The following is a 1153433-nucleotide window of genomic DNA, read 5'->3' as shown; positions in this document are numbered from 1 at the left end:
GAAGGTTTTTGGCAGTGCTGTGTGGAGCAAGTCTGCCAGTGCCATCTTTCTGGCGGCCATTACTCACTCTGTTCCACATTTTAGTAATTCTTGCAATATTCGTCACCTTTTCATTATTATATTTGTCATTGTCCTCTGTGATCAGTGAGATCTTTGATGTTACCACTGCAAGAGGAGGACTCACTGAAAGCTCAGGTATTGATTAGCTTTTTTTCAGCAATAAAGTTTTTAAATTAAGGAACACACATTGTTTTTTAGACATAGTGCTGTTGCATACTTAGTAGCCTACAGTGTAGTGTAAACCTAACTTTTATATGCCCTGGGAAACCAGAAATTTGTGTGACTTGCCTTATTGGGTTATTTGGTTTGTGACTGTGGCTGGCACCAAGCCTACAGTATCTCTGAGCTATGCCTGGACTGTGTTGCTTTACTGAAAGAGTTTGCTGATCTTTGATCTTGATGAAGAGTATGTGGGTGTTCATTGTACTGTTCTTGGGAACTTCCTAAGGCTTGAGAATTTTGAAAATAGAAAGTTAAGTGGAAAACCTTCTTCACAATCACCTGATGTACTTAATGAACATGCAGAGTCCCAAGCCCCTTTGCTATTGTTACTTCTCTTGCCTGGTATTAATTTATTCTTTTGTTACCTTAAGATCGTTATTACTGAGACTTTGTTCCAGGGCAAACATCGTTGACAGGCTTAGGTAACACGGCTTAGGCCAAAAATGGCTTCTTTTATGTCCAAAAGCCAAGCCTGGGTGTTCCTGTTGTGGCTCAGCGTGTAACGAACCCATTATAGTATCTATGAGGATATGGGTTCTATCCCTGGCCTTGCTCAGTGGGTTATAGATCCTGCATTGACGCAAACTGTGATGTAGGTTGAAGATGCGGCTCAGATCTGGCATTGCTGTGGCTGTGGTGTAGGCTGGCAGCTACAGCTCTGATTCGACCCCTTGCCTGGAAACTTCAATGTGCTGTGGGTGTGGCCCTAAAAAGCAAAACCAAAACCAAAAAGAATCCATGCCTGGTTCTCTCTCTCCAAGGACCCCCTACCTTATCTGTTTACACCATGTATTCTAATTTAGTTGTTTTTTTGAGGGTTAAGGATTAGAAAATCTGTACTTTTTAAACAAACTTCAGAGCCACTGAAAACACCCCATGAAAGCGCTTGCCCTAGTTTTAACACAATTCCTTGTACTCATTTGTTTGTATCTAGAAAACAGGCCTTCAGGCCAGACAGTGCTTGTATAATGAACTGATTTGAGTATCTGAATGAGGTTTGCATTTAAGCCCTTGCACAAGCACTGTAACTCAGCAAACCATCTGTGCATGGACCAGAGCTATGAAATGAGGAAAGACAACTATGAAGTGAAAACATGTGGCTGCACCCTGTTCTGCAGCTTGTGTGTGTGCAGTTTCCTGCTCTCCATTCTTGTGAGGGCAAACTGCAGTTAATGGTTGGCCTCTTCTAATCCCTTTTATTGTAAACTAGCATGGAATGCAAACAGTTCAGTTCTGATTGCCTCAGTACTTTAACCACTTACGTTTTCACTCTTCCTTCTTACCAAGTGGGAAAAATGCTAACAGGCAGTGATACAGGTCAGAGTAAAGGTTTACGTGACAAGCTGAAGCTGAGTTAGAGGACGTGGTACAAAACTTTCTACGTTCCCACACCCTGTTTCTTTATAGTCATACCTCCACCTCCTCCTCACTACCCAGGGTCCATTGCTGTGGCCTTGTCACCCTAGGTAAGACCATGGTCCCAGCTGTCTCTGCACATTTCACTCCCCATCATTGCTCACATGTTTCAAGTCCAACACTCAGCTCTTGGTAAACTTAGTCAAAGTCAGGTTGGTCCTCATGTCTAAAACAAATTTCCTCTCAGGACACAAGACCATTTTAATACCTGCCCATTAGTGCCTATAATGCTAAAAGTAATATGTTACTGGAAGTTTTGCTTATCTGATCTGCTTGGTTTTTAAGGCAATTTTGCCCTCCTGCTTACCTCACCTACATTTGGGCTGATGCCATGGAAGACTAGCGGAAGTTACAAATCCGGAAAATTCACAAACTGGATAATTAGTCATTGGGTAGTGGGGTGAAGACCATCTGCAGGATATGAATACTTGTATTTGAATGGAGTCCCTTCTGACTGTCTTCAGGAAAGTTATGGATAATACAGTGATTTCCCTCCTGCTTAAGCAATGTTCTCAGAACATGGAACCCAGATGAGTAACCCTACCTGGCTCTGAAACATATAATCCATTTGGATTCCAGGCCCAGGCTCTTGGCCACAAGAAAGTGTATTTATTCCAACATCTTCCTGGAAGCTGTGCTCTGTGAGCACTGGAAAATCCCCTTTGTTTATGATATCTTGCATTTCTGTAAATCACCTTATTTCAATAGCTGAAAGGAAGAGATTTGGTAATTACAGCTTTCCTTTGTTGTAGCTTTATATTGAAAACATATGCCAGCAAGGTTAAGTAAGAATCCAAGTGGATAGATGACATGTAAACAAGATCAGAACTCATGAGGATTAGGGGCTTCCTGTGCAATTTTATCCAGAGGAAAAAGGTCAATTACAAATTCTAATAATTAATTTTTTTGTTGGTGGGAGTATGATTTTATTATATCAATGATCTAAACTTTGTCTTGTTCCCAGTTCCTTGAAATGTTAATTTTTTTTATTTCAGCTGTAAATTTTTATTGTAATATCTAAAATATTATATTTAAAATCTGTTGACTAGTATGATTGGTATTTTGGGCAGTCTACTTCTAAATTATAAACTTAATACCTATGTTGTCGCTACTTATTTGACTGAAATAACATGAGTTTAAATTTTATTTGATCCTTTATTTGATTTGTTTACAGAAGGTAAATGATTAATATGAAGCATAAAAGAAACCACTAAAAGACTGAAAGATTGGTAACATTGGAAGTAAAGGATGAAGAGAAAGAATGATTCTACCCTGATTTTCCTTAACTTTTCCCATTAACTATTTCTACACTTAAATTGGTTTAAGTCAGAGCCAGTACAGTCTATCTAGACATTGAATTTCTGAGTTTGTTTAATGAGATAATGCTATTTTAAACAAATCCTGTTCTCCTTGTGTGTATGTGTGTTTTGCTCTCATGTACCTGAGAGCTTATTCATTGTACCAATATCATGATTTTGGTGAGGACTACAAAGAGAGCATTGCACCGCTGAGTGTGGTGTTAAAGAAAAAAATATTCAGGGTGCTTGCTAAAGATGATAAGGCAGACTTTAAGAGGGCTATTAAAGTGAAGTTTTGTAGTAGTAGAGGCACAGTTTTGATCCCTGGCCTAGCACAGTGAGTAGGTTAAAAGGATCTGGCTTTGACACAGCTGAGGCTTGGATACAATCCCTGGCCTAGGACCTTCCATATGGCATGGGTGTGGCCATTAAAAAAAAAAAGTCTTTTTAGATGAACTTTTAATTTTAGACTACTTTTAGATTTATGGAAAAATTGTGAAGGGAGTTCCCATATACCCCACATCTAGTTTCTCATTATTATTAGTATGGTATATCTGTTATAATTAATGAACTAACATGTTAAATAAAGTACATTTTTTATTCAGGTTATTTTAGTTTTTGACTAGTTCCTTTATCTGTTCTAGAATCCCATCTAGGATACTACGTTAGATTTATTAGGTGTGTCTCCTTAGGTTCTTTCAAGTTGTAGCAGTTTTTCTCAGACTTTTTTTTTTTTTTTTTCCCCTGGATGACTCTGAAAGTTTGGAGTTGTACTGGTCAGGTATTTTGTAGAATGTCACTCATTGAAGTCTGCTATTTTTCTCATGATTAGATTGGGTTTTGGAGAAGACTGTAGAGGTACCATTCTTATCACATTGTATCAAAAGTGCCTATTGATGTTAAACTTTGATGTTAACCTCCATCACCAGGTAGAAGTAGTGATTGTCAGGTTTCTCAACTGTAAAGTTGTAAAATTGTTCTTTCCCCCTCTCCCTTTTCCCCTGCTGTACTCTTTGAAAGAAAGTCACTATGTGCTGCCCACACCAATCTCCTTTTTAAAAAGAGAAACTGTAGCTCAGAAAGATAAAGTCATTTGCCGTAGATACATAGAGTTAATCTTACCTAGTCCAAGGTATGACTTGGGTCACAAGAAGAGGATTATATAAAATAGAGTAACTTAATTTTATTTTAATGATTCAAATAATTTTATTTCACTTAATTTTACATTTCATTTACATATAAAATTAAAGTTAAGGGAGTGCATTTAGCCCGTGCAAAATCCAATGTCCCCTTGTTCCCAGCAATCCTTCTACTCGAAACATATAGATTTGTTAAATACCATAATTTTCATATTTACATACACAAACAGATGAACTCAAAATGAATACAGGAAAATTTATACATGTTGGAAACTAGAAAGGAGCTAGTATCAAAGAGCAGGAACTAAAGTAGCAACCAGAAACCTATACCGGAATTCTGCCCCTAATATGTGAAATCCAAGCAGGAAATTGTAGGATTCTGAATCTTTGGAACATGGTCCAGAGGAAGACAAGAGGTGCATTTGTCTTCTTGGGCTCCTGGATTCTTTAGCTCTTAAAGATGGGCACTGTTGGGACTCTCTAAAGTGCTAGGTCACACATCAGGGATCAATACCCAGGTCTGAGGATGGTACTCTAGTTGTGGGGACTATACTTCAGGAAAAAGAAAAGCGATTGTGGAGTGAAGCTATGGAGTACAAGAAGGGATGAGGAACAAAGGAAACAGTAAAACACAGAGTATAATTCTAAAAAGTACTTTCCATAAGGTAACAAGCATAACAGGATTTGTGTTTGTGTTTTAAAACAGACTAGAAATAAAATATTACATAATAGCTTGGAAGTTATGAGGCAGAGGAAGTTACTATGTGCTAAGGTCCTTGTCTTTTTCAGTAGAAAACAGTCCTGATTAATTTGCCCTTGTCATCATAAAATGCTAAAAAACAAGCACAAAATGCATAACTTGGAAAGTGAAAAGAAAGTTTAAAAGATCTATCTAAAGAAAGTGTAAAGGAGTTCCCATCGTGGTGCAGTGGTTAACGAACCCGACTAGGAACCATGAGGTTGCGGGTTCGATCCCTTGCCTTGCTCAGTGGGTTAAGGATCTGGTGTTGCCGTGGGCTGTGGTGTAGGTCGAAGACTGGGCTCGGATCCTGCGTTGCTGTGGCTGTGGTGTGGGCCGGCGGCTACAGCTCTGATTCGACCCCTAGCCTGGGAACCTCCATATGCCGTGGGTGCGGGCCTAAAAAGCAAAAAACAAACAAACAAAAAAACAAAGGGGAGAAAATTATATATTAACCAAAAAAAGTTGATGTAACAATATTAATATTGAACTATTAATAGAATACTAATAAAATATTAAGCAAGAAAATGCCTACGGAAAAAAGAAGGAAACAAGTAATGATAGGAGATAGAATCAAGGGACAAAGAGAAATATCCCACTTAGAAAAATTGACAGATCAAGGAAGTCAAAGAATTAGTTCCCCTGCTGAATCATGAAATTAGGAAATAGGCACTCTCTTGTTCTCCAATTCAGGAACTATGGTTCAGTTTTCAATTTGCTTTACAGTGTATGCCACATATTTCCCCTGTATTTCTTAAGTACATATTTTCAGTTCTCCAAACTCACCACGTGTTCTGCCTTCTTGAGCCTCATACATGCTTTTCTCTATACCCGGATCTTTCTCCACTCTTTTGCTTGGCTAACCACCCCGATCTCATTTTAACCATTTTATCCTCTGGGAAACTGTCACTGTGCCAGGGGCTCCCATAGCACCTCATACTTTTTCTGTAGTAGCATGTGTAATTCTGTATTGTAATTATCTTTTACTTTTTTTCTCCCCTGTTACACAAGTGTGTGAGCTTTTATTGTAGCACAGTACCTGGCATAAGTTTACTTCTTGAGTAAATAAATCAATGAAGGAATGAAATAAATAAAAATAAAATGTGGGAGTTCCCGTTGTGGCTCAGCAGTTAACAAACCCAACTAGTACCCGTGAGGATGTGGGTTCGATCCCTGGCCTCACTCAGTGGATTAAGTATCCGGTGTTGCCATGAGCTGGGGTGTAGGTTGCAGACGCTGATCAGATACAGCATTGCTTTGGCTCTGGTGTAGGCCTTTGACCACAGCTCCAATTGAACCCCTAGCCTGGGAACCTCCACATGCCGTGGGTGTGGCCTTAAAAAAAAGTAAATAAATAAATAAAATGTAATTACAGATGTAGGGATTAATTCTACCTAAGGAAAGAGCTTCAAAGAAAAAGTAAACTTCAGGAAAAAACTTGGAGAAAGGATAAACGCAAAAGTTGTTCCAGGTAAAGGGAAGCATGAACAAAGGCTTGGAGGCTAGAGAACGTACAGCATGACAGGGACCTTTGAGTAAATTTAGTGTAGCTAGAGAATGAAGGAGGGAGAAATGAAGCTGAAAGGTGAGATCAGAATCATTCCATAGAGCCTGGAATGCCATGTTAAGGATTGTAAATGTCAGTCTGCAGGTGAGATGTAGCCATTGAAAAACACCTATGCAGTAAAATGATTGGGGTAGTTATTCGATATAGTCACCAAATATTTTTAGTTCTTCCTCTTCTACGCCTATATTAGGATTGTACTTCTCTGCCTAAATTTGAAGATAGGCGTGACCACACAACTTACTTTGACCAATGCTAATGTGTGCCCCTTCTGTGTAGGAAATTTTAAGAGACACTATCTGATTTGCCATTGAGCCTTTTCTTGCCTTAGGCATTATGGAAGCATGAGCCTCTTTGAGTAAGGATGACTTTTAGCTCTATGAAAAATACACAAAACTTTGTTGTTATGAGACACTGAGGTACAATAGTTATTGCCGTATCACCTTGCCTGTTTTGGTTAGTATAGGGTTTTGCTGTGTTTTGTTGTATTTCAGATCAGTTAGACTGGAGGCTGGGAGAAAAAGTAGGAGACCATTCAAATAGGGCCTTGGCAGTGTAGAAGGTGAAGAATGGACTCTAGGCACGAGGACAGGGACTGCACTGATACTCCTCATTTATGGATTTTTGGTGCCTGGCACAGTTCCTGGAATAAAGGAGAAGTAGGAGGAAAATCCTTGTTCTCAAGCTTTCATAAAGATTGTTTAGTATTTCCCCAAAGATCTGTTCAAGTCTTAACCTTTGGTACCTATGAAAGTGACATTATTTGGAAATAGGATCTTTGCACATGTAATTAGAATAAGGATTTTGGGATGAGATAATCCCAGATTTAGGATAGTGTATAAACCCAATGACTGGTATCCAAAGAGAAAGCGAAGGGAGATTTGATACAAAGATACAGGGGGAAGCTAGGAGAAGATGGAGGCAGAGGCAAGAGTTATGCAAGTATAAGTCAAAGAATGCTAAGGACTGCATTAGAAAAGAGGTAAGGGATTCATAGAGCTTCCATAAGATATCGATGCTGACAACACCTTTTAAAATGTTATTTTACTTTTTAATTTATTTTTTCTTTTTGGCCCGCCCCTGCACGTGGAAGTTCCCCCCAACCCCAGCGACCCAGCTTCTGGATCCTTAACTGGCTGCGTCACAAGGGAACTCGCACCTTGATTTTAGACTTCTGGCCTCCAGAACTGTTGTTTCTGTTTTTTGTTTGTTTTGTTCTGTTTGTGGTTTTTCCTTTGGTAAAATTTGTAAGTTTATTCAGAGTCGGTACTCCTGGTTGCGGAGTCATCCTCGTCCTCCCGGAAACAGCCTTGGGCCAGGCCTTGCCATCCTCCGGGTTGCAGTGCTGCAGGTCCAGGGGGTCCTAACCTCCTGCGCCGGCGCCTCGGTTTTCACGCAGCGCTCGCCTACCACGTGATGGGCACCTTGGCGCAGCGACGCTTGTCGTCCATCTTGGTCCCAGGACCTGCTTTCGGAATGATGCTTGTGTACTCGGGGGACCTTGGCTTTGCCCTCTTTCCACTGCCTCCACCTCAGGACGGCTGATGAGAAGGTGTGGGGCTGATGCACAGGAGGGTGGTCGCAAGGCTGCGGGGGGCGGGGCCGGGTTCCAGCGCTCGAAGGGCAGCCGCCAGCCCGGGATTGGCGCGGGGCGCGGGGCGCAGGGTGTGGAGCGTGCAAACGCGTACGTCCCTGTCTCGTCCTAAATCTTGGTCAAGAGCCGAAAGGCTGAGGGAAGTAAGACAGACGGGGGGCTTGAGGCATGCTCTCAAGTAGCCGCCTTCGTACTAGGTGTTTGGCTGGAAGATAGCCACTTGCTAGTTGTACTAGTCGCTTGTCCCAGGGTCACCCTGGAAGCCCTCCTCCGGCTCCTTCTGCATCCCTTTGAGCTCGAGCAGCGCCTTCTGCCAGCAGGGCACCAGTGGCCAGGCCTTGGTGTGGCGGAGGGACCGGGCCTGGGCTTCCTTGTCCTCGCTGCTCTCCCGCCTTTAGAGCTCGGCTTGCTCTGGAGCTGAAGCTTCATGCTCAGCTTTGCCCGACCCACGGTGGGTGCCAGATTCTGTTGTGTTAAGCCACTAAGTTAATGGTAATTTTTAATAGTAGCTCTAGAAAATTAACGCCAGACATGTGCTCCACTTCTCAAGAGGGAACCACGTTAAAGTAACATTTCCAGTTCCATCCTCTTTCTCCATCCGATACTCCACCTTCTGCCCAGGAATAAGAGTGATTTATTGATTTGTGAGATTGGAGCATTCACTCGTAGCACCTAATGCTCTTCCAGGCTGTGTTTTAGGCTAGCCTGTGGGCTGGATATGTTCTGCTCATCTCCTCCATTAAGTGAGCAAACCCGATTGATGACCTGGACCTGTTTTCTAGAAGCTTTCTAGGCTTGAAGGTAGGAAAGGTGACACACAATCCCCCATGTAGCTGGCTAAGCATACATATGCCTTGCAGAATGTCACTTCAGATGGTTTCCAAGATTGGACGTGTGTTTTATGGCTTTGAGGGTTTGAGGGCCTGCGGGTCTTGAAGAAGATGAAGTTTATGTGTGTGAGTCCTAAGTGCAATACATATTACTCCAAACTCTTATCAAGGTTTACTTAATACTTAACCCTGATGAAAAAGATATATTTAGGATTCTATTAATGGCAAGTTCACCATTACTTTATGTACCACTAAGAAAGAAGTAACAACTCCTTATGAATTGGCCCAGAAGCCAGTTATTGCTTTGTAATGTCTCTCAGCTTTTCTGAGAGTCAGGCAATTTCTCTTGCCTCCACTGACATTCACTGGTTTGTGATAGGTAGTCCTGTGCACATTTCTCAGTAATGAAATGTTACATTACCTATTTGCAGACTTTTTTTCTTAGTTCCTGTAAAGCACTTGGTTATGCCTTTGTAAGAAAATACAGTCAGTTCCTGTTGTGGCTCAGCAGGTTAAGGGCCTGACACGGTGTCTGTGAGGATGTGGGTTCCACCTCTAACCTAGTTCAGTGAGTTAAGGATCTGGCATTGAGGAAAGCTGCTGTGTAGGTTGCTGATGCTGCTTGGATCCAGTGTTCCTGTGGCTGTGACATAGACTCCAGCTGCAGCTCCAGTTTGACCACTAGCCTGGGAACCTCCATATGCCACGGGTGCGGCCCTAAAGAGACAAAAAAGACAACACCACCACCACCAAAAAAAAAAAAGGAATATATGGAAGCATGATCATTTTTTCCTACAAGGATTATCTTCTGCTCGGTTTTCATGTCTTTCTACATACACAGTAGACTATTTCACTTGTATCAAATTTATATCCCTCTGCTGTGTTTTTGTGCCTCTCTGTATCTCTAAACATTTTGTTTAAATGGCAAACCATAGAGAAAGATTTTTGAAAATACTTAAACAACAGTTAAATAAAGCGCTGTAGTACCAGATTGCACATAACTCAGTAGAGGTGATGACATTCATATGAACAGTTACGACCAGTGGGGCATGTATAAGCAATGACAGTTCAGTCACGACACTGCTTCACTGATAGGGATTGTGAATGCAACTCCTTGGATTGTAAGAAAATCCAAAATTAAATTTGGAAAAAAAAGTGTTCCTTGGAATTATGTAGTGAAACATATAAATTAAATTTTTACAGAAATAGGTAAATGAAATTTACAAACCTCAAACTTGATTATAATCGCTTTTTTCTGTAATAGCGAGCCAGAAAAAGATTAACATATATTGATTAATGTTTCAGTATTTTATCTTATTTGAAAATGACTTAATTTCCATCACATAACTTGGTGAAACTAAGGTTCCAAGTTACTCAAAGACTTTAAAAACTGTTTTTAAGTAGTCATTTTATAAAATCTCATCACTGTTGAAAAGTTTATTTATAAATTTTTACTCCACTTAACATGTTTGATTCACTTGGTCATAACAATCATGTTTAGATTAGCTGTGAAAATTCAACCGATGTAAAAGAGCTAGTCATCATCTTCTAAAAGTTATTTTCTTGCTGGCAAGTTTTGTAAGGGCCAATTTATTTAACTTGTAAAGCTAGATAGGATAAAAGTTGCATGTCTGCGTTAAATTAAATGCTGTTAATTCTGAAGACATGCTTGTTTTAATTAAACCAGCAAACTTAAACTAGCTTTTGTTTACTGAATATTATCCTAGATAACATGTAGTTGGAAAATGTTTGGGTTAATGTTTACATTTCTGAGAGTATACTTAATCTGTATAGTATTTTTGACCTTAAACCATTTAAATAGAGCTCTTTAAAAATTAATTTTGAGGAATTCCTTGCTGTGGCGCAGTAGGCTAAAGATCTGGCTATGTCTCTGTAGCAGCTCAGGTTGATGCTGAGGTGAGGGTTAGATTTCTGGCCCAGTAACTTCCATGTGCCACAAATGTGCTCCCCAGCCACCCCCTCCAAATTAATTTTGGCGATACCATCCAGAGGTAGAAAAATATTACACATCCATAACTTATGTACAAAGACATGCATAAACATACAGTCAGATGAACACAGAGAGCTTTTAGCTTTCGTTAAGATTTTTTATTTGTCTAGTTTTCAAATAGTCTTTTCCCTTTTTTTTTCTTTCTTTCTGATAAGAATTACCTCTTTAAGTTTGCATTTCAAGGAGACGGTCCACAGTTCCTGGAGAAGACTGCATAGAACATTTACATCTCAGAGGCACAGGGAAAGAATGCAGTTTCCTCCAAGAAGGATTTGTGATTCTTAAATGCAGAATTTTACAATGCCTTGCAAGCATTTTGAGGTGAACAGGGGAAGTTTGAGAATTAGTTAAAGGGATAAGAGGGCTTGGAATTGTTTCTAGAGCTACATTTATGTTGTTGTAAAGATTTGCTTTGTAAGGCAGGTACAGATGTTTTTAATCCCTCAAAGAATTGAATTACAGCTTGAATGATAGCAAGACTGACCCATTCATTCAACTACATTATTTTTTTATTTTTTTCAACCACGCCTGTGGCATGTGGAAGTTCCTAGGCTAGCAGTTGAACCTGGGCTGTAGCAGTGACCGTAGCAGCTGCAGTGACAACACCAGATCCTTAACCTGCTGTGCTACAAGGGAACTCCTCAACTATTATTTTTAATTTGCCTTTTTATATCAGGGAGATCTTTAAGATGGAAATCAAAAGATTCCTATGTTCTTGGTTTAGAGCTGTTTGTCCTTTTTTCTTTCTTTCTGGGTATACAGTTTCGTTTAGTTTAGGGGAGAAGGCCTAGGAAAGCTTCCTTTCATCTTTGAATCTGACTAACTTCTGACCCTAGAGCCAATTAAAAAAAATTCTTTTGAATATTTTGTCAGATTTCAGCTAGAACAAACAATAAATATACCTGGCATTACTGAACTTTCTCATGAATGAAAGACACATTCCCTAAAGAAGTGCTAAAGGTGTGACCCTCCCAAGATCCAGAGCCATTTTTGTTACCAAACTGAATTTGGATCTGCTCTGTGGATGTGCAGCAAAGCAACCTAGTGATACAGGGTTGTGGTGAAGGAAAGTACAGCATTGAGTGCAGGGTGCCAAGCAAGGAGAACGGGCATCTCATGCTGAAAAGACCAAAACTCTGATGACTTTCAGGCAGGGTTTTTTTTTTTTTTGTCTTTTTTTTGTTGTTGTTGCTATTTCTTGGGCCGCTCCCGCGGCATATGGAGGTTCCCAGGCTAGGGGTTGAATCGGAGCTATAGCCACCGGCCTACGCCAGAGGCACAGCAACGCGGGATCCGAGCCGCGTCTGCAACCTACACCATAGCTCACGGCAACGCCGGATCGTTAACCCACTGAGCAAGGCCAGGGACGGAACCCGCAACCTCATGGTTCCTAGTCGGATTCGTTAACCACTGCGCCACGACGGGAACTCCTAGGCAGGGGTTTTTAAAGGCAGCATTAGGGGGTCAGGGTCACAAGATGTGTGATCAAGTCATGGACTTTCTTCTTATTGGTTGTTGGTGAGGTAACAGGTGATGTTTCAAGAGTCTTAGTCATCACCATTCTGGTTCTAATCAGTCTAGGGTCTCTGTGCTTGTGGTCAGCATGTAGTCAACATCCTCCACCTGGGTGGTGGCAGGGTGGGGGCAGGGTCTTGCTTTTTGCAGAACAACTCAAAGATATGGGTCAGATTGTTATGTACATCCCTTGAGGAAGAACTGTGAGTCCTGTGACTCTGTTTTATTGCTGAGCTGTTGTTTAAGCTGTTATTATTTTTCTTGCTTGATTGCTTTTCCTTTGTTTCTGCATTCCCTCTCTTTTCTTTATTTTTTCCTTTTTTGTCTTTTTTGCCATTTCTTGGACTGCTCCCACGGCATATGGGAGGTTCCCAGGCTAGGGGTCTAATCGGAGCTGTAGCCGCCAGCCTATGCCAGAGCCACAGCAACGTGGGATCCGAGCCGCGTCTGCAACCTACACCACAGCTCACGGCAACGCCGGATCGTTAACCCACTGAGCAAGGGCAGGGATCGAACCCACAACCTCATGGTTCCTAGTTGGATTCGTTAACCACTGCGCCACGACGGGAACTCCCTCCTCTCTTTTCTAATCTTTGTTTGAGTCTGCTTTTTCGAACTCAGGGATGGCCAAATAAGAAGCTGAGGACATGGAGGGGCTTGTCCTTAAAAGGGCCCACTCAGTTTCATTGTGACCCCAGATCCAGTCTGATTTCTAAGTCACACCCACTCTGGAAAAAGAAATGGTCAAATAAAATCTGAAAGCTCATAACGAAAAGTGTGGAGCTAGGATCTGAGAGGGGTTTATCTACTACCTCCAGAGGCAGTGAGAAAAGCAAGTGAGCTCAAGGGACTCAACAGGTATCTCTTCCTCATTGCCCATTACTCCTAGACACTGGGGAGTAGAGTGGGGGTGAGGTTGCTCCTTCAGTCCCCTCTTCTGACATAAGAACTGTTAAAGATCAACTGAGGCATATTGAAAATTTTAAGAAATTATTTGAGCAAAAATTTATTTAAATTGAGCAATGCCAACCAGAAGTGGTTAGAAATGCTCCATTGACAGGAGCTAGGGAGAGGCTTTTTAGAGAAAAGGTGGAAGCAAAGTAAGGAAATTGTTGATTGACTGTAGCCTAAAGCCTGATTGGTGATTTGGTTGTTATTAGTGTTTTGATTTTGTAACCTTGAGGTGCATTGTATATAGGCTTAAAGTTTGGTTTGCTTATGAGGGCCACCCCAGCGTTAGAACCCCCTTGGACTTCTTGTTTAACGAATTTAACAGAAGGTATGATTCTAAATACTCGTTAGGTGTTCTTTACTGTCTATTACACCTTCCCAGGAACAAACCCTCTCCCCGTCTCTGTATTCTGCCTTCTAGTAGTCACACCTGTCTCTTGTCAGTTCTTTGGTTTTGTTGTGTTTTTGTCCCTTGTTGGGTCAAGGTTGGTTTGGTCTGTGGAAATAACTAATAACTTATTTCCCACTCTGTAGAGCTCTGGGGTGAGTTAAATCTGCTAAAGTTTATGAGTGGCAGCAGTCCCCATTGGTGGATGTAGTAGCAGTTCATTTATTTGGGAACTGGTTATACTGAATGATGCCAGCTGAACAGGAATCCCAGAGATTTGCTTTCGTATAGATTTGACATTTGAACTCAGTGAAGAATGACCCCACTTTTTCTAGCTGTTATAAGCCCCTTTGAGGTCCAAATTTCACTTGTGCAATCTGAGAACATTTTTTGCTTTCATTTGGTATGGCTGGGGGTGGGAGAGTGGAAGTCAGTTGTTTAAAAGGAGGCTCTGTGTTCATGCTGACTCTCTAATCTGTTTCATAGGAGAATTTCCATAGGGATTCTAGGAAGAGAAACAAATGGCTTCTGCAACATTTGCTCTATTAAACATTCCAGTGGCTGGGTCTGTGGCCAGCAGGGCAGCCAAAACCTAAAGAATTTCAAGGAGCATGTATCTGGACACAATATTAATTGTTTCACATCAGCAACTTTGTGTATAGTGCTATGGGGACATCAGTGTTTTCTTTTGTTAGATCCCGGCTAACTCCAAGCATTTATTCTAAAAGGTTTCAATTAGAAAAGAGAATAGAGAGAGCTTGAGAAAGTTAATGAGAGGCACTGATTTTTCACTGTAAATTTCTTCCTCTTTCCTTCTTCTGTAGTCAGATGCTAAATGCTTGAATTTTCTTGGGTTCTCTTTTCCTAGGGAAGGGCAGAGTGTAACTGGGAGAAGCAGATTTCTGAATGCTGTAGTCTAAACAGCTGGCATTGGAAACAGGCGTGGAAGTAGAGACTTCTGGTGATTTGAACAAAGCCCAAACATGCCTGAGGTTAACTTGATTTACAGGAATCAGCAGAACCTGGAAAAGAACCAAGCTCTGAAGCCTTTGTTTGGAAAGTTTTGCAGGCTAGCCAGATATAAATAAAGCTTTTCCATCAGGATTTCAAAACAAAACACTAAAAAAACAGAGGGTGCCTTTATCTTTCCTTGCTACTGGCCAGGTTTTGAGTTCAATTAAAGGACTAGTGAGTTGGATGTGGAAAAACATACAATCAGTTTCTTTGAGCAATTCAAGAATCTTTCCCATTCTGGAACATATAACACTGCAGGAGTGGATTTATTTCCATTGCCAAAGGCAAAAGTTAATTAGTTAATATTTCATGATGTTTTTATTGTGATTCACTAGTGGGAAGACTTACACTATAAGCTGGGGCAATGTCAAGTTGACACTGGAAGTAAAAGTGACTTAGAAATGCCATACAGAGGGTATGCCAATGCACCTACCACTCCTAGATGTCATCTCTGGCTCAGCCACCTAAAGAAGACCTCAGCATCCTCCTTTGTGCAATGGTGGTACTAAAAATACTGATTTTAAAAATAGTCTAGTGAAAAACCATATATAAGTATAAACTGTGAAGGTTCCAGTATTCTGTAGTGTCTGTACACTGTGGTCTCACCCTCACACATAGATTTATCTACTCAGGCATTCAAAAATATTTTTGGACTCAGAACAGTCCTTGTAGACACTGAGTATTTGCTGAATGAAAGAATGTTTTGTGGCAAAGCATCATCATTTTCCTCTATATCAGGGGGTTAGTAAGCTATAACCACAGACCTCTTTTCCTTTATTTATTTATTTTTTTGGTCTTTCATCTTTTTAGGGCCTCACTTGTGGCATATGGAGGTTCCCAGGCCAGGGGTCTATTCGGAGCTACAGCTGCTGGCCAACACCACAACCACAGCAACGCCAGATCCGAGCTGTATCTGCAACCTACATGGCAACACTGGATCCCCAACCCACTGAGCGAGGCCAGAGATCGAACCTGTGTCCTCATGGATACTAGTCGGGTTCATTAACCACTGAGCCACGACAGTAACTCCAAGACCTCTTTTCTAAATAAAGCTTTATTGGAATACAGCGATACTCAGTGTTGACTAGGACTGGTTTTTTCCTACTACAGCAGAGGTGAGTAGTTGTGACAGAAGCCATTTGGCCTGAAATGTCCAAACTATTTACCATCTGGCCTTTTATGGAGAAACTTTGCCAGTCTTTGCTCTACCTCTAAACTTTTCTACCTTCCCCTAAAAATGTCTGCATGAATGTTCCTGGAGCTGTATTTCTCAAAGTATGTTTCAGGGAGCACTAATTCTATCAGTGTTCCTGTCTTAGGAAGTTCGGAATAGAAATATATGATATATATTGTTAAGTCTGACCAAAAAAAAAAAAAAAAAAAAAAAAAACCCAAAAAGCAAAAAAAACCCATAAAAAACCCTGTATAATTTTGATTCAGTATTTTAAAGTTAATCTGACCTTATTATTATTTTCTTTTCTCACCAATTAATGCTTTATAGAAGGAAATTGCCACAGAAACACCTTAGAAAATGTTGGTGAATTCTGTTCATTTTGCATGCTGACTCCAGAAACCTGGAAGTGACTGCTCAGTACATTGTGTTGAGAAGGGACATGAGGTACAGCAGTTCATTACCTCCATCAACCATGGTGTGTGTCCTGAGCATTTGCTGACACTTGTCTACAGCTTACTCAGACTACTTTATAGTTATGGTCTCTGCATTGATCCCTGTTGCATGTGAGATGTGACTCCAAAGTTGTTTTTCTTATGTGGCATATAACTTAGAAATTTCACAGAGAATTACAGCAAGAGTACTTATCTTTAAAAGAAATGCTTAGAAGATGAAATTTCATTGGTCAAATACATGCAAACTTCATTATTACCCATTATTCTTCTTTTGATATTCCCATTGTACTTGTGTTATATATTTTATAGTTGTTCCATAGCCCTTGGATATTATGTTCTTTGTTTTTCTTTGATATTTGCTTTCTTAGCTTTCAGATTTTGAAGTTCCTATTGACATAGGCTCAAGCTTAGAGATGTTTTCCTCAACCCTGTCCAATCAACTAACAAGTTTATTGAAGGCTTTCTCCATTTCTTTTACAGTGTTTCTGATTGCTAGCTTTTCTTTTTAATTCTTAGAAGTTCCATCTCTCTGCTTACATTACTCATCTATTCTTAGATGTTGTCAGGTTATTTTTTTTTCCATTAGAGCCCTTAGCATATTAATTATAGTTGTTTTAAATTCCTGGTCTCATAATAATGGGTCTAATAATAGGTCTATTCCTGCCATATCTGAGTCTGGTTCTGATGCTTGTTCTATCTCTTTAAACTGATTTTGCCTTTTAGTATGCCTTGTGCTTTTTTGTTGTTGAAAGCCAGTTGTGATGTATTGGGTAAGAGGAACTACAGTAAATAAGACTTTAGTGATATTGTGGTAAAGTGTTGGGGAAAGGGGAAGTATTTTATAGTCTGATGATTAAGTCTTAGTCTCTTAGTGAGCCTATGCCTCTGGACTGTGAACTTCACAGGTGCTTCTCAACCCCCCAACTCTCCTACATAGGTAGGACAGGATGGCCAGAGTGGACTGTAGTTGGATAGTTCCCTTCTCTTGATTTGTTAAGTTCTCATTAAATGTCATCAAGTTAGGCTCCGGTAAAACAGTTTCTCTCAAGGGCAGGCCTTATTAAGAAAAGCACTTTTGGGAATTCCCTGGTGGTCTAGTGGTTAGCAGTCGGCACCTTCACCACTGCAGCCTAGGTTCAATCCCTGGTCTGGGAACTTATGTCCCACAAGCTGGAAAAAAAAAGAATTCTCTAGAGTATTTCAAAATAGTAGTTCCTTTTCTTCTCTCTGGAAGCATGAGAGATTTTTTTTCTCCAGTATTCACCATTGGAACCTGCTGGGTAGAACTTAGAACAGTGCCAGGCCCTTCTGATGGCTGGGTACCCCTGGAATTTTTTTTTTTTTTTTGTCTTTTTGCCTTTTCTAGGTCCGCTCTCGCGGCATATGGAGGTTCCCAGGCTAGGGGTCCAATCGGAGCTGTAGCTGCCAGCCTACGCCAGAGACACAGCAATGCGGGATCCGAGCCGTGTCTGTAACCTACACCACAGCTCATGGCAACTCCGGATCCTTAACCCACTGAGCAAGGCCAGGGATCGAACCTGCACCCTCATGGTTCCTAGTCGGATTCGTTAACCTCTGAGCCATGATGGGAACTCCTGGGTGCCCCTGGAATTTTAACTCTCAGACTTGACAATACTTTTTCAATTATGGTTAGGTTTTCCCATCCTGGTGTTGGTTTCTGTGGAGGTTTTTGCTCTGGTAAGTTATGATTCTTTGTATCCACTTGTCACACTTTCCAACTTGGGGGTAGCACTTTGCCTTGTGACTTCATTTCTCTGATGAATACAAGAAGAATTACTGATTTTCAGTTTTTTCAGCATTTTACTTGTTGTTAGGATGGTATGGTGACTTTCAACTGCTTTACATGCTGGACCAGAAAATGGAAGTCCACATCATTCTGTATACTTTCCTGGGTCCTAAAATATAATAAAGCGGGTTCCTTGTCAGACCTTGCATATCAAGGAGGCATTATAAATTTATCTTTTGAAGCTCTACCTTTGATCAAAACATATAGCAGTTTAAAAAGAGAAAATGAAAGTAATAGATGTATTAATTTAACAAGAGAATAATATTTCCCCGTACCAGAAGCACAACAGAGCAACAAAGCTGTTATTCGGGGTTAGTGCTGGACCATGCTGAGGTGTATGTCTGAAAGCAAGGGCCTTGAGTAGGGCTCTCCTGGTTAAGATAGGATTTTGGAGAGCTCCTTAGGGCTGTTACTTCTGTGAATTTTGTGCCCAGGAACGAAAGATACTGTACACATTCACAACCTTAAAATGAGGTAAGCCCCATCACAGTGGCATATCTTTAATATCTGCAGTACTATCAGGAGCTTGAAGGAAGAGAGACAGTTGCACATCACTGCTAGACCTGGGAGACTGACTGGAAAGGAAGGGGAAAAAAAAGATGTTTTACCAAAATGAGTTTGAACTGCAAACTCTAAAACATATGAAGAAATCTAGTCTAAGAAGGACAGCCAACAATTTGAGATAAATCACTTTAGGTACAATTAAAATAATACATTAATTTGGAAAAGTCCTTAAATATGTGTGTTTAGGATCCTCAGAGCCAGAAGTGAAAGAAGAACTTTTGTTAATAAAGAATAAGAAGGAACTAAACAATAACAAGCAGAAATGAAACAAAAAATACATATGAAATAAAAATCTTGTGGTGCAGCTAGTAAAGGATCTGGGGTTGTCACCGCAGTGGCTCAGTTCTCTGGCCCAGGAACTTCCACATGGCACAAAGGTTGCCAAAAAAAAAAAGAAAATCTTGTACATGAAAAATGTCATCAGTGGAATAACAAACACAAAATATTGGATCAGTTCTAGGCTGACACAGTTGAAGAAAAAATAGTGCTCTGGACAGTTGTATTAGAAATTCCCCAAAAACATAACATAAAGAGAATATGAGAAAAATATTGAAAAGCAGCAAAGAGTCTTAGAAAATACAGATTGTGAGGCTTCAGCATACACCCAACAGAAGGTTCAGAAGAAAAATGGAATGGTGAAAAAAATATTCAAAAATAGCAACTGAAGATATTTCAGAGTTAAAGAAATTCACACATCTTTACATTTTAAAGAGCACAAAGAATAATGAAAAAGAAGAACAGAAATAAATGCACACGTATACCAAAGACGGTAATACTGCAGAACTCCAGGCATAAAGAGAAAAGTCTTAAACGCTGCAAGAGAGAAAAACAGAATTCCTGTTAACGAATAACCAGAGATGAACAACAGACTTCTCTCATCTACAACAGATGCTAGAGTACAAGAGAGTAATGTTTTCAAGGTGCTGATAGCAAATAACTGAAGACATTGAATTTGAAATCCAAATAAACTATAGCTCAAAAAAATCAGGATCTATAAGGGTGGTTTCAAACATCATTAGAAAAATTTACCACTTAAGAGCCTTTCCAAGGATCAAAATGCAAAAAACAAGAGAAGCTGATGTTCTTCAAATGCTGTTATGGTTTAATTAACAATAGGCAGTGTACACATACACACACACTCAAAATTCTAGATAAGAATATCAAGGAAGAGGAAGAAATGGGAGTCAAGTTCTTTTTTTCTTTTTTCTTTTTGCCTTTTTAGGGCTGAATCTGAGGCATATGGAGGTTCCCAGGCTAGGGGTCCACTCGGAGCTACAGCTGCTGGCCTACGCCACAGCCACAGCAATGCAGGATCCGAGCCGTGTCTGCAGCCTACACACAGCTCATGGCAACGCCAGATCCTTAACCAGGGATCGAACCTGCAACCTCATGGTTCCTAGTTAGATTAGTTTCCGCTGCGCCAGGATGAGAACTCCCAGGAGTCAAGTTCTTTTCATAGGATAGGAAAAGAAGACTTTAGTTGTTTAGGAGGTGGATAGAGATGTTAAATAATTTTAGGCCAGTGTTTCTCACACTTTGACGTCTATCAGAATCACTTGGATCACACAGGTTGTGGGTCCCATACCCAGAGTTTTTGATTAAGTCTGTTTTGGGACCTGAGACTATGCAGTTCTAACAATTACCAGGTGATGCTGAGGCTGCTGGCCTGGGGGCCACACTTGGAGAACCAGTCCTCCGGCCTTTTTTAGAAAGATATCATAGCTAACTCAGTAGATCGCAAAATTAAGGGTGACTAATAAAAGAACAAAAACTGTTTCTGTGGTTAAAAACATAGGGAAAAATTAACATATATGAAGATGTTATAGATAAACAGAAGGCAAGATAGGAGAAAACATACGAGAATTAGGAGGAAAAAGAGAATAGTAAACACAAGTTAAAGTGGTAGAACTAAATCCTCAGGTTGAAAGACAGTCTTTGCAACACAGAAAGCTGCAAAAGAATTTACATCCAGACTATATTAAGAATTTTTACAAACCTTTGAAAAAAGACAAAACCTGAGAAAAATTGCAAAGGATATGAAGGCAGTTCACAAAAAAGGAAACCAGTATGGCCAGTAAGCATATGAAAAGTGTTGTCTCGTCACTAACCAGGGAAATGAAGACATGGATTGATACTCAGCAGATTGGTGGAAGCTTAAAAGTCTGATAATTCTAAATGTGAGTGGGAATGTGAAGAAACAAGACAGAAGGCTCACACACATGTGGTGAGGGAATGAGCTGATACAGTTTGATGATATCTAGTAAGGATTTAATCCTCATGTCCTATCAAAGTAAAGACACACATTCTCTGTGACCCCACAGTTCTGCCTATGAGGAACCTAGAAAAACTCTTGCATGTGTGCACAGAGGTGTGGGCATGAATGTTGTGTTGCTTGTGATAATGAAAAAACTGGAAATAACCTAATTCTTTCACCAGGGAGTAGATAAAACTGTGGGATCTCATAAAATGGAATGCTGTGAAGAATTGAAATGGGAGGTCCTGTTGTGGCTCAGTGGATTAAGAATCTGACTAGTATCCACGAGGATGTGGGTTTGATCCCTGACCTTGCTCAGTGGGTTAAGGATCCAGCTATGCCACAAGCCCTGGTGTAGGTCACAAATGTGGTTCAGATCTGGAACTGCGGCTGTGGTGTAGGCAGGCAGTTGTGGCTCCAATTTGACCCCTAGCCCGGGAACTTCCATATGCCATAGGTGGCCATAAACAAGAAAAAATTAAAATGAATTGGTGCTATGTGGAGATGAATTTCACATATAGATTCTTTAATGCTATATATTATATGAAATAATTAGCCCCAAATACTTTGAATCAACCTCAGTTAATATAGTTGAAACTATAGACTACACGTTGCAGTGACAAATAAACTTCACTGAAGTATATTGATATAAGTACTTTTGAGAATCCAAAACACTGGTTTAGCCACTATTCTCTGTTAAGATTAGAAAGATAACACAGAAGCTTGAATAATATTTACATTCTCGTAATCGTATTTTAAAATTAATTTATACTTCTTTTGTTATCATAGAATTGTGTCTACAAAAGTTTACTTAAAAGAGCCAAGAACTTTCCTTAATATGCAGACATTTGTTTAATAGTTATTGTCCAAAAACTATTGACTTGTAAACTTGAGACAATGTCTGTTTGTTTTAAGAAACTACGTACGTTCAAGTTTTTTTTTTTTTTTTTTTGTCTTTTGTCTTTTGTCTTTTTAGGGCCGCACCCGCTGCATATGGAGGTTCCCAGGATAGGGATCGAATCATAGCTGTAGCTGCTGGCCTACGCAACAGCCACAGCAATGCCAGATCCAAGTTGTGTCTGCAGCCTAACCACAGCTCATGGCAATGCTGGATCCTTAACCCACTGAGGGAGGCCAGGGATTGAACCCCCAACCTCATTGTTCCTAATTGGATTCGTTCCCGCTGTGCCTCCGTGGGAACTCCTGTTCAAATATATGTAATAGAGAATTAGGTTTGTACTGAAAGAAATAAACTATGTTAGTCATCCTACTCTTGTTTTAATTAATAAACCAGTATGTAAAAACTGCTCATTTAAATTAAGAAAGTTTAATTAAAACTTTCCTCCCTGACCTCTCTCAGTGGGTTAAGGATCCAGCACTGCCACAGCTGCAGCGTAGGTCACAAATATGGCTTGGATCTGATGTTGCTGTGACTGTGGCATAGCCTGGCAACTGTGGCTTCAATTTGAACCCTAGCCTGGGAACTTCTATATGTCACAGGTGCAGCCATTTAAAAAAAAAAAAAACTATAATATTAAATGTAATTTTACAGTTACATGTGCTAACATGTTACATCTCAGAAATAAAGTGGAAACAGCAAATTGTTGAATATGTCCAGTAAGAGGCCATTTATTTAAACAAAACATTCCAAACACTGCTATACATACTCCTTGTAATCTTCTTTTACCAGAAACTATAGTATCAAGTACATATCATTATTGTTTACCATACCATGGTGATAAATTATGAAAACATGGAGGGTAGTCAAAGAATCTGGCACATTCTGGGGAAGAAGTGAGAGTGGCTTCGGTGATAATGTATTTCTTTTTCTTTTCTTTTTGGCTTTATTGTGATACATAGTTGTCATACAGCATTGTGTAAGTTTAAGGTATACATGTGTTTGTTGATTTGACTTATATTTTGCAAAATGACTACTACCTTAGCATTAGCTAACACCTGCATCCTGTCACATAATTACCATTTTGTGTTTTTGGGGGGTGGGGTGGGAGGTGGGGTTGGGGGTGGAAACATTTAAGATCTACTCTTTTGGCAACTTCCAAGTATATAATACGTTATTATTAGCCATAACCACCATGCTGTACGTTAGATCCCAGAACTTGTTAATCTTATATCTGGAAGTTTTTACCTTTTGACCAGGATCTCTCCATTTCCCCCACTCCCAAGCAAGCCCCTGGTAACCACCACATCATATTTATTTGTTAAACCAAAGGGTGAAAATATGACAAAAAGAACTTATAGGTGGTAAGTACTTGGATCTTTGGATACTTGGATTTTAAAAGGATAATCCATCATGTATTTCTATATAGATTCTAGAATGTGGGTAAAAAAATGTGGAAAAGTGTTCTTTCCCTTATATGTATAATTTTTATAAACCAGTTACATACAGAAGATTCCTGCCCATTGCCCCTCTCCACCCCCCCCCCCCAAGTCAACTCTTTTATTCATATAGGTGTTATGCAGACATGTAGAACTCCAGCAACAGGAGCCCAGAGAGGGAGTAGTCAACTGTTGACAGCTTCCGGCCAGCAGGATCTTTTGTGTTGCTCCAGTTAGTAACCTCTGGCTTGTCCCTAGTAACTACCCAGTCTCCTAATGCTTCCTTAGCGGCACCCCGAACTCTCAGCAGATGACACCACGAAGGATTTAACCAGGGCTGTAGATGTCAGTAGGCATTCCTTCCTGAGCTTCTCCCCCTCTTTCTCCTGACTCACAGACTTGAATCTGAAGCCTTTATTCTCCTCATTCCCCCTTTTTTTCTGTGAGAACAGTGGGTTTCCTTCTACCTTCATTCATCCATCCTGTGTTCGAGACCTTTCCTTTTACTTTCTCAGAATATCAGTTGATCAGATCACCAGTGCCTCTGGCTCCTGTGTCTTTATTCTCTTCTGTGTGTTTCTGTTTTCCGTTGGTATGTAATCACAACTATCTTCTAACTTAAAAAAAAAAAACCTTCCCCTTGACCTTTCCGTTTCTACTACACCTATTCCTCCCTTAACAACTTTAACTCATTTTTGAAAACTTTATTGCTAAATGAAGAGCAACTCTGGTGAAAAATCCTTTCCTGACCATATGTTACATGAGATAACATGATGCTTCACTGTAAAACTTCTTGAAAAAGAAATCTGCTTTTCCTTTCTCCACTGTCTCAACCCACTTCCTGGTGGTTTGTTTGGTGACCTCTCACTTAGTCCACTGAGTTCTCTTGCCACGAATTTGCCAGCTGACTGTCTTGTTTGTAAATACTGTGTTTTGAGTTGGCTTCTTGGAAGTAGATCATGGAATTATCTCCTCTTATTTGAATGTTTTTCTGCCTTTGATTTCAATTTTGTTGAACAAGGACCTATTAATGGACCAGATACAGTACCAGAAGTCACCCTGGGTACAGAGATGTGGAGATGAGTAAGAGCTCCTGGAGATCTGCCCTGGAGAGCTTCAAAGGCTGGAGCGTGGGTAGTGGGAGGCAGGTAAATGCTGTTTCAGTAGAATGTCATGGATGCTGGCGTATGACTCTGCTTAAGAGCAGAAAGGAAAAGAAGTTAGTGTGGTTAGGTGGGGAGAGACAGAGAAGGTTTTCTGGAGAAGGTGGTACCTAAACGGAGTTTTAAAACTTGAGTATTAATGCGATTTCCAACCTTTTTTTTTTTTTTTTTTTGCCATGCCCATGACATGTGGAAGTTCCCAGGCCAGGGGTCGAACCTGTGCCTATGGCAGCAACCCAAGCCACTGCAGTGACAATGCTGGATCCTTAACCCTTGGTGTCACAAGAGAAGTCTCAGCTCTTCTTATTTCCTTTCTCTTTGTTGTTTTTTTTTTTCTTTTCACTTCTTTCTTTTTTAGTGTTTATGTTTCCCTTTCTTGACCCTTTGTTTTCTTCTCATTCTACTCACTCTTTACTTATGTGTGTGACCTTGACTATCAGCTGTATCCTGCTAGGTTGGTCTCTTCAAGCTAGATATAGTGCACCACTCTTTTAAAAAAAAATGTTACTGGATTATAGTTGACCTACAAAGTTGTATTAATTTCAGGCATCCAGCAAGGTAAATCAGTTATGCATATACACATATATCAGTTCCTTTTCAGATTTTTCCCATATAGGTTACCATACAGTACTAAGTAAATTTCCCTGTGCTATACAATAGGTCCCCCATTACCCATCTATGTATATATAATAGTGTGTATATATCCCAACCCCAGTAATTTATCCCGTGCCCCACCATGTTGCCCTTTTGGTAAACTTAAGTTTGGTTTTGCAATCTTTGAGTCTCTTTCTGCTTTGTAAGTTCTATTGTATCATTTCTATTAGATTCCACATATTAGTGATCTCATATGATATTCAACTTTCTCTCTCTGACTTAATTCATTTAGTATGATACTTTCTAAGTCCTTTCATGTTGCTGCAAATGGCATTATTTCCTTCTTTTTAATGGCTGTAATATTTCATTGTATATATGTACCACATCTTATTTATCCAGTTCTCTGATGATGGACATTTAGGTTGTTTCCATGTCTTGGCTATTGAAAATACTTCTGCAGTGAATATCGGGGTGCATGTGTCTTTTCAAATTATGGTTTTCTCTAGGTAGATGCCTAGGAATGGGGTTGCCAGATCATATGGTAGTTCTACTTTTAGTTTTTTAAGGGCCCTCCATACTTTTCTCATAGTGGCTGCATCAGCTTACATTCCCACCAGCAGTGTAGGAGGCTTCCCTTTTCTCCATATCTTTTCCAGCATTTGTTGTTATCTGTAGACTTGTTAAGGATGGCTGGTGTGAGGTGACAGCTCATTGTAGTTTTCATTTGCGTTTCCTTAATAATTAGTGATGTTGAGTATCTTTTTATATGCTTTTTGGCCATCTGTCTTCTTTGGAGAAATGTCTATTTAGATCTACTGACCTGTTTTTAATTGGATTGCTTGGTTTATAATATAAAGCTGCCTGAGATGTTTGTATATTTTGGAGATTAATCCTTTGTTGGTCACTTTGTTTGCAAAGATTTTTTTATTTTATGGCTGCATAATTTTATTTTGTGGCGTATGGAAATTCCTGGGCCAGGGACTGAATCTGAGCCACCTGCAGCCTATGTCACAGCTGCGGCAATGCTGGATCCTTTAACCCACTGAACTGGGCCAGGGATTGATCCATGCCTCTGCAATGATCCAAGCTGCTGCAGTCAGATTCTTAACCCGCTGTGCCAGTGAGAACTCTGTACGGTACTCTTAAGCAATTCCGTCTGGTCTGGACATTTTACAGACATTTCAACCTAAGACTTTTTTTTTTAGTGCCTCACCCATGGCATATGAAAGTTCCCAGGCTAGGGCTCGAATTGGAGCTGTAGCCACTGGCTTATACCACACCACAGCCACAACAACGGGATTTGAGCTGCATGTGCGACCTATACCACCGCTCATAACTCATAGCAGCGCTGGATCCTTAGCCCACTTAGTGAGGCCAGGTGTCTAACCTGTGTCCTCATGGATGCTAGTCAGGTTCGTTACTGCTGAGGCATGATGGGAACTCCCAGGCTTCCTTCTCTTTTAAGTCTTTTCCATATCACTACCACAGTGGCCTCTTAAAGCACAAATCTGGTCTGTTCACTCCCCCGATTAAGGTCCTTTGATCACTCCCTGTGGACATCAGGATGCAATATCTGGATGACCTGGCTCATGAGACATCTTCTCTGGAATTTCCTCTCCTTGTTCCTTATTTCCAATAAATCAAACTGCATATGGTTCTCTGAGCCGGTCAGTCTCTCTCATGTTTTGACACCTGTGCAGCTGTCGTTCTCTCTGCCTGGGACTTCTCTGTCTCCTCTCCTAACTGCTATAACTCAGTCACTCAGTTACTGCTTTCAAGCAACAAAAATCTCCTCTATCTTCTCCTTACCCACTTTAGCCTACCCTGACCCACAGGCTTTGTAGCATCATAGAATTCTTATATCTAGCATTTTTGCATCATATGTTTATTACCAGTTGGACTGTCTGTATCTCTGCTTAGTCTCTGGGGTCCTTGAGGCAAGAGACTGTTTCTTTTCTCTGTGGCTTCAGATCCTAGGGTAGTCTTGGCACATAATTATAAGACATGTACTAAACAGATGTGAATGGAATGAATAAATGGATCCAGCCTTCCCAGAGAACTCTCCCCATGGTCATCATAGTGCTAGTTTATTCTCAGTCTTCATTGTAGAAATAGAGAGAGAAATAATAGAAATGAGATTCAAAGATTTCTCAAAAAAGCTGGAAATAAGTGTTGCACAAATCAATCTTGAATAAAGCCTTTTTAAAATAGTCAAAACTGACATGTAAATCAAAGCCATACAGAAAAATTCCTATTGGGCGAAATGCTGTAAAGGATCACAGGTTTTTTTTTTTTTTTTTTTTTTTTTTTTTTTTTTTTTGGATAAATTAAAAAGCAACGTATTTAAATAAGTCCTGAAATATTGAGTTTGCAATTTACTTAGGGCAAATGTTTTAAGAAGTCATAGGTTAAGCATCTCAAAGACTGGAAAGATAGCTTTGGTGATAAAAATCTATATTTTATAATTTTAGCTGACCTTTATGAACATTGTGGGTACCTGGTATCATACTATTTTTACATACATGCTCTCAATTAATGTTTTATATAATACTGTGAAGTGTGTATAATTGTTATATCCAGGTTACCAATGAGAAAATCAGGGCCTTTTTATATGCCAGGTCTGTGGGGTCCTAGTGCTTTCTTCCTTCTAAGAAGGAGATTTATTGCCTCGAGGCACAGATTGAGCTTGTCCTCCATGAGGCCACACCTGTCAAGACACATTTCTCTGCCGTCCTCTTGGTTGCCTTTTGCAAGTTTCCCTATTTGGGAGACTTTGCAGAAAGGTCACATATAATAATAGACCAGTGGCTATGGAGGGAGGTAAACTTTTGTCTTTAATCCCACCTATGTTGAAAAGTTTCCCTGTGTGGTCTGTGGGTGTGAATGCTGAGAATGAGCTTCCCCTTCCAAATGGGGAAGTGGTGGGGCCAAGAGCCAGAATAATTTGTCTGAAGTCCCCAAGGAAGTCAGGACTAAAGCAGGAGGCTGAGTTTCCGCCACTGGAAATTGAGGTGGCTTAACATGGACCTGTATGTGTGTGACAAAGAGGGCACAAGAGAAAGAAATGCAAAATCACCACTGAGTTATATAGAGACTGAGTGAAGAAGCCTGTCTTCAGTTGTTGTGCAGCTTCTCAAAAATCTCTCATTTAGCACTCAGCTCACGATAGACCCCCAATATATATCCTTGACGAATTGGGATGATTTTACAATGATATCAGTTAGGTATCATAGATCCTTTTATAAAGATGAAGATATGCAGACTCAGAACAAATCTAAATAACTTGTTCAAAGGCACTATGGAAGTAAGAACTGGAGCTTGGGTTCTGAAGCAGCAACCTTCATGGTCATAGTCTGAAAGCTGTTTTGTATTGGCTTACAAGAGCTCCTTGATAAATAATCAGGACTTCTGAGCTGATTATTAAGTTGTTAGTAGTTGGAGTTCCCTTTTGGCCTATAATAGAAGGTTAAGGATTCAGTGTCACCGCTGCTGTGGCTTCCGTTGCTGTTGTGGCACAAGTTCAATCCCTGGCCCAGGAACTTTCACATGCTTTGGGCGTAGTCTAAAAATGTTAGTTGTTTGAGTTCATGGTGTACATATGTATACCACAGAAATTTTCAAACACTGTAAGTGAGGGCTCGCCTCCCTCCACCTGTGGAGGGCCAGTTTGCAGATCTGGTGTAGAGTTTCAGCCCTGTCATTGCTCCCATGATTATCCCAAATAACAGTTTCCATTAAATATTACATCACTTACGAGCAGCCTCACTTAAAACTTCAGTGCATCCAACCAAAGGAACTGCTTTAAATGTGCCCTTTGTGTATTATTCCTTATGAACAGTAGATCCAGGGAGTAACAGAAGATGCTGTTTTCTCTTCATTTTATTTCTGTTGAAATACTTGGAAACTTTTCTCTTCACTTCTTTATTTAATGTATGTCTTCCTTCGCTAGAATGTGAGCTCCATGAGGACAGATGCTTTATTTTCGGTGCTCCCTGGCTAGACAGTAGTGTGAAAGAGGATCACAAAAATCTCTTTCCCTTGAACAGCAGATACAGTTGAAATGAGCAGTAGGTTCACCAGCAGCAATCAAATAAGAAAATAGTTACACTCTCACTCTCTAACTGTGAAAACCTGGTAGCCAAAGAAAGAATCAGACGATTCCAGCATGGCTAGGCTTAGCAACACTTTTAGCCCACTTCCATCTTCCAGAGGAAGCACAAGGAGAGATGGTAGGTCTACAAAATCCTGAAAATTCTTACAAATATTCCCAAGTTGATGTAGAAACAAACCGAGGAAGTGGATAGGCATTTTAGGAAAAAAGTCAAGAGAAACCCCTATAATTACAGGGTCTCAGTAGAGAAAAGACAGGCTACCAGAGTTTTACATTTTCCAGAGCTTCAATAAATCGATCAATAATTTGAAGACTCTGAGCACCCTAGACCCATGGGAATATTTTTAGGGGACTAGCGCCCACAACTATGTGATGTGAATTCTCAGACAGGATATTAAGAAAATCTCTGAAGAAAGAGAAGAACTCATGTCTTTAAGTTGCCCAGAGCCCCAGCAGAGTTTTCCCCTCTTCTCCTTGCACCACTGCCTATAGAAAAATGAATCTAATACAGTAATGACTCTAACCTGTAGCTTAGAGGAGAAAACCATTCAGGCTCAAATGAGCTACAAATGATGTCAATGAGAACTGACTTATATTCTGTCAGAGCAAAGAGGTTTGGTTAGAGCTACCTTAAACTAGTGTAAAACAAGCCAAAAAAGCCATGGTGCTAGATAGACTGAGAATAGGGAGGGAAGGCAGGAAAGGGGAGGGAAGGAAGAGGAAGGAGGAAGGGAAGAAGGAGCAAGGGAGGAAGAGTAGAAGAAAAGGAAGGGAAGGAGAGGGTGAAGGAGGGAAGGAAGTGGGAACCTACTGGGCAAAGTACAGCTGAGTAGTTCAGGTCATATTTCTGTGAGTGGTTGGGTCATAAAAGAATTAGGAACTGGAATTATTATTAAGAAAAGGAATATAAAAAATAAGAATTTAAGGATAGAATAGTACAAAACAACAGCCTGAGGTGCAGAAGGAAATTTCGGAGCTAAGGGAACAAATTAGGAACACAACCAATGTCATTACAAAGCTTATACATAAATTAGGGGCAACAAAGAACAGAGTACACCCAGCTGAAAATAAAATTATTTACACGGAGAAAAAGCTGGAGATAATCATAGTGAGAACAGAGGAAAAAATGCAAGAGTTGAAAGGAATTAGAACAGTCTTACCACTGCTAGTCTTCTACTCACTCTCATGTCCACACCCTACCAGCTGTACTTTGCTGGGATCCTGAGTCCATTGATCCTATCGCTTTTCATTATTCATCAAGCTGTCTCGCCTCATTTCCTCTTTATCCAACTTACATTTTCTTTTTCTTTCCTTACTCCCTTCCCTCCCTCCCTCCTTTCTTTCTTTCTTTCCTTCCTTCTTTCTTTTCTTTCTTTCTTTCTTTCTTTCTTTCTTTCTTTCTTTCTTTCTTTCTTTCTCTCTCTCTCTCTCTCTTTCTCTCTCTCTCTTTCTTTCTTTCTCTCTTTCCCTCTCTCTCTCTCTCTCCTCTCCTTCTCTCTCTCTCTCTTTCTTCATTTTAGAGCTGCACCCGTGGCATATGGAGATTCCCAGGCTAGGGGTCGAATCAGAGCTGTAGCTGCCAGCCTACGCCACAGCAATGCAGGATCCGAGCCATGTCTGCGACCTACACCACAGCTCATAGCAACGCTGGATCCTTAACCCACTGAGTGAGGCCAGGGATGGAACCCACATCCTCATGGATGCCAGTCAGATTTGTTAACTGCTGAGCCATAACGGGAACTCCTATCCAGCTTACATTTACTTTAAAACACATTCCTTAAACATTTGAATTTTGATTTTGTTTTATTGTCAAATTACCCCTGGAATATTAGTCTTTCTGTTATGGTTGGAGCTTGAAAAGATTTACTGTACTGAAAGCTTTAATTCTATAGTCTGTCAGTCTATTTCTCTAGTCAATCCCTGGGAAACCAGGAATTTAAATTAACTCCCTTTCTTTCCTCTCTCCCTTCATTACATTCATTTGGCAAAACAAACAAAAATTGAAACTAAAACCAAAACCCTACCACAATTAAACCCAACTATCTTCTACTTTGAACACTTGAATGAGGTTGCAGTTACTAATACAAATGGATTGACTAGTTCCACTATAAATTTGTGGCCATAATTTTAAAAAGAGCACTTGACACTTTCTGGCTTTCCTTCTGTGTTCTTTTTACTCTGATTCTTTTTTTTTTTTTTCTTTTTAGGACCTTCCATGCAGCATATGGAAGTTCCGAGGCTAGGGGTCAAATTAGAGCTGTAGCTGCCCATCTATGCCACAGCCACGGCAACATGGGATCCAAGCCACATCTTTGACCTAAACCATAGCTCATGGCAGTGCCGGATTCTTAACCTGCTGAGCATTGCCAGGGATGGAACCTCCATCTTCGTGGATACTAGTCGGGTTCATAACCCACTGAGCTGTAATGGGAACTCCCTTTTACTCTGATTCTTCAAAATGACCTTTACGCACTTCCTCCCCTCCAACCTTTAGTATCCCTCTGTTAATACACTCTCTAGCTGACGTTTTTTCTTTATATGACTGCTGAACAAAAGCAAACAGATGGTGGCTTGACTCCCTCCTTCATACTTACTCACGTCTCTTCTTTCTCAGTTTCTGAGCAGCACAATGACCTCTCCTTTCCTCATTAAACACTTTCTGCTCTGGGCTTCTGGGACTTTGCTAGTTCTCCTTATTCCTACCTGTGTACTCACTCCCAGTCTTCTGTGCTGGATTCTCTTCCTTCCAGCCTCCAGATGTGAGTGTGGTCCTGGGTCCACTTCTCTGTCTACTTTGATGCCCCATCCCATCCTCATATATGCTGATTTATTTTGGTGTAGGAAACTGGGCTCAGGTATTAAAGTATCTCAGGAGGTTTTGTTGTGGAGTGAGGACTCAGGTGATTTCCCCCTTGGTATTAATTCCATCCATTTATGGACTGTTCCTAAATTTCTCTCACCACTGAACTCTAGATGAAACATAGAAAGCTGTGTCTATTAGATTTCTCATAGGTATCCCAACTGGGATGTTCTTGGACTCCTGTTCCCAATCCAACCTATTATTTCTCCAGCCTTTCCCCCTCTTTCGATGAGTGGCACTTATTTATTTATTTATTTGAAGTATAGTTGATTTACAAACTTGTGTTAGTTTCTGGTGTACAGCAAAGTGATTCAGTTATATACATTCTCTTTTATATTCCTTTCTGTTACAGGTTATTACAGGATATTGACTATAGTTCCCTGTGTTTTACAGTAGGAGCTTGTTATTTATTTATTCTATATATAATAGTTTTTATTTGCTAATTCCAAACTCCCAGACTAACTGTCCCCTGCTCCCCCTCCCCCTTGGCAACCACAAGTCAGTTCTCTATGTCTGTGAGTCTATTTCTGTTATGTAGATAGGTTCATTTGTGCCACATTTTAGATTCCACATATTACTGATATCATATGGTATTTGTCTTTCTCTTTCTGACTTTCTTTGCTTTATATGATAATCTCTGGGTCTGTCCATGTAGCTTCAAATGGCATTATTTCATTTTTTTATAGCTGAGTAATATCCCATTGTGTGTGTGTGTGTGTGTTTATGAAAGGCACTAATTTAAATCCAGCTGCTCGAGTAAAACAAAACCAACCAAAGAATCAAACACTAGAATTTGTTCTTGGTTCCGTTTTTCTCATTCTTTCACTTCAAATTCCATCTGCTCTAGGACTTCCCATCTGTTTTACTTGAAACACATATCCCAAATATGCTGCTCTTCTATTTCTTTGCTCTTGCTGCTCTAGTCCAAGCCACCATCATGCCTTGCCTGGATTACTATAATAATCTCCTAACTGGACTTCCTACTTCTAACTTTTCACCCCACTGTCCCTTTCAAGTCATTCTCTACACGGGAATCAGATTGGTCTTCTAAAAATGTAAATCAATTCATGTTCCTCTCTCCTTCCCTTGCTTACATCTTCTAAAGTGTTCATGATTCGTTTTGAATGAAGTCCCAACCTCATGCTGGCTTAAAATTCCCTGTGTGAAACGACTTCTGCCTGTTTCTCCAACCATGTATTTCCCTCTGCTAATCTCCACTAAACTCTAGCCACATTGGCTTTCTTTCTATTACTCAAACACACTACACTTATTTTTGCCTTAGGCATTTTCTGTTCCTTCTATGCAGAATGTTTCTCCTTTAAGAACTTCTCTTGACTGACTCTTCAATCATTCAAGGACTCACTCAGCTCACATGTCACATTATAAAGAGAGGTTTTTCTTGGCTAAATTAGCTTTTTGTCCACTTATTTATCATGTGTCCTTATGTTCATAACACGCATCATACACAATCTGAAAAGTATCTTGGGCTTTTTTCTTATGTGTCTTGTTTATTTTCTCCTTTGGAAGGTAAGTTCTGTGAGTGCAAGTGTCTTAGCTATTTTTCTGTCTCATCTCCGCAGTGTCTAGATGTCCAAAGTATATTTGTTGAATATACTCAAGAAGGAAAACCTAATATAAGAATGATGATTGTTGAGGATCAAATACATTTAAATAGAAAACTAGGGGAAAACACCTGTAGGATTATAATTACACAACAGATTTTAAGTACAAAAAAATCTTAGTACTTTTGACAAAGTTAAAGTCATAATACAACTCATAAAACTAAGAATGTGAAGGGAATATAAAAGGCTAATCTCCTTATTGTTCAAAGTAAAGAGTCTTTTTATTTCATTGTCTAAATATTTCTTCTGCTCAATGCAAGAACAGAATTAAAATTTACTTAAAAAACAAGCATATAAAATACAATTCTATCCCCCCCCCAACTGTCCATCCTCTTGTTGGTATATAGTAATAGAAAAAAATGTTAAAAAGAGAAAAGAGATGGTTATATTTGTTTTTTTTTTTTTTTTTTGTCTTTTTGTCTTTTTTGTCTTTTGTTGTTGTTGTTGCTGTTTCTTGGGCCGCTCCCACGGCATATGGAGATTCCCAGGCTAGGGGTTGAATCGGAGCTGTAGCCACAGGCCTATGCCAGAGCCACAGCAACGCGGGATCCGAGCCGCGTCTGCAACCTACACCACAGCTCACGGCAACGCCGGATCATCAACCCACCGAGCAAGGGCAGGGACCGAACCCACAACCTCATGGTTCCTAGTCGGATTTGTTAACCACTGCGCCACGACGGGAACTCCGAGATGGTTACATTTGTGAGAGCTCTGAGTTTTTTCTCTTTCATTTTTTCCTCCTATTGCTTACATTTAAAGAAAATCATGCAGCAATGAAGTCACTGTGAAAAATAGTGAGTGGGAGATGAAAAAGTACAAACTACATATGTAGAGAACACTCTCTCCCAAGGAGCCAGCTGTGAAGGAGAGAATAGAAACAGGGATCAAACCAGGGAGCTTTTCTCTAAAACTTTGCTAGAGTGCTTCTTGGTTTAACAAGAGAGGTGCTAGAATATATCTGAATGCAGATGAAATAGATTTAGAAGCAAGGATGTGTGCATGTGGCCTATTTAGGGAAGAGAGATGATCTGTGGAGCAAGTCTCTTCCAGAGAAAAGGAGTGTGAATAAGTTTCACAGGCCATTCTGAACTAGCCTTTATTAGGAGGTGGGCTGTTTATCTGATATAAAAGGGAAGAAGAGTTCCCTTGGGGCTCAGTGGGTTAAGGATCTAGCTTTGTCACTGCGGCAGATTGGATTGCTGCTGTGACAGGGGTTCCATCCCTGGCCTGGAAATGTCTTCATTCTGTGGGTGTGGCCAAAAAAAGGAGGATGAGAGGGAGAAGGTGAGCGCAGGTGGATGCAGGATGCTGTATATATTTAGAATCAGTGATGGGAAGTTGAGGGATTTGATAGCTAACTCCTTTTATTATCTCTGTGAAGTTGTAGACAAGTCATTGCCTGAGAATGGGTGTGGGAAGTTTAAGGAAATTAGGAAAGCATAAAATGGAAAAGCTAGTAGTAGAGAAAAATTTTAAGGTTAATAGGCACTGTTTGAGGGCTCAGTTGATGTTGCTAATTATGAATGTAAAGTGATAAGCAATCTATTCAGTTGAGTGATCTTTCTCCAGGTTTGCTGTGCTGTCTGGGTGCAGGAGTGGAGAAAGTGGGTGACTGAATTCACTCAAGGTGTGTACTTTGCAAAAAGGGTCCTAGAGAAGCTTAGGAATTTATGGAAGAAGGATTATAGTGGAATCTGAGATGAATGAAGAGAGAAGTGAGGAGCTCTGATGGGTAAGGAGAAATTGCTTTGGCCTGTGGATTGAGAGATGATGATGTTAAAGGAGTATTGTCCCTGAGACATTTGAGATGTGTATGTCTTCCTTTCATGCACCATAAAAGTAGACTAGATGGACCATTTGTATTAAGGTTCTAGTCCTAGTCTGTCTGATGTATAGCTGTGTGGTTTGGCACAAGCTACACTTGATATTCAGTTTCTTTATCTGTAAATAAAAGGGTTGAACTTGAGGAGTTCCCATCGTGGCTCAGCGGTTAACGAACCCGACTAGGAACCATGAGATTGCAGATTCGATCCCTGGGTTCGATCTGGCATTGCCGTGAGCTGTGGTGTGGGTTGCAGACGCAGCTCGGAACCATGTTGCTGTGGCTGTGGCATAGGCCAGCGGCTACAGCTCCAATTCGATCCCTAGCCTGGGAACCTCCATATGCCGTGGGAGCGGCCCTAGAAAAGACAAAAAAACAAAACAAACAAAACAAAAAAAAAGTGTTGAACTTGAGCAACGTGTCTCAAACTTTAGCATGCAGGTGATTACTTGAGTGTCTTGTTAAAAGGACTCTGGTTTAGTAGGTCTTAGGTGGGGTCTGATGTTTTGCATTTGTAATAAACAACCCTGTGATTCTGGTGTTGCTGGTTCACAGATCACATTTCAAGTAGCAAGGAATAGATGAATTCTATAGGCTTCAAAATTCTAATTATAAAATCTCAGACCTTGAAATAAATTTCCTCCTCCTTCTTGCCTTTTTCTGAGCTTTGCTGATTCATCTTGAAACCAAGTTTTGGACACTTCTGTAGTTTTCCCTAAACTGAGCAGGAAGTAAATAGAAAAAGATGCAAACCCTGCAGAATAACCCACACCCAGTAACGGAAACAGAGAGGGTTGATGACGTCTTATAGCTTGTGCCTGCCTGGGTGGGGGTAAGTGATACTGCCTTTTCCCAGGCATAGCGTGTCAAACAGGAACGTACTATCATGCAGGAAATGGCTCCAATACAAACAGGGACACCAGAGATCAGTGTTGGATGAGAGACTGATCACAGCAAATAGCTCGTTAGAGACAAGGCACTCAGATCAGTTTCCTTCCTTTGTTGTGTCAAAAGTTTTCAATGTGTCAAGGTTCTTTTCTTTAAAAAACATATGTTCCCAATCTAATATGTATACAGAGCCAATCACCACAAGTTCTCCTTCACCCAGCCAACTTTAGGTTTCATTTTGTCGTAAAGCTAAAGACAAGGAAGCTCATCTGGGACCAACATAGAGAAACTCGCATAAGCTGTTCCCATATTGTATATTTCCCATATGTGACTTTGCATTTCAAAAAGTTCCAATTATAGGGATATGTTTTTCTTGACTGAACAAGTTTTTCACAGGCAATTAATTCATGTTTCAATTATTAGAAAAACAATAGAAGCTTTAGCAGATTGAATCTGGTATTTTAGCTCCAAAGAGAAAATTTGTTATAAGGAAAATAGGTGAAAGAAAGGAAGATAAAATTTTTGTAACAGTCATAACTGTTTAAGGACAGTTTCCATTTAATGAGATGAGTGTTAGTGATGGTAGGAAATGCTGACAGTGAGTAACTGAGGGAAGAGTAGAGTCAACGTTTCCTTTCAGGATCTGTTTCAATGGAGGAGGAAATCATTCCGAGAAGTACTTTTTTGGCTTATGTTGCAAATGAAACTGCCCATAGGCCAAGTTTAGAAAGGATTGGGAAAGACACACTTAGGATCTAAAATCAGCTTCTAGCCTTCCATGCTGTGGGGCAGCTTGCCACTCTTGAAACTGAAGAAGGAGCTGATGTTATCTAGGGCTTCTTCTTGATTTCTGGAGGTGGATTGGCCCTATATTTGAAGATGGCAAAAAATAAAAGAGCAAGAGCTATCTTATCTATGATAAGATAGGTTTGTCTGTTAGGTTTTCTTTAAATATCCTGACTCCATTCAAGAAATGTCTTGGGGGAGTTTCCTTCATGGCTCAGCGGCTAATGAACCTGATAGGATCCATGAAAATGTGAGTTTGATCCCTGGCCTTGATCAGTGGGTTAAGGATCCAGCATTGCCGTGAGCTGTGGTGTAAGTCACAGATGCGGCTCAGATCTGGTGTTGCTGCGGCTGTGGTGTTCGCTGGCAGCTACAGCTCCGATTTGACCCCTAACCTGGGAACTTCCATGTGCTGCAGGTGTGGCTCTAAAAAGCAAAAAAAAAATTAAAAAAAAAAAAAGTCTTGGAATATGTTTTCCATTGTGCTGAAATCTTAGCCGTCTTTATCTTTGGAAATGGTCCTTGGGTCTCGTAAATGAAAGTAAAAGTGTTTATTGGTAGCAGTCATTTGCAGTGGAGCAAATAATCTACTGAACTATGAAAAGAGCAGTTTCCACAGGAAAAGAACATTGTATACAGTAAACACAAATATACTCCCTGCTGCCTTTCTTCCTCCACCTCTTAACTTGTCTTCATACATAGTTTGAATTCCATACATAGTTACAGAATTGATGACAGCATTGACTAAGCTGAAGTGTCATAAAGGGTCACTCTAATAATAAAGCCAGAGCTCATTGATGGATTGAAATGAGGGAGAAGAAACTGGAATAACATTGCAAGAATTGCATTAAGTTGCCGTTTTGTAAAGCCAAGAAATTTCAGGGGTTTTTCAATAGCAGGCATTGTGGAGATTCTTTTTTCTAAGGGACTGCCTGGGGGGTATGAGTGGATTTTAAGAGATTGTAAATTACTTTGAATAAAGAAGAGTTTTTTTTTTTTTTTTTCATGATAGATTTTTTTTTTTTTTCCCACGATGGAAGGAGTTCCTCCTACATGTAGCAAATGAAATTCCAGATGTTCATCATTACAAAATCTCTACCAGATGTTCAGACTGGCTGGGGATGTTTAGCAAGTAAGGCGTTCAGCACCTGTCCAAAGAGACCTTCCCCTTACCTTCTCATGTGTGCTAGCTTGTTCATCATGTAGGAGTGATGAAATCGTGAGTCTCACTCCATAATTAAAGAGGCTAGGAAAATTTCTAAAACTGTTAATTACTTTAAATGCGAGTTAAGTAAATGACTACAGTGTTGTTCCTGGGATATTTTTGAAGATTTATTAATCACACTGTTTCAAAATATGAGCTCCCACTTTGGCAAGTTAATTCAGAGTGGAAAAAGGACTTTAGATCAAATAATATAACCCAGAGGAAAAATACTGACACTTAGCAGCCCCAGTTAGTGCTGTAAGGAAACTCATTTGCTGAAGAGTCACTCATTGTAGAACTTCCACTTTTACAAGGCACAGAATCGCCCCTTCTTTTCTGTTACAAGGAAGTTAGAGCCTCAGCACAAGCCAAATCACTGGGTTCAGGTACTCCCAGGCTATTGCAGGTGGGTCTCTTAAACAAGTCACCTTTTTTTGGTGTCCCATTTAAATCTGAATGTCAGTTTCAGTTTTGATGTATGGTAAAAATAAAATCTAAGGTTATAATCATTGTTACTTTGGAGTGAATGCTTCCATTTCTATCAAATCAGTTGGAATTTATACCACATGGAATGACAGTCACTGCCTCTGGGGCTTGTTGCTTTTGGGGAGAATGGGCAAGAGAAAAGGTGGCTTTCTTTGAAGTTTCCACCACCCGACAGACTGTCACATACACATCCTCTCTTCCTATCTACAGCACTCCCCCCCCTTTTTTTTTGCTTTTTAGGGCTGCACCCAGTGCAATATGGAGGTTCCCAGGCTAGGGGTTGAAAAGGAGCTGTAGCTGCTGGCCTACACCACAACCACAGCAACAAGGGATCCGAGCCGCATCTGTGACCTACACCACAGCTCACGGCAATGCTAGATCCTTAACCCACTGAGCGAGGCCAGGGATCGAACCCGCAACCTCATGGTTCCTAGTTGGATTTATTACCACTAGGCCACAGCAGGACCTCCTACAGCCCCTTTAAATGGAAAGACAGATTATTTCTTTTACCTTCTAAGACATGCCCTTATGATGAATTTAGCTAGAATTCATTTTTTTTAATGGCTTTTTTTTAGAACAATATTCAGAACAAAATTTAGCAGAAAGCACAGAGTTCCCACATATATCCCTAGGGCCCCTGCCACATAGTCTCCTCCCTGACTGTCAGCATCCTGCCCTGGAGAGCTGCATTTGTTACAATGAGTGTCCTACTTTGACATGTCATCATCACCCAAAGTCTGTAGTTTATGTTAGGGTTCCCTCTTGGTGCCGTACATTCTATGAGTTTGATCAAATGTCTAATGACATATATCCATCATTATAATGTCACACAGAGTGGTTTTGCTGCCTCGAAAATCTTCTGTGTTCCAGAGCCCAGCAACTACTGGTCTTTTCACTTTCTCCATGGTATTACCTTTTCCAGAAGGTCATACAGTCTGGGGCCTTTTCAGATTGGCTTCTTTCATTTAGTAATTTGCAGTTAAGTTTCCTCTATGCCTTCTCTGGCTGAGTTTCTTTTTATTCATGTAAACACTTCTTTTTGTTTGTGTTGGAATAGAGAGAATGAGAATACATGGTAGCTTGCCAGGAGTTGGGCCTCCAGGGTTGTGGTCATTCTATGAAAAGACCCTAGGCTAATAGCCCGCCAATCAACCTGCAAGGTTTCTATACTCCTGTTGGCCTGTCTGTCGTGCCACTGGGACATTCACAACCGTTTGATGTTCTTTGGTCCTTTTTTATTGCCTTCCCACTCAATATACAGTAGAATCCAGCAAGGCTCAAGATGGCTTGTTGTTAGGCGTGAAGGATGTTTATTCATTTGTACAAATAAAAGGATTTAGAGAGTGTTTTTTAATAGACAAACTCAGAGTAGTTTGTCTTCTAATTCCAGCTTCCTGTTTCAGCAGAGGGCACTCCGACCTTTCCTAGAGCTCAGTGTTTTTTCATTTGACCAGTTTTGGAAAGTAGCTAGTTTTTTGTATCCATTCTTTAATAGTCACCAGTGAGTGTGTTGTCAAAGTAGAAACTAGATGCATCAAACTAAGGCTCAGTCCTCTCCTGTGTGACCCTGAAGTCCCTTGTTCATCTCTCTCTCCCCTAAAAGCCCCACTGTTTTCTAGTGAAATTCATGCATTTGTTCTTAGCCTTTCTGACCAGCCTGTAAACTTCTGGGGGTTGGGACCCATTTATTTCATCCTTGGGGTATAGCACAATCCCTGGCACAGACTCCACATGCAGTAAATAGCTACTTCATAAATGGAAAAAAAATATGTAGAGTCGGACCAGACTGAAACAAAGGGAGATTGTGCATGTGTTTGATGTTTCTCTGGAAGACACCATTTTACTTTGTAGTTTAAATAGTGTTCCTTGTTGAGGTCATACTTGTGCTCCATATTGCTGTGTCAAGAGGCAAAAAATAGCATCCACCTTAGATCCAGATTGAGGAGCCCACTCTGTCACCCCACTCAGGAGGCATTATTTGCTGCCCATAATGGCCTGGTCATGGCAAGTCATGTAGGTAAATAAATGCTAGTTCTCTCAACACACTTTGGGCTGGCAAAAGCCCTAGATAAATCCAACTTGCTAATTTGCATATATACTTGCTTGGTCCTAAAATGTCCCATCTTCATCTCTGAATCTCAAAAAATCCTACTAAACTTCAAATCAGCAGTTCAGATTCTACCTTTCTCATAAAGTTCTGTTCCAGGCCATCAGGAAACTTTCCATCTGGCCTCATATAGATGTTGACCCTTTGAACAACCCTCATGGCTCTTATCAGGTTTTCTCCTGTCTTATAATTTTCCATGTGTGTGTGTGTTTGTGTGTGTGTGTGTGTGTTTGTGTGTGTGTGTGTCTATCTTACCTTTTCTTCTAGAGTTTTAGCTCCTAGAGTAAGGAACTTTACATTTTCTGAGTGCCGGTTGCATATACTGTTTCATTTCATCATTAAAACATTTCAGTGGCAGATATTGTCATCTTGCTGATAAAGAGACTGGAGCTCAAATAAGTATAATATCTTAACTGTTATCTCCCAGCTAGCAAATGATGGAACCAGATTTTAAAACTCTTGTGGTCTGTTGCTAAAGTCTGTGTTCTTTTTATTGCATCATGCTGTTTAAGAGCAGGAACAGGAACTATTCATTATGCCACCGAGAGGGCTGAGCTCTAACAAGCTGGGGGAGGTAGTGCCCTTTTAACTTCACCCTGTTTGGAGGCCTCCCAAGTCACTGTGGTTTCCTTGTTTAAGGCTGCTCATGACAACCTGCTCACAGAAGAAAATTTTGTGGACCTGTTTTTCGTATTATCTATATTTTTAAATTAAAAAATTAATTGATATATAATCTACATGCATTGAAACACCAAAATCTTAAATATACAGTTTGGTGAAGTTTTTTCTTACATATCATGTGGAAAAGAGTTAACATAGCAGGCCTGAATGCCATCCTTAGTAAGTCCTGCTTGCAAATTTGGTCCTCAGCAGGCATTTAGACACTTGAACTTCGGAAGGGGTCGTGTTATTTCCTTTATAAGAATGGCTCATTGTGTGTTTATGTGAACAATATGATTTATGCTGAGCACTTGGCTTTTTCCTGGGAGTCTGAAGTTTTGGCACATGCTAGGCAGAAGCTGCCTATGTGACTAGCTCTCAGTAAAAACCCTGGTGCTGAATCTCTAGTGGGTTTCCCCAGGAGATAACATTTCACATGTATCACAGTTTGTTGCTGTAGAAATTACGAACCTGTGTGACTTCTCTGGGAGAGGACTCTTGGAAGCTTGCTCCTGGTGTACTCTCAGCTTTTCTCCGTGTACTTTTTCTCTGCTTTTACTTTGCATCTCTTTTTCTATAATCATTTATAGACCTGAGTTTAACTTTTTATGCTGAGTCCTCTGAGTCCCCCTGGCAAGTCATTGAACTGAGAGTGGTCCGTTGTCCCCTGACTGACACATGTTTACACCTGTGTTAACTATCGAGCAGATCAAGATACAGAACATTTCTGTCATTCCAAAAAGTTTCTTTATGCTTCTTTCCAAAAAGAACTCTTATTTCCCCAAAGAGCTATTATTCTGACTTAGATTGCCACAGACTGGTTTTGCCTGTACTCAAATTTCAAATCAGTGGAACCACAATAGTATGCACTCTCATGTTTGACTTTTCACTCAAGGTTTTTTGAAACTCATAAAAAAAATCCAGTATGTCCAAAATAGCCAATAGAATATCCAATAGAATATCCACTGTAGTGTATATAAGCTGTTCATATATATATGCACCATAATGTATTCTTTCTTCTGTTGATAGACATTTGTGTAGTTTCCAGATTTTGGCTATTATAAATTATAGATGTTATAAACATTTTTTGTATAAATCTTTGAAGAAAGGAATGAATGAAATGCATTCATTTCTCTTCGAAAATATCTTAGGGGCCAAATTCCAAAAAACACATGCAGAGATGCTCAACATCACTAATTATTAGAGAAATGCAAATCAAAACTACTATGAGTACCACCTTACACCAGCCAGAATGGCCATGATAAAAAAAAATCTACAAATAAATGCTGGAGAGGGTGTGGAGAAAAGGGGACTCTCTTACACTGTTGGTGGAAATGTACACTGGTACAACCACAATGGAAAATAGTATGGAGGTTACTCAAAAAACTAAAAATAGAACTACCATAGAATCCAGCAATCCCAGTCCTGGGCATCTATCCAGAGAAAACCATAATTCAAAAAGATAATGCACCCCTATGTTCAGGGCAGCACTATTTACTATAGCCAAGACATGGAAGCAACCTAAATGTCTATCAACAGAGGAATGGATAAAGAAGATGTAGTACATATACACAATGGAATATTAGCCATAAAAAGAATGAAATAATGCCATTTGCAGCAACTTGGATGGACCTAGAAACTCATACTAAGTAGACAGTAACATCCTATATCACCTATATGTGGAATCTGAAAAAAAAAAAAAAAGGATACAGATGAACTTATTTGCAGAACAGAAGCAGACTCACAGACTTGGAAAAATTTATGGTTACCCAAGGGGACAGGTTAGGGGGTGGAATGGATGGACTGGGGGTTTGGGATTGGCGTATGCACACTGAGGTACATGGAATGATGGACCAACAGGGACCTGCTATATAGCACAGAGAACTCTACCCAGTATTCTTTGATAATCTATGTGGGAAAAGAATCTGAGGGAAAATGGATATAATATATATATATATAAATATATATGTCTGACTGCGTCACTTTGTTGTACAGCAGAGATTATCACAACCTTATAAATTAACTATACTTCAATGAAACAAACAAAAAAAATATCTAGGGGCTAAGTTGTTGGATTTTAGGGCAGTTGCATTTTCACCTGTTAGAAAGTGCCAAACACCTTTCTAAAGCAGCTGTAACATTTTACATTCCCACTATCAGTGTATAAGACTTCCAGGTGTTCTACTTCCTTGCTAGAACTGGGTATTATCAGTCTTTTTAGTTGTAGCCATTTTAATGGTTATGTAGTGATATTTTGTGGTTTAAATTTGCCTTTCTGATGATGAGTGACGTGAACTTTTTTCATATTATTGGCCATTTAGATATCTTCTTTCGTGATGTGATTCATGCTATATTTAAAAAATTTCCTATTTTGGAGTTTCCATCGTGGCGCAGCGGAAACGAGTCTGACTAGTAACCATGAGGTTGCAGGTTTGATCCCTGGCCTTGCTCAGTGGGCTGAGGATCCGGCTTTGCCATGAACTGTGGTGTGGGTCTCAGACGTGGCTCAGATCTGGTGTTGCTGTGGCTGTGGTATAGGCCAGCAGCTGTAGTTCCAATTAGACCCCTAGCCTGGGAATCTCCATATGCCACGGGTGTGGCCATTAAAAAAAAAAAAAAATTCCTATTTTGTTTTTAGATCTATCACTTCATTTCTGAGTTTTTCTGATTCTGATTTGTGCTGTTATTTTGTGTGATTACTGTTAAAAATTTCCATTAGTTAATTTGAAAAATATTAAGTTTCAGTTATCGTCTGTTCCTTGGGCATTTTTCTGGAGTGCATTCATTATTTATAGGGGTGTTTTCCTCCACCTAATTTTTCTGTTTTCTTATAAAAATATTTATAGAATTCTTTTAATAAAAGAATTTATTAAAAATATTAAAAGAACTATGATTCTTTTCGGTCCCTTACTTTTATGTGAGATTAGTTTTCCTCAACTTTTAGGCAAAAGGGATGGGTCATGACAGATGGCTTTTCTAGCTCTATTGCTGTGTTCTGTATTTCTGTTAATTCTTGTTTTTGTTCAAAAACATAGCCTCATACTTTTGGATATCTCCTGGTTTTCTTCCTCATCTCCACTTTATTTGCACCTTCTTCTTTTTCTTTTTTTTTTTTTTAAACCTCTTGGTCACTTTATTTTATTTTATTTTTTTGTCTTTTGTTGTTGTTGTTGTTGTTGTTGTTGTTGTTGTTGTTGCTATTTCTTGGGCAGATCCTGCGGCATATGGAGGTTCCCAGGCCAGGGGTTGAATCGGAGCTGTAGCCACCGGCCTATGCCAGAGGCACAGCAACGCGGGATGCGAGCCGCGTCTGCAACCTACACCGCAGCTCACGGCAACGCCGGATCGTTAACCCGCTGAGCAAGGGCAGGGACCGAACCCGCAACCTCATGGTTCCTAGTCGGATTCGTTAACCACTGCGCCACGACGGGAATTCCCTCTTGGTCACTTTAGGTTCTATTCCCAGCAGTTTCTTTCTCATGTAGAGCTTTGTTCTGGAAGAGTGCTTTGGCAAATTCATTTCTACGGTTTGTAAGTCCCATATTAATCCAACCTCTTAAACTCTCACCCCATTCCATTGCATTAACCTGCAAATACCCCTTCCAGTTCAGCTGCAGTCCTCAAATTGAGTACTCATGCTTTCCAGTCAATCTATGTTGGCACTTTTGGAGCTATTTTGTTCTTAAGATCTATTAGGGGCCTCCTTACTTCCCTTGGCTTCTTCCTGTATAGATGCTGATACTACATGGGTCTTGGTGATTTGTCCCCACTTGTTCCTATATTGGGGTTCATGAGAATAACTGCCTACTTCATATTTTAGATATTGTCTGTGTCTTTGGTTTGGCTCTGTTTTTATGGAGTGATTCAGGGAGATTAAAAAACTATCTACTCTCACCCCTGTCTTCCTATATTATCTTTTGAATTTAAGCCAGTGTATTTTTTTCACAGTCCTTATGTTTTAGGAATTAACTAAAATTATAGAACAAAAGGACTCATCTCCAGTTAAAGAGCTCTCAGGGAACAGGCATCAAGTTTTCAATCTCTTGAAATCATACCATGGTAAATAGATGCCTCTTGGGCCTTTGCATCACACTCTTTTGAGAAAAGGGGCTTGGAGAAAATATATAACTCCGTCTTTAGCTTTTTCTTTTCTTTTTTCTTTTAAACATTTCCCTATTCCCGGCGCTTGTTTTCCTTTCCTTGATTTGAATTCCTGGGAGTACAGTTCACTGGTTTCTTATGTAAGAGGTGTCTTAGCAAAAGAAACTTCTTAAACTCTTTTCCCACTTCCCAAAGCAACTATTGACAAAGGTATGGATTTCACTCCAAACATACAGTGGAACTCATGGGACTGTTTGGAATCTTCGCATAATGAAATTTCTCCGTGGGATTCTTGCTTTCTTCCCTATCCCATTAGGACTCCTTCTATGCTGAATTTACATAATGAGCCTCTGGTTAGTTTTTTTTGTTTTTTTTTTATTCTATGGTTAGTGACCAATTTTAGAGGGTTGCAGTTTGGGGTAGCTGCACAATCCAGTGCTTCTCTAACATTGTCTACATAAGAATCACCTGGGATTTTTAGTTCCCACAAACTGGAGACTCTGATATAATATCATAGTTTGGGTGTAGTGATCTGCTCAGATGTACATCCCAGATGATGCTGATACAGCTGGTTAGTCCACGGACCTCAGTTTGAAAAACACTGGTGAAAGCCAAAACTATTTGTAGACACCAAACCAAAACTAAGTTTGGTGACTGTATTATCAAAAATAAGCAGTAAAGTTTCAGAAAGAAATGCTCCATGTGGACATTCATTCATTTATTGTTTCAGTTAACATCTTAAATGTTATGTATGTGTCAGGGCCTATGCTCATTCCATTCTGAAATGAATGAGAGATGGATCGAGACTTTGTGGCTGATATAATACAAACATTCAAAGAATCATTCCAATATAATGTAATGGATTCCTTTTCACTAAATGACCTCCATAGGATTTTGTTCTAGTTTTGTAAAATGATAACTCCATGTCATAAACTTTCTGGTCTACCAAGAATATTAAATCCACAATTGCCAAAGGTTATCTGAGATTAAACTACTGTAGAATAGTGCTTCTTAAACTTAAGTAAGCCTGTTAAAACCCGGATTTCCAGGCCCCACTTCTAGATAAAATGATTCAGTAGGTCTGAAGTGGGGCCCATGAAGGCTTATAGTTTTAACAATCTCTCAAGTGATGCTACTACTCCCGTTGGTCCAAGGACTACATTTAGAACAGCTCTGCTTTAGAAGAGTTGTTGGTAGCACTCAGGAGTTAGTAAGTAATATCCTAGGTTGGGGAGTGGCAGAACGTGGGTATGAGGAGGCTCTTTATATGGGATTTGGGTTTTGCAAGTTCCGAAGGAGCTCTTACTCTTTCAGAACTTGCAAGGAGAGGGTGAACCGTTAAGTAAAGAGAGGATTTCCAGGCATATGGCACAGTGCGTGCAAAGACCCAGAGGCACAAAACAGCACAAAGCACACAGGGAACCGTCTATAGACAACTCCCTCTATAGTCTCAAAGCTCACAATGACTCTGGAGACAAAGAAAACTAAGCTTCTACTAGAGCAGCAGAGGAAATGAAAGCAATGGAAAAGCTAAGCTCCTCCTTGAATAGCACAGGAAATGAAGACAATGGTATTTAAGCCTCAAGGAAGCAAATTGGGCCAAGAGATAGCAGGATGCACCGGAGTATGATGTTCCTTTGAGATAGTCCTGAGGAAAGGATGGGTGGTTTGCTTCCAGGGATGAGGTGTGTTTTGCCTGTGTGGGGCAGATAATGTTTAGAGCTGCCATCCAGATCTCTGATTCTGTGGTATTAAAAATGCATTTAAAAGTTGGGGGCACGAAAAAGAAAAAAAATGCTTTATATGAGTTTTTTTTTTTTTAATTTAAATTGAAACATACAAAAAATTAGGAAGCCAACTTCTTTCAGAGAGGGAAAACTCTCTAAATGTCTCCTCACAATACCTCTGAATGTATACATTTTGGCTGCAAATTCAACTTGGACTTTGACTTCCAATTGTATTTTGGGTGTAAACAGTAACCAAGAAACAGTAACCAAGTTTCTTATTAGAATGAGCTGCCAGAGAATGTTGTATTATTGGGCAGCAGAGAGCACTGCCCCTGGTCAGTGGATTAATAATTGAGTGTTCTGATTAGTGGCATCTGGAGTATACAGAAAAGAAAACACTGCGTGAGAAGGAACATTTCTAATTGTGGGCCCAGGGACTTTCACATTGCTGGGTCTTCATGTCTTTCCCCAGGAGGACTGGTAAGCCTTTTGCAAGAGGAAATAATAAGTAAGACCAACCAAGCCAAACAGTTTCTGCTTGTGTTTTTAAGAGAAAAATAATATCCACTTTTACCTCAAATTTTTCTGATGAAAGACAAATTTTCTCTTTGCTCCCCCACTCCCAATAACTGCTTTGTAATTCTGGAGCCTGAAGTACTTCTGTTCTAATAAAAATTGCACCTTCTCTCTCAGCAGCAACTAATAGCAGACCCTAGGCATATGTGAACAGCCTGACACATTCTTTCTTTCTTCAATTTAAACTGTCCAGATCCACAGGCAAAGAGCACTGCAGGCTCAGCTGCAGAACAAAAGCCAGCAGCTCTTTATTTGCTAGTGATTGGTTTGGTAAATGGATTTGTCACAGAAATCCTCCCAGAAAGGAAGTGACCCAAGTCTATTGGCTTTTATTTATTTATTTTATGCTGCTAAGAATTGGGTTTGACTCTATAGTTTTTTTTTTTTTTTTAAAGAAAGAGGCCTTACAGCTCATTCATTCAGTCATTTATTCATTTATGAACATATACTGAACATCTGTGATGTGCCAGGCACAGGAATACTAAGAACAGTAAGATTTGGCTATAGAACTTTCTAGTAGAGGTATTATATAAGTATCTGGAGATACAAGAAGCTTTTAAGGCTAACTGGGGAAGCTTCACAGACAGGACAAAATAGTCTGGCTCCTTTTTTGAAGGAGGAGGAGTTTGCCTGGAAGATAAAGTGTTGATCGGGGTTAGGTGATGCCCCCTGGGAAGCTGAGGAAGGCTTATGGGAACAGCAGAAATAGCAAATGCAGATGCAGAGTTCTCAGGAGCTCAGTCTTTGGAAAACTGTAGGGAATTTGGATTGGATTTGGTTTGAGATGGGTGGTGCCAGGGGTTGAAGATAGAGATCTAGGATGAGACACCCAGTGACAGACAGTACAGGAATGAGGAAAGTCCCTGGACCTCCATAGGGTCTGGGTCTGTGTGTGTCTCTTATCTCTGTACCACAATCTTCATCTGTGTAATGGGGTAACAGTTGTGTTTACTTAGGATTGTGAAGATAAAGTGAGATAAATGTGTCAAGGTCTTAACCTGATGATTGGCTTTTTTTTTTTTTTTCCCCATAAGTTATGGTGATTGCAGTGACAGCAGTGAGGGTGTCTGTTTTTGTTGGTTATGCTGATTATCATATTTCTATAGAGTCTTTTCCTCTGGGCCTGTGAACAACTGAAGGGACTCTGAAAAAGAACTGTGGTGAATTTGTTACATCCCACTGAGGCTGGAATGGTAATAAACTGCTTGGAGATAGCCAAAGAGGGCTGGGTTCCCTCCCTGAGCTGAGGATGAGTAAAACCTTGATCAGGACAGTGAGGATGAAGAAGCAAATTTAATAACAAATATGTCCCCAGATCTTCACCCCAGACTGGACTCTGCTGAACTTGACACTGCTTCACTGGTGTCCTCTAGTGGCCAAAAGGAAAAGAACATTTCTTACCAAAAGGAGCATGATTTATATTATATAAATATAATATAAATATGTTATGGAATACAATACAGTTATTTTCTTTTTTGGCTGCACCCATGGCGTGTCGAAGTTCCCAGGTCAGGTATGGAACCCGCACCAGAACAGCAGCCCGAGGCACTGTACGGACAGTGCCAGATCCTTAACCCATTGTGCCACAAGGGAACTCCATATAGCCATTTAATTTAATTTATTATTATTTTTTTCTTTTTAAGGCCACACTTGTGGCATATGGAAGTTCCTGGGGCTGGGGTTGAATAGGAGCTGCATTTGTGACCTGCGCTGCAGCTGTGGCAATGCTGGATCCTTAACGCACCAAACAAGGCCAGAAACTGAACCTGTATCCTCACAGACACTATGTCTGGTTCTTAACCTGCTAAGCCATAGCAAGAACTCCCATTTTAGAAGAATAGATTACAGCAATCCTAGTCGACTTGGAAGGGTTTCCATGAAGAGTTGAGGGAGAAAAGCAGCATGCAAAAAAGCATAAATAATGTGAACTACTCTTATAAAACAATGCCCTCCAGACTTGTCACTGTACTGCATAGATGTGTACATATAAATGTATATGTAGGATTAAATAGGATTATGTGAACATAAATAATTTGTGAAAAGATACAGACCTAAGTGTTAAATGCAGATTCCCTTGGGGTGGGAATAAGGGCTGATGTATGTAGAGGGAAGGTAAAAGTTTGAAAAAGTCAAACAACAACAGAGAAGCCCCCCACATTTATGCATTTATGTAAAACTATATCTGAATATATACATATCTAAAAATAAAAGTTCGTTTACAAGTAAAACAATCCAGATGATAAAGTCTATGAAAAAAATTTTCTGAGAAAAGCAAAATAGTGTAGAAGACAGTTTACTCATCTATTTATAGTTTTTACCTAGTGACTTTTTTTTTGCAAAAGCCTAAAATGACTACTTTTTAAAATTATAATGTTATAGAAATTCAGTGTATATATTAGGATTTATTGAGGGGTTTCTATAGCTCCTTATAGTGCAAAGTTTGTTTTCTGAAATTCCCAAGTTTTGCCTCCTATCATACAAGTGTGCAATCAGAAGTCTGACTCTCATACTGTGTTTTCATCCATTTGTAGCAGCCTTCACATGTGATAAAATAATATTTGTGATTGTTCCCTTGTTTTGAAGTGCCTTATTCTTCACTATGTGAAGGAAAATAAAAATCTATCAGAAGATGCTAATTGAAATATATAATAGCAATATGGTGTCATGGAAAGCTACCAGACTTGGATCCTAGCTCTTGTCACTCACTATGTATGTAAACCTTGGCAAGTTATTATACTTCTGCTCTTCAGCTTCCTTATTTCAAAATGAGGATTAAAAGTAGGACATAACTCATAGCTTTGTTGTGAGGATTACATGAAATAGTTAAGGTGATTTGCTTAGCAATATTTTTGGCACATAGTGTTCATTCATCTATCCATACATTCATTTTATTTTTTGTCTTTTTAGGGCCACACCCACAGCATATGGAGGTTCCCAGGCTAGGGGCTGAATCAGAGCTACAGCTGCCAGCCTACACCACAGCCATAGCAATGCCAGATCTGAGCTGTGTCTGTGACCTACAACACAGCTCACAGCAACACTGGATCCTTAACCCACTGAACAAGGCCAGGGATTGAACCTGCATCCTCATGGATGCTAGTCAGATTAGTTTTCACTGAGCCATGACAGGAACTCCTATACATTCATTTTCATTCAGTAACTATTTACTGAGAGACTACTGTGTATCAGGCTCTGTGCTGTTGTATGGATATCCACTGCTACCTCTGGAGACCTGTTTTTATTTGTAAAAGGTGAAGGTTTAATCTCATAAAATCTATGCTTTCTGTTTTTGAGCCTTATTTCAAAAGTTTTTGTGGTGTTGGTTTTTTTTGCCGAAGCCCCAGACATTGGTATGGGGAGAAGAAAGTTGGTATGCCATTACAGCATTCTCCTTACATGCTTCAGGCAATAATCCCTTCTATTTAGGATAATAATGAAGCACTAATTTCAATTCACTACAACGTTTTTTTTTTTTTTGTCTTTTTGCCACTTCTTGGGCCGCTCCTGCGGCACATGGAGGTTCCCAGGCTAGGGGTCCAATCGGAGCTGTAGCCACTGGCCTATACCAGAGCCATAGCAACGTGGGATCTGAGCCGCATCTGTGACCTACACCACAGCTCATGGCAACGCTGGATCCTTAACCCACTGAGCAAGGCCAGGGATCGAACCCGCAACCTCATGGTTCTTAGTTGGATTCGTTAACCACTGAGCCACAATGGGAACTCCAATTCACTACAACTTAATGTATGCCAACTATGTGTTAGTCATTATACAGATTTCCAGGAAATAAAAAATTATTAAAACAGCATTTTCATTTAGAAGAGGAGAGATTCATATAATAAATCTGGTATTTTTTAGTATTCTCCTTTCTTGGAAGGCAGTAAACCAATGTTGGATGCTAACAGTTGGAAAGAATGCAGTCTGAAGAAACCCCCAATCTTGCCAAAAACTATCCTAGTACAGTTTCCCTCCAATGCTGCTTTCTACTCAGCTCCAGTGATTTTAGGGACTGTGCAGTAAAGCCTTTACCACCGTAGCCCTAAGAATGAAACAGTCCTGCTACTGTGCTTGTCTGAATATCTAATCCCCGTGAGTAGTGCTGTACTTCCCCTTCTTCATTTCTACTTTTAGGTCTTGAATGAATATGTCTTGGTAGGATTTAGGTTATAAGTAAAGCCCAACCTAAAATGACTTCGTAGAAATGAAGTATTAACTTTCTACCCTCTACTGGATAGGAAAGCATGGTAAATGCTTTAGGATTAGGAATTGAGTGAGGAAGTTTGTAATACCATACATAGTCTACCTCTTTAGCTGGGGCAAAGACCTATGACTAGCTTCAGAACAGCAATGGCAACAAGAACACTTTGCTGAACAACATAATGCAGCTATTTTGTACCCTCCTCCCAAAGGGGAGAATCAAAAGTCTCAGTAGTTACTGCACAATCTCAGTGTGCATTTATCCTTTAGTTCAGGATTTGGCAAACTGCAGCTTCCAGGTTAAATTCAATCACTGCTTATTTTTTTGTAAGTAAAGTTTTACTGGGACACAGCCAAACTCTTTTGTTTACATATGGTCCATGGCTGCTTTTGTGCCCCAAGAGCCAAGGTGAGTAATTGTTCATACAGTATGACTTGCAAGGCCTAAGATATTCACTGTTGGACCCTTTATAGAGTTTGCTAACCCTTATTCTAGCTAATTATAATCCTGTCTTGATATTCACTAAATTAATCACTCTGAATGTGTTACATGAAATAATAGGGGAAAGGGGGATTTTTTTTTTTTTAAAGGAAAGCTTGGTTAACCTATTATTGAGCAAGGAAGAAATTATGAGTGTATGATGTGGTCATCATTTCTATAATACAGTAGCAGTTTCCTTTTCTCACTTTCCATTCTTTTACTCTCAGTGAAGGTGTAATATCCCTGGGAGAGTAACTTATGCTTTCATTTCTAAGGGTCTGAGCCTCAGTGATCCTGTCTTTATGTGGTTGCTGTTGTTGACTGACTGTTACCGCTGAGCATGGAAGTTCTAGGAGAATCCGGAGGAATCATTGGCTTCTAGATGTGTTTTCTCTGCTTACATTGTGGAGCAGCAAACTTCTTTCCATTTGATTACTAGGATCTATTACTTCCTCCAACAATGGATTCCCCCAGCCCTTTCTTCCACATTGCAGGGACTGTGGAGCTTAAAATGATCAGGTAGCATTCTTCCCTTCTAGATCAATGGAACTATTATTTTGCCAGCAAAAGTCGTCCTTCTTCCCTTAGATGCTAAGATCTCTAAACAAGCTGAGCCCAAAGACACAAGAATGCAAAACAAAAATTTTTTCAGGCATTTAATAGAGGCAATATTGAGAAATAACTTTTCAATTCTTATCCCTTTGATCCTTGTTATGGGCTGAATTGTGTCCCCTTAAATATTTATATGTTGAAGTCCTAAACCCTAGTACCTCAGAATGTGTGTTTGGAAAGCGGATCTTTACAGAGGAAATCAAGTTAATGTGAAGTCATTAAGGTGAACGTTAATCCTAAATATGATGAGTATCCTTGTGAGAAGAAGTGTGGACACAGACACAAATAGAAGGAAGATGATGTGGAGACACAGGAAGAAGGCAGCCATCTACAAACCAGTGATAGAGATCTGGAACAGATCCTTTCCTCACGGCCCTCAGAAGGAATCAATCCTGCTAACACCATGATCTCAGACTTCTAGCCTCCAGAACTTCTAGAAAATAAATTTCTGTTGTTTAACCCACCCAGTCTGTGGATCTTTATGATGGCGGCCCAAGTAAACAAATATAATCCTGGACTCATATATTTTGGCAATGGGAAAAACAGCACCATATATTATTTAGTTTTTTAGGACAAAGTGTAGAAGAGCAACCCAAACTTCCAGCTAATGTTACAACTCTTCAATTGGCAATTCCACTGTCCATAAAGTCAGCTTCTTTTGAGTGATGAAGAACAACGTAAGATGAGTAACTCCTGTGAGTGGTACCCATTGCTTTAGTTCTTTTGCTATGAAACTGAATTCATTAGTCAGAAGCAATATTTTGTGGTCTGCTTTAATGAGAATCCAAGGGTGGTGATGTTGGCATGAGCATAGCTGGCAGGAAAGGCAAATTCATATCCAGGATAAATGTCTGGTCCAAAAAAGACAAATTACTTCCTCTACTCCACCAGATGACTGGCTGATCTCCCAGAGGTCTGGTGCTAGCAGTTGGCTTCTGCAGTTGGAATTTTAGACAATCACTGATGGTATTAGCCAGATAAACCTTGGTGTAGTTCTGCCACTATTTATACTTGATAGGTGAGCCTGTTGAGAAGTATCTAGTTAAAAATGCCAAATGACATCCACGGAGCAAGTCATCTTATCCACATAATTATAGTTAAATGTAACATTTATTGTTAAACATTATAAACATCTGAAAAGATCATATATGTACACACACACACACATACACACACACACCTTATTTCCTGATACCTAGTTATCAATCTAAGACCATTACTATCCAAACAAACCATTAACCACAACCTTCTGTGAATTGCTATAGATCTGAGTCCCCAGTCATTTGTCCTCCAGACATTTTCCTCCTGGTAACCTCAGGGCCAGGCCTGATGAAGGCTATAATTATGCTGTTGTCCATTTATGGCTGATGCCAGTATATTGAACAAGACCATTTGTAAGTCAAGCTAATATTTTCCACCTCTTTAATCAGTTTCTGAAAGGCAACTTCTTATCAGGTAATATATGAGGCAGTATAGCAGAAGTAGGCAAATTAGGTGTATATATATATAAAAATATATGCTCATGTAACTTATTTGTACTTTCATGATCTGCTTGAGCTTGATATTAAATATTAAACTTGATTATCAGGTGCTGCTGATCACACTCAAGTTTACGGCTTGGTGGATCAATAGCCCAAATTTATCACATGTATTTCAGATTTCATCGTTACTTTGTGTCTTATTGTCCATGTTCTCAGGGACCAGGAGCAAGTCAGAAACATTTTTTTTTTTTAGAAGCAAGATAGTGTTTTGCTAAAAAAGTTCATAGTTATTTTCTTAATTCCGAGGGACTTACCCAGTGAGCCTTCTTTTTAGGCTTGCCTCAGTTACCAAATAATATCCTGATTTGTGATAGATATTTTAAACACTTTTGAATTTATTGGTTCACAGAGGCCAATTGGCAGAATTCTTTGCTCTGCAACCCTTGAACAACATGGGTCCACTTATGCTCAGATTTTTTTTTAGTAGTGAATACTATAGTACTGTGTATACTGTATATGTATTATGTGTATGCATGCGTGTGGTTGGTTGAATTTGCCGATGGAGACTCTCAGGTGTGGAAGGCCAACTGTAAGATATATTCAGATTTTAGACTGCAGGGAGGGTCAGTGCCCTTAACCCCTGCATTGCTCAAGGGCTAACAGTAGTTGGCTTAAAGACCTCTCTTTCTGTGTCTTCTCTTAAAAGCTGGTAATTTTATTTTATTTTAAAATTTCTTTATTTTTTATTTTTTTTTTGCTTTCTAGGGTTGTACCCATGGCTTATGGAGGTTCCCAGGCTAGGGGTCTAATTGGAGCTGCAGCCACCAGCCAACACCACAGCCACAGCAATGCCAGATCCAAGCTGTTTCTGCAACCTACACCACAGCTCAAGCTACTCCAGATCCATAACCCACTGAGCAAGGCCAGGGATTGAACCTACAACCGCATAGTTCCTAGTCGGATTTGTTTCTGCTGTGCCACGACAGGAACTCCCAAAGCTGGTAATTTTATGTTACTTAAAGAATGTGTGAAACAAATACGAAATGTGGTATATATTACTACCAGTAGTTCCAAAGCATTAGTCCTCTAGAAACTTTACCGAGGTGGCAGATATTTGAATATTCATGGAATTTATCTCCAGTACTCTGGCTTGCACATGTCTTGTGATGGGATCCAGCATACCCACTACTCTCTGTTTACAAGGTTCTGTTATTATCATATTGAGTTGTGGACCAGCATAATGTCCTATGGAATGGTGAGACAAAGTTCCTATAGTATAAAGTATGGCACTGAAACAGGGATAAGATAAAGCCATGTCACAAAAGAATATACGCAATCTGTTGACCCAACTAGGTGAAGACTTCTAAGATTTTATAATGGAGCGGGAAGACAAAACAAAACGTGTTCCAGATAAGTAGCTGCAGATCACATGCCAAGTGCTGTGTTGACTTGCTTCTATAAATTGTCTCAGATGGAAACAGCAACAGCTGGAGTTAACATCCGATTGAGTTTATGATAAGACATTGTTATTCATTAAGAAGTAGTTGTGTTCTACAAAAGTCAAACAGGCAAGTTGAGTGGAGACATAGTGGTATTACTCTCTTACTCATTACTTTTCTTATATTGTGTTTTTAAAGTTTCTATTTTGGAAGTTGACTTAGTCAACTCAAGCTGCTATAACAAAATACCATAGACTGGGTGGCTTAGACAACAGATATTTCTCACAGCTCTGGAGGCTGGGAAGTCTAAGATCAAAACGTTGGCAGACTTGGTTATTGGAAAGGGCCGTCTTCCTGGCCTGCAGATGGTGGACGTCTTACTTTGTCCTCATGTGACCTCTTTGTTCACGTGCATGGGAGGGGAGATATCAAGCTCTCTTGTGTCTCTTCCTCTCCTTTTAAGGGCACTAAGTCCTTCATGAGAGTACCACTCTCGTGACCTTTTCTAAACCTAATTATCTCCTAAAGGCCCCACCTCCAAATACCATCACATTGGAGGTTTGGGCTTCAACTTGTAAAGTTTGAGGGGGGTAGGGACAGATACAAGCATTCAGTCCTTAACAGAAGTCTTTACTCAGTGGGGTCATGAAGGCAATGGGGGGATGGTTTCTGTTAATTTCCAGTTGTATTCGTTTCATTTGTAACCTCAGGTAGCATGGAAATGACCACAGAGTGGATTTAAAATCCTCTGAGTCCACTGTGATATATAAATATATATATATTTTGTCTTTTTGCCTTTTTCTGGGGCTGTTCCCACGGCATATGGAGGTTCCCAGGCTAGGGGTCTCATTGGCGCTGTAGCTGCCGGTCTGCTCCAGAGCCACAGCAATGTGGGATCTGAGCGGTGTCTGTGATCTCCACCACAGCTCACGGCCATGCTGGATCCTTAACCCACTGAGCAAGGTCAGGGATCGAACCCGCAACCTCATGGTTCCTAGTCAGATTTGTTAACCACTGAGCCACAATAGGAACTCCTCCACTGTGATATGACTCATTATAAAACAGGTTTATCATCTGATCCACATAGCATAGGCTCCCACTATGGGAGGTAGGTGACAGTGGGGTCCAAAGTCCCTAGAGATTAGTATTAGCTTCATTGAATCTGCAGGGCACATTCAGATTCAATTTCCCTTTTTCCCTGTTTCCCTTTCCCAGGACACAATTACCCTGATAAATGGCCACAGTCAAGGTAACTTTGAGGGTCCTTAGTACCCGATTTCCCTTGAAAATGAACTGGCTCAGGTCTGAAATTTGTTGATAGATCATAATTATCCATTGCCTGATCTAGAATTTTCTTTTATACATATCAAACAAAATTAGTGTGCTGCCAATTACATCTTATCTAAGGGGCCCCAAGATGTATGTATTTATTTATTTATTTAATTTTTATTTATTTTTTTTGTCTTTTTTGCTATTTCTTGGGCCACTCCCACAGCATATGGAGGTTCCCAGGCTAGGGGTCCAATCGGAGCTGCAGCCACCAGCCTATGCCAGAGCCACAGCAACGCTGGATCCGAGCCGTGTCTGTGACCTACACCACAGCTCACGGCAACGCCGGATCGTTAACCCACTGAGCAAGGGCAGGGACCGAACCCGCAACCCCATGGTTCCTAGTCGGATTCGTTAACCACTGCACCACGACGGGAACTCCATGGGCCCCAAGATTTATAAGCAACTGCAAAGATCCTTGCAGGTCAGATCATTCTCATTAGCACTCTCTTATACCATTATTAGAGTAACCACCTTACTTTGCTTCTTATGGTTAAGTGATGTTACTTGACCTCTGCTGCTCCAGGATTTCATCATTTCTGGTGAACTTAGGAAATATATTTTAGCAACAACTTCTCCTATCTTCATGTCTGGCCTGTAGAAGACAGATATTAGGCTACTTTGAAAAATTCTGGTACTTGCTACATGGATGTGAGTATGTGGGTTACAACCAAGATATCCATTTGAATTTCCCTGAATCTCCAATTTCTTCATCTATAGTTTACTAGGGAATTTCTGGGATCTCACCTTAAGTTGGTATAGGCCCCGTTAGGCTGAGTTTCATCAATTAGTTGAGCAGTCAGAATTATTGCCAGTTACTCAAACTATCACAGTGTTTTCAGAATCTAAGTGCACTTATAGTTAAAAAAAAAAATCAGCCTGCTCTTAAGTTAGGTTTTCCCCCTCAACTCTGTTTAATATCCTCAGAACCCATTTTCACACATACACACTTCAGGATTATTTTGGTGTAAATTTATACAACCTTAAAGTTTCATTGCTGTATAAGGTTGTTTATGATGGGCCTCTTGAAACATGCTGGGGTCTGACTTTCATATAGGTTTGGAGGTAAAAAGGAGACGTCAGGTAAGGAATAAGGAGAATTGACAGCCCATTTTAAAATAACAGAATAAGGTCTTCAAATGAGGCAGCAATAGTCTTGTCAGATACGGCAGTAAAAGGCTACTGCTAATAAGAGAGTCTCAGTGGGGTTTGAGAGAATGGGTAACTTGAAGTCATCCAAATTCCACTCATTTCCTTATTTGTTTTTTGAGGACCCATTCTTTCTAAATTAGTATGCTAACTCTCATATAAGACTTTTGTGTGAGGCTGGAATTGACCTTATATTGTAATTTAGCAACCCATAGGATCAGATCTTGCAGATTCTGGGCTATATTTACCTAGCAGCTGCAAGAGATGATGTCTACATTTGGGAAGTCTTGGTTCTCTGACTGTGCCTTTGGCCAAGAATTTAAAAGCCCAAGCATGTCATTTTCTTTACTAAAGCCTCTCTAGCACAGTTAGAAATAGCTCGCCTCCCTCCCTCCCACATGACCATTGTATGCTCCATGTTCTTCAAAATAGCTTCTTATAGTAGTAACATGGTTCACCAAAGCCTTCAGTAGCTTCTTCATTCAAGGAGACCATAGTGACAAGTTGACCCTGAATTCCAGGGGGATCCATTAGATAATTAGTGCCCCAGCCTTTAATGCTAACCAGCACTGACTAAATTCACACCTAATCAGAACAGATCTGTTATAGAATGATTGTGTCCCCCACCCATTCCTCCCCCGACCCCAACTCATGTGTTGAAGCCCTAATCCTAATGTGGCTGGTATTTGGAGGTGGGATCTTTGGAACATAATTAGGATTCAGTGAGGTCGTGAGGGTGGAGTTCCCATGAGGGGATTAGTATTCTTATAAGAAGAAGAGAGACAGAGTGGGTGCTCTCTATCTCTCTATCTCTCTATCTCTCTTTCTCTGCCATTTGAGAAAAACTGTGAGAAGGAAGCTTTCTTTAAGCCAGGAAGAGGGCCTTCATCAAGGGACTGAGTTGGATGGTGCATTCATCTTGAATTTTCCAACCTCTAGAGCTCTGAGAAAATAAATCCAGTGTTTAAACACCCAGTCTTTGGTATTTTGTAATGGCAGCTCAAGCAGGCTCGCACAGTCACCAACACTAAATTCCCATTTCCTTAAATGATCCATTTTTGGCAAGCATTTCTGATACCAATTCCTATACAGACTGGTGTTATTAGTTAGAGACCAAAGAATCTCTTGAGTAGTTTATACAAAAAGTGATTAATTTTAGAGTATTAAGTAGCCTGCCAAATTTTCAAGAGGGCCAGGGAGCTAAGTGTGGACACTATACAATCACAAACAACATAGCGTAGAGAAACTCTAAACCATCTTGGAATTATTTTAATGCAAAATTTCCTGTTACTGTTGCCTGTTACTTGACATTTATGTGTTTAGTGGTATGAGAATAGAACCTCTGTCACAGTTACCCCAGGGGATCCAAATGCTTCCTCTCCTTGTAGAAGATCTGGTCTCCTTATGTGTCTGCCACCTACTATTGTTTGGTTATACATTACAGGTCTCTAAAAGGTATTTCTGCAAGAAGCAAGACAAATTGTCTCTGAAGAATTCACTTGAATCTTATGTATTTAACATGAAAGCAGCCATTGAAGATAAAAACTTTAAGGCGAGATCAACAATACGGACAAATAGAAGATTCTTGACAAGTGTAGTGAAATCATCTACTGGCTCGATAGGAACCAGACTGCAGAGAAGGAAGAATACGAACATTTGCAGAAAGATCTGGAAAAAGTCTGTACACCCATAATTACTAAGCCAGACTGGAGTGCAGGAGGCATGCCAGGAAGAATGCCTGGGGACTTCCCTGGTGGTGGTGCTTCTCCATTTGGTGAGGTCTTCTCTAGGCCCACCATTGCAGAGGTCGAATAAACCAACTTGAGCATAGATTTAGCATGGTTCCACACAAAACATTGAAGGACCCACATTTGTAGCAAATCCCATGGCTGTTTTAAAGTTGAGCTGCTGGAGTTCCTGTTATGGCTCCGCGGAAACAAATCCGACTAGGAACCGTGAGGTTTTGGGTTCAATCCCTGGCCTTGCTTAGTACATTAAGGATCCGGTGTTGCCATGAGCTGTGGTGTGGGTCACAGACGTGGTGTGAATCTAGCTTTGCTGTGGCTCTGGCATAGCCCAGTGGCTACAGCTCCGATTAGACCCCTAGCCTGGGAAACTCTGTGTGCCACAGGTGCAGCCAAAAAAAAAAAAAAAAAAAAAAAAAGTTGAGCTGCCATAGTAAATAACTGGGCATTCTTGATACTTGAATATGGAAAATGTGCACAGAGAAAGGAAAGAAATTGTACATTGTGCTTTATGAGCACTGTATTTGTAAGTGGAAAATGCAATGTCTTCAATAAAACTATATTTAAAATTGGTACCAAAAAGTTGATTATGCATTATAAGGCTCTACAATATTGCTACAAGAGAATCTTGTAGATTTCTGTAAGAGAACCTGAATGATGTAGATGTTAGCTTTTTAGCACATGAGGGCGTACACTAGAAAGAGCCTGAAGTGGCTGTAGAGTGTACCAATCTGTAGTATCTTTTGCTACTTCCACAGAATCTAAGAAGTAATTTTGAAGACATAAACACGTAAGATTGTTGGTCTGGTCTTTTTTTTTTTTTAATTTATTATGATTTTTTACTCTAGAATTCTCTAAGAATTAAATGACAATTTTTTATTTTATATTCCCACATTTAAAAAATTATGTGTTCTTTATATTAAAAAAATTGTCAACATATTTCTGGGAAGAACTTTCTGAGAAAATAAAGGTTTCTTTTTCTTTTTTTTTCTTTTTTCTTTTTTTTATTTTCCCACTATATAGCAAGGGGATCAAGTTATCCTTACATGTATACATTACAATTACATTTTTTTTTCCCCACCCTTTGTTCTGTTGCAACATGAGTATCTAGACAAAGTTCTCAATGCTACTCAGCAGGATCTCCTTGTAAATCTATTCTAAATTGTGTCTGATAATCCCAAGCTCCTGATCCCTCCCACTCCCTCCCCCTCCCATCAGGCAGCCACAAGTCTCTTCTCCAAGTCCATGATTTTCTTTTCTGAGGAGATGTTCATTTGTGCTGGATATTAGATTCCAGTTATAAGTGATATCATATGGTATTTGTCTTTGTCTTTCTGGCTTATTTCGCTCAGTATGAGATTCTCTAGTTCCATCCATGTTGCTGCAAATGGCATTATGTCATTCTTTTTTTATGGCTGAGTAGTATTCCATTGTGTATATATACCACCTCTTCCGAATCCAATCATCTGTCGATGCACATTTGGGTTGTTTCCATGTCCTGGCTGTTGTGAATAGTGCTGCAATGAACATGCAGGTGCATGTGTCTCTTTTAAGTAGAGTTTTGTCCGGATAGATGCCCAAGAGTGGGATTGTGGGGTCATATAGAAGTTCTATGTATAGATTTCCAAGGTATCTCCAAACTGGTCTGGTCTTTTGTTATCTAGTTTGAATACTCAAAAAGACCCTCAATCATGGGAATGTAATCTAGTGTTATTAACTGAGTGTCTGTGGGGGAAACAATCCACTATTATTCTAACTTCATTTTATGAGAGACACACAAAAGTATTATCATCCTTCTCTTTTAATGGGCTGCCTGTTAGAACTATATTATTGGACCTGGATGTCTCATTTACTGATGCTAAAGATAAGCCATGCTTTATAAGGATGCTTTAGGGAAAACTGGCTATGAAGAAGGAAACTAGGTTGAACTCTAGTTCCTTTTCCTTTTTCAAGCCTGTATACATTTCTCAGTTCTCTAAGATCTAGTTGAATAGCTCAGGACTTTGTTATTGCGTTCACAGCAAGGAGAAGGTCATAGCACCAGTTGACAGGCTGTAGCCACTTTCTCCCTCTGTGGTCCTCCTGGAATTTGTTCTTCCCATGGCATGCTGATTCCTTTTTAACCATCCTAACAACAGAGCATGTTTAACAATGAATGCTATTTTCTGGTCATCTTTCATTTTCTGTGAAAAAGGAGTTTATCTTCTCAAATAATAAACTGCAGGGGCTTTTCTCCTACATGCCATTTTCTCACATTCTTCTTAGGTCTGAGTGTTGGAAAAAACCTACAGTATTTCTGCAAAAATACTATTAAAATGTATTTCTGAGAGCTTTGGTGTTTTTTTAACAGGAGTGACATGGCCTTTGGCTAAGGGCAAGAGTTAAGGGATGACTGTATGTTTCAGTGCCTGAAAAAAGAAATATGAAAAAAACCACGCCTACTCAGGAACATTGTTCAGGCAGTGAGGAGAAACTATGGACCGTATTTTAATGAGAAATGTATTCTGCCTAGGAGAGAACTGTTTGGGCAAAATCTGTTCAGGGTATAAGAACGGCGTAGCTTACTTTGTTAAGAAATAATAAATGTATTCTTTTTGGAAGGAAAAGAAATGATCTTTAGAAAGAAGAATTTGAGAGCAGAGTTTTTTTTTAAGTGAGTCAGGCTTGAGTCCAAATTCTAATTATTCCGTATACTACCTATGTAAGTTTGGGCAACTTATTATCTCTTTGAAATATAAATTACACATCAGTAGATGGGTATGAATATGAGTAGCTGTCTGTAACAATACTGTGAAGATTAAATGCAATAATGAATAAAAATATTTTAGTGCGTGGAGATAGCCAGTAGTTATTATTAATTTGTGAGCATCATGAACAATTTAAGATTGCATAGGAACATTCAACTGGAGAGCTTTTTCATATATACATGTATATATATATTTATATATGTATAATGTTGATATCTTTTATGTTTGTAAATAAAAATAATTAACGTATGTCAAAACTTTATATTACAGATAAGGCTGGTTGTCTACATAATATCTTTAATGCCATTTTGCTGACGAAGTCCTAAAGTGCCCTGGTAAAAAACTGCATTCTTGCAGCTAGAAGTGGTTATGTGACACAGCTCTGACCAAGGAAAAGAAAGTAGATGTCTTGGATGATTTCTCAAAAAGTTTTCCTTTCCTAATAGTGCTGCCTCCTCTTTCTTCTTGTCCCTTCCTGTTCTGCTTTTTGATTGGAAGATTGAGATGAGGATGGAGGTAGAGTTCCCATCTTGAGGCCACAGGCAGAGGATGAGGTTGAGGGCCCCACTCACTGAGGCTGGCAGAGCAGAGAGAAAGAATTAACTTGGGACAACTGATGACACTGTGGAGATGTTGCCTTGGATTACCTTGAAGTTTTTTAGGAACAATAAATTCTTACTTGGTAATTCCTGAAGTACTATTTCTGTTATATGCGGCTGAAATGAATCCCTAACTGGTGATCCTTTCTGTTTGTTGGCAGCATGCTATTTGCTTTTCATGAGTGATCTGATGTAACCCTAACAACAGCCCCATACTATGAAGAATAAATATTACTCCCATTTAAGAGGTTCTGAAGGCTCAGAATCATTAAGTGACTCATCTGTGGTAGCATGGCCAATACATGGAAGAGCCAAGATTTAAACCAAGGGAATCAGACCTCAGAACCAGATTATATATTTCTAACTTTATTTCATTTTACAATAGAGTTCAGATTGCTTTCGAGAAATATATACAATAAAATAAACAAATATCAGTATAAAAAAACCCAGAATGTTGGATGCCTAGGAAACAGTAAGTTTCAATAGGCGGTAAAAACCACAGGGGCGGTGACAAGGAGAAATTAATCAGAGGTATAGGGACCATAACTTAGGAAAGATCCACAAACTTAGTGTCTGAGCTTTCTGATAGCTAAAGGAAGGTAGGGTACTTTTTGTGTGAGAAGAAACAACATATCCATTCTTAACGGGAAACATAACTTTTCCGAATAGTAAATTCTAAAAGCAATTGCTGACATAGAGTTTCATGTAGAACATAAATATGAGTTACAGACCATGTGAAGACAGAATCCTGGAACCTATTCTCAGAGATTCTGATTCAGTAGGTCTGTAGGAGGACTTGAGCTTGTTTATGGACTGAATTTTGAGTAGCTCAGATATAAGACATAGGTCACAAACTTACTTGCCTAGAGATACCAGCCAATTAATGGAAGTGATTGAAGTGGGCCACATGTAAGACAATGGGGGTGGCATGGGTTGCAGCTCTGGCAAATCAGCAAGTGAAGGCTTCCTTTGAAAGGAGTAGTGCATTCTCAACACCAGCCAATTGTTGCCTTGTGAAAATGCAGGCAAATATTTTTGCTACATTTTCAAGTGTTTCAAGAGAAACCTAATGTTATCATAAGAAAATTGTATGAAATTTCTATTTCTAAAAATACTATTCAGGCCAAATACATCTATCTCTTAATTAAGAGGATGTAAAGAGTGAACATATTTTATTGCTTTTGTTCTAATGTCTCTATATTTTTGTGAGTCTCATAAAATATTTTTCTGCATGTACTAACATAGTCATTTTTGATTAAGGAATTCCTCCTGAGATAATGTGTTTATGGTTTTATTGTGTCAGTGATTTAAGAGTTCTTTCTGTTCCTAATGGAGAGTCTTGTTAAAAAGGGTAGGTAAGTGGGTATGGCTGCAAAAAGTCACTCCATTATCTTAAAAGAGAGGTGCTTGTTTCCATTTCCTTGGAGAGCATGGAGTAATGTGAGATGGATAAATCTAGGGCCCCAAGATTTTGCAAATGAAATTCTTCTAGTTTTTGGTCCAGATTCTCTGTAAATATGAGTTAGAAGATTTCACATAGTCTTTTCTTCAAGGCAATTTTTTCTTCTAATAAATGGGCAGAAAAGAAATCTGTGTTTGAAATTTCTAGAGCATTTCTCTTTGTTGACTGGTTTTATTAATATACTGTGATAGAACCTTTATTGTTTCTTTAATAATTATTCCTTTTTATTTCCTGTTCCCTTATGTCCTCATATTGACCTCTTAGACAAATCCTCTAAATACTTGCTCTGTAGCTTTTATGCAGATACTTGCCATGAGATTAAGGAAGTTCTCTTGTGTTCCAATTTGATAACAGCTTTATTTTTCATAAATGCATTTTTAATTTTATCATGTGCAGTATTTTTGCATCTGTTGAGATTTCCATGGTTTTCATCTTGTTAACGTGAAGAATTTCTTAAACTGATTTTATTTTTTTTAATTTTTAAAAAATGATTTTTATTTTTTCCTTTATAGCTGGTTTACAGTGTCTGTCAATTTTCTACTGTACAGCAAAGTGACCCAGTCACACATACATATATACATTCTTTTTATCACATTATCCTCCATCATGCTTAAATTGATTTTAGAATTTAAATCATCTTCACATTCCTGAAATAAACTCTACTTGATTAGGATGTATCATAGTTTTTACATATTGCTGATTGGATTTTCTAAAAATTTAAAAGGATATTGGATCTCATTATAAGAAATTTGGCCTATAATTTTCTTTCTTATAATGTACTTATAATGTCATATTTTGAGATCAGGTTATACTAACTTTATCAAATAAATTATAGGTATTCTTTCACTTTTATTTTCTAGAAATAATATTAAATAATCATTTCTCTTTAGATATTTGAAGGATCATTAATGGAGCCAACTGAAACTACAGATTTCTTAATGGAAGGTTTTAGGTTAAAGATTCAGTTTCTTGCAGTTCCCATTGTGACGCAGTGGAAATGAATCAGACTAGTAACCATGAGGTTGTGGGTTTGATCCCTGGCCTCACTCAGTGGGTTAAGGATCTGACATTGCCGTGAGCTGTGATGTAGGTTGCAGATGTGGCTTGGATCCTGTGTTCATGTGGCTGTGGCCTAGGTTGGCACAGCTCCAGTTTGACCCCTAGCCTGAGAACCTCCATATGCTGCAGGTGCGGCCCTGAAAAGACAAAAAAAACCAAAACCAAAAACAAAATGCAGTTTCTTTAATAATTATAAGACTATTCATATTTTCTTTTTTTTTCTTGTGTTTTGGTTAAGTGGTGTTTTTCTAGGTTTTTGTCCTTTTCACCTACATTTTCAAGTTAATTAGCATAAGATAGTTTATAATATCACCCTTTAAAAAATGTCTATTAGGAGTCCTGCTGTGGCACAGTGGGTTAAGAATCTGATTGTGGTGGCTCAGGTCATTGTGGAGGCATGGGTTCAAACCCTGGTTGTCACCGTGGGTTAAAGGATCTGGCATTGCTGCAGCTGTGGCCTATGTCGCAGATTCAATCATTGGCCTGGGGAACTTTGATATGCTGTGGGTGTGGCCATAAAAAAATGTCTATTAAATCTCATGTCCCCTTTTTATTTCTGGGAAGGGTAATTTGTACCTTTCTCTTTTTTCTTGATAAGAGTTACTAGAAATTAATTATTTGTCTTTTAAAATCAAAACTTTTGGCTTTTTTTTTTCTATTTAGTAATGCTTTCTGCTTCATTAATTATTCTTTTTTTTTTACATCATTTTGTTTCTTCTCTCTTTGGGTATATTTTGCTCTTCTTCTGACCGCTACAGATATATGTCATTGATTTTTCAGCCTTCTTTTCTAATTTAAGGTGCTACATTTCTCTGTACAGACTGCTTTAGCAGCAAATCACAAGTTTTGGTGTCTTGTATTTTTACTGTCACAGAGTTAAAATATTTGTCATTTTCATTGTGATTTCCTCTTTAACTCATAAGTTATTTAGAAGTATATTGCTTAATTTTTAAATATTTAGAGTATTCTTACTATCTATTTATTTCAAATGTGGTCAGAGATTGTTCTGTATATCACTTCAGTCATTTAAAATTTTGTTGAAACTGGTCTTATGGCCCAGCATATAATAATTTCTTTGCGTATGTTCCACATACACTTGAAGAGAATAAATATTCTGCAGTTATTTGCTGAGAGCTGTGTAAATTTAACTAAGTTGGTAAATAGTGTTGTTAAAATTGTCTGTGATCTTTTTGACTTTCTATCTTCTTGTTATGTCAATTACTGAGAAATGAGTGTTGAAATCTTCCATTATAATTGTGCATTTGTCTATTCCTATTAATTTCATCATTTTTTAAAATTGTTAAATATGAATTAAAAGTTTTATATTTTCCTGGTTGATGATTAATCCATTATTATTATGAAATATCCCTCTTTAGTATCTTTCTTGCCTTAAAATTTAATTTGTGTAATATTAGTATAGGCAAATGAGCTTTTATTAGATGGTATTTATATGATATATATTTTTTATCATTTTACTTTTCTTCATTCTAAATTCTTACATTTAAAGTGTGTTTATTGTTAAAGAGCATAGAATTAGGTTTTGGATTATTTCCATCCTTAAATCTTTGCTATTTAATTGGAATATATAGTCCATTTATAATTAATACAATTACTGATATATTTTGATTTAGGTGCTCAATCTTATTATTATTTTTTATTTGTCTTGCCTATATTTTACATTTATCTTTCTTTCCTTTCTTGCATCATCTTTGACTAATTAAATATTTCTTATTCTGTTTTCCTACTACTTGTTATGAATAATTCTCTTCTTTTTTAATGATTACCTAGATATGACAATATGTATCATTATTTATTAGAAACTGATATAAATTATTACTTTTTTGTCTTTTTAAAAAAAAATTTTTTTTTTTTTTAGGGCTGCACCTGTGGCATATGGAGGTTCCCAGGTTAGTGGTCAAATCGGAGCTGTAGCTGCCAGCCTATGCCACAGCCATAGCAACACCAGATCTGAGCTGCGTCTGTGGCCTACACCATAGCTTGTGGCAACACCAGATCCTCACCCACTGAGCGAGGCCAGGGATTCAATCTGTGTCCTCATGGATACTAGTTAAATTCTTTTCCACTGAGCCATGACAGGAACTCCCTACTTTCATTTTTGTTTTTGGTTTTTTGTTTTATTTTTGTCTGAAGCTTGCAGTGTTTGAGTTGGGATCTCAGTTCTGAGACCAGAGATTGAACCTGGGTTGTGGTGGTGAAAGCTGAGTCCTAATCACTAGGCCCCCAGGGAACTCCCATAAATTAATGCTCTTAATACATCAAGAAAATGCCAGAAACAGAAGAGTTTAACACCATAACTTCACCCAGTGGTGTGCTGGTGCTGGCTCAAATCAACTCATGAAAGTTGGTTGATAAATTTTCATAAGTTTTGCAAGCTGACTCTTAAAACATTAGTAGTTTGAAATTGGCCATGATGGGAGTTTTTAAACCACAGAAACTGAAAATAGTCAAAGTCGGATGTTTTGGTTTCTTTGAGATCCTTTCAAACATTTAGTAACAAATTACTGTCTCTTTCCCATTTATGTTACTATTTCCATATATTTTCATATTATATGTATTTTAGATCCCACAGAAATTATTATTATTATTATTTTACATAGTTAGTATTCTGTATTAATGGAGTGAGTGGAATCATAGATTTCCAACAGAACTTCCTAACTACGTATTTTAAAATCTCCATGTTTCCTTAGCATGAAGGATTGAAGTGTGATGAGTAACTATATAGCCAGCTGTACTGACTTGAGATGTGGGCAGTGACTTTGCCTGATTTTGACTTCTTTTTATATCAGCAACCTGAGGAATGTTAGGTATCATCCTACACATTCAACCCAGTGATGAATGAATGAAAGACAAAATTAATAAACACATAATCTAGAACTTATTAAAATTATCTTTGGTACTGCTACTACTATTACCACTACTGTAATAAAATTAGAAGATAATCCCTTTTATCATTCTCCTGAAACACAGTGTGCATTCAATAAATATTTGCAGAATTGGTGAGTAATAATAACAAGTCACAAATAAGCATCTCCCTTCATCAGCATAATCTTCTCTAAAACTGGGAGTATTCCTGCTTTATCTCAAAAAGTGTAATTATTATTTAGGCTTCTTTTATTTTATTAAAAATTTTTTTTATTATGATTGATTCATGATGTTCTATAAGTTTCTGCTGTATAGCAAAGTGACCCAGTCATACATGTATGTGTCATGCTAGAGAAAGACGGGGATGGTGTGGGGGCACATATGGGCAACTAACATGACAAGCTTCTTCTAGAAAGCCCTTCCTGACTTTTCATGTTCATGGTAGTTCATGTTGGTTCATTTGTGGCCCCACATCATCCCTGTCTTTCTCTAGCATGACACATAGAGTGCATTGTAATAGCTTGGTTAATTATCAGTCATTTCCATTATTCTGTGTGCTCTGTGAAGACAGGGATTATGGCTTTCTTGTCCTGTAGTAGATGCTAAATACATTTAACCTGAACATAGGAATTGCAGATTCCCATGGGCAGGTGCTAAAACTCATTTGCTTGCTTTTTTTTTTTTTTAACTTTTTTATGGCTTTACCCAAGGCAAATAGAAGTTCCTGGGTCAGGAATTGAGTCTGAGCTACAGCTGCAGCCTATGCCACAGCTGTGACAATGCTGAATCCTTTAACCCACTGTGCTGGGCTGGGGATTGAACTCGCATTTCCTCTGTGACCCAAGCTGCTGCAGTTGGATTCTTAAACCACTGTGGCATGGTGGGAACTCCCATTTGCCTGTTTTTACTTTGCATTGTAGGCATAGTACTACATTGCCACATAGCTCTCAAGTAATACTTCTTGTTTAAAATTGCCTCCCCATTAAACCGTGTGCTTAGAAAAAAAAACTGCTTTTAATATTAACTTGGAAAAAACATAGAAGACTAAGCTTGATTTAAACAGCCACACAGTGATATTTGAAGTATTTTCTTTTTTATACAGCTTTTGTTCCTTTCCAACAATATTGGTGACTAAGCTCTTTTGGCATTTCCAGAAAAAGGGGAAAATATTGTCACAGAACACATTAATTAGAGCATTTCCAAACATTTAAATGATATTGGATGGTGATGTTTAGCAAAACTTGGCAGGAGTGAATCCAATATGATATCAGAATTAAGTCAGGAGTCTTCACTCTCAGCTTCATGGTTGAATAGCTTTATTCCATTTGCTCAGCAGGCAAAATACCTTAGAAGCTATTTGTTGTGCCCCATATGGTACCTCGGTCCATGTCATACCCAAGAAGTTTGACTCTAATTTTTTCCATCCAGTCATCATTCTTCCATAAGCCTTGGCTCCGTTGAACAATTGCTGTAACTGAAGTAACAGTTTTTCCTTTGTCTCGCCATTGTCAAAGCATATTAGTAAAGTTTAGAGACCAGAATCATGTATTTGGCACTACGTAAAGTTTACAGAATGCCCTAGACTTGGCCTTCGGCTCAGAACCAGTTGGCAACTCTGATTGGTTGGAAGGGTCAATTATATTTGTAAGGATTTTAGTTCTTAGAAAATCATACTCTAGAAATAATGAGGCGGGGGGAACCCCTCTCGAACTTGGCTGGGATGAGGCTACTCATGTCATCTGTCCTAAATTTAAATTTGTTGGGAAAGAAGAAGACATAATCTCTATTTGTAATGATTACAGGTCATGTTTTCCATAGCCTGACTGCTTTTGGCAATGTGTTATTTTATTAAATGGCACATGATTTTGAAACCCAAACCATGAGATTTTCCTTCTTTTTTTCCCCCATTTTTTTTGCTAATCACAGCCTGCCTTGTCTATAGCTTTTCTTTGTGCTGTTAGAAAATCCTAATCAGAATTTCCTTAGAGATTATTCTTCCTTGGGCTGTTCACTGAACATATTCTTTCAATGTAATAGAGCACTATAATGAATAATTGAAACCAGTAGATGGCCTGTTATCTAGTTTGGAGAACGGTTTGGTTTTGGTGGCCAGAAGTGGCCAGGGCTTAAAAGCAAGATGGAGCCTTCACTGACCATGAGGGAGAAAGCTTTGCTGCCTGCCAGTTCAGGTTGGAAGAATGCCTGTTATAAGTCACATGCCACATTACTAATCTAGCTCATACTTCTCTCATCTCTACTGTGCAAGTAATAAAGAATAAAAGTAAGTGGTGTGAGTGGAAATCCTGTCTTGTTCCTGATCTTAGAGGAAATGTTTTCATCTTTTTCCAGTGAGTATGATGTTTGCTGTAGGTATGAGTTCAGAAACATTTCCTCTTCTTTAATTTTTTGGAGTAGGTTAAGAAGGATAGGTGTTAATGTTTGGTAGAATTCACCTGTAAAGCCATTTGGTCCTGGGCTTTTGTTTTCTGGGAGGCGTTTTTTTTTTTTTTTTTTTTTTTTTTTTTTTTTTTTTTTTTTTTAACCAGTTCAGTTTCATTACTGGTAATTGAATTGTTCATATTTTCTTTTTTACACTGAGTTAGTTTAAGGAGATTGTACATTTCTAAAAGTGTATCCATTTCTTCTAGGTTATCCATTTTTATTGTTATATAGTTGTTTATAGTAATCTCTTATGATCTTTTGGATTTCTGTGGTGTCAGTTGTAACTTCTCTTTCATTTCTGATATTATTTATTTGGACTTTCTCTTTTTTTTTATGAATCTGTCTAAATGTTTATCTTTTTAAGAACCATCTTCTAGAGTTTCCTGGTAGCCTAATGGTTTAAGAATATGGTAGTGTAGTGTTACTGCTGTGGCTCAGGGCACTGTTGTGGTGTGGGTTTGATCCCAGGCCCAGGAACTTCTGCATGCATGGCCAAAAAAAAAAAAAAAAAAAAAAAAGGACCCAGGTTGTAGTTACATTGATCATTTGATATTTTTTAGTTTTGATTTTATTTATGCTCCATTCTTTATTTCTTTTTTTTTGTTCTAAGGGTTTAATAATAAGTATTGAAAATATGAAAATAAGCAATAACTATTGCAACATCTTAGTAATATCTTATATGCTGACATGTTCTCATTCGATTTGTGAGGTATGCATAATGAGAGAATTTCTGAGGATCCAGTAGCACAAGCATATCTCCTTACTTATCCAGAATGACTAACTATTAAGCAAAGAAGGTGGATTGATCAACAAATAGTCATATGGGACCTAAAACAATATTATTGGGGAAAATTAAGAGATTAGGAGCAGCAATTACATTTTCCTGTTGCTTATCATACTCTAAAGCCGCACATAGTGAAATAGTGGAACAAGAATTTGGATTCCAGAAGAGAAGTCCATGACTCTGGGTTGGGGGTTTATGTAATCTACTTATTAGACGAAACTCAGTCACTTCCACTAGCTTGATCAAGAATGAAGTCCAAGGAGTTCCCGTCGTGGCGCAGTGGTTAATGAATCCGACTAGGAACCATTAGGTTGCGGGTTCCGTCCCTGCCCTTGCTCAGTGGGTTAACGATCCGGCGTTGCCGTGAGCTGTGGTGTAGGTTGCAGACGCGGCTCGGATCCCGCGTTGCTGTGGCTCTGGCATAGGCCGGTGGCTACAGCTCCGATTCAACCCCTAGCCTGGGAACCTCCATATGCCGTGGGAGCGGCCCAAGAAATAGCAACAACAACAACAACAACAACAACAACAAAAGACAAAAAAGACAAAAAAAAAAAAAAAAAAAAAGAATGAAGTCCAAGACTTGAGCTTGCAGCTGTGTGCTATACTGTACCAGTGGCTTCCAGACCCATTCCATCACCTTAGCACTTTACTAGAATGGATTGTCTTATCACTGAAATCTGCAACTGGTTTCAGCAGAGTAGATTTCAGTTCCCAAATATTTTGCCAGAGGCCAATTCTCTCTGGGATAAATTAATCCTTAACTCTGAGTCAACACCCCAGATACCCAAGGATGGCTTGAATGTTTCCTACCCTGTCAGCAACTCTTGCCATTTCTTTCTTTTTTTTTTAAGATTATTTTTATAGCATTTTAAAATTACTCAGTTACGTTTATAGTTGTACAATGGTCATCACAACCAAATTTTATAGCATTTCCGTGCTGAACCCCCAGTGCTTTCCCCCACCCTGCAACCTGTCTCATTTGGAAGCCATAAGTTTTTCAAAGTCTGTGAGTCAGTATCTGTTCTGCAAATAAGTTCATTCTGTCCTTTTTTCAGATTCCACATGTCAGTGATAGTGTTTGATGTTGGTGTCTCACTGACTGATTTCACTTAGCATAGTAATTTCTAGGTCCATCCATGATGCTGCAAATGCCATTATTTCTTTCCTTTTAATAACTGAGAAATATTCCATTGTGTATGTGAACCACCTCTTCTTTATCCACTCCTCTGTTGGTGGACATTTAGGTTGTTTCCATGTCTTGGCTGCTGTATACAGTGCTACAAAGAATACTGGAGTACATGTGTCTTTTCAGTCATGGTTTTCTCTGTATAGATGCCCAGGAGTGGGATTGCTGGATCAAATGGTAGTTCTATGTTTAGTTTTCTGAGGCATCGCCATACTGTTTTCCACAGTGGTTGCACCAATTTACAGTCCCACCAACAGTTTAATAGGGTTCCCTTTTCTCCACACTCTCTTAGCACTTATTGTTTGTAGACTTTTTGATGATGGCCATTCTGGCCAGTGTAAGGTGGTACCTCATAGTGGTTTTGATTTGCATTTCTCTAATAATGAGTGATATTGAACATCTTTTCATGTGTTTTTTGGCCATCCATATGTCTTCTTTGGAGAATTGTCTGTTTAGATCTTCTGCCTATTTTTTGATGGGGTTGTTTGTTTTCTTGATATTTAGATGCAGAAGGTGTTTATAAAATTTTGGGAATTAATCCCTTGTCAGTTGCTTAATTTGCGAAGATTTTTCTCCCATTCTGTGGGTTGTCTTTTCGTTTTAGGATTTCCTTTGCTGTACAGAAACTTTTAAGTTTAATTTTTTTTTTTTACTCTTATTACTCTAAGAGGTGGATCTGAGAAGATGTTGCTGTGGTTTATGTCAGAGAATGTTTGGCCTATGTTTTCCTATAAGAGTTATAGTGTCTGGTCTTATATTTAGGTTTCTAATCCATTTTGAGTTTATTTTTGTGTATGGTGTTAGGAAGTGTTCTAATTTCATTCTTTTACATGAGGCTGTCCAGTTTTCCCAGCACCACTTATTGCAGGGGCTGTATTTTCTCCATTGCATATTTTTTCCTCCTCTGTCATAGATTAGTTGTCTGTAGGTGTGTGTGTTTAATTCTGGGCTTTCTATCCTGTTCCACTGCCTGTATTTCTGTTTTTGTGCCAGTAGCATACAGTTTTGATGACTGTCGCTTTGTAGTATAGTCTGAAGTCAGGGAGCCTGATTCCTCCAGCTCCATTTTTTCTTTCTTGGAATGGCTTTGACTACTCTGGGTCTTTTGTGCTTCCAAACAAACTTTAAAATATTTTGTTCAAGTTCTGTGAAAAATGCCCTTGGTACTTTGATGAGGATTGAATTGAAACTATAGATTTTCTTGGGTCATATAGTCATTTTGATGACATTGATTCTTCCAATCCAAGAGCATCTGTTTGTGTCATCCTTGATTTCTTTCATCAGTGGCTTATAGTTTTCAGAGTGCAGATCTTTTGTCTCTTTAGGTAGGTTTATTCCTAAGTATTTTATTCTTTTTGATGTAATGGTAAGTGGGATTGTTTCCCTAATTTCACTTTCTGATCTTTTGTTGTTAGTATATAGAAATGAGTTGATTTCTGTGTATTAATTTTGTATCCTGCCACTTTGCCTAATTCAATGATGAGCTCTAACAGTTTTCTGGTAGTGTCTTTAGGATTTTCTAGGTATAGTGTTGTGTCATCTGCAAATAGTGATAGTTTTACTTCTTCCTTTCCAATTTGGATTCCTTTTATTTCTTTTTCTTCTCTAATTGTCATGGCTAGGACTTCCAAAGCTGTGTTGAATAGTAGTGGTGAGAGCAGACATCCTTGTCTTATTCCTGATCTTAGTGAGAATTCGTTCAGCTTTTCACCATTGAGAATGATGTCAGCTCTTGGTTTGTCATATATGGCCTTTATGATGTTGAGGTAGGTTCCCTCTGTGCCCACTTTCTGAAGGGTTTTTATCAAAAATGGGTGTTGGATTTTGTCAAAGGCTTTTTTTATGCATCTATTGAGAGGATCCTATGGTTTTTATTCTTCAGTTTGTTAATGTGGTGTATCATTCTGATTGATTTGTGGATATTGAAGAACCCTTGCATCCCTGGGATAAATCCCACTTGATCATGATGTACAATCCTTTTAATGTATTGTTGGATGTGGTTTGCTAGTATTTTGTATTGATGTTCATCAGAGAAATTGGCCTGTAATTTTCTTTTTTTTGTGGTATCTTTGTGGCTTTGGTATCAAGGTGATGGTGGCCTCATAGAATGTGTTTGGGAGTGTTCCTTCCTCTGCACTTTTTTGGAGTGGTTTTAGAAGTATAAGTATTAGCTCTTCTCTAAATGATTGATAGAATTCACCTGTGAAGCCATCTGGTCCTGGACTTTTGTTTGTTGGAAGTTTTTAAATCACAGTTTCAATTTCAGTACTTGTGATTTGTCCATTCATCTTTTCTATTTCATCTTGGTTTAGTCTTGGATGATTGTACTTTTCTAAGAATTTTTCTGTTTCTTCTAGGTTTTCTGTTTTATTGGTATATAGTTGCATGTAGTAGTCTCTTAGGAACCTTTGTATTTCTGTGATGTCCATTGTAACTTCTTTTTCATTTCTAACTTTATTGAGTCATCTGTCTTTTTTTCTTCATAAGTCTGGCTAAGGGTTTATCAGTTTTTGTTGATCTTTTCAAAGAACCAGCTTTTCATTTCATTAATCTTTTCTTTGGTTTTCTTCATTTCTATTTCATTGATTTCTGCTCTGATCTTTATGATTCCTTTCCTTCTACTAACTTTAGGTCTTGTCTGTTCTTTTTCTAGAGGCTTTAGATGTAAAGTTAGGTTATTTATTTGAGCTTTATCTTGTTTCCCGAGGTGGGCTTGTATTGCTATAAACTTTCCTCTTAGTACTGCTTTTGCTGCATCCTATAGGTTTTTGAGTGTTGTATCTTTATTGTCATTTGCTTCTAAGTATTTTTTAATTTCCTCTTTGATGTCTTCAGTGATCCATTGTTTGTTTAGTAGCATGTTGTTTAGTCTCCACGTGTTTGTGTTTTTCGAAGTTTTTTTTTCTTGTTATTGATTTCTAGTCATACAGCATTGTGGTCAGAGAAGATGCTTGATTGATTTCCATTTTCTTAAAGTTACTGAGGCTTGATTTGTGGGCCAGAATGTGATCAATCCTAGAGAATGTTCCATGTGCACTTGAGAAGAGTGTGTATTCTGTTGCTTTTGGATGCATTGTCCTATAAATATCTATTAAGTCCATCTGGTCTAATGCCTCATTCCGGGTCTGTATTTCCTTGTTGATTTTCTGTCTGGATGATCTGTTCATTGCTGTAAGTGGGGTGTTAAAGTCCCCCGCTATTATTGTGTTATTGTCAATTTCTTCTTTTCAGGTTGTTAGCAGTTGTATATATTGTGGTGATTAAATGTTGGATGCATATATATATTTACAATTGTTATTTCTTCTTCTTGGATTGATACTTTGATCATTATGTAATTTCCTTCTTTGACTTTTATAATATTCTTTATTTTAAGGTCTGTTTTGTTTGATATGAATATTCCTATTCCAGCTTTCTTTTGATTCCCATTTTCATGGAATATTTTCTTCCATTCTCTCACTTTAAGTTTGTGTTTGTCCCTAGAAGTTGTGTGTGTCCCTATAACTTAAGTGTGTCTCTTGAAGACAGCATATATATAGATCTTGTTTTTGTATCCATTCAGCCAGTCTATGTTTTTTGGTTGGGGTGTTTAGTCCATTTACATTAAAGTAATGATCAACATGTATGTACTTATTGCCATTTTATTAACTGTTTTGGATTTGTTTTGGTTGTTTTTCTTCCCTTCTTCTCTTGTACTCTCCTCTTGTGGTTTGATGACTATCTTTAGTGTTTTATTTGAGTTGATTTTTCTTATTTGTGTGTGTATCAGTTGTAGATATTTGGTTTGCATTTATTCTGAAGTTTTGGTATAGGAGTCAATACATAGACATGAGGTTGTTTTAAGTTGTTGGTCTCTTAAATTGAATATGCATCTCCAGTGTTCTGCATTTGTACCCTCTTCTTCTCATGATTTCTGATTTTTGTAGCATATTTCTGTGTAGTTGATTTCCTACCTTTAATGTATATATGCATTTGCTGGTGAGCCTTGGCATTTGTGGTATTTTTTTTCTAGTTGTGGCCTTTTCTTTTCTGCCTAGAGAAGTTCCTTTAGTATTTGTTGCAAAGCTGGTCTAGTGTTGCTGAATTTTCTTAGCTTTTGCTTATCTGTAGAGCTTATGATTTCTCCTTCAAATCTGGGACTTCCCGTGTGGCTCTCCTTCAAATCTGAATGAGAGCCTTGCTGATTAAAGTAATCTTGGTTGCAGGTTTTTTTCCTTTCATCATGTTAAGTATATCATGCCACTCCCTTCTCGTTTGTAGAGTTTCTGCTGAAACATCTGCTGATAACCTTATCAGGGTTCCCTTGTATGTTATTTGTTTCTTTTACTCTAGCTGTTTTCAGTATTTTCTCTTTGTCTTTAATTTTGCTCAGTTTGATTAATATGTGTCTTTGAGTGGTCCTTCTTGGGTTTATTTTGTAAGGTACTTGTTGTGCTTCCTGAATTTGAGTGAGTGGTTCCTTTCCCATGTTTGGGAAGTTTTCAGCTGTTATCTTTTCAGATAGTTTTTCTGTCCCTTTCTCTCTCTGTTCTTCCTTTGGCATCCCTATAATATGGATGTTGGTGCGTTTAACATTATTGCAGAGTTCTCTGAGGCTCTCTTCATTTCTTTTCAATCTTTTTTCTCTTTTCTGTTCTGCATCCGTGGTTTCTGCTAATCTGTCCTCCACCTCACTTATTTGTTCTTCTGCCTCCTGTATTCTGTTGTTGGCTGCTTCTAATAAATTTTTTATTTCAGTTATTGTATTTTGCATCCCTTGCTTTAGTTTTATATCTTGTATTTCTTTGCTCAGTGTTTCCTGTATATTATCCATCTTTGCCTCCAGTTTATTTCCAATGTCTTGCATCATCTTAAGCATCAACAGTCTAAAATCTTTTTCCTGGAGGCTGATTATCTCCAGATTGCATAATTGTTTTTCTGGGATTTTTTTCTTTCTCCCTTATCTGAGTTATAGTTCTCTGCCTTTTCATTTTATACGTTTTTGGTGTTGTTTTCTTTTTGCAGACAATAGAGATGTAGCCTCTGTTACTTCTGAAGTCTCTGCTGCCCTTATGGCTGAAGTTGGTACGGGGACTTGCTCTAGGCTTTCTGATGGGAGGACTGCCCACTGGTAGGCTGGGCTGATTGCTCTTCCTCTAGTGTGTGGGGCTTTGTTTCTTGAGGAGATTAGATGTTGTGTTCTTGGGGGGGGTCTTTAGACAGTCTGTTTACTGATGGGTGGATCTGTGATCCCACTTGGATTATTGTTTGGGCTGGGGCTTCTCAGAGCTGATTGGTGGGGCCAGACTTTCCAAAAATGGCCACCTCCAGAGGAGCACATACTTATTAATATTCCCCAGAGCTTTTCTTCCAGTGTCCTCCCCCAACAAGAAGCCGCAGTTAACCCCTGTTTTTCCAGGAGATCATCTGAGAACTGCAGTCAGGTTCAACACAGATTCCCATTGAGCCTCTGCTTTGCCCTGGGACCCTGCATACACAAAAGCCTGCATGTGCCTTTCAAGAATGGGGTCTCCATTTCCCCCAATCCTGTGGAGCTCCTGTGCACAAGCCCCACTGGCCTTGAATGCCAGATTCTCTGGGAACTCTTTCTCTCCATGCCAGATCCCCAGGTGTGGGCACCTGACGTGGGGCTCAGAATTCTCACTCCTATAGGTGAGTCTCTGTGATACAGTTACTTTCCAGTCCATGGGCTTCCCACCCAGCATATGGGGTTGCTTATGTCATGTAATTGCCCCTCCTACCTCTTGATGTGGCCTCCTCTTTGTCTTCTGGAGTAGGATATCTTTTTGAAAGTTTCCAGTCCATTTGGTTGAAGGTTGTTCAGCATTTCGTTGTAATTTTGTTGTTTTTATGAGAGAAGGTGAGCTCCAGTCCTTCTATTCCACCATCTTAATCCCATCTCTTTATTATTTCTTTCATCTACTAATTCAGGGGTTTTGTTTATTATTCTTTCTTTAATTCCTTTAGTGCAAGTTTAGATTATTTGAGGTTTTTCTTGTTTTCTGAAATAAGCTTGTATCTCTAAATTTTCCTTTAAGAGCTGCTTTTGCTGCATCCCATGGATTTTGGATCATAGGTTTTGGATACCATAAATTTTTGCTTCATCCCATGGATAATGGATCATTCCATTTTCATTTGTCTCCAGGTATTTTTAAATTTCCTCTTCTAATATTTCAGTTATCCATTGGTTGTTTAGTAGCATATTGTTTAGCCTCCATGTGTTTGTGGTTTCTGCTGTGTTTTCCTTATAGGTCATTTCTAGTCTCATAGTATTATGATTGAAAAAGATGGTTGGTATGATTTCAGTTTTCCTTTTTTTTTTTTGCCCTTTCTAGGGCTGCACCCACCGCATATGGAGGTTCCCAGGCTAGGGGTCTATTCGGAGCCGGGCTACACCAGAGCCACAGCAATATGAGATCCAAGCCACATCTGCGACCTACACCACAGATCACGGTGATGCCAGATCCCTAACCCACTGAGCAAGGCCGTGGATAGAACCTGCAACCTCATGGTTCCTAGTCAGATTTGTTAACCACTGAGCCACTACAGGAATGCCCTGATTTCAGTTTTCTTAAATTTACTGAAGTTGTTCTCCGGCCAAAATGCAATCTATTCTGGAGAATGTTCCAGGTGTACTTGAAAAGAATGTGTCTTTCTGCTGGTTTTGGATGGAATGTATGTGTGTGTGTGTGTGTGTGTGTGTGTGTGTGTGTGTATGTTTATATATTTGATTTAGTATGTCATTTAAGACCAGTGTTTCCTTATTGATTTTCTTTCTTTCTTTCTTTTTTTTTATGTTGAATCATTTATTTATTTATTTATTTTATTTATTTTTATATTTTTTAAAATTTTCCCACTGTACAGCAAGGGGATCAAGTTATCCTTACATGTATACATTACAATTACATTTTTTTCCCCCACCCTTTGTTCTGTTGCAACATGAGTATCTAGACAAAGTTCTCAATGCTATTCAGCAGGATCTCCTTGTAAATCTATTCTAAGTTGTGTCTGATAAGCCCAAGCTCCCGATCCCTCCCACTCCTTCCCCCTCCCATCAGGCAGCCACAAGTCTCTTCTCCCAGTCCATGATTTTCTTTTCTGAGGAGATGTTCATTTGTGCTGGGTATTAGATTCCAGTTATAAGTGATATCATATGGTATTTGTCTTTGTCTTTCTGGCTCATTTCACTCAGGATGAGATTCTCTAGTTCCATCCATGTTGCTGCAAATGGCATTATGTCATTCTTTTTTATGGCTGAGTAGTATTCCATTGTGTATATATATTCCACACCTCCCTAATCCAATCATCTGCTGATGGACATTTGGGTTGTTTCCATGTCCTGGCTATTGTGAATAGTGCTGCAATGAACATGCGGGTGCATGTGTCTCTTTTAAGTAGAGTTTTGTCCGGATAGATGCCCAAGAGTGGGATTGTGGGGTCATATAGAAGTTCTATGTATAGATTTCTAAGGTATCTCCAAACTGTTCTCCATAGTGGCTGTACCAGTTTACATTCCCACCAACAGTGCAGGAGGGTTCCCTTTTCTCCACAGCCCCTGTAGCACTTGTTATTTGTGGATTTATTAATGATGGCCATTCTGACTGGTGTGAGGTGATATCTCATGGTAGTTTTGATTTGCATTTCTCTTATAATCAGCGATGTTGAGCATTTTTTCATGTGTGTGTTGGCCATCTGTATATCTTCTTTGGAGAAATGTCTATTCAGGTCTTTTGCCCATTTTTCCATTGATTGATTGTTTTTTTTGCTGTTGGGTTGTATAAGTTTATATATTCTAGAGATTAAGCCCTTGTCAGTTGCATCATTTGAAACTATTTTCTCCCATTCTGTAAGTTGTCTTTTTGTTTTCTTTTGGGTTTCCTTTGCTGTGCAAAAGCTTTTCAGTTTGATGAGGTCCCATGGGTTTATTTTTGCTCTAATTTCTATTGCTTTGGGAGACTGACCTGAGAAAATATTCATGATGTTGATGTCAGAGAGTGTTTTGCCTATGTTTTCTTCTAGGAGTTTGATGGTGTCCTGTCGTATATTTAAGTCTTTCAGCCATTTGGGGTTTATTTTTGTGCATGGTGTGAGGGTGTGTTCTAGTTTCATTGCTTTGCATGTTGCTGTCCAGGTTTCCCAGCAATGCTTGCTGAATAGACTTTCTTTTTCCCATTTTATGTTCTTGCCTCCCTTGTCAAAGATGAATTGACCATAGGTGTCAGGGTTTATTTCCGGATTCTCTATTCTGTTCCATTGGTCTGTCTGTCTGTTTTGGTACCAGTACCACACTGTTTTGATGACTGTGGCTTTGTAGTATTTCTTGAAGTCTGGGAGAGTTATGCCTCCTGCTTGGTTTTTGTTTCTCAGGATTGCTTTGCCGATTCTGGGTCTTTAGTTGTTCCATATAAATGTTTGGATTGTTTGTTCTAGTTCTGTGAAAAATGTCCTGGGTAATTGGATAGGGATTGCATTGAATCTGTAGATTGCTTTGGGTAGGATGGCCATTTTTACAATATTGATTTTTCCAATCCAGGAACATGGAATATCTTTCCATTTTTTTACATCTTCTTTGATTTCTTTGATTAAAGTTTTATAGTTCTCGGCATATAGGTCCTTTACCTCCTTGGTCAGGTGTATTCCGAGGTATTTGATTTTGTGAGGTGCCATTTTAAAAGGTATCGTGTTTTTGTATTCCTTTTCTAATGTTTCATTGCTGGTATACAGAAATGCAACTGACTTCTGAATGTTAATCTTATATCCTGCTACTTTGCTGAATTTATTAATCAGTTCAAGTAGTTTTGGGGTTGAGTCCTTAGGGTTTTCTATGTATAGTATCATGTCATCTGCATACAGTGACAGTTTGATCTCTTCTCTTCCTATATGGATTCCTTTTATTTCTTTTGTTTGTCTAATTGCTGTGGCTAGGACTTCCAAAACTATGTTGAAGAGCTCTTTTTTTTTTTTTTTTTTTTTTGCCTTTTCTAGTGCTGCTCTCGCAGCACATGGAGGTTCCCAGGCTAGGGGTCGGATTGGAGCTGCAGCCGCCAGCCTACGCCAGAGCCACAGCAACGTGGGATCCAAGCCGCGTCTGCAACCTATACCACATCTCACGGCAGTGCCGGATCCTTAACCCACTGAGCATGGCCAGGGATCAAACCTGCAACCTCATGGTTCCTAGTCAGATTTGTTAACCACTGTGCTACGACGTGAACTCCTGATTTTCTTTCTTGATTATCTGTTCATTGATGTCAGTGGAGTGTTAAAAATTTCTACTATTATTGTGTCACTGTCAATTTCTCACTTATTTCTTTTAATATTTGCTTTATGTATTTTAATGCTTCTGTGTTTGGTACATATGTGTTTAAAATTGTTATAACTTCATGTTAGATTGATCCCTTGATTATTATGTATTGTCTTTCTTTTTCTTTTCTTTCTTTTTTTTTTTTTTTTGTCTTTTTGCCATTTCTAGGGCCGCTCCTGTGGCATGTGGAGGTTCCCAGGCTAGGGGTCTAATTGGAGCTGTGGTGACGGCCTACACCAGAGCCACAGCAACACGGGATCTGAACCATGGCTGCAACCTACACCACAGCTCACAGCAATACCAGATCCTTAACTCATTGAGCAAGGCCAGGGATCAAACCCACAACCTCATGGTTCCTAGTTAGATTTGTTAACCACTGAGCCATAACGGGAACCCCCGTATTGTCCTTTTTTGTCTCTTATTAATCTTTGTTTTAAAGTCTATTTTGTCTTGTACAAATATTGGTGCCCCAGCTTTCTTTTCATTTCCATTTTTATGGAATATCTTTTTCCATCCTCTCACTTTTACTCTGTGCCTGTGCCTTTAGATCTGAAGTGAGTCTATTATAGGCAGTATACATATAGGTGGTGTTGTGTTTTTTTTAGTCCACTCAGCCACTCTATGTCTTTTGATTGGAACATTTAATCCATTTAATGTAATTAATGATAAGTATATATTTACTGCCATTTTTCTAATTGTTTTCAAGTTGTTTTAGTAGTTCTTTTTTGTTCCTTCTTTTTCTCTCTTTAATTTGATGATTATTTTTAGTTCTATATTTGAATTCCTTTCTCTCTTTTGTGTGTGTGTGTGTATCTATTATAGGTTTTTGGTTTGTGATTACCGTGAAGTTCATATGTAACAGCATATATATGTGTGTATCTATCTTCTATATATAGTCCTGAATATAGACGATTTTACTACTTATGTCTTTTAACCTTTCTACTAGCTTTATAAGTGGTTCCTCTCTTATTTTTAGTGTATATTTTCCTTTATCAATGAGATTTTTTGTTTCATAATTTTTGTATTTCATTTTTTTTCTGCTTAGAGAAGTCCCTTTAACATTTCTTATAATGTCAGTTTAGAGGTGCTGAATTCATTTAGCACTTGCCTGTCTGTAAGTCTCTTTTTCTTTCCTTCTAATCTGAATTAAAGCCTGTCTATAGGTTTTTTTTCTTTTTATCACTTTGAGTATATCATGCCACTCCCTTTTGGCCTAAAATTTTCTGCTTTAAAGTTAGCTGATGATCTTATAGTAGTCCCTTGTATAGAGCTTGTTACTTTTCTTTTGCTGCTTTTAATATTCTCTCTTTAATTTTTGCCATTTTAATTATAATATGTCTTGGTGTGACCCTCTTTGAATAGGTCTTGTTTGGAACCCTTTGTACTTCCTGGACCTGGATGTATGTTTCCTTTCTCAGATTAGGGAAATTTTCAGATATTATTTCTTTAAATTAGTTCTCTGCCTCTTTCTCTCTCTTTTCCTTTTGGTACCCCTATAGTTGAAATATTAGTACATTTGATGATGACCCAGAAATCTTAAATCATCCACATTTAGAAAAATTATTTTTTCTCCAGCTTAGGTGATTTTCAATACTCTGTCTTCCAGTTCCTGATCTGTTCCTCTGTATCATTTAGTCTGTTGTTGATTCCTTGTAGTGTTATCTCATTGCAGTTACTGTATTCTTCATTTCTGTTTGGTTGTTCTTTATATTTTTTAACATTTTGTTTAACTTCTTGCCATGTTTACCCATTCTTCCAAGTACCTTGAGCATCTTTGTAATCATTTTGAACTCTTTATAGAGTAGATTGTTATCTCCATTTCATTTACTTAGTTTTGTAGTTTCATTTCTTCTTTTGGAACATATATCTCTTGTCTCCTCATTTTGCCTATTTCTTTATATGTGTTTTTTTATTTATTTTTTTTAACTATTATAAAATATTGCGTATATTCCCCATGCTGTACAATAATATATCCTTGTAGCTTATTTTATATATACTAGTTTGTACCTCTTTATCCCCTACTCCTGTATTGCTCCTCTCTCCTTTTCTCTCACCACTGATAATAATCAGTTCATTTTCTAAATCTCTCTATGTTTATTTCTATGTATTAGGTAGGTGGGTTACATTTTTTGATTTTGGAGAAGTGGCATTCTGTACAAAACGTCCTGGGGGCCCAGCAACATATTCCTCTCTGGTCAACAGAACAGTATGCTCTAGGTGTGTCCCCTTTGTGGGCTGCATGGGCCCTTTTGTTTTGGCAGGGTTCCCTGGTAGGCAGGGCTAACCCTCAGCCCACTTGGCTGCTAGGGCCTGCCTCATGTGTTGGCTGCCAGCCCACTGGTGAGTGGAGCCATGTTCCAGCATTGCTGGCTGCATGGCCTGATAGGTCCTAGGCTTGGTGCTGGCCTGTTGGTGGATGGGTAACCCTCCAGCATGAATAGGTTAGAGGCAAGAATCCAAATTGGCACTTGTCAGCACTAGTGTCCTTGTGGTATAACAAGCTCCCACAAATGGCTGCTGCCAGTGTCTGGGTCCTCAGGGGAGTCACAGTGCCTCCTGCCTGTCAGGGATGCTCTCCAAGATCACCATGTGGATCTGATTTAGTCTCCTTTCAAATTACTGTCTTTGTGCTGAGACTCAGAGCATATGAGGTTTTGCATATGCCTTTTGAGAGCAGAATCTGAGCCTTATGGCTTTCCTGAATGCAGGGATGGTCATTCGGGAGGCTTACCTTCCTGGTGCAGGATTCCCTGGGTTAGGGAGTCCACTGTGGGGCTCAAGTCCTTTGCTCCTTGGAGAGGACATTTTCAGTTATTATTATCCTCCCATTTGTGGATCACTTACCTAGGAGTGTAGATCTTGACTATCCTGCATCACTGCCTCTCTTACCACTCACTGTGGCTCCTTATTAATATCTTTAGTTGTGGGAAATCTTTTCTGCTAAATGTCAGGTCATTCTCATAGATAATTCCTCTGAAATAGTTATAATTTTGGTGGGCCTGTGGGAGGAGGTGAATTCAGGGTCTTCCTACTCTACCATCTGGGCCACATGGCATATGCTTTTATAAGCCTTGAGAAAAAGAAATTCTAAGTCTCTTAATACTTTCCAGAACATTCTAGGTAAACCTAATGCTCAGTATCGGCTATTAATAGTCAAACAATTGCTGGTGAGAGTTAAGGTCCCACATAAAAGTTTAGAATGTATTTCATAAAAATTTCTCAACTTTTAGGACCTACTGATAAATAGAGTTAAGATACCTATATCTGGTTAAATATGGGCCCACATTCTCTGGATATATGATACGTGGTACCACCATTGTTAATGTGATGTCGGAAACAGCCTCTTCCCTCAGTACTTCTCTAATTCTTGAATACTGAGAATTGATCTGATCCTTATCATTTTATCTTATGTTTTTGATTCCATGGTTATGAAATGCTGTGGCTGTTAGCATCATTTATACTATGGTATGAATGAGTTGCAGAATCCTTGTGGATTTTTTCTGATTCTTTCTTGAAAAACGTTGTGTGAGGGAAAGAGTATAATCATATTGGGTACCTAAAATAGGAAAGGAATGTAACAAATGTGATTATGTAGGTTGGGGGGTGAAGAGAGTCAGGGAATGTGGGAGAAGAGGTGGAGCTTTCATGAATTTGGGCTCTGGGATTCCTACAGGGAAGTTTGCCCAGTCATAGTTTTGTGCATCATAATTTCTGATGTGGTCACAGATAAGAGTGTAAATTTGGGGCCTTATGGGGATCAAGAGGCAATTCTTACATTCCATGAATATATCTGATAAGAAGCTTGAAAAAAAGACTAATTTTACAAACATGCAATGAGGAGAGAGTTTCTTTAATATTCAACAGATGGCAAGCAATCACTTTAATGTAATACATTGCAGGAGGAGAAGAAATCATAGGCAAGAGGGCCTAAAGATTCTACACAGGGGACTTCCCATTGTGGCACAGCAGAAACAGATCCAACTAGGAACCATGAGGTCACGGGTTCAATCCCTGGCCTGGCTCGGTAGGTTAAGGATCCGGTGTTGCCGTGTTGGTAGCAGATATGGCTCGGATCTGGCATTGCTGCAGCTGTGGCATAGGCCAGTAGCTGTAGCTCTGATTTGACCCCTAGCCTGGCAATTTCCGTATGCCATGGGTGCGGCCCTATAAAAAGGCAAAAGAAAAAAAAAAAAAAAAAAAAGAAAAGATTCTACACAGGTACTAATTTACTGACAGTTTAGCACCCCTAGGGGATGGCCAGTGGAGAAGTAAGTCCAAGATTCTTAATTTTGGCCCCCTTTCCACTTTTGGACAGTCTATGGGCCAATTAATGCCTGATGGCACTTGGCAGGTGAGATTTCTGCTATTGAACCACTAATGCTTTACCTGATGCCACTTGGGAATGAAAAAAGCCTCAAGGCTCATAGCCATTCATAATGGAGCAATGGTAGTTCTAGCTCTCTTTATGTACAAAAATTGTGAGAGTTAAGGTAAGTGGCAGTACTTTGCAATCCATGGGGTGAAGGCTGGCAGCTGCAGCCCAGATTCAACCCCCTAGTCTGGAAACCTCCATATCCTGCAGGTACAGCCCTGAAAAGCAAAAAAAAAAAAAAAAGAAAAGAAAAGAAAAGAAAAAAGTCCAAAAAACCCTCACCAATTAACAAAGTCCTTTAAATTTTGTTACATATCACCAAAGAGTTCTTCAAAAAGATTTGATCAGTTAACTAATATATTTACCAAATATGTATGAGAGGAGCTTCTTGCCTAAACACTTACAAACACAGGGTTTTGCTCATCTTTTTAAAAAATTGTATTTATTTATTTGTTTGTTTGTTTGTTTTTGGCAACAGCGTGCAGTGGCTTTTGGGATGTGGGATCTCAGTTTCCAGACTAGGGATTGAACCTAGGCCACAGTGGTAAAAGTGCTGAATCCTAACCACTAGACCACCAAGGAATTCCCTGCCCATCTTTCTAATTGTAGCCAATTTGTTGTTTTAATTGCATTTCTTTGATTCGTAGTGAAGTTGAACATCTGTTCATGTAATTATTGGACCTTGTATTTTTCTTTTTTTTTTTGTCCCTATCATCTTTTCTGCCCATTTATATTTGTTTTTCTTTCTGTTTTGTACTGATTTATAGGAACCTGATGCTCTATGATATTTACCTGTTTCCTGGCATATATGTTGCAAATATTTTTTTTTCTTTGGTCTTTTGTCTTTTTAGGGCCGCACCTGCAGCACATGGAGGTTCCCAGGCTTGGGGTTGAATCTGAGCTGTAGCTGCTGGCCTACACCACAGCCACAGCAACAGCAACGTGGGATACAAGCTGCGTCTATGACCTACACCACAGATCACAGCAAAACCGGATCCTTAACCCACTGAGCGAGGCCAGGGATCGAACCTGCAACCTCATGGTTACTAGTCGGGTTCCTTAACCACTGAGCCACGACGAGAACTCTGCAAATATTTTTCTCTTTGTGTTATAACCTTGATTGAAATCTTTTTGTTGTTAAAAAACTTTGTTTTATGTAAATAAAGCATAATTACTAAATTATATTTTTGTAAGATTTATATTAAATTAGTAAAATATTAATCATATGAATATTTTAAATTATGTTTTCTTGCTTTGCATCATGCATGGAAAGGCTGTCATCATTTAAAAATGTGAAATTATTTACTTGCATTTTCTGTGACACTAGTTTTTGTTGGATGTCTACATGTGCTAGGAGCTGTGTTTGTCTCATTATACTTATAATTTCATTAAAATTTCACCAGAATCTTGTGAGGTAGATATTATCATCTCCATTTTGCAAATGAAAAAATTGCAGGTCAGAAAACATGATTTACTTAAGGTTACCCAGCTGAGAAGTGGTAGATTCACAACTGGAGGACAGATTTTTAACTCCTTGGCATATGAACTTTCAAGTAGTTTGTATTCCAGAGATGACCCTGCCTGAAAATAGTTAAAAATTTGAATAAATTCATATGTTAAAAGGAAGCCATTACAAATACTTTCCCCAGAATAAATATCTAGTCCTGATAAGAATGACCTGAATAGCTTTATGTAGGCCAGATAATAAAAAAGGAGGGATAATGGCTGAGAATGCCAAGAACTAGTTTATAGGGTAAAAATTATTCATTTCCATAATATAGGATAGACTATTTTCGTTATTCAAATATTCAAGTTAAAATAAAATGCAGGGCAGTATTACTATGAGCCAGTGGGTATATACTCTGAGGTCCTTCCTCTGCAGCAATGGTATTCTCTAATAATTAGAAAGAAATGAATGACTGTTATGTCCCCTTCCACAATAGCCACTTACTAGGACTAACATTTTATTTCTACATTCTCTACACATTTCATTTATTAGTTTATTTTTACAGGCAGGTCTTGGTTTCATACCTATTTTCGTTCAGTTCATGCCTGTTTGATATCATACCTAATTGTTTTATCATGTTAACATGTTTGTGAGCTACTTCTAGCAAAATCAAACCAGTGAATTACAAGATGTTCTATAAATGAGTTATCTAAGCTCTTGCTAAGATGAAGGCTGGTTGACAGATTGAAAAATATATGTACAGAGTGTGATAAAGATATTGATGTTGATATAGGTCTTTAACGTTGATACTTTGAGTTTTGGCTACCTTCAGAGGATTGTAGAGGAGATGGGATGTTCTTGTATTTCATTTTTTTTTTTTTTTTTTTTTTTTTTTTTTTTTTTTTTTTTTGTCTTTTTGCTATTTCTTGGGCCGCTCCTGCGGCATATGGAGGTTCCCAGGCTAGGGGTCGAATCGGAGCCGTGGCCACCGGCCTACACCAGAGCCACAGCAACGCAGGATCCGAGCCGCGTCTGCAACCTACACCACAGCTCACGGCAACGCCGGATCGTTAACCCACTGAGCAAGGGCAGGGACCGAACCCGCAACCTCATGGTTCCTAGTCGGATTCGTTAACCACTGCGCCACGACGGGAACTCCCCTCTTGTATTTCATAAAAAGAGTTATTAACATTCCTTGGAACATTTCATTTCACAGAGAAAATAATGCTTTTTCTTGACTGATAATTCAATAAAGATGATTTCCAATATTTTATTTTATTTTTTTATTTTTTATTTTTTTTTTTGTCTTTTTGCTATTTCTTTGGGCTGCTCCCACGGCATATGGAGATTCCCAGGCTAGGGGTCGAATCGGAGCTGTAGCCACTGGCCTACGCCAGAGCCACAGCAACGCGGGATCCGAGCCGCGTCTGCAACCTCCACCACAGCTCACGGCAACGTGGGATCGTTAACCCACTGAGCAAGGGCAGGGACCGAACCCGCAACCTCATGGTTCCTAGTCGGATTCGTTAACCACTGCGCCATGACGGGAACTCCGATTTCCAATATTTTAAAGCCAGGAAAAGATATGTGGAATAAAAAGGCAATGGGAAATCATTTTAAGCAGTGTGATACTAGAAATAGCTACAGAATAATTTCATTTTGCTTAGGAAAAGCAGTGCATATAAAAAACAATATCTAAAGGGTTTTTTTTTGGTCAGGGATTGTCATAAAAAGATAATTTTATATGCTGGAATTAATGATCTAAAAGAGATAATTCATGAGATACGAAGAGGAAAGTTTGCTGGCAAATTATCCATCAAGTAATGGAATATAGTAAAGGCAATAAGAAGTAAACCCAACCTTTGCTGTCTTTAAGGAGTGTTTCTTGGACACCAAAAATTTAGATAAATTCCTATGAATTAGCCAAATTTCTTTTTGCCTGCTTATCCTTGAAACATGAACGGGAGGGGGAGAATATAACTAACTACTGGGTAATAGAATTAATTCCTTTTTGTGGTGACCCATACTTAATGGATAGAGAGTTATGAAGAACTGAAAGATGATGTCTTGAATAATTGCATGGGTAATGATTCCATTTACTAAGATGGGATTGATATAGGAGGGAGTGCTGGGGGGAAGGGGGATATGTAGGTCTGGAGTTCATGAACTGGAGATGCAGATTCAGGAGTCACTTCTTTATTTAGTCAACAAATATCTATGGGGTACCTCCTATGTGCCAGGCACATTTTGGGTAGCAGGGTTCTCTGTTCACTGTAACTATAGCCCATAGTTAATTAGACTCTTTGGGGAAGTTCTAGCGTGGTGCTTTGACTCTTGTTACACCCCTTTGTTCACTCTTACTAAGGGAGAGAGAAAAGTTTCATTAATAGCTCAGAACTTGAAGTTAATGAGCTGAATTTTATTGTGGGCTGAGCCACTGTATTAATGGTGGATTGTTATTAATGGTATGCTGCTGGCAGACATTGCTCTTGTGGAAATATTCACAAAATTCACTTTCTCTGATCTTCCCCTATGGGTCAAAGTGGCTGCCAGGTGGGGACTGCAAAGTCAGGTAAACTCAGAACAAAGCTTTGGAGTTGAGCTTGTTCTGTCTGTCTGTGGCTGTTTCTTCTTTGTTGGGACTGGTGAGGCAGGCTTTTGATTCTTGTCAATGTGGATTAGATTTTAAATGGATTGGGGTTGCTTGTGCATTGCTGGCCTTTACTGCACACTTACTCCAGGCATAGCTGAGTCTTAGGTCTTAGGGCTGGGAAGCACTGGGTCCCATTGTAGCCTTGAGCCTGAGCTCTGTTTCCCATTCTAGCTTTTACTAGAGCTCTGCTCTGCTAATGCTGTAATAAACAGCACGTTTTATTTGGTTAGCAATCTTTGTGTGCATACTCTCCTGGGCAGCTCTTAAGGGAAAGTGGTGGTGGGGGTGGGGGTTGGGGGAGAGTGGCAGTTCAATTCAGTTCAGTTCAGTTTGCCTCAGCTCAACACTAGATACATTTATTTATTAATTTATTTAATTTTTACAAAGTTTTATTGAAGTATAGTTGATTTACCATGTTGTGGTACTTTCTGATGTACAACAAAGTGATTCAATTATACATATACATAAATCAATTCTTTTTCAGATTCTTTTCCCATATAGATCTTTGCAGAATATTGGGTAGAGTTCCCTGTATTATACAGCAGGTCCCCATTGGCTGACCATGCCATATACCACAGCGTGCATATGCCAGTCCCAAACCCCTGGTCCATCCTCCCCCCAACCTGTCCCCTTTGGTAACCGTAAGTTTGTTTTCAAAGTCTGTGAATCTGTTTCTGTTCTGCAAATAAGTTTTTTTTTTTGTATTCTTTAAAAAGATGTAAGTTTATTTTATTTTTCCTTTTTACGGCTGTACCTGCAGCATATGGAAGTTCCCAGGCCAGGGGTCAAATCGGAGTTGCAGCTACACCCAATACCACAGCCACAGCAATACCAGATCAGAGCTGCATCTATGACCAGTGTCACAGCTTGCAGCAACACCAGATCCTCAACCCATATCCTTACAGAGATACCACTGGGCCCTTAATCCACTGAGCCCCAGTGGGTAGTCCTGTATTCTTTTTTTTTAGATTCCACATATAAACGATATCATATGTTTGTCTTTCTCTATCTGACTTAACTTACTTAACACTAAGTGCATTTAAATAACATATAGGGTACGTGAAGCCTTGGTACCAAGTGGATAAGACAAGGACAGTATATAAAATGAGAAAATAGGGGAAAAGATGGCAGAAGCGTAGGAAGAAAACATGATATTTAAGGACTAGGTATTACATTACATAACTGTACTATGAAAGAACTAGAGTAAAAAGTCAGATGGAAACATGCTAATAGTGCCCATGTGGACATTGGCACCAGAGGGATTTGGTATTCCTTTTGTATTCACTTGTTGTACCTCCCCTCCCCGACCTTAACAAAGAGCAATAGCTAATTTTATAATAATAAAACTTAGAAAAAGTCCTATGGAGAAGGAATGAGGTTGTATGAGTGAGTCATATGGAGATTCAACAGTGAGATTTAGGCAGAGGAGGGAAAAACATCTTGAAATAATAATGTTTTAAGGTGTTAGCTGATTCTAAAATATTGCTGTTTCTCTATGGTCTCAAGGAAAGAGGAATCTTCCACCTCGGTCCACAGTGAACTAACCTTCTCTTTGATTACATGTACATTATAAGTGTGCTTCTTTTGAAATTCAACATGTATGCAGTAAATATGGATTTTGAGAAAATTTGTTTCGTGAGGAATCATCTGAGGCCAGTAAAGTCTGAGCCCAGGAAACACACACGAAGGCTGGGGAAAGTATGCAAAAAGAAAGAAATCTGATTTAAGAGTAGAAGGAATTTATTCTTCTGTTCACCAGATATTCATTGAGAGCCTGTCCTGTGTCAGATTCTGTGAGAGAGGCTGGGAATACAATTGTCAACAATAGTAATGTGATTTCTGTCTTCACTGACCTTCCATATGAGCAAGGATACCGACAAGTAAGGAGGAAGTTACAAGTGAATGAAAATGCTGTGATGGGCCATTGTTACAGGAGAACCTGAAAGCATTTAAAACAGACCTTGGTGAGCAGTGAAGGGGGTGGTGGTGGTGAAGATAAGCATATAACTCTGCTGAGGACCTACGCTTTTCCTAGCTCTGTATCTGGAGACTCCTCCCCAGATAAAAAAGTCATACTTTCACCCATATTTGTGTATGCCAAGTTGTGATGCTTCAGTATGGATATGCTGATGTTTCTGTGACTGCTAAAGAAAGGACTTTTATTAATCAGCAAAATAGCTAAATATTTATGAGTATTCAGCCTAGCATCTGAATATGCTTTTTAGTTTTCCGTAACAAGCCTCTTTCTCTTTAGAAGCTGTCTGGTTTCCATACCTAAATGCAGCTGAAAAGCTAATTCATGAACAGAGGATGTCAACAGCCAAGACAGATAGGCAGTTCTGTTGCAGCTGTGGCAGATTACAGCCCGTTTAGTCTGTAAAGACACATGTCACTATGCCACTCTGCTTGAAGGCCATGTGTTCTATTCTTAAGTGGTTGGGTCTACGTTCCCTCAAGGTTTCACCTCTGTGGTGATATGTCTCATTGATGTGGAGGGAGCCAGGGACATCAGAGCTATGTCTTCCAGGCTTAAAAAAGGGGGCAACTTGCATGAGCAGGGGATTGAAACAAAGATTATGATGAAAATGTGTAGCCCTATAGTTTTATTCTCATTGCCATATGCCTCTGAGCCTATGATCTGCCAAAAAATTTCAGCCTATTTTCTGATAAGCTTTTCATTAGTTAAATGTGGGAATTGTGCGCCTAAAATGACCAGGCTAACTGTATGAGGGGCTTACCCCAGCCTTTTGAGTTTAGAGGTTCATGGAAGTTTATAGGAAAGCATGGAGTTAGATCTTAACCTCTCTGGGCCAGGAGGTGAAGACCAGAGAGGATGCTCTGAGAAGACTGTGGACCTACCTGTAAGGTTGTGAGGATTTAATGAGTGAATGCTTGTGGAAGCACTTAGAATGTATAATAGCATGTTAATAAACACTCAATAAGTGTTCTTATTTTTTCCTTTCCTAAAATTATTCCCTTCCAAACCCTGATTTTACCAACTCTTCTGCCAGCTTTTTGGTGGACAAAGAACAGGTTATATGGAAGCAAAATTGTGATAGCAGGGCCACTATTTCTACTTTGGCTTTCAGTTCAAGGACATAGTTTTCTCAAATTATGGTAGTCTTGGGGCTTCCTTGACCTTGAACAGAAATATCTCCCAGGTTGGTTTAGGACCCACATTGCATCTGGTCACCCTGTCAGAGCCTGAGGATAGGTGATCAGAATGTTGGGTGTAAATGAGCAGTTCCCATTTATAAATGTACCCTCCCTTGCTCCCTTCTTTCTTCGTCACCTCCTCCTTTCCTCTCTCCTTCTTTCTATCCTTTCCCACCAGAGAAAGGAAATAGAGCAGAAACAATTTTAAAGGGGTAGAAAAATACCTGAATTAGGAGTCCTAGTTCAGCCATTTACTATAGCTGTGTACCAAATGTAGCTCTAAACTTCCTAGAAGCTAAGCAAAACTACTCAAGTGTCATTGGAACAACATGGTAAGTCAACTATACTTTGATTTTAAAAAATAGAAAAAAAGCTATGCCAGTGTCCAGGAGCCAAAAATAGGCTATCTTGGCAGCTTGAAAATAATGTATTTGTGAATAATCTTAACCTTGGCTTGTTCAATAGACTTTGTTGTTAGAGGCAGGAAGGGATTAAAAAAGAAAAGTGTTGGAATTTTCATCATCTTTATTGCTCAGTTCCTTTTTTGCATCTGCACCTATTTGTAATTATATAAAATTGTAGGAGTTCCTGTCATGGCGCAGTGGTTAACAAATCTGACTTGGAACCATGAGGTTGCGGGTTTGATCCCTGCTCTTGCTCAGTGAGTTGATGATCCGGCATTGCCGTGAGCTATGGTGTAGGTCACAGATGCGGCTCGGATCCAGCGTTGCTGTGGCTCTGGCGTAGGCTGGCAGCTACAGCTCCGATTAGACCCCTAGCCTGGGAACCTCCATATGCCGTGGGGGAGCGGCCCAAGAAATGGCAAAAAGACACACACACACAAAAAAATTGTATATTTTCCGGGTTCTTCTATCTTGGTTAGGCTGCAGTCTTCTTGAGGGCCTGGACTGTGCTTGCACTGTTTTCTATTGGATACCTGCTGCCTAGCACAGGGACCTTTTGCACAGTAAATACCCATTGCCTAGCACAAGGACCTTTTGCACCAAAATGCATAAATTTTGGTGACCACGAGTGAATGAAATATTTTGAAAAATGTGTTTTCTGATAATGTACACAGATGAGTAAATGAAGTCAAAAGAACTTTACCAGGAATCAGACTAAGGATGAGATTACCTCTGATATTAAAATTTAAGGATCAAAGACCAAGAACAACTTAATAGCCTATAGCTTTACATAGTAATTTGTTTCTAATGGACCCAAGCTATTGGAGAGTAAATATTTAAGAAGGAATCGTTAATAACATCCTTCCTGCATACCTAATTTATGAAACTGGGTATCATATCATATTTGTGTTATCTTTCTGATTGAGTATTTCATAGATAAGCCACACAAGGTTTTTTCCTCTTAGGTGGGAAAACAGGGATGGTCTACGAGTGAAGAAACAAAGGGATGACTTGTCCAAATCCAAATGGTGAGCTGGTGACAGAGATCCCAGAAATGACTAATAAGCCAAGGGAGCCTCTCTGAGTCACTAATTCCTCTGAGCCTCATCTGGCAGGTGGCGTAGAAATAGATGTCCTGTTGTTTATCCCACAGGGTTTTTGAGAGAATGAAATCTCCTACTAGATGTGAAAGCCTTTCAGAGACACATTATATAAAGGTAAGACAAGAAAGTGTTGTGTTTCGTTTTGCTTACAGCTGTAGTTTTGTATTACTTGGGGAAAGCTAAACTGCTCAAACAATAGACATTAAAGTAATGGCTCAAACCAAAGAGAAGTTTCTTTGCTTCTCACAGAGCAGTCTAGGCTGGTTTTAGTGCCAACAGTGAAAGTGGTCAGGTGGTGGGGTGGATTCTTTCCACATGGTCATTCAAGCTTAGACTGACTGTGCCTCTGCCATCCTCAACATGTCACTTGTGATTGCTCTGGGTCATGCTATTGTCACTTGTAGGAGTGACAATGAGTTTAATGGCCCAGGCCTGGAAGTGGCACCATTGACTTGTACTCATTGGAGGGGACTTTGTCACATTTCCACACCTAACAGTGAAAGAGGCTGGGGAATACAGTGCTGCTGGACAACCCATGCCACCTTCTGTTATAGAAATTGAGACTGGATTTTGGTGGGCAGCCAGCAGTTGATGCCTCTGCTCTTTTATCTGGATGAGGTAAAGTCCTCCTTTTATAGGATCTCAGCACCATATACCTTACATTTTTCACGCTGGTAGAACACACAGTTTCACATTTTATGTTTATTTGATTAAAGTTTCCCCATAGATGAGGGAAAAGTTTATATATATCTTTTCATCATGGATCTCCAGCACTTTACACAATGCTGGGCTCATCATAAACCTTCAACAAATATTTGTTCCACAAATGAACCTATCTATAAAGCAGAAACAGACTCACAGACATAGAGAACAGACTGTAGTTGCCAAGGGGTTGGGGAGGGAGTGGGATGGATGGGAAGTTTGGGGTTAGTAGATGCAAACTATTACATATAGAATGGATAAGCAATGACGTCCTGCTATATAGCACAGGGAACTATATCCCATCTCTTGGGATAGATAGTGATGAAAGATAGTATGAGAAAAACAATGTGTGTGTGTGTGTGTGTGTGTGTGTGTGTGTGTATTTATGCACAACATTGTAAGTCAACCGTAGTTTAATAAAAAACATATTTGTTCCATGAGAAAGAATACATGTATGTATCAAAGACATTGGTTGATCTAAAAAACTTCAAATGACACTGTTCTGATGTGTCTGGTGAGGTGTTGGGTTCTTTCTCTCATACAGCATCTCTTTGCCACTTTTGACACACTTGGAGAAAGGTGGTACGGTGGCGAGAATTCTAAGATGAACCCCAGTGACCCTCGCCCTTGTATAACCTCCTTTCCTTGTGAGTGGCTGAAACCTTTAATGAGGATGAGATAATGCTCTACAACTGAGTTATGTTATGGCACACTTGACTTTAAGAAAGGGAAATCCTGGGCAGACCTGACCTACTCATGTGAACCCTTGGATGAGATTGGAAGTGTGAGAGGGATTTGATGCAAGAGAGATTTCTGTTAGTGGCTTTTAAAATGGAAGGGGCCACGTGGCAAGGAATGCAGGTGGCTTTCCAGGAGCTGAGAGTGGCCCTCAGCTGACAACTAGCAAGGAAATGACCACAAAGAACGGCAATTGGCTAACAACGTGAATGAACTTACAGATGAATTTTTCCCTGGAGCTTTTAGATGAAACTCAGACTGGTTGATGCCTCAATTTCCACTAGGGAAGACCCTGAGCAGAGATCTCAAGGGAGACTCACTCGAACTTCTGATCTATGGAAACCACGAGAGAATGAATGGGTGTCATTTTATACCACTAAGCACATGGTAATTTGTTAAGCATTAATAGGAAACGAATACAGGTTTATGTTTGTTTACTGGGTGCAAACACAGATGGGATGGGGCTAAGAGCAGAGGGAGGTTGGAGAAGAGAGTATGATGTTTATTTCCTGCAGGGCTTCATGGGTCTGCAGCCAACTTAGGATGACCGATGGTTCCAATTTGCCTGGGACTGAGTGTTTCCAGGGGATGTGGGGTTTTCAGAGCCAATACTAGGATAGTCCTGAGAAAACAAGGGCAGTTGTTTTCTGTTTCCCCCTTTCTGTAGGATTTGCTTTGTGAAGAAAGAGTACAATGAAACTGGTGATAGGATGTTCTTCTTTTGCTCAGTCGGCAGCAGGAATACAATGCTTACTTTGGCCCATGGTGGCTTGTTGTTTTGGGAGCACTGACACCAGTATGATCATGCTGGAACCTGCAGTAGAGGCTTCGTGAGGTCCAGCCCTCAAGTGACTCTGCAAGTAGTAGGCTTAAGTGAGGCATCCCTGAAGAAAATGAAATGAATGCCAAATGTAGTCACAGGGATGCCTCCAGGATTTCCCAGGATTAACCACACACGTTTCTGAAATGGATCTGCAGCTCTTGCATGATACAGATGTGGCATATGCCAGGGGAATTTGCATTCTCATTGACCTCATTGTAATCACAGGCTCATTGTAATCACAGGCTCATGACAGAAGTGCACACACATTAACTGTGCCAGGCATTGTACTAAATGTTCTCACACATGCTAGGGGACAGAAATCTCACAAAAACTTACAGGGTGTATGGTATAAGGCCCATTTTGATTATGAGCAATCTGAGGCTTAGAGAATTTACATAATTTGCTTAGGGATGGCCACCTGGGGCTATTTTACATGAATGCCAGATCTCCAGGAAATACTAAAAACAGCTTTAAGGATCGGTACATATAGCATCTGCAAAACACTTGAAGGACCGTGGGAGAGCACAGTCGTAATTTATCCTTTCTATGTGTCCCTGCTGACTTAGCTTAGGAGCTCAAAGCTCTGTGGTGAGAGGTGAGGGATACATGAATCTGAAAGCCATCCACACAGGGTTTCTGTGGCTAAAACATCTGTGTTTATCAAAGACAACTTAAACCCAGTATTTGACCAAGGATTGCCTTTAATTAAAAGACATTTGCAAATGGATTAATTGAATTAAAAATTAGCATATGTTCTACTATGGTGCTATTTCATCAAAAAAAGAATATCTGACAAAAAGGCAGGAAAACATATTCTGTTTCCTCCACACTTGCTCCTTATTTGTAGTGCCAGGTCTAATACCCAGAAAATGTGCATCTCTCCTTTGCTCTTGTTTGTGAATAAAATAGATTAAGTTGCTCACTTTCCAACCAGGGACCACTGTGCACAGTTGGGCAGGTTGTTTCCTACACAAGAGTTCCTGGCATAGCAGACGTATTTTTTTCTAATTTGCAAAGAACAAGTGCATAGTGGGCAAGCAGCAGCCCTCCTCATCCCACTTGGTGCCATGCCTTTTTCTCTCTATTTAGGCAGAACCTAGGCTCTACAGCTGTACAGTATGTGATGGCAGATGTAGGGCCTTTCAGATAGTACTGTCCTTCCATCTGTCTGGTGGTATGGGTGTGGGTCACATGGAAAGAACCTAGTTAGCCCTGTATGTTGGGAGTTCAGGTACTATCTCTGGTTAGTATATCAGAGAACATAATATGGGATAACAGGAAGATATCCTTGTGCCACAGAGACCTGGACCTACCCCCAAACCTATGAGGGGGTCTGAATCTTTAACTCGGTGTGCAGATAACTCTCCTTCCTTCATTTTTCTATAACACGTCGCAGAAAAATGAAGGAGAGTTATCTCCTTAGAAGACAATGTCAGCCTAATGACAGAACACTTAATCTCAGTCATTTTTTTTTTTTTTGCTAATTTCAGTTATTTCAGCTTGCAATCCAGATAATTCAGGTCTCCATTCCTTCCCCTGACCCCTAACCCCACAAATATAGAGGAGTTTTTTCCCTCCTCTTTTCTCAGTTCCAAGGGCCTAAGTTACGTGATGGTACTATATAGCAAGGCGGGGTGTGTGGGTCTGTCCTCTGTCATTGGCAGCTGTCCCTTTGACTGGAGATTTAACTCATCCCAGTTGGACTTTGGTCTTTCGCATCTGTTCCCACTGACCTTAAGTGTCGTTCAGTGAATGTCTTTAGTGTCAGGGCATTCAGGGCATACTTGTTTGGAGGGAGCTGCTTGGTCTGCCAGCCTTGCTAACCACTTTGACATCCTTTGAGGCATACAGGAAAATTTCAGTTCTTCTCTCAGCCCATCACAGACTTGTGAAAGAGTCTTGGAGTAGAGCTTTAGGGTCCTTTTTGCTTTTGAAGTTCCACTGTTTTCTGAGAGTTTACTCTCCTTCTCCTGAGATCTAGCCCAAGAGAGGTGGGTACTTGTGGGGGATATTTAGCAGGGCCTACCTTTCTTACTTTTTTCCCTTTTTATGGCTGCACCTGTGGCATATGAGAGTTTCCAGGCTAGGGGTAGAATTGGAGCTACAGCTGGGGCCTACACCACAGTCACAGCAACACTAGATCTGAGCTGCATCTGCAACCTACACCGCAGCTTGTGGCAATGCCAGATCTTTAACCCACTGAGCAAGGCCAGGGATTGAACATCCCGAAGGACATAATGCTGGCTTCATAACTGGCTGAGCCACAACGCAATTCCCTTTTCTTATTTTACTTTGTTCTTTTTACCAAACTTAAGTCTGAGAACTGATTTTTAGGTTGTCTGTTATTTTAAATATAAACTTTGCTTCTCATTCCTTAAAACCCGTTTTTTGAGACCCAGAGCATTTTTTTCAAGATATTTTCTCTGCTGAGAGCTTTAGAACCCCACATCGAGAGAGCTAAGACTCTTCTTTGTTTTTCTAGGGTGACCTTCCTACCCCAAGACAAAAAACCTGGAGGGCCTGACTGCAGCCTGAAAAGGAAAACTGAAAAGCCCAGAGCAGTTAATACCTAATATTTCTGCCTTATGCTATCGAGAGTGAAATCAGACACTGGACTGAGGCTAGGAGGGAGCAAGACCATGAGTCATTGGATACAGCCTCTCCCCTGATGATACCAAGCCCAGGTAGACATCCCTGGCCTGCAGGTGAGTAGGGATAATTCACATACACAAGGTCTGGGAAGAAGCCTTGCAGAGTAAGGGAGAGGCAGTAGCAGCCTGCAGACTCAGAGGAAGAGTGGAGCTTTGAAAAATACAGAGAAGAAATGTCATCATCCTCAAAATGTGCATGGGAAATAAATTTCTAGAGAAGATCTTGTAGTGTCTGTCCCCTACTTTACTATACTTGAAGAAGGAGAAAATGCCAATGACCTTGGCTTCATTCTGTGCCCTTAGGTACCAGTTATATCCTTGTGGTGACATAGCTGGATGGCAGGTTATCTAATGTGTTTGGTCCTACCTTCCCAGCCACCAAGATTTTTTCTGCTTCTACATATCCATATAATTTTCAATCTCTTTTATTAACTATGTGGAGAATGCACATACCACTAGACTTGGTGGTATGTTGAATCAGCCTTAGGTTTTGGAACTGGATGGTGTTTTCATCTTTTTCCATTTCCAATGATATTTTATTGAAACATTTTTGGAGAGGCTACATTGGGGTCACCATCCTAAACTGGATGTCCCCTTATAAATTATTTTTAATAATATTTAATAATAGTGGAAATAAATATTTTTATTTGATACTTATTAAAGGCACTTCAGACATTGAAAAGCAAATTAATTGTTTTTTTATAAACAAGTCATTAACATTATTGGAGTAAAAGATATCTTAGAAAAGTATTTTTTTTCCAAAATAGTTAAAAGTGACAAATAGAATGAAATATGAATAGTGTGAGCCTGTGTAGGCTGTGTGTTACACAACTCGGGGGATGAATGATGCCCCTGGAGTTGATGAATATTCAGCAGCTCAGAGTAAGATCAACTCTGCCACTTGGTAAATGCCATAAAAATATTTACAAGTGGAAATTTTAATCACATACTGAAATCTAAAACCATACTTGATAAAAAAGACATAAAAAGGTTGGCAAATAATTTTCCTTTCCCATAACTGATGACGGATAGTGGCTGCTTGAAGAACTGTGTTAGGAAGAATTCCAAAGCCACATCTAAACCTAGAGGGAAGAGGGATGAGGATCAATTGCTTATGATTGTCAAAGGCACTGACAAAGGAGTGGCAATACCTGCGTCATGCTTTTGCTATCTTTGATATAAAATATGTGAAAAACAGAATAAAGATAAAGAAACTAGGATAAGCAATGATGTAAAAATGAATCGGATTTAGTTTCAAAAAGTCTAAGATGTCTTTTCCCCAGTTTAACATGTTAATTGCTTAAAAGTATATACCAAACCCTGTGCTATGAGGTTGGGGACAAAGAGCTATTAGATAAAACTGGATCCCTTCAAATCCGCAGACACTATGCTTTAAATCCTGAATGCCAGAATCTTGTACTTTTATTCAGGCAGAAGAATATTGACAGTCCTTACAAAATGATCCTACTGAGCATCTGGCAGTGTTATCAACTTTAGATGACTTCACAATGATAGGATATTTCCTTTATTGTGTTCATTTTAACAGCATTTGTTCTTGATACTTGTTTCATGATTGTGCTAGTCTGCTTGAGCTGCCATGTCAGAATCCTGCAGGCTGGATGGCTTAAGCAACAGAAATTTTTCCAAAGTTCTGGAGGCTGAAAGTCCAAGATCAAGGTGCTAGCAAAATTGGTTTCTAGGGAAATCTCTCTCCTTGGGTTGTAGATGGCTGCCTTCTAACTGTAGCCTCACATGACCTTTCCCCTGCCAGTACATGGAGAGAAGGAAAGAAAACGAGAAAGAGAAAAAAGGAGAGAGAGAGGTCCAGAGGTAGGGGGAGAAGGTGAGGGAGGGGCAAGGGGGTGGGTGGTGAGACCTGATGTCTCTGCTTCTTATAAGGACACTAGCTTTATTGGATCACAGCCCACCCTGTGATCTCGTTTAACTTTAATTACCTTTTTAAAGGCTCTGTCTCAAATATGTCACATTGGGGGGTTAGGGATCCATCATATGAATTTTAAGAAGACACAAACCAGTCCATATGAACAGTCCTTTGCCTCCAGTTGCATATAATCTCCTGGAGGGGACAGATATGCTCAACTTCTCACAATGCAGGGAGAATAAAATCAGCACTGGGAAAGGAGTATAAGAAAGTGCTGAGGGAGTTAGGTTACCCTTAGCAACGGTCACAGCCTTCTCCGAGTTAACCTTTTCCTTATCTCTTTTAGTTTGTTTCTCACTAAATGCCAGGCAAATCTGTGTCAGTGGTGTTTTCAAATTGTGTTCTGCAGAGCTCTAGTGTTCCACTGCCATCTTGCAGTGATTTCTTAAGTGTGTGCTTCAGATTTCATTTAAAAATACACTTCAACTATTAAAACTATGATACAGTAACATGTAAGCGGGCCACACGGAATAACTCACCTGTGTTATATACTAAATTTTAATACATTAAGGACTACTTAAACAACTTAGGGTGCCAGGTGATCTTGATGCCCTGTAGACCTTGGAATATAACCTTTGCCATTTCTGCCTGATTGTACTTTTGTAACTTTAGAACACAGGGCAAGCTGTCAGAAATAGGTTATCTGAGCAAAGAGGCAAAAAGAAAGTACAGGTACATTGAATGTTGAGGTTAATATATAGGCTAATTCTAATATATAGTCCTAACTTCTGCTTTTTTTTTAAATTAAAACAAACTTATTAACAGAATTGTTACCTGTATGAATTTTATACATTGAATTTATGCCAATGAGTTTATGTTAATAAATAAGGCCTGTATACTTACTAGTGTAAGAAATTGTTTGAAAGTATGAAAGTATGAAAGTATGATTGCTGCTAAAGTGTATTTGCAACCACTGTTCTGTTTGCTTACATGTAACCTGTGCTGCTTGTGCTATTAGACAAGTAACAATTGCTGAAGCCTATCATACGATGTACATTAGACAGTGAAGTATGATATGAACCAAACAGTTAAGATCAGACATGTGGAAATCTAGGTGGATAGACATGCTTCATTTATGTGCCCTTGAGTTACTGGTTTTATAGCCTGACAGTGAGCATTCATTCATTATAAATCATTAGAATTTTAATTTAAAAAATTAGTGTAGGGAACTGAGTTGGAGAGGGACATTAATATGAGTATTTGGTATTAAGATGAGAGCAGCTCCATAGGAAACTTCCTAATGGAAATGTCACTGATAGTAATTACCCCTTTCCAGTCAAGCAGCTCTTTGATTTTCCTCCAGCACTAGGAGACCAGGCAGCCTGACAGATACAGTGAAACAAGGAGGGTGATTTAGAAAGCTAGAGAATCTGGAAAGCTGACTACAGAATTTAGAGACAGCGTGTAATTTGATATTTGCATCATCTGAGAAGTGCACTGGGTCTTTTTTTGGTCGCTAGGCAGAAATTCAATGGGAGCAAACTGGTGTGGGATACCAGAGTGGAGCTGAAGAGCACAAAGGAACCCAGGGTCCGCAGATTTGTACCACTGGACAAGGGGTGGGCAGGGGAACCACCCAAGGTCAAGGGAAGACCAAGGGAGAGCCGCTCTTACTCTTCTCCCATGAGGTCCATCTAACTCTCTGAGGGCCCAAGGGTGATGTGCCAGTGACCTTTGGAAAAGTTTAAGGAAGATATATAGCATCAACTTTCTTGTAGGCAGCATGTGAGATGTTTATCATCACTCAAAGCTTGTGAAATCTTATGATAATTGAACTGAACATGCAAAAACTCTAAATAGAACCAAAGTAGCTATTTTTCTTTAAAAGAATAGTTCTTGGAGTTCCTGTGTGACTCAGTGGGTTAAGGATCTGGCATTGTCACTTCAGTGGCTTGGGTTGCTGTTGTGATGCAGGTTTGATCCCTGGCCCAGGAACTTCTGCATGCCACGGAGGGCAGCAAAAAAGAAAAAAAAATTAAAAAAAAGAAAAAAAATCTTGGAATCCTTAAACCTAGTATCAGCAACATCCTCCTTCCAAAGAAAATACTTACAAGTCGAAGGGTGAAATTTCTGATGATTACGCTTGCCACTGAATAAATGTTTGCCTTCCATTCTTTAGTTTTGGAGTGTTATTATCCCCTGTGTTTTTATCATTTTCTCCCTCATAGAAATAGCTTTGTGATCTACTCAAAATGAAGAGATTGAATGAGAATGCTGGTCCTGGGTTTTTCTTTTCTTCTTCAATGACAAAAACTCTCTTTATAAAGAAATTAAGGGAAACATGTTAGAGGGCTTAAATTATCTATGTTTTCATGTGACAAGTTAATAATAAGATTGAGCCTCTGGGATTGAGCCTTCTCACTGCCTCTGGGATGACTGTCATTTCCCTAAGAATACATAACACACAGAGAAATGCACACTTAGATGACAGTGTATAAATACAGCAAATATGCTTAAGGATTTCCAGTGGTGAAGTTAGGTGAATGCTTTCAATATCATTTTTTTTTTCTCAAGAAAGCTATCCTTCTATAAAGCTAACCCTACTCTGTATTAACAGGCTGATGTAATGTTCATGGCATTTTTTGGTTGATTTCCTCACAGTCAGAAATAACATGACGATACCCTGTGTCTGATTTTTGTGGGCTGGTAATGGTTCAAACGCATGGGAATAATTCAGAGCTTTGCTTTTGTGGGTTCAGTAATTCCATCTCTACTTAGAAATGAAATGATAGATTTTTTTTAAAAAGCAACTAAATAATGCATGGTGTGATGGGATAAGGAGAGTATTGCTAAAATTCACATCAAAAAGCATCCTCTATCACACTGCTTGGTTCTCAGAGCTGTTCCATTAGTGCTCTTTAACATGTAATATTTCCCAATTAAATGTGTTGGTAAGAATTATTCATTTTAATAATTAAAGAGCTTCCCTAGCTCCCTGAAGAGTGTTACCATGGAGGCCCAGCTCCACTGCTGGGAATAATCACAGCATGTTAATGTAAGGAGAAGGTGGCAGTGAATGCTAGTATTGCCATTGGGTGAAACTAACTTGGAGCTCATTTCAATGGCTGGGTCCTGGGACACCCATGAAGTGACCTTTTGCTGTAGCAGGCTGTGATATGGGTTAGTTTTTTGGCTTTGATGGAGTGTAAAATTTATCTGCTGTTATGATGACAGAGAAGGCTTTTTGACTGTCTTCAGTATTCCTTAATTGTTAGGCAGTGATTCTCCCAGTTGGGTTTTGTGATGCCTTAGAACTGCCATGAAATTTTGCAAAGAAAATTTTATTTCATTTTAATTTAAAAGAAATACATGACCTTGGGGGTTGTAGGCAAGGCTGATGTAAAAGTAAACTTTGAGGAAGGGTCTTAACCAAATGCAACAATAAACATTGGTCTGTTGGCAGCAGCTATGTTGAGTCTGGGTCTCAGGTAGTAGGGAGAGATAGTACTCCCTTGGGTATAAAATAATGGTAAATGTAATTACAACTGATGGCATTAGGGCATTGATAATTCCCAAACACTTGAGTTCCTATTATAAGAAAGTTTATAGAATAGTAAAGCCAAAAGACCACATCATTACTTCATTATTTTCAAATAATGATAAGAATCAAGGTAACCATCACCATTACAACTCCTGATAATTATCATCCTAATAAAATAGTTAATGCCTAGAGAGTACTTACATTGGAACGCTGTTCTAAGTGCATTGCATAAATGATATCATTTAATTGTGATCTATAAAGATCAGATCCTAGATGCTGATAATTTGATAAAGAAATCAATAGCGGTAACTGTGTCTGCAAATGTTAGCACTACCCCAGTAATGATAATGCGTTGTGACTCTTTACTACTCTACATCTTTCAAGCCACTCTCACACTTATTCCATTTGATTCTTGCCATACACCACAGAGGTAAACAGAGCTATTTTTATGTTAATTGTACAGAGACACTATGAGATTTTCCAAAGTTTCAACAGTTAATCTTGGATTCCCAGAATTTCCAAATTAAAGTATTTTACAGATTTTTATCAAGTGAGAACACTGACTCACAGAGATTTGTGGTTTGCTCAGGCTTTAGATCTTGTCACTGTCCTTCTTACGAATTTCCTATGACATCTATATTTTTGCTTTGATTTTTAAAACTGGAATGATCATTCCTCCTTGCTTGTAAGGAGTAATACTCTATGTACAATGCCTCTTTCCTTGATAAGAGGCAGCTTTCCTAAAAGTCACTCAGGAATACTCCAAGAACAAGAACAGGGGCAAGGTGGCTTCACTTCCCAACTTGGTTAACCTGGAAAATGAACAGAAGGTCAGAAGGCAGAAAGGGTCAGAAGGCAGAGGGGAAGAGCAGGTTACCTGTCTTTGGTGTCTGACAACCTCCCTGGCATAGGACAGAATCAATAACTTTCTGATTTCCAGGGTAGTAAATGGACTGTGTGGTATTGTCTCCCACAGGATTCTAAGCTGCAATCGGCTCATCTTGGGTGGCTTGCTCAAAGTTTTTGTCCACATTTGGGAGTAGTCTTAACGCAGTCGCGATGTGTGAAGGGATGGCCCGAAGCCTGGGCTACAGGAGCCAGCTGTCCACGTTTCTCCTAGGGTGGATCTGATTCTCCATCTGTCAGCAGGCTTCTCCACCGTCTTCTATGTAATTCAGGGCCTATCTTGACAGATGGTTCTTATGTGATGTTATAATTGTCTTTGTTTTGGGGGGAAGCATTCTCATCCCTCAATTTATAGTTAACATTTTAACTATATCTTTCTCTGTTCTCTCAGGCAGTGTATAGACATGACCTAGTGATTTCCACATGTACTGAGTAGTATGAATAACCTGACAATTTGTAAGTCTCAGTACAACAATACGTGTACAAGATGTTTGTGGCACTCCTCAACTCAAGGTGGAGTCATAATTAACTGCTGTGAGTGGAAAGGGAGAGATTCCTCTCATGATTTGTTCCCTAAGTTCCTCCATGTCCCAGTTGTGGTATTTTCCATATTACTAGAAAATTGTGGGAGTTCCCTTTGTGGCTCAGTGGTTAACAAACCCGACTAGTATCCATGAGAATGCAGGTTCAGTCCCTGGCCTTGCTCAGTGGGTTAAGGATCCGGCGTTGCCATGAGCTGTGGTGCAGGTCTCAGGTGTGCCTTGGATCCCCTGTTGCTATGGCTGTGGTGTAGGCCAGCAGCTGTAGCTCCAGTTCAACCCCTAACCTGAGAACTTCCATATGCTGTGTGTGTGGCCCTAAAAAGATGCACACAAAAAATTTGTCATCTACTATTTATTTGGCTAACTTAATCAGGGCACATGTGGGTACATTTGGTTTCAAGGAGTAAAACTATGTATAATGAATATGGTTAAAAAAATGAAGGATTAATTTCAAGGGTACAACAGGGAATTTCAAGGTAGGAAGGAAATGAAATATAACCTGCTTTTATGGGACTGGGACTTGGAAATATTAAGTCAAGGTGCAAACTCTCTTTCTTTTTCTCTCTCTTACTTTTTCTTTCCAGAGCTTTGTGTTTGGTGTCTGCATTTCTTGGAGCATTTGTAGACTGTCTTCTGCTACTGGCATAGCCTATCATGGCCATCTACAAGTGGCAGCTTCAGCTCTCAGATTTCCCCTATTTTATAGTCTCATGTTGGCCATGACTTGGACTCTGTATATCAGTCATTCTTGTTAATCGTAAGCATCAGAAGCCACCATGACTAATTTAACCAGTAAAGGAATTCACTAGGGCGTATTGGGGAGCTCACAGAATTGCTAGAAAGAGTTGGAAAATGGGAAGGAAACAGGAGACTTCATAGCCAGAACCACGATCACAGAACATGCCATAGAACTAGTCTTGTGAGGACACCATAGCTACCAAGTACTAGACCTGACTAGTACTTAGGTGGCCTAAGTACTGACCCTGGGGGCACTAGTTTCAGCGTTGCTACTTCTACTTCTGCCTTTCCTGGTCCCCTTGAGATAAGATTCCCTACAACTGTGCATCACTAGTTTCCAGTTCAAAGTCCAGGGCAGGTATTTCTCATTGGTCAAGACTAGGTCATGTACTAGTTCTTTGGCTGCAAAGGAGGCTGGGAAAGCAAGTATCAGGCCCTTTAGGCTCTATATTAGAAAGAGGGCTATCCCTTCCAGCATGTCTCATAAGGTGAGAAATTGCTCAAACCTAAGAAGGGTATTTAGATTCCGGGCAGCTCCCCAAACCAAAACCAAGTGGTCACTACACTCAATGTTCCAGTTCTTCATGTTTGAATGAATATGAACAATCTGTTTTGAGTCAGATAACCATTCCTAGGCCAAACGCTTATGGCCAGTGAGGCAGTATACCTTTATACATAGGGCTGCACTTTCTAGGGATTAGGTGGCAAATTCTTCTAAGAAGGGGGCTGATATGTGTGAAATCATGGGTAGTAGTCATGGCTAACCGTATTTCTGATATTGGATCAAGAATAATATACTGAGGTGACTTGTTATGTTAACTTGCTGATTAGCCATCTGTTGCATTAATATGTTTATTTAGTTTCCCTAGAAGGAAAAAATGTTTATTCTGGGGCATTTAGTAGCATCCTGGACCTGGACCCAGAAGGTCCAATTCCTTTTCCTACTCAGGTAGTTAACACATTCAAGACACTTCCTTCACTAGACATTTGAAACTGCAGCTTCATATATTCATCAGGCTGTGTCTAAGAACACAGCCCCAAATTTGGGGCTTTGACAAAGGTCTGGCAGGTATATCTTTGAGGTATCTACCTGGGTAATTTTTTTTTTTTTTTTGGTCTTTTTGCCTCTTCTAGGGCTGCTCCCGCGGCACATGGAGGTTCCCAGGCTAGGAGTCTAATCGGAGCTATAGCCACCAGCCTACTCCACAGCAACGCAGGATCCGAGCCGCGTCACAGCAAGGCCAGATCCTTAACCCACTGAGCAAGGCCAGGAATCGAACCCGCAACCTCATGGTTCCTAGTCAGATTTGTTAACCACTGTGCCACGACGGGAACTCCTACCTGGGTAATCTTTGAGAATACCCACCTGTGTATCTCTCAGAGATGGGTCAAGTGTGAAGATGGAAAAATGCTTTGGAGAGATAAAACACCACTAAATAATAATTTATTACAATTACTTTTGCTCATCCAAAAAATATATATTGTTTGCCTATTATATGCAAGGAACTGTGCCAAACCTCATTAAAATTGGTTTTTATTTTCTTATTTTAAGAAGAAATGCTCAGGGTAAATTGAAATAAAAGAAATCTCTCTCAACTGTAGCCAAGTGAATAACCAATAAGAGCTATATATAGCCATACATAGTAAAAGCCATATATAACTTTTTACTTCTATAATTTAATAATTTGGATATTTGGCATTTAGGTATAGGGAGACTGGATGTTTGGCTCAATATTATAGTCACCCCTTAAAGAGAGTCTTAAATTTTTTTCCTTAATAAAGAATTCTGAAACTCTTTCTGGAGTTTTTGTTTTGGGGTCTGAATTTTAAAAGTACAACTGAGTATTTGTTTTGAATTAGGTAAATGGTGCCAGGAGCATCAATTATCATTAATGTTTACTGTTACAATTTGAGCTTTAGAGAAGGAAAAACAAGCTCAGGGGAAATACCAGAGTTGATAGGCAATAGGAGTATATAAGAAACAAAGCACAAGTAAGAGTGAATATTGTATGAAAATGTCATTATATTGAGAGGTAAGAGTAATAGATTTTCTTAATTGTGTACAGTCAGATTTTTAAGTATTAGGTTCTCATAATAAATGTGGTGAAAATATTTGGTTTTTGGAAGGAGGATGTGGAAGTTTAAACATGGGCATATATTTAAAAATATTAATGATTTACCCCATTATTATCTATTTTACTAATTCATCTTGTAATCTACATCCCTATCTCTCTTTCTGAAGGTCTGTTGTATCCCCCAGAAATGTTGTAGTTGTATTTCAAAAGTAGTGATACAGTTATATTACACAAAAGCTTGGTAGGGCAGTTTTGTTTGAGAACATGATTGTATGAGATGTATCAAAATAAGCCAGGCTCTTTTGTACCATTTTAAAAAAGAAGAAACATGATGGCATGTAAGATAGTAATTTGCGTACTCAATAGAATTAAGAAAAATCACTGTAGGGAGTTTCTGTCGTGGCGCAGCGTAAATGAATCCGACTAGTATCCATGAGGATGTGGGTTCGATCCCTGGCCTTTCTCAGTGGGTCAGCAATCTAGCATTGCCATGAACTGTGGCGTAGGTCGCAGATGCGCCTCAGATCCGGAGTTGCTATAGCTGTGGTGTAAGCTGGCAGCTGTAGCTCTGATTTGACCCCTAGCCTGGGAACTTCCATATGTCTCGGGTGTGGGCCAAAAAAAAAAAAAAAAGGAAAGGAAAGAAAGAAAAATCACTGTAAAGTAACTTTTTTAGCCCTTAGGGGAACTGAGTTTTTGTTCAAGGGGAAAAAACGCATATAGTGGCAGGCATGGCTGTAACTTACCTGAAACAAGTTATAGAATGGTCTACCAGAATGAGTTATAGAATGTTATATGTTATGTTATATAGCATATATGTTATATAACATATGTGTCATAGAATGGTCTACTGGAATGAGTCCTTCAGCCAAAAGTATGGATGGATAAAACCCTCATTATGTTACAGATTAAAATCAAGCAAATTTACTATCTAATTGAATTCTCTAAAGTAAGACTTGGCTATAAAGGGCCAGATAGTGAATATTTTTGGCTTTGTGGATCCTACAGTCTCTCTCACAACTACTCACCTCTGCTGTTAGAGCATAAGAGCATCCATAGATGACATGTAAATGAACAAGTGTGACTCTGTTCCTGTAGGATTTTATTTATGGGCACTGAAATGTGAATTTAACGTTATTCATGTGTCACAAAACATTCTTCTTCTTTTTTCTTTTCCTTTTTTAAAAATCCATTTAAAAATGTAAAAACCATACCTTGGTTTGTGGGCCATATAAAAACAGGTGATGCGCCAAATTTGGCCTATGGGCTATAATTTACCAGCCCTGCCTTAAAGTGTACTGGCCTTTTCCTTGTCTCATAGCTTCTAAACTATATTTAATTTGGATTAAATACACTTTCAGGAGCCACAGCACATCTCCTGTTGGATCACAACTTTGTTTTAAAATATTGTGATCTAACCTTTCACACTCCTTCCCCACCTAGATGTTAGTATTTTCAGTTTATAACGTCAAGAGTATGAAATATAGATAAAGCTGCTTAGAATTTACAAGTTCAGTATTTACTTCTTCCACATTATACAATTCATTTTTTCTTTTGTAATGTAATTCCTGATCTTTTTCCCTTCAAATCTAATTTGTATGTGACACATATAATCTTCTTTGGGAAAGATATTTGCCTTGACTCAAAACAATCCCTTTGTTTACTCTTGGGTTTTTACTTTTAAAATGAGAGAACACACATTTTAATCCTGGATGAATAAGAGAAAAAAAAGTAAATGGAGTTGAGCATCAGCCAAAATATAGTCTTTGCATAAGATGCCCAGCTAATTTTCCTCAGCTCTGTCAGCTCTACTAATTTTCTGCCAGTTGCTTATTTTCTCACAAATCTTACACATCATCTGGATACAAAAGAAACAGTAGTAAAGCCAATATTTGAGCCAGATAAGTGGAAAGAACTCAAGCCATTTTCACTATTATAACTAAAAAGGATTTCTTAATTCAATTTAACCAATAATGAGAGGGTGAGCATGTGTTTTTTCACAGACAGTAAGGGATGACAAAAGCCCATGCAGTAGGAATAAAGAGTATCCCCAAATATATGTAAATAAAAATAAATAACAATAAATATGCCACTTGACCTGTCTAAAAGGGTAATAGCATTGGAGAACAGAAATATTTTGAATGGTCCCTTTACCTTCCTCCTCCCAAGTGTTGCATCACTGAGAAAGTGTTAGCCCCTGTGAAGTCCTTCCTAACCTCCTAGGTTGCTGAACAATTTCTCACATTGCTTTTTTTTGTTGTTGTTGCACCATCTTAACATTATGAAGGTTTTGTGCTGCTGTTTGTTGAGCACATCTAAAGTCATAGCACTGAAGATTCCTGCTGGCCTGAGTTCCCCACCTGGATAGTGCCCCACACCTAGGAATATCTGGTTGTTAATCTTCTGTTGTTTCTAGCTGGGCAACCTGAAAGGCATGTTACTTATGTGGGGAAAATGCCTTTCCCCAGTTTTGTTACCCTCTGCTGCAAAACACTGCCATCTCCATTCAGCAGTTCTTATAAATAGAACAGTCTTCAACATTTTAAATTTCATGTTAATTGCAGCACCATTTTCCACCTTAGGACTCAGGAACTACTCCTTGAAGACTGTACTGTGAATAATTTGAGGGCCAGATACCAAAATATGATGACTATCTCTTCCCTTAATAAGAACCCAGTGACCTTGGACCAAATGTGTTCATCTCAATTCTCTCTTCTCAGCATGAATTTTTTCCCCTAAGGTTTTTCAAACATTTCACTTGTGTAGATCCAGGGCCAGGTAAATCCATAAACCCCACTCTAATGCTCAGTGGTCACACATAGCTTGGATTTTCATTTGGTCTCCATAAATGAATACAGTTAACAGCAAGAGAGAATCACACAAATGGCAAGTTGTAGATAAATTGTTCTCGAAAATAAAGATTATGCTTGAGCAAGAGTTGTCAGAGGAAGAACCTAAAAATAGCTGGAATTTGAGCTAGACTTTGAAAAATGGATATGAATAGAAAATAAAGTCAATAGAATACAAATAGTCAATGTCTTTTTCCATTGGTACTCCAGTTTACATTTTACAAGTTAATGGTCAAAGGCTACTTATTTTATTTATTTATTTTTAAAATACATTTTATTGGGCTTTAGGTGACTTAATGTGTTATTTTCAGGTGTATAGCGAAGTGAATCAGCCATACTTATGCATATATATTCATTCTTTTCCAGATTCTTTCCCCATATAGGCCATTAAAAAGTATTGAACAGATTTCCCCAAGCTAAAGAGTAGGTCCTTGTTATTGATCAGTTTTGTATATAGCAGTGAATATATGCCAATCCCAACCTCCCAATCCATCCTTTCCCACAGTGTTTCCCATTTGGCAACCATGAGTTTGTTTTTGAAATCCTTGAGTCTGTTTCTGTTTTGTAAATGAGTTATTTTGTATCATTTTAAAGTTAGATTCCACATACTAATGATCTTATATTTGTCTTTATCTGACTGACTTCACTTAGTATGATGTGTCCATCTATTTTGCTGCACATGGCATTATTTTGTTCTTTTTATGGATGAGTAATATTCCATTGTGTATATGTATCCTATCTTCTTTACAAAGGCCATTTATGTAGACAGATCATCAAGTGACAGATAACAGAGTAGCATGAAGTTTGAGTTCCCTCGTGGTGCAGTTAAGGGTCCAGTGTTGTCACTGTAGCAGCTTGGGTCACTGCTGTGATGCAGGTTCCATCCCAGGCCCCAGGAATTCCATATGCCACAGCCACAGTGAATAAAAAAATGTTTAGAAGAAGAAATAAATGGGAGAAGGCATTTCTTATATATGTTAGTCAGTATATCTGTAGGCTATTCATCAGAGTACATACTATGCCCTGTAGCATGTTTAAATTACACCTGCGCAAGATAAGAGCAAATTTGTGTGCAGGAAAGGCTTTATAGAACATATGGGATTTCAGAAGTTCCTAAGTACTTTCCTGAAGGTTTAGGAGGCTCTGACCCCAATATTAATTCATAATATTTGTAGGATAAAGTTTCTTGGTATGAAACCCAGTGTAAAATATTTTTTTTTTTAATTTGCCTTAACTCCTTTTCTATTGAATAGAGGTTTGAAAATCCATCTGAGAGGCTGATTTTTGACTGAAAAGGAATATTTATTTCTGTGGTAAACTACCTAAAATGGAAAAAGAGAGGGGCCATTAGTGTTGAATTCTCTGGTATGGTTTTCATAATTCTTTTTGTATCAAGTCAAAGGTAGTGATGGCAGAATGATTAAATGTGGCATAAAGAGAATTACTAGAATTGGAAACTATAAATTAATTGTGATGTAGTAACTGTTAAGAACACTTGACAATTTTTTCTTTTATGGATGAAAAGCAGTAGAGAGTACTCATCACTTACCATTTTCTAGGAGCCAATGGACCCAGTCACAGTAGAGTGGTGCCTTGTATAACCTTTTTCTGTTCTTTCCCTCTTTCTCTTAACACTGGCATTTTCACCACAAATGCGGCCAAGGATGGGATATTTATTATCAATTCCTCTGAAAGTGCAATCGTGGAGATAGTTAAGGGGAAGTTTGAAATAAAATGTGGCAATAGGTCTATGGGTTTTTTTTGTTCAAGTCATCCAAGGGAAGCAATGGAAAATGTCAAAAGATGTCAAGGTCTAGAGTCAGTGCTGGTTTTAGAAACCCAGCTTGGCTACTTAGTGATTGTAGACCTGAGTCAAGTTGTTACTCGCTCCCTCAGCTAAATTTTGTTGCATGAAAATAGGGTTAAATAGATTAATTGCGAGATTTTGGTAAAATAATGTTTCTTGAGGGCGGGACTTTATTTTTTCTTGTAAATACCCAATACTTGAATAGTCCAGTACATAGTAGGTGCTCAGTTACTTTTTGTTGAAATATGAATTAGTAGATTTTGAAGTAAAAGTGACTTACACATGGCCTAACATGTTAGTCAAGGTTCTCCAGAGAGAGAGACTTACTTTAAGGAATTGGTTCACATAATTATGGAGGTCAGTAAGTCCAAAATTTGCAGAGTAGGCCATTAGGCTGGATACCCAAGGGATAGCCAGGATTGCACTTCAAATCTGAAGGCTGTAGGCCGGCAGAATTCCCTTTTGCTAGGGGGACATGGGTCTTTTATTCTATTCAGGCCTTCAGCTGATTGGATGAGGCTCACTCACATTATAGAGGGCAATTAATTTTACTCACAGTCCACTAATCTAAATGTAAATTAATCCAAAAACACCCTCACAGAAGCACCCAGAATAATGTTTCACTGAATATCTGGGTTCTTTGGCTCCTCCAAGTTGACACACAAAATGAACTATTTCAGGAGTTGTCTGATCATCCAGGGGGTTAAGGATCTGGCATTGTCACTGCTGTGGCTCAGATCTCTGTGGTGGCTCAAGTTCAATCCCTGGCTTGGAATTTTTGCATGCCATGGGTGCAGCCAAAAAAAAAAAAAAAAAAAAAAAAAAGTAACCATCTCAGTGTCTAATAAGCGTGGGTTCACACATTTCGTATTATCTTTGCTCAGCAGTGGATTATTTAGTTTTCTATAGGGCATGATTTGTTATCAGTAACCAATGTTCTATAGAAGAAGAAAGAGAAACAAAAATAGAATATTTCTTAGTTGATGTTCTAATGTCTTGTTTGATTATTTCTCTCAGCAATGGAAGTAAATAGCTGGGCTCTTTGGGAGCTTTGTCTGCTTCCTTGTTGTAAGTAAATTTCTTCTACCCTTTTTAGAGCCACTTACATCCTCTTAACTACTTTATGTTTTTAATAAGGTACTAACCATGGAAAGCAAGATCATTGATACTGTTAGACTTGGAAATACAAGTTTATTTCTTGTTATGTTACCATTCATGTTCTCTTTGGCTCTTTTGGCTTCAAGTAGCAGAGCCCAACTCATACTTATTCATGTGAAACACATTCAGGAATCTGTCATAAGGGCAAGTGGCCTCAGTCCGGTTGCATGGGAATTGGAAAATCTTTAAGAATAGAAGCTGCTCTCCCCATCTCTCAAGCATTACCTGGTGTAGTCATTTCCTGGGGATCCTGTGACAAAGTACCACAAAAGTGATGGCTTAGAAGACAAAGAATTTACTGTTTCACTGTTTGTAGAATAGAAGTCTGAAATCAAGGTATCAGCAGGGCTGGGCTCCTCCTGAAGATCTAGGAGAGAATCTTTCCTTGCTCCTTTTATGTTCTGGTGGTTGTTGGCACACCTCAGCGTTCCTTGGCTTTTGGCAGCATAGCTCCAATTCCTGCTTTTCTCTTCATAAGGCCTTCTTCTCCTGTTTATGCCCAAATTTATCTCTTCATGAAAGGACACCATACATTGCATTAGAATCCACCTTAATCTACTATGACTTTATCTTAACTTCATTACATCTGCAAAGACTTTATTCCCAAATAAGGTCATATTCAGAGGTACCGAGGGTTAAGATTTAAACATATCTTTTTTGAATACACCATTTAGTTTACATTTTTTATCTCATCCTTGCTTTCACATTATTCTTCCATTTTTCTTCTCACTCTCCTCACAGTGCCTTTTTTACTTACGTGAGGGTTTTGTCACTCTCCTCTATTGTAATATTTTCTTGTGGATAGTTTAGACTTGCAGCATGCCAACTCCAGCTCATATTATCCCTCATTTTTTCTTCTCTTAAACTTCTCCAGCTGATCACAGCATTTTTATTTTCTAGTTCTGATACCTAAAAAACTATCCTAATTGGCCAGATTTTCTGTTTTTTCTCTAGGCTTTATGTTACAGTCATTCAATATAAGGGTTTCCTTTGAGTCAGCTGTTCACCCCAATTCAAATAGTTGGGTCTGGGGTCACATAGAAATAACTACTTAGACAGAAGAACCTCTGGATGAATCCTCCATACACTTAATACTTGAGTAGCCCCTAAAACTGTATTAACCAGCAAGGTATTTTATAGAAACAGGAAAGATCATTCTAAGACTTACATGGAAAGGCAAAGAACTAGAATAGCTAAAACAATTTTGAAAAATAAGAACAGAATGTTGGGAAAAAAAAAAAAAAAAGAAGAGGGAGTTCCCTGTTGTGGCTCAGTGGTTGACGAATCCAACTAGGAACCATGAGGTTGTGGGTTTGATCCCTGGCCTTGCTCAGTGGGTTGAGGATCCGGCGTTGCCGTGAGCTGTGGTGTACATTGCAGACTCGGCTCCGATCCTGTGTTACTGCGGCTCTGGCTTATGTGGGTGGCTACAGCTCTGATTCGACCCCTAGCCTGGGAACCTCCATATGCTGCGGGAGCAGCCCAAGAAATGGCAAAAAGACAAAAAAAAAAAGAACAGAATGTTGGGAGGAATCATTCTATTTTATTTCCAGACATTATAAAACTATGTGTAATCAAGATTATGTGGTTGGCAGAGGGACAGACACTTAGGCCAATGGAATGGAAAAAAGAACCCAGAAGTACACCCAAACAAATATACTTAATGATTTTTAACAAGTGTGCAAAAGCAATTCAATGGAGGAATGATAGTCTTGTCAACAAATATTGTTAGAACAATTGTATGTTCATAGGCAAAAAAAAAAAACACAACCTAAATCTTACATAAAAATTAACTCAAAATGGATCCTACATTTAATACATAGCACCTGGTATTTCATTCCTGGTTCTCACAGTATTCCCTTTCCATTATTGTTAACATCTCTCTTAATAGGGTCTTTCACAAAGCAGCATTTAAAAATTTTGGTGAAAATATATTGATTTTTATTTTATTAACTGTACTTTTGATATTATGTCTAAGAGTACTTGATCAATCCCTAGGTTCCGAAGATGTTCTCTCATGTTTTCTTCCCAAAGTTTTATATTTTACATTTAAATATTCGCAAACCACGTATCTTTTTTGTTGTTTTGAAGGCAACCTTATTGAGAGAGAATCACATTTGCTAAAGATGCATCTATTTCAGATGTACAATTTGATGAGATTTGACAAATGTGGCTGGCATGTAACTACTGCTTAAATAGATATTTCAATCACTCCAAATGTTTGCAAACTACATATCTGATAAAGGACTCATATCCATAATTTGTAATGGACTTTCAAAATTCAGCAGTAATAGAAAACAAGCAATTTAATTAGAAGATGGGAACAAGACATAGAGAGTCATTTTACCAAAGAAGATAAATGGCAAATAAGAACATGAAAAGATATTAAACATCCCTTACCATTAAGGATATGAAAATTAAGACTGCAATGAGATACTACTCCACACCTGTTAGAACAGCTAAAGTAAAAAAATGCAAGAACACCAAAAGCTGGCCAGGATACTAGTAAACTGGATCTCTAAATCATTTTTGATGGGAATGTAATATGGAATAATCAATATGGAAATGTTTTGGTAGTTTCTTAAGAAGATGAAATATACCCATAACCTTACAATCCAGTAATCACGTCTGTACATATTTTTTCCAGTTAAATGAAAATTTTTGTCCTCAGAAAAGATTGTATGCAATGGTCTATAGCAGATTTATTTATAATAGCCTCAAACTGTGAACAAACAAAATGTCTTATAATACGTGAATGGTTAAACAAACAGTGGTATATCCATGCCATGAATATTACTCAGCAAAAGAAAGGAACAACATACAACAACTGATACTCTTGATACACACAACAATTTGGAAGTATCTCAAGGGCATTGTGCTGAGTGAAAGAAAGCCAATCTCAAAATATCTTGCACTGTATGATTTTATTCATAAAAATTTTTGAAGTGTCAAAATAAGGGTTATGGTTGGGAGGGAGGAGGAGATAGGTATGGCTTTAAGGGGTAGTATAAGGGGATACTTGTGGTGATGGAATAGTTTTGTATTTTGGTTTGTTTTTGCTTTTATTTTTGGCCACACATATGGCATATGGAAGTTCCTGGGCCGAGGGAATCTGTGCCACAGTTGCAACCTGCACCACAGCTGCGGAAATGTTGGATCCTTAACGCACTGTGCCAAGGTGGGGATCAAATCCATGCCTCCACAGTGACCTGAGCTGCTGCAGTTAGATCCTTAACCCACTGTAACACAGTGAAAACTCCTAGTTTTGTGTTTTAATTGTAGCAGTTGTTACACAGTTTTTATCTTGTGATAAGATGACAGAATTATAAACAAGTTATAAAAATATCAATTTCTCTGGTTTTGATATTGTACTATAGTTGTGTAAGATCTAACCAATGGGGGAAGTGAGGTGAAGAGTACACAAGATGTCTCTCTACTACCCCTGTAACTTCCTGTGAATCTGTATTTCAAAACTGTGTTTATTTAGTCCCAGTATTTAGTCTGAACTTAGCAGGAAATATAAGGAATCAGTAAGTGAGACTACCTTGAAATTTATGTACTTGTTTCTTTTGTTATTCTGTTTTTAGGTATGTATACATTCATATCTTCCTGACGTATTCACTCTTATCATTATGAAATTTCCCTCTTTGGCTTTAGTAATAGTTATTCTTAATATTTAGTGTGATATTCATATAGTCACTCCAGCTTTTTATAGTAACTGCTTGTATCATATATCTTTTTTTTTCATCCTTTTACTTACAACTTACTTGTGGCTTTGAATGTAAAGTTTATCTCTTGTAGACAGCATCTCTTTGGGTTTTGCTTTTCGTCCAGTCTGACAAATCTGTCTTTTGATTAAGGTATCTAGTCTAGGAATCCCTGTCGTGGCCCAGCGGAAACGAATCCGACTAGGAACCATGAGGTTGTGGGTTTGATCCCTGGCCTCGCTCAGTGGGTTAAGGATCCAGCGTTGCTGTGAGCTGTGGTGTAGGTCACAGATGTGGCTCAGATCTGGTGTTGCTGTGGCTGTGGTGTAGGCCAGCAGCTACAGCTCTGATTTGACCCCTAGCCTGGGACCTCCCTATGCTGCAGGTGCAGCTCTAAAAAGCGCCCCCCCAAAGGTATTTAGTCCATTCACATTTAATGTAATTATTATTATTATTTTGTCTTTTGTCTTTTTAGGGCCACACCTGTGGCTTATGGAGGTTCCCAGGCTAGGGTTGAATCGGAGCTGTTGCTGCTGGCTATGCCACAGCCACATGGGATCCAAGCCACGTCTGCAACCTACACCACGGATCATGAAAACGCCAGATCCTTAACCCATTGAGCAAGGCCAGGGATCAAACCTGCATTGTCATGGATGCCAGTCAGATTCGTTTCTGCTGAGCCATGATAGGAACTCCTAATGTAATTATTGATATGTTTGGAGTTACATCTTCAGTTTTGCTATTTGTTTTGCATTTGCCTCATGTCATTTTGTTCCCTTGTTTCTCTTTAATGTCTTCTCTTGTGTTAAAATTTTTGTGTGTCATCGCCAATTCTGTTAATTATTTTTTTTAAGTTATTTTCTTAGTTTTTGCTCTAGGGATTGCAATGCGCATCTGAATTTATCACAATCTACTTAGGTTAATACTGGTTAAATACTAATAAAATATAGAAACTTTGCTTCAAAACCTTCTCTTTCTTTCTTTCTTTCTTTCTTTCTTTCTTTCTTTCTTTCTTTCTTTCTTTTTTTCCTTTTTGGGCCACACCCATGGCACATGGAGGTTCCCAGGCTAGGCGTCTAATCGTAGCTACAGCTCCCGGCCTATGCCACAGCCACAGCAATGCCAGATCCAAGCTGTGGCTGTGACCTGCACCACAGCTCATGGCAATGCTGGATCCTCAACACACTGAGCCAGGCCAGGGATTGAACCTACAACCCCATGGTTGCTAGTTGGATTCGTTTCTGCTGTGCCACGACAGGAACTCCAAAAAGCTTCTTTATCTCTGCCATTCACTGTACTATTTATTGTCATATATGTTATATACTAATCCCTATAATGCAGTGCTATGATTAGTGCTTTATATAATCTTATGTTTTAAAAATAAATCGAGGAAAATAGAAAATATATTTTACAGCTTTTTATATTTACATATGTATTTATTAATTCTAGTGTTCTTTATTTCTTCTGTGTATTTTGATTACCTCTGGTGTCATCTGATACTAGAGGTAACCAAAATACACTTTCAGATCCCCTTTAGATTTACTAGCAGCAGATTCTCTCAATTTTTATTTATCTTGAAATGTCTTTATTTCTTTTTCATTTTTGAATATTTTCGCTAAATGCAGTTTTTTTTTTGGTTGGTAGTTTATCTCGGTATTTTAATTATGTCACTCCATTGTCTTGTGGATCCTTTTGTTTCTGATTAGATGTCAGCCTTTAGTTGTATTGTTGTTCCCTGTGTAGGATGAGTCATTTTTCTGTTACTTTTTTTGAGATTTTTATATTTGACTTTCAGCATTTTGATTGTGACATATCAAGGTGTGGATCTATGTGTTAATAGTACTTGGTGTTCGTTGAGTTTCTTGGATTGTTAGATTAATCTTATATTTAAAAATCAAATTAAGAAAGTTTCATTCATTATTTTCTCAGATAATTTTTCTACTCCATCTCTCTTTTCTCTTCTGTGACTTATCTTACATATATGTTGGTACAATTGGTGTTGTCCCACAAGTTCCTGATATTCTGATTGGTTTTTTTTTTCAGTTTTTGTCTTTATTCCTCAGATTTGATAATTTCCATTGACTTTCTTTAAGTTCACTGCTTTTTTTAATTCTCAAAAATATTTTCATCTTAAATATTCCGCTGAGCCTGTCTACTGATATTTCATTTCCGCCATTGTTCATTTCAACTTTAACATTTCCATTTGGTTCTTTTAATTGTTTCTACTTATCTTTGAGATTCCTTATTTGTTGAGTCATTCTTATCATGTTCTCCTTTAATTCTTTAAATACAGTTTCTTTAGTTCTTTGAACTAATTATATTCAAACTACTTCAAATTTCTAGTCTGCTATCCTAAATGTCCATCAAGAGATGACTGGATAAAGAAGATGTATGTGTGTGTGTGTGTGTGTGTGTGTGTGTGTGTATGTGTATATGTATGTATATACACATACACACTCAGACATATACATACATATATATGTCAAAATATATCATAGTAATCATGATAAACAATCAATCAAAGAAAGACAAATACTGTATGATTTCACTTATATGTCAAGTCTAAAAAACAAAAGAAATGGCACCTGAAGCATATGGAAGTTCCCAGTCTAGGGGTGGAATCATAGCTGTAGCTGCCAGCCTATGCCACAGCCACAGCAACGTGGGATCCAGGCCATATCTGCGACCTATACCACAGCTCATGGCAAGGCTAGATCCTTAAGCTAGTGAGCAAGGCCATGGATTGAGCCCACTTTCTCATGAGCACTTGTTGGGTTCACCACAGGAACTCCTGAGTTTTTATTTTTATTGCTTGCCTGGATTTATAATGGCTGTACCTGTGTCTTCATACCTCAGTTGTTAGCCAGTGATTTGGACTGAGGTTCTACTCAAACACCTCAACCCTATAACCTTCCATTCTTTGCTGATAAATCAGTATATATGTTTGGTAGCATGTTCAAAGTTCAAGTAATTATTTTCTTTCTTGAATTTTATTTTCCATCAGACCATCTCAGATTTCCCTTGCAAAGATGTTTGGTTTTGTAGTCACACAAAGATGTGTGGAGAGCTTATCTATCTGTCTCATTTTCATACTCTCCCTTTTAATTTTCTGGTGGGTTCACTACTTGCCCCAGCTGTACTTCACTGTCAAGCTAGCAGAGCTGTGGATTTGCCCGTTTCTTTTTCTAATGAATTGGCCTCTTTTACTGATAGCCTTGCTAAGTGTGGATTTTCATCTTTTGCCCCAAATCAGTTCTTCCTGTGCCTGCAGAAAGCTGCGTGTTTTCATGGTCAACCTCGCTTTTGTAATACTACTTCACTAGCAAACTAGGGGGTTTAAAAGTGGGATGAGAGCAGCCTTAGGCAAAAAGGCTTCAGAATCCCACTCCTCTTACGCAAAGTTCAGCTGATTTTCATGAATAAATGCTTCTTAATTTGTTGTCTGCCTTTAGTTATTTTCCAGAACTGTGAAGTGACTATTTTGAATTTTTCCCCCAGTTTTATACTTGGTTTTTATGGGGTGAGTGGGAAGCTTTTGACTATTTTATGATCCTTTAGTCAATTATATGTTTTTAAAGCATGGGAATGCAGATGTCTTATTTTACCTATGAATCTAGTTTATGGCCAGAGGGAAGAACTGCTTCCTCAGGCCAATATTTCCCCCTTTTTAAATGTGTTACTTTGATCACATCAGAAGTCATACTATAATGTTGCAAAATATAACAATCTATTTAAAGGTGGCAGTAATGTACAAATTTAATTTGATTTTTTCTCATCACATGTGGATGACCTGGGGCATGCTGACTGAAACTATTTGTACAGGTGGTGTGACTTGGTTACTGTATACATAAGACTATATCCTTTTATTTCAAAGAGGATTTAAAAATTATGCATTTTTTCAACTTTTAAGCTTTAAATCTAATTCTTCATTATCAGTGATCATGGAGATGAGCAAAAGTGTGATGATATCCAAATATTGGGCAACATGAGAATCATATATTTTGTTTTTGTATTTCTATGGGAGAATAGTTTTATTTATTGTACAGAGAGCAGTTTTAACTACCAGGGTTAAATGCTGTGTATGTAGTATTTAGTTTAGTCTTAACATTTCCTTAAGGGGATTATTATATTATCATCATTTTATAGGTGTGGAAACTGTGGCTGAGAGAAGGTCAATGACTTACTCAAGGATAGACATATAAAAATTGTAATGTACATTAGAAACCCAGTTGGTCTGATTCCCACAACCTTGCTTGTATAGTATGTGGCCATGTGAAGTGCAAATTCAAATTCACAGTATTGTTTCCAAGAGGGGGCAATGTGAATTTTAGAAGTGAGGCTTTTTCATTTCCTTATCCTCCCTTTCTGCTGAATTTTTATTATTGCTTCTGAGACGATTAGAAAATGTCCACTTATGGCAATTCTGGACTCTTCTACCTTGCTGGCCTATGACTTCCCTAGTGTAGAACAGTAATTTCTTTTATATCTCCTATCTTAGAGCTCTTGCTTTACTTGAGGCAACAAAATCATTAAGTGCAATTGTTTTTACCATCATTACAATACAGGTAATCCTCTCTTTGCCTTCCAGGTATTGGAAAACCTTAGGTAAACAACTAAGATCTTGGAGTTCCCATCGTGGCGCAGTGAGTGGTTAACGAATCCGACTAGGAACCATGAGGTTGCGGGTTCGGTCCCTGCCCTTGCTCAGTGGGTTAACCATCCGGCGTTGCCGTGAGCTATGGTGTAGGTTGCAGACGCGGCTCGGATCCCGCGTTGCTGTGGCTCTGGCGTAGGCCGGTGGCTACAGCTCCGATTCGACCCCTAGCCTGGGAACCTCCATATGCCGCGGGAGCGGCCCAAGAAATAGCAACAACAACAACAACAAAAGACAAAAAGACAAAAAAAAACAAAAACAAAAACAAAAACAAAACAAAACAAAAAAACAACTAAGATCTTAACGTTAGTATCTTTAAGATTAACAACTTTTAACCCTGATGCATCTTAAACAGACTGGTGCTCCAAATTCAGTGTGTTTTCTGTTGTCTTTATTATATGCAGAATACATGATGGTATAAAGAATATGAAAGCAATGATAATTTTTACCAGTAGTGAAGCCTTGGGGTAAACAAAGATAGTATACATTTCCCTTGAGTTTTATTTATTTATTTCCTTAAAGATAACATACTTGGGCTCTATACTTGGAAAACACATGTTAAAGTTGAGTGATACTTCAGATGTGTGAGAGGCTACTTCTTTGCTGAAATTTACTATTTTCTTGTCTATTTGAGAGTACCTGTAAAGAGTGAAGTGTTCCTGAGTCTCCCTGGAAGCCAGCTTGGTGTGGGCATGTGGCCAAATGGATTGACTATACTAATGTTTACCTTTTGAGAATGAACATAGCCCAAATTATTTCAGTCTCTTTGATGCTCACAAAAGAGGTGGAAGAAAGACAGTCTCATGAACAAGCAACATAAACTAGTTAGTCTTCACCTTTGTTGTGATGCTGCTGCTAGCTGTGGGATTTCTAGAATGTTAAGGGAAATTCTGAATCCCACACGGCCAAAGGCACACAGATGTCACCAGAGTCACCCTTAGTGAAAAATGAACACTAACAGAGGCATGGGAACAGCTCATTTATCCTCAGTGATTTTTTTTTCTGAGGTTTGAATCATGTTCCTCTTTTCACTGGAGGCTATTTTGTCCATACTTATTTCGTCCTTAGGTGGCTAAGCATTTGAACACATCAGAGCATCACTTTGCACTCATAGTGGCTCAGGGAAATGGCATGATTTTTATGTAAAGCAGGAATAGCTACTAAAAGGTATTTTGCTCCCGAGGTTTGCCCCCAAATACCCCACATCTGCAGATATTTTCAGGGTCCCAAGATGTATAAATTGTCCTAAACTTGTCCTAAACAGTCACCACCACAACCACCACCTACTTTTCACGATCCACCAGTTCTCTCTGCCCTCCTCAAACACACAATTTCAACAACTATTTTATATATATAGACCTATAGAACCAAGACGTCTGGTGGCTTCTATGATAAAAATGCAGACAGGTAATTATAGAAGAATCAGGTTCTAGTGCAAAAATTATGTCTTAATGCAGTGAATGCTGCTGTAACCTTTTGGGGGAAGAATCATTTTTTTCAGGCTGCCTCTCCTGGGAAATGGGGTTTCGAAACAAGTTACTTCAGGAAAGGAAATTATTTGATGAACAGCAGAAGTTTAAGCCTTCTGTGATAGAAAGAAAAGATTGAGGAAACTTTCTAATGGTGGCCCCTGCATGTGTAATGCAGTATTCCAGTTTGTAGTCACACTCCCCAGGTATGGAAACACACAGATTGGAGGTCTGAGGAAATGAAGAGAGTGATCATGGACAGATGCAGAGCCTACAGAAATATTCCGGAAAGAAATACATTGATGTTCACAGTCCCCATGCAAACTCCCAGACATGAGGATTTTGAAGAGGAGATAAATATCCTTCAATACTTTTTTAGATGAATAATACAGACAAAACCAAATCTTTTTCTTCTTTATCTCAAATCAGTGGGAAGCTTGCTAAATAGAAACTCCTACTCTAGAAAATAAGGGAATTGGAGTTGACATTAAGTTGTTTTTCTATTAAGCTCTTAGGAATTCAGAATTGACATGTGGAATGTCAGCTATTGTTTATGACTACATATCTGTGGCAGCACATAAATAATAAATGTTTGCTTCATCTTATATCCAAGAGTGTGGGCTGCTAGGATGACCTTAGAAATGTTGCCTCTTTCTCACTGGCAGTTATTTGAAGACTTTTTTTTGATGAATCAAGGTAGAAATTAACGTTCTTCCCATGAAACACCACGCTCAAGCCATTGGCTACAACAAAAAGAGCTATGTCTGGTATGTTACTTTTTATTTGGAAGTTTCATTAAAATTCTCAAATGAAGCTTACCTTTGTACATATGAAATAAATATATATACTATTTGGATCTGGCATTGCTGCAGCTGTGGTGTAGGTCGGAGCTATAGCTCAGATTTAGTCCTTGGCCGGGGAATTTGGATATGCCATGGGTACTGCCTTAGAAAACATAAAACAAAATAAAACAGCAGCTTTAATACCAGATTGGCTACACAGGTATTAGAAAAGCTGAGAAACCAAATTTGGGAGAAAATAGGTGATCTAGGAATTAACAGCAGCAGGAAGTCATAACCATTCTATATTATCTGTTGCTGTGTAACAAATTATCCCTAAACTTACTGGTTTAAAGCAACAAAGGATTATTACCTCATGCATTGAGGGTTGGGAATATGAGTATGGCTTAGATGGTTATCTCTGGCTCAAAGTCCCTCATGAAGTTGTAGTCAAGCTATTAGCTGGGGTTGCTGTCTTACTTTTGGGTGCTTAAGGTGAGGCATCCACTTCCATGTTCACTTAGGTGATGGTTGGTAAGGCTCTGGTCTCTTGCCACATTGAGTGTCTCTGCAGGGTAGCCTATGTCATGGCAGCTGGTTTCCCTTAGAGCAAGTGGTCTATGAGAGGGAGAGAGTGCACTTAAAATAGAGCCCCAGTTTTTAAAAAAAAACATATTTATTGAAGTATAATTGACTTTCAACAGTACGTTAGTTCTGGGAACTTATTTGATATTTCTATACATTACAAAATCATCACTGTCTTTCAGCATACAAGATATTACAACATTATTGACTATGTTCTCGTGACTAATTTATTTTGTAAGTGGAGGTTGGTATACCTTTTGCTCTCCCTCACCTATTTCACTCATGCCCCAGTCTTTTTATATCTGAAATAATAGCGCATCACTTCTGCTGTTTTCTATTTATTATAAGTGAGTCACTAAGTCTAGCCCACACTTAAAGGGGGAGGATTACACAAGGATGAGAATACCAGAAGTTATGTATCTTAGTTGGCTCAGGCTGCCATAACAAAATAAGTGGTTTAATAGAAACTTATTGTCTCAGTTCTCCAGTCTAGAAGTCTGAGATAAAGGTGTCAGCAGGGTCTTTTCCTTTTTGGGACTGTGAAGGAGACTTGGTTCCATGCCTCTCTCCTAGCTTTTGATAACTTGCAGGCAATCTTTGATATTCGTTGGTCTGTAGATCTACCACCCCAGTCTATGCCTTCATCTTCACATGGTGTTCTTGTGTGTTCTTCATCTTGTGTCTGTGTTTGTCTCTCTGTCCAAATTTTTCCCTTTTATAAGGATGGCAGTCATCCCTTGCAATTATATGATTATATATTACATATATTATTATATAAATTATATATAATTTTTCCTTTTTATAACGATGGCCCCCCCAATGATTTATTGACTACATCTGCAAAGACCGTGTCTTCAATTAAGATCACATTCATAGGGTCTGAGGCTTAGAAGTGCAATACATTTTTTCCCCCAGGGAACACAGTTCAGTTTGTAACAGTGAACATCATTGGAGGCTGTTTTGGAAGCTGCCTATCACATACTGTTAGTCTGGGGGAAGACAAAGGGAGGAGGCAATCTTACAGGAGCCTCGAGGATCAGCTTCCCTGATGTAAGCTAGGACCATAGTTTGGCCAGAGCTGGAACTTTGAAGAAGATGCCTTTGTTGCCAGACTCTGCTATGGGAGCAGAGAGGGAATGGGAGAATCATTTGGTTCTTCCCCATTCTGCCCACTCCACAGTAGACAGTCCAGTCTCCCTCACTGCAAGTCATTTGGTAAGAGCACCTACAAAAGTCAGCCCTCTTAAAAGACTGAGGAGAGCTGGCGAAAGGCAAGCATGGAACTGAGGCATATATGTGTTGCATTAGATCTGCAGCAAGGCATCCCAGAGTGTTGCAGCAAACTCACAGAGACCTTGCAGGATATTTTAAATATTTTGAGGTTAACACAGTAGTACTTGATATCTGCTGAACACAACAGGCAGTACTAGCTCAAGGTAGTTCACAGATACAGCATTAGATTGTGCTAACCTCCTTTTAATATTTTGGCAGATTCTGTGACCTAATGTTTTGGTAAATGGAATTTTTATATGTATCTATGCTAGAGGAGCCATGAAAAAAGTCCTAAGAACACCAAGGACTCCATGAATTAAGTACATTTTGGAACCTCTGATATTAGGCGTTATTCATATTATTATTCACCATGGCCGTATTTATAGAGCACAATTGTGGAGGCTGATTCTTTAATGTCTTGGCAGCTAAGTTCCTACCCTCCATTATCCCGTTTTGATCTTAGAGTGACTGAACTTAAGGTTGGGCTATGAGAACTGTTTTAGTTTGAATAATGTTAAGAGAATAGAAGTCTTGCCTAAGAAACTCAAGGGAAAACTTATAGATCCTGGAGGATGAAGCTTGAGGATTTTAGTGATTCTCTGCAAAGGATGCCATTTGAAAGGAAGAAAAATATGGACATAGAAGTGTTCTAGCCAAACTGAACATCACATGTTCACATATAGCTCCAGCCCTTGCACCTGTTGTTCTTACTGCCAGAGCAGTTGTTCCCCTTATCCTCACCCCATCTCACCTCTTATCAAGGGCCTGATTTTCCCTTTAGGGCTCAGCCAAGAGCTCCTTTATTCCCTTATAATGCTCCTGTTCTCCTGTGCTCAAACTGGATAGGTAGCCCTTCTAGACTTTAAAAACAAACAAACAAACAAACAAAAAAAACAAAAACAAAAACAAAAAAAAGTGACCGCAGCTGTGGCATGTAGAAGTTTCTGAGCAAGGGGTCAAGCCACAGCCACTGTAGAAGCAATACCGAGTAGTTATGCTGCAAGCTACATGGGAAGTCCCTTTCTAGATACTTTTGTCATTGCTGGTACCCTCCCATTGTAACAGTTACCACACTGGACTACTGAACATTTTTATGTCTTTTTTCCTGCTGGTTTGTAAGCTCCATGAGGGAAACAATCACAACTGTATCCTCAGTATGACTACAAAGCCTGGCACAGAGGCACTCAAGCAATATTTAAGGAATGACTGACAGTGGAATTAGATTAAAAAAAAAAAAGAGAGAGAGAAGGTATAGCCTTCATTGCAGTGAGCCAGAGGTGGATGCTTCCATCAGTGACAAAATTTCTTCTTTTATGGTCCTCAAAGATACCACAACAGGAAATGGTTCTTTAATAGGAAATTGTTTAATCAGATCTGAATAGTCACATTATGACTCAAATATGTGTAAGTGATACTTTATTTATAGTGGACTGTTGTGCCTTGTCTTTTAAAGGTCACTCAGCAATTTTCAGTTCATGATTTAGTCTCTTCCATGTTAACTCAGTCTCTTTGAGAAAAGAAATCTTTTCTGTTTCATGCAGAGGGTGGCCTATCTTTGGGTGGTTTGATTGCTATTTGCTGTGAAGAGGGGGGCATCTGCTCCACAGCCATCTTCTGACCCCTGGATCCCACTGCAGTGCAGCTTGTTCCACCTGGCTATGGGCACCCTGCCTGATTACCAAGCATCAGCTGGTGGTCTTAATGATGTTCATGTTCTGCCATTTGGGATCTTACATTTTTCACCTTCCTTACATTTTTCACCTTCCTTATGTCAGACTTGGGTCTCATGGTTCACAAGACATCTTGGCCTCTACAGAGCCCAAAAAACTCTAGCTGCCTTCTCTGCTCCACCTCAGAATGTGTGCATCCCTCAGGCTCCCACAGGTCCATCCACAAGTGCTATTTTTTATCACTTAAGTACCATGTGCCTGCATTGCCAGGCTGAATGCCAGGCTCCCCTGAGGCAGCTTACACTCTTTCCAGGATATTCCCTGGAAAGCCAGGCCCAGCTGACTTTGTTATTCCAGCAAGCGTCCTTGGGGGTCTTATTATTTCACATTCCCTGCAGCCAAGGCTTAGAGAAATCAGGTGTTGGAAACTGTCTCAGTGACCCACCCTGGTCTCGGATCATCTAAATCCTTCTCTTCCTTCTCCACTTTATGACCTAATTTTACAAACTCTTTGAGCTCAGCCCTCTAAACTTGGTCTTTTTTGCAATTCAAAATATAACCTTCTTTCACTTTAGTGCCTAGCTCTGACTAATCAAAAGCATTTTGGCTTTTGGAGGATTATTTTTCCTCTGGGTATAAAAACATTTTACTTGAAACTCAAAGCCAAGCAATGACTTCTTTGTTATAGGAGGTATCCGCCCTCCCTTAATCCAGGGAATTTAGACTTGTGTTCATGGCTCAGCTTTACTGGTGGAAAGGATAACAAGTTCAAAGAAGAGAGGTGAGTGAGGGCAGGCAGGGAAGGAAATTCAATATAAAAAACATCCTACTACATTTGTACTTACAATTTATATTGCATTTGTGTAATATTTATATAAAGCTTCATAGTTTTCAAAATGCTTTCATGTATGTCGTCTGGAAGCAGCAGAGAGAAATGGTTAAAAGCCCACACTTTAAACCTGGATTTTGATCATTATTTAGCCATTCACCAGAAGTGGGATATTGGATGAGCTAATGTAAATTTCTTCAACAGTAAAATAAAGATAAGGGGATAAGAACAGTATCAGACTCACAGGGTTATCACCATTACATAAGACTCCATCTGTATAAAGAACTTAGCATAATGCCTTGTATACATTGCGTATAATTGGCATGGCTTCTACTTCAAGAAATTAAAGAGTATAAATAAGGGTCACAGTATTGTTTTTTAAGCTGTATTAATCTCTTTGGAGCTTCCTTCTTCTGTCAGATTTGTTCAAACTCATGGATTTCCTTCTCCTTGCCTAGGATTAAGAAAATGGAGGTCCTTAATTGCTGAAATATTTGGCAGTTCATGTGTACCACTCTCAAATGGCCGTTTCCTATGACCCTGTGCTGCTTCTAGGCTCAGCAGGGCTTGGGGATTTTGTTGACTGACACTGGGAACTTGGGATTCTCCAGCCCAGATTCCCTACTTGGAAGGTTGGGGGCAGGGAGTGGTTCCATTGCCACTAAACCTGCAGCCCTGCAGGTGAACCTGTCTCCCCCTCCTCACCCAATGATTCTCCTCCTCTTTCCTCAGCCCCACCCTCCTCTGCACCAACCCAACATAATCTCAAGAAGTTAACATTTAAGGAGAAAAGCAAGGAAGGAGATTGATATCAGAACACTTCAACTTTCTGTGGGACACCTCTTGTGTTTAAACAAAGGTCTGCTGCAGAAGACCAAAGCATATGTTAATTTCTCAATACATTATCCTTCTATGCAGTGAATAAATGAAAGCAGTTATTATAGTTATGCCATGAGTTTATGGAATGATAAAAAATTTTAAATTACATTTTAATCACTTAGCCTGAACTCAGCAAAAGAGTTTTAGGAATGTCTATGTCAATTATATTGAAAATGAAGATAAAACATCAGACAATCAGAATTATAAGATTTCTATTAGGCTTGTAGGAAGGAGAAAAAGGAATCAGCCCAACACTAAATGAAATTTGTCCTAGTAATCAGAATGAATTTAGAAATTGGAAACTAGGTTACTATGGTGATTAAAGATGGAAATTCAAATATGCATATAAACAAACAAAAATTTGCAAGAAAACTTAGACTGTATAGAACAATGGGAGAGAAATGCATAATCAGTGTTTTTGTAGCGAAATTGGCTGAGAGCCATATGGGGGTTCCCTTGTAATTAACTCTTCATTTTTCTCTTGCTGCCTTTAGAATCCTCTCTTTATATTTAACTTAGGCTGTTTTTATTATAACATGAATTGGTGTAGGTCTCTTTGGGTTTATCCTGTTTGGGACCCTCTGTTCTTCCTGTACCTGGATATCTGTTCCTTTCTTTAGGTTTAGGATAGAAATGCATAATCAAGACTGGAAACTCAGACCTATAACAGAAAAATACAGCTGTATTTATTAAAAGTTAAGAACAATTATGGTATGTGATATCACAAAGTAAAAAATAAATATAGAAAAAGTATTAGTAATACAAAAGGCAAAGGGTTTATATTCATAATTATACACACAGCACTTAAAACTTGACGAAGACAAACCCGTAAAAAGTGGGAAAAGTATGTGCTAAATAAATACATTAAAAGTTGAAATGATAGATCAGTTTACTGATATTAGACTGATAAAGTTAAGCAAACATGGAATGTAAAGGCTTATCTTGTGGGATGCACACATAAAAGAGTACATTCATATACCAATGACAGGATTTATGATATCCTTTGGAAAGAGACATGGCAATGCCTACTAAAATTAAAATGAAAAATATAAATTGCTGTTAACCTAGCAGTCCCACTTGTAGAAATATATTCTAAGTCAACTACAAAAGGAAATATACATACATGATTATTTATTGTCATATTGTTCAAAATAGTTAAAGTATGACAGCCCACAGCATGGAAAGTTATGCATCTATTAAAAGGAATGAACTAGACCTATATTAGTCACCTTGGAAAGAGTTCTAGGAAATAGTGTTAGGTAAACAACGATTTGGAGAATTATACATAATACAATCTAATTCTAATAAAACAGTAACAGCTCTCCCATGTAGGTGACTGAGTGTGTGGTATGTGTACTTATGTGTATAGGATTAGAGAGATACACAGTAAATTTTAACCTGGGTTACTTGGAGGGGTGGCGACAGGGTTGGGGGCAAAGGAAAGATGATAGATGGAAAGCAAATTTAAAAATGTCTGACTAGGGGTTCCCTTCGTGGTGCAGTGGTTAACAAATCCGACTAGGAACCATGAGGTTGAGGCTTTGATCCCTGCCCTTGCTCAGTGGGTTAAGGATATGGCATTGCCATGAGCTGTGATGTAGGTTGCAGACGCGGCTCAGATTCCACATTGCTGTGGCTCTGGCGTAGGCCGGCAGCTACAGCTCCGATTAGACCCCTAGCCTGGGATCGGCCCAAGAAAAGGCAAAAAGACAAATAAATAAATAAATAATAAAAAATAAAAAAATAAAAAATAAAAATATCTAAATAAAAAAGCAAATGTACCATCCCCAAGTCAAAATACTCACAGAGTTCCTGCTGTAATGTGGCAGCTTAAGTAAGGATCATGCGTTGTCTCTGTAGCAGCTTGAGTTTGGTCCCTGGCCTGGCATAGTGGGTTAAAGATCCAGCAATGCTGCAGCTGTGGTATGGGTTGCAGCTCCAGCTGGGGTTTGATTCCTGGCCCTGGAACTTGCCTATGCCGCAGATGCGGCAGGAAAAAAAAAAATACACACTCACACACAAAAATTAGAGGGAAAGAAGATAAATTTAATTTTATGTATACTGTCTTAAGTGAATGGCCCATGATATTCTATCAAGTTTCAATTTACAGAGTGTATATATGTTTCCACACACGTGTGTATTTATGCAGAAACATATGGGCAAGGGAATAGGCATGGAAAAGTACATACTAGTCTTGTAGTTCCTGTTATGGCTCAGTGGAAATGAATCTGGCTAGCATCCATGAGGACGCAGGTTCGATCCTTGGTCTGCTCAGTGGGTTAAGGATCTGGCATTGCCGTGAGCTGTGGTGTAGGTCGCAGATGTGGCTCGGATCCAGCATTGCTGTAGCTGTGGTGTAGGCCGGCAGCTACAGCTCCGATTGGACCCCTAGCCTGGAAACTTTCATATGCTGCAAGTGCAGCCCTAAAAAGGCAAAAAAAAAAAAAAAAAAGGAAAGTACATACTAGTCTTAATATTGCACATTTTAGGAGATAGAGATGGAACAAGGACAGGATTACATCTTTATCTTCATTATACATTGTTTTAATTCTTTAAGCTTGAATGAATTTTGTGATTTATAACACATCAAATAAATTTAAATAGTAATACCTTACATATGCATAACTTTCAGATTCTACACATCTGTATGACTCAATTAAATAACACATCAACTCTGGCCTGTGGCCCTAAACCAAATGCTGATCTTATCTCAAAGTTAAGTTTCCTTATGCCAAGTTATTGATAAGATGCTGTTTCCTCATTTAAATCCTCATCTATTTCTCATCGGTAGCCTGAGGTTTACATGCAGTACATGAAGGAAAGAATCATAGGTTTTCAGTGACTTGGGAAAGGTCTTAAAGCTAAGTGGGACCTAAATCCAGAAAAAAAAAATTTCCCCTTTTTATTGTGTCATGAATGCTGCTAAAAAAAGTGTTATCTTAGCTTCTTCCAAAAACTCAACAACCGTTCAAGCCCTGCCCATGGATGGCTGTAAAGCTCCTCGTACCAAATAGTGAAAATTTCCCCTCTGGTTGTCAAGGTACTATTTAATTTTCCCCAGTCTCTTATGCCCTCTTTTCTTTTCCCTGCTTGGCTAAGTGCTATCCATTTGTGAAATCAGTTGGGCACCTCCCAAATACATGTCATTGAAAAAAAGCTCAGCTCTATTAGTTGTCTTCTGTTTCAAGTAAAATAGCCTGGTCCTTAAGATAGTCCATAATCAAGATTTTCTCAGCATGTATGCTAAAGAAATGAGACAATTGACATACAAAAAAGACCTCGCAGCTTCATGCTACTACAGTGAAGAGAAAAAGAATCAAAATATAAGGTTTATATAGACTGTGTCCTCTTAAAGTTCATACGTTGAATTCCTAACCCCCAATGTGATGGCTTTTGGAGATGGGATTTTGAGGATGTCATTAGAATTGGAGTAGGTCATGTGGGTTTCTCATGATGTAATTGATGCTCTTATAAAAAAGGAAGAGACATAAGCGTTCACCCTCTCTCTCTCCCTCCTTCCCCCTCTCTCTCTGTCTCTCTCCCATATGAAGATAGAAGCCAGGAAAAGGGATCTCACCAGACACTGAATCTGCTGGCACCTTCATCTTGAACTTCTCATCGTCCAGAACTGTGAGAAATAAATGTTTGTCGTTTAAGTCACCAGTGTGTGGTATTTTGTTACAGCAGTCTGAGCAGACTAAGACAAAGGTTCCAATAATGAACAGAAGTCATTGATACAATTAGTCTTATAATATTAGCTAATAGGAAGTGGCAGGATTGTTGCAAGTATAGGTTTGTGCTTTTATTTCTCAAATTATGCTTGTGGTAGGCAAGATTCTGAGATGACCCCCAGTGAGTCATGGCCTTTTATTATCCTATCTCCTTGAATGGAGGCAAAACATGGGACTTGTTTCTAATGAATAGAATGTGGCAAGGGTGATGGGATAGTCCCATGATTGCATTACATTTTTTAGGACCCTGTCTTTGTGGACTGGAGGGAGACTCTCCTGCTAGCCTATAGGAAAGAATAAGTTGCTGAGTTGTGAGAGGGCCATGGCAAGGAACTGTGTGTGGCCTTTAGTTGCTAAGGGTGGTTCCCAGCTGAGAGCTGGCAAGAAAAACAGGGCCTTCAGTTCTGCAGCCACAAGGAGATAAATTCTGCCAACAACTACATGCACTTAGAAGAAAAACACGAGCTCTAGAAAGACATGCAGGCTGGCTGACACCTTGACTGCAGCCCTCTGGGACTCTGTAGGGAGGATCCATCTAGGCCTTGCCTGGAATCCAGACCCAGTAACTGTGAGATAAGAAATATCTGTTGTTTTAAGACACTGTCTTTGTGGTAACTTGTTATCCAGCAACAGAAAATGCATATAGTATTTAGTAAGTATGGACTATAATGTTATGGAAAGAACACAGCTCTGGAACACAGGAGAGCTGGGTTGGTTCCTCATGAACCAGTGAGTTTTCTGTGAGGCATCAAGCAAGTCATACAATGTTTGGGAGCTTCAGTGACCTGATATGTGAAATGATGCCTTGTTCAAGATCTCTTTATGGTCTTGATACTAACAATTCCTGGCTAATGTTGACATTAATTGCTATAGGATTTTTAGCTATATCAAATATATTGCATATTATCATCATATATTTTAATTTGGCCCACTTGTTTCATTTATTTAGTACTGTAATTATCATCTTCTGTTTTCTCCTCCCCCCCAAAAAAGGCCATTAATATCAGTCCTCAGATTTTGATTTAAGAAGGCAGGAAGAGGTCTAAGTTAAGAGAGATACTTAAAAAAAACTGTATGATGATCATCATTACCTTTTAGGAATTTGATTGTAAAATTGAGAAGCAAGACAGCTCAGGTCAAAAAAGAAGAAATGGGAATTTAACTTTCTGTAATATTTTCAGGAATGTGAAAAGTGGCTTATATGTGATTCCTATCTCTATTTCTGGAGCACTGCAAATGTAGGAAAACAGAGCAAACTTTCAGCATCTCTGGAGAGAACTGTGCACATCCCCCAGGTGAGACTCTTACGTCAGAAGGTAGCACCTTCTCATCACCGTCAGGCTGCTGGTGGTTCAGCAGGTTCATCTTAATGGTGTGCACTCACCCATGCATAAAAGAGGAAGGTGAACAACGATGGAGCTACCAATCTTTTATTGTACTTTGCCACCATTCTGAGACATCATAGTTCATATTTATATTTAGTGTAAGTAATGAGCCTTGAAGAGGCAAAGCCCCATGCTGCCCTGGCTAAATGGTATATTCCCTTCTGATCCCACAAAGCTGTAAACAAAGGAGACTTCTGCTATAAATAGGTCTTGGGTCAGGAAACATTTCATAGGAGTATTAATAATCAATGCACTACACAGACAGTGTAGGGTGAGGGCCAGATTCATTAATCATCCAGTTAGGAGTGAAATCCTGAGGAAACGAAGAAGTGATTTCCTTTGCTCTGGGTGGCAGTTGATGTGATCGGATGAAGGTCTACTTGATTAATCCAGTTTTCCCTCTTTGCATTGATTCAGCGGCACAGTGGACACAGGAGTACTGGGGCTTCCTCTCAGAGTCAGCCCTCGGAGCACAGGAGTTAGCCGTCATTTGTAAACTCACCACCCGACTGGAGGCAAAGCTAGAAGACAGAGCTGCCCAAAGCCAATCGCTGCCACAACCTGTGGCAGGCAGCACTGCCCGCTCTCCCACCTCCTCTGCTCTCCCCGCCCCCAGTCCTGCTCCACAGCGCCTGGCTGCTGCCGCTCTCCCGCACCTGTCGCACCTCCCGGTCTTGGCAGAAGGAAATGAGGAGACAGCTGGAGTCACTATAGTTCCTCTGTTTGAAGGTTGCCCAAATGAAAAACAAACAAACAAATCTGGTGAGTTTCGAGTTTCTTTTAAGTGTACAGAAATGCAGCTGCTAAGTGGTGTAGGAGATCAAAGGAGCCTTTTAAATTTAGGACACCAGAGTGTTCTTCCTGGCATGATCTTTGGTGGAGATGTGTTAGAAAACTTTAGAAGGAAGTTACAGAAGAGTATTGGGTCTATTAAACTCATCTGAATTGTGAAAAGTTCTTTGTAAAGCTCATTAAGTGTCCTCATTGCTGATCCTGTGGAGACTGTGATAGTGCAGTGAGCCCTGAGGTTGTATTTCTGTTTCAGGTGGTAGGAGTCAAGGGCACAGATGAAAATATTTATTTAATTGAATCATGGTGATATGATTGATTGCCTATTAATTGACAATTACTTAAAAACAGATATATTGTAAAGCATTTGGTAATTTTAGTACTTTGCGTGAGAGGAAGGTTAATCTTAGTTCCCAAGTTTCAAGTTATGTCTTAAAATATAGACATTGTGTAGGTAAGATAACTGGCATATTCTTTTCAATTTATGTTGCAAGATTTTGAATAGCTTATATGCCAATGATTGGGGCAAAAAATGTGTAATTATTGTTTTCTATTAGTAACTTAGTAGTTATCAATTTTCTTAAAATTTCTATTTATTTGTAAGAGTATAAATTACGTGTTATCATAGATTGCAATAGAAAAAGTAATAGTATAAAATTATGAACATTATGTTTTTGTAAAGTTATAGTTTCAATTTTATTTTGACCTGAACGGGTTAAACACTGATAAGTGGTTTGTACTTTAAAGTCATTTTTCTTCAATGTGACATGCCTTAAATGACCTATTGATCCCTTTCGCCTCTCTATTTAGGAGGAGAAAATTTAAAAAATGCTATGTGGATAGAACTAACATGGCAAATGTGTTCTATAATACATTTTCGGTGTTGTTGATGTTTCTTTGTGTGAAAAAAACCTATTTTGGTTATTTCAAGGGTTTTTTCTTGTTTGTTTTCCCAACTCAATTAGTTGCTTTCAGTTAACTTTTTTGCTGGTTAAAATAATATGTCTCAAAATTAATTTCAACCTGGGATTGTTTTAATCTACAAATTTAAATGAGAACAAGTTAATAAATAGTTATTTTGATCAAGTTTGAATTTTCCTTTGACAGCTTTAAGGGGCTTTCTGAGGAGGGGGAGAGAGAAAGTGAGTGTGGAAGAAGCTCTTGAATTAAATAATGTATAAAGGTTAAACATCAAACACTCAGGACTGTTATCATAATTCTAAGTCACAGTTGACCATGGCTGTTGATTTCTTCTTCCAATAAATCCTAACCTCCTTGATGTTTTTTTTTTTTATTTCGTTGATCTAATTTTAATTTTTTTAGCCTCTGAGATGTTAATTCCATAAAAGGTAGGTTTGAGGACAGGATCCCTCAAAGGTAGGTTTTTCATTTCATATTCATACCAGACAGCTTAGAGGGGAATTAAGTGAGGTTCTCCTTGGGGTATATGCTCAAGGTAGTCTTGATCTATAGCATTGGGTTGCTTCTCCAACGGAAGGCACGTGAATACATGCCTTTTCCAACGGAAGGCATGTGTATGCATCTAATTGCAAGAGAAACTCTAGTTTTCAAACTATGTGTGTAGAATTTCTGGAAATGAAACTTTAAAAAAAGTTTATAGCTATTCATCAAAAAGCCATTTTATTTGTTTCCCCTCAACTTTGAGGGTTAATTCACAAAGGCTTTAATTTGGTGATTGGAATATGATTTGGCTATTAGAAAATAACTGTGATTGTCCATCTTTTTTTCCCTTTATGTAAAATGCCACCGTCTTTCTTATTTCAGTACCAATGGTAGATGTTTTAAGTTTTCGTCTTTTGATTTACATTTATAAAATAAAGCCATCTGGTTTGTAAAATAAAGCCTCTACTATTTGTAAATTAATTTCATTAGACACTGACTGGGTTTGTGTTTCACAGGTTAGGAGTTGGAAAATTCATCAAGGTGTTTTTAATTCAAAGTATGATACATTTTACTTTTGTAAAAAAATATTTTAAACATGGTACATGTTCATTATAGTTAAATTAGAAGATACAGAGAAGTACAAAAACAATCATAAACACCAGTCAGTCTCAGTAGGTAGAGATGACTTTTAAATATATGGTCTATTTATTGGTATAAAGCATTCGTATTTTGAAAAGTGGAATCATATTGTGTACAAACGACATTCTTCTTTTCCCCATAAGACATTCATTATTTTTAGGTACTCTTGGCTATTTTTAAGTAGCTACATGATATTCTATTAAATGGATAAGCCACAATTCTTTCAAATATTCTTTTGTGGACATTTAAAGATTCATTTCATAGTAAGTGGATACAACAAGATTTGCTTGGTACAATGCAATACCGAAAACACTGACTCTTTCCTATTCTGCAAATGTATTTTCACTTCTCAAAATGGAATATTTCATTTGGAAATAGATAAAAGAGGCTCTTTGAGTGATTTCCACACCTTCACTTAGATTTTAACCATAAGCATTGGAAACACCTATTTGTTATAGCTAATATTGATTGAGCTCTGCAAAGTTTGATTTAAAAGACTTAATAGGCCATTAATACATTAATGGAGCACCATGTAAAGAGTCTTCTTTTTAAGGAGTCTTCTTTTTTTTTTTTTAATTTGTTGATTTTTTTTTTTTTAGTCTTTTTGCTATTTCTTTGGGCCACTCCCGTGGCATATGGAGATTCCCAGGCTAGGGGTCTAATCGGAGCTGTAGCCGCTGGCCTACGCCAGAGCCACAGCAACGCGGGATCCGAGCCGCGTCTGCAACCTACACCACAGCTCACGGCAATGCCAGATCGTTAACCCACTGAGCAGGGGCAGGGATTGAACCTGCAACCTCGTGGTTCCTAGTCGGATTCGTTAACCGCTGCGCCACGACGGGAACTCCAGAGTCTTCTTTTTTTAACTATACTTCTTTTATTGAAGTATAGTTGATTTACAATGTTGTATTAATTTCTGCTGTACAGCAAAGTGATTCAGTTGTACATACATATGTCATATTCTTTTTCATATTCTTTTCCATTATGGTTTATTATAAAGAGTCTCCTTTATAAATCGTTTAGAATACTTTTCTCCCTGGAGGATACCATTACATTTGTATATTTGCAAGCAAGTGGGATACTTGTCTTTACTAAAATTCTCAAGATACTTCTGATTTTGGTACCTCTAATACAGCAATAGTAGTGTCAGCTGAGGTCTATAGTTTTAAGTGGGTTATAAAATCAGTAGGGGGTAATGTATATTTTTTATAATGATTTTAATTTTTTCCATTATAGCTGGTTTATAGTGTTCTGTCAATTTCCTACTGGATAGCAAGGTGAACCAGTCACACATACACATATACATTCTGTTTTCTCACATTATCATGCTCCATCATAAGTCATTAGTATAATTCCCAGTGCTATACAGCAGGATCTCATTGCTTATCCATTCTGAAGGCAATAGTTTGCATCTGTTAACCCCAAATTCCCAATCCATCCATCTCACTCCCTTCCTCTCCCCCTTGGCAACCACAAGTCTGTTCTCCATATCCATAATTTTCTTTTCTGTGGAAAGGTTCATTTGTGCCATATATTAGATTCCAGATATAAGTGATATCATATGTTATTTGTCTATCTCTTTCTGACTTAACCTCACTCAGTATGAGAGTCTCTAGTTCCATCCATGTTGCTGCAAATGGCGTTATTTTGTTCTTTTTTATGGCTGGGGGTAATGGATTTTTAAATACTAATTATCAGGTACAAGCTTAAAATAGCATTTGGCAGTCACTGACTCAACAGTTTTCCACTTTCCACTAAAATTCTTAAGATATTTTAAAAAATGAATTCATTATATTTCCGAAGACCAGTACTGAGAGTCAGCTTCTTGCCAGTATCTGGGAGAACTATTACTGGGCTAGAAAATACCAGTTACACAAGGTTTACTGTGACCAGAAAATAGGGAAAAATCCACTTTATACTTTTTATTTTGTTTGTCTCCTAATTCACAACCTCACCACCTATACTAAACAGGGAAGTAGGTCTCCATCTCTTTACTGGTGCTGCTTTTGAGGAAACCAAATAACTCTGTCCATGCTTCTCCAAGATATTGGTATTTCTCTTTCTAAAACTGTCAGAGGTGGCAGATCACATAAACAACTGTGGAGAAAGAGGATGGAAGATTAGTAATGGTCATGGTGCCTTGTATCCCTCAGTAAAGCTTTGCAGGCAGGCTGGGAGAGTGGGAGAAGCCGAGGAACAGTACTTAGGAGCTGAGGGTTTGAAGGTACTCCATCTCTCCTGCCAGGGTTACGTGAGCTGGGCAGTGCAGTTTGTGTACTTCCCCAAATGAACAGGGCAGATGGAGGCTATTTCAAAAAGGAATAGTGCCTTCTTGAAATTGTGTAGTGTGTTTATGTGTTTGTGTGTTTCACACAAAGTCCCTGTATGTCCTAGAAGTGGCATTCTTTTTACAGCATCAGAAACCCAGACTATGTAGGCAGAAGAAATACCAAGGCCAGCAGAACCATGTTGTAAATACAACTAGACCCTGGATACTGGGGTGGGAGCTGTGCAAGTCAGTCTACCTCCTAGCAGCAAAATTGAGAAGGGAATGTGACCAGCACTCAACTAGGCTAAGGTCAGGGGAAGTTCTCCTTGCCTCCTTGTCTGTTGGCTAACAATGGCTGAATTATTTTTTAATTGAAATTTTTTGCAATTCTGTTAGAAAACAGATGTATTTTAAAAATACTACAAGGAAGATAATCTGGGTGTCCTCTGAAAAGTGAGACTATAGGATTATGAATGATTTTTATTTTACTTAAAGTAATATGTACATAATATTTTAAATAATCTGAAAAATGAAGGTTATCCTTGCCTACGAAGAGCAAAACAACTAAAATGTTTTATATTTATTTATATGTCAGCAATATAATTGGGAGCTTTCTTATATCTCTTTTTATTTACTTTTACTTAATTAGTTAAGCTATCTAATAAGAAGATGGAAATAGTTCTGTTTTCCTTTTGAACTGGTCTCAGTGACAGTCACCTTTTAGTTTATCACACACAGTTTGGTTAGGTATTGTGGTAAAGAGACAGGATTGCTTTAGTCACCCAGATTTTCTCCATTCCTGGAGCAGCCATACCAAAAGCCCACACCTGAAACAACTCTTATAATCTCAACAGTTACCGCCTTTGCTCTGGTTAGAGAATGTCAGAGTGTGCTGGGCACCAAGGTTATGTGATCTGGTGGGCCAGATCCGATTAATGTTTTTAATTGTGTTTTCCAGATGTAACACACCCTGGGAGATTTGTTCCAGATGGATGCAGTACAAAATGAAAAATAAAATAAAACCCCCTCCAAGCACAATATTGTTCTGAATATTTCTTTGAGGCATCAGCAGGTTTTAAATCATTAGAAGATGAGCTGAAGGCATTCTCTACATTATTGTGCCTCTCCCAGTAATTTAAAATAATTTTTATTCTTAAAGTCTTTTCTGTGTAGCCCTATTCTCTACTTGTCATTGGTGATCTCACCCATTATATAGTTTAAAAAAGTATCAGAAAAAAAGCATATGACAAGTCATAGTGTGAGTAATTATGACTTTTAAGAGTATTTTATATGACATGTCCAGTGTTTTCTCTTAGTGCATAAAAATTTCTCCAGATGTTTCTGTATATATACATACTTTAAAAGATCCAATATAATACAAAAGCTTTGTTTTTAGAGAATATTAAATTAAATGTGAAATATATAAGTAACAGAGTAAATTATCATATAAAAAGAAATGAAAGAAATACATTTGACTGTTTTTTGTATAAATACACAAGTTGGGATATTTGGAAATAGCAAATCAGAATATTTGGTAATTTCTGATTGTTATTAGATTCCTTAATTGATATATACCCTATAAATTAGAAATTAATAATATTTGAAACAATTTTAGATGCTGCAAACAAAAGCAAATTTGGGGGAAGGATATTCTTGAAAGTAAGTTAGTTTGAATTTGTGTAAAGATCTCTCACACACATTAGGCTTGTAAGCTGAGTAGTTTCGTCTTGGTGCTCCTAGATTAATTTCTAGTTCTTGCAGGTGACAACTAAGGAAATATCTTTGCATATTAAGATAATATTACACATCTGATGCCATTTTTGGCTTGTTGGTGGGGACTCTGAAGATTTATCTCCAGGGTATTTTAATTGTGAAAACAATTAAAAACCTAGGGTTTTACTTCTTTTTGATTTTGCAATAAATTTGCCTTTTTCTTTGGATTTAAGTTGCCTTAGGAAAGTAAAATTCCTTAAACTTTCTTAGGATTTAAAGAAAAAAAAAAGGAACGCATCATAATCTGGGGCGTTAGATATTTAAGGAACAAAAAACTCTGTTTAGAAAGTTGATTTCATGTTAAATTAGTCACCCAGAAGACAGAAAATTAATTGTGTTGAGTATGGAATAGAAGATGTGGTCTTTGTCCTGGATCAGATCATGGGGAATCTTTGCACCCATGTACAAGATGAAAACTTAAATAGGTTTAAAATATGAGTTCTAATAAACCTCAATTTATAGCAGACCTCTGCATTCTACCGTTGAGCTCCATTTTAGGTAAAGCAATGAAGCTGTTTGCTGTGAAATTCTTCCTACTAGAGATTCCGTAATTTCTAAAACTGAAGAAATGGTGTAAACCCATTTCAAATGTTTATTTTAGGCCATGGTCACTACCATTGAGGTCTAATTCTCAATTTAGATTTCTGTATGAAGTTAAAATCACATAAATACATCAAACAGCATGAGCATCTTTGACTAACTCCTATAGCTATTTGAGCCCAGTGGGACTAGTTACTGTAATTTTTTAAAAAGCTAATCACATTAAGAGAATGAGTTGTTGACAGTGGCCTGGATTAATTGTGGGAAGCTAGGAATCTGTGCACACAATTGTTTTCATAGCATATTCACTGTGTATAGATGCAAGTGTCTAGGTGTGCTATTTCATTACCTCAGAGTTCCGAAGCATCTCTTGAAAGCAAAATTTTTCTATGTGTATCTATCCAAAGAACAGATATTTGGAAGTGATGATGATTCAGGAAGCTAATAGAATAGTAACAGCTTTAAGTTGTTCTTTCAGTCTGCACATGGTTGCTAAAATAACAACGTGGTTTTGTTTTAGTACAGGAAAATAAAATGTATGTCAAGGATATATTTTTCTTTTAACAAGTCTCCAAAGAACTGGAGAATAGTTGCTAACTTGCACACTTAAAAGGATATGAGTTGTGTAGAGCCCTAGGTTGTGTATAGATTTGAGTTGGAAATTTGGGAGGAAAATGGCCAATTTATTTTCTCATTCCTGTTCTTTGTAGGTCAGTTCCACTTCTCTTAGTTTCTTTGGATGCACTAGATGTGTGGTAAAATTCACTAGCAAAACCTTTTTCTGCAAACATTGGGAGACCTTGCCAGTTCTAAATTGACAACTTGGCAAATGTGGATATCAACATTGTTGTACAGAGGCTAAAATTTCACAGGCAAATGGCTTTCTGGGTGCCATTTGATCAGTGGCATTTGAAGAGAAAATCTCTTTGAGATTAGTGATTTACAGCAAACACTATTACATAAGCTGCCGCATTATGGCTACTGTTTTATCCAAACTAGATTTTCATTTATCACCATCTGTATGTCAAGACTTTACCTTTTATAGAATTTACACCTAAGAGAAAAGTAGAAATTGAATATGGGGTTGAACCATCCTTTCATTTTTAAAAGGCGGCTGATTTCGTTTTTAACTCATGTAAGTCTCCTCTTGTTCAAATCTCATTTTACAGCTTTTCAATGGAGGTGCTTATCTAAGTTGGGGCAAAACAATAATTGCTGGAGGTGGCAAGGGCTCCATATGATCTGCCTTTTCAATAGATATCTCCAGGTGAACGCTGAAAATCATTACTTTAGTATTTCAGGAGTCATCACTTTGCACTTCAGAAACTTTGAAAGTAGGTGAAATGCACTTCCCTCCCACTCCTCACCCCATGCAGTAGATTTTTTTATTTGACATTTTAACAAGAGTTTCATGTGGAAGAAATTAACCTGGATGGCTAAGATTGGATTGTCTAGTTTAGTTTATCCAGTGCACCCAGGTTAATGCAGAGCTGACATGTAGTATGACTGGTCTAATAATCCTAAATGATGAGTGTAGGCATAATAACTATGGAGAGAAACTTTTAGGACATTTCTTGAGTTCTAAAAGTAAGAGGTTGTCAGTTCTTCAATATTATTGTCAGTCATCGTCATTGCTGTCATTATTAGCAATGGCAGTTCAAAACATTGTGCTTTTAAAGTTGAGCTAAGAGTTCTAAATGCTTTCCAGACTGTGGGGAAGATCTTGATCTAGAGCTGATAATTTATAACAAAGAAATATTCATATGTAAGTAAGTCAGTGCTAAAGTTTTATAAAATTCAGTCATTTGTACTTATGTTGATGTTTTTCAACTAAAATTTTGTCTCTTCACAAGTCAAAAGAATGGTTAAATATATTGACACTCAAAAAGTAAACAACACATATCATCTTGATATCCTACTAAAAATAAGATAAATAATAGCTAAGAGGAGAGTCATAAACTATTAAAATCTGCTGATTTGAGGGAGTTCCCATTGTGGCATAGCAGAAACGAATCCGACTAGTATTCATGAGGATGCGGGTTCAATCCCTGGCCTTCCTCAGTGGGTCAGGGATCAGGTGTTGCCATGAGCTGTGGTATAGGTCGCAGACACAGTTGGGATCCTCCAGTGCTCTGGCTGTCATGTAGGCTGGCAGCTGCATCTCCAATTTGACTCCTAGTCTGGGAACTTCCATATGCTGCAAGCGTGGCCCTAAAAAAGCAAAAAAAAAAAAAAAGAACAAACAAACAAAAAAAGAACAAAAATCAAAACAACAAGTTGCTGATTTGAGACTTTTAAAAATATGTAAATTTATAGATAAACTATGAATTAAGTGAAGTATGTAGAGACAAGTGATTTGTGAAGAAAACAATATTTAATAGTGTTGCAGGAGGACAGAAAAGCAAATTGTTATGATCTTGGGATTCCTAACATCAAGTAGCTTACAACTGTTAGTAACTTCACAATAACAGTATGTATAATAAATACCATTTGGAACACAAATATTAGAGGAGAAGGTAGGCAGAGTTATAAACTTTGCCTGGGGAATTTCTGGAAGGTTTGTCAGAGAGATGACCCTAGAGCTGTTTATAGATACCGTGTGCTCAAGAAATGTTTGCGTAACGTCATTATTGTTAATCTTTGTGACAACTGACCTTGGAATCCAGTATTTTTTAGATTATTTTTTCACTGCATTTAGTTTAATTTTAGTCTGCGGCTTTGATTATCTTGGTTTTCTCACTTTCTTCCTGTCTGTAAATACTATAGAAGTAGCAGGGAAACCATTTGGGGCTTTGATAAAAAGCCTCTAACAGTGCTATTAAATATGCATATAAGTTTTAGAATTCAGGGCCTTTAAGCAAAAACTCCAGAAATGAAGGGAATTGAGTGCAGCTTTTCTAAGTGGGAAAGGATGTCACCAAATTGTAATTAAAGGATGATTGTAATTAAAGGATAATTCGAGTTTTTTGAAAAGTCAAATAGATAATGGATGTGGCTGCTAACTATATTATGTCTCCTTTTTAGGAAAGCTGTGATATTGAGAGGTCCTGGCTGTTTGGGTTCTTTTTAATTATTTCCCTCATGGCCATTTTTTCTTCAATACCTAGAGAGGAAATAAAAAATAGAGGAAATAAAAAATAGGGGGAAGGTAGTAAGGTCTTATATTTTAGGTAAGTAATCTAGGTGAGGTGCTTAGACTTTTAACTGCTCATTGAAGAGAAATTTGGCTAAGAATGAGAGGCAGTTTGAGGCCAACTGATATTAAACCACACTGGAAGTTTAGGGCCCACTTCTTGGAAGAGCATTTTCCTACAAGCTAAGAAAAACTTGAGGTGTGTGGTTAAAGGAAACCTTGTGTACCAATGGGAAACATGTTAAACTTACTTATTTATCTGTTTGTTTTAAAACTTCTTTATTTAAAAAATGTATTTCATTTTTTAATGCAGTATAGTTGATGTGTAATATATTAGTTTCAGGTGTATTATGTATATTATATTATTAAATATAGTGAGTCAATATTTTTATAGACTATATTTCATGTAAAGTATTCCCTGTGCTGTATAATGTGTCAGTGTAGCTTATTTTATTTTATTTATTTTATTTTTTTGCTTTTCAGGGCCACCCGCATGGCATATGGAAGTTCCCAGGCCAGTGGTTGATTCAGAGCTCCACCTGCCAGCTTGGGCCACAGCCACACGTCATCCAAACTGCATCTGTCTGCGACTTACATCACAACTAACGGCAATGTCAGATTCTTGACCCACTGAACAAGGCTGAGCAAGGCCAGGGATCAAACCCACGTCCTCATGGATGCCAGTCAGCTTCATTTCCGCTGTACCACAATAGGAACTCCTATTTATTTTATTTTTTGTCTTTTTAGGGCTGTACCTGTGGCATATGGAGGTTCCCAGGCTAAGGGTTTGAATCAGAGCTGCAGCTGCTGACCTATACCACAGCCACAGCAACATGGGATCCAAGCCGCATTTGCAGCCTCCATCACAGCTCACAGCAATGCCAGATCCTTAACCCACTGAGTGAGGACAGAAATCAAACCTGCGTCCTCATGGATGTTAGATTTGTTTCTGCTGACCCACAACGAGAACTCTCCTGTTTATTTTATTCTATACATTGTAGTTTGTACCTCTTAATATTCTACCCTTATCTTGCCCCTCCCCTTTTCCTACCTAGTTTGTTCTCTGTATCTGTGCATCTTTTTCTGTCTTGTTATATTCATTCATTTGTTTTATTTTTTGATTTCCATATCTTATTTGCCCTTCTCTGTTTATTTCATTAAGCAGAATACCCTCTAGGTCCATCTATGTTGTTTGAAATGGCAGAAATTCATTCTTTTTTTATGGCTGAATAATATTCACTATATATGCCACATCTTCTTTATCCATTCATCTGCTGATGGCCAATTAAGTTGCTATCATGCCTTAGCTATTGTAAATATTGCTACTATGAACATTGGAGTGCATGAGCCTTTTCGAGTTAGCGTTTGCATTTTCTTTGGATACATAACCAGGAGTAGAATTACTAGATTGTGAGGTGGTTCTATTTTTAGTTCTTTGAGGGACTTCCATACTATTTTTGCTTTTTTTAGGGCCACACCTGTGGCATATGGAGGTTCCCAGGCTAGGGATCAAATTGGAGCTACAACTGCTGGCCTACGCCACAGCCACAGCAACACAGGATCTGAGCCGTGTCTTCGACCTACACCACAGCTCATAGCAATGCCAGATCCTTAACCCACTGAGCGAGGCCAGGGATGGAACCCGCAACCTCATGGTTCCTAGTCAGATTTATTTCAGCTGTGCCATGATGGGAACTCCCTGATTAAACTTATTTAAAATTGCTTTTTGATACCACTTTTAAAATGATGCTCACCTAATGAAAAATTTTACTCTAATTAGCTAAATTTTACATTTTAACACATAAAAAAACCCCTATCCTTTTATGAGGAAGATCTGTCTAGAGTCTTTCACATTTGTGGTAGGGCACTTACTATGTGATTTGAATTATATGTTGGAGAAAGCCTCTCTTAATGGTGGTATATTAAAATTGCAAGTTTTATTCCAGTTTAAGTTGAGGTAGGAATTTTAAAAAATGGCAAATACTAAATAGCACAATAGAGAAGTGATGGGAAATGTCATCTAACTTTTTCTTATAAGATACTGTATGAAGCATCCGTTTAAAAAGACCATAGAGGAGTTCCCTTCATGGCTCAGTGGAATCTGACTACCATCCATGAGGACACAGGTTCAATCCCTGGCCTTTGCCCAGTGGGTTAAGGACCCAGCGTTGCCGTGAGCTGTGGTGTAGGTCATAGACGAGGCTTGGAGCCTTTGTTGCTGTGGCTGTGGTGTAGGTCTGCAGCTACAGCTCTGATTTGACCCCTATCCTGGGAACCTCCATATGCTGCTGGTGCGGCCCTAAAAAGACAAAAATAAAAAAAAAATTAAAAAATAAAAAGACCATGGAAACATCTGGAAAGCAGAAGCAAGAAAACAGTCCTTTAATTGGCAAAATCTCCTTCACTTATGAGATTTTTCTCCTTAAATGTAGAGCACAGAATACTGAGAAAAAATTGAATATTTTTCTTGAAAGATAAATGAGTAGAACATGGCCAAAGCATGTTCATGTGACATTTATCAAGCTTCAATGGAAAGAAGATTGTCAGTTCCCTGTCAGTCATTGGGACAATACTTTCTATATTTATTAAGTCAATGATATTCAGCACACGGAACCACAAAAGGAGACTGATGTTCTAAAGGAAAAAAAAAAGATTTCTAATATTTTAGCAAGACATGAGTAACTCTGTGGTTGTTCTATTTCTCTGCTTGGCCTTGTGGCTGTTACTACTTTTAGTGCCCCTTTCCCCATCTACATTATTTTTAGCATTAAAAATGAAAATTTTAATTAGCCAGATATACCATCGGAATCTATAGTTAAAATGATTGCTCCAGCATTATGCTTAAAAAAAAAAAAAAAAACAGTTTCCTCACGGAATATTGAGTAGAGTTTCTTGTGCTATGTATAGTAGGTCCCCATTGACCAGGCATTCTGTGTACACTAGTGTGTATGTGCCGGCCCCAAATTCCCAATCCCTCCCTCCCAGTAGTCGTGTTCTAGTATTAGTGATAGATTGTCCTTAACTAATTTCAAAATGCCATAGACATCCTAACATAGACATTGAAAACAGTTATATAGAATTAAGTCTTTAGAAGTTCAATTAATAAACGATATAGAGTTAGATTATAGGCATTTTTAAGTATAGTGCTTTGAAATATTTGTTCAATCCTAAGTAGAATCACCATTTTAAATTAATATGAAAGCATAATGGTATTTTCATGTAAAACATATTTTTTCATTAATAATTGTAAGCTGTATAATTGTATAAATGCATGCACAAAATCAGAGTCTGCCAAGAATTATTAACAGTTTCCACTTATGACTTCTTTCTAATGTAAAATCAGTTACTGTGGCTTTTTTCTTTGAGCTCAAATATAGCTTTGATTATATCTAGGGGCTCTGCCTGGTGGTTGTGTCAGCTTTCACATGGTTGTGCTAAGAGCAGATGGAAAAAGGTGCTATAATACTACAATGTAGCCTTGTAAATAGCTGTGAAGAACCAACCTTCTAAAATTTCATAGGCTTCTGCTTTTGATAGCTGCACCTGTGTGGTTGTTGCAAACAGTTTTATAATGTAACTAGTTTTCTTTCTTTGGAGTTTATTTCTTTTGGGCTTCAGGTATGTTTCCATATTGCTTTATTTGGGTCCTATCTTTGGAACTGGAATAGACAGGAAGGCTAACCATAAAACTGAGAGTAGGAAGGGAGGCCTGAGGGTTCTAGTAAAGGCTGAAGATATTCTGTGCACGCTTCTGGCCAAAGATAAGGAGCTACAGTGTATTGGGGAGGAAAGCCAAAAGCATAAAATATGTGCTCAAAAATCAGTTTATTGTGACCATAAACACTTGAATGAATGAATGGAGCCCTCACTATGTGCCAGACACCACCACTGATTCTTACATCTGTAGTTTTCCTACCTGGTAGACATCTAGACACCTTTCTCCAACCAGTGCTGTTTTAGGTATTTAAGAAACTAAATTTCATTTTCGTTTTTTTTGTTGTTGTTGTTGTCTTTTTGTCCTTTTTAGGGCTGCACCTGCGGCATTTGGAAGTTCTCAGGCTAGGGGTCTAATTGGAGCTACAGCTGCTGGCCTACACCACAGCTCACAGCAACGCTGGATCCTTAGCCCACTGAGCGAGGCCAGGGATGGAACCCGCAACCTCATGGTTCCTAGTCCAATTCATTTCTGCTGCACCATGACAGCAGAATTTTAATTTTTTTAAAAATTTCCCCAGTACATTATTTTTTTTCTACTGAACAGCATGGTGATCCAGTTACACATACATGTATACATTCTTTTTTTTTCACATTATCATGCTCCATCGTAAGTGACTAGACATAGTTCCCAGTGCTACACATCAGGATCTCATTGCAAATGTAATAGTCTGCATCTATTAACTCTAAGGTCCCAGTCCATCCCACTCCCTCCACCTCCCCCTTGGCAATCACAATAGCCGAGACATGGAAACAACCCAAATGTCCATCGACAAATGACTGCATTAGGAAGATGTGGTATATATACACAATAGAATACTACTCAGCCATAAAAAAGAACAAAATAATGCCATTTGCAGCAACATGGATGGAACTAGAGACTCTCATACTGAGTGAAGTTAAGTCAGAAAGAGATAGACAAATAACATATGATATCACTTATATCTGGAATCTAATATATGGCACAAATGAACCTTTCCACAGAAAAGAAAATCCTTTTAGTTTTTGCTTCAAGTACAGCAGGTACATTGTTTGAGAATTATCAGCTTTATTTCCTTCTAATGTTGATATCCTGTAGCTTTGCATTATCAGTTTGAGAGAAAGTTTACAAATTAAAAATATTTTAAATAATCTTCATAAAAGTTAGTGCAAAGTAAGAGTGACACTTTTGTCTTGAGGTTCTAGAAATGTGTGGGTTTCATGGTACTTCCCCACTTTATGCAGGATTACTAAGTATGCTTGTACAGATTTTGCATTGTGTAACTCTAGGGATTGTATGAGGGATTTCATTCTACCATTATCAAAGTCAATGGCAACCCTTAAATTATGCAGTGTGTAACTTGGTCAACTGGACCTGGTGGCTTAGTGTATGTTACCTATTATTCTCAAGCAATACTTGGGGTTCATGAAATATGATTATAATCAATATTTATATGAAAAATTTTAAAAAATTCAGTACCACACCAGAGTGATATATGCAGTTTCTATTAGGGGAAGCCATTAACTGGACAGCCATCCCCAATACTTCTCTATCTCAGTCCTAGTTAACTATGTTAGATGCCTTCAGACCTTTCATTGTGAATTAGTTGGTGGATTGACTTTCTTATGTTCTGTGATTATACAGTAGTCAATTTCAGTCATCCACCTGAAGTATAGGTTTCAGGGTGTCTGGTTTTTTTTTTTTTTTTTTGGCTGTAGCTGTGGCATGCAGAAGTTCCTGGGCCAGGGATCAAACATGATGAGCCTCAGTCATGACCTGAACCACAACAGTGACAATGCCAGGTCCTTAACCACTAGGTTACCAGGGAACTCCTGCAGGGTATCTATTTCAGTTTGCTATTCCATAGGGCAGAATGTCTCCAGTTTGCCTGATGTTAGGAATAACAGACAGTGTCTGTAAATGTACTGTAAATACAGATTACTAATCTCCTTTTTATGTCTATAGACTTAGAAGTTCCAAGGTGGGATCTGGGGCTTTTGTATCTGCTTTGGGGTATTATATTTATTATTATGAAGAATTTCCTTATCATAAGGCATTTTTCTAACAGAGTTATCTCCCACAAAATGTCTCCAATACCAAAGTTCATAACTAAAGTCAAAAGTGGTAGGTCAGGGGTATCCCAGGTACTTCTTATTGGATCCCCAAATCTGCACATGCAGTGAAGAGCCTCACAGTGGCTTTTGCAAATTAGTCCCCTTACATAATGTTACTAAGTCCATTCTCTTTGAGTTAGAGCTGTTCCAAAACGTATCTCAGTTAACAAAGAGGTCAGTAACCAACTAGGAACTATCTGCCACTCGTCAAAGGAAGAGAGACATGCTCCCATGGAGCCAGAGGGAGTCCTGTGCATGATTAGGAAAACTCTGAAATCCTCCCATCCTGCTCAGGCTGTAGAGTGCTTGCCTACAAACTATTTCATGGAAGCCACACAACACCCTCTAGAATGAGCATGACTGTACCTAAGCTACTGACGGGAAACTTATAGTCTGGGAGGCTAACTCAGTTTCCCCAAGACACTCAGCCAGCCAAGGGCATAGCCAGAGTGCTCTTCTGCTTGTTTGGGATTACAGCTTGATAGTGTTTTTTGTTTTGTTTTCTCTCGGCTGTGCCCATGGCATGTAGAAGTTCGTGGGCCAGGCATCAAACCCATGCCACAGCAGTGACAACACTGAATCTTTAACCTCTAGGCAACTAGGGAACTCCTTGATAGTGTTTTTTGACATACCATAGCTTCTCTCTATAACAGCATGTGCTTGTGGGCGGGGGGGGGGGTGAGTGTTGGGAGGAGGTGTGTGTTCTGACTTGTTCACTCTCTGGTCACAGCTGGATGGATGTGCTGGGGTAATCACATGGCCTTTGGCAATGTTTGTGCAAGTTGTGCTGACTTGTAGGGTCATATAAGACCATTTTGGATCTGAGGTTGCTCTTCTAGTATCATTATCTCATCTAGGATGCCCATTTTCTCTGCAGCAAAAATGAAGAAACTCCAAACTAAGATAGACTAACTTTGGTTTGGACTCCTCAGAATTTCCTTTCTGCCTGCCTCCATTTTGGCCTTGGTGCTTACAGATGCTGGATGTTCTCCGTACACATAGAAGACTTATGCTTCTGCAATGTGTGCCTGTGAAGAGCCTTGATCTCTAGGGAGTTGGATCCACCTGGATTTTGGAAGAAGCCCCTGCCTAGAAACAGTTCAAAAAAACGTGTGTAGAGGAGTACCTACTTATTCATTATGAACAATGTTATTGAGTGGGGGGTATTTGGGTCTCAAATGACTCTGTCATCCTTGGGTTTCAGCAAAAGACTTTGGGTATTATTTCACCTCAGGGGTGACAACAGAGTGCCTTCCAAGTGATTCTGAATAAATAATTGGCCTTGGCATTTGCTTAAATTATAGTAGTACCCTGTCTATAAGGCCTCGTGTAAAAAAATTTCACAGCAAAAGTTCTGGTCAGCTAGACTAGTATTTCAAGACAGCTGTCTTCACATGGGGGTTCACCCACAGTGGGGGTGCATGAGAACTTCCCAGACTCTTAACATTCATAAGTACTCTCCTCTCATACTTGTGGACCTGATGTTTTCCCCAAACATTCCTTCCGCAACTGCTCTTTTTAGGGTTACCATGAAATTTACTATTAAAACTGAAACCCTTTTGATTGTAAATGGGAGCACTATTAATAATACTGGTGATGGGAGTTCCCATTGTGGCGCAGTGGAAATGAATCCAACTAGGAACCATGAGGTTATGGGTTCCATCCCTGGCCTCGCTCAGTAGGTTAAGGATCTGGCATTGCCATAATCTGAGGTGTAGGTCACAGATGTGGCTTGGATCTGGTGTTGCTGTGGCTGTGGTGTAGGATGGCAGCTGTAGCTCTGATTAGATCCCCAGCCTGGGAACCTCCATATGCCACGTGTGTGGCCCTAAAAGGCAACAAACAAACAAACAAAAATAATAATACTGGTGATGAAGTTCCTGCTGTGGTATCCTGGGTTAAGGAACTGGTGTTATCTCTGAAGCAGTGCAGATTGGATCCCGGCCTGACACAGTGGTTAAGGATCTGATGTTGTGGCGTAGGTTGCAGCTGTGACTTGGGCTTAGATTCAATCCCTTGCTGAGGAACTTCCATGTGCTCTGGGTATGGCCAAAAATAAAAAATAAAAAATCATGGTGAGACAGCAAGTATGAAGTGGAATTGTTTGGCTAAAACTTAACTGTTTGGTCATGTTACATTTCTGTTTTATGAAAAGAATGCAGACCTCTTCTCCATCCTGATTCTTATTATGGTGAATGACCCTAAATTGGGTAAACTTTTGGATGCTAAACTGAGGGACAATTGAGAATCCATAACATTATAGGGAAAAACTAGTTAGAGCAAGGTAAAGATGTTTTCAGTTAGAAATAGTGAGGGGGCAGCGCCTTGTATCACTGGTGCAATAAACTCATGGTGAGTCCTTGGGGGTTCCCTTGCTCACTCTCTGTCTTGGAATTGGAATTCACAAGTGACATGGCATGTGTAGTAATAGACTTATTTAAAATGAAAATGAAGCTTGGATTTTTAGGATGAAAAAGTAAATCTCATTTGCCTGATGGGTTTGACGAAGAGATCTGGCGTTTGCTAGCAGGTTAATGTGACAGATATTTTCTCTAAGTCAAATGAGCTATATCTTCAACTCTAAGCTTTTGAAAAAAACAAATTTTTAACCCCATATGCATTTTGCTGTATGCTATAAATTATATCTGCAACAACCACTAAACATGTAACAATGTTTAAATGTTAACCCAAAAGTATAGGAGGTGCATAGTCTTTCATGACCTTTTTGTAGCAAAAATCTTTGAAGACAATTTGAAGTGTTTTCATTGAAGCATTCATAATAATGTTTACTGTTTGGCCTCCTGCCTCACAGTCACTGTGTCAACCACAATAGCTGTCACATATTTTCAAATGCACCCTGCCCCCTCCACACATGTGGAACCATTGTGGTGCCAGTAACTCTTCAAGCGAAAAAATTCCATACTAGGGAAGGTACCTAAAAGGAAGATCCCACTATTTTGTCTAGTCAGGCAACACAAATATTCTGGCCTGGACACTTCTGTGATTGGGTTTGTCAGAGTTTGAGTATACTTATTTCTGGGAAACTTGGTCAAGTCAATTTATTCCAAAACCTGCATAGACTTTCCCCTCTTTATTTCCTATTTGGCAACTCTGGGGTAAATTTCTCTCTCTCTCTCTTTTTTTGTAATGGCGTTCTTTATTAACAGAAGGAAAACAGATTAATAATCTGTGTAATGTGAAAGCCTTGGGTAAGGCCATGAGGTAAATTTCTATCCACAGAATATTAAAATTTGCACCCATGCCATGTCTATCGATCTAATTAGATCTTTATTTTGTTGGAAAACTTTTTTTACCTCCCAGATTGTTGTTTTATCTTATTCTGTTGTTGAGTGAGTCTTAATACAATGATAGAGATGTAACAAAATGGAGGGGATTGAAAAATTTCTTGACCAAGCTGGACATCAGTCTTACTGGTCAACACATAGAGGAATAAAATCAGGTTTACATAGGAAAGAAAATTATGATGGGAATGAATTGATCCCTATAGTCTTTGCAGGTTTTTTTTTTTTTTTTTTTTTTTAATGGCCATACCCATGGCATATGTAAGTTTGCCAGCCAGGGATCAAATCCAAGCGGCAGCTGCCACCTAAGCCATTGTAGTCTTAACTCACTGTGCCACAGCAGGATCTCTCCTTTTCCCGTTCTTAGATTCCTGTTCTTAAAATGAAACTGGTGAGTTTTGTCCAGTTCTGGCAACTTGAGGGTAAGGGGATAAAAAAGAAATAGGTTCAAGAAAAGGGCCTGCTGCTCTGAAACAGGAGAGGGTAAGGAGGGCTAGATGGGATTGCTTCTGGTGGCTTGCTCACCTGTGCAAAGAAGCTATCATAAACATACACATTCTAGTTACATAAACATAGAGGCAAGCTTGTTGGTGGGCAAATAGGAATTCTTAACTCAATTCTTAGTCTATATCTCTGGATGCTTCTGATCAGATCAGCAACGCTAATGTAACTTTGGTACTTGACAAGAAGGTCTACAACACATGGCTTATATTTTTGTAGATTTTTAGTTAAAAATGGCACCCTCCCATATGTTATTCTATCTAGCTTTGACAATCTAGCTTTTGACGCCACTCATAGAAATGGCGTTCATGCTGAAGAAGGCAGCACTCAGAGCATTCTTGCAAGGCTGGAAGGTTTATAAAAAGCATCTTCCAGGACTGCACTCTGTTTCTTCTCTGCTCGTATCAGCAAATTAGCCTGTGACACTGTTAGTTGACTCATGCCTAATTAAAGAATGTCTCTATATCCAAGATGAAAACAATTAAATGAGTAATTTACAAAAATTATTTTTTAACATTTGATGGAGCTAATTATGCCAACACTGCTGCTGAAGGTAACCCAAAACTAACTGCATTATAATTATAATGTACTCGACTGGCTCAGATTTAACCCACAGTTTCAGGCTTCAAATATTTTTTTCTTTAGCTCCAAAACTAGTAATTTTTCACAGAAGTCCACAAAACCTTCTAAAATAATACATATACTATTAGAAGGTAAGTAATTGCTACAGTTTGGCATGCTATCAAGATGAAAGATTGGGTATAAATAGTGTAATTTGATTGAAATAGATGAGTCTGCAAATAAAAATGATGGGTTGGCACATTAGATATTAATATTTGTATAGGATTTCTCTCTGTTGAATTTCACCTATTTTTTACTTTTGCTAGCAGTTTAACACTTAATATTAATGGTTACAATGAGGGTTTAAACATTTTATTGGAGTATAGTTGACTTAGTATTATATTAGTTTCAGGTGTGTAGCAAATTGATTCAGTTGTACAATATATATATAACATTCTTTTTAAGATTCTTTTCCTATATAGGTTATTACAGAATATTGAGTAGATTTCCCTGTGCTATACAGTGGGTCCTTGATAGTTACCTATTTTATATGTAATAGTGTGTATATGTAAATCCCAAACTCCCGATTTATCCCTCCTCCAGTTTCTCCTTTAGTAACTATAAGTTTGATTTTGAAATCTATCAGTTTGTTTCTGTTTTATAAGTTCTTTTACATCATTTTTATTATATTCCACATATAGGTAATCTCAGATGGTATTTGTCTTTCTCAGTCTGACTTACCTCACATAGTATGAGGTAAGTATGATAATCTCTAGGTCCATCTGTGTTGCTACAGATGGCATTATTTCGTTCTTGTTTATGGCTGAGTAACATTCCATTGTATATATGTACCACATCTTCTTTATCCATTTATTTGTCATCAGGCATTTAGGTTGCTACTGTGTCTTGGCTATACAATGAGGTTTTAACATACATTTCTCATTGAAGTCCTTACTCAGTAAACTAGAGTGTTAGATCAATACACAACAGAGGAAATGACATAAAATTATTTTAATTGTGAGTCTTGTTCCAGTTTTTCTTTCTATTCCTACTGCTAATGACTAGATCAGACACTTACTTCGTTGGACTCTTGTAATAAGCACATTGAGCAGTCTCTCTTCCCTTGTGTCTCTCTCTATACTTCTTTCTGCTTTTTTTATATAATGATTTTTTTTCGTTATGGCTGGTTTACAGTGTTCTGTCAATTTTCTACTGTACAGCATGGCAACCCAGTTACACATGCATGTATACATTCTTTTTTCTCACATTATCATGCTCCATCATAAGTGACTAGATATAGCTCCCAGTGCTACACAGCAGGATCTCATTGCTTATCCATTCCGAAGGCAATAGTCTGTATCTATTAACCCCAAGTTCCCAATCCATCCCGCTCCCTCCCCCTCCCACTTGGTCATTCTGCTTCTTTAGATTAATTTCTTTGCGTGCCTTCTTCATAATTTATACCTCTTCAGTGGTTCAGTGTCTCATTCTACCAGTAGTTGATATGTAAGCTACTTAGCCTGCCAGTCAAAAGTTGCCACTGTTTATTATTTATCACATACTAAGGACTATGTATGTACATTATTCTGTTTAATCCTCACAGTAACCATATGTGGTAGATATCATTTATTGTCCCCCTTTCTTAAAGGAGGAAAGAGAAGATCAGAGGGTTTGAGTAATATTCTCAAGGTCACACAACTAATAAGTGGTATAATTGGAATTTTAAGGTGACCTACCTGATTTCAAAGACTATGAATTTAACTGAGAGGCTAGACTTTCTTCAAAGAAAGAAAGTTTTGTCTCTCACTGTCTGATTTACTTCACTTATAAGATAATCTCTAGGTTCATCCATGTTGCTGAAGGAGTTATTTCATGCTTTTTATGGCTGAGTAATATTCCATTGTATATATGAATCACATCCTCTTTATCCATTCCTCTGTCGATGGATATTTAGGTTGCTTCCATGTATTAGCTGTTGTAAATAGTGCTGCAGTGAACATTGGAGTGCATGTATCTTTTCGAATTATGGTTTTCTTTGGATATATGCCCAGGAGTGGGATTTCTGGATCTTATGGTAGTTCTATATTTAGCTTTTTGAGGAACCTCCATACTCTTTTACTCTTTTTCATAGTGCTTGTATCAGTTTACATTCCCACCAGTAGTGTAGGAGGGTTCCCTTTTCTCTGCACCCTCTCCATCATTTATTGTTTGTAGACTTTTTGATGATGGCCATTCTGGCTGGTATAAGGTGGTACTTCATAGTAGTTTAGATGGATGTATTTTTAAATATTTACTTGTATGCAATAAACTTATCTTAAAAATGAAGACTAAACTATGGACTACATTAATAAAAATCTTTTGTACCAGAGTCTATTAATTGTTACTAAACCTTGGATGCTGAAGCTCTGATTACATTTTAGAGTTCTTAACTCATCTTGCTCAGACAGCAGCTCCCAAAATAATATAATCAAGAAAATTACCCCTTGATGGGTGAATTTAGTACTTGAAACTTTTGAAAGGTTAGAAGAAACCATTTTAGGGCTGCACCCATAGTGCATAGTAATGATAAAAACGTTAAAGTAATATTTTCTTCCGGGAGAATAAACAGTTTCTTATCTTTTCCCAGTGAAATCTGGATGCCTGGGATAAACTCTTACCATGGGGATCTTCATGATCTAAGACAATACAGATTCCTGAAGAGAGCTGAGAATTCCTTTCTAAAAATCTTTGTTTATGTACAAGAGAGTTCTGAACACAGATATGTTGTTATAGAAAGGATACCGTAAGCTAGAGAAAGAAAAGTTGGCATGAGGATTATGTGCATGGGGGAAAGGGAAATAATGTGAGGGCTACTCTGGACCAGACACCCTGCTAGATGTTTTGTATGTTACTTAGAGAATATTCAATACTTTCCCAAACAGTTTGGTGTAAACAAAAAATGTTTTACTGTGTATGTCAATGTAGTAATATAGGATTGAGGTACAATCGGGTAAACGGCACAATTGATGCCAATGAGAATTGACTCTCTCCACTGTATTTTTCTCTGTGTTGGCCTCATGTTCAAGAAGACTCCACAAAGTGGCAAAGATTGCTGGCCACTGGTTGATCTAGTCTTGGCTTACATTATGATCTAGTCTTCGCTTACATTTTTTTTTCTGTCAGGAATGTCTTCAAATCTAATGGGGGTCTCCGATCAGCCGTATCTGGATTTGGTGCCTCCTTGAATAACTACTTTACCTAGAGGGATGAGGTACTCTGGCCATTCTGGGTCACATGTTCACCATCATTCTGGTGGAAGCAAGGCTCTGTGAGGTAGAGGAAGAACAGTTTCCAAAATGGGAATATGATAATGACTAACCACTAGAAACGAAATAAAAATATTAAGAGTATTCTGGGATAATAGAAATGGTTATGGCAGATATTTATTTATTTTTATTTTTATTTATTTATTTTTGTCTCTTTTTGCTATTTCTTGGGCCACTCCTGCGGCATATGGAGGTTCCCAGGCTAGGGTCGAATCGGAGCCGTAGCTACCGGCCTATGCCAGAGCCACAGCAACGCGGGATCCGAGCTGCGCCTGCAACCTACACCACAGCTCACGGCAACGCCGGATCGTTAACCCACTGAGCAAGGGCAGGGATCGAACCCGCAACCTCATGGTTCCTAGTTGGATTCGTTAACCACTGCGCCATGACAGGAACTCCATGGCAGATATTTATAAAGTAAACAATGATTAAAAAGCCTTAATACCCTTCTTGACTCTGTTCTTAAGTCCTTTAGGCCTAGGAGGTTGAGCACACTTGGTACACATTTCTACTTGCAGTTCCATTTCAGGCTCTAGAGGGCAGACCTAGGTGAGGGTCACATAGAGAGCCCAGGTTCCATAATTTACCAGCACAGTATCAAGCCAGTCTACATCTTGGTCTTACTGTGAACTTTGTAACCCAGTTCTCCACTTGAGTTCCTGCTATGACTGCTTATTATTGGGTTCACTACTACTGAATCCTTGATTTGTTCCATAGGGTGACTCTAACCTGACCACTTCTATAACTTTATGATCAACTCCTTTTCACTCCCCTTCTCCAGTTAGTGAGAACTCATTTCCACCACGCCATTTTTTGATGGAAGCCGTGTTTAACATCCCAGGTCTGTCAGGAGCTAGGATTTCTTTCTGCAAACTCCTTATACAGAATTAAATCCAGTACTAACTAGTTTCCTGATCCCTTTTCTTTACGTTGCGGCCCATCTTACTATAAAAACATCTTCCATTATCTTGTCCTTTGGATCCAAATACTTGCTTATATATCCAGTCTTTCATCCATTAAATAGCTATAAGTTTTTTCCTCAATATTATTTCAAGTATCTTAGATGCTTATTTCTGGGTTAGTGCTGGAGAAAAAAAAAAAAGGTAAATCTTTCTGACCATCAAGTTTTTAAGTTTGATGAGGAAAGACTGCTCATGCCTAAAGAGCAAAAAACCAACCAAACAAAAACAAAACAGAACAAAACAAAACAGTACTGGGTCACATATTTTGAGATCCTTTTAGAATTTCTGACTCTCTTCCACTCTAAAGTTCTGAAAATATTTAGTGATGGGCTGATCTCAGAGATGGTGGAGTAGGACACCTTCCTTTCGGAGTAATCTAATATCACAGAAGGGCCCACCTAACCAAAAATACTTGGTCTCTGGAGTTCCTGTCATGGCTCAGTGGTTAATGAATCTGACTAGGAACCATGAGGTTGTGGATTCGATCCCTGGCCTTGCTCAGTGGGTTAAGGATCTGGCGTTGCTGTGAGCTGTGGCGTAGGCCAGTGGCTACAGCTCGGATTAGACCCCTATCCTGGGAACTTCCATATGCCGTAGGAGTGGCCCTAGGAAAGGCAAAAGGACAAACAAACAAACAAACAAAAAAAACCCACAAAAACTTAGTCTCTGAGTCTGAGACTATGATTAAAAATATTTCTTAAGGATCTTCTAGGATAAGAGTGGGTGTACATTTTCAAAGTAATAGGAGAGAAAACATCCTAGCTTTCTGACATATTGGAAGGGCTTTGTCTCTCAGGTAAGTTTTTATGAAGTTGAAGAGAAAGGGATCAAGAAAGAGGAACATGGGGTGCTTCTCAAGTCTGTTAGCTTTCCCTGCCACTGAACTTTAGAAGGGGCTCTCCAGCCTGTAAGAAATCTGATGGTCTTCAGATATCCAGTAGAATGGATGAAGGGTTCTAGGGATATTTTAGCCTGACTCACATTTTTATTAGAGCCACCATAATCTACAAGGAGAGAAATACTGGTTATGGGGTGTTGAGGAAGAGGAACGTTTATCCATAGTAGCTGAAAGGAGAGCCAGATATATATTCAGAGGTTAAAAGTAGTCCTTAATCAAAAGAAAAGCTTGTAGATACTGAGAGGGATGGGCTAGAACATCCTCTAGACCATCTAGGATATTCTAGGAGATACTAGAAGTGAGCCGAGGGCATTTAAAGTTTACGACTGGCAGCAAATCCACATTTTCACTTTTCTTTGTAAATGCTTTGTATTGTAGGGAATAGGGAGTGGAGGTGGGATGGAGGAAGTAGCAAGACATCCTCCCTCCTGAACGCTCTGCACAGTTCTGAGGTAATTTGGCTCTTCCTTGGTTTGGAGTCCATTTTCTTCTGAACTCATGGCAATGATTTTGGTCTGACTCTATCTTTGTTTTATTAGAGAGGTCCTGTTTACAAAGAGTATAATCATCTCACCTTTAAAAATACTTTTAAAAAAAGAGAAGTGACATTTTATATATGCATGTTATTTTTGGCACCAGTTCACATCCCGTACTCCAGGTCTTCATCTCCTCCTGCCTTTATACATATGTCAGGTCAACATGTCTGCCTTCTGCCACATTACAGTTCTGCCTAGACTGGTGCTGGTTTCCTTTCAGGACACCATTAGCAGAAGAGAAGTATTTAAAACAGATCATAAGAAGTGTGCCTCTTATACTTCCTCGTTTGCTAACTCATTGCAGTTGCTCTCTGTGTATGGTGAAATGAGAAGTTCTGCAAAGTTGAGTCCACCACTTATACTCCGCTCCATCAAGTGGCTCCATGACTGAGGTTTCTTCTTTTAGACTTATACTTTTGAATAAAAATCTTGTTTCATGAAACTATGTTAAAAGAAAGCTTTAGAGCTGTAACATCTAGGAGGAGTAACATGCTTGTGTAAGAATGACATACCCATGGCATATAGACTACCCATGTTCTACTCATGCCCTGTGGCAGACATTGCAGATCAACCATGGTACTCTTTGCCACTGTATCTCTATAGGGCCTTAGAATCCCTGCTAATGCATGCTCCAGGTGATATTACCAGTTGATTAGGATAGGAACCTGGGATGACATTAATTTGCTCTTGGTGCATGGATAAAGTAGTTAAAAGTTTATATATCAGAGCACTCACCTTTTGATAAATGGAGGGAGTTTGGAAAAGAGGATATCTCCTTTGTTGTAGAAGAATGGAATGTTAAAAAGAAATGTTCTATTCAACAAAAGTAAGTGTTGGGACAATGACAGAGTTCATAGTTTGTCTCTAAACTACCTCTGCTCAGGTGCCTCGTATTTCTCTATGTTCTAATTCCAATAGAAAGGAGAGCTGAGAGATTATAAGAAACATTATGTAATTAAAAATATTCACCCTATTAGATTCTACCATTCATAGCTCTTTTAGGCACTGGGGAAGTTCTCTGCTGGGTAGAAATCTGGCATTAAAAAAAGTCACATTGGTATTACACTGTTGGTGGGATTGTAAATTGGTGCAACCACTGTGGAAAACAGTATGGAGATGCCTCAGAAAACTAAAAATAGAATTACCATTTGATCCAGCAATCCCACTTCTGGACATTTATCCAGAGAAAACCACGACTTGCAAAGACACATGTACTCCAGTGTTCATTGCAGCACTATTTGCAACAGCCAAGACATGGAAACTACCTAAATGTCTTTCGACAGAGGAGTGGATCAAGAAGGTTGGTACATATACACAATGGAATATTACCCAGCCATTAAAAGGAATGAAATACCGGCATTTTTAGCAACATGGATGGACCTAGAAATTTATCATGCTAAGTGAAGTCAGCCATACAATGAAACGCCAACATCAAATGCTTTCACTGACATGTGGAATTTGAAAAAATGACAGACTGAACTTCTTGGCAGAAGAGATGCTGACTCACAGACGTTGAAAAACTTATGGCTCCAGAGGAGACAGTATGGGGGGTGGGGGGATGTGCTTGGGTTATGGGATGGAAATCCTGTGAAATTGGATTGTGATGATCATTATACAACTACAGATGTGATAAATTCATTTGAGTAATGAAAAAAGTCACATTGGATCATAATTTCTTTTTCTTTTCTTTTTTCCTTTTTTCGTCTGCCCCATGGCATACAGAGTTGCCAGGCCAGGGATCATATCTGAGCCGTGGTTGCAACCTGTGCCACAGCTGTGGCAACGCCAGTGGATCATAATTTCTGAAGTTACTTACCGATTAGGAAAACTTCTCTTTTCTGATCCTCTCAGATCACTATTCTTTATAATCATTTCTAAGATATTTTAAAGGATGTCACTTCCTGTTTTCACCTTCTTTATTGGAGAGCTTCCAAATGGAAGAGCCTTTTTCATTCAAAGAAAGGTTCTGTTGAGTCTGTTTTCAGTTTACTCTTTTGGGTAAGGAGTGACGTACAAAGATAACAAAATACATCTTGCTAAATTTAAAAGGTCCTTCCTGTCACCTGTGTACAGACATGGTTCTAGGTGATTTGATAGGGCAGTTCTTTAGAGAACTTAACTTCAGGAAACTGTATTTAGGAGCAATTAATAAAGGTTTCCTGAGTGTCAAATAGGTATTCCAAAAGGAAGGTCCTAGAATCCAACCCACATGAGATTTCCATATTGGCCTCTTCTCTTTGGAGAGATTTGGTATTGGGGACTGTGGTCTTGGACAGTTTTTGGATTGCTTTTTGTTTTGCAACTGTTGGAACTTTTTTTAAAAAAGTTCTATACAGTGAAGTTCATTTATATAGTTCTGAGTAATTTTTTCCTGTGCTATTGTTCATGTCTGTGGCCCTGCCAAAAGAACATAGGCATCAAATTAATTTTTCCTACGCATATTATTTTGTACGTGTTCTGTCTTTATTTTTGGTGGTTGTGAGGTCACAAATTTTGTTTTTCCTTTGGTATCCAGTATTCCTGGACAATTTTCTGTGGCCTTAGAGAGACTCAGAAGGAACAGATGTTGTATAAAGCATATCCCCCGCATGTTTTCCCACTTATATTTTCCTTTGGAAAGAAAAAACAGAGGACAGCTCTTGTGTATTAGACATTTTTTCTTAATACCCAAAGACTGTTTATTAAATCTGTCCTACCTCTATTGTGGGAGAGAATGCTCCTTTTTAAAAGGTATGATTGGTAAACTCTCTGGGTGCTCAGAGGTTGATAAAAGACATTTTCTAGATGCTCATCACTCTGGATAGTATATATAAACCACTAGTTTACTTATTTTTTAATCCCCTTATGTGGAGACCTTTTGAAACACATTAAGTTCCCACCAAGGTCCGCTAGTATAGGACCTATGTCAAAAACCTCAGCAATGATTAATCACCCTACTTGGTTGAAAGACAGAGACAACTTGAGTGTCTATGAACTTTAGTGTCTGGGTGTTATATCCATAGGCCTGTACCAGTTTGCCAGGTCAAACCAGAAATCCACGTCACAGCTTTCTCCACTTTTCTCTGTGTAAATTTTGTGCCCCCTCTCCTGCAAATGTTTGAAATAAGCTGAATAAACACAACACAGTAGGTAACCTGGGGAGTGTTCTAATCAGAAATATTTTCACTCATGGGGTAAGGCTTTATATAACCTACTAGGAGCTGTGATTTGAACCACCCATTGCAAGCAATAAAGCATTGAAATGAGGATGTATTGTCATTAGATCTCTGGATTTATATTTATTTATTTGTTCTCAGCTGCTCATGTGAAACTTCACTGTGAACTGTGCAAATACACAACTTTACCTGCCTGTTGGGCAGTATTTTCAAATGTCAGTTTCTCTTCTCACGTTAATTTTTTTCCATGATGTCTTTTCTTCTTCTGTCTTCTGAGTGTCTGAGGATAATATAAAAACACAAATGCATTGAAGAGACAAATCTACAATAAAATCTGTGTTTTGCACATTTCAGTGTTGAGCAGCTGATTTCCAACAAACATGGGAGTCCAGTGTCTTCTAAGTAGTAATTTGCTCGCTCTTTTTTTTTTTTTTTTTTTTTGCTTTTTAGGGCTGCAGCATTGGCAGATAGAAGTTCCTAGTCTAGGGGTCAAATTGGAGCTACAGATGCTGGCCTACAACACAGCAACAGCAAGTGGGATCCAAGCTGCATCTGCCACCTACAGCACAGCTCATGGCAATGCCGGATCCTTAACCCACTGATCAAGGCTAGGGATTGAACCTGCAGCCTCATGGATCCTAGTCAGGTTTGTTAACCTCTGAGCCATGAAGGGAACTCCTGAATACAGTTTCAGCTCGATGTTAACTTCCCCCTCCCCACCCAATGCCGGAAGAATGGTTGTGGCTTATAGCTATAGATTATGGCTTTTGGGAGCTTTGCTGTGTTTCCTTTACTGCCTGCTCTGATTGCGTGTAGTTAGGTAGACAGGGTTCCTTTAATTCCTTAATGTAACACCATGTTGCTTTGCTCACTCATCCCTACAGTCTTTCTTATTAGTCATAGGATGAATACTCTTCCTCCCCATCTATAACTGTAGTGGTCATAGGTTGTTTCATCTGTTTATCACCCTGTCTTTCTGGGAATAGTACTTCCTCTTCTTCTTAAACAATTAAAAAATTTAATTGATAAAATAAAGCCCTTACCTTGTATTTTTTTTTTTTTTTTTTGCTATTCAGATGATATATATGGCTAACTCCCTTAATAGTGTAAGGGCATGGAGTCTGGAGCCTGAAGAACTTAGAAGTTAACTGGCCACTGTCTAATTGAGTGACTTGAGCTATAATTTAATTTTCTTATCAATAAAATGGGGCTAATAATACATGCTACACTTATAAGGTGTTTATAAAAGTTAAATGAGATATTGGGAGTAAAACTGATTATAACCTACAAAGCAGTTCTAAAAAATAGTAACTAGGTTATGGTTCTCAACACCAATGTAGATATACTGGACTGCCATCATTATTTGCGAGGGGCAAATTATTTATTGCCAGTAATTTATTATTAATCATAAAGATCTAATGTTTATGAAGCCCTTTTAAAATTTAAGGGTATATTCAAAGTTATATCTAAAATAATGTCACTTTCATTCATTTACATTTCTACATTTTCCTTAGCTGGAACAGAATAGGTGGAGTTTGGGAAAGCTGGGTGAGGATTGCCTGTAATTTGGAATCTACCTTTGGGCATGTGTGACATGTGGGCTTTGTCTGCCATCTGTGTTGTGGCAGAATATAGTTAAGGGATTGGAAAATCATTCAACTGTAAGCTGTGTGAGGCAGGAACCATGTTGTCTCATTCACTGTTGCATGCCTAGTGATAGCACAGTAACGCTATTTAGGTTCTCAGTAAATATTGAAACAGCTAGAGGTTGACATTCTAAGGTACTAGAGATAGTTTTTCTCATTCCACGGAATGAGAATTTTATTCTTGTTCCAAGTTGGAAGACACATGCCTTCTCTTTCCCTTCATATAGGAGAAAATATGGTGCTCAGAGTATTTGTGATTGATTTAAGGTATCAATCACAGTTACCACTTGTTCCTTTAAGATTCTAGAAGGAATTGTGATCAGAGAGGCATTTATTTCCTACAAAACATCTATTATGAGGCACTTCCTGATGTGTGCATTCTAAGCCATGAGGGATTTCTTGGCATATTAATGAAAATAATTGATTGAAATAATACAAAACCTTAGTATAGAGGGTGGTTCTGAGGAACAGAGGTTTTTTTTTTTTTTTTAAAAATAATGATTTTTATTTTTTTTCCATTATAGCTGGTTTGTAGTGTTCTGTCAATTTTCTACTGTACAGCAAGGTGACCCATTCATATATACATGTATACATTCTTTTTTCTCACATTATCATTCTCCATCATAAGTGACTAGATATAGTTCCCAGGGCTATACAGCAGGATCTCATTGCTTATCCATTCTGAAGGCAATATTTTGCATCTATTAACCCCAAATTCCCAATCCATCCCACTCCTTCTCTCTCCCCCTCGACAACCACAAGTCTGTTCTCCATGTCCATGATTTTCTTTTCTGTGGAAAGGTTCATTTGTGCCATATATTAGATTCCAGATGTAAGCGATATCATATGGTATTTGTCTATCTCTTTTTGACTTACTCCACTCAGGATGAGAGTCTCTAGTTCCATCTATGTAGCTGCAAATGGCATTATTTTGTTCTTTTTTATGGCTGAGTAGTATTCCATTGTGTATATATACCAAATCTTCTGAATCCATTCATCTGTTGATGGGCATTTAGGTTGTTTCCATGTCTTGGCTATTGTGAATAGTGCTGCAGTGAACATGTGGGTGCATGTGTCTTTTTCAAGGAAAGTTTTGTCTGGATATATGCCCAAGAGTAGGATTGCTGGGTCATATGGTAGTTCTGTGTATAGTTTTCTAAGGTACCTCTGTACTGTTTTCCATAGTGGTTGTACCAGTTTACATTCCCACCAACAGTGCAAGAGGGTTCCCTTTTCTCCACACCTGCTCCAGCATTTGTTATTTGTGGACATATTAATGATGGCCATTCTGACTTGTGTGAGGTGGTATCTCATGGTAGTTTTGATTTGCATTTCTCTGATAATCAGTGATGGTGAGCATTTTTTCATGCGCTTCTTGGCCATCTATATATCTTCTTTGGAGAAATGTCCGTCATGTCTTTTGCCCATTTTTCCATTGGGTTGTTGGCTTTTTTGCTGTTGAGTTGTATAAATCGTTTGTGTGTATTTTAGAGATTAAACCCTTGTAAGTTGCATCATGAGGAATGTTTAAAGGGTGCTCCCTGGTCTTGAAGGAAAATAAAATTAAATAAAATCTTTATCTTTTATGGGGAAGATTCTGGATAGGGGAAAAATCTGAATTTCTCAAGAAAGAGTTATAGAAGATGCTGCTCAACCGAGAGATTGGGAAATGAGGTAAGGCTACAGTGGACTACTTTGGTCTTTACATATAATTTTTTAAAAAGTTGGTAACAAGTTATAAAGTGATTTCCTATGGTGTTGCCAGAGTGGGTGTTGGGGAATAGAACAATTGCTCCTTTGAGGGAGCTTGTTGGGTGTTTGCCTCCTGCAGTTAGATTTTTCTATTTAAGAGAGCCATCTGCTTCATTAAACTTTCCAAGATCAGGAACTATCTACAGGGAGTTCCACAATGTCTTAAAACTGAGAACTGCAGCAAAGTTTTAAGTTGCTGCCAGAAAACCAGATGTTAGCCAGATTGTCAAGTTCTTTTTTCCTTTCAGAACCAAAGATTTCAAGTGAGGCTGAGTGAATGCAAATGTTGGACAATCCTGATGGTCAGAATTTGGAGCCAACATTGGCCTTCCTTGGCCTCTGTTCATGAAGCCCCTCTGAACTATGTCAAAGGGAACTCTTTTTATGGTTTGAAAAAAGAGAGTGAAAGGGGAGAAATCCTGGCCTTCCACATTCCCTAATGCACATTCCTTATTGAAAAATTATACATGCTAAATGCTGGGGAATTCAATGGATATTCCCAGTGCTGTTTCTTTAATCCAACTACATTTCTCCACATTTTGAATGGGTTTTCATTTCTGATTGTACTCTGCAGACTGCCTACTGAGCTCAAAGAATTTGAGTGGAGGAAAAATATGCAATGAAAACTGCTCCTTTCACGTCCTCCTTGAACTGACATTTTGCTATCTGAATTACTTGGACTGGGTTTCTCAGTAGAGGTTTACAGGCATGAAAATAGGTATATCATTTCCAGAAACAAGTGATGAAGGATGCTGTGTGGTCAGATACTCTGGGGGTAGGAAGGCGTCTATTTTTGTTTTGACAAGTGCTGAATTATTTCCTGGGATTAGAGGGATCAGAGGTTCTCCTTATACCAACCAAACAAGGCAATACTCATATGTTTTAGGGGTCCAGAAATCTTATGTATTTTCTCCTCTTAAACTCTTTTCAAATTAAACTAAATTGAAACACTAAGCAGCTGAACAATAACAAAACAAAACAAAAAACAATCTTTCCTTGTCTCTAATTGTGGGTCTGATATTTTAAAAATGGAGAGAGACTTTTTTTCAGGTTAATACAGTCTATCATTAACTATTATCTTGCCATTTTATGAGAAAAAAGCAAGAAAAAAAACTCTGTTTACAGGTTAAATTTATCTAGCTTGGTTTTAATTTTTTTTTTACTGTTTGAATAGGCCTTTATTTTATTATTATTTTTTATTGAATTATAGCTGCTGTACAATATTATGTAAGTGTGGAATAGTGAGTCATAATTTTAAAAGTTGTACTCCATTTATAGTTATTGTTAAATATTGACTATATTCTCCATGTTGTACAATATGTCTCTATAGTTTATTTTATACTTCATAGTTGTACTTCTTAATACTCTGCCCTTATATTGCCCCTCCTTTCTTCCCTCTCCCTACTGGTAACCGCTAATTTGGTCTCTATATCTGTGAGTCAGCTTCTTTGTGTTATACTTACTAGTTTGTTGTACCTTTTTTTTTTTTTTTTTGTCTTTTTGCCTTTTCTAGGGCCGCTCCTGTCGCATATGGAGGTTCCCAGGCTAGGGGTCCAATCGGAGCTGTAGCCACTGGCCTACACCAGAGCCGCAGCAACACGGGATCCAAGCCGCGTCTGCAACCTACCCACAGTTCATGGCAACGCTGGATCCTTAACCCACTGAGAAAGGGCAAGGATCGAACCCACAACCTCATGGTTCCTAGTCGGATTCTTTAACCACTGTGCCACGACAGGAACTCCTATTGTACTTTTTATAGTCTGCATATAAGTGATATCTTATGGTATTCATTTTTCTCTGTCTGACTTATTTCACTTAGCATAATGCCCTCCAGTTCCATCCATATTACTGCAAATGGCAAAATTTCATTCTTTTTAATTAATTTATTTTATTAAAATAAAAAATTGATTTTAATTATTTATTTTGCTTGAAGTTGGCCTTAATATTTGAGCTTAATATGAATCCTTAGCTATTAATGCTTATAATAACCTGCATTTTAACAGCATTAGGAGAGTTAAAATAGACTGTATTCTTGGCATGTCAGATGTAAAGTTCTTCTGAAAATATACCTAAATGTCCTGATTCTGTTTTTGACCCACAGATGGGTCCTACTGTCAGAGAAAACAAGAAGGCATGATTTTTCCTCTGTGATAAGGGCATGGTTTTCTGTCATAACATGCTGTTCTGTAATGAAAATGTCCTTTAGGTACACATGCACTTGTGCTTCTGTTGTTTAAAGGTATTTCAGTTACATTGATCATTTCCATCACTGGAGTCTGCAAATGTTTGGATTCAAATAGTATTGCTATAGTTGGTTCAAGAATAAAAGGTAAAAGTGGCTTAACATATTACATAAGATTCCATTTCTCAATGTCCTACATTCTTCACCTATATCACAGTCCTTCCTTTGTCAGCTTCCTTGAGAGCTCTCAGAGAGTTGTATAAAGCAAGCTCTTCCATTGCTAAGGAAAGAAAAGCCTGCATTTCTTGCTGTTCTACCTTTATAGATTTTTTTTTCCACAGAAAACTTACTTACCAGTTTCAAAAGTTGTAATCTGCTATGTCAGCATCACCTCTCGACTCTGTAGGATTCTCCATACCTGTTTTTATGATCATTTGTGATATCTCACATCTTTCTTTTTTTAGTATATATCATACAGTCAAATCAGTGTAGCTTTCTGAAGCATTAGTTTGCAGCTGCAGGAGAAACATTCTATCCCCTGTAATAACTATAGTTTAAGATTGCTGGCATCTAATTTTTCACTCACCACTGGCAAGCAGAAAGCTCATCGTCATGGCTGCACTGCTCTTTTTCCAACTGTATTTCCTTCTCTCCAAGTAACAATGTATTATCCTGTCACTCCCTAGAAACCCTTGGGTTTCTGCTACTCAAAGACAGAGCTGCTACAGATGGCAGGCATAGCTTTCTTATCAAATGAGCCATGGATTTTGAAACTGCCAGTTCAGTATGAATTAACATAAAGTTCTACTTGAAAAATGAGACTATCACTCAAAGGACATTTTTTAAACCCAAAGCAGTCATATCTTTAAAAAAGCATTAATCATCATAATCCCTTTTCAAGAATTCTCTTCACTCTTAGGATCTGCAAATAATATGCACCAGATTTTCTTTACAAATGTGAGTAGTCTGCCTTTCAGTTTTGTAAATATGAAAGACATCTTGGCTATTTGCCTGGGTTCTGCAGCTCCTACACTACCAAACTGAGTCTGAATCAATTTTAGACCAATGCTGATATAAAAAGAGGAGAAAGCCCTACAGAGGAGAAAGCCCTACAGAGAGCAGTACAAACAACTAAATATAGCCTTGGACCATTCTAAGGCTAGAACTAAATTGTGCCTTCCTTTTTGGTAGTGGCCATGCCTTTTGCTTTCTTTCTGCCTTTCCAATTCTGTTTATTGGGGAGCTGAGCATGTAATAGGTGCTTAATAAATACTTGGAACAATTATGATTCATTCTATTTTTCTCCACTCTTCAAAAAGTACACTCATTAAACAACTTTAAGAAAATGTATGGAGGAGTTCCCTTCATGGCTCCCTGGTTAATGAATCCGACTAGGAACCATGAGGTTGCGTGTTCGATCCCTGGCCTCACTCAATGGGTTAAGGATCCGGGCTTGCCGTGAGCTGTGGTGTAGATCGCGGATGCGGCTCAGATCCTGAGTTGCTCTGGCTGTGGCATAGGCCAGCGGCTACAGCTCCGATTCTACCCCTAGCCTGGGGACCTCCATGTGTTATGGCTGTGGCCCTAGAAAAAAAAAAAGAAGATGTATGGAGGAAAAAAATACACTCAAGGCCTCACAAACCAAATTTCAGCGCAGTTGGTTTAGTAAATGCATAGTTTGAAGAAAGGACTCAAACTTACTTGATTAGGCTGGTGCCCAACTGTCAGGTCGTTATCCCAGCCCACTCCTTCTCATTCCCCATAACCCCTCAAAAGAGTTCTTAAATACTCTTGCATCTGAAAAATTCCCATCTGCCACGATCACAACTGGCTGAATGAGACATCATATTCCTTCTAGTACATACCTGTTGTTGGGCTTAGGGGAATTCAGGAATCTCCATAGAGAAAATGATATCAGAGCCCTTTTATCCATCCATTCACTTAAATCAGTAGGTATGTGGTCAATGCTCAGTAGAACTGGGTCACCCTGTTAATATTCGGTGAAAACAGTGGTAAACAAGATAGACCTATGTCTTTGATCCTAGAGCTTGCAGTCTAGTGGGAGAGAAAAGAAATAAACAAGTAAGCAAGGAAGTGAGTAAACAGATAATTCCGATAAAGCCAAGAGAAGTAGGAAAGAAGACCTTTTGGAGTTGCTTTTGATTTCTCATTTGGCTAAGCTCTTTTCTCAACTGGATTTTTTGGCTCCACAACTCCGTGGGCATGCCAAGAAACTATACCATAGCAAGGGTGGTTTGGGTCAAAGTATTTGTAATAAGAGGCCTGTGTTCTAGTTAGACTAGGAAAGTATGCAAACCAAAACCCAAAAGATCCCCAGAACTTATTCATCTTATAATTGGAAATTTGTACTCTTTGATTGCCTTCACCAATTTTGCCTACCAGCTCCTGCTAATCATCATTATATTCTCTATTTCTATGAGTTTGGCTTTTTTTTTGTATTCCACATATCTGTGAGATCATATAGAATTTGTCTTTTTCTTTATAACTTATTTCATTTAGCAGTGTGCCCTCAAAGTACATCCATATTGTATGTACATGGATGTTCCAATTTACAAAATGCACCAAGGTTCCCTTTTCTCCTCATCCTCAGCAGCATTTGTTATCTCTTGTCTTCCTGACAATAGATATTCTAACAGATGAGAGGTAATAGCTCATTGTGGTTTTGATTTGCATTTCCCTGGTGATTAATGATGTTGAGGATCTTGTTTTTATGTATCTATTGGCTATTAGTATATCTTCTACGGAAAAAAATTAATTCAGGTCTTTGCCCACTTTTAAATCAGATTGTTCATCACATATAGTTAGAAAAAAAAGGAAAAAAAAGTTTCTTCTTTCCTCGTGACTGTAAATTTTCAAACAGCTGTTGAAAATACCAATAGCAGTGTTAACGGTTGTCATCATATCATACATTCTATCCCAAGTACTTATTTATCTTGTAACTGGAAGTTTGTAATTTTTGAACACCTTCATCCAATTCCTCCATCTCCTTACCTTCTACTTCTAATAACCACAACTCTAATCTCTTTTTCTATGAAGTTTTTTTTGGGGGGCGGGGCATACCCCCAGCATGTGGCAGTTCCCAGGCCAGGGGTAGAACCTACGCAGTTGCAAGCTGCAGCAATGCCGGATCCTTAACTTACTGTGCCACAAGGGAACTTCCTCTTTTTCCATGAGGGTATAAAAATCTTTGAAACAGATTTTTGTTTTGTTTTGTTTTTAGATTCCACATATAACTGAAATCATGCAGTAATTGTCTTATTTTGTTTAGTGTGACTTATTTCACTTAGTGTAATGCTCTTAGGATCCATCCTTGTTGTCACAAATGGCAGGATTTCCTTCTTTTTTATAGCTGAATATTCCATTGTATGTATAAGTATCACAATTTTTTAAAACCACTTATTCAGTGATAGACACCTAAGGTTTTCTGTATTCTGGCTATTGTAAATAATGCTGCTTTGAACATGGAGGTACAGATATGTTTTTGACATAGTTCCTGGAAGTGGAACTGTCGGATCGCTTGATAGTTCTACTTTTAAATTTTTTAAAATATTTTAATTTTTTCTATTATAATTGATTTACAATGTTCTGTCAACTTTTGCGTTACAGCAGTGACCCATTCATGTGTGTATATATATATGTGTATATATATATATGTGTGTATACACACACACACACACATATTCTTTTTCACACATTATCCTCCATCATGTTCCATCACAAGTGATTAGGTATAGTTCCCTGTGCTATACAGCAAGGATCTCATTGCTTATCCACTCAAAATGCGATGCTTTGCATCTGCTAACCCCAAACTCCCAGTCCATCCCACTCCTTCTCTCTCCCCCTCGACAACCACAAGTCTGTTCTCCATGTCCATGATTTTCTTTTCTGTGGAAAGGTTCATTTGTGCCATATGTTAGATTCCAGATATACGCGATATCATATGGTATTTGTCTTTCTCTTTCTGACTTCAGTTAGTGTGAGAGTCTCTAGTTCCATCTATGTAGCTGCAAATGGCATTATTTTGTTCTTTCCTATGGCTGGGTAGTATTCCATTGTGTATATATGCCACATATTCTGAATCCATTCATCTGTTGATGGGCATTTAGGTTGTTTCCATGTCTTGGTTATTGTGAATAGTGCTGCAGTGAACATAGGGGTGAATGTATCTTTTTTTTTAATTTTAATTTTTTAATTTTTTTGTGTCTTTTTCAAATAATGTTTTGTCTGGATATATGCTATGGAGTGGGATTGCTGGGTCATATGGTAGTTCTATATTTATTTTTCTGAGATACTTCCATACTGTTTTCCATAGTGATTTTACCAATTTACATTCCTGCCAACAGTGAAGGAAGGTAGCATTTTCTCCACCCCTTCTCCAGCATTTGTGTTTTGTTAACTTGTTTATGATGGCCATTCTCACTAGTGTGAAGTGGTACCTCATTGTAGTTTTGATTTGCATTTCTCTGATAATTAGTGATGTTAGGCATTTTTTTATGTGCCTGTTAGCCATCTGTACATCTTCTTTGGAGAAATGTCTATTTAGGTCTTCTGCCCATTTTTTAATTGGATTGTTGGTTTTTCTGCTGTTGAGCTGTATAAGTTGTTTGTATATTTTAGAGATTAAGCCCTTGTTAGTTGCATCATTTGAAACTATTGTCTTCCATTCTGTAGGTTGTCTCTCTCTTTTTTTTTTAATGGTTTCCTTTTCTGTGCAAAAACTTGTCAGTTTGATTAGGTCCCATTTGTTTATTTCTGTTTTTATTTCTGTTGCCTTGGGAGACTGATCTAAGAAAACATTTGTACAGTCAATGTCAGAGAATGTTTTGCTTATGTTTTCTTGTAGGAGTTTTTTGGTGTCTTAGTTTATTTCTTTAAGCCATTTTGAGTGTATTTTTGTGCATGGTGTGAAGGTGTGTTCTAGTTTCATTCATTTACATGCAGCAGTCCAATTTCCCTAGCACAACTTGCTGAAGAGACTGTCTTTTTACCATTTTATATTCTTGCCTCCTTTGTCAAAGATTAATTGACCGTATTATTTCTGGGTTCTCCATTCTGTTCCATTGGTCTGTATGTCTGTTTTTGTACCAGTACCACACTGTTTTTATGTCTGTGGCTTTGTAATATTGCCTGAAATCTCGGAGAGTTATGCTTCTTGCTTGTTTTTTGTTCCTCAGGATTGCTTTGGCAATTCTGGGTCTTTTATGGTTCCACATAAAGTTTTTTCGAATTGTTTGTGCTAGTTCTATGAAAAATGTCCTGGGTAATTTGATAGGGATTGCATTGAATCGGTAGATTGCTTTGGGTAGTGATGGCCATTTTAATAGTATTCATTCTTCCAATCCAGGAGCATGGAGTATCTTACCCTGTCTTTGAATCTTTTCTTATTTTCTTTGATTAATGTTTTATAGTTCTCAGCATATAAGTCTTTCACCTCCTTAGTCAAGTTTATTCCTAGGTATTTTTGAAGAACCTCTATACTGTTTTCTGTAGTGGCTGTATCAATTTATAAAGACAGCAGTGCACAAAGGTTCCCTTTTCAATAAGTTTCTTATGTATTTTGGATGTTAACCTATAGTGAGATTTATGACTTGCAAATATTTTCTCCAGTTTTGTAGGCTGCCTCTTCACTTTTTTGAACATAAGTTTTTTTTTAGTTTGATGTAGTCTCACTTGTTGACTTTTACTTTTGTTGCTTGTGCTTTGATGTTATATCCAACATACTATTTCTAAGACCAATATCAAGTAACTTTTTTAGTAGGTTTTCTTCTAGGAGATTTATGGTTTGTGGTCTTTTATTTAAATCATCAATTTGGACTTAATTTTTATAAGTGGTATTAAATAAGGCTCCAGTTTCATTCTTTTGCAAGTAAATATGCAGATTTCCCAACACCAATCCCAATTTCAACATCAATTGAACAGACTGTCTTTTCTTGGCTATTTCATTGAGTATTCTTGGCTCTCTAGTCAAGTATTAGATGATTTATGTACATGAGCTTATTTCTGGGCTCTTGATTCTGTTTCATTTATCTATTTGTCTGTTTTATGCAAGTATGTTAATGTTTTCATTACTATAGCTTTGTAGTTTAGTTTGAAGTCAGAAAGTGGGACGCCTCTAACTTTGTCCTTCTTTCTCAGGATTGCTTTGGCTATTCGGGGTCATTTGTGGCTCTGTGCAAACTTTGGGGTTATTGTTTCTATTTCATTGAAAAATGCACTTAAAATTTTGATAGGGATTGCATTAAATCTAAGGATGGCTTTGCAAAATACATACATTTAATTTAACATCATTAATTCTTTCAATCCATGAACATGGGATAGCACTCCATTTATTTGTACCTTCGGTTTCTTTCATCAGTGTCAGTTTTGAGTGTATAGTATATTTGTATCATTGGTTAAATTTATTCTCAAGTATTTTATTTTTTTGGGTACCATTTTGAATAGAATTGTTTTCTATTTCAGATAGTTTAGTGTATAGAAATGCTACTAAATTATTGTATGTTGATTTTGTATCCTGCAACTTTTTCATTGGTTAGTTTTAATGTTTTTTTTTGGTAGGATATTTAGGAATATGTGTGTGTGTGTGTGTGTGTGTGTGTGTGTGTGTGTGTGTAATCATGTCATCTGCAAAAAGAGATGATTTTAGTTCTTCCTTTCTCATTTCAATGCCTTTAAATCCTTTTCTTGCCTAATTGCTCTGACTAGGACTTCCAGTACTATGTTGAATAGGAGCAATGAAAGTATCACTCTTCTCTTGTTCCTAATCTTTTAGAACAAATTTTATAACTTTTCACCATTGAGTATGCTGCAGGATTGTTGTATATGGCCATTATTATATAGAGGTATGTTATTTTTATAACTTTGAGAGCTTTGATCATGAAACAATTTTGGATTTTGTCAAATGCTTTTTCTGCATCTGTTGAGATGATCATGTGATTTATAATCTTTTATTTTGCTAATGTGATGTAAAGCATTTACTGATTTGCATATGTTGAATCAAACTTGCATCCCAGGGAAGAATCCCACTTGATCATAGTGTATGATTCTTTTAACATACTGTTGAATTTGGCTTGCTAGTATTTTGTCGAGAAATTTTGCATCTCTGTTCATCAGGGATATTGCCTGGCAGTTTTCTTTTATTGTAGTGTCCTTAACTCGCTCTGGCATCAGGGTAATTCTGGCCTTATAAAATGAGTTTGGGAGGGTTCACTCCTCTTCAGGCTTTGGAAAGTGTTTGAGAAGAATTGGTATTAATTCTTCTTTAAATATTTTGTAGAATTCATTAGTGAAACAATCTGGTACTGGGCTTTTTTGTTGTTGGGACTTTTTTTGAACTGATTCATTCTCCTTACTTATTATTGATCTCTCCAGAATTACTTTTTATTAATGATTCTTGATATTTATAGGTTTCTAGGAATGTATATGTTTCTTCTGGCTTGCCTGATTTCTAATCTATTGGTGCATAATTGTTCTTTTGTGATCATTTGCATTTGTGTGGTATCAATTTTATTGTCTCCTCTTTTGGGCTCTCTCTTGTTTCCTCAATTACCTAAAGGTTTGTTATTTATTTATTTTCCTCAGGTAGTCTGTCTTTATTTTTTTATTACTCAATGAATTTATTACATTTATACTTGTACAATGATCATCACAATTCAATTCTGTAGGATTTCCATCCCATACCCCCAGCACATCCCCCCATCCCCCAAACTGTCTCCTTTGGAAACCATAAGTTTTTCAAAGTCTGTGAGTCAGTATCTGTTATGCAAAGAAGTTCGTTGTGTCCTTTTTTCAGATTCCATATGTCAGTGATAGCATTTGATGTTGGTGTCTCATTGTAGGGCTGACTTCACTTAGCATGATAGTTTCTAGGTCCATCCATGTTGATAAACATGCTGGTATTTCATTCCTTTTAATGGCTGAGTAATATTCCATTGTGTATATAAACCACATCTTCTTGATCCACTCCTCTGTCAGTGGACATTTAGGTTTTTTCCATGTCTTGGCTATTGCAAATAGTGCTGCAGTGAACATTGGAGTACATGTATCTTTCCAAGTCATGGTTTTCTCTGGGTAGGTGCCCAGGAGTGGGATTTCTGGATCAAATGGTAGTTCTATTTTTAGTTTTCTGAGGAATCTCCATACTGTTTTCCACAGTGGTTGCACCAATTTACAAACCCACCAACAGTGTAATAGGGTTCCTTTTTCTCCACACCCTCTCCAGCACATACTGTTTGTAGACATTTTGATGATGGCCATTCTGGCCACTGTAAAGTGGTACCTCATAGTGGTTTTGATTTTCATTTCTCTAATAATGAGTGATATTGAACATGTTTTCATGTGTTTTTTAGCCATCTGTATATCTTCTTTAGAGAATCATCTGTTTAGATCTTCTCCACATGTTTTGATAGGGTTGTTTTTTTTTTTGGTATTGAGCAGTAGTAGGTATTTATAAAATTTTGGAGATTAATCCCTTGTCAGTTGATTCATTTGCAAGTATTTTCTCCCATTCTGTGGGTTGACTTTTCGTTTTGTTTAGAGTTTCCTTTGCTGTGCAGAAACTCTGAAGTTTGATTAGGTCCCATTTGTTTATTTTTGTTTTTATTGTCAATACTCTAAGAGGTGTATCTTCTCAGATGCTGCTGTGGTTTATGTTGCAGAGTGTTTGGCCTATGTTTTCCTCTAGAATTTTATAGTGTCTGGTCTTATATCTAGGTCTTTAATCCATTTTGAGTTTATTTTTGGGTTGTAGTGTTACGGAGTGTTCTAATTTCATTCTTTTCCATGTGGCTGTCCAGTTTTACCAGCACCAGTTATTGAACAAGCTGTCCTTTCTCCATTGTATATTCTTGCCTCCTTTGTCATAGATTAGTTGTCTGTAGGTGTGTGTGTTTAATTCTGGGCTTTCTGTCCTGTTCCACTGATCTATATTTCTGTCTTTGTGCCAGTACCATACGGTTTTGATGATTGTTGCTTTGTAGTATAGTGTGAAGACTGGGAGCCTGATTCCTCCAGCTCCATTTTTCTTTTTCAGGATGTCTTTGGCTGTTCTGGATCTTTTGGCTTCCAAACAAACTTTAAAATATTTTGTTCAAGTTCTGTGAAAAATGTGCTTGATAATGTGATAGGGATTGCACTGACTCTGTAGATTGCCTTGGATAGTATAGTCATTTTGATAATATTGATTCTTTCAATCCAAGAGCATGGTATGTCTTTCCATCTGTTTGTGTCATCTTTGATTTCTTTCATCAGCGTCTTACAGTTTTTTGAGTACAGGTCTTTTGTTTCTTTAGGTAGGTTTACTCCTAAGTATTTTATTCTTTTGGATGCGATGTAAACGGAATTGCTTCCCCACTTTCTGTTTCTGAACTTTCATTGTTAATGTATAGAAATGCCATTGACTTCTGTGTATTAATTTTGTGTCCTATGACTTAGCCAAATTCATGGATGAGCTCTAACAGTTTCCTGGTAGAGTCTTTAGGATTCTCTAGGTATAGTATCATGTCATCTGCAAATAGCGATAGTTTTACTTCTTCCTTTCCAATTTGGATTCCTTTTATTTCTTTTACTTCTCTGATTGCCGTGGCTAGGACTTCCAAAACTGTGTTGAAGAGTAGTGGCGAGAGCAGACATCCTTGTCTTGTTCCTGATCTCAGCGGGAATTCTCTCAGCTTTTCACCATTGAGAATGATGTTCCCTGTGGGTTTGTCACATATGGCCTTTCTTGTGTTGAGGTAGGTTCCCTCTATGCCCACTTTCTGAAGGGTTTTAATCAGAAATGGGTGTTGGATTTTGTCGAAGGCTTTTTCTGCATCTATTGAGAGGATCAAACGGTTTTTATTCTTCAGTTTGTTAATGTGGTGTATCACACTGATGGATTTGTGGATATTGAAGAACCCTTGCATCCCTGGGATAAATCCCACTTGATCATGATGTACAATCCTTTTAATGTATTGTTGGATGCGGTTTGCTAGTATTTTGTTGAGGATTTTTGTTTTGATGTTCATCAGTGAAACTGGCCTGTAGTCTTCTTTTCTTGTGGTATCTTTGTCTGGCTTTGGTATCAGGGTGATGGTGGCCTCATAGAATGAGTTTGGGAGTGTCCCTTCCTCTGCAATTTTTGGGAATAGTTTCAGAAGGATAGGTGTTAGCTCTTCTCTAAACGTTTGATAGAATTCACCTGTGAAGCCATCTGGTCCTGGACTTTTGTTTGCTGGAAGTTTTTTAATCACAGTTTCCATTTCAGTTCTTGTGATGGGTCCATTCATCTTTTCTATTTCATCTTGGTTTAGTCTTGGAATTTGGTACCTTTCTAAGAATTTGTCCATTTCTTCTAGGTTGTCCATTTTATTGGCATATAGTTGCATATAGTAGTCGCTTAGGATCCTTTGTATTTCTGTGATGTCTGTTATAATGTCTCCTTTTTCATTTCGAACTTTATTGATTTCAGTCCTCTCTCTGTTTTTCTTGATAAGTCTGGCTAAAGGTTTATCAATTTTGTTGATCTTTTCCAAGAACCAGCTTTTCGTTTTATTGATCTTTTCTATGGTTTTGTTTCTATTTCATTGATTTTCGCTCTGATCTTTATGATTTCTTTCTTCCTACTAACTTTAGGTCTTGTCTGTTCTTCTCTCTTGAGCTGCTTTAGATGTAAAGGTAGCTTGTTTATTTGAGCTTTTTCTTGTTTCCTGAGGTGGGCTTGTATTGCTCTAAACTTTCCTCTTAGAACGGCTTTTGCTGCATCCCACAGGTTTTTGAGTGTTGTATCTTTGGTGTCATTTGCTTGTAGGTATTTTTGAATTTCCTCTTTGATTTCTTCAGTGATCCATTGGTTGTTTAGTAGCATGTTGTTGAGTCTCCACGTGTTTGTGTTTTTTGCAGGTTTTTTCTTGTTTTTGATGTTCAGTCGTACAGCGTTGTGGTTGGAAAAGATGCTTGATACGATTTCAATTTTCTTAAAGTTGGATTTGTAGCCCAGGATGTGATCCATCTTAGAGAATGTTCCATGTGCACTTGAGAAGAATGTGTATTCTGTTGCTTTTGGATGAAATGTCCTATCAATATCTATCAAGTCCATCTGGTTTAATGTATCATTCAGGGCCCATGTTTCCTTGTTGATTTTCTGCCTGGTTGATCTGTCCATTGCTGTAAGTGGGGTGTTACGGTTCCCCACTATGATTGTGTTATTGCTGATTTGTCCTTTTAAGGTTGTTAGCAGTTGCCTTATATATTGTGGTGAACCTATGTTGGGTACGTAGATATTTACAATTGTTATTTTTTCTTCTTGGATTGATCCTGTGATCATTATGTAATGACCTTCTTTGTCCCTTAAAATAGTCTTCGTTTTAATGTCTACTTTGTCTGTTATGAGTATTGCTCCTCCAGCTTTCTTTTGATTCCCGTTTGCATGGAATATTTCCTTCCATCCTCTCACTTTCAATTTGTATGTGTCCCTAGAGGTGAAGTGGGTCTCCTGAAGACAGCATATTATGGGTCTTGTTTTTGTACCCATTCAGCTAGTCTGTGTCTTTTAGTTGGGGCGTTTAGTCCATTGACGTTCAGGGTAATTATTGATATGTATGTTCTTATTGTCATTTTATTAATTGCTTTGGATTTGTTTTTGTTGCTCTATTTTTTTCTTTTCCTTCTTCTTTTGTTCTCTCCTCTTCTGGTGTGATGACTATCTTCAGTGTTGTATTTGAGTTGTTTTTTCTTTGTTTGTGTATCAATTGTAGATTTTTGGTTTGCAGTTATTCTGAAGTTTTGATATAAGAATCTACATTTATATGAGAATATTTTAAGTTTTTCTCCTAATGGCAAGTTCATCTCCACTGTCCTGCATTTTTACCCACCTCTTCTCATGATTTATGATTTTGGTGGCATAATTATTCTTGGATGATTTCATATCTTTACTGTAGATATACCTTGTCATTTGTGGAATTTTTGTTTCCTGTTGCTGTCTTTACTTTTCTGCTTAGAGAAGTTCCTTTAGTACTTGTCCTAAGGCTGGTTTAATGTTGCCAGATTCTCTTAGCTTTTGCTTATCTGTGAAGGTTTTGATTTCGCCTTCAAATCTGAATGAGAGCCTTGCTGGGTAAAGAAATCTTGGTTGGAGGTTTTTTCCTTTCATCACGTTAAGTATATCATGCCACTCCCTTCTGGCCTGCAGAGTTTCTGCTGAAAAATCTGCTGATAACCTTATTGGGGTTCCCTTGTATGCTATTTCTTTTGCCTAGCTGCTTTCAAGATTTTCTCTTTGTCTTTAATTTTGGTCAGTTTGATTAATATGTGTCTTGATGTATTCCTCCTTGGGTGTATTTTATATGGTAATTGTTGTCCTTCCTGGATTTGAGTTGAGTGGTTCCTTTCCCATGTTAGGAAAGTTTTCAGCTACTATCTCTTGGAATATTTTTTCTGTCCCCTTCTCTCTCTCTTCTCCTTCTGGCACCCCTATAATACGCATGTTGGTGAATTAACGTTGTCCCAGAGTTCTCTGTGACTCTCTTTATTTCCTTACAATCTTTTTTCTCTTTTCTATTCCGCATTCATAATTTATTCTAATCTGTCCTTCACCTCACTTATTTCTTCTTCTGCCTCCTGTATTCTGCTGTTAGCTGCTTCTAGTGAATTTTTTGTTTCAGTTATTGTATTTTGCATCTCTTCTTGTATCTCTTTGCTCAGTGTTTCCTGTAAGTTATCCGTCTTTGCCTCCAGTTTATTTCCAATGTCTTGCATCTTCTTCAGCATCAACAGTCTAAAGTCTTTTTCTTGGAGGCTGAGAATCTCCTCCTTGCTTAGCTGATTCTATGGGGTTTTTCCTTTCTCCCTCATCTGAGTTCTAGTTCTCTGTCTTTTCATTTTTATAGGTTTTTGGTGTGGTGACCTTTTTACAGATCATAGAGTTGTAGCCTCTCTTACTTCAGGTGTCTGCCCCCCTTGTGGCTGAACTTGGTACAGGGGCTTGCTATAGGCTTCCTGATGGGAGGGGCTGATGCCTGCCCCCTGGTAGGTGGAGCTGATTCCTATTCTTCTGGTGGGTGGGGCTTTGTCTCTGGATAGGATTAGAGGCGACCTTGTGCCTGAGGTGTCTTTAGGCAGCCTGTTTCCTGAAGGGTGGGGCTGTGATCCTGCCTGCATTGTTGTTTGCCCTGGGGTTTCTCAGTGCTGACTGATGGGTGGGGCCAGATTTTCCCAAAATGGCCACCTCTAAAGAAAGGCATGCCGCTGAATATTCCCGAGAGCTTTGCTTTCAATGTCCTTCCCTGACAACAAGCCACATTCACCCCTGTTTTGCCAGGAGGTCCTCCAAGAACTGCAGTCAGGTTTGACCCAGATTCCTATGGAGACTTTGCTTTGCCCTGGGACCCAGTGCACGTGAAAGTCTGTGTGCGCCTTTTAAGAATGGGGTCTCCGTTTCCCCCAGTCCCATGGAACTCTTGCACACAAGCCCCACTGACCTTCAATGCCGGATGCTCCAGGGGCTCTTTCTTCCAGTGCCAGATCCCCACACGTGGGAGTTTGATGTGGGGCTCAGAACTCTCAGCCCTGTAGGTGAGTCTCTGTGAACCAGTTAGTTTCCAGTCTGTGGGGCTTCCTACCTGGGAGGTATGTGGTTGTTTATATCATGAAATCACCCCTCCTACCTCTTGATGTGGCCTCCTCTTTGTCTTCTGGAGTAGGATATCTTCCCCAAGGTTTCCTGTCCATGTGGTTGAAGATTGCTCAGCCTTTGTTGTGAATTTTGTTGTTTTTAGGAGAGACGTTCAGGTCTAGTCCTTCTATTTTTCCATCTTAATCCCATCCCTACATATTTTACTTTTAAATCTCTTAAGAAGGGCACACATTTGAATATAAGATGGCCAAACACTTGCAAAAACTCTGGGTATTTTTCATTTCAAAGAGAGGTTTCAAGTGCTTATGATTCTTTATACCATATTATACTAGTACTGAATAATGAATGAAAGGCATTCAACTCTGGAGGCATTACTGGTGGTTTTTAATGAGCCCTTAAGTCAGAGCAAATGTCTTCTCTGCTCTTGAGTTAGAGGTAGTAATGTTCCAGAGAATATGCTAAAATAGAGGAATTTTTAGCATCACCGTGTGTCTTTGTCAGTTTGCTTTTCTTCTTATAACAAAGCCGATGATTCAGTACACCAAAAAGAGACATTTTGTAAATATGAAGTATTTAAATTTTTCAGCACCACTATTTTCCTGATTTTTCTGCCCTCCAAATATATTTTATTCATTAATATAGAATTATGCATATAGCTATTTCTTTGTAATGGGTTTTTTGACAAGATGGAAAAATAGTGCAAAAATAAGTAATGAGCAGCCTCTCTACAAGGAATTTGTCGCTGTCACAGAAGAGTTGGCATTTCTAATCTTGATGACTTTATCTCTGATGGAAGGGTGTTTTGATGACCCTATTCTCAAGTTAGGGCCTATTGGGAAAGACCCCCTCATTCCACCTATTTCTTTCCTTCCTTAATCATTTTTTTAGCCCTGAATCTGTGACTCAGAGACCTAGCAGGAAGCATATGGAATAATTCAATAAAAGGAAAGGGAATGACCAGGGTTTAGGGAAACCAGTACGTGTTTTTACCTTTGACTGAAGGGGCAGTGAGAGGGAGCATTTAACTGTTACTCAGACAAAGCTGTTATATAGAGAGGGCTTTGTTTTTTTTCTCTTTTTAAATTTTATTTGAGTATAGTTGACTTAGAATGTTGTATTAGTTTTAAGTGTATGGCGAAGTGAACCAGTTATACCTATATATATATCCATTGTTTTAAAATAGGTTATTGCAGACAATTCAATAGCGTTATCATGCTATGCAGTAGGTCCTTGTTAATTATATATTTTTTATACAGTAGTGTGTATATGTTATTCCCATTCTGCTAATTTATCTTCTACTCTGCTCCCCTCCATGGTTTCCCCTATGGTAAATCTGTGAGCTTTATGAATATGTTGTTTTGTGTCATTTTTTCATTAGATTCCACATATAAATGATACCATATCATGTATGTCTTTTAGAGAGGGCCTTCTGACAGGAGCTATGACCTCCTGGAGAGGAGCACATCCAACCTGTGACTAACCTGTAAGGGAGGGACCCCAGTAAGATATTCCCTGGCTTTACTTTCTTCATGCATTTTCTGGTAGTTCCAATTAGTCAAGTCCAACCAGCAGCCAGAGGTAAGGGAGCCTCCAAGGGCTTGGGGTAAGTATGTAAGTGTGGACACTGGATCCAAAGACACAGATGGAAAGTATTCAGCATGTGCTGCATTGTGTGTTACGAAGTCAGTATCCCCACCGCTTTCTTTTAGATGTAAGGAACTGCATTTCCCAGAATGCCCTCTGCCATAGGATTCTGAGGGTTTGCCAGTGAAAGCCACTTGTGGGCAACTAGCAGGGAGAGAAGAGACCATTATTTTCTCTATGCAGTGGTGGGCAGATGTGTGCCCCAGCAAGCAGTTCTAAGCAGCTTCTAGGCAAGTCCTTGAGAACCACCCACTTGGTGAAGGCTGCAGTAGCTATGATAGCTGTTGGGAGCATTTCAGAAGTTTTGGAGTTTCATAGTTACTTCTCAACAAAAGGGCCATAGGTTGAGCTCATTGGTGGAAGCTTTCCTACCTCTTACTCTCTCAACATTGTGTATAGCTGTGTATGTCTCTGCTTCCAAATGTGAAAAATGTAGAGTGGCTATAGTTTTTCTGACCAAAACTTAACTGATTCCTGTTTGCCAAAGTGCCTGAAATGCTCACTTTGAAGAGGGAATATTGGGATAAATTATCAGATTGGCACTGATACAAGACCACAACAGGGAGCCCTAAGAATGGAGATACAGCAGGAGGCTGAAGGAGTGTGTAAAGGTGAAGAAAGGGGAAGGAAAACAGAGTCATGCTGTGCTGTGGAGTTCTCTGGGGTGGCTATGAAGAATTCATTTGTAACCATGGAGTTGGGTGGCACTGAATGCCTAATAGGTATGGGCCAGATTGGGTTTTGTAAACAATAGTCTGTTGTTTCAAGCATACTGTTATTATAATTTTCAGGGTAATTAACCTCTTAGGAAAATGACTTGAGCCTCTTTTGCACACAGTTTAGCTCATAGAGATGCCACCTGTACAACTTTAGTCAGAACTTAAACCAGTGTTTTTTTTTTTTTTCCCTTTGGTTGCATATTAGAATTACCTGGAAAGCTTACAAATATACCTATTCCCTGGACTCACTGCAGATCAGTTAAATCAAAATCTCCAGGCATCACTGATTTTAGTGATTTTTTTTGAAGCTCCACAGGTGATTATAATGGACAGTCACATTGAGAAGTAGTTCTAGAGCCTTGCTACTCAGACTTTGATCCACTGAGTGCAGCATGGGCATCCACCCATCTATCCACTTACCCAACTTGACAGCAGCATGGGCAGCCACTCCTAGGCCTACTGAGTCAGAATATGCATTTTAACAAGATCTCCAGGTGACTTGTGTTCACTGTTAAAGACTGAGACGCTCTAGTCCTGGCCATTCTAAGTAGGCGGAATTTACCCTCCTTCAATCATACTGTCCCATTAGCATTGGTTTTTTTAAAAAGCTCCACTGAGGTATAATTGATATACAAGAAGATTTACATATTTAGAGTATAAAGCTTTATGAAATTTGATGCATATATACCACTGTGGAATCATCATCACAATCAAGACAAATAAACATATCCATTATCACCAAAAATATTCTACTGCCCTTTTGTAATAGTTTTTTTCACACTCCTCCCCTCAGCCCTTTCCCCAACCTTGTCCCCATGAAACCATTGGTCTGCTTTCTGCTACTATGATTAGTGCATTTTCTAGAGCTTGATATACATACAGTCACATAAGACATAACTTTCTTGTTCTGGCTTCTTTCACCTAGCATAATTATTTTGAGATTTATCCGTGTGGCTGTATGTCATTCTTTTTCATTGCACAGTGGTACTCTACTGTGTTACATAACACAGTAGAATGCTACTTAGCACAGTTTATTTATTCATCTCTTGATGGGCACTTGGTTTGTTTCCAGTTGTTGGCTTTTACAAAGGAAGTTGCTATGAACTTTCATGTACAAATCTTTGTATGAATATATATTTTCATTTTTCTTGGATAAATACCTAAAAGTGGAATAACTAGGTTATATAGTAGATGGATATTTAACTTTCTATGGAAATGTTTTTCACAACAATCCCCTAAGGTGGGTATTATTGTTGATGTCATTTTGTACTCAAGAAAAAAGAGGCCCAGGAGTTTAAATGATTACGCTGCCTATTGAGAGATATTTTCCTACTTGTTCCTATCCTGAGTGATAATTCAGTGATGACAAAATTTTCACATGTTCTTAGATATTTAATTAAAGACATTATTACAGTTTGGGGGCCACTGCTAGCATCTTAGCTGATAGGACTCAAATCCTTTTGTCCAGGGAGGGTCCTTACATATTCAGCAACCTCCCTTTCCCTCTGGCCATTGTATATTGTGAATTAGCAGATGATGCTGGTTGAAGCCCAATCCCATCATAGCTGTTGGGAAGTCTTCCATTAGGCAAAGTGCCATACTTTGTAGAAGATATCTGTATCAGTCAGCCTGCTGTATAATAAACTAAAAGCTAAAACCTAAAAGCTCTCATTAATTCTCACATGTCTGTGAGTTGGCTGGGAGTTATATGATAAAGGCTGCACTTGGCTGAGTAACTGCTTCAGGCTGTAGGTCTGACCGAGCTTGGTTTTCATGTGTATTGGCCTCAGGTTAGCTCCATTTGGCTTTATTCGTGGGCTCAAATATTAGTTACTAATAGAATTATTCTTCCTGAGGCCAACCTGTATGTTAACTTTTCTAACTTCAAAGTGCCAAGAACTTCAGTAGGATTAATAGAATGGAAGAATAGAAGTTGTACAAGGAAGACAGAGAGGGACAGAACAGAGAACTTTTTTTTTTTTTAAAACAAGTAGGATACCTTTCCCAAATGCTGCAGTTATTTCTCAGCATCCAACCCTTGAAGAGGCTGATATATTCACTTAAGGAATCTTGGATAAATTAAGGGTAAAGTGAATTCCACTCAGCCTATCAAATTTCACTTAGAATACTGTTTCACTCTGCTGCTTGAGGAAAGCCTGAAAACAACCTTGAGAGCTTACAGAGGAGACTCAAAGTGATAAACCCGAGTCTTTTTCACTTAAGGTTTGGCTTTTAACAGGCCAATAATCTAGCAGGATGAAATAAACTTAGCATAATGGATGACAAAGAATTTTCTGGCAGAATGTGCAAAGCACAGATCTATACTATAAAGCTCTTAGAGGAAAACATAGGCCAAACACTCTGCGACATAAACCACAGCAATATCTTCTCAGATACACCTCCTAGATTAATGACAATAAAAACAAAAATAAGCAAATGGGACTTACCTAAACATAAAAGTTTCTGCACAGCAAAGGAAACCCTGAATAAAACGAAAAGACAACCCACAGAATGGGAGAAAATATTTGCAAATGAGGCGACTGACAAGGGATTAATCTCCAAAATTTTATAAACACCTCCTACCTCTCAATACCAAGAAAACAAACAACCCCATCAAAAAATAGGAAGAAGATCTAAACAGACAGTTCTCCAAAGAAGACATACAGGTTACCAAAAACCACATGAAAAGATGTTCAACATCACTCATTATTAGAGAAATGCAAATCAAAACCACTGTGAGGTACCACTTTACACTGGCCAGAATGGCCATCATCAAAAAGTCTACAAACAATAAATGCTGGAGAGGGTGTGGAGAAAGGGAACCCTATTACACTATTGGTGGGAAAGTAAATTGGTGCAACCACTGTGGAAAACAGTATGGAGATTCCTCAGAAAACTAAAAATAAAATTACCATTTGATCCAGCAATCCCACTCCTGGGTCTCTATCTGGAGAAAACCATGACTTGAAAAGATACATGCACTCCAGTGTTCATTGCAGCACTATTTGCAATAGCCAAGACATGGAAACAACCTAAATGTCCATTGACAGAGGAGTGGATAAAGAAGAGGTGGTACATATACACAATGGAATATTATTCAGCCATTAAAATGAACGAAATACCAGCATTTTTAGCAACATGGATGGACCTAGAAAGTGTCTTGCTAAGTGAAGTCAGTTAGATGATAAGACACCAGCATCAAATGCTATCACTTATATGTGGAATCTTAGAAAAGGACACAGTGAACTTCTTTGCATAACAGATACTGACTCACAGACTTTGAAAAACTTATGGTTTCCAAAAGAGAAAGCTTGAGGGGCGGGGGATGTGCTGGGGGCTTGGGATGGAAATGCTGTAAAATTTGGTTGTGATGATCATTGTACAACAATAAATATAATAAAACTCATTGAGTAATTAAAAAAGATAGCAGGGATGGAGGATAATGTGAAAAAAAGAATATATATACATATATGAATGGGTAATTTTGCTGGATAGCAAAATTAGAACATTGTAAATCAACTATAGTAAAAAAGAAAATTAAAAAAAATAACTGGTTTCGAATGGCATCATTAAGTTGGTGATAACAGAGTGCAAATGAATGATTGGCAGATAAGAGCATTGTATGTTTTTTTATGTACAGTTGGTTTATTTTTATTTTTTTAACTGTTATTTCCCCAATACAATTTTTTTTCCTACTGTACAGCATGGTGACCCAGTCAGACATAAATGTACACAATCTTGCTTCTCATATTATAATGCTCCATCATAAGTGACTAGACATACTTCCTGGTGCTGCAGAGCAGATCTCATTGCTAATCCATTCCAAAGGCAATAGTTTGCATCTATTAACCCCAAATTCCCCATCCATCCCACTTCCTCTCCCTCCCCCTTGGCAACCACAAGTCTATTCTCCAAGTCCATGATTTTCTTTTCTGTGGAAAGGTTCATTTGTGTCGTATATTAGATTCCAGATGTAAGTGATATCATATGGTATTTGTCTCTCTCTTCCTGACTTACTTCACTCAGCATCAGAGTCTCTAGTTCCATCCATGTTGCTGCAAATGGTATTATTTCGTTCTTTATTGTGGCTGAGTAGTATTCCATTGTGTATATATACCACATCTTCCTAATCCAATTGTCTGTCGATGTTGTGTTGTTTCCATGTCTTGGCTATTGTGAATAGTGCTGCTTTGAACATGCAGGTGCATGTGTCTCTTTTAAGTAGAGTTATGTCCGGATATATGCCCAAGTGTGGGATTGCTGGGTAATATGGTATCTCTACGTATAGTTTTCTAAGGTCCCTCCATACAGGTTGTACCAACAGTTCAGGAGGGTTCCCTTTTCTCCACACCCTCTCCAGCATTTGTCCTTTGTAGACTTATTAATGATGGCTATTCTGACTGGTGTGAGGTGGTATCTCATGGTAGTTTTGATTTACATTTCTCTAATAATCAGGAATGTTGAGCATTGTTTCATGTGCTTGTTGGCCATCTGTATGGCTTCCTTGGAAAAATGTCTATTCAGGTCTTTTGCCCATTTTTCCATTGGTTGATTGGCTTTTTTGCTGTTGAGTTGTATAAGTTACTTATATATTCTAGAGGTTAATCCCTTGTCAGTTGCATCATTTGAAACTATTTTCTCCCATTCTGTAGGTTGTCTTTTCGTTTCTTTTTTGCTGTGCAAAAGCTTTTCAGTTTGATTAGGTCCCATTGGTTTATTTTTCCTCTCATTTCTATTGCTTTTGGAGACTGACCTGAGAAAATATTCATAAGGTTGATGTCAGAGAATGTTTGCCTGTGTTCTCTTCCAGGAGTTTGATGGTGTCTTGTCTTGTATTTAAGTCTTTCAGCCATTTTGAGTTTATTTTGGTGCATGATGTGAGGGTGTGTTCTAGTTTCATTGATTTGCTTGCAGGTATCCAGGTTTCCTAGCAATGCTTGCTGAAAAGACTGTCTTTTTCCCGTTTTATATTCTTGCCTTCTTTGTTGAAGATTAATTGACCATAGGTCTCTGGGTTTATTTCTCGGTTCTCTCTTCTGTTCCATTGGCTGGTCTGTCTGTTTTGGTACCAGTACCACACTGTCTTGATGACTGTGGCTTTGTAATATTGCCTGAAGTCTGGGAGAGTTATGCCCCCTGCTTGGTTTTTGTTCCTCAGGGTTGCTTTGGCAATTCTGGGTCTTTTGTGGTTCCATATAAATGTTTGGATTGTTTGTTCTGGTTCTATGAAAAATGTCCTGGGTAATTGGATAGGGATTGCATTGAATCTGTAGATTGATTTGGGTAGCATGGCCATCTTTGCAATATTAATTTTTCCAATCCAGGAGCACAGAATATCTTTCCATTTCGTTACATCTTCTTTAATGTCCTTGATTAATGTTTTATAGTTCTTGGCATATAAGTCCTTTACTTCCTTGGTCAGGTGTATTCCCAGGTATTTGATTTTTTGGGGGTGTCTTTTTAAAAGGTAATTTATTTTTGTATTCCTTTTCCAATATTTCATTGTTAGATTCACAAATGTGACTGACTTCTGAATGTTAATCTTATATCCTGCTACTTTGCTGAATTTGTTGATCAGTTCAAGTAGTTTTTGGGTTGGGTCCTCAGGGTTTTCTATATATGGTATCATGTCTTCTGCATACAGTGACAGTTTTACCTGTTCTCTTCCTATTTGGATGCCTTTTATTTCTTTGTTTTGTCTGATTGCTGTGGCTAGGACTTCCAGTACTATGTTGAATAACAGAGGTGACAGTGGGTATCCTTGTCTTGTGCCAGATTTTAGTGGGAAGGCTTTCAGCTTTTCTCCATTGAGTATTATATTTGCTGTGGGTTTGTTGTAAGTGTCTTTGATTATGTTAAGGTATGTTCCCTCTATACCCACTTTGGTAAGAGTTTTGATTATGAATGGATGTGGGACTTTGTCACATGCTTCCTCTGCATCTATTGAGATGGTCTTGTGGTTTTGACCTTTCTTTTGTGAATGTGGTGTATGACATTGATTGATTTGCGTGTGTTGAACCATCCTTGTGCGCCTGGGATGAGTCCCACCTGGTCATGGTGTATGATCTTTTTGATGTGTTGTTGGATTTGGTTGGCTAAATTTTGTTGAGAAGTTTTGCATCTATATTCGTCAGAGATATTGGCCTAAAGTTTTCTTTTTTGGTGGTATCTCTGTGTGGTTTTGGAATTAGGGTGCTGGTGGCATCACCAAATGTCTTTGGGAGTATTCCTTTTTCTTCAACCTTTTGGAAAATTTAAGGAGGATGGGTATAAGTTGCTCTTTGAATGTTTGGTAGAATTCACCTGTGAAGCCATCTGGTCCTGGGCTTTGATTGTAGGGAGTGTTTTTGTGACATATTCCATTTCATTTCTAGTGATTGGTCTGTTCAGTTGATCTGTTTCTTCTTGATTCAGTTTTGGCAGGCTGAAAGTCTCTAGAAAGTTGTCCATTTCTTCCAGGTTGTCCAATTTGTTGGCATACAATTGTTCATAGTATTCTCTCATGGTTTTTTTGTATTTCTGTAGCATGCATTGTGACTTCTCCATTTTCATTTCTGATTTTGTGTATTTGGGTTTTTTTCTCTCCTCGTCTTGGTAAGTCTGGCCAGAGGTCTGTCAATTTTGTTTACCTTTTCAAGGAACCAGCTCTCGGTTTTATTGATTTTGTCTCTTGTTTTTTTGAATCTCTATGTTATTGATTTCCTCTTTGATCCTTATGATTGCCTTCGTTCTGCTGCCTCTAGGTTTTGCTTGTTCTTCTTTTTCTAATTGATTTAGGTGGTGGGTTGAGTTGTCGATTTGAGATTTTTCTTCTTTTTTGAGGAAGGCCTGTATTGCTATGAATTTCCCTCTGAGCACTGCTTTTGTGGCACCCCGTAGATATTGAGTGGTTGTGTCTTTGTTATCATTGGTCTCGAGGTATTTTTTAACTTCCTTCTCGATTTCCTCATTGACCCATTGGTTTTTTAGTAGCATGTTGTTTAATCTCCATGTAGCGTGTTTTTTCTCATTTCTTTTCCTGTGGTTGATGTCTGGTTTCATGCCATTGTGGTCAGAGAAGATACTTGAAATCATTTCTGTACTCTTAAATTTGTTGAGGGTGGCTTTGTGCCCCAGTATGTGATCAGTTCTTGAGAATGTTCCACGTGCACTTGAGAGGAATGTATAGTGTGATTTATTTGGATGTACTGTCCTGAGAATGTCGATGAAGTCTAACTTTTCTATTGTGTCCTTTAGGATCTCTGTTGCCTTAGTGATTTTCTGTCTAGAGGATGTGTCCCTTGATGTGAGTGGGTTGCTAAAGTCTCCTGCTGTGATTGTATTCCCATCCATTTCTCCTTTTATGTCTGTTAGTATTTGTTGGAGGTGTCTGGGTGCTCCTATATTAGGGACATAAATAGTGACGATTGTACTCTCCTCTTCTTGAATGGATCCTTTAACCATTAAATAGTGTCCTTCTTTGTCTTTCTTTATGGGCTTTGTTTTAAAGTCTCTTTTGTGTGATATGAGTATTGCAACTTGTGCTTTTCAGTCTTGTCCATTGGCATGAAGTATCTTTTTCCATCCCCTCACTTTCAATGTATATGTGTCCTTTGCCCTCAGGTGAGTTTCTTGTAGATAGCAGATTGAAGGTTTTTGCTTTTTTATCCAACCTGCCACTGTGTGTCTTTTGTTTGGAGCATTCAGTCCATTTGACATTTAAGGTGATTATTGATAGATATGTATTTATTGCCTTTTTAAAGCTTGTTTTCCAGTTGACTCTATGTTTGTCTTCTTTTCTTTTTTGGGTTGGATAGTTTCTATGTATTTTATGCTTGAGTTCTTTTCATTTTTTGTGAATGTAATGTTTGGTTTTGATTTGTGGTTGCCCTGTTTTTTAAGTACGTTAAGTCCTTCCTAAATCTGCTTGCTTTTGCGTGATAGTCATGTAGGCTCAAACATATCATTAAAATAAAAAAACAGAATCTATATTTTCTTCTTTCCTTCCCCACATTGTACGATTTTGATGTCTTTTTTTTTTTTTAACATCTTCATGTTTAGATCTGTATGCTGGCTTATTTAATTGACTGCTTTCCATTTGTGGTTTCCTCCATCCTAATTCTTCTTTTTTCTTTTTTTTCTCTTTTTTTTAATTTATAGAAGCCCTTTCAGTATTTTTTGTAGAATGGGTTTAGTATTGCTGTACTCTTTTTGCTTTTGTTTTTTGGAGAAATTCTTTATTTTCCCTCCTATTTTAAATGATATTCTTGCTGCATAAATTATTCTAGGTTGCAAATTTTTTTCCCTCCAGCATTTTGAATATATCTTGCCACTCCTTTCTGGCCTGTAGTGTTTCTGTAGAGAAAACCACTGATAGCTTTATGGGTGTTCCCTTATAATTATTGCTTTGCTTTTCTCTTGCTGCCTTTAGAATCCTCTCTTTATCTTTATCTTTTGCCATTTTTATTGTAATATGTCTTGGTGTGGACCTGTTTGGGTTCAACTTGTTTGCGGCCCTCTGTGCTTCCTGTATCTTGATATCAGTCTCCTTTAGATTTGGAAAGTTTTCAGCTGTAATTTCTTCAAATATATTTTAAATCCCTTTTCTTTTTCTTTTCCTTCTAGAGTTCCTATTATGCGTAGATTGGCCCACTTTATATTATCCTATGGGTCTCTTGTATTGCTTTCATGTTTTTTAATTTGGTTTTCTGTTTGCTGTCCTGATTGGGTGATTCCATTATTCTACCTTCCATATCACTAATCCTTTCCTCTTCGTTATTCATACTGCTCTTTATTGCCTTTAGCTCAATTTGTATCTCTGCAAATGAATTTTCTAATTTTTCTTGTTTCCTCCCTATATTTTCTAGTTCCTTTCTAAAGGAGTCTGCATTACTGTTCACATTCTGTCTTAATTCCTTAAGTATTTTCACTGTCTCCTTTTTGAATTCAATGTCTGTCAGACTGCAGAGGTCTGTATCATTGTTGACTGCTTTAGGTGAATTCTCATGTTGCTTTAACTGGGAATTGTTTCTGAGCTTCTTCATCTTGCTTATGTTTTCCTTTTTCTGTGATTTTGGTGAAGCAAACTGTAGTCTCGCAAGGCTACTTCTGTGCAAGAATACCCCTTTGTATTTTTGGGGGGATTATTATTTATTTTTGTCGTGGGAGTTTGAATATTTGCTATCTCTCTTTGGTGTGAGCAGGTTGTTATTCCCAGGGTGCTGTGTGTGTTTTCAGGGAGAAGGAGGCAATGGGTAGGGGTAGCAGTCAGTGCCTGGTTGTTGGGCTCTCAAAAGCAGCAAGGACCTGCAGGAACGTGGCACAGGCTACTCCTAGTTGCAGGGCCCTAGGAAGTGGTAATAAGCTCTAGACAGATCTTCAAGGTGACCAGAGCATTTGGTGGTAGCAGCAGCTGGGTGTGTGAGTTCCCAGGGGATTGAGAGCAACAACAGCTTTTTTGATTGCAGTGCTCACCTCTGAGGTGATTGGAACTGCAGGTGGTGACTATTCAGGGACCCCTAATAGGAGCAGGCCATGATCATCTCTTAGAGTTAGGGATAACTGTGATGGTTTTCCCCTGCCATTTGTAGACCATGCATGAAGCAACCCATCTCTGTTAGCCCACATAGGAAGTGGTGTACAGGCTGCTTCTTGTTACAGGATCCTGGGAAGTGACAGAGATCAGGCATGTGGGCATTGCCTGGAACATTTGGCAGTGGCAGCAGTAGGGCGGGGGTGTTCCCAGAGGTGTGAGAGCACCAACAGGCGGTGTTTGGTCACAGTGTCCTCCTCTGTGGTACCCTTGAGGTGAATAGGGCTGCAAGTGATTTTGGTTCAGGTATCCCCAGGGGTGGTGTGCCATGCCTACCTCTGGAATCAGGGATAACTGTGGTGGTTTGCCCCCATCACCTGCAGACCACTCAAGAAGCACCCTGTCCCACTTAGCCCATGCAGGAGGTGCCGCACCAGCTGCTCCTAGCTGTAGGGTCTTTGGAAGGGACAGTGACCAAGTGTCTGGCCGCCTCCCAGAGTGTTTGGCAGTGGCAGCTGTAGGGTGGTTGTGTTCCCAGGGGAGTGAGAGCAACACCATATGTTGCTTGGTTGCAGTGCCCTCTTTTTTTCTTTTTTTGCCATCCCCCTCATGACCTGAGTCACATGTGGAGCCCACTCACAGGCCCCCAGTGGTGGAAAGCCACGCCTCCCTCTGGCCTCTGAGATGTCCTCCGTGGTCTGTTCCTGCCACCTGTAGATCATGCAAGAGGTACCACATTACACTTAGCCCCCTAATGCCTTAGCCCACACAAGAGGTGCATGGCCACCAGTAGCCTGCACAAGAAGCACCCAGTCTCCCCTGAATGAGCAAGAGACTTCTTGCTGCCCATAGCCTGTGCCAGAGTTGCTCCGCCCTCTAAGCCCGTGGCTCTCTAAGCCCACTGTGGTGGTACACCCCTCCTCCTCTCCCCTCCCCAACAATGGCGCCTTGCCTCTCCTGCAGGTCTGGACTTTCTCCCGGGTTCCTTCTGCCGTGGCATTCCCCTCCACAGCCGTGGCACACTGCTCCTTAGCCCTTTATGCTGACCCCACACAGCCAGCCACAGTCCTCTCCCCGGGACTGACCTCCGGAGCCTGAGTTTCAGCGCCCAGCATGCGACCGACCATCTCAGGCTGTGGTGTCCAGGCTGGTGGTTCAGATGATCTGTACAGCTCTCACTCTGCTTTGCTATTCTCAGTCCAGCTGGTGCACTTTTCTCTGCAACTTTGAGGTCTTACTGACTCAGCTGATCTTTCTGTCAGTTAGGTGGCTTCCCAGGGTGTGGATTCCTTTTCTCTTTCACAGCTCCCTCTCAGGAATGCTAGTCCCGTCCTGATTCCTTTTCTCTCTCTCTTTCTTTTGTTCTACCCAGTTATGTCAAGAGTTTCTTACCCTTTTTGGAGGTTTAAGTTCTTCTGCCAGAATTCAGGTGATGTTCTGTGTGAGTAGTTTTACATGTACATGTGTTTTTTTGATGTGTTTTTGGGAGAGGGTGAGCACAACCTTTTACTCCTCTGCTGTCTTGCTCTACCTCCCATTATATGATTTTAAAATAATAACATTCTTAGTCCGAGGTATTCCCAATAGCTACAAATGCCCCTAATATTATTAGACTAAATCTTTGACTGGAATAATATTTCACTTTTTCCTCTTTAACTAGTGGTTGTGTCTCTTTTGGGAGCAAATCAATATTTTTCTCACTTACTTTACCTAAATGCCAAATGAAAATAAAACATAGTTAGTATAAAGAGTTCTTGCTAGGGTGTCCCATTCTGTTAATCCTAATTTCAGAAATTCATTTTCTTTATAAAACGGATGAGCTGAAACCACTTGGTTTGCAAAAAATGGTTCCAAACCATCACCACCATTGGAACTAATTTGACATGGCCTATTATGCAAATGAAACATAGGCATGGTTCCCTAGGGAAATAGGCAAAACATTGGCCGATATGATTTATATCTATATCTGCCAACAATGCAAAAGGGTGATACCCTGGCCTGGAACATTGCTATCTCTTAAATTTTTTTGTAAACCAACAGATGCTTTTCACTGACATGTTAAAAAACGAGTCATTTTAGTTTTACAATTTGGTGAAACAGACAAATAACCCCGACATTAATATCATAATGTCAGTTGTGATACAGAATTTGTGGAATCTGGAGTTTTTCTTTTTTTTCTTTTTTTTTATTTTCCCACTGTACAGCAAGGGAGTCAGGTTATCCTTACATGTATACATTACAATTACATTTTTCCCCCACCCTTTCTTCTGTTGCAACATGAGTATCTAGACAAAGTTCTCAATGCTATTCAGCAGGATCTCCTTGTAAATCTATTCTAAGTTGTGTCTGATAACCCCAAGCTCCCGATGCCTCCCACTCCCTCCCTCTCCCATCAGGCAGCCACAAGTCTCTTCTCCAAGTCCATGATTTTCTTTTCTGAGGAGATGTTCATTTGTGCTGGGTATTAGATTCCAGTTATAAGTGATATCATATGGTATTTGTCTTTGTCTTTCTGGCTCATTTCACTCAGGATGAGATTCTCTAGTTCCATCCATGTTGCTGCAAATGGCATGATGTCATTCTTTTTTATGGCTGAGTAGTATTCCATTGTGTATATATACCACCTCTTCCGAATCCAATCATCTGTCGATGGACATTTGGGTTGTTTCCATGTCCTGGCTATTGTGAATAGTGCTGCAATGAACATGCAGGTGCATGTGTCTCTTATAAGCAGAGTTTTGTCCGGATAGATGCCCAAGAGTGGGATTGCGGGGTCATATGGAAGTTCTATGTATAGATTTCTAAGGTATCTCCAAACTGTTCTCCATAGTGGCTGTACCAGTTTACATTCCCACCAGCAGTGCAGGAGGGTTCCCTTTTCTCCACAGCCCCTCCAGCACTTGTTATTTGTGGATTTATTAATGATGGCCATTCTGACTGGTGTGAGGTGGTATCTCATGGTAGTTGTGATTTGCATTTCTCTTATAATCAGCGATGTTGAGCATTTTTTCATGTGTGTGTTGGCCATCTGTATATCTTCTTTGGAGAAATGTCTATTCAGGTCTTTTGCCCATTTTTCCATTGATTGATTGGTTTTTTTGCTGTTGAGTTGTATAAGTTGTTTATATATTCTAGAGATTAAGCCCTTGTCCGTTGCATCATTTGAAACTCTTTTCTCCCATTCTGTAAGTTGTCTTTTTGTTTTCGTTTTGGTTTCCTTTGCTGTGCAAAAGCTTTTCAGTTTGATGAGGTCCCATGGGTTTATTTTTGCTCTAGTTTCTATTGCTTTGGGAGACTGACCTGAGAAAATATTCATGATGTTGATGTCAGAGAGTGTTTTGCCTATGTTTTCTTCTAGGAGTTTGATGGTGTCCTGTCGTATATTGAAGTCTTTCAGCCATTTGGAGTTTATTTTTGTGCATGGTGTGAGGGTGTGTTCTAGTTTCATTGCTTTGCATGTTGCTGTCCAGGTTTCCCAGCAATGCTTGCTGAATAGACTTTCTTTTTCCCATTTGATGTTCTTGCCTCCCTTGTCAAAGATGAATTGACCATAGGTGTCAGGGTTTATTTCCGGATTCTCTATTCTGTTCCATTGGTCTGTCTGTCTGTTTTGGTACCACACTGTTTTGATGACTGTGGCTTTGTAATATTTCTTGAAGTCAGGGAGAGTTATGCCTCCTGCTTGGTTTTTGTTTCTCAGGATTGCTTTGGCGATTCTGGGTCTTTTGTTGTTCCATATAAATGTTTGGATTGTTTGTTCTGGTTCTGTGAAAAATGTCGTGGGTAATTTGGTAGGGATTGCATTGAATCTGTAGATTGCTTTGGGTAGTATGGCCATTTTTACAATATTGATTTTCCCAATCCAGGAACATGGAATATCTTTCCATTTCTTTCCATCTTCTTTGATTTCTTTGATTAAAGTTTTATAGTTCTCAGCATATAGGTCCTTTACCTCCTTGGTCAGGTGTATTCCGAGGTATTTGATTTTGTGAGGTGCCATTTTAAAAGGTATCGTATTTTTGTATTCCTTTTCTAATGTTTCATTGCTGGTATACAGAAATGCAACTGACTTCTGAATGTTAATCTTATATCCTGCTACTTTGCTGAATTTATTAATCAGTTCAAGTAGTTTTGGGGTTGAGTCCTTAGGGTTTTCTAGGTATAGTGTCATGTCATCCGCATACAGTGACAGTTTGATCTCTTCTCTTCCTATATGGATGCCTTTTATTTCTTTTGTTTGTCTAATTGCTGTGGCTAGGACTTCCAAAACTATGTTGAAGAGCAGTGGTGAGAGTGGGCATCCCTGTCTTCTTCCAGATTTGAGTGAGAAGGCTTTCAGTTTTTCCCCATTGGGTATTATATTTGCTGTGGGTTTATCCTAAATGGCTTTGATTATATTCAGGAATGTTCCCTCTATACCCACTTTGGCGAGGGTCTTGATCATGAATGGATGTTGGACTTTGTCAAATGCTTTTTCTGCGTCTATTGAGATGATCATATGATTTTTGACTTTTTTTTTGTTAATGTGTGGTGTATGATGCTGATTGATTTGCGTATGTTGAACCATCCTTGTGAACCTGGGATGAACCCTACCTGGTCATGGTGTATAATTTTTTTGGTATGTTGTTGGATTCGGTTGGCTAAGATTTTGTTGAGAATTTTTGCATCTATATTCATCAAAGATATTGGCCGATAGTTTTCTTTTTTGGTGGTATCTCTGCCTGGTTTTGGAATGAGGGTGATGGTGGCCTCATAGAATGTCTTTGGGAGGATTCCTTCTTCTTCAACCTTTTGAAAGAGTTTAAGGAGGATGGGCACCAATTCCTCTTTATATTTTTGATAAAATTCACCTGTGAAGCCATCTGGTCCTGGACTTTTATTTGTAGGGAGTGTTTTTATGACCTCTTCAATTTCATTTCTAGTGATGGGTCTGTTCAGTTGGTCTGTTTCTGCTTGATTCACTTTTGGCAGGCTGGAAGATTCTAGAAAATGTCCATTTCTTCCAGATTGTCAAACTTGTTGCCATACAGTTGTTCATAGTATTCTCTTATGGTTGTTTGTATTTCTGCTGTATCCGTTGTGATTTCTCCTTTTTCATTTCTAATTTTGGTTATTTGGGTTCTTTCTCTCCTCTTTTTAGTGAGTCTGGCCATGGGTTTGTCAATTTTGTTCACCTTTTCAAAGAACCAGCTCTTAGTTTTATTAATTTTCTCTATTGTTTTTTGAGTCTCTATTTTATTGATTTCTTCTTTGATCTTTATAATTTCCTTCCTTCTGCTGACTTTAGGACTTTTTTGTTCTTTTTCTAGTTCGTTTAGGTGGAGGGTTAAGTTGTCCATTTGGGATCTTTCTTCTTTTTTGAGAAAGGCCTGGATTGCTATAAATTTCCCTCTGAGCACTGCTTTCGCAGCATCCCATAGATTTTGAGCGGTTGTGTCTTCATTATCATTTGTTTCAAGGTAGTTTTTAATTTCCTTCTTGATTTCCTCATTGACCCATTCGTTTTTTAGTAGCATGTTGTTTGGTCTCCATGTAGTAGGTTTTTTCTCTTTGCTTTTCCCATGGTTGATTTCTAATTTCATGGCATGGTCATGAAATATCTTCGTGGTCAGAGAAGATACTTGAGATAATTTCTACTCTCCTAAATTTATTGAGATTCGCTTTGTGTCCCAATATGTGGTCGATTCTTGAGAATGTTCCATGAGCATTTGAGAAGAATGTGTATTCTGATTTTTTTGGATGTAGTGTCCTGAAGATATCAATTAAGTCTAACTTTTCTATTGTTTCCTTTAGGATCTCTGTTGCTTTATTGGTTTTCTGTCTAGAGGATCTGTCCATTGATGTGAGGGGGGTATTTAGGTCTCCTATTATGGTTGTATTCCCATCAATATCTCCCTTTATGTCTGTTAATATTTGTTGTATGTATCTGGGTGCTCCTGTATTTGGGGCATATATGTTGATGATAGTAACATCCTCTCCTTGGATTGATCCCTTAATCATTAAATAGTGCCCTTCTTTGTCTTTCTTTATGTCTTTTGTTTTAAAGTCTATTTTGTCTGATATGAGTGTTGCGACTCCTGCTTTTCTGTCATGTCTATTGGTGTGAAATATTTTTCCCCACCCTTTAACTTTCAGTCTATATGTATCTTTTGTCCTAAGGTGAGTTTCTTGTAGGCAGCATATTGAAGGTTTTTGCCTTTTTATCCACTCAGCCACTCTGTGTCTTTTGATTGGGGCATTCAGTCCATTGACATTTAAGGTGATAATTGATAGATGATTATTTATTTCCATTTGAACCTCGTGTTCCAATTGATTCTATGGTTCTCCATTCTTCCTTTCTTTTCTTTTTCTTTTTTTTTTTTTTGGTTTGATTGTCTCCTGTTATTATCTGCTTGAGTGTATTTTTTTTTTCATTTTTTGCAAATGCAATATTTGGTTTTGACTTGTGGTTGCCCTGTTTTTAAAGTATGCTAACCCCTTCCCATAATTGTGTGTTTTAGCCTGATGGTCCTGTAAGTTCAAACACTTCATTACTATGTTAAAATTAAGAAGAGAGACATACAAACAAACAAAAAGGTTTATTTACTTCCTAACATCCCTTGCCCACATTTTATGGTTTTGCTGACTCTTTTTTATTTTTTTCTTTTTAATTTTATTTTGTTTGAAGCATGTTCATGATTAAATCTGTATGCTGGCTTATTTGAGTGACTGCTCTCTGATTGCAGTTTCCTCAGTCCTAGTTCTTCCTCTTCTTCTTTTTTTCTTTTTTTTTTCTTTTCTTTTTTCTTCCCTTACCTTCCTTTCTTTTTGGTTTAGAGAAGCCCTTTCAATATTTCCTTTAACCTGGGTTTTGTGTTGCTGTATTCTTTAAGTTTTTGTTTGTTGGGAAAAATTTTTATTTCCCCTTCTATTTTAAATGATATTCTTGCTGGATAGAGTATTCTAGGTTGCATATTTTTTCCTTTGAGCACTTTAAATATCTCTTGCCATTCCCTCCTGGCCTGTAGTGTTTCTGTAGAGAAATCAGCTGATAATCTTATGGGGGTTCCCTTGTAGGTAACATTCTGTTTTTCTCTTGCTGCCTTTAGGATCCTCTCTTTATCACTAACTTTTGCCATTTTTATTATGATGTGTCTTGGTGTGGGTCTGTTTGGGTTCAGTTTGTTTGGGGCCCTCTGTGCTTCTTGTATCTTGAATCCAGTATCCTTTAGATTTGAGAAGTTTCCAGCAATAATTTCTTCAAATATATTTTCCATTCCCTTATCTTTTTCTACTCCTTCTGGAATTCCTATCATGTGTAGATTGGCCCGTTTTATATTATCCCATAGGTCTCTTATATTGCTTTCCAGTTTTTTGATTCGGTTTTCTGTCTGTTGACCAGATTGAGTGATTTCCATTATTCTATCTTCCATATCACTGATTCGTTCTTCTGCATTATTCATTCTGGTATTTACTGCCCCTAGTTCAGTTTGCATCTCTGCAAATGAATGTTCTAGTTTTTCTTGGCTCCTCCTTATATTTTCTAGTTCCTTTCTGAGGGTATCTGCATTACTGTTCATATCTTCTCTTAATTCCTTCAGTATTTTCACTATTTCTCTTTTGAACTCCAGGTCTGTCTGACTGCAGAGATCTGTTTCATTGTTGACTGTTTTAGGTGAGTTCTCCTGTTGGTTTGACTGGAGGTGGTTTCTCAGCTTCTTCATCTTGCCTGTTGTTTTCTTTCTCCTGAGGGAGTTGTACTCTCTGTGATCGGGCAGTGTTTGCCTTGTCACTGCCGTGGAATATTTCCTGAGGGCTGGCGTTGTTGGTCAATCTTTTTCGAGGCAGTGTGGCTTTTCTGGAGTGTTGATGGGGCTAACAGTGTTTCTTTGAAAGAAAGGAGGACTTCCTGAGGGCAGACAGGACTGGGAGGTCCACACCACGATGGTAGCAGATTTCACTTGGTCATGCAGAGCTTGCTCTGGTGTTTTTAGGCTGTGGGGTTCTTTCAGGGGGTTGGCGGTGTTGGGCAGCTGCTCTTCAGGGGTGCATCACCCCCTGGGGGCTGGAGCAGCTATCTGGGTCACTGAGAACCTAAGAGGCTCTTCCCTAGGGCAGCCCAACTCAGAAGGACAGCCTGAGAATGTAGGCGGATCTTTTCACAGTCTGGCCGAGCTTGTTGCAGCTTTTCTGGTCTGCAGGGGCTCTTCCAGGGGGCTGGTGGTGCTGAGCAGTTATTTCACGGGAGTGGGGCACCCCCTGGGGGCTTTGGAAGGTAGCAGGGCCATTGGAGACCCAAGAGGCTCCTTCCCAGGGCAGCCCAACTCAGAAAAACCGTCTGAGATCTTTTCCCGATTCGGCCAGGCTTGTTGCAGCTTTTCTGGGCTGCAGGGGGTCCTGCCTGGAGCTGGCAATCCTATGCAGCTGATCCACTAGAGCATCCCCTGGGGGCTTGGGCGGGTAGCAGGGCCATTGGAAACCCAAGAGGCTCCTCCCCGGGGCAACCCGTCTCAGAAAAACCATCTGAGAATTAGGCCGATCTATTCACAGCCTGGCTAAGCTTGTTCTAGCTTTTCTGGGCTGCAGGCCTTTTCTCAGGGGCTGGTGGTGTTTGGTGCAGCTCTGCGGAAGTGTAGCCCCTCCAAAGGGCAAGCAGGCCTGTGCAGGGACAGCCCCTGTGGTGGTAGGCTTCAGGCAATTGTTGAGGCCAGCCCTCCTGGATGGCAGGCAGCCCCAGGTCCGGTGAGAGCGTAGGGGGTGGCGGGGGTTGGGGGAGGGGATGCACTGGGAAGGACAGCTTTCAGCTAGCTAGCGGGCCTGTAAGCTTGCTGTGGTGTGGGGGGTATTCTATGGGGACCCACCCCTTCTTCTCTCCCCTCCCCAGCAGGGGCGCAGACCAGGCTCTTCTCCCAGGTTCCCTCTGATGCGGCTTTCCACTTCCCCGCCCCTAGAGTATTGCTCCCTTCCTCTGCGACAGCTTTGTTTTCTAGTCTCCCAGGCAGTCTCTGCCCCGTCAAATGGTTTCTAGACCTCCCAAGCAGTTTCCGCTCTGCCCCGCCCCCCCAGCCCGGGGACTAACCTCTGGAGCCGAGGTCTCGGTGCCCAGCCCCCACCCAGGCGTCTCAATTTTTGGTGACTGTGCCCGTAGTTCAGATGATCCGTTGGGTTCTTGATTGGCTTTTCCGTACTCCAACTTACTGCTACACTCTTCTCTGCATCTGGAGATTCCTCCGGTTCGTTTTATCTTTCCCCCTGGTAGGTGACTTTCCAGGGTGCGGGATCCCTTTCTCCTCCACAGTTCCCTTTCAGGAACGCCCTTCCCGCTCGGATTCACCTTCTCTCACTCTCCTCTTTTCTCCCGTTCTGCCCAATAATGTCACGAACTTCTTGCCGTTATTGGAGTTTAGGTTCCTCTGCCAGCGATTGGTTGCTGTTCTGTGCGAGTCATTTATTCTGTAGATGTGCTTTTTTTGTTGTGTTTGCGGGAGAGGGTGAGCGTGTCCCCCTACTCCTCCGCCATCTTGTCCTCTCTCCCGAATCTGGAGTTTTAATTAAACTTATATTAAGGAATTCCATGATTTTTGGATGGTAAAGCAATGTAAAGCAAAGAAATCCTCCAAATTCAAATTCACGTCGCTATTGCTAAGGTTGCTTTAACTTTTGTCTTTGACAAGCTAGGCTTGGATTAGAGAAAGAGATTTTTTCCTCACATCATTGGTTCTCTAACTTGAATAATAAGTATACTCAGGGATGCTTATTAAAACTTTAGATCCCCAAGACCCGCCTTAGAGTTTCTGATTCAGTGTATCTTGAATGAGACCGAAAATCAGAGTTTTTAATAAGTCCCAAAAGGGAGTCTCCTGAAGGTGGTCATGAGCTCATGCCTTGATATACACTTCATTCGACTTCTGTGATAAGAAGCAGGACTGTCTCATAGAGATCAAATATGTCTAGATTTAGCCCCCATTAATCTTTTCTGCTTTATTATACAAAAGACTTGAAGTAGAAATGGCTTAAGTTAAACATAGATTTTCTTTTCATTTCTTTCTTTCTTTTTTTTTTGCTGCCCCATGGCATGTGGAGTTTCGAGGCCAGGGATCAGCTACAGTTGTGACTGACCTTGGCTGCAGGTGCAGTAACACTTGATCCTTTAACCCACTGTGCCAGGCCAGGGAATGAACCTGTGTCCTGGTGCTGCAAAGATGCTGCAGATCCCATTGGACCATAGTGGAAACTCCTACACAGATTTTAAATAACACATTATAAACAAGCAAACAATAAAAACAAGGAGTATTTAAAGATAGTTTAAATAATAACAAGAATAATTTGAATAAATTAAAGATAATTTGAAGAATAAAAAGATTGAGAGTAACTAGTATAAATAAAAATATATAAAATTGCTATAATTAAACTTAAGACTTTGTTCAATAGGAAGATATAGTTAGTTCTACAGTCAGTTTTCTGTTACCAAAATGAGGAAGAAATGCCCCTGACTAAGAAAAACTTGCCCTGGAATTACCTTGGTATAGAAGGACAGTGAGTACTGGGGGCAAGGCATTGCCTCAGTGGCTTTCTTCATTGTCAGGAAGGGATGGACCAATCCCCTGTTCAATTTTTGTCTCCCTACTCATGCAAGATGAGATATGTATTAGTGTAGTCTGGATACAGAAGGTATCCATCTGGTTCCAGATGCCTAGATCATCTTCTATTTACTTCCTTTGAAAGCTGAAGACCAGCATAAAAGGTATTTGCTTCTACCTCTCACATCCTTCTTCACTCATCACATCATTGATAACAGTTACTTAAAATCATCAACTCTTTTGCAATGCAATCATGTTCTTCCAGCTAGTAGAGTCCTGAACATGTGCTACCTTCTGCAGGTGGCTTTTTAGCCAGGTGATGGTTGTTCCCTGGATTATCCAGCTCTGTCTAAGGGGGACTGCAGTATGGAGTTTTTGTAGTTGAAAACATTTGAGCCAGAATCATACTACCTTTCCTATCATCCTCAGATCCCACTCAGCTTTTAGATCTGGACAGGGAGGAATGGAGCTAACATAGGTTACTGACTGTTTCTTGCTACTGCATTTAGAGGATGAGAAGAAATCTTGAAAGTTGCTTTAGATCTTTTCTGGGAAGCCTGCATACATCTTGAAGCCATTGTTATACTCATGTGGAGGTGAAATGAGTAGTCATCTAGATAGTGTAATGTGAGTGACAAAAACAAAGCCCCACACTAAAAAAATATCTCCCCAGGTATTATGTAGTTTTATGTTTGAAATACCACCATCAGTAATTCATTTATTTGTGTTTAAAACTTTCAACTCTGACTATATACTAAAATACATAGGATGATTAAGTGTGAGTAACATTCTTCAGCTCACTTCTTTGTAGCAGAAAGGCCAGGATAAATTGAGAATGTAATATGTAGTGTATGTTTGAAATTCCACAATTAGCAATTCATTTATTTGTGTTTAAAACTTTCAACTCTGATTGTATCCTAAAATATACAGGATGATTCAATGTAACATTCTTCAGCTCACTTCTTTGAAGCAGAAGGACCAGAATTAATTGAGAACCCTGAGATGCTTAGGGGCAGGAACTACTTACAGAGGGAATATGGGAGTGAAGGTAGTAGGAATTAAAGATATTTATCTATTTCATGAGTTTTATCTGGGGCAATATTTGCCTCCCACACTGGGGTAAAATGAAATGAAATTATCTTTATTTTCTTTGTGAGTTGCCATGTGATCTGCTCATATTAGTATAAAAGACATAATAAAGAAACAAAGGAAACCTGCTAATACTAGGGGTGCTTTGGCTAAAATTCAACACATGTAGGGGTGATGTATTTAAATGGGGCTGGAGGAGATTATAATTGACAACTGCAGTGTGAAGAGGGTGCAGAATTGCAAATCACAGTAAGTACATGCCATGAGACCCTTGGATGATTTTTTCCCCATGTAACCCTTATATTATTTGTAAATAGCAAGGCTTGTTCCCCTGGGGGAAGTCATAGATCTGGAGTAGATTTTATCCAGAACATCAGGGAGGGGCCATTGTTAGCAAGCCACCTAGTCACACTGGTCCCTACTTAATATGGCAAAATTTGTGTTATGACTCCTGGTAGACCCAGTGCCTAATAGTAATCTGGTAAAACTTGGGCAAAATGGAAATGTTACTCTGTTTGAAAATGAACATTCACCATGGCCTCTTTGTTTCATAAAGTACGTCTCAAAAGCACAGTAAGATGTAATTGTCATTGCACATGAAAATAAGCGAAGCTTTCTCAAGATTGGTCTGAGAAAATTGTCTTAACTGTAAAAGGAAACTGTTCAATGATGTTCTGGTCTTGAGAACATTTCAATCACACATTAGAAAGGAAAATTACATTAGCTTTTCATGGAGGGGAAATGGGAAGAACTCATTTTCTTTTACTTGTTTTTTACTGTACACCAGTGGTATATTTTTAGAAGCTACTTTGAATGTAGAAGATGTTTGTCCTTACACAAACATCTTCAAAATGTACTTGTAGACTAAAGCCAATTTTCTTTATGAATTAAAAAAATGTGTATATATGTGTGTGTGTGTGTGTGTGTGTGTGTGTATTTGCTTTTTAGGGCACAATGGAAATTCCCAGGCTAGGGGTCAAATTGGAACTGCAGCTGCCAGCCTACACAACAGCCACAGCCGTGCTGGATCTGAGCTATGTCTGAGACCTACACCTCAGCTTACAGCAATGCTGGATCCTTAACCCCACTGAGTGAGACCCGAGATCAAACCCACATCCTCATGGATACTAGTCAGGTTCATAATTTGCTGAGCCACAACGGAAGCTCTCATATATTCTATTATTTTTTGATCCATTCTTATTTAAATCTTCATAGATTTTTTGGAAAAAAAAATTTAATATCAATAGGTGGCTTAGAACTTTGAGTAACTATACTCATAGAGAAAATAACATAATGGAGGTTAGATTAAGTCCCTCTATCAAACATGATGAAGGCCATAATGTAGCCTAATCAAATCAATCCTAACCATCCTGCCAGATGTCTTTGGATCTCTGTATTACTCAGAGCCCAGGACTCTCAATCCTAATGCCCCACAGGTACTTGGACTGGAGTGTTATTACTCCATGGCCTTTTAGTCCTTACAGGGGTAGTGTTCCTGTGGAGATTGGGACCATAGCAATGAGGGGCAAGCTTGGATAAGTTCTAAGAAGAACTTCTATTAACAGCTGATTCTTAGGTCAGACTGGGGAAGGGTTTTATTGTCATTAAAGTAGGATCATTGTAGGTAATTCATAGCTCTCAAGACTGAAAGTTGGGGACTACCTGTCCCTCATTTTTGAACATTTTCTTTCAGTGGGGAAAAAATTGTTGGTCCTTTTTCATATTGCTTCTAGAGTCAACCAGCAAAGTTGAGTTTTTCTGATATTTTCTTTTGGAGAAAAGAATTGGTTCAGAATGATTGTAGAATATAATCTTTCCTTTAGAAGTTTGACTCACAGCCAGCAACAAATGGATGTTACAGATAAAAGGAAGCACAATTTATAACAAGGCAAGAAGTATATGGTTACCTAGGAGATCACTCTCCTTCCAGGTCTACATACATGGGTTCCTCTTTTCTTAGAAATGCAGTGGATGTATGAGGTGCCAGCTCTAGAAACTGTGGAACACAGACATGGAATTGTGGAAACATTATGCCAGTCAAATAAATAGCCTTTATCAAGTGCACAGTAATAACATTGAATCTGTCCTTATAACACGAAAGACAAAGTCTCAGTCCCTTAAAAAAGACAAATCCATTCATGGAAGAAATCAATAAATGAATACACTAAAGTTATAGAACATTGGGTCCAGGAGGCTTCTTAAAGTTTATCTAACTGTTTCATATAGATGTAGAACCATGCTCAGAAAATTTAGTAAATTGCTCAAGTTTGCAGAGCCAGAAGCACGATGGGCACTGGATTAGAATACAGGATTCCTGAATCCTAATCATATCTCACCCCCCTACTTTCCTTACATAAACTGCCTCCAGAGCTATGGCTCTCAAACAGAGGCCATTGCTACTTCCTAGGTGTGCGCTTTAGCAGTGTCTGGAGATATTTTCGGTTGGTGCAACTGGGTGTGTGTGTGTGTGTGTGTGTGTGTGTGTGTGTGTGTGTGTGAGGATTGCTGTTGGCATCCACTGAGTAGAAGCCAGGGATGCTGTTAAACATCATACAGTGCACAGGACAATCCTACAACAAAGAATGATCTAGCCCCAAATATTTCTGTGCTAAGATCGAGAAAGCCTGTTGTAGATCTGTAATAACAAATCCTAAAAGGTCTTGCATTAAGTAAACAGAGTGTGAGAAAATCTCAACTTAAAAATAAACAAATGTTTTAGAAAGGATTTACCAAAGGGTTATATTAATTGATCATGTATTATTTTTTATTTTTAAAATATAGATTTATTTGTTTTATGACTACAAATACAGTGCATTGAAGCAGACACTGCTACACTGTAATACACCACCAGAGCTTTCCTGTAGAAGTGAAAGACTTCTATCTCTAGCTGCTTGGAGTATCTCAAAGTGCAACAAACTGAGTGGCTTCAAACAAAAGGAATTTGTTCTCTCACAGTTCTAGAGGAAAGAAGCTCAAAATCAAGGTATTGGGAGGCCATAGTCCCTCCAGAGCGTCTGGCAGAGGATCCTTCCTTGACTCTTCCAGCTTCTGGTAGCCTTAGGCATTTGATTTCTGTCTCTGTCTTCATGTGGGTTGTCTCCTTTTTGTATTTCTATGTTCATAGCCAAATTTTCTTCCTCTGTATTCTAATGTGAGATTCTTAAATAAGGCTTAATAGACAACAAATTCCATATGCAAAGACACATATACTGTAACAAAATCTTGACACTCTCATATGAACAAAACATGAAGACAAGTGAGAAATAAATATAGTAATAAGGTTACTTCTATACATTCTATAGGATAAAAGTCAATTTCACAGGTTACTCCTCACTATTAGAGTCTTATAACAACAAAGCCAGATGCGAAGGGGACACATTCCTACATGAAAACTAAAGCCCAAAACGCTCAAAGATTTACTCCCATCATAACACACTGAAGTTGGCATTCAAACCCAGGATTTCTGTCTCCAGCAAAATGTTCTGTCTGCATTTCTATGTTGTCTATATAGTATATAGGTATTTATATGTATATATTTTAAGAATTCATAATCTAGAACATGTGAAAGTTCTTACGTCTTAAATATTTTGGAAGAATGTACAGAGAAAACCAGTCTTGTGTTATTTTTCACCGGGAGCCAGAAATGAAAATATTAATAGTATTTCATAAGAAACTGCCTGGAGTTCCCGTCGTGGCGCAGTGGTTAACAAATCCGACTAGGAACCATGAGGTTGCGGATTCGATCCCTGCCCTTGCTCAGTGGGTTAGAGATCTGGCGTTGCCATGAGCGGTGGTGTAGGTTGCAGACGTGGCTCGGATCCCATGTTGCTGTGGCTCTGGTGTAGGCCGGTGGCTACAGCTCCGATTAGACCCCTAGCTTGGGAACTTCCATATGCCGAGGGAACGGCTCAAGAAAAGGCAAAAAGACAAAAAAAAAAAAAAAAAAAAAAAAAGGGAATTTCTCTGCCTGAAAGCAGATTAACTGAAAAGTCACAACTTGTATAAAGCTCTCTTCTCTGGATCATTAGGCCTGTGTTAAGATTAGGTGGGAGAAGCATGACCAGAATCCATTCGGGACAGGGGGAGGTGGGGAGTCCAGATAAACATCAGCTAACTTCTCATGTACTTTTTACATGATTTCTTTGCTCACTGACTTCAACAGTTATGGGGATGGGGTAAATGTGATAGGACTTCATTAAGATTTGTTGAAGTAAAAAAGCCACCATCATTAAGAGTGTGTCAACTCTACTACTCTGGAACAAAAATGCTTCTTTTCAATTTCTAAGTCCAGGTTTCTGTCCTTTTCTCTTCTGAAAGATTTTTTTTTAGAAATAGCATCTTCTAATAGACTTGTGGTTGCCTGGCGGGGGGGAGGGAGTGGGATGGATGAGGAACTTGGGGTTAATGTAGACTATTGCCTTTGGGATGGACAGGCAGTGAGATCCTGCTGTATAGCACTGGGAACTACATCTGGTCACTTGAGATGGAGCATGATAATTTGAGAAAAAGGAATCCATACATGTATGTGTAACCAAGTCACCATGCTGTACAGTAGAAAGTTGACAGAACACTGTAAACCAGTTATAATGGAAAAAAAAACAGCATCTCCAAGTGAATATTCAGTAACATGACATTTGATATTAAAAAGATATTTCTGGTGGATTCTAGATTTTGCTGTATTGCTTTAAGCTTGCAAAAAAAGTATTTCTTCTGTTTTGAGGAATTGATCATTCAGAACCTCTTTAATCTGACGCTTTTAATAAGGTGCTTTTATAACATGTAAAGACTGGTTTGTACACCAAGGACAAAATTGAAAGCAAAATATTTTTAATGGGGATCTATTTTAATACTGTTTTATTTGGTTTTCTATAGCCAAATTCTAAATGTCTTTCCTGTATCTTTCACATGGGCCTCCAGGCCAAGACAATTCATTCTCCAACTTTTTCTCCTGTCATTTTAGTTTTTTAACTTCTCCTCTGGTAGAATGAAGGTATTTTTATTCCCTGCTTTCACTTCCTCTCAACTCCTTTTGCATTTTGTACACAAAGACTAAGGTGAAGTAAATTTCTTCTTTGAAAGTAACATAGATAATATTTTTACTTCTGCATGTTATGGATAAAAGTAGAGAAAGAGATATAGAAAAGTAAAGAGTTGTTTGTGTTTGTATTCTCCCGTTCCTCTATTCTGTTGAAGTAATAAAGCAAATATCAATCTTTTCTTCAGCAAGAGTGATTTCTTTATCATAAAACAGATCAGAAGGGATTGATATTTGGTAGAAGTAGCTAAGGAAATAATGGAAAAGACCTTGAGAGAGTTTTTTTTTTTTTTTTTTTTGGTGAGTTTTCTGGGCTGTGCTACTAGATCTGGGCAGCTCAGTGTTGGACAGATATAGGGTGGTGTGGTGTTTGTAGCTTCAGATCCCTCCAACAGGGCCACCTTTGTATTTATTAAGAATGTGGAATGCAGGGTGGGACAATAATACTCCAAATTCATCACAGCAAGACTCAACAGGGGAAAAATACATGTGTACGAAGCATCAGGAGAAGTCCATTTAGCAACAGGAAGCTAATTGCTTCATTTTTATTCCACAGCAAAATCAAAACCAGGTGGCTGGCAGGCAGCCCACACGTGAAGACGTTTCTTAGATTTCCTCAGTCATGGGTCATGGATGCTGTCAGAGGAAGTTGGAAGGCTGAAACAGCCATCTGGTGGCCAGTCGTATTGTTGAACTCGATGACCATGGTTGCATCACAGAGCATTCTAGCCAGATCACCTCCTGGTGGTCTGCACATCCTTTATTAAGAATCAACAGAGCCACTGACACCTACTTAACTCATAATAAGGTTGATCGATACTCTGTTCTTGATAAAAGTAGAACTCATTAATCTGTGTTTCTCCGGCGTTGTTACTGCTATGCCGCAGGTTCAGTCCCTGTCTCGGGAACTTACACATGCTGTGGGTGCAGCCAAAAAACAAACAAACAAAAATCCGCCCCCCCAAAACCCCATACAGAGTGCTGAGTCTCCTCCCCAGAGCTTCTGATCGGGTAGATTATGAGGTAGGGTCTGAGAACCTGCATTTCTAACAGGTCCCAGTAATGCTGCTGCCCTGGTTTACTTTCATCAAGGGAACCATTTATTGAGTTAGGTATAAATAAAAAAAGAAGTGGGTTACATTATAATGTAATTTTATTCCTTCATATTTAACTCAGAATTCCTGAGTTTTTATTTCTGACAAAGTTATTAGTCAGGGTTGCCTGTATTAATCTTTTCATAGAAGTTCTTCCTGATCATTGCTTTTAGGTTATACACCTGTCCCCACCCTTGCACCCTGCTAAGTGCAAATACATTAATGTCCCTATTTAGAGTGACTTGTTACTTGGTCAGAAAACAAATTCACATCCATTGTGGGCTGACCTTACCTCTGGTTTATTAAAAAAAACAACAAAGAACTCTTCAAATCGATTCTGCTTTCACATTAAGCATCTAACAAGAAGTAATGTTTCTTTTACTTTGCTTCACTTCCCAGAGAAGTACAATGACCTATGCCTGGTATTCTTTGTAATGAACATTTTCCAGAGGAGTAGAGAGCAAAAGCAGGCTGCAGAGACATGGAGGAGTTATAAGAGATGCTGTACAAGGTATCCAGAGATGAATATTATCTATTTTTTGTTAAGAGTTATAGACAGGTTCTGAATATACAACTTTAAATGACTAAAATAGAAGTTGGTTAGGTGTATTAGAGGAAAGAAAAACTTTTTTATAAGTCTTAAAAAAGAGGGACATACTTAGCATAGGCAAAAAGAAGACACAATGGTTTAGAAGAGGCAGTGTTTTGTTTTCTTTTGTTTATATTTTTTATTGATGTATAATTGACATACAACATTACAGTGGTTTTATGTGTACAACACAATTATTTGATATTTATGTACACTGTGAAACAATTACTGATCACTGCAATAAGTCTAGTTATCATTTGTCATCTTACAAAGTTACGTTTTGAGTCTTGTGATGAGAACTTTTAGGATTTACTCTCTTAGCTTTCAAATATACAATATAATCTTAGTGATTATAAGTTGCCATGCTGTACATTTTATTTCCATGTTGTATTTATTTTATAACTGCAAGTTTGTACTTCTTGACCCTCTTCAGCCATTTTGCTCACCATCTCTACCCACCTCCCCTGTGGCAACCACCAGTCTGTTCTCTGTGTCTATGAGTTTTTTTTTGTTGTTGTTGCTGTTCGTTTGTTTTGTTTTTTAGATTCCACATATACGTGAAGTCATACTGTATTTGTCTTTCATTGTCTGACATATTTTGCCTATCATAATGCCCTTGAGGTCCATACATGTTGTCACAAATGGCAAGATTTAATTTTTATGACTGAGTAATATTCCTTTACATATGGAAAGGTCTACTTCGACTTATGATGGGGTTACATTCTGAAAAATCCATGGTAAGTTGAACAAATTGTAAGTTGAAAATGCGTTTAATAACCTAACCTTCTGATCATCCGAGCTTAGCCTTATCTATCTTAAATGTGCTTGGAACACTTACAATAGCCTACAGTTGGGCAAAATCATCTAACACAAAGATTATTTTATAATAGTGTTGAATATTGCATGTAATTTATTGAATACTGTACTGAAAGTAAAAAACTAGGATGATTGTATGCATTCAGGGTGTTTGTAACTGTATCAGTTATGGTAACCTTGTGATGGTATGACTGACTGGGAGCTGAGGCTTGCCCTCTCTAAGCCCAGCATATGAGAGTATATCATACCAAATATTGCTAGCTTGGGAGAAGATCAAAATTCACAATGGAAGTATGGTTTCTACTGAATGCATATTGCTTTAACACCATTATAATGTTGAAAAATTGTAAGCAGAACCAGAGTAAGTTGGGGACCATCTATCTGTATATTTTGGCTATTAACCCCTTATCAGATATATGGGTTGCAAATATTTTCTCCCATTCAGTAGGTTGCCTTTTCATTTTTTGAAGGTTTCCTCTGATGTGCAGTAGTTTTTTTTTTAACTTGATGTAGTTACACTTATTTATTTTTTGCATTTGTTGCTTTTTCTTTTAGAGTCAGATAAAAAAATCAATTGCAAAGACCTATGTCGAGGAATTTACTGCCTGTGTTTTTCTTTTAGGAGTTTTATGGTTTCATGTCTTACAAATCTTTAATCCACATTGAGTTAATTTTTGTGGGGATGGTATCAGATAGTGTTCTAGTTTCATTTTTCCCTACATGTGACTGTCAGTTTTCCCAAAATCATTTATTGAAGAGACTATCATATATTCTGGCTGCTTTGTCATAAATTAGCTGACAGTATATGCCTAGGTTTATTCTGAGCTCTTCTGTTCCACTGGTCTGCTTGTCTGTTTTTATGACAATATCATACTTAAAATTTTTTTTAGTTTTAAAATTAAAAAATTAAAAATTAAAAAATTAAAAATTTTTTATTATAGTTGACTTACAATGTTCTATCAAAGTGGAACAGGTATACATATATACACACACATATATATACATTCTTTTTTTCACATTATCCTCCATCATGTTCTATCACAAGTGATCAGATATAGTTCCTTGAACTATACAGCAGAATTTCATTGCTTCTCCATTCCAAATGCAGTAGTTTGCATCTACTAACCCCAATCTCTCAGTTCCTCCCCCTCCCTCTTGGCAACAACAAGTCTTTTCTTCATGTCCATGATTCTGCTTCTTTACTGTTGTCAGGTTCATTTGTGCTGTGTGTTAGATTCCAGATATAAGTGGTATCATATGGTATTTGTTTTTTGTTTGTTTTTGGAGTGGATGAGCAATGAGATTTTGCTGTGTAGCACAGGGAACTATATTTAGTTACTTGTGATGGAACATGATATATGTATATATGTATGACCAGGTCTCTTTGCTGTACAGTAGAAATTGACAGAACATTATAAATCAACTATAATGGAAAAAATAAAAATCTTAAGAAAACCCCAAAAGGACAGCCTATTGAATGGGAGAAAATAGTTTCAAATGATGCAAAACTCACAAGGGCTTGATCTCCAAAATGTACAAACAACTCATACAACTCTACAGCAAAAAAACAAACAACCCAATTGAAAAATGGACCAAAGACCTAAATACACATTTCTCCAAAGAAGACATATGGATGGCCAACAGGCACAGGAAAAAAATGCTTAGCATCACTAATTATTAGAAAAATGCAAATCAAAGCTACATTGAGGTACCACATCACACCAGTCAGAATAGTCATTATTAGTAAGTCTACAAATAACAAATGCTGAAGAGGGTGTGGAGAAAAGGAAACCCTCACACACTGTTGGTGGGAATGTAAATTGATACAACCACTGTGAAAAACAGTATGGGGGTACCTCAGAAAACTAAATATAGAACTACAGTATGATCCAGCAATCCCACCATACTGTTTTAATTTCACTAGCTTTGCAATATAGTTTTAAATCAGACCACAAGATATCCCCGGCTTTGTTCTTCTTTCTCAAAATTGCTTTGGCTATTCAGAGTTTTTGTGGTTCCACACAAATATTAGGATTGTTCATTCTTTTTTTTTTTTTATTTTCCCACTGTACAGCAAGGGGGTCAGGTTATCCTTACATGTATACATTACCATTACAGTTTTCCCCCACCCTTTCTTCTGTTGCAACATGAGTATCTAGACATAGTTCTCAATGCTATTCAGCAGGATCTCCTTGTAAATCTATTCTAAGTTGTGTCTGATAGGCCCAAGCTCCCGATCCCTCCCACTCCCTCCCTCTCCCATCAGGCAGCCACAAGTCTCTTCTCCAAGTCCATGATTTTCTTTTCTGAGAAGATGTTCATTTGTGCTGGGTATTAGATTCCAGTTATAAGTGATATCATATGGTATTTGTCTTTGTCTTTCTGGCTCATTTCACTCAGGATGAGATTCTCTAGTTCCATCCATGTTGCTGCAAATGGCATGATGTCATTCTTTTTTATGGCTGAGTAGTATTCCATTGTGTATATATACCACCTCTTCCGAATCCAATCATCTGTCGATGGACATTTGGGTTGTTTCCATGTCTTGGCTATTGTGAATAGTGCTGCAATGAACATGCAGGTGCATGTGTCTCTTTTAAGCAGAGTTTTGTCCGGATAGATGCCCAAGAGTGGGATTGTGGGGTCATATGGAAGCTCTATGTATAGATTTCTAAGGTATCTCCAAACTGTTCTCCATAGTGGCTGTACCAGTTTACATTCCCACCAGCAGTGCAGGAGGGTTCCCTTTTCTCCACAGCCCCTCCAGCACTTGTTATTTGTGGATTTATTAATGATGGCCATTCTGACTGGTGTGAGGTGGTATCTCATGGTAGTTTTGATTTGCATTTCTCTTATAATCAGCGATGTTGAGCATTTTTTCATGTGTTTGTTGGCCATCTGTATATCTTCTTTGGAGAAATGTCTTTTCAGGTCTTTTGCCCATTTTTCCATTGATTGATTGGTTTTTTTGCTGTTGGGTTGTATAAATTGTTTATATATTCTAGAGATTAAGCCCTTGTCGGTTGCATCATTTGAAACTATTTTCTCCCATTCTGTAAGTTGTCTTTTTGATTTCTTTTTGGTTTCCTTTGCTGTGCAAAAGCTTGTCAGTTTGATGATCCCATGGGTTTATTTTTGCTCTAGTTTCTATTGCTTTGGGAGACTGACCTGAGAAAATATTCATGATGTTGATGTCAGAGAGTGTTTTGCCTATGTTTTCTTCTAGGAGTTTGATGGTGTCCTGTCATATATTGAAGTCTTTCAGCCATTTGGAGTTTATTTTTGTGCATGGTGTGAGGGTGTGTTCTAGTTTCATTGCTTTGCATGCAGCTGTCCAGGTTTCCCAGCAATGCTTGCTGAATAGACTTTCCTTTTCCCATTTGATGTTCTTGCCTCCCTTGTCAAAGATGAATTGACCATAGGTGTCAGGGTTTATTTCCGGATTCTCTATTCTGTTCCATTGGTCTGTCTGTCTGTTTTGGTACCAGTACCACACTGTTTTGATGACTGTGGCTTTGTAGTATTTCTTGAAGTCTGGGAGAGTTATGCCTCCTGCTTGGTTTTTGTTTCTCAGGATTGCTTTGGCGATTCTGGGTCTTTTGTTGTTCCATAAAATGTTTGGATTATTTGTTCTGGTTCTGTGAAAAATGTCGTGGGTAATTTGGTAGGGATTGCATTGAATCTGTAGATTGCTTTGGGTAGTATGGCCATTTTTACAATATTGATTTTCCCAATCCAGGAACATGGAATATCTTTCCATTTCTTTCCATCTTCTTTGATTTCTTTGATTAAAGTTTTATAGTTCTCAGCATATAGGTCCTTTACCTCCTTGGTCAGGTGTATTCCGAGGTATTTGATTTTGTGAGGTGCAATTTTAAAAGGTATCGTATTTTTGTATTCCTTTTCTAATGTTTCATTGCTGGTATACAGAAATGCAACTGACTTCTGAATGTTAATCTTATATCCTGCTACTTTGCTGAATTTATTAATCAGTTGGGGTTGAGTCCTTAGGGTTTTCTATGTATAGTATCATTACAGCCTGCCAAAACTGAATCAAGCAGAAACAGACCAACTGAACAGACCGATCACTAGAAATGAAATTGAAGACATCATAAAGTCACTCCCTACAAATAAAAGTCCAGTACCAGATGGCTTCATAGGTGAATTTTATCAAAAATATAAAGAGGAATTGGTGCCCATCCTCCTTAAACTCTTTCAAAAGGTTGAAGAAGAAGGAATCCTCCCAAAGACATTCTATGAGGCCACCATCACCCTCATTCCAAAACCAGGCAGAGATACCACCAAAAAAGAAAACTATCGGCCAATATCATTGATGAATACAGATGCAAAAATTCTCAACAAAATCTTAGCCAACCGAATCCAACAACATACCAAAAAAATTATACACCATGACCAGGTAGGGTTCATCCCAGGTTCACAAGGATGGTTCAACATACGCAAATCAATCAACATCATACACCACACATTAACAAAAAAAAAGTCAAAAATCATATGATCATCTCAATAGACGCAGAAAAAGCATTTGACAAAGTCCAACATCCATTCATGATCAAGACCCTCGCCAAAGTGGGTATAGAGGGAACATTCCTGAATATAATCAAAGCCATTTAGGATAAACCCACAGCCAATATAATACTCAATGGGGAAAAACTGAAAGCCTTCTCACTCAAATCTGGAAGAAGACAGGGATGCCCACTCTCACCACTGCTCTTCAACATAGTTTTGGAAGTCCTGGCCACAGCAATTCGACAAACAAAAGAAATAAAAGGCATCCATATAGGAAGAGAAGAGATCAAACTGTCACTGTATGCGGATGACATGATACTATACCTAGAAAACCCTAAGGACTCAACCCTAAAACTACTTGAACTGATTAATAAATTCAGCAAAGTAGCAGGATGTAAGATTAACATTCAGAAGTCAGTTGCATTTCTGTATACCAGCAATGAAACATTAGAAAAGGAATACAAAAACACGATACCTTTTAAAATGGCACCTCACAAAATCAAATACCTCAGAATACACCTGTTCATTCTTTTTTAATGTTTTCTTTTTATGGATACACCTGTGGCATATGGAAGTTCCTGGGCTAGGGATTGAATCAGAGCTGCAACTACAGACCTATGCCGTAGCCATAGCAACACTGGATTCAAGCTGCATCTGTGACCTACACACAGCTTGAAGCAATGGCAGAACCTTAACCCTCTGAGTGAGGCCAAGGATTGAACCCACATCCTCATGAACACTATATCAGGTTCTTAACCCCCTGAGCCACAGTGGGAACTCCTGTTTGTTCTATTTCTGTGAAAAATGCACTTGGAATTTGATAGGGATTGTATTGAATATGTAGATTGCTTTAGGTGGTATGGGCATTTTAATAATACTAATTCTTCCAGTTTATGAACACAGAAAATCTTATCATTTATTTGTATCATCTTCAGCTTCCTTCTTCAGTTTCTTATAGTTTTCAGAGTAGAGACTGTTCACCTCTTTGGTTAAATTTATCTCTATGCATTGTATTCTTTTTTTTTTTTTTTTTGTCTTTTGTCTTTTTTGTTGTTGTTGCTGTTGTTATTGTTGCTATTTCTTGGGCCGATCCCGCGGCATATGGAGGTTCCCAGGCTAGGGGTTGAATCGGAGCTGTAGCCACCGGCGTACGCCAGAGCCACAGCAACGCGGGATCCGAGCCGCGTCTGCAACCTACACCACAGGTCATGGCAACGCCAGATCCTTAACCCACTGAGCAAGGTCAGGGACTGAACCCGCAACCTCATGGTTCCTAGTCGGATTCGTTAACCACTGCGCCATGACAGGAACTCCCATTGTATTCTTTTTGATGCAATTGTAAATGGAATTTTAAAAAATTTTCCTTTTAGATAGTTTGTTATTAGTTGTAAAGAAATTGACAAATTTTTGTATATTGATTTTATGTTATGAAATTACTAAAATTATTTATTCAAAAGTTTTTTGGTGGAGTCTTTTTAGTTTTCTGTATGTAAAATCATGTCATATGTGAATAGTGATAATTTTACTTCTTTCCAATTTGGATAACTCATTTCTTTTTCTTGGTTAATTGCTCTGGCTAGAACTTTCAATACTATGTTGAATGAAAGTGGGCATTCTTGTGTTGTTCTTGATCTTAGAAGAAAAGCTTTCAGATTTTTTACCATTGAGTATGATGTTAGTTGTGGCCTCGTCTTGTAGGACCTATATTGTGTTGAGGGATGTTCCTTCTCTACCCATTTGTTGAGAATTTTTATCACAAATGGCTGCTGAATTTTCTTAAGTGCTTTTCTGTAGCTATTGAGATGATCATATCATTTTTAATCTTCATTTTGTTAATGTGATGTATCACATTAATTTGCAGATGTTGAAATATCCTTGCATTTATGGAGTAAGTCCCACTTGATCATAGTGTATGATTGGTACTTTTAGTGTTGTTGAATTTGGTTTTCTTTCTTTCTTTCTCTTTTTGCTTTTTTTAGGGCTGCACCCACAGCATATGGAGGTTCTCAGGCTAGGGGTTGAATCTAAGCTACAGCTGCCGGCCTATGCCACAGCCACAGTAATGTGAGATCTGAGCAGCGTCTGAAACCTACACCATCGCTCAGGGCAACACCATATCCTTAACCCACTGAGCGAGGCCAGGGATTTTACCTGCAACCTCATGGTTCCTAGTCAGATTCGTTTTTGCTGCGCCATGATGGGAACTCCTCAGTTTTCTAATATTTTGTTATGGATTTTTACACCTATGTTGATTAAATTTGTAATTTTCTTTTTTCTTTTTAATGTGTTCTTGTCTGGTTTTGGTGTCAGGTTAATTTTGGAGTAGTGTGTTTTTTGCTTTGGTGATTTAACGAAAATATTGCCGGTGGCTACAACAATATCCCTTTCTCCTTCCATTTTCTTTTTTCCTTCTCTTTTTTATTCTCTTTTCTTCTCTTCCCTTCAGTTTTCTCCCCTTCCTTTCTTTTTTTGTCTTTTTGCCGTTTCTTGAGCCGCTCCCGTGGCATATGGAGGTTCCCAGGCTAGGGGTCCAATCGGAGCTGTAGCCACCGGCCTACGTCACAGCCACAGCAACGCGGGATCCGAGCCATGTCTGCAACCTACACCACAGCTCACGGCAATGCCGGATCGTTAACCCACTGAGCAAGTGCAGGGATGGAACTCACAACCTCATGGTTCCTAGTAGGATTCGTTAACCACTGCGCCACGACGGGGAACTCCTCCCCTTCCTTTCTCATTCCTTTCCTTTTATCACTTACTGGATTTTTATTTGTCCTTAATATGTGCAAATGTAATTCAAGATTATAGAAGGAAAAGGTGACTCAAACACAGATTCTGTCCTCAAGGAAGTACAGGTAGACAACTTCATCATGTTTTAATCTACTTGTGCTCAAACTATAATAATTTCATCCCAGATCCTTAATATACATTTGCATTATGATAGATTTCTTCGAGGAATGACATGGTTGCCTCCCACTCACTCCTACTCTCTTTTGCATGCCGGGGAAATTCCTTCATCACATCTTGGGTACTTCCCTAGCAGCCTTTGACTTTTTTTTTTTTTTTGTCTTTTGTCTTTTTGTCTTTTGTTGTGTTGTTGTTGCTATTTCTTGGGCCGCTCCCGCGGCATATGGAGGTTCCCAGGCTAGGGGTTGAATCGGAGCTGTAGCCACCGGCCTACGCCAGAGCCACAGCAACGCAGGATCCGAGCCGCGTCTGCAGCCTACACCACAGCTCACGGCAACGCCGGATCGTTAACCCACTGAGCAAGGTCAGGGACCGAACCCGCAACCTCATGGTTCCTAGTCGGATTCGTTAACCACTGCGCCACGACGGGAACTCCGCCTTTGACTTTTAATTTAATTTGTTATTATATTTGGTAGGTTTAAATGTATGTCACTTATAATGGATGGGTCTGTGTGTTCAACACTCAAGGGAACTGGTCATTCAAATGAAGAATGTCTACCCTTCCAGTTGCTAAACTGTAGCATATGGCCAAAAGACAGGTAGTATACCAAAGGCCTATCAGTGGAGCAGTTACAACATCCAAACAGCTATTGGTTCATTCATTGGTTTAATGTATGGTCAGTAAATTAAATGATTTGCATTGTGGGCATGTTTGTTGATTATTTTATTGATCTGGAAATGCTGATCAATTTGGAATAGTCATAGCTTTGGTGATTCTGTCTTTGAGGCGTGCTGAGACCTTGACAGCACTAACGGTTGGGGAGGGAAGGAACTGATGAGTGAGCAGGACCATGCCTTGGCTTCTGACTGTAGCACTGACCAATGGAGAGAAGGAGAAGTACAGTACATATGAAAATATAACTTGTCGTCGTTACCAAAAAAGTGACATCTGAGGAGTCAGGACCAGCTACTATCTGTGTGAACCTGCTATGCCAAAATTCCCAACGGAAATATGGGAGCATTAATAATTCTCAAATTATGGGGTGGTTGTGAGGATTAAGTGAAAAATGTCAAATGTTTAGCACAATTCCCTCAATAAATATTAGCTTTATAATCTATCTATCTATGCCTTCAAATACAAGCTGTAGGCTTCCTTCTACATTTAAGTGATCTCATCCTCTTTGCAGATGTTCTCAAAGTGTGTCCTCTGACTAAAACCATTAGCATATGCTTGAAATGCAGCTCCTTAAGCTCTTCTCAGATCCACTAAATCAGAAACTCTGGGGGAGGGGGCTAGTGATCTCTGTTTTCACATACATTCCAGGTGATTCTCTTGCACTCCTGAGTTTAAAACTACTGCTCTAGTGGGACTTAATAGAGTCATTTTCAGTGAGGAGTGCTGATCAGAGCTTATGAGTGAAGCACTGAGGATTGGAAAATATAGGAGAGGCTTCTAGCCATCAGCCAAACATACTGGGGATAGGGTCTAACATTCTAGGAAAGTAGGCTGGGGCAAAAGATAGGCAGCATGGAAAACCTCACTCTATCTTTCCTTCCCCCCTCCCGTCTATACCAATTGGCTTCGGAGATAGGGTTCTTGTCCTTGAGGGAGCATGAATGCTGATCATAACAGAATCCCATCATACAGTGGGGCAAGGTAAAGAGAGGGTAAGGGAAACTTGCAATTCATGGATATATAGGTAATCAGGGTTCACTTCCTGGAGGAGCCAAAATTATCCCTAATCAGGTGTGAATTAGGTTGGACTTAATGCCAGAGATAAAAAGTCTTCACTCTTAGTTGAACAGAACTTGGCAAGGTAGAGACTAAGATGCTGGTTAGATGACAGAAACTCTTTGCTGAAGCATAATCAGCTTAGTTCAAAATACCTCTGATTCTCTACTCTGTTGGCCCGTTGGTCTGTGCTCCTAGCTGACATCTTCATAGGCATCTTGAAAAAATACTTTTTTGCTTTGTTTTAGCATTTCTTTTAAAGGCCAGCAATGGACTGTGGCCATGCTTCTTGTGGCTGTGTGAAGCCCCTGGGGTTGCTCACTTAACTACAGACTGGTCTGAATGCCCTGGGCTGGAAATCAAAAATGTGTGGTTGTGTGTGTGATCACCCTAGGCTGCAGGTGATGCTTCCCACAATGTTCCTTGTAGAAGCCTCAGGGGAAGAAATCATAGAATGATGGAACTGGGAGGAAATCATTTGGTCTTGCCTCCCATGGAGAGCCCAGGACAGAAAAAACAAGGAAAAGAAAAACAAAGAACAAAGCCCTGATTCTCTTCCCCATCTCGCTGACACTGTACAATGCCAATCCTTTCTCCCCATGTTAGCAGAGGACCAGGGAGCCACTTGGGTTTTTTTCTCTCTGTCATTTGAGCTTTCACAGTGTGATACTCAACAGCTTGGAAATATTAGCCCTAATATGTAAGATATGAATTGAAATTCAGTCTCACAATTATGATTAGAAGTGAAATCAAGTTGAACTGATGAGTGTCACAATGTTATTAAACAGAAATTAAAATCTAAAAATGTGAATGAGTTCAATAAATATTTTAAGTCCCATAGGGTGGTTTTCAAATAGCAAATGGAAGTATTACCTGAAAGGCTTTCAGGACCCACCCCCTAGAATTTCTAATTCATTGGGTTAGGAATGAGCCCAGAAGTCTTCATTTTCAACAGTTGTTCCCAGGCAGTACTAATTCTAATGCTCGACAAAGCCTATACTGAGTAGCACTGTTTGGGAAAAGGACAAATTTTTTGTGAGTAGTTACTATGTTCTGTCTCTAGACTATAAGCTTCCCACCAGCAGAAACTCTTCACTTGCCACTATATCATTGTCTTGTGGCTTTAAATAACATTTATGTGCCCACAACTCTAAATCTGTATTTTCAGCCCAGACAACAACTCCTAACTTCAGAATCATATACCCACTCAACACCTCCATACAGATGTCTAGTAGACATCTCAAACTTAACATGTTAAAATTGAACTTTTAATCTTCCCCTAAAACTACTCTACTTTCAGTATTCCCATTAACTAATGGAAAACCCATTGTGCCAACCATTCAAATGAAAAATATTGGATCATCTTTGACTTCTTTCTTCCTCTCATGCCTGTCATTCAATCTGCTAGAAATCCTGTTGCCTGCGTCTTTACACTATATCCAGAATCTGGATACTTCCTCTCTTACCACCCTGTGATTCAGCATACTCTAGTCTCTCTTGAGTTTCAGCCAATGGTCTCATATCCAAGCTTTCACTTCTGCCCTCTTCAGTCTGTTTTCAACATAATAGCAGCCACAGGGATCTTTTAAAAATATAAATCAGGACATGTGACTCTTTGGTTACACTTGCTGTTTGGAGTAAAACCAAAGTTCTTACAATGAGTTGCAAAATCCTGTAAGAAGTGGCTTCTCTTTGCCTCTCTGGTCTTACATCTTGCTCCTCTCTTCCTTGCTTTGCCACATCTGCATAGGCTCCTGCTTCCTTCTGCAATAAACTCATCATATTTGCACAGAGGCCTTTATATCGGCTGTTCACTTTGCCTGGAACACTGTTTTCCCATGTATCCATATAGCTCACTCACCTTCACATCTTTGAGTCTTCGCTCAAGTATGTCCTTATTACCTGCTCAATAAGGTCTCTCTTGGCTGCCCTGTTTAGTGTTATAATGAAGCCCATATATCCCTAGCTGCCAGATTTACTGTTATAATGATGCCCATCCATCCCTGAACTCCTTTTGCTTTCCTCCTTGCTATTTTTCTATGGTATTTATCGGCATTTATCACCATTTAACATATTGTGGAATTTACTGATTTGTTTATTGTCTCTAATCCTATTAGAATGTAAACTTCCAAAGTGTGGAGATTTTTGTTTATTTTGTTCAGTGATGCATCCCAGCATCTACAATAGTGCCTGCCATGTGGTAGGTGCTTTATTGATAATTATTGAACAAATTAATGCTGTATAATAAATCTTCAATATTTATTAAATGAAGCATTTAGAAACAGCAATTCATTTAACTCATAGCAGCTCTTTTATCCCCATTTTACAAATGAGAAAACCAAGGTTGACAGATATTAAGTAATACTATCAATTTCAAACATCCAAATGTGCCTGACTCTGAAATGCTTTCATTTCCCACTCTCTCACTACCTACATAATGCCCCAGGCACTGTACTAGCTATTTAGAGGATACAAATGAAAGAAGCATGGTTCCTTCTCTAAGGATTTCATTTGTTAGGGAAGACAGATGTACAGAAAAAAAAGAACTATCCTACAGGGAACTCACTGTCTATTACTTCAGCAAATGTACAGACAGTTAACTATACTACAAAGCAGAATGTGGTATATATTATTAAAAATGCTCTAACTGTCATAGAAGACAGAGTTGGTCTCTGCATGGAGTGACAAGAGGTTGAACTTGTAAGAGAAATAGTAATCATTGAAAATGTGAATAGTCCTTGGTTAGCTGCTGAATGATGGATAGAGCTTAACAGAGATGCTAAGGACTAGTATTTCAGCTTGAGAAAAGGAAATAAGTAGGATAATGAAGATTAGGTATAGAGAACATAGTATTTTCTAGACACAGTGTATGAGGTGGTATAAGGGCAGTAGCGTAGGTAAATCTATTGTATGTTTCTTCTCAGTCCACTAAAATGCTTTTGTTAATGAGAAAGCTGTACTGTGGGAGAGCTATTCTGGGAAGCATGCGTTCATTTATGTAACATTAAGTGCTTGCCATGTGTTTGATGAAGGGGTTAAAATGGAAAGAGAGATGGAAAATGCTTCGTTCTTCAAAGCTTGAGATCTGGCAGGGATGGCAGCTAATTAAACAAGCAAATACAACTTAGTTAAATGGGGACATAGAACCCATGACAAAAGAGAGTACCCTCGTCAGAGGTCAGGAAAAATATCAGAGACTTACTAGAGGAACATACATTTCAGCTGAGACTTGACAGGGGTATAGACATTACCATGGCAAACAGAGAGGCAGAGTGTTGTAAGCAAGGGAGTAACATGTACAGACTGCCAGAAGTGACCAATGCTGTTTTTCAAGTCCACAAGGACCCAGGAAATATTCAGTGTAGCTAGAGTATAGAATAAAAAAGTAGAAAAGGCTGATGGGGAGGAGTAGGCAGAATCATTTTACAGGCACATTAAATATTTTAACTTTATCATAAGGCAAAAGGAGTGTCATTATGGGTTTCAAGAGAAACTATATGATTACATCTACATTTTAGAAGCTTTAATTTTGCTTTAGTGAGCAGATTGGCCTGGAAGGGACTAAAAATGAAAGTAAGGAGATCTGTTTAGGGGCTGTTGTCATAATCCAGTCAAGTGGGGATCTATTAAAGTGGGTAGCTGAGATTGTCAAGATTTGTGGATTAATAAAGCTGTGTGGGATGGAGAAAACAGAGTGGTCAAATGTGACTTGCCAGTTTCAAACTTGTGGAGATGAGTTTTGGTAGAGTCAGTTACTGAAATATGACTGGCTAGAAAGTACGCATGTGCATGGATGTATACATGCATATGTGGGGGTATGTATGTAGATGGAGTTGGTTAGGGAGTTGTTATAAAAGACCAGACAAGAGAATTAACAATCATAACAATAGAATGGGAATCAAACAAATAGCATTTCACCAAATTTATAAACATTTTAAGGTTGTTAGAAAGAATTCATGTAGACTTAGAAAGTGGTGATTTCACAATTTTTATACCCCATTTGTAGTTTTCTAGATCATTATTTGATAGCCTTTCTGTGCACTTGAGTGTTGAGTCAATGCCTCATTAATTTAGTTAATGTTTACATAGGAAGAGAATTTTAAACCATCTTATATGATTAAAATGTATTATTAAAACATTAAAAATATTTATTATCACTTTATAATTTCGTATCTCTGATGTAAAAATGAGTGCACTATTTCAACAAAGTGTTAATTTATTAGCTACAGTAGCTATAGTACAATGGGAGCTGCTACCTATACCCGAGCATTCTTTTTTAAGAAACACAGTAATTTGAGAATTGTTCAATTGTAGAGGCTTAAAAATAAACAGAGTCAAGAAAAAGCCACATATGGCTCATCTACATGAAAGATGGCTAGAAGTTCAACTCAGCTTGCTTCTTCAGGGAGTGATATTCTTCAGACATTTCGCTGAATTCACATATAATGTTCATCCAAGTGGCTCATAGCATCTGCAGAAAAAGCCTCATTCTGGGCTTGCAAACATTCTTCTTTTAAAATGATAAACATTACTCTTGAAAATGCCAGTATAAAAAATGAGTTTTCAAAATACTCATTCAGAGCAGATATCAATAAGATGGTAGGTCTACCTGGGCTAAGAATTGTGGGTGGCCAGCTCAGAGGCTACTTCTGTACACTCTGATGGACATTGGGATAGCAGCCAAAGATCCAGGGAAAAGTAGCCTCATGAACTCTAAGATTCTCTTGGTTTTCACCATTTTGAACAAAAAGGTAAGCTATGTTGTTCATATTAATTCTCAGGGATATGGTCTGCCTTTATTATATGTCTCCCTCTTTTCAGAAAATGTATAAAGAATTCCAGCTCTCTATCAGGAGCTGTACTAGGTGCTGGGGATACAAAACACAGCTTCTGGTTTCAAGAAGCTTATAGTCTGGCAATAGGGAGATTCTCTTCATACCATTCCTAGTAATCAAACAACTAACTTATGATAAGTATTCAATAAGTGGATAAATGAAATAATATATAATTCATAATTATAATCCATACTGCTTGACTTGACTTCCATGATACCCCAAAGAGACCCCTGCACTTGAGTGGATCATTTTTTATGCAATAGCAAATAGTTTGGGTAGGAAATTTTTATGCATATTTGCTGCAAAGCCTTCAAATTTGCCAAAATAGATTTTTCTCTGTAATTGTTGCTGTTACTCTACTGAACTTATACCCAAATGATTCTTTGCTAAATTATTTGCTTAAAAGTAGTAAGACACTTTTGACCTAACTCAAAAGTGAAAAGTCGAACATACACAGCTAAACGGGAGACGGTTGCTTCATTTAGCCACACACAGTGGGGGAGAATGATCAGCAAGTATATGGTGACCTGAAGGGCCTTCAGTTTAACTTTTTTCATAGCAGTTCTCTTCTCCACAACTGTGCCTTCTTCTTTGAGTCTTTAATGCCGTTCACTTTTCAAAATCAGCTCTCAGGAAAGCACCAATAGCTTTGCAGCAAATAAGTGACTCTTAGGTTTTAAAGTGTAAGTCTCACTGTGAAAAAAGATTTTTTTGTAACCTGGTAAAGGTATTATTATCTTTGAGGGTCCAGGTTGGAGGTCATGAGAAGGGTCAGGGATCCTTCTCAGTATCCCTGGGATCAGACCACACAAACACTGCCTTTGGTGCTCATAAGAGTGGGTTGCTCTGAATAAACATCCATGATCAGTTAACTTGTTCATTCATTCTTTCAATGATTGAATGGTGAATAAGACATAAAGATTTTGGTGCTTATGAGACAAAATGGAGTTATGAAGTGACAGAAATTGTGATTCAAAAGTAAAAGATCTACGGTAAGTAAAATGGAAATAATGAAGTCAGTAGATGAGAGAGCTGAGTGGACCCAGGAAAAATATAGACACCACCAAAGAAAGTAACTGGCCTCTAATGTCTTGAAAGGACTGAGAGCAGGGCCACACCCGACCCACAGGCCCTTGGAAAAGCATATTGGAAAGTATTTTAAAACTTTAAGCAGAATGGAAGTGAGAATTTAGGAACTCAAAGATAAGCCCTGTGTACTCTTTCCTTCTATCTCATGTTATCTTTATCCCTCATAATTCCAGCTGTCCTTCTTCCATTCATGGCCACTTCTCTTCATGACGTTTAAAAAATTTTGGCCTGTCTTCAAACTATTCAATCTGTTACCCATTTCTAGAATACAAGTTGCATGAGGGTAAGATTGGCCCAGCTCGTCTATATACAATGGACTTGCTGTACTTATGTCAAGTGCCTTTATCCTTGTCTAATCCATGCTGCATCAGTGGCTGCCCAAGGCTGGGGTCATGGGTAAGTAAGGAGGTGTTCTTTGAAAGAGATTTGGGACACTGATGGCATGAAGGCTAAAAAAATCTAGAGCAAAAATGAGTTGCTAGAATGTAAAAAAGCAAACTTTTTTGATTTATTTGCCGTGTACTACCTACTGCTCTATACACTTTATATTTAACCTTAGTAATAATCCTTTCAACATCATTATACTTACTTTTTATATGAGGAAACTGAGGTACAGAGCTATTCCATCAAATGGAAGAGTTAAGATTTGAACTCAGGCAGCCTGGTTTCCAAACCTATTTACACAAATATTATGTTCTACTGAATGGTTTTAAATTCTGTTTTCTCATTTAGTATTGGTTATGTGATTTTAGGCAAGAAATACAACTTTTTAAAATTCCAGTTTTTCCATTCATCCAATGAAGATAATACCTGTCCACATATCACATAAGATTTTCCTCTGGATTAAGTAAGAATGTATTTCAGAATTCTTTTTAAACTGTAGTGTAAGGTATTATAGTTTAAGACAACATTATCAGTAACAATAAGAGCAAAAATACAGAGAAGTTTTATTAAGTACTTAATTTTCTGATAGCACTTTAAAAAATTCATGCGTTCTTTGCCCTCAAATTTCCATTATAAAATAGCTGTTGTAATCTTTTACACTTCCGTATGATGGTCTTTTGGGAAATTTTCTATTGAGGCTGATCAGATTACCGCTGTATCATCCAAGAAATGATAATATGGAAAAGGGCAAATGTCCTGGATCCACATCTATTTTTCTCCTTTTTCTCCTCCTACCCATGATTATTTGTGGGTAGATAAATTTGTAACATGTTTTAAAAGTGTCAGATGAAAGATGTTAAAATCAGTATGTTCTGTTACATTGTTTTTTTTCTTGAGGCTTTCAACAACAAACTGTACAATGGAAAGTTCTTTTAACTTACTACTTATCTGTAGTTACATGTCTGTTCTATTTTATAGCACTTAGATTATTTACACAGCATACATCTAAATAAATGCTCTAAAAATAAATCAGTCGAATATATTTTTAACATTTATCCTTTCTTTTAACAAATCAGGTAGGAACACCAGTGTGTTTCAAAGGGAATAATTGGGAACTGAGGCAGTTTTCTTCCTTCCAGGTTTCTCTGTTGCAGTAGCAAGCACATTAAGTGCCAAAATAGCATTAAGCCCAAGAACATATTAGCTTGCTATGGGATGCCTAGAGCTCCATGGTAACAATTATTTGCAGAATTCACAAGATACACTCTTTGAATTAAAAGATACTTATATCATTTTAGGAAAAATAACATGCATAGGTGAAGGAGAATAGGGGAAGAGTTAAACCAGACTATTTTTTTCAAGAATAGATTTTATCCATAAATTAATCCTTTTCTATGGTTATATTTATGTCATTTCACTTTCCTTTCTTATATTTCTCATCTTCATTCACCTTGAAAAAGGATATATTTGTGCTTGTAGTCTGCTGGGGGATTGCATATGGTTATGAGGTTGGGAAGATATTACATTTCACCTCATAAAGTTGGTTATGTCCTCTGAGTATGCATAAAAATGAAATTTCCTTTATTTGTTTGCTGTTGGAGTAAGATTCTCAGATTTTGCTTGTTTTCATTTTAAGTAGGTTGATGGCCATATCCTCCTCCTGTCCTGCATAATGTTTTCTTATGCCTTTACCTCTGGGGCAATAACTTGTATTCATAAACACAGAGGTAAGAGTTAGGGGTGGTCACCTGCAGATATGGTATACATGGTCAAAGGTTCAGTTATTACCCAGTGGCCCTGGAAGAAATTATGTCATTAAAAGCATAAATGAAAGGGTCCTTTGGAGTTGAGAGGGTTTAGAAGATGTGAAATGAATACTATCACCATTTTCTTCTGGTCATAGAATCACTGGAAGCAATAAACTTTGTCAAAAATTATTGACCAGTTATATCTTTTCTTTTACCTCTGATTATGATCCTAAAATCCTTCTCCCACTTAGATCTAAAAATGTAATCCAAAGCTGGATTAGTTTATGAGATTCCATTTTAATTTCTAAATGACAAGACTATGGACTTAATAGATATTTGTAGAACATTGAATCCAAAAGCAACAGAATACACATTCTTCTCAAATGTGCATGGAAGATTTTCTAAGATATATCATATGTTAGGTCACAAAACAGTCCAAGTAACTATAAGAGGATTTAAATCACATTAAGCTTCTTTCCCAACTTCAATGAAAACTAGAAATTATGTGAAAAAAATTGAAAATTTGCAAATAAGTAGAGATTAAACAGCATGCTACTGAATAACCAGTGGGTCAAAGAAGATATCAAAGTACAAATCAAAAACTACTGTACAACAAATGAAAATAGAAATTAAACATATCAAAATGTATGGGATGCAGTTCTAAGAGGGAAGTTCATAGTGATAAACACCTATTCAAGAAACAAGATGGAGTTCCCGTGTGGCTCAGTGGTTAACGAATCCGACTAGGAACCATGAGGTTGTGGGTTCGATCCCTGGCATTGCTCAGTGGGGTAAGGATCTGGTGTTGCCATGAGCTATGGTGTAGGTTGCAGACGCGGCTTGGATCTCACGTTGCTGTGGCTCTGGTGCAGGCTTGTGGCTACAGCTCCAATTAGACCCCTAGCCTGGGAAACTCCATGTGTTGCAGCTGCAGCCCTAGAAAAGACCAAAAAAAAAAAAAAAAAAAAAAAAAAAGAAAAAAAAAGAAAGAAAAAGAAAAGCCTCAAATAAATGACCTACCTTTACATCTCAAGGAACTAGAAAAAGAAGAACAAATGAAACCCAAGTTAGTAGATGAAAGTAAATAACAAAGATTAAAGCAGAAATAAATGAAATCAAGGCTAAAAAGACAATAGAAAAGAACAATAAAATTAAAATAGCAGGTTCTTTGAAAAGATAAACAAAATCAACAAATCTTTAGCTAGATTTATGAAGAAAAAAGAGAACTCAAATAAAATAAGAAATTAAAGACAAGCTGGTAACAACAGAAATCAAATAAATACAAAGAATCACAAGAGACAATGATAAACAATGAAATACAGGTGTTCCCATTGTTGTTCAGCAGTAAGGAACCAGACTAGTAGACATGAGGATGTGAGTTCGATCCCTAGCCTCACTCAGTGGGTTAAGGGCCTGGCGTTGCCATGAGCTGTGGTGTATGTTGCAGATGTGGCTCAGATCCCGTGTTGCTGTGGCTATGGTGTAAGCCAGCAGCTGAAGCTCTGATTGGACCCTTGGCCAGGGAACTTCCATATGCCATGGGTGTAGCCCTAAAATGCAAAAATCAAAGTAAATAATTAAATGCTAACAAATTGGACAACCAAAAGAAATGGATAAATTTCTAGAAACATACAGCTTACCAAGACTAAGTCATGATGAAATAGAACTATTTCAGTCATGATAAAATCAAAACAGAACTATTATCTGGTAAGGAGATTGAATCTGTAATCAAAAACCTCTCAACAAGAGAGTAGGACTCCATTACTTCACTGGTGAATTCTACGAATAGGTAAAGAAAAACGAATACCAACCAATCTTTATCAAACTCTTTCAAAAAGTGAAGTAGGAGGTAACTTTTTCAAACTCATTTTATGAGGTCAGTGTTACCCTGATACTAAAACCAGACAAGGACACCACAAAAAAAAAAAAAAAGAAAAGAAAAGAAAAAGAAAATTATTGGAAATATTCCTGATGAACATGGAAGCAAAAATCCTTAACAAAGTGATATTGAACTGAATCCAGTAATACAGTGAAAGAATCATACACCATGGTCAAATGGGATTTATTCCAGAGGTGCAAGAATGGTTTGACAACCACAAATCAGTCAATGTGATACACCACATTAACAAAATGAATAATAAAAATAATATGATTATCTCAATAGAAGCTGAAAAAATGTTTGACAGGATTCAACATCCATTTATTATTAAAAACCTCTCAATAAAATGGGTATAGACGAACATGTAGCAACAAAATAAAGGCCATGTGTGACAAACCCAGCTAATATTATGCAATCCTGAAAATCTAAAAGCTTTTCTTCTAAGATCAGGAATAATGCAAGGATTACTCTTGCCACTTTTATTCAACATAATATTGTAAGTCCTTACAAGATCAATTAGGCAAGACAAAATAATAAAAGCCATCCAGGTTGGAAAGGAAGAAGTAAAACTTTCACTATTTATGGATGACATATCTTATATATAGAAAATCCTAAAGACTACATAAAAAAACTGTTAGAACTAATCAATGAATTCAGCAAAGTTGCAGAATACAAAGTCAAATACACAAAATTTGCTGCATTTCTATTTGCTAATAACAAATTATCTGAAAAAAGAAACTAAGAAAACAAATCCACTTAAGTTGTATTAAATAGAATAAAATCCCAAAGAATAAATTTAACTAAAGAGATGAAACCTGTATATTGAAAACCACTAGACGTTAATGAAAGAGACTGAAGACACAAATAAGATACTCCATGACCAGAAATTGGAAAAATTAATGTTGCTAAAATATCCATATTATCTATAAAGCAATCTAGGATTCAATGCAATCCCTACCCAAATTCCAATGGCATTTTTCGCAGAAATAGAACAAACTATTCCAACATTTGTATGGAACCATAAAACTTGAATATGTAAAATGGTATTAAAAAAGAATAAAGCTGGAGGTGTCATGCTTTCTGATTCAAAGTATGTTAAAAAGTTATTGTAATTAAAAAAGTATGATATTAGAATACAAACAGACATAGATCAGTGGAACAGAAGTAAATAGTCATTGACCATATGCTTCCACTCCCATATGGTCAATGAATTTACCAGAAAAGGAGCCAAGAATATACAGTGAGGAAAAATATTCTCTTCAATAAATGGTGTTGAGACAGAAGGATGAAACTGGGCCACTGTATTACACCATATGTGAATATTAAAATAGATTAAGGACAACAGAAGAACAGAACAGAACCTTAAAACTCCTAGAAGAAAATGCAGGCTTTAAGTTCCTTGACATAGGTCTTGGTGATGATTTTTTTGAATCTGATACCAAAACCAAAGGTGATGAAAGCAAAAGTAAACAAGCGGCACTACATCAAGCTAAAAACTTTCTGCACAGCAAAGGGGACCATCTGCCAAATAAAAACGTAACCTAACAAATGGGAGAAAATATTTGCAAATCATGTATCTGATAAGGGGCTAATATCCAAAATATATAAAGAACTCAACTCAATACAAAAAACTAAACAATTTGACTAAAAATGGACAGATGATCTAAATAGACATTTTTCCAAAAACATGTACAGATGGCCAGCAGGTATATGAAAATATGCTTTACATCATTAATCATTAGGGAACTGCAAATCAAAACCACAGTGAAATAATTGCCTCATACCTGTTTGAATGGCTGTTATCAAAAGACTAGAGATAACAAGTGTTATACAATCAAAAATCACATACCAAGAGAAAGGAAAATCACAACTTGAATGTGAAAAGGCAGTCAACAGACAGAAACATCAATATGACAGGTGTTGGAAATATCTGACAAGGATTTAAAGGTAGCTGCTATAAAAATGTTTTAATGAGGAATTATGAACATTTTTGAAATAAAGAATAAAAGAATAAAATGTCTCAGCATAGAAATAGAAGATATAAATAGGAACAAAAGGAAATTTTAGAAATGAAAAAGACAGTACCAAAATAAAAAGCCCACTGGCTGTATTCAGTGGTGGAACAGAGGGTACAGAAGAAATAATTATTAAACCTGAAAAACAGAAAAAAAAATCCCCAATCTGAACAACAGAGCAAAAATAGACTGGGAAAAAAAAATATCCTTGAGGACCTGTAGGACCAAATTAACTAAGCTAACTTTCATGTCATTAGAATCTCAGAAGAGAGGAGGAGGGTGGAGATGAAAAAGAGAGGAGGAGGGTGGTATTCAAATATATAATGGCAGAAAACTCCCCAAATCTGACAAAAGACGTGTGAAGAAGACATGGAAGTAATCTCTTAGACTGAGTTTAGCAATATATTTTTTTAAATAGGTCTCAGCCAAAGACAACAAAAGCAAAAATTTTTAAATGGCACCACATCAAACTAAAAAGCTTTTGCACATCAAAGGAAACTATTAGTGAAACAAAAAGGCAGCCTATTGGATTGGAGAAAATATTTGCAAATCAAATGTCTGGTAGGGGTTAATGTCCAAAATATATGAATAACTCATACAACTCAGCATCAGAAAAGCAAATAACCTGATTTAAAATGGGCAGAGTTCCTGAATGTACATTTTCCGAATATGCAGATGAAAGGATTCTCAACATCACTAATATCAGGAAAATGCAGGTCAAAACCACACTGAGACATCACCTCATAACTGTTAAAATGGCTATTATGAAAAAGACAAGAAATAACAAGGATTGGTGAGGATACGGAGAAACAGGAACCTTTGTGCGCTGTTGCTGGAAATGCAAATTTATGCTGCCACTATGGAAAACAGTATGGAGGTTCCTCAAAAAATTACAAATAGAACTACCATATGACCTTGTGATTCTGCTTTATCCAAAGAAAATGAAAACATTAATTCGAAAAGATATATGCACCGCCATGTTCATTGTAGCATTATTTATAAAAGCCAAGGCATGGAAACTTTACTCACCTATAAAGAAAAAAAAAAAAAAAAAGAAAAAAAGAATGAAACCTCGCCATTTATGACAGCATGGATGGTCCTCAAAGGCATTATTCCAAATAAAATAAGTTAGACAGAGAAAGAGAAATATTGTACAATTTTACTTATATGTGGAATCCAAAAAACCAAAAAAAAAAAAAAAATGAACAAGAATAACAAAACAGAAACAGACTCCTAGACTCCTAGAGAACAAACTGGTGGTTGCCACAGGGAAGGGGGATGGGGACATAGGCAAAATAGAGGTAGAAAATTAAGAGGTACAGACTTTTAGTTGTAAAATAAATAATTCAAGGGGATGTACAGCATATGGGATATTGTCAATAATATTCTTAGAGCTTTGGTGGCAAATGGTAACTAGACTTATCACAGAGATCATTTTGTATAAAAATATTGAGTCACTATATTGTACACCTGAAACTAATATAATATTGTAAATCAGTTATATTTCAATAGAAAAAGAAGAAAAATCCGAATTGATAAACTAACCCTCCATCTTCAGACTCTGGAACAAGAAGAGCAAACTAAATCTACAATGAGAAGAAGGAAGAAAATAATAAATATTAGCCTGGAAATTAATGAAACAACACAGAAAAAAATAGAAATCAATAAAACTAAAAATCTATTCTTTGGAAATACCAGCAAAATTATCAAGCTTTTATTTAGACTGACCAATAAAAAGAGGCGATAAAATTCACATTGTTAAAATCAGGAATGAAAGAAGGGGCAAAACTTAGATTAAGTGATAAATTTCTAGAAAGACAAAAAGCTGACTCAAAAGAAATAGAAAATCTGAGTAGATCTATGACAAATAAAGAGATTTATTTATTTAGAAAAATCCCACAAAGTAAAACCCAGCCTCATAAGACTTCATTGGTAAATTCTCCCTTACATTTAAAGGAGAATTAATGTCAGTTCTTTAGAAACTCTTACAAAAAATAGAAGAATATGTCCCAACTTGTTCTATGAGAACAGTATTACCTGATACAGAAACAAGATATAGGTATCATGAGAGCAAAAAACTAAAGTCTTCTATGAATATAGATGCAAAACCCCTTGGCAAAATAACAAACTGAATCCATAAGTCATTTAAAAAAGGTTGTACACTACATCTAAATTGGATTTATTGGAAGTTCCCGTTGTGGCGCAGTGATTAACAAGTCTGACTAGGAACCATGAGGTTGCAGGTTTGATCCCTGGCCTTGCTCAGAGGGTTAAGGATCCCGTGTTGCCGGCAGCTGTGGTGTAGGTTACAGACGCGGCTCAGATCTGGCGTTGCTGTGGCTGTGGTGTAGGCCAGCAGCTACAACTCCTATTAGACCTCTAGCCTGGGAACCTCCACATGCCGTGGTGTGGCCCTCAAAAGATAAATAAATAAATAAATAAATAAATAAATAAATAAATAAATAAATGGGATTTATCCCAGGAATGTGAAGTTAGTTCAATATTTAAAGATAAATTGATGTAACACAACGTATCAATAAAATTTAGGAAACACAGGATCATCTCAGTAGTTGCAGAAAAAGCATTTGGCAAAATCTAGTACCTTTTTCTGACTAAAAACACTCAACAAACTAGGAATAGTTGGAAACTTCCCTAAAATGATAAAGGGCATATATAAAAAATAGCTAACATCATACTTAGTAGTGAAAGACTGGATGCTTTACCCTTAAGATAAGGAAAAATAAAAGGATGTCCTCTCTTATCGCTACTATTAGACATTGTTCTAGAGGTTTTTAACCACGGCAATTAGGCAAAAAACATGAAATAAAAGTCATCCAGATTGGAAAGGAAGCAGAAAATCTATCTCCATTTTCAGATGACATAATCTTATATGTAGAAAATTCTAAAGAATCCAATGAAAAAACTGCTGAAACTGATAAATATATTATGTAAGGTTATAAAATCAGTATACAGAAATAAATTGTATTTCTGTAAACTAGCAATAAACAATTAAAAATTAAATTATGAAAGCAATTCCATTTAAAATCACATCTAAAAGAATAAAATATTTAGGAATAAATTTAGGTGGGGGCATAATAAACTTGTATGCTGAAAACTACAAAACGTTGAAAGAAATTAAATGTCTAAATAAATTGAAAGAAAGCTTACATTCATGGGTTAGTTGTGTTATTGGGATATTTTTAGAATAGCAATATTTTCAAATTGATCTGCACACTTGATGCAGTCTCCAACAAAATCCCAGTTGCCCTTTTTCAGAAATGGAAACGCTGACCCTAAAATTCATGTAGAATTGCAAGGGATCCTAAATAGCCAAAACAATCTTAAAAAAGAATAGAGTTGGAGGACCCATATTTCTCTATTTGAAAAGTCATTACAAAGTGACAGTAATCAAGACAGTTTGGTACTGCATGAGAATAGGTAGAAAGAACAACAGAATAGAATTGAGAGTCTGTAAGTGAACCCATACAGTTTTGATCAATTAATTTTCCAAAACAGTTACAAAGAAAATTCAGTGTGATAAAGAATTATGTTTTCAATAAATGGTGCAAGGAAAACTGTGTATCTAAGTGGAAAAAAGTGAAGTTCCGAATCCTTTCTCATACCACACATAAAAATTAACATGTATCATCAATCTAACGTAAGAACTATAAAACTCTTAGATGAAAGCATAAAGATTATCTTCATGATGTTGAATTAGACAAAGGTTTTTTTTTTTTAAATACTGCACCAAAAGCACAAGTGAACAAAGAAAAATAAATAAATTGGACATTATCGTAAGTAAAATTTTTTTACTTCAAATGATAAAACCCACAAAGGCAACCCATACAATAGGAGAAAACCATATATGTGAAAAGACACCTTTATCTAAAATGTATGAATAACTCTTACAACTCAATTATAAAAATACATAAAAATCAATAATAAATGGACAAAGTATTAGACATTTCTTTAAAGAAAATAGACAATAACCATGTGTAAAAATTCTCAACATCATTAGTTATCAGGAAAATGCAATTCTAGATCATTACGTCACTTTACTCCCATTAGGGTGGCTATGATTAAAAAAAAAAGACAGATAATAACAAGTGTTGACACAGATACAGAGAAGTTGGGGCCTCATTTGTTGCTAGTGGGAATGTAAAATGGTACATGTACTTTGGAAAACCATCTGTCAGTTCCTCAAAATATTATACATGGAATTACTATAGGACCCAGAAATTTCACTCTAGTATATGTATACCCAAGAGAAATGGAAAGATGCATGCATAGAAAACTTGTACACAAATATTCCTAGCAGCCTTACTCATACTGTTCCCCAAATGGTAACATCAGCTGAACATGGATAAATAATTTATGGTGTATCTGTACAATGAAATATTGCTTGGCAATTAAAAGAAATGATATATTAGTATGTGCTACCCTAGGGACGAACCTTGAAACCATTTTGCCAAGTGAAGGAAGCAAGGCACAAAACACCACATGTTATATGATTCTGTTTATGTGAAATGTTCAGAAAAGACACATCTATAGAGACAGAAAGTAGATTAATAGTTGCCTGGGTGAGGAAAGGGGAAGCAGGTTGAAAAGTCCAATGGGTCTGGAGTTGCTTTTTGAGGTGATGGAATTATTATAAAGTTAGATTGTGGTGATTGTTGTACAAGTTTGTGAATACATTAAAAGTCGTTTTACCCTTTAAATGGGTAAATTTAATGATAAGTGAATTACATCTCAAAAAAAACTTAAAATTAAAAAAAGTTGAACGAATTCCATGGTAAACCCAAAGAAAGTCATGTCAAGGCACATCACAATTAACTTCAGAAAACTAAAGACAAAGAGAAGACTTTGTTGTTTCACCTTTGAAATAACATCTTTGAAATGACAGTGCAAATGGCATTAGATTGACATCAGAAACCATGGAGAACAGGAGTGGTGCAGCATTTTCAACTGTGGAAAGAAAAGATTTGTCAACCCCAAATTCTATATCACACAAAAAATTTCTGTCAGGAGTAAGGGCATTGTGAGACAAAGGAAAATGAAAAGAATTTTCACCAGCAGAGCTATCCTTAAAGAATGACTAAAAGAAGTTTTTGAAAGAGAAAGAACATCTTAGAACATCAGGAAGGAAATATGGAGAATAGAAAAAGCCAAAATATGCATAAATACAATAGACTTTCCTTTTCCTCTTGATTTTTCCAAATTATATTTGATGATTTAAGCAAAGAATAAAGTATTTTCTGACATGAATCACAATATGTGTAGAGGAAATGTTTAAGAAGATTGTGTTATAGGTGGAAGAGAGTAAAGGGACTTAAAAGGAAGTTAAGTTTTCACTCTGGTTGTGTTGACATTAGTAGATGGTTGAGGTGGTGGAATAGTTTTGTATTTTTTTTTCTTTTTTTGTCTTTTGTCCTTTCAGGGCCTCACCTGTGGCATATGGAGGTTCCCAGGCTAGGGGTCTAACCAGAGCTGTAGCTGATGGCCTATGCCAGAGCCACAGCAACGCCAGATCTGAGCCGCGTCTGTGACCTTCACCACAGCTCAGGGCAAGCCAGATCCTTAATCCACTGAGCGAGGCCAGAGATAGAACCTACAACCTCATGGTTCCTAGTCGGATGCGTTTCCGCTGCGCCATGATGGGAACTCCTGAAATAGTTTTGTGTCTTGATTCCCATGTTGGTTTGATGAATCTATAAATGTAGTCAAATGACATATGATGTACATTTCACCAATGTCAATTTCCTGACTTAGACATTGTACTTTAATTATACAAAATGTAATCTTGAGGGAAACACTCTGTATATGAAACTTCCCATAAATTTACAAATATTTAAAAATAATTTTAATTTTTATGTTTTGTTTTCTGTTGAAGCATAGTTGATTTACAACATTTCGAGTGTACAACAAAGTGATTCAGTTATACATATGTGTGTATATATATTCTTTTTCAGGTTCTTTTCCATTATAAGTTATTACAAGATATTGAATATAGTTCTCTGTGCTATACAGTAGGTCCTTGTTGTTTCTATATTTTATATGTAGTAGCATGTGTCTGTAATCCCAAATTTCTAATTCATCCCTACCCTCACCTTTCCTCTTTGGTAACCATAATTTTGTAAAAAAAAAAAAAGGAACAATAAAGGGTTCCTCTTGTGGCTAAGTGGGTTACAAAACCAAACAGTATCCACGAGGATGTGGGTTCTATCCCTGGTCTCACTCAGTTGGTTAAAGATCTGGCATTGCCATGAGCTGTGGTGTAGATCATAGCTCTGACTCAAATCTGACCATCCTGTGGCTGTAGTGCAGGATGGCAGCTGCGGTTCCAATTCGACCCCTAGCCTGGTAACTTCCATATATTGCAGGTATGGCCCTAAAAAGCAATATGTATATACACATACATATACATATACACACATACATACATACGTTTATTCATGTTATACATGTATGTATATATATAACAATAAAGTTTAAAAAGTAAGGATGATTCAAGAACTAGAGAAACACCTGTGGTAAAAGTGTATGTGTGTTTGTGTGTGTGTTTGTGAGAGAGAGAACTATATTGAAAAGAAATATGTTGAATAGAAAAGAAGGTAGGCAGATAAAAAAGGCAAATGGTCAATTATTTCTCATTAGCCAGGCTAATGATAGTCCTCATATTTCCAGTATAGTATATTATCTTCCCACAATTAATTTCCATTATTTTTCTCTCAGTGTCTTCCAGGAATTCATACATGCTCATCATTGTAATATGGTAAATCAAAACAGTTACTTGGACTCTCAAGAACTGTCCCTTCATCTCATCCCCCCCCAAAGTCAGCATACATCCCCTGTCTTAGGACTTTGTTTCCCACTTGAGTATACTTTTGATGTTTACTAACATCCTTTGTTATTTTTTCAGTTAAAAGATCAACTTTAAAAACTGAACATGTATTTACTAAGTACAACCTATGGGCAAAGTACAGTAAATTTGGAGATTAGAAGATTAAACAGTATATTTGAGAGAATAAAGGAATGAAAGATGTTGTATTATGCATTTTTAAACTTTGTAGCAGTTTTAGACCATTGCAAGAGATTAACTAGAAATATTAAATACAGTAACCTTAACAAAGAGAGAAGCTAATTATAGTTAAATCAGACAGAAGGTGAGATCTCTTGCTGACAAAAAGGAAAATTCAAAGCAGTGATTAAGGTAGTGGGAAGAGTTGAAAATAAGTCTACTTATAAATAAGGAGCCCCTCCTTTTACAAAAAAAAGTTTTTACAAAGTTTAACTCATTCCCTTATAGGAAGGCAGGTTATATGAGAAACATAATAACCTATTAATTTAATTATATTCAATAAATATCCCCTCTTATGATGAATGACAAAGGTTTCCTAGAATTCTGCACCTTTGAGCAAAGTGGCAGATTAATACCTCTGAGGGGAGCAAGTAGGTGTGAAGATTAAAAAATAGTGTCATCGATTTGCATTGCATTACTTTTAACATAGATAACACTGGGATGGAGATGGGAATTGAACATCTTAACCAGATTGATTGGTTTATCTATCAAGAACTCCATGAATACAGGGGAATTCACATTGTGGTACAGTGGAAACAAACCCACTGGTATCCACGAGGATGCAGGTTTGATCCCTGGACTCGCTCAGTGGGTTAAGGATCTGGCGTTACTATGAGCTGTGGTGTACATCGAAGACAAGGCTTGGATCCGGTGTTGCAGTGGCTGTGGTGTAGACTGGCAACTGTAGCTCTGATTTGACCCTTAGCCTGGGAATTTCCATGTGCCACGGGTACGGCCTTAAAAGGTGAAAAACCCCACCTGTCCCCCCAAAACCCCCCCAAAAAACCCTCCATGAAAATATACACAAGATACCTAGTACATGTTTCTATGCTCAAAAAGACAATTTGTGAAAGGAGTTCAAGTTTTTATGTTTCCATTTGTCAAGGGAATGCCAAGAGTGTTTACAGCTAGATCTTGGAACTTAACCAGCATAAAAGCAATATTTCTTGTACTACACCTTCATCTGTCAGAGTCTAATGATCTGCTTCAAAATTATGAGGAATAGGAGTTCCTGTTGTGGCTCAGTGGTTAACGAATCCGACTAGGAACCTTGAAGTCGCAGGTTTGATCCCTGGCCTTGCTCAGTGGGTTAAGGATCCGGCATTGCTGTGAGCTGTGGTGTAGATTGCAGATGCAGCTCGGATCTGGCATTGCTGTGGCTCTGGGGTAGGCCGGTGGTCACAGCTCCGATTCAACCCCTAGCCTAGGAACCTCCATGTGCCTCGGTAGCAGCCCAACAAATGGCAAAAAGACCAAAAAAAAAAAAAAAAAAATTATGAGGCATAGAAAGTAGTACAATTCAGGAATCCTGGCATTTGCTAGAGAGATAAAGAGCTTGGGTCAATTATCCTGTACATTCTCCCTGTCTACTTCAATCAGAATGCTGAAAAAAATCCAGCTAAAATAAATTTAAAACATGAAAAGAAGTAAAAAACTGATGATATGTACCTCATCACATTGGCTTGGTTGTGGTGGAGTCAAGGAAATTGTGGGCTGAGGTATAATAAGAGCTCTTGGTTATTTTGAAAAATAATGATGGGTGGGTAGAGCTGCCACCTCCCCACCAACTGCCTCCATGACTCATGGCCCATTCTCCATCAGCCCTTGGGAGCAGGGTTGGGGGTGGTTGGGTGACAGACCTTATGTAGTATTCAGTTGTTAGCTGAAAAGTTTGGCTAGAAAGCCAGCTGGTGGGAAGTGTTTCCCAAAGCATTGAAATGCTTGATGACATCACCCTGGATTAGGCCAAAACCAAACAGCAGATAAAGTAGTAGAACCTTACACAAGTAAATATATTATCATTATCATTCATAACCCCTAGCACTATGACCACTATTGTACTGAAAATGAGAAATCAAGAATTGGGTGGCTTTTTTCTTCATTAAAGACATAAACAATTGCCAGCAGTCGCTTTAGAGCAATTTAAATATGTGTATTTATATCTGTTATTACTGCTTGCCTGCCCACTCTTATAAGGATATTGGGAGATTCTAAAATTGATCATATAAGTTAAAAAGGGACACAATATGCAGGTGACAGACATTATTTTAAAATGTGCATTTGTCATATTTTGTATACTTTGTTCTAAATTTATCTAAATTTGTTCCAATTTATCCCTATCAGTGATAGCATTTTTGAGTGCAGTGAATAGCTCACATTTTGAGGTACAAAAAATTAGCAATGACTTTTCCATTCTTCATTTAATGTAAAAATTATCTTTATTAAAGTAAAACTTAAGTGTAAGAAATACATGTTGATAAATTTAAGAATAAGGATTTTAAAGATACTTTTGATAAGAAAATCCCACCCCCCCTTTCCCCAAAGAAATAATGAGCTGAGTGTTTATTTTCAGGTGTATCACTGTGCCTTACCTATTGAGTATGTTTAATAATTTTCCTTTTTTTTGGTGTTGAAGTTGGCATCAATGAATTATTTTTGCTGTTATTGAGAATATTTTTTTTTTTTTTTACAAAATATAGGTTAAATTGTTTAGATAGGAGTTCCCTTTGTGGCCCAGCAGTAATGAACACAACTAGTATCCCTTAGGACACAAGTTTATCCTTGGCCTCGCTCAGTGGGTTAAGGATCCTGTGTTGTGTGGCTGTGGTGTAGGCTGGCAATGCAGCTCTGATTCGACCCCTAGCCTGGGAACTTCCATATGCCCCAGCTGTGGTCCTAAAAATGACCAAAAAAATTGTTTAAATACAAGGTGATAAGAATTTTTTTTAAAACTTTTAATTTTTAAGTAGATATAACTTCTTAGGAGGCTGCAAAGAAATGTGTACTTTTTCCCCCAGGCTTTTGATGTGTAACTTCTTAAATAAATATAGCGCTATATCTAGGCCAAGAGATTGACATTGGTACAAACCATCCAATCTCACTAGTTATACATATATTCCTGTATGTGTGCGCAATATATGTGCATATGTGTGTAGAGTTCTATGCAAGTTTATCTCGTGTAGCCTTTCATGGCCATCACCACCACTGGTGGTCAAATGTTCTATCACTGCAAGACTGGTTAATAGAGATTTTTTTTTCCTTTTTGGCTGCTCAGTGGCATATGGAATTCCTGGGCTGGGGGTCAGATTTGAGTAGCAATTGCAACCTAAGCTGCAACTGTGGCAATGCCAGATCCTTAGCACACTGTGCCTGGCTGGGGATTGAAAGTGCATCCCAGCACTCCCAGGATGCTACTGATCTTGCTACACCACAGCAGAAACTCCAGTAATAGGGATCTTAATCATACATTTTTATGGGGTTTGATGATATACAAATACCTAACAGAGAAATAGTATATAATCTAAATAAAACTGATATAAATGGTAGAAAACACCATTTTCAGGTTTCTCTCTTGAAAATTTCTATATATTGAACTTTCACATTAAAATAGTCCTAGCAAAAAATGTATATGCATGTTTGTGTGTATGGCTATAGACAAAGTGCCAGTCTACATAACTATATTGCCAACAGTGTTGCTGTTCAATTGTCATTGAGCAACAGCCACAAAAATAATAAGAATAAAAGCAGTAATACAGGAAATCTATTTCTAAAAAAATAAAAATGGGATTATTTGTAGCAGGGGGCTCTGGAGGCTTGGCCTATCCCCCTTTTCCCTCACTTCTTTTGTCCTTACAAAGAATTTTAAGACATTAAAGAACTCTAAAAGACTTTCAAATCACTGCTTTAGCACATACTCTTACATTTTTCTCTTTCAGTAATATCCCAAAGCAGTATTCCTTATACCCCCAAATCTCAGACAATTTGGTGAAAGCTCTTTTGGGGGCAACAGTTTTTTTTTGTTTCTTTGCATGATACTACTTTGTTTCACTTATGTCTTCTTTTCAAGGAGGAGCCAGAGTTTTGATATTTCCCTGGGGGAATTTTGTAGGATATAGAGCAGAAGCTATTTGAAGCTGAAGGCGGTTTTCCTTTGTCGAAAGAGCTAAAGCTCATGGAATAGAAGGTGCTGGGTGTCCCAAAGGGGAAGAGGAGTTATGAATGCTTTGGAAGGAAATGAGAAGAGAACAGAGGACACAGAAGCCAAGGGGATGGGGTTCTGGAACCATGGGACCTGAACATTAAATTGTGGCAGATCCCCAGAGAGGTGACAAACTTACAAGGAGAGGAACCCATGAAGAAGACAGGAAAATGAAGTCCAAGGCCTGGGCCTTCAAGCCTTGGCAAAGAGTAGGGGCTTGGCAGGGGAGCAGCAACACAGAGGACTTTAAGAGACATGATAGCTGTTGGATTTTAGTGCAGTTCAAGAAGATAAAGGTAGTTCAGTTAGAATTTCCTGGTGGGATGGCTGTTAATTACAGAAGAGCAGAGAAAAATACTCTTTCTTAAATATTTGGGTATATTGAGATTCACAAAAGCCTCAGAGTTTTTTTTTTTTTTTATTCCTCCCTCATCACACTAACCACTCCCCCTCAGGTTATGTAAAACAGAGGGACCACACTGAGGGAAATAGCAATTATTTGGCTTATCCCATCTTTTTTTCAAATTTATTTTTTCATTAAAGTATAGTTGATTTATAGTGTTGTGCCTATTTCTGCTGTACAGCAAGGTGACCTAGTCATGGGAATATATACATGCCTTTTCTTTTTTTTTTTTTTTTTGTCTTTTTGTTGTTGTTGTTGTTGCTATTTCTTGGGCCGCTCCCGCGGCATATGGAGGTTCCCAGGCTAGGGGTCTAGTCGGAGCTGTAGCCACTGGCCTATGCCAGAGCCACAGCAACGCAGGATCCGAGCCGCGTCTGCAACCTACACCACAGCTCAGGGCAACGCCGGATCGTTAACCCACTGAGCAAGGGCAGGGACCGAACCCTCAACCTCATAGTTCCTAGTTGGATTCGTTAACCACTGCGCCACGACGGGAACTCCTACATGCCTTTTCTTATATTATCTTCCATCATGGTTTATCCCAAGAGATTGGATCTACTTCCCTATGCTCTACAATAGGACCTAATTCCATTATCCATTCTAAATGTAATAGTTTGCATCTATCAACCCAAACTTCCAGTCCATCCTACTCCCTCCCCTCTCCCCTTTGGCAGCCAAAAATTTCCATTCTATATGTCTCTGAATCTGTTTCTATTTTGTAGATAGGTTCATTTGTGCCATATTTTATTTTTATTTTTATTTTTTTAGGTCCACACCCATGGCATATGGAGGTTTACAGGCTAGGGGTGAAATTGGAGCCACAGCCACAGGAATGCCAGATCTGAGCCGCATATGTGACCTACACCACAGCTCGCGGCAATGCCAGATCCTTAACCCAAACCCACAGAGGAAGGCCAGGTATTGAACCTGCGTCCTCATGGATACTAGTCAGATTCATTTCCACTGAGCCATGATGGGAACTCCCATTTGTGCCATATTTTAGATTCCACCTATAACTGGAATCACTCCTTCTTTTGAGTGACTAAATTGTTATGGTTATGTCAGCTTCCCCATCAAACTCTTGCTTTAGAGAGACTTCTGAATTCTCACAAATCTCTAGACAGATCCAAGACTTGTTGGAATTCTACCAAAATAAGACGTAAGTTCAGCTGAAATTCCAGCTTCGTAGTCAGACAATTCTTAGATCTTTTTTAATGATGGATCAGCTTAATCTCACTAGGAGGTTTCTTCTAAATATTGTTTCCAAGTGGGGTTAATATAATGAGGACCGAAAGGGAGAAGGCCCTTCCTATCATGGAGGCCATAATCTGGGATCCTTAGCCATCTGCTGCCAAGTTCTTAATTTCCATGACATAAACTCCTAAGTGTACCTCCTAAATACCTCTTTGAAACAGTAGAACAGGTCATCATTAAGTAGAAAGGACATGTGGGATGGTGTCTTAAAGTGAAGCTTCTAGAATCAGACTGCTTGGGGTTTGAATCCTCACTCTGTCATTTACTTAATGTATGGCCAAGGGCAAGTTATCTGACCTTTCATACTTAACAAGCAAATCAAGGTACCATTTGGAACAGTGTCTGGCACATGATAACCACTCTGATGTAATTAGCTTCATTTAATATTGTTTATATATGGTAGTCATTAAAGGGTTGAGAGTAGTTCCTAAACTATAGTCAATCCCAAAGAAATGTTAGTCACTGATAGGAGGATCTCCCCAGCTAGAAGTATGTTTAAAAGCATGGTTTTCCTTTGGACAAGGTTAGCTTTATTGGAAAAAGTCACAGAAGTGTTATTATTTTGCTTGTCCTTTAGCTTACATGAAGCTTCTGTGTTCAGTGTAGCATAAAACACATTCTTTACAGGCTGTGTTACTAAAGTGAAATGGCTAAACAAAATAAGCTCAGTTCAGGAATCTCTGCTGAACAAAATAAGTGCCTTGGAATACTCAAATTTAATAGAATTTTGCATAAAATTTAGCAAAGATAGCCTTTCCCAAAGAGTGAGATTTTGTACAAAAAATAAAAAGTGGTTGAGTCTATCACTGAGCTTTGCACATTTGTATTTTAATAGCGTCATTGTGATTCCATCCCATTCTCCTTTTCCATGATAACAGGAAGGGTCTGTATCAGGATCCTGTAGGTCCTAATGGGTAGAGCTTGTGTCCTTCAGTGAGGAATTAGGCACTTATTTTCCTATCTTCAAATATGAGTTGCAGGGTACCCCGCAGGGCCTGCATGTTTTGACCTGCAAGCCAGAGAAAAAGCCTGACAAAGGTGACATGGGGAGTGATTTTGCCAGATCTCCACTTGAAGCTTCCTAATGCACAATGTTGTCTTGCGCTTAAGTAATTTTTTATTGACATTTTATTTCCCTCAAAGTTTAACAGATAAGAACTTAAAATCCTCTCTTCTGATAGAACCTCAAAATATATTTTAACTCCTACCTCAATCTATGTAAAACTAAGCTTTTAAACGTTACTGTTTTTTTTTTCCCTTGCAATGCTGTTTGAAATTGTATGACAAATCTTGTAATGATTTTATTATATCTTTTGAATTTTCCATTTATGTTATAGCTCTTTAGTGTTTTGGATTTCTGTGGGTACTTTCTAAGAAGGTCTAACTACCTTTTCATTTAGTATTATTTGTATGTGTGTGTGTGATATAGCTCTGATCTGTTTTATTTAAATTCTTTATTTTTTGCAGCTACAGTGTTGTGATAGGACTAGCATCATCGTAAAACCCCTTTATAGCTGCAGAGTTCAGAGAGCAGTGTTGTGACTATCAAGTTATTGTGGTTTCTATTGTATTGTGACTTATTTACTTAGAAGAAGAGGCTTTAGATCTTATGTATTCCAGTTCTATGATTTTTTTCAGGTTATAAATAAAAAAGCAAATATATTTCCTGCCAAAATAATGGAAATCTTTTCAATAGGGAAGAGGTTGTTTATAAAAAGAGAAGAATAATGTTAATGAGGTGATTAAATTGGTTCCAAAAATAATAAAAAAATATATGAAACTGTGAAAGTAGTACACTTGTAGTAAGTAATTGTTATAAAATTGAAAAATACTAGGTATCATTTAGCCACTTTTTACATGCTAGGCATGGTGCTCTATGCTTTATAATTACTACAACATTCCTGCTTTATAATTACTACAACATTCCATAGGTTTTATTGTGCCTACATTATACCATGCTCTACTCTAAGGACACTGTGGGTCAAATAAATAAAGATATTTGCTCTAAATAACATAAGTAAGGGCTGGAGTTTGAACTCAGGTCTGTATGACCCCCAATGTTGCTCTTTAGACTTAATCTTTTTTCTCATAAAACATTTCATTTTTTTTTCAAAGACAACTCTGATATGAAGGTCAGACTCTTCTTTGCTTCCCTTGGGTCTAAGATTTAGCTACAAGTTTTTCTTGAAAAAAGAAATCATGTTTTTCTTGAAAAAAGAATCTGGTAGACAAGGGAAAGATCACCTAGGAAACTTTTGTCATTTCCAAAAGGTAATCCTATAAAGAAAAACTTGATCAACTGCAGTGCCAGATTACTTAAGTGCTAGTCTCAAGGTGGGAGTATTTTCCCCAGAAACTTTTTGCATTTAAGGGATGATTATAAATATACAGTTGTCTGCAGGGTTTCCATAATAATATATATATTAAACAAATGCACAAACTAACCTCTGTCATCTTTTGTAGCTAGAAGAAAAAGCTTATAATTCCAGGCATTTTGTTTAGGAGAGAAGAGATAATTAATACCATGTAGGATGTCTGCCGTGAGAAATGCTAACACTTTTATCATCCAGAGAACAGCACTGTCATGGGACCATGGAGCCAGGAGTACTCAGGAAAGAGTTTGTCAGTTTCCTCCAGTGCGTCAGCATGTGTAACCCTCAAGTTGCCACCTTCTCCAAAGACAGCAAATTCTGGAACATGACCAAGTGTGAAAGTCTAGATAGCAAAGGACTCAAAGAAAATGGAACTTAAAGGTTTTATGACTTCTCAGACCAATTCAGAGGAGGGTGCAAGGTAATAGATCTATTCTGCAAAAACCCTAGAGTATACCTGAAAAGTCAGGAATTCATGGGGCTTCTTTGGCTTTAGTTTCCCCATGGGATGTTCTAATGTGGCTTCAAATCTCACTGTTGGTCTTCAGACATTATAAGCCTTTAAGAGAGGAGAGGTGGCTTGAAAGTGGGTGGGGTGTGATGTCTGAGATACCTTCCTTACTCACACTTTTGAATGATATGTATCATGCATTGCCCACTTTGGGGGTTGGAACACACACACACACACACTCACACACACACATGCACACACACATTCACACACACATACCCCTCCATATAATTCTTTCTAACAGTAAAGAATCTCTTTGTTGATATCACTCTTCCTTTCTTTAGAGTTGTAGATAAAGTTCCATCTGTAAACTCCTATAGCCAGGGAATTAAATACATCTGGAAAAAAAGTAGAAATAGTGAAGGAAACGATAGGCTTTTCAAAAGGAGATTTTAATTTTTTTTACTTTTTTTTTTGAGGGTCAAATGTGCATCATATGGAAGTTTCCAGGCTAGGGATTGAATTGGAGCTGCAGCTGCAGGCCTACGCCACGGCCACAGCAACACCAGATCTGAGTCCCGTCTGTGACTTACACTATAGCTCAGGGCAACACTGGATCCTTAACCCACTGAGAGAGGCCAGGGATCAAACTCACGTCCTCATGGATACTAGTTGAGTTCATTACCACTGAGCCACAACGGAAACACTGATTTTTAAACATTTTTATTTAAAAAATTCCAAGACTCTAGTTTTGGGGGCAAATTACAGATATTACAAATTAAAGAGCAAATCTCTCTCTTACACCAAAACACAGGTATAATTTACAAAAATATAAAGAAATAAACCAAGTGGCTTAAATACTTTTCTTTCTTCTCTCCAAGGTAATAAACATTGTGCATGAGTTATATGCTCATTAAGTCCCACTGAAAAATGCACTGCCTCACTTAGTACAGAGTCCTTTGTAAACAGCAGAAGTCTCAATGGTGCCTCCATACTTAGAAATAATCATTTATTCTGTCAAATTAATAAGAAATTGGTGGCAGGCAGGTGCTACTGAGAAAGAGTAAGTAAATATTTGATAGCTAGTTTGAAAAAGAGAATTAGTAACACTGTGTACCTATCTTTTAAAAAAGATAAGCAGAAGCATAAAATATGGATTCAGAATGTTTTGGATTTTGAGTCCTTTCATTCCAAAAATGGGTGAGTCCTGTGATGTTATAAATGACAAAGAAGAGTGAGAAGAGAGGCCCAAAGAGTCAGATTCTGTAACTCTTTCTTACATAGAACATTCACTGAATGAATCATTTGGATGCCTAATTAAATTGGATCAGGCCATTTATGAATTCTGCTGACTTTTAGGGAGAATTTATTTATTTATTGTTATTTCCCCTAACACAATTTTTTTCCACTGTGCAGCATGGAGACCCAGATACATGTACATGTATACATACATTTTTCTCCCACTGTCATGCTCTGTTGTAAGCACCTAGACATAGTTCTCAGTGCTACACAGCAGGATCTCATTGTTAATCCATTCTAAAAACAATAGTTTGCATCCGTTAACCCCAAACTCCCAATCCCTCCCACTCTCTCCCCCTCCCCCTGGGAAACCACAAGTTTATTCTCCAGGTCTATGATTTTCTTTTCTGTGGAAAGGTTTATTTGTGCCATATTAAATACCAGATATAAGTGATATGATATGGTATTTGCCTCTCTCTGTCTGACTTACTTCACTCAGTATGATAGTCTCTAGTTCCATCCATGTTGCTGCAAATGGCATTATGTCATTCTTTTTTATGGCTGAGTAGTATTCCATTGTGTGTATATAGCACATCTTCCCAATCCAATCATCTGTTGATGGACATTTGGGTTGTTTCCATAGCTTGGCTATTGTGAATAGAGCTGCAATGAACATGTGTGTGCATGTGTCTTTTTCAGGGAAAGTTTTGTCTGGATATATGCCCAAGAGTGGGATTGCTGGGTCATATGGTAGTTCTATGTATAGATTTCCTAAGGTACCTCCATACTGTTCTCCATAGTGGTTGTACCAACTTAACATTCCCACCAACAGTGCAGGAGGGTTCCCTTTTCTCCACACCCCCTCCAGAATTTGTTATTTGTGGACATATTAATGATGGCCATTCTGACTTGTGTGAGGGGGTATCTCATGGTACTTTTTATTTGCATTTCTCTAATAATCAGGAATGTTGAGCATTTTTTCATGTGCCCGTTGGCCATCTGTACATCTTTGGAAAAATGTCTATTCAAGTCTTTTGCCCATTTTTCCATTGGGATGTTGGCTTTTTTGCTGTTAAGTTGTATAAGGGAGAATTTAGAATGCTTTAAGGGTAAACCTCATACCTAGGTCTTTGTGCTTTGAATAAAAAAGAATAATAAGGTTGTTTCCATGTCTTGGTTATTGTGAATAGTGCTGCAATGAACATAGGGGTGCATTTATCTTCTTCAGTGAAAGTTGTGTCCAGATATATGCCCCTGAGTGGGATTGCTGGATCATATGATACTTTTATATTTAGTGTTCTGAGATAACTCCGTACTGTTTTCCATAGTGGTTGTACCAATTTGCACTTCCACCAACTGTAAGGAGGGTTTCCTTTTCTCCACACCTACCCCAGCATTTGTTATTTGTAGACTTACTAATGATGGCCATTCTCACCGGTGTGAGGTGGTACCTCATTGTAGTTTTGAGTTTCATTTCTCTAATAATTAGTGATGTTGAGTATTTTTTCATGTGCCTGTTGACCATTTGTATGTCTTTGTAAAGAAATGTCTCTTCAGGTCTTTTTCGCATTTTTCAATTAGGTTGGTTTTATTTTATTTTTATACTGAGTTGTATGAGTTTTTTATATATTTTGGAGATTAAGCCCTTGTTGGTTACATCAGTTGCAACTATTTTCTCCCATTCTATAGGTTGTCTTTTTTTTTTATGGTTTATTTTGCTGTGCAAAAGCTTGTAAGTGTACATGCATCCCTATGTTCATCGCAGCACTATTCATAATAGCCAAGACATGAAAACAACCTAAATGTCCCTCAACAAATGAGTGGATTAAGAAGATGTGGTACATACACACAATGGAATACAACTCAGCCATGAAAAAGAACAAAGTAATGCCATTTGCAGCAACATAGATGGAACCAGCGATTCTTGTACTAAGTGAAATAAGTTAAAAAAAGAAAGGCAAATACCATATGATATTACTTATATCTGGAATCTAATACATGATACAAATGAACCTATCTAAAGAAAAGAAACAAACTCATGGATATGGAGAACAGACTTGCGGTTGCCGAGGGGGAGGGGGGAGGAATGGGATGGACTAGGATTTTGGGGTTAGTAGAATGCAAAGTATTGCATTTGGAGTAGATAAGCAATGAGATCCTGCTGTATAGCAAAGGGAGCTATATCCAGTCACTTGTGATAGAACATGATGGAGGATAATGTGAGATAAAGAATGTATATATATATGTATAACTGGGTCACTTTGTTGTACAGCAGAAATTGACAGAACATTATAAATTAACTATAATAAAATTTTTTTTAAAATTGCTGTGCACACTAAAATTAGGCCAACAATTATCTGTAATTTCACTCTGAATTGCATCTTGTTACACAAAAAGAATAAAATAGAACAGAGTTTCTTATGGTTTCAGAGGATGCTGATATGGAGATAATTACTCCTTAGGAAATGAAGAAGAATGCAATACATGTTGTTGATTCACTTGCTTAATGTAAACTATTAGATAAAAAAGTCCCCACCTCTCACGAGCCTCCTTATAATTTCTGTCTGTGACAACTGTAGGCTTGTGTGGTGAGAGTCTTTTAGGTCTGCCAACCTGGAAGAAGTCCACATAGCCAATTGGCCTAAGAATGAACTCCTAGGGCAGAAGGCCACTGCTGCTTTACCTTTACCAAATTACATCGTGCAAAGCCAGGAGTCATCTTACAGGATGTAAATACATTTCTCCTTCATCGTTCTCCAGAGATGATTAAGTAAATCACTTAAAGAAGGTTCTTTAGCCTGGGGTCCTGGACCTCCTTAAATGTGTGCAGATATCTGGAAGTGTGTACAGCCATGCTTCTTTTCAGGAAATTTTTGAATATTAACGAACCCCTGCCCCTGCCTCCACCCAACTACTACCATGCTTAAAACCTCTACTTGAATGTTTTTATTTGGTGTTTTTTGAAGGAAGTCACAATTACTGAGATTGTATTTTATGGTGCTATATAACTCTAGAACTGTTTTGTCCAGAAAATTAAGTGCTAGCTGTATGTGACTATTGAACGCTTGAAATATGGCTAATCTGAATTGAGTTATTCTGTAAATGTAAAATTCCCACTGGATTTCAAAGCCTTAGGACAAGAAAATGTAAAATAGCTCATTAATTTTTGTATTGATTATATGCTATGATGATAATATTTTGGATATACTGGATTGAGAAAAATATATTATTAAAATCAACTTCATCATGAGTACTAGAAAATGTAATATTACATGTGAGATTTGAATTATATTTCTAATAGGTAGTGCTGGCCTAGAAGGTACAATCCTTCTTATGACAGAGATTCAAAAAAATAATTTTCCAGTTACCACTAGAAAGCATCTATCCTTTCAGGGAAGGGATGGGAATTAGGAATATAAGCAAAATGCTTTTCTTGTATTAATTCAGCAGATTCTCAACAGCTCCCCTGTGAGAGAAATAATATTGGCTAAGAGAATCTCCATTAAAAAAAACATTCCTCCTGACATTAATTCCTGAGCCAATCACGACAATCCATTATTTTAATAGTAACAGTTATGTTTTTTATAAATTAAACTAAATTAGTAGTGCAGTGGTTAAAATGGTTGAATACACTAAAAATAAAGTGTAATTGTTATGTCCATAGGCTCAAGAGGTAGACACACCAGAATCAGGATACCATCAATTACTACCTGTGAGTCCCGGGAAAGTTATTGAGGTTCTTCAAGCTGCAGTTTCTTACTCTTTTAATACAGATGAGAGGATGCATTGAGATAAGTATGTACTCAGCTGTGCTTTATGCTGGGCCTCGTTACCTAGGAAATACTCCATAAATATTAGTTATTTATTATTGTTATCATTGCTGTTATTGTGAAGAGGTCAGGCTAACTGGAGCTTAATCTCAAGGCTGCAACTTAAAAATTGACTAATTTGGGCCATCTTATTATTGTCTTGTGTGAGTCTCTTCCTTATTTGCAAAATGAGAATAGTATTTCATTCTTCTCAGTTACCGAGATTGGTGTAGTGATCTCATTCAAGACACTTAGCACAGTGATTGGCACAAAAGGAAGCAGTCTCTATTAGGCATAGGCATTATAATTCTTTCCTCCCTCTGTCTGCCTTCCTGCACTTAATGACATAGTGGTAAGGTGCATGGGCTTTGGAGCCAGACTCCCTGGATTCAAGTCTAGGGTCTGCCATCTCTAGCAGTATAACTTTAAGCTATTTATTTAGTCTCTTTATGCCTCATTTTCCTTATCTGTGAAATGGATTTTTTGTGAGAATTTAAAGAATTAATCCACAGAGCGACATGAAACCCGGCATATAGTAAGTGCTTAATAAATGCTACCCATTTTAATACCATTGTTATTAATTTATAGTTTCTCAGGCCCTACTTTTCCTTTCATAATTTCACTGTATTTCTTTCTATTTTGGATTCTTACAAGCATATTTGGACTTTCAGGGACATTCGTGAACGCTATGTGAATAAATTGGTTACACTTGGAACCAGAATTACTGCTGTGATCTTTAATCCATATGTTTATCTTACCTTATTAAGTAATTTGGAAAGAATGTGGTCAAGACAGATAAGATCTTTTTCATGTTACCCATTATCTTCAAGTTTTTTCATCAAGAAGTTGAGATTCTGAGAACATTTTTTTTTTTTTAAATCACAGAAATTTCAACATTTGAAACCTAGCTGGCCAAAAGCTGAGCTGGGTAGAAACTTGCAAAGTTGTTTACACAGGTGAATGGTTTGTAGCATCCAACAGCATCTTTATCAGTGGGTGTGATGGTTTTTGCCACAGGTCTAAGTTAGGTCTGGTTGAAAAATACTGGTAGAAAGTAAGAAGTGAAACTGACTAACCAGTCAACAAATACTGAGGCATCAGGTTGTTAGGGATGTTAAAAAACACTTATTTTTTCACCTTTACCAGAGGAAATATTCTATAAGGAAGTCTTATAGAAAGGAAGAGTTTAGAGGACTAGGGCTTTCCCTTTTGCTTTCTCATTTTGGTTTTTATTTTAACCAGCTTGGCATTGCTTTACATCTTCTTGTACTTTCAACACTGATGAATTTTGTTTCCATGCCACCAACCTGGACATATAACTTCACTGAACTCTTTTATTGTTTCAACATAGATCATACATTTCAGCCAATCAAATAAGCTTTCTTTTTAGCTAAATAATTGGCATAAAACTACGTACTTTGGTACAATGTATTTCTTTTTAATCAATTTAATACAAACTATCTTTTAATCTCAAGTGTTAGGATAAGCATTGGAATCTCTACTGAACTGTTCAGAACCTCATTCACTGGGCAAAGATAATTTGTAATGGAATACATGGTGTTAATGGATGGAACGCGTGGTGTTAATAGTTTGTCTCATTTTTAGCAAGTTGTTGGCTTTGTTTCTTTTGTGGAAGTCAAAGGAGACATGTGAAGCACTTGAGAGGTTTAGTTATTAGTTCATTGAGCCTCTGCTCAAGCCCCAACCAATGATTTTGCATGAGTTGGAGGACGTGAACTTTGAAAATATATCAATGATGAAAAGGTAACTAAGATGCTATTTTTTAACTAATTGCTTTTATTTCATTCACCTTTGTACTTTGGAAGGGAAAGTGCACAACTTTGTTCTGTTTTGAGTAGTGAAAAATACTTAATAAGATTCTAATTAATATGCTTGGACTCAAAAATTACATTTAAATAATTCTTTCTCAGTGTGAAGAGAAATTATGAGTAAAAGAAATATGGGAATTTTGCAGGCTCCCTTTTCACTCTGTTTTGTAATGAAGCAGATGACATTACTATTTGTCCTTCTGCAGAAAAAGACAAAATTGCACAAAATTGTTCAAATGGACAGTTTAAAATTTTACCTTCCAAGTTTTCATTAGGAAACTAAACGTGTTTAAGTCCCAGACCTAGCTGTTTAGAACACTACTGAAAATATTTCTTTACCTGTGTGGTGCTTTGAGGAATTTATATTTTCTTAAAAATAAAAAATAAGAAAAATTAGATTTCACCTAGTGATTAGACCCTGTGTTTGTTTTCAAGATGACTTTTGATGTTTTCCTGCTCTTTACTAGACAAACAAATAATTGGACTTTATCAGAAATGATTGCCTTCTGTTCTAGTGTTCTAACTCAGGAGCAGGAAGGAAACAATAGTCCCTTTTAGAAACCCCCATATGCTGGATTCTGCACCTCAACTTGCCACATCTGTGTCTGTCTTCCTCTACCAACCTCCTAGAGTTCTTGCTACAAACACAAAAACCCTGACCTTTGAAAGTTGATAACAAGTGATGAAATTGAAAGGATTACTCATGGAAGAAGGAGTTGCATTTTTAAAGAAGTGAAAGTAGTGAAATCACAATGTTTCAGGAATCCATGTCAAAAAAATTTGAGAAAAAATGTTTTCTAGATGGGTAGCAACCAATTTCTTTGACTGTTAACAAGACTAGTTCCTTCTGGTGATAGCTGAATCTTCTATCCTTAAAAAGTGAGATAAATTTAAACAATTCATTTTAACCTAAAACCGAGTATATTTATTTACTATCTTTTAATATTAGGATAAAGTCTTTTCTTCAAGTATGTAACTAGTCATTGAATCTCTGATTTACCTTTTTTACATAAACCATGTCCATCATGTAGTATCTAATTTTCAGTTTCATTTCCTTAATAGAGAGAGCCTTATCAGAACATTGTAAGTCAATTATACTTCAATATGACTGCAAGAAAATCAGAGGTCATCATGATAACTGGTGGAAGCCACACTTTTTTTTTTTTTTTGCTTTTTAGGGCTGTACCCAAGACATATGAAGGTTCCCAGGCTAGGGGTCAAACCACAGCCACAGCATTGTGGGATCTGAGTCACATCTGTAACCTATACCACAGCTCATGGCAATCGTGGATCCCCAAGCCATTGAGCAAGGCCAGGGATCAAACCCACATCTTCATAGATACTAGTTGGATTCATTTCCACTGCACCACAACAGGAACTCCAGGAGGCCAACTGCTGCATTTCTTCTACTTTATTATTCTTATTTTTAAAGTTGTCTAAACTACATTATTCTTATTACTTCATCCATGGTTTTGCATGTAACAGTGGTTCATTCATTTTTGTTGCTGTATATGATATCATAACTTTTTTTTCCCATCTTTTTGCCATTTCTAGGGCTGCTCCTACAGCATATTAGGCTAGGGGTCTAATCGTAGCTGTAGCTGCCAACCTATGCCAGAGCAACAGCAACATGGGATCCGAGCTGTATCTGCAACCTACACCACAGTTCACATCAACGCTGGATCCTTAACCCACTGAGCAAGGCCAGGAATCGAACCCACAACCTCATGGCTCCTAGTTGGATTAGTTAACCACTGGGCCACAATGGGAACTCTTGATTCCATAACTTCTATATCCACATTTATGCTAATAGACACTTGTGTAGTTTCTAGTTTAGGACTTTCATAAATAGTACTGCTGTGAATATACTTGCAGCCTTTTATTGAACATATACATGCATTTCTCTGGGGTATATACTTGGGAGTAGAATTGCAGGATCATAGTATGAAGATCATCAGCTTTAGCAGAGAGGGACAATAGTTTTCCAAAATAATTGTACCAGTATAGTCACACCAGCAATGTGAGAGTTCCAGTTGTTCCACATCCTTGGAAACACTTGGTATTTCTTGTCTGCTTAAAATTGCTATCTATGGGGGATGGGATTAAGATGGTGGAATAGAAAGACTGGAGCTCAACTTCTCTCCTAAAAACAACAAAATTCACAACAAAGGCTGAGCAATCTTCAACCACATGGACAGGAAACCTTGGGGAAGATATCCTACTCCAGAAGACAAAGAGGAGGCCACATCAAGAGGTAGGAGGGGTGATTTCATGATATAAACAACCACATACCTCCCAGGTAGGAAGCCCCACAGACTGGAAACTAACTGGTTCACTGAGACTCACCTTCAGGGCTGAGAGTTCTGAGCCCCACATCAAACTCCCACGTGTGGGGATCTGGCACTGGAAGAAAGAGCCCCTGGAGCATCCGGCACTGAAGGTCATTGGGACTTGTGTGCAAGAGCTCCATGGGACTGGGGGAAACGGAGACCCCATTCTTAAAAGGCGCACACAGACTTTCACGTGCACTGGGTCCCAGGGCAAAGCAAAGTCTCCATAGGAATCTGGGTCTGACCTGACTGCAGTTCTTGGAGGAACTCCTAGGAAAACAGGGGTGAATGTGGCTTGTTGTCAGGGAAGGACATTGAAAGCAAAGCTCTAGGGAATATTCAGCAGCATGCCTTTCTTTAGAGGTGGCCATTTTGGGAAAATCTGGCCCCACCCATCAGTCAGCACTGAGAAACCCCAGGGCAAACAAAAATGCAGGCAGGATCACAGCCCCACCATTCAGGAAACAGGCTGCCTAAAGACACCTCAGGCACAGGGTGGCCTCTAATCCTATCCAGAGACAAAGCCGCACCCACCAGAAGGATAGGAATCAGCTCCACCTACCAGGGGGCAGGCATCAGCCCCTCCCATCAGGAAGCCTATAGCAAGCCCCTGTACCAAGTTCAGCCACAAGGGGGGCAGACACCAGAAGTAAGAGAGGCTACAACTCTATGATCTGTAAAAAGGTCACCACACCAAAAACCTATAAAAATGAAAAGACAGAGAACTAGAACTCAGATGAGGGAGAAAGAAAAAAACCCTGAAAATAGCTAAGTGATGAGATTCTCAGCCTCCAAGAAAAAGACTTTAGACTGTTGATGCTGAAGAAGATGCAAGACATTGGAAATAAACTGGAGGCAAAGACGGATAACTTACAGGAAACACTGAGCAAAGAGATACAAGAAGAGATGCAAAATACAATAACTGAAACAAAAAATTCACTAGAAGCAGCTAACAGCAGAATACAGGAGGCAGAAGAACTAATAAGCAAGGTGGAAAACAGATTAGTAGAAATTACAGATGCAGAACAGAAAAAAGAAAAAAGATTGAAAAGAAATGAAGAGCGTCTCAGAGAAATCTGGGAGAATGTTAAATTCACTAACAGCCGTGTTATAGGGCTAGCAGAAGGAGGAGAGAGCAGGTGACAGAAAAAATATTCCAAGAGACAATAGCCAAAAACTTCCCTAACATAGGAAAGGAACCACTCACTCAAATCCAGGAAGCACAATGAGTACCATATTAAAAAAACCCAAGGAGGAATACATCAAGACACATATTAATCAAACTGACCAAAATTAAAGACAAAGAGAAAATCTTGAAAGCAGCTAGGCAAAAGAAATAGCATACAAGGGAACCCCAATAAGGTTATCAGCAGATTTTTCAGCAGAAACTCTGCAGGCCAGAAGGGAGTGGCATGATATACTTAACGTGATGAAAGGAAAAAACCTCCAACCAAGATTTCTTTACCCAGCAAGGCTCTCATTCAGATTTGAAGGAGAAATCAAAACTTTCACAGATAAGCAAAAGCTAAGAGAATCTGGCAACACTAAACCAGCCTTAGGACAAATACTAAAGGAACTTCTCTAGGCAGAAAAGTAAAGACAGCAACAGGAAACAAAAATTCCACAAATGACAAGGTATATCTACAGTAAAGATATGAAATCATCCAAGAATAGCTATGCCACTAAAATCAGAAATCATGAGAAGAGGTGGGTAAAAATGCAGGACAGTGGAGATGAACTTGCCATTAAGAGATAAACTTACAATAATCTCATATAAATGTAGATTCTTATATCAAAACTTCAGAATAACTTCAAACCAAAAATCTACAATTGATACACAAAGAAAAAACAACTCAAATACAACACTGAAGATAGTCATCACACCAGAAGAGGAGAGAACAAAAGAAGAAGGAAAAAAAAAAAAAAGAGCAACAAAAACAAATCCAAAGCAATTAATAAAATGACAATAAGAACATACATATCAATAATTACCCTGAACGTCAATGGACTAAACGCCCCAACTAAAAGACACAGACTGGCTGAATGGGTACAAAAACAAGACCCATAATATGCTGTCTTCAGGAGACCCACTTCACCTCTAGGGACACATACAAATTGAAAGTGAGAGGATGGAAGGAAATATTCCATGCAAACGGGAATCAAAAGAAAGCTGGAGGAGCAATACTCATAACAGACAAAGTAGACATTAAAACGAAGACTATTTTAAGGGACAAAGAAGGTCATTACATAATGATCACAGGATCAATCCAAGAAGAAAAAATAACAATTGTAAAAATCTACGTACCCAACATAGGTTCATCACAATATATAAGGCAACTGCTAACAACCTTAAAAGGACAAATCAGCAATAACACAATCATAGTGGGGAACCGTAACACCCCACTTACAGCAATGGACAGATCAACCAGGCAGAAAATCAACAAGGAAACATGGGCCCTGAATGATACATTAAACCAGATGGACTTGATAGATATTGATAGGACATTTCATCCAAAAGCAACAGAATACACGTTCTTCTCAAGTGCACATGGAACATTCTCTAAGATGGATCACATCCTGGGCTACAAATCCAACTTTAAGAAAATTGAAATCGTATCAAGCATCTTTTCCAACCACAACGCTGTACGACTGAACATCAAAAACAAGAAAAAACCTGCAAAAAACACAAACACGTGGAGACTCAACAACATGCTACTAAACAACCAATGGATCACTGAAGAAATCAAAGAGGAAATTCAAAAATACCTACAAGCAAATGACACCAAAGATACAACACTCAAAAACCTGTGAGGTGCAGCAAAGGAAAGTTTAGAGCAATACAAGCCCACCTCAGGAAACAAGAAAAAGCTCAAATAAACAAGCTACCTTTACATCTAAAGCAGCTCGAGAGAGAAGAACAGACAAGACCTAAAGTTAGTAGGAAGAAAGAAATCATAAAGATCAGAGCGAAAATCAATGAAATAGAAACAAAACCATAGAAAAGATCAATAAAACGAAAAGCTGGTTCTTGGAAAAGATCAACAAAATTGATAAACCTTTAGCCAGACTTATCAAGAAAAACAGAGAGAGGACTGAAATCAATAAAGTTCGAAATGAGAAAGGAGACATTATAACAGACATCACAGAAATACAAAGGATCCTAAGCGACTACTATATGCAACTATATGCCAATAAAATGGACAACCTAGAAGAAATGGACAAATTCTTAGAAAGGTACCAAATTCCAAGACTAAACCAAGATGAAATAGAAAAGATGAATGGACCCATCACAAGAACTGAAATGGAAACTGTGATTAAAAAACTTCCAGCAAACAAAAGTCCAGGACCAGATGGCTTCACAGGTGAATTCTATCAAACGTTTAGAGAAGAGCTAACACCTATCCTTCTGAAACTATTCCCAAAAATTGCAGAGGAAGGGACACTCCCAAACTCATTCTATGAGGCCACCATCACCCTGATACCAAAGCCAGACAAAGATACCACAAGAAAAGAAGACTACAGGCCAGTTTCACTGATGAACATCAAAACAAAAATCCTCAACAAAATACTAGCAAACCGCATCCAACAATACATTAAAAGGATTGTACATCATGATCAAGTGGGATTTATCCCAGGGATGCAAGGGTTCTTCAATATCCACAAATCCATCAGTGTGATACACCACATTAACAAACTGAAGAATAAAAACCGTTTGATCCTCTCAATAGATGCAGAAAAAGCCTTCGACAAAATCCAACACCCATTTCTGATTAAAACCCTTCAGAAAGTGGGCATAGAGGGAACCTACCTCAACACAAGAAAGGCCATATGTGACAAACCCACAGGGAACATCATTCTCAATGGTGAAAAGCTGAGAGAATTCCCGCTGAGATCAGGAACAAGACAAGGATGTCTGCTCTCGCCACTACTCTTCAACACAGTTTTGGAAGTCCTAGCCACGGCAATCAGAGAAGTAAAAGAAATAAAAGGAATCCAAATTGGAAAGGAAGAAGTAAAACTATCCCTATTTGCAGATGACATGATACTATACCTAGAGAATCCTAAAGACTCTACCAGGAAACTGTTAGAGCTCATCCATGAATTTGGCTAAGTCATAGGATACAAAATAATGCACATTTCTATATGTATTACTAATTAATGGCATTTCTATACACTACTAATGACAGAGCCGAAAAAGAAATTAAGGAAGCAATTCTTTTTACCATTGCATCCAAAATAATAACATACCTATGAGTAAACCTACGAAAAGAGACAAAAGACCTGTACTCTGAAAACTAAAAGATGCTGATGAAAGAAATCAAAGATGGCACAAATAGATGGAAAGATATATCTTGTTCATTGATTGGAAGAGTTAATATTATCAAAATGACTATGCTACCTAAGGCAATCTACAGATTCAATACACTCCCTATCAAAGTACCAAGGACATTTTTCACAGAACTTGAACAAAATATTTTAAAGTTTGTTTGGAAGCCTAAAAGATCCAGAATAGCCAAAGACATCCTGAAAAAGAAAAATGGAGCTGGAGGAATCAGGCTCCAGGACTTCAGAGTATACTACCAAGCCACAATCATCAAAACTATATGGTACTGGCCCAAAGACATATAGATCAGTGGAACAGGATAGAAAGCCCAGAATTAAACACACACACCTACAGACAACTAATCTATGACAAAGGAGGCAAGAATATACAATGGAGAAAGGACAGCCTGTTCAATAAGTGGTTCTGGTAAAAGTGGACAGCCACATGGAAAAGAATGAAATTAGATCACTCCCTAACACCATACACAAAAATAAACTCCAAATGGATTAAAGACCTAGATAGAAGATCAGACAGTATAAAACTCTTAGAGGAAAACATAAGGCAAACACTAACACTCTCTGACACAAACGACAGCAACATCTCAGATCCACCTCTTAGAGGATTGACAATGAAAACAAAAATAAACAAATGGGACCCAATCAAATTTCAAAGTTTATGCACAGCAAAGGAAACTCTAAACAAAAAACGAAAAGAAAACCCACAGAATGGGAGAAAATCTTTGCAAGTGAATCAACTGACAAGGGATTAATCTTCAAAATTTACAAACACCTCTGCAGCTCCATACCAAAAAAACAAATAAGCCTATCAAAAAATGGGGAGAAGATCTAAACAGACAATTCTCCAAAGAAGACACACAGATGGCCAAAAAACACATGAAAAGATGTTCAACATAACTCATTATTAGAGAAATGCAAATCAAAACCACTCTAAGGTACCACCTTATACCATCCAGAATGGTCATCATCAAAAAGTCTACAAACAATAAGTTCTGGAGAGTGTGTGGAGAAAAAGGAACCCTAGTACACTGTTGGTGGGTTTGTAAATTGGTGCAACCACTGTGGAAAACAGTATGGATATTCTTCAGAAAACTAAAAATAAAATTACCATTTGATCCAGCAATCCCACTGGGCACCTACCCAGAGAAAACCATGACTTGCAAAGTCATGTACTCCAATGTTCATTGCCGTATTGTTTGAAATAGCCAAGACATGGAAACAACCTAACTGTCCATCAACAGAGGAGTGGATAAAGAAGAAATGGTACATGTACACAATGGAATATTACTCAGCCATTAAAATGAGCATTTCTAGCAACATGAAAGGACCTAGAAATTATCATGCTAAGTGAAGTCAGCCATACAATGAGACACCAACATCAAATGCTTTCACTGACGTGTGGAATCTGAAAAAATGACAGACTGAACTTCTTGGCAGAACAGATGCTGACTCACAGATGTTGAAAAACTTATGGCTCTGGAGGGGACAGTTTGAGGGGTTGTGGGATGTGCTTGGGTTGTTCGATCAAAATCCTGTGAAATTGGATTGTGATAATCATTATATAACTACAGATGTGATAAATTCATTTGAGATATAAAAAATTAAAAAAAAATTCTATCTATGGAATTTTAGCCTTTCTGATGAGAGTGTCACGATCATATTTTTAAATTTTAGACATTATTTTGTAATAGATGAGAATTTAGTTCACTTACACTTCCCTTTCTTCCCTTTTCTGTTCTTTCCCCCATCTTTCCTGATTTTAATGTTTATTTTCAATTCTATTAATTTATTTTTATAATTTTTATACAATTTAGTCTTGATCTCACTTTGAAAGTAAAATTTTAGAAAAATATATGTAGATTTAGAAAGAAGAAAATTGTTTTTTTAAGGATGTTTATATTTATTTTCTATTTTAGATACCTTACTTTTTTTAAATTGTTACTTCCCCAGTGCGATTTTTTTCTACTCAAACATACACGTAATATTCTATTTTCTCACATTATCATGCTCCATCATAAGTGGCTAGACATAGTTCCCAGTGCTACACAGCAGAATCTCATTGCTAATCCATTCCAAATGCAATGGTTTGCATCTATTAACCCCAAGCTTCCAATCCACCCCACTCCCTCCCCCTCCCTCTTGGCAACCACAAGTCTATTCTCCATGTCCATAATTTTTTTCCTGTGGAAATGTTCATTTGTGCCATATATTAGATTCCAGATATGTGATATCATATGGTATTTGTCTTTCTCAGTATGAGAGTCTCTAGTTCCTTCCATGTTGCTGCAAATTGCATTATTTTGTTCTTTTTTATGGCTGAGTAGTATTCCATTGTATATATATAGCACATCTACTTAATCCAGTCATCTGTTGATGGACATTTGGGTTGTTTCCATATCTTGGCTATTGTGAATAGACCTGCAATGAACATGCAGGTGCATATGTTTTTTTTAAAGAAAGTTTTGTCTGGATATACACCCAAGAGTGGGATTCCTGGGTCATATGGTAGCTCTATGTACAGATTTCTAAGGTCCCTCCATACTGTTCTCCATAAGGGTTGTACCAGTTTACATTCCCACCAATAGTGCAGGAGGGTTCACTTTTCTCCACACCACATCCAACGTTTGTTATTTGTGGACTTATGAATGATGGCCATTCTGACTTGTGTGAGGGGGTATCTCATGGTACTTTTTATTTGCATTTCTCTAATAATCAGGAATGTTGAGCATTTTTTCATGTGCCCGTTGGCCATCTGTACATCTTTGGAAAAATGTCTATTCAAGTCTTTTGCCCATTTTTCCATTGGGTTGTTGGCTTTTTTGCTGTTGAGTTGTATAAGTTGTTTGTATATTCTAGAGATTAAGCCCTTGTCTGTTGCATCATTTGAAACAATTTTCTCCCATTCTGTAAGTTATCTTTTTGTTTTCTTTTTGGTTTCTTTTTTGCTGTGCAAAAGCTTTTCAGTTTGATTAGGTCTCATTGGTTTATTTTTGCTCTTATCCCTGTTGCTTTGGGAGACTGCCCTGAGAAAAACATTTGTAAGGCTGATGTCAGAAAATGTTTTACCTATGTTCTCTTCCAGGAGTTTGATGGTGTCTTGTCTTATATTTAAGTCTCTAAGGCATTTTGAGTTTATTTTGGTGCATGATGTGAGGGCGTGTTCTAGTTTCATTGATTTGCTTGCAGGTATCCAGGTTTCCTAGCAATGCTTGCTGAAAAGACTGTCTTCTTCCCATTTTATGTTCTTACCTTCTTTGTTGAAGATTAATTGACCATAGGTCTCTGGGTTTATTTCTCAGTTCTCTCTTCTGTTCCATTGGCTGGTCTGTCTGTTTGGTACCAGTACCACACTGTCTTGATGACTGTGGCTTTGTAATATTGCCTGAAGTCTGGGAGAGTTATGCCCCCTGCTTGGTTTTTGTTCCTCAGGGTTGCTTTGGCAATTCTGGGTCTTTTGTGGTTCCATATAAATGTTTGGATTGTTTGTTCTGGTTCTATGAAAAATGTCCTGGGTAATTGGATAGGGATTGCATTGAATCTGTAGATTGCTTTGGGTAGCATGGCCATCTTTGCAATATTAATTTTTCCAATCCAGGAGCACGGAATATCTTTCCATTTCGTTACATCTTCTTTAATGTCCTTGATTAATGTTTTATAGTTCTTGGCATATAAGTCCTTTACCTCCTTGGTCAGGTGTATTCCCAGGTATTTGATTTTTTGGGGGTGCCTTTTTAAAAGGTAATTTATTTTTGTATTCCTTTTCCAATATTTCATTGTTAGATTCACAAATGTGACTGACTTCTGAATGTTAATCTTATATCCTGCTACTTTGCTGAATTTGTTGATCAGTTCAAGTAGTTTTTGGGTTGGGTCCTCAGGGTTTTCTATATATGGTATCATGTCTTCTGCATACAGTGACAGTTTTACCTGTTCTCTTCCTATTTGGATGCCTTTTATTTCTTTGGTTTGTCTGATTGCTGTGGCTAGGACTTCCAGTACTATGTTGAATAGCAGTGGTGAGAGTGGGTATCCTTGTCTTGTGCCAGATTTTAGTGGGAAGGCTTTCAGCTTTTCTCCATTGAGTATTATATTTGCTGTGGGTTTGTTGTAAGTGTCTTTGATTATGTTAAGGTATGTTCCCTCTATACCCACTTTGGTAAGAGTTTTGATTATGAATGGATGTGGGACTTTGTCACATGCTTCCTCTGCATCTATTGAGATGGTCTTGTGGTTTTGACCTTTCTTTTGTGAATGTGGTGTATGACATTGATTGATTTGCGTGTGTTGAACCATCCTTGTGCACCTGGGATGAGTCCCACCTGGTCATGGTGTATGATCTTTTTGATGTGTTGTTGGATTTGGTTGGCTAAATTTTGTTGAGAAGTTTTGCATCTATATTCGTCAGAGATATTGGCCTAAAGTTTTCTTTTTTGGTGGTATCTCTGTGTGGTTTTGGAATTAGGGTGCTGGTGGCATCACCAAATGTCTTTGGGAGTATTCCTTTTTCTTCAACCTTTTGGAAAATTTAAGGAGGATGGGTATAAGTTGCTCTTTGAATGTTTGGTAGAATTCACCTGTGAAGCCATCTGGTCCTGGGCTTTGATTGTAGGGAGTGTTTTTGTGACATATTCCATTTCATTTCTAGTGATTGGTCTGTTCAGTTGATCTGTTTCTTCTTGATTCAGTTTTGGCAGGCTGAAAGTCTCTAGAAAGTTGTCCATTTCTTCCAGGTTGTCCAATTTGTTGGCATACAATTGTTCATAGTATTCTCTCATGGTTTTTTTGTATTTCTGTAGCATGCATTGTGACTTCTCCATTTTCATTTCTGATTTTGTGTATTTGGGTTTTTTTCTCTCCTCGTCTTGGTAAGTCTGGCCAGAGGTCTGTCAATTTTGTTTACCTTTTCAAGGAACCAGCTCTCGGTTTTATTGATTTTGTCTCTTGTTTTTTTGAATCTCTATGTTATTGATTTCCTCTTTGATCCTTATGATTGCCTTCATTCTGCTGCCTCTAGGTTTTGCTTGTTCTTCTTTTTCTAATTGATTTAGGTGGTGGGTTGAGTTGTCGATTTGAGATTTTTCTTCTTTTTTGAGGAAGGCCTGTATTGCTATGAATTTCCCTCTGAGCACTGCTTTTGTGGCACCCCGTAGATATTGAGTGGTTGTGTCTTTGTTATCATTGGTCTCGAGGTATTTTTTAACTTCCTTCTCGATTTCCTCATTGACCCATTGGTTTTTTAGTAGCATGTTGTTTAATCTCCATGTAGCGTGTTTTTTCTCATTTCTTTTCCTGTGGTTGATGTCTGGTTTCATGCCATTGTGGTCAGAGAAGATACTTGAAATCATTTCTGTACTCTTAAATTTGTTGAGGGTGGCTTTGTGCCCCAGTATGTGATCAGTTCTTGAGAATGTTCCACGTGCACTTGAGAGGAATGTATAATGTGATTTATTTGGATGTACTGTCCTGAGAATGTCGATGAAGTCTAACTTTTCTATTGTGTCCTTTAGGATCTCTGTTGCCTTAGTGATTTTCTGTCTAGAGGATGTGTCCCTTGATGTGAGTGGGTTGCTAAAGTCTCCTGCTGTGATTGTATTCCCATCCATTTCTCCTTTTATGTCTGTTAGTATTTGTTGGAGGTGTCTGGGTGCTCCTATATTAGGGACATAAATAGTGACGATTGTACTCTCCTCTTCTTGAATGGATCCTTTAACCATTAAATAGTGTCCTTCTTTGTCTTTCTTAATGGGCTTTGTTTTAAAGTCTCTTTTGTGTGATATGAGTACTGCAACTTGTGCTTTTCAGTCTTGTCCATTGGCATGAAGTATCTTTTTCCATCCCCTCACTTTCAATGTATATGTGTCCTTTGCCCTCAGGTGAGTTTCTTGTAGATAGCAGATTGAAGGTTTTTGCTTTTTTATTCAACCTGCCACTGTGTGTCTTTTGATTGGAGCATTCAGTCCATTTGACATTTAAGGTGATTATTGATAGATATGTATTTATTGCCTTTTTAAAGCTTGTTTTCCAGTTGACTCTATGTTTGTCTTCTTTTCTTTTTTGGGTTGGATGGTTTCTATGTATTTTATGCTTGAGTTCTTTTCATTTTTTGTGAATGTAATGTTTGGTTTTGATTTGTGGTTGTCCTTCCTAAATCTGCTTACTTTTGCGTGATAGTCATGTAGGCTCAAACATATCATTAAAATAAAAAAACAGAATCTATATTTTCTTCTTTCCTTCCCCACATTGTATGATTTTGATGTCTTTTTTTTTTTTTTAACATCTTCATGTTTAGATCTGTATGCTGGCTTATTTAATTGACTGCTTTCCATTTGTGGTTTCCTCCATCCTAATTCTTCTTTTTCCCTTTTTTCTCTATTTTTTTTAAATTTAGAGGAGCCATTGAAATTGTTTAGATACATATAAATTTATGCAAATGCTTCAGTGAAAGATATAATTTATACTAAAAATTCCTAGAAATCACAATAATGTTTAAAGTGTAGAAAGTCTAGGCAATTGGAGGTGTTTGTTCATTCTATGTTGAGGAATGTTCTATAGAGAAATTGAAAACAGCAAGGAAGAAAGGTAGGGAGAAGGGAGAGTGGGAGAGCAAGAGAGGAGCAAGAAGAAAGGAAGAAAGGGATGGAAGGATGTAAGAAGGAAAGAAAGGAAGAAAGACTAAAATAGTAAAGCCATGCAGATATGCAGCTAGTTTCTCCAACCTGCAGTGACTTCCAAAGGGAGTTCTTGAGTGGTGTGCCTACTGAATCAGTAATTATTTCAGGGAGGAAATGACATTGTTTTCAGGAAGCTATCTCCCAGGGGAACTTCTTCCTCATAGATGGCAAATTTACATAACGAGGACAACCCTCCTTTTCTTTAGTAATCGTCATGGGGTTTGAGAGATTTTTTGCTTGCTACAGGAATAATTGTGTCAATTCTCACACTTGTTTGGGTTGTGTTAGAATCAGACCTCATACTTACTGAAGGGAAAGGGAATCTAATCATAACTAAATACAAGTTCTATGTCCTGTCTCCTGATTCCTGGGTATTGACTAATCCCACTTCACTGTGAGTCTAGTCATAGTGATTAAGCTTTTCATGAATTCACAAAGTAATTGGCCTCAAATTCATTCCACACTCACCATTTTCAAACTTCTCAGTATGTGAGAGTGCCTACTCTGACTTGGCTCCTGCATATGTGAGGATGTGACAAAAGGAAATAGACATTGTTTAGCTACAGAGAAGATAAATATTAAAGATCTTGTGAAAGCCATCTTCAAGGACCTCGTGACTGTCATGAGAAAGAGAACATACGTTAAATTAGGGTGACTCTAGAATTCAAAGTAATGGTAAAAGGCATGGGTTTCAGCATAAAGCTGGGCTTTCTAAAAAAAAATGTGTTTCCTAATGCCCTAAATTGTTTAGTAAGGAAATATCCTACTTCTGAGAAAGAAGTTATCTAATGCTTAAGACTGAATGTTTAGACGGAGTGTGAATGATGGCTTGTTGGGTTTCTAATCTCATTTATGAGCCTCTGTGATTCAATATAATGTATTATAGTCAATCTGAGACATCATGTATTATAAAAGCATCTTGGTTTCAGAAAGGTTAAAATGTGAAAAAATTGAAGGTGGTAAAATTGATGAAATATGGCTCATATTCTCTTATTTCATCAGAAGGGTTTGTGGATCAAACATAGCTTTGTAGTTTTCATTACTTTCTCTATGTTTACTCTCCCCTTTCACACTTTGCTTGATCTAGTTAGTCCCAGGGCATGCTTATGGGTTTACACATATGAGAAATAACCAAAGGAGAAAATATTTACTGTTAACTCTCTTGCAGTGCAGTTCTTGGCCACATGACCCAGAGCAAATGGGGTTTAAAGAGCATTTCTTCTGATTATAGACTGAAAATAGACCCAGTAGGCTAGTAGAACCATGTGAGCTTCATAGAGTGCCTAGGATTAATAGGACTGTAGGCATCTGATATTAAAAAAAAATTGTTTCGAATCCTGTTTGAAGTTCTCTTTCCAGAACATTTCACAATACTATATTTTGATTGATTAATACAAAAAAATTCTTATTTTTATGTTTTTATTTTATATGGAAAATTTATTATTTAATGATGTAAGTTATTTGGCCTTAATCTTATCCTACTAATATTCACATTCTTTAATGCCTAGAAACAATGGAGAAAAAAAGTTAGTGTCTTACATCCTGTTTGCCTTTTTAATGTGAACATCCACCATTACAACAGCAGTGAATCTTGCAGGAAAGTTAAGGTGTTCTGGAAATGGCTCCTAACCTTGATCCCAGAATTTCAATGCTGATGATTTTAAACATGTTCTTAGCTTTGATGCTGCTGTTCTCTGCTAACTTTGTGAGAAATACTATAGACATTCAACATAGTTTTCCTGTTCCTGGCTATTAGAGAATTTGAAAAAAGACAAATGAACATCAGAAGACGAAAGGGTCAATTTTATGCTTGCCTATAATCATGTCTGATTCAGCCTCTTGTATAGTTCCCAGACATTTTTGGTACTTATCAAGTGCAAAAAAAGAAATGCAGTGAGAGTTCCTGTTGTGGCTCAGTGGTAACAAACTCGATTGGTATCCATGAGGATGCGGGTTTGATCCCTGACCTCGCACAGTGGGTCAAGGACCTGGTGTTGCCCTGAGTTGTGATGTAGTTTGCAGGCATGGCTTGTATCCCATCTTTCTGTGGCTGTGGCCAAGACTGGCAGCTGCAGCTCCAATTCGACCTCTAACCTGGGAACTTTCATTTGGTGCATGTGCAGCCCTAAAAAACAAACAAACAAAGGCAGAAATGGTCTTCAAACAAGGCTTTAAAAACATTGCTTTAAGGTAAGGGCAATTGAAAGCTTATTTTTAGACCAAACAGCAAAAAAAAAAAAAAAAAAAAAAAAAGAAAAAAAATGACAACTGCAATCACAACTCATTAAATTTTTCTAAGTGTGTCTAAAAGTCTCTCCAGTTTCTTTGGAGTTCCCGTCGTGGCTCAGTGGTTAATGAACCTGACAAATATCCATGAGGATGTGGGTTTAATCCCTGGCCTTGCTCAGTGGGTTAAGGAACTGGCATTACTGTGAGCTGTGGTGTAGGTCGCAGATGTGGCTCTGATCCCATGTTGCTGTGTCTCTGGTATAGGCCGATGGTGACAGCTCCGATTGGACCCCTAGCCTGGGAACCTCCATATGTGGTGAGTGAGGCCCTAAAAAGACAAGACAAAAAACAAACTCATCAGTTTCTCTGAGTGCTCATGGATGTGCTGGTACCATGGTTTATGACAGATAACACTGATTGATATCAGGATTATTTTCCCCTTAATATGCTGAGCCAGGGGCTTGTGGCTCTCTGAGGTGAGCATTCTTGGATTATGTGCATTGATGTACCTGTAAAGGCCCCTCATAGCTCCTTTTCAGGGATTTTATCAACCAAAGAGTGAACTTTCAGGGCATCCAAGTTGCCACACAGGGTTTCATCTTCTAAGGAGTTATCACCTGTATTCTTCATTGACAACTAAAGGAAAAGGTAAGTATTTACTTTGTTATAATTTGCTGACTTTTATTCTACTGCCTAATTGGTACTTACTTCTCATATATGTCTAATTTGTAAACTGTGCATAATCATTTTGATTTATTTTTGTCAGGGGGAGGAATCTGGGCTGAATCATTATATTTCCATGAAATGTCACTAATATTTTCAAATCCATGAACCTAGATAGGAAGTGCAAAAACCCAGAATGGAGCCTGTGGTTTTCTCATTAAATGGCATTGTGTATTGCAAATATTGTTTAGAGTCTCATTTTGTTTAATATGGGCGTGTGATTTCTGGACACAGAGAGTTGTTTAAAAAGATAGGAAGTATGCTCTGTGAGTCCCTTTGCTTAAAATGACAAGATTAATATTAATGTGGCACTACACACAGGTGCACAGCTGTGGGATCTTAGGACTCTGTATTCCATTCCTGTAAACTAGCCAGTTCCACAACCTGTGCTTAATCAGACTGACCACTGACAAATCAAATTATGATTTTCATAACTGGAACCACAACACCAGTTTTTCCACAGCATTTCTCACCCTCTCTTCATCCTTTTTATTCCCTTCTCACCTTTTCCTCCTGGGAGGATGCAGAATTAGTCAAATAGGAAGGAGGATGTTTAATTTCAGAAAGAAATGAAAATAAATCTGTTGCCATTGCAGCAGTTAAGCACCCAGACAGCCCTTTCCAACTAAGAGTGAGTTTAGGTCTCCTTCCCTTTCTTAAGGAGTAAGGTCATTGTTTCAGCTTTTGTAAGTTTACAATGCCCCCAACGGCCTTCTCTCATCTGATCAAGGACATTTCTGAATACAAGGACAGCTTAGTCTGATAAAATAACTGACAGAAAACTGATGAGAGACTGCTGGCTTTCCCTCTAATGAGCAGAAGTCAGATATGTTAGCCAAGGCGATGTGGAGGTGTCAAAGAATATACAACCATCAGTTTACATATCATCCATTCTCACTGCTTTACTGCTGTACCATCTTCTAGGAGTGAAAGGGTAAACTGAATACCCATTCGTCTCTTGGAGAAAAAAATGAGTTGATTTAAGAAGTATCAACCCTCTTGCTCTTTCAAAGATCCTTCTCACCCTGTCCCTAGAGCACAGGTCCTGAAGGCTCTTAATTGCGATTAAAACAGCAAGAATCACCTGGGGAGATTTTTCACTATCCTGATTCCCAGGCCACAGCTCGGCCAATTAAATTAGACCCTGAGGAATACTAGCATTAAAAAAAATTTTTTTTAGGTAACTCCAATGTGCGGTCAAGTTTGGGAAGCCGTGAGCTAGTCTGAGAAAAAGTGAGAAGAAATTAGCGTGGCGTCTGACAAGGAGATGAAGCGCTACTCTCCCCAAGGATACTTGAGCGACAGTTGTTGCTGCAAAGAGGAGAAAGGGAAGAAAGAAAAGGAAGGAGGACAAAGTTGTACGCTTCTAGTCTTTGTCCAAGTCAACTAGTCTCCACCCACCCAGAATGGGTAACGCAGGCTTGCACTTGCAGCCTGGTGTGGGGTGAGTTTGTTCTACAGGCCTGGGGGACTAGGCGGAGTGGGTGACTGAAAGCAGCTACCCAGAGGCGGATCAATAGCCCAAGGCGTGGGCCGTAACTCCCCGCCCGGGAAGGCGGTGGCTGTGGAGTGGAAAGTAATTTGGGGGCGCGAAAGGAAGCTGGCTTGGGCGCAGGTGGCGCTCGCAGCCCCAGCCCACGTTTGGCCAGTCGCGGGCGCAAGCGCAGCCTGGTGGCAGCGGCGGCGGTAACCGAGCGCAGGGCTGTAGCGGGAGCTGGCGGAGGCAAAGGCGGCGCCAACAGTGAGCTACGCGCAGGCAGGAGTGAGACCTGGAGGCGAGAGGAGCGAGCAAGGCTGAGCGAGGCGAACTTAATATGGGGAAGAAGTGGAGGGATGCGGCCGAAATGGAGCGGGGCTGCTCGGACCGCGAGGACAGCGCAGAGAGCCGCAGGCGCAGCCGGAGCGCCAGCCGGGGCAGGTTTGCCGAGTCGTGGAAAAGGTTAAGTTCCAAGCAGGGATCCACCAAGCGCTCGGGACTCCCATCTCAGCAGACGCCGGTGAGTGGCCTGGGGGAGAGCCCCTGATGTCTTTCTCCCCGCTGCACGCAGCTTGAGCACTTTCCATGGTGCTGAACTTGCCTCCTTAGAGGCGCAATCCAGGGAACTTGTGGAGCCGCTTTTAATCAAAGTGTTGGGGGCTGTGAGGAAGGGTAAGAAGGAACGACTTTCCTTTCCTCAGCCCCCAAGGTCTCTTGACGCCTCTGGGTGGCTCAGCAAAAATGGAAAACATGTTCGAGAGGCGGAGGCTCACTGTCAGATCATTAGAGTTTTGCAATTAACGGAGTGTGGGAGATGTTGTTGAGTGTATTGTTGTGACTCGTGTATGTCCCGAGGGTCTGCCTATGCAGCATGTTCAAAGGTACTAAGCATCCGCTGAATGAGGGCGGAATAGGAAGGGTATGCCATATTTTTTACTCTTTAACACTTGCTCTTTTCCATCCCACACCCCCACTATGTTAATGGGTGCATTTAATTGCAGAATGTCATTTGCATGCAGAGAATAGCAAGAATATCCCAGGTGCTTATAATCCTACTGTTAACGTATACAGCGTTCAGAAAACAGTTTTCCATGTGTCAGCTCCTCTCCAATGTCTAATTAGTGCAATAAAAACACTCAAGTGAAATGAATATAGGCATCCTATGTGTGTAGAGAAGTGTAGTTGATAAAAACTTTAGCTGCATTTACATTTTTAGTATTTAAATATTGTGTTTTCCTTCAGCCTAGAGGGAGAGAACTCTGTTCTAGAAGAAAGTGCAGAGCCTCCTGTTGCTTCTAGAAAAGAAAGAAACACCACTTTTACTTCCAAGACATCACTGAGAACATCAGTTGTATGTGTGTCCTTATGTTTTACATCCAGAGGAGTTGACAGTAGAGATTGTATGCTGAAGTAAAATTGAATTCATTAAAAAAAGGTGGTACATAAGCATTGTATCTCATAGCATGAGTAATGTTACCCTTCTCTGTTTTTGAGGGGTCATCATTGAAGGATAAAAATTAGTCCCTAAAAGGAAGGATGTTTAAAATATTCCTTTAACAGATAAAATATAAACACATACAATTTTCAGTGTGTTTATTTTGTTTGCTTTTTCACAAAAATCTACTAGCAGAATGTTATTAAATATTTGAAATACTTAATATTTAGTGTGTTTTGTGAGTAGGCTTTTTATTTAAATATGAATATAGAACACTTAAAATGCAATTAACTTTATTTCAGCCATAGAAATACTATTTGTCTAGAAATGTAGATGAAAATATTTAAAAAGGAGACAATTATTCTGAAGATAGGTTTTTTTCATGAAATAAATTATGTAGAACATAAGCAATTGATGACTTTTGGTTTCTATCAATTATATGAACTAAGAATTAATCTCATCCTCTTTTTAATAGAAAGTCTAAGTGTTATTCTAAGTTATTTCTTGTGCTGCCTCTTTGATTCTGTTCAACAGGTGTTTGCAGAGTCTATATAAGGAACATATAAAATCTTCATAAAACCAAAAGTTAGATTAAATAACTTGAAGGGCTGTTAGCTAGAATAAAAATGTGTGAGAAAGGGAGAATAATAGATACTATGACAACCAAAAAAAGTAACCATCTGGAAAAGTAACCATGTTCTGTTTACTAAGGGTAGTGATGGTGCTGTATTTCTCTGTAAATACTTGTTAATTGCAGCATTAGTGATTCAGTTAAAAATCAGTTATGGCAAAAGCCTGTGCTTATTTTCATGTTGCATGGCAAGTCTGATATTGATTTTGTTCTAAAAATCTAATAAGTGCTCCTAGCCATAATTTTAATGATCAGAATTTTTAAAACAAATATAATGGAGTTTTATAAATCTTAGAGCTGGGATGATGGTTTTTAACCAAGACTTGATTCCATTAATTAATAACAAAGACTTTCTACTTCATTTGTAAGACATGCAACTTATTTATGCAAACAGCCAAGCAATAATAATACTTGCAAGAGATATACTTATAAAAGTTTTTAATCTTCAAGGTAAGGTTTTTTTCTCCCTCCTAAAGTGAATTGGTGCTAATTTCAACTTTCACTCTATTTTATGTAAAAACATAGCTTAAATTATAAAGATTAAATCAATTAATATGATTAATAATTGCTTTTTATTTACTGTGAACAAATAAGATATTCTGTGATATGGCTTTAAAACTTATTCATTGTGTGTTGGACTCAGAAATACTATAGAACCCAGCCTGATAAAAATCATAAGAGGATTTTGCTCTTTTCTTTGAAGAGAAAGAGATAAATATGGGAAAAATTAGTTAATAATAAAATATGGAAGCTCTCTTCCATCTTTGTCTTCTTTCCTGTGAGAATATAAAATGATTATGTAGTTGTTTTATTAATGTGGCCTTTGTTACTCTCTTCTCTGCTTTAGTTAGAGTGTTGAAATCACTTCCAGTTAAAGTTATTCCCAGGGAATGATACAGTCTATGACTTTGTCCCCAGTGGGAATGATTGCATTATTTTTCATTTTCACTAACAGCAAAGCAGACGTGCATCATAGATAATGGGGGAGATTTTCTTCACCAAGTAGAGGTCTGCCATATTCTTGGTTATCCAGAACTACTTTTTTTCTGTGATCTGAGTCATGGGGATTTTGTGTGTGAAGTGTAGAGGAGGTCAGTTTGAGTCAACCTTGGTAATTAGATTTCCTACCTACTTATCACTAAATACATTGGCGTTTTCTTAGAAATGTCGTAGAGAGGTTAGGTCTGTCCTATGATTTTAACGCCACGATTAGAAATCAAAACCTCACATTTCTGGCAGTCTCTTTGGTACTCAGAAAATGGTCTCCTGATAATCTTTATGGAGTATGACAGTCCCACGTTAGGACAGTGTGTGTCCTCTCTGCCACACTCTCTGGGGTCTGCTTCTATTCTGGCACCAGCAGAAGTAGAAATACCCTGCACAGGAGGAAGAGGCAGCTGTTCTGAGTCTTAGCAGTGGCAATAATGGGCATATTTTCAGTTTCTGGGCCACAGTCCTGGGTGTGTCTGATAAATCAATCCTTGTTGATTTGGAAAGCTTTTTTCCTTTTTTTTTTTCATTTTTCTAATTCAGGAACCACTCTCCTCTCTCCTTACTTTTAGCTTCATGGTTGACAAGGCGAGCTTTAATCCAATAATCTACTGTAGTCATTTTATGACACCCCAAATCATAAAATTGTGAGAGGATGAAGTAGGATTTAATCTTATTCATTCCTTGGAATTTGTTCCTCTCTGAAAGTGCATAATAGATTATTTTTTAAATCTAAAACTATTTTTAAGTAAATGTGAATGAATTTTATACCAATTTTATAGTTAATGTGTAAGTTATATATTTGAATTTTGGATATCAAATTAAGTTTCTGGATATTAATGTTTTATATAATGTCTCTGTTGAATTGGTCAATAGGCATAATAGTAATTTAAAACTTCTTTGCCTCCATTCTATACAATCTGGACTTCATATTTATCCTTGAAGTATTATTCATGTTATTACTATTATTTAATTCCACCCACACAGAAATATGTGGAAATCTATTGAAAGTTGAGTCAGCAAGTGCTGTCTGGTGTTACAAATATCATATGTTCACCTGGCATATAATATTTTTAATTTTGAAAGGTGATTTCCTCCTCAAGAATGTTTAAACAACTGTTTAAAGGCTTGCTTTCAAATAGATGCAGTTTTAATTTATAATCTCTGAGTAACCTTTGTGTAAAAGGTTAAAAAGAAACAGTTCTGAGGGAGTAAAATGATGGAGTTTTAATTAGAGTTGTTTTTCAACCTTAGATGGCATGCTTGCTTCCACTAATGCTATAATTACCCTCATCAGCAGGTGCCCACCACAGAACATCAGGCCTTGTGCAGACAAGTGGGCAACTAAGAGTGTATAGAAGCAGCAGTCCTGCAAAGTAGATGAGTCCAGTTCAGCTGCTGCCAAATTCACTCTTGCCACAGCTGTTTGAGATGCTACGAGTGTGTGTGTTGGGGGGGGGGGAGGAGCAAGATTCCATAAACAAACCTGGTTCTGTTTCTGAGGCTGACTTGTCCCTTTTGGGTCTAGAACGTAACTTCCAGTGATTCCTGCCAAAAGCTAGGTTCTTCAGGATCTTTAAATAAATGAGAAAAAGCTGAATCAAAAGCAGGGCTAAAGTCAGAAAAATTCGTCTCCCAATCAAGTTGTCCATTTGAGAATTGTGTGGATGGTTGATCCCGTGGTGGCTGTGGTAGAAACAACAGCAACTTGGTGAAAAGAATCCTCGTTTCCTTTTTCAGTGTCTAATATGCTATTGCAGTGTCATTAAACCCTTAATAGTTTGTTCTTGTTACACAAAGGGCTCTCTGGTGAAAGCAGAATGAATCCCCTGCAGGGCTAGTCCATTACTGTATAAACCATTTCTTGACAGGTTGATTTTTGTCTGCTGCCTTTTACTCCCTGTGTTATAAAAATAAAGAAGGGACAATGTTGTATAACTTAGGAATATGGTTGTATTTTCTTGTTGTGATTTTTTTGATGAGAAAAAAATCCATTTTCTGATAATGGTCTATTTTAAGTATTTCTGAAATCTCTTTCTAGTAATGGAGATAATAACTAACATGCTTTTCATTGATCATAGTAGATTAAAAATTTAATTTAATTTGGTTTCCCATCTTTGAGGGCCATGGTGTTAGGTGGCAAGTGAGTAATTCAAATATTTAAAGTTTTGAGGAGGAAAAATAACCTTGCATGGGGATGATTTTTAATGTGTTTTCAATTATTCCCAAATATATTAGCAACTGTTTTTCTTGCTATTATTTATTGAGATCTTAAAAAACAATTGAATCATTAAAAACCACTTATAAATAGTAGCAAAATGTATTCGTTTGTTCCAACCAGCTGTGCTGGTCTGTGCATTGGCTTTACTTTTTGTTTTTTTTATTTGCACAGCCCAAGAGGGGGTTGGTTGAGCAAATATCAAAGGATTATGGAGAACAATGTTTAAAGAAACATTTATTCCTCTGACATTGATTGGGTACCTAGGAAATGTTAGGCACCATGGTAGATACTGGACAACTTCCTCAGTAGAACTGATGGTTTAACACAAGACAGAGATACGGAAAACAAGACAGTTATGCACAGTCATGGTCAGAATACAATGGAGCAAAGATTAAAATAGTCATTTGATCTTAGCTAAAAGTTCGAGAAGCAGTAAAGATGAAAGTAGTCAATGCCTCTTAATGGACGGTGATGGAAAATTTAGATAAGAAGCGTCCTAGACTTGGTGCCTGATTCTCAAAAGATGAGGAAGAGTTTCTTGGATTTGGCAGTTTGGAAAGAGGGCAATAATTCCTTTCTCAGTCATTTTAATGGACTCATGGACTTATGAGAGTGGATGCCTGAATGCAGTCAATGGAAGGCAGGGCAGATGAGAAGGAGAAATAACAACAGCAAACATAACACCAAAAAATTTTGTAGTACTTATTATGTGCCAGGCACCCCTCTAAGCATATCACATAATTTATTATCTATTGCCTGATTTTAGCTAGACTATAAGCAAAGGTGGGAATCTTTGTTTAGTTCACTGGTCTATCCAGATGCTTTGAACAGTGCCTGGTGTTTAGTAAGCGCTCAAATATTTGTTCAGTGGATAAATTGACCAATTAATAATTAAATGGAACTTTTTAATTAATGTGAGGTAGACTTTAGGTTTTTAGGTATGAAGAGAGAGAAATAGAGACAATCTTTCTTGTTTTTTTCAAGATGGGAGAAATTTAAGCCTGTTTGCTGGAGGAAGCAATTATTAATTAGAGAAAGAGGGCTTAAATATGTAGGAAGAGAGAAGAGCAACAAACTAGTTCATAGATTTGGAGGAGTTGGAATTTATTGTATGAGAGAGTTGAAGACCTTTTTTTCCTCCCTCACGTTCAATCTTGGCTGTACCCTCTTTGTCTTAGCAATTTGCCTGGTGGAAATTGCTCCCAATTGTTGATTGTTTGGCAGGTTTTACTTAGTACATCTTTAGTCTACAATGTTGGTGAATGATTCAAAATTATCATGCAAATATATGTATTTTGGGGGAAACTTATGTTTTAATAGTCATAGATTGCCAAAATGTTACTTTGTATATCTGGTCTCTCTCCAAATAACTCAATACTTTGTATATTTAACTTCTCCAAATGCCTCAACATTTTGATCTCACCAAATACTTCAAGAAATGTGGGAAATTCCTCAGATCTCAACAAGGTAGAAATCACTTCTGCAGTTGTCATCAAGGTGGTCATTTAAATTGATCTGATATTACAAGCTGTCAATCCTTACATACAGTGTCATGGGATTTCATATTTATTTAAAATGCTCCTGTAGAATACCAGAATTTCAACCACAAAATAATCACACAAAAGGGAACACATTCATGATACTAGTCAGCTAAGTTCTGTTTTCCCCAAAAGTTGACTTTTCTAGTAGTTCCTTGGGAATTAACTTTATAATGGTAAGATTAGGAGCGACAACTCTATGAGTTAAGTGTTCCCAAGAGGCTCAGTTTGAATGCAGTTCATCTCTACTTGGAAAGTTCTGAGGAAAATATGAATTAATTTTAGAGAACAGTATGGCAGCTTTGGCATCAAGGAGAGCTACATTGGAATCCTGGCCTCTGTCATTTCTTAGCTGTGTGACCTTCAGTGAGTTACATTTCTATGCCTCTTTTCATCCCAGTTCTGTCAGGTTTCCTTCTTCCTTTCCCACTGATACACTGAAGTGTTCTTTCTCTTTTTAAAAAATTTTTATAAAGAAAATGCAATTGCTGTATTTCTTTTTATTTAAAATTTAAATCGAAGTTCTCTTGTGGTGCAGTGATATAAGGTCTGGCCATATAACTGCAGCAGCTTTGGTAGTTGCTGTGGCATGGGTTCGATCCTTGGCCTGGGAACTTACATACTGCAGACTCAGCCAAAAAAAAAAAAAAAGAAAAAATTAAAATGTCCCAAATATGCAAAATAGAAAATATTATGAAAAGAATTCACATACTCATCATACACATTAAACAAGTGTAACAGTTTGTCATATTTTCTTTATATCTTTTTAAAAGAGTAAAATGTTATAGACACAGCTAAAATAACCCCCTACCATTCTCTTGATTCTTTTCCTAAAGGTAAGAAATGTTCTGAACTTGAGGTTCATTCTTTTCATATACATTTATTAAAAAATCTTTATTACATATTTATGGATTCATAAATAAGTATAAATGGCATGATACTGTATGTTTAGCATTTTCCTCAAGAACTGTATAGTATATATTATTTTGTAGTTTGCATTTTTTTCAGTAACTATGTATTTTTTGAGGTATATTAAGGAGTTACATGTAATGTTGTATATTATTTCAATATATGTTTGTACTACAGGTAATTTAGTCATTTATCTACTGGCAAAACCTTAGTTTATTTCCTTTAATTTTTTTTTGGCTATTACAAACAATATTTAATGAAAATCTTTGTCTCTTTAGTCCGTAACTTGCAAAACTTTTGATAGGATATAAACTTCGTAACTCATCTTGCTCTTTGGAAGATATAAGGACCAGGGCTTCTTCCCTAAATTTGTTTTGCACTGGAGAAGGGTCCAGATTGTCCAGATCCTAACCTCTGAACCATGTCAAAAATTTCAAGGGGTTGAAGGGAGATGGTGCCAGCTTTCTGCCTTAAGACTGTATTGACATTCAGATCAGACAGATTTAATTTCCAGTCTGACTCAAGTTATTAGCTGGTTTTGCAGCTTAATCTTTCTTTGTCTCTGTCCTTTATCGTAAAATGACAATGGGAATACCTGTACGCAGGATGAATTGTCAGTGTTAAATTGTGTTGATATGTGCAGCTAGTTCAGTGCCTGGCAAGAGCTACTTGTTAAATAGATGTTAGCTAACTATTGGTATTAACTAGAGTTGTTACATCTAACATTAAAAGTAGAAGTTGCCTTTGTTTGATGGGGAAATGTTTATAATCATTAATTCTCCTGAAATTAAAATGTTGGTTGTATCCAAGAAGTAATATAAGGCTGGCAATCATTTGTATTAGGCTTCTGGTTTTGAAGGTACTTCAGCTTGTCTTCTCCAAAATAATTATTTTCTGAAGTTGATCCTGGTCCATTACACTATGCTTTTACTGAAGGTAAATTGATTGAAATTTTTAGAAATAAAATGTAAAGTCTATACCATAGTGAAACAAAGGGTTGTTTTTGCTTTTGGTATTTTTACCATTGAGTTCTTCATTATTTGAAATAAATTATGATTATAAAATTATTCTCTGTGTGAACCTCAAGACCTTTTGGAAAGAATGCTTTTAAAAATACTTTTATTAAGGAAAATCCAAACATATACAACCCTAGGGAGAATAGTGTGATTACTACATTTAATTTATTAATTATTTAGCTATAATCCAGCTAATCAACAATTATCAAATCATGACAAATTATATTTCATTTATATATCCCTGTTTTCTGTTTTTTTCCCTCCCTAGATTTATTTGCACCCAAATTCCAGATATCGTATTACTTCTTCTAAAAAATACTTGAAATATAAAGCCTCCTTGTTAAAACAAAACTTCCATTCTAGGAGTTCCCATCGTGGCACAGTGGATAACGAATCCAACTAGGAACCATGAGGTTGCAGGTTCGATCCCTGCCCTTGCTCAGTGGGTTAACGATCCAGCGTTGCTGTGGCTCTGGTGTAGGCAGGCAGCTACAACTCCGATTCCACCCCTAGCCTGGGAAGCTCCATATGCCGCGGGAGCAGCCCAAGAAATGGCAAAAAGACAAAACAAAAACCAAACAAACAAAAACTTCCATTCTATTGTGAAGTTTAAACAAATTAATAATTTCCTAATACCCACATATATTAAGTTAGGATCACATTTCCTTCATGATCTCATAATTCTGTTTTTACCCACAGTTTGTTTGAATTAGAATACATCTGTAATTTACACATTACAATTGATTGTTTTATTCAGTCTGTAAGTTTCCCCACTAGGTACCCTTTTTTGTCCTGTGTAAAATGATTTTTTCAAAGAAATGTATTTATCCTGTAGTTTCCAACATTATGTATATTGCTGAATACATCCCAATGGTGTTATCTTACGTGTTCTTCTGTCCATTGTATTTTCTATGAACTGGTAGTTTGATAGGAGCCTTGATTGGTTTTGATTTTTTTTTTTGCAAAGATACTTCATTGGTATTCTGGTTGCCTCTTATTTTAGGCTTTAGCTACAATTCATGATCATTGGCTAGAGTAGAGATTGGCAAACTTTTAATGTGAAAAGCCAAGTAGTAAATATTTTAGGTTTTGTGCACCATAAGCTCTCTTACAACTACTCAACTCTGCTATTACAGCCCCAAAGCAGCCATAGACATTATGTAAATAAGTAGACATGGCTGTGTTCCCTTACAGCTTTATACATAAACACTGAAATTTGAATTTCATATAAGTTTTGGAATATGCAAAATATTATTATTCTTTTAATTTTTAAAAAAACAATTTAAGAATGTAAAAAATCATATTAGCTCAGAGGCTAAGAAAAAAACAGGCCACGGTCAGGGTCTGGCCCTTAACTGGAATTTGTTGATCCCTGGCCAAGATCCATTGCTTTATTAGGGCATTGTGAAATGGTCATAGTACAATTATATTACATTGTATTACAATTCTGTCTTTCCTCTTTCATTTATTAGCTAAAATTTTATAAGTAGGAATCCTCCCATCAACTATTTGCTTACTCTGAGTTATAATTCATACAATTAAGTCAAGATAAATCCTTGAGAGAGACAGTTTTTAAAAAGCCAAACTAATAATAATAGGGGCTATGTGGCATCATTGATCTATTAGTTTACTGCCTGGCCTTAGATTTTAATTGGGTCACTGGGTATGTTCAGTTAACCATCAGAAAATGTTTGGCTCATTTATTATGGAGGCCAATTAAACTGTCATTAAGAAATAGAATATGTAAAAACATATTGTCAAACTATTTCTATATAAAAGTTTTTGCTTTCAGTATTTAAAAGAATCCTCGACATTGTAATAGGTTTCTACTATTGCTGTGAAAAATTACCACAATCTTAGTGGCTTAAAGCAACATGAATTTATATTATCTTATAGTTTTGTAGTTCAGAAGTTTGATATGGGTTTCTCTCGACCAAAATCAAGGTATTGACAAGGCTGTGTTCCTTTCTGTGGTATCAAGGCAAGAATCCATTTACTCGCTATTTCCAGCTTCTAGAAGATATCACCATCCCTTGGTTCCTGGCTCCTTTCTCTTTCATCAAAGGTGGCAGAGTTGCCTCTCATTAATCCCTGCTGCTTCCATTGTCATACTGCTTTCTTTGATCTTTTCTTCTGTGTCCCTCTTTCATATTTAAGGATGCTTATGATTATGCTGAACCCATCTGGATAATCCAGAACAACCTCTTAACGGTCAAATGATTAACAACCATAATTCCCCTTTGCTATGTAAAGTAACATGTATTCACACATTCTGGAGATGAGGGTGAGGACCTCTTTTGGAGGCCACTGTTTGCCTATCATGGGCATTAAGGTATTGTTTGGTTTGTTAAATCTCTACTAGACAGTGTTGAAGGCAGTGATGAAAGATCCTCTTTAAGGAGCCTTTAGACCCATGATAAATACTCATCTTTTCAGAATGAGGTTCTGCTTGCAAACAAAAAAAACAGAATAGATGAGGATTTACTGCACTCTTTTTTCCCTCTCTTCCTGCCATCTTTGTTGAACTGTAATTGACAAATAAAAATTGTATATACTTAAGGTGTATAATATGATGTTTGATATAGTTTATAAGGTGAAATGATTACTACAACCAGGCTAATTAACATATCCATCACTTCACATAATTTTCGTTTTTGTTTTTGTGGTAAGAACATTTAAGATCTACTCTCTTAGCAAATTTCAAGTGTGAAATACACTATTTGTGAGTTTTTTTTTGTTTTTTTGGCTTTTTAGGCCTGCCTCTCAGGCATATGGAGGTTCTCAGGCCAGGGGTCAAATCAGAGCTGCAGCTGCTGGCCTGTGCAACAGCCACAGCAACTTGGGATCCGAGCTGCATCTGCCACCTACACCACAGCTCATGGCAATGCTGGATCCTTAACCCACTGAGTGAGGTCAGGGATCAAACCCGCTACCTCATGGTTCCTAGTCGATTTCATTTCCGCTACGCCACAATGGGAACTCCCAATATTGGTTTTTTAAAAAAAATTTTATTGAGGCATAGTTGATTTACAATGTCATGTTTCAAGTATGCAGCACAGCGACTCCGAGCACAGCGACTCCGATATATATAAATATATATATATGGTCTAAGATTTTGTTTACTTATAGATTATTACAATACATTAAGTATAGATAGTTTCCTGTGCTATAGAGTAGGTCCCTTATGATTATCTATTCTACATATAGTGGTGGATATATGTTAATCCCAACCTTACATTTATCCCTCCCTCACATTTCCTCTTTGGTAACCATAAATTTGTTTTCTGTGTCTGTGAATCTCTTTCTCTTTTGCAAATAAGTTAACTTGTGTCTTTTTTATAAGATTCCACATGTAAGTGCTGTCATATGATATTTGTCTTTGTTTGGCTTACTTCGCTTGATATGATAATCTCTAGGTCTATCCATGTTGCTGCAGGTAGCATTGTTTCATTCTTTTTTATAGCTGAGTAATATTCCACTGTGTGTTTTTTTTTTTGTGTGTGTGTGCGTCATACCTTTTTAAATCCATTCCACTGTTGATGGACATTTAGGTTGCTTCCATGTTATGGTTATTGTAAATAGTGCTGCAGAGAACATTGGTGTGCATGTATCTTTTCAAGTTATCGTTTTGTCTGGATAGATGGCCAGGAGTGGGATTGCAGGATAATGTGGTAACTCTAGTTTCTTAAGGACCCTCTATACTGTTCTCCATAGTGGCTATACCGAGTTTCCATTCCCACCAACAGTGTAGGAGGGTCAGTATTGTTAACTAAAACCATCGTGCTGTACATTAGATCTCCAGAGCTTATTCATCCTACAAAAATGAAACTTAAAATCTTTTGTTTTCTGAGTGCAGAATTCATAGTGAAATCTGTAGAAGTGAAATTACCTTTCTTTCCAGTTGATATTCAGAGAGTTGGGGGTATGAATGTTTTGTTTTGACATAAATTTTAATGAGCACCCACTCTGTGCAAGATAAAGCCTTAAATGCTACAGGAGAAAGAAATGTGGAAAAAAGTTCTGTAAGGCTTATTTATGATTAGTGGAAGGGATGAAACTAATTTGCATATAACATGATATACTATAACATATTATGTGTATAGTTGGCAATGATAAGTAAGTGATTTGTTATGACTGTTACTCACAAGTTTTCAAAATTGCTTTAATTATATTACCAGTCTGCTAAACAGCTTGCTAAGACTGGTCAAATGAGTGAGAAAATCAGTTGATTGGACCTATGAACAAACAGGTGATATAATTTTCAGGTTTTGATGCCCTGAATTGATGCTGTACAGGTGAAATACTTTTTTTGATATCCTTATTTAATATGTTTTAAGTTAAGAATTTTATACAGTTTTAAAGGTTACTGTCCATTTATAGTTATTACAAAATACTGGTTATATCCCCCTTGTTGTGCAATACATTTTTGAGTCCATCTTATACCTAGTAGTTTGTACCTTCTACTCCTCTACCGTTGTTTTGCTCCTCTTCTCCTCCCCACTGGTAATCACTTGTTTGGTTATATCTATATCTGTGAGTCTGCTTCTTTTATGTTATATTCACTAGTTCGTTGTATTTTTAAGATTCCACATATAAGCAATATCATACAGTATTTATCTTTCTCCATCTGCTTATTTCACTTAGAATAATGCCCTCCACATCCATCCATGTTTACTATGTTTTGCAGATGGCAAAATTTTATTTATATAGATGTTTCAGAAAGCAGTTTTTACTAGTATGTAAATATTTTATGATTTCATTCTTTTTATGAATGAAAATCACCCTTAACTTGAAATTTTGAATTACAACTACATTTTATTTTATTTTATTTTATTTTATTTGTTTATTTTTTTTTTCCCGCTGTACAGCATGGGGATCAAGTTACTCTTACATGTATACATTTTTTCCCCACTCTTTGTTCTGTTGCAATATGGGTATCTAGACATAGTTCTTAATGCTACTCAGCAGGATCTCATTGTAAATCTATTCTAAGTTGTATCTGATAACCCCAAGCTCCCGATCCCTCCCACTCCCTCCCTCTCCCATCGGGCAGCAACAAGTCTATTCTCCAAGTCCATGATTTTCTTTTCTGAGGAGATGTTCACTTGTGCTGGATATTAGATTCCAGTTATAAGTGATATCATATGGTATTTGTCTTTGTCTTTCTGGCTCATTTCACTCAGGATGAGATTCTCTAGTTCCATCCATGTTGCTGCAAATGGCATGATGTCATTCTTTTTTATGGCTGAGTAGTATTCCATTGTGTATATATAGCACATCTTCCGAATCCAATCCTCTGTGGATGGACATTTGGGTTGTTTCCATGTCCTGGCTATTGTGAATAGTGCTGCAATGAACATGGGGGTGCATGCGTCTCTTTTAAGTAGAGTTTTGTCCGGATAGATGCCCAAGAAGTGGGATTGTGGGGTCATATGGAAGTTCTATGTATAGATTTCTAAAGTATCTCCAAACTGTTCTCCATAGTGGTTGTACCAGTTTTCATTCCCACCAGCAGTGCAGGAGGGTTCCCTTTTCTCCACAGCCCCTCAGCACTTGTTATTTGTGGACTTATTAATGATGGCCATTCTGACTGGTGTGAGGTGGTATCTCATGGTAGTTTGGATTTGCATTTCTCTTATAATCAGTGATGTTGAACATTTTTTCATGTGTTTGCTGGCCATCTGTATATCTTCCTTGGAGAAATGTCTATTCAGGTCTTTTGCCCATTTTTCCATTGATTGACTGGCTTTTTTGCTGTTGGGTTGTATAAGTTGCTTATATATTCTAGAGATTAAGCCCTTGTCCGTTGCATCATTTGAAACTATTTTCTCCCATTCTGTAAGTTGTCTTTTTGTTTTCTTTTGGGTTTCCTTTGCTGTGCAAAAGCTTGTCAGTTTGATGAGGTCCCATGGGTTTATTTTTGCTCTAGTTTCTATTGCTTTGGGAGACTGACCTGAGAAAATATTCATGATGTTGATGTCAGAGAGTGTTTTGCCTATGTTTTCTTCTAGGAGTTTGATGGTGTCCTGTCGTATATTGAAGTCTTTCAGCCATTTGGAGTTTATTTTTGTGCATGGTGTGAGGGTGTGTTCCAGTTTCATTGCTTTGCATGCAGCTGTCCAGGTTTCTCAGCAATGCTTGCTGAGAAGACTGTCTTTTTCCCATTTGATGTTCTTGCCTCCCTTGTCAAAGATTAATTGACCATAGGTGTCAGGGTTTATTTCTGGATTCTCTCTTCTGTTCCATTGGTCTGTCTGTCTGTTTTGATACCAGTTCCACACTGTTTTGATGACTGTGGCTTTGTAGTATTTCTTGAAGTCTGGGAGAGTTATGCCTCCTGCTTGGTTTTTGTTTCTCAGGATTGCTTTGGCGATTCTGGGTCTTTTGTGATTCCATATAAATGTTTGGATTGTTTGTTCTAGTTCTGTGAAAAATGTCCTGGGTAATTTGATAGGGATTGCATTGAATCTGTAGATTGCTTTGGGTAGTATGGCCATTTTTACAATATTGATTTTTCCAATCCAGGAACATGGAATATCTTTCCATTTTGTTACATCTTCTTTAATTTCCTTGATTAATGTTTTATAGTTCTCGGCATATAGGTCCTTTACCTCTTTGGTCAGGTGTATTCCGAGGTATTAGATTTTGTGAAGTGCAATTTTGAAAGGTATCGTATTTTTGTATTCCTTTTCTAATGTTTCATTGCTGGTATACAGAAATGCAACTGACTTCTGAATGTTAATCTTATATCCTGCTACTTTGCTGAATTTGTTGATCAGTTCAAGGAGTTTTTGGATTGAGTCCTTTGGGTTTTCTATGTATAGTATCATGTCATCTGCATACAGTGACAGTTTTACCTTTTCTCTTCCTATATGGATGCCTTTTATTTCTTTTGTTTGTCTAATTGCTGTGGCTAGGACTTCCAAAACTATGTTGGAGAGCAGTGGTGAGAGTGGGCATCCCTGTCTTGTTCCAGATTTGAGTGAGAAGGCTTTCAGTTTTTCCCCATTGAGTATTATATTTGCTGTGGGTTTATCCTAAATGGCTTTGATTATATTCAGGAATGTTCCCTCTATACCCACTTTGGCGATGGTCTTGATCATGAATGGATGTACAACTCCTTTTTAAATAGTGCTCTTAATGTTTTTTCTTTCTGTAATTTTAAGACATTTGATTATTCATATAAGTGCTTGTCTCCTTCACTCAATAATCATTGTAACAATATATTATTATTATAAATCATTGTTAGTAGAAAAGAAAGGAGGGAGTTCCCATTGTGGCTCAGTGGTTAATGAATCTGACTAGGAACCATGAGGTTGCAGATTCAGTCCCTGGTCTTTCTCAATGGGTTGAGGATCTGGCCTTGCTGTGAGCTGTGGTGTAGGTTGCAGATGCAGCTTGGATCCTGCGTTGCTGTGGCTGTGGTGTAGGCCGACAGCTACAGCTCCGATTAGAGCCCTAGCTTGGGAACCTCCATGTGTCGTGAGTGCAGCCCTAGAAAAGACAAAAAAAACAAAAAGAAAGGAGGATGAATAAATAACACAAGTGAAGGCATAGCAATAGAGCCTTGGAAATGCTAAAATCACATATGGTAAGAAATTATCTCTTTTTCAAAAATGTGCCTATTCATTTTTTATTGGAATATGTTTGACTATAACATTGTATAAATTTAAGATGTACCCTTATTAATTTGGTGCATTTATGTATAATAATATGGTTACTATAAAATGAAAATTCTGACATGAAAAATCAAATGATTAGAAATGGAACTAAAGAAGCTGTTATGTCACAGGAAGTGTTATAGCTTTAAAACAATAGTTGACAATAATTTTCTGGAGTACCAGAGTGATTGCCTAAGTCACACCAAATTGAGCAATGAACAATTAAACTGTAAAACTTCAGGGAAACAGCAAGTAGATTGTTTTCTCTAGAACATCTGTCACAGAGGATGAAAGGTTCTGTGGTGAAATGAAATTTCCAAGGTGCATGAGGCCATTAAATTAGAACAGAGAGCTAGGAAGTGAGAGGCATCCTGGCCTGAAGGTACTCTCTTCCAATCAGAAGTCGGGGCAGGGTTTTGGGGGGAGGGGTTGTGGAGGCAGAGAGAAAGAAAAGGGAGGGAAAGAAAAGAATTCTGACTATATCATTTGTAGAAGCTATTCTTGGGTTATATATCTACAATCATTTATACATCTGGGCAGTGTCTTGAATGTGTAATTCCAGCATGTGTCAGAATTAGGGAAAAATACAGATATATTTGCAGATATACATCTTATGAAGACATTGTGCAAGTAGTTGTATATGAAAACTCAGAAAGTCTGCATTTGTTTATTAGTAGCTGCAAAGAGTACCAGTGAAGCATGGCACAGGAGCCATAGCAAGGCAGAAGGACCAAGATGAAGATGAAAGATCTGGACCTTGACTCAAAAACATTTCCTTCTATTGTTCCTGTCTAGGGGTTTTATAACTGTCATTATAGCGATGTATTACGTTTATTATTAATTATTCAAACTTATATATGTGATTAGGTTTAAGGTAACATGGTGAGTAGACTCTATTGTATTCCCTTTTTGTCTTTATAAAGTTTGTCATAAAATAAGCCCTTCAGGAATTATTGAGGGGAAGTAGCAGAATTGGTCTTGACAGATGTTTATCACCAACCCATTGCTCAGTGTGAGTGCCAGTTTCAGAATAAGCTGGACTTTATTTGACAGAGTTGTACCTCCATGTAAAGACACATTTTGAACAAAAAGATAAACCCTAAAATTTCTTTTCTTTGTTCTGAGTTATTGGCAGCCATTTTGTGGGAAATACAGTTTTTTTAGTATTTAAAAGTATTAGATACTCAAGCACTAAATGAAATTAGTTTTGTTTAAAAGGTAAACAGCAATGATTCAAATTACTGGAGCCTAGGACCAAGTAAGAATGATTTGTGTTACAGCTACAAAAGAGCTCATTGTTTAAAAGGTACATGGAGTTGTTGGATGTAACTATAGAATGCAGTGGTAACAGTAACTAAAGCAAGAGCTTAATTCACATCATGAAGATCATATCCTCCAAATGAATAGACTTTGAAAAATGAATGCAGGAGAAAACACATAAATAATAGCTAAGTCCTACTTTTGTCTCATTACCCATTAAGTATAGCTGTGGGAGGGAAAACATTTTTGTGACCATCCTGTACCTTGTGTTACTGGTGCCTTTGGGTCCACTGATGGAGACAGATGACTAGCTGGTATAATAACGTCACGGTCCTGCACTGATCTGAGCAGTGAGGTAATTCACAGGATATTATATTGCTGCACAGTTTGTGAATTATACACATTGTAAAACCTCTAGAAGGCTAGGCATTCTTCTTCCTAGGGAAAATATCTGATTGTCAAACATAATCTCCAAGGTAGCTAGTATATAATTATTCCTTTGGTTTAGGATATCCTTTAGGACAGAGATTGTATTTTTATTCATCATTGTAGCCCCATGTTTTGTTTAGTGCCTGGCATGTTGTGGAAACTCAGTACTTTTGTGTGGAGTAAAGGAAATAACATAGTGAAAATTCTCTGGACTTAGGTGTTTCATATCCTGCCCTGACAGAAAAAGGATGAGGAAAGGGAGGAAAATAAGCATTATTTTGGTATTTTTAAATACTTTCAATGGTCTCTTATGTAATCTCTTCTATGTTATTCTGAGGTAGGATTTATTTGGATGTCAAAAGTACAGATGAAGGGGTTTGGGATGGAAATGCTGTAAAATAAAATTAGTTTTTGATGATGGTACAATTATAATAAATTCATTGAGTTTTTTTGAAAAAAGAAAATATAGATGAAGAAACTAAATTTCAGAGAAGTCAAGTCAGTTGACTTAGTTCTAACAAGGGTAACTGGGAAATGGCAGAGATAGAATTCAAATGCAACCATCCATTAATTTTTTTTTTCAATACTCTGCTGACTTGTGAGTTAGGGATAAGATGATTAAAAGGCATAAACAAAGTTTATGTACGCCTTTTCCCTCACAGAGGTGATTTGTTCTTGGAGGTGCCTTAAAGGTCACTATAGATGGTGAGACTAAGGGCGGTACTGAGCAGTGAAAGCAATTAAACTGTACTGTCAGCAGTCCTGCAAACAAGCTTAGTTCCAGGAATACACTATTGAAGGGAAAAGTAAAAACATGGTGATTTGTTACTGCTGCTACTTCTCTTACTGTTGTTAGGTGAGGTTAGGGCAGTATAGTTGTATTTACACAATTGTGATATTTTTATTTCCTTTATTATTTTTAAATTGTTGAATCATCTACTTATTCTTTCAAGTTTTACCCTCATTATTTCATTTTTGTAATTTAAATCAGAACCAGATTTAGAAAATTTTTGAATTCAAGTGAAACTTGAGTAGACAACCCTGGTTAAATAGATTCTTTGTGTGTGTGTCTTAGAAAAATGTGACAAATAAGAGATAAATAAGAGCCTTTCCTGAGAGTTTAATTTGAGAAAGTAATTACCTTGTTTTGTCTTGAGGTCAGAGTAGAGTCAGGCCAATATGCTGTTATCTTTAATATCTTATATCAAACGGGAACTGGTGTCCATAACAATGACCCTGAGCCAAGGTGTTGTACTCAGACATAAGAGAAATATGGATTTATGTTTTCCATGCTTCCTGTTTACTAAGGCAAAAAGCTGCATTAAGATCAGGAAGAGAGATGTTCAGTCACAATGAGTGAAAGATAATGAGTTGTTGCTTAGCTAGAAAAACCGCTTGATCAAAGGAACATTTTTCACAAGCATTCTTATTTAATTTTACTCTGTGTGCACATAAGAAGTGTATGCCTATGTTTTCACAATCAAGGATGTTTCAAGTCTAATTATGATATGCTGACTTTTTCTGTAAATCTAAATAACCATAAAATTAAAGAGTTTCCGTTCATTCTTCTCAGGTCTTGGGGATACCAACTGTGGGGGATGACAGAGGAGGTAGAGATAAAAGAGAAGCAATATGCCTACCCTCTTCACTTGTTATCACAAGGAAAGGAGAAATGACCATCTGCTGTATGCTCAGCACTGTTAGGCTTTTTATATTTATGAAGGTTTTGTATTTTATGCATATGTTAGCTCATTCAGTCCTCACAAAAACCTGATTAGGTAAGTGTTATTTACATTTTACCAAGTTCCAGCCCTCCTGAAGCTTATATTCTAGTGAGGGTTGACAGAGATACACAAAAAAGCATGTAAATATTATAATAAAATGTCTAGTGACAGTAAGAACTATGAGGAAAAAATAAAACAAGGCCTGCAGGTAGAGGATGAGGGGAAGGCATTATTTTAGCCAGAGGGAAAGCTTCTCTAATACTCTTAGGCAGATGTCAAGATGAATTGAGGAAACAAGCCGTGGAGATAGACCCTGGAAAAGAACATTCCAGGCAGAGAGAACAGCACAGAGGAATGCCTGATATGTTAGACTAAAGACACTGGAGCAGAACGAGCCAGGAGAAGGGAAAGAGATAAAGATTTGAACCCAGGTCTGTCTGACTCCAAACCTATATCCACAATGTTCCTTTCACTCCATGAATTGGGAAGGTGTGTTAACAACTAAAAAGTGACACAGGAATTTTTTTTCCCAAGAAACAAAAATACTAAAAACATTTTTTTGGTAATCTTTAATGACTTGGAATAATGTCTACAATATAGTCAACGAAAAAGGGAATAAAGCAGTATTTATAGCAAAATATCATTTATGTAAAATCAGTATTTTTATATATTCTAAATGACTGAAGGTCGTTTAAACTCTTAACTGATTCTGTCGGCACTGATAGTTGATCTGGTAATTGAAACATTTGGCTAAGGAGGAGAATCATTACAAATGAAATGTTTATTTATTTATTTTCTTTCTTTCTTTCTTTCTCTCTTTCTTTCTTTCTTTCTTTCTTTCTTTCTTTCTTTCTTTCTTTCTTTCTTTCTTTCTTTCTTTCTTTCTTTCTTTCTTTCTTTCTTTTTTAAGGCCACACCTGCGGCATATGCAAGTACCCAGGCTAGGGGTCAAATCGGAGCTGCAGCTGCTGGCCTATACCGCAGCCACAGCCACATGGGATCTGAGCCTCATTTGCCATCTACACCACAGCTTATAGCAATGGCAGATCCTTAATCCACTGAGTGAAGCCAGGGATCGAAACCACATCTTAATGGATCCTAGTCGGGTTTGTTAGCTGCTGAGCCATGAAGGGAACTCTTGAAATTTTTTTTTTAAACTATAGCAAGTAAATAATCACTGACCAATCTTTGATTAAAAATTTATTTTTGGCTTATGGGTGACTTAATAATATTATGTTAGTTTCAGGTGCACAGCAAAGTGAATTAGGCATACATGTACACTTATATCCATTCCTTTTCAGATTCTTTCTTCACATAGGACATCACAGAGTATTGAATAGATTTCCCTGAGCTCTATAGTAGGTCCTTATTACTGATTGATTTTTGTCTATAGTAGTGTCTATATGTCAATCCCAACCTCCAAATCCATCCCTTTCCCCAGCATTTCCCCTTTAGTAACCTTAAGTTTGGTTTCAAAATCTTTGACTCTGTTTCTGTTTTCTGAACACGTTTCCCTGAATCATTCTTTATTAGATTCTACATACTAGTGATCTCATATGATATATGTCTTTCTCTGACTTACTTGACTTAGCATGGTAAGGGTCCATACCTGTTGCTGCAAATGGCATTATTTCATTCTTTTTTATGGCTAAGCATATTTCATTATATATATATATCACAGCTTCTTTATCCAATCCTCTGTTGATGGACATTTAGGTTGATTCCATTGTCTTGGCTATTGTAAATAGTGCTGCAGTGAACACTGGGGTGCATGTATCCTTTCGAATTATGATTTTCTCCACATGTATATCAAGGAGTGGGGTTACTGGATCATATGGTAGTTCTATATTTAGTTTTTTAAGGAATGGACCACACTGCTCTCCACAGTGGCTGCAGCAACTTACATTTCCACCAGCAGTGTATGTGGGTGACCTTTTCTCCACATCCTCTTCAGTATTTATTGTTTGTAGACTTTTTGATGATGGCCATTTTGACTGGCGTAAGATAATATATCACAGTAGTTTTGACTTGCATTTCTCTAATAATTAGTGATGTTGAGTATCTTTTCATATGGTATTTTGGCCATCTGTATGTCTTTTTTTTTTTGAGAAATCAATTTAGATCTTCTGACCATTTTTTTGATTGGGTCGTTTGTTTTTTGATATAAAGCTGTATGAGATGTTTGAACATATGAAGTTAAAAACAACCTGAGGCTTTATAGTATAGACTATAAATATAGTAGAAAAGCAAGAAGAGAACAGCAAGATGTTTTGTTGAGGACAGGGCTTGGACTGTAGGATATACAGGGCTTGGACTGTAGGATATACTGTTTGCAGATTCAAACTTCAAAGAGCAGATTAAACTGAAAAGAGCAGTGACATGGGAATGTTAATCTTAGTTACACACATTGGACTTCATGTGTCAGAAACTGTTCTGTAAGTCTTATACATAATGAATCATTTGTTCCATGTAACAACCTCATTTTACCCACTTTATAGAAGATAAAATTAAGACTTAGAGATATAAAGTAACTTGCCCAATGCCATTGGGTTTAGGTGTGAAATCAGGATGCCTGGCTCTATATTTTGTACTCTTAAAAAGTGGAGAGATTGAAAGAAAATGTAGACTAATTAAAAAAAATTTTAATTAAAAAACAATTTTCATCCTTCCTTTCCTGAAATATGGAACAAAGATTGATAGATGGCCTATCAGAAAAAAAAATTACTCTTATCCTCCTGAAGATTATAAAAGGAAGTCTGGGTGTAATGACTGGGGGGAATGGTGAAAATACATGTTTAGTCAAAGTATGTTCTCATCTCAGTTTCCCTCTGGCTTGTGGCTGCGGTGAAAATGCGTTTAACTAGTGAGGTACAGTACTGTGCATGTAGTTGGTTCTCAATAAAGAGCTCCTTAAATCTCCTTCAAAATAGTCTTTATATTAAACAAAGTCAAGAAGCAAATTATTGAAACCTGGGGCAACTTGATGATTATAATGTATTCAATATGTGTTCAAGGGTTAAAAGAAGCCATGAGAAAGAGTGTAAATTTGTTTTTGTTACTTCTTTTGGTATTTTTTTGTGTCTTTGTTTTGTGCTTTTCACTGAGCAAGGCTTTGAGGCTTGTTTCACTTGCAAATTGGCTTCTGAAACATGCCAGAAGCATCAGAACAAGTAGTTTTAGATTAAATTTGTCAAACTCTGTGGGGATACAGCAATGAGATTAAAAAAAAAAAAAAACTGTCCAGGAATTCTGAAGGAAGTCAATGATGAAACAGTAAAACTGTTCATTGAAATATGTAACTGATTTTAAACAGCCCCTGCATTGGTGTGTATTACCAAACCTGCTGGTCATTGGGGTCACCTGGGAACTGTTTAAAACTACAGACTGTGATACTGGCCACACCGTGCTTGTGAACTGTCCACCTCTGTGACAAGGCTGGGAAAACTAAACTTTGAAAAGCTCCCCAGATAATTTAGATGATAACCTCCTGTATTTGGGTACTACTATTTTTGAAAGTGTTATGTGATGGTGGTTCTCAATATTAGCATGTATTGATATCACCTGGAGGACTTGTTAAACTACCCTTCTCTGGCTCCAGCTTCCGGTGGGCCCTAACTTCCGGTGTTTCTAAATAAATAGACCTGAAGCATGGCCTGAGAATTTGCCTTTTGTACAAGTTCCCAGATGTGGTTGCTGCTGCTGTTCTGGGCATGTTGCTTTTGGAGCGATGGCTTCTAAGAACTTCATAGTAAGTTGTGGCTGGTGGTAGGGCAGGTAAGTAAATGACTTTCATTAATAACATCTGGAAGATTCCATGGTATGAGATAGAATCATTGACCACCTAAGAAAAAATTATAGTGAGTTAAGGCAACATTATTGCCTAAGGTATATTCCGTCAATTTGGTTGGTTGTGAATAATGGCCTAAGAAGGGCAGTATAATTAAATAGACTAAGAACTTCTACAATAATCTAGTTTCATGGGGTTGGAAAAAGTGGAGGTGAGAAGGTAATCTTTTTGCTCAAGGATAAGGTCAGATTTAATGATAGACATAAAAAGGAGATAGGCAGGGATTTCTCAAGACAGAGGAAACAAAATAGTGAATTACTTCTGGGACTAGGTCTGGAAATTTCCTTTCCTTAATGCTACTAAATGTCTTACAACTGTGAATACTGTGGTAAATCAGTGTGCTTAGATACTAAATTCTTCCCCGAAAGAAAATGCTAAGCTGGTAGAAATACATTTAGGAGGCTCTTCACAACAAAATCTGTGGTACAGGCAGGAGCAGCTGCATAATTTGTGGAGCCCAGTGAAAAATGAAAATGCAATGTCCATATTCATAAATCATTAAGATTTCAAGAGTGCCACTGGAAAGCGTTAAAGTGTGGGGCCCGATGCCACTAACCAGGTCTCATATTCCTGAAGCCAGCCTGGGTATGTAGCCAAAAGAGTTCAAAAGATTTGGAGTTAGAGCTAGGTTTGAATTCCATTCCTGACACTGTGTCTTTATGAGTGACATACTTTTGCTCCTCAGTTTCTTAATATGTACAGCTTACTGAATAATCCTTTGGAAATTTATTTAGAATAATAAGTTAGGTAATAGATGAAAGTCCATGTGAGAGCACAAGGCAAAGGACAGACAATTTTTAAAAATTCTAAATAAAACAAGAGTTGCTAAGGCAGGGGAAATTATTGATCTCTCCAGTATGGGCATGTCATTTTTCATATCCTTATAAAACTGACTAATTCACTAAAGGTTTGTTGCCTGTTTATAGAGTGCTAGGCAGTGTCGTAGGTGCTCACTACTGTGTTTGTGCAGGTTACAGTCTAGTGGGAGACACAGCCAGTATACAAGTAGATGAAAACATTACTGTGAAATGCAAAATGCTGTGGAAGGAAATAAGTGGCACAAGAGGTGTGGTCTTGGAGGGAAGGCAGGGAAGGTCTCTCGGAAGAGGTGGTGTTGAAATGGCTACAGTCTACAGGTGAGGAAAAGCCAGTTAGGGGAAGAGCATTCAAGGTAGAGCAACACATAGCCTCTTAAACAGGGAAGACTTTGGTGTGTTTGAGGACCTAAAGGAATATCAGTAGGCTCCAGCTAGAGAATGACGGAGAGAGTGGTAAGAGATGAAATGAGGAACATAAGACCTGGTATGTAGCCCCCTGAAGTGAAAGTGAAAACCCTGGATATTATTCTAAGCATGATGGGAAACCATTGAAGAGTTTTAAGCTAGGAAATTATGTGAGCTGATGGCTATTGCTAAAATATCTCCAGATGCTTTGTAGAAGATAGTTGGAGGAAAGACAACGGAGGAAGTAAGAAACTTCCTACTTCTGTGGAAAACCCAGTGAGAAATGAAAATGGCCAAGACTGGGTTTGTGGCAGTGATGTGAAGAAATTGATTTTTTTCTAATGTATTTCAGTGGTAGGAGCAATTGGGTTTGCAGTTGATATTCGTGTAAGTGTGAAGAGAGATGAATAAAGGATGGATCCTAGGTTTCTGGCTTGGGCAGTGGGGTGGATGGTAATATTCACAGAATGATGAAGACCTGTAGGAAAACAGGCTTTGAAGGAGAGTGAGAAGTCCAGTTTTGAACGTGCTGACTTTGAGATGGTGGTATCAGGTTGCTTAGTTGCTTGTATGTGACTGGAATCCAGAAGAAAGGTCAGAGTTGGAATCTTAATGGTATTAGAGCCCCAGAAATGAATGGTGATGAGGATACAGGACAAATAGAGATAAGGAAGTCTAGGAAAGACCCCTTTGGATCTATTTAGTAGAGGAACCATCCAAGGAAACAAAGTACACACCGGAGCTGCAAATTGTTTCTTATGTCACAAAGGCCAAGAGAAGAGGTTTTTTTTTCAGGAAAGGAGAAGTGACTAAGACGGTTGAACGCTCCTGGGATAGGTCATGAAAGATGAATATAGGTCATGAAGCTGATTTAAATTTGGCAATTTAGATTCTTGCGAATTTTCCAAGAACAGTTTTGTTATAGTGGTAGGGACAGAAGCCAAATTGGAGTAGGCTGAGAAATGAGGTGAAGTGGTGGAGACAGGGTGTATACTCAGTATTTGGAGGAGTTTAATGTACAAGAGAGCAGAAAAAATGGGATGGCCATTTTAGAGGGCATGTGTAGTCAGGGTCCCCTTTTATTGTAAGATGAATAATACTAGGGCATGTTTGTGTGTTACCAGGAATGATACCACGGAGAGGGAAAGAATAATGATAAGAGGAGAGAAGGGTCATTTGAAAAATACAAACGTCATAGAGAAGGCCCAGGGGATCTGTAAAATATGCAAAAAAGCAGTGACAAAGAAAAAGTGGACAGCAGAGTAAACCCAACATTTGAACTCTGTCCTCTCCTGTGATACTGCTTACGTTTTGGATGATTTACCCTGATTTGTATACGTAATTACCGCTCTCCTTGGCTTGTCAGCTCCCAGAGGAAAAGAACATGTCCACTATAGCCTTGACGTAATCCAGATGAGTTTTGTGAAATGCTATAGTGGGGAAAAAAACGGAAATTTGGGAGTTCCCTGGTGGCCTAACAATTAAGGATCTGGTGTCACTGCTGTGGCTTAGTTTGCTGCTGTAGCACAGGTTTCAGTCTCTGGCCCAGGAACTTCTGCATGCTACAGGCATGGCAAAAAAATTTTTTTTGAATACAGTTATCTTAAAGAATTGGTAGATGGTCTGCTGTAAGGTGCAAAATGGCAAACCAGTAGAGGAACCATCCAAGGAAACAAATGCAAACCAGACCTAGAGATGTTGAACTGGGGTATAAGACAGTGAAGAAATGAGATTTCTTCACAGAAGACTAACTATATCGGATTATCTACAGGAACCCTATGTGTTGTAAAGTTGATGGTGGTCTGTAAGGCATCCTTAAGAATCCAAATGATAGGAACCTCTGGGTAGAAACCAAAAGGCAGACCCTGGAAAGCTGGAAAACTTTTGAGCTGTACTCATTCTCACAAGGAGCACCCAGGGACTAGAAGCTCAGCCACCCTAATTGCAGTCAGCCCCTTTTGTCACCTTGTCCCAGACAAGATGGAAACATGACTGGATTTGGGAGAAAAGCAGATGAAGGAAGTAGGTTGGTTACATGAAGGCTTGGTTGACATTGTAATAATTTCAACCTCATCAAGAAAATATAATTTCACACTTTCTCAATTATGAAATTGAGGGCTGAGGCTGAGATTTAGAAAGAAATAAACTGTCAGAAATCACAGAAAAGTATTAAATGGCTTAGCAAAATCTGTCATTGCTCTGTAACGTTAATATTGTGGATTATTCTTTTAGATTTCATATATACATGAAATTTAAATACAATTATATTTATGTGAAATCTAAATCTAAATATACTTCTTATATTTCATAGCCAAAAAGGTATTAAAAACGAAGCATTAAAACACATTTTGTTTTTATTTCTAGAAGATCCTGATAATGTTTTCTGTCCACGAAAGTTCAGTAACGAGCATAAAATAATTGTGAGAAAACAAACTTAAACTACTTCCATGGTGCCAGGCTTCAGTCCTGGAAGACTGTTTTGTAGAGAATGGTGACAGTACATAACTCCTAGAGAACAAAGGAATGATAACTCAAAAATACCAGGGTTAATCATTGCTTAGATGCAATGTTTGCTTCTCCTGTTTTCTGTTCACATTCCCAGATAGTCTTAAAAGGATAACTCTTGAAAACAAAGTGGCAAATTTTGATTGGACTTTAAAGGGTAATTCATAAAAAAATAATTCATATTTAAAGATTTTTCTGGCCATCCTCACTGGATCTTTCCTGATTATCTATTTCATATAATGTTGTCAGTTTAAAGTTAGCTGTCAGAGTGAAAATCTGCTGTGAACAGAAATAAATTTAACGGTAATGAAAGCAACTTGCTCACAGCAGGCAGGGAATAGGGTTTTACTCCAGGTTTTTTCTTTGGTGAGCAAGTGACGGTAGACTGAAATGGAAGTGCTGGGAATTGAACAAAACTCTTCAGAACTCTTCAAGCTGTGTAGGAGATTGTCATAGAATACATTTGTTCAGTTTATTGGGTGGAATGGGGATTAGAACAGTTTTTGTGATGTAGATACTGCATCTTGATGTAATGAATGTCCAGGGTACTTTAGAGGTCACCCAGTATCACCAGGTATGTGTGGTGAGCTGATAAAGCCAAAGGTTTAAAAATTATTCTTAAATCTCCACTGAAAAAAAAGTATGAGTTTCTCTAATATGTAGTTGCCTGAAAGATTCAGAGATACTGGAAAAACATCAAATAATGTGTATTTTATCAGCTGAATAATTTTCAAAAGCTAACTCTTTCTAAGAAGCCAAGCATAGCAATATGACATGGGTTCTGCTAAATTTGTCTCATTTGTAGTCCCTTTTTGATTTTGGTGATCTTGGAAATGTTTTTTGCCCATTTGGAAGTCTTTGGAGATAGGCTACTAGAAAAACCTTCAAATTATCTAAATTATGAAACAGCGATTTTTCAAATTGATGAAACCCAACGTTTTCGTAAATGTCTATTAGGATTCCTTGGGGAGCTAGGGGTGTGGTCAAGCATCCATAACCCTTTGTCACTGGGTCCAATAGTGAATGCAGATTGAGGGCATTTCTCAAAGGCAGAAAGGCCCTGAGTCAAAGGGAAGGAAAACCATTGCCTTAAATAATGCATACAGATGGCATTGCTTGCTGTGAGTGTTTATTTATAAATGTATAGATAATGTGTCACGTTTTCCTTCAGCATCTTTTTTCCTATGGTCCTTTCAGTATGATGTCAGAATGGTCCTGGCTCTTTCCCAAGTTGGTCGTCGTCTTGTCCTATCTCTGATATTTGCTCTTTGACTCCCTTCAGATTATGTGCTTGATGTGTTTTCTCTAAAAATGAACTTGAAAGAAGGAGGGTTTATAGAGGACAAATCTGTTTAGTTCATTAGGGGGGTTTTGAAGGGAGGAAGTGGTCAGCAGAGCAAGTCCATGCAGCATTCCTGTGCTTGTTTTTCTTTGGTCCCCTCTCCAATTCTCTGCTTTTCCAGGCCCCTCCTTTCCAGACTTTCCACCCACACCACCCACCTGGTGATGTCTCAGATCCCTACTGTTCTCTCTTCATTATGAAGAGTAATATGAAACAAAGACAGTAGCTGATGTTTATGAAGATTTTAAATATGGAAACTGTGAAAATTGTTATTTAAAATGAGGTGTAGCAGAACATTTAAAATGTAAGACTGTATAACCAATTTGACTGTGATTGATTGACATTTCATAATTTGATTTAAAAGAATAGTTTTGTTGGATTTCATTGAACCTCAGGAGCTTTAATGATCAAAGAGTGTCAGGATTATACCTGAAAGATGGATCTGAACCAAGATTAGAGCATTATTATTATTGTTCTGACCTTTACTATGGAACAGAAACACTTAGTCTGACATATTAGGGAAAGGAGATAAGCCAAAATGAGATTATTTATATCAACTTGTAAAAGAGTGTGTTTCTATTTTTTAATGTAAAATATATAACAAAATTTACCATTTTATCATTTTTAAGTGTGCAGTTCAGTGGCATTTACTACACACTATTATACTAGAACTTTCAAGGAAACATGTCTTGTGACATGTATTTCTGGTTATAAATTTTTACTGCAAATGTTTTGATCTGTCCTTTTGCTATTATTTACCCAATTATGAAAATTAAAGTAAGAGAATTTAGGATTTATGGCCAAAGGAAATTAACTGAGTTGATACCTGACTGATTTTTCAACATGCTCAGAAATGAATTACTTCAGAACTCTATCCCCCAGGCAAAGAGAAGCGTACCAGTGTGCAAAGAAACAAAAATACACTAGAATATATGGAAATTCCTTAATCTTGAAACATCTAAACTGAGATTATATTTCTTTTGATCCTTTGGGTGAAAGATTTTTTAATGCTAAGAATCTTTTTATTTATTTATTTATTTTTTGTCTTTTTTTTTTGTTGTTGTTGTTGCTATTTCTTGGGCCGCTCCCACGGCATATGGAGGTTTCCAGGCTAGGGGTTGAATCGGAGCTGTAGCCACCGGCCTACGCCAGAGCCACGGCAACGCGGGATCCGAGCCGTGTCTGCAACCTACACCACAGCTCAGGGCAACGCCGGATCGTTAACCCACTGAGCAAGGGCAGGGACCGAACCCGCAACCTCATGGTTCCTAGTCGGATTCGTTAACCACTGCGCCACGACGGGAACTCCAAGAATCTTTTTAGAATAAACAGCTATACACACATTAATACTGCTATCAACAATCATTGTACTGCATTAAATACTATAAATAAGGCATTTCTCTTATGAGTTCCATTAGTTATTTTGGAAGAAAAACTGCCCTAGGAAGTAGATGCTATATTAGGATATACAAAACCCATAATGGCTCTGATTTTTGTATTTTATTACAGCTTTTTAGTTTTATGTTGCTCAGGTTTACATCCACTACTATGTTTTCATGAGTCCTCTTTAAATTCATATAATTGTAATGAAATGTTAACATTTGCTAGGTGCCGTATGGCTTTCAAAGCACCTTATGTACATATATTATATTTTTAGAACCTTTTGGTTGAAAAAAGGGGGCCATTCTCAGAGGCCCCTTTTATAGATGGAGACATTTATCTTCCCTGAGATTGTTAGAGAAGATTGATTAGTTCCTGGATGGTCAGGATCTTTTTCTCTTTCCCTCTAGATTTAATCAGTAAGGGCTGTGGTAAGGACCCCACCAATACCTGGTCATGGGGCAGTAGGAGACTTAAGCACGGGCAATTAGAGGCTCCCTTTCTGGAATGTGAACAGTACCAGTGCTAGAGGTCTTGGTCTCCTCCATCTCAGCAGAGGCATGTTTTGATGAGACTGTTCCTGCTCAAAGAATAGCAGAGCTTCAAGCTTCCTCAATCTAGAGTGGCCTTAATTTCTCTTTTCCATGTTCCCAACCTCCTGGAGACTCTGGAAGTCCCTGATAGCCTTTCAATAAATTCCCTTTTGTTTGAGTTGGACAGAATCTGTTTCTGTTGCTTGCCATCCCCAAACTAACACAAGATCATTCCCAGTGTCAATGTGGCAGAAATCTGCACTAGATCCAGATATTCTGGGACTCACTATATTCCAACAAATACTGTTTTTTTGGAAAGTGTATTATTAATGCTGTATTAAAGCTGAAGTAAAGCAATAGCTTATCCTTAAAAAAAAAAAGATGTCCAAGTACTTTAACATTTAGCCTCACCCCCTTCCCCCTTTTGATATGTCCTTCTCAAAGAAAAATTTAGTCTTTTATTTTTTTTAAAAAATTTCAAGTTGAGTTGATACACAGTGCTGTGCCAGTTTCTGTTGTACAGCAAAATGACTTAGTTACACATATATATGCATTCTTTTTTCATTTTCTTTTCCATCCTGGTCTATCCCAGGAGATTGGAATAGTTCTGTGTGCCCTACAGTAGGACCTTGTTCTTTATCCATTCTAAATTTAATAGCTTGGATCTACTAACCCCAAACCCCCAGTTTGTCCACTCCCTCAGTGCCCTTGGCAACCACAAGTCTGTAATCTACATCTGAGAATCTGTTTCTGTTTTGTAGATAGGTTCATTTGTGCCATATTTTAGAATCCACATGTAAGTGCTATCATATGGTACTTACAATTTTCTTTCTGACTTACTTCACTTGGTATGACAATTGCTAGTTGCATCAATGTTGCTGTGAATGGCTTTGTTTTATTCTTTTTTATGGCTGAGTAGTATTCCACTGTGTATATGCACCACATCTTCTGAATCCATTTATCTGTCAGTGGATATTTAGGTTGTCTCCATGTCTTGGCTGTTGTGAACTGTGCTGCTGTGAACATAGGGGTGAATGTATTTTTTGAATTAAAGTTTTGTCAAAGTTTAGTCTTTTAGAAACTTGATTTTTTAATATAAAAAGTTTTTCTTCAGATCTTTTGCCGACAGTGACAGAGCATGATAAAGAGAAATGGTTTGTCAAGTACAGACAGATAATTTGATTGAAGGGAGCATAAAATAAATACCTTACCTGAAAATTGAGCTAAGTCAGTCATTCTCTAGAGGTGGGTGTGAAATTGTTTGATGTTTGGCTTTGGAGTAACAATGTCGTCTATAAAGTCATTTTCTTAGAGGAGTACTTGTTTACATGTCTACCTGAAATTGCTAAAGAGCCCAGAATGCTGTGTTCTTTAATATTTGCATTTTGTTGACACTTTCCTTCTTTTATAGTATCTCAGATATGCTTCCATTACTTACTTCCTAAAGATTCTTTATGACTAACTTAGATTCGCACACTAATGTTATAGGATTATGAGAATATGTAGCAATACCAAGTCACTTGCTCATTTACTATTTATTGAGTGCCTATGGGGCAGGCACTTTGGTAGAGTGTGGGTAGATAACTTTCAAAAAATAAACTCTTCTCCAAAAGATTTGAGCAGGGACTTAAAAAAGGGAGATATATAAATGTAAAAATGCTCAATATCACTAGTTTATTAAAGAAATGTAAATTAAAACCACCATGAGCTGCAACTAAACACCAAATAGAATGACTAAAATTAAGATTGACAATATCCAGTGTTGGTAAGGATGTAGGGTAAATGAAACTTCCATATGTTGTTAGTGAAAATATAAATAGATATAACACTTCAGAACACTAGAAAACAGTTTGACAGTTTTTCATGAATTTAATCATGCACTTAACATATATCCGTGTGATCCCCACAAAAATAGATCATCAACCAAAGGCTGTCACTTAATGTAACAACTACAAAGACAACAGAATTTTATTTTCTCATGGTCCTGGAAGCCAGAAATCTGAAATGAGTATCACTAGCTGAAATCAAGGGGTCAGAAAGGCAACATTCCCTGCAGTCTTTAGAGGAGCATCTGTTCCTTGTCTTCTCCAGGTTCTAGTGGCTATAGGTATTCCTTAGTTTGTAGTCACATCATTCCAGCCCCTTCTTCCCTGGTCATGTTTTCTTTTCTTCTGTCTGGGGTAAGATTTCTATCACTCTCTCCCTTATAAGGACACTTTCATTTAAGGTCCACCCAGATAATCCAGAATAATCTGCTCAAAATCTTTACCTCCGTCACATATGCAGAGATCCTTTCCAAATAAGATAACACTCCCACTCATATCTTTGGGGTCCATTATTCAGGCTATTCCAAATACCTAAAATAATGAAGCCTGCTATTCTAATTACATTGTTCTTTTTCTTGTCACTTCAATCACATATAGTCTTTCCTACACATTTTGCAGTTCAAATATATTACATATTTATTTACTCAAAAAAGAGACTGAGTATTTCTGTTGTATAGGACGTTGTCCATTGTCATTTGTAATTATCAGAAGAATCTTGGGTTTCTCTGCTTCATGAGTTAGTGTTCTCTCTGTTACAAAAGTAAAGATTTTTGAACACCAGACTTATGTGCCTATTATGACATGTATTGTGAACCTGAGAATTTCAACTGATAGTATTAATTTAAAATTTTAAGTCGTGTTACCGGTGTATCCATTACCATTACTGTGCTAAATTTGATTCTGAAAATGTGATTGTTATACACAGATCATTTGAGAGAGGGGGGCATTTAAAATTATCTGTTCAAGAGAATAATGGCATCTCAGTTTTTTAAAGCTAGTTCATCACATCCCACTTTTACTTTTTTCATTTTGTGAAAGGAAGTAAAAAGGTAATCAATGAATAAGCTGTTAAGAGAGTGGTAGTATCAAGTCTGTTTCACAACATAAAATTACAGCAGCCTATTGTTATGATGAACTGATTCTTGTAATAAGGCATTGATGTAGAAAAAAATCCATAATTATTAAAATTTCATTTCCATGGTCCCACTTAGTTGCTGGCATCTGCCCTCAAATGGAATAATCTTTTTTTTTTTTTCATTTTTAACTGTGTCTTTTAGCTTTGTAGACCATAGAATATGCTGCTTGTATGTGAGAAGTCAGAGCTACCTAATACATCATAAAGAATAGAACTACAACAACTGCAGTACAGTGGGACAAAGTAAATTTTATTCTTCACACAGCATAGTTAAAAGGTTATGTTTGAATTTAGCCTCATGAATATTACAAATCAAAGGGTCATTTGTGAAAAGCTGTTTTTAGAATAGTGTCTGTAGATGAGGTGTGGTGAAGTACAGAAGGGAGTGTAAAGGGAGCAGACAGTATCCAAGCTAGTAAGAGATCAACATGACCAATATACTCTATCCATTCATCCTTCAAACAAAGAGAAAGAGACTGGACAATATTGAGAGGCTTGGAAAGGGTGTTATAGTTTTGGGTGCCTGCCCACAGGCATACGAATCACAATGTGATTACTTACTAATTCTATAACCTTGATGAAGTTATTTAATCATAGCTATCAGGTCTATTTTCTTCTCATCTATAAAAAAGGGATAATAGACATCTTATAATTTTGAAGGTTAAATCAGATGAACTGTATGAAGCATTTAGAACTGGCACATACTAAATGTTCAGTATGAATTGATTTCTGGAGCTTGAGCTAGATATAAAACCGATTATTGATTTTCAGGGTCTGAACTAGATATAAAACCATATAGGTGATAATAGCTGATCTGATTAATTTAAGCTCCTACCCCCACCCCCACTTAAATTAATAAGTAGGCCATACTCAATGCATATGGCCAACAAGTTTTTCCTTCAGAGTGGTTCTTTGAAACCTTCGAACTAACCCTCAGATTCCTTATATCAAATCTAAGTGTTAACTGTAAATCTGTACCCTTCAAGTCTCACTTCTGAAACTCCAGACCACTTTGTTGTCTGAGTTTAGTCCTTGATTCCTCAAGTGAAACCAACCATCATTTCCATTTTTTAGGAGGACTTGGTACCTTAAAACAAAGTCCCGTAATCCAATGGAAGCTTCTTGTTATGGTTTGTAATGACTGTGACACAGATGAACAGATGACATGATTGTAACAAAGATGGCAGAATGAAACAACCACTTTTGGATTGGGTTGATTTCGGGTCACTTGAAAAGTTTTAGCCATGTTTATTTTTTTTCATAGACAGAATTTCCATTTTTTTCCTGTTTAAAACCAAAACAAAACTCATCTGCGCCTACTGTGTGTGTGTATTGTATTGGTAAAAATTTGCTTGTTTAGGAAGGTTGATCCTAGCTAAATGCTGATGTTGAATTTTTATTTCCTTAAGGCTGTACCCACGGCATATGGAAAATCCCAGGCAAGGGGGCAAATCTGAGCTGCACCTGTCAGCCTACACCACAGTCACAGCAATACGGGATCTGAGCTGTGTCTGTGACCTATACCACATCTCATGGCAATGCTAGATCCTTAACCCACTGAGGGAGGCTAGGGATCAAACCCACGTTCTCATGGATACTAGTTGGGTTCGGTACCCCTGAACCAGAATAGGAATTCCTGTTGAAAATGTTTTAAGTTCATTCTCAGACATTTCCAAATTTCTTCTCTTGGAAGTGCCCCTTTCCAACATATCTTACTGTTCTCTTATTCCCTAAGGAAAATTTTGGTCTACTTTTACTTGCTTTTCTTGTCTATAGACTCTGTACACAAAAGCTATATTGTTGCCTTCTTACATTGCTCTACTTTCATCTCTTATTCTGAACAAATAGTAAGCACTCCCTATATCTCAGGCATTGTGCTAGGTACTAGGAATACTACAATAAACAAAATAGACAGGGTTAGACCTTTCAGTAAAGGGAGCTGTTTACCAACTTTTTACTGTTTTTAAAAATGACAGTGTATTCAGTGATGGAAGGCTTTATTTTTCTTGTTTTATTCTGTTACCTTTGAATGTTTCCGGACTTACATGTGCAGCGATGAAGAATAGCCTTTGGCATCCTTTAAAATATATTTTCTTCTTGAATATGTATTAGTTGTCATCTGCCAGCTATTAATTACTGTTCTTTGAAGCATCCCTGGTTCAGGGAATAAAGACAAATAGGGTTGTTGCTTTTGCCTAGTACTGCGAAAAAAAGAATCATCAGGAGGAGATGAAATTCATAAAATGACATTTTTAAATAAAGCAATTATAATTAGATTTCAATATTTATAAAGCAAACAGAAATTTTCCAAGAGAACTCTCTGAGATTATGGTGGTTAGAGTGGTTTAAGTTTGCTTTTGTCCCCCTTTCAATTCCTAAATGAAGTGATAGACATTTGTGCAACACAAACAGGAAAACATCCATGAATGTAGTTGAAGTTTCAGGATAAGATCTTGTTTACATGAAAAGAAAACCTACCAATTATCTAATAGTGTTGAAATACCTTTGGGAGCTGTTGGAGGATGTGGCAGCTGGGTTGTGTGTCTACCTAATCTAAACCCAATATCTTATGATCATTTGTTCCTTTACCTCAATTCCCATGATTTAGCACAAGAGGAAAGATGCTATTTCTTTGTGATTTTGTGTATCCCATTGGTCACAAAACAGCCATATGGTAGGGAAGTGCTGAATTCCAATAGACTCAGAATTATTGTTTTTTTTTTTTATGATGGTAGAATCTATGGAGATAGTAAGACATGGACTAATTATCACTTCATTTGCCAGCTGACAAATATTTACTAATTAGTATGAAATGAATATATAAAGTGTGGAGGATATGACGTCAAATGAAAAGGAACCTCCGATTTAGAGGTACCCACAGTTTAGGTGTGATCCATGCATGGTAATTAGGAATACCAAAATGTAGGTGTGTACAAAGTACCGCAGGAGCTTGAGTGGTCATGTACCAGTCCTGCCTGTGTAAGTTAAAGAGGGCCTTAAACAAAGCACAGCAGGAATTTGCTTTAGGTCTAGAGAGATTGTCTATGTCTCAAACAAGATAAGGGCAGATGAATCTGTTTATGGGAAAATGGCAGAAATTGAGGCAGGGTAGTTAGATGAGTTCCACATAGGGGTGAATGTTTGGTCTTGTGTGAAGAAGTTCAGACTTCATTCTCCATGCAACAAGGAGATGTTGGAGGTTGTAAGAAGATGAGTGGCATCATCTTAAGACCGCATTGGCCAGTTTCGAGAATGGGCCAGAGGAGAGGATAAGATTGACACAGCAAAAGAAGACAGAAGGCAGTAGCACTAGTCCAGTCAAGAGATGACCAGGATCTACCTGACATAAGACAGATGAACAAGCAAGGAAGGTAAGATTTAAGACTTTAATATTTGAAAGAAATTGGTGAGTAACTGAATTGTAGAAAAGGGAGAGATGAAAAATGGGTAAGAGAAAAGCATCTGGAATAATTTCAAATTCAAAAGATTGCCTTGTTAATTTGGTCCATGGTTATCCCTCTATTCCTCCCCACTCACCAAGCATACTCCATGTTCTAGCCACTTTGAGCCACACACAGTTTCCTTGGAAACAAGTGAAAAAAATTGGTTATCTTTGTACTTGCTTTCCTAGTTGGATGGACAGATCCTATCTCCAAATCTTCCATTGCCTCTTTGTCTAGAAGAAGAGTTGGCCAGCTTTTTTTGTTTGTTTTTTGTTTGTTTGTTTTTTGTTTTTTGCAAAGGGCCAGAGAGTAACAGTTTTTGGCTGGGAGATCCATGTGGTATCCATAGCTATTACTTAATGCTCCATTGTACCAGGAAAGCAGCCATGAAGGAATAATTGAGACTATGTTCCAATAAAGCTTTCTCAAAAATGTAACTGAGCTGACTTGCAGGCGTGGTTTGTTAATCCCCTTTGTACAAAGCTCTCTGGAAGCTTAGTTTAAGGTGGGTACTCTCGTGGGCGAACATTTATCCACTCATCTACCTATAGCCAGACATCCCCCCTCCTCTCTCTCTTTCACGCACAGAAGACTGAGAAATTTAAGAGCAGGGATTACATATTGTCTTTTCTGACTTTTTATACCTTTCCAATGGTAGAAAGTCTCATTAATATTTCTTGAGTAAATAGATGAATTTCATTACTAAGATGCTGTGCACTGACTTTGTGATTCAATTGCTCTTTAAAAAATCTGGCCTAAACTGATAAGATTAGTGGAAGGTTCAAATTGAGGCCAAACCAGCATGGATCATAATTGGGTAAGGCATGGCCTCTCTGCCTCCTAGATAACACAAAATTGATGTATACCCCTCTTTTGTTTGCTTTAAAGTAAGTATTTTCCCTGTAAAAGAGTATAATTTCAGAGGTCACTGAAATGAAAAAATTAATATAGACTGTGTTTTCATTTCTTAGAAAAAGGATGATTCAGTTAAGTGCAATTTTAAATCTAGTGATGTGGGAAAAATAATTTTGGGAGTATTGATTAATTTGGATTAACAAATTACTGAAGTAGGTAGAAGAAATACCATAAACATTTAATACATCTATAAAAGCCCTTAGTGCATCTTCAACATAGCTTAGTAGGGAGGAAATTGAAGATAGTGGTAAACCAAAATTAAAGAAGAAGAATTGATCTGGAAAAGATGGCAAATCAGATCTCTTAAATGTGATCATTTTCTATCACCTCTTCTCCAATTTCAGGAGATTGTGTACACTACTTATTGTTGACTTGTAAAGCAGCAAGGTTTTGTAGGATCTTTTCATATTTTCATTAAGTTGTCTTGACACATAAAAATGAATCCAATATCTAAAATAGCCTTGGATTTAAATTTATTTTGGCATGTGTAAGCAGCAGAGTGCCAGGCTATGTAGACTTGCATGCTGATTCTAATTTGTGATAAGCAATTCGTTCAAATGTTCATTCCTTTTTCCATTTCAACCTTGCTGCCTACAAGTTGGCAGGAACAATTCTGATAAATAGGTCAGCCAACACTTTACTACTTAAACATTGATCATGAATGGAACGCTTTCCCTCAGAACCTGTGAGAATGGTCTGAGGGGTTAATATTTACTGGAAATTTCAGTTTTGCCTCTGTCTGAAGGCTCATGTGCTAAATTAAATCATTTACTTGAAACAATCCCTCAATTATTCAATTGTCTGTGGTCAGATTTGAGCCCAAGCTTGATTTGGTCTTAGCATAAGGAATCATGGGCTATGTCAGTCTTTCAAAGACTGTTTTCCCTTGAAATGACAAATGGGCTTTTCTTCCTCTCAATTCTAGTTTTCATCACCCCAGCTCTTGAGCATTTTAGCCTCAGAGCTTATCTCCCATTCTCTGGTTACTTTCTTCTCCAACCACCCTATGTCTTAATCTTGCTTTCAGAGTATTATGATTTGTTGGAGTTCCCGTTGTGGCACAGTGGTTAACGAATCCAACTAGGAACCATGAGGTTGCGGGTTCCGTCCCTGCCCTTGCTCAGTGGGTTAACAATCCGGCGTTGCCGTGAGCTGTGGTGTAGGTTGCAGACGTGGCTAGGATCCTGCATTGCTGTGGCTCTGGTGTAGGCCAGTGGCTACAGCTCTGATTCGACCCCTGGCCTGGGAACCTCCATATGCCGTGGGAGCGGCCCAAGAAATAGCTAAAAAGACAAAAAAGAAAAAAAAAAAAAAAAAAAAAAAAAAAAAAAAAAAAAAAAAAAGAAAAATTATGATTTGTGTTGGAAAATTCAGTGAATCCTGACTATGTATATATCAAGTGCAAACTCATCAACTCTGCTTTCAAGACTACTAAAACCTAGCTCCATCTTGTCTATCCAGCCCTCCATTTTTCTCTTTCACCTAACTTAAAACACTATTGTATCTCTGCTATTGTGAAAAATGCTGCAGTGAACATGGGAATGCAGGTATCTCTTGTCAAACTCATTTAAGTAGAGTATAATGGTATTTGCCTGGTCTGGAGGGGAAGGGTGAAATTAAGGTACAAAGTTTTGCAAGAGGAATGAGTTCTGAAGATGTAATGTACATTGTGGTAAAAATGTATACTTGAAATTTGCTAGGAGGTTAGATGTTAAATTTTCTCAACACACACATGCACCACTGGTAACTATGTAGAGGTAATAAATTGTTTAGCTTGAAATTGTGGTGGTCTTTCCACAATTTGTACACAAATCAAAACATCATCGTATACCTTAAATATTTATATGTCAAACAAATCTAAATAAAATCCTTTTAAAAAACTGTTCCCAGAGTTTCTGCTGTGGTGCCGTGAGTTAATAATCCAGCTTGTCTCTGTGGAGATGGTGGTTCAATCCCCAGCCTTGCATAGTGGGTTAAGGATCTCTTGATACTGCAGCTGTGGTGTAGGTTGCAGCTCAGGCTTGGATTTAATCTATGGCACTGGGACTTCGATATGCTATGGGTATAGTGGGAAAAGAAAGGAAAAAAATTAAAAAGAAAAAACCCACTTTCCTAACAGATGAATTTATGTACTTCCCCCTTAGACCTGCCCGAACTATGTGCGCCATCTGCATGCCTTTTCTCCAGGAGTCTGCGCATATGAATCCTGGGTGACCTCTGAGCCTCTCCAGTTCCCTGCATTCACTAACTACCAAGATCTGGTCTTTTTCTCATCTTCTTCCTATTTCCTGTTCATTTGTTTCAGTTAAATAGGACTCTAAGTTCCTTGAAAGCAGAGGTTACTTGCTACCTCACTGATTCTTAATGAATGTGTGATTTGTTAATGAATATTAGAAACTCTTTTTTAAATGCATTTTTATAAACTTTTTCCAATGTTATCAAGACCTCTGGAAAATGAAGTATAGGAGTACATTAATATGTTTCCTAATTATCTAAAGGTAAACCATTGTTCTCATTTAGAATTCCTTGCAGTCTTTATTTGAATATATATGTAATATATAATGTAACTGTAATCACTGTGACCCATATGAAATCTATAATTTTCTATCTAGTTATTTTCACTTAGACTCTAAGCTCCATGACATGGGGAATTTGGCTGTTTACTCTCCACTCTGCTCTGAGTGCTTTGAAAATTCTCAGCTATATGCTGAGGACAATCCAGTCTATTTATTTCCACATTAAATAGTCTTCTAAGTCTTGACAGTTAGAGGCTCATTATATTCCTTCTTACAATTATACCATATTATCTTAAACATTCCTTTGTGTGTTTAGGTTATTGCCCTGTTTTTTCCTTTAAAATTGCTGCTAAGAAGCTTCTTAAACACAGACGTTTTTGTACAATGTTCGAGTTTTTTTAAAAGCTAAATATTGTTTTAGAAATGAGATAAAGAACATGGACAAAATCTTCTATTTAAAGGCAAATTATGGTGGAGCTCCCATCGTGGCTCGGTGGTTGATGAATCTGACTAGAAACCATGAAGTTGTGGGTTTGATCCCTGGCCTTGCTCAGTGGGTTAAGGATCTGGCATTGCTGTGAGCTGTGGTGTAGGTTGCAGACCCGGCTCAGATCCTGTGTTGCTGTAGCTCCGATTGGACCTCTAGCCTAGGAACCTCCAAATGCCATGGGTGTGGCCCTAGAAAAAGACAAAAAAAGGGGGGGGGAATTATGGATATTCTGAATGGCCTTGATAAATATACCAATTATGAGATTTATTCTTTTTAATGAGTAAAAAGAGAACCTTATAAAGTCTGCATTACTCACTATAAAATTGAATGGATTATATTACTATTATTATTATCCATTGCCTGTTCATGCTATGTGGACTTTATTTTATGAGGGCTTTGCTCATTTTTCTCACTTTACATTTGTATAGTAATGTATAGATTCAAATTACAGACTGTTCCTGACTTGTGATGGTTTGACTTAGTGATTTTTTGACTTGATGGCTTTGAGAAAGTGATATGCATTCAGTAGAAACCATACTTCAGATTTTGAATGTGATCTTTTTTCAGGCTCGCAATTTGTGGTGTGATGCAGCTCTCTTAGCCAATGCAATAATGAAGTAAACATCTGATACATTTAGAACCATTCTATTTTTCACTTTCAGTATAGGATTTGATAGGTTACATGAGATATTCAACATTTTATTATAAAATAAGCTTTTTGTTGGATGATTTTTGCCCAATTATAGCCTAATGTAAATGTTCTGAGGAAAGCTAGGCTAAGTTACTATGTTTTAGTAGGTAAGGTGTATAAATACATTTTTGACTTAATGATATCTTCCACTTCTGATGGGTTTATTGGGACGTAACCTGGTCGTAAGTCAAAGATCTGTACACACAGCACTTTATTTACTCCTTATAACATCATTCTTGGAGAAATAAGCATGTATATGAGCCTTATTTTATATGTGAAGAGAGACTCCGAAAGCTAAGCTGCTTGCTCAGGGTAATGGGTTAACAGAGATGCAGCAGGTACCAGAACTTGGCTTTTGACTGTTCCCCTAAAGCTTTTCCTTGAACACTACTCTAGCCTAAAGAAAGCCTTTTCAAAGGAAACATTCTTGGACTTAAAAAAAAGGTAAAAGAGAAATTAAAACTACAAGAGTATCAAGTGTGATTAAGTAGACATATGAAACTTACTATGACATAGACCAGTGCTATCAACATAGTTCTGTCAGTGCCTGACCCAAGTGAAGCACTTAATACATGGTTGCTGAGTAAATGGCAGAGTCTATGTGGGATAAACTGGATTATTTACCGGGAGGGTGCATGTTTTGTTTAAAAATCCAGCCTGTTTGGCTGGGAGTTGACTTAGTCCATTCTAGATCAGGCAAAGTTCAGACTTATATTTGAAAGCATTTTTTTTTTTGCAATTTAAAGAACCTCTAAAATGCATTTGACGAGGTTTGATGGACTCAGTATTCTGGAATATATAAAGTAGATTATCCATCTTTTTCATTTAGTTTTTTTCTTTATGAGGTAAAAATCCTGAATAAATGCATTGCAATACTAGATTCATAAGTTTAGAGTATTGCATTTCAAATTGCATGATCCTCATCCAAAATTTCATTTCAGACTCCTCTGATGTAGGTGGGAAGAGGTTTTTTCGTTCCTTCTGCTTCTGAAAGAATGTATCAGATAAACATGGGGGTGGATGGAGGAAACCCCAACTTTTCTCCTGTGAAGTTTGTATTTTTTAGGTTTAATCCAATACACGCTTTACGTGGGTATCAAGAATCAGTTATTAATGGAGTTCCCATCGTGTCACAGTGGTTAACGAATCTGACTAGGGACCCTGAGGTTGTGGGGTTTGATCCCTGCCCTTGCTCAGTGGGTTAGGGATACAGCATTGCCATTAGCTGTGGTGTAGGTCGCAGATGTGGCTTGGATCTGGCGTTGCTGTGGTGTAGGCCAGTGGCTACAGCTCCGATTAGAACCCTAGCCTGGGAGCCTCCATATGTCGCTGGAGCGGCCCTAGAAAAGGCAAAAAGACAAAAAAAAAAAATCAGTTATTAAGATATGGTTCATAAGATTATTTGATTTCAGAAAGACCGTCTATTCTTTGGAGTAAAAAGAAGAAGCAAAAATTGAGGTGTAATTATTATTAAATGTCTTAAAATCAAATAGTAAAATAGTATTATAAAATACATGCTTTATAAACAAAACCCATTATTCCTGGCCAGTACCCTCTAGATAAAGACTATTCAGTTCTGGCTGTGCAGGAGATACTAGTACCTTTAAAAATGATCTTTCTTTAAATGAAGATGCGTTTCATTGTTGGAGGGGCACGGTTTTATCCTCGTTACCAACTGTGCTATTTTTATTTGGAAATGTCTTACTGTACTAGTGAATTAATCTTCTCCATTAGAGGCACATCTTCTGTTTTATTTTGGATGTGAGACTTTATTTTTTTGCCTCATAGACTAATATGATTAGACATAAACCTAAAGGATTGGCAAAACAAAGCTTGTGTATGTTTTCATTTAACTGTATATGTCCCCCCCCCCCCACTTTTTTTTCCTTACAGAGGGATTTTGTTCCAAAGATTGATTTAAATTTTCCTAGGCATGGTTCTTAAAAACATCTTTCTTCTGAGCTGATACTCCTGTGGTTGGGTTTTCCCAAGTGTAAGAGGGTAATAGAATGACTCACATATAAAACTGGCCCTTGGATTTTAAAATATTCTATCCCATAGCAACAAACCTGTTGCTTAAAATTAAAACTAAATCAAAATTTCTGTAAATTATGATTGTTCTATAGATGATTAAGACCAAACTCTGTCACTCTCTGGATTCTTAACAGTTGTTTATTTAAATAAAAATATGCTTTGATAATCATTACTGATATATAACCCTGTGTACATCAAAACTATCTTTTCAAACAACAGTTCTTAAACAATTTATGAAGCTAGTTGTAGAAAAGTGTATCTGATAAATAATCTGGGGTAAATTCTAAAAATCATAAGCCAGAGCAGAAAACAATTTTACAAAGTTATTTTTTGCAGCCAGTCTGCTTGAATCCATTTTATGGCTCTAGGAGTTGTTCCCCATTTGTCATGGGATTAAGAACAAATTACCAAATTCTTCAAAGTAATCCTCTTACCTTTATTAACTTTTCCTATTTTTATTTTTTCCCCATTTTAAAATGCTTTTCTAGATAGTTTTTTCAGAACATTTTATTCACTTGATTTTTTTTTTTTTTTGATTCCCACTCATAACTCAAATTCACTTGGTGGAAAATTTTCCCCCTGTTTTGAGACTGTCAGGTTCTGAAAGTTTCCATTAATTCTGTTATTCCATTTCTCCCACTAAGTCTTATTCACTTTATTGGTTAAAGAAGGGAACTATTTTTCCCTCCAAAATATGCAATTTTTCTTTCTTCCCATCTTTTGCTTCAAGGATCTCTATCCTTGGCTCCTACTAAAAGATGAACATTAGGTCAATTTTAATTGGTACAAAGCTTGCCCAGCACATTAACCAAATAATTTCTTTTGATCATGATGATAAAGAATGAAGTAATCTAGAGTTTTAAGACCTTAGTCAATCTGAATATCTAATTCAAATGTTGAAGTAAGCTTGCATTACTTTTCTACCAGCTAGAAAAATCAGAAAGGAACCTAGTTAATGATGTTTGATCTTCAACTTTGGTGTCAGTGTTGCTCTTGTTGATTACACTAAGGGCTAACAATTCAGCTCAGTGTATCCTTGTAACTTTAAAAATAACTCTCCCTAAGAAATTCAAAGTTTTTGCAATATCTGACCTTTTTCTATATAACTTATTTTTTTCATTTTAATCTGAGAATTTATTTTACTTTTAAAAATTTTATTGGAGTATAATTGACTTACAGTGTTGTGCTAGCTTTAGTTGTACAGCAAAATGAAATAGATAAATTGAGCAGATTTCCCTGTGTGATACCATGAGTCCTTGTTACTTAGCAATTTTGTATTTAGTAGTGTGTATATGCCAATACTAACCTCCCAATTTATCCCTATCCCCATTGTTTCCCCTTTGTGTAACCATAAGTTTGGTTTCAAAATCTTTGAGTCTATTTCTGTCTCCTGAATAAGTTGTTTTTCTATATACCTTTTTCAGATTTGTTCAGATAGTGCTTAGCCTAGACAAGAAATTTCCTCGGTGACCACACACTCAGGAGCTCACAGTTCTATTGAGGAGGGCCAAGCATTTGTATATGAAGCTGTACATCTTTTTTTTTTTGGTCTTTTCTAGGGCCACACCTGTGGCACATGGAGGTTCCCAGGCTAGGGGTCCAATCGGAGCTGTACCTGCTGGCCTACACCACAGCCACAGCAATGCCCGATCCGAGCTGCATCTGGGACCTACACCACAGCTCATGGCAACGCCGGATCCTTAACCCGTTGAGTGAGGCCAGGGATCAAACCTGGAATGCCATGGTTCCTAGTTGGATTTGTTAACCTCTGAGCCACGACGGGAACTCCAGAAGCTGTAAATCTTTATATAAGAAGTCATATAATTCGCAAATTGAGTACACAAGAGATGGAGATACAGAGAAGAGATACAATGAACTGTTTGGGGGAAGTTTCATAGAGAAGGTTAAACTGGGACTCAAACTCCACAGGAGAGGAAGAGAGGATGGGAGGAACACACACAAAGGCTCAGTGTTTCTCAGAAGTGCTCTTGGCATTTTGGCAGCACAGCGCTTCATTATGAGGGACTGCTCTGGCCATTGCAAGGTATTTAGCATCCCTGGCCCTTGGGTGCTATGTGACTGCAGGACTGCAGTTACAGTGATAATCAGAATATCCCACACATGTCGAAAACACTCACATGGGTGCTATGCTGCCCTTGCTTGGGAACCACTGTGGAACATGCCGTGCTCTTATGGATAATCCTGATTTTGGCTTTTCTAGGCAGAGTTTAAGATGCCAAGTAGCAGGAAGTAGAGGTTTATTTATTCACATTGTAGCATATTTAAGAAGATGTAGATTTGAGTTTTTAAAGGACAAGTTGGATTTTTCTCTTGAAATTATTTCTAAATAGGGTTTTCAGTCATGCAGGAGAAACCTTTTTGTAGGTTAGAGAAAATAATTGAAATAGGAAGTTCATACATAATTTTAAAAAACTGGGATGTTTGAGGACAACATAGGTGCCAACAAAATACAATTTTCTGAAATTGAGTCTCCAGAAAAATCTAACACTGGTCCATTTTTGCCTAACTGATAGACCCACCGAGGAAAAATATCTTCACATTTAATTCTGGAAGCCTGTAGTCTCTGTGTATAAATTTACAAATTATGTATAAATATACAAAATAAGTATAAAATACTAATGCCATACATGGTTATTGAAGAATTTGGAGGACACTAAACATTTTGAAAAATAAATTAAAAATTAAAGCATCAATAATGAGGGACATTTTTTAAAGATGATTTCTGTGCTTCATACATACAGTTTATATAAAATATATTTTCTGCTTTTTTTCCTACATAAAATTATGATGTAGTATTTGACATATATGTTGAACTCATTAAAGGATATTTATCATGCATCATGATAGAATATTTAGGAGTTCCCTTGTGACACTGTGGATTGAGGATCTGGTATTGTCACTGCAGTGGCTTGGGTTGCTGCTATGGCATGAATTCATTCCCTGGCCTGAGAACTTCCACCTGCTGCAGGCATGGTTTAAAAAAAAAAAAAAGGGGATAATTAATACGAATAGTTGAGTCAGTTGTACTACATTTTTTTTCTATTATCAGTGCTATGAAACCAGTGATGTTAAAGAAATCCTGGCCAGTAGGTATCAGACTATTTTCCTTATCTTTCAGTGACAGTTCCCAATTCCTCACATCCCATATCTCTTTGAGGGCCTAAGAAAGTTGGTGGATCTCTCCTCAGAAAAGGGCATATGTGCATATGACACAAAAGATTTCCAGACAACCTGAAAAGTGTTTATGGATCCCTCAAGGGAATACAGACTTGGGCTTATGAACTTCTATTTTCCAGTGTAAACTTTCAAGTACAAGAGTCAGGGAAGGAATTAATGGTACTGTCAAGATGCGTGTCACTTGATGTTCTCAGTTTAACTTAATCTGTTGCCAGCTGTTCTGAACCCTAGGCCAATCTAGAGTTTGTTTATCCCACGCCTTTGTACCAGACCTATTTATTGATGGAACTGGCTGTGTAGACTAGTTGGAAAGGGAATGAGATGTCTCTAAGTTATTAGGAAGAACTGTGAAGTCCTCATTTTCAAAGGGGCTAGAGATGAACCCTTCTCTGGGCAATAGTGAATTTGAGAGGAGAGAATGATGGTGGTTCCCTCTGACTGAGAGAAGTGGAGCAGCCTTAGTAAAACCAGATCTGAAAGAATGAATGGAGTATAAGACAGGGGAGAAATGGGGTAACTGGCTTTGAAAATAGGGAGTACATGGAGTTCCCGTCATGGCTCACTGGTTAACGAATCTGACTAGGAACCACGAGGTTGTAGTTTTGATCCCTGGCCTCGCTCAGTGGGTTAAGGATCTGGCATTGCTGTGAGCTGTGGTGTGGGTTGCAGATGCAGCTCAGATCCAGCGTGGCTGTGGCTGTGGCATAGGCTGGAGGCTGCAGCTCTGATTAGACCCCTAGCCTGAGAACCTCCATGTGCCGCGGGTGTGGCCCTAGAAAAAACAAAACAAAAAAGAAAATAGTATAATACGAGGAAAGTCTGACACTGAGCTAAGGGACATGTGAGGAAACTCAAGTTTTCCAGTTTAAACTTAGTCTTGAATTGAGAGCCTTTCAGACCTTGGCCCAATCTTCCTTCCAGACTTAACTTCCTTCCATTTCCTTATATGCACCCTTGTTCTAATAAAGTTGGCTTATGCTTTCTTGCCTGGAAAGTGCCTTGGTTTCCCTTTCTTTATGTTTTGGCTTCTATGTTAGTAGGCTCTTAGAATTGTCTCCATAACCGAAGTTCACAGACTATGAGCTCCAGGTCCTGATTGAGTTCTGAAGGTGTGCTTTGTTTAGCAGGTACAGTGTATTTTATTTTATTTTATTTATTTTTGTCCCTTGTCTTTTCAGGGCTGCACATGTGACATATGGAGGTTCCCAGGCTGGGGTCCAATGGGAGCTATGGCCGCTGGCCTACGCCAGAGCCACAGCAATGCCAGATCAGAGCCGCGTCTGCAACCCACACCACAGCTCACGGCAATGCCAGATCTTAACCCACTGAGTGAGGCCAGGGATCAAACCCGAAGCCTCATGGTTCCTAGTCAGATTTGTTTCTGCTGTGCCATGATAAGAATGCCCAGTGTTTGTTTTTTAAGTTAAACTCAAATGCCTGAATGTGGGGCACACATAATTGAGTTTGCCTGATTTCTCTTGTCATACTTCAGGTGGCTTTTTTTAGTTCTCACCCAGGCCTTTGTCAGCATATGAGTTTGCAGTCCCTGTAAGCTCGATCAAATCCTACTCAATTTTTTTGTAATGATTTTTAAACTCACTCTAGCCCATGAAAATGACGTCTATCTTTATTTTTAATTAAAGTTTAGTTAATTTAATTAAAGTATAGTTGGATTTATAATGTTGTACCAATTTCTACTATACAGCAAAGTGACCCAGTCAATTATATATATGTATGTGTGTATATATACACATTCCCTTTCTTACATTATCTTCCATTGTGGACTATTGGAGACCAGATATAGTTCCCTGTGCTCTACAGTAGGACCTTGTTGTTTATCCTTTCTGCATGTAATAGTTTGCATCTACTAACCCCAAACTCCCATTCTATCCTGATTCCCCCCACCCTCCTGGCAACCGCAAGTCTGTTCTCCATGCCTACGAGTCTGTTTCTGTTTTGTAGATAAGTTCACTTGTGCCATATTTTATATTCCACATATAAATGATATCATATGGTATTTGTCTTTTTAAAATTATTTATTTATTCATTTATTTTTTGGGGGGCTGCACCCATGGCATATGGAAGTTCCCAGGCTAGGGGTCGAATTGGAGCTACAGCTGATGGCCTACACCACAGTCACAGCAATGTGGGACCCGAGCTGACTCTGCAACATATACCAACAGCTCACAGCAAGGCCAGTTACTTAACCCACTGAGTGAGACCAGGGATTGTACCAGTGTCCTCATGGGTACTAGTTGGGTTTGGTTCCACTGCACCACAATGGGAACTCCCTTATTATTATTTTTTTTTTATTAAAGACTTTTACCTTTAGATTTTCTTCCTTCTTTGAACTTAGTGTTTTACCCCTTCAGTTGGAAAATATGTGCTACTTTAAAATATTTATGGATGGAGTTCCCGACGTGGCTCAGTGGTTAACAAATCTGACTAGGAACCATTGAGGTTCCGGGTTCAATCCCTGGCCTTGCTCAGTGGGTTGAGGATCTGGTGTTGCCGTGAGCTGTGGAATAGGTTGCAGACACGCCTCCGGATCCCACGTTGCTGTGGCTCTGGCATAGGCCAGTGGCTACAGCTCCAATTTGACCCCTAGCCTGGGAACCTCCGTATGCCGCGGGAGCAGCCCAAGAAATGGCAAAAAGAATAAAATAAAATAAAATATTTATGGATTTTATGATTAAATTTATATAAATGTTTAACCCTTATATCCTGTGTCTTCAGCAAGCTGAAGGAGTTAGAAGTGTTTTACAAGTTTTCCATGTGACAAGAATGACTTGAATGCCTTACATTCAGGATGAATGCAACAAATGTTAGGTTGAACCATATGGAATTGTTATTTCTGTTGGTTTAAATGGTTGAATATTAGCAATTTCAAAGAGTTCAACATAATAAAAATCAAATTAATTTTCAATTTGTAAACTTAAGAAACTGCCTAAAATGGATTTTCTTAATCGTATGAGCAGAAGTTCATTTATTTAGCATCCTTCATGTGGAAAAATTTCAATAACATTTAGTAGAATTTGACCATTATATTATAAATTAGAATTTTAAAAAGTCATTTTAATCTTAAGTGTATGAGCAATAACTATTATTAACTTACACTTATAATGGGAAAGATTTTTGAGAAAAGTCTTTGTCTTAGGAGAATTACTTTATATATTTTACCAATACATGTATCTTTTTTCCAAAAAATAAAGAGAAGTAAATAGATGTAGTTGCTTGTGTGTGTGTGTAATCGTGGAGTCAGTTATCTGAACTTGATTTCTGGCTCTGGACAGGTCACTTCATTTTTTTGTTGTTGTCTTTTTTTGGTCTTTTTTTAGGGCCTCACCCACAGCATATGGAGGTTCCCAGGCTGGGGGTGTAATTGGAGCTGTAGCTGATAGCCTACACCACATTCACAGCAATGCCAGATCCGAGCTGCATCTGTGATCTACACCACAGCTCATGGCAACACCGGATCCTTAATCCATTGAACAAAGCCGGGGATTGAACCCGCAACCTCATGGATTCTAGTTGGATTCGTTTCTGTTGAGACATGATGGGAACTCCCACTTCATCTTTTTAACCTCAGTTTTCTATTATATAAAATGGAAATTTCTCAAAGATTTGTTGGGATGATAAGATTATACACATTAAGTGGCCAAGGATGGTGCCTGCATGTAGTAGATGCTCATGTTGGTTTTCTTCCTTTTGATGTTCAGGTAGGGAGAGTGTTGGTGACAAATTGGATAATTTGTAATCAACAAGGCTATAGGGAATGTTTGCTTTTTCATTTATTCATATGTTACTCATTTGGATCTGTCTACTACCTCTGACCTTGGGTTCCACATCTGTACATCTTCGTTGTATTGCTGCTCCCTTTGCTTTAGCCAACTCTAAGTCATCTTTTAACCTTTGCTTGAACTATAATCTTCCCCATACCCAGGAGGACAGGTCTCCCAGGACCCTGTGCTGCTTTCTCTTTTGTAGCATGAAACTGCATTTGCAGTGAAAAGCAACCATACTGTGACCATGTCAATTTCATTTGCTACCATCAGTGCAGGCCCAGCATGGTACCTGGTCTTTAGTAGGTTAGAGTTTAATGAATGTTTGAAGAATCAGTAACTGACTGACTGACATCTAGTTAGTGAATCTCTAGACCTAGAATGGTGCGGAGTGAACAGTCTATTAGGTGGTCACCAAAGGGTAATTTTCCAGCTATAAACTGTGTCTAAAAGAGGATTACTGATTCTTATTAATGGAGCTGATAGGAGAATCCTACCTTTAGCCAAACCAATGGTGTGGGCTTTGCATTTATAATGATCAGAATTTAATGATACACAAGTGACTAAAGCTGAAATTTGGAAAGTTCCTAGAAATCTAAGTGCTGCTCAGATTACAATTGTTCAATTCAAGTTCAATTGTTGACTCAGATGAGGAAAGTTTAGTTGCTTGTTATTCACATAAACAAGGGAAACTTAAAAAGACAAAAAAAGAAAAAAAGGGGAGGTGTGTGGTTCCTGTCATGGCTCAGTGGTTAACAAATCCACTAGGAACCATAGGTTGCGGGTTCAATCCCTAGCCTTGCTCAGTGGGTCAAGGATCCAGCATTGCCGCGAGCTGTCGTTTAGGTCGCAGACGCGGCTCAGATCCCATGTTGCTGTGGCTCTGGTGTAGGCTGGCAGCTGCAGCTCCAATTGGACCTCTGGCTTGGAACCTCCATATGCTACAGGAGCAGACATAGAAAAGGCAAAAAGACAAAAATAAATGAATAAATAAAATAAACAAGGGAAACTTAATAATCACAACATCTTATATTCATTCTTTTCTCCCTCTCCCTCTTTTACTTCCATTCTTCCTTGAAATAAATTTGCTTCTAATATTTTGACCAGTGAGATCTATCTATCCTTCTCATATGCAGAATGTAAATGAAAGTATGTATGTGTATATATGTCTATCTGTGTATGTATATGTGTGTCTGTATGCTGTAGATGGGTTGTTTGAATTTTATATGAGAATGATACTATCTCCTATTTTTATCACATAACATTTTTCCCTTTTCTCCTTTATTGCTCTAAGAAGCTAGTACTTTGCTATATTTCATACAGCAGGATCTGATACTTTCTGAGTAGCCAAACCTATTCATAACAGTTCAAGTCCCCAGAATTCTTATTTTTATTTCTCTGAAAAACAGTAGACTCTGTTTGATCCCTGGACTCTGGGCTGCAAATGTGCATTTCCTCAAACTGTTAATAGTAATCTCTCCTGGGGTGCCGAATCCACATTAGGGGAATTGAAGACAAAAATTCTTTTTTTTTTTTTTTTTTTTTGTTCTTGAGTTTTAAATGACTTTGTTCTGAAGCTAAAGTCTCCCTTGGCTGGTATATGTAGAACTGTTAGAGAATTTAGAGGCTAGTAAAATGTGCCTGTAGACCCTAATAGACTATGTCAGCTATTCTCTAGGTTGAAATAGGTAGATTTGGCAGGAGCATGGATTAATTTCTGCTTCAGCAGCACATGACTTGCATGTTCCCTAAGGGATATTTCATACTGTCATTGGATTTCCTGAGCACATCCTATATTATGAGGCCATGATACTAGAGCAAGTGCCCTGTGTATACTCTAAGGCTTTAATCTCAGAAATTTTGTGGGGAGATATTTGTGGCAAGCTTTTCTTCTCACTTTTTTCAAACTTTGTCTTTCTCATAGCTGAGACTTAATTTGATTTTCCCAAGTAGAAGTAATTAAATAGCGAGATGTTATACTTGTCTTGAAAAAAGATGATGCTTTCCAACTTTTTTATTCCCCTAAACTTTGTGTACCTATGTGTGTTTCTGTGTGAGACTGTAAAAATTGAAAAATAAGCCTGAAGTTGAAGTTTTTCCCTACTGGTCCTTCATGTAACTGGTGGATGGTCTTTTTCTTGTCTAGCTTTGTATGATGGGTGCTGCCAAAATCTTCTAGACAGTGACACAGAAATCACTGACTAATGAGCCTTTGATTACTCTGGCTTCTTTGAAGACAAAAAAAGAATTTTTCAACTTCTTAGAAATGGAGCTGTCCAAAAAATATTATTTGGCAATGGAAAAGTTACTGAAAAATGTCGATGAATATATGTAAATTCAATCATATTGTGAATATATTTCTGTGAATATATTTCTGTATGTATTTATAAAATATCATTGAGTAGAAAAGCACTTTACAAAATAGTCTGAAGTATGATCTTATTTTTATCCAGTGAGAGAAGTGTTAGATGTATTTGCATCCGTGTGTGCTTCCTCTGGATATGGCATTTTGCTTTTTGGAAAAGGTTGTAGTAAAAGTAGCTACTGGTAAGTGGTCTTAAGTGGCTCCTACATCTTGTATCTTATAATATTATACATATTTTAATAGGAAATAAATAATATTTATTTAAAACAATAAATTAGTATTTCAAAAGAGTAGTGCCTTTTTTCCTTATTTTTCCAACTATATTAAAAACTATATAGTTATCAGATATTTAATTTGATAAGTTGTGGCATTTGCTTACTACTCTTCATAAAGATTCAAAATCTATCCTGTTTCCTTGTAGTTGAAGAAACTTCTCTGTGGACTTAATATTCAGATGTAAAATGCCATGGTTTTTGGTAAAAATAAAGATGGTACTTAGGATTCTGTCACTTACACTTACCTGTGGATCTGCCCACACTAGGTACTTCTCTGAGAGATATCCCAGAGTTAATTTGTTTGTTATCAAATTAAAAATTAGGTCCTAATATCTGATTTTTCATGTGACCATGAGGATTTAGAACTTAGAATCATGTTTGGCTTCATGTTTGGCAATTGGTAGACCTTTGGCCTTGGTGGTCTACAGTTGAGAGGTTCCTGAAGCTGTTTAGGAAGCTTCTTAACTGGGTTTAGTCTCCTCTCCAGCCCAGATGGTCTCAACCGCATGCCTTCAAAGGTATGTCCTTGAAATGGCTTATAGCATGGGAATAGTAGGAATATACATCCCAAGGACAGTAGTAGGAATACACATCCCAAGTGGGTGGGAAGCCTCAATTGCCAGGATCCAACTTGTACGTCAGCCAGTGGTCACACCGTCTTGATGACCTTCCCCTATAGAAGTCATTCTGATATGTTAGATAGCCTTACTGAGTGTAGGACTCATCAGTTGAGTAAATCTTCTCTCTGGGAAAAGCCGCATACAAATACATCTTCTAGTATTTTGATTGTTTCAACTGTGTGCTCTCAGTGCCAAGGGAGAATAAAATACTCTTTCTAGAAGAGTATGTGTTTATACTTGGTATGTCTGTTATATGAACCTTATGGTAGACTAAGAAATAAACTGAACTTGTAACATTTCAGGCAAAAAGATAATGTTCTGTAAGTTCTCAGGCTTTTTAAATATTTCAGTTATTTCTATAAATTGAGGCCTTTTCCATGACCTAATCTACAGATCAAGTGTGTAATCATCTAGTATCATGATGAACAATATTATACAATATAGTTTTCTAGGGATTACCATGACTAAGAGCATGAAAATTAACAAGGTTAGTAGAATATACAAACACTCTTAGTATTCAGTTGAGTACCAGATATATCTGAACCTCGAGATTGCACAAGCCCTGTTAAGCCAACAATTAAAGATTTATTCTCATTAATTCTGCTATCTCAGACCCTGCGAATATGTCTTTTTCATCTGTTCTTTTAGGTGGTAATCTACCACCTATTTTCCCTTTACCTTAACGAACCTAGAAATCTCAATTTTTAGTTTGATTTTTTTTCTCCTGTTAACTTCTACATCCAACCAACAGACATTTCATGCTGATTTTTTTAATCCTTATATATTCTATGAATTACTTAAAAATAACAGATAATCTATGAATGTCAGTGTAATGACTAGTAGGTTTTTTATTGTAGGTAAGGACTAACCATGTAATTTGAGTATCATAATTGGGTTGTAATGTGATTGTGAATGGCAGGGATTGTGGCAGACTGGTTAGTGTCCATGTAGAAGTGCTGATTTCCTTGTTTTCAGATATTCCAGTATGTTAAGAGAACCCAGAAATCTGAATCTTTGTGTCAGCTACTGATTTTAAATGTCAGCCTCTGATTTAAATAAAAGAATATTCACCAGTTAATAAACTCTATAAATACAATTTATTCTGTGACTTACTACCTTTGGATTGGTGCATATAGATCACGTTGGGTACAGTGTTTCATGTATGATCAAATTATTTCCTTTATTCCTAGATAGTTATTAAATAACTTTATTCAGAAAAATTGATTTTTCTAGATATTTTGAAAATACTGACAAGGCAAATGTGGAGATAATACTCTATCTCTTCATATTCTGGAAGTGTTACCTTTGACTTTAAGAACAAACTTCTAAATTTAGGACTTTCTGTCAGTTGCTCAAAGATTTTAGATCTTTTTTTGTCCATCTCTTTATCAAGGGAAAAGCTTAGTTCCTATGTTGAAATGGAATGAAAGTAACTGTGTTGCAGGAAGGGAGACCCTTTTCTAGGGCCCAAGTGTGGTCTCTTGTCTAACATTCTGAAATGAATTTTCTGAGGAGACATGTAGTAACAAAACAAAAGACTTGATTGGAAATGGATGCCTGGGTAGAGAGCAGCAGGGTAGGGCAACCTAGGAAAACTGCTCTGCCATGTGGCTTGCAGCCTCAAGTTTTACAGGAATGGGGTTAGTTTCTGGGTTGTCTCTGGCCATATTTATTCTAATTCAGTGTCCTTTCTGGTAGCATGTGTGTGTTTCAGCCAGGATGGATTCCATTGCCAAGGGTTCTGGGGTGTTGGTTGTCTCCTCCCTCCCATTGACCCCTTCCAAATTCTCCTAGTTAATTTTCAGGGCAGCACATATTCCTCATCAGGGCCTCCTGTGGTGAGACAACTCAGGCAAGCTAGTTACCATTGTGCCAGGCCAAAGTGGGCAGTTTCAGTCAATGGTTCCCTAATGACTGTCACCTTTGAATTATCTCAGGAGATTCAAAATTTTATAATTTCTTGGTTACATTTTGCCAAAGGAGATATATATCAAAGTCTATTAATACTAACTTTGCCTATTACTTGAGAGATGTTTATTAACTGAAGAATTTGTGCATTTTATGACTGCTGATTCTTTTTAAATGATACTATAGATAATCTTTTATTTAGGAATTTTGAGAGTTCCTAAGCAGTTTTAAGGTTCACTTGGGATTGTGTTAATACCATGTTCATTGCACAGCATTTGGGGACTGAAATTTTTACATTTAGGTACAATACACCAAGAGTTTGTTTTGTTTTGGTTTTATTTTCTTTCTGGTAGTGCCATAAAGCCCTATGACTGGTAAAGGCTAAGAAAATCATAGCTGAAAATTCAGTGTATCTATGGGAGCATCAAGGAATAGAAACGCTAGTGACGGGCAGTTTCCATGGCAACAACGGAATTTTCGGGCTAGAAAGATGTGTAGGTTACACCATCAATGTGCCAGAGATTGGTCTCCATGACGACAGCACTGTGAATGGGAAATGTACGCTCATGAGATTTTGTTTTAAAAAAGCCTGTTTTAGAAGAAAATCCTTGCCAAATGAATATGTTTTTTCTATTTTGCTTTCCTTAAAAAATACATATTTAGAGTAAGGAATTCCATTTGTTCCAATATTTGAGAAAATAACATCATTGAATATTTATGTTATAAATTGACTTACAAGTAACTCCTTTGGCAGCATGTCTGAAATAAAGAACCCAAAGAATACAGATTTTCAAATGTATTTACTTTTAAATTTCAACAATTATTTCAGAGAGCAGTACCTCCAAATGTGAATATAACTAGAGTTAAACTTTCCAATGTTTCTGAACATAAGTCAACCACCAGAATGCATAATGTATTAAAATTTGATTCCTGTTGTATGAAAAAGACAGGATCTGTTATAGCAGCCATAGAATAAAAGAATACTCAAGACTAATTACTGCTCAGGTTTTTCTTATGCTTCAATTTCTAATGGCTCTTGGTGAATATTCCTTATTGCTGTGTTTTGAAATCTCTTAATGTAATCACTAGGGAAACACATTGTGCCTTTAGTGTGTAGTGTGTGCATAATAAAGGAATCATATACAAAGTGTTAGTGAAAGATTGACGCAACTGTAGAAATAAACACTGGCCTTATGCCTAAGGTTTAAGATACTTTGTGAACACATTTTGTGTTTGTCTCATGGGCAGATGCTTGGGTAATCATTTTCAGAGAGCTGCTTGATGAGATGGGTTTGTTTGTGTTAGAAAATGTAAAATTTACAAAACTGTAAACAGGGTTTAGGAAAAGCAAAAAAGGGATAGGATCCTTAGGGTTGGTACTAGCTGGAAGCAGTTAGGCTAAGCAAGTTAAGAAGGAGGAAGCAATCCCAAAATATGGGGAGTGTACACTCTTTCCACCCTTCTTAATCTCTTGTTAGTGTTTCTCATCAGCTGATCCCCAACTCAGATGGAAGACAAGCAAACAGAAGTCTCTAAAAGTCAATTTATTGAGAGTGCAGAGCAGGGAAAATAAAGATGGAAAATGGATCTGGAGGGGCAAACACAAAATGTCCAGCACTATCAGAACTGATAACACTTTTCAGTTTTATTTTTTTATTGAAAATTTTTTTAATGGTTGCAGGCACTGCACATGGAAGTTCCTGGGCCAGAAATAGAATCTGACGGGCAGCTGCAACCTCTGCTGCAGCTGTGGCAGTGCTGGATCCTTTAACCCACTGTGCTGGGCCAGGGATCAAACCCCTACCTCTGCAGCGACCTGAGCTGCTGCAGTCGGAATCTTAGCCCACTGAGCCATGGTGGGAACTCTGACTAATGCTTGTAAAATAATGAGTTTCTTTTTAATATTATTAACCATTTATCTAGTATCGATCTCTAGTCTGCAATATTGTTTGGGATTTATACCTAGTAAGATAAATAATAAAGTCCCTGTTTCTAAAGATCAGTATCACAGACCAGAAAAGGATTATCAGACACTATTTTAATACTTATACTGTCTCAAAGTAGAAAATATGGTATCAGCTCTCTTCAAGTTGATAAGTAAAATGCATAGGAGCATTTCTGAGTAAAGATGAAAAAGGAAATATAAAACATTGCTCCAGTCTTAAAAGAGCTGAAGATTTAACTAAGAAAGGATAATCTATACTCAAAAGACTAAAGGACATTGAAAGCAATATGGGATGAACTGTAAAAACTACAGCTTTAGAGACATAAAAGTTCTATAGCTGTATTGAGGTATTTCTTAAAAAGGCTTTCAAGTAAGAAAAATCAGAATACCAGTCATTTGGGGGTTCATCTCATGCTTTTGCTGGGTCTATACAAGGCAAGCATTTTCTATTAGTTCTTCTCATATAGTCTTATGTGTGTGGATTTTTTTTTTCTTTAATGTTTAAATTCAGTTCTAAATATCACAGAAGCTGGAGTCTGAAACATGAATTCAAATCTTGGTTTTAACATGTTCTAGTAGTGTGATTTAGATTTTTAACATACTCGTGCCTCAGTTTCCTTCTCTTTAAAATGTGGTTTTAGAATAAAACAATATAAAGGTTTTTGACATGTAGTTGCCACATAGTAAACCCTATGAATGAATTGGATCCTATTTTCATTTATCAGTTAAATATTCAGTTAATTTTTTTTTGTCTTATTGCCATTTCTTGGGCCGCTCCTGCAGTATATGGAGGTTCCCAGGCTAGGGGTTGAATCGGAGCTGTAGCTGCCAGCCTACGCCAGAGCCACAGCAATGGGGGATCCAAGCCACATCTGAGACCTACACCACAGCTCACGGCAACGCCGGATTGTTAACCCACTGAGCAAGGGCAGGGATCGAACCCGCAACCTCATGGTTCCTAGTCGGATTCGTTAACCACTGCGCCACGACGGGAACTCCTCAGTTAAGTTTTTATGCTGCCAAATATAAGGATTTCAATAATAATAATACTTTAGTGACATCTTTTTCTATTCAGCCACGAGTATTTTTTCAGCTTTGATATGGAAGTTGCCTGGAGTCCCACTTAATTGCTTAGAGTACTAAATGACTCATGGGGCCTCCTTATCTGGTCATCATCAAAATGGCCAGGCTCTGACGTGACCATTCTTAGGTGATCCATATTTCCTACTACTCTGTGGTCTTCAGGGATGTACTCACCTGCTCTCTTCTACTTCTATGTTTTTTATTATATTCACCCTTTGTCTGGGATGATCTTCTCTGTCCCCCAATCTGACTGTCACTTGATCTTTAAGATTTAATTCCAACTTTGATTCTTCCAAAAAGTCTTGCTATCCTCTAGTATTTATTGATGGCTGAGTGTTCTAGGCTCTCCCACGTAGTGCAGTACTATTTTATGTTGTCTGAGGTCATCTAGTATCATTCCATATGCATCAGGCTTAAGGGCAGTGCTTATGTCTTACATTTCTTAAGTATGATCCTGGTTAACCCCTGTTTCAACCCAGAGATGGATTTCTTACCCTGACTGACTGTTTATCCAAACTTGTGCATGTAATGTCCCCAGATCACGAGATAGTGCCACCTCTTCGTTCTTTGATCTTCTACTCCCTAGTACCTAAGGACAAGTTGCATCACTCCTTCCCTCTAAGTTTTAAGAGGTTCTGAGTCAGAATGTGGAGTGCTTCAGAGGTTGTCTTGGCCAAAGGTCAGCGGAGTGCATTCTCCTTGTCAGGCCATAAGTTACTAAATCAGTTTTATTTATGATGCAGTGAGTGAAGGGTTCAGAAATTCAAAAAACAAAACTCAGGGAAAAAATTTTTTTTGAAGTCAAGTCACTTTTATTTTCTATGTGTGTTATATAGTATTCAGATATTGGCCATGCTGGTTTCTCTCCTTTTTGCTGATGAAAGTTCTTTGCCTGGGAAGAATTGTCTCCTTAGGAGGGTGCTTTAGGGGGTTGATCCATGGTTTAGCCCTGTGCACTGAAGTCGGTTAGTGCTTCTCCAGGGCCAAAATGACCTGCTTCCCTCCTTAGGCAATGATATGATTGGCAAAGATAAGATAAAGTTTGAACTTTTTCATTTGTAATTGTGATTCTGAGAGTTGGGTTTTCTTGTCTTCTAGTTGGTAATGCTACAAAATCACAAGCATGTATAATTTCTTATAACATAGGGCAAGATTTAAAGTGTTTATATACTATTTCATGTATTCATTTTCTCTTCTGCCTTATATGTAGTACCCTTTTGGGCTGGAATGGCCAAGAATTTGCTTTATCAAGCACAGAAACTATCAATGAAATATTAAACCTGTCTTTTCCTGGAAAGAATTTCCCTAGGCAAATAATCAAGAACGCCACTGAACATTGAGGAAAAACTACAGTCCTGTCTAATTTGGGGAATGTTGAACATCAGCATTTTACTTATTTATTTACTTATTTATTTTGGGCCACACCTGCAGTCTATAGAAGTTCCCAAGCCAGGGATCGAACCTGAACCATAGCAATGACGATACCAAGGCCTTAACTGGTAGACCACCAGGGAACTCCAGGACACTAATATTCGTACTTTAAGATTTGTACTTAGTGAATCTATGCTATTCGTAAATTGATTATGTTTAAAGATTGTAAAAGCAGTGAAAATTAATGTATGCTTTTACAAATGCAAGCAATCATTATCTTGTCCTAGAAAAATTGATGTGATTTAAGGTATACTTCAAATAATGCTCTTTAATATTTTATATATGCATAAGACCTGCATTTATATTAAGCATTTCTGTCACTTACATTTTCTCATAAATATTCCCTTTGATATTTTACATTTATCTGAAATATTATTTATGATACAATAAATAAACAGAAACATGGTCTTATTTCCATGTCCTTTAAGTTAAAGTAGTTACAAATTTCTGTCATGCAATATTGTACCTAAAATGGAATTTTAAAAATACAACATTAATTTTTGCTACTTAAAATTGATGCTTTTTTTGGAGTTTTTGTTGTGGCTCAGTAGGTTAAGAATCCGACACTGTCTGTAAGGATGCTGGTTTGATCCCTGGCCTCACTCAGTGGGTTAAAGATCTGTCATTTCTGCATGCTGCAGCATAGGTTGCAGATGTGGCTCCAATCCTGTCTTGCTGTGGCTCTGGCATAGGCCTCAGCCACAGTTCCAGTTGGATCTCTATTGCTAGGTATACAGTAAGTGTTTGACTGAATAGTGGTTCATATTTGTGTAATTTCCTTAATTTTTGAGACATTTTTCAATTGTGTTCTAAGGAACATTCTCATAGCAAATGGTAGGCACATAATAATTAGTAACTATTATTACTATATAATTTTTGTAGCCTTTTGAATTTAAATTCATTTCTTTAAGAGAATTTTAATTGTGGTATTATAGATAAAAATTATATCTCATAAATAGCTTTGAAAATAGAAAACACTTTCAAATTTAACTTAAATATTGAACAGAAATAAAAAATTTTAATCCATGTTTCATTGTGCCTTTATGAATAGAAACAGAATTTCAAAATTTACGGTTTTACTAGCATGTCGTTAAATTAGAATAGAATTGAATGTAAATCACATTACCTGTTTTTGATGATTGGAACCTAGACATATGCATTTAATTTGGAAAAAAGGAATTATGGTCAAGATCTTGATGACAGTGATAAAATAGCAAGCAATTATTGAGCCCTTACTATGTGACAGGCACTGTTCTATTAGTTTTATATGCATTTCCCTATTTAATATCTTGGATAAAAAAGAACATATATATCTGATTATACTGACAAAAAAAAAGGGAAAGGTTAGGACATCATTTTAAACATGCTACAAATATAGAACTCACGGAAAATTACTTGAGTTATATCGCCATTTACTGATAATTATGAAACACAATGATGTAGATTTTAAATCTTTTTCCATTAAGGAGTTTAATGTAAATCACTTGGACGTGAAATTGTCATTTCAAAGTTTTAAGAGTTGGCCTTAAAATTCTGTTTTCTATTTTGTCTGATCTCCTGTAATCCTAAATGAAAATGAGATATAAAAGTTACTTTTTTCCAGATTACATTTAGGTTAATTCAGAATTTGGAATACACTCTCATTCCCTCACCACTTAACATTAGAAATTACTGTCTATGAACTTGGGGAAAGAGATTGCAATCAATGTTGTAAATAAATGTTTTATTGCAGTATAATATGCATGCACAAACAACACACATTACAGGTGTAGAAACTGATGAATGCTCACAAAGAAACACATCTATGTAACCATAATCTACTCAAGAAATTGAGCCTGACAAGAAAGTCAGAAATCCCTATCAGTCTTCTCCTAGTCACCACCACCCTAGATGTAGCACTAGTAGATAGTTTTGGGTTTTTTTTTTATTCAGTTTCTCTTAGTTTTGATTTTGTGAAAAGAAACGTATTCTTTTTATATTATCCTCTTATTTTTTCAATGTATACTGTATTATCCCTTTTTAAATTCCTGGTGTTAGAATTAGTATTTTCTTGCTTTGTCTTTTGATCAGCATTACTAGGGATTTCATTAGACCTTAAGAAAAACAAAGTTAATTTCTCCTTCTCTATGTTTATCAGTCGGTTCTGTGCTTTTATTTTCATTGTCTTTTTCCTTCCACCTTTGTTTTTAAGGCCATACCTGTAGCATATGGAAGTTCCCGGCTTAGAGGTCAAATTGGAGTTGCAGTTTCTGGCCTATGCCACAGCTACCCCAACACCGGATCCGAGCCGAGTCTTTGACCTACACCACAGCTCACAGCAACGCCAGATCCTTTAACCCACTGAGCCAGGCCAGGGATTGAAACCACAACCTCATGAATACTAGTCGGGTCCTTAACCAACTGAGCTACAACGAGAACTGCTCTTTCTACTTTATTTTATTTTTTTTTTAATTTTCCCACTGTACAGCAAGGGGGTCAGGTTATCCTTAGATGTATACATTGCAATTACAGTTTTTTCCCCCACCCTTTCTTCTGTTGCAACATGAGTATCTAGACATAGTTCTCAATGCTATTCAGCAGGATCTTTCTACTTTTTTAAAAAGACTTAATTTGTAGTTCTTTTTCTAAGTAAAGATGGATAGTTTACAGAAGACTGTATCTTCTCTAAGAATTTTTTTTTTTCTGTATCCCATATGTTTTGGAATGTCGTATTTTTATTAATCAATTTGTCAATTTTTAAATTTCCATTTTGTTTATTTGGGGGATTTATCTACTTGTCATACATTTTATTTTCACTTAATTATCTAGTTACATTGTTATGGATCATGCAGAAAATTTTTGATTTTCTTCATGAAGCAGAGCCAAAGCATTTTGTTTATTGCCTAAACTTAGGTTTGAGAGAACATTTTAGAACAGTGAAATCACTAAAATCATTACATGCAATTATATTAAAGTTAGAGATGATTATATAACAAAAGTATTTTATAAATAATACCACATATTGTGTTACCTATTTTGACTTATTGTTTTAAAACCTTAATACTCATACATATCCAATAGTGGAAGATTAAGCTCAGTTTTAGCCTGATATTGAAATTGGTGGGTATTTGAAGCTCTGCCTAGAGTACTAATCAAATTTAATATATAAGAGACCAGAAAGAAAATTTATTTCAATGCCATGGCATTTAGAACAGCATACATTAAAATTAACATGTAGTTTTAAAAGTGCTATTTAAATTTTTACTGATTAAGTGAGACTCTTGGCCCCATAAGGCAGAAGTGATGAATATTAGTTTAAAAGCTTTAGGAGTAATAATAACAGTAATTGATGAGTCATGATATTATATTTCTATATATCAAAGGATGGTCCCACAATTTTTAAGAGATAGTAGAATTAGTATGCAATTTTTGCCACTTGGATAGTAAGAGAAATCTTTATTAGAGTAATTAAAGGCAATCTGAAAATGTGACTTGGAGTTTTTTACCATTGTGGCTCAGTGGCAGCCATGGGTTTGATCCCTGGCCTCGTTCAGTGGGTTAAGGATCCGGCGTTGCCATGAACTGTGGTATAGGTCACAGATGTGACTTGGATACTGCATGGCTATGGCTGTGCCTATGGAAAAGGCTGGCAGTTGCAGGTCCAATTCAACCCCTAGCCTGGGAACTTCCATATGCCACAGGTGTGGCTGTAAAAAGACCAAAAAAAAAAAAAAAAATGTGTGTGGATATTCTTAAAACAGCTACATGTAGTACATTTTCCAGTTTCTGGTGAGGAATTTGTGAATGTTCTCAAAGCAATACTCTAGGGTATGTGAGATAATGAAGGGTACGAGATTTTTTTCAAAATTGCTCTTTGAGTAAATATATAAATCCTTTTGATTTTTAAAAAATGATGTTTATACTATATTACCAAACTGGATTTATATTTAGAATTTGATAATTGTGCCTTTTCCCCCCTCTTTTCTCAGATTGAAATTATTATACCTTTTTGTTGTAAATTGTTAAAGAGATTTACTGATATGTCTATGCAGGCAGGTTATGCTCTAGACTCATTGGGGTTTTCTGAAAAAAGTTGAAAATTGCATTGAAATAACAGAAGGCCTCAGTGAAATAAAATGTTGGCTTGTACTTAATATGAATGAAAGTGGGAGGTGACCTTATAACCTTTATATTGTGTTTATTTTCACAGAGCATTTCTTTGGTGTGAGCAGCAACTATGATTTCACTTAGCTATAGTGAGTTGGTTTCTTCATGATGAAATGGCTTCAGTTAGTTGAACTTGTGATTCTGAAGCCTCTTTTAACTTGAAATTTTCTTTTAGTTTTAAGTTTACAAGCCTAGGAATTAAGGGGTAAGAAAAAAGTTTTGTCTTATTTCACTTTTTTAAAGGACAGTTGATCATTAGTCAATATGACCCAAGTCTACAAATAGGAAATTAAAAAACCTTTACTTAGAGGAGAATATAGTTATAAATACAGTTATTTAGATTATTATTCTCTGGCTGCCATAGATCATATTACAGTGAGTACTGCAAGCAGAATATAGCCAGTTGACTAGTAAGGTAACAAATCAGCAAATTTAGCTACTGCTTCCCTTTGTAGCAGTTTACAACAGTGTGTGATTTGATTAGTGCTATTAAGTAGAATACTCCAGGATACACATAAGAACTTGGGACAGTTGAGAATTGTAGGAATTCCTATGATTTGTGTCACTAAGCTTTATTGTAACAAGTATGGCATAGATAATAACAGAATTCATACATTACTCACGAATTACCCTATGGTAGATATGGGACTCTAACTGTGATATTTCTTTGCCTTCTTTCCTCTGTTTTCCTTTTTGTTTTTTTTCTTCCCCAGACTCAACCTAAACACTTTGAGGGACTCTGAATGGAGAAATTCAAAGAACCCTCCTCCTAGATATGTGTGTGTGTGTGTGTGTGTGTATGTGTGTGTGTGTGTATATATATAATTATTGCCAGTCTATTCATTTATTAATTTAATAAAGATTTCCAGAGCATGTTACTATATGCTAGTCCTTCTGCTCCCTGCTGGGTAAACACAATGGAGCAAGATAGAGTCCATGCTGTCAGGGGCTTTCCATATAATGGCTGGGGCACTGCTTTACTCCTTTGCTACCACCACCCCCCCCAAATCCAATGGTGGAACTTTTTTCCCCATGGGTTTTGGGATAAGACTTTGGGCTTTGGTATAAAAGTTTCTTTGCTGTCACTAGGATTCACATGGGAGTTCAAGCCTGGAGCTTGACCAGCTGACTGAGGATTATTCTAATCCTCAATTTGTCAGTAAAAGTTTCATGTAGCAGCAGCTCCCCTAAGCTAATGGATAAACTCTGTAGCTGTCAAACAAGTAATCAGAAGGTCCAAATCAGCTTCTACAATTGTACTCACAATCAGAGGGAATAGCGCTCTTGGGAGTCTTCATCACATTCTACCAAAGAAAAAAGTTATTTTAAGGTCACAATGCCCTATCTGAAATCTTGGTCCTCTATTTAATGGTTGCAGATCCGTCCCTGATTACTGATCCTTCTGTAGTCAGTGGACCTAGCATACACACACACACACACACACACACACACACACACACACACACACACACAGAGAGAGAGAGAGAGAGAGAGAGAGCGAGAGAGAGAGAGAAAGATACTATGACAGCAAGTTGAAAAGCCAGGTATTTAAGACAGTTAATGGCAAAAAGCAACCTGAAACCGTCCTAAGAGTAATTGAACATTGTCCAGAATCTGGGCAGACACTAACAGCACATATCCCCCAGGAGGTGTCAACTTCCCCACGGGTATTCTACCAGTAATTGAGCAATTCGGAAAAACTGCTAATCCCTCATGCCTGTTCTCTTGTGCTTTTAGTGCACTTTTGCCTTTATCCCTTTATTTCACGGTTTCGGTGAGTTTGGAGCTGGACTAGATCTTTTTGGATGAGAAAATTGGCTGAAGGATAGTAGTAAGAATGTAATTAGAGCTCAAGTCTTCTTTCTTCTTCTGTTACTGTTTTTCTGCTACATGACTTTATCTCTGGTCAAAACTTCACAAAAAAGTTATATTTCTACACTTTACTGTGTAAACCATAGATGACTTGGTGAACTTAAGAAATTCTCCATTTCTCTATCTACAAAATGGAGATGACAGTAAAAGCTTTCTTATTGATTTCTCTTGAGAATTAATGACCTAATCCCCAGCATCTGGAACAGAGGCAGACACTAGAGGAAGGTCAGATGTTACTGTGCAAGACTTTCCAAAGTACTTTACTGTGCATGGTGTCTTTGGATTGTTCATACACATCCTTTTCAAATTTTGCTCTTGGCCTGGGGTGAAGCATTGCTAATATCCCCAGATGCATCAAACTATGGTTTTAAGGAAGAATTTTTTTTAAATTTTAATTTTCCCACTGTACAGCAAGGGGATCAAGTTATCCTTACATGTATACTTACATTTTTTCCCCCACCCTTTGTTCTGTTGCAACATGAGTATCTAGACATAGTTCTCAATGCTACTCAGCAGGATCTCCTTGTAAATCTATTCTAAGTTGTGTCTGATAACCTCAAGCTCCCAATTCCTCCCACTCCCTCACCCTCCCATCAGGCAGCCACAAGTCTTTTCTCCAAGTCCATGATTTTCTTTTCTGAGGAGATGTTCATTTGTGCTGGATATTAGATTCCAGTTATAAGTGATATCATATGGTATTTGTCTTTGTCTTTCTGGCTCATTTCACTCAGTAGGAGATTCTCTAGTTCCATCCATGTTGCTGCAAATGGCATTATGTCATTCTTTTTTATGGCTGAGTAGTATTCCATTGTGTATATATAGCACATCTTCCCAATCCAATCCTCTGTGGATGGACATTTGTGTTGTTCCCATGTCCTGGCTATTGTGAATAGTGCTGCAATGAACATGGGGGTGCATGTGTCTCTTTTAAGTAGAGTTTTGTCCAGATAGATGCCCAAGAGTGGGATTGTGGGGTCATATGGAAGTTCTATGTATAGATTTCTAAGGTATCTCCAAACTGTTCTCCATAGTGGCTGTACCAGTTTTCGTTCCCACCAACAGTGCAGGAGGGTTCCCTTTTCTCCACAGCCCCTCAGTACTTGTTATTTGTGGACTTATTAATGATGGCCATTCTGACTGGTGTGAAGTGCTACCTCATGGTAGTTTGGATTTGCATTTCTCTTATAATCAGGGATGTTGAGCATTTTTTCATGTGTTTGCTGGCCATCTGTATATCAGGAAGAAAATTTGATTCTAAGATGGCACTAAGTTTTTTTGATCACTTTGTTTTGTTTATCATCTTGTTAGGAAAAGACAGTTCTAAAAAAAATTCTGTAAGGAATTCCTTATTAAGTCTGTTCATCATTTAGAAGTTAATGCCCTGTGTGTGCCTGGCATGTTCAGTCAATTAAATAGGCTCATTTGTCTTATGAAAGTCCTTAGCTTCTTCCAATTGGTGGAATTGCATCTATAAGAAATCTGCTTGAATTTGTAATGATTTTTTACATTTTTGAATGTCCAGATTCACCACGGCCAAATTATTTCCACTAGAGAGTAATCTGCATTGAAATTACTGAATTCATTTTTGATAGACCTTTCACATAATCAAAAATGCATATTTTAAACATTCAGATAGAAAGAAACTCTTCTCATGACCCACTGTCCTGTGGAGTAAATTATTAATGCTCTCTTGGGAAGATAATATTTTAAGACAGTCCTGGATACATGCCCTTAAAATACAAAGAGAATTACAGTGTTTCTGTGAGATCAAGGATGTAGGTCACATATGGGTTCTACAAATGAGCCCACCTCTTTCCTTCTCTCCTCCCTTACCACCTCAGCCTCTTTGATGCTTGTACCATGAGACCCCAGTCTGTGTGCAGGGCTGCTAAGCCTAACACAGCTCTTAACCTTCCTCGGCCAGTGCGTGTCCCAAGCCCCATACACTCCCTGCTGTCATCCCTGGTACCATCACAAAGTGTCCTTCTTTTAGGATCTCTAATTCCATTTCTCCTCTTTTCCAAGGAAACAGTAAGAGAATAAAGCTGTTCATGGTAAACATGTGTGTGTGCTTTTGTACAGGTAATAATACTTTCATGTATTAATAACATGAGCCTTAACAAATGAACTCACATTTTTTTTTTTGTTATGACATCTACTAGGCTTGAGTGCTTACTAGGCGCTAAGCATTTACTGTACTAGTTCCTTATTTGTACATTTTTTTAAATGATGTACATTAAAGTCTTTGGAAAGCCCCTTTAATAGCTTTGACTTCATTTTATTCATGTTTCAGCTTAAGTTGTAACCTCCAAAAGACCTTAGGTAACATGACACTCATCCCTCTTTATCCTCTCTATTTCATTTTGTTTTATGTCATTTATCACATTGGCATTAGATCCAGTATTGATCATAGGTTTGTTTATATTCTGTTACATCAACAAAACTGCAGCCCTGTGAGGGCATGATCTTTGTTTCGTTTGCCACTGTTTCCCCCATATTTAGAACAATAGATGTTACATACATATATGTTGAAGTTAGGCATTATACCCATTTCAACACTTGGAAAAAAACTAGGCTCATAAAAATGATCTGTAAGTCACATACTTAGAAAGTGCATGGAAATGGGTCAGAATCTTGGCTTGTTTGGCTCCAGTTCATCATTTCTCATTATACCATGTTGTATCATTTCCCACCCCCATATAGCAAAGAGTGATCCTAATTAAATAGACGGCAGATGCCATGAGCTCTTCAAAAGACAGGTCCTTGTTAAGCCACACCCTGGTAGCTTAGGTTTCTATCAGTTCAGCAAGCCCAGTTAATGCTTTTCTCTGGGGTATTTTTCAAATCTAAAATAGTGATGTCTTGAGGGAAATCAAGTGAAAAGTAACATTATACTTGAAATAATATGAAGATCTGTCAAATGTATCACTGGAAATAGAAAATAGTAAAAATACATAAATAATAATTATTATGGCCTCAACATGGAGGGTCTGGGGTTTGCTTAGTGGGAACACAACACTCAACAAAAATCACATCAATATGTGATTTATAATGTAAGTAAAATTAAAGAGCAACTCATTATGAACCAGTGGGAGGTCTGTGGTACACTCCAATTGCTCTTTTACTCCAGGAACCCAGGGTCCTGCCCTGGAGGGGGAGGAGGGGTCTTCGCCTGTCATCTACAATGACCTCAAGAAGAAATCAACTTTTCTGCTAAATCCCCTGTCAGTTAGCATATTTCCTTCTGTACCTTTTCTTTTTCTTTTCCTTTTCCTTTCTGACCTGGTGTCACTAACACCAGGTCTTTCTTTTTGTCTGTAGGTCTATGTTGTTAAAATGAGCAGATTCTAGTGAGAAACAAGATTGTATCTTATTATTTTATTTCCTTTTGAAAAATAGATTCTTTTCCCTGAGGCGCATGCTTATTCATGTGATTATTCAGTTAAAAAGGAAAAGGATGTATTTCTGTGTCTGAGTAACTCTTCAGTGAGTCACGGTTCATGGTTTTCTTAATTGTAGACTTCTTTGTCATCACTTTCAGTGCCTTGGGTCAGTAACTTCAGTCACCCAGGATGATAAAAGATATTTTATTTAATGAGACACACCACTCTCAAGCTGTAGGTATAAATATTCTTTTATTGTCTCATCCATCGGATTCTTACCTCCTCCCTTTGCCTAGGATTTTTGCAGATTTTAAAATCACTTCCTTGTCCCAGTTTAGCTCTGAACCTCACATTAAACTCTAAGAGGATTTATAATTCTTTATAGTTATTTGGAATAACAAGTTGGGTTCTGCGATAAGCAGACAAATCAGCCAGCCTTCTCCTAATGACCCTCCCTCCCTGACATTGCTGGAGGCAGATGTGTTAAGGTATTCTGCCCACCACACACACGTTTTACCCTGACCAATTAGTGGTTAAAAATGTTCAGAAAAATGTCCCATTTAATTAGGCACAGATAAACAAGGACTGGATGTGTCTCATGTTATCTTTGAATGTTTAAGTTTCCTTAAATGATTCAAGAATTAGCTTTCAGTGTTGTTTTCAGAATTGATACATTCTAATTGTGGTGAACAGGCATATGAAGGCTGCCTCAGAGTGGATGATGTTATCTTTGTATGTGGGGGCCCAGCTTTATTTTTTTCCTCATATTTCCGGTGCTCAGCTTCTTACTCTTTTTTTCCTTTTTTTGTTTGCTTAACGATATCTTTAACATCCTCTTATAAGATCTTTTTTTTCCAGTCTTAGGTTTTTTTTTTTTGGTTGTCATTAACAAGTAAACAGCTTTCAAAACTAAAATGAACTTAAATACCATAAGTTTAGCATATTATTTCATCCATTTATTTCATAAATATTTTTGTACATTTATTATGTACTAGGCCTGGGGACAGAGAGGGCTCTAAGCCATGTTCAGGGTTTACTCCCAAAGAACTTAAAGACCAGTGGGCTACCAGCCTTCAGCAAGTACTTCATTCTAGTGTGATATATTTTGGTAGTGCACAGGAGCTATGGGAGCATGTTTCAAAGGCCTCCTATTCAGGAAAAATGAATTTCCAGAGCAAGTGTGATATAAGCTGAGAGATGATGGGTGAGAATGAGTTAGCTTAGCAAGTGAGATTTTTTAAAAAGTACATGTTTACTTTTTGTGCTTATGAGTGCCTGGTTCTGACAAATGGATTTTATGCATATAGCTAGGGCCAGAAGATTTGTTTCAAATGAACATCAACTCACTGAGTTGAAAACACAAAACATACAGTTAAACCATGTGGGACAGCATAGTGACATGCAAATTAGAATGACGGTTGCTTGGGTTCATATTGTACCAGTTTTGCTCTTTTATTCATGACATGACATGGCATGGGTACCTTTTCTCAGGATCAAATTATTCCATGCCAGGAAAGATGGTGATAATCATTGAAATCTTCTTAAAATTCATAGTGAATCCAAGTGAAGTTAGTTTGACAAATGAAATGACTTATATGTTCTTTTTGGGCTGAAGAAGCTATGCCAGCATTTGGAGCACTCCATTACTGGTTTTCTGGAGCATAACTTTGGACTTCTGGGTTTTAGTCCTTTAATTTAAAAAAGATGATGGAACTAAGAATTTTTACTTAACAAACTCTTAGTACAGATTCTGTGGAAAGCATTTTCATGGCACATCACATTTTAGCAGCATATATAGGCATCTCCATGGGAAGCAGTCAGTGTTGAGGCTGGGGACTTAGGTTTTAGAATTACCCTGGGTTCTGGTTCTGCTACATATTAGCTTGGGCAAGTTAATATTGCTAACTCTCTCTTTTCCCATCTACACAACAACTATGACAATGACAATAGCCATCTGATAGTGATCTCAGAGTCAATTAAGATAATGTAAAACACAGGGAGTGACATTGTGGTTCAGTGGGTTAAGGATCCAGTGTTGCCACTGTAGTGGCTGGGGTCACTGCTGCTGTGTGGCTTTGATACCTGGCCCAGGAACTTCCACATGCTGAGGACATGGCCAATAAAAGGATAACGTTAAGCACAGACTACATGTTTGGCATAAAGCAAGAGCTCAATTAACAGTAACTACAATCTCTCAATTTGATTTGTAATATAAAAATAAAAAGCAGAAGTCCAAGTCTCTTAGCAGGTGGACTACTTATGTTTCTAGAATATATAGAACTTTAAACTAGTAATTCCGTGATAGACCAGGAAAGGATGGTAGAATGGTATTACTAACTTGGGAGTGATCAGGTATCCTCTTATTTATCTGGGCCTTTGTCTTATTATATTCTTAATAAACTCTTAACTCTCTAATAGTAATTGTTCTAGCAGAGCCAACCCACAGAAATTTTGCCACATGAAAATTTTTATCAGAATGAGCCCTTAAGTGTAAGTAGTACAGGTACTGAAATGAATAAAATTAACATTCCTCATTTTTCAGTCATAGTATTAGCAAGGCTTATTATTTTCAAGTTATCTGAAGATTATTTTGCATTTTTTAGTTTGTTTTCTTGTTTTAAATGAAAGAATTGCTCCTTGTGCTCTTAAGCACTTCCAATGAAATTCCAGTGCATTTTCCCAAACCCATTCCTACTAAATTTAATCTCTTAGATGTTTATTATTTTTAATTGTTATAAGTTTTGGCCTAAATTTTATACAGTCATTAACTAGAGTCATAAGCTGTGTTCCCAAGTCATTCAGCTTTAGTAGATCCAGGTGCTGTTTAATTTGAAACTTTAGATCGAATTCATTATGTTAGAAGAAAATGTATTTAATTGTAAGTTATAAGAATTTTTATCCATTATGTTCAGAGGTTCGCCAGTAGTTATACAGACAGGCGGTAATATTAAATAGAGAGGCTCATTCGGTTATGTTGGTAGTTCAAAACTTTAATTTTGACTTATATTTTTAGGATATGTTAGTGCAAGGGCTACCTTTGCTGAAATTTGCTTTAAATAGATGAGTGACCATCCTCTGGGCCAGCCACAGGGGAAGTAGTCAAGTAGACAGTTTTTCTTGGATGTAGTCACACTTCCTGTGTCATACCTCACCTGACATTCTATAGAAAACCTGGAGGTGAGCACTTTTGACTTCCTATTCACTGAGCCTGGTTCTTCCCAAAGTCTGTTTCCTTTGTTCTGGGCTGAGTTTTAAAGTGTAAGGGCATGTCTCCTTCCAGGGGAATTTGGTTTGTAATTCCTTAATCCTGAATAAGGAGACCTTAAGAAACCTCTGCAGTGAAAGATGTTTAGGTCCCATGAAACAGACCTAGATGGAGGATAGAGCAAGCCTGCCCAGAGTGCCTTCCATCACTCAGTATACGTGTGTATGGCCTTATCTGTGGGCACGATTGATGTGATGAAGAGCGCTAGGGGAGTTAGCTGTCCCAGACTCCATCCCAAATGTGGCATCAGGTCAGATGTGATGATCTTAAAGCAAATCCCCTCCTAGCTGAACTTTGGATCTTTTGCTTACAAAATGAAGAAACTTCAAGTTGATATTCTGTGATTTTATAATCTCTTTCATCTTTTTTTTTTTCGCATTTGTTTCCATTGGACTGCTGGTAAAGAAATGGAAGGGTTTTATGTTTCAAATATATTTGAAACTGATCAGGGAGAGATGACTACTCCTTCACCTTGGCAATAAATCTAGTTTAATTCATGCTGACTTTTTGGTGGAAGTTGTAGCATGGTGTAGACTTTGAAAAAAGTGGCAGAATTTCATAGGGAATAATTCATAAGCACTAGAAACAACGCAAGTCATGTGTACATACCAGAATTTCCCCATTGCAGTGATATGCCATAGGGACACCACCAATAAATATGCAGTCTGGTCAAAAGATTGAGGTTGGATGCAAACACAGATGCAGGGGAAGAAAACTTGCTCTCTTTTCTAGTCAGCTTTCTGTACTTGAGCCCCTCCTATGTAAAACTTCCATAGCTACCACTGTCTAATCAACAGTTTTGGTACAGTCAGCCACAAAGGCACAAGGACTATAAGCGAACTAATTCCTGCTATAAATTTATGCCTCAGGGAAGTAGCATTTTTGGATAAATTTTTCTAGTCCCTCTTGCTTCCTCTGTCTCTATCTTGTCCCTTTCATTTCCCCAAAGATATTTGAGAGTTAAATTTGTTATTACTCTATGATTTCTCAGAACATAATAGGGACATTTAGTGTTCTTATATATTCATTGGTTTTTTTTTTTTTTGGAAATGCAAGGCTCATCCAAGAGTTAGGTGATAGTTAAGATTTATCAATGTCTAATTTAAATTATTTTGAAAATTTTCTAATATACACAAAAGAGAATAATATAATGACCCGCCACATATTTATCATCTAGCCTTCACAATTTTAAGGATGTTGGCATTTTGCTTTCTTAATGATTGTATTTTCCTGGAGCATTTTCTTACAAACTTCATTGTTGCAGTTAAAAGTGCTATGACATAAAATGATGATACTGTGTTTTGGCTATGAAATCTGTGCTCTGACATAAAATGTGATACCGTGCTCTGGCTATGAAATCTGTGTTCTGACAAAATGATGATGAAACTGTAGTATCATAAATTATATGATACTGTGGTCTGACATAAAATGATGATACTGTGCTGTAGCTATGAGATCTTCTAAATTATAAATTCTTCTAAATTAGAAAACCCTGTTGAATATACAGAAAACTACAAAAAAATCTGACTCCAGAAAGATGATGTTATAATGATGCTATGCAGTCAGATAGTCTGTAAGAGTTGGTATATGAAACTGTCCTATATGTGAATTATCTACTAGAATGCAAGCTTATGAGAGCAGTTTTTAAAAGATGAATTCACTTAATATTTGGACTGTGGTTTTTCACTTTAGAATACTTTATAAATTTAGAAATTGAATGAGTTTTTGTTACCCTTTTATATCCAAATATAATACCTAATCCAACAATTTATGGTGAAATTCTAACCTATTTTAAAGTGGATTTCAGTGAAATTAACATCATTTCAAAATTCATGACATTTTCTTTTTAAAATTTTTAAAATGATTATTATTTTTTCCATCATAGCTGGTTTACAGTGTTCTGTCAGTTTTCTACCGTATAGCAAGGTGACCCAGTCACACATACATATATACATTCTTTTTCTCACATTATCTTCCATCATGCTTCATCATAAGTGACTAGATATAATTTCCAGTGCTATACAGCAGGATCTCATTGCCAATCCATTCCAAAGGCAATCGTTTGCATCTGCTAACTCCAGAGTTGGTCCATCCCACTCCCTCCCCCTCCCCCTTGGCAACCACAAGTCTGTTCTCCAAGTCCATGATTTTCTTTTCTGTGGTAAGGTTCATTTGTGCCATATATTAGATTCCAGATGTAAGTGATATCATATGGTATTTGTTTTTCTCTTTCTGACTTACCTCACTCAGTATGACTCTCTAGTTCCATCCATGTTGCTGCAAATGGCATTATTTTGTTCTTTTTTAATGACTGAGTAGTATTCCATTGTGTATATGTACACCACCTTTTCTTAATCCAATCATCTGTCGATGGACATTTAGGATATTTCTATGTCTTGGCTATTGTGAGTAGTGCTGCAGTGAACATGTGGGTGCATGTGTCTTTTTCAAGGAAAACTTTGTCCGGATATATGCCCAAGAGTGGTATTGCTGGGTATCATGGTAGTTCTATATTTAGTTTTCTCAGGTACCTCCATAGTGTTTGCCATAGTGGTTGTACCAATCTGCATTCCAACCAACAGTGCAGGAGGGTTCCCTTTTCTCCACACCACATCCAACATTTGTTATTTGTGGACTTTTTAATGATGGCCATTCTGACTGGTGTGAGGTGGTACCTCGTAATAATTTTGATTTGCATTTTTCTAATAATCAGTGATGTTGAGCATTTTTTCATGTGCTTGTTGGCCATCTGTATATCTTCTTTGGAGAAAAGTCTATTCAGGTCTTTTGCCTATTTTTCCATTGGGTTTTTGGCTTTTTTGCTGTTGAGTTGTATAAGTTGCTTGTATATTCTAGAGATTAGGCCCTTGTCAGTTGCATTGTTTGAAACAATTTTCTCCCATTCTGTAAGTTGTCTTTTTGGCTTTTTTTAAAGTGGTTTTCTTTGCTGCGTAAAAGCTTGTCAGTTTGATTAGGTCCCATTGGTTTATTTTTGCTTTTATTTCTTTTTTTTGGGGTGGGGGGAACTGACCTGGGAGAACATTTGTAAGGTTGATGTCAGAGACTGTTTTGCCTATGTTCTCTTCTAGGAGTTTGATGGTATCTTGTCTTAAATTTAAGTCTTTAAGCCATTTTGAGTTTATTTTTGTGTATGGCGTGAGGGTGTGTTTCAGTTTCATTGATTTACATGCAGGTGTCCAGTTTTCCCGGCACCACTTTCTGAAAAGACTTTCTTTTTCCCATTTTATATTTTTGCCTCCTTTGTCGAAGATTAATTGACTGTAGGTGTCTGGGTTTATTTCTGGGTTCTCTCTTCTGTTCCATTTGTCTGTATGTCTGTTTTGGTACCAGAACCACATTGTCTTCATTGCTGTGACTCTGTAATATTGCCTGAAGTGTGGGAGAGTCATGCTTCCTGCTTGGTTTTTGTTCTGGGTCTTTTGTGGTTCCATATAAATTTTTGAATTGTTTGTGCTAGTTCTGTGAAAAATGTCCTGGGTAATTTGATAGGGATTGCACTGAATCTGTAGATTGCTTTGGGTTGTATGGCCATTATTACAATATTATTTTTTCCAACCCAGGAGCATGGAATATCTTTCCATTTCATTACATCTTCTTTAATGTCCTTGATTAATGTTTATAGTTCTCAGCATGTAAGTCTTTCACCTCCTTAGTCAGGTTTATCCCAGGTATTTAATTTTTGGGGTACAATTTAAAAATATACTGTGTTTTTTATTCCTTTTCTAATATTTCACTGTTAGTATACAGAAACATGACTCATTTCTGAATGTTAATCTAACATCCTGCTACTTTGTTGAATTTGTTGATTTGCTTGAGTAGTTTTTAGGTTGAGTTCTTAGGGTTTTCTATGTATATATTATCATGTCATCTGCATACAGTGACAATTTTACGTCTTCTCTTCTTATTTGGATGCCTTTTATTTCTTTGGTTTGTCTGATTGCTGTGGCTAGGACTTCCAATACTATGTTGAATAACAGTGGTGAGAGTGGGCATCCTTGTCTTGTTCCAGATTTTAGTGGGAAGGCTTTCAGCTTTTCTCCATTGAGTATTATATTGGCTGTGGGTTTGTCATAAATGGCTTTGATTATGTTCAGGTATGTTCCCTCTATACCCACTTTGGTAAGAGTCTTGATCATGAATGGATGTTGGACTTTGTCAAATACTTTCTCAGCATCTATTGAGATGATCATGTGGTTTTTGACCTTTCTTTTGTGAATGTGGTGTATGACGTTGATTGATTTGCGTGTGTTGAACCATCCTTGTGAACCTGGGATGAATCCCACCTGGTTGTGGTGTATGATCTTTTTGATGTGTTGTTGGATTTGGTTGGCTAAAATTTTGTTGAGAATTTTTGCATCTATATTCATCAAAGATACTAGCCTATAATTTTCCTTTTTAGTAGTATCTTTTTCTTGTTTTGGTATTAGGGTGATGATGGTGTCATAGATCATGACATTTTCTTTCATTGTTTTAGCTCTTATGGTCTTTGTATCCAGAAATGTTAATAGCAAAACTGTGATATGTAGCGTACTAGTCTTTCAGTTCATTGATTACCAAAATTGTAGAGACTCATCCAAGGTCAAATAATTGTATGTGGTTGAATTAGAACTTGATTTCTGACCCATGATTCTTAGGCCAGGATATTTACCACTACCTTAGAGGTTTTCTAAAATCCAATGGAAACCTAGAGTTTAAATAACTACCTTATGGTTACACAGCTGGAAAGTAACAATTAGGACTTATGTGATGATAATAAGAATGATACTGATAAAAATAATAACTAACAATTATTGTAGCTATGTGCTAGCTACTTTTCCACTAGCATTGTTCATTCTCTCTTCTTTATTTAATAAATATTTGTTGAACTCCTACTAAGTGCCAGATACTGTTCTAGATGCTAGAATGTAGCATAGGATCATTCTGTTGTTTGAATTTATGCAACAACTTTACAGATAGCTGCTCTTCTTTCCCTATTTGATTGTTGGGGATATTGAGTTTTAGAGATTTTAGATATCTTAAACTCAAGATCATATAGGTAGGATGTGACACCTAGAATTTAAACATAGGTGATTTGGTTTCAGAAACCATATAATGACACCATGCTATATTATTTTCTTATTGAGCTCCAAAGCCTCTATTTGTAACCATTCTGCTATGGTGCAGCTCTAGTTCTGCATTTCTTACTCAAGTTCTTAGCTTTGTCATTAAAAGTGAAACATGGATGGCAAAGCAGGTTATATATCCTTGTGATTCAGCCCATTTCCAGTGAACTTCTGTGGAAGTTAAGGGGAAAATTGTATCTCCATACTTGTTCAGTCACTGGTATCCTAGATAAGATCCTTAATTGTGATTGTGATTTTTCTCTTGGTAGCACAGAGTGCTGACTTGTTTCAAAATTCAGATAGCTTTGTTCCTTGGCCTTATTCTCTGAGTTGTCCAGCTGATATGCCCTAAGTCAGTTGGTATAAAATTGGATTTGGAGGAAAGGAAATGCACATTTAAAAACATGTCCACTTTATTTTTTATTTTGCTTTTTAAATTTTATTGGAATATGGTTGACTTATAATGTTGTTTTAGCTTCAGGTGTATAGCAAAGTGAATAATTTATAAGTACACAGATATCTATTCCTTTTCAGATTCTTTTCCCATATAGGTTATCACACAGTATTGAGTAGATTACCCTGTGCTATACAGAAGGACCTTGTTGCTTATTTTATGTATAGTAGTGTGTATTGTTAGTCCCAACCTCCTAATTTATCCCTCCCATAATGTTTCCCCTTTGGTAACCATAAATTTCATTTTGAAAACTTTGATTCTTTTTTGTGAATACATTCTTTTGCATCACTTTTTATTATTATTTCTTTATGGAGCTCCAAAGCCTTTGTTGGTAACCACTCCCTATGCTGCAGTGCTAGTTCTGCCTTTCTTACTATTAGATTCCACATATTGGATTAGATTCCACATGTTGGAGATCTCATAAGATAATATCTTTCTCTGTTTGACTTACTTAGTATGATAACTTCCAGGTCTATCCATGTTGCTGTAAATGGCATTATTTCATTCTTTTTTATGGCTGAGTAGTATTCCATTACATATAAATATATATGTATCACATTTTCTTGATGCATTCCTCTGTTGATAGATATATAGGTTGCTCCATGTCTTGGCTGTTGTAAATAGTGGTACAATTAACACTGGGTTTCATGTATCTTTTCAAATTACGTTTTTCTCCAGATAGGTGCCCATGAGTGAGATTGCTGGATCATATGGTAGTTTTATATTTACTTTTTTGAAAGCATTTCCATACTGTTCTCTATAGTGGTTGCACCAATTTACAATCCCACCAACAATGTGAGAGAGTTCCCTTTTCTCCACACCCTCTCCAGCATTTATTAGGTGTAGACTTTCTGATGATGGCGATTCTGATTGTAGTGAGATCATATTTCATTATAGTTTGGTTTGTATTTCTCTAATAATGGATGATGTTGAGCCATCTTTTCATGTGCTTTTTGACTATCTGTCATCTTTGGAGAAATGTCTTTTTAAATCTCCTGGCCATAGTTTGACTGTATTGTTGTTGGTTTTTTTTTAATATATAAAGCTGCACCAATGTTTGTATATTTTAGAAATTAATCCCTTGTCATTTGCTTCATTTGCAAAGATTTTATCCAATTGTATGGTTTGTCTTTTGGTTTTGTTTATGGTTTGCTTTGCTATGCAAAAGGTTTTAAGTTTAATTAGGTCCCATTTGTTTATTTTTATTTTCATTTTCATTACTCTAGGAGGGGTATCAAACAAGATATTGCTGCAATTTATGTCAGAATGTTCTACCTATGTTTTCCCCTCTAAGAGTGTTATAGTATCTGGCCTTATATTTAGAGCTTTAATTCATTCTGAGTTTATTCTTGTATATGTTAGAGAATGTTCTATTTTCATTCTTTTACATGTATCTGTTCAGTTTACCTAACACCACTTACTGAAGAAACTGTCTTTTCTGCATTGTATTTCCTTGCCTCCTTTGTCATAGATTAGTTGACCATAGGTCCATTGGTTTATTTCTGTGCTTTCTATCCTATTCCACCATCTATATTTATGTTTTGTGCAAGTGCTGTACTGTTTTGATGACTGTAGCTTTGTAGTATAGTCTGAAGTTGTGGTGTTTGATTCCTCCAGCTCTGTTTTTCCTAAGATTGCTTTAGCTATTTGGGGTCTCTTGTGTATGTATCTATGCCAAATTTAAAATGTTTTGTTCTAGTTCTGTGAAAAATGCCATAGGTAATTTGATATGGATGGCATTGAATCTGTAGATTGCTTTGGATAATATAGTTACTTTGACAATATTGATTCATCAGCATCTTCTAGTTTTCAGAATATACGTCTTTTGCCTCTTTAGGTATTTTAGGTGTTATTCCTAGGTATTATATTCTCATTGGTGTGATAGTAAATGGGATTGTTCCCTAAATTTCCTTTTTTTTCTTTGGTATTTTTATGGCTGCACCAGTGACATATGGAATTTACTCTGATTTATGAATCAGAGTGCAGCTGCTGGCCTTTGCCACAGCCACAGCAATATGGGATCTGAGCTACATCTGTGACCTGTAGCACAGCTCATGTCAATGCCAGATCCTCAACCCACTGTTTCAGGCCAGGAATTGAACTTGCATCCTCATGGATACAAGTCGGGTTTATTACTGCTGAGCTACAACGGGAACTCCTAATTTCTTTTTCTGATCTTTTAGGGTTAGTATATAGGGATGCAAGATATTTTTGTGTATTAATTTTGTATCCTGCAGCTTTACTGAATTAATTGATGAGCTTTACTAGTTTTCTGATAGCATCTTTAAGATTTTCTACATATAGTATCATATCATCTGCAACCAGTGGCAATTCTACTTCTTTTCCAATTTGGATTCCTTTTATTTCTTTTTCTCCTCTGATTGCCATGGCTAGGACTTCCAAACTATGTTGAATAAAAGTGGCAAGAGTGGACATCCTTGTCTTGTTCCTAATCTTTGTGGAAATGCTTTCAGCTTTTCAACATTAAGAATGATATTACCTGTGGGTTTATCATATATATATATATATATCCTTTATTATGTTGAGGTAGGTTCCCTCTCTGACCACTTTCTGGAGAGTTTTTATCAGAAACTGGTGTTGAATTTTGTCAAAAGCTTTTTCTGCATCTATTTAGATGATCATATAGTTTTTATTCTTCAGTTTGTTGATGTGGTGTATCACACTGACTGATTGGATATGGAAGAATCCTTGCATCCCTGGAATAAATTCCACTTAATCATGGTGTATGATCCTTTTAATGTATTGTTGAGATTTGGTTTGCTAAGAATTTGAGGATTTTTGCATTTACCTTCATTAATGATATTGGCCTGTAGTTTTCTTTTATTGTGGTATCTTTTGTTTTGGTATTTGGGTGATGATGACCTCATTGAGTGAGGTTGGGAGTGTTCCTTCCTCTGCAATTTTTTTGGGGAAGAGTTTCATCAGAATAGGTGTTAACTCTTCTTTAAATGTTTGATAGAATTTGCTTGTGAAGCCATCTGGTCCTGGATTTTTGCTTTTTGGAAGTTTTTAAATCACAGTTTCAATTTCATTATTTGTGACTAGCCTAATCATATTTTCTGCTTCTTTCTGGTTCATTCTTGAAAGGTTGTATCTTTCTAAGAATTTGTCCATTTCTTCTAGGTTGTCCATCTTATTGGCGTATAGTGGCTTGTAGTAGTCTCTTATGATCCTTTGTATTTCTGTGGTGTCCATCGTTAACTTCTCATTTTTCACTTGTAATTTTATTGACTTGAGTCCTTTCTCCTTTTTTCTTGATGAGTCTACCTAAGGCTTTATCAATTTTGTTGATCCTTTCAAAGAACCAGATTTTAGTTTCATTGATTCTTGCTGTTGTTTTCTTCATCTCTATCTCATTTATTTCTGCTCTCATCTTTATGATTTCTTTCCTGCTACTCAATTTGGTTTTGCTTGTTCTTCTTTCTCTAGTTGCTTTAGGTTTAAGTTTAGGTTGTTCATTTGGGATGTTTCTTGTTCCCTGAAGTGAGATAGTATTGCTATAAACTTCATTCTTAGAGTTAATTTTGCTTTGTCCCATAGGTTTTGAATTGTTGTGTTTTCATTGTCATTTGTCTGTAGGTATTTTTAATTTCCTCTTTGATTTCTTCAGTGATCTATTGATTGCTTGGTAGCATATTTTTTAATCTTCATATTTTTATGTTCCTTTGCAGTTTTTTTCTTGCGGTTGATTTCTGGTCTCATAGCATTGTGGCTGGAAAAAATATTTGGTATGATTTCAGTTTTCTTAAATTTACTGAAGCTTGATATGTGACCCAAGATGTGATCTTCCCTGGAGAATGTTTGATGTGCACTTGAGAAGAATGTGTATCCTGCTGCTTTCAGATGGAATGTTCTATAAATATCAGTTAAGTCTATCTCTGTTTCTATATTGATTTTCGGTTTGGATGATCTGCCTATTGATGTAAATAGTGTGTGAAGGTCCCCCGGTGTTATTGTGTTACTATTGATTTCTCCTTCTATGGATGTTAGCCTTATATATTGTGTTGCTTCTATGTTGGGTGCATATGTATTTACAATTCCTGGATTGATCACTTGATCATTAGGTAGTGTCCTTTTTTGTCTCTTGTACAAAGTCTATTTTAAAGTCTTTATTTTGAAGAATGTTTTTGAGAATTTCTATGTGCATGTATTATCTTCTTTCACTTTTAGTCTATATGTGTCTGTAGAACTGAAGTGGGTCTCTTGTATACAGCATATATATACTGGTTTTGTGTCTATTCAGTCTCTGTCTTTTGGTTGGAACACGTAATTCACTTGCATTCTAAGTAATTATCAGTATGTATGTATTACTGCCATTTTCTTAATTGTTTGGGGTTTGTTATTGTTGGACTTAATTCTTCCCTTCTTTTTTTCTCTTCTCTTGTGATTTGATGACTGTTTTAGTGTTGTATTTGGATTGCTTTTTCTTTTTTATGAGTGTGTCTTTTGTGGTTTTTTTGATTTGTGGTTCCCATGAGGTTTTTGTATAGCATCCTATATATATTTAAAACTGTTTTTAAGTTGCTTGTCTCTTAATTTCAAATGCATTTTCAATAGTATACATTTGTCCTCTCTTCTCACAATTACTGATTTTGATAGCTATTTTTCTGTGGATGATTTCCTACTTCTATGTTTGCTTTTACTGATGTGCTTTCCCATTTGCAATTTTCTTGTTTCTAGTTATGGCCTTTTCTGTTCAACCTAGAGAAGTTCCTCTAGCATTTGTTGTAAAGAAACTATTGTGGAAGCACTTTAATTTTTATTTCTAAAAAAATAGCCTTCTTATGGGAGAAAAAAGTAGGAAATAGAAAACAAATTAGCATATTCCTAATACTAAGTCATTAAGAATATATCAGAATATGTGAAATATAGTAACCAGCCATAGAAATGAATTAAAACAGGCTGAAATTGACAACATGGAAAGGAAAAAGTTTCTTTTAACAACAAAGGTATTATTTTAAAGTATTCCATAGAAAACACACCAATTGATGTGATGTTTGAGTTTAAAAGGTAAAACAAAGGCATTCAGAACCTGAAGTTTTTTTTTTTTTTTTTTTTTTTTTTTTTTTTTTTTTACCATTTAAAGCCTTCATACAGAGTAAGAGTAATTTCCTTCTTAGTGTGAATTATTAAATATAAGCATTAAGGACATTATTAAGCTGAGTTTTGAAGGCCTTCAAGTGCAAAGGTCTATGGAAGAATCCATCTGTAGAAATAGCCATAAAGAGTTCTGAAATGGACTGAATCAAGACGTCAGAAGCATTTGTATTATGACAGAAATTGAGAGTGGAGCTTTATTAAAAATTTTAATGTCTTTCATTAGCCATCTTGACACTCTTGCTTAGGAAGCAAGAAATACTCCCTGTGTGCTCTTTCTATTAACCTGAGTCCTAAAAATAATGAAGTTTTCTTCTTTTTTTTTTTTGTCTTTTTAGGGCCACACCTACAGCATATGGAAATTCCCAGGCTAGGGGTCGAATCAGAGCTATAGCACCGGCCTACACCACAACTCACAGGAATGCCAGATCTGTAACCTTCTGAGCAAGGCCAGGAACTGAACCTGAATCCTCAGGGATACTAGTTTCACTGAGCTGTAACGGGAACTCCAAGTTTTCTTCTTTCTGTAACACTCCAGTAACATTTTAAACCCCTGGGTGGAAATAGCACCCAAAGAGAAAATTATTAAGAAAACATGAGTTAAAATGTTTAAATATTGGCATAATAAGAACTATGGGAGGTTAACTGTAATGTTTGTCTCTAGCAAATGAAAAGTGAATGCAGTGGGTTTAAAATTCTATTTTAGAATAATAGGCATTTACTTAGGCACATTTAAGAATTTTCTGTCAAAGTTTAAGTGAATTCTATTCAAGATTTCTTTTTTTATTTTCTTCTTTTTTTCATCTTTTTAGGTCTGCACCCATAGCATATGCAAGTTCCCAGGCTAGAGGTCGAATCAGAGCAGAGGCAATTAGAGCAAGGCCAGATCTAAGCTGCATCTGGGACCTACCCCACAGCTCAAAGCGATATTTAACCCATTGAGTGAGGCCAGGGATTGAACCCGCATCCTCATGGGTACTATTTGGGTTTGTGATCACTGAGTCATGATGAGAACTCTCAGGATTTCATTTCTTCATGGATGCAGCCATGCTTGATCACAAATATACCTCACAAAACAAGCATGTTTCCCCTTTTCCTTACTAACCATTTCTTGATTCTTCACTGAATGGATAGTTTAAATTCTAACAGATTTATTGCTTCACATTCAAGTTCCAAGCCTCATCTTTCTTCTCCAGGCTGATTGCTATCCTCTAATTCTCTCTCTTTGGGTAGAATAAGGTAATTGCTATAATGAATCTTTGCTTGATCCTAGTTCTTTTTTTTCCTCCTTTTTTGCTTTTTAGGGCCACATATATGGCAAATGGAAGTTCCCAGACTAGGGGTTGAATCAGAGCTGTAGCCACTGGCCTATGCCACAGCCACAATAATGCCAGATCTGAGCCACAGCTGTGACTTAACCACAGCTCATGGCAATGCCGGATCCTTAACCCACTGAGTCAGTCCAGGGATCCAACCTATGTTCTCATGGATACTAGTCAGATTTATTTCTACTGAACCATGACAGGAACTCTGATTCTAGTTCTTAATACTTGCATAAATGGGATGTGAGGGCGATCTGGCTGCGACATCTGTCACCCCATTGATCGCCAGGGTTGATTCGGCTGATCTGGCTGGCTAGGCGGGTGTCCCCTTCCTCCCTCACCGCTCCATGTGCGTCCCTCCCGAAGCTGCGCGCTCGGTCGAAGAGGACGACCATCCCCGATAGAGGAGGACCGTTCTTCGGTCAAGGGTATACGAGTAGCTGCGCTTCCCTGCTAGAACCTCCAAACAAGCTCTCAATGTCCATTTGTAGGAGAACGTAGGGTAGTCAAGCTTCCAAGACTCCAGACACATCCAAATGAGGCGCTGCATGTGGCAGTCTGCCTTTCTTCAGAAAAAAAAAAAAAAAAAAATACTTGCATAAATGACAACTAGCCTTGATTTCAAGGCTCAGTGATGTACCATGTCATCAAAAGAAGTATGACTAAATTCTTAAACAAATGGTCAGTAGAGTGATTAGAATTTATTTTGATATATAAAAGTCATAAATTATTTTGATGAAAAGTTAAAAGGCCTAACAGGGAATGCTGCTAGCAGAGAGTTTAAAAATTACAGGCTATACCTGTTCATCCCTTTTACCATATCATTGTTGTGTTGTATGCTCTGATAATTCCAAATTTATGCAATTTCCATAAAGCTTAATCTATAAATTTCCCTCCTAACAACTTGCATTATTTATGACTGTTTGAAGAAGTCTTTGTGATCCTATGGTCACATATATATTCCCCTACATTTTTTCTAGTACTTTCTGTGATTTTTTTCCCTTCCACATTGATATCTTTGCTCTATTTGTACTTATAAATATGGTATGTAATATCAATCTCATTTTATTTTCTTCTATATAGAGCTCATTTCCCCAAAACTATTTACTAAATAATTTATTCTTTCCAAATTGATATATACTAAGTTCCCATGTAAATGCTTCTATTTCTGTATTCTCTACTATATTTCCTTTTTCTATTCATCTGTTATTGTTCCAGAACAGGGCTGTTGTAAACTCTGTGGATTTGTTCCATGACTTAAGATAGGGAAAGTCTCTTTGCTTTTCTTTAAAAATTTGTTTTACCCCTATATTGAACTTTGTTCTTCCATGAAAAAAAAAAAATCGTGTTTGTCAGTTTTATCTCCTTCCCTTACGATTAGACACATGGTAGAAGAGAGATGCCCATCCCAGCTTAAATCTCTGCTGACTTTTCCATTCACCTTATAGTTCTCTGCTCTTTTTATTTGGTCTTCTGGCAACATCCTGTTTTCCCTTTTCACTACCTTTATTTTTAGGGTCTGAAATTTGAAATACCTTGTAAGTAGAGTGATTATCAGAAGATTGTAAAACATTTAGGCTTATGGTCCATTTAATCTGAAAACAAAGCTTGAGCAAATGAGTATGCTTGGAGCTCTTCATTTTGGGGTATATTCTAACCTACAATCTCTAACATAGACTGCTTTTTCCAGTATTGGTAGTAAGTTTTGTTCCTCTAGCTCTGTATCTTATTTGGCCTTGCCTGTCAAATACTGCACATTTTCTAAAAGCTTGTCTTAGCTTAAGTTTCTGTGTTTTAGAAAGTGATATAGAGTTAACAGATCCATGTGGGGTTTGAGCCCATAACCTTGGCCTCATTAAACCCTATGCATGAGTGAATTGTTTGAGATAAAGCCAAGAAGAAAAGGAGAAAACAACAACAATAACAACAAATACTGCTGGGAATGATAATGTTTGATAACAAATTGATGTTCTGGTAATTACTGAACATTCACACTACTTTGCTGAAAGTGAGCTTTGAATCCAAGCTTATCAAGTTTATTGACAATGGAATGCATGTTAACTTTTTGTCAGTAATTAGGTTCTTTGAGAAAGTATTGTATTCTTTCTTTCTTTCTTTCTTCCTTTCTTTATTATAGTTGATTTGCAGTGTTCTGCCAATTTCTGCTGTACAGCAAAGTTACCCAGTTATACATATGTATACCTTCTTTTTTTCACATTATCCTCCATTATGTTCCATCACAAGTGATTAGATATATAGTTCCCTGTGCTATACAGCAGGATTTCATTGCCCATCCACTCCAAAAGCAAGAGTTTTCATCTACTAGCTCCAGACTCCCAATCCATCCCACTCCCTCCCCCTCCCCTCTGGCAAACACAAGTCTGTCCTCCATGTCCATGAACTGCTTCTGTTTTGTAGATAGATCATTTGTGCCATATTTTAGATTCAACATATAAGTGATATAATATGGGGTCTTTCTCTTCATTCAGTATGAGAGCCTCTCATTCCATCCACATTGCTGCAAATGACATTATTCTGTCCTATTTTATGGCTGAGTAGGATTCCATTGTATATATGTACCATATTTTCTTAATCTCTTCATCTATTGATGGGCATTTAGGTTGTTTCCATGTCTTGGCTATTGTGATTAGTGCTGTGATGAACATAGGGGTGCATGTATCTTTTTCAGTGAAAATTTTGTCTGGATATATTCCCATGAGTGGGATTGCTGGATCATATGGTAGTTGTACATTAGTTTTCTGAGGAGCCTCCGTACTGTTTTCCATAGTGATTGTACTAATTTAGATTCCTACCAACAGTGAAGGAGAGTTCCTGTTTCTCCACATCCTCTCCAGCATTTTTTATTTGTTAATGATGACCACTCTAACTAGTGTGAGGTGGTACCTCATTGTAGTTTTGATTTGCATTTCTCTAATAATTAGCAATGTTGAGAATTTTTTTTCATATGTCTGCTGGCCATATGTATGTCTTCTTTGGAGAAATGTCTATTTAGGGCTTCTGCCCATTTTTCAGTTGGACAGTTTGTTTTTTGTTGTTGAGTTGTATGTGTTACATGTATATTTTAGAGATTAAACCTTTGTTGGTTGAGTCATTTGCAAAATTTTTCTCCAATTCTGTGGGTTGAATTTTCGTTTTCTTAATGGTTTCCTTTGCTGTGCAAAAGCTTTTGAGTTTAATTAGGTCCGATTGTTTTTTTGTTGTTGTTTTTATTGTCTTTATTCTAGGAGGTGGGTTAAACAAGCTGTTGCTGTGATACATGACAAAGAGTGTTCTGCCTATTTTGTCCTCTAGGAGTTTTGTAGTATCTGGTCTTTAATCCATTTTGAGTTTATTTCTGTGTATGGTTTTATAAAATGCTCTAATTTCATTCTTACATGTGGTGGTCCAGTTTTCATAGCACCAGTTATTGAAGAGGCTATCTTTCGTACACTGTATGTTCTTGCCTCCTTTGTCATAGGTTAGTTGAACATAGGTGTTTGGGTTTATTTCTGGGGTTTCTATCCTGTTCCATTGATATGCATTTCTGTTTTTGTGCCAGTACCATGCTGTTGTGATGACTGTAGCTTTGTAGTGTAGTCTGAAGTCAAGGAACCTGATTCCTCCAGTTCCCTTTTTTCTTTTCAATATTGCTTTGGCTATTTGAGGTCTTTTGTATTCCCATACAAATTTTAAAATACTTTGTTTTAGTTATATAAAAATTGACATTAATGATTTGATAGGGATTGCAATGAATCCTTAAATTGCCTTGGGTAGTATTGTTATTTTGAAGATGTTGATTCTTCTAATCCAAGAGAATGGTGTATTTTTCCATCTATTTGTGTCTTTTTATTTTCTTTAATCAGCATCTTATAGTTTTCAGAATACAAGTCTTTTGTTTCTTTAGGTAGGTTTATTCCTGGGTATTTTATTATTTTTGATGCAGTGATAAATGGGATTGTTTCCCTAATTTATCTTTTTGATCTTTCATTGTTAGATGTAGAAATGCAGTTGATTTCTGTGTATTAATTTTGTATCCTGCAACTTTACCAAATTCATCCATGAGCTCTAATAGTTTTCTCATGGTGTCTTTAGGATTTTCTAGGTATACTATCAGGTCATCTGCAAATAGTGATAGTTTTACTTCTTCCTTTCCAATTTGGATTCCTTTTATTTCTTTTTCTTCTCTGATTGCCATGGCTAGGACTTCCAGAACTACGTTGAATAACATTAGTGAAAGAGGAATCCTTGTCTTCTTCCTGATCTTAGCAGAAATGCTTTCAGAAAACTGCACCATTGCAAATGATGTTAGCCTTGGGTTTGTCATAAATGGCTTTTTATTATATTGAGGTAGTTTCTCTCTATGTTCACTCTTTGGAGAGTTTTTATCAGGAATGGGTGTTGAATTTTCTCAAAAGCTTTTTCTGGATCCATTGAGATAATCATGTGGTTTTTATTTTTTAGTTTGTTGATGTGGTGTATATCACATTGATAGGTCTGTGGATGTTGAAGAATCTTTGCATCCTTGGGATAAATCTTACTTGATCATGGTGTATGATATTTTAAGTGTGTATTTGTATGTGGTATGCTGCTGTTTTTTTGAGGATTTTTGCATCTATGTTCATCAGTGATAATTGGTCTATAATTTTCTTTTTTTGTGGCATCTTTGTCTGGTTTTGGTATTAGGGTAATGGTGGCTTTGTAGAATGAGCTTGGAAGTGTTTTGCAATTTTCTGAAAAAGCTTCTGAAGAAGAGGTGTTAACTCTTTTCTGATTGTTTGGTAGAACTCAGATGTGAAGACATCAGGTCTGGACTTTTGTTTTTGGGGAGTTTTAAAATCACATTTTCAATTTCAGCACTTGTGTCCGGTATGTTCATATTTTCTATTTCTTCTTGGTTCAGGAAATACAATAAATATTTTACTTTGGATTTCCTGTTGTGGTGTAGAAGTAATGAACCTGACTAGTATCCATGAAGATGCGGGTTTGATCCCTGGCCTAGGTCAGTAGGTTAAGTATCTGACATAGCTGTGAGCTGTGGTGTAGGTCACAGATGTGGCATGGATCCCACATTGCTGTGGCTGTGGTATAAGCTGGCAGCTGCAGCTCTTATTTAATCTCTAGCCTGGGAATTTCCATATGCTGTGGTAGTGGCCCTTAAAAGCCAAAAAAAAAAAAAAAAAAAGACACTAGTTGCATCAAGATCTGGGACAGAAGTTTAGAGTGAGTAATCCGGCTCATTTTGACAAACTGAAATTTGCTTGCAGTAGAGTATTATCTTTCAAATTGCTTTCCAAATGCTTTTGGAATCACTTGCCTTCATCACTGATTCATGGGATAAGCTTTAGAACTGAATTGTTATTTGACTCTGGATCTCTCTGTATAATGACTAAGGATTTTTTTCTTTGAACGATGGCATGTCACTTGAGTATGACGCAGTGAAGCCTGCTTTCAGTCCTGTCTCATGAACTGAGAGCACGTTTTATATTTCAGGGAAGGTCAGTTAACTTTGGTGTGTGACATCACAATACAGACAGTGTTCCCAATTCCAGCAAAACAACAGGCAAATACATGTTGTTGTTAGAGACTAGACCAGGACATGTTGATGGGTACAAATTCAAGCCAAAATGAGGGCACAGTGGTGTTGTCTTTGTGAATAATAAAGTTGCTATGAAATTTAGTATAGTACAACATGTCTGGTTTGCTTCATGTTTTGAACTTCCTTTGGTTCAGAATCAAGTTACAAATCTCTTACTGTTTGAGCTCATGGTCCTTGAAGAATGTGAACATGATTTTTAGGAAATATTACACTTTGGTTTGATGATAAATGACATGAAATTGTATCTTTACATGTACCATTTATCTCTTTAAAATAGATGACAGAAAATAATGGTATTGCAGCAGGAAGTAAAGCTTGCAGTGTTTGAAAATGACTCAGATTTTATCTGAGTAGTGTGTTCATTTAAAAAAAAATTTCCCTCGTAGAAAACCTAGCATTGCAAAACAAAGTGCAGTGATTTACTGGAGGGTGAATTCTCTGTTCATATTCATCCTGCTATCCTTTTGACTATTTTGTTTTTCATGGGTGCCACCAGGCCATAAAACTCATGGTTTTCCAAGAGCTCCTCTGAGAGAATTTTTTTATCCCCATATGGTCTAATCATGTTATGGTTCCTGCCCTTCCACTAGCCTCTCTTCTTGGGCCTCAGGGTTGCGATACAGAAAGAGTAAGAAAGATATAGAAATAAAGATGCATATTAAACAAAAGTATAGATTTCTCTGGGTTTGGTGTCAAATTTATATTGTTCATAAATAACAATTGCCAGCATTGATTGAAAATTTACTGTGTACTAGAGACTGACTCAAGTAGCTCTCATGTATTATCTCATTTAATTCCCCCAGCAACCTAATGAAATTCTTATCCCTATTCTAGACCTATGAAGCCTGAGGTCTAGCCAAGTGAAGTAACATGTCCCTGAAGGTAGGAAGAAGCTGAGAATTGATTTCAAGTGTATATTCTTAATCACTTCCCTGATCTATCATTCTTTAGTTTAGAGACATTAACCTCTGAGTTTCTTGAGTCACAAACCTTACATGAACAGTTCTGTTAAAAGTACATGGTATTCAAGGCCATAGTCAGTTTACCAGTTGCCTTTGGCTGAATGGATAGTTACCTCCTTGCCATAATTTCAAGTGTGGCATAGAGACCCACCTGCTGGTTATTGCCTGAAATTTCACAAATAGGGATTTTTTTCTAGGAATGAGGGTATGTTGATGCTTAATGAGCTACTAACTAGCACATTTTGTTTTTTCCTCAAGTGTTCTTTTCCTTTTTTTTTGTTTATTAAAATACAGTCGATTTACAATGTTGTGTCAATTTCTGCTTTATGTAGTAAAGTGACTTGGTCATACCTGTATATACATTATTTTTTTATATCATTTTCTGTCTTGGTCTATCCCAGGAGATTGGATATAGTTCCCTGTGCTATACGGTAGGACCTTGTCATTTAACCATTGTAAATGTAATAGTTTTACTCTACTAACCCCAAACTCCCAGTCCATCCCACTCCCTCCCTCGTCCCACTTGGCAACCACAAATCTATTCTGTAGGTCTGAGTTTATTTCTATTTGGTAGATAGGTTCATTTGTGCCACATTTTAGATTCTACCACATAAGTGGTATCATATGGTGTTTGTCTTTCTTTCTGACATACTTCACTTTGTGTAAGTTTCTCTAGTTGCATCTATGTTACTTCAAATGCCATTAATTTGTTCTTTTTTATGGCTGAGTCGTATTCCGTTGTGCACGTGCACGTGTGTGTGTGTGTGCACACATGCGTGTGTGTGTGTGTGTGTGTGACATCTTCTTAATTCATTTCTCTGCCAATGGACATTGATTGGGTTGTTTCCTTAATGTCCTTGGCTATTGTGAGTAGTGCTGCTGTGAACATAGGGTTGCATGTATCTTTTTCAATGAAAGTTTTGCACAGATGTATGCTCAGTGGTCGGATTGCTGGGTCATGTGGTAGTTCTATATTGAGTTTTCTGAGGAACGTCCCTTCTGTTTTCCATAGCAGCTGTGCCAGTTTACATTCCTACCAACAGTGTAGGAGGGTTCTCTTTTTGCCACATGATCTCTAACATTTGATATTTGTAGACTTGTTAATGATGTCATTCTGACCTGTGAGAGGTGGTACTTCATTGTAGTTTTGATTTTCATTTTTCTAATAATTAGCAATGATGGTAAGTATTTTTTCATGTACCATCTGTATGTCTTTTGGGGAGAAATGTCTATTTAGGTCTTCTGCCCATTTTTCAGTTGGGTTGTTTGTTTATTTTTGTTGTTATATGAGTTGTTTGTATATTTTGGTGACTAAGCCCTTGTCGGTTGCATGAAGTATGCTTTTTCTAAGTGCCATGATTTAAATCATTTAGACTTTAATGCATGTGTTAATTCTCTATTAAAATCTTATTTTTTTCAGTGTATTCTGTTCTTTCAAGGGCTTGCAATAGTTAAAGCACCTAGGAAAATCAAGAGAGAGTACTTTATGCTATTGTAAAAATATTCTATCATTGGTTTACAGAGAGGGAAGTTTTGTTTAGCTCATATTTGTCCTTGCCCACTGTAGGTTTTTATAGACCCATGCATGAGGGAATGAGAGATTTTGGAGGTTCTCACATCAGTAGTGAATTGCTTTTGCCTGTAAGCAATACATGTACTTCTCCTTAGAGCATTCTGGAGAAAAATAGTCACATAGACTCAAATAGCCAAAGGGAGACTGTAATAGTTTTCTAGGGCTGCAGTAACAAATAACTACAATCTAGATGGCTTAAAGAAATAGTTTGTTTGTTTGTTTTTTTCACCTCACAGATCTAGGCTAGAAGTCTGAAGTCCAGGTGTTTTTAGAGTTGGTTTCTTCTGAAGGTCTAAGTAAGAATCTGTTCCATGCATCTCTTGTAGCTCCTGGTGGTCACCAACAATCTTTCTGGCATGGTGAAATGTCACTCTAATTTCTGCCTCTGTCTTCACCTGGGATTCTTGCCTGTGTTGGTGCAGAATCTGTGTCTAAGTTTTCCTCATCTTAGAAGAACAGTACTCATTGGGTTAGTGCCCATACTAATCCCGTGCGATTTCTTCTTAATAACTTCTACAAAGTTCCCTTTTCCACGTAGTCAACCTTCACAGGCACTAGGAATTAGGGTTTGGACAAATCTTTGGGAGGGGCAAATTCAATTCACAACAAAGGCCGTGTAGTAGGATTAGACCATGAGGTTAGAAAGGAAGAGACATGGAAATACATGGCAAAGGGTGCAAATGAGGACTATACTCCCTTTTCGATTTTGAAGAAGAAACACCTTTTTTTTTTTTTTTTTTTTTGGAAGTTGCTAGTGTTTTAAGAAAGATTAGCTGCTCAAAACTCAAAGAAGTAAGACTTGACTATGGATATTAACCAAATAGCCTGACCTGCTAAGAATGTGTGAATAAGAGGGGGTTACTGTCTGGGAAAGGAACCAAAGATATTTATAGTCTCAATGATTTGAGGCCTCTGCACATGTACCTACCTATCTCTGCCACCTCATGGAAGGCAGTAATTAGGGCCTTGTGAGCATAGGGGCAGAAATACTAACCAAGTCCTTTTTCTACCTGGAGTGTTTTGTGTAGGATATGCATATTCTCTTGGTGGTGGTTGTAACAGAAGATTAACTGAGAAATATATAAGACATTTTGGTGCCAGGGATGTCTCAAGGTTGAGGATTTATTACAAAGAACACAACTTAATTACAAACAATGATATTATAAATTGATGAAAAAATTCAGGATTAATTGAAAAATTGACAGGCTGCATCTTTTGGTTAATTATTACTCAGGTATTTTTAAAATAAAATTGCTTTGTGTTTAAACCCTGCAGTTTAAAAATAAATTTTATTTGGGAAGTTCCTTTATGGCATAGTAGGTTAAGGATCTTGCGTTGTCACTATAGCAGCCTGGGTTGCTGTTTGCTGCAGGTTCGATCCCTGGCCTGGGAACTTCCAATGCTGCAAGCATGGTCAAAAAATAAATAGAAATAAATTATTTTGGGATTAAAAAATGTGAGAAGTGCGAGGTAGTAAGTGTCTTTGGGATTAAGGAGGAGGGCTCATGAGATGCTTGTTTAAAGAATCCATGAGTCAATTTCACGGAGTTTGGATCAGGAGTTTAGTGTTAGGGATGACACTGAATCCATAAATCAAAGTGGTAGCAACAGCACAAGAATACTGGGTATCTAACTAGTATGTGATTGGTTGGCATGCAGGGAAATAGCTTAGAATCTGCAAGTGATGAAATATAGCCATTGAGATGGGGGCATCTGAAAACAACCTTTATCCAGGGCCATCTCTTATTACAGAATGAGTCATCCCGAACCCTTCTCTGTAGCCTTTAACAACTTGATTGTGTGTGTGTGTGTCTCTCTCTCTTTTTTTGGGGGGGTCTTTTTAGAGCCACACCCAAGGCATAAGGTGGTTTCCAAGCTAGGGGTCGAATTGGAGCTGTAGCTGACAGCCTATGCAACAGCAACACCAGATCCAAGCTGTGTCTGTGACCTACACCACAGCTCACAGCAATACTGAATCCTTAACCCACTTACCTGTGTCCTCACAGATACTAGTCAGATTCATTTCCGCTGAGTCACAGCGACAACTCTCTAATTGTGTATCTCTCAATAGCTTATTTTCCAGTTTTGAGGAATAGGAATTGGTGGTGATGAGAACCTTCATGAATCAGTTCCTATCATGGCACAGTGGAAACAAATCTGGCTAGGAACCATGAGGTTGTGGGTTTGATCCCTGGCCTCTCTCAGTGGGTTAAGGATCTGGCATTGCCATGAGCTATAGTGTAGATCACAGACTTGGCTCAGATCTGGCATTGCTGTGACTGTGGTGTAGGCTGGCAGCTGTAGCTCCAATGGGACTCCTAGCCCGGGAACATCCTTATGCCGTGGCTGCGGTCCTAAAAAGCAAAAACAAAACAAGAAAAGGAATTTCAGATGTTAGCAAAAAATGGCAAAATACTTTAGGAGAAGAGAAGGTGAAGTATGTAGAAATAATGGAAGGGTTACAGCTATGGCTTATGGTGAGTGCCTTAGATCCTAAGGAAGTCAGCAGTTAATCAAAATGAAAGGCCAGGAGATGGAATGGAAAGACTGGGAGACAAAAGAGCTGGGTTCTAGGTGAAGCTTTGTCACCAGCCATTTTTGGCTTAGGCAAATCATTCATCTTCTCTAACGTTAAAGCTCCTTTCTAGTTGGAAAGTACTATAATTAAGGATGTTGGCATCTTTCTGTTCATCAATATATGTGGTCAGTGATTGATGGCAGAGGCAGTCCTCAGCATTTGGGGAAAGTTTTATTTCATAAAACTGCCAAAAGTTTGTCAAGAAGGGACATCTCAGGTTGGATATCAGAATTACAGACAGCAAACATAAGAACAAAACAGTCTGTAAATAACAGACACTGTTCTGTGTTCTCTTCATTTAATCTGTATGCAGTCCTAAAAAAGGAAATGGAGCTACTGAAGTCTGAAGTACCTTCCCTGGAATAACACAGATAATCATAAGGTGGCCTGATTGTTGACACTTTCCTCCTAATGCTTCATCATAATTCCTGCCACACATAAATACATCGACATTAGGTTAGGGGAAAAGCCGGTTCTTTGGTGGCCTTGGACCTCACTTTCAGTATATGCGTTCACTCATTTACTGAACATTTATTGTGCACTTGCTGAATGTCAGTCACTGTTCCAGACACGGGAGACATAGTTGTGATCAGGAGGAGCCCAGTTCCTGCCTTAATTCTATTTTTAGTGCAGTAGAGTAATGTAGAGAGTTAGGTGGCACTTACGATACAGTGTGATATAGGACCAGGTACAGTTAAGAACGTGTGTGTGTGTGTGTGTGTGTGTGTGTGTGTGTGTGTGTGTGTAGGGAGGTCATCCCAGAAGTAACATTCAAGTAGTAACTTGAAGGATGCACAACAAGGAGAAGGAATTAGGTAAAGAGAGAAAAGTTTTTTTAGTGGAGAGAGCAAGCATGAAGACTTACTTCTTAAGTTTTGGACCAGTGTTAACAAATAAGCTTAAGCTTTACTTGAGATTCTGATTTGGTAAGTGTGGTCCTGATATTGTGAACTGAGTGGTTTGAATGTCATTCTGGTTTGTGAAACCTGAATTTTAGGTTGTTTTGACTCCAGGAGTCCCACATGTTCGAAGGTTCCACATGGAGGTTCTGAATCATTTAGGAAGAGGGCAGGAAAAGAACCTTGTTGGATGTGAGAAAGTACAACCTCCAAGGGACCTTTTTGCCGGGGGGGATTCGGATGGTGTCTGAGACAAAGATGGGGCCTTCTGAGAACAGTCTGGAATTGGTTTGGACCAGCCAGGAGAGCATAAATTAGAGGAGATGCTGAAATGACCTATTTCCTTCTTGTCTTCTTTTTCTTCTTCTTTTTTTTTAAATAAGTCTGTATTTGGGAAAGTATGTAATTCTCAAAGACTTGTGGCAGAGTTACATCCTGAAATGAGTAGTGTTATTTAAGGTGCCATCTGTCATATGTGAACCACGTGGTAAGTGTCTGTTAATTTTCTGACAACATTTGTAGACATTTTCATTAAGATCATAGGCCAAATGCTATGATAGTTTATCCCATTGCTATCAATATAAATGCTAAAGCAATATAAATGGGATCATTATTTTTGGTTGTCTCAGGGACATCTTTCTCTATACTGCTCTTTCTAGGAAAAAGGTCCGTTATGTAATCTAGTGAAAAAAATCTCTTAAATTTTACTGTATTTGAGTCACTTTCAGAGTACTCATGCCAGCAATTAAGTCAGTTTTATTTTTAAAATGTATCAAAATTTTTCTTTTATATAAAAAGGTAAAAAGAATAATATAATAAAAACATATATATATTATTCACTTAAAAGATCTTTCCGATTTCACTTCCTTCTCCCTTCTTTTTATCACCCACCTCCTCCCATTATACTTTATCAAACTTGGTGTTCAATTTCAATCAGTGTTCAATTTAAATAATGTTTTGAAATGTCCAAATTTCTACATATTTTAGAATTATACCTTTATATAGAAAATAATAACCCTTAGGGCATTTAAAAATATTTTTGTAAGTATGTAATGACCCTAAAAATGGTAGTATAGCTTCCTGTACATATTTTTTCACAATTTTTAAAAAACCAACATTATGCTTTGAAGATGTATCATTGTTGGTATGTGTCTCTACTTCATTCATTTTCGTTGCTTTATAGTATTTCACTGTCTAAAAAGACCATAATTTATTTATTCTCCTCTTAATAGATTGTTTCCAATTTAAATGTCCGTCAAGTTCTTTGACTAATCATATCTGTAGCTTAAATGATTCAGTCTTTGCCATTGTTAGTTGCCTCTTTCCTCCATTTTTTCAATGATCATTTAAGGTATACATACAACCATTATTTCATAAAGACTAAAGAAAAACAGATAACGTTGCAATAACTAAATTTGTGTGAATCCAGTTACAGCCTGAACACTGTGTACATAAGCTTACAATTAGAACTAATGATGGCTTTCTAAATGGAAAGGAGCCGTGAGCCACAATAAAGTTTAAGCTCTGGTCACATTCTATAACCTAATATTTTCTAGGTCTGGTGAGTTTGTTGAAGAGGCCAAATAAATTGGTAGCTATCTACAGGAAAATCTTTTCATATCAGCTTCTTCAGGACAGCCCAGCAGGTTCACCTTTTAGTAGATTTACTTCTTTTGAGAAAAGAGCACGCAATCAGATCCTGTCACACTTCTGGCCTTTGGGTCTTGCATTCTGAAATTTAAAAAGCCTCCATTTTTTGCCATTCCTAATTTCTAGAAAGTTTTAGAAATAGTTGTTCCACGAGCATAGAGATAGATATCCATATGGCCTAATCACCAGGGTGTATATAGAACTGCCATCCTCTCCCCGAAATATTTTCCATGTCAGTTGTTATTGATGTTTCAAATGGTCTCACCAGTGGACACATCCTTTCTTCTGTATCACTAAACACTTGTTAAATTAGGGTGACATAAAGTTTGGTAAATGACTTGTAGGATAGATGATGGAGGTGGTAACTGCATACACTTGAAGGAGAAACCCAAGTCAACAAAATAAAATCAAACTTGAATGAATGGAAAAATTGAAAGAATCGATGAACAAGTATTAGCCTATGTCAAGTATATTTGGCAAACTTTTGTGTGAAAAAAACATTGAAGGATTTTAGGTTACAATAACCTCACTGTGAGGCAACAGTTCAATTACCCTGTGAAACTAAAACTGAAACCGAAAGCTACATCAATAGAAATGTAAGTCTACAATCAAGTGAAGACATGACACTATTCTTCTCAGGGACTAGTCAGACAATATCTGAAGACTTGTTTGTTGTTCTAGAATCTGCATTTTTCATTGACACATTGATAAACTTCAAGTCTGGAAACTGACTGGAATATTGAAAGAGTTGGAAAAAGTGTCATTGAAGAAAAGTTTGTGTCAATATGTGTTCTTGTAGTTCTAGCTTCTTTCTCTTTCACTTAAGATTCATTTAAGATTCACCTATGTTAATATGTGAATCAATAGCTTATTTTATATGCTGAGTAATGTACCCTTATGTGGGTGTACCATAGTTTATCTGTTCACTGGCTTAAGGATATCTTGTTTTTTTTTTCCAATTTTTGATTTTCTGTAAAAATTCTTAAACAGATTTTTGTGTAACTATAAATTTGCATTACTGTTGGAGTGGGATTGCTGCCTCATATGGTAGCCTCTATGGTCAAAAGAAACTACTAAACTGTTTTACAAAGTAGCCATACTGTTTTCTATTTGCACTGTCAGATTCCTCTTACTGAGCATTTTTGTCTGACACTTGACTTGGTATTGTCAATATACGTGTGTGTGTATGTAAACATGTATGGTATAGCCATTGGAATGAAAGTGTAGTGTCATCTTTTTATCATTTTACAAGTTGCTTTGTTTTCTTACTATTGAATTATGAGAGTTCTTTATATATTCTGGATATGTGCTCTTTGTTAATACTGTGATTTGTATTTTCTCCCAGTCTGTGGGCAGTTTTGTTCATTATCTTAATATAGTGTATTTTTGCTATTCAAATCACTTTATTTGGATGTAGTAAAGATTATCAATCTATAGTTTTACTGATTATAGATTTTGAGTTATAGTTGGAGACTTTTTCTTACACTTAGTTTACAGAAAAACCCGCTAATTTTATTCTTCTAATATTTACAGTTTTATTTTTAAAGTAAAGTTTAGGTCACTGGTGTTTGGATTTATTCTAGTATGTGGTATGAGGAATTGATTTGATAGACCCAATGTTTTCTTTTTCCATATAGCTATGCAATAATCCCAATACTAGTTATTTGAGTATGTTTTGCCCCAGTGGTTTGAGATGCCATCTTTATCACATGCCAAATTTCTGCAGGTTGTTATGTCTGTTACAAGGCTTTTTCTTCTGTTCTCTTGGTTTGCCTGTTTATGCACCAATAGGCATGTAACTTTAATTTTTTTTTTGTCTTTTTGCCATTTCTTGGGCCGCTCCCACCGCATATGGAGGTTCCCAGGCTAGGGGGTCTAATTGGAGCTGTAGCCACCAGCCTACGCCAGAGCCACAGCAACACAGGATCCGATCCATGTCTGCAAGCTACACCACAGCTCATGGCAACGCCGGATCCTTAACCCACTGAGCAAGGGCAGGGATTGAACCCTCAACCTCATGGTTCCTAGTCAGATTCGTTAACCACTGCGCCACAACGGGAACTCCTAATTAGATATCTTATTTCAAATACTTTTTGTTCTAAGATTCCCATAGGTTTCTTTTATAGTTTTCATATCTCTCCTGAAATGCCCATGTCTTTATTTATAAGTTCATCTCTTCTTGGAGTTTAACATTGATCACAGGTTCTTGCTTTGTTTCCTGATTCTTGTGTGCTAGGTCCCTAATCAGCCTTGTCAGTAGTTCTATTTGTATTAATTATTTTCTCTTGACAAAGAGTCATTCTTTTGTTTCTCTGCTCGCATACTGAACATTATATATTACACAGTGAGGAGATTTGGATCCAGCCTGTCTATCTGAAGAGTGTTGAGGGTTGTTCTTGCAGGCGCTTAGGTTATTGGTAGATCACCTTGATCTTCTGGAGGCTTGGTTTCAGGCTTTGTTGGTGTGGTCCTCAATCACTTTTTTCTCTAAATCTAAGCAGCATCTTAGACATGGAATGTGATTTTTTTTACTGCTCAGATGAACTGAGTGCTTCAGTGAAATGGCTGAGGTGTTTATCATGCCTCTCTGACTTAGTGTTGCAGGCAGCTGCTGAAATCTGTGGTCAGTTCTTTCAGTAGTCTGTTTTTTCCTTGGGCTGTTTAGAGTATTGCCTTTGAATATATGCAGTTAGAAGTCACCCAAACATTTTGAGAGAACATTTTATACAGATTTTTAGGACTCACTACTTTTTAGCTCCCTCTTTTCAGAGAGTTTCTTCCTTGATTTATAGTTTTTCTAGCAACCCCAAACTCTGACATCTGACTCCTCAGTCCATTAAGATTATCACTTTCTGCTTGAGTGCTAGCCTTGTTCTGGAAAGAATGAATGTACTTTTATAGGATTAGCTGTATACATGTCTAACTCATTCATTGTCATTTCCTTTTTCAAGAGATAAGATTCTATCCAGTTCCTTTCCATTTTTTGGTCACTTTCCAGTATGGTAAAACACATTGAAAATATTTTGCTGACAATTGTTTATTTTTATTGACAGGACATGGCTAGTCTGATATAAATGACTCTGCCATTACTTGAATCCAGAAGTCCAGAACCAAGACTAATCCCAGTGGAGTTAACTCCAAAGTGTATATTTGCGCTATTTTACCCCACTGCCATACCTGCTCTCATTGGTACTTCCTAGATATGAGAAATCAGTTTTATTATTTTCTGGTTATTTTTAAAATCTCAGTTACCAGAAGTAGTCTTCTTAGTGTTTGGTAATAAACCAACATTTGACTTTTTAGTGAACTGATTGGTAGTTTGGAGGAGTTACCACCGTGACTATTTTCTTCTGTAATGATCAGTCTCATTGAACCATGATAACTTTCCTGACTTGGGTAAACCCTCTGCTTTTTTAAATGCTGTTTATATGCAGAATCTGAAGTCAAAGAGCACAGTATCTTGCCACTTCTAAAAGTGTTAAAGATATTTAGTATTGCGGCCCTAAACTAGTTTCTGAATGTTAGATTTAAGAGGTTCTACTTGATTGTAGACCTCACTCAGATATTCCTCATGTTTATAAATTTAATTTGAATATTTGGAAAGTATATGGTATGTCTATAAGAGAGAAACTCATTTAAAAAAGGACTATTTGCTTATTCTTTCAAATAACCCAGTTTATTGGTTTTGGTGCATAATACAGACTAACATGATTTCTTTTGCATATTATTTGAAATGGAAAAGGGGTAAATTTAATTTTAGCAATTGTCTTCAGAATTGTTTCATATCAATAGTGAGGAGATATTTTATTTATGTATTTTTTTTTGCTTTTTAGGGCCATACCCATGGGATATGGAAGTTCCCAGCCTAGTGGTCAAAGAACTTTAACCGCTGACCTATATTACAGCCATGCCAGATGCAAGGTGCATCTGCGATCTACACCACAGTTCACGGCAACACAAGATACTTAACCCACCGAGGAAGGCCAGGAATTGAACCCGCATCTTCATGGATACTATTCAGATTCATTTTAGCTGAGCCACAATGGGAACTCTGAGGAGATACGTTAATATGCAGCTTCATTAAGTTATAAAGTGTTAGTATGAGTCATAAAATGGAAAGATTATAAAGGCATATTCTATTTTAAGAGTACTCTGTATATGAAAATTTAACTGCTAGTTGTAAAGTTTAAGAATGACTGTTTACTTTATGAAGCCTTGTTTCCTTAAGGCTTTTTTTGTGTCATTTTGCATAAGTGGTCTCCTTATATATAAAATGTTAGCTAAAAGAGTTTGATTTACCAAACTTCTGCCCAGGGTTGCAGGGGAGGGTTTAGGTTTACTGCAATCTGTGATAATCAATGCTAAATAATAAATCTTGCCAAAAAGGAGAGTTAACTTCAGGTCTTAAGTCAACCATGGCTATAACTCATGTCTCTAAACTTATTAATGTGCTTTCATGTCACAAAAATTGATTATAGTTGCTTTTACTTGTAAGTTTGGTTATTCATAATCTCCTTCATACTATCTCATAGCTCATTTCATCCCATTATAGTGGTTAAAATTTAAGTTGTGATTGTACTTTGTATTTTGTAATGTGGAGTGACCTTATAATCAATAATTGATTTTTATTGTGATGTTTTAAAGAGTTCGATATTGGTATGCATGTATATAAATTAATAAAAGAGTGAATAGTTGGAAAGAAAAAGACAAATAGAAGAAAATGATATAGTAATTAGGGTGTTAATTGGTGAGGGCTTGAATCCATCATTCTTGTAGAAATATAAAGGAAATAAAATTTAGATAATTAGATTAAAAATAAAATTAAAGAATATCTAACCAGTCTTGGTAAGTGAATGAAAATGGCTGTGGTGGAGCAGTGCAATGGGAAGGCAATTGGAGGAGAAAAATGATTGTTGAATAAAAAATAGAATAGTTAAGAGAAAATACAATTTCAGATAAAGTATTGTAGTTTAAGGATGTGGCCGTGGATAGAAATGCATATTTGGAATTCATTCTCATAGAAGTGATAGATGAAATCTTGAAAGTGAGTAAAATGGGATTAGCCATCTTCTGTAATAGGTCAGATGATGTTATGGTAATTCTGTAGCACAAATTTATAGAAACATTCTGTCTTAAAATATTTCAGTATGACTTATATCCCTGAGTACATTTCTGTATTAGAAATTGGCCTCTTTTTTCTAGCACTTAGTAACTCATGCATATTAACCAGAGTATAGGTTTTTAAATTTAAAAAGGAAAAAAAATCCCTTGGGTTTGCTTTGCTGCTTGCTTATTGCCATTCAGTAGAAACACATGAGCCAAATACTAAGCAGCTTTAATATTAGAGCTTTGATTGATTCAGGGTCTGTCTCTGGTGAATTTATCAGTTAGTTATGATTTTTTTATTCTACTTTTATTACTGATTGTCATACCTACTTGAAACAGAAACTTCTTACCTTTCAATATATCATCTTTTGTCATGTTATATTTCTTAACTAGAGGAAGAATTACTTTATTTTAGAGGATTTTTCCCTCGTTCCACATGTTTATCAAGGCATGTTCACTTTTGGTCATCATCTCTGGCATTTCCTTTGTAAGTGTGTCAGAAACTGGAACTTTGTAATTCACTTTAGCCTTCAAATGTGACTACATATTTATCTTTTAAATGATTTGGTTTCCAAGTTTAGAAAGTTAGATTTCACACACATCAATCTGAATTTCAAGCTGCTTTGAATAAATTAAGCTACGACTGCTTAAACCAACAGTATTAGTTCTCTGTTTCTGTGGGTCAGGAATCCAGGTGCAGCCTGACTGGCCCCCTCTGGCTTAGGGCCCCTGACAAAGTTGTTCTCAAGCTGTACTGAGATTTCTGGCATTGTAAGATTCTACTGGGAGAGTGTCATTTAAGCTTGCTGCCAAGGTTGTTGGAAGCATTCAGCTCCTCATAGGATGTAGGTTAAAGGCCTCCCTTGTTCCTTTTCACATGGCTCTCCATAGGACACCTCATCATAGCAGTTTGCTTCATCGGAACAGAAATGAGAAGAGGCTGAGAGTGCCACCAGGACCCAAGTCACGGTCTTTTGTAATTCAGACTTGGAATGCCACCTGGACATTTTTGTTGTCCCTCCCACCACTGGATACTGATCACTAAATCCAGCCCACACTCAAGAGTAGGGCATTACCCAAGGGAATGAATGCTGTCAGGAGCCATTTTAGAAGTCATTGATTGCTCCCTACTGTGAGTTTTCTCAGCACCGGCATGTATTAGAGTCAAGTTCTGACAGGCTCCTTATGTGTAGGTCATGAACTCTCTGGTCCACAGCTGACCTCGTCCAATCCCCTTAACTTGTCTGTGTTTCCTGCAGTTGAGTTAGTGACAATGATGTTAAGCAGGGATCACAGTCTTCATAGTAGAGATGTTTTCCCACGGTCTCAAATTCATCCCTTCTCTGTTCTGTGGAGACCGAATAACCACATGGAGTCACAATAGTAGATCTGAAAAGGACCAAATTTAGTGTTGCCTTGTTGGCTAATATATATTTACTTAGTTTTTAAGGAATTCTTTAGGAATTCTCAAATTTTAATCAAACCTTTATTAACATAGATATTTCAGTCATTTAAAACCTATTTAAGTAAGCCTACTAGAAAGTATTTTTTTTCTCATTTTTTTATTAGAGTATAGGTGATTTACAGTGTTGTGTCAATTCTTTTTTTTTCTTTTTTTTTTTTATTTACCCACTGTACAGCAAGGGGATCAAGTTATCCTTACATGTATACATTACAATTACATTTTTTCCCCCCACCCTTTGTTCTGTTGCAACATGAGTATCTAGACATAGTTCTCAATGCTACTCAGCAGGATCTCCTTGTAAATCTATTCTAAGTTGTGTCTGATAAGCCAAAGCTCCTGATCCCTCCCACTCCCTCACCCTCCCATCAGGCAGCCACAAGTCTTTTCTCCAAGTCCATGGTTTTCTTTTCTGTGGAGATGTTCATTTGTGCTGGATATTAGATTCCAGATATAAGTGATATCATATGGTATTTGCCTTTGTCTTTCTGGCTCATTTCACTCAGTAGGAGAGTCTCTAGTTCCATCCATGTTGCTGCAGATGGCATTATGTCATTCTTTTAATGGCTGAGTAGTATTCCATTGTGTATATATAGCACATCTTCCAAATCCAATCCTCTGTGGATGGACATTTGGGTTCTTTCCATGTCCTGGCTATTGTGAATAGGGCTGCAATGAACATGCGGGTGCATGTGTCTCTTTTAAGTAGAGTTTTGTCCGGATAAATGCCCAAGAGTGGGATTGTGAGGTCATATGGAAGTTCTATGTATAGATTTCTAAGGTATCTCCAAACTGTTCTCCATAGTGGCTGTACCAGTTTTCATTCCCACCAGCAGTGCAGGAGGGTTCCCTTTTCTCCACAGCCCCTCAGCACTTGTTATTTGTGGACTTATTAATGATGGCCATTCTGACTGGTCATCTATCTCAAGGTAGTTTGGATTTGCATTTCTCTTATAATCAGGGATGTTGAGCATTTTTTCATGTGTTTGTTGGCCATCTGTATATCTTCCTTGGAGAAATGTCTATTCAGGTATTTTGCCCATTTTTCCATTGATTGATTGGCTTTTTTGCTGTTGGGTTGTATAAGTTGTTTATATATTCTAGAGATTAAGCCCTTGTCGGTTGCATCATTTGAAACTATTTTCTCCCATTCTGTAAGTTGTCTTTTTGTTTTCTTTTTGGTTTCCTTTGCTGTGCAAAAGCTTGTCAGTTTGATGATCCCATGGGTTTATTGTTGCTCTAATTTCTATTGCTTTGGGAGACTGACCTGAGAAAATATTCATGATGTTGATGTCAGAGAGTGTTTTGCCTATGTTTTCTTCTAGGAGTTAGATGGTGTCCTGTCGTATATTGAAGTCTTTCAGCCATTTTGAATTTATTTTTGTGCATGGTGTGAGGGTGTGTTCTGGTTTCTTTGCTTTGCATGCAGCTGTCCAGGTTTTCCAGCAATGCTTGCTGAGAAGAGAAGACTGTCTTCTTCCCATTTTATGTTCTTGCCTCCCTTGTCAAAGATGAATTGACCATAGGTGTCAGGGTTTATTTCTGGGTTCTCTATTCTGTTCCATTGGTCTGTCTGACTGTTTTGATACCAGTACCACACTGTTTTGATGACTGTGGCTTTGGAATGTTTCTTGAAGTCTGGGAGAGTTATGCCCCCTGCTTGGTTTTTGTTTCTCAGGATTGCTTTGGCGATTCTGGGTCTTTTGTTGTTCCATATAAATGTTTGGATTGTTTGTTCTAGTTCTGTGAAAAATGTCTTGGGTAATTTGATAGGGATTGCAATGAATCTGTAGATTGCTTTGGGTAGTATGGCCATTTTTACAATGTTGATTTTTCCAATCCATGGACATGGGATATCTTTCCATTTCTTTACATCTTCTTTGACTTTTTGATTAAAGTTTTATAGTTCTCGCATATAGGTCCTTTACCTCTTTGGTCAGGTGTATTCCGAGGTATTTGATTTTGTGAGGTGCAATTTTGAAAGGTATTGCATTTTTGTATTCCTTTTCTAATATTTCATTGCTGGTATACAGAAATGCAACTGACTTCTGAATGTTAATCTTATATCCTGCTACTTAGCTGAATTTATTAATCAGTTCAAGGAGTTTTGGGGTTGAGTCCTTCGGGTTTTCTGTGTATTGTATCATGTCATCTGCATACAGTGACAGTTTGATCTCTTCTCTTCCTATATGGATGCCTTTTATTTCTTTTGTTTGTCTAATTGCTGTGGCTAGGACTTCCAAAACTATGTTGGAGAGCAGTGGTGAGAGTGGGCATCCCTGTCTTGTTCCAGATTTGAGTGAGAAGGCTTTCATTTTTTCCCCATTGAGTATTATATTTGCTGTGGGTTTGTCATAAATGGCTTTGATTATGTTCAGGAATGTTCCCTCTATACCCACTTTGGCGAGGGTCTTGATCATGAATGGATGTTGGACTTTGTCAAATGCTTTTTTTGCGTCTATTGAGATGATCATATGATTTTTGACTTTTTTTTTTTGTTAATGTGGTGTATGATGTTGATTGATTTGCGTATGTTGAACCATCCTTGTGAATCTGGGATGAACCCTACCTGGTCATGGTGTATAATTTTTTTGATATCTTGTTGGATTCAATTGGCTAAGATTTTGTTGAGAATTTTTGCATCTATATTCATCAATGATATTGGGCGATAGTTTTCTTTTTTGGTGGTAACTCTGTCTGGTTTTGGAATTAGGGTGCTGGTGGCATCACCAAATGTCTTTGGGAGGATTCCTTCTTCTTCAACCTTTTGAAAGAGTTTAAGGAGGATGGGCACCAATTCCTCTTTATATGTTTGATAGAATTCGCCTGTGAAGCCATCTGGTCCTGGACTTTTATTTGTAGGGAGTGTTTTTATGACCTCTTCAATTTCATTTCTAGTGATGGGTCTGTTGAGTTGGTCTGTTTCTGCTTGATTCAGTTTTGGCAGGCTGTAAGATTCTAGAAAATTGTCCATTTCTTCCAGATTGTCAAACTTGTTGCCATAGAGTTGTTCATAGTATTCTCTTATGGTTTTTTGTATTTCTGCAGTATCCGTTGTGATTTCTCCTTTTTCATTTATAATTTTATTTATTTGGGTTCTTTCTCTCCTCTTTTTAGTGAGTCTGGCCTGTCAGTTTCTAATATACAGCATAGTGACCTAGTTATACACATCGTTTTTCTCATATTATCTTTCATCATGGTCTATCCCAAGAGACTGGACATAGTTTCCTCTGCTATACGGTGAGATCTCATTGCTTCTCCATTCTAAATATAATACTTTGCATCTACCAATCCCAAACTCCCTGTCTACCCCACATCCTCCCTCTTCCCCTTTGGCAACCACAAGTCTGTTCTCTATATCCATGATTCTGTTTCTGTTTTATAGCTAAGTTCATTTGTGCCATAAATTAGATTCCACATATAAGTGATATCATATGGTACCTGCCTTTCTCTTTACGGCTAACGTCACTTTGTATGAGAATCTCTACTTGCATCCATGTTGCTGAAAATGATTTTATTTTATTCTTTTTTATGACTAATGTTCCAAAACATGTATGTATCACGTCTTCTTAGTTCATTCAACTGTCGATGGACATTTAGGTTTTTTCCATGTCTTGGCTATTATGATTAGAGCTGCAGTGAATATACGGGTGCATGTATCGTTTTGAATGAAAATTTTGTCCAGATACATGCCGAAGAGTGGGATTACTGGGTCATATGGTAGTTCTATATTCAGTTTTCTGAGGAACCACCATACTGTTTTCTGTAGTAGTCATACCAGTTTACATTTCCCACCAACAGTGTAGGAGGGTTCCCTTTTATCCTCACCCTCTCCAGCATTTGTTATTTGTTGAGGTATTAATGATGGCCATTCTGACCAGTGTGAAGTGGGGCCTCATTGTAGTTTTTTTTTTTTTTTTTTTTTTTTTTTTTTTTTGTCTTTTTGCTATTTCTTTGGGCCGCTACTGCGACATATGGAGGTTCCCAGGCCAGGGGTCTAATCGGAGCCGTAGCCACCAGCCTACGCTAGAGCCACAGCAATGCAGAATCCGAGCTGCGTCTGCAACCTACACCACAGCTCACGGCAACGCCAGATCCTTAACCCGCTGAGCAAGGGCAGGGACCGAACCCACAACCTCATGGTTCCCAGTCGGATTCGTTAACCGCTGCGCCACAACGGGAACTCCTCATTGTAGTTTTGATTTTCATTTCTCTAATAATTAGTGATGGTGAGCATTTTTTCACATGCCTTTTAGCCATCAGTATGTCTTCTTTGAGAAATTTCTGCTTAGGTCTTCTGCCATTTTTCAATTGGTTCATTTGTTTTTTGTTGTTGTTGAGTTGTATGAATTGTTTGTATATTTTGGAGATTAGGCCTTTGTTATAAACCTACTAGGTATTTAATAAAGGCTGTCATGCTTAGAAAACAGCAAAACTTCATTTGCACATGCATTTTAAATTATTCTAGATCTGTTATTAATTACAGGCTTATGACACTGCACTGATCTTTTTAAAAAGTTCTATAAAATTTTACATGAATGATCAGTGGTATGAAATATTTATGTAGAATGGTATGAAGCAAGTTCTTCATGAACTTGTGGAATTAAAATGAAATATATACATACATACATATAAATTGATGATGAGCTGATATAACATTGTAACTTTTAATACCTTTATTTTGCATTTTTGCATTAGCAGAACGGACTGTATTGTCATTGACCGTATAAGTGAAATTTTTAAAACATGAACTTACTTATATTAATAAAATGCCACTTTTAGCTCAGTTGCAGTTCTGTGTAAGAATTCATTTGAGCAAAAGATTTCACTGCCAAAAAAATAACATTCAAAACCACTGATCTGGAATAATTTTCCTTTGTTTTAAAGAAACTTTATTGAGAGATATTGCCAGTAAAAGCTTTTTGTTCTTAAGCAAAATCATAAGATAGCCAGTTAGAATAAAAACTTGCTTTTCTAAAATAGCAACATATAATATTTAATATGCAAACTCTGAGGACCAGTAAGATTCTGAATTATCTTTTTAATCATCCAAGATTTGATATTTGCAGTACAGTTTCCATATTTAAAACATTATCTGTTATCCAGATGTATTATTATGCTATGTGACCACTATACTCAACTAACCAGAATTTGCTATTCTCTGACCATACAATACTGCAGAGTTTATTTTATAAATACTATATCTACACAATAACCTATGTAAATAGTTTATTTACCATGTTATTTATTACTACTTTTAGGATATAATTTTAATGATAAAAGATATAAAAAGTATGCTTAATATCTAGTGGGATTCCTCTTGTTAGGTATTTTTTTCCTTCAGGGTAGAATTTAGTAGAGAATTATGACAGCTATGTTTGGAAAGAATGTTATCAAATCAAATATTAGTCATATTTATTATAAATCGACATTATAATCTAGATCAACTTTGAGGATATTTATTATTTATGTGGCAAAATAAATATGTTACTGGCTTATCTGATCATTATTTTATTTTGCTTTTAAACTAATTCTAAGAGATGACTATATCTTTTTTGATGTGTTTTTGTTGTTTAATACTTGTTTTTGTCTCACCCCATTTACCACTCCAATATGGCAATGGCTTTATTGTATTATCTTTAAATGTGCCATGTTGGTAAGGGACCTGATATTCAAGAGAATTTATGTTTTCCTCTCTTTCATGCTAACCTTTTCTCAACACTCATAAGACGCCCCCACCCCACGGGGGAGGCCATCACTAGAAATGGAGGTACTACTGGCCTCTTGGTTGAAACTCTCATGTTCTGTCTTAAATGGCAGATAATTAGTGATAGACATTTCTACATGACATGGGAATCCAACTGCCATTTATAATCCTTTGCTCCAGCAAGGTGTGTTCTAAATTCCAGCTTACAGTTGAAATTTTAGTATCCAACCTATTTAAAGTTGAAGACTTGCTGGAACTCCGATGTTTAAACAAGTTTGCAATTATCTTGTCATTCAACACTTTCAATACAAGTAGAATCTATTCTCAGATTTCCTCTTTCCAATATGAATGTAATATTTGTTTTTACAAGAAATATTATAAATTCACCTGTAATTTATACATCATCTGCTTGAGTCTTTCTCACTGCCCTTGGCATCTTTGGATCTTATCGTGCTGCTGCTTTTCACTCATATTCCAACCGTTTCATTCAGGACAGACCTTAAGCCTCAGAGGCAATGTATTGCATCCCTACAGGGGGTACCATTTGCAAAGGCTGCACCTTGAATGATGCCCCCGACCCCAGACAGACAGTGCACAGTGTTCAACCTGCACAGTGGCCCAGTGGATCATTCTTTAGCCTATTTGAATGGACCAGTTGTTGGAATAGTTTGCTTCTTCTCACACTTGCCCTGCACATCCTTGTATCCGCTACACATGTCTCAGCATAAGCCTTCAAGATACCCATCATCTTTGTTCCTGCTTCTCTGAGATAGATAATTCAAAAGTGTATTCTGTGTTCTTACTACTGCAACATAATGAGGATTTCCCAGTATTACAAAAATATTGGCAACAGTATATTCTAACCTTTCAGGGATATTGTGATCATTAGTGGTATAATATGTATTAAGTACCTGGCATTCAGTAAACAATGCTCATTATCCTTCTTTTAGTGCAACTAATTAGTATAAGATTCTGAATTTTGGCAATGGCATTTATGTATGAATTTATACAGTGACTATAAAACATGTTTTTCTCTCATTAAATCAAATCACACACCAAACTAAAAACCTTTTGTTTGCCTAATTGAGTTATGATGTGTTCTTAAAAGTAATTAAACTACATAACTGAAAAAAATTCTGCAATTTAGTTTTTCACAAATTCAAACTACAATTACATTAGTGAGATGTTCCTGTGTGTAGTCTGACGGATATGCATTGCTTGCATGAAGAAAGCACTGGGACTGTGCTTAAAGAATATATTTTGGAGTGCAAAGTTGGGATCTGTGCTACTGTTACCAGGCTATGATTTGTTAGGGGTTGACATTATTCTTTTGTTTTTCTAAATTTGGGTCTTGTTTTCTCACTTTTTTTTTTCTGGTTTTCTCACTCACATCCAACAGTTCCTTCAAATTAAAACTCAGAATGTAATGTTTCCAAAATATTTTCTATATTCATACAAATGTTTAAGAATACTTGTGTTTGATTTATCAGATGCTTGACACACAGCAGGTGCTCAGAAAAGCTCCTTCAAAAAACTCAGAAACCAGAAAACACATTTTCACCTTTTTATATAGGGGGACAGTATCCCCCAAATTCTGGAGTCATATGTATATCTCTTTTCGTCAGAATTTGGGAAGAGTATAGATGATGATTACTCTGGTATTTAGAGATGAGTGCTTTGATGGATGTAAGTAAGGCATGTATTGATTTGTCTTTATGATTGCGTATCATTTTGATTATGCATGGCAGTGGTTTTCAACCCCTCTTAAATCGCATTTTACCCATTTCAGTTTTATCTAGACATCCAAGTTATAAAACATACTGGGCTTCTGGAGTTGAAGCTGCATCTTTTTGGCTACTTTGAGCCCTTCGTTGTATCCTGAGGTCAGCTCAGCTGTATAGCTTTGAGTGGAATGAGGGCGAGCAATCAAGAAAGTAGATAATTAAATATAACTGCATCACCATTCTGGGGGTTCTTGCCATTGATACTTTCAGTAGATGCTGCAAAGCCCAAGATAAGAAATAGTGGTTAACATTTACTCAATAGTGCAGGTAGTTTTCTTGTCATATCCTGTTTCATCCTCATACCAGTTCTGTGGTCACCCTTCTTTTGCATATGAGGAAACTGAGGCTCAGAGAGGTTTAGTCCCTTGCCCAAATATACAAGAGCTGAGTTTTGAAACTTGCTGAGTTCATACTGTTGATTGATACATTGATACACATTGCTGGCATTCAGGGTTGTCCATACATGAGTATGGAAAGTCTCCATCTCTGGAGCATTGTGATAGAGGTGCTTTTCTTCCTATGACAGTATTGAGGGTGCGGTTAAAATACAAATGAGATCAGTGCTATAATGCAATGCATGAGACATAATAAAAATAAGTCAACTGAATAATCTTTTGTATTTTGAAAGCAGCTTTATATACATTATCATGGATATGAATTTATCATAAATAAGCTAGTGTTGTTAACAGGTATTGCTTTGCACATTGGAAAGATGAGGAAATCTACCAAAATACCTAAAATAATTTGTCCTATGTCACAGGTCTTGGGACCGATCTAGGGATAAAAATCAGTATCCTAGACTCCTTTCCACCAAGATTTTCTTCAGAATTGGGAGGCAGAATAAAAAATGGCTATTTTTGTGGGCTGCCTGAATATTTTTATTAATAGCAATTTTCAGTCGATAACAGTAATCCATGCTTGTCAGAGAAGTCCTGGATGGGAGTTTAACATTAATTATTTGGACATGGAGATTTGATTCATACCTATTTTTCATTTTTTTTAGTAATCTTTCAAATAACCCTTAAAGCCCTTAATTATTTGATCATATTCTGCTCCAATAGTAATTGTGGAGAAATTCCACCCTGCTTGCATGAAATCTAATGGCAGTCGCTCTGACAGTAATAGTTACTGGCAGTCCTTACTTAGACCCTTGGGGCCAGTCATTTCTTGAATACTAGTGGATTAGTTGAAAACATTTTCCCCTCATGGCACAAAATTTCAGAGATACCACCTTCGTCCCCTGTTGAACCCTTGCATTTCGGAGACTCCATGACCTGATGGGCAGGAGGGAGGTGAGGAAAAGATGAGGATGAAACAGGAGGTGTCCTAGTAACATACCACAGTAACAAACGTTGGACAGGTTGGACTTCAAGAGATGTAGCAAAAATGCAAGAGAAGTCAGAATATAGATAGGGGATTGAAGACCCTTCTGCCTCTCCATTTCTGGTCACTTAGATAGTTTTTTTTTTTTTTTCCTCAGAAAAATATACCTTTTCTTTGGCTAATGCCATTGTAATCATTGCCACTCTTTTTGGTATCCAGAGGCTCATCATCATCTCCCAAATGAATCCAGCTCAGCAGTGCTGTAGAGCAGCCAGCAGGGCTTCAGGCAGGAGAACTGGCTACTGAAAGAGCGGCATTCATTCCCATTGTTTTACTTATTGTTAAATATTACATGTAGCTGACACTCATGAAATGATCCACCTTATATCCTTTTTGGAAGCAGGGAAGAGATAATGATTAATACATTACAGCATTTTTAAAACATTGATAGAACCTCTCAGGAAGATGCCAGTAGGTGCAGATTGTTTAAGAAGCAAAACTAACTTCTGATGGGAATTCAGAGGTTGTAGAGAGACAAAGGAAGAGTTGAGGGAATAGCGTGCATTTTCTTTAAGATACACGGAAAAAAAAACCAGAGTATATTATTTAAACCTTTTGAAACATGGGCTGATAGCTTTTGTTTTGAAAGCTAATGGGTGACTTTTTCTGTGCTCTTCCATTTGATCGTAGTGTTAATATCATATTTCATATTTACCTGGTAGAATTTGTCTCAGAAACTGTCGGTGTGACTCCGTTATTGCAAATAAAAATCCTTCTGTATCCCTAGAAAGCCACTACACCTGCTGCTGGAGGCAAGATTAGCTGGGAAGGCAAAGAGTGTATGGTGTGGCTAATCAGTTAGCTTATTCCAGCATGCTAGGTTCTTGGGCATCCATCCCCAGAAGTACTGACATCGGATGGTTGTCCATTACCCTCCACACTAACCTTTCTTCAGTAATTCTTTGACTCTTTAAAACATTTAAATAAATTCTAACTTGATATCAAATCTTTGACATCTCTCTAATAAATGCTGAGGTCTCCAGCCTCAGTACCACAAGAAAGCAAATGCTGAGGTCCAAGGAAAATGGAGAAGCAACATAGCTACAAACAGCAGGTCCTAACAGCCAGTCTGAGTGTAAAACCTTGGATCTGTGATTGAGGAGAGCTTTCTGTAGGAGTTGAGGCTCTGCAGATAGCACACACAATTGGTCTGGCTACATAGCCTTATCTAGGGACACAACCAGATGTCATCATGCAAAGTGAATTCATCAGTTTGTTGTGCACCTGAGTTATAGAGTTTTGGGTAGCTTGTTTTCCTATTAGGTGCCTTCATTAGGATCAGGAATTGGGAGCCATACCAGAGATACTAGACCCATTTCTTGTCTGCTGGTCAAAGGGAGGTAAAGAAAGAGCACCCCCATCCATCACCAGCGCTCAGAGTTACCAAGGATGTGAGGATATTCCTGGGCCTGGGAAAGCCAACTGTCTGTTTCACCTGTTCATCTTCCCTGTCATAAGACTGTTTTTGTGCTGCTTTGCAAGCCTGTCAGGAAGACATAGTGGCTGCACCAACCATTGTAAAGGTTGCATTAAAGCAGCAATCAGCTACTTCTTTGCCTTTGCTAGACCTCATACTTGAGGAGTCTGAGTTAAGTTTTACAGATTCTTGATGCATTCAAACAACACTTAATTTCATACTCAGGCTGAACAATAATTTGTGCTTGTCAGAGAAGTCCTGGATGGGAGTTTAACATTAATCATTTGGACATTGTTAAGTAGTTGAGTGCTGTGGATACAAAAATGAGTGAAATACATAGTCTCTTCCCTCCAAGAGATCATAGTCAGCTAAAAAAATAATTGTAATATAAAGGGCCCTTTATGAGCATTAATAACCTGAAGATCCTCTGGGAAACCTTTAGTTTCCTCATCTAAAATGGAAATAATATATAAAATGGTCCATTGGTTCTTCTCTAGATCTGATATTCCATGATTCCTTCTCATCAGTAACTGTCATAGTTCTTAGGGACGCAGAATAGTTTGATAACCTCATTTTGTTGGTTCAGTTACTACCTGTGTTCCTGCTCATAGTTACCAAATACTTGGAACAACAGTAAAGAGAGAAGTGAAGCTGTTTTCTGATATGAGGCAATCTGATCCTTGGAGTGGATATCTGCTATAGTGGAAATATCTTCTGAAATTATGGTAGTAGGTACTGCCCAAAGCTGATGGCCACAATCTGTAAAATACCTAGGTGAATCTAGTTATGATTAGCAATTAAAAAATAAGAGTGAGACAAACAAAATCCTGAAGGAAAATCATCATCAAATTGTCATTCCATTTAATGAATTTTGTGGCATCGTATTTATCTGTGTGTGTGTGTGTGTGTGTGTGTGTGTGTGTGTGTGTGTGAGTGAGGTGGAGAGAGGAAAGGGGGGGAAAGGTGAGAGCGATATGAGAGATAAAGAAAATATGGCTGGCATCTTTGAAACAAAGAAGGGGGAAGTTGTATCTTTTTTTTTATTCTCTAGGGAAATGCAAATTATTATTATTATTATTATTATTATTTTTAGTTGTATCTTTGTTGACTTGGTTTTTGCCAAGATTTTTCTCTCTGAGCAATTCTTCACTCATTCACAAACTTATTTACCTATTACATGAAAGTCAGTTCTTCAAAATGTGTTTTGTCTTCTTTCATATGTGGACGGAAATGATTTGAAGTTACATGATGGTTTTATCAATTCTTAGATTTATAACTGAGAATTTCTGTGTCTCTAGACTTGACGTTTATTCTCTCTGAGCCTATATTTCTTCATCTTTGATATGGGGGAACACTTCCCTCACAATATTTTGGTGAGGATTTAATAAGCATGTATGTGGAATAAAAGGTCACAAAGATGCCAGTAGCCTTTGAAGAGGATATGCAATAATAAACAGGTACTCAGAGGGATACCAGCACCTTTTCTTATATCAGCTGTCAACAAAAAGTTGATCTAAGAACGAAATGAAAAATTTGATTCAAGCCAAATTGAGTATTATGGCCTAGAAACAGCCCCTCAGAAAGCTCTAAGAAGTATTCCACCCATTAGAAGTCAAAGCACAATTACATATGTTTTTTGAGACAGAGGGCTATATATTAAATGATGTATTATTGACAGTTTACACAGTCCAGATCTGCAAGTATGAAATGGTGTGTCATTGTGACTCTTTATAAGATCAAGAAGGAATCTTTATCTTTAAAGGACTTGTCTGATAGGGCTAGGAGAATGTTGCTCTTTATGATTAGGCAGGTATATCTGCCATGGTGTGCTTTGGTCAATATGTAATACAGATACACAATGCACAGAAGAGGGGAAAGACGAGGCAAAAGGGCAGAGAAAATATTTTCTGTTTAAATGTTTTTGTCTTGCCATAAAATATGAATTTTATTTCACAGCTCTAAATGTAGAAATTGGCTTCTGTTGACATTAGTCCTGTTTCACAGTCATATGGAAGTCTGTTTTAAAATTTCGTGCTAGAGAAGGTCTGCTTTTTTGGTTTGAGTTGAAGAAAATGCTGATGAATTTGGCTCACTTGTTGAAGAGAGCTATGATTTCCAAGACTAATTTATATATTTTCCTAATTTCCTATTTATTATTACATTCCTAATTATATGTAATACTATTATATTTGTAAATAAGTCAACCATAAATCTATAAATCTCTATATAGTGAATAGAAACATATCAATGAGCACATTCTGACACTCTATTTAAAGTGTCAAAGAAATAGATTCCATAAAGAAGAGAAAATTAACAATTTTGTGCATGACAAAGAGCAATGGGAATAAAATCCAGAGAATGATGGTTCGAATTAGATCTCTACCACTGTTCTTTAATCAAGGTAGTTTTGATTGTGATGTAGCCCCCCTAACTAGCTTAAGCAAAAGGATTTATTTTTAGTTTCCAGCATTCTATTCATTGTCATCTGACATTAGAAAGTAAAGTAAAGCTAAAACACCTGGGAATCTGAACCAAAAAGCCAGGTACAAGTTTCTTTTCTTTCTCTTTTCTAGGCTACATTGGTCCTTTCATGTTGTCCTCTCGCTGATCTTAGTGTGTCAACTTCATTTTATTTTCTTAGCCAATTTCTTTGGCTTGCTTGTGTTGGATATGACCTAGCAAAGTCATTTCATGGTCCTTCAGACTACAGTGTGGCCTTTGTTTTTTATGCCTACATCCAACTGACAACAGTCTCTTTGTATCTTGATTCAGCTTCTCAAGACTATCTCATAGGTTGTTAGGGATCACATATCCATGCCTGGTCCATTTAGTAGTTTTAGTTGGAAAGGATACAGACAACAAACCATATCTAGTAAAACCCTTACTAGTCTAATAAACTTGAATAAGATTCAGATAAATTTTGTCATATGAAAAAAATGTGGGTAACACTATGTCCTTCACAGTATAATGTGAAACTCCATAAAAATAATGCATATGAAATTGTTAGGTAAAAAAATTCTATCTAGTGTTAGTGGTTACGGGGTAAGTTGAAGCATTTGACAGCTAGCATTCATGAGTCTATAGCTATTTAGCCTTTAAATTCACTCCAACTCATTTTAAGGACTTAAGCCCCAGTGGTGCTATAAGACATGAAGGCTAATGAAATGGTGTCTCTGAAGAATGAATAGAGAAAACACTGTGTTTAAATTACTGGGGCGTGAAAACAGGACAAGTTTGTCTGAACTGCATAGGAGAAAAAAGAACTGTTTGTATTCCCAACTGTTGAAATGTATTTAATGTACATCCAGTTCTGACATGTAGATTGGTTCACATTTATTACAAAAAGACTATGAAATATTTCAAAATGGTGAATGAATTTGATCTTTTTTTGTTGGCAAACACTTTTTTAGCTGAACTATTTTAACTTGAACTAAGTACTTCATTTTATCAAGTCAGTGTACTTAATTTATGGTTTGCCTTAATTTTTTTTTGTTTGTTTTGGAAATGATGGAATCTAGTAAGAATTGCTTACCTGTGCAACTCATCATTTAGAAAAACATAACATAGCAACCAATTCAAAAAATGAACAAAAAATATTACCTGGTCAATAATGGTGCAACATGAAATCTTAAGCTAAATGCCTATTTAGTGTAATTTATTTTTTAAGGATTTCTGTTGAATTCATAAAATGTAAATTGGAAAAATCTAACTGCTTTTTTATGCCTTGTTCCCAAAATGTTGTTCATGAGACAGGACTTGACATTTTCCTTGTACCCACCTCATTCACATGGAACATGCTGGCATAGTCTAACTCTGCTATAACCTGAGGCAAGATGACTGGATGAGGTGTCATTTGTAGGATAATGTATCAGGTTGAATAGCTAGTTATATATGAAGATGCTTAATGAATTTTCACTTAAGAGAGTTTACTGCAAGCTTACAAGAAATATTTTGAGTAATAATATTTTATCCCAACAACTATGATGTCATCATATGATTGTATGAATTATTTGAATGGTTTTTCCAGATGTGAAATATCTGCATAAAATTCATAAGCCAACATTCATTTAGCATATCAGTGAGGTCTCATGTCCTCTAAGATAGCTTATGGCCAAATGAATGACAACTGATTTAAAAAATCTAAACTATTTAGGGAGTAATAACTACTAAACATTATGACTCTTAAACTAGATTAGCTATTTGGTATACCATTATTCCTCATCTTCAAAAAATCCAGTTGTCTTTAAAACCAAAAACTATTTGATCAAAGCTTCCATAAGTCAAAGCTACTGCCCCAACACATAGGGTGCTTTATCTATAAATTTTTACTAAACATTTATTTAGTTCTACATCTGTTCATTTCCCACAAAGCTTTTATAAACCTCTTAATATCTTTTCTCTCACCTCATTTTTCCTGCTGTCATATCTTCTGGATGCATGCTTTTAAACTTTTTCTCATATATTCATTATGCCTCCTCTACTAGATTATGAACACCTGGAGAGTAAGGCTCATTTCTAACGTCGCTGTATGTACTGAACATTGCTCATCACATTGATGTGCATGTACTCAATAATTATTTTCTGAGTAAGTAAGAATTTTTCTCTTTACAGACAACATCCCCAGCTCACCCTCTTTCTCTCATGTCCAGGGACTTTTTGTCAGGAGGTTTTTATATTGACTATTGACACTTAGTTAATGAAACACATATGTAATATAATTTACATCTTGTTAGCCAATGAATAAAAATTTTAACTGTTTATATTTGTGTTCCTTGTGTCTTAGGACATATAGGAGTGAGAAATAGCATATATGAATGTCTTATGAGTGAAAGTGACATTATGTATATTCACAGTTTCATGTTACTGATTTTTTATTTTTATGATTTCAACTAAATAGTTTAAGCAAGGGAGAGATCAATGAAATCTTTTGCTTTAGAACAATCAATTTGACTGAACTTATAAAACAGATGAAGGAGCAAAGACTGGAAGTGAAGAGAGCAGTTTGAAGTGGTTGGTATAATCTAGGCAAGAGTTGATGATGTCAGGGTCTACTTGAGTGGCTTTGGAAGTGGAGAAAAGTAGATAGATTAAAAGGATATTGAGTAGGTACGGTAAAAAGTTTTGGTTGAATTTGAGATATGCTGAGAGTCAAGAGGGGATGATATATGTATAGAAGGATCCCTCTGGCTGAATTACAGAGACTAAATAAAGGGGACTGGAAGCAGTATGGGTTGACTTGTTAGCAAGTTATTGCTGTTGTCCATGATGACAATTTGGAGTAGAAGAAAGCAGGCAGAATGGATAGAAGTGGACTGATTGAAGAAAGGTACTGTGTTTAGGGGGTAAAAGCAAGAACCGATGGTGGTTAGGAAGGGGATGAGGAAGAGGGACGTGTCAAGGTTGGCTCCAGTGTGTGGGTAGCTAGATGAATCATTCACCAAGAGAGGGAATTACGGAAGAGAATCATGTTGGGAATATAAAAAAGTTGAGTTTTGGCATGTTTATTCTGAGGTGACTTAGGAACATCCAACAGAATTTTTCAAGTAGGTGAATAGATGTATGTCTAGAGCTATGAGGGGAGGTCTTGGCTGGAGATACACTGTTGTGAGTCACCATGTAGAGGTGACAATTAAGGATATGAGAATGGATGAGATTGTCAGAGACAGAAAAAAGAGAGGGCTGACAGTTGAGCTCTGAGAAACTTTAGCCTTTACCCACTAGGTTGAGGCAGTTAAACCTGAAAAGGAGATAGAGGAGAAATTGTCAGGCTTGGATTCTGCTGGTTAGGAGCAGTGACAGGACAAGAGATAGGGTGTACAGGATATTGATAGAAGAGGGATTTTCCCTTTCCTATCTCTGACCAACATTGGTGTTTTCTTATTTACATACTAATGTATATTGATTTGGTCCATTTGTGGAGACTGTTTTGATAAGCAGAGAATTCTGTTTTGTGAGCAAATGCTCAGTGCTTAGACTATAAAAGTATTTTCATTTTTCGTTTTAATTAATATTGCAAATATGTTCACAACACCACAATTGCAGAATTCTAGAATTAACGTCACTATATCTTTTTAACAGAGCTTTCATACTTTGGGAAAACAAAGAGTATCATCTGGAATGGCTGTGGCCCAGATGATAGCCCCCTTCTCCCTTACTCAAATCCTAGTTCTTCTAACTTTTATCGGAAGTTGTCTTTAAACTGCTGTTTGCTTTTATGTTCTAATTATATTCACACAATCCTTAAAATAATGAAGTACAAAAAATATGTTTTCTCAAACTGAGGTTTTGTAATTCTTCCTTTTCAGGCATCGGCAATGATGGCACAGGGCATTTGTGTTTTTCCCCCTCTCCAAATTTCCTTCCTATTTTATGCAGCAATAACCTCTTGCTAAGAACCATTTGCTCATTGCCAAAGTAATGGAATCTCTGAGCTGAGGTTAACATTTTTTTAATGGTAAATACTATACTAATTTCATAATGTTATCTTGCAAAGTACATGTAGCATTTGGCCGCAGAGATAACCATGAATCCCAGTTCATTAATTTGTCCACTCAAGTTTCATGATATGAATAAAAAAATGAACTTTAGGAATACTACTCAGATTTAAAGAGAAAAGAACTATTGATATAAGCAACAAAATGGACAAATCTCAACATAAGTATGCTGAGTGAAAGAAGCCAGGCAAAAAAGAATGCATGTTGTATGATTTTATTTCTGTAAGATTTTAGGAAATGCAGATGTATCCGTAGTGACAGAGAGTAGGTCAGTGGTTGCTGAGGCTTCGGGCTGAGGGTAGTGGAGAGGCCTAGGATGAATCACTAAGGGACTTGAGGAAATTTGAGGAGCTAATAATGTTCATTATTTGTATTGTGGCGATGGTTTCAGATGTCAAAACTAATCAAAAATACTTTGCATATTTAAGGCTTATTATACTTGAATTATAGTTCAGTGAACTGTGGCCTAAGTGACTCAAGAAAAAAAAAAAATCAAATTTAACGTCCCTTAGAACTCTCACTTTATTTTTCCTCTTACTTGAGGTGAGGGGACTGAAAGCAAAGGACAGTGTATCTTATAAAAGTTATTTTCTCTGCCTAGCATTAGGACTAGTCGGTTGTGATTAGATTGCTACTTCCCAACAGCTGCCCTTCTAATAGAGCATCTCCTCCTCAGAACCTTATCTAGTGAGAGAAAAATGCTCTGAAATAGTAACATGTTCGATAGGTGAAGGAAAGCTGGGTATGCTGTGAACACAGCTACTGAAAAATGAAACACTTAACATGCAGATGTTCTTTAATTATATGCGGTAAAACCTCATCATCAACGTAGAGTTGTGGAAGTCCTGTCCAAATTTGTAAAGAGTCAAAATTTTATATTTTAAAGAAAAATGTCATTTTAGTCATCAAAGATAATGATAGATTAATAGTGTAATTATATTTGTAGTTAAGCCTCTATTATATAATGTCTCATGTTTTAAAAACTGATTTTGACAGTTTTTTTAATAACTTGGAATTCAGTCATAACCAAATATATTTGTGAATTGTTACAAAATCTGTATTAATAGACATTTCTGATAAAGCTTCAGTTTTTCCCAGTCTATTTTAAATGTTGAAAACGACATTTTGCCTGCAGTTTTTCTAGGATGTATTTATAAGATGTGTTTTTGTTTGTGTTTCATAGATGGACCAAAATTTAATGAACATGACAATGCTATTTTTTTTATTACTTTTCAGTACTTTTTTAAAAATAAGAGATAGTTCATAGGTGAAAGAATGAGAAAAATAGAGGTTCGACATGTAATTGGAATTAAAATGACAGGCTTTTTTGCCATTCCATATTTTGAATAAATAATTTATTTTCTTGACTCTCTAGGAAATACAAAATTTTTTTACTTAGATATTTATTTTACCTTACTTTAATCTTTTTTTAGTTGTTATTTCCCCAATACAATTTTGTTTTTCTACTGTACAGCACATGTTCATTGCAGCTCTATTCACAATAGCCAAAACATGGAAACAACCCAAATGTCCATCGACAAAATTTGTTTTTATTTATCAATCATTTTTTTTTTAACTTAATGAGACCTTGTTATCATTCTGGCCAAGATTCTTGTGATTCTTTTTCTACTACAGAGAATTAATTAACCTCTTTTTGGGCATTTATTTTTTGAGTCTTTAATCTCAGCACTCATGGGCATGCTGCAGTGCAGGTAGAATATGACAGGGCAGGATTACATCCTGGTTGTACGAGTGCATCACTGACATCTTCTGGGGAAGATAGCACAACAGTATCAAAAACCAAAAAGTGCAGGGAATAGGGCTTAGGTTTAACCTCACACTCATCCATGCCTCCCAAAGTTGAGGGTTCAATATGTGTAAATTATCTTAATAGGAAAAAATACTTTAGAAGTGATATTGGATACTTGTGAATGGCATTCTCATCTGAAAAGCATAATCATTCATCGGCCCATAAGTTTTTTTTTTTCACAATGAGATTAATTCTTGAAGGTTGTATCCATTTTCTGTTGCTGCTGTAACAAATTCCCACTATTTTAGTGGCTTAACACAATAATTTATTATTCAGGGTCCTGTAAATCTGGCATGGGTCTCAGAGGGCTAAAATCAAGGGTTTATTAGCAATGCTGTTTTCTTTCCGGAGGCTCTAGAGGAGAATCCAGGGCCTTGCCCTTTCCAGCTTCTAGAGGCTCCCTGGTATTCCTTGGCTCATGTCCTCCTTCCTCCAACTTCAAAAATAGCAAGGTAGAATCTCTCTGTAACCTCTCACTCTTACCTCAGCCACAAAGTTTCTTTTAGGGAGTCATGTGATTAGGCTTGAGCCTACCTCCACAATTGAGGATAATCTCCCTTTCTCAAGGCCCTCAACCTTAATCATATCTGCCAAGTAAAAGTAGCATAGTCATAGGTTTCAAGGGTTGGGTCATAGACATCTTTGGGAGGCCATTATTCTGCCTCTCACTGGGATGAAATACTAGACCAGTGAGGGACTAAAACAAGGAGAAGGAGAGGTTGAATTAATGGATATATTTTGAAGAGTATCTTTTGGTGTGGTTTTCAACAAAAGGATCAACATATGAAAAAAATTACTAACAGAAAGAAGAGCAGATATCTGGATAACACTTTGAGCTACCAATTGCCATACTTTGCATGTAAAAAGCAATCCTCTTTGTTCAATCAGTATTTAAATAAACTAATTACACAAATGGGCGTGTTCTGTCATCTGTTTTTCAAACTGGCAGCAAATGCAACTCCATCACCTAGGTACTTGGAGTTCTATAGCAAACATTTATGAGTTGACAAATATTAGAGTAGAAGAGAAACTAGGTTAATACATTTTTTAAATCTAGAGTTTGTTATTTAGTCTGTATTAAGGATCCATAGGAGAATGACAATAACCAGATAAACTAGAGGGACTACAAAAGTCTTAAGCAAGACGTTTTTCACTTAAATAGGTAAAACTGCAATATGTGGACATCAATAGAGGCCAAGATTAGTTCTAGCTTTTAAATTAGCAAAAAAAAAAAAAAAAAAGAAAAAAAAGCCCTCCATTTTTCACAAAACTTAATTATTAAGGAAAGGCATATTATAGTTCAGAAATCTTTTAAAAACACTGCTGGATAATATCCCTGTTGTTTAGTTAATTAAATGCCTTTAATTTCTCACAGAAACCATTTAAAATGTATTTTTCTTTTTAAAATTGACTTTAATGAATGTGCTGGATAAAATTAATATTCACTTTAATCTAATAGCTGCAAGTATAGCTGGATTTGATGGTCTTAAAATTAATTGTAGTTTGAAATTTAGAGCTCAAGTTATAAAATTAGTGACAGGTAAGTAAGGCAGACATCCAGACAGAGTGGGAAGATACTTTTGTATGTCACGGGAAATTCCTCAGCTTGAAATAGGTAGAACATTTTAAAAAATGTCCTCACATCTTTATAAAAGCAATAACTGGTTTATATATAATAAAGAGTTGAACAGTGCAGTAGACTTATTTGGTCTATTTCTAAAAGTTAACTGTATGTGGTTGTACACGAACACCCTATTTACTTACCTGATTCTCTTTTTTAAAAATTTTATAATGATTTTTATTTTCTCCATTACAGCTGGTTCACAGTGTTCTGTCAATTTTCTACTGTACAGCAAGGTGACCCAGTTACACATACACATATACATTCTTTTTTCTCACATTGTCATGCTCCATCATAAGTGACTAGATATAGTTCCCAGTGCTGCACAGCAGGATCTCATTGCTTATCCATTCCAAAGGCAATAGTTTGCATCTATTAACCCCAAATTCCCATGTGGCTTGTAGCATAAACTACTCAGCGGGTTGCTTATCTGATTCTCTTATTCCATCTCCTGGAGTGGGCTAGACAACCTAGAAAGAACCCAGAGTCTGCTTGATTTCACTCTTCCTTGAGTTTAGAGGAGACAAGGGAAAGACTGAGTGAAGTGGAGGTCACCTGGAGCCTAGGAAGGGAATTAGTCTCTCTGAAAGACCATCTGTGTACTAGGCACACTGCTTCGTGCTTTAAACACATTGCACAGTGTTTCGAATTAGTTGTTATTATTCAAGAGACAGAACTGGATCTTAAGAGTGGCTTTTGTAAAACACATCAGAAGCAGTACAGCCTGACTTGAATTCACATAGGCTTGACTTCAAAGCTTTGTTCTTCACATCATCTTCTTGCTGCCTTTTGAACCTTGAGACCCATTTTTTCTGTTTCTTCTTCTCAAGTGGAAGACTGTGTGCCTAAAAGAAAAAGCAGGTTCCTCAAAACCTGTGACACTGACAGGTATATAGGATTCTTCAGAGTATCCCACGGTCCCCCTAATCAGAAAAGCCTTCAAGCCATGGAGGCTTTCTTGTCCTTAGAGTTGTGTGATCCATCTATTCCTTTAACCCAAGGCCTCACTTCCAAGTTATGAATCTTGGCTAGGAGCAGATGGACTGTGAAGTCAGCCAGGCCCTCTGCATGGTGACAGGACATGGTTATACTTCAGCTTAGGTCTTCTTGTCTTACCAACTTGTATGTGATCTCTCTGAGGATTCTTGTTTGTTCCTCACTTATACTCATCAGGGGTTAACAGGGTAGAAGTTGGGGCCAAAACCATTTTTTTCCTTATTTTAGGAGAACTTCAATAAGGTGGACTGAAGTTGAAACTAGGAAATCACAGGAATTTTCACATAAGCTGCTGCAAGGGGGACAAAACACTTATATGCTGAGGAGTAAGGAAGGTAGGAATATATGGAAATTGTGTTTGAAAATTGATAAAGATTTATGTGAATTTTTTTCCTTTTGTCTTTTTAGGCCTGCACCCATGGTATATGGAGGTTCCCAGGCTAGGGATTGAATCAGAGCTGTAGCTGCCGGCCTACGCCACAACCACAGCAACTAGGGATCTGAGCTGCATATGCAGCCTACATCACAGCTCATGGCAACACTGAATCCTTAACCCACTGAGCGGTGCCAGGATTGAACCCACATCCTCATGGATACTACTTGGGTTTGTTAACTGCTGAGCCACAATGGGAACTCCTTATGTGATCTTTTATGTGATAAAGAATAATATGATAATTGTGTTCATGGTGTATTTACAGGTATGTTTTTTTGAGTCATTTTTAAGGCCAGTATGGTATCATTTAGAAAAGCATCTATGGGGGTACTTAAAACATAGGTTGTCTTTACTGTGAAAAAGTATTGGTCACATCATAATGCCCAACAACAGGAAAATGATTACATCTCAATATGATGCCCTTAATCTTTAACAGTGATGTTTATAAAGAATTTATAGTGATATGACAAAAAAAAAAAAAGCACTTTACAGGAGTTCCCGTTGTGGCGCAGTGGTTAATGAATCTAAGAACCATGAAGTTGCGGGTTCGATCTCTGGCCTTGCTCAGCGGGTTAAGGATCCAGCGTTGCTGTGAGCTGTGGTGCAGGTTGCAGACACGGCTTGGATCCCGTGTTGCTGTGGCTCTGGCATAGGCCAGTAGCTATAGTCCAATTCCACCCCTAGCCTGGGAACCTCCATATGCTGCAGGAGTGGCAAAAAGACAAAAAACAAACAAACAAAAAAAAACAAAAAAACCTTACAATAATGTTTTAAAAACAAAATGGAAAGTTACGGATATGATATTAATTTTCTTAGATAAAACTTCTAAACTGCTAAACTGTTAACAGTGTTTGCCTAGGGAATTCTGGTTTATTGCTGATTTTTTTCTGCTTTATTATATTTTTTTCCAATACTTACAAGAAGAAAAACAAAAAATATTCCATGATTTAAAAAAAAAAAAAAAAAAAGCAGAAGATTTTGAGTATTTGCAAGTGACCAGTGAGGAAATAGAAAATCTTTCTGGCCAGATGAGACTTAACATTGTGTTGTTAAGTTAATTGATTTTGTGATCCTTTTGTTTAAAGGATTAAAGGAAATGAGGGAGTAACTGTACATCTAAATAACATGTTATTTAAGCAACAGGAAAAAATTACTGGAAAAGTTATGTACCACTTTTTTCAATCACAATCAATTAAGAAAGGCATGTCAGGAATCATATAAGGCACATGTTTTAGAGATTAAAGTATATTCGTAGAAACAAAATTTTAGAATTTTGAAGTAAAATGTGAATAGTGTCTTAATAGTATATTTTTATAATTTACTTTGATAAAAGATCACCTCTGTTGAAAGGACCATACAGATCATTTAAAATTATAGAAGCCAGCTATCAAGTATCAGTTCATCCTTTTTAAAGCTCTTAAAGTGCTAGATTTGGGTATTAATATCAGTAAGCTTTGACTTAGACTACATAAATTCATAAAAGTATTATTACTTTTTAAATTCTTAGTGTTTTATTTCTTTTAAATGAACTTTTTCAGAACAGTTTTAGGTTCATAACCAAATTGAATAGAAGGGACAGAGTTCCCATATTCCTTGATACTCCTTGTCCCCACATAGATACAATCTCCCCAACCCTTGCACTCACATAGATAGAATCTCTCCAACCTCATCATCATCCCACATCAGAGTGGTACATTTATTACAATTGGTGAACACACCATTATCACTCAAAGTCTATAGTTTACATTAGGGTTCAGTCTGGATGTTGTACATTCTATGACTTTGGACAAATATATATATATATATATATATATATATAGTGATATGTATCTACCATTATCATAAGTGGAGAAGAGTTTCATTGCCCTAAAAATCCTCTGTGTTCTGCCTGTTTATTGCTCCTGTGCTCTAACTCCTGGCAGCCACTGACCTTTTTACTGTCTTCATAGCTTTTTTTTTTTTTTTTTTTTTCGGGATGTTATATGACGGAAATTATACAGCGTGTAGTCTTTTCACATTACTTTCTCTCACTTAGTAATACACACTTAAGTTTCCTCCATTTCTTTTCATGGTTTGATAGTTCATTTCTTTTTAGTGCTGAATAATATTTCACTGTCTGGATGTACCACAGTTTGTCTGTTCATCTATTGAAAGTCATCTTAGTTGCTTCCAAGTTTTGGCAATTTTAAATAAAGCTGCTATAAATATGTGTAAGTTTTTGTGTAGGTTTAAATTTTCAAATCATTTAGGTAAATTCCATGGAGAATGATGATTTGATCATATGGTAAGGGCATATGGTTTTATGAGAAACTGATAAACCGTCTTCCTAAGTGGCTGTACCATTTTGCATTCTCACCAACAGTGAATGAGAATTTCTATTGTTCCACATGCTTGCCAGCATTTGGTGTTGTCCATGTTTTGGATTTTGGCCATTTTAATAGGGCATTTTAATTTGCAATTCCCTACTGACATATGATTTGGAACATCTTTTCATACGCTTTTTGTCATCAGTTTATCTTCTTGGATAAGGTGTTCAGATCTTTGGCCCTTTTTTTTTTTGTCTTTTTGCTATTTCTTGGGCCGCTCCCACGGCATATGGAGGTTCCCAGGCTAGGGATCGAATCGGAGCTGTAGCCACAGGCCTACGCCAGAGCCACAGCAACGTGGGATCCGAGCCGCGTCTGCAACCTACACCACAGCTCACAGCAACGCCGGATTGTTAACCCACTGAGCAAGGGCAGGGACCAAACCCGCAACCTCATGGTTCCTAGTCGGATTCGTTAACCACTGCGCCACAACGGGAACTCCCCTTTGGCCCATTTTTAATTGGCTTGGTGATTTTTCTTATTATTGAGTTTTAAGAATTTTTTTTAGTATATTTTTGATAATGGTCTTTCATCAAACATGTCTTTTGAAAGTATTTCCTCCCAGTCTGTGGCTTGTCTTATTCCTTTAGTATGTCTTTCACATAACAGAGGTCTTTAATTTTAATGAAGCCCAGCCTATAAGTTATTGGGGCAATGTCTTTGGTGTTCTATCAAAAGGTTATCACCTTACTCAAAGTCACCTAGATTCTCTCCTATGTTACTTTCTGGGAGTTTTATGGTTTTGCATTTTATATTTAGGTCTATGATCCATATTGGATTAATTTTTGTGTAAGGTATGAGGTCTATTTAGATAAAGTTCATTGCCTGTGGTTGTCCTTTTTTTCCAGTGCACTTGCTGCAGAGATTACCTTTTCTCCATTGTTGTACTTTTTCTATTGTCAAAGATCAAAGACTAGATTTATACCATAATATAATATAATATTGCTATTTCTGGGTTCTCTATTCTGTTCTACTGGTTGATTTGTCTAACATTGATACCACACTGTTTTTAAGAGATACTACTTTGAAAACTAATATTAAGTAAAGTTTTTTCTACTTGAATGTAAAGCATATTTTCTAGAAAATACTTTTGTAGAACATATTTCTCTAATATTGAAATTAGTTTTAGTATCCTAGAGAGCTTAAATTTTGTTGAAAAATAGGTATTTACAGAAATATACACTTTCTTAGTGACAGTTGGGCCAAGTTTTAAGCTATTAATTTCTGTAAGAATGAACATAAAATAATTATCAGAATGATATTAGATTGTATTTTCTTTTGTGTGTGCGTTTTCTTTTTTTATATATTATTTTTGGCCACCCCACAGCATATGGAGTGCCCCCGGCTGCCAAGAATCAAACCTGCATCCCAGCACTACAGGGACGCCACTGATATTGTTGTACCACAGCAGGAACTCTGTGTGCGTTTTTTTTTAAAGTCATTCTCCGAAAAGTATGTTAGGAAAAAGAGATGAAGAAGGAAAAAGTATTAACATTATGATTTCTATTCACCACAATTCTAGAGTAATCTTTCTAAGAAGTTATTTCATTTTATTTTATTTTTTAGGGCTGCACCGGCAGCATATGGAAGTTCCCAAACTAGGGGTTGCATCAGAGCTGCAGCTGCAGGCCTACACTACAGCTGTAACAATGCCAGATCTGATCCTCATCCATGACCTATTCCACATTTTGAGGCAATGCCAGATCCTTAACCCACTGAGCGAGGCCAGGGATTGAATCTACATCCTCATGGATGCTGGTTGGATTCTTAAAATCCACTGAGCCATAATAGGAACTTCTCTAACAATTTTTAGTAGGAATTTAAATTTTGAGGAATAAAACTCAATTGAGGAATATATTGAAAAGTTATATCAATTGTCAGATTAGAAACTATTTTAATTATTATGATTTCTTATGGTGTTAAAAATTACAACTCTGATTTAATCTCTTATGTGACTGGCTTTGTGGTAAAGACAGATACATCAGTTTCAGGTTGAACCTTCCTTGGTGCCTACATTTTGTTTAAGAAAGTTATTCAGGATACCGTCCGTTGCTTGAACTCTGAGAGTATGTCCATTCAACTGGAGGTGATACAGCCTAAAAGATTGATTTGTATTAGCCAAAGTCGCAAAAGACTGATTTATAAGTCTTTTTTTTTTTTTTTCCTTTGGTCTTTCTAGGGCTGCACCCACAGCATATGGAGGTTCCAGGCTAGGGGTCTAGTTGGAGCTGTAGCCGCCAGCCTATGCCAGAGCCACAGCAACACCAGATCCGAGCTGCATCTGTGACCTACACCACAACTCATGGCAGTGCCAGATCCTTAACCCACTGAGCAAGGCCAGGAATAGAACCTGTGTCTTCATGGATGCTGGTCAGATTTGTTTCTGCTGAGCCATGATTGGAACTCCCCTGATATATGAGTCTTAATGCCCACTCTTTAATTTACAGTGAGAGCTACCTTTAGTAGAATAACTGAATCAGTTAACTACACAAGACACTCCCTTTGGGTGAATAGATATACTCTAGTGGCCAAGTTATAGATAGGAAACTTGATAGGAAGCTATGAAATTAGAGCAATGGGGATTGAATATTAATAGATATTTCTTTCCAGCTAGGGGAGCCTGATAATTTGCCCTTTGCCCATCTTGGGATTTTTCTATTAAAATAACCAGAGATCTCCCCTTAAATTTTTTCTCCTATGATATTTTCATGACATTTTGAATGTATATTTTAGTTGTAAATTTGTTACCTAATGCAAGTTTGTGCCCAGTGCACAATGAGGCCAAACAAACTGAAAAGTTGGAGTTTGGAGCAGAGAAAGGTTTATTGCAGGGCCATGCAAGGAGACATGAAAACCCTAGAAGGGTTTTGGCAAAGCACTTTTAAAGGCAAAGTGAGTGAGAGGCATGGCTAGTTGTTGCAAACTTCTTGTCAGATTCCTTTACTCTTGGAGCTGTCCACATAGGTCAGGTCACCATGTTCCTATAGACCTTCAAGAAGACAAATGTTTTTCTCTGCTGCAACTTTTTCTTTCTATATGATTGGACTCTTACAGGTCAGAGCCTTGAGAATAGGCTATCCTGTATATTTCAGGATATAGGCAACATTCTTTTACAAAAGGTTCAGAGCCAGCATGAATAAACACAGACAATAGAAAAGATCGAATACACAGATTTGTTCTTCTCTAGTAAAAATTGACGTGACAGCATAGATTGTAGGAAGAACGTCATTCTTACCAAATGGAAACAGTAATTAAATATTTGAATTGTGTTTTTCCCTGAAGTATATATTAAATATAGTGTGTTACTGCTTTGTACATTATTTCAGATTTACATCACAGTTGTAAGATCAATAAAATAATGAAAGATCCAGCATTGGAGAAATGCATTTGAGGTGGATCTTGCCAAACATACTTTATTTTTTATTAATATGTGTTTACAGTGATGGCTAGGATCTTTTGTGTATTTGTACTAAGCGATTAAAATGAATTTGTCTTTAACCATTTGTATTAGGAAATACCTATTTTGCATGCATTAAAAATGAAACTATTGGTATCTTACTGGAGAAAATATGAGGGATGTTTATTATTACTTTGAGCCTATTTGTATTAAGGCTATCCATGAAACAAATGGAAAATTTTCCATGAATATAATACAAAAGTAGAATATTGATGAAACATGCTTCAAGAAGTCTAGGTGTCCTAAAATTATAGCTGTAAGGAAATAGGCAATAAACAAGAATGTTTGTTGTGAGTCCTTTGGAAAAGGAATAGATAATCTGAAGAAACTGCATTTTTCAATGCACATTACAAAATTAAGAGTGAGTTTCAGATATGATGTTGGTATCTCTCACACTAAATTCTATTTCTTCAGATAGGTCCTGTGATGCTTTGGAACCTTCAAGTACTGATTAGTTAAGGTCAAAATCCTACCCAATGGAAAAATGCCAGTCAGTCAATCTTATGATGTCCGTTGTTCCTAGAATAATGTAGTCTCTGGTAAATTTGAAGAGAGATATTAAGAAAAGTATATAATTTAACACCAGTGAAAATATCTCAGTTTGTTAGAGTTGGCTTTATAATCTTATGTTTCTAAAGATTAGGAAAGTCAGTCTTAACTAGAAGCAGCATTGGTCTATATTTCTTTTCATTGAAAGTTTACCTTGGTTTTCTGCTTTTGTGGTTTCATGGTCTCTCTTTGAGCTTAAGTTACACAGTACAGTGTAACTGTTTATGTCAAAGCCCCCCATTACTTTATTTGCTGAAGTGTAAAATAATTTTCATTCTGAGCCAGAACAAGTCTTACCTAATCTCCAACTGGGCCCAGAAAAGAAAATGGTTAAGTCCTTTAATTTAAGGGTGTTAAATACTACCTTTAGGAGAAGCATTTTAATGAAGTGATAACTGATGATTAAATAGTTATGACAACTACATTCTGCCTGAATTGCAAATAAGACCAGATAAATGTAGTATTCACAAATTGATGTTAAAATTATATGTATAAATAATCTTATTAATCTTCCCCTCAATTCTCCTGGATTCATGCTGAGAAAATCTCAAATAACTCTATATGCTCAGGCAGTGACAGTGTGTAAAAACAAGTAATTTTTTGAGATAAATATTTCTCAGTTATCATACTTTCATATAGACTATACATTATTTTTATTGATTTTGGGGGGGCAGGGACATTAAGCTATATTGAAGGTTACATAAACTTTAAGCATTTAATTACTGAAATATGAGTAAAAGAATATTCTTAGCTAAGAATATATTTTCAGAGTTCCCGCTGTGGTGGTCAGTGAGTTAGAATCCAACTGTAGTGGCTCTGGTTGCTGAGGTTGGCCCTGGACAACGTGGGTTAAAGGATCTGGCATTGCTGCAGCAGTGGCATAGGTCTCTTGTGGCTTGGATTCAATTCCTGATTGAGAAACGTTTATATGGGTGGATGTGGCCATTAAAATTTTTGTTTCAAGGGTAAATCACATAAAGCATATAAAACTCTAACCTAAAACATGGTGACTATTGCCACTTTTGGAAACAAAAAAAATCTAAAGTATAAAAGTTAGATCAAATAGAAGAATAAACCTACTCATACAATTCAGATTTATATTAGAATTTATTCAATATTAATAAATCCATTAATAGAAGAGACAAAAATTGCAAACTAATGGAAATTAATAGGGTTATGTTAATTCGTGGGGAAAAGACATTTAATAAACATTAACACATTTTATAAGACTACTTAAAATAGAAATATAGCAATAGTTCCTTGACATAATTAACGTGTACATTCCAAAGTAATATGTATTTCTGCCCAGCTAAAAACATTTGTTTACATAAAATACAGACACATTTGTCATGATTATTACTTTTAGTATTTTAGATGGTTTGACAAATGCAGTATAATATAAACTGCAAAATATTAATATTAGGATAACCAGGGAAATTTAATGTAATTTGAAAATTTTAATAAAATATCCCAGTAAAGTAGATGGTTATAAGGTAAATAAATAAAAAACACCTATTATTAGAAATATGCATTTTAAAGTGAATTCATAATAGCATATATATGAAATATCTAAAAAATAATCTTCCAAAGTAATATGCATTTTTTATGAAATTTTACTGAGACAATAAAAAGCAAATGTAAATAGACACACTTCTATTGGGAAAACTAAAATGTATAAAAATGTCATTACATCCAAAATTAATCTTTAGGAGTTCCCATTGTAGCTCAGTAAGTTAAGAACCTAACTAGTATCCATGAGGATGAAGGTTCAATCCCTGGCCTCATTCAGTGGGTTAAAGATCAACATTGCCACAAGCTGCAGTGTAGGTTGCAGATGCGGCTCAGGTCTGGCAGTTGCTATGGTTGTGGTGTAGGCCAGTAGCTGCAGCTTTGTTTGACCTTTAGCCTAGGAACTTCTATATGCTACAGATGCGGTCCTAAAAAGTCAAAAAGAAAAAAAACTTTAAAATTACACTTCAAGAAAAGACAGAAGTTCTTGGAAAATAGGTAACTACTGGTTAAACTTAATTATAGCGTATATATAAAAAAGTGCCAGGAGAAGTTTAAAAGATCAACACATTTAATTAAATACTTTTTGAAAAAGGTAGGCACCCTAAAGAATCAAAATAATTATGTAACTAAATATAATACTTGAAAAATATTAAGAACAAATAGAATTTTTCAAAAGACAATATATAAATGACATGTGAATAATATATTTATAAAATATGTGTATATGTAAATATGTAATTTGGGAGGAAAGTGATCAAGTAGGTAAAGGACCAAGCCAAACATAAAATTCACAAAAAGAGGAGCTAGATTGTTAAATAAACCTGAAAATGGAGAAAGATCAAAGCAAAGCAAAGGTAAAAGAGGAAGGTGGTTCCTCCCTATGAGATTGCCACTAATCACATATATTGCCACAGTCCGCATAAAACTAACTTCAAAATGATAGATATTCACAGAAGTGTTCATAGCCTTTGACCCAGTAATCCTATCCTGGCCTTCCAGATTAATCCAATTGAAGACAAAGCTAAAATAATTAGGCTTAAAAATGCATGAAATGTTTAGCACAGCAGTGTTTATTCTAGAAAAAGTATTGGGAGCAAACTTTAATAGTGAACAATATATCAAATTTAAAATATGTTTCACAGTAATATCAAGAATATTTTTTTGTAGATTGTAACAGTGACGCAATATGGAGGATGTGCAACTGTCTTTGCACAGATACATGAAAAATTTAAACTACTTTTATATTTGAAAATAAATATACAGAAGATTTATAGATAGTAGAATAATGTTTATCTCCCACTGTGTTTTCCAAATTGGATTTTTTAATATAAAAAGAATAAACTTTAAATTGAGAAACAAGGGAGACTTTCCTTATTGACTATATCTCTTTATTACTTATAAAAATAGGAAACTAAGAGCAGAAAATGAAAGAATAAATTTTTCATAGGAATGTTCCTATTCAGTTCAGACAGGGTTTTCTCTGCTGGGTGGTGCCAGTTTTAAATGGAGGCTCTGGAGCCTGATAGAAGTCATGTGCTATGTGGCTAGCAAGAACTTGTAAAAGGACACATGGTTCAGTCATATAACTACAAAGTTAACAAATCTGCAGGGATTTCCTGTTCATCTAGAATTTAGACTGCAAAATTATGGTTTGATCTCAATAACAAAAATGTTTCTTTCCATCTTCTAAACTATAACCAACTGAATATGCTTATGGTAATAGCAAGTAGCAAAGCAAGAACCCTGTGGATTTTTGCCTTAAGAGACTATATGCTTAAAACAATTATGTATATGCATGGCAATCAAACATCCTTTTTATTAGTGGCAACCATCAAACCCTACAAGATCAGTCAACTTGAAATGCATAATGGGAAAAGTTAGTATACACAAGCTACTTTTCTTAAATGTTCTTACAGTTAGACAAAATTGCAAAGAAAAATTCCGATCAGGAATAAGCCATGATTGCATAAAGTAATTTCTGAAAGAAATAGTTCTGGTACACAAGCAAAGTAAATCCTGGTAATAGGATGATAAAGCTATTGAAGAAAAGGCACAGTGACCTATAGAAAGAGAAGGTTAACCTCTAGAATTTCTAAACCTAATCTGAGCTCACATTTTTCATTCTTCTCAGGTAATCTGTAGAATGATTCTCAACCCTAACTAGACATTAGCATCACCTTAGATTGTTTAAAAATTCCTGGCACCTAGGCCATGACAAAACAATTAAAATAGAATCTCTGGAGATGGACCCAGGCATCGCTCTTTTTAAATCTCCATAAGAGACACCAATATGCAGGCAAGGCTGAGAAACAGTGCCTTAATGAAATGGTTTAAGACAATTATTTTGTAAAATAGAGGTTGCAAATAAAAGTATCTACGGGGTCCTTTTGGGTAGTACAAATAAGTAAAGCTGACCAGATTTTTTTCAGTAGTATTCTTTCAAAGCACCTTAAATTCTCATTTTCCCACTGTTTTTGTACCTTTGTCTCAGAATTAGTGGGGAATGGTGTTCTTTCCATGTGTGTTAGAATACTCTTTAGAATAAAATAAAATATAAATGCTGAATAAATACATATCATAATTCTTCAAAGGGTTGGCACTGACCTTGGGGTTCTGTTAATTGGCACTGGTAGTAGCTGCTCGAGATCCTTTTCGTGTAAGTTTTTGGTGGCAATCAATGGAAGCTGTTTGTACACTTCCACGTTTCCTGGCATGTTGGCAGGGATGTTGCCTGGGGAACTCCAGAGCCCATACCTCTTGTAGTCCAAACACGGGAGCTTGAATTGTCTGGTTGAAAGTGTGGTGTCTATCTTTTCCTTGTTTTTATGTCTCTGGCATTATTTTCTAAGACAGTTAAATCATGAGGTGCATCCTGGAAGCTGCTTATGATTTCCTTGTTATTATGATGTTAGTTCCTGGAGCTGCCGTTTGCCAGGCATGGACCTAGTAATTGAATTCTCTGGAGGTCAGAATTACTGAGAGAGAGAAAGCATACGTATTTTTCAGTTCAGCCAGATATTTTTTATGTATTATTTTCTGGGAAGGATACCACTTGGAACAGATTTTAAAAGAAACAGGCCAGTGATTCTCAACTCTGGCTGAGACATTAAAAAATCCTAGGCAACTTCAAGTTGAGAAGCTGAATGCCTGCATCTCCCACCCCAGAGTAATTAAATCTGATGCTCCAGGGGTGGAGTCTGGCATTGTTTTATTTTAAAACCTCTCTAGACTAGCGGTTCTCAAATTTTGACCTGTTTCAAAATCACCTGCAAAGACTGTTGGAGACATTGGGGTCCCATCGTTAGAATTTATGATTAAGTCTAGTTTGGGAGCCTAAGAATTTGCATTTCTAGCAAGTTTCCAGGTGATGCTGATGCTACTGGTTCTGGAACCATATTTTGAAGACCACTGCTTTTGATGATTACAGTGTACAGCTCTAGATAGCATAGTTACTCTGGGCAGAGATTGCCTTTTCTCTGAGCTCAGCTGTTAGCTACTTCATTAACCCTGGCTTCTCCAGCAAGCTAAATAATCACCCTTAAATCCATGGTAAACTTTGCTTTACAGGCTAAAGTATTTTGGGGGAATTGTGCTCTTAGTTACATTGAAGCCCATTAAATTATATGGCAATTTAATTTTGTATAAACACAACTATGTTTGAATCAAAATTTGTCATTTTCATCACTTCTAGTAGCATCAGTCAGCTTCAGAGAGCTCTATCTTTGCTGATATTTTTCACTACAATTTCCTGTAATTCTATTTATCAGACCCTTAAATTGGAGAAAAATGGCAACCACAGCATCATCATGCCTAAAATAAATTAAATATATGTGGGCAGTTTTATGCATTAAAACTGGTATGATAAATTCAGTCAACATTTTATGAGGCTCGCCATTCCTAGAAAAGTTATTTTTACCAAAAATGTCTGAAGAGCATCCTCCAACTCAGGGCATCTAAGTAATTTCCAAATATTTGTTTTTGACCTTAACCCTGATCCTGCAGAATTCTTTATGTATTTTAATCATAATTAAACCTTTTAAAACATATATATACACACACATACATTGGTTTTCTCACTGTACTAAATGTCCATGCTCTCTTGCCTTCACAGGCTTATCGGTATTCTTATTATTAGCTAAATAGATTTGGGCAAATTCCTTGGTCACTCCCAGCATTAGTTTTCTTTATCTCTAAATTGGGAGAATAACCCTTGTTTCACAAGGATAAGATCAAATGAGATAAGGAGGACCAAATCCACAGCATAGTGCCTGCTGAAAAGTGCTCGATAAGTGGGAGTTAATTTTTGTGTTGCTGATGGTGTCTAGAAGCTCTTGGAATCCTCTTGGTGGGGACAGGATGCCATGATCAAAACTAGAGATTTACCCAAACCACAGAACCAAAACAAACCAACCATATGTAACTCTGTTGTGTCTACATGTCGATTCACCCCATGTCTGCATTACCTTTGTACTTTATTCTAAATTATAAGAGAGTATGTCTCAAGAGATAACATCGCAGGCCGGATCTCTGCTCTAAAAAAAATAACTTTTGCAAATAAGATTGTTGACCTAGTTTTTAGTACTGTACGTCATATTTACACAGTTGCATGATATATCTATTAGGTGTTATTTTCAATGTGGAGTCTTGGCAGTAATTCATTTAGGCCTAATTAAAAATGGAACTTGACTTAATTAAAGGATTACCTTCACAATAAAAGCTAGGTTGAATTTCTTTTAAGTTTATAATTATTATGTGGCTGATGCCTTGTGAGACCATGGTTATTTATAGTTTAAATTGGTCCTTGCAATACAGGCTTCTCATTTCCCTGAACAGAAAGGGTTTTGGAATTTGACCCTCCATTGAATGAGGTGGGCACACCCAAAAGGCTACTATAGCTTTTCAAAGCTGGCACTAATTAGGAAGAAATAAAGTCCAGGTAAAAACAAAACTAAAATCAAAACCACACCTGGAAAAGTGTAATTAATTACTCCTGGTATGTTAATTTAACAAAGATACAGTATAATTGTTTAACTATATAATATCATTATGTAAATGTATAGCTGCACAGATATTTTAAGTGCATTAATCTCACTGATTGCGTCAATTATATGTGCAATAGGAATTTTCTCTAAATTGGTCCCCAAAATATGTATGTCTCAGTCTTCACAGGTGTATATATGCATGTATTTTTGTAAAAGTTTGTGAGCATTTTTTTGGTTGTTTTTGTAATTCACAGAAACAAACCTCAAATAATCTTTGAAATATACTGAGCGTAAAGCAGAGTTTTATTTTCCTTCAGTATTTCTCTTAAAAAAAACAATTAAAATTATATAAAAATCTTTATATTTTACCTTTCCTTTGAAGTCTTAATAATAGAATTTCCTGTATCTTTTTATTTTAATAAGCTAGGCTCTTAGTTTTGATTTTGCCCAACTCTAGATCAGGGTTGACCATTTCTTTCCTCTCTTCCTCAGGGAGCTCATCTCTTTTTGTCACTAATGAGCTAAAAACTTAAAAGTGGTGACATGCCAAAAAGCACCATGGGATCATGACTCCTGGATGAAGACGTCTCCCACATTTTGTATCTGCATCCACTTTGACTTCTTGCCAATCCTCTACTTCCTCAGAGATTCTTACTGAATGGTTCTTCTTTATTTCACCGAAAGTTAACATCTAGAAAAACACTGTCATCTGTGAGGATTTTCACTGTAGGATGTAGAGGTACAGAAACTTTGTTTTCTGTAGTTGAACTCAACTTGATCATGAGCTCCCTCCCATTTCTGCTGATGGTGGGGGGAAAATGAAATTTGTCTTAGTTTTTTCAAAGTAAGTTGTTTTCTTCCTTTATATGATTTTGTCTTTGTATAAATCAACGAGTCTAGGATTGTTTCTACCATCCCTTTTCCTTTCCTTCTCTTGGGAAAGAGGGGGAAGCTTACTAAACTCCAGAGCCGTGAGATGGGTTGGGTGTCCTCAGAGCTCCCCCTGTCCCCTGTGGGTGAGGAAACTAGATTTCTTCACCTCTGAGCATTGGTTATCACCCATTGCTAGTGCCCCTGGAGTCTGTGATGATAGAACCAGGCCACCAGGTTCAGCTGCTCTGCACACAAATACTTTAATTTCACTGTGGCCACCAAGTATTCTCCTCTCCAGCCCCATCTGCACAAGTCTCTGTGAAGTTTATAGAGTTGCCTCTTGGACCCTCATCTTCACCCCAATCAGGACTTTTTCTGGGGACATAGGCAGTATCATAATACTAAGCTTCTCCCTTTAGTCTTTTCCTTCTGCAGTAGACCTTGTAAAGCCCTTTTCTTGATGAAAAAAAAAATCATTCCATATTCTGTGGTTGGCCTTTGTTATCTCTGTGCCACATATTCAAGGTTTGACTCATTGGGCCTCTTAATGCATCTTCACCACAACACCTGGCTCTGACAGAAGAAAAGTCTTGGGTTCTCATAAGTGTTGGCCTTAAAATGGACAGTAAGAGCCTATTTTGGAATTCATAAGTAGAACATTGTTTTATTTCCTCTTTTGGATTCTGCCTTTCGCCTGAGCCAATGGTTATCTCAACTTCAAGGAGTACAGACTAAGGGTTAACAATAATTAAAGAAAATGAAATTATAGTAAGTAACATTTCAGAATTATTTGGTAATGCTTCTTCAAATAAGCTTCTTTGTTGCAAAATTTGCATTGTGGTTTCATCCACTTATTATTTTATAGATTATTTTGGTGGTTTTTGGACTTTCATGTCCATTGTATAGCCCTATTTACTCAGAGTCTGTTGGCCTTTCAGTTTGATCATAGAATAGTATGTAATGAGAATTTTAAAAAATATTTGCTAGTATTTATTGGCAAATTTCTGTGATCTCAGACATATTAGAGTATCTGCAGAGACCTTTATTCTCACTGTGTGACTTAAATAACTAGTTTATTTTTTAACCGTGTAGGTTTTCGAAACTACAGTTACATAGAAAGCAATTTAAAAATCTGTGTAGGAGTTGATTTGTGACACCAAATTGCACATTTTTTTTTTTTGTTTTATATTGACATTTGGAGTTTGTGCAATTATACCCGAAGCTATGGCAATTATTTCTAATGGTTCAGAGTAAAGAAGGGCATAAACACACAAGCTATTTCAGTAAGGCCTATTCAATGCAGAATTGGTAGGGAGAATAATTGATCAGATTTTCTAACTATTGAGAAAACCCTTGAAGACAAATCCATGTTTCCACAGAAACATAAAAGGGAATTAATATTTATGAAGCATCATTTGTGTCTCAGGTACTATAATAATAGCTCATATGTATATGATGTTTTACTTAGTCTCTATTAGGTAGGTAGTTCTTATGACAAAAGCATTTTATAATGAAAAAATTGGAATTAAAATCTAGGTCTCTCCCCTATAATCTATTGCCAAACACTAAAATCAGCTTGTTGTAATCTTCTCATTAGATGAGCAGTAGGTGACATTTTAATAAGGTAATTTTTTTTTTACAGATAGTCCTTCATAGAAAAAAGTTAAATATGTAATCATAAAATAAGGAGTTCCTGTCGTGGCTCAGTGGCTAACGAATCTGACTAGGAACCATGAGGTTGTAGGTTCAATCCCTGGCCTCGCTCAGTAGGTTAAGCATCCAGCGTTGCCGTGAGCTGTGGTGTAAGTCGCAGGTGCGACTTGGGTCTGGTGTTGCTGTGGCTCCGGCATAGGCCGGTGGCTACAGCTCTAATTAGACCCTTAGCCTGGGAACCTCCATATGCCATGGGTGCGGACCTAGAAAGACCAAAAAAAAAGATAACATTTTTAAATTGAAGTATCATTGACATATAATATTAGTTTCAGGTGTATAGCATAGTAATTGATATTTTTATGGATTACACTCCATATAAAGTCGTTATGATGTATTGGCTATATTCCCTGTGCTCTCCATTATATCCATGTAACTTAACTATTTTGTGCCTAGTAGTTTGTACCTCTTGATTCCCTTTATCCATTTTGCCATTTCCCCACTCTTTTCCCCTCTGGCACCAACTAATCTATTCTTGATATCCGTGAGTCTGTTTCTGTTTTGTTATATTTATTCATTTATTTTGTTCCTTAGATTCCACATGTAAGTGGTAACATAGAGTATTTATCTTTCTCTATCTGACTTACTTCACTTGGTGTAAATACCTCCCAGGTCCATCCATCCATGTTGTTGCACATTGCAAAATTTCATTCTCTTTATGCCCAAGTAATATTCCATCGTGTATGTGTGTGTGTGTACATGTACACAAATTTTGTTTATCTTCTATCATTCATCTGTTGATGGACACACTTAGGTTGCTTCCATATCTTGGCTTTTATAAATAATGCTGCTGTTAACATTGGAGTGCATATACCTTTTTGGTTTAGGTTTTCATTTTCTCTAGATACATACCCAGGAGTAGAATTGCGGGATCATGTTAATTCTGTTTTTAATTTTCTGAGGAACTTCTATACTCTTTTCCACAGTGGCTTGAACAGTTTACATTACCAGCAACATTGCACAAAGGTTTCCTTTTTTCCATCCTCATCAGCATTTTTGATAATAGCCATTCTGACAGGTGTGAAGTGGTATCTCATTGTGGTTTTGACTTGCAGTTCCCTGATGAATAGTAATATTGAGTACCTTTTCATGTGCCTGTTGGCTATCTGCATGTCTTTGGAAAAATGCATATTCAGGTCCTTTGACCATTTTAAAATCAGATTGTTTGTTTCCTTCAATGTTGAGTTTTATGGGTTCTTTATATATTCTATATGTTAATACCTTATCAGCCATATTATTTGCAACTATCTTCTCCCATTTGGTAGGTTGGCTTTTGTTGTTGTTGTTGTTGATGACGACGATGGTTTCCTTTGCTGTGCACAAGCTTTGAAGCTTGACTAGGTCTCACTTGTTTGTTTTTGTTTCTCTTGCCTGAGAAAATAGATGAAAAAACTATTACAAAGACAAGAGTCAAAGAATACTTTGCCTGTGTTTTCTGCCAGGAGTTTTATGCTTTTAGATCTTGCAGTTAGGTCTTTAATCCATTTTGTGTTTAATTTTGTATATGGTTTGAGAAAATGTTCTAGCTTCATTCTTTACATGTAGCTCTCCAGGTTTCCAACACCACTTATTGAAGAGATTCTATTTTCCCCATTGTGTATTCTTGTCTCCTTTGTCATAAATTAACTAACCATATGTTTGTGGGTTTATTTCTGAGCTCTCTATTCTAGAAGTTCCATTGATCTATATGTCTTTGTGTCAGTGCCATACTGTTTTTATTACTGTAGCTAGCTTTGTAGTAGGGTGTGAAGTCTACTAGAACTTGAAATCTCCAGCTTCGTTCTTATTTCTCTCAAGACTCCTTTGGCTATTTGGAGTCTCATGGTTTGACACAAATTTTAGGATTATTTGTTCCAGTTCCCTGAAAAATGTCATGGTATTTTGATAAGGATTGCATTAAATCTGTAGATTGTTTTGGGTGGTATGGACATTTTAACAATATTAATTCTTCCATTCCATGAACATGGAATATCTTTCCATTTATTTGCATTATCTTCAATTTTCTTTTTCATTTCTTACAGTTTTCAGAGAGCAGATATTTCACCTCCTTGGTTAAAGTTATTCCTAGGTATTTTATTCTTTTTGATGTGATTGTTTTCTTGATTGCTCTTTCTGGTAGTTCATTATTAGTGTATAAAAATACAACAGATTTCTGTGTGTTAATCTGGAATACTGCATTTACCTAATGTATTTCTTAGCTCTAATTGTCCTTTTGTGGAGTCTTTAAGGTTTTCTATGTATAGTAGCATGTCATCTGCAAATAGTGACAGTTTTATTTCTTCCCTTCCTATTTGAATGCCTTTTCTTTTTCTTGTCTGATTGCTGTGGCTAGGACTTCCTAGTCTTAGAGGAAAAGCTTTAAGCTTTTCACCACTAGCATAATGTTAGCTGTGGGTTTGTGTGAAGTGGCCTTTATTATGTTAAGGTATGTTCTCTCTATGCCAACTTTGTTGAGAGTTTTTAACGAAGATTTTTAAACACTATTTTTACGTAAAGTACAAGCATATAGTCTAACTCTTCTTATATATTGACTCAGTACATGACTTGAAATTGGCTGTAAGTAATTTTGAGAATAATTGGACATAATAGTTTGGCAAAAATTCAGTGACTCCTGGGAGCTGGGAATAATAGTAATCAACATAATATATAAAGCATTATTTCCCTTCCTGAGAATTATTTTAGAATTAGAAAGAGTTCCATTCTTAGGCTTTGTCCTATCCCTAAAGTAAAAAAATTACTCATCACCCCATTCAAGTCCCAAGCATTACTTGGATGCCTGTGGGCAAGATATTATACCACTTGGTCAGAAGACAATCATGGATAAGATGTGATCTTTTACATATAATCAGATGTCAACACTAAATTAAAAGGTATTTTTGCACCTGTTGCCCTGAGATATTTCCTAGAGGGCAAGTATGCTGTTTTTCTCTTTATATCTTAAAATGTTGTGTATGTGGGAAGTGCCCTGTACATATTCATTTGATGGTAATGAAGTGAGAGCATGGTAAAAAGGTACCTCAGTGTAGTAGTTTGGACCACTGCTACAGCTAGTAGTAGCTCTTGAGTATGTATTACTTTAAAGTGAATTTCAAGGTCCTGCTTAGACTTGATTGAGGACCCAATCTGATCCTAGCAGGACCCTTCTAAGCTGAAATTCCATATATCTTTTGGGCACATAACTGGCTTTTTTTTTTTTTTCCATTTCCTAAGGGGGGAAAAAAAAGATCTTTGTACTGTATTCTCTAGGAATTTCACAACTTGGAAAAAACTGTCAAGGCTTTTCTTATTAATAAGCAACCTTGGATTAAGGATTCTAAATTGGGGAGTGTGAGAAAATTCCTGACTTTGAATTCTCTTCAAGCCAATCTCTCTTTCTTTTTCTTTTCTTTTTTTTTTTTTCGTTTTTTAGGGCCATACCTGCAGCATATGGAAATTCCTAGAATAGGGGTCGAATTGGAGCTGCAGCTGCCAAGTTATGCCACAGTCACAGCCACACCAGATCTAAGCCACATCCATGACCTATACCACAGCTCATGGCAAGGCCAGATCCTTAACCCACTGAGTGAGGCCGGGGATTGAACCCACATCCTCAAGTATACTTGTCAGGTTCATTGCTGCTGAACCACAATGGGAACTCCATTTTTAAAAACAAATGTATATTCTAAAAAGCCTTTCTATATATTCATTATTCACAAGTCATTCTGATTTTACTGAATTGAAAGGGTTGAATATTGTAAATTGTGTTTAAGTGTATAAATCTTAACACTTAGATCTTCACTCTATATGTTGGCAAAATAGAATCCTTAGGAAGGCACTAACATACCCTTTGTAAGCTAAGAAATGAATATACTTATAACTAAATGGAAAATTTTTCCAATTAAATAATTTACTAGCCCATTAATAGGAAGGCATTGCAGTTCTGGGTTTCCATGATAGTACGATTAAAACCAGATTGTAGCTTCATGCATTTTGAAAGTGTTTTGACCCATCAGTGAGAATATATTTAAAATTTTATGAAGTTAATATTTAAGTTACTTTTCCTTTCGTTACCTTACGTTTAAAAATATTTCACCATTTAAAGAGTTCCTTTCTCTTTAAGAGCCATGAAATGAGGAATAGTGCCAGTGATGTCCTGCTTCTATACAGTTCCAAACACAGGGAGAAATCGTTTTCAATTAGAAATTCCATTTCCTCCTTATATATGAGAAATGGCACATAGAGGCAGTTCGGCATCTGTCTATCTCATTTTATTAGACTTTCCTAGAAAGATCTCCGCCACCAGATCTCTCCCATATAAAACTTACAACCTACAGTTGACTAATGTATGACAAAGGAGGCAAGAATATACAATGGAGAAAAGACAGTCTTTCAATAAGTGATGCTGGGAAAACTGGACAGCTTACATGTAAAAGAATGAAATTAGAACACTTCCTAACACCATATACAAAAATAAACTCAGAATGGATTAAAGACCTAAATATAAAACTGGATAATATAAAACTCTTAGAGGAAAACATAGGCCAAACACTCTCTAACATAAACCATAGCAATATCTTCTCAGATCCACCTCCTAGAGTAATGACAATAAAAACAAAAATAAACAAATGGGACTTAATTAAACTTAAAATTTCTTCACAGCAAAAGAAACCCTAAATAAAACGAAAAGACAGTCCACAGAATGGGAGAAAATATTTGCAAGTCAATCTACTGACAAGGGATTAATCTCCAAAATTTATAAACACCTCCTGCAGCTCAATACCAAAACAACAAACAACCCCATCAAAAAATGGGCAGAGGATCTAAACAGACAGTTCTCCAAAGAAGACATACAGATGGCCAAAAAACACATGAAGAGATGTTCAGCATCACTCATTATTAGAGAAATGCAAATCAAAACCACCATGAGGTACCACCTGACACCAGCCAGAATGGCCATCATCAAAACATCTACAAACAATAAAGGCTGGAGAGGGTATGGAGAAAATCTGATACACCTATTACACTGTTGATAGGAATGTAAATTGGTGCAACCACTGTGGAGATTCCTCAGGAAACTAAAAATAGAACTACCATTTGATCCAGCAATCTTACTCCTGGACACCTATCTAGAGAAAACCATAATTCAAAAAGATACGTGTACTCCAGTGTTCATTTCAACACTCTCTGTAATAGTCAAGACATGGAAACAACCTAAATATCCATTGATAGAGGAGTGGATAAAGAAGAGGTGGTACATATACACAATGGAATATTACTCAGCTATTAAAAGGAAAGAAATAATGGCATTTGCAGCAACATGGATGGACCCAGAAATTACCATGTTGATAGACATCAACATCAAATGCTATCACTTACAAGTGGAATCTAAAAAAGACACAAATCTCATCCAAATAAATGTGGTCTTTTAGGGTTTTTTTTTTTTTTTTTTTTTTGGTCTTTTTTTAAGGGCTGCACCTATGGCATATGAAAGTTCTGAGGCTAAGGGGTCAAATAGGAGCTGTAGCTGCCAGCCTGTGCCACAGCCACAACAATGAGGGATTCAAGCCACGTCTGTGACCTACACCACAGCTCACGGCAATGCCAGATGCTTAACCCACTGAGCAATGCCAGGGATTGATCATGGATACTTAGTCAGGTTTGTTGCTGCTGAGCCATGAGAACTCCTGAATTTTTTATTCCATTTTTGCTTTCCCTTACATTGCAATCTGATACAGCTATTTAAATTCAGATGATCTTTGCCCCCTTAAACTAGTGTTTGCTCCTCAATAGTTATATTTTTTCACAAATTATCTTTAAAATTTTTGTTGATACATATGAATAAGACCATTTTAAGGGAAGAGATGCAATCTTAGTCACAACTCCAACTACCTTTTCCATGGGAGGTGTCTTTCAACACTGAGAGGCACATTTTACACTAAAACTAATAGTTGAACAGTTACATAGTTGGCAGATTTAAATAATTTCTCCATTACTGTAGTCTGTCCTTTTTTTCTTCCTTCTTCCTTTTCTTTTCTCTTCCTTATTCCTCTACTTCCTAATTCTTCTTTCTTTCCCATTTCCTTCCTTACCTCTTTTTACATCTATTTTTCTTTTGCACTTTTACCCTTTATTCTGTTGTCATTTCAGATTTATAAATGAGTTGTAAAAATAGTTTAATTTCCATATACCATATACTTAGCTTCCCCTAAAGTCAACTTCTTATATAAAAATGGTATATTTATCAAAATTCTTAGTTTTGTATTTTTCACCTACCCCAAACCGTTATAATACCTGTCAAGCACACTATGTAACAGGAATGTCTTATATCAATGAAAAGAATGCATATTTTACAAGGATTCAATGAAACAATCTCAACCTACATCTTTTTTTCCTCTTACCACTTACTCTTATTTACCCTCTGATAGTATATTTTTATGAGTGACTTAAAAAAATCTCTAATGTAGTAATCTCATTAAAGAGGCTGTTTCAGAGCTTTACCATGATTTAGTATCACACAAAATTTACTCCTGGAATATTGAAATCACTTCTGAACTATTTCTTTGTCTTCAGTCTTGGCATCTCCATCCTTAGCATTTCCATCCAGCCAGCTGCCAGGGTAATCTTTTTAAAAACAGTACATCGAATCATGTCATTCTGCTCCAGAACTTTCCATGGTTCCTCACTAACTAGAGCTGTGGTTCCCAAAGTGTGTGTTAAGGCACCCTAGGCACTTCAGTTAACTCACACTGGTACCATGGGATATTTTAAATATTTGGAGGAAACAAAGAAATCTGTTGAATACTCTGTGTACCAGCCCAAGGTACTTAAGTTTCAACATTAGATTGGCCACATTGCTTTTGATGATGTCATATTTTGCCAAGCTGGACTTGTAGCAGTTGGTATGATGAAAGGCAAATATTGCATAAAAAATACCATTAAACAAAAAAGGTGGCAGTGTTCAGTCTTATTCCAAAGTCTTGAAAATGTGCAATGTCCAGCGGACATATCTCATTGATAAGTAGTATGACTATTTAAGATGATGTAAAAATGTTAATTTTCTTTTCAATTCATGTGTATTATTTTTTTAAATAGTTACTAAATTTTTAAGACATACTTTTTTGTGAATATAATTACTTAACAAAGAAAAACATTATTTGTATCTTTTGGCATAGAGTCTCAATGAAAGCAATTACTGAAACAGAGTGCTGCAATCCAAGAAAGTTTTGAATCTCTGGTTGAAAAAATAAAATTGAATTCCTGCTATGGCACAATGGGTTAAGCATCTTGCATATGCCTTGGGTGTCTCAAAAAAAAAGTTAAAAAATAAGAACTGAAACTCCATTGAAAGGTATGGCAGGCAAATACTTCAAAATCAGTTTTCTAACCTTAAAATGAGGGAATAGTACCATTCATGCTTATATTTCTATATTTCATTTTCCTTATCTATATGATTTGGATAATATTAGTACCTAATATGTATTGAGAGTCTTGAAATTAGTATGTACTGGCACTTGGCATAGTGCCTGGCAGGTGATAAGTATTCAGTGGAATTTTAGCAAATAAATTAAGCATCATGAAATTTACACATAAAATTAACATCATCTCAGTCAAAAGAGAGACGGAATCTGAGAGTCCTACTAGTCTTAAGAGTCCTAGTGTTGATTAACTTGCTTAAGGTGGTTTAGCTAGTTGGTGGCAGTGTGGGAACTGAAAGTCAGACCTTTTGGTTTTATCTTATCAGACTTTCCTCTGTTTTGTGAGCAAAATTGGTGGTTTTCGTCAATCAGAAGGTGTGTATTCATAAGTGCTAGTCAGGAATAGAAACAATTTTCCTTTTTTTCTTTTTGTGGCTGCACCTGCTGCATAAGGAAGTTCCTGGGCTAGGGGTTGAATTGGACCCGCAACTGCAGGCCTACACCACAGCCACAGCAGCACTGGATCTGAGCCACATCTGTGACCTATAGTGCAGCGTGTGGCAACACCAGATCCTTAACCCACTGAGTGAGGCCAGGGATTGAAGTGCATCCTCATAGACGCTATGTCGGATTCTTAACTTGCTGAACCACAACAGGAACTCTGAAAGAAATTTTCTAAGTTCAAGAAGGAGAACATTAAGAAATCCAATCCAGTAGCATCTTTTTATTTTTTACTTTTATTTGGACAAAGATTTCTCGGGTATTATATTTGTGAAAATGGGAAGAATAAAATACTGAGTTATTTGACTTATACATACACAAGTAGGAAAGTGTGGGCTATAATTTGAATTGATTCTTATTCTCATATTGCCTTTTTGATTCTGTGTCTTTTTTTTTTTCTTTAAAAGGAGGGTTCTGTAAAAATCTTCAGATTTGTTCTACAGGTGAAAACACATATGCTTAGTGACGCAAGTACACTGAAGGAGGTCTGTTTTGAGCTAGAGGAAAGTAGAGAGAGACTGTAGAGGTGACATTAGAAGGTCTTTCCTGTGTTGCTACCTGCAGTTTGGACTTGGGCCCTGGCCAGGCAATGATAAAGCATCTGTTTAGGCTATGAATTCCTAATATTGAGAGAAAAAGGAGCAGATAATAATGGTTTTAGGATTAGTAAAGTACCATATTAAGCATATACGGCTGCTGAAACTTGAAACTGTGAACTCTGATATCCTTATGTAGGTAAAGAAAAATATTTGATCAAATTATTTCTAAAGTCCTTTCTTGTTCCATGATAATTTGGGGGAACAAATTTATTGTCCACATGGCTATAAACTCATATTCTATCCCTGGGGTTTAAAAGGTCACTTAGCTGAGTGCATGAGTTTCCTGATCTGTTAGACTGATCCAGCTGGGTCTATGGATTATGCTTCCTGGTATCATGAAAATCAAGCAAAAGAAAAAATCAAATCCTAGGGATTTCTAGATCAAATAAGTTATATTCCTTAAAGATTCATAATACACATGATTATATTAAAGACTCAAAATGTCATTTAATAAAGATGGATTTGTTTGACTCAGTTTCCTAAAAGAACTTTTTCTTTGGTGACACAGTTCATTGACATACTGTGAACTGACCACTCTGGGCTAGAGTCACTCTAAATTACAACTGTAAATATGTTGATACTGTGTTTCAGAAAAATAACTTGAGACCAGATGAGTTGGTTGCCAGCTGTAATTCTGGTGATCTATGCCTTTCACCTTTTATTATATATGAGGGTCAACTGCATTCTGTGTGTGCTGAGTAAACCATGAAACTGTGCAGCTGAGTGGTCCAAAGTGAAGATAATGGAGCCAGACTGTTTGGATTCAAAATTCAAACCCTGCCTCTGCCACATACTAGCCTTGAGAACTGGGACAAGTTAAGAAACTTGCTACTTTATTTTTTTATCATCAATCAAATGGATGTGATGTTAGTCCTTACAGTTTAGAGTTCAGGTCAGGAACAAGGCCCGGTACATAGTGAGTTCCCAACAGCAATTATTACTATGACTACTACTATGATGATGATGATGATGATTGCTAAAGGAAGCTGAGACGTGTCGCTTAGAGATATTAAGAAGGAACAGAAAGATTCTCCTCTCATGTTAATGCCTTGTTGAATTTTTACCTCCTTAAACCTTCTTCTCTCCATCTCAGTAAGTGTTTCTCTTCTCCGTAAGTGGCATTACCATTTAGTTAGTAGTTACAGCCCCAAACTTAGGAATTCAGTAAGTTCTTTGTCATTTACCTTCAAAACATCCTTCATATTATATCTCAAAACCTGTTCTTTTCAGCTATTCATTAATATCATCCTAGTGCAAACCAGCACCATTTCTTTCCAAGGATCCTGCAATGGCTATCTAATGGTTCATGATCTCACATAATCTTTTTATCAGTAGCAACTAGAGGGCTAACTTAAAACATACATCAAATAATTTGCATAGGGCCCCACTGCATTAGAATAAAATCCAGACTTCTCACCATGATCTTTGGAGTCCCCTCCTGCCTTCCTAACCTCATCCCTTTCACTCACAGTGCTTTGGACACCCTGGCCAAATACAAAAACTTTGTTCTTACCTTGGTCTTTTGTATTTGATGATCTTTTGGCTGGCAATATTCCTTCCCTGGGTTTTTATAAGCCTGGTTCCTTCTCTTTATTCTGGTCTGAGTCCAATAGTACATCTTAGAAAGACAATTCTCCATCACCCTGGTAGCTTCCAACACACCCTAACTAAAATTTGAAATTTGTTTATGTGTTGAGTTTTCTGTCCTCCTCCCATAATTTAAAGCTATATGGGAGTAGGATGCAGGTCTTTCTGATGAGCATCTAGAATAACTTGTTATTTCCACTTCAGGATATATCTAATGGCTAAATGCAGTTTTGCTTGAGGGCTTAATGATACCCATCTCACAGGCTTGTTTTGAAGATTAAAAGAGAAACTATGCTAAAGCAGCAGAGTCCAGTACTTAGCAGATGGAAATTTCTGAGTATCTGCCCTTGTATTTCATAGTATTTTTATGCCACTTTCACATTTTCTTATTCTGATACCTCAAAGTTCCTGAAAAAGAGGCTCAAGAGACCTCATGCCACCACCCCCCACCTTAAAATCTGCAGATCTGGAAGATGCAAAGAAGAGTCAGGACTGGTACCTGGAACTTTAAGTCTTTGGTCCAGGATGTCGCTAGCTATGTCATCATATACTTCTATGATACAATATATTCGGCATTAAAGGTTTTTTTTGTTTGTTTTTTGTTTTTGGTCTTTTTGTCTTTTTGCCTTTTCTAGGGCCATTCCTGCAGCATATGGAGGTTCACAGGCCAGGGGTCCTGTCGGAGCTGTAGTCGCTGGCCTATGCCACAGCCACAGCCACACCACATCTGAGCTGCGTCTGCGACCTACATCACAGCTCACAGCAACATGGGATCCTTAACCCACTGAGCAAGGCCAGGGATCGAACCCACACCCTCATGGTTCCTAGTCGGATTTGTTAACCACTGAGCCAGTACGGGAACTCCTAAGTTTTAATATAATACTTTTTAAAGGAAAAGACAACCACAACAACAGCTTGAGCCCATGATGGAGTTAATTCATTATCCTGTACTTATTTAAAGTAATTTTTCACATTGTAGCTAATCTTCCATCCATATTTGTTCACCTCTTCTAAGATTCAACATTTGGCATGAGTTCTTATTCTATAGTATTTTACTCAGTCTACTTTAAATCCCTAATGTAATTTAAATTTTTTATTTCCTAACTTTGAAATGTTGGCCATCATTAATCATTTTCCATATCTAATTCTTATTCTACCCTTCTGAGCTTCATGTCATTTGCATACTGAATTAGCAGGATTCATATTCAGGTATCTATGTTACAATACAATTGTGCACAATGAAAAGTATTGAGGTATACTGTATGTATATGTGTGTGTGTAACATGACTGTAATGAATATAGGTGTGTATATGTATGTGTGTGTGTGTGTATATATATGTGTGTGTGTGTGTGTGTATATATGTATTATTTATTTTTTTAAGTATTTCTATTCAGAAGTTCCTGTTGTGGCGCAGTGGAAATGAATCCGACTAGGAACCATGAGGTTGTGGGTTCGATCCCTGGTCTTGCTCAGTGGGTTAAGGATCCAGTGTTGCCGTGAGCTGTGGTGTAGGTCGAAGATGAGGCTTGGATCCCGTGTTGCTGTGGCTCTGGTGTAGGCCAGCAGCAACAGCTCTGATTAGACCCCTAGCTTGGGAACCTCTGTATGCCACGGGTGTGGCCCTAAAATGACAAAAGACAAAAAGACAAAAAAAAAAAAATTTCTATTCACTATCCAGGTTGTAAAAATAGAACATGGTCAGTACCATTGATACCCCCCCATTTACAGAGGCGATCTGAATTTAGTAAAAATCATTTCTTTGTTTTTCTTTATATCCCTAAACAATGTAAGTTTAGTTTTTCCTACTTTTGCCTATTTTTGTTCATTTCATACAATTGGAATCATGATGTATATATTGTTTGTTGATCTGCTTTTTCACTTTATGTGTTTGAAATTCATTGATGAATACAACTGTGATTCAGTCATGCTCACTTTTATGTAGGAATCACTTGTGTGAATGGGTAACAATTTATTTTCCCCGCATTTTGTTGATGGATATCTGAACTGTTTACCGTTTCTTGCCATTAAGAACAATGTTGCCCTGGACAGTTTCTTATGCCTTCTAGTACACATGTGCAAGAGTTTTCCTAAGGTTTATACTTAGAATTGGATTATTCTGTCATAGGATATTCTCATATTTATCTCTCCTGTGCAATTCCAAAGTGATTATATCAAGTTACATTTCCCTCCAGTAGTACATGAAAATTCATGGGGCTTTTTCTGTCTTCCTGAACATTGTCAAGAAGATTGTCAGGCTTTCAAGCTCTGCCAGTCTAGCAGGTGTGAAATGGTATCTCCTTGAGACTTTAATTTGCATTTCTTTGCTTGCTAAAGAGACTGAGCATCTTTTCATTTATTCACTTGGCATTCCCCATTTTCTCTACTGGGAAATTTTTTTTTTTTCTGTTGGGTTGTTTGTATTTGTCTTACAGATTTACAGAGGTTCTTTTTACATATTCTAGATACTGCTTGTCTGTCATATGTACAAGAAATATCTTATCCCGACTTTTGGATTGTCATTCCCTGATTCCTTTTAATAAACAGAAGTCTTACATTATAATGTAGTTGAATTAACCACTATTTTCCATTTTTTCAAATTGACAAGTAAAGCATTATCCATTTTGATGTCATAAAGATATTCTCCTTTTTCAAAAACCGTTAATGTTTAACTCTACACATTAAAGTCCTTGTATTTTTTTGTATGAGTTCTGAAAGGAATAATATATTTTCATGTGACTGTAATTATTCCAGCATAATTTATTGAACAATACATCCATTTCCCACAGATGTTCATTACTATCTCTATCGCATATCAGGTCTCCAGTAAAGCTCTGTTCCTGAGCTTTCCCTCTCCAGTTTCACTGGCCTACTTGTCTATCCTTGGGGCAATGCCGTGGTTTTAAAATTGCTCTAGCTTTGTAATGTCTTAAGTAGCTGGGCAGAACTTTTCATCATTTACTTGACTTCTACATGAAAATATTTAGAATCATTATGTCAAGTCCTATAAAATATCCCATACGGCTTTGACCGAAATTGCGTTTAAAGTACAGACCAATTTGGCAAATGGATTGATAGATTTACAACATTGGATATTTCTATCCCTAAAAATAGCATCTCTGTCCAGTTACTTAGGTATCCATTAGGGTCTTTCACTAACAATTTATATTTTCTACGTAAAGAATTTACACAACTTTATATTAGAATTATTCCTAGATACCTTATTTTTTGGATTTGTAAATGATGTATTTTCAAACTGTCTTTTCTAATTTGTTCTGTTAAAAAGCAATGTACTTTTAAAAATTATTGTTATTATTTTTTAATAGTTATTTCCCCAATACAATTTTTTTTCTACTGTACAGCGTGGTGACCCAGTTACACACACATGTACACATCTATTTTCACACATTTTCATGCTACATCATAAGTACTTTTATTAATTTTAATAATTTGGAAATGCTTGTTTATATATATGCAATAGGGTTATCAGCAAATAATAGAAGTTTTGTTTTTTCATTTACAAACCATTTGTATGTTATGTTTTTTTCTTGACTTATTCCACTGATTCAGGAATCAAAGGTAATGTTGAATAGAAGTGATAGTAGGCATTCTTTTTATTTTTTTAACTTAAATTCAAAGGGAATTATTTTGATATTTCACCACCGAATAAGATATTTGCTCTGATTTTTTCATATATATATGCTTTTCAGGATAAAAACAAAAGTTCTTGGATTCCTAGTTTTTTTTTTATTTATTATGAAGAGATGCTGAATTTTATGAAATGTTGTTGCCAAATATACAGAGATTAATATGTAGATATTTTTCCCTTTGAACTGTTACTGTGATGAACTATGTTTTTGATTTCTGATGTTCAAGAGGCTTTCCATTCTTGAGATAAACACAGTCTGGTCATAAATACTCAGTTTTTTTGGCGTGTTGTTTGTCATGCTGTTTCAGTTAAATACTTTTATTATTTATTTTTAAATTGAAGTATAGTTGGTTTACAATGATTCATGTATAGAGCAAAGTAATTTAAGTCTTTATTATTTATTATTTTATTTTATTTTTTTTATGTTCTGGTAAACTTTATTTTTTTCTTTTTTTTATTATTCAAATGAATTTATCACATCTGTAGTTATATAATGATCATAACAATCCAGTTTCATAGGATTTCCATCCCATAACCCAAGCACATCCCCCCACCCCCTATACTGTCTCCTCTGGAGATCATAAGTTTTCAATGTCTGTGAGTCAGCATCTGTTCTGCAAAGAAGCTCAGTCTGTCCTTTTTTCAGCTTCCACATGTCAGTGAAAGCATTTGATGTTGGTGTCACATTGTCTGGCTGACTTCACTTAGCATGATAATTTCTAGGTCCATCCATGTTGCTAAAAATGCTAGTATTTCATTCATTTTAATGGCTGAGTAATATTCCATTGTGTATATGTACCACTTCTTCTTTATCCACTTCTCTGTCGATGGACAGTTAGGTTGTTTCCATGTCTTGGCTATTTCAAATAGTGCGGCAGTAGACATTGGAGTACATGTGTCTTTGTGAGTCATGGTTTTCTCTGGATAGAAGCCCAGGAGTGGGATTGCTGGATCAAATGGGAGTTCTATGTTTAGTTTTCTGAGGAATCTCCATACTGTTTTCCACAGTGGTTGCACCAATTTACAAACCCACCAACAGTGTAATAGAGTTCCTTTTTCTCCACACCCTCTCCAGCACTTATTGTTTGTAGACTTTTGGATGATGGCCATTCTGGCTGGTGTCAGGTGGTACCTCATGGTGGTTTTGATTTGTATTTCTCTAATGATGAGTGATGTTGAACATCTTTTCATGTGTTTTTTGGTCATCTGTATGTCTTCTTTGGAGAACTGTCTGTTTAGATCCTCTGCCCATTTTTTGATGGGGTTGTTTGTTGTTTTGGTATTGAGCTGCAGAAGGTGTTTATAAATTTTCGAGATTAATCTCTTGTCAGTAGATTGACTTGCAAAGATTATCTCCCATTCTGTGGGTTATCTTTTCATATATACATACAGATGCAGATCCTTTTTCACTATAGGTTATTAAGAGATATTATTATATATACTTTTCTGTGCTATACAGTAGGTTCTTGTTTATCTGTTTTATATATAGTAGTGTGTATCTATTAATCCGAAATTCCCAGTTTATGCCCCCTGCACCTTTCTCCTTTGGTGACCATAAATTTGTTTTCTGTGTGTGTGTGAGTCTGTTTTGTAAGTAAGTTCATTTGTATATTTTATATTCCACATATAAGTGAATATCACATGGTATTTGTCTCTTTCTGTCTTAATTTAATATGATAATCTCTACAATATTTCTATTCTTACAATTAGGATTGGCCTGTATTTTTCTTTCCTGATATCTGCTTCTCTGGTTTTAGTGTCAGAAGGTAGAATCATAAAATTTATGTGGAGATTGTTTCTTTCTTTTACCTGAGAGTAATGTAAGAAATGATGGATTCCTTGAGAATTTGTTGGACTTGCTTATAAAATGTTCTGGATATAATGCTTTCTTGAAAGAAGATTTTTTTATAGTTGCCTTATATTTATTTTATTTTATATAATGATTTTTATTTTTTTTTCCATTATAGCTGGTTTACAGTGTTCTGTCAATTTTCCACTGTATACCATGGTGACCCAGTCACACATACATATATACATTCTTTTTCTCACATTATTATACTCCATCATAAGTGACCAGACAGTTCCCAGTGCCACACAGCAGGATCTCATTGCGAATCCATTCCAAAGGCAATAGTCTGCATCTATTAACCAGAAGCACTCCATCCCTCCTACTCCCTCCACCTCCCCTTTGGCAACCACAAGTGTACTCTCCAAGTCCATGATTTTTTTTTTCTGTGGAAAGATTCATTTGTGCTGTATATTAGATTCCAGATATAAGTGATATAGTTGCCTTATTTTTTAAAGTATTATTAGCATTATCCAAATTTTTTTCTCATTGAGTCAGAACTAATATTGCTAGTTCTGTGCATTGCTAAGACTTTGTCCTTTCTAACTTATTTTCATATTTAATTGTATTTTGTGTTTATAATGTTCTTACCTTTTAAATTGCTAAGACTTTGTCCTTTCTAACTTATTTTCATATTTAATTGTATTTTGTGTTTATAATGTTCTCTTACCTTTTAAATTGCTTCTTTTAGCCCTAAAATTGTTTATTTGTGCCTCTTTCTAAAAAAAAAAATCAGTCTTTTTTTTAGAGATTGCTCAATTTTTTTAGCCATTAAAAACAAAAAGATTTTGACTTTTCTCATCCTCTCTATTGTATCTTTTTTCTTTTCAATTCTTTATTTTCTATTTTTGCTTTTAATTGTATTGTTTTTACTACCAATTTTTTTTTTTTTTGTCTTTTTTTTGCTATTTCTTTGGGCCACTCCCGCGGCATATGGAGGTTCCCAGGCTAGGGGTCCAATCGGAGCTGTAGCCACCGGACTACGCCAGACCCACAGCAACACAGGATCCGAGCCGCGTCTGCAGCCTACACCACAGCTCACGGCAACGCCGGATCGTTAACCCACTGAGCAAGGGCAGGGACCAAACCCGCAACCTCATGGTTCCTAGTCGGATTCGTTAACCACTGCGCCACGACGGGAACTCCTACTACCAAATTTTAAAAAGATAATTTTAGTTTTTTCTCATTCTTAAATTGATTCTTTAGCCTGTTTTAGCCATGTATGTGTGTATATGCATTCTAACTGTAATTTATATATTGTAATTTCCCTTCTAACTCTAACTTATACTTTCCCTTCTAACTAATTTATGTATTGTATTTTTCATCTTTCTTTGAGTTTTAATGCACTTCTTTATTTGATTTATGCTTTATTTTATATCTGTGCTATTTAGAATATTTAATTTTTATTTTTTCTTTCTGCTTTTTTGTCTACTCTTCTTGTCTTCCACCTATTTTTATCCCTTTTATTATTTACTTCTAATTTTTCTGTAGTAAGAGAACATGATCCATGACATTGATGCTCTGAAATATGGTGAGATCTTCTTTGTTGCAAATTGTGAGCAATTTTATATAAATGCTCCATGTGAACTTGAGAATATATACTTTCAATTATTACAGCATTCTATTTGTCCATCAAATCAAGCTTCTAATTATGTTCTTCAGCTCAGATCCAATAATATGACAATAATTAGTTACTCAAGTCTTTGTTATTTTCACCAACTTTGTTTTATATTACTTTATAATATTGCTTATTGAAAGAAGTATATCAAAACTTCCCATTGTCATGGCAGATTTGTCATTTTCTTGTATCTATTTTTTTCTTTTGTGTTTTTGAAGTTATTAGGGGCATAGAAATTTGGAGTTGTTATATATTCCTGGTAAATTAAATAATTTGTCAATAGCGACATGCTTTTACTTCTGGTAAAATTTTTACTTCCGAGTCTTTATAATTAGTAATAATATATTGCATTAGCTTGGTTCAGGTAGTATTTTACTAAAATATCATTTGCTACCTTTTTTCTTTTAATTTTTACATCTTTGTAAACATATTTATATATTTCTACATTTGTATGTAGGTTTTCTTTTTGAATTAAATCTGATATTTTTACTTAACTGGTGAGTTTATTAGTTCATTTATATCAAATGTTTTAGTTATGTTTGTCTTGAACACTTCTAACATTATTTGTGTTTGTATGCATTTTTTCTACCTACCTTTCTTTTGAGGATTTTTTTCTTATTCCATTATTTTGTTTCATGAGTTTAGAATTTATATATGCTATGTCTATTCTTTCAGGCACAAGACATTTTAAAATGCATATTTAACTTATAAAAGTATAATGTTAATCTGTATTTTATTATCTTCCCAAATAATATAAGGATTTAAAATGATTTAGCTAGTATTTTCATTCTGTCTTTATAATTGCCCTAGCTCCTAGCTATATCTTGATTGTTTTAACACCAGAAATAAGGCACATCTTCTTAGTGTTATTATTTTGTTATACTGTTTCACACATACGTTTGCAAATTTCCTTTATCGTTTCTTTCTTTTTCTTTTCTTTTTTTTTCTCACTGTGGCATGTGGAAGTTCCCTGGGCCAGGGAATGAATCCGAGCTGCAGCTGCTACCACGCTGCAGCTGTAGCAATGCTGTATCCTCAGCCCACTGTGCCAGGCTAAGGATCAAACCTGCACAGCCAGAGAGATAGTATGAGATCCTTAACCCACTGTGCCACAGTGGGAACTCCTGTTCATCATTTCTTGAATCTTGTATGTTCCTTTTTTTTTTTTTTTTTTTTTTTTTTGTCTTTTTGTCTTTTTAGGGTCACACCTGCGGCATATGGAGCTTCCCAGGCTAGGGGTCAAATTGGAGCTGTAGCTGCAGACCTATGCCAGAGCCACAGCAGCACAGGATCTGTAGCCTTGTCTACATCACAGCTCATGGCAATGCCAGCCAGATCCATAACTCACTGAGCAAGGCCAGGGATCAAACCTGCATCCTCATGGATGCTAGTCGGGTTCATTGACTGCTGAGCCATGACGGGAACTCCGAATCTTGTATGTTCCTTTTGAAATAATTTTATTTTTTTCTGACATAGAAGCTTTGGATGGGCCTTTAGAGAGAGTATCTTGATTTTAAACACTGTTTCTATTGATTGATATGAAAATCTTTGTTTCATTCACATTGCACTGGTGTTGGTTGACTTTTTCTCTCTGAGCATTTTGAAAGTATTCCATCTACTGGTTTCCACTATTGCAAGTAAATCTTATCATTCAATATAATTCTCTTTTATTTGTAGATTTTTATTTTAAATATCTTTATGGTATTCTGAAATTTCACTGTGATATAAATTTCACTATGAAACAAATTTCTCTTTGTTTATTCATGGGATATCTTGAATTTCTTAAATATGTAAGTCAGTACCTTAGAAATACTACATTGTCATTTCTCAAATATTGCTCTGTCCCATTTTGGCTTTCCTCTCTTTTGTGAATTATGAACAGATTTGTGCTGAGTTTCTCATTTTGTTCTCTACCCTTTTAGCCTCTTTTTTATATTTTGCCCCTCAGTGCTACATTAGAGCGATTTCTTTCTTTCTTTTTTTGTCTTTTTTTTGCCTTTTTCCGGGCCACTTCCTTCGGAATATGGAGGTTCCCAGGCCAGAGGTCTAATCGGAGCTGTAGCTGCCAGCCTACACCAGAGCCACAGCAATGCGGGATCCGAGCCAAGTCTGCAACCTACACCACAGCTCATGGCAACGCTGAATCTTTAACCCACTGAGCAAGGCAGGGATCTAATCCTCAACCTCATGGTTCCTAGTCGGATTTGTTCACCACTGCGCCATGACGGGAACTCCTAGAGCTATTTCTTTAGATCTGTCTTTTCTTCAGCTATGCCCGGTCTCCTGTTAAACTCATTTATTAAGGTTCTGACTTCTTTTATAGGTTTTATCTCCAGAAGTTTTATTGATTTCTTTTGCAGAACTTTGTGATCAGTTTTTGAAGGTCTCTTTTTCCTTTGAGGTCCTCTCAGTATCGTCTTCTATTTACTGCATTTAAAGCATTTATAGATACTAAATATTTCTGGGTTTTACAGGACTGCTCCTGAAGTTTGCATTTTCTGCTGACTCTAGCTTACTGTTTCTTTATATGTTTTGTGAATTTTTTTTCTTAGAAGCTTATGTTCCTTAGAACTTTACCTATGGAAATTTTCAGGCCTGGTTTTATACTGTGTTTCTTTAGAGAGGATTTGAGTTTGCTTGCGTGTGGTACTAGAGTCACTTCACATCCATTCCTCTGTAAAGCATGTGTGTACATTAGAGAGTTTTGAGCCAGTCAGGTTGTATATTTGGACTTGGGGTTAGAAAGTCTTGGAGGAAAGTTTTTTCCTCATTCCCACTTGAGTCAAGATAATGAAAGCTTAATGCCCACTGTTGCCCTCTGCTGGAGGTTTTGTTTTTCTAACTGAAGAGATTCCAGCTGGGTGTATGCTGGTCTTCTGTCTGACTTCCTATATACCTAGGCCTTAAGCTTTCCCTCCTCTATTTTCTGTTCATACAACAGAAAAAAAAAAAAAACAGTTTTGTTGTTTGCTTGTTTTTTAAATTAGACTCTGGGAAACTATGGCTTGGCTGATACTCCCAGATTTGACACTGGTTTTGATTTTTATATAATTTATTTTAACCTCTCTGAATTCTTCCTTTCTTGTCAGTTCTCCCCTCCGAGGAATTCTGTTCATTTCTCTGCCAGCTCAATCCTGCATTAAATTATTTTTAAAAAATCCATCATTTTAGTTTTGTAAACAGAGGGCTGTGTGTTTAAAACTAGTTTGCCATGCTATTGGAAGCCAACATGAATATTTTTCACAAAATCCCTCATATTCAAATGAGCCTTATTTTTTTTTATTTTTGTGACATTTATTTATTTAATGGAAATATAGTTGACAGACAATATTACTTTAGTTTCACTCTACTATATAGTGTTTTGACACTTGAATAAATTATGAAATGATCGCCACAATAATTCTAGTAACCATCTGTCACTGTACAAGATTATTACAATATTATCATACTCCTTATGCTGAATATTACATCCCCATGGCTTATTCATTTTACAGCTGGAGGTTTGTACCTCTTAATCCCCTTCACCTATTTCACACCCTTTCACGAACTCTGCTCTGGGAAATATACGTTTCTTCTTTGTATCTATGAGTCTGTTTTCATTTTGGTCTGTTTGTTTTCTTGTTTTATATTTTTGATTCTACATATAAATAAGATCATATGATATTAGTCTTGGCTGACTTATTTCACCTGGCACAATACCCTCGAGGCACATCCATGTTGTTGCAGAGGCAAGATTTCATTCTTTTTTATGGCTGAGTAATGTTCCATTGTGTGTATATACACACATGTTTTTTATCCATTCATCTATTGATAGACATTTAAGTTGCTTACATATCTTGGCTACTGTAAATAATGTTGCATTGAACATTGAAATGCATATAGCTTTGTTTTTTATATAATTTTTTAATTTTATCATTGTCTCAGCTTTTATTATTATTATTATTTTAATAGTTGTTTCCCAAATGCAATTTTTTTTCCTACTGTACATCATGGTGACCCGGTTACACATACATGTACACATTCTATTTTTGCACATTATCATGATCCATCATAAGTGACTAGACATAGTTCCCAGTGCTACACAGCAGGATCTCATTGCTAATCCATTCCAAAGGCAATAGTTTGTATCTATTAACCCCAAGCTCCCCAGCCACCCCACAAAAGACAAAGAATTGCCAAAGCAATTCTGAAGAACAAAAACCAAACAGGAAGCATAACTCTCCCAGACTTCAGGCAATATTACAAAGTCACAGTCATCAAGATAGTGTGGTACTGGTACCAAAACAGGTATATAGACCAGTGGAACAGAAATGAGCCTTATTTTTATTGTCTCTGTGTTTGTGTGTGTGTGTGTGTGTGTGAAACAATTTAATGCTATGAAGAAATAGTATCATAAATTTTAATTTGCTAATCAAATAATTTTAGCTCTACATATAGATAATAGCATATACTATAGACTACAATATGGATTTAGAAATTTTTCCTGTGCTGACTAACATGTCTTAGCCTATTCCCAAGCTATCTATTTTTTTGATGCCATAATTTGGATAAAATATCAGGGATTTGGAATGAGGAATAATGGAGGAAAAGAAACCCTTTGTGTTAAGGAAGTAGCAAATGTTATAAAATGTCCATACAGCCAGCAAAAGATAAACAGACTTAACAAACACTCAGGACTGGACTTGTTCACAGAAATCTGACAAATAATATAGGCCTTCTGTCTTCTAGGAAGTTTGGGTTCAGGGCCATCAGTACCTGTCCTTGGCAGTACCTGTATTTGAGCCAACTCGGAGAGGACTTCTCAGAAATGTGACTTTTGCTGCAGAGCTGGCTTCTAGATAAAACTTCAGTTCTTATTACATATGTAACACTGGGTGCCTTTCTTAACCTAACCACTGTTTTTCCTCATTTATTAAAATAATTTAACAAAAATAATGTGTATATGTCTCATACAGCTGCTGTAAGAAATAGTTTATTCAGTTGGATATACAGTGTGTGACAAATGTAAAGTATTCATAGGCCAGTCTGATTTTTGAGTCATTGACAACACATTCTATGATTCCGAAATTTTAGCTTTCTTATACACTGAAATGCAGCAGTTAAATTTTGGAAGCCTTAGTCCCTATTCCCGAATTGAGAACCTATGCTTGTCATGTTTCCAGTTTTCTGAAGTTGCTCAGCATTCATAAACCGTCTTGTCTACTGCCAAGAGCACATGTAGCTTTTGGTACCTATATTAGTGCTTTTCTCTATACCCAACATGAGGTGGAATTTGTGTACCAACCATATAGTGATTTCCTGTATAAAAATGTGTTTGATATGCTGCCGCAAAAGCACGTTGGTGTATATTCCAAGATTCCTGATACTCATAAATGAAAGGCCAGTCATTGCTTCTTCCCTGAAGGCTTATAATTCTTCCTCTTACCATTTGAGCTGTACATCCAGCTATTGTTTTTCTTGCACACTGTATTTCTCAAATTAAATGGTATATTTTCAGAGAATGCGTATCCTAAATTTTTTTTTCCTTTCTTTTGTCTTTTAGGGATGCACCTGTGGTATATGGAGGTTCGCAGGCTAGGGGTTGAATTGGAGACCTATGCCACAGCCATAGCAATGCCAGATCTGAGCCACATCTGTGACCACAGCTCACAGCAATGCCGGATTCTTAACCTACTGAGCAGGGCCAGGGATCAAACCCACGTCCTCATGGATACTAGTCAGATTCGTTCTCCTGAGCTATGATGGGAACTCCACTGAAATGGTTTTCTTATGTTAATTATTCAATATATATTATTAAGTTTTTGAGAATAATCATATCCCTAATTCATTCACTCACTTAATAACCATTCATTCAGCACCTAAAAAAAAAAAAGCACCTAAAAGAAAAGTTCTAGAACTCACAGTTTCCTAGAACTCTGAGTGTGTATGTCAGTGAATAAGAAATACAAGGCCCTGTTCTCATGGAATTTACATCTGTTGAAGAGAGGCAGTCAAATAAACAAGTATATTAAAATGAATTATAAGATGTGGTAAGTGCTATGCAATTACAAGGAATATGGGTTGGGAAGGACCACTTTGACCAAAGTAGAGGGAATGCCTCTGTAAGAGGTGATATTTGAGCTTTGAATGAAACAATGAAGAGAAGTCAGGCTTGTGAGGTTATGAGAGAAGAACAATCCAGGCAGGGAAAAAAGGTTGGCATTTTGAAAAACAGGAAGAAGGCCAGTGTAGCTGGAACATAAACAAGGCATAGACTGGTACTAGATGAAATCCAAGACACCAGCCGGGGCTGGATCATTTAATATGTGATTTTCACTAACAGTATTCCAGGTGCAATTGAATAAGATTTACCTTATTGACTTCTATTTCATTTTGTCTCTTCTCCCTGTGATTTTGCTGCTGTTCCTTTTGCTTAAACTATTGAAGCCAGAGAATGTCTCTTTTCCTGTCCAAACTTTCTTCACTCATCCTAACTCTAACTCCTTTGGGTTCAAATGCCCCCCAAAGCTAATTGATTAGTAAAGGGTTAAGGAATAAATGTATTAATGGGCTGGATTCTCTGGGAAGAGCTTTTCTCTCTCTATGGAAGACAGATTTTGCAATATGAGCTTTGCACATGAAGGGCAGATCACAGCAAGATTCTGGCTTCTTATAATGAACAGATTGCGAATCTGAATAAATTACGTGTCCTCTTTGGCTTAGCTTAATTTGAATGAATATTGCCTAATATGAGTTCCCTAAACTCTTCATCATGATTTATCAACAAGTTGATTGGGAAGCTGTCCCTAATCTGATGACACAGAATTTCAGTGGTTATCACTACTCCAAGGGAAAGCTTATGAAAATGAATTTTTTTTTTTTGTCTTTTGTCTTTTTAGCGCCCTACCTGCTGCATATGGAGGTTCCCAGGCTGGGGGTCCAATCGGAGCTGTAGCTGCTGGCCTATGCCACAGCCACAGCAATGCAGGATACGAGCTGCAACCTACACCACAGCTCATGGCAATGCTGAATCCTTAACCCACTGAGCAAGGCCAGGGATCAAACCTGCATTCTCATGGATACTAGTCAGGTTCGTTAACCACTGAGCCATGACGGGAACTCCTGAAAATGAATTCTTATGATCTTAGGGGACATTGTTAAACCTTCTCATAACCTTCTCATAGATGTGGGGCCCTTGTGGGGCTCAGGGGTCTCCAGAAATAATGACACACAGGTACTCTTTCCTGAAAGTGACATGGCTTTTTGCATTGGAAGAAATGAGCACTGGAAGAAACAAGTATTTGAAGGAAAGTTACAAGCAAATATGAGTAATTTTGGGCTGTGGCATTATATAAATCTGCTTCTGTAAAATGGGTATGTTCCTTTGAAATTATGGGGCATAATGGGTTAATTTGCACCTGCAGGGTGACTGTCAAAGGGAGTCTAGTTGGCATTGCTCCATGATGTTGAAATTTGGTACAAACCCCAGCTGGGAAGTTAGGCTACAGAAAGCAGCAGGAGCAAGCTAATGTGTGTAGAAACTGGTGATGTTGGCGCTTGTTCCCAGCAGAGAAAGCCTTGTATGATGTCTAAGTACTTGAGAAGCTTGGACTAAACAGCATTGGCATTATTTGATTTTTGACTAAGTAGCGCTGGGATGAAATGGCCTTTCAGTCAACATTGTTAAACTTAAGGGCATGAGGGGCCTTGCCTGACTCTGGGTCTGCCAAGGACAGAGTTGGCAGCTGCAGAACAGAGCAAGACATTTCTGCCACCTCAGTCTCTTGATGGCAGCAGTACAAGTTAATAGGCACCTTTTCAAATCTGAGAGTTACACTGTTTGCTCAGTGTTTCTTTGCTTGTCTGGGTACACACACACAAAAAGAGTAGAACGATCCTCTCTTTACATAATGTAGCTGGGGCCCTCTAGTGGGCAATGGTAAGTTTGCAGATAGTTTGAATGGCAAGTGTGGAAAAACTGGATTATTTCTAGCCCTGAGATAAATGGTGCATACCCAGGCAGGATTGGGTATGGATTTAGTAGAGCCTGATGTTTATACAATTTAGAAACCCCTTTTAGAAAAAAAAGTGCAAAATAGCTTATTTAAGTTTTACAAGAACATGTAAACACAATTAGGATTTCTCTCTTGTCACCTAAGCCTCATGAAAGTCATGTTAGATCTGCCTCTGGATTTGCTGGTTTCTATCCTTGCTGATTTTAAATGAAATTAAAATTATGGATAATATATATATATATATTTAAGTGTTTGGGAATTGTAGCTTTTTAGTCTATAAAAATTAGTTTGGATAAAATTATATATTTTTAAGTGCAATACAAAATTCAGATTTAATTCACAGTTGTTTCTTGCCTAGATTTAATTGATACAGACTTTATAGCATTTCTGAGAGTGGATATTCTTCTCTCCCCCAGTTGATTTTGGAAATGTGTGTACTAAGTCATTTATAACATGCTGGTCTTTAATCTATAAAATCTTAGTTGAATATGAAGTTAGTAAATGTTAGTAAGTAACTTTGCCTTCATTAATCTGAGGAGGGTATTTCAGTGATCAGGATGTTCGGTTTCACTTATCCATTGGTAACTATAGAAATTGATGTCTTATAATCAGGAATGTTGTAATTTGTACATTGATGTACGGATCTGCCAAGTGGAAGACAAACCTGCCAGGTACAATGATAATATTGATTCAGTCTTGAAGTGCAAAAACAACTGACTCTTTCTAATCAGATCTAGGGCATTAAAAAGTATTTTTTGAAATAAAATAAGCAGTCAATTTTGTACTATTTCCTTGAATTAAAAGGGATACAGATTTGTGGTTTTGTGCTCAATTAAAAGCTGTTTTTGAAAAATTAGAGTTATAAGTAAAGTCACAGAATTTTCTATATTTAAAAACCTCCCAGATAATAATTTATAGATGTTTGCTTTTTCAAATAGTTGAATGTTGTGAATGGGTTTTAAGCATATCCTGTACTTCTTTTTTTAAATCTTTTCTGGGGCTGCACCCACAGCATATGGAGGTTCCCAGGCTAGGGGTCTAATTGGAGCTGTAGCCACCGGCCTTCTCCAGAGCCACAGCAATGCGGGATCCAAGCCGCATCTGTGACCTACACCATAGCTCACAGCAACGCCAGATCCTTAACCCACTGAGCGAGGCCAGGGACCTAACCCACAACCTCATGGTTCCTAGCCAGATTTGTTAACCACTGAGCCAGGACGGGAACTCTCCCATGTACTTCTTTATCATCAGAAATGTGCAGTCTCACCGCTCAAAAGAACCATAAGCTAATACAAAAGTAGAGAGTTTATTGGATCAAATTCAGAGAGACAAGTGCCAAAAATCCACTTGTAAGGCCATCTCGTCAAGTCCCCTTTGCTATTAGGCAGGTCAAGAATTCTCTTCTCCATCTTCACATGTAAGGATGGCTGATATTAAGGAAAAACTTAAATTGAACTTCTCCATCTTCATAAACATTAAGAAAGCCACCTAAAGTATTAAGACCCCTAGACTTTGAACTTGAAACACTAGCTATTTTTATACAGAAATACGAGTTGATTTTATTTTTGCAAAGAAAATGTTTTGGTTTAAAATCTAAGGTAATAAGAGCTAGCCTTTTTGTTTGATTTTATAATGTATTAGGCACTGATCTATGTATTATTGTATTGTTTATGCTTCTCATATAGTATTTTCCTTTTATCCTTATAATAGCCCATTAAGGCTGGTGTACTGCAGATGAGAAAACTCAGGGCCACAAAGTTTAATTACCCAGGTCTTTTAGCTAGCAAGTGGCAGACCAGACCAGGCAATCTGGCTTTCTGATATATTGGCCTCCCTATCAGAAGACCTTGAGGAACCCATTGGAGCATGTGACAAAATAATGCATTACACAAGAAGGAATACAGGTTGGATTATAAAACAGACGTTGGGAGACAATAACTGTGCTCACATAGATGTTGATACATAAGAAAGTGCATTCAGCTTGGAAACTATGTAGAGTGGTGGTAGTTAAAAACGGAGTAGACAACCATAATAAATGATGAAATCTTGCCATTTACAACAACATGGGTGGAACTTGAAAGTATTATGCTAAAAAGTAAAATACATCAAAAGAAAGACAAATACCCTATGATTTTACACATAATGGGATATAAAAAAACCAAGCAAGATAAGTGAACAAACCAAACAAAAACAAATACTAGATATAGAGAATAAAGGAGTGCTTATTAGAGGGAAAGGGGTGGGATGAAGGAGGAAGGCAAAATAGCTAAGGGCCGTCAATCGTATGGTGACAAATGAAAAGTAACTTTTTAGTGGTGAACACACTAGTGTATACAGAAGTAGGAACATAATGTTGTACAGGTGAAACGTAATGTCATAAACCAGCGATGCCTCAATAAAAATTAAATTTTAAAACTGTAGGAGTAGATAGCATTTCCAAGAAAGGAATTCTTGCTAAAAGAGGAGTCGTCAGAATGTAGAAGCTTGGGGAACCACCAGAGAAGAGCTGAAAGACACTGAAAAGGAATGGTCAATAGGATGGGGAAGCTACCATCCATCAGTGCCTCTGGTGGGGGGTGGGGGACCAACCAGGCAGTCTTACAGGTTGAAAGTAGCGGGCAGTGCTGGCCATACCACACACAGCTTCCTTGTCTAAGAACAGGTGACATTGACCTAAAGGTGTCTGGTCACATCAGCCACGTTTAGAATCTGATTACATTCTAAAAGTAAGTAAATTACTTCAGAAAAGAGAAGGGGCAGGGGCATTATTCCTTAGATAATACCACTGATCCAATGATTTTTAATTAGCCTGCTGGTGAGCCTCAAACAAGAAAGAGCAGGCTGCTAATTTTGATTTTAAATTCCTGTACAGATGGTGCTAACAGATGTTTCCAAACAACAGACTTATAAAAAACCACAACTCTACTTGAAGCTTCAAACACAAATATGCACAGACTTTGTAGTGCTTTGGCATACCTCTAAAAATAGTAGCATACTCTTAACCCCTTGGGGTGGGCGAACCTCTGTATAATTACCCTTTTCACATTTAGATGTACCTTCTTATGGTTGAGAACATTCATGTACACTTGGATGTGGTTTTCTTCTGTCCTTTTTATGTCTTTGACAAGAAATAAATAATATGATGGCTCAGAGATCCAGCAAATTCTAAAATATGAAAAGCACAGTTCTCCAGCTTAGAAACGTACAAAGAGATGTAGATAAAAATAAAGGTGACAATTAAAAAGGACTTTTCTTTAAGCCTCCACCAGCCAAATTCATTCAGTCATCAAATGTTTGAGTGCATACTTAATACCAGTTAATCTGTGTGGGGAGACATCAATGGAGAAAGTGCTTTCCCATGGAGCTTTATTCTAGAAAATAAAATACATAAATAAAGTGGAAGGTATGCTAGATGGAAGCAAGTGATTTGGAGGTAAGGAGACCCAAGTTTGTTCCTGATCTCTTAAGTGTCTCAAGGTGTTATGATCTCTTTTTAAAGGTCATTCAAGTTCTGTCAATATCGCTGCTGAAATTTGCATTGTCCCTTGTGTCCTGAGTTATTGCCTCCTTCTTGACTTCCTTCATGATGGAGATTAACCTGTCAAGGTTACAACAAACCAGGATAGGTCTTTTTCATGTTGATACACTGCTCGGTTTCACTTTTGAGGTCCTGATTTTATCTGTGGGATGCTTCTTCATCCAGGGTATTCCCTAGTCACTTCAGCAGATGTATATTGAGAATATGTTTTGTTAGCTACTGTGCTGGGTGCTGGGTGCACAGTGGTAAGATGCACATGGCCTTTTCCTGAAGGGAGCCTTTTGTCTAAATGGGGGAAAAACAACTGAAATGTGCAAGCACTCAGGTGAGTCTGATTAAGTGCTATGAAGGAAGCAAACAGGCTGAGGAAATAGAGAATAATAAGGCATGGTGGTCGGGGAATTCCTGAGATTCATCCAGTCAGGGGATTCAGCCGAGATTGGAAGAAAGAAAGGAATCAGCCTTTTAATTTATATATGTGTGTGTTTGTGTGAGGGGAGGTGGGAGGGTTGCATTTAAGGACCTGAGAACTCCATGTACAAAGATGCTTAGCCAAGGAGAACAGAATCCAGTACCTTCAAGGATCTGTGCAAGGGCTTTGGCAGGACTGAGTTGACTTGAAATACAGAGTGGCCTGAATCTGTTTCTTAAAAGGAACCTGATGTTAAAGTGTTATCTGATTCCATGATTTATGTATTTTTGCTACACATCCCTCCCTCAGGAACCTGGGAACCATTGTCATCCTTGCTGAGTGTTGGTACATTGGACAAAGTATGAGTCAGCATTGCTCTCCAAACCACCTCTCCCTGTCTACCTTGAGTCCCACTGAGTTGCCTTGCTCAGAGATTGTTTTCTGAGCATCTCGGGGACCAGTTTCTCCAAATGTTCCCACTCCTCTTCTTCCTAGGATGCAGGGTCCCCCTTGGTCTCCCATGTCATAGCAGATCTCAGAGGCTTGCCATGCTTTTGAGAGCCTACTTACCAAGACACATGCTTTGTAAAAAATACAGTTTTAATTTTTTTCCCATTAGATAAAATTTTCCTTTAAAGTCTCAATTGTATCTCTTTAAATAATACTTTATTTTTCAAAGGTGCCAGGTGGACAAATATTTAACCGTACCTTGTATTACCTTGGTGAACCTCAGTAAACCAACATTATCTTTGAGAACTGTTATGTAACTGTCCATAAGTGGGGTTTCTTTTTAATAGCATATTTTTTACCCAGTGGATATCACTCTGGGTGTTGATACTTTCACAGGAAGGGGTTTCCCTCCTCTGCCTGTGTGAACATTTTGGGCTTAGTAGCTGGGCCAAAGGAAATATTTGTGGTAAAGGACAAACTGTTAAAGAAACGAAGTTACTTCCTTTCATTTCCACTATGGGGTATTCTTCAGCAATTTAGAGAAACTAGAAGAAACTAATGAGCAGTAGTGGTCACTGGGTGGTATGTGTGTGTGCGCATGCGCGCGCACTTGTGTGTATGCGTGCCTAAACAGGATAAGTTTGGTGAGGAGAGAACTTGAAAAATAAATGTAATCTTTGCCAATCTGATCTCCAAAAAGTAGCATCTTAATGTTTAACTTGAATTTCTTTCATTAACATTGAACATTTCCGGGTGTACTTACTGCCCTCTGGCATTTCCTTTGTGCATTGGTTCCTCTTGTCTCTTATTCAATTTCCTTTTGAAGCTTAACTTAATTATTGATAAGATTTCTGTATATGTCAATATGGATATGCTAGTATGTAATCATTACCTCTCTTGTCATATGTGTTTCCAGGTTCTCATTTCTGGTCAGATCTTTCTCTATCAGATTGAATCTTATATTGTTGCTGTTTTTATGTCAAACATGGTTAAAAAATAATCTAACAATTACATATGGTTCAACCTAAATAGTTCATGCCTTTGATATCAGACAGAGTTTGTGCTCACCCTGGATTATGTGATTTCATATGTAATTGTTTTCTCCTGCCTAATAATCATACTTTTTCCTTTATAAGTTGTGCTTCTTTGAAAAGAAGTACTTTTTACTCCTTACAGTATTAAAAAGACTCTCTTCTCACATGATCTGATTTTATCTGATTTGGTACCTTTTGCTTTTGTTCTGAAGTGAATACCATTAAGTTTATTCATCCCCTTCCCTAACTCCTTTTAGCTTTAGCTCAGGAATTTCACCTTATGGGAATCCTCCTCTGACCCCCTTAGCTTGGTTTGGTGCTAATGTTCTGTGCTTTGGTGGGACTGAACACATCCTTCTCCCATGGAATTTGTCTGCTGGAATTGTTGATTTCTCCACTTCCAATTTGGAACCATATTTTGTTTACTTCCAAGTCTTAGAATCTAAGATACTAGTTACCTCATAATAGATTCTCAATTAATGTTTTTTTTTTTTTTTTTTTTTTTTTTTTTTTTTTTTTTTTTTTTTTTTTTACTGAATTGAACTAACTGAGCAAGAATTTCCCATGGATCAAGGAATAGTTTTTTTTAAAATAGCATAATGTAATGTGATATACGTGCAAGTAGTCTTTTCAGTACAACAGTGATAATCATAGTAGGAACAACAGAAGAGAATGTGCTGAATTACGTTGCAGTCCTACACTCTTTCTAATTACATCTCTCTTCCCCTTCTCATTTTTTTTTAATATTTTCAAAATAATCTCCTTCCTTACAATTTTTTGTCTATGACCTTGTCCCCACATCCTTTTCTGGAAAATAGTTCATGGGGTGTACTGTTTAACTAGTTCATGCACATATGTATTATACCATGATGAAGTGTTTTCCTGTTAGAATAGTTGACTCTTCATTTTACTTAAATATAGACTAGATATTTGTTGGAAAAATGTAATTTGAAGAGTCATATCATCACATTCAGGCTGGACTGTAGGCATTTTCTTTTTGGGGAGATGCTCTGCATTTTACCTGATCATAAACATACTGTAGGGCATTAAACCTTATTAATAGACTTTAGAACTTCCCACTGGTACTATTCTTTGCTATACACATCTTTCTTTTTCAAATCTCTGTTAAAAGTCAGCCGATCCAGTCATGCTGCTTTGATTTATGACACTGATTTTTCCAAAACTTTCCACCATGAATGTTATCTTTTACATCAAATATAAATAATCATAAACTATTTTTAAAATGCAAAAATAAACATTTTATTAAGGACTAATGACTACCTATGAAAAGGCACAGGAAAACATGAGTTTAAAAATAATAAAGAAATGCACATCTGTATATGTCATTCAAAGCAAGAAATTTATTTACCATTTCCATTTTACTCTTGTCTTTTTCCTGTGCAGGCTTTTTCGGGGGGGGTCATTATCTAGCATACTGTATTAATTATTCTCTTTTTTTTTTTTTTTTTTTTTTTTTTTTGTCTTGTTGCCATTTCTAGGGCTGCTTCTACAGCATATGGAGGTTTCCAGCTAGGGGTCTAATTGGAGCTGTAGCCGCCGGCCTATGCCAGAGCCACAGCAACTCGGGATCTGAGCCGCCACTGCGACCTATACCACAGCTCACAGCAACGCCGGATCCTTAACCCACTGAGCAAGGCCAGGGATAGAGCCTGCAGCCTTATGGTTCCTAGTCGGACTTGTTAACCACTGAGCCATGATGGGAACTTCTCTCTTGCTTTTCTTAATAACTTTTCAAAAACAACCTTTGTAGGAATTCCAAGATACTGTTTTATTTAGTTGTGCCTATTTTTGTAACTTGGGTTATAACAATAAAATCATCATATATAAATGTTTAGGTGATTTGATTATATCATTCAGTGTTCAGTTTTTGAAATTTATCTATTTTGATCAATTCAAGTTTGTTCTTTTTCATGGCAGCATAATATTCCACAGTATGGTTATCTTACAACAGTTTTTCCATTTTGTTTAAAGGTACACTTAGGGATTTTCCAGTTGTGTTATATTTTAAGCAGCATAATTATATATATCCTTATATATATTTCTTAGTGCAAATGTGTGAGGATTTTTCCCAGGATAAGCACTTGGTAATGAATTTTCTGAGTCATAGGCTAGTCAACATGTTCAACCTTCCTACAAGATTTTCCAAAATAGTTTTATTCATTTCCATTCCTAGTTTCAGTGGATGAGAATCCTCTGCTATATATTCATGGTACCACTTAGTATTATCTGATATTTACATTTTTCCTAGCCTTGTGTGCATGAATTGTATATCTTCATGATTTTAATTTGTACTTCCTAGATGACTGAAAAGGTTAATATCTTTCAGTATAATTTAGGACCACTTACTCTATTTTGAATTCTTGTTCATTCCTTTTTCCCATTTTTCTTTTTTTTATTATTATTATTTTTATTTTTTTAATAGTTATTTCCCCAACACAATTTTTTTTCTACCATACAGCATGGTGACCCAGCTACACATACATGTACACATTCTATTTTTGCTCATTATCATGCTCCATCATAAGGGACTAGACATAGTTCCCAGTGCTACACAGCAGGATGTCATTGCTAATCCATTCCAAAGGCAATAGTTTCTATCTGTTAACCCCAAGCTCCCCACCCACCCAACTCCCTCCCCATCCCCCTTGGCAACCACGAGTCTATTCTCCAAGTCCATGATTTTCTTTTCTGTGGAAATGTTCATTTGTGCCTAATATTAGATTCCAGATATAAGTGATCATATGGTATTTGTCTTTCTTTTTCTGACTGTCAGTATGAAAGTCTCTAGTTCCATCTATGTTTCTGCAAATGGCATTATTTCATTCTTTATTATGGCTGAGTAGTATTCCTTTATGTATATATACTGTATCTTCCTAATCCAACTGTCTGTTGATGGACGTTTGGGTTGTATCCATGTCTTAGCTATTGTGAATAGTGCTTCAGTGAACATGCAGGTGCACATGTCTTTTTTAAGGAAAGTTTGTCCGGACGTATGCCCAAGAGTAGGATTTCTGGGTCATATGATATTTCTATGTATAGTTTTCTAAGGTACCTCCATACTGATCTCTGTAGTGGAGAGATCAGTTTGCATTCCCACCAGCAATGCAGGAGGGTTCCCTTTTCTTCACACCCCCTCCAGCACTTGTTATTTGTGGACTTATTGATGACGGCCATGCTGACTGGTATGAGGTGGTACTTCATGGTAGTTTTGATTTGCATTTCTCTAATAATAAGTGATGTTGAGCATTTTTTCATGTGCTTGTTGGCCATCTGTATAGCTTCCTTGGAACAATGTCTATTCAAGTCTTTTGCCCATTTTTGCATTGGGTGGTTGGCTTTTTTGCTGTTGAGTTGTATAAGTTGTCTGTATATTTTAGAGATAAAGCCCTTGTCAGTTGCATCATTTGAAACTATTTTCTCCCATTCTGTAAGTTGTCTTTTTGATTTCTTTCTTGCTGTGCAAAAGCTTTTCAGTTTGATTAGGTCCCATGGGTTTATTTTTGCTCTCATTTCTATTGCTTTGGGAGACTGACCTGAGAAAATATTCATGAGCTTGATGTCAGAGAATGTTTTGCCTATGTTCTCTTCTAGGAGTTTGATGGTGTCCTGTCACATATTGAAGTTTTCAGCCATTTGGAGTTTATTTTTGTGCATGGTGTGAGGGTGTGTTCTAGTTTCATTGCTTTGCATGCGGCTGTCCAGGTTTTCCAGCAATGCTTGCTGAAAAGACTGTATTTTTCCCATTTTATGTTCTTGCCTCCCTTGTCAAAGATTAATTGACCATAGGTGTCTGGGGTTATTTCTGGGTTCTCTATTCTGTTCCATTGGTCTGTCTGACTGTTTTGATACCAGTACCACACTGTTTTGATGACTGTGGCTTTGTAATATTTCTTGAAGTCTGGGAGAGTTATGCCTCCTGCTTGATTTTTGTTTCTCAGGATTGCTTTGGAAATTCTGGGTCTTTTGTTGTTCCATATAAATGTTTGGATTGTTTGTTCCAGTTCTGTGAAAAATGTCCTGGGTAATTTGATAGGGATTGCATTGAATCTGTAGATTGCTTTGGGTAGTATGGCCATTTTTACAATGTTGATTTTTCTAATCCATGAACATGAGATATCTTTCCATTTCTTTACATCTTCTTTGATTTCTTTGATTAAAGTTTTATAGTTCTCAGCATATAAGTACTTCACCTCTTGGTCAGGTGTATTCCGAGGTATTTGATTTTGTGAAGTGCAATTTTGAATGGTATTGTATTTTTGTATTCCTTTTCTAATATTTCATTGCTGGTATACAGAAATGCAACTGACTTCTGAATGTTAATCTTATATCCTGCTACTTTGCTGAATTTATTAAGCAGTTCAAGGAGTTTTTGGGTTGAGTCCTTAGGGTTTTCTGTGTATAGTATCATGTCATCTGCATATAGTGACAGTTTGATCTCTTCTCTTCCTATTTGGATGCCTTTTATTTCTTTTGTCTAATTGCTGTAGCTAGAGAATTGAATTTATTAATCAATTTGTGCTCAAAAAACATTTTTGCAATATTGAATATTCCAGTCTGTCTATATAGTATCTACTTTTAAAATTAGTCTGTCATATCTTTCAATAAAATATTAACATCTCATCATAGAGATTTTGTATGTGATTTTTTTATGCTAATCCCTATGGTGTATTTTTTACAAAATCAGCATTTTCTAAATTTCGTTGCCAGTGAAGAGAAATTCAAATTATTTTTGTGCACTAATTTAATATCTGGTAATCATGCTAATTGTGTTAAAAGTCAGTAATTTTTTGTAAGCTTCTTTTTTTTTTTATTGCCAAGAACCGTAATCATATCATGGTGAATAAAGATAGTTTTTTTTTTTTCTTTTCCAGGTTAATTTTTTCCTTGTCTTATTGTATTAGCTAAGAACTTCAAAATAAGGGCAAATATAAGAGATGATAGCAGGCATCTTTTGCTTTTTTTGCAAACCCCAAGGAGATACTTTATATTTCAACATTGAGAATCATATGGGCTCTCCCTGTTTGCATTAGCTTTCAAAATTGTTTAATCCCCTAAGAATTGAGACAAATTACTGGAGGCAAAGGAAAAGATGCCAACTTAGAGTGAGTTTTCTGCTACAAAACATATTAGGTCCTTAGAGTAAAAATTAATTTCTATCAGAGAAAAATAAAATGATATTTCTTGTACAGCTAAGTTTGTAGACAAAAGTAGAAAGTGACACATTCCAGTGCAGAAAAATTATCTGAGCATTTTCTGGCTCTTTCAGTGGACAGTTTCTTAAGGAATCCCTTTGTAAAAGTTCTCCCTATTAGGGGTTCCCATTGTAGCTCAGCGGCTTACAGACCTGACTAGCATCTGTGAGGATGTGTGTTCAATGCTTGGCCTGGCTCAGTGAGTTGAGGATCCTTCATTGCTGTGGCTGTGGCATAGGCCTGCAGCTGCATCTCCAATTCTATTCCTAGACTGAGAACCTCCATATGCTGTAGGTGTGGCCCTAAAAAAAAAAAAAAAATTCTCCCTATTAGAGAGCAACACAGTGACTGACAGATTAGCTATCTTTGCAGCATTTCCTGGAGGAAGGAGAGGTGGCAAGGTGCTTGCAGTGCCATTTAACTGTGCCAATAAATGTATGAAGGACTAGATATGCTCTTTCACTAGTACTTTACTAGCTAAGTGTACGTGATGGAAATAAAACAGGACAATTGTACTACAGAGCTGTTTCATTTTATTAAAAAGTCAGAAACTCTTATGTCTCACTTGGTAAAACCAGCCTGTTCCATCCAAAATAAAAACAGAATTCTCACTGCTGTTCCTGACATAAAGGAGACTTTCTTTATAGTAGACATTTATCCTCCTGAAATCCACTTGAGGATTTTGGAAGCCAAAGTCAAGGCATTGTAAACCTAGGAGCACCTCTGGTTGACACACCCCTATCACAGTGCAGGTGGCCTGAGCTTTAGGAGCAGCCTGGAGCTTGAGTGAATAATGGACAGGGGAGATGGTTTATTCACAATTCTAGGGAAGAAGGAAATGAACATTATACAGAAACCATTGGTAACAGATGAAGAAATGCATGAATTATATTCATAGACATAAGTTAAATATCTTATCTTAGAGATAAGAGGTGACATATATTGTCAGGAACTGGAATTGAGACATACAGGATAACTCAGGGAGGAGACTCTTGGCGAGCAGTGTGTAGGGTATAACTGGGACATTGGTTGGCCTAGAAAACATGTTTCATTGTGCAGACATGTCTCTTGGGCAGAATAAGCCAGGCTTTGCTCCAGGCACAAACATTAAAAAAAATGAAATGTGAAATCATTTCTAGAGATTCATTGTCTCCCCCAAGAGTTCTAAACCCATTATGGTCACAGCATGCCTAATTGGCGCTTTAGGGGGTATATTAATAGCAAACATTGTAAAGTTCTTAGAACTATATAAAGTCTTCCTTTCAATTTTGTAAACATAATGTATAACTTTACTGACCTCCTGAATGATAACATTAACAGGGAAAAATGCAGAGCATAATAATACTTCTGTTATCACTTATTGATATCCCCTTGGCTTGCCAATAGTCCCTGTTCCTGTGATAAGAGGTAAAGGAAACAGAAGACAAAAATAGGATTGGTGATGAGAAGTCAGGTGGCAAGGCCCTCCTTCTTTTCTTCTAATACCTGTTGGTCTGTTTGTTTTCAGTACCATGGTGCAGTTATGATGCCTTTTCTCTAGTGGTCACTGTTGAAAAGCTGTGTAGTTAGAACTGAACATATCTCTGGTGGGGGACATAAAATAAGTCCAATTTTGATTTTCCCATCTAACTTTAGGATTAAAGTTAGATGGTCATGTAAAATTACTGTTAGGGAATTAAACATACTTCAGTACAACTTTTTTTTTTTTTTTTGGTCTTTTTATCTTTTTAGGGCTGCACCGGCAGCCTATGGACGTTCCCAGGCTAGGGGTCTAATTGGAGCTGTAGCCACCAGCCTACGCCACAGCAACACCAGATCTGAGCCATATCTGTGACCTACACCACAGCTTATGGCAATGCCAGATCCTTAACCCACTGAGCGAGGCCAGGGATTGAACCTGCATCCTCATGGATGCCAGTCAGGTTCATTAACTGCTGAGCCATGGCGGGAAATCCCAACTTCTATATTATGATTTAATGTAAAGTTTTAGATCCTGGCTCTATTTGCCTTACTAGAAACATACATCTGAGCATACATTTATACATCAAGCATAATTATGAATAAGTAATATAACTCTGTAATAAATAGATGATCATATAAAATTATAAAATATATAACATGAAACTTCATAAATAATTTATGTTGTTCCTATTGCAAATGGGCTAATTTCACAGCATTCGACCTGAGAAATAAACTATATTCAGGCATGTGAGCTTGGTCTAGTGCACATAGATGTGTTTATTCAGTTCATCAGAGATTATAAATTCTGAGTCTGTTTCATCTTTCTATCTCCCAAGTTCCCTAAATACTTATTGATGAAATAAATACTGGATAAATGAATAAATTAATAAATGAGCTGGTACTCAAGTACATAAACACATACTTAGTGTTTTTCTAGGAAAAGTGGTTAGTACCTATTAGCTTATTTGGCCTTTGTATACTCTATTGCCAGGTAGACTTTAGGAGTTCCCATCATGGCTCAGTGGAAACAAATCTGGCTAGTACCCATGAGGATGCAGGTTCGATCCTTGGCCTTGCTCAGTGGGTTAGGGATCTGGCGTTGCCGTGAGCTGTGGTGTAGTTTGAAGATGTGGCTCGGATCTGGTGTTGCTGTGGTTGTGGTGTAGGCCAGTGGCTACAGCTTGGATTCAATCCCTAGCCTAGGAATCTCCATATGCCATGAGTGTAGCCCTAAAGAGGCAAAACATACACACATACACAAACCCAAACAAACAAACAAAAAACAAATAGACTTTCATTTTTTAAATACCCCTTACATTAATGTACAAGATTCTGTATTTTTAACTTAAAATGTTTTTTGTTAGAATCTAACTATGAAATTGTAATCACTTTTTAGAAGTGTTAGTTTCTCTCTATGCTGCTTCTACTTTCTTGATGTCTTCATCATTGAAATTTTAAAAGAGAGAAAAATCACTTTTCTGCTGTACCCAAGCACCTTTTGAATAGGTGCCTTTTGAATTCAGTTTACTGCCTGCTGGGCTCATTTGCCAAGATTCCTTTGAGGCACAACTCTTAGCTTTCTAAGTTTTGAATTAAAAGGTATTTCTCAGTTACCTCAAATTATGTCTCAGATGATCCAGCTGGCCAAACAAGGCTGGGATGAGTGGTACGGGTCTCGTCTTCATAAGATGAAGGATGCAAGCCACTAATTTGGCCCCCCAAGGATAGAGAATGAATAGATCTTTATCCTTTTACTCCACCCCTCACACTCCTGTTCACCTCTTTCATGTCTTTTGATTGAAGGAGACGGCTTCTGTTACTGTTCAATGAGTGGAAAAATGACTCCCCTGTGTGTGTCTGGGACTTTGTGTCTCAGGCGGGTGGGGCGGTGCTCACATTGATCACTCTGCAGAGGTGTGTTCGCTAGTCCAGCCATTTTCCAAATCAAACCAGGTCTCTCTGGGAGCCCTTTGTGATCCGTTTATTTACTCATTAGGTTTCATTTTATTTTTGTTTTTTCCCCGACCAGACACTGTTCTTCTGACCCATGAGAAGACCTGTGTTCCCCACTTAACATGGTCTCTCCGAAGCACTCCTTTTCCTGTCCTGACTGTAAGAATGAGCTACATTTCCTTTTTCCATGTCCCTGATAGGCTGGTGCTAAGTTGCATCCATGGTGAAGAAATTTTAAACAAGTCAAAAGATGTGAGATTCTGTCCAACTGTGATTCTTGGAATTCAGTAGTTAAGTTATGGAACTAAAATAGGCTTAAGAATTTGGAGTGTAGGGCACTTGTTTGCCAATTTAGAGTTTTTAGGTAGGAAAAGCGGCAAATAGTTATTTTTTTTCCTATTTATCATCTGGCACTCATTTTATTACTAGCACTTATTGTAAATTACAGGGTTAATGTATTTATTCAAACCTTTAATATTTCTGTTCCCTACCAAATTTGTCTCTTAACTGCATGGAAAATATTCTCCATACCAAATTTAGGAGAACTGTATTTTATTTCCCCTTAAAATATTTTTAGAATTTGAGGCACTGAATGGTTTGTGTTTCTGTAGGTACATGAATGCCAATATATTTCCCAATGAAGCAAAATTGAAAAGACGTACACACAGAAATGCATTGCAAGTATGTGAGGGTGTCTAGGGGTATAATATTGCTTCATTTTTGAGAGCTCTGATTAAACAGACACTTTCTGCAGCACTGACTTTGTACAGATGGCAGGACTTAAACCAGAGATGCTGAAAGGGCTCTCTGAAATTAAGCCAAGAAATGGATCAAGCTTTCTCCACTGAAAATTTGGGCAAATAAAAACACCTGAAAATATGTGCTATTTTCAAGTATATGCATAGTTGATGTATGTAGATCTTTTACCCCTGTTTTTGGTCATGGAATTGTTTATGCCATACCTGCCATACACTTGTGAAGTCTTAAAAATACATGCCTATTTAACAGAGAAAGTGGCTAGTTATAGAAAAGTTTTTCCCTGCCTTGGCTGTTTAAAACTGCTTTGGACAACTCCTATGCAAATCTTTTAGATGGTCTGAGGTTTTCCTGTTTTTCCCTGGTGATCATCTCTTTCCACCTTAACTCTGGTCCTCTCTTTTCCCCAACTAGTTCTTGCTTAAAAACAAAATCCTCTGCTTTACATCATGTACATGTCTACTAGATCTCCATATTTTCTGCTCTAAGATCTTCCCTAAATAGTGGTTATCATGCAAAATAAAATAAACAGAAATTTTACCCTTTCTGTAGTTCAGAACATGCGGTTTTGCCCAAGGAACAGCTGAGCCCTCTCGTTCGTCCTCTTGACTGGGTGCAAATACTTCCTTATTCTTGCATGACATCTGAGGCTAGGGAGCCACCAGATAGTGTGGGAGGAGGATTCAACTAACCACCTCTTACATGCCTTAGAGAAAAAAAAAGTAAAATGAAATTTTCAAAGAAGGGAAAAGTTATTTTCTCCACAGGGGTCTGTTGAGCATCTCCTCTAGATGACTTAACATCTGGGCATAAACATTGATAAATCAGGCAAAGTTTCTGCCTTCAAAAAGCTTACATTCCAGTGATGGGGAGAAAAACAAACAAAATAAAAATGAGCAAGATTAGAAGCTATGGATCAGTATGAGAAAGAAAATGAATACTTTCATAAAATGTGACAGTCTTAAAACATGTAGGATCTTAGATTATATGTCAGATGAGATTTATAAGAGAAGGTATAACAGTTATTTATGTTGTGTAACAAATTACCCCACATCTAACAGCTTAAAAACTTTAATTGTACACGTGCTTTTGGTGTAGGGAGAAACTGTTGAAAGGTTTTAAGCAAGAGAGTAACAAAATGTCATGATGATGTGTTGAACAAAAGTACTCTTGTAAAAACAGAATTCGACCTGAAAAACTGTAACACTAAAGGGGATGAGTTAGATTAAGACTTTTGACTTTGACCTTTGATAGTCAAACTCATCAAAGATGTGATGTGCAAATATTTAGTCTACTCTGTTGAGTAATAGAATAGAATTGATCCAGGGATTTCAATGTGAAATGGTGAGCTTCTTTGAATCAGCCCTGGCCCCCATTCTATCATCAAAAAGAGGCTCTACTTTTGACCTTGACCATTTATAGGAACTAAAATCCACAGGGAATTTCAAGCAGGAATATACCTATTGAGGTATTGTGTATAAAAGTTTCAAAGGTCAAATTGAATTCTTGCTCAAGCAGTTGCGGCTTCTCCCTTTTGTTTGCCAGATACAGTGTTCCTCACTCTAGTTTGTCCAGTTCCTTTCCCTGCTGTTAAAAGGCAGGGTTTAACTCATTTTTAGAAAATTGACTTCAGACATAAAAGAATATCTCTTTCTTCTCTTGACATCACACCCTAGCCTCTCAGCTCACTGGCCAGTGGTGAATTTTGCCCTTTATAATGTGGTTCTAACCTCCAGAGAAAATGCAGCCTTTTATTTTAAATGAGATTATTCTGCTCTGTTGCTCTGTGCAGGTGCTGAGATTCTGGTCACGGTTCACTGACTTGGAGGAGGAATGTATTCAATTTTTCTCTTAACTGCCTGCCATACCCCTCAAAACATTTTAGCAGTAATGGAATGTAGCATGTAAAAATGTTCTGGTTTCTGATCCTAATCATGTACACAAAATTAGCATTTGCTCCAGCTCTAATGGTTTGGTATGACATTCTTATTTCATCACTACTTACATTTCTTTTTACTTTAGAACAGGAACATTTGAATTGCATGTGGAGACTTACACATAATGTACCAGCTCCTTGAATATGAGTCTACTAAACTTTGTGTGTCTTTATTACTCAAATATTTCTAAGAGTTGAAATATAGCTGTGCTGTAGAGCTGAAAATCCGTCTCTTGATTCACTCTCCCACTGCACCCACACCCCACACCTAACTCCTCTGCTGGTAGTGACTGGTAAGTATAGTATGTATTCTGCTATTTTCAGTCCTTTTTTTTTCATGTGATTGCTCTGCCTGAAATGTACTCTAACCTTACTTCTCTCATGAATTTATACTTCTCTTTCAGTGTTCAATACAAATATAACATTCCCTGAGAAGCTTTCTCTGATCCCTGTAAACAGATCTATCTCCACTTCCCACCATAAACCCATGCTAGGACATTGAGGCCTCTGCAAAGACCATGTAGTTTTAAGTATCATAACTGTATAATGATATAACTCAATTCATAGTCTTTGATATATCATAGGCTCATCAATATTTATCTTAACCAGTCTGCCCAAAACCATTTATAGTAATCAATGCAAAATATTTCACTGTTTCCAAGCAAATATGCTCTGTCTCCTTTGTTCATCAGAATCTTGTAACCACTTCAAAAAAAAAAAAAAAAAGAAAAGAAAAGAAAAGAAAAGAAAAGAAACAACTTCAGGGCTTAAGGGTGACTGATCTCAAGGGCTTCTAAATGCACTGAGATGAAAAGTAATTCCCGTCTTTTCTTATGCAACCTAGAAGCTTTGGCAGCACCTCAGGAAGATCTGAGGTTCATATTATTTATGTGATGATGATTCTCATCATTTATCACCCACTGGGAATATTAGCAAACATGATACAAGTCCATCTTCTGTCAAGTCCATAAGTTCAATTATGTGGCAGCAAACAAATGGCCACACACATCTCTGGGCATTCTAAAAAGTAAATCTCATTAATAATCACGCAGAAAGAGCAAGCCTTGGCATTTAAAGTGGGGTATTGGCTGTGGAGTTTTAGGTGCTCTAAGAGGAATGGCAGAGATGATGAATAGAGACTGAACAAAGAACCTCCCTGGGACCTGACATCTCTCTGTGGCCTGGAGGAGTGACAAGAAGGAGCTGCAGTACAGAATACTTAGGAAAATTATCATGTGTGTGCGTGTGCGTGTGCCTGTGTGTGTGTGTTTATTCCCTCAGCAATCATCTACCGAGCTCTCACTATAGGCAGCCTCTGTGCTGGGTGTTGAAGGTACAGTGAGGAAGGAGACAGAAGCACTTTGCTATCATGTGCTTCCAGTCTAGAAGGGAAGACAGGCATGATTACTTGAATAATTTGTCTAGTACACTTTTGATAAATACTATAATATTCTGGGGTGTTAGAGCATATTTTAGTGGATAGGATGTTAACTTAGTGTGGGTTCTTAGAAGGCTTTTCTAAGGAGATGAAATTCGAGAGTTACAGAGTGAGATAGTCAGCAAAGAGAATGGGACATGGGGAGAAGGACAAGTGGGGCAGGATGAGGAAAAGATCAAGCTCCAAGTGGGTAGAACACCTCCTCAGGCTCTCTCCATGAATGAATTTGCCATAAATGACTGTCAAGGTGAACTTTCTTGTCTTTTTTTTTTCCCAAAGTTTGAATTATGTGGAATTAAAATTAACTTTCCTCACTTCATGTGACTTCTTTCTTGGGAGAAAGAAGGATATGATTTTCAAAGGATTGAAATGTGGTTCATTAATAAAAACAACACTAAAACTTTTTATTTATGCTTCTGTGCTCATTCTGCTTCTGTGGAGAGAGTTGGGAAAGGGGCAAAAGACAGAGATAAAAAGAGGGTGAGGATGCCTGTAAGGAATTACTGGAGGGACAAAGGCAGAGAAAGAGGAAATAGCAGAAAAAACTATAAGCAGAGTGAAGCATTGTTTCTGTCATCTATTGAAACATGATTTTGTCCTTTCTTGCTGGAACATCAAGGTTCAGACGGCTGTTTTTTTATTCTTTCATGATGTAAAAATCACTAGGTTAACCCATGTTCATAGCCCTCAACTCTATTTTGACTTCTTTGGATAAGTTATTCTCCAGGTTTCAGTGTTCAGAATCACATAATTTTGGGAGCAGGATAAAATGGAGGCAGAGGTCCACATGGGCTTTGGGTCAGTAGCATTGTGCAGAGGAGTACATAGGGGTGAGCTGGAATTTAAAAATAGCCAGGAAATAGCAAATATCCTAGGATTCAGTGTTTGGGTGCAGTGGAGTCCTTAGGTTTGAGAGGTCTGGCAGGCCCCTACGTCATCATAACATTGGCCCTGATGATAGATACCAGTTCTCTTTCTCTAGACAGAGAGGGACAAGCACAGCAAGTTTGTTGACGCTCAATGGTACAGTAAATTACTTATCTTCCTAGAGAAGTCAGCAGGTGACATCGGTTGATAAGCTGTGACAGTTTTGAATTTTAATTGAATGGGTCACTTGAATTTAAATATGGGGACAAAAGAAGTGAGAAAGAGAATAGCCACTGGTTAGGAGAGGGGAGAGTGTGAGGGAAGAACTGTAACAGTAAATAGCCAATGAACCCAGCCAACTAGTGGACCTCAGAACAGAAAATGTGAATGTACAAAAGATGTTGTTTTTTAATATCAAGAGGATTTGTCCATGATTCTTGAACAATTGTAATAAATTTTGAATAGCCCTAGGCTACATGTCATGGAGGAGTAAAAACAATTAAAAGAGGCTTGAGTGTCTTTTAAAAACAGATGTTTGAAAACAAATAAGGTAAGTGAGGAGGGATTAGACACTTATTGAAACTGGGATCAAGTGTCTTGAACTTGGTGTATGTTATCAGATGGGACAATAAAGCAATAGCTATTTAGCACACATGTTCACCCATGCATCTCCAAATGTCACCCATTTCACAGAAGGCTTTTAAAAAATCAGTCTTGCTTATTTATAGTTCCATTTCTTATCTAAGTGATTCTCTCTTCTAAAGGATATGAGGAAAAACAAGTTTAATGAGCTGCATGTGGAAATTAATGTCAGAAAGATAATGCAGGGCAGGCTATTTGACTACTTTAGGGCATCTCAGTATCATTATGCTGAAAGAAAGTTTTAAATTACAAAGCAGTTTTTTTATATTTTAAAAAGATACTTTGTAAGGTGTATGAGAATGGCTTTATTAACCTTTATATCTTTTTCTTTGTGTCAGAAAAGTTCTAATTCATTTTTTCTCTTAATTCATATTGAAATAATAAATATCCCACACTTGGATTTAAGAGAACTGAGTGGGTGTTGCATATTATAAAAATATCTTTCTTTGCTATCATCCAAATTAAGTGTATTTCTTTGTTAAAACACCTTGTGGAAAGATTTAAACATTCTTTTCTCTTATATTAATGAAAAATGGTAACACCCACATGTAACCAACATGCTTCTAAGAATTTTTTAATTTGGCCTTAAGTGGATTTTCAAAGTACATCTTAACAGAAATTTCTGCTTTGGGACACAGAGGCTGGAAGCTGGAATGCTTTTGTAATGTGGGAAGAAAAGAAGGCAGACATGAAGCTTAAGAAAAGGCAGAGGAGGGATAGATACGTGTGCAGCTCTGAAGCACACGTGTCTGGGTTCTTACTCAAGCTCTGTTCAAGGGCAGTCTTGAACAAGTCACCCAGACTTTCCAAGCCTCAGTTTCCTCTTCTGTAAAGTGGGTAATAGTAGTTCTCATCTCAAAGGGATTTTGAAAGGATGGAATAAGTAAATGTAATGCTCACATAGAAACTATACTTGCTATAGGCTCATGTATTAGAAGCCTTATCTATTATTGCATTCTAAGAGGGGGACTATCCCTATGCTGATTTGGGGATTTTCCTTAGTCACTTAATGTGGAGATAGCAGGCAGTAGAGAAGGTCAGGGAGGTCAAACCCACTTTTGTGAATATGAGTTCTCCTCTCCACTCTCTAGACAGTTTTCTTCCTCAGCTCTTGACCCTTTTCTTTGTTCTTTTGTTTCCTTTTCCTTCTTCTGCTACTTCAGAATCTTAACAATTGAATCAAAGGTAATAGCCTGAATTGTGTGGGCTAGAATGAGGCCTAAGGATTAGTTTGAATTAGAACAGGGGCAAGGGTTTCCTATTTGAGGTTTGGGGTGGATATTCCTTTGACTGGTTCTGTGGCCCTTGTGCGTATGCACAGACACTTTGTTTCTGGATTTACCGCAATGCCAAATTAACACGCAGCTTTGCTTATCTTCTCTATACAGAAATCTAAGTGCTGTAGAATATAGAGAAGGCAAATAAGACAAGATCACTTAGCCTAAGGAATGTGTTATCATAAGCATGTACATATTAATTGACACTTCCATCTGTGATGAATATCATGAGAATTATGGATCAAAGAAGTGAAAGATGAAGTAGATTGTGGTAGGCCCAATCAAAAAAGTCACCAGACTTTTCCTTCTCATGATCTTGGAAGTAAATTTCAAGCAAAATAAGCAGTCTTTTGACTGCATCATTTCTTGCTCATTTAAAAATTTTAGTTTCATAGAACTAACCCAAAAGAAGAAAAAAAGCATAGATTTGGTTCCTGTGACTTTTTGAGAGTATTTTTAAATTGTGAACAAACTAAATCCAGATGTTTGGAGAAAATTTAAGTTATAATGTCAACTAAGTGAAATAAAAACCTAAGTGAAATAAGATGTTGCCATTAAAAATGGTAATTATAAAAACACTTAGGGCATAATTTTAGGTAAAATCAAGATAATTTTTAGAAAGAAGGGAAAAAAGACACTAGTCAATGTGAAACATGGAGTTACAGTGATTTTTAGGTTTTTTTTTTTAATAGTTTTCCTTAAGACCATTGAAGTTCTTAGAAATGTAGTTTTAAAATAAAATTGAGGAAGTCAGTTACCCAACTATAATTATTATCACCAGGTAATAAGTTTACAAATCCATTCACGATCCCCTAAATAGTAAGAATAGTAAGAAGTGTGTAATTTTAGAAAATTGAAGTCTAATCTATTGACAATATTGTTTTTGTTTCTGGTGTACAGCGTAGTGATTTTTTTTTTGTTGATTATATTCCATTACAGGTTATTAAAAGATATGGGATATAATTCTCTGTGCTACACAGTAAATCCTTGCTATTTTCTATTTTATATGCGGTAGTTTGTATCCGTTAATCCCATTCTCCTAATTTGTCCCTTCTCACCTCCCTCTCCCCTTTGGTAACCATAAGTTTATTTTCTATGTCTCTGGATTTCTGTTTTGTGTATAGACCCATTTGTATTATTTTTTAGATTCCACTTATAAGTGATATCATAGACCCTTTGTCTTTTTATCTGATTTATTTCACGAAGCATAATATTCTCTAGGTTCATCCATAATGCTGCAAGTGGCAATATTTCATTCTTTTTATGAATGAGTAATTTTGCACACAATGTATATATATCACACCTTTTTAAGCCAGTCATCTGTTGATGAGCACTTGGGTTGCTTCCATGTTTTGGCTGTTGTAAGTAGTGATGCTGCTACTATTATTAGTCTATAATTTTTAAGAGGGCAGTTTTCTGATACCAGGAAAAATTTCTTTGACCTTTTGGATCTCAAATTGCTTATCTAAACTCAGTGGATTTTGGGATGCTTAAATATGATGATGCATGTAAAGCAAGTACCTAGTAGTCAGCAATCACATTAAGATCTTAATTTAATATGTTGCTACATTTAGAAGTATTGACATAATTAGTTAAAAAATAAAAAAAACATTACTTCAAGGGATAGAAATTCAAAATGAAAGTTCTACTAGGTAAATTTGTCATCCCAAAAGTCACTTATTTAAAAAATATTGATTTTTTTTTTCTTTTTAGGGCTGTACCTACGGCATATGGAAATTCCCAGGCTGGGGGTCAAACCAGAGCTGCAGCAGTCAGCCTACACCAGAGCCGAGACCTGTGCCGCCTTCACGATCTATTCTGCAACTTGAGACAATATGGCATCCTTTAACCCATTGAGTGAAGCCGGAAATTGAACCCACATTCTCATGGATACTAGTCAGATTCTTAATTCACTACGGGAACTACTTTTTTATTTTATTTTTAAAATTTTTTGAAAAGTCAGTTATTTTTAATAAGAGCCACAATGGAAACTCTTTTTTATTTTATTTACAAAAATTTTTGAAAGTCATTTATTTTTAATAAGAAAATAATAAGGAATAAGAGGAAACTTTTCCTCAATGTACAAAATCCAGACGATGGATAGATGCAAAATCTATATGGCTGGACTCCCTATAATAAAAAGAATTCATGGGGACCGTGGGGACCCCTGCTTGAAAGGTTACTGCTGGACAAGTACAGTTAAGAGAGTCCAGTGGGTCAAGAGCCCATACTCTTAGCCAGACTGCTTGGGTAAGTCCCAGCTTTGCTGCCTGAACTTGGATACCCTACTTAATTTCAGCTTCTCTAACTATAAAGGAAGATTAAGAACAATGCCCACTTGATACTGTTATGGTAGGAACTGAATGAATCAATACATGCAAATATTTCAGAGCAGCACTTGGTGCATTGGTGAGTACTGTGTGATTTACCTTATTTTTTTAAAAGGAGATAAAGATAGCTTTATTGCTTTGCCAGGCAAAGGGGGCCACAGAAGGCTAATGCCTTAACGACTGTGCCCCCTTTGGAAGGAGTTAGGAGGTGGTTTTAGAGTTTGGGGAGTGGAATAAGGATCAGGGCTATAGACAAGGATCAGGGTAGAAGCACTCTAGTGTTGTTTCTCAAAGCTGGTGTTTAGTGGCCCCAGGACTGGTTCTGGTGGTCCTTCTTCTTCCAGGAATGAAGAATGCTTCAAGAAGTGCTTCCATTTGTTGGGGCTTTAGTTTGGAAAGATATTAGCTGGATCCAGGTTCTTGTTCACGGAGCTGAAGAATGAACTTCTCGAACAAACAGGCAGCAAACAAGCAAAAGTCTTTATTACAGGAAAGCAAATAGCTCCCAGCACAGGCAGTGGGGGGTGTGGGGAGAGTCCCCCTATTATGGCTTTATTTTGTTCCCATAATTTTAGCCATTCATCCACTTTTGGTTTGATGAAAAACCATTAATGGTGTTAATAAAATAAAATATTCTTGGAAAATGTAAATCCTGATGCTTTTAGATGGTGAAAATCTTCAGATGTGTGTTCTTGAGGTGTAAATACTTACTGAATGAGTATGAGAAAATCATCCTATAGAAAAGTTTAACACATAACAATCTTTTACCCTCCCCCCAATTTTATGTCTTATTAAAAAGTCTCACTTCATTTTCAGAAGTGAGGCCATCAGACCTCTGGATGAAAATTAAAGCAGTTCACTGAGTTACCAGGATACTAGCTTAGAATGGAGGAGTATTGATGGTCAAATGACGTTGTCAAAAACCCACAAGCACTCTGCTTATCTCAGCTTTAAAAATCAGCCAGCATTCAAGTGCAGACTTAATACAAAGATGCATTCATTTGTGATTTCAGGTTTTGTGAAAGTATTTTCCTGAGGATTGCTACAAATACTCACTTTCTCTTGGTGTAAATCAATTCCATTTAGATAAGTTTGTACATGTAAATATGTAAAAAATGTCTCAAATAGTTTAATCAGACTCATACCTTTATTATCATAAAGCAAAGTATTTCATATGAATATTTTAGTCATAATTATCACATGATTTTATTGATTAGCCATTGAGCTCATGGCATAAAGGTTTTCACATCAGCACAACATCATTATTTTGCTCCCAACTTGCTCTTCTTCTTATTTCCCTCTATTGTCAGATGACCCCACCATCTACCAAGTTACCCTGTTTGACAAAACAGGGTCCATCTCCTCCTCGCCCTTCCTTACACATTACCCACCTTCCATCCAGTCAGCTACCATGTTCTCAAAAGTCTTCATTAAATGTCCTTTAACTAAGAGCCTGTCTCTTTTGCTATCCTATTAAGAACTCATCATCTTCATCTGTATTATTACAGCACTTTCCTATGTGTTTCTCTCTCTAGTACTTATTACTTTCAAAGATGACCTGAGCAACTCTTCTAAAATGCAAATCTAATCATAGTGCTAGACCTTTCCCATATTGCTCTACAAACACTCATTCTGCAGGTTGTTGAAGCTGTTATGTTTGGGGAAATTCTGGGTTAAATAATGTTAAACATTGTAAGATTTATCGTTGTAAGAATTACCACAGTGTTCAGGATTTATACATTATGGTTATCCACATGGGTCTTTAATATATAATTTTTCCTAAACTTTATTGAACAAAAACATATATATATATATATTTTTTTTTTTTCTTTTTTGACTGCAGAGAGGACTAGTGTTCTACAGAATGCACTTTGTGAAATACCATTTTACTTGCCACTCCAATTCACATTAACCTGTATGATGAGAGACAAATTTCTCAATGTAACTTACAAGAGCCTGTGTGGTCAGCCTCTCGCTATCACTATAGACCCACTCCCTGCATCCTCTCTCACACACTCACCTTCTGTTCTGACCTTGTTAGACTGTTTCTAGACCCAGGGTCCCATACATTGTTATGCCTTGCCTGAACTGCTCTCTCTCTGCTTGGAGTGTTTCCTCTCATCTTATCTGCTTGGTGAACTCTTCTTCCTTCAAGATGAAGGATGAGTTACAAATAACCTCTACTTTGTAAAATCTTCCTGGACTGACCCAAGCAGTCGATCTCTTTGTCCTCCATACTCCCTGGTACTTAAGTCTCTTGGAGTTCTCATCACATCTATTAAAAAGAAAACATTGTGTATCGCCCCTTTCTGTGCCAGACTAGGGGTTCCTAATGGTCAGTGCCCTTTGTGCCATGTCCTGGCACATGGCACGTAGCTGGTGCTCAGTGAGAAAAGGAATCACGTTTTTGTAGAGGTAAATGGACACCTTATTACTAGAGGAGAGAGATGCAGTGTAATTGAGGCACTATAATGAAATCACAGAGGCAAAACTGTGTTTGCTATTTAGCACACAGCAACTTCAGACATGAAAACATTGTCAGCGGAAACAATATCTGAATTCCAATGCCACTGTCTACTACAAACAATGTTCACAAATCAAATGGTGAGCGTTTGTAACTCTGAAGGTTACTTATCTTCTTTTCTGCTTTCCTGGTCACCATGTCTGTGAATAAAAGACAAAAGACAGAATGGCCTTCTCAGGCATGAACTCATGATTGAATATGTCACATCTCAGATCTTGGCAGGAGATCAAAGGAGAAACAAATAGGTCCCCCCTCCCCTTTAGATTTAACCACTTGCTCTTTGTTGGCTGTAGATTTTTCATTTGTGAAAACAGATAATTGTGGCAACAGCTGTCTATAAGAAGCAAACAGCGGAGTCGGCTCTGTCTCAGGAGAAGGGATATTCGGAGAATGAATTTACTCAGAAGAAAAACATTAGAGTTTTTATAATTAAAAGGGGCGTATAGGACCCATACGATTACATATAAGAAAGTGATGCTAGAACAGAATAAAAGACTTTCCCAGGGTCACAACAAGCAAAACCTTACATTTTATAGGTTGCAAAGGTATGTTTTTGCTCATGGTTTATAAAAAATTACAGCTCAAGACTAAAGGAAAAAAGCAAAGTAGACTTTAAGTTCATTAGGCAAAATAATACTGTCAAACTTCTGTCTCTTTTTACCTTTCGTTTGTGTCAAGCATGTGTCTTTTGGCTAGTTTTTACACTAATGGAGGTTTTACGGTAGGTTGTTTTAGCAGAGATACATGGAGAGCCTATCAAGGGATGACTGAGGAAGAGAAGAGTGGTGTTGGTAAACTGGGGCAAGGTAGGTGAATATTTGGCCAACCTACTGGTGTGATGGTGGATCACCATCTTGTCAAAGTTTTGCAAGATGATCTAAAGCATTCTTCTTTAATTTCCATTCATTTTTGTTTCCCGGTATAGGAGACCACACATTATTGACTAATCACCTAGCGTTTTCTTTAAATTAAGCATTTAAAAAATTAGTTAACATGTTACTGTTTACAGAAAACATGACTATTGATGGAAGCAAGATGGCTTAGAGATGAAGCAGTGGGAAGGCAGACATGAAAGGAGATGGTCGCAGTGGCTGCTTGTCATATTTGCTTAGAGCAGACCCAGCAGTGGATGTGTGGTCTGGTAAGGACCTGACATCATCCTTTTGTGAACTCAGTTGGGCTGCAGAAATCAGCATACTTCAACACACAGGCTATCAACAAGGGAGGGGCTTTCTCTTGCTATTTGGGAAACTTCACCAGACCTTATCTGAAGGAGAGGTAAGGAAGGATAGTTCATCTTTTCTCCTTGCTGTAACCTCCTCGACTGTTTAGAGGCTGCATGAGATTTGATCCTACCATTGTCAATAAAAATTAAAACCAGACCAGTAAAAGAGTTTTTTTTCCTACGAATTTATTGCACACATAGGCAGAGTTCAGGAACTGGGACCTCTCACATCCCAAACTGATGTGAAGCTTATAGGATGGCTTGTAAAGTGAAAATGAGGAAGTTATTTACTGTTTACAATGAGGAGGGTTTCCAAAAGGAAGGAAATTGTTTATAAAAGTAATTATCTTATGCTTTTGAGATGACTTTAATTTCTTTTATGATTGTCAGAAGGATTTATAAAAATAAATTGTGCTTACAGGAGTTCCCATTATAGCTCAGTGGTTAATGAACCTGAACAGCATCCATGAGGACACAGGTTTGATCCCTGGCCTCGCTTGGTGAATTAAGGATCTGGCATTGCCGTGAGCTGTGGTGTTGGTCGCAGATATGGCTCAGATCCCGCATTGCTGCAGCTGTGGCATAGGCTAGTGGCTATAGCTCCAGTTGGACCCCAAGCCTGGGAACCTCCATATGCTGGTGGGTGTGGCACTAAAAAGACAAAAAGGCAAAACAAAATAAAACAATTTTTGCTTATGATTTAGTTTTGCTTACATGGCTGAAATGGTTTGGTCTGCTCAGGGAATTTTCAAGTTTAGTTTCAATTTTGCATTTTACTTTAGCATCATTGACACATAAAGCTTTTGCAAATATCTAAGGATATGCAAGTCCAGAATGCTGAAGTGCTTTTGTGTTCAACATCTTAAAAATACTATTTTGGCTGATCATAAAACTTTGGATAAAACCAAAGCATCCCCTAGTAGGATAAATTTGGGGGCTGCTATTTCATTTTATTATGTGTGAAAAGTAATTAAAATCATGACCTGAAGGAAGTGCTTAATCTCATTGCTATTGACATTTTGGACTATGTAATGATTCGTTGTAGGTGGCTGTTCTATATTTTGCGTAATGTTTAGCAACATTTTTGTCCTCTGCCAATGAGATGAGACTAACACAACCCCCCTCCCATTTGTGACAACTAAAAATATCTCCTGATATTGGCAGACATCCCCTGGAGGTCAAAATTGCCCCAGGTTGAAAATGATTGATCTGAAGTGCAATGCATAGTTTCCTGCTTACTATGAAGTAAAAACTTTCCTTTGAATCAGAAAATTTACAATTAGTGCTAAGCTTCCTTTTTCTTTATTCATCACACATGTGTTGAACATCTCTTAATGAATAGGATCCTGGGGATACAAAAATAAATAATTTGCCCTTCTGGACTTACGCTGTAGTAAGGAAGACAGATATATGAAGTAAATCATTATATTCCAGTGTAATTCTGTAGAGTGAGTCCATGGTGCTACCTGAGGTCCCAGGATACAGAACCAAGTTCGAGTGAAGGACTCAGGGAAGTTCTGTAATGAAGGTATCTTTGGGTTATTTCAGAGCTGTTTCTCCTGTGTTAGATACATTCCCTGGGGATATAAGGCTCCTTTTAGCCCGGTGGATGCAGGGAAGTCATTAATTTTAGTTACTAAAACCTGCTCCCAATAAATATTGCACAGTTTTATGCTGGAAGAAGTTGTTCCTAGCCAGGGACTTTTACAGCACTATTGACGTGGGGAGTCATTGTGACAGAGGTGCAGCTGAAAAAGGAAAAAAAGTGTCATGCTCTAGGATTAATGAAGGTGTAGAAAGCTGTGATAGGGTTTTAGTAGATTGTTCTCAAATTCATTTTTCCCAATGAACAAAAGAGTAAAGGGAAACTTTGTATAAAAATGTAAGAATACCCTTTCTTCTTTCATTCATTCTTCCTTCCATTTATTCTCCCTTTTCCCCATCTTAGGAGTTGACATATGCACCTGTGGTTCTGTTCTCCTGCTCTTGGCTCTTGCATTTCTCTGTGCTGGCTCCTTCTCATGTTTTCCATCACAGATAAAATGTCAATTCCTAGAAAGGATCTCTATTTACAACATTTGTTCACTTGCTTCTTTACACTTGAAAGCACTCTTTGAAAGGAAGAATCCTTATCTATTTTGTTCACTAATAGATCCCTAAACAACATAAGGCATAGTATATACTCAAAACGTGTATTTTGAAGCAGTGAACAAATATATCTCTTCAAGTGTTTGTCATGTATACAAGATTGCATTTAAGCTTCTGCAGTGCAGGGTAAATCTCTTTTGCTTACCATTGTATAACCAATGCCTAGATCAGTGCCAAGTTCAATGAAGATTGTCAAGAAATATTTTCTTAAAGATGGAAATGAATGAATTAATCTATAGGTTTAGTTTAGGTAAAGAGCAAACGAGTAAAACAAAAGCAATAGCAGTAACCTATGATGCTACCATTAGGCTGCCAATGGACATGGGAAAGAAAGGTGAAAATTTGATGAGCCAGTTTTTTAAAAAAATATAGCTTCATGGCATTCCCTCGTGGCTCAGAGATTTAAGGATCCAGCATTGTCACTGCTGTGACTGATTGTTGCTGCTGTGGCATAGGTTCCATCCCTGGCCCAGGAACTTCAATATGCCACAGATGTGGCATGCGTGCGAGCGCCTGCGCGCGCACGTGTGTGTGTGTGTGTGTGTGTGTGTAATCTTCAAGGTTAAATACACGAAAATGCAAATATCTGATGAATTTGAATTTATTATCGAAAAATTTCTTAAATATCATTTTTTGAACCAGATGTAATAATTTTAAACATATTGCCTCTCTTCCATAGAATTGTGGCTGATAATCCATTATTAATATTCCTTATGAATTTGTCATTATTCTAAATACATAAGAAGTGTTAATGGGGTTTACTCTTTTAATGGCAGTGGGGAGTTACCAAGCCTTAAATGATGGACTATGTGAAAGATCAATATTCACGTTGTATCATTTTGTCAGTCTAAAATGATTCCCAAATATTGGCCACCAGATGGCAGTGTATGGGAAAACTTTCCTCCAAAAAGAATTCTTTTTTCAGCCACTTGATGGCATCTCTCCATTGTTTTCAAGAACTCTTGACCCACTCATCTTGATTGCTTTTTTGTCCTCTGTACATTGCTTTCCTCCTGTAGTTCTTCCTTATCACATGGACTCACCCCTGCAATACCAGGCATACAGAAGTTTCCCTAAGAGACGTTCTTTAGGACATTTGTTTAAAGTATAGTCATTGCGAAAATTTTCCATTCTATTTGTTTAAACTGTACTTTAAGGAAGACTTTTTTTTTCTTCTTTTAAAGGCAACAGAAAGCTGCATAGGAGACTTTAAATTTTATGAGAAAAATCACACACAAATATATATATTTATAATGGACAAAATGTGTGTGTGAGTGTGTGATGCTTTTGTTTAAAGCTTTTTGGTTGGCTTACACAATAGCATCATGTTACTAGACTATAATAGTGTGATTCCATATAGGGAGCTTAAGCTCTACTATTCATAGGAAAATATAGACCGTGTACACCTCCTTTGGTGATTAAAAAAATCCTGATTTTTTTTTAAATATTTACGGTAAAAATGTACAACCACATCAGAATTCTAATATATTTTCAACTATGATTTTATCATATTTGCAGGCAAATGAAGCTTTAAAAAAATGTACATATAGTTTTAAGTGTTGGTAATTTTTCCTCTGCAAATATGTCCTCATTAACTTATTTGATTTGGCCTTATAATAAGAATTTTGGTTGACATTTTATAAAATGAAGCTTTAGGGGATCATACATTCAATGATCATCCTTTCAGAGCATTTAAAAATGTTCCAGGTAAGTTTGGCTATTAACTAGCAGTCTACAAATAAAATGACCAAGTTTTGGAAATGCTCTTTTTAAGTCAGAGTATATTCCACTTGAAACACTGTTTTCATTGCTACTGTTTAAAAGCAAGTCATAGACATCTTAAAGCTCATTAGATATGATCTGCTTTGAAATAAATCTGTTTTCATATTCTTCTTCTTGAAGATTTGTATCTGTGTATCCTCAAATGGCTTTTCTTTGTACTTTGTAGTATAAGCCTCTCTTCTTTCCACAATTTACAGAACTTATATTTACAATCTTTTTTTTTTTCTCTTTGTCTTTTTTCTTTTTCTAGGGCCCCTTCCTGCGGCATATGGAGGTTCCCAGGCTAGGGGTCCAATCGGAGCTGTAGCCACCGGCCTACGCCAGAGCCACAGCAATGCGGGATCTGAGCCGCGTCTGCAACCTACACCACAGCTCACGGCAATGCCGGATCCTTAACCCACTGAGCAAGGCCAGGGATCGAACCTGCAACCTCATGGTTCCTAGTCAGATTGATTAAGCACTGCGCCACGACGGGAACTCCAGAACTTATATTTATGATCTGGAGGGCTCTTCCAGAAGGCTGGTATTCAGGGAAGTTGACAACCATAGGGATCTATGTAAAAATATAACAATAATTGGACATATGTATAACTCATACCAGGGCTCTGTTTAAAGTGCCTTTGCTGAATGGGAGAATCAATTAGAAAATGAGAGACATTGGTAATCACCTAAGAATAGGAGCTTTTTCTCTCATGTGCTCCCCCTTAAATCAGTTAAAGGGGATTTATTCCAAGTAACAACAAACCAACAAAAGCTCAAAGTAAGATATAAGAGAAATGCATTATTACCTCTTATAAAAAAAAAGTGGACCAAGATGTGATGTCTCTAGGGTTGGATAACACAGACCATGACAGATAACTTTTTTGCCTTTCCCTTCTACCATCTCCAGCCTGTCAGCTTTGTCTTTTGGCTTGTCCTCTCCTGATTACTAAATGATTACCTGTTTCCAAAATCATATTCAACACCAGAATGTCCACAGGAAGAAAAAAATAACATATGACTATACCCAGAGGCCCTGTATTCAACTCATTCAGGTCTTGTTGGCAGAATTGGTTGTAGGCACACTCCTTTCTAAACCAATCCATGGCACTGGAATTGGTTTTCCCTTGCTCTAACTGTTCAGTTCACCAATGAATTACATGGTAGAGGGAGAATTTTCCAATGAAAAACAACCAAGAAGGGTGGATGGGCTTAGGGCAGACAAATGATTATTTCTGGTGCTCCACCTTTCTTTCAGTTGTTAGAAGTGTGGGAGAGCTTGAATAAATTCAGCTCTGAGAGAGATGAATTGAGGGAGAATTTGCTCAAAATCTCAGTAGTTTTAAAGTTCTTAGATTGTGGACACGTTAGGAATGATGATCCATTAGCCTTTGAGATTGTGCTGTCAAGGAAAAGCTGGTTTCCTTTCTGTTCCCTCAAATATTTCATTATTATACCTATTTTAAAGCCTTCACTCTAGCTACTGAAATAGAGTACTTGTTAATGGAGTTCCTGTCATGGTGCAGTGGAAATGCATCCGACTAGGAACCATGAGATTGGGGGTTTGATCCCTGGCCTTGTTCAGTGGGTTAAGGATCCGGCATTGCCATGAGCTGTGGTATAGGTCACAGATGTGGCTCGGATCCTGCGTTGTTGTGGTTGTGTCGGCTACAGCTCTGATTAGACCCCTAGCTTGGGAACCTCCATATGCTGTGGGTGTGACCCTAAAAAGACAAAATAAAACAAAATAGAGTACTTGTTTAAATGAAGAGTTGGAATTCTGGGCCTGCTTGTTTTAAACCCTGGTTCATAAATGTTGGATTTCCTATTTCTGCAAGGAATGGTAATTCTAGACCATCAGTAAGGACCAGGCTAAAGACAGGACTCTGTCCTGTATTCCACTAGCCCATTTCCCACAGTAGCTATTCCCTCTCACTAGGCTGACTACCTTGTGCCCCTGAGAAAATCAAGGTCAGTTCAGAGGAATCCCATCAACTGATCTTCCATTTGTCATCACTGAGTCTCTCTTCCTTACCTCTCATTTTGTGAGTATGGAATACCTCTCCTCCCTTCCAATTCCTCCTATTCATTCCACCAGTGTTTCTGATTCTTTTCTCTCCTGACTGCTTGAGCCTTGCTGTCCCAGTCCTTCTCCAAGTCACCTCCAAGATACTTTGGACTTGCCTTTGACCCCCACATGCAATGAGTCGGCAATTGATATTGACTATTCCTCTTAGGTGTCACCATTATTTCTTCCTGCTGCCACTGTTTTCTCTGGCTGAAATAACTTTAGATTTTTGGAGCTCAGTAGGCTATGTTCCTTGAATCTAGTAGTTCAATAGTCCAGCATTTAAAATAAAGTTTCTGGAGTTACTGTTGTGGCTCAGTGGAAATGAATCTGACTAGTATCCATGAGGATGCAGGTTCAATCACTGGCCTCACCCACTGGTTTAAGGATCCCACATTGCCGTGAGCTGTGGTATGGGTCACAAATATGGCTCAGATCTGACATAGGCCAGTGGCTATAGCTCTCATTCCACCCCATCCTGGGAACCTCCATATGCTGTGGGTGCGGCCTAAAGAGGAAAAGATGAAATAGAGTTTCTATTTTTCCGTCTTTATTAAGTATCCTGAAAGGTAACCTTTTGGTGATCTATCTTTGTTTTGCACTTCATTAGAATTATAGGTTGCAAATAAAACCTGAAGAGGCTAAAATGGTAGTAACTACCAAGTACAGATAGAGCACTAATTAAAGTGTCTTAAAACTAAATTTTCCTGATATTAGGGTAGATGAATTAGAACTGTGTGAATTTATAGAGGCCACTTTCAGGATGACAAAATAAATCCCATTATTATTCACACCCTAAAAGTAGGTTGATAATATTGTAGGCGAATGTCAGTTAATTTTGTGAAACCAGTTATTTGTATAACTGGCTATTAAATAGGGCCAATTCAATTCTGGGTGCTTTTCGTTAAAGCCATTGTTTACTTTTCTTTTTTTCCTTTTAGATGAAAATCTCAGTCCTTTTTCTATTATAACCAAGACTGAAAGCCTTGGGGAAACATCTCATTTTCCAGAATCATGTGCTAAAAAGTGTAAAGGGGAAGCACTTATAAGTAATTTTATTTAGTTTGTATACAATTCTCTGTTGCTGTTCAACTCTCATTTTCATTGATTTCATCCATTCACAAATCCAAGTATTAGCAGTCTTGTTTGCAGACTTGACAAAGACTTGACAAATGTGGCTTTTTTTCTAATTGTTTTCTAAAATATAAATACTTTTTTTTTTTTTTTTGTCGTTTTGCCTTTTCTAGGTCCGCACCCATGGCATATGGAGGTTCCCAGGCTAATCGGGGCTGTAGCTGCCCACCTTGGCCAGAGCCACAGCAATACCAGATCCGAGCCGTGTCTGCAATCTACACCACAGCTCACGGCAAGACTGGATCCTTAACCCACTGAGCGAGGCCAGGGATCAAGCCCACAACCTCATGGTTCCTAGTCAGATTCGTTAACTGCTGAGCTACGATGGGAACTACTGAAATATAAATAATTTGAAAATAAAAATATCATTCAAAAATCTACTAACTCTGGAGGGGAGCATAAAGTATTCTTAGAAAATCATTATAGTGTTAGAAATTCTATTGAATTGTTTTCCTTCCATCAGTGGATCAAGTAAAGGGTATATTAGGCAACCAGATAAGGATCCATATTATTCCACAATCCATTTCCCACAGCCTCATTCAGACTTCACAACTTAAATTTTTAAAAATTATTTAAAACCCCAAGCATACTCTAATCTCTTCTTTCTCAATTGATGATCTTGGGTTCTTCTTTACTGAGAAAATACAAACCATTCTTTATTAAGATACTCTTACCAGTACTTTTCTGTTAATATCTTTTTCATTATTTCCCTCTCTGCGGCAGTTGAGCCCTCCTCTTTTCCAGTATAAACTCCAACCCCCATGTATTTGATATGATTTATTCATGTCTCCTGAGCCTTCAGCCACTATCCTTCTGGTTGCACAGGATAGACACTTTCAAATCATTGTCAGCCCCTTCTGGGAGCCTGTTAGCAAGTGATCAGTCATTCGAGTTTATTCAGCTTCTCCATCAATCTTCTATCCAGTTCTTTGCATTTCCACAACTACTGCCCTATTTAAAGCTTACCTCACCTGCCCATCCTTGGCACTACTAAGTTATTCTTATGAATTCTTCAGCTCTGTTCTTAAAACAGTTAAAATTGTGTTACTCTTTGCCTCAAGATTCATTAGTTCTTCCCTGTGGTCTAAAGAGTAAAATTCAGGCGTCTTCACATTTCATTCATTGTCTTCCTTACTCTAACACAAAACTACCTTTCCAACCTCTTCTCTCAGAGTAGTCTTCATTCTACCCACATTGGACTTGCTGATGTACCAATAACTATGATTGCCAGCTTCTGTTCATGCTATTCTATCAACCTAGAAAGTCCTCCCACCAAACCTGAACTAATAAAATTCTACTTATCTTTCAAGATCCATTCAGATGCCAGCTGAATTTTCATAAACTCCTTCTCCTGATCCTTCATTGAGAATTAACCCCAATATTCCTTGTATTTATAACCTTTTTATTGTGCTATCAAATCTCTTAACTTACCCTACTTTATTGTATCCAGTGGTTCATTTGCATTTTCCCCAACACGTCACATCTTTTGAAGCTGGTGACTGAATCTTATTTACCTTTGTAGCCATTCTCACTTCCCTGCCATAAGCACTTAGCAGAGTATTTGGTACAAAGCAAAAACTCAGTAACATTTGTTGGAATGAAATTACCTTTTTTTCACATAGTCTGGCTTACATTTTTATGTCACCTTTATAATTTCATGGCATTTACAGTGAAAAGTAAAGCACAGGGCTCAACTGTCTAGTGTTCAGGGCACTGATTTCCCTCAAATGATTTTTGATATGTCTAAACATTGATCCTCTTAGCATTCAAGGCAGCATGACAAGGCTTAGGTTGCCTTGAATGATTTCTTTCAGTATGCATTACAGACATTATCATTTGCTATGTTTCCTATGATGTGAAAAGGTAATTAGAGTAGTTAAAACATGAATATTGGAATCAGAATGGCTGGATTAGAAATCAGACTGCCACTCATTCTCTTAAGGCTCAAACTTTGAGCCTTAGTTTTATTTTTAGACCCTGGTGAAAGGGGTCCCTGTTTTAGAAAGGTCTGCCCTGGCCTTCCTCTGACCACACCTTTCTTCATAAGAAGAATTTTTGGTGCTTGGGGGATATGATTACCTGGAGCCTGTATCTCTACTTATAGAAGATGCTTTTGGATTCCTGCGGCATTTTGTACAGGTGACCTCATACCCACTTTCGGGTCCTTCACGGGCTTCTCTCCTCACCTGTCTTTCCATGGATGGACCGCAGGAACAGTGTCCTCCAGGGAGAGAAGTGTGATGGGGCAGGGACTGCACTTAGACATAGGAGCTGGGATGTCCACAGACTGTGCACATGATGTCCTTGCAGTGTGGGATGTAGCTAGAGTAGGGGATAAGAGAGGTAGGTTCCAGGGTGGGGGTCCAGAATGATCTTTTCCCATGCTTCTGTGTCCCTGTGTAGAATCTGAGAAATTCAGGAATTCAAGCCTCATCTTAAATGTTCCTATGATGGTATTGCCAAGATAAGAGAGAATGTATTTTATGTAACAGTTTATTAGCTTGGTTTATAACTTTTGAGTATTTGAACTTGAAGTGTCTGTATCTCCTTTTGTCTTCCTCCCTAAGCCTTGCATATGTTATTGGCTATAAAATTGAGATAATTAACCCTTCTTTCCCTTATAGGCTGACACTGCCGACTAATTATAGTAATGTAATCACAGCATATTAGTTCATAGAAAATGATTAGTAAATATAAGCCCCCATTAGCAATAATTTATTCCTCCATTCATTTGTTCAGACTATTTTTATTGAGTACTTACAATGGATCAAGCACAATTTTATGTGGAAACAGGATTCCTACTGTCATGTGGCTTATATTTTAGAAAGTGAAGAGTTAAACAGAAAAATTGCAAGTTATACCAAAGGCAATAAAAAGATAAGCTGCTATGCTATAGAGCAAGAGGACAGCGCAGGTTGTGGTAAAGATAGTAATGGTCATAGTAATAGAGGTAGTACTACTAATAATTATAAAAGTAAAATGATAGTAGTGTCAGTAATAAGCAATTATAACAGCAATATTGGTAAGATAGAATTATTTTAGGTTCTGAGTTGAATACTGTAGAACTAAATTTTTAGATATCCAGTTTAATTGAATTTTTTATGAAAATATGGTTGATTTACAATATTATATGAGTTTCAGGTATAACATAGTGATTTAATATGTTTATAGTTTATACTCCATTAAAAGTTATTATAAGATAATGTCTATAATTCCCTGTGCTATCCAATATATCTTTGTTTAATCTATTTTATGCACAGTAGTTTGTATCTCTTAATCTCATACCCCTGATGTGCTCCTCCCACCTTCCTCTCCCTGCTGGTAACCACTAGTTGATTTCCTCTATCTGAGAGTTTGTTTCTATTTTTCTAGATATACTTATTTGTAATCATTTAAATTCCACATGTAAATGATACCATATGGTATTTGTCTTTCTCTGTCTTAATTTACTAAGCATAATCTTCTTTAGGTGTGTTCCACGTTGCTATAAATGGCAGAATTCCATTCTTTTTATGGCTGAATACTATTCCATTGTACATCATCTTTACACATTCATTGGTTGATGGACCCTTGGGTTGCTTCTTTATCTTGGCCATTGTCAGTAGTGCTGCTGTAAACATTGGGGTGCATATATCTTTTTGAATTAATGTTTTCATTTTTTCTGGATATATATCCAAGAGTGGAATTGCATCAGAATCTAAATCCCTTCATTGATGTGTTGTTCTTTTAACAAAAGTCAAGCTTAATTAGAGAAAATTAAGTCATTTTACCCAGTCAAGGACCTAGCCTTTTCAGAGCAGGATCATATGGTTATAGAGGGTGTTAGGCTTAGGGGAATTAGACATTTCCTCAGTTAACCCATCATTTTACCAAATCAGCCTTTTAGAGCTGAAAGTCATTCTGTGGCTCGTGCCAACATTTGGCATTAAGAATTAAAAAATAAAAATAAAAACTGCCTCTGTGGATTTAATGACCTAAGCTGGTGATTCCTCGTTTCTTTGTGGCTTCTATTCTGTATCACATCCATGCTCTGTGCATAGCTCAGTACCTTGTGCTGCTAAAGGACAGTGAAAACTTATGCCTGAAATATTACTTTCCACATCTGTCTGCCACAAAAAACTATTTAAATCTGTTAAGAGGCAGTGATTTCCCAAGTTGACACATATGCAAATGTGAGAGATGTTTTTGTCTTAAAGTCTCCTTCCAAAAGCAATATATATCTGAGTCATTTTGATTCTGTGCTCTCACTGGCAAAATGAGCATTGCTCCTGGATTTCTGATGAAATGAATGTCCTGAAAAAAATCACATGGTATGGGTTTTCACCTAAGAATATTTTAAGTCAACACAAGGTCCATATCTTAAACCTTTAATTTTAAAATGAGTCTGCATACATAATGTTTATTTATATAATTTTTTTTTCTTGCAAGTTGGGTTTAGATTTCATATCAAATTAGTAAGCTTATGAAGCATTCATACATTATGTAATAGCATTCCAGTATATTCTGTAATGCATTTTTATATGAATCCAGATTTCAAACTAGAATTATTTTTAAAGTGTTAACCAATTGAATTTTTGGCTAGATGATTACAAAAAGGCCACCAGAATTATAGTGAAAAGAGCTGTGAGGGCATGAGCAGGAAAAGCTATGGCAGCTTTGCCATTGTTACCACTAAAGAAAATTTTGAACTTAAAGGTTGAAACGAGAACTGGTGAGTGTGTGATTGCCTGAGGTTCAAGGTCTATTTGAAGGACTGTGCATGTAGATGAAGGGAATGTATTCTGCTATTAACTTTGAATCTTACAAAGAAGTGATAATTTTGAGGTACTTTCCTCCATTTGCATTCCTCATGGAAGCCAAGTAACTCAGAGCACTTTAAAAGCTTTTTTGTGTCTTTGGAAAGAAAAGAAATAGCTTAACAAGGACACGATGTTCATAAAAATTCTAATGATCAGCTAATAATATAAAGCACAATCTACATTGTAGCAAAGTTTCAACACAGAAAAGTTGCTATCCTTCTAGAAGCCAAAAACATTCAATTAAAATTTTATTCCTGGCATGACCTAGTTTCCACTCTATGAATTCCTTGTAGCCGACTTAATCCTACAATGGGTAGACCACAGACTTCTATTTTGCTATTTCTTAAAAAGGTTGGTATTCTTTTCTCCCTCTCTCCCTCTCATGTTCTTACTGTCTCTTTTTGCCTTTCCTCTTCTCTTTCTCCAAGTCTACCTTGAACACTAAAAATGTTTTTTGTTTTTTGTTTTTTTTTGCAAAATTATTGAACACAATGATTGTTTCAATTTTTTTTGTTGTTCCAAACATGAAAAAAAAATACATTTGTTGTTGTTGTTGTTTAATTCTGGGTATTTAATGAAAACATTTAAAGTTATATTGACACTTTCAGAAACTCTCTGTATTAGAGTAAATATAAACTTAGATAAAAGATGTTAAACTAATGGATAAGGCCAGATGGTGGTAATAATGTATCTTATTGGCTAAAAGTCATGGCTAGATTTATAATGCATTTATTCTTTCAGTCATTCAAGATAATGCTTGTTGATTGCTTATTCTAGGGAATGGGGTGTCAGGGATAAAATGATGAATATGACATACTTCCTGCCCTCCAGGAACTCTAACCTGGTGAATCTCTTTTCCCCTATTGGTCATTTTTAAGACTATAATAATAATTTAATTTTAAATTTCCCCCCCAAATCCAAATAATTATTCAGAATCTATATAGAAAATTATTTTTAAATTTACAAAATTCAAATAATTATTCAGTGCCTATGTAGAAAATTATTTTCAAATTTACAAAATAAATTTCCAACAAAGAATCTGATACAGGTGCAAAAATTGGTACGTGTAAATCTCATCCAGTTCCGGTAGGAAAGAAACTTTACATTTATGTAATGAATTTCAAGGTGCCCTAAATTATTCCTCTGAGCTATATTTAGATGCTATAAATGTCTGTTAATCCTTGACAAAAGAATGAAACATTTCAAGCGAATAAATTCTTATGTAGCGAATGTTGTGAATAAATTTCACAGGCTGCCCTAATTAATTCCATTTTCTAAATACAATGAAATCTTTTAACAAAGATCTAAATAGACAAATCAATCTTTTAAAACTCTAATTCATGAGACTGTATCGTGGTGATAAAATAATTTCAGTGCATAACTTTTGTGTTTGGTATACTTAAGGAGTTGAGTCAGTAAGTTGCATGAAAATATATTTTTCATATTAACTAAAAAGAATAAAGAGTCCATCAACTTACTCATTCTAAGAAATGCATACTATGTTACCATTCTAAGGAATGAATGCATGTATTTCCTTTTGAATTATATTCTGAATTTATGTCATAGGAAACATGCAAATACTTCCTGTAACTAATGTAATCCCTTTTTTGATTCATGACTCTTGATGTAGAAAGGTGATTTTGTTTTAAATGCATGCTACTTCTTAGTGAGTTTATTTTCTTCAAAATATTTATTTGATGATTTTTGAATGATAACTTCATGGATCAATGGGGTTGTATGTTTTCCTATAGAACACTAAACTAGGGTGAATGTTATTTAATATTTCAGTGATTTAGAAGTGTCCTGAAGATATTTGAATTGTGAGAGTTCTGAATTTTGAAATGCTTATCCATGAGAAACTTCAGAAAGTATACCAGTGGTTGTGATAGCAGATGTATCCTGCTATTGTGGTATGTGAAAATGCTATCAATAAAAATGTATTAATATGGCTAATTTTCACTGCATGAAATGCTAAAACCTTCACATTGGGTTTTTAGCACTAAGTTTTAAAAATTCTATCATTTTTTCCTTCTTCAAGGGAAGATGATAGGGAAGGAAGGCCATCTCAAGAAGAGAAGTACATTTGACCCAATACAATTATATGTTCTTTTAAAATATTTTAGTCTGAGATATTTTGTACCTCATTGTATTTTGGTGACCACTATATAGTTGGTAGAGGGCCATAGCAAAGAAAATATTAATCTATCTTGGAACAGTGTTGACAGTTTTTCAAAAGTATTGTTCAAAAGTAACATTGATAATTTGAGGTGTACTAAGAAAGCCCAAATGCCCTTCCACAAGGAAGAGGAGATGATGCTGAGTTGTGATTTAAGTAGCACCAAGAAGATCCCCCTTTGCCTAATTTTCTTGACAATCTCCACATGATCACATTGCTTAAAGTTCTGCTGATTAGAGACACCTTGAGTTTATGAGGAAATGGCCGTTGAAGAATAAAGATGTGTAATGCCAAATTAAAAAAAAATTTCAAACAGTTGCAAACAGTTGATTTTCAATGTTGTGTTAATTTCTGCTGTGTAGCAAAGTGATTCAGGCATATATGTATACACACATCCGTTCCCATATAGGTTATCACAGAATATTGTGTAGATTTTCCTGTGCTATACAGCAGGTCCCACTTGACCATCCATTCCATATATACAAGTGTGTGATGGTAAATTTTATATTCACAGTACTTTCATTTAATAATAACTCCAGAAAGAGGGCTTTGTTACATAATCACTAGGTATTGGAGCAATGGGAACCTAAGAACTGAGACCTAGGAGATAAGGGAGCAAGATGATCAAAATTAACTGAGGACAAAATCAAGGATGAAACCAGAGCCTGGTTTCACTTTGAACATTTTTCCTGCAGCTGAGCTGATAACTTAATTACATCATTGTGTAACATTTGGATAGGGAGAGTTATCATTTCCCCTGAGTTAGGGAATGATACACAAAGAAAGAAGCCAGACTGACTTCCTGAAATATCAGGAATCATCCGTGGCAGACATTGTTCATGATCCATATGAGATGGGAAAAAAGTAGATTTACTGAGGAGAAAATGCTTATCTTAATAACTTAATGCTTCTACTGCTATTATTCTTCATAGAAATGCATTACAGAAATGCAGAAAAGGTGTTACTTTGAAAAACATGTTGAAGTTTTGCTTATCCTTCATTGTAATGAGCCATTAGAAATTGATAGATTTCACCTACATGCCCCAAGAAGGAATATGAAGATGAAAAGTCTGCCAGTCATTTATTGGTAGCCTTCTAATCTTTTGCTTGGGATATTCATGTTTATTTTGAAAATAGCCTCCAAACCTAAAAGAAAGAATTAAATTTTACCAGGAATGCCTAAAGACAAGATGAGGTTCATCTTCCAGATCACCTAATAAAAGTATAAAAGTTGGACTTTCTATTGCTATTCACACCTCCCCTCCTTGCCACTTTGAAGGAAGTTGAAACAGATTTCTGAAAAAAATGTACCTGGATCAAGGAAGACTATGTAAAATCCCAAAAAGGGAAATATTCAAAGGATGTGATCTAGACAGATGTTGAAATCATATTACACCTGCTCTAGAACTATTTTCACTGTCATCACCTCATTCAGACAAAAGCAAAGAATATTTGATTCAAGAGTATACTAAAAACCTTTAGATAGGTCAAAGTCATGAATTCAGAAGTGTCAAAACCACACAGCCTAATCTTACTCATTTCTGGTATAGCTCAGAACTAAGCTGTTTCAACACTTAGCAACTTTTATATGTGGATTTTCTTTTTGCTCAGAATATATGAAAAGTTTTACACAGTACTTGTAGGGAGAGAGACACGTGGCATATTGTGACCAATTATTGAGCATTTTAGTAGATAATTGCTATCAGACATAGATATATTTTTCTGCCTCGGTCCTGACGAAACTTAAGGAATATTTGTGACTTGGGTATCTTATTTGTGAAGAGTTGAAATTATGAGTCATCATAGCTAACTGAATGCTACCTGCCTTTGTTTTAATGGATATTAGCAGAATACTGCTTATTTTCTTCCAGTTTGAAAAATAGAGTTGTGTGTTATGTGAATTCTTAGGACCTGAGGGGTGATAACTTAATTCATCCCTAGAATGTTCGCTGGTGGTTTGGGAACAGCAGTTAATTATGAGTGAATAGTTAGTACCTTTCTTTCGATTCTTAATAAATGAAGGTCACTACTCTTCCTAAACTTTTCCAGTTGCTTCTTTTTATTTACATCTGCACATCTGGGGGAAAGATGGAGAGAGGATGAACATTTGATTGAGAGGAGAATCAAATGATAGGAGAAATAAATGATAGGACTTTAGAATCAAAAGAAACAACACATGTTGAACAATCACTCTTTGATTTATACATAAGGAAACTAATGTTCAGAGAAGTTAAATACCTTACCACAATCCATACGTAGTTGTGTATCTAACACTAGGAATCAGGTGCTCTAAATATCAACAAAGAGACACATACTGTGTAACAAATTTGAGAATGGAGACACATCTGTGTCCCTGGAAGTGGTTTTTGTTGGTTTGGGCTATTAATTTTATATAGCATCTATAAACCATAGAGAGTTGCCAAGCTGTCTAAACTTTTATCCTACCATGGTAAGTAAAAATTATTTTATAGTCCCACAACTTGATTATCAGGAAAGAAATTAATAAACCATGTAAAGGAAGTCATGAAGCATTTTGTGAGCTTGACCTTTGGTGTATGCATTAGCTCGTTAGAGTAAAAAAATATTTTCTACCTTTATGGTTGAGTTTTGAGTATGTGCAAAACAGTATGCATCAGCCAAGAGCCCTTTGCAAATGTAGGAACCCCAGTTTTTGAATATTGTGACTTTCTGGGAACCAGTCCGATTGGCAACTGTTTGACCATTGAACATTGTGTGTGTAATACCTAAATTTCAGTTTCATGTCTAAGGAAAACAAACATTTACTGAAAATTTCCAGTGTGATTAAGGCAATTTACTGAAATTATATCGGAGCAAAAGAAAAATATCCTATCAGTAATCAGCTATGCTGGAAGATGTAGATCATAAAATGTAAATACCACCTTAATTCGTCTTTCTCTGGTGTACCTATCAGTCAGGATGCCTGAACTAACCTAATTGATACAGTCATTCGTTCATTTATTCAGCGAGTAAACATATTGCTTATCTCCTATATTCTATGTAGTAGGCATTGGGGAGACAGTGAACAAGATAAAGGTCTCCATTATCTTGGTTCTCGTAATTTAATGTAGGAGGTAGATGATAAAGAATTAGAAATATAATTTCAAGTAGTGATCTGTAATTTAAAAAATGAGTGTAAAAGTTTGGAGGCAACTGAGGGGAAGTGGTTAAATAAATACGTCAGGGGAGGCCTCTTTGAAAAGGAGCCATTTGAGTGGAATCCCGAACAGGTGAATGAACAAGCCATGTAGCAATATAGCAGAGGAACCATCTGAAGAGAGAATAGCACTGGCCAACGTCCTACAAGTCAGTGGAGCCTGGTCTAGTGGAGGAACAGCGGGGAGGCTGGAGTGGAGTGAACAGGTGGAATGGTGGGGAATTGGACTGTGAGGTAGTCAGGGGCCAGGTCAGTTGGAGATGTACCTGGTTCATGATAAAGCCTTTGAAATCATTCCCTGTCTTCTCAGAGCTTTCTCTTTAAAAACCTGTGACTTATTATAACATAGTTAGCCCTTCACCATTTGCTACAGGAATTCCTGAGTAAGCATTTTGTATACTTGGTTTTGCAAGTCCCAGGACAAAGGGCATCTGTTGTAAAGAAGTTAGATATCAGGGTATTATGGAATAAACTGTATGCCACCTTAATTCATACATTGCAGTTCAAATATCAGTATCTCAGAATGTGACTGTATTAGGTGACAGGGTCTTTAAAGAGGTAATTAGGTTAAACTGAAATCATTAGGGTGGGCCCTAATCCAATATGACTGGGGTTCTTGTAAGAAGAGATTGGGACATAGATATGTACAGAGGAAAGACAATGTTCAGACACAGGGAGAAGACAGCCATGTGCATGTCAAGGAGAAGGACCTCAGAAGAAACCAACTCTGTCCACACCTTAATCAAACTTCTAGCCTACGGAACTGTGAGGAAAAAACTTCTATTGTGTAAGCCACCCAGTCTGTGGTGCTTTGTTGTGGCAGCCCTAGCAAACTAATGCATTGAGAGTCACCACAGTTCTATAGTAGTGGTAGTGAACCCCTCAGATGGCTCCCAGAAGCCTCTGCCTTCTGGTATTCCCACCCTTGTGTGGTCCCCTCACACACAGACAAGAGCTGACTTGTGTGATACTTAGGAAATAACGGTGACTTTGAAGGCTAGGTAGTAAGTGTTATGGTGGCTTGGAAAAAGCCAGCTGCTGTGTTATAAGGACACATGAACAGCCTGTAGAGAGGTTTGCATGATGAGCAACTGCAGCCTCCTGCCAGCAGCCGGGCATATTAGTGACACTGCAGTGCTGGCTGATGTCTGGATGGCAACCTCATGAGAAATCTTGAGCCAGAATCACCCCGCCAAGTTGCACATGAATTTCTGACTCATGGGGATCATTAAATAATTGTGTGTGTACACACACACACACATTGCTTTTTATTGCAGGCTATATATATATATATATATATATATATATATACACACACACACACACACGCACATATATATATTGCAGGCCACACCTGCGGCATATGTAAATTCCCAGGCTAGGGGTTGAATCAAAACTGCAGTTGCCAGCCTACATGACAGCCACAGAAATGTCAGTTCTGAGCCACATCTACGACCCACACTGCAGCTCACGGCAATGCCAGATCCTTAACCCATGAGCGAGGCCAGTGGTCAAACACGCGGCCTCATGGATACTCGTCGGGTTCCTTACCACTGAGTCATGACAGGAATTCCAATGTATGTTGTTCTTATATGCCACTAAGTCTGGCATATAAGAGAGTAATTTATTACATAGCAACCAGGTACACAATATAATAAAGGAAAAGAAGCTCAGCAAGATAGCTACATTCCTTCTTGTGAATCTACAAGTTGATCAGTAGGGTCTTGTTCAGTGTGAATTAAAGGAAGAGACTTTGGAGCTTCACTACAAAAGAATTCCCAAGCCTGGAATGACATTTAAATGGCCTAAGTGAATATTTGACTAAGGTCTTGATAGTTAGGGTTCTCGAAAGCTCTGGAAGACCTTTTAATGCTAATAATAATACCTACAGTTTATTACCTGTAATTTAAAATGTGTGTTCATGGGTATTTAATTTAATTTGGAAAATGGCAGTTATTGCTACAATTTCGTAGATCTTGAAGAGTACTTCTCCAAAATTACTAAAGCCACTCCATCCTGAGATGATGTATAAGATGGTGGTTTTGTCTTTATGGCATAAATGATGCCTTTGCAAAGTAAAATAAGACTCTTTCCCATCTTAAACTGCCTTGTAATTTTGCATATACTACTCATACCAAGAAATGAGCCAATGAAGACATCTGCATATAATTAAAGCAGATGTATTGACTGAAATAAGAGAACTTGCTATTGAAACTCTACCTTAACTTTCAAATTGTAATTTGGAGTGAGATTTCTGTTGGTTATAAGTGACCACAGCTTTTACAGCATGAAAATGAAGCATGGAGTCTGATCAAGTTAATATGGATTTATAGTTCTCCTTTTGAATTTTAAATCAAAACATGTCCACACTGGAGAGGTCAAGTAGCTGTTATAGTGCCTGGAATAAACATTGCTTTATTCCATGTGTCACTCTTGGGGATATTTAGCTGGATAGTAATGATTACACTGTGGCTCTGAAACCTAGTAAATCTGCAAAGCAATATATAGATATTTTCTCAAATACTTTGCCAAGATTTGAGCAGCTTGAAGTTTGCCTTTCAAATGCAGAAGAAAGACAGCCTAGAAGCCAAAAGAGAAGTATGTGTCTTAGAGACATGAGGCTTCAGAAATGACAGAACTGCATTTACAACCCCCCAAATCTTGGAAGCTTGACTGTATCCTTAGATTGTGTTCAGTTTATGTCCAGTTTTTTGAATCTCACTGCCTGAAAGCTGTACAGATCAGGTCCCTAATTTACTCAGAGTAAGATTATGAGCAATCTGGACCAAGTCTACTTAAAAGTGCAAAATTTGTGGCAGAAGTTGACCAAGTTGGTCAGTAAGCACATTGTATTTGTTTTGTTAAAATTGCTTGTTTTAATTATTGGAAAAAATACATATGGGTGACTAGTGGTCGGGACTGCTACTACCCCTCCCAAAACAAACACCCCAGAGATTAAAGAGTCACTTCTTCTATTTACAGAATAATGCAAACTTTTAGTCAGTGGAACTTTATTTCTTTAACTTTCAGATTCTGATCCTTATTGAACTCTAAGCATCCTGGGGAGATTAAAAACATTATCATTCACTGTACGCTGGTTTATTATTACATTTTAAGTCATTCATGCAGCTACTTATTCATTATCCTTGGCGGGTACCATAACTGATAAGAAGATGAATATAACAGAGTTTTTTCTTTTCAAACAGTAATGATCCTTTAAAGTCATCTAACAAATATAAGAATTATTTCAAATTAAGCAATACGGAAGTTGACATTTAGTTAAACTTTAAGCAGCTGTGCCTACACACTCTGTAGCTCTGAGCAGCTGCATCTTCTGGGGCTATCATTTCCCTTCATCCTCTCTTAAGCATGTTGTAAAACTTTCTTGATTTTAATATTACCAGGTGTTTATTTCATGATTTGTCTCACCAGAGGCTCCAGAGTTATGCATTGCCTGACAGGGTTCCTAGAGCTACTCTGCCTGGGTTGAGATCAATGACGTAGCCGAAGCCTGATCACACAGCCACTTCTAATCTCTTGATGCCACTGACACATGTAGACCTTTAGAATGTAACTGCAATAGCACAGCCACCAGTCACCTGTGGCTACTGAGCACTGGAGATGCGGCTAGTCCAAAAGAAAGTAAAATCTTTCACTAATAACCTTTAATCCTTTTATATGTGTTGGATGAAATAAAGCATTACAGTCTGTTTTTCGTTTTTACTATGGCTACTAAAAATGTGAAATTATGAATATTTACGTAATGCCCGTATCACATAGCATTTTATTTATTTATTTATTTATTTATTGTAATTTTAGGGCTGAACCCATGGCATACGGAAGTTCTCAGGCTAGGAGTAGAATCAGAGCTACAGCTGCCGGCCTACCCCACAGCCATAGCAACTCAGATCCAAGCCACATCTATAACCTATACTACAGCGCATGGCAATGCTGGATCCTTAACCCATTCGAGTGGGGTCAGGGATTGAACCTGCATCCTCATGGACACTAGTTGGGTTCGTTACCACAGAGCCACAATGGGAACTCCTAAACAGCATTTAAAATTGAAAATAATACTGTATTTCTATTGCCCTGTTCTAGGACAGAGGCCATCCAGCTCTTTCAGTAAATGGACAGATACTAAATGTATTTGGTTTGGGGCCATATACAATATATTATGAATGAATATGACTATATTTGTGAGTCAAATAGGACAGGGGCCAAAAAGTCAAATAGAGTTGGCCAATGGGCTAAAGTTTTTGGATGCTTCATCTAGACCTTAAACTACTGGTGAATATTTCTCCCAGGGATGTTGACTTTAGTTGGTTTTTGAACCTCTGCCTCTTGAGTCATTTTTACCTACTTGAAGCTCATGCACCATCTCCTTGTGATCCTTGCAATGCTCTTGGTGAGGCATTCTCACATTTCACCTGTCTTGGAATAAAAACCTGTGTGTGAGGCCCCACAGTGGAGAAACATGAGAACAGCTAACATGCATACAAGACAGAGCATGTGATAAATGTAAAGCGAAGTGCTGTGGGAACACAGAAAGATGTGGGGTGGGCGCAGGGGGTGCCAATAGGTTTGTTAGCTTTCCCTTGGGAGCACTTTTTGATCAGAGGGTAGTCATATATTTTTGTGTGCAAACCCTTATGAGACATACATCATTTCCTTTACTTCTCAGAACCTGTGAAGTGTTACTAAGACTATTTTATAAGGAGTGAGTGACTAAGAAAGGCTAACAAAGAAGTTTTCATAGGAACATAGCTGGTGAGAACTGGGGCTTCTCTCAGACCAAAGCTCATACTCTTTTTTGCTACACTGCACTGCTTCCTACGATGGTCCTCAAGGTCTGAGGTTATCAGTTGAAAGCTCAGAACAGGGGACAAACTAAAATTTCAGTTGGCCCTTGAGTTAGCTAATAAATTCAAGGCTACTGAGGGCATATGGTATGGGATCAGCATTTCTTCCTTAACTTACCTATTTAGTTCAGTTAAGCATACAAACTTTTTCAAAATTAAAAAGCACTGTGTATTAATATTAAGGACAGGGACAAAGCAGGAATTATAGCTGTTATCTATTCTCTTAATATCACCAGGGCACTGTTTTCCAATATTCCACAGTCTGTACATGGCCTTGGCATGAACCGGCTGGAGTCAGGTATACAGTTAGTGATTCCTCTTAAACTGTGGTTGATCTTTTGAGTTCATTTTTTTTTTTAAACCATACTGTAGAAGCTTTTAAACAGGGAACTTCATGAGTCCATTTTTACTGTAAAATGAACCAGGTACAAATAAATGTAATAGACACTGAGTTTTATAACAGTAGAAACCTAATATCAACTTTTTTCTCACTAGTGAAAACTGTTAGTCTGATGGTTTTAAACTTTATTGGGGGGATGAAAATGGAGGAAGGGAAGACAAAACCATCCTGGGATTGTGATAAAAATCAGTCCTGGACAAATTTAGCTTTGAGCATACACACAGAGATCTGTGCACAGTATCAGACAGTGTATAGACCCTTGAAGGGCACACACAGACTTTAATTTAAGACCTCCTCATGCATATTCAATGTCCCACATCTTCTGTTGATCCACTGAACAATCTGAGTTGCTCAAATTTACCCTAGGTTCTCTGGTTTCCAACTCTAGCCTGACGTTCACATATTTCAGTATCTAGGTCACAGTAGTTGAGATTCTAGAAGAATGTTTGTGATATTTGTAGCAAACGATTAAGTACTTAAGTCAAGAAATAGACAAGAGTATGCAGTTTTAGTTGTCATCTTCTAATAACTCAGGATAACAGTGTCTCAATTCAGAATGATTTTTTTTTTTTTTTTTTTTGGTTTCTTGGGTGGCAGCTACTTCTTTCTGTCAATGATATCAATATTTTAAGAATGATTAGGCTGGCTGAACATATCCCTTAAAGACTTAAGGTATAGATTTAAATAGCACAGACTAACATCAGAATCCCCTACAGCTAACCATAAGAGCTTCAGGAATATGTTTACCAGTTGAGAAAACAGATCGATGTATGCAGTTTTGTGTTAAGGCGATGACATTATATGCATGCTCTAAATATTTAGAAAGGTGCTTAAATAACAGTAATTCAGACCATGAGTAAAAAACTTCCCTCACCAACCTTTTGTAACTTAGTTCATCTAAATAAATCCCTTGAAAAGAAAGAGAAATAATGCAAACTATTGCTTTTGGAATAGATTAGCAATGAGATTCTGCTGTGTAGCACTGAGAACTATGTTTAGTCACTTAAGATGGAACATGATAATGGGAGAAAAAAGAATGTATACATGTATGTGTAACTGGGTTATCATGCTGTACAGTAGAAAAAAAATTGTATTGGGGAAATAACAATAAAAAAATTAAAATATTTTTTTTTAAAAAAAAGAAATAATAGCCCTTTCTCACTGGAAAGTTCTGACCATGAAACCACCAGTAAATATGTTTCTCATCCTTTTTGACTTGGTTAAATGATCATTCATGGTGTAAATTTTTTTTTCCCTTGGCGAACAGTCACTCTGTCTTCTGTGCTCCTATAGCACTTAGAACCTCTAGCATGTATTGGAATTAGGGGCCTGTCTTTCCCAGTAGATTGCAACTTTAGTCTCATCCATCCTTGTATCCTCAACTCTGAGAGTAGTGCTTGTCTAAAATAGGAGCTCAATAAATGTGCTTAATGAATGAGAGAGATGAATGAGGGAATGGGTAAGCATTTGTCAGAAGGACCAAAATAGAGTAGTCCTATCAAGTAGCCAAAGGAAACACTGCAATGTCTGTACTGGGAATTAAAAATGATGCAACTGACAAGGGCTTAATCTCGAGAATATATAAGCAATTTATACAACCCAACAGCAAAAAAGCCAACAATGCAATGGAAAAATGGGCAAAAGACCTGAATAGACATTTCTCCAAGGAAGATATACAGATGGCCAGCAAACACATGAAAAAATGCTCAACATCCCTGATTATAAGAGAAATGCAAATCACAACTACCATGAGATAGATACCACCTCACACCAGTCAGAATGGCCATCATTAATAAATCCACAAATAACAAGTGCTGGAAGGGCTGTGGAGAAAAGGGAACCCTCATGCACTGCTAGTGGGAATGTAAACTGGTACAGCCACTATGGAGAACAGTTTGGAGATAACTTAGAAACCTATACATAGAACTCCCATATGACCCCACAGTCCCACTCTTGGGCATCTATCCGGACAAAACTCTACTTAAAAGAGACACATGCACCCGCATGTCATTGCAGCACTATTCACAATAGCCAGGACATGGAAACAACCCAAATGTCCATCCACAGAGGATTGGATTTGGAAGATGTGGTATATATACACAATGGAATACTACTCAGCCATAAAAAGAATGACATAATGCCATTTGCAGCAACATGGATGGAACTAGAGAATCTCATCCTGAGTGAAATGAGCCAGAAAGGCAAATACCATATGATATCACTTATAACTGGAATCTAATATCCAGCACAAATGAACATCTCCACAGAAAAGAAAATCATGGACTTGGAAAATAGACTTGTGGTTGCCTGATGGGAGGGGGAGGGAGTGGGAGGGATCGGGAGCTTGGGCTTATCAGACACAACTTAGAGTAGAGTTACAAGCAGATCCTGCTGAGTAGCATTGAGAACTTTGCCTAGATACTCATGTTGCAACAGAAGAAAGGGTGGGGAAAAAAATGTAATTGTAATGTATACATGTAAGGATAACTTGATCCCCTTGCTGTACAGTGGGAAAAAAAAATTTAAACATTTTCTTCAAGCTAAAAAATAAAAAAAAAATAAAATTCACCCTTGGTTATATCCCTTGGCAAATTTCATAGATGATGAAGAGCTTTAGCAGTATAACTTAGTGGTTATAAACAAGGGGTCAGGAGCTAGACTGTGTGGTGGATGCAAATCCTGACACTACTGTTTACTAGCTGGGTGACCTCAGATGAGCTGTTTAACCATGCTATGCTTCCTTTTATTTATCTGAAATGGTTATAAAAGGATATCAGCTTTATACACTGTGTTGGTTGTGTTATAATTTTAATTAAATGAGTCAGTATTTGTAGAATGCTGACATGTAAGAAGTACTGTATGACTTTTGTTATTATTGAGCCTATGAATCTTTGTAGTGAAGAGGAATGAACAACAATTCACATACCCTGCTCCACTTCCCAAAATTCCATGTGCAGGACACACTAGAGTTATGTGAATGGGAAAAGTTAAAGCAAAAACCAGACTGACAGAAGTTAAAATATAAACAATCACATATCTCTTTGTTGGCCTTTAATAAAATTCTTGAAAATATATGATGAAAATCAGTTAAGCTAATCCATCCTTTTCTTTTCTTTTTTTTTTTTTTATTTTATTTTCCCACTGTACAGCAAGAGGGTCAGGTTATCCTTACATGTATACATTACAATTACAGTTTTTCCCCCACCCTTTCTTCTGTTGCAACATGAGTGTCTAGACATAGTTCTCAATGCTATTCAGCGGGATCTCCTTGTAAATCTATTCTAGGTTGTGTCTGATAAGCCCAGGCTCCCGATCCCTCCCACTCCCTCCCCCTCCCTTTTCTTATTAGAAAAATTTATTGATAAGTAATTGGAACAGTCTGTAATTCAAGTGAATTAATTTGTATTTTGGCAAGGAAATATTTGGATGGAAGAAGTGATTCCTTCTTTTTCAGATTCTAGTCACTCCAGGGCCATAAGTTGGGTAGTAGAAGGGGCTCCTGAGGTCTTCCAGCCTGCTCTCAAGTGCAGTGCAGCAGAAGAGCCCTGGAGGGGACACTGTGGTCAGCACACACTGTTGCTTAAAGCATTGTGCCCTTGATGCCGCATTTGCTCATCTGGTTCCCAAGTGAGCTGCCTGGCTTTCTCTAAAGCGGAATGATCTGGCCAAAGAACATTGAATTTAATTAGGAAAGCTAGATTACATCCAAACTTCAAGACCATTGCTTTAAACCTTTAGATGTCAAAAGTTTTCTGTTCTGCCTTAGCCTGGCATGTTATTAAATGGCATGAATTAATAAATTTTATTGTGTGTATTAGAAGAAGAATAATTTACACAATACCATGAACATAAATTCTGACTTCAAAGAAAAGTGATGAAGGTGGCTAGGCAGAAGACTGCTCTGTTTAACTCTGCACTTGATCATAGTGGACACACAAGAAACAATCCTCAGTTCTCTGTCCCTACCCTTAATACACACATTCTTTAGTGCCTGCAAAAATGTAACAAGATAACTGTTGTGTGGCATATATTTGCTCAGCATATGGCCATGAACTCTGTTAGACTGTCTAGAGTCCATAGGACATACAGTGTTCTAAGAGTGGGTCAATGAATATGTATATACATGCACAAAGCTGGTACCACAAATTATTGCCAGGGTATTCTCTCATTGAATATTTTCATGAAGTAAATTTTCTTGGGGCTCAGTGTGGAAATATTTGCTTTTCCCCAAGGAGTAAGGCTAGAAAGCTGGCATTCAATTCAGTGCTATATACAAGTACTGAGCTCCTGGTAAAATAGAGATTCATCATTTACTAAATCTAAATATGCCAAGTATTCTGGGTTCAATGCAAGCATGCTCTTTACTTAGCTCTTCACTTTCCATTCAGCCCTATAGAATAATTAACACATAACCTACCTTTCTGTCCTTGTGCATATGTATTAGAATGTGAACATAAAGGTCCAAAGTCAAATTCCTAACCTTCTGCCAAAAGAAAGAGGTATATTTATTATTTTAGGGAGATTAAAGTATGATAATTGGATTAGTACTTATAGGCAATTGCAGTGTGAAAGTGATTTGTAATCTTTGATTTATTTATCATAACTCACCAAGAACTAGGCAAATATGAGAGACAAGTAAGCATAAATATCTCTGAATCCATTTTAATCTATTTGATGGTGATCTATGAGATTAACTCATTCTAAGATATGCACAATCTAGTAGAAGAATGATTAATATTAGAATTTAATTGTTTATATTAATTCTCTTGCTTTTAATGAAATCATATCTTTTAATAAACAACCAAGACTTTTTACAGATCCCCTTAGCTGGGAGCAAAATTCTGCCAGTCATTTTATACTTCAGTTACAGTCAAGGTATAGGTTCTCATTTAAGTCATCAAATGATTAACTTTCATGGTAGGACATTTCACTAGACTTTTTTTTTGCAGATCTCTGCTGGCTCAGCCTATTAGCTTCTGATACATCTTTAACTATAACAGGTGCTTCTATTCTTCCATCCTGTCAGTCTACCAGAGAAGGACCTTCCTATATGTTCTAAGTAACTTTGTGTGTCCTAGACACTTGGTGATATTAACTTCCTGTTTTGCACCGAAATGCCTATTCATCATAACATGAAAAAAAAATGGGGGGGGGAGAAAAACATGGAAAACTCTATTAAAAAGTACACCAGCAAGAGTCTTATGCAATTACAACCACTAACAAAGAAAAATCTTCATTTCCTTCCCTGAGTGGAACTGAGTTCCCTAGAGATTCCATTCAATTTTATTTTGCACTTAAGTAAACCTGCTTCCTAAATTTGCCAATTTCTTCACAGTGGTCTTGCTTTGGATTACCAAGGATGTCAAGAAAATTTAATGTGTCTGTTGGATGTGGTCCAATAATGTATTTAGTTCAGACAGGTTCAAAGGCAAAAAAAAAAAATTAACTCTGATTGCTTTTGGAAGGAATCCCTTAAGCTGAAAAATAAGAGGGGTTAAAAACATCTTTAATTCCATGGATCCTAACATTAAACTTGTGATCCTGATAAAAAGTGAATTGCAAAGCAGAGTTCCCTGTCTAACTTAACTTTTCAGTCTTTCACAGAAGAGGCTACAGAGAATACCTATTGTAGCAATACAGATACCATGAAACAGTGATCTTTGTTTTCAGTTTTGGTTTATTTGCATGCTTACTTGAAATGAGTGCTTTTCAACATCTCTATATGCAAGCCAAACTCACTAAGATACATTAAGATGTAAAATAAAAAAAAAATAAGGTTGCTTTTTAGTGAATATATGATCCATGTTTAGAGATATCAGTCATTCAACAGATATTTTATCAACCAAAATGTTTTGTCAGGCATCTTTGTTAAGCATGATTAAGGCATTTTTTCTAATCTTCATGAGTTTTGAGGGTTTGGGTTTTTTTGTTTGTTTTTGCAACAGTGACAGGTCTATAATAATAAAATATGCTACAAAGTAAGAATTGATAGCTGAGAGGAGGCTCAGCTATAGAAAAGGAGGAAAGAAGGTGAAAAAAGGAAATTATTAGCAAGGAATACGTTGTTTCAGGGAAGGTCACTCTCCTAGGAGAACAGATTACTCTTACTAGAGCTAACTAGGTAACTCCATGTTGATGGGTTAAAGGTTACATTCCTGGCAGGGGAGGGAGGGTGAGACTGCAGCTGGGTAAGGTATTCAGTCTTGGTTTGCTGACATGGGGTTTTAGCACAGGCAACTCCACTTGGGACCTGCTGTTTTCTTCTTTAACAGGACTTAATTTTTCAAAGTAAATATAAATTTGCAGCAGGCTCTACTGTGGCAAACAGATGCCATTGCATATTTGTGGTATCAGAAAAAAATAGGTATTCTTGACTGTAAAGTCAGTGGATGGGATCATTTATTTGTACAATAAGTAGTTACAGACCTGATGGATGATAGGGGTCATGTGTTAGCCTTCTTTTATTTTATTTTATTTTTGTCTTTTTGTCTTTTTTTGTTGTTGTTGTTGTTGCTATTTCTTGGGCCGCTCCCGCGGCATATGGAGGTTCCCAGGCTAGGGGTTGAATTGAAGCTGTAGCCACCGGCCTACGCCAGAGCCACAGCAATGCGGGATCCCAGCCGTGTCTGCAACCTACACCACAGCTCACGGCAACGCCGGATCGTTAACCCACTGAGCAAGGGCAGGGACCGAACCCACAACCTCATGGTTCCTAGTCGGATTTGTTAACCACTGCGCCACGACGGGAACTCCTATTTTTTTTCATTTTTTTTTTTTTTTTTTGTCTTTTTGTCTTTTTTTGTTGTTGTTGTTGTGTGAAATTTTTTTTTTTTTTTTGTCCAACCAATTTCATATTCATGCTAGAGAGGATGATGTATTCTTAAAGGAAACAATTTCTCTTCCTCTCCCCTCTCTGTCCTTCCCCTCTATCTCTATCCCTAACTCTAGCTTTATTTCTCTGATTTAAATGCCCTTTCATTGGTTAGATGTTTTAAATCAAAAATTACTTTTCAAACTGGCTTCCTTAGGAGAGAGTTAAAAATTAATAAATATATAAAACTTGCTTATGAAAATGTAAATATTCATTTCCTAGTATTTACAGAGAAATTACAAGCTTATTCCTTAAAAAAGCAAATAGTGAGTTTTAGCAATCATTATGTGGAATAGAAATGGGGCATCAATTTGGTAATTACTCTTTCCCATTATAACATCAGCTAAAATTCAGTTTCTAGCTATAGCATATGAATAATTAAAATAATTGATGTTTAGTGATTTACATTATGTCCGGATGGTCTAAGATATATTCAGTTAAGTTCTTTGCAAAAAGTTGTTTCAGGGACCACTACTAAAAGTCTTGAGATTTTCACAACTGGAAATATTTTAGGTTTACTAGGGTTTCTAAGATATGTAATAAAATATAAAATAAATTTTAAATCAGTGAAGGTTACATTTATATTTATACATTCATGTTCATTTCAATTTTTACTTTGGAAAATGGGATAATAAAAGGAGAATTGTAGTGCTTAGTTTAGCAGACACTGTGATAATATTTAGGGATGTAATTTTGACTATGAGATCTACTCCTCTGGTAATAAATATTTCTGATGAGATAATTTAGAAATTTTTCATGTTAATTATAGGATACTTTCAATTTGATTGACTTCTAAGAAAGACCCAAGTAAATTTTTCCTGGAAACCAACTTCACAGTCAGTGTTAATTAATGCAAACTAGATTAGGCCTTCATTGAGTAATTTGAACTATTTATATTAATATATACACCCCTACTACCAAACGTTTGTATATCTTCCACTGCAGAAATGTTTTCTATTGACTTTTAGTCCAGGTTCTGGGTAAAGGATGAAAGTCAAGAGAGTTCCGGTCGTGGCTCAGTGATTAACAAATCTGACTAGGAACCATGAGGCTGCGGATTCAATCCCTGGCCTTGCTCAGTGGGTTAAGGATCCAGCGTTGCCGTGAGCTGTGGTGTAGGTTGCAGATGCAGCTCAGATCCCATGTTGCTCTGGCTGTGGCGTAGGCTGGTGACTACAGCTTCGATTAGACCCCTAGCCTGGGAACCTCCATATGCCGCGAGAGCGGCACAAGAAATGGCAAAAAGACAAAAAAAAAAGGATGAAAGTCAAGGTCTGCCTTTTCACTTAATGTTTCCAAAGTTTTTATCCCTGAATTATTGCGTTTTTTAATTTTTGTGACTTTTGTTTAAAATGAAAATTTAAACTGTAACACTAAGTTGTGTTCTCATCTCTACCCTTACCCCAGAGGTATCATTTTGCACTGTTATTCATTGGTCAGTTCCAGCTATGGTCAGTATCAATACTGTTTGAATATGCATACCAGGTAAAAAATAATTAGTTTAAAATACAAATGAGTTATTTCTGCTTTTTTTTTTTTTTTAAACACCCAAAGTCTCTTTTCAGGAGCTCATTCCTCTTCCTTTTCAGGGCTAAAAATGCAAGAACAAAAACTGAAATAATTCTGGCCCTTTCCTTTTCTGGCAACTATCCTTCCTCCTCTGTGATATAAAATGTCTTACTCCATTAGTCAACTGTGTACCTAAGAAAGGAAGGCTTTGGGAATAAGCAAAAAATTGCTATCAAAGCATGGATTAGCATCATTTTGGAGAAGTTAAGGAAAAAAGAAAAGTTAAGCTACATCAGGGAACTGATAAAAATTTTAAAAGTTTGACATATATCAACTCTTTATGTTCTTTTATATTGATTTTCAAAAGGGCAATGAGGATCTGTTTAAAAGCATTACAAAAGACCAACTGGTTTTATATGACATATTTAAAAATAGTTTAAAGTTCATTCTCATTTTCAACAATAACTGATTCAGGGAGTTTCTTTGATCATACTCTCCATTGCTGTATGGAAAATTTATCATACCACACTCTAAAGTGCCAGATTGCCCCCCAAAGAATTAAGCAATATTTATTATAAAATGTATGTTAAATATTTCACATTTATCTCTTTATCTCTTTTGCCAAAAATCACTTTAAGGAATAATGACCAATTTGACTTAATTGGACAAATTGTTGAAGCATCTCAATATATTTTTTTCATTTAAAAGAGGTAAGATGTGTAAGAGCTGTATTATTTATTCCAAGGAGTAGGTCTGTGATTGTTAGTAGTATGTTAGATATTTTTTATAGTGTCTTAATCCTTTTTCTGAAGAAAAAGATATTTTAGTAGAAACCGGCTACTTGTTTCCTAAAGTTTCAAGGAAGAAAGCTATCATTCCTAATTACTTTCCGTATGTATAGCATGGGTTTAAAAGGTCAATAATTTATTTTACACTGGTAGCTACTTCTCCAGTCTACTTGTTTAGCTTCTGTACCCACTTCAACTGCTGAAGAGAAGAACATACTAGGAAAACTGTCTTGGAGGTGGCTTTGGGGTCATGAATTACTTTTTGAGGTAAGTTAGATAAATGATTTGGTACCTTAGAAATCATTTTTACCTTACAAGATATTCTGCAAACCTGTGTACAGTAGTTTCCTTTATCTGGAGGAGATACATTCCAAGAGCCCTAGCGGATGCCTGAAAATACACACAGTACTCAACTTCCTACAAGTTTACCCTTGAACACTGGGTGGGGGTGGGGAGTGGTGTTTAAGGGCGCCAATCCCCAAGCAGTCAAAAATCCCCATATAACTTTATGGTCAGCTCCTTGTATTCCAGGCTTTGCATCTGCAAATTCAGCCAATCACATGATCTCATGGATTGCTTAGTAATAGAGTATATATTTAGTGAAAAAAAAAATCCAAGTGTATGTGCATCCATACAGTTCAAACCCATGTTCTTTAAGGGTCCACTGTATATACTATGTTTTTTCCTATACATAGGCACCTATGATAAAGTTTAATTTATAAATTAGGCAAAGTAAGAGATTATACAGTCATTTACAACAATCGTAAAATAAAACCATTATAACAACATGCTGTAATTGAAGTTATGTGAATGTCATCTCTCTTCTCTCTCTCAGAATCTGTTGTTCAAATTTAATGTCTTTTCCATCTTAACACTTATGCTTAACATCATAATCATGCATTACAGAGTGTGGCTGTAACTGTTGTAGTTTGAGGTGTGACAGCAAAACTGGCACAATTCACACAAAGAAGATTCATTCTTACTGTAGATCTTAGCAAACTCCGCATATGATTTATTTTTTTCCTTATGAAGTCAAAAACTTTCACCTTTTCACTTAAAGGAAGCACTACAGGGCTTCTCTTTGGCATATCTAAATTTCCAGCATCACTGCTTTTGTGCTTTCAGACTGTTACTAAGTAAAATAATGGTTATTTGAACACAAGTAATATGATGCTGTGACAGTGGATCTTATAACCAAAGTGGCTATTAAATGAACATCAGGAGGGAAATGCTGGACAAAGATGATTTCACATCTTGGGCAGGATGCAGCATGAGATTTCATCTCTGCTACTCAGAATGTGTGCAACTTAAAAGTATTTATTTCTGGAATTTTTCATTAAATATTTTGGCACCTCGATTGACCATGAGTAACTGAAACTGTAAAAAGCAAACCCCGGGATTAGGAGGGGCTATTGCACTTTTTTTTACTTGATGAGCTTTCTTTACCACCAGCCATTTAGTATCCCTTATCTTAAAACTCCATTTTCCCTTCAAATTCCTGAAAGAGTGTTCTTGGAACAGAAGTTAAAGCTTCTTTTGCTGTTTCCTTCCCCTGAGGCAACTCACACCCTTATTATTATTACTATTATTTTTGCTGAAATTGTAGTGTACGAACACAAAGATTTCTGTCCTTTCCCAGGGAAACTACCAGGAGACAGTTCAATTTTGTTCATTCTGATGACAGTCTTAACGTGAGAGACATTTATTGATTTACATGAATGAATCACTTTTACTGCTATATGAAATGTAAATTTGAAAAGGATGAGTAATTACTTCTTGAGCTGATACTGTTCTGACTGCATAGTATATAGCTCAAAATGTATCAGCATATTTTTAAGAAAATGCATAATTAGTAAATGTATATTTTACCCAACAGTCCCTAATGTGATAAAATACTTAACAAGATATTTCATATAACTTTGTTTGGAAAGAGTTTGCCCAACAAACTTGGCATGGGTGCCATTCTGTCTTCCTTACTCCCTTGTCCAGCCCTTCCTCCTCAGTCACTATCTACCCCACTAGGAAGAAGGACCACACTTGGTCAGGGCACTCATAAACTCAAGCAAGTTCAAAGTAGAACACATTAAATTCACTCTGAATTCAGCGAGTGGCTTTTTCATTAGCTTAGAGAATGTAGGCTAGTATGTATTTTCAGAGAAGCAGTATTTTTCCTTCTTTTACACTCAAATTTTTGAAGTGGTATTACTTAAAGTTCTATTGCTATCTTTGGCACTGAATTGCATTTGAGATGATAGCAGTTGTTGATAGCTGATACTGGCATAATGCTCCTCACACTATAACAAGTACTGTCCAAAGTACCATACGTGTATTAACTCAATCCCCAACAACAACCCCCAAAGGCAGATACAACTATAATCATTATTCTACAGATGAGGAAACTGGGACACAGAGAGGTCAAGCAACATGCCCAAGGTCACACAGCTAGTCTAGTCTATAGAGGAGCTGGGATTTCAGTCAAGACAATGTCTCCAGGGTTATTCTACCTTTCTAATGGCATTGGCACTCAGTTTATCCAACCTTTGCTGAGACTTTGAGATGTAATTTTGGCTGAAAAAGAAAATGAGAATATAAAGATATAGACTGGAATTTATATCTGTTAACATTTTGGTATGAAACTAGGCATAGTAGATTTGGCTATGACTTACTGAAACATATTAAAAGGGAGGGGGGTAATGATGATATTAAATATGTGTTATGAGCCAATCACGATGGTGCAGTGAGGGGGTACCTTTCAGATTCACAGATAAGGGAGAATGAAGCCCAGAGAGATTAATAAATGTGCCCAGAGAGAAGTGGTGAAGTCAGTATTCTACACAACTCTGTCCTGTTCCAAAGCTTCTCTGCTTCTCTGGAATTAGACGTTTCTCAGAGAATATGTGTCAGTGTCAACCAGAGAAGCAGAGCCAGCTATATATGCAAACGGGCTAAACCATACACTTCTGGGGGCTAACCTGCAGGCCACCAATTTGAAAATTGGCTTTAAATGATTGATACTGTTTTCATACAGTCATTGCAGTGGGCATACCAGGGTATTACTTGACTATTTGGGGGTTTCTCTTTTATAAAAAGAAATGCATTCAGTATTTATAATGTCCTTGCCTAGAGAAAATTTTTCTAGGACCTACTACATATCAGTTGCTATCTTAAGATACTTAGGTAAATTTTCTGATTTAATCCTTACAATACATCTATGAGGTATGCCATATCTCATGTACATATTAGGTATGTACCCCACAAACAAGAGTATGAAAGAAGGAAGGACCTTGTTGGTGGCATAGTTGGCATTCGGATCTGAGCAGTCTAAGTGGGTAGTCTGACCTCTTAAAAATGATTCTTTGCTAAACTGTTACAACCAAGAGTATTGAAGTTTATTGGCTGACACAGAATTCTACATTGTCCAACTGAATACCTGGGCCCATCATTTTTTCATGAGGCTTATATAGACCTGCCCCTCTATACCTGGAAGGATGCTCAAACCAAGCACAAAATAAGAGTCAAGGATTGTTAAAAGTAATATCCTGGGATCTCTATCTGCCTATGAAGTCCATGCCAGAAAACTCTGTAACAAGGTTCTTTAAAATGTTAGTAATTGAGGAATTCCCATTGTGGTTCAGTGGGTTAAGGACCTGACATTGTCTCTCTGAGGATATGGATTCCATCCCTGGCCTTGCTCAGTGGGTTAAGGATCTTATGTTGCTGCAGGCTGTGGTGTAGGTCACAGATGTGGCTTGGATCTGGTGTTGCTGTGGCATAGGCTGGCAGCTGCAGCTCCAGTTTGACCCCTGGCCTGGGAACTTCCATATGCTGCAGGTGCAGCCTTTAAAAAAAAGAAGAAAGACAGAAAGACAGACAGACAGACAGAAAGAAAGTGTTAATAATTGAATTATCTTGTGAAATGTACACAAGATCCTAACTTATAATCCATTCCGCTTTATAACAAAAAGTGCTGTGCAGTGGCATTCATATACATAGACAATGATTTAATCTCCTGTTCATATCTTAGGTTTCTTAAGTCTTGTAAGTATTGTTAAAGAAAATTTAAAGAAAAAGAAGAGGAAAACTCTCTCAATGGGTTTGATATTTATTTGTGTTAGCAGCAATTTAAGGTGTCAATGAGGAAACCAAACATTGGGGATGATTTGGGGTAGAGGTGGGGGTGAGGTGGCAGCAGCAGGATAGGTCAATATACAGGAGAAAAGAAGGCATTCTGGTGAAATACATGTGACATTCGTTAACAGAAAATGTAGTCTCTAAAACCCCATCTGTGATAAAAGGGTAGAAATGCAAATTTTGAAAATGCACATGAACAAGGACCAAAGGATGATGTAGATTTTAAAGAGTGCAACTGGGGATTGAGAGTATGAGTAATTGTTTTTTGTTTTTTGTTTTTTGTTTTTGTTTTTTTTTTTGCTTTCTGTTACTTGAATACTATCTGAAATACGTGTTAAAAAAGAAGGGGGAAAGATACATAAGTAAAGATTAAGAAATTAGGAAGCCAAATAAATATACCACAAGTAGAACAAACAAGATACAAAATGCTTTTGTGGAAATTGGAAAATACATCTGTCTTTTACAGTAGTCTTTAAAGTGATGGTCACTGAATATTATAAATTGCTTTTTGGTAACTCAATGAAATAAGCAATGGGATGTCAATGTTTCTATCGGTAATATATATGCCATTGCTCCTAATGAATTAACCTACTTAGAAATTAGTTCAGGGTAATAATTCTTGATCATTTTGTTGTTGTTGTGGTTTATTTAGTTCATTAGCATTGATTCCTTTTTCACATCTAGCTGAGTCCTCAGAACTAATTGAAATAGAAGTGGCTTTTTTTTTTTTCCTAAATAACTCCACACTTCCAACTGTATACTTTTAATATTATCCATATACAACTGGTCCTACTCTAGAAACAACACCATCATCTTCTTTTTTTCTTTGCTACTGCCACATCTTTAGCATATGGAATTTCCTGGGCTAAGGGTCAAATTGAAGTTGTAGCTGCCAGCCTATGCCACAGCAACAGCAAAGCCAGATCTGAGCCACATCTGCGACCTATACTTGTGGCAGCTAAGGATGCTTAACCCAGTGATTGAGGCAAGGGGTAGAACCTGCATCCTCAGTGATACTATGTCAGGTTCTTAATGCACTGAGCCACAATGGGAACTCCTAAAAACATCTTCCAATGCGTGTATGTTAGTTAATGTAAAGCGTGCTGCTGTAGCAAATAAATTTAGTGGTTTAACCAATTGCAATTTCTCTCTCACTCATGTCAGAGTTCAGTGAGGTGTGTCTGGTTGGGTACCTCTTCTCCAAGCAGTAATTCCAGGCCTACGCTCTTTTGGTCTTGTGATTTCACTATTACCAGTTTGATGCCCAGGCTCACCTTGGGGGCCATATTCACTCCAAACAGCCAATGACCTGTGAGGGTCTTCATGGACAGACAGGGTCTGGAAGTAGAATGCTTCTTTTGCCCAATTCTGTTGGTTAGAATTCAGCAACTGGAACACACCTAACTAAAAGGAAGTTGGGAAACATGGTGTAGCTGTGAGTTTAAGGAAGGAGAGGAGCAGAGTTTAGTTAGCATGTAGTCTCTGTCACCAAAGGCCCTCTTGGTTACCCTCTCTCTCTTTCACTTTTCCTCTTACCCATGGAACTTTCTCCTCTCCTTCCCATGGGAATCCTGAACTATTAGAGTCAATAATCATTTACTAAAAATAAGAGTGATCTATAATTGTAAATTCAGTTTTCTAATTTAGCAGAAACAAAGTGGGAGAGGGGGAATCCTGATTTAAGCTACTTGTCATAAAAAAAAAAAAAAACCCACAAAATTACGACTATTAAGTTGCAAAAATTTGGGAACAATATCACCCCCTCAATAAAATGAAACCACTAATTTCCAGTACCACTAATACTTGTAAAATGATTATATATCTATTCTCTTCATATTCTTTTCCATTATAGGCTATTACAAAATATTGAATATGCTTCCCTGTACTATACAGTAGGTCCTTGTTGATTATCTGTATTATATATAGTAGTGTGTATCTCTTAATCTCAAATTCCTCATTTATCCTCATTTCACTTTTCCCTTTGGGAACAATAAATTTGTTTTCTATGTCTGTGAGTCTATTTCTTTTTCATAAATAACTTCATTTGTCATTTTCTTAGATTCTGCGTATAAGTGATGTGTAATATTTGTTTTTGATTTACTTCACTTAGTATAATAATCTCTAGGACTATCTATGTCACTGGAAGTGGCATTGTGGTTTTTTTGTCTAATAATTTTTTATGTCTAATAATTTTTGTCTAATATTTATGTATAATAATTATTTTTTATGTCTAATAATTATTTCATTGTATAAACCACATCTTCTTTATCCATTTCTCTGTTGATGGATAGTTAGAATGCTTCCAAGTCTTGGCTGTTGTAAACAGTGCTGCAGTGAACATTGGGGTACATGTATCATTTCCAATTAGAGTTTTCTCCAGTTATATGCCAGGAGTGAGGTTGCTTGATCATATGGTAAATCCATTTTTTACTTTTTAAGTAGCCTGCATACTGTTTTTCCATAGTGGCTGCACCAATTTACATTACCACCAACAGTGGAGGACGGTTCCCTTTTCTCCATTACCTCTCCAGCATTTATTATTTGTAGACTTTTTGATGATGGCCATTCTGACTGGTGTGAGTTGATACCTCATTGTAGTTTTGATTTGCTGTTCTCTAACAGGCGATGTTGAACATCTTTTCATGTGCCTGTTGGCTTTCTCTTATAAATTCTTTTAAAGGAACTTCCATTCATTTATGAGTCTCCTTTAGCTTGGACCTTAAGTTGCCAAAGAGCTTTCAGAGAGCCAAACTTCATGGTTCACTTCAGCACCCCCACCCCTATTACCCCTACCCCTGCCCCAAAGCCTAGATTTGGAAGAAGAGAACATTTGAAATGCTGTAAAAAGGAGAGAATTACAATGATATCCTTTGGACTTTCTCTTCAATAATATGTGCTTTTGCTACATTTACATAAAGATTTAAGATAGTGTCTTCCTTTTGCTTAGAAGGAAAGGTTACTGTTATATTAAATACATTTGTCTTTTCTTTTTTTTAAAAAAATATTCCACAATGGAAAAGGCAGGGCAAAAGGGTAGCAATCTATTAGAACGTTGTATTCATTTCTATGTAAGAGAATAAAGCAGCCAAAGGCAACTTCTCAGTAGTTCTCTGGGTCAGGAAAGGGAAAGATAGTGTGTCTCAGAGACACTGTACTACCCTGAGGTCAAGGCTTCCAGTGTCTGAATTCACACTTCAGTTCTCTGATCTTTTGATGCAGTGGGTTCCAAAATTGCTACTCAGTTGTTTTCTTAAATAAATACATATTAAAGTTAAAATAATAACTTGTACACAGAAAAGAGGCACTGTTTATATTTGAAGAATTTCTCTGTATTATCAGTATGGCAATGCTTACAAATAGTTTAATCTCACAGTGTTGCAGGCAAGTAGGATACACTCCAGCACAGGAAATGCCTCTTATTGGTTACTGCTGGAGGCCAGACATTCAGCTAGAGGGGGCAAAGAATTCAACAGTTAAGAATTAATGAGACCATGTGAATAAAAATAAATGAAAAAAAAGGACAACAAATACATAAATGTTACAAGGATCTTGGGCACTAATTATGATTTTCTAGCATAGACTGTGAGTTAAGGAAAGATTGAAGTGAGCTGGAAAGGCCAGTCATGGAAAGGGTGGAAGAACATGAACCAGAAAAAAAGTGTTGAAGGTTGAAGGTAGGTGGGCTTTGTCAATATAGTCAAAACGCAAACACACTAAACCCATAGGATCTTGTTTTATTTATTTGACAAACATTTGAGTGATTACAATGTATCCAACACCATGCTGGTTAATGAGGATAGAGATGAGTGCTGAAGTCAGAAATTACAGAGCTATTCAATACAGCTATAGATTTAAGAGGGCTTGGAATCAGTGTTCAAATGTCAGCTACATTATTTTCAACCTGTTTGGACTTAGAGAAGTTGCATTATCATTTTAGGCTTAAGTTTCCTCATCTCTAAATCTAAAACATAATGGCTCCCTGGCAGGGCTGTTATAAGGAGTAAGTGAGAAAATTTATCTCAGTTATTAAATGATGCCTTGTATATATGTATTAAGAGCTCAGAAAATGAGTTTCTTTCCCTGAATTGGAGCTTATATTTAGCAGGCAGTAAGAGAGGTATTGTGTACTTCATTGAAAGACAATCTGTGAGTTCGTTTCAATGCAGCCTTCAATTTGGGCATGTTTTGTGGGTCATAGAGAGTCCTTACAGGTTCCTGCTCAGGGTAATATTGTCCTCACTTTGGGTGTGTAATATGTGAACTAGAGCAGAGAGACAAGGTGGCCAGCTGGGTGATTTTTAAAACCTGATGTCCCAGAATAAGGAATATTGTAGTCCTCTATGTTTAGATGGATGTAGTCTGTATTTCATAAGGAAATGCATGTTATAAATTTATGGAATGTATGAAATTATCACTAGGAGTTTATATGCTGTTAAACTGTTCCTTTACCCAGTCCTAATTAACCTACCCATCCCCCCCTTAAAGAGGGGCCTCAGTTGCCTGGAAGACTAATATGCTTTCAGATATTTCATGCATTAAATAAAATTTTGAATGTGCAAAGAGAATTTTTGTCTTTGAACTAATTCCATTAAATATCTGTGGAAAGAGCTTCTTCAGTATGCTACTTGGATATACCTGGGGGTACTTTAATTGGTGAATATAAAAATGATGGATACTCAGCAGATATTAACTGAATGTTTAGTACTTAGACATTTGTGCAAGTTTTTTTTAGGGATAAGATGGCCTGAGCCACTATGTTTAGCACATTAGATACTTGTGGATCCCAAGTCAAATGGGGATTTCAGTACCATTGCTGCCTTGTCTATATTGAACAATTGTGCAAAATGACATGGATCTGATTACTGATAAGGTTCTGTGTACTGGACTGTCAATATGGCCAAGTCCCTACACCTTGAATACAAAAGTCAAGGCAAAAAGCAAAGCATTTGATCTGATCTTTCAAATTCTTACATCTTTGATTGCCATTGGGGAAATCAGTTTGTACCTTAAAGTGTACAAAAATCACACCAAAATCAATCAAGAGGAGAAAAAAAAAAATCCCCCACTGATTTTTCAAATTCTTTTCTCGTTACTATGCACTACAGATGGATTTTTATATGAATAGTACATGTGAGTAGAAATACTATATATGTCTCTTGATATGTAAACTCTTGGATAAAAGCCTTGAAAAGCAAATCATAAGCACATTTCTCAAGAGATACAGAATCTCAACAGAGGGAGAGATAGGTAAATAAAATAGGATTCTATGGCAGGAGATAACCTGAGGCATATACAGAGTCAGGAGATAACCTGAGGCATATACAGAGTCGTGGAAGGAGGGAGGAGAAAGAGGTAAATTTTAGGGAGGCATGAGACAATTGAGTTGGACTTGAAGGATAAGTGGGAGTTTTGAAAAGTGAGAGGACAAAGTATTACTAGACAGAGGGGGAAGCTTCACAAGCACAAAGACATGAAAAAGTGAAAGACGTTGGGGCACCATGGAGAGCAAGGTAGAGTGGAGCTTAGGAGTGGGAGTGATGGAACTAAAACAAGGAAGCTAAGATAGTTCCAGAATCTAAGCAGACTTATCTTTGGAACGAAGGGATTTGTATCTCCAATAAATGAGCCATACAGACAGCAGCTTGAGGATTTGTGTATGCACATGTGCATTGGTACCCATGATGGGACCTACAGCTAATTTTGTTTAAGAGCAAATATGTAGGGGGACCCAAATCAAACATCCATTCCTCTCTTGATTGACTTATGTGGAAGGAACAACAGATTTTCATATGAACTGACCTGCAGTAATCCCCCACCCAGAAATAGTTTTTACTTTCTTTTGGGGAGGATGATAATAACATTTGAAAAAGCAGTAAGCCTTTCTTTCTCATTTCTCAAAACATTCTCCTTTGATGACATCTAGCTTATTGTAGAGATTGACATTTCCATAGTGGAAGGGGAAGGAGGTGAATTTTATGATAGAGCAAATATAGAGAGTATATTAATCTTATGATTTTTATACAGATGTAGCTTATCTGCTATTCAAGGAAGAAGCCACCACTAAACAGAAAATGAATATATTGTTTATTAAGCAAAAGAAAGCTGTATTTATAAAACAGAGTGAACAAAGTAAACATACGCTCTTATATAGGCTTGAGGGAAGGCTGGAGTTAGAGTTGAGAGGAATCTTACAAGTGGGAGTGTTTGGGGACTAGCTGACTTTTATCTCAGAAATCCTGGGCACTAGACAGAGGCTACTGTTTATGTTTGTTTGTTTTTTTTTAATGACTTATTGTTTCCATTATAGCTGGTTTATAATGTTCTGTCAATTTTCTACCCTACAGCAAAGTGACCCAGTCACACATACATATATACATTCTTTTTCTCACGTTATCCTCCAGAAGCTACTGTTGATTAACTGATTTTTGAAAACATCCTTACTGACGTAGTGTTGGAATAGATTGATTTCAAACTGGTTCTAGGTATTACATGTTCAAAGTTTAGGGAAGAGAATTATCAGTCTCTTTCCTTTCTCAAATTTGTAAAATAGACCCATTGTTTTCTTGGTGGACATATGTGTAAAAACACAGTGATATAAAAATATCAATTTTACGCATTTACTATATGCCATATATATAGTATTACTTCATATACATAATTTAATTTCTACATCAGTTTTAAGAGATAAATATTATTTATTTTCTACATTCCACTGAAGAAAAAATTTAAAAATAGAGATGTTGAGTAGCTTGCTCACTGGTAGAAGCTAGTAAGTAGTTACTCAGATTGATGTGCAGATGAGGAAGCATGCTGGCTCCTGGGTCATGGTGGAATGTACTGGAGTGTTTGGGGACAGTGCTTAGAGATGAGTCTGGAGCAGATCTGTAGGTATTTGAGAGACAGCTCCTGGACTCCTCTATGACCCTGTCTCCCAGGGCTCTTCAAACTCTATAATTAGGTGTTTCTACTATGCAGCGTTATAGTGATAAATATCACATGGTGACATTGAAAGCATCATCTGGCAGATTCAACAAGAGGAGCAAATATGAAATGGCTTGTATACTCTTATTGCAGAGATAGAAACCTATCAAGGGACATGGTCAGCCTATGCATGTCAACTGTGGGTAAGTACTGATGATGTGTTAATACAGAGTTTTTTATTTAAAACTTCCCTGTTCCCAATCAGATTGCAAAAGGTTAAGATGTTGCTCGTGCCTGGTGATGGCAAGGATGTGGGGAAGCACACACCGTTATGCTCTGCTGCCAGGGAGTATAAACTGGTATAGGTTTAATGTTTCCCACTAAAATTAAGATTGTGCAATTTTTTCCTGCTGTATAGCACTGGGATCTATGTCTCATTACTTTTGATGGAGCATGATAATGTGAGAAAAAAGAATGTATACATGTATGTGTAACTGGGTCACTTGCTGTACACTACAAAATTGACAAACACTGTAAACCAGCTATAATGGAAAAAATAAAAATCATTATAAACGAGAAATAAAAGATTGTGAAATTTTTTTTTGGCACACCATGTGGATCAAGGATCGAACCCACACCACAGCAGTGACCCAAGCCACTACACTGACAATGCCCGATCCTTAACCCACTGTGCCACTAGAGAGCTCCAAACTTGTGTAAATTTTTATTTAGAACTTTGCCTTCCAGAAAGTTACTGAGTAGATATACTTGCATTTGTGTCCAACGAAGGATGTTTATGACAGTAGTTTATAATAGAAAAAATGGAAATAAACTAAATGTTCATTAAGAGAGAAATGTTAAATTTTGATAACTAATTGATTACTGGTTAGCTTAAATAATTATAATAATAAGTAACTCTAGGTAAATCTCTGCCTATATGTATGAAAAGTTTATGTGCATATTGATGTGAGGAGGAAAAGTGTGTTCAGAGAGAAGGGTGTTATAGAATAATATGGAAATCATATTCCTTTTTGTGATGTGAAAATATGTGCTCTTATATGATCATATATTCTTGGAAAATATCTGAAGAAATAACAAGACAATTAGGAGTGGCCAGCCTTGGGTACTGGGGAAGCCAGGAGGGGTGTTTTTAAGTTTTGCTTAGTATTCTGATTGTTTGAATTTTTTATTACATGAAGAGCATGTTGCTTTTTATTAATAAAAATAAGGCTTAAGATTTTTAAAAAAATCGCTTGATTTTGTTTGTTTTCTCTTTAAGATGATTCTGTGTGTTTCCCAGTATCTTTCTTTCTTTTTTTTTTTTTTTTTGTCTTTTTGTCTTTTTGTCTTTTTAGAGCCACACCCACAGCATATGGAGGTTCCCAGGCCAGGGGTCTCATCAGAGCTGTAGTTGCCGGCCTACGCCAGAGCCACAGCAATGGCAGATCTGAGCCGCATCTGCGACCTACACCACAGCTCGTGGCAACTCCAGATCCTTAACCCACTGAGCGAGGCCAGAAATCGAACCCTCAACGTCATGGTTCCTAGTTGGATTCATTTCCACTGTGCCACGATGGGAACTCCCCCCAGTTTCAATAATGCCAGTCCTCCCGCCCTGGTTTCCCAGACATTTCCCAATGGAGGGAATGGTGCAGTATGCCTGGTTAGGATGACCAGGAGAGCACCTCCCAACTCTGTCTCCATCCTTCCTTCTTCTAGCCTGTAGGTCTTTGCCCAGAGTGCTGAGCATCCCAGAGGATTCAGTGGAATAAGAGGTGAGAAAGAACTTGTTGCTGTTGTAACTAGGAATTTCCCGGAGGGCAGAGGAAGCTTCACACTGTGTGTTGAAAGGTAATTCAGTTGGAGCAAACTAGGTAGAAACAAAGATTGTGATGCCAGCATATAACCTCTTGTATGTAGATTGACTAATTAGAAATGAGAGAATAAATTAACCTAAATTGAACTAAAGTTTAACTTTATCTGATCTATGAAGAAGAGATTTGCCAAGCACAGTAGTAGTTTATAAGATAGCCAAAGGCTTGCTTTATCCACTCTCTAGAACTCCTGTTAAAAATGAAATGAACTAATTATCAGTATGCAAATATACTAGTACTTATAAATAAGCTTTATCTTTTAATTAAAACTGGCCAGAATTATGTATGCTCATGTGATAAAGTATTATGTGCTATTACAGATGATTTTAAAGAAGAGTTTTGAAACTGATGGGGAAAACATGCTTGTGAGATATGTTCAAAACCCAATAGTGTTCTCAGATTTGCTCATAGGTCCTGCTGAGGGATAATGAGATGGTTAGACACGTGCAAGGTCATCTTCACATGCAAAGCATGAGTCTAAAGCAATATAGGTGAGAGAAGCGTAAAGATTTTATAAACATTCCAATCTATTCTTTTGTAAAGGAGCTAAATATATCATTCACTAGCACATTCTGTGCTTAATATACTTCTATTTAAAACTATTATAAATTTTTATAGAAATCTGATAGATTTTATCGCTGATCTTAGTCCAGACTGACTGCATATTGCCTAAATTCATTTAGGTATTATCTGAGTCAGATATAGTTCATCATTGGTTATTAGTCAGTTGCCTTTCTGAGGAATAATTTTTTAAACAAAATGCCCTGGAGTTGGGAAGTTAATGTAGACAGGAGCATGCCCTTAAAAAAACATACAGTCTAAAGGCAGAGAAGGTATGACTTTAAGGATAAATAGAGGCTTGGGTGACCTTTATAATGTGAGTACATAGATTTTTCTAAGTTTCTAATTAGAAAATAGTTTAAGATCTTTGGTTAGTTAAGCTCTACAGTGTTGGTAATATAGTAAATTATCTAGGAAATAAAGCATTTAATTAGAATGATTTTCCCACATGTAGGGGATTGTGATATTTTTCATGTCCACACGATGCTTTCTCTGCAAAGTTTATCTGACACTCAGAGTGGTTAGTGATCCCAGGGATGAGCTACCTTATTTCTGTGAGCCTCAGGATTCTAATTTGTCAAATATTTCAACTAATACCTAATATCATCTTAGTCCACACATATATGGCACGTGATAGGTGCTTCATTGATAAATGTGAGTTTCTGTGCATTCCCTCTCTATGAGTTGTGCAAGGCAGGTTACTCCCTGAGAAGCTCTGTCTGAAATCTTCCTAATTAGTGTCTGAGTAAGAAGCCAGGTCTATGTCAGTGACCTGATTTATTCTCTATTGGCCCAAACAGCTGAGCAGGAAACAAAGAGGTTCTATCTACTTCTAAAACAAACTTCTGTGGGTTTTGTGTTGTTGTTTATGTTTTGTTTTGTTTTGTTGGTCACCCTACATAAAATATTTGTGAAATTTCTGCAGGTTAATACCTTTGCTTTAGTTCAAGGTTCAAGATTATGCTTTCACTAATGAAAAGCAGGGAAGTAAAGGATGGGATGAAGCAGCTGGGCTTATACTAAGTTCTATACCCAGGGTTGCTTTGAACTGATATCTATCATAATGTCTCCTCTCTCCTTACATATACCAGTCACATGCTAGATTTTTATTACTGAAGTTTATAGCCTCTCCACAGCAACTTGTCTACCCCCAAAGTTTCTTATGGTCCATTCCGGGATGCAGTCTTTGAAAAGACACTTGTTTTCTATGAGCATTTTCTTAGCCATCAATGCATTTACTTTCATACCTGCTTGTTATGAAAGACCAAGAAATCTGAGGCCACTCATCCTGCATCTTGATAACTGCTATTCTAATCTCTACGTGTGTGTCAACCACCTATTTCTTACTTTCACCACTTTTTTAATTAAAATGAAACAAACTTTATTAGAAATAAGTTGGAGGAAGGATGGATAGGGGATTTGGAATCGGCGTATGCACAGTATGTTGTATGGAATGCTTGGGGACCAGTGGGGACCTGCTTTATGGCACAGGGAACTCTACCCAATATTCCATGATAATCTATAGGGGGAAAAATCTGAAAGAGAATGGATATGTGAATATGTATAACTGAATCACTTTGTTGTACAGCAGAAATTATCACAACATTGTATATCAACTATACTTCAATAAAAAAAGAAATAAAACTTAAGATTCTTCTGAAGTGAGCAAAATATGAATTAAATATGCATGAGCATGCAAAGGCTCGTGTCAGAGCCTTTCTTGGGAACAGGATCAGAGAATGTAGTAGTGATTTTTTAATGGATCAGAGACTGAAATAAGCATAAGGATAAAGAATGGACCAACAAGTTAGAAAGAAAAAGACTGAAGCTGCTTATGACAATTTTTTGCCTTCTTCCTGAATTTGCCCAAGGCTAATTATGGGATAATACTTCACCAAAAGAGGGTTGTCTGCCTGCTCAAGGCAGATACAGAATCTGCCCAACTGGCATCATTGCAGAAAACAATTACAGAATGTATTGAGGATAAGCATATATCAGGAGAGGCCCAGCCTATGTTTGGTTTTCAGGACTTCAGTAATTTTAAAAAGTGAAAAGAAAGAACTACCAAACCAAGTCACAAAACTTTAGTATGGTTTAAATGATTACATTCAGCAAGTGAACACTTCTTTCATTTAGAAAGAAAGCCAGAAGTCTTGATATGAGACTCACTAAGAATGAGCATTGGGCCAAGTAGTCCATGTGGAGCCCCCATCTCAGGTGCTGGCATGGGTTGATACCAGTTACTCTTTGATCCATTCCATGATAAATGTTTGATCCATTTCCATGAGAAATGTTTGTGATCAATTATTCTTAGATAATAGCAAGACCTGAGTGCCAGAGGGGTTCTTCTCTGACATCCACTGCCTGGTGACATCTGGAAGAGAATCCTCAAAGGCTGCTTCCAGAGAGTTACCTTGAAAAACTTGCTACCTGTATAGCTGGAAACTTGTCCTACTTTTGGCTGAGCTGAGGGTAGGAGCTGACATTCCCTGAAAAGGGTGTGAGAGAGGTTTGGGCAGAGCTGTGATACCATTGCTCACTATTTGTCAGTGAGCCCGAAAGTGGTAAACTGTATTTTCTTCTTCTTTTATTCCATAGCCTGTATTCCCCACATTGGAAACATCCTAACACTTTTTATTTCTAATACCCCCACAGGCGGTCGATATACTTGTTAAAAAAAGAGAAGACATTGAGAAAAATTATACCACTTATATCAATCATGTTCTTAGGATGTTCAATAAGCAGTGTTATGAGCTGCCATGATATGATAGAAACTCCAGGCAGGGAGGTTTTCTTAGCTGTGTGTATTGGGATGTGAAGTGCTCTCGATAAATCATATTAAATATAAATTGTAGAATTAGCATGAAATTAATAAGCAAAGCTTAGAAAAGAATAGGTTGATGTAAAATGAAAAATATTATGCAATCTAATGTGCTTGGCTAAGATTGTTCTCAGGGTAGTTGTTGGAGAAGAAGCCAATAATTATAATATGACAGGAAATTAAAGAGCAAATGAGGAAAGATACTTTCAAAGGGGCTGGGTGACTAAGGGAAGAAATGCCTCCAGCTGAGGAGAACTTCCAAGAGAAAGATCTGATTCTAGTGAGATGTTTTTCTTTTCTTTTCTTCTACTTTTATCATCCTCAGAGACCTTGGGAGAAGATGGACAGGTGGTTCTGAGAATGAGAAGACACAGTAAATGCCATGGCCTTGACCTTGCAGGGTTCATGGACTGTGATGATCTAATTCAGGTGTAGAGTTAAGTCTTGGATCATGATTTTAGGTGTTACCCAAGTGTTGAGAGGTAAATGATCTCATAAAATGTATTCTAAACACCAAAATCTGTATTTACTGCCTTGTCAGGTGTATTCTGTCTTTGTATCACCAAGTAAATTAATGTCTTTTTAAAACTCCAGTTGGGGAATGAGTTAAATCATTCCATTCCTTGATGGAATAAACAGTTTGTTTTGAAATTATTAGTAATGAGCATTTTTGGTCATATAAGTAAGCTGTGATACTCTTTTGTTTTATTATGTTTAATATGATCAAATAAGATTCAGAGTTGGTAAACATGTCTTTTAGGACAAATTGGCGCTTTTATATTTTTAATAGGTATATATGAAGGTAGGACCATTTTTTTCCTTGAGGTTTACCTGCCACATTAAGATAAATTTTTAAAAAAGAAATGATCAGGTTTCATGGTCCATGTAGAAATATTTAAAGACTCAGAGAAATCCAGGTTTCTTTCATAGCCTTGGAGCCCTGGTGAGCTGCTCTTCCTTCTGTGACTATCATTTGAGGAGGGAAATTCAATGGGGCAGGAAGTATTTGCATCTCTAATCATGTGTAGCCTGGTGGGTTAGCAGTATTTATCACACACACACACACACACCCTAATCACTATTTTCTTTCCTAGTCTCTGATATGAAATCAACTTAAAGAAATATCTCTGAACTCCTCATTCAAAATCATATTTAGGAGTAGAAAGAAAAGCAAATGAATATTTATTTAATACACACTTAAAGTGCCTTGTCTGAGTCTGATAAAATATGGTTCATCAAAGAAAGCTGATGTACAAAAATTAAAATATGAATCATGTAGATATTATGGTTTTGATCATTCAATGTGCTTAAAAATGGCCTGTGGGGCTCGGCAAACGTGCACATCCCCAGACCCCCACTGATTCTGGTTCTGTATTTATGAAGTGGCTCAGGAATTTGTACTTTTACAAACAGATCTGGTGATTATGTTGCAGGTAGTGCAGGAAACACTGAGAGGATCATCTTAAACCTGTGCTTTATGTTGACCATGGTGAGATAATCTTAAAATTATTACCTGGGGTCAGACATTTGAGCAAAAGCTGTGTCTGAGGATTATTCAGCAACTACTTCAGTTATAGCAATTCCATGTGAGTGTATATGGCAGATGGAAGAAAATAGAAGTGAAAAATGACTTCTTGCTGCTAAAGGACAATGGCAAATTTGACATCATATTTCTAAGTTTAAAAAGGAAAAACTGATCTGTAAAAATGCAAAAATTATGGTATTTACCTTGTAGGGAGGACTAAACAAGGTAGTGATTATAAACTACTTCATATAGTATTTCACATAGTGTCTGAAATACGCTTAATAAGCACCATGTATTCTTCTTACTTATTATCATTCTGTTATTATCTGAGCTATGCATCCTATTCTCTGCTTTATTTTTAGTAAAGTTGCCCTAAGGGCTTATTTATTATCTTGTGGTTTGAAGAACAAGATTTTCTGTGAATCAGAAGAAGATAGCAGTTTCTGACTCCATTATTCTTTTAAAAAAATAACGCAAGTATTTTGATTAAAATGGGAGTTGGAATTTAAAAACAAGGGCTTGGTTTTATTTATAGGGTTCATGGTTGTAGAGCCCTGTGGCAATACAAGATCAGTTTCCATAAATTTTTTAAATTACTTAATGAATTTTATTATATTTATATGTGTATAACAATCATCGCAACCAAATTTTACAGCATTTCCATCCGGAACCCTCAGTAACTTATTATTTCCAAAGAGACAGGTTAGGGGCTGGGGAGATGCACTGAGAGTTTCCATACAATTTAAGAGAGTCTTAGCCTGAATGGTGAATGGCTGGGATAATGCCTTTGTTGTCAGGAAGATCACAAGATCTTTCTTGCTTTATACAGTTGGAGTATTTTAAAAAGATGTGGTTAAATTAATTTTAATGGAAATGAATCCAACTTCTGAAGCATCCAGGATCTCAGGTCAGGGCAGTCTTGTCAACCCCCAGTGACTGAATTAGCATGATGGACGTAAACACTGGAGAGCCTTTGTGAACTTCTTGCTTTTATTCCAGCAACTTAGTTTTCCAAGGACTGAAAGGCCAAACCTTTAAATAGCACTTTGATTCTGTAATTAGAAAATCCAACATGCTGAATTTGAGGGGGAGGTGAAGGGCCCCTTTATGAGAGCTATTAGTCTTTTGTTTACTCTAACTGTCTAATCTTGGGGTTTGGAAGCTTTATCTGGGGTCAAATTGTTCAGACCTTGTTTTATACAAGAGAGAAATTCCTGTGGATGCACGCTTTCTTCCTTTGGGTAAAAATTTTCAGAATTCCTCAGGCAACACAGAGAACACATGGTCTAGGACATCTGCCATGTCCCCCAGCAACTCAGTCCTAGTTTTGGTGAGGACTGTGTAGCCACTCTGCCTCCTTTTCTTATATCTAAGAGGATACATTTTTAGAATTTAATTTGACCCTAGAATGTCTCTTAATTTGACCCTTAAATGTCTCTAATTTAATTTGACCCTAGAATGTCTCTTATACCTCACCTCCTGTGAGGTACTGCAACTCACATTTCTCACTAAGTATAGGACTTAGAGAGTATAGGTTTCTTTCTAGAAATGGATCAGGCCCTGACCCACACCTTAGGGAATTCTATCCAGGTTAAATTCCTTTTCAGAGGATCTGACCTTGAAACACAGGTATTCTCATGACTATACCACCACTTGGAAAAACTGACTTTGAAATACATTGGAAATGATGTCCCTTTCTAAGAAAGATGAATGATAAGGACCTCCCCTTTTATTGTGTGATGTGAGATCTGTTATATTCTCCTGAGAGGTAGATGATGCCCAACATGGTAATTCCAACAAAGCTATTTCCTGCAGTGATGAACACAAGCATCCCAGATGCATTTGTGCCATATGGTGGGCCCTGCTGCTATGTCAGGTGAACCACTAGGTTTTCTTTATGTTGTGGAAAGCAGATTTGATTAGAAAGGCTCCTTAGGATCTTAAAATTTTGCTTATGGAAAAAAATATTCCCCAAATGGAAAATTCCTCAAATGAGAATATACACTGGTTCTTTTTCATTAGTAATGACAAAGTGCATCTAGATCACTGCAAATCACAACTATCTTCAGCTAAGTCTGCATCCTACCCCTTTAGAAAAAGTGCAGAGTCAGGTTTCCTTATTGCCTTGTGTAGTTCAGTCAGGACAGTTTTTTTTTTTATAGTTTCAATATTTACTAAGTAAATTCCATTAAAATTTATTTTCTCAGAATTATCTAAACTGATGAAATTCACCAAAAATTAGTGAATCTTCCATTTTATTTTATATAACATGCATTGGCATTTGTTTCTTAAAAAAGTAAAGCACACCAAGAGCAAAAAATAAGGATATGGGGCAGTTCTGCATGCAACTTTGGGTGTGATGTATGTTTTGCTATCTTGCTGGACCAATGGATGTTTGTCTGGTGATGGTTAACTCCCTTTAGGATCAAGAATGGTGATGCCTCCTGCCTTTCCCTGCCCCTTTAAGCATCAGCTCATCCTGTCACTTTTTTCAGGCTGATCAAGCCCCTCGTTTTGGAACTAGCAATGCATGTTTAGCTGGCCCCCTTCATTTCAGACCAAGTTGTTCTGTTTCAAGTGTGTTAGCTTTTTCCCCAAAACTGGGTGTCAATTCCTCAAAAGCAGGTGAAATGCTGGGGTCAAGAACTAAAGAAAATCAAGGTTCAGTAATTTCTGGAACTTCCCCCTTATCTAGTTCATCATTCTAATGTATGACATTTCTATTTAATAAAAGTTTAAAAACTGTCCTATAAAATATTTTTAAACAAAAGTTAATTGTTAGGATCTAGGCTCTACGGAAGCTAGAGTGCCACTGAGGGAATAAAATAGATTAATTACCTTGACTTCATGAAAGTAATTCCTCTGTAGTAAGAAAGCAGCTCTGCCTGTCAGGGTTTCAGAGTGAAGGAAGAAGGCATTTTTAACAGCAGATTGGAAAAGCAAAGACAAGGGGCTGATGACTGACTTAGTCACAGATACAATCACATTTATGTCTTTTATTTAGTAGGGGAATATTTTTGAAGTTGAATGAATCTTACAACATTGCTACTTTCTCTTCATGCACATTCATCTTCTGAATTGCCTGTTTTTAGGGATTATTTCTTAAATACTATCTTCTAAATACCAATCACAGAAAAATAGTGTATAAAAAGAAAAGATGCCTGTGATGTTATAGAATGAGAGAAATTGTGTTTTATTTTCATGTTCCCTTTCATTTTACTTGTTTCCAGCATTATTGACATGTAACTGACATATAACATTGTGTAAGCTTAGGGTACACAGCATGTTGATTTGATACATGTAAATGTTGCAAAGTGATTTACCATCATAGCCTTAGCTACCACCTCCACCCCTTCACACAGTTACCATTTGTTTTTTCCTCCTTTCATTGGAAATTTCCTGGTTATGTAACCTACTCTGTTCAGAAGCATTTATATTAAACTGCTGTGAGAAATATTTTTATGTTTATTATACCTAAAACAAAACATACTGAATTTATGTACTCTGTGCAATATGCTCCATTCTATTGTATTTTAAGTAGTGAATATGTATAACACATGCATGAGAATTCCTCCTTGAACGTTTTATCGATGTAAATGCAGTAATACACTGGATATCACACATTACCCATTGCTACACTTGCCATGTGTAGGCTTATTGTTCTCTTTCTATAGCATGGCTATGTGATAAAAATCTTATCTAGAGGAAAATAAATTCCAGGAGTTCCAAGCTGAATAATGCTTGTACTTATACTGAGTTCAAGATCATATCTTACTTTAATATAAAATATATTCTATTAGCAGGAGAAGGTTCATTAGCATTTTTGTTTTTAAAACTATCCTTTCCATTGTGGTTGTAGCTTAAGGAAAGTAAGGCAAATAGAAAATAAAAACCTCATAAAAGTCAATTAGGATAACCCTATGTGGTGCTTCCAGATGACTAAAAACTAAGCATTAATGTGCTAGTTCCACAGTCAGAGGAAACAAGACCTAAAAATGTAAAAACCCAGTGAAGTTTGAGGGTTTAGTAACTTTAAGAATATAATATTAGATTCCAGATATGTGATATCATATAGTATTTGTCTTTCTCTTACTGACTTACTCAGTATGAGAGTCTCTAGTTCCATCTATGTTGCTGCAAATGACATTATTTCGTCCTTTTTTATGGCTGAGTGGTATCAGTAGTATATACACCACATCTTCCTAATCCAGTCATCTGTTGATGGACATTTAGGTTGTTTCCATGTCTTGGCTATTGTGAATAGTGCTGCAATGAACATGCGGATGGGGTTCTTGGGGTTAATAAATGCAGACTACTGCCTTTGGAATGGATTAGCAATGAGATCCTGCTGTGTAGCACTGGAAACTAGGTCTAGTCACTTATGATGGAGCATGATAATGTGAGAAAAAAGAATGTATGCATATATGTGCGACTGGGTCACCATGCTGTAGAAAATTGAAAGAACACTGTAAACCAGCTACAATGGAAAAAAATAAAATCATTGAAAAAAGAATACAATATTAACTGGGTCTTCTTGAAGTTGGGTGTATGTAGGAATAGCTGGGTTTCTCAGTGCATGGATGGCACCTAATTCTGTCTATATGTGTGAAAACTTGGGTATTCATTGTGCTAGAGAAGTAGTTCCTATTGTATGCCATAAAATCACTGACTGCTTTTCATACCTTCCAGTATTCTGCTCATGGCTTAGATTTTTAATGCCTAGCCTATCTGTGTCCTTCACCTTTTGATGATTTCAATTTCTATGTTAAAAAGCTGATTTTTTTCTTCCATCACCTGGCTTTTTGCCTGCTTTGATGGCACAGCTATTTACCAGCAACCCAGACTCTGAGTACAGTGAATGGTGTTCTGCTTCAGAGATCTCTCCTTGTTCCTCAGGAGGTTCTTTCGTCATTGTCTGCCATCACTGTAACTAGTCATCACTCCAGCCTGCCTGTCACATCTATATCACTGGCTGCCTTCCGTTGCATCATATTCCTTTCTCTCTTTTCTCTCAAGTCTTCATTATATTAGAAATTTAGTTTTTCCACCCACAATTCCCTTATCCCTTGATCTGCCTCATGTTTTCCCAAATGGCACTGATAACACTTGCAGAACATGAGCTCATGTTCTTTTCTCTTCTGTCCCCCAGCTGTCAAGTTTAATGGAAAAGAGAAACATAAATTGTATAGGCTGAGCCTATTACAGGTTCACATAAACATAGTCTGGCCATCATTGCAGCTCTGCAAGCCATTTTCTTAACCTTGTGTGCAACCCTAACCTTACTCTTGTAGCAGTTACTTATGTCCTTTTTTCTTTTCTTTGAATCCCAATCCTGTCTTCCCTCACTTCCAAATTTATGCAAAGGTCATTACCATCTGGGAGGAGCTGCTCTGTGTCTTAGGTCATGTGCACCTCCGTTGATTACTTCCTTCTTTCCTGTTGTCTTCTCCCTAAACTTCCTGCCTCCGTGGCATTTGGCCTACCTGCCATTTTGTTATGACTGTTCCAAAGCTCTTGGTTTCTCACTCAGTTCTGAAAGCTCTAGCTCCCCCTCTTCTAGTTTTAAGGAGGATTAGCCCTCGGTAATTTTTGCCTGGCCTCACTTTCTACTCTGAGTACTTGCAAACAGGGCTCTGTCCTTTCTGTGGAGCTACTGGAATGTGTGGTCCTCACCCAATGACTGCATCAGCTTCATCAGCAGCATCTCTAAATGCTCTTGGACTCTGGCTTCTAACCTTGCTGAATCCACATTCTACCCACAGTCCTGCTCTGATTTTCCTCTTGTTACCCGATGGCTTCTTTTTTTACCCTTTAGACTTTAAGTATGAATGTTTCTAAAAAGTTTATCCTTGATAGTTTTCCTGCCTGGCTCTTTGCTTGGCATTCCTCACTTTGAGGTATCAACTATATTTTCCTGATGCCTCAAGATATGCTTCCACACAAATCTCTCTGCAGAATGCCTACTGGACATTTCAACTTAATTTTCACATTATTTCTTCAACTTGGCTTGTCTAAATTTTAGTCAGTTACCTTTCTCCAAAGTCTTTCCCCTTTGACATTTCTTTTCCAAATATTTTTTTCATTTATAAATTTAATTTTTGAGGGAAGAAGTTTAATACTAGTGGAAACATCTTCTTTTGACTTGGTGCTAAAATAATCATATACAAACTCAGTTACCACTTCTACTGATTTTAAAATGCTTTCCTTCATAGGAAGTACATTGTATTGCAGATGATTATTGTGATTGAGTTTATCTTGGAGTGCAGCAAATGTAGAATGGTTTTATTTTTAGCAATTTATAATGCAAAGCAATGCCCAGATCATGTCAATTATTTGCTAATCAAATTCGTTTTCTTTTTACAAGTAAAAGCTCACAAGTAAGAACAGTAGTTTCATGAAATAAATTGGTCTTCCTGGGTAATACATCCAAAAACAAATTAAAAGTTAATTCCTGCTGTCCTCCAGCCATTTCAATATCATTCTTTCCTTGAATGAAGGTATTTAAAAAAAACTTTGGACATTTTGTGATGTACTTATCTCCAAAGCCAGTTTCTGGTGGTAGTCATCTGTCTTTCTCCATAGCCCCCCATCGAATTTTCTTTCCGTAAAGAACCCAGAACACTCCATCAATACACAGCTCTGGATCTACCTTTTCCCAAATGTAGGGAGATACTTGCCAGCTACATTTTAAGGAATAACATTTTTTGCAAGGTACAACTTGATTTTTTCAACCACCAAATGGAAAATTTCTATGGTAAATGTACTGCCTTTCAATGTATGTTCCATCAGAGGGGAAAAAGTTTTCTTCTTTCCTTCTAGGGTCCTTGGTTAGCTCTGAATATTATACTGGCCAAGATGGACTAAGAGGAGAAAAGCATTCAGATTTATTTAATGTAAGTTTTATGTAACAATAGGAGCCTTCATAAGGAAGTAGAGACCCAAGAATGCAATTAGCCTTGAGTATTTTCATGCTGGGTTTGATGAAGAGTGGGCAATTGTGTACAAATACAGTAGGTTAAAGAGTATAAGGTAAGTGTAGAAATCTCAGGAAAATTTAGCAAGACCTGTTTGTTTGAATTCTTCTGGGCAATCTTAGTCTCCAGAGATAGGGATGCTCCTTTCCTGGTATAGAGAGGCCACCTCTCCCAGCTGAGGTAATGAAGTCATAACCTATATTAGGCGGGAAGGTGTAGGACAAGGTCAGAGTGACCTCCCTGCTTCTGCTGTTTTCATAAACTCCTTCACCTTAAAATATTCAGTATACTAAGGTGACATATTTTGAAATAGCATGTCTTGAACCTCATCATTCACAGTTTTACCTTTTGCATTCTTGGTATCTCTAGCTGTCCTTATTAGTCTGTAATTAGGAAAAGTTAAATATAATATTCCACTAAGGAAAATCAGCATCTGAAACAAGAGAGTCCTTTTAAATTCTCCCTAAGAGTTTATATGGAAAATTGGAAAGTCTTGGGCAAAGTGAAATTGTGATGCATAAGGAAGAGGTAGCATGGAGTTCCTGTTGTGGTGCAGCAGAAACGAATCCGAAGGAACAATGAGATTGTGGGTTTGATCCCTGGCCTTGCTCAGTGGGTTAAGAGTCTAGTGTTGCTGTGAGCTGTGGGGTAGGTTGCAGACGTGGCTTGGATCTGGCGTTGCTGTGACTGTGGTGTAGGCTGGCAGCTGTCGCTCCGATTGGACCCCTAGCCTGGGAACCTCCATATGCCATGGGTATGGCCCTAAAAAGACAAAAAGACCAAAAAAAAAGAAGAAAGAAAAAAAAAAAAAGAAACAGGTAGCAGTATTAGAGGCAGAGGAGGAAGATTAGGACAAATGGTAAACAGACTACACCAGTATATTCCCCCAGTATGGGAAACCCCAGTAAGAGGCTGGAAGAGACTGGAGGAAAAGGAACATGTGAAATGGGGAATTTGGAAATGTGCTATGGGGAATAAGACACAATATCCTTCTCCAATTATAATGTGTTCAAGAAAGTTAACTTTGTTCACTAATCCTTTTCAGTGTAGTAGATTGTTTCTAGGGAGAAAAAAAAGAAGCTGAATGGAACGTCTTTGTAAAATACATATCTTAATGATGGTTCCGAAGACCTAGGCTTAAACTCACACTGTTGTTTAAGCAGTCCGTACTTTCTCCCAGTTCTGACTCCTGATCCAAAATACTGCAAGTTCCACTATCTAAGAGTCTTGAACACTTGTGACTGCTTCCCTCCCTGTCCCTATCTCTCTCTGCGGTAATCTTGTTCACTGGCCATTATCACCTTATTCCCTGCAGTGTGGCAGTTGCACATAGTGGTATTACAGTGCACACAGCATAAACCATTCGGTGATAGGATTGTTCCTGTTCATACTCATCATCAACATATATTCATGGCACAGGTTGATGCTCAAGGCACTGTGGGAAATCTAGAGTTATGGGACAAGGCACTTCAAGTCTAGTTGTGAAGATAGCGTAACAATCAGAAAGGCAACAGGGCCTCACTGACAAGTGGGTGGTTTGGTCAGAAGGTGTTCAAAAGAGGAAGACACGATTTGCAAAAAAAACCCCTCCCAGCTGTTCCTTCCTTCCCATGTATATATGACTTTTCTACTTTGTCATGTATTTTTTAAATGCCTTTGCCCTTTAAATAGCTCTGTGTCCCATGCATGATGTCCTTGCTAAACTTCACACCATCTTTAGATTTTGTGTTGCACTATACACTGATTCAGTCCATTTCAGTTCAATGAGAAGAACCTACATAGGTAGATACTCTGAGTTCTTTTACACACACTATTTTCTTTTTTTTTTTTTGGTCTTTTTGCCATTTCTTGGGCCGCTCCCGTGGCATATGGAGGTTCCCAGGCTAGGGGTCTAATCGGAGCTGTAGCTGCCAGGCTACACCAGAGCCACAGCAACGCAGGATCCGAGCCGCGTCTGTGACCTGCACCACAGCTCATGGCAACACTGGATCGTTAACCCACTGAGCAAGGACAGGGATCGAACCTGCAACCTCATGGTTCCTAGTCAGATTTGTTAACCACTGCACCACGACAGGAACTCCTACACACACTATTTTCAATAAACCTGGACTGCAGTGAGAAAGCTTTGTTCTTCTCTGAGCCCTCACAATTAAATATATGGCTTGTTATTTTGTAGCAAATGTCCTTGAAGTATAACAGTGATGAGACTATTAAGGACTTGTAGTCTATTTAAAAAAATTTTTTTTCTAAAAACAATCCTCTGATAGGAATGAGATAGATCACCCCTGTTCCCCTCCATCTCTCTCCCAATAAATATCTGTGTGGCTAAATTCTACTCATACTTTTAAGGTGATCCAAGAACAACTTCCTCTGAAAAGCTTCCTGTGATACCAAATTAGTCTCGTTTAGCTGCTCAAAGCTGCCGTATTATACTCTGCAGGGGATGCCATTTACTTCTAGTCAGTGTAAGTGGCACCTCCTGGATTTATGCAGTTCACAGCCTGAGCAGCAGCACACAGCAACATGTACCCTGTGCCTTCCTCTATTACAGTATTGTTTGTTTCTGTTAATGATTCTGTCCCCAAACACATTGTATGTATTTTAGAGACAGAAACTGTAACCTAATTCCTTGCCTATAGTTAAGTACAGAGTACAGGTTTATTTTATTAACGAAAAGGAAAAAAAAAAAAAAAAGAAGCTGAATGGAACCTTTTTGTGAAATCCATACCTTAATGATGCTCTGAGGACCTAGGCTTAAACTCATACTGTTGTTTAAGCAGTCCAGACTTTCTCCCAATTCTGACTCCTGATCGAAAATACTGCAATTTCCATTATTGAAGAGTCTTGAACACTTCTGATCCCTTCTGTTCCCTGTCCCTTTCTCTCTCTGCTATAATCTTGTTTTACTGGCCATTATCACTTTATTCCCTTGACTCATTAACTTGATGGAAAGAGTACTAGAGAATCTTTGCAATGTTATACCACCTCCACTTTCTCTTCCAGGGTTTTCCCCTTCTTACTTCCATTGTGCATCTCTCACCATCCTCCTCCACATTTGCCAACAAAATTAGAAAATCAATAATAGAGTTTGAATTTAGATTTTTATATTATTGTGTATTTTTCTTCCCTGTCTTTCTCTCCAATGGGGGAAAAATCTGTAAGTTTACTAATATCAGTTAGATATCAAATCTATTTTTCTAATTAAAACAAAATAATTGATTAAGAGACATGCCTCTAAATAGGTTAAAAAAATTTTTGGCTCCTATCCAGAAATAGTTTTCAGTTGACTTTCCTTATCCACCCTCAATCTATATGCATGGCCACGTTCTGCACATCATTTATCCATTGCACATAAATAGCATCTATCTACATACTTTCCTCTTTTAAGGCTGAATTTCCAGTCTTTTCTTACACAGGATAAATTTGGGGGGAGTTCTGTTTCCAACCATTGGTGAACATGAAGAGGAATCCTTGGAACTAGAGGCTTTGACCTGCAGATGTATTTGGAAAGCACGCTACTTTGAAAAATTATTTTTTACTTAACATATAAGATTTGGAAGATTTCACATAAAATTTTATCTTTCCAGATTTTCTTTTTAAAAAAAAATCCGACAGACGATCCATTTACAATATGGTGGAAGCCATAGTAGCAATTACTTTTTGTACAGGTAGATACTCTCCATAGACCACAGTCCTCACCACCCCTAATTGTCTCTCTAATGTGGTCGTCCAATTCATGCTACCATTGATCTCTCTTATTCTCTCTCTTTTTTTCCTTTTTAAGGCCACAGATGCGGTATATGGAAGTTCCCAGGCTAGGGGTTGAATTGGAGCTGCAGCTGCTGGCCTACACTATAGCAACACTGGATCTGAGCCAGGTCTGTGACCTATACCACATCTCATGGCAATGCCAGGTCCTTAATCCACTGAGCGGGGGCAGGGATCGAACCCACATCTTCATGGATACTAGTTGGATTCATTTTGCTGAGCCACAGTGGGAACTCCCTCTGCTATTTTCTTATTGTGGAGAAATACTTCCTTATATCCATGGCTTTTTCCATTGTAGGAAGATTCCTGGAAAGGGCAGTTTATTTCAAGCAAAAACTGGAAGTGGCTTATCTCTGTGTCAGTGGCGTATGTTCTTAAATATCAAATGCAGACACAAAAGTGTTCATGGCACTTTAACCAGGCATCATTACTCGTTTATATTACTTTCTTGTTACAGGCATTTAAGTTTGTGATTTTTGAAAAATAAAAAAGTATGGTGTTAACTGTTTTTGTTTTTTTTTGTTTTTTGGCTTTTTTTTAGGGCCACACCTGCAGCATATGGAAGTTCCCAGGCCAGGGGTTGAATTGGAGCTGTAGCCGCTGGCCTGCACCACAGCCACAGTAATGAGAGGTATGAGCTGCGTCTCCTACACCACAGCTCATGGCAATGCCAGATGCATTAAACCACTGAGCAAGGCTGGGGATCAAACCTGCATCCTCATGAATACTAGTCTGGTACATTACTGTAGAGCCACAACGGGAACTCCTATTATGATTAAAATAGCAACATTCCAGTAAGTAACTCATTGACAATGTCTGGAGAGGATACGTTCAGAAAGAAGGTAAAGGGGAAAGAAAGGTTTTGGAGATGCTGGTGTGGCAAATCGTAGTGCAGCAAGGCTCTCACTTAAACTCCCTGCAACTTGAGATCACCATGCAATATCCCCTGCTGTCTCAACCTCTCCACCCAAGGAGAAGGTGGGGCCTGAACTGGGAAAGGACAGATAGTGTAAGATCTGTTCTAATTTACCCTCTATACTAAGAAGTCTAAAGAGGGACAACTACACCATGGGGAAGACAGCAGATAAGGTTTCGTTTTTTTTTTTTTTTTTTTTTCCAGAGTCACTGTAGTTTGTATGCCACTTGGAAGCAGATGTGTCTGGTGGCGTCAAAGATATATAAACAATACCAGTAAATAGGACACAATGACGGGTGGTAGTTGTTAATTTGGTTTGCTTTGCCCATTAAAGTAACACTTTTGGCAATCTATTTTTGTATTCTCTGTAAGATAATAGAAACATTTCTTTCCCTAAATGAGGTATGTCATGGTGCACTTATTTTCAGCTTCAGCAGAAACAATTCCATAGCATTTCTATTTGTGTTGGTATTATATGCAGCTGTTGGTGAGATAACTATGTCCCTAATAAAAAGTATTGTTTCCTCACTTCTCCCACATCGTGCCCTCTATTTACCCCTTCTAATTTCTCAATTTTTTCTTCTGTAGAGTGAAACTAGAATGCTATTAGATTTTTTTAAAATTATTGTCATGATTTCCTCCATAATTGGTTTATTGGGAAAGTTTGGGTAAACCTCTCATAGCTCAGCAGGGAAAACACTAAAAAGCAAAAACAAAACAAAACAAAATCTATCTCAACTTGTGCAAGGTGTGAAGTTATTAGAGAGTCTTAATTGGAATTTAGCCATAGCCTTTAGTTCTCAGAATTCTGATACTGCTAATTAGGTTCAAAATTAACTTATGTGTTGAGTAGAAGACGATTGAATTTAGGAATGTATTTTTACTATGTAGAAAAGTAATATCTAAAAAGAATACAAAATGAAATATATCATGGGAGAAATGTGTTTATGTGGTTCTTTTTGGTGGGGGGAAGAAGCAGGAGATGTTTAGTTGTTTCATTGGTTTTATGGACAAAGCAGGTATTACTCTGATAAGTTTACTCTTGTGTTCCAGCATCTGGAGTGGACAATGAAATTCTGCTGTATAGCACAGGGAACTATATATCTAATCACTTGTAATGGAACATGATGGAGGATAATGCGACAAAAAGAATATATATATATATATATAACTGGGTAACTTTGCTGTACAGCACAAATTGACAGAACATTGTAAATTAATCATAATAAAAAATTTACAAAAATAAATAAATTGCTATTGAGCTGTTAAAAAAATTGAGGGATACCAGAGGAAAATAACAATTAATATAAAATAATAATATGTTTATACCATACTCATGGGTCTTGAGGAAAAACGTATGAAGGAAGTAAGATAAATAAATGAGGAAATGATCTATGTAGGTAGGTCAGACTGAAATGAATACATCTTTTTTTCAGAATTATCTGGATATTGTTCCATTTCCTTTTAGTCGGTAGCTTTAGAGCATCCACTGACTATCCAAATGATGTCTTTAATTTGATTACAATTTTTGAAATAATGGCTGTAAAAAATGTTGCTTTTTCTTTTCTTTTTGATAGCTTATTTTCTTTTATCTATGGACCAGCTGTATTTTAGACACCAACTCCATTGATATGTACTTGGTATGACATGGTATGATATTGGAATAGTCAGTGGAGTTCTTGAATCCCTTTTGTAATTTAACTCATTTTTCTCAAGCAAGGTATTAAGAAAAGATTAAAATGGTATAGACAATACCTAGGTATTTTCATGTTATTTTCTGTAATTGCTTTAATCAATTTAATTTAATCAGCATATGATTCCAGGTCATTTGTATGAACTTTCAATCTGTGCAACACATTGTTTTATATTGTTGCTCTCTGAAACAGTCAATTTCCAAATATTTTATGCTTAATAATATGGCTAAATTTACTTTTTTTATGTACACTTTGAGCTTGTACATTTGCAGGTCCAGTAGTCCTTTTAATTATTCTCTTCAAAACACTGTTTTTATCTATCTATCTATCATTTATTTATTTGTCTTTTTAGGGCTGCACCCATGGCATATGGAAGTTCCCAGGCTAGGGGTCAGATCAGAGCTGTAGCTGCTGGCCTACACCACAGCCACAGCAATGCGGGATCTGAGCCATATCTATGACCTACACCACAGCTCACAGCAACGCCAGATCTTTAACCCACTGAATGAGGCCAGGGATCCAACCTGCATCCTCATGAATACATCGGGTTCGTTCACTGCTGAGTCACAATGGGAACTCCAAAACACTCTTTTAAAGAGTATATAGCATGGAAACATATTTTTATTTTTTTAGTCACAGCTTTCAAGCTACTATGTTGAATTTCCTATTTCTTTCCAGTCCATTTTGGCCAGTTACCGTAACTTTCTGGTCACTTCTGATTATTGTAGTTAGTCTAAAATTCCCAATATCATATCAGATTTCAATGTTTTCTTCCCTCATCCTAGCTTTAGACTATGATCTTGGCTGCTTGGACTTTAGAAGGTGGAAAGGTCTGCCTCATAGATCTTCATTCCTTCTTCTTTTTCAAAGTCTTATCTCTTGAAATAGGGAGAGAGAGGAGGAGTGGGGGTCTTCTCTCTTGAAATAGGGAGACAGCTTGAATGTAACTGGGCTGCTCTGGTTTCATCTATGATCTGCTCAGAATGGCTTCTGTGTAGATGCTACACTTTCAGGGGGTGGGGGTGGTGGGTAATGGGAGAGCCAGGGCTCCGTTCATCCTCCTTTTGGTGACCTCTATTGCTGACAACTCTTGCAGAGAAGGACAGCCAGTTTCCCTGGAGTCCTTCCAGAGGCAGTGTTCCCAGTTCCTTCTGGTACTTCCTCACATGTCTCTGCTCTTCCTCTGACCTCCTTGCTCCTTCATGTGGGGCTGTAGGAATCTGTGCCCTCTGATGGCCTCGAAAAACTTGGAAGGGGCTGCCCCACTATTTTTCTTCACAAATATAATGCCCCTTGTATCTGGGCATTTAGTTCTTTTAAGACTAGCTGACAATAGATTACTTTGAAGACGTTTTTGTCTTCAGACAATTTTGAAGGTGTATGTTAACCTTACCTGAGAAATATCTCACTGGTTTCAACTCCAGTTCAGGATTTAACTAACCAAGTTTCCTCACCAACTGCTATATGGGAGTCTCCTCCTTCCCTAAAATGCTTGGCTTTAGCAACAAACAGGAATGAAGGGCTTCTCTCCACAAAGAGTGCATACTCTTTGAGGTCTAAAGCTGGCCTTCATGTTATTTAGTAAAGGACAGGAAGAGGTTAGTAAATGAGGGAGCTGATAGCTGATTCTGTCTCTTTGAGAAGAGGAACATCTGGGAGGCTTATTATAATTTTAGATCCTCCCTGCAATATAAAAGGTCCTTCTCAACATGCTGTTAAGGGTGTCTCTCTTTCCATGGATTTTAAACTACTTTGAGGAGGAAACCTTATAGTGCAGCTTTTTTTTTCCACCCCTACTTGCTACTACTTTACAATAAAATTGATGTCAAAACAATAATAATAATAGTAATAGCAAACACTTAAATGGTGCTTACTTTTAAAGTGGGGCACTATTGTAAAAGATTTATGTGCATTTATGCATGTACTCTTCAAAACCCTATGAGGTCAGTATTGGTACTGCTGCAGTTTGGCTTAGAAAAATACATTTTAGAGTGGTTAAGTAACTTGCCCAAAGTCACACAGCTGATAAGCCATGAAGCTGGGATTGGAACCCAGGCAGCCTGGCTCTAAGGATCATCTATACTAATTGTCCTTGTCACAGGCATATGGCATCACTGTGAACAGATGTTGTTGGTAAAGTTGTTTAGACATGGGTATATAATTTGCCCAGTCTGACTTGGTGTGTGAAAAAACATGCTAAATTTTAATTAAGTGAATTATTTTACTTAAGGGAAAAATCAGATTATTATTATTATGCATGCAACTTCATAAATTATTGCTGAACTCAGTGAGTATGAAACTTCATGGATTAAATATAAACCAAAATACTAGTCATGAAAGAATTTAGAACATTAAAGCAATCCTTTCCAAAGATGAGTCAAAACAATTATTTAATGAGTGATTGTCCCTGTGTCCCTGAATATATTAGATATATTTATAAAGGTAAGTTTAAAAAATTAAAATTTTAGCTAAAATTATATTAGTTATCTAGTTTCACATGCCATCTGGTATTTCTTTGTTGATAAGAAAATAAAAGTCAGAGTTCAAAAGGGTGAAGTTCAAGTTCATTGTTCTTATCTTTTTTTTCTTTTTTCTCTTTAAGGCCACACCCACAGCATGTGGAGATTCCCAAGCAAGGCATCTAATCGGAGCTGTAGCTATCGGGCTACACCATAGCCACAGCAACTCCGGATCCGAGCCACGTCCACGACCTATACCACAGCTCATGGCAATGCTGGATCCTTAACCCACTGAACGAGGCCAGGGATCGAACCCATGTTCTCCTGGATACTAGTTGGGATCATTAACCACTGAGCCATGACGGGAACTCCTCATTGTTATCTTGCTTCTCCTTAAAATCACTGATGATCTCCTGCTAGGTTTAAAAGAGATGGTTTTCATGCTGAGGGGTGTGTGTGTGTGTGTGTGTGTGTGTGTGTGTGTGTGTGTGTGTAATGGAATATTACTCAGCCATAAAAAGGAATAAAATAATGCCATTTGCAGCAACATGGATGGGACCTAGAGATACTATGTGAATTTAGGCAGTGAAAAACAAACATCATATGATATCACTTATATGTGGAATCTAAAAAAAAGATACAGATTAACTTATTGCAGAACAGAAACGGACTCATTGACTTTGTAAATAAACCTATGGTTACCAAAGTAGACAGGTAGGGTGGGGGGAGGGGTGAACAGGGGATTTAAGATTGGCACATGCACACTGTATATTGAATGACTGGCCAATAGGGACCTGCTGTACAGCACAGGGAACTCTAGCCAATCAGTATTCTGTGATAATCTGTATGAGAAAAGAATCTGAAAGAGAATGGATGTGTGTATATGTGTAACTGAATCACTTTGTTGTATAGCAGAAATTATCACAACTTGTAAATCAACTATACTTCAATAAAATTTTTTAAAATGGGAAAAAAAAGAGATGGTTTTTAGACCATCTCTCTGATACTCTGCTTCTCTCTCCTCCTCTGTCTCCAGCTCTGCCCCTGGTTCTTCACTTACTCATTTATTTCCCTCTCAATCTGTCCACTGCAGCAGATCTGAAGTGTACTGAATCTCTCTGCTTGCTTGCAGCTACCCCTTGCTCTTCCCCTTCTCCAGCCAGGTCCCTGCAATTCTAACAATGGGTATCTGGGGCAAACTCGACTCTCTTGACAGTGCTGTAATGGAGGAAAAACAAGAAAACTGGTTAACTGAAACATGACACATTTTTCACAAGCTCTTATCTCTACCCCATCCAATACACATTTCTGTAAACCATTTCCAATTGTTAAGAGAAATAAATTCAGTGAACTTGTTATTTGGTGGATTGACTTTCAGCAGTCTGGCCTTAAATGAAGTGGCCATTCAGCCAGCTGTTAAAATGTGAATTGTCTTTTGAGATGTTGGTACTGAAGCTACCCTGGTTCCCCTGGTTCCCACCTTCTTGATTGTTCAGCTTGTCCTTTGATGCCATGAGCTGTCCCAGCATGCTTTGTTCTTAATTTGGTTCTGGTTGGCATCTGTGACAGATGCAAAAAGTCCTGACTAGTACTTCTGAACCTTAGTTCAGCTAGTCCATGAGCAGTTCTCTTGAGAGTGGCAGAAGGAGAAAACTCTTGGGACATTTGTCTCTCCTGTTTTCAGAGTTCCTGTGATCACATATGCAGTCTGTGCACTTGTCTGGCTCATAGCATAAACTTGGACTTTTTAATATATGTATATTGTATACACTGATGGGGTTAGGAGTAGGGTTAGAAGTGGTTGTGCTTGTGGTTATGATTATGGTTAGCACCCAACTTAGTGCTGGATATTTGATACTCCAATAAGATTTCTCTGGCCACAGAGACCATTGACCTCCATATGGCCAAATCCAGTACTTCACTTCTTTCATTATATTTCCTGATAATCCTATTAATTTTTGCCACACTGAACATTATCTGCTACTTAAAATTTATTTTTCTATGGTTTCTGGAATCCTGCTTCCCAGGATTTATGGACTCTTTTATTAATAAATCCATTTATTTTTAAAGAAATTAATCCGTTTATTTTTAAAAAATAAACTCTTATCTCCGTCATCTTTGCAAATCTATATTTAGCCATCCAGTCCATTTACTAGTGTGTTTCTTCATTCAGCCTTGGACTTTCTAGTTACCTTACTCTACATTCTTCAAATGTGCTTATCCATGCTCTTGTCTTCAACCGATGCATCTATACTTATAATCCTTCAATTTCTAGCTCTTGTTTTGGCCTTTCTACTAGTCTCCAGATACATAACAACTGTCTACTCGTTTCAATTTAGTTATTTCACCAGCTCTTCAAACTCCTCATCATCCTTCTCTAGTTTTTTCCTCTTGGATATTGCCCATCTGGTCAGTGGCATCACTGTTTACCCATTCCATTCGGCCTTCCCAGTTACCCTACTTAGTCTCCACATCCTGCCATTTCCACCTTCCAACCATATCTACCACTCTCTCCCTCTTTTCTTCTCTCTCTCCTTCTTTGCCCCCACTCTCTTCTTCATCACCATTGCTCCTGCTTTGGTGTGGATCTGCATCTTTTCTCTCCCAAATCACCACAACTGTTTCTGGATATTTTCTTCCCTGTCTCATAACCCTCCAAGCTATCCTTCATACTGTGGCCTTGGAGGGAGCTTCTGAAGTGCTGCTCTGATCATGTCACTTCTCTGGGAAAACATTATCATTAAATGTCCATTCCCTTCAGAACCAAGAGTCATCTCATTAGCATGAACATGTAACCTGGTAACATGTAACATGAAACGTGTAACCAAGTTTCTCCTTAGCTCTCTAACATTAATTCTTTTGCTATCTGACATGTATCCATCACTCCAGCAGTAGCAACCATGGCATTTCCTAAATGTGCCATGTACATAATGCTTTTCATCTGTTTGTAAGACTGATGTGAAGCATCAGCTCCCCCAAGGTAGCCTTCTCTGACTCTTCAGCTTGACATAGATGCTCTTCTTTTGCGTTTCTACAGCCTTAAATACACATGCATCTCTGTCTTAATGCTTATTATACTCTTCTGGAACAGCCTAATTACTTTTCTGTATCTTATACTAAGTCCAAATCTATTTACTTTATCTCCCTAAAACCTAGCTCAATACATAGTAGGTAATTAATAATTTTTTATTTAGTGATAAATATATTACTGACTGAGTGAAATATAATAAATAAAAAATTAAAACACCATAGAATTTTTCTCTGTTAAAAATACAAACGATTCCTCTGAATAGTTTCATTTATATATTTTTTTTTCTATTTTAAAATTCTCTTTAGCATGTTTGGAGGGCAGCTGCATTCTTGCTAATTACATATTTCAGTTACTATTGTGTAAAGCTAGTTATGCACTATACAGTGCCCATTTTATTGAATATAAACATTATAAAATACATGCTTCAAAATATTATAGTCCAAATGATTCCATCTACATTGTTTTTTTTTGTCCTTTGCTCATTGTCATGACCATCAATTACTATACAGTAGATAAGGGACCTGTAGGTTAGGAGAAAGTCAGATGTATTATATTTTATTTTGCATTAATCTTATTCTAATCCCCAATGCAGCTATTTCCTTTTAATAAGATTGTTTTAAAAGATCTTCTTGAATCTCCACATACTCAGTAATGTGAATATAACAAGCTTTTAGGTATTTCAGTCATCTCTCTTCAACATTTTAAATGACTAAGAATCTCCTTTTGAAATAATTTTCCTGGATTGTGGTATCTTTCTCAAAGTCTAAGACTCTTTCCTAAAACAACCTCACTTTCCTCTAGATGCTGAGTAACCAGAGGTTTCCCTGTCACCTCCTCCTTAGCATGGTGGGTTCCGAACCACTGTTTCTCAAACCTGCGTGCTTGAATCTCTTCTTTCTTTCAATTTCACCACATTTAGAGGATTTTCAGCCCACCAAAGCTCCCAATATATTCTCTACAAAGCCACCAGTATATTTAGGGATATAATACATCAGAGAATAGGGAGTAGAGTGTTTTTTCCTCATCATCTTGGATTTGCGTGCCCCTGGAGAATCTGACATAGTTCCCCCTCAAGGAAAATGCATGCCCATGCTCATATACTCACAAATATTAAAATTTCAAGGAGTCATGGAGCTCTAAAAGGGTTTTATTAACCCTCCTAGGTCCATGGAGCTCAGGTTAGCTCTGAAATCAGATTTGGTTATTCCTGGAGTGAAGGATGTTGTGTTGGGACATGGTAGAAGATGAGGCCAAACCAGAGGTAACTACGAGCTGCAGAAAGGGCTTGGATTCCATGAAAGCAGTTGAAATTTCCTCCTAAGAAAACATGAGAATGCATGATAACTAAATTGAAGAATATTTATAAAACAGAGACTAAAAATTAGAAAATAATTTTTCTATTATTTTATGTGGAAGATAGATATAGAGGGGAATATTGAGTTCCCAGGGTTGCCTCTTTTGTTCAGTAAATAGGAAATGTCATATTTCAGCAGACTGAATTGATTTGCATTGAGTTGAGAGTAGTTAAGTACCTTTTTCTACAAAGTATAAGGCTTACTTATGTCTAATATTTTGTCTGGTAACAATATAAAACCACAAAATTATGGTCAGTTCGATCTCATAAGTACAATTGAGTGACCATAAAGGATTAGGAACTATTTTAGGGTTTAAGGGGAATATATAATCAATTTTTAGAAGACTGTAGCTTTTGGGGCAGCTTGAAAAAGAGACACATGAGTGACTGTGGTAAATGCTATAACCAAGGTTCAATTATAATGGGAAAGAAGAAAAGAGGACTTGATCCCCCGGGGGAATCTGGAAAGACCTCATAGGGGAGATGGAACTTGAGCAGGCTTTGAAGACAGTTGGATTGTGACAAGTGGAAGTGAAGTACGGAGAATACTGTAGTTAAATATGGTCAGAGGAAAAATATAGAGGTTAGGAAGAGCAAGGAGAACGGTCAGTAGTCTTCCTGGGTTGGGTCAGAGGTGGCATAATGCATGGTAAGAAAATGTCCTATGTGGCAGAATACGCTTTGCCTTCTACATTCAACAGATTTTGAGCACTTACAATGTGCAAATGGAGAGAGAGAAGTGATAAGCACTGATCATAATAGGAAAATTATAAAGGATTTTGGACAGTGATTATGTGCTATAAAAATAAAAGAAAAAATAAAGCAGGGTAAGGGGAATTGTAGTGTCTGGCAACATGCAAGCTAATGTTTTAAATTGGGTGGTTCAAGCATAATTCATTGAGAAAGTGACCTTTGAGTAAAGTCTAGAAGGGGATTAGGGAGAGAAACATTCAGATATAAGGGGGGGAATATTCCAATAAGAAAGTGATGAGGCCAGACAGTGCCTGGTGTGTTCAAGGAATGACTTGGACACCAGTATAACTAACTAGAGCTGAGTGCAGAGGAGAGTAGTAGGAGATACAGTGAGGTGATGTGATGTGTGGTACAGGTGGGCATGTATCCTGGAAGGTCTGATAAAGGTCTGCCAACATTTTCCCCAAACAGTAGTTCCACAGTTTTGGAATCTCAAAGAAAATGTGGAGGTAATGCTCTGCTATAGCTTACCCACAGAAGGGATGTAGTGATTAATCTATTCATAGCACAGTGTACAGAATCAACATAGTCTTCACTTCATTTCAGATTTTTTGACCCAACATTGTAGATCTCTGGGAGGTAGATGATTTTGCTAGACTTTTAATAGTAAGGAAGCAGTGTTTCCAATTGTTACATGTTCCCCTTGATGGCAACATTTCTAAGCAATGTTCTAAGTACTTTTGCCATCAGCATCTTTGGTGCAATCATTTTCACTGTATAACTCATTAGCTAAGGCAATTTTTCATAAAAGATAGGTAACAAACAATAAAAGAGGGACATTACAAAGGACATAATGAAACATGAGTTATAAATAACAAAATTAAAAAGACTGCGAAATATTTGAATACACTGAAAACGCGTGTAGATTCTTGGCAATACTGCATAAATAACTGATTTAATTTTTGGGTTTTACCTAAGCACTTGTCTTGCAAGTATTTTGCTCATTGTATTTCATACATATGCAATTTTTTTTTTTTTTGGTTGTTGATTCATGTCCTGGCTTGGCATTACACTTTTTCTTTTTTGCTAAAATTCCAATTAAGGGAGGAAATTTTAGCAAAGAGAGAAGTATTAAGAGAAGTATCAGTTTCCACATACTAGAATGTATACTTGTACCTGAGTTTTGTATTGCATTGTGAATGCCTTTACACTGTTGTTTCTTCTTGGCATATTGTCACATGTCTATTGATAGACATTCCAAAGTCCTATGGGAATGTGCATTTAACCCTGTGCCTTAGAGCCCATGGCCTCTTTCTCTCCCAGTGTACTGTGTTTCAAAATAAGAAATCAGGAGTTCCTGTTGTGGCTAAGTGGGTTAAGAACCTGACATAGTGTCCATGACCATGTGGGTTCGATCGCTGGCTTCGCTCAGTAGGTTAAGGATTTGGCATTGCTGCAAGCTGCAGTATAGGTCTACCCCTTGGATCCTGCTTGCTGTGGCTGTGACTGTGGCGGTGGCATAGGCTGGCAGCCACAGCTCTGATTCAACCCCTAGCCAGGGAATTTCCATATGCCACAGGTGCGGCCTTAAAAAGGAAAACAACAACCAACAACAAAATAAGAAACCAACTCTTGGGGCAAATCATCCTCATATTTAACCTCAATAAAGCCATCAATAATGTCACTAAGTGAAAAATGCTAATGTATTTCAACCAGTTGAAACCAAACCATTGAACCAAAAATTGTCGACCAGTTTTATCTTTCATGGCAAAGCAGCCTTATGACCAGTTAGTTGTTCAGCAAAATGTTTGCCACAAACATGTTTACAGCAAAGAAACTTGTGGTGAAAATATGGCACACGGATTGAGACATGCCCATGTTGCCTTAGACGTAACAGGTGTGAGTGTTTATTCAATGGATAGATTTTGAACTCAAGGATAGTCAAAGGAAATTTTTTAGCAAGAAGGTAGTTATATTACTTTCTTAAAAATGAATGTAAAATACATTCGTCAGTTTTATGTTCATTAGGATTATTTTTTTAAACATATGTATTTTCATTAGCCAAACAATGACGTGTACATGCTTAATATGCTTTATTCAACATATTCACATTTGAGTTTCCTCTTTAATTAACATAGAATGTATCCAAGCCTTATTTTTGTATCTACAGCAAGGATGTACAGAAACACAGTTTTTGTGTCAATGGCCCTCTATCTACAGCAAGGATGTACAGAAACACAGTTTTTGTGTCAATGGCCCTCTATGGCCCATTGTGTTTACTATGGTTTGCACCATATCTCTTATCCCCACAATGACTGTATAAGAGAGGAATTTTTATTCAAATTTGAGAGACTTACCTGAAAAGGTAAAATAATTTTGCCCAAGTTACAGTCTATTTGTCGTGGTGCTAACATATTAATTCATATAGCTCTGACCCCAAATCCTGTGTAATTTTCGCATGATCGTCATCTTCTTTTAAACTCTCTTTGAATGCTGTGGAACTAGACTTCGGTGGAAGGAATAAATTTCTAGTAGGATAACAGCTACTGGGTGTTCATCTTTACCTGATTTGGTTATCCTAGTCTAATTGAGATAGTAGGCATTTATAAGTCCTGGATTCAAATACTAGCTTTCCCCTCATGAATGGTATGACTTTGACCAAGTTATTGTACAGTTTTGAGCTAGCTTTCATTTCCTGATCTATAAAATGAGGATAAACATGCCTACCTTGCAGAGTTATTGGCAGAATTGAATAAGGGCATATTTTGAACTAAGTAAACTTTCCATTTTTGCTAACTGAATGTAGTAAGACCTTTATTTTGTGTGATTGGGAGCATATTTTTTTGTCATAGATTAATAGTTTAAGTTATGTCACAACTGAAGATTGCTTGTAATATAGCTCCCTGTGCAATATCATAATTAGGTTACAATAAGAAAAGTTCGTGACCAGTCTTGTATGGCAGGTTGTGTTAACTTCATTTAACCCAGTCAAATGTTTTGTAATACCAAGTGCAGAATTTTTTTGACAGTCTGTCCTCATAGTTTTTGCATAATTTAATTGTTTCATTTTCAACAATCTGGGTTCTATTCAGCTTAGGTATTCTCTTAATAAACTACTTGCTTCTTTCTGTCCACAAAAGAATAACTAAAAATAGCGCATCTTTAACCCATTTCCTTTATTACTTATTATCTATCCTCAAATAGCATCACTTAAAAGTATGACCATCACAGATCTACAGTTTTTGTGCCCTGGTCGTACTTAAAAACAATTGTGATGGGAGTTCCCGTCGTGGCTCAGTGGTTAACAAATCTGACTAGGAACCATGAGGTTGCGGGTTCGATTCCTGGCCTTGCTCAGTGGGCTAAGGATCTGGCATTGCCGTGAGCTGTGGTGTAGTTCGCAGATGCGGGCTTGGATCCCGAGTTGCTGTGGCTCTGGTGTAGGCTGGCGGCTACAGCTCCGATTAGACCCCTAGCCTGGTAATCTCCATATGCCATGGGAGTGGCCCTATAAAAAGGCAAAAAAGCCAAAACAAACAAACAAACAAACAAACAAACAAAAAACAAAAAAACCCACCCAAAACAAAACAATGGTGATGCATCAAAGCATTTGTAAGCTAATAGCTTGGCTAATTGCTAAACTTTGGTCAGAGTTTTAAATTTCTGAAAAAAATATGTATTAATGGAAAGTCAGAATGGTTTTACTTTGACTTGTAAATTTTAACTGATATTATCTTTGTAGTGTAATAAAATTCCTTGGAGTTCCCTTGATTTAATTTTTTCCTTTTCTTACTATGAAAGAGGCAAAAGCTGGGCAAATGATACTATCTGTACGTTTAGGTAACTGTGGGATTGAAAATAGTAGAAACCAACATATTTTGAAATTGTTAGTTATAGTACTTAAAATTTTCAAAATAAGAAGTAACACCTTTAAAGATGTTTAGATAGCATTGTAGACAAATTTATGGTAATTTTATGATTTTTTAAAAGTTGTGATACTTTGTTATTTGTTTAAGCAAAATAGTCTTTGCCTTCAGAACTGAAACATTTGTTAGCTCGGCAAACCAAAATGTTCCCTCAACATTGTGTAGGTGTTTTGCTTTTTGTGGATGATGTACTGTTATTCATCTTCTATTAATGTTTGGAAAATAAACCTAGAGTCTAAAAGTCGGTATGTGTCCAACGTAGATTATTACATCCATGGAAGCCTTTGCTCATCCATGTGAGTGGGAAGTAGGCAGAAGTAGAGTGTTTAAATACTTGATTAAGTATGCTTAATGGAAAGTATACTGGATTTTGACATTCTTAGACACAATTTTCATGAAAGCCCCTTTGTAACAAGGGTTTGGACTTAGAGCACTTTCAAATGATTTGGTCTTAGAGAATAATTGTCATAAAGAGGCCAGTATTACATCAAGCTGTGATCACTTTTCTTTCCAAAGCAATTTGGAATGCATTCACAAGTGACATTGAGCACTCTTTCATAAGAGTTTGCAAATTTTTAAGAGGTTAAAAATTTCCCAATCCTATGTTAAAAATAAGCCTACACATATCTTAAAAATCCTGAAGAATATTTATGGCAAGTTTTCCCAAGTATGATAAGTAATGTAGAAATACAAGAACATTTTTATGTTTCTCATAACTTGAAAAGTATTCAATAACATAATTATATGGGGTTATATGGGTAGCAACCTAATCATGATCAATTATTCTCATTTAAATCTTTAAAAAAGAGCAAGAAATTAGATTTGCTTTTTTTTAAAAAAAAAAGTAGATTAAAAGACTGTTCATTTTATTAATAATCATAGTTGGTATTTACTTATCAGTTACTATGTACCTTATACAGTGATAAGCACTGTATATATACTAGCTAATGAACAATGCTTTAGATACTGGTGGAGTACTCTTATTCTGTATAAAGAAACAAAAGCTTGAGGATTCCCTGGTGGCCTAGCAGTTAAGATCTGGTACTGTCATTGCTATGGCTTGGGTCACTGCTGTGGCACAGATTTTATCCCTGGCCTGAGAACTTCACATGCTAGAGGAGTGGTCAGGAAAAAAAAAAAAAAAAAAAGAGAGAGAGAGAGAAAGGAAGAAAAGAAAAACAGAAAGGCTTAAAGAATTTAATGATTTGCCCAAATCTGATGAGAGTATTCAAACTAGGAATGCTCTGACTCTGGAACTCAGGATTTCAGCCAACACATGCTGTGGCCTTTCTCTAACTCCCAATGTACTGTAACCAACAGACATCCACCCAGGATTGACCATTAGAGAGAAGATTCCCAGAACACAGTCTGATTGCTTGAATATGGCAATTTCTAGATTAATTTTGAACAATGGCTTTTAACTCTCATTTTGTATTAGAATTATCTGGGGAATTTCAAAACATACTGAAATTGGTCTTAGATGGGACCTGGACACCAGTTTTTTTTTTTAATTGCTCTATAATCACCATTAATGTGTAGCCAAGATATAGATGTATTTATTTAGAACAAACTGTCTTGTGACACCAACATTCAGTGGAAATACTTCATGTTTGTTTCAAGTTTAATTTTTAATATATTTGACTATTAAATTATTTAAATAAAATGTACAGTCAGTTGTACTAGCTACAACCATTTAATCCCAGAATGAATCAAACTCACTTTAGCCTCAGGGTCTTTGCAAATGGTCTCTAATACTCTGAAGCTTTGCCTGGATGATTTCTTCTCTTCATTAATGTTAACACTCTAATGTTCCTTCAGAAAGACTGTCCAGAGTGTCCTCCAAAATAATACCTCCCTACAGTTTTTTATCACATTGCTTTTCAAGTTTTTCTTTAAAACACTTTTTGATTTCCTGAAATTATCTAATTTTCACTTTTTTTTATTGTTGGCATCCTTGCAAGTGAACAGAGATCTTGTCTGTCTAAATATGTGTCTATCCCAAGCACAGGGAGTGGAGCTTGTCAAATAGTAAGTCTTGCTCAATGATGAGTGCATGAATGAACAGCAAAAATGAAGCATAGATTTTTGGTTAGTCCACCTGTATGTAAACTAAACTGACTCCTAACTTTGAACACAAATTCTATGTGTACATTATTTCCTAGATAATTGGAAAGAGAACATACATTCAGAATACACAGGGGTATTGTGAATGCAGTTTAGAATTAAGGTGATTTGATAAAACCTTCATTCATAGCTGACTCAAGAATAAAACCATGTTTCTCAATTTTTCATTGTGTTTTACAATAAATTAACATCATATTGTAATATTAGCTTCATATTGTAATATGAGATAGTAATTTAGACTATCCAGCAAAAAAAAGTGTCTAAGGTAATGGTTTTTGTATGTATGTGTGTATCATTTGTAATGCTAGATGTAATTCTGAGAGTCATTTTAAAGGGAATCTTGGGTTTGAGTTTTAGACTCTATCATTATTTTCTTTGATAATTATGCTTTTCAATCTTGGCACAGTATTCTTTGGATAAAATAAAACTATTTGGAAAACTTCATTTTAGAGAAATGGGAATTTGGATAGCAGGAAGTAATTAAAATATCTTCTAGCAGAGGTTTTTGGCCTTTGCTTATTTGAGATGGCAGTTCCCAGAAACTGCCAAAATCAAATACAATTTCCTAGACTAATATAAAAGATAGCTCACTTCTAGAGTAAAACTGGCTTAGTATTTATTGTGACATGAGGAAGTTTTCTTCAGTTAGTTTATTCTGAAGAAGAAGGAGGAGTCACTTGGGTTTCATACCATATAAGTATATTTTGACTCTGCTGCTAATTAAACTTTGGTGGCTTGCAAAATGGCAATTGACTTAAGATATCTTTAAGTGTGAAGAAGCTTTACATTTAGTTCAATCACTTATACTTTTCATCAAAGAGACTGGGGCCCAAATAGGAGAAGTGAATCTGAAACTCTGTCTTCCCTCAGTAATTGCAATGTACCTGTATACTCTGCCTCCCTAGCTCATGTAGTAGATGGTTTACTCTGTATTTTTTGGTGTTTTTTCCAAAAATGTTTTACCTTTTACTTCTAAAGGCTGAAAATATGTTTTAAATATAATAAATGTATACACATTACAAATGCAGAGTATCACTGGATAAGAGATCTAAAGCACATAAGCTTATGCTTTAGATCTCTTATCCAGTGCCAATTAAAAACTAAAGTTTTTCTGAGTATCTGTCTAAAATAGAATAATTTTTTAAAAAAGAATTCCAGAATAATAAGCTCCAAAGTTTTTGCTGTTTAAGACTTGATCTTTGCCATTTTGGCTCCTGTCATGTTCACTTTCACAGCACCAAACTAAATTTACTCCTGGTAATTTTAACATCAGCCTTATATAAAGATGGCTACGTGTACCTCAAATTTTGAGACATTAAAATAACTTGAAAGAAAATACTCTATTTGACTATGTGCAAGTAAGTCAGGTTGCTAAGTTACAAGAAAAAATGAAGGTGCTTACTGTACTTGTTGGGTCCCATTTTAGGGGTATTGAACCCAAACTCCTAGGGGAGATGAAGTGAAAAAGCAGGCTTCGGAGGCAGGCCTAACCAAATACAAGTCTCACTGCTGCTCATGAGCCAGGAACCTAGGGTGAGGGACAGAATATTCTTGACTTTCTTTTGACTCAGTTGCAGAATGACCCTGAGATCAAAGTCCAGTGGAGTGACATGAACAGAAGTGTGTCCCAAGGCACCAATGTTAAGGGAGTACAAACCTTTTAAAAAATGACATTTTACTGGTGCCATTTAAAGTAAGGTAACATTGGGAGTTCCCTGGTGGTGCAGTGGGATAAGGATCCAGTGTTGTCACTGCTGTGGCACGGGTTCAGTCCCTGGCCTGGGTACTTCTGCATTATCATGGGGACAGCCAAAAAGAAAAAAAAAAATGAAATAAGGTAACATTTAGGTATGGACAGCATATGCACTGAGCTTAATACCTAGTCAGCAAGAAAGAGTAATTAAAACAGGAAACTACCATGTGACAAGCATTGTTACTGATACCTACACCCGAAGGCCATTACAGGGATGATTAAATGGTGCTACTTTGCATAGGCTTAGTATTGAGTCAGAGTGACAGCTCTGACGATGCCAGCTGCACAAGGGGTTAAAAAGATTCCATGACATAAAATACTGCTATGTTTGTATAAATGGTAGTCATTGGCTATTGTAATAGGAGCTCTTTCTCAGGTCTCTAAGTTTAATATTATGTTGACTTTCTTATCAGCCTGGTATCTCTTTTCCTAGACTTTCTTCTGGGTGAGGTAACTGCACTATTGTTTTATTCTTTGTCTACCAAGTGTCTCATATGGAGTAAGTCCTCTTTAAAAGGTTCAAATGAATGTATGCAGTCTTCCAAAAGTTACTTCACTGTGGGTCTTGTGATCATTTTGAGAGCTCTGATCTCTATGCCAATAGGACAGATGAGCTAATAAAAGAATTTGAGTATCAGTTCTGCTCCTCAGGTGGCTTCAACCTTCTAGGGCATCAGTAAGGCCAGGAAGAGCCAGTGGTGATCAAGCCAGTGTGAGCACAGACTGTGATTATGTATTATCTCTTGCTGGCTCACCCCTCTCTATTTCCATTCATCTGAAATATAATGTGTTGAAATTCATAAATTAAAAAGATTATCCCTTATTTATATTATTGTCATTGGACCTTAATGATCCAGTTAAATGGAAAATATAACTCTATTTTTTTTCAGTCATAGCTATATTTATTTGCTCTCCTATTTAAATATTTCCTTGAGGTTAAAGCATTTTAATAATGATTTACTCACCTAATATCTATAAATATATCTATCAGGTCCTTAAGTCCTTAGGAGCAAGGCACATGGCATTCAACATTCAGCGCCTTTTTTGAGAATATATTACATATACCCTATAAAGTGACTTGGTTTTTAGCTGTGGCCTTGACTTGAGAAATAAATCTCTAAGTTACTATGCAGTAAACTTCAGAATTATTTCTCTTATAGTTTATAGCAGAGCAAGTTGAAAGTGATAAAATTTTTATCAGCAAGGAGTTCACAGTTTTATATGTGACTAGGGACATGTACTTCCTGTTATGTATAATATGTGTCTAGATTTTAAAAACTCATATTATCATAAAATCAGCTGTGACATAAATTGATTGAAAAACAAGCCACAGTTCTTATATCTCTTGGAAAGGAAAGATAGATATTTCATAGTATGATGTACATTTTTCACTTCTTGATGGCAGATAGTTGAAGTAAAACCTAAGAACTGTCTCATGAGTGCTTAGCACATATTTTTGCAACAATGGAAAAATGATTGTTCTCAACTTTGTTCTTTTTTTTTTCTTTCCTCACTTGGAGGCCACTCCATACTAGTATCTATGGAATTGCCTTATTCTTTTTAAGGGCCACTAAATATCTGTTTATTTGGATTTATACAGTGTCGTTAACTATTCTCCTATAGATGGAAATTCATGCTGTTTCCAAACTTTTGCTGCTATAACAATGATGCAAAGAATGTCTGCGTCTGTATCATTGAGCTTTTGGATGACTACTCTGCAGAGTAAATTGCTAAACTGCTAGGTGCAAGGGTCTGCACATATTTTTTTTTATTTTCAATAAAAATAGCCAAATTATACTTTATAGAAGTTGTATTAATTTGCAGTATCGCCAGGAGTTTGAGAAGATACCCAGTTCTTCACATTAAGTTTTTAGATCTTTACTAATCCTGATAGGTGAAAAATGGTATCCGAACACTTCAAATTTAAATAGCTTGTTAACAAATAAGAGCATCTGCGGGAGTTTGCTTTGTGGCGCATTGGAAGCAAATCCGACTAGGAACCATGAGGATGTGGGTTTGATCCCTGGCCCCACTCAGTGGGTTGGGGATCTGGTGTTGCTGTGAGCTGTGGTGTAGGTCGCAGGCACGGGTGGCCATGAGATATGGTGTACATTGCAGATGCAGCTCAGATTCCATGTTGCTCTGGCTGTGGTGTAGGCCAGCAGCTGTAGCTCTGATTCACCCCTTGGCAAAGAACATTTGAAGTTATTTATATTTTATTTTCTATGAAATCTTTCTGTATTTTTCATTTTTTTCTTAGATTGTTCCTCTTCTTCTGATTTGTTTAAACTGTTTCCATATTAGAAAACCTATTCCTTTGTGATAGGATATGCAAATATTATTTTTCCTCATTTGTGATTTATCTTGAACTACTTTAGTGATACGTTTTGCCATGAAGAATATTTAGGTTTTTTTTACCTATACAATTTGTGACTTATTTTATGACTTCTCTTGCAAATCCCCCCCAACGCATAAACACACTCTCTCTCCCTCTTTCTTTCTCTTACTTGTTTCTAAGGTTTTATTAGGAATTAAAATTTTTAAATGATTTTTATTTTTTCCATTGTAGTTAGTTTATAGGAATTAATTTTGATATGAGTTGGTAATCCAATCTTAGTTTTCCCTAACGATTTCCCAGTTGTCTTAACATTTAATCTAGTTCTCCTACATACCATTTGTATCATAAAGTCTTACATATATTTGCTTTAATATTTAGACTCCATTCTCTTCCATTGATCTTTTTATTCAACAGAACCACAATATTTTAGTAGCAGTAGACTTATAATAAAACTAGTTTTCATTCCACCTCCTATTCTTCATTTAAATTCTTTTGTAACAGTTTCCTTTTTTGTGCATATTTATTTTCCCCATGAATTAAATAAACAGCTTGGTATAGGTCTAAAAAATATGTTGCAGTTGTGCTTAAGATTTGTGCATCCGTTTTCTTAAGTGTTATTCATTAGTGATTTTAGTGGGAGGCTATTTCATTGGATTTTGGCATCTATATTATGCTGACTTTATATAAATAGTTTGAAAGATTTTCTTTGTTTTTGAATGCTTTGGAACAATTTCAATAGTATTGGTGGTATCTATACTTTCACATTTGATATGCTATCAGAACTATTTACCCCTTACAGATTTCTTTCCTCAGACTATCTCAGACAGGTGCTTAAAGGTATAAGCACCTGTTTCCTCAATGTATTTTCACCAATTAGGATATTTATATATTCTGCATATCTAGGTCGGTGATTTTATAAAGACTTTATTTTTTAAAACAGTTCATAATAAAATTGAGAGGATGGTGTAGATATCCTCTGTTCTCACACACACATAGCCTTACCTGTTACCAACATCATTTACCAGAATGGTGCATTTTTTTCACCAAGGATGAAGCTACATTAACACATCATCATCATCCAGTCTGTAGTTTACGTTAGGGCTCTTGGTGGTGTTGGGTTTTTTAAAAATTTCTTTCTTTCTTTTTTTTTCTTTTTTTTTATTACTCAAATGAATTTATCACATCTGTAGTTGTATAATGATCATAACAATCCAATTTCACAGGATTTGGGCAAATGTATAATGACATATTCATCATTATAATATCACATAGAATATTTTCACTGCCTTCAAATCCTTTGTGTTCTGTCCATCTCTTAGTCTATCTCAGTTTTTTTATAAATTATATTTTCCTAGTTAACCATACATTTCATACAGACTTTCAAATTCGTTTTCAAATTGCTAAAATAATAGCAGTATTTTATTTCTCCTGTTGAGATTATTTCCCCTTTCACTGTGTATATGTGTGTGTCTGTGTGCCTGTTTATATTTTTCCTTGGTTGTGTTTATTGTTTATTCAAATGTATTTTTTAAACAGACCCATTCGTTTCTGCTGTAGTGCAATGGGTTGGCCATATCTTGGGAGCGCTAGAGCACAGGTTTGATCCCCAGCCCAGCACAGTGGGTTAGGGATCTAGCTGTGGCTTAGGTCATGGCTGTGGCTTAGGTTGTGGCTGTGACTTGGATCTGATCCCTTGCCCAGAAACTCTATATGCTGTGGGTGGTCAAAAAAGAAAAAGAAAAAGACCCATATCTTGTATTTTTAATTAATTCTGCAACATTTCTGTATTCTAATTATTTGTTTTTCACTTCTCTTTACTCTTTCTTTTTGTATTGTTTAGTTTCATTTTCCTCTTGTTTTAAAAATTTCAGGTAAGAATGAATAATTATTATTCGGTAATTTATTTTTACATTATTATATAAATATTTAAAGACTAAACTTCCTTTTCAACTTGGCTTTAGCTATTTCTTGCCATTTCTAAGATATATTTCATTATCTGTATTTGCTAAGTATTCTGTAGTTTTTGTATTTATTTCCTTTTTAATTTGCATGTATCTATACTAGTTATATTTTGGGAAGATTTATTGAGGTTTTCTGTATGACCTGACACCGCCAGAACAAGTTATTGTGTTGGTTTACAGGTTATAGAAATTTATACTATTTACTCATCCCTTAGGTATAAGAAGGCATTGATTATTTCTGGTCTACTTATTCTTTTGTGCCTGGGGGTAAAGAAATTCAAATTCCCTATGACTGATGTGATTCAATCTATGTCTCCTTCTGCTCCCAGCAGTTTTTGCTTTATGAGTTTTAATGCTCTTTTATTCGAAGATATCATAATTATTAAACCTTCTTTGGGTGAAACTCATCATTATCATCATTGAATGCCTTCTTTGTCTGATTTAATGTTTATGGCCCTGAATTTATTCTGTTTAGTATTAGTTCATAAACCTTAAACTCCTTTTGTTGGATTTCCTTGAACACCTTTACTCATCTTTTCATTTCAGCCACCCCTAATCACCTTTTTTTAAATGTATCTCTTGTGTACCATACATACAGTCATTTAGCTTTGAAGAAAATCTTTCAATAGATATGGCAATTCTTATCTATTGAATTTATTGCAGTTATATATAAGACCAATTTGTGTGGCCTAATTATGTTATTATATTTTGGACTCTATGTGTCCTTCTATTTATTTAGACAATTTATTGGCTTTCTGCTGTACATGGCATTTAAATTAGTACTTTCACTTCATCTCACTTGCCTTCCCTCCTTCTTCACAGAGTGATTATATTTTTATTAGTCTGGAAGTTTTTTTTATATCTTTGAGTATCCTTCTATTTCTATTATTTATCAGCTGTATATGATACCTTTTAAATCCCCAGCTCTAAAAAAGAGAGAGAAAGACTGTCATTTTATATTCATTGCCACTTCCTTCTTTCTCATTTAAGTTTTGGTAGTTTTATTTCATAGTTCTGTTACCACAATGGCCACAAGATAGATTTTTTTTTTTTTATTTACCCTAGAATTAGATGGCCTCAGTAGCTTCTGTATTTATTATCCCTATTCTATTTTCCTTTTCTTTACCCAAAATGTATCCTCTGACTTTCAAGAAACTTCAAACTCCTTCAAGAAAGCTTTCTTAGAACAATATTCTCTGAGTTCTTGTATGTTCAAAGATGGCTTTCTGTGGCCTTTATAGTCAAATGATTGCTTAGCTGGTATAAAATTCTTGGTTCATGATTTTCCTAAGACCTTCCCAGGCATCATTCTATCATGAGTTAGCTATGTATTTTGCTCTGGAGAATTGTGTGAACAGTTGACAGAAGAAAAAGAGAGGAAGTTTTAAAAACTCATAAAAATCCAAAATAAATCCCCCCCATAGCAAATCATTTCATAACAACATCCAAAATATCTCAGTTGTATCTAAAAGAATTATTGTAGTATATCATGTAATAATCATATACATTACCATGTCTCAAGGTGCTGAGAAAATTGTAAATTACCTTTCACTGTTACTTATAAAAATTGAGGCAAGTGTAAATTTGTTTACAAATATCCTTCTAATTAAAGAAACAATTTAATATTTTAAACCTATGGTAATTTTACCTGACTAAAACATTTTAGTCTGGGAAATTTCTTATTTCCTAAGGATTGAATAAAAATTTGGTACTTGTGCCTCTAACAGTTACTTCATATGGGAGAAAGAATATGTCATATTTGTTTGAGAAGGTTTTTAAACATTAAACAATTCCACTACTCCCTGTCATTTCCATTTGAGAAGCAATAATTTAGTACCAAATGAAATACAGTAGTGAGAAGCAGGTGGGAACATTGTTGGACTAGATTTTTTAAAGTCAGGTTTCTTGAAGAGGTGTCTTTTGAGCTGGATAGATTTTTGTCAGTGTAGAGAGGAGATGGAGAATATTTCCAAATCAGAAAATGAAATATTACTCAGAAAGTGCCACACAGCTAGTACCCCATTAAGGCACCTGTTTATAGTAATGCTGCTATTGCCATTTGACCTAAGATATAAGTTCTGCACCTACCTTTATCCAGAGGCAGCATTTTCTATCCGTGAGAACTTCAGTCAGCAGAGTTGGTAGCAAATGAAGTTATTTTTTTGGTCAGTTATGTGATTAGAATACTTCAAACAGGCTAAGTTCCAAAATGCTATCTTAATTTGATTTCCATTAGGCTAGAGATAAGTTGAAAAGAACCACTGAGTATTTCTCAATTTGTATCTTTTGAGGATTTCTGTCAAATGTGGGCCTAGGACTTCAGAGAAGCTCTGTGAAAAGTTCTCCTAGGAGGAAGAAAAGTTGAGTTTTTTTTCCATTAACCAGCCTACACATTTTTTATTACCCTGGGCATGTGGGGGGAGTATTTGATGACAGATGAGTGTATTTTGTTTTAATATTAAAGAAAATTAGTTGTCTAATCTGTGGTACAGTATTTGTCTGCAGTGTACCTCCAGGCTTCATGCCACTTTTACTAGGACTCTCAGAGATCTCTGAGTAAGCATAATCTAATGACATGATATTTATTGCTTTCTCACTTAGTATTCCAGAATCCATCTCAAAGTTCCAAATCTAAGGGAACCTATGCCTCTTACTGGGAAAAGGAAAGGGTAGCAGAAGTCCTTGCCTGAATGCTCACATTCAATCATTCTTGTATTGTTAGTCTCTTCTCCTGTGGATCAGCTCTAAGGAAGTTAACCTGTCAGACTTCCACATGGACTTCCATCTGGTATCTAAGATGGCATGTCATGTTTTCATATCTTTTTTGACTTCACAATAGTCTGAAGGGCATGTAACCCTTGATTCTTTGCTCCTCATTATAATTATGATATTAAATAGCTTTTCTAGTTTCTCTAAGAATAATAATCATAACTTTTCACAATTTGTGATTTGCTGTAAAGTTGGACTACTAGCAAATTGATATTTGTGGAAACAAATAATTTTATCTTATTACAATGTTTTAAATAATTTACATATTCCTGGCGACATAGCTTTTTGAAACTCAGAGCTGTAAACCTGAGTTGTCATGGATACATACATGCAGGAGCTTACTTCATGAATTTATTATAGAATTGACTGTTAATTTTTAGTATGTAATGTAGTTTAACCAAAAATGCTGCTGTTGTAGTTGAGGTTTATTGTCCTTTTCACTAAGGTTATTTTATTGTGTTGCTCCTTAATTGTTTTTCTTTAAAACTTTTTTTTTTTCTCTGAAGACATTTTATTGCCAAAGGGCACAGTTTAAACTGTGTGTCAAAATGACTGATCAGCAGTTTGGGTTGACTTTTCCTACTTTTCCTTTCTCCTGCTGATATGTCAAGTAAAGTCTATATATAACCCTCAAAATAGTGCTTGTTATAATGTGTTAGACCAACCCACTAGGGAGCTCATAGAAATTTAATTGACCTGGAGAGGAAAAAAAAAAAATGTAAAAATCGTAGCTCCTCCTAAAAAAATCCCTAAATCTCACTGTACTCTACTTTTTAAGGGTACAATAACAATTGTTAATAGACTAGAAGCAAAAATAACAACAACAACAACAAAAAAAAACCAAATTGATAGCTAAGAAGAAGGGGAAAAAGAATGGATGGTAGTTGGTGGAACCAGATATAAATCAGGTTACCCATGAGCAAAGATATAGAAAAAAAGAATTGGGAAAGATTGGTTTGTTTGTTTGAGTAGGCTAAGAATGGGTAAGACTAAAATTGCAGTGATCAGATAAACCTTTTTAAAATAACTTGCTTGGATAAAACATACTGCTTCTGGGTACACAGGATCAAACTGGAGTAATAAGAAATTTAAAAATCATGAACCTTATGAAATTTAAAACTCTGACTCATTTTGTACTTGTATTTTTTCTTTCCCACAAGGTTGGCCATAAAGTAAAGGAGATTTTGTTGAAGTAGAGAAAACATATATTTGAGAATTGACCAATATGAAAAGAAGTTTAAAATATATTTTTAAAAGCCAATTCTATTAACTAATAGAGCTGCTACTAGGACAAAGTTCTACCAGTGGAAAAAGACAAAACTGCTTTAAAGACTGTGTGCTATTTATATAAAGTAACATAATCTGACAGTGCATGAAAAATGCATCTTCACATAAGCAGAAGAGACATCTTTAGTATGAATTTCTAGACAAGCTTCTTTTTATAAATTATCAGTGAAAAAATAAATCTGAAAATGCTACCTTTGTTAAAGTTAATGTGCTCAAATTAGCTTGGTTGATGGTTTTTGATAATCTGATTTTAATATTAAATTTAAACATTAGATTTGATCTCTGATTAAATTACACATATAAAATATACAAAATAATGGAAAAGTCTTAGGAAGCACAGAGCCTTAAACATTCAGTATATGCTTGTTATAGCTGCTACTGATAGATGAATTTTCAAACATCATGGCTCACCAAGTTTTTGGTGTTAAGAATCAGACAGTGACATTAAAATGTCAGCATAACCTGTTCCACTGTTTAGATGTATAAATAATTTGAGTCACAGACAGGGATGGCTATTTGGCAAAAGCAACAATAGTAATTTCTGTATGTTCTGTATTCTTTGTTTCCTCAGAGAAATGAGATAAGAGACAACTTGGTTAGTGCTAAATTTTTACAGAAGAACCACACCCTTATCCAACAACATTGATCAAATAAACACAGCTGGACTACTAGGGTAGAGATAGAAAGAACTTGAGCTTAGTGGAGATAGGCATGCAAATGTGATTATTCACATAAGAAAAGTATGTGTTATGATAGAGCTTGGGCATCAGGAAGCTGTGCACAGATGATGTAATATTTGAGCTAGTTCAGAAGTGGTCATGGGTGTGCCAGGTAGGTTGGGAGAGGAGCACAGGCAGGGGTGGTGTAGCAGACACCACCTCTTTCCTTCTAGCTCATTTCAGTGTACATTGTCCATATCTGTATCTCTTTGCTCAAGACCTTCTTCTGACTGCTGGAGCCCTTCATGGTGGTCTGGAAGTGGCCATGAAGGGCACCCTCCATCCCCTCTCAGTAGCTCTTCTCTACCAGTGACAGGAAGGCATTGACATACAAGTGCTCTGGCTACCTTAGCCTATGAATAGGATAAGTCCTACTTTGAAAAACAATAGAATCAGAGTCAAAGGTCAAAAGGCAGAGTTATATCCATCCCTAGATTAAAAACTAATATTCACTGTTTGTTATAATGATTTTGAACATTAAAATCCACCTGATGTATGATTTTTGGTATTATTTGTGTTTATATTAAATAGTCACGATATTTGTGGAGTTCCCATCGTGGTGCAGCAGAAGCAAATCTGACTAGTAACCATGAGGTTGCGAGTTCGATCCTTGGCCTTGCTCAGTGGGTTAAGGATCTGGCATTGCCTTGAGCTGTGACGTAGGTCACAGACGTGGCTTGAATCTGGCATTGCTGTGGCTGTCGCTTAGGCAGGCAGTTGTAGCTCTGATTCTACCACTAGCCTGGGAACCTCCATATGCCATAGGTACATCCCTGAAAAAAAAAAAGATATTTGTAAATTGTGCAAGTATATCAGAATCCTGGCTAATTAGATGCTGTTTATAAAGATGTCTGGAGCTAAGTGCATTGATAAGTTATGATACTTTAATACAACTAATTAGATTATTGAAGGTATCAGAGTAAGAATCAGAAGCTTAAGAAAGTGCGAATAGTCTGGCTTTCTTAAGTTTCTTGTGGAAATTTTGGTTTTACATGTCAAAGTTAAATGTATCATTTTCAATGTACTTGATTTTGGTTCTTTTATAAAGAGGTGAAAATAGGGTATGCATAATTTTTATATTTAAACATTAATGAACATATGACAAAGGAGTTGGACATCAAAGGTCTTATTTGCCTACTTTTGAGTACGGAAGCTAATTATATTTGAATATGATATAGTCTAGCTCAGGCAACCCCTGTTGAACCCAAGATGACCATAGCCAGAGCCAGTTGCTTTATTCCTCTACTAAAATCATAGCTTCTTTACATTTATGTTCTTACTATAATATATTTATATAGTATATTTATAGGCAATATTTTTCTGTGTAAGTGCATGTATGATTCAACTGTTAGGCACTAGTTCTGTTTATTTTTACCCCTGCTATCTGAATCTCGAGGTCAGTAACAGAGAGGAAGCTCAGTAAATATGGAGTGGGTGGATAGATGATTGAATGAATGGATGAAAAAAGAAATATGCTAACTTAGAGCAGTCATTGAGGAAAATTATGTGCCTGTTGGCTTTAAAAGTACCATAACATTAAAATATTCTCAAACATTATTCTAGGATAGGACAAAGGGCCAAATTTGGGTAGACATCAGGATGCCATATTGAGGAAGGGGTGGAGATTAAAAGAAGTTGAATTGGGAAGTATTAGGAGAATGAAGAAGGAAAGGGAAGTAACTCTGTCTTCAAATACCATGATATTTCCTTTGGTAATGAAAGACAATGTAGAATAGGGATTTAAAACACTGGAGATTAAGTGCCTGGGTTGAAATCATGTCTCTGCCACTTTCTAGCTTCCTTGAGGAGGTTAGCTTTTCTGTCCTTCAGTTTCTTCATCTGTAATTTGCTTCATAGGCTGTTTAAAGCATAAAGGTACAAGTAACAGAAAATGGATTAGCTGCTTAAATAATAAAGATGTTTAATTACCTTGTGGAATTAGAAGTCTTAGAGGTGGTAGATTCTAAGTTGGCTCAACAGTTCAGGATATGAGGCCACTGGACTGCCTTTTGACCTCTCACTCATGCCTTCAGATGGTTATTATAGCTCCAGGCCTGCCCTTCTCACATGACAGTATCCCAAAGGAAGGGGATGAATCGAGGGACAATAAGTGGCTTGTCAAAGGCGCTGCAAGAGAACTTGGTGCCTTTCTTGTTTTTCAGGAAGTGAAACCTATTCCCCAATCCCCACATGTTTCTTTTCATTTTTGGCTAGAACCAAAGATAAAGGAGGCTCAGAAAACAAGTTATCTTTTTCTTAGCCTTTCCAACAGAAGAAAATAGTGATTAAAAATGGCAGGTGAGTTGCCAGTCAAGAGTATATGTCACTTTTGTTATAAGGGTTATTACTGCTTATCACCATGCCTGGCACAGATTTGATGATACCATTATGTTTTTTATTGTTAAATGCTTATTATTCAACAAATATTATAATTATTATTATAACTATTCTGAATGCATTGAAAAGAATAATTCCAATATTAGTAAGGGTTTTCTGTGGTATTATAGGCTCCTTCCTACCATTTAGAAATATTTTTAAAAATATTTACTGAGATATTACTATTATTCGCCTTTTAGTATTATCTCCACCCTTACCCTTTGTCTTTCCCACCCTTATCTGATTTGTGTAAATTACCAACTTAGATAAGTAATTTGTTCCTGTTTTCAGGACTGAAATGTAAACAGGTGTTTTCCTAACAGCAATTAAGATGAGTGAAAAATTTTGTTTTAATTGTTTTAAATATATCCTCAGGAATTTAGGTTGAATTTTACCTCAGAGCTTTACAACTTATAAAATTTTCATTTCAGAGAACCTCTTGAGGTACTAACTTGCCACACAGCCATTTCTATGTGGACTATATAGCTAATGGGAAAATTCAATAAAGATTAATTTCTCATCAGCTTAATCTTAGAGGACACCACTTAGTTGCGACATGAATTGTGGTAAGAGAGGACAAAATTTGGGGAAGATTGAAAAGCATGTATTCAGGGAATCAAGTAAGAATACCTAAGAGGTAAACAAAACAAAAAAAAAATGAAAAATTACCTCTAGAGAAGAGACAGAAGGATGAAAGTCATGAAATCTACCATTTTGTGCCAGGAAATTACTAGACTCCTTTCAGTGTACTAATCACTAGTCTTTATATTAATAATTTTTATTCTTGCATAACTTGTAAAATAAGAAGTCCTGAGCAATAGTATTTTTCATGTTTCCATATGGAAAAAAATTACATTTAAAAAATCAATTTTTATGTTGAAGCAAGCGGAAATATACATGACTATGCAAAATGTAAGTCATGGATATAGTGAAGAATCAGAGGCCAGTTAGAGAAAGAGAGTGTCCCCAGGGAAATCCGATGTGATTTCCATTGAAATAAATATTGGGAAAGTGTACCATAAGCCAGGCCTATTATTGTTTGTATGCTATGATCTCTTTAGCTTAAAAAAATGGTTTTATTGAGGTATAACTTTTAGACCATAAATTTCACCCATTTGAAGTATACAATTCAATGGTTGGTTCTTTTATTTTTAAATGAAGCAAACAAACTGAAAAAATAAAAATACTGAGAACAGGCTTAGAAAATGCTGATTTCCAATTAGAAGCTCAGGTAAATACTAAAAAAATCAATTGCAGGGCAGATTTTTCATTTAAAACTCCAAAACAAATTAAAAGTAATGTTATGCATTGCATTGTTGTCTGTGTACTGAGTTCAGGCACAGGATCAGCTACCTAGGAATGTAATAAGCACTGGCTTTTCTCCTCAGATGGCTGGGAGCAAATATAAAGACAGAAAAGAAAAGCTGGGAGACCTTTGAAGTGTAACCAGGTGTGTGACTTTGACAAAAGAGGTTTTATTGCCATGTTTCATTTTAATTTTTTCTTGATTTCTAATACTTCTCTTTCCAAAGTTCCTTGTACAAAGATTTTCAACTGTATAAATAATGTAAAAATGTTACTTTCCTAAAATTAGTATTCAAAATGTGTCATCCAAGCCTGAAGCTTCCTTTTGGACATTTTGCCGAGCTCTTTTTTTTTTTTTTTTAAATTACTGAATGAATTTTATTACATTTATAGTTGTACAGTGATCATCACAACCAAATTTTATAGCATTTCCAACCCAACCCCCAGGGCATACCCCCAGCCCCCAACCTGTCTCATTTGGAAAAGATAATTTTTTTGAAGTCTGTGAGTACGCATCGTTCTACAAAGAAAATCACTGTGTCCTTTTTTTTAAATTTTTTTTTTAGATTTAAATTTTTTATTGTTATTTCCCCAATACAATTTTTTTTTCCCTACTGTACAGCATGGTGACCCAGTTACATATACATGTATACATTTTTTTCCTCACATTATCATGCTCCATCGTAAGTGACTAGACATAGTTCTCAGTGCTACACAGCAAGATGTCATTGCTAATCATTCCAAAAGCAATAGTTTGCATTTATTAACCCCAAGCTCCTAATCCATCCCACACCCTCATCCTCCCCCTCGGCAACCACAGTCCATGATTTTCTTTTCTGTGGAAAGTTTCATTGTGCCAGATATTAGATTCCAGATATAAGTGAAATCATATTTGTTTTTCTCTTTATGACTTACTTCACTCAGTATGAGAGTCTCTAGTTCCATCCATGTTGCTGCAAATGGCATTATTTCATTTTTTTATGGCTGAGTAGTAGTCCGTTGTGTATATATACCACATCTCCCTAATCCAGTCATCTGGCCATGGACATTTAGGTTGTTTCCATGTCTTGGCTATTGTGAATAGAGCTGAAATGAACATGCAGGTGCATATTGTGTCCTTTTTTTGGATTCCACATGTAAGTGATAGCATTTGTTGTTGGTACCTCAATTTTTGACTGACTTCACTTAGCATGATAATTTCTAGGTCCATCCATGTTGCTGCAAATGCTGTTATTTCTTTTAATGGCTGAGTAATATTCCATTGTATATATGCACACCAGTTTCTTTATCCATTGCTTTTAATGGCTGAGTAATATTCCATTGTGTATATGTACCACATCGTCTTTATCCACTCCTCTGTCAATGGACATTTAAATTGTTTCTATGTCTTGGCTACCGTATAGTGTGCTGCAGTGAACACTGGAGTACATGTGTCTTTTCGAGTCATGATTTTCTCTGGATAGATGCCCAGGAGTGGGATTGCTGGATCAAATGGTAATTCTATTTTCAGTTTTCAGAGGCATCTCCATACTGTTTTCCACAGTGGTTGCACCTATTTACATTCCCACCATCAGGGTAATAGGGTTTTTTTTCCTCCACATCCTCTCTAGCACTTATTGTTTGTAGACTTTTTGGTGATGCCCATTCTGCCCCATGTAAGGTAATACCTCATAGTGGTTTTGATTTGCATTTCTGTAATAATTAGTGATGTTGAACATCTTTTCACTTGCTTTTCGGCCATCTGTATGTCTTCTTTGGAGAACTGTTTGTTTAGATCTTCTGCCCATTTTTTGATGGGGTTGTTTGTTTTTTTGGTATGGAGCCACAGATGGTGTTTATAAATTTTGGAGATCAGTCCCTTGTCAGTCTTTTCATTTGCAAATACTTTCTCCCTTTCTGTGGGCTGTCTTTTTGTTTTGTTTAGGGTTTCCTTTGCTGTGCAGGAACTTTGAAGTTTAATCAAGTCCCATTTGTTTGTTTTTGTTTTTATTGTCATTACTCTAGATGGTGGATCTGAGAAGATTTTGATAGGTTTTGTGTCAGAGAGTGTTTGGCCTATGTTTTCCTCTAAGAGTTTTATAGTATCCTATCTTATATTTAGATCTTTAATCCATTCTGAGTTTATTTTTTTGTATGGTGTTAGGGAGTGTTCTAATTTCATTCTTTTCTGTGTGGCTGTCCAGTTGTCCCAGCACCACTTATTTAAGTGGCTGTCTTTTCTCCATTGTATATTCTTGCCTTCTTTGTCATAGATTAGTTAACTGTAGGTGTATGGGTTTAATTCTGGGCTTTCTATCCTGTTCTACTGATCTATATGTCTGTCTTTGTGCCAGTACCATATGGTTTTGATGATTGTTGCTTTGTAGTATAGTCTGAAGTCCAGGAGCCTGATTCCTCCAGCTCCATTTTTCTTTCTCAGGATGTCTTTGGCTATTCTGGGTCTGTTATGCTTCCAAACAAACTTTAAAATATTTTGTTCGAGTTCTGTGAAAAATGTCCTTGGCAATTTGATAGGGATTGTGCTGAATCTGTAGATTGCCTTAGAGTATAGTCATTTTGATTATATTGATTCTTCCAATCCAAGAGCATGCTATGTCTTTCCATCTGTTTGTGTTATCTTTAATTTCTTTCATCAGTGTCTTATAATTTTCAGAGTACAGTTCCTTTGTCTCTTTAGGTAGGTTCATTCCTAAATATTTTATTCTTTTTGATGTGATGGTAAATGGGATCATTTCCCTAATTTCTTTTTCTTTCTTTTTTTTTTTTTTTTTTTTTTTTTTTGTCTTTTAGTCTTTTTCTAGGGCCTCACCCATGGCATATAGAGGTTCCCAGACAAGGGGTCCAATCGGAGCTGTAGCTGCTGGTCCACACCACAGCTACAGGATCCGAGTGGTGTCTGTGACCTACACCACAGTTCATGGCAATGCCAGATCCTTAACCCACTGAGCAAGGCCAGGGATCGAACCCACAACCTCATGATTCCTAGTCGGATTCATTAACCACTGATCCACGATGGGATCTCCCAGCTAATTTCTCTTTCTGATCTTTCATTGTTAGTGTATAGAAATGCAGTCAATTTCTGTGTATTAACTTTGTATCCTTCTACTTTGCCAAATTCATGGATGAGCTCTCACAGTTTTCTGATAGCCTTTTTAGGATTTTCTAGGTATAGTATCATGTCATCTGCAAATAGTGATGGTTTTACTTCTTTCCTTTCCAATTTGGATTCCTTTTATTTCTTTTACTTTTCTGATTGCTAGTCCTTTTGGCTAGGACTTCCAAACCTATGTTGAATAGTAGTGGTGAGAGAGGACATCCTTGTTTTGTTCCTGATCTCAGCAGGAATTCTTTCAACTTTTCACCATTGAGAAAGATGTTAGCTGTGGGTTTGTCATATATGACCTTTATTATGTTGAGTTATGTTCCCATTATGCCCACTTTCTGAAGGGTTTTTATCAGAAATGTGTGTTGGGTTTTTATCAGAAAAAGGCTTTTTCTGCATCTATTGAGAGGATCATATGGTTTTTATTCTTCAGTTTGTTAATGTGGTGTATCACACTGATTGATTCGTGGATATTGAAGAACCCTTGCATCCCTGGGATAAATCCCACTTGATCATGAAGTACAATCTTTTCATGTATTGTTGGATTTGTTTTGCTAGTATTTTGTTGAAAGTTTTTGCTTCTATGTTCATCAGTGAAATGGCCTGTAGTTTTCTTTTTTGGGGGGTATTTTTCTGGTTTTGATATCAGGGTGATGGTGGCCTCATAGAATGAGTTTTGGAGTGTTCCTTCTTCTGCAATTTTTTGGAGTAATAATCTCCAGATCACTTAGCTGTTTTTCCTGGGTTTTTTCCCTTGCTCCCTTATCTAAGTTATAGTTCTCTGCCTTTTAATTTTTATAGGTTTTTGTTGTAGTCTCCTTTTTGCAGACAGTAGAGTTCTGGCCTCTCTTATGTCTAATGTCTGCCCTCCTTGTGGCTGTATTTGGTACAGGGGCTTCCTGATGGGAAGGACTATTGCCTACCCACTGGTAGGTGGAGCTGATTCCTCTCTCTATGATGGGTGGGGCTTTGTCTCTGGGTGAGATTACATGTGGCTATGTCCCTGGGGGGTCCTTAGGCAGTCTGTTTACTGATGGGTGGGGCTCTGATCCCACCTGGATTATTGTTTGGCTTGGGGCTTCTCAGCACTGATAGGTGGGGCTAGGTTTTCCCAAAATGGCCACCTCTAGAAGAACATACACTGATGAATATTCCCAAGAGCTTTAGTCTCCAATGTCCTTCCCCAACAATGAGCCACAGTCAACCCCTGTTTTCCCAGGAGATCCTCCAAGAACTGCAGTCAGGCCCAACCCACATTCCTGTGGAGCCTCTGCTTTGCTTTGGGACCCTTTGCACATGAAATCCTGTGTGCACCTTTCAAGAATGGGGTCTCCATTTGCCCCAGTCTCATGGAGCTCCTGTATACAAGCCCCACCAGCCTTCAATGGCAGATGCTTTGGTGGTTCTTTCCCCAGTGCCACATCCCCAGGTGTGGGGACCTGATGTGGGGCTCAGAACTCTCACTGCTCTAGGTGAGTGTCTGTGATACAGTTGCTTTTCAGTCTGTGGGCTGCCCAACTGGCAGGTATGGGGTTGCTTATATTGCATAATTGCCCCTCCTACCTTTTGATGTGGCCTCCTCTTCTGGAGTAGGATATCTTTTTGAAGGTTTCCAGTCCATTTGGTTGAAGGTTCAGCATTTGGTTGTAATTTTGTTGTTTTTATGAGAGAAGTTGAGCTCCAGTCCTTCTATTCTGCCATCTTATTCCAGAACTCTTGAAACTTTTGCATATGCATCCCTCCATGACATATCAAAAGCAGGAACTGATGAGGATTACAACCCAAAGACATGTGTTCCTCGATGTGGAAAATTAAAGAGAAATCAGAGAAGAACCATCTTTTTTTTGATTAAAATATTTGGAATTGCTTAACCATTTTACCAGAGTTTATCTTGACCCAATTGCCAAATATTTATATTGTCTATAATCCCCACTAATGAATCTTCAAAACTCAGTTATCATTTTTCATGTTATTATGTTATGCTCAGATAAGCTTGTCTTAAGTATTTATTTAAGTGCTGACAGTAATCTGTTTACTTTTGTTGGACTATATTTATTTATTTATTTATTTATTTATTTTTTTTATTTTTATTTTTTTTTGTCTTTTGTTGTTGTTGTTGTTGCTATCTCTTGGGCCGCTCCCGCGGCACATGGAGGTTCCCAGGCTAGGGGTTGAATCGGAGCTGTAGCCACCGGCCTACGCCAGAGCCACAGCAACGCGGGATCCGAGCCGCATCTGCAACCTACACCACAGCTCACGGCAACGCCGGATCGTTAACCCACTGAGCAAGGGCAGGGACCGAACCCGCAACCTCATGGTTCCCAGTCGGATTCGTTAACCACTGTGCCACGACGGGAACTCCTACTTTTGTTGGACTATAAATTTTTATTTGATGTTCTTTCTTTGTACAGGGCAGAAACTATATAAAATGTAATACATTTTTGCCTTAGTCTGAAGCTGTGAAAATGGTAGCATTTAGTCTTTATTTCTTTGAAGTAGTATCTTTTCTTCTTTGTCTATTTTGTGTGAATTTCAATACTTTATTTTTTTAGTTTTAAGGAAAATGCAAAATAACTTTTGCATTATTAAGCACATGCTTAGGACATTGTGTCTACCTCCACTCTATAAAAAAATTTACCTTTGGTCTAGAGGTTAAAGTATTGTTTGAATAGTATTTGTTTTCTATAATCAACATGGTTTGCTTTCCTTCCTCTAATTTTGCCCCACTCTGATCTATTTTCCATAAATACTGGAGTCCTGTTATAAAACCCAATCCTGATCACTAAACCTCAAAACCTCTCCAGTTCCAATTCATTCAATTTGAACTTGAATGATCCAGTTCAAACATTTTAGTTCAAACTGTCACCATCCACCCTTGGCCTGTTTTTTGTTTTGTTTTGTTTTGTTTTCCTACACAAAACTTCCTATCCTCAAAAGATACCATGAGTCCTCTTTCTTTCTTGCCTTTACCAGAGCTCTTACTATGTAGAATGCCTTTCTTTCATTTCTGTGGTTAAATTTGCAAAATTCTTGTGCTTCTAGAAATTGATTTACCTCTGTGCCTCAGACTGAGAGACCACCCCCAGCTGTTTCCCATCCTGTACCCCCTTTAGCATGTTGTGCATCTCCATATCTAGATCTGGATTAAGGAGCAAATCTGGGAGTACCTGTTTGGTCCCTGTTCTAGAATAGGTATTTGATTTCCTTAGACATACATAAATACTGTAGTTAATGTCCTAAGAAGGAAGATATTACATTTATTAGAGCTCCTCTCAAGGAGACTGAGGTATGCAGTAGGTAAGAATTGATTGAAAAATAAGTAGAGCCGAAGTGTGAAAATCTCCAGGAAGTAGATTCCAATCACTCGATCGCCCAATTCCCAAATTATCTTCCCAGGTATATGAGTCAAATTACCTGTGACACTTTGTGTTACCAGATGGAATATCCATATTTGGTGTTAGAGCTGAATGAGTAAGGGCAATAGAGGAGAACCTGGGCCTAGCATCTTAAATTGTTCACCACATGACACTTACCTTACTCCAAGTAAAGTTTAAAGAATTAGCTCCAAGTAAAGTTTAAAGAATTAGCTCTTCTTGAGCCACTACATCCAATCTTGCCCTTTGTCTAGCTCTTACCATGCTATGTGAACTTGCTTTTTTAAGTAATGTGCTTATGTGCGTGGACTATGTATTAATCTTTTTGTATCTTAAGCATTCAGCCTGTTCTGGGCACATAGCAGACATTCAGAGAGAGTTGGTTGTGTTTTAACAAATCTGTCCAGTGCATCAGTCAGGGTTAATTAAATCACTTTAAAATAGTACTTTCATAAAATCTTAAATCCAGGGTCAGGTTGCAAGTGTGAAGCCAAACAAATCTGAGACGTGGGGACAGATATTTATTTAAGTCCTAGTAAACAATAAGTGATATTTGTTATTAACAATTAACAATTCTTAAAATTCAGTTATATTTTACTGAGAAAATTAAGGCAGATCTAAAATTTGCTGATGTTTTTCCTTTTGCCTAAAGTTAACCATAAACTGAGGTATGTCTGGTCCAGATGTTTCACAGCATAAACTTCTATAGAATAAAACTCTCTGCTTACGTCTATGATTACACAAGGCTCTTGGTGAGTTTAGCCTATAAGGCTTTCCTATTACATGGACCCTGTAGTAAATGTTAGGCAGTATTCACTTTTATTCAAAATAGGTAAAGCTGAAAATGCTTTGTTTGTGGCACAGTGGCGATGGATATAAGATATCTAGGAAGGAATTAGTCTTAAAATCTAAAATGTTATCTCCAGTTTTGAAAACTTCAAATACCTGGAACTCACTTCTCAGACATTTGCCTTCCATTATGCATCACCCATTGAGTTTAAGTGACCTACCTGAGGTCATGCAGATACACCTGGAGATCACCTGGAACAAACTTTCCTAACTTCCACTTCAGTACTCTTTCTGTTTTAAAGACTATGGAGATTGAAAACTGTTCTAAAACTTTTGCTAAATCACACAATTCTTAGTGTTTAGGAAAGGAAGACATTTTTACTAATGAGTATTTTAAAAATTACTTATTTTTTATGTGTTGTAGCATGATTAACAAGGAAGCATCTCATTAAGAATATATCTATGTTTGTTTAATTGATTCATCCATGGAATAGAAGTTTCATGGGTGTGGGGACTTATTTGTTTTACTTATCATTTTACATAGCATCTATCTATCCATAATGTATGGTAATTATAGACTGAATTAATAATTAAATGATAACAAAGAGTAAAAAATAAAATAAAATATTAGTTCCAGAAAAAAATCACCAGAGCATCAGTATCACTCTTATTTTATTCCATTATCCTCAGACTCAGAGGATTGAGGTACTGTCCCAAAGTTTACACTGCTACTTTATGGTACAGCCTGCAGAAGAATCCCACTGCTTTGATTTTTATACTACTCCCATTGTATGTATTCATGTCTCTATGCCTCTGCTTCTCACCTTCTTCTCTACCCCTCATCAGAATTGGAGGTGACAGATGGCAGGATTTGTGCTGAAGAGGAGAGTAGGGAGATAAAAAGTGACTGAGAATTCGCTGTCCAGTGTACAGGAAAGATGCCAACAAAAGATGACCTTACAGGTCTAAAAATAAGTTTTGGCTCCAAATAAGGTATGTGCTTGCATAGTCACTAACACAATTCAGGAGTGTTGAAAATTGTCGTTAATTGATTATTAAAGAATTTTGGGATCTAAATGTGTTTCTGTTAAGGTTGTTTTATGATGAGTTCCTTTTGTTGACTTTTTTCTTTGTCTTTTTGCCCCTTGCCCGCCTTTCCTGTTATGAGCCTTTAGTGAATTTTTAAGTTGGATTTTTGTAGGCAGCTGGTTTGCTGCCAGGTTGACAGCTCTTAGAAACAGATGTTCTCCATTTTTCTGGCTACCAGTCTAGAGAGCTTAATTCAGGATATTGACTCTGATCCTTGTAGTCTTTAGTAGCTTAAGTTGTGGCTAACTTAGAAATGAATGTTACATTTATTCAGTAGCCAGCCAATAAGATAACATTCATTTCACTCAGTACTTTTACCAGTAGTCTTGTGGCAGCGATCACAGCCACATTGAATCTGCAGAATTGCATCTATCAGAGACAAAGATGGCAGAGATTTCACAGCTTTGGATCCTTCTCTCTATGGAGATAGTGATTGTGAGAAAGAAAAGCCTTGATAATATTTGAAAATATGAAGTAGTAGAACAGGTCGTGGCTTATATCAGAACAGAAGATCCCTGTATTCACAATTGCTGTCTAAGAAATTTTATCATACCATTTGGGCCTCTAATAAAAATAGTAATATAGGGTTTCAGTTTGGTTAAGTATCAGCAAGGAAATGTTAGTCCAAATATTTCAAACATGTTGAGAAAGAGAGAAAATGGGAGAGGCATGTGTGCACGTGCACACACAGACTTGTATAGATGATAAGCAGAATAATGAGGTCTCAAAGAAAGGAGCAAGGACTCAGATGGTGTTAAGAACTGCTAACTGACCAAGGAACAGCTATTAAGAATGCATAAATGAGTATTTATCTGAGTCCTGGGTCGGAGGTGGCCTTCATTTAGCATAACATGTATGGTGAGAGCTACAGAGGAAATGTAGAAGTGGAAAACTGAAAAAATATTAACAGCTCATATGACAGTGGGTAATAACCTTAATATAAAAAGAGCTGTTATGGATTAATAGGAAGACTAAAACTATTACAAAGAAGAGGAGTTTACTAGAAGAATTACAAATGACCACAAGAAAAATGGAGCTTTATAAGTTACTCATTGATTGCACAATACATTTCTTTTTCTGTGATCAATTTGGCTAGAAATTAATTTAAGTTAATGGTATGCCTGGTTTTGTCAATGACTCAGGAACAGGGACATTTTATATATTGCCATGGGACATGTAAAATGGTCCATTTTTCAGGATGGCAATTTGGAAGTACCTATCAAGAGCCTGGAAAAATAATCATCACTTATGAACCAGTTATCCTTCATACTAAATTTTACCTTAAGGAAATGATCAGAGTTGTGCACAAAAATGTACAAGCAGGTTTATCCATAGATAGCATTATTTGTAACAATAAAAATCGAACCAGGCTGATCAACTTGCAGTGAATAAAATAACGCTGAAATTCTATATATCCATTTAATATTATACTTTCTAAGAATATTCAGTAACATGGAGATCATTTTATATTATCACCATATTTAGTTGTACATAAAGTTTAATGCTTAAAATACTTGGTAAAATTTTCAAAATCACATTAATAATTACTTATGAGTAATGAAATTGTAGGCATTTTTAATTTTTTTCTATGAATTAAAAAATTGTATTGAAAAGTTATTTTTTATAGTCAGGGAAAAAATAAATATATTTTCTCCAGCTTTATTACATACAGAAAATTTACTGATTGTATGGTTTGATGAACTGCAGCAATTATGTGCAGTTGAGTAACTGGCATTACATTCAAGATCAGAACAATTTGGAGTACCTGTTGTGGCTTGGTAAGTTAAGAACCCGACTAGTATCCGTGAGGATGCAGGTTCAATCCCTGGCCTTACTCAGTGGATTAAGGATCTGGTGCTGCTGTGATCTGTGGTGTAGGTCGCAAATGCAGTTCAGATCCCATGTTGCTGTGGCTGCGGGTAGGCCGGCAGCTGCAGTGTAGACAGGCAGTTGCAGCGCCCATTCAACCCCTAGCCTGGGAACTTCTATCTGTTGTGGGTGTGGCCCTAAAAAAGACACACACACACACACACAAATATGGAATATTTTCATCTCCTTACAAAGCTCCTCATGTCCTTTTGCAGTCAATTCCATCCTCAAGCAATTCCTGAGAACCACTGCTCTGCTTTCTGTCATTGTTATTTTGTCTTCTCTAGAATTCCTGTATCATTTTGAGATCCATGCTGCTGTATATGCCAGTTTTTTGTTTTAAAGATTATATTTTGAAAGAATCCTCAGTATGTGGTTCACTCCAAGAATTAATCGGGGCTGAAGAGGCCTGGGGCATAATGAAAAGAGCAAGAAATACTGGAGAGTCTGGATATGTCATCTACATTTTCTCATTCTCAGTTTGCTGAGATGAGGTTAATGGTAGTATTTTTATTACCCATACTTCAGCATAGTTGTGGGTAACAAATCAGAATATGCTTGTTAAATCACTTTGTGAAGCATGAGCAAAAATTTCTGTTTTAATTATTATTGTATGATTATTATTGCTGATGTTATCGATCATTGTACCTGTCCCCTTCAAAAGTATATTTTCCTTTATGTATATAAAATAGAGAATCATCTTCGTAAAGGTATATTCTGATATTAAGTTAAGCTCTAATAAATATCTATCATGGGGTGGACCACGGTGTCACAAGCGGTAAATGATTGAATTCTCTAGCATAAGTTATTTTCAGATTCAAGTTCTGATAGCCATGCTTTTCCTCTTTCCTATTTTCCTTTTCTTTCCAAATCCCTCTGCATTTAGAACTTGATCTCTACCAGCCAGTTAGAGTATATAAGAATGACATCCTTTTATTAATTTTTTGATGTCTAATAAGTAATTCTTAGACTTTTGAAAGGATGGAGTTAAGATTTGGGTAAACAAAAGGCACTGGAAAAACCGATAAGTATACAAACCAGCTTGCTGATAAGTACTTGGCACCATGAGATAACTTTAAATGACTTGAAAGAAAGGTTACAGCAAACCTGTTGGGTCATTCACTCATCATTTATTCATTCTTCAATTAACAAATTTTAATTGAATTTCCATCATGTTCTAGATGTTTTGTAGTTATTATCTTAACAGAAACTGCATTTAAGTAGGAAATGGAGACAATAAATAAACCAAACATTAAGTAGTTAAAAATTCTGAGAAGGGCAAAAAGAATTCAAGCAAAAATTGACAATGGATGATAGAGCAAGGCTAGAAAAATCAACATAGTACTCTCTAAGGAGATTGTACTTAAGCAATATGTGAAGCATGAGAAGGAGCTAATCTTGAGAAGAGCTGCAGAATGGAGCATTAGAAGAGGAAAATATGCCATATGAAATGCCCTGAGATAGGAAATATAGGAACTAAAAAAAATATGGGCTGAAGTATGATGAGTACAAAAAGATCCATAGTTGGAAGTGGAGAGTTAAGCAGGATAAAATCAGTCACAACATTACAGACTGAGACAAGGAGTTTGAGTTCTGTCCTTACTCCATGGGGAGAACTGCATGGTTTCCTCAGGGGGCTGCCTTGATCTGTTTTAATCCTGAGTGTTTTCATAACATTGAACGGATTGTTCTCTTCTCTGATCTGTAACCAACAGTTTACTTGCAAAGAATTTAATTCATATGCAAAGAAAAAAATACACACATGAAAGGCTTTATATACCTATTGTTTTCTAAAATAAAAGTTGAAGATTTTCTCTTTGAGATAATTTCAGGTGTTATAGAACATTATAGTTCATTCCTCTATCATCATCCCTCTACTTCCTTATTGGGGAAGGCTTCCTAGGGACAGCTGGGGGTTTCATGAAGTCAACCAGATACCACATGCCAGCACATGCATTGTTTAGGCTCTTGTGGGTGGCTTTGGCTAGATTTAGAATAGCAGCAGTTGGAATCTGATTTATTAGCCAATTTAGAAACTATTATAAATCAAGTTTTTCTTTGGTACCTAATTTTCTAGCTTAACAGCTTCAGGTCAGTAGTAGAGTAGTGATATTATTTTGTCTTTTCACCAGATGCTTTGTACCTTTCATATGAAGGCCAAGTAGCTTTGAATAATCATCATAATTTTATGTGATTACACAGATACCTTTGTTATTAACTTACTATGATAGTTATTAGATTTTTCTGGCCAAGTGTATTTTTTGTATAATTGAAACTTCTTGTTAGCCTAGTAAGTATGTAGAATACTGTCTTTCAGTCATGAAGACTGTCAGTTTTATGAGATGTCTAACTGAAATATCTGAAACTAATTCAGTTGCCTTAAAATAGATTTGAATTTATGTGTTATAAAGCATTATACAGTATTTCAAGAGTTTATATTTGAATTAAACCCTGGCTCTGAAAGTTATTACTGTATGCACTTGAATAAGTATTTTAACCTTTCTGTGCCTCAGTTTTCTCATCTGTAAAATGCATGTGGGGATAAAATATAATAGTATTGAGAATTAAATGAGTTTGAGTGTGTGTGTACGTATGTATACAGACACATATACATAACTACATATATATGTACATATATATACATAAACATATACACTCAACATATGAAGACCTTACCCCTCATTTGTTAGAATCATGTGAGTCCTTAAGAAATGTTCATTTTTCCACTTAATAAATACCGTGGCCAGGCATTATGTTATATATCAGGCATACCAAATGAATAAGGACCAATCCTTGCCTCCCTAGAGAAGCCTGAGTTTCCTGCCCAGAACAGGCTGCCCCACCAGGTGGAACTGGAGAATAGGGAAGTGATGTAGATGTCGAAAGCAAAGACGTAAGAAACCTAAAGCTGTTGGGAGAGCCATAGGTCCTTCTCTGCTCTGTAGGATTCTGATGTTAAGGTCAGATACACTTGGTTACTTTTTCTTTTTCAGATTATGTCAGTGATCAATCATTACCTTCCTTTTGGAATGCAACCAAAAACTTGTATAAATCTTTTTGTTTTTAATTGGCAGCAGCATATTGTAGTAGGTAAGAACATAGATTATAGAATCAGTCAGGTAGATGTAGATTCAAGTCCATTTAATACCCATGTGATTGTTGATGAAAATAATCCGTAAACAATAAAAAGAATAGAAAGGAGTTTTATTTGTGCCAAACCGAGGACTAGCCTAGAAGCCTGTTTCCCAGATTACTCTGAGATACTGTTCCAGAGAAGTAGGGTTTTCGGCACAACTTTATATCTTGTCAGAACAAAGAATATTAAACAAGTCAGGGTTACATTTCTTCAAGGTTTTAAAAGAAAAACAGACTGGCACGTACACAGTGAGTTAATATGGCCTTGGCACCTGGGAGGTCTTATCATCAAAGGCGTGCCTTGGTGTTCCAGAAAGATGTGGCATTTAATCTTTATTTTTAACATGGACATTCTTTACTTCTGGCCAGTGTGCCCTTTTCTTTAATAATTAAAGCGGATGTACAGTGTGTATTTGATAGGCCACAAACAGGCTATTTTAGTTAGCAAAAAATTTAACTCATACATAAGCTAGAATGACTTTCCTATATCTCAGTATGTGAAAATTTATTGTGACTTACTGCAAGTTTCTTAACTTTTTTGAGCCTATGGTTTTGTGAGACTATTTCTGCATTTATAATGTGAAGATAATAATGCTATAAATTTCATAGGTTTGCTGTGAAAACTAAACGAGCTATGTGCTTAGAAGGATTTAGCACTTTAGCACATAAGTGCTCAAAGCTGTCGATCATCATCTTAACATTATTTTTATCTACTATGTTTATTTAAGGTTGAAGTGTCATAAAAGTTGTATAAATTGCCCACTGACTTAATGTGGATTCAAACCCACTTCTCCTGATTTCAAAACTCATAATGTTTGCATTGATTTTATGCCTCCTTATAAGAAAAACAAACAAAACCAAAACTACACTAGCCCCTCAGAAAACTAAAATCATGGGATGCCTACCACTATTAGTAATTAAAATGAAAATGAAAGGTTCATGGTTGTCAAAAATATGATAGCAGAATAAACATAATATGGATCAACAGTGATTCATATTATGGTAGACTGACAAAAATAGATAGCAAGTACAGTTTTCATCAGCTTTCTTTGCTAAAATACTCTATTGTGGAGATCTACCCTTTTGAGGATTTTCCAGATCACAGCATGTCTCTGTTTCCCAGGTGAGTGGATTTTATGGTTCAACTCAGTTCTAGCTGTTAGTGTCAGGAGCCCAGATATACAAGGCAGGATATGCACCTGGGACAGTTGTTCTTTGCTCTCGTGGGTGGGAGTCAGATGATATTTGAGAAGATATATGTGAGGCTTGAGTTTGAACTTGTATTTTAATTGAGCATCCATTAGGCAAAAGATCTGAGTTAAACTGCACTGTTAGCAAGGAAATACTGAGTTTCCCTACAATTCATACACTTTATTCAAGCAGTAATTGGAAATTACTGCTTAAACCCCTTCCAAAGGTTATTCATTCAAAAGTTTTTTTTTTAAACCAGGTTATTCAGATTTATGGTTTTCATAATGTAAAAGTATCTAAAAATACCTATAGTCTGTGTATGTTTGTGTGTGTGTGAGATGTCTAGGTTCAGAATAGAGAATATCTGCAATAATGAATAACATTGCAGGTATTAAAAGAATGCAAATATTAAGTGGTTTAGAAATGCACATCTCAAATTCCTGTATTTTTAATAAGCCCCCATGGACTCTTTAAAATTTCGTCAAAAATAATACCCTTTATGAATGAAAGTTTTATGATTTCAAAGCTTGAGTAAGAATATATTTTACCTCTTGGCCTTTGGATATTTGTTATACATTGTGTGTGTGTATGTGCAGGATTTCTATTTTTGGTGAGACAGAAGCTTCTTATATTCTATAATTTTTTCCAACTGAAACATCTTCTATATTAAAGCTTTATACTCTGTTGCTGGCATATATTCTTTTCCCAGCTGTAGAGAGGAAAGCAGTAACTAGAGGCAGGTGTGTGTCTCTTCCTCTAACTGGAAGAGGCAAAAGAGGAAATGAAGACGTTTTGTTTTGCTTTGCTTTGCTTTTCCTAACCCAGCAGCTTTGGAAAAGACAGCACACATGATTTTATATTGTTAATAATCAGTTACTAATACTTTGTGAGCTTCTAGCATGTGCTGGTTCCTCTCAGCTCTGTACCTATTAGTTAATTAATTTCACAGTGTTCCTTTGACATAGGTGATGTTGTTATCTCTAAGTTGCAGATGAAGAAACTAAAGCATGATGAGGTTAAGAAACTCCCAAAGTTACATGAAATGGTAAAACTGAGTTCAAATCCAGACTGTTGGATGTATGACCTGTGCTCTTATCACCAAGCCAGTGGTTCCAGTGAAAGAGATAACAATCATCACCACCATTCATCAGAATGACACTTAAATGTGTATTTATTGTATAAGCACTGTGCCAGTTGCTTTCATTCTTCACAAAAACCTTGAAGTGGAAACTAATGTGGACCCTATTTTATGGAAACTAAGACTCTCGAGAAGTTAACTGGCCCAGGAATATATAGTATGAGATGGGACTTGAGTTTGGATTAAATCTACTTCAAAATTAGCAAATAAAGACAGGGAGAAGGATGGAGTTCCCGCCATGACACAGCAGAAATGAATCTGACTAGGAATCATGAGGTTGCAGCTTCCATCCCTGGCCTCGCTCAGTGGGTTAAGGATCCAGCGTTGCTATGAGCTGTGGTGTAGATCACAGACATGGCTCAGATCTTGTGTTGCTATGGCTGTGGTATAGGCCGGCAGCTACAGCTCCAATTAGACCCCTAGCCTGGGAACCTCCATGTGCCACAGGTGCAGCCCTAAAAAGACAAAAGTTAAAAAAACAAACAAACAAAAAAAACCAAGGAAAAGGATATATAGATATCCAGTCTCTGTCTATTTGTAGATATAAGCATGGGTTTCCCATTAGCCAGAGCTCATCACTACCTCCCTTATGAGTCAGGGGCCAAAAAAAAAAAAAAAAAAAGGAAATTACGTGAATTTCAGGTTTTAGATACAATGGAAGTCACTTTGCAACAAAGATTCTACATGGCACACTTCTCTTAAACTGTATGTTGAGTAAACTGATTAATCGTGAAGAAATTTATATATATATATAATGATTTTCATTTTTTTCCATTGTAGCTGGTTTACAGTGTTCTTTCAATTTTCTACTGTATAGCATGGTGACCCAGTTACACATACATGTATACATTCTTTTTTCTCACATTATCATGCTCCATCATAACTGACTAGACATAGTTCTCAGGGCTACACAGCAGGATCTCATTGCTTATCCATTCCAACGGCAATAGTCTGCATCTATTAACCCCAAGTTCCCAATCCATCCCACTCCTTCCCCTTCCCCCTTGGCAACCACAAGTCTGTTTTCCAAGTCCATGATTTTCTTTTCTGTGGAAAGGTTCATTTGTACTGTATATTAGATTCCAGATATAAGTGATATCATATGGTAATTGTCTTAAAGAAAATTTTTTGAAGAAACTAAATCTTAGTGAGTTTGCCTTCAACGCTCTCTATAGGACCTTTATGAGAAGTAATTTAAGAGAGTTAAGAAGATTAGACACCATTATATTTAAAGTGTCCTATAACATAATATTGACTAACTATGAAGAGAGTTTTTACATAATGATATTCCATGTGTGAAGAAGGATTAAAGGTCTAAGAGCTCCATTATGGAGAAGAGAAGGTTTGAGTGGATCTTGTTGCCAGGAAGAACTTTCAGGTAGACCTTGTCCACCATGGAATGGGCTGCCTCAGAAATTCACTCACTCCCGCCACTGCCAGTGTTCATGCAGGTGGGGGATGGCACTCAGGAAGCTGGGGAGAGATCCCAGTGTTGGGGAAATGGGGCAGACAGTTATTCTAATTTTGAGATCTCTTAGTTTATACAGAATAAATGTTGTTTAAGATAATGGAGTGATTCATGTATTTTAATAGATTTTAATGTATTTTAGAATCTATTATCTATAAAAGATGCCAAAAGGGGGGAAATGTATTTCAGTGTAGAAAAAATTATTTAATCTATTTGGAGAACACATATTTAGAGTTAAGAACTGTTCTGTGTCACTAGAACCTATAAAGAGGTTTAATACCTTAGAAAATATTGTAGAAGGATCTAAAATTCCTAAAAAATTTATAGCTGTGTTTGAGTGTGGTTAATGCGAAGAAAGAGGAAAAGCATGGGTTTTTTATAAAAATGAGAAATTGTCAGAGTTCACAACACATAATTTTACTGATAAAAATAGTGAACTATCAAACACAACAAATGGAGTGATATTGTGATTACAAAATAATGAGGCAAATGAAATTATCTACAGAGACTTACCCTTAGACCAGGTCCTGCTGTTTCTCCAGGGTGCTCGACTGTCATAGTTCTATAGTGTGTACACTGCATTCACTGTGAGAACCTCAAAATATCTGCTCAGTTAACATCCAGATACCTATGAATTTCAGTGTTATAATAACATTGTGAAATGTTACATTAGAGCATTTGAGTGTTTTGTTCAGAAAGCACACTTTAGCTGTGGATTTGGAACACTCTGAACCACCCAGATATTGTGCCATTTCCTTTCTGTTTTCATGGGTCAGCCCTTGTATATCTAAGGGATGCAAGGAAAGAGTGTACAATGCTTCATGGATGGTGCCATGATTTTTTTTAAAGAGAGGGAACAAGGTTTTCAAAAGGAAGGTAGACAGCCTGTCTGTACTGTGGCTCCTTGTCAGTATTGAGACAGCTCAAATGTTATCATGATTCTTAAATATAGCATCATCAACACAGGAAATAAAACACAAAGATGATCAGTGGGAAGTGGGCTTAAATAGCATGGGAGAAAATTAGTTTGTTCAAAGGCAGGCTTTGGAGTGCAGAGATTTGGTGTGTTAGCTTTGCTCTTTGGGGGGATACTGAAAGCTAATGTGGGAATTGCTGTTGTGGCTCAGTGGGTTAAGAACCCAACTAGTATCCATGAGGATGCGGGTTCAATCCCTGGCATAGCTCAGTGTGTCAAGGATCCAGGGTTGCAGATGCTGCTCAGATCTGACGTTGGTATGGCTATGGTGTAGGGCGGCAGCTGCAGCTCTGATTCAGTCCCTAGCCCAGGAACTTCCATGTGCTTCAGATATAGCCCTAAAGAAAAGAGGAAACAAGGAAAAACAAACAAACAAACAAAAAAAACACAAAACTCTGAAAGCTAATGTGGTCATGTCAGGCTTTTAAGTCAATTAGAATTTATTCTGTAGATTTGCAAACATCCTCATTCATAAAATTGGTAAACAAGCATTTGGATTTATAAGATGCTAACATCTGGGGCTGGGCTTGGTCCTCTCTGCTCTTTGCTCATTAGACTCCTCCTTAAAACCCAGGTAGGCATCATTCCATGTGAAAATATCATTTCATGACATATGGTGAGATCCTGAAAATCCTGCTTTAGATGTTGTTATAGCAAACGCTTCTGGCCCAAACTACTCCAACAATGGAAAAAAACCTCCTCTCATGCACTGTTCTTTGATCTTTATTTCTTTTGCACTGTCGTCTCCAATTCTCTGGAGGTTCTGTGCTCTCTAATTGCCATTAGAGAGGGCTGTGCATCTCTTACTTCCCCATTCTGGAGAGTTCCTAACTATTCTCTTTGACCAGAGTTATTCAGTAAAAATTAAAGGGGCTCAGAGGATCAAAGACTGTGTGTTTTCAGAATGATGCTGTCATTTTTGTGGGGTCCTTAACATTATGGAAAGTGAGGAACAGGGTAGAGGCAACTGCAATGTTTCAGCATTTTCATAGAGTCGCAAGGAAACCAATCACTTAATAGCATTTAATAGTGTAGGGAGGCTGGTGGCTTGTAGCCTAACTGAAGGTGACATCTTGCAGTCTGATGAGTACCACTCTGTAGTATAGCATGAGGAAACCCCCACTGCCTTCTTAGTCTCCCACCTTTCTCTTTACTCCAATTAATAAACTCATAGTAACTCATAAGAAGCTGTCAGGTTTAATCTGTCTTGCTTGACTTCATTACCTGGAACTAAAAGTGTATACACTTGTGCATACTTAATGGAAATCATTAGTGGGGTCCCTCCTCAGTATCAGGGCATGCTGCCTGGAAGATAAATCATGGTATAAAGGACTCAGTATGTGCCAGGGACATTCTAGGTGCTTCACTGATCTTCTGGTTTACTTAGTTTTCACAATGTTAGATGGTTTCATTTTTATCTCTGTTTTACAGATGAGGACTCTAAGACACAGATTAGGTAGATAAATTCCCCAAGGCTAGGGTCAGAATTAGAATTTAAACCATGCAGCTTAATTCCAGAATTCATGGCATTTATCACATCAACATCAAACCAATGAAATACTCTGAAACAAATGCTGAACATGTCCTCTTCATAGTCATTTAGCTTAACTCTTATAAGGTTAAATCACCAGAAACCTGAGCCAGTGCCTTTATTGCTATGGCTCTCTTAATTGTGAAAGAAACAGTAGAGAAAGCTTGTCTTTCTAGACTTGTAGACTGGTTTCAGTGTAAATCCCACTTTTATTGGTTATGTAATTCCAGGTTATTACTCATGACTCAAGACCCCAGTTGCTCAATCTGTGAAACGTGGCTATGACGGTAGCATATACAACACAGGGTTATTGTTGACATAACTTCTGTAATGCATTTAGTGTGCTTTAGCATGACATATTAGTTGTTATTGTTTGAAGGTATCTTCAGTCTTTTTGTGGAAATTGGATGATGACAGACCATGAACCAACTGTGTGTGGGGTCTGTTAAAGTGATATTGACTAATAGAAGGTAATCAGATGCATGACTTTTATTACACAGGTCAAGTCAGTAGTCTGAATTCTACCAATGGACTCGATTTTCTGCAGTAGTGTCCTTGAATCTGTAACACAGGACTGTTGTGAGGGAAACAGAGTTGTAATGCAGTGTGTCAGGTATTTATTACACTCCAGGGAGGATCCATGTTGCTCCAAATGCTAAATTACAGGATACAGCAAGATCCCAGTCTATCACATCTACTCTCACCTCTCCCGATTCTGCTTAAGAATGCATGATAGCCGTGGAGCTGGGATTTACCATTCTCTTCTAGTTAATTAAAAATTGAAAATCAGTATAGTTCTAGGGAGTGACATAAAGAGGAAAAATAAGTAAGCTGGCAATGCTCTGAGGATATGGGGATGCTCCAGGGCAGCATTCAGTCAGCTGCACTTACCAGGTCTGGGGGAGTTTAAGTGGGGGTTGCAACTCCTTCCTCTATTCAATCATTGGAACTTCACTACTTGAAGTGAAATTATCTAATTTCTGCCTCCAAATTGAAAAGTTCCCCTTTTTTCTCTCTCACTGCAGGAGTGCTAAAGACAATTCATGCCAACGCAGCAACTCTCTCTTAAAGCCATCCATCCTTAAAAAATGATGGGGGTGGGTATCCCCGACTCAGGAAACTCCATCTTTTATAGAAAACATTCCACGTGGCACTTTAAGGGTTAAACTTCTGTTGCAGATAGAGTACCAAGTGCCTTTCCAGGAGGGGATAACCCCCAACTTAGAAACTGCCATTTCTAAAAGGTCAACCAAACATGCATTAGTTTACACTGCTTTCTATGAAAGGAATAACTCACCGCTCTCAGTGTGTGTGTTATTTTGCTTCTCTCTCTGCATCTGCCTCCTATCATCTATATAATGTATATATCAGGGTGGGGACCGTCAATCACATTTAATAAAAACCCCAGAACATGATCCCTTTTACTACAGACCCATTTTACAATAGCTCTCAATGTATTATGTCACATAAATCAAAAGTGAAGTGTTTATCTTATTGTTCAGAGGCATCCCTTCTTCCTCTGTGTCCTAGCCCCTCCCCCTGTGCCAGTTTCCAGCCCCTCAAAGATGCTTTGTATGAGAAAGTGCAAGTTCCCCGTTCTAGCTTTATTGATGTTCCCTTTTGCTCTCCTCTTGGCTCCCCCCCAAACTGAGTGAGCAGAGTAAATGGCCCGGGTTTTCCCCCAATGCCTGACCTGCGTTTACCGGGAGGAGAGCAGGAGAGGGAGTGCACATTCCGAGCAGGCTGCTCTGACTCCGACCACAGGCTGTTCCGTGCAGGCTGTCCCTCTCCTTCAAAATCGTGCATCCCCTCCCCGAAGCAGCAGGCAGTGTGCCTCCATTCAGCCACATTTGGTATGCATGAGCACGGCTGCAGGGAGAGGGGAGGTGGCTTTCTTAAGAAGGTTCAGTGGCTCAGGCAACGCCACTTGACTAGTCTCCCAAGTTGCAGGAAGCCTCTGCCCTGATGGAATTTGCAGGTGTGGAGATGACCATGGGATGCCAGGGCCGTGGGGGACCGTTTGTTTTCTAGGCACCGCTCAGGTTTGCGATTTCTGGTTTTCCCGGTGGAATTTAGAAGGGGTCATGAATCAAACTGATGCTCCTCGACCTCTAAACTGGACCATTCGGAAGCTGTGCCACGCAGCCTTTCTCCCATCTGTGAGACTTCTGAAGGTACTGTAACTTGCTGCTTTGAATGGCTCTCATTGTGCTTTCCAGGTCTAAATGCCTAACTTCGCACTTGGGCTGGGACACACCTTTTGGGGAGTACAGATGCATGAGGTACTGGCTCTGTTGCCCATGGCTGGAGAGAGGTTCTCAACGCCCCTCACCCCATGGTGTCAGGGAGGGAGGATGGTCTGAGCTACATTTGAGGCTGAGATTATGGTCGCAGAGAATGGGCTGTCTGAGTGCTCCCCACCCCCAAACATCCCTAAAATAGAATTAATTAACTTCTTTGGGAGGGTGGGAATCATAGTGGGAGTGAAATCTCTTACTCCCTTGTGTTTGGCTCCTGGATTCTTTTTCCTCCCTGGGGAAGCCCTTCGACCCAGTTTCCCTTTAAATGCAACCTGAGAGAACAAAGGATTCTCTTCATTATTTTAAAAGCCCTGTGTCCTTAGGTGGTCTGTCAGGTAAAGACAAAGAACAAACCCCATCTGATTGTGACTTTTTGGGTATACTTGTTTTTTTAACAAGACAAGATAATTTTAGTCTGTTAAGTGAAGTCAGTAGTGGGAAAGTATTGTTAAATAAATACAGAATGTGTGCCTCTAGCTTTCTCTCTAGCTCAGAGTTACACAAAAGAATGGTACTCACCTGAGCTAGAATGCTACCTGGTGTCAGCAGCACTCCTCTTTCTAGAAGCAAATACATTGAAGATATTGGAAAAAGTACCTGCAACTTCATAATAATTCACCTTCATCATCTGCCTCATAGGGAAGGAAATAGAAGTAAAATTTAAAAGATGCAGAAAACACATATTTTTCCTCAGAAAAGAGAATGTGGTAACACTTATTTGGGAAAAGTGCATATCTCTGGATATCCCACATCGATGTGAAGTTAAAAGGGCAAAATGAAGTTCTTAATTCTCTTTTCTATATTAATATGATATTGTGATTTAATGATCACTGGGCTTTGAGTGATCACAATGGAGGATTAATAAGCTAACTCTGAATAAATTACACTTGCAACATTTTTTTTTTTTCCTGAGGCTGTGTTCTGGTTGGGTCAGGTTTGATGTGGTCAGTTAGTTCTGTACAGTTAAGCGGCTTCTTACAACAGAGTAATACCCTGTCTGAGTTTTCCTTCTATCTTATTCAACACAAACAGATGAATTTTTACAAAGACTACCTACCTCCCATGTCCTGTTCACATACCATCATATTGTTGTTATGGCATGCTTTTGCTTCCCTAAAAGAGAATTTTGGAGGAAAGGCAGGTTTGGGAGTGGGGAGTGAGAGAGAGGCTTCCTTGGATACAAGTGTTTTTGCTATATTGGAACAACATGTGTGATAGGGCATGAAAAAGAATGCAGGGAACTACAGGATGAATGTGAAATTTCCTTCAAAATTGCTCCTGAATCAAAGATCTGGGGTGAAGAGTATCTTGGCAAACCTAACTATAAGTGAAAAAATTGACTCTGGCAATAAGAAGCATTTTTCAACTAAATTATTCATTGGCTTTACCCTGAAAGAGTGCTTTTCAACTTACATAATGATTTTTAAACAGGTGTATTTATACTACCATCAAGATATTACTCATTAATACTCTCATTTCTAATAGGAAATATTACTTATCATTTGCTAGTCATAAAACCAGCAGTAAAGTGTATCTTTGAGGTAGATTACTTATTTTTAGAAGAGCTGTCATCTTTTTTAACCGAAATTGCCATCTGTGCTATATACTAGCAGACGTCAATACTATACCAATACCATGGATGGCATACAGCTCAGTCTTACTATCACTTATTAACATGGTGCTTTATAACAATTCATTTAATAAAGTATGTTAGTAAGTATCCTTACAATTTTCCCAGTATCTCAAAGAGAGAGTATATTTTACTAGAGAACTTTGTTTCTAAACATCTGTGTTTTTGATAGATTATACCTAGCCTGGGAGACATCAGATATTGAGTGCATTTCAAACTTAAAAAAAAAAGTGCTACCAAATTCTTTCAGCAATACTTAGAAGTGAAAGCTGCTTTTGTATATGAGCTATTATATTATCAACATTCTGGGTACGAATGCCATGTAATATTTTTCCCCCTTTGGATAGTAGCTGTTCTGTTTTTGCTCTGCTAGTTTCTATGTATTCTTACTCTGCTTTTACATTTCAAGTGAAATGGAAGTTCCTATTTGCATCTTTTGGTCAGTGTTCTTCCTGGTTTAGACTATAAATTAAATATTTAATAACAGAAATCCTTACCATTCTTTCCTTTCTTCTCGTTCCGTCTCTCCCTCCCTCCCTCTCTTTTCTCTCAACCTCTTATTCTATCTTCCTCATTCCACCACCACCATGTTAATATACTGGTTGGATTCTCTGGAGTCAATTGAAACCGTTAAGCTAATAAACCCAATTCTCCATTCAACAGGTAATTTTTGTTCCTCTTTCAAGCATTTTTGTGATGTGCTGTGCCCTTTCAGGTGCCCTGACTTGTCAGGAAATGCAGTGTTAGGGTGTAATGGCATGATTAGATTTAACTGAACTCAAATCACTCACCGTTTCTGACAAACTGGACTCAAGCCAATTTCCCTCCCTATCCTTTTCTTGAAAATTTGTGTTTCTTTGCGAACTTACTTCAGTACCATGCTAATGTTTAGAAATGGCTTCATAATACAGTTTCCTGTGTTTTCTCATTTCCTAATGGAAACAGGATACTAAAGAATTAGAAGGGAAAGGCCGGCATATGAAGCATGAATTAAACCCAGTAAATGCTGGGATGTACATCTTATTCTTTCAGAAAACATCTCATTTGTTGTTTTGTCCACTGCAGAAAAAATGTGAATTCGGGTTGCATTTGGAAATATCATTTGAAAATGAATTTTTGGACAGGCATCTGATGATGATAGCCAAAAGTCAGAAGCTGTTTTCAAACGGATACATTTCAAATGGGACACTTTCCAAACTATTTCTCTTCAGTTGTCATTTGCCTCATTCTTGTCTCAAGATTTCATCTTACTAATAATCACAAAAAGTCAAATTTATTTCAGTGACAGAACGTTCTTAGCATATTTTATATTCATTATCAGGTCTGCCTCTGCCGTTGTTTTATTTGGGAGATTTTATTTTGGTTACTTCTGTTGAATTTGAAGATTAATTTTAGAGCAGAGAGCTTTCTTTGCATTGAAGTCTTGGAAGACTTAGTAAAGGGAAGGCATCTGAAAAATGGGTTACATTGGGGAAAAGGGAAGTTCTGCACTTAGGACAGGCTTTAGATACATATATTTAAGCCAGTTTCTTAATGAAGACCAAATGATCTGTATCATCTGAGGATTTTCACAGAAAGAGTATGGCTTTACCACTTTAAACAATATCAGAAAGAGATTAAAGAAATTATATTTTTGACAGTTAGTCCTGAATACCCGAATCCTAATTCCATTACATTCCTAACTATATGTATGACCTTGGGTAAATTACTTAACCTCTCTATAACTTCGGTGTACTTTTCTTTAAAATGAAGAACTAAGGTCTTGACTTAGATTCAGTGCTATGATTCCCTATGGTAAAGTCTGCCATACTCTGTGAGCATGGAAGAAGATAGTCTACTCAGGCTAAAAATAGTTAAACTGGATTGGTTATTAAAATGGAAGAAGAATTAAAACAAATCAACAGGGTTTAGATCATAGAGGCCCTTGCCTGCTAAGCCAAGGCATTTGACAATTATCTTGAAAACTAGGGGTCCATTAAAGGGGCCTTAACAGAGAGGTGATCACTAGATTTTCAGGTATTAAATAGATTTCTTTGGCTGTAGTGTCTCAGTGGATGGGAGATGGTGGGATTGGAAACTGAGAGATTATATTAGAGACTTGAAGAATTGATGAGGGCCAGGGATAAGGCAAAAATAGTGGAGGTAAAATAAACAGGGCTTTGCTAAATTGATTAGTTGCAGTGGAAGGAAGAATTTAGGTTATCTTCACATTTTTGTCTCTGCTGTCTGTCCCAGTGATGGTGGTTCCAGTATCTGAGAATAAAGGTCCTGAAGGAAGGACAGAACAACTTGTTGCTTGATGGTGGTTCTTTGAGCTAGAAATGGTGTGGCAGTGATTGATTCTAGAGGGTATGCTAATGATTAATTCTAGTGATTGAGTCCGGTGAGATATGTAATTTCATGTCACTGATAAGTACAGCCCCACTGAATGCCTGCTAGCAGAACTCTCTGATGTAGATAATAAACAATCAGTAATGCTACTAATAATTTTCTTAGTGTTTTTTTTGTTACACCCTGTCTGCTTATAAAAAAATGCATAATAAACTCCCATTTTTTTGAAATCCAGTCAAAAAGTTCAAAATTTAATTTCATTTTAATCTTCTTTCTTTTCTGTTATTATCTTCAGAGGAGTTAGTAAAGGTGAACTGGGTATAACACAACAAAAATGACTGAATGAGCACTGATCATGTTGGGCTGCCAGATCACAAATTCACCCCAAGTACCAATGTTTTCTACTTCTGTAATTTCATATAATGGTAACCAATGTCCATTATATTGTCTCTGAAGCATAGTAAGATCCTACTGACAAAATAAGTTGGGTCTGTCTTCTGTAGTTGATGCCAGGCATTCCAAAAGCTGACTTCTCATCGATATTGTCAAACTCTTAGAAAACAATTATGTTGAGATTCCTTTAAATTTGGGTTTTAAATGTGTTACTTTCAAGGTGTCCTTTTCACATCTAAAATTCTGAATCTGGAATTCCCATCGTGTCTCAATGGTTAGTGAACCCGACTAGTATCCATGAGGAAGCGGGTTCGATCCCTGGCCTTGTTCAGTGGTTAAGGATCCCACATTGCTGTGAGCTGTGGTGTAGGTCACAGGTGTGGCTTGGATCCCAAGTTGCTCTGACTCTGGCGTAGGCTGGCAGCTACAGATCCGGTTGGACCCCTAGTCTGGGAATCTCCATATGCCTTAAAAAGAAAAAAAAAATTCTGAATCTTTACATGGCAGGTAGAATATCAATAAACCAGAGCTTTTGCTTACTCAGGGCAAAGGAATTCCTGTACCTTATGCTGGTGAGTAGACAGGAAGACAGGAAACATATGCCTATTATATCTAGACATGTTCATAAATGGTGGTGAGTGGAATCAGAGAACTGGTTATTGGCCAGTTCCACTAAATGGGAAATTTGAAGAATAAATTGCTCTTAGAAAAACACAGTATATTGTTAGACAAAATTTTAAGGGCTGCTAAGAAAGCCCATCTTTCTATTTTAGCATGCCAGCCTCAGATTCTCTTAAAGAAAATGAGAAAAAGCAAAGAAAAAAAAAAAAAAAAGAAAGAAAATGCACCCAAACTAAAACCCAGGAGAGACAAAATCTGTCTGGTGGAGTTTCAAATGGTGGCTTCAACTCAGGCTGTTGAACAGTGACCACGTGATTTGCCTTTTTGTGAAATGTTCCTTGGGCAGCCTGCAGGAAATTCTTGAGGCAACGGGAAACCCTCCTGTCTCTCTGGAGAGCTCCGTCTTCTGATGTTCACTATTGTGCAGTAAAGAAGGAAAATGTGAGGCCACTGCAGAATGAGGGAGGCCATAGCTAGCTGGAATGTCCAAACCCAGGGCCATCTGGCTCTGGGATGACTTGTGGAGTCCCAGTAAAATAGGGTAAGCTCTGTCTCAAGGGAAAGGGTTCTGCCTTTCCTGTAGATGACTTCTTGCAGGGAAAGAAAATATTGCCTGTCAAGCAGTAGCTTTACATCCTCTGCCTTCTCTCTGTCTGTTGGTGAAACCTCAACTGGCTCCAAGCTCATGTACAGACCACTAGATCATATCCATTCTCTCTTCCCATTAGCTAACATGAAAAAGAGTTTTAAAGACTGTGGCTTACAAAAAGTATTCAATATATGTTTGTTAAGAATAAACAGGTGAACAAACATGGGAATGATACATGAAATCCTAAGAAGGCTCAGGAATCACTTGGGGAGCTTGTGAGCAAAGCACATATTCAAGCCCACTCCCCAGGGTGCTGACTCAGTAGGTAGGTGGCTGGCCCAGGAATTTGTATTTTAACAGGCTCTCCCAATGATTCTGCTATAAACAGCTCTTAGAAGGACCTCACATTGAAGAAAATTGTCATAGATTCAGCTGAGCTGGAGGGAGACACAATTAAATGCCCTGTTTCTTTTGCTGAACAGATGTGTTAGTTAACAGTTGGAGCAAAAAGTTTTGAGTGACTAGTTCATGGGTTTTCAAATTTTTGAGAGATCATTTAGATAGAGAGGTAAATTGAGTTCAGCTTCCCTGTTTTGGTTTGTAGATAATATAGCATCATAGAGGGGAGAAATGGTTGTCCCTATTTTTATTTTTATTTATCAATTTGATGTATCTCTGTGTATTATTTTCATGATTTTTTTCAGGCATGTGACATACAATTTTAGATTTTTCTATACTATTGAATTTATATAGAGATATGTGATTGTGAAGCAGAACTTCCAAAGATAGCATCTACAGTAAAGATTCTGGACTGTGCTGCATAGGCCCCCTTTATACTTCCCCTATGATGGTGCCTGGAACTACAATCGTCGCTCAAATGTATGTCCCTTAGATTCCAATAGTATATGACAGTACCAATTGAGCAATGGTCAGTGCACTTGGAAGCCAAGGTCAGAGCAGTCATAACTGATGCTTACAATATTAGAGCTACCCTCATCCCACCCCCTGTCTGCTTTACCCTATATCCTTCCAAAACTAAGTAAGAGATTCTGGACAGAAAGGGGCAGGAAGGGAACATCCAGGGCTTTCATTTGAAAAATCACATTCAAAATTAATTTTTTTCATTTATTTATAAATATATTTTTTTCTACTGTACATAAATACATATCAGTAATCACCTTAAATGTCAATGGACTGAATGCTCCAATCAAAAAACACAGAGTGGCAGATTGGATAAAAAAGCAAAAACCTTCAATCTGCTGCCTACAAGAGACTCATCTTAGGGCAAAGGACACTTATAGATTGAAAGTGAGGGGATAGGAAAAGATGTTTCATGCCAATGGACCAGACAGGAAAGCAGGAGTTGCAATACTCTTATCAGACAAAATAGATTTTAAAACAAAGGCCATAAAGATGGACAAAGAAGGACACTATTTAATGGTTAAAGGATCCATTCAAGAAGAGGATACTACAATTGTCAATATATATATATCCCTAATATAGGAGTACCCAACAAATATTAACTACAACAAATATTAACTGACATAAAAGGAGAAATTGATGGGAATACAATCATAGTAGGAGACTTTAACACCCTACTCACATCAATGGACAGATCCTCTATAGACAGAAAATCAGTAAAGCAACAGAGATGCTAAAGTAAAATTAATTTTATACTAGAAATTAAAAAAAGATTCCTAGTATTAAATACTAAATATGGAAAATTTAGCTGAATAAAATTTTCTTGGCTCCTAAGCATGTGAGAAAGATACAGTGCTATAATTGCTCTGTATGAAGTAGGGGTGAAGTGGGGGCAGGTATAACAAAATCTCTAGGAGGGAGACTTAAGTTTTACCTTTATCTCACATAAAATTTATGTTTAAAAGCATTTGGGAAGTTTGCTCTATTCAGTGGCTCTTTTCTACTTCCATTGTCCAAGGCACATTCATAGAAATTGCAGTTTAGGGACAGCATTGAAAACTTTTGCTCCTTTCCCCCAAATAATTACAGAATTTCTAGATTAATAGATAAGGCTGGTGATAGGTGATAGATTGGTGATAGATGAATAGAGGATGGATGGAAGGAGGGATGGATTCTGGTTTAGCAACATTTTCTATATTGAATTGCCTTACTTAGAGGGAGATTTGTCACCCAAATGAGTTCTTGAAGGAGTATTTCTCAAAGTGTGGTCCAAGGCTGCCAGTGTTTTTGTTTTTTGTTTTTTTGTTTTTTGTTTTGGCTTTTTAGGGCTGCACATGAGGCATATGGAGGTTCCCAGCCTAGGGGTCAAATTGGAGCTATAGCTGCCGGCCTACAGCACAACCACAACAATGCAGGGTCTGAGCCGCCTGCTCTCTACACCACAGCTCATGACAACTCCAGATCCTTAACCCACTGAGCGAGGCCAGGGATCAAACCCGCAACCTCATGGTTCCTAGTCAGATTCGTTCCCGCTGTGCCACGGTGGGAACTCCAAGACTGCCTGTTTTAGAGTTAATTTCCTGGAATTCCACCCAAACCTCTTAAGTTAACCCCCTGCGAGGACTTTGAGAATATGCATTTTAACAAGCAGCCTAGATGAATCAGTAAGTGCATACACTGTAACGTTTGAGAATATCTCTTCTCAAGTGTGGCACTTTAGTAAAGAGATGTTGGCTCATTAAAATTATGCCTCTGGCATAACCACACCTTATTATCTGATTTTTATTGTTAAAATTTGAGCACCCAGTATCTCTCTGTAAATTTATATAGGCTCATAATGTTTCGACAACTTGACAGTCTCCTTGCTCGCAGAACATTGAATGACTTACACATTGTTTCTTAAGGGATCATGTGGGAAAGCTAACATAGCTAACATAGGTGCTAGGAATGTGTAGTTGATAGGTGGCATCCTAGATTAGAAGAAAAGATTACATTTTTAAAAAATCTTACTGAATTAGAGTTGATTTACAGTGTTGTTTCTGCTGTATAGCAAAGTGATTCAGGTATGCACATCTATTCTGTTTCATATTGTTGTCCATTATCGTTTCCTGTGCTACACAGTAGGACCCTTGGTCTTTATTCATCCCATATATGATAGTTTGCAGCTACTAATCCCCCCAAAGATGACGTATTAATCTCTTTCTTGTTTAGTTCAAAAGATGATACATTTACATGGTTGGAGGCAGAAAAACTGCAGAAAAGAAAGAGCACTAAGTCTTCTGCCATAATCATTAGGCCATTGCTGAAATAAGCAAGCTCCCTGGCATCTGCTCCTTTTCCTCTATGTATTCTCCAAGTTGCTAGAATCACTCATTCACCAGGTTGCCCAAACTGGAGAACTTGGCCTTATGCCTTTTATTTTATTTGTTCTTCTCCCTTATATAATCAGCCAATCAGTTCTGACCAGTTTTCTCATAAATATGTCTCTGATCCACCCCCTTTGTCTATTCCTAGTTCCCAAGACCAGTCTTGGACCCAAAACACTATGGCTGTCTACTTCAAATTGATACTTCCCACAGCCACCAGAATGATCCACTTGAAATGCAGATACGATCAGGGTCCTTCCATGTTTGACATTCTTCAGTGATTCCCCTTTTCTTGTAGAACGAAATCCTAAGCCCCTTCGTTTGGTGTAGGAAACCCTCAGTGATTTGCCCTCTGCCTACTTCTCTGCCTTCATGTTTTGTTTTTCCCTTCCTCAAATCAAGAAATTCCTTTTAGCTGGACTTTTTTCACAAGCTATTTCCATTGCCTGGAAAATCTGAGGCACACCTTCTCCTACCTAACTCCTGCCCAGATTTTAATACTCAACTCAGATGAATTCAAGAAAAAAAATGTGAATTCCCAAAGCCAGATTAGTCTCTCCTTTTATTCATGTTCATAAAGGTCAGTGGGTATTTCTGTCTTTGCTTTTAGCATGTTGTTGTATTATTAGCTCTTTCAGCTCATTCGGAAGATCGTCTTAAAGTTGGGAACCATATCTTAGATAATTTCCTTTGTGCAGCATTTAGCAGAGAGCATGGGATAATTGGGGTGCTAGATGCATTACACTTGAATAGGTAAATGTTGGAGAAAATAGACCCAATGCTCTGAAGTCGCTGCCTAGAACTAAATGTTATCATAGGGTCTTGGGATTTTTTTCTAATTAAAGGATATTTTGAGCTTGAGTTGATATACTTCATATGTTCCCCACAATGAAAGATTAGTTAAGGAACTGAACCAATAATTAGTACTCAGTAAATAGTGAGGCAAAATAAAATACGTATTCAAGGAAGAAGCTGTAAGTAGGTAGCACCAGACGTCTGCTTTGAAAATATTTACTGAAAGTGAGATTGAAATTACCTCATCTATTGCTTATGTTGAAGAAAGGGCATTCCTTAATTTAGTGATCTAAGAGACTTTAATATATTACTTTCAAAAATGTTGTTGACTGGGTTACACTTTGAATTAGAGAAAGTCCTATTAGAAGAAAAACTACATTGTTAAACCTGCAGGGCTATTCTTTCTTTATCCTTTAAATATGCCTCTGGCTGATGTCTAAAGATAATTATGTTGACACAGTTATATTGAAGTATTTTGGCATTTCCATTTAAAGGTGAATATTCCTAGGATTTGTTTTTCTCTTAGCACTATATTGTTTAATGATATTAAGTATCATGGACAGAAGTATTATATCAGGTATCATGGATAGGTGGTATCAAATAGAAGCTTTGTTTATCTCATCGTGACTATCAAAAATATCTCAATACGTGGCCAAATATTCCTTTGGTAGTTGAGAAGCCCCACTTTAAACATTTCTTCTTAAAGATAGATGTTTTAAGGAGTGGGTAGGTAATTGATTTCACTGTAAACCCAACAGAGACTTCCTAATGATGTAAAGGAGATGCTTTAACTTGAGGCACACTTTCTTTTTGAATTTATAAAAGACTTAAATTCAACTTACATTTGGGAAATTAACTGGTCAATTTCTATTCACTAAACATAGAAAGACTAAGGAATTATTTTCTCATTTTATTGTCAATCATCTCTTGTAAGAAAATTGAATGTGGCCAATTTGTCTGCAAGTGTTTGAATTTCCATATTTTACTGCGTTATGAATTACAAGCAGAGCCTATGTCATTTGTTTGATGTATTAAGGCAAACATTTAATTTTTATCATTTTATTTTATAATAACTTACTTAGAATTATTTAAGAATACAATTAAAAATTCATTTCAATGAATAAATGAAAATATTTTAATTCATCAAGATAAATTTTTTGTATGATGTTGGCTCATTTCAGCAAAGATTCTGAGATAAATCAAGTAATCAGCACAGGGAGGCTATGCAATTTAATTTAAAGATGAGTATAATTAAGGCTAAATTCAGCATCATCAAATGGACAGAAAAACTAGATTTTTAGCCCTACTCCTGGTTAATTAATATCCTAGCTGAGTTACCTGAAATAGTTTTATCACTCAGTGCCTCAGTTTTCTCATCTATAGAATGACGGGATTAGGTTAGATAAGGGTTGGCAAACTTTTTTCTATAGAAGGCCACATTGTAAAATGGCTTTGTGGGTTATGTAGTTACCCCGACTGTCACAACTCTTCTGCCATTGTAGCTAGAGGAAGCAGCCACAATACAATACTCAACAAATGAATGTGGTTGTGTTCAAATTAAAGTTATTTATGAACATTGTGCGATGGAGTGAGTGTTCCTAGGTTGAAAATCCATGTGTTGAAATCCTACCCCCAAAAGTGATGGTATTTAGTAGGTGGGGCATCCAGGAGGTATTTAAGTCCTGAGGGTTGAACTCTTAGGAGTGATGTTAGGGCCTTATAAAGGGGGCTCCTGAGAGCTCTAGCCCCTTCCACCGTGAGAGGATACCAAGAGAAGTCTGTGACCTACAAGAAGACCCTCCCCTGACCATGCTGGAACCCTAATCTTTGAACTTACAACTTCCAGAATGGCGAGCAATACATTTCTGTTGTTTATAGTCCACTCAAACCGTGATATTTTGTCAGAGCAGCCTGAAGAGATGAGGACAGGCTGAAATTTGAATTTCATTTACTTGTTGCCTGTCATGGAATATTATTCTTATTTTCATTGTCCTCAACCAGTTTTCATTGTAAAAACTCTTCTTAGCTTATCAGCTATACACGAACAGGGGGCAGGTGGTACTTGGCCGGTAGATGGCAGTTTACCAATCATGAGATGACTGTTAAATTGCCTTACAACTCTGATATTCTAGGATTAATTCATAATGGTAGAAAGCCATTGAGTGCTCCTACTTATTTTAAAACCACTGATATTTGAAAGAGCTGAGAGTAAATCATTAATTATAATAATGTTATCTTAAGGTCATTGGAGAGCCATGTGTGGCAGGCCTACTGTCTCATGGTGTAGCTCACATGTAGAAAATGTTAATAGGAAATATTTGTTTCCTGTTTCTTAAAATCTGAATGCCTCAATCCTTCAAAAGATGTAATTTATTCACAAACTCTTTTGAAATATATTAAAATTGAAATATTAAAACTTAACATTTAAAAAGTCGTTTTCAATTTACAGAGTTTTTTGCTTTACATCAAATGACCTGAACCCTGTGCATCAAATATAAAGAACACAATTAATTCCTTTTTGAATTGAAAAAATTATGACTACTATAGTTTAAGCCCATATTATTGGGCTTTTCTGTTTCCAAACTCAGGATTGCCTCCTTTGTACTCTTCTGCACCTTACATCTGCCCCACCCCCACTTTCTCTATTCATCTGAGACATAGCTAGATTACAGTTATCTCACATATTGGCCATACAAAAAAGGCGATCGTTTGGGTACTTGACAGCCACTATAATTAAGTTGCATATCCTCAAAATGATTGTTGACAAAATATGAAAGTTCTCTGAATTTTAGTTTCCTTAATTATATCATTAAAAAAACGTTGCTTTATGTTCAGAAATTAATATGTTTGGTGTCGGCATATGCTATAGTCAGTGTTCAGTCAATATAGTTCCTTCCTTTCAACCTAATTGAACAGAAATGGTACAATGCAAATGAACAAAATTCAGGATATCTTTTGTAATAATATGGATTTGGGGGAATACACACTATTTATGTGCAACTAATTACACTTTGTAGTTATTGTAGGCTGTATTAGTTAGAGTTCTCTAAAGAAACAGAACCAATAGTGTATATTTGTGTGTGTGTGTGTGTGTGTGTGTGTATGTATGTGTGTCTAAACAAAAAAAAATTTATTTAAGTCATTGGCTCACTTGACTAGGGAGGTTTGGCAAGTCTAAAATCTGATGGTGAACAATTGGCAGGCTGGAGACTCAGGAAAGAGCTGCAATTTGAGTCAACAAGGCAGTTTTATGTAGAACCAGGGATAACTGGTGTTGCAGATGAAGTCCAAAGGCAGTATTTGGGAGAATTCTTTCCTGTTTAACAGAGAGGCAGTCTTTTGTTTTATTCAAGCCTTAAACTTAATTAGACAAGGCCACCCCTCATTATGAAGGGCAGTCTGCTTTGCTCAAAGACCACCAACTTAAATGTAAATCTCAGTCAAACACATCCTTAGAGAAATAGCCAGAATAATGTCCAGACAATATCTGAGCACTGTGGTCTAGACAAGGTGACACATAAAATTGGCAATCACATTGATCATTGCTACAATTATATTAAAGTTCCTATTTTAGATGCGCAACTGACCTTTGAACACATGGGTTAGAACTGTGTGAGTCCACTTAAATGCAGATTTTTTCAGTAAATATATACTGCAGTAAAGCATGATCTGCAGATATGAAACTGCAGATACAGAAGGCTGGTTTTACGTTGTGGAGAGTTAGTGCCCCTAACCTCTGTGTTGTGCAAGGGATAAGTGTAGTTTGCTTGCAGATAACAGAAGTTCACTTGTATTAACAAATGAAAAATTTTCTTCTAAGGCTAACCTCTGGGATATCTAGCAATTGGAATGAAAATACATCCAGACAACGCAAGAAACCAAGCTTCTCTGTAATGGAGCCCTCAAATCTTCCATTTGGGCTTCTCTTGAGCCATCTACTTTTGCTTATAGACTAGCTTCCTCTGTCACTCTGGTTCTCACTAATACTTGCCAGAGTGTCCAGTTCTATGTGGTCTTGCAGTTGCATTTCTTATATCTTACCAGTTTGTTGTCTCCCATTCCCCTAAGGAATCTCACTGCCTTGGGTTTGATCCATCCTTACCTACATAGCTTGGATCAAGGAAATTGAATCACCTCATATAAATATGGCTACCTAGACCCATCCTTCTAGTAGGTGATTTGGGGGGAGGGAAAGCAGATTGTGTTAGCAAGGATGTAGGTACAATGCTTCACTAATTCAATGAACACGAATCCCCTCACATACAATAGCTAACAGTTCTGGAAGCCATTCAGGCCTAAAAAGTACAGCAAGCAAGCCAAAACTAAACTTTCATTCTGCAAGTCAAGATAAACAATTAGTCTGCACCTTCTGCTAATTTATCACAGAAGGAAACAGGATCTAACTATAGAGCCTAATTTTAGGTGTGCTACAGAAACAGTATTTCTGATGAAGAGGCTTACAGAGCTAGGGAAAATAGTAGGCTCTCTCGATTACAATCAAGAAGTAATGCTTTTAGAGTCCACTATGAGATGGTATGGTGGGCTCAAATGTCCCCTTAAATATCCCCTTGAGTCCTCCCATTGTTCAGCATTATTTCACCATTGATGGAAAGTCCTGTAGAGATTTTAATGGGGCTTGTCAGCTCTTCTGACTGAATGAAATTACACCATCCCAAATTTATATCCCTGAGAAAAGCAAAACAGCACATTGTTTAGGAGTATTAATGTAATAGTGAACTGAATATGAGAAAAGGTTTATGTTTTTTTAAAAGTTAGCCATACTTTAAAGGAATCCAACATGAGAGATTAGTGTTTCAATCAGAATATCCCTATTTTCATCGTATTCTTTTGAGGGGGAAAAATTCGTATACATTGTATGCTATCAAAGTGAGTATTGTTTTATTTCTAGATGGACAGAAATTCACAAATCAAAATAGCACCATAAAAATAGTTATTCTCCTCCATTCATTTATTCATATTCACAACACTCATTCTGTACTCTTCTATTGCTATGCGTCAGAAACGGGCAAAGGTATTAGAAATCAAGAGATAAAATACCAGGCCCCCATCAAAAGGAGCTAATATTAGAGTTAGGGAGACAGATAAGTAAAATGGAAATGATAGTGTGGTTGGCTATATGTTTTTATGTTGGTAAACATAGATAGGGGGCACCAGATAATAGTCTGGAAGGTACTAGTAGAGGTAACTCCTGAACTAAGCATTGAAGGAGATACCTATGGGAAGTTGGGATAGAAAGAATATTCCAGGTAAATAGTGGCACATCCAAAGGCAAGAAGGCATCTTAGAGAACTCCCATGAGAGAAGCTGAAATATCAAGTGTGAAGGGATGGTCATGGAGAGAAGTGGGCCAAAGAACAGAGTGCCCTGCAGCTAAGGCCCTGCTTATGGTGGTGAGTATGTGTATATTTATATTGCTCCAATGTACAGGTCATACTTCACTGTCTGCCCAGTGGTGCTTACACTGAACTGCAAACAGCCACCCTCTCACCCTCTGCCTCATAGAAGCTCTGTGTATAGTACCATTGCCTCCAGCTGTGGGAATGCAGTGGCAAACTCAGATTCATTAGTCCTTAAACATAGGATTATTCAGAAGCTAGCTGCAGGATGATCTATTAAGAGGGGTTCCTCTGTGGCGGTGGGGGGAATCTTCACTTTTCTTTTCTTTTCTTTTTTTTTTTTTTTTGGTGCCCCTGGCAAAATCATTTTCCACATGCAAACAACTTTGCAAACCGCCTCATCATGGAGAAATGTTTTGTCCTGTTTTATACATAACCTGTCTTCCTCCAGAGTGATAATGGCTTTATGAAAATTATAGTTAACAAAAGCTATGACACAGAATATCTTTTTCTTGCTCTGAACAGCTATAAAATGTTAGGCACAGGGAATAATGAGCTTACTTTGTAGTCATCAGTAATGGCATATCACTGAGTAGGAGTAGGTGTGCATTCAGATGTGCCCTCATTTAGCAAGAGAGTGAACTCTGGACATCAAGACTGTTTAAACTGACTTCTCTGAGATTCCCTTCATCCTCCACCATCTTGTAAAAGCCTCTAACAGGTGAACCAGTGAAGTGAGTAATTGAACATCATCAAGAAAACTTTCTAAAGTTGAGGTAAACGTACATGTGGTCAAATTCATGAGTTTTCATTCTAAGCCCAAGTTTTTTTTTTTTTTTTAATAAATGTAGTTAACAATTTGACCACTCCCATATGAAGACTCATTAATTTATGTCACTGTAATCAATTTCTGGTGCCCTTTCCTAGTTAATACCACCATGGCTACCACCACCCAAGGTTACCACTGTCAGGCTTTTATCATTCTATGTGAGTTTTGCCTGACTTTGAATTTTGAATAGGTGGAGTCACACGGTATGTACTCTTGATGTCTGGCTTCTTCCACTCAGTGTAATGTTTCTGAGATTCATTAATTTCATTATCTATAATTCTGTTTAATATCACATTGTATGAATATACTATAACTGGTTTATCCTTTTTTCTTGTTAATGGACATGGGGTTATTTCCCACTTTGAGCTCCTTCAGATAAGGGTGTTGTGATCATTCCAGTGAACCTATTTGAACCTCATTTGTGTTGGTTATATACTAGAAATGGAGTTGCTGGGTTATAGGGTTTAAATATATTTGACTTTAGGAGAAACTGCCAACGAGATCTGGGCCTTCCATTTTATTATACTCTCTTTTACATAACATGTGAGAATTTCATACTGCCTCTTCTCACCAAAATTAGCATTGTTTTTCTTTTTTTAAATTTCAGCCATTCTTATGATGTATAATTATATAGTTTTGTATATAGTTTTCATCTCCCTGTTGAGTAATGTGATGTTAAATTTCACATGTAAACATATGAAAAAACAATATAGCAAAAATATATGGGTGAAACTGGGGAAAGGGGAAGAAAATGAACTTTTACTGAGCTATTATTGTGACTAGAAACAAAGTTGCGTAGTTTACATCTTGGTATTTAGTCTTCAATGAGATATTGGAGTTCCCCTCGTGGCGCAGTGGTTAACGAATCCGACTAGGAACCATGAGGTTGCGGGCTCGGTCCCTGCCCTTGCTCAGTGGGTTAACGATCCGGCGTTGCCGTGAGCTGTGGTGTAGGTTGCAGACGCGTATCGGATCCTGTGTTGCTGTGGCTCTGGTGTAGGCCAGTGGCTGCAGCTCTGATTTGATCCCTAGCCTGGGAACCTCCATATGCCGCAGGAGTGGCCCAAAGAAATAGCAAAAAAAAAAAAAAAAAAAAAAAAGAGAGAGAGATTATTATCTCCAATTTTCAGATGAGGAATTTGTGATTGACATTAAGTAAAGCAGGTGGAGTTATTAGCTTACAGTGTAGTTGGAAGAAATAAATGAATTATACTCATTTATACATTATGTTTTTTACATAAAGTATTAAGACGAGTGCTGGCACATGAGAAGTTAGCAATGTATTTTGGCTATTCTGAAACATAAGTCTACAAATTGGAAATAAAAACAAACTAGCTTGTGGATTTTAAGGAAAATCAGGATGTGGTAGGCACTGGGTTTATCCAGCTGAAGTCAACTTGAGGAAGTTTCAAACAATGTTGTCTATACTACTAAGGATGTATCTATATTGGCGGTGACCATTGCCTTTGAAGAGTTGCTCAACAGATCTGATTGTTTTGAGCTATGGTTATTCCATGGAGCGTGGTATGGCTGGAGAGTGTCCACATTTTAGAAAGAGGACATAGAGTGTCATTAGTGGAGTGATGAATTCACTGCTTCCATTAAGCTTCTCAGATGCATCCTTCACATGGGGTATCATACTGAATACTGGAAATACAAACTTGTATAGTGATTATAGGGAGCCTTCATGGAGCTGAAGAGAAGACTTTCTGTGTGTATTCTATTTTTTCACCCTATCACTTCTAGTTTCTTAATTACTCGTAGGGCATGTAGGGTGCTTTTGAAGACTTACCAGTTTCTAGGTCTCTGCAGTTAGCAAGATTTTTGTGTTCATGACAGGGTTTTGCTTTTGGTTCTGTCTTTATTTTTTTGTTTTGAGGTCCCTGTAAATAATTTCAAAGATGACCATGGCACAAAGTACTGTGCCAGTATTTCATAATTGCCCCAACTTTGGCTTCCAAAATCTCCTATTCTAAAATTGAAAATCTCATATTCTAAAATATGGCTAGGTATCCAGAAAGCTTCTCAAATACGTAGACATATTTTGACCTCAGCAGGTTGAAAGGCTAGTTTTCATAAGATACACAAGTGGTAAAAGAGAAGATACTCATCACTTTGTTCTAAGGTTCCTATTTCACTTTTTCTTTTTGAGTTATTTTCATTTTATAGTAAGAAAAATGTATTGGGGAAATAACAATTGATTACAATAAAAAATAAATTAAAAAAATAAGAAAGTTTAGTAGGGGTGTTTACTTCAGTTATAGTCAGGATTCAATGGAAAAAAATAACTCAAGTGTTTAAGAAAACTTCAAACAGTGGAATTCAGCATGTGAATTATTAGGGATAGATAATTTAAATGACCAAAGTTGTTATCCTCCTTACTTACTTTCTTTCTCATATCAAAGAGGGTTTGGGGTAGTAATATCTTTACTTAAACTGAAAATTCTTTGACTAGTTTTTAAAATTTTTTACTTATACCTCAGAATTCTGTTAAAACACATACTAGAAGGGGGAAATGAATTACTTTGTCAGAAATGGGCAAAGCATATATGCTGGACTCATTAACTAGAAGTCAATTCAACAAATATTTTTGAGTATTTCCTGTGTTCTGAGCTCCATGTGAAGTGTTAACTATGCAAAGATAAAAATGTCATACTCTTAAGTTCTAGGATCTGAACAACTAATGAGAGAAACTAACATGAGAGGTTAACCATAATGCTTTCTAATAAAAAACATAATAGAAAAAAGTTCCACATATTAAAAGAGAACACTGTGCAAAAGAACTAATTTTTCCAGAGAGAAAAAAGGCATCCTAAAATGGGTTGTATGGAAGGAAAGTGTATTTGAGGTGGAGAAAAAGGCATATGGAAAAGCATTGTGCGAATGAGCATGGCTTGTGAGGTGATTTGAAGTTATCACTGTAGCTGAGTAAAGTAGGCTTGAGGGGAAAGAAGGCATTGCAGAAGGAACTAGGAAATGAGGAGGGTCTCCTGTGCAGTGTTCAGTAGCTTGGATTTTACATCCTAAGTTGTTTCTAAAATGTTAGGAGAAAATGTATTGAAAAAATAGTCACAGAAATTAGTTTTGTGGCAGAGTCTGAACTAGGCACTATGAATACAGTAATAAATAAAAATTCTTTCCCAGCTCTCAGAAATTCCCAGTGGAGCTAGACCCACATTCAGCGTGGCAGATTCAAGGCTAGGTGGTTCTCTTTGCTTGATGGAAAGAGAGTTGGAAGCAGAAGGGAAGGTACTTTATTCTGCTTTCCTATGAAAGACACATTCTATTCACTATCAAGATAAAAATGTTCAGTTTATGAGCCAGAAGCTTACTGTATCTGTAATGTCATTTCTGATGTTGCTTTGGCATGGAGGGGATGCTTGAAATATACTGGAAAAAAAACATTAATGCTAGAACTCCACTTTCACAGATGTGGTATTCAAAACACACACATATCCCCCTAAAAGGAAAGCTGGAGTAGTCTTGTTTTAATTTCTTTTTCTTGGTGGCCCAGAGAGAAAGCTATTGGGCTTTTACAGGCCTTTAACCAGTTATATTATCAATAATACAAGAGATGGGGTGCTTAAGTGTACCTTTCAGGAAAAATGCTCCCACAGAAGCCAGTGACCTAAATTGTCTTTGAGAGTCAAGCTTTCTGAAGTGAAGAGGACACATTTGCCCTTTGAATAACTAGTCTCTAAACTGGTTCAGAATGTCTACAAAGAGTGCATTTACAGTGTTCTATTTCTTGCAAGAAATGATGTCTTGAGTGTTCATTACCTTGAGGAAATTAATTTTATTTCCTGAACAAATTGTTGTTGATGAGTAGGTGTTTTGCAATATTCATCTTTGAAAGTATAGCCCTGCACCAATTTTTAGATTTTCTTAACTGAGTTTGAACTAATTTCTTGGGAATTTCTTATCCCACTTTACCTGTGCTCCCTATTTTTCTCCTCTTTTTCTGTCTTCAGTTACACATACACAATTCAGCCCTCCTTTCAATCATTGGAAACAGTCTTACCAATTGTTTGAGACGACTTCAGCAGTGTTTTTTAACATCAGCTTCCTTGGAAGGAGAATGTCAGCAAGGACTAAGGAAAGACCCTTTGGTTGAGTGAATTTGATGGTCAAGGGTGACTATATGAGGAGCAATGGTAGAGAACTCAAGGAGCAAAATGTCCACAAGCACCTCAAGAGCAGAGACCATACCTTGTCCACATTTCACTGCACAACACCTACACTGAAGTCACAGAAGCTTATATGTTTCCTGAATGGATGAGTAAATGAGAAAGTGGGAAATACAGGCAGTGGGCATACTATTTCAAGAAGCTAAGCAGTAGGAGAGAGGACACATGGTGGATTGGCTTCAGGTGGGTTGTATACCTCCCAAAGGAATATTTAGCTTTTAGACACACTGAAGAAAACAAGTAAAGAAAAGGAGATTTAGAATTCAGGTGATGGGAAAAAAAAAAAAAAAGAATTCAGGTGTGATAGAAGAAGAAAAGATGAGTCAAAAATCAGAGGCCAGGAGTTTTCCTTGGAGAGGAGAAGTCTAAATGTGGACACAGTAAGTACTTGTTGAATAAATCATTAGGTGAGTAAAGACCCCTCATCTCCTAAGACATAAAGAAGATTGGCTCATACAAAGATTTTGATGAAAAAAAAAAGAGGTTGAAAACCCATGATTTTAAGCATCCAAGGTAATTATACTAAACATGTAGGAAGTGATTGCTGTATGCCAGGTGACATGTTATATACTTTTCCTGTTATATCATTTAATCCATATCATAAACATATAAGGCAAGTTGGGGATAGGATTTGGGTCATTTATAGTTAAGGAAACAAGACTTAATATTATAGTGATCTAGACTCAAAGAACAATTACAGCTGAGCTAGGATTTGAACACAGAGACTCTGCCCTCTCCAGAGGGCATTACTTCCTGTTATTAAAGCAATGAAGCTGGAGGCCTGAGTGTCCTTAATTTGTAATTTTCCAATGTTTTCTTATTCTTTCATGTTTATATGTATCTTGCTATATGGATTATATATTCATTAAGGGCAAAGATGTTGAGCTGCTGTCAAATTTCCTTTGGTGGCTAACAAAATATAGGATTATTGTAGTCAGTTGAATGCTTGTTAAGTGATATGTTCATCAGAGAAGTTAAAATTTGGGATATGAACATTAGGAATTGAAAGTTAGAAAAGAATTAATTTTTATAAAACATGATAGAAATGTAGCAGTCCCTTGAAGTGTGGCCAGTAAGGAGTTCCTGTCGTGGCTCAGCGATTAACGAACCCGACTAGCATCCATGAGGATGTGAGTTTGATCCCTGGCCTCACTCAGTGGGTTAAGGATCTGGCATTGCTGTGAGCTGTGGTGTAGGTCACAGATGCAGCTCAGATCTGGCGTTGCTGTGGCTGTGGTGTAGGCCAGTGGCTATAGCTCCCATTGGACCCTTAGCCTGGGAACCTCCATATGCCGCAGGTGCGGCCCTAAAAAGACAGAAAGACAAAAAAAAAAAAAAAAAAAAAAAGTGTGGCCAGTAAGATCTGAGACCTTGCTATGTAAGGTAAAATTTCTAAATTAAAGACATATAAAACTTCTTCCAGTGTTAAAAACCATGGGTGAAACTGCAGTACAGTCCAGCACAGAATTGGCTCAATATATATCAACAAGGATTCAGGATATTGTAGGCATTGCATAAGTCCAATGTCAGTCCCTGGAAACTTTGGGTAAATGACTTAATCTCTTTAAAACTCAGTTTCCTCATCTGTAAAGGAAATAAGCGATACCTCCTTCCTAGGATTGTATTAATATCAAAGTAACCCACATAAAGCACTTACTTAAGGCCTCATGCATAGTAAATGCTCAATAAATATTTGTGATTATTATTTGATGTTGAATGAAGGAAAGGAAGCTTAGAGTCATAACACAAATGTAGCATGGATATTCTGTGAAGTCTAGTTGCATTTTCTATCATGATGTGTGTGTAGCAGGTATAATGGGCTTCTCTCAGGCTTCTGGGGAAAAAAAAAAACTCATCTAAAGGAACAGTTACACGCAAGCTTCGGTCATTAAAAAGACCCCACACCAGTGTGGAGGAGTGGTTGTGGTATACAGCATTGTACCTATTCTATGTATTTCAAGAGACAGAGATTATGAATTAAATATAATGGGGAGATGGGAGAACTCTTTTCCTATAAAGTGCCTGGGATATTGGAGCACCAGCTAACATTGATGAGGATTAGAAATTCTCTGGTTGAGGTTAGAGATGGAGAACTTCCCTAACTTATGTCCATATATTTACAACTTCCAGGCCAGTGTGGTCAGGGGAATAGGAATTGTGTAAAATTCTAGAGCTGAGAAGAATATAGCCAGTCTTCTAGTTCACTTTTATCCTTTAACCTGTGGTCCAGAGAGTCTTAAGTGATATTCCCAAGATCACTTGCCGTAAAAATCTGTTTAACAAAGTTTGAGTGACAGGACAGTATTTGCCACTTCATATGTCCATTACCTGCTAGCATTATGAAAAATGTGAATGAGCTGAATATGTGGGGAAGTGGTTGCATGAAATCATAAAGCACTGGTATGAGCAATCAGACAGCCTGCTTGGTTTTCTTCCCCTCATGTATCTGCCTGTTTATCTTTCTTGAAGGGTTGCTAGCTAACTGGTGATTGGCGAACAGACTTCCTTAACTCCTATACACTAAATCAATTAATACTGAGGTGCTGCTCGATTCATTGAAATCCGCTGGTTTCTACCCTATTGTTTGAGTTGTTGCTTTTATTTTCTTTTCACTGCATTTTGGTTAGGGATTGTGTAAATAGAGTGAGGACATCTGACAGGATCCATGGCCTGATTAAACAGGCTAGTGGGAGATAAATAAACATATTACAGACATTGCAGTGTTTACTACAGAGCCACGATTATTACACAATGAAAGTCTCATGGCCAGAGAATGCGTCATAGAGGCTATGCTGTTATTGGGTGAATTTTCAAATTGTTTTTTCTTCCTCTTTAAAGCAGAATGCTCATGAGAGTCCTGATTGGTTTGAGGAACTTTCCTCTCTGCATCTTTCTCTTCCTGGACTGAATTAATCATGTACCCTTTCCCTTCACCTCTAACGTCATGCCATCTATGATATTTGGCAGCTGCTAGTTACGTCTAAAGTGCCCCTTTGCTCCAACATCTCTTTGTTTGAATGAATGTAGAAATAATTTATCTATTGCTGATGTCTTTCAAAACCATAATTGGTTATTTTGTCGCCTGTTACATTAGGATAATCATTTCCTTTATATATGGTACTGTTGGGCACTTTGACTTCTGTTTCTTTTTAGGCCCTAAAATGCAAAGGCGCATAAGCTTGACTAATGGTAAATTTGATTTTCCCTTGGAGTGTATATTTGGTTCGATGGATTAGCAATGGGATCCTGCTGTGTGGCACTGGGAGCTCTGTCTAGTCACTTATGATGGAACACGTAATGTGAGAAAAAAGAATGTATACATGTAAGTGTAACTGAGTTACCATGCTGTACAGTAGAAAAAGAAATAAATGATAAAAAAAAAGAAATTCAGTGATGGCATTGAGAAAAGGAGAATACAGAGTTGATAATGTCGGAAAGTTCTCTGTAGTGAGATTTAAGCTCAGAAAAGTTTAGACCCCAGAAACTAAACACACACCCACACACAGACCCACACCCATTGTGTGTGTCCATAATATTAAGTGAAAATAAATACCATACAGACATGTTAATTAAACATATCCCCATTTACACTATATATACACGTGTGTATGTGTGTGTGTACAAAAATATTGGTCAGTTATATATTGTATGTATATCTTAAAATGTTCATATTATTCTATGACAGAATTACAGACAATTTATATTTTCTTATGTATTTGCTTATGTATTTTCTAGAATTTTCAGTTTTTAATGAACACATATACCTTTAATAAAAAGGAACAAACAGACATTGTTAAGAAATCCATGCTTAGAGTCTTTTTTGACGATAAGCCATAATAGCTTGCCAGAGTCAGGAAGGACACAGAAATTATTAATATTACCTGGGCTTTGGCCAAATAGGTCAGAGGAATTGCTCCCTCCTCCCCTTCATCTCCTCCTCTGAAGCACCAGCTATTCTGAGCCAAAATGATATATGTGATCAATGAAGTGACTATAGTGGTATAACCAAACAGATTAGTCCAGCGGCTCTTCTAGAGACAAAGTCTGATTATGTTTGGGTTCTTTTTTTTTTCCTTTTTAGGGCTGGAAGTGCAGCATATGGAAATTCCAAGGCTAGGAGTCAAATCAAAGCTACAGCTGACAGCATATGCCACAGTTCACAGCAATGTGGATCCTTAGCCCACTGAGTGAAGCCAGGGATCGAACCTGTATCCTCATGGATACAGTTGGGTTCATAACCTGCCACAATAGGAACTCCACGTTTGGGTTCTAAATTGGTATTTTCTCTCAAACAGTTCTAGAGAGCGCATTCACAGAAACTGTGGAAATATAAATTAAGTTGACCATCAGCTGATCTTAAAGTTAACATTTAATAATAAAGGATGATTTGGTTACAGATAATGATTGTAGCACTCCAGGTAGATAAAATCTGCCAGTGCTGAGTTAGGTTCTTTTACTTCCTTCACCATTTTATTTTTAATTGGATGTGCATGCACACAGAGGATGGGGGTTCCTATAGTTGGTGGGGGATCTTGTAAGCTTATGGTCTACCAGTTCCCATTCTCACTCTCAACCTCTGGAAGAATTCTGTAGCACCCAGAGGCAATGCAGTATGTAGTTTTTGCTTTTCCTCAGGTTTTCCTGAATCAGGTTATTCTAATGATTTTCAGTTAGAAATGTGATCATGGTTATGAGTACTGTCTTCCTTCAGGTCCTAACAGGGTAGCTCCAGCAATTTTTAGTAGTTACAGAAAGAGAAAAACAACTGTGTATTGATGTCAATTGCAGTAAGAGGTCAGCACACTCTATGTTCTTTTGATTTTGATAGAAGCATAGCATTCATGACATTATTTGGCATTATACTTTTTCTTTCTTTTCACTGATCTATTTTTAGATTGAAGTAAATGATTTTTGGAACATTAACTTGACTTAAAATCAGGTTTGGTCCTCCAGAATCAAGGAAGCTAATCTCAGGAAATTATCCTGATGGATAAAACAATGATGTTCTCCAAAAAAGAAAGCCATCAGTCCCCTTTGATTTTTATGACTAATTTACCTGATAATGGAAGAGGGGAATCATAATTCCTTAAAGTTATTCTAATGAAAATCTCAAGTGTCCATTCCATGTCGCTGGCAGCTATCTAAGTGAGCAATGGAAAGATCCTTCTAACCATTAGAAGGGAATAAGTTTGAATGGAATTAAATTCTCATTCTCTTTCATTGGAAGGATTACTTTTGTTTTTTACCTCTTTTATTTGTGGTTAAGAGCTTATAAGAAATATTTTAAGAGCATAAATAAAGGGTTCTTCCTTCATGCCCTAGGTCACCACCCCCCAATTCCATGTTCTTTCATGAGAGAAGAAAAAGAAGGGAATCTGGAAAATGGTTCTATCTCTTACACATGATGATGGAGTCAGTTTGACCCCTTCTATATTTATTTAATAATCAAATCTTTTGTTAGCAAAAACAGAAGAGTTTTTGTTCACATAAATTTTAACCACCAAATGTAATCAGAAACTCAGTCAAAGAAGCATAAAGGGAAATAGTAACATGTCTTTTGAGCCTTACTCCAGATAGAAAGCCAAGGCATTTCCCAGGGCTTGGATTAAAGCCCATTTTGTAGATTCTCATCTGCAGGGATGATATGGTTACTCTTCTGAATATGAAATTGTTATTTTGGATGGAGTGTGCTAAGAGGACTTAGGACCTTCTTGGAGCTGTATCTACTTCCAAAACCGGAGAGCTTTATGGCTGTCCTTTTCATGGTCCTTCCTATAAACCCTGACTGTATCAGTTGAGATCAGTGTTAAATTTCTGAATTGAAAGTCCATCTTCTAGTCTTAGGATTTTTGTTTTTTAATGGTATAGGTGATTAAACTAGAATCACGTTGACTTTTAGAATGTGCCTTGATAGCAACATCTAATGCACCATAGGACATTTATTGCATGACAGGCAGTTGCCTGCTGCCTTTCATACATTTATAACCCTTTCATTTCCCCAACAAACTTGTGACATAAGATCACTCTTTCAATATACAGCTTAGACTATTAGATGTTATACTGCTAGGAAATGGTAACTGAGGTTCCAGCCTGGTCTGTTCCCTTAACTACTAACTGATTTCCTCCTACTGTATTCCTCTTGCTGTTTTCCTTTGTCTCTTCCATGAACTACTGTGGATTCTCTGAAACATAAAGTACAACACTTAGAAATGGAAGGAGAATAGAAAAACAGTAAAGCTGAAAAAATGAGACTATGAAGGACTGGAAGATTCAGTGTCTATCAGACATGGTTTATACAAGAATAAGAGCCTTGTGTATATCTTTTTTTTTTTTTTTCCATTCTTGCCTCTCTAGTGCCTAGTACAGTACTTGGCAAATGAAGGAAACTAAATATTTTAAAATAAATTATAGCATCCATAAATTTGTCACAATATTTAATGTAAAATATACATTATAATAACAAAGAGCCAAGGACATAGATTTTGTCAATTCTGATAAATGCTGCTATATTGATATTAAAGATTCAGAAATTTAGAATCAGGGCAGAAAGAAATAGAATACTTAATTTGTTTTTCCCTTGTTACACTTTAAAAAAATTTATTGGAGCATAGTTGATTTACAATGTTGTATTAGTTTCAGGTATACAGCAAAGCGAATCCATCATATATCTATTTATGTATTCTTTATCAGATTCTTTTCCGTATAGGTTATTACAGAATACTGAGTAGAATTCCCTGTACTATACATCAGGTCCCTGTTAGTTATCTGGTTTATATATAGTAATTTGTATATGTTAGTCCCAAACTCCTAATTTATTCCTTTCCCCCATATTTCCCCTTTGGTAATGTAAGTTTGATTTTGAGATCAGTGAGTCTGTTTCTGTTTTGTAAATAAGTTCATTTGTATCATTTTTATTAGATTTCACATATAAGTGACATCATATCATTTTTGTTTTTCTGTCTGACCTCACTTAAAATTGTAATTTCTAGGTCCATCCATCTTGCTATAAATGGCATTATTGTCCTTATTATTAAGTCAGTATTATAGTCTTAAGAAATATACTGACATTATTTGTAGATAGCTTCCTAATAAGAGACTGAAATATCAAACTGAGTATATTTTATAATTCATAACATATTAAGAGAATGCAGAAAAATCTATACTTGGTAAGCGAAGAAATTAGTCTTCCATTAAGGAAACATATTTGTGAGAAATCACATTTAAACTTCAAATAAACCCACTTCTCCTTATGTTTATCATCAAGATATGTGATTAGTGTTGTTTTATTTTCTATAATTTAAAAAGCTTAATCAGGTTGCTTCACTGCTCATCTACAGAGGGCACCTTTCACACTGCAGTAAATCTATGTGAATGGTGCTCAGGGCTTATGGGTGCCCTGGTTGCACAGCCATTGGCAGCCCTGCTTTTTCTTCTCTCCATACAGACCGTTTAGGCCTAAGCAATAGATTCCTATTTGAAAAAAAAAAAAAATCCACGGAAGTACTATGATAATTTATTTTATTTTAGCATGGCTGTGTTAAATTTTGAGCTGGACAAGTTCTGATCACTAAAAGAGAATAAAACAATACTAAACTGATATGATAGTACCTTTATCTACAGAAAATGCAATTGAAGATTAAATGGTACAGATACATAGAGGTGTGAATGGTACAGATACATAGAGGTATAGATGTATCAAGATATAAATAATACATGCTTATGCTTGTATAGCTACAAATCAAGGTTATAACGACATCTTAAATTTGCATCATTCATACAAAATTCTCTATCCCTCAGTTATGCTGTTGCCATTCATAATGGCCAAAACGTCCTCTTTCCATGAGTTTTCAGATACTAGCAGATGCGTGGAAACTGGCCTTTTCTAGGGTTTATGTCCTTGATTTTATTTAGCAATGCATTAACGAATGGTTTCACTTATATCAACTATGGTTCTTTGTGAGCTGAAAATGACAGAAAATCCAATTCCAACCAACTTAAAGCACAAAGTAAATTTGGGCGGGGATTGGGTGGTGGGTTTTTATAACTGTGAATCCAAGGAGAAGCTGTTGGACTTTAGGCAGACAGTGTTGCTAGTATTTGCTTTCCCTTGTTTGATCTTTTATTGTACTTACTCTGAGTTGTCTCCATTCTTTCATGGCTCAAGATGAGGGCACTTTTTCTAGACTTAAATCATGGTGTTTCAAAGGCTCTGAGCAGATCCTGTGGCAAATCCAAACCAACCATTGCTGCAAGGGCGGTGTGAGGCTCTGACCAGCTTAGGCCTGCATTACACATTTCCAACCCTGAAATGAAGAGGATTCTCCAGCTAAGGAATAGTGACTGAAACTGAGAGAGGGCTGGATCCTCAGAAAGTTTGAGTTTCAGTTGCCAGAAGTGGAGTGAAAGGACCTCTGGAAAGCAGGAGCAATAGATGTCAATCACACAGGCCACAAAGAGAAATTTGACCTTCTTTATCCTTCACCATAATCAACACAATTTTTGTAATAAAAGGTGTCAACATGCTAAAGAATGAGATGTCCTGTCTGCAAGGGAAAGACAAGTGTAGCATTTTTAGGTTTTGATATTTTAAGGTGTTCCTTATCAAACTGGTGTCAAAAGGTTTAGTCAGCAGCCATTAAGCAAAAATTAATTTAGGATATAGAAAATGACAATGAATTTTTATGGCTTGTTTAAAAAAATCAGTGAGGGAGTGTTAAAAATTTCCCACTATAGATATAAATCAAGAATCAGAAAGTTTTACTGGAGCTTTTAAAATCATTACACGTGACTGTTCTACTGATAGTATGCAATATGTATTTAGTACTTCCTATGTGCCTGACATTATACTAAATACTTTTAATCCCCATTTAATCTTCTTAGTAACTCCATGAAGTAGGTAGTTATCCTCATTTTACAAATGAAGATGCTGAGGCTTTGAGAAGTTAAATAACCTGTCTAAGATTACAGAGCAAGTGAGTAATGAAGCCAGCCCTAAGACTTAGTGTGGTTTTGAGAGATAGTAACTTAACCTGTGCCTTTAACCTCCTCCATTAACAGAAATAACATAACAAGAAAAGCCTGCTTTTGTACTGGTCAGGGCAAATAGGAAGAGCAATGTAACAGCCTGGAACATCATATATGTGTGTGTGTATGTATACCTTTTTTGTATAATTTAAAATTTTTTTTTCATTATAGCTGGTTTACATTTATTTTGTATAGTTCTAGAGGGTAGAAATTTGAGGTCAGGGTGCCAGCAGAGTTTTCTGGTGAGGGTCCTCTTCCTGGTTCCCAGATGGCTGACTTCTTAGTGTATCCTCACATGGCATAGTGCAGAGAGAGAGGAAGCAAGTTCACTCATGTCTCTTTATAGAAGGACACTGATCTCTCATCATGAAGGCTCCACCCTTGTGACTTAATTACCTCTTAAGGGCTCCATCTCCAAATACCATCACACTGGGTTTAGGGTTTTAATGTATGAATTATAGGGACAAACATTTAGTGCATACCATTCTAGTTGTGAGAACCGGCTTGTAGATATGGAGTTATTATACTTATCCTGCAGGGAATGGTTGTTGGATGCTTCAGGAAGACAAGAGATAAAGAAGACTTCTTAGCATTACTCTTTGGAATCTTCTATTATTTTTGTCTACAGTGCTTCTCCATTCTTTTTGCATGTTTATACAACTCATCCTTGAAAGCTTGAAATGCCATTTATTCCTTGAGGCTTCCCTTGATTCCCTTCACCACTGCCATCAAGTGAGGTATCTCCTTCTAGTAATTCTCAGATCCCTAAGACTCTCCTGTTCCTAAGACACTCACAAGCCCTGCCTTGTGCTATGGTTTATAAATGTAGAGATCTTAGTTCTGACTCCAGCCCATAAGTTCTTTGAGGACTAGTGCTTTGCCAGCTTCATCTGTGACTCTTTCCAGAGTGCCCTATTCAGCGTTTCACACAGCAGATGCCCAAGACACCTCCTGAAGTGTCCTGGCTGGTGAGACAGAAGCTTCTGTCCATGGTCATATTCAACAGAGAACTGAAGACAGCAGTTATGGGGATAAATTCCTGCATTAAGTGGAAGACATGTTAAACAGCTCCCCAGACCCCATCTCATTCTAAGATTCTCTGATATTTATGACATAATTTTATGCTTATTTTCTATTTTTTTTTGCATCATTATGTATACATTATGCATCTGACTGAAACAAACAAACAAACAACAACCAAAAAAACCTAAATGAATTTCTGGCTCTTAAGTATATAGATGTCTCTAGCTAGACAGACATAGTTTCAAATCATATAATAGAAGATACAGATATTGTACATACAGTCTGTTTCTATGCTTTATCCTTAAGTAGCTGATTTATATAAGTCTTATGGAGCTATAAATGCTATATTAAGAAAACTATATATTGTATATATGTATTTTTGTATGTATGCTATGTTCTTGTATAGCATGTTTAGAGTTATAAAACACTTATGCCAAAATAATTTCATTTTATCCTTACATAGAAACTATATATACATATAAGTGAATGTTTATATATATATTTAAAACAATATATATAACCACACAAATATATATATGCATGTGTATATACAATTCCTGTGTGTATATACATGCAGTGATTTTATAAACTTGGCTTAATATTTGAAGTTACCTTTTACTCTGGAAGGCAGCTAAGATAGTGCCAAGATTATGTTTCAGTGAGAATGAAGTAGAGAAAGAGAACAATACATCAGAAGCTGTCTCCTTCCCCCTCAAGTTTCCATTACACCATCTTCCCATTTTCTTTTCACCTCTCTGCTTGTGAATCTTATCATCTGGTCTCAATGTACAAGTGCAAATAACAGGTTTGAATGGAGTGACTTCCAAAATCAAAAGAGTATGAAGAATCTTTCAAAGAGAGGAAAATTGCGTGCAGTGGTGTTGTGGAAATTTAGAGCTGGAAACAACCTTGCCAACATACTAACTATGTTACCTTGGACTAGGTGAGGATGAGGAAGCATCATTATGCCTTGGAAATTCTGCTGCTTATATGTATAAATATCAGTAAGCTTTTTGGTAAGCACAGAAATTTTAGACTATCTACAAATAAGTAATGGCCAGTTTGCTTGAGTCTAGAAGCAGAAACATTGTGGATATATTTGGAAACAATTTGGTAACCATATAGGTACAATTTAGTTTGTGTAATAAGCTGTCATTAGATTATATCTATAGATTGTGTTGCCTTCCAAAGATATTTTATAGTAATCTTTAAAATATGACATAATAGATTTTAGTATATATCAAATCCATTCAGTTTTACATAGATTTCTCTTCTTACTTCATAGGGTAGAGTTCCTCCCTTGCTTTCTGAAGGTCCCACTCAGTCAGAATCAGTTTGAATAGTTTTTGCCCTGATATCCATTTTCTCTTTTCTGCCATAACCAAATGTTCTGTCTTCTGTATAGTATTATACTATGGGTTCATAAATGCTTCTCTCTACCAACACTTGTCTCATGCTACTTTCCTTCTCTGGTCAACTATGGAGTAACTGTAACCTGACAGGTGTAACTGTTTCTCATCTTTGACAAGGGCTCAGTGAAGAACACTTTTGGTCTTTGTATTTCTAACAACTATAAGCACAGTGGAGACACATCGTAACCACTTGGTTAAAGAATGAATAACAGCCCAAGGGTTAAGGCAGATAGACTGCCATAGATGCAATTTCTTTCTGTCAACATTTAAATCCAAATAACATCATGTCCTGAAGAAGATGGAATATAATAAGAAAACAAATAAAACAAAAACAGGTGCAGAGAATAGAGTAATCCTCTTACAAAAGGGGAAGCAGGGTGGAGGAAGGGTGAAATGGGTAAAGGGGGTCAACTAAACTAAACTTTTGGTGGTGAACATGCTATAGTGTACAGAGAAGTTGAAATTTAATGTTGTACACATGGAAATTATATAACCTTATAAACCAGTGTTACTTCAATTTTTAAAAACGGAACATCATGTCTACAATTTTTGAGCTTTTCAAATATTTGAGCTTCCAATACTTACTTGCTTTGTATTCATGTAGATTATAATTTTCAAATACAATTACACCATGTACTCACCCTGAAGTCATTTATTAGTTATAAGTGTTTTCCTATTCTTTATACCCAGTAGAATTGGCCGAAACATGCGACAGCCAATGTTTAAATCTCCTTCGCTGATTAAAGGAAGGAAAGAGCTTGCACGTGCTTGCTTGTTCTCCCCGAAAGCTTATTAATCCATGCACAAATATTTTACTAAAGAATATACCCAGTCATGCAGTGAAGTGCAAATATATTGAGGGCCCACCAAGTGTGATTCACTGCTGGATTCTATGGGAGTACAGAGACAAATAAAATAGACTTTTCCCTCCAGGAGTCTAAAGGGTATTCATAGAACAGATATAACTGCAAAAAATGTTTGTTTTTTTTTTTCATAAAGGAGCACTGAAATATGTGCTCCCTCAGTTTTGTGAACAGAGCTGTATAACAAGGAAGAAAAAAATTTCTTTGGGTGGGATCTGAAAAGACCTTTTAGGGGAAAGGGCATTGGAATCAAACTTTGAAGGGCATGGTATAAGCGTTATATGGTGTGAGCAGTGGTGAGAAGAAAACTTAGAGGAGGAAGACAAGTCTTGATCAAAAGTCTGGAAGAAGCAAGGTTAAAAGTTATTCTTTGGCACAGATGGAATGTAGGAGTGGAGATGGGATGTCAGATAAGGCTGGAAAGTTAGTTTTGGATTCGAAGTTCTTGGTGAGAGGTGGGAATGTTGCTTTAATTTCCCAGGAAACAGGGAGAAAATGAAAGTTTTTTAGGCAAAGAAAGTAAGAGACAAGCCATGGTGTTCCAGAGTTTTCAAAAATCAGAGACACTGAAGTCAGTGGCCATTGAGTTTATAAGTAGGAGGAAACTTGGTAATTTGATAAGGAAATACTCAGACATATCTATCTTCTTTTCAAATGATTGCTGGGACCAGGGCAAAGCCTGGTGTGTAGGATGTAAATTTAAAGGAGGCATTCATTCTTAGGGCCATCAAAGTGCATGAAATGCTACCTCTCTCATCTTAACCTGGTTCTGGCCCTCCCTGGGATATTAAGTTTGCATTACCATAAAAGATACTTGTAGCATTTCCTATGAAAACTTGCTTCTTCTGAATACTCTCAAAGTGGTCTACTGGATTCTTTCCTTGGGCCACCATTTTCAATTTCTGTAAGAGTAGAAGTCTAATTCTCATAGAAAATTTGCACTTCAATGAGATATTACAGGGAGTCAGGCCAATTAGAAGGTCTTACTCTCCATGAGCCTGAAACTCCCATTTATCCTGAAAGTATAGGCATAAGGACTCCCAGACTTTTATCATTTTGACCTTTTCCAGTGAGAATTTCAGTCTGAGGTAGGGAAAAGAACATCCACTGAATGGTGAGCAACTAACTCTGAGCCCTGGATTTGTGTCAATGGTCCATTATAATGATCCAGACTTATTGCTCATTCTGAAGGTTGCTGAGAAGAGGAGGAAAACATTATAATGAATCTTTTCTTTTTAAAGCCAAGAAGTAGGTGACACAAAACATTTGCTCATTTGTAGTCAAGATCCCTTCATATTATTGCTACTTCATTATTTATTGCCTAGGTGATGCCATTTGCAATCACAGCTTTTATTTTATAAATATACTGTGTGGTCCATTGTTAAGATATATACTCGGTTACAGTCAGTCAGCCTGTTTCTCACCCATGAGAAACAAAGGAGATAGTCAGGAAGCACAACATTGGCCATTGCAGATCCTCAGTCAAATGCCAGCTCACTTTCTTCACCACTTTTAAAAAACCTCCTTCCTCTATATAGAATCACTCTCTCCCCCACAAATTGAGTTCACATCATTGTACTTCAAGATTCCACAGTTAAGATAATTTTTCTGAAGTATTTCTTGAGGAGTTCTTGCAGTGGCACCATAGAAATGAATCCAACTAGTAACCATGAGGACACAGGTTTGATCCCTGGCCTCGCTTGGTGGGGTGAGGATCCAGTGTTGCTGTGAGCTGTCACAGACATGCTCGGATCCCATATTGCTGTGGCTGATTCAGACCCTAGCCTGGGAACCCCCATATGCCTCGAGTGTGGCCATAAAAAAAAAAGTATTGCTTGAATGTCCCATGCTAGGCAGTTGGTTTTAATATATTGTTCCACCACTTAAAAGGAAAAGATGGTTCACATACACACACACACCCTTCAGTGCATAGATCTATTGCTTCCAAAAACAACATATAATGTGCAAAGTAATAGTTATTAAAAGCAGGGCTACATTTACTACTTTTCTTTTCTTTTCTTTTTTTTATTTTCCCACTGTACAGCAAGGGGATCAAGTTATCCTTACATGTATACATTACAATTACATTTTTCCCCACCCTTTGTTCTGTTGCAACATGAGTATCTAGACAAAGTTCTCAATGCTACTCAGCAAGATCTCCTTGTAAATCTATTCTAAGTTGATATACTACTTTTCTTTATATGTTCCCATCCATCCAAAAAAAGTACAGTATGGAGTTAGAGCATTAGGATATTTACAGTTTCAGAATACACAGCTCTTAAGATTGGTTTACCCAGTAAGATTCAGAGAGATGCAGAATTGAGAATGGGAAAGAGCAGGAGCTTTGCATAAGTAAGGCTTGGATTTAAATCTCTTATATAACCACCCCTATGACCTTGAGTAGGTTGCTTTCCTTGCTGGGTATTTGTTTGAGATATTAAATTGCCCCCTGCAATGCTGTGAGTATTAGATGAGATGATGCATGTAAATTATCCAGTGTAGTTCCTGATGCATGCTCGGTACTCAATAAATGACATTGATTGTAGTTCTATGAAATTATTTCCATGACATACAATTACTCAGCCAGTTCAGTCTCTGTATTGTCCAAAGAATTTATTTGGAACTGAGTTTCATACCTCTTCATGTTTCAGTAGAGTCTATGAAATGCATTACCTGTCATGTCCTCTAAATGAAGGCTGTTCTTCGAAATACATACATAAAGATATTTGAAAGACATCCTTATTCAAGACAAGCTAGACATCCCCATATGAAATCTCTATGTAAAGACTTTTTCAAATTGTCTTCTAAGACGTTATCTGTCCTGTCCTTGCCTTTTCACTTCCTTCCTGCTCTTCCCAAATCTCTTACAACAAAAGTAAAATTTGGGACCTTATTTTGTTGTGATATGACTCTTCTTGCCTTCACCACTGAAGATACACAGTGCTTGGTAAACCCACTCTCAATGGTTATATTATTAACCTTTTGGCTTCTTTTCCCTGAAACAGATTGTTTTAATTCCAGTAACAACCTATTCCTTCTTCCTTGACTTGATGTGGGATCAAGCCATGTAAGATCATATAATCCACTAAGAATCATAGACCATTTGAGCTGGAAGGCATTTTATAGTGTATCTAGTTCACTTTGTTCTTTATATACAGCTTGAAAGGTAAGTTCTGAGAAGTTAAGGTACCTTGTGTACTGTCATTCAATGTCTGAGATTTATGTCTTGAAACCAAACATAGATTCCCAGTATTTACCTAGAATGAAATTGGAACATACCTCTAGCCAACCTTATGGTAATTTTTGCTCCTTGGGTTAGTATGTTGTACATGAAAAGACATTATAGGACAGTAAAATTAGGCCTTGTAATTAAGGTAACATTCTATCTATGTTGGGACAATTGGCATCATTTGAATGGTTTCCTAGCTTTTATTTTTGACATCAAGTATTTGGCAGTCTGTGCATATTAGGAATGAGCACAAATAATTAAATCCAAAGCAAACAAATGATCATCAGTAAACACCAAGGGAATTTCCCTTAGCATATTTGATATATTTCCATGATCCTTGAGATTAGTACTGGAGTTAATTGAGAGTATACACTAATAACGCATAGGTAACTAAATTGGTATTTTAGGAATACTGTCTGTTATGTGTAAAACATTCATAGCCAGATAGATGCACTTTTTTTCAGCATTCTTTCCAATAGGGTTTATTTTTAAATGTCACTTGACGTTGTTACATCTGTGCAAGGACATAAGGTTCTAGTAATAGAAAAATTAAAAGATTGGTGGGTAGGCAGATGTGGTTTTTATCTTATTCAGAATCATCCTAAATTATAACTCAAATAAGTCAGCATGGCAGTATAGCCAAGGAAAGAGCCAGAATGTAAGACAGATGTTTACACTTTGATTAGAACTGCTTGTTCAAATCAAGATTCCATGAGTTTGGGAAAACCATTAGTAATCATTTTAGAGATAGCTTACAAAGCATGGAGTTAAATGAAGTCTCTTATTTCTAAGTGCTACCATGTGTGTGTGTGTGTGTGTGTGTGTGTGTCTGCGTGTGTGTGTGTGTGTGTTTTAAATAACAACGGCATAATGCATTTTCATCTAGATCTTCTACGAAAGATCCTTCTTAATGAAAGATCTTACATTAAGCTCACTGTTCTTTCTTAGCAATGCCATACAGATTTTCAATAAAGAATTCTTATCTCCACACTTATAGATCTTACCCTGATTACCCTGAGTTCTTTAAAAACTCTTCTTCTTTGAACCCTTATATTTAACACTGGTTGAGCATGTTTATGTGCTAGGTGCTGTTATAGGCATTTCATTCTTTTAACAGTAACTAGGAGAGTTATTCTTCTTAGCCTGTGTTTAAAGATGCAAACTGAAATACAGGGGTCAACTTGTCCAAAGGCATACAGCTAGTGAAAGATGAAGAGGGAGTAGAATTCAGGCACAACCTTTCCAGTTACTTGTATAGATTGTGTCATTTGTTCACAATTAATTATCTTTCTTTAGGACTATCTCCTGCCTTTCCAGGTAGTTGGTTAGTGCGTTATAGGCATTGTTCCTCTTTATACCTTTAAAGACAGAATAAATTTTTGTTTGGCAAAGACTAGATTAGCTTCATGCCCAGAAGGTTGAAGGTAGAGGAGGTGTTTGGGACCTGCTGATGTCTGAGCTGGAAGAGCTCAATGGCTGGATGGGGTTGTGCTTGGGGATGACTAGAAATCCACCCCAAGGAGGCAGTGGGATGGGTTGTGGTGGAGCCTAGGCTCTGAAGGCCCAGAACACCCTTCATTGTCCCATTAGCCCACCCTTATAGAATACAAATTCAAATTCAAATTCCTAAGAATTTCAAGATGGCAGCTGCAGAGTTAATCCCCAAGGGTAGACCTCCCCTCTTTGGTGCCCTGGTTGTAGACCCATGATGCTGGCTCTAAACATATTTATTTGGTTTGACTTAGGAGTCAGAGCTAATGGAGAATATGGCTGAAGACCAACTAAGCTATCTCATGCTCCTGATAGTATCTTTGAGTTGTTATTGTTGTCTCATTCTAGTGACTAGATTGTAAATCCTAGAGGGCAAAGTGTCCTTATGAATTTCCCCAAGGTGACCAGGGGACCACTGGAGGGTAATGTTGACACTGTGGAAAGCCTATTTCAGGATGGGCCAACCTTTGCAACTCAACAGAAAGAGGACTTGCACCATTTCATGATAGTAGAGTCTTCATATCCTTTGGACTCACTGAGAAACATTGTTGACTATTAAGCCTGCAGGAGAGGGAGCAGACAGATGAAATTTGCATAACCAAGCACTACACTCCATTGGAAAGACTCACATGCATTTTTTTTTTTTATTTTCCCACTGTACAGCAAGGGGGTCAGGTTATCCTTACATGTATACATTGCAATTACAGTTTTTTCCCCCACCCTTTCTTCTGTTGCAACATGAGTATCTAGACATAGTTCTCAATGCTATTCAGCAGGATCTCCTTGTAAATCTATTCTAGGTTGTGTCTGATAAGCCCAAGCTCCCGATCCCTCCCACTCCCTCCCCCTCCCATCAGGCAACCACAAGTCTCTTCTCCAAGTCCATGATTTTCTTTTCTGAGGAGATGTTCATTTGTGCTGGATATTAGATTCCAGTTATAAGTGATATCATATGGTATTTGTCTTTGTCTTTCTGGCTCATTTCACTCAGGATGAGATTCTCTAGTTCCATCCATGTTGCTGCAAATGGCATTATGTCATCCTTTTTTGTGGCTGAGTAGTATTCCATTGTGTATATATACCACCTCTTCCGAATCCAATCATCTGTCGATGGACATTTGGATTGTTTCCATGTCCTGGCTATTGTGAATAGGGCTGCAATGAACATGCGGGTGCATGTGTCTCTTTTAAGTAGAGTTTTGTCCGGATAGATGCCCAAGAGTGGGATTGCAGGGTCATATGGAAGTTATATGTATAGATTTCTGAGGTATCTCCAAACTGTTCTCCATAGTGGCTGTACCAGTTTACATTCCCACCAGCAGTGCATGAGGGTTCCCTTTTCTCCACAGTCCCTCCAGCACTTGTTATTTGTGGATTTATTAATGATGGCCATTCTGACTGGTGTGAGGTGGTATCTCATGGTAGTTTTGATTTGCATTTCTCTTATAATCAGTGATGTTGAGCATTTTTTCATGTGTTTGCTGGCCATCTGTATATCTTCTTTGGAGAAATGTCTATTCAGGTCTTTTGCCCATTTTTCCATTGATTGATTGTTTTTTTTTGCTGTTGAGTTGTATAAGTTGCTTATATATTCTAGAGATTAAGCCCTTCACATGCATTTTTAATAAAGAACTATTTTCTCTCTGGCTTATTTCCAAATGGTACAGTCTTGAATGTGCAGACTGAAAGGGACTTGTGAAATCCTCCTTTCCCAGCCAGGCACTTTACCAAAGAGAAGTGAGGCCTGGGGAGGTACCTTGACTCACCTAAGGTCACTCTCCTCCAGAGACACACTTTTCATTTGGCTTGGTCTTTATTATAGCACATCTTTACCTTGAAACCTGGCACAAGGTTTTTGGGACAGAAGCCAACCTGAGGGAACAGTTCAGAAGGCTACACTCTTAACCATTCCTTCTCTTTATACCCCAACTTGTCACTGTCCACAGATGATACAGATAAACTTTTTCCTTCCCCAAAGAGGACATTCTTTTTTTTTTTAACTTGCGCATTATTCAGGGGTTCTACCCCGTGTTTAGTTTTGGGGCAAATTATACTTAGTGACTGAGACTGTTTCGCCAATATTTTATTTAACAAAGATTCACTGCAGGAATTATAATTTCATAAGCTGATAGCATACAGGAACATGTCTCTTAATAAGCTAATAAGGAAATGACATATTCTAAACCAGTGAAAGATTAATTACTGTGTTGTTCTAGGCAAGAGTATGTGACAGAAATAAAATCCAAATTTAGTTGAAGTATAACTTTATATGAGTTAGTACTCTGGGGAGAAGCTTAATTAGCTACTAGTTAATGTCTAGCTGCTGGCGAAGATGAAGGTCCCCTGTTGTTGAAACCCATTGCTAGGGAGTTGCTGGTGTTGGCTGGGCAAGATGATCTCCTTCATGGGGCTCCTGCATGGCTTTTACTGCTGCTGGTGAAAGAGTGGCCATGGCTGAGGCAGTTGCTATTGCCCCAAGGTCTTCTGAGTGCTATTAGATCAGCAGCAGCAAAGAGCCACCTTGCCCAGTGGAATATTCTTATATGGTTTCTATAGTCTAGATGTCCCCTTGGCATGCTTGCTTCTTTGAACGTTCTTATTGATAACTCCCAGTGGTGCCCCTCAGCAGCTGAGCTTCTGGGTGCTGTCAGCAACCAGAGATGGGGATGATGGCATTCCAACACATCACTTCACTTTTGTATCAAAACAACATGTAGAAATAATTTCATTCTTAGATCAAAACCACTTTATCTTCAAAAAAACTTCATTTATTCATTTTTTTAAAAAAAGTGCATTTGAAATAAGACTGTCAATTGAAAAACTTACCACTTAAAAGTTGAGGGTTATGTTTTATTTGGGGGCATTACTGAGAACTATAGCTCTGGAATCAGCTTCTCAGATAGCTCTGGGGAACTGTTCCAAAAAGTAACGGAGGAGCCAGGATATAGAGGCAGTTTTGTTGAAAAAACAAAAGTATAGTTGAGCATCAAAATAGTATTACTCATCACACACAAAAAAAACCCCAGATGTTTCAAGTTAATGATATTAGTGCTTTTCTATATATAGGAAAATGCAAGAGTCTGGCTCACTGAAATTATTCCTTTGATTTGCATCTTAACTAGCTAGGGCCACTATCCTTGTTTTTTCCGTCCTGAATTCCCCTCAGGGCACACCACAGGGTGCACCATGTGGGCAGCTGATGGCAGGCAACATTAGTTGTTTACAGGGATGGTAGGCAACTTATTTTGTCTGCAGTATCAACACCCACCACCAACTCTGATGGACACAGTTTAACATTTCCTCTCATTTCCTCTCCTTTGAGATGTTTGGATTATACAGACAGAGCCCTACCCAGGACAGCACAGAGGCTTCTCCTATCTGCCTCCCCAGGAGTTCAAGGTAGATGTGAGGGTACACTGTTAAGCCTAATGTGTCAAAACTGGTTTTCATTCTGTTCCACTGGCAGTGAGTGCCTTGAGGATCCTGGAGTTGACCCAGCCTCAGCAGGAAAGTGGGCTTTGACCTTGGGCCATGGCTCTCCGGGGGACCAGGGTGAAAAAGGTGGTAGATCTGCCACCTATTTGCCTTGTATCAGCTTCTGGGCTTACTCTGAATTTCTTCCGGGATTTATTATTGCTATAAATTGAAGTTTTATTGGAAAATATTTTTAGCTGAAATTCTAGGCTCCTAGATGAAATCTTGTAGCAGTCCCTCCCATAAGACCCTGCCAGCAGAAATCCTCTCAGTATATATTTAAAGAAGCAGGATAATTAAAGGAAGAGCCTTTTGGTGATCTCTTTAACATTACAAACTCTTATTTAACAAAATGTTATACCTACACATATGCATGTAAGTCTAAATACTACAAAACTCTTTAATTATGGAGATTTCTGTTTTTTAAAATTATTAATAGACAAAGCAGTACCGTTTATGGCACAATTTTTTTTTAAATACAAGAAAGCATGCAATGACAAATATTATGACATCTCATCACTGATAATTAATTCCAAATTCTTCATCCCAAGAGGCAATTACTGTTAAAAATTCCTTTAGCATCTTTCTAGAAATTTTCTATGTATAAACAAAAGTGTGTGTTTATACACATGGGAAAATACTTTACATATTTTTCTGCATCTTGCTTTTTTCACGTAAAGTTGTATCAGAGATAGTTACATATCAGCACAAATAGATTTCATTTTTTAGCATCTCCATATATTTTTATTTCAAAGATGTTTCTTAATTCATGTAACAAGTCATCTAAAGAGGATGGTTTCTAGGTGTTTGCAGTTATAAACAACACTGTTAAAAAAAAAAAACCCTCATGATTATGTTTTTGCCCACATGTGCACATACATGTATAAGATGACTTTCTAGAGGTAGAGTTACTGGCTCAAAAGGTAGATGCCCTTCCACATTTTGATAAGTATTTCCAAAATACTCTAAGAAGTCTCTGTGACTGACTAGCATTTGAAAAACTGTGATGGAATAGAAAAAGACAAATAGAAAACCAAACAGGTGACTGTAAATTGAATTAATATATTATACCAAAAGCATAAAGAAAATAGTCATTTAAATGGAATCTAAAAATAAATGGTTTAGTTCAGTTTATTAAACACTTGTGTCTCTTGTGTACTGAGCAGCTTTAGGTGGATAGGAAAGAGCTGAAGGGCATGGGGAGGAAAATACACACTGGCGAATCTGGCTACATGTTTGTCTTACATTAGAGGGTCCTCAGTCCACGAGTGCAGGCAAGTGTGGGTGAAAATTCTAGTGTTACAGAAATGCAGGGGAGGGGAATTGAGATAGGTATGGTGTTGGTGGGGAGAGGGTTCACGTTTATAGTACTTTTTTGGCACCTCATTTTTTTTTTTCCTGTTTCAGGTTATAGTATTGATGTACAATTTAGGAAGAACTGACTTAGGAAATGCTTCCTATTTAACCATGGGTTGAATTCCAATAGTTAGTTTTTAAGTCCATATGGAGCTTAGAGGGCCTTTCCTCACAGAAACATTGCCATAAACCATTTCAATTCTTAAACCATCATATAAAAGCAATCTTACCCACAATGTAGCAGAAAAATTGTACATATGTGGTTAAAGAAAGCAACGATATTGTGATAAAAGCAGGTTACTAAAGAAAAAACAAAACTTTTTTTTTTTTTTTTTTTTTTTTGTCTTTTTAGAGCTGCACCTGTGGCATATGGAGGTTCCCAGGCTAGGGGTCAAATTGGAGCTGTAGCTGCCGGCCTATGCCATAGCTGCAGCAATGCGGGATCTGAGCTGCATCTGCAGCCTACACCATAGCTTATGGCAATGCCGGATCCTTAACCACTATGCAAGGCCAGGGATTGAACCTCTGACCTCATGGATATTAGTCAGATTTGTTTCTGCTGCGTGATGATAGGAACTCCAAAACAATCAATTTAAGTAAGCAGCTTACCATCAGTGCCTGCACTCGAAGATTACCAGGCTTAGAGGAAGATGAAAAGGTCTAGAGAGCTTCTGAAAGGCACTGGCTCTTCCTCTGGAAACTTTCAGGGGCTTTAGATTAACCAATCCTTTCTAATTTCTACTTTTTTGTCCATTGCACTGCCTTTGTTTTATAATTCATGGAAATGATTGAGAGGGAGAGCTTTTCCTGAGGTGAAAAGGAAAGAGTTGGAAGAAAGAGTAGAAAGAAAAATGAAAATGAATTCAAGGAGGGTGTGTATATATCCATGAAAAAAAAAGAGGTGTCCTGAAATGCAATTGAGATCTCTGTGAATAGCTGAGTGAGAAGCTTAGAGTCACACAATTCTGCAGTCTGCCCAAGAGGTCATGATGTTTTGCCAAACACCTTGGCTGGTCTTCAAAAGGGAGGGTGGGCTTGGTAGCACTTGCTTTAAACCAGTGGTTCCCAAACCTGGATGTTCTTCAGAGTCATTTAGACATTTTAGAAATGCAGATTCTTGCCACATGCTGTAGATTTGATAAGGCATTTCTATTTCCCTGTCCAAATGCATAATATGTCTAGGTGATTCTGACACTCAGCCAGGGATGAAAACCACTACAGGGTTGGAATTCATTGAAGCCTTGGGGAGAGGGAAGAAACCTGTTGATAGTGTAAGAAACACTCCTTTTGGCCAAGTGGTTGTACTGTATGGAATGCTTACTTGTAGCTTAGGAAAGTGCATTCTCTTTTTAGAACAGTGGAAGGTGGAATTGAATCCTCTGTTCTTGGGGACGGGTAAGTAAAGGAGGTAGGTCCCTGCTGTCTTGGAGTTCACACACTAGTTTTTGCTCTGTTCAGTGGTTCTCATAAGTGATTCTCTATCACACTGCACCTAATGACTGAGCTCCATTCTCAGATGTGATATCCTGGTTCCAGGTTGAAACTCAAGCATTGATATCTTTTAAAGGTCTCTAGGCGATTCTCAACAGTGAAAGTACTGAGAATCTTGAATAGGTTGGCATGACTTTGAAGAAGGAACATAACCTTCTCCAGTATTTCTCTTATTCAAGCTCAGCTCCTCTCCCTTCCTGGATTTCTGATGTGACCAAAAATGCTAACACTGTCAAAATGTTGTGAGATGAGGGGAGAGAGTGTTTTGTTCATTGTACTGAGAGGTGGAGAATGCTAAGAGCAGCAAAGCAATGATCTTCAGTGACTCCCAGAGGCTTTTCTCGCATGTGGAGCAACTCTCCCTTTCCCAGTTGATGGTTGCTGCAGGGAACATCCCACCCAGTCCAGGAATCTGAGAGCAGATAAAAGCTTTTCTCCTCTTCCCAGGAATGGCTGCTTGACCCAGTGGTAGCAAATTAGGCCATTGTTTTTATTATAAGATTTAGAAAAACCGTCTTTGGGGGAAAAAAATAAAAGAATCTATGACTGGTAGCATTTGCTAATTACATTGTGTTCTCTTCCATGGGTGACTTTAAGCTGAAAGTGGTTAAACACTTACTTTCAAGCTTCCTGAAAGCTGAACAAGCAGCAGTCCTGAGCAGATATAATCTAGTACACCTCTAGATGTATCTTTCTTCCACCCCTGTACATTCCAATCATTTAAAAATGTTTGATAGTTTCCTTCACATAAATGTACAGTTGGCATTTTATTGTACATAAATAATATCTCAATTTAACAATAAAACAAAAACCAAAATGTAGAATTGAGGCTAAAGTTGTGCCAGTGTTTTCTGTCTCTGCCCTGTTCAATTTTCCTTCACAGGGACAAATTATCTTCTTGCCATTTAATATGGCTATCTCAATTAAAAATAGTGTACAGTATTTCTGTCCTGAGACATCTTGCTATAAAACTTATGCCAAAAGAGTCAGTTTTCCTTAAAACAGAAAAAAATTTTAATATTTGCTTCTTTTCAAAATTTGAATAAATGGTCCAGATATTGTTTATGGTTTATTTATGACCCACAAGCCTCTCATTGGATAGCTTTATGAAGTATAATGTGGAAGTTTTATAAAAAAAAAGATGTGTATTTAAATTAAATCTATCAAGTAGCATGAGAGTAGGTGATTGCTTTCAGAGCATTTATTAACCAAATCTCTAAGGGAATAAACTTGCATAGGGAAGCAAAGATGACCATATCATGCAAATATTCACAAATGAACTGACCACTTATAATATTAGCCCCTATTCAAACAACCCATGTCACTTCACATCTTGTCTGTGGAAACATTGAAAAATGTACAAGGCAAACTGGTTACAAAGTGAAATTAGAAATCCTTTAAGATATGGAATGTCTTAGAAGATAATGTTGGCAAATAGCTGGAATCTTGTGCAGAGCCATAGGCAGGTGATGATCTGGTTGAGTTAGATGAATTAAAAAGTGAAGGAGAAAAGAAATCTGAAGATGAAGACAAGATAGGTTCTTCAGAAGTAGATTATTCAAACATCAAAATATTGGGAGAGACTTTAGCAAAAATTGATAAGCATTTTTGCCAAAATGGCCATCTTAATAATGGTGCTACAAAGTGTCATGTAATTTTGTTAGGAATTAGGTTAGGTACATTCACATCCACCAAAAACAAATGAAAAACAGTAAACAAAAACAATTACCATAGAGCCATTTGTTCTTAGAAACAGTAGGCTAATTCTAAAAATACACACACAGTGCAATTATGTCAAAAGACTAAGTTATTCTCATAATTTGAGTTTCATTTTTCCTGGATAAAATTCCATTCAAACTTTTCACCCTCATTATTTATAATGAAATGCTCTTTCCTGCTTTAAATAGGGTCACTTCAAGTTAGTCTCTTCTAGGTTATGATTATCCTTAAGTAACCATGGTGAGGTACTCCTGAATTCAATCTGGAACTTGCCAGGTCCCTACTTTTTTAGTAATAATGACAACAAAAATAATTATTTGAAATCTGCTGTGCACTGTCATGCTATGACTATGTGCTATTCTAAGCCCTTCACAAGTGCCATCTCCTTCAACCTTACAAAAACCCTGTGAGGGAGAAACATTTATTAATAGCATTTTAGATATGAAGTAACTGAAAAAAGAGGCTGGAAAGTAACTTGCTAAGGAGGGGAAGCATACACAAGTAATCTAATGCCAGAGCCTGCTGCCACTATTCACCAGTGAGGTAACAGAGCAGAGAAATACCAAACGCTCAAGTCCTCAAAATCTGATGGTGAAGTGACCAAAAGTTATATTCTTACCTACTTTAAAACAGAAGATAAATATTGTAGTAACAGGAGTTAACACATATCTATATCAGGGAATCCTCCCTGGTAACTGGCTTATTCACATATTAATCAGAGTTTAGAGTGCTGCAAGAAATGGCTACACAGACTGCTTGCCCATATACAGGAAAATATTGTACAATATTTGGACAGTAATTTAAATAAGAGCTAACTATCTGCACCTTGCCTGTTCTGGTAGTTACTAAAATAGAATTAATTGCAGGCTGTTGAATTATATTGTTAACAGTAATAATGGTGCTGCTGGTCTGTGTTAGTCAGATGGAGAAGGTTATTTATTATTATTTAAAAGCTCCAAATTCATAGAACAAAAAGGTTTATTCTTAAGACAGAAACAGACTCAAAGATTTTGAAACCAAATTTATGGTTACCAAAGGGGAAATGTGAAGTGGGAGGGATAAGTTAGGGGGTTGGGATTGACATATACATTCTACTATATATAAAATAGATAACAAGGATCCACTGTATAGCATGGGATAATCTACTCAATACTATGTAATAACCTATATGGGAAAAGAATCTGAAAAGGAACAGGTATATGTATAACTGACTTATTTTGTTGTATACCTGAAACTAACACAACTTTCTAAGTCAATTATACTCCAATAAAATTTATTTTTAAAAGATTTTTTTAAAGATGTATTTTTTACATAGAAGAAAAATGGTCCAGCAAAAAAAGTTTAAATTAGAACAGTTATATAATAAAGCATTTTTTCCTTAGATTAGTGACTTTCCAAATTTTAAGCTACTTAGGGGAATAAAATCAAGATAATCATAAATGCCTTCGTGTCACTGTAAAATTCAGGAGTCCTTTTTCAGCATTATCTCAGCAATATGTTTTTGAGTTTTAGGAGATACCATAGAAAACTATACATAGAACTACCATATGACCCAGCAACCCCACTTTTGGGCGTATATCCGGACAAAACTTTCCTTAAAAAAAATACACACACACACACACACACACACACACACACACACACACAATGGAATACTATTCAGCCATAAAAAAGAACAAAATAATGACATTTGCAGCAACGTGAATGGAACTAGAGGCTCTCACATTGAGTGAAGTAAGTCAGAAAGAGAAAGACAAATACCATATGATATCACTTATACCTGGAATCTAATATATGGCACAAATGACCCTTTCCACAGAAAAGAAAATAATGGACTTAGAGAACAGACTTGTGGTTCCCAAGGGGGAGTTGGAGAGAATGGGATGGGTTGGGAGCGTGGGGTTAATAGATGGAAACTATTGCTTTCGGAATGGATTAGCAATGAGATCCTGCTGTGTAGCACTGGAAACTATGTCTAGTCACTTATGATAGAGCATGATAATAGGAGAAAAAAGAATGGACACATGTATGTGTAACTGGGTCACCATGCTGTGCAGTGGAAAAAGATTGTATTGGGGAAATAACAATAAAAAATTAATTGCTGTGCTGTGCAGTGGAAAAAGATTGTATTGAGGAAATAACAATAAAAAATTAATTTAAAAAATTAAAAATTAAATATATTTAATTTGTAAATTATGGAGTTCCTGCCATCTGTAAGCTGCCAGTTTGAAGAGCAAAGCTCACTGCTTCAGTATCATGTGACGCAAGAATATGATTTTCCAAATCACTTGGTTTATTGTTCATTGATGATTAGTGGAGTGGAATAGGGAAACACATGACATCTTGCTTTAAGATCAAATCCAAGAAAATATAATTGTGTATACCGGAACATGGGCATTAACTGAAGCTACATCTCTGGCCAGCAAGATTAAAGCACTTAGACAATGTCAGAGACTAATCACTGATGAGACTTCTATGCTTTCTCAAGCTCAGAACTAGGAAATTAAATGAAGGGCTGAGAATACAGTATGATTCAGTATGTTTCTTTTTGAAAATTAGTAGTCTTCCTTCTACTGTGCAGTTAGAACCATGCTATATCTGTAGTTTCCTGTTGTCTTGACCTCCAAGAAGTTCAGAGGCACGGTTTTGGCTCAAATACAGGATTTTGAGTTAAGTCCTATTTTTTGGCTGTGAAGTCTCACCTTCCCTCCACCTCTTCATTCTCATCCTTATTATTTCAGTTTCCCTTTTTAGTCTTCTCTTCGTAGTTCTATTTTTCTCTCATTTCTGTGCATTATACTGTGTATTGTTTTAATTTTTGCAAAGTTTTTTGAATCCTTGAAGAGGCAGCATAACTTTATGTGCTCTTGAGTAAGTGCCTAGGACCAGATCTTGACTCTGCCGCTTAAGAGCTGTGTGATCTCAGGCAAAAAAACTGAACTCATCTGTCATTTGTCTTTCTCATCTATAGGATGGGGTGATACTGGTACCTGACATTAAAGATAATAATGGGTTATTCTAAGGATTAAATGAGTTAATATATATTCAGTAGTTTAGAAGGAAGTCTGCATATGGTAACTTTTCAGTAAGTATTTGCTATTGAATGGACAGATATGCTCCCAGGAGAAGAGAAATGGGCAAATATAAGATAAAGTACTTTTTAGAAAGGTCTTACTACCTTAACTTAAAAAAAAAATTAACTGAAGATCCTGAAGACGAAATGTGGTCTTGATCCTCACCAACTGTAATAGCAAATAGAGAACTCTCAAATAACGTAGAAGCTGTCATCAGTGAAGGCATTGTATAAACTACTGGAAGCTAGATCTGAAGTGTTTGGGTTTCCCTGTATAGAGAAATCAGTTGAGCATATATTTTGTGACATTGGTGTCAATTATTTTCTCTCTGAAGTTATATCTTACCATTCTGGGTCCAAAATTCTAAGGCTACTACCTTGTTAAGAAATGAATTCTACCTAGTCAAGAGATCAAATGCCAAAAAAAAAAAAAAAAAAAAAAAATTCTACTTTTTCTTCTTAACTCCTTTTTCTTGCTCTCCTGGCACTGAGATCTCTGTGATGCCCCTTGAAGGAGCAGAAGAGAGATAAATACACCTGACGTTTGTTGATTCCCTCTGCTTGAACTAGGTTGTCTGATAGAAGCTCCAACTTGTATCCTTATGCTGCAAGCAGGTATTAACATCCTCACTTACACTGTAGGTTCAGAGGACTTAAATGATTATCCCAGTATCTTACATTTAGTGAGTGGCAGAGTTGGGTTCAAACCCTAGTCTATATGGTTATAAAGCATATTGTCTTTGGGATACAGCCTATTCTGTATCTCTAATTGCTCTACCACAGAGTCTATGGATAAAGGTATAGCTATAATACATTAATTCAGTCCTGCTTAGTTAGGAATCAGTTGCAATGGAGTCGGGGTTACAATTCCCTTTTGTAAATTTTTTTTTGTCTTTTCCAGAGCCACACTTGCAGCATATGGAGGTTCCCAGGCTAGGGGTCTAATCAGAGATGTAGCCTCCAGCAGCCTACGCCAGAGCCACAGCAATGCTAGATCCGATCCACATCTGTGACCCACACCAACCACAGCTCATAGCAATGCCAGATCCTTAACCCACTGAGTGAGGCCAGGAACCTGCAACCTCATAGTTCCTAATCAGATTCGTTAACCACTGAGCCACAACAGGAATTCCAGCCATGACAGGAACTCCTCCACTGTAAATTTTTGAAGTGAGATTTTCCTGGGTAGATGAATATCATGTCATTGTCATGATTACAGTCCTGAACTATAACCTTTTAACAACCTCTCATCTTTTATTCTTTGTGGTCCTACCCATCTTGATTACCCAGAACACTCTCCTATATCAAGCTATCTTTATTAGTTAAGGTACAGGCTATGCTTTTGTAACCCAAAGACCCAAAACTATAGTTCCTCAGGCAAGAGAGAAGTATCTTTCTCTCCCATGTAGTAATCCAGCACTAGCAAGCAGCTCTGCCATCCTTATAACATAGCTTTGAATGTTGCCTTCATCCAGGGAAGTGAGAAAGAAGTAGGCCTGCCAAGGAAAGGAAATAGGCCAGAAATAGCACATGTTACTGCCACTCACATCATTCTGGCCCAGACTTAATTCAACAAAACTAGCTGCAAAACTAGAGAACCCTCTAACCAAGTGACTATGAGGACAGATGTTCTACTACTTAGAGAAAGAAAAGAAAACACATACTGGGGCACAATCAGAGTGGTCTCTGACTCATTACTCCCAGACTAAAGAACATTTAAGACTCCTCATTGTCTCCTTTATTGAAGTTGACCTAGATTCCAGTGCCCTGTACGATGACGGCTTACCTTACTCATTCAGTTTTTTTCCCCTGGAGACTTGCCAGCATAGGTTTTATCAACTTCAGAGCTGAAAGGAAATCTTTTAAAGCAACAGTTATAGTCTTGATATATATATAAAAGTCTGTCTATCACAAGCCCATCAGCTGAGTTGGAAAAATATCCAGCCCTGTCTATCACAAACCCATCAGCTGAGTTGGAAAAATATCCAGCCCCTCCCCAGGATGGGAAGTATTGTGCGTTTGATAGGAAAATGAAATTTCTGTTCATATTAACTAGAGACAGAGATTTATATTTGCATTATAAAAGGGAAGTAACTATACCTGAAAGATAATTTCAGAATTGGCTATCTCTTCTTCTCTCCCTCTCCAAACCTCATTATTTAAAAAAAAAATGTTGAAGATGTTGTTACTTGCGTGGGTATAGGTTGACAGTATCTCGCAAATCAAGAGTTTTACAAATGTTGTTCTTCTAAGATACCTTGCTATGGCTTTGTGTTGTTTTGATTTTTTTTTTAAAAGAAAATACATCTGGTAAGAAATCTGGCCCAAGAGAATTTAGAGAACTAAGCTTACAGAAATTGCAATGGATTTGTTCCACAAGCTGGTGCAAAGCTAAAAGCAAAGTGACGTGTGTTTCTCTTTCTAACAGTCCTCTGTTTCAGTCAGAGTGCAGAGTGTATAGCTGAACTTCTTGCAGCACCATGCATCATTCATGACTGGATGGAGTAGACAGAGTGCAGAACAATCAATGCAGAAATCTGCTACATGAATAAGTTCACCAGTAGTTTACAGACGCCTCCATTTTACTTTCTGCTGATCTAAGACATTACCACCTCTCATTTCAGAAGCATATCACTGATACACTTTAATCAAAACATTTCATCCCGATATATTTCCTCCTAATTTGGAAGTTGACTTGGGTGATGAGAGTTTTGGCAACTATTAGAGTGAAATGTAATAGTTGTATGGCCAAAACTCATTAACATCTAAGTTAAACAGAAAAATGATAACTTGGCATATTAAGTTACTGGACTGGTGGATTTAAATCCACTTTTATTTGCTTAGGATAAATTTATGTTAGAGGAAGAGTCTAAAAGGCATGCTTTTTTTTTATTTAAAGTCATTTTCGTGTACAAGTCTTCTACTTCCTATCTGCTTCACTCTCCCCACCATGTGAATCACTATGGTAACCATTCTTAGGACTTTCTTTATGCAGTTACATATAAATGCAACTACATGTTCCCCTGCTGTTCTTATATTAAAAGTAGCATGTAATGAACTGTATATACTGCTGTGTACTTTCTTTTTCTTATGCAAGACACATAAGAGAGCTTTTGATATGAGTGTAGCTTTGTCATTCTTTCATCGAGTTGCATACTTTCTTTTGTGTGGATGTGTGAGAGTTTATTTAACCAGTCTAAGGGGAGTTTTTTAGGTAAATCCTCAACTACTCTTTTTCTTGGTCTTTTTAGGGCAGAACCCACAGCATATGGTATTTCCCAGGCTGGGGGTTGAATCGGAGCTGCAGCTGCTGACCTACATAGCCAAAGCAACACCATATCCCAGCTGCATCTGCGACCCACACCACAGCTCACAGCAACACTGGATCCTCAGCCCACTGAGTGGGCAGGGTTCGAACCCACATCCTCATGGATGTTATGTTCATTACCACTGAGCCACAATGGGAGCTCCTTCGACTACTCTTAAGGTAGACATTATTATTCTGGATTTTCAGAGAAAACCAAAGCTTTGGGAGCTTCTACAGTGCTTCCGTGGTAATCTCTGCTTTGTACAGTCTGGTGGGTGGATTCGTATGACATCACCACGGTGGAAGCAGTATCAGTTCTTAAATATTGGTTATCCTAAGACTATCTCCTTCCTTCATATGCTGGCAAGTAAGTTTTCCTATGCCAGAGGTTCTCAACTTCAGAGTACAAGAGAATCACTTGATGCCTTTGAGAATGCAGATGTCTAGATTGCATTCTCATGAGTTCTTATCACATGTCGGCAGTGAATTGTTGGAACACTGATACCCTGGGAGCCCAACTCCATCATGGCCATTCACATGAATGGAACATAGAGGTCCTGGCTGGCAGTTCTCATTTTGAACATCCACTCTAGATGATTTGAGGGCAGTGACCCCTGGGCCACACTTTGAGACCCAGTAGTCCCTAGAGGCATAAATAATTTGTGTAGAGCATCATGTTTGGTAAGAATCATCAGCATTCCCTGACCCTGTTACCACTTGGTTCTGTGTAGTGCTTTGGGCTGGGCTTTGTTCTCCCGAGCACTTTGCACCATGGCTGTGTTAAGGCTGCCTTAGATGCCAGTGGATGCAGCAAAATATGAGGCTGAATATCTCTGTGCTTTTGAGATTAAGAAAGACTATAGGTCTCTGTAGAAAATTAGCATATAAATAGGTGCTGTTGGAGTCCCAAATCCTGAGTGTACCAGGAATTGAAAGTATATGCGAGGGATTTAATTAGGAATCTCTCAGTCTCCAATGAGACAGAAATCAGAGAAATTGTCAGTGAGGAAGAATTGTTTCCCAAACCTACCTTTTACTTCTTATTTCCACCATAGTCAGGTCAGGAATCATGTGAATGAGAGACCATCTCTATAGGACTGACCACCACAGAATGTCAGAGCTTGAAGAACCACTAGGGGTTATGTAACATGAGGATTTGTAACCTGGAGCCTCTAGAAGAGACCCTTTAACTTCCAATAGTCAGTAAACCCCTCCTCAAAATTGTAAACAAAGTGCTATATCAAAGGAGCTTCTGATCACCTCTAAATGAGCCTAGCACTTTCATTTTACCAATGATGAAATCATGATCCAAAGGATTGCAATGGCTTACCAAGTTCACATATTTATTTGTGGCAGGGATGGGGCCAGAATATGGAAGTCTTAGTATCTAGTAATTGATATCTTCAGGACTTTGAAAATAGCATGTGAAGGTGGTCTAGTAAGAGCCCTTGGCAGGGAACATGCCCTTGCCAGGATCTGCAGTCCTTATAAAAGAAAATGTGAATTGACTACTTACTTTGTGCTGGCCACTATTCTAAGTACTTTACATATTAATTCATTTTATTTTCATAATCACTCCATAAAGAACACTAAGAATGGATGAACTATAGGAGTTAACTTTTTAGTACAGAGAGGAGAACAAAGACTGGACACAATAGTGAGATTGGTTGAAAAGGAGAGTAGGGGCCAGGAAACACTGGTAGGGGAAACCTTTAGGATACTCCATATAGGAATAGGTGGTTAGAAGAATAAAATCTGTTCAGCTGTGAACCTTAACAAAAAATTTAATTTAATTTGTTGTTGCTCCTATCATTCCATTTTATTTATATGGAAAAGAAAGTACAAAGAAATTAATTTGTTTGCCAGTTTAAAGTCTATAAGTTTGGTTCCACAACCATATTCTTCATCATTATGCTCTGCTATTTCTTTCTTTGTTTTTGTTTGTTTGTTTGTTTGTTTTTAACAGGGTTATTTTATTTTATTTATTTATTTTTTGAAATAGCATAGGTAACATTATAAACTTTAATATTGTAATTGGGATAGATTTATTTGGAATGTTAGAAAAGTTATGACAATAGAGTTTTCAAATTCAAGGTGTGGGCCAGTTTTTGGATATTAAAATGTCTAAGGATAATTTGGCCTCATCATTCTTTTTTTTTTTTACATTTTATTCTTTTATTATTTTTTTGCATTAATTACTTTATTTTTTTATTACTCAAATGAATTTATCACCTCTGTAGTTGTATAATGATCATAACAATCTGATTTCACAGGATTTCCATCCCACAGCCCAAGCACATCCCCCCACCCCCCAAACTGTGTCCTCTGGAGACCATAAGTTTTTCAATGTCTGTGAGTCAGCATCTCTTCTGCAAAGAAGTTCCGTCTGTCCTTTTTTCAGATTCCACATGTCAGAGGAAGGGATACTCCCAAACTCATTCTATGAGGCCACCATCACTCTGATACCAAAACCAGACAAAGATACCACAAAAAAGAAAATTACAGGCCAATTTTTGCATGAACATTGATGCAAAAATCCTCAACAAAATACTAGCAAACCACATCCAACAATACATTAAAAGGATTGTACATCATGATCAAGTGGTATTTATCCCAGGGATGCAAGGGTTCTTCAATATCCACAAATCCATCAGTGTGATACACCACATTAACAAACTGAAGAATAAAAACCATATAATCCTCTCAATAGACGCAGAAAAAGCCTTTGACAACATCCAACACCCATTTCTGATAAAAACCCTTCAGAAAGTGGGCATAGCGGGAACCTACCTCAACATGATAAAGGCCATATGTGACAAACCCACAGCAAACATCATTCTCAATGGTGAAAGCTGAAAGAATTCCCACTGAGATCAGGAACAAGACAAGTATGTCTGCTCTTGCCACTACTCTTCAACATAGTTCTGGAAGTCCTAGCCATAGCAATCAGACAAACCAAAGAAATAAAAGGAATGCAAATTGGAAAGGAAGAAGTAAAACTATCGCTATTTTCAGATGACATGATACTATACCTAGAGAATCCTAAAGACTCTACCAGTAAACTGTTAGAGCTCATCCATGAATTTGGCAAAGTTGCAGGATACAAAATCAATACACAGAAATCAACAGCATTTCTATACACTAACAATGAAAGAGCAGAAAAAGAAATTAGGGAAGCAATCCCCTTTACCATCACATCCAAAAGAATAAAATACCTAGGAGTAAACCTACCTAAAGAGACAAAAGACCTGTACTCTGAAAACTATGAGCCACTGATGAAAGAAATCAAAGATGACACAAATAGATGGAAAGAAATACCATGCTTGTGGATTGGAAGAGTTAATATTATCAAAATGACTATACTACCTAAGGCAATCTACAGATTCAATGCAATCCATCTCAAATTATCAAAGACATTTTTCACAGAACTCAAACAAAATATGTTAAAGTTTCTTTGGAAGCACAAAAGACCCAGAATAGCCAAAGACATCCTGAAAAAGGAAAATGGAGCTGGAGGAGTCAGGCTCCCAGACTTCAGACTATACTACAAAGCAACAATCATCAAAACCTTGTGGTACTGGCACAAAGACAGAAATAGAGATCAGCCAAACAGGATAGCAAGCCCAGAATTAAACCCACGCACCTACAGCCAACTAATATATGACAAAGGAGGCAAGGATATACAATGGAGAAAGGACAGCTTGTTCAATAAGTGGTGCCAGGACAACTGGACAGCCACATGGAAAAGAATGAAATTAGAACACTCCCTAATATCATACACAAAAATAAACTCCAAATGGATTAAAGACCTAGATACAAGACCAGACACTATCAAACTCTTAGAGGAAAACATAGGCCAAACACTCTCAGACATAAACAACAGCAACATCTTCTCAGATCCACCTCTTAGAGTAGTGACAATAAAAACAAAAATAAACAAATGGGACCTAATCAAACTTCAAAGTTTATGCACAGCAAAGGAAACTCAAAACAAAAAGACAACCCACAGAATGGGAGAAAATCTTTGCAAGTGAATCAACTGACAAGGGATTGATCTCCAAAATTTACAAACACCTTCTGCAGCTCCATACCAAAAAAACAAACAACCCCATCAAAAAATGGGCAGAAGATCTAAACAGACAGTTCTCCAAAGAAGACATACAGATGGCCAAGAAACACATAAAAAGATGTTCAACATCACTCATTATTACAGAAATGCAAATCAAAACCACTATGAAGGAGTTCCTGTCGTGGCGCAGTGGTTAACGATTCCGACTAGGAACCATGAGGTTGTGGGTTCAATCCCTGTCCTTGCTCAGTGGGTTAATGATCTGGCGTTGCTGTGAGCTGTGGTGTAGGTCACAGACGTGGCTCGGATCCCCCGTTGCTATGGCTCTGACGTAGGCTGGCAGCTACAGCTCTGATTAGACCCCTAGCCTGGGAACCTCCCATATGCCACGGGAGCAGCCCAAGAAATGGCAAAAAGACAAAAAAAAAACCACTATGAGGTACCATCTTACACAAGCCAGAATGGCCATCATCAAAAAGTCTACAAACAATAAGTATTGGAGAGGGTGTGGAGAAAAAGGTACCCTAGTACACTGTTGGTGGGATTGTAAATTGGTGCAACCACTGTAGAAAGCAGTATGTGGTACATATAATACACAATGGAATATTATTCAGCCATTAAAAAGAATGAAATACTGGCATTCTTAGCAACATGGATGGACCTAGAAGCTATCATGTTAAGTGAAGTCAGCCATACAATGAGACACCAACATCAAATGCTTTCACTGCCATTTCTTTCTTTGAAATGATGATGAATGTCTAGTGTAGAATGAGCACCCAACCATTTATAGGTCCATGTTTTCAGGAAATATAAGAGAAGGTATTCTTGGCTTTGTTTCTGCCAACTTTTTTACATGACCATGAGCCTCAAATAAATAAATGCCATTGAGATGTTTTCAATGGTAAAACATGGTTATATACTAAAATGTCCGCAGTAGTCAACTCTGAATTCTCCAATATGCGTAATTTTATTTTTGCTTTGTGCTTTTCTGTTTTCCAAATTTTCTGCAGAGTATGTCTGCTACTCTGATAGTCAAAAACAAAGTAAATGTTATTTTAAAATACTGTACACAGTATAAGAAAGCTGGAAGTTCACTGCCTCCTTCTTTGTTTCAAGCCTTTGCAAGTGATCCTTGACTTCTACAGATATTTGCTGTCAAGCTTTGGGCCTCTGGAGTATATTCTTGTCCATCTTCAAAGTGCTTTTGTACAGTGGGAATTGCAAGGGCTGACAGAACTGCTCTAATGCTTTCTGGGTTGAGATATGGCACCACAGCACCAACCCCTAAATAGAAACAGGTTTTTTTTAAACATTACCCATAGAACACTATGAATGAATTGTAGGAGTTTAGAGTTACGGAGAGGTGAACAAAGGCAGGACCTTGTGGTGAGATGAGATATAAAGGGGGAACAAGGGAAGGGGGAAGACTGGCAAGAGGAAAACTTTAGGATAAGCCACATAGGAAAAATTGGTCTGAAGAGTAAATGATATTCAGCCCTGATTTCCTTACCTTAAAAAAAAAAAGTAATTTAATATGCAACAGCCTTCAGTGCTAGTCAGGAATGATTTATCAGTGTGTGTCTGTTATGCTAAAATGCAGAATGGTTAATTAGACAGAAGCATGAAATGTGACCCTGCTCTGCATATAAGGCTGTGGGGGACCCTCTCTGTCCCTAGCTGTCACTAAAGTATATCAGCACAACTTAAAAATGGCACCCCATCTGTCAAAATCCCATTTACAAAACATTTTTAGAATCTATTATTTATGGCTGGAAAGGCCTGCATCATGGAGTTTGTTACAGTTTGATGTCTCATGTTAATGGGCAATTTCTTGAAAAGTCTGCACGGAATTCATTTCTTTGGATTGTGTCTGTCAGTTTGAAAATCAGACCCTACTTTAATTTCTCAGGAAACTTAACATTTCTCAAGTGTCAAGTTTGTCAATATTTTAATAATGTGTCACAAAGTCAAATCTTGCTTAGATATTATTGTCATCAGGATATAAAATATTTCACTTTGGTGAGTTTTTTTTCAGAAGACTGAGTTTTATAACTTTAAAAGCTGAAAGTTATTTCCTTTAACTTTAAACACATGGGAGGAACATTTTTCAAATATATTATATATTTCTGTCCCTTTTGAAACAAAACACTGTACTCTGGGTGGCTTGGGGGTGACCACTGTATGTACAATTGATAATTCTCAAAAAGCATTGGTGAAGGTATAGCAATTTTTCCCTCCATGTAAATCCCAAATGGCCGTTCTGGGACAGTTCATATGTCTGCGTTTGAATTTGTGATTTTTTTCCTTTGCTATCCCACTTCCAGGTATCATTTCTTCTTCTTGCCCATGTGGCCATCACAGACATGTTGTATAAATTTAATTACTTAATCTCCTGGATTCAAGGATTCCTTTAGGTAATTGAGGTGATGAGGGAAATGTTTTAAGTGATATTTTGCAATGAGCAGCAATAGATATTTTTAATATTTTAAAATGAATTCACTTAACTTAATGATATGCCCTCAAAGTCTTTAGAATGTGTTAGTGGGATGTTTAGAAAGGTGGGGTGAGTGACAGAGACATAGAATTCTCTCATCATGTTTGGACCATATGACTCAGCCAGTTAGAAGCATCACTGATGGTCTCACACACCTCCCAGGAGTCAGAGCTCTCATTCATTCATTCATCAAAGTGGTAGTTAAGGAGGATTAATTTCGTGCTTGTGTGCAGAATGATTTCAAGGCTTTGGAGACTTAGGAGGTTACAGAGCTTCAAAGACATATAATGCTGAAAGAACTTTAAACCAGTTAGAGGCATTTTCAGTAATTTAGTATGAAAAGTCACCCTTACTTGAAAATCCTACTTGAACATATTTTCTTCATCCATTAGCTTTGAGATTCTATTACCTTTAACAATAAAACAGTTTTATGGCATGGCTTATTATTGCAGAATTTTGTATACACGTCACCTACAAAATATCATCTAAGACCCGACCTATCAATTGCTTACAAGCCTTATTACCTAAGGATAGTAAAACCTGTTATACATAAGCAATTCCTGCTAGACATTTCAACTATAATTCACCAGGTTTTAAACTAGAATTATCATATTTTTTTTCAAATTATCCTCTCTTTCTAATGTATCTACATATCCATTTTAGTTTTGGAACAATTGTGGTATGCCACGCCCTCCTCCCCCAGGTATTTGAGACACAATCCCAGTCTGCAAAGGTTTAATTTTTTTTTTTTTTTTGGTCTTTTTGTCTTTTTAGGGCTGCACCTGTGGCATATCGAGTTTCCCAGGCTAGGGGTAGAATCGGAGCTGTAGCCGCTTGCCTAGTCTAGAGCCACAGCAACACGGGATCTAACCCATGTCTGCAACCTGCACAATAGCTCACGGCAACACCAGACCTTCAATCCACTTAGCGAGGCCAGGGATTGAACCCGCGTCCTCATGGATGCCAGTTGGATTTGTTAAGCTGCTGAGCCATGACGGGAACTCCTAGTTTTGTTACAATTATAATAAAGATTATGAATTAGGATTTTAGTACTTTATACGCATGTGGTATTAAAGCCAACATTTTAAAACTTCTTTTATGGGCATTCTATATCATAAAGTGTTTGCAGTGCTTATTGGCTGTGCCCTCATTTAACCTCTCATATCCATTTTTTCCCCCCACTTCCTGTGTTTGCAACCTAATTTGATCTCTTCTCATTTCAGTAGGCATGATATGCTTCCCTTCCATTCCAGATCTTTTCCAGATCCCTATATCCATGATGTATAGCCTTTTCTATACCTCTCTTCCTTTTTGTCCTTCTTATACTATTCCTCCCAGTGAAGCATCAACAAATGCCACATTGAAAGCAAAAGTCCTCTGCTCCGCAGACGCCTTTGCTGGTCTTCCCTCCCCAGCATAGAGGAATGCCAGCCTTCTTAGACTGCATTCTAGGCTGTCCTCAGCCTGGATCCAGTTACCTACCCAGTCTTCTCTTGCATTATTTCCTTAAATACAGTTCCCCCTCAGCCACCTTAGTCTACTCATTATCTCCTGCATGTGCATCTGTGCACATTTCCAACTCCTTTAGAAATAATCTCCCACCTTGGTGCGTTGCATGCCCTCAGTCCTCATATCTCAGTGTAACTCATTCCTGTAAAGACACTTACATACACGGAAGGTTCTTTCCTTTCTAAACTCATAACATTAATCTCCCTTTCTTACTTAATGGCATAGCCTTTGTTTCATTGTATCGCAACATGTGATTACACACCTGGGGCTGATGTTTTTAGTTATCAAGGGCTATGTCACTGTCAGGACACAGCATATGTTTTGCATGAAGTAGGTGCCCAGTAAATATTTATTGATTTCATAAAAGGATTCTAACTTGGCAAAGGTGAAGGCATTTTGTAGATCTATGTCGATGAGGATCTCCTTAGGAAGAGCATGTCAGGCTCCTGAGAGATGTCAGGTATGAGAGCTTTCTCTCTCTCCCAAGTGGCAGTTCATGGGAGGAAAGTAAGTGTTGTGATAGGAATTTAGATCTGCTTGGTAGTGTGAGCAAAATGGCTGGAGTCCAGAGATAGACCAGTTGTGTCTTTTGATTGTTTACTTTAGAAAGCAAGTTTGTTTTCCATGCCAGTTCTTATCTCGTCAATATTTTATTTGCTCTTTCTCTCCTGGGAATGTAAGCATAGGTATATTAGATTTTCATTTACTCAAAGAAACAAAAGTATTTAGTAAACAATATTCACACTTTCAAGCATCGCTTTACTGGTACTGGTGAAGTTGGCACATATTTTATAAAATTTGCCTGTGTGTGGTTTTTGAGTATGTTTGTATTGATAGTTCTTGCAATTAACAGACTATAAAGTGCAAAGAAATGACTGAATTTCTTTGGTCTTGAGTAATACATTGAAAACATAAGAGAAAGAGGCTATTTAGGCTATAACATTGGCTGGCTTAATATAAAGATATAAAACAAAAATGCCCTTAAGACCACCTTATTACACTCATTGGCACATCCTGCATTTTAATAAAGGGCAAATAGATTAAAGCCATAGAGCATTACTAAATTGGTTTTCTGAACTCCTGAGGGTAAGATGGCATATTTCTGGCAAATTCGGGGCAGTGGCACTGGGGATTGCAGGTGGTTGTTTAATATTTATTGTGAATATTTGTTGGAAGTTAGTATATGTCTTTAAATTTTCATTACTCATCTGTGGCTCACTGCAGACATTTCTAGACCTTAGAGTAGTGAGGTGAGATTTCCCCATTCCAGCCCACCTTTGTAAGACCTTCTATGATCAGAGGGGAAGCTTTGATTCCATGGTCATTCTAGGCTTTGAGGTCAGCAAGGTCACAAGCCCTGGGTCAGGGGTCCCCAGACCACTCTCTCCCATCCCACCAATTCTGCTGATTTACTAGAAACACAAGTCTTAGGCAATCATCATCATGGCTAAGATTTGTCACAGGGAAAGGACATAAAGCAAAATCAGCAACAGAACTAGATACACAAGGTAAAGTTTGAAGGAAACCAGATACAAGCTTCTGTGTTTTTTCCTAGTAGGGTCACACAGGATGTGTTTAATCCCCCTGCAATGAGTTGTGAAAATATTTGTGAAATATTATCTACCATGTCAGCTTATTAGACACTCACTACCCAGGGTTTTTACTGGGGACTAGTCGTGTAGGCACCCGCTACCTAGCCCATACAAAAAATTCCAGACTCCCAGAAAGAAAGCAGGCATTCAGCAAAAACCATACTATTTGTACAAACAACTTAGACACAGTGAGACACTCTCATCAGTTCTGGGAATGGTGGGAATCTTCTCAATGTCCAAGTGTCCCGAGGGCCAGCCTTACAAACAGGATTCTCCCAGAATAGCAGTCTCAGGTGTAATACCACCCAAGCCCCATATGCAGCTGTGTCTCAGGTCTATGTGACTGGGATGTCCCAAGCCACCAAGTTATCTCTGTTCTTATTCATTTGTTAATTTATAAAATTACATACTCTACATGGTCCTGCATGAGGAGACCTCTGTGTGTCTCTCTAGCTGCATCTTAGGCTGCTGCCCTCTTTGTTCATAAGAAATCAGCCACCCTGGCATTCTTTCACTTCTTCAGTGCTCCGAGTGGTTTCATTCCTCAGAGCTTTGCTGTACACTACACCTGGGCACTGCACACCCTCTGACTCCTACCCTGGAAATTACTTACTGAGTATCATATTCCCTGTCCCTCCAGATGGAATTAGGACCCACTTGTTACTCTCAGAGCACTCTTTTCTCCTTGTCAGCATTGATGATAATTATAATTAAATACCAATGTATTTTAATTTAATATTTGCCTTCTCTGTAGATGCAAATTTCTTAATGGGACTAGGATCGTGTCTGTCTTGTTTATAGCTATATTGCTAGATAACTTGTACCTGTGATCCACTGGTATTTGTTTAATGAAAGAATACAATTCTTTCACTTTCAGTGCTTTGTCAAGTAAAGCATGGCCCCATCACTGATGAATTCACTATGTCAGACTGAAAGCAGATAAATGAATAATTAGCAGGTGCTAAGGATTGAACAGTGACTTGTAGCTCACGTGTGTGATTTTGACTCCTACTATATCACAGGGTAAGGAGAGTGTTTCCATGTAGATTTGCCCTCAAATACAGTGGCTTCCCAGGGGAGCCTGGGGAGTCAGATGGGCCTGGGTTTGAAAACTAGCTTCGAAAATCTCCTTAATGGATGACTTTGGACCAGTTACTGAGCTTCCAAACAGGCTTATGTTTTCCTGTCATTAAAGTAAGGCTACTAAGGACACCTTAGGAGTTGGGAGGATGACATAATGAAATCCAATATCCAAGTGCTGAGCACAGCGCCTGGCGCATAGGGAGTACTCAGTAAATGGTTGCTATGGTCTTGAAACTTCAAGCTGGATAGGAACCTCTGGGTCACACCCTTTCATTTATCACGTAATCAAGGAGAACCCATTCTAATCTCTCAGCACATATGAAAGCCAGTCCATGGGAGCTAATACAGCTCAAATGTTTAATGAGTTCTTGTGTGTATTGATCCCAAATCTATCTACTGTAACTTCTAACCTTAGCGTCCAGTTTTGTTTCCTGGGGGGCAACAAAGAACAAGGCTGATCTCTCTTCTACATTTCTGAAACCTCCAAGTATATGAAGGCAGCTGTTGATCACACTTAGATCTTCTTCCAGACTGAATATCTATAGTGCCTCTTCAACCATTCCTCACATACTATAATTTCCAGACCTTCCTGGTTTCCAGATCGCTTGCAGTCTTGGCTGCTTTCCTCCTACACATGCTCTGTTTGGGTGATGTATCTGTCACTCAGGGCTCTTCAGAGAAGCACTATATATATATATATATATATATATATATATATATATATATATATGTATTTATTTATATTTATATTTTTAACTTTAAGGAATTGGCTCATGCAGCTGTCAGTGAGTCCATAGTCTGTAAATCAGGCCCCAGCAGTCTGAAACTCAGGCAGGAATTGATGCTGCAGTCTTTAGGCAGCATTTCTTCTTCCTGGGAAACCTCAGTTTGGGCTCTTAGGCCCTTCACTTGATTAGGCGAGGCCCACCAACCCATGTTATCAATGGTAGTCTGCTTAAAGTTAACCACATCTGTAAAATACCTTCACAGCGATGGTTTAATTAGCATTTTATGAAATAACTGGGTACTATAGTCTAACCAAATTGCCATAAAATTAACTCTCACAAATGCCAGAACAGAGTGTAAAACATTTGCTCTGACTGGGGTCCAACACAGCAGAATGTTAGCTCCCTTGATCTGGAAACTACTTTTGTGTCAATGTGGTCTAAGATTTCGTTAACTTTTAAAAAATAGACCACACAGACTGCCGAGACCAACTCAGCAGGATGGGGCTGAAGAACGGGTGCTGTGAAACTTAAGGAAAAAGTTAACATAAAACAAGACACAGAGACATTTATCTTAAGTAAAGGTGGGAACCAGGGGACTCAAGGTCTCAGGGACCAAGAGCACTGCCTTAAGAAACCGCACTGCTTTTATTGTGTTTTTTTAGGATTACGTCAAATGAGAAGGGGTTTGTAGGTGCAGGATAGAGGTTTTTTTTAAGTTATTTTAAAAGTCACTTAGCCGGTTGCTGATTAAGCTTTTACTCTGACCTTTAGGCATTTAAGAATCATTAGCATTTGAGGAAGCTTGGTGTCAGCTATCTATGCATAGCATCTAGAGAATCACCATTGTGCGTCTGCAGACACATGCCTATCTTGCAGCAACCCCACATGCCTAAGTTTGCACCTCTGTTCTTGCTAATGCATATCCAGCTAACAACCCCTCATAAACCCCTTGAGGCCACGGGGCTCCTCTTTTATTCTTAAGAGGATGTATCATGCTGCGCAAATGGCGTGCCAATCTGCACAGGTCCGGAGTGCCTAGACCAACGCATTAAGTCCTCATTTAGCTGACCCTATGAATAACTTATGCCTTTAGTCTTTGTTCTTAAGCTTAAGTCATTTACCAGCACTGTGACTACTTTTCAAGCAGGAAGATGGGGTAAAGTAAAGCAGGACAGGATAGAGTTTTCAGCTAAGAGGCTAAGAAAATATTGTAGAAACATGTCTCACGACAACAGACTAATTTGCACTAAACAGATACTACCCTTACAAGCAGGGGTCCTGGAATATACTGGAGAAGCTTCTGGTGGTCCAGGTGAGAGGGTGCCTGACAACAAAGGAAAACCCCAGATCAGAGGAATAGGCCCATAGAGGGTGAGACATGTCCAAGGAGCCTGGAGGGAGGGAAGGAGATCATTTTCCTTTTTTTTTTCTTTAATACACTGCATCTGGGGCATATGAAAATTCCTGGGCTAGGGGTTGAATTGAAGCTGCAGCTGCCAGCCTACACCACAGCCATGGCAATACCAGATCCGAGGCGCATCTGCGACATGTGCCACAGCTTGTGGCAATGCCAGTTCCTTAACCCACTGAGCAAGGCCAGGGATAGAACCTGCATCCTCACGGACACTGTGTTGGGTTCTTAACCCACTGAACCACAACGGGAACTCCTAGGAGATGGTTTTCTTTGACACACTCCTACATTGTTAGCATATCCTTCCCTTATCCCTCATTCTACCCTTCTGTTCATACTTCCCTAATTACCACCTGGAAGCTACTAGCTTAATTCTAGTTAATGGTAACTTATAGTGTTACTTCTCCTACAAGTTATGTACAACCTAATAGATGGCTCTTGAAATTTGAAAAACATATCATAGCGATGTATTTATTGTAGCAGATCTTTTGACTTCAGAGACAGGCAGGGAGGGAGATATTTTTGGAAACTGGCACAAGATTCATCAGGTGGACCAGCTGCGTCCTCCTCTTCATACCTGACATCTTTTCACTGTTCCTGTCAAGAGGCTGACCTCTGCATGAACTGCACACACTCGGTTAGCCTTACAGGGCCAGCCCTCCTGCATCTAAGCAGCTGTGCTGCCTCTGGCCCTGGTTTGGTTTTCTCATTCCCATGTTAATATCAAGAAGGACTGAACAGCTGAAGAATCAGCAGGAAGAAAAAGTAGAATGGAGCATGTTGCTTCAAAAATAGTGTATGTAGCCTGCCATAGCCATCAGTCAAAGCTATGGATTTGAAGATACTGCCAGGTGTCTGTACAACTTGCTTAACATCTGTATGTAGTAGCTTCTGGGAGAATATCAAGCAAGGCTTGTGCTGGGCTGTGCCCTGGGTTATTCTCTTCATAAGTGGTATCAATTTGTAGTACACTATTTCACAGAGTATGATATATATACCAATGATGATTCACAGATAATTTTAGGTGCTACGTGGATGATCATATTTTATTCTAGACTTGTATGCTGATTTATTTTAGCATATTCTTGTAAAATGTTTTGTAAGGTTATATTCATTTTAATGCATATTTTAAACATGTAGTTGTATAAAGGTATGGCTATTGCATATTGCTTAAGACAATGTTAAGGTAAAAATTGGAGCCTATTTAAAGAAAAATATTCAATAGATAATAGTACAGATATTATGCAGGTATGGTGAAAGTTATGACAGTGATGCGAGAATGACCATAATTAAAAAACGCATGTCCAATGAGAAAAGGTGGGGCTTTACTATCAGAACTTTGTTCCAATTTCTGCTCCATTATGGCCTCTTTATGATCTTTGGGATCTCACCATAAAATGGAAATGTTAATACTTAATCTTTAGCATAGAGTTGAGAATTAGAGCTAATAATATGAAATACCAGACTTATCAAAGATACTCCATAAAACATAAATCATTGCTTTTTATATTTTAGATCAGTTTTAAAAAACGGCACATTTATCAAAGAGACAAGAACAATGGCTAGAGATCCAGCAGCAAGACATAAAGACAGAAAACTTTAAATCTGTGAGACTGTGTCAGTGTAACTAAGCAGTAGTTCAAGCTGATCCTGTTTAGAGCACTTCATTTTCTGACACTAGCTTCAGCTTCAACTACAAAAGCAGAATGAGAAGACAGCCATTAGGGTGAGGCCAGGCTAGACTCTATATAGAAGTAGACTCAATGGTACAGAGAGTGTCATGAACAATTTTCATAGAGAAAAGCCTGACAGCCCCCTGGCTCTTCAAGCAGAGGAGCAGTGAGAGGTGTATTGGAGCTCCAGTTCTGTGTCAAATGTCTCATGACTCCCTTGCATAGATGTCTGGAGACTTAATAAAATGAAAGCAACACTACAGACCAGATCGTTTATCCCCTCCCTCTGTTTTGTTGAAATCTAAGAGACCATTCAGGCCTTGTCACTAAATCTCCAAGCCTCCAATGCATTTCTTGTTACCGTTTTGTCCATCTAGTCAATACGCTGATGAGTTTTCCCTCACAAGGGAGACCAGGTCCTGGAATGTGGATGAATCCAAGAATGCTATAGTAGTTTTCTAAGGTTGCCATAACAAAGTACCCAGACTTGGTGGCTTAAACACAGAAATTTATTTTCTCCCTCTTCTGAAGGCTGAAATTCACTGGTCAAGGTGTCGACAGAATTAGTTTCTTCTGAGACCCTTCTCCTTGGCTTGTCAATGGCCACCTTCTCTGTCTTCACTAGGTCTTTTCTCTGTGCTTATCTCTGCTAAAAATTTCCTATTCATCTAAAGACACCAGTTCTGTTGGGTTATGGTCCTCCCTCATGATCTCATGGTACTTACATCCCTCTCTAAGACCCTATCTCCAAATTCAGTCATGTCTGTGATGCTGAGGGTTAGGACTTGTGAATCTGGGGGAAAACTCTGCACACACACATGTCTATTAGCCACTCCTGGAAGAAAAGGATTCACTGTGTGAGCTGCTGACTAGACCACAAGCTTCACCTTCATCTCAAGGAAGACTATGTAATTGTCAGTATCTTTGCAGTGCCTCCTAAAGATTAGAGTCAAATAGTCATCCTTCTCTGAGTTTTAAAATTAATAAAATTAGATTTTCTTTCAACATGTTATGAAAAGATAGCAAGAGGCAGTATACCATGATTGGTGTGTTAATTGCCATTCACAGCTAATGAGTGCTTTTAAACACTGGAATATAATTTATGCTTCCTTAGTTTTTCTAGTTCCCAGTTCCACCCTCAAACATGTTATTTTCACCGTTTGATTTGAATCATGGCTCTGCCACTAGCTGCTAGAGTGATCTTGGTCTAGTCTGCCCATCTGAGTCTCAATCCATTGCTGTGTTAAATGGGGAAGATAATTACCTGATGGGGAGGCTAAGATGATAACAGGAGATATAGGCTCTACCATGCTTTGTAAAATGACTGGCATATAGCCGGCGCTCAGTACATGATAGGTAAGCTCTAAGGGTTATTTGTAGGTAGGGTAAATGGAAAGGAGGGTGGATGCTTAGTTTTTAGATTTAGAAGCACTAAAATGTCCCCTTTAACTTATGCTCTCTGTCAAGAACAAAAGCTCTTGTGGATTACTACCGTATCAGTCAAGTTGGCATTCATTCATGAACTCAGACACGCTCATATTGAACTATAGTGCCCTAGCACATGTAATATTATCTTCAAGGAATTGGCATAAAGTTTTGAATTCTTATGACTTCAACCTACATCATCAGTTCTTTCAAGAGAGCAAACGGTGAGGCTGGAGATTCTGTAATAGGTGTCAGAGCAAATAGCACAAAACAGTAAGTGATATTGCCTGGACATGCCTACATTTGAATTCTGATTCAGCTGAAGCTGCCTTTTTGGAAAATTGTTTAACTTGGACTTAAGAAAGGATATGTATTGAATGTTTTCTTGACACTCAGAAGCCCTGACTATAAAACTACATGCTGAAAAGGGGGAAATTGAACCCTTTGTCTTTCCTTCTTGATTCTTTTGCCTACCCTGAATACTCTACTTTTCTAGGCACTATATTTGAAATCTTGAACGCACATGTAATTTCCTGCATTTTATTCTCTATCTCCAGTGGTGTATCATTATCCTTAGACTGCTTCTTTGTTATTTTTTTATGTCTATTGTACTGACTTAACCTTAAGTTTCCACTAACTCTTGCCAAGATTATTTTTATGACTAGTCTTCTAGACTTTATTCTCTTTCCTCTCCAATCCATCCATTTGCCTGATTAAGTTTCTTAAAATGGAACTCTGTTCAACTCAGCACTTGAAATAGTGAGTAGTTAGCAGACTTCCCCCAAAATGGTTTAAGAACAACTTAATTTCTGGCTTCAGTGTAACTGAACAGCACCTTACCTCCTGACTTGTGTTTCAAATGAACTGAAATATCCAAATCGATTCTGAACTCACTACTTAAACTAGATATGTAGCAAACATTTATTGAGTGCTTACTAGCTGCCAAGCATTTTGTGGAGTTATTTATATGCATCATCTTTTAAAAATCATCACAAAAATTCTATAAGAATTCATTAAAAAGTGCTATAATTACCTTTATTTTATAGAATAGAAGTGTGGCACCAGTGAAGGAACTGGGTTTATCTGATTCCAAAGCCATCCTTCTGCCCCAAACACTGCTTCTTCAAATCTTCCATCCAAGCCTTTTGAGGTACATCTGAACCATCTCCATTAGTAACATTGTAAGCTCCTTTATTAGTGGGACCGTGGAGATGCCAGCTATATCTGTTTTTGCGGTGCTTATAAGATCAAGTATAGTCTTAGCTCATAGTAAGTACACAAAAAATGTTTGATAAATGAATGGATAGAATGGATGATTTTATATAAAGTGTAAAACAGAAGTAAAAAGCAAAGTGGTATGCAGTGCTACTGTAAGGACTTACATAAACAAAGGCTGAGCTGAATTAAATTTCATTTCACTTCACTTCACAACTACCTCAGTCTGCCTCAAGGGCAGAATAAACAGATTCTGTGAACTTTATGAGTTCATTCCTACGAAGGAATATTGCTGATGTGTGGCCTCCTATAAGGGGGAAAAGAGTTTCATAGCAGGCATCCTGAATAGCCAAAGATGCAGAGCCCTGCACATGGGAAATATCTTGGCCAGTCAACAAAATCAGGCTGCTGCCCTCTTGGGGACCATTTTGTTCACTTAGCATCCACTCAGCTTATTGCGTTGCCTTAGACTAGACTTCACCTCTTTTACCAAGTTCCTCATCTCTAATGCAAAGAGGTTGGTAGAGATGGTAACAGCTACCATGACACCATGTTAAAAGGCATACATATGTCAACTGTGAATGGCACAGCCAGTATGGGCAGAGCTAAGGTTTAAGCCCACCAACTGAACTTAAAGCCTTAATAATACCACTTTAAGGTCCCTTCCCGCTCTAAAATCCAATGAGTTTCCCACAGTTTCTCTTTGACTCTGAAGCTCTGGAGTTGCCTGGAGGCCCTTACATTCCCTTTCTGTAGATCCTTTATTGTGTTTTGTCATGTTGTTCAGTACTGTGTATTAATGATTTTTGTACTTCTAGCCCATGGAGGACCTGCTGGAGGGATCTCTGCCATTATGTAGCCTGGTCTGGCTCATATCTGCTGAGGGCATGCTGGTTGGGGAGGGTGTGGGGGCAGAGCACACACCAGAATAAAGGCTTCTCTTGTCAAATCCATGTCACTGAGAGGCAGTTTGATACTTAGATAGAAATTTTATGTATTTTAAATATCAAATATGTTCAATTCTCTAACATCTAAAAGAAATGAAAAAAGAATACACATTTGTCAGAATTGGATAATGGGGGAGTCCCCATTGTGGTTCAGCAGTAATGAACCTAACTAGGATCCACGAGGACACAGGTTCAATCCCTGGCCTCCCTCAGTGTGTTAAGGATCCGGCGTTGCCGTGAGCTGTGGTGTGGGTCACAGACACAAATCAGATCTGGTGTTGCTGTGGCTGTGGTGTAGGCTGACAGCTACAGCTCTGATTAGACCCCTAGCCTGGGAACTTCCATATGCTGCGGGTGCAGGACTAAAAAGCAAAAAAAAAAAAAAAAAAAAAACAAAACTGGATAATGGAATTGTAGGTGGCATCTGTACCCCTTTTATAATCTTGTGTTTCCTATACAATGAGCAAGTCGAACTCATCCTCTGCTGCCGTGATGTTGGGAGAAGACCTTAATTCCAGGGCCACACACTGTGTATTTAACAATAAATCCTTTTATTTCTGGGGCACTTTTCCCTTCAAAAATCTCTGGAGTGATGTAAGTGGCATTTACATGAATGCGATAGGAAATGAGTGGACAGCACTGTATATGTTAGGGTAACAAGGCAGAGTGAGTTGGCTGGAAAGCCCAGCATTGCACAGACATTGCAGAGGTCACTGTGACTCAGGCTTTGGAAATAGGTAATCTGGAGGTTCCTTCCAGGTTGTTAAGTATAAAATTCTGAATGTCTACTGCTAGACTGATAGTTACCTTTCCTCTTCCCTCTTTGCTCATTTTTTTCCCCCATGGCATGGTTCTATTAAAAAAGAAAGATATATTAGTTTGCTGATTATGAAACTTCAGATGCATCACTAATGCCAGGAGAGTTACTGAGATCCACTTTAGATAAGTGTAAATATTATTTTGTTCTTTTTGTGATAGAATCATATTTTTGCCATGAAAAGAGGGCTTCTGGTCATCATTTCAGTCAAAAAGAGAAATAATTACCTCACATGTACTGAATGGGAAGTTCATTGTATCTGGTAAAACTGAGTTGTTCTTTGTTCACTGAAGAAAGCAAAGGATGATACCTTAGCCATTTGCAGCAAACTCCTAGATGCCTGGAGTTGTAGAGGTTTTTAGAGATTATGTGGCTTTTGGCTCAGCTAGTGAATAGAGGTGGGAGCAAGCCCTTAGTATGAATTTTATAGTTAAATTACTATAAAGTTATTGCGATGAACATTCATTATTTTCTGGTTTCAGTAGATAAAAGTCCTAAAATCTGGAGCCCTCATGTCCTCACTCCAGCTTGCATACCCCTTGCAGCCATAACTAATTAAATATGGAACTCTTTCCTACTCTGGAATCAAGACCTCAGAGTCTTTTCTCAACACAGAAATTCAGGAAGCTATCAGCTAATGAGATTATTCTCATTATTAGGTACTTCATTTAGGTGCTAAAACCTAGTGCTTTTCCAAGATTTATCCCTGTGGGAATCCAAGAAATAGATATTGGATCTAAGTACAACATATTTAAATTTAGCTTGACTTGGATTAACGAGTTCATATCTCTTCTCTGCAGCTTATCTTTAACTGCAGACTTAAACAACTACTTTGGAGACACTAGGATATGAACACTTGATCTGCCATTTACTAGCTGTGTGTCCTTGGCCATGTTTCTTAACTTATCTCATTCTTCTGAATTAAATGGGGGTAATAATATGTACGATAAACATATTAACATGGTTGCTTAACATGAAGCCAAATGGTGCCCTAAAATTTCACTCTCCTCCATGATACAGAACCACCCACTAGTGATAAGATGGTACCACTTTTACATGTTCTGCTTCATCCTGCCTGGCTTTTTCCCCCTCCTTACATGGTTATTCCAATGCCAGAAATATGTTTGATTAAGAGATGTAATGCAGAAGTAGATGACATGCCAGACTTGACTACTAATGGGGATGAAATTAAATGATAATGGATTTTTTTTCTTTCTATCCCCTAATAATGATGAGACCGAAATGAACACCAAAACTGTGTTCCGCAGTATTCCATGGTGACAGTATAAAAGAAAAAAACAACAAACAATAACAGCAACAAAAAACAGCAAAAGTCCAAGTAGCCTATTTGCCTCAATACTCAGAGCACATTTGGAATGCAGAATAAGATTAAACAGCCCTCTATTTCTCTTTCTCTTCTTTTGTGCAGTATAGTCTGAGCAGGTTCAAAGGTGAGGCTGTGTGTTCCTCTCAAGTTGGGGGAGGGACACCCAAGTTGGACTTGGGGTCAGAGTAGTTGTGCTTCGTGTCAGCTACATAACTGACTCTCTTTGTATCTTCGGATACATGATTTTGCAATGATCCTCAGCTTCCTAATCTTCATAATGGAGGAGAAAGATAGTATCGATCTCACAGCCATGTTGAAATCAGATCATGAATTTAGTAACGCATTTTGTAAACTGCAAAGCACTTAAACACATTTTAGAGTTTTAAAAGAGGTGCTCAAAGACCTGCCGAATGAATGCAGATCAGTTAAGTAGTTGAGGCTGAGACCACCAGCCCTAGTAGATTCTTCTAGTATAATACTTTGTTCAAAGAAAACCTTCTTATGAAAAATCAATCATTAAAACATAAAAAAGAAGCTGCCCAAGTTGAAGAGGAAGAGAGCCACTGTCTGGCTCAGTCATATCCCCCACTTATTCCTGAAACTACCTATGGATCAATAGAGACAGGTTTCAAATTACTGGCCAGGACTAAATCTCTCATTTGATAGATTAAAAAACAAAAACAAAAACAAATCAGATGCCTGTGGATATGAGGGACTTTTTTCTCACAAATTGAAGTCACTGTTTTCATCGGTGATTGCTAGTCAGTCAATATACCAGGCCTTTCCCTATTCTGTCTTATTGGGTGCTGTCACTGCATTACAGATTTATCTGGAGCCCTCGCCTATGAGAAAATATGCAGAGATTTTGGGAAGGAGACCAAATGAGATGTGGGCTTTGAGTTAATATTAGTTCTTTCCGTATGGTGGCTGGCTTATATTCTGTTGGCGTGGGCCCATTTGCAGGTGCAGATGAGTAAAAAAAAGGGCTGAAAAATGAATGTGCATTAGAGCTATAGGTATATTTGCATATAGGTGTATAAAGAGGAGTATGATTTAAGAAAATAACACTTCTGGGCAACAAGTATTATGTTAAGGCACAAGTTTTTGTTGTGATGGTAAAATATACAGAACAATGAGTAAGATAAATTTTCATATTATTTAATTATACAGTAATAATTCTTTCTCAGTAATTCAAAAGATTTCTTTTGTTTTCTCTCAGTTTTTTTACCCCCATAACTGTGGTTTTTCATTTTTCCTGTCTAACATGGCAGGAACTTCAGTACTCATCTAGGAAACACTTCCATTTCTATAAGCAATATTGTACCTTATCTCTGACTTACTTAAAGTTACAAATTGAACTTTTTTCTATTTATTTTTTAAATTACCTGTCACCCAGGTGTGTCTGAGACCTACATGAGTCTCAAGAAAAAAATAAATAACGATGAATTTAATTTATATTAGTTGAGAGCTTCCTAGGTCCCAAGTACCATGCTCTACACCAGCAAAACAGTGATTCAAGAGTCACAATTCCAGTGTAACAATTTCTTGTATACCTTTTTCCTACTATTTATATAACATTGAGGGGAGCACAATTAATACTTGTAGACTACACTTAATAGGGCTCTTGAGCACCATCTGTATTCCAAGTGCAGTTGTTATTTTACTTTACATGATTCCATTTAAGCCTCACAATACTCTAGACGGAAGCTTTGGAGGATTGTTTTATTGTTTGTTGGTTTGTTTGTTTGTTTTTTACTACTTGAGATCCACCCTCTTTTTTTTAGTGCTTTTTTCAATTTATGAATGCTGGTAATAACTAATTGAAAGTTTTCTTTTTTCTTTTATTTTTTAATTTTAAATTACAGTTAATTTACAACGTTCTGTCAATTTCTGCTGCACAGCAAAGTGACCCAGACATACATCCATATACATTGTTTTTTTTCACATTATCCTCCATCATGTTCCATCACAAGTGATCAGATATTGTTCCCTGTGCTATACAGCATGATCTCATTACTTATCCATTCCAAATGCAATAGTTTGCATCTACTAACTCAAAACTCCCAGCCCCTCCACTCCCTCCCCCATCTCTTGGCAACCACAAGTCTGTTCTCCATGTCCATGAGTTTGTTTCTTTTCTGTAGATACGTCGATTTGTGCCATAGATTAGATTACAGATATAAGTGGTATCGTATAGTGTTTGTCTTTCTCCTTCTGACCTACTTCACTTAGTATGAGAGTCTCTAGTTCCATCCATGTTGCTGCAAATGCCATTATTTTGTTCTCCCTTATGGCCGTGTACCACATCTTCCTAACCCAATCATCTCTTGATGGACATTTGGGTTGTTTCCATATCTTGGCTATTGTGAATAGTCAAGCCAGTTCCTACAATGAACATAGAGGTGCAAGTATCTTTTGCAGTGAAAGCTTTGTCTGGGTATATGCCCAGGAGTAGGATTGCTGGATCATATGGTAGTTCTATATTTAGTTTTCTGAGGAAACTGCATATTGTTTTCCATAGCAGTTGTGATACCAGAAAGATGGTACCAGAATACGGGTTTTTGTTCACGGCAGTCGAAGAATGAAATCCGTGAACACACAGGCAGCAAGCAAGCAAAGTTTTTATTGAAGAAAAGCAGATAGCTCCCAGGGTTACTGGGAGGGGGGAGAAGAGGCCCCCCTTTCTATATTGTCCTATGGGGGGTTTTATTCCTTAAAGTTGGGGTGGGGGGTACCAACGTGGGGTCCAGAGAGATGTGGTCTTCTCCCATTGGCCTAATGCAGTTACTTATATCAGTCCTTGTCCAGTAGGGTCCTGGGGGGGAATGTTCTATAAGTCTCATAGTTTCTTTGTTCTTTTTGTCCCATAAACTGAGTCACAGGGGATTAGGGATTAATGTCCGTCTGGGCATAGGTACACTCCCTATAGTAAACAAGGCCTGTGGGGATGTTATTCCCTGGGGCCCTTAAGCCACAAATGTTAATCAATGGCCATATCAAAGAATGAATCATCGAAGCCCATGCTCCTACACTGACTACATTAGTTAATATTCTGCCTCAGTTGTATCAGAGATCCACTCTCAACAAGTTTTAGGTGTACAGTACATTATTGGTACAATGTATAGCAGATCCAAAGGGAGGTTATATTAACCCCTGGGTCACAGATGAGGGAACTGAGTCTCAGAGAATGAAGAAATTTTCCCAGACTCACACAGCATGAACGTAGAGGAAATGGGATTTCAACCTAGGCCTTTGGAATTCTAAACCCTTTTCATTACACCTTGGCACTGCCTCTGCCCTCAAAGAATGATAGTCCAGCAGGGCTGATCCAATGACCTTTAATGACCAGGAAAAGTAGAACTGGCTAAGTGCCAGTTGCTTCAAGGACCCTGTCCTTTGACCACTTCTTTTCCTCCTCCTTCAAGACATATGCCTCCTTACTGCTTGGGCTCCTTGGGGCCACTCTTTCCTTTTTCCTTTCATCCACACAATGATGTTTTTATGAACTAAAACTCACACTTCAAATATGAATATGCCATGGCCTTATTGTACAGAGTTTTCTTGGGCCCTGAGAGATGAGTACTTAAGTCTGCTTATGACTCTGAGCATTTGGGTGGACACTAGCTATCAATCACTGGGTGTAAGACAAAATCTGTGTGCCTGGAGGAAGGTCAAATCATCAAGGCAGATCAGAACAGCTTTGGAGAGAGGGAGAGAGTCAGGGCGTGCCTTGTGATAAAAAAGATATGTGAGATGGAATCTGTCATGATGACTGTGACAGTGGAGCAAGAATGGTGCCAAAAATGTTAGTGCAGCAAAGATGTGGTAGAGAAAGTGAGAGTCTTCAGCCTGCCCTGAGGAAAGACTCATTTATCATTATTTTCCTGGTGAAAGATCATGGCAAAGCTATTTTATTTTATAACATGGCGTTGAAGAATGTGAATGTGAAGGAAATGAATAATTTTCATCTGCTTTCATCTTGTAATGGCTAACATGGGCCAGAATGGAGCCATAGCTCAAGCTCCTGATGAAAAATCATATATGTCTCCTTTACATGAGCACTCAGGGATTTTCAGTCCCTTGAGTTATTTAATACCCCATGGAAATCTATCTTGACATTCCTCTCACATCAACATCAAAGTGAGATTTTTTTTTTTGCTCACTGCAGCAGTCTCAAAAATTGGACACTGCTTTTCAGTCACCTGTAGTTTCTGTGCATAGATGTGATTGCCTGAAATTGTTCATTCCTGCTCTAGAGCAAGGCTCAGACTCTAACCCACACAAAAATGCTGTAGATTCAAATCCTAGAATTGAATGAGGTGAGCAAGACAAAGTTCTCAGCACCGGCTGGAGCCATAAAGTACCTGGAGAGGAAACAGAACCAAATGGGAATTCATCAGATTTATATAGTAGACGAGAAACACAGGATTGTTGCTGAGAGCAAACACCACCCATCATGCCTGCTAGGGAATGGTAATTACTTCATAGATGACTAGTGAGTAAAATGTTCCCAAAGATAGAAAGATTTGAGGCCAATAGGCCTGTCCCTAAGAGAAAGCCAACTTTCTGGGCAGTTGAGACTAGAGTAGTTCCTTTGTTTTTTGGCATAAAATGAGGTAGTAATTCAATAACTAAATTCCCTCAAAAGCTAAACGATATTTTTAGCCATCCTTTCATTTAGCAGATATATTGAGCACCTATTTTGAGCAGAACACCATTCTAGGCTGCGTTGTGGATGTGAAATGAAAGTACTACCCACCTTTAAAAAAGTGTCAAGAATGTATATATATATACACACACACATATATATATATATGACTGTCAAGAATGTGTATATATATATACACGCACATTCTGAAAAAGTGTCAAGAATGTTTATGTATATATGTATATACCTATATATGTATATATATGACTGAGTCACTTAGCTGTACAGCAAAAATTGGCACAACATTGTAAATCAACTATAACTTTAAAAGTGTCAGGAGTTCCTGTTGTGGCTTCGTGATAAGGAACCTGACCAGTAACCATGATGATGTGGGTTCAATCCCTGGCCTCACTCAATGGTTTAAGGACCTGGTGTTGCCATAAGTGGTGGTGTAGCTGGCCGACACGGCTTGTATCCTGCGTTGCTGTGGCTGCGGCGTAGGCCAGAGACTACAGCTCCAATTCAGCCCGTAGCCTGGGAACATCCATAAGCTGCAATGTGGCTCTAAAATACAAAAAAAAAAAAAAAAAAAAAAAGTATCAGTAAAATACTATATTAACTATCTATACTAGAGTTGAATGATTACATGACACGAGTCGAAAACATGGAGTCATTTATTCATTCAACAAGTACTTATTCAGCACATAACCATGTGCCAGGCACTCTACAAAGCTTTGGTGAATTCTTGGTAAATGAGAGGCAAATTCTCTGCCCTTAACACAATTTTGTTCTGAAGGAATGCAACCAGTGGGCTTGCATTTTGAAGGCAGTCATTTTCTCATATGTATAAACTTGCATGTGTATAAACTTGGCATTGTATTGTTTGTCTGTGGGTCAGCTTTCACTGATCATGAAGGAATGAGTTTTTGCATATGGTGAGCCAGGAGACCAGGTCCTGTCTTCTCCAGATACTCTTCTAGTGAAATAATCAGATGAGCAGTATGTTTATCTTATCTAAAAGCTAGCCAAAGTTGTAGGAGTTTTGCATAGCCTCCTTTGTATCAGAAGGCTTCAATCCCTGCACAAAATCAATTAATTGAATTCTTTTCAACATTATTTGTGCTATGCCTAGGTTCTTAATGATGGATCGTGATTCTGGGGCATTCAAGTAAAACATACCATAAGACTTTCAGGCAAAAAGAATTATTAAAATGTTTTTACCTGATGATCAGTTCAGGCTACAGCATTTGAATGTTTAGAAGAATAGCAACAAAAATGGGGATAATATAAAAACAATCAGAAATCCACGAATGGAGTTCCCGTCGTGGTGCAGTGGTTAACAAATCCGACTAGGAACCATGAGGTTGCGGGTTCGATCCCTGGCCTTGCTCAGTGGGTTAAGGATCTGGCGTTGCCGTGAGCTGTGGTGTAGGTTGCAGACGCGGCTCGGATCCCGTGTTGCTGTGGCTCTGGTGTAGGCTGCTGGCTACAGCTCTGATTCGACCCCTAGCCTGGGAACCTCCATATGCCGCAGGAGCAGCCCTAGAAATGTCAAAAAAAAAAAAAAAAAAAAAAGACAAAAAAAATCCATGAATGATTAAAGAGTATATCATATTTGTACATCTACATAACCAGTCTATAATAATTTCTATTAATATCAAATGATCTTGATTCTAAATTACCAGAAGATATACACATATGAAATTTTATCTCAGAATAATAAGGGATCCTCTTAATCTTTTAGAAGAGTATTTGATTAAATTGATTTTACACACACACACACACTTTTCTTTTCCTAAACAAATATTTTGAGGAATTCATCTTTCTAAAACACTATGAATGCAGTTTGCATCAAAATATTAGAGGGGCAGTTCTTCGGGATTACAAGGGTAAGCCTGTTTTGGCATATGTGTGAAAGTCATATGGTATTTGGTGCTTATTAATTTAAAGTATTATTTTGAACATTTCCTAAGTAAATGTCATGGCATTTAGAAAAAAAAAAAAAAAAAAAAAAAGATGGACCACAGCTATGAAATACCAAAGACCACATAGAATATTAGCTCTATTCTGTTCTGATCAGTTTCTTATTCTGTGCCCCCAGGCAAATATCTATTCAATGTAAATGTTGCTTTAGCAACACTTTCAAGTCATGGTAAATCTTTGCTAAATTATAAGGCTCTAAATTTTATGTGTAGTTAATTTTCTTTTTTCCACTTTCTTTGGATTACTAAGAAAATCCCTCCAGGAAAAAAAAAAAAAAGTGTTTCATAAAGAGGGAATAGGGAAGTGGGTGGTTGGTGGTGAGGATACAGCTGGAAACAGGCAGCAAATTACTGATAGTCTAAGAAATCCTCTTAGGAGAGGGGACTGTGAAACAGATAACAATATTTGGATGCTTGAAATAGGAGTGCCCATTTTTTGCCATTTTATGGGCCAACTATTTTTTTTCCGTTACTAAAGTACTGAATATTAAAGTTTACTTTAGGTTCTTATTTAAAAATCTCACAGAATACCACATTGCAGAGGGTCAGTCATGTAGTGTTTCCCAACATGAGTCCCTCAGAAGTGCTGTTCCTATAAGATTCTCTGCAATAAAAGAATACATGGTCATATAAGTGTAGGAAATACTACAAGCTGCAGATCCTCCTGGGAAGACATGCATTAGTAAACGAAAGATCTGAGAAGTGGTACAACAAAGAATTCTTTCCATTTTCATGTGTCAGATTTTCTCCAATTATTTCACCATAGAACCCCAAATTTAATGAGCCAGTGGCTATTCATTTTACTTAGAACTAATGTTTCACACTATGCTGAATTCTTTGGAATGCATCCCTGTCAAGTATTCTTCCCTAAGTGTCCCTTAGCCTGTGCTTAAAACTTGTCACTACTGAAAACAAACTCACATTACTTCTTTAAATCTCTGCTCAAGGAGACTGTAGTCTTTGTTCTCCAATTCATAAAATTTCTTGTCTGCTTGTTTCATGCCCCATTTTTCTCTTCACCCTCCTCTCTCTGTCTGTTTCTCTTGTAAGATCTGTCAGTCATTTCATAAGCACACTGTAGCATGTGTGCTTAGAAAGAATTTATTTGTTCAAAACAAAAATTTTCATTAAGCATCTATAGCATGACTAAATTATGCACTATGTATTCAGATACTCAGGTAATAAAGAAAAACTTAGAGACCAGCTCAGTGTGCATCTTCAAGGAGTCTAGCCAGGAAGAGAAGCCATTGTACACATTATCATAATAGCTTGCAGGTGTGTCATCTGGTGTAAGAAAGGTATAAGGGAAGTGAAATTAGAGCAAAGATAATGTCCCAATGGGGGGGGGTCACCTAAGAAGGAAATATGGAGGAGAATTGAGATGGTATTGTAGGTTGAGTAGAAGCATTAAATAAAATTAAAGAAATATTAAAATAATAATATAGCCAGAGACTCTTCAGTAGAGAGTCTCCCAGCTTGGCTATATCTAACAAGGAATAGGATGAACTAAGCCTGGAAAGGAAGTTTGGAGTTATACAGTAAGCTTATGTGTCAAGCTAATGAAGGAGGATTTTATATGCAAGGTAGTGGCAAGTATTAACACATCATCAAATGTCTTTATGATGATACAATCAAAACATTGAGATTAACTTAGTAGCAGTTACTAGGGAAAACTCAAGTGGAAGATGACTAGAAGCTGAGTCTACTGGGAAGTTGGTGGAAATGCAAATAATATAAACAGACCCAACAAGACTTGGCAAGTAATCTATCATGGAGTGATTGAAAAGCAAGGATGCATCTGAACCTGCGAGCTTCCTTACCTGAGAGTTTCGGGAGAGGAATAGGAAGACTGAAGAGCTTTAGGGATGGCGGGGACTAGATGCTTGGGTTTTGGTATATTTCTCTTAAGAGGCCATGGAACATGAGGATGGCATTCCTGTGGAAGGAATTGGAAAGGCAAATTTGGAGACTCTACTATGAGAAGATTGGATAAAAAGAATTTAGAAGTGCTGTGACTAAAATGAATGAAGATCATAGCACTACATCTGACCCTCACAGGAAAATGAGAGGACATTTAACTGCGGAAAACTCCACAGACGGTAGGGGGAAAGGTCAGTAAAAGAGATAAAGGACTGGTATGAGGTAAAAAGAGAATGAGGGTAGTATCACCACAGAAAAGAAGAGGGAGGAGAAAGTCTTAAGCAGTGATGTGAAATGGTAAAGAAGAATCGGGTCTAAGGTAAGAGCGCTAGATTTGATGAACTAGAGGTCTTTACTGAACTTTGAGAGATTGGGTCCAAAAGGGCAGTGTTCTGACTGTGGTGTGCATTGGATTCCCTTGGAGGGCTGGTTACCCTTCACATGGCTGGGCATTTCTCATTCTCCACCAAGATTCTGATTTTGTACATCTGCCCCGAGGCCAGAAATGTCTACTTCTAGCAGATTCCCAACCAAATGCTGGTACAGATGTTGCTAGTCCAGGAACCCTATAGGTGATGGAAGATTGTAACAGATGTAAGAGAATGAGGGAATAAATGATAATCCAGACATCTGTGTGGCAAATGGGGCAAGTTCAAAATATTTGCTTATAAAAATAATATGGGAAAAGGCTGTAGATCAGATACAAAATTTCCCTCTCCCAGCAGCCAGCACAATTGCCTGGATGTATTAGGTATGCCGGGGCTGTCCATACAGTGAAGATAAACAGTAGCCATTTCTTACTCCTTGCTCTGATAGCTAAGACATCTTAAATGTAACCTTACATATAGTCACTTCTTCCAGATTCTTCCATCTCTTCTTGCCAGAAACTGCCCCAAATTCCATCTTATATCCAGAATATTCCAGGTATGTGACAATTACCCCTAACTACCACAGTTGGGAGATAGCAAGGTTTGAGACCCTCTACAAAAAGATTAGCTATTAGGGATCAGGAGAACATGTCAGACATGTCAGATATCACTTTAGCCTTGAAAAAGCAGCAGCATGTGCATCCTTACCTTTATGTGCTTAAAGCTGAAGATCTGTTTTGCAAAGATACCAGATTTTCTGTTTCTCATAAAACTGCAAGTACTTGGCAGAATGCATGTGCTTTCTACCAAATGTAGTCATGCTCATGTGTAATCCCAGGAAATAAGAATTAAGGCAATTCTTGCAGTTTAGAAGTCACTTTTAAAAAAAGGGAAAATCATTTCAAAGTCTGTGTAGTTTTCTTCATGACACTGTGATTTTTATTAACCTATAACTTAACACTCTATAGTACTTCTGGATGAACTGTTTATGGCCCTTTCATTTTCCCCAGCTGCCAGGTATGTAATGCCTATTTAAATTAAAATTTCCTCTCTCATTCAAAACCTTTTAAGCACTTTTCTCTTAACAAAATTGACTCTTACTTGGGTAAGAAGAGAATGCAGAGTTACACAAATGCAATCACAGACTGTCAGAAAGCTGAGGCTTCTATTATTGATAAGTCACCTTCAGGACATCAAACGTCACTTAGCTTACACGTAAATATTAGCTTGGATATAGGAAATTGGAAGAATGAAAATTCAATACCATGGAATACTGTAAGAAGAAAAGAAACAGTATAAGAGGCTTAGTGTATCCCTGACTGTAATCTTGGGATATTTACTAAATACCGACCATGTGCTTAACATATAAAAGAAACTGAAGTGTAAGGTACATAGAGTTCTCCATTTAAACACCATCTTTGGGTGATGAAACAAAATTACACAAAATAGCTGCAAACAATTTTTTTAAGCGGCATGGTACACATTATGTGGGTAATGCTGCATAATGCATATGCATTGAAGAATAGCAACATACACTAGCACAGGAGAGGCTAAGTTGTTTAATTGCATTTAATGCAGTATATCCAAAGCATATTTGATGATTTGACTCCCCTCTTTTTTTCAAATAACAACTTCAATATTTTAAGATATATTTTAGGCAAGTAAAAATGGAAAGGACAATGCCAGACAACTCAAAGTTTGTCTTAACTTTTGATCTTCAGTTTTCTGAGCTCTAAAATGGGAACAGTGATGGCCATCCCACAGAAGGTGCAGGAGTTAAATTAGATTCTGTATGTGTGTTGGCAGAAATATCTTTACCCTTAAATACTTCATTCTATTTCCCCCAAACAAGGACATTCTCTTTCATAACAATAAGACAAATTACAATTCAGGAAATTAACACAAATATAACATTATCTAATCTACATACTTTATTCAGATTTTGCCAGATTTTCCCTTCTCCCTGTGGAAGTGCCTCAGTCTTCCTTTGTCTTTCCTGACTTTGACACTGTTGAAGAGTTCTGGACACTTACTGTACTCTCTCCATCTTTGAGCTTGTCCAGTCTCTCCGTGATGGCTGCCAAATGGTGACTTTTTAAATCCCACATCAAAAGCAATTTTTAAAAATTATGTATCCAGAGATATGCTTCTGTGAATGCTTCTAGTTTACAAAATGCCACCCTGAAATAAAAATGCTTTATATATAGCATGAAGAAACATCCCTAACACCCAGCTGTGACTGTTAATGTCATGGGAATAGCACTGCTGAGGTCTGGGAGGCAATATAGGCTGATGAACAGCTATACATTTCAAAGCTTCTGTTATAGAGAAAGCTTAGTCCACTAATGTTGATCTTGAAAATGTATTGAGAACATGATGTGCTTTGAGATAAACTATTTTTTATGAAAAAATTGTAACTCTGGCCACCAGGACTTGTTTCTTTTTCAAGTTATAAAGAATTCTGTCTTTTACTCAAGCAATAAACTTGTTTGTAAATGACTGAGAGCAGATTAGAAGCCTTGAAAGCCTTGTTTGAAAGAGCCACAGGCTTTTTCTTTCCTTCATAGAGACTCCAGCTCCCTTTCCCCCTTTCTTCCCCTGTGAAATGTATTGGAAGAGAGAAAAGTTTAGTCACTTTTTAAAATTATTGCCATTTACATCAAATTATCAAGCATCAACATTTCAAACATTGTTATTTTGAAATGTGATCTCTGAATACCATGTATGAAAAAGTATAATATTGAATTATAATACTCAAATTACACCATACACTATTATAAGAGTCTATATATTCTTATTTAACCCCAAATCATTCTCTGAGGTATGATCCCCATTTACAGAAGACAAACTGAGACAGAAGAGTTCTGTATTCTTCATTTCACTTCCAGTGTTTATGGTTCCTACTCATAAATCCTGAGAGTTAGAACCTATCTTAGTTCATTTGTGTTAATGAGAATAGTCTTCAGACAGAATTGACCATGCCTATGGCCTAAGAGGCTCATTGATGTTTTCTACTTTTATAGCCACATGCAGCATTTCCATGCCCAATATATTCTCCTGAAATATCACATTCTTTCATCCCTGGTAGTAACTGGCTAGAGACTGTAGATTTACATTTTTGTAAATCATTGATATTTCTAAAGACCATCTACTGATATTATGATGTGAAACCTTTACTTTTAAAATGTTACATACCATTTTACCCATTTATTAAGTGTTTGTTGAATGCTTAATGTGCCCAGCACTGTGTTAGGCTCTTTACATGTGGAACCACTTGGTAGCTTTTAATTCTGATTCTGTACATGAGAAAGCTGAAACTTAGAAAGATTTTCTCAAGACCAGAGCACCAGAAATTTTAGAGTAGGGATTAAATTCCATGATTCATTGGATTTCAGAGTCCATAATCCACAATCCACTGACCAAGCTGGCTTTTATAAGGGTGCAGAGTTGTGTGGGTAAGAAAAAGACCAATGTGCATGGTTATAGTGACAAGGCACATTTTCCTCTATTTTTCCAAGTTTACTTCAAAACGTTTTTGATTTATTAATACAAATTTTAAAATTATATATAAATTAAAATATTTGAAAGGAAATTTGGGTCTTGGAACTAGGGCTATGGCATTGGAGAGAGTCAAATAATACTCTTCTGTTATTGCCTGATGTGTCAGTTCCTTCAGTGGCTTCTTCTGGCAGGTTTCTGCCATGGGACGTTAGCACAAACTATGTCCTCTGCCTGGATTGTTATGTTCCCCTCCCCATTCTGTGACAGGCTGTTCCTATCCCTCAGGTCTCAGTGTGAGTAGACTTTATCAGAAAGCTTTTCCTGACCTGTCCATATACCCTACTAGATTATAAGTTCCATAAGGCCAGGGATGCATCTTAATTCCTAGTCCCTCACACCATGCCTGGCACATAATAGATAGTAAATCATTGTTGAATGGATGGATGGGTGGATGAAAGAGAAAGGGGGGAATAAAAGAGAAAAAAGGTAAAGAGGTGAAGAGAAAAGGAAGGAGGGAGTAATATTTTTAGAAAGAAAGAGACACAAAGGGAGGGACACAAAGGGAGGGAAGGGGAGAGAGAGAAAGGAAAGCAGAGAGGGGAAAGAAGGAGAGAAATTCCCAGCTATGTTATACAATAAACACACTGTAAGGCAAAAACTTCCTGGACCTAAGGCCAGCAGAAATCAGGTGAATGCTCCTTTATCCACTTGTTCCATAGCCCTGAATACATTATTTCCCCTCTCTGAACCTCTCATTCCTTATCAGTAAAATAAGGATTTGAACTTGAAGGCAAGAGACATCTCATATCTCTTCAAACTCTGTCATTCTCCAGAACCACAATCAATAAGTGTTCTCCAATACCTAATATGCACTTCTCCACTTCTCCAACACCCCAAAGATTAAAACAGCCCATGGTCTTGAACAATACAAATCTCTTTGAAAACACTTGATGCTCTGTCACTCTAGCTGTCTAAGACTATTGAAAATTCAATAGAGTCATTAAAATCAATTCTTAGATTTCTTTTCCCTTGTAATCTGTTAAGCACTACTATGTAATTTTGACTGAAAAAGACCAGCACAGAGTATAAACACTTTATCAGCAAGAATGGTAGGCTGTACCATTTATTTGGATATATAAATGTCATTTTCTAGAAGGACTGATGTTATCCAGGTTTTTCTTGATTAGGATTCTCCTGTGGCATCCAGGCTTGATGGAACTGTGGGTGGGCAGGAGGGAAGAACAGCAGACTGGCTTGTTTTATACAAGTAGTGGGCTCATGTATGCTACTGATTAGATCTCAGGTGATACCTTTCCTTGAGAGGCTTCTACACGTGCCCACCACATCATACCAATGTTCTACATGCTATTAGCTGAGAAATGAGGTAAACCACATAGTCAGCTGCAGTGGGAAGACTTGAATAAGGAAGAAGTGCAGTTTACTAACTTCACAATGGACAAGTTGTGCTGAGTGGATGGACAATGGCATGCATTGTCTTTTCTGCATGCATACACACATGTGTAATGAGCTTGTCCATTCGAAACCATATACTGCACACACACACACATCACTTGTAGACACACAGATGCTCAGGAACACATGAGATTCCACAGACTTTTAGAAATTCTTAAATTCCACCCAGTAAAGTTAAATGAAGTCAAAACACTAGATTTGTGTTATATATTCAAACTTTAAATGTAGTATTTCCTGTGATACCAAGACTTACTCTGAGGCTTAAGGGGTAACTACTAATCAGTTGAACTAATTTTAAATAACTAAGTATCCAGGTCTTGAAGTCTTCTCACTATTTTAAGATGAAAATAATCATAATAAGACTTGAACAAAGCTGAATGATCAAGATACAGTTAATTCTCAATTAACAATTCTAAGAAGAAAATAAATGTGGAGGTTATACATAGTCTAGTGTACCTTTGTATTTTTAATTTTTTATTATTGCTGATGCTTCACTTGTTGCTGCTGTTATGGTCATGAGCTGTTTGAGTGTAGCAAATATATCTCATATATATTTCTTGGTATCTTAATTATAGCATTTTATCATAGATGCTTAAAAATGCTTGTAATCATGTTATAGTAGGCTGTCCTAAATTTTGCATAATGTAAAAATGACCAATCTCTGTAAATTTGAAACGTATGTTTTTACTCATATTTGATTGCCTGCTGTTCTTCAACTCCCATTGTATCACCTAGTGACATCCCCAAAGTATGAAGGAGTTTTCAGGTTCTCCATGCTGCCATTCTTGCAAGTTCCTTCATAATGGTAGGCAGCTACTTTTCTTCAAACTAATGCAAACTTAGCTTTCTCTCAAAAATTCTCTTAATCTGGGTATAGGGCCAAAAGCTTCTGTTTCAGAGTTCCCCTCAGGGGAAGTAAATGGAGGGAATTGCCTCATGAATTCACCTATTCCTTCAAAAATAGTGTGCCAGCAAATGTACTTAGTACTGTTAAACTTTTCAGTTAATGCCCAGCAAGTGAAAAATAAATATAATTCGATGAACTTGGGTCTGTGAAAAAAAAAAAAGGCAGTATAGATAATATTCCCACAAATAAGTTAAATTTGGTTGCACTGAGTTTATGTGGTCTTACTCAAAACCATGTCAAGGTTTTAGTAAGACCCATAAGTGCCATAAGTGCTTTCTCAAGAAAATTAAAGAGGGATAATTTACAGAGATGTGACCTAGAGGTCCATGCTTCATGTATCCTAATTAAGTAAAGCAGTCACTGAAATTGCTTTCTGTCATCTGGATAAGAAGCAATTACAGTCATACTTGAGGTTGCTGGTTTGGTTAGGGAATAAGGTACTGTGTTTAGCTGACTTCTCCAATCAACTGAGGGTTAATAAATTAATGTCCATAGTTGTAAAATGTAATGTGGCAGAGAGGGAAATCTAACTGCTTAGAAGGTGGAGACTTTAAAATTCAATCTGAAAAATTTCCTTTCTAGACCATAAAGTTAGAGTTAGTGATCATTTTTGTTTTGCCTCTTATTAAAACTGAAAAAAGATCCCAAAATTATTTTAAAAAGTATATTTCCATCATCAAGTTGAATTTTTACATCATATACAATAAATTCAGTTAGAATAGATTTCTGATTTCTTTATAAAACATCATGTGTACTTATCTCTATTTAATATAATATTATAATTTGTCATTTATGGCTGACTAGATGATAAATTCTTCAAGGATTGGGGTTGTGGAGTTTTTTCTTTGAGAAATCCTAATTATAGTAGGCCCCCATAAGGTTTGATGAAGGAGTAAATTTTTATATTATGTTTTTATGTTTTATAAATTGGCAATTTTGTGTCTCCCAATGACCATTGTTGAAATATGCAAAGTCTCTAAAAGAGGTTTTTGGCTTTTTGTTGTTGTTGTTAGAATATTTTCTGGAAAGATTTCAAAGTTTGCATTCATTGGTCTTTGTTTTTTTTGGTAATTTCATATTTCTTTTTCTGATCAATCTGTATGCTATGAATTGTTGGTTACTTGATGAGGGCAGTTAGCTGAGTGCTTATTAACCAAATTTTTACTAATCAAGAAAAACAAATGAGTGCAAATGCAAAACCTTTTGGAAAGATTCTAATTATCTACCACAGAAAGGTTGACTTATTAAAGGAGAGAATTGGGCTGGAATTGCTAGCAGGTTGAGATCAGTCCACTGTTGCCAACTTCTCACTGTAAAAAATGAATAAACACAAGGAAACTGTTAAGAAATTAGTTAGCAGCTAAAACATATCTGACCTTTTTAAAAACATATGTGTGAACTAGAGCAAGATTTAAAATTATTTTAGTTAATTTTCCAGAAATTAAAATTCTGGAAAGTAAGCATGCACACATATACAAAGATACATACTGAGTAGTGTGCCAATATATGTTTAACAATGCAAAGCTCTTCGAAAAAATAATAATACAAATGCCCTGATATGTAGCATTGTTGCTTTCCATTGTAAAGACTCCCATCATGGCCAATGTCAAACTACAAAGGTGATGACACTGAGCACCATTGGGAAGAAATGTGTACAGTCAGCTCTTACAAAGAAGGCAAACCAGCTCAAACAAACCACTGTGTACCTGCCCCCATACACCATTTAACCTCTAATAGTCCAGATATAGAATCCTTGAATCATATAGAAAGGTGACTCAAAACCAAGTATGAAAATATCTAAACTGGTAGAATGGAAATATTTGCCTTTCTTTTCCCCAGGTTTCAGTCAACTAAGCAGATCGAGGCTTGCCACTTTGTATGAATAAGCTCATTTTAGTGAAATCCATTCAGTTGATGAGTGATATCTGTAAGCATGAAGCCTTCACCAGACCTTCTGATTTTGCTGATGACCAAGACTTACTGTCCAAGCTGAGTGCTGACTGGGATCTTTGCTATTCCAAGCAGAGCTGGGGCAAGGCCACCATGAGTACTAGAAAGAGCTACTTCAAAGTCCTGGATTTGAAGATAAAGTCAGTGTCCCAGGGACATTGCTCTCATCACAGCCTGCTTCTTTGAACAACTCAAGTCTGTCTGTTTGGCTTCATAGCAGTTTAGGACTCCTCCTTATTTCCTGTGTTCCCTCTTGCTTCAGAGACTGCAAGCTCCAGCCTGCTTGAGATGGAGAAATGACTCATGAATGGAATATCAGATGGGTGCCAAAAGAGTGCAGTAGAAATCAGATCTGATTGTTTAACTCTGCTTATAATCAATAATTGGCACTAAGCAGGGAGTTTTAATCAAGGTAAATGGGACTATGATGAATACATACCTAAATGGAGTATAGGAAGTAATAGAGTATAATTCAAAAAGAAAGGCTACATCTAATCCAAATATATAAAATGCTTCTGAAAGGGAGAAAGGTTACCTCTTTATGGAATCTGGAAATTCAGTTAATGGATACATACTGAGAACCCTTGATGTTTTGAATTGATATGTACAATATAATAGGAATCTTCATGGAAAAACTGTTCTAAAACAGACTTAAAACACACGCACTCATACACATTCCCATCAGTGTTTTAGCAAAAAGAAATTTGAATGTGAATTGGACACAGGCAGTTGCTTTTCACTCTATGGCTCATGCATACTTTTATATCATCTTTAGTTAATAAAAAATGACATTACATAATGACCAAAGGATCAATGCAAGAAGATATAACAATTGTAAATATGTATGCACCCAACATAGGAACACCACAATATATAAGGCAACTGCTAACAGCCATAAAAGTAGAAATGAACAGCAACACAATAATAATGGGGGACTTTAACACCCCACTTAATGGACAGACCATCCAGACAGAAAATCAACAAGGAAACACAGGCCTTAAATGACACACTAGACCAAATAGACTTAACTGATATCAATAGAATTTTCCACTCCAAAGCAGCAGAATATAGATTCTTCTTAAGTGCACATGGACATTCTCCAGAAAAGATCACATGTTGGGCCACAGACCAAGCCTTGGTAAATTTTCAAAAACAAATTATTTCACTCACTTTCTCTGACCACAATGCTATGAGACTAGAAATCAACTACAAGAAAAAAAAAAAAAAAAAAAAAAGGCAAAGAACACAAACTCCTGGAAGCTAAACAGTATGCTACTAAACAACCAATGGATCTTTGAAGAAATCAGAGGAAATCAAAAGATACTTAGAGACAAATGATAAATAAGATACAAAAATCCCAAACCTACGGGATACAGCAAAAGCAGTTCTGAAAGGAAAATTAAGGGCAATAGGATCTTATCTCAGGAAAGAAGAAGAAAAAATTCAAATAAACAACATAACCTTATATCTACAGTATCAGAGATGGGAGAACATACAAAGCCCAAAATTAGTAGAAAGAAAGAAATGATAAAGATTAGAGCAGAAATATATGACATAGAGACAAAGAAAAAATAAGGAAGATCAATGAAATCTAAAGTAGATTCTTGGAAAACATCAACAAAAGTTATTAATCTTTAGCCAGACTTATCAAGAAAAAAGGGAGAGGGTTCAAATCAATAAAATTATAAATGAAAAAGAACTTATAACTGATGCCACAGAAATACAGGGCTCATAAGAGACTACTGTGAGCTGTATAATAATAAAATGGACAACCTAGAAAATACTGTTACATTTATGAAGGCTTAGAATGACTATCTTCTTCTTTTACTGCTCACTTCTATAATCTTTTCTCTTATTTCTCTTGTTCTATTTGCCTTTTTCACTTCTGCAGTATTTGGGCTATATTTCAGTAATGTATTGAAGTTAATAGTGGGTTTATAACCTGATATTTTTTTTCAGCCATCAACATTTATTTATTTTTATTTCCCCAATACATTATTATTTTTTTGTACTGTACAGCATGGCTACCCAGTTACACATACGTGTATACATTCTTTTTTCTCACATTATCATGCTCCATCATAAGTGACTAGACATAGTTCCCAGTCATTGCAGCACTATTCACAATAGCCAAGACATGGAAATAACCTAAATGTCCATCAACAGATGATTGGATTAGGAAGGTGTGGTATATATACACCATGGAATATTACTTAGCCATAAAAAAGAACAAAATAATGCCATTTGTAGCAACATGGATGGAACTAGAGGCTCTCATACCGAGTGAAATAAGTCAGAAACAGAAAGACAAATACCATATCACTTATATCTGGAATCTAATGTACGGCACAAATGAACCTTTCCACAGAAAACAAAATCATGGACTTTGAGAAAAGACTTGTGGTTGCCAAGGGGGAGGGGAAGGGAGTGGAATAGATTGGGAAATTGGGGTTAATATATGCAGACTATTGCCTTTGGTATAACCTGATATTTATTTTTAAAGGCCTTGATGTTAATAATACATCAGTGATGTGTTCCAATGTCTTCCGTCTACGCTAATAAGTAGGAAGTGTCAAATTTCATTAGTTTTCAAGTTCTGGTTTGTGAAACATGTTCTATGAAAGAATCAGTGGCCAAATACATTTCAGGTGGGATTAGCCCGGTGTTGCCAGCCTTGACCCTCAAGTTTACACATGAAAACGGATTGTATAAATGTCTCATTATCTCAAAAATTGGGGGATATTTCAAGGCTCTATCAGAATACAACTTGGCATGATATTTTGTAATATGAACTAACAGTATCAACAACAGCCACAGAGATAATAACAGACAGTAAGCATTTTTAAAGTATCTACCTTGTGCCCAGTTCTGGCTTTCTTAAGTATCACTATGTGCTGAGTACTGTACTAGGTATTTCCTTTATTTATTTATTTGGTCAGCAATTTATTTATTTTTATAATGATTGTTATTTTTTCCATTATAGCTGGTTTACAGTATTCTGTGAATTTTCTACTGCACAGCAAGGTGACCCAGTCACACATAGATGTATACATTCTTTTTTCTGACATCATCATGCTCCATCACAAGTGACCAGATATAGTTCCCAGTGCCATACAGCGGGATCCCATTGCTTATCCTTTCCAAAAGCAATAGTCTGCATGTATTAACTCCAATTTCCCAATCTATCCCACTCCCTTCCCCTCCCCCTTGGCAACCACAAGTCTCTTCTCCAAGACCAAGATTTTCTTTTCTGTGGAAAGGTTCATTTGTGCTATATATTAGATTCCAGATATAAGTGATATGATATGGTATTTGTCTTTCTGTTTTTTTGTTTTTTTTGTTTTTTTTTTGGTCTTTTGTCTTTTTGTCTTTTGTTGTTGCTATTTCTTGGGCCGCTCTTGCGGCATATGGAGGTTCCCAGGCTAGGGGTTGAATCAGAGCTGTAGCCACCGGCCTATGCCAGAGCCACAGCAACGCGGGATCCGAGCCGCGTCTGCAACCTACACCACAGCTCACGGCAATGCCAGATCCTTAACCCACTGAGCAAGGGCAGGGACCGAACCCGCAACCTCATGGTTCCTAGTCGGATTCGTTAACCACTGCGCCACGACGGGAACTCCTGTCTTTCTGTTTCTGATTTACTTCACTTGGTATGAGAGCCTCTAGTTCCATCCATGTTGCTACAAATGGCATTATTTTGTTCTTTATTATGGCTTAGTAGTATTCCATTAGTAGTATATACACCACACCTTCCTAATCCAATCATCTGTTGATGGACATTTAAGCTGTTTCCTTGTTTTGGCTATTGTGAGTAGTGCTGGAAAGAACATGCAGGTGCATGTGTCTTTTTCAAGGAAAGTGGGATTGATGGATCATGTGGTAGTTACATGTATAGTTTTCTAAGGCACCTCTATGTATTGCATGCATTCTCAAGAGCAACTTGACAAAGGAGTTTTCACTATTCTGTCTTTATAAATGAGGAAATTAAAGTTTATAAAAGTTTATAGAAAAATATGAAGGTGAACCAATATTCAAGCTCAGATCAAACTGACCATAATTCTGCTCTTACTACTATGGCCATCTCATTTTAGGCTCTGAAAGGGCTTATCCCTTATGTCCAAGCTAGCATTGCTGCACCAGATTTCATGATGAATAATCTTGTCTCTACTAAAAGAATATTTGTGTTCTTAAAATGCCATTTAGTCCAACTGGTCAAAGAAAACCTGAGTGTCGTTTTAGCAATCTTTAAGCTTCATTAAAATATGTGATTCTATAATAAGAAAAAGAAGTAGAACTCCTCTTGTTGAATAAGATGTCTCTGTCACTTCTGAAGACAAAATTATGAAAGATTATTTTTCAAAAATTTTAATAACATTACTTAATTGTTAAATAACATGTTGAATCTAGAAGGTATTTTTGATTCCTAAGTGTAATAGTGTCTGCAGCCAGAGATGCTTCCCCTTTCCCACTCACCCCCACCGTTGTAAAGCTGGTCATCTTCAGGAAGAGTTCCAGAGGGAAAGAAAAATAAATTGCTATTATAATTATCATTGTGTACCCTTGCCAGAGGTAGGTTACTGGGTCTTATACTTCCACAAAATGATGAAAAATAGGGAAGAAGTTCAGTGAGTGGATGTATCCCTTTATTTGAAAAAGTGAGGACTGAACGAATACAAGACTTATAAAATTCTATTTTTATACAAGAAGGAGATATCTCTATTAACCAAATCCTGGAACATGAAACTCTTAAAAGGGACTTGATTCAAGAATATGAATAAGAATAAATGATGGAGTCACAATACACTGCATGTAATAAACCTATGGAACTAGTCCTCTCCAAAGATGGTATTTTTGAGTATACAGGAAAAAAGGTGGGCTCAAAACAGTTAAGTGTGTGAATGGTTGCTTTCCAAGGGGATTTCATTAAGGGTATGTAAAAATGATAAACTCACATGCCTAAACTCCTTAAGTGATTGGTAGGACAACCATTGTGTGTGACGAAATACCCTTCAGTGACATTAACAGGAGCCACAGAACAGACTGGATTCTGGTATTATCACTGTGTAGGTTTTCTGTTTCTGCGGCTGCATGTGGTGTATGGTATACCAACAGCGATGGCTGTTAAGTCAGTGATTGTCCTTATTAAAGAAGAAATGTGCCAATACCATCCACATGGTATTTTCTCTAGAAGAGATTCATGCATCATTAGAAAATGTCTCATATTAGTTCATGCTCATAAATGTAAGAAACACTTATTCCTTTTCCATGTGTCATGTATTCTTGCCAGTAAATTTTAGGCTCTCCTAGAGTGGAATTCTCATTGCTGTCATCCTGTGGGCTTCAGGGCTACTTCAGCAACTCCTTCTGTACCACTCTGACAAGCAGAGCAAGTCTATCTGTAGGGTATTTAGAGCCAACAGCTTTAGTCTTGATCGTTACTGTCTGTCAATCTTCATCAGTCAAGAGGATTGCAAAATGAGGAAAAAAAATATAAGCAGGACTGGAAAATGATGATTATAGCTTCTCTTTAGGGAATGAGTGTTTCATTGCCCATGATATATTGTGCTTTGTCAAAGACTAAATAGATTGCTTGGTGCTGAGTAGGTGAAGAAATAGCAGAATTATCTCTAGTTTGTGCTGGAGAAAACAAAGATATTGTTGGAAACCAGAGTCAGGAAAAGGGGGACAGGTTTGAGGGCGATGCCTTGAACAGGTTTCTCCCTCTAAGTAACATTGTTTTTGCTTGGGTGGGTAAGCAGCCACCTACACAAGACTGTACTTCTCTGGCCTGCTTTCAAATCGCTTTAGAGATCAGAGATGCAGAGGTGTCAATTTGCCTGGACACCATGGGATAAGCTCACTTAGTAGAAGTGTAAAAATACAATAAAAAGAAAGAAACAGGAAAATGATAGCTTATGTTGTCACATGCCCTGTGATCAGATAATGATAAAGTAAGCTAAGACTGATTGCATACCAGGTACTCATCTAAATTTATGTATATATTAACTTATTTGATCCTCATAATAGGCTTATAGGATTCATATATTAAGAGGAACCTGAGGCATAGGGAGGTTTCTATGACTTGCCCATGGTCATACTGCTAATAATTGACAGAGCTGATACTGGAACTCAGGCAGTTAAGTTCAGAGCTCACATTCTTAGCAGTTATAGTCTACTGTATAATTTGGGTGCATTCTGTTCAAGAAAGCACTGTGAGATACTTGCCTTGAATTTTCATCCCTAGTGAGGCAGAGACTTGCCATATCCTCCTTAAAATCTCAGTTTCTGTCTTAACCAGTACTCCTCCTCCCTCCTTCATGTTACTGTATGCATTTTGTTCTTTCTTTTCCAAAAAATCATAATGGCTCAGTTCTTGATACTCTACACTTCTGTTCTGTGTGAGTGTGTGTATATTATTTATTTTTCTTCCAGTTTCATTGAGATGTAATTGACATACAGCACTGTATAAGTTTAACATGTACAGCATAATGATTTGACTTACATCATGAAATGACTACCAAAGTAAGTTTAGTAAACATCATCTCATATAGATGCAAAATTAAAGAAATAGAAACACAAACACATTTTTTTCTTGTGTTGAGAACTCTTAAGATTTACTCTCTTAACAACTTTCATATGTAACATACGGCAGTGTTAATTATATTTATCATGTTATACAATGTTGTATTGAAAAGTTGTACCTTTTGACTGTTTTCATGCAATTGCCCTTCCCCCATCCCCACTACAAATCTGATTTCTTTTTCTATGAGTTTGTTTGTTTTTGAAGTATAACTTGCCTACAACATTATGTTAGTTCCTGGTGTACAACATAATGATGCATATTTCTATATATTCCCAAATGATCTACATAAATCTAGTTACCATCTGTCGCCATACAAAGATGTTACATAGCTGTTGACTGTATTCCCCACACCGTACACTTCATATCCATGACTCATTTATTTTGTAGCTGGATGTTTCTATCTCAACCTCCCTCAGGAAAGAAACCTATTTTTTTCCTTTCCTCCCCTCTGGCAACTACTTGTTTGTTCTCTGTGTCTTTGACTCTATTTCTCTTTTGTTATGTTTGTTCATTTGCTTTATTTTTTAGATCCCATGTATAAGTGAAATCACATAGTATTTATCTTTCTCTGTATGGCTTATTTCACTTCGCATCATACCCTCTAGGTCCATCCATTATATACACATACTTTTGCTGAGTTTATTGGGGAAATATATTTTGTGTTTGGTAGTTAATTAATTACAAATTTTCATTTTGAGATAAATGCAAATTTACATAGTGTTATAAGAAATAATACAGAGATATCCTATGTATCCTTTATTTTGCCCCTATAGTAACATCTTGCCACACCACAGTATAATATCGTGACCAGAATATTGACATTGTCTAATCTACCAATCTTATTCAAATTTCCCAAGTTTTACTTTGCTCACTTGTGGGTGTGTGTACTTAATTCTGTACAGTTCTATCCACATGGGCATGTTCATGTGTCTGAACTTCAGTCAAGGTATGGAAGAGTTCTATCCCCACAAGGATCCTTTGTGTTGTCCTTTTTATAGCCACACCACCTTCCTCCTGCACTTCCCCTTCTCTGTTCTAAACCCTGACAAACTACTATCCTGTTCTCCATTTATAAAATTCTATCTTTTAAAATATTTAACGTAAATGAAATCATACCATATGCAGCTTTTGGGATTGGCTTCTTCCACTCAGTATAATACCTTGAAAACTCTTCCAAGTTGTGTGTATCAAAAATGTATTCCTTCTTTTTGTTGAGTAGTGTTCTACAGTTGATTTAACACTTCACTTGCTGAGGGACATCAAGGTTATTTCCCCTTTGGGTCTGTTATGAATAAAGCCTCTTTGAACATTTGCATAAACATGAGTTTTTATTTCTCTAAGATAAATGCCCAAGGGTATAAATTATTGGGTTATAAAGGTAGATGATATTTAGTTCTACAAGGAAATGCTACACATTTTTCCAGAGTGACTATCTTTTTATTTATTTTTATTTTTATTTTTTTAATTAAGATCAATAGAGACTTTATTTTTTTGTTTTGTTTTGTTTTGTTTTGTTTGCTTTATCTAGGTCCGCTCTCACGGCATGTGGAGGTTCCCAGGCTAGGGGTCGAATCAGAGCTGTAGCCACCGGCCTATGCCAGAGCCACAGCAACGCAGGATCCGAGCCGCGTCTGCAACCTACACCACAGCTCACGGCAATGCCGGATCCTTTAACCCACTGAGCAAGGCCAGGGATCGAACCCGCAACCTCATGGTTCCTAGTCAGATTCGTTAACCACTGCGCCACAATGGGAACTCCGACTGTATCTTTTTATATTCCCACTAGCAGTATCTAAGTGATCCAGTTTTCTCCCCATTCTCACCAGCATCTAGTATCATTACCATTTTTATTTTAGTGATTCTGATAGGTGTATAATGATAGCTCATTGTTTTAATTTGTATTTTTTCTGATGTCTAATGATGTTCAACATCTTTTTATATGCTCATTTGCCATCTTTAGTTCCTCTTCTGTTCATCTCTTTTGCTGATTTTCTAATTGGATTATTTTTTTTACTCTAGAGTTTTAACAGATGTTATGTATTCTAGGTAATAGTCTTTTGCTGGGTATGTAGGTTTACAAATACTTTATTCAATTCTATAGCTTATGTTTTTATCACGTAGCAGGGTACTTCAAAGAACAAAATTTTTAAATTTTGATAAGGTCTAAATTATCCATTTTCCCTTTTAAAGATTGTGCTGTTAGTATCAAGATTAAATAAGAGTTCTTTACCTAAACCTAGATCTAAACGATTTTTCTGTTTTCTTTTCTAAATTTTTTATAGTTTTGTGTTTTGCAATATAAGTCTGTGATCTATTTTGAGTTAGTTAATTTTTATATGTTTAAGTTTAGGTTGAGGTTTACTTGTTTATTCATTTTGCTCATGGATTCTAATCACTCCGGTATCATTTCTTGAAAAAACTATCCTTCCCGATAAATTGCTTTTGCACCTTTGTCAAAAATCAGCTTGGTGTATTTGTGCAGGCCTATTTCTGGGTTCTTTATTCAGTTTCATTATTCTATGTAAATATATCTTTACAAATATCTTACTCTCTTCAGTAATGTAGATATATAGTGAGATTTGATTTTGGGGAGAGCGAGTCCTCCCACTTTATTCTTTTTCAAATTTGCTTTATATTTAATTTATGATGTGAATTTTTAACGAAAAGCAACAGCCTATGCTCCACTTGAATCTTTTATTCATATTCATTGTACTTTTAAAAAAATATTGAAATATAGTTGATTTACAAAGTTGTGTTAATTTCAGACATACAGAAAAGTAAATCAGTCATACATATGCATATATCCATTCCTATTTCAGATCTGTTTTCCATATAGGTTATTGCACAGTATTAAGTTTCCCTGTGCTATGCAGTAGGTCCTTGTTACCTGTTTTTTCTTTTTTTTGTCTTTTTGCCGTTTCAAGGCCTCTCCTGCGGCATATGGAGGTTCCCAGGCTAGGGTTCGAATCGGATCTGTAGCCTCCGGCCTACGCCAAAGCCACAGCAACGCAGGATCCGAGCCGCGTCTGCAACCTACACCACAGCTCGCGGCAACGCCGGATTCTTTAACCCACTGAGCAAGGGCAGGGACCGAACCCGCAACCTCATGGCTCCCAGTCGGATTTGTTAACCACTGTGCCACGACGGGTACTCCCCTACCTGTTTATTTTTTACATGGTAATATGTATTTACAAAAGCCAAGACGTGGAAGCAACCTAAATGTTCATCAACAGAGGATTGGGTAAAGAAGATATAGTACATATATACAATGGAATACTACTCAGTCATAAAAAAGAACAAAATAATGCCATTTGCAGCAACAGGGATGGACCTAGAAATTATACTAAGTGAAGTAATTCAGGGAAAGACAAATATCATATGAGATCACTAATATATGCAATATAAAAAATGATACAGTAGAACTTACGAAACAGAAGCAGACTCAAAGATTTTGAAATGAAACTTTACCAAAGGGGAAAATTGAAGGGGGAATATATTGGGGGTTGGGATTGATGTATACACACTACTATATATAAAATCCACTTAAATTCTTATTCCAACCTCCTGAAGGCAAGAACTGTGAACTAATTGCATTTTGGTTTATTATGGTGGTTTACCCTTTATCTCTTAATAACATGCTTATATTGCTACCTCTTGAATTATCAACTTTCGATGTTATGCATTTACTGTCTACTATGATATATTGTGTCTTAGCTCACTTAAATCAATCCTTACTCCTTCTCCTTTCTACCTTTTGCTGTGGTTAAACCACTATTTTTAAGTTTGTTTTCACTGGTCACTTGTATACCTTAAAAGGACATACCTGGACCTTCATCTCTTGACTTCTACTTTTGTTAGGTGCCATTACTGCTTCCCCAGCACTTTCACCTCATATTCTCTTATGTATTGTTGAACTTTTCAAAATTTTTATTCTGTTTTGTATTGATAATTGTCTTGTTTATAGCCTGATTTGAAACGTTGAAAATCAATAGACTTTATTAGCTTTTTAAAAGTATAAATATTTAATCATAGATTTCTATCCTGTGCCAAATAATACCCCACGGGCCATTCTCATAAAAATGTTCCTATTACCAAGTCAAAATAGACTGTTCCCATCAATTGTCAAACTTAAGTCACATTTTAGATTACTTCGCATTTGAATGATGCATTTCTTACTAGTCCTCAAGTTACATATTGTCAATCTTTTTGGAATAAATTTTCTTATTGAAGCATAGGTAAAGCTTGATGTATTTTCACAATAAATAGAACGTTACCAATACCCCCAAAAACTTGTTTGCACTACTCCAATTATTACGTATCCTTCTCCAAAATTTAACACTATATATGTTTTATTTGACTTTGAATTGTTTTATAAATTGAGAGATACAATATTAATCTTTTGGCCTGGCTGCTTTTACTTAACATTAAATTTATGAGACATCTGCGTGGTCATATTTGGCAGTAATTCTTTTGTCTTTGTTGCTACAAAGTAGATTTTGTAGTAAAATACCGCAATGTCATTATTGCAACTCTGAGGTTTATTTTTTTCCAGTTTGGCTATTGTGAATATGTTACTTTAACTCTTCTTTTGCCTATCTTTAGGCATTCACATACATACTTTCTGTTGGGCATATATAATTACTATATATATATATATATTTTTTTTTTGTCTTTTGTCTTTTTGTTGTTGTTGTTGTTGTTGCTATTTCTTGGGCCGCTCCTGCGGCATATGGAAGTTCCCAGGCTAGGGGTTGAATCGGAGCTGTAGCCACTGGCCTACGCCAGAGCCACAGCAACGCGGGATCCGAGCCGCGTCTGCAACCTACACCACAGCTCACGGCAACGCCGGATCGTTAACCCACTGAGCAAGGGCAAGGACCGAACCCGCAACCTCATGGTTCCTAGTCGGATTCGTTAACCACTGCGCCACGACGGGAACTCCTATAATTACTATATTATAGAATATAAATATTTTCAAGTTTAATGAATACTTTTAAATAGTATTTCTAGATTTTGCTGTTTTACATTCTCATTCTCCCTCATCAGTTTCTTCACCAGTAGTTAGTCTTGGTAGTTATTTTAATGTTACCCAGTTTGGTGAGTAGATTTTGTTTAACCTCATTATAGTTTTAATTTGTATTTTCTTGATGAATAATAGATATCACCTTAAATACATCCTGCAAATTATAATACATTAACCTTTCATTGTGTACCCATTCTAAAAATTCTATAATTTCCATTTTTATTTTATATTTGACTCATGAATTACTCAGAAATATATTTCTCAGCTTTCAAACATCAGTTATCTTTTTATTATTGAAGTCTATCTCTGTTCCACTGTGATCAGAGAAAATTTTTGTGTGTTTTAATTCCAGTGAAAAAATTGTGGATTTTACTTTAAGGCCTAAAATATGAATGATTTTGGCAAACACTTTTTTGTTTGTTTGCATTCACAAAGAGTATGTATTCAATAGATGATGGGTAGAGTGTTCTATATATTTAAGTTAGGTCATTTCTATTTGTTATTTCTATACCCTTGGTAATATTTTTACCACTTATTCTATCCATTATGAGAAAGGTGTGTTATAATTTTCCACTGTTACTATGAAATTTCTTTTACTGGTTCAGTCAGTTTTTACTTTATAAATTTTAAGTCTATGTAAATAAGTATATGCACATTAAATTTCTTATGCTAATTGACCTTTTGTCATCATGAAAGAGCCTTCTTTATCACTAATAATGCTTCTTGCCTCAAAACCTATCTTGTTTGAGATTACCATATCTTTCTGTGCTTCGTGTTTACATAGTAAATATTTTCTACCATTTAATTTTAAATCTTTTTATATTCTTATATTTATAATGTGTTTCTTATAATCAGCATATAATTATTAGTTCTTTGGGGATTTTTAGGTTGCTTCTTTTTTGTTTGCTTTTGTTTTTTTGCTTGTTTTCTGATCCAGCACACAAATTTTTATCCTTTAATTTTTCTTCATTTATATTTATATAATTACTTCCTTTTTTCCTTTTTCATTTTTAAAATTTTCTTTTTAGGGCCACACCTGCAGCATGTGGAAGTTCTCAGGCTAGGGCTCAAATTGGAGCTACACCTGCCTACCTACACTGCAGCCACAGCAACACAGCCTCCTCTGCGACCGACACCACAGTTCACCGCAATGCCAGATCCCTGACCCACTGAGCAAGGCCAAGGATAAAACCTGTATCCTCATGGATACTAGTTGGATTCATTTCCACTGTGCCACAATGGGAACTCCAGTATTTTTTAAAATTTATATTTGGCTACAGTTGATATACAGTGTTGTGTCAGTTTCTTCTGTACAGCACAGTGACCCGGTCATACACATACATACATTCTTTTTCTCATACTATCTTCCATCATATTTTATGCCAAGAGATTGGATATAGTTCCCTGTTCTGTACAGTAGGACTTCATTGCTTATCCATTCTAAATGTAATAGTTTGCATCTATTAACCCCAAACTCTCCATCCATCCCACTTCTCCCCCACTTCCCCTTGGCAACCACAAGTATGTTCCCCATGTCTATGAGTCTGTTTCTGTTGTGTAGATAGGTTCATTTGTACCATATTTTAGATTCCACTTATGACATAAGTGATGTCATGTGGTATTTGTCTTTCTCTTTCTGACTTACTTCACCTAGTAATGAGAATCTTAAGTTGCATCCATGTTGTTGCAAATGGCATTATTCTGTTCTTTTTATGGCTAAGTAGTATTCCATTGTATATATGTATCACATCTTCTTAATCCCTTCTTCTATCAGTGGACATTTAGGTTGTTTCCATGTCTTGGCGATTGTGAATAGTGCTGCAGTGAACATAGGGTGCATGTATCTTTTTGAATGAAATTTTTCCCAGGAGTGGAATTGCTAAATCAAATGGTAGTTCTATATTTAGTTTTCTGAGGAATATCCATACTGTTTTCCATAGTGGTTTTACCAATTTACATTCCCACCAGCAGTGAAGGAAGTATCCCTTTTCTTGATACCTGCTCCAGAATTTGTTATTTGTTGACTTGTTAATGCTAGCCATTCTGACTGGTATGAGGTGGGGCCTCATTGTAGTTTTGATTTGCATTTCTCTAATATTTAGTAAGGTCGAGCATTTTTTCATGTGCCTACTGGCCATTCCTATGTCTTCTTTGCAGAAATGTCTATTCAGGTCTTCTGCCCATTTTTCAATTGGGGTTTTTTGTGTGTATTGTTGAGTTGTATGAGTTGTTTGTATATTTTGGAGATTAGGGCCTTAGGTTGCATCATTTGCAAAGATTTTCTCCCAATCTGTGGGTTGTCTTTTCATTCTTTTAATGGTTTCCTTTGCTGTACAAAAGCTTTTGAGTTTAATTAGGTCCTTTTGGTTTATTTTTGTTTTTATTGTCATTTTTCTAGGAAGTGAATCAAAGAGGATGTTGCTGTGATTTATGTCAAAGTGTGTTCTGCCTATGTTTTACTCTAGGAGTTTTATAGTATCTGGCTTTACATTAGGTTTTTAATCCATTTTGAGTTTATTTTTATGTATGGTGTTATAGAGTGCTCTAATTTCATTCTTTTACATGTAGCTCAGTTTTCCCAGCACCACTTATTGAAAAGGCTGTCTTTCTTCTACTGTGTTTGCCTCCTTTGTCGTAGATTAGTTGAACATAGGTTCTTGGGTTTATTTATGGGCTTTCTATCCTGTTCTGTCGATCTATATTTCTGTTTCTGTGCCAGTACCGTACTCTTTTGATGACTGTAGCTTTGTAGTATAGTCTGAAGTCAGGGAGCTCGATTCCTCCAGTTCCATTTTTCTTTTTCAATATTGCTTTGGTTATTTGGGGTCTTTTGTATTTCCATATAATTGTTACCTTTTCTCTCCTTTCTTACCTCTTTTCTTTAGGAGGTTAATCAGTTTGTTTAAAGAGATCAGGAAACTTAGCATAGCAGAGCAATGTCATGACTGCCTTACCCAAGTCTCTTAGGCAGTTTTGAAAGTTTTTCTAATGTATTTATGTAAGAAGTATACTAGTTGGGGTGCTGTATGCAGTAAATGTGAAAATGTTTAGAAGAGTATATAACACAATATTTGGCACATAGAGGCACAGTGCTCAATTGGCTGAATCTGAATCTTGTATTTATAAGTTAATATTGTAATATAAATACACTATAAGCGCAAAAGGTATGTTCCCTAGTAAGATAGCACTTAATACCATTAGGATAGTCAGTTACTTTTTAAAAAAGGAAAATAACAAGGTGTTGTTGAGGATGTAGATAAATTGGAACCCTTGTGTACTATTGATAGGAAATGTCAAATAGTGCAGCCACTATGGGAAATATTATGGCAGTTCCTCAAAAAATTAAAAATAGAATTACTATATGATCCACCAATTCCACTTCTTAGTATATACCCAGATGAATTGGACAACAGGGTCTTAAACAGATATTTGTACAGCCATGTTCATAGCAGCATTATTCCCAATAATCAAATGATGGATGCAACCCATGTATCCATGGAAGGATGAATGAATAAACAAAATGTGTTATATACATACAGTTTTCATTCTTAAAAAGGAAGGAAAATATAACACATACTACACCATGGAAGAACCTTGAATACATTATGCTAAGTGAAATAAGTCAGCATGATTCTACTTTATAAGATACCTAGAATAGTTAAATTCATAAGGAAAAAAGAAAAAAATGATGATTGCTAGGGACTGGGTGTTGAGAGGCAGAAATGGGAAGTGATTAGTGAGTATAGGGTTTCAGCTCGAGAAGATGATAAAAGTTCTGGAGCTGGATATTGGTCATCGTTGCTGAACAGTGTGAATGTAATTAATACCACTGAACAGTACACTTAGGAATGGTTTAAAAGGTACATTTTATGTTATGTGTATTTTACCACAGTTTTAAAAAGGGGTATTGATGGAGTTCCCGTCGTGGCTCAGTGATTGACGAATCCGACTAGGAACCATGAGGTTGTGGGTTTGGTCCCTGGCCTTGCTCTGTGGGTTGAGGATCCGGCATTGCTGTGAGCTGTGGTATAGGTTGCAGACGTGGCTCGGATTCTGCATTGCTGTGGCTGTGGCAAGGGCCAGCGGCTACAGTTCCGATTAGATCCCTAGCCTGGAAACTTCCATATGCCGCAAGAGCAGCCCTAGAAATGGCAAAAAGACAAAAAGTATTGATGATAACTTCAATATACTTACAGTTGGTAATTTTGCTGTAATTTTATTTTTAGACTAAAACAAGTATGTAGGGAACTGTCGAAAACCTGCTCCTCAGTGTGACAAGTATGGATATTCCATTCAAAACAAAAATAGGCCCCAGATCTTTAGTAAATTGATCTAAATAACTTTAGTTCTTTGGCTTTCTTTTTGCTTAGCAGATTTTCACAAGAAAAGCTCTGGTTTAATTGATAGAGACCACAGAACAAATGTGAAAGGCCTCAAATGATAAAATTCAAAGTGTCACGGTATGGGGACACTTTCATAGTACTTTGAAGTACTCTGAACATAAGAACACCCAGAGAAGGAGGAAACTGTCCTTGAACTTCTGTGGAATTATTTCCAGGATATACTGTCATGTGAAAAAAAAAAAAATCAAGATTCGGAGGATTCAAAATATTTAAGCTAAATCTAATCTTGAAACTACAGTCAGACAGGTCAGTATGTTGAAAAATCATACAAGATATCAAACCTCTTTGAAAATGTCAGTGTAATGAATGACCAGAAAATTAGAAACATAAAGGATAATAGAGTTATTCTACATTAAAAGAGATACCAGAGAGACTTGACAACAAAAGGCTGTAAATAATCCTTGACTGAGGACTAGAGTTAACAACAACAGCAAAAGTTATTAAACACATCTCTGGAAAACTTGGGCTTTTTATTATGGGCTCTTTATTAAATCATACTTTTCCATGTTGAATTTCTTGGTTGTGATATTGGTATTGTGGTTGTTTAAGAAAATGTTCTTAAGTGATACATGCTGAGGTATTTGGGGATGACGTGTCATGATATCTTCAACTTGCATTCGAATACTTCTAAAGGATGTATGTGGAGAATATATCTAGCTGAAGGTACAGAAATCCTTATTGTACAATTACTTCAACTCAAAAGCATATCTGAAATTTTTTCAAATAAAAAGTTGAGGGACAAAAAGGATATCTATATAAAAGATAATTTAAATTATAGCTATGCCATATACTAATTTTGTAATTTATTAGAGCTTGGGCTTACATATTAAAGGTAATAAATAAATTGGTCATCCTAATCAAATAGACCTTCATTAAATGCCTGTTATATCTGAGGTGTGGTAGATGTTATTAGAGAAGAGACATATGTTATGGAAAGAGAAAAGAGTCAAAGCAGAAAAATGATCAACATGATGGATGAAGTTTTAGTGAAAACCCCAGTGGAGAATAATTGTGTTACATGGATAAAAAGTTGGTCTTTGATTTACTCTGAGAGCTGGCATTAAAAAGAAATGTGGTCCCTTGTATTAGATAGTTTTCTGGAGACTGACATTCTTTTTAAAGTTCCAAAGCTAAAAGCACTGGCTCCGGTTTCAATCTAGAAAAGTATTTCTAACAACTGATGATTGCTTATGACATGTAATACATAAAATTACCTAGTACATGTACAGGGAATGTTTCCTTGAATTAATGTCAAAGGTGAACTTTGACAGGTGGATGAAAGTTAACAAGGCAAGTGGGATGGATGAAAGTATTCTAAGCACAGGGAACAGCACATGAAAAGAACAAAAGCGAGAAGGGAACGTGATGCATTTGAGAATTAAGCAAGGTCGGTGTACCTGGAGCATAGAAAGTGAAAAGTGTATGTAAGAAACAAGTTTGCACCCCCTCACTGTCCCCCTACCCCTTAATTGCTCACTTATTCCATCTCTGTTAGCTCGTTAACCACAAGGGGGCATCTAAGACCCAATATGTGGTCTGTGGCCTGTGTGCCATTACAAAGATAATTCCTTTTTTCCTTAGCGTTATGTGAAACTATCTTGGGCAGCCCCCATCTCTTTCATATATGCCCCTGTCAACTGAATAGCAAAGGGAAAACAGAAAAGAATAAGTTCCAAGTTACTACTACCATACCATGGATGTGATGTATATCATACTCCCTCTTGCGTTAGAAATCAAAATACCTGCCTAGCAATATCTTTTTGGATCCACCTCCTAGAATAATGAAAAGCCAAACAGAAATAAATGGGACCTAATTAAACTTAAAAGGTTTTGCACAACAAAGGAAATCATTAAAAAAAAAAAAAAAAGACAACCCACAGAATGGGAGAAAATCTTTGCAAAGTGACCGACAAGAGATTAATCTCCAAAATTTATGAACATCTCATACAGTGATAGATCAAAACAAGCAAACAACCCGATTAAAAAATGGTCAGAAGATATGAACATACATTTCTTCAAAGAAGACAGACATATGGTCAGAAAGCACACAGGATACTCAGCATCACTAATTATTGGAGAACTGTAAATCAAAATTATAATGAGTATCACCTCACACTAGTCAGAATGACTGTCATCAAAATGTCTACAAACAATAAATCCCAGAGAGGATGTGGAGGAAAGCGAACCCTCCTACACTCTTGGTGGTAATGTAAGCTACTGCACACACTATGGAGAAGAGTATGGAAGTTCTTTAAAACAGTAAATATAGAACTATTGTGTGATCCAGCAGTCCCACTCCTGGACATCTATATGGGGAAAAATCATAATTTGAAAATATACATGCACCCCTGTGTTCATTGAAGCACTATTTATAATAGCCAAGACTTGAAAGCTACCTAAATGCCCATCAACAGAGGAATATATAAAGAAGACATGGTACATACATACAATGGAGTATTGCTTAGTCATAAAAAAGCATGAAATAATGCCATTGCAGCAACATGGATGGACCTAGAAATTATCATACTGAGTAAGCCAGACAGAGAAAGACAAATATTATATGAGATCACTAATGTGTGGAATCTAATAATAAATGATACGAAAGAACTTACAAAACAGAACAGACCCAATAATTCAGAAGCCAAAGAAACAGCTACCAAAGGGAATACATGATGGGATAAATCAGGAGGTTGGGATTAACATATACACACTACTATATGTATAATAGATCAAGTAACAAGGGCCTACTTATAACACTGGGAAATCTACTCAACAAGGCCTATGTGTTTATAACTGATCCACTTTGCTGTACTCCTGAAACTAACACAGCACTGTGGGTCAACTATATGCCATTAAAATTTAAAAAATAAAATAAAACCACCAATTGCATGTGAGAAAAACACAAAACAAAAATGGCTGCCTGGACACATGAACATCAGCAATGTAGTCCTTTAATTAGATGATTTTTTTGCTTTGCTACATCCAGGATTAGGGATTTGCTATTTTTATAGGAGGGCAAAAAATAGAGGAGAGTGTTTGGTTTTATTTTTTAGTGTGTCTCTGTTGTTCCCAGCTTTTTTGTTATGGGCATTGTATGGTATCAGGGCATTAGGAGTAGTTCAGTATATCTGTTCAGAAATTATGTAGGCCAGTAGGAATATTATAACTTTTGATACAAGAACTATGAGGTAGCAGAGGTTTGCTGAGATATATTAAAGCTTAAAATGACATTAATAGAAAGAACAAATGCAAAAACCCAAAGGAAAATGACACGTGTGTATTTTTTTTTTTAATCTCTATATTTGTTAGTTATCCTAGGGTTTATAAACTGAATCAGAAGGCACAGAGACTGATCAATTGGTTATAGACATTATCCCCACATTGGGCTTACTTTGGGGAAAACCAAGGGTTCTCACATCACACCACCTAAGACAACCTTGAGTCCCAGGTCCTGACACTAGAGTGGCCCAGAAATGGCTTTGGGTTCCAACAGCACTAATAATCAGAATTTATTCAGTTATCAATCCACCAATCACCATTCAAATATGTTCTACACCAATATTTTATCTATGGGACTAGGAGGCAGTTAGGTAGAACTGAGGCAATTCAGCAGGCTAAATTATTATTTTATATTCTGCATGTAATTTGTTTAGATCCTTCTAACAGAACAATGTATTTTGTTTGTTTCCTAGCTAGCATTATATTTATAGAAACAAAACTTATCAGTCAATTATCATTTTCTTCTATGAAAGTGACAGAACTGATAGATTGTAAGATAAAGTGGTTACAATTTCATCTTGATTTTGCACAGATTGCTATTCTGTGCATACTAATGGAAAAAATTGAAAACAAAAAACAAAGAAACAGCCAACCTCCCTTTTCAAGTTATTTCAATCCTATGGATTAAATAGCAGATACATGCTTTATTGTCAGCTTCATATTAACTGTGTGAGGGGTCTAGGTTAATGACGGGCAAGATCCCTTTCCTTTTTGATGACAGATGATTATATTATTTAATCAGCAAACTGTGTTTAATTAGCTCCAAAGCTAATAAAACTAGATAAGTTTGACAACTGCCAGAGGAAAGTCAAATAAATTAAAAAGCAAAATCTAAATTTCTCTGGATCCCAACTTGATTGAAAATTTATTTTGGTTGACTGTATACACTTTAAAATTTATTTTTCATTTAAACACACACACCTCAGGGGATTATTTTTACACCAGATGAGGCCTGGTCATGGATCTGAAAGCCAATTTAGCACTTTCTTTATTTTATTTCCAAAATTTAGCAGCGCTTTGGAAATGGCTAAAGAAAAAAAACTAAAATGAGATAGAACTCAACATTTTAACCTCAGTGTTCAGCCAAACAGAATCTTAAGGCTCTGAATTATAAACTCATTCCATTTGACTTGATTTTAGGGTCACATTGAGCCAAAACTAACTTATGTGCCTTGAATTCACTGCTTTGAACTGAAAAGTAAACTATTTACTTGCTCCCAATGGGAATACATTATGCTGAAAGATCGCTTCCTGTTTGTCCTAGAGGGGTTTTCCTTCCCTGAAAGAAGTCGTAATTTGGGTCAGCTGTCTCTGCAGGGGCTATCTCTGACAGCTTTCTGAGGATAAGTGAGATCAGAAAAGCATGGAGCTGTTGCAGTATATGAAATTAAAGACTTAGCACAGCTCCTCCCTGTGCAGGGGGCTCTTAACTTTTAAATGAGGCCTCAATGCTGAAGTCAAAGAAAAGAAACACATTTCCCCCCAAGTGATCCTGCTGAACCCCACTGTGGATTGTTTCAGATTCTCCTGAAAACCACTAGGAATGCTGTCCCGTATAGATATTTTAGACCATCTACAGGAGGAATGCCCAGAAAGAGTTGCACCTTTTTTTTTTTTTTCTTTCTGGTATGACACTGGAAGGTGCTGGAGAATAAAAATAATCCTGGATCAACATATGAGTCAAATGCTGTATTTATCCATTCTGCAGTGAGGGAACAAAAACTTCAAAATGCCACCTTGCTGAAAATAACAGACAATTAAAGTATGCCAAATCCAAGATACTACATGTGGAGCCAAGTGTTCTCAAGCATTATTGTAGAGGAATAATTATACTGGCATTTGCAGTCTCTCATTTTCCCTGATATTACCTTCTGAACTCTTTACCCTTTTGCATTTGAAAAGAAGTGAAATTTTCTTCTGGATTCATCCAGGGTAAACCACTACTTGAAGGAGTCTAAACAAGAAAGTAAGGACATCCAAAGACTGCCCCATTCACACAACTGGAAAAGTCAATTCAATTGAAAGCACACATGCAATCTACTTCAGGAGTGATGGACAGCATATTACTAGGTCACTGCCTTCATAATTCTTTCCTGTGAGGCCCTGTGGGAGATTGGCCAGATACTATGACTCATCTTTGCTAAGTACTTTCATGCCAGCCTGCTCCTTTCTCTGAAAGGCAACTGGAATTGAAGGAAAAATGGATAACTCCTCTTGAGGTAAAATTGGAAGGGGCCAAGGAGCTTAAAGGAGGTACTGATTGTCAGTTAGTCTCAAATAGGGGGCTTTGCCGGAATCATGCCTCGAATATGTGTCTGTCTTCTGCCACAGGGCCTTCTGTATAGCAAGTATGGAATAAAAAATTCTGGAAAGTATGAAAATGAGCAGTGTGCTATGTAGTATTGCAGGGGACAGAGGGTGGAAAGTAAGATTTTAAAGAAGGTGTGAAGATGGGTATTGCAAAATAAGTGGAAATACAGTTCTAAGACTTCTAGGCTGCAATAGTAATACTGTAGTTTTTGCAATGTTGTAATCCGAATTCTGAGAGTAAATAATGTATCCTTTTTTGTGGGAGAAGATGGTGAGAGAGTGCATACTAGAAAACAGCTAAAAAATAGTGATACTGATACAAATAAAATTCAGTAAAAGGGGTTATATCAGGAGAAGGAAAAAACTAAAACTGAGAAATACAACTGAAGCATAATATATGGATTATATAAATAGAGAATAAAATTAAAAACAACTGTTCAGCAACAGCCATAACCCGAAAACAATAGAAACAGGCTTGAAGGCATATGGATAAGGTATTACTTGTTCTTGTGTGGGTTGTGGGATGTGGGATGTGGGATATTCTATTGTGAAGCTTAGAGAGATCTTGTTCGGTGCTGAGTAAGTGGATATTAGAGGCATGTTGAGACTGTATAAATGACTATCAATTCAGAGAATGTAGACACACAGCATATCAGGAGGGGCACAATAGTTCATCCAAGAAATGCAAAATAAATAAATAAATAAAGATGAAATTCTAGTACAGATCTACAGTGGATTATAATTAACATGGATACCTAATCTTGAACACTGAGGATTCTGTCACATTAACTATGGAGTGTGTGTGTTCTAAGATCATCTTGAACTAGATATAGATGATGTGGCCTTCAAAAAAAGCTAGCCTACCTTCTGAAAGGGAAGGCGAAAATTTACTCTGATTGGCTAAATTCAAAAAAAAAAAAAATTGGAAAGACAGTCTGGGAAAGGCTATGCAAAAGCCTTATTTTGAAAAGGTGAAGTGAAACCAAAGAAGGCATTTAGATTAATGAGTATAAAAATGTTACACAACTATACCTTACTGAAGGCATCAAAGTGTTTTGAGCTCTGTGATTGGGAGAGTTTGGAGCTCACTGTTGTCCATCTGGTCCTTCTAAAGGCACAAACAACAAACCATACTCAAGAGAACATTAAAAAGAATTAAAGCAGAAGTAGCCCTAATACTACCCACAGAAGAAAAAAAAAAAAAAAAACAGGAGTCATAAATCCCTATTAAAGTATACTTATGACTGATTAGAAGTTTGCTTTCATTTGTGAAAAAGAATGGCAAGCCGTCCCCATGCTCCTGAGATCTAATGTTTTTCTGCACATCTACATGGTAAAGGGTGCCAAATAACATCAGAAGAAATTGAATCTAAATTTCTAGTTATTTTGAAATAATAGGTAGTGCATGTGAGAACTTTTAGTGTCATTTTAACCAGATAATTACCCAACTCAACAAAAGGAAACTTGAGGCTACTGTTAAAGTGAAAAGAGGAGTTCCCATTGTGGCTCAGTGGGTTAAGAACCTGACATATTGTCTTGAGGATGAAGGTTCCATCCCTAGCCTCGCTCAGTGGGTTAAGAATCTAGCATTGCCACAAGCTGCAGCGTAGTTCACAGATACAGCTCGGATCTGACATAACTGTGGCATAGGCTGGCAGCTGCAGCTCTGATTTGACCCCTAGCCTGAAACTTCCATACACTGCAGGTACAGCCCTAAAAAGAAAAAAAAAAAAGGTGAAAAGAAAAGGAAATTCTGAATGAAATATTAAAGCAGACAGTATTCAGTACACTAGAAATGACCCAGTGGGCTGACCTAGATGTGAGAAGTTAGTTTGACTTGGTATTGTGACGTAGCCAATGATTCACTGTTAACCTGGAAAGTAATCTGAGGGCCATGGCCATGGGCTATAAATGGAACCCCATGTTTACCATCCCTGTTTGCTCAGTCCTCCATAAACCAACATAACAAGTGCTCCTGGATATCCAGTTCACTTGGTTTGACTAATCAGGGTTTGCTGCAGTAGACATAGATGACCCACGTCCTTTGGTATCGTTATGCAGCAGGGAACAAGGAAACAGCATTTTTCTATCAGATTCCCTGTGACTTTCAACAATTTTGGATCTATGCATTTCACCACCTAAAACTTCACTCTCTAGATGAGCAAGGTCAGCCCATGTGTATGGATCAAAGTTCTTCATTCCTTTAAATGGTAGGTGGGATTCCATTTCTAAAGATACTTGTGTTTAGTCTTTCTCAGGAGAAGGTATCATTGGCCGTTCATCTGAAATAGTAAGAAAGGCCTTTCATTAATTCAACAATAGACTGTAATACCTTCAATGTATACAGACACTAGATTCTGTAATTACAAAAGGGAACAAGGCAGTAATTGCCCTTAAACAGTTAAACTTCCGTCCACTGGGGTAGACAAACCATAGACAATTTCAAAGATGTGGTAAAGGCATACAGAGTGAATGGATCCAGGGAATTACAGAGGGAAAAGGGACAAGATTGGAGTTTCTTCCTGAAATAGTGTAAAACTATGGCAGGAACCAAAATTGGGACACCAAGATAGAACATTAGATAAATAAGTCCAGCAATATGTATGTGTGTGAATCCATGTGTATGAAGGCAGACAGCTGTTGTGTTTTGCAGGGCTTTATTTTGGCGAGTTAATTTTTAAGAGCTTGGAATGCTGTGTTTATTCATCATCTTACCCACACATCTGGAAAGATGCTGGAAACCTCTGACATAGCTAATTAAAACAAATGGCTCTTGTTGTGGCATTATGAATGGCTAGGCAAACAACATCATACTGTTCTTTAGCAGATTCTGCTGCAGACTAATGGAAGAAAAATGTCAAAAAGTCCTACCAGATGTCTTCCCTAATTGATTCAAGGACACTTGATAGGCAGGGATGACAGATGTTAAAATAATAAGAGATATAAAGAAAAATTGATCCAGTATGTTGGATTTGGAGATTAAGTTGATGAGAATTTTTTTAAAGGAATAATCTAACAGATACACTTTGGGAAAGATAAGTGTTAAAAGCAGTGAGTGATCCATCTCTCTTCTACCTCTCATCTGCCCTGATCTAGAGAAAATGTCCTTGAACTGCTGATTTAAATGTATTTTTTTTTCAAATAAATCCTTTTAGGAAACTGATTAGGACAGTTCAGAGAAAGTTAATTAGAATTTTTAACCTTAGAAAATGCTGTTTGGAAACTGCAAAACTCATGTATTGCACTATAAAGACTATTTTCAACCAAGTGTAAGATAAGAAAATGTGATGAGATTACACACACACACACACACACACCACTCAAACTCACGTAGAGGAAGGGAGCAGGAAATGTGGAAACCTACAAGCTCTGATTTCTGCAAAAGTCCTATATGTGCATTGGTGGTTGTCGATTAGGAATCACTTGTGCAAATACAAAGTAGCATGGATAACACACTTTGCAGAAAACAAGGTGTTTTGGAGATGATCTTACTAGGTTCAGTACATGTTTCTAATTGATCATCAGGGATAAATTGACTGCTGTCTTTCTGTTTCTCACCTCCACAGTGGCTGAAGTTTTCTTAACTGGAATGCTCAACAAAAGCAGAGTCAGCAGGAATGTAGCTAATCCACATGTTTAACTGCAGTTTAGGGAAAGAGCAGTGTTTGATGCTTTGCTGGCAAGCCCTGGATGCTGAGTAAGCTGGTGAGGTTCCTCTGGAGAGTAAGGTGGGCTTGGAGGAGGAAGAGGGAAACAATGAGTATCCCTGGGAACACATTTGCAAGGGATATGTGAAATTGCATACATCTTGCCAGAGAGCAAGCAGAAGGCAGGGCTAGTTTCAGGAGACAAATTAAAACATAAATGTATTAAAAGTTATTTTTAGGGAGCATTAGAGAAGTAAATGAGAGAAACAAAAACAGAATCAGATATTTCTCAAGCACAGGAGTCATGGAAAAAATGAATGACCACAAGCTTTGGGGTTGCATACACAGGAGTAAATTTCCTAGGCACAGTAATCAGGATTACTAGTGTTGACCAAGGTATTTCACATCAGCAACTAACACATTTTTGGCATTTATTATATTTTAGGCATTGGAATTGTATCCATTATTTTCTTTAATTCCCTTTTCAGCTTCATTTTATTAATGAAGTTTGGGAGACATTAAATAACTCATCCAGGTTTATGCAGCCAACAAAGAGTGGAGTCAAGATTTTAGCTCAGATCTGTATGACCGTCTGTATCCCAGATATATTATCTCTGAAATAGAGATGTGATTACTACTCTTTCAGGGTGACAGCTAGTTCCTGTTGGTTTTTTCCCTCCCTGACTGTAGCCATTTGCTCTTACAGAAATCAGAGTACACGTCTGTGGTATGCACTTTGGGTCACTGGTGGTTGGGCCCTTGGAATTTGCCCATTTTGCCCCAAGGAGAGTGCCCCTAATCTGAAAAGAATAACCACCATGTGCAGGTGCCAGTGCCCACTCAGCCCTCCTGGAGCTCTTTCTCTTTTCTGTCCTTGCTCATCCCACAGATGATTTCATCAAGCCCCTCGGCTTCAATGACCATTTCTGTGCTGCTACCTGCCAAACACGGATTCCCTGTTCTCCAGATATGATACTTGCACCTGAATGCCTAATAGATATTTTACACTTGGCATATCCAAAACTGAACTCTTGATTTTTCACCCCCAATCTGTTCTTCCTTCAGTCATGATCCCCATCAGTGACATGATCCACCCAACTGCTGACAGCCCAGACCTGAGAGTTGTTCTTGACTTTTCTCTCTTTCTCAAGCAGACTAGAAAATTTTGTTGACTTCACCTCTAGAATTGTTTCCATCCACCTCTCTCTACCTCCACTACCATGACCCTAATACAAACTATCATCACTCATAGCTGGATACTCTAATTATTCCAACTGGATTTCTGGGTTCTATTCTATAATCTATTCTTCATACAGCCATCAGCATGACTTAATAAAATATAGGCATACTGCGGAGATATTGTGAGTTCAGTTAAAGACCACTGTAATAAAGTACATATTGCAATAAAGTGAGTCACAAATGAGTTTTTTGGTTTCCCAGTGTCCATAAAATTTATGTTTACACTATACTGTAGTCTACTGTGTACATTAGCATTATGTCTAAAAAAAATGTACATATCTTAATTTAAAAATACTTTATTGCTAGAGTTCCTGTCGTGGCTCAGCAGTAAATGAACCCGACTAGTATCCATGAGGATGCAGGTTTGATCCCTGACAACACTCAGTGGGCTAAGGATCCAGCGTTGCTGTGAGCTGTGGTGTAGGTTACAGATATGGCTCAGATCCTGTGTGGCTGTGGCTGTGGTGTAGGCTGGCAGCTGTAGTTTGATTTGACCCCTAGCCTGGGAAATTCCAAATGCCATGGGTGCGACCCCCCAAAAAAGAAAAAAACTAAACAACTTCATTGCTAAAAATGCTAACCATCATCTGAGCCTTCAGCAAGCCATAATCATTTTTCTGGTAGAGGGTCTGAAATATTGCAAGAATTACCAAAATGTGACACAGAGACACGAAGTGAACATGTCAGGCAAAATGTCACAGAGAAGTACCCTTGAGCTGGGTCTTGAATTTACCAGCCATCAGGGAGAGACATTTTTATCAGAGAAAGCAATGTACTCAGAGATAGAACTGTGATGGTTCAGCACATCTGGGAACCAGAAACTGTTTGGAAGAGATGGAATGCAGAGTACCAGGATCAATACACAGGTTATAAGACAGTGGGAGATGCATAGATCACAGATGTTCTGTGAACCATAAAGGATTTGGACATTGTTAGTGAGGTGGCTTGGTGTCACGGAAGAAGTTTAAGTTAAGGGAGTAACATTATGAAAAAGTTAGAAAAACTCTTCCAGAGCAGAGGTTAATTCTTGTGTATATGCCATGGACTCCTTTAGCGGTCTGGGAAAGCCCAGAGATCCCTTTTCAGAATTTGTTTTTAAACAGACATACAGGGAGTTCCTGTTGTGGCAGAGCAGAAATGAATCTGACTAGGAACCACAAAGTTGTGGGTTCAATCCCTGGCCTCACTCAGTGGGTTAAGTTTCCGGCGTTGCTGTGAGCTGTGGTGTAGGTTGCAGATGCGGCTTGGATCTGGCATTGCTGTGGCTCTGGTGTAGGCTGGCAACTGTAGCTCTGAGTAGATCCCTGGCCTGGGAGCCTCCATATGCCGTGGATGGGGTCCTAAAAAGCAATAGTAATAACAAGGAGAATGATAAATAAATGAAAATTTTAAAAATCCTTAAATAGACATACAGAATTTCCAAGGAGACAAATTACATTGACATACAGTGATCAAAATTTAAAAAGCAAATTTGTAGTATAGCAGTATGCATGCCTCTTTATTAAACGCATTAAATAACAAGATCTAGGAGCAGGTCTAAGAACTGAGATAACTCTGGTGGTGAGCTTACATGATATTTAGGAATATTTGCTACAACTGTAGTGAGATAGGTAAATGTCTGTGGTTTTATTTGGTGACTAGTTCACAGCTACTACAAATAATACTGAAATGTGTTTCTCCATCAGAGAAGGAAATGATAAATTTCTGTCTGAGATTAGTGAAAATAAAGATATTTTATTGTTCATCCAAGTTTACGGAATACTGAATTCTCTTCCTGGCTCCATATAGACTCTATATAAGCTCCTTCCATAGATGATAGAATAAACTTGAAGGTGTGAAAGAATAAGGGTGGATGTTGTGAGCCTCATGATGAGACAGGGAAAGTCCTTAGAAAGATACTGCCATAGTTCAGGTGAGAGATGAGGAAGCTTGAAAGTGAGCAATTCTTAAAACTGATGTGGCACAGGGAGTTCCCATCATGGCTCAGCAGAAATGAATCTGACTAGCATCCGTGAGGATGCAGGTTCAATCCCTGGCCTCGATCATTGGGTTAAGGATGTGGCATTGCTGTGAGCTGTGGTGTTCATTGCAGATGCAGCTCTGATCCCGAGTTGCTGTGGCTGTGGTGTAGGTCGGCAGATACAGCTCTGATTCGACCCCCAGCCTGGGAACCTATGCTGGGAGTGCGGCCCTAAAAGGCAAAAACAAACAAACAAACAAAAACAACCAAGTGGTGGCACATATTCACTTCCAAAATAGATCATCTAAAAGGTAATTTTTATATTAGAAAATATATGTCAAAGTCTCTTGTAAATAGGTCCTTCCTTATCTTATTTAAGATATAATTTGTATCAACTTTGGGATATGCCAGCTTTGGAGACACAGTATTTCTGGAGAGACACAGTTGTGCTGCTTCTATTTTCAAACCTCGTTTGGAACAGGGGGGAAAGAAACATGACTAGTTCTCAATTGTGATTCCAGGAAAAGATCATTTTTTGTGCATTGTATGCTTTTGTTTTGTTTTTAAACATATGCATGTGTATGTGTAAATATATATATTTACAAATTTACAAATGTGTCTGTATATATTTACACACACACACACACACACACACACACACACACACACACTGTTTAGTATCCTGACATCAGTGACAGTAACAAGTAGTCCAGAACCAAGAGAAGTGAATTGTTCCTTCCTTCATTTCAACATAGGCTTTTCAAGCACAGAGTGTGAGTTTTTTGGGTTAAGAACATGTTATAAAGGAACAGGATCCAAGGAGTCACCTTTCAAGACCTATTTATCTCATAACTTGAACTGAAAGCTTTTTTCTTTTTCTAAGCTCTTAAACTATACTGCTTTATGGTGCCTTATCAAATTTTCTAGGCTCTAGGCAGAAACTTTAAAGTAGGCTTTCTTCATTTTTATTGTCAATAGCAGTAGTGAAGGAGAGGGAATGGTTTGAACTCAATTGCTAGTTTTTAGACATTTCCCTGTTTCATGCCTGTGCTTTTTTGTCTCTCTAAGCAGAGACAACATTCTTTAATATGAAGGTCCTACATCTTCTGCTGAAGGCTGCACTTTGCATGTAGTAGATTTGTTGACTAAAAGAAATAATATATCTCATCTCAAAATAGAATAGGTATTAAGTACACAACTCAAGAGCCAGAATTTCTGAGCTGAATGATGTTGGATGAATTCTTTAAATACTCTATAATTTCTGCATTGTATGAAAGGCATAAGGTTAGAACTTTTTATACCATTTTTAAAGATCAGATGTTATGACAGTTAATTTAAAACACTTAAAGTGTTTTAAGTGCCACAACAGAGTATGGCATATAATAGCTTAATAAATATAAGGGAAATGCCCAATCCTTCCTATACAAGTAGAAATTCCTATGTGCATTTGTTTTAGGCTATAAAAAAGGGGAAGAGGGGTCATTTTGTGCCTATTAGATCTGCCTTCATTGAGACTCTGGAGATATGATTTTTTTTTTATTTGAAACATTTTAGAAAATAGAGTTTGGTTGAATGTCTAATTTCCAGGTCTAAATTATCCAAACCAATTGGAATTTAGTCTGAATAACATATGAAGCTTACTATTATTAATGAAGTCCAAGACTTTCAAAGAAAATCGTGATCTTCTTGTTCAGATGTGAAGGGCAAAAGTACCAGCTCTCTTTCCCCAACCATATAGAAGGACTAAGAAGATGAAAATTCAACAGTATCAAGGAAGGAAACTCTTCACAGTTGTAAACCTTTGGGAATTGCTGTTTTTTTAAGTTAAAGTTCAGTTCCTGTCACTTCTAGATTCTAGGCTGAGCCTGTAGGCAAGATGGGAAGGTTATTTCACTGTAGGGCATTTATAACAAACTAAAGGAGATGGAGTGAAAGAGATGTGCATTTATGTAGTCCTTGGTGATATGTCAAAATAGTGAATATGTTGTTTCTCTTTCCATTTGGCCCACGGTAGATAAGAACTGTCACTTCTTATTTATGTTATAGATATAAGCATAGGTATATGGTAAAAAGGCAAGAAGAGGAATTTTTCTTCAAATACTGTTAACTTTTAAAAACAATTTATATAATACAATTGCATTTTGTATATATATGTATATATTTCTATTGTCATGTATCAAATTTTCACAAACTTGGAGAGATAAAACAACAATTTATCATCTCAAAGTTTTGTAGGTCAGGAGTTTGACACAACATGGCTGGGGTCTCTGCTCAGGGTATGGCAAAGATTATATCAAGATGCTGGTCAGCTGTATATTCTACCGAAAGTTCCATTAGGAAAGAACGATCTCTGTGCTCCTTCAAGTTGTTGCAGAAATCATTTCCCTGCAGTTGTAGGACTGAGGTTTCCTCTGTCCTGCTGGCTGTCAGATTGGGACTGATCTCAGGAACTAGAAGCCACTCTCAGGACCTTTCCATGTGGCCTCATGGGCAGTTCAAAGCATGAATGTTAGCCTTCTTCTAGGTCTACCTAAATATATCTCTCTGATTTCCTCTTGAGCAACCAGCAAGAAAAAACTCTCTTTTTTAAGTGTTCAGGTGATCAAGTCAGGCTCACCAGAATAATATTTCTATCTTAAGATCAACTGATTTGGAACTTTAATTACATGAGCAAAATTCCTTTGCAGCAGCACCTAGTTTCATGTTTAATTGAATAACCAGTGGTTGGGAATTTGTGGGGAACATCTTAAAACTGCCTATTGAAAAATGCATGGTGTATGGTGGACACTTAGGTAGCATGGTAGATACTTAGTTACCGTCTGAAAGGATATGGTGAAGAACTGATTTTCTTGGGTTTCTGTTCTAGATCAGGTGTTGTTAGAAATTTTACATTGATTATGTTTTTCATTCTCCTAACAACCCTTTCACTCTACAGGGGAGACAATGAGGGCTGAGAGACTTTAAAATTATCTTAGGTCACCCAGCTAGAAAATGACAAGATTTCAAACTTTCAAATATCAGGGTTGACAATCTGTACACTTCACTCAGTACTAGTGGTTCTCAAACATTAAGATGGATAATGGAAAACTGGTTAAATGTGTTAATTTCTAGCCCTTCCTCCCAGACATTCTGTTTCTCTGGGTCCTGGCCTGGGAATAGCTATTCAAGAAATCTTGCTCTAAAGCAGTGTTTCCCAGAGTTTCCAAAGAATCTCTGGCTAATTCTGAAACCAAGAATCAGTGACTAACATAAGCTTTCCTACTTGAAGAACAGATATTTTAACAATGAAGGATTTAGAAGAATATAGTTACAGAACAGAGGATAATCTGTGACATCCTTATTTTTCACACTTTTCCATAGAATGTTAACAAAATTGTCATGAAATTTACTAATCTCAAGTTTGGCATTTGGGAACCACTGTTCTATACCATATTGGAGAATTTTCTTAGATTAGTGATGTACATGAGTCATTAATTGTCTATGAAATAAAAATTTACTATAATTTAAAATATGTGAATATTTCAATGCAACATTAAAAATTTTTGACAGTTCAAGGATATTCTGTGAACCAACAGTTAATTAATCTTTTTTGTTCTGTTGGTGTGCAGAAGGACTACTTAATGGAAAATTCCAGATGATAGATTACTAAATTAACAATATTTTATACTATATGTATGGTTATAGCCTCAGAAGGATGATAATGGCAGTAAGACCCTCTTTGATCTTGTTTTTATAAGTTCTATTCCCGAAGAGTTTTCATTACTTACAGAACATATAACTAATGTATGTGTGTGTGTGTTTAAACACATACAGCCATATATGTGTGCATATATATTCTGACTTATTAGTGACAGTTACTGTATCACATAAATTTGTCTCTGGCTTTTAGATTTCAAAAAATACCAGAATTAGTCATAGGACACAATCTCCATGGCAACAAAATGATCTTTTCACATCAAAAAGAATATTGATTCATGAAATATTGGGAAATATAATAGATTTTAGAGATCTTAGAACAGGACACAAGAAATGGAAGAATTAAGCAGAATTTTCCTAAATAATGAGTATATTATAATTACCATCTACGTCAAATATAGTACATGAAAATTGCATTTTTACTCTGCATTCAGAATTTAGCAGGAAATACAAAAATAGTATAACATCAGAATTACCTTTGAAAGTCAAATAAAGGGATAGACAAATGGATTATACTTTCTTCAGTTAAGCACTATAGTTCAAGTATTTGACTTAAGATTAGAGACCATTTTGCATTTTAAAAATAAATACGGGTTCTTATTTTTTGCTTTTGTTGCTGTTGTTTCATCAGTGTTGTGTTGATTTTGCCAAGTCCACAATTTCACTGACTGAATTTAATGAGCCTGTGATTTAGTTCTACTGTAGAACTTGTAGTTTTAAATCTCTTTGAGTTGGCTTTCTATCCTTGACCCACTGGAGGATTCACAGACATGATGTTTAAGCTGAATGCAACTAAATTTTAAAAAGTAGGAAAAGGAGGCAGATGAAGGAAGAAGAGATGAGCTGAGGATTTAAAAATAAAAGACCAATGTCCACATGTGCCCATCATTATTTTAAATAAATGTCTTTTGGAAACAGGTTTTATGGAAACTAAAGTAGTACTTTTCAGCTTTGTTAATAGGGAAACTGAATACTTGGAAATTCTCCCTAGGCTTACATTAACAAAGATTGCAAATGCTTTCATTTTTCTTTTTCTTTTTTCATTAAACTTTTTTCCACCTTCATTCCTTTCACCTACTCCTCCCCACCCCTGCCCTGCCTCCCTCCCTCTCTATATATATTTATATGAATATTAGATTCCAAATATAAATGATGTCATACAATATTTATCTTTCTCTGTATGTCTTATTTCACATAGCATAATGCCATCTAGGTCCACCTACATTGTCATATATGGCAGAATTTCCTTCTTCTTATGGCTGAATAATATTCCAGTGTGTATATATTGCATTTTCTTTAGCCATCCATCAATGAAGGAGATTAATGAGATCTGTGATCTATTCCTATACTATTCAGTAAAGTAAATATAAATATAAATTAATTAGAATTAAACAAAGTAAACAATCCAGTTCATCAGTCATAATGTTTACCTTTCACATGCCTAAGCACCACATAGGGCTAGAGGCTACCATATTGGAAAGATGCATCAGAGAGAAAGAACATTTCCATCATCCAGAAAGCTCTGTTAGAATATACCAACCCACCACTGGCTAAATGATGCTCCTTGAAAGTTAGCTGTGGATAGTAAGAGAATGGTATGACCTGTGCTTTTTTGAAGAGTTAATCTTTTTTTCTAAACCAGAGATCTGAAGAGGCACATTGGCCCATATTCTAGTTGCCTGTATTTTGGAGAAATCACAAATACTAAAGAAAGAGGCAGAGTGATATAGTGAAAGAAAAGTTCTGCTTCAAAAAGCTAGCTAATTCGTTTATGAATGCACCTACCACAGGGCAGTCACCATATGTCTGTGGAACTCCCTTTTCTCATCTGTGAAATAGGATAACCCATCAAATGCACTAGTAAATGAATGCTATTATGCCTGCCAAAGCAGATTATATGTGATAGCACAATAGCTTTATTTGTAATGTTTTAAGGGAAAGTTGATCCTGGAGGTCAAAACAGGAAAAACAGAAAAGGAAGCTTCTGTTTTCATATTGCATCATATCTCCTTTCTGCTCACTCTAAGTGTCATTCTATTTATTTATTTATTTATTTTTAAATAGTCATTTCCCCAATACAATTTTTTTCTACTCTACAGCATGGTTACCCAGTTACACATACATGTATACATTCTATTTTTGCACATTATCATGCTTAATCATGAGTGACTAGACAGAGTTCCCAGTGCTGCACAGCAGGATCTGATTGCTAATCCATTCCAAAGGCAATAGTTTGCATCTATTAACCCCAAGCTCCCAATCCATCCCACTCCCTCCCCCTCCCCCTTGGCAACCAGAAGTCTATTCTCCAAGTCCATGATTTTCTTTTCTGCAGAAAGTTTCATTTGTGCCTTATATTAGATTCCAGATATAAGTGATATCATATGGTATTTGTCTTTCTCTTTCTGGGAAACCTGGACAGCTGCATGTAAATCTAAGCATCATTCTCATTTATTTTTAAGATGTCAGATTGGCAAAACAATGGCAATGTGGCTACCAGTGCCAATAGCAGATAAAACACGATGTCATAGGAGAACAGGTTTTAAAAGCCATTTCCTGAACTCTTTCTCTAGTTTCAAGAGGGAATTTCAAAATCAAGGTAATTTAAAGCATGAGATAAGGTTGTTTTAAAATATGCCAATAGCAACAGAAGTAGTATGTATTATGCACCTAAGGGCTGCAGGGCATTGCCATGCCTTGAAAGAGCAGTTATAAGAATTCTTTGAGTGGAACACTAGAGTTCTAAACTATGCAAGGAGTTGAACTATGAATGGAGCTATTTGGGGAAATTTTTTCTGAGTATTGCCTGGAAATAGACTTAAATAAAGGAAGGATATAATATGGATGAGAGGAAGATACACCATAATAGCACCTGCTAAGTACAATGCAGGGTCCTCAACTCAAATAATGGCAAATCGTACAACTTGCATTATCTCCATTGTACAGGGAAGATGCTAAGGCTCGGGGATAAGTCCCCAGAGCTGGTTGTACAGCTCAGCAGGAACCAAATCAGGTGCAAATGCCATGTTATATATGTCAGAATAGACAGGGAATTTCTATCTTGTTGAGATCATTGTTTACAATCATGCATAGTAAATGTAAGGATAAAAGATATTTTCTATGAAAGCACATGACAAAAAAACTTGATCTGGATAAGGGTTTTTGGAAAGGCTTCCCTGAAGATATCTTGTTTTCACTAAAAGATGAGTAGGAGTGACCTCAACAAAAGAGGGGTGGTTTGGATGCATTCCAGATGTTGGGGACAGTATGTACAAAGGTTCTGTGTTGAGATGGAGCAAAGTTTATTCCAGGAACTGGAATGAGGCAAATGTGGTTGGATGTAGGGAGCAAAGAGTAGTGGAAAAAGAGACTGACCAAGCAGAGATGAGACCTCAGAAGACTGTTGTAGGCCATGCTAAAGATTTCTATCTTCATCCCAAAAGCAAAGCCAGCAGAGTTTCTTAATTGGATAGAAACAAAAAGATAGGTTCACTATATGATAAGATTAGCAACAAGTATGCTCCTGCATATTGCAGAAGAGATATCATGGTAACAGACAGCAGCAAGGATGGAGAAAAGAGAAAAGATGTCAGTGGTGCTGAAATGATGATGATGTGAAGACTTTGCAGGTAGGTTGGGAAATAGGGAGGTGAATAATAATAACATTAGCTAACATTTATTAAATGTTTATTGTGTATGTGAGATGTGTTGGCAAATAACTTTTTCATGGGTTATCTTATTTTTCACAGTAACTAGATGGTAAAATAGTATATTTTCAGCTGCAAGTGACAGTAATGCCAACCTTACATGCTCTTATGTTGTAGAAAAAAGTCCACAAGTAGGGTAGTTTTGATGTTGAGTTAATTCATCAGCTCTAATGTCATTCTCTACTCAGGTTCATTTTGAGTGTCCACTCTGTCATCTCAGTGCATACCGCAATCCTTTGGGTAGCCTCCCCTCATATTTGCAAGGTGGCTGCAGCAGCTCCAGTCATCACTACTCACATAGTTAAGTTCAGAAAAAAATTCCATCTCTATCTCCTTCCTTCTATTACCTACCTTTTTCTTTAGGTATGCATTTGTTTAGTTTGGGGGTTATTCTCACACTGTGTCTTTCTGAAAAGAAAACCAAATATGTGGGTATAATTATTTCCTCTTTTCTTACAAATGATAGATAGCATGCTATACACATTGCTCTACCTATAGATTTTTTTATTCCTTAACAACATTTCCTGGGAAGATTACTTAAATAAAAAATCTTCCTTTCTTTATTATAGCTGCATGGCACTATATTTATGGCTACACCAGAATTTATTCAACTAGTCCTTTATTGATAGATATTTAGATATATTCTGACCTTTGCTATTATAAATAGTGTTATATTGAGTACACTGTTGATAGATAGCATTTCTTATTTTTTCCAATGTATCTTCTAAATAGTTTCCCAGAAGATGGATTGCTCTGTTAAAGGGTAAATACCAGTTGCTCTCCAGAGTGTATGCTGTACCTCTTGCTTCCGCACTAGCAGCATATAAGAATGTTCCTTTTGTGATGGCCTGGCCAGTGATGATTATTGTCAGACTTTAGATTTTTGAAAATCTGATAGATGAAAAGTTGAATCACATTATATTTAATTTTGCATCTATCTTAGAATGACTGAAGATCTTTTAGTATGTTTAAGGCCATTTTCTCTGTAAGCTGTTTAGTCTTACATTTACTCATTTTTCTGTTGGGTTGTTAATCTCTTCTGAATTTTCAGAAAGCTTTTATATTACAGATTATGGAGCATCATGCTTTAATTTGCAAATTTTTTTCCCGTTTTGTCACTTGGTATTTATTTTACTGTTGACACTTTTTGTCAGGCAAAAGGTTTTATTCTTATGTACTCAAACTTATCTTTTTCCTCTCATAATTAATTATTGAAAGCACTGTATTATTTCATTTTTTTGATGTTCATTTCTCTGCTCTGGTAGAATTTATCTTGGTGTACAGGGTGAGAAATCCATCCCTTTCTTTTTCCATACTTCTACTCAGTTGTCTCAACTTGATAAAAAGTCCATTTCCCTTCAAATCACTGATTTGAGAAGTTGTCTTTATCATATTCTAAATTTTCAAATGTACTTGGATCTATTTCTGAATTTCCTATCCTGTTCTATTGGTTTATAGTTCTTTTCATGTTCATTTTAATTGTAGAAGCTTATGTAGTATTTTGTTATGTTAGCCACCCCTGCCCACCTTCCCAACATTGATTTTTCAAAAGTTGGAAATTTTGCTTGCTAATTATTCCAAGTAATGTTGTAGCTGAATTATCTGACTCCGGGAAAATATTGAATGGTACTTTCATTAGAATTTTATTTTGTATATATAAGATAACTTCTGAAAGTTGACATCTCTTTGATATTAAGTCTTTCTAAGAACAGAGTATATCTTTCTGTTTGCTCCTGTAGACTTAGCTTGGGGGTAATAGATGCAAACTATTGCCTTTGGAATTGATTAGCAATGAGATCCTGCTGTGTAGCACTGGAAACTATGTCTAGTCACTTATGATGAAGCATGATAATGTGAGAAAAAAATGTATGCATGTGTGTGTAACTGGGTCACTCTGCTGTCCAGTAGGAAAAAAAATTGTATTGGGGAAATAACAATTAAAAAAATAAAATAAAACTTCATTGCAAGGGAAAAAAAGTAAAATAAAAAAGACTGTTTTTTTAGAGCAATTTTAGGTTTACAGAAAAAGTGAGAGGAAAGTAACAGAGATTTCCCACATATCTCCTGTTCTCCCTCTTGTATAGCCTCCCCCATGATCAACATCCTGTGCCAGGATGGTGCATTTGTTACAATTGATGAATCTACATTGACACGTCATAATTACTCAGAGTCATAGTTTACATGTTGTACATTCTCTGGGTTTAGAAAAAAATGCATAATGATCTGTATCCACCATTATAGCACCATGCAGAGTAGTTTACTATGTTCCATCTATGCATTCCTCCACCCCCAATCCCTGGCAGCCACTGAGTTTTTACTGTTTTCATAGTTTTGCCTTTTCCAGAATGTCATATAGTTGGAATCTCACAGTATGTAGCCTTTTCAGATAGGTTTCTTTCTTTCTCTTTCTTTTATCTTTTTTTTTTTTTTTTTTTTTTTTTTTGTCTTTTTGCCATTTCTTGGGCCGCTCTTGCGGCATATGGAGGTTCCCAGGCTAGGGGTCTAATTAGAGCTGTAGCCACCGCCTTACACCAGAGCCACAGCAACGCGGGATCCAAGCCCGCATCTGCGAACTACACCACAGCTCACAGCAACGCCAGATCCTTAACCCACTGAGCAAGGCCAGGGATCAAACCTGCAACTTCATGGTTCCTAGTTGGATTTGTTAACCACTGTGCCACAGTGGGAACTCCCCAGATTGGTTTCTTTTTAGTAATATATATTTAAGTTTCCTCCATTCTTTTCATGGCTTGATAGCTCATCTTTCTTTACCACTAAATAACATTCCATCATGTGGTTGTACCACAGCTCATCTATTCATCTGCTAAAGGTCATCTTGGTTGCGTCTAAGTTTTGGCAATTATAACTAAAGTTGCTGTAAACATTTGTGTCCAAGTTTGTGTGTGAATATAAGTTTTTAGCTCCTTTGGGTAAATCCCAAGGAGCATGATTGCTGGGTCTTCTGGCAAGAGTATATTTAGTTTTGTATGAAACTGCCAAATCGTCTTCCTTAGTGGATTCTATTTTGCATTCTGACCATCAGTGAATGGGGGTTTCCGTTGTTCCACATCATCGCCAGTATTTGCTATTGTCAGTGTTCTGGATTTTTGTTATTGTTGAGCTTTAAGAATTCTTCGTATATTTTAGGTAACAGTCTTTTATCAGATGTGTATTTTGCAAATATTTTTCCCAGTTTGTGACTTGTCTTCTTTTGATAATTCCTTTCTCAGAGCAAAAGTTTTATGTTTAATTCAGTCTACCTAGAGAATATTTCTTTCATGAATTTTGCCTTTGGTGTTTAATCTAAAAAGCCATCACCATACTCAAAGTCATCTGAGATTTTTCCTATGTTATCTTCTAAGCATTTCATAGTTTTTCATTTTATTTTAGGTATTTGAATCATTTCAATTTAATTTTTGAAAGTTCTAAGTTCTGTGCTTAGATTCAATTTTTTTTTGAATCTCAGTGTCCATTTTTTCCAGCACCATTTGCTGAAGCTATATTTTTCCCAGCTCTATATTGTATTGCCTTTGCTCCTTTGTCAAAGATCCATTGATGGTATTTATGTAGGTCTTTCTGGACTCTCTCTTCTGTTCCGCTGATCTGTTTGTCTATTCTTTCACCAATACCATACTGTCTTAATTACTGTCTCTTTATAGTAAGTCTTGGAAATCCAGCAGTGTCAGTCTTCCAGCTTTCTCCTTCAACATCGTGTTGGCTACTCTGGGGCTTTTGCCTCTCCATGTAAACTTTAGGATCAGTTTGTCAAGAGCTACATATTAACTTGTTGGGGTTTTTATTGGGATTACATTGAATTTAGTTCATATTGGAATAAAGTAACATCTTGAAAATATTGAGTCTTCCTCTCCATAATATCTCCCCATTTATATAGTTCATTTTTGATTTATTTCAATATTTTTTTTTAGTTTTCTCGATACTAATAGTGTACATATTTTGTTTGATTTAATACATAAGTACTTAACTTTGGGGCTCTAATAAAATGATGTTATGTTTTAAATTTCAAATTCCACTCTTGCATTGCTGGTATATAGGATAGTAATTGAATTTTTATATTAACCTTATATTAACTGTCCTACTATCACTAATTAGTTCCAGGTCTTTTTTGGTTGATTATTTCAGATTTTCTATATAAATGACTATATCATCTGCAAACAGACAGCTTTATTTTTCCTCCAAGTCCTTATATACTTATTCCTATATACTTATATTTTCCTTTCTTGTCTTTCAATATGATGTTTGAAAAGGAGTGGCGAGAGAGGACATCCTTTCCTTGTTTCTTATCTTTATGGAAAAGTTTTGGGTTTCTCACCATTAAGTATGATGTTAGCCGCAGATAATTTGTAGATATTTTTTATCACATTGAGAACACTATTTAACACTATTTAATTCAGGATAAGAATTCCATTATTCTAACACTGCAAGACTTCAAATTATAGAAGTCTTGGTTAATTTAAATTTCAAGCTATTGGATAGAGAGCTTCTCTTAGCAAGTTTGACTCTTAAAATATTAAACTGAATTCTGCAAGTCTGAAGCTAACACATACGAATAGGGTGAATTTCCTCATATATGTGTGTGTGTGTGTATGGAAAATTTACATATATGTGTCAACCTTTTTAGTAAAATTGTTTTCACTTAAAATAAGACAGTAACTCAACCAAACATTGTTACGTTGAATCACAAAGCTTATCAACTTCCAATCAAGGAATAATGGAATTCTGAACACCCTTCATCTCCTTTCTTCCTTCAATCAAGTTCTCTTTAGGGTTTTTTACTTGTAATGCACCATTCTGGATTATCCTTAGACCAAGCACATAGCCAGTAGTTAATGATTTTTAACACTTTGGAAATGTGTGGGCTGTGGCTGTTGGGTAGACAATAACTGTATCTGTGTCAGATGAGTCTCCTATACTATTAATTTTTAGAGTAAGTAAACTGAAAATTTAAGTAGCATGTCCAAAGTTAGAGAGCTCATGCATGATGGACCTATGAAATAAACACAGTATAATTCCAGAGCTCACATTCTTATCATCATGCTAAATTGCCTCCTTAGTTTCTGGTTTATGAGAGTGGACTGATGGAGTTGAGAGACTGAATGTACACAAATGGACAATATCCAGACCATATATAAAATAACTCTGGGAGTTTCCATCATGGCTCAGTGGTAAGTGAACTTAACTAATATCTATGAGAATGTAAGTTCCATCCCTGACTTTGTTCAGTGGGTTAAGGATCTGGCATTGCTGTGAGCTGTGGTTTAGGTCACAGACATGGCCTGGATCCCTTGTTACTGTGGCTGTGGCATAGGCCAGCAGCTACAGCTCTGATTCAACCCCTAGCCTGGAAACGCCCTTATGCAGCAGGTGTGGCCCTAAAAAGATTAAAAAAAAAAAAAAAAAGAAAAAAAGAACTCTGACCCATAATCTGCAGCACCCAGTCTCGGAAATAAACCAACTATTCGTAGTTTCCCCAACTGGAAGAAGCCAAATAGACAACTGTAACCAGTTACATAGGATGCCCACTTCTAGTTAGCCCACCTCCAGCTTCCCTGTGCCAATAGCCTCTAATCAAGGCCTACCTGGAAGCTTTTTTTCCTTAATTATAAAGCATTCCCACTCCTCTGCCTGCCTTGGCATCTCTGCCAAACACCGGCAATGGTAGCTGACTCCCTTCCTGTGCATAGTGTTTGCTTGCTTTCATTTGGGTGATCTTTTTGTTTACTCCCACAGAGGTATCTTTCAATGAGAGAGAAAAATGCTAGAATGAGAAAACCTGAATCTTGGATAAGATGTGTTTGATGCCTTTCTAGTATCAAAATACACATGTCAAATAGGCTTTTAGATTTATTGATCTGAAGGCCCTAAGCTGGGAAGGATGGGTAAAGTTGCCTACAACAATGTACAAAGAAAGCGAGAGGAAATGAGGTGTTAGAACTGATCCTGGAGGAACTCCTACATCTAATGGCTAGAAAAAGCACTATCATCTTGCAGAGGAGTATGAAAGGATGACAGGGGATAGCATAAATACAAGGGCTGTGGAGTCATGGATGTCAAGGAAAGAGAGCATTCAGAAGGAAATAACTGACAGCATCTAGTAATGACAAGGGTTGAGTGGTTTTAGCACTGTGGAGGTCAGCAATGCTCCTAGCAGAAATGCTACTGCAGTAGCATGGATTCCAGACTCCTGGAGGTTGGATAGAAAGAGAGATAAGGAAAGAAAAGACCAAAAGTTTAAAGAACTTTCAACAATATTGGCTGTGAAGGGATGGGATGAAAATAGGGTGGGAGGTAGTGTTGAATGTATGGATATGAGAGCATCACTTGAAAATATCTAAGGTTTATGTGTGTTTAAATATTGACAAGAAGGATCCATTTGAAAGATGTCGGTTGATTGTATATGTGAGTAAAATGAGTAAACATATGTCAGGTTCCTGAGGAGACTGGAGAGAGATCTAAAGCCTAGGTAATAGAGGGAATAATTCTTTTATTTTTTATTTTTTATTTTTTTTTGTCTTTTGTTGTTGTTGTTGTTGTTGCTATTTCTTGGGCCGCTCCCGCGGCATATGGAGGTTCCCAGGCTAGGGGTTGAATCGGAGCTGTAGCCACCAGCCTACGCCAGAGCCACAGCAACGCAGGATCCGAGCCGCGTCTGCAACCCACACCACAGCTCAGGGCAACGCCGGATCGTTAACCCACTGAGCAAGGGCAGGGACCGAACCCGCAACCTCATGGTTCCTAGTCGGATTCGTTAACCACTGCGCCACGACGGGAACTCCGGGAATAATTCTTTTAATCTAACAGGAGAAAAAGATGAGGGTTGTGGACTAGGTGAGTGGGTTAGTCATTTTCAAGCAAGCTCCTTTGGAAACCTTTGATTTTCTGAAAACTATATAGTGATATTAGAAATGTTTCAAATAGTTAATGTGCAAATCAGGAGGGGCAGTTTATCAGGAGAATGATAAAAGAAATACTAGGCATAGTTGAATGAACAGTTGACCTTTCTAATCTTGAATTTATTGTCACATGAATAAATTGATCCAAGAAAGTGAGATCGTACAGTGTAACTGACTTGGAGAAATAATCACCAGAAAGATTCTATGCTGGGTTGAGAGAGAAAAGAGAATATTCATGATGGATGAGGTGAAATTAATCTGGAGAGTGAGAATTCATGAAAATTCATGAGATTAAGATGGTGAAATAACCCCATTCTGAGAATTCATGAGATTAAGATGGTGAAATAACCCCATTCTTCAAGGTTTCAGGAAGAACAAGAAGCTTGCAAGGTTTGCTTTTGTCACACCCATATTATCAAGGCACTTTAGCATACATCCTCTTGAAATTATTTTATAACCTCCCAAGAATGCATTGATTGCTTTATTGGGTGGAATCCAATTTGTTTGGGGACACAAAGATAATATTTTGTAAGATTAGGATGCTTCTGTACTTTTCCATTACTTTTTTGAAATTTGTGTTATGTGTCTTAGAAACATGACCTTCAAATGAAATGGGGAAAAAGATGCTCTCATCCTTTTTTTTATTTTTATTCTTTTGTCTTTTTGCCATTTCTTGGGCTGCTCCCATGGCACATGGAGGTTCCCAGGCTAGGGGTCCAATTGGAGCTGTAGCCGCCCGCCTACGCCACAGCCACAGCAATGCAGGAATCCGAGCCACATCTGTAACCTACACCACAGCTCACGGCAACGCTGGATCCCTAACCCACTGAGCAAGGCCAGGGATCGAACCCAAAACCTCATGGTTCCTAGTCGGATTTGCTAACCACTGAGCCACGACGGGAACTCCAAAAGATGCTCTCATCCTTGCATAATAATAACTATTTGCATAAATGAGTACTTACAGTGAGCTGGACACTTTGCCAAATATTTGCCTACATTACCTCACTCCATCTTCCCAACAATCATGCAACTTAGATACCATTATTATTTCCATCTTACAATAAAGGAAACTAAGGTTTGAGTTTCCATTGTGGCTCAGCGGGTTAAGAACCCAGCATAGCCTCCATGAGGATGCGAATTCAATCCCTGGCCTCACTCAGTGGATTAAAGATATGGCATTGTCATAAACTGTGGTGTAGGTTGCAGATGCAGCTCAATCCCAAGTTGCTGTGGCTGTGGCCTAGGCCTGCAACTGCAGCTCCAGTTCAACGCTCAGCTCCCAGAACTTCCATATGCCACACATATGGCCATAAAAAGAAAAAAGAAGAAACTGAGGTTTATAGAGGCTTGCTAGATGTATCCCCTGCTGGGAAATGATGGATTTAAGACCAGAACCCAGGATCTTCTCAGGCCAAATTGTGGTGGCAGCAGAAGTGGTCTTTAGGAATTTCCTGATTCTCTTGCAACTTTAAGCTTTACTTTCTTATACCTTGTCTGACACCCCCACCTCCCTAAGATGACACAGCTTCTGTCTCTTCCAACTCAGGCAATAAAACAATCTTTGCTAATGGGTTAATCATGTACTCTGAGACATTGTATTCATAATTTATTAGGAAACTTTGTGGAGACAGTGACCTAAATCAAAGAGATAGCTGTAGTGGTGCTTTTACTCTCCGATTTTCAAGCCATGCTGTGCTATAAAACTGCATAAGAGGGAACAGTACTGTTTTCATTTACTAGGGCCCTAAAACTAAGACTCTTTAAGCTCTGGACCAAATCACATTGTCATCTTTCTCAGTAGAGATGAGCAGGTCTATGGAGATTGGAAAACAGAGATATGACATAGATTCTGGGTTTATCAAAGCTTATGCTAATTAAGAAGCAGCTGCTTTGATGTGATTCTTGAGCTTCTAATCACCTGAGAAAAGAGATATTCTTGGGTGTACACGCATGAGGGTGTGTATTGAAATTGCTCTAGATTTATTTTTTTGTGTGTTTTTTTAAAATTTCTGCTTTTTAAGCATGACTGACAAAAAAAAAAATTGTAAGATATTTGACGAGTGCCCTGTGAAAATTTGCTATTTGTGAACATTGGGAAAGGATCCCCCTCCCCCCGCCCATCTAGTTTATTAACATATCCATTCCATCACCTCACATATTTATCTTTTGGAGTTATTTTTGAGATAGATTTCTAAAAACAAATGAATATAATGCTTTCCTAAAACATAAGTTAGGAGGGAAAAAGGAGAGGAAGGCCATAGCAGTGTGCCTGTCTTTCTAGTGAAACATGTAGATTAGAAGTTTAGGCAAAGACCACACAAAATACCAAGAGATTGGGTTCTCACCTTTAAAAAAAATAGTTTAGGGAGTTCCTGTCATGGCTCAGTGGAAACAAATCTGATTATTGTCCTTGAGGACGCAGGTTCAATCCCCGGCCTTGCTCAGTGGGTTGAGGATCTGGTGTTGCCATGAGCTCTGGTGTGTGTCGCAGATGCAGTTTGGATCTGACATTGATGTGGCTGTGGTGTAGGCCAGCGGCTACAACTCCAATTTGGCCCCTAGCCTGGGAACCTCCATATGCCATGGGTGTGGCCCTAAAAAGACAAAAAAAAAGAATAAAATATAAATAGTTTAGTTAATTTTAAAGCACTTTTCCCACTTTTTTAGAGAGAAGCTCAAGCAAGGTAAGGCAATTGAAGGGGGTATGTATTAGCAGGGTCCAGGATGCTACCAAAAAAATAAATTGGGGGTGGGAGGTAAAGAGATGGAAACAAGGTGGGTGAATGTAGAAGGATAAGTTAATCAGTCAGCTTTGCTAGAGACTGGAGCAAAAAAAGAACATGAAGCAGATGCCTTAGAACCCCAGGGAGCAGCCGACAGAAGTGAGCAGAGGGAGAAAGAAAAATGAACACCTACACACAGCCGGCATTGATTAGCTTCCTACATCAGGAACACAGAGGAAAACCACTTTAAAACCACTTGAGAAAAGCAAAAGGAAAATATGAAAACTCGCCAAGACTGCCCCTTTTGTATGTCTTTCTTCCTTCTAACTCTAATCTCACGCTGCTGTTCCCTCTGGTCTTATTATTCTGTGTGATCATTCAGAACATTCAAGTTTGTCTTTTCCCCTCCAAAGATGTCCAGAAATCCCAGTTCCTCCATAATTCTTTCCTAGCAAAATGAAGAGGTAGCACCGACCTCTCTTCCTTCCAGCAGACTGTCAGCACATCTTTCAGAGCACACCACGAGGCCAGATTCAAGAGTGTTATCCTCACTGTAAATATTTAATGACAGGTATTCTCACCACAGCATTAGCTCTTGACCCAGAGCGTTGTGTGTGTGCATGAGCACGTGATATGGCCCAAATTGTGGAACCCACCCATTCATATGTGGAACCCCTAGCCCCCAGTGTGACTGTATTAGAGAGAATCCTTGGGAGGCAATTAAAGTTAAATGAGGCCAGACAGGTGCGGTCCTAATCTGATAGGATTTTGGCCATATAAGGAGAGGATGAGAGATATCCCATTCTCCCCTGACACATCACTCCTTGCCACACGGTGACAACAGCAAGAAGGTAGCTGTCTGCAAGCCAGGAAAAGAGCCCTCACTAGAAACTAAACCCAAGTCCTTGATCTTGGACTTTTTATCCTTCAGAACCATGAAAAAATAAATTTCTGTTGTTTATACCACACTGTCTGTCGTGTTCCATAGGCAGCTCAAGCAGTCTATGGCAGTGTGTGTGGGTCAGGGGTGGTGGCAGTTGTGAAGAGTGCTGATTGAATTTAGGCCATCCATGTTAGAATAAAACTCCCATAAGGCAAGGACTGTCAATTTAACTGTATTTACAATAGGCACAGTGTTTATGTAAAGCCAATAAATACTAGTAAATTCTGCTGTTTCTTTTAATACAGAAGTGATGGATGCCTGGATGTCTTCTGCTTATTTGTGTTTGTGTGTGTGTGTGTGTGTGTACAGTTGGTTTCTCCCTTTATTTTCCTCTCTGCCTCCCTTAAACTTCTGTTTATCTGAAACCAAGGGCCCGAATATAGTGATATAGATACCTCTTGCTTTATCGCAGTTGGCTCTACCACACTTTAGAGGTAGTGCATTTTTTTTTTTTTTTTTTTTTTTTTTTTTTACAAATTGAAGGTTTTTGACAACCCTATTGACCAGGCCTAGAGGCACCCACTTTGTGTCTCTCTGTCACATTTTGGTAATTGTCACAACATTTCAAACTTTTTCATCATCATTGTATTTGTTATGGTGATCTTTGATATTACTACTCTGAGTCAATGAAGGCTCAGATGATGGTTAGCATTTTTCAGCAATATAGTACTTTTAATTAAGGTATGTACATTGGTTTTTAACATAATATCATTGCACATGTAGCAGACTATTCTATCTTTTAAACGTTAACTTTTATATTCACTGAAAACTAAGAAACTAATGTAATTTGCTTCATTGCTATGGTCTGGACCCAAACCCTGAGTATACCTGAAGTAAGCTTGTACTGAAGTTCTGGATTATACAGGACAAGGTTGGATTAGTGATCTAATAATCCAGAGAGTTGAGAAGCTTTACCAGTTAGGGGTAGATCTTTCATGCTCAATAGCAATTCTGTGAAATTAAAGCTTCATCCAGCTGTAGGCATTTTTAGTTGTAGAACTCAACTCAGATAAATTATTTCAAGTATGGGCATTGGCCTGTGTTAAGAAGGAGGTATTATATGGCAGCTTAGCCAAAAAAGCGCTTTTCCCACTACCTTAATCATTGTGCTGAAAAACTGCCTAGGAGAAGCCTGGAAGTAATTAGATACTGTTAAAAATGGGTAGAAGGACAAAGCTTCATTCTCCTCCCTGGGTCAGCACACCCACACAATGATTTACATCAAGGAATCCTTCCCTCTGACTCAGGAAGAGGGTGGTTCCTGTGGGACTTCTTCTTCTCATGTGGGGATTAAATGTGCCACTACAAACTTGTCTTCTTTAATCATTGGATGCTCCAAGCTAGCAACAGGGACCTCAGAAAAGAATATTAGCAAGATTGGCAAAAAAGCATGTTTTCCCTCTAAAAGCTTCATTCAAAGCCATCCTGGAATATAAAATGGCAGTGATCATTTAGCAGGAAGACTAATTCTAGTTCTATTCCCATTACAAGGGTCAAGGAGGGGGGCATATTAAAACCTCGGTTTTCTTGTAATATTTTCTTACTTTATACATCTGTTATACATCAGTACCTCAAAAGCCTTTCCTCTGCTGAATTCCATATTGCTGATTCTAATCAGCAATGAGCAATGCTGATTCCTAACTCTTGCAGGGTGCTGGCCAGTTAGGGGAAAATGAAGGGAGCAACATCCTCCCTCCCATCTCCATCTCTATAGACCCCATGAAAACCAAAATTGTCCTGAGGTCAGGAATCAGGACCTGGAGCTCTTTCCTCCCCAGGACCACAGGTCCTCCCTACCCACATGCCTATGCCTCTCCTCCCCACAGCACTGCCACCTGGGTGGCATTAAAACCCTTGAAGCCCTAAACCCTCAAATCATTATAGAACCACTTTTCATATGTAAGTCAAAAATGTAAACAAATCTAAATGAAATAGCCATATGCCTTGTCATCCCAACCTGGACATCTGTGAGTGAAAGGAGGAGCTATTGACAAATGCCGAGACAGCAGACATAAGCCAGGAGTGTCCTGAGAAAATGGCGGTGTGTAATTACCCTAACCCTAAACCATAGGAATAAGAAAGTTCTTTTTTATGATGATAGATTTCATTTGGAAATCTCAGACTCTTACCCCCAGAATTCGTTCTCTAATATAAATGTAGCCTGTTTGTTTTTTTACTTTATTTTTTTTCATTTATATATATATATATATATATATTTTTTTTTTTTCCTACTGCATGGCATGGTTACCCAGTTACACATACATGTACACACTCTTTTTCCTCACATTACGTGTTCCATCATAAATGACTAGACAGAGTTCCTAGTGCTACACAGCAGGATCCCATTGCTAATCCATCCCAAAGGCAACATTCTGCATCTATTTACTCCAAGCTCCCAGTCCCTCCCACTCCCCCCCCTTCCCCCTTGACAACCACAAGTCTATTCTCCAAGTCCAGGATTTTCTGAAAGAGCTAATCCTTGGTCTGCTTATTATTAAATCCAGTGGTTCTCAAGTATAGTTCCTGGACCAGTATCATCAGAATCATCTGCAAATATATGGGAAATACAAATTCTCAGGCCTATCCCACACCTGCTGGGGGCGGGGAGGGGGGCAGCAGCTTGTATTTTAACAAGCCCTCCGGATAATTCCGATACATGCTGAAGTGGGAGAAACATTGGGGTAGTTCATCTCTGAAGGCTGCTTGTTAGTGAGATTCATCAGGGATTTGCTTCAAGTGGTTTCCCTTCCAGTAGAAAAGGAAGATGACTGGATAGACCTAACTAGCACCTGCTGATAACCCTGCTTCTGTCACTTCCACCTAAGCCTGGTTGTCTGTCAAAGTGGTCACTTGTTGACTAGTTGATTCTAAAGAAGGGAGCATTTGCACAGGCTATATCTAGGGCTTTACAAAATGTTTTAGTTCCTTGGGACTGATCCTCAATGTAAAGTCTGCAACTCTATTGTTTGATTTTCAGACCACTGGGTTTCCAACACACTTTTAGAAATTCGTTATGTGTGATAGTAGAGGAACATCTGGATTTCCTAGCTGTGTAACACTGGCAAGCAATTTCTTCATCTTCATGTATCGATCTGAGTAGCTTAGGTGATGCTATACTAGCAACCCCCCCCCCCCAAATCTCAGTGACTTAAGATGACAAAAGCTGATTTCTTGCTCGTGCTTTATGTCTGTCATAGTTTGGCAGGGTGAGAAGGTCCTGATCATTGGAGTAACTCAAGGACCAATGTCCCATCTCTAAACATTTCTGATCTCCAGATAGAGGCAAGAGAGTTCTGGAGTGACTCCCATCAACAATTAAATGCTCTAACCTGGAAGTGACACATTTCACTTCAGCTTACAACTCATGGTTAAAAACTAGTTACATGGCACAACCCTGGAGGCATCTATGTTAAACAAAAGATATAATAAGAAACAAGTTACATAATATGTAAGAAGTGGATGAATGTGATGCAGAAAGAAAACACAGAGAAGGTAAGGAGGCTGGGATGTGGTGGGTGGAGAAAAAAGAGAGGAAGGTAACCAATTTTAGACAGGGTGGTCAGGGTAGACCTCAGAGAAAAGCTGTCTTTCCAGCAAAGATAAAATAAATGAGGCAGGAGTTCCCATTGTGTCTCTGACTAGTATCCTGAGGATGTGGGTTTGATCCCTGGCCTTGCTCAGTAGGTTAATGATCCAGCATTGCCATGAGCTGTGGTATAGTTCACAGACCTGGCTCAGATCCCGTGTTGCTGTGGCTGTGGCATAGGCCAGCACCAGTAGCTCCAATTCGACCCCAGCCGTGGACCTTCCATATGTCATGGATGCAGCCCTAAAAAGACAAATAAATAAATTAAATAAGTAAAGTAGATGAAGGAGTCGAGTCAGACATGTAGGTACCAAGGGAAAGAGCTTTCTAGGCAGATGAGGAGGATGAACAGCTAATGTAAGTGCAAATGCTCATCAAACGTGTTCAGAGCTAGCAAAGAGGCTGCTGGCATGACAAAATGAAGGTGGGCTGGCCGGGGGTGGGGGTGGGTGGTGCAGGGGGGAAGGAGGTGAAGCCAGAGAGGGAAAGGGACAAGACCTCAGTCTTCCTGGGACTTTGGATCTCACTCTGACTGCAATGGTGGTGATCTGCTAGAGGCATTTGGGATGAGGGCCGATGTGATCTGACTTGCATTTTAAACTGATGCTTTGGCAGCCTTGTTGAGAATAGACTATAGCAGGTCAAAGATAGAAGGAGGGAGACTTTCTTGGAAGCTACTGTCATAATCTGGGCACGAGATGATGGCTTGTGGCAGGGAGGTAACAGAGAGGTAGGAGGCAGAAAGCAGATTCTAGATACATTTGGAAGGTAGAGACTAGTGAGAATTTCCTGACAGATTGGACATGAGGTGTGAGAGGAAGAGAAGAAGAGTCGGAGACCACTTCAAAGTTTCTTGCCCAAGGAATCAGAAAAGTGTAGTGGCCATCACCTGAGATTGGGGAGGGCTGATGGGAAAGCAGGGTTATGGGGGACGGCCAAGGTTCAAAGTTAGTGTGAAATGTAAGAGAAAGCCTCTTGCAAAAAGTAGCCGCAACTGAAGTGCTGACAATCAGTAGATATCAAAACAATGAGAGGTAGAAATTTCCACCTGTTAGCACAGGCTATATTCCCTGATTTCACCAATTTAGTCAGATATGAGTGACCTGGGACAATTCTTTTAAAGACACTAATTTTACTATTGAGAATCACTGCCTCAGAATGAAGTAGGATGACTGGAATTAAAATTAGAAAGTTGGGACTTCTCATTGCGGCTCAGCAAGTTAAGAATGTGACGAGTATCCATGAGGATGTGGGTTCAATCCCTGGCCTCTCTCAGTAGGTTAAGGATCTGGTGTTGCCACAAGCCATGGCATAGGTCACAGATGCAGGTAGGATTTGGTGTTGCTGTGGCTGGGTTGTAGGCCTCAGCTGCAGCTCCGTTTCGACCACTAGCCTGGGAATTTCCACACACAGGTGTGTGTGGCCTACACAGGTGTGGTCCTAAAAAGGAAAAGGGAAAAAATAAAATAAAATTAGAAATCTCACTATATGTCATATTCATCTTTGTATTCATCATGAGAAGAAAATCAATGGCACATAAGCACATGATAAACATTTAATAAATGAATGAATGAAATTATCACCTCCCCATTTCTCCCCAAGTCTGAGAAATGGAATGGCAAATGGAGAGGTATAACTGGAGATGAGGAGAATCAACTGAAAGGTGTGGGCTTTATAAAACAGCCACTTGGCCCCAAGGGCACTTGGTATATTGACATATCGCTGGTTTCAATAAGCACTACACAACCTAACCTTAGAAGTAGTTGTATTGTTTGGATTGCTTTTTCTACTGTAGAAAGATGTTCCTTTCAGATGACTCATCTCCAGATATCTGCCCCAGCAATAACATTCAATCTTACAATTTTCTTTCTTCCCTGGGGCTGTGGATGGAGTGGGGAATCTCATATTAAATTGTTTCTCTCTGGCATTTATGAAAAAGGTATGAGTGTGGCATTCTGGAATAATTATGTTCCTTTCCATGGAATATAGGTGGCATACAACCTTGAGGTTTTATGCTGAGGACAAGGGCACCGAGAGAGCATGTAGCCAAGAGACACATTTCCTCATATGAAACAGAGCTGTCTCCTACCAAAACAAGTGTGTTTCCATTTTATGCCATTTATGTTTTATGAAGTTGTTTAAATTATGCTGATGGCACATTAACACTAAACTAAATGCCTTGCCCCACAACAGGAACTGAAGTATTTCTTCAAGGAGGCAGTTTCAGGAATTTATGTTGCAAGTCATAGCATCAGAAATAACCAAAATCCTGATGATGTTTCTGAAGCACTAATAGCATCTCTGTTGTAGATGCATGAAATAAATAGGATTGTTGCTGAGAAAAGAAAAAGAACATAAGTTTGGGGAAAGGAGAAACCCATAAATGGATTTTCTAAGCAATGTTAACTGACTGCAAAAGAGTAAAATACACTATACTTACAGATAGTGGAGTAGGTACTGGGCTGGTTTTTCTTACACTCAGCGGGTTGAATTGCATTTTCTTTGGTCACTAGACATAAATATCTAAGCAGGCAGCAGCCCTGAGAAGCTTCCAAGACATTTTTCATTTCATTGTGCACATTAGTCAAAGCTACGCTCTGTGGCTCATATAGCCCTTTTTCTCTTACGTACTGATAGAACCTGTTTTAGGTTTTTTTGTATGCATATGCATTTCTTAAATATTTTTTGCCATTCACACTTAAAGTAATGCCACACTTTTCTCTTCTTAAAAATAAGTCTTCAGAATTAAAGGAGACTCATGTTATGATGATTCACAAATAAAGAAATCATGACTCAAAGGGAACATTTGGAGACTTGCCCACTGGCTGTCTGTGGCTGCACCCAGGTTCCTTTGTTCTCAGGCATGAGTTTTTATTATTAGTAACTGTTATTTACAAAGGACTCACTAGAATCCAGTAGAGTAGTATATTATCTCATTTAATCCTCACAGCAATTCAGTTAGGTAAAGATTATTATTTGTACCTTTGGACAGAAGAGAAAACTGAGTCATAGAGAGGTTAAGAGACTTGCCCGAAGCTAGACAGCTACTAACAGCTACTAAGGTGAGGAGCCAAGCATTAAGTGCAAGTAGTCTGGTTCTCAGATTCCACGCCCTTAACCACTGTACAGACTGCCTTTTTAAAGACATAAGCACTTTCAAAGAAATGAACTTTTAGAAGACGTTGTGAAATTGTAGCACACACAAGAATCTCCAGGAGGAACGCTCTGACTCAATAGGCCTATGGCTGAGCCCCATACTTTGAGAACACCTCTGCTGTTTAGCTAAGTGGTACCTGAGATGGGTTAGGGTGCTTTTGATCTCTTGACTTCAGCATGAACTTTGCACATTCTGCCTGGTGGCCTGGCATTGTGAGAACTTACACCTATGTGTGGATGTTGGTGAATCCAGTTGAGAATTCACAAGCTACATGTCTTCCTGGGCAGGAGAAGTTGAGCTTCTCTGTTCTGTTTTCTTTAAAGTAGACAAACCCTTCATTCCTGAGCTTTTAGCTCATGAGAAACTCAGTTCACCTTGCTCCTCCTTGACCAATGCCTCATGCTGAGTTGTTCTGCACCAGGAATGCAAACACATCTGTGTCCTCCTTCCTTTTATTGTCGAGGAAATCCTACCATTGATAGTCTTCTCTACAGTAGAAGGAGAACTGATTCCTATAAAGTAATTACAGTGAAAGTGGGTACTGGATATGATGAAGTGAGAGCCAACCTGGATTCTGTCTCAGGCAGAGAATGGAGATGAGGCTTGGGGGAGGATGTATGGAAAGAAAGGACACTAAAATATGTGTCCTAGATACTGTGCTTGATCATTTGGACAAATGATCTTCAAGGAACTTGTTACCTATGTTCTTATAGATGAGGACCCTGGGCACAGAGGTAATATGCCCAAGGCTGTTCAGCTAAAAGATTCAGGCCTGGTTCCAAAGAGTATATTCCTCTATGATATCATTCTGGTGAAGATAATGCAGGTGGCTAGCTGAAATAAGCTCCTAGGTGATCCTAACATGAGATTACATTTTTAACCTTTGAGCTGAACCTGAGCAGTTCCCTAGACCTAAAGGCTTATGTGGTGTTTGTCCCCTACAACTAATTAGAGAATCTTCTTCAGAAAGTGTGACTATTCAGTGTTAGGCAAATATAGTAGAAACACCTATTTTTACAGGTGTGAATAAAAATACAGTCTGGCTTAAGGCTCTAGGTAATATTCTGTATGTGTACTAAGGCACATAGAGATGTTTGCTAACACTGTACATGTTCAAAAGGTTTCTCCTCTAGGTATTTCCTAGGAATGGCTGTAGTGCAAGTAACAAGTCTTTTTTCTTTAAAGAATCCTTTATTCATTTCTTATTTCTTACTCTTAAACATGTTTTGAGATAGGAGTAACGTGTTACTATAAGATTTCTCTACTTAGCAACTTCTTTTTGGAAGCTTCATTGTTGTGGAACTGCAATCAATCTTGAATTTTTGTCTTTATGTACATTTCTTAAAGTTTTGTAAATTTCATGTTTATCCTGTTGAACATAAACACAAACAAAAACCTTTTTCATTAATACCTGGCAACTGTTATATCAATCAATAATGATACAAGTGAAAATGCTTCAGTAAATTTATCTTGCTGTACAAAGAGAAAAAATTATCTTTCATACCGTTGATGTCAGGATTACTTTTCAGAATTAGCCTACTGGTTTCTTTGGTTCGTAGGCAGTTAATAACATTTGTAAATATCATTTATATATATTTCATTTAGTCTGTGCCAGGCATTTCATGAATAGTAACTCACTTAACTTATTGGGAATGATATCCTTTTAGTCAAAATGCTTTATAAAATTCCCTATTAGTGAGAAACTTGGTATCACCTTTGAAATTGACCATTTCTAGGCTATAGAGCTTGCAGAACTTTATCTTAATATTTTTATTCAGTGAGATTTTTGTGACAATTGGTAGCAACAGTGACTTTAGTCTGAATTTTCTGTTTTTTTAATTTTTTTTCCACTGCAAGATAGTGATTATCCAGTGGTGTTCTGTAAATGTTTAATAACCATATGGATGATGTTTAATACCTGGTCAGGGGAAGGAATTAAGACCCTAATTTATATCATTGGCCAATCCCTATGGTATAAATACACTCACCATGGCTTATTGGATATCACAGTGTGAAACTGGGAAGAAAGGCTGACAAGTAGCTCCAGTGATTGTGATCTTTTTATTTTTGTTTTAAAGATGCTATAGATTTGAGTTCAGTGAGAATGCTCTAATAATTAGATAAGCTCAAAAAAAAGTGTTTCATGAAGTAGAGGATATTAGTTTCCTAATACTAATATAGTAGTAGAATACCTACTTCTCCTGTAGGTATCGTTGGTAAGGTTTGAAATCTCCCCTAAGCACAAACCAATAGGAGGACTGTGTAAGAATGAGTCACTTTTACTAGAAATTAAATGTTCTCACAAATGAATGAGACCTCCTTGTACTTAGGCTAACTCAGCTAAAGTGAACAGAGTAAGCGGTGTCCTTGTCAGTATGATAAGAAGACTAAGGGAAAAAAGATCTCTGCTAATCTTAACTACCCACAACCTGTCATTGATGTGATAAAAGTCAGTTCTTTGAGTTAAGAAGTAGTGCTCATAGCAAAATGTGAAGAGGAATAGACTATGATTCAGCAGACTCACATTCCAGGGTCCTTCCTATGTATGTCACTTAAAACCTCATTTAGGCCCCAGTTGTTTCATCTTTATATTGGAAATAATATTTATTAAAAGCATAAATATCAAGATACTTTAAAAGCCAAAGACAATACACAGATAACGTTTTTGAATGATGAGGTATTATTAAGAATTGGTTATGTAGGGTTAGATTTTTAAAGTGAGGACACGGGAAGGCAGATGACGTGTAACCTGCTTACATGCTTAAAGGATCCATGTTCCCAATCCTTTAGATATTATCACTTCCACAGAAAATAACAGTAATGGTGGGTCGCACTGGGCTCCCAGCTGAGTAATACTTACAAGTATTACAAGTATTATAAACCAAGGACAACCTGGGGTCTCTTTGCTCCTTGAAATGTAGAAAAAAATGACTGAACTGAACAGATGCAAGTCCAAAGCCTTCTTTAAGAACCTAAAAAATTCCTAAGGCATTGGTGCTCTTTTTAAAATAACGGCTTTGTTGAGATATAATTCACATGCCATAAAGTTTACCTTTTAAAAATGTATAATTAAATAGCTTTTAGTGTATTCCCAGAGTTGTACATCTATCACCACTACCGAAATCCAGAACACTTTCATCATTTCCAAAAGAAACTCTGTACTAGTTAGCAGTCCATCCCCATTTACCCTCATCTTATTCCTGGAAAACACTAATCTGTTTTTTTTTTATCTCTATAAATTTGCCTATTCTGAACATTTCATATCAGTGGAATCATATGGTATGTAACCTTTTATGACTGGCTTTTTTTTTTTTTTTTTACTTCATCCATGTTGTAGCATATATCACTCTTTCTTTCCTTTTTATGGCTGAATAATATTCCATTTTATGGTATACAACATCAATTGATAGTCATTTGGATTATTTCCATTTTGAGAATGAATAATACTGGTATGAACATCCACGTTCACTTTTTTTTTTATGAACATACATTTTCAACTTTCTTGGGCATATATCCAGGAAAAGATATAGAATTATTATTAGAATTGTTGAGTGAGATGGTAACTCTTATATTTTGAGGATCCACTTCCAAAGCAGCTGTACTATTTTATATTCCCATCAACAATGTGTGTGAATTCTAATTTCTCCATACCCTTGCCATCAATTGTTATTGTCTGCCTTTTTCATTATAATCATCTTAGAGTGAAGTGGTATCTCTTTGTGGTTTGGGTTGGTATTTCCCTAATGATTAATGATATTGAGCATTTTTTCATGTGTTTATTGACCATTTCTAAATCTTCTTTGAAGAAGAGTCTATTCAAATCCTTTTCCCATTTTTAATTGGATTATTTATCTTTTTATTGAGTTGCAAAATTTCTTTATACATTAGGGATACAAGTTCCTTACCAGATAAATGATTTGCATATATTTTCTCTCATTGTGTGAGCATCCTTTTACTGTCTTGTTAGTGTGCTTTGGTGCACAAAAGTATTTAATTTTGATGAAGTCCAACTAATATATTTATTCTTTGTCACCTGTGGTTTAGTTATTATATCTGAGGAAGCATTGATTAGTCCAAGGTTACAATGATCGACTTCTATGTATTCTTCTATAAAGAGGTGACTTTTTCATTTAGATCGTAGGTCCATTTTGAGTTAATTGAGTTAATTTAAAAATTTTTTCTTTATTATCTGGCACCGATGCTTTTATGGCACATCTACCTTCAGGCTCCTGCTTCTATACATAACGTCTCTATTCTCACATTGACACACAGGAAAACCAGTCTCTTGCTTGATTTCTACACATGCATGCAGATATATACACACACACACTCTTTCTCTATAAAACATCCACAGGCTATTAGACTTCACCAAAATTTTAGTAGTCATATCATCTATCCCAAACAACCTGAAGTCACATTTTGTACATCTCTAATCTTGAAAGTTCTTTTGACCCAGGGATATTTTACTGGTAATTATCCTCAGTATAACCTTGGTTCTAAATGATTTCTTTTCCTCTGTTCAGTCCTTTTCTCTCTCCTTTGCACTTATTTCCAGACCCTCTCAAGAGCTAAAACACAAATGCCTCTCATGTTCTCATGTAGCACAGTTTACCTCCTTCTTTTCCTTACTTGTGTTTCTCATGGTTTCTCACTTTCTTCTCTGCAAGAATGCATTTTCACCCCAAAAGAAAGTTTTCTCCCTAATGGGAATTCTGATATCATTATTCTAAGCAAATTTTGGTAGGATAATGGGGGAGAGTAGTCTTAGGAGTAAGTAGAGAGCTCAGGTACCTGAACAGAAAAAATAAGAACGAGGAGTTCCTGTGCAGTGAAGTGGGTTAAGAACCTGACTGCAGCAGCTTGGGTCTCTGTGGAGGTGTGGGTTCAATTCCCATCCCAGCCCAGTGGGTTAAAGGATCCAGAGTTGCAGCGGCTGTGGCGTAGCTCGCTACTGTGGCTTGGATTCAATCCCTGGCCCAGGAATTTGTGTATGCTGCGACTGTGGCCATGGGGGGGGGGGGGGACCAAATGAATAAGAAGAAAGGCACAAAAAAGGGAAGACCAAAAACAGTCATGGTGATGAGTTTCAACTGTTCCAACATACTGACAACAGTTGAAGTAGCATAAAGGGCTTGAGGAGAGATAAAGTCAATGGAAGGGGAAAGGAAACCTACTTTTAAGTTAAAAAGTAATTAAATTATTTTTAAATATGCAAAACCATGGTGTTTGGATTACACAAATCCACAGTCCTTTGGAGCCAGATTTATTTTGTAATTCAGTATTTTTCAGATTTTAGAAAAGAATTACAATAGGTTGCCATAAATTGTATCATACCTTGGTAGCATCTTAGTAGCATCCCATAATGAAACACAGCATCAAAAGTCTGTAACTCTAAGGGGTATGAAAACTCTGCATAGCTCTATATCAGTTTAGGTCTGGTTTTGTTGTCAAATGAGCTTAAAAAAAACTTTCCATTTTTGGTTTTCGTTTTTCTTTTTTAAATTCTGAATGCCATATTATGGAAACATAAGCTCTATAGGTGATAAACTACTCTTCAAATGTTCTCTTTTGCTGGGACTCCTCAGCTAGGCTAGTAACAATGAGGATGAATATGAGATGCTTCCCAAGCATCTTTCTAGCTGGTGCATCCTTTGCCAGTGATTTGCAAGGCAGATCAATTTTGCTGCTTAAAAGCATTACTTTAGCCTCATTTCCTCCCAGCTTTCTTTTTAGCTTCGGTCTTTTATAGTTTACTGTAGTGAATATAGTTGGAACATAAGATGATGAGCAAATGCTATTCAGGACAATAATGTGAGCTCAAAAAAGAGAAAGAAATCACTACAGAGAGGAGAGTAGCATGGAAGAAGTAGACTAAAGCAGTATTAGGAAATTGCTACCTCCCCCTGCCCCCACCAAGGAAAAAAGGCCTATTAGCTGTACTCGAGTTCTCTTTGGAAAAACTGGAATGGTAATAAATGAGCACAAGGATCTAGAAGAAGTGACTGTCAGCCTTTATAGCCTTAATGAAGGAATTAATCTTAATTTGCCTTTTGCTTTAAAGCAAAAGGTATCTGATTCAGCTTTGATACATGAAAAATGCTCAGGATTTGGATTCAGGATACTGGGTTTTACCCAACCTCTTCCTGAACATGACCCTCACTGGCATCATTTATTTTCATTAGTGAAGATTACCATTTTGTAAAAGTCACTGTGATAGGAACATTTTACATAAATGAGCTCTAATACTCATAACAGCTTTTCAATGAAAAAAATACAGGTCTTACCATCTCCATAATATCGATAATGAAGTCGAGGTTTGGAGAGTTTGGCTAACTTACCCAAATTATACGGTGAATGATCTGTCCCATTGGAATTAGACACACATCTGTCTGATGCTAAAGATTATGTTCTTTCTATTGCTTAGGATGCTTCTTCAACTGATACCCTTCCAGCATATGGATACTGATTTTACTGTACAGTGTTAGAGACCTGCAGACCTACTTTCAAATTAAGCTTATATACTAGCTATTCAAGCCTAGAATAGTAATAATAGCAGTAGTGGTAATAGTTAGCATTCACTATATATGAAGCACTATTCCAAGAAACTTTATATAGCTATAGGTAGATATTTAGGGTAAAAAAAACACCAACTTGGTTTCTGTGGAGCTCACATGACACAACATGGATCAGCATTTTCCACAGTGCATTGTAGGAACTACTAGACTCTTGAAATATCTGAAGAGAAGAGGTTTTATGCTAAAAGACATTTGAAAAACCCTAACTATATTCTTCACTTAGAGATTCTCAGTTTACATCCACATTGTAATGATGCTAAGTATTTAAAGCTAAAAAGAAGTTGTTGAACCTTGTTTGATTCCAAGTTTTCCTCAGTATTTTGACCACAGAAACTATTTATTCAGAGTTTATCTGTTAATATCCTTAGCTTCCATGGAATATACTTTGAGAAATGCTAAAAGTCTTTTGAATACCGGTGTAAAGTTGTACATTATTTTGTACAACTGTAGTATAAGTTCACAAAGTAAACACAGAGTTTATTTGGGTCACAAATTGTGTGACTTTAGCTTCTCATTCCACCCATGGGCTTTACCCAATTGAATATTTTTTAAATACAAATAATTTTTGAGTTACGTCTTACCATTCAAACTCAGGGCACTCAAATCCTGTTCAAGGTTTCTCTCTTTCACAGAATCTTCCCAGGCCTCCCTCCCCTCCTGCCCACAGGGATTCCTCTGTTCTCTGCCCTGTCTCAGCACTGATTGTCCCCAAGGAACTGGGGCTTTGGAATCGTCTCCAAGAAACTGGAATTATGAAGAATTAAAATGTGCCTCATTTCATGAACTGAATAGTAATAGACCGAAGTTTGTGAGAAAACCAGTTTTAAAACAAAAGGCAACATATCCGTATTAGAGTTCCAGGGGATATTCACAAGAGGAATTTCATTCCTTCTACCTTCCTTCCTTCCTTCCTCCTTTCCTTTTTCTTTCTTTTCTTTCTTTCTTTCTCTCTTTCTTTCTAGGGCCGCAACTTGAGGCATATGGAGGTTCCCAGGCTAGGGGTCTAACCAGAGCTAGAGGAGTGGGATCTGCAACCTACACCACAGCTCACAGCAACGCTGGATCCTTAACCCACTGAGTGAGGCCAGGGATCGAACCCACAACTTCATGGTTCCTAGTCAGATTCGTTTCTGCTGCACCACAATGGAACTCCTCCCTCTCTTTCCTTCCTTCCTTCTTTCTTCATTTCTTTCCTCCGTTTCATCCTTCCTTGTGATTCAATCCTGAGTTCACAATTACAAAAGCATTAAATAGATAATAAGTTTGAGTCTTCTAAATCTGGACATGGATTTACATTTAAATTTCTCATATATGTGTTTTTTAAAAAATATAACTGCAAAAGATAATGACTCTCCTCCCTATATGAGTCTTTGATTGTTTTTAACATTTAACACTTCCCAGCCATATAGAAATCTTTGAGTTTCTATCCAGAATCACTTTTTTTTCCCAAAAAAATGATGAAATGCAACATTCCTACTTGAAATTTCGCACATTATTTATCAGTGAGGCCCCTTTTTATTCAACTTGTGAGATCAGAGTACAATGTTCACTCAGTTTAAAATGGCATTGAGAACTATGTCTAGATACTCATATTGCAACAGAACAAAGGGTGGGGGAAAATGTATATATGTAAGGATAACTTGATCCCCTTGCTGTACAGTGGGAAAAAAATAAATTAAAAAAAACAAATAAAATAAAGTGTCCTAAATGTGCCCTCTGCTGCTCTTATAAGAGAACCACCGTTTGGACCTCTGATCAATGCACTGATGGAAATGTTATCTGTGCTAAAGGAAAATGCCCACAAGCTGCTTCTGCTATGAATTTTAAAAAATAAAGGATAGTTTGAGGGTGCAACACTGTAGCTATCCTTAGAAAAGTGTAGTTAGATGGTGGAAGATGAGTGAGTTAGACAGCTAGAGTAGTAAGATCAGCCACAGTGTGGTGTAGGTACAAAAAGATCATGTGGTTTTGGATATACTACATAGTGATTTGACTAGTTTATACTATTTACTAAACTAACTTAAGAACAACCACAAGCCAAATGTGGTGCTCATTCTATTACAGAGAGAAAAGTAAAATTAGGCAAGGAAATAAAGATTGATCTGAATTTCTGTTGCTTCATATAAGGACCAAGTCAGAAAATACTTGATTTTGAATGTTCTCATGATTTCCTAAAACAGAAGTAGCTATCTAAGCAGAATTTTTGGAACACAAGAGGTGATTTATTTGAAACCATGTGATTAATTATAATACCATTACTCAAACCCAAATTATGACATAAAAATTCACAAAGGATAAGAATTGTACCTGTGGCTCTGTCTTAAACTGGTGGCTATTTATAGTAATTGACATCAGTTCAGAATTTAATTGGAAATTTATCTATGAGCTCCTCAACCATATTATTCCCACCCCAGCAGAAGGGCTGGAAGACAGTGACTGCTTGCTGTCCAGATTAGTCATGTGGGTAAATAAAACAGAATGAGAGATGTGGAAACAACTTAAGATGGAGATGATAATGGATAAAGAAAATATGCAAATATATACATATACATATGATGGAATATTACTCAGCCATACAAAAACATGAAATCTTGCTATTTGTGATAACATGTGGTAGGCTGAGTAAAATAGATGAAGGGATTAAGAAGTACAAACTTCTAGTTATTAAATAAATAACCCATAGGAATATAATATACAACATAAGGAATATGGTCAATAATACTATAAATAACTTCATATGGGGACAGATGGTAGCTAGATTTATCATGATGATCATTTCATAATGTAATTAAATGTCAAATCACTATGTAGTATACCTGAAACTAACATGTCAGCTTTATTTCCATTTAAAAAAATAATTAGGAGCCACAAAGAAAAATAGCAATGATAGTTATATTGTTGCCTTGACTTCACAAATACACTTCTGTCATTTGCCAAAATGCCTCTTAGTTTTTAAATTCATATTATTCTATCTCCTCTCTGTTAACTCATTTATTAATTTAAGCATTCACTTATTCACTCAAAACTTCTTTGAGCCTATTCTCTGCCCCAGGTACTGGGTATGCACTCTACTGCCCTAGGGTTTATTAACTAACAAGAAAGAGAAAAAACAAGAAAAAAAATGTAGATATATAATTGTAATTGAGATAAATCATAAGGATAAAAATAATGATGACAGATACACAGGAAGGATGTACTACTTCAAAATGGTAGGTCTAGCTGAACAGAAATTTCACCTTCCTTTGAGAAATCACTGTATTTGTATTGATTTGTACTCACTGACTTGCCAATAAAGCACTTGTGACATTTAAAAATAAAGTTAGAGGAGTTCCCGTCATGGTGCAGTGGTAATGAATCCGACTAGGAACCATAAGGTTGCGGATTCGATCCCTGGCCTTGCTCAAGTGGGTTAAGGATCCCTCACTGCTGTGGCTGTGGCATAGGCCAGCGGCTACAGCTCTGATTAGACGCCTGGCCTGGGAAACTCCATATGCCGTGGGTGCGGCCCTAAAAAGACAAGACAAAAAAAAAAAAAAAATTGCGCAAAATATGGACATTACAGCTCAGTGAATTATCACCAAAAGAAATCTGTGTAGTGACCAGCCAGACCAAAATGTAAGCCGTTGGCAGCCCACCAGTATCTGCTCTCAGGCCACCTCCCATCCTTTCCCCTCTCTCCTCTCTAAAGTAATCACTCTCAGAAGTTCCCGTTGTGGCTTAGCAGGTTAAGATCCTAACTAGTATCCACGAAGATGTGAGTCTGATCCCTGGCTTCGCTCAGTGGGTTAAGGATCTAGTGTTGCAAACAATCTGCCGTGTAGGTTGCAGATGCAGCTTGGATCCCACGTTGCTCCGGCTGTGACTGTGGCTGTGGCACAGGCCTCAGCTGCAGCTATGACTGACCCCTAACCCAGGAACTTCTATATGCTACAGATGTGGCCCTAAAAAAATAAAAAAAATAACCACTCACTTGACTTGTAACACTACAACTTAGTGTTATACCTTCTTTTTAAAAACCTTATGCATATAGAATCAAATCATATGTATTGTTTAGTGTCTGACTTCTTTCACTGAAGCACATCTCTGTATCTGTAAAATGGGGGAAATGATGCCTACTTATCCCATGGTTAGGATGATGATGCTGGACATATGCAACATGGAAAGTAAACGGCTCCCAACCAGTTGGCAGAAAAGGTGAGTGGCTTATCCTCCCTAGTTCCGTGTTCACAAGCAGCAGGTGAACATATGAAAATGCTAGTAACAAGGGTGGGATGGATTTGGAAACAGTGGATAGACTGAGCTTGCCTTGAGATCTACTGTTAAAACATGAACCTTAATCTTGGCAGTTAATTCTTCTCTTCCTGGTGTCACTTCCTCCTATGGGGTAGCTGTTCCTTCTCTGTTCATCACCAAACAGATTCAATTGGTTTATGCTCCAGAAGCCTGCAGAAGTAACACAAGACGGTTTTCAGATGATAATTACAAGTAATCTCTCCTAAAGACTCATAATGTACCAGGCTCTCTACTGATCACGTGACATGCTTTATCTCATCTAATCCCACCACAGCCAAATGAGAAAGGCATTCCTGTTGTCCCCATTGTACAGATGAGGTACTGAGGCCAGAAAGACTTGAAAGTTTACCCAACCATTAGGAGATGGATTTAAGATTTCGGCATAGGCAGTTTATCTCCAGATTGTGGGCTAACTGCTGATGCACAGTCCCTGGTACAAATAGTTCCATCGTTTTTACTGTAATTCTTTGGGGAACATTATATGATGTGTAGATTTCAACTTACTGGAGAGGTTTGGTTGAAAAAATAATACCTAAGTCTATTATACTCTCCTCTCTAACTTTACTAGGAAATGTCCTCAGTGAACAGAGCTTAGAGGACACAGGCCACATATGCCCTAAAATTAAAAGCCCCCAAATTTAAGGCCTGAATCTATTTTTATTGTGTCACGCCTGCACCAGAGCATGTCATGTTACCTGGGAAAATGCTTTTGGGGATTTTAGTGCCCTCTCTAGTTCTCCTACCATTTCCTTCTTTTTTATTTTTATACTAATTTAACCTATTTCTTATTTTCCATTATTCACCTATAATCACAGTCCTTTGTGATCTTTGTGTGATGCTAATTCAGAAATCAAGAAAGCCTCTGTAAAAACTCACTGCCAGGTTTAATCTTATGAAGTTGCTGGTAAGAGAGGCCTATTTATACATTTTATAATAAAGCTTCTTGTAGCATTAGTTAATATGTTTCAGTTTACAAAAACCAAATCAACAATACCTGCTTCATGCTTTCTTTGTGTGCAATACCATGCTGGGGGTGTGTGGGTTAAACAAACAAATATATGACATAAGCCCCATCCTCAGAGTGCTTGAAATTCAATTGGGGAGGAGGATAAAGATATAATCACAGAAAGTTACATATTAGTTCAAAGCAGTAGTAGAAATGTATTTGCAATAGTGCCTATGAGTAAGAGGACATCTAAGGTGTTCTCAGAATAATTAGCACACATGTCCAGAGACAGCAGGAATCCCATGGTCAGAAAAGCAAGGGAATTGAAAGTGCTCCTGAAGGATGAATAGGATCTGTAAAATACCCTGACTGAAAGGATCCAGGAAGATGAGAAGAGAGAGGGTAGAAGGTCTCCTCAAGGATCCAGGAAGATGAGAAGAGAGAGGGTAGAAGGTCTCTTGCTACTGTAACAAAGGACCACAAACATAATGGCTTCTGATAATACAAATATACCATTTAACAATTCTGCCAGTCATGAGTCCAAAATAGGTCTATGGCTAAAATCAGGGTGTCGTCAGAGCTCCAGATTTCCTTCAGGAGGCTCTAGGGTAGAATTTGTTTCCTTGGCTTTTCCAGCTTCGAGAGGCCACTGGCATTTCTTGGCTCATGGCCCCTTTCTCCATCTTCAGAGCATATTATGCCAAGCTCTGCTTATGTCATCACATCTCCCTCTCTGATTCCGACCCTACTGCCTTCCTCTTATAAAGCCCTGTGATTATCCTGGGCCCACTGGAATCGTCCAAGATTATGTCCTCTCTTCACTAACTTAATCACATCAGCAAGGCTCCTTTTGCCGGGTAAGATAAATAATCATAAGATCTGAGGGAAGGAACCTGGACACCTGTGGGGAGGGGCATGGGCATTATTCTGTAGATTATAGTCCGCACCACCCTGAGGAGGTTTTTAAGTGACAGGCTTTGAAATTTATCTTACAACATGAAACTATTGAACATTTCAATCTAGGAAGTGACAGGAGGCAAGCACAGAGTAGAAGGCAGAGTAGTGGTTAGAAAAGCGTAGAGACAAGGAGACCAGTGCACAGCAGTCTGTCACTGGATGGTGTGCCTGTGGTGTGTTGTCTCTGCCTGTGTGTGGGGGCCACATGTGATTGTGAGAGACCACTCACGTGTCCACCCACACTTGGACTTATGAACACTGCCTAAGCTTGTTCCAAAAGGATATTTGCCTTGCCATGGGCAGGCAGCCACCCATGGAGGTTTGCAGGTCCTCCTGCCTCCCAGTATTCTTGCTAGAGCAGGGGTTTCTAAGTAATTGTCATTATGGTTTTCTAAGTAATTGTCATTATGCTTCAAAATATGACATATTCAGAGAGCTGGGAACCACCCCTCCAGACAACCTCCCGGGTATTCCAGAAGGGTTTCTAATATTAAGATTTTTTAAAAGGTAGTGTGTGATGGGCAGTTATACAAGCTGCAGTGATCTCCCAGAGAGACTGTTTCCTTGGAGGTTAGGGAAACAGTCTCACATGGTGGCAGCCGAAAAAGTGATTTGATTAATAAGTCTGAATAGTGTTCAGAACAGAGCTGAGATGCTGTTTGTTAACTTGCCTTGCTGTTGTTTTCCCTTTCTATATTGTCCAGGATTGAAAATAAGTTGTTGTACACAGTGAGTTTTGATTCAGACCTTACTTTTTGGAATTAGCTGTACCTGTGGCTCCACAAGGGTGTAAAATTAAGAAAAAACCCAAAGTCTAAAATCCAAGAATCAAATGAATTAACTGACTTGCAGTGGACTTAGATTTTTAGGAGAGTTCTCACTGACATACACGCAAGGGCTGGAGTTGCCTCTTGGGCCAAACAAATTCAGGTCAGAAGTGTGCAAGCCCAAGTGGTTTATTAACTCATTTGGAAGTCCCATCATCAGTGTAGTTGCTTTTCTAGGGTAAAGCAATTAAGATGGTACCAGATAGCTGTACCCAACTGCCTGGTAAGACTTGATCACAGGGAATTTTCAGAGCAAAACTGTGTGTTTTCAGCAATGGGGGAGAAAATTATTATGTCAGTGTTCAGACTTTGAGAAATTATAACACAATCTGAACGGGATGGGTGTTATGAAATGAACATGTCCCCCTCTTCCCAAGGCAGAATGGACCACAGAGTCTTTTGGGTGGCTTTTAACTATTATGATGTTCAATAGCAAAGAAAGATCCTCAGAAATAAACCCACAAGTCTCTGAGGGAAAACATAAATATTCAGCTGTGCTTTTTAAAGACTTGCTATTTTCTTTCTTAATTGTGTTTACCTTTTAGACAACAACAAACAGAAGCCAAAAACTTGGCAGAGGGCTGCTTTTTAAGGAGAATGTGTTCCTTGGCTGCCAAATGAAAATGCCTTTCTTCTTTACTTAGTTTTCTTTTTCCTTTAAAAAGAATGATACTTCCCGTTTTCTTCATTCAAGAACATTTTGTCCTAAGATTTCAGAATGTGAAGGTCCCAAGAAGGATAAGTCCAGGGATATTTTTATTAGTATTGTCATCATTATTGTTATATTACTTCATGGAATGCTAAGACTCTGGATATGGGGCACTAGATTGAGAGAAACATATGTGTAAACATACAATGACTACACATTTATAGTTAAAAATCACTTTGAGAATGTCATCATTTTCAAGAGAAATGACCTCTTGTTGAGTTCATGCATGCACTGGCCACCTTTAAAGAGTTCCTCCTCTTGTACAGCAAAACCAAACAAACTACAAAGCAATAGCAACCTACCCTTTTTGAATCTGTTTCCCATATTTGGGGTGCAGGACAGAAGAGGACTATGACCCTAGACTCACTAACATCATAGCCACAATGGTAATCAGGAGAGACCCAAGGGGAAGGTTACCTCAAGTCAGTGGTCTCCTTCCACCCAGTAGCCCTTTCTATGTTTCACTGGGAAGTCATAGGCTCCATGTCTAGTTAGATGTCTCATGCATGCTATTCCCAATTTTCTGGTTGTTAAACCCTCTTCCTTGTGCACTCAGAGAATATCTTCAGGGAAACAGGTTCAGAAAGCAAAGCACAATCTTTTTTAATTTTTACATAACATCCCTTTACAAAGGCTAAAGCTTGGCAAGAGCACTAAAAAACTAGAGGGGTACTTTTACATTGTAGTAGAGGAAAGTCTGTTTCCTAATTGGAAGAACTTCTGCCTCTTCTTACAGATGATACTATGTAGACATCACAGATCAGTTGATGTTTGGGGAGGTTGGAGAAAGGGGGACCAAGCAGCTGCTAGGTTTTATGACTTTGGGCAAAGTATTTTAATTATTGTGAGACTTAAAGAAACTGAGAGGAATGAGTATTTGTTGAGGAACCCTGAGCCTCTGTTAAATAATGGAAATATCCATTTAATTTAATATAATCTTTAAAACAGAATATGAGATTTACTGATATGGAAACTAAGGACTTGCAAGAAATTACCCAAATACATTACGGTTCCACAACCACTGAGTAACAAAGCTGGAGCTTGAATTCATTCCTTTTGATGCCAGAGGACTTTGCACTTCAATAGTAATGACTCCTTGGGCAGTAGGTAACACACACAGGCATACCTTTGAGATATTGTATATTCAGTTCCAAAGGACTGCAATAAAGTGAATTACATGAATTTTTGGTTTCCCACGACATGCTAAAATTATGTTTATACTTTAGTAAGTGTGCAATATCTTTATATCTAAAAAAACCAATGTATATACTTTAAAAATATTTTATTTCTACAAAATGGTAACCATCATCTGAGCCTTCATTGAATTGTAATCTTTTTATTGATGGAAGGTCTTTTCTTGAAGTTGATGGCTGCTGACTGATCAGGTGGTGATTGCTGAAGATTGGAATGGCTGTGGAAATTTCTTAAAATAAAACAACAATGAAGTTTGTCAAATGGACTGACTCTTCACAAATGATTTCTCTATCACATGCAGTGCTCTTTAGTGCTATTTAAAATGTTATGGCATTTTAACAATTAAACTTATGTAATATTTTAAATCCTTTGCTGTCATTTCAACAGCCTTCAATATCATCTTCACCAGGAATAGATTCCATCTCAGGAAATTGCTTTCCTTGCTCATCCATGGAAGCATCTACTCATCTTTCAGAGTTTTATCAAAGATTGTAGCAATTCAGTCACATCTTCACGCTCCACTTCTAATTCTAGTTCTCTTGTGATTGCATCTGACGTTTTTTCCTCCACTAAACTTTTAAACCCCTCAATGTCATCCATGAGAATTGAAATCAACTTCATCCAAACTCCTGTTGATATTAATATTTTAACCTCACCCATGAATCTTAAAAGTTCTAGAATGGTAAATCCTTTCCAGGATATTTCCAATAGATTTTGCCCAGATCCATCAGAGGAATCACTATCCATGGCAATGATAGCTTTGCACTTTGAAGCCAGGCATTGACTTATCCTCTTTAGCTATGAAAGCCTATATACAGTTTTCTAAGGCACCTCCATACTGTTCTCCATAGTGTTTGTACCAATTTACATTCCCACCAACAATGCAGGAGGGTTCCCTTTTCTCCACACCCTCTCCAGCACTTGTTATTTGTGGACTTATTAATGATGGCCATTCTGACTGGTGTGAGGTGGTACCTCATGGTAGTTTTGATTTGCATTTTTCTAATAATCAGTGATGTTGAGCATGTTTTCATGTGCTTGTTGGCAATCTGTATATCTTTTTTTGGAGAAATGTCTATTCAGCTCTTTTACCCATTTTTTCCATTGGGTCGTTGGCTTTTTTTGCTGTTGAGTTGTATAAGTTGTTTGTATATTTTAGAGATAAAGCCCTTGTCAGTTGCGTTGTTTGAAACTATTTTCTCCCATTCTGTAAGTTGTCTTTTTTTTATCATTATTATTTTTTATGGTTTCCTTTGCCATGCAAAAGCTTGTCAGTTACATTAGGTCCCATTGGTTTATTTTTGCTTTTATTTCTGTTGCTTTGGGAGATTGACCTGAGAGAACATTTGTAAGGTTGATGTGAGAGAATGTTTTGCCTATGTTCTCTTCTAGGAGTTTGATGGTGTCTTGTCTTACGTTTAAGTCTTAAAGCCATTTTGAGTTCATTTTTGTGCATGGAGTGAGGGTGTTTTCCAGTTTCATTGATTTAAATGTGGCAGTCCAGCTTTCCCAGCACCATTTTCTGAAAAGACTGTCTTATTCCATTTTATAATTCTTGCTTCCTTTGTTAAAGATTAATTGACTGTGGGTGTCTGGGTTTACTTCTGGGCTCCCCATCCTGTTCCATTGGTCTGTCTGTCTGTTTTGGTACCAGCACCACACTGTCTTGGTTACTGTGGTTTTGCCTGAAGTCTTGGAGAGTTACGTCTCTTGCTTGGTTTTTGTTCCTCAGGATTGCTTTGGTAATTCTGGGTCTTTGTGGTTCCATATGATTTTTGGATTTTTTGTTCTGGTTCTGTGAAAAATAATAAAAAAGGTGAAAAAATGTGCATTTATTTCTCTTAGTAGAGTCTTGGCCATGTTTACTCATATGATTAAAACAAGATTAATCCTAAATGCTATACAAATTCTGTACTTACATGTTAAGTATATCCTATGGTGTATTATTCTCAATATTCCCCAATTTCTTTTTCTTTATTCTGAAAAGCTTACCTTTGAGTAAGAAAACAGGTATATCCCTCTGATTCTCAGTTGTATGCCCTTCGAGTGACATTGCCAAAGAGAACAATTCGAATCTTGAGAGTTCCTTTGATATGACAGTTCATTCAGTAGACATTAGACTTCTGACTAATTGGTATTGGCCAATGAAATGTTGTTAGAGATAATGATATATTGTCACTCTATCATTATACTTTTCCAGGATGACAAATACATTAGATGCCAAGTAATAATAATGGAGCTGCTCCCAATGATCTTGCTATTACCCTTTGAGCTATTAATTTGTAGGATGTGATTCGAAAAATTGACAAAAACTGTTTACAGAAAAGAAACTTGGTAACTCAGAGTTAATGGGGCTTGTACTATAGGAAATTTTCACCAATTACAAAAGTTATATGCAGAGGGTCACCATCTTACTTTGCGAATTAATAGAATATTATGAAAAACCCTAGAATAGTAGTGTTCAAAATCGTGGATTCTAGTTCTACCCTATTTCCTGATTTTCTTTGTGACCTTACATAAATCACTTGACTTCTCTGGGTTTCAAATTTCCTACCTATTAAACAGGAATTAATATTATACCATTCTTTTCTAAGTGTAAAAGAAGATCAAGTGAGATAAAATGTATAAACATGAATTTAAAAGTATTAAGAACAAGAGAGATGATAACAGCTACTGGTGCTATAATTATGCAGCCACATGGAATAGTGAAGATATATAAAGACAGGAGCATGAAGTATAAATATGAATAAGGATAGTTAAATGAGATAAGGGAACTAAATAAGGCCAAAAAATAGCCCTCATTCTCCCTGTAACCTCTTCCACAAACAGCCTCCAAAAAAAGATTCCCTATTTTTTAAAAAATTGATAGCTAAAAGCAGAGGGGCATTATATAGTAAAAGGAAGGATGTAACTGTCACTTGTTTTCAGTCACTCTACTTCAAGCAAAAAAAGAATGTAATACAGGGAATTAAAAGCTGATATAAGTTGGATGGATTTCAGAAGAAAAGGTCAGGGGTGGGGAGGGGGAGTGCTGCTGATTTCAGGAACTCTAGATGTGCAGGGAACACAGAGAAGCTATTGCTGATGATCTTAATTGCCTGCAACCCTCAAATGACTCACTAGTGCTCACCTAATAACCCCTGGGCAAAATCTTCCCTGGGCATCTGTCAATGTCTGCCTGGCTGCTGTTAGAGAATGAAGGCAGTTCCTTTTCTCTGCTCCAGATTTCCTGCAAGGGATTCCCACTGGCATAATTCAAATTGGAACCTAGCGGGCAAGGGATCCCAGGAAGTGTGGGTCCCAGGCTTCTCCCCAAGGAGAGGGGTGATGAGCTGTTGACAGGACAAGCTGACATGTTCCTGCTCTTAAAAACCATTTCTTGAATAACACTTGCATGAAAAGACTAAAGTTAGAAAGCAAAGATTTCAAATGTTAAATCAGAGTTATTTGAGGGTGAGAAACTAGACTATTTCTGTACTCTCTTATGTTGTACTACTTCCACAATTCTAAGATTCCAACAATTAGGTGTTGCACCATTAATTTAATAAGAGTTTTTTTTTTAAAGCAACATAAAAGGTACACAATCAAATGTAAGATTTGCCTCCTCCCCAAATCACTGTCGTTCATAGTATAAAGATCAGTCTTAGAGGCAAAGAGATGTGATGTCACTGCAATTGGGGGATTCTAGTGGGAGGAAGTTGGAAATCCCTCATCCTTGTCACATACTCTGCACACTTAAAACTGGTCCTTTAATAAAATTGGGTCAGGATCAAGGCATTTTACTCTACCACCAAAGAGGTCTGGTAGACATGCTCAAGGATATTCTACTGGTCATGGAGCAGTAGGAGAAATGGAGAGAATGTCCCTGTCTGGACAGAGAAGGAGGGGGGACAAGGGAATGCCACACTCTCTCTGTCCACAGGGTTCTTTATAGTACCTAGGGAGGAATAGCTAGTCCTCCTTTTTTCTTTGATTTCCTTCTAAGCTTTGTCCCCATGTGACCAGGGTGGTGATGGCCCACTTCCTCCTAGAAGAAGCCTATGTCTTTGGGTGGTGTTATTTCAGGGATGTTCCTGATGCCCCAGTCTGAAAGACTTACTGAAATTTCTCTAGACTAAATCTGCCATAGGCATTTCAGAAAATGCTTCCTCAGTGTTTGTCTTTGAGCTCTTGGCCTGGCTCTGGATGAGAGTCTTCGTGGTGGCATGTTGAGATCTGAGATTTGGACTTGGGCCCCTCAGTCTTCTGTGGTTCATGGTCTTTTCAGTCACCTTGTTTAGGCCATAGCAGTTCACCTGGGGCCTCTTTCAGCTCACTGGACAGTTCTACATTGGAGTTTAGTGGTTATGCATACAAATATTTCCTTTGGGACCTGGTGAGGCATGATGGCCAATTTATGGCCTGGATCCTTATACTCTTGACCAAATTCTGTGGTGATCTCACTTCTGAATAAAGCCATTCTTATTGCCTAAAAAGTAAGTTTAAGAATTTTAGCATAGAATCAATGTTGTACAATTGACCATTGTTGCCTTTTATTAGAAGTAGAAGTGCAGACACTTCTGCCCACTGCATCTTGGTTGAGCCACCAAGAAAATCACAGTGATGTCATGCACTGAATGGCACAGTGCTTTGTTCACATAGAGAAGAGACAGAGCAAGACCAGCTTCAGTAGTGGGCATCTGTCCTCCGTGGTGCCCACATGCACCCCAGTTATGACACAGAACGAAGGACTTCGACCCCTCTCTGTAAAGGATAGATATAGCTGTGGGGTTGACCAGGTTCCATATGATGTATACATTTCAGCAAAAGAAAAAAGTACGCAATGAGTCTGAAATAGAGAAAGATACTCCCACACAGGTTAAAAGTCCAGCACAGACTTTGAGGACTTTTTAATTTTGGGTGAAAATGTGTTCTAGGCTCAATGCCCATTCTTAGGCAGCTAATGGAGTTGAAAACTGCACACATAGAACTGTTTTCCCAACAATCAAGATTTTTTAAAAATATATTTCCTGGTTCCTGAAGAGACAGTATGTGTACTCATGATGAAACAAAATTGACAACATTTACAGTTAAACCAGCTATAATGGAAAAATAAATCATCACATAAAAAATAAATAATAAAAAAATGAAAAAATGCTTGATAATGTCACAGTTTTCTTAAAATGGAATTATGGCCATAATTTGATTCTTTTTTTTTTTTTTTTTTGAGACTGAAAGAAGATATTACCTGCAGTAATCTTCTCCAGGGCTGATTAGTTCACACTGAACTAGGTTTCACTTTGAAAAAATGTCTTTGGATACCATGCCTCAATTCTCAATGCTAACATGACAGCCTTTTTATCACAGCGTAAGCTGGTTAGGTGACCTTGAGAAGCAAAAGTGCTTTGAAACCAGATGACTGTTACATGAAACAATCTCAGATAAACTCCCCACCACAGGGCAAGAAAAGAGTATTTGGTGGTAGGTCATTGACCTTATCTTTTAATTTGTGCTGTAGAAGTCATGTTGAGTAGCAATGAAGCATGAAACATCTGGAGCTCCAGAGCTATGGGCCGCTTTTCCAACTTTAGCCAATATATCCTTTTAACCAGAAAGGAATTACCTGTTTTTGAAGTTATTTCCATTATTTGGGTCAGTAGAGAAACCGTTTTTTTAGCACTTGGCATGGTTGCAGGAAAAATGGTTTAAATGCTTTATCATTTCTTTGCTGAGTTTAATTCATTTTTGTCACTTCTGTGCTTAAAAATTTCTTCAGTGGCTTTCCCTTATTTTCTGGATAAAGCCCATTTTTTCTCATATGACTTTACTAGGCCTTTCAGTAACTAGCTCCTTCACAGGCCACAGCCTCACTGAACTATTTACTGTAGCCTCATTTCCTTCAACACTCATGCTCCCCTGCTAACCCCTCTGTCTAGCTTTATATGTTCCCTCTCTCCCCTCCCTGCCTTAATCTTCCAAATGAATTTCTACTTAACTTTCAGAAGACTAGACTTTAAGTACCTCCAAAAATTGGCCATGTCTTAATCATCTCCAAATTCCCTGTGCCTATCAGAAAGCTGGTACATCAGAGGAGCTCAGAAACAGTCAGTGTGCCTGAAATGAGCTTTATAATTGTACATTTTCTGTATTGTCTTTATCCCAATGTCAGGGATCTTCTTATATAATGTGAACAATTATTAGAAATTGCTCATTTTATTTCTGTGATATCTCACTAGCAAAAATCTTTTTGGTCACTGCCAAAGTCCCTATTAAGAGCTATATTATGAATTCCACATATAAAAATATGTCCTAACACAGAATTTAATAATTCAACAAATTACAGTTTTCAGAGCCAGACCATCCCCTGTCTATGGGTTCAGGCTGTGAGATGAGCAATAAAACTTTGCTGCTAAAGAAAAATATACTTTCATTAATGCCACGAGTTCATCAAATATTAGAGTCTTCGTTGAAAGACCGTGAGCAAATCTTTTGAGAAAACAATTTGGGCTCACTGATGGTTAAGAGAATGATGGCTTTCTATTCAGGGCACTGAAGATTTGATTGGAGGTAGAATCAAATCTTCTTGGATCATGGACCCCAGGGAGCCTCCTGACCTTGAACATTTTGGTCTGCCTTAGAACAGCCATTTTCAGCACAGGCGCAGCCTTGAGGTTTAGGGAAAAGCTTTGTTCAACTGATCAGTAATTCTAGAAGGCTGAAATGTAGTGAAACAATGTCTTTGAATGTTTATTAGTTGTTTTGTTTGTTTAAGTAGAATTCCATCCTCATTACCAAATAGTTGTCATGTTGAGTGGTATTAGGAAACAGAAAAGAACAAGCAGACTCTTCCAAAAGACATTCCTTTAGCTTTGTAAAATCTGTATTCTTCCCTGGAAGCTACTTCAGAGACTCAAGAACAGACTAATGGACATAGTGTCAATGAGCTTCACTGCCCTTGGATTATATAAACAGCAATACCCATGTTCTGTCCTATTCCTCAGATTCTAAAAAAATAATAATGGTTAAATATGCTTGATTTATAGAGTGTAGTGTGGAAGGGCTAGAAATATAATATAATAAAATTAAATTAAATAGAATATATTATATTTTAAAAGATTTAGTTTACCTCTTAATGTTCTACCAATATTTTCCTTCATGTTTTTTACATGTATAGTATATATTCTAACATTTATACCAAACCCCTCTAATCCATAATTTGATTATTTACAAGATAATAGAATGCTGTCAGTGTACTCTTTTTTTTGATTACTTGGGTCATATGGTTTCCCAATTTACTTATATTGAACTGCAAATTACTCCAGAAGTTTATCATCATTATTTGTTGACAATCTATCTTTCTACTCATTCACACATAATTCTTTATTAAGCATCTTCTAAGGATGAATCCTAAGATGCAATATGTAGTAATTCTTTTCCACAAGCTAAGCTGATTAAATCAGAATATGTTCCTATAAGAGATCAGGAGACCTTGAAGGCTGGATAATTGAAAAACAAATTAAATAAAACAGCAAGGTAGATGTGCTATAAGAAAAAAACTTCAATGCAGTCTGGAGAGGCTGAATAAGATTTAATAGGCCTTTTTCAGATTCTTAATTTCAGTCAATTCATGGGTCATGCTGTTGGCTTTTGCCTCTTTATTTTGGTTATTTCTATTTGCCTTAGAACTTGTCTGTCCATTAACTGTGGAGAAACCCCCATTCTCAGCACCTCTCCTTAAAGAATCCCAATGCATTTCCCATAGGATTCCCATGCAACACCAGGTGGGCTCAGTTCTATTTGTTTTCAATCAGCTTATTTTTCCTTCTGTGATATTGTCAGGAGCATACATTTGATTTGTTGTCCACATCCATGAAAATATTGCTCACCTATTTGTGATGGATCAAGTAAAAAATGTACTATAGCCACATGAAAAATAACACCATGAGTGTGCGACAGCTCTTTATAAGAACAGATAGAGATTTCTGTGAAAGGTTTCTTTGAGTCTACAAATCATGTTCTGGTGTGAATTTAAATGCATCTGTCCTGTGGCATTACTTAAAAAGAAAGCCGCTTTGCTTCTTAATACTTTCTAAATTGTTAAATAAAGCAGTTTCAGAAGGTTTGGTAGAAATTGCAATACTATTGACTTTGCTGTCTCCATTTAAGAGAAAGATCATGACTACATAGGGAGCCTTTCAGATCCTTTTTTTTTTTTTTTTTTTCAAATTTTAGTAAACAAGGTATGACCAACTCATCAGTCATGCCAAAGTGAATTGCATTAACATTCTTCCAAACTGCAGTGCTGAGTTAGCATTCAGGAAGTTTCTAAGTATCCTGTGGACTCCACAACAGAAATCAGTTTGTCCTGTAGTTTAGGCATGGGGGAAGAAAAGCAGATTTTGCTTGGCCAACAGTGACTCCCATTTCTCAGAAGATGATTCCTATCACTAGAAATGTAAGAATGTTGAATTTCTTCCAGGAACTTGCATCATTCTTTCTTTCACATCTTTTTAAGTTGAAATATAGTTGATTTACAATGATGTATTAGTTTCAGTGTACAACAAGTGATTTGATGTACAGCAGAGTGATTTGGTATATAGCTAAGTGCTATATATACATTGTGTTCATATAATATATATAATATATTGTTTTTCAGACTCTTTTCCATTATAGGTTATTATAAGATATTGAATATAGTTCTCTGTGCCATGCAGTAGGCCCTTGATTATCTATTTTATACATAGTATTGTGTATCTGTTAATCCCAAGCTTCTAATTTATCCCCCCCAACATACACTTTCCCCTTTGGTAACTATAGGTTTTTTTTTTTAATGTCTGTCAGTTTTTGTAGTTTATTTACGAACACACATTGTATCATCATCATATTATATTTCCTTAATGAAAGGTTCCCCTTTCATTGTCTTTAGGATTAACTTCAAGTTCCCTTGCATGGTGAAATCCTTCCAGGATGACACCTCCCACCCCCAGCCTCTGCAATCTCACTGGCTCCCTCTTCCAGAAGCTGCAGAAAGATGGAGGCTTATGGTCTCCAGGCTCTCCATGCCCTCCACACATGGCTGCATCTATTTAGAACACTGTGCCACCCCGCCTAAACCCCCTCCACTTGTCCCTACCTATTTTTCCAAACTCACCTGATGAGTCACCTCCTCCCTGAAGCCTCTCAGACATATTGGACCACTTTTGGCACCTACAGGACTAAAGTAACATACCTATTACTTTTTTGTTTATCTGAGCCAAATTGTAAGCTATTTATAGGGAGAAGTATCATTATATTTATCACCGTATCCCCAGTCCCAGTATCCAGCATAATGTTCAGCACATTAGAAAAAAAGACTTCTTTTTTTAAAAAAATACTTATGAAATGACTCCCCCCATCCAGTTAATTAACCTATCCATCACCTCACATAGTTATCTTTTTCTGTATGTGTGTGTGTGAGAACACTTAAATTCCATTCTCTTAGCAAATTTCAGTCCCCAGGATTTATTTACTTTATAACTGTAAGTTTTTACCTTTTGACCCCCTTCACTCAATTCATCCACCTTCCACCTGTCATCTCTGGGCAACCACTAGTTTGTTTCTACATTTATGAATTTGGTTTTTTGCTATTGTTTAGTTTTTTTTTTTTTTTTTTTTTTTTTTTTTTAAGTCAAGGTATAGGAGTTCCCGTCGTGGTTTGGTGGTTAACGAATCTGACTAGGAACCATCAGGTTGTGGGTTCGATCCCTGGCCTTGCTCAGTGGGTTAAGGATCCGGCGTTGCCATGAGCTGTGGTGTAGGTTGCAGATGCGGCTCGGATCCCGCGTTGCTGTGGCTCTGGCGAAGGCCAGCAGCTACAGCTCCAATTTGATCCCTAGCCTGGGAACCTCCATATGTCACGGGACCGGCCCTAGAAAAGGCAAAAAGACAAAAAAAAAAAAAAAAAGGCCATATACAACTGAGCTCATACTTCACTTGGAGATTTTGAAAATAGAAATACAAATATGTGTTTTTATAAAAGGAAATTTACTTTATTAGTTTATTTGATTATAAAAGTAATACAGGCTAATTGTGGAAATGTAATACAAATCATACTGAAAATAAAAAGAAAGTAAAAATTATCATCAGGATGTAACCACCATTAATATTCTCTATTATATTCTGTCCTTCTTATACAAAGGTATTTTTTTTTTTGTCTTTTTATCTTTTCTAGGGCCGCACCCATGGCATATGGAGGTTACCAGGCTAGGGGTCTAATCCAAGCTGTAGCTGCCAGCCTATGCCAGAGCCACAGTACTTGGGATCCGAGCCATATCTGTGGCCTACACCACAGCTCATGGCGACGCCAGTTCCTTAACCTACTGAGCAAGGCCAGGGATTAAACCTGCAACCTCATGATTCCTAGTCGGATTCGTTAACCACTGAGCCACCGCAATGGGAACTCCTCCAAAGGTATTTTTTTAAAGACTATATTAGATAATGTTCTTTATGTAGTTGTGTAACCAACGTTGTAGACTTCATGATGGCCAACATTTTCAGTCAGTAAATGTAAATGATGACAGTAGTCCTTACTCTGCAAAGATACTTGTCTAAATCTTTTACATACATTAACTCATGCAAATTTCCAAACAACCCTATTTTAGATTGTCATTATCTTCATTTTACAAATAACAATAGTACAGAGAGGTTATGTAACTTGCCAAGGTCACACAGCTGCTAAGTGGCTGAACCTCAGTTTGAGCCTAGGCAGTTTTGCTATGATCTGTTTCCAGAACCACAGGACTGTCCATCTTCAATCTTATTTTTAATGGATGCAAAATTTTAAATTGTAGGCGTGAAATTTAATTTGCTTAACAATTTCCTTATTGTTAGACATGTAGGCTATTTTTGCAATTTTCAGTGTGATAAACAGTGCTATGCCAAATAGCTTCATACAGTCATCTTTGAATTATTATCCAGTTATTGGCTTTCTGATAAATCCCCATTTTTAACTTGTTCTTTTCCTTTCATATATTGTGTTTCCACTGCATGTGTTTGTCATTTCTACAAACTCAGAAAGCCCTTTTCTGACCACTCTAACTTAATTCCTACCTCTGTTATTCATTATCATTGCAGTGTATTTCCTTTAAAGCACTGAAGTTCCGATAAAATATACATCTGATAATCTATGTATTTATTTTTGCCTTCTTCACCCCCAGTGGCCTATGAGCTCTGTGAATCCATAAATCATGTCTATTTTATAAAACACTCTTTACCCAGTGCTTAATTAACTTCATGCTCAGCCTATAGTAGGTATTTAAATACTAATTGAAAGAACAAAGAAATTTGAGTATAATTGCTGAGTCAGGAAGGTGTCATGAGAATTTAAGCTAAGGGCATTATACTTTCTCTCCCTAAAAACACAAGGTAGAAAAAAAGTCTAGAATCAGCAAAACAGCAGGTCATTCTGTAGTAAGGATATAATATGATCAACCTTTGAAGCAAAAAAGTCAGCGTCTTCATGCATTGATTACCACTCTTGGCAATAAGGCAAATGGTGTAAGTAGTTCAGGAAAACATGCTTTCAGAATGGCTCCAGGTCCAATGTCGTGTTGCGAATTCATTGGAAGCAGGGATTATCTTTTGGGCTGGCCACTTACCATGAATAGTGGCTGATATACAGATTGCTGGGACAGCAGAAATTCTCTTTGCTTCTTGTGGATCTTCAATAGGGCAATATTTGTTTGTTTAATAGTCTCTCAACTACCTAAGCCATGTTTTTGAAGACAGTCTCTTCAATTGCTAATAGATCAATTCACCTTTAACCTACAACCCAGCCCACTGGTCACAGTTAAAATTCTTTACAGATATACACAAACCATCAATTGTATAAAAACTTATTTCAATCATCAAAATGCTCTTTATTTTTCAGGCTTAGTGTTTCATTAGAGAGAAAGACAAGGAAAGGTCAGAATAGGGCTGAATACATACAGTTGGAACTATTAAAGTATATTATTGTTTTTGGCAATATTCAAGTTGGCACAGAAGATTCAAAATGTGCTTCTCTACTCTTTCTCAGGATTAAACAAAATTCTTTCAAATAATTTGTATTTGAGAAGTATTCTAAAGGAAGAAGTTTCTTTCAAATCCAGAAGAAAAACTATATGTGATTTGAAGATAAGCCGAGCAGATGAATTCATTAGCTGGAACCCTTTTATGTGAATGAAGAGCAGTGTAGAGTTCTAACTGAAGGCAAAAAAGGCTTTTGAGGATGAGAATAAATATTTAGGAGCTGTATCCTGGATGACTTTAATTCTGTTGTTTATAAAATTAAGTTATGTTGAGGAGTTTGGTGGTGTTTCTGTACACTCTCGTAAATATAAAGAAAAATAGAAACAACTTAAGTGTCTTACAAGAGATATATCTTATGATAGTAATTTTTTCCTACTTAGTTTCCCTGCAAAAGGCTTTGGAGGATGTGCTGGAAACTTAGGTATACCTGTGTGTGTTAACAGTGAAAGTAAAAGTAAAAATTCAAACTGCAATCATGCATTCTCCTGCAAAAAACTCACAGACTACTGTCATTATTCTCACACATACACCCAACTTTCCTCCGCCCTACGTACACACCTGGCTCAGTTTTGGACAGAAATACTATGAAAACATCTTGCAGTCACTAAAAAACAGTGTCATGAAGCCTCCAAAAGTAGGTCAGCTTTCCTTACTCTCTCCCTTCCCCTAAGAGCTGAGCTGGCCTGCAGAACCTAGATAATTTTCTAATTCCTCTTTGAATGACAACAAAAGAAGCACAAAAAAGTCTTTTATAAAAGGCCCCCCTTTCCCCCCTCCATTATCAGAGGATAATTCTCCAAATTACGAAAAGAAAAAAAAGTGAATACAAAATAAAAATAGTGACTGCCCTTGGTTTCTAAATCCAGACTTAAAATTCTCTGAAAACTTTGGAGGAAGGGAGTTATTTATAAACCAAAAAGTGAGGGTAACAAGAGAGCACAGGCTTTTGACTTAGAAAAACCCAAGTTTAAATCTTGGTGTTGATTTACAGAAGATATCCAAATACCCAATATATAGGTGTTCAGTTCCTTTAGCCATCAAGGAAATGCATAGTAAAGCCACAGTGGGACACTTCCAGAATCAATCGTTACAGTGAGAAAGACAAAAAAGTAGAATTCCCATGTTCTCCTGATGGGGAATATTTATTGTACAGCTTCTTTCTGTTTTATACTGTAGTCTAAAGCTGATTATATTTGTGTCTTATGAGCCAGAAATTCCATTCGTAGGTATATACCAAATAAAATGTGTACACATGTTCAGCAAAAAGTATTGTTGAAAGGTTTAGAGCAGTACTATTAGCAATAGTTGAAATCAAGGAACTACTCAATGTGGATCAACAGTAGATTGAAAATATGAGTTGCAGTACATGTACAGATGATATACCATACAACTATGAAAATAAGGGATTTTTATCTGCATACAACTTGAATGAATGGCATAGATACCAAAAGTCATACATTGTATGATTCCTTTTATATAAATTACAAAAACAGAAAGACAGTTCTGTGTGTTAGAAGTCAGACTATTAGTTGCAAAGGGTTTGGGGATCGAACTAGAAGGGAGTATGAGCAGAGATTTTGGGTATTGGTAATCTGTTTCATGGTCTGGATGGTAACATAACTGTGTTCAGCATGGGAAAATCCATCAACGTATATATAAATTTTAATAGCTTTAAAAAAATTCGAGTGCCTCCATTCATTAGCTGTGTATCCTTATGTATGATTAGCACCGACTCATGTGTCAGTATTCTGAGAGCTTTATGAATAGTAATGTATTTAATCATCATAATAACCCTCGAAGATAATTATGATTATTATCACCTCTGTTTTACTGAAGGAAACTGATACTTGGAGATGTAAGCAACTTGCCTCAGGTCCCATGAGTGGGACATGTTGCGCTGGGTTTCTAACTCTGCTGGCCTCTCCATAAATTCAGTGTCCTTACCACTATACTGTGCTGCTTCCCTAGGAACTTATCATCTCTAAACTATCATTTTCCCTTTTATAATATCAGGATAATAACCTCAGAAGTCGTGCTAAGGAATAAATGATATCATAGATTCATTCTTCAATATCCACGGGGAATTGGTTCCAGGACTCCCTGCAGATACCAAAATGCATGGATGCTCAAGTCTTTACAGTGGGGGGCCTCCGCATCCGTGGAGTCAGCCAACCAAGGATCAAATCCATAATTAGTTGAATCTATGGACATAGAACCCACGGATATGAGGAAGGTCACTTAAATATGGCAGTTGTCTAGCTAACAAGTTGTTTGACTAATGCTAACTAAAAGCATGACTGTGCCACCTTTCTGACAGGAGTTGACCCAAGATACGACTAGTTTAGGGTCAACAAAGTTTATTATTCACATACTTTGCTCCCCTTTTCTGCTCCTGTTGAGCCTCATGTCCTCAACCCTCTGCTCCATTTCTGTCTTCCTTTGTATCCCTCTAGCCAGATGTTCTTACTAGCAAGTGATATTCTGCCCGAATAGTACAGAACCTCCCTCAATTTTAAATTTAATTCAAAACTAACTTGTTCTGTATTTTAGAGTTGCTAATGGTTGCTAAGTGACAAGAACTCATCTACTTAATATTAGTCCACCAAAGTAAGCAATTTCTGTTTTAATAATAGTCAGCCAAAAGCCAAATAAAGGAATCTAATGTTGGAAATTTCAGGCCAGGAGCTATTTGGGGAAATGTTTCGAGTTGGATAGTGTTTTGTAGTAATAAGAATAACATTTCTTGGCATTTAACATTATCTGTATTAGTTTATGCAGACATGATTTCATTGAATCATCACAGCTGGCAGGGTAAGTAGTATTTTGTTCATTATAAGATGGCAAAGCTGATGTTTAATGAATTAAATTTATTTATTTGACAAATATATAGTAGAGTCATTAACCTGTACCAAATATTATTCTGAGTCCACAAGACCTTACATTCCTGAGAGGAGAGTGACCATAAATAAATAACACACAAGTATATAATGATAATTTAAATGGTAGTTAATGAAAAGGGAAGCTATGAAAAGGGAACAAAACACAGTGGTTAAATAGAAAGGAACTGGCAAGCTGGGGTAGGGACTCTATTTTGTCCTGAGAAATTCAAGGCAAATCTCCTGTGCCGTCTCACTTCTTTTTAGACAATATTTCTCCACTGAGGCTGCACACCTAGGAAAATTAAAAAAAAAATACCTCTGCCCACACTTCATCCCCTGAAAGACTTTAATTAGGCACCATATTTTTAAAAGCAAAAAACAAATGAATGTGGCTCAAAGAATGACAGCACTTGCTTCTGTTGATGCTTTAAGTTTAATGTAAAACATGAATAAGCCTACATTGATTTCTGATCCCTCACCTAGATTTATGGAGGCTTTTATGTGGGTTTTTTCCCAGTGAGCAGCGTAATCCATCTCTAGGCAAGGGAGAAGATAAAACCTTCCAAACATTAATGAGCATAAACATTTTCTTGCAAACTGCAAAAGATCCTTGTTAAAATTTTAAAATTTGGAGGATTAATGTTGTCTTTTTGACCATTTTAATCAAGAAATCTTTGGAAAGTCCTAAGGGAAATATGAAGTGGTGTTATAATTTTTCTACTCAGTGTCTCTTAATCAAGTTCTCCTGCTGGTATAAGCTGTCAAGATGGTGGACTTTGAATTGGTGTCAAAAGACATTATCATCCACCTTTACGCATTAAAGAATGAGAGGTATTTGTGGAAAAGAAAAAGGGAAGTCTTTACAGGGAGAATCCAGAATAACTCTTCACTCTTGATCTCATTTCTTGAAGAAAAAAGAGATCATAGAAAAAGAGGAGAAAAAAAGGAAGGAAGGGAATGACAAAAATAAGAAAAAGCAGGGACATGGAAATGAAGGAGCAGGATGTGGGCTCTGTGGTCTAAAGTGATGGAACTGACCCAGAAGTCAGAAAATAAAATAAAGGGACATTAGGGAAACACATGCCTTGCTCCAGGGCTGCTTCTCACTTAGGCTGTGGGCTTCCTTTTTGCTTAATGAAAGTGGGATTGTTCAAGCAGCGTGGTCAATATGCTACTGCTGCATGTTTTCTCTTCTCTGGTTTTCATTCATCCACCTCCGGCCCACCAACTACTTCCCTCTCTGTACTGCCAACTAGAGCAGACGCTAAATTGAGCTTTCTTCTCTGTTACTTGTGTAACCCTATAGAGTGATCTTTTTGTGTGTGAAAAATTACTGTTAAATCATCATCATCATTATAATGATTAATACACAATAACATCATTCAGTATGGAGACCTTGAGGTCTGTACAGAATCTTTTAGCCTAGTGATAAGATTTTTTTTTTCTGAGATTAATCAACTTGGAAGCATAGTTTACTAACCTTGACATAGGTTTGCTATTAGCCAGGTTGCTGATCATGAGTTAAGAGGATTTACATGTAGTCAATAAAAATAACTTATAATCCAGTAAAACAAATATTTCCTCAGTCTTTTAGGGAAAATTAACTTAGGTTATTTAATGGGTATAAGAAACCATTGGGGAGTTTAAAGTGAGGGTGTACAGGAACTATGTGTTATGTAATCAAAGCATTTTGTGCCAAAAGTTTTACTAAATGTCCTGGGTAAATGCACTGGCAGTCATACATTTAATTTCTACATTCAAGAGATCTGTGATCTATCGGAAAAGTTTTAAGAGAGTTTCCATGGAGTCAAATCCATGTCAGTTTTATGTCGAGAAGGTTCTAAATATGTAAAGAAACCCAAATACCTGAAGAGATTCTTTTTCAGCTAAAAATCTGTCAATCCCCTCCTGTGAGCCATCTTGTTTCATTAAACACAAGACCCCTTGATGTGGACATTATCATCCCTGTTTAACAAATGAGGACACCATGGGTCACATAAGTTGAGTGATTCAGCAAAACTCCCACAGTTAGTAGGCAGTAGAACCCACATAGAACTTCAGAGCTTGGACTGCACAAAGACAAAAAAAAAAAAAAACCCACCTTTCCATTTTACCAAGGATTCTAGTTAGGAAACATTTATAGATGGCCAGGTGTCTATTACATTAGCTTGGCTTTAATCTCCAAAATCAGTGGTTCTCAAACTTTGGTGAGTATGAGGATAATCTGGAGAACTTGATGAAAATCCGAATGCACAGGCTTTGTCCTCTTTAATTAGTTTGATCTTTGAGTTCTTAATTAGCTCTTCACCAAAATTTGAGATCCACTCAAACTGTCCTTGTTAGAGATGATCTGCAGAGGTTTGTATTTTGCCCAAAGGCAATGGTGGGGCTGTTGGTGGCATTCCAAATGGGAGCCAGGAGTCAACCCCAATCTGAGCCCAAAGTTGTTGATTCTGAGCTTGGAGAGAAATGCCAGTGGAGACAGAAGTCAGGAAAGACATATGCTACATAGAACCAGCCTTTATTACTGAAGAAGATGGGGGAAAAATGGTATGATCACTAATAAAGGAGAAGACGCAGCCCTGCCTATTGAATTTTGCTGGTTTTGATGATCAGGAGACAAACTGATTTGTAAATAACCTGTGCAATGTGCCAATATGGTTGTTAATGGTTGAGATGCTCATCCCTTCCTCCTGAATCTTGCAGTCCTTTTCTTTTGGCTCTCCTATTGGACTTCCTTACGTTTAGGGTTCTAAGTATGTTTGTCAGTCTCTCTTTTGCCTCACATTCCCTAATCTGAATGGTTAATTTACCTGTATGTGTATGTATGTATGCATCTGTATACAAACCTATTTGAGATTCTCAAGTTTAACTCTAAAAAGAATGTCAAAAATGGTCCTGTGGTAGATTTTTGAGAAAGAATCTTTTCTCTGCTTTTTCAGAAGTCTGTTCCTGGAAAGTATCTCAGTTAAAGGGTGGCCAACTGCTCCTGCTGGTGCTTGCTAAATCTGAACTGCATGATTTATTTGTCTTGGAGACAAAAATCAAATGGCATTAAAAGATAAATTGAAATGAATATGTAGGAAGATTTTAGAGGGAAAAAGCTACAGGTTTAGAGCAAAATTTAGGAATTCCAAGGGCCTCTACTGATTATTTTTGGAACTGATAGAGACTGGTTAATTTTTTTTTTCAAGTAACAAATTTGGGGTCAGAAACTACTTCCTATATTGTAGAGTCAAAATAAATAGTAATCCAATCTATTTTCCAATAAGTCCAATGAGTTCTAAGAAGGTGCCTGAGATTCAGGGGAACAAAATTTGATCCAGATGCTCATTTGGTACAGTTCACTCCCACTGGGTCTTTTGCAGTATGAATGAGAATTCACCACCTTTAAGAGAATACCCCTTGCCTGTCTGAATAAGCCTGTGCATCCATAAGATCTGCAGACCATGGGAGAACCCCTCAGCCTAGGGCTGATAACACACTGATACCTCAACACATTTTGCTCCATGCTGCACAATGATTTTCAATTCCATTTTTGCATTCTTACATGCAAACTATTAGAAGCCATAAAATATTTGTTATTTTAAAGAAAAAATCTTAATAAGTACATTGGCTGCAATGATATCTAAATAGTGAGTTAGCTTTATCCCTTACTAAGACACAGCCATGTTGGTTGTCCTCCATTTCTTTCAAATGCAAACTAGCTCTTTCTCTTCTCAAGCCCTTGCACAGGTGCTTCCTCAGCATGAAATACTCTCCTTCCTCCGACTTTTCATCCTTGTCCCCAAGTCTCCAAACTTCTTATCACCAACTCCTTATCCTTCAGTTTTAGGTCCCCTCCCACCTCCTCAAAGAAGAACTTCCTGGCCACCTTATGGCAACAGGTCTCTGCCCTGGTGTTCTGTTTGCTTCATTGTTTCCTTCACATTATTTTTACTATTCACTATTATGTACGTATATAATATATATTTGTTTACTTCCTTTGTTATATATGTCTTTGTTTCTCCACTGTATCACAAGCCCCATAAGGGCAAGGAATACTCCACCATCTAGCATCACACTTAGTACACAGTAGATGTTTGAATTGATGGACCAGCAAGACCAAGAGGTTGAGACTGAACTGCTTTCTTGTCTCTATTCTCTACTCACCATTTTCCAGTCATGCTGTATTTATACTACAGTGAAATCTTAACAAGGTTTCAGAGAAACTTAGAGAGATAATGCAGCTTGATGATGAAAAACATAAGCTTAAACCCCAGCTTTGTCACTTTGTAGGTTGGTGAAGTTTGGCGAGATATTTTACCTTTTTATATCTAAGTCTCCTCATCTATAAACTGAAGATAATATTTTTATCTAATTTAAAATGTTGCAGTGAGTCTTAAATAAGTTAACACATGCCCTTTGCCTTTATTTTCTCTTTTTATTTTTATTTTATGATTTTTATTTTTTCCATTATAGTTGATTTCCAGGGTTCTGTCAATTTCTACTATACAGCAAAGTGACCCAGTCCTACATATATACATACTAGTGGTTGTCATATAAATTCTAGCCATTATTCCTCAGGATATAGTTTTAAAAGCTTCATACAGGGAGGGGTTTAATATCTGCATGTTGAAGCCACCCAGCTGAATGCCAGTGTTGTGTGTTTTAAATACTTAGGCATCATCTGGATTCCTCACTCTAGCTTCTTAACTTGAGCTAGAAATCAGCTTACTATAATTATAATGGAGAACCTACCTCATCAAGCTGAATTCTAAAGGATCCTGCCACTTTCATGCTTCAAGGAACAACATCTTATGTCATTAGCGGGATTAATTAATTTTACCTTAATAGATGGGTATGTTGAGGAGAAGAGACTCCCTGGGGCCAGAGCAAGAGTGAATAAAGATGCTTGGAAAAGGTTATAGCAACTCTATTTCATGTCAGTACTCAATTCAAATGATTGAGCTGCCCCTCCTTTAGATTTCCTGTTCTCTCTCTCAATATAAATTTTAATTGGATTTATCTTAAGAAATTTCTCTTTCCAATCTTTCACTGGCAAAATCAACCCTTGTGGGTATGTCTGATCACTATAACCCAATTAGGGATTTGCTGATTTATCTTAAGAAATTGTTCCTTGAAGCATTAAGGTAAATCGCTCTGTTGCTATTCAGATCCTGCATTGCTTTAAGCAATTGTACTAATATTTGCTCTACTGCTGAAATCAGAGTGATAAGTCATTAATCTTGCTGAATAACTACCATATATGAGAAAAGGGGAGGACACACTATCCACTTTGGAGAGAAGTTTTGGGGACTGTTGGGTAATTAGCAGGAGTGGGTGGTACCTCTTGCTCATTTTGAAAAGTTCTATCATTAATAAAGACAACAATTTTGGTAACAAAACAGTAAAGGAAATAAGGCTCATTTTAGGTGTTCCCTGCTGTCCTTTCAGTCTTTTCTTCCCCCCCCCTTTTTTTTTTTTTTTGTCTTTTTGCTATTTCTTTGGGCCGCTCCCGCGGCATATGGAGGGTCTCAGGCTAGGGGTCGAATCGGAGCTGTAGCCACTGGCCTATGCCAGAGCCACAGCAACGCGGGATCTGAGCCGCGTCTGCAACCTACACCACAGCTCACGGCAACACCGGATCCTTAACCCACCGAGCAAGGCCAGGGACCGAACCCACAACCTCATGGTTCCTAGTCAGATTTGTTAACCACTGCGCCACGACAGGAACTCGCCTTTTCTTCCCCTTCTTACCTAGCATTTTGAAAAAGAGAGCAATGCCCCTGTCACAGAGGAGAGTGACTAAAGAGCAGGTGTACTTTAACCGATAGTAGTTTAATGAGGTATACCTTGCATAGCTTGCTGCATTATACAAGGGGAACCAATATGTCTAACGGTGGAATAGCAGCTTCTGAGACACCTTGGTAGAGGGAAAAAGGAATGGGATTACTGATAATTGGCAACACTTTATGATATGAAGAGGGACAAAAATGGGCATCACTATTTGAAGGATGTTCAGAGGTCAGGGAATCCCACAAAGAAGACTGAAAAAAAAATCTACAGTGAAGGAAAACCAAGATTAAATGGAGATGTATTTACCAAATGTAGATAGAGCCTTGAGGAGGAAGGTGTGGTTAGCTTGGGCAGGTGCAGAAAGCTCATAAAGGTAAAGCCCATAAAGTAGGCAGAGTTAGCCACAGAGCCAGTGGTGACCTGGGAGAGAGAGGCTCAGGGCACAGAACATGACCTGAGGAAGTGGAGATGTCATGGTTACTATGTGTTTGAAGTGGTTCTTTCGAATCTGTCTAAAAAGATGCAGCCACATCCCCCAACCCCAAACTCACAAAACTCAACACATCCCCCAACTCAACACATCCCCCAACTCAAAAACTCACAAAACTGCACCTATCGTGGTACAGTGGAAATGAATCTGACTAGGAACCATGAGGTTGCGAGTTCCATTCCTGGTCTCGCTCAGTGGATTAAGGATCCAGTGCCCAGCCCTCTCTTATATTATAGTTATGAGCTTCAAGTCCTTTTCCCCCATACCAGAAGATTCAGAAGTCTTAAACGTGGTCTCTGACTTCTGCTTACTTACTGGACAGAACATACAAAGACATTATAATCCAAAAGAGGGTTCTCATAGGAAAGGCAAATTAGAGAACATATCCTCAGAAATCAATTAAGAGGTCCAATTTCCAAATTTTATTAAATTATAAGAGGAGTTCTTTAGAAGCTACCGCCTTCCAAAACATTGCTGGCTTTTAGTCTGAGAATCAAGCCAGGGTCTCAGCTGATTTCTGTAGGACTCTCGAGACTGACAAGGGATCATGGACAAAAAATTGCTGGAGCCCTCCTGCCTCAGGAACTTTGAAAGAGAATTTCTTAGTCCAGGCAGTAAACATCCAAATCTCTGTTTAGATGTGACCACATTTTCAGTCAGTCATACTTTGAGGCTTCCTTTCTGGTGCAGCTTTTATATAAGAGAGTAAATGAAATATGCTAGATATGTTCAGTTTCTTTTAACTCCAGAATGTTAGTTTTTTTATAATTTTTTTTGTCCACAGGAAATTTTGTATTGTCTCAGTAACTTTCAACATTTCTGTCTGTAATATGCTACAAAATTATTTTAGCAAGAATTAAATAACATAAAAATGTATCATGTGACTGATTCTCTTGTAGCACCTTACAGTTTAGATCCTCAAAAGACTGATTTTTGTTTTTAAAGTCATAAATAAATCTTGTCACTTAGAGATGGGTATGCAGAGGGAGAAGCATCTTACAGATTTTCTCAAAGATGATAGTTTCTGGCCAAAGTAAGAAGGGAAATAGGAGAATAGCATAAAACCTAAATCTAATTCCAGCCTCAGTGCCTGTTTCCATGCTTATCTATCCACTTTCAGCTAACCACTTTTTAAAACTTTTTCATTTTGAAATGTACAATTATGGAAAGAAGTTATCTCATCAGCTCATGCCATGTGGTGACATTTCATCAAAATGTATAAAAAAACAAGTTCATTAATTCTTTTAAAACAATTTTCAGCTCCTGACACATTTCCTCATTGTGTTAATATTGAACAAAAGTATAAGATAATTGACACCACAGGCTGATTTGCTTCCAAAGGCTTTTGAGATAGAAATTGAAAACTGGTGATAAGTCATGTATCTTTTGTATGGTCTGGGAAGCTGAGAGTCTGAAAGATCTTGACAGATACGAGGTATAGCACAGAAATCCTACTTGAATTTCCTCTTAGATGTCAAAGCCTGGAGTCAGGTGAGCTGAGTCCAAATGAGGTTGGTCTTACTTAGTTTCCTTAACCTACAAGGATAGCTCTTCTCCTGAGCAGAGTCCATTCATCCCTCAGTATCCACAGGGGATTGGTTCCAGAATCCCCCAAGGGTACCAAAAGCTGTGGATGCTCAAGTCTTCTGTATAAAATGACACATGTGGTACTATGAATACAGTCAGCCCTCCATGTCTGCTCGTTCTGTATCCACCTGTTATGCAGCCACGGATTCAACCTATCCAGTCTGCAGCTGGTTAAATCCGTAGATGTGAAACTCACAGATACCAAGGGTGGACTGTATGTCCCATGTCTAATGAAAATCTATTTGGACTGTATATCCCATGTCTAATGAAAATCTATTTACTGAGTCAAGAGAACTCTAAGCATAGGAGGAAACTTGTGTAATACAAAAGTCTCATGAGTACTTTCAAAGGGTAAATTTTGTACCTTTCAGTTCATCTGGACCATTATGCAAGACAGCCAGTAGCCTGGTAGTTTTCAAACTATTAGCATTTCTGATTCCTGCTCCTTCACTAAACCATTAGAGGTCTCTAAATAAATCAATTGCTTTCCCACTAAGGTTTCCCATTTCTACCAATTTAGCCTGAATTTCCTTATCTGATTACAAAGGGTTAATAAAACATTTTGTCAATAGTTATAGCTTTAAGAATTCCATTCTTCTTCAAAGTTTTGCAGAGGATGGACATAATTCTCATAATTCTCATGGAAAATTCTTCGGCTACCAGGTCTCCACACAGAATTTAACGAATGGGTTTGAACAAAGGTTTGGTTCTATTTTGTTTTGTTTTAGAAATCCCTGAAAATTGAATCAAAGCAAAGCAATATTATTGTTCACTTCTAAAGACTGGTACATTTAGTCATGTATTTACTTATTCATTTACTGCATTTATTGAACTTACAGTACATTTATGCCACGCAGTCAAGTTTTAAAAACCTTAGGGGCTAGAGACTGGAAATTATAAAGTTACTTTCATTGAGCAATCATCCCCAAAAGCTCTCTCTCCTCTGTTCTGCAGCCAAAGTTAATCCTATTGCAAAGGCAATGCCAGGTGTCTTTGGCATTATCAGAAAGCTTTTGAAGGAAGGCAAGTGCATAAATGCATAAGTATTTGCAGACCTTTTTGTTCTGTCAGTAACTGGACCACTAGTATTGGTTTTCCTAAGCTTTGTGACTTTGAAGCATACTAGAGCAAATTTGGAAATGGGTTACTGATTTGAATGACCAGCATACCTAAAGATATTAGAAAGTGAAGCATTTATCATGCTTGGGGAAAAAAAATGTTTCTTTTTAAAAAAAGTTCACAAATATAAATAAGATTATGTTTAAGTCTCACCCAGAAAACATATTTAAGTGTCTTCCTATTCTTGGACTCAGACTGTTAGATATAGGTAGTTTGTCAGATGACCTAGACAAATATGTAGGATGCATATCAGTGAGGGAGGGCAAAAAGGTCATGGGTAATATGCATTTTCAGAAGGTACTGGCCAAAGTTTAAGTATATTTGCAGGTTAACTATAAAATATAAACAACTTCCTGTTTAGGTGGTATTATTTTCAAATACATATGCATGTCAAATAATTATGCAATTCACCCTTGCTATCTAAAATATCCTCAGCATTCATTCTTTACTTCATCTAAAATGTATTGAATACCATTGTACCTAGCCTGGAGTAAGCAGTGATGCAGTTCCAAAAATGAATTGGGTCCTTTGCCCCTGAGGTGCTGGAAGTCTGGTAGGGAAGGCAAAGTAATTAACAGACTAATTAAATGCAACCCAATAAGTATTACATTGGTGGAATGTTCAAAATGTCAGACTTCTATAAGCCTACAGAAAACAGAAAAGCCAACTGCCTGGAGAATTGGTCAAGTCTTGACAGAAAAGAATATTTCCATTGGGTGGGTGGGAGTTAATGAGGTAGATGAGAGAAGCAGTGGGTATAAAAAGAGGCAGAAAGAGGTGGGATGGAGATCATGGTGTAGTTGCAAAGTAGGGTATCAGGAAGAGATGGCAGATGAGGCTATGAAGTAGAAAAGTCTAAATATGAAGGACTTTTATAAGAATTTGCATTTGATTTTATGAGAACTTGATACCTTGGGAAAAGTCTTCTAGACTGCAAATGTATTACCTACAAAATTTGTATCAGCCCATAAATACCCAATTGTTTTTTCTGGTCATTTCATGGCACAATTGATACAATCTCAGATTAAATTTTTTATTTAGTTACATGTAAATTACATTTCCCTTGTACTTCAACTGCATAACTCATCAAAAACCCACATGGACAAAAAAAGAAAGATATTTGACATTCTGAGGGAAAAGGTAATTTTATTGAAATAGACATTTTACATACAGCATCCTGTTTTTAATTCATCCAACAAGTCTATGCTGGTAGGTATTATTAATTCTAATACTTAGCGTAAATAGACCAAATTCACCATCATAAATTTGCAAGTTACACATAATGTGTTACACTTAATGTATTGTACTCAATGCATACATCATATATATATTTAATATATTATCTATTTTTATCTTCACAGATCTATGGAGATCATATTTTATTTCCACTTAGAGATGAGGAAACTGAAACTAAGAAAGACTAAATTGAAGAACTGGGATTTGAACCTAAGGCTAGCTAATTCCCAAAATTTTTTCCCCATTACTCTCACTTTTGCTCATAAAACAAACCTGAAACACTCTCCATTTTTCCCAGACCCAATCCTAGAATCATCAAATGTTATGTTTCTTACCAAATCCTCTCATTATCCTTCCCTATTGTGGATTTATCATCTGTGCTTTCTTTGATATTCCTGAGTCTACCTGGGAATCAGCACATCTTGATGCTGTCTTGCTTATTCCAAGGATTTTGGTACACTTATAAAATGATTTTGAAGAATACATGTTTTGGACAGCCAGGGAACGTTTTTTATTGTCCAGCCTGTTGGTAAAGCAGTGGAAGCCAGGTAATGCAATTATGTGGCTTCCTTAACTTCAGCAACTAAGTTTATCATAAAAGTTTATGCCTCAAGTAGAATGTTTGATTTTATGCTCATTATTCTAGAAACACTCAAAAATATGATAGGCAAACTTCCAGATTTATTACAAAACTTTGATTTTTAAAGTTTTTATGAATTCAGAAAGTATTGGTTAAAATATTAAAAGGTTTGTCATTTGCAGAAAAGACCATCTTTCTCCAGAGAGTTCATTTTTTCCATTTCTTTCTGATCATTCTCTATGCTGCAAAAACATTATAGCACAGAAAATAAAAAGTGTGAAATGGTGATCAGTCCTGCCTTTCACTTCTTTGAAGGAAATGTTTTCCTCAGATTTCATTTTATTGTTCTTATATGGAGCTGATGAGTATTCATCTTTGGATATGGCTTTATATTCTGGGTTCTGTCTTTAATCAATTTTAGCCATCAAGAGCTCACATTTATGAAGCCATTCTTATGTTTTAATTATGAACTTGTTTTCTTTATACATCTTAATACATTTTGAATACAGTGTCTTAAAATTATATAACTTTTGCATTTTTGTTTTTCTGGAATTCACTCACAAAATAGGAGTTTTAAAATTTTTCTGATTTTTAAGTGCAAATTATGTTTCCAGTTATTCTTAAAATGTATAACTTACACATGCATATAAAAGTATTTACTATAAAGATAATTATCATTATATGAGATACCCTACTGAGCTTAAATTTCTTGAGAGTCTGAACATTATCTCCTCAAAATTGTATTGTCTATTATTATCCTTATAAAAGTCATAAAAGGTGGGAAACAATTCTATTATGTTAAAAAAATTACTTTTGGGAAAAAATAACTATTACGCTTCTTTATTCAATCCAGAGCTTGGAGAAAATAGTTACTGGAGCCCCAGTGTTTGAAGTTATTTACATTTTCTTAACTTTGATTACTGCATTTGATATATATGAATATATGTATTGTATTTTCCCCTTTATCCTGCTCTTCCTGCTCCCAATGCCTACATCCCAACCAAACACACTAGCAAGATTTTGTTTTGGTTTTAGTGACTACTTAAAATGAGCAGTTTAAATCATATTTCATTACAAGAGAACAGCCATGAAATTATGTTATAGGACCTCCTCATTCCCTGATAATCCTGCATTTCATTCCTTACCATCTCCTAATATAACATTAATAAGAATGTGGGCTGCTCTGCTCTATTCTTAATGTTTTACTTATCTTGAGCTCAAATATTAAAATATTGTGGCTTAAATGATAAGATTTAAGTGAATTAAATGTTAATATACATGTTACATTTTTAATAAAAGCCAACTGTAAGAAAAAGATGATGAAAAATAAGAGAAAGTATAAAAATTCCCCCAGAGAAACTTTGTTCATGACACTGCTGAATCCTCACATAGGTTTTATACAATCTGAATTAAGTGACACCATGGACAATTTCTTGAACTATAATTTTGAGAAGGATGATACTAAATAGCTGCCATTTTCTATACCCTCTCAGTGTAAGGCATTTTGCTAGGAAAATTGCAAATGTGACTATATTTCTATCTATTAATTTGGTTTTATCTCACCCCACCCCTGCCCTGCATTGTCTCCTATGGATGTCTTCACTTCTCCCACCCTGACCCCTAAGCAGAAGGATGCAGAAGGAGAAACTGCAGGAAGCCAGAGATATTACTTCCTAACTCCACCATTTCCTGTCTTTAGGATTTGTACTTTCTCTTACCTTCTCTGAGCCTCAGTTGCAGCATAGGTAAAATGTGAATAAAAATATCTACCTCAAAAAATTGCTGTGAAGAACAAATCATATTATTCATACAGTGGTTGACACTTAAGATTCCACAGTTTGTTTCTCTTCTAACAGACTGAGAAGCTGAAATTTTGAGGATTAATTCTAATTCTATACAGGGAAGAGAGGCTGGATCAAAATGTCCTTAAAACAAAATAAAACAAAACTCTCTTAGCATATTTAAGCACTTAGAGAAGCCCCTGGTTAAGATAAGTGTCTTGTGCCAAAAAACCATGAAGAAGCAGATTTTCCCTGATCATATTAAGGATAGATTTTCCAGTTATCAATGCCAGTCACAAAGATACTCAGCCAGAATCCAGTGGACCATGTGCTTTTGAATAGAACTGTCCTTGAGGACTATCCAGAAATACCAAAGACCTGAAAAATTATGAGGATGGATTATATTTCAGATGAGACAAAAAAGAAGGCAATGTTTGAAGACTATTAGGAATTATCAGCCAGCAATTAAATAGACCAAAATACTACTTTCCATCATTTGTGAATATGGCTAGGAAAACCATGAGAATGTAGAATCCTTTCTTCCCTGTACATGTACTGGGTCTTTCCTGGACTGTGGAAGTTGGCTGGCCAACTAGGAATCAGTAATTTTTGTCATATGTTGTATATTGCACTGGGCCAGGAACCAAGGACTTTTCTTAGTCATAGCTTGGTTGCAAGCTACAGAAACACATTCAAGCTGGATTCTATAGTAGGCAGTTAATTGTCAAAACAACCTCTCAGATATCCAAGGGCAAGGAGCAAAGGTCAGCCAGGTCTCTCAAGAGGTTGCATGATTCTTACTTCATCTTCTTTCTATACACCTGCTTTGTTTTCCAACATCTTTCTGACATCATGTTTCTCAGAGCCTCCTGTCATCAATGACTCAGGTTTGTTTGTCCCGTTTCTTTTGGATCTGGTTGAAAATGCTCATCTGCCAGGCAGCGTGAAGCAAACAGAGAGACAATCCCACTTGATAGTGTCACAGAGTTCCAGTGCTCTATATTGTCTCAACTATATTTTGTGTGTGTGTGTGTTTTAGATTAAGTTCTCTAGAATAAAGACATAATTGGCCATACTTAATCTCTACATGTTTCCCTTGGGATCAGATTTCCATATTGCTCTATCACTTTGGCTGGCAGATCAAGATGAAATCCACCTGTTCCTAAGATAACCTTTTTAGCAAGAATTGAAGGGAGAAGATGATTTTTTAAAAGAGGTGAGGTGGAGTTCCTGCTATGGCATGGTGAGAAGAATTTAACTGCAGTGGTTCAGGTAGCTGCAGAGGTGCAGTTTCAATCCCTGACCCCACGCAGCAGGTTAAAGGATCTTGCATTGCCACAGCTGCAGCTAGGATTCAGTCCCTGGCAAGGAACTTCTGTATGCCGTGGATGTGGCCATAAAAAGTTAATTATAATTAATTAATTATTAATAAGGATAAGGAGACCTAATTTGTTCAGACAAGACCAAATATCTCTAAAAGAGTTTTGGCCTGCAGTCCTGCAGATAGCATCATCTGCATTCCACAGATGAGGAAACTAAGGCTGCAAAACATTTAACTTCCTTTCTAATGTCACATATCTAGTAAATTACAGAAATGGCATTTGATCGCAGTCGTATCTCTCTGACCCCAAAGCTCACGCTCTTCTCATTTTGTCTTAACAGCTAAATATCCAGATGGCCAGCAAAAATGGGGGCAATCAGTTCGAAGTCATAAGAACTCAGAAAGAATTAAAGTCTCCAAAATAGTTTCTACACTGCCAAGCAGTGTATTCATTATCTTGGAATTAAGAGATGTCTCAGGAAAGCTCTTAATAAAAAATAAATGTTGCATTTAAATGCTATTAGAAACTTTTAATTAGTGGGGGGTGAGAAAGCTGCTCCAGAGCTGAAAATAGACAAAATAGTCTAAATTAGAGGGGAATGGAAGATACCCAAAAGGAAACAAGGGACCCTGATTGTGCCTGCCTCGTAGTAGTTTTGCCCTAAATCACTCTGGCTGGCAGGTCCTATCAGGTTCTGTGACATTGCCAAATATCCTTGTGTACAAAATGGGGCACCTCAGACTCTGTGCCCAAGCCTTAGAAAAACACTGGAAGGAAGAATTCATGAGGAAAGTATTCAGAAAGTCCTTACAAATAGCAAAGATCACTAAACAAACCATTGGAAGCTGGTGACCCAAGAAAGCATATAATAAAAGATATTTTCTCTCTCTCCATGAGAAAATCTTAATGTACTTTTCTAAGTTACAAAATTAAATCAGAAGATTTTGATGCCTTTAAGTTTTTGCTATTTGCATCGAGATTCCTTTACTTTTTCTCATGCTGTGAGTTTCCTGAAGTTTTGTCTTTTGGTCTGCATAACTGTCCACTATCGGCTTTGACTGTTTGACAATGGTTTACCAATATCATTCAGTGAACATTCAATAATGTCTCATCTGAAACCTAATGTATTTTCACCTCCTACATGCAGAACATGATAGTATGAAAGTGCATTTGAATTTCCATAAAAACCTAAGGAGGCACTCTCTCAAGCTTCCAAATAAGAACTTTTCTTTGTCCCCCTCAACATCCCATGCAAAGAGAACTAAGTACAATATATACAGATACAAAGTGATGATAAACAGGAAAATGTTTCAAATGTCAGTAATAACTTAGAGTATAAAGCCTTGATAAGACTGAGCCCTTCAACTATGACAGTCATACAAGAATACTAGAATGAAATTTCATGTTACCTGAAATGGAATTTCCTTAGATATGGTGCATTTTCAGGTTAGTACTTAATCTTTAAGCTAGAAATTTTCCGATTAAATCCAGTGTTTGCTGTGAGGAGAGCTGTCAAGGCAGGTCTCCTCTGGTTGGAAGATTTAGTTGACATGTTCTGCAGTGTGAGTATTTGCAATCTCAAATCTGCAAAGATGCTGACAACTTTGAAATTTAGTCCTAAAATGCCTTCCCTAAGCACACTCAGAGTTGACATTTCCCACCAGTCCCACCATAGAGTGTTTAGGAGCAATGCAGCATTGGGTTGGTACGCAGAAGACAAAGTAAATTACAACAGATTTCAAAAGCTGCTTAAAAATAATAGGTCATAAAGTAATGACTCTGGTTGTTAACTTCTTTTATTGAAGCCCCAGACCAGGATGTGAGTTGATTTAGAAAATTACCTCTATGTTTCTTTGAAGCAATATTACATGAAGTAACGGTTGTAGCATTTTTTTTTTTCCTGGATGTTTTAAGATCTAAAAGAGTAGTTCCAGAGTTCCCACTGTGGTGCTGTGGGTTAAGAATCTGACTGTAGCACCTCCAGGCACTGCAGAGGAGAAATTTTGATTTCCAGCCCAGCGCAGTGGGTTAAAGGATCTGGCATTGCTACAGCTGCAGCATGGAACTCAATTATGGCTCAGATTCAGTCCCTGGCTTGAGAACTTCCATGTGTCACAGCTGCAGCCATAAAAATTAAAAGAAAATAATAAAAAAATTTAAAAAGTAGTTCTGTCCTTGCTATCTATCTGCCTCTTTCAAATGCTTCCTTTGGAGAGAGCCTAATTTTCATTTTCTGGTGAGTCTTTTTATGGAACTACCTGTAGTCAAATGATTTTGCAAAAGAAAAGGGTTTGTACATTAGTATTTCTGAATTATATAACCACAAATCATTATAGAAAAATGTAGATAACTTCACAAACAGATATATTACTTGTTGCTAGACCAAAAATACTTCACAAATGTTTTGTTTAGATTTGATCTTGAGGAAATCTCACTCTGAAGATCACATAAGCCCCCAAACCCAGTTTTGTAATTTATTTTCATTTCTTACCAATTTACATTTTAGAAGGAAACCACTTAGGTCATCTATTTATCAATATTATTGCTCATCATTCTCTTTCCAGTAGCATGTGGCTCATTTTTGGCCTTCTTAAAACAAGGATGACTTTCTTTCTGAATTACTAATAGTTGTTTGAAATATGTAGATTATAGATTGATTTTTAAAGGTAGTTTGTTTTTTATTTTCCCAAGCATATCTTTTTATTTTCTAGTTATGAGTGGATCATAAGATGCCTCATTGAAACTGAGCCACCTAAACTGACTCTCAGTTTAGTGAGTCACCTAAACTGACTCTGTTTTCAGAGGAGTTAGATTGGTCTCGTTTCCATGTTGTAAACAATTTCTGAACCGAGGAAAGGTGCTGTTCTCCTTCAAGTCCTAATTGTGTTGAAGGCAACTTCTAACCTGTATTGACAGTGAGAAATTTATCTCCACTGGGCTATCAAATAGGAGATGCTGTGCTGCTTCTTCCATCTTAACATTAAATCATTTTTGAAAGTGAGTCAACACTGACACCCCAGCCATCTAATCCATAGTCCACCAACATTTGTTCTGTGAATCTACCATAGAAATAATATAGAATCTGTACAATGACTTGTAACCTTTTTTTATAACTATCCTCTTTAAATCCTGTCTCTGACTCCTACAGCCTCCCAAAAACATTTACCTCTGTGTCTCTAGGAAAAGGTTCTGCTTTAATACGTCATTGCTCTAGGGTGGTGATTCATCATGTGTTTACCCTCTCTTCTCCTGAAAACACATTGTTTCTATCAATATGGAGCAAAAACTGGTTTTGTGTTTGAAGTATGCTGTCTCATTTTCAGGTTCGCTTTTGGGCCTGTGACCAATTCAATAATATCAATGTGCAAAGTAGACTTCATGCAACACCCTTAAGCAAGTCTGCTCAAATCAATCAAGTTATAATTTGCTGTGTAGCACATTTAAATGTTGGAAAGACAGCACCATCTGCTGGAAGGGTGCAGGTAGGGAAACACGTGTTAACTCAGTATGGCTGGACCTGAAGACCAGATTCCTTAACTGGCTCGTCTTTGCACATCTATATTCAAATAATTCACATTATAAACTGGTAATTGTGTTATTTCAGTGATGATGATGCTTTATGGTTCAGTGGGAAGAGCACAGAGTGAGAGTAGGCTTCTCATCCTGGTTAGGCCTTCTTCATCTTTTTTTTTTTTTTTTTTAAATCCATGTAACCTTGAGGAAATCATTTCTTTAAAATAAGACGTCCTTACATGGATCTTGAGGGTGCATGAGTAATAGAACCTAAGCTTCCTATTTCATGTTAGCTGAAAGAATGGTTGTTAAAGTGCTTTGTACCCTGTAAGTCACATTAGGGCTGTAAGATGTACGTGTTAGTGTTAGCATATCAAATTTTAATTCAGCAAGATGCAGTAGAAACAGAGCAAGCCTGATGAATACTCTAATACACTGCTGGAGAGACTGTTAATTGGGAAAGCAATTTGGCAAGAAGAGGAAGAGCTTTAAAAACATTCATTTAGTTTGACTCAGTAATTGTACTTCTAGGAATCCATCCAAAGAAAATCATTAGAGGCGTGGAAATAGATTTATGGTCAAGGATGTTCATACTAACATTATTTACGATGTTGAAATACTGGAAATACAACTGATGATCATCAGTAAGGAATAAATAAGTCACATGATAGAATAGTGTGCAGCATTAAACGTCAAGTTTTGAAGAATAATGTTATGAGGAAATGGTCACAATGTAATTTTAATAACCAATGTGGCTATAATTTTGGAAGGAAAAAGAGAAGGAGGAATCGAGAAAAAGATACTGATGGACACACAACAAAATGCCAGCAGCAGTTATCTCTGTTAACACCATCAATACTGTTGACACTGTAGGCTCCCTAATTCTTGCTTGTGTATTATGGGGACTATCCTGTGTTTTGGAGGATATTTAGCTGCATCTCTGGCCTCCATCCACTGGATGACAGCACCACTTCCCTGAGATGTGACAACCCAAAACTTCTCCAAACATTGCCAAATATCCTCTAAGAGCCAAAAATCACTGTTGGTTGAGAACCACTGGTTTAAAAGAAGGTAGTAAAGAAAATAAAGTTATTCCTGTGCTTGTAGAGTTATTCCTGTACTTGTAGAGATACTAAGCCCAGCTCAATCCATTAGCTGGTTATAGGAATCAAATAGAGAAAGTGGAGAGTACCTCACTGGCTCTCCAGGATCTTGCCTAAAAAAAGTTTGTAGGAAGTGGATTTGACATCTGGCAAGAAGAACTCATAAGAGATACGTATCTATGCACAGATTGAAAAAAAAAGATTTTCTGGCATATGACCTTTAGGAACTTAGGCCTTTTCCTTTTGTACAAGCTACATATGTTACAATTAATTTTTCACAGACGAGAATCCCTTCTCATCACTGACACGTGAGGATGATTAACTCTTTTTCTTCTTTGCATTTTCTACATATTCCATATTCTTCTCTAATTAACATGAATTAATTTGTTATCAGCAAAAAGTAAACGTGTTTTGATAAGCCCTTCGAGCAGGCCAGGAAGCAAATATCCCAATCCAGGCTAGTGTTGTCCTGATGTAATCCTGGTGAACTATCTTCTCTCTGTATCCCTCTCATCATCTTAAAATAGGACAAGACCTGCTTAAACATCATAGAAAATATGAATATGTATTTAAAAGGTACAAAATGAAATGAAAATAAAAACACATTGTAATCTAGTACATTTACCATCAAGATTCCCTGGCTTATTTTTAATTAATTTGTTTACACAGATTGTCAAATTAATTAATCAAGAGATTTTTAGGCTCCTGTTAATTGTTCCTGGATAGGTACCACAGTTTATAATAAGCCAAATAGTCTCATCCATTTAGAACGCCAGTGTCAGGAAAACCACTTTTATTCTTGGTGGGCATTATTTTTGCCAAGCAGATCAGTTGCATTGTTTCAGCCGAGCTCATAGCAGATGAGCCTTTATAGAACATATTTACAAAGTCTATTTTCTTTCCTCAAGCCCCACATATTACATTCTATATAACATGCTGGTTACCTGCAAAATCTTCTGAAAAATAACCTCTTTGGAGATCTTAGCTCAGTATGTGGAGAGAAAACGAGGCTGAGAGCGCTTAGCGGCACAACAATAACTGAAATCAAATAAAAATGAGCAGGCCGTTTCCCTTTCCAATTTTTTGAAATGAAATTTTCTCAGCAGTGGAGTATCAGTGTGTGAGGGTTTAGCCACAAGCTAAGTTCAAGGAGTTGTAATAAATTCTGAAAGCAATGACTTAGAAAAAAATTGGTAATCAAAGGAACGTATTATGTATCTTCAAATACAGTAGATTCTAGAAGACCTCTAGAGATGCATAAGTGTAAGGACTGACTTTCTGCTATTTAAGCTCCTTTTCTTTTTTCTTTCTTTTTTTTTTTTTTTTTTTTTTGTCTTCTTGTCTTTTTCAGGTCTGCACCCAAGGTATATGGAGGTTCCCAGGCTAGGGATCTAATTGGAGCTGTAGCTGCCAGCCTACACCAGAGCCACAGCAATGTTGGATCTGAGCCACATCTGTGACATACACCACAACTCACAGCAACACCGGATCCTTAACCCACTGAGTGAGGCCAGGGATCAAACCTGCAATCTCATAGTGCCTAGTCAGATTCATTAACCACTGAGCCACGATGGGAAATCCTAAGCTCCTTTTCTAACAGCTTTATTGAAGTATAATTTACCTAACAATAAATTAATTCATTTTAAGTGGGCCGTTCAGTAGTTTTTAGGAAATGTGCAGAACTGTGCAATCAGCAACCAATTGAACTTCTTTTTGAGGCCTGATGTATGTCCGAGTCAGACTTTAACAACACAACGTGTGGGGGCATGTGTGGGGTTGAAATGATTTGAAAATGTGGTATTTATTTAGAATTGTATCTCTTTTTACCAGAACTGACTATAAAGGAGTGTAGTTAATGCAAAGGGAAAGAGATGTTTAGATACTTAGGAGTTCTATGTCAGAAAATTTGTTTCAAGCTGGACATAAATATATATCTCCTATGAGTTCTTCTTGCCAGATGTCAAACCCACTTCCTGAGAACTTCCTTTAGGCAACACCCCGGGGACCCAGTGAGTTACTCTGCACTTTCTCCATTAGATTCCTACAACTAGCTTATTGATCAAGCTGGTCTTAGCAATGGAGAAGTACAGAAATAACTTTCTCTTTTTTTAACTACTTTCCTTTAAGCCAGTGGTTCTTAACTAAGCATGATCCCCACCCCCATCTTGAGGGACATTTAACAATGTCTGGAGTCGTTTTAGACTGTCAGAACCAGGGAATGCTAATGTCATCTAGTGATGCTACTGAATATCTCACATTGCTCAGGGTATCTTCCCAGCTCTCCTAGACACATAACATAGAATTATTCTAACCAAAATGTCAGTGGTGCCAAGGTTTAGACACTCTGCTGTCAACTTACTTAATGCATCTGCTAGTCCTCACCGTGGACAAAGTGTCAGGCAGGAGACATATGTTCTCTAGTCATTTTATGATAATAGAAAGTCCTATGGTCACTTTCAAGCACTTAAGAATTCACACCAAGGAAATAATCAAATAATTCCGGTCTCATCTGGTCAGATATCAAAACTTACAAACTTGTGTGAACATTTTCCTCATGTAATAGCTCAGGGCTGCTGAAAACCTGCAGCAGGAAAGAGTTAGCTGATTCTTCCTTCCTTTCTTGCTTTTGTTCTCTGGTCCCTGAGCCACTCTTTCTATGTTCATTACAGTCCAATCCAGGTGGCCAGTGAATCGCATGACTGGTACAGATGCAATCTGGCCTAAGTGCTCTCTGGTATAATGCTTGGACAATACAGACTTTTTCATTCATGGGACACTTTTGTTGTTCCTTTAGAGCATACCTTCCATCCTAACTCTGCAAAGTCTTCTCCAGCTTCTTTGCTTCAGGCAGTGGATTTCCTCCTCTGGGTGCCTACTTAGGACTGGCCCTTGGTATCTTGTTCATCCCTTTCCTGGAGAGTTTCACTCATCATTCCAGATGCTATCCTGTGAGGAGATCCCTTTCAAGACATTCTCAGGCCAGTTCCCATTGATAGGGTCCAGAGTTGGTTCCCAAATGTATTAGTTATCTATGGCTATGTAACAAATTATCCTGGAACTTAGTTGTTTAAAACAATACTTATTCTCTCACAGTTTATGTGGTTCCAAAATCTAGCTATGAATTAGCTGTCTTCTCTGGCTCAGAGTCTCCCACATGACCACAGTCAAGGTTTTGTTTGAAGCTGCTCTTTTATCTGAAAGCCTTATTGGAAAAGGATCTTCGTCCAAGCTCTTTCAAGTGGTGGTTGGCAAGATTAAGTTTCACACTGACTGTTGCACAAAGGCCACTCTCATTTCCCTGCCATATGGGCCTCGCCTATGGCAGCTCACAACATGGCAGCTTGCTTCATCAGAGCAAGCAAGAGAGAAGAACCAGAAAGAGAGAGAGAGACAGAAAACAAGAAGAACTTTGCCCTGCCATTTGGTTGGAAAGAGTCACTCTCTGTGCAGCCTTCCTTCTGAGAGACTCTTATCAAATTCTCCTAGTGGGTTGCTCATTGGTCCACTTGGATCTATCACTTAGTTAAAGAAAAGGCCTTCTTTTCCCAGTGGAGAAATGTCATAGCACCTCAATACCTTCCCCCTAAATATTTTGTTTCTTGAATTGTTTAATGTTGATCTCCTACATAGATTGTGGGAGTGGGAGGCCTGGATAATTGCTGCCTGTACTAGATTGGAGCTTGCTTCTTTGCAAATGCTGCACTGATGAGCTAGCATTTTGCTATACAATGTGAAGGGAGTTGGCAATTATTTATAAGTCAGCATTCAGAACTCAGCAAAACCGAGGCAGAAAATACTCACTTTTAATATTCTGCTACCTTTTCATCTATAGGCTTCAGAAAATAGAGAAGCAGATTATAAAAGTTCATTTAAATACATTGTAGAAAACAATTTAAAATGAGAACTGTGTTCCAACTGGGAGAGAGAGACTAGAACATCTTGAATGGTGGAGTAGAATCATGCATTCAATGAAGAATAAAATAGGCAAAGAATAAAGAACATATGGGTGTAAAAGAGATGACTCTACTTGTTAATATAAAATATAGGGGAGGCAATCAAACATTTAGAAGGATGAATGAAAAGTGACTGGAGGTGTATTTATGTATTTTATGCCTATGTTTTCCTTAGAATAACACTTTTCCATCCATAGTGAGCAGGAATATTGAACTAAGGGGGTATCACCTGTATTTGAGGGCTCTACTAGAAATGAATCACTAATATTAGTTTACCACAAAGTTTTCATCAGCTCAGGATGGAAAAGAAATATAGATATTACAGTAAGCATTTCATATTTGTTCAGTATCAATAAGTATTTGCTGGCATTATATTTTTAATATTTATGTGTGTAAAATTTCATTTTATTTATGCAACAGTGTTGAGAGTAGATGACTGATTATATTTAGATTGGAGGTTTTATGTTCTTTTAATTTATTTTATTTTATTTTATTTTATTTTTGCTTTTTCGGGCTACTCCCATGGCATATGGAAGTTCCCAGCCTACGGGTCAAATTGGAGCTGCAGCTGCCAGCCTATACCACAGCCACAGCAATGCAAGATCTGAGCTGCATCTACGACCTATACCACAGCACATGGCAATGCCAGATCCTTAACCCACTGAGCAAGCCCAGGGATCAAACCTGCAACCTCAAGGTTACCAGTCAGATTCATTTTTGCTGTGCCACTAAGGGAATTCCCTTTATGTTTAATCTTCACAGATTTTTTTTAATGGTGTAGTTCATCACTTTCTGATAATGATGAATATACAGTTTTAGGAAAATATAGGGCAGCCAAAACCAGCTATTTTAGCTCCTTGTTAGAGTTCTGGCTAGAAGTTTGATAGAGGAGACTTAAAATGTCAAAATTATGGACATTTTTTAATGATCTATAATTTTCCATTATTTTTTCTGTTCTATTACTGTATTTCATTATTTACAGTATTCCTATTTCAGTACTGAATCAGAAAATGAGTAGACTTCAAAGCACTGACCCCAGTCACTAAATGATGAAACAGAATTTTATTAAGAACCTACCATATGCAAGCACATAGGAATTGTGAGGACTACAGCTAAGAACAGGGCATAGTTGTTGCCTTCAAGAAACTTGTACTTGGGAGTTCTTGCTGCGGCACAGGGGGATAATGATCAGACTTGCCTTGTAGAAGGACTGGTTTGATCTCCAGCCTTGTGCAGTGGATTAAAGGATTCAGTGTTTGGTGTTGCAACAGCTGTAGTACAGGTCTCAGATTCAGTCCCTACCCTGGGAACTTACATATGCTGTGGATGCAGCCATTAGAAGAAGGAGAAGGAGGAGAAGGAGGAGAAGGAGAAGAAGGAGAAGAAGGAGAAGAAGAAGAAGGAGAAAAAGAGGAAGCTTGTAGTAAATGGGGAAGAAAGGCTTTTAACCCTCAAATAATTTATTGAATTCTCACTAATAAGAGTTGAATTATCTCATAACAAGTATTAGCAATAAAGTAATAAAAAAGACATGCTGTGAGTCACATGGGAACTCCATTAATTTTTGTGTATTTTTAAATTTTTATTTACCCAATATGATCTTTTTTCTATTGTACAGCATGGTGACCCAATTACACATATATGTACATACTACTCAAAGCAATCTACAGATTCAGTGCAATCCCTATCAAATTACCCATGAAATTTTTCACAGAACTAGAACAAACAATCCAAAAATTTGTATGGAACCACAAAAAACCCAGAATTGCCAAAGCAATCCTGAGGAACAAAAACCAAGCAGGAGGCATAACTCTCCCAGACTTCAGGCAATATTACAAAGCCGCAATCATCAAGACAGTGTGGTACTGGTACCAAAACAGACAGACAGACCAATGGAACAGAAGACAGAACCCAGAAATAAACCAAGACACCTATGGTCAATTAATCTTTGGCAAAGGAGGCAAGAGCATAAAATGGGAAAAAGACAGTCTTTTCAGGAAGTATTGCTGGGAAGTCTGGACAGCTGCATGCAAATCAATGACACTGGAACACACCCTCACACCATGCATGAAAATAAACTCAAAATGGCTGAAAGACTGAAATATAAGACCACAAAACTCCTGGAAGAGAACATAGGCAAAACATTCTCTGACATCAACCTTACAAATATTTTCTCAGGTCACTCTCCCAAAGCAACAGGAATAAGAGCAAAAATAAACCAATGGGACTTAATCAAACTGACAAGCTTTTCCACAGCAAAGGAAATCAAAAAGAAAACAAAAAGACAACTTACAGAATGGGAGAAAATTGTTTCAAATTATGCTGCTGATAAGGGCTTAACCTCTAGAATATTCAAGCAACCTATACAACTCAGGAGCAAAAAAGCCAACAACCCTATTGAAAAATGGGCAAAAGACCTGAATAGACATTTTTCCAAGGAAGATATACAGATGGTCAGCAAACACATGAAAAAATGCTCAACATCACTGATTATTAGAAAAATGCAAATTAAAACTACCATGAGATACTACCTCACACCAGTCAGAATGACCATCATTAATAAGTTCACAAATAGCAAGTGCTGGAGGGATTGTGGAGAAAAGGGAACCCTCCTTCACCATTGGTGGGAATGTAAGTTGGCACAACCACCATGGAGAACAGTATGGAGGTACCTTAGAAATCTATACATAGAACTACCATATGACCCAGCAATCCCACTCTTGGGCATATATCCCGACAAAACTTTCCTTAAAAAAGACACATGCACCCGCATGTTCATTGCAGCACTATTCACAATAACCAAGACATGGAAACAACCCAAATGTCCATCGACAGATGATTGGATTCGGAAGATGTGGTATATATACACAATGGAATACTACTCAGCCATAAAAAATGAAATAATACCATTTGCAGCAACATGGATGGATCTAGAGACTCTCATACTGAATGAAGTAAGTCAGAAAGAGAAAAACAAATACCATATGATATCACTTATAGCTGGAATCTAATATACAGCACAAATGAACCTTTCCACAGAGAAGAAAATCATGGACTTGGAGAATAGACTTGTGGTTGCCAAGGGGAAGGGAAGGGAGTGGGGTGGATTGGGAGCTTAGAGTCAATAGATGAAAACTATTGCCTTTGGAATGGATTAGCAATGGGATCCTGCTCTGTAGCACTGGAAACTATGTCTAGTCACTTATGATGGAGCATGATAATGTGAGAAAATAGAATGTGTTCATGTATGTGTAACTGGGTCACCATGATGTATAGTAGAAAAAAATTGTATTGGGGAAATAGCAATTTAACACAATTTGAAAAAGTACATGCTTCTTACTCTTTTTGAGAAATCACCAAATATTGAACATGGGATAATTTATTATCCATAGTAAATATCTTTGTCTATTATGTCATTTTTAAAATCTGCTCTCCTCATTGGACTTGATAGGACAGATTAGTGAAAGCAAAATAGATTCTTGAAGGTCAAACATGGGGATAGCCTGTTCTGTACTTTTGACCCAATTTGTACAAAAATATCAGTGTTAGATAATGGACAAGTGAATCCAAGTTAGACCTTTATAATTAAATATCAGTCATGGACATGCATAAATAAAAGATAAGGTAGAATATAAGTACTATAGTAGGGAAACGAACAAAAATAGCACAGGAGTGCAAAGGGACGTAAGATTAATTCTAGAGGAGGAAAGTAATGAAAATAATAAAACTTGAGCTAGTCTTCAAGAAGCTGACACACATACATTAAGAGGCTCGAATGGAGAATAAAGGACCTTCCAGGCCAGGACAGAGTTGGTCCCATGGTGAAGGTCTCTAGAGCTCAGTTTGACTGTGGTTCCTCAAGAAAAGTGAATGGTCAGGTTGGGAGAGGAGATATCAGCCAGATACTGGAGCCTTGGTTGTTGTGCTGAACAGTCTGGACTTGTTTCTTAGCAGATGAGTAGCTATTATTAAAGGATTTTGCACCGAGAGTGTGATAACCTGGTGCTTTAGGAAAATTACTCTTTTGGCAAGTTAGGTGTTAGAATGAATTGGAAATGAGGGAGGCAGTGGACAGACAGACAGACAGGTCCATTGAGAAGCTATTGTAATCACCTGAGAAAGGGGTAATGAAGGCTCATATTTGATGAGTAGCAATGAAAGTGGAAAGGAACAAAGAGACAGTAAATCATGGATCAAAGCTGCAATACAGTTTTTAGGTGCTCTGTAGGAAAGGCTGCATTTGTTTGGTAGAACAGTATAAATCTGGTTCATTATGAAAAACATGAGCATCATCCTTCTAGTAAAACAAGGAATACATATTTGTCATCATAATGTTTTAGTGGGAACCTAGGAACTCAAAACTCCCCAAATGAATAATCTGTATCCCCAAAGCTGACTTTCTGTTGAAACATTTCATTTTCCCTTTATGCTTCTCTCTAAGAAGCCTTCAAATGGCATCATTCTGTGTTTGGACAATGGATACCCAAGACTAAGGGCTTTACTGCACTGATCTGTTTTAAAGGTAACACATTTCTGTTTTATTATGGGGATGAGGGAAGGAAGAAGATATATAGAAGAAGGAAGAATCACAAGAAAGAAGAATCACAGGCTCATCCTTATCTAACTCTTACAACAAAACAAATGACAATCACTTAAAAGCTTGGCTGGTAGATAGTCACATCATAAAAAAATGGCATAAAGATTTCAAAACAAAAGCAAGCCCCTTTTAATTTAGGTGTTGTTGTAGATGTGCCGTTTCCTTGAAGACTAGAAATCATTAAACTCTAATGTATTCTAATGACATTTCCTTTCTCAAGAGTCTAAATGTTGTTAAAATTATCATTTTAAAAACATACTCATTATTTAGTTGTAACTACTGCTTGGTCCATGCTCTTTCATCATCACACTACATGTCTATTCTGCTTCAGCATCTATCACTATATGAAGTTTATGTTGATAACAATTTCTCATTATACCTCCAATAACTAAGATTTACAGATTATGGTGTTAAATCATCATCCTTAAAGGCTGTGATATAAGTTATTTTGCTCTTAGGAATATTGTGATAAATCTATAGCTTTATTTCTCTGTTCTTTATCCTGGTCTTTCTCATGGCCAACAGAACATCTTGGTGCACTGGGATCTAGGTATGGCCACTGGCCATTACATATAGGAAAGATGAATTAGTAAACTTGGCATGTTCTATGTTTCACGACACCGAAAGACAAGTCATTATTTTACTTCTGGTAAATCTTGGAAAGACAGTTAGTTACTTAGAGTATCATGGAGACTTAGGAAATGAGATTTAAACCTAATAGAACTGAATTCATCCGTTGATCTAGTAACAACCTATTGTCTTTATGCTGGCATTACTAGACATCACGATTCTACTCTAGAACAGTTATTACTTGGTAACAAGCTATTCATCCTTTAAATCATTTATTATTGGTTATAATCAATAACCATTTATTATTGGTTACTGGTTATTTATTTATTGGTTGTACCAATAAATAACCAATAATCAATAGAAGGTCATACAAATTTTAACAGTGGGTATTTTCCTCTACTCCTTTGAACCTGGACCTTTAAAATAAATGTACATGAACTTGATGATCTTCTTTTCCTGTGTAATATTTCTCTCTAAATCACTCTCAGTAGTGGTGATGATGTAAAAAATGTGAAATCCAGGGATGATCTTCACCAATGCAGGGAAAAGAGGTCATTATACTCTGCACTGTTTCCAGCGCTGACTTTTGACCCTCAAAGACTTTTTACCCCAGAGAGTACAGTAAATCATTTCCAGGTAAACCAAATAAGACTATTGGGATAATTTTGTGTGTGTATAGGTGAAATTCATAATTCATACCTCTGAAAATATGTCAAAGGAACAGGGACCTGGAAAACCAAATATGTGGAAGTGACTCATTCACAAATTTTGAAAAGAAAAAAAATAGCTATTTCTACCATTTTATTTTGGATTTGGCAATTTTCCCATTGGAGAGGGTAAACATATGCTCTATCACAGTTTGTCTACCTAGATTTTATTTTTCAGGATCCTGGATCCCTTCTCATAACTGGGATGCCTGTGTATCTAAAATGGTTGTCTGAGAAGGGATAGAAACTTTTGGGAATAGTTAAGCGTATGTTATCATAATTACAGTGATGGTATCATGTTGTATATATATGCTAAAACTCATTTCATCTATGTGTAGCTGATTCAATGTCACTCGTTTCTCAATAAACTAGTAAAAATTTAAAAAAAAAATACATTGAGAGAGAAACCAGAAAGATGGAGAAAGAGACAAAGGCAAATCTAAAATACATTGTGTAAAGGGTGACTGCCACAGAGTTGGTGCACAGTGCATTTCAGTTTGCTTTTCCTTCCTGTAATTTATTGTTTTTTTCCAGTTTTTTCTAAGACTACAGTCTTGAACACTAGTTAGGGGGCAATGTCCACATTTATTTTGGCTTCCCATCTGCTGCTCCTTTTATTGAGCAGTGCTTTCTAAATACCTTTGTTGATTTTCAGATAAGTAGCCCAAATGTGTTTTCAATTTACTCTACTGGGCTGCCCCACTCTCTCTTCACTCTCTTCACCTACTATTCATACTATCAAACTAGACTAAGAAATTGCAATTCGTTTTAGCTTTTTAAAGTTACCTCACTTTATCAAGCCTGTGAAGCAGCTATTTAGAATTTCTTTGAACACCTTAGAATTGCTATTTGTAATGAACAGGTATTCATGTATTTTCCAAACACAATATTTTACCCATGAAAGGATTGTTTTGTTTCGTAGTTTTAACTTTGAGAAACTGTTTAACTTCTAGAAAATATTCTTAATTTTTTTTTTTTTTTACCTTTAGGGTAAAAAATACTTAGTGAGAATTTAAAAGATTCTGGAATACTAAAAATCAATATCATGATTCTCAGGGAAGATTTCATTAACCCTTTTGTTTTCATTTTATTTTATTTTTTTTCTGTATTTTTAGGGCTGCACCCATGGCTTATGGAGGTTCCCAGGCTAGGTGTCTAAACAGAGCTACAGCTGCTAGCCTATACCACAGCTATAGCAACGTGGGATCCAAGCCGTGTCTGAGACCTACACCACAGCTCACAGTAACACCGGATCCTTAACCCACTGAGTGAGGCCAGGGATCGAATCTGTGTCCTCATGGATACTAGTCGGGTTTGTTAACCACTGAGCCATGACAAGAACTCCTAACCCTTTTAAATATCTATTTGCCCCCTCTTTCTCTCTCTGAGTTTTCTTACCTATATTAGCCACAGAGATTATCCTCATATAAACTTCTGACTGAGACAACCACAGAGGAATCCACTTTGGCTATTCTGACTACACTGTTATTCTTCTCTTTGGTTAGACATCATTCTGTTGCCTAAGGTCAAAGCCATCTCTTTTACTCTTATACCTTTAATCTCCCCATGTGGCTATTCAGCCCCTCACCCTCCAAGCTAGGTCCAGCTATGCCCAGAAGGGAGAGAATGGATGGTGAGGCTTATGCAGGAGATATTTGTTAGTCCTAGTGAAGCAAGTGAGGAGACAGGGTGATGGGACTTGATGAGGGTTGTTGAGGGTGTTGCTGTAATTCGGCAAGAAAAAATGAAGGCAGTGAACTAAAACAGTTGCTTGCTAGGGGAACTAAAAAGAGAAGACATATTTAAAAACTAGAATCAGTAGGACTAGATGACTTTTAGATGTTGCAGGGGAAAGTAAATACAATAGGGAGACTATTGGCATCTAAGTTTCTAAGCACTGGTAGACTCATGATGGTGATGCTTACTTCATAGAGAATATAGATGAAGCAAGCTTTAGCAGCGTCCCAGGAGTTCATGTTTGGAAAAATCAAATTAAAGATGCTTGTGAAGTGTCTCATTGGAAACATCTGGTAGATACCTGAATATACAAATACAGATTTTGGTATCACTAACTTTCAGATAGTAATTGAGGCACGATTTTGTATGAAGTTACCTAGAAGAAAGTATAGAATGAAGAGGGCCTAAATGGAGCCTTAGGGAACACTGGTGTTTCAAAGGTGGTCATAAAAACAGGACCTTGCGAAAAGAAAAGCTAAGAGTAACTGATGTAATGAAATGTACATATATGTATGACTGGGTCGCTTTGCTGTACAACAGAAACTGAAGAAACACTGTAAATCAACTAAACTTGAGTTTAAAAAATGCTCCCCAAAGCACGTGATGTAGGACATTACTCCTGTGATTTAACAGCTTATGGAGTTCATTTGTCAAATACATTTGCAAATGCAACATAGTACATACTTTCTTGGAAGAGTCCCCATCCGATAAGTCTTCTGGTAAGGAAAATTGTTCGAGTTATATAATCTAGGAATTTCTCACTGTGCTGGGCCACTCTTTAGACATAGTACATCTCATTAGCATTCAGTACAATGGCTACTATTCCTGAAACACACTTTAGAGTTAGTGTAATAGGAGTCAGCATATGAGAACACCAAGGAGGTGGATGGCATCTGTTTGCATAACTGCAGCAAAATCAAGGAGAGGTTAAGGCTGAAAGGCATCTGTTGCATTTTACAGTGACCTGCAATGGTTTAGAGCTCAGAAAATACTATTAATTGCCTACTTTCTGCTGGATAAAAACTGTATGCAATAATAATTGTGTGTAACTATATGTAAACTACTTGGAGCAGTGTCTGGCCCATGGTAAGTACTGTTATTTGGTAGCACTTATACATAGCTTGCCGATTTTGGTTGCATTTTATAGCAGAATCTTTCTTTCTAGAAGCTTGAAGCAAGTCTAGAAGATTGAATGATAAAAGGGATAATAAAAATCAGCTTCTGAGATTTATCTTTATAATTTTACCAAGTTTTATAATTTTTATAGATTTTTAAATTAAAGTAAAACAAGTATAAAAACACATAAACTAAAAATATATTTCTCAAGAATTCCCTTATGGCCCAGCAGGTTAAAGATCCCAGCATTGTTACTGCAGTGGCCCAGGTTTGATTCCTGGCCCAGGAATTTCCACATGCTGTGGGCACAGCCTCTCTTTCTCTCTCCATATATATAGGAGAAGACAGCACCCTAAAAACCCTATTCTTGCTCCTTCCAGTTATGATGTAGTTGTCTTCGGGGAAAAGGTTATGGAGAGCTTCCCAGCCAGTGTGTCAAACCAAATGTAGCTGAAAAACACTTTGCTGTCCTTCCAAAACTGTATTTCTCTGGGTATGACTATCCTTTTTAAAGGTATCACTAGCCTCCCAGTTACCCAGGATCTCAGATCTACCTTTGAATCTCATCCTCATAATCTATTCCTGATTTCCTGAATCTATCCCTGACTTCCAACACCATGATTAGTTTTATTTGTTTTCAAACTTGGTATAAATGGAATCATCTATTCTTTTGCATATTTTGACTTATTTTACTTAATAATATGTTGGTGATAATCACCCATGTTGCAAATAGTAGTTTTTTCTTTTTACTGCTGCATAGAATTTGGTTGTGCCAGCGTGCCACAATTTATTCATTTATTCTACAATTTATAGAAATTGGGGTTTTCAGTTTGGGGCTATTATAAAAAAATGATAATATATACACTCTTTTATATATCCTTTGATAAACATATGTATGCATTTCTATTGCTATTTGCCTAGAAGTGGAATAGCTAGATCATAAGGAATACATATATTTAACAATGGCAGAAATTCCAAGTAGTTACATCAATTTACACTCAAAATTGTAGCAATTTACCCTCCACCCAGCATACAAGGATTTCATCATATCGTCATCATCACTTCATATTGTCCATCTTTTTACTTTTAGCCATTATGGTGGGAATGTCCTGGCATTTCACCATGGTTTAATTTTCCTTTTCCTAATGGCAAATGAGGTTGAATACATTTTAATATTTATTGGTCATCTGGATATCTTTAAAGGACCTCATCAAGTCCTTTGCCAACTCTCCCATTAAATTGTGTGTTGAACCCAATTTATGTGTCCTCCACACAATTCATTCACTCCTTCTAACCCCACTTTTTGAGCCCCTAGCTACTTGCTCAGTGGAGAATCCAAGATATTGGTGTCATTGCCTCCTTTCTTAATACCACAGGCTGCCTAGGGCTTCCCCAGAATATGGGCTGGGCTTCGGCATGGCCTTACTTACATCGATCATGGCTGGGGCTACGGCAGTTCTGGTTCCCAGTCCCAATTCTCCAGACCATGGAGAGACTGGCTTCTCCCACCACTTCCCTAGGAGCTCCCTAGAAAGTCTAGGTGAATTAACCTGGAAATCTAAAAATTTAACAATGGAAGACAGGAGTTGGGAGGAAACCAGCATACAAGCTTTTTCTCCTCCTCTCCTTACCACACATTTCAGGTTTCTCTCTCTGTCCTCTCTGGAAACTGAGCAATCAGTTGTATTTTCTTGTAAAACTATGGGTAGCTAGGTATTTGCTTTCCCTCCTACCCTGCCTCTGTTCCTTGTTTTCCTTCACTCTTGCTGCCCTAGAATCTCCCTACCACTCCAACCAGTAAAGCATTATCTTGTCAGCGTTCCCTCAGTTTTTTCTCTTTTTAAGAGAAACTGGACTATTGATTTAAAAGAGTTCATATATGTAAATTTAATTCATTTTGTGTATTGCAAATATCATCTCCATTGGATGATTTGCCTTTTAATTCTTATAAGGGAATTTTTGATTAATAGAAGTTCATATTTTCAATGTAGTATAATTAATCAGTCTTGCTTATGGTTCATGATTTTGTGTCCTAAGAAATCTTTGCCTATTCCAAAGATATAGAGGTACTTGACTATCTTCTCAAAGCTTTATTTCACATTTCAAATGTATATCTACAATCCATATGGGATTGTGTTGTTGTTTTTTGCTTTTTAGGGCTGCATCCATGGCATATGGAAGTTCCCAGGCTAGCAGTTGATTCTGAGCTACAGCTGCCAGGTTACACCTCAGCCACAGGAATGCAGGGTCTGACCTACACCACAGCTCAGAGCAACGCCAGATCCATAACCCCTGAGTGAGACCAGGGATCAAATCCTCATCCTTATGGCTACTAGTCAGGTTCCTAACCTGCAGAGCCACAGTGGGAGCTCCTACCTGGGATTGTTTGTTGATGTGAGATCTGGGCATTTTTTTTTTTCTATATGAATATGGGTTAACATGGCATCATTTATCCTTTCCCTGTTTCTCTAAGGTGTAACATTGGTCATATATCAAGTAGTAGTATATTTGAGGGTATATTTCTGAACTCTGTATTCTTGTTCCATTGGTCTATTTGTCTGTTCTTGTCTCTCCTTGAGCCAGTAGTACAATATATTAATTACTGTAGCTTTATAATAAGTGTGTATATATTCTAGTGTGAATACTCCAGATTTTCTTTTTAATTTTATTTTTTATTTTTTATGATTTTTATTTTCCCATTATAATTGATTTACAGTGTTCTGTCAATTTTCTCCTGTACGGCAAAGTGGTCCAGTCTCTCTCACCACCCCCGACACACACATTCTTTTTTTCACGTTATCTTCCATCATGCTTCATCATAAGTGACTACATATAGTTCCCAATGCTGTACAGCAGACTCTCATTGCTTGTCCATTCCAAAGGCAATCATTTTAATTTATTAACCCCAGATTCCCAGTCCATCCCGCTCTCTCCCACTCCCCCTTGGCAACCACAAGTCTCTTTTCCAAGTCCATGATTTTCTTTTCTGTGGCAACATTCATTTGCACCTTCTATTAGTTTCCAGATATAAGTGATATCATACGGTATTTGTCTATCTCTTTCTGACTTAACTTCACTCAGTATGAGAGTCTCTAGTTCCATCCATGTTGCTGCAGATGGCATTATTTTGTTCTTTTTTATGGCTGAGTAGCATTCCATTGTGTATATATATCACATCTTTTTTTTTTTTTTTTTTTTTTTTGTCATTTGTCTTTTGTCTTTATAGGGCCGCACCCTTGGCATATGGAGGTTTCCAGGCTAGGGGTCTAATTGGAGCTGTAGTCACTGGCCTACACCATAGCCACAGCAACATGGGATCCAAGCCATGTCTGCAACCTATACCACAGCTCACGGCAGTGCCGGATCCTCAACCAACTGAGCAAGGCCAGGGATGGAACCCACAACCTCATGGTTCCTAGTCGGATTTGTTTCCACTGCGCCACGACCTGGAATTCCTATATCACAAATTTTTAATCCATTCCTCTGTCAATGGACATTTATGTTGTTTCCATGTCTTGGCTATTGTGAATAGTGCCGCAATGAATATATGAGTGCTTGTGTCTTTTTCAAGGAAAGTTTTGTCTGGATATATGCCCAAGAGTGGAATTGCTGGGTCATATTTAGTTTTCTGAGGTACTTCCATACTGTTTTCAGTAATGATTGTACCAATTCATCTTCCCACCAACAGTGTAGGAGGGTTCCTTTTTCTCCACACCATCTCTAGCATTTGTTATTTGTGAACTTATTAATGATGGCCATTTTGACAGGTGTGAGGTGTTACCTGGTAGTGTTTTGATTTGCATTTCCGTAATGATCAGTGATGTTGAACATTTTTTCATGTGCTTGTTGGCCATCTGTACATCTTCTTTGAGGAAATGTCTATTCCATTCTTTTGCCTATTTTTCAATCAGGTTGTTGGGTTTTTGTTGTTGAGTTGTATAAGTTGTTTGTATATTTTAGAGATAAAACCCTTGTCAGTTCCCTCATTTCAAAAGAATCTTCTCCCATTCTGTAGGTTGTCTTTTTTAAAATGGTTTCCTTTGCTGTGCAAAAGCTTGTCAGTTTGATTAGATTTCATTGGTCTACTTTTGCTTCTATTTCTGTTGCCTTGGGAGACTGACCTAAGAAAACATTGGTAAGGTTGATGTCAGGAATGTTTTGCCTATGTTCTTTTATAGGAATTTGATGGTGTCTTGTCTTATGTTTAAATCTTAAAGCCATTTTTGTGCATGGTGTAAGGCTGTGTTCCATTTTCATTGATTTACATGTGGCTGTCCAGTTTTCCCAGCACCACTTGCTTTTCTCTTTTTAAAGTTTGTTTTGACTATTTGGAGCTTTGGGATTTTCACTGAAATCTCTCTGAATCAAATCAGCTTGGGAAGACCTGACATTTCTACATGTTTGGATCTTCTGATCCATGAACGTGGTGTATCCTTCCATTTATTTAAGTCAATTTAGTTTCTTTCAGTATTATTATGCTCGCTTCTATAAACTTCCCTCCTGTCCTGTATCTTGGCTCCACAAGTCCTTTTTACCTCCATAGCTTCCTGATGTCTTCAAAAGTTTATGTATATTTTGTCCAGTTAATATAGTTGTTCTTGATGGGAGTGTTGGTGGAAACCACTTGTATGTAGTTGCCTGAAGTGAAACTCTCCCTACCTCCCTGTTTTAAAATTAAAGATTGTTTAATTAGTTGACTTTCATTATTTGTCATTTTTTTCTCTAAAAACTCCAGGAATGCTGAAATAGCTAATACAGAATCATTGCTCCTAGGGGAAATACAGGGTTGGGTTTCTGTGAACCTCTGCTCGTAACATTTTCATTACCTGATCAATACATAACCTTGTTTTGTGTGTGTTTCTGTATAAAGACATCTTATTTAATATATACTGTTGATGCATTAACTTTGAACTCACAGCCAAAGCAATATAAATTTGTCTAAATGAAGCTTATCTAGCACATATTTTCTCTGTAAGGAAAACCACAGCCTTTACATAATTAGAAACACTAGAAGGCACTTAAATATAAGGTTAGGAGAACATTTTATTTTATTGGAGTATGATTGACTTACAATGTTGTGTTAGTTTCAAGTGTACAGAAAAATAAATCAGTTACACATACATATAGCCATTTCTTTTCAGTCTTTCCCCATATAGGTTATTACACATTACTGAGTAGATTTCCCTGTGCTATACAGCAGGTCCTTGTTACTTCTTTATTTTGCTTATAAAATAACATATACATATAGTGCGTACATGTTAATCTCAACCTCCTAATTTATCCCTCCCTCTAGTAACTTTGGTAACCATAAGTTTGATTTTCAAATCTTTGAGTCTGTTTTTTATTAGATTCCATGTGTTAGGAATATCATATATTTGCCTTTCTCTGATTTACTTCATGTAATATGATCACTTCTAGGTCCATCCCTGTTGCCATAAATGTTCTCTTTTATAGTTAATATTCCATTGTATATATGGACCCTGTCTTCTTAACCATTCCTCTGTTGATGGACATTTAGGTTGCTTCCATGTCTTGGCTATTGTAAACAGTGCTGCAGTGAACATTGAGGAGCATGTATCTTTTCAAATTATGGCTTCCTTTGGATATGTGCCCAGGAGTGGGATTGCTGGATCTTGTCATTTTAGTTTTCCGAGGCACCTCCATACTGTTTTCCATAGTGGTTGTACCAATTTACATTACCACCAAGAGTGTATGAGGGTTTAAGAGAACATTTTTTTTGGGGGGGGGTAGTTGATCACTTACTTCTTTTTTCTAAATGATTTTTATTGTTTCCATTATAGCTGGTTTATGGTGTTCTGTCACTTTTCTACAGTACAGCAAAGAGACCCAGTCACACATACATACATTCTTTTTTTCACATTATCCTCCATCATGCTCCATCATAAATGACTAGATGTCATTCCCAGTGCTATACAGCAGAAAAGAAATCACCAGCAAGAAGCACAAAAATATAAAAAAAAAAACAAAAAAACATGGCCCTAACTACAGTATGAACAGTATACAGCATGAGAGCATAAACAAGAAGACCAACCATCATTTTGGCCTTCAGCCTCAGCTAGGAACATGCATGTCAGGCAAGTCAAAATGTTTGCCCCTCTACACATGAGTGACTGTGAACTCCTACCATTGGTACTGATTTGGGGTTACAAAAAATTATAGACGTACCAAAAATTATAGAGGGTAGGATAAATTAAAAAATATAGAATCTATGATTAGCAAGGATCAGCTGTATTATTTAAGTGAAATTGTGTTGTTTTCAGTCAGCTGATATTTAGAGTAATACAAATTTCAAAAGTAAACAGTAAATGTATTAGACCTCATCCATTTGGGTATATTCTAGTCCAGCTGAACTCACTATTTACCCTACCTTTCCTGTTTAGTATCTGACCTTTTTTAAAGAATCATTCTTATGCCCTTAACTGAATATTTAAAATCCCCATCTAAATGTTTCTCTCTTAGACTGAAGCATTGTACTCCAAACTTCCAGGAACTCTCTCAAGCTTTTCTGGCATTTACTTCCCTGAAAGTTAACAAAGGCATGGCACTAACTTAACCTGCCAGAGATCACCACCCCTCTTCATCCTTGGTTTCAGCACTCCTCAGAGCCCAGGCCAAGTGAAGGATTGTGCAGCTGACCCCTCTCATGGGGTCATGGCAGACAAATGAGACTATATGCCATCCACCTTTTAAGATTTCCTTTTTGGTATCTCTTTATCTCTTTTCTGCGGTGGATGCAAACTCTCAAATCCCCAGCTACTACATTGGATTCTTTGTGTAATACCACTAGGACAGAGCTGCTGATTCACAAGACTTTTTTTCCCCTAAATATTATTACAGAAATAAATATTCCAAAAAAAAGGACTATTTAAGTTGTGAAGAAGGAACAAAGTCCCAGTTGTTTTCTGTCTTCCTGTGAGTCGTCATTGTGAGTTTGTGATGAGAGAAGCAGAGGATTGATTCTCCAATGAGAGATGATTCCTTGGTCAGAATCCAGGTCCAAGAAGTAGAGGATTCTTTGTCTTGATATTGATCGTCCCTTGGGTATATTTATTAATCACAGAGATGACAAATTGTTATTTATCACATTTCTAATGTCCAGGTATTTATAAAATTGTTGTAGCTCCTATTTATGGCTATAAATCTTGCTGGCCCATTTGCACAGTGGTATGTATATTACTGTTCAGAGTAATTAAATATACCTCATTGAGAGAAAATGGTATAATTACAATTAAATAGAGGTCATTCCCTTCCGTTGGTTTTAATGACACTTAGTGAAAATTCTAACACAGGCTTTTTAGTTTCTTTTGTGAGATATTAATAGTTGCAACTGGTCTATAAACAGAGGGGAGAAGAATTTTTAATTAGTTTTGGAAATGATTTAAACAAAGTTAAACAGCTTTCTTTACTGCAGCTCTTAAGCTCTAATATGTCTGTGTGCATTGGGCATCTCCAAAAGGATATTACAGTGTACTGCAGTCTTGAACATACTTAACTTTAGAACCATTTTTAAATGACATCTTATAGGAATAAGGCTATGAAAGGCATAAATTTGGAAATTCTACTCTGTAGACTATGACCTACATTATATTTGTGGACTTAGAAATTCTAGTGGAGGAAAACAGATAATTAATGATTGACAGGGGCCATATCTATTTGTTACTGATGCTCTCAAGATGACTTTTAGGATTCTTGCATCTCCCCAGGATATCTTGAAACCTGCCAAAACAGTTGAATTTTTTGCTTACCAACTTCATTAAAACCACACTGTGAGTGAAGCAGATGTTATGAGATGCTGGCATCATGACAAAGAAAGCTTCCCCAGCTGTAAGGAAAATTTAAAGTCTGGAATATAAACAAAATTTTTAGAAAAGCTACTTTCAATTTTTGTTAATCCCAGTAGAAGCCAATTGTCAGTTAACATTCCATGTCCTTTTTAAAAATGTCTTTAATAAAACCTCATCTCAACACCTCTAAAGAGAAAACATTCTAAATTATTATCCTGTGAACATGTTTTCAAACTAGTGTGAAACACAATTAAGCCCATGCTTGAGAGCTGTGTCATTTTTTGACATTTTGTTTTGAAAGTCATAACTACTCTAGGCCCATTAAGAGATGCTGTTCAGGAAGTTCCCATTTTGCCTTAGTGGTAACGAACCTGATGAGTATCCATGACACAGGTTTGATTCCTGGGCTCACTCAGTGGGTTAAAGGGTCTGGCATTGCCGTGAGCTCTGGTATTAGTCGCAGATGTGGCTCAGATCCCAAGTTGCTATGGCTGAGGCATAGGCTGACATCTGTAGCTCCAATTTGACCCCTAGCCAGGGAACTTTCATATTCATTCATCCCATTCCTGGATGGGCCAGTAACCTGCTTTCTGAAGTTACTTCTTATCTGCCTCTGAGTTCCTTCTTTCTTATCCCTCTTCCTCCCTCACACACTTTCCCAGGCTGTTCCTAATCTACTGGGCTCTTGGAAACCACATTATGTATTACACTTGTTGGTTTAAGTAGTGTATTACAGAAAGTGGGCCCCAAGCACCTAAACTATACTTCTTTGATTAGAATATCCAGCACAAATGAACATCTCCTCAGAAAAGAAAATCATGGACTTGGAGAAGAGACTTGTGGTTGCCTGATGGGAGGGGGAGGGAGTGGGAGGGATCAGGAGCTTGGGCTTATCAGACACAACCTAGAATAGATTTACAAGGAGATCCTGCTGAATAGCATTGAGAACTATGTCTAGATACTCGTGTCGCAACAGAAGAAAGGGTGGGGGAAAAAACTGTAACTGCAATGTATACATCTAAGGATAACCTGACCCCCTTGCTGTACAGTGGGAAAATAAAAAAAAAAAAAAGGAAAGAAGTAACTTGGTGTTCTGTTGTGGCTCAGTGGTAATGAACTTGACTAGGATTCATGAGGATGTGGGTTTGATCCCTGGCCTCCCTTAGTGGGTTAAGGACCCAGCATTGAGGTGAGCTATGGTGTAGGTTGCAGATGCAGCTCAGATCCTGCTTTGCTGTGGCTGTAGCTTTGCTGTGGCTGTGGCTTTGCTGTTGCTGGCACCTTCAGCTCCAATTTGACGCCTAGCCTTGGATTTGACCCCCATATGCTGTGGGTGTGACCCAAAAAAGAAAAAAATTTTTTTTTAAGTAAAAAAAAAAAGAAAATAACTTCTCAGAAAAATTTCTTAGTTCTTTCTTATCAGGCAAGTATTCCTTCAACAAATATTATGGCTTTGGGCTATGTTTTGGACCATCAGATTGCCAGAAAAGTGAAGAATATAGTTTTATTAATTATTTCCAAAGATAAGCAAAAAGGAAATAGATGATAATTTCACATCCCATGTAATTCTGCATCTCAGAGAAAACATTTTCTCCTTTCTATTCCTGAGAATATACGATGAATGCTTCACTGGTAAACATTTCAACAAACTCATTCATCACACACCTCTTACATATGAAGAACCACGCTTTTTGCAAGCAATACAATGGAAACTATGGCAAACTAGACCATTGCCCTTATTGTTTAGTAATTCTAACTAATAAACAATATTCTGTAGGTAAAATTTACCTTAAATCACTCTTTAGTATGTTATATGCATCATTTTGCATTTTCATTTTCTTCACAATCTGTAAACTCAACAAAAAAGTAATTTTCTTGTCTTTCAAGTTCCTTATTAAGAAAAAAAGTGTGTCGATTTCTAACTGTGATCTATTCCTTTTTGCCCAACTCCTTTTCTTTTTAATAGGAACAATTTTAACAGAGTTCTTTAAGGGAAATTATCTTTTTAGGGAGGTGGATAAAGCCTCCATTCACACTTTACTGGGTCCAGAGGTTAGTATAGGAGTGCCAACGTGGCATTTCCATATAATGGAGCTAATCCCCCCACAAAATGTGTCAGTCATTTCTCTGTGTATTAATGCTCCAACTCTCATTTAAGCAGCCAGGAAAGCTCAGATCTTTGTTTTAAGTGCAAAGCCCTGCTGATGCGCCAACTTTGTCCAGGCCTCCGGCACATTGTCTGTGCTTCATGACCTGGAAAAAAGACCCATTATATCTGAAAATGTTAACGTTTCAACACAGGAAGGGACAGTAAGGTACAAACCAACACAGAGTCATCTTTCCTTTGTACCGGATTTGGTTTCTGAATTCCTTCCTGGGAAAGAGTTCCGGCTGTAATTTTCCCCTGGCTGGCTTCGGGGATAACATCTTCACACTCCCCTTCACTTTGTCTCATCTTTTACATTTACAGCAGAACACATTATGCCTTGTATTACGGAATGTTATGTGCTTGGGGCAACCTCTGCACCAGACTATGAATGAGGCAGTGAGGCAGGAGCAGGGTTCTGTTGCTCTCTCCTCTCTATAGCCTGACACTATGAGTTAGTCTGTCTGTCCTTCCTTCCTTCCTGTCTGTCTGTCTGTCTTTTTAGGGCTCCACCCATGGCACATGGAAATCCCCAGGGCAGGGTCAAATCAGAGCTGCAGCTGCCTGCCACCACCACAGCCAGAACAATGCAGGATCCAAGCCGCGTCTGTGAATTACACCACTGCTCACAGCAACGCAGGATCCTAAACCCACTGGGCAAGGCAAGGGATCTAACCCACATCCTCATGGATCCTAGCTGGGTTTGTTACTACTGAGACAAGACGGGAACTCCCCATGAGCTCTTTCAAAAGGTTCTGTGACTTCTAATAACATCCAAGTCAACAACTTTCTCTTTACCTGAAACATTACTAAGGGCAAGTCACAAGTACACAGTTATTCCTTCATTCATTCACTCTTTTATCAAGGATACATTAGGCCTCAGGCACTGTGACTTTTTCATCAGGACTTTTTCATATCTGGCACCTTACCTTATATGGTGCCTGAGGCTGAAAAAGTCCTAGAAAACTGAATCAATGAGTGAATGGCCTGTGTTTTGCTCATTGTAATGTCTCTGGAAGAAGGTAAAAAGCTCCTCACATGATTCTTATTCAATTAATAGGTGAAAGGCTGGAGGGGACACTGAACTGACCCTAACTTGTCTCACGCAGATGTGATGAATTTGTGTTTCTCTTGCAAAATCTGAAATGTATGTCCCTCCCTTATATGCCCCAAGATTAAAATAAGTGGCTCCAAGAGTAACAAAACAAACCCTAACCATTTCCCTTCAGTCGTTGGCATTTATTAAATATGTAGAGTATCAGGCACATTAGATCTTGAGTGTGATGAGACCGAGCCTCTGCCACAGCTTCTCTGAGTGTGAGGGCTGACTGGGTAAAGAGCGTGCCTCAGCTGGAGCCATGGCCAACCTTGCAGGATTATGCTTATTTGCTCCTAGGACTTCTCTGATTATACCTTTTCTATGTGATCTTTGTTGGCCAGTGGGTGAATTTGTTTGTTTTTTTTTTTACCAGCTAAACATATTGAAGAGCAGTAGGCCTGGTAAAGGAGAATTACATAAAAATTGCTATGTCTTGCTGACTAAATACTCAACCTTGACCCTCATGTGCTATATGACTCCTCCCCCAACTACCAGAGAATAAGAATGTCTGATAAAGATTGCTTTGTGTGGCTTCAGGCTTTGTCTATTCATGTCATCTTATCCTGATTCCACAATAAGCACAATAAATGACTTTTAATAGAAACATAATTTTGATGATGAACATTGTCAGCTGATTTAAAATTTACAAAGCACTTTCACATATATGCTCTCATATACTCTCATATAAGTTGTCCTCTCAGGTCATTCATTAATTAACTCAGAAGTTAATAATTTAGAAACAATGAAATTCACCTTTTCTTTGTACTTTTGTGCCATTAAGTAACATCAAACATTTGATGCTTCAAATGTTTTAATGTCAAAGTCTAATAATTATTCACAGCTCTATGCATTGCTGTTCCTCTGCCATTACAAACCAAGTTTTGAAATTTTTTAATATTTAAACTTTGTTTTCAATTTATTTGCCAATTTATTGATTGAATTTATTTCTGGATATAGAATAAAATTCCCAAGTATATTTTTCCATGGTATATTTCAAATTTTATAAAACCACCATGGATACAGCATTGACCATGTTGCTAACCAAAGTCACATTTAACCTACTTTGTTAAGAAAAAAAAAAATCTGAGGAGTTCCCGTCATGGCTCAGCGGTTAACGAATCTAACTAGGAACCATGAGGCTGTGGATTTGTTCCCTGGCCTTGTTCAATGAGTTAAGGATCCGGCATTGCTGTGAGCTGTGGTGTAGGTTGCAGATGCGGCTCGGATCCCGCGTTGCTGTGGTTCTGGCATAGGCCAGCGGCTACAGCTCCGATTAGACCCCTAGCCTGGGAACCTCCATATACTGCAGGAGTGGCTCTAGAAGAGGCAAAAAAAAAAAAAAGAAAAAAATCTGAATTTTTACATCATGATAATTTTATTCACATGAAAACATGCCTCTGGAATGTGCTGCCTTTTATATTATTTGATTGTATTTGGAGCTACCTCAAGGAGATTTTCTCTCTTAGGACTGACTCCATAGTATCTGGAAATGTTTATGGGGTCATTAATCTACATGCCCTTTGAGCTCAGTGATCAAGGGTGTTTCCTTAGATTTTAATTTGTGTTACCATAGCCACACTCATAACAATTGTGTTGGTTCTTATCCTATGCATTTTTACTTAATTCCTAGTTATGTTTTAGGTCTCCACCCATATTTTTGTTTCTTTTTTCATGCCATTTTCATTTTAGTCAGTCCTATTCCTTGTGGAACAAGGTAGTATTTTTTAATATAAAATAAGTATTAAAACAAAGGACAGTATTAAGGCAAAGGAGTCAGTGATATCTGCTGAAAACAAAGTAGTGTGTGTGTGTGGTTGGGGGCGGGGAGTTGCCCTCTACATCCCACTGAGAATATCATAGAAAATAGCTTTAAAAGTTCTTTATAGGAGTTCCCATTGTGGTGCAGCAGACACGAACCTGACTAGTATCCATGAGGATGTGGGTTTGATTCCTGGCCTCACCCAGTGGGTTAAGGATCCAGCGTTGCCGTGAGTTGTGGTATAGGTCGCAGATGCAGCTCGGATCCTGCATTGCTGTGGCTGTGGTGAAGACTGGTAGGTAGGTGCAGCTCCGACTCGACCCCTAGCCTGGGAACTTCCAGGTGCCAGGAGCGTGGCTCTAAAAACGTGAAAAACAAAACAAAACAAAACCCACTCTTTCTAAACCTCAACCACATAGTATTTGATGGTATTTGTAGAGTCTCTGGTTCAGAAGTAAGACTGAATAAGACTTAGTATACTAAGACTAAAAGTATTGTGACTGCCTGCCTGTGAGGTCAGTCTTCTTCCAGACTGACCCTTCTTGCTCATTATCAGGGCGATGACCATCACCATGATTTAGGGTGGAATCATAAGTCCTGCCCTACAGTCAGGTTGTATAGTAATTTTGACTTGGATAAAAATGAAGAGTATTTGCATAAAGCTTGCTCCAAATGAACCATCCATGTTCAGGGGGAAAAGACTAGAAATTCTTTTAAAAGATATTGATAGATACCTCTTAGTTTTTTGCATTAACTTATAGATTATGCCTTTTGTCATAAAGTATTTAATTTGATTCTATTTTAATTTAATATACTATTTCTGGAATGTTCAGCTCTCTCTTTCTTCTGTGAATTCCAAATTTTGTTTCTCTCTCTCTTTTTTTTTTTTTCGCTTTCCTAATCTCTACAAGAAGTCTGTGAACTATGACCCATGCTTGTACCTTATTCGTGGGATTTTCTAGAAATTATTTCTTTCCTTCTAATAAAGTTGATTTTTATCTATGTCATTAAACTTATGATTTCTATATTTGGAACTTAATTTTTTTCTTTTTTGATAAATTTATTGTTAAGGGTCCTTTCAACCATGAGATTCTCTGAAATATTTCTTCTGTCCCAGCAAAAAAAGGATAACGAGTTTATTCAGTGCCAGTTTTTATATTCTTTGCAGATATTTTAAGGTGGTTATAATGCTGCAATAGAAAAATTAAAACCAGCCTCTTCAAGTATACATTTATCCAGTGAGTCATTGAATGATCCATTCATTCATTTATTCTTCAGACATTAAGTGACTTCTCTATGCAAACAAGATATTAAGAACTTTCTTTACAGTGATAAAGCAGAGAGGATTTCTAACCCAGAGGAGTTCATAGTCTAGTAGATGTAAACACACAATTAAGCAGATGTCATAAACTGGAATCATTACTGTGGCCTGAGTATCTATGGGGTGCATTGAGACACCAAAAAGTGTGTGGTCAGTTCTCCCTTAGGTGTAAGTAAAGAAAAGCTTCATAGATGAGATAGTGATTCAGTTGCTTTGCATGACAGTGGATTCATAAAGGATAAGGGACAAAAAGGGCAGTTTGAGCAGAGCAAACAGTAAAAGAAAAATCAAAGAACATGAATCAGTATACACGGTTTAGGGTCTCAGAAGTGGTTCTGTGGCTCAATTGTGAAGTCGGGACAGAGTAAATGTTCCATGTCCACTTGAAAAGAATATGTTTTTGCTTTTTGGGGATGTGATGTCCTTAAAATATGGGACAGAATGAAAGGTGAGTTAGGAAAGAGATGGACAAGGGCTCATATACCGAGATAGTAAGTTTGGACACAAATCCCTAAGTGACAAGGATCTGTTGAAAAATCTGGTCAGCTTTGCATGAGAGGCTGTACTTTAATAAATAAATGGTAAGGGTAAGATTAACTCCAGTAATGACAAGTCATCTTTTAAAGCTACAACAAAATGTGATAACAGGCATACACTCAGGGATAGCAGTTTGTATTATAAAATTAAATCTCTTTCCCTCCTTCAAATTTAGGTGCCCTATTGCTTTCCATTCTAGTATTACTGATACTACTCCTTACTCTTGTCTTCTATGCCCTGTTCCTTTCTCTAGCAGCATCACATTTCAGGTTCTCTGAACACTTTACACAGGCACTGTCCCTTTCCCTGACTCTTTCCTACAGAAGAATAATGCATTATTTCTATTGTCCAAGCAACATATTGGTAACAGGCTTGCCAGTGGGGCACATATTTCCCAAAGCAGTTTGGACTACCTTCATTCCCAGTAGGTCAGTCCAAATTTGATCAGAAGCTTCTGCTCTCTCTAGGCTACTTTCAGATTGGTAGAAGTAGGGGAAAAATCAAGTGAATCTTTAAAAACCACGTACTTTAAAACTCACTGTGAGCTGTTTAGTGATAATTCAGGTTCCTACAATATCAAATAAAGACTCTTCTAATGAGTTGCTCAATATGTAGCATTTGTCAGGGATCTTGTTCAAACAGGGCTATCCCCACGGCTAGCAAAGATCCAGAAATTGGAGTGATGCTTTATTTTGTCTTGAACTGTTAATTATCTCTGTTTTAATGACAGCTACCTAGACAGCTTGCACCTTGCTATAATTTACCAGTCTGGCTCTCCTTGACCTTCATAAGAGTGCTATTAATGGCCAGTGAGCTGGGGCACAGTAATAAAGAGAATTTTTTTCTAGGTTATCAGCTAATTTAGAAGCCATTGTTGAAATGTACAAACCATTAATATACTCTTATTCTTCCCTTTGTTAATTGTCATCAATTCCTTCTCTCATTTGGAGACATTTACCTGTAGATTATATAATTTGTCTAGGAATTTGGCTCGGGGCAAACAATTCCCTCTTCCGAATGCAGCCTAGATTTTTTGCACCTTTTGCTCCAAGACTCTTTGGAGCTTTCTGGTGCAAGTGCCTCATATAATCAGACCTTCACAAGGAATTGTTGGAAAATCAGTGGATAGCAAGTTTGGAATTAGACCCTCTCCCTTGTGTATCTCAGTTGTTCTCACTAGTCAAAACGATTAGAAGCTCTAAAATGCTCTTTGGTGTTGGGAAGTTCTTTAAACTCTGTCACCTAGAACACTGTTGTAAACTGGAGGAACTGGTCTAAATAAGGCATAAATCTCCTAGTTTAGGCATTAGTCCCTGCAAATCTCATCACTCTCATTTGTTAGTGGTGATCTTTTAATGAAAATCTGCCTAATTCAATCCAGGAATAATATACAATGAGCATGTTAGGCTTTTATTAATAAATGTTAAAATATCTTGCTGCACAATGAACATCAGTAGTGATTAAACAGCCCTATAGGGCGGGGTTGTTTCTTTTGTTACTGAAGTACTCATTGTCTCAATCTGTTCACAAATTGATTAGTATGTTTTTGTATAATAACTCATGCACATTCACTTTTGAATTCTTTTGTCTTCTAGCATCTGGTTTTTTATTTTCTGTGACTGTCTGTATCTCATAAAGAAATTGAAGATGTGGCAGCTATCTAGTGGGTGTAATCAATGTGTGTGGCTGAAATTCATCCGGATCCCAGTATATTTTGAAGGGTTTTAGCCTTTCAGTGATCATTTTAGCTACATAGATTTGTAAGATTAAATCACCATTGTCCACCAGGCTATAGAACTATCCTGTGTAGCTTATTCCCAGAAAGGCATGACAGGCAGATAGAAATGAACATCCCTGAAATGTGCCACATGCAGACACCTTACAAAGCAAAAATATTAACAGCCTGCACAACACAAAAAGTATTACCCTAAACCTTTTTTAAATTAGATATCTTTTTTCCAGGTTTATTGAGAAATAACTGGCATATATCACTGTGTAAATTTAAGACATATAGAATAATGGTTTGATTTACATATATTATGAAATGATTACCACAATAGGTTCACCTACCATACATCTTTTCATGTGTATAGTGAAGGTACAATAAAATGAAAAAAAAAAAAGCATAAAAGAAAAAAAGGAAAAAACTTTCCCTGTGATGGGAACTCTTAGCATTTAGATAAAAACTTTCCTATGTATCATAGAGGAGTGTTAGCTATAGTCATTTTATTGTATATTACATCCCTTGTACTTAATTATCTTATAACTGGAAGTTTGTACCTTTTGAAGCCTAAACCTTTTTATTAATTGCTGTTTTTATAGTCTCTGCCACGTTTTCTGGGTATTGACCTTCATCCCATCTTTCTTTCCAAACATACTCTTGATTTCTAATGATCTTTCTTGTGACTCATCAATTATAAATTTTAGTTTCTTTTTTATCAGTTAGGCCACCTGCTGTTTGACCCCTCTGACCAGTAATGCATTTTGTAAGAGAGGATCTTTTCCTTGTGATGAAATTTCACCAAGACTACTCTCTAAATAATCCTTTCATTCTTAATTTAGGGCGATCTAATACTTTTGCTGTCTCCAGTCAAATTTGCTCTCTATTCCACATGTGTTTCTTATAAGATTATCCCTTTCAGGTTCTGAGGCAGTTTGAGGACTAGTCTGTGGTCTGTGTCTTTTTGAAAGTTATAAATATCATTTAACTTTTTAAAGTCTATCTGTAAAATATATCCTCAGTACAGATTCCTCCAAAATAGCTTGTAGTGTGATAAGTTCATTGAAAATGGTGAGTTTTTTTCCTGAAAGTACAGAGGTGAGTCCAAATTAAATATACAAAGAAGTATATAATGTTTATATTACATTCAGTAAACCCCTACAGACTCATCACCCAGCTTCAGTCTTACCAACTCATGGCTAATCTTACTTCAGTGACTGTACTACCCATTTTATTGCCTCCCAGTATTATTTTGAAACTACCCCAGATGTATCATTTTTATCCATAAGTGCATTGCTTTTAACATATATATTAAAAATGTGTATTAGAATATGTAATACAGGTTACATAAAGTACATAGGAGTATATTTAAAATACATATAACATGTATTATGATATATATGACATGTATATATGTATAATATGAATAGAAAATTGTTTTAAATTCTTTTGACTCATGATTCTGTAATCCATTTGTCTACATAAGCATTGGGAGTTATCACAAGTCATCTCTAATTGATCTGTTCATAGCATTAGATCATTATAATTAATATGGCAGATGTGAAAAAGAAAAATTAGGATTCCATCGAGATACTACGTAGTTTCATTTCAGATAGCCTGGACACTTAATGTGTTCCTCTAGATTTTCAGTGGCATGTAAGCTATTGGTAGATAGATGGGCCTATCTGGGCTGGGCTGGGTGGTCCTGCCTAATTGTAGAAAATATTAAGGACTTTCAAAACCATTTGTGGAGTTAATCATTAAACATAAGAATAAAGTTCAAAGTGATGTGCACTTGAGAATTTCACAGAGAACAGAAAATGCAGCACTGGACCTCTGAAAAGCCCAGATCCATATGTGTTTGGACTTACCGCGTGTGTGTGTGTGTGTGTGTCTGTGTGTCTGTGTGTCTGTGTGTCTGTGTGTTTTCTAGGGCTATACAGTTAGATGATGTTAACATGCAGTCATTTTTGTAACTCAACAGGGAGCACAAATCAATGTTAAATTTGGTGGGATGGCTTATGAACACTTTTTCATTCTGTCTACTCCCTGTACTCTCCTCTACCTGTTCCAAACAAGAGTCCCAAGTTCCTGGACATCCACAACCCAGTTTTCCCCCTAATATAGTGCTGTTTCGTATATGTGGAATAAAGCCTTAAGCATATCATAACTGCTGATATTTTCCAGTAGAAGAAAATTTGTGCTTACCTTGTCATATTTTTCAACTTCTTTTAAAATAACTGAGAGGCTTAGAATGCTTTGCATAAGACTTCTTTCGTGTCCCAGGCCTTTTTGGGAGAAAAAAGAAAGAATCCTTTGATGTAAATCTTTTTTGATGTAATCCTTTTCTAATATTAATCTTATTCACTCTGTGTCAATCTTTAATTACCATTAGCCCTTTAATCTGACCACGTGTGGGATTTGGGGTGGTGGCGGGGGCTTTGTTAGCAAAGTAATGCGACTCTAACTGCATGAATTAGTTTTCCTTTTTCAATAAAGAAGAGTATAGGGCCCTAACTCTTCCAAGTCTAAGAGATGCGCTTTTAATCCTAAAGTTATCAAGCTAAAAATATATGTAGTATTCCATAAGCCCTTACCGGTCACCATGAGGCATCCTGATATTTGTGTTATGCTACTATTATTTGTATTAGTAGTCATAACATTATAACTTATATTTCTATGGTACTTGATCATTTATTTTAAAAAGAAATTCCTGTACAGGAGTCATTCATATTCTTTATTCATTTGACCCTATGAAGCAAATGTGGTTCCCTTTTTATGGATGAGAACATTGGGCTACGAATATTCCAATTATTTGACCAAGTTTCCTTGTGACAAAACCAGCTCTTTGAACCAAGCTCCTGGTATGGTCTATGTGACTTTGCCAAGAAGATCTCAACAATATGGTTAGGCAGCCCTTCTAGTTTGGAGGACCTGTGGGAGTAGTTTCATTAGTAAATGCCTTAATGCTGTCTCAGGCAGTAGCTGCACCTAAATATTGTAATAACAATCGAGTGCCAGAGACTGTCCTTTGAGAGGAGAGATCATCAATGTTGCCTCTTTTCAGAATATGTTGTACATGGATGGTGTTTAGTGCTTGTTTAAAGTATAATCTCATTGTGGCCTGTTGATAAATAGTTGCAGTGGGTGGTATTTTCTCCATTTTATTTATGGCCATATTTAGTCATGTAATTAAGTAACCTTACTAGATACATGAGAGTAACATGAGAACAAGGAACCTATAATATTCTCTTTTGTTGTTCAAGTTATTTTTATTCCACCATACACTATGGTTAAAATAACAACTACCAATTTTAGCAGCTTACATCTAGTTTGGTTTTTTGTTTGTTTTTGTCTTTTTAGAGCCACACCCACAGCACATGGAAGTTCCAGGCTAGGGATCGAATAGGTTACCATCCATGAATATGATAGTTTTTCATTAATGTTTGCGAATTGACTAATTTTTTTGATTCTCTTTTGAGGTCAAATAGGCCAACACAAATCTTGACTCTAAGGAGGAACAGTATATTAATTTGGGATTTTTTTTTCATTATAAAAGCATAAAGGATTGAGGTAACCAAAATTGAATTTAACTGAACCGTAATATTTCTTTCAATATAATTATTTAAAATAATAAAAAGTGGCACAACCTCAGTAATACTCAGCTAAAACTATTATTCCCCAGAAATAATAGTTTGAAATTGTCAGAAATTTCAAACTATTGTTAGAAAATAGAAATTGGCAGAAATTGTCAGAAATTGGCTTTATCTCAGTTAAATTCAGGGTTTGGCCCCATTAATGTAAAGGAAAAAAAGGGGGAGCAACCCTATTTCTTTAACTTTCACCAGTCTATAGATGCCTAGCTTCATGTCTGACTATAATAGCAGATTCTCTCTATGAAATTTTTTAAATATTATTAACTCATTTTACCCTGTTGGCTAAAAAAGTAAATTCTCTTCTCCTGTGAAGAGAATTCCTAAACCTAGTCTTTCAAAACTTTTAAGACACCAGATGTTGAAATAGTGTGGGTAATATATTCTGAAAATAATCTCAGATCCTGCTTTCCCCTGTTTTCCCCTCTTCCTTCATAATTTCTCCCAAAGAAGGATTACATTTATCATCTAGATGCCCACTTTGTTATGAAACTTATGACGTCTGGAAGAAACATGCCATCCATAATAACTTCTTGAACTCAAACTTCCATATATAATTAAACAAAATTTTGGAACATGGTGAGAGCATGAAACTCTCTAATGGTAGAGTCGATTTCGCTAGCCCTCCAAACCTTGGACAAGGCTTTGGAACTCAGCCTGAGTACTCTTATCTGGGATGTGGGGACAAAAATGCCTGTTTCAGAGACTTGTAATTAGGATCAAATGAAATAGTGCCCAAGAGACTGGGGTTCATAATAGATAATACAGGTTTGTTTTATACAATGACCAGGAGCTGGATGGATAATTAACGACCCAGCATCCTCCTCAAGTTTTGTTGTTGTTGTTAATTTAAGTCTTATTACATAGTTTTATTGCGTAGCTTAAAAAATCAAATGCAACTACAAGGTCTTTAACATAACAACTAAGTCTTTTACCCACCCCTCCTTCCCTCACATTCCTATTTCCCATTTACTTTCCACTCTTAGCATTTTTTTTCCTGATGTTCCCTCTGTTTGTAAATAACATGCTTATGCTTTTACATTTTTAAAGTTTTCACAGTAGATATTTTTACCATGAAAGATGGAAATTAGGTATTTTGCTCTCCTTCCCCTGTACACACTTCCTCTTCCTCCTTACTCCCAATGGAGTGTTGGCAAATTTTTTGTCAATCCATATTCAGTGTTTGCATTATTTATGAGTAGGCAAACTTTGTTCACTGCTGAACCAAATAAGATTATTAAACCTCCTTGCCTGAACAGTATTTTTGTTATCTGAATTTGCTTGTTTTTGCTGTTGTTGTTTGCATATGTGTGGCTTGCCTTCTGTCTCTAGCCAGGTTTTCTGGTACCCTCAGTAGCTCTGTAAAATGTGTCTGCATCCAGCATCCCTATCATCCAGCATACCCCAGTCTACAATGGTTGGCACTGGGTGTGCTGTGTAGTTGTCTTGTCAATCTGGCCCTTGGTTTTTCCATCCTCCCCTGACTTCCCTCTCCCATACTTGGTTCCCTGATCCTTCCATACCATGTTTTCTCATATTTATGGAGTATACTTTCCAGTAACTTCCTGAGAAAAAGCATATAGGAGGTTAAATTTTTGAGAAAGTAGCTTAGATCCTATAATTCCGTTATTTTGTTATCATACCTGATTAAGAATTACTTTCCCTCATAATTTTGAGGTAATCCCCTCTGCTTTCTATATTTCACTGACTTTTGATCTTATTTATAAAGACCTATTTCCCCTTGTCTGGAAGCTTATGAAATCTTCTCCTTTTCTAGTCTTTGGAAATTCTACTGTGCCATACTTTGGTGTAGGTCCATCTTCATTCATTGGACTGAGTGCTCAGTCGCTTCTTCAGTTTGGAAATTAATGTTCTGCAATTCTGGAGACACGTCAATTTTTGATAATTTTCCCCTTTGATGTTGTCTTTTTTCTGCAAACCTTCACTACTGATTCTTTAATCTTCTAATATATTTTTCTGTTTTCTCTTTGTTCTCTTTTCTAAGAAATAATCTCACTTTTATCTTCCAGCACTTCTATTCAGTTTTTTTATAAAGCTTTTCTTGTCATATCTTTAACTTCTAATAATCCCTTTTTGTTTTTTTAAATGTCCTTTGTTATAATCTCACTTCTTTCATGCATGGGGCTTCTTTATCTCTCTGAGACTATAGATTATACATATTCCCCTTGTTCTCAGCACTGTTTCCTTTGTTGTTGATTTTGATGGTCTCTATCTTTCATGTTAGAGGTTTTCCTCAAGTCCTGGTAACCCTTGGCTGTTATTATATTTAAGAATAAGGCATTAAAATGCTAACTGAAAATTCTTTATACAGAGGTAGGACTTTTTGACTAGTTGCCTTTTAAGTTGATATCCAATATTTTGTTACAAGACCCCCCAAATCATTAGGTCACTGATGCTTTTTAGTGTTTTCAAAGGCAAGTCCTCTAATATTCTGCCCGCAGGCATGTGCAGGGTGGGATAAGAGTGATGGGGTGTCGGGATATTCAGCCAGGCTCCCCATGTGTGGCTGAGAGGGGTGAGGAACCTGGGGGATCTCACTTGTCTGTTTATAGACTTTCTCTCAGCATTTTAGTTTTCAGTCTAGCACCTCACACCTTCTTTCAGCTGTGACACAGAACCCAATTCTCTAAGGTTCAGCTTTTCAACAGAGTAAACTTCTGGTCTTCTGCCTGCCAGGAAAGGGGCATTTTCCTGACTATGTAGAGTGGAGGGAGAAATTTGGTTTCTTCTTTTAAATATTTTTCAACCAATTATCCCTGTGGGCTTGGCCTTACAACACCACCCACATCCCAGCCTTTGAAACCATCTTGTGCCTCTAATTCTCAGCCTGTCTGAGGCTCAGCAGAGTGCAAACATTTTTTTTTTTTTTTTTGTCTTTTTTGGGCCCGCACCTATGGCACATGGAGGTTCCCAGGCTAGGGGTCGAATCAGCTGTGGCTGCCAGCCTACGTCACAGCCACAGCAACATGGGATCTGAGCTATATCTGCAACCTACACCACAGGTCATGGCAATGATGGATGCTTAATCCATTGAGTGAGCCCAGAGATTGAACCTACATCCTCATGGATACTAGTCAGGTTCATTAACCGTTGAGCCATGACAGGAACTCCCGAGGCTCCGCAGAGTGAATCAGCCTGTCTGTCACTGGATTTCTGGTCCCTTAACTTTTTGAGTCTCTCATGAGCTAAATCAACCACCACTCATCCACGTTGAAACTTCCAAAAATGTTGTTGACATTCTTCCTGTGTTCTGACTTCCTTCTTCATGGCTCTTGTCCTCATGGATTATGCCTTTTTGTTATTGTTGTTGTTGTAGTTCCTGTACTGTCATTTTAGGAGAATGTTTAAGAAGAACCAGGAACGTGATTCCGGAATCAATCTTTCATGTTTGATCAAAAGTGTTACTGATTCAGTTCCTTCCCATTCCAGAATGGTCATTATCACCCCTTAACTAAGATAAAGGGCAGCCCAAAGAGGACCATATCTCCTTTCTCTTTTCATCTCATGTCCAAGAGTCAAGTCAGTGTCTCTGCTAAGCTGAAGTAGCTAGACAGCAAGGTTAGTGAATTATCATGTGCTCAGAAGTAGAGTATGGTATAGCGATCCCTTCCAGTTTAGTTTTCATGGGAATTTTAAAAAATGGTATGCAATGTACACTAATAGTAGACATAAGATAACAAACAAAAGTTGGATGAAAAAAACATGTATTTTCCAAAGGAAAAATACATTCAAAAATAAGATCCCTTGTAAGATACAAACTTTTCTGAGAAAAGTCTTGGAGAATATATACGATCTGATCATTTCCAATTTTATCTTAATTATCCAAAAAATTTTATGTCTAAATTGGCTAAACCACACACCTACACAAATACACATACACACCCCAAACAAAAACAAAAGCAAAACATACTCCTAACTCCTATTAACTCAATAAGAAAATTTAAAAAGTGATAATATTGCTATAAAAAATTCAAATTTTCAGGCAACTATGTGCTTGGTGGTTATAATAGTTCATAGTAAAGACTGAACAAAACTTCCTTTGGTCATGTAAAGCCTCATCATTATAGTGACTTGGGGAAAGCAAAATCTTGTTAATATGCCTTTTTGGTCCTATGGAGCATGCTACAATCTGTGCCAGAGGCAATTAAAGAATGGTTCAAATGGCAGTCTGTAGAGCTTTGAAGATATCCGTGGGAAATAGGCTGCTTGGCTGTTCATTACCATTGTAATAGATTAGAAGTGACATTGGTTTAAAAAAAATAACAACTCATCATTCTGGCCCAGTTGACCAATTAGGGCATTCACACTTGTCATACTGCAGTTCCACAATTGTTGACATTTTTTATCATATGATGGTGATGGAAATGATACACAGTACTTTATAATATCTCTGCTTCTTCCCAACTGTAAGTAGTCCTACATATGAGAGTTAAATATGTGTTTTTATGTATGTAAACAAAATGAAACAAATTAGTGTCATGATAAGGAATAAATGGTTTGATAGTTGAAAAAATGGATATTGAAATACACAGAAAACCAGATATCAAGAAAATGTGAGATTTGTGTGGGCTGCCTTGGTCATCTACCTGTAACCTAAATAAGAATTATAACTATTGAAATGAGAAACTTATGGTTTCCTTCCAGAAGTTTATTTTTGTCATTGAAGATATTCAGGGAAACTCTCTTCTGTAATAGTTCATTAAAAGAAGGCATTTATATTGTTATAAATATTATAAAATTATACCAATTATATTTGCATCACATGTGCATTTTAAACTGCTCTAAAAAATGGAAGAGAAAGTATTTTTATATTTATATTCCTTATACTGTTTCCCACTAAGTTTTATTAACACTTTAGATAAGCAACAACATAGTCAGCGAATAACTCTTCAAAAATCTTCACAACATTTAAATAATCTTCCATTTTACTTTTTTAACTTCAACAGTGAAATTGGGAAGAAGACTACATGTAGATGTGGCACAGTTTGGACTTAATAAGACTTGGAACAGTCTGAACTAGGTCACCTGAACTCATATGCACAGCCCTCTTTCTAAGCAGGAGCAGCATCAGTTGGGGACAGGTGATATGTTTAAAGAAAGCCAAATGGCTTAGGCATAAGTCTATATTGGTAAACTTAGGCAAAATGCAACTATAGATTTCCATGTAGGAAAATGATTCTCCTTTCAAACTTTGTTTTGGTTTTGTTTTCTCACAATTATTAGTGATAAATATTGATATTTCACAAGTAAAAAGAAAAACTCTCAAAGGACCTCCACCACCACCATCCTTCTCAACAGTCCTCACTTCACCCTTAAGCTGTTAGCCTTATCTCCTTCTGAGCTCAGGGTAGCCAAAGCAGTAGAAATAGGCACTTTAGAGATGGACTGAAATTGGATGGTTAGGCTCAACTAGATGCATGTGTTATACAACATAAAGTAAGGGCACAGGGCAATAAGTGGAGTACGGAGTCAAGCTAATTGCTGTAAATTACCACAATTGGTGAGCCAGTAATAGAGTAATTGCCAAAACCCGGAGCTTCTTGGGAGATTCCTTTGTAACAATTCTACCAAAGATGGCAATGTAGCACCTACCAAATCAGTGCTTTTCCAAGATGATTTGAGGCACAGTTTATATCTATTAAAAGGAAGGGAAAACACTAAACTGAACATGGCTCATAGGTTGGTTTGGGGCTGGTTTTGTTTAGTTTAGTCACTTTCTTCCTACTGATTTTAACTCTAATTAAGGACTTGATGCAATTAAATGTTCCAAAATGTTGACTAATAATCTGACTACAGTGTAATGCTAATAGGTCTATAGCACACACATTTAATTTTGTTTCCATTATTCTTGTTGAGTCAGTTACTATATATGGATTAACTTTTTTATTCTCTGTGATAGGCCTTAAATATCAGATTTACTCATTTGCACTGATATTAAGGGTCAACCTCTGATTTCTCTATGCTCAGTGCTAATGACTTGGGAAGAAATACATTCTGTGCTTTGCAATTGAGGGGAAAAGATACAGGCAAAAATTGGTTGTGGGACAAGTGTGAATGCATATGCTCTAAATAGAGGCAAAGAAAACATGTAGTACACAGAAAGAAGGAGTGAAGACAAAGAGGAAAATCGGAAAAAACTTTGAAGAAGATAGATTTTGAGCTAAGTTTCAAAGGTATCAGGTTTTCCTGGGAAAAGCAGGTGAAAAACAGAAAAGGATGCTTAAGGCCTGAGAAAAAGCAGACACTAATGTAATGTGTGAATATCAATGGTTCATGATATTGGATAAAATGGAATGGCCTAGTTTGGTGAAGAGCAAGGATCACTGAGGAGATAAGCAGTAGGCAAAGTTGGAAATGTGGTTTGGAGGCATACTGCATAAGTATTTTAATGCCATGGTGAAAGATTTGGACAACAGAGGAAGAGACCAGTCTATTCCTCCCTAAGTTTTAAGAGCAGTAGTTTTCAACCAGGATGTGTTTTGCCCAAACAGATATTTGGCAATGACTGGAGACCGTTTTGGTTATCACAACTGGGCTCTACCTACTTGTTTCCAGTGGGTAGAGCCCATAAATGTTGCTGAACATCCTACAATGACAGGACAGGACAGTACCCACTCCAAAGAATCATTCAGCCCCTTGTATCAACAGTACTGAGGTTAAGAAACTTGGTTTAAGAAGGTATTTCTTATCACACCTGTGCAGGATGGACTAGGAGGAGAGAGTGGGGGACAGAGAGGCCTGTTACCAAATTAGAGTAATATTGTTGGAGTGAGAGAGAGGACCTAACCAGGGAAGTGACAGTGGGTTTGGCATCTTGAAAATAAGCATAAATAGCCAACTTTGAGAAGCTCAGATTCAAACCAGTGACCAAAACTTGCTCAGACAGTAGTTCATGGAATTATCTGTGGTTATTACTTAAAAACTGAGATGACAAATACCCACCCTCACCTACATATGCAGAATATGTAAGCAAGGGACCAGAGTGTATATTTCCACAAATTCCTTAATCATTTTAATAGGAATTCCACTTCAAGTCTTTGATTCCTAAAGTTGTTTTCTAAAATATCAGAATGCTTATAATTATTGCAAAGATTATTGTAGCTTTTTTTTTCACTTAAATTAGCAAAATACTTATCTCCCAACTCTGTCAAGGAGGGATATAAATCAAACATATTTAGGATATTGCACACACAAAAGGCATAGTTATGTCTTCTGTACACAGAACTGTTTGGGTATTTGTATAAAATGCCACATCTCTCCTGTAATAAGGATCACCTTTGCCACATGCCACATGCACACTTTGCCCCATGCTGGTGCCGTCACTAGTTCTGCTTGCACATGCCCGGTCAGCACATTCTCAGATGAATGGTTAATTAAGTTCTGCATGCTTTCACCAGGTCACTGCATCCAAGGGAGAAATCAGACATTTGCCTTTTAGGCTTCTGGGGTATCCTCTATTTTTCAACCAAGAACATATGCCAACATGGTATCAGAGTTCTCTCTGGGTGGGAGTCAAGATTTGAGACAACATATTTTCTTCTTTTTGTGTAACTGTCTTCCAAAAGACCTTCAGTGAATTGGCACAACTTTTGTAATAAGAATATAATATACAAAATGAGTGTATAAAAGCAACTTCAAGAGTTCGCATGTGGGCACTGTCCCTACGCGGAACCATTGTAAACCACACACCAATACAGGAAGACATCCTAGGAAGCTCTTCATTATGAACAACAACAAAGGATGGAGACCAAAAGGGAATGAATCGCCCTGTAAATATATGTTTCCATATTTCTTAAGATTCCCCTGCATATGTTTTTCATTACAGCCAAGAAAATAACTACCCAAACACTGAAAATCAAATTTCTTTAAATGAATCCCATTAACTGAAACATTGGGATATCCAAGACACATGGATGTCAGAGCTAACACTGTAATTATTTCTGAAAGTGAAATAACAATTAGGCTGGTGTCCCTGATACAAGCAGAATGTGTTAGCCTCTCTATCCTTGTCCTACAAATCAGCCCCTTTTCAGAGATGAAAATACTCTGTCTTAGAAGCCAGCTGACTCTGCTTCCACATGGAGGGGCGAGTTTGATAGCACTGGAGTGCACAGGTGCCTGGGTCAGAAGAGCTGGCTTTAATACTGGTTTTGCTAGTTGCTAGTGGTATGAACTTGAGCAAGTCATTTTTCCCTCTCTGAATGTCAGTTTCTTCCAACCTGGATCTCAGGTAGAACAAGTGCAATGTTGCGCTTGAGAGATGGATCCATGAACTGTGAAGAAATAAGGTTTGGAGGTATCTTTTAGCTCATATGATTTTACCATTACCTTTCCTAGCTGTCCTAATGAGAATCATTCAAGTCACTTCAGGGGAAAGGAAATTGTTGTGAGTCTAGAAATTGATTCTGACTGGAATGGGAAAGGGACTAGGAAGTAGGACTACTCTCTCCATCTCTCTTTCATGGGCTGCCTAGTTTCTCTCTCAAATAAAGCATTTCTCCTTCTGACCTCACTGCACCACGGAATACTCTGACCATACACATGCCCCTCCCCACCTCTGAATTTCTCCTTATGCATAGCTCTTCTTACCTAGGTGGAACTTTCTCTACCTCAGGACTTCTCTGCATTAGTTCCCCATGGTTCCTGGTTTCATGTCCTCACAGTTTCTAAGTAAAATTTCTAAGAAAGGGATTAATCAACTATTCTTCGGGGGGCCAATCCATAAGTCAAGCATGGTGTCCAGCCTGTGGCTTTTTGCTATGGTGTCAGCACCACCACCGATCCACTGGTTTATTCAGTTATGACCATGGGGGGTGAGTGAGGTTATCATAGTAAAAACAGCCACATGTGGACAAATAGGCAGTAACTGAGATCTCTAGGAAGTACACTGAGCTGAATATTTCTCTATAACTCCTGGCTTTAGCACTCTTACATATGTATCCTTTTGAGGTTTGTTACTTTCCTATATAAAAGTGTTACAGGGAATATATATGTCTAAAGATGTTGTCTTGTGGAACAGGTCCATGGTTTAAAAAGTACCTAGTCTAAAACAAAGTTACCACTTACTCAGATGAAGGACTAGAATCAGGTTTCATTTTCTTTTGTTCTTTATCATGCCGTGAAGTCATTGGGAATAGTTGCTATAGCCTGCAACCAGACAACCTTAGAAAGTCACTTGTAAGAGAGAACTGTATCAATAAGTCAAGGTAGACCTTGTATGATCACCACTATGAAGTGGGAGACACAGAAGTGGGATTCAGTTTAAAACTAATCTTGAGTATGCTTCTGTGTCCCAGAATATTAAAAAGGTCTCACTAGCTTTGAAGTTTGGGTGTCATTCTGAAAAAAAATATAGTAGCTGAGAAGCCAAAGGAGAAAATGGAAACCAGCAGGGATTTCTGAGGTCTGCGTCTCATTTCCTCCAGTCTTGTTGATATTCTAATATCCAGGAAAGGAAGAGAAAGAATACCAAGATGATTTTTTAGGCACTTATTTCTAATCAGTCCAGAGGGTCTCGGCATTTCCTGTTAAGAAATACTGTTTGGGGAGCTCCGTCATGGGTCAGTGGTTAATGAAGTTATCCATGAAGATGTTGGTTCAATCCCTGGCCTTGCTCAGTGGGTTAAGGATCCATTGCTGCCGTAAGCTGTGGCATAGGTCACAGATGTTGCTCAGGTCCCACATTGCTGTGGCTGTGTCTTAGGCTGGCAGCTGCAGCTCCAATTTGACCCCTAGCCTGGGAACCTCCATATGCCATGGGTTCAGCCCTAAAGAGCCCCCCACCCCCCAAAAAAAGAAAAAAACAAGGAAAGAAATATTGTTTATGTCACCTGTCTCCAGTGGAGGATTTTTCACTGCACTGTCTGGCTTTGTGACTCTGTGAGAAATATGGCAGACCTAGGGGTCCTGGAAGAATGAGGACTCTTTCTCTTCATCTTGAGATGACATCAAATGCATGTAACCGAATCAACTAAAGTGAGAGCTGGGCTGTGTCAGGACTCTAAATTCATTTATTTAGTTGACTAATAGGTTGAATACTCTGTGTGCCCAGGGATCTATTGGGTAATAACTCATCATTTTACTCTTTAACACAATCTCTCATATGTTGACTCTTAAGTCTTTGGGCTAGCATAGCAGCTTTATACTATAAGACCAACTTCCTAGAACTTGAAAACTTTGTGATAATATTATTTTTAGAGTATACTTTTGATTATTTAAGATCATTCATCATTTGTTAGGCAAACAGACTGAGTGTCTCAATATAGCATATACTGTACTAATTGCTAAGTAATCAGATGAGAGTCATGGCCCCTTCCTTGAGGTACTTATAATTTGGACAGGGAATAGACAGGTAATTTTAGGAAATAGTGGGACAGTTCTGACCAAGGTAGAGCACAGCTTGCTCTACAGTGAATCTTTCCATTTTTGATTCACATTTCATGTGACTGATCTTAATTTCTAAGGAACTTAATTTACAGGTGATGGGTTTTGGTGTCACTTGAGAGAGATGCAGAAAATTCCAAAGGCAGTGCTCTAAAGGAAACTGCAGCAATGGCCAAAAGCACCATCGTGATGTCGCCTTTTATTAGTCCACAGAGGAGATGTAATTATTCTGCTAAGTCTTTGTTTGCTATTTGAGAGCAACAAATTAAACCCTGCTAATCTACCTCACTGGATGGTTCTTATCAAACCTAAGAGGCTTCAATTATCAACAGCTTAATAAACTTACTAATCTGCATTAAATGAAATCCTTTGCAAAATCACATTGAAACAATGCTTAAGTCATAATCAGCCTGCCTGGTATCTACAACCTACTGTGGCTGAACCCCAGAATACATGGTGTAATCAAATTCCATGTTACTTAAATCTCAGAAAATTCCTAGTAGTTGGTTGTGTTTGTGTGTGTTGTGTGTGTATGTTTTGTCACATAAATTCATAGAGTGCTTGGTAATCCAGAGAAAATTGAAATTTAGGTATAAGTCAAGCAAGAATGTAATTTAAAACTGCTTAAATTCAACCACCTATTATCATAAAAAGAAAGCTTGAAAAGAATATTTTATTCTGCATACAGCAAGCCAGTACTCTGTGTCACGAGTCCTCATATGACACTCAAAGAATCTAAGATTGTCATCATGTTATCCATCCAGACCAGGGTCCCTTGCAAGGTAATAAGGGCAGTGTTCTTTAGGTTTGCAAAAAGAGAAACTGAGGCAGTGGACTTCTTTGTCCCCAGTCATAGAGGAAACACAGCAGGCTACTATTCCATCCCTCTTTCTTTTTCAGTCCAGATAAGGGAGGATTGTCGGAATAGAATAACTGCCTGAGTGGTTTAGGATTCACACAGCTATTCTCCAAGTGACTTGTATTGATGTCTTGCTCAGAAGTTCATGTTCATAGCAACAATGTCAAGAGGACTCATCAATTAGGTCTTAACTGTTAAATACTGAGCAGAGCAGTGCAGATAAGGGTAGGATTTGTGCACCTAAGAACACAAAGAAAGGGAGCCATAAAATTAAGCTGAAAAAAAATTTCAAAATTTCATCTGCACTTTTATGGACTAATTAATCGCTTAAATCTGCAAACGCTAACTAGAATCTGTCAATTTAGGATCCTGTTGGCACAATTATATTTTTTAAATATAGAAAATGCAGAATTTTCTATTTTGGTAAAACAGACTCTAGCAAGGACTGTCATTTAAAGTTCTGATCTTCTCAATTATTTTGAATTATCTGACTAAAATTATTTTTCAGATCATCCACATCAGCCTATATTTTCTAAGACTTGAAAGTTTTTGAACAGAGAGGAGGTATAACCTGTCTAAATTCAGTGGGAGAACATAATTGATGAGCAATTATACTATTTAACAAATGGCTGAATTTAAATAATGACATATACTGATGTTAAGAAAAGACTGCATAACCCCCAAATAGCATTTGACAATCCAGAACTTTTCTAAGATTTTATCCTTAGGCTACAAAATATTAATTTGAAGGTCAAAACATTCAAGAATGATATATGGACCTATTGTCCTTAAAATGCACTAACAAGCTATAATGCCAACAAAAGGAAGAAGGGAGATTAATACATTTTTAATATTGCTCTCTATTCAGTGCTTTTCGAGTCATTGTCATATGGAATTGGTAAAAGTAGAACTTGATGTGTGTCTACCCGATTCCAACAGAAAAAAAATAATGTAAGTGTATGCGCACACACAGGGTGTGTGTGGGCGTGTGATCAGTGTAATCACTCAGTCAGTTCAGTGGCGATACTTGAAGATTGATAGTTACATTTTGCCAATATTTAAGACTTGACAGTTACACTGGCACAGAACATGTTAGGAAAATAGAGAGAAGGCGTTCCATTAATGAACATTTACAAGAATGTTCCATCCACTGTTGAATGATCTATTTTCTTGATAACTGTATGTTACTGATTATTTTATTTTATTTTATTTTTTTTGTCTTTTTAGGGCCATACCCTGTAGCAGATGGAGGTTCCCAGGCCAGGGGTTGAATTGGATCTGTAGCTGCCGGCCTATGCCACAGCCACAGCAACTCGGGATCCGAGCCTACACCACACCTTATGACCTACATCATACCTCTGGTAATGCCAGATCCTTAACCCACTGAGCGAGGCCAGGGATCAAACCTGCGTCCTCATGGATGCTAGTCAGATTTGTTTCCACTGAGACACAATGGGAATTCCTTAAAATAATCATATTTTAATAGAGGTTTACTGAGGTAATGAGCACTTGGGGTTCAGGAAGAGGGTAGAAACGTAAATAGATATGGTCCCTTCCCTAAATGAGCATGAGAACATAAGCTAACTGCACACTATTAGTCAGGACAAAAGTATCAATGGGCAGGGAAAGAACCAAGTGCAGGAAAGCTCAAGGAAGGAAACAGATATTTTCATTTCAGGATAAATAGGAGAAGAAAAATTTTGAGCTAGATCTTAAAAAAAAATAGGGAGTATGAAAACAGGTAAGTGAATTGAAAATGCCTCCCTAAAATTATGGAACTAGGGAAGGGCAAAAGTTATGTAATTCAGTGAAATGCAACCAAAATCATTCAAGTGCCTACTGTATGTTAAGAATATCAACTCTTTGCCAGATACAGCTCAAATACCTGTCCTGGCCAAAGCTGACCCTTCCCTCCCTTGAGCTAAGCACTGTCTCAGCCAGTCTCACCTTCTCTCATGTCACTTAAGCTATTCTCATTCCTGCATATGGCTTCCTAGCTGTGTGATATTGAACAAAGTTGACCTTTAACCTTTTCTGCATCAGTGTCCTTACTTGCAAAATAAGCACAGTAAAAAGCACTTAACTTCTTAGGTTTGTTATGAGATTCGGATTAGTTAATATATGAAAATAATTAGATTGATTTCCCTCCAGAACAGTGCTTTCACTTGGAGATCTTATTAAAATGCAGGTGCAGATTCAATAGGTCTGGAGTGGTGCCTAAGAATCTGCATTTCTAACAAGTCTCAGATTTTACTGATGATGCTGGTTCATGGACTACTCATTGAGAAATGTCTTATGGTCCATGAATTGATGTTGTCTCATGAACTATTTATGAATAATGAAAGAAGAACAAAAATTGAGAATACACATTTAGAAACTTCTGTAGATACCTGCCACTGACACAAAATCCAAGTACATCATTAGCCTATGGCATTTTATAAAACTATGAGTTTGTAATGAATTAAAAAATTTTTTTAATTGTCCCTCACCACAAGTCATTTGAGAGCATTGCTCTAAAACACAGCATAAACTTAAAAGCAGATGAGGTCTTTTAAATTTTTGTACCACCTCAGCAACTGAAAGAACTTTGTACAGTGTTAGTGTTCAACAGATATTCTTGAATGCTCATGAGACTTAATTAAATCATAGGTGAATACAACTCTGAGTACCCATTTTGAAATTCTCGATGTCGTGGCTAGAATCAGAGCTCCAGGGAGCATCGACTTGAATGAAGTATAATTAGCAACTGCACAAGGAAGCTTTTGTTTACATTTTATGCTTAATGATTGTTTAGACTCTGCATTAGAACTGTAAGAACGGGGAGGGGTTTTCTCTACCTAGTTATCTCTTATGAAATATTATATTTGTATGTTTGTAGAAATGCATGCCTACTTTCATAATAATTCACTTTCAAAACACTAACATTGGGATTTGAAGAGGGACAGAGAATATACACATAGGTATGTTGATGTGAGTTCTATATTTCATCCTTATTCCTCATCTCCTGTGGCCTCAGGTAGAGACTGGATTTAACAATAGTAAACCCATCAGTGTGTTGTGTGGCACTCAAAAAAAAAAAAAAGTAAAAGGGAAATGAAATACCTGTTTGAACAAAAACAATATATTATTATTTGGGGGATATGTGTATGTGAAAGTCAGTCAGTACTGTAGTATATTTTATGCTTTTACCTGCAGTTTTTTTTAATTGTTTTAATGACTGATCACAGATAGTATTCTAACACAGGGGGATAGCATCCGAGAGTCAGGAACTTCCTGTGAGTATGTATATTTATGATTTTCCTTTGCAGTTATATCACCAGCTAGAAACAAGGTATCACTCACAAGGAAGAAGTTAGTTTTCTACTAAATATTTTTTATTAAAGTATAGTTGATTTACAGTGTTTCTTCAATTTCTGTTGTACAGTGAAGTGACCCAACTACACACAGTTCCCTGTGTTATACAGTAGGACCTCACTGCCCATCCATTCCAAGTGTAACAGTTTGTATCCACCAACTCCAAACTCCCAATCCATCCCACTCCCACCCCCCTTGTCCCTGGCAACCACAGTTCTGCTCACCTTGGCCGTGATTTGTTTCTGTTTTATAAATAGGATCATCTGGGCCATATTTTAGATTCCACAAATAAGTGAAATCATTATGGTACTTGTCTCTCTCTTTCTGATTTACTTCATTTAGTATGAGAATCTCTGGTTCCATCCACGTTGCCACAAATGGCATTGTTTTGTTTTTTTGTTATGGCTGAGTAGCATTCCACTGCACACATGCACCATACCTCTTTAATCCATTCCTCTGTTGATAGACATTTAGGTTGTTTCCATGTCTTGGCTATTGTGAATAGCGCTGTGATGACCTACATAGGGGTGCATGTATCTTTTTAAATGAATGTTTTGTCTGGATATATGCCCAAGAATGGAATTGTTGGATCATGTGGTAATTCTACATTTAGTTTTCTGAGATAACTCCATACTGTTTTCCATAGTGGTTTTACCAATTCGCATTCCCACCAGCAGTGTAGGAGGGTACCCTTTTTTCCACACCCTCTCCAGCATTTGTTATTTGTTGACTTGTTAATGATGGCCACTCTGACCAGTGTGAGGTGGTACCTCATTGTCATTTTGATTTGCACTTCTCTAATAATTAGTGATGTTGAGCATTTTCTCATGTGGTTGTTGGCCTTCTGTATGTCTACTAAATATTGGAGAAAGGACTTAAGGTCTCTTACAAACTTAGGGTGTGGAGTTTAAATTAGTAGATGAATCTGGATACTCAGTCTCTGCTCCATAATTTTCCAGTGATCAGTGTCTTTACTAATGAGAGTACTTCCAAAATTCTTATCACACTTGTGCCAGATAGGAATCTTAGAATAAATCACATTATCAAATTTAAAAAATCTGTGGAGAATTTCTACTTATGAAAATTTACATTTGAAATGTGGATGTCACATCATTGACAGCCCCCTCCACCCAGATCATGTATATTATTTGTTTGTATCCCCTCAAATGTAGTATTCAAGTTAAAGGCTAACTTCTATCATGACACTTTTATTATTCCTTCTTTTTTATATGGAGCAGTTGCAGATCTGAAATAAGGTTGTTATGACTTGGGGTACTGAGTTGGGATGTGACTAGGTAACATCTAGAGACATGAGGGACCTGTTAAAGAATCTAGATTTTATTTTAGAAGTCACAGGAAGTCACTGAATGATTAGAGGCATAAGGGAGATGGAATGCCATGAACTAATACTTCATTTTAAATGGATCATCAGTAAAACTATTCTATATGACACTGGGATGATGGGTATATGATCATTATACATTTGGCAAAATCCATAGAATTGTGGGCTCACAAAGAATGAACCCTGATGTAAACCGTGATTTTAGTCAAAGTGTATCAATATCAGTTCATCAACTGGAACAAATGTAGCACATCTGTTCTATAAGATATTAAATAATCTGGGAGACCATGGGGAGAAGTGGCAGGAGAGAGTATTTGGGAACTCTCTATACTTCTGGTCAGTTTTCGTTAGAACTAAAATTTTCTAAGAAATAAAGTCTGTCAAGTAAGAGGAAAGAATGATCACTCTTGATCCTGAGTGGAGAAAAAGTTAAAGGGACCAACTGGGAAGCCAATGCAGTCCATTTTTAAAAATAGCTTTATCGTATAGCTTCTTTCAGAAGAATTTTGCTATCAGAAATTAATTTTGGCATCAAATATCCAAAGAATGGAACTCTCTACATTAGGGTAAGGGTAAGGTGGTAAGAAAACAGAGAAGAGAAAAATCACATTGTCATCCAATAGAATACAAATTGAAGACTAAATCTATATTTCTGCATGACCTAGTAATATTTTTTACACCTACTTTTGAATTTTTGTTCCTTTCTATGTATGTCAAACTTAACACATTTAGAGAAAGCAAATAAATGTATTAGTATCATCCACAGAAAATTTTAATATTAAGATACTAAGAATAAATAAAAGGATACAGGCTTTGGTAGGGACTGTATAAGGAAATGCACTGACAATATATGGAAGCTAAGCCTAATAACCTTGAACCACTTTAAAACTGTCATATTAGTATAACATAACCAGAGGCTGAATTTATGGGGATGGCTTTATTTTCTACCTAACAATCTAGTAATTTGACAAAGTTGACTGTCAGAAATACATTTATGCTAATATTTTTCATTTCCAGAGAGTAATAGGACTAGCTTTACAGTTATATTGCTCAATTTAACTGATTGTAACTTACTTCTGATGATAAAAATTGTATTATTGATTTGGCCTCAGTTTCACCAGTATAATTCTTAATTGTTGGGTTAAAAAAAATATGGGCAAACTCTGCATATTCTGACCTCAGTGATCATCAAGATTTGATTTGTCCTTTGGTTGGGAATGAGGGCAAGAGAACACTAAGTTCTGGTCTTGAAAACTCAATGGCATAACTAGAAATGTCAAGTTATTAACTAATTGCAATAATGTCTTATTCACATTTGAAGTCTTATTGAAACAGAATTAGGACTTTACGTGCATGCCAGACTGCTAAATCAGGGGGGCATTCTTAAGAATGGTTGAGTCTGTGGAGAATTCTTTCAGGGATTATTTATTAATTCAAATCTGCTTATGTACTTTGTGCTCAGTAAGCACAAAACTGTGTGCTCTGCTACATTTCTGTTTGTTTTCAAACGAATAGTGTTTCCATGAATTTGTAAAAATCGAAATTTACAAAAACCCTCTTATTTAAAAAAAAAAAAAAACAAAAACCTCTGTACCTATGCTGTACACATTAATGAGAGACTAATGACAAAATTGTCAGGTTCTGATTCCTAGAATCCTCAGCTCTAAGAATTGGGGTTGACCTAGAAGATCACCAAGACTAAGTCACTGCCCCAAGTTCACATGGCTAGTTATCAACAAGATATGGCAAGGGTGCATATCTCAAGAATTCTAGTTAGTCCTGCTTCCACTAGGCTCTGCTTCACCTCAGCTTTGAATAGATAACAAAACTCAAAGTTTCAGAAATAAAGCCCTGCAGCCAAATATAAGTCTGTACCTTGTGAGGCAAGAGTTTGAACTGAGAATTGGGATCTCTCATTGATTGAGATGAATCTGTTTCTTTACCCCAAATACTTAAGGTAGTTAGGACTGATATTAAAAAAAATCTAAAAATAATAAAAATGAGGGGGGTGGTGAGAGAGGATAGCAAAAGGAAGAGAGACTGAGAGAGGGATTGATTTTGTGAGTAGTTAATCCTCTACTACAAATATAAGTACAGTGATTTATCATCACCCTCTTTTCAGTGTCTTCATCCATCTAGGGAAAAAAAGGCAAAAAAAATTTTTTTTAAATAGCTTCTGAATTTATAATTTTATTTGTCACAAAAATTCCACATTTCTTCATGACATAAAATGTTCCAATTTCATGACTTGTCACATTTCTTTGATTCCTGACAAAATCAGAATGGTATAGGAATGACCTGGGAAAGCTAAAGAGAATTAAGGACTTAAAGGATGACATTACATCGCCCCAGCTCTGCATTTACTTAAAAAAAAAAACAAAGTTGTATTTCCCATGCATGCAGCCTCCAGGAACATAGCAAACCCTGCCAGTGACTTATGCACTGACTCGGGCACACTAACGTTGCTTTCTAACAAATCATCCATCGTGTTAAACTTCCTGGCTCTTGAATATGTCAAACCTCAGTCACATAGTTTTGTTAGTCATAATTTTGTCTTTCGTTTCCTCCTTCTCTGGGTGAAATGTATCCTATTATTATTGTCTGAAGATGTACACCAGTTTTATAGAACTGGCTCCACTGTAAAGTCGCTAAAAGTATGTGTGGGGTTTTAAGATTTTTTTATCACCATGGATGGAAACAGCTGTTATATTCAAACAGATGGCTAATGCTTAGTCATAAGTGGGATACTTTGACATAGAATCCTACATCCTCATTTCAATTTTTCAGCAATCTTTTAGTCTTGATGCAATGTATATATTTTAATTAAGATGAAGTGATTAAAATACACTTTTCCCATCACAAAGAAGAAAATGATCACTCAGCTTCTCAGCATCCCTAAAATCAGTCACAACATATAAAGGATGGAGTTCCCGTCATGGCTCAGTGGTTAACGAATCCGACTAGGAACCAGGAGGTTGCAGGTTCGATCCCTGGCCTTGCTCAGGGGGTTAAGGATCCAGCGTTGCCGTGAGCTGTGGTGTAGGTTGCAGATGCCGCTTGGATCCTGTGTTGCTGTGGCCCTGGTGTAGACCGGTAGCTACAGCTCCAATTGGACCCCTAGCCTGGGAATCTCCATATGCCATGGGAGCGGCCCAAGAAATGGCAAAAAGACAAATATATATATATATATATTTATATATATATATATATATATATATATATATATAAATATATATATATATAAATATATATATTAATTATATATATATATATATATAATAAATATATATATATATAAATATATATATATATATATATATATATATATATATATATAAAGGATGCAGAGTTCTTTTTACCCTGTGGAAGCACAAGGGCTTTGGCTCCATCATGCTAAGCCAATAGCTGATGTACACCTTAGGAATGAGGCTAAACCTCTGTGAGCCACAGCTTTTAATTTGCGTAATGGAATTTTATGATATCTACCTTAGAGAGTTATTGTAAATATTGCATAAAATACTGTGGGGAAAGCATTTGTGAATTGTAGAATACTTTATAAATGAAGAATAATGAAGAAACAATTTTCCGAAGAAACATGGAAATATATTTTTGAAATTGTTTATGAATATGAGATGAACATTCATATATATTCATAGTACAGCTACATAAAATTCTGCATTTATTTAAGTATAATTTACATAGCATGACCTATTGATAAAAGGGTTTCAGTTATAATAGTAAAGCATAATTTATTAAATTTTTGCCAGTTGTGATAAAAATATAATCTAATTTAACTTTATGTTGAGGTGTATATGATTTAATTTAGAGGCTATAAAGAGAATTTTAGTACAAATAATTTGTGTAATAATTTATATATTAATTATAGTAATTAAAATAATTTAAAATAAATAACCCACAAATAATTATTCCCTAAAGATGACTAATTGGGAATTAGAATTGATATTTCTATAGAAATAATGTTAAAAATAGGAGAAAGAAGGGTAGTGTCCTAGGCAAGGCTACAAAACTCTAGTTATACCACGATAGACCCATAATACTATGTATTTATTTGAAGCAAAAATTGGCTGTAAGTGATTATAAATCCTGAAATGAAAACAAATAGTTGTACAAATATATGACTTTTCTCCTGATGAAAGTGTGAGCAAGTTATGGAAGTGGTTCAGTTATGTGGTGATTCATTCTATCTGGCAGTGGCCAGCCAAGTTTCTGTGTAGAGTTTGGAAGAATGAGCAGATATTTGCTAAGTACAGAAGCAAAGAGTTTAGAAGAATGAACAGTCATTTCGTGTAGAGTTTGGAAGAATGAACAGGTGTTTGCTAAGTATGGAATGAAGGACCTGGCATTCTAGGTGAATGGAGCAGCACATTCAAAGCCTGAGAAGTGTGGTTCAGCATTGTCCATTAGCCGAACAGTCAATGATCTAGTTTACCAGAGCATAATGTATTTAAAGATTTGGAGGGAAATTGAGAGATTTGAAAAGATAGTTTCGGGGCAGATTCTAAAAGTTTTTATATACTGAACTGATCTGATCTTGTTGGGGATGGGAAGCCAAAGAAGGGTACTGATCAGGGAATGTCCTGATTGATTATATTAGGAAAAATGTGTTGGTGGTATCATGCTCTAGAGGCATCTGGCTTTGCCATGTTCCTCTGGCATTGTTTTACTTTATAGGTCAAAGGCACCTCTGAATACTGGAAAACAATAATTTCATGCGTTAGAATAAAAACAAGGAGCCAAAGAGTCATTTAAGAGGAATTGGTCCTATGTTTCCCAAGCTTTAGTTGCTTTTGTGATATCATCAAAACTTTTATCTACAAATGAGTTTAATCATTTTAATCTAATTTATTAAATTTTGATGGACTCATTTTTTAATAACTCCAAAAAGAAAATATATGTTCTGGGGTTCCTGTTGTGGTGCAGCAGAAATGGACCCGAACAGTATCCATGAGGACATGGATTCAATCCCTGGCCTCACTCGGTGGGTCAGGGATCCTGCGTTGCTATGGCTGTTGTATAGGCTGGGAGTTGTAGCTCCAATTTCATCTCTAGTCTGTGAACTTCCATATGCCGTGGGTGCAGCCCTAAAAAGAAAAAAGAAAAAAAAAAAGAAAAAGAAAAGAAAATGTATGTCCTTAGGCAATACTATTTGTTAAATTGCAGGTTTAGCCATTGCTTAAATATTATATATTAATTTAATTAATATATCAAATATTATAAACCCAACTGTTAAAGACAAATGCATCCAGGTACCACTTTTAGAAACACAGGTCCCTCCTGATGTCCTCATCTTACAGGTGAGGAATTGATGTACAAGAAAATCACATGTTGTACCTCAGTCATCTGCGTATACCAACCATGTCTCAAACATAATCCCAGATGCTGAGGTGAAAGTAGTAACAAAATAAGATCATTGCCCTCAGGAACGTACATACTAGTGGGTGATGCAGATAAAAAAACAAATACAGAGACATGGCATAAGGGCAGGTAATATGAAGGGCTGTGAAGAAAACAGAGGAAAAGTATGAAATAGAGAATGACTCAGGTCTGCCTTTAGATAGAGGTCCAGGCCTCTCAGTGATCCTGATGTGCTGACAGAGCAAGTTGTTGTGGGAGATCTGAGTATGGAAGTTCCAGGTGGAGGGAACAACAGAAGCAAAGACACCTGAGAATTTGTTGTCCTACATACTTGAGGAAGAGCCAAGACAAGCTAACTGTGGTTCCATGGAAGCCTGATTCTCAGGACCATCATCTCCTCTCCAGCCCCCACTGCCCCTTCAGACAGAACCCCTTCCTCTCTAGCAAGGGCCCAGCAGTACATACAAGTTGTTGCCCACTGCCTGTTGTATTAGAATGCAGCCACATTCATTTGTTTATGTCTAGCCTGAGTGTTTTTGTGCTACAACAGCAGAGTTGAATGTTGTGGCAGAAACCGGTTGACCCACAAAAAGCCTAAATTATTTGCCATCTGGCCCTTTACAAAAAATGTTTGCTGACCCCTGCTCTATATCACACTCGGTTTTTGCCATTGTTGTGGTTAAAGGTGGACATCACAGAAAGGCATATACTGGGCATCTTATTAAAAATAAAATACGATTCATCCATGTCAAAATTTAGTTTCTGCTTATGTAAATCTGATTTCATTTTTCAAATTGAATTATATACCAGTGGAAACTTTTGAGTATATTCTATTTGAGTGTGATTTTTTTTTCTTTAATGATGAATTGGGAGAATAAGATACTCTGCCATTACATAAAGACAGGAGTTAACCTGTGAAGAATAACCACAGTGCACATTACACTTGTGGTTTCCTCTTCTTAGTATTCAAATTATGTTTTCTCTAAACTATATCTGAAACAGGCTGGTCATATTTCCTGCCAGGAGTTAGAGTTGCATTGTTGGGTAATGCACCAGATTTTTAAAAGATCCATATGGACAGTGTGGCCCAGAGCTTCAAGTCTCTTTGGAACTAATTAGCTTCTCAAATCAAAGGGTCCTTGAATATCATCTGTGACCTCATATGAAGGAAATGCTGTGCTGACTTTACCTGGGGCTTCCTTGTTCACTTAGACCAAATGCTCAGGGTTCTGGTGACACTATTTTTTGTCTTTGGTGTTAAGTTCATGGAAGGTACTTCACATGTTTGTCCCTAGCAAATATTTCCCTCTAGGGAATAAAAAAAAAAAAAAGCAAAAAGGAAAACAAAACCAAAAAAATGAGTAAGACTAAGAGAGGAATTAAAAAAAATACATGGGCAATATTTAGAAGACTCAGTTTAGATTTGATTGAACTCAAGATTAAAGTAAGTCAGGAGGAGAATTGAAGTTGTATCTAGTGAAGAAGGAAGGTGAGAAAACTGAAATTTTAAAATATTTCTTACATCAGGAGGATTAACCAGCTACTAGGTCAGTGTCTCTCAGATACTTGCCTGCCAGCCAACCTACCTCCTCTTCCTCCTTCTCCTCCTCCCCTTTTCCTTTCCTTTTGCTACTTCCTTATCTCTTCCCCCAGCTCTCACCTTTATATCCCAGAAACTCACCCTGAATATCACCCCAAATACTCCCCACTGAGCCCTCTCTTTTAACTGAACCCTTCCTAAGTCACTTCCTGAACTACACTTTTCCAATGACTTTCCATTATCAGAAGGTCAAGCTTAACAGTTGGAAGAAATCTGGAAACCTTCTGACCACATAGAATATTTCATGACTACAAACAGATGGTTATGAGAGAAAACTTCAGAAAATATCAAAAAGCAAAAGAAAGAAAGTAAAAATTGGTCACAGATTCTATTTTAGCATACTCTCCATCATCTCTGTATCTTTCCTTTACTTACTAGTCTATGTCCTTCTTTTCTCACATAACAATGTGAAAATTTGTATTTTTCTATGTAATTAGTCTTCTGAACCCTGACTGTGATCATCAAATGGCAGCAACTGTAGTTTAATTAGCTGCCCATTAATGGACTTTTAATTTGTTTCCAGTTTATCTGTATTATAAGAACTACTGCAATGAACATCTCTGTATGCTCACATCTCCGCTGAGTTCCTAAGAATAAATGCATAGGAGTGTTACAGCTGCATAGGAAGAAGGGTATGCACATTATTGAGGCCGTCACTACATATTTTTCTATAGCCAACTCTTGAAGACAAAGGGACTTCTCCCTTTCATGTTTAATGCTCTGCTCAGTCTGATGTCCCACTTGCATTTTGCTCATTGTAATTTTCCTCAAACGAAAGTCACTTCGTTTTGCTTCCCTTATCCCTGGGGAAACCATGGTAAGTGAGAGACCAGAAGATGGGGGAGTTTGGAGGAGATCAATCCTGGAAACATCAGAGAGGCAAGGAGAAGCCTTGCCTCTGGACCTGATCCAAGTTAGAATTATGCAGTTCACACTGTGCCTCTCAGGGAGTGTCCACGTAGCACACACTAGGCGCTTTAAGAGGAGATTATGAGAAAATGAAGTTCAAGGGGCACCGCCCTCAGAGATTCATAGCCCACAGGGTTGATGGTGAACGCAGCTCTCAGCTCTGACTCCTGTCTGAGGGAAGGGTAAATCCTTTAGAGATGAAGTGCTCTCACGTTCACTTTTTTCAAGTATTTTTGCCTTGTTAAAATGTGGGCTTTCTCCAGTTTGTTCACTTATCTGATTAAGAACAGCATTATCTGAACATTTTACTCTCAGAAGATATTTGAAAGAACCCTTTTGTGTGAGCCAGAACCTCTGAGTTGCCCCCCAATAAACATGCCACAGTGTGACTGCTTCCAGCCTGCATCCAAGTGCTGTAATAGTCCCAGCTCATCTTTTTTTAAATAGGGAAACAGGGGAGTGTAGGTTTCTAGTCACACACACAGTCATGGGGGAGGGGCTGCAGGACAAGACTTGTGATCAGACAAATTTTGTGATTATTATTTATTGACATTTCAGAAGTGGAATGTCACTGACGAACCCAAGCTTTATTCTCCTTGGGCTCACATTTTTACCCAACTTGTCTTTGGAAACATGCAGAGTTTTTAGCAGTTCCTCTTTAAAGAAATGCTATCACTCCATTCTTCAGGGAGGAATGAACAATGCCACTTGTGTGTTCAAACCACTCAGAGCATTAATATACTGTTTCTTTAGAAGGATTTGCTTTCCAAAGTTGAACTTTTCAGAACTCAGAACACCTTATCACACTTTCACAAGCCTTCTCTCTGAAAATGGAAAAAGAAGAGGGGGGAGAGCCTGTCAGGACTTGTGCCAGTTAAATCCGATCTCTCCGGGGATTTGTTTTTCTTCTGGCGTCAGATTAGATGTTCAAATCAAGCAGTGTTTGAAGGCTGCGAGGGAATGTCCATGGGACTCTTAGTGAGGCTAATCCCAAAGCAGCACATTCCAAGGGGCTAATCTGCCCAAGTTCATTGCTTACTTGAAACGTCTCTTGGGGGAAGAGCCGGGTGAGAGACTTTTTTTTCCAGTGGGCGGTCATAAGAGCATTATTAACGGGATGACCAGCCCCAGACACAGCAAAATGAAAGCAACAGGAGCTGCTCGTGGGACTGCCTTTGCCACTGCCCAGAGTCAGTGCTCAGGTAAAATGATTTCAGCTCATTTTCCTCTTGTTCACCTTTCCAATATTGGATCTGAGGACCTAGAGGAAGACCCAAGGAATGCCAGAGAGATGTTGAGGGAAAGCAAAAGGCAAAAATGGTCATAGGCATCCAGGATCTTGGGGTCTTTGGTGTTTTGTTCTGATTGGGGCAGAATGTACATTCAAAACCCGAAGAGTCTCCAAATGAGGAATGTGGTAAATTTTGCTTGTAATTTGTTCCTATAAAGTTAGTGGACTCTTCTAATCTTGCAAGAACTGGTCTGGGTTGTTGTCCTACTGTTAAGTTGCCCTGCTGAAGGGTGGATTTCAACAGCAATATCCAAGGCTTTCTGGAGACAGATTTAATGCATACTCTATGTAAGTACTTGTAAATCATTCCTGCCTGGAGAAGGTCTTAGTTCTGGAGCTCCTGGGGAGTGGGCGAGTCAAAGAAGTTTAAGGGACTAATGTTTGTAGCAGAGTCTTTGTGAAAAAAATAAATGTGAAACCTGGTTAGTGAAACAACGTAATTTTTTTTCTTTTGAAGGCCATATTTATAGCATTTTGGGTTTTTGTCATTTTGATGCTTAATGACTGTACATTTGACTTTCAAAATACATACATTATTCTTTAAGGGCACTTATTATACTTTGTTAAAAATGTGAATGTCCTCATTTTTATTTTGAATAAGAGGTCCTTTAATTATTAGCCTTTGAAAAACACTTCCCCATTACACATTACACATGACTGATAATGCAGAAAGACAAGGAAGAGAATAGCCCTTCGCAGACTCAGTCATGGCGAAGTGACCGTTCTGCCTTTCAAAGGCTGTTTTCTAAGGGTTGATAGAAGCCATCTTTTCTAAGAGTACATGAGACCTCCCCAGCATATTTAAAATGAAGAGATCTGAGGGCACACTGTCGAAGTTTTGTGTTAGAAGAGAATTAAAGGGTCAGCTAGAAACATGGCATGTCAAAACTGTTTTATGCTTTCTAACAACAAGGGTAGCCGTTCTGAGCTAACTTAGTTGGATGTTGCAGCCAAGGATAAAACTTCACGCAGAGCAGTCCAAAGCCTTTGAACAAAAGAAAGGGGAATTAGTTTAGGGAACAAGTTAAATCATGATTATACATCAAATATGCCCTCTCCAGGAAAATGATTTTAAAAATCTAATATCTGTCCACACTGAGGACTGAATAAAAGTGCATAAAACAAAGCCCACAATACAGCAAATTGTGCATGATATCTGGTAGAATTCCTAATTCATGTGCTATACATACACTCTTCCTGTCATGTGTTATGCTTTTCTTCTTAAAAAAAAGAGAATCCAATTCAATTATGAATAATGAAAAAAAAATTTTTACATTACATTTCTTTTTCCCCCTACCAGTTTTCAATGTCTTTGAAGGCAAATGGTTAGTTTGCTCATAATAAAACAGAAACTGATCTTCAGACCCTTTGCTGGCAATGAGGTAGCTTTTTATCTTTGAGAAAATAAATACGTTGCTAAACTGCACTAAGTCAAATTATTCTAGACTTAAAGACCAACAAAAATTTGACAATCCATATGTAGTCATTCTTACTGCATGCCATCCAAATGAAACTTCCAGGGTCTTCCAAGTAGAAACTGGGATCTATGAGTGAGAAAAAATAATGGAGGTGCTCTTGAAAAGTCTAATCTGTTTGTCGTGGCCCCCACATTCTTGGGTTGGAAGTCCTGTGTGATTACACGTCTTTGTTATAATGATTCCCCCTTCTTTTACTTCTGTCTCATATTCTAGCGTCTTCTCGTTGTCCCATCTCACTCCTTGATCCCAAGGAGAGAGGAAGAACAGATAGCTGAGTATTCAATACTCCACTTGTGGGGACTGGCAGAGGAGGGGAGAGGTGCAAGTATGAGCTAGTTCTCAGACGTGTCTCTAAAAGGCACTCCCAGACATGCCCAGATGGCATGGCCCAGATCTAGGGTATTTAATGCCAGTAACCTCTCATTTGGAGAGCCAGTTTAGCAGAATGGGTGAGAGTGTGTACTCTGGAGTCAGCCTGCTCAAGTTCAAAGTCTGCTTTCTTATTTGGTGCATCTCTGACTCAATTTCTTCATTGGTGAAATGGATATAACAGTAGTATTTCCCTCACAGGGTTCTTATCAGGATCCATGAAGATAAGACAGACATGGTACAATTCCATGCATCTGATGAATGCTTAGTAAAGGTTAAGGCTTGTTATTACCTACTGAGATCCTACTAAGTGCCAGTGCTTTCCCTGAATCATTTGCTTTGATTAATCCAATAACTCTCTCTTAGAGTGGTTAAGATTATCCTCTGTTATAGAAAAGGATCAAGGAAATTTAATAACTCTTCTATATGCTTTGCTTGTGGCCAGCCAGGCCTTCTGGGAATGTACCATCCCCAGTGCAAAGGGAGATCAATCTAGGTGAGATCTGCCATAGCAATTTCATAGTACTCTGGTCTCAACCTTTATCTGAACTTTTAGTACCAGAACCAACCTAGGACTAGTCTGTCTTGTTGAAGTGAAAACTTGGTACCCAAATAATGAGAACAACTCTGTGTGTCAGGCACTGTTGTTGTGCCCATTTTCTAGATGAGGAAAACTGAAGATCAAAGAAACTAGGTGACTTTGTCCATGCCTCAGATTCCCACTCATGCCACTTTTTCTAACTGCTAACCTCATTCTCTATCCATGATACTGCCATTCCTGCTTTCTCTCAGGGAGTATTGATCAGCACTCCCTGAAATTCCCAGATGTTTTACTAGAAGATCTTTATGAATGCTAGCCAAAGTGGGCCACAAAAAAGGGAAAGAATGCGCTCCCTTTTTTGCTCCCCAAGGTGTAAGAAAAGTTGGTTTCAGATGTCCAGTAAGGAATATTTTACCTTCTATCTGCCAAGAGATGTTATCAAACAAAGTATTCAGTTTCTAGGAAAAATCATGACCTATGAATAGCTTAACTTAACAGGCTTTTTACAAAGATAAAGTCTGGTTATCTATGCTGCTAAGCTCATTTCTGCTGCAGAGATGTAACCACTAGCTTTTCCTATGTATTTGAGAAGAAAGATCTTTGAGAATAGATATTGGGGCTTTTTCCATGTGCAAACAACAAGCAGAACGGCACGTGTTACTTTTGTGGTGTGGGAGTGCAGAGGGCCACCTTAACCCAGGGATCTCTGAGGGAGGGTAGGTGTTCCTTTTCATGTGGACAATGCATAAACACTCATAAATTATGCAACCTGATTGTAACCATGACTGAAACAGGATGCAGGTCTTTTGTACCCCTCAAGCATCCCAATGTTCCTACTTTTAAGATGTGCTTTGTCGCAAGTATAAGGCATATACTGCCTTGCGTGCAATATACTTACATAGATGTCTCTGTGAGAGAGGAAAGAGATCTAAGTTTCAAGGGTTGAGGGCAAACGAGACCTGAGCACAACTTATACAGATATTTGTGTCCCTGGCAAAGTCAATATCAATTATAGCCCGTAAACCAGGGCCTCTAACAGTTAACAGTAGTTACAGCCTAAGTAAACAGCTTGGTTGCGCTTTGGCCCTGGAAACTGTTAAAGTAGGAATTTAGTCCTGATGCTGGATTAGAGAGAAGATGATACCATATGGAAAGAATATTACAGGTTACTCCAGCAACTTCTATCTTAAACCCTCGCTTAGGGAGGGAATCTTCTGAGTAGCTTACCGGATTTCATGGAACACTCATCTGTTGTTTCAAACGCTAGTAAAGAAAAGGGTTACGGGATGAAAGATGGACACTCTGCTTTGGAACAAAGATGCTACAGTCTGTTGGAACTTCCTTTATCCTTCTGGGAACCCAGTCTCAGTGGCCAGACTCCTGGGTGGACAGTCTCTATAATGTTCATTCTAAGGAGCTGTATTTGCTGTGCTTAAAGCATGTAGGATGCCAAAAAATGTGCTATTTTACTTCCTTCCAAAGGTATTACCTGTGAAATTTTGGACTGTGATGAAGATATTTATCTCCCATATGTTTCCATTTCCTTTTTTCCCTCCATATTTAAGCATCACTAATTTGGATTTTAGGAAAAGCATGGTGATGGTTTAGGGTTCTTGAGTTATGTGATTTCCTCACTATTTTTCTTGCTTTCTATAGGAAAAGTCTAATGGAAGTGTCAGTATTGAAAACCTTATGCTTTTTTAGATGAATTTTTTCCTACCACTGAATATTTGTTATCTAAAGGGTCACAAACATCCTACTTCGTGTCTTTCATTTTCTCTGTAAATAGCATTATTTTTCTGTTCTTCAAAAATCATTATGAATTTGTATATGGTTCCAACGTGCTAACACTTTTTATTATGGTCATTTCCTTTAACTCTCATATTATACTGTTAAATAACTTAATCAGCAGGTTCTGGTAGTAATTGATTTTGTTATATGCAGCATTTATGTGTGAAGTAGCTCTAGTTTCAATTCATTTTATGAGACACTAGTCTATTAAGTGATTATGAAATTTTGCTTCCTAGTCAAAAATACTTAAAAGTTATATTCACCTTTAATCTTCTTCTTCTTCTTCTTCTTTTTTTTTTTTTTTCAGGCTCAGAAGTCCTGGATAGAAAGAGCGTTTTATAAAAGAGAATGTGTTCACATCATACCCAGCACCAAAGACCCCCATAGGTAATTTTGCTGCCTCTATAATGTAGTAAGAACTCTAAGTAGCAATTATGGGAACAAAACTACAATCCTAATCCCTATCCATTGCAAGAGAATCAATGTCAAAGTAAAGATTGTTTTTTAACTGTTACTGGACATCTTTGAAGTAATCTTATGTATACATACCACATAATATGCCATGCCTGGAATTCATTCTCTAAGACCCTGTACAAAATAATAGCTACACCATCAGAAATAGAATTCATCACTGTCTACAAGAATGGGATATGTATGTACATGTACATACATATAGATATTCAAGTGTTTCATCAAAGTGCTTAGTTCTTACCAATATAACCTCCTATAGAGAAAAAGAGATTTTTAAATGAAATACTCCTAGCAGATGACTTATTAGACTTCAGACCTTCAGATTCCTATCCAAGCCCATTTTTTAATGTTCTACTTACCTTCCTGAAGATCAACAGTGTATAAAGTGGGAAGCATTTGAGATAAAGTAAAACATGAGTGTCTGGAAATGCCTTTATGAAAAGGCAATATAATGAAGTAGTTTAAAATATAAACTGTAGAACGCTGTATAAACTTGAACAAATGACCTAAAATTCAAAACTATAAAATTTTACCCATAAAATGAAGGTCACATTGTTAGTATTTAAGAAATGTTAGTTACGTATTACTTGTAGTCATAATAGTGCTAGTAGTAAAGTATTAAGGACATTTTCATGATGTAAGAAGTGAATTTTGTTTTCAGATATCTTGTGAATAATTTTTATGTTTCTTTAAGAAAACTTAAGCTTCAGATTTTTATTCTCAGAATTGGACATTTGACAGTGAAGGTCAATTGGGAAAAGAAGTTAGGTTGTGATTCACAGATGAGTAAGAGTTCTTATTTAAATGTGCATGTTAAAATTCTTTCCTCAAAGCTGTTCAGTGTCCTTTGTGCAAGATTTGATGGATGAGAGGAGTGAGAAGCAGAAAAATCTACAGGGCTTTTGTTCTTATCCAATCCTAAACAATATGGCAGGTGTGAAAATGGTGAGTGTAGATGGACAGTAGGAATTTATAGCCTATACAGCTAACAAAAAAATGAGGAGGGGCCAAAAAAGAAACAATATATATGTCAGGTAAATCCTGAGCACATCTCTTGCCACTAAAGCCACGTTATGGGTTCTGTCTGAAAACTGACTCCTTGTAGATTTCTCTAGCAGATTGTTGTTGATGTGTATTCCAGTGGTGGCTCGTATGAGCGGTTCACTTTAACCTCTTATGTTATAGGTGTTGCTGTGGGCGTCTAATAGGCCAGCATGTTGGCCTCACTCCCAGTATCTCGGTTCTTCAGAATGATAAAAATGAAAGTCGCCTCTCCCGAAATGACATCCAGTCCGAGAAGTGGTCCATCAGCAAGCACACTCAACTCAGCCCCACCGATGCCTTTGGGACCATTGAGTTCCAAGGAGGCGGCCATTCCAACAAAGCCATGGTAATCAGAAAATCATTCAGTCACCTCTCAGATTCTGTCTCAAGCCCTGCAAAGGAGTGGTAAAGAGCCAGATTTAGTCTTTGGGCCCAATCCCAGCTCTCCTAGTTCCTGGCTGGCATCACCCCTGAGCATCTTTGCTCTTCCTCTATCAAATGGAGGAAAGAAAACCTTCCTCTCAGGATTTTTTAAATAATTAGTATTAAATCAGATATAGTGACTGTAGTTTTAAATAATAATAGCAAGTAGCTTTCTATAGTTATCCACTGTTTATTATTTTACTTTCTGGGTCTCATCCATTAAAACATATTTTTCTAACTCCTTTGATAAAAAAATATATTACTTTTTGGTCTCTGTTTTGTTCTGTTGGTAACTAGCATTTTTGTCAATTCAAGGTAGAACTGATCATCTTAGACTATTTCCTTCCCTAATCTAACGAGGATCTTGCCATCCAAATTGAGTGGTTTTTTTGGTTTTTTGTTTTTGTTTGTTTGTTTTGTTAGCATCTGTGTTCAGTAATGTTCTCAATAGGAAAGTTCCATATGAAAAGCATTTTTTTTTTTGGAAAGGAGGAACTAGAAAAATATACAAATTTGACTTCTAAGAGTTGTCGCTTCTAAATTTCAGCTTTCATCATGGAACTCTCCCTACTTGGCTAGCAGATGTTGCCAGGAGAAAGTCTACCAGTGTTTTTGGAAATTCTAGAAATGCTGTATTCCATTAAGCTTGCTTCTAACCGATGAGAGGGAGTTGGTTGAGGGTGGAATAGTTGGAGGTGGCTGTTTTCAAGCATGCCATGGAGTTTTCAGAATTTGAAGAGGAAATTTTGCTTAGAGAACCATATTGCAAAATGCAGGAAAGTCGCTTCACACCATTAGTCTAAAAATGTGCAATAAAGCCACCTTTCTTGTCTCTTTCCTCTCCCCTCCTTTTCCCTCTACTTCCCCCTCCCATTGCAGTATTTTCTTCACCAAGGATGGCTGACTGAGCTATTCTCACAGTTGTTTCCTAAGAAAATTAATTTTGAACAATATATTGGAAAAAAGAGGATTCTATGTGCCAACCCCAGCAAGGCATTGGGGAAAAAAAGAAAGGGTTAGGTAGCGTTGGCCTGGATAGAACCAAGGGAAATGGAGATTCAGTAACTTCCTCATCCACTTAAGGGACATATGTGCCCACACAAGATCATTAAGGGTCCCCAATTCAGCAGTGTCCCCATTCACAGTATAGAATTGAACCATGTATAGTGTGGATCCTCTGGAACCATGTATTCACTAAAAGTCATGTATGTTCTCCCTATAAGAAAAAATTCTGTAGGTGAAGCCATGGTTTTGTGGACAGTAATCATTATAGAGTAGTTTACCCCGTGACTTGACAGGGTGCTAGAATGATGCCCCCAAACATCGTGCCACAAACCCGGAGGCTTAAGGTAAGCGGGTAACAATCATTTCCTTCATTAACTTGCAGAGTCCATCAAATGTAGTGCATCAGTTTGCTCTTAAGTAAGAGCATTCTTTCAAAGTCATCACCTGGGATATTCTAATCACCATCATGCTGCCAGTGCACAGAATGTGTTTTGGGGACTGATTTCTGGCAATTTATAGATCACTAGAGAAAGGCACTTTGTATTTCCTTCAAATGATGTTTTTGATCAAAAATTAATCTCAAGTACCTGAAATTGAAAAAAACTTGGGGCTTAGTCACACATGGCTTCCACTAGTTTTTAAAAATCAGGTCTATTCTCAGAAGATAAAGTTTCCCACTACTAAAAATTCAGAAAGAATGGAGTACTTGTTTGGGAGTGTGAAATGTGGATTCTGGATGCAGACAGTCTAAGTTTATCTTAGAGCCATTGTATATTTGCTATATGACATGAGAAACATTAATTAAATTCTCCATGCCTTAGTAGTTTATTCTGCTATCTAGGAATAATAATACTACCAGTATAAATATTCAATGAGATGACATATGTAAGTCATCTGGCACAGTGCCAGGATATAATAGATGTAAAATTAATTTTAACTCCTATTTTTACAACTATTATTATTATTATTTGCTTCAGACTCTGAAAAAATTTTAATATTTTGATTAATACTTTGTAGGACACACATTTGGGTGGCTGTCTTGGTATGTTATTTTAGAAAGTCATATCATACTTTCTCAGTTAACTCTTTAAAATAATTCAGTTTCTGATTCCTTCACCTAGTTATTAACCCAGAACCTGAAGCCAGATTGCTTTGTTGATAATCTGGTCTGTCACTTACCGGTTTGTAGACTGGCCCAGTTTAATTAATTTCCCAGTCCCTCGGTTTCTTCATCTGCAAAGTATGGATAGTAATTACTACTTTTAGGGCTGTAGCAAGGATTAAATAAGTCAATATATATTAAGTGCTCAGAACAATACCTGGTGTTAAAGCTAAATTAATGTTTGCTATGTTATTACTTCTAAGGGTACACTTAATGTAGTTACATGAGTGAGTTTGCAATCAATTAAAATAACATGCATAATCTTAAAATTTAAATATAGTTGACTTACAATGTTGTGTTAACTTCTGCTATACAGCAAAGTGATTCAGTTATATATATATATATATATTTACATATATATATTCTTTTTGATATTATTTTCCATTTTGATTTATCTCAAGAGTGAATGTAGTCCCCTGTGCTATACAGTAAGATCTAGTTGTTTACCCCTTCTGTGTGTATTAGTCAAGATGCATAATCTTGAGGTACAAAGAACTATATCTAAATCCTCACTCTCACTCTGCCTAGTCAGAAAGTCTTGGATAAACCAGTTAATTTAGCTGAGCCTCAAGATTTCTTATTTATAAAGTGGGCATGATTGCCTCCTGGGTTTTTTACAAGGATTAGAGAGAACATAAAATCACTTGGTATTCAGCTCGTGCTCAATATATTTATGGAAATCATAGTGATGGCACAGTTAAGTAGCTGCCTTTGCTTCCTGGGAATCCAAAGATATGTTAACACATTTTCACAGGAGTACCAGGCTGCATAGTGACAGTCGCTACTAGGAAGCTACCACTGTGGACTCCAGCTCCTCAGGGACTGGAGACATGTGGCTTATAAACCACCACATTATACACTTTGACTTCCACATTGAGTCAACTTCCTACATCCACTTATTCTAGCAAAACAGAAGATGAGGTACTGTTACCTGATGTCCTGTCTACATTATGCACTGTAGACCTTAACAATTAGACAGCTAGTATGGGTGTGGCGTTTGCCTTTTATGATGGAAAAAGCCAAGATTCCTTCTCATTGTATAATTTTCTTCTACCTGAGTTTTTTTTCCCTCCTAAAAATTTCTAAGGAATTTGAGACTCTAAGAACCATAGAGATGAAACTCTGAATAAATTTAGTAGAACATGTACTCTTCAAAGTATTAACCAGAAAATTTTATAACCACTTTTAGAGTCTGTAGCAAATAATATTAGCAGTTGTAATAATAATGGCAATTCAAATTTATTAAATGTCTGCTATGTGTCTAGCCCTTTACCAAATACTTATATATTTACATATTTCATGTGTATAGTATTACTATTATTAGTCCTGTATGACAGAATATATGAAGGCCCAGAAAAAATAAGTAATTTGCCCCATGTCACAGAGCTAATATATGTGTATATTATGATATTTAACAGTAGAGGGAAAACTTGAGAGTTAGCTAGATTTTTCACTCTGTTTCAAAAGAGTGAACACATAAGGACATTGAACTTTGACAGCTCTCCCCAGGCCCCACAGAGCTCTGTTGAACCCAGAGCTGTCTGTTGTCAGTCAGGTTAGGTTAGGTCATCTACATGATTTCTTGAGTCCAGTATAAAATGAAAATGTAGGGAGTTCTCATCATGGCTCAGCAATAATTAACCCACCTAGTATCCATTAGAATGAGGATTTGATCCCTGGCCTTACTCAGTGGGTTAAGGATCTGGCATTGCAATGAACTGTGGTGTAGGTTGTAGACGTGGCTCAGATCCCAAATTGATTGCTGTGGTATAGGCTGGCAGCTGCAGCTCAGATTCCTCCCCTAGCCTAGAAACCTCTATATGCTGCTGGTGAGGCCCTAAAAAGAAAAAAAATCAATCAAAAAATCAATAACAAAATGACAATGTAGGCCCTCACCAGGGGTAAGAAAATCACTTCCCTTGGATGTAGGACATGAAACCATGAACCATGTGTGAACTGGGCACATGCCCTCTGCACATGCTTCATCGTCCCAGCAGACTTCATCGACAAAACATAAATTTAAGGGCAAACTTGTCAAGAATTGAAGACAGCACATGCAGAGCATTAAACCCTAAATGCTTCTGAGCAGTGTGACTGGGCTGGTCTCATGCCCATGAAGCGAGCACTGAGCTTAGGTCTTGGCTGTCCTAGATGGTCTCAGAGTAGTCCCTACAAGGGGAAACCTTTCTTTCTGAGTCTCACCTGCCAAAGGAGGACAATTTTCCTTTTTCTTTGCAACTCAGAATTTAACAAGTGAGAACCCCCACTATTCATCCAGACACAATGAGCATTTTGTCCACTTTGGATTCTTACCCTTGAATTATTCTGATTCTCCTGTCTAGACAAAGGAGGAGTTAGTTGTTCATAGGATAGATGACTTCTTTTATTAGCAAGGACAGTCATTTTGTGCCAACCTTTGCTTTCCTTGACTCTTGTTCTCTCCAGAAAACCAGTATGCAGTTTGTCAAAGGGAAAAATCACAAACTATGTCTGTTAAAGAGTGCCAGTCTTTAGACAAGGAAGCATAGTTAACTATTGACAAAGACTGAGTGAAACAGCTTAACTAACTTAATATGTCTTTGGTCCCCTTCTTCTGACAAGAATATTCGAAAGTTGATGATTTTTAACAAAGTGGTCAAAAAATTGTAGAGGACAAATTAATTTTGACCTTCATTAATTTTTTTTTCAAAAATAAGTTCTTAGTGTTCCTGTTTGTTGCAGTGGATTAAGAAACTGACTGCAATGGCTTGGGTAGCTGCAGAGGTGTGGGTTTGATCCCCGGCCCAGCAAGAGTAGGTTAAAAGGATCAGGTGGTTCTGCAATAGCAATATAGGTTACAGCTGCAGCTTGGATGCAGTCCCTGGCCTGAGAACTTCCATATGCCCTAGGTGTGAACATTAAAAAAAATTAATTTTTCCCCTCAAAACAACCCAAAATGAAGCACTTGGGTCTTCACAGTGCCAATATGGTCTGGATACAATGTGAGGTGGAATCTGCCATAGTTTGATAGAAGATAGAGTTGGAGAAAGGGAATTCATTAAAATGTGCTGGGCTCTGTAAGAACCATATCCCACCTGTGTATCTGTGTTACTACCTGGACAGTACAGTGTGATGTCACAGGACTTTGATCACCAAAGGCACTGGCGGGGGGACGGGGGCAGTGGTCCTCTAGCTGGAGGCTCAAAATAAACCTGTGGGGCTACTACTCAGGCCCAAGAATCTCTCCCAAAGAGTCTCCTTCATTGGTTTGGGCTAGAACCTGGTCATCCACAGTGTTTTAAAAGTTAACCCAATGATTTTACTGTTCAGTGAGGCTTCAAAAATACTAAATAGGAGTTCCTATTGTGGCTCAGTGGGTTAAGAACCTGGCATAGTCTCTGTGAGGATGTGGGTTTGATCCCTGGCCTCTCTCAGTGGGTTAAGTATCCAGTGTTGCCACACGCTGTGGCACAGGTCACAGATGCAGTTCAGATTTGACTCCTAGCCTGACAACTTTCATATGCTGCAGGTTCAGCCACAAAAAACAAACAAACCCACTAAATAATCCCAGTCTCTCTACCATGAAGCAACTTGAGCCCAGAGAAGTTAAATTATTTTCTGTTAGGTCCCCCATAATTCTCGAACTTGGGATCCCTAGGACTTTCCATCAGTTCGGTTTCTTCTCTGTCATGTATGCCTGGTACAGACTATAGGCAATATTTTTAAAGGAAGCTAATTGCTATTACATTTCTAGATTCTTATAAGGGTTTTTAAAACTTTGTAGTAAATTATAAAATCACTAATATTTGGAGTTCCCTTTGTGGTTCAGTGGTGATGAACCCGAATAATATCCATGAGGATACAGGTTTGATCCCTGGCCTTGCTCAGTGGCTTAAGGAACCTGCATTGCTGTGAGCTCTGGTTTAGGTCAAAGATAGAGCTCAGATCCTGTGTTGCTGTGGCTGTGGTGTAGGCAGCTGTAGCTCCAATTTGACCCCTAGCCTGGGAACTTCCATATGCCACAAATGCAGCCTTGAAAAGCAAAAATAAATAAATAAATATAATCACTAATATTCAATGAGGTTAATTACACTCAAAAACTGTGAGCAGGAAGAGTTCTCTGTAACATTAAATCCTAGGTTAAAGGAACTATCTTCTGAGCCCTTCTCAGTACTTTGAGGTCTTCTGCCCTCAGTTCTCAGGCTTGCCAAACCCCAGTGAAACCAGTATCTCTCGCACTTTACAGAGAAATCAATTTTGACACAGGGAGAAAATGTTCAAAACTGACAGCAAGTGATGGATTCTCATGTCTCTCTCTTCTCCATACCAAGCCACATCCTACCAAATCACATGCCTCCAAAGTCCATTCCTGGACTATTAAATACCTGGCAGTTAATTCAGATGCCTCATAAAAATCAGAACATGATGGCATAGGAAGAAGGTACTGAGATGCTAAAGCCCTGCTTAGGCATTTGTCTTACTAGACTGGTAATCTTTTAAAACTGACTTAGAAACAGCAAGATGGCCCCACAGCAGATATTGGGGGCTTTCTCAAAGGTGCTTCTTCATCTGGGGTTGAAGCTGTGTTTATTTAGAAAAGGAAGTCGTTATGGACTTAATAGAATCTTATTTGCTTCCTAATCATCTCTTCCAGTTAATGCTGAGCTGACTTATGGACCAGGTAAGTATAACCTAATTAAGGACTTGTGTTTAAACTTCTCAAGCCACCCACTTAATTCTCATCAGGTTTTCCATTGCTGCTCACTCTGCTTTTTGGATCAAGTTTGAGCCTCTTATTGCAGTTTTCATATAATTTAGAGAATTATTCCTGTGCCTCATTTTGACACTGAGAGCTCTTAACTATTGAGTCAACCAGGATGCAAGCCTCCTATAGGGTGGGGTTCTGAGACAGAGTAGGGAGGACTGAGGTGGAGACACTCAGGGTGTGGAGAGGCTTTTAGGAGCATGGCATCTATAACCTCATACTCCTTAAATGCTTTAGGATTAAACTTGATTTTTAAAAATTGTCTATCTTCGCATTACGCAAATTTGATCTGGGACTCATCGATACACACCAAGTACAAAATTAAATAAACCCCACTTCACGAAACAAAATAGCTAATCACTAGACTGTAGCTAATTAAGCAGGTTTATATAGCATGAGATGGTTCTGAGGGGTTTTATAATTGCTCTGTGAATTTCCAGTTTCTACCTTGTAATCGCTAACCATTGAACTGGCAGTGCCTTTAGAAAGCCTTTCTGAAATAGAGACGAAAACTAGAATGTATCACTTAAACTTCTGATCTTAGTCATAGACCTATAGAAAAGGAAAGGCCAACCCTCCTCGAGAAACCCATCTTGCTCTAGAAAATTACACAGAAAACAATTCTGGCAATAATTCATAGAGCATATCCTCAGAGAAGTATTACAACATTTCTAAACCTGGTCATATCCTCAGAGAAGTATTATAACATTTCTAAACCTTTACCTTTGACTTACTGGCATCCATGACCTTGAAGCACTTGGTATATACCACTGAAGAATCACATAAACAATGTAGAATAAGTCATAATGGCATTTTCACTCCTAAAGTTTTGTGGGTCATCAAAATAGGAATCCAGTAACAATGACACCTTACCTTTGCATTCCATATATTTGTGTTCTAGGGAACTTTTGCACGCATCAAACACTTGCTGCAAAACCAAAGACTCCATGAACTTGGAAAGCTGATATCAGCAAAATTGTCTTAGCAATTTGATGCGACATAGTCTTCTTGGCCACAGCTTTAATTAAAAGTACTCATTTAAAATGGGCTACAAAGAATTAGAAGATGAAATGATGCTTGTCACACTTCTCAACAGAAAGGAAAATGGGGCATTTTCCCACTGTGAGCTCAAAAGAAAGGCATTAAAAATACCATTAAAATAGATTGAGCTATAGTAATTCCATAGTAGTATGGAACAAGTACTACTTAAATACCACTTGATTACTTCTAAAAATTAAAGATGGCTTTGCAGTGAGGGTTACAAAGATCTGTCATTTACCATTTTCCAGAATGTAGATTTGTTGTTCTGTAGTTCTTTTACCTTTTTCATTTAAAAAGCTGGGCAAAGTAATGCGAGTAAAAATTTAGGGCTGAAGTGGTGATTAATTATTAAAGACAAATTGTTCCACAACAGCTTGAGTTCAGAATACCAAGGGACAATTATTGCTGTTTTTAAATGAAACAGCCCCAGCCTGTTCTGAGTAGTGATGGTTGCTTCTCCACTCCAGCTCTCACCTGCGCTGGGTGCTACAAAGGCAAGGACACTGTGGTTTGTGACACCTCTGTCATCTCCCTGTTGAATACAGCGAGGCCATGGTAAAGTTGAGTTCTGCTTTAACAAGAGTAGCATTTCTAATGACGAAGAGTTAGAGTGGCTTTAGAAAGAAACTGCAGTGGAATCACCTGCTAAACAAAAAGAAATTTAGCAACACAAAAACTCAAGAGTTTTAGTTATAGAAGCCCTCTGTCATTTGAACAAATGTTTGCTATTATAACCTCACAAAATTTTGTTGGTTAAGTTTGTGGTTTATAATTCAGAATATGTGTTTTTGTGTATATGTGCTTGTATGTGTTGGCCTCCAAAACACCTTAGATCAAACAATGCAATTTCAAGGAGAGCTAACTTCTGTTTTCTAGAGTGTGTTCTTTAGATGCTATTCTGCATCTCATTAGCTCATCACACAGGCTTTCTGCTGCCAGGCAGGGGCACAAATGGTGGAAGTACAGACATAGGTAACCCATTTGTGCTCAGTTTTTTTCTAGAAATTATAAGTCAGGAACTAAAAGCCTGTGGGAGAAGGGTAGCATAGCCAGCCCAGCACCTTCCTTCTGGAAGGTGCTTTTAATAACTTGCACCCATCACTGTGCAGATAACTCAGAGTTGAGAAACAAAGGGCTACTTTGAAGGACACATTAAAGAGCTAAGGCAAGCTATGTGTATCTTGCTGTATAAAGAAGTCATTGATAATGTGAGGGCTTGTAATCGCCTATCCAATTTACATGAAGTGGTTTTTCTGCCATTCCAGGCATTTCCCACAATTTAATCTTCACTGTTCAGTGTGGTGGGTCAGATCACCCTCATTTCACAAGAGAGGTTCTCAAATTGACCAAAAAACTTACAGCTCCAGTATCTGATGCTAGAGGGTAATGCTGCATGTGACTGGGGAAACTGTGAGCAGGAGCACACATCACCACCGCAGAGTACTGCCCTGGTGATAAAATTCAGTACACACATTAGGAAGATTTCTTGTTATTTGTAAGCTGATCCCTTAGCAATTAATGAGCTCACCAGTGGACAATCAAAACTGCTTATCTTGACAATCAAAATAGCTCCAAATTTCAAATCACATTGACCATTTAGCAGGAATTGATTAATTGCTCTGGGTACAACCATTTATGATCTTGAAGCTGCTGATTCAGCATGTGGGTTAACTTATATTACAAGTGCCTGGAGAGCTTATTAAATAACATGAATTTTATGAGTATAAGAATGTAATTTAAAAATTTAAATCTCCAGGTGATCCTAAAATGTTATTTTATCTCTTAGTTTTAATTATCCTCTTATCCCTAAACTGTTTCCTTGAGTTGCTAAACAATAATACAACAAAAAGTAACAAATGGATTCTCTTTTTTTTTTGTCATTTTTTAGGGCCGCACCTGCAGCATATGGAGTTTCCCAGGCTAGGGGTCAAATTGGAACTAAAGCTGCTGGCCTACACCACAGCCACAGCAACTCGGGATCCGAGCCACATCTGTGACCTACACTACAGCTCACGGCAACACCAGATCCTTAAACCTGCTGAGCGAGGCCAGGAATTAAACTTGTGTCCTCATGGATGCTAGTCAGATTCTTTTCCGCTGAGCCATGATGGAACTGCAAATGGATTCATTTAAATCCTTCCTCTCTTTAGTTTTTTACTTACCAAGGGAAGGACACAATAAATCTAAAATAATGACAGCATCAAAGGACCAGGGACACACAGTTTTTGTTATTTATCAGCTTCTGGTTAATCAGGGGGTAGGCTGGTAGTTAATCATGTGTTCCTTTGTATAAGAATTCGTCCTGGTCAAAATGAATTAGGTACTTGGAATTGGGTAGCTCATCAGTGGCTGCACTTCCCACGTTATCAGGGCCTGAGTGGTTCTTCCAGGAGTTCCTCCATTCTTCTCTTTGATTTTCATGTCAAGTATCGAGTGTTCTTTCTTCCCTTTGGCCTAGTGATAAAATTAAGACATACCACTTAGAATCTTGGTTCTGGGGAAGAGTTGTAATCCTTGCTACTCCTGTGGTCCCTGCAGAGCTAGTTAGAAATGCAAAATGTCAAATCCCATCTCAGACCTCCTGAATCAGAACCTGCATTTTTGAGGTTTCCCAGGTGAGTTTTTCATGTTAAAATTTGAGAAATGCAGCTCAGCTAGCGTTTCCAGTGTAATAGTAGCTTTAGTAATGGATTAGGTGACTAATTATTAGATGACTAATTCTGATGTTCCAGTCACTTGTCTTGCCTGGGCCTCAGTGTCCTCATCTGTAAAGCATAAGAACTGCAATAGATGATTTCTAGTTCCCATGATTGCTAAGATATTTCTAATCTCCCTTTTATTTCTAAGCTTTAAATACATCGTAGCCAGTACAGAAAGGAAATCATAGGTCAGGTCAAACATGACCCCTCCTGTCAGAGATCTTGCAAATGGGGGGATGAAACTGATAAACGCCAGAAACAACCAGAAAAAAAAAAAAAATTAGACCGGGTTTGGTTGAGAGTTACATTGCGTCAACCTGAGCTTGCATTCTTAGGCAAAGCAGATAAGAGTCTTTGAAAAACAAGAATGATTTATGTAGATGAAAGGGGAGGGACTGGCTTTCCTAGAACTTGGGGAATAGCATTAGCCAGATGCAGAGAGAAGTGGGGAAATGCCCGTAAATCAGTAGGGCAAGGCCAAATTGTAGGGACCATGACAGGCAGAATGGGAGTTTACATATGATTTAACAATTTGAATTGAGAAATAATGTGATCAAAAAAGAATTGGGGAGAGAAGTTGGCCTCTTGGTGGCTCATAGAAAACACACAGGGTAAGAGGAACCATTAGGACGTTGCCATAACCCAAACTGACATCCTAGCAAAGAGCCTTTATTATAGCAACTGAAGCAATAGAGGGAAGGGCCTGGTTGAGAGCACCATTTGAGAAATAGATCATTAGGACTTGCAGACTGCTCAATTATAGGTGAAGGAAAAGGCAAAGTAAGGAGAGGAGGAATTTTTGTTTTGAGGTCAAGAGCAAGGACCTGGAGTCAGACAGATCTGGGTGTGAATCTGCTCATCACCACTTAGTAGCTGTTGAACTTATTCTCCTTTCTGGTCCCCCTTTAGTAAAACGTGGATGTTCCTAACCTCGTCCTTATTGGGAGGAGTCCATGGAATGGAGCGTGTAAAGCACATATATGTGCCTGGAACACAAGGGATTTGGTTGTAGGTTTATTCCCACCCCTCCACCCCCAGTAGATAAGAAATTGAGAGTCAGAGAAATATGCAAAGAGAGCCTCTGAACATGACCTTACACAGGCGGGACACTGAGTACCTCCATTTCTTCCTCTGGAAGACAGAGAGCTGGGGATGTGGTGACCTGAGGTCATTCAGTCCTTCCCCCACAGAAGCACTTACTAACCCTGTAACAAGTGTTTCATGATCACAAGCAAGCTTTTCTTAGTTTTCTAACTAGGAAAAAGATTAAGCTAGTTCAAAAGGAATTTTAACACAGTTACTAGATTTGTTGGTCATTTCGCAGGGAACTGCTTACGTAATCAGTAAATTGACTCCTTATTGCTAAATTGTATATGTAACTTTATAAGCCCCAAAGCGAATTATTTACCCAGAGAGACTTATTCCTAAAAATAAATTTGGATTATTATTGCTAATTATAATAAATAATTGAATGCAATATGTTATTTAGCTAGGTTAAGCATACTAAAATTCTTACACAATCTCTGGAGTGATTTAGTATGAATTGCAATCTCTCTTCACACTGACTGCATAATACGTGCATATCTGTTCCCAGATACTACCCATGGGCCAGAATCTCACATTATTTACCTGGCTAAATGAAACGTATAGGTGGGGATGTTCATTGAGGCATCTTGAAGTTCCAAAAGCCATAATCACACTACTTTTCTCATTTTTCAGAAAATTTTACTGTTCTCAGGTATGTCTTCTCTAACCACTAGGACTCCATCTTTACAGTTCTTCAGAAATGTTAGGAACTGCTACCTACACTTGCAAGGGCCACATAATTTTAGAAGTATATTTTATACTTTAGATGCTTTTCTTTATTTATTTAGATACTGTATAATTTATATTCACCTTAGAAGAATATGGGTGTTTATTTAGTAGAGTTTTTGATGAAATAAGAGAGTGATGTTGAGCTCAAGTTATTGAATAACTTGAAAAGCAGCTTCTTAGCACACTTGAGGTGATCACTTTAACAATAAAGAGATAATTGTAAAAGCTTTTATTTAAGAAACACTTGCATTTGCTTCTACCACTGTAATATCCTCTTTCCAGCCCCAAGGCTCCTTTACTTGGCACAAAAGTGCAGGCTGTTGTTGAAGATTTCTTTTGGTAGGTGTCTGAAAGTTCTTGCCCTCTGCATGAGAGTTTGTGTACAAAATATTCAATTCCTCACATTGTAAACTCCAGTTAAATTCTGTTGATATAATATACTTAGCTAAAATTGCCAACCTTTACTCTTTCCATTTTGGAATTGGTTTTTACTAAGTAGATCAATATAGGGCCAGCTTGCTAAATTCTAACATTTCCTTGGATTTCCAGTATATGTATATGGGAAACTTTAGCTCTGTGGTATTTAGTGATGATGCAGCTTATTTTATCAAGCTATTTTCATATTTTGTATGTTTTTGCTTCACATTTCAGCTAAACATATTTAAAATATACTTAAACAAAAGAATTGACATATAATCTTTGAGGTTTTTGCAACAATGACATCTCCCAGATCCAAAAATATTATAATAAATTGTCATCTCCTGGATGACCTTATTTATTTATACATCCCAAAGCAGATGTTTGCATGATTACATGGAAGTCTATTATTTTTTGTGGCTATGCAACTTCAACATTATAATACTTAACAAATTCCAAAATTAATCGCTACTTTTCTCTCCCACACAATATATATAGACTTTAGAATGCTTTAACTCTAATTACTGCTCCCTAATTTTTAGCTATATTATCCATTGATTTAGTTCTATCCCTTTCCACTATAAATTAGGCACTATTATCATTTTATATTTTACGCCCAATGCTTTTTAAGATTGACCCTGTATGTGCTAATATCTTTGGTTACCATTATTTCTTGTATTCCAGCTCATCATCCATCTGGGGTCATGTAACTTCTGCCTGCTACATATATTTTTAAATTTCCTTGAGTGAAATCTGCTAGAGATAAATGCTCAGTTCTTGTAGTCTAAAAGTGTCTGTAATAAGCTTTTATTTGGGGAAGATATTTTTGCTGAATTCTATACTGACAGATAATTTCTCTTTGCACACTGAAGACACTATTCTGGCCTCCATTGTAGCTATTGAAATTAAGCCTTTAGTTTCATGACTATTCCTTTGTAGGTGATCTGTCTTTTTTTTCTAGATCCTCTTGAAGGCTTACCCCTATCTCCCTTTTGTGTTCTCCATGAGGTATCTATGGGTGGGTTTTCTTTTTATTTATCCTACTTGGGATTCATAGAGTTTCCTGGATCTTATAATTGGTATCTTTTAATAATTCTAGGAAATTCCCAACCAGTATCTCTTCAAGTATTGCCTCTTCCCCATTACCTCTTTTCTATCTACAATTCTGATTATCTCCTCTAAAGTTCCCAATTTTTCTTTTATGTTTTCAATTCCTCTATTTTTCTAGGCTGCATCTGGTTTATTTCTCTGGATACATAGTAAGTGTACCTGATCTGTAGTTTTATTTATCCATTGTATTTTCATTCAATTATCACATTTTAATTTCTAGACATTCTGCTTTTTATTCTTTTTCAGATGTATGTCATCATTTTTGCCACCTCTCATTCTTTATTCATATATTCAGTTTTCTCATTTCTTTAACATGTTAAATGTAGCTATTTTATATTCTCTGAGCATTTCACTGTCTTTGAGGATCTGAATCTGCTACCTGTTGTGTCTTTTGGTTCTCATTTATGCAGCTTTATTTCCTTGTGTAATTTGAGGTTTTATTTTATGTTATTACAATTAAATTCTTATTTTCCCATGGAAATTATTTGAGACCTGGATTGATGATCCATGCCCCCACCAAGAATTTGCATTTGCTTCTGACAGTTATCTGAAGCCATTATGCCACAAAAACCATGGTATATTACATACTCTAATATTTTTCAAACCACACTAAGAGTGTGAATGTGGACCAAAATCTACATAAGGGCCTACTTTTGTTTATATAAATAACTGAAGGAGAATTTTTTTCCCCATCTACTCAGAATCTGAATTGAGGCACGCAAGTTTCCTTGTTCTCTTCTTCTGACCATCAGACTTATCTATTTTTCTTCCTTACACTTGAAAGTGGAGCCCTTTGAAGTATCCCAGCTTTATGTCGGGGTCTCTCCCTAAGCCTCCCTATACTGAATTAAACTATTAAAGCACCTTACGATCTCCCACGGTTTAGGAGCAATGCTCAGGACTAAAACTGATTTTGGTTTTTCCTTCCCTCCTGAGGGTCTAGCTCCCACTTGGCTTAAGAATCTGAATATCCTCTCCTCTCATGCCAGCTCAGCAATGCATTTCAAGAGACTTTCAAGTACATCTGCTTAACATTCTGTTTACAGTTAAAAATGAAATATTTATATAGTTAAACTGAGGCCTAAATGAGCGTTGATATATATATTATACAGATTTTTATCATTGTATGTATTTATAACATTTTTATATATACTTCCATAACTTTATTTCTAGTTATATCTGGTAATACCTTAATATCTGATACATACTTTCATTTTTTCAACTATTCTTGAAGAATAATTGGTATGACTTTCATCACTTTTCTCTGAAATATAATACATTTGATATGCAGTTATTTTAGAATTAAGTATAATAAACTATTATTGTATTTTAAAATTTCTCATTACATTATGTAGAACTGTAGAATTTTTCAGAACCTCTCAAAGTAATCTCACAAAAACAGTCATACCTAAATCCAGTTGGTATCAAGGGATTACTTATATTGAAAATATTAGAAACATTTGAACCATTGTACAAATATTAAGGTTGGTAAAATATAAACATGATTTCCTTTCAGCAGAGAACTCATTTCAGGGAAAGCTGTGTTTACACTACATTTTAGAAAGTTAAATAATTCTAAAGGTTGTGGTCATTCACAATTTCAAGGAAACCTTTTAAAATGGTGACTCCCTTGGTCTAATGAAGGCTCTTTTTGTAAAGTAATTGATTTGTCCCTTTTGAAAAATATAATTTCTTCTAAGACATTTTCTTCAAGTAACTACACCTATCATTATAATCAGTAAAGAAAGCAGCCACAGCCAGCCCTTCCTTCTCTCCCTAATCAATGGTGTTTCATCTTCTAGTATGTACGAGTATCTTTCGATACAAAGCCTGATCTCCTCCTACACCTGATGACCAAGGAATGGCAGTTGGAACTTCCTAAGCTGCTCATCTCAGTCCATGGGGGCCTGCAGAATTTTGAACTCCAGCCGAAACTCAAGCAAGTCTTTGGGAAAGGTCTCATCAAAGCAGCCATGACAACCGGGGCGTGGATATTTACTGGAGGGGTTAACACAGGTAATTGGAAGTGGGAGAGAAAAGGACAATGTAAGGCGATGAGAATGTTGGGACTAAGATGATTTTCTTCTAAGATTAACTCTATTTGCATCTCCCTACCTCATCCCCTACCCTGTATGTCCCTACTTGCCAGGTTTTTCTCCTTTCACTGATTCTCTCTCCTTCCTTCACCTAAAGTGTAACTGTACTGTCACTTCTCAACCAGGAAGAATTATTTACACATAAGAAACGGGTTGGGATATTTAATACTTGACTATGCAGAATTTGTAAACATGACTAATGGAATTTCACAGGATATTTTCAATACCTCAGTTGCCAAATAGGCATCCAATTATTTTTTAAGGAATAACTTTTGCTCTAAATTGGAGGCTCTGCCGGTGTTCTTTAAGTGATTTTAAGTTTGATGCAAGTAGCTTTAATTTTTGCAAAAGGCGATTTCCCTCTAGGATATAAATTGTGACAGCAAAGTCTGGAGTAGTATGTATTTATTATTTAAAATATTTCATTGAATTAACTCTGCACCAACAGAAGATGTACCTCACTTTGAATTCCAAGCAGTTTTTTTTTTTTCTACCTGCCAAATGAGTTTATATATTGTGATCCAGGCAGGCTGTCAAATCAATTCTTACAAACCTACTTAGAGTTAAGTGCTTATCTGCAGAACATTATGAGCATGCAACAGATAATGGAATGGATGCCTACAAATTGTTTTTGACATATTTCCCCAGCTTGAGTTGCAAGTGCCAATTGGAAGAGACAGGCAGTGCTGCAGTAAGTTAATTCAAGCTTGTTTCAAGACTCAAAGTCTGCATGTGTGGACACATTTGAAGTCAATGTGGACATTAAAAACAAAACTCTGGACCAACTAGTTTTAAGTAAAACATTACCTCAATATCATTTATTCATTTGTTTGTAGTTTAGATGATGTTTGAAGGAGACCTGCTCTCAAATTGTCCTCAATACCTAGAATTTGTGGATATTCAGTGCACAGCTCCATGGGTGCATTTCCGCAGTGAACTCTGCAGATCATCCAAGCCTATCCTTGTCCTGTGAAACCCTGACTCAGTCTCTAAACTGACATGATCTTGGAATGACCTGCTCAGACAGCTCTTTACTGTTTATTTTGTGGTAATCAAATATCTACAAAGCAGTGTTTTTCATGGCTGTTCAGGCTTTAAACTCCAACTTTGACTCACAGCTTAACAGGCATAATTTGCCTATGATTAGTCTTTTACTTTCCTGGCATAATCTTCATTTCCTATAGAGACTGACTCAAAGGTTTCAAAGGAAATTCCTATATATCTTCTGTTTGGGGGAACATAGACCATTCTTTATTGTTTTTCTTCTTTTGTGAAATACATCCAAAATCAAAAGAAGGGTTTACAACACAAGTATTGTAAACCAAAGAGTTTACCTCTGTCTTTGTCCAGGCATGGGGTTCAAACCAGCACCCAAAGTGAGGTTCTAGTGGTGGCACGCTCAGCTTGGATAAGAAGTAATGGTACAATTGTGGTAGATGGAGGTATGGTCCACCAGGACATTAAACTTCTTGTCTAGGACTGGCCCCAAAAGGATATTTGCATATAAAGAGGAAACAGTTCAACACTAGTATTCACAGCTTTACTCTCGTATTTGTTTTTCTTTTTCAGTACTTTCTTAGAAGATCCACAGATGAGCTAGAAAGTGAAATTAATAGTCTTGTCAACACTCCCAGCACAGCTCAATGTGGATTACTAGCTATTTACACTCTTCCATTATCTGATTTTTTAAAAAAATTTTTATTAAAGTATAGTTTGATTTATAATGTTCCTTCAATTTCCAAGGTACAGCGAAGCAATCCAACCATACATACATACATACATATATATGTATATATACATTCTTTTTTTTTATACTATCTTCTATTATGTTCTAACCCAGAAAACTCTACACAGTTCCCTATGTTGTAGAGTAAGACCCCTTTACCCATCTGTTCTAAAGAGATAGTTTGCATCCACCAACCCCAAACTCCCTGTCCATCCTCTTCTCTCCTCCATCCCTGCTGGCAAACACAAGTCTGCTCTCCATGTCCATGATCTGTTTCTGTTTTATAGACATGATCATTTGTGCCATATTTTAGATTCCATATATAAGTGATACCATTTGGTATTTGTCTTTCTCTTTCTGACTTCTTTCACTTAGTATATGAAACTCTAGTTCCATCCATGTTACTGCAAATAACATTATTTTGTTTGTTTTATGGCTGAGTAACATTCCATTGTATAAAAGGAATGTTAATATATATAATTCCTTTGTATATATGGAATGTTAATATATAATCTTAATCCATTCATCTGCCGATTTTTTTTTAAAGGAGTCTCTTTCTGTTTGATTTTATGCATATTGTAGAATCGAGTTGTTCATGTGTGTCTGTTATCTTTGTGATTAAATTGCCTGGTGTGTTTTGTGAGCTTAGTTAGTTCATTGCTCAATTTCTGACCCCTCACTCTAGGCTAGCACCAAACTGCAATTCTGTTCAATGGAGAAGAAATCAAATCCAACTCAGCTTTCATATAGGAGATGACACTAGGTGTGAATTTTTTCTTGAAGAACAGGTGAAATTTTCCTTGAGGAATATATTTTCTTTGAGAATATATTTTATGTCTTCTGTAAAAATGATTACTTAAAAGGGAAGTTAAGATTGGAAATTTTATCTTTTTTGATTGGTTTATAAAAAGATAAAAAGTAGGTTCCCAACTACCTTGTAAACTGAATTTTCTCACTCTTAACTAAGGTGAGAAAGACTGTGGCGATGGCAAAGCCATTATGACTGAAGAGGAAAATAATTAGAATGGTGAAGATTATTTATGTACTTTTAACATAAATTTTCCATAGCCTATGTCAATATTTTCTTTACAAGCAGAGTCTCCACATTATATATCCATAAATAAGGTGAAATCAAGGTTAAAAAAATCAGAGCTAAGTAACTACTCTATTTGAATGACTGTAACTCATACACAAGCTGTGATGTAGATTTAATATAATATTATATGTGATGCTCTTTATAGGCTATAGTCATGCTATTAGTTTTTAGGCATGCTAACACTTTATTATGCTTATAATACAAGAAAAAGATTCTCTAAGTTTAAAGAATTGTATTTACTCTTTTGACAGACACTATCTGCATCTTTTTTCATACCAAATAGAATAAGAAATGCATTGATAGAGTTCATATACAAGTCCAGCAAGTGTATCTGGCATCAGAGCTACAAGTTTATGTTCTCTTCCAAATAGGTTTATGTTCTCTCCTGTAGTCTGTATAGAAATGTGTCAAAATTCCATATTCAGTGAGTTTAATCATAGGAAAAACAGTCATCACAATTTCCTTTAGAACAATGGAAAGTAATTGCTTTAAAATATAAAAGTAATCCTTCTCTTTTTCTTCCCAGGTGTTATTCGTCACGTTGGAGATGCTTTGAAGGACCATGCATCTAAGTCTCGAGGCAAGATATGTACCATAGGTATTGCCCCTTGGGGAATTGTGGAAAACCAGGAGGACCTAATTGGAAGAGATGTAAGTCCTGGGAGTTGCCCCTGTATGTGACTTCTCACAGAGGTGATATCAAAAGAGTGAAATAAAATTAAATTTCAAAATATGCATATTACAGTCCTCTGTTAGACTCCACCTCCCAAAATGAAACTGATGTTAGGAATAGCCAATGGGAGATAATTTATTTTCCAAAAGCTATCTATGTGACCTCCATGTTAATTCTTATGATCAGGAAAGGTCCTTAGTAAGACTTACCAACTACCTTCTTGGGTTGAATCACCCATTAGATTTTGCAAGTTCTCTTGGCACAGTTTTGCTGAGATCAATTAAGGACATGAAATCATTGAATGATGCATTGAATGAGGACTCTTCTCACTCCACTGACTCTTTGTTATCTGAATGTCCTTCACCTAGAATAGGGGGCTACAGAGGGAGAGTTGATCCATTCGAACTTGTGGCTTCCCTGGTAGGCCTTTCTTTGCTAAATGCTTGAGTGATGTGTAGGCACAGTGGGATCTTTATTTCCCACTTTGGAACTACTCAGATACCCTTGACCAAATTAGCAGGGTGTCTTTTCTGTTCTGATGTCTAGAGCCACAGATTGTCCAATCAATCAACAACTTTGCCAGAGAGAATTTGGTCTCATTCTTTCAGTCATCATCTTATGTCTAGTTCTCCCAGGGTTCCTTGTTTTGTTTGTTTAAAACCACAAACAGGTCATTCTCTATCTCCTTTATAGGGTTTTTCTCTTACACTAACAACCAGCATTTTTTACCTATGTAACATTTTCCAAATTCCGTTGATTTAAAAGTTATAGTTTGCCATGCATTAAAAGTTATAGTTTGCCATGCATTATTTTCCCCAATAATTTTAGCAACTATTTTAGCAACTTATTTTTCCCCAATAATTTCAGCAATTAATTATTTATCAATGCTTCTCTATATCAGATCAATGCAATCCTCCCTGACCAATCAAGGCCTACCATAGAGTGTAATACATGTGCTTAGCAATTTCTTTAAGTAAGATGAGGTGTTTCTGAGCCAATTTTTTTTTTAAATCAAAGAAGCTGAGAAGTAACTAGTCTGAAACTGCTTCTTCTATCATGTTGTAATATAGTGAAACCATCTTATTTCAGTTTAACATATAATGTGCATGTTTTTAAAATGCGATGCAAAATTCTTCTAATTTAAAAATCAAATATCATGAGTTCCCTGGTGGTCTAGAAGTTGAAGATCCAGTGTTGTCACTGCTGAGACTTGGGCCGCTACTGTGGCATAGGTTTGATCCTGGGCCTGGGAACTTCCACATGCTATGGCTGTGGCCAAAAAAATAAAAATTAAGAAAAAATCAAATACCATGAAATGCAAGCAGCAAACAAACACTCTTTGAATCCTTCAGAACCTTTATTTTAAATGATAAGAAATATCTATATCTATGCTACAAAATTACCTGTAGAAACATGAATTTATCCAGAATGTGTAGAATAAGGAACGAGATAATTTTAGTTAAGAGAATATTACACTGATAAAATTTACTTACTGTTTTATATCACAAACAAATTGATCGTCTCAGGCTGCAATCGCCTAAGTGTTATGTTGGCAGAACTGACTGGAAAAGTAATATTAAATTTTCAGAGTATCTGGGACTAATCTTTGATGGAATGTGTTTGGGTTAATATTTCCCTTAGAGTCCAAGTTGTCTTTTAATTATACATCGATTGTGAATTAGAATATGCTGAAATACCCCAAATACCAAAAGCATCTAATAGTTCATTTTATTAACAAATGAGTTGACTATTTAAAATATTGTGATGGTTAGGACGTCATTTTACAACATATAGTTTCAGCATCTCTCTTGTACACCTGAGTTGTTATTCAATTTTTTTTTTTTTGGTGGGGGGGGAACCATTTTGAAACTTTCTCATGTGGATGAGCTATGAGTAAATGGTAGCTGATTGTTACTTTATTCAAGATATAAGAGCTATTCATTTGCCAAACATTTGCAGAGAATGCTGACCTACTGCCTTCTGTGTCATTTTGTTTATAGAAAGACAATAGTTATATTTTATTTACTTGCCTTGCTGGGTTGGAAGAATCACCCCTAATTCATTTTCCTCCAATTCTAGCTTTTTTACCTCTGATTTCACCTCCTCTTGTGCTCCTCTTTTTCACTCTCCTTTTCTTTCTTTCTTCCTGTATTTCTTACTCTGACTCAATAGGAACGTATGTGTATCTGTGCCGATGGGACTCACTTATGTTATGTGACTTCCCAATGAAAAAGTAGTCTTGATCCCAGTGCAGAGGGCAGAAAAAGCCACTTCTAAGTTCATCAAATTGTTCACATTCATTGTCCCTGCTCTCAGGGGTCTAATAAAGGCAAACCATGACTCATAAAGATCCAAGTGAGCTGTAGAGAGTCCAGGAAAAGGAAATAAAATTGACAGGTTATAGAGAGCACAGACAAAATAGTTGCATTTTTGTTTTTTTTAGTAAATCTTTGAAAAAATTCAACCACTATGGCATATTTCCCCCTAAACTGAGGGGCCAGAATACACATAGGATTTCTCAGGCTCTTGAATAATAATAGTTTGTTTTTCAAGTGTTAAATTATTTGGATCAGAAGTGCTGGTTTTGGTGTATAGGATTTATGGCATGGTTTGAGGGACATTTTAATAAATGTTTATTATTCAAAGGCGATAATTTAACAGGAATGATGTTAGGCTCTCATAAAAAGAAGTAATTGAATGAAATATTGGTGATCAGTGGTGAAAATCCCCCTAAAATTCATTAAAATAGAAGTGTTGTCTGCTCAGCTTAAGTAGTTACAGTTTTCACAGCTAACTTCTGCCCTGTTTCTTCCATTTTATATAAACAAATTCATACGTAATAAACATCAAAAAAAGAAACCTTTTCACATCAGATATCAGGTAGCAGAAAAAAGCAACTAACATATTATTAAAAATCCTTACCACTTCAGAATTCTATCAGAATGCAATCATTTAAAAAAATAGGATTGTTGCATTTTTGATAAAATGGCTGTCTATATTCCAGAATAAGATTGAAGTGGTGCAGTATAAATGTCAAGGGAAATCTTAAGAAATTTACTGGAAATAAATAAAAATATAAGAATAAAAGAAATGCTCTAGATCTTATGCCAGATATTTTATCGCAGTAGCTTAGTATCTAAACTGATAGATAATATAGTTCATCTTATTTCCGTGACTCTGGCTTTCAGAGGAGCACTTTTAGAAGCTGAACATTCTAATACTACTGGAGCTATTTTATTAATAGAAGTAGTATACATCACAGTTGTTATTCATCTTCGAAGGTGAATATTCCCTTGCAATGTGTAACATAAAGGCAAATTGGAGCCCTAAAAATAAAGAAGAAAGATTAATTTGCTTTAGGTTCTGCTTCTAGATATCCTGAAACATTTACCCAAGTCTTATCTCTTAACTATACTTTAAAGATACAAGGCATGTATTTTTGGATTTTGAGTTCAACATAGAGTCACACACACATAGTAGTTTCTCAGTAAATATTGATGGAGATGCATTGGTCATGATGAAACTCAGACTTCGGGGAAAATAAACATTGTGGAACAAACGTGGTAAATCTTGTCTAGTTCACAACTTTACCACAACTTCTTCTCGACTCATATTATAGAGCTTGATCATACTATATTGAAATCATACTATATTTTTTTCCCTCAAAAAAATTGAGGGATTTTTTTTTAAACCAAGCATTCTGAATATAAAACTATTTTCTTACATAGCAGTTCAGGTTGGGAGTTGGATGTGAAATTTCTACATGTTGGTTATGGAGGCAAGGAAATACCGCATGAGAACAGGCCCTTCTCTAACCCCTTTGAAAGATACATGCTCCCCCAACTGAGTGATAGAACTAACCTTGATTCTTTTAAGTTTACATACCTTCAGCTCTGTTTAATCAAATCTTTCAATGAATAGATCAAAACAACAGACTTGGTAAGGAATAATGCTATGAATACTGAGATGGTAACAGTTTTTTTGCCTTGCCATTAGACATGAAAATGAATATTGTTCAGCACTTAAGGTTAACTACTTCTCCATGATTGTGTATTATTCCTGCTGCCTTTTCTTCTGTTGACCAGGATCCTACACTTTGGTCAAACTAAGTTCAAGACTCCCTTCCACCAAGACAGCTTCCCTGATCTCACCCATGATATCATATCCCTGATTATAATTCTCCCACACCCATCTTCTTCCCAAGCTGAATTAAAAATTTCTTAAAATAGGGATTAAATTGTTTTCTTTGTTGTTAACCACTAGCCTAATATTTTTGCATGACCGTGAGGCATTGACATGTCACTTAAACTCTCTAAGAATTGATTTATTCATCTCTAAATGGACTATAAAAACACATTCTCATCTGTCTTTGTACAACTTCTATGAGCATAATCATAATAAAAGTAATTGTAATTTATTGAGCTCTTATTTGAGGAAGCTCTTTGTGATTACATGTGTTAGTCTTCTGAGGTGTATATTATCCCATAAGGAAACTAAATAAGGAATAGAGCCAAGATCCACTGTCTCCATAGCCCATACTTTTAACTAGTAGTATACGCTTAATGAGTAATATAGGGAGTTACCATTGGGCTCAGCAGTAGCGAACCTGACTAGAATCTATGAGGATGCGAGTTCGATCCCTGGCCTTGCTCAGTGGGTTAAGTATCCCGCATTGCCATGAGCTATGGTGTAGATCACAATGTGGCTCAGATCCAGCATTGCTGTGGCTGTGGTATAGGCTGGTGGCTACAGCTCTGATTCAACCCCTGGACTGGGAAGTTCCATATGCTGTGGGTGTGGCCCTAAAAAAAAGTAATATATAAGAAAATATATAATGATATTATGTTTTAATTGTTAGTTGAGGTACCAGCAGATATCTTATGCCTATTAATTGAATGCAAAAGTAGACTCAGTGAGAGTGACCAGAGCCCTTTTCTTTGTCCCTGCCTATTAATTGAATGCAAAAGTAGACTCAGTGAGAGTGACCAGAGCCCTTTTCTTTGTCCCTAAATACTCTCAATTTGGAGTGAAGATTATGAAAGTGTTACCAGTATAAAGTCAAGAAAGAAGTTCTAATGAACTATGATTTTCATATGACTCATTTCATACTTAGATTCTCTTTTTTTTCCATCTTGTCTTTTGTCTTTTTTTTAGGGTCACACCCACGGAATATGGAGGTTCCCAAGGTAGGGGTCCAATTGGAGCTGTTGCTGTCAGCCTACGCCAGAGCCACAGTAATGCCAGATCCGAACCACATCTTCGACCTACACCATAGCTCACAGCAATGCCGGATCCTTAACCCACTGAGTGAGTCCAGGGATCGAACCTGCAACCTCATGATTCCTAGTCGGATTTGTTTCTGCTGCACCATGACGGGAACTCCCATACTTAGATTCTTGCAAATGGATTAGGAATGAGATCCTAATGTGTAGCACTGGGAACTATGGCTGGTCACTTACGATGGAGCATGATAATATGAGAAAAAGGAGTCTATACATGTATGTGTAACTAGGTCACCATGCTGTACAGTAGAAAATTGATACAACACCAGCTATAATGGGAAAAAATAAAAATAATAAAAATAATAAAATAATAAAATAAAAATAATAAAAATAATAAAATAATAAAAAATAAAAATCATTATATATACATAAAAAAAAGAAAACAATCTGACCAGAATTGTTTAAGGTAACTGAACAGCTTCAGAAGCCTTTGTGATTTGTATTTTCCCAATTTAGATTAACAAAGCACATGCCAAATGAAAAATCTAGACACGATCACAAGAAAAAGCACTTTTCATTTTAACTTGAGGATGAAAATTGTGTTTGGTTAGATTTCCAACACATCATCTTATGTGGTTATTAAATTATCTTGACATTCAGTGATATCTTCTATTTTCCCTAAACTGCATTTATTCTCAGAATTTTATAACCTTTAAGAATTGTTACATTTAATTGGAAAGTGTTCTTTTGATAATAATTTTTATATTTTAAGCCAAGAAAAAACAAGTTTAAAAACGCAATTGCTTGATAATTCTGGTATAATTTTCAACTTAGTACATTTTCACTTACTTCTAATGCACACAAAATATGATTTCACATTGTAAACTCAGAAAACATCCAAGTAGTGTCCTTGCATGGAGTTTATTGAATTTCTATGGCTAGATTAGATAAGATATATTTGGAAGACGTGAGAGAAGACGTTGAGAGGAGACCCACCCAAGTCTGTACAGTTATAAGGGAGGCGATGCTACCTAAAGCTGGACCATACTCAGATTCAGGGCTACCTTCAATTACATGGAGAATACAGTTTCAGTGAACTGAACACAATGAGATGAAATAACTTGCCCAATTTACGTAACCAATAAATCGTGTAGCTGGGATGTAAACCTAGGCCATCCACTTCTCAAGATCATATTCTTACGTATTATGTGTATTACTTCTCCATATAAGAGCAACTATCATTTATTTGAGTTCATATGCATATCACTTCATGAGTTTTATATGTCATTGAATCCTTACAATGCCCCAATGAGGTGGTTATAATCATCATTCATCTCCATTTACAAATGGAGACACTGAGACACAAAAAGTAAATAACCTGCTTATGATCACCTGCTTGACAAATGTGTAAGCATAGGAGTCAGCTAATCTGCCGAATGAGGAAGGACAGTGTTTGAGGGTCAGACTGTGAGGAGAATGGAGGATGGTAGTCATAGCCCCAGCGGAGAACAGGAACCAGAGTTGATCAGAGCCCATGGATGGAATGCCAGGCAGTTCAGAGGACCCAAGGGCACTAGAGGTCATGAAATTACGATGCTTCAGTGAACAAGGGAAGAGAAGACATTTTGAAGTCTCAAAGAAGATAATCATAGTACACTATTATATTAGTTATTTATCACTGTATAACTCATTACTCCAAAACTTAATAGCTTAAAATACATTCATTATCTCACACTTTCTGCAAATTAGGAATTTGTGAATGGCTTGGGGTCTGGGTAGTTCTGGCTTGGGGTTGCTCTTAAGATCATTGCCATGATATCGGTTGTAGCTGCAACATCTGAAGGACTGCAGTGGGGCTATAGCACCCACTTCTGAGATGACTCACTGGGTTTCACCACATGGGTGTCCCCAAAAGGCTGCCCTCTTCTTTTTTTGTTTTTCTTTTTTCTTTTTAGGGCCGTATCTGCGGCATATGGAGGTTCCCAGGCTAGGGGTCTAATTGGAGCTACAGCTGCCGGCCAACAGCCACAGCCATGGCAATACCAGATCCGAGCTGCGTCTGCACCCTACACCACACCTCACAGCAAAGCTGGATCCTTAACTCACTGAAGCTAGAGATTGAACCCACAACCTCATGGTCAGATTCATTTCTGCTGTACCACTACGGGAACTCCCCAAAAGGCTGCCTTCTTAACATGGCAGCTGACTTCCCCCAGAGTAAGTGGTCTAAGAGAGAACGAAGAGGAACCCTTTTATAACCTAGTTTTGCAAGTCACACACCATTATTTCTGTTTTACTCTTGTTAGAAGTGAACTACTGAATCCAGCCAGACTAAGAGAAGATTTTTCAAAGAATTTCTGGACATATTTTAAAATTCACCCACATTGATGCATGGTAATTTCTAAAGCAAGTAATTCCTTTCAGAACTCAGGGCCTTCTCCCACAACCAGTAAGCCCTGTGTCTGAATGATACATGGTCCCCCTCAGGACAGGACAGAGGGAGATGAGCCTATTCGAGTGAAAAGCCTAAAATGAGGACGGTGCAGCTCTCTAAAGCCCAGGAGTTGAGGAACACATTTTCAAAGTTCTGCAGGAAGATGTAACTGTTCCTCCCATGGATTTTATTGGGAGTCACGCAGCTAAAGTATCTGGGCACTCTTTGGAGATGGATTCCCCGAGTTTGCTATTTTCTTGTTTGGATTGCTGAGCTGAGGAGCTCTGGGTTTCAATATGACCCTGCTTTATACCTAGACTTACAACTGAGCTGCCTGAATAGGAAATAACAAGCCAGTATCCCCACTAGCTCAGGCCTTGCTATGATTTTGAGGATACAGAGGGCCTTTCATTTATTTACTAATTTTTATTTCGCTCTCTCAGTCCCATTTTCCTCTATCTCAGACACAGAGGTTGTTTCTCACTTCTCCGCAATAACCCCGTCATCCCTCCCGGAAACATACCTGATCCTAAGAGAATCTTGCCATTCTTGTTGTCTCTCTCTTTCCAAAATACAAACCCCATTTGGATGCCTGCTGGTGCCTTTTCCTAACCTCTATCTACTGTACAGGTCTAGAGGGCGCATGTGGAAATAATCTGATCAGCTGTCAGAAGGATTTTAATGTCCAGCTGAGCCACTGACCAACAGCAAAACCAATCATAATATCCTTTATAAATTTAAAATCAGGCTTGGTCCTCTGTCTTCCTTCTAAATGTCTCCTGGCCTGTATTGGAATTTAAGATCTAAATGGGATATAGAGAAAACAGTGTGGTTAGTGGGGCAAATTTGGCCAAGACACTTCCCTTCTCTGAGCTTCTATAGTTTCATCTTTAAAAGAAGCATGAGGAATTCTCTCATGGTGCAGCTGTTTAAGGATCTGGCATTGTCAGTGCAGTGGCTTGGTTTGCTATGGTGTCATGAGTTCAGTCCCTGGCCTAGGAACTTCCACATGCTATGGGCGCAGCCAAAATAAAATAAAATAAAGTGGAGTTCCCATGTGGTGCAGCAGAAATGAATCTGACTAGGAACCATGAGGTTGCGGGTTCGATCCCTGGCCTCGCTCAGTGGGTTAAGGATCCAGTGTTGATGTGAGCGATATAGGTCACAGATATGACTTGGATCTGGCATTGCTCTGGCTATGGCATAGACTGGCAGCTGCAGCTCCGATCGGACCCCTAGCCTGGGAACCTCCATATGCTGCAGGTGCAGCCCTAAAAAGACAAAAGACTAAATAAATAAATAAATAAAAATAAAATAAGCACGGAATGGATTAATCCATGTAAAAGTGTCTATCACAGTGCCTGGCATACAATAAGTGGTCAATGAATGCTAAGTTTTCTTTCTGCCTAAAATTATAATCATAACGTTATTAGGAGGAAAGGAATAAACTACACATCCCCTAACCTATTATCATCTGGGCAGGTTGATACATACCTTCACCAGGTAATAAGGTCTGGGACTGAAGAAGGCCTGTGACTGATGACTTCACAACCTGATTTAGCTCAATTTAGTTATGTTCAGGAAAGGAGTCACAGGTACCCAAACTGACCTTGCATTGTGGAAAGCACAACAAAATGGAAGAGATCCCATGACATGAGCAAACTTTTTTTGTAGCCAACAGACATGGAAGGTCATTGTTCTGTACTAACTTGTAAAAAACATTTTTTTTTCTTTGTCTTTTGAGGGCCACACCCATAGCATATGGAGTTTCCTAGGCTAGAGGTTGAATCACAGCTGGAGCTGCTGCCCAGATCCAAGCTGCGTCTACAACCTACACCACAGCTCATGGCAATGCTGGACCTTAACCCACGGAGCAAGGCCAGGGACTGAACCTGCGTCCCCATGGATACTAGTCAGATGCATTTCTGATTTGAGCCATGGCAGGAACTCTGCCAATGTATTTTTTAAATACAGGCTGTCCAGACTCAATTTTGAGATAGAAAGCCTTCAGAAATTCTAGTCAATTCCTCTACCTTACAGATGAGAAAACTGCTATCCAAAAGTTTCTTTCCTTATCTATTTGAACATTTTGAACATTTATTGTGAAATATTACTTAGATTCAAGATTATATCTCCTCAAACCCATCCAATACTTACCACATACATTTCCTAGAGAAATTCTGAATGAGTTGTGAGTGAATGAATGAATAAATTCAAAGACTTGCCCAAGGTCACAAATTAGTACTTAGAGGAACTATAACTTAGAATCTCATCTCCTGACTTCCCACTAAGTACTCCTGGGTGAGATCAGAACATGCTTGAAAATAACTAGGAAAACTCAGGCAGGTATCATAGATCAGCTCCCAAAGTGTTTAAGCTCATCCGTGTAGAATAAATGCAGCACACTGGCATGTGAACGGGTTTGAGTTTTTCCACAATGTCTCTAATCAGTTCTCTCCTGGCAGCAATAGTGACCCTACAAGTGCCTTTTATAAAAGCCCTCCAAATCATTAACTCCTTGAACAGTTTTTCTTACATTCCCTTTTGTTGCAGAGTAAAGGTATACAGAGCCCTTGGAACAGGCCACCAATCAGCCAGTACAAATTGGTGTACAATAGATTAATGAGAGAAAATTTCTCTTAGATACCCTTGAGGGACAAATGGAAAAGGCAAGATGTCATTCCTTAGAGGTAATGGCCCATGATACCCAAAGAGCATCAAGTATCTAAAATCTATTTCTAAGCAAATTTCCTCTTTGGGTATAGATACCACTGTAGTTACCCACCATGAAAAATCACTTGGTATGTAGGCCTTTCAGACACCAGTCAACCTTTCTCAACCCAGATTCCTCCTTTGAACTGTAAAACACAGAAAGTGATTGGAGTGACTCTCTTCTCAGTACTTTCAAGAATGGTACACGACCTGGACCACCCTATATTCTTAGGAGAGAAGATGATCCATTACACAGAACGAATACTGCAGGGCATTAGGACTTGATTTTCTCAGGAAACACTGACTCAGAAACACTGGCTCAGTGTTATTATAATCTGTATACCTGTATGTCACAAACATGTCACAGTTGTTCTTCCTATGCATATGTGCACACGCACACACACACTTCCAAAAAAGCCCTCTTTTTAGGAGCTCTTAACAGTGAAGGTGGATGCATTACCTCCAGGATTTTGTCAGAGGGAAAAAATTCATTTGTATTCGTGTGATATGAAGACATTATTTTTTCTATTTGAAAAACATAATGGGAAGATCAGCAAATCTTTTGTAGATATGCAAATGGTAACTGGAACAAAAATAGACTCTTGGTATGTTTGTTATGAAGAATATTAAGTGCATACTGTAGGCAAGTGAAACCAAAATGCATTCCTCTGAAGGATTTGGGAAGTTATTTCCAACTTTGCTATTAGTCAACAAATATTTCCAGAACATCACTGTCTTAAATGACCTAGGAAGGTATGAAAAGAAAAAACACTGCATATTTTGCCAACTGATTACTAATTTTTTCTTTACTTATATTGATTGATTTAAATCCCTGCATAAAAGAAAAGTCAGTGATTTGCCTACCGTCGTTTAATTTTGTTCACCAGTTTGCAACTGAAAAGTGAGTTTATAGATGGTAAAATAAAGCAGAACTTGAGAAGGAATTCACATTTATAGATTTCCTGCTAGGAGCCAGGCATGGTGCCAGGACTTTGCATATAGAATCTCATCTAACCCCCAGGAGGTAAGTGTTTTTATCATTTCCCTTTTACAAATTAAAAATGTGAGACTCAGATTCACACAGCCATTGACAGAACTGGAATTCAAATAGATTTGCATGGAGTTCCTGCTGTGGCACAGTGGATTAAGGATCCAGCATTGTCTCTGTGGTGGCCCAGGTCATTGCTCAGGTGTAGGTTCGATTTCTGACCCAGGAATTTCTATATGCCGTGGGTGCAGAAGAAAAAAAAAAAAGAAGAAGAAGATTTCCGTGGCTCATGTTCAGGATCGTCCCAGAATTCAGCATACCTTCCTCTAAAGATGACTGTAGAATAAATTAGGATATTTTACTTATTTTCAGAGTTACAGTTATTCAGTAGACAGAAATCTCTGCCAAAATATGACCACCTTTAACTTATCTTCACGTACGATCTAAAGCAGTAGGGAGCAGTAAGATGAAGAAATTAAAATTCATGAGTGACACTATAAACTTGACCTTCTTACTGTGGCTAATTCAAATGTACAGTATTCCCAAAGAGCTGGCATTTCATGTTCCAAAAGAAAAGAAGGTCAAAAGTCAGAAGACTAAAGCACCAGTGTCCTTAGAATCTGTGGTGAGAGCAACAGATATATAGAAAATAGTCTGATGATTTAATTACATTCTTTTAATCTCAGATAGTGGTGATACGTCAGCTTGGCCCAGACTCATTTTCACTCCTTTATTCATTTGAAAATGTTACTTTCAGTGATAGCCTTTAGGTTCTCAGGAATGAGAAAAAATACCCTATGTCTCAAATAGGACAAGTGTCTGGGGTTCACCATCACACATAATATAATACTGTGTATACTATGCATAGTGTAACACTAGATACACTGTCTCATGCCCCTTACAGAACTGCTTTGGGGTTTCCTTCTTCTTAGCAGGCAGCCTTGAGGAACTGCTGTTATGAAAGAAAGAACAGTAACCTAAAGCTTTTGTGTGTGTGTGTGTCCAAAAGTACAAAAAAGAGGCACTTTAAGAATAGCAGAAAGTCTTTCTGCAAAGCCTCTTTCAACAAAGCATTAATATTTATTAACTTGCACTCTTCTGTAGAATGAATGTTTTATGATCAAAAATGAGTAGCAACAAATGGGAATTTTAACTACAAGCAACCTACTCTTCCAGTGATAAAGAACTCAGGATGGAGTTAGCCACCCTGTCTCTCTGTTTTGAGAGGACTCTCATTCACTTATCTAGACAAAGGAGTAATTGAATACTGCTCTATGTGATTACTGGAAACAATACTCAAAGTTATGGGCTTCCTTTATCGATAAGAGCCAACTAGAATGAAGCTATGAATTAATGTTATATTAATGCTACATTAACAAACAGGGACATATATTAAAAGGGCTGAAGGATATTTCAAAAGCTCAGAATTACCCATTTTAAATTTAGATTAGATCAATTCCCAAACAATTCTGATAAGAGAGTGTTTTATTTTTCAACTTTGAATAAAAGTGTGTCTGTCTCAAGATTTTTTAAATGAATGCATTCACTATTTATTGAGTAGATTCTGGGAACATAGAAATGTGGCATTTTGATATCAGCATCAAGGTCTCAAATATGACTTTTATGAGATCTTTCCTATTGACAGCTGCTTTTACTAAATCACTTTGTAATTCCTTTAGCAAACTGCTCAATCTTACTATAGCTTTTCATGGTGAGTTACTACATACTTAAAATAAACAAGAGCATCTCAACTCTATAATTAATGTATACAATGCATAAAGGCACAGAAATAAATACCCCTTAGCATTTGTTTCCATCCTGTCAATTTCAGTGAGTCAGTGCAGAGATCACTGTGTGGTAACCATGTAACAATGAGTTTGTTGAATATTCCTTTTTCATAGTCATGAGTGATATTTCTACCTAAATATTTTAGGAGTAGATTTCCAGCATATCATCTTGATTCCATTGTGTCTAAGCAGTCTGGGAAAGGAGAATAAGCGTAGATTTTGGAATCAGGCAGACCTGGGTATGAATTCTGAGTCTGTGTGTACCTTATAGAATTTATTTAACCTCCATTTCTGTTTCTTCATCTACTAAATAAATATAACAGCATCTATGTTGTAGGATTGTTGCAAGGAATATAAATGATGTTATATAAAGCAACTAGCTCCACAATAGGTTTTGCTTTTCTTTTTGTATCAAAATCTAAAAGGGCACACTAAGAACTGTTCTGTTTTAGGTAGCATAATTTAATAGGAAATTAAAATTACACAATGAAAAATAAGACAGGAATAAACATTTTGGACCTTATATTTGTCTCATGAGACAGTTATTTTATATTCACCATTTCCACTTAAAGTGTCTAATAAGAGTGTAGATTTTTAAATAACAGGCATTGAAATTGTATGGGCTTGACAGGAAAGACCACTCCCCTCCCCCACCCCCATCCCCTACCCTCCAGTATACTCCAGAGGCATAATTGCTCTTCTGTGCCTATTAGAGTATGGGCGTGATGAAGAGGATACAGAAAGAAACAAAATAATTATTTTTGGTTTATCAGCATAAAAATGATAACCTTCAAAAATGAGATCCTGCCTGTTTAGCACTGGGAACTATGCCTAGTCACTTGTGATGGAACATGATAATGTGAAAAAAAACAAGAATGTATACATGTATGTGTAACTGGGTCACCATGCTGTACAGGATTTAAAAAAATAAATTAAAGGTAAAAAAGAAAAATGAAACAATCATTCACCTGTTAGTTTTTGAGTACAAACTCTAGTTTCTGCTTGAATCCAGAAAAACAAATAAATACATAATCTTTTAAGCAGACTCTTGCTTTGAATGGGACATGTACTGTAAATCTTGCTTCTGCCCAGAGTAATATTAGGAAGAGTATATAGACTATCCTTTCACTGTACCAAAGAATTGATTTTCCTTCTCTCTTTCTTTCCTGCCTGTCTGGTTCTCACATTTTGCTCTTTTCTCTGACTTCTGCCCCTTGCTTTTGATATTTTGCAGGTTGTCCGGCCATATCAGACCATGTCCAATCCTATGAGCAAGCTCACTGTTCTCAACAGCATGCATTCCCACTTCATTCTGGCTGACAATGGGACCACTGGAAAATATGGAGCAGAGGTGAAACTCAGGAGACAGCTGGAAAAGCATATTTCACTCCAGAAGATAAATACAAGTAAGTTGGCCGCTGTTCCCACTCATGCTTCACAAGAAATTATGCTGAAAGTCAGTAAACGTGAGCAAATTTCGAACACAGAAAATATTTCTACTGGGCTAGAGATTAGAATTAGAGGAAGTCATCTAGAGGAGGATGATTGGAGGAGGCGTGAGAAATGATTACACAATTAGTGAACTCAGGCTCATCTATTATACATGAAAAATTCAACTGCATCTGGGGTTTGTAAATGCAGATAAGCTTTTCTTTCCAAATTTTTTTCTACATCCTTTACACAATATTCTAAGAAGGAAAAGCACCCTGGAGATTTTTTTTCCTATTTATTAAGCTATTTTTGGTAGCTAAAAAAAGAAAAAATTCAGGTTTTGATGTTAGCATAGATCTGGCTGTGCAAAGGCATTTCAAGGGAGCTGACATTCTCTAAACTAAAGCATAATATGTAACCATCTTGATGAAACTTTAATTCCGTCTCTAATTTTATGTATGTATTCATTCACTGTCTCTAGATACATACATATTTAGATATATGTGTATATTTATGGGTACCATGTAATACATTGCCCATAGTTACACTAAAATTATCTCTTAAGTACTTATGTGTTCCATGTTGTATTTATTGTGTACCCATTTAATAATAAAAAGGTAGCATTGTAAAAACAGCAATGCTTTCCACATCACTAAATGGCTTGCATTTAAATGTGATGGAGGTATGAAAATAATCTACTGTCCTGCCTCACAAAATAAAATTAAATTTGTTTTCACAAAGTAGCACATGCCTTCATGGCAGGCTCAAACTTTGTGGTAAATGTATGTTCCATCAGAGAAACTTGTGTTTAATTGATTGAACTTTCAAAGCCTGCAATTCCAAATAACAAAAGATTTTCTTTGGCTAAATAAGTTTTCAGAAGTCCAGTGTAATATGATTCAACATGTACAAATGGCTTTTCTTATCTCTCATCTTTGCTCTGTGTCTGTTCAGAATGGATTTTCCATAATATCGCCACCTTCCTCCCAAAACTGGAATATTCAGCGTATAACTTCTCTTTCCTAGACTCTCTCTTCTGGTTCCACCTTTTAGGAGCTATTACTGTTTAAGCAGTTTCATACTTCATCTTTTTCACAGAGAAGTCTGGAATAATAAATTTTGGTGTAGATCTGAAGTCAAAATTGTATTAGAAAACTCTCTTGTATCTGAGAGAGAGAGAAAACAGAGGATCATCCAAAGGTAAACATCTTTTGGGGAAAAAAAGTAGAAAATACTAGAAAACTAGCCAGAAACCAGCAGAGATTGAAATTAACATAGTAGTATGGCCAATGGGTGCTAGATTTTATTATTCTGAAATTGAATTTTATTACCACATTTGATAGAAAGGGCAAATCCTATATAATTAATGTTATCTATTTAGGTTTTTATAGGTCAGAGCCTTACTTTTTTTAACACTGGCAGGTTAAGAATGAGCCCCAATAGGAGTAACCTGAAAGCTAAAGGAGATGGGAGCAGGGTGGATAAAGGGAAAATGCAGGGTCAAATTCACCGCTTAGTAATGAGACCAAATTTGTCCGGACATATAAACCATGTTATTGTGCCAGGTCCTAGTGGAAGCTGGGCCACATGGAGGGCTAGGTGCGTGGTTGCATAAGTTATTCACCCAGCTAATGTGGTGCTAGCAGGAGTTAAAACCCAGCCAGGGCTCTGTTTGCCAAGCCATGTGCCTTATGGGCCTGAGAAAAGGATACTTTTTTCTCCCAATGGTCATCCCAGTGGGGGCACCCTTTTGTCATTCCCGTGCCTGGGGAAGCGCCTTTCTCCAAAGCTCACAGGGGTGCTGTATATGGGGTTGGCTCTGCAGGAGAGGCTCATGGACAGTAGCTGGGCCTCAGTGAGGGGCAGAGCCTAGCAGAACAGTCAGAGAGCAGACAAAGCTGATGGTCAGGGAATCCGGGATGCTGGAGGAGCCAAGACTCTGTGCACATGCATCAGGCCACTCATATGCCACTGGACCCTTGTGAAAACCCCAAGGCAGGTAGTGTCATGCAAACACATTGACAGGTGGCATCCCACTCAAGGGTCCAGGGCTCAGAGTAGGAGATGAGCACAGACCCAGGAACCAAGCTGAGGCACAAGATTGAAGAAGCTGATTTGAGACTCTGAAATGCTCTAAGTCCACAAACAGGATTAGGCCTTAGATCTGGGGTAGAGGCTGAGCCCCTAGGTTGGCTTAATTAATAGTGGCTGAAAGAGGGTGGGGGCAAAGGGAGGTAAATATTCACTGCCATCATCATAACTTGTAAACATAACTTTCTTCCTTGCTTTGGAGACTATATTTGGGTCTTAATAGGAATCCATGGGATCCCTTCAAGTGCAGAAATGAGATGGGAAGAAGCGAGGTAAAGATGCCCAGAGAGATCACTGAGGTCATTAAAAGGCTCAGGGCCAAGCATTTGCCAGGAGCTATAGTGAATGATGCCATAAGTTAGCTCTTCTGCCACTTCTATCCTTGAATCTAGTTATGGGACCAGCTTGTCCACAGCTTCCAAGGGACTGTTTCAACTGTAGCATTCAAAGTCCCATGTCCCTGGGCCCCTCCATCCCAGGAAAACTGAGATTGTGGGTCACCTTCCAGGTGAGACTCATGAGTCATTAGTTCTATTTCTCTTTTATTTCATTCACCCTACAAAGCTGGGGAGGGGGGGTGCGGTGAGCAGCAAGGGCCTCAGAGCTTAAGGAGTGACCCAGGCTTCTGGAAACTGAGAAAGATCTTGAGATCCCCATTCAGTTACAGCAAAGCAAAGGGCCCACTAGGAAACTAGAAGCTTTCAGAATAGGACTGACTAAGAAAGAAGGGGGATAGATGCCTTTGGAATGGATAAGCAATGAGATCCTGCTGTATAGCACTGGAAACTATATCTAGTCACTTATGATGGAGCATGATGGAGGATAATGTGAGAAAAAGAATATATATGTGTGTGTGTGTGACTGAGTCACTTTGCTGTACAGTAGAAAATTGGCAGAACACTGTAAACCAGCTATAATGGAAAAATTAATAACATTTAAATAAAAAAAAGAAAGGGAAAATGCTGACCTTGTTAAAACAGGAAACAGTGGAAGTAAGAATATAAACCTTTAATGCAGCCCAACTTTTTAATCTGAACACTCTTTTTTTTCTTTATATCATAATTAGCAATATCATAGATCTTAACAAAAATAAATTTCTACTCTATAACCATTCTTAGAAAATCCCATTTACTTCTTAAGCCCCTTCTTCAAAAGTTTAAGATAGCTAAAATACAAGAGGGTACTTCAATTTTGGGAAGGTCCAATTTAGTCTTCTGAAAATTAGATTCCCCCACCATGATACCACAAGAATAGTCTTACTACCTGTTAGACGTAGGCTGCCCCTGGGGATGTCTGAAGGCACTCAGCATTTTCATCATTAAAGTGCCATTCCTCCTCATCACTCAGGGGTGTCCTATACCATAGGTGTCTTTCCACAAGTCTGTTTTCTTGCAAAAATGACAATCTTCTGAAGAATATCTTCCTTCAATATTAAGTGAATCCTGTTCAGGAGACCTTTAAGCCTTTTCTCATCCACATGCTAACTATTAATAGTTATGCGTCACAAGCACCAGCATCTTAGGCTCTTTTCAGGACTCTAGCATCTAGTCTACCATCCATCCTCTCCCTCCACTCATTCCTGCCATCAACCCTCCTTCCTGAAGTATTGTCATTGGTTACTGAAGAACTTCCTTGTTGTTAAAGGAGAATCCTTTCAGACATGAGCTTCCTAGGAACATTCTTCCATCTGCAATTTTCTAAACTTCAAATGTCACTTGCAAAGCCTCAACTGATCCCCATCATGCCTTTAGTAGACAAATATTTCCTGAATTCCTATTATGCAGCAGTCATGGTAAAGGTATAGAAAGCAGAAGTAGGCAATTCATGGAGCTTAGTCAAGAGGGGCAAAAGGAGTAATACGTAAATAAAGAAATGGGTAAATATATGACGTCTGGTAGTGAAAGAGCTGTTAAGAAAAATAAAGCAGAGGAAGATATATATGTGCGTCATGTGTACATATGTCTGCATGCAGGCACACATGTGTGTTGGGAGAAGAGTTTAGATTAGGTGGTTAAAAATGGGCTCTATGAGGATGTGATGGATGAGGAGAGACCTGAATGAAGTAAGGGAGCCAGCTCTGGAAAGAACTCTCCAGGAAGAGTGAAAGCAGGAACAAAGACCCACGTATTTGATGAAGAGCATGGCCTTTATAAAGAGTTGGATTTTATCCTAACAGTTTTGATCTGCCAAGTCACAGGATCTCCCGAATGGTTTTAAACATCACTCTGCTATTGTGTGTGGAGATCAGACTGAGATAGGGGGCAAGATTAAAGGCAGTTTCAGTAGGCCATTGCCATAATACAGGGGAGAGATGACAATGTTTTGAATTAGGATGGTAACAGAAGTAGTAAAAAGTAGTTGGGTTCAAGTATATACATATACATTTTCTAAACTGATCTTTTTTTATGTGGCAAAATATATATAACATGAAATTTACCATCTTAACCATTTTTAAGTGTCCAGCTCATGATATGAAGTACATTTACAGTGTCATGTAATCATCGCTACTATACATCCCCTGAACTTTTCATCATTTCAAACTGAAATTTTATATGCATTAAATACTAACTCCCCTTTATTCCCTCCCTCCACCCCCTGGTAACCACAGTTCAACTTTATGTCTATGAATTTGCCTACTTTGGGTACCTCATGTAAGTGGATGCATACAATAGTGGTCCTAAAATATTTTGTAAGTAGAGCTCAAGAGGACTTGCTAATGAATTGAGCATTCAGGATAAGGAATAGACACATCAAGGGTGCTGCATGGTCATCCTTACATCAGTGTATTCTTAAAAGATGAGGGCTGATGGTAGCCTCTAAGGAGTAAGTTTTTACAGAAAAGGAGAGGGAGTTAAGGATCAGTGTCTGAGGAGTTGGTACAAAGTCCTTGAGAGTAAAGGACATGATGAGATTCAGGGCACAAATGAAGAACATGGCCCGAGGTAGCACAGGGAGAGTTTCATCCTGGGTAGCAGGGGGAAGGCAGAATATATGGGTGCAGATGTGGATAGGGTGGAGCATTTTCTGCTGGGAAGATCAGGTAGTTCTCTGTAGATGCCTTCTATAGCTAAAGAAATAATACAGGAGGTCATCAGCTAAGAATGCGGATGGGGAGGAGGTGTAGAAGGTTAGGGAGAAAAAAGGAAAAAAAAAAAAAGAGTAGAGGCTGGGAGAGTGAGCTGACTAGGGAAATGTGGGATTGCTCACTTGGCATGTGTGGCCATAAACTTATAGTGGCATGAATCATCAAGGTTGTGTGCTTTTTTCCCAAGCATGTTCACCTTGAGTAGCGGAATAGGCATAGAGTTGGGTTGAGAGCCTGTTGGGGTTTTGCCAGGCAAGTACAAAATAAGAAGCAAAGGAGTCAGGCTATATATACTCTATATACCTTCATCCCAGGAGTATTACCAGTGTCTGGATGAAAGCAGCGCTTTCTCACCCGCATCTGCATCCATTCATGAGAACATAGAATCATTCATCTAAAAGATCAGACTGAGGTGCAGAGAAGCGATTAAGAGAATTATCAAAGGTGACCCACACCTTCAGTTAGTATTGCCAAGTGTCGCATATATTAAGTTCAAACTATTTAAATAAATAAAGCTTTATAATAATCAATCCATCCCATTTATTTTGTCATTGTTCACATATTCATATAACTCGAATCATGAGCACAGCGCTGAAAACTTAGTAGTTGCTCAATAGACGTGTGTTAGCTAAAAGGCTGAATTCCAAGTGTCTGCTCCAGAAAGTAGCTTATTGGTAGACTAATGAGACTTTAAAATCCCAAGCATATTTTCTGCATACATTTTAACTGTTAAAAAATGTCCAAAAATTGATAGAATAATAACCTCTGTGACTATCACCTAGACTCCACATTTATCTGCCCATAGCCAGTCTTATTTCTCTATGTATATACCCAGCTACATCCTCCTCTGTATAATTTTTATGGAAAGCCAGACAGCATATCATTTCATCCATAAGTATTTCACTACCAAAGCATTTTTAACTTGTGTTGGCCCCACCTAGGTTAGATGTTTTAGGTGTTTCCTCAAGTCAGTAGCAACATAATGGCAAATATTAACCCAAGAATCCTTTAAAAAATTCTTTCAAAAAATTAAGAACTACATTATCGTATGCTAAAATTCATCTGAAAATTTTGACAATCAACTTTTCTAGTCCCAAATTCCACTCTTAGCTAACCCAAAAACATTTAAAAGAAATATTACCTCTTACAATTCTTAAAAAGAATGATTAGAAAGACCCCCAGCAATTGTGGTGTTCCTTGAGGTGTTTGAAGGAAAGAATATAACTTTTGGGGGAAAAGGAAGTCTTTGCCTATTGCCAGGGCTATAAGCTGAGAGTGGCAGGGTGACCTGTGTATTCAGATCTTCATGGCTCTGGGATGTTAAACAAATTACCGTATGTCTCTCAAGACTTAGTTTCTGCATCTGTGAGCTAGGGTTAAGAGTTTTTCACAATGTCGTGATTAAATGAGTCAGCATATGACAGGATTCTGCATGTGACAATTCAGAAACATTGATTCCCTTCCTGCCTTCTTGGTGGCACAGCGATCCCCCAGTGGGAAACCATGTTCTGTGTTGATGAAGCCTGATGGGCTCCCAGAGATTCCAACCTGAGACCCAGGCCTTCATTTGAAGCCCATCAGAATCTAGAATGTTTGTCAGAATGTCTTTACCACAAATCGAACCTGACTCTGCTTATTACATTAAGACCCTATATCCCTGGAGTTACAAAAAGGGTCCAAATAGAAAACAAGACTCAAAATTGTATTCTGAAGCACATTATAAAGCCTCTATTAACATTACTTTTTTGTTGTTGTTGATATACAATGTTGTTAATTTCTGCTGTACAGCCAATGACTTAAAGATATCTATATATATAGGTATATAGATATATAGATATCTATATATATATATTCTTTTTCATATTCTTTTCCATTTGGGGGAGTAGGGAGGAGAGAATGGGGAAGTTGGGATTAGCAGATGTAAACCAGTATATATAGGATGGATAAACAAAAAGTTTACTGTATAGCATAGGGAATTATATTCATTCAACATCCTGTGATAAAACACTACTTTTTAAAGAGTTAAGTGATTTAAAGTATTAATCATTGCAGCAATAAACAGAAAACTCTTGTTTTTTCAATATCATTGAAGATATAAATTCTAAACTGTAGTTATTCCTCCTGCCAAGTAAAGAGTATAGTGGAGAAAATGTAATATTTCTTTAGAGAGTCAAACTATTCTAGTATATTGAATATCAGGTTTGCTGAACCTCTCTTTGGAGGTGTTAGAATTTAGGCTAAATGTGAATTGGCCCAGAACATATAAATTAGATTTATATATAGTGTTTAGATTTAGGCTAATATCAGACTTCCTTCTTATAATTTACCATTTTATTTAAAAAGGAGATTGGAGGAAGAGGACTGAAGTCTAGTTCTTCATGGGCTCTAATCAATTAAAGTATTACTCCTATGTGTTTGAAGTTTATTTTAGGTTTGTCTGAATGCACAGTTTTATTCGGATAATATATCTAATTATATTGTGAACATTAACTTTGGTTGTGGGAAATTTCATTACGAGGCTAGTACTTTCTGACTCTGTCATCTTCATACTATAAAGTGAAATCTACTTCAGACTAAATCCAGTCTAAGGGCTGTGTCCCTGTGGTGGTCATTATAGATGCACCTATTTTGCAGTACTAATTAATGGGTAGGTTTTGATTTTTGTAACCAGAGCTTTTGCTACTGTCAGGGTTTTCTTGAAAGAGAATTTGATGCTTTGCATTTTCTTTACCCCAGAGTAACAACTGGCATTTGAGCATAGCCTCACCTAATGAAGGCACCAAAAATACTTTTCTCCAAAGCAGCAGATTAAAATTGGCTTGGCAGTTTTAAATAAACAAGTTGCAGAAATAATCACAGAATTCACAAAACACAATCAAATTTGATATTTGAGGATATTTCTATTTAGAGTTCACTGCAGGAAAAAAAAAATGTTTTATTATGTAGTCCCTAAGCTGACACACCTATTCATATGTGATTGTGTGCTTACTCACACATAGTAATAATAATATCTCCCAGCAGCAGAGACTATCATCCTCAATAAGTTATGCCTTATTGTGGGAACAGAAGTTTACCCTTTCCACTGAGTTTTTTGGTACATGAGCCCCAAAAACAGGCTTATCCACAGAGTGCTTCAGTGTGGGTAAAGTCCTAAGGTTCCAGGAGATTTTATTTTAAAAAGATTCTCTCTGTGAGGTGAGTCATCAACTTAACGCACTTTGTTTCAGTGAATTCCCATAATCAGAAAAAGTGTTCATGACTGTGTCCTCATTCGTTTACCATGATTTTGTGATGTTAATTCTTAAACATGACTGTGATAGTTTTCAACTAGGGTGACACTGCCTCCCATAGGAGACATTTCAAAATATCAGGGGGATTCGGTGGGCATGATTTCTGGTGTTCCTAACAGGACAAGAGAAGAGGTGAGAATGTTAATATTGAACCCATGTTGGACAAATTCACATGAAGAATTACCTGGACTAATTGCCAGTCACATCCCTTAGGAAACACTGCTCTGAGTATGTTTCCTTGAGTTCTCTTTTTATTTTTTTTCTAAATCTTTTCAATAGCCCACAACTGATTTGGCAGGGCCACAGCCTTCCAAGATACTCTTGTCCTAGTCTAAAGACCTGTAGAAGAAGTAGCAATAGTGAACCAGCACTGAGATTTAAAATACCTAACCTGTGAAGACTTTAGTATCCTCAGTCAACAGTATCAGCCCTGGCAGATCCTTCAGATCCTAACATCCCTTGTTGTTGGAAGTTCTTCCTTATATCCAACTTCATTTGCTCTGAATCTGTTCTCTTCTGAGTGAGAACCAAAGTCATTATCTATGTTGGAGCTCTCAGTGTATCTGAAAACTGTAAATGGACTTGAATTGACCTTTCTGCCATAATGACTCTAAGGAAGCTTTTCATTTGAAGAGACATGCCGACCTGCTTAACAGGCAGAACTGACTTAAGAAGTAAATCAGAATTTCCAGTTGGGCAGCACCCACTCTTAACGCCACTGCTTTGAATGTTTCAGGCTCAGTGACTTCAGAAATGTGCTCAGTGCTGGGGGCTCTTCTGTCAGAGTCCTAGATGTTCAGAGAAATCCCACAGTCCATAGTTATTAGCTAATTTGGGGGTAGAGGCAGACGCACGGAAATCTGGTTGCTTTATCTGCAGGTCTTTGGAGAGCCTACACACTAAGTGTTCATTGCCTGAGGAATATTTTAATAAACCAAGGTTCTAGGAGAATAAAGAGTTTGAAACTAAATACAAAGAGACCACTAACTTTTAATCTATAAATTACTGAGAATTATTTTAGATATAAGGGAGCAGGGCAGAAATATAAATCTTGAGTGAATGAATAAATTCATGACATAAAATGCCATAAAGCAGTGGTTTTTAAAAATTCACATTCCGAGAGTTCCTGTAGTAGCTCAATGGTAACGAACCTGACTTGTATCCATGAGGATGTGGGATTGATCCCTGGCCTCCTCAGTGGTTTATATATCTGACATTGCCATGAGCTGTGGTGTAGGTCGCAGCTTGGATCTGGCATTGCTGTAGCTGTGGGGTGGGCCTGCAACTACAGCTCCGATTTGACCCCTAGCCTGGGAACCTCCATATGCCGTACCTGCAGCCCTTTTTTTAAAAAAAAGAGAGAGATCACATTTCATTTCTGGTATCTGAAGTGTAATGGACCTCTTATATGTATTATTATTTTTACTGTTGTTAAATTATGAAGCTGAATTACCCTGGAAATTTGACATAGATTATCTACAGGATACTTTTGACATCTTTACTATTAAATTCTTACAATTTACCAACCTCTCTGATGCCAAAACTAGTGTTAATATTATGCATTGTAAGTGTTCAATAAAGAATTGTTGATTTGACACAGTCATATTATTATGCGAAATGTATTTAGAGTTTCAAAAAAATTCCAAAAGTATATCAGCAATGGCAGCATAACTGAAATAAGCAGATGTCTCCCAGGGCCTATTTTAAAGGATTATAGTCATTTATACATAAGTAAATATCGTAAATACTACATACATTATTTATTTTTATTCTTATTATTTGTTAAGTAAGTCTTATTTTTTTTTGTTTTTATACCAAATATTGAAAGGCCAAGTCTGAGTATCAACAATAGCACAGAGATGGAGGCAGGTAGCAAAGGAGAAGTCTAAGGTGCGAGTTCCATGAGCATTTCCTTGGAATGTTTTCCATTTTGGAGTAAGTTGAATATCCACACAATAAGAGGTTAGTGTCGGCATGAAACCATCAGGTTCCCATGCCCATGGGTGACATTGTAAACCTAGTGTAACACTGAGCCTTAGTACAGCTTGGACCATTTTACATTCATGAAGATACAGATTCTGCTGCTGTAACAGTGTCTCAAAACAATAGATGCCTAAATGAGACAGGAGTTGGATTTATTTTTTATTTTTTCTTTTTAGGTCCACACCTGTGCCATATGGAAGTTCTCAAGCTAGGGGTCAAATTGGAGCTACAGCTGCCGGCCTACACCACAGTCACAGGAACACTGGATATGAGCCATGTCTGCCACCTACATCACAGTCACTACAGTGCTGGATCCCTGACCCACTGAGTGAGGCCAGGGATTGAACCCGCATCCTCATGGATACTAGTTGGATTCATTTCCACTGTGTCACAATGGGAACTCCAAGAGTTGGATTTTTTTTTTATCATTATGATTACAGTTAATGTACGATGTTGTGCCAGTTTCTGCTGTACAGCAAAGTGACCCAGTGATACATATATATACATTCCCTTATATTATCTTCCATCATGGTCTATCCCAAGAGACTGGACACAGTTCTCTATGCTATATAGTAGGAGAGAGAGTAGTTTATTCCTCACACATATGTTATTCTGAACATGAGTCCAGACCTGATGTGGTAACCTCACAGTATTGGGGACCCAGACTTCTTCTTTCTTTTTCTCTGCCCACCCTGTTTTCATGGTTCCAGAAAGCTCACCATCACATCTACATTCTGATGAGAAGGAATAAGAAAAAAGGAGTGAGGGGAAGTCATAACCCTTTGGCACAGTGAGAAAGTCATTTACATCATTTTGGCTTGTGTCCTACGTGCCAATATTTGGTCTCATGTTCACACCTAGCAAAAGGGGGATTCAAAAATATCACCTTTATTCTGGTCAAGCAGCTAAAATTCTATCACTGTGAAGGAAAAGAATAGATATTAGGGTTTTTGATATACCTCTCCATCATAACATTGCAAATGGTTATTAAGAATTGGATAGAGTTGGCACATGAATTAAAACACATCTCCCATTCAGGAGGAGTTCCCATCATAGCTCAGCATAAACAAATCTGACTGGCATCCATGAGGATGCAGGTTCAATCCCTATTTGTTGGGTATCTGGCATTCCCATGAGCTGTGATGTAGGTCACAGATGTGGCTCAGATCCTGCATTGCTGGGGCTGTGGTATAGGCCAGCAGCTACAGCTCCGATTCGACCCCTAGCCTGAGAACCTCCACATGCCACAGGTGCAGCCCTAAAAAGACAAAACAAAACAAAACAAAGGAAAAACACGTATCTTCTATTCATAAATAAGATACACCTACATGTTCCAGTGTGTTCATTGTGGAGCTTTGTCCATAAATAACTCTTGTAGTATATGCTTCCTATTTTGTCCTTTCACTCTTTACCTGTGAGTTTCTTAGTGATATGTAATTGAAGATTCTTGCACTGGCTCTGGAAATTGTATTTCCCCCTTGAAATTGGATTGAGACAATTGTACATTGTTGTCTAAACATATGTACATTATTTTAGACCATCCTTGTTTAGTTAACATAATAGGTTAACTCATATAGTTCCTCTTAGCCTCAAAGTAATTGCACATGCCCTGCCATACATAATTTATGTTTGTTCCATAATGGATCCATAGCCATGTATTTTCTCGCACATCATTTGCGATCTTTTTAAAACCTAAATATTAAAAGTAAATAGAACAGATTCAGTTCTGTGTTTCTATGACAATGTACTTAATATTTCAAAGATAAATCCTGAAAAATAATTGTCATGTGACCTACACATGACTATACTTTTGGTAACAGGTAGTAGAATGGAGATTGGTCACTTCTCAAATCCTTCCTGGGGATGAAGGCTTATCTCTGGACCTTGGCCCTTTGGGGAATAAGAACAAGAGATCCATCTTAGGGGATAAGGGCAGCCCATCTGCCAAGGAAACAAAAGCAGATGCATTTGTGAGGGATTTAAAGCTTTCTTATGCCAATTATCCAAGTTGACATTCTACATTTTAATAACTCTGAAGTGATAACGAATAATCTGGTAAAATACAGCTGAAGGGCTCTTTAAAACTTTTGAATGCCTGTAAATATATAATTGAGAGTATTTGCCAACACAGTTATAGAAAGATCAATTAGCAGATCTTCTCTTAATAAATGGCGAATTGAGTCACCTTGTTTTAGAGACTGAGAAACGTGTTATTATTGATCCAGCCTTAGTTAGTTTTTCTTATTGATTTTAGCTTGTGTTACTCGGTAAAACCTAGAAGGTAGAGCTAAAAACGGTTGGAGTTTCCTCTCTATTTAACTGAATAAAGCCTAGGTGGATCTGTTGTCATACAAGTTTAATGAAACAACAGGCAAACACTTTGAAAATAAATCTCACCTTTCCTCTCTGGACACTGTTTGTATAGAACAGGTTCCTTATCTATGCCTTTCCTAGTATCTTTCGCCTTTATCTTTTTATAATATCAAATTCAGAGCTCTTGTGATTTCCATTCATACAAATTAAGTTTTTATAAACATTAGATTCAGTGTTTAGAAACCCCATTAGAGGAGTTTCCGTTGTGGCAGAGCGGAAACGAATCCAACTAGGAACCATGAGGTTTCGGGTTTTAACCCAGGCCTTGCTCAGTGGGTTAAGGATCTAGCATTGCCATGAGCTGTAGTGTGGGTCTCGGATGCGACTAGGATCTTGCATTGCTACGGCCGTGGTGTAGGATGGCAGCTGTAGCTCCAATGGAACCCCTAGTCTGGGAACCTCCATGTGCTGTGGGTATGGCCCCAAAAAGCAAACAAAGCAAAACAAAACAAAGCAAACAAACAAACAAAAAAACCACCACTAGAAAACAGTATAAATTCAAAAAAAAAGGAAAAGCAAAGAAAATATTTGCAACCATGACAAAGGGCTTATTTCCATAGTAGGCAAAGGGCTTCCACAAACCAAAATAAAAATCCTAAAAAAAAATGGCTAAAATACATCAACAGGAAAATCACAGGGAAGGAAATACAAATACTCATCCTCACTCAGAATTAAAGAAATGAAAGTTAAGACAACAATGAAATGTTTTTTAAACTGTTTTTAAAACAAAATTTAAAAATAGTTGGTGTACATATGGAAATACATGTGGCAGGGTGTGCAAATTCAGACAACTTTATCTGGAAAGTAACTTGGCTGCTCCTATTAAATTTTGAGGTACATAGCCTTTGGTTCTGCAGTTTTCTTCTGGGAATTTTAATGCATATTTATTGTCATGTTGTTTACAGTAATAAAATGAAATAATTCAAAGATTCTCTAATAAGTGACTGCTTAAATTATATGTGGACATGCAGTGAAATGTTCCGAAGTTGTTAAGAATAATGCAGTAGCTCTGATTGGGCTCATATGGGAAGATATCCCTAAAAAGACCAAAAAAAACCTCAAACATTTCTGTTTTTTAAATTATATGTATATATAATACATATATATATTGAAAGGACACAGGTGAACAATTATTACTCCTAGGGAGTCAGATTTGAAGTGGAAGGCGTAAGATGAGAACTGACACTTTCCAGTAATACCTTTTTAAAACCCCCATGTTGCTTTCTTGCAATTACCAAATAGAGCTTTTATGGAAGGAGGGAAGGAAGGAAGGAAGGGAGGGAGGGAGGAAAGGAGGGAGGGGTGGAAGAAGAGAGAGAGGGACAGAAGAGGGAAGAAAACTTGTGGTAATAGTCAGCCTATCCATGTACGGTGCTTTCTTCCCCCAAGTGTATGTTTATCATTCTTGACCTGTGGATAAGGAGCTGACACAGCTGTGTTTGATTTACCTTGATTTTTCTTGCTCACTCAGTCTGCTGGCACTTCTTTGCTTCATCTAAGACAAAAGGAAGGAGTCAAGCCAGGACACCTAAGGGAAGAGACTAGTTAAAGACATATCATGGAGAATAATATTCTCAAATCATATAAAGGATGTGTATAAAACATTAAAACCAATATAACAGTTTTGATGCTTGTATATGGTAGTGGCTGAATTCAGAACCTAAATTATCTTCCCTATTTGGAGTTGGTAAATGACAAAACAACCTAAATTTATTCCCAATGCTTAGCCATAACCAGATATCCTAGTATAAAGGGGCTACTGAAAATGCCCTATTTTTATATCTCTACTATGAGTACAATTCAATAGAGCTAAATCATTAATTTTCCTTTCACTAGGCCCTTGGGCAGCCCAAAGTCCAACTCCCCTCTCCATGGGTCCTACTCCTTGTGATGGAGCAGGCTCACTACAGCTCATTCAATAGCTGTGATGCTTGCAATGGGAAAAGTGCCTCCCACTATATTCTTGACTCCACTGTACTCTTAAGATGGTTTGTATGGAGCCAAAATATATGTCAGAAGTTCTTCAGCTTTTCGAAATGTGGCAAAAATAGGAACTCGTTTTTGTCATTTTAAATAAATCCATTGTTTTAAATAAATAGTGATTATACTCTCTGTTGATTTCTCTTTGATAGTTCTTTTACTCTACCAGTATTTGTTTGTGCGCCCTACAATATATAAAGCACACACAAAATATATGTATCTTGTAGGGTGGCAAGATAAGTAAGACATAGTTGTGTACTTGGAGGACTTAGAGTTTTACAAATAAACAGTAGCTAGTTATTGAGTACTAGTCTAAAACTTTACTAGAAATAACTTATTTAATCCTCTATGACCCTATGAAGTGAGTACCATAATTATTCCCATTGGCCAAATAGAAAACTGAGGCACAAAGAGGTCAAGTAATAGCCCCCAAGGTGAGACTGCTAATAAATGGCAGACCCAAGAAGTCTGCCTGCATCCATGCCCTTCCTCTCAGTATACAGAGGGCTACAATGTACAGTAGCAAGTGTTAACTCCTTTAATGATATGAAGTACAATACAATAGGAATTCACACAGAAAGCATTTCTGGATGGAATGTTTGTGGGCGAGTGTAGCCACAGTATTCTCAGGAATATCTTTTTTTGTTTGTTTGTTTTTTGTTTTTAGGGCCACACCTGAGGCGTATGGAGGTTCATGGAGGTTCCCAGGCTAGGGGTCTAACTGGAGCTACAGCTGCCAGCCTACACCACAGCCACAGCAATGCCAGATCCCCAACCCATTGTGCAAGGCCAGGGATTGAAACCTCATCCTCATGGATATTAGTCAGGTTCATTTCTGCTGCACCACAATGTGAACTCTGTCTCAGGAATATCTTGATAGGTGGAATGTGGGCAATGGATTGCAAGCCATGCAGGTAAAAGCTTTCAACATTTAGTAATGTAGTTCACAGCATGTGTGCTAATTACATTTATTTTACTTTCATTAAATTGTTTATCCTAGCTGCATAGACAAAATTCAGGCTGCAAATATAAGTAAGGTCTACATGTGAACCAGACTTAGTTTTTAAGACACATATTCATCAAAATCATAAGGAAAAGGTATAGATGTTTCATCGTTTCTGTTTTATTGATGCTCCTTAATAGGTTGATGTAAAGGTAGAATATAGGAGTTCCCTTTGTGGCACAGCAGAAACAAAGCTGACTAGTGTCCATGAGGATGCAGGTTCAATCCCAGGCCTCGCTCAATGGGTCGGGGATCCGGCATTGCCATGAGCTCTGGTGTAGGTCGCAAATAAGGCTCAGATCCAGCATTGCTGTGGCTGTGGTGTAGGCTGGCAGCAACAACTCCGATTAGACCCCCAGCCTGGGAACCTCCATATGTTGCAGGTGCGGCCCTCAAAAGACAAAAGGCAAATAAATAAATAAATAAAAATAAAAAGCCCTCCATGCACCTGAACAAGCACTAAAAGCAGGGTACCTAGGGTATCAACCTCATTTGATGCAAAATGCTTAACCCTCTATTCTCCCATTTTTTTCCCCTTGAAACTGTTTTTTCAACTGCATCTTGAAGGGTAAACAAGGAAATATCAAGACAATTGGGATCATAATCAGCTGACAGTGGATGTTCAGACATTTCCATTTTTAACCATGCAACAGATCTTCAACAAATCTGGTTGATCTACACTAAAATGTCATTTAACTTTTATTCATTAGGGCTTGGGAACTGGGGGAAAAAAGAAAGAAAACAAACATATCAGTGTGCTGTTCACCCTGCAGGAAAGACATAACTAAGCCAATTTTGTGCTTTGTTCCTTAAACAAATGATTTTGTATTAAATTTATGGGAGGATTTGTGTTGTTGACTCTTTGAGGTTTTGCTCATAGAATTTAGCAAGCAGTCTCATTGTTGCACACAGTGGTACAGCGTGGCCTGGGGAGGTGTGTGCTCCCAAGCTGAATTTATGTTCTCAGGAACGTGCTAATTAGTAACTTTCTGGGAAATGTACAGTAATTACTCTTGGCTTGTTATTTTGCAAACTATTGAGAATCCAGAAGAACCAACCCTTATATTTTGTGCTTTGAGGGATTTTGCTTTATGTCCCCAGTGAGTACATTCTTATGAAAAGGCAGCTCTGCCAAGTTATTCCTCAGTGCCAGTGAGGAATTACCAAGTGATGTCCCATGAAAAGTGGGTGAGACCCTACTATCAACAACCAGCTACCCTCAGATCAACCAACAACTAGCAACAACTGCCATTAAGTCATGGCTGCTCTAGAAATCTGGCCTGATCCTAGGATACTATGGCTAGAAGACCTAACTTAAGGTTCTGTAACCTTCTGTAAATACTGTTTTAGGAAAGGAGCAAAAAAGGGCAGGAGCAGATTCTCCTGAGGCCTAGATTTGAAATGAGATCCTGCCTGAGTCTTCTGTCCTAAAACTAGCTTGTTAGTAAGTTAGGGCCAGAGACATGATTTACCATTAAATTTATCTCCCAGTTTGGGATAGAATCACTAAAATGGAGGAAATATAACGAAATACCTTTGATAACTTTTTATATTGATGGATAGATATGTTAGAAGTATAGAATATATATGACAGATATATATGACTCTGTGTATCTAATTGGTCATTTTCTTAGAGGATGAGAGAAGAGAGGGAAGTGAGGAAATCTCTTCAGTAAATAATATTAGGTATGTTGACACATTGGCATTGGCTTCAATTCCCCTTTAAAAGAAAAGAAGTATGTTAGCCTTGGAAAAAATACTTCTTTTAGGTCAAAAGTAGCTAATCACCTGAGAATAAGGCACATATCTTTAGAAATCAGAAAATTAGGGTTTTTTTGTTTGGTTTTTTTGTTTGTTTGTTTTTCTTTTGCTTTCCAAAGTGGCTGTAGCATTTTAATTGTTATTTCCCCAATACAATTTTTTTTTCTACTGTACAGCATTAGTTTTAAAAGGAGGGAGGGGAGAATCCAGTTCTTATTCAGTCTTGGAAAACATAATTATTATTATCATTAGTATAACAACAACAAACATTTCTTGAGAATTTACTAAGTACAAAGTATTGTTATAAGAACTTAACATGGATTAAATCATTTAACCCTTTAACCTCTACAGCAGTTACTAGGCTGAAACAATTGAAGGATACCTCCTCCAGCAAAGAGGATTTTTTTTAATTTAATGCAGTGTAATGGTTTATGTATACAAAAGAATACTTATACATAAACATTAAATAATATTCTAATCTAATAATAAAGTAACACCATGAATCTATTATTTAACTTAAGAACTGAAACATTGCCAATATTATATATACCAGTATTATTCAACCTTATTCCATTTACCTGATTTCCCATCAGAAGTCATACTATCTTAGATTTTGTCACCTCTTCCCATGCATTTTGATAGTAGTTTTATTACAAATGTATCTCTAAACATTACTATGGCAGCAGAGGAGTGTGGTGTGAGAAAGGCTTAAGCTAAAATTGGTGGACTAAATCCTTGTTGGCTAGAGGTTTTTTTTTTTGTTTTTGTTTTTTGTCTTTTCGCCATTTCTTGGGCCGCTCCCTGGGCATATTGAGGTTCCCAGGCTAGGGGGTCTAATCAGAGCTGTAGCCACTGGCCTGCACCAGAACCACAGCCACTCCAGATCCAAGCCACGTCTGCAACCTACACCACAGCTCACAGCAACGCTGGATCCTTAACCCACTGAGCAAAGCCAGGGATCAAACCCGCAACCTCATCATTCCTAGTCGGATTCGTTAACCACCGAGCTACGATGGGAACTCCTAGAGATGTTGATTATAAGGACCTGTTTAACCGAAGGAGCAGTGAGACAAGTTGTGCTTGGTACAAAGGGCTGTTGGATACTTTGCATAAATCTGAATATGCAACTTGGGTTGCCATCACACATGCAGATTTGTAAATTGGGCAGTTGGTCTGCTTTGATAAAATGTGTATTTGACCATTGGGTTGTAGAAATTTCAAAGACTTTATTTTTTGACAGGATGCCTGCCGTTTTTCTCTCTTGACTCCCGCTTGTTTTATTCATTTTGGGGTAGTTGCCAATTAGACCCAATTGGTAAGTATAATTACTGGACCACATAAATTTCCTCCTGAACTCCAGCTGAGAAAATTAACCATAGAAATAATCATTTTCTTTATAAATCCCTAACACCATCCCTTCTGTGATTGCTGCTTATCTCTATCTGTTCTAAGACATCCAACCATATCAGAGATTAACTACTCCCTTATTCATCATCCTAATAATACCACATAAGACAGATAAGAAATATAAATGAGCCTTCATGTCCCAGGCACTGTGCTAGCATTTTTATATATACTGTCTCTTTTAATAGTCGCAAAACCCTTCAACATAGGAATTATTATCCTCCTTTATAGTTGATGTAATGGCATCTCAGAGTAGTTAAGACCTTGTCTTATATCTAGTTAGTGGCACAGCTGGGTACAAACCTAGGCTGGTGTAATTCTAGAACCTTTGCTCTTTTCATTCCATTTAAGGAAGCATTATTTCATTCAAAAAGACACCCCCCTAAAATGTTGTTATGTAAAGTGGGTTTGGGGTCATTATTTCACTCAACAACTATATGAATACAAACTCCATGTCAGACGTGGGCTGAATGTTGGTTCATTTGGGATTAATCATCAGCAGAACTCTAGGCAGAGGACAGTGGTTAGGGTCAAGATGGTAAGGAATTTGCATGAACAAGATGAGGAGGAAGCAGGACAGGGTGGTAGCATGGATTGTAGAAGTGAAGACAAACAGAGGAGCTCCTGACCGTGTACCCATGGCTACAGTCCTTCTCATGTGACTCGTGGACTTCCCTTTGTCATCCTATGCCTGAGAATATATGAAGGAGGCTGGGAAGGCAAAGGGACGTTCAATTGTCATCACTGGCATCTTTTTTGATCATTACACCATCATCCAATGCATCGGGGTAACCATGACATGAAACTTCCATCATTCAGCTCATAACTGTTCCATGAGATAACAACTCTGTAAGTTAAGGGTCATAGCAGAACTTTATCCAGGGAGCCTTGGAAGTAGGAAGCAGTGAATTTATATTCTTATAGATTGACAACCTGGGTTCAGATCACATGACTGGAAAAGGATGTTAAACTTTTTCTGGGCTGGTTACATATGTAACAGGAACATCTCATTGTCTTCGTTGGATGCTTTAACCTGTACAGCCTGTTCACTCATACTTTTCACTATTGATAGACCCAACCAATCAAGTAGAAGACCATCCAAAATACAAATACCCAATACATGATCAGTTAGCTTTGGACTGTGATGATGTGCCCTTTTGTAGATGCTCTGACCTGAATATGTTACTTAAAGTTTTCTCTGCATTTTAAAGATTTTCTTCCCTCTAAAGAATAGGATGTATGAAGAAGACAGTTGCAGCTTAAACATCTGCCCTCTCTTCGTCTTAGAAAATGGCTTGGCATAAGTTGGCTGTGACACCAAATTTTTTGTCATTCTTTCATGCTTGTTAATGAAAAGTCATTGTCAATCAATACAATAATGGAGTCAAAAGTATCATACTGGGGGAGTAGATCAAATTTCAGTGAAAACTGTTTCTTGGTATTTGCTTGTTTATCTGATTTATTTCCTAATTCAAGCTCAGAGTCTTTCTTTTTTTAGAATGAGACCATTCTATGCTGGAATTCTTTCTTCAGTGGCTGGAATGGTTCTTGTAAAAAAATGAGTTTGAACATGGAAACTGTCCATCACTCTGATAAGATCTTATGGGTTCTTTTACATGTAGGGAGGAATGTTGAAATCTTTCAGATTAGAGAGATTTGGGGTGCAAATGTTTGACTGGTATTTTGGTCTCAAAGTCAGCAAGGTATACTCTTGCTGCTCAGAACTAACAGGTTCCTTTCATGAAAACATAAACCTTCTTGATGGGATTCAGTCTCTTCCTCAATTTCAGTTCTAATAGGAAGACCTTATATATCTTCTTATCTGTTGTTTTTCTAGCCTTCTCCTCCTTCTATAATGCCTGTAGATCTTATGTCCCACCCATTCCAAGCTACTTGCAGTTTCCTTTAAAAGACATACCCCTTTGAATGTGTTTTTGTCCCATTTTGACATTTGCTAAAATTCTAGCCTCTCCCAACTGTACTTATTGGCAAAAACTTACGCTCTTTAAGTCTCAACTTGAAAATCTTCTCTTTGAAATCCTATCAGAAACACACACACACACACACACACACACACACACACACACACACACACACACACAGAGATCCTCTAATACTCAGTTCTTCATAACCCACATTCCCATGGCACTCTATAAATTCGTGGTGTTGTAGTACTGCCTCTTAGGTAGAGTGGTTGTATGCCTGCCTGTACTGCCTTCTTATCACCTGTAGATTGTGAGCTCCCTGTGAGCAGAGCTTGAGTCATACTCACTTTTGTCACCCTGCAAACCTAGCACAGTGCCTGGCACATTCAGATAGGTAGTGCTCAATAAATTTTTTATTGAAAACATCAACATTTGGTTTTCTGGACTTATTTTTAACTCTCATTTCCAATGTGACATAAAAATATAATAGAAGAGTTTAGACACTAAAAGCTATACAGAAAGGAACATAATAAAACAATGATACAGGGAGTTCCTGGTGACCTAATAGTTAAGGACTCAGCATTGTCATTGCTGTGACCCGGGTTTGATCCCTGGCCCAGGAACTTCCACACACCACAGGTGTGGCAAAAAAAGTATATTAACTAGATTCAGGGAGGATAAATAAACATGAATGTGTATAAGTGAAATGACCATTATGCATACTTCCAACTATCACAGGCATACAAGCACTTATTCTGGAAATTTGACCATGTTTCTGTTGAATTATGTATGTTGAATCATTTCCATCTTGTGGATTTAGAGAGTCTAAGGATATCCTTTTTTTTTTTTTTTTTTTGTAGCGGCTAATGCTATCATGGCTTCATTATTTCCATTTACACAGAAAAAAAAATAAGTATTGATTTTTCCCCACTTATCTAAAGTGATAATTGCCCATGGCTGCTTTTCAGTCTAGATTAGAATCAACCGCTCAGTAGAAATGCATAGCTAACATTAGTAAGTTAGACAAACATAAAATAGATGAGAACACTTGTGCTGACTAAGTACCTTTCTGCTATAATCAACAATTTTACAGTGGGATATATTTAGAGAAGATAAGGTATCTCATTCTCTAGGGGTCTGAAAACAATGGACTGAAATTTTAATTCACTGGAAATGGGGAGGCCAGGGAATTTGTCATAGGACCCTTCGAAGCCCTTCACAGGATTTAAAATAATTTGCCCATCCTTTCAAAATAGTGTTTGGACCATTCTAAGCCGTTGACAGTAATGGATATAAAGGTAAAGTACATTTCATACAGGCTTGGAAAATGACTAGCAATAGGCTACTAAGATGTCAGTAATAAAGATGTCATAAGTTTTAACAGAATAAAAATCTTCACCTTGAACCCTTGGCTAAAGATCATTAATTAGCTCCTGAGAAATATGAAAAAAAAAAACATATGTTATGCCCTAATATTGGCCAAGTAAGCAAGCAGGGTTTTTTCTTTCGTTTTTTGGGGGTTTTGGCATCCATTGCTGAAGCAAATAAGCAGCTCTTAACCCTTACTGAACAGGCTCTTCCTGTTCTGCAAGAGGTTAGATTTCACAAGCTGCGTGGAGTCAGTCCCACATGCTGCAACCCTGTGGGCAAACACTCAAGTCCTAAGTCTCAGGCAGGAGAATCAACAGTTCTTGTTGGCTAATGAGCCTTGGCCTCTCTGGGTCCACATGGGGCTCTGTGGGCAATTCCTTCTGGAATGAGGCAGGGTGAAAAAACAGGGCAACCTCTGCTAGAACAAGGACTTGAGGATTGAAAAGTCAGCTTTTCTGGTCATCAGACAAATCCGAGCTGAGCCTTCCCCATTAGCAACATTTCTTCCACCCAGAGAGAAACACAGGAGGTGAATATTGACCCTGGTACACATCACAATTTATGATGAAATGGTGCAAGAGTCTGGGGAGAAGTGTAAGGTTCGCTTCACCCTCTACTACCATTTTTCAATTCTTTTTTCTTGGTATGCGTGGAGCAGGATTTGTTTTGTTCTGTTAATTTATTTGTTTCCATTATTCAAGTAATAAGAACTGTTGTCATGAGTATGAATTATTGTTCAGAAGCCTAGGTATGTAGGAAATGTCACATGATGACAATTTTCCTTAATTCGAATGGGTCCAATTCCAAGCCTCCTTTCCATCTAGTTTTAGTAAATTCAGTCTTCGTCTTTATTAGATCTCTCCCACCCTCTGTCTCTCTTGCTTTTCTCCCTCCACCTCCTCCCTCCCTTCCTCTCTCTCTGTCCCTCCCTCCCTCTTTCTCTCCTCTGCCTCCACCTCTCTGCCTATTCCCTCCATTCTCTCCCCACCCCACCTCCTTTCTGTCTCCATATCCCCCTTTCTCCTGATTATAGTGGATCTGGAAAATTAGAGAAAGGCCTCTGAACCTCCCTCAGCCAAGGTAACCACTGCCCAAGCCTGCTTGTTCCCTCCCAGGTGGGAGGCTCTGGTGCTCCCTCACCCAGGAAAGCCCATGGCATTTTGCTCATGACATTTTGCTGCAGCTGGAGTCCCATACCCAGGGCTCTGCACCCTCAGGCTCAGGACCCCAAGGTGTACTTCCTCTCAGACCAGACACCTCTGCTAATCCCACCCTATGAAGCATACATTTAGGTGAGAGGAGACAAAATAAATAGTTAAAATGCATAGTGTACTGCATAGTGGTAAGTGCTAGGGAGAGAGGGGAAGCAGAGAAGGCAGAAAGGGGAGTACAGGGGAGGTGCTATAATTTTCAATAGAGTCAGGGGAGGCCTCCCTGAAAAGGGGACCTCTGACTAAAGATTCGGAGGAAGTGAGGGAGCAGGCTGTGTGATGTCTTGAGTGAGATCTTGTCCAACAGAGATAACAGCAATAAAAAGGTGCTGAGCTAGGAATGTGGGCCACGTGTTTGAGGAACTCAGGAGGCTTGTGTGGCCCCATGAACTGAAGAGGAGAAGAGGAAGCCACTGAGGGAGCAAGGGCCAGGGCCAGGGAAGGCTGGAAGACCTCTGACTTTCACATTAACTCTGAGAAATGGGAGCTTGTGGAGTTTGAATCCAAGGAGTAAGTGGTCATGTATGTTTCAACAGAATCGCTGTATCTCAAAATCGCTGTACCTACTAAGCTGAAAGTAATCCAAATTAGAAGCAGGGATGAGAGCAGAGATGCCAGTCAAGAGAAAATGGCAATAGTCCAGGCAAAAGCCAAGAGTGGCTTAGACTAAGGGTGGGAGCTGTTGAGGAGGTGAGAAGTAGTCAAATTCAAGATACAGTGTGGAGGTAGAGCAGGCAAGATTTACCATCACATTGGATATGGGGTACAGCACCAGATTTGGGGGGCTTATCAGCCAGAAGAAGGGAGTTAACATTTTCCAGGCTGGGGAAGAGTGAATGGGGATGGTAAGGATGAGGATGTATCAGGAGCCTGGCTTTGGGCATGGGATTGGAGATGCCCCATGATGTGTGGAGACATTGAGAGGGGCATGGTTGTGTGAGACTGAAGTTTGTGGGGATATTTGGCCTGGAATTGTAAATATGGAGGTCACCATGTATAGGCAGTATATGAAACCATGAGAATGGATGAGATCACCAGGGGAGTGTTTGATGAGAGGACAGGATAGGAGAGAACCAAGAACTGAGCTTTGAGACAGTCCTTCTATCAGAGAAGAGACCAGCAAAGGAGATAAAGAAGGAGCAGCTAGCAAGGTAAGAGGAGAACCAGAGGAGCATGCTCTATGGAAGGCAAGCAAGGAACAAATTTCCAAGAGGAAGGAATGGCCAATTGTGTCAAATGCTGTTGACATGACAAGGATGGAGGGAACTGAGAACTGCCCATCAGGGATATGTGAGTCTTTCTCCTTGTCCCAAGAGTCCCCTCCTTGTCTCATTTGCTCCCACCTCTCCCCATCAAAGACACTTGCCTTCCTCTTCCTCCTCTTCAGGACATTAGCAAGCTTAGATTTTTGTCAAAAACCATCAAGAGAGCTTATTTTCAGTCCAGCAATGCAAACCTCTCCTGAGAAAAGACAGTTCCATGGGCCCTTTTGAAAGTAAGGAGAAGAAAAAGCAAATGGAAAACAAAATATAAAATAACTAGTAACTCAATCAGTGATCCTGCTCCACAGAAAGTTAGTGACTTTTAGGCAAAGTACCAAGTAAAGAATCTATTCAGTATAGGTAAGTAATTTCTAGCAGTACAGTGAAACCCCTATTAAAATAGAATGAAGTAGTGAGCCATTCATTTTTAAATAGTTGGTTTGGTTGTAGGGGCTGAATTGTAGGAAGAGTGCATATCTTCCAGTTTGGGCAGTGGTACACCAATATTGTGCAACTATAACATGTCAAAGCTTGGCTGACACAGTCAGGTTTCCTACTTGGTTGGTTTCTCATTGATCAGAGGCATACTGGAGCTTGGCAGACTAACAGATGCTGCCATATATGAGTCATACTTATCACATTAGTTAGACTCAAATATTGGCAAACTATGGCTTGTGGGCCAAATCCAGCGCATTATTCATCTTTTTAAATAAAGCTTTATTGGAATGCAGCCATGACCATGCTCCTTGTTTCATGTACCATCTCTGGCTGCTTTCATGCTACAGAAGCAGAGTTGAGCACTGGCAATAGAGACCATCTGGCCTGCAAAGCTGAAAATATTTACTGTTTGGCCTTTTACAGAGAAAGTTTGTTGACTCCCATCCAGATTTTAAAGTAGGCTATTGGAAATACAACAGGTGCATTTCAGTTCTATGCCATGGGCTTTCATCTTAATTTATTCCAGGGAGCACATCTTAGGTCTAACTTCTTTTCACCGGTGAAAATTTCCACTCCCTGCAGCTTTATGCCCGGGCAGTGGTTCTCAAAGTATGGCCCAGGGACCAGCAATAATAGCTTCATCATGAACTTGGTAGAAATGCATATTCTCAAGTCCCATTCTAGACCTACTAATGAGAAGCTCTGGGGGTGGGACCCAGTAGTGTGTGTTTAAACTGCTCCTCTGTGTGATTCTGGAACACGCAAATCTTGAGAGCCATCCTGCTAGAGCAGACACTGACTGATAAGAAGAGCTGAGAACTGGAAACAGGCATTTCTACACACCCCTTCCTGTGATGATTTTCTGTGCACAAACTAGTTCTTTGCACTTTAGAATCAGGGTTTTAAGAGCAATCCTTAGAGTACCACCATTTTATTTATAATATTAGGATACCCCATTTTCTAGAAAGATAGTGTTAGCACTTGTTAATACAGTCGAATGATTCTTGGTGGGAGCAGTAGGAATAAGCCAAGGGGCTATTTCACACCAACTTGACAGAGTGGGATAATGAGGTTAAACATCCCCAGTGATTAAGGATCTAGAGTAGCCACTGGATGCCCCTGGGCCTTGACTGTCTTCAGTTCCTCATCATACCACTGCAGTGTGCTTAGGTGATAGAATGTAATGAAGATTTTATTTATAAGAGAAGAAAGTAGATGGGGTTTATTTCCAGTACCATCAAGGATATGTTAGAACATTAGAGAAACTTTTAAGTGATCTTTTCCCACTACAGGATTTATGCAGGCACTGCTGTATTGTTGTTGCTGTTTTTTTCTTTTGCTTAATGATCTAATCCTTCCCTGCAGCTTCATCCCTCTGTGTGTTTAGAGGAAGAAATATCTCTGATAATGAATGACTGTGACTTATTTAGATGGTGCTAGACACTGGATCTCAGGCCTCAGGAGGGAACACACAGGGAGTCCTGGCTGTGTTAAGCCAGAAAGAGGTGAACAAAGGAAGAGTGAACAAATGCAGGCCTTTCCAAATCTGGAATTGGCATATATTTTCAAAAATCTGCTAAAAATGAGTTTGAAACCCTAAGACATGAAAGAGAATGAGTGATCATATGTACTATTTTGTTTAAGGCTAAATAGTTCTGGTTTATACATGTTATCCCAGAGTAACTGTTAATGATGACCCTTCACTTGAAAAAGCATCCTTGTATTTGTGTGATAAATCACCTGGTCACCCTGGTGAAGGGCAAGCCCATAGAGTGTGGTATACAGGCTCTGCATTTCCTGATAGGTCTCTGTTTGAAACCCCATTCAGACATGTGATTTACCCTCAATGCTTCAGTTTACTTAACTATAAAATGGGGATGATAATATATCTACCATAGGGTTAGTGAGCAGATTGCATAAGCATACGCAACCCACCTGACTAAGTGCCCAGCATCTGGTGGGTTCTCAATAGCTGCTACTTCCCCTACGGGAGAAAGAAACTGTCTTGAGTCAGTTGGCCGAGTGGACTTTACTACTTGAAATCATTCACTGCAACCCAGAAATTCATTAGCTACCTGGTTTGGGCTCCATTTGTAATAAGCTTTTAAAAATCTGTCGTAATTGTTTTTTCCTTTTAAGAAGCTATAATGTTATTAAGGAAAAATTGTCTTTCAGAGAAGCCCATATTTGCGCTTTAAAAAGAAGATCATATTCACAAACTTGAAGCAGAGGCTTAAGTTCATTAGATGCTGCTGCAAAGCGAATGCCAGAAACAGAAATGACAGCATTGTAATTCATGGTGTTGGCATTTGAGGAAGCCCAATAAATTATAACTCATGCTCGACAGGACAGGATTCAAATTGACTGAGTTGGACACTGGAGTCAGGCAGATGGAGATCAAAATCATTTTTATTAATGATGAAGTTGTTGGGGATAATGCCTTAGTGTGAGAACCAAATGGATTTGCCTGTTCACCTCAGTCCTCAGACAGCCAACCAGAGGAGAAATTTGGGTCCACAGCAAAACAGTTTAATTAACATCACTGACTGGCACTGGTCAGTGGAGGAAAAGAAAAACAAATGTTAAATCCTCCTCATTGAAAGACTTTTAGCAGACTAGTCCTATCCAATCAAAAAACATGGACAGACATTAGTCACCACCAGTCAGGTTCCTTAATTCTGTATGTGGAGAGGAGTAAGAGAAGGACAATGTGTCACCCTAACGGAGCTCCCTCCACATGGAAACTTGAAACCAGGGGAAAGTGTGTTCACCATGACGTTGTTACCATATTTGTGACTGAGGATTTAGTAACAGTCAAGATTTGATCAGATTGGGCACATCATCTTTTGGAAGAGATGCCTGATAATCAAATAAGAATCAATTTTCCCAACTATTGGTCAGACATTGGATTAAATACCATTACTAGACCCCAAATAATCGGTACCCTTCCTATGTCTCATGCATGATAATGGCAGTTATTTTAACAACTTCAGTAACCTTGGTGGTAATGAAGGTCACTCTTGGCCTGCAGCAGCTTAACTGCTAAAACATATCAATCACTTCAGAGGGAACAGAATTAGATTTCCATTTCAATCATATAGTTCCCGATTCATTTCAACTGGAGGAAGTAATAGCATTCATGGACATCCTTCCAGCAAAAGGAAGCATGTAGGCATTTGTTTACATCTTTCCCCCCAGTGGCCAGGACACGTTGTCATTCCAGCCAAGTCCAATTGTGACAAATAATCAGGCTTCAATTTAAAAGTACAAGGCAGCTAAATTGAAATTGGCTCTTCAAGTTCCCAAGAATCTGGACTCTTCTGGCCTTAAGCCAGATGGACAAGTGACATGTGATCATCCACCCAGGTCACTCAGCATCTTCTTTCCTAAGTCTTGGACCACCACTGAGGCCCAGTGGCGAAGGCCTGTGAAAGGACACCGGGAGCCACTTAATTGGCTGTCATCTCCACTTGCAGCAGTAAAAGTCTTGTAATATTGAGACGTGACACTCTGTCCCTTTGTAACCATCCACTTATTCCGAACTTTCAGCTGTGCTAGTCATTTTGTTTTATTTCATGGGTATTTATTTGAACTACCTTCTAAGTGTGAGGCACAATGGAAGCCAGAACACTGCACTTCTTTCCATAGTGTACCTTTTCATTTTGTTTTATTTTACAAGCGTTGATTTGAACTACCTTTATTTTTTATTTTTTATTTTTTTTGTCTTTTTAGGGCCTTAAATGTGAGGCGCTATGGAAGTCAGAATGTTGTCTAAGAGGAGTGTGGTTGTCTCTGTCCCAAAGAGTTTATGATGTAGCAGATGAAACTTTCATTAACACAAGGCAGAATAAAATAATGGCCAAAGGCTATGTAAAAAAATAAATAAAAAAACAAACAATGGGACTACAAAGGAATGAATAATTAATACTGCCTGAGGGAATTGGGAAGGGCCTTAGGAATTAATAAATTTGAACTGGACTTTGAAGATTGAGTTTGGTTTCTGAGGGGCTCCAGCTGATAGCACTTCTCTTCCTCATCCAAGTTCTGAATACTTTGAGAAATAAAAGAAGTAGTTGATAGGAATGAAAATATCAGTTTTAGTTGGGGGACAAGTTAGCAGATGTGGCTTTTCATCTACTGACCAAGGGGGTTTAATGACTCTCCAGAATTAGGCAGAATTCCATAGTAAGCCTTCACATCCCCAGCCTACCACATACCTGTGGGGCAGGGCCTTTGGGGAGGTGGGAGAGGTCAGGCTTCCTGCAGGTAGGAAGATGCCAAGAGGAAGAAGAGTAAGGCCGAGTAAGCAAATCTAGTAATTCTCAGATTTACTAAGGAGCCGAGTGAGTGAAAGTGCATAGAAAACCCAAGGATGTGCTTAGGAAAAATCCCTCCTCATGAAACCAAGAGTAGGGAGAGATACTCCTCTCTGAAAATTACCATGTTAAAGGGAAATAAAAACATGATCTTGGATGGAGAATCAGGGAGACAGTGTGGATGAGACTAGAGTCAGAGTGAACAGAAAGTTCTGGAGGGAGATGAGGCTGTGAATGAAGGTTGGGTCCAGGCTATGGGGGGGTCTTGTCTTGTCTTACAAAATGATTTGGGCTTTTATCTAAAGCCCTGGGACACACTGCATTTATGGGTGATAACTAGCAGTTATATGACGATTGTTGTAGAAGCAGAGAAATCAGTTAGGGAGCAACCTCAGTCTATGGGAAAGCCTGTGAGCATAGAAACCGAACATTTGGTACAATTGCTGATTTCATGACAATTTAAATCAGATCTCTCAGGTCAGCTGACTGAGGGAAAATGCTTATGTCATAAAACATTTGAAAATTTCTATGGAAATAATGACCTGGTCATTTAACCTATAAGCAATCAGGATATACTTGAGGTAAATCCATACCCTGCCTTCCTGCCCTCCTTCTGTAACCCAAAATTTTAATGAGAAACTTCTACATGTAGAACACTCTGATATGCTGAGAATACAAAGATAAACCTACCTACAGAGAAAAGAAGTGCCCAAGCATGTAATTTAATGAGAGAAAACTCAAGAGATACGTAAAGTACTATGAAATTTTTTTCTTTATATTGTAGTAGTTGATTGACACATTTATAAAATATATTCATTGACATGGGCTTTTAAGAGAAGTAAATGTTATAAGAACACACAAGTGAAAGTGGTTAATTTTGTCTGGCGGTGGTGAAAGGGAGGGGCCTGAGGGAGACTTGACTTTGAACCTGGGATTTGGAGGATGCATCTAAGGTCTCCAGAGAGAGTAAGTAAAAAAGAACAAGCCTTAAAGAGAGAATAGAACTTTTCACATCTGGGGCAGGTAGAAGTAATTTCATTATCCTTCACATGACGCAAAGAGATTTTTTTTTTTAATAATTACTTTGGGAAGGCAAATTACTACACAATTTTGCCATTACCAGTACCATTTCCCTCTATTTCTACCTCCTCTACCTAACTGTGCCCTGCACTGTGGGCTAGGTCTTTCCATGTTTTCCAATTCCTAATTCTCTTGGCTGCTCTGCTGCTTACTAATTCTGCCAAGAAGCTGAAGGAGCTTGTATGAGCTGTGGACCTAGATCCTGGCACATTCATAGGGGAGTATAGGCAAAGAATTACGAAGTAAAATGAGTTAGAACCACTCTGATTACCTTACACTTGAGAAGGCAAAGAATGCTTTTTGATGTGGGTTTTGAACAGAGCAGAAACTAAGAAGACTATAGCTTTGTTTGGGTTTGTTTTCTTGTAGACTTAGATCAATTACATTAAAATATTCAGCCTGTGAACAATGGCCCCAAAGAAAATAATGCTGGCTCTTTCCTTTTATGAAAGTAATACTTGCCTTACAGCCCATGGGACTGGCTGTTCCTTTTCTATTGAAACGATCCATGTGGAATGTCACTTGGATGTCCTGTAAATATACACACATTAATAGAAGAACATTTTAATCAGAGCTGTCTGACCATAAGGGATTACTGTTTTCCATTGATTAAGTCAAAAGTTAAGTTTGTTTGTTTATTAGCATTTAATATACTTGGAGTTGGCTTATGGCTTTTGTTATTTGGCATTGATATCTTTGTCCAGACTTAACAAGCTGATTGAAGCACTGAGGAGAGGCCTTTTGGTAGAAAGCATTTGGGGAGTGACACAAAAGATCACCTATTCCAAAACAGACAGTGTTAGTGTTTTGGATATAAGATAAAGGAATTTGGCTTCCTAAGCATATTGTTGGTCTGCATGAGAGAGTATTCAAACTTTGGGAGAGTATACTTCAAATTATTTATGTCAGACCATCCTTTCAGTTAAAATATATATAATGCACTTATCTATGTGAATCATTTGTCCAGTTAAAATAGAAACGTTTTATAAGCCTACTGAATATAAATAAGCATCTTTACATTTCTGTGGTTTAACCATATAGTTCTCAGTAAGTGCTAGACTCTGTCCTATGTGCTTTACAAATAACAACTCATTTGTTACTCAAAACAACCCTCTGAATTGCACATTGCATGCCACCTCTGTGTGTTAGACACAGCATGAAGTTCTAAAATACATTTTTGGTTTATCAGTTCATATCAAGATATATCTCTGCCTTTCTAAGATGTCCATAATTTCCACCCCTCACCACCACATAATTAGTTTTGTCTAGATGTGCCATCAGAGTTTATAGTAGCGGGGAGGTAATATAGACTAGAGTGACTCAGGCTGAGCCAGAAAGTGGGGGTGTACAGGAAGCAGCAGATAAGTGAAGGCAGAAGCAGTCACATAATTGGGAATCAGGACAGGACAGGTTCAGCCCAGTTCCAGACACAAAACTCGTGATAAGAAAAGCCTCATCTGAGCGTAGGGCAGAGGTGCTTGTGGCGTTGCACAAAGAACTGCTTCCAGGAAAGTCTGCTGAAATCAAGGCCAAACCCTGGTGTTGGGGCCCACATTGCTGGGGAGGGAGCAGACAGATGTCCCAGCCTAGCTGCCTTGTAGGAGAGGGTGGGGCTCTCCAGAAGCCAAGGGTATTCAGAAGCCTATGGGTTTTGAGCTTTTGGAAGGCCATCTAAACCCCTATCTCTGTTAGGATGAGGCTCCTTGATAGACCATTTGAGTAAGTCCTCCTCGCTTTGAGTGAGAGAAGCAGAGCGGCTCGCCATGACCAGGAACCAAAATTCCCATGGGAGCATCACTTATGCTCCAAGATGAAGGCCCACCTGATGCCTGTGTAGGAAATAGGCTTCCACCCAAGTCAGACCTGAATATTGCCTCTTAGAGCCCAACCTCAAAAAAAATTCTGCTGTCCTAGTTTTTTCTTTTTACAAAAGGGCCCTCAACTACTCTCTCCCTGCCAGGGTCCTCTTGTTGAGGAAAGAGCATCTTAAAATTTTCAGGGCAGTTAAATACAGGTGAAGACTTCCTTAGAGTGAGCAGAGATGAGGCTGGGGAAGGGAATGTGTGGTAGAAATAAAGAGAAGCTCACTTAAAATACATAGAGGAATATTGTTTGATAAAGAGACAGGCATGTCTATAGGAAGGTTTGTAAACTATGCCCCCTGCCCCCCGTTTTCATATGGTTCATGGACTAAGTTTTTTTTTTTCTTTCATTTTTAAATGTTTGAAAATAAAAGAATATTTTTGTGACGTATGAAAACTACATGAACTTGAAATTTCAACATCCATATAAAGATTCCATTTTTCTCATTAGTAGACCTGTAGTACAAAAAAAATGTATTCAATCGAGTTTTGAAATTCATCCACAAACATTCTGTATAGATGTGTTTTTTCTCTTGTTACATAAGTACCTGCATGATGTCCTCTATTTCCCATATTGTCCTACAAAGCCTAAAATATTTACTATCTAGGCCCTTACAGAAAATAAAGTCATCTACCCTTGTATAGAGGGGACTCTGCACAAACCACAGCCAAATAACCATACCTTGAACTGATAAGTCACTAGTAATCCAAGAAATCTCACTCTTTCTCTCTGTGCCCCCTCCCCCCCATCCCACACATGCACACACTCTTTCCCTCCCTCTCACTGTGGCCACATGATCTCTCCTCTGCTCCCTCTGCTCCCTTCTTCTCTTCCAGCATATATGCCTCTTGTTTATTCACCCTCACATGGTTCCATCAGAACCACCATTAAGAGGGACTTTACTCCCCAAATAACCATGCTCTCCCTGTCCCTCACAGTTACTTAGCTGGCATTCAGGGGCTCCACTCCAATTCCAGAAAGGCAACACTGGTCCACTGCAGTTGGAATCTACCTCTGTGCCAACTGACTTTGAAACTGCCAAGTAAGGCTGCCATTCTGGGCTGTGGACAGTTCAGTTCTCTGACAGGGGCGTGAGAGTAGAGAGGACATGCTGAGTCTTTCCAGTACACATGCCACAGTGATCCCCTTGGTTGGCTTTCAAGATGTCCCATTCATTCCACTCATCTCCTCCCTCAGTGCTGTCTTTTGGCCTTTGACTGCTATGTAGAAAAGCAAAGCAAAGAGGCCATGTCCAAAATGAAAGCCATCTGATGAGGGCTGGTGCAGAATTCCTAAGAAAATGCCTACAGCATTGATAGTGCATGAAATAGATTTGTTCAACAGCAGAAAAAAAAAAAGTAATTGAAACAAACAGAAAGAAAGGGGAGGGGTGGTCATGTTAATTCAATAGATTTTACATTCTTAGTCCCCAGGATAAGAAATGCTAGGCACCATCAGTTTTCAATCTTTTATCACTGTCTCAGAGAGGCTTTCCACTAATTCAAACTCTCTATCTTCATTATCTCGACAGCCTCTTATCTTCAGATTAATTTGCTGAGACTTTAAATGCCAAGATAAAATATACATGTATGTTTATTTTGTAATATTGACATTAGCTTTAAATATGGAAAGACTATATATGGAGGGAGTCCATTAAGTTACATATCACAAGGGAGTTGCCATAGGGATTGGTGATGACAGGAAAAGACATTTAAGAAATTCTCATTTTGTTTAACCCATATCTAGTCCTACAGTGGGTTGGAAATTTATGCCTCAGGGAAAGACCCCAGCCCTCTTTCAGGGAATTTATTTCCCACAAGAGAACCATAAGTGTCTAAAAGTGAAGCATCTTACATGTGGTTTTATTTTGCCTGCTTAATAGTTTGTGTAGTATTTTTATTTGCAAATGCTTTTCTAAGCATCCATTTAGGTGCAGAATTATAGTGGCAAAAAGTGTAGTAATAATGACATGCATAAGTGGTTTGAACGGGGTTTGGCATTTACCAATTGAGTACATCATCAGGATTTGCTAAAACATACTTGGGTTTATTACCCATTTCCATGTAAGGTCAGACACATTTCAGTTATAGTTCTGTTGTCTTGAATAGATAATGTATTCTGTTTCCAAAACATGAAGGCAGTATCTAAAACATCTGCTTCCATTGAAGACTAAAGATTCATTCTAGTTAAAATGAGATTCATTTTTTTCTTATGTCATCCCTAGTTGTTTTCTTGGGCACACTCTGTTCCGTAGTAGCTCAAAGATTTCCAATCGTGCTTCTTTTTGAAAAAAAAAAAAAAAAGGCATATTAAAATATTATCTCTCTGTTCAGTAATGTTCTACAGTTGTACTGAATATTCATGTTCTGGGAACCTTCCTAATTGTAAGAAGCACCTTAAACTTAATAAACAAGAATTATATTAAGTGTTGTCAGTTAAACATAGCTGATTACCAACTTTATTTCATTTTCATAAATACATCCCATAATTCCAGACCACAGAAGTGTATTAAGGGGTGTAAGAATCTAAATCTAAAACTGTGAAGAGCCATGGTATTATGCACAATTTTACCATTATTTCTCAAGTAGGCAGTAAAGTGGTACCCATTAAAATGAGGCATATTGCTTGACTGCTTCTCCTCCCATCACTATAGTAATTGCTAATGCCTCCAAGTCTGTATAAAGTTGTGTTTGTAGAAGACAAGATCTTAGGGGGGTGCTTTTATGGCCCCATTATAGGCCAAATAATGCAGACAGTGACCAGTATATCTATTGGCAGAGTCAACCATTGAATTGAAGACAAGACCATTCAAGTGAGAAGTTGGATAAAGAGGATGTGTTCAGATTTTTTTTGTAGCATGCAAATTTTAATAATGTAAATTAAAAATTGTGCAATATGAAATAGATTGATAAAATCTCACTATCGGCATACTTTCAAACCATATGAATTCTCCAAACAAACTTCTAACTCATCAAAAATCACATAATCCAGAGTTCCTGTTGTGGCGCAGCAGAAGTGAATCCAGCTAGGAACCACGAGGTTGTGGGTTTGATCCCTGGCCTTGCTCAGTGGGTTAAGGATCTGGCATTGCTGTGAGCTGTGGTGTAGGTCGCAGACACGGCTTGGATCTGGCATTGCTGTGGCTCTGACATAGGCCAGCAGCAATAGCTCTGATTAGACCTCTAGCCTGGGAACCTCCATATGTCAAGAGTGCGGCCCTCAAAAAGAAAAAAATAAAAATAAAAATAACATAATCCCAGAACTGGAAGGCCAGTGAGTTAACTGAGTTCATGTCATTGCTAAACAACTTCAGCTGATAAATAAAAATGTCTACCCATCAATGACAGACTCCATCTCAAACTGATCAAGATTTTCAAGAAGTCATTTCTCATATAACGTTTGAAGCTTCCTTTCTAAATGATCTGTACTGTAATAATCACATGACCTGAGGCTTTGGTCATTAAGACTTAGCTAAATATAAAACTTCTGTTTTCCATCTCCATGTAAATATAAGCCATTTACCAATAGCAAAGTATTCCTTAGGCCCATTTGCACTTTGGATCATATAAAGTGGTGTTGACATAAAACCAATGTATCGATTTAGTTTGATCAAAATTCACAGTTATGCAAGCGTTTCACTACCACACACCAATATTGTTACACCTGGCTGAACTGATCGTATATTTAGTCTCAGGTCATCATAAAAAGAGAGAGAGAGTGAAAGGTCTTTTGAAGTTTGAAGACATTCTTCTATTAGCTCCCTTCTTCACAACACCCAACCCAGTCTTTGTTTAAGCCAATTTTGACAGTTTTTGCATTATGGGGATACCAGACTGACCTGCATAGCAGCCACATCAAAAAGGGACAAAAGTCTAAGAGGTTATCTTCTGCAAAGAACAATTAGTTGAGGTTCAGTTTATGATCTGAAATCCCTAGGTCAACCTGGAATGCTATGGAATGTAGTTGCTGAAATCCCTAGGCTCACATTTTTGTAGGCTGTGATGCTTACAGTTCCAAAAGTGCAAAAGCTGAGGAGTGTGGCAAACATCTTGCCTCTTCCTGCTGAAGCAACTCTAGGTTACTTTAAAATTAAATTCTAATGGAAATCTCTAAGAAGTTTTTGGTTATGATAGAAAATTAAAAATTATTATGGTCAACTAAGGAATTAACCTACTTTCCCTCAAACAAAAAAACAGGTATTCACCAAATTCACTGAGGGATCTAGATAAGGTGAGAATTTTTTGGTAATAATAGAAGTTATCATTCTTTTTTTTTTTTTTTTGTCTTTTTGCTTTTTCTAGGGCCACACCCGCAGCACATGGAGGTTCCCAGGCTAGGGGTTGAATCGGAGCTGTAGCCACCGGCCTACGCCAGAGCCACAGCAACGTAGGATCCGAGCCACGTCTGCAACCTACACCACAGCTCACGGCAACGCCAGATCCTTAATCCACTGAGCAAGGCCAGGGATCGAACCCGCAACCTCATGGTTCCTAGTCAGATTCGTTAACCACTGAGCCATGACGGGAACTCCAGAAGTTATATTTCTTAAAAAACTATAAATATAACCTATTTTTGTGGATGGCTAATAGTTTTAGCTGAGCAAGTCTTTTATTTGTGAAGCTTTTCAAAGGAACTTAATTTTTTGTGAGCATAAAGAAAATGATAGTGGCCCCTATGTATCCCACTGGATCTGCAGTAAATTTCCCAAATGTTGTCTTTCTTTATTTCACTAATAAAGAATATACCATTCTTGATATTTTAAAAAGATTTTTCATTACTAAATGAAGGCATATGCTACAGATTGTAATTTGTAAATTTGTGAATTTCTCTAGCGATTATTAAAAATATCCTTAAAGTGTGGACAAAGGAAATAAAATATAACAAAAAGAGAGGAATGAAGTAAGGGAGGAGAGAGATCCTATAGACAGGGCTTGACCCTGGAAAGTTTAGCTAGTCAATATCATGTGATGTAATTTCCCCATACACAGAGATTTGTTTGAAAACATGTTCTAGAATTTGGCTCAGAGGCCACAGTGAGCTTCATAAAAGAACATAAACTGATACACTTTGCATATACCATGGCCCCTCAGTAGCCTTGGGGGATTAGCTCCGGCCCCTCCCCCCCAGATACCAAAATTGTGGATGCTCAAGTCCCTTATGTAAAATGGTGCAGTATTTGCATGTAGCCTATGCACATCCTCCTGTACACTTTGAATCATCTCTGGATTACTTATAATACTTAATATGATATAAATACAGTGTAAATAGTTGCCAGCACCCAGCAAATTCAAGTTTTGCTTTTTGGAAATTTCTGGAATTTTTTTCAATTATTTTCCATCCATAGGTGGTTGAATCTGTGGGTATGGAGCCCTTAGATACAAGGGACCAACTGTATATCAATGTGCTTAATTTAGGATGGGTTTTTTGTAAGGGTCCATTAGCAATTTTTTTATGAACAGGCCTCGAGGGTCCATGAATTCTTGAAATTGCATAGAAATATTTTTTGTGACTGTCCATATGTGCATTTATTTTTCTGGGAAAAGGGTCATTAGCTTTCGTGAGATTCACAAAAGTATTCAAAGATCCTTGTCTCCAAAAAGGAGGCTAAGAGGCATTGCTTTAAGTCATTACTAATTATTTGCTATCATTTACTTTTCTCAGAAACAAAGGCAATATGTATAAGTGGGGTATGTATTTGTGAATTGACAAAAAGGCTCAATGTTACCATATACTGGCAAGTTTAATTTACACAAAGCATATTTTTATGCATGACCTGATTTTCTACTACCTATAACCAAGAAAATAAAAAATATTTTTGTTTTAGGCTATAAGGGTTTTTATTGTCAATGGGACAAGTTTTCATGTATTATCACTAAAGGAAATGGGAGAGAATTTGGAGGCATAAGTATTTTGGATATTTCAATTAGTGAAAAAAATAGATGAGATTTTTATACTTTACTCTATCCAATCTTCAGCTCCAGGGGGATACACACACACACACACACACACACACACACACACACACACACACATTCAGATATATATATCCTATATATATTCAGATATATATATCCTATATATATATATTCAGATATATATATCCTATATATATATATTCAGATATATATATCTGAATTAATGTTGTTTTCATCATTTTAATTGATTGCAGCTTCACTTCACGTATAGGTAATCCGACCATACTAAATGCTTCAGTATTTCTAGAGATTATAATAATTTGATTTATTGACAAATACATTGGCAGGAATTCAGCTGACAGCTTATTTCTCTCAAATCTTCCCATGAAAAGTGATCCTTTGCACCTGTGTTTCCTCTCAAAGAGAGGAGAGTTTTCTAGCCATCTTGCATATTGTCTGACAGACTCTAGATCACTGCTGGAACATTCTAGAAGATACATTCTATGACTTCTTCCTCTGTAAGTGGATCACAGTTGGACTGTGAGTTAAAGATCCACTAATAGAATCAGTACTTAAGAGTCACAATTTGGCCAAAGCTTCTCTTAGAAGATCCTAGAAACAGTCTGAATGCTATCATTTGGTATAAAATGGTAGGTTTAACATATTGTCCCTTGATATGAAATAATATAGAAGCATGTGCTAAGGAAAAGCAAAGGGGAAAACTAGCATAGTCCTTTGGGAAGTATCTTAACAAAATAACTTTAAAAATTTTAATTTCTATTTAAACTTCAAAATAAAATACTTTATAAAATAACCTTTATTATCAGAGACTTTTCCAAAGCACTTTATAAGGTAAACCATATAGAGCAAGTGTTTTTTATGTCAGAAAATTCTCCTCCAAAATAAGTGTGCTGTATTAACATTTCAAGTTAGCCTTTCATCTTCAAATTGCCTTTCAGAGTTCCTGTTGTGATTCAGGGAGTTAAGAACCTGACATATTGTCTATGAAGATGTGGGTTCAGTTCCTGGACTCTCAGTGGCTTAAGGATCTGGTGTTGCTTTGGCTGTGGCTTAGGCCCCAGCTACAGCTCTAATTTGACCCCTGGCCTAGGAACTTCCATATGCCATTAAAGAAAAAAAAAAAGTGTCTTTAACAGGAACTTACTTAATCCTCATAATCAACAGCCATGAGGAAAGTATCTCCTTCATAGATACCCAGGCAGAGCTCTAAAGTGGCCTTTTGTCTGAGTCATTAAGGCTTCTGTGTCAAAATAGAACAGCATAAACTTTCATTTCCCTCTCCTTGTATTTGAAGAGGTAATAATTCTCAACAACTGCCCATCCACAGAAAACTCTAATGGGACTACAAGTTATCTCTCATTCCCAATTCCTTCTGGGGAACAAAATGAAATCTTAGCATCTTGCCTTAATCAACAATTATCATTTTCTTAGGTTTTAAAAGTGTATATTTAAAACTGTACTCTTTTTTGTGTGAGTAACTGGGATCTTGGGCCATTCTTTTCAGATGAAAATCAAACCATGAAAAACATTAACTTAGAAGAGATAGAGCCCTAGGAAACTGATGTTCTTATACTTTAGAAGTCACACAAGTCTAATAATATGTCTTGTTAATGGAGCAAGAAATCAAACCCCAAACTACTATTTCTCATAGGGAAGAAGTTTCTTGATAAAAGATTAAAAAAAAAAGAAAATATCAGAAGGGCGAAGAGGAAGAACTGAGGTTACTAAGAGCTGTTTTTAGTTCATATTTACAGAAGTGGTCCAGAATCCTGATTCTTTTTTAAGATAATTGCTTTTATGTGTCCTACAAAACCATCTCATTTTTATGGCATTGCCCAATTTCCTACCTATTCAGAGAAGATAGAGTGAGAAGATACAATGTGGTACCAAATTGGGCAAAGAAAGTTATTCAGTGAACAGTAATAATACTTGAGACTAATACTTGAAAACTAATTTAATTTCTTTCTCATCATGTCTCTCATGGACATTTGTTTATAATACTTCTCTTTACTATGTTAAGTTGAACATACAGAAGTACTGATGTTAGGGCAATTTTTACTTTAAAACAGCAACATCTATGAGCAGCATAAGTAGCTGAAATCCCTTAATTCAACTGAATTTGGCAAATGTTTGCCCATCATGTGACTGGCACCTCACTCAGTAGTGAAGGACACATTAATGGCAGGTGGCAGATGCCATATCTCCTAGGTAATTTATTATGACTATTATGCTATTAAGAATCATGGTCATCTATAGTCAGAGATAGATAGACCCCTAATTTAGCCAGTAATTGATTCAACAAGTCAAAATATACCCCCAGTTGATTTTGATAGTCTTTCATAAAAAGAGCAATAAAAGTGGCTTGGCTGGTTACCAACCAGACTAAGTATCCATGAGGATGTGAGTTTGATCCCTGGCCTCACTCAGTGGAATGAGGATCCAGTGTTACCATAAGCTGCATTGTAGGCCACAGATGTGGCTTGGATCCCGTGTTGCTGTCGCTGTGATGTAGACTGGCAGCTGCAGCTCTGATTTGACCCCTAGCCGGGGAACTTCCATATGCTACCAGTGTGACCTTGAAAAGAAAGAAAAAAAGGAAAGACAGGAAGGATGGAAGGAAGGAAGGAAGAGAAAGAAAGGGAGGAAGAAAGAAAAGAAAAAAAGAAAAGGAACCATTTAGATTAGGCATATTCTTAGCACTCTGATGACTTCAGGGAGGTGACATTTTTTTAACTTCTCATTTTTCATGTAGAAAACTGAACCCTTGGATCCATATGAGACTTGCTTAAGATCATGTTTAGCTTCCAGTCTTTTGGCTGCTGGCCCAGTGCTTCATCTACTAACCAATTCCTTTCCACCCTCCTCACTCTATGCCTCCCCTTCAGGGTCTGGTCATCATTTCCTTAGCTGACCCCAGCACCCTGGGGGCTGCAGGGAGAGGGCAAAGTTGAATGGACTCTAGTGGGAAGATTATGCTAAAGGGTTTTCTGTAACTTTTCACTCCATATGTTATGTTGTTACCTCCCCCCATACTCAGTAATTTTAGTTTGTGCTTTTTGTTTCTCTTTTTGTTTCTTTGGTTTGCTGGCTTTGTGTTTTTTTCTCTTTTTTTCCTTTTCTTTTCCTTTTTTAATGCAGGAATCGGTCAAGGCGTTCCAGTGGTGGCTCTCATTGTGGAAGGAGGACCCAACGTGATCTCTATTGTCTTGGAGTACCTTCGAGACACCCCTCCCGTGCCAGTTGTTGTCTGTGACGGGAGTGGACGGGCATCCGACATCCTGGCTTTTGGGCACAAATATTCAGAAGAAGGAGGGTAGGTAATTTACTGGCTCCAGAGTTGACCTATGAGTGCTAAGCCTGTGTTCCAAGCTTGGAAGAGAGGGTGTGAGCCCATCAACTGTTTGGCATCAGAAGGAAATAAGGAAGGGCAGGGGGATATTCTTAACATCCTATGAAGTGGGAAATTTGGAGAAGACTGCCCTGGTCTACACTGATGACAGAGATATCGAGAGGGAATGAGGGGGTCCTAGGTCCTGGTCTCCTTTCTCTTCTCTTCATTTTCCTTCTCTTCCCTCCCCCGACTAAGGAGAGGTGGGAGTTGGATTTTAACATATGAGCACAGCTAACCTGGTCCATATAATGCAGGATAATAACTTGAGAGAAGCTGGCATATGCATCTTCCAGGCTTGGCCTCCAAACACCAGCTTCTCCAAGCTGCTGTGTGTGTGCAAATACTCAATGTTTAAAAAACGTTTAGTGGTCTGTCCCAGAAGATCCCTCTAGACTGTCTTGAAATGTGGATTCTCTGTAATGGTAACCACTACGGTCCTGTGTAAACTGCTCTTGAACCCCTCATGCACTTTCCTTGGTCTCTCAGCCCCCTAAGGCTGCTCTCAACAGTCTGAAGCATCCAACCCATAGAGGACTTCCTCTCATGGCCTTCCCTTCCAAGCTGAGATCCCCTCAGTGGATTATGAAATGCAGGCCCTCCTGCAGATTATTACATCAAAATAATTCATCCCAAAGTATGAACAAATTTAAGGAGGAAAATTCAAGGGAACCATTGAAGTATTAAATAAGCAACTTCCTAACCTAATTATTCTCCTATCGCATGAAAGTAGTGGGAGAAAGAAGCCCCAAAGGAGATGGGGGTCCTTTTTTCATCCCTTTTATAAATATACATAAGTGTCTACTGGGTGTCATACACTGAGATGTGAAAAACAATAACAAGCTATCCTATCCTCAAAGAGCTCATAGTAAGTTTCATAAGTAGACAGGTGCATAATTATAATAATAGTGATGACAGGTGAGCTTGCTTCCTCAGGACACTCTCCCCTCCACCTCTCTCACTCAGCCTGACTTAAAATAGAGAGACCCAGCATGACATCTCGATACCATCTCACATGCCTCTTCTTGTCTGTGCTTGCAGCCCAGCACTCCAGGTGAGCCATTAAAATAGCATGCTTCCTTGGTTTAGTACATGAATCTACACATGTGAAAGGAGCAAAATCAGAAGCACAAGACCCCCAGCTTAGCATTGCAAATGCTGACAGTGACTTTAGACCCTGTTAAAACTTTTGATATTAAAAGAAAAAAAAAGCTAATTTTTGTAAGTGTGCAATTGGAGTTTGCTTACTGGCAAATACAGTGAAGTTACCATTATCTTCTTCCTTGATAATGAGTATCAGTCCATTTTATAGTTAAACTAAATAGAGAACATATGTCTAAATGCCCCATGTCTGTTACCAGTGAGAGTTTAAGACCCTCCCCTGTGCTTTGATTTTATTGAAATCTTTGCCACGGTGCTCATTGATTTAAATAAAGCAATTGTTTCCTTATTCAGAAATAAGTTAAAGAATGTATACAGTTTTTAGTTTGGTGTTTTTCCCCCTCCTCACACTTACAATTATTTTATTGTATCCCTAAAAAGAAGATATAAGTTTTACTCAGAATGTACATTTCCTTTTGAGAAACCTCAGCCATTCAGGTTTCCAGGTCTATACACAATGAGAGTCTGGACCCAGTGCTTGTTTTTGGTCATTATCATAGGTTGCGTATACTAACTTGAAAAATGCTATAATCTCTGATAAGCTGCTTTTCCTGATTCTGTTTTAATATAGGGAAAATGTTATACATTTTAGAACTGGGTGGGACTCTGTAGTTTATTTATCCTAGGGGACAGATACACAGAGAAATTAAATGCTTTCTCAAGGCCACACAGCCCATGATCCTAGGCCATTTCTGGTATATCATAAATTCACTGAAAAGAGTTTTACAGCATGTGCCCTACTGTTTCTCATATAGTACTTCAGTGATACTGCCTTTTAAATATATAGGTGCACTTAAGTTGCCTTCAGCTTCCTCTCTCTGTTATAATGTAGTATTTTTATTATTCTGTGTATTCCCTAAAAGATCAAATCAGTACATTTTTGGTTGTTAACCTATGTCCAAGCTGATCAGCCCTGCATCATGTAGATTCCTTTCCTTCCTGCACCCAGACATTATTCCCCAACTCTAAAATTAAAAGTTAGAAATACCAGGTCTTTCCATGCACATAACAAGTGTGAAGATAAAGAATTAAGATATAATTTCATGTTGTGGAAATTGTTAAAATTAAAACTTTCATAAATATTTAGAAATGGTTATTGAACACATAGAAGCCTATGTGTTTATATTTGCTAGTCCAAATATAAATATATGTATATATAATTTTATGATAAAAGTACTCCAGGAAAATAATTATAAATTTATTATGATAAAATGCATTCAAAATGTTTCTCTGTGCCATCTGAATAACTGCCAGGATTAATCATGTTTATTTAGCTTGATAAGAAGTTGTCCAGCCACACATGTGTAGCCAATTTAAAAAACCATTTCCAAAGAACATTATTTTGCAGTACTGAACTTTCTTATATGTTAAAAAGAAAAAAGAAAAAGAAAAATTGGCCTCCTGTTGAAGGCCAGCTCTGGCAGCCAGGGCATGTACACTTTCCCAAAGAAGATGGACGGACGTCGGACGTCGGCTTTTGCATCGGAGACAGCCTCTTTGTCCCTTCTTTCAGGGCGCTGGACTGCTCAAACTTTATTGGCAACAGTGGTTGATTATATAGACAGCTTTTCACTACAGATTACATCACAGTGTTAGAAGTACATTGGTTAACTATTACATGGTATAGCAGCTATGCATCCTGTTTTAAGATCTCTATCTTAGCTAAGCTTAGTGAGTACTTTGAAGATGCCATAAAACACAAGAATTTAGCATTTACAAACGTTGTTTGTAGACTGGTGCTTATCTTCAAAGCGTTATGGCAGGGAGACAGTGTAAGTAAATATAAACCAACTTAATTAAACTAGCTATCACTAAAAAGCTTTTAAAATCAAAGACAAAACTCACAGCTAAGTTTTTTGGATAAGATATGGCTAACTTCTATGGACCTCATTAAAATCCTAACTCTAAAGTTTACTATATAACTAGTTAATAGATAAACACTATGTTTTAACTAAGTTGGATTTAAATAGGAGAAAGTCTTTCAGGATGAAATTCTTATTATATTATTGTTGTATTGTTAAATCACAAATCACCACAGGAAAATAAGAATGGGAAATAAGAATAATAAGTGAATAATCAGGAAAGACTGAGGGAAACTGAATAACAAATAAAACAACAGGAAAGACTAGGTCTCCTGAGAAACAATCCATGTTCTCCAGCACAAACATGGAAATTGTTTTCCCAGAAAAGCCCCAATTCTTCCCCATCAACATCAAAGTGAGAGCTGTGTAACCTGAGGCCTGCCCTTGGCTTGTACCGTGCAGGCAGGCTTTCATCCTGACCAGAGGCCCACCTTTGGCATGCACCGTTCAGGTGAGCTTTTTATCCTGACCAGAAGCCCACCTTCGGCTTGTACCATTCAGGTGAGCTCCCTTCCTTGGTTAGGAACTTGCCTTCAGGTTTTTCTGTCATCAGACAAGGTCCTTTTTTTGAGTCCCTGCATTTTCTCGGCTCCCCGCAGCCTCCCTAGTCTTCATTCACCAAGAAAGATTTCTTCCTCTATTTCCAGTTAAGTCCAACAGAACTGAGCCACATTTGACTACATGCATAACTATAGGCTCATATAAACAAACCTGTATAAATCAATGTGTGTGATTGTGTATATAATTTCAAGCATAGGAAACATATCCTGTAAATAAAACCTGACTCAGAATTAGAAATCACTGATTTTTATTATTCGGTTACTTTGGTAATTTAAACATGATTTTTAAAATTTTGAGTATATTTACAGGTTGTTAAATTACATAGACCTAAGGACTATAAATTTTTATATTCAACTATAAAGCTTTATCAGTTTTATAATCCTAAAGGAATGACTAAAATTTATGTATTTTATATTTTAACTTTTGTGAACTTAATAGTTTGTCTTTAAATTCCCTGTTAACTATCTTCTAAGAATATGAATGTGAAAGGGAATTGCTTTGGAAGCAAATTATAATTGGAATAACTGATTAACTTTTGTAGATGCGATTACCTGAGGTTGGAAAAGACAGATGCTATCTCTCCCGATGAAAATAGGTTTGGATAAATGGAGACAATTGCAATTAAATTCTTATTCTTTTCTTGACTCCTCATCTCTGCTCTGTGGCATATACTACCAGAAAGAAATGGTCAAACCTTGTTTTTTTCCTTAATGATGTACTGGATTTTCTATTTCTCATCTGTCATAGAATAGAATGAGTCACAAGTCCCATGCCCTAACTGATTTCATTGCTTTAGAAATATTATCAAATTTCATTTCTGAACCACAAAAGACTAAACACTGCAGACATAAATAGATGGATGATATCCAAATAGCATTAGATTCAATTACCTCAGTTTTTAAATACCAGGATTCCACTTTTTGCTATTTGACTAACCGTGATGACCAGCATTACCCATAGTCAGGAACCTGTCTCCAGCTGTAGTAGCTGCCCAAAATTGAAGCCAGAGATTACTTTGCTTGATAATTGTCAACCTACGCATCAGACTGCAGAGAAATGTGGTTCAGCCCCTCGTTTATCAATCCATGAGCAAGAATATTACAGATGAAAAATGTCAGTGTGAAAAAGGCTTCTGAGTGAATGTGTCCTGAGATGATAGCCCTCATCCATCCAAATTTTTTTATTGATGCTTCTGTTTATTTTACATGTTTGTCCCCCAAATAATCATCTGGATTGACCATTTTTAGATATCCTGGGCAAGCGGAACTCCCAGTGGCAGAAAGCCATTAAGTTTTAAGTATTTGTGACTTTTGGAAAGTTACTACTGGGGTGAACATCAATAGACTTTATCAGCCTCATGTACCAGTGGAATTCGTACTGGATGTTGGGAGGAATAAATGAGCAATGGCTTGCTCTCCAATGCAGGGAGTAAATAATGATGTATTCAAAATAAAAAAATCTGCTTTTCCCGCTTAAAGGGACTTAAGAGAGACCCTATACTTTTAGATTAGCTGAAGTAAAGGTATAAATGGAATAGAAAGTAGAAATAAAAGAGGAAAAATATGTTACATGACTTCAACTTATATAATTATGTCCTAGCAGAAATTTGACAGAAGTTTGTTTCTCTCCAAATGCACATCAAATTAACCAAAGATAGGAGAAAGTCATGAGAAAACTAGTCATTTTAGAACCCCAGGGGTGGACCGTATTCCCTAAGGCATGTCATTTTGTGCAGTAGCCATGGTTTCCTCCTGCTGCTCAAGAGATTTCCACCCAAAGCCAAAGAATATCACAGGCCTATCATTTGTCTCTGTAAGATCTGCTAAAAGAAAGTAATTCATCTCGATGGTTTGTACTCCAGCATGATTTAGTCATAATTGGAAGGTCAAGTGAGAAAGAAGGAAACAAATAGAAAGCATGCCAACTTTTATTTTTTGTTAATTTCATCTTGCCTTGTCTCTTTGCTAGCATTTTTTAGAATAAGCATGTCAAAACTTGATTCTGTTTTTTAACCTCTGGTGGGAAATAAGAAAAGTTGGGAAACATCTTGTACAGACAAAAATATGGGTAGCTTTGTTTATGAAAAGTGCTGTTTTTTGAAAACCATTTTCCAAGTTAACATTTAATTGTTAGAGGATGAGCAAGACATGGCTCTGTCAAGGACTTTGGAGATTAAATGGAGATCTCCAACACAGGCATGAGGTCAAATAACTAGAAGGTCGTCAATGCTATGATAAATGTATAAAGTGTGACCACAGCACGGAGAACAGAGCCCTTGAGAGTGGCATTCCTGGTGAGAATCTATTCAATGAAACATGTAGGTTCATTATCCACAAAATGGCAATATAATGACTCTATTGCTTCACTTCCCCCTTTCTATCAAAAACTGTATCTAAGCTGAGGGTCAGGGAATTCCCCTTGTGGCCCAGCACTAATGAACCCGAATAGTATTCATGGGAATTCAGATCTAATCCCTGGCCTTGCTCAATGGGCTAAGGATCCAGCATTGCTGTGAGCTACGGTGTAGGTTGCAGATGCAGCTTGGATCCTGCGTGGCTGTGGCTGTGGTATAGGCCAGCGACTGCAGCTCTGATTTAAACCTTAGCCTGGGAACTTCCATAAGCAGCAGGTGTGGCCCCCAAAAAACAAACAAACTGAGGGTCTGTATGAATGATGAAGGAAAAACTAACTTGACCCTTTTCATGAAACAATACAGAAAAAAAGAATCAGTGTGAATAGGAGTAAAGGAAAGCTAGTAAAGGAGACAAATCATATGAGATAGTACAATGGTGTTCTGTGTGGTGGTGCATGTGTACGTGTGTGTGTATATATATTATTAAAGTGAATTTACATGTACTCAAATTCAAAGTAATAAAGTCAATTGATAAATTAATTTAATACTATAAAATATAATTACATATAATTATATATACTTAGAAATATAAATAATAATAATATATATGTGAGTGTATGTGTGTGTTTAAATTTTAAGTGAAAACTTAAAATAGAACTGGTAATAGCACTTTTCAAATCAATCACAAGTTTGTTTGTTTATTTTTAATTTTTTGTTTTTGGGGTTGAAGTAGAAAAAATAGCTTTGACAATCAAAGGAAGCCAGAGCAGGCTGGTGCCCTTAAAACAGTGTTTCCCAACAGTGGGGGAGGTAGTGGGGGATGAGGGAAGGTTGTGAGGAGTCTTGTAGCAATTGTTCGAGGGGGCAATGTTGCTGATAAGGACAAGATGCAGGGGCCTGCATTCTTTCAGTCTCTGTTGGCCTTCTGTGGTCCTTGAGGTTAACAAACTGTGACCTTCTTTCTGGAATAAAGAATATAGTTACCATCTTCCATTTGTTGGGGGTTTCAGTTCTTAAGAAGAGCTCAAATATATTGTTATGTACATCCATGAGAAGGAGCCAGACCCCTTCACCAAGGCTGCACGGTTCTTTTTAAATTTTGTTGTTGATTTAATTTTTATGTTATATTGGAGTACAGGTGATTTACAGTGTTGTGTTAACTTCAAGTGTATAGCAAAGTGATTCAATTATACATAAACATATATTTACTTTTTTCAGATTCTTTTCCTATATAGGTTATTACAGAATATTGAGTAGAGTTCTCTGTGCTATACAGTAGGTCTCTGATTATATATTTCACATATAGTAGTGTATATATGTTAATCCCAAACTCCAATTTATCCTTCTCCCCCATCATTCCCCTTTGGTAACCATAGTTTGTTTAAAAGTCTGTTGAGTCTGTTTTTGTTTTGTAAATAAGTTTATTTGTATAAACTTTTTTTAGATTCCACATATAAGTGATATCATATTGTTGTCTTTCTCTGACTTACTTCACTCTGTATGATAATATCTAGGTACATCCATGTAATAATGCCATAGCAAGCTGCAAATGGCATTATTTCATGCTTTTTTAGGGCTGAGTAATAGTTCATTGTGTATATGTGTGTGTGTGTGGGTGTGTGTTATCATGCCTTCTTTATCCATTCCTCTGTCAGTGGACATTTAGGTTGCTTCCATGTGTTGATATTGTGAATAGTGCTGTTATGAACATTGGGGAGTGTGTATCTTTTCAAATTATAGCTTTCTCTGGATATATGCCCAGGAGTAGGATTGCTGGATCATATAGTAATTCTGCTTAGTTTTTTAAGGAACTTCCATTCTATTCTTTATATGGTTGCACCAATTTATATCCCAACCCATAGTATAGAAAGATTCCCTTTTCTCCACACCCTCTCCAGAATTTATTTTTTGTAGACTTTTGGACTGATGTGAAGTGATACATCATTGTAGTTTTGATTAGCATTTCTCTAACAATTACTGGCATTGAGCATCTTTTTGTGTGTTTTTTGTCCATCTATATTTCTTCTTTGGAGAATGTCTATTTAGATAGTTTGCCCATTTTTAATTTTTTTTTAAATAAAGAGCTACATGAGCTGTTTGTATTTTTTGGAGATTCATCCCCTGTCAGTCACCACATTTACAAATATTTTCTCCCATTCTTTGTGTTATCTTTTCATTTTGCTTATGGTTTCCTTTGTTGAATCACTAGGTATTTTTTTAATGTTTGTTTAAAGCAATAAGCATGCCTTTCCTTGAGATTTACAATCTCATTTAAACTCACATCATAAATAATTTTGAATTATATGTTAGTTACTGAATTCTAAAAGGCAGAAATAGGCATAGTTTGGAGTAGGTGGATAAAGTTTCATAGAGTATTATTGCAATTTTTCTCTCTGTAGAATATATAAAGATATAGTTATATGGATATTTGTGTCATTGTAGCCAAGTTCCGCAAGGCTAGAGTGGCTTCATTTATTTAGGACAGTGCAAAAGAAATACTTTTGCCTTTGAGTTTGCTGTTTGATCCCTCCATGTGTGTCAACATGGGGAGAATGAAGCACTGGCTTTAAAAAAAAAAATTATCTGGATAGTCCATGGAGGAAAGTAGCAGTGGAAAGTTTTATTGATCTAAATTGGCCCTGGAGTTCCCTTTGTGGCGCAGTGGAAATGAATCCAACTAGTAACCATGAGGTTGCAGGTTCGATCCCTGGCCTTACTCAGTGGGTTAAGGATCCAGCATTGCCATGAACTGTGGTGTAGTTTACAGAGGCAGCTGGGATCCTGTGGTGCAGTGGCTAGGGCATAGGCTGGCAGCTGTAGCTCCAATTGGACCCCTAGCCTGGAAACTTCCAGGTGCCACAGGTGCGGCCCTAAAAAGCAAAGGAAATAAATTAATTAATTAAAATAAAAATATATTGGTCAATAAGTTCTTTATATTGATTATGTTTACTTTAGAATTGTGCAACTCTTAGTTGGGAAAGTGTGGCCTTGAACGTAAATAGCACACATGAGAGAAACACAGAGCTGGTTATGGTAAAGAATTATGGTAAAGAAACTCTTTTTGGAGAACCATGGCTTGCAACATTTAGATAGCCCATCAGTGCAAGTGAAGACTTCAGCGTCTGCGTTCCTCTGAGATTTGCTTGTCGAACACTCCGCCATTTGTTATATAGAAAACATTCAAAGTAAGCATCTGAATTACACATTTCAGCATGTCTAAGAATTACCTGGAAGCGAGAGAAGACACAGACTCCCCTAAGTCTCTGGATTAGATTCCATGTAGCTGGCCTGAGGTACAGGAAACTGTATTTGAAACCAAAATCCCAGGTTATTCCAGTGAGAGTGGTCCATGGACAACTCTTAGAAACTCATTTAAAATTTGTAAAAATTGACTTTCTCTTTCAATTTCACTGGTGTATCCACAAACAGCTTTTTCACTCTCTCTGCCTCGTGTGCATTCTCCTCACATATGCGACTGCATTGTTACCACAAGGACTTTGTATTCTCTGCCAGACTGGGTCTTTGGAACCCAGTTGATTTGAAAATTTTGTTTAGCATGAACCTCCTCTTTTCTTTCTTTATCCCAGCTGTTCTTGGTTCCAAACATCTGTCTGACTTTAAAAGTCTTCCCTTGAAGAGCAAGGTATACCATAAAAATATTCATTTTGACAGGAATAATAAGTTTCTCTGTTGGTGTTTTTATTTACATGGGTTTCTTAAGGGTATTCAGTTCTCTTCCTTATTTCTTTTGAAAATTATTTTCTGAGTAGTTCAAAAGGTACGAACAATTTAAAAAGAGAAAGAAAAGAGGATGAGAAAAGTAACAGTATTTAAAAGTGAAGTGATGCTGCTTGGTTGGTTGATGGCTCTCAGTTGTTTGAGAAGCTGACAGTATTTAGGGCCATAACTTCAGCATTAGAAGGTCTTAGCTCACTTTCCTTTGACTTGACAATTGCAATGGATGACCATTTAAGAGTCCCGATCTCCCACTTGCCCCTAGTATTGATTTTCAATACCTGGGCCCTTTTTCAAATAAAATTTCAGGTAGAGTGTGAGCTATAAAACAGACAAAACACCAAGTCTACTCTATTGAAGCTGGGGTGGACGGCCTAGACCTATGGTTCTCAATTTTTATCTTGCATCAAAATTACCCAGAGGGTTTCTATAAACAAATTGCCCACCCTCAGATTTTTTAATTCAGTTAAGTCTGGTTGGAGCCAAGTTATTTAAATATCAAAGGAGTACCCTGGAGATGCAGATTCTGTTGGCCCAGGGTCCATACTTTCAGAAAGAAGGGGCTTAGCCTCCCTGCCTTTCTTGCTGGTTCTTGCCTACTAAAGAAGTTCTAAAGTGACTCTGAAGCTTCTTTTCAAAATTCCAAGGGCTTCTTTGTAGAACTTAGTTGAAGACCATTGATCTACAGGTTAGGTCCACATTCCTTTGTATAGACTCAAGACCCTTTGCATTCTTCAGCCTCTCTCTAGAGACATCTTGGTGAAATTTCCATTTACCCCACAATCCAGTGGAACTGTTCTCTCCCCCCACCCTGCTCTCCAGGCACAGCATGCTGGCATAAGCTTTCTGCCTTAGCATGAGATGTCCATGTACATTTCTTAACCCACTTAAATTCTAGGAAATTTTTCTTTCTGAAGGTCAGTGCATAGCCTCTTTCTCATGAAGAAGTAATGAGGGCTTTAAAACCCAAAAATACATTTAAAGTTTATCTGGATTAGGTGTAGATAATAACTATCCTGGTGTTTAATCCCTCTACCTTAAAGGAAATGAATTCTGAATGAACCTGGATGACATAAGAACCTGCAACTGCTAAAAATACAGTGTATTAACATCTTACTCAGTGGTATCATTAATAATAGATAATGCTTGGGGTATTATTAATAGATTTCTCTCACATTCCCCATGCAATCTGCAGATGTTGATTATGAACCACAAGATTAATGAAAATTATTTACAGCAGTAACTACCTGTTTATAAAAGCTTATTTATATAAAGAGCTTTATAAAAGAGAAACACTGAGTATGTATTAAAGTGGGACTCCAAGGTTAACTCAAGTTTGTACTATGGTTGTCTAGAAAAGTCTCCATTCAGTTTCAGTAAAGCCTTTTCTTTGTTGTCTTAATTGTTGGACATCTCTCCTAGAGTTGATATACATGTTTATTTTATTTTCTGGATTTATTCAATGTAAAGGAAGTATCCATCCATAAGTATTGACCCCTAAAGTTTTTAAGTAAGCAATAAAGAATCCATTCCTCTAAATCCATGGAAACTGCAGTTCAATTTCTTGGAGAGAGGACTAAAATTTGGAGGTCCTTGACTTTCTTTGACCCTATAATCTTGGTTTTCACCATTTGAGAGGCTATTTGAGATTTTATCATCCTCTGTGGACAGCTGACAAATTTTCATCTTGAGTGTCAAGTGTAATCAACTGGTAGTAGTTTCCTAAAATAATATGTTGAGAATGATTCTAAAACCACATTTGGACACAGAGGAAAGTTTACTGTGATAGATTGGCAATGATGCAAAGAAAGACATTTATAGTCAAAATGCCATGGGTTTCTACTCTTATTCTAGAATAAAAACAAAATCCTGTAGCTAGCTCAGGCAGATTGAAGCTCAAACCTTGCCTTTAGCAGCTACACCATATTTCCTCTTAGGAAATGGGACCCAGTAACTACAGGAGGTTTACTTGCCTCGGAGCTGTGTTATTCCCGACAACAGAGGAGGCTTTACCCAGCTTCCCTCTTTTCTTCTTGTTTCACATGCTGGTTACCTTCTCCTTTGAATTAAATATTGGACCAACATTTGAAGCATGTCACTTGAAGAGGTGCCAGTGTTTGTGCCTGCCCAAAGAGCCTATACATCTCAGTCCAGCTCTCATTCTGACTTCTATACAGGGACTAAAACAATAAAAATTTGACTATTCCTCTTGCTTGGCTCTGTGCAGTATTCACTGATGGGATTTCACTTGGATTGAAATCACAGGATGTGTTTTCCTTACAGTTTTGGCAGCAGAGATGCTACCTGACCATGTGGCAGTCCCTGTATCCTTTGGCAACAAGTCAATTTCTTCTCTTGGGCACATTCATAACCAAAGGCAAAGGAAAGAGGAGAAATTGTGGAGACACAGCCAACACTGTTCAGGATTTTTCACCATAATGTCCTTCTAGTCCCTGCCCAAGGCTGAGGACTCGGTACCTCCATCTGCCTAAATAGCAGCACTGCCCAATAGAACTTTCCATGATAATAGGAATGTTCTGTATCTCTGCTGTCCAATCAGACAGGCACTAAGCCCTTGAATTGTGACTAGAGTGACTAAGAAATTGAATTTTAAATTTTATTTAATTGTAATAAATTTAAATTTGAATTGCCACATGTGGCTAATAGCTAGCACAGCTCTGCCATTTCTGTAATTGGATTCTACCAGACTGGGAGCCCTTGAATGTCTGACAGATTTCCAATGTTATTAGAAATTTTCCCTTTCATTTTTAAAATTACATTTACATTCTTTCTTCCAACCAACATTATGTATTCAGTCATTCAACAAATATTTTTGGATAGACACCTACCATGTTCCAGGCCCTCTTCTAGATGTGGGCAAAAAACAAAACAAAACAAAAAAACACCTATAAAGCAAATAGGCAAACATTTTTGCTATTGTGGAGCTTATATTTTAGTCTGGTTACATAGATAATAAGTAATCAACATAATAAATAAATGTGTAGAATATTTTAAAAGGTGATATACTATGGGGAAAAGGAGAAGGGTGAGGGGCAAGATAAGGGGCAGTGGAAAAGCCTCTGTCTTCAGCAATTTGATGAGCACGGAGAGGAGGAGTAGATAAGTAATATAACTTGCAGTTGGTGTAGCCAAGGAGCTATAGACCAGTTAGGATTTTCTTAATCTGTCCTTATGAAATACCAGATATAAGATGCACAGCACAAAGCTTTTCTTATAATAGGTATGAATTGCCTCTCTTACAACCATCCTCAATACCACCTCACCACCCACCTTCTGTTTCCTTTTGTATGTATAGCTATGCCTTCTGTTTTGCTATAGCTGGCTCAGGATTCTAGAGTGGGTTAAGAAAAATAGTTGATAGATAGCTAGACAGATAGTTAGATAGGAAATAAATGGTAGGAAGAAAGAAGAAAGGAAAGAGAAATATCACTCTATGGGTAGTAGTCAGTGAAACTTGTCAGAGAGCAGACTACTATCAAGGTGTGTGCATCATGCCCAATTATAGGCACCTTCTCTAAGATATTTCTAACTACCTCACATTGCTAGATGGAAATCCTCAGGAAAAGCCCTCGTTAACAGCTATTCTAGGCTAGATGCTATTGACAAGATCAGAGGCCCTATTTATCACAGGTCTTAGCTGGTAGGGGTCATTATTATCTGGAGTTGATCCTCAGTAAAAAGTTGGGAAAAGTAACTTTCTACCCCCTTGTTCCATCTGGGTAACTTTTCTGCATTTCATTTGTGCATCTTCCCCTTCTGTCTATCCAACTAGTGTTTTCTAAAAACCATCAGCATCAGTAAGTTTACAGCTAAGTGAGTTTACCATGCAATACTTATCCCAAGAGTTGATTTTAGGGCTTCTAATTGTTGAGCAAAATATTTGCTTTCCTTTTAATTAATTAAAAGGAATGTTGGTTATCTGATAAGTTAAGAAAGTAGCCCCAAGAAAGTAGTTGATCCTTTAAATCCTATTATTCAGTCTCCTTATACATAAGATATATAAGATTTTGTCTCAGGGATAAAACATAAGAAATCTCCACTTGTATCCAGTCATTTAAACAACAAATCACTAACTTTACTGCACTGAGCAGAGCTTACATATTCAAGTTGCTGTAATTCATTATCAGAGATTCTTCCTTCTGATCCTCTTGTCCTCCAAGCCTAGCTCTGATGTTTTCAGTTATATCATCTTTAGCAAGTAAGTTTTGCTCTACAGGCTTCAGATTCTTCATCTATAAGATGATTGATCTAAGGTCATATCATTCCTTTATCCTGAACTTCAAATTTGCAGCAAAATTTTCAGATTAGCACTTTTCCTAGAACATACAGACTCCAGAAATAATCAAAATATAAGCTTCAGGGGGAAGTCATAGTCAAGTGAGACTTCTGATCCTAACACCTATTTGACTTCAAGATGACATAAAATTATCTAGAGTAATGGTTTTAGGATATCTTCTCATCACTTGTTTGTTTTTATGACATTAATTAACATGAGAGCTAATAGTCTTTCTTCATTGATAACCTTCTATGTGGTTTTGAATTATAGCCTTTTCCATCTCATTCACAGATCTGCTCCATCCAACTTTTATAGAAATATTTCAGTTTTTCTTTTCTCCAAAGGGATGGTGTGCAGGTTATTTGTATATCCAGTACCTTGCCTCAGCTCTGAGCAAGGCATCATTGGGATGCTCTATAGGTATGAGGGCCCCTAGGATATCTATTAATTTAAAAAACCTGCTTATTATCGAACACTTATTATGTGCTAGAACCAGTACTAGGTGCTTTCTGTACCTGATCTTTTTTCCCCAATGCATCAATATATAAAGACATATTCTACCCCCTCTCAACAGATAAGGAGATAAAGGCTTAGAGAGATTGAATAACTGTCTCAGGTCCCTCAACTAGCAAATGAAAGAACTGGATTACAACCAAAAGCACCATAGCAAAGGGCCTTAATTATAACATTCCATCTTCTGCAGAAGATTGCAAAATTGACCTTACCTCTTCTATGTAGGACATAGAATTAGTTGAAAAAAAAATGTAGCTGTATGCTGAGTTGACTTTTATGTGATATTATGTCCAGTTGGCATAAAACACCAAGATATATGTGAAGGAGATTATCTTGATAGCACTAAAATCCTTAAAGTCTTCAAACAGTTATTGTGGACTTTTATGGGCAATACATTGCTGTAAGATTATGCGAGAGAGAGTGAATAAGCATCCACTCATGCCAAGAGCTACAAAGCAATTCAAAGGGGGAAAAATTCCCCAAAGGTAGAACCAAATACAGATCTTTGAGTTGGGTGGCCAATTCATTTTGAGTTTAAAGAAGAACTCAAAAAGCCAAGAACATTTCTTAGAGATGAATATGATTGAAAGATAAAGGATCAAGAAAATCCACTCATTGAGAGGCAAAATACTATGCCACTTCCCCATTCTTCCAAATAGTTTTGAAGTCCTTTCCAACATGAGCAAAGGGAGTGGGGAAGGGCACCTGGTAGCTGCTACAAAGCAGACAGCTGCTCATGTATTCAGTCAATCCATAAACATTCTTCTAGAACTAGGGTTGAACTATGTACTTACTCTTCTAGAGCATAGATACAGACAAAGATGCACTTACTGCCTCAGAGTGTTCATAATCTATCAGAGGGAAACATATATCTAACTAAATAGTTTCCATGCAATATAATAATTGTTGTAATATGTAGCAAGTGCTATGGGTACATCAAGGGAGTGGTAACTGGAGACTTTCACACAGGATGTGGATTTTGAGCTGAATTATAAATGATGAGTTTTGAGTGATGAGATTAGATATAGAGAGTATTTCAAGCAGCAGGTATAGCAAGTTCAAGGGCCTAGAAGCCTGCAAGAGTCTGGTGTGTCTGGGTGAAAATAGCATTTCTTAGGGTATCTGTGAGAGGGTAGCAGGAGATGAGCCTAGCTGTGGAGAGAAACCATGATAAGCCTTAAATGCCATATGCAAGTTGAAATGTTATCTTGCTAGTAATGAGAAGATATTACAGGGTTTTGAGAAGGATCTGGTATAACTATTTGCCTTGTAGGAGAACCATTCAATCAACACTGTGGAGAATGTATTAGAGAAGGATGAAAAAGAAACCAATAAGTGATCTGTTGATGCCATTCAAGTAAAGTATAATAAGGGTCCAACTTCAGATAGAACAAGAACGAAGTAAACTTGAACAATATTTTAGGAAGTCAAGTTTCTCTGTTATCTAGTTTCTGACAGGAGTTATCAAAGCTAGCAGGTGCTATTGTTGTTGCTTTATGTCTCTACACAGACCCCAAAGTGAGGTAAGGGCATCAAGAAAATACCCTCCTGTTTTAGGTGGTATCTTAACCTGGGCTTTAAAGGTTGACCTAATAATACACACATTTTACTGAAGATGTCCCTTAGAAACAGCAGTTATGGGATAAAGTATTCCTACTTACATGGTATCCATGAAAAAAGACTCTGACCAGGATCCCAAGGCTGAAAACAAATACCTGGTACCTTATAGGTGCTAAATGATGTAAATAGGCAGCTTGAGCAAATGAGAAAATAGTTATAGGTTCTGTACTTCAAATCAATATTAATATTTTGAAAATATTTATGAGTGGTTAGACTATTATTTTTAAGGATAATGGTTGTTCTCATTATAATCAACTATTAAAAAAAAGAATCCAAAATAAGGCAGTGGAGGCTATTTATCACTGAAATATGGAAAAGATTGCCGTTTCTGTTCTCATCTGAACAGAAACACTTGACAGGGTTGCCTGTCTCCAAGGTTACCACCATCAATATATTCCTTCTCTGCATGTTCATACTTTTCTCCCATCAAGAATAGAATCTGTCAGAGTTCCCGTCATGGCACAGTGGAAATGAATTTGACTAGGAGCCATAAGGTTGTGGGTTCAATCTCTGGCCTTGCTCAGTGGGTTAAGGATGCAGCATTGCTGTGAACTATGTTGTAGTTCACAGACGTGGCTCGGATTCCTAGTTGCTGTGGCTGTGGTATAGGCCAGCAGCTGTAGCTCTGATTAGACCCCTAGCCTGGAAACCTCCATATGCCATGCGTATAGCCCTTAAAAAAAAAAAAAAAAAAAAAAAAAAAAAAAAGAATAGAGTCTGTTTCTTCCCCTCCTCTTGAATCCAGTCTGCTCTTAGTGACTTGCTTGATTAATTGAACATAAGGAAATGACATTCTGTGACTTCTAAGGAGAAATCATAAGAAGCCTTTCAGTTTTTGCTTCAGCCTCTTTGAACACTCTCTCTTGGAATCCCTTACTTTAAGAGAAGTCAGCTGTGTAAGGAGTCCATCTACCCTGTAACCACCATAGAAGGCAGTGCCAGCCAGCCCTCAAATTTTTTCAGCCATCCCAGACCAGGTATCAGACTTACAAGTAAAGAAGCCATCTTGGACTTTCCAGCCCTAGCAGAGGCCACAAGGAGAAGAACTGAGGCCCCAGACATATGGCCCCAGTTGAACCATTCTAGCCATCTTCATTTATCACAGCCTCTCCAGCTAAGGTCTGAGATATCACAGACCCAAGATGAGTTAGCTCTTCTGTGCTCTGCCTGAACTGTTAGCCCACAAATTCATCACCACAATAGACAAAAGCTGTTTTACATTGCTAAGTTCAGGATGTGATAGCTATTAATAAATGACCAGAAATATAGGACACACGATCCTGTGAGCTCCATGAGGCTAGGACTGCATATTATTTTTCTCTATCTCTGGCTTAGTGCCTGGCACATAGTAAGCACCAATATTGTTTGTTGAATGAATGAATGAATGAATGAATGAGTAAATAAATATCTAGATGTCTGTATGGAATGTTGCAAGTCTCCATTATAATTAAGCTTCCAAATCTAAGTATCTCTCTTTCCCAAATCTAAGAAAGAAAAGTGATTTCTGACCTCTCTCTAGAGTAGGAAAGTTATTTCTCCAGCTTGGATTGGAATGTCCTTGTACTACTTTGCTCACAAGCTATGCAGAGCACAATGGAGATGGCTCTGCATTGCACACAGAAGCCCTGACCACTGGTCGTGCTACTTAATAAGGACTGGTCAGACTCTTTCCTAAGGAGCATCGTAGGACTGTGTTTTAATAGTAGCACATGCTTACACAGGACTTGCTGTGTGCCAAGCTCTTTTCTAAGTGTCTTACAAAGATTAATTCATTTAATCAAGTCTATGAGATAAGGACTATTACAATTCTATTTTAACTATACTGCCCCAAGTGTGGAAATGCTGAACAGTTTGCACAGGATAACACAGTTAGCAAATGATGGTTTCACCCCAGACAGCCTGACCCTGATGACCTTAATCCTTTTTTTCATGATGCTGTCCTGCCTCTGCGAAGAATCATGCTGCTACTTGCAACCCCAGCCATTTGGGAATAAGTGATAACTTTTACTAAAGAAGAAGAGAGAGGGAAGGGAAGGAAAGGAAAATCCCATTCTCTGTAATCTTAGGCAAGACATGTAAACCTGTTTACACAAATGTTGCACTTAGTAATTTGCTTTGACTTCAAAAAATGCTAAAATTTCATTTTTTTAGAGCATTAGAGATTCCATAGGAAATGATGTTTTTAAGTACCAAATTTTGGTATTTCTAGCAATCATTTTTTATTTATATAAGTAAAATTTTCCCATATTGTATCTGAGTGAGTTATGGGGCATGAGAAGGGTTTGTCTCCTGAAGATCCATTAGTCTAAGCCTAGCTCTTTGAGTCCCATTGAATCGTAAATGCATTTTCCAATTTTTAAATCTATGAACAAAACTCTAGTGTTGCAGGTAATTAGATTCATTCTGAGAAAAACTATGTCCACATGGGTCGAATTGCCAGCATTGGAACAGAATACTAATAGCAAACTGTGGGAAGTTTTGTTGGTTTCTCTGAGCAATGGATAAACACTGACCTATTTCAAATGACTCTGTGACTCATCTGAAAAGCTTCAGATCACAAGGACAGCATTTAAATGGAGACACAAATGCCATGGTGTAGAGATTTTCCTCACTTCCTAAATGACTACACTTCCTAAATCAGAAAACCTTCTAATTTGAGGTATACCCAAAATAGCGTGGGTACATATGAAGCCACAAATTAACAGTTTCCATAAATAGGTACCACTTTGTCAAAGACCCAATTCTAGAACTACAACTTTACATAATACTATGACCATGTTTTGATGTCAAGAAATTTTCAATCACTAGTCTAGTGCCATAAAAAGAAATCTAAAATGGTCTTAGTTCTATTTTTTGCTCATGATTAACTATAACAGTCAAGATTTTTAAATCATTCCAGTGTTGTGCAGAAAAAAAAATAGGAGAAGCTAAGAAAGTAATAATTTCAAGAAAGCAGACCTCCCAATATCATGAGTATGGCTACAAAATAAGAAAAGTGCAGTAGAGGAGATAGAGTAAGAATTTGTAGCATAGTTCAGCATAGAAAATGCTTGTGAAAAATTAGAAGCCAATATAATCTTCAGCATACTAAATGCACCTGCCTTTGTCTTCATTTACTCATTTTCCCTTATCTTCTCCAAACTTGTCTGATTTCCTTCAGATATTCTCTACATCACAAAAAGGAAAAGCCATTTCCTACAACAGATTGACTCACATTTCTACCTCCAATGCAAACGTTTAGGAAAGTGAAAGACATATTTATAGTTTACAAGCGGGAAAAGCAACACCATGGAAGGAAGGCTGAATTCAATAGACTCACTGAGATTGTCAAGCTATGTGACTCTGTACACATCATTTAACCTCTTTGGGCCGAAGTCTCCTCTTCTGCAAAATGGAATTAATAACTGCTTTTTTTTTTTTTTGGCTTTTTGCTATTTCTTTGGGCCGCTCCCGCGGCATATGGAGGTTCCCAGGCTAGGGGTCTAATCGTTGCTGTAGCCACTGGCCTATGCCAGAGCCACAGAAACGCAGGATCCGAGCCGCGTCTGCAACCAACACCACAGCTCACGGCAACGCCGGATCCTTAACCCACTGAGCAAGGGCAGGGACCGAACCCGCAACCTCATGGTTCCTAGTCGGATTCGTTAACCACTGCGCCACGACGGGAACTCCCATTATACCAGATCTTTTTGAAAACAATGTTATTAAACTCTCTGCAAAGAGTCTGGGCCCCCAAAACTGTTATTTCTCTGTCAAAAGGGGGATTTGCAAGTGTTTCTGAGCTGCCAATGGCAAAGAAGCATCAAAAATGAAATTTTCCTCTTGATGCAGTCAGAAGGATAGAAAAAGAACTAAACCAGGAATCACAGTTTTTTGATGTTTAGTGAGTATAACTTAATGTTTTGAAAGAACTGAATCACCTTTGTTCCACTTAAATCCATCTTTGCTCCAACAGTGACAGTTATCCCCCTTTTGGAAAACACCAGCCTAGGGGATTCTTGTACTTCTAGAAGTAGAATGCCATGGTTTGTGTTGCTAAATGATTTAACCAAAGCCACAATTTCATTCAGTTGCAAAATTGGACTAAAAAGTGTAAGATGCTTGGTGTCTTTCAGCTCTTTCAACCTCTGAAGTCCATAATCAGCTAAGTTGCACATCATTTCTCAATTTTTACAAAGTGACAGCTTGGCTACAAGTGACAGACATATCCCTCAAACAGTTAATGACCTCAGGGAACTGGGATTTCATTACAGATGGTTGGCAATGGAAAACAAATTTTGAGTTGTCAAAATTAAACACCTGCAGATAAATGATTGAATCTACCAAGTGGCTAATTGGGGGGGTCTCCACCTTTGTTAATCATGTACAATAGGACTTCCCGTCGTGGCTCAGTGGAAGTGAACCTGACTAGTATCCATAAGGATGCAGGTTTGATCCCTGGCCTCGCTCAGTGGGTTAAGGATCTGGCATTGCTGTGAGCTGTGGTGTAGGTCAGATATGGAATTATTGTGGCTGTGGTCTAGGCCAGCGGCTATAGCTCTGATTTGACCCCTAGCCTGGGAACTTCCATATCCCACAGGTGTGACCCTATAAAGACAAAAAAAAGAAAAAAATCACATACAACATTTATGTAACCAGACATTGCAAAAATCTCTAGACTCACCCACATAAGTTGCCTGTCAAATAGCTACACGCTCAGGTATGAGTACTCATGTCTTGACGCTTCCAGAAAATTAATTGGCAACACAAATGTACTCATGTTACTCTCCAACTTAAATCCTTCAATGGTTTCTCATTTCCTGGGGGATAAGATTTAAAATAAAATCTGAGGTCTCTAACAGTGACTTAACAATTCCCACGATCTTGCCCTCACTTAGCCCTTCTGCAGCCCCATCTTGTCTCATTCTTTCTTTTGCTCTCTATGCTCTAGCCATTTTGGCCTTCTTTTGTTTTCTCCAAACTAGGTCTATTCATGCTGTTTTGCCTGCCAAATATGCTCTTACCCAGCACTGCCCCTCATCTCCTCCCCACAATCATGATAATAATCCTTTATTCCTTAAGTCTCAGATAAAATAGCACTTCCTCAGAGGAGTCTGCCCTGAACACCCTAGATTAGAATGTATTCAACTGTCAATGAGCTTTTCTACTTCTTTTTTAAAATTTTTTATTGTTATTTCCCGCAGCACACTTTTTTTTCCCCACTATACAGCATAGGGACCCAGTTACACATACATGTATATGTAATTTTTTCTGCCGTTGTCGTGCTCTGTTGTAAGTATCTAGACATGGTCCTCAGTGCCACACAGCAGGATCTCATTGTTAATCCATTCCAAAACAATAGTTTGCATCCATTAACCTCAAGCTCCCACTCCCTCCCACCCCCTCCCCCTCCCCCCGGGCAACTACAAGTCTATTCTCTAAGTCCATAATTTTCTTTTCTGTGGAAAGGTTCATTTGTGCGGTATATTAGATACCAGATATGAGTAGTATCATATGGTGAAGTAAGTCAGAAAGAGAAAGCTTTTCTACTTCTTTACCACTGTCAGTTATAGTTGAATTGCTGGTTCGTGCCTTTCTCCTCCACTGGTGGGTAAGCTCACTGAAGGCTGTGAGTGTGTAGATCTCATCTATCCCTGTGGCCCTGTTGGGCACCACAGTGTATGGCACTAAAGAGACATCACTAAGCAGTTGTTGAGCGAATGGTTTCAGACCAGTTCACAAATCAGGCTACAGAGTCCTCCAGAATAATTTAGTGATCTTGAGAGAATTTGGTATCATTTTTCAATTTTATCTGAATCATTCTCTTTCTCTAAATTATATGTTCATGATAGAAACATTCCTGGGGGACCAAAGTGCTAACCCAATTGTCCATTGAGCTGAGTGACATTCCAGGATCCTTGGCATAATTCTATCAGGGGGAATGCACCTGCCTCAAAGCAGGGCCACAGTAATAACCAGCCTAATGGGTCTAGGTGAATCCTCACACAATCCTGGGGCACAGCAGGCCAGTGATAGGAAGACATTCTCCAGCCTTTCATCTTGCTTTTTTTTAAGCGACAGAATCTGTCCTGCTTTCATGTTAATGGGAATTTTATAATTCCCTCCTCAAGTAGCCTCAGTGCTAAAGAGAGTGCAATGCACTTGGTGTAATTAGAGGCAGTTTGGTGTAGAGGAAAGAACACTGGACAAAAAGCCAGAAGAACTAGGTTCTGGCTCTGAATCTGCCACTTGTTTTTGGCGTGACCTTAAGCAACTGGCTCTTTCTGGCTAAAATATCCTTCTGTCTTGAAATGGACAAATTTCTTGCCTATCAAGTTTCAATAGGCACTAAATGAGATGGTAACTATAGTTTACTCTTGTGTCTAGGAGTTGCAGGTACTTCCTTTGTGAAATCAATTTGTAAACTCTAAAATACTAAGCAAATTATGATAATGTTGTCACTAGTCCTTAAGAACAGTTTTATCTTCCTAATTTTGAATAGTATCTATTAATAATAAAATGACTTTTCATTCCTACTCTTTGACAGCTGGTAAAGATAGCCCAGTTTTCACCAGGCTAGTGAGAAAGGAGTTAAAAAGTCATTGAGATCAGTCCATATCCAGGGGATAATTGAGTTTTGACTTGATATTATGCACCTCTCTTGTTTTACTTCATTCTTCTATAGTATAAAAACTATCTTTTAATGAAATAGTCAATATAATATCCCTTTATGGGTCAGGCTCTTACTGGCAAATAACACAGCAAAAGCTTGACATAAATAATTATAACCTGGGAGTTCCTTTTGTGGCACAGCATGTTAAGGATCTGGCATTTTCATTGCTGTGGCTTGGGCTACTACTGTGGTGTGGATTTGATCCCTGGCCCAGGAACTTCTACCTGCCATGGGCATGGCCAAAAAAAAATAATGATGACCTGAATTGTGAGCCAGACCAGCTGCCTCAATGGAATAATTTTAAGTGAAACATAAGTCCTCACTGATACTCAAAAATTCTCTTCATTGAATTCTCAAATTTCTCCTCACTGATACTCAAAAATTCCTTAGATATAATTTGTCTTTCCACAGTTGGACATGAGGTTCAAATTTAAAGCTCCTTCAAATAAGTTATAGAGCAAATTTTTACCAAGATGCAAAGGATTAATTGAAGGTATTCTTTTTTGTTTTGATAATAGCACTTGTGCAAGAAAGCATTAAACACATGCCACATAAAAGAAAAAAAAGCCAAAAAAGAACTAAATCCATCTTATTACTTTACTCATTTAGGTAGTGAGATGTTAAAATGGATTTACTTTTAAATTTACTCTTTTAAAACAATTATCACAATCAAAATAACTGCTGTGAGAAAAATGCAGGAGGAAGTAGCTCCTATCGAATGTAAATCCTCCTAATGCTTTCTCATATTCTATATCTGTCAAAAATACATACTAAATAGGAGCTGAATTAACCCGCTTTCAACATTTTTTTTCCTGCAGACTTATAAATGAATCTTTGAGGGACCAGCTGTTGGTGACCATCCAGAAGACTTTCACATACACTCGAACCCAAGCTCAGCATCTATTCATCATCCTTATGGAATGCATGAAGAAGAAGGAGTTGGTATGTAACAGTGTTTCCATGGGAGCAGAGCCCTCTCCCTAGTCCCTCTGTCTGTTTAACCATTTTCTTGAACTACAGACCAACTGTTTTCCCTTTCTGGTCAAGCTTACAACCTTCCTCAGGCTTCACTGGCACCTATAGCTTCCTTCCCTCAGTAGTTGCATTTTCTGCTTTAATTTCATGAAATGTGGGAGGCAGTGTTCTAGCCTCATTTCTTATTGAAGCCCATGTGCATGCTCTGATTGCTCAACCCAATGAGGTGAAGAGAGAACACAGGCTTCCCCCTGGAAAATGCTTCCATTGATCCTCTTAGGTTGGAGGTTTCACTCGGCTTGTGAGCAGTGAATCACTGATGTGCTTGGTGTCAACTACCTTAGTGACACAGGGTTCAGGCTAATCTGCTCATCTGTGCAGGTAGAAAATGGACTGGTGGAAATTTATGTAATTTCTAAAGTTTCCTTCAGTGGCTACTGAAACCTTTCTCACATCTGGGAAAAATGTCTTAGAAGTGTGTGACCACAGAGAACTTCTGTTAGGGTGAACAGAAGTAGCCTGAGCTAACATTGGAGGAACACAGACTGTGTGTGCCAGGCAGGACTCCAGATCTTTACATGTATTAACTCACATGATCTTGGCAACTATCCCAGTGTGAGAGGTACCACTGTTATCCTCACCTTACTGATGAGGAAACACAAAGTCACGTGATGAGTAAATCAGGAAGTAGACTGAAAACCAATGGTATTTAATCTCTGTGGGGGGGTATTTTTATTCTGAAATCATCTTGTTGAAGCACATGTAGTGAATCACCCACTCTGGGTCAAATCAGGATGGGTCTCAGCGAGAGGAGACGAATCTCAAAGGCCATGTGAGCCCATCGGCTGATGGAAAGGCAAAGGAACAGTTCAGGGAGTTCCCTGGTGGTCTACTGGTTGGGACTTGGTGTCACTGCTGTGGGCCAGGTTCAATCAATCCCTGATCTAGAAACTGAGATCCTGTGTCAAGCCACTGCACACCGCAGCAAAACAAAACAAAACAAAACAAAACAAAACAAAACAAAAAAACCCACACTCACACACACACACACACACACAAACAGTTCAAACCTGAGCGGTGGTCTTTCTCGGGCTTCAGAGGATCCCAAGTCTGCCTAGGCATCCTGGAATGATTACCCCTGGGGACATTGTGGAGGGACACTCTTCCTCAGACGTGCACTAGGGCCAGACCCTAAAAGGCTCAACCATAAGGAGGTGGGTGGGGTCCAGGGGAGCTGGGTCAAGCTGCCTGCAGCCAGTCCCCCACTGGACTGTAGGCTCCTTGGGGCTGGGCTGGAACTGTCTTGTTCACGATGGTGTCCCTATGTATGTGACAGTGGCTGCTCCCTGAGGCTGCCAGGAGGGAGCCTAAACTTCTGAGCCTCAATTTCTGAGTCTGAGAAACCGAACATTTAGAAAACAAAGACTTGATTATAGTAAGCGTGACCTAACTCCAGAAAGCAGCCACCTGACTCTGATGAGAAGCCTTTCTATGAGAGGAGTGAGGTCAGGACAGTGGACAGCACCTCTAATCCTTGAGTGTCTGACCTAAGTAGTCTGGCCACCCAGTAGAGAGAAGGCTGCCTGGAAATCCGTTTGGCAGTCATGACGGCCGAGACCCAGGAGAGCCTGTGTCAATCCTGAAAATGCTCCTGGCATCCTCCCTTCTTAGAGGCAGTTAACTCACAGTGTTTCAGCCCACGTGCTTCCTCCTCTCCCAGGGAAGAACATGGAACTCAGCTTCAACGTGCATCAGCAGGGATTTTCTCCTGACTGTGACAATTAAAATTTAACAATGCGAAGGCCAGTGACTGTGACAGCTTACCAAAACTCTGTTTTAGCAGTCCTGCAAAGTTCCTAGAAAGGCAGTCAGGATCAAAATTCTAGGAACCAGTCATCTTAAAATCAATAGAGGCTGAATATACTTTTTCTGGGTATTTTATAGGACTATTCCCTGGGATTCTTTCTGCCTAATAATTGTCACTTTATCATGGCCCCTGCTGAAAGGTCAACTTCATTTTAATGTGAGATATTTATTGTTAGAAATGTTGAGGTACCCCTAACTCTAGGCTAAGGACATGTGATTTCAAGCAATAAACTGTCCTGATCGCCACATCTGGGCAGAAATTAGGACTTTTATAAGCATAAATGTAACTAAAATTATTTCTATTTTTGAAGGATCCTGTGCAGGGGAAGGACTAGATGCTTTAGAAAGGAAGTGGAAGGATGTAGGCATTATTTTTCTCCTTTTGAAGGAAGCCAGGGTGGGAACTGAGGCTGGAGAGGTCAGGAGATGTGGGCACAGCCAGGAAGAGCCATGTGTGGGCTGTCCCGCTGCAGAGTCCAAGTATCTCCTCGCCCACACTGTGAGGCTTAGCACACATAACAGGGAGCACAGGGGTACAAAGGGCTCCTCTTCTCATACATCTCATACAGTGTAAAATTTTCACACCCCAATTGGAGATTTAATCCATCTGGTGTTAGGTACAGAATTTCTTCACTACTTTTTAAAATTGAAGTATGGTTGATTTACAAGCATCAGGTATACAGCAAAGTGATACACACACACACACACACACACACACACACACAGTAGGTCTTGTTTATTTTATTTTATTTTATTTTTTGGTCTGTCTTTATTTTTTTAGGGCCACAGGTGTGGCATATGGAGCTTCCCAGGCTAGGGGTCCAATTGGAGCTGTAGCAGACAGCCTGTACCACAGCCACAGCAATGTGGGATCTGAGCTGCATCTGTTACCTACACCACAGCTCACAGTAATGCAGGATCCTTAACCCACTGAGCGAGACCAGCAATCAATCCTGCGTCCTTATGGATGCAAGTAGGGTTCGCTAACCACTGAGCTATGATGGGAACTCCTGTTAATTTTATATAGAGTAGTGTGTAATCTGTTAATCCCAAATCCTTAATTTATCCCTCCCCCTCTTTCCCTTTTGGTAACCATAAGTTTGTTTTCTCTGTCTGGGAGTCTGCTTCTGTTTTGTAAGTAAGTTCCTTTGTGTCATTTTTTAGATTCCATCCACATGTTAAATGATATCACGGTATTTGTCTTTCTCTTTCTGACTTCACTCAGTATGATCATCTCTAGGTCCATCCATGTTGCTGCAAATGGTATTTTTCTGTTCTTTTTATGGCTGAGTAATATAGCATTGTATGTATGTACCACAACTTCTTTATCCATTCCTCTGTTGATGGACATTTAGGTTACATCCTTGTCTTGGCTGTTGTAAATAGTGCTGCTATGAATATAGGGGTGCATGTATCTTTTTGCATTATGATTTCCTCCAGATATATGCCCAGGAGTGGGATTGCTGGATCATATGGTAACTCTATTTTTAGTTTTTTAAGGAACTTCTGTACTGTTCTCCATAGTGGCTTCACAAATTTACATTCCCACTTATAAGGTAGGAAGGTCCCCCTTCAGGTTTCTTTTGATTCTCTTTACAGACAAAGCGGAATGTAGTATTCCCTGAGGTCAACCTAACCATTTGTTGCCAAGTTCAGCTTAGGGATTTGGTTCTAGTGCTAATCTTACATCTTTCTTGTTCCAGTATCCTGTTAACTATATTATCAGATCTGGACTATAGATGCATATTTAGCATCTGGGTTGAGTGGTCTCATGGAAAATATGCCTCACTGGGCCCTTTGTATGAGTACTTTCTACTCACCTCACATTGTCCTTGAAGAAATTCACTTCTCTATTTATATCCCAACGTGGGTCAGAACACCTCAGATCCTGTCACCTTCTGAGAAGATATATCCTCTGAGAAACCAACCCATGAACTAAATCCCATCATTGTTATCCAGAAAATAAAACTAAAATTAAAGCAATAAAAACTGTCCACAGCAAAATACTAATTTGGAGACAATTGTAAGGGATCCATGGCCCTCTGCCTCCTTGTATTCAAGGGGGATCTGGTTCTAAAGAACATTGGGACAGGAAAAGTGGACCCAATGGCATAGCACACTCAAGGCTGATTACATGTGTAGAAACCACAGAGCCTTTTATTCCAGAGGACAATGCCAGGTCCTTCCCTTTGCAGCTAGCTGCCTCTTGGAGCTCCCAAAGAAGCCTCCCCTCATCACTACTTCCAATCCACCAGCCCCAGGTTGGGCAGTACATTTGCTCCCAATACTCTGTAGTGAGGGCACTGGTTGGCCCCAGCCAGGTAAGCCCCATGGTATGTGTGGCCCTAAAAAGTGATGGTGATGGATGATACCCACCTGGCTCCTAGTTCACCACCTTCCATTTCCACACTATCAGCCCCTCTAATTTGCTACCCTCCTCTCCCAGCTGCTGGACCACCTAGGGACCAGAGCTATTCACCTTACCATTGCTTCCCAGTCACACCTAGAAATCAAGTCTCTGATCAAAACTGATGCTGCTCTAAAATCTATGACTTTAAATTCCATTCCCACCCCAAAGTACAATTGCCCTTCCCCTCCCTCCCGTACATATCAAACTTGAATGCCAAGCCTTTCCATAATTTTCTAGTCTGAATACATATTCCTGAGATCATCCATGTGGAAAAATATTTTATTTTTTATTTTTTTATATATATTTTTTGCTTTTTCAGGCCACACCCATGGCATATGGAAGTTCCCAGGCTAGGGGTCTAACAGGAACTGTAGCTTCCAGCCTACACCACAGCCACAGCAACATGGGATCTGAGCCACGTCTGTGACCTACACCATGGTTCACAGCAACGCTGGATCATTAACCCACTGAGAAAGGTCAGGGATTGAACCCTCATCCTCATGGATATTAGTCAGGTTCATTAACCATGAGAGGAACTCTAAGGAAACATGTTTTAAAGTGTAGTTTTCCTTGTCCTGTTCATAGTTGAGAGTCCAAGCCATCACTTCCAAAGCTGAGTCACTGGTTCTAATTCAGTTAGGTTTTCAATAATACTGGGCGATTTTTTTATTCATCACTAGCTGATAGCTTCTCCTGTTCTCTACAATCACTGTTCTAAACTTTTTATGTATTAATCTCCTGACTGCTTCTTGGGGCTTTTGTTATGCATTTCAGAGTCCTTATAGTATGGCAACAAGGGGTTCCATCTTAATTTCCTTCTGGCTTGTTCTCATCTGAAATAATAATTCTAAAATCTAGAAATAAACATTGCAACTAGACCATTTTGTTTATCCAGGCCATCAGTTCAGGATGTCAGAAATGAAAATAAACTGATATTTTTAAGACATCAATCAAGAAGCTTCTAAGGATGTCTATAGACATAAAGAAAATTGTGGGGGAACCTAGTACCTACCTTTATTTGGAAGATGATGGCCATACAACCTGAGAAACTAAACTTAAGGAACAGATGCCTTTATGTCATCAGGAATAGATTCCTATCATAGCAGCAGAAGCTATAGCATCCCCAAAGTACCACGGTCTCACTGAGATAGCCCACCTTAATGCAAGGAAAAACCAAAGACATAGAAAATGTGCTACTGGAATAAACTGAAGCAAAGATATAGGTCATCAGGCTTAATCTCCTTTTCAGTAACTTCTTTGTAGCCTTTGATGCTGTCAACTCCTCTTCCCCCTCCAGAGTTACTTTCCTGAGGATTCAGTGATGTTAGACTCTAAACTGCCTTTCTCTTTCCTTGCTGTTTATCTTACAAATCGTTTATCTTTTTATTGCTGGTTCCCTTTCTTCCTCACCATACTATAAACAGCTACTTATCTAAGCCAATTCTTGGCTCTTTATCCTTTCATTCATTATTCTGACTTCAGTTACCACTTTGAAACAACTCCCAAATGCAAACATCTTGAGCCTTGTCTACCAGGCTCCTTCATGTCCAAAGTCCATACTCTCAATGGTAGTCTCATTCTTCCTTCACTAGCTTGTTGCTCTTCCCTGTTAACCTGGTTTCCCCTAATCCAAAATCACCCCAACAGTTCTTTTTCTACACTGCAGGGCTTGGTACACTTTTCTGTAAAGAGGCAGATGCTAAGTATTTCAGGTTTTGTGTTCTTCAAACAGCCTCTGTCCCATATTTTTCTGTTTGTTTGCTTATTTGCTTGTAAACAATGCTTTAAATAATAAAAACCATTCTCAGCTTACTGGACATAGAAAAATAGGCCATGGCCCAAATTTCACCCACAATCTGTGGTTTGCTGGCCCCTGCTATATAATATTGCCACACTCTTGGTGAAGCACAGAACCCATCACATTACTCCTTTGAATGTGAAGTATAATGTTTTGCTTATAGTTTCAGTCTTACATTCTACAACATTTTTATAGGTGCCTCACAGTAACCAAACTGATCTTCTTGCAGTCATTTTTAAAAAAATTTCCTACTTCCTGCATTTGTTCAAGCTTAGCACTCTCTCTTTATCCTTAACCAGTTTCCAAACACATGCACGTACATGCACACATACACACACACACACACACACACACACCCCTAGGTGACATCTCAGCCCTTTATTTCTAACTCCTTTTTGGTACTTATCATTTATACCTTAAGTTATTTATGTGTATCTCTAATTTCACATGTAAGCTCTTAAAAGCAGAATCTCTAATTTCACATGTAAGCTCTTAAAAGCAGAATCTCTGTCCGATTTGTTATTCCCACTTATCCCTATTTGTGCTTAGTAGCTTAGCATATATGTAGCAGATGCTCAATAAATCTTCATTTGACGAGTGAGTGAATGAATGAATTCAGATGAATATACTTTAAGGTAGAAAGATACCAATTCAGTATCTTTAAATTGTTCTAAAATCTTCATTAATACAGTGACATGACTCCTTAGGGTGTGATAGATTTGGTTTATGGATGTAGATTTGATTCAGGGCCATCTGCTTAAGTTGCTGGACCTATAGGAGGGAATCCCAATGTGGCAATCTCTAGAAGTGGACAAAACTGCTTTTGCTTCAGTACTCAAGTGACTAAACTTCCATTAAGCCCCACTGCCCTCAGCTTGAAGAGAGAATGATAATACCTATGTGTTCTAGGATCTGCCACATTTAGGGCTTCCTCCTTACTGGTAGAGATTGTAATTTTATTTTTTTTCTAACCACAATAAGATAAATATTACAATGCCAAAAGATTGACTGGTCAGGGGGTTTTACATGCCCTATATCTATGCCCTACCAAGTCCAAGGCCATGTGGTATCCAGACATCGCTCACACAGATTCTTGTTCTCTGCTTGATGGTTCCAGGCTCCAGAGCTGATGATTCTCCTCTAGACAGTGGAGAAGGCAATAGAGGGGTGTTGTCTGTGCCTTATGCATGTATATCTGGAGGTCCAACTCTACTGCCTTCCAATGCAGAGAGATTTATTACTTTTAGGAAGGCACATTAAAAGCATATGCTGATGTCCTGTTAAAACTCTCTAGCCACATTTGGGAAACTGAGAGACAGCTCTCTACCTATCATTTCATAGATTCACAAAAACCAAGCAAGCATGATTTCTGAACAAAGAGGTTTCCTCTCCTTTTGTGGATGGGTATCTTATATTTGAAAGCACCACAAAGTCCAAAGTGTTCCTTGTTTAGAAAAGCAGACGCTTGTAAGACTCTTAACACCATAGACTGGGGCACTTAGTGTTACTTGGCACGTTGGTGTCTCAGCATCATGTAGGAGATATTCCTGAAGGTCCTCACTACCACCCCGGGATGCTGGGATAGTTGAGTGTTTCAGCCTGTAAAAGGATGTTGGCACAGTGTGTGGCTCCTAGGAAGCACTCAGTAACTTTAGCTATCATAGCAGTTATTCTAAAAGTCACAACAGATGCTAATTACAGTATAGGTACAAATATCTACTCACCCTTGTTTTTGCTCTAGTTAGTCCTAATTATAATTGTCACTGGAGCACAGTGTGACTTCAGTGACCTGTCATTCATCTTCATTTTCTATCTTCCCTCCTTGCTCATCTTAATGGACAGAGAGTACAGACAAGAAAACATATATAAATGCCTACGTGATAGGAAAGGAGTGAGCCTGTGCCTTCCCTGTTTAACATCAATTGGCAAACAAATGCAGTGGACCTTCTGGAGCCATGAAAGTAAAAAAACCTCTTAAAGTTGAAAAAAGTCTTTTCAGACTGAATGGCTGAAAGTCATAGAGCCATGCATCAAGTTTAGAAAACAGTTCTCGCCAACATAGTGTTTGGGGAGAAATAGAAATGCTCTTTGAGACCAGTGCTGAATTGTACCTAGCTCCTTTGAAATTCATTTGAATATCCTTGTAACATAATTTAAGTCTAAACATCTTAAGTGAGACAATGGAAAGAGGACACAGAAGTACTGCTACTTTAAAACTGTTTCTGTAAGTTCCTGCTATGGTGCAGCAGGATTGGTGTTGTTTCTGCAGTGGCTCTTGCTGCTACAAGGATCTGGGTTCCATCCCCAGCCCAGCACAGTAGGTTAAGGATCCAGTGTTGCCCCAGCCACTACACAGGTCTTAACTGCAGCTCAGACTCGATCCCTGGCCGGGGAATCTCCATATGCTATGGGGTAGGCAAAAAAGAAAAAAAAAAAGGTTTCCATGTTATTTCTCAAAATGCAATGAGTTACTGATTGGTTTTTGGAAGTTCTGAAAGTCTTTTATGTGATTATAATATCACTATTCCAGGAATAAGGATGATGAAGACTTTGAAGTCAGTTTGCCTGGCTTCAAATCCTAGATCTGTCATTTAATATATAGTGTTGGGCAAGTTACTTAATCTCTAGATTCTTAGTTTTCTCCTCAAGAAAGTTGTGATAGTAATTGTATTTACATTATGGGATTAAATAGAAGGATTAAATAGTTAATATATGCAAAGAACATAATGAGCATTAAATACTTTTATTATGAGGATGATGATGTCTTTATAGCACTTTGTCTTTAATAAAGTGATTTTCTTGTCATCTTATTTGATACTAAAATTAGCCTTGCTAAAGTCAGTATTAGTATCTCTACTTTCCAGAAGGAAACCAAGACTTAAAGCCTTAAGTGACAAACCCAGTGTCATGTAGCTTAGTCAATGGCAATCCCAAGACTTGAGACAAAAACATCTTCTGCAAGTCTTGGGCTCTTTCCACCATATTTCATCTGATTCTTTTTCTCAATATCAGGTATGACCAAGTTAAAAATGACTGTAAAGTAGGAGCCCATTTCCTCTTTCATTCCTAGAGTAATTTGAACATATATAATTGGACTTTGAGAGTCCTGGAAAGAATACATTGTTGGGTGGTATTCCTGAAATGCCCTCTGCCCTGTAGAGTAGTCCCTACAAGGAAAATGTAAGCATAGCATCCAAAACACTCAATATATCTGCATCAAAGGCAAACTGAAATTATTCTATTCTAGCATAATATCTTTTTTAATTTTTTAATTTTTTACTATGATTGATTTACAATGTTCTGTAAATTCTGCTGTACAGCAAAGTGACCCAGTCATGTATGTATGTGTGTAAGTGTGTATATATATATGTATATATATACATACATATACTTTTTCTCACATTATCCTCCATCATGTTCCATCACAAATGATTAGATACATACTTCCTTGTGCTATACAGCAGGATCTCATTGCCTGTCTGTTCCAAATGCAAGAGTTTTCATCTACTACCCCAGATTAACAATCCATCCCATTCCCTCCCCCCCCGCCCCTGGCAAACATGAGTCTGTCCTACATATCCAGGATCTTTTCAATCTTTTCTGTTTTGTAGATAGATCATTTGTGCCATATTTTAGACTCACATACAAGTGATATCATACGGTATCTGTCTTTCTCTTTCTGAATTCACTCAGTATGAGAATCTCTAGTTCCATCCATGTTGCTGCAAATGGCACTATTTTGTGTTTTTTTTATGGCTTAGTAGTATTCCACTGAATATATGTACCACATCTTCTTAATCCATTCTTCCACTGATGGACATTTAAGTTGTTTCCACATCTTGGCTATTGTGATAGTGCTGCAATGAACATACGGTGCATGTCTATTTTTCAATGAAAATTTGTCTGAATATATGCACAGTAGTGTTATTTGTTGACTTGTTAATGATGGCCACTCTAACTGGTGTGAGGTGGTACCTTATTGTAGTTGTGATTTACATTTCTCTAATAATTATTGATGTTGAGCATTTTTTCATGTGCTTGCTGGCCATCTGAATGTCATCTTTGGTAAAAGGTCTGTTTAGGTCTTCTGCCCATTTTTCAATGAGTTGTTTGGTTTTTTTGTTGTTGAATTGTATGAGTTGGTTGTATATTTTGGAGATTAACCCTTTGTCAGCTGATTCACTTGCAAAAATTTTCTCCCATTCTGTGGATCGTCTTTTCATTTTTTGAATGGTTTCCTTTGCTGTGTAGGTCGCAGACACAGCTCAGTCTGGCATTGCTCTAGCTGTGGTGCACACTGGCAGCTGCAGCTCTGATTAGACCCTTAGCCTGAGAACTTCCATATGCTGCAGGTGTGGCCCTAAGAAGAAAAAAGGAAACAAACAAACAAACAAACAAAAAACAAGCTGACTTACTAAATAATTTACATGAAAATGGGTTTTAGTTCCAGATCTAGAAAGAGACTGTACCTCTTACCTCCACTTGGCATTTTCACTCTGACTCCCTAGTTCAGGGTCTCATCGTGTATACCTGGACCACTGATCTTTGCTTGGCCACCAATCTCTCCATTCCAGCTGACAATCAACTGCTAAAGGATTCCTTTTAAAGAGCATCTGTCATAACATAACCTCCAACCCAATCAGAAACACCCATCACACCCTCTAGTGTTTCCCCAAGTGAACACCTACTGCTGATTGCATGAGATCCTTTCAGGTAAAAATGCAAATTAATATTTGTATTTTAAGAGTATGTTTTTATCTGCATATATATTAGAAATGATTACAATAAAACATAAAACTGTGGGTATAAGCTTTAAAAAAATATAAGTTTTAGAGGGTGGTCAGTTTGAAGGAAGAGATCGACTTGTCACGTTGGGATATATATGTGGCAAAAATATGAAGATTGTACAAGGATAACTGTAGGTTGGAACATACTGGCTTTCAGAATTAAGTTTTGGTCCCTCAACCTAACGCTCAGGATCCTCCATGACCCAGATCTTCTGTGATACAGATCTAGATCCAGATATGGATCCAGGGCCAAATCCAGTCTAGTCTCTAGCATTTAAGATCCTCCATGATCACAGCTGCTATATACTATTTATTACTCTTGTCTCCAATACTCTAGTCTTACCATATCTAATTTTCTTTGAGGAAAAAGACCATACCTTTTATATCTTTCTGTATTTTGTTCATGCTCTTGAATCATCTCTCAAATGTTAAAAATGCTAGGTCCTACAAGTACCAGGATGAATTCTTCACCCCTACCCTACAATCTATTTCCAAATAGAAGTTTTTCTGCTCTAAATAGGAATATATGGCTGGTGTTTCCCCTAAATTCAACAGGGTAACAATTCTTAGCCTAGTGTTCAAAAACGACTAGCAGTCTCTAGGGTGTTCTGTGACTATCCTGAAAATAATACATGAAATTTTTTTGTGTAAGCATTTTCCTGGAAAAACTTCATTTCAATTATCAGACTCCCCAAGGTACAAGTAACTTCAAAGCGTTAAAAGGCCACTCTAATAGTGGCCTCTCCATGGCAGCAACCAAGTTACAATCACAGGAGCCATAGACATAGCCTTACATTCCTTCTAGCTCCTCAGAGATATTTCATTTGGATAGATATTTACACTCTGAGCAATTTTTAAATGTGTGAACCTCCACATTTCTCAATGAGCATTTTATACAGGAGATCTCTTCCATTCTAAACAGTCAATGTGTGTTTCAGGAGGTCATCACCTTTTAAATGGCCTATGATCCAAGGATGCATTTACAACTCAGAATCCATTTTCTCATAAAGCCCTGTAAATCATCTAGCAAAATTCTGGTTTTCTATAAAGAGACTGAGAGAGAACAAGAAACCAAGACATGTAGTAGGAAAGCAAAAAACGGTTGTGTTGCCCACCTCCCACTTCCCACATTTCCTGTCCTCCCTGAAGAGCATCTGGAGTGCCAGCAGCAGGACTGATAGTGGTTTGACCTCCATCGCACACTTAAACTTCTTGAAGTGTGAGAAGAGAGGAGACCTCTTGAACCAAAGGAAATACTTAATAGAGGATTTTAAGGTAGTATAACAAGTGAAAGGGGGATACAGGTGAGAAGGGCAATGAAGAGGTAGGATGTTTAGTCTTTTGGGAAATCTTCTGCTGTCAATTCTCATATTCAAGTCACTTCCAGACTCTGCTTCCTATAGCATCTCCATGGTGGATAAAGGCAAGGAGAAAAAGCAAGCTAAACATGACAGACACTGGCCCACCCTTTCTCTGCTTTAAATTTATCTTAGTTCTCTAACCCTTTCCCAGTAACCTATCATTTGAATAAAGGTCATGGGACTAAAGTTTGAAAAAAAAAATCACTGCTCCAAAATAGATATTTCCCAGCATCTCCTCTTCCTCTACTTCTGATTCCACAATTTTACTCAAGCCTGTCAGTTTTGTTGTGTTTTTGACCCACACTGTTTGCAGGAGGAAGAGGGGAGTGGAGAGTTGGAGGTGGGAGGATAAATGGAAAGGAATTCTAGCAGTTATTTATATGTGTAGATTATTTGTAAACCAGGTGTCTGAAACCAGAAACTTTCTGCTTTCTCTTCCATGCTAGTCAATGTGTGTAAAATACCTCCTATTGTCTGAATTCATTCACCCACATTTCCTTCTATATAGTATTTATGCTTCTTGTTATTAGATGTGAGGCTCAGGAAATGAATACATTCATCAAATTCCAAGGTTTCAGCCCAGGCCATGAGTGTGGTGTTGCTCAGTATATCATTCTCCCAATTCATGATCTGCGTTCCCCAAACCCAATCCTTGACCTGAAAAAAATTACCCTATCAGGCAAGACAAACATATACTGCACAAAGCCCACTGCTGCCAATATTACCTCTGTCATTTGTCTTTGGGTTATTGCTTGACCATCTTCTCCTTTAAAGAGAATTTAAATGTTTTATTCACTAATCTTTTATGTTACATTAAATAATGTTTCCCTTCTTTGTCCTTATCATTTAGCCTTTGTATTTTCTTTACTGCCCACTCCCACTCTTTGTCATAAGCATGTGACTATCAGCTGTGGGCCAGTGCTCATCTGGAGCTGATCTGTCTTCTTGATTCCATAATGATGTGACTAACACTTCACGTATCCCTGTCCTTGTGGGCCCTGGTATTGCCCTGTGGCAGCCACATAACTGTAGTTTCCTTCCCCTACTTCTTCTCTTTAATTCATAGAAACATAAACACATAAACCAGGGAAGCACAGAACTTTAGAGTGTTAAGAAACCACTTATAGTGATTGTCAGTGTTGCCTTGCCTGCACATTAGAATCACCTGGGGAGTTTTAAAAACTACTGATGCCTGGGAGTTCCCACAGTGGCTCAGCGGTAACAAACCTGACTAGTATCCATGAGGATGCAGTTTCAACACCTTACCTTGGTAAGCTAAGGGATCTGGTGTTGCTGTGAGCTGTGGTGTAGGTTGCAGATGTGGCTGGGCTGTGATGTAGGCCTGTGGCTACATCTCCAATTCGACCCCTAACCTGGAAATTTCCATATGCTGCAGGTATGGCCCTAAAAAGCAAAAAAAAAAAAAAAAAAAAAAAAAAAAAATCCAAAAACCCTAGGATGCCTGGATCCCACCCCTAGTGTTTCTGTTTCTGATGTAATTGGCCCAGGGTGTGGCCTGAGTATGAAAGAATGTTAAAAGCTCTCCAAATGGGATTTTCTCATATAAGAAAAGTCTTACTTCTGCACCAGTACTACTTCCACAGTCTAATTCCTTCTTTGCTTTTGTGCTTAGGGAAGATCTGGCATAATTTGCCACAAGGAGATGAACTTCATCTTTCTATAAAATAGATTAAAAGTTCACTTATATGAAACACTTCATTTTTCAAAGATACCAGCAAATGAAACATCATTACACAATGAAAGCAGGCCTAGAGGAGGCTGGACAGAGAAAGCACATAATTAAATAAAATTGGCCCCAACTGACTTGATTTTAAATGTTGTGATCACATCCTCTTCCAAGCACTTGGCCATGACTTACATCAGTGGTTAGAATGACTGTTGGGGGTCTTATACCATATCCAAGGCTTTCTGCACACCCCAGCGATGAACCCTTCAATGATAAAATACAGCCAAGAGGCTGAAGGCATCACTGACTAGTGGACAGAAGGGAAGAGAAGGAGGCAGGTGGAAGAGGAGACAAGAAAGAGTAATCCCTTTCTTGTCAGTTGCTTTTTGTAATTTTGTCTTCCCTAATATCATCCCTATTTTTACAGACAGAAAAATGTGCTTGGAGTGACTGGAAGTCACTCAGCTAGAAAGTGACCTGATCAGTCCTCCTCCTACCATTCCTGCCTCATAGTCATCACTTGTTCAGAGAACATAACCTGCCCAGATCTGAGTGAAATAAAGTTCCAGGTGTGAGGAGGGGCAGTTCTCACCCAGGGGGAGGAGCACCACTGCTCTTAGCCCCCTGGGTGGAGGCAGGATGACTTGGGATGCAAGAAGAGGAGTTTGAGGTTTTCAGGGGAACTAGGTCAGGATGGAAACACAAGTTCCACCAACAGGTTCCAGAAGGTGCAACATGAATACAAAGACTGGAGTGTGAGTGCTTTTGTCAGGCTTCTCTAAGGAATGGGTTGGAAGACTTCTCTTATGGACAGAAACTGGGATGGGAGGGGCAGTTTTGGTGGAAAAGAGGAGAGCATAGAGCATTTACAAAAACCACTACTCTCTCATCTAATGACAGGAAGAAAAAGTCAAATGCTAATGATTTAAATATATGGGCAAACCTGCATGTCAACAAAATGGTGTCATTTTGTTTCCAAATGTGTAGAGGATAGAATGATAACCAGAGAGAGAGAGAGAGAGAGAGATCTCTTACAAGATAGCATTTAGGGCAGGAGGTGGTAACCTCTCAAGAGAGACTTTCCTGTGGAATGACTACCCATATTTTCACCTTGTTTTTCTCTCCTTTTTCCCTCAGCACTGGTCTTTCATCCCAGTCCCTCTGGTCTTCCTTTGGTACCTCAAACATGCTGAGTCTTCTTTGGTCTCAGACATTTGTTGTATCCTTCCTTCTGCTTGAAACCTTTCCTTCCTATCTTCATGTGGCTGGCTTCTTCTCATTCTTCATTCTCAGGTTGAACATCACCTCCTCCAGGAAGCCTTCCCTGACCACTCTGTATATTACAGTTCTCCCTTTCATTCCACTGTTTGTTTCCTAATAGCATTTATCACACTTGAAAATTATCTCATTTATTTTTATTTGCATGTGATTTTTAAAATTTTATTATTAGAGTATAGTTGATTTACAGTACTGTGTCAATTTCTGCTGTATAGCATTATGACCCAGCCATACACATGCATGAACACACACATTCTTTTTCTCATACTCTCTTCCATCATGTTCTGTCCCAAGAGACTGAATACAGTTCCCTGTGCTGTACAGCAGGACCTCATTACAAATCCATTCTAAATGTAATAGTTTGCATCTACCAACTCCAAACTCCCTGTCCATCCCACATTCTCCCCTCTCCCTCTTGGCAACCACGAGTCTGCCCTCCATGTCTATGAGTCTGTTTGTGTTTTCTAGATAGGTTCATTTGTGCCGCATTTTATATTCCACATATAAGTTGTATCATGCGGTATTTGTCTTTCTCTTTCTGACTTCACTTAGTATGAGAATCTCTAGTTGCATCTATGTTGCTGCAAAGAGCATTATTTTGTTCTCTTTTATGCCTAAGTAGTATTCCATTGTGTGTGTGCATATATATATATGCCCCATCTTCTTAATCCATTCATTTGTTGGTGGATATTAAGGTTGTTTCCATGTCTTGACTATCATGAATACCACTGATATGAACACAGGGGTGCATGTTTCTTTGTGAATCATAGCTTTGTCTAGATATATACCCAGGAGTGGGATTGCAGATCATATGGTAGTTCTATATTTAGTTTTCTGAAGAACCTTCATACTGTTCTCCATAGTGGTTGTACCAATTTACATCCCCACCAACAGTGAATTAAGGTTCCCTTTTCTGCACACCCTCTCCAGCATTTGTTATTTGTTGACTTGTTAATGATGGCCATTCTGATTGGTGTAAGGTGTTACCTCATTGTAGTTTGGATTTGCATTTCTCTAATAATTAGTGATATTGAGCATTTTTTCATGTGCCTACCAGTGATTCCTATGTCTTTGAATAAATGACTATTTAGGTCTTCTGCCTATTTTTCAATTTGTTTGTTTTGGGTTTTTTTTTGGCTGTTGTTGAGTTGTAGGAGTTATTTGTATATTTTGGATATTAGGGCATTGTCAGTTGCCTCATTTGCAAAGGTTTTCTCCCTTTCTGTGGGTTGTCTTTTTGTTTTTTGAATGGTTTCCTTTGCTGTGCAAAAGCTCTTTAGTTTAATTTGGTCTCATTGGTTTGTTTTTCTTTTTATTCTCATTATTCTAGAAGGTGGATCAAACAAGATGTTGCTGTGATTTATGTCAAAGAATATTCTGCCTGTGTGTTCCTCTAGGAGTTTTATAGTATCTTGCCTTACATTTAGGTCTTTAATCTATTTTATTTTTGTGTATGGTGTTAGAGAATGTTCTAATTTCATTCTTTTACATGTACCTGTCCAGTTTTCCCAGCACTACTTATTAAATAAAGACTGTATTTCATCCACTGAATTTTCTTGCTTGCTTTTTCATAGATTAGTTGACCATAAGAGCTTGGGTTTATTTCTGGGATTTCTATTCTGTTTCATTGATCCACATTTCTGTTTTTGTGCCAGTACCATACTGTTTTGGTGACTGTAGCTTTGTAGTATAGTCTTTAAGTCAGGGAGCCTAATTCCTCCAGTTCTTTTTCTTTTTCCAAGATTGCTTTGGCTGTTCAGGGTCTTTTGTGCTTCCATACAAATTTTAAAATATTTTTTTCTAGTTCTGTGAAGAATGTCAAGTTTCCCCTTTCATTCTACTATTTATTTCCTAATAGCATTTATCACACTTAACAAATCTCTCACTTTTTTATGTTTGCATGTGTTTTGTCTAGCTGAATCTTTAGTGTCTATGAAAGCATCTTTCTTACCCAGCATGTCACACATTTCTGGATACAAAGTAGGTGCTCAATTTAAATGTTTCCTAGATACATTAGCAAACAAAGCCTATGTCTGCCATGTCTGATGTTGTATTTCCCCTCCACCACCCTTTTTCATAACTATTTAGGGTGGGCTCTAGTTCAGACCTTTTGCCAGACACTTTGCTCATATTTAATTTAAGACATAAAACAACCCTATATGATAGGTGTTATTACTCCAACTGTGTAGATTAAGAAATTAAGGTTTGATAAAATAGGTTTCTTGCCTAAGCAAACATCATAACTGAAACAGCCAGAATTCAAGCACAGATGTGTCTAATTCTGAAGGTTTTGTGCTTTTCACTCTGTGACACTTTCTCTAAAAGATAAAGAGGGAGTGTTGGGGAGGATAAATAATCTTTTCAGTGAATTGAATAAAAATGCTTCTGGAGTTATCTTTCTTCCTTTCCATTTATTTGTTCATTCCTTCTCCCCATGCCTCCATTTCACATTGCCAAAAACATCCACATTCATTGGCAGGAAACACAGGGAAATAATCCCTGTCTCAAATAGTGCCTTCTAAAAACACTGCATCAGAACGCCGCTTTGAATGGTAAGCTCCTTTTCATGGTTCTCATGGAAATTTCTTCTTTTGAAACCTCTATTTCTAGGGCCTCAGTGCATCAGATCTCAATGCATGGTACTCAGCCCTGCACTTCAGAGAGATGCCCCTGAAAGGTCTGAGTGTTCTGGGGAAGGGGTACAGGACCCAGATAACACCCCCACCAACATCCCCAAAATTCAAGGCTCACAAGAACCAACTTGCAAGTTCCACAATGGACAAAACAAAACAAAACAAAAACAAAACAAACAAAAAATCCAAACCATCAGCATGGTGGAGAGAACTCCAGTCTTGACACAGATGAAGTTTGAAATTGTTAGGACTGTCACTACCCTAGCTGTAGCTTTAAATGCCCACGTTCCAACTCTGCCTAAGACAAAATGTTTCTCAACAACTCCATTCCTAACCAGACCTCAACCATCTGCCATCCATGAGCCATAAGTGCTTTGTCTCCCTCTTTCATTGGTCCTTAGAAGCTCTCCATCTCTACTGCAGCTGTGTTATTTCCTTGTGTGGGTTGATTATGTCACTTTGCCAACTTAGAAATACTCGATAGCTTTCTCATCCCCAATAGGATAAGCCTCAGAGAGGAGAATTTCTAAATCTTTTAACATGCCAATCAACCCCCATACACCCTGTGGGCATGGGCACACAGAGGGGCAGGAAGCAGAGCAGATGCCAGGCACAGTACACATCATACACAAATAAACAGGGGCATTTGTAACTGAAGCTCACTGCGGAAAAATTCAAGTAGGAAAAGCATCTCTTTTTAAGGCCAAATCATCACACATGCCAGCAAATTGTACTCATTGAACAGAAGTCCAGAATGTACTCAGAACTGCTAGTGGCATCCATGGGGCAGACTTCAGCATGGAACATGCATTCACATTCCACTTAAGAGTCTCCTTCAAGGTAAGGCAAAATCTGTCCATTACCTGCAATAGTTTTCTCCTCAACAGACTATTTTGGAGTCATTCGTTCCAACCTTTATGGAATGCTTGCTATGTACCACTATTCTAAGGGCCAGGCATACAGCTAGACCTGCCCTTATTGAGCCTACATTCCAGAGAGCAAAAAACAGTAAAGACATTGTTACCTTTCTAGCCTGAGCCCTACAAGGGTCCTTCTGCCCAGTATCATATAAGCCAACAGAACAAGACTAAGTTCAGTTCAGAAGCAAAGGAAAGATTTATTCTTTGATCAGAATGGAGAATTAGGAGCTCACACTTTAAGAGTCCACTCTCCACAGGTCATGGTGGAGTTCCTTTGTAGGGATCTCAGCAGCAGGATAGGGGGTGTAGTTCTGGCGGATGGGCAGGTCTTGCTGCTCAGGCAACAGATCCAGTGCCAGGAGCATCATCTCTGCTCTTAACCTGCTGCCACCATCTTTAATTGCAGTGCCTGGCCAAGTGCTGTTGCACGAGGCCCACCCAACTATGGTGTGAACACAATCATTTGGCACTAAAAGCGCTGGTCTGAAATGCTAGGTACAAGGCCTCCTCATGTGGCACCCTATGAGCAAATGAAACTAGACTAGGCACCGAAGGAAAAAAAAGTTAGATTTATTTTGTTACCCAGCTTCTATGTTTATTTCCCAGAGCTTGTTAATGGGCTTTGCTGGTGACAAAATAACCAAATAAATATATGGAAGGGAGGAGGGAATGATCTTGTGCAATTAACACATCACGTGCTACAAGGATTGAAAATTTGCCACCAGATTAAGCAGGATGGAGTTCATTGGCGACTTTAAGAAGCATGGTTTCTATGGTGTTATTGGAGAAATCCTATGAATAGAGTTCATTCTAGAAAATGAGACTGCAAGGAGCAGACAGTGAGAATAGAAACTGTGAGGAATTTTGCAATAAAGGAAAGAAAAAATGGGGGAAAAGCTGGAGGAGAATGGGGATCAAGAGATGATATTACAGGGAGTTCCTATCTTAGCTCAGTGGTTAATAGGACTGACTAGTATCCATGAAGTTGCGGGTTTGATCCCTGGCCTCACTCAGGGGGTTAAGGATCTGGTGTTGCCATGAGCTGTGGTGTATATCTCACATGCAGCTTGGATCCTGCATTGCTGTGGCTGTGGCATAGGCCAGCAGCTACAGCTCAAATTCAACCCCTAGCCCTGGGAACCTCCATATGCTGTGAGTGCGACCCTAAAAAGACCAAAAAAAAAAAAAGAGAGAGAAAGAGAGATGATATTACAATAACTCTTGTCCACAAAAAATTCTTCCATGACCTTAAATATTTATCCCTATTTAGTATTGGAGCATATAGGACAGACATTTCAGTACTTATCTTCATTTTCTTCTAAACCCAAAAGAAATGTCATCAAAATACTTCTGGCCTGGGGGCCGTTAAAGAGCTCAAATAACAATTATGTTAAAAGTTGCCATTTTGAGGGTGCCTTTAGATATTAAGCAATTATATACGTGTGTATGTTTCCCACTCTCATTTAAATCTGAAAAACACTGTAAGGAGTTGAAATTATCATCAGCTTTCCTCTCTAAAGCTTAGAGAAGTTAAGTAATTCACCCAAGGGAGGCAGAGTTACGGAATAATAGCATTAAGATTTGAATCCAGACTTATTTGAATAAAAATCTTGAGTTTTTTCTACTTATCTCTTTTAATATGAGGACAGCCTTTCAACTCACTAGCCTAAAAAATCTCACCTTGAAATGACCTAATCGGATGGAACACACAATCTAGGTGATCTCTAGGTGCCATCTGGTATTGTTTTTCCTAGATTCTGTGATTCATTTACCAGAAAGAGTTTTCTTTCACATTCTGAAATTTTTTTACAAATTAAATTTATACCTCTCAGTGAAGAATCATCTTAAACTTGATTTTTAATGTGGTTTTGATTCAGTTCATTTCTTCCATCATGTAATACCTGCTGATTAAAAGTACTTTCGTAGAAAATTTAGAGACCATCAAAAAATAAAAGAAGGAAAATATCACCCACAGCCCCACAAGCACTAGTGACCTTTGTTGAATTTCCTTCTGTTTTTTTAATGTATAAATTTTTAGATCGATATTGTTTTAAATACAGTTGTAATCATATATATATGAAATTTTTCAGGATTAAATCATTCATTATTTCATGGTAAGAGTCCCCTACTGAAAACATTAGGTTGAGTTTTCCAGGAAAAAATATAAATAGTGCACTTACATCCTCCCAGCCGTGCTGTTAGAAAAGAGTAGGTATCTGTTTCTAAGGATATGTGAGTCAGTGATCCTGGCCACTTCTTCGCCCTTCTCCATTGTGGTTCTCAAAATTCCTTTCTGTAGGGGATCCACCTTGGCAAAGATAAATTCTAGAGTAATCTTGTTATCAGTGTTACAACCCTCCTGAGAACATTTGAAAAAACAAAACAAAACTGGATTTAGAAGCATGCCAACCCCATCTCTGCCTAACAAAGCCCTTCCTAACCATTAAAATTGCACATGAAGGATCTGGCATTGCCATGAGCTGTGTTGTAAGTCATACATGTGACTCGAATCTCACGTTGCAATGGTTATGGTGTAGGCCAGCAGCTGCAGCTCTGATTTGACCCCTAGCTTGGAAATCTTCATATGCCGTGGGTGCAGCCCTAAAAAGACAATAAACAAACAAACAAACAAACTGCACATGAGTGCTGTTTATGAGAAGTACTGAATATTCCAGCATTTGAACAGAGGATAATTATTAAATTTTGTAATGTAGAAATGGCCCTTACTACTTGTCCCTTTTTACCCATGAAGCTTATATGATACAATTGATTTGAATTCATTTAATGTCCAAACATTTTATTGAGCAATTTGCTGAGTTGGTGAGTGTCATGGATTCTAGTAGGTTAAAATTCCTGCTAGATATCATGGAATTTAACCTACTAGAGAACTTTTGTCCACTGAATAGACAGTCCACGTGAAGGAGGCACAGGATAAAAAGAAATTGCATGACAAAAAGAATTCTGAAGACTCAGCTTGTGCTTGACATCTGTGATCAATGTAGCCTTTCACTGATGTACTGCTGCCAGTCCTATTTTGCTTTAATTTGCATTTGTGAATGTGGCTATAATACTGGCCCTGGTAAAAGTCCCATTGTTAAGTTTCCTGCTTCCTGGGTATAATACAAACAGCAAACTTACTTATATACCAGCTCTTGACTAATAAAACAGTGACATTATTGAAGAGCTTGTGGGTCACTGTATTCTTTATTGCAATAAGAGCTCTGTCAGGGACAATCTTAGAAACCAATTCCAACCACCAAAGAGAACCCCCTTTCATTATTTCTCTCCTATATGATCTGTTTCTCTTTTTGTCTTTCTTTTCCTTTTTTTTTTTCCAAGGATTTATCAATAAATCCATGTCTGATCAGTAAATACATGTCTGATTACTTTTGTAAAATGCCATTGAAATCAAACCATTTATGAATAGTATTTTTTTGCGTTTATGAACTATTATTCCCGAGAAAAACTGTACTTTCATTATTCCTTTGTCTCTCACCAGGATTTTTTTTAATGCGTTTTTATAATGCATTTGGGTGCAATAAATATAGCCCTTGGATTTTGATAGAACCAAAATACTAGAAAATGTAAGGAAAAAATCTCTTTTTCAGACGAGGACATACTCACTACCTCAAAGCCTAATTTTAAGCAGTTTATAGCCCCACTGACTAGCACTTATCCTGCATAGGAAGATATTTGAGAAAGAGAGCAACTATTTGAGGGAATGAAGGATTTATGGGAACAGTTGTTAGAACAACTGTCCCTCAGCCTGTCCAAACATTTTCCCAGATTTATAACATAAAATTACCGTATCAGAACAAGCCTCCAGGGAACTAAAACAACCCATTGACAAGCTGTTCTACTCCCTGTTAAGTCTGAGCTGGGCCTGTCTCCTCCTAGATCTAAAGCATTCCAAGCTAGGCCAAGTTTTGAAGCTCCCAGGAGAAATTACCTGCTATCATTTCTTCATTCTGCCATTTTGGAAAACAAACAAACAAACAAAGACATCATTTGCATGGAGCAAGGCAAAACAGTTATACTTTTGCTTCTATTTGCTACCATGAACTCAACGCCTCAAGGTAATTTTTCTTTTGTGTTAAATGTTAACCTGATCCACTGATTTAGGATATCCATCATTCCATAGAAAGTTAAAGAGCAAAGCAGCAAAGGGTCACCAAAACAAACTATAGGGATCATCCATCCATTCAGTTTACAGATGAAGAAACTAGGATTCAAAATAATAACAATAATAACAATAATAGTAATAGCATTTACTGAACATTTACCTTTCCTCCGGTGGCCTGGTTTTTTTTAGATCACCTGTCAAGCCAATTCAGTTTCTCCAAGAACATTCCAAGGTCTTTTCTGACTATTTTACATGTATTAATTCACTGTTCCCACAACAGTCTATGAAGATGGTATCATTACTGTTGTTATCTTGCAAAACAGTTGGATGACTTGCTCAAAGGCACAGAGGCACAGAGCCAGTTAAGTGGCCTAACATATTGTGTGGTTTTATATCATTGCATTACATTGTCTATAACATCTTATTTATATGATAATTATCATACATCAGAATATAATTATATTATATAATAAATGTTATTATATATTGAAAATTATAAAAATAAATTTTTCTAAAATGGTCTATGCAAAGAATATTTCATTAAAGAGTGTTGCAACAAGTCCATTATGTGTTGGTAAGGAAAATTTGAAAGAAATAATATGCCATATCCTACATACTAAAGGTCCTCTGATTTCACTAGGTATTCAATTAAAACATCACCCCTGCATCTGGAGAAGGTGTTCAGAAAACATCTGTTGACTCAAAATCTGAATTTCACTTTTAGAGTCCAGAGAGTGGATCATGTGAGTCCAGAGACCATAATTTTCAAAACTAAAATCTAGACTAGATAGTTTTGGATGCAAACTACAAGCTGGGCAGAACATTTGAAATATGGACAATTCTAGAAAACTCTGATTAGTCAGTGTGAGTTTTATTTTATTTTTTTTGGCCACGCCCATGGCATGTGGACGTTCCTGGGCGAGGGGTTAAACCCACACCACAACAGTGACCCAAGCCACAGCAGTGGCAACGTTGGATCCTTAATCTGCTGCATCACAATGAAACTCCCAGTGTGGGTTTTTAATCTGTATATAATATGTGTATTTGCTGTGTGTGGATATAATATGTAGAATGCCATTTTCCATTTCTTTTGTTTGATGCCTAGTCCAACACTTGTAAAATTTTTAAAACCTGGCTCTTTTAGAAACTGTAGGTAAATCTTAATAAAAGTTTGAGTTAGAGAGCAAGAATGTCCCATCTTCTCTCACAAGTCAGCATAAGTTACCAGTGACGAGGAGGATATCTTCTCCCAGGATTTCATCTCAGTTCCAGAAATGACTCCCTTTCCTCATCCTATATCTCAGAAGGTATAGGATCAGTCACTATAAAAAAGTACATTTAGAATGCTTGATTTAGAAAGCTGCTGAAATATGCTTTCCCTTTAAGGAATTTTCCAGTTCTCTCCCAGCCTTTGTCTCACTGGCCTGGTGATTCTGGGATTGCTGAGTGTGCTCAATGAAGCAATACTTGAAAAACAATTGAACTTCAAGTTGACTGGACCCATAGCAGCAGCCAGGCTACTTGAAAATATGTGCTTAACTCCTTGAAATGGAACTTGTCATGCCCAGCAAAGCTGGTGACTTCCTGTCACATCTGGGAATTCTTGGAGGAATTGAACTAGCCTGACAGATAGACTCAGAAAACCAAGCAACCTGGGAAATGTTCCAGAGCCTCTCCTACTTTTGTAGCATTGGGCCTGGGGATGCTGCTGGGGTTGTCTTCCTCATTAGTTCCGACTGGCATGGTGGGCATGCTTCTAGTGGCCTTTTTAAAAATATGAGGAGGAGGAGTTCCTGGCATGGCTCAGTGGTTAACGAACCTGACTAGCATCCGTGAGGACACGGGTTGAATCCCTGGCCTCACTCAGTGGGTTAAGGACCTGGTGTTGCCAGGAGCTGTGGTGTAGGTTGCAGACGCAGCTTAGATCCCACATTGCTGTGGCTGTGGTGTAGGCCAGTGGCTACAGCTCTGATTTGACCCCTAGCCTAGGAATCTCCATATGCCGTGGATGCAGCCCTAAAAGCAAAAAGACAAAATAAATAAATAAATAAAATAAAAGGATGATGAGATACTTGATAAGATACTATCTTGAGTAACTAAAGTATTTGTCATTCACATAATATTTCTTCTTTTGGGAGGAGAAACAAAACCTCTTCTTCCTGTTGCCCAATTTATTTTAGGAACTGCTTCACTTCTACCAAGTCCTAGGCCCATGGAATGGTAGCTGTGTCTGGGCTGAACTTGGCTTTTCATGCTCTTTCAGATTGTGGAGAGCCACTAATTTTGTCATTCTCTTAAACACACTCTACTACTTAATTAAAACTAGGCTTATCTTTTATAAAGCGTAAATAAAAGTAAAACTTGCTTTTTTTTCAAAAAGAAAGCAAGTTTCTGATATAAACCTGATATAAACCCATTAATTTCCTTTTCATCCAGAATTTCAGGGACCTGCTGAATAGTACATATTGTGTACTTTTCCCACAGCTAAATTTAGCTTCATTTAGCTGTTAGGGTGTTTTATTGTTTCCTATTTTAAACAACTATGGCCAGAAAAACTATTTCAAGCTCACTTTTCTCATCGTCTAAGAATTATGTGTGCTCTTTTAACTAATGATGCAGTTTTTAATGTTTTAAACTTTGAACTGAGCTTTACCTAGGTACAGTTCCTAATCCATAGAAACAAATCTCTTTCTAGAATCACAGTATTATTAAACTTTAGCAACAAATTGATTAAATTATAACTGCCCAATTCTTGGGACATGGGAAAAAAAGAGTCATCCTAAAGGCAGGCATGATACATAAATATAGATAATATAGATATAGAATATAGATGATATAGATATATTCTTAGCTATGTGTCTATATGTATCTGTGCATGTTTGTGTGTGTGTGGATGTATATATGTATATATTACTGTGCAAGTGACTGTGCACTGGCACTCTCAAGACGCCAAGTTGATAAGTGTGTGTATATAAATACATATGGTATTACATATATCTAACATGTAATTACATATATTACATATGTAATATATTCATATTAACTAGGAGCCTTTATATATATATGTATGTATATATGTATTTGATAAATATATTTGTATATTTATAGGTCCTTGCACAGTGCCTAGCACTTTAAAGTCTCCTAGTTAATATTTTTGGAAGGAAAGAAGGAAGGAAGAGAAGCAATGAAGACAAAAAGGGAAAGGGAGGCTGAAAACATAACTGAAAGAAGTGCAGGGTTTGCATGAGAGGGACTCGGCATTTGAATGTTTCTTGAATGTTCCCATGCATCTTTCCGTACATAACTTTCAAGCTAAGCATGTTTTGCTGCAATGCACTGATAAGGAAAAGATTAAAATAGAAAGAAATATCTCTCAGTGATGTCCAGAAATGAATAGCAAAGTGACAGACTCAAAGACAGCTGCTGGACAGAAAATAAATTATATTCTACTTTGTGCCAGTGTTACTTCAATTTAATGTAGTAACTTTATAATTGCTAGCTAAAAATGTATACTTTTCCATGCCATTCTACCAAGCCTATTTTTGGGAACTTGACTTTCTTTAGCAGCTTGCTTTATTCCATGTTATTTCTACTTTGGGGCATTTAGAAAATTCTCTACTTAAAAACAAAAGTCTAAAAGAGCTGATGATAAATGATAAAATACGTGTGGACAATCTGACCAATCCAGTAGGTACTCTTGCCAAAGCAACAGAGAGGAAGTTCGTGATGGAAGAGTAATCCTGTCTCTTACCTTTTATTCAGTTTCTTTTCACCTTCTCCCTTAAGTTGCTAGTTTTCCAGAAAGTAAAGGAGATGAAATTCTGAACTGTAGATAGCAAAAGGGAGAATGGCTAACAGCCATGATTCTTTTTGTCTAGTGTGTTTTTTCTGTTCCCTCAAACCACTGAGTAGAGGAAAGCACTACATAAAATGAGGGTCAAGTATAAGAGCTGTCAGGTCCCCAGTGTGACCGAGAGGGCTATGCTGCTGCTCCGCCTGTTTTCCCAGCAGGCTCTTTATTTGCTCAAAAGCAATGGGCTTCAGCCTCAACTATGGACACTACCTCTGACCTCAGCACAGCTTCCATTCATTCTTCATCTGTCCCTCCATAGAATCTAGAAAACACTCATGAGTCATCCTGCAGACCGAGCAGGGAGGCCTTCAGCAGTAGTGTTTGAACACACAGCATGGGAATCCCAGCTTCGTGGCTTTGAATAAGTTACTTTACCTTTCTAAGCCTCAGATATCTCTACTGGAAGAGAGGACTAATAATACTGAGAGGTACTGGGAAGACTAGTGGAGAGTTATACACGCAGAGTGTTTAGAGGAGTGCTTGTGCACTACAGATGCCATTATTACTGCTAAGAGCTCATACGATTCTCACCTTAGGCAGACATGCTTTTTTCACTGAGTAACTACCCTCCTTAAGAGTCTAGACATGTTCGGTCCTTAACTCCCGAGTAGAAGTTAGCAGAAAGAGTTCAAATAAAATTAATTAGAAACATTTCCTGCTAAAAATATGATAATGTCCATTTTATCTGAAGATCTCTTAATAGAGAAACTACAACTAATCAGAACCAAGAAAGAAGAAATGAAAAAAGAATGACTTATTTGAATGCTGACATTAATATCAGATAATCTGCACACTAAATCCCACACAGTCATAGGCACTAAATGCTGCAGAAACCACCACCCTTCTGCTTGATTTTTGGTCTGGTCCTTGCCCTTTATGCCTCAAGGAGGGTTGTAAGAAGAATTAGTCAGACCTTAGAGTCAGGAACCATTAAGTAGCAGATACATGAACACTGAGCATGAGCATCTGAAGCCATTTTGATAGAACCAAACAGCCCTACCTTTCCTCCTTTCCTGGCAGTCAGTGAGAACATCACTAAGTCACACACACACACACACACACACACACACACACACACACATACACACAAAAATGTATTTTCATTTTATTTAATGTTGCCTAAGACGAAAAACGTTCCATTTTAGACAAGTTTCCATCCAAGAGAACTAACGGGTTTTAAATTATGTCAGGAAATAACCCACACTTAACTAGAATATTCACTTCTATAAAACACTTCATTCTTTAATATCTCCGAATAAAACAGACATCATTGTAGAACTGTACAATCGATGTCATAGGAGTATATGAAAATGCTAGCATTTGATGCAAGTGGTAAACGTAAAGTCGAACTTATTTTCTGAGGGGTTTTTTTTAGGAAAGGTGATGGTGGTTGAAATGTACATTCTGCCACCCCAGAAGACCACACCCAGACTGCACAGAGTTGCTTCCTGGGACAATGGTTAGCGTGTTTAACATTGCCAAGTCACCTGACTCACAAAACCACTGTGTGTGTGTGTGTGTGTGTGTGTGTGTGTGTATGCATGCACATATCTTCTTTCTGTTGCAATGGCACATTAAGTAAAACACCCCTCCAGTTTTGTATTCTAGAGAGCAACTTAATGACAGCTTCTATTTTCACAGTCTTGGGGATCTCCATGTGCACACACATTGCTCTGGGGCAATTATAACCTAAAGAGATGTTAATAGCCTCAAATTTTGCTGAATCCTTCCTTCTTCCTACTCTTTAGAGTCTCCCCAGAGCTTTGGTATAGCTCTATTCAACGGCTTTTTAACAAAGAGCTCATCTTTTTGCTCACAGGTGCAAAGGTTTTGAAGGCATATGGGCAAGGACTCTCATTTTGTTTTCACTGCCTGGCAGAGCGCTGTCTGAATCACCCCCTACCTTGTGCTATGCTGCCCTTTTGAGTCAAAATAATGGAAGTTATGGATAAACTCTTCACCTTCTCCCAAGTCATCATGGCTTTTCTGTTTCTCTTAAGAGCATCCCCATGATCTCAGCACCAAGGCTGAAAAATTAATAATCCTAAAATCTTAGTCTACAATTTTTTGCAAAGAATTTTGACCTGGAGCCGTTAAGACCATGGTTTGTGCTATGGACAACCATGAGAATAAACTGAACCATTCAATGGAAAGATATAGGCAGTGTGTTTGAATTGGCCCAAAGAAGAGAGAAAGATTGCTTGGCTTTAGGGAGAAAGAGTAGAGCTGATAAACTGCATTATTCTTTCTTTGAATCAATTCCTTCTGAGCTTGAAAGAAGCAAAAACTTTACAAAATAAGGTTCACTGTAGGTTGGTATAATATGACAGTCAGGGGTCCCTAGACTAATACTCCCTTTTACCATTTAACACATGTCATGTTCTTCCATTGTCAAGTCAAAAAAAAGCAGCTTCATGGGAGGACTTCCATTCTTCCACCAGCTTTATTTTCATTTGCCAAGCTAGTTTAAGGGGAAAACCTACTGGGGATGGTTTTTGTTTCCCTTTGTATTTCCATTCTTGTCATATGACAAAAGAGGCTCTTGCTTCTTATTCTTCTCAAGTGGCCCTAGAAAAAAAGCTGTGGAGAAAGCACAAATTGAAATCAAAAACTGCAAAAAGAGGAAAAAAAGGCAGCATCTCCAGGCTGGGCATTGTGTAAATAAACAAGTTGTCTCTGCCCATGGGACTGATGGCCAGGCACATAGGAACAAGGGCAGGAGAGCAGCCCCTGGCAGGCATGCATAATTAAAGGCAGGAGAGGGTCTGGGGAGGCTTTGACTTCCAGCAAATGGTCTTTGTGATTTTTTCTTTTATTTGCCATTCTTGAGAAAATAATAATCATACTAAAATATAATCTTCCATCTCCATTTGCCAATACTTTCAAATATATTAACTCAAACAAACACACAGAATTCAGGATTATTTTAGGTCAGACATATACTCCAAGATGTCCTGGCATTGGCCCAAAACGTTCTTCGAACATGGGTGTGTGCACACATCCACAAATCAGCCCAAAAGATTTTCTTTCTTTATCTTCTCTCAGGCTAGGAATGTATTTTAATATTGCATCTTACAACCACATGGGGACATTCTTGACCAAATGGCAATATCTTTTTTTTAATTAAAGTGTAATTGATTTACAGTGTTGAATCAATTTCTCTTGTATATATATATATATATATATATAAAACTGGGCAATGCAAAGATGAACATGGAAGCTCAAAGCTCTGAGCTAGTGGTGAAGGATGTTCAGAGGAGCCTGACTAAACTTTGGTCGAGAACAGAGTCTTGTCATATACACTCCTCATCTGGAAACCACAGGCCAGGTTTGAACTCAGAATAAAGGCTTCACTCCACAGACATTCATTGAGCACTCACAATGTGCAAACACACTTGTGGGTGACAGGAATGTAGAGATGGAAGGAGTGCCCTTGATCTCCAAGAAATCAGAGGCTATGGAAGGAGGCAGACAAGCAAATAGGAGATTGTGCCCTTGAGCTTGGCCATCTGGGTTCAGATGCACCTTCCTGACTGCATGGCATCTAATCTCTCTGGCCTCAAGGTCATCAGCTGTGAAATGGGAATAACAGTAACTAGATGATAGATTTTTTAGGACTGGCTGAAGCCATGTTTGTGAAGGGCTTGCACAGTGTTTTGGCACATTTAAATACACAACAAGCGGTCTTAATAATACTTAATAATACTGCTGTCGCTGATATTGGCATTGTTTGTGGTATAGTGTCAGTGCTCTGCTAGAGGCTTATACACATAATTCCAAGGGTGTACAGAGGACAGACACCTCACCTGAGTAAAGGATGATTAGAATCAAGATGAGCTTGCAAGAGGTGATGTTTGAGCTGTGCCTGGGAGGACAAGGGGGCCAGATACAGCTTCAAGGGCAAGACAGACCAGCAAGAGAACAGACAGGGCAATGCAACCACAATAAGAAAGAGGGCAGGCCCAGAAAAGGAAATGGGGAGGGAATTAACCATTGTGAGCTCGTACGAGATACTAGAGACTGTGCGGTATGATTTTAAAAGATGATTCCACACAAAACTTTATAATATCCTTTAATAAAAAGAGAGAGAGTTATACCTATTTCACATAGGAAGAAACTGAGGCTCAAAAAGGTCCAGTAGCGCCTAAGCAGTAACCTAAGCTTACACCTTTAGTAACTGCCATACTTCACTTTAAGTCTGTGTGAGTCTAAAGTTCATAGTCCATACACAGTCCTTCCTCTCCAAAACAGATCATAAAATGTGTCTGTGTGTCAGGAATTGTGGAGGGCTAGGAAAGATGAGAACTCAGTGGCTAGACCAGTGTTCACAGTAAGGGGGTTAGATGTTTCCTTGAGTCACAGGCACTAATAAAATATTTTAAGCTTGAGAGTAACAGCTTTCCTGAACAGGGGAAGAGTTGTCATGTGCCACTTATCCACTTTCAAAAGCATAAGAGCTAAGTGTAAATAGGCTAAGTATTAACAATATGGTATGCATGGTATGAAACAGGGAGTATAATACCACAGGCCAGCAACATAAAAGGGAAACATTCAAAAATGGTCATTAGTTTCTATGAGTTTGGCTCTTTTAGATTCCACCTGTAAGTGATATTATACAGTATTTGTCTTTCTCTGTCTGAAATCTCACTTAGCATAATGCCCCCCAACCCCGGTTTATCCATGTTATTGCAAATGGCAGGATTCCTTCTTTCTCTTGGCCGAAAACTATTTCATTGTGTATCTATATGCACATCATTACCCATTCATCTGTTGATGGACATTAGGGGTTTCCATATCTTGGCTATTTTGGATAATGATACAAGTAACATTAAGTGCAGATGCCTTTTCAGTATCCTGCTGTCATTTCCTTTGGGTATAAATTCAGAAGTAGAATAACTAAAACACATGATTAACTCTATGGTGATTGTATTGCAATATACAGATGTATCAAATCAACATATAGTATACCTTAAACATAAAATGTTATATGCCAGTTATATCTCATTTTAAAAATGGTAATTTTCCCTAAGCTAATGAACAGCTTAGATAAGACAGCATGGAAACAAGGTGTTCATATGGTACTATCCAATCCTGCTTAGGGATGTTGTTGAGGGAACAACAGGGATACAACCAATGCATCAGATATAAAGCCAAATCTATTAAATACCCCTAATGCTGATTTTTCTTCAATTTTGAGCATGAAGAAAAATATTCTGTGCTCTCTAGAGCTAAAAAAGAACCCAGGTGATCACAAGTCAGTTGTTCGTTTGTTTTTGTTTTTTTTGTTTTTTTTTTTTTTTGTTTTTTTTTTGTAGATGGTAAAACCAAGATTCAGAGAAGTGAGGTGATTAGACCGAGATCCCTTTGAGGTGAGACATCTGCCATGCGAAATTGACCTCCTCTTGTCAGTCATTCAAAGAAAACTCAGGAATATGAAGACATTCACACAGGGTGAAATGGGCATTTTCCTCCAAAACATTTCCCCTGACCCTCTATGGCAGAATGTTTCATAGGCTCTCATGTAAATGTTATTTAACCAGCTCTCTTTCACTGCTCTACTGGGCAATGTACAGAAAGCAAGCCTGGAAGAAGGTAGATCCCCATCCTCAGAAAGCTCACATGCCTTACCTTCAAGCTGCGTGTTCCAACCTTTCAGGATATTTGGCCCTGTCCAAAATGGTCATAAAATACTTGGTTAATAAGACATTTGGTCCATGCCAAAAGGCCCTTGATGTCTGGTCCTGTACAAACTATTTGGCATGGACCAAATATGCTCATGGATGTTTTGGATAGGACCAAACTCCAAGGACTTTTGGCATGGACCAAATGTTTTAAAGACGTTTTGAACAGGACCAAACGTCTGCTAGCCATTTTAGGTGTCATTTATGGTTGGGCAGAAAGGGAAGGAGATGTAAAATACATCTTTTCCTAAAGTGGAAACGTATTCCAAAATGTTATTCTCCTTACCCTTAAAGACTTTACTCACTGGCTAAGACTCAGGGTTGCCCTAGCCAAGGCAAAGAGTGAGATGGGCCCAGTAACAAGTACTATGACCTCCTGGTTGGCAGGTTCCCAGAGGGCTGAACCAAGGGTATCTGGTCTACCAACCTTGGAAACTGTCAACAGGATTATTGCCAGGAAAATTGGACTGGCTTGAGAAGGAAGATGAAAGAACTTGAGTTTGTAGCACTCTGTGATGCTTTCTGGGCACTCTTTCTCTTGGAGGGATCACAGTCAAAGGAGTAGTTGGGCTGCAGAAGTATATGATGTCTTGATAATTGTGAGAAAAAGATGTAGTTTCATCCTGTGATGATAAAAAAATAAGATTAAAATCCACCCAAAAAAGCCCACTAAAGAAAGTTCCCTGTAGTGCAGCGAGTTAAGAATCTGGCATTGTTGCAGCTGTGGCACAGGTGTCAACTGCAGCACAAGTTCAGTCCCTGGCCTAGGAACTTCCACATGCTGTGAGAGTGGCCAAGAGAAAAAAGAAGAATAAGACACTAAAAATTATTACAATATGGAGTTCCCATTGTGGCTCAGCAGTAATGAACCCAACTACTATCCCACGAGGATGCAGGTTGGATCCCTGGCCTTGCTCAGCCAGTTAAGTATCTGGCATTGCTGTGGCTGGGTGTAGGCTGGCAGCTGCAGTTCCGATTCGACCGCCCTGCCTGGGAACTTCCATATGCCATGGGCATGGCCTTAAAATGACCAAAAAAATTATTACAACCTAATAAAAAGTCCTTATGGTGTTAGCCTATAAGAACCATCTGTGGTCCTGCATATTCTCCTCAGAGAGATATCTATTTATTTTTTAAATATGTTAAGAAAATGCTCATAAACTCAGTAATGTCCTTCCTGAGAGATGGAAAATATTACCTTGGGTTGAACTGAGTTTTCACCCATCTGGTTGGCTGACAAGATAGTAGATGAGAAATATTCTTGATTCAGTTAGCCAAGACCATGAGGTATACAAGAAGCTTCTAGAAGTATTATTACTGGACCTCTGGCATCTTTCACAGTGGCATCCAGTGAGGTACATCACTCGGCTATATAATAAATGAAAGAGATAATATCAGTTGTCAGGAAAAGAACTGAAAGCAGGAGATAGTAGGTGACAGGTTGTCATCCAGTTACAGTGCCCTCGAATGCCTACTGAAATTTTCCCCAAAGAATTAGTAGTTGAGGAGTTTAGCCTGTCTCCTGTTTCTGCCTTCATAAAGTTAGCTAGGCCACTTTTTCCTATTATCCCTATGTGTCAATGTGGGATCACAAAGTGCTCTTTAGACTGTGAAGGATATGGATCTAGGGAGCCTTGATTGAGTTCCTGACCTATATTTAACAATTTCCTTACAGTGCCATGACTTACATGCTAAAACAAACAAACTAAACAAAAACAAAAATAGACCAACAGTATCCAAAGCTCATATTCACCACATGATTTCAGTTGCACCGTCCACTTATTTGAGCCAGCAGTGCCCTTGGACACATACAGCATCAAAGGACTAAAGTCAAAATAGGGAAAGTAAAACTGGGAGAAAGCGATGTGGTCCATCTATATTTTAAGACCCCTTTTCCAAAAAAAATAACAGCTGCAGTGTATCCTAGTGATTGGTACTAGTGCAAATAGAGAGGCAACAACTGTTTACCTTGCTTGTAGCTCCTTTGTCTGTGCTTGTGAAGGTTGCCCTCAGCCTGTGCACGTGCCCATCCCTACTATGATATTGGTGCAATCATCTTTATTAAAGCTGCTTCTCTGACTTTAGCACTTTCACTCACAGGCTTGGAGGCCATTACAAGGAATCCGGTTTAAAGACAACACAAGCTTCCTTTCACTGCAAATAGCTTTTTATGTAATTTATGTATTTCTATAAAATGCTCATTTCTAGCTATGAGACGGTTTGTGACAAGAGCCCTCAGCTTCTTGGACTCTATCCTAAGGACAGAATGGCAAATATAGAGCAGGGTTTATATACAAAGATATTCATCACATCGTTATTTTTATCAAACATCTAACACAATGTAATTTGCCAACAGTAGAGTTATTTATTAAATGAGAGTTACACATCTATGGTGGACAAAATACTCTGTAGATATTAAACATTATGTATTTCAAGAGTTCACAATAATACAAGAAAGGGCTTAGCTGTAATATTAATGGAAAAGAAAATGAGAATACAAAATAGTACTTCACAAATATGCCTCCCCACACATTCACGTATATACATACTCTGCCTATGAAAAATAAAAAAGGAAAAGAAAGAGACCTGAAAGAAATACACCAAAATTTTATCATCAGTAGTTTTCTTTTGGTAGGACTTGGGGTTTTGGAAATTATTGTTCTTTTAACTTTTTATGAACTTTCTATAGTTTTTAATGATAGACATACATTGCTTTTATAATAAAAAAATTTTCTTATATCGTAACTGGTGGGTTTGTGACCTCTGAATTTCGTTTTTTGGAGAGGGAAACAAACTCTAGTGTTCTTAGATTACAGTGGGAGGAGAGAAAAGGGAGTCAAAAATTGAAGTAAAAAAAGCCAAACCTCCTCCATGTGTTGGGTCTCTGCATTAATTGCCAAATTGTTCATGCATGAACATCCCTGGAGAGAGCATGAGGCTGAGTACTAGTGTGGGTGTGCTTTAATCTCTGAGACAATCCATCACAAAAATTGACCTATGTGGAATCAGACACTGCAGATAAAAGGAAGACACCTTTAAAATAAACTGGCAAATCCATTGTATAATAAAATATCCTTTTGAAAGTCAAATAATCATTTATCTTTTCTTTTTCTCTCTTTTTTTTTTTTTTGCTTTTTAGTCCTGCACCCGTGGTATATGGAAGTTCCCAGGCTAGGGGTCAAATCGGAACTATAGCTGCAGGCCTACATCACAGCCCACAGCCACAGCCACAGCCAGAGCCACAGCAGCTTGGGATCCAAGCCGCACCTGTGACCTAGACCACAGCTCATTGCAACACCGAATGCAAAACCCATTGAGCAAGGCCAAGGATCAAACCTGCATCTTTATAGATGCTAGTCAGATTCATTTCTGCTACACCACAATGGGAACTCCTCACTGATCTTTTCTAATGTGTAAATTCATACATGACAGTCTTTTTAAAGGAGAACACACTGGAATTCTATTAATTTCATCCAGTTTTTATCTCTATAGCATCACTTTTTGTTCACCCACCTCAATGTGGAACTGTGAGTCTTGTTAAAAGTATCACATGGAAAGTCAACATATAGTTTATATGGAACTTGATAACAAATAATTGAACTTAACTTGATAATTATTTTCTAGCAAAAATTTTGAATGTCATTTTCCATGGATCTTCGGTTTAGTCATTTCTAGGTGTGTTGGAATTTCCTCTGATTTTCTTCCTTCATCTGTATAAATCAGCATGCTCATTACTAGAAGCCAATACTTTAGGCAAAACATTGACTTTTATGAGAGTTCTGGTTGTGGCTCAGTGGTAACAAACCCGACTAGTATTCATGAGGATGTGGGTTCGATGCCCAGCCTCACTCAGTGGGTTAAGAACCTGGTGGTGCTGCAAGCTGCTGGCATAAGTTGCAGATGCACCTCCATCTGGTGTTGCTGTGGCTGTGGCATAGGCTAGCAGCTGCAGCTCCAATTCAACCCCTAGCCTGAGAACTTCCATATGCCTCAGGAGCAACCCTAAAAAAGACAAAAAAAAAAACAAAAACCTGTGAACCAAATGGATCAATTTCCTAAATGATCAAATAGGAAATCAAATAGGAGTGCACTTTAGGTGCATAGTATGTCATTCATCAAGCCTCATTTTTCTCCTCCCTGTACCATGTGGGTGACCTTTGATTGTGCCAAAGTGAAAAGTGAATCCAGGATCTGCTTAAAGGCCTTTTATTACCAACTAGGATTCCTGTTTAGATCCCTATTAGAGATCTTGTATCATTCTGTATCTTGATGAGCATGGGTTTTTGCATTTTCTATTAATCACTCAATTATTTCAGATTTTCTTGATATTAGTAATTTGTCAGGGAAATGTTCTGCTAAGCTGATAATTTTTAAAAATCACTGCATTGCAGTGACTGAATTACTTGTGGGTCTAATTCTCTCTCTCTCTCTCTGTGCTCCCGACCTCAGGAAACATATCTCCAGATTTTATTAAGAAATTTAATAAATAGATAGGAAACATTTTAGAGATGTTTCTTTTAAGGAATTTCCAGATGTGGAGTGTTTAATGTCCTTAAACCAATTGGTATACATTATTATAGTGGACTTTTCTAAACTTCTAAAAAATCATAGGCACTTTACTGATTATTGCATAGCTATGTATTTCGCTAAAATTCTCAGAAATGTTACAAACCATTTGTTAAACTCAGATGTCATCTGTTCCATATCCAACACAGCATGAAATGATTGTGGAATGTTCCTTTCTATTTTTGATAGATTGAGCCAAAGTGTCCTTGCAGCTTATAGATATCCTTCAGTTTACTATCATGGTTATTTTCATTTTCAAAAGCCAACCCGAATCTCCATGTCTACTTTCATAGATTTATTGCTCACTGTGGCATAAATATAAATCACAAATTAAGCTCCATTAATATACACCTTGAAAAGGAGTCAATTTAATTTTCCCAATGTATTTTTTAAACCCTCATCTTTTTTTTTTTATTATTTTCCCACTGTACAGCAAGGGGGTCAGGTCATCCTTAGATGTATACATTGCAGTTACAGTTTTTTCCCCCACCCTTTCTTCTGTTGCGACATTAGTATCTAGACATAGTTCTCAATGCTATTCAGCAGGATCTCCTTATAAATCTAAACCCTCATCTTATTCAACTGTGGCACCTGCTGAGTATTAGAAGTGAAAGTCCAAGACTAATTCAGCCACGTATACTCTCTTTTGTTATTTAGGTGGTGAATTTATTTGTTTGCTACCCAGAAAATGAACCAAACCACCTTCACATAAAAAATCTTTTTCCAAATCAATTCCATGCTTCTGTTTTTTTTTTCATTTTTCCGTAATATATTCTTGCTTTGAATATTTTTCTAGGCTATGGTATAATCCACATGGCACCAAGTTTCACATACTGTGGGGAAACATACTTTGGGTTCATTGGCGTTACCTATATCTCAAAAATGTCATATTCATACTAAGACTCAATAATTTCTAAAACTCAGGCAGCCCAGTTTCTGTCACAAAATGTATGACATGATGTTATCATATAATATAGACTCTTTTGTTAAAATTGACTCTTAACACTTGAAATATATTCTTGATCTATAGCCTAGCAGGCCCATTCACTTTAGATGTTATCATTTTGTATGGAATGTGCTACTTTTTACTTTTTGGTTTCTCCAAACCAGTTTCCCAGACAACTATTTGGTAATAATGATCCACCGAAATATTTCCTGAGCAAGGACTAGCAATCCTGCCTGCAAAGGGACCTCTCTTTACAACAAAGAGGCCTGGGTGCAAATAAGGGCAATGAAGGGTTAAAGTGATATGCTAGACAGCCGTACAGAGTGTAATAGGGGCACAAAGAGAAGTAAGGCTTCTTTGGTGGCACATGTCAATGGAAGTCTTGTAGTTTGTTCACCAAGCAGAGGGAAGGATATTCCAAAAAGAGGGAACAGAATAAACAAAGGCTAAGAGGCTAAAAGCAACATCAGGATCCCTGAAAGGAGCAAGTCATTCAGCACAACTAGGGCATCAGGTGTGTGGGGTCAGGTCATGGCTGTGGTGGTGGGAGAGGAAGCAAGGACATGGCAGTGAAGATATATCAGCAAGAGACAAGACTAAGGAATAATAAGGAGTGGAATGTTGGCATTTTCTGCTAAGAATTTTTAGCTTTGTGCCCTAAGCAATTGAAGTCAATAAAAAATTTACTAAGGAGGTCTATGTAATCAGGAAAATTGCTTGAAGAGCTGCATGAAGAATAGGATGGAAAAAAAAAAAAAAAGACAACGGGAGTTCCCATCGTGGCGCAGTGGTTAATGAATCCGACTAGGAACCATAAGGTTGCGGGTTCGGTCCCTGCTCTTGCTCAGTGGGTTAACGATCTGGTGTTGCCGTGAGCTGTGGTGTAGGTCGCAGACGTGGCTCAGATCCCGCGTTGCTGTGGCTCTGGCGTAGGCCAGTGGCTACAGCTCCGATTAAACCCCTAGCCTAGGAACCTCCATATGCCGCTGGAGCGGCCCAAGAAAGAGCAAAAAAAAAAAAAAAAAAAGAAGAAGAATAGGATGGAAGGGCCAGAATCAGGAAGACCAGTAAAGAAATGACCACAATATTTAAGATGCTACAGGCTGGACAACGGCTATGACAGGACAGAGAAGGAAGTAAATAGTGAGAAGCACCACTATAGAGCATTTTCCACGGTCTGACATGCCATATATTCACTCACTTTCCCTCTTTCTCTCTTCACTAGAATGTACCAGAAGTAGGCTCCATGAAGGCAGGAATTGTTTGTAGTTTTGTCCACTGCTCTGTCCCTAGCAACTCTGGTGCAGAGAGGCTCAATTAAAGATGCGTTCAATGCATCTGTCCTATGCAGGGGGTGAGGGTGATTCCTGATTTCTGACCTTGAAGAGCATGTAAAATGACAATGAGAACATAAGTGGAAAAGCGGGTTGGCCGACAGGATGGAGGGGCGGAGACTTGGGAAACCATGTCATTTTGAAAGATTGAGCTTCCCTTCATGTGAGAATTAGAATTCCATCCAAGCTAAGGCAATTTGTCCACAAGGAAACTGGAGCCATAAAATGTCAAACTAAATTAGGAGGAAAGTTGTTTTCTTGAACAAAAATGTTTGATGTTTGTTGTTTTGAATCTTGAAGAACACTTTAATCTCCCTGTATTTCATAGTGTTTTGACAAAATAACCAATCATGTGAAACAAATCTGAGAATTACTTTTAGGGTACATGTTGAGAATACCAGTTTTATAAGGGAAGTCAGGCTTTATTTACTAAATTGCCTATAAAATAATTTGATTAGTTCCCATTGTGTCTCAGCGAGCTAAGAACCTGACTAGTATCCACAAGGATGCAGATTTGATCCCTGGCCTCGTACAGTGGGTTAAGGATCTAGCATTGCCGTGAGCTGTAGCATAAGTCACAGGTGCAGCTCAGTCTGGCATTGCTGTGCCCAGCAGCTGCGGCTCCAATTCAACCCCTAGTCAGGAAACTTCCCACGTGCCACAGATGCAGCCCTAAAAAAAAATTTAAAAAAAAATTATTAATAACTTCTATTTAATTTAATTTTTTTTCTATTAAAATTTACATTGGTGAGATTTGATAGAATGAACACACATGCCTATCTCCCTTACTGCCCTTCAAATCCCAAAGATAAAATGACAAAACAAAACATGTTTCTTAAATTCCTATCAGAGTTCAGCATGGAGATGAAAAGGGGTACCATATTAGGAAACAAGAAATTTTGAGTCATTTCTGGAATATAAAAAGCAGCTATATAAGTTAGAGATTTAAAATAATTATAGGAGGAAAAATATATACTGTGAAGGTAAAAAGTTATTTCATTTACTATACAGGATCAAAAAAAAAAAGGGGGGCAGGAAATAAGAGAGGTCTGGGAGAAGAATCAGGGTAAAGAATTAAAGAATTTCTTTCAGATTAACTGGGCCACGAAATTCTATATGTAAAAATTTTATTCTACAGGTATACTAAGCCGTGTGTATAGAGGGGTTTTTGCTGCCGTGGTGTTAATAATGACATAAGATTGGGAACAACCCACATGTTCATTAACAGAAGTACAGGCATATAGTGAAACATTATTAGGCAATCAAATACTGGTGCCTATCTCTTCATGGCTGAATGGACTGTTCTCCAGGATAGACTGTTATGTGAAAAAGAATGAAGTATGAAGTGGTGTGTAAAGCTTGCCAACACTTGTGTGAAAGGGAGTTGCATGCACTTCCGTCTTTCTATGTGTGGAACATCTCTGCAATTCGTTATACTGGTTGCCTTTGTCAAGGGGTGCTGGAAAACTGAGGACAGAAGTAATACATTTAATTTTCACTATGTATCTCTTTATACCTTCGGCATTTTTTTTTCTTTCTGCCACGAGTATGTATTATCTATGCAAATGCAGATATTTTTAAAGGAATAGAAAGATGTACAAAGATAAGAAGATCTAGAAACTAAAAAACATAAGATGAAAGAAATAAAGCAAAAAAAATCAGTAATCACGTTAAACATAGCTGAATTCTTTTTCGCCTTTGAGAGAGATTCTGTTTGAGTTTTAGGAAAAAAAAAATCTAGCCTTGCTATTTACAAGATATATACCTAAAGCAAAGTGACCACATAAAAGTGACAAATAACCAGATGGAATAATACACCAGACAAATCCTAATCCCCCGTAAATGTATATGTGACAATTACAAGGTTAATATGAAACAAAATATAATACAAAGCAACAGCATTAAGTAGGAAGAGGAGTTATGATATACTGATTAAAAGTTAAATCTGCCAAGAAGATTGTCATGAACCTTTTACACATTTATTAAAACACTTTAAAACATAGAAAGCAGAGTGTTTACTTTCAAGGAGTAATTGTGACATGTAAAATCATAATAGGAGATTTTTGACATGCCTGTCAGCAATAAAAAATTAGTAAATATGTAGAGTATTTGAATAAAAAATAGTATAATCTATATATATATATAACATTGAAGTCTGTACCGAGCAAATAGAGAATAAACACTTTTCTCGAAACAAAATAATGTTTATGAAATGTTACACACATATATATATACACTCTAATATTAAAAACAATTTTTTTTGTCTTTTTATCTTTTGAAGGCCGTACCCACGACATATGGAGGTTCCCAGGCTAGGGGTCTAATTGGAGCTGTAGCTGCTGGCCTATGCTACAGCTCACAGCAACGCTGGATCCTTAACCCACTGAGCGAGGTCAGGGATGGAACCCACAACCTCAAGGTTCCTAGTCGGACTCGTTTCCCCTGTGCCATGATGGGAACACCCTTAAAAACAATTTTAAGTAAGAGAAAATAAATTGCATATATTTAAAAGTGGATGAACATGACATAACGTACATTAAAATGTGAGACATGTAATCTTAAATGTATTTGTTAGAAACAAGAAAGAATAAGAATAAATTGACCAAGAGATCAACTTCTAGGATAAGCTAGAGAAGCAAAAGTAGAAGAAATTAGTGAGCAGAAAATAATAATTTCAAATGGTAAATAATAATATTGACCAATAAAAATAAAAACCTGATTCTTTGAAATGATATTGATTTTGACCAAGTGAAAAATAAAGAGGAATGAAAAAGTTACCTTATAATTCTCTGCATAAAGGAAATTTTTTAAGTAATAAGAGAGATCTATGTTTAACCATATACCAGTAAATTTGAAAATCTAGATGAAATGTTTGATTGTATAGGAAAATATATGAAACTGAATCTAGAAGTGACCAAAAATCTGAATTGATTAAGAACTGTTGAAAAATTTATAAAGTTAATCAGTTACCTATCCCTAAAGATGCTTTAGTGTGAGATTGTTTATAAACATTCTACTAAATCTGCCAGAAGGAGAATTTTTGTTACGTTAACTATTCTGGGGCATAAGTAAATTTAAAAAGCTTCCCAATTCATACTGAAGAGTTAGTGCAACTCTAACACCAAAACCAGGCAAGAATAGTAACATGTACCAACCTCACTTAAAAACATAATTGCAAAGACTCACAATTAAATATTAGAAAATCATATTTTCCTAATTTCTATTAAAGAATAATATTTCAAAACCAAGGAATTTTATATCATTCTATCATATTCCCAAACTACTGTTTTGATTCACATCCCCAGGAATATTTAAGAATACCTGGGGTTTTTTTGTTTTGTTTTGTTTGTTTGTTTGTTTGTTTTGCCAACCCTGGGGGTCTGAAACGATGGCTCTAATTTTCTTGTTTGACTTTTCATCTCTGAGGAAAACATATAAGTTGAGTAATTGATATTTAAAAAATGTTTAATTTCAAATAAAAAAGTTTAGAGTAGTGATGAACACATCCCATCTCAGGTCAACTCAAGGCAAAATTAGGAAATAAATTGCATTTTGGGATCCTTCAGTCTCTCCTGGGTGGTGTCTTTCCTTCTTTCCAGGTTTCTTAGGTTCTTTGTTCCAAGCACAGCAGGATGGGGTATGGACAGATCGACAATTCCAGAAAAACTGGGAAACCCCAAAGCACAATGCCATTTCAGGCTCCTTGACAAACGACAGCACACATATCCATGTTACCGCTGCCTCCACCCCCAAATCCTTTAGCAACTCCACACTGTACACCCTCCTTCTCCCTCCTCAAAGCTGTTTACAAGAAAGGCTGAAAATCTTTCATTTCAGAGTGAATCAATTTATCTGTTTACTGCCTCAGAAGAGTTTGCATCTGAAGTGGGATCTCTGAAGGCAGTGAAATTTAGGCATCTGCAGAACAAGTAGGTCAGGTGTTTAAGGAATTCCATTTGATGCCTCATTTCTGAATTCTTCTAAAACAGTGAGCTCAAATGTTATCCTGGTAGTCCTCAGTTTGCTACCAGTCAGCACATAATACCTTTCAGACCTTAGCCAGCCCTAAGGTCTGGCATAAAGGGTCAAAGATTTAGCCAAAAGTCTACTTCTGCCCCTTGATTCTTTCTCCAGGGGACCGCAAGTTGTCTTCGCAATTCAAGCACTCCTTTCTGAGTTTAAAACAGAGAACTGCCTCTCATCTCCCAAGTGTATTCTGCAGGGGTGTTTATATCTGTTAGGAAGAACATCCTGATGGCACTTTGGCCAAACCTGTGCATAAGCAGAAGTGGATCTCAGTGCAGATGTAGCTGGGAGCAGACTTCCTCCCTATAGGGATCACAGCTGTGGCCTGTGAGCCAACTGCGTAAAAGGACTTTGCCTGGCTGTCTCTATGACTTTAACTGTTTTCATTTCAAAGGTCTATGAAGCATTTCAGCTTGTAATCTCTGCCTTACACTCATCCCAGGCTCTGACCCAGGGACGTAAACAGATAGAAAGAGTCAGGCACCTGACTAGTCAGGTGCTCCAATGAACATGTTCCTTCCCTCTCTTCTTCCCAGTGTTTAAGGCACAAGACAAAAAGGGGAGATTCAATCATAGCTGTCCGTCTACCTTGTTGCTGATCTTAGGCAAATTACTCTATCTCTGGGCAGTGGACTAGATTTCCATGGCAACTGATGATTTGCCAGTCTGTAATTCAGGTTGCCTTTATCACATAAATTCTGTTTATCTTGGTGGCAGAACTTAGAATGATATATTAGCAAGTCCTATAAAGTTTACTTCCTATGTAGTTAGAAATAGGCAAGTCCTGTTATTTTTCCGTGTCACAGATAAAGAAACTTGAAATCTGAAGTAGTTGAGTACAGTAGTAATTCAATTAATATGATATTCATATTTGGCTTCCTTAAGTAGCTTCCCTCTGACTTGAAAGAAAAATATTATTATTAAGCATGATTTGGGGGCCTCATATTAATCCAATATATATTAATCCTTCACTGCTACTTCTGTACTCTCCTCCCCATTACCATCCCCAGAGAATAATTTTCTCCCCTGAATTAAAAGGAGAAAATGTTGTATTTTTTGCCTCCCCCTTCTTACAACCTGGATGTACTGATAAGTCATTCTCAAGAAGGTTTAAGGTTGTCAAGAGGACTGAAAGTTCTAGAGGTATCACAATATTGAAACCCTTGAAGTATTGCAAAGGAGTAAGTGTAGTGATGGCTAATTGCACACGTGCATATACACACAAACACACATGCCCACATGGTGGGGCCATTTACTGAAGGGCATACTAACTAGCTGTGTTTAAACACTTAATTTCTCAGCTCATAGTTTAAATGATGACATACATTTTTGTAAATCTGGCACATTTTAATTCTAAAACTGAAATGATTGAAAGGGACATTTTCCTTTGTCTCTGATTTCAGAAATTGTAACCATCATCAATATAATTATCTGATGAGGTTTTTCTTTGGAGGCTGCTGAGACATCACCCTCTTAAAGAACTGCAGTGCCCTCTAACTGAATTTTTGCTATGTATGCTTTCCCTGTGGCTAGGAATCTACTTTAGGAGTTCCCATTGTGGCTCAGCAGTAATGACTAGTATCCATGAAGACGCGGGTTCCATCCCTGGCCCAGCTCAGTGGGTTAAGGATCTGGCATTGCCGTGAGCTGTGGTGTAGGTTGCAGATTCTGCTCGGATCTCACATTGTTGTGACTGTGAGTGTGGCCAGCAGCTGGAGCTCTGATTCGACCCCTAGCCTGAGAACTCCCATATGCTGCAGGTGCAGCCCTAAAAAGCAAAAGAGAAAGAATCTATTTTATACATATTAAGATAGTCTGCGTTCAAATATGGTCTCATTGATTTAATTTCTTTTGGGGGAAAAAACATGTTGCTAATGGGCCTGTCTCAATTGCAGATTACAGTATTTCGGATGGGATCAGAAGGACACCAGGACATTGATTTAGCCATCCTGACAGCTTTGCTCAAAGGTAAGAGTTTCTATGTCCAGAGAGTGCAAAAATAATTTAAATGGATTAACACAGAAACCTTATGTCTCCTAATAGTGGATATAATCCCAAATGATACCATGACACATCCAATTATTGATAACATAAGGATGTCTCCTGTAAGACAGTTAATGCTATTAAATTCTCCTATGGTAGACCTGTTGTAGTGTGACTCAGTTTCATAGAATTTAAATATAATTCAGTCATGTCCATTGAATCATAAAAACACATGAAGTAAAATGCTAATATGTAAAATACTAAGTTACTAAGGTTATTTAGTAGTTATTACCCTGTCTACATTCAAAAACCATTCTATAAGGCATAGATGGTAGATAGATAGATGATAGATAGACAAACAGACAGATAGATAGATAGATAGATATGGAGATATTATAATACATTAAAAACAGATAATCAGGAGTTCCCGTCATGGCTCAGTGGTTAACGAATCCGACTAGGAACCATGAGGTTGTGGGTTCGAACCCTGACCTTGCTCAGTGGGTTAAGGATCTGGCGTTGTTGTGAGCTGTGGTGTAGATCACAGACATGGCTCTCTCGGATCCTGCATTGCTGTGGTTGTGGTGTAGGCCAGTGGCTACAGCTCCGATTAGACCCCTAGCCTGGGAACCTCCATATGCCGCAGGAGCGGCCTTAAGAAAGGCAAAAAGACAAAAAAATAAAATAAAAAATAAACAAAAGAAAATTTCCTCTGTTCAGCACTGAAGTGAAAACTGAAGCTATAACACAAAACAAAACCACAAAGCTTGTGGACTGCTTTTCTGGGTTAGAGCTACCTCCCACATTCTCCCTGAGCCCAACAGTTTTTGCCTCCTGCAGCATTTATCATATGACTGGTCACTGCCTATGTGTCAGTCTCCCTTAGACCATAAGCTCTGTGAGGGCAGAGAATGTGTCTTGTCCTTTACTGATTTCTCATCGTGATCTCTAACACATGATAGTGTTTAATCAGTTTTTATGGAATACATGAAGAACGGAATGGATTACCCAGTGATTCAGGAATAGACTCAGCATTCCAAAATTAAAATCTGAATAGCATCCATTATATTTTAATTTCCAGTCTACCTACTTTTATTCCACTCTTAGTATTTTCTTGAGTACCCATCACATGGCAGCCACTGCGCTAAGGGCTGAGGTTTTTACAAATACCGAAAATGTTAGCTATCACAACTACGTCACATTAGAGCTGTGTCCAATCCCCACTTTACAAATGGGATAAATGGAGCTGCAAAAGGTTAAGTAACTTTCTCAAGATTACTCTGCTAATTAATAAGCCTGGACTTGGATCCAAGTATGTCTAACTCTTCACTGTATCGCGTGTGACCCCTTTTTGTCTTATTGCCTTTTCTAGGGCCACTACCATGGCATATGGAAGTTCCCAGGCTAGAGGTCTAATCAGAGTTGTAGCCTTAGCCTATGCTAGAGCCAGAGCAACACAAGATCTGAGCCATGTCTGCGACCTACACCACAGCTCCCAGCAATGCCGGATCCTTAACCCATTGAGCAAGGCCAGGGATCGAACCTGCAACCTCATGGTTCCTGGTCAGATTCGTTAACCACTGCGCCACGACGGGAACTCCACATGTGACCCCTTTGATACTAGAAACTTTCAGTGCTCTCCACTCATTCCCCAAAGTTATATATACACATTTATTCAAAATCCTGATCACATTCCAAGTTCACAATCCCATGAAGTATAGTGTGTATCTGAAGTTGAGAAACTCTCCTTTAAAGCATTTCATTCTAATGAGCTAAAAATTACGTACATGTGGAAGAATTAAGGGACCATGCATGGGTTGAACCACAAAGCATACTCTGGTCCTCAATCTCCATCTATCAGAGACAAAATTAAGAGTTCGAGGCAACTTATTCTCTGATATTTGTTGTTCCTATATAAAAATAAGAAAACATATCCTTATGAGAACTTGCTAGGTGCCAAACACTGTGTTAGATGCATTCTGTGTATAAAATTATTTAATCTCTACAGCAGTTTGATGACCAGATTATAAAACCCAACTTATAGATAATGATATTGAGATTCAGAGCAACTAAGTAACATGCCCAAGATGAGCTGGCCAGGAATTGGTATAGGCAGCCTGACCCCCTATCTCTCACTTATGTGTACCACCAAGGCATGCCTGCTTCTTTCTTTTTTTTTTTTTTTTTTTTTTTTTTTTGTCTTTTTGCTATTTCTTGGGCCACTCCCACGGCATATGGAGGTTCCCAGGCCAGGGGTCGAATGGGAGCTGTAGCCGCCAGTCTACGCCAGAGCCACAGCAATGCTGGATCCGAGCCACATCTGCAACCTACACCACAGCTCCCGGCAACACCAGATCCTCAACCCACTGAGCAAGGCCAGGGATTGAACCCACAACTTCATGGTTCCTAGTCGGATTCGTTAACCACTGCGCCACGACGGGAACTCCCATGCCTGTTTCTTGATTTAAAAAAAAGTGGAATGTATACATGTATGTGTAACTGGATCACCATGTTGTATAGTAGAAAACTGATAGAACACTGTAAACCATCTGTAGTGGAAAAAAATAAAAATCATTATATATAAAATATAAAATAATAATAAAAATTTTTAAAAAGACATTTCAAAAAAAAAAGTGGAACATCACATTGATCTTCTTGAACCAAAACTCATGGCAAGTGGAAAGGTGGCCCAATTATCAGTTAAAATATATTGGCCATCATAATACCTTCCATTGAAGATACTTTCTTACTCTTTCACCAATTTGTGAGACTTAACAATTGTGCTTCACCTTCAGATCAGTCTTAGAATTTAATTGCTAAATATAGAGTAGTTGTTTACTGACCATTCTATGCATCAAACTACATTTTATATTACAACCAGTAGAGACATATATGTATTTAGAAAGCTAAAATTAAACTGCATAAAACAGTATCTATATTTACTATATGCAATGAAATTAGCTATTTTCTATTCTAATCTATCCTATAAAGCTGATTTTATCCCACTAAATTGATTTCATGACCTACTAATGGGTCATAACTTGCACTTTTGAAAACACTGCCCTAGAATATTAAAGGAAATTATGATTGCTCTCAGAAATTAACATTTCTAATCACTATAATGAACATTATTTATGCAGAAGTTCATGCTAATGCGAATTTATGCCATTAAAAGATTATGGTGTGTCAACTCTATTTTACACAGGCTTTTAAATGCTCTCTGATTTTGACCCAGATGATTCGAGAAGGATATCAAATGTAATATTTTTGCTGACTTTCTTGGAAGTCAAGAGCATACTTATATCTGTTTCAAATTCTTTAGTTTGTTAAATTTTTCTTCCTGTATATTTTTTAATTATGACTGGGCATGTAACATGGTTTAACATTTAATTTCTTATAATTATACATAGTTTTCAAGTATCTAATCTGTAAGGCATCTTTGTACAGTTCAGTTTTTATCCTTTCCATCATTTGAGAAAACCAGAAGTAAGAAAGGAGGAGGAGGAGGAGAGATGAAACTAAGGACTGGTCCATGAATTCAGAGCCTGTGAGGGAAAGGACACACAGGAAACTAAGTGGCTGTAGGGAAAATATACCTTTGCTGCTCTTTGTTTCTCATCCACTGGGTTTTTCTTTGTGATCTGTAATATTATAGAGTACTATTTTCTAAGAGACAGACACATTGATTATCTCTTTGAAATGAAGGCAAAAAGGATACAAAAAGAATGTTGTTCCAGAGATTTAAGAGGACCAGTTTATTCAAATGCTGACACTGGGGGTAGCTTTTGAGACTAGGCAATGTTGCATTTGTCTTTCACATAAGAGAACTGCTCTCTGAGACAGGCGGTCTGGGACTAGAGACTGTACACCCTACAACCTTCTTTGCTTTTTCCCCACTCTGCTGCCACACACACCCAGGGGAACACAAAGAAGTGATGCAGAATAGAATTGCCGGGAAAATACAGGAGGAAGAATATTCAGATTACCCACAAATAAAATTTTAGTGTAAGCATTTCTCAAATATTGCATGGGACATACTAAAAATAAAATGTTTATAATTTATCTGAAATTCAAACTTAACTGGGAGTCCTATATTTTTATTTGCTTAATTAGGCCATTCTACTCAGAGGAGATGTGACACCATCAGTACTTCTGGACTTAGACTCCTTTAGAGGTTCTATGGGAAGAGCAACTTAAGAATCTCAAGAGGTCCCCTCATTCTTCTGCTTCTTTATCTCAGGCAGGTCCTGCCTAAATCAGGGCAGCCAGAGATTTCCACTGGGAAGGGCCCCAAACTTACCTTAATAAATTGTCCATTGCTTAGCAACCTGCACTGTTGGCCACCTTATCCTATCTGCATCCCTCATGCTCTAAGCTCAGTGAAGCCAGAAAACATCTACTCATAATAGAAGATGTTATTGTAAGTGTTCCCTTGACCTTTTCTGTGCATAAAATTGCTCCCAATGCTTTTCATCTTTTCTCATGTACCCTGGGAGTCAAATCTTGTGGGTGTATATACTCTCATTCCTGTACATGCATTGAAGTGTAATATGTGATGATTGCCATCCTCTAATTGAGGAGAATTCTTTTTCTTTGGGTTTAAGCCTCATTAGTAAAGTTCATCTGTAGCATGAAGAAAGAGTAACTTTTATTCCTTGGTTATTTTTCTGGAAAGCATTTGAAAAGAGCTAAATGAGAGTGCAAAAATAATATATTCCACCTCAAAACTGTCGAGATCACAAAATACAGGGGTAGTCAGAGCTCTGAGGAGCCTAAGGAGACATGTATAAATGTTATGTGGTTTTCTGAATGAGATTCTTCAGCAGAAAAAAGCATTAGATTTTCTCTGCTTTTTGTTTGTTTTTTACTTTGTATTTCATCTTTTTTTAACTCAGTGAATTTTATTATATATAGTTGTACAACCATCATCACAACCCAATTTTACATTTCCATTCTAAACTTCCAGCCCATTCCTCCCCCTCCCCCCCCAAACATGTCTCCTTTGGTAACCATAAGTTTTTCAAAGTCTGTAAGTCATTTTCTGTACTGCAAAGAAATTTATTGTATCCTTTTTTTAGATTCCGCATATACGTGATAGCATATGACGTTGGCATCTCACTGTCTGACTAACTTCACTTAGCATGCTAATTTCTGGGTCTATCCATGTTGCTGCAGATGCCACTATTTCATTTCTTCTCATGGCTGAGTAATATTCCATTATGTATATGTACCACATCTTTTTTATCCACTCCTCTGTTGATGGTATTTATGTTGCTTCCATGTCTTGGCTATTGTATGTAGTGCTGCAATGAACATTGGAGTACATGTACCTTTTTGAGTCATGGTTTTCTCTGGATAGATGCCCAGGAGTGGGATTACTGGATCAAATGGTAATTCTATTTTTAGTTTTCTGAGGAATCTCTGTATTTCTTTCCATAGTGGTTGCACCAATTTACACTCCAACCAACATTGTAAGAGGGTTCCCTTTTCTCCACACCCTCTCCAGCATTTATACTTTGTCGACTTTTTGATGATGGTGTTAGGTGGTACCTCATAGTAGTTTGATTTACATTTCTCTAATAATTAGTGATGTTGAACATGTTCCCATGTGGGGTTTTTTCCATCTGTATGTCTTCTTTGGAGAATTGTCTGTTTAGGTGTTCTGCCCATTTTTTGATGGGGTTTTTTGTTTTTTGGTATTGAACTGCAAGAGGGGTTTATATATTTTGGAGATTAATCCTTGTCAGTTACTTCATTTGCAAACATTTTCTCCCATTCTGTGGGTTGTCTTTTTGTTTTGTTTAGGGTTTCCTTAGCAGTGCAAAAAACTTTTAAGTTTAATTAGGTCCCATTTGTTTATTTTTATTAACATTACTCTAGGAGGTGGATCTGAAAAGATACTGCTGTGGTTTATGTCTGAGAGTGTTCAGTCTCTGTTTTTCTCTAAGAGTTTTATGGGATCCAGTTTTATATTTAGATCTTTAACCCATTTTGAGTTTATTTTTGTGTATAGTGGTTAGGAAGTGTTCTAATTTCATTATTTTGCATATAGCTGTCCAGTTTTCCCAGCACCATTTATTGAAGGGAATGTCTTTTCTCTGTTGTGTATTCCTGCCACCTTTGTAACAGATAAGTTGACCATTGGTGCATTGGTTTAATTCTGGGCTTTCTATCCTGTTCCATGGATCCATATTTCTGTTTTTGTGCAATTACCATACTGCTTTGATGACTGTAGCTTTGTAGTATAGTCTAGAGTCAGGGAGCCTGATTCCTCCAGCTCCATTTTTCTTTCTCAAAGTGGCTTTGGCTATTCTGGGTCTTTGTGCTTCCAGAATTTAAAATATTTTGTTTGAGTTCTGTGGAAAATGCCATTGGAAATTTGATGGAGATTGCATTGAATCTGTAGATTGCCTTTGGTAATATAGCCATTTTGACAATACCGATTTTTCCAATCCAAGAGCATGGTATATCTTTCCACCTGTTTGTGTCATATTTGATTTCTTTCATCAGCATCTTAATAGTTTTCAGAGTATAGGTCTTTTGTCTCTTTAGGTAGGTCTATTCCTAGGTATTTTATTCTTTTTAATGTGATGGTAAATGGGATTGTTTCCCTAATTTCTCTTTCTTATCTTTCATTTTAGTAAATAGAAATGCAGTTAATTTATGTGTATTAATTTTATATCCTGCAACTTTACCAAATTCATTGATGAGCTCTAACAGTTTTCTGGTAGCATCTTTAGGATTTTCTATAAGTGATAGTTTTACTTCTTCCTTTCCAATTTTGATTTTCAAATTGGCAAAGAAATATCACTATTTTCACAACAGTGATGGTTTTATTTCTCTCTTTCCAATTTGGATTCTTTTTATTTCTTTTTCTTCCCTGGTTGCTGTGGCTAGGACTTCCAAAACTATGTGGAATAGTAGTGGTGAGAGCAGACATCCTTGTCTTGTTCTAATCTTAGCAGGAATTCTTTCAGCTTTTCACCATTGATAATGATATTAGCTGTGGGTTTGTCATATATGGTCTTTATTGTGGAGAGGTATGCTCCCTGACTCTAGACTATACTACAAAGCTACAGTCATCAAAGCAGTATGGTAATTGCACAAAAACAGAAATATGGATCCATGGAACAGGATAGAAAGCCCTCTATGCCCACTTTCTGGAGGGTTTTCATCTTAAATGGGTTTTGGATTTTTGTCAAAAGCTTTTTCTACATCTATTGAGAGGATCACATGGTTTTTATTCCTCACTTTATTACTGTGGCATATCACACTGATTGATTTGGAGATATTGAAAAATCCTTGCATCCCTGAGATAAATCCCACTTGATCATGGTGTATGATCCTATTAATGTATTGCTGGATTCTCTTTGCTAGTATATTTTTGAGGATTTTTGCATCTACGTTCCTCAGCGATATTGGCCTGTAATTTTCTTTTTTTGTAGTATCTTTGTCTCGTTTTGGTATCAGAGTGATGGTGGCCTCATAGAATGAGTATAGGAGTGCTCCTTTCTCTGCAATTTCTTGAAATAGCTTCAGAAGGATAGAGGTTAACTCTTCTCTAAATTTTTGATAGAATTTGCCTGTGAAGCCATCTGGTCCTGGACTTTTGTTTTTTGGAAGTTTTTTAATAACAATTTCAATTTTAGTACTTGTGATTGGCCCATTCATCTTCTCTATTTCATCTTGGTTTAGTCTTGGAAGATGGTACTTTCCTCAGCATTTGTCCATTTCTTCAAGGTTGTCCATTTTATTGGTGTATAGTTGCTTGTAGTAGTCTCTTATGATCCTTTGTATTTCTGTGATGTCTATTGTAACCTCTCCTTTTTCATTTCTAATTTGACTGATTTGAGTCCTTTTTTTCTTGATAAGTCTGGCTAAGGGTTTATCAATTTTGTTGATCTTTTCAAAGAACCAGCTTTTAATTTCATTGATCTTTTCTATGGTTTTCTTCATTTCTATTTCATTTATTTCTGCTCTGATCTTTATGATTTCTTTCCTTCTGCTAACTTTGGGTTTTGTTTGTTCTTCTTTCTCTATTGCTTTAGATGTAAAGTTAGGTTGTTTATTTGAGATTTTTCTTGTTTTCTGAGGTAGGCTTCCCTCTTAGAGCTGCTTTTGCTGCATCCCATAGGTTTTGGATTATGGTGTCTTAGTTATCATTTGCTTCTAGGTACTTTTAAATTTCCTCTTTGATTTCTTCAGTGATCCATTGGTCGTTTAGTAGTATGTTGTTTGGTCTCCACGTGTTTGTGGTTTTTGCAATTTTTTTTCTTGTGTTAATTTCCATTCATATAGCTTTGTTGTTGAAAAAGATGCTTGATATGATTTCAATTTTCTTAAATTTACTGAGGCTTGATTTGTGGCCCAGAATGTAATCTATCCTAGCGAATGTCCTGTGTGCATTTGAGAAGAATGTGTATTCTGCTGCTTTTGGATTGAGTGTGCTATAAATATATTAAGTCCATCTGGTCTAATGCACAACTTAAGGCCTGTGTTTCCTTGTTAATTTTCTCTTTGGATGATCTGTATATTGCTGTAAGTGGGGTGTAAAGTCCCCCACTATTATTGTGTTATTGTCAATTTCTCCTTTTAAGGTTGTTAGCAGTTACCTTATGTATTGAGGTGATCTTATGTTGGGTGCATGTGTATTTATATTTGTTATGTTCTTCTTGGATTGATCCTTTGATCATTGTGTAATGTCTTTCTTTGTCTCATAACATTCTTTATTTTAAGGTCTATTTTGTCTGATATAAGTATTGCTCCTCTGGCTTTCTTTTGATTACCATTTGCATGGAATATTTTCTTCCATCCTATCACTTTTAATTTGTATGTGTACCTAGAATTGAACTGAATCTCTTGAAGACAGCATATATATGGGTCTTGTTTTTGTATCCATTCAGCTAGTCTATGTCTTTTGTTTGGGGCATTTGGTCCATGTACATTTAAGGTAATTATTGATATGTGTGCTCTTATTGCCATTTTATTAATTGTCTTGGATTTGTTTTCATTGGTCTTTTTTCTTCCCTTCTTCTCTTGTTCTCTTTTGGTTTGTTGATTATCTTTAGTGTTGTGTTTGGATTGCTTTTTCTTATTTGTGTATGTTATCTATTACAGATTTTTGGTTTGCAACTACCATGAAGTTTTGATATAGGAGTCTCTCTCTCTCTCTCTATATATATATATATATATATAATATATATATATATACACACACACACACACACACACAAGATTGTTTTTAAGTTGCTGGTCTTTTAATTGCAAATGTATCTCCAGTATCCTTCATTTGTACCCTCCTTCTCTCATGATTTCTGGCCTTGGTAGCATATTTGTGTGTGAATGATTAGAGGTGGCTTCCTGCCTGGGTGTCTTTAGGCAGCCTGTTTGCTGATGGGTAGGTCTGTGTTCCCACCTAGTTTTCTGTTTGGCCTGGGGCTTCTCAGCCCTGATGGGTTGGGCCAGATATTTCCAAAATGGCCACCTCAAGAGGAGTTCATGCTGATGATTATTCCTGAGACCTTTGCCTCCAATGTCCTTCTCCCACAGTGAGCCACGGTCACCCCCTGTTTTCCCAGGAGATCCTCCAAGAACCACAGACAGGTCTGACCCAGATTCCTCTGGAGTCTCTGCTCTGCTCTGGGACCCAGTGCACATGAAAGCTTGTGTGCACCTTTCAGGAATGCTGTTTCCATTTCCTCCAGTCCTGTGGAGTTACTGTGCAAAAGCCCTACTGGCCCTCAATGCCAAATGCTCTGGGAGCTCCTCCTCCCAATGCCAGATCCCCAGGCATGGGAACCTGATGTGGGGCTCAGAACTCTCACTCCCATGGGTGAGCCTCTGTGATATAGTTACTTTCCAGTCTGTGGGCCACCCACCCAGTGGGTATGGGGTTGCTTATATCATATAGTCACCCCTCCTACCATCTCAATGTGACTTCCTCTTTGTCTTCTGGAGTAGGATCAAGAGAATTAGGTTAAAGCTAGAAAAAAAAATTTTTTTTGTCTTTTTGTTTTTTTGAGGGCCATACCCATGGCATATGGAGGGTTCCCAGGCCAGGGGTCTAATTGGAGCTGTAGCCACCAGCCTACACCACAGCCACAGCAACACCAGATCAGAGCCATGTCTGTGACCCACACCACAGCTCATGGAAACACCAGATCCTTAACCCACTGAGTGAAGCCAGGGATCAAACCCACAACCTCATGGTTCCCAGTCAGATTCATTTCCATTGCACCACGATGGGAACTCCAGAAAAATCTTTAAGAAAGTGTAGACTTTAGTTTGTTGTTGTTTTCTTTTTAAGTGTTAAGGGAAAAATAAGAAAGCTATTCTACCATATATTATGGATCTGAGCAGGAGACATCCTGTAGTCAACTTCACACTTCTTTCATGTCAAAGTGGCAAAAAAGGAGAAAGCATCTTATGGAATTAACTGTACATGTCAAGTATATATATAATCAAAATACTGTAACATGCATAGACAGAACAGGCAGTATTTAATATGAATAATTTATATAAATCACATAAGCATGGATAATAGCTGATCATTATTGATCTAAGAAATGATTAGAAATATACCAGGGAATCTAAGTAAGTGTTATAATGGGTACAGAACAAACAGAAAACAATTTGTAGGAAATCAGTTTCTCTAGGGACTCATGCAATCATTTCAGAGATAATTACCATTTTATTTTATACATTTCATTTCTTCAGACATAATTAATTTTGTTGGTAATTAATAAACTAATTAATCCCCGATTCTTAAGCTGAGGAAAAAAAATCTCTTCTTAAGATATGCTTTTATGGAGTTCCTGTTGTGGCTCAGCGGTAAAGAGCCCAACCAGTATCCATGAGAACGTAGGTTCGATCCCTGGCCCTGCTCAGTGGGTTAAAGATCCGGCATTGCCTTGAGCTGTAGTGTAGGTTGCAGATGTGCCTCGGATCTGGCATTACTGCAGCTGTGGTGTAGGCCAGCAGTTGCAGCTCCAATTCAGCCCCTGGCCTAGAAACTTCCATAGGCTGTGGGTGCAGCCCTAAAAAAAAAAAAATGCATTTATTAATTTGTTCAAGGAGTTCCTTCATGGCACAGCAGGCTAAGGATCCAGTGTTGTCGCTGCAGTGTCTTGGGTTGTTGCTATGGCAGATTTGACTCCTGGTCTGGAAAATTCCATATGCTGTGGGCATGCCCCCCAACCCTGCCACCCCACAAAAAAAAAAAGATGTAAATTGACCATTAATTTACAGAAAAGAGTTTAAAGTTCATTTAAGAAAAGAGTTTAAAGTTCAAATGCCAAAAGAAATAGTCAATATGTTCTAACTTTATTAAAAATCTCTAGTTAGAATGCTTTTGATTTGAACATACAAAACAATGAAAGTCAGTTTTCTGAGCAATTTTCTTTTAAAAATTTTATCTTTTAAAAAACTAACTTTGAAGTAAAAGTGGATAAAATCTAATGTTTTGAAACTACTCCTTAATGCATGCCCCTCCAAACTCTATTAATCAGAAAATGAAGTCTTATTGTCACATACTAGTACTGATATCAGCTAAATAACTCATCTTATTTTAAAAGTTTTATTAACCCCTAGTAAAACTTTGGCATATATTCTAAAGTAATTTATATCCAATAGTTCTATGCAACAAATATATTTCGTAAGTAACTAACTCAGCTTATTGAGAGGCTACCTTTGCTTAAACTTGGATGATTCATGAATAGGTTTCACTATAGCCCTGCTTCAAAAAAAAAAAAATTCTATTTATGTGTTTCATCTTTCCCACCTTTTTTATGTGTATAGGCAGCTTAATACAACACATACATGATTGCTTTTCTTTTAATATTATTTTCTTACCCAAAAACTGTTTAGATAGACTTATTATGGCCAAAAAAAGATACATTCATGTTGACACTTTCATCACTTACAAGTGATGCAAAGTTATCATCGTTGTTAAATGTTATGCAATAGAAATAGATGAAATTTTGTCCAAAAGAGATCTCCAAAGTCAAAAGTATGGCCTATTGATTTTAGGCTTAAAAGGACACAGGAGGTAAGCTGTGGGAGAGCAGTGAAATATTTCAGTTAAAGATGAAATTCACCTGATAATTTTTACAATGTAGATTCTTTACCAAGGTATTATTAAGCCCTTCTCTGCATGAGACCACTTTTAATCTTATTTGTGTCTTCTGATTGTAAATCAAGCTCCCCCAAATGCATTTGTTTCCTGATGGTTCATTTTTCCTTTTTAGACAAATCTTTAACTTGGAAGTCATAGAACAGGTTGGCCATGAGCATTAGAACCCCAACATAGGGAGTTCCTGTCATGGCTCAGTGATTAACGAATCTGACTAGGAACCATGAGGTTGTGGGTTCGATCCCTGGCCTTGCTCAGTGGGTTGAGGATCTGGTGTTGCCGTGAGCTGTGGTGTAGATTGCAGACATGACTTGGATCCCTAAAAGGACAAAAAAACAACAAAAAAAAGAATCTCAACATGGGTCCCCCAGTTCTGTGTCTCCCACTGGTCTCTTATTACTACTTTATCCTAAAACCATCCTGAAACCATAATACCCCCTTTCACCTTGCTACTCCCTGCATTTTACAGACTTGAAAATTGAAGCCAAAGAGTCTAAAAATTGTTTAAGACCATTAGGCAATTCAGTGGCAGAGCCAAAGCTTTAATTCCAGTTGCCTCATTCTGGCGACTCAGTTTTCTCTTCTTTCTTTTTTTTAAATTAACATATAGTTGGTTTATACTGTTTCTTCAGTTTCTGTTGTACAGCAAAGTGACCCAACCACATACAGTTCCCTGTGCTCTACAGTAGGGCTCCATAGCCCAGCCATTCCAAATGTAGCAGTTTGCATCCAAAAACCTCAAACTGTTCATCTATCCCACTCCATCCCCTCTCCCCATGGGAATCACAAATCTGCTCTCCTTGACTGTGAACTATTTCTGTTTTGTAGATAAAATCATCTATGCTATATTTTAGATTCCACAAATAAGTGATATTAAATGGTATTTGTCTTTTTCTTTCTGGCTTACTTCACTCAGTATGAGAATCTCTAGTTCCATACATGTTGCTGCAAATGGCATTAGTTTATCTTTTTGTGGCTGAGTAGTATTCCACTATATATGTGTGTGTGTGTCACATTCTCTTAATCCATTTATCTTTTGGTGGACATTTAGGTTGTTTCCATGTCTTGGCTATTGTGAATAGTGCTGCAATGAACATTGTGGGGGTGCATGTATCTTTTTCAATGAAAGTTTTGTCTGGATATATGCCCAGGAGTGGGATTGCTGGGTCATGTAGTAGTTCTATATATAATTTTCTGAGGTAGCTCTATACTGTTTTTCATAGTGGTTGTATCAATTTACATTCCCACCAACAGTGAAGGAGGGTGCCCTTTTCTCCACACCCTTTCCAGCATTTGTTATTTGTTGGCTTGTTAATGAGGGCCATTCTGACTGGTGTGAGGTGGTACCTCTACTCAGCTTTCTTTACATCACATGTATAAGTCTTTGGAGCATCCTGGATTTTTTGGCTCTATACTGCCACAGAAATTTCAAGCATTTGCCCCTGTGACTCCAGGGTTATCTGAATGATAACAGATCAAGATATCTACTTCCTAGTACTCTTTCCTTGTCCACTTTCTGGCTATGGAACCCCCCCCCCGGGCCCCGCCCGCTTTTTTGTTGGGAATCCATAACTCTGAGGCTTCAGTGGAGCTGATCTCATCCCTCATTTCATACTTACAGGGATTCTCTGATTTTCTGGCTCTTCACATGTATGCTCGAGGATGTTGTTGTTTTCAAATTTATGTGTCCTTTCAAATTTAAAATTTTTTTCTTTGTTCAGCCAAGCCTGTGGCATATGGAAGTTCCCGGGCCAGAGATCAAATCAGAGCTGAAGCTGTGAACTATGCCACAGCTGCAGCAATGCTGCATCCTTAACTCATTGCACCACAGTGGCAACTCCAAATTTAACATTTTTTGATTCTGATAGATTTTGGACAAGGAAGACATCCTAATTCCCTGGGAATTTTTAAAGCCATTTTTAGAAGGTAAAGAGTATAAAGTCACTAAATGTTCAGTATTTACCATGAAGAAGACACAGTGCCTGCCCTCAAAGAGCTTGCATTGTAACCATCCTTTGCATCCCTTATATCAACCCACATAAGAAAAAGAAAAAAAAAAGTTAAATTTGAAAGGATACACAAATTTGAAAACAACACCCCCCCCCCTCGAGCATACATGTGAAGAACCAGAACAAACCACAAAAAGAAATTTAGTCTTTTTTTTTCTTTTCTTTTTTTAGGGCCATACCTGTGGCATATGGAAGTTCCCAGGCCTATGCCACAGCCACAGCAATACCACATCTGAGCTGCCTTTATGACCTATACTATAGCTCGCAGCAATGCCACATCCTTAACCCACTGAATGAGGCCAGGAATCGAACCTGCATTTTAATGGATACTAGTTGGGTTTGTTAACCACTGAGCCACAATGAGACTCCAGAAATTTAGCCTTGAAAATGATTGAGCACATGCTAAGCAGCCTTAAAAATAAATCAGTTTTCTGGCAAGTTAAATTTTTTTTGCAAATCCAAATAGATCTCAGAGCTATAACAGAGATCAAGGTAGATAGCAATTTTGGACATTTCTGTTTATCTCTAATCAGAGAATGCAATAAAAGAACTGAAATCTCTTAATCCTTTTATTTTTTTAATGTTTTACAATTCACAAAGCATTTTTACATAAATTTTATCATCTAATCTTTACAACGATTCTGTAGAATTGTTCCCAAATAATTTATCTCCACACTAGGACTTTCTGGGGCATGAAAGTGAGCAGTATTGATAATTATGCCAGAAAAAATAGAATGAACCAGCAATGTCCAAACCAACTGGAAAGTGAGAGCACCCTGATTATAAACTCCAACTTCTTTTTTCTATCATGTATTTATATATATATTTTTTTCTACTGTACAGCATGGTGACCCAGTTACACATACATGTATACATTCTTTTTTCTCACATTACACGTTCCATCATAAGTGACTAGACAGAGTTCCCAGTGCTACACAGCAGGAACCCATTTCTAATCCATCCCAAAGGCAACATTCTGCATCTATTTACCCCAAGTTCCCAGTCCCTCCCACTCCCTCCCCTTCCCCCTTGGCAACCACAAGTCTATTCTCCAAGTCCATGATTTTCTTTTCTGTGGAAAGGTTCCTTTGTGCCATATATTAGATTCCAGATATGTGATATCATATGTTATTTGTCTTTCTCTTTCTGACTTACTTAACTCAGTATGAGAGTCTCTAGTTCCATCCAAGTTGCTGCAAATGGCATTATTTTGTTCTTTTTTATGGCTGAGTAGTATTCCATTGTGTATATATACCACATCTTCCTGATCCAATCTTCTATCAGTGGACATTTGGGTTGATTCCATGTCTTGACTGTTGTTAATAGTGCTGCAATGAATATGCGGGTGCATGTGTCAATTTAAGTAGAGTTTTGTCCGGATATATGCCTAAGAGTGGGATTGCTGGGTCATATTGTGGTTCTACGTACAGTTTTCTAAGATACCTCCATACTGTTCTCCATAGTGGTTGTACCAGCTTACATTCCCACCAACAGTGCAGGAGGGTTCCCTTTTCTCCACACACCCTCCAGCATTTGTTTTTTGTGAACTCATTAATGATGGCCATTCTGACTGGTGTAAGGTGGTATCTCATGGTAGTTTTGATTTGCATTTCTGTAATAATCAGTGATGTTTCAAATGCTTGTTGGCCATCTGTATATCTTCCTTGGAGAAGTGCTTGTTGGCCATCTGTATATCTTCCTTGGAGAAATGTCTCTTCAGGTCTTTTTGCCCATTTTTCAATTGGCTTTTTTGAAGACAACTTACAGAATGGGAGAAAATGGTTTCAAACCTCAGCTTCTAATTATGAAGTTTCCAGAGGTTTTCGTCTTCTTTGCCCCTGTGTCCCAACACCAGAAAAAAATGCGTGACATGTGGTAAGCATTCAGTAAATATCCACTGACTTACAGAAGTGAAGTTGAGTCCCAGGCCAATCACCATTAGCCAAAGTCACATTAACAACCAAACACAAACTCTACCTCCTTATCCCCTTGAAAGTTCACCAAAGTAGACACTAACATTTCCTTCTGGTGACCACAGATATGCAAATTCTACACCTGCCCCAGGATTTCTGTCAATTCCCAAAAGATGTAAGTTCTCTTGGCCACCCCTGCCTTTGGTTCCAGATTTCTTTGTTATTTCTATTTCTCATTACAGAAGGTAAAATATAAAATTCAGCCTTGCCACAATTTCAAAATAAAAAATAAAATTCAGGAAGTTCCTGTCGTGGTGCAGTGGTTAACGAATCCGACTAGGAACCATGAGGTTGCGGGTTCGGTCCCTGCCCTTGCTCAGTGGGTTAACGATCCGGCGTTGCCTTGAGCTGTGGTGTAGGTTGCAGACGTGGCTCGGATCCCACGTTGCTGTGGCTCTGGCATAGGCCAGTGGCTACAGCTCTGATTCGACCCCTAGCCTGGGAACCTCCATATGCCGTGGGAGCGGCCCAAAAAAATAGCAAAAAAAAAAAAGATAAAATTCACTTACATAGAGCATTTAATAGACATAGGAGTCTTTTCTAAAAATGTAGACAGGGATGGAAGAGAAGTTTCATTCCCAATAATGCACACAACTTCTAATCACACAGCAGGCATCTCCAGCGTTGACATCCTTTGGCTGTTTCACGCAGGGGACTTCCCATGGATTCTTCACCTGTGACCTCCCTACTGTCACACTATCTCCCAGACTTCGCCTCCTCTCCTCCCAATATTTTCTTCTTTATACTCCCCTCTAAAAGTAAAACAAAATCTTCTTTCAAGCAGAGCAGCATGTCCCTGATTGCTGGCACTTTGGCCCTGGCCCTGAAGGGCTCATCTCCCCCAAGCAGCTTTGCAGTGTATTTTTACAAAGACGGTCTAGTTCCTAAGTAGCGTTCTGGTGTCAACTCATAGGAGAGAGTGATTTCTTCAGCTCCTTTCATGTAGGTAATAAATGGGAGAGTGGGAAGAAGATGAGGATGCTGGAGTTCCCTGGCAGCCTAGTGATTAAGCATCTGGTGTCATTGCTGTGGCGTGGGTTCAATCCCTGGAATGGGAACTTCTACATGTTGTGAGTGCCGACAAAAAAAAGAGAAGAAGATGATGACGAGAGTACAGTGCTCTTTGTTCCAGGACCATAATCATAAGCAGGAAAGGTACAATGTGTAGTCCACCCAAGTGCGTGCAAGAACTGTGAACATCAGGCCCCCAGGTCTACAGTCATGGACAGGCCATTGCTAGCAGATTTTCAAGGTTGTAACCATGTCCATAAGATTTCTCGTTGTAAAATTTTAAAGCTAGGCAGAGCCATAAGTGTCTAGGACTGTTATGAGTGAGAAGCCCCTGCTGATGTTCAGAGGAAAGGGAACTGGAGTCCAGCTCTGCAGATGCCCAGGCCCATGACTCCTTCCCTGCATCATGCAGCCAGTTCTGATGGCAGATGTGGTCATCCTTGGCCTCTTGTTATACACAAGCTATAAACACTCTGCAGCTCCCTCGCACTTCAGCATTGGCATGGGAACAATGCCATCTGCACATTAAGCTAACTGCAAACCCAAAGCTCCTGAGCAGCTCTCAGCCTGTGAAGACATCGCCACCACTGGCTGCCCAGCAGTGCTGTAGAATCGTACTTCTTCTTCCTTGATTTGCCTGAGAGCAATGAATCAGCTTTGTTTGTGAAATCAATTACTGAATATTCTGCATTACATAACCATGCAGATTAGCTACAGCGTGATTCCAAAATGAATAGTATCCACACATTAAGAACAAAACTAATAGTGATAACAATAGTAAAACTAACATATAATGATAGCAATTAATACGGCACTTACTATGGTACAAGCATTGACTAATTTATTCCTTATAGTACTACAATGGGGCAAGTACTATTGGTATCACCCATTTACAGATGAGGACACTGAGGCACACACAGGCTACCTTGGCCAATGTCACACAGCTAGAAAGTGATGGAGTCTGGGCATGAAATCACATTATTTGAATCCAGAACACTTGCTACAGTATTCTCTATTGTCTTTATTGTTAGGACCATATATTAAGAACTGCCCCCATTTTTTCATATGTCCTCAACAATAAATGATGACTAAACTTTCTTTGGTGCATAAAAAAATACAGACAGACTCCTAGATACAGTCAGCTGAACATATTAGTCTACTATTAGTCTCCTCCTAATCCCTCTAAAATAAGAATAAATGGTTATTTATTAAAAGCATTGGAGCAGAAACAATATTTTGTGTTCACCACACTGATTTCTCTTCTTTCACACTGGAAGACTAAGTATCCTAGCATCTCTTGCAGAGAGGTTGGGACCATATGACTATGCTTTGACCAAAAGAATGTGATCAGATGTGACAGAAGCTATTTCTAGACCTAGAAGATGAAAAGCAGATGTAGGAATGGGAAAAAAAAGACCAGAAAAAAAAAAATCCTGAATATTAAGCTGATCTCTAGCTAACTTACACTTCAAAATACTCAAAAGGCCCAGAAAGTTGCGGCACACAGAATCTTTTTAAAGAAGCAGCCAGAATGCCACATCCTCTGCCCTGCACTCAAAGCTCCCTTCAACCCAAAAGCAAAGATTGATTTTCTGCACCAGGAGACACCAGGCGCAAAGTGAGGCCTAGGCTACAGAACTGAAAACGGGGCACTAAATAATAATAGATATTGGATGTTGATACCCAAGCCCTCTCCCCCCACTTGGTTCCCAGCATGCTGATGGCTGGGATCTTCATCCTCCCGTGAGGAGACTGGAAGATCCTTTATGTAAAATTTGATCTCTCTAAAAGACCTAAGGATAGTAACATAAATGATTCCCCATCTAAGAAGCCCAACCAGTTTATCTGACAATGATGTTCATAGTTGATAATTTCCACTCATGTGCTCAGGGCTTCCGGACAGCACTTTCTTTCCCACTCTCAAATGTGAGCAAATGACCAATGGCAACCAGACACACAAGACCTATAACATAGAAGATATAAAAACAAACAAACAGAGAAATGTAATTTCGAGCAAATAAAACTAATGTAGAGAGAAGAAACTTCACCAAAACTGTGATTAATATCCTCAGAGAAATCACAGAAAATAACTGAACCATTAAAAGAAAAACAGCATCTTAATTTTAGTTCAAGAACTAGAAAGAGCTCTTAGAAATTAAAAATTATAGCATCAACAAAAAATAAAAGATAAAGCTGAAGAGCTCTCTCAGAAAGTAAAGAAAGAGACAGGGAGAATAAAAGAAAGAGGAGAGAACAGAAGTTAGGAAATCATCAATGAAATTCCAGGAAATGTCCCAGAACTCCAGAACACAGATTTCTAGATGGTAAAACCCAGAACAACGAGTAAAAATAAACCCACACCAAGATATGTATCATGATATTGTACAACATGGGAGACCAAAAAAAAAAAAAAAAATCATAAGAGGTTCCAAAGAGAAAAACAGGTCACATGCAAAGAACCAGGATCTAGAAAGATTTAGAATTATTATTATTATTATTATTTTGTCTTTTTAGGGCCAAATCTGCAGTTTATGGAGGGTCTCAAGCTAGGGATTGAATTAGAGCTGCAGCCACCGGCCCACACAACAGCCACAGCAACACCAGATCCGAGCCGCATCTGCAACCTACACCACAGCTCACGGCAATGCTGGAGGCCAGGGATCAAACTCACATCCCCGTGGATACCAATCAGATTCGTTTCCGCTGAGCCACAACGGGATCTCCTAGAATGATTTAAAATTCTAAACACAGAAAGCTAAGGTTCCTGTTGTGACTCAGCAGATTAAGGACTCAATGTTGTCTATGTGAGGATTCAGGTTCAATCCCTGCCCTCACTCAGTGGGTTAAGGATCTGGTGTTGCCACAGTTGTGTTACACATCACAGGTGTGGCTTGGACCTGGTGTTGCTATTGCGGTGGCATAGGCTGGCAGCTGCAGGTCGGATTAAACCCCTGGGCTAGGAACTTCCATATGCTGCAGGTGTGGTCATAAAAACAAACAAACAAAAAAAAAACAACAATGCAGAAAGCTGTCGTGAAATGCCTTAAAAACAACGAACATTTCTTTGTAGTCTAGAATTCTATATCTAATCTACCAGCTACTTGTGAAGGTAGAATAAAGACATTGTCTAGCATGAGTTATCAAAAAATCCACTACCCATGAACCATTTCCTTGAAACTTTCTTGAAGATGTGCTCCACCAAAATGAAAAAGGCCAAAAAAAAAAAAAGCAAAGATGGAACAGGAAACAAGAGCTCCAACACAGGAGAAAGATGTTGGAAATCCTTGGATGATGAAGAAGGGAGATTCAAGGCAAGAGTTGTGCACCAGGCGTAGGAGGCAAAAGCAGGACATTCTGAAGGCTTAAGCTTTGAACTACCATAATGTCACTTCTGCTGCATTCTTTTGGCTAAAGCAAGTCACAAGACCAGCTCAGATTAGTGTGAATACTGGGTGATGTAGTTCTATGGACGCTATCTTCGAAGACCAGCTTCCTCAGATGGCCAAAATTATCAGCTAAGAGAAGTGAAATGGTGGCCTCTAGAGAAAGAGGATTGGAGCAATGAGATTTGTGATTTTTTTTTACAACAAATATTGTAGAAATAGGAGACCCTGAACTCTGTGCATATATAACCTTAGTAAGAATAAGGCACAAAATGGTCCCTAAATTATGTAGTTCTCAAAGAAAGAGACAGAATGAGTAAAACAAAAATAACAGAACTGGTAGGAAATCATCAATGCAGTAATAACAGAAAATATCCCAGAACTCCAAGGCATACATCTCTTCAGAATCCTACTAAAAATCACAGCATAGAAGATGAAAATATTTTACTTACCCAGCCATGCAAGTGATTTTATTTCTGTGGTATCACAGGCAAGCAGAATATCCCAATAATATGCTTTTCTTTTCTTTCACTCTCCCTGTCTTATGTTGATAACATTTCTCAGCTTTGCAAATTGTGCATACTATAGCAACACTTTATAAAAGTTTTATTTAACATGTTAATGGGAAACTTTTGTGAAGTATTGACTTCTTTTACTACAGAAAGAGCACAATAAAAAGAACAAATCCATTTAAGTAGGTCAGCAAAAAGAAGGAAATAAGTGCTTTACAATGTTATTAATCATAAGCCAAATCATTTTATTTGTCCTTTCTGCTTATATATGTTATTAGGACATATGGAAATAATGGCAGTATTTACTACAGAAACTCTTGGCAACTATCACCATACAGACATCCTGACTTTGTAAGGTTTTTGTATTGATTTGGCCCCTAAAAATCTAGCACTTTAGCTCTAAAAATGAAACTAAAAACAGTTTTGCAAATCTAATGAGACCTTATACAGCAAACTCAGATCCAATAAATAAGAGAAAAACAACAGAAATCTTAATCACCACCTCCTGGCACCCCTAGACCAAGTGGCCAGGTAGTATAGGGGTGCAGGAGAGAGAAAAAGTCCAGCTCTCACTCCAGGCAGGGTACAAGGCTGAGAGGAGAAGGAGTGGCGAGTGGTCCTCAGTCCCTGAGGAGCCCTAGGTCACCTCTGATGGACCAAGGAAGGTGCAGTGTTCTCTCAGCAGGTAGCAGCAGGTGCATGCACCTGAGCAACGTCCTCTAACACCAGACATCCTCGGGAAGGGCTAGACGCACCTTCCTAATAGAGTGTGGTTATGAGTCCTATGGAAAATACCCAGTATTCATTGCCTGGACTACCCATGCATAAATACACAACCAATCTTCCCAATTTACATTCCTACAAAACAATCAAATTCTTATAATGCAAATAGAGCATTTGTATCTAAATTGACTCTTGCGTTGTAATAAATTCACTTCTTGCTTGTACCTGAGCACCTGTAAACTTCAGCTCACTGAGGGGCAGGTCTAAAGAAAGCTGTCAGACAACCACTCCTAACACCCATTAGCCACTCTGACCTACATTTCAGCCTTGGATAATTTAGAGACTGACAGTACTAAATTCTGTACAGTTGTTATTCCCTTTATGAAAATTTAGTGATACCTAATCATTCACATTGACCACAGTAGAAACGGTAGTGATGGTCTGGCTGGTAATTGTTCTCCATCCAGGAGTGTCTGCATGATAATGGCATTATTTTAACCTGCTAAAGTTATTAAATTATTATTAACCTGGTAAGTTTATTGTCAGGAATATGTGAGGCACTAAAAATACTTGCAGAGTACTTTAATTCAACAAAGCCATTTTTTCATCTATTATTCTATTTAATCCTCAGTCCTTTGAGGGAGATATTGTTGACCTTGTTCTATGTGAAGAAACTCGATCTTGGAGAGGATAAGTAACTTTCCAAGCCCCTCAGGTAATATCATGGATAAACAACCTAATTGCTGGAGCACCTACTGTGTACAAGGCATTATCTTAATATTACATTGCATAAATATGCCACAAAATCTTACAAATCTTAAAATACGATAGAGTACAAATCCCAAGGTAAAATGTAAACCAAATGCTAAAAAAGCATAAATGGAAGAGACTGCTGGGTTCAGAGGACATTTTATCATAGAGGCTCCTATATATGCTCCTCTGCAGTTCAGAATTCAAAGCCTATTGTATAGAATAAACAGCCTAGAGAAATACAGAGTTAATAGTATGCCAATTATTTTTTCAGAGGGATTTAAAATTAAGAAGAAAGTTTTATTTTTTAGTTTTTTATTTATTTATTTTTATTGTTATTTTCCCAATATAATTTTTTTCCTACTGTACAGCATGGTGACCCAGTTACACATACATATACACATTCTTTTTTCTCACATTATCGTGCTCTACTGTAAGCGACTAGAAATAGTTCCCAGTGCTACACAGCAGGATCTCATTGCTAATCCATTCCAAAGGCAATAGTTTGCATCTATTAACTCCAAGCTCCCAATCCACCCCACTTCCTCCCCTTCCCCCTTGGCAACCACAGATCTATCTCCAAGTCCATGATTTTCTTTTCTATAGAAAGGTTCATTTGTGCCATGTATTGGATTCCAGATTTAAGTGATATCATATGGTATTTGTCTTTCTCTTTCTGACTTATTTCACTTAGTGTGAGAGTCTTTATTTCCATCCACATTGCTGCAAATGGCATTATTTCTTTTTTATGGCTGAGTAGTATTCCATTGTGAATATATACCACATCTTCCTAATCCAATCATCTATAGAGAAGAAACTTTTTAAAAATATTATTAAAATTGAAAAAAGAGCCTCCAAATAAACAGGATATAAGAATGTCCAAAGAGGGCTCATTTTGCCCATACATATATGCATTCATTTTATCGAAGCAATAACTTCCTTTAAATGTATCTGTAAATTGTTTTTTGTTTTGTTTTGTTTTGTTTTTTTCTTTTTAGGGCTGTACCAATGGCATGTGGAAGTTCCCAGGCAAGGGTCAAATCAGAGCCACAGATGCCGGCCTGCGCCACACCCACAGCAACGATAGATCCGAGCTGTGTCTGTGACCTATACCACAGCTCACAGTGATGCCAGATCCCCAACCCACTGAGCAAGGCCAGGAATCAAACCATCTTCCTCACAGATACTAGTCAGATTCATTTCTGCTGTACCACAACAGGAACTCCCATAAACTGTATTTTTTGAACTGCATTATACTTTATTATTTTTTGGTGTTTATTTCTATGAGCTTTTTTTTAACCGAAGCATAGCTGGTTTAAAATGTTGTGATAGTATCAGCAAAGTGATTCAGTTAAATATACATATATATTTTTTTCAGATTCCTTTCCCTTATAGGTTATTACAAAATATTGAGTATAGTTCCCTGTGCTACATAATAGGTCCTTGTTGTTTACCTATTTATATATAGCAGTGTGTATATGTTAATCCTAAACTCCTAATTTATCACTACCCCCTTCCCCCTTTGGTAACCATAATTTGCTTTTTGTGTCTGTGGGTCTATTATTTTGTATGTAAGTTCATTTGTATCTTTTTTTTTAGATTACACATACAAATAATATCATATGATATTTGTCTTTGGCTTACTTCACTTAGTATGATAATCTCTAGGTCCATCCATTTTGCTGCAAGTGGAAGTCTTTTATTCTTTTTTATGGCTGAATGATATTCCATTGCATAAATATGCCACATCTTCTTTATCTATTTATCTGACAGTGAATATCTAGGTTTTAGATGCACTTATAAATTCCTAATTAAGGAAAGAATGAGAAATCCTTTTGCAGAAGAGAATCCTTTTACAAAAATATGACCTATGTCACTGTTCTGTAAGTATTCATTTTTTACATCATGACTGTTTCAAATTCCTATTTATGACTATCAGGAAGGGGTGGCAATAAAGATGGGATCATTGAAATGAATGGAGCTGGTAGGGTGGAGTGACTGGAGCCCAATTTAGAACCAATCTTTGCTGTTCCAAAGGAAATGAAGAACATTAATTTCATTTAGAGTCATCAGAAGCTGGCATAAACTAGGAGGTAGTCTTCTAAGGACTCTATCCAAAACAGAAGCTCACTAATGGGACCAAAGGAGAACTCAGGAGACTATATGTGTGTGTTTATATTATGTAAATATGTACATGTTTTTTCCTTTGAGGATATAAACTTTGATCCAACCTTATTTATCCAGTAACTAAAACAAAGGCTAGCAGAGAATTGGAATTCAATAAAAATCTGCTGAGTAAATGAAAACAATGAGAGATCCAGGTGTCTTCTCTAAAGACTAACCCTAGAGGCAGTGAAATAAAGACATCAAGAATTTCAGCAAAGGAGTTCCCCTTGTGGCTCAGTAATGAACCCAACTTGTAGGGTTCAATCCCTGGCCTTGCTCACTGGGTTAAGGATCCAGCGTTGCCGTGAGCTGTGGTGTAGGTTGCAGATGTGACTTGAATCTGGCATTGCTGTGGCTGTGGCAAAGGCTGGCAGCTGAAGCTCCAATTCAACCCCTGCCTGGGAACTTCCGTATGCTACAGGTGCAGGCCTAAACACACACACACACACACACACACACACACACACACACACACACACAAAGAATTTCAGCAAGGAAGGGGAGGTAGGGCAGGTGAAACGGATGAAGGTGGTTAAAAGGTACAGACTTCCAGTTATAAGATAAATAAGTTCTCTGGAGGTAGTATAGCATGGTGACTATGAAAAACAATATTGTATTTTATATTTGAAAGTTGCTAGGAGACTAGATCTTAAAAACACTCATCAGGGAGTTCCCATTGTGGTGCAATGGGTTAAGAATCCAACTGCAATGGCTCAGGTTGCTGCAGGGGCACAGGTTGGATCCCGGCCTAGTGAAGTGGATTAAATGACCCAGCATTGCAGATGCAACTTGAATTCAATCCCTGACCAGGGAACATCCATATGCTGCAGGTGCAGCCATTAAAAAAAAAAAAAATTCTCATCACAAGAAAAACATTTGTAACTATGTGAGGTGATAGATGTTAACGAAATTTATAGTGGTAATTATTTTGCAATATACACATATACCAAGTTATTATATTGTACACCTAAAACTAATGCAATATTATTTGTCAGTTCTATCTCCATAAAGCTATGGGAATATGTTTTTAATAAACAAAACTCCAAGCCCAAATTGATTAACTGACAATAATTACAATAGTAATAATAATAATAGAAGCTGATATGTGAATTTTAGGTAATGTTCTACCTTAGCCCTAATCATAGGGGACTAGAGAATATTCTGGCTTCCTTCATTAATGCACTGTGAGTTGTTTTGTGATAAAGAAAGCCATTGCCTACTTCCCTTTTTGTTGTAGGTATGATGAGTTCAATAAAATTTTCTAAATTTCTATGAATTAAAAAGAAAAATTCAGCTCTGTACCTGGGTTTGAATCTCATCTCCAAACCTTCTAGCAATATCACCTTGGACAAGTTTCTGTGCCTCGGTTTCCTCATCTGTAAAATAAGGATAATGGCACTTCTGAGCTTATGAGAATTCAAAACATTAACACTTTAGAGTGTCTCACACAAGCTAAGCGTGAAAGAAGTATTGGTTATCATTGTCTTTCTTACTTACTACACATAAACCAAGAAACAGAATCCCATCTTCTCACAAAGGACTCTTTCACTCAGCTGGTTTTTGTCTTACAAGCCAAATCCAAATTTCTCCAGCTAAAGTTAATCCATTTTTCCTGATTCCTTTTATCTTTCTCCTCAGAGCCCACTTAAAGTTATTTTTACCAAGAGGAGATAGTTATCATTCAGGGCAAGAAAATGGAGCAAAGAATAAATTATCCAAAGACCTCATATACTATTTATGTGTGTGTTTCAAGCCTTTAATTTTTTTTTTCCTCAATGAAGCAGCCACATTCCTAAGAGAAGCTCTTCAGGGTAGATGGTGTCTCTTCTCTGGAAGACAACTGAAGGTGTATCCTAGCAACCAAGTCACATGGCAGGGCCTTTCAGCTACTTTCCTTCCACCTTTGTGGTTTTCATGTAGTAGAGAATCTGGTCTTTCAACAAATGGATAGATGGGATTTCATTGGCTGCACTGCATTTAATGCAACACTTACAAATAAAGTAAACTGATAGACATGAATAGAATCCCTGGGAAGATTATTTAATCCAGACAAGATTCTTTAGATAAGACTTGGAAAGGTCCAAAGACCCCAGCAAGAAGAAATGTTCCTCAACTAATATAGGGACATGTTCATTATTCTATATAATATATGGACTATTCTATATCACAGAATCATGGCACTACTAAGACATTGCAAGATCAGCACTTCCTGACCTACCCCCCCACTGCCCAGTCCCTCAAGCAGGATCATGCTTAACTACCCAGGTCAGATGAACCACCTAACATTTTAATTTGGAAACTCTCCCAAGGAGAGTTCACAACCCCATTTACAACCCATCTAAGTGTTTAGTTACCCTCAGGGTATTAAAAAACAAAAGAAAACAAAACTTCCTCTTTACAGTGATGCTGAAGTCCCTAAAGCATTATTCCCTGCAACACTCACCAATTGGTGCCATGACATATCTGAGACAGTTTACCTCAAGTGGGTCCTAACTCCTCTGTAGCTGCCTCATTGTTTAAGCCTCAACCTCTGACATACTCCCCACATTCCTCCATTCTCTCAGTCCCCATTCCCTCTTAATCCTAGCAGATCCAGGCTCCTTACTTTTCCACTCATGAATATCAATGTCTTTACTCAGACTCATTGATTTTACTTTTCTCTTTGAAGACCTCTCCCCTTTGCTAAAACCAACTACTCCCTGCCTGGCTTCTATTCTCCAGGATCTCATCCATCACACACTTCCTCTTTTCATGTACATGTTCTATGCCTCCCTCTCTGGTGGCTCTTTCTCTTCTGCTATAAAGAACATTCAAGGTACCTGTCACCTAAGAAGACCTGGCTCCTCTCCACCAAGACCCTCAAGAAAGCATCTTACTTTTCCCTTCTTAACCACTGAATTCTGAAAGGTAGCCTGCTTTTCTACTAGCATTCCTTATCCTCCACTCACTCTAAATTCTTGACTTACACACTCTTCAAATTCTTGCATTCCATATTCTACCCCAGCCAATTTATTCACACAGCTTTCATTACTCCTGAAGAACTCAAAGAGTCTTCTAACCCCAATGATCAATTTCCTGATCCTGTAGCAGCTTTTGATGCTATTGACTTTATTCTTTTCTTATTGCAACTCTTTTTTACTTTTAGGGAAGGCCTCAATTTAAAGCCTAGTTCTCTAGGTTAGCCCACCTCCCTGAACCACTTTAGCCACTGTTTTATGATCTGCAAACTGGAAAGAAAGATATGCACTGTACAGATTTCTTGCGAGCATTAAATGAGATAATAACTTGTAAAATGCCTAGTGTATACTTGCAATGTACGATGGTAATTACATTTATTTTAATTTTTCCTATTATTCAGAGGTACTGAATATTCTTCCTTTTTGACAACTCCTTTGTCTCCTTCATTAGACTCACTTACTTCTTTACTCTCCTTTCTGTCCAACTTAAAAAGTACTGTGATTTTCAATACCACATCCACATGAATAACCTCCAGATTTACTTCCAACCCTAGCTTCCCTCCCTGCTCCCTTTTCTAATTCACAACTGGTTAGCTCCCTTGGTAGCAAATTAAATCAAATTTATTGTCTTAAAAATAAATATGAATAAATAAAAATAGTCTTTCCCCACAAAACTGATTTCTACCACTTATGTTCATATAGCACCCATCCTTTCAGTTATTTAGGCTCAGAGCCTTCACCAAGTTTTTTCCTCCCTTTGTATGAGCAAATTCTTGCTAATTCTGGGCATTTTTGCCACCATAATATCTTTCATGTCTCTCCATTCTTTTCCCTTCTTGCTCATTATCATTAGGCCCTCAGGAGTTTTGACCCGAATTATTTGCAATGACCTCTTAAGAAATCTTCCTGCTTCCTATTGAGCATATTCCTATCCCTCCTCTAAACTTCAGTTAGAGAAAAAGACTAATGCAAGGATTTGATCAAAACACTCTTCTACTTACAATATCCTTCAGCCCTTCCAATATAGGCAAGGCAACATAAATTTATCATTCTCTTCTTTCCTAGAAAGTTTCAAAAATCAATAGTGAAAGAGGAAGACAACAATAAGCAAACTCCATTTTTGGTAAACTAGGAAAAATTCCAAAATATTTGAATATGCAAGAGGTTTTTAGGAGGAAAGGGTGAAAGCTGAGGAGCGAGAAACCAGCAGTGACTGTCCTCAGAAAACACCAACAAAAAATGTAATTTCTAAATGTGTGGAACCTCCTAAGGTACACAGTTCTCTCCTTTGTCTGGAACAGCATGTGCATTAATGAGAGGGAGCTGGATGGTAGCAGGAAACCATCCTGATCCTGACTTAGTTTGTATAAATAGAGGAAGTGAGCTATGTGCAGAATTATGCAGATAAGCCATGTTTGCAGGAGGGAGTTGGGAAAAAAGCCTTCAACCTGTGAATAATGACTAGCTTGGAATGCTACCCTGGGTCCATTGTAACCCAACTCACTAGATGATAAATAATAAAAAAGGAATTAGCATATACATATAAGAAAAAAAAATAACAAAAGAGCAAAACATATTCACAAAAGATTAATACTCTATAAAAATGTTTCCAGGGAACAGAAGAACATTATGAATAAATATTTTACCATGAACTTTAAAAAGATTAAATCTTAATGAAGTACTTATCTATGAAGAAATACTTCAGGGTTACTATACCAAAATTCAGGTAAGAGTAGATGAGGCAGAAAGAGGAGATTAAATGTGAGTAGTGGAGGGGGGGGATAAAATTATCACAGAATTTCAGAAGACACAGGAAATGGTATAGGATCAAATATGCATTGTAAAAAATTCAGTGCAGGATACAAAGAATAGAAATTAGGAAAATGAACAAAAATTTAATGAAATGAAACAAAGAGTTGGGATTAAAAAGAAGTTTTACATATATAGAAGATAGAAAAGAAAGAGATCCAACATAAGCATAATTGGTGATTCCAGAGGGAAAAAAACAAAATAATTGATCAGAACAAATATTTTAACATATAATTACAAAATTTAAAAATATAATAAGAATTTTTTCTTTAAAATTTTTTTAAAAGTTTGATCTGAGTATTGAAAGGGCCACTTTATGTCAGGAAAAATGGATTCAGAATTCTCAACACCCACACTTAAAATTCTAATCAAGTCGCTGAACTTCAAAGAAAAATGAAACACACTTTGGGACAACAGGAAAAATAATCAAGTGTTTTACGAGGTGATAATTAAACTGGCCTCAGACTTTCTTGCAGTGACATTCAATGCCAGGAGTCAATAAAGGAACAGAGTTTATATTGAGTCAATGTCATTCAACTATAATGACTACTAAAAAACAAAAACAACAAAAAAAGCCATTTTAAAACAGTCTAGAACTCTGGCAACAGTGTTTCCTTAAATTCCTCTTGAAAAAACTACTAAAGAATTCAAAATCACTAATTGTGGACATTGACACTAGAATCTAATAGAACTAAGTTAAAAAAAATTAAATGGGAATTTGAGTAACAAAAAGGAGTGTAAATATTACCATAACAAGGTAGAAATAATACAACAACTAAAAAATTGAGAGAAGGAAAGAAGGACATATGTAAAATTGGTAGGCTTTTTGCCCCATCATATTATCTGTGCCTTTTGCCTACTATAATAAGGAATATATTTTAAGACTGACATTTCAGATATTAGTAATAGAAATATAAGCATACCTAATAGAAGGACTAAAACACTAAAAATATAATCTTATATTCTAAAATCAAATGGTGGAGGAGAAGAAAGGGAGAAAGCATACATGCGTTAAGTTTATCATGATCACAATAGAAAACTAATGAATGCTGACTGGAGAAATGTCACTAAGAATGTCACCCTGGAACAACTGAACCAGAATCAGCATATAAGCAAGATCTTCAGATGAATCATATGCATATTAAAATTTGATAATCCTTCTCTATACCATAGCCCAAGTGTAAATATTCATGCTTTCTCAATTCCATCTCTCTTTTCTTTCTTGATGGCCTGTCTGCCTATAATAGTATTTTCAGTGGCTCTGTATTGGTTTCCTATCGCTACCATAACAAATAACCACAAATTTAGTGGCTTAAAATCACAAAAATTTATTCTCTTATAATCTGGAGGCCACAAGTCTAAAATTAAGGTGTCAGCAAGGTTATATTCCTTCTGAAGGCTTCTGAGATGAATTATGCCCTTGCCTTTTTCAGCTTCCAGAGGCTGCCTGACTTCCTTCACTTGTGGCTCCTTCCTTGCATCAGCCCAACCTGTTGCTTTCACCATTATATTCCACTACTACTTCGATCCTCCTGTTTTAATCGTATAAGAACTTTTGTGATTACATTGCATTGGGCTCACCAGATAATACAGGAGAATCTCCCTAATTAAGTCTTAAAAATCTTAGTTTAATCATGTCTTCAAAATCCCTCTGGCATATAAGGTAATAGCTTTACTGGTTCCTAGGAACAGGACATAGACATCTTTGAGAGATGGAGGGCATCATTCGGCCTGCCAAAATTCCATTTGTTCAAACCTCCATTCCCCAATGTCATCAAATTCTACTTCCTCCTTAAAGCTGTTCTGATTTAACTGGTAGGAAGTGCTTTGGACTTCTTATCTGCACAGTTTTTACAGCACTTACCACTTTGTTCTTTGGTATAGATTTGTATACTTGTCACATTTCTCCCTTTATCCCACCCTACCTCCATTCTTACTATCTTGCAGTTTCTTTGAGGGAAAAATTTGAAGATGTGCCTCCATTCCCATACTCCAGTGAAGGTGCACACACTAATTTCATCAAAGGCTTCTTTATTGCCAAATTTGGTGCACACTTTTGGGTTTATTCATTCATCCAACAAATTGCTATTGAGCACCTATTTTATGACAAGCTGTGTTCTGAACTCTAAGAATACAGCAGTGAATAAAGTAGCCTAAAGCCCTAACTTCTTGAGGTTTACTTTCTGGTGAAGGAAATAATGAACTAATAATAATGCCCAGTAATGAGAAGAGTTGTGAGGAAGGACGACCAGCCTTTTCCACTTGCCCTCTTTGCAGCCTTTGCTTTATTGACCACCCCTTCTTTCTTGAGACTCTACCTGTAGTTTAGGGCACCATGATCCCTAGTTCCCTTCCTATCTTTCTGACTTTCTGTGTGATATCTTTCTAAAGATTTGCTTTGTTTTCATACTTTTTAAGCATTCGTCTTATTCAGTTACCCATCCTCTGCCTTCTTTACACCTTCATGCTAATGTTTCCCAAATCTCTATCTCCAGGGCTGATCACTCCTCTGCCTCAGACCTCAATATCCAGTGGTCTCTGGTCATTCCCACTCAGACATACCACAGGCATTGTAAGCTCAACATATTCAAGCATGAAATATTTTGCCACAAATACTTGTTTTTATCTTGCTTTGCCAATCTCTGTAGGGCTCCCAAGGTAGAGACTAGGGGATCACGATGTTTGGCTTCTCTTTCTCTCTTGCTCCCCACTTTAAATCTCTCACTCAAGGCTATCAATTTGCCTTCTAAATATCCCTCTATCCAAGCTGCTCCTTCAGGCCCTCATTACCCCTTTCCTAGAATTTTGCAAAATTTCTCTAACTGCTTCTCTTCCCTCCAGGGCAATGCTCTTCCAGTCCATCCTTCACACTGCTGCCAAAGTGACTTTCCTAAGACATAAGTCTGGCTGCATTGTTTTTTGAGACAACGTCTTCCAGTAGTTTCTCCATGACTTCAGTATAAAACAAAATTCCTCAAAACAAACAAACAAAGAAACAAACAAACAAAATTCCTCCACCTCACTTACAAATCTTTCTATTCTCTCTGTTTCTAACTCATGCTATACCCAAAGCATTGAATCTTCAATGTCTTCCCATGAAATTTCCAAATTCACTGAGCTATTTAACTGCCCAATCTATGAGGTTATCTAATGGTTCCATGTCCCCCTTGGATTCAAGAGGGCAGCCTGGCCAGCACATCACTCTAGCTGACTGGCACCATACTTTTATCCTGGAATCACGTGAAATGCGTTGCCAGAACGGTGCTGCCGCATTGATTTTGGAATGACTCAATATTTTTATACAGACACAGGTCCTGCATATCCTGGAAATGACACTGCTCCTTCATAGCACTTACACATTGTGAAAGTATACTGTTTATTTGTTTGTTTTTCATTTATTTTCTGAGTGCTATCCTCCACTAGTAGAAGTAAGTGGTAAGCTATGCAAAAAGAGTGACCTTAGCTATCTTTTTCACCATCAGACATTCTGTGCTAAAACAGTTCCTGGTACCGAAGGTATTCCATAATTATCTGTTGAGCAGATGAATGATTGCATGAAAGAGTGTATTTAATTACAGACCTCTTTCCTCCTCTAGAATGTAAGCTTTTAAGACAAAGGATTTTTGTCGTATTCACCTTGGTCCTCACCTCATAGTTCCTGCCATAGGAAGAGAAGGCATGCGATCAACATCTTGGTTTTTTTGGTTTTGTTGTTTTTTAATTTTTTAATTAAAGTATGGTTGATTTGTAGTGTGTAAATTTCTAATACCTTTGAATGCACAAATTAAAGAATAAACAGATGAATAAGTGAATTAATGACCGTGTATTATCTAGACTTGAGGTTCTTAATCGTGTCTTCATGATTCTAATGTCTAGATAAGTTTACCAACCACTAGCTCTATTTTTTTTTTTTTTTGTCTTTTTGCTTTTTCTTGAGTGGTTCCTGTGGCATATGGGTTCCCAGGCTAGGGGTCCAATCAGAGCTGTAGCCACCGGCCTACACCAGAGCCACAGCAACGCGGGATCCAAGCCGAGTCTGTGACCCACACCACGGCTCACGGCAACAGCAGATCCTTAACCCACTGAGCAAGGCCAGAGATGAAACTCGCAACCTCATGGTTCCTAGTCAGATTCATTAACCATTGCGCCATGACGGGAACTCCCCCAACCACTAGTTCTTTAAAACACTTTTTAAAACTTTTTAAAACTACCCAGGACCAGTTAAATCAGAATCTCTGGGGATGCATCCAAGGCATGAGTACATTTCAAGCTCTCGAGGCACTTTCAGTGCGCAACCACACTTGAGAATAGGGTGACCAGCCATCCAGGTTTGTGCAGAACTGAGGGGTCTCCCAAGATGCAGGAATTTCAATGCTAGCACTGTAACTGTAGCAGGCAAAATGGGATGGTTTGTCACCCTAGTTGAGAACCACTGATGCAAACTGTCACCCAGGACCATCCTTGAGTGATGTATTTTCAGTTTTTGAAAAGTCAAGTCTCATTGGTTTCATGCTTTCCTTTGACACTTATCTAATTACATTCAGGCAGCTCATGTTGACCTCAATGACTGCTTGCAGCTATGTGTTCTTGTTCAGATTTGTATGGCTACTATTGACTTGGGTGACATACAGATTTGTAGCATAAAAATGGCAAAGGAAATGATTAAACCATTACAGCAGGTCAGCAAAGACCAATAGAGCAGTTAAGAAAGCACAGGAAAGCATAAAGTGTTGCCTTTCCAAATAGAACTCCAATGAGCCTTCACTTTTTATTCTTCAAAATGATGACAGTACATTTTGACACATTCCCATTTATCACTTATTTATGCCAGTAACCCTGGTATGAATTTGCAGTCCCTGTTGTTATCTGAGGAGATAGAAATATTTTTCTTAATGGAAAAATCCCTATGCACACTGAATTAATATTCATCATTCCAAACCCTAATTAGTTTACTTACAAGTACGTGATTTATACAGAAGCCATCACTGTCTGGACACCAGAATCAGAAATGCCCTTTGACCTATGAAGGGAACAGAGCATCACAGCTCACTGCAGCTCTCTAGAGACTCATTATTCAAAGTGTCATCCTAGATCATCAGCATCAGTATCACCTGGGAGCTGGTTAGAACTAGAGAAACTCAGGCCCCACCCAAGATCTAGTGAATCAGAATCTCTGGAGGTGAGGCCCAAGAATCTGTGTTTTAAAAAGCTCTCCAGGGAGTTCCCGTCATGGCTCAGGGGTTAAAAAAAACTGACTGGTATCCATGAGGACGCGGGTTCGATCCCTGACCTCGATCGGTGGCTTAAGGATCCGGCATTGCCATGAGCTGTGGTATAGATTGCAGACACAGCTCAGATCCAGTGTTGCTGTGGCTGTGGTGTAGGGCGGCAGCTGTAGCTCTGATTCAACCCCTAGCCTGGGAACCTCCATATGTCATGAGTGAGGGCCTAAAAAGACAAAAAAATCGCTCCCCAGGTTATTCTTACGAATGCTCAAATTTGACAAGGGCTCATCTGGAACACACCTTACTTGCCTGATTCTTCACATCATTATCTCAAAGCCCAGATGAAAGAGGTAAAAGGGGAAGCAGGGAAAAGAAGCATGTAGCCCAGTGATCCCCAAACTCTGCTGCACATTTAAAACCCCTGGAGATCTTTAAAACTATCAGCACCTGCCTTACCATCCCAGGCACTGTGATTTTTTTTTTGGTTTGAGGTATGACCTGGGCAGAGGAATGGTTCGAAATCTTCCCAGGTGACTTGGAATTTTGGAATCACTGATATAGCAGCCCTATCCCCAGCTCCTTGCTTTGGCCTCCACTTCTGGAGAAGCCAGAATGGGCAGCGTCTGCATTTTCTATCCCTGCTTCCTTCACAGACATCAGAACTAGCAGTGACAAAATGATGGGAAAACTCACTGGGTCTGAATCGCACCTCTGGCAAAATGAATGCTTATTCTGTTTGCTCTCTGTTAGTGACTGTTTGATCTTTAACTTCTCTGGGCCTTAGTATCCTCATCTGTCAAACGGAGACAGTTAAGACCCAATTCCAGGATTATCTGGAACATTGCATCTGGTAACATGTGGATTTGCCTACTACTTTGTCATTCAAAAAGCCTGAACCAGTAAAGAGCTTTGGCTCTTTACCTTGCTCCTTTGACGATGGAACATCTAGCAGCATGAAGTTGGGCAAATGTTTAGCAATGTGTCTTACTCAGCACAGCCACGATATTGATGAATTAAAATAACCCGCTTACATGTGAATTCATTTATTTGATCTCATTTCAGTCTCACATCTCAGCTGGGTAAACAAGATAACTTACTGTCCCCATTTTACAGATTATAAAATAATGGCTTAGATGGGTCCAGGGTCACACAGAAGCAAAGTGGCAGGCTCAGATCCTCTGACTGTAGCTCAATGCCCTCTCCACCTGCCATCCTCAGCCCCACATCCTGCTGCTTGGCAGGTGGCATGTATGGACAGGATGCAGTGACCTAAACCAGCTGTCCCAGTAAGCCATCTCTGTGATGATGGAACTGTTCAGCATCTGCACTCTCCAGTTCAAAGGCCACCAGCCCCGTGTGGTCATTGAGCACTTGAAATGTGACTAGTACAGGTGAAGAAGTAAAGTTTTGTTTTTATTTAGTTTTCATTAATTTAGCTTTAAATAACCACAGGTGGAGAGTGCAGATCTAGTGACAGAGTCTGGAAAATAGTGGGAAACTGAGAAATTGTGCTGTGATAAGATACTTGTTTGCTTTTCTCTTAAAAGGTGCTCTTAACTCTTTTCCAGTGTAGTGCTAAAGCTGGCTCCCTAGTTGAAGGGGGCACCATCACTATGCAATATACAATTTAAATGATGCTTTGAAGCCAGTGATTGGCCAGCAGAAACAAAATAAAATGTGTTATAGAGCAGCTCTTCTCAAATTTCACGGTACACATGAGTCACCTGGGATCTTGTTGAAATAGAATCTGATTTAATAGGTTGGGGGTGGAGCCTGAGGTTCTGCATTTCTAGCAAGCACCCAGGTGATGCTGCTTCTGCTGCCGCATGGACCATGCTTGGACTAGCAAAGCTGCAGAGCAGTGGTCCTCACCCGGCTGATCCTGTCTCCCTTTCCCCTGGAGTCATTTGGCAACATCTGGAGATATTTTTGATTATCATGACTTGGTGGGGCAGTTACTGTTGGCATCTACTGAGTTGAGTCCAGAGATGCTGCAAAATATTCTACAGAGTATTGGACATGATAATTATCCAAGTTTGTGAGGCCCTGCTGTGTGGCCGAGTGTACTCTCCATGAAGAGGGGGGTGGATGAGAAAAAACAATGGAGTGGGTCTTCTTGGAATAATAACTGATTACTGTTTTCTGTCTCCCATTCTTCTCTCCCACTTGTCTACACACAGGAGCCAATGCCTCAGCCCCAGACCAGCTGAGCTTAGCTTTAGCCTGGAACAGAGTCGACATCGCTCGCAGCCAGATCTTTATTTATGGGCAACAGTGGCCGGTAGAGTATAATGTTGATACCCCCTGAAAAGCCCACTTCCTTGGGCAAGGGTATTTATTCAAGGAATCTCTGAGAGTGGCTCTGGAAAGCGCTGCTTTTTCTTTAGGGGAGAAATTTTCCTTTGTAGCTGTCCTCATACGCAGCTCCCTTTCTTATGTTTAGGAAAACACTGTCACCTGGTGGAAGGTATGACAAAGCACAACTCCAAATATTCCGAACATTTTCATCTCTTTAAGTGGCCTTTGATAGCAATTTTTAGCACCAACTGATGCCATTTCTTTTACATGCCGGAAAATATATGTAAGACAAAATTGTATTAATTAAGCTTAAGGAAAGAGTGGAATTAGCAGCTTGCTTCTGGTTGTCTTGGATGTTGCTGCTTCCACGTGGCGGCACCCCATGCTGGTGCGTGCCTGGGTTGCACCTCAGGATGCAGAATTAGCAGGCTTCCACGTGCAGGTGCCATCTGGTCCTGGAGGCTGAGCACAGGTCCTCCCTGTTCCCAGGAACAACAGAGGCAACCAAAGCTTTATATAACTGTTCTTGGTTTGTTTCCCTCAACTGGCTCTACCAAAAATAAAAACTTGGAAAAATGACCATTGGTTGGTGTATGCATGTATCCCCAGGAGGCAGCCAGCAGCCTGGAATTTGATTTCTGTGTCTGTAATCACTGAAGGACAACACCTTCATGTGCAAGTCTTTTTTAACCCTTCCTCTCCCTCAGTTAGCTTCTGCCTACGATTGAGCTCCAGGCTTCATTTAGTACAAATGGATTGCAAGAGTGGATAGATTTATCGAGGAGTCCGGTACTAGGAAATTTTCATGAAAGAAATTAAAGAAAACCCTAGTAAACCGACCAAGTGACCTAAATAGTTACTGGGTCTCCATGTAGAAATGGGCAAGGCAGAGGCAATGTAGTATCACTTAACTGGAATAAAAAAGAAAAGCCTAATTTCTGGTCTGTTTACTAGGATCCCTCTTCTCAAAACGCAGCCAGGGGTCTAATTCAGAGCCTAAGGAAGATGAAAATGAAGTACCCACTTTGACACTTTAATGGTTTTATAGAAGTTTGCTCAGAGAGTTGGGAGAGGAAAAGCCTTGTAAACCCATGCACCTTCTCCAAATCCAGAACAAAATAGAGATTTGAGTAATAAATAACTTTGGAACTAGAAATCCTTCTGTTCTCTTTGCAAAGACAGGCCTCACCACACAGGAGAGATTATGGCTGTCCCAAAAATGGAGTTGGGAAACTCTTGCTAGCATGTTCTTGGATGTGCTGAAGGTTTACCAAATGTCAAAGACATCCATTTCTAAATTCTTCAGGTGAGCACCAGAGAACTGCACCCCTAGACCCTGGGGCAGACTAACTCAGTGACTTGATTTTCAGGTGGGGTCTCTGGAGCAAGCCATGTTGGATGCCCTAGTTCTGGACAGAGTGGATTTTGTGAAATTACTCATAGAGAATGGAGTAAGCATGCACCGTTTTCTCACCATCTCCAGACTAGAGGAATTGTACAATACGGTAGGACCAAGCTAAGGCACTTTTTATTTTCTCTACATTCTTTTTGTTTTACCTTCTCCTGCCCCTCCACATGTCTGTGAGTCCCTGCCCTCCCTCCAAATGCATGGATCATTTTCCACAAATGCTCCCTTAGACCTGTGTAGACAAACTCCAAGTCACCAGGCTTCCACTTGTTTTAACTGCTCAGTTGTCAGCATCTAAAGAGGCAGAAGTGATCACTGAAAGGTAATATCCTCAGGTCCTTACACAAAACCACAAGACTCTGGAAATTAGAACACGCTTTATTCTATAAGCCCAGAGGGTGTTTGAGGCAATCAACAGAGAAGGATTGATTTAATTCCAAGCATCAAAGGAGGTCGATTAACTCTCCTGTACCATCTTGTTATCCTCAGAGCTATGAGGTTCATTCATTTTTCCACTATAAGGGAATAATATGCAAAATACCTCTTGTTTGGAGTTACCCAGAAATATTTTTTACTTTGTTTTGTAATGATTTGGTAATTTCTTCACTAGGGATACCAAGACGTAATTTAAAGACAAGCTACTATTAATGAAGTTTTGGAGAGTACTTAGTGAGTTAAGTGCATTGGCTCTGAGCTCATACTCATTAAAATCCAATAAAGTTTAAAGAGTAGATTCCGTTTTCCCCCATTTTACAGGTGAGGAAACTGAGGCCAAGAAGTGAATTGGTTTATTCAAGATAACAAAGTTTCTAAGTAAAAAAAGAAGCCAGTACTGAACCAAAGCTTCTTTCTCAGAAATTTTTCTTCCCCTCATTTGTCACAATGCTTTTTTTGTCCCACCACCCACAGCACTAATGAGATGGAGCTTGTTGATCCGTCCCCAGCCAGTGGCAGGTATTAGCTGGTGCCACCCTGGCTTTATAACATTCCCACTGCTGGAGGTAGAAAATGAGTTAGCAGAGTGGCCCCACGCTTCTATTTTCTCTGCATATTTTTCTTGGTTCAGTATACCAAGAATTTCAATAAGAATAATGGGCCAAAATAGCAGAGCGGGAGACCCAGCCTCTGTCCCCCAATAAAGATTGAGGATCAGGCATCTATCCGCACACAAAGACAGCTCTAGGAAAGCTCAGGAGTCCAATTAAGAAGCCCCAACAACATGTAGAATGAACAACAACAAAAATCTGAGAATAACCACATAAAAAAGAGAGGAAGAACAGCTTCACTGTGCCTGTATCACCCTGTCTCCCGAGGCCACCGCTGCTCTCTGCCAAGAGGAAGCTTCTCAGCTACAGAGAGTTCTCCTCCAGGAAAGGGAGAGCCAGCTGGTGAGCCTTTCAGGGCACTGCACAAAGGACATGCTTTGGTTTCACCCCACCCAGAGACCTGTAAAGCTGAGACATACTGTGATAGTTGGGTACATAGTATCAGCCAGGCTAATGGCTGAGTGACAGCAGCTCCCAGTGACTTGCTCTGCCCCCAGCAGCTTTCAGCCCTGATTAAACCAGTGGCCAGCACAGCTGCCACAGACCCTTGCAGATTTCATTGGGTTTTGCCCTATAGATATCTGCCTTTATAGACACCAGCTACCTGAGTCCCTTACCGCTCCCTCTCCCTCACCACTGCTGGAGCCGGGGGCCCACACCAGTGGCCAGTACAGGCCTCTGTGGCTACAGGATTGCAAGGGCATACAGACTACACCCCCACAGCTGACCCCCACCACTGTATACACTCTGAAGCTGGCACCTCCAAGCTGTGTGCCTACACACTGCTGGTCAAATGCCCCTCGCCACTGCCATGGAAGTGTAAGACTCTGCAGCTACAGGAGTACGCTCTTGCAGCCAAGCCTCCCACAACTGCATGTGGGCCTGGATTCAACCCTGTCTCCTGTCATTGCCCTGCACCACTAGGCTCACCCACACCTGGTCCCCCCAGCTCTTCACCTGCATGCCCCCAGCCCAACCCCCTCCACCAGCTTCCTCCACCACACACACAGCCATGGGGAAAGCCTACAGCCACAGGAGTGCATGCCAACAGCCAGGGCTCCTGAAGCTACTTGTGGGCCCAGCTCTTGTTCTGTCTTCTATCACTGGCCTAAACTACTTGGCTTGCTTCCACATAGCTTCTCAGCTGTGCACCTGCAGCCTGCTGACCTAACACTAGCTTACACTGGTCTTCATGCACCCATGGTGACAACCTGCAACCACAGGAATGCACACCTATAGACAGGATTCCCACAGATGCCAATGCACCTGCAGTTGGCCCCAACCCTTGCTGCAGGGCCAGGCTTCCAACACTGCCTGGGTGTTCGTACCTGGCTCCTTCCACTACATAGGCCCCTACAGCTGGTCCCTGAGCCAAATGTGTATGTACCACCAACTTCAGCTACCATGCCTGCCTTTCTTGGCCCCTAGCTGCTGGACCTGGAGGCAATGAAGACCCCAACAGCCCCTGCAGCAAAACAAGAATAAGCCAAGCCTAAAGTTAACAAAAGAAGGAAATAACAAAGGGCAGAAGTAAATGAAATAGAAACTGGAAAAACAATTTAAAAGATTAATGAAACAAAAAGTTGGTATTTTGAAAAGATAAAAAAAAAACAAACCTGACAAATCTTTAGCTAGAATTACCAAGTAAGAGAGAAGACACAAACAAATAAAATTATAAATGAAAGAAGACACATTAAACTGATATCACATAAATGCAGAGGATCATAAGAGGCTACTGTGGACAAGAATATGCCAACAAATTGGATATCATAAAATAAATGAACACGAGATACCTTTCCATTTATTTGTATCTTTATTATGTTGAGGTGTTTTACTTCAATGGCCAATTTGTTGAATTTTTACCACAAAGGGATGTTGAATTTTGTCAAATATATTTTGACAATACATTCCTAGAAACATACAACCTACTAAGTCTGAATCATGAAGAAATAGGAATTTTGAACAGACCAAAAACAAGTAAGGAGATTGAATCAGAAATTAAAAACTTCCCAATAAAGAAAAGTCCAGAACCAGATGGTTTCACAAGTGAATTGTACCAAACATTTAAAGAATTAATTCCAATTCTTTTCCGACTTTTCAAAAAAAAATAAAAATGATGATGAAGGAGTGTGCCCAAACTTATTTTAGGGGGATAGCATTAATACAACAGCAAAGACAGCTAAAGATACTGCAATAAAACTACAGGTCAATATCCTTGCTGGATGTAGATGCAAAAATCCTCAACAAAGTACTAAGAAACCAAATTGGAGCACATTGAAAAAGATCATACACTATGATCAAGTGGAATTCATCCCCAGATACAAGGATGTTTCAATATATGCAAATTAATAAATGTGAAAAATCACATTAATAATATGAAAGGCAAAAATCATATGATTATATCAAAATATGCGCAAAATATATTTGACAAAATTCAACATCCTTTTGTGGTAAAAATTCAACAAATTGGCCATTGAAGTAAAACACCTCAACATAATAAAGATACAAATAAATGGAAAGGTATCTCATGTTCATGAATTGGAAGTGCTAATATTGTTAGAATGACCACACTACCTAAAGCCATCTATAAACAGATTTAGCACAATCCCTCTCAAAATTTTGATGACACTCTCACAAAGATAGGAAAAACAATCCTAAAATTTGCATGAAGCCACAAAAGACCCTGAATAGCCAAAGCAGTCTTGAGAAAGAAGAATGAAACTATATCACAAAATTATGGTAATCAAAACAGTATGGTATTGGCATAAAAACAGACACATAGATAGACCCATGTAGCAGAATCAGAAGCCAAGCAAAAAACTCATGCATATATGGTTAACTTAATATTAAACAAGGGAACCAAATATAGATAACAATATGGAGGTTCCTCAAAAAAATGGGGGCCCAGGGGTGGGGGAAATGGAGAGATGTTAGCCAAAGGGTACAAACTTTCAATTGTAAGATGAATACTTTTAGGAATTAATGTACAGCATGGCAACTACAGTCAACAGTATTATATTGTATATTTGGAAGTTACTACGAGATCAGAGCTTTAATGTTCTCACCATAACAACAACAAAATGGTAATTATATGAGGTGAAGGATGTGTTAACTAATCTCATTGTGGTAGACATTTCACTATACATGCAAGTATCAAATCATCATATTGTACACCTTAAACTTAACATAATGTTATATGTCAATTTTATCTCAGTAAATCTGGGGGGAAAGAATAATGAAGTTTTCAGTAAAATAAAGGAAGAACAGAGTTGAATGAACTTCATATCAATCAGCGAATCAAGAGAGTAGAGTGACTTATTCTAATAATTGGAAAGTATGTAGGTCAGTTATAGATCAAGAAAGGCCAGTAAACTTCATTACTCCAGTCAACTCTAATCAATTGTTCCCCAGAGTATTCTGTTGGAAAGGATTTGGGACAGTGGATGGCCTCCATAATAGGAATAGCTAACATTTATTGAATGCTAAGTACTGTTTTAATAGTTTTGTAAACATTTAATCACTTAATCCCCACAACAATCCTACCAGATAAGTGGTTTTATTACCCTCATTTTAGAGATATTAAGACTGAGTCACAGTTAAGCAGCTTGCCCATGGTCATAGCCAGCGAACAGCAGGGTCAGGTTTGGTGCCAGGCATTCTGACCCCAGAGTCTGTGTGTTTAACCCCTACACAGCACTACATCCCTCAGTGGAAAAAGAGTTCTGATGAGTCTGTCTGTGTGAAGCCTCTGGTAGCTGAGGCAGTACACAGGAATTGTCTCAATTTGTGAATGTGTTCCAACAGTACGTAAGGATTTGCCCTCACTTTTTGAGATCTCCAGATAGATAGAGCAAACAAAAATACAGAATGCCCAGGTAGATTTGAATTTCAGAAAAACAAGTCATTTTTAGTATAAAAGTATGTCTCAGATATTCATGGGACATACTTATATTTGAAATTATTCATTATTATTGGTCAAAATGTACAAATTTCTAGTTAGAAAATAAATAAGTTGTGGGGATGAAATGCACATCATGGTGATGACAGTTGATAGCATCGTATCACATATTTGATTGTTACCAAGAGAGTAGATCTTTAAGGTCCAGATCACAAGAAAAAATTAGGGAACTATATATGTATGGTGACAGATATTAGACAGACTTATTGTGATGATTATTTTTCCATATATACAAATATTAAATCACTACATTGTACACCTGAAACTGTTATATGTCATATAATTATACCTCAATTTAAAAATATTAGAAAACTTAAAAGCAAAGGAAGTTGTAAATCAAAAGATCAAAAGATTTGATTACATTTAAAATTTTTAATTGGATATGTAAAAAAATACATAAATACAAAACAGGCCAGCAATATGACAAGGGAAAAAAGTTCAACATTCTTATTAGAATTAATAAGATGCATGAAATTTAAAACAAACAAAAAAGAAATTGTTGTCTCTCTGGAATTCAAATTTAACTAGGCATCCTGTATTTTATCTGGCATTCCTATTCCTGAAAGACAACAGGATGACAAACCACTTTATTCTTACCTTAGGCAAAGAAACATCTTTTGCACAATGGCAGAGTTGAACAGTTGCAATAAAGACGGTGTGGCCCACAAAATCTAAGACATTAACTATCTGACTATTTATAGAAAGAGTCTGCCAACCCCTGCTTTAGTCAGTTTCTCATTCATTCTGGGTAATAAATGAGTTGCGATTGGCAATGCGTCAAAGTGTACTTCTGAGGTCATAAACTGGCCCCTTTGTCTCTCCCTCTTGCACAACTAGGCTCTTAAATGATGTTCTGGCCCAGATGTCAATGGAGTTGATGGCCTCCTTTGCAAAGTTTGAACCTAAAACCTCAAACGTTTTTTCATGAGGAACCACATTCCAAAAACTTGCCAGTGTGTTTCTTTAGAAAAGACAGGTACAACTGAGCAACTAGAACAAGGTTCATCTTAATGAAGTGCCCTTCCACCAGCCAGAACCCTTCCTTCTAGATACTTCTCGCCTTGCCAGTGAGAGCCCCTGACTAGCAAAACCATTTGATTCTTCTTTATTATTTTCAGAGACATGGGCCCTCAAACACATTGTACCACTTGGTCAGGGATGTCAAAAAGGTAAGAACCCTCTCGACTGCAGGTCGGAGGCCCTGTCTTGACTGCTTCCTGTGATTAGAAAGCGCCTGTTTTGCATGAGCTGCCAGAGTATTCCTGTCCTTGCCAGACCCTCCTCATTTCAGGGCAGAGTGTGTGTGTGCCTTTTAACTCTGACATCTCTGCTTATGTTGCAGCTGCGGTTTATCTCCAGTCTCCGTGGTTTTAGATGCTTTCATTGGACATAATGCTTTTGGATAGTGAAACTCTAGGCTTTTCTCCCATGCTGTGTGGATTTATGCCATTACCTGTATTTTTCCATGTGCTCCTCACTGTTTGGGGAGCTGGTTTCCATGCTGTCTGCATGACATGAAAGGTATCTTTCTTCACCAGCTCCTGGTACAGTGTATCACTGTCACTTCTAGCATTACACAGAGAGAGTAAGTGTAGTTCAAAGAGTCTCAGAGAAACAGAGGCTACAACATGTTTATATATTCCTTTCTGCTAATACTTTTATTTTTTTTCCGGATTTTTTTTTTCACATTCATCATCTAATTTGATGGAGGAGGAAAGCCAGTTGGTTTAGATGAAGTAGATTTATTCCCAATTTAAAAATGAGGAGGTTGGGAGTTCCTACCGTGGCACAGTGGGTTAAGAGTCCGACTGAGCAGCTTGGATCACTATGCAAGTGTGGATTTGATCCCTAGCCCAATGCAGTGGGTTAAAGGATCCAGTGTAGGTCGAAGCTGCAGCTTGGATTCAGTCCCAGGCCTGGAAACTTCCATATGCTGCAGGCGATGCCATTAAAAAAAAAAAAAAAAGAAAACAGAGAGAGAGATTGAAACATAGGAGGTAAGAACTGTATTGAGTAGTTAGTAAGGAGCTAGGATTAGAACATAAATACTTTAATAATAATAATAATAAGTAATAGTACCTAGGATTAGTGCTGAGTAGATGTGTGACACTAAGCTTTCTATGTGTTTTAAGCTCATTTTCTCTTCTCAAAAATTCTATAAAATAGAGTAATTATATTATTATCATTTATAGTATTATTTCCATTTATAGATAAGAAGGATAAGGCGAGGGGAAGTTACCTTTAATGTTAACCAAGTGCTGGTTCTCTTGCCCTATACAATCTCTTTTAGAGATAGCTTTGGTTCTGATCCCTTAACAGGGTTCGCAGAAAGTGATGTCTTAACTGCAAAGGATAAAATAGGTGGTGGCACTTCCCCTACCCCATATACATGTGCACACACGTGCGCGTGTGTGCCGCGCACACACACACACGTATACCCATCCAACCAATTTGCGGCAATTCTTTCCCTATGTCCATCAGACATACTCAGAGAAAGCTACAAAATAAGGTTAAAAAAAAAAAAAGAGTGCAAATTCCTTCATCTGCTAGAATTACCCTTTGGGTGTCCTGTAGCTACTTTTTAATTTTTCCTTCAAAAGGCCAAGCAAAGCCTCTGAGGCCACTTATAATGTACTTATTAATTAGCTAGCCCTTTGCTAGTAACATAAACCTCCTTCTGTTGGCCCTTGGGAACTTTCCTCCTATCCTCCTACAACCTTACTGAAAAATTTCTCTTCCATGTGAGTAAGTCAAGCCTGTAGTCCTGTCAAAGCGAGGGAAACAGGTGTTGTAATCCAACCCAGCAACCATTTTACCAAGACCACACCCTTCCACGTCTTGCCCCGTTTCAATCTGCTGTCTACAAACCCCTTTCTCTTTTCCTCAAATCTTCCTATTTTATTTAATTCACCTTGGCTTGAAATTGCCTGGAAAATAAACAGAGGGAGGGATCTCAGAAGATTAGATGTACGCACTCAACATGTATTCTTTGCCAAGACACTTGTTATTCATGTTCAATAAAATGTCTTGAGTTTTTCTAAAATAATAAGTAAACTAATCCCCTCACCTTAATCTAGTCTTTGTCACTGAAGGAATTATTTGGTTTTCTGAGGAGAGAGCTATGCCTCTGTCCGTCAATCCCAGCCACTGGCCAATCCAAGCCTTCATCTACCTCCCTTACCCAGTTTCTCAATATTTCGCCTGGTTTTCAAAGGGATTTTTACAGTTAGATTTTACTGAGTACTAATGATCAAGATACTTCCTAATAGGTTCTTTCCCTTTAAGAACTCTACTTAGCAATATCATTTTCTTTTTTCTGAAATCCCATTAGCTGCCTCTTACATCTGCTTACATTTAGAAAACATGTAGAGTATTTTTAAGGTAAGGGGTTTCTTTAACTTCTTAGCTAAAGACGTACCTCAAAAATGTTATGGACCAGCAAGAAAGGACAGGATGGTAAGAATGTGGGAGGAAGGACTATCAGTTAGGAGCAGTTTTATTTTTCTTTTAAATGTGATTCAAATGCCAGAGCAAGAATATAGTTATATAAGGATTCGTTTACTTACTAATTTAGTAGCAGGAAAAATATAAATCACTCAGGATAGTACTGTACTGGCTTAGGAACGATTTATCCTTTTTCTTGGGAAAAGAGACTGCCAATATGGTGGGGAAAAAGGAAAGTCTGTGTTTAGTTTCTTCCCTTGGGAAGAAATAGAGGCAGGAAATGCAGACTTCATTTATTTTTCTGACAAAGGTGAGTGTCTGACTATTGGAGAGCAAGAAAGAATAACAATGGCGTCCAAAGGAACGGAAGTGTCTACGTTGTTTGGATGAAAGAAGCTGGAAATGAGGGGCTTTTTTGTGTTTTTTAAAGAAGTGAATGAGAAATTAATATCGGTGTATATCTTCTTAAGTTGGTTCCAGATGACTTCCAGCAATTTTTTCCAATAAGATATGCAAAAATCTACAAAAATTAGGTTGAAAATGCTAAGAAAATCTCAGGCAGCTTGAACAGTTTTCAAAATTAGTGAGCATAATAATTAGCATGTGTTTTGTGCTTTATGATTATGGGACTTTATGTACCTATTAATTCATTTAATCTAAGGCAAAAATTAATCAGTCTGTGATAAGCCCCAGTACAAAATAAATGCTATTCAAAAGTTAGAAACACAGTTCTGGACCGTAAACATACTGTTTGATAACGTATCTGTAAAATTAAATGTAAATAACCCTTAAGAACACAGAGAATGGATTTAGGAATTATGAGGCCATCATAAAGTTAACCAGCATGACATCTCCAACTTCAACTCTCCTTTGAAACCAATAGAACTGAACATGGAGAATTGCTCCCAAGGTATTTTCGGACTCTCAAATTACTTATATCACGGAAAGCGATGAAGTAAAATTACTATTCAGCATCAATCAGAAATTTAAAATGATACCAGCCAACCCAGTTCCCTGAACCGTTTTCATGCATAAATCCATTGGACGTACCAGTGCTCTCATACTAAATCAGAGTGGCCTAAGTCTGTCTGCTTTTCCATGGAATCTAACATGCCATTTTAGTAGCTGACTGTCTGCTCAATTTGTGCCTCTGTGTGTTTTTAAGTAGTAGTTGTTCTTTCTTAAATTAAATGTGCTAATACTTCAGAGAGCCTGAATTATCCCTCCCCACCAAAGGAGGGTGATATTTGAGTATTATATGGAAAGAATGGTGAATTTCTAACTTAAAATTCATTTTTATGGGAACCAAGACCTAGAGCTTTACGGAATTTTAAAGAAAAAGCATTTCAGATGCACTTGGGGGAAAGAGAGGACTTTTTTGTAACTCCAGCTGCTTCACAAATTTGCAAAAGCATTCTCAAATTTTGCAAATGGGTTGCTCAGTGTACTGCCACGCCCAACACTGAAAAAATGTCCTCTCTTCCCATGAATTTTCACCAGGACAGTCTTTTCCCCACTCTGCATTGGTAAATCTGACCACTAGCTATCATTTTACACCTTGCAGACCTTAGAAAGGAAAAGTCTTGTTTTGAAGGCTTGGTTTGAATTTCAAAGAAAAAAAAGTTTCCTAAACAGTTGAAATCTGATCTGACGTCCATACAACAGAGGGCAGTTAGAAGTGCAGGTCTAATAAGTGAATTTAAATTATTCTTTTAATTAAAAGATATCTTTAGGCGTGGCATGGATTTAAATTTACCTTCAGAGTGGTAACTCATAGCATGAAAAAAGGAGATAACGTTTTCAAGTTGTCAAATTTACTTACCCATAGATCCAAGCCTCTCTTTTACTCTGTGGATCAAATTATTTGAATCCCGTGGCTTGCTATGTGCTGTAAGGCATGAAATGGGAAGTAAGTTTTCAGGCTTTACCAATTACCAATTGGGAGTGAGGAATAACAGAAATAGCAGGCAGAATGAATATTATGCCCGTATATTGACTACCTATTTGAAAAGGAGCCAAGCAAAGAAGACTCCTCCGGAAGGTTTTTGGACGTTACCTGTTGGAATATGAGGTGGAAATTTCTCTGCTTTTTCTAAAGGAGGTGGATGTTTTGAGCATAGCCCCATCCTTTTCTATCCCTTTACCCTTCCTTCTCTCTAAGCCTGCATCTCCACCAACTAAACTCCAGGGGATTATAGGAAATTGCATCAGCTCTGGATGCTCTGGACAGGGGTCTTTGCCCTGTGATCTGGCAGCAGGGGAATAAGAGCAGCCTGCCAGGTAGTGATCAAACAACTGGACCTTTAGAAATAGGACCTTAGAAGTAACTGTGTCCGCACTGCCTTGTTTCAGAGCATGAACTGAAGGGATGATGATCTGTCCAGGTCAAATGAACAGAGAGGAGCTGATTTGTCCAGGTCAGATGGGGGGAGAGCAGGACCACAGTTCATCCCAGTGCTTATTTCCACTGTGGAGGGTGGGGGTCGTGTTGCTGGCTGTTCTCTGCACATTGGTGGCATATGTAGATCACAGGTAGTCAAGACACTCAGTCCAGCACCTCAGACATTCACCAATGTCACCCCTCAGAGTTTGCCCAGAGTATAGTCATCCCAGGAGACCCAAATTGTACCTGCTTTCATGAAATCTATTTCTTCTTCCCCAGAGGTTTCCATTCTTTCTAGTAAAAACTGTAAAACGAATGTTCCTTAATTCCTCGGCTCCCCAAAGCATCTGGGAAGCAGCAAATGCAATGTAGTCTAAGTTCAAACACATTACCTGATATCATTTCAACAAGGGCATCTGATTCTCTCCTTATCCTCTAATCCTGCAATCTACTCTCCATCCCTTTTCATGGCCTTATTACACATATGAAACAGAACAGGCAGACAAATGCTGGGGCTGGAGAAACCCTCATTGGCTTTGTTTAGCTGACCATCCCCCGCTTGTGGTAAAATAGAATGCAGGCTGGTTCCTTTCAGGCCCTCACTCAAAGTTGGGTGACCCAGATGGTCACCAGATCCTTTCTCCTGCTTTAGACCAGATCATACAAAGTTACTCCTTACATAAGAAGTTTCTAAGAAAAGAAGATTCCAGCACCTTCTATGGTAGTATATAAGCCTATCAACCCTTAATTAATTTGCATAAAATTTTGCAAAACAATGTTGCCATTGTTTCCAAAACATTGGCAAAAAGTGTTGCCCCTCTAAAATTTTTATTTATTTTGAATTTTGCTATTATCACTTTCCCGATAAACCACACTTTACAGATACCTCAAAAGCATAAGTATTACTATTCGCTATTAGTCTTTAGATTTCTTGATCTTGTTCTTAGAATTCAAACTGATGTTCACACATAGATTTCTCAAAAGAAAATACATAGGTGTTGTGCTCATTATTACCCACATCTTAAATTTATAAAATTGTTACAAGATTAAAAATAGGCACAGGAGGGAGTTCCTGTTGTGGCTTAGTGGAAATGAATCTGACTGGCATCCATGAGGATGCAGGTTCGAACCCTGGCTTTGTTCAATGTTAACAGACGTTGCTGTGGGTTGTGGTGTAGGTCTCAGAAGTGGCTCAGATCCTGCGTTGCTGTGGCTGTGGTGTAGGCCAGCAGCTACTGCTCTGATTTGACCCCTAGCCTGGGGAGCTCCATATGCCATAGGGCAGCCCTAAAAAGACCCAAATAAATAAATAAATAAAAATAGGCACAGGAGCTCCTGTTGTGGCTCAGGTTGAGAACGTGATTTAGTATCTGTGAGGATGTGGGTTCAATCCCTGGCCTTGTTCTGTGAGTTAAGGATCTGGAGTTGCTGTGGCTGTGGTGTAGGCCAGTGGCTGTAGCTCTGATTCAACCCAGCCTGGAAACTTCCATATGCCACAGGTGCAGTTTTAAAATAGGTACAAAGAAAAGAAAAAATAGGCACAAATTTATAGACTTGCTGTGATTGTGGCTTAGTAGCATCACAATGAAACTTTGGAAGATGTTTCTGAAACCTAGTGCTTGAGCATTACAGACCCCATGGTAACCCTGGTGTTCAACCCCTTTTCCTAGGAAGAAAACTGAGGCTTTAAGAGAAAGTGGCTGCTTTGTGAAGAGTGGACAGAGTCCAGAGCAGCTGACTCGTAGCCAGTGCTCTTTCCCCTGCAGGCTTCACAGTGCCAAGGAAAATAGCACAGATGGGGTGAGCCTTGCCTGGAGGTCATTCCTGTAGGAGCCAAATGCATAGAAAATGAGGCTGACCCAGGCGTGTCACCCTCTGGGGCTCTTCCACTCTTGAAATAACAGCCTTGCCTAACCATCCAGTAAGAGCCAGACAATACAGAAACTGCAGCCTTGTTAACCTGCCCAAAATAATAGAAAAAATGGTTGCACAGGTAGTAGTTTTTGATTCAGTTTAATGTTTATGGAAAGGACAATACCTGACATATTACTAAATTAAAATAAATTTCTCTAAGTTCCCATTTAAAGAAATCAGAAGATGGATCTTTCTCAAGAGCCTGAGGACAGCTTAACTTGGAGATTCAGTTAGACTAAAGAGATAATCTTCAAACAAAGGAGATTTCAAAATTCTGAGAAAGGTGGGGAGGAGAGTGGGAACAGTTTGGGGGACTGGGAAAATTCAGCTCAAGTAATGGATCTCAGATAGAGTTCTGATGGGCAAAGGTCAAGGAAGGAAGGACCTAGTGTCTCAAAGTGCTTTGGCCGCATATAAACTGCCCTCACACAGTCCCATTCTGTTCATCCAGCTCAAATTAGATTCCATGCCAGCCTTGTGCCCCAAGAAAAGGGAAAGGTAAAACCTGATGGGCAGGGCTGGGAAGTAAGTCTAAGGACAGCAAGGAGTCTAAAAAGCAACACTGGGATCTCATACCTTTGAGCTGGTGCTTCAACTGCTATCCCTTGTTCTGACCTGCTGAGAATACGTAGTGGATACAGATATGTATTTCAAGTCAGGCTTCCCAGCCAAGGGTGACCCATAGACCCTGGCTACTTAGTTGTTAACGTAATACTAAAAAGTCCCAAAGTGAGATTTGATTCCAGCCACATTAATTAATTTCACTCCTTATTCACATTTTTGACCAAAAAAATAATTAGATAAATAAAAAAGTCTTGACTGCCTACCATACACGAGGCACTGGGAACACAAAGATAAATAAAACAATTAAAAATATGAAGTTGGGAGTTCCTGTTGTAGCTTAGTGGGTTAAGAACACAGCATATTGTCTGTGAGGATGCAGGTTTGATCCCTGGCCTCAGTCAGTAGGTTGGGGATCCGGTGTTACCACAAGCTGTGGTGTAGGTCACAGATGTGACTCAGATCCAGCATTGCTGTGGCTGTGTTGTAGGTGAGCAGCTGCAGCTCCGATTTGACCCCTTGCCTGGGAACTTCAAATGCCACAGGTGAGGAAAGAAGAAAGAAAGCAAGCAAGAAAGGAGGGATGAGGGAAGAAAAAAGGAGAAAAGAAAAAGAAATAAAGTTACAGGGTTTGATGATAGGATACATTGGGCCGCCTCTAACCCTGAATCCCTTTCAAATGGATGCTGTTAACCATAGGAATGCTGAGTAAGTATAGCTGAACACCTAGCTTCAGTTAATAAAGCTACATAAGCTAATTTCTAAATGACAATGTTTATCTTAGTACACTATGAATTTCCTGATTCTGCTGTATAATCCCATCTAAACCTTAACGTAGTAGAACAGCAGTTTAACAAACTTTGAAGCATATCAGAATCACCTCACAAAGCAGCTCATAAAGTGTATAGAGGCTCATATATTGAGGTAGGACAAGGTCCAGGCCTTTGCACTGTCACCAAGTTCTCTGGGAGGTTCTGATACCACCAATGTTGGAAAACCACCACTGTCACTTATGAGCAGCTTCTGTGAAGTGGCAGAAGTCTCGCACAGCATCCTGGATGGATCCTCCATTAAAAACAAAGCCCAAACTGGACGATGCCCTCAGGCTTCTCCAAAATGTACCTAAGAGCACAGGGCGCCAGGCTCCCTACATGGCGTGGTACCCCAGCCCTGCATGGTATAGAGCACATTCCTGCATCAGGCAACTAAACCAGACAGTGAGATTTGATCAATGATGCCCTTGGAACTCACTGTGAGCTCAGAATTTCTCACAAACAGAGCTAATTCTTCCTTGGCCTAAAAAAGCCAGGATTTTCCTCAAACCCTGTAGAGCTCCCTTTTGAAGGAGAAATAAGTAGATAATAATGATAATAAAAAACCTCTTCTGTTTTTGCATCTATATGTGCAACAGCTAAACCTTACACCATAGACTAGCTTTAAGCGCTAGTCTTTGAACAAAAATATGAAAAATCTCTTTCATTCTTAGAAAATAAATATTGATAAACTTTCTTCTCTTATTGCACCCCCCTTTCTCTTTAAACACAAGAAATGTTCATAGAGGACTTTGCCATGACATCCATCTTGCTCTCCTTTTACTAAAAAGTGCCAGGCTTTGGTTTTTGTTTTTAACTGTTTTAGTTGTTAAAGTTTGGGGCAAAGAAGATTTGAGCCCCAAGCATATTTCACCCAAAAGCAGTCCCTGGTAATAGCAATTATCTTCTGGAAGGAGTCTTCATTTAGTGAGTGTGAGGAAATCAATGATCAGCAAGAGGAGGGCAATAGGACTGGGTCAGAGGCAGAGCAGTGAGGGGGTCTGGGGTGGGGAAGCATCTAGGGAACATAGTTCCTAGTAGCTGGGAGTGGTATCATTTTGCCATGTCTAGCCTTGTGTTTCTTTCTGCTACACTGGTGTTTTTTTCTCCCCAGCTGAAGACTTGAATAAATATTTGATTTTCTGTTATTGCCGACGATTACTGCATCTTCTTATTTAACCTATGTCTTCTTTCCAAGCGAGAATATCCAGGTTTCGGTTGGATCTATTTTAAGGTGAATTGATTAACCAGCATAATAATACATTCATATGTTTCTTTTTAAATTACTATTATTATTATCATTATTTTTACTCTAAAATAGTTACAGAACACATAGATAGAATCCCTAGTAAACCATGCTGTCTTTTGGATTTGTGTATTTTTTCCATTTTTCCCTGATAGGGGAACCTGCCCCCAGACTACAGAATCAGCCTGATTGACATCGGCCTGGTGATCGAATACCTGATGGGAGGGGCTTATCGCTGCAACTACACCCGCAAGCGCTTCCGGACACTCTACCACAATCTCTTTGGCCCCAAAAGGGTGAGACTGGCAGCAAATTCCATCTCCTGGACTCCGGGGTGTACTAGGATGCGGTACATTTGGGGTGTGGCTTTGTTGTCCCCAAAGGGGAGATGAAATGAGAAGACAAGGGCCCCAGCTCTTTTTCCCTCTGCCATCAAATCTGTTTAAAAGAGAGAAAAGGCGGGGGACAGTACTGACTGTTACAAGTCTTTTTTCTCACTAGGTCCAATTCAAGGCAGAAACTGTCACTGAGAGTGAACCTTAATGATCAGAAAATAGGAATTATATTCAAATCAATCTTATTATCTGCCTCAGCAGTTTTCAAGGTTTTGGGACTTGGCCGTTAAAAATGATGGGAAACTAATCCGACTAGGAACCATGAGGTTTCGGGTTTGATCCCTGGCCTTGCTCAGTGGGTTAAGGATCTGGCATTGCCTTGAGCTGTAGCGTAGGTCGCAGATGCGGCTTGGATTCAGCGTTGCTGTGGCTGTGGCGTAGGCCTGCAGCAACAGCTCTGATTGGACCCCTAGCCTGGGAACTTCCATATGCTGCAGGTGTGGCCCTAAAAAGCAAAAATAAAAAATAAAAAAAATAAATGAGGACACCCCCCCCCCGCAAAAGCTTTTGATCTATATGAGTTCCATCAAGTTCTATAATTTGTTGAGTTGCCTTCTCTTCCTTCATGGTGGGGGCTTGTTTTGCATCTTACCAGCAGGACCATTGGTGCTACTGTGTGTGCTCGCACTCTCTAAGTCATTGAGTGTGTTTGCCATCAGCCACACTCACCCTTGCTCTACTGGACAGCTGCAAGGAGAGACAGCCAGCATGAAGTATCTCAAGAGAGTATTTCTGAATAATATCCCAAGTCTGTAGATAGTAGAGGTCTTTTAGAGGCTTAAGAAACATCTCCTAGTTGGAATATTTCATTGTTCACCCAAGTGCTTGATGTCACAGAGATGTTAGCCAAGCAGGATGGTTTTAGGAAAATGGAAGAAATCTTGGTCCACAAAAGAGACTATAAACCTGCAGTTTCTACCTTTAGGCAGTCTCATCATGCCTCTCTGGTTTCCTCGTTTTCTGTAATTCAACCAAAATAACTAAATCCCTCATTCTCTTGGAATTTCTGGCCCCTTGTGGTATTTTATGTAGTGAAATGGATAAATGTTACATGGTACAATAGATTTATTTAAGGCACAGTAGGATTCTTTTCTTACCTCTATGAAAAAAAAGATCTAACTTTGTGTATAACATTTTTTTAACAGCCCAAAGCCTTGAAACTGCTGGGAATGGAGGTAAGTATTTGCTCAAATTTTTAGTGTCAATTATTTATTCTCAATATTACACATTTAAATATATATATTTATATATTTTTATTTTAATATATTTGTATATATAAATATTTATATTTATATAAATGTGTGTGTGTGTGTGTGTGTATATATATATATATTCATTCCAGGGGTAGAGCTTAGTACGTGATTCTAAAATAAGAAAGTAGGAGTTCCCGTCATGGCGCAGTGGTTAACGAATTCAACTAGGAACCATGAGGTTGCGGGTTCAATCCCTGCCCTTGCTCAGTGGGTTAACGATCTGGCGTTGTCGTGAGCTGTGGTGTAGGTTGCAGACGCAGCTCGGATCCTGCGTTGCTGTGGCTCTGGCGTAGGCTGGCAGCTACAGCTCCGATTCGACCCCAGCCTGGGAACCTCCATATGCCGCGGGAGCGGCCCAAGAAATGGCAAAAAGACAAAATAAATAAATAAATAAATAAATAAATAAAATAAGAAAGTAAAATTTTTCCCAGTGTCAAGGGGGCAGGTCACAATAACTTTAAAAATTCTATCATGAGGTTAATATTGCAAACAAGAAAATAAATCCTATTTCTTGAAAACCAAGAAAGCCTATAAATTCTAGTAAATGAAATCTGTTCGTGGATGTTTACAAGTGGCAACAGAGCCAAAGGCCAGAAATACTTCACAAATGCATCTAATGAAGTATGCAGAAACTTGGGATAGATTATCTGCTTCCATCTTTTGTTCATATGGTTATTATCATGTACATGCAAATGAAAATATAGGGTGTCCTTGTTCCTTCAGCTGAAAGGGTAGAGCTTTCTATCACAAGGTACAAATAACCTTATATGCAGAGGCAGAAAATGAACAACAACAACAACAAAAATTTAAAAATACTTTTTTTAGGAATTCTCTTGTGTCACAATGGATTAAGGATTTGGTGTTGTCACTGCAGTAGATCGTGTTGGTACTGTGGTATGGGTTTGATCCCTGGCCCAGGAACTTCCACATGCAGCAGATGTGACCAGAAAAAAAAATACTTTTTTTAAACTAAAGTAAAACTGACATGTTGCCACAGGACTGTGCTTATGTATTTATTATAACTTGTTTTAAAGATAAGCCTGTTCCCTTGTGGCTCAGTGGGTTAAGGATCTGGCATTGTCGCTGCTGCCACTTGGATCACTGCTATGTCATGAGTTCAATCCCTGGCTCTGAAACTGCCTCATGCCACAGGCATGGCCAAAAAGAAAAAATAAATAAGTAAAGTTAGGCATATATAAACTTCTGAGTTCTTTCAGAATAGGAGCTGGGATAGGATAGTTCATTTCTCAGAGCTAGGCCAGTAGTAAATATACAGTAACTATTTACTGGATTGAATGGATTCATTTCTAACTCCGTTTCTGTTCTTTTCCCTCAAATTACAGGATGATGTTCCCTTGAGGCGAGGAAGAAAGACAACCAAAAAGCGTGAAGAAGAGGTGGACATTGACCTGGATGACCCTGAGATCAACCACTTCCCTTTCCCTTTCCACGAGCTGATGGTGTGGGCCGTCCTGATGAAACGGCAGAAGATGGCCCTGTTCTTCTGGCAGCACGGGGAGGAGGCCATGGCCAAGGCCCTGGTGGCCTGTAAGCTCTGCAAAGCCATGGCTCACGAGGCTTCCGAGAACGACATGGTCGATGACATCTCCCAAGAGCTGAACCACAACTCCAGGTTGGGCAGCCCCACAAGTGGGGTGGTCATGGAAAAGAAAGGGAAGATGGGCCACAAGTACTGGTTGAGCTACACCATACTTTAAGGGAAGGCAGTATCACCCCAATGGTACGTGCATTCATAGGGTGGACACAAACACAGTGATCGATACAGAGGTCCATGCAGATACATAGATTTCATTTCTCCTCTCAACTGCTCCAAGAGGTGGGTCCCCTTTTGGGCCATATTTTACACCTGAAGAAAATGAGACTCTGAGAACTTAAGTAACTTATCCAAGATCACACACTTATGGTTGATAAGGCTCAGCTATGACTGAAGTCTGTCACAATTAGGAAGACATACTACTCTGATTTTCTGGGTCTGCCTCTCTCATCCATATGCCTTGCGTTGGGGGGGCCTTTAGTAGAGGGATCATGCCTCATTTGATTTACACCTGCAGTTCTAAACAAGGTATCTGGCACACAGTAAATGCTTAGTGAGTGCTGGCCAGATGATCATAAGACCCCAAAAGAAACAACTAGACCACACAGCAACCACCCTTTGTGGCTTGGCAGTGGGTCCCCACTTCTGTCATACAAATCTCCAGGATGGCCAAAAGACAGAGCCTCACCTTCTCTCCTTCAGGGACTTTGGCCAGCTGGCTGTGGAGCTCCTGGACCAGTCCTACAAGCAGGATGAACAGCTGGCCATGAAACTGCTGACGTATGAGCTCAAGAACTGGAGCAATGCCACATGCCTGCAGCTTGCGGTGGCTGCCAAGCACCGTGACTTCATCGCACACACGTGCAGCCAGATGTTGCTCACAGACATGTGGATGGGTCGGCTCCGGATGCGCAAGAACTCAGGCCTCAAGGTCAGTGTGCCAAGAAGGCCCTGTTGGCTATGAGTTCCTAGGGGTTGGTTGGAGTTTCCAAGCCAAATCTGCAGTGGCATTAGGCATTCTTTTAACTCAGGAGGGTAGTTCTAAGCCCCAACCATGCATCAGAATCTCCTGTATAGCAGGGTTTAAAAAAAAATATATACAGAGACAAGGGCCTACCCCCAATTCTGCTAAATCAGAACCTCTAGAGGTGGCATGCCTAGGCATTAATTTTTCTCAGAAGATCCAAAGGTGATGGTCACACACAGGTACCATAGGAGGTACCATTTGCTCTATCACAAGCCATGCCATACCAGGAGACACTTACCAAGGCAACCTTTCACCTCCATCTTGGCCTGAATGCCGTAGCCCTCCCTTGGCACCATGTCATGAAGACACATTGGCGCTTATGAACTATACCTGAGAAAAATTTTTAACTGAAACAAAAATGAAATAGATTTATATGTAAAGAGTTGCAAGATAATCCTGATCTATTCTTCAGTGAAGAAAAACAAGTTGCAGACCAATATGTAGTGTCCGAATCCATCCAATTATTTTTGTTTTTTTAAAGCATATACATGTATAGTTACATCTGTATGACTTCCTTTAAAAAAAAAAAAAGAAAGAAAGGACACATAATGAATAGTTTATTTTTTTATTTTTTTTTTGACTTTTTAGGGCCACACCTGCAGCATATGGAGGTTCCCAGGCTAGGGGTCCAACTGGAGCTATAGCTGCCGGCCTACACTGGAGCCACAGCAGTGCCAGAGCCATCCGCACCTGCAAACTACACCACAGCTCATGGCAATGCCAGATCCTCAACCCACTGAATGAGCCCAGGAATTGAACCCACAAACTCACGGTTCCTAGTCGGATTCATTTCTGCTGTGCCACTATGGGAACTCTCTGCACAATAAATAGTTTATAGTGGTTATCCCTGCAGTTGAAAGTTCAAGAAGTAGAATAATGAGTGGCTTCTGATTTATGGTTTCTTCAATGTTTTACAAGGAAAACATTAAAGTGAAAGAATTTTTTATTTTTATTTTTATTTTTTGCTTTTTAGGGCCACACCCATGGCATATGGAGGTTCCCAAGCTAGGGACTGAATAGGAGCTACAGCTGCTAGCCTATACCACAGCCACAGCAACGTGGGATCCAAGCCATGTTTGGGACCTGTACCACAGCTCACAGCAACGCCAGTTCCCTAAGCCACTGAGCGAGGCCAGGGATCGAACTTGCAACCTCATGGTTACTAGTCAGATTCGTTTCTGCTGCACCACAATAGGAACTCCAAGAATTTTTTAAAAGATGGGGAAAAAAATGGGAGGGGATGGTTGAAAGGATGTTTTAAAATGTTTTATTTGTTTGGAGTTTGTGACTGTTACAACTGAAGCCATCCAGGCTCCTATTTACTGATAACTACTGATCTAGGTAACTCGGAGGTCAACCCAGAGCAGAAGGGCCACCAGACCAGAGCAGTGAAGCCACCCCGACTGAACCAGCTCCCCTCCCCCACTCCACCCTATCTGAGGGTTCTTGGCCCAGAGTCGCAGAAGGGTTCCACAAAGTGGGTCATGGGCATTCCATTGCCACACTGAACATGACTGCCAAGGCTGGCTCCCAACTCTGAGAACAGGGTGTCATGTCCCCTGAAAGCTGCCAGGCATGCCACCGGAGCCTTCCCAGGCCTGCCAGGCACCCTGAGGCAGGGTCACCACTCTTGCTTTTCCCTTAGCTGCTCTGAAGTCCCTGGGCATCCGAGCATGGGCTGTCCCTGCCTTATTACTTGCAGATCATTTTTACTGACTCTTCCTGACCTCTCTTGGCCTCTCACCTTGGTATACTTTCTTCAAGGAGATTTGTATTCAGAAGCCTTGTACACACAACCATTTTAGGAGTGAGGGAAGAGGTGGGAGAAGATTTAGGGAACAGAAATCGGATATCAGAATTATCATTCCGAAATGCACTTGGACCCTTGTAATAGAGAGTAAAATGATTGCCTCTCATGAGAAAAGCCAGTGAATTTAGTATCATCACATGGAGATTTAAGCGTGTTGTTTGTACATGAGAGAAATACATGCCTGGGCCTCCTGCACCATTTATGTAGGGGGATTCTCATAGTGATACAGAGAATCACTCTGTGTGTGTGTGTGTGTGTGTGTGTGTGTGTGTGTTTCTGATGGATAGTAGCAAATGCCAGGGGAATGCTCTAAAATGAACAACATACCTTCTTCCATGGACTTTCTCAAGGTCAACTTAGGACAGTATTTCTTACAGAGGTAACCAGAAGATACATTTTCTACTCCACTTGGCATTTTAGTAAATAAATGCCAGTGGACAGCCATATGAATTGATTTCACAGAGTTAAATGCTCTCAAATGACTAATGGGAATCTGAAATTTTTTCCCATTTTTGCCTTGAATAGCACCTCAATTTCCCTTGTGCAAAGTAGGTGTTAATTAGATAAAATGTATTTGGGTAAGATGCTTCGTTTCTTCAAAATCAGACTGAACTACTGTGTGTTAACAGTTCCCACATGGTTAGAAGTGACCCTCTTAGAGTGGATGTGCTTAGTTATTCAGATACACAGGTCCTCACTCTGGGCACACCCATTACTCACACAACCACACACACACACACCCCACACCCCAGGCTCTCTGATTCTAAGCAACCGCCCTTATCTTAATCCTTTAAATGTGATTATTATTATTATCATTATTATTACTTTAGGTAATTCTGGGAATTCTACTTCCTCCTTCAATTCTCAGCTTGGAGTTCAAGAACAAAGACGACATGCCCTATATGACTCAGGCCCAGGAAATCCACCTCCAAGAGAAGGAGCAGGAAGAACCAGAGAAGCCCACAAAGGAAAAAGATGAAGAGGACATGGAACTGACAGTAAGAAAAAAACATGCAGTTATTGTCCGAGGGGAGAATCCCTAATCCACCTCCCCCGTGTATACAGCTTAAGGTTTAACAACTCTTGCGGTCCACCTCCCATCAGGTGCTTTCTATTAAGTATTGAGACCCAGGTGTTATAATACTGTCCTCTTTATGCACAAATAACCTAACTAAAGGGACTAATTCTAAGTGAAATCCTTCAGCCAGGGCCAGTGGCACTTGAAAACCCAGTGAAATTCAAAAGCAAGACACCCTGAATTTCCCAAACAGGCCGTGCTTTATAAACAGCCAGGTGATGCAGTTGTCCAAGCACTGGAAGAAGGAACGGGAATCTGATTCGGAAGCAACTGGCTTCACTGAGCTGGAACTATTGTGCTGATCAGAAGCTGAGTCTTTATCTGTCTTCGAGGTCAGGCTCACAAATGCAGGACTAATTGAATTTTGAGGTTTGTATGGAAGGCTTTTATTAGCTCTTCCTGGTATAATTATAGAGCATGGATGCTTTGTTCTGTAGGGGGAACAGGGCAGCTGGGCACGGGACAGCCTTCTGCAACCCCTGCCGAAGCAGCAGTGTGACTGCCACTGGACTGTATCCAAAGTCTAAAAATATCACATGCTGTTAAAGGGACAAACAAGGCTTCAGAGTTTTGGAGGCATTAGGCAACAACTGCAAAGGACCTGCTAGATATCCCCCACCTTCCCCAATGGCCGTGATGACCCAGAAGGAGCTGTAGGGGGAGAAAACAAAAATTGGTTTTGCTCAAGTGACAGAAGGCCTTTGCATTATTATCCTAGTGGGACCACCCTGCAAATTGTTTTTCCTCCAGATAAACACTATTTCCTTTGAATAGGTCTTCCTAAAGATCTGTTTGCAGGCACAGCAGGGTATATGCTTGGGACCATTCTTTGGATGGATTAATCATTCAACAGCTTTTGACTCACTTTTAGTTTCAGGATCCATATATATATATATATATATAGCAGTGGACCAATGTGTCTCCCTCTATGATAGGATTCCGTGACTATCTTCCCTAAAGATCTTAGCATAATCGTGGCCTCTGAACCTCTTCAAGGACAGGAAATGAGATTTTGACCATTAGCAAAATCCTTGGTAGTAGTAATATCAAATCTTTATTGAATACATCAGCAGAAGAGTAAAGAGTGTGCACTCTGGAACAGAAATTCTGCCCCATCGCCTACTCACTGTGGGACCTCAGATACAATTTCTCAACCTCTAACATAGGAATAATAACAGTGTTATTATTCCTAACTGACAGGTACATGTAAACTATGTAAAAAGTGTACACTAGTGTATACCAGTGCCTAGCACATGATAAATGTTGGCTAATATTGTTATAATGGTGATGAATGCTTCATATACACTTACTTATGGAATCCTCACAACAATCCCACAAGGTAGGTGCTATTGTTATCCCATTTTACAGATGAGGAAGCTGAGACTCAGGTTAAATTGCCCAAGGTTATACAGCTAATTAGCAGGGAGGCCAGGTTTAGAAGCCAGGCATGTAGACTCCATTGGCCACAATTTTACCTGATAAAGCTAAGGGATGCAAAGAATTCCTTCCTCATTTCAATTGTAGATGCTCAGCTGGTTTGGTCCACCATGTAGTAAAGAGAATTCCAAAGGTGATAACATCAGCCTCCTTGACACCGGAGTCCAATGTGTCAAGAATGATATGGCCTTGACTTTGGCATACATCCTAGGAAGGCTCAAAGAAAGATTCTAGGAAGGTCATCAGAAGCTAATGCAGTATTCTTTCTGGTTGGGTCTCAAGCAAAAAAAAACAAAAGAGGCAACTCCCATTCCTGTTAAGTCTAGAGGTTTGAGAATCTGATCTTTTTAGGAACCACAATAAAAGATGTATCTATGAACTGAGAGCAAAGTCTCCTTACCAGAGAATAAACCCTGCCACTGCCTATTGAGAACCCAAGTAGAAGACACCACAACAGCATTACTGCCTGAGCTGATTCTCCACAGGCTGAAACAACAGTGAGAAGCAAAGGAAGGAAGGGACATGTGGACTGGAAAAGTCAGGTCTGGACAGCACTTGTTTTTAAGGTGGCACTTCCTTTGATTCTAATGACAAATTCTATTAGTGCTGGACCACTGATCTCAGCTCACCCCAGACAGGATTGGAGAATGCAGCTTGTTGACAATTCCACTCCTTTCATAGGATGGGTATTTGAGCTTCTGTGTTAAACCTAGTCCTATGTGCTCCCTTGGTCTGGGACATTTTCCCGTGGCCCTTCCAAAATTTTACATGAAATATCCACCTCAATTTGCTTCACTTTAGTATCCTTTAATAGCTTAGTTCACCTCAAAGCCTCTTTCCCAGACTTGACATCTGTGTCCAGCTAGCAAAGATTCTGAAATCCACATTGTGCAGTCTTGTCTGTATTTGACCCTGTTACAAGCTGCTTTAAGAAATGTAGGCGAAGGAAATGCTTGACTCCTGGGAAAAGAAATCAACAAAATCAGCAAGTTAAGCTGCTTAGGCTGGAATTACTGAAATGTCATAAATGCTTTACTTAAACTGTGAAAGACAAGACTTTTTAAAAAATAGCACTCACTTTGGAATATTTTTGAATAATAAAGGCAAAACAAATTGTGTTTTTGCTTTTGTTTTACCTACCTTGCCAGGTAAATGTCTTGACTTTTGCCTAATAAAGTTCCAATACATCCATAGACCCAAGGCATTTGTTATAACTCTTTGGGGGAAGCTACTGTCCATAGCGGTTACCCCAAGATGCCTAAAACCCTCCAAGCTGCCTCTACTCTCATCTCATTGTGCATCCATATGGTCTTGTATTATTGAGCATATAAATAAGCAGAACTGAAGTAGGATAATTATGTTAATGTAGATTATAAATTATAGAAGACAAATATGTAACTTCAGAGTTTCTTGAGGTCAGTGATGGATATTTATAGAACCCTATTCCTGTCTGGTGTGCTATGTTCATCAAAAAGATTGATTCAGCTCACTGATCAAAATAAATTCTTAGGCCATAGTATGGAATCTTACTTATTCATGAATTCAAGGTATTTTTCCAGCCAGAGGGCCCATAAAGGAATGGAAGTTACCCTCTCCCCAAATCCTATGGTTACAGATTATCTAGTGGTTGTCTCTGTTCTCAAGTTCAAGACAAATTACTTTGGTAATTAGATTCTCAACTTTAAATATTCCCAATCCTTTTTCTTATCCCAAATCCCTATCGGTCTCTGAGCAGTTATAAGATTTTACCCTATTCTCCCACTTACTAAAAATTTCATTTCCCAAACATCATTGAACTAACCTTAGAACAATATTGAAAAAAGTAAAGCCAATAAGTTATGCTGTAATAATGCCTAATATCACACTTTTTTTTTTCTTTCTGGTGAGAAATCCCAAGTAGATCATTTCAATTAAGAGTATCTGAGGAAGTCTTAATTCACTTTCAAGATCAGCTAATCTTTACTGATCACTTAAGTGTCAGATGCTGATTGACTTGTAGACCAACCTTATATCAGGTACTATTACTACCCTTATTTTATAACCAAAGAAACAAAATCTCAGGTTAAAAGACTTGCCCAGGGTGCTACAGATCCTGAGTGGCCAGGTTGGGACTCAGTCCCGTTTCCGAGTGGCCAGTGCCTAGAACTTTTCACCCTTGGGATCTTCAGCCATAGTTGGGGTATCCATCCTTTCCGTTGCCACCCAGGCAGGTGTGTGTCTGCCTCTTCTCAAATTCTGCCTTTTTTTGTGATGTTTAATCATTGCTGATGTTCCTGCTATCGAGAATGAAAAGAAAATCATGGAATTCTTAAAGAAATCTGCAACAACCTGGAGACGAGGGCCTTTCCAGCTCAGGCCTGACTTCTAGTCCCATCTGGTTGACTCTCCCATGCAGAGCAAAGCAGTGGGCCCAGGAGTCACCAAACTAACACCAGCAGTAATTTGAAACCAGGGAACCAAGACTTATGCCTAAGGGTTGAGTAGATTTCCTAAGTTCCACGTACTTCAGACAACTTACCCTCTTGAATATTTATACCTTTGAATAAATTTGGTATTACTAATCCAGTTTGCCTTTGATTTAAGGGTCATTAGTTTAAGTAGAGAAATACTTTGAACCCAGAGCTGCCTGTTTGACAATATACTTAGGGAAAGAGGGGCTGGGAAGAAATATTCCTGGCCTCTCCAGGTTATTCTCTTTCTCCCTCTCAGATCTCTGGGTGTCTTCCATCACCATACCTTCCAGAGGTCCTGGGATGGAAGAGAAGAGAATGGTCAAGAAATATCCATAAGGGAGTTCCCATCATGGCTCAGTGGTTAATAAACCCGACTAGTACCCATGAACATGCAAGTTCAATCCCTGGCCCCACTCAGTGGGTTAAGGATCCAGTGTTGGCATGAGCTGTGGTGTAGGTAGCAGACAAGCCTCGGATTCCATGCTGCTGTGGCTATGGGTGTAGGCTGGCAGCTACAGCTCTGATTCAGCTTCTAGCCTGGGTACCTCCATAAGCTGTGGGTGCAGCCCAAAAAGGACAAAAGGCAAAGACGGAAAGAAAGAAGGAAAGAAGGAAAGAAGGAAAGAAGGAAAGAAGGAAGGAAAGAAAGAAAGAAAGAAAGAAAGAAAGAAAGAAAGAAAGAAAGAAAGAAAGAAAGAAAGAAAGAAAGAAAGAAATATCCGTAAGGCCTTCCCTCCTAGGCAAAGCGTACGCAGACTCTTTGTGTAACGCAAATTGACGCTTAGGTAAGGCACAAGTTCTAAATCTCTGGGAGCCCAGTGGGAAGCTCTTAGGTTCTATGGATATGATTTCCCCACCTGTGAAATGAGCGCATTGAATTACATGCTCTCAGAACCCTGCCATGATTGTCATCGGTTCTCGTCCACTGTAGGCAATGTTGGGACGAAACAATGGGGAGTCCTCCAGGAAGAAGGATGAAGAGGAAGTTCAAAGCAGACACCGTTTAATCCCCCTGGGAAGAAAAATCTACGAATTCTACAATGCACCCATTGTGAAATTCTGGTTCTACACCGTAAGCATCTTTCCTTTTCTCCTTTTTAATGGATGGTCACAAAGAGCCAACGTCAGGGTCTCATGCACCTGCGTGGTTTCCTTTGCGAGTCATAAAGACCACACAGGCAGGAATAACAGTTCTACGACCTTGCTTTTTCCTATAGCTTTGCAAGATTTGTGGAGTTTGTGAGGCAGCTTCCACAGCTTCTACATTTCTCCTCCTCGAAGAAAATAAAGGAAATGGTAAAAGTGAGAACTAACAGAAATAGAGGTGAGATGAATATGGGTCTAGTCTAGAAGGGAAAGAGAGGTCCTTTTATGAAACACATCCCTGCTCTGGATGGGTATGTGCTGGATCAGAGGTGCCCCTGTTGGATGCTAACCCTGGGTTTGAGGGTACATTTGGTGGGTGAGGAATGAGCAGAGTGTTAGAAGGAACACCCCTACAGATGGAAAGCTGAAGTGTGTAACACTCCCAATCTGGTGGTGTCATAAAACAACCTTTCTTGCTCTGACACAGTCCAAAAACATGCAAACCAAAGCAGCAAAAACCACACAGAGCAACCTACAATCACAGCAAATATCATTCGCTAAGCACACCCTGCAAATATTTTCTGGCCACAAGATGAAAGATTATCCCTGAAATGTCCTCCTGATAGGTAGAAATGGTCTGACTCTTGGTTTTCTGTCTATATTTTTCATAATATTTTAAGCTGAAGGTGAGCTTTGACCCAGGTCATCTGCTATTCTCTAGTCACTGTGGAGCTGTGCCAGATGAAAGATCATGCATCTGTATTGTTGGCCTTTCTCACAACCAGCTACACACCAATCACTTGAGTCAGTGATGGGATAATCCAAATCTGAGGCCTCAATGACGTAGAGGACTAGGACCACTTTTTGTGTGGTCCTGTCTGCTGACAGTCAGCGCAGGCTTTAAGCAAGGCTTTCCCAACCTCAGCACTGTTGCCATCTGGGGAGAATAAGTCTTTGTTGAGGAGAGCTATCCCATGCTTTTTCTGTGCTTAACAGCACCCTGGCCTCTGCCCACCAGATGCAGGTAGTGATCTCCTGCCCCCAAATGTGGCAACCAGAATGTCTCCAGACATGGCCAAATGTCTCCTTGTGGAGGAAAAAAAAACTGCCACAAGTTCCAAACCACTGCTTCAAAGTATGATCTTAAAAAAGGATGGGAGGAGTTCCCGTGGTGGTGCGGTGGTTAACGAATCGAATCCGACTAGGAACCATGAGGTTGCGGGTTCGATCCCTGCCCTTGCTCAGTGGGTTAACGATCCGGCGTTGCCGTGAGCTTTGGTGTAGGTCGCAGACGCGGCTCGGATCCCGCGTTGCTGTGGCTCTGGCGTAGGCCGGTGGCTCCAGCTCCAATTAGACCCCTAGCCTGGGAACCTCCATATGCCGCGGGAGCGGCCCAAGAAATAGCAACAACAACAACAACAAAAAAGGCAAAAAAAAAAAAAAAGGATGGGAAATTACCAAAATACAAATAAGAATTTTTTCAGTCAAGTAAAAAATTTAAGTTTAATGTTAAACTACCCCCCCCAAAAAATACGACATGCAAAAATCATTTCTATGTATGTATTGCATGCAGATATTTGTTATTTTTCCCTTTTAGAAAACAACTGAATGGTGGCACGCATGGACTTTGGAGTCAGACAGCCAAAGCAGAAATCCTATCTGGGCCTCTTTATTATTGTGCGACCTAAGCAAGTTACTTTAGCACTGTTCCCACTTTCTTAAGATGGGGATAATAATAGTACCTACTTTCCTAGGTTTGGTAAAGATTAAATGTGTTAAAATATGTAAAGCACTTAGAACAGTGCCTGGAACACATAAGCACAGTATAAAAGTAACTGTGATTATTCCTAGGTTTAGTCCCATTTCAGAGCAATAGTCAGTGTTTGATTCATCCACCCACTCAATGATGATAAAATATCATTTATTGAACACCTACTATAAGGCAATGTTCTAGGTGCCTTATATATGCTTTTCCTAATCTAACAATTGATCAAGATAACATTTTTACTTCATTTTATATCCATCTTTGTCCTTTCTCTTATATCAGATTGCCTTAATTGTCTTAGCCCAGGACAGAGCTTGGCAAACCATAGCTCACAGACGAAATCTAGCCCACTGTCAGCTACTGTGGCCTGTGAGCTAAAAATGGTTTTTACATTTTTAAAGAGTTGAAATAAAATCTAAGGAAGATACATCAAAATTACATGAAATTCACATTTCCATGTTCAGAAAAAATGTTTTCTTGGAACATAGCCAAACTCATTCCTTTACCTATAATCTGGCTGTTTTTGGCTACATCTATTGAGTTGATCACTTGCAATAGAGTCCATTTGGCCCACAAAGCCTTAAAAATTAACTCTCTGGTTCTTTACAGAAAATGTTTATAGACTCCTGATCTAGAGCATAAAAGAAATCAGCAAAAGCAGTACCAAGAATTACCTATCACCTTTCCAAATAGAGTACTCACTTCTGTTATCTTTCCAAGGCATCTCTTCTTAATCTCTGTCCAGTATTCACTTTACTTCCTTAATTCCTCTAGTCCCCATTTATTTACCTGAGGCAATTTGTTACCTAAGACTGTTTTTAAATCACCAATGCCCTGGCCAGGGGTCCTGAGCCTTGGCTATGCATTGGAATCACTTGCAGTGCTAAAAACAAACAAACCAACAAACAACAACAACAAAATGACAAAAAACAAACCCTGGGTTCTAGTTAATCTATATCTTCATCTGTTTAAAAAAAAAAAAAGCCTGGATTCTATTCCTGGAGATTCCTGACATCATTGGCCTGGAGCACAGTCTGGGCATCAGGATATTTCAAAGTTCCCAAGTGGTTGTAATGAGTAGCCAGGAATGAGAACCACTGTCCCAGACAAAGGGCTGAATTTTCGCCCCAGTATTTCTAAAACTTCCATAAGGATAAGGGATAGTGTTAGGAATGAAAATTCCTAGCCCCACCACAGACGCAGTAAATAAAATCTCCAAGGAGGACCCCAAGAGGCTGTGTGTTTAACAAGCTTCCCAGGTGAGTCTTGTGGTCTGGGAAGCTCAGGACTCGCTGCTTTCCTTGTATCCTATACTGCAGGTTATGAGGCTGCCTCTTTGAGAATAGGAGCCTGTGTATCCACCTCCCTTCTGCATGGCTGACTGGGTCACCTTCAGCAAACCCATCAGACTGGATGCTCCAGTCGTGTCTGATTGTGTTTGCACAACGGTTTTTAGAAATCCATATGTGTTTTGACAAAGCCCAGGCCTCAAGAAGTAAATGGAGAGGAAGAGTCTTTAAAATCTTTAAAATCCCCAAAGATGCTTTAGATTAAGAGTCCCATTTGCTTTTTTGTGTGTTTTTTCCTATAAGAATAGTTCCCACTCTGATTTCCAAAATTATTCTGAAAGGTAGGACACACCTCACTTCTACACAACCCCACTTCCATATCTTAGCAAACATCTGGGGAGCAGATTCAGTTCTCTTCTGTTCCAAGAAGAAAGGAGGCAGGGATCCAACTGGTTCCCAGACCAGTTTGTGATGGGAGCCTGTCTTAAGTGCCCAGCTAGAGAGGATGCCAATTCTGGGTGTAAAGTGGTTCCAGGACAGAGGGCACCACTGTGTCCTAGACTTCTCCAGCAGAAACAGACTGCTTCCCCTGCTGACACCATAACCCTGCCACGCTCCAGTGGCAGTAGGAAAAGGCCTGGGAAGAAGTGAGGAGTGGCCAAGCCCCACCAGGTATCACCAGACAGCTTCAGCAGGCTTTGGGGCTTGCAATTCATACTTTAGGAGTCATGCATCTTGGTTAATGGAAAATTTATAAAAATGTATAAGCAAATAAAATACAAATTCATATATTTCATTATTATCCTTAGGAATCAAAAGGCTATGTTTCTTTTCAAAGCTGTGTTATGAAAGACACAGCTTGTTAAAGCTTACAGAATATATACATGTATATATGTGAATATATTCACACACACACACCATTGAAGCATGTCATGTTAGGATAATCTACAGCAAGACCCTATGAAAGTGCTTTCTAAGATAGGTTACTCACAAGGCAGCAGTCAATCCTCCGTTGTGTCACTGAAACATTTAAAGCCCTATTTTTGTAAGTCCGTATTTTGAGAATTGTCCCAAAACATTATATTGTAGCTTGATTATGGAAAGAAGGGCATTGTAGAGTAACTGTAATTTAAAGAACAACAGGCACTAAAAAGGATGATTGTGGAGAAAGCATAAGCAATGAGGTCAATTGTAAAAAGAGAAAAAAAGGAGGAAAGGTATAAAGAATTAACAGTGGGGGAGGGGTAAAAAGGAAGCACTGAGGGAAGAGGAGATCAGAGGAAGAGAATTTTTTTTTTGCGAAAAGAAGTGTATAATCTTATCAGCCACCATTCACTGGGCATCCATCCTGGGACCGAGATAGACACATATTCCCCTCCCCCATCCTTCCAAAGCCTCTATGGGGCCAGTAGGGATCATCTCCATTTCACAGATGGGAGCCCCAGGCAGGTAAAGTGATTTACACAATAGGATACAGCTGGGAAGTATGTGAGTCAGGATTTAAGTCCAAGTTTCACTGACTTTGCATCTACATTCCTTCCACCAAACACTCGTCGCTCTACCAAACCCATACACTAGACCCATGTTCAGAGGACAGAGGCAGATTGAAGGAGTTATTTAAGTATGAAAATGCAGAGATTCTGCAAGAATTATGTGTGTGTCATTGAGCCTACATATGACAAGAGAAGACAATGCTTTGGAATGTTCTGTAGTGAGTTGGGTAAAATGATAAAACCTGGGAGTTAACAAGCTTCATCAGCAGCAATGGAATTTGATCCAGCAAAGAGAAGGAAGTAGGCAAAAAGAGAGGAGAATTTCAGGTCAGAAGGAGGCTGAAAGTATATTTGAGGATTTAACCACTGAAGTCCTTTCCTTGTGTTTTGTAACATATAATACGCAGGGGCTAGAGAGTGGATGCCAGTGTATAATGGTAAACAGGAACCATATGAAACAAATCACATTTTAAACACCATCTTACAGGATTTCAAGTTGAGCAGACTCTTGTCAGGTGAGGTTTTCAGGTGCTAAGGATCCTGAAAGGTGGGGTGGGGAAGGAACTGAGAAGAGTTATAAATAGCAGTCCCGGGAGGGTAGTGTGAAGGAGCAAATCTCTTGGGGTGGGGGGAGGAAGGGTTCTGCTTTCCCTCAGCATTCTCTTGCTGTCCTCTCGCTCCCAGGCATGTTCTCCTTCGACTCCCACACATGTTTGCCTTTCAGGAGATGAGAAATTATATGGTTGTGTCTATAAATCAGTGTTATAGGATCTCAGAAAATAGCTTTGATGCATGTTAGGAAATTATATATTTCTTGGAAAAGGAAGAAGAAGAGAGATAAAAAGTAAAAAGGGGATAAAAAGAAAAGGGGGAAAGAGAAAAAGGGGGAAATGAAGGGAAGGGAGAAAAAGGATAAAAATAAGAAAAAGGGGTTTAAAATAAGTGAGAAAAGAGGAAGAAAATGAAAAATGGGTAAAGGGGGAAATGGAGTATAAAAAGGAAAAGGGGATAAAGGGAAGATAAAAGGAAAGAGAAAACAGAAGAAAAGAAGCAGGATAAAAAACCGGAGAATAAAAAAGGAAAGGGGGAGGGGAAAGAAGGGGGGGGAAGGTCCCATTGGTAAAGAAAGCAGCATTTCTCTAGCTCTGCAGGGCCTTCTGTTCCCCTTCTATCACCCAGCCAGGCTGCATCTTTCTTTACCGTCTGAGCTGTCTCCAGAACTCCAGAACGAACTGTATCCCCAGAAATCTCAAGACTCCATCCTTTTGCCCGCACCTTGTCTTATTCTTTGCTAGCTCAACTCCAAAGAGTACAGATCTCAATAAACTCGAGAGTTTCTATTCAGAGCCCCCGAGGCCTCTAAAAACTGGCCAGTACTTTCTACTTGAAGCTTTCCTTAAAAAAAAAACGTTTAACTTCTCTGCCTTTTCTCCAGAGGCTCCTCAGCCCCTTATGAAAGAACGTCACCCGCCCTCCTGCACTCCGCTGATCTAGACAAACCTGAACCCTGAGGTATTTTCCTGAGACTCAGTTCCATTCAGGGTTCAACCTTGGAGAATTAAACCTCATTCCAAGCCACAGTCAGCCTCACAGACTCATTCTTTCCAATAAATTGCCTTGTCTTCTCTTGCCTTGCTGCAAAGAAGCAGAAACCAGGAAGGAATATCCCAGCTTGGACAGGGCAGGAAAGTGGTGCCAGGGATAAGAAGTTAAAACCCTCCCAGGGCACTGCCAAGCCAAACACTTTAAGATAGGAGGGGAAAAAAAGAGTTCCCACTGTGGCACAGTCAGTTAAGATCCAGCATTGTCTCTATGGAGGCTCAGATTCCATTTCTGGCCCGGGAACTTCATATGTCACAGGTGAAGCCAAAAAAAAGAGGAAAAAAAAGAGAAAAAGACATTAACTCAGAAGAGAATTAAAGTGGGGCTCTGAAAAAGCCTGGGCTATTTTTATGTTGATTTGAGCAATTTACAAGTAGAGCTTGGGTCTGCCTTTCCTTCTTAGACTTCTGTATTCCTGGCATTTTTTAGGCAGAAAGCCCATCATGCTGTCCTAGTTCAAGGACCCAAGGCTCAGGCATGAGAAAGAGCAGCCCCTGAGAGCAGAGATTCCCTTTCTAGGCAGGAAGACATGTGAAATGGGGTAATTGCAGAACAAAATGGTGTGTCATGACAACATGGGTACAAGCAAAGTTTTGGGACACAGAAATACACCAGGATCAAAAGGAAGAGTGTACATCAAATTATTTCAAATGTTAGCCTCTTAAAATTCTTTTGATAGTTTAGAAGTTCATCGCTTTGCAAATTGCTAGTCCTACTTGCCGACCTTGTTATGTCCTCCAGCACCGTAACCTTGCCCGAGGGCGGGGCTCCCAGGTCTCTGCAGCCAGAGCACTGTATTGTGTTTCCTTACAGCTGGCGTACATCGGATACTTGATGCTCTTCAACTATATCGTGTTGGTGAAGATGGAGCGCTGGCCTTCCACCCAGGAATGGATCGTCATTTCCTATATTTTCACCCTGGGAATAGAAAAGATGAGAGAGGTAACTGCTTTCATTAAAAAAAAAAAAAAAAAAAAAAACCAGAAAGACAGTGGTTAGTTACACCTGTGGATGAAGGGGATCAGGGAACGCTCAGGATCCCAATTAAGCCAGAAACTTTCTCTAATGCTGCCAAAGAAATATAGGACTTGGCTTCAAGGGCTGCAGACAAACCTGGGAAACTTTGGTGTGCGTTTATAAGGTTATAACTCCACCCGTGCTTAGACTCTTGTCTGTTTTCTGCTAGCATAGCTCTTGCCCTCAAGAAATTCTCCATTTGTTTTCACTGGCTATTTACACCTCTCTTTTCTGATAAACATGCCTTTTAAATATTTTCTACACTGAAAAATTTTTCTTTACGTCTTTTAAGTTTTCAGCTCTTAACTCCTGTTCTAACCCCTTAACTCTGGGTCTCTGTGCACACGGTCCTCCAATACCTGTGATTCTGAAAATGCATTTCAGCAGCTCTAAGAGGAACTGTGCTTTTTTTCACTAATTGACTCCCTCCCTTGGTTAATTCCTTCTCAACATTTCTTACTCCCATTTCTTACGTGCCAGCCTCTGCACCAGCCCTAGGCAAGTTGAACATATTTTTTTTATCCTTCAGGCTGAGGGCATGGATCCCCCTCTTTTCCCTCCAACCCCATACTGTCAAAGGAGCCATCAAAAAGCCACCCTCCTGTGACTTATTGGAAGTAACAGCTAGCCTTGGGAGACATCATAGACTCAGAACCCTTTGAGAGAATGTAGTCAAGCAGTAATCCACCAGAGGGCTCTGCAACCCTGCCCAACACTCCTGAATCCCATGCTCAAGCCCATCAGGGAAGCAGGTTCGTGTGGTATGAGGATTCCTCTGTATTTCCCCTGGAACTGCAGTCAGCTGGAGAGGATTTTCTGGAGGAATTAATCCCTATCAAGTCTATTGCAATCTCAAGAGCTGTGGAAAAACCCTGCTTGCTGTCCTATAGTGAGTGAGCAAATATATTGGGCTCCATAGTAAAAATTCCTACAGACCCACAAATTCACCCTTGCCCTCATTACTAAGACAGGTTAAGAGGACCTTACTGTCATAGGGCTTAGCTTTAAAATGTTCTCCGGAGGAAAAAAAGATGCCATCAAATTGGGGTCATTTTTTAAAAAAATATGCATAAATATTTAGAGCCCTTCTCATGGGTTTTTAAAGCGCTTTGGGGAATTTAAATTCTAACCAGCATGCCCCCATCCTGAGAGTTTGGAGGTGGGTACACTGGCCCCATTTTATAAGGGGCTTTTTTTTTTTTTTTTTTTTAAATGGATGCCTTTGCCTTGTTCCAACTAGTTGTCTACACTTAGGTTTTCCCATTCATAATGCCATCCACTTCCTGACCAGTGTTGTGCATTTCCCATTTGTAAACTGAAAAACAGTAATAAATTCGCTCTGGTCTTTGTGTAGCTCTCTGAGAACTGAGGCCACTGCTGCTAGGGCCTCTATTGCTGTGAAGTGCCAGCTCGCTGGCTTTGTGATTTAAAGCCCAGATGCATATTCCCTCCCCATGATAAGCAGAAAAGGGAAAGACTTGAGCAGGGCGACTGGAATCTCTCCAGGGACTAGACTGGAAGAAGACAGGGAGCAGTCTGTACTCCACGGACTGTTCTGGAAGAGGCTGCCAAGCCGGCGGGCTGCCAGGAATCTCAAGGCCTGGCTATCTATTTCTCCTGAGGCAGCATATAGCAGCAGGGAGGGCGGGCAGGGCTTTTTAGCCTGGGGTCAGCAGGGGGTCAACCTAGAGTCCTTGTTGAAGAAGAAGCTGTGGGGCTGGAAGCATTGGCTACCTAAGTACTTGACCTTTCCCTCTTCAGCCACTTGGTGAGGTGGCCCCCTTGCCAATTCCCCGGCATCCCTGGGCTCATTAGGGAAGTAAGAACTGCTCCTGTGCCTAGGATCCCTCCTTGCGCAGCCTCAGAGCACTCGGGCCCCCCAGACCTCAGTCACAAGGTCCTGGAAACAGGGGAAAGTTTCATGGGCTTCCCTGCCTTCCCAGGGCTATACAAGGAGGGCTTTGTGGTTTCCCACTCTGCCCACCCCTTCCCGGCACCACATACTTATGTGCATAGTCACTAAACAAGCCTGGTGATCCCTTAATAGCGCATAACTGCTCTCCCGTGAGGTAGGCGGGCCTTCTCTTCTGTGGGGCTGCCTCCTGCAGCTCCATTGGGAAAATGGTGGTTGGGAAGACATCCCCACTTGACTAGGTATGGGAACTAAGACTCAGAGATTAAGCAATTTTCCTGCATTCCACAGCTGCAAAGCAGAGGTGGGTCTTAAGCGGACTGACCCAGCTCTAGGTCCACTGCTCTTTCCACTCCCCCAGTGGTTGCAAACTGGAGCACTCCTCAGAGCCCTGGAATCCCAAGGTACCTAAGAGCTGGCTGGAGAAGGGAAGGTGCCCTTTTCACTCCTGTCTCACCCCAGTCAATCTGATCTTTTTTTATGTTGTGATTTCACAAAAATTTCATTGTTTTAAAAAGTTATACTATAAGCCTTAGCAAAAGGATAGAAAAACGCCAAAGCATTCACTACCCCCCAGCACTTGCTTGCGTGCCCATGTGCACCATTTGCTAGTTAAGATGGCGCTTGGGGGCCAGAAGCCGTCAGAACAATAACTGCTGCAGGAATTCCTCATGCGTAGAACAGTGGCTCCCAACTTGTCACTGGCATGACCTGGGAGCTTGTTAGAAATGGAAATCCTCAAACCCCACACCAGGCATACTGAAGCAGAAAGGCCAGGAGCATGGGCCCAGGCAATTGTGTTTTCACCAGCCCTCCAGGTGCTTCTGGTACATGCTAAGGGCCAGGGTTGAGGAATGAGGCTACCAGGTGGCCCCTGGTATCTTGCTCAAGCCCCAGTCCTTTCTTATTATGACCTCCCTTCCTTAATATTTCAGGGTAAGGCAAGCCATTAAAGGGGTCTTGGGGATTCAAATAGCTGCTGATTAGACCTGAGCCCAGTCTCTGCTCTCCACTCTGTTGAGAGGTCCTTAGTCAGGAAAGGGGTGAGTCATGGCTTGAGGAGGTGGAAATCTCAGAGGTATACACAAATGATTCGTGAAGTAGCCCTGCTACGTAGCCTCTCAAGGTTCCTCATGTCCTGGGGTGGGCTATGGTACAGTATGGGTGGCAACTCCTACTCTCCAACTGTGCATTTCATAGTGTGGCAGCAAGAAGTACTCTAGATTTAAGATAAGAGTACCACCCAAAGCTGGGATATACAAAGGAGTGGAGAAGTGCTGTGAGGTGTCTGTGCCAATAGCCAACAAATATTTATTGTCTCTTATGTCTCAGGCCCTGAGGAACAAAGAGTCGGTCCTCAAAGTTGACAGTGTAGGGGAGAGAGCAAGATAAGAGATGGAGGGATGTTGAGAAGGATGCATGGATAGATGATAGCCATCCAGCCAAGATACACATAGACACACATACGTGCACACACAAGATTTCCATGTAGTGATAACATCTTCAAAAAAATAAAGTAGGATAATGTATTAGTGACTTGATGATGTGGGGACCACTGCAGGGGGAGTGATCAAGGGAGTTCTTTCTTAGAAGAGGAAATTTATAGGGAGAACTTGAGGATGTGAAGGAGCCAGATAAACAAGAATCTGAGAGAAGAAAATGCCCAACTTGAGGGAACAAGTGCAAATATCCTTGTTATACGTAAGAGCAGAATACTATAGCCTCAGGGAAGGGAGCAAGAAGAATACGGTGGGATGTGAAATGAAGCTACCATAAGGAGTTTGGATTTTTCTGTATTTGTAATGGAAGCCATCACTTACCATAATTTGCCATGATTTTTGTTGTTCGTATGTCTCAAATCTCTCAAATTGGGGTATGATTCACCTGTGAGAAGACAAACCCATGAGTACATACAGCTTGATGAGTTTTTTTCCCTACCCATGCAACTGTGTACTTACTACCCAGATCATGGCTTAGGCTGTTTTGGCTTTCTCTGAGCTACTCAGAGAATGGATTGAGGCCAGGTGGGCAACAGTGGCAGCAGAAATGCCAGTTAGAAGGCTGTTGGAATCATCTGGGCTGTTTGATGTGGCTTAGGCCAGAGTGGCCTCAATGGAGGTGGTTGAAAAGTGGTTGGAATAAATTGTATTTAGAAACAGAGGTGATAGGTTGTGTTGATGCAGGGGATATGGGCATGAAAGGGAGGAATGAAGGAGTCCTAAATTAGTGGCTTGAGCTATTCAATATGGGTGACACTGTTTCCTGGGATGAAAAAGGATTTTTGGAGATTTGCAGGGCATTAGAAATAATTATAATTTATAGCACAACCCTAATGCATGCCTTAGAAATGTTACGCATCCCAAAGGATCAAACTCAGTACTTATACACAACTGAGCTAAGCTGAGGCCAGCCAGCCTCTGAGTACATACAGGTGGACAAAACAAGCTACTGATGCAGCTAGTAGACCAAGCACTTTCCAGCTGGGCTGAAAATAAAAACAGAAATCAGACCTAACCCCAGTCTTCTTTCCTGCCTCTTAGATCCTGATGTCAGAGCCAGGGAAGTTGCTACAAAAAGTGAAGGTGTGGCTCCAAGAGTACTGGAATGTCACAGATCTCATAGCCATCCTTCTGTTCTCTGTTGGAATGATCCTTCGTCTCCAAGACCAGCCCTTCAGGAGCGATGGGAGGGTCATCTATTGTGTGAACATCATTTATTGGTACATCCGTCTGTTAGACATCTTCGGCGTGAACAAGTATTTGGGCCCATATGTAATGATGATTGGAAAAATGGTAAGCAGGGTCCTCTGATTCCATGTTATAACCTCTCAGAGGAGCGGTTATCACAGAAAGAAGGAAATAATTCATTTGGACCTTCTGTCAAAGTCTGAGATGGCGCTGGGGGTGTTTTATATTTTTAATTGCTTTGGAGTGTTCAGAAGTTTGAAGTTTGACTACATACATATATATATGTATAAAACTGGAGAATTAACCATTCCTCATTCACTTCCTGACATACATAGATATGTATGTGTGTGTGTGTATATATATGTGTGTACAACATCTATTTTATGACAAGCACTTGAGTAGGAATTAGGTATCTAAAGACACTCAATGAGGCAGATGATGAGAGAAGGGCTTAACCATACATGTGTGAGGATGCTGTAACAGAGATGGGTATAAAATACCACAGGTGCATAGAGAAGGTTGGAGGGGAATCTTCACATGGAGGTTACATTTTAGCTGAAAATTGGAGAAGGTATGGGTCTCCACTGTAAATTTTTAATAGGTTCCTTTTTTTCTTAAGTTCTAGAAAAAGTCTTTCCCTACACACTCGGGAAAAAAAACTGAGGTGAATTGAGTTAGGTTGAGTTCGATTTGAACATTAAGTTCTGTCAGTATATCATGTGTTTCATTACAAACATACTGCCTTTTAAAAATAAGGTTCCAGAATGAGGCTTCTGCTTATTCTTAAAACCCATGTACCAGGCTAACATGCTTCCCCACATATGGCTGTGCATGTTTTCCACTATTCCTTGACCATACACCACTTTCCAGACTTTCTCTATAAAACCTGAGACCCAGTTGGACAGCATCAGTGTGAAGCTGGGAACTCACGAGTAAATTGGCTCCCTCTCCAAACTCACTAGAGGAAGAATCAGAGCCTGATGCTCAGACACTGGGTGCTTTTTGTCAGTTACCCCACTTTTCAAAATGTGTCCTCTGCTTAATCTTTATAGGGTTATGTGTGGAGAGCCCAAGTACATCCATTTTACTGTGGCGAACAGCTCTTGCTGCAAAGCCTCATTGCTATTATTCTCCACTCCACTTTCATTGTGTGAGCTGTCAAAACAGTTGGACAATTGGTCAACAGATGTCCTGAATTGCTCTCACTCAAGTTTTACTATTTACATCACTGCTATTTACCTTTCAGTAAGCAAATCAATATTATGTAATTCTATTAAAATGAAGCTTCAATAACAAACTTCCTACAAAAGCCCTGACAAACTCATACAAAGTGAGGGAAATTTTGAATCTAAAAGGAAAGGGTTATGAGCAAATTATTTACCATCTTTGAGATGTGGTTTACTCCTTTCCAAGTAGTAATAATAAATGCACATCTTGTAAGGTTGTGGTGATAATTAGAAATAACACATGTTAAGGGGTCGGCAGTGTCTGGCTCACAGACATTTGATACATTGTGTCTGCTATTATGTTCATCGTTTGTTCAAGTACAATGGAAAAAGGGAAAATTGGAGAGCATACTCATTCTGCTCTATTCCTAATCCTTTGGTACAAAAGCTTGGTGTTTATAACACCAGCAATGTTTAGGGAAAATATCACAAAGCTATTCTAGAGTGGAAAAACTTGTATTCAATAAGCTTGAGTTACTTACAACTGCATCCCAGTTCATTTAGGGGTTTTTTGACTAGAAAATGTGTATCATATTCTACTACTCAGACTCATCATCTTTTTGGTTCTTCAGTAATGAATTTAAGATTGTGGTGAAAATTTCTACATCTAAAAGCAGAAAGTCTCCACTTAGAGTCTCTGGAAGAGGTTTAGGAGGAACTGTGGACTTTCCACACAATTTATATGTAAAAAGGTGTGGCAGTATGAATTTTTTCTGGACAGAGAGATCAAGCTTCTGTGAGATTCTCAAATATATTCTCAAATGGACCCAGTGAAAGTCAAGAACAATAACAGCTACAACATTAAGCCAAAATTTCTCAACCTTGACACTATTGCTGTTTTGGACAATATAATAATTTGTGGTAAGGGCTGTGCTGTGTGTATCATAGGATGTTTAGCAGTATCACTGGTCTCTATCTCTGGGTGCCAGTAACGTGTGTGTACATGAATGCACATGTGTGTACAAACACACACACAGATGCACGACAACAAAACTGTCTCCAGATGTCGCCCTGTGTCCCCTGTAGAGCAGACTGGCCTCTGAGAACCACTGCATTAGACGAATATGTAATCTGATTGTTTTTTCTCATTGATACCTTATCTTTTTCAATAAATCAGGAAAGACCCAAACAAACCAGATATTAGTTTTAACAGGTCAGGTTACACTTAGATACATGAAATAACTAAAGTTACAACAATGCAACAAGATTATTTTAAAATCCATATCTCTCTTTAATTATGGCATAAGTATTCCCAGTTTTGATGAGAATGAAACCTTACGATGGAGTGAGCAGAGAGGTGCATCGCATTTTTTCTATGTTCCAACCTATGAATGCCTTCACTAATCAGTCAAGTGTAAGTAGCAAATGAGTATATTTGGGGGCTTTATTCTCTTTCATGGAGCTTTTAAGATAATGCAGTAATTGAGTCACTGATCCAGAAAGTGGGTAAAATATGCCTGTAGAAATTATCAGTGAGCCAGATGAACTGCCAGGCTGGAAACTTCACAGAATGTGCCCAGATGTGATTATACCAGAAGGCCCTCAATGGTGGCAAACCCCTATTCAGTACTCACTCACTATGCCCTGTGGTCAAGGGACTGAAGGCTGCTAAGATCGCTGGAGTCAATACTGATCAAGTATGATTCCAATTAATCTTCGGGTCCAGGATCACTTAATGGAATTCCAACCCCTTTCCTTCATATTCCACTTCTCAGTGGTTCTCTAAGCGTGGTGCCAAGCTCACTTAATGTAATGTAGACTAAAACCAACAATAATAGCTATTATTTAATATGGGCCAAATACCACTTCAGACATGTTAGTCGTCATTACAACCACATGAAGTAGGTTTTAGCATCTTCATTTAACAATTGAAGAAACTGAAACTGGGCAAGGAACAAAGGATTCCAATTCCTGTCTTTCTGACTCCACAGCCTGACCTCCTTTCAATTCAAATAATAATAACACATTAACTTCTACTAAAAGCAATCCACATTGTTTCACACATCTCATTTAACCCCTACAAAAATCATATGCATTACTGTTATTATCCCCACTTTACAAGTTAAGGGGGGAGGAAAAAAAAAAGGCACTGTGCCCCAAATCACCTCGTTGTTTTCACTAGCAGAGCCAAGATGAAAACTTGGGTATTCTGACACTTGAAAACACATGTTTAACCGCTACAGGATCTGCTCTCCTCTAGAGAACACAACCAGAGCATATTTAAAAGTATGATACAGAATCAGCTCTCTTAATATTGAACTAATTAGACAATTTAGCTTTCAAAACAGAGGTAGCCAGACCCAGTTCTCACTAATAATGTCCTGTTTCTGCACTCCAACAGATTTCAGTTTTTGTGTGTAAGTTAAGACTTCTGTGAAACATATGAAGTTGAGTGTTTGGGAGCAATGTTTCTTCAATTGTTTTGACATATTAAATAGATCTAACAAACAAGCTGAATGAAAACAGTCCTGGAAATGAGAACAGTTGCTGTATTTACTGGCTGAGTTTTCTTGGGTCAAACTAGTTCCTAAATCTCATGAGTAACACACCTTCCTCTCACCACCCACCTTTTAATCAGTCTAAATAAACACAACATGAAGGATCCATTCATGTTTTTTCTTTAATAGAACTTTTTGTTAAATGGTGAATTTTAAAAGATAAGAGAGGATTGGAGTTCTTGTCGTGGCGCAGTGGTTAACGAATCCGACTAGGAACCATGAGGTTGCAGGTTCGATCCCTGGCCTTGCTCAGTGGGTTAAGGATCCAGTGTTGCCGGGAGCTGTGGTGTAGGTTGCAGACTCGGCTCAGACTCCATGTTGCTGTGGCTCTGGCATAGGCTGGTGGCTACAGCTCCGATTAGACCCCTAGCCTAGGAACCTCCATATGCCGTGGGAGCGGCTCTAGAAACACCAAAGAACCAACAAAAAAAAAAGAGAGGATGAGAAAGCCATGTTGCCTATAAAACTGTTTCAGTATAGCTGGCTTGTTCACTTTTAAGAGTTCTGAGGCTGCTAAATTGTGAAAAGAATTAGCATACATTTTTAACGACAATGAACAAATATGAAAGATATCAAAGTTTTGAGATTCTTAATTTCAGAGTCAGACAATACTTGAGAGATTTTTAAATTGCCTTGAAAGTTGATTAATTGACCTAAAAATATATTGCGTCCCCAGTGTCCTAAGACATACAGGAAGGCTAAATGTTTCAATTCCAATAACTGACACCATGGAATGTGTGTGTGTAAAAAAAAAAAACTAATTTGAAGACCATGGATAAAATTATCATCAGCCTTTCTTTGTGGATGGGATTCCTTTACATATATAAGAAAAGGTAGTCTTTTGTATTAGGTGGTTTGATGCAAGGGATAGAAACCAATTTCCAACTAGCTTAAGCCCAGGAGTGACATATTGATTTACACCAGGACATGATGAAGCTGTGCTTTAAAAGCTACTGCAGCCAGGCCCTCAACCACAGTTAGGACATGTGCTCTCTTCCTCCCTGGAATATCTGCTTCATTCAGTCTGATCAGTTTCACGAGTGGGAGACTCTGCCTCGGACATTCTAGGATCACATCACAGCAGAGAAGGAAAGGGAGTGTATTTTTCCCAGATTCAGTTGAAAAACATCCAAAGAAAGGATTCTGGTCGGCCATTCTTTGTCAGATGCCTGCCTCCTATCGCTGTTGACAAAGGGTAAGATACCATGGTTAACCCAGCCTGGAAAAGACACCTACCCCTGTGGCCAAAATGGATGGGAATTGTTTCTAAAGGAAGGAGGCAGACATGTGTAAATCAACTATACTCCAATTTAAAAAAAAGAATATAAGAACAAACTTAAGTGGAAATACAGCTGTGTTTTACTTAAAAAAAAAAAAAAAAAAAAAAAAAAGGCAGTGGGTTCTGGCCAGGCAAAATGATCGTTATTATATCCTCACCTGTTTTTGGCGATAAAAGGAAAGTAGCTTGACCTATGAGAAACAGATCCCAGAGAACACATATCACGAAAACAAGCAAAAAAGAAAGGGCCAATACTCCATGCATTGTACTTGCATGGAGTCAAGAGAATTTTATAAACATGTCAACGTGAAAATCCAGCATTTCAACAGCAAGCACAGGAATGGGCCAGTAAGCCACTGGATTACCTGATTCTAATACCTACAAAACACCCTCCACGACTGATGGACACACTGCAGAAGGAAGCACAGAAAGAGCGTTTTGCTGTGATACTGGTTTGTGATAGAACACTATGCAATGAGGTAGGGCCACAAGAATTAAGACAGTGTTAAGACTGATATTTAGTTTGTCCTTTACAAATGATTATTTTCTTGAGCTGCTCAGCTCTCCATTAGCCTGTCACAGAATTCATTGCAATAGTTGTTGAAATAGTTCAACTATCCCAATTCCAATTTTGCTGAGAAGAAAGAGGCCCAAGGAGAGCATTTGCCTTTCCCAGGAACAGAAAAAAAGTTAGTACTGCATTTGTATAAAGACTCTAACTTCTGTGTTATATGACTCTCATGCCTAGTCTTGACTAGGTCCCACAGAAAACAATGGAAGATGGAAGAGTTCCATTGTACATGGGCTTTTTATTTTTAATGATTTTTGAGTTACCGATAAGATTCTGTGGGCATTGGCTTCAGTAGACCAAGTGTTCTCTTACCTGTCTCCATATTCCTTAGCAGTCTCAGAAGTGAACCTCCTTCATCAGTTTCCAACAATGTCAGCACCTCGGAACACTCAGTCATTCTGGTTTTCTTTGCTTTCTCCCTCTGCTTCCCCACCCTTCCAGATGATAGACATGATGTACTTTGTCATCATCATGCTGGTGGTGCTGATGAGTTTTGGGGTCGCCAGGCAAGCCATTCTCTTTCCCAATGAGGAGCCATCGTGGAAATTGGCCAAGAACATCTTCTACATGCCCTATTGGATGATTTATGGGGAAGTGTTTGCGGACCAGATAGACCGTAAGCAAGTTTATGATTCTCATACACCAAAGTCAGGTATTTAACTTCAATTGGGTCATATATTTTCCAAGTTCATTTGTTTGTTCTCAATAAATGGCTCAAGATAGAGGACTGATTCCTAGCTTGCTATCTTGGAGGAAAAAGACAATTACAGAAGATGAGTATACAGTTTTAGCAAAGTAGTCCTCCGGTGTTTTTTCAGGTATGTCCTTTCTGCCACTTCTGGTGTGCCAAATTTCATCAAGAAATGAACAATTAAAAAGATCTAAATCCTGTGGGGATTCAAAATCCTAGGGCCATGTGTTGACTATTTCAATATTAGGACTATATTACGGCATGACTCCCCAACCCTACCCCAGCCCCCGGCCTTGAAAAAATAAATTCCTTAGGTTTGACTTTAGAACAAATAAACAATTCTCAGTTTCACCATCAGAATTCAAGAGTGAGGGCAAACATCTGCATGATGTTTTCCTTGCACTGGAAACTATTCTCCAGCTCCTTTTCCCACTGTCTTAAATTATGTGCTGTTGAGACTCAAAAGAAGCTAGTATTCATTGCCTGGAAGTATGGAAAATGCCTCAGGTTATAAACTAAGTTGCTTGCTATAGATGCCAGGAAAAAAAAAATAGTATCTATATCGTGAAATGATTCAGTGTGGAGAGCGAGTGCCAGCAGGTCCCTGACGTTTCATGCCCTAATAGATGCTGATTCTCTGTAGTAAACACCCCTCTTGTACAGAGTTTGAAGATAGTTATATCCTAGGAGTCTGTTCCAGCATTTTATTTGGACCAAATGTCAGGGCACACCAGACATTGGCAAATTATCTGAGAAGAAAGTATTAGGAAAGAAATATCTTTTAGAGCAGAGAAGTTGAATCCTAGGAGCAACCATTTCTTATTTTCCCCAAGGAGTTTAGCTCTAGAAATAACATCCAACGTTGTTGAATTAACATTTTTTTGCTGACAGGCCAGCCATCTGAGCTCTGGACTGTGGACATGGATTAGGGTTATATAACCAGATAGTAGAGCCTATTAAGAGCAGAAACAGAGACTAGTCAGCATCCACGCCTCCCACCCTCGCCAGTCCCAGGTAGGACTGAAACCAGGAAAATAAGGACAAAGCACCAAAAAGGGTAAGGCCTCCAGGCCTGTGAAAAGCATGTGTACACTGGCCACAGAACACACTAGTATGTCATTTTCTCTTCCATGATGGGTTTAAAAAAATACTTTTTCCTTCTCAAAATGAATTATGAGGCAAGAAGATTTTTTGAAACACCTATTTGGAATAGACACTCGTTTCATGAGACTTAGACAACTCACTGAGCAAGAATTTTAACTCCATCTCCCAGTTGGAGTATCTTTGGTTGACAATGTGCAGTCTTTACCAAGACAGCTTTTCAGGGACTGGGAAAAACTCCTCTGAATTCCTTCTTTCAAATGGTCCCTAAAGGCCAAATCCACCTGGTGAGCATTCCCCTCAGAGATTAAATGTTCTATTTTTTCCCCCAAGAAATTGCTTTTCCACTTACATTATTTTACTCTTTCTAGTTTTCCTTTCTTCCCCAAAATGAGATTTAGCCCCCATGGGTGTTGTGACAATACATCATTTGGGGATGGGAAAAGGAGGGAGGTGTGTTAGGTATGTTTTATGAGTGGGATTCTGTCTGTCCCTCTACAAGTGGCCATTTATTGATGTTGTACTATGAACCCAGCCTAGTGCAACAATTACCACCATCTGGCTGAATAAGAGGATCTATTGTTATCTTAAAAGAAGGGCTGATTGTAGTTTAGAACTTGAAAAAACCCTGGAGATAGAAGAGCGGTGTTTCGTGTGAATGAAGTATGAAAATAGATTTCCCACTTTGTTGATTAGAGCTGTACTGTGTGAGTATAAATTTCTCCCCCATATCCCAATATGTAAATCTGTAGCCAACTCAGCCTTGGATGAATGATACCCTTCCCCAACCACTTACCTTCCTTTTCAATGTTCTGAACTTGGCTGCAATGGTAGCCACCGTTCTAAGCTAAATCAGCCAGTTTTCTTGTAGATTGCTAAAGACTATTTGTCCTTTCTCAAATGGGTGTAGAAGATTGCCCCCAAATCTGTCGTTATATTTGGCCAAAGTCTATGAACATCCCTGTCCTCTCAATGATTTGGTTTTCACATCATGCCACTGGGTGGACCCAAGGGGAATTGGGTGACAACCCTGCCCAGTCATTCAGAACTGCCCAGGAGCCCCAGGTACCAAACTGTTTGAGAAAGGTACAAATCATTTATGCTGCCCTCTGGTGTATTGCCTCTTTTCTGTGCCATGTCCAGGTTGGTTTGTGAAGCATGTGTTCAGGCTAATTGGATCTCATATCTACCTGGACCCACACCCCTGCCCAGGGTCTACCATCCCATGGCTGTGCCCTATGTGGGCCTCTCCAAATGCTGCTCATTCTCGCACACCTTCTCAGAGCGGCTCATTTCTAACATGATGCACGTGCTCCATTATCTAACTTTTTGTTTTCAACTGCAAAATCTGCTGAACCCATTTCATGTTTGCAGAAATAATCTTTCTTAATTGGGATGAACATATGTGGCTATGGGGCTCTCCAGTGGGTTATTAACATCTATCTCACTCCAGAAGGGAGGACAATGTTATGCCCTCACTTCTGGGAGACAGTGTTACCCAACTACAAGTTTTTTCCATACATTCTATTTTTTTTTTCTTGTAGTCTCTCCTAAACCAGAGACTATCAATAAGGCCAAAAAAGCTAGAATGAGACTTCTATGGTTACTTTCCAAATGTGCTTAAAGACTAAAAGGAAAAAGAAAGGGGAAAAAGAATGGGGAGTCATAAAATGACTTAGGTACTTTTCACCTCTAAGCCAGGTTGGATTAACACAAATGATAGTCCAACCTTAGTCTTAGTTACCTACATGGGCTAAAACATCTGCTTTGGTGCTGGGAGCAGATGTCAGTACAAGATATGTTTGAAAGGAGCTGACTTTGGCTCAGTAGTAACGAACCCAACTAGTCCCCACGACGCAGGTTCTCGATCCCCGGCCTTCCTCAGTGGGTTGGGGTTCCAGCATTGCTGTGAGTTGTAGTGTAGATCATAGATATGGCTCCGATCTCTTGTTGTGTGATTGTGGCATACTCTGACGGCTACAGCTCTAATTGGACCCCTAGCCTGGGAACTTCCATATGCTTCATATGTGGCCCTAAAAAGACAAAAAATAAAAAATCGTGTTTGGAAACAACAGATAGTGAAACTCAGAAAGGGACTGTGATGCTCCACTCTGTCTAGACACTTTGCCTAACACCCTAATTAACCAATGGGATTTGAACTTGGTATCGTTGTCTCATTGGTTGATTTCTGGTTTTTGTCTTTTTCAAATAGCCCACAATCATCTCAGGTGTTATATATACCAGCTCCCTAAGACTGAATCTGTGGGTGACCATGAGGGGATTTGGGCTCTGGGTTTCTAAAAGCACTGCTACCAAATTATGACATCCTTCTGGGCATCTCATTAAGGTGAACCAAGTTGCATGGCTTCTGAGAGTTGGTCAGAATCCCACTGGAGCCTGAGGGGAAAAAATCCACTTGAGAGAAGAGCAGCAGCAGAATAAATTTCCAGCGCATTCATGCCAAAGCCAGGGCAAAGCTAAAATTAGATGGATTCTCGCCAACTAAGAAATCTGGTTCTACGTGTTGGTGTGTGAGGTACTTGGAAGTACACCTTTGTTGGCAGAGAAAATGGACTGTCTCTGGCTTCCTCGAGCCTCTGAATGAATGAGACTTCCCTTTATTTACAGGGCATCCTTGTGCTGTCTGCCTTACACACAGATTATCCGGGCTGTACCAGGGCCGGGGGAAAATGAATCATGCTCTCGAATGCATTAAATCAGCATCTAAATTTAGTGCTTCTTTCTGTCTCTCTGGGTATTTTCACAAGTTTGGTTCGTAATGTGAAAGCAGAATATCCAAAACTTACTTTCTACCATGACAACTTCTACTCACCCTAAATTAACTCTCCAATCTTAATGCATGGGTCACATTTTTTTTTTTTCTCTCTCTTACTGCCTTGGGCTTTTCCATCTGAAATTAATAGGTTATCTGGAGTAAGGGATTTTTGTTGTTAGTTTTGGTTGGTTTTGCCCACTTATTTATTACTAAAGTTTTGCTATTAAAAAAACAGAAGTTCCCATCATGGCTCAGTGGTTAGCGAACCCTCATGGACTAGCATCCATGAGGACTCAGGATTGATACCTGTCCTCTCAGTGGGTTAAGGATCTGGCATTGCTGTGAGCTGTGGTGTAGGTTGCAGACGTGTCTCGAATCCCAAGTTGCTATGGCTGTGGTGTAGGCCGGCGGCTACCGCTCTGATTGGACTCCTAGCCTGGGAACCTACAAATGCCGCGGGTGTGGCCCTAAAAAAAGACAAAAAGACCAAACAAAACAAAACAAAACCCCGTCTGTACACCTGTCTCTGTGATGTTGACTGGATTTAAAGTGTTGTGGGAAACAACGAGCATACATATGTGTGTAAAGCTCAAATGCTCTCCAATATTACTTTCCTGTCTCCAGTTATTCGTGACTCATGTCAAGTGTGGAAATTGGGATAGGTCAAGGCCAGTCTCTAAAGTATGCCTGCTCATGGTGAAGCTTAGAACCACAAGAAGAGAGAAGATGGCTGCTGTTGTGCGCTGCAGCCCTTAGACTGCAGTTCTGGAAACTCAGGGCTCTGCATCTGTTTGGTATTCAGGACTGACCTTCCCTAATGGATTCAGATCACACTAATGCCTAACAGCTATAGCATGGGGAGCCTTGCCTGACCAAAGAAAGCATTTTGGAAAAGAAAAACTTGAGCCAACGCCAACTTTGGGGAAAGGGGGGAAGCAAGCCAATGTGAGGCACCACCCCATTTTCTGCCCCTGAAAGTCAGCTTACGATCTAGAGAATCCCTACCCGACTTGGTTACTAATGCAGACTGAAGTGTAGCGGGCTTTCAAACAGCAGAGCTATCTGCCTGTAGGCCTTTGTGATGATTCAGTTCACTCTTGTGACCAACGTTTGTTCCATTGTCATACTCATTTTAGCCTTTGCTCACAGGTTGGGCTCCATTTTTAATTGTTTGTTCCTCATTCAGTGGATATTTATTTTGTTCCAACTATGAGCTGAACATCAAGATACAGAAATTCAAACTTGACAGAGACGTTGTCTTCAAGGAGGTTATAGTTCAGGAGAGGCAGACTGACATGGACAGTGTATATGTGGAGATGGAGCCCCCCCAAAAGTTGTCAGTTCTTCCTGGGGTGGAAGTAGGGGCACAATAGATGAAGCCTGGCAAAGAGTGGGAAGGTTGAGCTGAGCCCTGAAATATAAGTAGATATTTGTGAGGCAGATGGGAGCAGGGGGGTGTGAAGGAAAAGAATGACATTCCAAACTGAGACTTAGCATGGGAAGTTCCAGGCACAGCAGGTAGTTTAATATGGCTGACTGCAGGATGAGAGGCAGGAGGCAGGAAGCAGCACAGATGGGTCTGAAGAGAGACAGGAGCATAGATCTTAGAGGAGTTATGCTCCATGCCCAGGGTAGTACCATGATCTGATACATGTTTTAGTGGAAGCTATCAAGCAAAATGTAAAGGGTCCATAAAAAGGATGGAGATGGGATGTGAGAAAACATTAGCTAATGCAATTGCAGTTGGGATGGAGAAGATAGGCAGCATGAAACTTCAGGAAGGTAAAGTCGGAAGGACCTAGACAGAAGTCATATGGTACAGAAGGTGGCAGTGCAGGAAGTGGGTGAGGATTTAGGATGGAGGGGTTGAAGTTCTCTCTGAGGTTTCTGGTTCAGTCTAACAGTGCTGTTGTTCACTGACATGGAGGACTTGGGAGGAGGAGCTGGGGGGAGGGGCGGAGATTTGTTCACTTGGGGTTAGATGGAGCTTGAAGTTTCCGTGGGAATTCCAGGAAAATTATGAAGAAGACTATTTTGTATATAGAGCTCTGGAGCTGAATAGAAAGAGTTGGAAATACAGATGGGGGGGATAAAGAGTATAACCAGCAGTCAAAGCCTTGAAAGTATGTGAGCTTATGGGGAAGCACAAGTAGACAAGCCAGAGGAGAATACTGAGAATGGAGGACTCAGCAGTATCAGATGCAAGAAAAGAGTCCAATTCAGTGAATGTTTAAAAGAGACTATTTAGTTAGACCTGTAGGATGTCATTAGTGACTTTGGCCAGAGAATTTTCATTTCAGTAGGGACTACAAAAATCAGCTACAGTGATTTAAGAGCAAATGAGAAACAAGGCAAAGTATTTACTATGGAAAAGGAAGAGAAGTGTATATCATGAAGTTGGGGGTGTCTCTGAAGAGAAAAGTAATGTTTTTGTAATCACCCCTCAGGAAAGTCACTGACTCAGTACATGTCAAAGAAATGCTTAGGGCTACCTCTTTGCATAGTTAGGTTGTCTGATTTCTCAGTCAAGACTGAGGAGCCCAGATCAGGAAAAACAAATAGTTGTGTTAATTTAAGACTGAAGCTTTGCTGTGCCAGGATAGCAGAAAAAAAGAGGGACCAGGGATTTTAAAGAGGCTTTCAGGGGTTCTTAAAATTATTCTTAGAAGGTCTAAGATGGAGAGTGAAAATAAATAAGGTTACAATGTTGGTAAGTACCCAGGAGAACAAAAGAATAATCAAAGGACTGGAATTCCAGCCTGAACTCCAAGTACACTGAAAACTAAAGATCTGGGGAGTAATGATGATAGGATGCTGTGGTCAGACAGAGTGTTACCCTGACATTCAGCGTTAAGAGGTGGAAAAATTTAGGATAATAAGGTCTAGGAGTGGCTATAAGAATGGGTTCTAGCATATTCTGAAATTGAGGTCATGCATCGTGAAGCTAGGTTCTGTGCTTGTCACTGCAGAGGTTGAAGTGTCAATATTAATGATAGGAGAGGGATGACAGGAACACTTGGAGCAAAATGACCTGGAACTCAAAGGAGAAAGAAGTTTTTGCACAAAAATGAAAAGCAGTGGTATGGAAGAGGCAAACAGTGTCAAAGAGAATGTGGCCATTGCTTGTGGGAATCCACAATGGTGGATGAGCAGGAAAGTGCAGTTCCCATTTGAGAAGGTTACAGGGAGGTGATGTATTCCTGCAAAATGGATTTTAGCTGAGGCAAGAAAATGCGGTATGGTGCTTCTGGGATAAGAAAGCAGAGGAGTTTGTGTTCACTGGTAACAGTGTTCCAGAAGGCTCTGGGGAAAGGGAGAAATTATGGGAAAATTCAATGGGCGGAAAGCCAACATCATATGAGGACAATAGCAGGAGGCAGAATAGTTAACCAGAGGAATTCACATTGAAGAAATAGAGGATAATAGATAGGACAACTTTTCTGGAGTTTTGAGACAGCTAGAGCCTGGAGCCCAAGTAATATAAGAAGCCAGATGAGGCTAATGAGATCTAGGCCTCAGACACAGACTGGAGTGGCCATTGCTCCGGTTTCCACGATTATGCTGGGGACAAATTGTTCTGGTGCCTGAGGAGTAGGTATGGCTCCCAGGTCGCAGCTGCATATGCTACCAGAAAATCAACTTTATGTCTTATTATAATTCTACCTATTTCTGTCTTGAATACCCACCCCATTACACTGGGGGGAAATCACGACCTCAGGCTCACCCCTCTTCACCTCCCCTGAGGTGGATTAATGTTGGGGGTGGGGACAAGTTGTAGTTTGGGGAAATCTGTCCACACAGTTTGCTGCTAAAAAACATCCATTATCCCCATCAGTGTGACCCTTCAAGTCTACCTGACTTTTGGGGTCTCCGCACAATCCCAAATCCTTGACGCTTTCTCCCTGCTGCCCCAAAGAAACCACATGGCCTGAGCCCACAAAGCACATGCAAGCTGGCATTCATTCTCAAGTACCCTCCTACATATGCACGGACACACAATTCTCCTCTCCCCTCCAGTCTTGCTCCTGCCACCATACATATTTTCATCTGTTTCCTAAATTCTCCTTCTTCTTGCCTCTTCTACAGATGCTTGCAGGTCCTGAGAGTTTTACATCCAGAACACAAAAGCAGCCAGAGACTCAAAGACTGTTTCTGGGTTCCACCTTGCAACCCCTTCTTCCCCAACACAGAGCCAATACCCGCTTGAAAGACAGGCAGGAAAAATGAGTGAGCAGTTGAAAATGCTATCCCACCACACTGAATTAACAATCTTGTACATACAACAGGATGTCCCCAATAAAAATAAACATTGGCACCAGGCATGCTAGATGTAATCTCTGCATTTCAAACGGAGGATGGTATGTGAAAGAATCATGGTCTGATGTCATAGTACATCATCTAACGGCACTGCTACAGGGATTTCTTAAACTCTTAGAATGGTAGTGGGTGTGGCAAGTTTTTCTAGAATAGCCCTGTCCAGTGGAATCTTCTGAGATGATGGAACTGATCTAGACCTGCACTGTCTTAATACCATATCTTCTAGTCACATGGGGCTAGTGAGCCCTTGAAATGTGTGTGGCCAGTGTGAATGAGAAAGAGAATTTTTAATTTTGTTTCATTTTAACTAATTTTTCATTTAAATAGCTGATCATTGCCAATGGCTACCTCATTGAGCAGCTCCATTCTAGAATATAAGAATCCTTTAGAATACCAACTCTGTGAGAACAGGAAACACATCTTCCTTGTTTCCTGCTGTCGCCTCAGCACTTCAAGTGTGTGTGGCACAAAGTAGGTGCTCAGAAAATATTTGGAGCATGAAAAAAAAACCTTGAAATAAGGAATAGAGAGTAAAGTTGTTATTTGCTTTTACACAATCTGAAAAAAGAAAAGATTTTGATGATACATATAAAGGAATTTGAAATTTTTCAATAGAAAAAACGAAAAGGAATTAGGTTTATTATCAAGGAATTTAAAATTTGGATTAAATGTAATGATCATAGATTCATGCCCCCCCACACACACAAGGAAAAATGAACTCAGATGGGATCGTAGAATTGATAACTTCCTGCAATTTAGCTGAATTTGTATTCGAGAAGAGAATTACAGCCTGATTCAAGAAGTATTTATTGAGCAAGTTATTCTAGACTATGTGCAGAGATTGATGGTTGGACAGCTATAAGGAAGATGGGAAGAAAGAGAGGGAGAGACGAGTCAGGAAGGAGGAGGGAAACCAGGGAGGGAAGGCAGGCCCTTGATTGTGGAGGGCAGCTGAGGAAGGAAGAGAGAGCTATTGGAGCCCAGCAGTGGGCCCGGATGAGACCCATGCAGAGAGCCCTGCCAGCTCCGCATTGCTGGAAGTGGTTGCCATGCATCCCGTAACCAGGGGCCTTTGCACAGGCACAGTGTTCTGACCAAATGCAGTGAGGCAGATGGCTGATTTACACTCAGCAGAGCAGAGTACATCCCTTCTGATAACACGGCAAGATTTTAACTGATCTATGTTAACAACAACAAAAATAGACTGATCCACCACCCAGGTTAAATATTAGCAGACAATCCCAGCAAGACTCACATGTTAATTGTTTTTCTCAAATGTGACAGAGTCCACATAAGCCTGCAGCCTCAGTAAGGAGGGGGAAGGAAGATGCTCAAGATCTTCTCAAGATACTGTCCAGTGGAGCGAATAGCTTCCTGCCACTAGATTTCAGATGATGTCTGGCAAGGGATGTTTGGAATTACCTGGCATTCAGCCAAGTATTTGGTATCTATAATATCAGGCCAGAGGTTCAAGATGAGGACATGCTTGGCAGAAGACCCCAATAACTTCAGGTCAGATACAGAATTTGGTGTCTTTGCCGTAGTGACACACTCAGTTCAAGTAAACAACATCCTCTGATGCATTCAAACTAGAGGGGGCTATTTCTTGACCTGGGTTGTCCTTACATGGGTTTTCATTTTACTCTGGATATATATGTTTCATGGGCTCCAATCTGTATATGATCTATCTCACAATGTAATATAAAAAGGGATAAAACAGACATCCTGCCATCACATTTTCCACATTCTAGTTTGAGTGGGTTCATTCATTCAGTGACATTCACTGAGCACTGTGTGTGCTAGACTCTGTGCTAGGTGCTAAAGATTTAAGAGACATGCATTATTGCCTTGGCTTTAACAAAAGTTTAATGGGGATGATTGACAAGTAAACAAGTCATTGCAAGTCAGTAGGATATATATTTCCATAAGGTGCTGTATAAGAACTTAGCTCAAAGGAAAGAACACACTTTTATTTGAGGGTGGGTTGGGTGGGAGGGGGACATGGTGAAGCAGAGAAAAACAAGAGGGCAAAGTACAGTCAGAGAAATTAAGCTGGTTCATAAAGGCTATTAAGAGTTTCCTAGATAGATCATGAAAGGGCTTTCTAGACAGACACCATCATGTACAAAGCTAGACAGCATGACAAGGTGTGCCAGGTATAGGCATATGGAGACAGCAGATAAGTGAGACTCCTTCCCTGGACCAGTCAGTTAGGGGTTTGTCCCCTGCCCTGCAAGATACTCCCAAGCCTCCTTTACCTGCCTTGGGTTTACACATGGCACCATATTCTTTTTGTCTGGTTTCTTATATGTATCCCCTGCTGGACTTGTCCATGTTTTCCACCATATTTGAGTGAATGAATGGAGGAGGGGTTTAAAAGATGGATTATAAAAACTTTGTATGCCAGGCTAGGGAATTTGGATCTTTTCTCATGGGAAATACAGTCTTGACCTTGTGAGGCACTCCTTTCCAAGCTGAGGCTCTGGTTTATAGAATTCACAGGTTGTGTGTGCCAAGTAGGGATATTGTGCCTGGAAAATATGTTCATTTCAGGGAAACTAGATGAGCCATAGAAAAGTCCTTTGTTCTGCAGTGTCTTCTAGAAGAGGAGTAGCAAGTTTCAAAGACTCACAACATCCCCTGGAATAGGTTAAACCTACTGACTCTTCTCCCCTTAGTGTGAAGTATTTGAACCTTTAATGTTAACCCTCAAAATAGCCTAAATCAGCATTCAGGGAAGGAAAGTTAAGATGGGGGCAGGAAAGCAGATGGCTCTGGAGGGTGAGGCAGACTTTGAGCAGCCAGAGGGAATCATGAGGCGACTGTGTACCTGGAGGGCAGGGAAAGTGAGACGGGGTGTGGGAAAAGTTCAGAAAGAGAGGTGGTGGCAAAACAGCTATGCCTACATTGCAGTTTTGCCAAGGGCCTTGGCAGATGCCCAGCTTGCCTCCAAAAACCGTCTTCTATGCTGTCTGCAATAAATCGCTGATGCCTGAATTTAAATATCAGGATTACTTGAAGTTCCAAAAGCCTCAAGCTCCCCCAGTTCAGTCTGTAGGTGCTGGAGTTCCCAACTCCAGCTTCTCCAGTTCATCCAGATTTCTCCTCATCTATACCATGCCTCTCCCTGCTCAGAGGCTCACAGGTACAGAGGAGAGGAGTCACAGCATTCAGGTACCACCTTCTCTCACCTCTTGCTCTAGTTCACCCTTTGTTATCTTCAGGTCCATTGAAAATCTATTTCCCGGGAAGCTCAAAGATTTAAAAAGCCCGAGAACAGCCAACAGAAGCTGGAATACCCTCAAAGAAGTTTTCTTGTGACCACAGGATCTCCCACAGTTAGATCTACCCCACTGGCTCTCAACCAGGGGCAATTTAGCCCCACCCTTCACCCCTGGGGGACATTGAGCACTGCTTAGAAGTGTTTTTGTTTGTCACAACTTGAAAGATGCTACTGGCACCTAGTGGTAGAGGCCAGGGATGCTACGGCACATCCTCTGGTGCCCAGGACAGCCTCCCAAGCCAAAAAAATCACCCAACCCAAAATGTCGGTAGTGCAGAGATCAGGAAAACCTGGTCTGTTGGAATCCCAAATTCACCTTCTTACTGTTGCTTCTCAAAGCAAAATGGTGCAAGATGGTTGCCGTCAACATCTGTAAAGCCCTGAAGGACAGATCTGGAAAAATCCCAAGTCCTCACAAACTGATGCCAGGAACAAAGCGTTCCAGGCCCCCTTCTGCCATCCCCCATGGAGTTTCACAACATCTCTCTCCACTCTGCTCACTCATATGATCTTCAGACCAAAGACCAAGTTAGGACATCATGCAATGATAGTGTCAGCATGGTCAAATGACAAGCCACTTTTAGCAAACAGCTCTCGGGCTGTTTGGGATGGAATAAACCTAGCTTCCATTGCAATGAAGAATGAGGAGCACTCAGAGGCCTAACTTACTCAGAATTCACCAGATATTCTGCAGATCCAGGTAGGGTCTAACAAACTTCAACACTTCCCTTCCCAATTTTGTATCTGAGAAGTTCCTGTAATTTTTTTTTTTTTTTGGATGAAAAAAGCATCACCTGGCATGATCAGAGGAAGTGGCTAGAGTGATCTCAGAAGTCCTGTGAAATTGTCCGGTTCAGCCAGTTCAGCTCATCATCTGGGATGAAGAAGGAAGAACTACCCTCACTATTGATCAGACTCAATAGTTGCAGTTACTGACCAACTTAACACTATGGACTGAATTCAAAACCGTTTTTAAGCATTTGCTGGAGCCAGTGACTCTCCTGAGTAGATCATGGGATCCAGCTTTACAAAATCACAGTCCTTAAAGCAAAGCAATGGAGTCCGTGGCCTGCCCTTTTTAATATTCTGAATAAGGACTTTAGAAGTAAAATGCCACTGTGAACTGAGTGGTTACAGTACTGTTCCAGGAAATCCAGTTGCTGACAAGTACTTCAAAGTCACTGATGCCACCTGAGGAACATAACGTTCAACGACCAGAGGAGCTGTACACGGCGCATGCGGTTCTATTATACAACAAGTCATTGAATATACAGGGCAGGTGACACTTCTATCAAACAGGTCATGCGCTAAAAGGCTAGATTCTTTTCAGGGATTTAAGATTATGCACCCTAGCAGGAGTCTACATAAGATAACCAAGTGTCGAAAATGTCACTGCTTTTTGAAAAATGTACGGCAATTGAACTTAAGCAGATTGTACTAAATATAAGGATGCCTGAGTTCGTTATTAGCTGTCAAGTGTGTTACAGAGGCCGTGTCATGAGTTTCATGGGTTTCTTCTGGCATTTCTAGGGGAAAGGAAGAAAATTAACATTTGCTGAGATCCTATTGCAGTGGCTGGCACGGGTCCAAGCACAGGATATACTGCAACTGGCTTAATCCTGATTTACGGTTGATGTGGAAAAAGAGCAGAAATTAAATATCTTCCTTGCGGCACAGAGCCAGGGCAGCAGAGGCGGAGTTGGAACTCAGACCTAATTCCTAAACCAGTGCTCTTATCTCTATATCATAACAGAAGGCTGCTTCCATCTGGTTCCACAGCCCTCCTTTTTCCCCTGCACCTTGCTGTAGTGACTGGACCACAGTCTCATGCACTTATTGACTTAGCAATAACTTATGACTGGACTACAGTCTCATGCACTTATTGACTTAGCAATAACTTATCAAGTGCCTTTTTTGGCTCTAGAGAGAAAGTGGTACAGGAGAGAGGCCTCATCTTTCCCTTAATGGGAGTTACATTCTACTGGGGGCAGGGGGGAGGTAGACAGTTTGTAAACAAATAAGGTACTTTTCAGTAGTAATAGGTTCCATAAAGAGAATAAATCCAGGGCGTAGGCTGGGGAATCAGTGGGATGAGGAGTTGAAGTGCAATTTGCATAGAATGGTCAAGGAAAGACCTTGAAGAGATAAAGTTGTATTGGGATATGAATGATGAAAACAGGCATGGAAAGAACATTCCAGACAGAGGGAACAATAAGGACAAAAGCCAGGTAGTAGAAGTAATCCTAGATGTCTTTAACCAAGATCAGAAGGAATGCCAGTAAGACTGGGATTTTATATCTAAAGGATCTCAAGTCGGTATGACATGTCATGGTGGAATTCCTGGGTTCAAATGTGTGAATTCTAAGTTAGGGACTGGAATTAAAAACAGATCAGCAACTCTTCAGTCATTCAGGAAACAGCTCACCACCATATGATGATAGTCAGGTGGCTGGGGAATCTTCCAGAAGCAAGTGGCTTCCAGAATCAGGATGGGAGCTGACTCCTCTGTTGGAGCCATCCTGTGCCTCACGAAGGGTTCCTCTGGCCCTGGGACAGTGATTCTTTAAATGCTCCCAGAAGCACTCATCATGGATGAATTAGACCCCACATGAAAACACACCACACCCCCAGAGGAGATTTACCTCCATGAATATGTCAAGATAACATCCATCATCAAAATTGTAACAATCCTAGTAGTGTGAACAAAAGCTCAGCATTTGTAATGAGACATGTTCACAGATGGGTCCAAAAATCACAAATTGGGAAGAGGCAACCAAAAAAATATTAGCTCAGGAGTTCCCTCTGTGGCACAGTGGGTTAGGAATCTGAGTGCAGGAGCTAGGGTCACTGTGGAGGCACAGGTCAATCCCGGGCCTGGCGCAGTGGGTTAAAGGATCCAGTGTTGCCATGGTTGCTGCTCAGATTCATTCCCTGGCCCAGAAACTTCCATATGCCACAGGTGCAGGAAAATGTCAGCCCAGAAATACCAGCAACCAACATGCACTGGATATAACATAAACAGGGAAACAAAATTTTATAGAAGAGTTTATTTGGAATAGTGATCCTTAGACCCAGAGTCTTTCACATTTACAGAGGGCCTGGTGTGCCTATAGAGCTCAGTTAAGAATGGTTTGAGCTAGTGTGGCAGGGACAGCCCAGGAGAGAACCAGGAGGCAGACACTCTGAATCCCAGTTCTCTCACCTCTGATGACTCTCTGACCTTGAGCAAGTTAGTGAACCTCTCTGTGCTTCAATATTCTTAACAAATTAAAGACAGTGAGGTCTGCCTTGGTGTGCATCCCCCATAGGAATACTCTTAAGAGCAGGCTTCCCCAAATGAATATAATAAACCCAAGAAATACAGGAGTTCATGCATATTAGTGTTTATGATGAAGCTAAAATCAACATCAGTGTCAGGGTGTGCTGTGTTCAAAGAAAAACATTAATGAATAATAGCCCTGGTGATATGCAGATGTGCCAAATTAATGAAAGTGATACCCAAAGGACTGGAAGTTTGGGAAAGGATGAAACACAATTTGCTCTTTAAAAGGCTCAATACCAAGTACTACTCAGAAATAGGTATTATTGATAGTAAATAGGGGAAGGATGAAGTGGGGATGCTTGTAGGGTTGAGTCTTATAAAATGCTGAAGTTTACAAAGCTGTCAGTTGAGCCTCCAACACCTTCCAGCAGGGAAGCCAGCTCTTGAGTCATAGAGAAGACAACAAGGTGCCTTCAAGCCTCCTCTGTTCCACCGTGTTCTTCTCAAACCAAATCCATTGGAACATGTGTGCCAAAACAAGAGGTCTCAAATAGCATGCCTCTCTCTCTCTTGCAGCAAAGTAGAACCAAGGTTCTATTGCTACTGATCATCATGAAAAACTACTATCTTACTTACTCTATTGGGTCTGCCTTCTAGCCAACCTGAAAGTCATTCTGGTCAGCTAACACAATTTCTCCTCCATTCATGAATTCAGCAAATATTTAGAACCTACTCTGTTCCAGGCACTATGATGGGTGGGGGAGCATGGTATTTGAGTAAAACCTGTGAAGCTCCTGCCTCCTGAGAACTAACAGCCTAGTGGGGATGAAAAATATCAAACACAGAATCACACGAATACTTAATCATAAGCTCTGATAAGTTGTGCTCAAAAATAGAGGTGCTAGGAGAACATTGAAAAGGAGACTCAGGAAACGGCTTTCTGACAAAGTGACTTTTGAGTTCAGCTATGCAGAATAAGTAGGAGTTTTCCAGGCAATCAGAAGAAGAACCCAGAGACACAGAATAGTCTGTGCCAAGGCCCTGAGGCAGGAAAGAGGTCACTCTTGTCGGTAACTGAGAGAGGACCAGCATGGTAGAAGCATAACATGCAAGGAAAAATATAGTCGAAAAAAGCTGAAGGGCAAATGAGGGTTCAATTTCCAGGGCCTTTGACACCAGTGTAAGGACATGGATTTTCTGCTATACTTAATGGAAATTCTTTGAAGGGTTTGGTGTAAGAATATAGTTATAGTGATGAGGGTGGTGGTTGTGGTGGGGGGATGTGAATTGCATGATTTTTGATCCATCAGCATCAATTCAGTGGTTACCATGGGTACTGTTGAGGGTTCAGCAAACACCAGTTCGTGCAGATTAGGAGCTGGCAAACTTGAATTCTAGGCTAAGTTTTGCTCTTTTCCAGCCATATGGACCTGAACCCAAGCTCCTACCTGTGAACTGAGGTGATTGGACTTAAACTATCAGAGATGGTCTTGACTGGGCAGCACGGTCTCCATATTTTGGAAATTTTACCTTGAAATTTGAGGAGGTTTTTTGCATGCGCTCAATGAGGGGAACCACTGGAATTTAGGAAGTGGGGTCCAGGGAAGGTCCCTGTCCTGCAGTGCACAGGACACTCCCACAATCAAGCATTGTTCTCTGTTTCACACAGCTTTCCAGTGTTTCAGCAGGCATTCGTGTAGGTGAAAAACCTGGTTATGATTATCTGAGCCTCTCTCCATTTTACATTTAAAAGACAATATTTTTGCATGTTTTTAATAAGCAAATTTTTCCAGGAATGAAACCACCATGAAAATTGATGGTAGTGGTATTTTGTTTACTTTGGAGCTTTCCCAAGGGTTGTTCATCCTTTTAGAAAATCAACTCACCAGTGGCAATACTACCCATTGTACCTGAGTCATCTATCAGTCTACATTTGTGTCTGTCTCATTCATGGAGATTCCTCATATAAGTGTAAGCATCTGACCGCTTCATGTGGCCTGTGGAACAGTCAGACCCGAGCATTTGTACATCAACATACTTATTATTTTATTTTAAATCACTTCTTTATTTCCCCTTTATTAAAATAAGGACATTATATTGATTTTTCTGTTATGATTCATAGTAATGGCGAATTATTACCATCGATAAATTTTATTTCAGAACAGTAAAAGAGGCAGTAGGAAATATTTATTATTAAAAAAGAGTTTTGGGATCTGATAAGACTGAGAACAACTGAACACACCTGTTTGGTGCTTCAAAATGCTGTGATTTTTAAGAATCTACCTACTTTGCCATCTAAGTCTCTTGGTAACTTGAACATGTAGAGAATTTTATGTAAAAATTTCACTTGGTCACACCAAAGAGATGTCAAGGTTTTCGCCACCAGTGAGAAGTCATGTGGGTGACGTTTTCCCTCAGTATGAGCTGACAAGACAGACATTTGATGTTTGTGGTATTCTTCCCCAAATTCCATAACCCCAGTCTAATCATGAGGGGGAAAAAAAGACAAACTCAAATGGAATAATCTATAAAGTGCCTGGCCAGTACTCTTCAAAACTGTCAGGGTAATGAATAATAGGGGAGCCTGAGAAACTGCCACAATCCAGAGGAGACTAAGGAGGCATGCTGGGCAGATGCAGTGTAGCATGCTGGAGGGATCTGGGAAGAGAAAGAACATGAATGGAAAACTGATGAAATATTGATTTTGGTTAATAGCAATGGACCAATGTTAGTTTCTTCATTTCAGCAAATGCGCTGTAATTGTGTCTGACGTTAACTTCAGTGGAGACTGGATAAAGGATGCATAGGAATTCTCTGTACTGTCTTTGCAACTTTTCTATAAATCTAAAAGTATTCAAGTTTTCTTTTAAGTCTCTTTTTTTTAAAAACATAGGAAGACATTAGGGGCTCCCCATTTAAATATAACTTAATTTTTCTTAAGATATAAAGTAACCATCACATGAAAAGACACACTTAAAACAGGAAAAAAATGGCATATTTGCCCTGGACTATCTCACTCCAGGGTCAGTATATGAAGAAGATGAAGATGACAGGGGAACCCTGGTCAGCTAGTATAAAACATCTTGTCCTTAGTGAATTAAAAAAATGTCAAGAGACATGGTAGAAGTGGAGGGAATGGAGTGGGGATGGGGCTCAGTCGGATGCATTGAGACTACACTTTCAAGGAGGATCAGGCATTGCAGGCAAGACAGAAAGGCTGACAGAAGCAGGCTAATGAGATGTGAGGGTAATAAAATAATAATAGTAAATACTTAAATAGCACTCTTTATAATCAGACATTGTCCCACATATCTTATGAATGCTTACTCATATGTTTCCCATAACAATCCTATGAAGTAGGAGATTAGTACCTCTATTTTTAATGAATAAGGAAACCAAGGCTCAGAGAATATTATGTACACATTAGTTTGAACCCCATGAAGTCGGCATTTTTGTAAGTCAAAAATGATCTACTCTGAGAAAGTTCATATGGTTTGACCTAATAAGTAACTTGCCTAAGGTACATGCCTATTTTGAGAGGCAGAGCTGGACTTTGAACACTGACAGCTGGCTCAGGAGTCTGGACTGGGAGCCTCCAAGTTAGAGGGCCTATTACAGACATAGCCCGAGTTTATTGAATGTACAGTGCATACCTCACACTGTCTAGAGCTTTATGTATAACAACTCATTTATCTTTGCAAAAACAATTGTGAGATAGGTGTGATAATCACTCAATTTACAGTTGAGGCAACAGAGACTCGGAGAGGTTAAGTTTCCTACCAAAGGTTATACTGCTAATAAATGGCAGCGTTGGGGATTTGAACCCAAATTGGCTGGCTCAGGAGCCTAGATCCAGGGCTCTCCACCACTCATGTATTTGTAGGTGTGGTGTGGCAGAATCTTGATTGAGACAGGCTTTCACTGCAGTTGATAATCTGGGGAGAAGAGGCTTTTCCTATAGAACCTCAGTACAGATGCTGAGTGCTTTGCATTTGGAAGGACACACAAGAAGGGGACATGATAATTTCTCTAGCCAGCTCACAAGGAGTGACATTGTTCTGATGGAATAGAAAACTGACCTCATGATCTCTTCAAAAATAAGTAAGGAAATAAAAGAGAATGAAAGACAATGGAGGAAATGGAGAGAAAGAGAATGTGGAAGGTAGACTGTAGAAAATATTTCACCTGTCCTTGTGTTGGAGACATTTGAAATCAAGTATTTTATCTGCAACTGGCTAGCTTCTCCCTACTCTTAAATGATTGGCTGACCATTCAGTGGACATTTGGTGCTTGGATCTACTCAAACAGTTAGTGACCATGTCATAATGGCCCACTATTCAATCTACTTAATTTACACCAGGATTCCCTAGGCAGAGAAGAAAAAACTATCCAAATGTTGCTCTCCAGCAAATTAATAATATGACCTAAATCCCTACGAATTTTACTACCAAATGAATCCAAATTAGCAAAAAAAAAAAAAAAAAAAAAAAAAAAGCGAAAAAACCCACTAAATTACAGAATATTTTTAAATGCAATTTTATTATTTTTACATGTTAGGTCAGCTATGGATTGCCTGACAAGAAGATTCTATAAAAAGAGACTAAGAATCTAAAGTAATTTCAGTCTTGACCATTAAATAATTCAGATCACCAAATCTACAAAAAGATGGAAACATCCTTAACTTTATCTCTTTAAATCTCACAATAGAGGAAATCAAGTCCCATGACCATCGTTTGTAGGTCAATATTCTGAATCAGTTCTATGGAAATATAACTTAGGCCTTGTTAGGCCTGGATATAGTCATACAAAAATTTAATTAAATAATTAAATGAAAAGAGAATGCAGTGAACCCCTTGGCCCTGTATATCTGCCATAGCAATCCTCTTGCGTTTTGAAGAACATAAACATAACTCTGAACATTTCTACTGGTCTGAGATGCTGACACAGATTTCCAACAGTTAGTAAAGCCAAATCCCCTCATTTGATATTCCTCCATTTGACATCACTAGTGCCTATTGTCATGTGGGACCAGCTGGAGCCGTGCATATCCATGGCACCCACCAGTATAACTAGTTCTTTCACTCACCTAGTAACGTGAAATAATAGGCTATTCTTTATAACACATAGCAAAACAAGATTTGTTTTTTTGTTGTTGTTGTTGTTGTACCTTAATTTGGGTAGGTCCTCAGCTTAAACAGAGATCCTACTGCAAACCCAACACTACTATGTTTAATGAAGTTATCAGTCATGGTGGCTGCAAAGAGCTGTGCCAAACTGCTTGTTTTGGGGCCCACCTACATGCTCAAGTGAAATGGAAAGATTTCTATTTCTGTGGGTTAAAAACAGACTTTTGAACTGAGATAAGTGAGACCAAACAGGAGCTTAAATTGAGTCTTCAAGCTTGTGGGATGAAACACTTTGCCCAATACCCTATAAACGATGAATTACTCGTGCCCCTTTCAAAGAATATCAATTTATTCATTTTCAAAGGCATCCTTGGACAATAAATAAAATTAAAACTGGGATTTTAAATTTCTTTTATTATATTTGGTGATGAATATACATTTTCTATTTACATTGAATGTATTATCCACATAGACGTCGTTCTAAAGTAAGCATGTTGGTCAAAAATCATTTATGGTCAAATTTACTCTCACAAGTCTCTATAACATGGAAAGAGTATTATTTATGGACATCACCATTTGAGAGCCACTGACCCAGACAAAAGAATGAAACACGAGGATTCTCTAAATATAGATGTCTGGGCAATCAAACCATCATGACTTTAACATAACTCTCAACTCCCTAACATGAGAAATAGCAAAATATGTTAGTTAGATGATGTAATCTTAGTTTTGAGTCTAAGCCCTGAGGTCTCTTACTAGCTGTGTGCCACTGGGCAAGTTACTCGCCAGTGTGTGCCTCAGTTTACTCACGTGTAAAACAGAAAAGTACCTACCTATTATGGACTAAATTGTATCTCCCCCAAATTCATATATGTTCAGTCCCTGACCCCCAAAGTGACTGTGATGGGGTCTTTAGAAGGGAATTAAATTTCGTTGAGTTCATGAGGGTGGGACACTTATGATGGGCTTGGTGCCCTTATAAAGAAGAGACAGCAGAGAACTTGCTTCCTTTCTCTCTGCCTTATGAAGACACAGAAGGTAGCCATCTGCAGGCCAGGCTGAGGGCTCTTACAGGGTACTAAATCAACTGGCTGTTTGATCTTGGACCTCTTAGCCTCCAGAGTTTTGAGAAATAAATGTTATTTAAACTACCCAATTCATGGTATATGGCAGTTTGAGCTAAGATACTACCTTATATGTCTTCTCTCATGTTTTTTATGAACTAAAATTTATAAAGTATGCAAAATAATGCATGGAACATAGCAAGTGGTTTAATAATTGTCAAATGAAAATTTTTAAAATGAATGAATGGGTGGGACATTCTGAAGTGATTATAGGATTTCTTCCATTTTGTCTTAATGATCAGCCTCCATAATCTTAACCTTTAAAAAACAGGTTGTTATGACAAATGAGCTAATTTATATTAGCATCTGGCATAGAATCTGACACACCCATCTCTAGAGTGTCTGTAACCACAGTAATTTGCTATAAAATTATAAAAAATGTTTGTTGTATTTGAGTTTGAAACTTGTTTCATCAGACCATATCAACCCTGTTCTTTGGAAAGTTGTAGTGAAAAACTTGGCCGTCTGCCGTATCTATCCATGTGGATATGTCCTATTGTGGCTCCAAGGAACAGTGATCACATTCAATCCACTGGACATTGGTTTTATGTCATCTTAAGTAGAATTGCATCTTACACTGGGATTTGATTGTAGCCAGGTCATACAATAAATGCAGATAGGGGACTATTCCTCTATATTTCGTTAGCTAATTTAACAATCAAGCTGGACTTGACCCTGCAGCTTTCTTTTAGCTCTCTTGCATCCTCTCTCTCTCTCCTGGTTGGGATGTGTGTGCATGCGCCATGTATGTTTGTCATCATTGAGCAGGAAGCTCAATGTCAACCATCTTCTTTTTACTAAATAGTTGTATACAATATGGAGAAAGGCAGAGAGAATATTTGGTTACAAACTCCCCCAGTTTGCAACCCACCAGAGTCCAGAGAATAGCCTTTGTTTCACAATTAGGCAAGGGATATGGTGGAAAAAGCCCAACTTGTTTCCTTTCTGTGTAGGGCCCAGAAACTAGCCAGTTTTATACTGCTTTGTGATTTAGTTTTCAGATCTTCCCACAGGGCTATTCAGACCAACTTGGCCAAAGGAAATACCATCATACAGCGTTGTTTAGAGTGGAGTTGTGTGAAGCATAAGCTTATTAAAATCAGGAAAGCCATATTTTTTAAAACAAATATAGGTCAGATTTCACATGTCACTACTGTGTACTTTGTGCAGTGACAAAATGAAGCCATCCAGTATTCAATTACTTTAATCAATATGGTCAACTCAGTTTCTTATTTGTGGAAAAAAGCAGTATTTTTGGTGTATGTGTGGTGAGAGGGGGCATTGTCTAGGTACAAGAGAAAACACAGGTTTTATAGAAACCTTCTATTTCACTGTTTTATTTTTTTTAAGGGCTGTACCCATGGCATATGGAAGTTCCCAGGCTAGGAGTCGAATCAGAGGTACAGCTGCTGGCCCATACCACAGCCACAGCGACACAGGATCCAAGCCACATCTGCGACCTGCGATACAGCTCACAGCAATGCCTGATCTTTAACCCACTGAGAAGGGCCAGGGATTGATTCCGCACCCTCATGGATACTAGTCAGATTTGTTTCCAGTGAGCTACAATGGGAACTCCTATTTCACTTTTTAAAAAAGAGAAAAACCTTCCTATCTTCACAAAGAAAAGAAATAAGAATTTAAATGCAGCCTGTCTCTGCATGTACTCTGTGGTAGATAGGCACACTGTTGAATAAAACTGTCTAAAAATTTTTCAGACTAACTGCCTGGCCACAGCTTTTGGTGGGGTTTCCTGCCTCGGGAAAGGTTAAGAAGATGCTTAAAGAACCAGAGGGGCTTTGCCCATCCCTAAGCTCATTGTTCTTTGACACAGCAGGTACAGCAAGCAGTTTGCACTCAGCAGCAACCGCTGAGGAGTTAGCAGCAATGCGAAAAGCTGGAGGGTGCTCTGAAGTCATTAATAAGAACCTTGTTTCCTCTCCCAAGCCTCGGACTGTGAAAACTTTTATCTAGAAAAGTTGATTTTGCTCAAATCAGATTAGAAACCAGCTTTACCTCAGCAGGTTGCTTGTTTGTCCAGTAAAGGCAGGGTAGCTCTTTACGTGGGTAGGATTGGGTGAAAGCCAGGGTGAACCCAGGTGCCAGTTTTCATTAGCTCTCTCCATCTCTTAATGGTAGATCAATGCAGAGGGAGTCTCTTGCAGGTTGTACAGGACCAAAGCTTAGCTGCCTCCAGTTCACCACCTGGGGACAGAAAGTTGGTCCCTATTTCATTTAAAGGCTTTGGGGATCTATTGGGAAAAACAGAGGTAATGAAGAGAAGGCTTACTGAGTAAGTAAATCAAGAAATCAACAGGCAGGAGCCAGAAGGATAAAGGAGAATTACTCAGCTGCTTTAATAAAGCCAAAAAGGATTTCAATAAATAGCAATGCCTTATAATCATCTGATTATCTGATTGGATCCTGGTGGGTCCTTCTGAAGGCCCCACAGGACACGTGACCTCCCTCTACCCTTAGCTCTTTCCTCTTCTCTGCTCTCCTCTGCATTATGTAAGATAAGTCCTAGTTCACAGAACACAGGGCTTTCGCCTTAGCCTTGCTGCTGTTTCAGACACCCTTTGCCCAGATTGCTTCTTGGCCAACTCCCTCATCCAAGACTGGAGTCTGTTCCCATCTCACCTTCTCATTGCCCTTCCCAGGCACCCCCACACCCTTCCAGTCCTTCTTGCCCTGCCTTTTTATTTTCTTCCACAGAACTTAGCACCTTCTAACACACCACTTAGTTTGCTTATTATGATGTTATTGTTTATTTTCTGCTCACCCATCACCACCACCATCCCTCTCCCAATGCAAGCTGAAGAAGAGCAGGGATCTTTGGTGCTTCTTCCACTGGTGTATCCCAAGCACTTAGAACAATGTCTGGCACATCATAGGGGCTCCATAAATACTTGCTGAATGAATGAATCTGAGGAAATTTGGGTATGTATCATCATCATTATTATTAATATTCTTTTAATATTTTATCAGGGTCAGACACTTTAATTGACTTAATAGTATATAGATGGCAAATCTTGAACTCAAACTAAGATTAGTAGCTTGTGTCTAGTGACTTCAAAGAATAATAAGATGGGTCACTTATGGGTAGATCCCTAAATAGGAGATGTACAACAAGGTGATTATTTACAATATTTAAACCACACCAAACAGCAAAGTAGTTCTCCCATCTTGCTCCTCTCTGTGTCCCCACCCTGCTTCTCCACTTGATTGGCACCTGAGTTTTTTATTTTTAGCTGATAAAGCAAACAGTTTTATATTGAAAGCTTTATTTTAACGCACATGTGCCAATGTTGCTCTGGGAAATAAAGTTGTTAGCCCACTGTATGAGGGTGTACTGCCACCCAACCCTTTTGTTATAATGATGTTGTTTATATCTGCCTACTGTTGGACTCCTGTTCACAACATGGCAGCAGATGATGGACACTGCATTCCGAGCCCCCAAAGCAGTGGAGGTTTTGGTAGAACATACACTGACTGTGATCTGGATTCTTTGCTGTTTGAGGAGCAGGCACTGAAGTGTGAAAAGCTTACATTTTTAGCAGTAAACAGAGACAAGAGGGCAGAGGGCCCTTAAAGTAAAGAGAGAGAGATGGCTGGGAGAACAGAGCCTGGGGTCTGGAGAGCAGAGAGGGGAGGAGAGGCCCCCAGAGGGAAGCAGGAAGCATGCCAGCAGACAGCCAGGAGCATGAGCTCTGGGCACAAATGGATTTCCTGCGTTATCTGTGGCTCACCAGGGGATTTGTAAATAATGTCAGCAGGAATTTGTGTTTGCACATAAACACTTTCCTGAATAGTAGGGGCCACATTGATTGTTTCCCTTAATGTCACATAACTCCGGGGATGATCCAATGGGAGTTGGTGGGAGCTGTGGATTTTTTTCTATGCAGCTGGTACAGCCTGGTGTCCCTGATGTACCAGAGGTGTGCACAGCCTGGCTCACTGGACTGATCCCTCTCAGCCCAAAGAGCCCTGATGTCAGGCTGCTGGTTTCCTTTCATGAGACACTCCCTCTCGAAGAAAGTCCTAGTTCTTCCCTCTTCAGATAGCCAGCAGGACAGATGCAGGGGTTTCTGAAAAATTATCCAGTCCCTTTTTAAATAAAAATAGCATATTCCTTAACGTAAGGCATGATGGCTCAGGTGGAAAGGACCTACTGAAGGAAAACTTCCACAGTGAAGGCAGTGAGAAAGAAGCCTCAATCCCTGAGCCGGGGATAGAAGGGATGCCTGTTGGCGCTCTGAAGGGTATGTTCTTGCAACATGAAGAGTTGTGATGAGAAAGTCACCGACAGGAGTTACAGTGAAGCTGGACATGGCACAAAATCTAAGAGAGTAAATAATTTGACTTTTTCTCTGAATGTTTTCAGTTTTGGTTTGAAGGAGAAAAAAAAAGCTTATCTAATCTTATTTTGCTTAGGCAAATATCAAAGGGAATGAGATGAGGAGCCAGTAAAATTGCAAGTTAAGCACTTTTTATTTCCATCCATCCAAGCCCTCCCTGAGCCCCCTTCTCCCTTCTCACTGGCCTCCTCCCTAATTGCCGTGAGTTCCTAGCACACTGGATCTTTGCCTGCTTTGATGGCACTACCAGCCTGAGAAGCTGATTCTGTCTACGATATTAATGGCTTTGTCTTCAACTAGAGAAATGTTGCTTGCAAGAAAAAAAAAAAAAAACTCAAACTAGATTAAATAAAGATTGACTGTAAGTGTCTGAGAGGAAACCTCAAAAACATTCAAAGACAGGAAACAAAGCATGACGTAAGCTGACTGGAAATGAAGCTGGAAGTGGTTTGGGGAAGCCAAAATCTGAAGCCATGACCACTCATCTGCTTTTCTCTCTACTTCTCTCCAGGCTCAACCAATTAATCATCTCTCCCATTCTCTCTTGCTCTCTAGCTCTCTCTCTGCTTTCCTTCTTCCCTGCCTTCCCCTCTCCTCTCCTCTCTCAGATGGCTTGCTTTACTTTTAAATGACTGAACTTAGTCTGACTCTATATGATCTTTCAGTTAATTTAATGCCTGCCATCATCTAACTAAAGTCACTGTACCTCAGTTTAATCTCTAAACACCAAGTCTGATTAGCCATTGGTCAGTCAATGAATTCGTTTCTTGCTCCTTGAGCAATGAAAGGACTCGGGCCTGAATTGAAGGGGTAGGGTGAAGAAACTAGGAAAGGGCTTAGTCAACCTGAGAAACTAGGATTGTCTCTTCCAGTTGTGAGCAGAGGAAGGGAATGGAGCATGTTTATCAGTTATCTATTGACAATAGATATTGATACTATCTGTTGATGATGTTGTAGGACAAACCACCCCAGAAGGCAGTGGCTTAAAGCTGTAAGCATTTATTGAGTTCAGGAGCCTTAGGCTGGCTGGATGGTTCTTTTGACTGGGCTCAGTCATGGGCCAGGGAGTCAGCTGGTTGTCAGCTGACCCAGAACAACCTCAGCTCACACAACAGGAATGGCTTGGGCAGCGGTTCATGTGTTTCATTCTCTAGCAGGCTAGCTCAGGCATGTTCCTGGTGGTGATGGCTAAAGTGAAAAGGTGGGAACAAAACTCGTAATGTTTTTTTCCAAGGTTCTATATGGGTCACATTTGCTAACATTCCAGTGGCCAAAGAAACTTACATAGCCAAACTCAGAATCAAGGGGCCAGGAAATAGATCCTACCTGTTTAGCAAGAGAAAATATCAAATCACAGGGCACAGAAGGCTGGTCACAGAGAGAAATTGGAGCTATTAATGCAATTACTGTGCTACATCATGGCAACAAACTCATATATACAACAGGGTAGTATGGATACACATCCTTTCCCAGCAAGCTTTGTACAGGATCTTGCTGACATTAATTCTTGATCCCAAATTATAAACCACTGAGGTTGTAATTTTGAATTCCTCTCAAATAAAAGCAAATAAATGACAAGTTTGTCTCTAGGTAAAGCTGGAAATAAGGATTAGCAAGAACCAAGATAACAGGGAATTGAATGTTCTCCCTTCCTCCCCTCCCCCACTCACAATTCACACACAACATATGCAGGCTTATAACATCCTGCTTTCTGATTCACTGGATTAAAACCAAAGGTTTATTAATCTAATTGTGCTTCCTAAATAAGTCAAAGTCGAGTGTGTACAACCCTAACCCTGAAGAGTTAGAGGCTCTGTCATTGGAGACTTTTTCCCTCTCAGTGGTGGCTAAGATCTATATTTTGTAGTAGGGGCTTGTTTGTTGACTTTTCTGATAGGAATGAGAAGAAAATAGCTTTTACAAGTGGCCTGTAGTTCGCTCATGGGATAGATAATCCAGTCTGGGGTTTGTTCTGGCTTTCTGCTCCTCTTCATAGATTAATAGAGTGATAAAATGTCAGGACTAGATGGAGCTTAGAGATCATTCAGCGTTTCTCAACCTTTGGTCACATAAATTAGTCAGTGCTTTTTAATATCTGTCTACTCTTTAATACTTTTAGTTAAATTGGCTCATTTTTAAGACCTAAATTTATTTTTAAAAACTTATCTCATGGCCAGAAGTTGAAAAGTCAGCATGATTTGATATAATAGACAATGACCATAAAATAAACAGAATGAAAACACCACATGATTAGGAAATTCTGTCCAGATGCTTGAGCCTTCGGCCTGCTCAGTCTTTACTAAAAAGGATGTTTAGCAAATGCTAAGGAAGTGTTCAAGAAATGTTATCCTCAAACTGACGCATTCCCTCTGATGAAATCAGGAAGATGGAAAAGAGGCTTGAAAAGGTCATCACTTTCTCAGTCTCCAATTCAGTGCTATTTAATGCCCTGTACCTGTATCCTACAGCCATCTTGGTCTTCCTGAGCTGTATGGGTACCACACTGCAGGGAATATCTATAGTCCAAGACCCTCCATTCACAGATGGAAGAACTGAAGCCTCCTCTAATTATTTTGTCATGGTTGTCTTTGTACCATGTCACTACTGGTTTGCATTTGCCCAGCATTTAGGATAGGGGAAGGGAAAAGAGATGAACCCCAAAAGGAGTAAAAAGTAGAGCTGGTGGGTGGTGCTTTGACTACAAAGTTGCAGCCTACCTGGTTTTCAATTACCTCTGCTCTTCCTGACCTCCATTTCTAGAGGACGATGGCTGTAGCCTATTAAAAGAAACAGAAAGGTGACCCCCTAATTTCCATAAAGAAGACTTCTGTTTGGATCTACTGCTAAGACTTTTAGATCAGGAACCTTCTAGATGGATATAAACAGAGGCATCTCCAGTTCTCTTTCCAAGGAAAGCTTTGAGTCAGGAAAAAGGCCCCCAATGCAGAACTACCTAAATCTAAATTCCTTGGAGTAAGCCATATGAACTGTGCTAATGACATTCTAAATCCACTATGGCAAAGTGAATTTCCAAAGTGGATTTCCAAAATGAGATGGAGAAATCCTCTTTGTCTCCTTACCTTTTCAAGATGGATTTTTAGTTGAAAATACTTTCTTTGGAAAAAAAAATTAGATAAATGTAGTCATCCACCTAAATTCTTTATTCCATTGCCTGTGATTTGAAGTAAGCTATTGAGACATTTCCTCAGCCAAGTGAGGAAGAGAGAATCTTCATGAAGTATGCTTCTTCTTCATATTTTTAAGCTGCTGCTCATTATGTCAAATATCAGTGTTTCATTTTTACTTTCTCATGCTTTTTGGAAAGAGCATAGCATGTGTATTAAGTAAAATGAATGATTCTTTCCCCATGTCCTACAGAATAAAATCAAATGGGCAAGTGTCTTAATCTCTGGGACATGGGTGCTTACACCTGATAGCTGTTAGATGAATCAAATTTCTTTCTCCACACTTTAAATTTTAGCATTCCATACATTTGTTACCTGAGCTGAAAAGCTCTGGCTGTTATTCCTATTGATGGAAACAAGAAAAATTTAGATGTCTATCAGTCTGTCTTTACATTTGTTCATAATTGAGATTCCTCTCAACCTCATGTTGACTCTTTCTTCAGAGGAACACAGGAAAGAGATGTTATAGTTGAGCGGGTTTGCATAGACATTCTGACTCTGTTCTTACTGTCTTTGAAATGCTGGCAGAGATACTAAAGCTTTCTCAGCCTCACGTCTTCATCTTTAAATGGAGCAATAAAATCTATCATGTCAAAGCGTTATAAAGATTAAAATAAAGTGATACATAAAGCTCATAGCACAGAGCCTTACCCCAAAGCATGCAATACGTCATCACTGGCATTACCACATTGTAAAGACCATCTACGATGGAGAGGTGTACACACAGGCTTTGGGGTCAGAGAAGGGAAGGGCCCATTTCTGATTCATTCATAATTCCATCTCGAGAACCAGTTCCCACTGGCACATAGCAGGAACTCATTATCTTGAGGATGGATGAATGAGTGGTTCTGGCATTATCCCTTATTAGCTGTGTGGTTTCGGGTTAGGGGTGAACCTCAGTGCATGTTTCTACAACTGTGAAACAAGGATAATACATTTCTTATGGAGCTCCTGGCAAGTGTACATGTAAGGGATGATATGAAGTACCCAGCACAGAGACTGGCACATGCTCTACTTTCCATAGATGTTTATTACAAATCTCTACTGTCCTTTGCTTTTGAAGATCCCGAATAGAGAATTGGGATCAGCAGTTCCTGTAGAAGTATAAATTTTAAAAACTATCCTTTAAAATGGGCAGTGGGCAGTGTCCAGGAGCCCAGGATGTATATGGGTGGCCCTTCATCAAAAATGTCAGGGTCCAAAAAAGCAGGATGTCTAATTTGACCCTTTTTGGTTCCTAGGAAACTTAAAGGTTGTGTAGTCATGCATAGGCCAGGCTATGTGAGCGTAAGGAGGATCATGAAAAGTGGCATATATCTTTCACCAAGATCTCATTTTTGAAGGAACTATGAGAAAGATTCCATCTCTTGTGTCAACTTCACTTGGTTGGTTGTGCTTTGGGGAGTTTTGTCTTAGAAAAGATTTGAAACCTACAACCTGATGGAAAAGAATCGTGATTGATTAGCCATGTCTGCCATGAGTTTAAGATATGGTGTGATGGTTGGTGTGCTGTGGAGATTTACATAACAGCATTCAGAAGGGAGATTTGCTAAAGCCTTTCCCAATGGCCAGGCATGTTCCTTTGCAAGTTAATGGCAAAACTTGGCAATTGCAAAAACAACCAAATATCTATTTTTCCCTCTTCCTGCTTTTTGCTCTTACAGGAACCATCTCATACTAGCGGGGTTTGGTGGCACTCAAGTTCTTCAAGTAGATAGGAAAACAGACAGTGTACCCAGTGAAACTGATCACATGTAACCCTAACAGATATGCCTGACACGCAAGTCAAATGTACAGTGTGTGATATTCCTACCTGCATTCATTAGGCAAATATTTATTGAGTATCTACTATGTGCCAAGCAATGTTATAGCTGCTGTTTCTTTAGTGAACAAAATGGACAAAAGCCATTTTCCCCATGAAGCTGACATTCTAGTGAGGGATTCTGTTGGCCCTTATTTTAGTTATTATAAAAATTTATTTATGATAAAAATTCCATCTGTTGGAAGGCTTCTATATAGAACATGTACAGAAAAGGGGGGACTATTTTACTATCATCTGCGTAATTTGGCTTGATTATGACTCCACAACCTATCATTGTTCTGTAGCCCAATCATCCATCCTGTTTCTACTTATTAATGCACTTCTAGCTTTCTGCCTTGTGATATGTCAGTGTGGCCCACATAAATAAACCATAGAGAATCTGAATTTCCAAAAGTTTGATCCTAATTTGGTCATAATTGCATAGATGTAGCCTTCCCACTCTGTACCTGCACCCCTACCCTGAGGCTTCTTTGGCCTAATCTATCTATGGTAAGTTTCTAGAATAAGGTTGTCTTCATTTTAGGAGTAGCTGGATGTGTCCAGATGCTTGGCTAGAGTTTCCCAAGTGTGCTTATCCAATTTACTTGATAATAAATGAAATCCGTGTCATTAGTTTCTGAGTCAGAGACCACAGTTGGACAATTGAGCTTTGATCAGTGTAGATTTTTTAAGCTGTTCTCTGCTTGGCTCCTGACACCCCAAAACCATGATTCAACCTTGAAGTCATGTCAGATTTCACATTCCCAGTTGCCCCTTCCAATCTTTTCTTGCTACCCCAAATCTCCAAATGCAGCCTCTCAGGAATGTTATATACAAAATATCGATGTCTTTAATTACTGTGGACAGGGGACAGGGGAGGCAAGGGTGATTGTATTAGCCAGGACTCAACTGCAAGTGATAGAAACCCAATTCAAATTGACCTAAAGAAGACAGGAATTTTATGGTTCATATAACTGAAGAGTGCTGGTTTTAGGCACGGCTGAATCAGGAATCTGCTTCTCTTCTCGGTGATGGAGTCATTCATGGGCTGGCACTCTTCACTTGGTAGGTAAATTTATATTGCATTGTAAAAAGACAGCTTCTCTTTAATTAGAGTTCCAGCAAAAGTTACAAGGTTATGTTTATTGGCTCTGCTTGGTCAAGCTAGGGTCATGTGTTCATCCCTGAACCAGTCACTGCAATCAGGGTATAAAATACACTGATTAACCTCCCAAGTATGGAGTTGGAGATCATTTCACCCAAATCTTATGGATTAAAAGTGGGTGAGAGACAGGTCCCCAAACGGACAGCAGGATACACTTACCAGAGGAAGAGGAAATATATACTGTGCAGGTGGAACCAGCGAACATCTACTAGAGACATTTTCAACTGACACCAACAAAGAGGGAGGTGACAATATGTCACCTGGCATGAAGGTACTAGTGATTATACATTTACTTCTTGCAAGAGTGTTGGAAGGGAAAGCTCTTGTGTCAAGTTCCAAAACAGGGAAAGGAAAAGCCCAACAGCAGCTGCCAGCCCACATGCTCCTAAATATCCATCCATGTCCCTTCTTGGATTTGCATGCCCTGAAGAATTTCCCCGGCAACAAGAACCCCCACATACTGCATTGTACCATTTGACAATCCATATCACTTACCCCCATCCTAAAATGTGCTGCTTGTTAGATCTTAAAGGTACCTAGTTCATTTTCATCAGTGGTAGACATCTGTAAGTTTGAGTCATTGCACTTTCTCATGCAGATAAATACTTTGAGCAAGGACATGGCTAGGAGCCATTACAAAACAATGTTTTGTGCTAACTGCTGCATATAATGTTCACTGCCCCTTTGCTGATATTACTAAATGATGGCTGTTTCTTAATGATTCACTTTCATTATCATTATCACTATCACAAAGATCATCTAATTCATTTATACCATACTTGTTGCTGTAGATTCTAGATGATAGTCCTCAAGCTTGGTCCTGACTACCAGCCTGCTCCGTGTGACCCCGGCTAGAGGTGCGGCAGCAGTTCTGCTGTGCTACTTCAGAACCCCCAGCAGAGCTCACCCCACCCCACCCCACCCAATAATGCAGTGTTCCTTTTCTATGCCCTCTACTTAACTGTGGGTTCCTTAGCAACACATACTGTCCCTTTAAAACCCAGCATTTCCTATATCCAGCATATTATAACCAATCAACACATGTTTGTAGAATAAGTGCTGTGCTTAAGTGATTGCAAAACAAAGAGGAATAAGACATAGTCCCTAACCTTGAGAAGCTTCAAGTCTATTAATTACAAAAACAACTATACCAGTGGTGACACCAACTAATATTAAGTGCTATGTGCTAGATACTGAGCTATGTGCTTTGCATGCATAATCTCATTTAATGATCCTGGCACCCTCCCCCCATGTTATATACTATAGATGAGGAGGCTGAAGTTCATGAAATATTCTAACATCACATCATTTGAAAATGGTGGAATCAGGATTTGAATCCAGATCTGCCTAATTATAGTGCATATAAATAATACTGCCAATAAAATAATACTGCCTCTATAAAGGCAGGATGAATAAAAGATGGGAGAAGGTGGAATAAATTAATACCCAAATAATTAGCAGGGAGTTCCCAGAGCAAATCATGAAATCACATCAAATATTGTATAAATATAATAAGCTGGTCCAATTTTTTAACTAGTAGGGAAACCAAGAAGAGATCTAGAGATATGTTAATGACACTCTCTGAACACCCGTGAAAGTGCTCATGGGCCACTTGAAATCATCAAGCACCTACTGTTCTTGTTTTTTCTCTAGACTGGAAGAAGGCCATAGTGGAGGAAGCATCTGCATCTTCACTAAATATGGGATCAAAAATTGGATGAGCTTTGCCCCTCACAAGTTTATTTTACATTCTCCCAGAACTTAAAGAGAAATCACGGAATAACACTGTGAAATAGAGACCAGGGACCACATCTGTAGAAACTGTGTACACTTTACACCTTACCCTAAGCAATTCTTTCTGCTGCTCATTGTCTGCTTCCCCAAAGCGATCTGACCAGAAGCCCAAAGAAGGGCAGCACAGGAGAGCCCCAAGGGAAATCAAGCTTGTGGGGAGGTGGGGCAGCTTTGCTAAGGAAGGAAAAGCAGAGTGAGCTATTCTATGAGCCTATGGCCAAGGGGCATCTGATTAAAACTGGACACCTGCTTGCCAATCCCACGGGTGGAATTTCAGTGACTGCATAGAGTTAGAACTGTTCATCATAAAGGGGCTTTGCAGAGCTATGACTGCTAGTGCTCAACAGTCAAATTATGTTTAATGATCTCCCTTATTCACTCAACATGTAATTTTCATGGATGGATGTTTGTGGATATGCTGTGTGTATGCATTGAGCCAGGTAATGAGAAACCATGAAGATAAATGTTCCCACTGGCATTCTTTTGTGGGACCCAGAGACCAGTAAATTGGCTATATGGAAACAGTATTAAGAAGCCCCCCAAAAGGACAAGCAAAGGGAGATCTGGGATTATAAGGAAGACAGGATTACTGAAGAAAATTAGTAAAAGAAAATATTATTCATGGGATTGGTTAAAGATAGTAAGGCTTTATTTAAAGGGGGCTACTGCCATGAGTTCTGTAATAGGAGAAAGAGATGGAGCCCTCCTACACCCCCCAAAAAAGGAAATGTATATCCAGGAACAGGCTGTGGGTCAGTGGATAGAAAATCACTAAGAGGAAACATCAGGAGTAAGAAGGTTCTGTCTAATCTGACCTAATGGAGTCTTACTGAGGACAGGCCAGAGTGATCAGATTTCAGAAGGAGGTTGGGGAAGAATGAGGAACCTGATCAGATACTGATGGTGATCAGATATTGAGGGTGGGGATTCTGGCTAACCTGACTGAGCAGGATTCTTGCTAAAATTGGACAATACAGAGACAAACATGAAAGTCTACAAATTGAGGCCTCGTTGAACATGAGCTCAGAAGAACCTGAGTGGAGTTTGATTAGACAGAGGATCTCTGTCAATACCTACACCAGTACTGGCTGGAATGGGGCAGAAAGTTAGCAGAAAGCTTAAGTGAGGAGTTCCCATCGTGGCGCAGTGGTTAGCGAATCCGACTAGGAACCATGAGGTTGCGGGTTCAGTCCCTGCCCTTGCTCAGTGGGTTAAGGATCCGGCATTGCCGTGAGCTGTGGTATAGGTTGCAGACGCGGCTCAGATCCCGCGTTGCTGTGGCTCTGGCATAGGGAACCTCCATATGCCGCGGGAGTGTTCCAAGAAATAGCGAAAAGACAAAAAAAAAAGAAAGAAAAGAAAGAAAAGAAAAAGAAAGCTTAAGTGAGCCCTGAAAAGTGAATAGGATTCACCCAGACGAAGCATTGGTGTGGGAGCAAGGTGTCCCAGACGGGCCTTTTGGAAGCAAAAGAAGAAGCAGGCTTAAAATCAGGAAGTAAGAGAGCGTGACATTTCTAGAATTGCAGGAAACTTGGTGCTTTGTGCTTAGGAGAGGTGGAACATGGCAAGAGATGGTATGGGGCCAGCCATGCTCAGAATTTGAACTTCATCCTAGAGCCTGTGGGGGCCTCTGTCCTTGGGTATTCCTTTCAAAGGAGGAAATGATCAGAACCTCTTACAGGGCTGTGTTGGGTGGGTAGTGCTACAACTGCCAACAGCAAAAAAGTTGCCAGCTCTCTGAGAACAACAAATTCCATCAACACCTGATCATCTTGTAGGCAGATCCAAAGGAATCACTTTGGTCATCTTATTCTGGCCATAAAAACAGTCCTGGTATCCTGATATTATTAAAATCCTCATAAGTTGAGAAGATGGATTTTTGGACTTGAGAGCATGTCTAAAATTACATAGCTTTACCAGACTGATTCTAGCTCCATAGATTCACCTTAGTGGCACCTGGAAATTGCCTGGGAAATTTTAAAAGAAGTATCAATGCTTGGGCCACCCTCAAAGATTCTGGCTCACTTGTCTGGGGCAGGGCTGGGCATGGGCAGTTATTAGGGCTCCTCGGGCGATCTTCTGTGCAGTCAGGGTTTAGAACCCTGACGGAGCACACAGCCTAGCTCTGTTGACTCCTGAGAAGGAAATGGACTTCGCTTGTCATTCTCCAGCTCCTTTAGCTGAGATTCTGGGTCAGCTTTTGCGTACCTTCCCCAGCAGATCTTCAGAAGCTGCCCATGGCAACAGCTGAGACCTCTTCATGCCCCAGCCCCTTTTACAAATAGATGCAAGAGGACTCTGTTCTAAAGCCAATATCAGACAGCTGGAGAGGGAGGGCGACCTCCCCTGTTCCTGGCATTTGAGGGCATCATCTCACTCCCTCTGCCGTGTTGTCCTTGCAGTACTAAGGAGCTTTGTCAAGCATTTGTTTTTCCCCTGGGCTTACCGGCAACTCCAAGCAGGCCTCATCAGCACATTACTCACGTGCACCCAAGTCCCACGCATCACCTTCCTCCTCACCCCCACCTCCAGATCTTTTATTTTTCTCTATTTGCCCATTTAGTCAATGCAGTTTGGTTTTGTTCCCTGTGCCCTGAGAAGCACATTTTTGGAATGGAAATGCCGCTGGAAAAAAAGCAGGTGGCTCCAGGCTCTAGAGTCCTGGCTCATCGCCTCTCAGTGCCCTCCCCGTGAAATGCCATCCATCAGAACCCTGAGAGACAGTCCCCCTAAATACTTCCCAAGGTGCCACCCCTGTTCCTTTCTTTTCACACTAAGACAGCAAATCATTAACGCAGAGCCCCTGGGTTGTTTCTTGCGGCAATTAACAGCTGCCCCGGTGTTAATTCCCAATCAATAATCCTGGAAGCTGAAGCTGCTGCTCTTACAGCTGTCGGCTTCTGGCCTCCACAGCACATTTTGAAAGTAACTGGATGGGGCCTGAGACTGCTTCTCAGGCACTCTGGGGAAAGCCCTCACTCACCAGGCTTCCTGGGAACCAAGAGACCTGGGGACTGGAGAGCCAGCAGGAGGCTCCACCCATCTCTTTTGACTGACAGGGCCACCTCCTCTCTGCAGTAGCAGCCCCTAGGGATATTCATGAAGCTTTCATTTTTCTATTTTGTCTTTTCTGGAATTTTTGTTTATTTATTTGCTTTGAGATGACTGTATTTTTCCGTCATCTGAAAAAAAAATCCTCTCATTCAAATCAGTCTTCTTATAAAAATCACAGGGCCACACCATTCCTCACATCTTGCCTGTATTGCTTCCTCCAGCTCCCTGTGGACAGAATGAGACTCGAGAGGATGGTAAGATAATCCAACTGCCTCCCTGCAAGACAGGCGCCTGGATCGTGCCAGCCATCATGGCCTGCTACCTTCTCGTGGCAAACATCCTGCTGGTCAACCTCCTCATCGCTGTCTTTAAGTAAGAGGGTCCTTTGGAGCATGTGGAATGGAGCAGGGAGACTGAATCAGGAGGGGACATGATGCTTCAGGAAGCAGGGCGTTTCTCACTCAATTCTCTCTGGTCTCTATTTCAGCAATACATTCTTTGAGGTAAAATCAATATCCAACCAAGTGTGGAAGTTTCAGAGGTATCAGCTCATCATGACTTTCCATGAAAGGCCTGTTCTGCCCCCACCTCTGATCATATTCAGCCACATGACCATGATATTCCAGCACCTGTGCTGTCGATGGAGGAAACACGAGAGTGACCCAGATGAAAGGGACTATGGCCTAAGTAAGCTTTAAGTGACAACCACCTGGCAACTGCAAAGCAGAAATCCCCACCACTTCCATAAGCAGTCATGCAGGACCGCTGGACACCTGCTTCCTCCTGCTTCCTGCCCACAGCTCTGAAGACAAGATGTGGGAGGGTGGGGTGGAAGGGGGTACGCTTGGTAAGAAATGGTGCTGAAAAGAAGACAGGAGAGGCCAAAATGGAGCATTCTTAGCCACACCTTTCTTAGTGATATAAAACCAGGCTCCAGCAGGGCTCCTTTAGCACCTTCAGAGGTTCTAAGGTTCTTACTTTCCAGACATCCCACCACAGAATCTCTCAACCATGTTAATATGCTCCCAATGCTACAGTATGTATAATTTAACCTTTGGGATATGAGTTGAGTTATAGGTGCCTAATGTGATTTTTCATGATCATTTCTATCATGTTTTTAGGTCTTTAGCATTTCCCAAGCCTTAGGGCTTATACATATATGACTTCATGAAGAAACTAGCTCTGCTGGTCTGTGACCCCAAGGACAAAAGAGAAGACCCCCCACCAACCACTTTCTAGCCCAGTGTTTCTAAAAGGAGGCTGGATTGGCATGCGTGTGGAATAATTCTTCATAGGATTGTTCCACACATGGCAGGAGATTTAGCACATCCAGCCTCCACACGTTGAATACTAATAGCTCCTGCAGATTCCTCAATGTCCCCTGGGTACCACCCACAGTTAAGAACCATTGGGAATCCAGCCCCATACAAGCAGAGCTACTGTGGTCTCTCAAAGGGTGTCAAATAGACCACCCACACTAAATCTGCTGAACCAGAGCCTCTAGGATTGTGGCCCAAGAATTAACCTGCAGGTGATCACTACTGCAATGAAAGTTTGAAACCAAAGCCACTTAATAATCAAATGCTTCTCTAAGTCTGAAGCTTTTAACAACTTCTCTGACACAGCAATCCTTGACATCTTTTGAGAGATTAAAATTGTAAAGTTGGGGAGAGGTTAAAAATTTTAAAAATCATTCTTTCCATCTCAAATACCCAGTTAAGTGAGTAGAAAAGGGTTTGAATTTCCTCTGAGTTCTTTCTACTGCTATTTATCAGTTATGAGTTTATTTACCTGCTATCACCAGAAAACCAGACTAATAGTTACACAAATAGGTAAGGTTTTACTTTTCTAACACAACCAAAAGTGAAAAGGTAAACCGCCCAGAGCTCAACAGTGACTCACTGAAGTCAAAGACCCCGAGTCCTTCTATTTTTAGGCTCAGCTATTCCTTGTCACACTGTTTTATCTTGGGGTAGTAAAAGAGCTGTTTCACTTCCGGTCATCACATTCACGTTGAAGGCAGAAAGAAGCAGAAAGGTAAAAAAATGTAAAAAGACCCAGCCACATATTCATAGTTTATCAGGAAAGCAAAATTTTTTCTCAATACTCAACCCCTTCCTGCAGCAGAGTTTTGTTATTTCTTGAGCCAAACCAGGTCTCGTGGTTACTGTTCACTTTGAGAGACACTGGAAATGTATATATTTGGCTTTCCAGCCTCAGTGGTGGGAAGAGGGAAAGGAGGAATTGTGTTGGAAGGGGATTTTAGTCAGGCCAATGAACAGTGTCTTTCTGACACACTCCTCAGCCAAAAGTTGAGTTTTAAGAAACCTCCATTCTCTGCATAGCTTCTCTTTCCTTGATTTGGCTATATTCTTGGCCTGACTATGTAATTCTAACGGGTCTCTGCAGTAAACCAGGTATTACTCAGATGAGCTTCAGAGACCCGTCTAATGCACAGAGAAAGGACAGTGACATAAATTGCCCAACTGGATTTGGATTTAGTTTGAGATGGTGAAGAATCTAGGTTCCTCTCCTTCACCTTAATTTAGATTAGGAATACCATCAGGCCTGTGCATCAGAGGCCATAGCTTTTACTTCCCCGCCTCATTTCTCTCATTTCTCTTCCACAGAGCTCTTCATAACTGATGATGAGCTCAAGAAAGTGCATGACTTTGAAGAGCAGTGCATAGAGGAATATTTCAGAGAAAAGGATGATCGATTCAACTCATCCAATGATGAGAGGATACGGGTGACTTCAGAAAGGTGTGTTCCCTGGTCCCATGCCTCCTGGGGATGTTTTTTTGCCATGGCATGCCTTATCAATTGACCTTGTTTGCAGGACCACAAAAAACAGAGGCCCTCTGGTGTTTGTGGTAAAAGAAATCATTGAGATTATGAGAGAACAGAACATTGTCTGAAATATCTATAGATCAAAATTCCAGACTTATAGATCCTAGACTTCTCTAGCAGATGGTAGCAGCTAGAGATTGCTGAGTCCAGGACAGGGCAGGAGTTGCTGGCTCAGACCAGAAATTGAAAAGTTCTAGAGTTCCTGCTGGGGAAAGTGGGTTAAGATTGGGCATTGTCTCTCTGGTGGTACAGGTTCAATCCCTGGCCCAGTGCAGTGGGTTAAGGATCCAGCATTACTGCAGCTGTGTTATAGGTCGCAGTTGTGATCCTTGGCCCAGGAATTTCTGTATGTCACAGGTGCACCCAAAAAAAAAAAAAGGAGGAAGAAATAGGAAAGTTCTGACCCAGACACAAACCAAGAGAGACCTAGCCCAGCTCAAGGCTCTCCGGAAAGTTTGTGTTTCATGTAGATCACTGAGCATCTTTTCCAAAGGCAAAGACAATCCTAGTGCCTGGCTTATATATATGCCTAATACTTTCTGAATAAACAATAACAAGGGACTTGTGAGTTCGTTAGAATAATGGCTGAGGGTACTTTATTATTTTGTGGGTTTTTTTCTCATAGACCAAAATAAAAGCAAAGAAATAAAAGCAGATTTTTCTAGCTACTTATTACATACTTTTAGATATCATTGACCAAATAGTTTTGTAGACCAGTGGGGCTGTAAGAAAAAAGTCTCAAAATGAAGAGAATCCTTTACCTTTAATAAATCTAACTTTAGGCAAATGAACTTACATTTTCTTCTTTTCCTTATTTTGCTGTAGACTAATGCACACTTCATTCCAGGCTGACACATTCAAAACCCGGCAATGGGCAACCACTCTTCCAAAGAACATCCCGAGTGCTACAAAGCATTGATGTGGCTTTAAATTTTAAGTATTTGCAGTATAAAGATGGCAGAAGCAGATTATAAATAGTGGAGAAAGGATGATATATTAATGGCTTCAGCTGCTATATGACTCAGACTTCTAAGATTTGAGTCAGTTACCTCTAGTTTTCATGAAATGACATTTTGTCTGCTTACCCACTTTGTATGTTCTCTAGGGGCTCTGTAGAAATGACACAAATGGGATTTTTCTGTCCCTAGCCCTTTATTTCTTTAAAAAATGTGGTCTCAATAAGTAGGCATAGATGCATATGCCATTGAGTGATTGTATCCATAGGTATTCAGCCAATATTAGTAAAATGTAAAGCCATGCACAGATTTTATACACATCTGTCATTGCAAAATAGGGCATTTTATGATGATATGATGTGAAGCAATTTCCTAACAAACAGAGGAAAAAGCTGCAAATCTAAAGATCTTTCCATGCTGAGGCCTTGAAAAAGCTGTATATTAATGGCCATGTAGTCATGTGGTGCCCAGGAAATTGTGCAATGTGGACACATTGTCCATTGCTCAGACATTTCCAAAGCATATATCCATGGGCCTTTGACATACTCTTTGAGCTCAGAAAGCCACAGACCTGGGAGGATGGAAAGATAGAGAAATGAATATTAGGATGCAGGGAAGTCTTCACCTCTCCAAAGAACAAGAATGAGGTACAAATACCAGGGCATGTAAACTGTGACCTTGTCACCACCTCCTTTTGAATGGAAATAGAAAGAAACTATAGCACCTCCATCTGAGGCTCTCACCCCCCCACCACCATCACCTACAAGTGCTTCCAGGAGAACTTCTTCTCCAAGACCCTGTTCCTCTCTGGGTAGTTACAGAGCCCCACCTTTCAGGAGGGTGAGCCATTCCCAGAAATCTAGGACAGGATGCGGGCGCATGCTTGCTGTGTCTTAGGTGTTAGCTGAGCATCTAGAGGACCAGGACAAGCTCATGCCAAAGTCCAGATGCCAGTGTAGTGAACCTAAGCTTAGGCAGCATCTTGTTCCTGTTTCTTCTGTCTGTGTTTGTTTGAGGTTTTGCTTTTGTTGGTGGTGTTGGGCATGGTGTGTTTCGCACTTGTACCAAAAAAATAACATTTTTCGAACACTAGTATTGTACTCAGAACAATAGAAATACCACAAGGTGCATGAGGGAACAGAGATCAACCAAGGGAAGAGTGGATCCATTGTATCCATTTCACAGATTCTCTAGGTCATGTTCTTTCTAAGTGGCAAGTAAGATCACCTGTTCTCTTTACATCAGATAGATGATAGATAATGTATAAAGACACATTCAAATACATATGTTAAATTGCAGAAGGTAAATCTACATTCTATGTAGTATATAAACATCATATAATTCTCCCTTCGTATTAGAGAACTTCAGAGATTTAAATCAGAAAAATTAGGAGCTGGTTCTTTACTAAGAACTTTGGAAAAGGATTTCTTCACTTAGTGAGTCCCAAATTTCTCCTCTTGCTATTGCCTTTAAAATACAATTTATTTGTACAAGTTGTATTTGCATGAATCTTTTTAGAAATATAGAGATATTTCCATAGTTGTCTATTTAAATCATTATTAAGTCATATTTTTGTACCCATATGATATATATAGGGTTCAAGACAATATTTAAGAGATCATTTACACTTTGGAGGAACTTGATTCTGAAAAATCCCTCTTTCCCATTTTTATATAGCAACAACCATGATGCATCTAAACTAATACAGTTCAAGTATATAATGAGCTAAGTGAATTATTAGCGCCCTCACTAATTTGGGACAATAGCTAATGATAATTATATTAAAATAACCAAATGTTTAGGCCACTAAGCAGCAGTAGTCACTGGCTTCTTTTCTGGGAAATGTTTGACTCTCGGCTGAAGAGAGCCAATCCTTGGAGTTTGTTCCATCAGATTCTGTGCTCGTGATCCTTTAACTAGTTCAGTTCTATTTTAATACATGTATACTGGGCTTTCAGTGTGTGCCAGGTATCAAGGCAGGGCCCCCAAAACACAGTCTCATTGAGTTCCACTCTACACTCAAGGCAGGAACAGCAGAAACATCTAACTCAGTGGTTCTCAAACTTGAGGAGGTCTCAAAATCACATGGAAAGTTTGTCACAACACAAGTTTCTGGGCATCTGCCTCCTCCCCACTACCTACCCTGTGTTGATTCACTGTGTCTTGGGTGGGGCCTGAGAATGTGCATTTCTAACAAGTCCCCAGGTGATGCCGATGCTGATACTGCTGGTCCTGGACCACATTTTGGGAACCACCAATGGAACACAATGGGCAAAATCCAAAGCAGTAACGAACAGTGCAGATTTATTTACTATGGAGCATGTAAATTTGGAACCTTATATTTGGAAAAAGTTCTGGAGGATCTTGAGTACAGATTACCTTTACCCAAAGCAGTGTTTCTCCAACACACCTGACCAAGAGCCTGGTTTGGGGGTGGGAATATAATATATGAAAGTTCCCGAGTAAGGAATTGAACTTGCGCCACAGCAGCAATCCAGGACACTTCAGTGATGCTGGATCCTTAATCCTCTGCACCACAAGAGAACTCATAAGTACTTTGCTTTGAAAGAGTGAATAGGCCAGTTACACTCAGGCTCTAGATGAACACCTCCTGGAAAGAGGAGAAACAGCCTCAGGTACCAGCCTTATGAATAAATACAGAAAAAAATTAAATTCTTTTCTCTCTGAGAAAATAGTCCACATATGTGAAGATCATTACTCTCTCACCGCTTTGCTTTGTCTTTTCCAAAATAAATGTACCAAGATCCTTTAGCTACTTACGCATACAGTAGCTCTCCCACCACCCTCAAATAGAAATACCACAATGTACTTTATCAAATTTTTTTCTCAATATGCACTTTAAATTGTCAACATCACCCTGTAACTGCAGTGTCTAAATAGAACCTAGTTCTCTGTTGTAGTTAGAGCCTAGATTCAGTCCCTTTATTTATTCACTTATGATTTTTGTGTGTCTACTATGGCCAGGCTAATACAGAGTCCAGTAGGACAGGTAATTCTTTCCATGTTTCAAGGGAGAGAACACGGTATAATGGAAAGATTTAAATACTAAATCTGCAGTAACTAGCTGTGTGACCTTGAGCAAGTTATTTAACTCCTCTGAACCTATGTACCCATCTGTAAAATGCAGTATTAATACCTAACTGTAGAATCTTCAAAGTTGAGCTAATATGCATGAGACCTTATGCTTTGGTAACTGGTGATTGTTATTATTTGACCTATACATTTTATTTGCTATGAGATTGCATTACAAACATAGCCAAGTCAAGTCTCTGGGTCAGAGTGAGCCTACAACTAATTAAAACCAGGACTTTTTCAAATGAGCTGATTCAAATATCCTCAAACTTCTTGTGAAATGTCTGTTTTTAACCTAAAACCGGGACTTAGTATTCATTGCTGTGAACTTCAACTTTCACCCTCTTGGGCTCATTAGTCTAGCATTTTAAGGACTACTTTGGATCCTGATTTTATTGTAGGTCTATTCATATTTCAACCTATTCATTTTTGTATCATTGTTTGCTTAATAAGCAAATCTACTATGCCTTCAACGTAATCCACCAAAATGCTCACCAGCACAGATCAGTGGATCAAGACAGATCTAAGGTATTTCATGATGACATGGCCCATTGTTCTGCCATCTCTCGTTGGGTTAGTCAGCTAGCCAGATATCCACATTTCTCCTGTCAGCCCACTGTGTCAATCTCCCTGCTAAAGTCACAATGTACTTTATCAAAAATATTGTCTCTCTGTGTCTTTCTATTAGTTTAGATTTTCAAAAGAGACAAGATTAATATTGAGCTCAAGTAGTCTTCTGTTAACTAATCCTACCTCTTTAAAGTACTCAAAAGATATCATCTGCTTAATTACCCATTACTAAGCCATTCTGAAATGCTGCCTAGCATTGATGTCAAACTCCCATAATTCCTACGACCCGGGAATGTGGAATATCAGGAAAATATTTCTTTCTTTCTTCTTTTTTTTTTTTTTGGTTTTTAGGGCTGCATCGAGGCCTATGGAGGTTCCCAGGCTAGGGGTCTAATTGGAGCTACAGCTGCTGGCCTATGCCACAGCCACAGCAACACCAAATCCAAGCCGTGTCTGTAACCTACACCACAGCTCATGGCAACACTGGATCCTCACCCCACTGAACAAGGCCAGGGATCGAACCCGTATCCTCATGGTTCCTATTCAGATTTGTTTCTGCTGTGCCACGATGGGAACTCCAGGAAAATATTTCTGATCTGCAATCTCCTGGCATTTCTTTTTATTTCCCTCTGGCTTTTAAGGGCTACCTATATTTTCTGGTGATCACAGATGGAGGTTCTTTTCTGGTTCCTTTAACTCATTTCAAGCATAATTTGCAAACTGGTCATTCATGGGCAGCATCTGCCCACAGAGGGCTGTTGCGTTGGGCTTACAGTGATTGTTAAAATTCACTCTGAATGTCTTTGGATTGAGCATGCTCCCTGCTGCCACAGAACCCCTGCCTCTGTTCTCTTATGCCTTGATTGCTTCACCTACATACTTGATCTGCCCTGCCCATTGGAATTTGATTCTCAGACCTCTAACCTAAAGCTTCCAGTTTATTTCACTGTCACCCCACCTGTAGGGTTCCACTCATCAGAAATTTCAGTTTAAATTTTCTCCTTGACAGTAACAATTTTTTTTTTTTTTTTTGTATGTTTGCTATTTCTTTGGGCCGCTCCCGTGGCATATGGAGGTTCCCAGGCTAGGGGTCGAATCGGAGCTGTAGCCACTGGCCTACGCCAGAGCCACAGCAACGCGGGATCCGAGCCACATCTACAACCTACACCACAGCTCACAGCAATGCCGGATCCTTTAACCCACTGAGCAAGGGCAGGGACCGAACCCGCAACCTCATGGTTCCTAGTCGGATTCGTTAACCACTGTGCCATGACGGGAACTCCGACAGTAACAATTTAAGCAAACAGTGATATTCATTATTCCTTGTTGTCATCTTTTTACCTAATATTTATCTTTCGCAAAGCAATGTGCTCTCTACCCTTTTTTCAGTTCACTTGGATCCAAAAAAGTGTTAAACCCATGGCTATTGATAGTACATTCAACTTATAATTTTTCATAAGAGAGAGGAATAACTTAGACTATATGAAATTTATAAATAATCAAAAACATGTGTAAGCCAAAGAAGATGGGTTTCACTCACTTGCCACCATGTCTTTTTCTACAGCTGATCTCCAGTGATGGAGCTGAGTTTAAACTTTTCCCCCCTTTTGTGTCCCAGAGTTAGTGAGAAGGGTAATTAGCCCAAAGGGAAGGGTAGATGACCCTAAAGGACTCAAGTAGTTCACAGAATAACTTTCATTCTGTGAATAAGCAAGAGTCAGCTTTAGCGGCTCAGCATCATTGCCTTTGACTGAAAACCTCTGTCACGAGAGCCCCCGAAATTGGGCTCATGTGATGTGGGATTGTTTTTGCTCTTCATCCTACACCCACCCTACTGCTAGCACTCCAGGGAATACTTGAAATTTAGAACAAGGAAGAACTGACAATTCTCTTTTTCCTTATACCATATTTCCTTTAACTACATTTTGAGGTTGTAAGAAAAGATCAATTTCTAGAAGGTAATATAAAAATCCTTAAGAAATGACTTATTGAAGTTGAAATTTTCTGTGCCATCAGAATCATCTTTTGAATGTCCTTTTCCTCATCACAGTGGCAGTTACAGGCTAGTTGTCTTACTACCTGGATTTTGTCACCAGCCTATTAAGTCCCCTCTGAGAGGCTCCTAGCTGTCACTTTCTTGGCCTCCTGGGAAGAAGAGCCACCTCACATCTTTCCAGGGCTTTATTGGATCCCTATTGTGGTTGCCTCCTGAGTTATTCTGAAATAAGCCATGTAAGGTCTGGAGATTTGAAAGAAGGAAATAAACATAAAATTTTTCCCTTCCATGCGACATCTTCCTATCTACAGTTCCCCCCTCCCCATCCTCCGGCTTTTATTCTGACGTGGTCACTTCCCATATCTATCTCCTTGAGAATTCCTGTTGATCCATAAATTCTTATCATTTTTATCTGCATCTTATTTCCTGACTTGACCAGAACCAACTCTTAAAAACTACAATCATGAACAGAAACTCTTGGTTCGTTCCTCAGACCTATTTATATCTGAGATGCCTGCCCATTTACCATTAACTTTTCAAGAATTCTTTTTTAGAGATTAAGGGAAGAACTCTATTTATGGAACAAGCAAGTATAAATTTGACTCTGAGAACTTTTATTCTTCTACAACTCCTACATTAAACTCCTATCAGTTATATCCATGACCTAACTGATGACATAATTAGGTGGCTAAACACATCCAGAATTCTGGAAGGAAATGGATCAAACCATCCTTTTGTTTGTTTGTTCAAGTCTTATATTCCAAAGCACTTCAGAGCCCATAGAAGAGTTAATAATTGGTGAAGAGTAGCTCCTTGGCCCTTGTCTAGAAGGCTTTGCTCCTCTAGTTCCATTCCCTGGAGCCATGCTTCTTTATCTTTGCTCTTGAGGCTCCCACTGGGCACCTTCTTGCTTTCCCAGAGGAGCCTCTTCCTCCTTGTACCTCCTCTCTTTTCTTCCCATCCTCTTGAACTCTTTAGTTTGTGAGTTCTATTTACTCCCCACAACCAAGTCCTTATTCTTCTGTTGCCTCTTGGTGCCTTAGCACATCCTCTCACCTGCTAGTTTTCTCTGCAGTGTTGGACCCTGGGGCTAGAGTGAGGTGGGATGCAGGGAAGGGTTCCCCACTATGCCGGGAGATGCATCACCATGATCAAACCAATGATCACATGCAGTTATGCTCAGAGAGCATCTTTATCTCTTTCCATACCAACTTCTACACACCAGACTCCAAGAAAGGAAAGAAAAAGGAGGAAGAAAACTATGCTGCTGCCTTTCATTACCCTGCCAATACTAAAAAGCTAGGTGGACCCAATACCTAGAGAATCCCGAACAGAATTTCTCATTCTGCAGAATTATACCATCTCTCCTGCTCCTGACTTTAATGAAATATGTTATCTACTTACTGAAAGCTTACTGCATTAAAAAAAATGAAATTGCAATACTTGCAAAATCAAACTTCATAGACTAGATGGTGAAAAAGTGAATGTAAATCTATAAGATACACAAATGTATTATTGAAAGTAATTTCTTTCTTGTGCAATGTTTATACCATGAAACAAAGTTAAACAGAGAAAAGTTGAGTTTTCCTTCTGAATCATTTATGATTGCTGCATGAAAAGCATTGGGTTTGCCAGATATAGAATCTCTTAATTTACAGTTCTTTTGGAAATACACCTAGGCATGATGGCAGAGTGTGGCTGGCCCCCGAGAGGTACTGGATTGGTTATGGGGAAACAGGAAGAAGCAAAATAAAAAAAAAAAAGTTTCCAAAGCAGGGCTCCTGAGAGTAATCCAGTACCTTAGACTGGGTGAAGGGAAGCTGAGAGATAAAAGGGCAGAATAGGTAAATAGAGTGAATTGAGGGGGGTTGTTGCTAAGAAAGGCAGAAGTGTGCTCCAAGGCAACAGAGTCACACACACCCCCATTCCAGCCAGCAGAAGAGAATGCATCTTTTAAAAAGCCTATAGATCCCTCAGAGAGGGCCTCTCATACCTCCTTCCGGCATTGAAATGTATTGCTATTGTTAACACACCACCACCACCACCATCACAGCAGCTAAGGCAACCCAGCTCCAATTGCCACCATTCTTTCTAAAGGATGCAGACCTTTTTAGGGTCAGCAGTCAGGGATTTGCCCTGCATATTGGGAGTATTGGAAAAGAATCTCTATCCTTTCCCAAAAAAGTTGTGAATAATCTTATTTAGATTTTCCAAAAGATTTGCCTTTGGGCATTTAAAAGTGAATGTTTGAGCTCGAACCAAAACTTGGCTCTGGTTTGTCCTTTCCAAGTTAATTTGAGCAAGGGAAAAACATGGCACAATGTTATTTTAAATATATGGCCTCTGTCTTTATAAATAAATAGCCAGGCAACCCATTAGACAATTGAAATAATGTTCATCACAGTGATTGACCCAGTGAACCTTTTTTGACACCTGGCAGGTATTTGACACCTGGGCTGGCAACATGGAAGCATAAACAGGAATATGAGACAGATCATACTCTTAAAAATTTCCAGTGGGGAGTGTTAAGACCTGGAGAAATAACTGTAATATAACGCATCTGTGATCAGCTACCCAAAGAGAGAGAAAGAGAGAGAGGAGTAGGATAATTTACTTATTGATGGCCACTACAGAGTTGCCCACAAATTACTGTATGTAATCTTGGCTAAATGTCTTGATATTTGTTTTTCCTTTATTATCGAAATGATTGGGTTAGAGTAGATCAACTCCAGGTGACTCAGTAACAGGACCAAGGAATTCTTTTCGAGGTACTATATGCTAAAAGATTATTGTAAATAATAACAATACAAGATTATATAAATGCAAAATAAAAATAATCCCAGTCCACAGAATAAAAATCTTAACATGTACACTGCAATAGGAATAGCTACATACTATAATCTGACTGTGAAATTCTAGGAAAAGTCATCCAAATGCAATATCCTCATTTTGTCAGTGATTGATAAACCAATACCCTAACATATATGTAGGTCATTGAGCCCTACCCCAAGCCACAACAAAGCCAAGAGGGTGGAAAAAAGGTAGGACTTTGGCTTCATTCCACTTTAAAAAATACTCAACTTTGGTGTTTATTTATTGGGGTTGAGCATTAAATTTCACTGAAGGAAAAGGTGGTTAGTAGCTAAGCAATGTCAGATTTGGTCATCTCTGAAGCTCCTTCCAGCTCAAAAAGATTGGGATTCTGTGATCCTCAGGGACAGGGTCACTGCCATCCTTTCCCCCAACCCCCTCTCACTCCCCGTAGCCCCTTAGTTTCCCTCTGGCGGGACAGTGATGGCACCAAGGTCAAGCTGCAGCTCCGATCCCCTCCATCCGTGCTCCCCAGCCTCCCACAGAGGAACCAGCCCCGGGTGACTCTGGTTCTCTCTTCCCGCCCAGGGTGGAGAACATGTCCATGCGGCTAGAAGAAGTCAACGAGAGGGAGCACTGCATGAAGGCTTCACTCCAGACTGTGGACATCCGGCTAGCACAGCTTGAGGACCTCATCGGGCGCATGGCCACAGCCCTGGAGCGCCTGACGGGTCTGGAGCGGGCCGAGTCCAACAAAATCCGCTCTCGGACCTCCTCAGACTGCACGGACGCAGCCTACATCGTCCGGCAGAGCAGCTTCAACAGCCAGGAGGGGAACACCTTCAAGCTCCAAGAGAGTATAGACCCTGCAGGTGAGGAGACCTTGTCCCCAACTTCTCCAACCCTAATGCCCCGAATGCGAAGCCATTCTTTCTATTCAGTCAATATGAAAGACAAAGGTGGGATAGAAAAGTTGGAGAGTCTTTTTAAAGAAAGGTCCCTGAGCCTACACCGGGCTACTAGTTCCCACTCTGTAGCAAAAGAATCCAAAGCTCCTGCAGCCCCTGCCAACACCTTGGCCATTGTTCCTGATTCCAGAAGACCATCTTCGTGTATAGATATCTATGTCTCTGCCATGGATGAGCTCCACTGTGATATAGACCCTCTGGACAATTCCATGAACATCCTTGGGCTGGGGGAGCCAAGCTTTTCAGCTCCAGTACCTTCCACAGCTCCTTCAAGTAGTGCCTATGCAACTCTTGTGCCCACAGACAGACCTCCAAGCCGGAGCATTGATTGCGAGGACATCACCACCATGGACACTAGATCTTTTTCTTCAGACTACACCCACCTCCCAGAATGTCAGAACCCCTGGGACACTGACCCTCCAATGTACCACACCATCGAGCGTTCCAAAAGTAGCCGCTACCTAGCCACCACACCCTTTCTTCTAGAAGAGGCCCCCATCGTGAAGTCTCATAGCTTTATGTTTTCTCCTTCGAGGAGCTATTATACCAACTTTGGGGTGCCCATGAAAACAGCAGAATACACAAGTATTACAGACTGTATTGACACAAGGTGTGTCACTGCCCCTCAAGTGACAGCTGACAGAGCCACCTTCCCTGGGGGTCTTGGAGGGAAAGTGGAGGACTCATCATGCTGCCATCCTGAGCGAGAAGCAGAACTGAGTCACCCCAGCTCTGACAGTGAGGAGAATGAAGCCAAGGGCCGGAGAGCCACCATCGCAATACCCTCCCAGGAGGGTGATAATTCAGACAGAACCCTGTCCAACAATATCACAGTTCCCAAGATAGAGCGCGCCAACAGCTACTCAGCAGAGGAGCCAAGTGCGCCATATGCACACACCAGGAAGAGCTTCTCCATCAGTGACAAACTCGACAGGCAGCGGAACACAGCAAGCCTGAGAAATCCCTTCCAGAGGAGTAGGTCCTCCAAGCCAGAGGGCCGAGGGGACAGTCTGTCCATGAGGAGACTCTCCAGAACGTCCGCTTTCCGAAGCTTTGAGAGCAAGCACAACTAAACCTTCTAATAAGCTTGGCAGGAGGCTCAAGAATCCAGCCCTAAAATTCTCCCCCAAATTCACCTGTTCCCTTTCCTTGAAACTTACCCACTTTATTCTTAGCTGAGCAAAACAAGTAATGCCTTGGGAAGTGTTAAAGGTGACTTCTGGGGCACAGATCAAGAAAACATGTAATCTGGTGCAATGCCAAACGCTGGGGATTTCAGTCATGTTCACACTCAATGGGGCAGGGAGGGGAAAGAGGGAAAAGAAGGGTTGAGAGGAATGTGTGTCACTAGTCACTTCAGAAAGCCATGAGCTCTGGGAATGAATGGGGCATCAAGTACTCTCCGTGCCAGGAGGCATCTTTCCATTTCTGACCATTTTCAAGAGTTTTAGGATGCAGGGATAAATTGCAAAATAAAATAAAGTAGCCAGCATACAAATGAGATATTCTAAACTTCAATTCTGTTTTCTTTTCACATTGGCTCCATCACTGGTGACTGATGAAGAGCATCCTTTTTATTCAGTATAAGCCGGCAGCAAGCAGTTCTACCTAACGTCCCACATCCTTCTCATGCCAACACTTCTGTAATTGATCATTATAAAGAAAAAACAAGGTAACAGTCATAGTTCACCTGTCTCTTATATATTCATTTCTGGTGCCACAACTTTGATCTTTTTTGGAGAAAATAAAGGGAAAAGATATGCCTTTTTGTATTGCAATCAAAATGAAAGAAGAGTTATGTTAAAAGCGAATGTCAGGTGGTTTATTATATACAGTGGGCATTCAAGTATAGTTGAGCAAGCTCAGGATGAATGTACCTAAATAATTTTATATTTTTTAATTTATTTTGTATCTCACTTGTCATCAATGAAGCCACTCACTGAATATGTAATAGTGAACTTAAAAAGAGAAATAGTAGGCAGAACTCACCTAAAACTGCCGTATGGGATACTGTTACATTCTCACCGTCCATGTCATGTGTGATGCTGCTGTGTGACCTTCATCATTCGTATGAGTCCACCATGTCTTCTGAACATCTCCAGGATGTAACTGCCAATTTTCCACACCACTCTTCACATGGCCATTTTGTATTTGAATTATCCGGTTACATGTGGATATTTTCATACCTAGAGTTTTGCCATTTGATCTGAGCTCAGCATAATTTAATTGGAGTTTTTCAAGGGCTGGTATCTTTTTTATGGAAATGTTCCAAAGCACTTTTTAAGGATGTTTCAAAACCATAAATAACCTTAGAATTGACTGGGAGTTTGGTATCAACCCAAAGCCATCAGTTGCAGGCATACCATGAATATTTTTCTTATATACAGAGCTATTAAAAAGATACAGTAGACTAAAATAGAAAGCAAATAAATATACAGAGTTCTATAGTATATGCTGCCTATATACATATGTATGCATTTACACAGAGAGACATGTTAATATATAGTATATAAACAGACACATTGAGCTTTCTTAAAAGGCTTGGACTTTTCTATCACCTTGAGATATAACCAGGATTTTTTAATATCCAAGGAGTTCCATTGAAAGAGTCCATTATATTAAATTTTGACAGATGTTGAAATTCTGATTTTTAAAAATCTCTCTGACCTTAGCTTTTCCTTGTACCAAACTAGAGTTGCCAACATGACTCACTGCCTTCCTTCTGCCTCTTTTTTTCTGGAAGCACTTGCTATCATGCCATCTCATTTAGTCTGGTTTCTCCTGCACAAAGCAATTATGCCAAGTACAATTAGAATCAACATGCAGTTCTAAACCAGATAGTATGATGGACTCTAGAATATAGGCATAAATCTTTAGATCAGAATCTGGATTTAAGGTGGGATAAAGAAATCATGACCCTCGTATCTTCAGATTCCTATTTGGATCACTGATTTAAAAGAGAATAAAAGTCTTTAAGGGAAAAGATTTAGTGTCCCTGGGCCCAAATACAACCTGGTTCTTTTGTTTAGCTGTAGTTGTGAACTCAGCTAAACAAACTCTCCTTATGTGAAATCAAATAAACGGACAGAATCTCTAGGCTTTAAATGTTTAAAATGAGAAACAAAAACCTTCTGAACAAGTTTTCAGGTGTAGAGATAACTATGGCCACATATAAATAATTAAAGAATTCCTCTCAGACTCCTTGGATTTAAGTGAATAAGAAACAAGCCACCAGAGTTTCTCATATATAATTTCTCTAGAAACTGCAGTTATATTTTTACTGGACCCCATTTGACTATTTCTCCCTCAGCAAACATGCATTTGGTGAAAACAAATCAGTTGCCCTTAAACTTCCTTGAGTCATGAATCTCTATGGGGATCTAATGAAAACTCTGGGACCTCTCCCCAGGGGAAATAAAAGTCTGTGCATGCAGAGTTGCAGTAAAGGGTTCACGCACCCCTGGTTCCATATTGATTGATAATTAGAAAAAAGGAACCCTGTCTGTTTAAAATCAATGCAGATGTAACAGGCACTTTACATTTTGAGACCATTTCTCTGTGACTCTCAGAAAGGCCAAGTCTCAGCACCAGAGTCTGAACCAAGATTTTGTTATTTTGTTCTTCAGATTAGCCTTTGCTAGTTTGCATCCTAACACTTTGATGATTTTAAGTATGGAGCACACTTACCAAGCCAGAAGTCTCTCTAAATCTGTAGAGGAATCTAAAAAGGAGGTGAGATCTTTATTCTTTGACCATAGAGCAGAATAACAGAGCACCTCCAGGGCCTCATTCTGGACCAGATTGAAAGTTGGAGAATGAAATCATAAGCATACGTATTTCCATTATTATGACTTCTAGAGAACAGAACAGCATCTGGGAAACAAAGTATTTGGCAATCCTGACCTTGTGACTACCTGGTCCTCTTACTGTGCATGAAGATGAAGTTCTTACATCTTTTGTGAAATATGAGAAATATATAAGCCAAATTTAAGTGACTTTAAACACAAACTGTGTAATGAGCCATTTCTTTCTTGTGCACTTCCATGTGTGTTATGTTTTGATCCATCTCTTTCCATTTCTGGAAGTTCTGCTCACCAGTGTTGGCATTGATTCTGTGGCCTTGTACAGTCAGCTTGTGTCCAGCTCATTTATTTCACCATGTCCCTGATCGAGGGAACATGAATTACCTGTCTCTGTGAGTTAAGCAGCTCATGAGCAGCAAGTTATTGGAGAACGTAAATAAAGTCATAGAGCTCTCAAGGAAGTAATAGCTTTGGTTTAATCATCTGCTTCTAAGGTGCCAATTTTTATATACTACTATATGTAATGATTTGTTCTAAATTGCTCAGTCCTTCTGGGGGAAAAGTGTAAGGATGTTTAGTGAAAATGACCATGTAAATTCTTGATTGACCAACATATTTTATATTTATACTAGAAACTCCCTCTTTGATGGATTTGAATGAAGCTGGAAAGCTTGAGCATAATTCATGACTAGTTTGTATATTTCTCCAAGCCCCAAAGTTTATTAGGGGTATGAATGCAGCACTTTATAGAACTGGATTTGTTTTTTTTTTAAGTTTAAGCTTCCAGGTCTAGGATATTATTTAGCACTTTGAAAGTTCTCCCTTTAAAAAATACATATCAGAATAATCGAATGAGAAAAATGTACTTGTAAGAACACAAAATGTGTTTCTTCTGAATGTTTCAAATGTATTCTAAACGATGGTTTCTATAGATAATATTATGGTAGATAACTGGATAGGACATTTGTTCTACTTTCGGAGGCTGTACAGCCTAATCTTTCTGAGGGTTTGGGCTGTTTAACTTCTATAATGATAATAAATATTATCCAGTCATCCATCATGCTATATCTATAGTCTCTACCATTCATTCATTGTGTTGGGCAATGCTGTATTATAAAACACATGTAAACATATATGTAACCTGTGTTTAACTCAGCATAGTTGTAGCATGTGGTTGTATTAATGAACGTTACAGGAAAGCTTTATAAATCATTTACAAATCTGTAACATTCAATAAAGAAGCACATGTTGCAAGGATTAATTATGTTCCCAATTCCACGTTATTTAGCATCCTCGTGAAACAGGCACTTTTGTTCCTGATCTGCTTTATGTTTTTCACATTCCCGTAGACCGCTGTAAACTATTTGTATAAGCAGATGTGCATCCTCTAACAGCCCTGCGAGCTGTGGTAGGCAAGTTGTGATTTTTGTGAAAGACGAACTGGCATGTGATGCAAAAGACTATCTGACAAATGAACTGAAAATAATATTTTAAGCTCCAGTTGAATTAGCTGTTTGTTTACATCTGCTACCAAATGTGGAAGCAGTGTACAGTATTTTATAAATATGTTCATGTAGTAACACTAATATGTTTGTTTCTAGATAAAGTGATGCTAGTGTGTAGGTGGTTATATACTTGTTCTAGATATTGCATTATAACTCACTATTCTTTATCAGTAGCAATGTGACTTAAATGAAGTAATCCCTCTTCAAACCCAGTTTTAATTTCGTGGCAACAAAATGCATGCACTGCTTTATGCATTTCTTTTGACTTTTTAGAGGCACTTAACATTTTACTATTGCCTGTTGTGACACTTAAACCAGTGAGAAACTCAAATTGTTGGGCTTCTTACACTGTTTGGGAATTATGTCCAATTTTTAAAAATTAAAAACAAAAAAGGAACCAAGGGTTTTTTATTATTTTTTAAGCTTTGAAGAAATAATATGGAATAAAGTATTAACCACAGGGTGTATAATTATGTGACCTAGAGACAGCTAAGCAACACCACTTGGGTTTACCAAGGACTAGGTGTTAGTGCATCTGTGATATATGAAAGACGCGTTTCTGATTCTTTAGGGCCATTGGGTACTAAATTGCTAAACCAGAACCAAGGGTGAGAAATCCGATTGTGACAATGTAGAAATCCACAGATCAGTGTGAATGAATCCAGTGATACAACACGTGACCACCCTTCTATCTGGTGGCTTTTCTCACTTGTGTGTGAGCCTGGCCTGGGAGAGGGCAAGAGATGGGTGACTGACTGAGTGTGTGATGAGCACTGGGTGACTCTGAAGAGTTTGCCCTTTAAAGAAATCACTGTTTCATTGTAAGAAGCGATGCAACATCAAGAAAAGAGAGGAGCCAGTTTGCATAGTTTTATAAATGACTGCTCTTCAACAAGTAAAGAGAACTTTTCTCTCAGCCTGCACTGGCCTGAGCTTTCTCTTCTTTTTACATGTCAAACATTCCCTTTCTCAAATTGGAGTCAACCAAAGCAGGGGTTGGTTCTGATTTAAGGAAAACAAAATTTGTTTTTTTTTAATTCATTCAAGAAAGTTGTGTTACCTTTTCTCTAATGAATTCCTTGTAGTGATCACTACTCATGAAATCAAGACACGACAGTTTCTACATGTCATCTAAGAGAGCATTTGGGTGGCTAAATAATCCAGATGGCAGTGAGAGTGAGGTGAATTTTGCCTGTCATAACTTACCTAGTCTAACAGCCCCATTAAACTTTGAGGCCATTGCCTATTTGCACAATGTTTGTGTGCTGGGAAGTGAAAAGGACATGCATGGCCAGAAGGCCATAGGCTTTCTGAAGAGCATTAATGCCCACCTTGACCCAGGCCTTCCTCTGGAGCAGGCAGGCTGCTGAGAGCTATGGAATGCAAAGGACAATTCAGCCTTGTGCCTGGATGTGCAGCCTTCTCCACCCTCTCAACTTTCTTCCTTTCTTTTAGCCCCACACAAGACTTTTTTTTTTTTTTTTTTTTTTTTTTTTTTGCCAGACCAATTGACTCATGCTCACATCACCTCAATCCCCTATGGGCTCTGGCACAGTAAGCCAAGACAGTGGCTACAGACATTCAGACTGTCCATCCCTCATTTTCCCCACTAATTTAGCTTTGTCCTCTCAACTCTGCCCCATGCTCCTAACTTGCCTGGTGCTGGCATCAGTTTCATCATTCTTTGCCTGTCTGAATCCCAAAAGAAAAGAGTCCCTCATATCTTCACCCCAACTCCCCACGTATCACCACTGGCCATCTGCATCTAGATCATGGGGTTGCATACTCAAATAGGTGGAGGACCTGGATCCAGAAACAAATGTGTCTACTGGACTGGTAAAAGACCACAGGAGGAAGTAGGGTTTGTAGGACAGGAGAGAACACATGTCCTACTACAAAGACATTCACATTCAGATTTGCAAACATTGTGATAGCCAAGCAAATGTGTCTGCCAGCAGCTTTCAGTCCCAAAGCAATAGTTTGGGACCTCTGAATCAGAGCCTACCAGGATCATATTCTTGATTCCAACTTAGGGAGTGTATACACAAAATACACTGAAAATTGAGGTGGGAGGGAAAGGAACTCACCCTATTCAGGGTTATTTCTCTTCTCCCAAATGATATGTGTGTGTATGTTTGCTAGCTGCATCATTCTGGACCCACATGTAGGGTCTTTCTGAGGGAGATTCAGAAGAAGAGTAACATAGCATAGTATCAAGGCTTATCTGCTTCCTGTCACTACAGTGTCTGACCTGAGTTTATATTGCTGCTCTTGCTGTGCAAAACAGTACATGCAGTATACTGTACTCATAGCCATTTCATAATACATATCTTAGATTCTCATTTGTACACATTCTAACCATAGTTTATAATGGGGAAGATTATTCAAATATCATTTTTGAACAAATTCCTATAAATAAAACAATTTTGCAATTGGGTTTCTTAAAGGTATACACATCTTTTCCTTCTTTGTGTATAGATAGACAGCGGTTTACATATCTATCAGCATTATAAATATATATAAATCCTTAGAGGAATTGTTCTTTTTTAAAGGTCTGTTATTGGATTCACAATGCACTTTGAGCTTGTTCGTTTAGATATATAATTCGAAGCAGAAGTTGGCAGATACCACGGGAAAAACTTTCTGAAATTTCTGTAACAAATGTTTTGCAATAAAAAAGAAAAAACCTCAGTAGTTCAAAACATGACTTGGGTGTTCTTGTGCATTTATTTGCCACCATCTGATCTCTACCATTCTCATGCCAAGAACTGTTGGGGTATAGAGAGATAATTACTGTGGGTTCTATAAATTACTTGTAGAGCAGAGGCTGCAACTGTGGTTTATGGGTCATATCTAGCCAGCAGAGAAGGGGAGTTGTTTTCCAGCAAAAATAATTTAACCTCAAATAACAGTGGGAAGAGAAGTTGCAATATACATATATGTGCAACCCTTTATCCAAAAAAAAAATTTGTCGAGCACCTACTACGTGCCCAGTGGTGTGCCAAGGTGAATAAAGCAGGCAAAGTCTCTACCACTGTGGAGTTTTAAATCTAACTGTAGTAAAATGTGATCACACAGTCTTGTAATTACCATTTAGTTGCCTAGGAAATAAAGCATGAAAAATAAAAGTGTACTGGTTCAGAGACATGACAGAGCTCTGGGGCTCAGGGCAAGGAAGGCTCTATGGAGGAGACTATTCCAGAATGTGCCCTGAAGAACAAGGAAGTTTTAAGTAGAGGAGGAGGAAATTCTACATAAGGGGGACATTAATTTCTTTGTTTTTATTGAAGTGTAGTTGCTGTACAATATTGTATGTTATAGGAGTACAATACGGTGAGTCACAAATTTTAAAGGTAAGGGGAACATTCGTTTGATGTGTCTAAATGTTACAGTGCTTCATCCTGATTAGAACTTCCAGGCAGGCCCAGCTTCTCAGTCTGCATCCCCAGCATGGACCCCGGTTTTGAGAATGAGGCTTTGTTCCAAGGAGAACCTTTATCTTTACCTTTTCTACTGTCTCTGTCTAGCCAATATCTTGAAAACAGAATGGCTGGTATAACTTTCTGCAAGCAATTTATGTTCATAAATATGCACATTGATGTAACACATACAGTATTCAATCATGTGCCCCTAGATTTCCCAGAAAATCAGGTCATCTATCATATGCTGCTAAAAATCTCAGATTTAGATCCTTGAAGGAGATATTAATGGAGGTAGAGGAAGGCTACATTCTCTAGAGATAATTCATTATTATTTACTTGTTTGCATTACCCAATTTGATTAAAAGCCAGAACACATAGCCTAGGTTACCACACCCTTGTCTATGGAAAGCTCTCAATAATTCTTTCCTTTTCACCATTCCCGATCTCTGGTCAGTAACTTGGTCTCTGCCCTAACATCCAACACATTCTTTTTTTATAGTTTGAGCCACTTCCCAGAAGCCTTGTGCTGTATCACAGTTACTGTCTTACAGCATATCACTGGATAGACACTATGACACAACACAGTCACCCTAGATAGGCCTTCACTCAAAATCATGAACTGTCACCCCAATATTCTTTATCTTAAACACTAAACAACCTTTTTTTTTTTTTTAAACTGAATATATTCATTTTCTAGGACTGCTTAACAAAACACCACAAACTGAGTGGCTTAAACAATAGAAGGTTATTGAATCACAGACCTGGAGGCTGAAAGTCCAAGGTCTGGTATTGGCAAGACAGGTTCCTTCTGAGGGCAGAGAGAGAATCTGTTCTAGGCCTGTCTTCTCGCTTCTGGTGAGTTTCTGACAATCTTTGGCATTCCACAGCCTATAGATGCATCACCCTGATCTCTCCCTTCATTTTCACATAATGTTCTCCCTGTGGTCTGTTTCCACATTTTCCCTTTTTATAAGGACACCAGTAGGGGGGTCCACTCTACTCCAGTATGGCCTTATCTCTACTGTGTCCACAATGACCCTGTTCCTTAATATGGTCACATTCTAAGGTAGTAGAGGCTAAGATTTCAGCACATAAACTTTGTGGTGACAGAAGTTAACTCTTAACCCTGGGTGAATTTTTGAATAGGAGTGTAGTGGTCGTTTACCTTTTTAATATCTTTTATGGTAAAGAAATCCAAATTCAAGAATCAACTGGAAATAACATGTGTTGATCAATAAGAAAAAAATATAGGTCAGTTGTGCCACCACACGGAGCCATTAAAAATTAAGTCTTTATATACTGACATGAAAAAGTGTCATTTGCACATTTTTCAGTCTTTTAAAAAGGAAATACAAAGCAGCATATAGAGTGTAGCCCCAATTTTTATAAAAACTAAAGCAAATATATATATATGGATATATTTGTATATAAATATTAAAAAGACTAGAAGAATTCACCAAAAGGGATAGAACAAGTAAAAGTTTTGCAACAAATTTTTTTCAAAGATTCAAATACTGTTTAAGTATAAAGTCGTCTAAGTAAAGTTGGTTCAAGTATCAGTAGACATCAACCAAGAGGGTTTTCTTTGCCTTCTTTCTGTTCTAGTCATTGTCATAATAATCACAAGCCCTGTAGTGCTAAGTCCTCTCCCCGAAGGAACAGTAAAGGAAGAAAAGAAAAGTAGTAGCAATGGTTTAACTACCAATGTCGTGAAATTATAATTTTAGACCTAAATACAATCAGTGCCTTTCCAGCAGTTACTTTGTTCCTCTGGAAGAACTGAAAATTTTAAAAAGGCAAGACTGTCATGACTAAAAAGATAATTACATGTTGCAGTTATTTAATTAGACTTGCTGAAAAAAAATGGGATGAGCGGCCCAAGTTTAGCTCATCAACACTGAAATTATTCATGTGGAAGCAATATGGCCACCAGGAAGGCAATGTATGCATGGTTTTAACATTTGGGTAGGAAACTGGCTATATTGTCTACTATGAGACTCTGTATAGAACAGAATAAAGATGTTCTTAGAGATAAGAATGAGTATTGGTAGCCTGGCAGGGCCCAAAGGAATTTTTAGGACTGAAAAATGGGAGGTGATGGTCAGGCATTTCCAAGGCTAGAGTCCTAGGCAAAACAAATATGTAGCCATGAGAAGAAGTAAGACATGCTGAGAGAAACATAGCAAGCCAGCCTGGAAAGACTTGTGGAAAAAGACAATATTCACTTAATCTTCTCAACGCGTCTATGAAATTGGCACTACTATCCTCCTATTCCAGATGGGAAAAAGGTGGCTCCCCACTCTATACATAAATGCCATGTTAGAAATTGGACTTTATTCTGTGATTTAAAAAAAAAAGAAGAGGAGTTCCCATTGTGGCTCAGCGGAAACGAATCCAACTAGGAACCATTAGGTTGCGGGTTTGATCCCCGGCCTTGCTCAGTGGGTTAAGGATCTGGCGTTGCCATGAGCTGTGGTGTAGGTTGCAGATATGGCTCGGATCCCACGTTGCTGAGGCTGTGGCATAGGCCAGCAGCTGTAGCTCCGATTTGACCCCTAGCCTGGGAGCCTCCATATGCCACAGGTGCAGCCCTAAAAAGCAAAAATAAATAAATGAAAATGAAAAAATTTAAAAAAGAAGAAGAAAGTGACTGAAGAATTCTGGGCAAAAATGTGACATGTAAAAATTATGGCATGGCCCAGGAGGGAGAGGTGCAGTTATAGGAACAGCAGGACTCCAGGCAAAAGGGGATAAAATCCCCTGGATGAAAGACACTGACGAAACTTCGCTACTCTTCCTGATTCCAGAAATATATCGTGGATACTCACTATCTGAAAAACACTTGACCAAGTGCTAGCACATTCCGTTTGAAAGGTCACCCTCGGAGTTCTCGTTGTGGCTCAGGAGAAACAAACCTGACCAGTATCCATGAGGATTCAGGTTCAGTCCCTGGCCTCGCTCTGTGGGTTAAGGACCTAATGTTTCCATGAGCTACAGTGTAGGTCACAGATGTGGCTCAGATCCCACATTGCTGTGGCTGTGGCACACACATCAGCTGCAGCTCCAATCTGACCCCCTAGCCCAGGAATTTCCATATGCCATGGGTGCTGTGCAACCCTACAAAGAAGAAAAAAGAAAAATGAATAAACACTTAAAAAAAAAAAAAAGAAAAGAAAGGTTACCCTCTTACTTAATTCCCTGGTGAACAACTAGTCATCCTTTCCAGAGGGTTATTTTTTAGTGTGTGCCCAGCTGAGCTCCCCCTAAGATGCCTCCTTGCTTGAAGCTGTTTTGCCCAACATGGAAGAGCTATACCCTTTCCCTCAGCTACAGTTTTGGCTCTGTCTTGGCAATGAGTGACCTTGACCCAAGAGTGCCAATCAGAGCCTTTTCCTTGGGAATTTGGATTGGGGGGGGGGGCAAATCTCTGCCTAGTGACACTGTAACTTACAGACTCAGGAACTGCTGACGATCATGTTTCTGCTTATGACCAAGTCACCGAGAGGGTTGGTCTGTAGTGATAGAGAGAAAGAAGGAATATCAGAACAGAGACAGAAACCAATGAGGAAAACAGAAAAATTCTAGTCTCTTCCTGGGATGTGTCTGTAATCTCACCTTTGGAGTCTAAAAACATAAAAGTATCTTTAAATTCACCCCGTGGAAGGCTTTATAGTGGCCTCCCAAAGACGCTCGTGTCCTAATCCCCAGAACCTATGCCTGTTATGTGATAGAGCAAAAGAGACATTGCATTTGTGATTAAGTTAAGGATCTTGAGATGTTTTAGAAAGAAAACCAACCTCTCTTCATGTCGGTTCTGCCAAAGGACCCACATTTTTCTTAAAACAGGGTGGAGGGGCCAGGGGGAGTGGGACAAGGGTGGAGGGATGGAATTTATTGGCAGAGATGTTTCCCAATAATATTTTCTCTCAGAGCTCAAATGGAATCCACACAAAAGAACCTAACTGGTCTCCCCTGTGACTCTGGCTTCCAGAGACTGTGGGAGCTGCTCCTAAATTATGTTGCCTTCTTAGGGATTTCGACCAGACCTGTCTCTGCTATTTGGGGTTTCTATGCTGACAGCAAAAGCTCCCCAGTGACTCTATTTCATTCAACCAATTTTACCGGGCCATTAGCTCAGTCTGCAGTGGCAGAAAACCAGGTCAGTTCTATAAAATATACAGACATTCCAAAAATTTCAATAACAGCTTCTTTTCCTAATTTTGTTCTCACCATTTCTCTGTTACGAGGGGTTTAGAGGTTGGACCAGATCAGTGGCTCTTAAATTCCTTGAGTTATAAACATTTATTGGATCTACTGAAAGCTAGGAACCCCCTGGGCAGGTGGGTAGGGAACTTCTAGATTTGGGAGACGGTTTAAAGGGGCTAACATTGTTGGCATTGTCACTGGCCAACCAACCCTGGCCCAGGAACTTCTACATGCCATAGGTGCAGCCAAAAAATAAATAAATAAAGTATAAAGGGGTTCATGGAAGCCTTGAAAGCCATCCACAGTCACCAAGACCTTCTGAACCGCAGGTTAAGAACCAAATGTCTCTCCAGCTCTAAAGCTCTGAGACCCTATGAAGACTGGCAAAGCAGAAAGCACAGGGTCATTTTGAAACATCTGTCTGTGGAAGAAATCAGGCTGACAGCTGGATGAGCCATGATGCAAACAGCAGGCACTCACCTGCCCTCCTCCACAGCTGCTGAACAATGCATGGAAGTTGAGACAGAAAGATTCTGAATTAAGTCAATGAAGTCAAAGTATTCCCAACGAAGGCAAAGCAAACCGTCTGTGCACCTGAAGTCTCCTGCAAATAACAGATTCCACAGCCCTCAGGCTGGACACTCTGCCTGCAAATGAGGATTAACTAATGGTCTTGTCAATTAGCTCAGTTTGTCTTGAGCTCAGTCTCCCTGCCTCCATCTCATGTATGACTGTATGCTGATGAAAAAGCCACTCATATCAAAGCACCCAGCCTTTCTCATCATGGCTTTATGGGGTTAACATGTAACTAGATTTCCTCTCGGTCACTCTGGATATCCTAAGTGAAAGGGCTTTGTCTGGTCTCTTTTAACAGCAAGTATGAGCTGCTGTTCCACAAATATGCAGTATGATTTTTGTCATATCTCTTTGAATCCTCACGTCTTGTGATCAAGAAGTCTAGTAACAGCTCTTTAGTTTCCCATGCCCTCTTTTTTCCCTCTAACTATGAAAATTTTCAAACATACAGAAACATCAAAACTATAGGACAATGAAGACTTTTATACCCTCTACCTATGTTCAATGATTGTTGACATTTTGCTCTCTCTGCTTTCTCTCTGAATGTTTTTTCCCCAAAAAAACTGTGTGAAAGTAAGTTGCAATAATTGAAACATGTTACTTCCACATAGTTCAAAATTTATCTCCTAAGAATACAGATATTATCCTCCATAACCACAATACCATTATCATGCATAAGGAAATTAGCAAAAATCCTTAATGCCATCTAATAGCTAGTCTATATTAAAATTTCCCCAATTGTTTCCAAATTTACTTCTACAGCTAATTTTTATTTCCCGAAACATCACATTTGTTTCATATATCTCTTTAGCCTTTTAGCCTAGAGTAAGGCCCTGGCACACACTTATTTTCACAACAGTGACTTTTTAAAGAATCTAGGCATCTTATGGAAAGCCTCACATTGTAAACTTGTATGATTATTTTATTTTTTCCTGTTCATGTTCTCCTGTCCCCTTTGTTTCCTGGAAACTAGAAGTTTGGTCTAAAGACATTATCAGATTCAGTTAAACAGATATATATATATATATATATATATATATATATATATATATATGGTAGAAATACTCCATGAGTATCTTAAACATGTTCACATCACACCAGGAGGCACAAAATGCCAGGTGTTTCCATAGGAATGGTAGTGCTAAATTTGTGCACCAGATCTCTCCAAAGGCAAGATACATTTCACCTCCATTGTTCATGAGTAACCTGTGGGGTGACACTTAGCTAACACATGAATGTGCTGTGCCCCCAACAACCTTTCACCTAATGGCTTCAGCAACCATTGATATAGCCCTTGACTTAATCAATCATTACATGCAAAATCCACCTCCTTCTCTCCCTCCAGAATGAATCCCAAGGGTCAGTTCTAATTTCACATTCAAGTGAGGTGAGAATTGGATTTAATCTGCTCTCACTGCCATGACTTCTTGTTGTCACACAGCATCACTGTTGAAGACTGGCCCTGCCTAGTCCCAGATGTCTGAGCCACCCTGAGATTGAGTCACCTCCCTGAGCAGGCTGCTGTGTTTGCTGAAGATGACAATCCCCATCCATTGGTGCAAAGTGGAGCTGTGGGCATCTGTCTCCTGGGGTTCTCACTTCTCATGTCAGCACTGCAGCCCCCCTCAAGGAATGCTGATTCACAATTGATTCTGGCATCTTCCATCTCATGGACCCCCTGAAAAAACTAACTCCCTTCCTTTCCCAAAGACCCACGTGAGGGAGCAGGTAATTTTTCCCTTATAAAGGGCAGGTCTGACAATGCTCCCTTTTCCCAGGTACCCACTAAGGGAAGTCATGCTCAGGACCCAAAGATAAGGTGCCCTCCACTGTTAAGAATATCTCCCCCAGTGACTCTACAATAATTATACCCCTCCCTCTGGGGCACTGCCTTCAAAGTTTCCAAAGTTATTACTGGCACTTCTAGATAGAAAAAAACATGCACAGATTTAATCTCTGGTGGAGTCTCCTATATGCTTTCCATCCATGAAAGTACCTGCTATTCATTTTATACAACATACACATGCTCACATGCTTTTATAGTTATTTATATTTATACTCTCTTTATAAGGTCATTTATTCAGCTCATGACTATGTATGTTACGTCAACCAATTAATTAGCTAACCTCTCTCAAAACCTCATCATTTCCAGCCAGACCAGTGGACAGAACTGAAAAGAACATGGCATATAAAGGAGTACTTAGAGACAGCTCTACAGGGCAAACAACTCTAGTTAAACAAGGTGTACTCAGTTTGTCAGCACAGACCGCAGACACCGACACCATTGTCACCATCAGAGCTGCCACTGATTAGACATCTGTTATCATAAGACACTTTACATAAGTATGTCTCATCTTCAGAACCATTCTGCTAGGTTAGGTTTTCTTACCTCCAACTTACTGATTAAAAACATTGAGGCTCAGTATAGTGAAAGGTGTTTCTAAAATCACACATCTGGTAAGTAGTGGAGCCCAAATACAAACATTGACCTTTCAGACTCTAAAACCTATGCTTTTCCCACTCTCTGCCTTTCAGAGTATGTGCAAAGCATGTGTTTGGGGTTCTCTAGCTCTCTGTGTTCTGAGCAGCCAAAGAAGAGCTCTTCAACTGGAGCTCATTTGCTGTAACTAACCAATGAATCTTGACAATGAATCATCTTCTTAGATCTCCGAGTACTATATTTGTTTTGAACAAAGTACTTTAAAATCATGTTTGATTTTAGTGTTTACTTTATCTTCTCCAAATACTTTTGTGCCAAAAAAAATAGATTTAAAAAAACCTGAATAGAGCACTTTTCATATTAAATGTAAAGTCAATAAGTAGAACAGATAGGCAAGAGAAGATTGGAATCATAAATATCTATTTCCTGAGCTTGCTGTTAAGCTAAGTTGAAATGCTTAAATGTTTCCCACTTCTGCATCACAAAAGAATGACCACAACATCCCATTACTTACTATTTTGACACCATGTGATCCATCTCACCCAACTCACCAGGTGGAAAGCAAATAGCTCCACTAAGCAAGTCAGATGATAAATGGGGAGCGGAGTCTTTACTGGCTGTGGCTCATCCATCACATCACATTTCCCAGGATGTGAGACCCAGGGAAGCAGATGTGAGTGAGGAGACATCCCATGTGGCCCCCAGGAAGGAAGAGGCCACCAACATGTCACCTCCATCCCTGCTCATCTTCAAGATACAGCACTACCCAGTGGTTTCCCTCTTTTTATGCCTTGAGCCCTCCAATCTCCTGCCTCTGAGGCAGCCCTCCCTCTCATCGCCTAAAAAAACCAAAGTTTTCATGTAATGTCATTCAGGTCTCTATCTGCCCACTTTGCTAAAACAGAAGAAGGTCAATGTTTATTGAGTGCTGGCTCTGAGCCAGTCACTTGGACACATGTTCTCATTGAATAGCAACAACAGCCTAGAAGGTGGGCATTATTGTCCTGTTGTTACAGGGAGATTATATCTCTTACTCAAGGACACACAAGTATCAGGTAACTGGGTTGAGAAATAATCCCGGTCTGTGTGGTTTGTAAGTCTGATAACTCTTGACCCCTCCTTCCAAGTGTGTCCATCTTCTGTTCCTTAAGAACATATGTCTACAGGATGGGCACCAAACACTGTTTTAGACCTCTGGAGATTTTGAGCTAAAAGAGCTTACTATCTGCTTTCAATGGATTTTTGCCTCTCTGCTCTGCTATGATGACTTACACTCCCTGGGGCTAAGCCATTCTGTGCCAGCAATAGTCCCATTCAAGGAAGCACATCAAGAGTGTCCATCATGGCTCAGCAGTAACAAACTCGACTAGTATCCATGACGATGCAGGTTCAATCCCTGGCCTCACTCAGTGGGTTAAGGATCTGGCATTGCAGTAAGCTGTGGTGTAGGTCACAGACATGGCTCAGATCCTGTGTTGCTGTGGTTGTGGTGTGGACTGGCAGCTGTAGACCTGATTCAACTCTAGCCTGGGAACTTCCATATGCCTCAGGTGTGCCCCCCCCCAAAAAAAAAGCACACCAGAAGTCAAATGAGTTGATAGGGGACAGTGCTAAAGCTGCCTTCATTTTTTATTAAGTAAATATTTAGAAACTTTGTGACTTTATTATTTTATCCTAACTTACTGCTATATGTATTATTATCTATTATTTTATCACAGTACTGGATTGAAAATCCTGATTTAGTTCAACCAACATCCAAGGAAAGTAAAGCCCCAGTAAAGATAAGTGATTTGCTCAGATTGCACCACTTCTAAGTGGTCTTTCTCAAGCAAGTCTTCTGAACCAGACCTCAATCTTGGTTCCTACCGCAACACACAATAGCCAGCTCTCAGTCCTGGGCAAGGAGAAAGTCTAGTTTCTAGTTCTTCCTGACTCCCATTTCTGTTCCTTCTCCTTTTCCTGAAGACTTTCGTGCTAGCTTCTCATTTCTAAGTCTGTATCTTCCAAGAACAGAGACTGTCTTTCTCCTCAGCCCTCTCCCACACCCAGAGCCTCTCTTAATTAGCTATCTCAGAAAAAAAGGCATTCAGCCCACACTCTGATGAAGATGGCTAGGCACCACACTGGCTGTGCTATGGAGCAGTCGTTCTCATATAGTTTGATCTCTGGATGCTTTACATTCTTCAAAATTATTGAGGACTCCAAAAAGCTCCAAAGCAAAGAAACTGGAAAAAAAAAAAAAAAAAAACACAGAAGAATGGCATTGTTTTATGTCTGCAAATCTCTTTAAGGTCTGGCTTAAGAGAAAACAGCTGGATTCTCAAATCTGCTTCTGCTATCATCTGTCAGGTAGCCCCTGGAAAACTCCACCATATATTCATGAGCGAATGAGTGTAAAAAAGGCAAATACTGTCTTAATGTTACTATGAAAATAGTTCTGATTTCACAGAGCCACTGAAAGAGACTCCAGGGCCCTCAGGTGAAAACCACTGCATGGAGCAATGAACTTGGAAATAGAAGAACTCTAATCCTGGTGACCACTTACTAGCTATGTAACCTTGGGCATGAATTCATGAATAAGAAACTGCCTGGCACATAGGTAAGTTTTTTTTTGTTTGTTTTTAAAGTTTTTTGAAGGTTCTCCCAAAGATATTTATCTAACAAGAGATCATGCCTAGAGATAATGCCTGAGTACAAAGGATTACTTTAATGATGAGATGTTGGGCAAGCAAGAAAGCAGAAATACAAAGTGAAGTTTGAAACTAGGTGGCAGTGGTAGATAGCCCTAGGGTCATCTCTACCCAACATCCTTAGGATCACATAATGCAAGTGTCCAATTTCTGGAAAACTGCCTGCTATAGTTGCATATGTTCTACTTAGTCCAGCAATATCTGGGTCTTTCAGTCCACACTGACTCTGAATCCACTTCTACCCACAGCATTGACAAGGAAATCTTTTGTGAGGTTGCCCTGCAGAAATGAGTCCTTTGATTGAATGGCCTATTTGAGCCTGCTGTTGGGCCTCCCTTTCTCCTCCTTCTGACGCCCTCACCTTCCCACCCCTAACCTATGCCAAGACATGGTCTGGGACCAATTGCAGTCTATCTTCTCATTAGGTAGTGAGCAGGAATTCTTCATTCAACTTAATTCTTTGTGAATTGTTTCCATGGGTATTATAAATATTAGAGCACAGTCTGCGTTCTGAATTTTAAGAATTATTTTTGCCTGTCCGGTGCACTTTGCTCTTCTTACTCAGCTATCTCTCATGGCCACGTAAGACCAAGAATGAGCTCTATAGTCATATTCCTGCCATTGAGGAAGCGGGGTTTCAAGGAACTTCCGATTGTAATTTTAACTGAATCATATTGTCCAAAACCTCTGCCCCCCAAAAAACCCCACAAAGACCTGAGAAATGATGGTGAGATCCTAGCAGTCATCTTGCATGTCCTTTCAATTTGCATTTAGTTGGAAACACATGACTAAAACGTTTAGTTGGAGGAAAGGGTGTTAGGAGGGAAAATATAAATGCCGTTATTTGCTGACCTAAGTTAGGCATTACCAATCTGATAATCAGACAAGTAACATAAATTAATGACCCTGACATGTATAGGGGGTTGTGGTTAGCAGGAGACTACACACTCCACGTACAGCGGGGCAGTGCCTCCAGACGCCTACCAGCTACCATGCTATACCTCGGGCCACTGGAGCCAAATCTTTTCTCACCAACCTCTCAAGTCTCTCTTTACAAGAGATTGTAAAGTCTGGTTTCTTTTTAATGTGACATCTTCCAATACTTAAATGTTTATACATTTTTGAATAACGCATTTTTCTTCCAGTTTTATTGACATATAATTGACATACAGCACCATGTAAGGTTAAGGTATATAGCATAATGATTTAATTACATCATGAAATGATTACAAGAGGTTTAGTGAACACCCATCATCTTCTATAGACACAAAATTAAAGAAATAGGAAACCAATATTTTTTCCTAATGATGAGAACTCAGGATTTATATTGTTAACAACTTTCATGTATAACATACCACAGTGCTAATCTATTTATCAGGTTGTACATTACATTCCTAGCACTTATTTATCTTATAACTGATAACTGGAAGTTTGTACCTTTTAACTACCTTCATCCAATTCCCCCTCCCCTCACCCCTCCATCTCTAGTAATGACAAATCCAATCTCTTTTTCTATGAGTTTCTTTGGTTTTGAAGTATAATTGACCTACAACTCTGTATTAGTTCCTGGCATACAACATAGTGATTCAATATTTCTATATATTTCAAAATGATCACCCTTATAAGTGAGTTATGATGTGACAGCATACAAAGATACTACCTAGTTATTGACTGTATTCCCCACCCTGTGCATTTCATACCTGTGACTCATTTATTTTGCACCTGGAAGTTTATACCTCTTAATCTCCCTCACCTATTTTTCTACTACTCAAATGTCTACACATTTTTGAGTATTGCATTTTTTCATATTTTTCAATAGAAATTCAAGGGGTTTTTTGGGGGTTTTTTTGTTGTTGTTGTTGTTATAAACAAGTTCAACAAAAATGTCTGTGGGCTGCCAGTGTATGTCCTGTTAGCCCCAAATCTCATTTTTCAGGTATTAGACTGTTTCTCCCAACCCAAAACACCGTGGCTCCCACCTAACTTTGCCCAAGGCTCATTCTCCTTTGCTTTTGTTTTCTATGATGATGAAAATTTGCACTTTACACTGTCACAGAACACGCAGCACTGTACTGATATTTCGCAATTTCAGAAGCTGATCTGGTGTACTTTGATAGATCTGACATGTTTACACAAGAATATTCTTCCTTCTGGAAAGCTTCAGAGATCACCAAAAAATTTTGGCCTTGGGGTTCTCCCTTACTTCAACTACCATTGTTCCCTCCCCTCTCAGCACCCCAGGGTGCCTTGCTGCCTAGCATGGTCAATACTTTTTTCTTGGTATCTGTTGGCAAAGATAAGTCAAAGTGGAAATACCCATCAATCAATCCTAAATCTTCAGAGAAAGATGAAAGGCAAGGCAGTGCAATAACCAGAGACATGAAGAGAAAAACCCCACAGAAATACTTCGGTTATAAAGTACAACTCTCTTTTTCCTTATTGTATAGAAAAAGACTTTTACTCATGTTTAATACTATTACTATCTATTTATGTAGCCATAAACAATACACAGTACTGTTTGGTAGATTTCATATTTTATGTAAATATTATTATATTCATTCTATAATCAGCTTTTTATCTAACATTATGTTTTTGAAATCTAATCTATGTTGTTATAGAATGATCTAATTCATTTCATTTCATTGTTATATAGTTTTTTCCATCACTTAATTATATCATAATTTAATTTAGTCATCTTCCTTTGGATAGACATTTAGGGTTTTCTTCTTCTGTTCTCACGATCATGAATGTTGCTCCGTGCCTTCAACAGAGATAGTTGCTGAGTTGTAGCCGACACACCTTTGTCTTTTCTAGATTTTGTCAAATTGCCTTTCCTAGTGGTTGCAACAATTAACATTTCCACCAACAGTGTTTGAGCGTTTCTTCTAAAACAGTCTTGTTTTCCCGTGTGGTCCTAGAAGGCTGTTAAGATCTGGTTAGTGTATGAACACAGTAAAAAATATGCCCTTTTAGGAAAATGGAGTATCTCTATATGCTACCCAGGATTATGTGATATGTCCATTTCTATCATTTCCATACACTGGACAATACCCATACCACTAGAAAATATATGTTTTAATTCCTTTGTATATGTATTCTTTATATAAAATATATGTAAAAATATGTATTCTTTACATAAAAATAGGAGCTCAGAGAACATCTCCAGAAATTGTTACCATACTGAAGGTTGTGACTTTTCTACAGGGAGGGGGTTTCTGATATATTGTGAACACAGCATTAAAGGGATGAAATGATTTCTTTAAAAAAGGACTAAAAAAAGCAGAACAGCTCCCCTGCTTCTCATGGTGTCTCAATCTTTTCCATATTTAGTGAGTAAGAGTCAAAAATATCAAAACTCCTGGGAAATTCTCAGAAAAAGAATTTATTTTTGCTCAGCATAATTTAGTTCCATTTGTGGCTTTATCATGCAAGGCTCAGTATCCCTTATACTTGAGAGAGAGAGAGAGATGGGAGACAGGATGATCCATAATTGTCAATCAATGGTCCAACAATTTCTTTTTCATTTGGTTATTTCCTAGCACATGGATATGAAATTAAGAAAATGGGATCAAAAAGAACACAAGTGGGGCTTTAAATTACAAACAATCCTTAAATGAAGAACACTAGGCTGCGGGAGAGATCTTATATCACCTATGACCACATAGTAAAAGAAGCAAATTTATGATAAACAGTACCTTATGGTGAGCAGGACCTTGACTTTAATTGCTCTTAATTTATTCTACAAGCCAGATGCAAGGCACGACTTGGAGAAGTAATGGGTTTTTTTTTAAACAAAAACCATGACATGGTGGAGTCCATGAGAATGGAGAGCTGGGTTTCACTTAACTTGGTCTCTAAGATGTTTTCCCTTCTTCCCAAACAGCTAACTGTATCTATGATTATGTAATGTTGGCCTATGTTAAAAGGTCTGTTTAAAACTCAGAGCAAGACCTGCCGTTATTGTGAGTGCAGGATCCCAACTGTCAGCTAAGGAGGGAATTGTGTGCAGTATAGCTGAAGCAACCAGGTTGTTTTTTTTTTTTAAGGTATAATACTTGCCCTAGGTGTTTGGCTATGCTATTTTTAGTCCATTGGTAATGACTGATTTAAAAGTTAGCACAGCCAAACTGTAATGAATCTGAGGAATAAAAATTAATCTTCAGTGACATATCTGCTTGCTATAGACTAAACTGAGTCACACTACAAAGTTTGGATATTGAAGCCCTAACCCTCAATGTGACTGTATTTGGAAACAGGCCTTTGTGGAGGAGGTTATGGTTAAAAAGGGTGATTAAGATAGAACTGTGGTCTTATAGAAAGAGGAAAAGGGTGCACTCAATCTCTCTGTCCCTCCTCAAGTGCACCTAGAACAGCCAGAAGCTGGTCCATCTACAACCCAGGAAGAGGGCCCTTACCAGAAACAGAGTTGGCCAGAACTCAGTGCTTGGCCTTCTAGCCTCCAGAACTGTGAGAAATAAATTTCTATTGTTTGAACCACCCACTCTATGATATTTTGTTATGGCAGCCCGAGCAGACTAACTACACTGCTACATTAACATTGCTGTGCAGATGCCACAGATCGATCCATCATGTTTGACGATCTTGGGTTTCCAATCTAATATACAGTCCTACAGTTTGAGAATTTTTCAAAATTAACAAAATTCAAAAAAATGTCTGGTCCTGGGATATCTTATATCACATCCCTGGTGGTATGTCTAGGGCACGGGGTTGTGGACTCTGGTTAGGGTTGAGCTCAATGGGAAAGGAGAGCTGAGATCACTTATGGCTGCCCCCTCCCCATCTTGGCCCCTTCTTGGGGTGCATCTGGGGGCAGGGGGAGATGGAGGGCAGGGAGGGCTATGTCAATGAACTGCCACCCTTGCTCAGGGTGAAACTCCCATTCAGAGGTGAAAGTCCCCAATCTAATTCTAAACTCTTCCACTAGCTGGTCTGGGCCAGTAACATTAGAAAGCAAAAATAAGTCACCTAAAATATTTGAGCCCGGATTTATTCATCAGCAGTTATATGAGGATAGGAATTAATGACACTTGCTCCACCTCTCAGAGAAGCCAGGTGACAAGATCAAATAGGATAATATTTATGCAAAGGCTTTGTAAATCCCAAACATTATGCAAATATCAATTTGATTTTTAAATAACAATCATCCCATATGGATGGCTACTTATCTTTCACCCAAGTGTAACCATTCCTGGCTGCAATCCACACGTGGGCATTCTAATATAATTAGGAAATAAAATCAGATGGAACCATCAGTAAACAACGGGGGTTTCTTTTTGAAAGGAGAGAATATTAATTATATGTATTTATATATCCCCTCTTATCCACAAAGCCTTCCAAGCAGCCTACAAATCATATGAAAGTACATAAAATACATGGTAATAGAACCAAAATGAAAGGGCACAATACCCTCAGACAAGATGGAAATTGTGAATCTGAGCTTCCTGGCAGCCAAGGAAAAATAAAACAACAGTTATATAATTCTTATTTTCAGAAAGGAGAAAAAAAGTTTACATAAAAATTGTAATGAAAAAAAACTTTCCTCACCAAGCAGAAGATAGTCAATATTTTTCCACAGAGTCCGATTTGCCCATGTAACTGTGGACTCAGCTGATACATCTCTGGAGGGAACTCTAAATACAAGGGAATCAGTGTCACAGAGAGCAAGGATGTGCTTTGACCTTGGCACATCAATTTTAGGAGCAGCCCATGAGGCTACATGGAACCCTGTCAAGAACATGGAACTGAGAACTAAACCCGTTCAAGTCCCAGTCTCCCCATCTCTTAGCTGGGTAGCCATGGTTCTCTCTCCTCTAAGAAGGAATAATTATACCCACCTTGGAGAATTGTGATAAGGAAAACCAAAATCTATTTGGCAAGCACTTAACTTGTAAAGTACTAATGACACGTTTGTCGTTACTAACCCTCATGTTTTACAGCCCATGGAGGTATCTGAAAGCAATGCCCAGCGTGTATTGAGTGCATGCTGATCCCACATCTTCCCTCTTGGGGATTTAATGTGTTCGTGGGCATGCTGCAGGCCTGAGAAGTCCTACAAATAAAATGCTCTGTTTAGCTTGTTTTCACTCAGCATTTCCAGACTTACTGCACTACAGATCCTACTTTCTTTTTATATGACCCCTATTCCATGATCCATGTGGGGGTGAATATTAACCTAGTGTTCTCCATTGGGGGCATTTTGGCCCATTTCCCCAAGCCCCAGACATAAAGCACTATCTGAACACACTCCTGGTTGTCACAACTGGGGTGAGCGATGTTCCTGTCATTTGATGCACAGAGGCCCAGGGTGTCGCTAAAGATCTTGCAGTGTGCAGGACAGCTGCACCCTGTCCCCCAGCAAAGAATTCCCAGAATGCCGGTAATGCCAATGTTAAGAAATCCTAAATTGGGAGTTCTCGTTGTGGCTCAGTGGTTAACGAACACGACTAGCATCCATGAGGACTCGGGTTCGATCCCTGGCGTCACTCAGTGGGTTAAGAATTCAGCATTGCTGTGAGCTGTGGTGTAGGTTGTAGACGCGGCTGGGATCCCAAATTGCTGTGGCTGTGGCTGTTGCTGTGGCATAGGCTGGCGGCTACAGCTGCAATTGAACCCCTAGCATGGACCCTCCATATGCTGTGGGTGTGGCCCTAAAATGACCAAAAAAAAAAAAAAAAAAAGAAATCCTAAATTGGAATTTCCGCTGTGGCAGTTTGTCTCTGTGGTGGTGCCAGATTGATCCCTGGCCTGGGAACTTCCATACGTTGCTGGTGAGGCCAGAAAAAAAGAAAGAAACCGTAAATTAACCCCTTCTTTAAAATATTTATATTTCCAATCTACCTATTCTTTCAGGGCTAATGGGCTGGAAATACACTACCCTCTATGAGCCAAAAAATCTTTTCTGCTCTCGTTTCTTATTGAGGAGGCCTAGTTTACATATCTATAGTGCTCCAGGACTTAAGGAAAAATCCACTGGCCCAGGCCTCACCTTGCTGACTCATTAAATCTCCTATCCGTGCAGTGCATTCGGTCTGCAGTCCTGATTACACAGCTGTTCTGCGTGTCAGGGCTGTCCCTGCCACCTTCCCTGCTTCTCTCATGGCAGCTGCATCTTCTCCGAGGCAGGAGAAGGTCTTTCGGGAGTAAAGGACCAGATCCACAGCCAGCGCTCCAGACAAGCGGGAGCCTTGCCTCCCTCTCTGCTTCCTACCAGAGACCTCTGATACACCTCCCAGGCCACAATCAAGAGGTCCCACTGCGGTGCAAAGCGATCAGAGGTGTCTTGGGAGCACTAGAATGCAGGTTTGATCCCTGGCCTGGCACAGTGGTTTAAAGATTCAGCGTTGCTGCAGCTGTGGCTTAGGTTGCAACTGAAGCTCTGATCTGATCCCTGACCTGGGAACTCCATATGTGGCAGGGTGGCCAAAATAGAAAAGCAAAGGAAAAAAGACAAAAGAGCCAGAAAATGTCACCTCCTCATTACAGTTTGGGGGCATGTCTTTCTATGTGTAATGCATACAAATTCTTTCTATGTGTAATGAGGAAGGGAGGCCTAGTTGGCTAGTCAGGGGCCCATGATGTAACGTTCTTTCCTTTCCTGTGACGAAATGTAACTTCCCTTTTTCAACTCCCCCATGCTCAGCGGCAGGAATTTAATCTCAGTTAAGGATTCCTAGAGATTCTCATTTTCTCAGAACTCCCCAGGATTTCAGGGGTACGAGTCGCCAGGTTCTTCGTGTCATCGTCTACCACACAGGCCTCATGGGGGGGCTCCCCATACTGTCTTCCGCTATGTTGTTGTGGTTTGTCTGGTGATCACTGGCTCTCCAGGTTTCATTCATGCCACCCTCGGAAGCACAGGGCCCAGTCTGCAGTTCTCACACTACCCTGAGTTTAGAGAAACTCAGAGTTTAGGGGAAGACCTTCACATTCCATACCATGCTGGTCACTCCTCCCTGCTCCGACTTCCACTCAAGAAGAGCTTTTCCCTGTTTGTCTGTTTTCTTTCTTTTTTCTATTCATCATGTATTCTCAAGGCTCTGAATCCCCTTGTTCATGCTTTTGAAACTCCAAAGCTTGAGCTTTTCTCTTTTTTTTCTTTCTGCAATTTACCACCTCTGCCAGGAGTTTCAAAAGTCTGTTTCTACTTGACCCTTAGCTCTCCCAGCACCAGCCCCCCTGTATTTTTGCTGAGTCATTCATTCACCAAGAGACTAGAAGCAGAATGTCCTTATCCCGAAATCAGGGAAGGCCTAGGATTTAAAAGGAAATGAGGGGGAAATCTTTGGTTAAATCTCAAAATACAGTTATCCCTCAGTTGTGAGCCCCTGCCATTTGTGGGTCCACTTTAGTGGCCTATGCATGTCTTTTTGTATCCAATCTCAACAAAGTTTAAAGTTTCACTCTCTGGAAGAGCTGGGTGCGGAGGTAACAGATTTCATCTCACCTGCTAAATTCAGTTGACTGGTAGGGGCCGTCTGGAGTAGTGTTGAAAAGATTTTTTGAGGACTCTGTTGGGCGCATTGGACAAAAATGGACTAGTCACATCTGCCACGGGTGAGGGAGGAGAGATGTGATAGCATGTGTGCCAAGAACTAGCCATCACCAACTTACTCTTTATCTCCTTTCTCAGTTACCTTTCTCGGTTCATAGAAGTAAGGTTGTTAGAAGGCTTGATGGAAGCCTAGGATGAGACAGAACTCCAAGTCGAAATGATATTTGGCTAAAAGGCAGGATCATCCCAGGACCAACTGAGAATGGGACATGGGCAGGAGAAAGGGTCCCCAGCATACTGTCCCTCCTTCTCCCCAGTTCCCAGTCCTGTCCTCAGGGAAGGAAGTCAGAATTTATGGGGTTCATACCCTCTGGGGTGAAGCACAAACACTTTGATTATACAAACTAATTATGCCATGGGTGCTAAGAGCCACTGATGGTTTCTGAGTGGAGGAATAACAAGACAAGACAGGGCCTTTAGTGAAATGGATCTAGTGGCCACAGACAGAGTGGATGGAGGGGAAGGTTTAGAGGAAGAGGCCTCTTTGGAGAGTCGCTAGGGTGGTCCAGGTGAGAAGTCTTCATGAAAGGGCATGAGTGAAAAGATCATGTTTAGACAACAGAGGGCAGCAAACCACCCTCACCTGGATGCAAGCCAAATCCCAGGTCTTAGAGAAGCTGAGTATCTGGAACTTTCTTGATACCACCTTGTGCCTTTAGCCCCTGCCTTCAGTTTTAGGAGAGCAAGGGATTTTCAAAAGTGCCTCAAAACAGAATGCTGCCAGCCTGGTCTGAGGAAGGGAGGCCTAGTTGGCTAGTCAGGGGCCCTAAAAGGAGGCAGGAGGCCCCTGGCCCTTGCAGGCTCCAGGACAGCAGACATGGGTCAAGTCCACTTCCAAGTGCCTTCATGGCCAAGGGCAACTTCTGGTCCAGGGGAGGCTCTAGGCCATCCTGAGAAAGGTCAGACTGCACTGGGATGTGGCCCTGGCTCTGGGCTGGGCATTTTTCCAATGCTGGGAATAATTCCTCCAAGACACAAGTCAGTCCCTCCCACTGAAACAAACTAAACCAGAAACACGAAAACAAAGCTGGGCACAGCACAAAGAGGAGATTGCCAAGGAGGAATACTCTCTGGGCTGGGGCTGCTTTTTGACCTACTAAGGCAGGCCACTTGAGGATAACCGGGGTGGAGGGGTGAGGGCTTGGGGGCTGCATATCCTGGTGTGGGAGTAGGGGAAGCACAGACATAATGGGAGTCACTCGCAAGAGGAGGAAGATCCTGTTCTTCTCACCCACGTTCTGGGGTCCCTAAATGTATTCCCCTCCCCTTCCCACTCCAGGTCTCCCTGACACTGACTTGCCTTTTTCTCTGTTTCTGGCTGATCTTTCTTCCCCAATTTATCTTTCTGTTTTCCTCTCTGCTCTCGCTTTTTCTCATCTCTCCACCTAAACCCAGTCACAACAGAATCTGTCAACCTAAAAGAACCAGAGCAAGACATCTATGACCAGCTCTTCCACACCTCCAATGCCAGGGAGACCAGGGCAGGTATCCCTGGGAAATGGCCAAGCTACCCAGAGTCACCTCCTTCACCCATTCCTAACACCCCACCCACCAATCAGGAAAAAAAGGTGGGTTCTTGGGCCTGGGTGGTCAGAACTTGAGTCTGGCTCTGCTAGTTTCAAGTGCTGAGGACACATGGGGTGAGGGCCTGGATGGGTTCAGCCTTCATGTGGGCTGCAGGCTTCACTCAGGCACTCACTCCATCCCAGTGCGGTGGGAGACAGAAGCAAGTGAGGAGGCCACTAGGTGGTAGAAAGTCTTAAATGCCAAGACAGGAGTTTGGAATTGCTCCATTCATAATAGTGAGATATGTAAAGTTGTGGAGCAAGAGGAGTATTATCAAAATGATGTAGAAGAAGATATTTAACAGGCCCTTACTTTTTGCAGCAGAATTGGCACTCAGCCCACAGCTGAAAACAACAGCAGTCAAATAACACATTTTGTAAAAAAAGAAAGGAAAAAAATGGGGCCAGATGCCACAGTCTTCCTGAGCTGATTAACTCTCATTCCACTCTAATCCCCCCACTTTGAGCTATATGAGCACTTCTGCTGGGGAGGGGTGGGGTTCAGGAGAGATGGGGGTTTGGGACACAGTGGCTTTGCCTCCTCTGTGCAGCAGGGACAGGGACATGCTTTCTCGGCTGCTGTCCCCACCACATCACTAGTGTCGGGGAAGGAGTCCCATAGGGACTGAAGGCATTTGAAAGATGGGAGGCAGCCAGCCTTCCCCAGCTTTGGCAGCAGGGTGCATCTCTCCCTCTGAGCCAGGAAAAAGGAAATCTCAGTGACAGCAGGTGGAGAGAGAAGGCAGCTGTGAGGCATCTGCAGGACCATCATTTGGAACTATAGTACTGGGTGGGCCTCCTTGGAGGGGGGGTGGTCGCCAGGACACCTCAGAAGTAGCTGGGCTTAAAGACACAGAAGGTCACACAGTATATGGTTCCATGTATGTGAAGTACCCAGAATGGGGAAATTCATAGGCAGAATGCAGATTGGTGGTTACCAAGAATTAGAGAGTAACTGTTTAACAGGGTCGCCTTTCCAGGGTGATGCAAAGGTTCTAGAAAAACTAGATAAGGGTAATGGTTGCACAACACTAAAGAATGTACTAAATACCACTCAACTGTATACTTTAAAATAATTAAATTGGTACACTTCACATTAGTGTATTTCACCCCAATAATTTTCTTTAAAAAATAGTAGCTGGGCTTCAGCTGTCTTGCCAATCTCCCACCCAGCCAGTCGGCCTGTGAAGAGAGGAGGCCACAGGCAAGATGCCATGGAACTACTTCCAATGATGTGAGGGGTGGGACACTGGTCTGATTTCCTTTTCCAGAGAATGAGGCCATGCTGAATCTTCTGAAGAACTCACACGTGTGCCCTGTTGTAATCTTCAATGCTGTTCTCAAATGTTCTCAAATGCTCAGAGCACCCCTGCTGGGCACATTTTAAGACTGTACCTCTGGTCCCCTTTCCAGTGGTGGGGCCACATGACTGGTTCTGGCCAATGAAATGTGAGTATAACTCACTCCAGGATGCCCAGTTCAGGCCTGATGCAAGATCTTCTGCAAGCTCTTGTTCCTTCAGTAGACTCTGACAGCGTTGAAGATGAGGGCTGTTCCATGAGCCTGAGTTCAAGTGATCAGGTGAGTGCGGCTGCTGCTGACCTGCAGTGGACATGTAGCATGAAAGAGAAGTAGGCCTTTGCTGATCTAAGTTACTCAAATTGGGGGATGATGTGTTACAAAGCATAGCCTAGCCGAACCTGGAAGAATCAGTGACCCAAGCCACTGCAGTGACAAAACTGGGTCCTGAATCCTCTACGCCACAAGAGAACTCTGGGAATATTATTTTTTTATGGGTGATGTTCCAGATATGGCAGGATGGAATGGAAATAAAAGGGCCACTTAAGAAATGATTATAATAGTTCTTGTCAGAGGATAAGTGGAAAGGTAGACAGAAAGGAGGATGGAGTAGCATCTAGGAGAGCAGAGGATAAGGAGGAAGAAGTGACCTGAGCATGAGTAGCTAAAAAGAAGAGTGGGGAGGTTTTCTCCAGTGCCTGTTTTGGTCTCTGGTGACCATCCATGAAGCTCTTGTGGAAGAGTGGCAAGAATGAAAGCTGCATCGGTTAGTGTCCTGGAAGGAAACAGATGGACACTCAAAAAAGTTGGACTGTAAATAATTTCATGAAGGGACTCTATAAGGTGTAGGCAGGATTAAGGGAGCCAGAAAGAGATAATGAGTCACTCAGAGACTCACGATTGCTGGAAGCTGTTTCCATCCCCATGCCTGAAGGAGCAAGAAATGCGGTGGTGACACTGGAGCCAGGGAGGAACTCCTCCCACCACGAACTGGGGCTATGGAAGGACACAGCCCCTGTCAGACCTTCATGAGGCTTCCATGGAGGGTCAGAAGCAGCTTCTACCTCATCCCACAGTCCTCTCACCCTCTTGTTGCCTGCTCTGCCTCCCACTGGGTGAATCAACCAGAAACCCCAGGGCAAGGGAGCCCAGGACGGGCAGAGAATGAATCTGGAGAGAGGGGGACAAATGGAAAAATGACTCACTTGGAGGAAGGAGGAAGTAAAAGAGGCAAGGAGACAGAGAGGAAATGACAGCTAAAGAAGCAGGCTATTTTCTGAGTAAAGAAGAGGGATGAAGGAAGAACAATGGTGTCAGGCAAAAGTGTTTTCTAGGTACAAGAGACCTCAGCATACTTTAAACTGAGACCCAGTTTACCTAAACCACACCACCGACTTCATGATGACCTGTTACTCCTGGCTCACTTTGCATTGGAAAGTTTCTATAATTTCAGGTGCCTCGAAAGATACCAAGGACAAAGTGAAAGGGGCAGCACGGTCACAGCTCAACAACATTACAAGCTCCTGTTGACTCTAACTATCCATCTTTCACACAAGAGAAAGATAATCTTTTAAGAATAGGAAGACCTTCAGTCATAGTAACACAAAGACTACTGTATTGCATTCCCTGGCTCCCCAGAGGCTGGCTGGATCCAGTTCAAATAATTTCTTTCCAGAGTTGCCGTTGCCAGGAGGATTTTGAATAGCAAACAGTGGTGGTCAATCTAGGTGAAGCTGCCTGTGCTTTTCATCCCTTCTTCCTGGGCAATTCGGAGAAATCAGCATCTGACTTTCCAGCAACAGGCAACTGTAGGCAACCAGCGCACTGTGTTCATTTTAAAGGCTTAGCTGCCCTCTGCAACATCATTTATCAGGACAGTTCAAAAGGAAGGATTCTCTTTCTTGCAGTTGGAATGGCATGCAGTGATCATCTGACAAGCAAGCAGAATCTGGACTGCTAGTGGGTAGTTAAGTAAAAGAGACAGGACAGACAGCTGCTTTCAGAAGTGAAACTGTGCAGAAAAGGGAAAAGTGATAAATGGTCTTAGAGACTCAGACGAACTTTGTCAGGAAAATGAGGAGTTAGGCTTCCAAAGTTCAGCCTCCTCAGTGGTTCATCACCAAAGACAGGGCCACAGAGTACAGTTGAGCAGGTTGTGCATTGCACAGAATCAACCCTCCATCCTTATCTACCTGCACTCCTGTCAAGGAGGCAGAAATGGCTGAAATGGCTGAAATCCAGCATGTTTTCCAGTCACCATGCCATGCAAGGTAGCACTTAGGTACTACCTGCTTCCATGTGGTTTCCCTTTTGTGGTTTCCAAAAGGAAGGAGTGAACTTTTCTTTGCATGAAGAGGCTATTCACCTGCCAAGCCATGTTCCTGGAAACTGCACCACTCGGAGATGGAGGGATGAGTCTATTTCTGATTCTGACAGAGATGTTATATATTCTGACAGAAACCCTGGCCAAATTCTTTCTAGTTGCTAATGATGCATTACTCTCCATGCCTTGACTGAAAGAGCATCACATAGTATTTGGAGCATGAGTGGGAGAAAATCAGAAAAGATGATAATAGTAATAACACCAACAATCCTTGATTTGGATCAGACCTTAATGTTTACAAAAAGCACTTTCCAGAGTTCCTGTCATGGCTCAGTGTTTAACGAATCCGACTAGAATCCATGAAGTTGCGGGTTCGACCCCTAGCCTGGGAACCTCCATATGCCACGGGTGCAGCCCTAAAAAGACAAAAAGACACACCGAATAAAATAAAAGCTTCAAGTAGTTTAAAAAAAATTTTTTAAAAAGCACTTTCCTATATGGGATCTTATTCAAGCCTCAGGACAACACCAGGATCAAATTGGGTAAAGGTATTCTCCTCCACTTAACAACTGGGGGCAACCAGAAAGCAGGGACTGAAACCTCAGTTTTCTGATTTCAATTCTCTGCTCTTTTCCCAGTATAAACCCTGCAAAATCTACACATTTAGAAAAGCTTCTAGGTATTGAGTTGGACAGCCAGCACCTATTCACTTGTCTCCTGGGAAACAGAACAGTAATTTTCCCCTGGGGATCAGCAGCCATCCTCAATCTACTTTCTGCAAAGGAGGGACAGACTTTTAACTCAAATCTGCCTATTCTGGGCATTACCATAGGGATTGGCTCAGAAAGGTCATGTGATACAACCAGAGCCAATGAGAGGCAAGGAGATATTTGCAAGGAAATTTGTGAACTTGTGTCCTCCCACAGACGCCCCAAACGCCCAGTTTGGGATGATTTTCTCTGGAAAAAAAACTTAAGAACTGGCCAAGCAATCCATTCGTGTCTTGCACGCAAAAGGGAAACCACATGGAAGCAGGTAGGAAAGGCTGAGATACGGTCTTGCCAAAAATCCCTCCTTATTCCTCCCACCCCCGACACAGCGACCCACAATCAGTAGGGAATTCAAAACCTGGAGCTTCTCTTTGAGGAGCAAAAGGGTTCCTACCTCACACAGGGCACTCTAGCTTTTAAGACATTTGTATTACCTGGATGCAAAAGAGGCCCATCTCTTTTCCATTAGTCTTGAGCAGAAGAGAAGGTGTAACTGGGGTTGTTGGCTGCAGTCTTGCTCCTATGTGGATTGTGAGAATAAGTGAAGCCAAAGTGAATGATAGAACAGCCAAAAAAGTGACTAGAGGTAGGGTCTTAGTGACAGCATTTGAGCCTGTAGATTGAATCATGTACCCAAGACACTTTATTTGCTTGAGCCAGTGCGTTTCTTTTATTATTTAGACAGCTTGAATAACATTATCTAACACTTGGCAATTAAAATATCTTGGCTAATTCAGGTAGTTTCTTCCTCTTCTGTCCATTAGCCACATTAAAATGCAGACAATGCCTTTCAGAGCACCGGGGCCCAGCGTAAAGGGCCAGTTACCAAAGACTGAACTAGAGAAATTCCCTCATTGCCATTCTGTAACTACTCAGCAGCTCTATTTCGCAGCATAGAAAAGTTGGAAACATTCCCTTTGCCCAGGTGTCAGCAGTGTAGCCTAGCCTACTGGTAATTGCTAGGCAATTGTGAGGTATAATGAGAAGTATACCTCACTTAGTAGAGGACGAGCTGTGCTCCAGTTGTGCTTGGATACCTGCATCAGATTGATCCTTGATGGTAAAAAGTTGGTTCTCAATGGTCAAAAACAAGCTTCAGACGGTGCAGCTCAGTTAGTATAAACCATTTTGGCATTTGTATATTTTAATGGCTTCCCTTAACATTCCTGAACTCTATTAAGGACATATTTGTCCAAACAACGGTTTTCTCCTTTTGCTCTGCTATTTGTTCTTTGTCATGCTCTGAAGTCATAAGCATGAGGGAGCAGCATAGTAGGTATATCAACTGGTTCCACAGGCAAAATTCCATCTCAAAATCTAGCAGCTTGTAAAAGCATGAAGACAATTCAGTCTCACTCAAATCTCTCAGCACTTCCTTCTCCCATGAAAAAATCTAGTCTCCTCTAGGTACCCACCTAGGTTTGACCTTGAATACTCTCTGCTTTGTGCCTTTCTTGATAACACTTGCTGAACACAAGCAGGGCATTTGTGAGCGGGAATGCTCTTGGTACCCATGTTTCTCCACGACACTACCCTTCTTTCCTCTGCCTCAAGACCTATCCCAGGGTCCAAGCTGGACCAGCCACCTTGGTTCAGAGGTTCGTCAGACTACTTAAAATCACATGATACAGCAGTATGGTGGTTCCTTCCAGCTCAGAACTCTCCCATGCATCTTCTTCACCTAGCATGTCAACTCCTTAA

At 38.0% G+C, this 1153433-nt stretch overlaps 1 protein-coding gene, 1 long non-coding RNA gene and 1 other non-coding gene across 39 annotated transcripts; all 3 read left to right on the top strand.

Moving 5' to 3' along the window:
• Positions 1-278278: 278278 nt before the first annotated feature.
• On the top strand, positions 278279-1123625 carry TRPM3 (transient receptor potential cation channel subfamily M member 3). Of its 37 annotated transcripts, none has more exons than XM_084987407.1 (28): positions 278334-279095; positions 838600-838679; positions 839949-840153; positions 856026-856239; positions 859668-859792; positions 874192-874363; positions 893195-893269; positions 915899-916073; positions 939721-939844; positions 985042-985114; positions 1021958-1022058; positions 1023446-1023580; positions 1029606-1029656; positions 1038800-1038835; positions 1039003-1039143; positions 1040388-1040417; positions 1041839-1042128; positions 1042753-1042981; positions 1045718-1045885; positions 1050787-1050927; positions 1057904-1058032; positions 1062560-1062811; positions 1068722-1068896; positions 1105539-1105689; positions 1105805-1106004; positions 1107948-1108080; positions 1118182-1118465; positions 1120126-1123625. In XM_084987407.1, the coding sequence occupies exons 1-28, from the start codon at positions 278913-278915 to the stop codon at positions 1120146-1120148; spliced, it is 4095 nt and encodes a 1364-aa protein (XP_084843533.1). In that variant the 5' UTR covers positions 278334-278912; the 3' UTR covers positions 1120149-1123625. The 37 variants fall into 37 exon arrangements, 35 of the variants coding, with proteins under 35 accessions (XP_084843537.1, XP_020930076.2, XP_084843460.1 ...); XR_014822584.1 differs by lacking the exons at positions 278334-279095; positions 893195-893269 and adding an exon at positions 585281-585529 and having other exon boundaries at positions 1120126-1120233; positions 1122188-1123625; XM_084987384.1 differs by lacking the exon at positions 278334-279095 and adding an exon at positions 585281-585529 and having other exon boundaries at positions 1118865-1123625.
• MIR204 (microRNA mir-204) lies at positions 893999-894107 on the top strand. Its single transcript, NR_038507.1, has one exon. It is a non-coding gene; the product is annotated as a microRNA mir-204 (primary transcript).
• Positions 1079898-1087825, top strand: LOC146407059 (uncharacterized). Its single transcript, XR_014822768.1, has 2 exons — positions 1079898-1082270; positions 1082318-1087825. It is a non-coding gene; the product is annotated as an uncharacterized LOC146407059 (long non-coding RNA).
• Positions 1123626-1153433: the final 29808 nt, after the last annotated feature.

This window comes from Sus scrofa, chromosome 1 (assembly GCF_054392235.1).
Source record: "Sus scrofa isolate SSC_HxYL_T2T_F1_AM1 chromosome 1, Sscrofa_HxYL_maternal_Yorkshire_Landrace_v2.0, whole genome shotgun sequence".
NCBI lineage: Eukaryota > Metazoa > Chordata > Mammalia > Artiodactyla > Suidae > Sus > Sus scrofa.
Note: the sequence above shows the minus strand (reverse complement) of the source record. Positions and strands in the feature narration are given on the sequence as shown.

Coding starts and splice junctions, on each gene's coding strand:
- TRPM3 (XM_084987294.1), top strand. CDS start 278,913: ATGGGGAAGAAGTGGAGGGATGCGGCCGAAATGGAGCGGGGCTGCTCG. Junction 838,680..839,948: donor AGCACCAAAGACCCCCATAG/GTAATTTTGCTG, acceptor CTTATGTTATAG/GTGTTGCTGTGGGCGTCTAA. Junction 1,050,928..1,057,903: donor TGAAATTCTGGTTCTACACC/GTAAGCATCTTT, acceptor GTTTCCTTACAG/CTGGCGTACATCGGATACTT.